The following is a 1,153,433-nucleotide window of genomic DNA, read 5'->3' on the forward strand; positions in this document are numbered from 1 at the left end:
CATAACAACGAAACTCGATTTGTGCTTGTGCTTCTTTTCTTGAAGATTTTGCCGCAATCATGGTGCATTATTGGACCTTTGGCCATGACAACGAAATTTAAAAGACAACGCTCATTTCCTACCCGTCCACGCGCGCTTATATGACGCCTGCTTTAACAGCGGAGCTGTTTTAAGTCGAGCGTTCGCCGTCCGTTGTCCGGTGTCACGCAGGGGACAAGTGGGCAGAGCACGCGCCGGGGGAGGGGGTAGGACGAGAGGGGTATAGGAGCAGGAGTTTCGCCTGCGCGCGTCCTTTCGCCCCATGGATTCCGCTCCACGCGAGCAGCAGCGGGAGCTCGCACGAGAGCGGCAGCGCCGACGTCGCGAAGATCGCGAGCTTCGAGAGCGAGAACCGCAAGCAAAGCGCCAGCGGAGGGAAGGTAACCCCCCCCCCAACTTCGAAAGTAGGAGGCCGAGCACAGACGTCGACGCAGAGACGTCGACGCAGAAGGATTCCTCCCGCGGAGGGTGCCGATGGACGGTTCAAGAGAGAATTCCTCGACCGTGAGTGCGGCCGCAGCTGCAAAGTGTGTGATAGACTTTGGTTTGATCACAACCTCACGTACCTGAAGTGTGTACGCAATCCGGAACCGAAGCTCGAATCTAGAAAAACGACGACAACGAGACAAAAGGCTTCCATGAAAAGCGCGCTAAACGAGTTCGAACTTAAGAAAACGACTAGCAGCTTCCCTGTTTTCTCAGCTTTCACGGCGTGGAACTGCTTTACTTTTTTAGTTGAATTCCTTGGTTTTGCGTGACAAAACCACGATTTGATTGTGAATCCCGCCGTAGTGTGGACTTCGGTTTAATTTTGACCACCAGGAAATCTTGAACGTGCCCCTAATGCACCGGACACAGGTGTTCTTGCATTTCTCCTGCGTCGAAATGCGGCCCCCGCCGTGTTCGCTTAGTCGCTATAGTGTTGGGTTCAAAAGCACGAGGTCGCGGGATCAAATAAGGGCCATGGCGGCCGCCTTTTGATAGGGTCGAAATTCGAAAACACCCGTATACTAAGATTTAGGTGCAGGTTAAAGAACCCCAAGTGGTAAAAATTAATCCAGAGTCAACTCCTACGGCGTGCCTCATAATGAGATCATGGTTTTGGCACATAAAACACCATTTTTTTTTAATGCGGCCGCCACAGCCGGGATTTGATCTCACGACCTCGTGCTTCGCAGCGCCCCACCATAGCCGCTACGTCACCGCGGCATACGCATACTATGCGTAGCGCACGCGAAGGTGACCAACCGACTGCTCCCGTAAAAGTCGCGCAATATGAATAAACTGTTTTCTCGATGGTTCAGATGAAGCAGTGCACCTCCGATTGACTCTATACTCGAACTAAAGTTGTATATATGAGCAGCTCGGAGGGAGCTTCCGCCGCGGCATCGCGTTGTGTTACACGATGTCTGCCGAAGGCCCGCCATTTGGACGGCAGCGCGATTGCTATCTGCTGCAGCGCTGGGCATTTTCGAGCGTGCGCGTGCAGCACTCGTGGTCGAGCCCCCATCCAGCACTCCATCCTTCTCTGCGCGCCCAGTTGGTTACGCGCAGGTTGCGAGACATCGACACTTTCGCATCGAAGACTCGTCGCCCGGGCAGCGTCCGCCACTTTCCTGGTCGTGTGTACACAGGTGGAGCAGTGCGGCCGATAATCGGCTGCCTCTCGGAAGCCCCGTGGAGGGCGCGGACACGCTCGCCCGACTGGCCGGCGTGTTTTCCTGGTCAAAACCGCCCATCCAGGAAGCCACGATGCCTGATCAACTTTCCGTGAGGGGAGTAGGATAGCGTGAAGGTTGCGTAAAAGGGCAGGGCTACTGACGTAACGCATGACGTCGGCGAGCGCGGCGGCTTCTTCTTTCTCCAAGTCTTCGCGGCAGCCGTGTGCTAGACCCACGTTGTTTTTTTTCCCCTGGGAAAGGTCGCTTCATTCTCTTTATTTGAAGACGCAACGCTCTTTTGGCGTACGTCGATATAAACCATGCGATTGTTTATTACAGTCGCAGGAAGTGCACCCTACCCGTAGACAAACAACCATGCACAGTTGTAGGGACGGCACACTTTTTCTAACTGGTCCCTTATTATCGATTGAATAAATGTTTAGTGAATAAAACCTTCCATTGCCTATTGTGTACAGAACAGGGATTGTGACATATTGCCCCTCTAGTTACGTACACGCAAGTGGTGCTGGCTTAGAATGAGCGTCAAAGCATACTGACACATTTTCCAAGTTAAAATCTACCTTCTCACACCTAAAATGACCACATTTAGCGAGCACGAAGGCTGGAAAGCATAAGACCTTCTAGTTTGATACAGATGTCGTCTCGAAATGCTCGACCTGGCGTCATCGACATTATCCTGACGTCATGACACAACGGAAAACTTTTCTGGCGCCGTATAGGAACAAGGCTAGTTATGATGGCTTTGCTCACAAAAAATGAACCGTGGTCAGTGCATTTCTTGCGGCTGCATGGCAGTTGCAGTGATCACAGAAACGCAACGAGCCAGTGCATCATGACGTCATGAAGCATCCACCTCTTGGTTAACGAAAACGATTCTGGTTGGTATAGAAAAAAGTATCACAACAAAATATCTCGCGCTCTGTAGCTTGCCGGTATTTTTTTCTGAGGTTCAAAGGATTTTAACCATCATTTGATGTTATTAAAGGACAAGCAAAAAAATCTAGTGTCAGAAATATTTTAATACAAATGGTCTGGCCATCATCAACCTCGTTTCACGGCCCGTGGTTGCTGACGCACTGAGTAGTATCGCAATACGCACGATGTATTAAACCTGCATTGACGTGGATAATTCAGATCTTTCTAGCTTCATCTAGAGGGCAACAAAACGTGGACCCGCATAAGCTGCCTTTCGAGAAGCAGGCTTTCCTCCTCGCAGGCCTCAGAAGCAGTAATCTTCGAATTTATTTTTGACTACGGCTGCTGCTGTGTATACTTTGTATTATTGCGGGTTTACAGTGCGAAGACAAAACGAGGATCCACGCTGTAAAATAATGGATAACAAACTGTACAGGGTGTTTACCTAACTTTTGCCAAGGATCTTAAAAAAAGTGGTTAGCCGCAGCTTAATGTAACCAACGGCACATGGCTTGCCGTCATGTGGCGCTTACAGCATGCTTTATATTCCGCGTAACTAGTTAATTAACTAAGATTAATTATGAATTTTTATAATAGCTTTAGGGTCAGGTGCGTTTCATTGTGTTGTAGAGGGGGTTCACAAACAACCGATCGAATTTTTTGTGACAACGTACATGCTGCGCGGCAATTTTTTTTTTTTGTGCGTTTAAGGAAATACCGCGAAATATGAAATAAAACCACGTGACTGCGCTCACGCGCTATCGTTTTGCAGCGCTCTCAATCGCGGTTCGTGCGTAAGAACAGTGCGCGCGGACCGTGGCGAAGGGAGCGGCCGCGGCTTTAGGCATCGGCTTCACAGTGCGTCAGCATCTTTGGCGGTGGCACACGGAGAGGAAGCGCCGACGTCCCGGATGAGCGATACGCTCGACGCACGGTTGAGCGCGCTGCACTGCCATAGAGCACGAGCGCAGTCACGTGGTTTTATTTCATATTTCGCGGTATTTGTTTAAACGCCGAAAAAAATATCGTGCCAGGGGAAAGATGTTCGCTCGCTTAACCTAAAGAACACTAACACTGACAGCCCTGCTTGCAACACCTGCGGCTGCGAAGAGACGATCGGGCACATCCTTTGTGACTGTCCACGTTACAATGTGCCAAGAAAAGTGCTCGTGACCGCGCTCGAAAAACTGGACAATCGCCTCTTCACAGAAGAGAAAGTTCTAGGACACTGGTCCAGACGGGTTTCGGCACTCCAGGCCTTAAGGGCTTTGCTGATGTTTTTAAGGGCCGGTGAGTTGTGCGACCGCCTTTGACTATTGTTGCGCGTAACATCGCGTTACTGCATGAATTTTTCTAGGTTTTTTTTTCTTTCTCTTCCTTCTCCTTTTATTCCGCTTAGCCCTTTCCCTAGCACAGGGTAGCCAGCCGGTATTTACACTGGCTAGCCTCCCTGTTTTTCCTTCCCTTTTGTGTCTCTCTCTAAGTTAAGGATTAGGGTCGCCTACCATATGTTTAAGAAAAGCATGCAGGAAGGGGCGCCTTCAGCGTACGTTCTTTAACGCAAGGATATTACAAATATCCACGACTTGAGATAATACATTTGTTCTTTATCTTTCTTCCCCACAATATAATATGCAAGCCTCTGTGCGCGCCGCTATTATTGGCAGGAGTCGTGGCTCACAGCAGCGTGCCCCGCGCCCCGTGCGGGAGCGTATATGCTCCAGTGCGAGACGTCGATATCGCACACGACGCCCGTTCATAAATTCGCGCCGAAGGAACTTTGCACGGGCTCGTCTGAGACGTCTTCAAGGCGCACTAAAAGAATAACAGTCATTTAAGCTAAACATGCGTAAATTATGTCTGTTCAATCAAGAGCGACCAGTCTTATCTTAAAAGGAAGCATGGTACCAGAGAGAACAGACTCAAACGAAAGACTGCAGGTGGCCACTGCTGTTCTGAAGTTCTTCCTCCAGCTCGCAGTAACGCCATGGATTTTGGCAGCTTCTACTCGCGGCGTATACCAGCTCTTTTATTGTCGCAGAGAGGCTGCATTTCATTCTGAAGCAACCTAGCAAGTTTCTATTATAACATGTACAAGAGGACGAAACGTCGCAATGCGAGGAAATACATTGAAATTAGTGACGGCGTGCTGGCGTACATGCACTGAGCATTAGGCGCAAAATTTACATACGTGTCGTACATATCTGTGCGCGCACTTGTCTTTCTTTGCATTCTTCCCTAATTAATTATGGGGTTTTACGTGCCCAAACCACTTTCTGATTATGAGGCATGCCGTATTGGGAGACTCCGGGAAATTCGACCGCCTGGGGTTCTTTAACGTGCACTTAAATACACGGGTGTTTTCGCACTTCGCCCCCATCGAAATGCGGCCGCCATGGACGGGATTCGATCCCGCGACCTCGTGCTCAGCAGCCCAACACCATAGCAACTGAGCAACCACGGCGGGCATTCTTCCCTCGATATACGTCAAACATCTCATACGTTCTCATGGCATCGCTACCTCGGTATCTCTCAAAGTGCATCCGCATGAACTGCTGTTAGCATTTCGTTCCAATAGCTTGTGACCGGTGTGATGCATAAGCCTACACATTGCATGGTCTTAAAATTGCAATCTCACTGTGCTGTGCACAAACGCAACCATTGCATGAGATCACACGTTGCCTAGGATAACGATAAAAGCAATTATACGCATCGCCTTCAGGTTTGTACAGCATTTATTTACCGCTTCGCGAAAACTTTGGTTCACATGGATTTCAACGTGTTCGGTGGATCAGCATATTTATTTATTTATTTATTTATTTATTTATTTATTTATTTATTTATTTATTTACGGACTCAAACATCGTGAGGACAGATGGAAGTAAGGTTAATACAAAAAAGAACGAAAAGAATGCTAAATAAAACACCCAGAGTTTAGAATACGCACAACATGGTAATCGGTAGGGGACAATTAAGGCACGACGTTTTCGGTTCATACAAGAAGGCCCTGGTTAACGTATTCTAATATTATTCTGCGATACCCGGTTCTAACTAAAATGAGATTAAACGTCCAAAAGCGACAATTCTACTGCTACACGAGTTATGTTCAATCACGAGGGTGCTTTGAATCTAAGTAAACAAGGACTACGTGAAACCTGAAGCGTGTGCGTTTCTTTTTTTTTTTTTTTTTTTGCAGCCCGCCCCCAAAAGAGTGCGCTACAAAGGCATTACCCATAGACCACAAGTAAACATGTACATTCAGGTAATTGTGCTTTGAGTAGTCTTGTTTTCTCACTAAATGGAAGCAGTATGCACGCAGCTTAAAATTTCTCCTCTATAATATTGTCAACTATTATAAGGGGGGAAATTATAAAGGAAGGTAAGAAATTACTATAAGGAGAGAGAGAGAGTGGAAGAGCACTTTATTTGCACCCGCCAGAGAGTATGGGTGAACGAGGTGAGACGTAGCTCCCCCTTTCACTATCTACTTCCCCCCTAGACGTCGGCCGGAATTAGTTTGCTTCCGGCGGCAGCCTGGGCTTGACCGATGACTTGTTTTTGGGCTTGTTCTTCCTGGCTACCGAGGGAGGATTCTCATGACTCTTTGTTTCCATGTCGACCGTTTAGCGCTGGGAAAGCCCAGAGCATGTGATTTAAGGCCGCTAAGCCTTCACAGTTTTTGCATTTGGAAGAGTGCACCTCAGGATGCCCTTTGTGTAGGATATACGCGTTTGGGAAGGTACCCGTCTGAAGTTTTCGCCAAATTACTTCTTCCTTCTTTGTGAGAGATATATGGGAGGGGGGGGGGGGGTGGAGGGTTCTCCTGCTCATTCTGTAGTGTTCTAAAATTTATCTGTATGTGGTTAAGTCTCGCTTTTTGGACAGGGAGTAGTCTGCCTGCGCTAGGGCCCGGTGTGTGACTCCTCGGGTGACCTCGTTGGCGATCTCGTTCCCTGTGAGTCCACTATATGCGGGCGCCCATATTATTCTAATTAGGTCGTCGGGTACCTTCTCCTTGCCTGCCTGCAGAATTTTGCCGGCCTCTTTGGACACCTTGCCGGTGTCATAGGCTTTGATTGCCCTTTTAGATCGGTGATAATTATTCTGGTTGATGGGTTTGGGATTGCCAGGACAATCGCCGCCATCTCTGCCTCCTCTGGTGAAGAGTGTCTCACGCTACAGCTCGAGATTAGCTCGCCTTTGTCGCTCACTACTACTGCAGCGTAGTGTCCTTCTAGGTACTCTGCCGCATCGGTGTACAATACCCCTTGTTTTTGGAGGAGGGAGCTTTGGAGTCTTTGGACTCTGCTTCTCCTGCGTTCCTCGTTGTGTATGGGGTGCATGTTTCTTGGGATGGGGGGCATTCTTAACCTGTTGGTAATTTCTTTGGGGATGGCGGTTATCCTTTCTCGCGATTCTGGGCTCTGGTAGCCCAGTTTCCTAAGGATGGATCTGCCCGTTTTGCTGCCAGTTAGTCTGACATATTGTGCCGTGAGTTTCGCCTCGCACATTTCCTCTAGGGTGTTTGACACTCCTAGGTTGAGGATCGTCTCGGTTGATGTGCACGGTGGTAAACCTAGGGCTGTTATGACACCTTTCCTGATGAGGATGTCTACCTTGTCTCTCTCTGCTTTAGTTGTCTTTAAGTACGGGATAGCGTAGGTGATTCGGTTAATGATGAAAGAGTGGACAAGCCTAAGCAGGTTCGCCTCCTTCATCCCCGCATTTATGTTTGCTATCCTCTTGAGAAGCCTGCAAGTTTGGTTGGTCGTGGCTTCTGGTCTGTTTATCGTTTCGGTGTTTCTCCCATTTTCTTGTATCCACATACCCAGTATTCTGATCTTGTCCACCCTTGGGACCGGGGTGTTGTTGACCAGGAGCTGGATATCGACCTGCTGCTTGCTCATGATTAGCATCTCCGATAGTCTGGCTATCCGATAGCCAGGATAGCCAGACTCTGTAAATAAGCATTTTTCGTAACATCTTTGGTGAAGGTGTTGGGTATTGGCAAATTCCAATGCACCCCTCAGACAAGGAGAAGACAGCCTTTGTAACACCTCACGGTTTCTGAGTTCAACGTTATGCCCTTTGGCTTATGCAACGCTCCAACGCTCTCTGCAATGCCTGTCTTTGCGAGGAGACGCTGGAACACATTCTGTGCGACTGTCCTGAATATAATGTTCAGAGACAGTCCATGGCGTCCGTTCTAGCGCAACTGGACAATAGACCATTGTCAGTTGCAACCATTTTCACATATCGCTGACACAAGACATCGCAGCTGAAGGCGACGAAGGGCCTACTTCGGTTTATGAAAGATTCGGGCTTGGACAAGCGGCTGTGACAGTGATGTCGCGTACCGCGCAAGAGTGACGGACTGTAACTGACGATGTGTTTGCTGTATTATGTGCTCTCTCTCTCTCTCTCTCTCTCTCTCCTCCCATCTTTCATCCCCCCCATCCCGCTCCCATGTGTAGGGAAGCAAACCGGTTAGGCTAAACTGGTTAACCTCCCTGCCTTCCTTCTCCACTTTTTCCTTCCTTCTTTCCGGCGACATTCGAGTGATTTATAGATACCGTGCTCCGCAGACTCAAATGGGAAATTCGTATGTGCTAGTTAGACAACGTCATGATATACGACCAGACCCTGAAAAGATAGCAGCTATTCGCGACTTCCAACAGCCACAGATGTTGAAAGAACTTTTTTTGTGCCTTTGCTCATATTTTTAATTTCTCCCAGCTTGCTTCTCCCCTCACGTCCCTCCTGCACAAAGACACCCCATAGTTGTGAACTGCTGACTGCTAGTCTTCATTTCAACAGCTGAAGTTTTTTGTTGACTTCTGCACAGGTGCTGCAGCATTTTGATCCGGAGGCGTCAACTGAGCTGCATATATTGACGCCAGCGGTGTGGGTGCTGGCGCTGTGCTTGTTCAGATCTGCGGTGGTCGCCAGCATGTCATTGCCTATGCTAGTCGGACATTTACAAAAGCGGAGAGCAAGTGCACCGTTACTGAACTCGAGCGAGTAGCAATCGTCTTCGCCACTCAGAAGTTCCATCCGTATCTTCACGGCCGCCCATTCACGATAGTGACTGATCATAATTCCCTTTGTTGGCTCGTTGAACTACGCTACCCGTCTGGCCGGTTGGCCAGCTGGGCGTTCTTCAAGAGTACAGCTTTTCCGTACACTACAAGAGTGGACGGTATGTTGATTGCCTGTCCCGTGTCCATTCACCGCAAACAAAGGCTGACGATGATGACTTCGATGACTACCTAGTTTCCATCTCTTCCGAGTTTCCAGACCTTAGCACCTTCGAGAGCGAGCAACGTTACGACCCTACCTTCATATCCCTGCGGAAAGCTGCTCGCTTCACGGAGCGGACGAATCGAACCCTATACCAACATGCTATCAATGTACGTCGCCGCTGATCACAAAAACTGGGACGCCGTCTTACCTTTTGTAACGCCCGCGTACAATATTGCCAAGCTTGAAGTTATTGGATGTGCGCCATTCTTTTTGCTGTATACGCACGCACTTCCCAGATATTTCTGGACACTGTTCTACCTTTACCGTGTCAACATCCTTCGATCGCCCAAACTCTGTGTCGTGATGAAGAAGCCCGTCGAATGGTGCATCTTACGACGTTGTCCTCACAAGGCCACAGCAAGACTCGCTACGATGCGCGGCATATCCCCGTCAGTTTTACTTCCGGTGACTATGTTTGGTTGTGGACATCTGTTCGCAAAAAGGAATTGTACCGCAAGTTGCTCGCCACTTACACTGAACCATTCGTTATACTCACTCGCTTGAGCGATGTGAACTTTATCGTCGCCAAAGTGACGGCAAGTAATCGACGTTCACGTGCGACGCAAGTTGATTCACGTGGCCAGACTCAAGCAGTACTGTCGCAGGCCCCTTTAGCTCGCTCAGCGAGCTTCGTCTGCCCCCGGGGAAAATGTCACAATACTGCATGACTGAGGCAGAGAAAGAAGTGGAGTGTGCGCGCGTCGGCTCGGCTGTACTCCGCGCCGGCTTGTCCTTCCCTGTGGCTTCCTACTGGACCTCGTTTAACTCTGTAAATAAACATCTTTCGTAACAATATTACCTGCAAACTAATGACAAAGTGAGTACAAAGACGTCTTTTAAGTGACTGGAAACACAGAAAACGTAAAAAACCGGGAGAATTCGTAATCTTCCGGTAGACACAACGTGATTTCGAAACATTTCTCGGCAATAATGTTGCTGGAAACAAAATACAAGTAGTTTGATACGTGTACATAGCTAACACTAACATCGGGACATTTTCGGAACCGGGACGTGTCCGGAAATCCTAACTCTATGGATATATGGCATCGCGCTGCTAAGCTGGAGGCTGCGAGTGAACATTTTGATGGAGGCGAAATGCAAAAACGTCCATGTACTCAAATCAGATCGTGGTTTTAGTGTACGTAATACTTAATTTTAAGCTCTTTACATTTTAGTTAAGAAAGGGGGAAAACGAGGCCAGAACTTAGCACCGCTAACTCTGTAAGCATGACAGAACATAGGTACGTAGATTACAACGTCTTGACAGCGAAAACCCCGCTAGAACGTCTCGACGCGTAAAACCCCAGAATTTAATTTAGGAGCGCCAACTTTCCTATCTCGCAATGCATTTGGCGCGGGTAGTTTATGTCTCTGCGTCGCGCCGCGTCTAGCTTTCCACAGGGTTCTCTTCCATCGTTCGCTTCTTTGCGCATTTGGGCCATGAAATTTGCTCTTTCCCATTTCTTTGTCTCGTAGGGTATTTAGGGCAAGATGTGCACACCCGCAGTACAGAGAGGCAGCAAGAAAAAATTCGGCAGAACCCATCTCATGATGACTGTCGGCGTTAATGCGATTTGCATTGAATCAATGTAGCGACGAACCGTAATGCTTAAAACACCTTTATTTACAGTCTGTAGAGGGGCAAGTAGGCTAAGTATGTTATAATTCCATTATACACGCCATGGCCCACCGCGCCACTACAGAACGTGTGTGTACAACTTTGGACCCCACAAGGAAAGCTTCCCGAAACGCGGCCTCCCAACAGCATCGATTTGTCCCACTGGTCCCTGCAGACTACAGCGTATGCACCTTAGCACGCTACAAATCCTTCCCTCCACGTGGGCGTTCATTGCGCAGCGCGGTGATGCATCGGCTTGTGCTTGAGGAAGCCGTGTGGCGCAGGTTCGATTTCTCCCGGTACCGCGGATAAAGAATTTTTTAGAGCGCAGTTCTCAGGCGCCCGTTCCTGCGCCGAGCGTCGGCGTCCTTCGTAACCGAGCGAACGAGCACAGTGAAGTATGAAAGAGCGAACGCGGAGCGCAGCGGGAGATGAAAGACGTTGATAGCGAAGTGAGTGCGAGGAGGAAAGCGGGAAGGGGGATATATAGCGAAAACGTGGGAAGAAAAGCCTAGCGCCGCGCAAGACGGCCTCTGCGGCGATGATAGCTATGAGATGGCGCCAATTTAGCGTGCGTGATCATTTCACCGATGACGCCACCGATACCATATATATGGAAGCAATGCGCTACATGAGCGGAGGTCTGTTTGCGGCGCCTGCAGTCAAGCGCCCCTACGCGTCACCCACGCGCTGACTCTCGCAATCTCTCGATTGGCGAGGCAGTCGCGCCACACTTCGCTCCGTTTGCAACGTGCCGCATGAGACAGATTGTCCACGACGCCAGCCAATATATCGCAAATAAAACACATATAGAGCAATTTCTTTCTCTATGATAGAGCTGCGCTCAGATTTCGCATTAGGGAGTATCGTAATCGTCGGTGAATTTTTTTCTTGACTGAAGGTTGGGGGAAACCGGTTAGACAGACACGAACACTCCAAATAAAAAAGTGGGCGAAGTATCCTAATGCTAATCACAGTACCAACGACTTGGCGCGAGAACGAACGGTGCCTGTCGGCCAATTGGACCGCGAGACGACATTGTGAAATCCGGCGACCACAGCGTGAAACGTGTGTCGTCAAAGTGCGCCAGCTCGTCGTCTGCAGCTGGATGAGTGCGCGGTAAGCTCGTTGCTGCACCGACGGCTCTCTGTGTCGTCAGTTATCGTGTTATAAAGTCGGCGTTGCAAGAAGCGGCCCAGGCGCCGCGAAGCGCTGCTTTTAGTAATTCAGCGGCTTTTACAGGTGCATCAAGGCTTGCGTAGGCAAAATACAGAAAATGAATGCACTCACTTTGCCACGAGGTAGCGCCGCCGGCAGCTAAACAGCAACAACCACTAAATTTTTTTCAACGAACTAAGGAAGCAGCGAAGGACGGACAAAGAACGTAAAACTGACGTATGAGTGCGTTTTGCGTTGTCGTGTCCTTTCTGTGCTTTCTGCGCTGCTGCCTCAGAATGCCAAACCACAATAGCCCCGTCAGCTCGTCCTCAACGAACTCGATGGTGCACTCTTCGGAATAGTCCTCGCTTTGTTACGCTTTGTCGTACTTACTCCGCTTTCGCTCGCGATACCTCGCCCACTCTTCACACGTGCTGATTCCTGCCTCGCCAGTTTTAGGCGGCTTCGCGAGCTATATGTGGCTTTGAGCGCATCGCGCCCAATTGCCCCGCTGTTGCCATTTGAATTCTTCTCAGTGGCTATGGTGTTGGGCTGCTGAGCACGAGGTCGCGTGATCGAATTGTGCCGAACGTATCTACAATGAGGAGCTGGAGCAAGAAATCACCATAAGATAGGTCCAAGCTGCATTAAACAAGCTCAGAGAAAAAACCGCGGCTGGCTCAGATGGGGTCAACAACAAGATGCTTAGAAACCTCGATGACAACACCCTCCAGCAACTAACGGCATTCATGCAAAAGAGCTGGGAGCGGGGGGAGATACCCGGGGAGTGGAAGAAAGCAAATGTAGTCCTCATCCCCAAACCAGGGAAACAATTCAAACTAGAGAACCTTAGGCCAATATCGTTAACCTCCTGTGTAGGCAAGCTCATAGAGCACCTCATTAGAACAGGCTCAATGGATACTTGGAAAGTAAGGAACTCTACCAAGACAGCATGGCTGGACTTAGACAACAACTATCCACAAACGACATCATGCTACAACTCAAAGAACAAGTATTGGAAAGGAAGACTAGTGACTCTAGAGTCATAGTAGGACTGGACGTCAGCAAAGCATTTGATAACGTCAAACACCAAGCGATCCTGTCACACCTCAATCACCCAATTGTAGGAAGCAAGCTATACAACTATATCAAAAGCTTCCTCACGGACCGAACAGTGATCATAGAAATTGGGGGCACAATAAGAGAAAACATTAAGCTAGGCAACAAGGGAACACCGCAGGGATCGGTGCTATCCCCTACCCTTTTTAACATTGCAATGATCGGGCTGCCAGAAAGACTCAGAAAGCTAGAGTGCCTCTGCCACACTCTCTAGGCTGACGGTCTCACCCTTTAGGTCGACAGAGGCGGGAGCGATGGCCAAATAGAAGACACCCTACAAAGGGCAATCTGGGAAACGGAAAGCTATCCTGGCTACGTGATTACATGACGTCTCTTCGCGCTTCATCAAGCTAGGTAGCGCATTTAACCATATATGGTTAAATCCGCTACATAGCTTGATGAAGCGCGAAGAGGCGTCATGTAATCAGATAGCCAGGATTGCATAGACCAGCGTCCTGATGTAAAACTGACGCTGAACGTGCGACGTGCAAACATGAGGCACCACCCATGCTATAGGCCAAGTTAACTACGACCATCTTAAACATTATATATATATATATATATATATATATATATATATATATATATATATATATATATATATATATTGTTTTCACATGCGCGCGTCTGAGCGCCTGTTAGCCTGACACAACGCAAATCGGCATCTGCTAAAGCTCTATAGACAAGAACGGCACCGAGAGCGGCGCTGCTGCGCCGGCGTTGAGAGCGCCGCAAGCGAAGCAAAATTCTAATAGCGGGTGGTACCCCTCTCCCATCTCTCGTTCGCACCGCCTTGATTGCCTCTTGCACTGCGCGTGTTTGGGCACGTTTCGTACCGCGCGCGGTGTGTGCCTACGTGTGTGTGCGTGGACGTTTTATTCGAAGGACGATGTACAGTCTGTTTCACAGTTAGAAAACTCGGAGCGCATTGCATCGCGATGCGGCGAGCGCTTGAGTCAGGCGGCGGCAGCAGCTCGCGCAGGTGGTCGAGGGGCGGGATCTTGAACGGCGTCGTCTGCTACGGCGGTGCGCGCTGGCCGCATTGTCGGGAAGCGTTCTACTGTCAGTTGCAGTGCGCCGATCTCGTCGTTACTGCGTGAAATGAGCCGGTATTCTTTACTAAGCGTTGTGCGACGCCCACTGATACGCCTCGAAGGTAAGTTCATTGCTGAAAGGTGCAGGGCAGTCATAGACGACGTACTGATTCCATACATTCTTAACGGCCCGTTCCTGGAGGGCGACTATATATTCTAACGCGATAGGTCGCCGATCCACACTGCTCGCGTTGTGCAAGAACTGCTGGAAGAGCGCGCAGTCACTCTCTTGGATTGGCCGCCTCAATCCCCGGGCGCCAACACCATTTAAAATGTCTGGGGCTCGTTGAAAGTATCGCTGGCGCACCATCCCCTCTATCAGACGCCCGAGGATACGCTTCGATCCACCATCTTCAGTGTCTGAGAGGTGCTGCGAATGAGCACATCCCTGATCAAGTCATTCTACACTTCACTGCCTTCCAGGATGAGCGCTGTCATCGCTGCCGGCCGCTGTGGACATGACGAGATACTAACTGAAGTTCGGAGCGTGGCGTGTCCAGTTCCCCGCCGGCGGGTGGGGTCTGTCTGGTGTAGTGAATGATTGTCAAGAAAAATCACTTCCAGCTCATTGTCTTAACCTAAAACATTCCTTTAATCGTATCCGTTTGTTTCATCGTGTTCGACCCCCATATTTATCATTGTTGAGTGCTTTGTTTTCTTTTCGAGTCAAATAAAGACTGAGCACGTTCCGCGCACATCTTGGTGCGTCTTGTCACTGCTTATTACGGTAGCACACACAGTGAAGAAATATACGTGCACGCGCTCAGTACCCCGGCCTTTCGAAAGAACAAACCAAGCATGCTGTCAAAAGAAGTTTGTGGAACTCCATTATCGCCAATGCATTCATTGCCTCGGAGTTTGGCTTCCCACAACGTTTAGTAAAGAATATAAGCTCAGCTCCCGCTGTACCGATGAAATCGGTGCACTGCCCCTGACAGTAGCACGCTTCCCGACAATGCGGCCAGCGCGCGCCGCCGTAGCAGACGACGCAGATCACGACTCCGCCCCTCGAGCGTCTGCGCCTGCTCGAGCTGCTGCCACCGTACGACTCCATTGCTTGCCGCATCGCGATGCAATACGTTCCGAGTTTTCCCCTAAGTGTGAAACAGACTGTACACGCTTCTATTTACCTTTAAGAAGATCGATACGATTGACGATTATTTTTATGGCTGCAAAAGGGCAGCGTCTGTTTAACCGTGTAAGTGACGCTGAGCAGGTAATTGTAAACGACATCGTATGTGCCGCTGGAAAAATCGTCAGCACATACGATGCGGCACATACGAGCTAAAGTCATTTTTGCAGTGTCTCACAATGTTTGCTACAAATCCGTGTTGTCTCTGATGGCGACAACGGACTTCCATCGACACTGTGCGGAAATAAACAAAATATATCGCTGCATAGCACATTTTACGATATGCGCACACAACTTTACCTACTACGTCCCCTACAATATGGAATAGAGGCAGCAATGTAGACAGCTTGGCCATTTTTTAACAGTGCTCAAGAGATGGAAGTCGAAAGTATTAGTAATCATTCCTGCTTCTGCAATGCCGGCGCGACCAAGACACGGGCGTCTATCGTCCAATAACTCAATCGATCGGTGCTGTGGTGAAGCGAGAATGAACTCCGGTCATGTTCAATGCATCGTGCACATATTCAATTTCTCGGCACGCGTGAACTTCAGCCACTGCTAGCGCATACAACAGAAGTGGTTTCCATTCTTGGGCAGCGCACACACAAACGAAGCACGAGAAACAAGACAGGACAAGCGCTCGTCGAACGCTTCGTTTGCCAGTTGCTTACTTCGCTCGGCGCACCGCAGTAATCCATGTCTGTCGTCTGCTTTTTTTCGTGTCATTTTCTTGTGAATTGGCAGAATATATCACTGGTGGCATCAACCCTTTCGTGTTTACATTGCGGTCGTGACAGTTAACAACACAATAATTTCCGGTCATCCGAAGAGGCGCTGTCGCAAAGAAGAGACGTTGCGCGCGCAGCGCGTACTGAACGCGGGCGCTCCGGCCAAGGGAAGCGGCGGCGGAAACCTACACCCGTTGGAGATGAAATCGTTCCGCCAGGGGAGAAACGAGCGCTGGCGTCTAGGATGAAACTTGGCGTGCGGTCGTCTATACAGCCAGTTCCAGAACGTCAGGCGTGGCCCGTTTCAGATGCGACACGAGCGCAATGGCCGTGTCGCGCTCAACTCCCTCGTCTTCGCCAGAAGCCCGCTCAGCTGTGGCACGCACGCGCGACGTCGTGCTGCGTATAAATACGCACTCTAGTCCGACGGCGCGACGAGGGGCTTCCACCTCCCCCACCCCCCGGAACTCCCCACGCCCGGAACTGCGCGAGTGCAGACGAACGACGCGAAGCGGTCTCGTCCGCAGAGACTGCGGCAGAACAAAAGACGCCCGCAACAGCGCGGCAAGGAGGAGCACACAACGAGTGCAGCGAAAAAGAGGAGGGCCAGCCCGAGCTCCGTTATCGGGGCGGAAATAAATGGCCCCTGGGCTCAACCTTGGGACGGGGGCGGCAGCGAGGAGGTTGCAGGGCCCGCTCTCGCAACAGTGAAAGCGGGACTCGCCGCGAGCGCGCTGGTGTCCATCCAATTTATGGAATTCATTAGGGCCAGCGCCGGGCTCACGACGCAAGCGGGGGCCCAAGGGCCAGGAGTATGTGCGAGTGGAGGGGAAGGCAGCAGCAAACCTTGGCCCGCATGTTGGTCGTGCGACACCGGTGGGGTGAGCGGGAACGGGCGGCGATGGCTTTGGCACGCTCCACTTTCTTGTCGGCCGCCAAGGCAAAAACAGCGACACGTAAAGCAAGGACAACAAGAAAGTGAGAGGGTCCCAGCGGGCCAAATTTGCCGGCGCTGGGGACCCGGGTGCACTCTTTACGCGGTGCGCGCCGCCCCTCGACGAGGTGAGGCGTCGTGTGTGCGGCATAACCGCGGTGAATTCGTTCATCGAATGCCCAGGAGCTTTCGGAAGGGTTCCGTTCGAAGCTCCTGCGGGCACGATTACCATCAAGAGCGGACGACATCGGGCGACAGCAGTGGGTTTTGTGTCTGTCTGTGCGTGCGTTTGTTTTTTGTCTGTTTGTCTGTTTGTTTGTTTGTTTATAGGCTCCTAATACACTCGGTCACTCGGCCAAGGAGAAGTACGGATGTGACGTTGGACTAATGGGAGTGCCAGTGCGGACGAATGCTTCGGCGTCTTTTCAGAGAACTAAACAGCCAGAGCATAAGCATTCAATAAAGAAAAAATTTGAAACTTTCATACCATGTAGTACATGTCACAGCAAGTACATAAAGTTTTATGCTTAGCGATTTCCACAAGAACACGAAGACACTTTACGGGTGTGTGTTTCTGTTTGTGTAACTTTCGTGTGGTTTATATTTTTCTTATTCTTTTTTTTTTGTGCGCGTTAGTGCTTTTCCAAGAGTGAAGCATCAGTATATATCTCATTTCAGTTATGTCGTATTGTCGATGAGTAAAAATTTGTCGCAGCTGTAACAAAGGTGATATTCAAGCGCACGTGCCCTTGCCTGTTTTGTTGTGTTCAGACACAAAGTGTTGCAGCGCAATGTACAAGGGACTGCATAGAGTACACGCAGGCATATAGGTGCGTTCCCGGCTCGCCGATACTTTGCCGAAAGGCATCTAGAAGCATCACACGGTAAAAATGAAAAAGAAATTGGTTTAGTACCTTTGGCCTCAAAACGTTTCCTCTCATTGGATGCAGCAGTGTGCTATCATTGCGAACGCCATGCATGCCAACGCGAAAAAGGTACCAAGTTATATACAATAGCAGGCTGTTAAGGTAATGTCGCGGTTACAAAACGAGCCACGGAACCTAATGAACGCTGCAAAAACACCGCTGTATTAGTCATCCACAGACAGCAAAAATTACTTAAGCATGATTGCTTTGCTGACAGAAAAGTAATTGCACCAGAATATTTTTCTTTTCCCCGAATACGAGATAATGCAAGGCTTTCCAGATCGCGGCACTTTCATCATCATCATCATCATCATCATCATCATCATCATCATCATCATCCTGGCTAGGCCCACTGCAGGGCAACGGCCTCTCGCATACTTCTCCAATTACCCCGGTCCTGTGCTAATTGCGGCAATTTTAATGGAAACACAAAGTTTGCAGACTAGGTGCCATCATCGTCGTGAGAGGGCAGGGACAATGCCATGCATCGTAGAAAGGGCGAAATCATTGGGCGTCCCATTCAAAAAAGTTGTTTGGTCAAGCACCCCTCGGAATGCTGATCATGCCCCACAGGGTTCCTTTAAATCATTAGAGTCTAACGAGCTAACGTGTCCGTCAGTCTACGCGAGAGGCCGCAGATGCATTTCGTATAAATTGACAAACGTATGCGTACTATTCGTAATTTACTCATTGTTTTTTGAATGAAGAATAAACTGAAACTGAATTTAACTGAGCTGAACTGAACTGATCAATATTTCATGGTTTAATACATGCCTCTTAGTTTGCCATCACTCACCTCATTGCGTTTTTAAATCATATCATACTACTCTGATTTCTTCACATGCAGCGACACACTGGAATACCAGCCACTGAATCTGCCTAAAGAAAACACCGCCAAATCTGAAGTTTCAATTAATTAATTTTTATTTCGCCTGTTTACAACAAACAGGAAGCAGAAGGTAAAGGCCATGTGGCCCGAACAAAGGCTTCTGCTACTACAACAATTCGGTACGCAGGCCGTACGCAGCACACAAATCATACAGACATACCGAAATCAACTGGAGTGTCGCGATACAGAACATTATTTTGTAGAAATAAAAAAGCTAATGTCTACAAGAAATATAAAAATCCGCCACAATACACTTAAGATACCATTTTCTTCCAAACTACCACTATAACCTGAAAACAAAAGAAAAAAGACGGAAAATTTATACCATGGTTCGAATCAAACTCAATATTATTGGGAATGAGAAAAGTTTTGTACGATTTATTCGAACCTTCCCAAATTTAATCACCAAAATCGCGCAGGCGATTTAGTACTGTAGGTGCCCGGTAACTGAGTTGTTGTTTTCCGTAATTTGGGTCTTATTTTAGGCATTCTCATATTATGATGGCGAAAGCTGTAGTGCAGACTAGTTAATACATTCAGGATATACTGTGATTTCTTTTGTTTAATGTATTGCATCAACTTGCAGTAATACATATCTGCCTTTAACATAGAATGTTTTATAAAAATGGTCTATATATATATATATATATATATATATATATATATATATATATATATATATATATATATATATATATATATATATATATATATATATATATATATATATATATACCACAGTTGCGAAGTGCCCCAAATTAATACGCAGGAGGTTAATCGAGAATATAAAAGTGCGTAGTACAATGAACTTTTCAACCATGGAGCAACCAAGGAGCCAAGGTACTCAGTCTGTATAAGCAACCAACAGTTCTGCTTAGTTCCATAGCAATTTTGTCGATGCGCGTGCTCCAGGCCAAATTTTCTTGGAAACAAACTCCGACAAATTTTTGACATCTTACCTGTTCTATCATTCTATCGTCAAAAAGAATAGCTGCATTGTAGTCAAGTGGTTTATTAGTGGGAACAAATGTCAGATATATTGTCAGAAGAATTCATTTGCAGCTTATTCTGTTGTAACAAGCAAAAGGTCACCAGCAAATTTACGTGAATAAAATCAAGTAGTGATGCGAAACATGTTGAACAAACGGAAATAAACATCGATAAAAACAAGCGTTCATGACAGCATGAATGTGCATACACTCGTTCACTTTACAGCTTGGCATATTTTTTTTGCGGCAGTGCTTTTGCAGACGCCAGCCTGTTGTTAGTAATCTTCCTCGGAAGAGAAAGGTCGCTATACTTGCGCAAATGAATGGCCTGTGGTGCTGGCCCACTCACTTCTCCCGGATACGAGACCTTTTGTTAGATCCAATTCAATCCCAATGAAAACAGCACATAAAGCGCGGACTCGTCTCCTAAGTTGTGCGTGCATTTAGCGCTGTTTTCACCCCATAAACTAACGGACTAGCCCAATCCAACACCTTACTGATCAAAGGTAAGCCTGAGCTTGATTTAAAACAACCGCGAAATCGCGTGCCGTTTAAAGCCCGCGACTTACGGCAAGTAACGTACAAGTATGCTCAGAGAGCACGTATCGAGACCATATCCTCGTCACGGTCGTTATCGCACTCTGGTTCTGCGTGTTGGTGAGCAACACAGGTATCAGACATGCGGTGAATGGCTACTGCATGAGTAGAAGGCGCTATGTGGACGACAACAGTAACAAGAAACCGCACCTCGAAGGACGGTTGGCATACGGCGCGGGTCGAACAGTATCTGCCGTAGTTTATTGCGTCGGAAAATATACGGGCTTTCATGGCCGTTCCTGAGCGATCACAAGGAAGAGCCGGGCATACAGAGACACAGAGGGCTGTAGCATGATTCACTGGGTGTGACCGGTACCACGCATTCTCACAGCGTGTCACTTCAATAACATCGCAGTATAATTCGGAAAAACGCTAACGCCTCCAAGACAACCGCATCATGGGGCGAAAAATACTCTGGCTCAGTTTCATTCCGAAATCGGCTAAGCTGCGGAATGTCTATGCTGGCAAGCCACAATTTTGTGAGGCAGCATATGCTCTGCTTCATTTGCGGCGACCGCCGCAGCAGTCCTCGAAACTATAGATCAATAGCTGCCGTACCAAGGGAGGCTGAACAATGACTCTTGAGTCAACTTATGGAAGTTTTTTTGGAGGTGCAGATTTTTATTTCCCAGGAGGCATAGAGTTTGGCGGTGACACAGGGACTTCAAATTGGACTGAAGTTATTAAAGCAACTGACCAAGGTATAAGCAATTGAGGCGCTTATACCTGGCGGAGAATATAAACATTGAGGCACTTATACCTGGCGGAGAATATCAGGGGTTAGGCATTCCTATCCAACTGCTTAGTTCATGTTATGAAACACGCTGGCTCAAGACAACAAAAAATATATTAGGAAGCGCACATGAACATAGCACTCGCATACCAGACTTGCTTATTCCGGGCGGAAGACGCGCGATGAAAGAAGTTAGTTTTTCTTTTGCAACCGCATGGCTTTGTTAAGGTAGATGTTACTATAATTTGCGAATTGAAAACATTTTACACCATGCACAGAACATCAAACACATTTGAGACCCCAATATTGCGCCACACCCAGCCACAAAACTGTGAGGAGGCGACCAGTATAGACAGTCTTCCAAGCTAACGAGTAACTTTCTTCGTTGCTCTCTATGTCTCGTGAAGTATAGTCTGCCTGGGATGGTGTCATGTGTCTGACTGTGGAGCGCGTGCGCGGCGTCCGGCTCAGACGTTGTATGTCGCGCCAGCCGGCCACCGCTGCCGTCTTGCTGGGATGGAGCCACAGCCGAAGCCGGCCGATCAATCCGTCGCCCAGTCGGGTCTGCCGTGCTCGGCTCGCCCCATCGATCGCGCGATGCGGTGTGACGTCACCCGCGCAGCGCGCTTGCGCCGCCCCGAGGTCCGACTGCGGTTCACGTGCGCAGACCAGAGGATCGCCGGCGGAGGCCATGTGCGACCGGCGAGCCGCCGGCGTGCCGGCGCGAGCCCGCCGATAGCGCGGACCACGAGGAAATGCCGGAAACGCAGCGGCGCGTGCCGGCTTCCCTCGGCCGATCTGGGTCACCCGAGGGACCAGGCGGCTTTCGCTCTCACCGCCGGCGGGTCGGCAGCGACAGTCGACAGCTGCTGCGCGCGGGACTCGTCGGCGCGCCGTGACCCGGGACGGACGATGTTCACCAGCAACACGGACGGCGCGGCCGAGGTGGCCGAGCCCTTGCGCACCGAGCTGTACCCGGCCGAGCCGGCGGCCGACTCGGCGCTCCTGGACGACGACACGTCGGACGACGTCGAGCCCGAGAAGCCCGAGAAGCCGCCCCCGGACCCCGGCGTGCCGGACGGCCCCGTTGTCCGACTCAGGCAGCCGTGCGCGGCCAGCCCGGCGCGGACTGGCGAGCCGCTGCTCGACGTCAACGGACGGCGGCCCGACGCCCACCGCAAGTTCCTGGTGGAGGTGCGGCTCGACGAGGAGCCCAAGAAGACGCTCACCCACTGGGACGTGTGTCACTTCAGCGCGCTTCCCAAGTGGCTGCAGGACAACGACTACCTGATCCACGGGCACAGGCCTCCGCTGCCTTCGTTCCGCGCCTGTGCGCTGTCAGTGTTCCGCGTGCACACCGAGACTGGCAACATCTGGTCGCACCTGCTCGGCTCGCTGGCGTTCGCCACTACGGGCGCGCTCTTCCTGTGGCGGCACAACCTGCCGCTCGCGGAGCAGGCCGTGTTCGGAGCCTTCTTCTTCTGCGTGTTCCTCTGCTTCTTCACGTCCACGCTGTACCACACCATGCACTGCCACTCGGAGCACATTGGCAAGTTCTTTAGCCGACTCGACTACTGCGGAATCGTGAGCATCGTGGCCGGCTGCTTCACGCCCTGGATCCACTTCCTCTTCTGGTGCGAGCCGCGCACCAAGCTATTCTACCTTCTGCTGGGCTACGCCCTGTGCGTGGTCACCATCAATCTGACCATGTGGGAGAAGTTCGGCCGGCCGCACTTTCGGCTGCTGCGGGCCTCAGTCTTCACGGGCCTGGCCGTCAGCTGTTCACTACTTCCCGGCGTGCACTTCGTGGCAGTACATGGCCTTCACCTGGCCTTCTTCGAGCTCGCCTACGGCTGGCTCCTGGCCATGTCGCTGGTGGCACTCATCGGCGTGGCGCTGTACGCGTTGCGCGTGCCCGAGCGCTACTTCCCGGGCCGCTGCGACATCCTCTTCCACAGCCACCAGTTCTTCCACCTGGCCGTAATCGTGGGCGCCTACATCCACCTGCGCTGCCTGTGCGTCATGGCGCTGTACCGGCACTCGGCCATCGGCGCCCAGTGCCACGCCTGACCATATCCCGCAAGCAATAGCGAGCTTCTGTGATACCGGGACGACGCCTCACACACGTGCCGGAGGGCCTCCCCTACAGCGCGCCACTAGGACAGACAGAGGGACTATTTTGCATACTTTTATATTCCCCGCCGGCCTACCCCTGCTGTGCGTTGACGGTGCATCCTCGCCGCTCGCCGAGTTCGGTTTCGCACGCCCTTCCTCGCTCACCATGCGCGGTTTTGTGCGAGCAGGTGCACACGGTAAGACCTGTCGCTCCCTCCGCTCACGCCTCCGCCCGTGCACTCAGCCGGGGCCCGTTCTTCGTTCAGTGCCCCTGCAGCAAGCGGCCCTGAGCGACGAAGGCCCCGACAGGAAGCCGGGCGTCGTCACATCCCAAGTGCCCGCTGGCGTCGGAGGGGTACCTTTCGAATGCAACTTTACCAATGTGCCCCTCGACAGGATCTTTTTTGCTATCTGAAACCACAGTGCCGCGACGTTGACTTGGGTTACTCTGTCCCTTGCTGGATGTCCTGAGTGCCGCTAATCTCGTGCCCTCGTTCTGTACTATATACTTTGCTCTTTGCACCTCAAAGCATCTCTAACTTCTCGCGTAGTTTTTCAACCTTCATGATAAAAGAAAAATGAAAGTGAGAGCGTAGAGCAGACGTAGATTAGAGTAAGAATTCTATAGGGGAGCATTTCCAATAACACATAAACTGCGAGTCACATCTTCAAGCACAGACACTGGGCATCTCAAGCAGCCCATGGCTGGATTTCTAACCAGCGAGCTTACAGCGTGCGTAACAAAGGTGACGACACTGTTGAGATACGCTTGCACATGCTGTCGTCCTCTCGGTTGCGCAGATTACATGCACAGCTGAGAATTCGCGCCGTCGCTTGCACAATCTGTCACTTGACCTGCTTTATGCAAAATGTCTTTCTTTCCGTTCGAGGAAGACATTAATACTCACGCATGAACTGAAGACAGCGCAAACTGTAACAGCGATTCCTGAACCGTTTTGGTGTGCTTTGTCGACAGCGAAAAGCTTGACCATAACCTTTACCTTCCCAACCCTCTCTCAGCGACACTTGCATCAGCCCTCTAGCAATTTTACTGCCCGCTCGGGCGCTTGTACAGTTAGGATTCCGACTGCCTATGTACAGTACAAAATGTCACATATACTTAAAATTTCCATTTTATCCCGTAAGGGGTCGCGAGTGAGCGAAAGTGACTGCATGCATGCCGACCAAGTGCGCTCGAGAACTTTCTAAAAGAAAAAAAAATAGAATGTCGCCTTTGAATGACTGTGCAAACAAAACATCTAGCAGTATTTTTAACCTTGCCTTTCCTCTATATCACTCTCTAGCAATTTCCCACGATAAGCCCATATCCTGAGAAAAGACTCAGGCAGCTCGGTTGTCGACTTCCGGCTGTGCGCTGCACATAGCATGGCACAGAGCATAGCGAGAAGCGGCTCGATCAGTACCGCTCGCTGGGAGCAGGCATGCTTTCTTCCTCTCGGGACGCAAAACGCGCACAGGATACTTACAGGTCGTTAGTCGCATGATTCCGGATAGCGTGTCCTTCATCTAGGTCTTTCACCTCCTATTTTTTTATCACAACAACGAAGGTGAGATATCTCTATATGTCCGTCTCCGGCGGGCGTAACATCGCGCCGTCAGCTTACGCATGTAGGTATACTAGATTCTCGCCAAGCCAGAAAGCACGAGATGTCGGTAATTCGACAAGCATAGCGTAGTGATTCAATGCAATTATTCCTCATAGACCAGCAGTGCGCCTTGGCTGATAAATAGTGCGCTAAGGGCGCTGTCCAAACGAATAGTTTTTCAAAGCTGACGAGTAATTTGAGCGGTGGAGAAAGCAAAAAAAAAAAGTGAAACGCGCGAACTCCTTTAGGTATTTGCTCTTCAGCACACTCGCCATGGAGGCTCCGAGTCCACTAAGGCAGGAACCGCAGTGAAGTGGCGCTCTAGACAACAATCAAGGTGCTTCACGGGTGCAATGCAATGTTTTCGCCCCTAGGTGTTACAGCGGCGCGTTGCGTATCGAGCGATAAGGGCTACACTCTATGACCACGCTTCATTTCGCGCACCAGCGCCCTCCTCTTTCAATCAAGAAGTATCGCGTAGCGGTTCGACCAACTGGCACAAAGTGGCACTCCATTTGTACATAGGTCCGCGTATAGGCTGCTTCGCCGCTTATTTGTTGCTCCTTTCTTTATTTTTTTTTTCACGCGTTTCTGTTATACTCTTTGTTAGCGTTTGGACGTGTAAAAGAAATGGCATGCACTCATGCAAATCACGGGCTGGTGGCTTGCCGCGCCACCGGAGGATGCAACGCGGGTCGCATTCCTGAAAAATGGAAAGGAAAAAAAAATAGAGAAGCGCGCGCAGTACTCTCTTAAGCCACCCACTTGTCTCATATAATGCTGCTTTCGGTGCGAAACCTAGCTTCCCCGAGTATATAGAACAGACTAGGAGTGTGCTCGCAGAGTCGACTACGCCTCCGACTGTTCGCCAGTGATGTTCTTTTGACTACGTCACACTCAATGAGCAGTCAGGTTTCGAACCACAGAGTGTGCGAGCTGGGCGACGCGGAGGGAACTGCGCACGCCACTACACGGGCGCCTTTCTTTCGAGCGTTGGCGCTAGAGGTCTCCGCATGGTTGCACTCTCTCCTCACAGTTCTCTAGTCAGGCATGAGCGATATGCATGGATCTAAAGAGCCCCGCCTTCGTGTGCTATAGTTATGTTACGGCGTTTTCGTGAACACGCTGGTGTCCGCCCGAAGCAAAGCAAAGTGAAAGGTGGCATCGCACCTCTACCGGCACGCGTCAGGCCGAGTACCCGCCAATGTCGGAAGATGCCACGATTGTTGGCCTTCGTGCGATCGCCTTGGCACCTTTCCTGGCTCCGGTCGACGCAACAGCACAGGCGCACAATCCGGATCACTTCGCGCATACTCATGTTTGTGCGCACAGACTCGTGCGCCTGCTTCGAGCGTGATCAGGCTAAGCGAAAGATCTCCGTTGTCGCACCACCATACATACGCCCGGCGCAGATTTAATGAAGATGTGGCTTGTTCCTTTTTTTTTTTCAAAGCCACGACGCCACTTTTGTGGTCTAAAATATTAAGGTGCGTGTAGTGTTTCCCTCTCAATAAAATTGTTTGCGTCTAACGCACACCATTCCCTTCGGTGCAATACACCCAAATAGCATTCAGCTACAACGTGCAACGACACAAGAATGCAATAATGAAGGTAAAATCAAATCAATGCTTGGAAAGAACTGATGGGAGAAATAGCGAACTGTCCGCACTCGCTAGCGCTGTGCACTAAGGCAGATAGGCGGCGTCTGTGGAGGAACTGTTTTGATACCGCTGACCGTTTGGTGCGAGCCTCCGAAGACGGCGCCAGAGACGACTGTTTGCTATAGCGTGTTAATAAAGGTATTAAGTAAATAAAGGCAAACGGTTCGCACCGTTCGCCGTTATATATTTCGGTTCTTTAGCCGCAACGCACAGACAATTTAGCGGCCTTAACTACAGAGATATTGCATTGGTGACACCTCCGATAAGTCTATAGATAGTACTACTACACAGCTTGCACGTCTTCACATTTGAGCCCTTCCCGCCACCTACCCTCAAGAAAAGAAATCGATGGCTTACATTGAGGGATTTGCGCACCGCGAGCGCCTCTCTCCCTTTAGCATCTTTTTGTTTATTTGTCGAAGCGTCTTATTCCCGCTCCACTTATACCGTTCACAGTGCGCGAGCAGCAATAACTTGGCGTTTTTGTTGTCTCTGCCAAGGGCAGATATTCAACTTAAAGACACCAATTATCGATTTGCTCCACAGAGCACGACGACCATGGTAGTCGTTGGCGAGTGCGGAAATTAGCGCCTTCTCTGTGTTCATGCACACGTTCGTGCGTACTGGTTGATTGTAGTCCGCCTTCAACTGTTACCATGTCGCGATGCGGACCTCGACATTTTGAACTCGTAGTTCAACAGCCTTTAATTTTTTTTTTTACATCCAGAAAGTCGTAAAACGGCCCGTACGACTTGAATCGCCAAAAATTATTCGTTTTGCCGATCCCAATCCAGCAATGTCGCTATGCGTCGACTGCTTAAAGAGCGTTATCGAGTGCACAATTCTGAATACTGTGAGAGGACGCGCGTACCTAATCGATATCTGAACTAAACTAAGACATTTGAGAATAATATTTTATCAAACATAACTGTAAGGATATGATCTTGTGTAGGTATTGAAAGGTAGCCAATAAAAAAGAAAAACCTCGGCAATCACAGTTGTAATCATCACTTGAGTTGTGAACGAATGATCCCGTTCACGTTTTCTTTTTTTTTTACGATTATTATGAGGCATTAGCGCTCCCATTAACGTTTGTGCTCGAATTCCGTCCTTTATAGTCACGAATAAAAAAATAATTTCCCCCTAATAATATGCAATAAGTGAGCGCAAGCAGAGATACTACACACGGCTTACAATAGGTTGTCACGGCTAAGTACACGCAGACAAACTTCAGCTGATAGCCCGTGGATGAATACATTCTTGTTACACTTGGGTCAGTGTTGCGCTTTTCTGGATGTAGAAATGTTCAGGGCGTTTGTTAGACCATTACATTCACCTGAACGTCCATGATTCATTGTGTTTGGAGAGAAAGTGAGCACAGAGCACTGGCCTCGCGTTACACGCACGGAGATTGTCGCGCGCAGCCTGTGCCCGTTCTCTTTCACCATGGAGATGTTTGAGGTGTCGCGCCAATGCATCGTCATCAAAGACCAATAAAGCGAATGAAAAAGGAGAAAAAAAGAAAACAATGCAGAACGGACTCTGTACTTGTCTTTTCGTGTGTCTATTCTAATTTGATACTGCCAGCCGGTATAATGAAAGTCCGACCATCTTGGTTCGGATGGGAGGCAGTCGAGCTCTACAACAGGTCTGATGATACGACGTTTCGCAGACTTCTTGACCTTCATTTCTCCAGTCGATTAGAAGCTACGAATCTTCTCGAAGACCGCAGGTGATATTTCGCCAAGTGCGCACACCGTCATTAGATAGGCTGTCTCAGGAGCCGCATACACCGCGGCCGGGGTTACACTTAGTTATCCACACCGAAAAAGTGACCTCATAAGTTATCTGACGTCAATGCACGACAGTGACCAGAACAAGCAGCGTCCGTGGCGCAGCAACTCCTCCTTCACGCCGGCCGTTCTGTCATTAGAGAGCTTTAAATTAGGGAGCCTCAACGCTTGCGTTCCTCTAATCTAAAGCTCTCAATTACTTTAAACGATTTGAGTTTTTTTTTTTTTTTTTTGCTTTTCTGTTTCTCATGCGCGAGCGGCTCACAGGCTCTTCTGACGAGATCCCACCTGCTCTGAGTGATCGCCCCTCGTGGCCGAAGGTTCGTGGAGGGACTGCTGTCCACGCAGTCCATGGACGGGCGGAAAGCAGCGTGGAGGTTCTTCCCGGCATGCTGGTGACGATTCTATACAGCCATGCACGCCCGCTCTGCCTGTTGATTGGAGTGGGCGCCGCGCCGCGAGCCACTGCTCCAGTACACAGCAACGTGGAGGTCGCCGTGGTGGTATGTGGGAAACACAAAGCAAGCTATTCGCTCGAGTTAATCGGCTGGTCTATCCGATTACCACGAGCGAAACGCGATTTTGTGCGCGCTTTATATGCTAACAGCAGGTAGATCAGTCTGACTTATTTCGTCGTACAACCACACAAACGGCGAAGACATCTCAATGTAACAGGTGTATACCCATTTGTGTGTCGCCAGAATCCTGTGGCCCCAGAAACTCTAGCATCTTTCAGATTTTTTTTTCTGCTCGTTAATTTCGAGTGGTATGCCAAGACACAGGACCGCAACCTTTTCCAAACACAAGCTCTTTCTCGGGTCATAAAACGAAAAATGATTGCACTGACGGATTTGGTAATCAGTGCAGACACAAATATCTTCTTTTTAATGAAGTAGTAGCAGTGCTTCCTAGCTGTGCGACGTCAAGGCTGCGTAATGAGCGCAGCGAAAACGCCTTATTGAACGCAGGAGAAGTTACTGTATACAGTTGTCATTTACGAGCGAAAAGTCCTCGTAGGGGAAGAAAATAGTTTGGGAGATTCCGCCGCTAAAGCTCGCCCACTGTCCCAGAATATTAGCTAAAAGGAAGCAATGAGGGGAAAAAAAAGAACAAAAAAGCTGGAGGGAAGAAAAATGACACAGCGCTATCAAACCAAACCTTTACACTACGAAGGAAAGAGCAGAGTACGAACAAAAGATAAATGTGTGCCTAGACTATCTTTTGTTAACTATAACGCTGTATCGGTTTCCTTAGCTTGGCGTGAAGGGCCGTTGTTGATAGGGTGAAATATAAATAAAGGCTCTATCCGAGGATTATGGGAGGACATATGTTATTTTTTTTTCTACTGCAGTGCCGAAGCTCACCACTTATTTATCTTGGAGAGAGAGAGAGAAAAAAAAAAGAAAACTAATGGAACTCTGCACAACACGCACCAAGAGAACAGAAATGAATGTTCTGTGATAGCATGCGGGTGACAGCCACTGGAAAGTGTGCAGTAAGATGGCAGCCTTGGGATAGAAGGCGGAAGAAAACTAAAAAAAAAAAAGAAAAAAACGGGCTAGCCACGGTGCAACATTACACGGAGAAACGAACAATAGGCTGATATGTACAGCAACCCATACTACCACTACAGATGGGCTAGTTATAACGGCTTTGTTCTCTATACTAAATTACGCAATGACACCGCAAACACTACCCACATGTATTCTCACTGCAACAAATACACGCCTTCAAGCGCATTGTTCCTTAAATAAAGGGAATAGTCTTCTAGAAGCGTTCCGCTAGGCGCTTACATTGACAATCATTGGCCATAGTTTCCGCGCAATTTTTGAAAGCAGTTTACAACGACAAAGCCAGTGAGGGCCAGCTCTGTGGTATTTGAAGCCTGAAGTTTATTTTGTTCTTCTCCACGAAAAGAAGACACGGATGCAAAAGGCTGTCGCTTGAGGAGGCTTCGGCGTCCACTATGCAGTAAGCGTTGTAAGAGCAGCAGGCAATTACATGGACAGAAAAGGACTAACATAGCTCCACACAATCAAGTATAAATACACAAAATAGCAAATTAGTAAAAAAATTGCTGTTCGAAACATGTGAGAAGATAACGTAATTCCTGCGCATGTTAAAACAGCGAAGTAATTTTGCACGTATACAACACAACACATGCATGAAAAGATCAACGACGTGCTGGGTGAAACGCAAAAAAAAAAAAAAAGCATGTTAGAAGGGCAATGAAGCACTGAGCGCTTCACGGAACTTTAAGTTCGAGATTGATCGCATGGAACGTATGTGACTTGCTGAATTTCATAATGCTGCGCTGAAATTCATTATCCAGATGAAAATTACTAAGTACCGTAGGCACTTAATGATTTAGTTTTTGTTTCCGCGATTTGGTTCTAACATTCAGCACAGTGCTTTGTTGCTTTCGGAATGGGTATTGGGGCAATGTGGTGTGTGTAGCAAACATTGCTGATGTTTCACTGAATACGACAACACCAAACTGTGAAACAAATGTTTTTTATCTTGGAAAACACTAGCAATCTTTCCACACTGTGTGGCCATTGTTGTGTGCACTTTGCTGGAATATGGCAAGGACACGAACTGTTTCTATTTGTGCAATGATGTCTGAAATAGTTACCAGGGCACCATCACTTTCTAAAGCCCAACTTGTGGCTAGGTGTGCACTTAAACAGCGTGTGTTTTGTGTCATATTGCGCCAAGCCAACAGTTGAACAAAAAGAAGAAGAAAGAAAACAGAAACGATCTCATTGCGATCTTTTTTTAATGGTCGCTCCGATCAGCATAGAAAGTAAGAAGAGGAGCGTTTTATTTACGCTGCCATGCCATATCAAAACGACCACTTGTCCTTTGATTTGTCAAAATGTTGTCATTTTGGACCGCAGCGAGTGACACCAAATAATGACTTAAAACCAAAGTAAAAACTGGTACATCTTCACTTTAGCAAACATCTCAAAACTAGGGATGGAGAAACGGTTTTAGGGCAAGTGAAGCATTGTCCAGTCGTGCCAGCGTCTTATAAACGTAAAACTATCAAAGCGTGGGTAAGGCTCGCATCTTTTGTGCGAAGATTATAATAATTACGCACCAGCCACGACGGCCTCTGTCTTCTTTCCGCTTTCTTTATTTTCATTCCTAAAGCTTGCGAATGGCACTACAATTCTGTTTCATATTACTTACAACGCCAAAAGGGGCATTAACAGAGAGCATAAGAGGTTGCTCAGTACGCTTCCCTGTTTGTGTGTAAGTTCCTTTTTTCGCTGTAAGGCAGCACGACCCTCAATAAATTCACCTTGCTGTCCACCTTGCTACAATAGTTTATTAGCGAAGAGTGCTAATTAATAATGTGGCTCAATATAAGCTGCTTATTTAAGAAATAATACGAATCGTAACCTCACGCGTCTTGCAAACATCGACGTGTTCGGTGGTTGTATCTAGTGATTGTATTGCACTTAGTATTACACTGACGGAAGGACTCCGGAACGAGCATAAAAGAACAAAAAGTGAACGTACGTAGCGCATGTTTCGTGGCATGTGGTTGTATCTGCACTCTTAAGACGGTTGCACGCTTTGGGGTGTATATTTGTCCCACAACGATAATCGTCGTCTGCCTTGCTTGCCTTTCCTTTCTTGAAAAGTCGGCACTCGCTACTTTCCTGTCGAGAATGCTGCGTCACACTGATAACCCGCATGTCGTTCGTGACGGGGAAGTACCGGGCTCGCAGCGTTAACGAAAGGAAACGCGGGCAAGACAGATGGCAATTATTCACTCTAAAGAAAGTTTACACCTTTGGGGTGTACATCTGCCACACAAAGATAATCGACATTTCCTTGCTTGAGTTTCCTTTCTTGAAAACGCCGCGGCCGCTTCTTTCCTGTCGGGAATGCTATGTGATGCTGATAACGCGCATGCCGTTCGTTACTGGAAAGTACCGGGCTCGCCGTGTTAAACAAAGAAAATGCGGACAAGAAAGATGACGTTTATCGTTGTGTGGCAAGATACGACTCAAGGGGTGTAAACTTTTCTTAGGGTGTTGTTGTGGGACAAGATAAGGCCCAAAGGGTGTAAACTTTTCTAAGAGTGTACACTCTTAGGCAAACTTACACCCTTTGGGGTGTATCTCTGCCACACAACGATAATCGTCATCTGCCTTGCTTGCATTTCCTTTCTTGAAAACGCCGCGCCTGCTACTTTCCTGTGGGTAATGCTATGTCATGCTGATAACGCGCATGCCGTTCGTTACTGGTAAGTACCGGGCTCGCAGCGTGAAAGAAAGGAAATGCGGACAAGACAGATGACGTTTATTGTTGTGTGGCAAGATACAACCCAAAGGGTGTAATTTTGTTTTATAGTGTATGTATCACGCCATTGCTGAACACATTATAAAACTTCATATTGTCACGTTCATATTGTCAATAGCTTAACTTCAAACATTAAAAGCATACGTAACACATTACTAGCAAATAATACCTATATAGTAAACTCTCGCTAGAGGTAAAGCAGTACATATAACAGCGCGGCAACATTAGTTAGGCATAAAACAGCGCTGTACGTCGGGATGGCCTCCGAGTGAACCACACATACAGGAAATTCTTAAAGCCGTTTCACTGTTTAACGCGCGATATGCGTGAGATCCCCCTCTCAACTTTGTTACCTCGCGTTTCGATGCCTTGGTCAGCACAGGTGACACAGTTTCGGAACGTGAAATGCGGTTTAGGTCGGAAACCTCGAAGCTGCGAATACTAGGCACATACCATACACTTTTGTTCGGGGCTGCGAGAGCCAAAAGAAATGGCCCTGGAGAAAAAAAAAAAGAAGAAAACCCATCCACCCGGCACGAGAAATCCAGGAGACATCTTGCGTGATCGTTCTCGCATTTAATGTATACACTTTCCCTGGCAGCGATGCAAGAGCAAGTGACGTAACGCTGCCAACACGCGCGGCTGCATGGACCGCTTTTATGTCGCTTTTTCCTCGATGACAGCCCGCCTGCGTGCGTATAGGCACTACACGTCCACGCTTTTGCAGGCGTTTCTTTTTGCCGCAGAGCCGCGCATGGTGAGGGAGGGAGCAACCTACTTTTTGGTCCGTCGACCAGCGCCGGTGAGGGTCGGGGGATGCCGAGCGGGCAGTGAGGAGGGAGAGAAGGAATATACATAAAAGGCTAAAGCGGGCGTTCGTTCAAAGGCTCATCCCTTCTTTCTTTCCTTCCTTCCTTCCTTCTTTCCTTCTTGAAGGAAGTGAGTTGCCGGCGGACTGCAGTTACGCGTTAGCGCTGCGTGCGCACTGAGTATAACGGATCCGGGCAGAAAGCGAAAGCAGAGCGCGCCAACGTGCCGCGCAGCGCCAAACGCAACGACGGGCCCCTCCCGTTGGCCTTCTCCACCATTGAGCACGTTTGTTGCTCGGCGCGGAGCGGGCGCCGCCTGCGCTAACAAAGCGCTCCGGAGAAAGACGATGGGATGACCCACTTAACCCTACCAGCTCCACTCCGGTCCCGACGCCTCGCTCGACCGTCGGAGCTCGACGCAGAGCGCGCCCTCTGACTTCCTTTCTAACCCTTTCGCTCTCCCGATCGGCCCGGCACGGAGAGCGCCTTCGGAAATCCTTTCGCCTCGACTTCCGATAGCGATTATGGTGGTTCTAGGCTTGAATCGCAACCGAAGCGGTGAATCCGCACGCTGTTTCTGAGTTGCGCTAGTCCCTAAACTCTCGGGCAGCAAAGCTGTTTTTTTTTTTTTTACCCAGTAGTCAATTTCGGCCCTTGCAGTGGCGTGATGAGCAGAATCACGCCTGTGCGGCGAAACACGATCGAGAGCACGTGTTCTGAATGTGTTAACGTTCAACTTATTCGCTGAAATTTGGACTTTTGTAGAGAACCAGAGAGGTGAAAGGGCACGCAAAACCAGTGAGGCCGATTAGAACAAAGAATGCACTTCGCTGACCTACACTGGAAGAATGTCGAAAGACAAGAAGCAGATAAAGAAGATAGGAATAACGTGCAGACACGATGCGAAGGCGCCAACACAACTCAGTTATTCATTTGAAGGCGCCTGTGCAAGCTTACACGGCCAATGAGGTATGAATTCTAATACATTCGACGTTATCAAAAAATGCTACAGAAATTCTGAGAATCGCCTACTAATTCTTTGGCTCGACTATTACTTCGCTTTTGCTTAATTATGTTGCTAACTTATGCATGTCTAACCATCGCTTTTTCCGTAGTCAAAGAATGCTTACGCATTAATAAACAATTATCAGAATTTATGTAGCACTTTTTATTGCTTATCACATTCCAAGCACAATTCCATTCCATACAATCACGGGGATTATAATCTTCTTTTGCTGCGTTTTGCGCAACGTTTTATTCTGATTCAGACAACGTGCATTTCTCCTCTGGATGCTTGGAACCTGATTCTCCTTCGAGTTGAATGTCTCGTCGTTACTGCGTCGCCGTAGCTATTTGTTCTTCCTCTCCGTCATCTTCTTCCATCTCGATCCTCGGCTGAACTGGGCATGCGTGCACCGAACGGTGTGGAGCTGAGTAGCCAGGAAGCTGCGTGGGTTCTACTTCGTTGACACATGTCTATGTGCAGTCGCGAAGTCATCTTCATTCCTTAATTCATGGCGACAAGATCAGTTTTCTTATACTTTTCATTGCTTCAAGTGTCTATGTCGAGGCGTCAGCAACGTAACCAGTTCTTTTCTTTTTTTATTGATTCTAAAGCTACCAATCTCTGCAGTTACCGACATGTTTGCACAACGCAGAAGACGAGGACTGAAGGAAGAACACAACAGAGGCGCTGACTTCAACTGATCTTCTTTTGCAAAATCGCCAGAACTGTATACATGAGCAAAAGTAATTAAAGAATAACTTTTGCATTAAGGTTAAGTAAGCAGCTTCCTATGGTTAGCATTGCAAATATTTCGTCGTGTGGCATGAGGATCCACACGCCTACAGAGCAATGATAACTGACTGACTGATTGTCTGTGGCAGCGCTGTGAGCTGGTGCTTTGTCTCCCAGCTTGATTTCTGCGACAGAAACTAATAAAAGCTCGGAGTACCCAGCATACGTTAGGCGGGGTACCCCGAGCTTTTGCTGGGTACCCCGAGATTTTGTTAGTTTCTGTCGCAGAAAAGATATTAATCAAGCCGGGAGACAAAGCACCAGCTCACAGCGCTGCCACAGACAATAAGCCAGTCGCGGTGCTCCCTTACTTGCACAAAATTTCGCACAGCTTGAAGAAGATAGGCAGTAAAGTGGATGTTAAAGTTGTTTTTTCTGCCCCGGAAAAAATTATCACTGCTCTGTAGGCGTGTGGATCCTCATGCCACACGACGAAATATTTGCAATACTAACCATAGGAAGCGGCTTGGAGCATGCGCCCTGGGTGTGGTTTACATGATTCCCTTGACTTGCGGAAAGAAATACGTTAGCAGATGTTTAAATGAGTGTTGAAAGAGCATTTTCACAGTGTTTATACCCCCGTGCAAGGTCATCTTGGCATTCACTGCATAGACTGCCATTGTGACCCTGAATTAGAAAACTGCGTCATAATTTCCGAACACCGAGACTAGCTTAGACGTGAAATCATAGAGGCTGACAAGATACAGGGGTTGGGCGACCTTTGCATCAGCATGCCGTCTATTTCCCTCACAAAACACGAAATCACATATCTGGCTGTGATGCAATAGGGGTTCACGTGTGACTTAATGCAAAAGTTATTTCTTAATTACTTTTGCTCATGTATACAGTTCTGGCGATTTCGCAAATGAAGATTAGTTGAAGTCAGCGCCTGTGTTGTGTTCTTCCTTCAGTCCTCGTCTTTTGCGCTGTGCAAACATGTCGATATTGAATCACCAACTCGCCCAAGCTTCCACATTATCTGCAGTTACACTATTTTAACGATTTAATGTCTTAGTTTGACCAATTAGGCACTTATTTCCAAGTTAAAAGGCGTTACGGGACAGACACAGTTTCTCCGGGGTATACTTGCCAAAGAATGCTTACGCGTTGAAAGCGGATGACTTCCGAGAACTGAGTATGGCTATATGAGGAAAGTTTTTTACGCCACCAGCTCTTGATATTTAAGGGGCACAAAAGATGGTACCAACACCGTTCAGACACGTTATTCAGTTTCGCTTCACATTTTCTTTTCTTCCCTTTTTCTTCTTTTGTCGCACTGACCTCCTTATTTCTCTTTTTTTTTTCGTTCAACATTTCCTAGCTGAAAAAGCGCAGGAATGTTTCTAGTGACTACTACGTAAAGTGCGGTTGTCTCCTCGGGAGGAAATACTATAGCCGAAATGTGTTTACAAGATGCCCGAGCTACCCGCCGCGGTAGCCCAGTGGCTATGGCATTGCACTGGCTAGCTCGAGGTCGCGGGTTCGATCAACGACCACGGCAGCCCCATTCCATAGGGGTGAAAACGTTCGCGTACTTAGATTTAGGTGCATGTTACAGAACCCCAGGCGCTCTAAATTAATCCGGAGTCCACCGCTACGGCATGCCTCATAATCGCATCGTGGTTTTGGCACGCAGAGCCCCAGAATATAATTTTATTATTTTTTAAAGATATCTGAGCTAACTTTTGCCAAGGTTTAAAAAAATATGCCGGAGCACGATAGGAACACATGACTAAATACATATTCTTATCCACTCATGGACCAAGTCACACTATATTTCTTTTGTATTCTGTTTAGTTTCGTATATGGTCGATGTAAATTATTTACCTGCACAAGACCTAAATTTCGAAGAAATAACTTCCAATGGGAAAGTTAAGGGAGTTCTGCGGTACGTCCGGTTCGCACTTTTCTAACTTCCCATACCTATGCAATATTTTTTCCGCGTCATCAAGAATTAAAAAAATACAATAATGACAAATGCATATGACTACCCACTTGGGCGTCGCGATGTCTGTGCTCTAAGCGCACGACGCACGAACAGTGCTTCTAACGTAGCGCGCTGCCGCTGAGAAGGTTATAGGACAACAATGCCAAGTCACTTTCTCAGTGTAGATGACTCCATATAGAGCGAGCAAGAAAGATGCTTTTAGGTATGTGCTCCAATAACGCGCAAATATATATTTTTCTTAAACCTCGGTTAATGTTATCTGGGGCACCCGCTGTATAGCGCAGCCTTTCAACAGATTTGGATGTGTTGGCTGGCGCACGTCTTGCATATGAAAGACACGCGACACTAGTCCTTTTTTACTGCCACACGCGAACAGCAAGGAGTAACGCTGAAATAGAAACAGCGATTTCCAAAGAAGCAACGGTCTGCGTTGGTCACGTATCGCTGCAGCAGTTCTTTCGCGTTGCCCGTGTAAGAATCAGATCGATGGAGGAGTACGAAGTTTCTAAAAGCCTGCTCAGACCTCATTCAGTTCACGCCACAGTGGCACTGCGAAGCACGCACGCACTTTCATTTCCCCTAATGTCATGGTCGCCAAAAGTCAGCGGCTTATGTGGGTTGCCGCTTTATCGATCATAAAAGCTGCGCGACCCCAGCGAACACTCGTTGACTCGCAACGGCAGCGTTTCAAGACAAAAGAAAAAAAAACGCAATACTGAGCAGTTTGTCGCAAAATGATAGTCACCGAGCCTGGAAATCACCATTATGCACCTCGCAGAGGGCTAAGCGAATGCTCATTATTGATATGTATGCATTGGCACACACACGCTAGGTTGGCGTGATAACCTTACCGACCGGACTTTGTAGTTTGTAGTTAGTGCTGCTACGTAATCATGGCACTTGTGGGTTCAGCCCGGCTATCGAGGTACGCAGCTGCTTCGGCTGAGCGTCTCTTACCATGTCACCGGGGTATTTTGGCACACGTCCATAGCAAACCTCTTAAGACATTATTTCTCTTATAAGCACAAAAAAAAATGATGTGACGCTTCCCTACGTTCTATGACGGACCCTTTAGAAACACAACGTGTTGCAGTCACTTATGCGAAAAGACTTCATTCTGCACGCATAGGTTCGCAAGCAGCGCGCCGCTTTCATCACGATACTTTATGCACGACCAAAGAAAAATGTTCGATGCCGTCTGTCTCGTTGCTCGAGTAACAACGCGGCGAATGGGCACGCCGCATCTGGAATATCCACGCTGGCGTATAGGCAGCGCGGTCCAATGCAGTGGTGAGACTTCCTCTCGACGAAACAGTTTGGTCCCGTAAGGCTCGTTGTGGGCGGTAACCAAAGCAATCGTGAGTGGACACAGATGTCTGCCTTCGTGATTTTAGTACTCTGCTGTGCCTTTGGCTTCTGAAAGGTGTCAGAGTGCAGCGCAAGCAGGAGATTCGTCACTTACAGCAATACCAATAAGAAGAAGGAAACCACTATTCGTGAAACCTTTGCTGTGAAGAAAGAAGAGTAAGGGAACTGGGAGGCTCAAATTTTCGTAAGTCACAACCGCATGAAGCTAACAGACAGTGAAGCTAGGGGAAGTACAGGGAAAATTATATGCTCTTTTTAATTGAAATGTCGAAATAATGAGGAAAATGGAAATGAAAGTGGCCGGAAAGACAAATTGCCGCAGCTGGGAGCCAAACCCAGCTAGGTAGGAGCCGAACACAGTGGGGTGCGACTCGCACCTGTCAACACGTTCCTTGCACAACGGTGGATAACCTCCTGCACCCTTCTGCCTGGAACTCTTCACACAGGCTGCTTTTCCGCGCGCTCCTGGCCTTCGCCGAAGGCGTCGGCCTCGCTGATCGCCTCTAACCGCACCTCTCCCCATGCCTGCGGCGTTTCGGCTGCTGCTGCTCCTCTCCTTTCCAATCCTCAACCCCTTGTGCAGCGCGGTTGAGGTGTCCTCTATTCAGAGACATTCCCTGCGCTGCACTTTACCCCACCTTTTTCAAAACCTTAACCTAAGACCCTCTATCGACTCGCACCTGCAGAAAGTGTTTTTGCATAGCTCAGAGCTCCGTGCAAACTGTGCCGTGATTTTGTAGCGATGGCTTTTCCGATTCTATTTCTTACCGTACTTTTTGCGCTTCGTCAGCAGTGAGAGCGACGCTCAGCCCGCATTATCAATGGGATCAGCCTGCCGTGAATGAGGGGAGCGACATATAATTCGAGCGAAAGGCATCGCTACAAAATCGCGGCCCTGGTTCCCGTTCTTCAAGGACCCAAGGAAAAGCGATCTTGTGATACCCAACAAAACTCAATATGAAAAGGTCGGCTCTACTACTTCGGTCCAACAATTGCAAGACCTTGTAATACGGAAGCGTTTTATGGCTAGTTGTCCTTACAGCTTCCAGACTAACGCTTCTCGATAATTGGCGCGGGTGTCAACGACGATCAATGACAATTTCTGCCGAGGGGCAGCGCTACAATCTATTTTCATGAAGCGCAATGCAGCTATAATGAAACATAGAACACTTTGTGGCTACGATAAATATGAAGTGATGCGTGGAATCTGGTAGGGAGTAATCGTGAGAGTGCTAACGTTCACAAATGCGATTTTGTGCTTAAACTGGGACATCTTGTCGAGGTTACAAGTTAATGAAAGATCGGTAGGCCGGTTGGCTTTGCGAGACTACGAGAAAACTAAATGTGAGACAGTGCAGGGTGCCATGGGTTTCTTTTGAAGTCTGAGAAGCGCAGAGCAAAATTAGTTTTGAAGAACGACTCGCGAACATGGATGAACAGAAATGGTTGGCTAAAGTGCACAAATATCTGTACTTCAAAAGCGTAGACATTAAATGACAGGAGCGATCAAGAAAATTGGCAACCAAGTACAGGGTAATTGAAAGCATGAATAAACATGGAGCCATCAAAAATAAAGCGAGCGAAACGGAGACAGTAAATTGGATGCAAAGGGTGCCAACAAAAAAATATCAATAACTACAAGAAAGATAAAGAAATTAGAAATGAATATGTGTGAACACAAAGAGAAGTGCCTTGCTATTTCAGAACCGAGCTCGTTTTCTAAGGACAGAAACATACCGGAGCAATTATTTGCAACAAGCTGAGGCATGTGTCTGAAGCTGAAAAAATTTGAAGACAACTCATCAGATCCTAATGGAACGCAAAGGTGTTCACCCAGCGAGGCGCGTTGTTAGCGTCCACCTTCAAGAACCGTTGGGTGTTGAAGCGGATGCAAACATAAGCTGGTCTGCAGACGAGATAGGAAAGAGACGTTCAGAGCATTGGCGGGGAAAAAAATCACCGAAGATTATGATACTCCCTAATGCGAAATTTAAGCGCAGCTCTAAGCGTGTTTTCATTTCGCGATATACTGGTTGGCGCGGACAATCTGTCTCGTAAGGCACGTTGCAAACGGAGCGAAGCGAGGCGTGACTGCTTCGCTAATCGGAAGATCGCGAGAGACAGCGCGTGGGTGACGCGTGAGTGCGATTCAGAGCAGCCGCCGCCGACAGACCTCCCAGACGAAGCGCGCTACTCTGGCGCGATGTCGTAGCCATCGTCGCCGCACTACGCTTTTACTCTCACGCTTTCGCCCCACCTCATCCTCCGCTTTCCTCCTCGTGTCTTTCATCACCCCCCCGCTGCGCTCCGCGTTCGCTCTTTCATCCTTCACTGTGCTCGTTCACTCGGTTACGCCAACGCCGACGCCGACGCTCGCCGCAGGAAGGCGCGGCTAAGAGCTGCGCTCTAAAAGCAGGGAAGAGATTGATAAGACTGGATGCGTTGCAGGCATAGGTAACTATACGAGGTATATGTAAAGGTTTTAAGGAAGAGAAAAAAGATTAAGGAGAGAAAGGCAAAATGCTAGATTGCCATGCATGCAGTTTGGGAGTTTGTGACATCACTTGTACTTATTTGAACTGCCGTGCCGTTTTAGCTTGGCGCATTTAAGCTACTGCGAGGTTGCCCGAAAATGATTATCAAGTTCACAATTCACAAAGCCTTAAATTAAATTACGGGGTCTTAATGCGAGAACCACGATATGATTATGAAGCACAGCGAAGTGAGGGACTCCGGATAAATTTTAGCCACCAGGGGTTATGTACCGTGCACCCAATGCACGGTACACGAACGTTTTTGCATTTCACCCCTACCAAAATGCAGCCGCGGCCAGTATTTAATACGACACCCTCGGGCTCAATAGCAGTGCAACGCCAAAGCAACTACTCCACCGCGGCGAGTACGCCAAAGCATTATTTCGAAAGAATTGTTTCCATTATGTGGGTCGCCTTCGCTGTTTATACATATATGCGTTATCGCGATCCAACGATACCTTATTCTATTCACCTGCTTTAATTTACGAAGTGGTTTGTGAAAATGGGCCTATAGGCGCGTAGACTACACGTTCGCCAACTTCGATTACGGAAACAAATAATGTTATCTTTTTTCACTCGTTTCACTCTTGTTTCAAAACATTTGCTCTTATACAACTTGGCAATTATCAATGGAATTAGCTAATGGCATAATTTATCGTAGTGTCATTTATTTCTTCGAATCTGAATGCAGGCCTTCCGCAGTCGTAGCGCTGGGTCTGACATACTTGGACGCGAATACTTCTAGCACTGACCATTTCCATGACGATGTATTCAACACATTCACTTTCGAAAGTTTTACTGCAATTGACAAAAAAAAAGAGAACATTGCTTCGTTTATTTTAAAAACTCAAGATCTCCACTACGTGCCATGGTTGCCCAGTAGTTATGGCGTCTTGGCACTGAGCATAGGGTCTTAGGATCGATTATCGGCTACAGCTACAACGTTACACTAGCCGCATTTCGATGGGGGTGGAATGCAAAGAAGCTCGTGTACTTAGATTTAATTAGGTGCACGTTAAAGAACCCCAGGTGGTCAAACTTAACCCGGAGTCAGGCGTGCCTCATAATCACATCGTAGTACTGACACCAGAATTTGGCACCAGAACCCCAGAATTTATTTATTCTGCGGCACTAACAGTGGAACCGCTATAGATTCGCTTTTTTTTTCTTTCTCCTAGTGCTTCCTGCGTTCGCTCATAGTACCGCACTTTTAGACATGAACACCGACGAGAAGTTCCGAATAGCGGCTAACAACATAAAAACGAACCGAAGATACAAAATGAAAACTTGGGGCCCGACGCAACCTAAAGTCATGAGGGTGAGGTGCACACATACAAAGGTCGTACCGAAAATAATGAGCGATAATCTCGTTTTTATGCGTGTGTGCGTGCTTGAGTACTTCGCAGCATGGACCAAGTCAGCTGGTAATACGACGAGCGAAGATTAAATCATCGGTCGTGCGCGTTCTCTTCCACTCTGACCGCCGAATGACTGTTAGAACGATATTAGATAGCACTTGGCTTGGAAAAGTCGTCCATTCACCAGATTTTGATTGAAAATTTGGAAGTGATAAAGGTTTGCGCCAAGATGGTCCCAAAACTGTTGACTTCAGAGCAAAAGTTGCGACCAAAATAATGTTGATGATTGGAAAACTTCAGTCGACAGCGAGGAATTACTGCAAAGAGCTATCAGCGGTGACGAAATGTGGATTTACGAATACGACACCGATGCGAAGTCGTAGAGCAAGGAGTGGAAAAATAAACATTAGTCCAGGCCAAAAAATAAGCGCGGAAGAACAAAGCGAAGCTCAGTCATATTAACCGTGTTTTGAAGTATCACAAAATTTCGCACAACGAATTTGTACCTGAATGTCAATCTGTCGATGCAGATTTATATACGGGCAGGTCCGGATGCGTCTGAAAGATCGTATGCACCGCGTGCGATCAAATTCGTCGAAAGAGGGCCGCTGGAAGGAAGGAAGGAAGGAAGGAAGGAATAGGGACGGAAAGACAGGGTGATTAGCCAGTTCTCAGACCAGCTGGTTACCCTGTGCTGGGCAAAGGGGATAAATGGAATAAAAGATAATACAAAAGAGATATTGCAAAAGAAAGAAAAGAAGAGCAAAAAAAGAAAGGGGGAAAGGAAAGGAGCATACGGCACTGCTTAAAGTCTGTCTCTAAGACCAGTTCTCTGCAAGAAGCGTAACAACACCTTCAAAGCCTTCTTTGCTGAGGACGGTCTCGGCCAGTGTCCCAGGACCCTTTCCTCCGACAAAGTGCGTTTCTCAAGACTATCTAACACCCTTGAAAGTAATTTCCTGGGCGCACTGGAACCGGAACATTCACAGAGAAGGTGGGCAATTGTTTCCTCGCACCCACAGTTATCGCATGCAGGGCTGTTGGCCATTCCGATCTGAAACGAGTTAGCATTCGCGAAGGCCACGCCAAGCCACAAGCGGCACAGAAGCGTCTCCTCAGCTCTAGGTACTCCTGAGGAAAAGCGGAGCCGTAGATTCGGATCCAAGTTGTGGAGACGAGCGCTGGTAAATTCGGTCGAGTTCCACTGTGAAAGCGTAAGTGCAAGTGTGAGCGAACGAAGCCTTGTAGCTGCATCTCTTCTTGATAACGGTATAGCTACACAGTGGAGGCCGTCGGGAAGAGATCGGGAGGCCTCGTCTGCGCGGTCGTTTCCGCAGGTACCGCGGAAACGACTGTTATCCACTGACAGACTATGTTGTGTTTTTTCTCTATTGAGTGGTGATGAAGAAGTCTTCTGTCAGTGACTGATTGCTCATTCGGTTCATGACGAAATGTCGACATAATGCACTTGAGAGCGGCCTTGGAATCGGAGAAGACTGACCATGTCTACGACGGTCCTTCAATTTATGGTGACGGACTTCGCGGGAATAACCACTACTTTTGCTGAGCTTGCAGAAGAAACTGAACCATCCCTGTAAATGTGAAGACGCCCGCTGCGTTTCTCATGCAGGAGCAGTAGTGTGGGTTGTTGTAGGGCTAAAAATGGCGATTGTGTTTTCTTTTGGATCCCAGGAATAGTTAGGAGGGCTTTGAGGGGATGTAGGCACCACAACGGTAATGGTTGTCTAGCTGTGGGCGTCAAGTTCGAGGAAAGCACTCAACGATTCGAAGCAATAATATCGCTGATCGCAGAGTGTGGTCTAGAAACAAAAAGTGAGGGGAGGTAGCGTGATGGAATCCGGCTGAAATGCCTGATGTGCATCAACGGCAAGATATGGCATCAACGTGAAGGCATCAATGCGAAGATATGTTAGGATTGGGTGATCGCGCACGAGGACCACAGTAGCTTCTGAGGATACATGTCTCGGAAAGCCAAGGCATATTCTCAGTGCTTGAGCTTGAACCGACTGGAGGACGTGCATGTTCGTTCTTCGGGTCCTGCCCAGGACAGGTAAGCTGTAGCGCATGAATGCGAGGAAAACCACATTATAGAGTTGACGCATCGTTCGTACAGATGCACATTACCGGCAAGAAATCTTAGAACGTAAGTGATCATGGTGAGTTTTTTTTTTTTTTATGTAGGCAATAGAGGGTTCCAGAACAGGTCGCAATGTATTATTACTCCCAGAATGGGGTGGGTCTTCCCATAACCAATAGCCTGTCCATTGATTTTGATGACTTATGGGCCCATCTCCTTGCGCGTGAAGGCAACCAGCGAGCACTTCTCAGATCACCGCTCTAGTTCAAATCCTTAAAGGTAGTTTGGCGTCGGTGTAGATGCCCAGATGCAGGTGTCGTCTTCGTATATTGACAAATGCACGGACCGCGCTAGTACATCAACAAGGTCGATGAGCGCAAGGTTAAAGAGAGTGGGGCTCAGGACCTCACCTTGAGGTACAGCGTGATAAGTACAATGGTGCGTTGTTGTACGAGCTTCTGCTTGTACAAATAAGGTTGTGTCCTACAAGTAACCGTAAATTCATTCGTAGACACGAACCCCTAATCCAATTTTCCTCAAGGCATCCAGAAGAGTTTCATGCCATACATTGTCGCATGCGCGTTTTACGTCCAAGACCATTGGCGCAGATAATTTCTTTAGGCTTTTTTGTTGCTGCACAAACGAGGGGCATTGGATTTTCTGTACTACGATAATGCACGTGCGCACTTTGATTGATATGTGTGAGCTTTTGAAACGCAATTCAATCACTCTCCTACCCTGTACACGCTCCCTACTTGCACCTTTGTGTTCCCCAAATGCGAACTGGTTCCCCGGGGGCGGCATTTCGGGGATTTGATAACAATTCAAAAGGAAACGACGTTGCCGCTAAAGCACTTAAAGGTCAACTCCGGTGTTCCTTTTTAAGCATATTAGGATATTGTCATATTCAAATGACATTGACAGTCCTGTCACAGGTAGGGTGGTTCAATTGGCTTAGGAATTCATCAATAATTTTAACTAACCAATAAACGAGATACCGAAACCCAAACGGGTAGCTGCTTCGTGTGACGTCACGATCAGTCGATGACGTCAGACCCTACACAATCATAGTGTAAACACGCAAAACGCGTGCTAAACACGCAGTACATGTGCACGTGGCGCTAACGCCAAAGAAGCGAAGCTGGTGATGTCTCCTGACGACACAGGAAGCTTTTGCAGATTTTACGAACTAGACAACGGCGATTTCAGCGACAGTGGCGGTATAGTCTCTGTTGTCAGAAACACAGGGTGGCCAGTAAAAAGTCGTGAGTCGGGAACGCAACCAATTTTTAAAATTGGTTTTCAGGAAAACTAAATAACTTGCTGCCATATTGTTTGGTACAGATAATCAGAGTGTAAAGGAGAACGCATATTCAAAATTTTATTAGGTTCAGTCGACATCGAAAAAACGCCGCAGTTGCCCCTTTAACAGGAGTAGACTTCCAAGGGTGCTTTCAGCAATGAAAGAAACGTTGGAACCAGTGTATTTTGTTTCATGGGGAGCATTTTGAAGGTGACCACAATTATATATTTATAATTTGCACCCGCCGTGGTTGCTCAGTGGCTATGGTGTTGGGCAGCTGAGCACGAGGTCGCGGGATCTAATCCCGGCCACGGCGGCCGCATTTCGATGGGGGCGAAATGCGAAAACACCCGTGTACTTAGATTTAGGTGCACGTTAAAGAACCCCAGGTGGTCGAAATTTCCGGAGTCCTCCACTACGGCGTGCCTCATAATCAGAAAGTGGTTTTGGCACGTAAAACCCCATAATTTGATTTAATTTATAATTTGTGAATTTTTTAACATGCTGCACGAACTTTAGGGGCAGACCAGCTCGTACATTGCACGATCAACTTTACGTACAGAATACTATCTATAATCGTCGCGGCGAGCCGCACCCAAACCGGTCGCTCAACATTGAAGAACACTGACAACATGACATGAAGAATTCTTCGTGCAGTGATGGCATAGCAATGATATGCTCCATTGTAATTCAACCTGTCGGGATTTCAAAATTACGAGACGTAGGGACAAAGCTGTAAGTCTTTACCTATGATTATGGCAGCAGTGCATCCCTTAGAGACGTATAGAAGTGGGCTAGTCGGTTATAATTGACTCAATTAGAGCGCACGAGCAAACCACAACGAAGAAAAGCTTAACGGACGCATGCACTGACTTCTAAATGATTGACAATATCAGTGATCAGCATTCAAAAGAGCAGTTTCTTGAATACATATTCACTGCATTTTTCAATAAAATGTATTTGGATGTCGGCCCACGCATGTGTTATAAACTTCGTTTTTCTCGTCCCCTTGCGCGCTGTTGTCTATAACACACCTCCCCGGAGTGCCTCACTGTCTCGTACTTCCAAAAACACTGTACCGTCCAAGTTAACATCCAACAAGCGCTTCGGCAGGAGGCAGAGAGCTGGACCACTCCATCAAGAGCTGTAGATGTATCGGTTGGCGCTTCTTGTTCAGCACATCAACGATCTACAGGGTCGTGAAGGAGGCCGGGGGGGGGGGGGGGTATAGACTTTTGGGTTAGTTGGTCTGATACTGGAACCATAACACTTAAGCGACGCGGACAAAGAAAGGAAGACGACGGTTCGTCCTTGTTTGTCCATCTATCTCCGTGATGCTTAAGCCTCATGGTCTTCCGCCGGAGCCCAAAAAAGAGGCCCGGACTAGGGCCTTAGTTCCGTTGTAACTGATAAATGTTATTTAAACTACCACCCTCAAATGCGTCATTGCTTCAAGTTAGATGATTAAACCAATGTGTGATAATAAAAGTTCTCAAACTTCTTGGATGATAATAAGATTTGGGCCAGAGAAACTGAGACTACAAGGAACCAAAAGATCTGAGGTATAAAATGGCGCGCGTTTGCCTACGATAGGTAACGCAGTGCTAGAATATGTAAGCCAAAATATTTTGCAGCAGTTTATTACGACCTACGTGAGCGGCGTCCGTGGACGAGAAGCAAAAATGGAGAGAGAAAAAAAGTTTAATAAAACCTGGGGATGTTGCACACCAGAGAGATGAAATAAAGATAAGCGATCTGAGAGAAGAAAAGTGAGTAAAGAAAAAAAAAGAAACAGCAAAATATTCGCAAGACGAAACGGTGCGAAATGAGCTGCGGCGAAGCGATCACGTATCATAGCCGCTATAGCCGGCCACGTCCTAGCAGTTCAGACAAAAAGTAATTAATTTTTTAAGGCATGAAATATACGTGCGTCGTCCCCGCTCTGCGTGGAAACGACACCGAAACAACCTCTGAAGCCTGCTTCTATAATTGACTATTCCCTTCCTGCACTGGCAGCACGCGGTTGCCGTTTGTACCTCCTAGCTACATGTATGCTCTTTCCAAATTTCCTAAATTCAATGGTGCCAAGAAAGATACGCGCGTGGAACACAAGAAGCATAATAACATATCTGTATACAATGGAATCGAGCAGAGCTGTCATACTGGGTCGGTATATTGTAAGGTTTCCTTTCCCTCGATTCTTTTCCTTTCTTTTCATCCGCCGTTCATGGTCGGCCGATTCCGGTGATAACGTGGGCGGAGAGCCGCTCGGACCACTGACGATGCGTGAAAAGGAATAACCACTCATTGGAATACAATCTTTACATTACTCCGGCCCTGTTCTACTGAATGAAATGGACTGTGTCTTACAAAACATATGCGCAAGTGCTATAGGAACTCAACCTCTCGTGAGCATTCAAGGAGATGAGAGATAGAAATGTTTTTCTGGCCATACGCCTAGCACGCTACTCTAGACGAAAAAGGTGACGTATGACACTGCATCTCGACTAAAACGCATATGGCCCAGCAACACATGGTGCCCATGCACACAACATGCGCAAGCACACACAGTAACAAGTAAGTGGCGTGTCTGGCGTAGACCGGTGTCCAAGAGGGATGCTATATAAGAGCGCCTTCTTTGCGCGCAAAGTACAACCAACGCTGTGCCAAAGTCCCAGTGCAGCTCAAAGCAGCTCAATTCAGATGAATCCAATGATATGGGACTTCTGCTTCTGGTGGTAAGCTCGCCGTGGGAGCAGCGGCTACGTAGGTCGTGGCTGTAGGGCGTAGTAGGCGGTACGCTGTATGTATACACTCAGGCGCTTGAGAAGGGAAGCGCCATAACTTTTTAGGCAGTGCCGCCTGACTGATTGACTTTTCTTTTTCTCCCCCATGCAGTGCATCGCGTCGCGTCGGCGGCTACAGTCCATTTGTGGTATTCACAGCTTCACTAAATAATCACTCAATTTTGATAATGAACGTTTCATTGTTTAGGTCTTGATGGGAAGTGAAACCCCGCGATTTTATTTGACTGTGAAATTTGTCAGCGCTGAGGGCATGCACACTTGGCAGAAATGATGTTCTCCCGTCAATCTCCTCAAATTTGACGATAAACAAAAAATGCACTCGCCTTTCCGTTAATCATTCCCCGAATAACTTTTTTTTCCGCGAAATGCGGTATAAAGTAAAACAAATGCATTTTGTGCCGTAAAAAGCTTCAGGACGAATATTTCGAAGATGGTGCTAGCTAGCGAATCCCTGCTTCAGCATTCAGCGAATTTTGTTGCGTATCGTAAAGTCACGATAATGTCGATGACGCCAGAAACGGAGTTTGATACCAAATTTAATGTAGAATTAAAATATCGTATAAACGTTTACCGTCCTTCAAACTTGCCAAGTGCTTTCCTTTCACGTGCGAGAAACGTCTGGTACAGTTTCTTAAAACTCCGAAAGTATGCATGAGTGCTCCATTTAACTGCCGCTTTCTTCCGAAGAGCGTAGATTTTCTCAATTGAGTGTTTAGCTATAAAACTTTCTTACGCAACTAAAGACGGGGGAGTAGGTGAGAAATGCGCTGTCGCAAAACCCGCCATCCCGCCATCCCTTCCCACCTGCTATACAGCTCCCCCGATAGATTTTACGTAACCCTACGCACATACGCGGGTATATTTCGACACCTCCACATTTCCTCACGTTCCCTCTCTTCTCCCGATCCCTAACGAAAGAAAAACTGCATTCAAAGAAAAGTTATTATCCGGAACCTATCCGAGGTTTTAAGTGGCCTGTGCCGATGAAAGGAGCAGATCGCAAGGCGGCGTAAAGCCGAGAGTTGTCTGCCCCTTTAAAAGCCCCGTTGATTTCGATTGCCTCCGTTAACGGCTCGACGCAACCGTTTGCATTCGAAACTGAAGAAGGGTCGAAAATGTCTCCGAAAGGCGCCGCCCGCGTGAAAAGCGCCGTGACGCGGCGACGGTTATTGATTTCGCGGCGATGCAGACGACGGAGGAAGAGCAGGGAGGAAACATAAACGCGCCGCGGGCACCCTTTTTCTTTTCTTTTTTTTTTTCTTTTTTCATCGAGCCTCGGGACGCTTCCTTTGAACTCGACTTCGTTCGCCTCCGCCGAGCGACCCACTTCTGATCCGTTGCTCTTCGTTTTCCTTTTCGCGTCGTTTCGCTTTCTCCACGCTCTCAATCTTCATACGCCTCCTTCTTCTTCTTCCTTTCTTGACTTCTTTTTAGAGTTGTTTCTTGATTTCTTCTGTTCGCAGGCGACTTGCAAATTGACACGTGCGCAAGGGCTCTTCCTCGTCGGCTACGCACAAGGATGCCTGCGGAACCGGTGCGCTCCTGGCCACCACCCCACTCAAAGCCCCGCAGCGGAAGGAACTAGACAGATGCTTCCGGCGTGGCTGTCGTGTACTTTCCCGTCGGTACGCGCGACTCGCGTCCGACATAAGCCTCGCCGTTCAAGAGGACGGGAAAAATGCGCCGTGTTACGAAACGTATTACGAGAACGAGACTGCAGGTCCGTTAAGCTGTCAAATGAGCCTCAGAATTGACTTGTTCCTTTATTCGAACAATGTGGCTTCTTTTTTTAACTTCGCTCAGAGACCGGTCGCCTTTTATCGGCTTTTTCTTTTTTCGTTTTTTTTTTCTTTCCCTCCAGTTGAAGCTATTGTCAAATGTCAAGCGCAAGGCACTGTGACAGGTGTTCGGCGAACGCAGTGTTCGATCGACGCTTTAAGAAAACGGGCAAAGCCAACGTCATAGGAAAAGATGCTTTTATGTGGCAAGATAACATTCTTATACTCTCAACCTATGAATGACATAAGAAAGGGTGAAGTAACTTAGGGTCCTGCTACTTAATGACACAATATATACTCTCAGCATCTCTTGGCATTCATTTTTTACGATGTTCACTAATTGAGCATGTATATATACCTAAGCACTGTCAAAATATTTGCGAACTCATAGAAACACCAAGAGTGAAAGTAAAATTATATTTACGTGTTTTCCGTTTTTCTTTCTTAACACACCCAATGGTAGAAGGTTACATAGAATAGCAGATGATAGAACACTTCACTTGGTATAGCAAAGAACAAAATTACCACCAAAATTAAAATGTACATGATCGATCAGCCAAATTATATTCACGGACGGAAAAAAAGATACTTTGAAGAAAAGAAGCAAGCAAAAAACATACACAAGCTTTAAAAAAAGTGAGAGGCACGCGACACAGACGTCTACTGTGTCTCGTGCTTTCCTTAAAAAAAGATGCCGGCGAACCAAAGGTTTGAACCCCCAATGCAGCCTGAACGTGAATTCCTTCAGACGAGACCTGGTCCTATTGACTCTGCCCCGTCTATTGCTACTGCCAGTCCTCGAGTCAGAATAGAAGGACGCGGAGAATACGGGACGCGTGAATTGCAATATCTTCGGATGGAATTCAGCCCGAAAAGTCAGAATCGGAACTACCTTCAAATATTGAATGTAACTTATTGAATATTCTTCTGTTTCTAAGGAGCAGAGAAAAATAGCGGACGGATAAAAATAGTTTCAAAGTCACTTGTATCTCTGCCATATGAAAGTGGGCGGAGGGGGTAAGGAAATTGCGCTCAAATATGCAGCATGTAAATCCACGTATAGTGAGAGGTCACGCCACTGTCTGTAGGACCCCCACACTGACATTAATTAGGCAACAAAACAACACCAACGACGCCGGTATGCATCGGTTCTCAGGGCATATAAGTTTTAAATTAGAAACCAGATACCAAACCACAGCCTCGCACCTAAAGAGGTTTGTTCACTTCTCTCTAATATTCGCCACCTAAGAAACAATAATAAACTTCGCATAAATTCGGCGTGAACAAGGGCGTGGACTCGATTCGTATCCGCGACGGCCGTATGCAAACAGGCTTGTGTACTTAGATGAAGGTTTACGTAAAAGAAACTCGAGTGGTCATAGTCCGGAGAACTCCCCTTCGGCGTATGTCATGGCCACAGTGTTCCCCTAAAGCTCTAAACCTCTAAGCGCTGCCGGGCCACTTTTCTGCGCAGGCTTACGCTGAGGGTGGCATTCACGCTCTGTCACGGGCACTTACGCGGAAGCTTTAGCTCGAAGCCAACTGCAATTTGCTTATTCAAATAGATGTAAAAGGTAGAAATGCTTTTATGAGCCAACCTCTGGACTGAGTTGAATGAATTATGTTGCATTTCAGAGAGAAAGTTAAATTCTAGTAACTCGAGGGAAGTAAAATTTTTATTCAGGGCCAGAAATTGTTCGCAAAAATTCCTGAACAACTGTAAATTAAAAAAAAACATCGAAACACGAAGTTTACAAATCTAACTCTGCGCCAGAAACAGGCATCACTGTTCTCTAGAGAACATCCGTTAGAGCAACTAAAGTGGACAAATGTGACATACAAATTTACAGCTTACGTGACCACTTTCATTGTTTACGAGGGTTCTGCAAAAGCCCTACTGAAAGCTTAGTGGTATATTTCAGAGTGGTTTATAATTATAAATTTTGCCCGTTTTAGATGTATTTTAGGTGGAGTTTACAGAATTGTGATATCAAATTTCGTTGTTGAGTTGCAGTAAGATTCATAGTTGTTTTTTTTCAACAATCTTTCTAGAATGTTGACCGCCTGAATAAAGAAATCTGCCGTCTACAGTCTCTATATTCTAGTTTTTTTTCTTTTTCTTACGCAACACACCTCATCAATATCGGCGCAGTGGTTTATCAGCAAAACGATTTCTCAGTTTCCGCTTATTTATATAGGAACTTCAGGGTGATGGGATCTGCGCCATGTGCCTGAATCTATAAAGCATGTGCTATGTGGCTGCTCTTAATTACATCCAAGATCGACAGAGGTTGACTGATGCTCTTGCCCGTCTCGACAATCAACCCTGTCGTATGACTTCATATTGAGCCGTTGAGTGACTAAATCCAGATTTCAGTCCATCCAGGCCTTACATGATTTTGCAAAAAAGCATTGGACAAGACGGTAGGCTGTGGTTAGTCGTGCCCGGTATGTGTTTCGCTTCTTGCCTCTGCCGTCATCGTCGCCCATCTTGTTAGTTTATCTTTACATCTTCCCCCAGTGTAGAATAGTTCGCTACAGAAACGTACCTCAAGCCCAACTTGTCTGCTTTTCTCCTCATTAGACTATTCTCTCTGTCTCTCTAAACGCCATGAATCAATCAAATCCTCGTGTCTGCGACAGTTAGAATAAAGCAAGATTCGTAATCCAAGTTTGTATTATTCGCATGCGCCTGCAATTGAGGTTATTGAGTGGGTTAATGTGGGCTATAAAAGACGTGCTCTTTGAGCGCAGGTAGGTTACTTAACCACGCTGAGCGTTTTAACTTTCCCAAACACCTCAGTGCAAGGGAGTTCTTGCATTCCGCACAGATTGAACTGCAACAACCACAGTGGTAATCGAAGCCGCAACGTCGTGCTAGCGCAAGAAAAACGTCAAATCTATTGGGCATGCATTCAGTAAAACTAATCGGGTATAGTGATTAAGCAGATACTTAATTTATGCACCTGATTGAGTTGTGCCCAAGACTAGTTTGTTCGAGATCAAGTGATGGCTGTGCAAATTCAAGGAGCGCTGTAAATATTGGCGCCGGAAGCAAGGCGAAGCATTATACTGAGCATTATACCAACCCTAAAGACAGTGTCATATCAAAGTTGGCCGATCGCGTAGACAGTGTAATTGGGTCGCGGCGTCTTGATGCCTTGCCGGGTGTGCACGTAATGGCTGTGATGCAAAACGCTGTGTAGATGATGAGCAGACGTATGGCATTTAATTAACCCTTTCCCGAAAGCTATCGTTTCACATCGATTACAATATGTGCGTCGGATCTGCATATCTTTTTTTTCCTTACAGTGGTTTGACGTATAACAGGCCCCGTCTGTCTTCAGCATCCGTGCGAGTGCACAAAGCTGTTCTATACACGGCTTTTCATCGCGTATACAAGTGAGAAGTGTGGTTTGCAAGATTTTACACGGGGAAAAAATGGGTCGCTCATATGTGTTGGTGCTCGTCGTTTGCCAACGTGGTGTTTTTACGCATTTACAGAGTCGAAACGCAATCTTCCGCAATATCTCATTGATAACAAGGCAGGACACAAGACATGTACATTCAAACTTTAAATTGCCCTCGAAAAACGCTGTTTGACACAACAACGCCACGTTTTTTTGTTTTCTTATTGTATATTATTTCATTTTTTTATTTTTTCTTAGAATAAAGCAATGCTTTTTTCCCCTCAATAAAGCAAAAATTCTTTTTTTTTCTTCACCTGGTTTAAGTTCTCCTGTCCTCCCTCCTATCGTTCCTTCACTCATTAGCTGAACTTGCGGGTAGGCATGCGAATGTTTGGTCCAGGATGAAATGCATCGTGAGGTACCTGCACCTGGACTTTCCGCTCCCGAGCCGAAGGATCATCTGGCGGGTCGCCGTACTTCCGCGATCGCTGCGAGGTAATGTCTTCGGTGAAAACACATCCTCATCCCGTCATTCTGGTCATGCGCCGCGCTGCGCACTGAAGAATCCTTGCCGATGGCGTACGTACGAATGTTCGTGTACTCTTGACATCCGGCCAAAGATGTTGCACGTGATGATAGAGATCGCCCCCTTCTGACGCACAAGTGCGGGGGTCACGTTGCGCCGCATGCAAAGGTCGTATCACCTATAGGCGCATCATTTAAGCGCTAAACATAGCACCAGCAGGCGATGGTTCATGTTAGCTACGCGTGTCATTTAAATGCTAAGCACAGCACCAGCGGGCGGCCGGGTCGAAATGCACTTGTGCGCGCCTTACGCCGCGAGAAATGTCGGCAAAATGAAAACTCACAACTCGGCCTTGCCTTCACTAAGAGTCGAGGTAACAGCATGCGGGCTCAACGTGAAAAATTTTCTAACCCTACCATGCGCGACACTTGCGCAGCAATCTTTAATTCAGTCAAACATATTGCGCAATTAAACAGAGCTTTGCAATGAATGGATTTTTTTTAATTATAAACATACTTTGAGAAGGAACAAGTCTAGAGAATGTTTGGGGGACAATTTATTTATAAAATCATGATAAGAATTTATTATTTTTGTTTCTGATTTTTCTGATGAATGTTTCTGATCTTGAGGAGCATATACAGGGTGTCTCAGCTAACTTTAGCCAGAGTTTAAATATATGCGAATATGCCATGTAGCTGGACATAACCAAGGTAGTGTTGTTTGCCGTCGCTTGGAGATGCCCAAATTGTAATTTTTTTTCATTCCTTCTAGTTAGACAATTAGTCTTAATTAATTAATCACCTTCTCAAATATTATAATTAGATTAAAAGTGTCAATGAGAACGTTGTAGAGCGACGTGAAAACTCCCGGTACAGATTTCTGCTGCTGAATGCGTGCTACGTAAAAGTTTTTCAAAGCGTGAAAGAAGCCCGCAAGTACACGCAAAGTGCTTCGCGGCACTTTGCGAGTAGAAAGTCAGTAACAGAACAGCACATTCAATATAGCGGGCTCAGTGAAAGAATAGTCGATAGTGTGTGCAGGCGTTTATTAGCAAATGTGAAGTTATTGAGGGTCCTCAGCAAACAACAGCTTACCCCCGTAATCAGAAATGCATCTTAACCTGAAGTCCATACTTGACTTGATCTACATGACGCCTGGCGTGAACGTGCCCAGGACGCTGATGGCGTTTCCTTCGGCGCGTTCACGACAGGCGTCATATACGGGATGATTGTTTTTAAGTTTGGCGGAATTTCAAAAAATCGCCTGTTGCAGTTAACATAATTTTGATTTCCCGTGTTAGTAATGACCGCCTCTTCGAATACTACAGTAAAAGCACAAAAATTGTGTCATCTGCCACGGGTGAAACTTAAAAATTTCGTAAAACTTAGAAACGATCACCCCGTAGATCAAGTAAAGCATGGTCTTCAAGTTATTATGCATTTCTGAATACGGTTGTTAATCCTTAAAATCCTCAGTTCGTACGCGGCCGCATACATACCAGTGTTCAGTGTTTCGAGCAAAGCGGCAAGATGGATTATGTTGTAAATTAGCTACACCGCGCATACATGCGCTATTGGATTTCAGAACAAAGGGATTAATAGTTTTTATTAACGTATGCGGGTAACTTTTAATACTTTAACTTTTGCAAACAATGAAAAGGTACTAAAACTGTAAGGCAAACCGACGAACGAACGAAGATATTCAAGTTATTTTTTTTTCAGAAGAAATAAATTAGTTATCAACTGCTTAATTTCATTGCCCCAAATGATAATAACGCAACTGAAGAAGAAATAGTGCACTGTACAATAGAATTTTTGAAGAAAGTGGTGGTACTCACGAGAATTTTCCTGGTGTACCTAAATTTTTTCACAGTTTATGTAAAAATTTAGTGCGAAGGTAGGATTTCATATCTTTGTCAAAAACAACCCAATTGCGTTTTCGTTTAATCTTAGATGATGGAAAAGTTCACAATGACGCGGGAGAGAACAGCTTTTGTTTTGGAACAATTTATTGGGATATAACTTCCTACCATCCAAGCATATCAGTTATTTAATGATGCTTTCATGGCATCAACGAGACAATCTGTATAATGAAGTTATAATCCTTTCAATATCGTTAATAAGAACGTTGATCGGCCGCGGTCCTGATATGCCACCATAAGGGTACTCCGTGCCTAACGTGTTGCAAAAGAAAGAGTGTCCTATTTATCGATACACACCCAAAATGGTTTGTTAAATTACTTGTAAGTAGATTTAGGATAGTACAGGGATTAACAAAGGCACATGAGACAGGCCCAGACAAGGAAGCTCCAATCAGTAGGAAAGGGGGGAGGAAAGAGAAAAGCAGACGGCAGGGCGGTTAACCAGAATAACGTCCGGTTGGCTACCCTACACCGGGGAATGGGAAAGGGTAAAACAAAAATAACAGGGAGAGAGAGGAGGGAAGGAAAGAAGGAAATGAGTGGTGAGTTCGCTGATGCGTGTGGTCTAATAGAGAAGTTCCAACCAAGCGCGCCACATGCTTTAGGATTAGGCGCAGGAATTCAAAAAAAAAGACAAGTTACACGCTAAAGAAACAATAAAAGGCAATGAACAGGAAGAAAAAGAAGTGGAACTGCCTGGCTCGTGAAAGTCTACATTTCTTCTTACCTCTTCTTAGCAACCATTTTTTCCTGTATGTTGTTGTTTCTTTGAAGTCCTCACTCATAACGTCTAAGGAGCGATATATATATATATATATATATATATATATATATATATATATATATATATGTATATATATATATATATATATATATATATATATATATATGTATATATATATATATATATATATATATATATATATATATATATATATATATGTATATATATATATATATATATATATATATATATATATATATGTATATATATATATATATATATATATATATATATATATAACTATTATTGCGCAGAGCACTAATGAATAGGCGGGCGGCCGCAGTCCAGACCCCTTCCGTCAGCGTGCTTAATGGCGGATACGATGTACCCAGTCAGGTATTCGCACTCCTGGAATGTCTACAGCTTTCTGTTTAAAAAAAAGCATAACTAATAGCTACGTGCAGCCATTGGGTATTACTAGTTGCATTTTTAGTTTTAATTTATAACTATTATTCCAACAATTTCGACCATTTTCGTTGTCTATATTTATTTTCACCTGTCCCTGTCTCCTGTCTCAATCAGTTGGTAGATGCCACTGATTGGGATCAAAAACATCTCAGCGGCCTTTTCATCAATCATCTGCTCGGCAGCGAAACTAGAAAAGCAGTGGAGACCGCAGTTGAAAGCCGCATACGGAATGAGAGTCCACTGTCATTAAATGGTAACGTTAGAAAGCTTTTAAAAACTTGGGGACGTAAATACGGACGGTTTGTGTTTTGCTTGCGCATTTATGCACAAGCCGCTTTGGTCCTACCAAGTCTCAAGCAGAGTTTGGCTTCTCCCACACCCAGTGTAGGGTAGCAAACCGGAGAATGATATCTGGTTAACCTCCCTGCCTTCCCTCTTCATCTCTCTCTCTTTCTCTCTCTCTGGGTTCTTGCTTAAACTGCTTGCGTCCCCCTGATCTAGAGCTATCTATTAACAATACGGAAATATTTCGTGCGTGTAATAAAAGCAATTCGCGTCGCTCACGGTTTGACCACCATCACCTCGAAATTGGCATAGACTATATATCAGGCAATCCTGCCAGGAAGCTCGATACCGAACCTCTTACTCGTGAGACACGCACAAGTTTGTCTCAAACGGAGACGAATCAGCCGCGAGTAAATCAAATGTTCAGATACGCCTGGTTCGCCAACGCAATGCGTTATTTTTTGTTTTCCGCAGCGAGCAGCGGCGTGCGCGCACACACCTCTTGGCGCTTCAAACTCGCCTGAATCACGCGCAGAAGGCGGGGGGCCATCAATCAGCCCGCGTCGCGGCGAGCGTCCGCGGCGCAGCGTCGTCGGGGCACAGACCGCGCCGCGGAATCGAAGGCGACGCGCGCGCTGCGGTCTCGGCCCAGGGCGCCGGTCGCCTCCTCATGAATAGCCGCGCTATCTGTGAGCCCGACGCATCCAATCGCGACTCGTCGAGGTCCCGGCCCTTCGTTCTAGCGCGTGTATGAAGCAGTCGGCGAATTGATCGACGGCGCGCCGTTGCACCGCGCTCGCGTCGTGCGCGCGCTAGATGTATAGTGTAGAAGCCGCGAGCCTGACCTTGATCAAGCGGCATCTCCCAAATGCTGTAGCGACGGACAGCACGTGCGACAAAGAGACTCCTGTTGCCCGCGCTTTCTCCTCTTCCCAGCCGTCGACACCCTCGCAAATACGTATACTCGGCCGTAGTCGTCAATCGACGGGGCACACGTATACGGGCTTGTGTCCGTATAGTACGCTCATAAGTGAGCATGTGGCGACACACTCCGCGCACATTTATGCGCACCCTCCGTCTTCTTATCATCTGGCCCAGCATAACACAGCTGCACGCTGGACTGCATGGTCGATAAAACATAGCGCCACCGCCACGTCACCCGAGGTATGCGTCACCGACGGTGGCTATAAAAACAGGCTGCCTGGCTGAGAAAGACCGCCTTCTACCTTCCGCTACTGGGACGAACGTAGCGTTGGTATGCCCGTCCGCTGCCATCGTTAGTCGAATAAGGAAGCGTTACGTTTTTATGTTGGGATTCGTCCTTCGGCAGACACGACATCCCACAAGCATATGTGCGTGCTACGAATGCGTGCGTGCACCATTTCTCCGAAAGCGCGCAGCCAGCCGTTAAAATGGCCTTGGTTGAGCGCGAAGCCTTGAGTGCGCTCTGGCATCATTTTCTCCGCCAAGGAAATTGACGGCTTAAGTACATATACAATGTTAGAGCAGGACAAAGTCAGCGAGCGCAGTACGGAATCAAAGAGGGTTGCCAGGTTTGGCTACTTTGCACCACACTGGCTACGATTCCCGTATATATCACCAAATTTCCAATAGTATTGAAGTCTGCATCAACAGTCGCGTTTTGTTATATAGCTGTAGCATACGGCCTCAGCTACGCCAAACGTGTTTGTCTCCATTGAGATGTGCATGTGTTTTTCAAGTAACAATGCTTCTGCAGCAATAAGTTGAACGTGTATGTTACATCCGGCATCACCTTCTGTCGGCTGTTTCTCGCGTTATTTTCTTTTCTTTCTTTCTTTTTAATTTGAGAACTGGCACCCTTCACTTTCACTCTCACGACAGATGGACCGCGGTCACTGTGAAACAGATAGTGCTAGTGCGAGGTACCATTAGCTGCTACTACTTTATGTCGCATACACGCACAAGCATCTCAAAAGAAACGGAAGAGAAAACGACACGTCATCCGTCATTCAGTCAATAACTCTGGCTAGTGGACTTTTCTCCACCTTAAAACGCAAAAAAAAGAATACATACGCAGTGTGAGCAGTGCAGTGAGGCACAAGACACTCAATACACTCTGCGTGAGAGAGAGAAAAAATAGAACTGTTGAGCGCTAAAAATACGATCATCCTCTTTTGCTAGACTTCGAATATAGGAAAAGGAGGAGGAATAAAAGTGAAGACGGTCGTTTCAATACCCTTTTAATGCGTAGAAAATACGCGTTAAATGCGCAGACGACTTTCTTGGCATTAGTGCGTAGCAACGTGTCCTTGCACTCATGTTTAAACATTGCGTTATCTTGCACCGCTGAAACTGCGCCAAACTTCATAAAGTGTCCATGTTGCTCTTTTCAAGATTGCACAACTGCGTGGGGCACGTTTCAGATGAAAACACGGCTGTTAATCAATACGTTTCAATTAAACTTTTGGATGAAGTTCAATGTTAACTCTGTATAGAGTCAGACATTCTTTAGAACTACAGACCTTAGCGAGACTTTATGATCAGTTTGAGCATGTGCGTGTCCATATGTGTATGTGTCATGTGATCACTGTGTACATCCTGTTTTTCACCTATAACCTGGAGTAGCATGCAGGGCCGTCAGCCAGGCAAACATGTCCGGCGTTCATTAAAGACTGTATCTCTTTCTTTCTTGGTAGCATCTAAAAGCAACTGCTCTGAATAATGGAACGTGTATACAGTTTCTTACCTGCGTATACTGCCTTCATCTGGTGAATATTATACCTAGCCAAATATGCCCAAGGTCTGCTTAACGCATAGTGGTGGGCGAATAATCAAGCTGCCAGAGAAATGCATGCTGTCTTCTCAAGTGATTGCCCTTGGCCACTACCAGGGTTTCAGTGCGTCATCGTGTTCTATTACTGAGCTTACTTTTCTTTCTACATTTCGGAAGCTATTGCCTAATACAGTGATTTTAAATAAAGTATTGGATAACACTTCAAGTTCGTAATGAAATTTTTCGTTATCTTGTTAACTGCGGGCAGTCTGTCCATGTCTCGAAGACCACAGGCGAAAGTACTCCTTCGTGAAGACCGGCGAAATGGAACTGCCGTTCGACATCACATAGGCGACCTTCACCCTCTGTGGTTTTGCACTCAGAAATTCTTCACTTGAGTGCAAACAAACTGGCATCTACGATGCTATTTGTGGGATCGCAATGGACGATCCTCGGAAAGGATTCACATCAGTAATTCTAGGGCCGAGGCCATAACGCTTTATGTTTTTTAAGCGTTGTTTCAGTCAATCAATCCATCACGTTTATTTTGTACCAGAAAATATACAAGATGAAAAATGTAGGAACGGAAAGAAAGCCAAAAATCATTCGACTGGACAGAGCTCCGGTCTCTAAGACAAGAGGGGAAAGGCTGGTGCACTGTTACGGAAACGCATAAAGGGTTAACGTAAAGGCATTACAACAAAGGTACATACTCTCGTGTTTTTGAACAGCCGCCGTGGTGGCCTAGCGGTTATGGTGTTTCGCTGCTAAGCATTGTAAAGTTTGGAGTCGGGCATGAAATAGATGGTAGCTGTCCCATGCCGTCGTCCAACTTATCCACGCTGAGGACGTTGTTGAAGGGAAGGACTGCTTCTCATCGAGAACGAGGAATATGGGTTTATTTACAGTATCTACAGAAGAACGTTGCAGTTCATCAGTCTAGTATGACTGCGAGAGAAACCACACTCAGCAGCCGCACAACAGCTGCTTATAAACACTCTGTCCTCCCTAGATCCCTAGGTGAGGGAAAAACGGCAGTTCACCGCCAATTCGTAGCGTCCAACGTCATCGTAGTCGACCCGCCTTTTAGGGGGAGGGTTACACACACTTCCACACAGGTTTTACTGACCACGCCGAGCTGAGTGGGTCCTTGGAGACACGGGGCTTGGCCTGGGCAGGCGCCTCTTCGTCCCAGTGTTGACCCCGCAGACAATGGCCAACGCGTCCGTCCTTGACTTCTAAGCCCCGTGAGACGGACGCGCAAAATATCTTCCAGGGGCTCCCCTGCTTCAAACAGCAGACACGGCGAATTCACGAACAATGCTTGGTCCGCCGAGCGCGATTAGCCATAGCGGCGCCGAGAGGGTGTTAACGCAGCACATCGTCGTCCCTACAAAACGAGTCACCGCGGCAGGTGGTGAAGGCTTCCATGGTCGTTTCGGGGAAGCTCGCCACGCTCGCAGCTGCAGCTGGCTGAGAAAACTTTGCATGTCGGCCCCTCTGCAGGCCGTTCCTAACAGCATGAGGTCGCGGGATCAAATCCCGGCCGCGGCGGCCGCATTTTAATGGGGGCGAAATGCAAGAAAAAGCTCATGTCCCGTGCATTTGGGGCACATTAAAGGGAAGCTGAAACACTTTTCGAAAAAAATGAGTTCTCTGCGGCATTCTACAGTTTTGAGTCCCCTGAACAAGAATATCACGTTCAAAAAGGGCGGAAACAAGCGCAAGCGGCTGTTTTTTCATGAAAACGCGCACCAGCGCCTCAGGGTATCGCGCGAACGCCGCTATTGCCCGTGATTGGTCGGAGCCGCTGTGACGTCAATGGCGGCAGTCGCCGGTCGGCGCCGCCGTTTCAGAGCGTAGCATGCTGTTCTGTTCTGGCTTCATACCTGAGTTGCAAGCATTATGGAACGTTCTCGTTGTCTCGGACAGCTTGTATTTTCGCCGTACATGTTCGAACCGACAGCCGATACGGAAAACGATGGCAGCAACGGCGATGTTGAGTGTGCCAAAAGCGAGAGCGATGTGTGCACCTTCTCGCGCGTTGGAAATCTTAGCTGTTACGTATGCTTTTTTTTCATGTAGCTGCACGTTCCAATGATGGGAGAAAAAATGCGCTAAAGTGTCACTGGGAACTTGCTGCTGGAAGAATGCCGAAGCACTAACTTCTCATTGTATTGTAAACACGGGTACAATTCCGCGATGTCAAGCACCTTGCCGCTGCTTGTCTAAAGTCCCGTGGTTTTCTGAGCGTTGATACACGATCGCGAACATAAGTGCCGCGTTTCAAAGCGCGCACATGCAGTGCTGCGAGGTACAGTCATGGAAGTTGCTTATCATACACATCCAGATCGAGATGGCCAGGGGGATTATATGTACAGTATTCAGAATATGGTTCGACGACTTTGCGATTGTGGCTCGATCAAGAATCGGTATGCGCGCTCCATGCTCGTGTTGTCGTAAAGATATTAGGCAGTTTTAGCACCGTCGTGTGGTAAACATGATAACTGCAACCGTACGTCGAATGTCACTAGGCAAGCCTATACTCCATTTCATACTTCAGGTGCAACGCTGTGGAAGCTACGCACGAAGTCCGGTTACCAAAATTTATTACTGCGCGCGTTTCCGTCTATGGTTCGCAGCGTGCCTGCGGCGTTTGCTCGCGCGAGCATGCACGTGAAGCTGCCGCGACGGGCTGCAAATAAAGAATGCCGCAAAGAAAATTGGTTTAAAAGAACGTGTTAGCAGCCGTATAAGTACACGGACTGTTTCTATGGGTAAATTCTTTTTTTTTCCATTCAGAACTGAGCTTATATATGAAAAGTTTTCCCAAAAATCGGGTCAAGAAACACCGAACTTTTTCTAAGTGCGAACGCAGCCACTGCAAGAAGTATTTCAAGCCTCCACAGCGTTGCACCTGATGTATGAAACGGAGTATAGAAACGCTAGGAACAACGCGTTTCCGCATTTGTCGTAAGGCTATCCGGCTATCGCGGAAATGGTCCGAGCACAGCACAGTTGATTTCGTCGGCACGAACTTATCTCTCCTCAGCGCACTGCGCTGCAAGCTTCTTGTCCTTCGGGAACCTGTGAAACACCACATCGTCTCGCCCGCGTGTGTTCGCGCAGCCGAATGCTGCACAGAACGAGGGCATGTTGGGCGCCCTTGGCTGTAGGCACTCACGCAGCACAGAAGGAAAGAACAGTTTACTAAAATCGCAAAACAAACGTGAGCGGCGGCGGCGGCAAATCTCTCGTAGCGTCGTTCAGTAAAGCGCAGGACGGAAAGAGGCATGCCAGCGCATGCCAGCACGCCGGTCCGGCAGCTCGGTCCCCGCCAGTGACGTCACTCTCGCCGGTTCTCTCCTCTGGCAACCACCTCACCCGGCGCTCCGGGAAGCGATGGGGGCGTGTCCGCGGGGGTGATTTAGAAAGCGATTTCCGCCCCTTATATTAACAAAATGAAGAAAAAAATTTCGGAACCGTAAATTATTAGGTCTGTTCTTCCCAATCCCAGCAATTCATGGAAATTGAAAACCGTTTCAGCTTCCCTTTAAATATCCCCTGGTGGTCAAAATTAATCCGGAGTCCCCAACTACGACGTGCCTCCTAATCAAATCGTGGTTCTGGCAAGTAAAACTGAAGAATCCAATTCAACAGGTCTTTTTCGAAATACACGCTGATCGAAAAACTAAATACTGGTCGGCCGCCCTCTCTAATAATATGTCCAGCATCACGATTGGCTGGTAACTGCGAGAATAGAAAACGTCAGCCACACAGTTATGATCGACCTGTCAGGTGTGAGAAGCATTCAAACGGGCTTCCCCACGTCAACATAATTGCCCTCTTCTCCGAATCGTCGCCATCTCGTTCTCCACGAGCTGACACAAAAGGATAGAAGCAGAAACCGAACGTCACGACGACGCCACCCCTTTGCCCCGAGCTGACTCCAAGGATGGGCAATAGGGAAAGACAGGCTCTGGAAGAAGACGACGACGACGACAGGACCACCAGAGGTTAAGGCCATGCTGGCCGACGTATTAATAAAACCGCTCGAGACTCAGACGAGAGTCCCATCCATGTACCAATGAAGTGAATAGCATCTTTTCTACTTTTTTTTTCATCCTCAAGATGCCCGGCTTCATCGTCGTTTCCTGATTCCTGCGGTGAAGACCCACCTCACCCGGTCGAGATTATATCAACACCGGCTGGGATTTCCACTGTACTACTGCAAGCTTGGAACACATGCTTCAACTCCAAAAACGGTTCTGCAATTTGTCAAGACCACTACTGTATTACATACGGCAAGACGTTAATTCGCAAGGACACCGCCCCCGCACGCGTCTGAGATATCAAAAGCACTTACTACAGGAATACTAGAACACCCTCAGTGAGCGAAGTACTGTCAGGTTGAACTGAAACGCGGGCGGCTGAAAGAAAACGAGAATATCTGTTGAATTACATCGCCGCGTACGGCTGCAGGTGTTCTGTTATGGTCCAAAAACTCAGCGTCCGGTAATGAATCACGTCGCTGTCACAAAATGGCGAGAACGGAAACTCAAAGAATCCTTCCTTCCGGCTAGCTTTTTTGGATATTCTAACGCACTCCGTCGTAAAACACCCTTCGCCAGCGCTGTTTTTTTTTTTGTTATTGAAATAAAAGAAAAAGCTCGATACGTGTTTTCATTTTGCGATATACTGAAGCAAAGGGTTTGAAACCGCAGTCACTGCACCGACTGGCAGAGAGAGAGAGAGAAAGTGTGTGTGTGTGCGTGTGTGTGCGTGTGTGCGCGCGTGCGTGCGTGCGTGCGTGCGCGCGTGCGTGCGTGCGCGCGCGTGCGTGCGTGCGCGTGCGTGTGCGTGTGCGTGTGCGTGTGCGTGTGTGTGTGTGTGTGTGTGTGTGTGTGTGTGTGTGTGTGTGTGTGTGTGTGTGTGTGTGTGTGTGTGTGTGTCGCACGAACGCAGGCACAAACAAGAATGTTGACGTCCAGAGTTCCTCAATCATTACTTGCTGAATGAATAATAGACTGAAACTGAATAGAAAAGAAAGAGTGGCACACCAAAGAACGATACACGTGTCCACAACGTGATCGAAACATACAGTGCAAAGATAATTCAAGAAACCGCATCTCCTTTAACGATAGCCACACTGTTTACGCACTCTTCTATCAATTTTGCAATTTCATAAGCCTCAATAATTTTTTCTGTAATCTTACTTTGGCTCCGATTCAAAATAGAAGTTTTGAAGATAATGTCTTCCTTGGCGATTTACCCCTACTTTTCCGTACAGGGTGTACAAAAGTTGGGCCGTTCTCATAGGTTGTGCAGTCTCAAAATGTGGGCCGTTGCCTTAGGTATGCGCAGTCTAAGTTATAGGCCGATCCCGAAGGTAGGGGAGTCCAAAATTTGAAGCAGTCCGATGTCCCTCCTATTCTCCCTCACGCGAGGAATGACGCGACAGATTGCCGTGCGCAGTGACTCCGCCGTACTTTCACGTCCAACTTGCTCAGGAAAACATTGTCTTTCATCGAATTCAAGTAGAGGTGGTTTAAATTGCTAGTTTAAAGCGGCGCTCTCTTTGTGTCATTTTCTTTCTCTACCCTCGTCCAGTCATGCTGCACTTTGTGATCACAATCAACCTGAACAATCGTTGAACATGATTATTAATTACATGACTCCCATACAATTTTCACGGCATAGGCTCATCAACCGGTAAAATGAGTTATAAAAATACAATTTCTATCGCTAATTGATGCGCCTCACCGTCACTTTTTAATTCTCGTTTCTACTGCCTTCCTGGTGTTATCACTAATATAGTTTTATTCCTAAGTCTTCAACCTTCGTGTTTGTAGAGTCTATGACTCCGTAGGGGCGGACATGCATTGCCCTCAAGACGCTTAACAAAGATAGAAGGAAAAAACATCTCTCACTCAGGAAAAAGAGCAAGCGGCACAATTCAAAGTTCGGCCCTGCACAAACCGATTGCTTTTGCAACCGAAGCGCAGCTACCTATGCCACCGTCCTTGACCCGGGAGCTAAATTGGATTATCATGAGCCCTCTGCGTAGAGGAGCCTCCGACGACGCGCGCACGGATTTGCTCTGAAGAGTTTCATCTTACCGGCTGTTGTGGACAATGCTCTACAGTTGCATCACGTCGTTTCTTTCGCGCTTCTTTTCTACGGCGTCTGTAACACCACTTTATTAGGACAACGCAGTTTTATTTGTCGTCAATACAGCACGGTTGCAAGAAACTGTCTTCGCGTAACACTATACTGTACAGATTATTGCATTAGCGCACTAGCGTTACAAAGTACCCAGATATGAGCGTCGGATCCACTGTGAGCCGGCGCGTCGTTGAAATCAGCCCGCAAAAAGCGCCTTTCGCGTTGCTTTAATGCAGTCGGTATTACAGCTCCCTCAAAGATATTCGCCTATACTCTGTTCCATACACAGCGGTCAACGCTGTGGAAGCTAGAGAGACTGCTTGCGGTGCCTTCGTTCGCACTTAATTATAGTTCGATGCTTCGTTATTTTTTTTTTACCGCAATTGTGCACAACCGTTCTTTATATAGGCTCAGTATTGCATGAAACAAGTTTCAATCCTTAGAAGCAAACACACAGTGGCATGTGGCTGCTAATGCGTTGTTTTAGATCATGTTGATTTTTGTTGTTGTTTTTCTTTCGTGGTATTTATTACAGTAGCATTCAACACGACATTCACCAGTTCTGCATAGTCAGAGAATGGAGGGCACAATGAAAGTCACACACAGAAAAGGCAGCGTTCATACTGTGAGTAGAAGCGTTGGTTTCACTTTAGAAGGGTGGTAAGGATAAGCACCTCACCTATATAGGGTACCAGTCCGGTTGTATATCGAGTCCATCATAAACATGTTTTAGGTGTAGTGTCATTTGGATAAAATGTACCCTTGTAGGTACCACCGTTTCGGCGCTTCGGTTTATCATTCGCGTTTTCCACAAACTGTGCATTCCCATGACAAAAAACACATCGAAAGGTGCACTATTATCCGAGGTCGGCGGCAGGTATCGCACAGTATGAGCGTTAATCTCAAAGTCTGTTTTTTTAAGTCCGTTGGAGGACATCCCAAAATAGGATGGCGTTGGTGCAGCTAATAAAACAATGTTCAACTGTCTCTGGTATATCACAAAGGCGACATAACAGAAGAGACAAATATACCCTTTTTCTTTAGCCATATTTTTACCGGTATGGTTTCACTATGAAGTTTATAAAAAAATGTCTTGCAGCAAGGGGATAAATACGTTTTGCGAACTCGCTTTAGTACATCGTGGCCTGGCCATTTAATGTATAATGATCGATAAAATAGAGGCGGAAATAGCATGGACATTAAATCTTTGTACAACGTTTTGCGCGACACAGAGTACAAGTATTCAGTGGAAAACCAAACTGTCAGGAAATGAACCGCCAAGTAAACTTCTTGCATGAACCCCCCCCCCCCCCCCAAGTATAAACGCGAAGAAAAATTTGAAGAAACAACTAAATCAGGTAACGCATTAACAAGTGCGACTTGCATGAGTGACCGAATCATAGGATGTGAAGTATCGCGAAAAAAGAGGAAACTAGACACTATTTGCCGCACATAAAGATGTACTAAGCCCAGCCCACCTTCACCAACAGGCCTAAAAATATTGTTTCGCCTCATGGGCTAAAAAGTTCGTTTCGGGTTCTTTTTATTTGCAACCAGTCGCGAGGAGCCTCACGTGCATATACTTGCGCGAGCGAAGCATGGGCGGAGCGCGCGGAGTTATACCTTTGCTTGACCGAACTTCTTGCGTAGCTTCCATAGCGTTCACTGCTATGTATGGAAAGGAGTACAGTGGTGCGCAGCAGCGTGGCGTTTGCATCGCCTAATGGAGGGCTGTAGCTAAAGATAGTTTCCCTCTGATAGGCACCATATTGTAAAATAAGCTTGTCAGTCGTACTTCCACGTGTCGTCGCTTTACTTTGTACCGATGGCCGTTTTCATCAGATTATCTCTGTAATCAAGCTATCGCTCGGCGCAAGACGCGCGTATTGTATCCAAAATTTCATAACGTTGTCGTCAGTATCGGACTGAGCACGCTTCGCATATATTCTTGAAAGTGCGCGAGCACCAATGGTTATTATTCATTATATAGGGTGAGACACGTATACTATTAGTGGATGGACTTGACCCGCAGACATCTGACCGACGTCCTACCGCGTTCGCCGCTATCATTGTATAGTTGAAATGTTGCTGTCCTCTCTGGTCACAAGTTTGCCTAATAAAGAGTTGGATTCTTTATTTCGTCTTTCTGGCGGTAGTGTTTTCAGTCTTCACCGTCAGTACAAGGTAACAGCATCAATGAGTTATAAAAACACGAGAATACACAGTGAGGGTGAGGGAAAGAAGGAGAGGGGGGCAAGCTACACATATACTAACATTCAAGGGGGGCGCGTGCCCGGTGTGCCGCACCCTGGCTACGCCCCTGGACGCAGGGGCCTGAGGGGACGGGCCGAGACCGAAGGAACCCCGAGGCGTCAGGGTGCTGAGCGGCACGCAAGAGACGTGCAGACCCTCTAGGGTGGTTGAGTAGCTAGGGCGAGTTTTCTAACAGAGGACATTGAACAAAAGTATAATTCTGAATATAGCATGGAATAACCAAAATTCTTAAACGCACACTTCTAACTACATGTCTGCTCACGTATACAATAGTCGGCAGACCTCCAAAAGTGCAAGGAGTGGATACCCCTTGAGCATGCGATACTAACTGCTGCAGCGTCGAAACAAGAGAATAAAAAACGCTTACGGTAATGTTGCAGAAGCGTCGATCCTACTTATACGTATTACCATAATCACCGTCCAGATTCCTTAAACCTGAAAAGAGTAACGTGCACTCGGCCGGCCAGACCTGGAGGACTAATGGAACTACATTTATTCCCCTAGAGATGACGGATTTCGTCCATCAGGTAAGGAATAGAAAGCAGCACAACAATAAAGAAGTAACCGTTCAGTCGATCGGCAATTTTTACCAAAATCGCGTAACAAAAATGCGCAGGCAAGAACAGCCATAAAATGAAAGCAACCATCGGAAGGTCTCCATTAGTAATTTTGCTCAGTCTATAAACCTATAGTCATTAAGCATAGATGGCTTTAGTAGTTGTGCGTTATGGGGAAGGCGGGAAAGCCGCTCCAGCGAGAAAAATCAACAGCAAAAACATAAAAAGTAAGGGAAAAAAAGATATGAAGGAAGGCATTCCCTTTATGTACCGGCGGCCGGTGCCGATCGATAAGTGAGATGTTCCAGATTTACGAACCGCCGGTCATCGTTAGGGGCACGATTAGGGCCCAACAATTGAAGAGCCAGAGCCTGATTGAGTTCGCGGGCGAGCGTGGCAGCGAGATTGCCGAGTGCGTCGTACCACCCGGTAGACAAAGCTTACTTCAATCCAAAAACGCAGAACTCATGCTGATCAGATGGCTCCGTCAACACAGCGACCAATGGTCTCGAAGACTCGTCTTCTATATAAGGCAAAACAAACCTCACCTAAATCCGTCGTTACGGATGCTCGGCGCTTGACATATCCAAACAGAGTTCAATACGCTAATGACCATGTTTGAATTTTTTTTATTGCGATAGCAATTATATGGACATTCCAGGTACATTTCCGCTATTGGCGTCGGCGTCGCCGTGATGTTCTGCATTAAGTCCAAGTGCGATAACATCGTCGCCGCACGCCGTATGCTGCATGTGCGAGTGAAAGCGTGCCAGGGTCAGCCGACGGTGGTGGCGCAATCTAGCGCGCGCAAGGGAGGAAAACGCAGACGTAGCGCGCCAACTTCCATGGCGAAGAACGCACCGGAGGGGGGGTGTTGAGCTCTACTCCAGCGGCTTCAGCGTATGGCACGGTCGCGCGAGTCTTACGTTTAAAGCGATCTGTAAGCGATGGGGACAGAGTGACGATAGCTTCATGTGCGCTGTGTTCACACCGCTTAGTTGATAAAATGAAAGAAAATCAAAGAAAGCAAGGAATCTTGTGAAAGCTACGACAAGCCACAATCGACAAAATACTGTTGTCTCAACTCGGGATAGTCCGAATGGAGGACGGAGTTGAAGAGAGGAGTGAAGGTGATGCTGACGTACGTGTGTTCTGGAAACTTGGCGCGTTAAATGAAGACTGTGTGACATTATTCACCAGCACGCCAAGTTTCGCGGCTGCATCTGTTCTTGACAGCGGGTCAGGTTCCTGCACGCCCTCATCATGAGCAGACAAAGCGGCTTCATCGGCAAGCTCGTTGCCCATTATGCCACAGTGGCTTGGAATCCACTGGAAGGTGGCGTCGTAACCTTGCTCGGCGGGGTGATTAATGAGATCTCGAGTTTATATAACTAGTTGATCGTAGGGTCTCCAGCGTAAGGCGCAACGCAATTGATGTAGAGCTGTCTTGGAATCACTGAACACCTTCTATTTTTGAGGTGGTTGCTCGCGAATCACACGAAGCACGCTACCAAAAGCAGCAACCTCCGCAGTTGTAATGCTGTCCGTAGGGATGCCTTAAACTTTACGATTGTGCAAACGAAAAATAGGCGCACGATCTAGCACCTACAGCTGTGAAACTGATAAGGCGGCACATTCAGGCAGCATACCGCTCGACCAGAGGTAAACAGGATAACAAAAGTGGTCTCGACTACTGCACATAATCATCAGGCTAGCAGTACTCCTGCGCGCGCTATACTAGCGCTTTCCAAGTTAAAACCCAGGAGGCGGCCCCCCTGATTAACTCTAACAACGACGGCATACGAAAACGTCAACATACCTCCGCATCCCGACCGCAGCGTCGCTTCCACTCCTTGTTTAATCTCTGGTCTCAGAGGAGCGGCGTTGACGCCAACAGTCATGCAAAATGCAGATAGTCTCCAGCAGCGCAAGGCACTTTAAGCGGCGAAATCTCCAGCCCGCAAGCATCCTGCGCATGTTAAGGAATGCATGAGCGTTGAACCTTAGTTGATAAGAGTCCCTGCGGAAGCCTGGCGCTTCTTTCCTTTCTTTTCATGGTTCTGTTCTGGAACATTTCGTGTCGCTTCCGAACACCACCGACTTTCATCTCCATATATACGAGGGTGTGCTGGTAAGCATTAGGCCTTACCAAGAAAAAAAAATTGAACTAGGTAGCTCTATATTACAGGGTGACCAATTCGACTATATTAAATGGTGCAAAATTCAGCTGCCTATAATTCCGCTTATCTTTCTTTTTCAAGTCCCAATTGACCATGGCAGCACCTCCAGAAAAGTTTACTGTGGCAGAGCATAGGGCCGCAATAAAGTTACTGCTTCTGCATGAGCAACGTTCTAAGCAGGTATATAATCAAATGTCACAAACTTTGATCGATGGTGGCCCTTCATATGTTACCACTAAACGTTGGGCTGTAAGTTCTGAAACTGTCCATTTTGGTGTTAGAATTGAGTAAGGCATTAGAAAGCCTGTTTGTGTGTCTGTGCCTGCAAATTTTTTTTAAACCATCCACGACACTATAATGGGGAACCGCTGAATATGAGCGCAAACAATTGCTACATATCTGGGAATATTACATGAGAGAGTCGGTCTCATTACCCATGACTATATAGAAATGAGAAAGCTGGAACCGAAATTGATCGCAAAACTTCTGACAGCTGAACACGGGAGGAAAGGTGCAGACACATCAGTGGCAATTTCGGAATATTTTGCAAAATTTGTGAGATTTCCTCGACAAAACGGTAACTAGTGATGAGACATGGATATACTGTTATGATCCCGAAACAAAGTAACAGTTTAAAGGGCCCCTCACCAGGTCTGGCCATTTTCAGCTGACAAGCACGTAGCATACAATGCGCGATAACGATCGCGTCTGCGAAGTATTACACCGCTAGGCGCCGCGGAAATACCTGAAAGTTCAAACCGAACGCCGCTTTCCCTTCTTCTCGCGGCCGCCGCGCTCCAAGCCGGAGGATGACGTACACGGGCTAGTGCGCCTACGTACACGTGTTTACACTGTGACGTCGCTCGTGGTGACGCGTGACTTCTAGAATTATTCTAGGCAACATCTCTTATTTGTGTAATATGTTGCTTGAATAAACGAATTAAAACTTATAGAAATAATATGACACACAAACTGAATGTCCGTGTGTTTTTGTTTTACTTTGCACTGCAGCAAGAGAGATGTACTTCCGTTTCGTCTGCTTGTTCCCACGTCGTCCAGTCGTGCGCACAGGCACCAAAACTATGCCATTTTCTACGGTGTTGCAGCGCGGGGTCATGCTCTGTGATCCGCTTGTGTCTGCCTCGGTATTCGTGCAGCACTGATTTATACCGCTAGACAGGTGTCCTCGTGCACAGCGCGCAAAATCCTGCGCTGAGCGAAACGAGACAATCACAACAGCTCACGCGCGACGCCGTCAGCAGAAGTGCGCCGCGCCGCAAAAAAAGTGAGGAGAAAAAAAAATGAAGGTGGGGACCGTGACGTATGCGTCACGCGATCCTCGAGCTCTGGTATGGGAGAACGCAGGAAAGGAACTTTGCTTGCGAAAGCTAGACGCAGCAAGTGGAGAGACTGTCTCTCTTGGCAGTGGCGCTCGCCTCCTGAAATCATGGATTCGCAGCACTGAAATATTTTTATCTCTGCTATGAATGAACCAAATTAAAAAAATTCTTGGGGCAGAACGCTCCCTAGAGGGCACATAGCTTCCAGCGTACAACCAATTGCTATGGGGCCTGGTAGGTGACGTGTGTTAAAAAATCTGATTACTCTTAGGCAGAGCGGTAACCGTTCAGGTTACCTTTCCCTTTCTCAATGGAGTTACTATATGTTTCTCCTTCTGGGAGCGCTCCAAGGAGCGCGGGTCTTTTGGCGTCAATGACGCCGGTGTTTTCGGATCGACCTCCATCGCCTTTTCCGAGGCACTGGATGATCGAGATCCAGGCGCCGAGTACGCGCGTCTCGGGCCTTGGGGTTCGGTTCAACTTCGGGCCCTGCGGCACTGTGGCCGGCCGGCCCGTCTTCGATGATGATGGAGCAGCACTGGCTGCAGCCACCAATGGGGCGGTTGGGGTTTCTACAGGGGTACCGGACGTGGACCCTGCATACTCCTGAAATCGGTGTGGCACTGCCCCCTGCCACGTCCCACTGGCATAGCTTACTTGAGGTAAGTGCCCTAGCCTTTTCCTCGCTTCATAGAATGAGATTTTTTTGCTTTACAGTTATTGCGATGATTTCTTTTTCTCTTTTCCAGCAAGGGAAGCTCCGTGAGTAAACTGGATGATCGCCCTTGCAATTGACACATTGTGCGAGAGCATTGCAGTTGTCAGATGGATGGTCCTTGGCACTACATTTCGCGCATGTTTCCTTTCCTCTGCATGATTGTGATGCATGTCCGAACCTCTGGCACTTGAAGCACCGCCTCGGGTTCGGTATTTATGGTCGGACGTTGATTTTCAGGTATATCCTGCGTCGAGTGAACTTGGCACAGTACTGGAACCAAATGTGAGTACTACGTGTTTTATGGGGATCACGGTTAACCCTTGCCGCCAGGAAATACGAAAGTAATAAGAAGTGAAGACAGGAAAGATGGAAAAGTGGGAGAAAAAGACGAAGATTCGAGAGGAGGACAGGAAAAGGCGACTGCCGATTTCCTCCAGGTGGGTCAATCTGGAGGTGCAGTCTATGTGAAGCCGAGGCCGAAGAGGTGTGTTGCCTCCGCCGGGGGTTAACGGTCCAAACACCCAGCATCGGCTCAACCCCCAGGATCCCCCTTTCCCCAGACAGGGCTAAGCCGCGCACGGCTACACGCGGGTGGGTCCAACCCTCGTGGGCTCGGGTACCTGGTGTCGCAACACACCAAACGCCTACTGACGCAGAGGCCCCTGCGGGGTAATATTGTTGTGTAGGGGAACGCAGCGTCAACTGCCAACATTAAAATTAACTCAAGATAAGTAAATCAGTCAACGAGACGCGAAAAATGCCACCAGGCGCTTTTACCAACGGCAAAATTGTAGACAGAGAAGGCCGTTACTACATTTCTGAATACCCTCTCGACGCGCCCTGCTCACAAGACAAAACACACTTGCTCCGCGGCTGATTCCATAACACGCGCATGCACCGTTTATCGCCTTTGCCGCGTATCCGTGAAAACGTGACTATGAGGGCCGGCAACAATGCATTGACCAAGTTCGAGCCGTAACGCTCGGCGCAGACGCTGCCTTCACCCAGTGGCCGACACTAGGCTTGGACTGCGCGCACTCGACAGGCGAGTGCGAGCAAAAGGCGTGCGAAGAAGGAATACCCTTGATGGACGCGCGCGCTTTAAACTTCCTACTCGCTAAGCGCTTCCCTTCGCCACCACGAGCGCCTAATTCCGCGGCCTCTCGTAGAGCACGCGCAACACAGAGCCGTAGCCCTTCGTCATGGTAACGTTCTTTGCCGCTTGCTGCACAATACACATGACCATAGCGGCCCGTGCGCCTGCTCGCGTAACGTTTCTTGCGACCAATGGCGACCTTCCTTGGACGTAGGAGTCGTTACAACAGTGACGTCCGCAGTCGCTACTTCGCAACCGAAACGGTTGGGGCAGCCGTCAGAAAGAACGCGCGCGGGGATGTATGGCCCATTTAAAACTTCCAAACAAGGGGCTGAATTCACAAAGCTTTTCGCTCATAAGTGCTGTTGTTTACTGCTGGCCGTGTGCTTTCGCTAATAGTATGACCGACATTACGATTGGCTGGCTGTTACGAACAGTTCTAGCGTAAGATCTTTTTTGTGAATACGGGCTACGAACTTCATCCGGGCCAGGGACCCCATAACATAAAACTATTCCATTTCGATTTTATTCCAACCTCCAGGAGCCAAATTTACGCAACCAGTGATGCAAGCATTGGGCGATGACCGGCAGCGCTGTTTGAACAGGCGAATCAAACGTACTCCTCGTTTATAGGAGGTCACTTTTGTTTGCTTTCAAAGCGAATAGTAATGGCTACTTTAAAGGCTTTTCTGATCTAATTAGCTGAACAAGAGGCGAGGAGTGCACAGAAATTGAGAGGGGTTCTGTGGGGCCGAGCTAGCGCAGTGAATGTGGATGAGCGAATAAGGAGGGCGGTACCGGCGTCTTCTATTGGACCGGTTCAGAATCAGAATCAAAAATTTCTCATTAGAAGTTGGGTCACAATTACAAATACTTAGTATGTATACAAGGAGGTCCCATAGTCAAAGACTGTATCGGGACCTCCTGTACAAGAACAGTTATTGTAGTTAACATAGGTAGCTTGCGATGGCTGGTCGAAAATCGCGGTGGCGAACAACGTAAGGTTATAAATGCTCCTAAAACGAATCCTCAGCGAAGAATACTTGCATGATCTTGAATTGTAGCGCGAAGTGACACAGACAGAGACTAGAAGCAGACAGGACGAACGCTCGTCCTGTCTGCTTCTAGTCTCTCTCTGTGTCACTTCGCGCTACAATTCAAGATCATGTTACCGTGCCAACTCGCCCAACTTTCTATCCTTTTACAAGAGTTGGCAGAGTGATGTCGTACATACGTGGCGAAAGGGCTCGAAAACGCTACACTACCACACACAAAATTTCGCAAAAAAAAGAATCCATTCTGCCCGGCGGCTTCGCGTATAGCCAGTGTCAAAGCAATGGGCGGACAAACATGTTCTATTCATCTCGAAATGGGGCCCGTCACCGGGTATTCCAAAATAAAGGTCAGTTTTGTTCGGCATAATAGCGCATCTTTAGCGCGTGCACGTGTCTTTCACGTGGTGAGTTTATGTAGTTTTGAGACGTCGGTTGACTGACCGATGAACTGGGAGCGCCTGAAAGTTTTTAACCACTATTGCGGGGAGCTATACAATGGCGAAAAAGGCGCAGAATCGGCAATAATTCTTTTTTTCTTTTTAACCTAATCATGCATAATCTGGTGTGTACGCGTCATGTCAGATGGTGAGTTCTCGCGGTTTGCGTGATGTCGTGTGACAGACAGCCGAAGTGGGGCTGGACCGGAAAACTTTTGACCCATCGTGGAGGGCTCATGGCAGATATAGAATAGAAACAGATTGGAATAGCTTTACCTTGCAGCGGATTCGTAAAACCATTTCTGCAGTAAGTATGTACGTCCGGCAAATCTTGAACGTGAATGCGTCCGTACAGCAAAGGCACTAGCCGATGACCAACGTTCCTTTCAAATGAAGTGATTCGCGAGTCCGAGTAATGATCATAAAATACCGTAATTTCCGAAAGGTGTTCGAATTAGCTACCAGCTCCCTTATACATCGTGCCCCAACTAGCACAGGCCAAGCTCTAAAAAAGTCAGGGTACGAGGCATGAATACAGGACCAACGGTGTTCTGTCAACAGAGCACTTCCGCAAACAGGGGTGTTTGTTCTGATATCTTTATTGAACGAATCACCTTACATTACATTAGCCAAAGTAATATTCACTGGTCTAATGGCGTATGTTCGAAGGCCAAATTGTTCTTCGTATTCGAAAAGATCAAATTCAATAGTTTCCAGCCCGCTACTCATTTCTTGATTTTTTTTTTCCGCGTTTGAGAGTTCTGGCACGAAATACGCAAGGAAATTCGAAGTTTGCGCGTACCCGCGCGCCTCGCGTTCGCGGCGACCACAATTTCACCGGGGCTTTCAAACAAGTGATTTGTCTAAATGGCCGATTTGGCGACCGCGTCAAAGTGACAAGGCGGTGGTGTAGCTGTCGGCTGCTGCTAAGCGCAGTTGTACTTATCGCTGTCTTAAGACGGCGATCAGTACTCTAGCTTAGAGCGTCGAGCGGCTGCTTCTATATAGCATCAGCCAACAGTTACACCAACGCCTCGTCACTTTTATGCGGTCGCCAAGTCCGCCATTAGACAAGTCAATTGTTGGAAAGCCCCATTTGCCGTCGGGCTCGCGAAACTCGCATGGCACGCTCAAGTTCCTTTTTATTTTTTTCATACTTCATACCATAACTTTGAAACGCGGTAAATGTAACTAAATAAAGACATAGCAGGCTGTAAACTAATGAATGTAAATAATTTATTGTAAACAATAATTTCTAATGTAAATAATTTCACACTAGTACATACGCCATTAGACCAGTAAGTATTAATTTGCCTAAATATTGTCTGATTATTCGCTGATTAAACATAACAGAAGAAATGGCCTAGCTTGCGGTAGACTTCTGCTTAAAAAAAGCATACATTTGGTCCCGTCCTCATACTTCGTACTCAGGGCCCCTATTCACAAAAAGCATTTACGCCAGAATTTACGCCAGAAGAGAGAATCTCAGCCAATCCTGACGCTGGATGTGTTATTATCGAAAGCGACCGGCCAACAGCAAATAGTACTTACGAAAGAAAAGCTTCAAGAATTCATCTCCCGATTTATTGCTTGGTTCACATTCCATAGGAAACCCTGTATATTGAAATTGGCGCGGTAACAACACAAATGTGTCATGGTCAGCTTGTTATGAAAACGCCGAAGTCATACCCTGCGCTCGTGAAAGATAACAGGTCCGGAAGCCAAATCGACGTGGGGCCGAATTCACAAAGGTTTTTGTTCATATGTGATGCTTATTACTGGCCGGCCATCTTCGCATCGTCCTCCGAGAACTCGAGGCCGCATATCCGGCTAATTATAAACCCACGCTCTCCATTACCTCTACACTGGCTGTTCCACTGATCCAGGCCATTGTTCGCCAGGAATTTACGAACCTGAGGACGAATTCGCAAAGCATTTCTTTCGCAAGGGCTCCTTGCCATTGGCGGGTCGTCTTCGCTAATAATATGCCCTGCATCCATATTGGCTGAACTTTTATCCTACGAACAATTTTAGCGTAAGAAAGCTTTTTATGAATTCGGGCCCTGGTCCTCTTCTATAATGTCTGCGCCCTGAACACTCCTGATGCCACCCAAACCTCCGTGGACAGGCCTCGCCTCGGACTGTACTCCCTTCCTCGGTCCAGAAACCCGTCTGAATGGAAAACAGCCGATGATAAACCTATCTGCTTCCACTGTAGCCATGCTGGACACATTGCTCGCTACTGCCGCAGCCAGTGGCCCTCTCAGTTGTCTTGCCCGTGTCCCACTTACTCCGGTCCCTTCCGTACTGCACGTCGCTATCCGCCCCGAACCGAATCCTGTGCGCCCAAAGTCCCCGAGCAAGGTACCCGCTACGCCCAGTCGCCTCCGCCGCATCGCCGTCCATCTCGTTCGCGCACACGCCGTCGCTCTCCTTCGCCCTCCTTTATCCGTCGCTTTTCGCAGGAAAACTAGACTGCGAAGCTTCTGGAGTTGAAGTGGCCGTACCGACCTTGTCCCTAAATCATCTGTTGCCCTTACGGGCCACAGGAACGCTCTTAAAATCCAAATCAACGGCGTCAGAGCTTTGGTTGATACTGGGGTGCACGCCTGTGTTATGAGCACCAGGTTTCGTCATCGCATGAAAGAGGTTCTTACACCTACCGCGACTCGAATCGTACGCGTCGCTGGGGCAAACCAGAGACTGTCCACCCCCTCCCCCCTCTCTCTCTCTTTGTTTTTGACTTCGTATGATTATATATATATATATATATATATATATATATATATATATATATATATATATATATATATATATATATATATATACGCAGGAAAGAGACGACGAACTTTTTGGGAGACTTCTTTTACTTAACGTTTTCGGCTGGTGGACCAGCCTTCGTCAGAGTATGTACTCTGTACTCTGACGAAGGCTGGTCCACCAGCCGAAAACGTTAAGTAAAAGAAGTCTCCCAAAAAGTTCGTCGTCTCTTTCCTGCGTATTTTACGTCGGGTCCTGCGTGCTGAACTTTGAAGGAAACCCCTATATATATATATATATATATATATATATATATATATATATATATATATATATATATATATATACACACACACAGTGAAGTAGACGCGCGTATGAAGCGGTTTATTGACGTTTCGGCCGGGGTCCGGCCTTCATCAGAACCTCTTTCTGATGAAGGCCGGACCCCGGCTGAAACGTCAATAAACCGCTTCATACGCGCGTCTACTTCACTGAATATTTACCCGGGCCCAGAACTGCTTTTTTTGGTGTATATAAATATATATATATATATATATATATATATATGTCACGTGGTGGTGACGTTGAATAACACAGTAGCAATACTGTGAAAGACAAAACTAACATTTATTGGGCGAACCTGTGCCCACAACACAGGCTACACTTATAGCACAACGATAGCGGCGAACACGCTCGGCGATCGTCGAAAATATGTTCAGCGGGTCAAGCGCGTCGGCTTTTATACAGCAGTCATCGAATGTTCCAGACTAATCGTTGGGACCCGCATGCCTTCTACAAAGTTCTACACCATTCGTGTCAAGCGATGAAATCAGATACCACAAGGTTCGGCGACAACAGACAGCGGATAGAAGCATCGATAACTTTCCAGAAACTTCGGATACATGCAGGCGCGTCCCGCGCAGTGCGATAACATTTCTTAGGCGGCAAAACATGTCGCCCGATAAAGACAAGTACACGTGTCAATATACATATATCAGTCGAAGCCAACAAACAAAGACACCAAGGCCAACACAGGGAAAATTACTTGTAATTACTGAGTGAATTAAAAAAATGATACATTAAGGAAAGTGAAACTGCATGAAAAAACAACTTGCCGCAGGTGAGCAACGATCCCATGTCTTCACATTACGCGTGCGATGCTCTACCAAGTGACCTACCGCGGCGCCGTTCTCCCAACTACCTTCCTGGGTATTTATGTTTTTGCTGCTTGAACTAACCCTGGTAGTGTTAGCCAGCGCCACCCTCACCAACCTTGGCAGTGGATGTAGAACATCCTTTCTGCCGCAGACGCCACGAGTACATGATGTTTTTGGGTGAAGGCAACTGGTCAATAAACCCACACATGCTACCTGAAGACATCAATGTTGCCGGATTCGAGACCTTCGTTATGTAATGAACGAGAAGAAAGGAAGTTAAGCGAGGGGCCCGATTTTTATTAGTCATATCATAAGAAACCAACAAACACAATAAGACCACCAAGGACAAAATAGGGGAAATTACTAGTACTTACTAATTTATTTAAATAATTACTTTCCCTTTCTTCTAGTTCATTGCATTACGAGGGTCTCGAATTCGGCAACATTGATGCCTTCAAGTAGCATGTGTGAGTTTATTGACCAGTTGCTGTCATCCAAACAGATCACGTACTCGTGACGCTTGCGGCAGAAAAGATATTCCACATCCGCCGCCTAGGTTTGTGAGTGATGGCGCTGGCTGACACAGCCAGGGTTAGTAAAACATATATATCCCAGAAAGTGGATAGGGAAACGGCCCCGCGGTAGCTTAGTTGGTAAGAGCCTCGAACGCGTAATGCGAAGACGAAGGTTCGTATCCCATCTGCGGCTAGCTGTGTTTTCATCCACTTGCATTTTCAATAATTTATCATTTTCTTTAATTAAATTCGTAAGTACACGTAATTTCCCCCATGATCTCCTTGGCGTCTTTGTTTGTTGGCTTCTTATGATATGAGTAATAAAAATTGGGCCCCTTGTTTACCTTTCGTCTCGTTCATATATATATATATATATATATATATATATATATATAGAGAGAGAGAGAGAGAGAGAGAGAGAGAGTGAGAATTACTATTCAATTAAGCGAAAAAGCCAGTAAATGTGCCTGTCAGTTAATTTTATAAATACCAGCCATACATGTAATAATGGATCACACATGGTGAGCCATGGTGGACCAAAGATTATTTGAGCCTATTCCCTGAAATTATTTAAACTCTCTAGATGATGCAGTCACAAATGGCACTTAGTGCCTGACGAAGTCCCTGACGCCGCACAGTAGCAGCAGCATCGCGCTTATAAAAATAGACATTTGCTACAATTTTAATGACTTCACAAATCATGCTATCGGTGTATAAGTCTACAGTACAAATGTATCGCTACTTAAGGCAATAATATTGTCGAGGTTATGCACATCAATGTACAGTCAAAATAAAAGACTTACAATATTCATAAGAAAAAAAGAAAGAAAACGCCAGCAGATGTTTGAGACTTTGCAGAATTACGAACTAATATCCAGCAAAGCTGTTTCTTTCGATTTGTTGAAATAAGAGTTTTAGTTTCTTGAAATTAAACCTTAAAAAGTTGCTCGGTTTTGTTTGAAACCTTGCCCGCGTGTAACGCTTTCAAGCACTTACTGTTAGGAATTTTTGAAAGTCAGTAATTCATCAACACACATTTTACTTCGCCAGAACAATAACTATAGCTGACGGCATAGAATCTCCCCCCTCCCTCTTATTTTTGCTAGATTATATCTCGGTTTCGTTCCCAGATCTCCCAGAGCAGCGAGGTAAATTCTGCTTTGTTCCTAAAACACATTGATAAAGCAGTGGTTTACTCGCATCCGTAATTTACTGCAAATGTCGTAATTCATCCCCCTCACTTTGAACTAAACCTTCACATTACCCGTAACAAGCCCCTTATTCTCGCCAAATATAACCAGGGTACCTTGATTAGGTCACCAAGTACCTCGCAGAAACAAACTACGAGCGTCTCATGACGCTTGAAGATAGGGAAAATGAAAACGAGAATTCAGTAATTATTTGCAACTGGACCAGAAACGTTAAAATTTTGTCAGACGTTGGCACTTACCATGACCACCCCTCCCATTTCTACGAAATATAAACATGTTGCAACTTACAGCTATGTCGGGACAATTGGAAGCGTAGCTGATAGCGGCCATATCACACGTTCTAAACCTTGTTTAAGACATTTTGTTTTTTCACTAAAAGCTGTGGTTTACCCAGCTCAACTAACTTCGCACAGAGGTGTTCGTAGCGTTCCACCCATTTCTGCTAAATTTGGTCTCGGTGGCATTTGTAGTTCTGCCAGGGCAAGGTAGTAAATTCTTCCCCGTTCGTTAGACACACTCACAACGCTGGAGCACTTACATACGTAATTTATTACCAGTCTCGATTACGCACCCATTTTAAGCTTTCCCTACACATCACCCATTACCTCTTCCTTATTGTCACCAAACATAAAGAAGCTGAATTGTTTAGTTCACTGAGGACACCAAGCGAATCCAATATGCGTATGACGCATAAAAAAAAACAAGAGACGAAAGTTCAATAAATATTCGTAACGCTCTTAAGTAAGCCAGAAACCTTAAAACTTCGTGAGACATTCCACTTAAGCTGTGCCCACCCCTGCTAAGTATAATGTTTGTGAAATGCAGTGTACTCATGGAAATTTGGGAAACGTAGCTGATAACGACAGCTTGACATTTTCGAACACTTGCTTCAGATTTTTGTAATTCTTTAAATATTTTTTTGGCAAAAGCTGCATTTGATCAACACCCACTTAATATCAAACACAAACTGGGGGTGGCGTTCCCCACATATTAGCCAAATTTTACTTCGGTTTGACGCCGCTCGTAAAACACACTAATAACGCTCCGGATCACTTGCATACGTAATCTATTGTAAAAAGGTGCATTTCACGCTCCTTTTTGGAACGTTGCCCACACATTACACATATCGCGCCTCTACGTTTCCCCAAATATGAACAAGGTGTATTGTTTAGTTCACCGGAGAAACAAACTGCCAGCCTCGTATGACGAACAGAAATAGGAGAAAAAAACGAGCGTCCCTTAATTATTTACTATGTTACATTTAAAACAAGTACGTTAATGTTTCGCAGCACATTACGCTAAATATTACCCCTATTTTCCCGGGATTGGAAGTTCGTACCCCATGCCGATGTTTTAGGAGTGTGGGAAACATTTGCAGTAACGACAGTATAGCACATTGGAACGCTTAAATAAGTAAATTTGTACAAAGACTGCAATGAATCCCCACAGAATAAACATTTATCGCTGGTCAATTCCTACCTCAACGAAACATAAACACGGTTAATCACATAGTTTAGCGAGGAAACAAGCAAAAGCCACTAAATGCCCTGTATAACGCATAAAAGTTGGGGGAAAGCAGGTATTTCGTAAATATTTTCAAATCATATAAATAGTGCAAGCTTTCGATATATATCACCCAAAAACGTGGCCCCCATTCCTTCAAAATATGAAATCTCTACCTTCTTTCTTTTTTTCTTCTTCTGCCAGGGAACGTGTACTAGCGTAACTTTTATGTTGAAACATCCTAAAAATAAGAATAACAGGTTAATAAGAGACACATGCCGAAAGAAAATTTTCAAGGCATTGTTGTAATGGTATTGTAATGGCTCTCCACGTCCTAAAGTGTCATTCTCTTCTTAACGCATGAAGCACAAAACAAAAGCACGATGCAAAAAGCAGAAAGACCGCACAGGACAACAACTGCCAAAATTATTGGTCACCAACTCACCCAATTGTCGACATTCCTGAAAATTATTTTCACCAACACATCTAGATGAGCGGTGATTACACAATGAAATTCGACAGCCCCTGGACATGTATATATATTCAATAGTTCCAGTATTTCATAATCCAACAATTTCATGCCACAAGGCAAGCCATCGTTGGGCTCGGCTGAATATAGGACCTTATAATCCCTCGTGCTTAGGTGAAATATAGCAAGTTAAAGTTGTGTTTTAAAATATGATTAGGCGGTCCCAAAAAAACTGGGCATGCTGGAAGAAGCGCAACGTGAAATTTGTTATGGCGGGAACTGCCCAGCGCCAGCCGTCTACGGAAACCGGAAACCCGTATGGGTTTCCTTTGTAGCGTTTGCTACGAACGGGTGGATGTGTGATTTTCCCTTCATTAATTACTTCTCTCCACCTTGCGGGTTTCCGCAGAACTATTACGTCAAGCCGTCTTACAATGCCAGCGTGTATGCCGCACCCGGTTCGTAGACTGCTACAGCTCTTCACACCGAGGCACGAAAGCCAATCCTCGCTGTCCAAACAGGGGATGCGTAACAAAGTATCGCTTACGTAATGCATTCAGAAAGAAAATTTGGCCTCAGCTGTTGTTTTGTTAGATTTTCCAGCGTGCAGCCAAAAGCACCCGCTTTCAAAAGTGTGGGGGGGGAGGGGGGGGCAAATGGCACACTTTGCCTCTCCACTTCTCACAGTGGGCGGCGGGCAAGTGCCCCCTTCCCCTCCCCCCCCCCCCCCCCGTTCGCGGTAAATATGCCTATGCATCTGTGAACCCACGGTGACGAACTTCTTTCTCGATTTCATTGCTGCGACTGTGTTCGCCTAACATCTCAAACCCTGATGTATGTCTAATTGTCATGTTCGCCAGCTGTTCCAGATGGTGACTACTACATCACGGCTCTTGCTGACGTCCTGTTCACGCGCTTGCGAATTTCGACTTAACCAAGCAGATACTTCCACAGGGCATATTTCCGTGGCCTACCTTTGCCCCTACAAGACTCTCATGTAGAAGTTCTTCTACTGGATATTACAAAACATTAAGAAGGGCGATCCGACATCAGCAACTTGTGGCACCCGCGAAATTCACAAGACCATAACCAATGACCTTTTGTCTGAGCGCTCTGAAGCCCTTCGACGTATCCTCAAGTTGTGTCGAGTCATTTTAGACTTCGGTAACCGGCCTTTGGGTCAAAAGTCCCTTGTCGGCCATCGCATACACACAGGCGATGCCAGCCCTGTTCACCGACGCCCCTATCGAGTGTCTGCGTCTGAGCGAAGCATTACCCAGGAAGTAGCCAACAAGATGCTTCCGAAGGGCGTTATCGAGCCATCCTTCAGTCCCTGGGCGTCTCATGTCGTTTTAGGGAAAAAGAAGGATGTATCGCGACGCTTTTGTGTGGGCTATCGCCACTTCAATAACATTACAAGGACGTTTACCCTTTACCGCGAATTGATGATGCCTTTTATTGCCTGTGCGGTACCGCTTACGTATCTTTTATTGACCTTCGGCCTTGATATTGGCAGATTGTTGAGGGCCACATGGAACGACAGAAAACGGCTTTTGTAACTCCTGATCGGCGTTACCAGTTCGATGCCATGCCCTTCTATCTGTGTAGTGCCCCAGCCACGTTCGAGCAAATGATGGACTCTCTGCTTCATGTGTTCAAGTTGTATACGTGCCTGTGTTATTTGGACGACGTAATTGTGTTTTTACCTAGATTTTATATATACCTCGAACGCCTCTAGCGACTGTTCACGTGTTCCACCTTGCAAGACTTCAGCTGAATTCATTGAACTACCATTTCGGCCCCGGCCACATCACGATCCTTGGCCACATCATGGACGCCGCCGGCATACAACCTGACCCATAGAAAATTTGAGCATTGAAAAACTTCCCTGCGCCCAAGTCTGCCAAATATGTTCGCAGCTTTATGTGGTTCTGCTCCTATTTTCCTCGGTTTGTGAAGAGTTTTGCAGTGAATGCGATACTGCTCGCACATGTTCTTAAGCAATGCGCCCTTTTATTTGGGGTCCTGCACAAGAAGATGCTTTCTCCTAGCTCACCACACTTTTCACAATGCCTCCCGTTTCGGCCTATTTCGACCAATCAGCCCCTATCGAAATCCGCACTGATGCGAGTGGTTACGGAATAGGCTCTGTCTTGGCCCAACGTAAACTTGGAGCGAACAGCGTCATCGCTTATGCCAGCAGGCTGCTGTCCGCATTGGAGCGAAATTACTCGATTACAGAACGTAAATGCCTCGCTCTTGTATGGGCAGTGGCAAAATTTCGCTCTAATCTATTCGAGAAAAGTCTCGCTTAACAATGTGCCCTAAATAGATAAAGACAACGAGACAACAACAAAATATATTTGTAATACTTCCGTTCGTGAGCATGGGCTTTTCTCAGAGAATAATGCCCTCGCTCTGTAGACCATCTTATCGGCGGGGAAGAACCTAGCCTTGAAGCAGCGCGCTGCGCCACTAGCCTCCACTGCGCCACTGGTATGCGTGGGTCGCCGTTTCTCCCAACGGCAGCTTGGAGCGGCAGCAATTTCATTGCGAATTATTGCGGTTCTAACGTGTTCCGTCTGTGACTGCTGCGATGTCAAATGACTCAAGGTCAAAGGGCCACCATGAATTTGGCTGCAAATTTAAAATATATTTCAGAAGCGAACGGGAAGTGCATCTTGAGCCACGATGACTTCGTGGACTCCACCGCTGCGGTTTCAGACCTATACATGTTGTTTGGATTGCCAGCATAAACAGAAAGGACTTGATGCCATTATCTTTATCAAGTGTATGTTCAGAAGATTTTCTTTCCAGTGAGCGCACGGCGACGAACTCGGCACCCATGATCAAACTGGGATATGAAAGGAAGGTGCGTATTCGAGCCGGTCAGCTATTGAGAATGGACGAAGTCTACTATTTCTCCGCGCTCGCACAATACATTTATTCTGTTCAAACGTTTTCTAAGACTATCATGCTTGGTAACAAACGTTCTGGTTGGAAATTGACTTATGACGTATTATGAAAACAGTACGCGCCGACTAAAAAAAAAACAGGAAGGCATGTTCTTTTTCGTTCTGTAAGCAAAGCCATGCCTCTCGTGTGCCGGCCGCCCCAGTTCATATGGGCTCTGCCGTGCATTCGAATCTTGCCGGCAAGCTGGGCCGATGCCGCGCATTGCGCGCTGTATTACCTCAGAAAATAAAGTTGCTCTAGCAAAGAGTAGTCGTTCCTTTTCCAGCTCTCTCGAGTAGGTGAGGTGCCCTTGCACAAGCCCCACTCGAGACCTAAGAGTCCGCATATGCTTTCAACGTGTCACTTGTGTATGTTTGATCGTGGCATATTCGCGGCCACGGTCATGAAGTCGTTTTGTCCATGTTAACGGCCGTTCCAGTGGAGTTATCTTACAGTTACTTATTTTGTAAAGTTTGATGCCCAGGTGCCAGATAAACAATGCTTAGAAAATCGCATCGCGAAAATTTGAGGCGCACGAAAGCTAGCGGAACGTGTTTCCTCGGATGTTCGCACCTGCCTGTGTTGGAATGTACGTTGGCGCTACACATCGCATGGCACACGGAGACTCCTATGAGTGTCGTCACCTGAGTGATACCTTAATAGAGTTCAAGCCTAAACATGCAATAACAGCGCGTTGCACGTATACTACCATATCGAGAATGCTCAGACTTAACTCGTCGTCCTATTTCGATCACCGGCACAGCTGTGGCAGCGCTTCTAGAATAGTTTTCGCCTGAGCCCATTGTTTGCACATAGCACAATTGGTTTCCAGCAAAACCTACTGACACGGACAGAAAGGAACGACGACACCATGCGGGACTAGCAACTGAATGTTTATTATTGATTTCACACACATTTATAGCACAAGACAGCCAATGCTTCTTTTCTTGTTTTTTCTTTTTTCTTTTGTCATTCCAATTATCCGACTCTTAGGTTGAAATATCGTCGTTGCGCAAGTAGCCCTTTTCTTTTTCTGTTAGTAGTAGTGATGTGTACTCATACAATATTGCTCACTTCTGTCAGTGGCGATGGCCTCTAAAACATCGCGCGTAAGCATGTCTACTTTTTCCTAAAACCTTGATGTCGTGAAATTGAACGGTGAAATCGTGCTGGCGATAATGAAAAGCGATATGCTCAGCGGAGATTCCTTCCAAAGATGCTGCATGCTCGCTTTTCCTGTCATTGATAGATCTGCCTGTTTGTCCTATATGTCGTCGGCCACATGATAAAGTTTGTGGGGACTTAGGGTCTCACAGGAGTACAGACCACCGCGAGTTCGAGCTTAGCGAGCCACGGGGCCGCGTCAGCCGCCAGCCTCTAGCGCCAGTGGCGTAACCAGAAATTGTAGCTCGGGCTCCTCCGTATAGAAATAATAGAGGGATCAAATACATTAAACATTACTAATAACTGCGTTGCTATTGCAAAAGATGCTGCAAACGAATTCTTGAACGCTACGCACTGCCAAGGCAAGTAAAATATGTACTTTCTCATAAAAGAAAATACTGCTATGTCACAACATTGTGCCCGAAATAACTGATATCAACGCTTCCATGTTTTCTCTATATTTAATAAGTAAAGCACGAACTTTAGAACTAAGCCACACGAACTTTAGAACTATATCAGTTTGAAACCAGCAAAGCACTGCTTGCCGCTGATATGAAACATGTAAAGACCATGAAATGAACAAGTTGAGGAGAAATATTTTAATAAAGCTTTATTAGCCTCCTTGCCTTTCTCTGATTTGCATATCTCTCTCTCTCTCTCTGTAATTGAAGAACCTTGTTTACATTTTTGTTCATGTGCAACGACCAGGGGAAAATCTCAATGACGCTGTCCTTTGTGAGAATGTATTGCGCAGTAGCAGCTGTCACCGGTCATGTATTGGGAGTAATTCCTCCGAAATTATAGTCGAAACAAAGAGCACATACACAAAGCAGGACTTCTGCAAAATATACGAGGGCGAGCCAAATGAAAGTGAGCCAATGCGAATATATGACCAACGGGGTACTTTATATAAAATAGTCTCCATGAGCATTTAGACAGTTGTCCCACTTACTAATGAGTCGCGTAATTCCCGTCTCATAAAACTGCTTGGGCTGCTGCTTCAAAAATCTGTAACTGGCTCTACGTCATCGTCCGACAACCCGCCGTGGTTGCTCAGTGGCTATGGTGTTGGGCTGCTGAGCACGAGGTCGCGGGATCGGATCCCGGCCACGGCGGCCGCATTTCGATGGGGGCGAAATGCGAAAACACCCGTGTGCTTAGATTTAGGTGCACGTTAAAGAACTCCAGGTGGTCAAAATTTCCGGAGTCCTCCGCTACGGCGTGCCTCATAATCAGAAAGTGGTTTTGGCACGTAAAACCCCAAATATTATTATATCGTCCGACACGAATCTGGTTCCCTTGAGCAGTTTTTTTCAAATACTCCCAAATGTGGAAGTCCCAAGGCGACAGGTCTGGGCTGTATGGCGGATGTTGAAGCATTTCCCATTTGAACTTTGCCAGTTTTATATTAACCACATCAGCGACGTGAGGTCGGGCAATGTCGGGGAGGAAGATGATCCCATTGCTCAATTTTCCACGTCGTCTGTTGTTCATTGCGACATGCAGCCGATCCGACGTTTCACAATATCGGAAGCACTTGATTGTCTGTCCAGGTTTAGCAAATTCAGTCAATAATAGCCCCTGACGATCAAAAAAAAGTCAACAACTTTCCGGCAGAAATGATGCCCTTTGCTTTCCTTGGGGTGGTAAAATCAAATGTTTCCAGTGTAAGCTTTGCCGTAGTATTTCAGGCTAGTAGTAGCGGCACCATGACTTGTCCCCGGTCACATTTGCAGACAAAAGGTCGTCGCCCTCATCGTGATACCGGATTAGATGAGTCAAGGCAGGCTTCTCCGTCTTCTGGCGATGGTTCAAAATCTTGGGTATATATTGCGCGCACAAGAGCCGATAACCGAGATGTTAATGAATTATGGTGGAACCCAAACCGTGACTGATGTTCACACGCCCTGCCAATTCATCGATGCTTATCCTCCGTTCTTGTCTAATCAGCCTCTGCAATTGTATTGGGGGTGATTGCACGGTGGCTTTGACCAGGCCATGGATCGTCTTTACAACTTTCACGTCCTTCTTTGAACCGTATGCTCCAACGCTTCACAGTGGCCAATGAAGTGCAATGTACAATGCAGACAGCAGCCATACGGCGACTAATTTCTTTTTGGGAAACATCGTCATCTGTCAGAAACCCCACCACACCATGCTGTTCAACTTTCGGAGTGTCCATTGTGTCACGCAACCATGTTCAACCCAGTGTATGAGAGCATGAAAGAACATTTATCCTCAACCCTGCATGTCACTTTTGTAAATGAGATGCCTATGTGCTATGCGCATGCCTCGCAAATAATGAGCCGAACCATTATTGCGCGCGGTGGGTTGGCTCACTTTCATTTGACTCGCCCTCGTACATTAGAAATGCGAAGATACAATGGAATAACAAATGGGAAGATACAGTTTGATAAAGGGCAAAAAAGTGTCGCTGGAAACGAAGTTCACTGCGCATATACACAAAACATCGCAACAACATATTTAAATATACGTATAAGTCTGCAATAAATCTACGTACCTAAGAAAAAGTCACGATATGTGATGCGTCAAACATGGCAAAAAAGCCATGTTGCGCAACCACAGATTCACAGATCACAGCCCCCCGCCTCCCTCCACTCCCCCGATGTATGGCGCGCGACGGAAGGCCGCGTGAAGTAGTTTGGCAAAGCGCAGAAGACCAGGACACGAGAATAAGAACACAAACGACAGGACCGACGCCACTCGACTGGCAAGCTGAAACGGCGATCAGGTTGACGCACAAAATGGCAGGATCGGTGCGAAAGCTTTGTTGAAAGAAAGGGCCCAATGTAGAAGAAATATGCTCAAGTAAAACTCTTGCTTGAGCTAGTTGGTTCATGCTTGTAGTAGTTTGGCAAGGCGCAGAAGACCAGGACTCGAGAAGAAGAACACAAACGACAGGACCGGCGCCACTCGAGACTGACAAGCTGAGACGGCGATCAGGTTGACGCACAAAATGGCAACATTTTTTCAACAAAGTTTTCGCACCGATCCTGCCATTTTGTGCGTCAACCTGTTCGCCGTCTCAGCTTGCCAGTCTCGAGTGGCGCCGGTCCTGTCGTTTGTGTTCTTCTTCTCGAGTCCTGGTCTTCTGCGCCTTGCCAAACTACTTCAAGCATGAACCAACTAGCCCAAGCAAGAGTTTTACTTGAAGGCCGCGTGCTTCCTCCCCACTTTTCTCCCTTGCGCACACAAGACTGAGCCACCATCATTGTCTCACCCATGGCGCCCCCCCCCCCCTATGCTTTCACTCGCACATGCAGCATGCGCCGCGCGGTTACTATGTTATCGCTCTTCGACTTTATACGGAACATGAGGGCGAGGGCGATGGCAGGAATGCGCCTGGAGTCTCCATATAGCTGCTATAGCAATAATATAATTAGAGTACCTGGCAAGTGGAGCGTTCCGTGGCCCATTACTTTCCGAAAAAGAAGTAACAAAATCGAACTTTCACCATGCGAAAATTACCGGCACCGCAACAATGTTTCTTTTTCTTTTGTGGGGGCGGGGGCACGGAAATAAAAAGCGCTAAGGAAAGCATGTTGGCCACAATGGAATGCCTACTTTGGGCACCTAATGTGGCTACCGAAGGAATATCGCAAAAAATGACGCTTTGTCCACAGAGACCCATGCGCATAGTGCTCGGTATCCTACACCGGTGAGACAAAATTTTTCGGAGCGGTTGCGCTCAAGCGAACGCGTTGCTATCCGTCGAGTCCCCGCAGTGCTGGCGGCGAGCGACTATGCATTGTTTCTTTTTTCTCGTCTGCTAGCCAGAATGTGTCAAATACTCTGCCAGGCAAAAATTTAGTCGGCGAGAGAAAAACGAACGCACCATCGAAGTGCGCCGCGCAGTGGTCGATGCAGCACGAGAAAAACGCATGGGATCTGGCTGGATCAGCAGCCCGCTGGTAGTGAGAACAAAAAAAAAGGAGAAGAAAAAAAGGCTCAATGTGTCCTCGCGAATAAAGGTCCAAGTAGAAAAATAAATAACAGTTTAGTTACCTTTGCTGGCTTTACTATCTTAACATGCATGCTTTGGCGCAGGGGAAAAAAATGTTGATATTCTTTTCTGTGACATGACGGCACAAATGAAGCACCACAACGCTTCGTCTCATCGGACCTCGCTGCGTGCTATGTGAACTTGTGTGACAGTGTGCTGATTTGGCGTGTTTGTTTGTATGGTCCGATGTACGACTTTAGAAAAGTCAATGCAGCTTCGGCCTCAAATGTTTATAACAGCATTAAACCCACAAAGTTCCGGAATTGAAACTCTAAAGCACGACTTTATAAATGTCAATGTACCTTTCGCATCAAAAGCTTACGAGAACTTTATGCCCATAAAGTTTCAGAATTTAAATCCAAGCGCTCCGTAGATTCCGCAGCCTCCACGAGATGCCGTCACGAGCCCGCTCGCCATCAAAGCGCCCTGGAAACTCTGTGTTCGGTGGGGCTCCTTGCGTTACGATATGTGAATCCCGATGCATGGGCGATGCCGCGAAATCCAGCGCGCTTTCGCAATGTTCGTGCTAAAATGTCTTCTCGAGCGTGAAAAGAACATTCGAGACTAAATCTAGCATGATTTCCGGCGCCGGGAGTTGTTTTGGTCCGCGGCGCACAACAGCACGAAAAAATTTCGGGGGGAGGGGGGCTGAAGCGCCATAAGCCCCTCCCCCCCCCTGGCTACGCCCCTGTCTAGCGCCGCTGCGCGCGAGCTCAGGCCACAAGGGGCTACCGAGCGACGCACGCAAGAACACAGTATTGCCTTAAGTTGACGGAAACCGTTTATTGTGTCCGACGGCACCCGACACTGCACAAACGCCCGGTCCCGGGACGGCGGGGAACCAAAGGGGTTCCGCACCAAGGGCGGAAAATGCAGTTAGGGGCGGCTGTAGCACGTCGCTGCGAGAGCACAGGCTGAAGCTGGGACACGCCGCTAGGAAAAGTCCCGGCGGCTCTGCTACATGCTCTCGCGATAACCGATGGGCCAACTCGCGAGAGCTCGGGCAATTTCCTTCGGCTTGGGCCTCCGATAAGTGCGGCTCGGCGTGGTACGAGCTCGCGCGAGCACTAGGCACCCGTTCTTCGGCTTAGCGTCGGGATAGGATCAACACGAGGTACGCGCTCCCCGCACGGGCAAAGGCACCGTGCGTGAGCTCAGTCCTAGTCACAAAGGTGTCGGCGGACTAGAGGAAGCATGCACGTACCGGGCGCAGTCCCAAGGAGCAAGAGCACGCTACCGTCACGGCAGTAGCCACCAGGGGCCGCTTCCTGACGTCACTAGCTTCGCCCTCACCACGAACCATCGCGAGTGGAGCGCCACCGCTGACAACTGGCTCGGAGCGAGGACGGCGTGGCTTAAGGATTGCAGAACATGGGCGAAATGCGCCCGCGCAATGGCGCGTCGAATTCCCCAAATCCCCACAAGTTATATCATATATCACCCCTGTCTTGCAGGCAGTGCGCGTCTTCTTGTGGTTTATTGTGCATTGCTTGTTTTTCTGGCCATTATTGACTCGTGCACACATTGAATACGTCTTGCTTGGTGCTAAACATACAACCGCGATGCCTTCCTTTCCGGCTATCTTTAGCTTGTGGGTTAGGCCGTGTACATAAGGGACGACGGCGACCTTCTGTCAAATGTTTTCTTCTTGTTGAACATTGCTGTTCAGGAGTCTTGTCTTCTTTAGCAACCCTTCGGCGACCGCTGTAAGCAGGCCTTTGGGACAGCCATCGTTGTTGAAACTGGTTGATGAACCTGGTGCATGAAGCTCTCTTCCATTACGTGATGACACGACTTCTTTAGGGCGGCCTGTAGCACCGTGGTCACGATGGGTGGTTTTACATTCTTGGAATGGTCAGAAACGTATGGTAGGAACTCGTTGCAAGGTCGGGTTTCATACTTTCAGCGTGTGTGCTGTCTTTTGAAGGTGATGAACAAATCAAGAAACCTCATCCTTTTTTTATTTCTGGCATTTCAAAGGTGAAGTTTAAATCCGGACATGCTCCCTGGAAAGTGGTAAGGGCACCCTCCTTGCGTTTGTTTAGTTCTAGCTCATCTACTGTATTGTTTAACACGAGAAAATTATTCACGTAGCGCAATATTGCTGAATGTGGTTGTCTTTTAAGGCATCCTCAATTATTCTGCCCACTGCTGCGAGAGAAGGTCACACAAGTACGGTGCGACTCTTTGAGCCGATGCCCACTCCGCTCCTCTGAAAGTAGTGCTGTTCTCCAACACAAATGACAGTTGCACTGAGATAGGAACATAGAAGCTCGAGGAAAGTGTGCAAAGAAACGCAGCACAGATACTGGAACTACGAAACCCGCTCTTGGGTTCCTGTCATACGTTTCTGAGCATTCCGAGAATGTAAAATGAGCCATCGTGACCACGGTGCTACAGGCCTCCCTAAAGAAGTCGTGTCATCACGTAATGGAAAAAAGCTTCATGCACCAGGTAACCAGGTTCAACAACGATGGCTGTCCCAAAGGCCTGCTTACAGCGGTCGCCGAAGGATTGCTAAAGAAGACGAGACTCTTGAACAGCAATGTTCAAGAAGAAAACATTCGACAGAAAAGGAAGAAGGTCGCCGTTGTCCCTTATGTACACGGCCTAACCCAGAAGCTAAAGATAGCCGGAAAGGAAGGCATCACGTTTATCACGGTCGTCACGGTTATCACGGTTATCCCGACATCACGGTCGTCCTTTTTGTCCGTGTCAGCACGTTCTGCTGGAAACTAATTGTTCAATAGCGCCTGTAGGCCCGTCGCCGTTCGATATTGCGGCTGTATAGAAGCTCAAAGCTTAATAACGACACGCTAAGAAGTTTTCCAATCGCATAAACTTGCTAAGAGTTCTCAGGAAAAGGCCATAACTTGCTACTCGTCGTCACCAGCACGTTCGCTGTGCACCTTCCAGCGTGATTCCGCATACCAGCATGGCGCCGGGCGATAGACAGCGCTGTGATCGCAAAATGGCGGCGCCCTCGATAAAACGGTCCACAGACCCTTTTCGCGAAGCAGTTTGCTCTAGAAGAACGAGATGGCGCCTTTGGCGGCGCGCCGCACATTGCCTCAGCGAAAGCGCACGAATACGAAGCCATTACCGCTTCTGCCCTGCAATACTGCGCGATCAGCTGTCAGAAACGCAACTGGGTTTACCTATAACGCACTGTGCTCCATTCATGTCGCCGAATGCGGAACAGTAGAGGGAAGGCGTGTGCAGTAATTGGCTGCAAGAATAGCGTCTTACATTTTAAGAAATGGAATGAATCCGTACGTGTGACCAAGTTCACGGTCTGCTGCTACATAAAGAGAGCCTGTGTTGCCGACCCTTCGAGATGCACGGCTTTCCCCGAGGATAAAAAAAATCACTCATTCGCCAGCATTGTATCGCTACCTTCCGAAGAAAGAACTTCAACCCAGGATCGTCGACAGGAGTGAGTGCCACTCGTTATACAGTGACAAAGGGAGTAGCGCCGCTTCCTGGCATAGGTTTCTAGGAAGTTGAAATAAATTCTGGAGTTTTTACGTGCCAAAACCACGATCTGATTATGAGGCACGCCGTAGTGGGGGACTCCGCGTTAATTTTGAGCACCTAGGGTTTTTCAACGTGTCCCCCATGCACGGGACACGGGCTTTCTATGATGTCAAGACACATCGTCCCCAACACACGCGCTAAACTTATGTCCACTCTATCGCCAACGTATGAAGAATAAGCGATGGGCGCACACTTTTATCAATGCGCCTATGGTGACAGTGTACTGCACCGACAACACTCGAATGTTCGAAGCTGAACGTTTCACGGCGGTCCACAGAGCACGCGAGTGGCGCGATAATATGTATTTGCTACAAGCTGTTACAAAGTACAGAACATCTTCGCTCCAAGACCTTGTACGCATCAAGAACGAACCTATCGCAAATTGAGCACACCCGCGAGTGATTTGGCAGAAAGTAAAAATTCAGATAGCGACCGCACCGACAAACTTCACCGAGTCAAAAACATGGCAAGCCTCTGCTTCAAAGTGATAGTCAAATAAATAACGAAGAGTAAAACACATTAATCCTATTTAATTTACAAGTGAAAAGATTGGACAACTTAGAATGCATTTATTTATTTATTTATTTATTTATTTATACTCCAGGCCAACATACTGGCCCATGCAGGAGGGGCAATGCAGTTGACACGGTAATGAAATGCAACAAAGATTATATATATATATATATATATATATATAAACAGTGCATAAAAAATATGCAGCCCGTGGCCAGGTTACAAAAAGCAAAATGCTTGCCCTAGCACAGTAACTGCAACAAAAAGAATCGCACATTTGAATTTACAAGTGGATAAAAAACGCTGTGCCAAACAACAATCGGGCACAAACATACCAAAATGCAGGAAATTTCACATAAAAACGAGAAAAATTGTAAGAAATACTGCTTATGGTTGTGTTATTTTATGTGACAAATAGTTTTCCAACTCATTTGTGAAGTTCCCTGATTGAAGTACATCAACAGGGAGAGAATTCCATTTGTTTATAGTACGCGGACAAAAACTATTCATGTGAGATTTTGTTTTAGCAAATAATGGCGTAAGCGAAAAGTTGTGTTTATGTCTTGTTTTTCGAGCATTAAGAGGCGTTATATATAATGAGGCATTTGAAGCCCGATTTTTCCATTTATGATAATATGTAAAAACTGGAGACGACTAACTTTATGCCTGTGTTCTAGTGAACTGACTTTATTTCTAAGCATTAGTAAGGACGGGGAATCCTCTCTTTTATATTTTCCAAAGATAAATCTAACGGCCTTCCTTTGTACATGTTCCAAATTCATGATGTCCTTTTTTGTATGAGGATCCCATACAACCGCCGTGAATTCAACTTTCGATCGCACGAATGTGTTATATGCTAAAATTTTGGTGTTAACCGGTGCCTTTTTAAGTTTCCTTTTCAAGAACCATAATTTGCGCAAAGCTGCGGAACATGTAAGGGAATATGGTCTGACCAGGAGAGTCTGCCAGTGAATGTGACGCCTAAGTATTTGTATTTTTTCAACATCAGTTATTTTTGTGCCGTTTCGAACATAAGAAAATAGACTAGGTTCCTTTTCTCGTGTTGCTCGCAGTAAGTCTGTTTTACGTTCGTTCAATTCCATGCCCCAAAGTTTATATCAATCGGAAATTGCAATAACTGACTTCTGCAAGCATGCGTGATCGCTTCGTGAGGCTATCTTTTTTTAATATGACGCAGTCATCCGCAAATAAATTAACATGCACATCGTCGGGGATTTCGTCTGTTATATCATTAATATAGATAAAAAATAAAAGGGGTCCTAATACGCTGCCTTGCGGTACGCGCCGAAGTTACCTGACGGACCCTTGAGGAAGATTTATTAATTTCTACGAACTGCTGCCTGTGTCGGAGATAGGCTTGGATAAATGATATAATATTTCATGGAAGACCAATGCACTTGAGCTTGTAGATTAATTTTCCATGAGGTACCTTATCGAACGCTTTACTAAAATCTAAAAAGAGCATGTCAACTTGTCCGGACAAGTGAAATACTTCAGAGATTTCATGAACAACTGACACAACCTGAGTTGAAGTCGATAATCCCTTTCTGAACCCATGCTATTGTGGAGATAGAAAAATTATGGGGTTTTACGTGCCAAAACCACTTTCTGATTATGAGGGATGCCGTAGTGGAGGACTCCGGAAATTTCGACCACCTGGGGTTCTTTAACGTGCACATAAATCTAAGCACACGGGTGTTTTCGCATTTCGCCATGTAGTGGAGATAGGACATTGTGATCTGTCAAATACTGACGAATAAAGCCTGCGACAATGTGCTCTAATAATTTGCTGCATGTGCTTGTAATAGAAACAGGACGATAATTTGACACTGTGAGGTGATCGCCCTTTTTATGAATTGGGACAACTCTTGCTTTACGCTAGTCTGATGGTATCTCTGCTAAATGTAAGGATAATTTGAAAAAACCTGTTAAGAATACACATATCTGCTATGCATACCTTTGTAAAAACGAGTTCGGAAGCTTGTCAGGGCCTGCAGATTTCCTAACGTTGATATTAAGGAGCATTTCCAAGACACCTTCTCGGTAAATCGTAATATTACATAAGATAGACCTATTTGTATTGCATCGTTCGAATTCATCTAGATAATAGAATACACTCCCGAAGTGATCATTAAAATGCTCAGCAATTATGTGGGCGTCTTCAATAATTTTACCATGAATGTTTATTTTATGTGCCGCCTCTTTTGATTGACTTAAATAGCGCCAAAACGTCTGTGGAGCATTTGAAATAACATCAGCAAGGCTATGACTGAAGAATCTTTTTTAATTCTTTTTTTTTAATTCTTCGACAAGCGACCTCTTTATTTCTTTATGTTTTCGTTTCATTCATTTCAGCTTCTGCCTAGTTTGGATGATATCACCGATGCTGTTTAACCTGGCTCTTATTGGATTACCAGCAAAGCTACAGGAAATCGATGGCCTCAATCATACCACCTACGCTGACGATATCATCCTCTGGGTGAGCGATGGCAACGATGGACACGTTGAAGACACATTACAACGTGCAACAGAAGCAGTTGAACAATACCTAGCATGATCCGGACGGGCGTGTTCGGCAGAGAAATCTGAGCTCATTTATGTACCATCGCGACGTGGCCGAAAACCACGCAACTACGAGGAACGAAACAATCCGCAAATTCACCTAACTACGGAAGAAGGTACGCCCATACCCAAGGTTGACAAGATCACAGTATTGGGCCTCATCATTGAAAATAACGGCTACAATGGAGAGACCATACGCAAATTATACAATATAACATCTCAAATCATGCGGCTACTTAAACGAATAGCCAACAAACATAGTGAAATGAAAGAAAGCAATCTGATTCAACTAGTCCAAGCGTTCGTAATAAGCAGAATAGTATACGTGGCACCGTACCTACGATGGTACTCGTCAGAAAAATACAACCTAGACTGCTTAATCAGAAAAATCTACAAGCAAGCAATCGGACTCTCCATCACCACCAGCAACGATAGACTACTGCAGCTAGGTCTCCACAATACACTAGATGAGCTAATCGAGGCACAACGAATAGCACCAATACGAACGCCTGTCCAAAACTAAAATAGGTAGGCAAATATTGGATCGCATAATTATAAGGTATCATACCCAACATGGCGTCAAAGTAGATATGCCCAGACACATCAGAGATACGATAAACATCCGTCCAATACCCAAGAATATGCATCTACCCACCATCAGGGTAGACGGGAAAGCAGAGCATGCAATATACAGAAGAAATTCGGTAACAGCAAGGATACCACATTTGTAGACGCAGCTAGATACAGACACAAGCGCGCCTACAAAACAGTAGTGATAAATTACGAGGGAAAATGCACGACGATCGCTACAGCCAACACGCTACATGCAGAAACCGCAGAGGAAATAGCTATTGCGCTAGCCATAGCACAAACGCCAGCCGGCATAATCATCAGTGATTCCCAGACGTCCATACGAAACTTCGCCAACGGTCGAATCTCCCCAGAGGCCTTACGACTCCTAAAATGAGCTAATAACCGCGCCAAAAGTGTCGATCTCATCTGGACACCCGCTCAAACACTACCAGACGGTATCAATGAGGCGGCGCACCGCATGGCTCGACTTACGGACCGAGCCTCGGTTAGCCCCACCTCACCGACTGCCGATGAGTGGGAGTGGCAAGATCGAATGACCATATTTCACGAAATTACACAACACCATAGACTGCAGAGGCGTACATTCCCGCCGCCGCACCCAAAATTAAGCAAAAACCAGTCTGTAGAATGGCGGCAGTTACAGACCAGATCCTATCCGATTCCAGCTATTATGCACCTAATACACCCAGATTTATACACTACGGATAAGTGCAGACATTGCAACTCTATAGCCACCCTGGAGCATATCCAATGGGAATGTACGACTGTAATACAGGGTAACGGTGATGCAGCCTCAAACAGCCACAGCCTCCGCGCGCACTGGGAGTCTGCGTTGCTCACCTCGGACCTGCAGCAGCCACTCTGGGCCGTCCAGCGAGCCGAGGAAGCCGCCAAGGGCAACCAACCCTTAGCCGAAACCTAGGCGGGGTCCAGGCCCACCGCACCAAATCTCAGGGCACTGAATAAAGTCATTTGAACGAATGAATAAGTAACAGTGCCCCTATACCTTTGTCATGAAAGCTCGACATCATCCTGGACAATGCCAAGATGCAGGTCCAAGTAATCAATAATCGATTCTTCATCTGCTTTAGCATAATCCCTAATCGGAATTTTTTCTCGGGGTAGTCTGACATTCACAACTATCGATGACGAAAAATAAATCAGTTTATGGTCGGAAATGCCAGTTTCAATTTCGACGGTTCCTTCCCCAAAAACTTCGCTGAATAATATGAGGTCAAGAATAATCTCTCCCCGAGTACATACACTGACAACCTGCTGATGACTAAAGGTTAGCATGATATCAATGAGTAAGTCAGAGGAAAGACTGTGTCCATAACTCCAATTTTGCCATTCTATTTGTGGGAGATTAAAATCATCAGTAATTATTAGGCTTTTTCCTCTATTGGCGGCGAGGAGTTACGGAGTCGCCATCTATCGGAAGCGCCTCGCTGGCGTAGTATGAGGGACCACGCGGCACGCTCCTCATAGGTTTTGCTGTCAGCGCTCACTGAAAACACCACGCGCGAGCTCTCCCGGACATTTCTGTAAGTACTTTCCAAACAAGAGAAGTTGTTTACTGTCTAAATAATAATCTTGGGCAAACTGAAAGCACACAATCGTTTACAAACGCTATCTCTTTACCGAATACGTACAGTGAACGCCACTGCGCGCGGTCGCCGCGATGGAGTCACCCGCACCGGCTTCTTGCGTGAAAGGTAGGTAAACGCTGAGAGCAAACTATGTGAAATATGTTCTTATAGTGTTCGTATAACTAAATGGAGCGTAATAGAATGAAGCCTCAATGCAGCGATCGCACAGATTCGCAGCGACCGACTGCGCGTCTGCATGCATGTCCGCGCACTGTTTCGCTTTCGGCGCGTGCGCGTTCTCGCACCGTGCCATGAGCTTTAGGCCGCAGAATATGGGCATTTGACAGTATACAAGCAACCATTGTTGCGTGGGCGCTATCAGAGCTGTTCAAAAATAATTTCATTGTAGAGACTTCGACGCCTACAGGGACTATGATGTGCCGTCGCGAAGATTCAATCTTTTTTTTTCTTCTAAATTCTTTGACCTTTCAATATTATTTCTCGAGTTGCCTCGCACTGTATGTTTATCGGTATTCTCAGCGTGCAATTTCCCGCTGCTCCTTTTTTGTAATCCAGTGCATTAATTCATAACACAAACATGACCATGTGCCATGCTTTTTTTTTGTTGTGCTTCTTACCGCTGTCTTTCCACTCCACTGAACTTGCCAGTATCTGTAGCATCGACATGTTGATGCTACCGTCATTGCATTAGCCGTGCAGCGGACTCGGGCAAGCGTCTCAGTGCGCGTCTTCAGAACATCGCAGACCGGGCGCCGTAGCAGAGTTGAGTTGTTGAGTTGAGTTGTTGTAGGCTACTGGTGGGATTAGCCTTGCAGTTGCTGCCGGCAATTGCTCCACCGTAGCGACACTTAAAATAAATAAATCACATAATCAGACACAGACGTCCCAATCACAAATGGTCACTCCTCAGTTCACCATGTGGAAGCCAAATCCGTGTCCTCTAGGTAATTTAACAGAAGGCGAGAGACCTCCTTCCTACACAATGGGATCCCGCGCGGGAAAACAATGTCCTGAAGAGAGCTGTGAGGAAGTCCTGTGTTCTTGAGGGACCCGAATAACACCCTCCTTTCCGCGTTATACACAATACAGCACATTAGGTAATGTTCTATGTCACCGCACACACCACACGTTGAACATAATGGTGATAACGCCAGGCCAGTCTTATACTTCCACGCAGGGGTACGAGCAGAGCCCGTGCGAATGCGGAGCAGTAAGGTGGCTTGGTTTCTTTTGAGACCCTTGATCACACATGGCTTGTGAGGTGAGCTCCACAAAGAACTGAAGTGGCATGACACCGCTTCTCTGAAGAGTCTCTTGTCTTCTTGAGGCACTTTTCTCAAAGGATTCCCAGACAGCGCTCTATGGGCGAGGCTGTCCGCCATCTCGTTGCCTATGATACCTATGTGTGATGGCACCCATTGGAATCGTATGGAGAAGCCCTTGACACGGAGATTTTGCACCGAACGTAGGGAGCTTAGAGATAAGGCATCGGTAGGGAACCCGTGCTCTAACCTTTGAATGGCGGATTTCGAATCTGTAAGAATGACAACAGGTTGAGGCGTACAAAACCGTAGCTTTTTGAGAGCTGCCTCAATGGCAACGCTTTCTGCCGTTGTGGAGGACACGACTGCAGTAAAGCGAACGGACCAATCATACTCCAAAGAGGGAATGTGAAAAGCAGCTGCACTAGATCCTCTGACCTTGTCCACAGAGCCATCAGTAAAAATTTGAAGATGACGTGCATATTCAGTTTCAAGATGTTCCAGTACGAGCGAACGCGTTGCCGCCAAAGGAGAACTCCGCTTAGCACGAACGTGAGGAACTGCCAACGAACAATCGAGGCTCGCAAAAGACCAAGGTGGTTTCAACCTCTTAGTTCGACCTCTAGCGTCAAGACCAAGGCAACCAAGAGTATTAAGGGCCAAGTACGCTCGGGACTCGGATCTCTTTCGAAGGCGCTGTAGAAGGGTTCGGCCGGCTGCCGTCTGTTTGAGGCGGCCAATTTGCAACAATAACCTTTGTGAAGCGACTAAGGTAAGAGGTCTCGATAGAGATTCATAAAGTACTGCATTGTTAGGAGCAGTCTGCGGAACGCCAAGAGCCCTTCTTAGGCCCTTTCTGTGCAGAACCTCAAGTCGTTCCAGCTGTGATATCGATGGGGAAATTAAAGGGAGCTGATACATTATTCGACTCGTCACCAGTGCATCGTGCAACCTGATCATTGAAGAAGGGTGATTTCCCCATTGCTCACTTGCAACTCTACGGTTCACATTGAGACGCGAAGATATCGATGTCACAACCGAGTCCACAGCTCGTCGCCACTGTAGGCGGTAGTCAATAATGACGCCCAAAAAGCGCTTGTGTTTCAATTGTCGAAGACAAGATTGATTAAGGTCTATCTTCAGCCGCGCATACCTTCTTCCTCTACCTGGAAACATAATGAAGCCAGATTTTTCTACCGAGAGAGTCAACCCAACACCTTGAAGGTAATTTTGAACTGAAAGTAATGACTGTCGAGCTATCAGAGCTAAACGCTTGTGTTGATATCCGGTTAACCAAAGACAAATGTCGTCCGCGTATATCGACATATGGACATGCCTGCAATGTTTTTGCACTTCAGCGGGAAGACCAGCCATTGCAACGTTAAAGAGCGTTGGGGAAAGAACACTTCCCTGAGGTACACCTCGCGATACCGCCCTTTTGGTGCTTGTGGTACTTCCTAATCGCACTTGAATTTTCCGATGACTGATAAATGAGTGAATGAATCGCAGAAGATATCCCTGTACGCCCATGGCCTGCAAACTATTTAGTATTGAGCTCTGAAGGACGTTATCATAAGCCTTTGATACGTCTAGGAAAATAACTAGTGTTGAAAGGCCGAAAGCTCTATGATGTTCAATATGGCTTATCAAGTCCAAGACGCTATCTTGCGCGCTTAAACCTGTTCGGAATCCAGTCATGCATGTTGGCAAAGCCCTTCTATCTTCGAGCCACCAAGATAAACGCTTACTTGCCAGCTTCTCCATGAGCTTAGCCACGCACGACGTCAGTGATACAGGACGATACGAGGCCAAGTCTGTCATTTCTTTGCCGGGCTTCAGCACTGGGACAACGTGAGCCATCTTCCATGAAGGAGGAACGTCGCCAGTCTCCCACACTTGATTGAGATAGCTTAGGAGCATCTTCCGGTGTTCCAGAGGTAGGTTCTGCATCATCTGGTTGGTGATGCCGTCAGGACCTGGTGCACATCGACGCCGCAGGCTGCTGAGTGCTGTCTGTAGCTCTCGAAGTGTAAACGGGGCGTTCATCACAGACGTAGATGTTGCAGGCAGAGCGCAGGGATGAATTCCTGAACTTACACTTACAAATGCATCTGCAAATTCCTCTGCCAAGCACACGAGAGGTTTCTGCTTGCGCAGTGCAAGCGCTTCGAAAGGTTTACTAGGACGAGAATCTCCAGCAAGACTGCCAATGACTCGCCAAATTCTCGTCATCGGTGAGAAAACCGTCAAGCTAGCGCAGAAGGACGCCCACTGCGACCTACAGAGCTTGTTCGTATGGCGTCGAATGGCAGAGTTAAGCCTATTGAAGGTCGTCTTCAAGGATCTGTCGTCCTTCTTCCGCATCAGTTGTCGCTCCGCCCTTCTGCGCGCTGCGCAAAGGTTCCTGAGTTTTAAATCCGGAGTCGGAAAAATGATTAGGCAACTTGACCGCTGTGGTAGCAGCCACCTCACCAGAAATCATTTTGTCTATGACATCACCAGAAACACATGCAAGTTGCTCCCTGTATTTGTCCCAATTAACGACATGGCTAATTTTAGAGCCGCGCATATGGAAGTCGGCAGTAAACACTAAAAATTGGATAGTGATCACTTCCCATGCGGTCAGGAGCAGTTGACCACTTCACGCGGACGTCAGATGAATGCAAGGTTAGGTCTATGGATGTGGCTGAGGCTGGAGGCCGGAAGAAAGTCGGACTTCCGTCATTGGCCACGCACAGGTCCAAACTGTCGATAACTTCTACAAGTTTGCGTCCGCGGGAATCTGTGTTCCTGTCACCCCAGACAGAGTGATGAGCGTTGAAATCCCCGCAGATAATTCGGGGCGCTGGGCAACGGTCACAAAGCTACTGGAGAAACAAGTCAATTTCTACCTTCTTCCGCGGAGACACGTATACGGAGGCAACAGAAAGAGTTCGGAAGCCAAGCCGTATCCTCACAGCCGCTACCTCAATACTATCGGTGCAAAGATCGGTGACGTTCAAAGCCACATGAGGAATCTCTCTTCGTATGTAAAGGGCAGCACTTCCCGCGGGAAATGACTTTATGCTGCAATTCTTATGGGCGACATATCTAGTCAACGATCTCCCGCTTGGTAGGCCAGCCTCCGAGAGGGCTAATACTGGAACACACGTATCTTTCAGAAATAATTTAAGTTCTGCTAATCGACTTAGAATCCCAGCGCAGTTCCATTGCATTATAAACGGCACTTTTCGGTGCTTTTTTGTTGCACGAGGTTGAAGAAGACTAGCCATATTATAAGGTAAAGGTCGCTGCGAAGGTGGTAATCATGGGCTCAAAGGAAAGAACGAGCTGAAGAAAGTTCTTCAGGGTTCCAGTCTGCATCGCTTGAACATATGAACGCAGGACTTCAAACAAAACTCGCAGAAGGTCGGACAGGTCCTGATTTTTGAGCTCCTTATTTTGCTGTACACACTGCCTCACAACTTCAACAAAGGTTGCAGACTGGGACCCACTCTTGGCCACTGCAGCTGGTTTCTTCATCTCTTTTGAGGCGAGGGAATGTCCTCCATGTTGTCGAGTCTAGCTGTGAAACTTGTCTGGCTGTCTGGCTGTCGAGTCTTGTCGCTGAGAAACTTGGACACTTTTTGCTGCAGCAGATCGAACGACCGAATCACCCACAGAGGACTTTGCCGTCTTGCTAGGCTCAGGTCGCTCTCTGACGTTGCTGGTTACCACGCTACGAACTTCCGACTCTAACGCAGGGAACTCAACTTCCGAATCTAACGCCGAGAACTCGTCACTTCCAGTTATCCGCTTCTCAGTAGGTTGTGGTTTGGGACCACTAATGAAGGACACTCGGCGGTGTAAGGCGCTTACACGGAAGGGGCAGCCACCGAAACTCGCTGGATGGTCAACACCACAATTAGCGCAAGCAAAATCTGCCTTGCAGGCTTTGTAATCGTGGGCGCCACCGCATCGTTTGCAACGTTGATCTTTGATGCAGACTTTAGCTACATGCCCAAAGCGTTGGCACCTAAAGCATCGGGGAGGAGGCTCAACGAATTCTTTGACTGCATGCTTGGTAAAACCGAGGTCAATTTTTTCGGGGCGCTCGGTGTTAGGAGCAAACGTTATCACAACAGAGTTAGTAGGTTTCGCTGCCCATTCTTTTTCTTGAGTCTCCACCCGGCGCATGAGACGTTTCACGTGCAGAACACCTTGCGGTTTCAAGTAGTCAAGAAGGTCGCTTTCCGAATACCACACTGGTACTCCCCTAATAACACATGTGTTAGTCATGTAGGAGTGGGGCAGCCGGGCTTTAACTCTTATGTCACCAATCTGAGAGCACCGGAGAAGAATGTCCACTTGCTCTTCCGTTGCGATATCTAAATAAAGAGCGCCTTGCGATGTGAAGCGGCTGCGAATCGGGGCAGATCCCAGCAGTACTTTAATGGCTTCGAAGAGCCTGATAGGGTTCCGCTCTCTCAGATCAACACCTTTCTCTGTTGGCAAAACTATCACTGGGATTCCGACCGTTCTTTGCTTCCGATGACTCACCACCTTGAAGCCGTCGCTGTCCACTTCCGCCATATCAGCCACTTCCTCGTCAGGGTCGACGATAGTTGTGTCGCCCCGACTGATCGATGATGACGCACTGGACTGCTTATCGTCCCTGATGTCTGGCAGCTCCACACCTTGCAAGGCCATGGCCGCCTCCGCCACGCTGGCTTCCTTCGGATGGCGCTGTCCCTTTAAAGATGCCGGCGCCGGAGCAGCCGTACTCTTCCCATAGGGACAGTACCGCCTTAAAGATGCGGCCGTCTTCCAAGGATATAAATAACTCACTTGATGAATAGCAAAACCTATGCAAAAATTACAGAGCTGAGGTGACAAAAGATCGAACAGCGTCGTCTTCCGCCGTAGCAGAAATCTTCCTCGCGTCTGTGCTTCCTGCATACCCGAGCTGTAGCCGATGACTGTTCGCCGGTTTTGTGTTTCGCGAGCCAAGCTTCACGCAGCTTCTTTTCCTGCGGCTACGTGTGAATAAGGCTGACACCGGCCTCCGTTACGTGCGTCCGGCCCTGCGGCACCGATCAGTAGCCTACCATGTTGCGCGCCTTCAAAGGCAGCCACTACCTATTGTTGTGCTTTCAAGCGTTGTAAAGGAGACACTCGAAGCGGGAAAATTTCGCCACTAAATGAGGACCGCAGCGTACGAGGGAATTCAAACTCGTTTTCAGCTCGCTTCGGCGCTCCCGAAGCAGCCGACGCGGCCGCTATGTCCACGTGATCCCTCCAAGCACGTCACGCCGACGGTGGCGCCAGCTTTTCCAGTGGTGGAGCTCGAGGCCAATATTTCAAAAGGTGATCATATAATTTCTGCATAAAGTGATCATCAGCATTTGGTGTCCGATACACAGAACATAATATGAATGCACACCCCAAACAGAGATATTCAAAAACAAACTTTCATGATTATCTATCCGATCTAGTTCCCTTACAATAACACTATTCTTTGCAATAACTGCGACGCCACCGCCTCGGGAAGACCTATCTTTTCTAAACAGCTGGTGGTTTGACGAAACGATTTCATCATCATGCACTCCGTCGTGCAACCAAGTTTCAGATATAACACACACATGAGGATCGTATACTAGTAAAATATCCTGCAGTTTCTCTATTTTGTTGACTATACTTTGGGCATTTAGTGAAAGCAGCCGAAACTGCTGCGACTGAGACTGCTAGTCGATGTGGTTTGGTCGCAATTCTGCGCTCTCTTTTTCCTTTGCAATTGGTTTCCGCGTGTGCAGTACGTCATCCCAAAAGAACAAGTCATCGTCAATGCGAATCTTATCATGAATAAGCCTAACTTTTCTGCCGATGTCTTTTTCTTCTTTCGTACTGCTCCAAAGCAGACGGCGCTTGCGCAGCGTGTCTGCACAATAATCGTTTTGCAACGATATGTCTGTTGCTTTCAATTTGCCTGCGTTTTTCAAGAGAGCTTGTTTTTCAGAATAATCCTGTAAGAACACAATGACTGGCCTTCGTGTGGGTGCTTTCCCAAGTCTGTGAATTCGCGCCACAGATGTACAGTTTATTCCTAACTTATCTTGAAAGACATCCCGGACAGCCCTATCCCGCAGTACCGCTTCTGTTTCATTCGGATCCTCAGAAATGCCAAAAACTACCAAATGCGAACGGCGGCTGCGGTTTTCCAAATAAGTAAGTTTTTCTTGTTGCGTTTGAAGTATTTTCTGTACTGCAGTGACAGTCGCATTTACTTCTTCGTTCTCGTGGTTTTTTGCTTTTAATTCAATCATGCTGCCTTCCATGTTTAAACGCTTTTCAAAACCACGTATCGCTTTCTCCGTCGACTCAAGGCGTTCTTTCAAAGAAGCAATGTCTTCTCTAATTGCCTGTTGGCCGCTGATTAATGACTGGAAGATTTCCTCGACGGTTGGACGCGAGTTTACTTCTATGTCGCCACATACTAAGAGCTTGCAAGAATTTAAACACTCATATGCAACACTCATGCACACATGCACACAATTTCTAGCGCCGCTTCTAGTGCAAGCACCGTATACGCTGCTCGCGCCGTTTGTACAAAGCGTGATGAGTTCCGAAGGCGCTTACATGTCCTCTAAAGCTGCGGCCAAAATTTCGTGTCGTCCACACGTTTACTGTCTACGACATACGTCGAAACAGATGTTTGCTGAGCCATAGTGGGTCGTCATGCACATCCATTGTCAACATGGAGGCAGCTGAAGCAAGCAATGGACTCGTCACCGCGTGATCAAACATGGCGGCGCCCACGAAGTCACCGTGAAATCGAGCGAGGAGGACAGGGCGCGCAGTGAGCCTCTCCTCCTCTCTGACTTGTGCGAGTGGGCACGGCGCTGCTTGAATGCGTTGCCGTCGCGTGCTGCGGAACGATTTGGAGATGTTTTAGCTCGTTCTCCGTGAAATTTGTGTGATGTCAGTTGATAGGAGATTGTCAGAGAACCCCTGTGTAGGCTTTCGGTGCAGCTGTAACTGCAGTATGGGAAAATTTCTCTTGCATGCGCAAACATGCGACGCGCAACATCACCCGCAGTATGTGTGTGTGCTGTGAACTGTATTGGCTGTATTCGCTTTTTATGTACCAACAAGCAGCGGCCTCTCTGGACTGTCAGCGTTAATTAGAATACCTGCTTATTATCTGATCGCTTGGCGTAAGAAATAAAGCATAAGAGTGCTCGTGTGCGGCCAACCTAATGCAACCTCGACTGATCTAAGCGCCAATCATTATAAAATATCTGCGTCAGCCAGCGGCATCGTTCTCGCGCGTTTCAAGTCTAGTAGACCTGAAGCCACTATGCTACATCTAGGTTAATATCCTGTATGATGCCGATGGCGTTGCTAAGCACAGCGATCACTGCGGTTGGTAAACCAGCATGATACACATAAGCTTTGTGCTTCGGTATTGCCTTTTTGCCCTGTAAAGCAGTAATATCCAAAGGGATCGCATAAAAAGAACATAAGCGCTATTTGTGAGGATACTGTTTCTTTAAGATGGGTGAGTGCGACGTAGAGGATGGGGCGAACAAGACTTAACCGAAAAATATTCGGTTTTCATCCTCTTCTATTGCGGAAAAAAAAAGGAAAACAACAGATATCGCCGCCATAAGACCTCGCATGGTCGCGCTGCATGATTGGATCAAGCGCTGTACAGAACAATCAGATCTATACAACATAAGCATTTCCGAGTCTATAAATAAGGTCCTGCACATCCACGTCACCCTCGAGAACCACCTTAAACTGTTAACTAAGAGGGTTACGGAATTGGAATCCAAACTTGAAACTCTACCTTCTAATCAGCCCGTTTCAAATGAAAATACTGACATCACTAAAATTCAGGACAAGGTGGACGACCTGGAAAATCGCTCAAGGCGGTCATACGTGTTGTTTTTTGGCATTAATGACAGCGATGCTGCTGAGCCTAGGGAAAGCTCAGAGCGGCATGTGAGGGAATTTTGCTCGCAAAAGCTTGGCATTGCTGTTACCTCCGTTGCCAGGGCTCACCACTTAAGCCGTTTTTCGACAGACAAGAAGGGACCCATCATTGCAAAATTTTATAATGAAAAAGAAGTCGAATCTGTCCTTAGTCTTGGCTACAAACTAAAGAACACCAATTTAAGTATATCACGCGATTACTCTGAGGCAGTTCGGCTGAAACGCCGTGGACTGTGGCAGTTTTCTAAAACGATAAGGAAGGAGGGGGACCGCATTCGTCTGTCGTTTAATAAACTTCCTGTGAACAATGATGTTTATCTCTGGGATACCACTGGCAATCGGGCTGTGCGTGTGTCAGAGTCTTCTACCGAATGACACTATCAAAGTCATCATGATGTTTCCGATCGTGCACCACCATCATTGTCGGGACCTAAGTGTTTAGATAAGATGTGTTTCCTATACACTAACATCAGAAGCGTTACGGCAAAAAGTGTTGCCCTCTCCTCCCTTATAGACTCCACTGGAGCCTCGATATTAGCACTTACTGAAACGTGGCTTAACGATTATATTGCCGACGATAACATCCTTTCATGCGAATCAGGTTTCAATTTTTTTTTCGATGTGACAGAAAGGACAGGAGAGGAGGGGGCGTCCTTATTGCGGCGAAGCAAGAACTGATTACCGTACCAGTTGTTGTTTCCTCTTTTCTGGAATGTATATTCATCTCGATAAAGTGTATTACTACAAATATTGCAGCCGGTGTGTTGTACCGTCCACCCGACCTGTACGATGGGTTTGCTGACGAATTTTGTCGCCTAGTGACTGATGTGTGTACGCATTTTCCAAATTCCGTCCTAATTATATTCGGTGATTTTAATTTCCCCAGTATCAATTGGGACACTCTATCTGTCTCAGCAAGTGATAAGGATGCGCACGCTTTTCTGAAGTCTTGTCTAGATTTTCACCTAACTCAGCTCATTACAAAGCCCACGCGATCCGCAGGTACCACTGCCAACATTCTCGACCTGATTCTAGCCTATAATCCCGATGCTCTTTCTAAAATATTTCACCTTAGTGGTCTTTCTGACCATGACATCATTGCCGGGTGCATCAATCACCGTATGTTTGACAGGAAAACTACCTCAAAGCTTATCAGGTGTTATAACAGGGCTAATTCTGACCAGATGAATTTCGAATTAACCACTTTTTCTGGGCGGTTCTTAGCTGAATGTACTTTCCGTTCCATTGAACAGAACTGGACGCTGTTCAAAACAACCCTACTTAACTTCATTACAAGATTCATACCGGTTAGCTCAATTAGGTGCAGTAAAAGAGCGCGTTGGTTCAATCAGCGTGCGAAAAGCCAATAAAAAGAAAAAGCGTTTGTATAGGCAGGCAGTTGCTAACAACCTATTAACTACGTGGGAAACCTACAAGAAAAGCGACAAGGATTACCAAAGAATGCTGAAAGCCACCGGGCGCCAGTTTTACAGTGACGTCTTACCCACTATGCTATCTAATAATCCCCAAAGATTTTGGAGCGTAATTAACCCACATTCACGTCCCGATTCATCCTTAACAAATTCTAATGGTGATCAGCTGGACGATGCCCAGTCTGCTCAACTCTTTAACGACGCTTTTTCGTCTGTTTTCACTCATGAAATCATTACCTCTTCTCTAGCACTCAGTTCACGATTATTCCATGCCCTCTATAGTCATAAGTGAAGATGGTATTCTTTCTTTATTAAATAACCTTAAAGATACTACAAGCACGGACCCGCTTGGCTTTAACTACAGAATACTTCGAAATATATCTCAGAGTAGTTTTCAAGTCCTATCTGCACTTTTTTCTCAGTCTTTATCATCTAGCTGCATCCCTCATGACTGGCGAGTAGCTAAAGTAATGCCAATTTTCAAATCTGGCAGCCGCTCTGATCCCCTAAACTACAGACCCATTTCATTGACTTGCACCTTCTCAAAGCTCCTTGAACATGTCATACACACCCATATCATTAATTATCTTGAAGATCGCAACATCATATTTAAATATCAGCACGGTTTTCGCAAGGGATTTTCTTGCGACACTCAGCTTGCTGGATTTACTAACGACTTATTTACTTTAGTAGACGCCGGGTTTCAAGTCGACGCTTTGTTTCTCGATTTTTCTAAGGCATTTGATCGGGCTCCCCACCATAGATTATTACTCAAGTTATCGCATCTCAATGTTCACCCTCAGGGTATCATCATCATCATCATCATCAGCCTAGTTACGCCCACTGCAGGGCAAAGGCCTCTCCCATACTTCTCCAACTACCCCGGTCATGTACTAATTGTGGCCATGTTGTCCCTGCAAACGTCTTAATGTCATCCGCCCACCTAACTTTCTGCCGCCCCCTGCTACGCATCCCTTCCCTTGGAATCCAGTCCGTAACCCTTAGTGACCATCGGTTATCTTCCCTCCTCATTACATGTCCGGCCCATGCCCATTTCTTTTTCTTGATTTCCACTAAGATGTCGTTTACCCGCGTTTGTTGCCTCACCCAATCTGCTCTTTTCTTATCCCTTAATGTCACACCCATCATTCTTCTTTCCATAGCTCGTTGCGTCGTCCTCAATTTCAGCAGAACCCTTTTCGTAAGTCTCCAGGTTTCTGCCCCATATGTGAGTACTGGTAACACACAGCTGTTATACACTTTCCTTTTGAGGGATAGTGGCATCCTGCTGTTCATGATTTGAGAATGCCTGCCAAACGCACCCCAGCCCATTCTTATTCTTCTGGTTATTTCAGCCTCATGATCCGGATCCGTGGTCACTACCTGCCCTAAGTAGATGTAGTCCCTTACCCCTTCCAGTGCTTCGCTACCTATCGTAAACTGCTGTTCTCTTCCGAGCCTGTTAAACATTACTTTAGTTTTCTGCAGATTAATTTTCAGACCCACCCTTCTGCTTTGCCTCTCCAGGTCAGTGAGCATGCATTGCAATTGGTCTCCTGAGTTACTAAGCAAGGCAATATCATCAGCGAATCGCAAGTTGCTAAGGTATTCTCCATCAACTTTTATCCCCAATTCTTCCCACTCCAGGCCTCTGAATACCTCCTGTAAACATGCTGTGAATAGCATTGGAGATATCGTATCTCCCTGTCTGACGCCTTTCTTTATAGGGATTTTGTTGCTTTCTTTGTGGAGGACTACGGTGGCTGTGGAGCCGCTATAGATATCTTCCAGTATCTTTACATATGGCTCATCTACACCCTGATTCCGTAATGCCTCCATGACTGCTGAGGTTTCGACTGAATCAAACGCTTTCTCGTAATCAATGAAAGCTATATATAACGGTTGGTTATATTCTGCACATTTCTCTATCACTTGATTGATAGTGTGAATATGGTCTATTGTTGAGTAGCCTTTACGGAATCCTGCCTGGTCCTTTGGTTGACAGAAGTCTAAGGTGTTCCTGATTCTATTTGCGATTACCTTAGTAAATACTTTGTAGGCAACGGACAGTAAGCTGATCGGTCTATAATTTTTCAAGTCTTTGGCGTCCCCTTTCTTATGGATTAGGATTATGTTAGCGTTCTTCCAAGATTCCGGTACGCTCGAGGTTATGAGGCATTGCGTATACAGGGTGGCCAGTTTCTCTAGAACAATCTGACCACCATCCTTCAACAAATCTGCTGTTACCTGATCCTCCCCAGCTGCCTTCCCCCTTTGCATAGCTCCTAAGGCTTTCTTTACTTCTTCTGGCGTTACCTGTGGGATTTCGAATTCCTCTAGGCTATTCTCTCTTCCACTATCGTCGTGGGTGCCACTGGTACTGTATAAATCTCTATAGAACTCCTCAGCCACTTGAACTATCTCATCCATATTAGTAACGATATTGCCGGCTTTGTCTCTTAACGCACACATCTGATTCTTGCCTATTCCTAGTTTCTTCTTCACTGTTTTTAGGCTTCCTCCGTTCCTGAGAGCCTGTTCAATTCTATCCATATTACAGTTCCTGATGTCCGCTGTCTTACGCTTGTTGATTAACTTAGAAAGTTCTGCCAGTTCTATTCTAGCTGTAGGGTTAGAGGCTTTCATACATTGGCGTTTCTTGATCAGATCTTTCGTCTCCTGCGATAGCTTACTGGTTTCCTGTCTAACGGAGTTACCACCGACTTCTATTGCGCACTCCTTAATGGTTCCCATGAGATAGTCGTTCATTGCTTCAACACTAAGGTCCTCTTCCTGAGTTAAAGCCGAATACCTGTTCTGTAGCTTGATCCGGAATTCCTCTAGTTTCCCTCTTACCGCTAACTCATTGATTGGCTTCTTGTGTACCAGTTTCTTCCGTTCCCTCCTCAAGTCTAGGCTAATTCGAGTTCTTACCATCCTATGGTCACTGCAGCGTACCTTGCCGAGTACGTCTACATCTTGTATGATGCCAGGGTTCGCGCAGAGTATGAAGTCGATTTCATTTCTAGTCTCACCATTCGGGCTCCTCCACGTCCACTTTCGACTAACCCGCTTGCGGAAAAAGGTGTTCATTATCCGCATATTATTCTGTTCTGCAAACTCTACTAATAATTCTCCTCTGCTATTCCTAGAGCCTATGCCATATTCCCCCACTGACTTGTCTCCAGCCTGCTTCTTGCCTACCCTGGCATTGAAGTCGCCCATCAGTATAGTGTATTTTGTTTTGACTTTACCCATCGCCGATTCCACGTCTTCATAAAAGCTTTCGACTTCCTGGTCATCATGACTGCATGTAGGGGCACAGACTTGTACCACCTTCAATTTGTACCTCTTATTAAGTTTCACAACAAGACCTGCCACCCTCTCGTTAATGCTATAGAATTCCTGTATGTTACAAGCTATTTCCTTATTAATCAGGAATCCGACTCCTAGTTCTCGTCTCTCCGCTAAGCCCCGGTAACACAGTACATGCCCGCTTTTTAGCACTGTATATGCTTCTTTTGTCCTCCTAACCTCACTGAGCCCTATTATATCCCATTTACTACCCTCTAATTCCTCCAATAACACTGCTAGACTCGCCTCACTAGATAGCGTTCTAACGTTAAACGTTGCCAGGTTCAGATTCCAATGGCGGCCTGTCCGGAGCCAGGTATTCTTAGCACCCTCTGCAGCGTTACAGATCTGACCGCCGCCGTGGTCAGTTGCTTCGCGGCTGCTGGGGACTGAGGGCCGGGGTTTGATTGTTGTATTCATATAGGAGGTTGTGGCCAAGTACTGCACCAGGGTGGCCAATCCTGCTCTGGTGAGAGAGTGCGTTACCGGTTCTGGTCACCGGGATCAGGCCGCACTCCAGGCCTGTTTGTGCAATTTTCTCAACACACGGTTTTTTTTTTGTATTTCCCGGTGGAGAATTGTGGAAAATTCTCAGGGTATAACATGTATTAAAGACTTCCTCTCATCTCGCGTTCAGTTCACAGCTGTTAATGGTTCTAACTCTTCAATGGCTCAAGTCACATCCGGTGTACCCCAGGGGAGCGTGCTTGGTCCCCTGCTCTTTCTAATATTTATTAATGATTTACCCAATTGTGTATCATCCCAAATTAGACTGTTCGCGGACGACTGTGTTGTGTACCGAGCCATTAAATGTGAAACTGACCACCAATTTTTACAAACTGACCTCGATTCAATTAACACTTGGTGTTCATCGTGGCTAATGATCCTAAACCACTCTAAGACAAAGCTGGTCTCCTTTACAAGAAACTCTTCCCGCATCCCAACCGCATACACTATTAATCACGTAACAATTGAGACAGCTTCTACTTACAAATATTTAGGAGTTCACCTTCAGTCCGACTTAACCTGGAACTATCACAGTGATCTGATTCTAGCAGCTGCTAACCGTTCTCTTGGCCTCTTAAAACGGAACCTTCGACACGCTCCGGCGCCTGTGCGTAAACTTGCTTATATCACCCTAATCCGACCTAAAATCGAGTACGCTTCAGCCATATGGGATCCGGATCAAACTTACCTCATAGATAACATCGAATCCCTGCAGAACCATGCTGCTCGTTTCATTTTTTCAGATTACTCACGTTTCACCAGCATCACAGTGTTAAAGGCTCGTGCTGGTCTTGATAACCTTACCCATCGTCTCAAACTTGCTCGCTTAACACTTTTTCACAAAATTTACCATCATCCGTTGCTTCATGACGATTTCTTTCAATCACCATCGGCGGTCTTTCCACGCCGTGACCATCCTTTCAAGATCAAACGCATCATTTGTCGCACTTCATCTTTTGCGAAATCATTCATACCCAAAACAATTATTGAGTGGAACCAGCTGCCTGCTTCAATCGCACACTCTAAGAACAGTTTACACCCTTTGGCGTGCCCCTTCTGCGACACAACGATAATCGTCATCTGCGTTGATGCGTTTTCTTTCTTTAACGCTGCGATCCCGGAACTTTCCAGTAACGAACGGCACGCGCGTTATCAGAAGGGGCACTCCAAAGGGTGTAAACTGTTCTATGCTGATAACGCGCGTGCCATTCGTTACTGTAAAGTTCCGGGCTCGCAGCGTTAAAGAAAGGAAACGCATCAAGGCAGATGACGATTATCGTTGTGTGGCAGAAGGGGCACGCCAAAGGGTGTAAACTGTTCTTAGAGTGCAACTGAAATGAATTCGTCTAAATTTCATGAACTTCTAAAAAATGAATGCGATGAGTAGCTTTTCTTCTAGTTTTGTTCCGTTACCGCAATGTGTTTGACTTTTATATATATATATATATATATATATATATATATATATATATATATATATATATATATATATATATATATATTCGTGTTCTGTTTATTATGTTGCGTTTTTCCATTATGTCTCATTGAGTGTTGCTGTTCTGTTTTTTTTTCTTGTTGCTTATTCCTTGAATACGCTTCTCTAGATGTTTGTAGAATTTTTGTCACCCCCCTATGTAATACCCTCGTTGTGAGGGCCTTTAGGGGTTTCTTGAAATAAAAATAAATAAATGAATAACCCAGCTACTACTGACGCTCGTGCAGTCCGCAGTCGATCACTCGACCACTCGAGAAGTGTCATTGACACTGCATTATGCTGTTATTACTAACCAAAACTATTTTATTCGTGGGTGGAAACCTCGTCCAACAGACGAGGTAGTTGCTCAATGTATCTCCAGACCACAATTTGAACGCTTGTCAAAGTAAGCAACACAACTTATTCCGCAGCACAACTGTACCCGCACTGTTTGGACCGTCACACGTTTCGCAACTATTCATTGCTGCTAAGCCCCTGGTTATATTTACAGTGAGACTGCTGCAGTAAGGTCAATTCGGGAAGCAAGTTTTCATAAATACGCAGCTGATCTCCGAGGCTGATTGTAGGCTTAAACACGCGCGAACACATCGCACTGGGTGCTCCGCCCGCATCAACGCCAGCAGAAACTCCGGCCATGCACAGTTAAATATCTTCAATACGTCTCAGAGAACCACTTTCCACGTTGAAGATGCCACGTTAAACAATTATGCCGCGCGAGTGCGAGAACAACCACGACAAACTGCAGCCGAGCATGTCTCGCATACAGCAGTCCAAGCCAGCATGCCGACTGTCCAGAGATGGCGCCACTGCCTACGCAATATGGCGACGCCCATGAATAAAAAATCTATGCAATAGAGCTTAAGCGCACAAATGTAGAGGTTAAAGATTATGCAATACCCCTATGGCAGGCTGCTTTCGTTATCATTTGCCCTCTCTCTCTCTCTCGCTATCGCTAAGCGAGAAAACGCATCACGAAAAGGAGCTCAAGGTCAACTTTTATTATCCATGTTAGCAAACCGAAGCAAATTAGCTTCATTTCACTGTATTTACTGACGCGCAGACAAGGGAAAAAGCGTCCACTACCACATATACGCTGCAGTATCAACGAGCGTACGAGCACACGATAACCAGGTCAAGCAGCAACAGCGTCGGCATTCCGCGTAAACTTCCGGCCCACTATAGACTGAATCTTGGAAGCATTGTAATATTGGCTCGTTCAGATCGATCAGCTTTGTTACTGCGCGTCCGCGAAAGGCGTCGAATGAGAGCGGCGCAAACACCAGAATCGCCCGCGGCGACGGGGCATGCTTTCACAGCCTGCCTTTGCACACGTGGCGACATCGAAGGAGCCCGTTCCAGCTGTCTAGCTCGTCGCTCGTTCAGGTGCCTGGCCAGGCTTTTCGCTGCTTTGCCACCAATGCAGCAGTGCTCGGTTTTGCTGCGGCCTCCTTCCGCTTCCAGCCGTCTACCGGCCACCCTCGTGACCGGAATGCGCCGACCCTTTTCCATCGCGATCGTGTACACGCGGGAATGCCGAATACGAAGGCGCCCTCGTGACAAACCGCTGTGCAAACGAACAGAGCGGTACTAAAGCGATGTCGCGTTTTGCAAGCTAGACTTGCGGGTCAAACATGCCAGTCTAACCGCGTGATGCAACACCGCCGCCACCAGGTGGTCAGCTTTTAAACAATTCGGATCGGGGCCAGAATGCGCGCGTTTCGTTTCACGACAGAATCACCCGATTTTCGACCGCTTCCGAATTCTTCAAAGAATTCGTGGCTTGTGACAACGCTTGGAGAACCACATTTCTGTAATAGATTTCATTGAAAATAAGCATTTGTTGCACCGCGTGACCGCACTTTTTATTTCACGACAAATGGCGACATGTGGTATGCAAAAATAAAATTCACTAACATTCTTGTTCTCCATACAACGCATGCATAATACATATTTCGGGCTATGCCACCTTCTTAATATATATATATATATATATATATGGAAATCGCAGTGGCCAAAAAAAAAATAACCGGCCGCAGATGGTATATGAAACCACGTCGTCACATTGTTGAGTTTTGCCAGCGCCACCACTCATGGCCGTGAGTGGTGGCGCTGGCTAACACTCCCAGGGTTAGAGGCAACATTACTAGACTAGTACCTAGTCTAGTAACGTTAGTTAGAGTACGTAAACATAAATACCCGAGAAAGTGGAAGGCGCTGCGGTAGCTCAGCTAGTAAAAGCATCGCCTGCGCAGTGCGAAGAAGTGGGTTTGTATCCCACTTGCGGCCAGCTGTCTTTTCATCCACTTACATTTTACATTTCCATTCAGTATGTCTTCAACTCAATTAAAAACTGCAGATAATTACCCTAAGAGGACGACACAACGAGCTATGGAAAGAAGAATGATAGGTGTAACGTTAAGGGATAAGAAAAGAGCAGATTGGGTGAGGGAACAAACGCGAGTTAATGACATCTTAGTTGAAATCAAGAAAAAGAAATGGGCATGGGCAGGACATGTAATGAGGAGGGAAGATAACCGATGGTCATTAAGGGTTACGGACTGGATCCCAAGGGAAGGGAAGCGTAGCAGGGGGCGGCAGAAAGTTAGGTGGGCGGATGAGATTAAGAAGTTTGCAGGGACGGCATGGCCACAATTAGTACATGACCGGGGTTGTTGGAGAAGTATGGGAGAGGCCTTTGCCCTGCAGTGGGCGTAACCAGGCTGATGATGATGATGATGATGATGACCCCTAAGCTGCCCTCGGTGTCCTTATTTGTTGTCTTCTTATGGTATGACTACAATATATATATATATATATATATATATATATATATATATATATATATATATGCACACACTTTCAGCTCGTCGAGCAGACCCATCATCTTTTGTCAGAAAATTTCCCCGCCTTCCGGCTGGTGCAACATTTGCCTTGGTCGCCTCGAAGGTAATCAGCTATCTATGTTTTGTTCCTTAAGCTTTGCACACCGCATACCACAACCTGTCTTATTAGGCGACTGAAAAAGACAGAATCTTGTTTGAGCTACAGTTGGCCACCCAATCAGAACAGCACCTCATCTAAAATACGCCTCAAGTGGAGACCTGGACTAAGGCTGCCTACCCATCAACCATCACTGAGCCACACTAAAGTTTTCTATGTCTATTACCCTTATACCTCACGTCGCTTGCCTAAGTAGCGAGAATCTGCGGCCTCGGTATACCACAATGCAGCAGCTACCTCTACATCCCGACTTCGAGGCTTCTGCCACCTCGCATGCGCATTTCTAACGCTCATAGGTACGCACGAGTTGACATCACATTGCAATCACTACATCGTTCACAAAAAAGGCCGACCATGGAAACGGCTCCCGAAAAAAGCCCTGCCTTGCAACGCCCAGGATGGCCCCTGTAGGACGAATTATTCTTCCTACCGATGTTTGCAAGGCTGTGAGGCAAGGCGAAATGAGAAATCATGGCAAAAAGGCATGTGTTATCCAGCTTGCACGCTAAACTCGGAAAATCTTACCGAAGAAGAGAGAACAGCACGGAAAGACCAAGATAGCAAGGGAACCGAAAGCGTTGATTAAAAGAAAACGAAGTGTCCAGCAAGAAATAACGTAACGCCGGGAAGGCGGCTTGCATAATGCAGAGCATCTCGATATTGGGCTCTGTCATCTCGAGCGAGGCCTACTTCGCTGGGGAAGCCGCCTTCTGGGCTTGCGGTTCTGTCAGCGTAAAGCAGCCAAGAGCCAAAGAAACTTGGACCTCCAGAATCGATTTAGGCGAGACTGCACTACTAAGATGTTTCTTCTTCCTTGGCAAAAAGAAAAGAAAGGCTTCAGAGACGTCGCAATCACAGACCGGTTGGTATTACCGCTGCAAAAACATCACATCTACTGGCAGACGCGGTGAACGTCGTAGACATTGCTAATATATATATATATATATATATATATATATATATATATATATATATATATATATATATATATATATATATATATATGGTAAAAGAAATTCTTCAGGCTACCTTTCAAGCGTAAAGAATTTGAGCGGTGCTGCAAGGTAAACAGAAGAAAAAGTATTTAATTTCAACAGTTTCGACTGGTGGACCTCACTATAACCCTGATGAAGATCGATCCAGCGGCCGAAACTGCTGAAATTAAATACTTCTTCTGTTTAACTTGCAGCACTGCTCAAGTTATATATATATATATATATATATAAATATATATATATATTCAACTATTATGATTTAAAAATATGCAAATGCCATGTAGCTGGACAAGACCAATGTGTTTTTTGCCGTCGTTTGAAGATACTCAGATTATTTCTCGCATTCCGCCTAATTACATACGTAGTCTTAATTATTTATTCAACTTCTCAAATATTATAATTAAATTGATTTATTATCATGCCTTCAGGACCCTCAGATGAAAAGTGTCAATGAGAACATTGTAGAGCAACATGAAAAACTCCCGATACAGCTTTCTGTTGCTCAATACGTGCTACATAAAAGTGTTTTTTCCGGGCATGAAAGGAGCCTTCGAATACACGGAAAATCGCCGCGCAACTGGCCGCTCGAGGCACTTTGCGTGTATTAGCGGGATGCTTTCATGCTCGGAAAAAGCTTTTATGTAGCACGTATTGAGCAACAAAAAGCTGTATCGGGAGTTTTTCATATGGCTATACAATTTTCTCATTGACACTTTTAAACTAATTAGAATATTTGTGAAGTTGAATAAGTAATTAAGGTTAATTATGTAATTAGGCGGAATGCAGAAGATAATGAGTATCTCCAAGCGACGGCAAACTACATCACCTTGGTTTCGTTCAGCTACATGGTATTTGCATAACTTTGTGTGTGCCGGAAGACGAAGTGTCTGCGAGCAAGAACGCTATTTCTCTAGCTCAACTGCCTTTTCCTTATTTCTGCGTACATCTTTGGAGAGCCGGCATGGTTCGTGGTACGGATGCAAGTTGACGTCCCCGTGTCTCTGCCGTGAATGGCGACTTCAGCGGCGGCTGCGTCTAGGAAGCGGACCGGCCTCCAGAGCGACACCGACGGCGATGACACCAGCGTCTACTCGCTGAGCAGTGAGGACTTCTCCGATGACGCCTTCGAGCTTGTGCGGAGCCGCAAGGCGAAACGAAGACACACCACCAGAACATCCCTGTCTTCTAGCACGCCAACGGTAGGACCAACTCAGGACCTCAGTTAGTACGATTCTATTTGTACCAGAACTCGCTACCGACAACCTGAGGCGACTCAACAGACAGTCCGTATCGGTGCAACTTGAAGCGGTGGCGCCAAATCAGATAGCAGACGTTAGAGTCAACACAAGAAAAAATGTGTTGGCTATCGACGTCACACATGAGACTGCGCTGAGAAATTTGGCTACAGTTACAGAACTAGGTGGCGTTAAGCTCCGTTCGTACATCCCCCAGAACAGTGGTTCAACTACTGGTGTCATCTACGACGTGGACGTCTCCATCTCCAGCGCCGACTTGCCGATTCTAGTGAAGCCTGCCGTTGATGGCGTCGCCATAACACATGTGTATCGCCTCGGCACATCCCGCTGTGTGAAAATGATATTCAAGGGCGAGACTCTCCCTTCGCATGTCAAGGTGGGCCACTTTAGACACCCTGTGCGACCATTCATCCCAAGGCCACAGCAATGCCGCAATTGTATGAGGCTGGGACACGTGAGTGCCGTGGGCGAGAACACGAGAGTTTGCTCACGCTGCAGCGAGCCCCACGCCGCAGAATGTTGTGCAGCCACGGTTCTCAAATGCACCAATTGCCTTGGGTCCCATGATGCTTCCTCGAAGGACTGCCCCAAAATGAAGAAAGAAAAGGCGATCTTGAAGCAGATGGCGAGAGATCATTCGTCTCGTCGGGAAGCTGTTGCGGCCGTTAGAAAGCGACGCTCCCGACGCCGCCGGACTTCAAAGAAGGCTGATACCTCTATGAAGAGTACGTCTCATCCGACATCACCCCCTCCTCTGCCCCCTAGGCCAGGGGCAATTCAATCTAAATCGGACAAGACCATGGCGGAGAACAATACAACTTGGTCCTCACTACTAAAGCAACAGCCAAAGCCAGAACAACAGCGGAAGTCACAACCGAAGCCACAGCTGATGCCGCAGCCGATGCCACAGTCGGTGGTACGGCCGATGCCACAGCCGGAAGAGATGCTACAGCCGGAGGCGATACCGCAGCCGATGCCACAACCGGAGGTGATGCCGCAGCTGATGCCACAACCCGAGCCGGAGCCACGTCAAGTGATACAGCTGCACACGGCTGTAGAGCGAACCGCGCGGGTTCCTTAGAAATTGCCCGAAGAAGACCGGCAAGTCGTTATGATGCTCCGGTCTCTGATGAATACCCTTCGAATACTCTTAAATAACCTGCACACTGCGTCAGCGCGAAGTGCAATGCAAGTGCTGGATGCTCTCAATTCAGTACTTGCAACTCTTGAGTAAGCATCATGGCTCACCCGCATCATTATATTCGCAATGAAGTCAGAACGGCTGGGGTTTAGCTTAAAAATATACTGCCACGTACTGCAACGTGCTGCTGACGCCCACCGGATCCTTGGTCTTCACTGGTAACTTCAACGTGCATCACCAGCTATGAACCACCAAGATTGACGGCAGCCTAACGTATCGACGGAGCTCTTGCTTTGACTTGACTGATTTTCAAGCACTTTGCTGTGGGCACAGACAGTGTTCCCTCTATCCCGCTTTCTTTCTTTCTGTTCCCCCTTTCCCTTCCCCCAGTGTAGGGTAGCAAACCGGACGCTCGTCTGGTTGACCTCCCTGCCTTTCCTCTCTTTGCTATCTCTCTCTCTCTTTTGTGTGTGCCATTTGCGTATTTTAATTTTTAAATATTGGTGCATGATGGTTGGGACACGCGTGCGTGCGTGCGTGCGTGCGTGTGTGTGTGTGTGTGTGTGTGTGTGTGTGTGTGTGTGTGTGTGTGTGTGTGTGTGTGTGTGTGTGTGTGTGTGTGTGTGTGTGTGTGTGTGTGTGTGTGTGTGTGTGTGTGTGTGTGTGTGTGTGTGTGTGTGTGTGTGTGTGTGTGTGTGTGTGTGTGTGTGTGTGTGTGTGTGTGTGTGTGTGTGTGTGTGTGTGTGTGTGTGTGTGTGTGTGTGTGTGTGTGTGTGTGTGTGTGTGTGTGTGTGTGTGTGTGTGTGTGTGTGTGTGTGTGTGTGTGTGTGTGTGTGTGTGTGTGTGTGTGTGTGTGTGTGTGTGTGTGTGTGTGTGTGTGTGTGTGTGTGTGTGTGTGTGTGTGTGTGTGTGTGTGTGTGTGTGTGTGTGTGTGTGTGTGTGTGTGTGTGTGTGTGTGTGTGTGTGTGTGTGTGTGTGTGTGTGTGTGTGTGTGTGTGTGTGTGTGTGTGTGTGTGTGTGTGTGTGTGTGTGTGTGTGTGTGTGTGTGTGTGTGTGTGTGTGTGTGTGTGTGTGTGTGTGTGTGTGTGTGTGTGTGTGTGTGTGTGTGTGTGTGTGTGTGTGTGTGTGTGTGTGTGTGTGTGTGTGTGTGTGTGTGTGTGTGTGTGTGTGTGTGTGTGTGTGTGTGTGTGTGTGTGTGTGTGTGTGTGTGTGTGTGTGTGTGTGTGTGTGTGTGTGTGTGTGTGTGTGTGTGTGTGTGTGTGTGTGTGTGTGTGTGTGTGTGTGTGTGTGTGTGTGTGTGTGTGTGTGTGTGTGTGTGTGTGTGTGCGCGCGTGTGTGTGTGTGTGTGTGTGTGTGTGTGTGTGTGTGTGTGTGTGTGTGTGTGTGTGTGTGTGTGTGTGTGTGTGTGTGTGTGTGTGTGTGTGTGTGTGTGTGTCGGCGGATCCGGTGTTTAAGAAATGTACTGGCGGACATAGAAAAGCAAGAACACACATTTAATTTCTACGTTTCGGCCGGGGTCCAGCTTTCATTAAGAGTGCGATTGAAAGCACCCAGACCTCAATGTGTACATTTTCTCTGTAAAGGTAAACCATATTCTGCTGACGTGCCATGACGGGCTCAGAGGGCAAGTGCGATTCATGCTCGGAGCCGCTCTTCGGTCGACAACAATTTCTCCGTTGGTGCGGGCCTTGCGGCCGGCGATTCCACTGAAAGTGCTTGAACGTCGTTGACGAAGAGTACGGTCCATACATGTCAACGAGATCGAGCACCTACAAGTGCTCCTAGTGTACTAGACGCAACGGGTGCGACAGTATAGGGCTCCAAACGCCGGCTGCAAGTGTCTCGATTGACCAGGACGCCACCGCCTGTGGTGGAACCTGCTGCCAACTTCGTGTCGTCGTACAGGCCCCGTGCGACAAAATCACTTCTTCTTCAAGTGTGCTTCTTGATCTGAAGAAGGACAACGACAGCCATCGATTGCACGTGACCCAGAACACAGAGCTATTGAGCGAATGCGCGCAGCCGTTAAGGCGACAGAAACGAGTGGCCTCCTTTGGCGCCTTTACCGAAGTCAATTTGGCCACACTTCACAAGTAAACCTGTTCTCTCCACCGGCTACTCATCGGTATGTGAACAGCCTAGCGTCAAATCGGCACCGGCTTCTGCATGTGTTTGGGCCATCGCGGGAAACAATTACATGCGCATCCAGAACAACAACCAATTCAGTTGCGGCCCGAGACGAGGGCGAAGCCGTCGCTGGGGGCAAGTGCTTCCAGCACGCTGGTTTCTGTGCCGGGAAGACGTTCGCTTTTCGTGTCGCGCTTAGCCCCTTCGAAGACTTGCGAGTAAATATGTGCTACGCTGAAAAACGTTGTTGATGACAGCGATGTCGACTGCCAAAGCTCAAAGCTAAATATGAAAGTTATGCTTCCTTCCAGGGCACAGTAAACCAGAACGTCTTCCAAAAAAAACTCAGTGGCCTTCCACTCTGTGAAGAAGCATGACCAGCGAAGCTGTGTATGTGGGCCCCTTAATGGCGAACTGCACCTCCGCCGTGGGTCGGCCCGGCATTGCACTATCTTCGGGATCGGCCCAAGTACGGGCAGTGCTTAACGCCTGCTACCCCTCCACTGCGGGTAGGCTCGGCATTGCACTATATTCGGGTCGGCCCACGTATGGGGAGTTTTTTGCTTACCACGCCAACGACACAAAAATTTTCTTGGACGGTAGAAGTATACAGCTTATAAGTAAAAATCAACTCGGAAAATATTTGGGCGAAGCCTTGCCTGTTCAGGCCTTTTTATAGACGATTTCGCTCGCATGATAACAGCAGCGAGAGAGCGGTCCCAAGAAACTTATTTTTAGGTTTTCAGACAAAAGACAAGTGCGATACGCCTCAAGACTAATACATAAAATTTTTCGTATAACTTACGGTCACCTTGACTTGTAAAATTGTCGTTATGTACAGAGGAAAAGTGTTGAGAATCTGCGGGCTTAGATTTTAACGCACTCCTGCTATACTCGGTATCGCCGCTAATGTCTTCCTTAATCGCTAACTTTAGCGGGCTACGTTTGAGCGAAACTGCAAGCCTTCCTAGGCGTAAGTTTCTAAACAGAGAAAGGGTGTATACGATACGATACTATACATCCAGGGGTGCCAGCGACAGAATAACGTAATTTCTTTTCTAAGCGCTTCATTTTTTTACCAAAGTGTTCGTGGTGAACGCACGAAATCCCTCTTTTTCTGCGAGAACGTGCTAGGCTGCTCATACCATTTTATTTGCTTAACTGAAACTTGGCTTTGCAAACATGCGCGTGTTGAATACGGCGGTGTTGTGTTGGCCAGTTGCCGTGCGGAGCAATCTTAACGTTACAGGGCGTGCGGACTTTGAGACTGTACCAGAAACTGTGTGGGTTGAAATTTCGGTTAAGAGAGGCAAAAATTGGTTGCTCTGCGCAGCCTACTTCCCTCCTATATAACAGTATATATATATATATATATATATATATATATATATATATATATATATATATATATATATATATATATATATGCAGTAACGTGCAGTTTTCTGAGCGTATATGAATCACTTAGTTAAAGTTATTGCTGTTGCGAAATATAATGTCTTGGTAGCTGGCGATTTCAATGTTCTGTCTATTGTTTGCAACTCCTCACGCGCGACGTCCGTACCTTTATCCCCTTGCTGTTATGAGCTGTTCCTTTTTATCAAATTTCTTGGATTAACGCAGTTTAAACCGTTTCCAAATGTCGCTGGAAATGTTTTAGATCTGATTCTGGCTAATTTCAGTGTTGCTGACTTTTCTGTTACTGCTAGGGCTTTAGCTCCTGTTGACAAGTATGGTATGTTCCGCTCGAATTCGCATTTTTCTAGAGGCGATTCATGTGTTGAACGAGCCTGTTCGCTTATTTATTTTTCCGAACGGCTACTATCTAGGCCTGTCCGGGCCTAGATAGTAGCCGTTCGGAAAAATAAATAAGCGAACAGGCTCGTTCAACACATGAATCGCCTCTAGAAAAATGCGAATTCGAGCGGAACATACCATACTTGTCAACAGGAGCTAAAGCCCTAGCAGTAACAGAAAAGTCCGCAACACTGAAATTAGCCAGAATCAGATCTAAAACATTTCCAGCGACATTTGGAAACGGTTTAAACTGCGTTTAAACTGCGGTTTAAACTGCGACAGGCCGCCATTGGAATCTGAACCTGGCAACGTTTAACGTTAGAACGCTATCTAGTGAGGCGAGTCTAGCAGTGTTATTGGAGGAATTAGAGGGTAGTAAATGGGATATAATAGGGCTCACTGAGGTTAGGAGGACAAAAGAAGCATATACAGTGCTAAAAAGCGGGCATGTACTGTGTTACCGGGGCTTAGCGGAGAGACGAGAACTAGGAGTCGGATTCCTGATTAATAAGGAAATAGCTGGTAACATACAGGAATTCTATAGCATTAACGAGAGGGTGGCAGGTCTTGTTGTGAAACTTAATAAGAGGTACAAATTGAAGGTGGTACAAGTCTATGCCCCTACATGCAGTCATGATGACCAGGAAGTCGAAAGCTTTTATGAAGGCGTGGAATCGGCGATGGGTAAAGTCAAAACAAAATACACTATACTGATGGGCGACTTCAATGCCAGGGTAGGCAAGAAGCAGGCTGGAGACAAGTCAGTGGGGGAATATGGCATAGGCTCTAGGAATAGCAGAGGAGAATTATTAGTAGAGTTTGCAGAACAGAATAATATGCGGATAATGAACACCTTTTTCCGCAAGCGGGTTAGTCGAAAGTGGACGTGGAGGAGCCCGAATGGTGAGACAAGAAATGAAATCGACTTCATACTCTGCGCGAACCCTGGCATCATACAAGATGTAGACGTACTCGGCAAGGTACGCTGCAGTGACCATAGGATGGTAAGAACTCGAATTAGCCTAGACTTGAGGAGGGAACGGAAGAAACTGGTACACAAGAAGCCAATCAATGAGTTAGCGGTAAGAGGGAAACTAGAGGAATTCCGGATCAAGCTACAGAACAGGTATTCGGCTTTAACTCAGGAAGAGGACCTTAGTGTTGAAGCAATGAACGACTATCTCATGGGAACCATTAAGGAGTGCGCAATAGAAGTCGGTGGTAACGCCGTTAGACAGGAAACCAGTAAGCTATCGCAGGAGACGAAAGATCTGATCAAGAAACGCCAATGTAAGAAAGCCTCTAACCCTACAGCAAGAATAGAACTGGCAGAACTTTCTAAGTTAATCAACAAGCGTAAGACAGCGGACATCAGGAACTATAATATGGATAGAATTGAACAGGCTCTCAGGAACGGAGGAAGCCTAAAAACAGTGAAGAAGAAACTAGGAATAGGCAAGAATCAGATGTGTGCGTTAAGAGACAAAGCCGGAAATATCGTTACTAATATGGATGAGATAGTTCAAGTGGCTGAGGAGTTCTATAGAGATTTATACAGTACCAGTGGCACCCACGACGATAGTGGAAGAGAGAATAGCCTAGAGGAATTCGAAATCCCACAGGTAACGCCAGAAGAAGTAAAGAAAGCCTTAGGAGCTATGCAAAGGGGGAAGGCAGCTGGGGAGGATCAGGTAACAGCAGATTTGTTGAAGGATGGTGGTCAGATTGTTCTAGAGAAACTGGCCACCCTGTATACGCAATGCCTCATAACCTCGAGCGTACCGGAATCTTGGAAGAACGCTAACATAATCCTAATCCATAAGAAAGGGGACGCCAAAGACTTGAAAAATTATAGACCGATCAGCTTACTGTCCGTTGCCTACAAAGTATTTACTAAGGTAATCGCAAATAGAATCAGGAACACCTTAGACTTCTGTCAACCAAAGGACCAGGCAGGATTCCGTAAAGGCTACTCAACAATAGACCATATTCACACTATCAATCAAGTGATAGAGAAATGTGCAGAATATAACCAACCGTTATATATAGCTTTCATTGATTACGAGAAAGCGTTTGATTCAGTCGAAACCTCAGCAGTCATGGAGGCATTACGGAATCAGGGTGTAGATGAGCCATATGTAAAGATACTGGAAGATATCTATAGCGGCTCCACAGCCACCGTAGTCCTCCACAAAGAAAGCAACAAAATCCCTATAAAGAAAGGCGTCAGACAGGGAGATACGATATCTCCAATGCTATTCACAGCATGTTTACAGGAGGTATTCAGAGGCCTGGAGTGGGAAGAATTGGGGATAAAAGTTGATGGAGAATACCTTAGCAACTTGCGATTCGCTGATGATATTGCCTTGCTTAGTAACTCAGGAGACCAATTGCAATGCATGCTCACTGACCTGGAGAGGCAAAGCAGAAGGGTGGGTCTGAAAATTAATCTGCAGAAAACTAAAGTAATGTTTAACAGGCTCGGAAGGGAACAGCAGTTTACGATAGGTAGGGAAGCACTGGAAGGGGTAAGGGACTACATCTACTTAGGGCAGGTAGTGACCACGGATCCGGATCATGAGACTGAAATAACCAGAAGAATAAGAATGGGCTGGAGTGCGTTCTCAATCATGAACTCAATCAAGCATTCTCAAATCATGAACAGCAGGATGCCACTATCCCTCAAAAGGAAAGTGTATAACAGCTGTGTGTTACCAGTACTCACATATGGGGCAGAAACCTGGAGACTTACGAAAAGGGTTCTGCTGAAATTGAGGACGACGCAACGAGCTATGGAGAGAAGAATGATGGGTGTGACATTAAGGGATAAGAAAAGAGCAGATTGGGTGAGGCAACAAACGCGGGTAAACGACATCTTAGTTGAAATCAAGAAAAAGAAATGGGCATGGGCCGGACATGTAATGAGGAGGGAAGATAACCGATGGTCACTAAGGGTTACGGACTGGATTCCAAGGGAAGGGATGCGTAGCAGGGGGCGGCAGAAAGTTAGGTGGGCGGATGACATTAAGACGTTTGCAGGGAAAACATGGCCACAATTAGTACATGACCGGGGTAGTTGGAGAAGTATGGGAGAGGCCTTTGCCCTGCAGTGGGCGTAACTTGGCTGATGATGATGATGACTATCTAGGTCTTTACCGCTATTTGTATGGTGCCGACTGGTCTGAATCATATCGCGCCAGAGATATCAACAAAACAGTTAGCATGCTTACTGATACTGTAATACGTGCCTTGGAAGCTTTCACTCCCTGCAAGGAGTTTCGTCTTGCGCGTTATCATGTGTGGTTTTCTAAGGAATTACGCGGTTTACTTCGTAATAAGCTAAGGTAGCATAGAATGTTCAGGAAAACAGTCATCGCGGTGGCACGAAAAATTTACTGTCTTGCGAAGCCATGGGTAAAGCGCGTAATGCGTAGAGACAGTTATCCATACATTAATTTTGTCGAAGAGCGCGTAAAATCCGATCCTAAACGTTGTAAATGATTACAGCTCATGAGCGGGCTGAGATTAATGCCATAAATCATCCTTCTCGTGGCATTCCTAGAAACTGCGATAATATTGCCAATGCATTCGCCGAACATTCTTGTTCCGTTTTCTTGAATACAGCGCACGCTCCTATAGCTCTGGTGACCGGCGGTACAGTTTCAGTGACCATTTCAGCATCTCATGATGACCCACCGCGGTAACTCAGCGGCTATGGTGTTGCGCTGCTAAGCACGGGGTCGCGGTATCAAATCCCGGCCGGGGCGTCCGCATTTCGACGGGGGCGCAATGCAAAAACACCCGCGGCCACGTGCATTGGGGGCATGTTAGAGAGGCCATGGTGGTCACAATTAATCCGGAGTTCCCCGCTATACGGCATGCCTCATAATCGAATCGTGGTTTTGGCACACAGAACACCAGAATTCAAAAGCATTTCATGTTTTCCAGAACACAATATCGCGGCGGCCGTAAGTTGAAACCGAAGCTTACGATCGAATAGCAAGTGTTGTTATCAAAGGCAGTTCTGGGTTTTTTCCTCTCCTTACGCACATTTTTAATCTTGCTTTGCGTACGAGTGTATTCCCTTCTTATTGCAAGCATACATTGGTTGTGTCAGTTAAATGTTGCAGCGTGAGCACCATCGAAATTTATCGCCCCGTATCCCCCTTTCTCCATTTGGAAAAATGTTTGAAGATACCTGTGTTTACATATCTTTCGTTTTTCTTTAAGCATAAGATTATATGCCAACATGGTTTTGTTCATGGTAGCTCTGTGCAAACAAACTTTGTTTCTTTTTTTGATGCTGCGGGACCCACTGTTGCTGACCTGAAACAGATACAGTATACTTCGACATATATCAAAAGCATTTGATGTTGATTCGCCTGACCTTCTTATCCACAAAACTCTTTAGTTACGGAGTTAGTTCCAGTCTGTGCACGCTAATTGAAGACTACGTGTCAACTCGGTTAAATTACGTTCGCGTTGGTGCTAAGTACTCTTTGCCTTATAAATCAACTTCCAGTGTTCCGAAAGGGTCTATCACAGGCCTATTATTTTTCAATATCTTTGATAATAACCTTCAAAAAAGTTTGCATCATTCGTGTCTCCTTTTGTACGCTGACGGTATTAAAGTTTACCGCGAAATGGAATCACAGCGGAATTGTGAATTATTACAGGAAGATGTGAATTCTGTTGCGGGGTGGTGCGCTTAAAAATGTTTGCGCATTAGTCCAAGTAAGACACTTGTTGTTTAATATTTGGGGTTTTACGTGCCAAAACCACTTTCTGATTATGAGGCACGCCGTAGTGGAGGACTCCGGAAATTTTGACCACCTGGGGTTCTTTAACGTGCACCTAAATCTAAGCACACGGGTGTTTTCGCATTTCGCCCCCAAACACTTGTTGTTTCTTCTAATCGCAAAATATACCATTCACTCTACGAATACTCACTTGGTAACATTCGTTTGAAAAGAGCGAGTTGTACGCGCGACTTAGGAATATTGGTTGACTCCCGGCTAACTTTCGAAGAACATGCTTCAAGCATCGTTAATGCCTCCTATACAGGAAGCTAGGCCTCATATCAAGGGTGACTAAAAAGTTTACGAATGTGAACTGTGTTATTCTTTTGTATTCTTTTTTTGTCCGCTCGAAGCTAGAGCTTAGTTCTGTTATATGGAACTGTATTATTTTTACTAATGTTGCAAAAATTGAATGTGTTCAGCGACGTTTCATTCGTATCCTGTACGATCGATTTTTGGACGCCGTGTATTTTATGTCTATGAGCGTGTACTGCGCATTTTGAATATTATACCCCTATAAATAAGGTGAAAATATCGTGATTACTTATCCTTGTATAAAATAATTCACTACAAGGGCTGCAGAAAGCGGTATCCACCACCGCACAACTCCCTTAGCAGAGAGGACTCTGTCGCGTGGAGGCAGCTACAAACGGGCTCATACCCGAACCTAAACGTACTCAGCAAAATGTATCCAACACAATACAATGACAAATACCCCTGGTGCCACGAAACACCCACGCTGTATCGCATAACGTGCGCATGCCAGGAGATAGACGTGGTACCCGTTATACCAAACCCGAGTGCGGAGCAATGGGAGGGAGTGCTCTCCAGCGATCGCCGGGTCGACCAAGAAGGTCTCATTCGGCGAGCACAACTGGCAGCAGCATCCAGCGGAGCCCTGGGCTAAGCGCAACCGACCATTGTGCAAGAAGATGGACGAAGCCATCTGAAGACAGCAGAAGACCAGCGAATCTAGAGCTCAATAAAGTTTTTCACTCACTCACTCACTCACAACCACTTCTTCTGTCCGCGGTAACTGTCGGCTGTAATGTTCTGCGTGCCTCGCCCAACCTTGCATAATCCAACCATTTTATGCGTGAATTAAGCTTGCACCTCTAACGCTATAACACAACCCAACAAAATACCTTGGTTTATGCTCCTGATATTTTCAGCTCTCCTGTTTGCTTTTTATCTGACTTCTGTCTTTGATCTAATTAAATTTTTGTTGCATCTTGCACCACTGTTCTTTCAGGTTATCTGTTCTCTGTGTAACACAAGTGCAGCAATACTAAGGCGTAGAGCTGTTCCTGGGCCCTTTCAGAAATAAATGAAATGAAATATTGAAAAAGAAGTTCGACGATTACGATACTCCCTAGCGCGAAATTTGAGCGTGGCTGTGTACGTGTTTTCATTTCGCAATATATTGAGGCAACGAATTTAATACCAATATCACCGCTCCGACTGGCAGTGGGCCGGTGCCGTCAGTACCTTCGCCGAGGTAGAAGCAGTGTGGAAACGCTCTCATGACGAGCGGCATCGGAACCAGCCGGACGACGACGAACGCGCGAGCAGTGGCACGAGCGCGTTCGCGCGGTTACGCCGAGGGACGGCGACGCTAAACACAAGAACGGGCGCCCCCTAGGATAATAATAATATTTGGGGTTTTACGTGCCAAAACCACTTTCTGATTATGAGGCACGCCGTAGTGGAGGACTCCGGAAATTTTGACCACCTGGGGTTCTTTAACGTGCACCTAAATCTAAGCACACGGGTGTTTTCGCATTTCGCCCCCATCGAAATGCGGCCGCCGTGGCCGGGATTCGATCCCGCGACCTCGTGCTCAGCAGCCCAACACCATAGCCACTGAGCAACCACGGCGGGTGCCCCCTAGGAGCTACACTCTAAAATTACACGCAGAATCTCCCGTATGAATTATCGAAATGATGCGTAAGCATTTGTCACTAATCACCCGCTGTTTCGTCGTCATATGCTGCTGTGTTTGGTATAATTGCGAGAAACACGGCGAAGTAATCATGAAACGGGCAAGCGCGGTTGCAGCACCGAAATATACGTAAATGTCGATGTAGAGCCTATACGTTAGTGGCACATGCCCACTCTGGGGTATTGGCCAAGAACCGAAATGTTAACCGAGACCAACGTGAGACGATGAAAGAGCGAGTGGTAACAATGTTCACTTTCAGTTTTGTTTTAATTCTACATATACTGGAGACCGCCTGCTTCTTGGCCAATCGCCCATAGTGGGTATGCGCCAGTGCTTGGAGGACAAGACAATGTTCACTCACGTTATATGGTGGTGCGTTTGTATGAGGCCGCTGCTTCGTGGAAGGTGAACGCTGGTCGATGCGTGCTGTACTACGTGAAGTAATTGAACAGTGTCAGATATGGTAGACCTCGTAGACGTGGTCGATGACGCTGCCTCCCTCGATGCGAAACCATTATCGATCCTGATCAACCCTACTCTGGCGGCGGCTGAGTACGGCGAGGCCGCGCGGGCCCTATCTTGAAAGCGATCTGCGATGGGAACCGAGTGCGCCGAGTGCTGATAGCTTCGTTAGCGCTGTGTTCTCGCCGCTTAGCTCGCGCTGAAGCGAGGCAGCACGACGCGTCAGCACTCGCATGAATGCGGCGAGTGCGCACCTGCCGCGTCGCGTTTGCCGGGCTTGGCAGACAAGGGAAATAAATCCCCAGAGCAGGGAATGGTGTTTTTCCGCAGAAGTAATGTGCTCTTCAAATGTGATGAGGGCCTCATTGAATATGTCTTTGTCTATGATAAGTATGGGAGCACGGCAGGAGAAAACGGTGATTTTGCACGATTAGCAACCGCGCATCACTTGTACTAGAACAAGTGGTTTTGAAAAGCGCGCGATCGTTCGCCGGGTGTCCCGCCATGATGCTACGCCAAGATGCGCGGAGGGCAACACCATCTGGTGGCGTTTGGGGAACTAATGCGTGACGTTGACGTGACGTGTCACGTGACGTACCCCACAACCGCCTATTTCTGAAACTTTCCGGCCTAAACTTGCATTGTGACATACTAGCATGGATAAAAGAATTCTTGACTCACCGCTCCCAATCAGTCGTCATTAATAAAGAAATGTCTAACTTATTACCATTTTCCTCAGGGGTGCCCCAAATATCCGTCTTAGGGCCTCTTTTGTTTTTAATTTATATTAACGACTTACCTCAGAAATTAGATTGCCATATTCGGATGTTTGCCGACGATTGCGTTATTTACAAAACAGTTACTGACACCTTTAACCAGCTATCCCTACAAGATAACCTAAATCTGGTACAAAACTGGTGCAACGACTGGCTAATGACACTTAATATAAACAAATGCAAATATATATCTTTCCACCGTCACAGTAATCCTCTCCTGTTTCCCTACACTATCTCTAACGTTCCTATCGACCCTGTCCAATCATATAAATATCTCGGTGTTCATCTTAGTCATGATCTTATGTGGAATAGCCATATCGCGAATATTATTTCATCTGCTAACAAAACGCTTGGCTTCTTAAAGCGTAATCTCCAATCTGCCCCCCCCCCCCAGTGTGTTAAGCTACTCGCATACAAATCACTAGTTCGATCAAAATTAGAATATGCATCGCCCATCTGGTCTCCGAAACAATACCTTGCAATACCTTGTTCAATACCTTATCAGTTCAAAACAGGGCAACTAGATTCATTCATTCCGTGCACTCTTTTGATATCAGCATATCATCTGTGAAATCGCAGTCCAACCTACTTACTCTTACACATCGTCGCCACATTGCTAGTTTATGCTTATTTCATAAATTCTTTTATTCTGAGCTATCACAGGAACCCTACATCTGCCCTCCCCCACCACGTTTCTCTCTTCGCACCGGACATCAGCAGCAGGGATCTCGACCATGAGCACGCACAAAATTTTTTCTTCGTCATTCTTTCCCCGGACTGCTAGCGACTGGAACGGCCTTCCCCAAGAAGTTGCTGCCATCACATGCCCATCTATGTTCCTTAACCAAATTACGCGTGCGCTTGTATCACAATAATCATTTTTGTTTGTATAACTCCTTCAAAATTTTTTTCTGTATTCTGTTGTTAACCTATATGTGTCCCACCCCTTATGTAATACCCTCACATGAGGGTCTTTAAGGAAATAAAGTGAAGTGCTGCATTGCCATTGGTGGCCGCGGGCGCGCCGACGCGACGCAACTCGTTCTGTTATATTCCCAACAGCACGACGCGGCTACGCGATTTTCCTGGGTGCGTTCGTCGAAACGACGCCCTGGGCCCTCTGCCGCGCGTCAATCGCGCCAAAAACGCGTCATGCGGTTCGAGCTTTACATGACGGACGGCATTTCTCATTGAGTAGGCGTAGAAATGCTTACGCATTTAAAGAACATACGGCGTGACGAATGCCAACACGCGTACATTCACTCAAGTAAAAAAAAAAAAAAGCCTAGGTAGCCTATGGATACAAACACGCGTAAAATCTGTAGCGTCCGCAAGGGAGGGGCGTGAGAGATATTAGATGGAAAGACGCACCCAGCGGAATGCAAGTGAATGGTGTTCACATGTTAGGATAGAGCATGCGAAGGGTCGCAGCTGCCAGAAGAGTGTTTCTCGTGTTCTTCGTTTGAAGTTACTGCAACTGTTGTGAGACCACGAAGACTGGCAATACACCCTCACTTGATTATTTTGTTATACGATCGGCCAACGTGGGAAAGTGACCTTCCAGCCTCTCCTATCCTACTGCGACGAATCGCTTCGTGAAGCTAAGAATGCGTCCCCTCAGACAGACCAGCGGCGACACCAAGGCGAGACAAAATAGAGTGTTGATGGATGCCACACTGCCGCCGGCCCCGACGCTGGGACCATGAAAATCTTGGAAAAGGGCATTCTATACGCCGCTCCGTCACGGTCACTGCTATCCGTCAAGGCCGTTTGACAGACACAACAGCTAATTGCTGGGCCATCCCAGAAACCAACCAAGACGCGCCAATTGATTCAAGCGTGACAACCCCTCTACGAGCGTCACCCTTCCTCCTTTCTATGGGGCAGTGGCCGGGGTGTCCTGGGGGTATTTCTCCGCTTCTATTCAGTGAACAAAGGGGCCATGCTGTTTGTGCGCACCCTCGCCCTCAAAGCGGATCGTTCGGCGACATTGGACGCTCCGATTGGACGAAGGTGTGACGGCACGTTTCCCTGACCTAGTGATCTATGAAGAACAGCGGGGATTTAATCGGTCTTATTCGGCTCCTCAGTGTGCTTCAATGGAGTCATGCTAGACTGTTGAGGCGTATCGTTCTCCACTCCTCATGTAGATAATGTAAATAAACCCATTACTCTTCGTTCTCGACGAGAACCTGTCCCTCCCTTCAACAATGTCCTCAGCGTGGATGAGTCGGACGACAGCATGGGCCACCTACCCCGTTTGACATGCCCGACCCCAACTCTTACAATACGACACCCATACGCATCGTGAGTGGAGACGAGGAAGCGGCAGGGCGTTCTTTATCACCTCGGCAGTGCTCGGCCAGCAGTGTGCATTTGAGCGTTCATCCGACGAGAGGCGACCTTGTGCACCGAACGCACGCTTGAGAGCAGCACGATATCACTGCGCGAGCGCTCCGTCACGTGGCTTTTTTTTTCATATTTCGCGGGCTTTCTTTGCAACCCGGAAAAAAGGACTACGTCAGACGTATCGTACAGGAAACAACTCGATCGGCGGTTTCTGAAAGTGCTTTACAAACCTGCGATCATACGTGGGGTCCTCAGCCAATAATTAAAAATTGTGTAATTAAACTTAATTAATTAGTGAGTTATGGGCGAAATAAAGAAATGCCAGAGTTACAATAAGCTATTGAGAATAGCAAGTGTACGGTTCAATTTGCTTCTGACGCGCCTTTCGTTGTTACTAAATTCTTCGCTCAAGTTACGTGGGGCGCCCTGTATATATATATATATATATATATATATATATATACTCGGTTAAATTATGTTCGCGGAAGTGCTAAGTACTCTTTGCCTTATGAATCAACTTCCGGTATTCCGCAAGGGTCGATCTTCGGCCCATTATTTTTCAATAACTTTGTTAACAGCCTTGTAGAATGTTTCCGTTATTCGCGTCTCCTATCGTACGCTGACGGCATTAAACTTTAACATGAAATAGAATCACAGCAGGATTGTGAATTATTACAGGAAGATGAGAATTCTGTATCGGAGTGGTGCGCTTCCAACGTTTTGCGCATTAATCCAACTAAGACACTTGTTGTTTCTTCTAATCGCAAAATATACCATTCACTCTACGAATACTCACTTGATAACATTCGTTTGAAAAGAGTCAGTTGTACGCACGACTTAGGAACATTGTCTGACTCCCGGCTAACTTTTGAAGAACATGTTTCAAGCATCGTTAACGCCTCCTATACAGGAAGTTAGGCCTCACATCAAGGATGACTAAAAGGTTTACGAAAGTGAACTGCGTTATTCTCTTGTATTCTTCTTTAGTCCACTCGAAGTTAGAGCTTAGTTCTGTTATATGGAACTGTATAAATTTGACCAATGTCGCAAAAATTGAATGTGTTCAGCGACGTTTCATTCATATCCTGTAGGATCAATTTCTTGGACGCCATGTATTTTATGCCCATGAACGTGTACTGCTCATGTTTAATATTACACCCCTAGAAACATGGCGGAAATACTGTGATAACTTATTCTTGTATAAACTAATTCACAACGTCTTCTGCACGCGGTTACTATCAGTTGTAAGGTTCTGCATGACTCGCCCAAACTTGTGTAATGCTAGCATTTTCTACGTGAATTACTCTTGCACCTCTAACGCTATAGCATGTCTTGTAACACAGCAAAATATCTTGGGTCATGATCTTGATATATTCAGCTCTACCATTTGCTCATTATCTGACTTCTGTCATTGATTAATTCAGTTTTTTTGTTGCACTTTGTACCACTGTTGTTCGAAGTATTCTGTTTTGTTTTTCGGTTTTATGTTCTTTGTGTAACACAAGTGCACCCATATTAAGGCGGAAAGCTGTTCTTGGGCATATTCAAAAAATAAATAAATACATAAATGAAATAAATAAATATAACATAAATAATGAACAAGAAGGAGGGGATTTGAGGCGTTGTTAGGTATGGCCGGACGCCAAGGGCGATACGTCATCCCCCTACCTTCTACTTGGTCGGACGCCAAGGGCGATACGTCATCCCCCTGCCCTCTACTTGGTCGGACGCCAAGGGCGATACGTCATCCCCCTACCAAAAAACAACTTGCCGCAGGTGGGAACCGAACCCAAAACCTTCGCATTTCGCGTGCGATGCTCTACCAATTGAGCTACCGCGGCGCTGTTTCCGCATCCACTTTCTTGGGTATTTAAGTGTACTAGTAAACCCTGGGAGTCTTAGCCAGCGCCACCACTCACAGACCTTGGCGCCGGACGTGGAACGTCCTTGTTGCCGCAGGCGTCACGAGAACGTGATCTTTTTGGGTGAAGGAAACTGGTCAATAAACCCACATATGCTACCTGAAGGCATCAATGTTGCCGGATTCGAGACCCTCGTTATGTAATAAACGAGAAGAAAGGGGGTTAACCGAGGGGCCCGATTTTTATTAGTCATATCATGAGAAGCCAACAAACACTGACACCAAAGACAACATAGGGGAAATTACTTGTGCTTGATAAATGAAATGAAGAAACGATAAATTAATGGAAATTAAAGCGGATGAAAAAACAACTTGCCGCAGGTGGGAACCGAACCCACAACCTTCGCATTTCGCGAAGGTTGTGGGTTCTCAATTGGTAGAGCATCGCACGCGAAATGCGAAGGTTGTGGGTTCGGTTCCCACCTGCGGCAAGTTGTTTTTTCATCCACTTTAATTTCCATTAATTTATCGTTTCTTCATTTCATTTATTAAGCACAAGTAATTTCCCCTGAGTTGTCTTTGGTGTCAGTGTTTGTTGGCTTCTCATGATATGACTAATAAAAATCGGGCCCCTCGGTCAACCCCCTTTCTTCTCGTTTATATTTAAATTTGTCAGTCCTGGCGTACACAGGTGTTATATATAAAGGGTGAAATTCCGTGTGTTAGACGCTTTAGCAAACTTAATGCATTCCAAAGATGAGCAACGTTCAGAGTTAACAGTACTGTAAAATAGTTTGACGTTTTCTACATGACGCCGCTCTACTATATATATACGGAAGACAGGTTCAAGGACGGAAGGTTAGAAGAGGGGGAGAAGTCCTCGTCGTAACGCCGGTATATAAATTGAATATCTTTTTTTTTTGACAGATTCGAGATTTTTATGTCGGATTTCAGATATGGATTCCCGATGACACGCCCGTAATCCAAGATGAGCTGCACTAGAGTTTTGTAGGTACGCAATTTTGTTTCTTTAGAGGCTGAGCGCAGAGAACGCTTTAGGTAACCTAGAGGTGTTAGAGCTTTAGAACAGGTTGGTTTAGTATGTTTCGACCAGTATAAATCATGTGTGAATAGAATGCCAATATTGAGAAACATTTTCCAGGGGAATACCATTGAAACAATAAGTAAGGCACAATTGCGTAGTACGTGTCGAAAAGGACATAGAGACAGTTTTGCCAAAATTTATGTTCACCTGCCACTCATTACATTAAGTAGAAAAGTTGGAAAATGCTTGTTTGGTAGATAACGCAGTCATTGGCGTAAAGACGGATTTTAGTTGATAGAAGTAGTCCATTTACATACAGCAGGAAGAGAAACGGGCCTAAAACTGAACCCTGCGGAACACCAGAAATAACGGCCGCCGTAGATGATTTGGCAGAATTGAAACAAACGTATTGCGACCTATCTGAGAGAAAACTAGAGATCCAGGTAACTAGGCTGTGGTTATTTAAAATATCATTTAATTTATGCAAAAGTTTGCAAAAGCATCAGTCAGCCCCTTGTATTTTCGCATGTTTCCCTTGTTTTCCTGTCGTTTACTTTGTCACAGTAATCAGTACTAATGTGGTAATTATTATTGCCACAACTACATTTCGGACTGGAGTAAGATAAATGATCGTAGCAACGTTGTAATATATCTCTACGTTTAACTCTTAGAAAGCTGCCGACACCGTTTTATGGGTCAGTCCCTGTAATGCTGTCACCTTGAGCTGCGTTTTCACATTCACTTTGTTGTCTCAACGGCAAGAATAGTATATAGGATAAAAACAAAACCAAGAAATTTGAGCTAAAGTCACGAACTAATAACAAAATGTTTTGAACCCAGCGGGCGGCCGTTTCATTGATCTTGCATGCAGAGATACAGCGTACTCTATTGTGTGAGAAGTGCTGAACCTGCAGGTGTCGCCACAGTATACGCCCGTTCATCTTTCATGCACCGCTCCTCTTGCGGGAAATTGGGCAAGGAAGTGGCCATGGAAACATCGATGGTGCCAAGACCACACCATCCCCTCCTCCTTTCGGGCCTGACAAGGCTCTCAAGGGTTTCTGTGGACGTTTAAGGGCGTCTTGCTGTGGTGTAATAATCTCAGGCTCTTACAGAGGCGAAAATTTTTCCTGTCTAAAAGCGTCGTTGATTACGAACATACATGTTGTAGTCTACGTGTGACTGTGTGCTGCTGCTTTTTTGCACGTTATTTACATGCAGACGAGAGTGCATCCTCAGCTTCCAAAGAGTGAGAAAGTCTGTACAGCCTGTTCGGTAACGCGGTTCACAATCAATGGGGCCAAATGCGCCTCGACCGAGCGAAAACGCCTCCCTGGCAATGTTCCCGAGCTTTATTGACGCTTTCGATCCATTCCTGCGCCGGCGGGAAACCAATAAACAAGCGTACCGCGTGGTTTCAGTTTCCTTCGCCACGCGCTCAAAGAACAGCAAGCTGGGCAGTTAACTGTTGTTTGCCCGCCCCCCATTGATCAACGCCGGCCCTTTCACTTGCGCACTCCGGCACGGTCGAACACAAAGTGCGCCACGACGAGCACTGCGGATAAACGGCCCAATCAGCCACAATAAGGAGCGAGGCTAAACGAATGAACCTAAAGCGCCGGTTTCATCTGAAAGCCGCCATTTATCTTCGTTTACGAACGCGCGAGAATTTTCTTTCGTTACCTAAAACTGCTGGACAGCCCTTCACGGCAGAAACAACGCAGCTATACGGGAAATGGCTGTTGGGCCAGTTGGTACGTGACTTCTAAATATTAAAGGTAGCACCAGGAAACAGGGCAAGAAACTGTCTCTCAATTTCTTGGTCTGCTTCCTGGCGTTGTTTTGAATGTTTAGAACACAGCTATCTTTGCTATACACGACATGTCGTCTACCTTATCCGCCTACAAAGTGCAATATCTTTCTTGTTTTCGTAAGCTTGGTTTAATTTATGCGAAACGCAAGATAATGCTGCAACAAGCCAAGTTCAGTGACAATTACTAACCTGACATTGATGTTCTGTAAAGCTTTCCTTCGTCCTTTTTACCATTGTTTAGTTATCAGGGGCCGAATTCAAATAGCATTTCATTCGTAAGCGGTTTCTGCCATTGGCTGGCCTCCTAAATTAAAGAATTATGGAGTTTTACAGGCCAAAACCACGATCTGATTATGAGGCACGCCATTGTGGGGGACTCCGTGAATTTGAACCACCTGGGGTTCTTTCATGTGCACCTAAATCTAAGTATACACGGGTGTTTTCGCGTATTACCCCCATCGAAATGCGGCCGCCGTGACCGTTTTGGCTGGTCTCCTGGCCGATCGGCATCCTGATTGGTTAGCATCTTCTCTTAAGGACAGCTTTAGCTTAAGACCTTTTTTGTGGGTGAATACGGACCCTAGGGCCAAATTAACAAATGAACAAAGCTTTTCGTTCGTTAGAGCTCTTTGCCATTGGCTGGCTTCCTTCACTAATGACGTGTCCAAATCTGATTGACTTGCCTCTGCTCTAATAGATTTAGTGAAAAACTTTTTCTCATTGCGTGCGTGCGCGTGTGTGTGCGCGCGTTTGTATGTGTGATGTATATTCGTGCGCGTGTGGGAGTGTGTGCGAGCGTATGTGTGTGTGTATTTGTGCCTGTATGTGCGTGTATGTATGCGTGTGCGTATGTATGCGTGCGTGTGCATGCGTGTATGTGTGTGTGCCCGCTTGTATGTGTATGTATGCGTGCATGAGTGTATGTACGTGTGTATGTATGTATGTATGTATGTATGTATGTATGTATGTATGTATGTATGTATGTATGTATGTATGTATGTATGTATGTATGTATGTATGCATGCATGTATGTATGTATGTATGTATGTATGTATGTATGTATGTATGTATGCATGTATGTATGTATGTATGTATGTATGTATGTATGTATGTATGTATGTATGTATGTATGTATGCATGTATGTATGCATGTATGTATGTACGTACGTACGTATGTATGTATGTATGTATGTGGGCGCGCGCGCGCGTTTGTGTGTGTGCGTGTGTGTGTGTGCCTGCGTGCGTGCGTGCGTGCGTGCGTGTGTGTGTGTGTGTGTGTGTGTGTGTGTGTGTGTGTGTGTGTGTGTGTGTGTGTGTGTGTGTGTGTGTGTGTGTGTGTGTGTGTGTGTGTGTGTGTGTGTGTGTGTGTGTGTGTGTGTGTGTGTGTGTGTGTGTGTGTGTGTGTGTGTGTGTGTGTGTGTGTGTGTGTGTGTGTGTGTGTGAAAATACGCACTCAGTGCGTGTGATCACAAAATAAGAGCACATTCCAGGCAATAGTGATATGTTGGACATATTATTGGAGGAGGCCGGCCAATGGAAAACGTTCACCAATGAAAATATTTGAATTTGACCGCCGCATCCTAATAACATTTCGCAGAAAAGTGGGCACCGCAACACAGCCGTTACTATGTCACCCAACATACCGCATGCAACGCCTTCGTTTTCAACGGTATAACAGCCCTCTCGGACGATGGATGCTCGGAGCTTCGCTACAGCATTATCGCATCGATGCGCATGAACCCGGAGAGCGATTACGCTACATCGCTGACGAAAGCTGCACGGTACTGCTGCCGACGCCAAACGTGGAAATCACCTTCTGCGCATCTTCGTCGAGCACGATGACCACGGGATCCACCCCCAACAAGGACCTGCTGCTGCCTATAAATTGGAGGTCACCGAGGGTCAGCTTCAGTGGGCACGGCAACACAGCCATAGAGAAAGAAAAAAAAAGTATGACACAGCCGTGACTTATGTCTCCCAACATTCCGCTCTTTGTGCAGGTTAGTCATGGAAAATACTGCTTCCATAGTGACGACCTTTGTCTTATAGTGTTACCCACACACTGTGTTATGCTGCTTTTCAGAGTGTATATCATTAGCGTGTTTGCTGTTTAAGTTGTCGGGCGACGTAAAAGAAAATCCTGGAACGGTAACGGAAGCGATGTCTGCAAATTTAATCCAGAACCAGAAAGAGATCCTGTCAAAACTCACCGAGGTTTAGACAAATCAGGCTAGCTCTGAAACGAGAATACTTGAAATGCAAAGTCGACTTCTCACAATTGAACAGAAGCTACAAAGCTTTGACGATGCTCAGATCAGGCTTACAAACGTTGAAGCACTTGTTGACAGGAGGGATGAAGGCATGACGACCCTCGCTAGACAGGTTGAAGATTTGGGCAATCGCTGTTGAAGAAATAATTTAATAATTCGAGGCATGCAAGAGGAAGTAGTGCAAGACAACGAAGTAGAACTGATCTAGAAAGTCACTAAGGAAGTTTTTAGAGACATCTTGAAAGTGCAAGTAAGCTCCATTGAAAGAATTCAGAGGCTGAGAAAGAAAACACCTGGTAGAAATCGCCCGATTATTTTTAGGCTAGTGGACTTCAGGGAGAAAGTAAAGATTTTGAGCAATTGTACCAAGCTTAAAGATACAGAGATAAGTATTAGTGAAGATTATCCCAAACGTATAGTGGGGATTAGGAAGAAGCTGTGGGACTCGTGTGCCGAGGAAATGAAAGAAAGGTCGTAAAGCCAAGCTTGTTTTTCATAAACTAAATATTAATAATGCATTGTATGGATGGGATGAGGACAAGGAGGTGAGGTACCAAATTTTGAAAGTAATTGAAACTGGCAACTGATGCCAACAAGATAAACAGAATAGCTTTAAAATATTAAGCATGAATGCGCGGAGCATAGTAAACAAAGCTAATGCATTGGAAGTTGTGGTTTGGAACATGAACCTGACATTATTGTCATTACAGAAACATGGTTACATAGGAATATCAGAGACGCCAAAGTTGCGCCAATTGGTTACAAAGCATTTATAAGGGATTGAGGAGGAAGAGGTGGTGGCGTAGCCATATTTGTTAAGCAAAGCATTTTGTATACTACCCTCCAACAATCGGGCAATATCGAAGCTGTATGGATTACGACTATGCTTGCCGATCGAATAGTTTACCTTGGAGGTGTATATAGGGCCCGAAATACTTCACCTGATGTAATGAATAGCCTAAGGGAATTTACCGAAAGAAATTTTCGAGAGGGAGATAATATCATTCTCCTTGGCGACTTTAACTTACCGGGAATTAACTGGAGCTCATACTCACCCGGGGAGGTGGATGTGGCTAGTTGCGAACAGCTTTTGGACTTGGCGTTCTCTTATGATTCTGAGCAAATTGTACGAGAACACACCAGGCTTTGTGACACAACTTCATCTATTTTGGATCTTATTTTACTGTCGCATGGGTTAGTAGGGCTTTTGACAGGCTGCCCTCGCTGCGATGTACAACGCCTCTCTCTGCGGGCGACTTTGCACCGACTGGAATCAAGACCGTTCACCGAGTCAAAGATACTCGGACCGTGGCCACACCTGTCACTGGCACGAAATGCGATTCGTGCACTAGTGCTATACTTGAAGTGCACCTGCTTAAGAGACCGTTTATAGTGTCCCTGTGTATAGTGTCCCTCCCACACGCACTGAGTACTTACTCTCTCCATTTTTTCCTCTTCTTATTCCCCTTTCCCCCACCCCCAGTGTAGGGCAGCAAACCGGTTGCTCTTATGGTTGACCTCCCTGCCTTCCTCCCTGTCCTTGCTTTCTATCTCTTGACAGACTGCGATGTAGAAAACGGTACATCAGACCATAAGATACCAATAGCTACTTTCAGTATGTCTCCATCCCCCTCGCTGGGTGACTCAAAGGGTTCGGAATTTTCAGTCCGCAGATGGTGTGAGTGTCTTAGACTATCTTGAAAGCTAGTTTGATGAATTTATCTACTTGAATCAGTCGAACGTGAGCACTGATGATTTATGGAATTTCTTTTACGATGTAGTAACTCATTGCATGGATCAATTTACTCCCAAGAAGAATAAAAAGTTGCGGGAAGACAAATCCGTGGATGAACCGAAAAATTATTCATGCAAAACGGCAAATTAAAAGAAAACGGAAAGCACGTTCTCAAAATAGCAATAGAGATGACAAAACTTCAATTCGAAACATGAGGCATGAATTGAAGCGTCTAATTAAGGAGTCGAAAGACAGATTTTACAATGTAACATTAAAGAAGTTCCTTTTAGAAGCACCGGCTAAGTTTTGGCGTTATGTAAATCCGCCGACTAAGCAGTTCTGTCATAATGCTGAAATTAATGATGCTGAAAGGGCTGATCAATTTAATATTTTCTTCTCGTCGGGTTTTACAAGGGATGATGGTGCAGTGCCTAGCGTTTGCGAATTCTCTGCCCGCCCTCTCATTTCGAATATTGAGATAACTGATGAACCTTTTGCTCAATAAAAACCTTTTGAGGAAACCTTTTGCTCAATATAAACACTAAAAAGAGCCCTGGACAAGACGATATTCCTAATGAATTTTTAGTAACGTATGCTGAGTGGGCGTCTAAGTTCGTTACATGGATGGATGGATGGATGCAAAACTTTAATGAAGGTCCTGAGGTACGCGACTGAGCGCGCTGCGGGCCGCTCCCACGTTGGGACAGTCAGGCCATGCCCGACCGCCGCATCGTGGAACCTCTGGACAGCCCATAGTTGCGCCCCGGCATCGGGACTCTTGACAGCGGACAGCCACTTGTCCTCATTGATTTGTTCTGTGCCTCGTAACGAGGGGCAACGCCAGAGCATATGGTCTAGGCTAGCGATGTCATTGCAGTGCCTGAAAGAACTAGTGGCATAGGTGTCGGGATAAAGCTTGTGGAATAAAGCCGGGCTGGGATACGAGCCTGTTTGCAATAATCTGAGGGTCAATGCCTGCGCTCTATTTAACTTCTTGTGTGGAAGGGGAAAGTCTCTCCTGCCGAGATAAAAGTGCTGCGCAATTCCGTTGTATGTGGTCGGTTTATCTCTGTTCTCCACCACTGCGGGCTGGTGTTGAAGTTCTCCATGGTCGCGGAAAGCGAGACCTCGCGCCTTGGAGTGGGCCAGCTCGTTGAGGTTTGTGGGGCCTCCCATGATGGGTCCCATGTGAGCGGGGAATTACGTGATAGTGTCATCATCATCATCATCAGCCTGGTTACGCCCACTGCAGGGCAAAGGCCTCTCCCATAGTTCTCCAACAACCCCGGTCGTGTACAAATTGTGGCCATGTTGTCCCTGCAAACTTCTTAATCTCATCCGCCCACCTAACTTTCTGCCACCCCCTGCTACGCTTCCCTTCCCTTGGGATCCAGTCCGTAACCCTTAATGACCATCGGTTATCTTCCCTCCTCATTACATGTCCTGCCCATGCCCATTTCTTTTTCTTGATTTCAACTAAGATGTCATTAACTCGCGTTTGTTCCCTCACCCAATCTGCTCTTTTCTTATCCCTTAACGTTACACCTATCATTCTTCTTTCCATAGCTCGTTGCGTCGTCCTCAATTTGAGTAGAACCCTTTTCGTAAGCCTCCAGGTTTCTGCCCCGTAGGTGAGTACTGGTAAGACACAGCTGTTATATACTTTTCTCTTGAGGGATAATGGCAACCTGCTGTTCATGATCTGAGAATGCCTGCCAAAGGCACCCCAGCCCATTCTTATTCTTCTGATTATTTCCGTGTGGGTGGCGATGTTTTTGCCGTCGAGGATGCGACAGGCTTCCTTACACACAGCGCCAATGCTGAAGGCGTGTATGGCTGCCCTGGAGTCGCTGAATATATTGGCATGTTTGTCGTCCAGGAGGGCCAAGGCAATGGCCACTTGCTCGGCCGCACGCGACGACGTGCTTCGTACCGAAGCGGCGTTAACGGCCGAACCCCTGTGGTTGATCGACACTACCGTGAAATTGTTGCTGTTGCCATACTGGGCCGCATCAACGAAGCAGCTGGCGTCAGGGAGTTCTGTCGCGCGGCGTAGGAGCGCCACCACCCTGTCCTTTCTTCTTTCTACGTTGCGCTGGGGATGCATATTGCGCGGGGCGGGAGATATGATGATATCTTTATGCTCTTTCGGAAGGCCCTGCATGGTAGACGTCTTCGACAGTGGCCGGGGGGAGCCCCATCTCTCTTAGGAGTCGTTTGCCCGCCCTGGTGCCGGAGAGTCTGAGGATCTGTGCCCTTTCTTGTGCTTCTGCAACTTCTTACAGGGTATTATGAATGCCCAACTGCAGGAGTCGGTCGGTGCGTTTCTGGTTTGGTAGTCCGAGCGCGCTCTTGATCCCCCTCCTTATCATGGCGTTTAGCTTGTCTCGCTTGGCCCTCTTCCAGACGTGCATGGCTGCTACATACGTGAAATGGCATAACAAGAAAGCGTGGACTAGCCTTATCAGATTCTCTTCGCTCAGGCCTCTCCTTCTGTTAGCTACCTGCTTGATTAGACCGATGACGCTATCTGTCTTCTTTGATAGTTTGTGAATGGTGATGCTATTTGTGCCCGCTCCTTCGAGTGTCATTCCCAAGATTCGAATGGACGCGACTTTGGGAATGGGATCTCTGCACTTGTTGTAGAGATTAATGTCAATTTCAGTGGGGAGTTTCCAGTTCTGTGGCTTGCGGCCCTTTCTAGTTGGGCTGTAGAGAAGGAGCTCCGATTTCTCTGGGGAGCACCGGAGTCTCGTGTCGGTTAGAAAGCGCTCTGTAGTGTCGACAGCTTCCTGGAGAGCGGCTTCGATTTGTCCGTCACTGCCACCCGCGCACCAGACAGTGATGTCGTCTGCATAGATCGTGTGACCGATGCCCTGGACCTTGCCTGGGTATCTTGAGAGGTCGACCATTGCTATGTTAAAGAAGAGCGGTGAGATGACTGACCCCTGTGGGGTGCCTCTTCTGCTCAGCTCCATTTCCTCAAATATATATATATATATATATATATTAATTTCTCAGTAATGAATGGTTCTTTCCCTACCGCATGAAAACTAGCGAGAACAGTACCAGTTCATAAAACCCGGAACACTTCAGACATTAGCAATTACCGACCAATTTTCCTATACAAGCAGATGCTCTAAACTCCTGGAACACATCATATCGAAACACTTGTCACAATACCTTGAAATCTATAACTTTTTATCTCCTGTGCAACATGGATTCCATAAAGGGCTATCTACAACCACACGATTAGTTGAACTGGTTCATGATGCTTCACAAATGATAAATTCACGTAGACAGGTGGACCTAACTTATTTAGATTTTGCTAAAGCGTTTGATAACTTTTCCCACTCCAAACTTTTGCTCAAAATTAATACAAAGTTTAAGGATCCTAAACTCACAAAGTGGTTCACCTCGTACTTACAGAGCCGTCAGCAGTACGTTCAAATAAACGCGCATAGGTCCAGTCTACACCAGTGTTATCAGGAGTACCTCGGGGGACTGTCCTAGGACCTCTTTTATTTATTATTTTCATTAATGGGAGGGGGGGGACCTTCCAAAACCTCATTTCTGTTCCAGTAAGAGTATTCGCTGACGACTGCGTTGTTTATAATAACATAGAGTTTTCCAGTGACCAAATTAAATTGCAATGCAGTTTTGAAAACATTAGGAAATGGTGTCATGACTGGCAAATGGTTATAAATCCCACTAAATCAGTAAGCATGTCTATTACAAGAAAAAAGATCCTGCAATTTCCTTATAGAATACATTGCAATAAGCGTAAAAGGGTAGAGGAGCACAAATATTTTCATTTATTATTTAGAAGCGACTTAAGCTGGAATAAACATGTAGATGAAGTAAGTAAAATGGCGAATAATGCGCTTTGGAGTCTAAGGCGAAATTTACGCAGAGCAACCACTGAAGTTAAAAACTTGGCCTATAGAACATTGGTCAGGCCTATTATTTAGCACGCGAAAATTGTCCGGGATCCTTATACAGAGAAAACCGCAAGAAACTGGAAAGGATTCAGAGGTTACCTTCTCGATTCTTCTTCAACAAATATGGTCGTCTTCACTCGCCTTCAAAACTATGTCAGCTTGCAAATCTTTCCAATTCAGAATTAAGGACTAAGTTTGAGAGGACAAAATTCCTGTTCCTTACTATCCATAACGAAATAAAAATTAATTGGGCGAATTATTTTGAAATTTCTACTAATTAATCTTCTAGACACCGCCACAGCATGTATATTCCTTCTTCAGTAAACCGTAATGATACATTTAAATATAGCTTCTTTCCTAGAACGATAAAAGAGTGGAACATGCGTTCCAAATTCTTAGTTCAGTCTATTTCTTTTAATAATTTTCTGAGTAATTTAGATGCTGTTATTTATACCGAGAGCGCGGTGCGTTAATCATCTGGCGTTCTTATTGTGAATTTGTTATTATTATCTGTGTATGTTGTTCTTATTTTTACATGCCTCAAGAGACATTGACTGGTTTTTCTGCTGTCCTTATTTCCATGTATATGCATTGCAAATTTTTTGTACGTTGTATTCATTGTTTGTCATACGTATTGCGCGCTCTGCCCAAATCAGATGTCTTGGCATTGCTTGTTTTATTTTATTCTTTTTCCACTCCTGTAATGGCCCTATAGGGCTGACAGTATCAATAAAGAAAGAAAGAAAAAGCATCCAAAGGGACTCACTTCTCTAAGATGCTAGAAAATAGTCTTCTATAGAGACATTCAGTGAAAACCTTATAGCACGCAGCAATGCCTTTTCTTAATAAATTACATACGGCAACAGCCTGCCTAACTTCTTTTTTGACCTTTATATACGACTAACTTGTCTAAAAGATCGATCATGTTAAATCTCTGTGAGCTGCCAAGATACGTTAGTACATATGCATGCAGTATAGAGAAATGAAAACATCAAGGCCGGCATTCGCAATGGTATGCGTTAGCTAAAGCTGCTTGCAATAACGGGCGTCCACAGTAATGACAGCGAACGTATTATTTGAGAAGGCAACCTGGGACCAATCATATGCAGCTCTTACCAAAGAAGAGCTCTTTATCACGTATTCATATTATTATTATTATTATTATTATTATTATTATTATTATTATTATTATTATTATTATTATTATTATTATTATTATTATTATTAAAGAAATTAAACTGAGAACATTTCAGTCTCTGAAGAATTCTTTCTGTCTTATAATTACACCGCTTCTCGTTCACTAATCAGGGCCCGAATTCAGAAAGCTTTTCGTTTGTAAGTGCTCTTCACCATTGGCGCCGGTCGCTTTCGCTAATATTATGTCCAGCATCGGGATTGGCCGGAATTTTCTCTTACGAACAAATTCTAGCGTAATACTTTTATTTTCGATACAGGCGCTAGTTCGTAATCATGAATAGGCAGTTAAACGTCACAAGACTTCAGTGATTTCCTTTCTTTTTGGCTCTGGATTCATAACAGCAGCACATTCTCACAACAGACACCGCCATCTTCTAACAACTCATCGACATCGTCGTCTTCATCCGCTAAAGTATTGCACGCTGTGGCCTCCGAAATAGATGCATACACGCCACCACTTTCCAGATTATGTGTGGAGCACAGAACCCTGCACAAATTACCAAGCGCGATATACCCCCTACTATACATTGCCGCAGCAGCAAGAGTTGGATTCTCACTGGCGAATGTGAAAAGGCGAGGAAACGGTCCGACGACGGAGATATACCGGAAAGGACGGACGTGTGGACGAATGAACACAGAAAAACCAGTTTCGAGTTCTGAACTGTTGAAGATAAAAGTTAGAAGAGTCCGCGTGACGACAATATCAGAAATTTTGTCCCAACTACATTTACAAAATCCGTTTTGGATGTGCAGTCTCTCTCTATTGGCCATTACGAGCGTGTGCGACGTATCGAGGCCTCCCATATTCACCGTTTATTTTGATCACACAAAGAAAATGTAGCTTAATAATGACGACAATCAACCTCGCGTGTGCTCCCTGACGCAAAGAAAGAAATTCCCATTATTTTCGTGGGTTTAGCCACGTTTTGTTAGCCACATTGCCTGACTTCTTAGATGACATCATACTGTTGATGCACTTCGTATTTTCGTGCCGGGACAGCAAGACAGAGAGCAACAATTTACAAACTGTAGACCATACTATATAGCGATGGAACAGCCTCTCTCCGGGCCATGCTGAACTAATAGGCTACTGGAATACGGTGCTGGGTAGCCGGACACGCACACTCCCTGCGCGCCTTTTTACCCTGACTGCGTTTGTTGCCACGATGCACCGATCGATTCGCGCACATGTCTCGACGCTGCGTGGCTGCGAAGGTGAACGAGTACTCTGGGCCAGCCGGAATCTCTCCAGGGCACGTGTGTATACGAGCGGCGGCGGGTTTCGCTTTGGCGCTCGGGGATGACCGCGTTATCGTCGCAGTATAACGCCGCTCCCTTCGCGCTCAGAACGCGTCTGATGCACGCGGTACTTGACCCCCTTGAGTGTCGTCGTTATACGCGCAGGGCTTACGCGGGGCGACGGCCGGAACGACCTGGAGCTCCAGCCGCCGTAGGTCGAAAGCTACGGCAGTTTCAACGAAACGAATGTATGAGAGATCCGAAAATTCTGGCCGGTCCTTGCGGCGATCCTTCCTATTCGATCCATTCGCTTCGCCCAAAACGCCGTGCAAAATAATGAGCCATGGTTTTCTGCTTGGTTTACGCGCTCTGCAGCCTTATGTTGCTGAGCACAAGGTATGATTGCCGGTCGAGTTTATACGAAGATGCAGCGCAAGAGCTCTAAATTAATTAATTAATTAAGGTATGTGGTTTTACGTGCCAGAGCTACAATCTGGTTATGAGGCACGCCGTAACGACAAATTGCGCATTAATTTTTACCACCTGGGTTATTTAAAGTGCACTCAAGGCTCGGCACATGAGCGTTTTTGCATTTCGCCCACAACAAACTGCGGCCGCCGCGGCCGGGATTTGATCCCGCGACCTCGTGATTAACCGTGCAACGCCAAAGCAGTGCACTAAGCAACCACGGCGGCTCACAATAACTCTCATGAAATTAGATTTTTCATCGTGTTAAACACCCCTTGAGGATCAAAGTCAATTCGAAGCCTACGTAGATGCTCGCAGCACTAGGAAGCTGAAGACGTTGCTCCCTCCGCGCTTATCGCTGTAGCTTTCGTTACGCGATTCTGGTTACAATTTTCAGAGATTGCTTAAACGATAAGGAATTTAAACATAGCCGGAGGTCAGGCGGGGGCCACTGTCCCTGTTTGTAGCAGTTTAGCAGATTGAAACGTGTTTCCGCAAGAACTGACAGTACCCGTTATGCCCACTTCGTGGCAAGATCATTTGAACAGGTACCTGCGCTCGCCGAAGCATTCGCCGTACTTCGTTCGCCGGCAAGCCAGGCATTTGCAAACCCGTCGATATTTATTTGTCTGCTGGGGCATTAAAAATGCGCGTCCGCATAACACCGCGGCTCTTTCCAACCGACATGGTTGACGGCCTACTCTATAACGAAGCTATTAAGGGTGCGCGAATGATCAAAATTTCGAATAGACGTCGAATAGTCTTGTCTATTCGTTTCCTTTTCAATTCAATAATTCACTATTCGAAATTGTCGAATATTTGTTTCTGTTCGTTTGTAAGGTTCAAAGAGCACTTGTACGAGCAAAGCGGTAGAAACACCGATCCAAATGTAGGGTCTGTGTCGAGCGATTCGGCAGCAGGACAGCCGAGGCTGCTGTGCAGAGGCTCCAGTTCCTGAGCCAACGCATGAGGCAGATGGCTCCTCCTGAACAATTTTAGATCATCTAATTAGAATTCCACTCTTTCAGGCAACCTACGAATTTGTTGTCTACACTTAGGTAAAGCAAATTACTATTTTGTCGTCACAATGTTTGCATTCCTTTGAAATAATTTACGATGCTGCAGTCTTGCACTAGTCTCCTTCACTGGGCACAGAATTCTGCATGTCATCAGGTGGGATGTTGTTCCCGTGTACTATTAAATGTAATGCGATAATTCACCAGGTAACTAAAAGCCATTCGTCAGTTACAAGCTCCTCAGATGACCCAATTGTGAAAACATTTACGTACGTGTACCAAATTATGCGAATGGGCTTTTCTTTATCAAACGGACTCCACGAAAACTGATATTAGTATACGATTCCATTCAGAAACTCCACTATTCGAATACCCCTAGAATTTTGTTTCTTTTGCAGACGCCAACAAGGCAGGCCGCTGTTTTTGTCCTCTATTTCTATGATACCGCGAATTATCGAAGCATACCAAAAATTATTGTGCACTTTTACTAAACTGTACACTACCAGTAGTTTCTCAGAAACCCCTGCTACAGGAGTTATGCCGTGACTTTGACAAATTATTGTGCCCTTTTACTAGATATTGAAATACGTAAAGGTGACAATGTTGCCTGCATTTTAGAAGTGCGCAAAAAATAAAATGTACTACTTTAATAAAGGTTGCGAGATTCAGTGCGTACACGTGGAACTGGACGCGCCGATAGTGTTGTGACACTTTGTGCAGAACACCACCGCATCACCCTCTCAAATACCGTCCCTTGCATACGAATAAATAAAAAAGGACTATGCTCATACGGCGCGACTGAAGCAAGGACACGCAGAGAAACAAATACCACAGAACAAACGCTGCGTCCTTGTTTCAGTCACGCTGTTACAGCATAGTTCTTAAGAATAACCAACTAGCCGTCACCAAGATGTAACTAAATAAAGAGGCCAAATGACTCGGCTAGTTCACTCGATGCTCTTCGAGATTTTATAGCAGCCCACATTTTACACAAATTCCACATTGTTTCAGATTCAGATTGAGATTTTTTTTCTTGAATTTTTCCCAAGAAAGGTACAGAAACTAAAGGCATGGCAATACCTGACAGAAGCCTCTGTACCGGTTATACATAAATATAATACATACATAGTAAAAAGTTCGCAGCGTGTAGCAATTCTCTTTTATACAACAAAAAAGTGGTATATTCACAATTCACTGTGAGAAATTTGTACCCTACCTAACAATACAACTACGAGAGCTTCGTATGCACACTGTTATAATCAATTTAGCAGTATGTGTTGCAGACAATACAAAGACAAATACATGGAATACAAGGAAAGAAAAAAATTTTCATTGGATAAAGTAAAAGGTGATGCATTGGTTAATAATACTTTCCTTAACTGTTTCTTAAAGAGGTTTCGACTCACTTTTAAATCAAAATCTCTTTCGAGTTTATTAAAAAGCGACGTTATTGATATATCATGGATTGTTTTTCATATTTAGTCCGAGTTATTGGCTTGTGTCGTTTTTGTTCTATAAAGTAGTAAGACGATTTACAAATGCTGCTATTTATGTATAATTTTTCATAATGCACAAGTTGTAGTACCTTGTAATAAAATATTTGGTCAGGAATTTAGATATCATGCTTTAAAAATAAAGATGGTGTTCTGAGATCCCGTGGGTTTCCCTCATAGCGTTCATAGCAGCGAAGTACTCGTTTTTGCAATACAAATAATTTTTTGTACTTACCATGTGTTGTTGTTCCCCACACTAAGTTTCCATAACATAATTTGGAGTAACACAGTGCGTAATACATAGATTTCATTAGCCACACAGGGATGAAAGCGGCCGCTTTGTACAAACACCCTACACACTTTGCAAGCTCTGCTGCTAAATTATTGATATGAGCTTTCCAAGAGAGTTGCTCTTCAAATACTATACCAAGAAATTTTTGTGCATTGACTCTAATAATAGACTCCTCTTAAAATGTAATTGTCAACTTGTTCTTTATCATTTTATTAACTGCATGAAATATTGTGTATGTGGTCTTTCTTGTATTTATTTGCATTCGAATACACCCTTAGCCAGCATGAAAGAGCTGACAGATAATGGTTTACATATGTTTCGAGTGTTTGTTGCTCTTTTGATGCGAAGAACACGTTTGTGTCGTTCGCGTACGTGATTATTTCAGGGAAATCAGGAATATTTACTAGATCATTTAGATAATTTAAAAACAAAAATGGCCCTAAAATTGATCCCTGTACGACACCTTGTGCTTACATTTGTTTGGAAGAAAATATATTATTTACCTTAAATACTTGAAAACGATCCTTTAAGTAATTCTCTACTAGTTTTAACGCCGTCCGCCTTATAGCACGCCTTGACAATTTATTAAACAATATTTGATGATGAATGGAGTCAGAAGCCTTCCTAAAGTCCAAGAACAAACCAAGCATATATTTTCATTGTTCAATAGTTGTTATTATTTTATCCTTAATGAACGTCAAAGCTTGCTCCGTTGATTTATTTCTCTGAAAGCCATAATGACTCTTGGTTAATATTTCGTGCTTATTTATGAATGGTATTAGTCTACTATGTACGATGCTTTCGAAAATCTTGGATATAGTGGGTAGGACTGACACCGGCCGATAATTTGTAAGCATATCCCTTCTACCGCTTTTATACATGGGTATCACTCTTGCTATCTTTAAAGCTTGTGGAAAGGTACCCGTGCTCAGAGTAAGGTTAATAATGTGGACAAGAATATTGTATAATAATGGTGATGGACACTTAATTTCTACGGGACCCATGTCATCGATACCAGCTGTCACATTGTTCTTTAATTTCTCAATAATCTGTGGGATTTCTGCGGGGCCAGTCGCTTTTAAGAAAAGAGAAGATTTTATCGGAACGATATGCACTGCAGAATTCACGACGCGTATCTTCACTACCGCCTGGATAAAGAAGTCGAGCTGATAAAGAAGTGGTACACACCCTCCGCCAAAGGCTGATCTCTTAGAATCGAACCATCTGAAGTAGCTGTGGTGAAATCACTACATTTTTGCTTGCCGTTGCCGGTCAGGGTGTGAAGAATCTCCCAGACTTTTTTTACGCTAGTCTAGCATTTTCTTTTCAAAAATGTTTTGGAAATATTCTCTTTTTGCTTTCTTCAGATCAGAATTCAGAGTGTTTCTGCAGTTTTTATGCATTTGCCAAATAAGGTCTCGATTTCGTGACTCAACGAACGTATGATACAACGAGTTCTTTTCTTTAATTCGCTTACGAAGCGTAGAATTACTCTAGGGCTTTCGGTACTTTTTGGTCTTACGGTTATTTATCTGCCGTACCCAACATATGCAGCGAAAAAGAGAGAAATCTCCCATCGGCGCCGCTTTCCCGCCTGCGCTTGCCTTCCGTGCGTCTTCAACCGCCCTCCTCAACCCACAGCCAGAGCCTTCTGAAGTACCACGGCTGCAGCGGAAACAAGCACCGTTGACCCGCGGCGCTTGTGTCGAGCAGAACCGCTTCCGCTGGATAAACGCCGACGCAGGGAGACAACGAGAAACGCGCGGGTTGTCGAAAACAAACCAGCGACGACGGTGTACGGTTTCGACTGCATACTACGAACCTTCTTGTTGAAGAAGGCGCAGAAATGCCGCAGCAGCGAAACACCATGCATGTGCGAAAGAGTAGGGATGGTCGATTAATTTTTTATTCGATTTACGATTAATCATTCATCGTTTTAGCCTTCAATCGATTAATCGCTTTCGGTGCAGGGTTCTTCATCGATTAATTGATTAATCAAAATTTTGGTCAGCTACATTTAAAAGGTTGTAGCACAGTTATCTACATCTGTAGGAACATAATTTAATGTTCGAGAGGTGGATCCAAGTTAAACATACAAGTGTAGGGCACGGGGAGGGATGGTAGACGTGCAAAGGCGCAATAAGATGTCCAATGGCGTTCCTGCGTTTTCCTTTTTTCATAACAATATCTTTATTTTTATGGCCATGAAGTGATGTCGTCTGAGTGGTCTCCTATAGTCCGAAAGTGCGTTGAACACAAACAGTCCTATGCTAACCTAAACAAACAATATTTTTTGCATCGGAAAGTGGTAATGAGATTTACTTGCAAGAAAATAGTGCAAAAGCATGCTTGACGATTGCGAAACATTATAGAGCGCGGTGCAACTAATGTTCAAGATAAAACGCTGGTCGCTGAAAAAAAAATATTTTTTTTTCTTGTCGGCAAAAGTTTTACACGTATATGCATCACCAAGTGATTAGAACTGTAAGTGAAATTTAAAATTTGTATTCAACTACAATACCACTTAGCCGACCCAAAATTTTCTGAATGAGTCTTGCGATCGAGCTTCATTTCAAAAGCTGCGTAAGCTCATTTACTCGTTCGGCGCGATGTTTTATGACTGAGTCACGAGATTTTGTCTCTGTCTTCGAGTGCTCCTATAATATGAAAATTTGCTATAATATGAAAATAAATATGAAATATTAAAACAATGAATTGCTGTGATTTCACATGCCAAAACCATCATATGATAATGAGGCACGCCGCAACGGAGGACTCCTGATTCATTATGACCGCCTGTGGTTCTTTAACGCGCACCTAAATTTAAGTATACGCGAATGTTTTCGCATTTCGCCCACATCGATATGCGAGCGCCGCAGCCGGGGTCGAATCAGCGAGCTCGAGCTTAGCAGTGAAACGCCCCTGGGCTACCACACCGGGCGGTGATAGAGCAGATACATTAAATGCACAATGTTTGTTGTCTCGCTAATGCCGCATTTCGGTGGGAGCAAAATGCAAAAACGTCCGTGTCCCGTGCGTTGGTAGCACGTTAGAGATCCCCCGGTGGTCAAAATTAATCCGGAGTTCTCCACTAGGGCATGCCTCATAATCAAATGGTGGTTTCTGCAAGCAAAACCCCGGTATTAGAGTATTCAGTTAATCTTCCTAATGCTGACATTTATAGAACTAAAACTAGAAAAAATGCGGACAGTAATTGGAGGGCGCCGTGCTGCGCGAGACGCAGTCAGAGCGCGAGAAAACGCATGAAAATGAAGCTATTCTGTAGCCGGAGCGCGGCAGACGACAGAGGCGGGTCCCCCGACTTACGTCATCGGAGCGCCGTTCGCAACGCCGCCATTGGTCGCGCACGAGGCTAATAAAGTTTGATAAAGAGTACTCTTTAATTTTTTAAAGGCTAAATACAGTTGGCACTAGTCACCTTTGAAAAGATAAAGAATATGTGTTATAAAATGGCAATTAGAGCAGAATTAAACAAGTTACATGACACTAGTGAATTCCTGTACTATACGGTTATAGAAGAAATAAGAAAAATGTCAAAAGTTAAAGATGAGGTCCAACTAAAATATGCGAGAAACTGCAATATGCACAGGGGAAAAGAAAATTACTGATTTAAGATTTTAAGCCACATGCTCTTTCCTACAGAGCGAAGGAAACGTCAATTGGCTGGCATGTTTGGGTGAAACGTACACCTTCTTTGAATGGCCACACAACCAGGACGCGAGAGTAGGCGCTCGGAAGCTATAGGTTTGCCGGAATCGACGTGAACTCCATCGATATGTCAACATACATGCTCCATACCGGCGCGTATGCTGCGCCACGTCTTTTGTGGACTGGGAGTGAAACGAGGATCAACCACTGGGTTTCTATAGTATGCCATGAATTGCGAGGACATTTCAAGCCGTAGGCTTCGGGCGGCGTGGGGGGGGGGGGGGGGGGGGGGGGGGGGGGGGGGGGGGGGGGGGGGGGGGGGGGGGGGGGGGAAGCGCTCGGCTCGGCATCACTGGGGACTCGCAAAATAGTCCACAATCCCTCTACCACAGCCGCACAGTCACTGCTCGTGCTCTTTCATTCTAGTACTATTTCGAAATTTTCGCGCCATTCCTTTTAAACTCCAGAAAACTATTAATCGAGCATTCTTAATCGATTAAATGAAAGGTTGGCATACATGATGATGAATAATTTTGCAGGATACTTTTAATCGAATAATCGTTCATCGATACTACCAACCCTACAAAAGAGCAACGTTTACCAAAAATAAAGAGAGAGAGAGAGAGAGAGAGAAAACGGGGGGACTATTCTGACTTTCAGCGGAACGGCGCCTGAACGGAACCAATGATGCCGAGAAACCACGAGTCCGAACAAAGATCACGGTGACGCGACCGCCACCACGGGAGAGACACCGTCCCGGTCATGAAATGCGGCGTCCCATGGCTACAGCAACCTGGGCGACTACGACCACTTCTCACTGTCTCAGCTAAGGAGCCTTTTGGTCTCTTAAACTTCGCCCGAGAGGTGAACTCATCGCGAATGACCAAACTCCGTGTGGGAACACGCCTCCTGAGAGGTTCTATCTAGAGGATAACGTGGTGGTTTAATTATTCGGTCCTTCTTTGATTATATTGAATTTTGCTTAGTTGCAGTTCAAATGTATACTATAATAATGCATTTAAAATTAGCTGTGCCGCTGTTCACATACGCGAAATTCACACCGGGCACGTGCCCGGTGTATCACGCCCTGGCTACGCCACTGGTGGCAAACGATGCGTCGAACAGATTGCAGGGTGTCTACCAAGTTGACATTTCGAAATTTCCTGAGTTTTCCTGGTTTTCCCCGAATGCCCTTGCAAAATTTCCTGATTGACACAGAACTTTGTTTTATGTCAAGACGGGCTGACACCATGTCGCCCGATGCTGTCCCTCTCTAGCAAGCATGTTAAAAAATTAATAAAATGACTTAATCCAGTTTGAATAGTAAGTAGTAGTGTTTATTTTATTCAAAAAGAAAACAGAAGGGAGGGTTTAGTAATATGCACAGCGAATATCTTCGAAAAAAGAATGGCACAGCCCTTTGCAAGTACAGTCAAACATTTTCAAATACGAATAAAAAGAGATGCATACAGAAGCAAGTAGTTTCGAATATCAGCTATTTCTATCAACTGATAGCAAGCTCATTGCTATGAGGCCCGAACTTTGTCACAAGTGAGATTCTCTCTCAGCAGCTGGATAGTAAGCCTCAACTGTCGTGACATGCTCTCAGCCCGCGCACAACGCCTCGGTGGTGTTGCGTTTCACTGCTTTATAGACTTTATTATGATTTGGATGAGGGACATCTGGATCTCGGCGTTAGCCAACACTGTTTTTTTTGAGCTCAAGCTCCTTCAAAAAAGCGACGGCACATTTCCTTTCCAGTTCATTCCTCAATGCGTTGGTTCTTTCTATCCGCGCCCTCGTTCCGCCGCGCGTTCACCTCACGGAATATATGAAGCATCTTCTTGGGCAGTTGCAAAGTCAACGCCCGATTTTTCGGACCTCCCTAGGAGCCGCGAAAACGTCTGAAAAATCGGGCAATCCGAAAAAATGAATGCATGCTTTCTACTGCCCCCAAGGGACTAAAATCGCCACATGCACGTCGAAAAAAAGCTCTGAAGGCCTTCCAGTACACTTATTAGGCATATCGGTCCTCGTAATGTGACAGGAGATGGCGTGTGCACGCGTATATAATTAAGAAATACATACTTTGTCCAGTGAAAATTGCGCATTCCCACGCTTGTTAAGCTTCACCGCAATACTTTGCATATGCTTCACCACGTCACATTTCTGTACCGCGGGGAAGCTGACTTTCAAAAACCGGCATTATGCAACGTGCCGTGCTTTCAGAGCTTCGAAGCCAATCGCGATGATTACAGAGGCGGGAGGCGGAGTCGGTGCCATTGCTGACAGCGGCGAATTCTTTCAATGAAAACCATAGCACCGAATGACAAGAAGCTTAATAGCGAACGTCGAAGCAGGTAGGCCTAGCGTTGTCGCGGTGGTGGCTATGGCTGCCAGCGGATCTACGTGCGAGAGCGCCGGTTCGAGACGGCGAGGTAATCAAAATGGCGGTGGCGGTGGCTTTGATTAATGCCGTTTCAGCCCTGCGGTCACGGCAAAAAGTCCGGATAATCGGACGGCGAAGGGTTCTTAAGTCCGAAATTTCAGGCGTTTCTATATATTGACTCCGTGGGATACGTGGTGGTGCCGCGAAGCCGTCCGAACTATCGGACATGTCCCAAAGGTCGGTCGTCCGAAAAATCTGTCGTTGACTGTACACTGACAACTCCACCAGCCGACGACACGGCGTCAAAGACGATTCGTTACGATCCCTCTCTGTTACTCGAAGCCAGCATTAGCGCGACTTTCGTTCCCTTTGAATAAAATTACAGCTAATTTTCCGTGATAGAAGCACAAATTCCCTGAGTTTTCCCTGAGTATTTCCAGACTATTCAAAGTCCCTGAGAATTCCTGGTTTTCCCGGTTGGTAGATACCCTGAGATTGGCCTCTACATTAATAATCGCGTGAAAAGTATGAGCGCACTTTATCGACAGGAGCCGGCTCGCTTCTTGCCCAACACTGCAAAATGCGCATCTGTCAAGCTTTCCTCAGCAGACGCCGTGGTCGCCTATCGGCTATGGCGACTGATAACGAAGACAGCGGGATCGAATCCAGGTCGCGGCGGACGCATTTCAGTGGGGCGCGAAATGGAAGAACCCCCGTGTGCCGTGCATTTGGCGCATGTTAAGGATCCTCAGGTGGTCGAAATTAATCCGGAGTCCCCCACAACGGCGAGTCTCATAATCAGATCGGGATTTTGGCACGTATGATCTGTCCTGCGTATAGTCCGCCCAGTCATGAGCGTGGGCTTGGGCATTTTACAATAAAACAAATTCGCAGTGAAACCTGCCATTATTCATTGGACTGCGGCATCTACCTAACCACCTTCCGCTCCCCTTCTCCCTCGCGCTGCCCGCCGGGTTGCTTCCCTCCTCCTGGCCTCTCTGCCTCTCCTCAAGGCCGCGGTAAAACTAAATCCAAGGGACGAAAAGGCACCTTCCACGAGAATTCCAATCAGCACCGTACCAGGTGCCCGATGTAACCGGTTTCCCTATGACGTCTTACGGTGACGAGTGGGATTGCAACGATTAGGCTCGAAGGGTAGAAACTTGGGCCTGTTGGTAGTTCATATTCAAAATAATAACAGCGCGAGAAACAGGGACAAACGAAGAAAGACACACAGCGCTACTTCCAACAATTTTATTGACGAAAGGATGACCATGTATATATAGTGCGGAGGCATTTGCAGAAACATAGGCAGCTAACAAAACCGTATCGATGACTATAGAATAACAAATTACTTGTCATGTGTTGACTATGCGCGAGGCACATGTGCAAAATTTAAAATTGATTGAGATACGTAATCTCCCTTTTTATTAGCGAAACTGACGGGGAGTTTACACGCAAGCTCTCAAACTTTTTGACGTGGTACGCTTCAACAGTTTCCCGCGTCATCTGCGAGCGGTGCTTAGTTAAGACATCGCAACACTCAAAGAGGGGCACGCAGTCGCAGTTACGGCAGTGAATTCCAAGATTACCTTGAACTGTGTTGTGCACATTGCTGTGATGCTCCCTTATACGATCGTTGAAGCACCTGCCTCTTTGCCCTATATACTTCTTCCCCGCAGGAAAGCGGAATCAGATAAACTGCGGCGGTGGCACAGGGCACAAAACACGTTCTGTGTTTCACAGAGTATCAAACTCGGCTAGGGGCTGGAGTGTTCACAAGCTTGCAAAGCTTGGATATCTTTTTCCGGAGCGAAAAACAACTGTGATGCCAACGCGATGCCCAAACTTCTTCAGCCTATGCGATACGTTGTGCAGGTAAGGGAGCACAGCAACAGGGTTCTTTTCAACTGACGCACTTTGTGGCTGAGCTTTCGCACCAGGCTTGAACTGCTTAGGAAGCTTTTCTGCTACAGCAGATATTAAGGCCTTCGGGTAACGAGCAATTGAAGGGCGCCCGACCTCTGCTTGGAAACTTCGTTTTGAGCGCTGGCAAGACCTCTTAAGAGTTTTAATAAGGCAAACATTAATAACACCCCTTTTCACCAGTTGTCAATATGCTGGGTGCAAGGATAAAAGGGGCTTTACTGAGTAAAATACAAAATTACCAGCACACACGACAACTCGAAAGGCACAGCTTGAGGTCTAAAAATCTTACACAATTGTCCTAAGGTATATCTCATCCATAAGTTCTAGCGGATGCAGGTGTTCCCTAAACGCACCTAGAAGTCTACACACAACCTGTTCAAAATCGGCATCCGAACAAGGGCTCGTTCCCTTATTTGGTCATCCACCGTTCACGATCGACCCATCTTGACGACGAAGTGCGAATATCATTGAAATAGAATAGGTACATTATCCCGACCGAGATTTTCTTTGAAAACAACGGCCCCGCCATCCCTGCTGGTCCAGCTGAAGATTTCTCTCTCTCTCTCTCTCTCTCTTTTCTTTATTTCGACGAGACAATGCGGCAGCGCTTGAGTGGACAAAAGTCAACCAATTGCCACCACGCAGAACTGCCTGGCGTCCATGCAGTTGAATTATTTTGTTACATTCCGGGAATACGCTCGCATGCGTCTACAAACGGCGATGGCGAGGCCGAGTGCCCGTGTCGATCCCATTTCCCTCAGGCTTCCTCCGCCTCCCGCTCTCCTGGCTTTACAGGGACCTCACATAGGTTCGAGTTGGTAAAATAAGAAAATTACGATAAATATCCTTGAGTGAAAACCGCTTTATGTCGACTGGGAGCGAAAGCTTCCATCGCTTGTGCGCAATAAATTCCCGCTAGGCTTTCGACTGCGACTCGTTCACCTGCCGCGCCCGCAACATCCCTGCAAGGTGGGTGCCACGTCGACTACTGCTTGCCTCTGTACCTTCCTTCCATGCTCGCCTCCCCTCGTGGCATATAAGTATACGCTGGGCGCGCAAAAAGCAGCCGAGATGAGAAGACGTGCACCGCACTCGAGAGAACGAAGCAAGCGTATCCCCCTTCCAAATGTGGGCTTCGACTTTCTGAGCTAAGTGGCTCCAAACAAGATGAGAGCAATGGGAGGAAAGTGAATGACGTTACCACGTCGCACGTCGAGAGCATGTACGTAAGCTCCCGATTGGTTGCGAAAGGGGAGTCCCTTTTCTATCTTTTGCATGCAAGAATGCTTTGCTCACGTAATGAGACTTATGTTCGCGCAGTCGGAAAAATGGAAGAACGATGTTGAGTGTGCCAACACCTGCTTCATCTGATTTCAGCTTCTTGAGTGCAAAAAAAAAACACATTCACAGGTGATTACGATATTCCCTAATGCGAAATTTGAGAGCAGCTCTATACGTTATACGTGTTTTCATTTCGCGATATATTAGCTGGCGCGGACAATCTATCTCGTGGGGGCACGTTGCAAATGGAGCGACGTGTGACGCGACTGCCTCGATAATCGAGAGATCGCGAGAGGCAGCGTGTGGGTGACGCGTGGGCGCGATTCACAGCACCCGCCGCAGGCAAATCTCCGCTCATGCAGCGCTTTGCTTCCATACAGACGACGGGCGCTACTCTGGCGCCTTCTCGTAGCCATTGTCGCCGCACAGACTGTCTTGCGCGGCACTACGCTTTTCTTCTCACGCTTTCGCCATACACTCCTCCTCCGCTTTCCTCCTCGCGCTCTCTTCTCTATCGCCGTCTTTCATCACCCGTTGCGCTCCGCGTTCACTTTTTCATCATTCGCTGTGCTCGTTCGCTCGGTTACGAGGTACGACGCAGACGCTCGCCGCAGGAACGGGCGCCTAAGAGCTGCGCTCTGAAACGAAAATAATCTCCAAACTTCATTTTCCCCTACTTCGCGCGCCCTTTAATACATTTAAGCAGCAACCACACATTCTCAGTTCATTCTCAGTTTACTTGCCGGTGGCGAGCATCAAAGGACAGCTGTCCATTTCTTTGAGTAAGACTCGGTAAAGTTTAGTGTAAACTATTCCGCAGAAGAGCCGCTTTGGACTGTGGCAGAGCGTGCCTAAACACTCGACTAACAGCGCGTGCGCCCCAACAGTTCGGCGGTGGACATGGTTCCGGATATAGCGCCCTTTGTGAAAAGATTTTCGCAGCCCGCTATTCAGCACGACATGCGGTACAAAGAGCTGGCACGTTTCTTGCTGTGTTATGGCGATGACCAGCGAGAGGTAACCGCCAAACCCATACCCAGGATTTCTTTTTTTCGGCGAGGGGAGTGGGGCACTTGCTTAAGGCCAGAACTATTGGAGTAGAGTATTTAACTTTCAGTAATTATTTTGAGTATGCATGTTTTCTTATTCGAGGTTTCGTATCTGAGCGAAAAAAAAGAGGAAAAAAAAACGTTTACACAAAACTTCCAAGTATGTCTCCTGATTCGCCTTCGCAGAAGCTATCTCTCACTGACCAACGTACACATCGTCACGAAGGTTCTTAAAGGGCCAGAAAACCCACGATTTAAATATTTTTGAGAAGCGGACAATTGTTATAACTAGAGCGGGCGATGCCTGGCGAGGCCCCATGGGAGAGGCCCGGTGGCCTTGCGCGACCATTTGTTCAGGTCATATACACAAACATGTACGCACACGCACACACATAGAAAGATCTTCACCGAGTGCCTGGCGTGGGGCCGTCGACAGTGTTCCCACCACGTCACACGAGTCCGCGGCACGATGCGTCCGTTTGCTTCCGAGTCCTTCTCCGCACTGGTTGCTTCAATTCGGAAGGCGAATGTGAACTCGAGTGAATGCCAGTGAGCGTGACTAAACGTGAGTTTGTGTGTGAGTGAGTGCCAGTGAACGTCAGTAGACGTGAGTCCGAATGTGAGTGATCTTGAGTGCCAGCGAGCGTGAGTAAACGTGAGTCTGCACATTAGTGAGTACCAGTGAGCGTGAGTAGGCGTGAGTATGAACGTGATGCCACTGAGCTTGAGTAAACGTGAGTCAGAACGTGAGTATACGTGAATCTGAACGTGAGGGAGTGTCAGTGAACGTGAGCGAATGCCAGTGAGCGTTAGTAAACGTGAGTTTGAACATGAGTGAGTGCCAGTGAACGTGAGTAGACGTGAGTATGAACGTGAGTGAGCGCCAGTGAGCGTGAGGAGTGTGGCGAGGCCCTGTGGGCGAGGTTCGGTGGCCTTGCGCGCCCATTTGTTCAGGTCATACACAAACGCATACGCACACGTACACGCACAGGAAGATCTTCGCCGAGTGCCTGGCATGGGGTCGTCGATAGTGTTCGCGTCACGTCATACGAGTCCGCGGCGCGATGTGTCCGTTCGCTTCTGAGACCTTCTCGGCACTGGTTGCTTCAGTTGGGAAGTCCACTTCGTTGACTAGATCACAAGTCTCCGAACACAGGATGAACTGCAAACTGACAGGTCGAGTCTCACGTCATAGAGAAAGACAATTTTTTTCTCTATGCTCACGTCCTCAAGTGGCGCTCGAGCGTACTCCGGTGGCCGCCACCCTTGCTGCGCGTGCACAGTTTGTGGCGCAACGGCAGCTTTGAGCCACTATACGCGCCGCCGGCTGCTTGCGAGCTGCGTCGTTTACGCAGCTCGTTTATGCAGCGACCCGTTCGACGTATGTATTCAGCGCCGCAGGACATGAACACGGGAAGATGTACACAGCGTTGCATGCGGCTTGGTGTAGCGAGACGGCGAGACCAGTGCTGAAAAACTCTCCGCCTCCCCTCCCCCTCTCCCTTGGCTAAGGGCCTGGTACCCACACACGGCGTCACAAAAGCAGGGCCTGTCTGCCAGCTACCTCCGGATGCTTCTACTCTATATACACGAGAAAAACGACGCCGCGGGTTTTCCGTATGCGGTCGCCAGTGCACCTGCGATCGTATACGTCAGCCCCTGACAGTCCCTGCCAATAAATCGACAGGGACTCTATCAGTCTCTGCCGATTTATTGTGTGCTGTGATGAGCTAGATACATCATGTGCGAACAAACACGCACGCGCGTGATCGCAAGGAAGTGCAATGGTCAGTTCCCTTCACGAGACCTTCCACTTGGCGCAAGTGGGATATTAAACCAACAATGTTTTAACGCGATAACGTTAAGGAGCCCGTGTCGCAGATAATCTGGTGTCGGCGTCGACGCCCCGCGTCTGGCGTCAGATGTCATTATGGCAAAAAGATTTTCGAACCACGCATACCCAGGCCTTCCATGTGACGCGAAGAATTGACTGAATTGAATTTCTCAAGCTAAAATACGTGGAAAAATTGTAAAATACGACTTACACACAGCCTACAGACATGATAGCTCTCGGAGTGTAATTTGAATATACGAGAAAACGTAATTCTGTTATGCGAAAACTCAAACCCATTTTCCAGCGTTCTTACAATGCATAGACTGGAGACGGCGTCCGCCATTTGCGCACGCCGGCGAAGCGGCACGCCCGCTTCCTTGAAACGCTTCCAGATGGCGCTCGCCTCCGCTGCAGCTCTGGGGAAAAGGAAAGGTGTAATGGTTCCAGTACTTACATTTGGTAATGCGGTTGTTTGCTTGAAATCAGGGGTACAAGCAGGAATCGATGGGAACCAAAGGTCAGTGGGACGCCTCGTAGTGGGCGCTCACGGGAAGACTACAAATAAAGCTGTGCAGGGTGGTATGGGCTGGACTAGTTTTGAGGAAAGCTCACAGTAAAATTGATTATGAAGAACCACTGAGCAATGTGGGAGAAAGTAAATGGGCTGGGAGAGTGTTGAGGTATCTGTACAAGAAAAACACTGATTCACAGTGGAGGAAAAGAACTAGGAAGCTTATCAGCAAATATGCGGCCTGTATGGTGGGAAACGCAGCAACAAGGAACGTCAATCGGAAAGTCAGAGATGCTGAAATAATCTCATGGGTGGCGGCAATGCAAAAGAAACTGACCATGAGTAACTACTTAAGAGGAAAAAACGAAATCAGGAAAGAAACAATGTATGATAACTCAAAGGTAAGCTCATTACTTTTCGAAGCGAGATCGGGATGCCTTAGAACACGCACCTACAAAGTGAGATACAGGAAGGAAGCAGAAGCATGTGCTTGCTGCGGTGAAGCTAGGGAAACGATGGAGCATGTTTTATTAGAATCTGAAGACATCTGCCCAGCGGTCGATTTAGGCACCACTGGTCTCCTGGAAGCCCTTGGATTCAGCGAGAGAAGGGGAAAAGTAAACATGTCCGCAATAGAGATTAGTAAGAGGCGATTGGAAGACTGGTGGAAGAAAAGTAGGGAAACGACAGAAAACGGAGACGTACAAAAGCAAAGTTCGCAATAGGTGGTCAGAAAATTTGTTTGTGAGAGTTCATACTGGTTTCTTTATTTCTTTTTTTTTTAACTTAGGTAGGGCATTAGGCAGTATAATAGCAAGAGCTTGGTGGCGCAACCCACCGTCGCGTTCCAAAGTGGACGCTATAACATCCATCCATCCATCCATCCGTGTTCCAGCACAACTGCCCCATTCCATACACCATAGCACCCGCCGTGATTGTTCAGTGCCTGTGGTGTTGGGCTGCTAAGCACGAGGTCGCGGGATCGAATCCCGGCCACGGCGACCGCATTTCGATGGAGGCGAAATGCGAAAACACCTGTGTACTTAGCTTTAGGTGCACGTTAAAGAATCCTAGTTGGTCGAAATTTCCGGAGTCCTCCACTACGGCGTGCCTCATAATCAGAAAGTGGTTTTTGCACGTAAAACCCCATAATTTATTTTTTAATACACCATAGCATAGAGTTTCTCGATCATTATAGCACCTAGAGGGAAATCTGGCGCCACCGTCTATGGGAGTTTCCTAAGGGCGCTGTGCCGTCATGGGAATGACGGTATATGTGTCTGCGAGGCTTGTGTTGGCTGGTCTTGTAGGAGGCTTCGTCTAAAATGTGGATATGGCTACACAAACAACGTGTTATTAAAGTAAAATCTTCATAAAATGTTCTCATTCACGCATATTACATCTTCGAGTGAAGTTTACTCACCTACAGTGCTCACCTAAGCGAAAAAAAGCAAGAACAGACGACAAACTCTTCCAAAGGAAGCATGAATCCTGTCGTCTATTCTCCAACTTTAGCGGCCCGCTGATACTTTTTACGTTTCATATAATTGTACATGCAATAACAAGTTCTCATAGATAAACAAAACATGTTTTTGCGTAATAATAAAGCTAAAGCAGCTTTTTACGTGCTGTTTTAGTAGAAAATTAATAATGTGACAGACGGAATAGTGTTTGCTTGGCTGTCCGAGAACGCTGCCAATCCGAAGTCACAACGTACCGGCATTCCCATGCATACCACCATACCACAGCGCAGCAGCGCCAGATTTCCCTCTAGGTAATGTGGGGGCGAGCTCCACCACTGGAAAAGCTGGCGCCACCGTCGGCGTGACGTGGCTTTAGGGATCACAAGGACACAGCGGCCGCGTCGGCTGCTTCAGAAGCGCTGAAGCGAGCTTAAAACGAAAGTATAAAGTCCCAGCTGCGCTGCGGTTCTGATTAAATGGTGAGGCTTTACCACCTTGGGTGTGTGTTTGACAACATTTGAAAGTACTATAAGTAGTAGCTGCCTTTGGAGGCGTGCAGCATGGTAGGCTACTGCTCGGTGCGGCAGTGCCGGACGTACGCAACAGAGCCCGGTGTCAGCCTTATTCACACGTAGCCGCAAGACAAGCAGCTGCGTGAAGCTTGGCTCGCGAAACTTAGAACCAGCAGAAAGTCATCGGCTACAACTCGGGTATATATGCAGCACACACGGACGCGAGGACGATTTTTGCTACGGCGCCGAGACTGCAATGTTCAGCGAGTAGCAGAAAACGTGCACTGACACGCTCGCCCACGCCCGCTGCCCGGCTAATGTCATGATGGTTTGGTCTATGATCTTGTTTACGCTAGAGACTGGCAAGTTCACTGGAACGGAAAGGGAGCGGTAAGACGCACATTAAACAAAAGGCACGGCATGTGGTCATGTTTGTGTTATGAATCAATGCACGTGGATTACGAAAAAGAAGCAGAGGGAAATCGCACGCTGAGACGACCGATAAACATACAGTGCGACGCAACTTGAGAAATAATATTGAAATGTCCAAGAATTTAGAAGATAAAAGAAGATTGAATCGTCGCGACGGCACATCACGCCGTAGACGTCGAAGTCTCTATTACGAAATTATTTTTCAACAGTTCTGATAGTGTCCAAGCAACAATGGTTGCTGGTGTACTGTCAAATGCTCATATACTGCATCCTAAAGATCACGGCACGGTGCGCAACAAAACATAGTGCGCGGACATGCATGCAGACACGCAGTCGGTCGCTGCGAACCCGTGAGGTCGCTGCATTGAGGCTTCATTCTGTTATGCTCCATTTGGTTATACAGACAACCCACTATAAGAAAACATTTCACATATTTTATTCTCAGCGTTTGCCTACCTTTTACGCAAGAAGCCGGTTTGGGAGACTCCATCGCAGCGACCGCGCGCAGTGGCGTTCTCTGTACGTATTGGGTAGATAACATCTGTAAACGATTCTGTGCTTTCAGTTTGCCCAAGATTATTACATCGACAGTCAAAAGCTTTCCTCGTTTTGAGAGTACTTACATAAATGTCCAGGAGGGCTGCCGCGTGGTGTTTTTATGAGCGCTGTAATGATTGGAGTCGGGCATGAAATAGATGCTAGCTGGCTCATGCCGTCGCCCACTCATCCACGCTGAAGACGTTGTTGAAGGGAAGGACTTGTTCTCATCGAGAACGAGGAATATGGGATTTATTTACAGTATCTACATGAGGTCATTACAGTTCGTCAGTCTAACATGACTGAAAGAGAATGCACACTCAGCAGCCGCGCAACAGCTGCTTATAAACACTCTGTCCTCCCTAGATCCCTAGATGAGGGAAAACGGCCGTTCAACCTTCGACCAATTCGGAGCGTCCAAAGTCATCGTACCGACCCGTCTTTGAAGGAGAGGGCTTACACACTCACTTCCGCACAGGTTTCACTGACCACACCAAGGTGAGAGGGTTTTCGCAGACACGGATCTTGCTCTGAGCAGGCGCCTCTTGATCCCCGAGTCGACCCCGAAGACAGTGGCCGCAGCGTCTGTCCATTGACTGACGACTTCTAAGGCCCGTGAGACGGCGCCGCAAAACATCTTCTTCCAGGAGTTCCCCCGCTTCAAACAAACCGTGACGGTGACGGCGAATCCACTAAATATACTTCATCCGCCGACAGCGTCTATACATCCCGGTGTCGTTCGGCTGGGGACGCGGCGCATTGTCGTCCTCACAACGCGAGTCGCCGCAGCGGGCCGGGCAGGTTTCGACGGTCGCTTCCCCGAAGATCGCCAGCCCCCGCAGGTCGAACGTAAGAGCTCCTCCATGGCCCGGGAAATCTCGACGGGCCAGTGCTGATAACCGCTGGACAGGAAGAGAATGGTTGGTGGCAAGGGGGGATGCCTTGGCTTTCACCGGCCAGCTGTGAAATGATGGCATCGCCCCAAAACATCCAAGGACAGGCAACTGCAAAGCCAACCCCACAACACGGCTCTGCGCCGAGATGACGTATCATGGATCTCACTTTAGACCTGCTAGGCTTCAAAGAAAACATAAGTGCCGAAACAATAAATGCTGCATTTCGCTACGCCAATTTTTGAAGGAATTTCGTGCTGACATATTGAGCAATCATGGAGGGAGTCCTGCTAAATGAAGGGGATCTTCTTGGCTTAACAAAATTAACAATAACAACCCCAAATTTTAGGCGGGATCCCTAAACGCAGAATTCAAATTAGCCTGCTCAAACCATCCGTATTGCTATGTAACTTTCCCTTCTTATATCTAACGGAGAAGTTGTACTCTTGGATAGTGAGGCTCCATCGGAGCAAGCGGCCATTTTTGTGTGACATTTGATTGAGCCACGTCAGAGGACAGTGGTCGGTCTCGAAGCTGAACCTCGCTCCGTACAAGTAACAAGACAACTTCTGGGCTGCCCAAACATGCACATTCCTTCTCTGAATCGCTGTAGGCTTTCTCTCTTACAATTAGTTTACGGCTGGCATAGAGGATAGGATGTTCCTCATTATCGTCGCCGACCTGACTAAGTACCACGCCCATACCCCTGTCGCTTGCGTCGCACTGAACTATAAATTCCTTTGTGTCGTCTGGCGCGCGAAGCAAAGGACGAGAAACCAATAGCGTTTTCAAACTTTGGAAAGCGTTCTCCTTGTCCTTATCCCAGTGCACGCTATTCCTTTCGGAGGGCGTCCGTTAAAGGACTTGCTATTTGCGAGTAATTCGGAATATACCGTTTATAGTAGCCCACAACTCCCAAAAATGAACGAATGTCTGCATTCGTGCGCGGCTGTGAAAATTCTCCAATCGTAGCTGTTTTCAGCTCGGCCGGCGGTCTCGTGCCTTGGCCGACAACATGGCCCAGATAGGTAACCTGTGAACAACCAAATCTACACTTTTCCGCTTTCATCGTTAAGCCGGCTTCCCTCAACCGTGAGAACACCTGTTTGAGGTGCGATACGTGCTGTTCCCAGCTGTCCGAAAAAATTGCTACATCATCAAAATATGGCAAGGCGAACTACTGCAAGTATTTTAGGACAATACCTATTAACTTAGAGAAGCTAAACAGCGCGTTCTTCAGCCCGAAGCTGAGGGCGAGAGGGCGAAAAGTGCCTACAGGTGAGATAAATGCGGCATAGCGGCTGGCACTTTCTGAAAGGGGACCTTGCCAGTATCCCCGCACGAGATCTATAGTTAAAATGTATTTAGCAGCGCTAACTCTTTCGATTCGTTCCTCAATGTTGGGTATCGGGTACAGCTGATCCCTAGTAATGGCATTTAATTTCCTGTAATCAACACACGGACGAGGGTCCTTATTACGTGTTCCTACAAGTATTAGTGGTGATGTGTAGTCACTCTCAGCGGGCTCAAGAACTCCCAACTCTAGCATGCGCTGTATCTCTGCCTCCATAATCTCTCTTTGTCGTGGAGACACCCTGTAAGGCTCTGATCTTACGGGTTCGGTTGATGTCAGCTCTATTTCATGCGTTATTAGTTCGGTTATACTTGACCGATCGCTGAATCTGTGGAGATATTCCCTTAACACCCCTTTTAGCTCATCTAGCTGCTCGGGTCTTAGAGCGTGCGAGCTTACCGAATGTTTTACTACTTCTTCTAGGCCGGTTTCAGAGTTGGAGGTCGCTCTATACTCCTTAAACTTGGTACTAGTGCCATCCTGCTCTTTGATGGTATAGTTAACGACTACGCTCCGCTCTACATACGGCTTCATCAAATTGCAGTGATATATCCTCACCTCCTTCCTGCGACCTGGCATTTTCAGAGCATAGTTAGTATCTGAAAGTTGCTGCAACACTTTAACGGGCCCGTCCCAGTGAACTTCAAGCTTGTTCTTTCTTGAAGGTTGGAGGATCATTACCTGGTCTCCGACGTTAAACGTAAGAAGCCTCGCATCCTTGTCGTAATAGAATTTGGCGGTCTTTTGAGCTACTCCCATATTCTTTTAGACTAGTTCTTGTGTTGCACTTCGCCGTTCCAGCAGATTTAGCACGTATTCTACCACTGTTGGACTCTCTCCTCTCTCCTCCCAGATCTCTTAACATTCTCAGTGGAGAACGGAGTGTCCTCCCATACACGAGTTCTGCTGGCAAGAATCCTGTAGCCTCATGAGGAACCGTCCGCAAAGCAAACAAAGTGGCCGGAAGACAATTCTCCCAGTCCTCCTTGTGCTCGTAACAGAGCGCCCGCAAAACTCGCTTAAGCACTGAATGCCACCTCTCTACCCTATTTGACTGAGGGTGATACACGGAACTGTGTATCGACTTTACCCTGCACTTTTGTAAGAATGTGGAAGTCAGTGAGCTGGTGAATACTGACCCTTTGGATGAGTAAAGGCAAGGCGCAAAAGACAAGGACTGAAGAAGGCGCCTTGCCTTTACTCATTCAAGCATGAATCAACTAGTCCAAGCAAGAGTTTTAACTGATCCTTTATCCGCCTGAATTTCGGCTGGAAACCCAACTCGTGCGAATACTGTCAAAAGCGCTTCTCCTACTTCGGTGGAGCTGAGCTCTTTCAGAGGGATTGCTTCCGGAAACATTGTAGCCCGACACAGCATGGTAAACAAGTACCTGTAACCCTACTTTGTCTTTGGCAGAGGCCCTACCGTGTCTCTCACAAGTCGTCTGAAAGGTTCCGATATTAAGGGCACTACCTTTAGTGGAGCTTTCCATGTTTCCCCTGGTTTACCCGAGCGCTGACAGGCATCGCATGATCTTACAAAGTTTTCTACGTCTTGTAAACAGCCAGGCCAGTAGTATTCAATAACCAATTAATCTTTCCTTTAATTTGTTTATGCCTAGGTGGCCAGACCACACACTTCCATGACAGAGACTCAAAAGGTCCTCCCTGTACTTAGTAGGCACGACTAACTGATCTAGAATCCTACCCTTTCGGTCTCTGTAGTGCCGGTACAACAATCCTCCTCTCTTTTGTATCGTTACGTCGCGCCTAGCAATGCCTTCTTTAGCTGTGTGATGCAATTTAGCTAAGCTGTCATTCTTTTGCTCGGCTGCCAGTGACTCTCTGTCCACAGGTAAGAGCTGATCACAGTTCTTTGAGGCCGGTGATAGTAACGACCCTGTCTCGCTTGCGAGTGCGTCAGCTGGCTCTTCCTGCAGGCGTGAACTTCGACACCTATAGTGATCCGCTCATTGAGCTGGTCAGCTGGCAGTGTTCCCTCAACCGTTTTTTTCGTCCCTCGAGCTTAGCTCGGATTCGTTTACTGCAGTTACCTCATTTGCTACTTCCGCTGGAGCAGCCTTTGCATTTTCAACCGAAAGCGACGCGATTTTACGAGCTTGGCCTCGCGTCAATGCCTGTACTACACCATCTCCCAGTTTAAGCTCTTTGTCACGCAGTAATTGATCCGACCGATTCGAAAAAACTGTAAGGGTACTACAGTGACAAAAATTTGGAAACTGCAGCCTCGGTCACGGTACGGTCCACTGATTTTGACTTTGGCCATGGGCAGACACACGCTGTGTTCTTTTACAACCTGTTTGATCCATGCTACTACTCCCGTGAAGTCATCTACCGTCACGTAAGACGGATGGACAATGTCCATAGTGACGGCACTGTCTCGCAGCACCCGGCATGGTTTGCCATTAACTTGCAGGTCGTAAAGATATGGGCTTAAAAATTAAATATTCTCGTCTTTTTCATCGACGTAGGAAAAAACTACGATAGGCTTCCCGCAGTTTACAGCGATATATCCGAGTTTGTGGCACTTATAGCAGCGGATCGGTCTAAAAGATTCGAATTTTCTTTTCTGCTCTTATTGTACTGTTTCCCCGTTGGACTTCTCCTCGCTCTTTTCTGAGGGCTTTTCGTCCACGTCTACAGGCTCCGGTAGTCTAGTCTGCGAACCCTTTCTGAACGGAAATGGTTTCCGCGGTCCATTTCGACCGTACCAATTTCCGTCCTCGGCGTTCAGCTTTCTACGCGTTGCGTACTCTTCGGCTAATTCAGCCGCCCTTTCCACAGTGTTTACATTTCCTCTGTCTTGCACCCACAGCTTCACAGATGGTGGGATGATTTTGTAAAAGTGTTCTAGACACATGCATTCAATGATCCTCTCTGTGCTCTCGTACGCTTTCGCGCTTTTCAGCCACTCGACTAGGTTGGCCTTTAAGCCGTATGCAAACTCCGGATAACCCTCGCTATCCTTCTTGCCCATGCTTCTAAACCTCTGCCGAAAAGCTTCGGCTGAAAGGCGGTACTTCTTCAAAAGACTAGCCTTAACATTTGCATAATCATATGCATCTTGTGTACTGAGTCTGGCTATTACTTCCGCAGCCTCACACGGCAATTACATAGACAGAAACCGCTGTGGCCATGTACTCGGACCGAAGTTCATCTTCTCACAAGTCCTTTCAAAATTTCCTAGGAACCAGCCTATGTCGTTCCCGACCTCACATGGCTTTAACAGCCTGTCCATGCGGTATGATTCTGCCTCACTTGATCGTCCCAGAACCCCTTCACTTCCTTGAGACAACTCCAAACGTTTGCTTTCAAGTTCAAGTTGCATTTTTCTTAACTTGCGATCTTTCTCGCGTTCCTAGCTCTCTGTCCCGTTCTTCTCTCTCTCTCTCTTTGTCCCGTATCTCTCTTTTCCTAAAAAGTTGTAACCCAATTTCAATGTCCTGCTCACTGGCCTGTTCGGAAATCAGCTTCAATAATTCCATTTCAGCATTTCCTTGTGTACCTCTAGGCCCAGTTCCTCACCAACAATCAACAAGTCTTCTCTCAGCAGTGTCCTTAACTCAATGATTGCTGCTTTACTGCCTTGGTCCTGCTCACTAAACATACCAAGGTAAACACAAGCTAGCTAACAATCAACAATCCAGCGTCCCTACTATTCAAAACAGAACAACTACAATATGAAACCTAGAGAGTCAAAGCAAGAACCAAGCACTCACCGCAGACACAGCACCACGTCGGGAAGTCCGTCTCACCGCTGTCAGCCAGTTGTAATGGTTGGGGTCAGGCATGAAATAGATGGTAGCTGGCTCATGCCGTCGTCCAACTCATCCACGCTGAGGACGTTGTTGAAGGGAAGGACTTGTTCTCATCGAGAACGAGTAATATGGGATTTATTTACAGTGTCTACATGAGAACGTTACAGTTCATCAGTCTAACATGACTGAAAGAGAATGCACACTCAGCAGCCGCGCAACAGCTGCTTATAAACACTCTGTCCTTCCTAGATCCATAGGTGAGGGAAAATGGCCGTTCAACCTTCGACCAATTCGGAGCGTCCAAAGACATCGTAGCCGAACCGCCTTTGAGGGGGAGGGTTTACACACTTACTTCCACACAGGTTTCACTGACCATACCAAGGTGAGAGGGTTTTCGCAGACACGGGTCTTGCCCTGAGTAGGCGCCTCTTGATCCCCGAGTCGACCCCGCAGACAGTGGCCGCCGCGTCTGTCCACTGACTGACGACTTCTAAAGCCCGTGAGACGGCGCCGCAAAACATCTTCCAGGAGTTCCCCGCTTCAAACAAACCGTGACGGTGAATCCACTAACAATACTTCGTCCGCCGACTGCGTCTGGACATCCCGGCGCCGTTCGGCTGGGGACGCGGCGCACTGTCGTCCTGACAAAGCGAGTAGCCGCAGCGGGCCGGGCAGGTTTCGACGGTTGCTTCCCCGAAAATAACTATTTAAGAATATAAGTATTTAAGAATACCTTCTTGTTTCCGCACCAGATTTGAGAGTGAAAAAAATGTCTTTTTGGAGGTCGATGCAGTGGTGAACACTGTTGACGGTCTCAAATATTTTTAAGTCGTCGGCACACAAAGCCATGCTATTCATTTATTAAGATGCTCTTAGCACTAACAGAAAGCAAGGAATACAATACCAATTCAAACACTTTTGACGCACTGCAGAGGATGGCAGAGGCTGGCAGTCAGTAACTGCACATCTAGCACCCAATTTGTGCGTGGGCAATGTCAATGCTGCCCTCCGAGTGCTAGAAAACGTACTAGACTTTAGGGAACTATTCAAGGTGCTTGTAAGAACGGGGAACAAGTATGCTTCCACGCGTCTTAACCCTTTCAGACGCCACTTAATTTCGTTGATTGAAAACTTGCTTTCACCACATCTCTTGCATCTTAGAAAGAATCATAGATAGTCTACAACTGCAGAAAAGATTAAGAATTTTCAATTGTTTAGCAAGTTTTGTCAAGTTTACAAAATTTAGACTCCATGCGAAAACTCACTACAGGAACATCAAATATGAGAACAAATACTATTGCGTGTTTTGAAAAGCTTGAAAAGCACTTATCCAGCCACTTGAAAATTATGCCTGGTGCATGACATTGTGAAAAACAATGAAAGAAGTGAATCCGCTACATACAACATATTTACACAGAGTAAAAACAGCCATCTACCTTCCCACTCACTTTGCTAAAACATTCTGCACGTTATTCAAAATTGCAGCACAGTTCCAATAATAAGTGTCTCAAGGTGTATGAAACACATTTTAAATATCATTACTTTCATCAGTGATTTTGCTATCGATGCCCTATCCTTCTGTGCGCAACTGTGTAGACGGCGTCTCAAAGGGTTAAGCACTGTGGAAGAAATACCATCAGCACCACAAGAAAGGGAAGGTTTGAGGCGCTTCATACACTTGAAAACAAGGTTTTCATTGACTGACAGCGTACACACCGTTCCAGACTGAGAAGGAAGGTTACTTGAAGCATATTTCGCATCATATAGTGAACACAAATGTTCTGCAAAGGCATCAGTAGTGTTCGAGACATCACCATTTTGATCAAGACATACATCTTAGGCGCTCCTTTTAGAAGAGTGGGAGCGCACGAAGCTCCAGAAACATTTTGAATTATGTGTCACGCTGGCTTCAACACAATCAATATGGTTATAATGATAATTCTAATAATAATAATAATAATAATAATAATAATCTTAGCGGTAACATGGCACTCTAGACTAAAAAAAAGACTGATGCCTGTACGCTAGAGCATCTGATAGCGAGCCATCTGGAGCAGGAATTTGCAGGGTGCAGAAGACACCCCCTTCCCCTCCATGCGCATGCACAGACGCACACACTTGCTCAATCACACAGCATGTCGCACAGTCAACGGGTGCACAACACACAGGAGTGCCAATTCAGTCCGGTAGCAAGAAAAGGGAATCCAAATGGCCAGGGGGGGGGGAGGGAAAGAAAGCTCTGTATGCCAGTTATAACCACGGAGTTGTGGTGTCGGGCCATACAGGCGTGATGGGGTTCAGGCTGTGCTGGCCATTTGTTCAGACGAACTGAAGGAGTGCTGTCCAGAGAGCCGTCAAGCACCCTGCAGAATAGACAGACTAGTGCAATGTTGCGCTGGTATTGCGGGGTGTGCCATTTGAGGGCTTTGAGGCAATCCTCGTAGGCTGGAATGAGCTTGCGACAACCGAAAAGAGGAGTAGAGGGTGCGTGTTGTCCGGCGCTGAACAGGCTCAAGTTTGTTAGTGAAGAGAGTTTGGTACAGAGGCCAATCACCTACCTGGCTTCCCACATGTTGTGGCAGTTTCTTAGCTCCTCTGGCCCAGCCACCCCACCCTTGATATATTTTGCCATGCACAAGTCAGCGTTCTGTAGGTTTTTCTTTCTTGTGCCATCTTTTGCTGTCTTCATTTTTAACAGTGTGTACAAACTAGCCTAACAGCAATCTCTTCTCAAGTTTATTAACATAATGAAATGGTCTCCAATCCACGTTGTGAAGGTGGTTGGACAGCGAAGCTGTAAACGACAACTAGAACGATTACATATTGCAACGTAGCTTGAAATTAATCCTAAGGCAACATTCACATGCACTTTGCCTACTTATTAGCCATAGACGTTTCAACGGCCTGCGACTTGGCTTGCACCACTACTTCGTGCACCGACAAAGAGTGGACAAGCATAAAGAGAAATGCGCTTGAATTTCGCCACGCCTCGTATGCACGCTGCTCTTCGAGAATCCACTATACGTGGCCTTCCCATAGCATTGTCACAATACAAATCAATTGCTATGTGGGTTCTATAATGGTATTTAAAATGCAGTAGGCCTGCTGCACTGCTAGAGCATATACTGAGGAATGTCCCTATTATGTTAATCTATATTCAATATGGATGCCTTCTGGATATCATAAATCCACAACCAAATGTCCCACAACGTCCTTTGGACGATTGGTAACACAAAAATGTCCCAGAGGTGTCCTACATGCTGACAAAAATGTCCTTAGGACATACTCAGGATTATGCAATAAGAACAATCTATATTTAAACATCTCTTGGATGTCCGAATATCCCTTTGTGACATTCGTGGGACGTTTCTACGAACGTCAATTCGCGTGCATGGGACGATCCCATGGACATCCAAGAATGATCCATAGGCTTCTTACATATTTCCTAGGGACGTTTGAATGTCCCGTTCTGGACATCTGGTCGGCACCTGTAGAATGTTGGTGGTTCAATGGGTACATACGAAAATGCAGTTACGTCACTTCCAGCTTCGTATGCTACAGTTACCACACCCCGGCAACTGCAGCTTATGCAACCATAATCTCAACCGGAAAACGCTATACGCACAGGCGAGTTTTCGTGTTCGTTTGTTTTCTTTCTCTCACACGGCTGATGCCACAGCTGCCGGGTGCGCTGAGGAAAGCGCTATCTGCTGGTGTTGCAAGGAACCCAGCGGCGCAGGTGGCACGTGCCTCCCGTATTTGCCCACAGAGAGAGAGAGAGAGAGAGAAGTGGTTCTTGTGGGGAAGGAGAAAAGGCTAGCGCTATTTTCTCCACAGCTTCGCTGTAAAAAAGGGGCAGGGGTGCTAATTATGCATTTCCTAGACAAGCAAGTCGCAATAATTTTCTGAATGCTTTTCTTTCGCACAGTGTGGTCTACGATTCGGTGAAGTACCAGACATTATAAGTTTTTTCGACGACACAAAGGCCTGATGGAGAGCAACAACGCCTCCAAGTTTTATGCACGCGCTCGTCCCATCTTTTGCTTGGAAATTTTAGCGCCGACTCCCCACTCCACAGCAATGAGGTAGAGGCAGCAATGTTCTATGCATGTGCGAGAGGGATTTCCCTCTCCCACATGCATAGAACATGCATATTTTTTCCTGTTTTGACTGCACTCCTTGGTGCCTGTATTGCGTTAAACCAACATTCTCAGTAGAGTGAAGCACATAACCGCTTTTCCAAAATATATATTTTACATTCACGCGATACTCCAAACCTATGGTTATAGTCTTGAACAACAATTCAGCGAAGTTGCAGTGCCTATGTATACAAGCTTACTTCGCGCAGTGAAGGAATTCTGTTGTGGACGGAGTGTCTGAATTGTTGGGTTCAGCGCCACTGCTTCTTCATTGAAGGGTAGAAGTTCAGAGCATGAGCTCATGCATCGAAGTGTTCGTACATGGTGTTAAAAATTCTTTGGAAATTTAACATTTATACAGGCTATATTTTTGTCTTTTACTGGCCAAACACTTAATTACCATGTGTTAGGTGTACAAGGCTGGTTTGTCACTAAACTAATTTTGAGGCATCTAATACACTCATACATTTATTACACTGACTGCTTTATGTTATGTGTTAATAAGGAAGTAGTATATAGACTATTTGAAGCATTGGTGTAGCCAGGAGGGGGGATGGGGGACCCCTACCCCTGAAATTTTTTGACGAACCCCTCCCCTTTTTCACGGAACAGAAAGTTTCAGGAAGTGGTCTCCCAAAGAGCTACATGGATGAAAGGGAAAGCTTGAATGTGAAAGGAAGGAGAGGGCTAGTGACAGCGGAACGTAGGACGCTGACCACGTTGCACTGGGAACCCAATTGAGCGGAGCGTCAGGGTGCATCTAGCTGCTTTCTTTGTCATTTTACAGCCAAGCTGAGAGCACGTGACTGGAGTCTATGGGAGACGCGCTTGTTAGATAAGTGAAATCGACGCATTCCATGCAGCCACCGGTGCGCGCGAAATGTGTGCAGAACGGAGCGTAAGCAACCGCTCCGACTATCAGCCCGCGCACAACGCCTCAGTGTTGCGTTTCACTGCTTTAAAGAGTTTATTTTGGCTTCGATGAGTGACATTTGCATTCCGACGTCAGCCAACACTGTTTTTAGAGCTCAAGCTCCTTGAAAGCGGCGGTGGCACGCTTCCTTTCCCGTTGATTCCTCAATGCGTAGGTCCTTTCTGTTCTCGTGTTCCTCCCGCCACGCATCCGCCCCACGGACCACTCGAAGCATCCTCTTGATCAGTTGTACAGTCAATGTCCGATTTTTCTGACCCCCTAGAAGCCACGAAAGCGTCCGAAAAATCGGCCTGTTGCAAAGAAGTTATGCAGACAGATCTCACGTACGCACTGTGGGAATCGATGTAAGCAAAGCTTTTTGTGCTGGTCGCTTCGATTGACGACTATTAGTGGTGATGTTGACAGCGAAAGCTTAATTTCTTCAACGTTTAGTCTAACACAAGAGTGGCGAGTTGTTAAACGTTACCTTGCGTGCACCGCTGCTGTCTGCGTAGTCCACAGAACACACAGGGAGAGGTTTGCTTGAGGCGTAGTTAATTGTGTGCCATATTTGATAACCTCTGAAAGTGCTGAGCATTGTCATTGCCTCACATGGCACATCGCATCGTGGCAGAAGTATTAAACTTGAATCGGATTATCAGGCGCACCGTAGCGGCACTCCGGATTAATTTTCACACCGTGATGTTCTTTAACGTGTCCCAAAAGCTAAGTACACGTTTTCTATTTTGCCCTCATCTAAATGCGGCTGCCGCGGTCGGCATCAAATCCGCGACCTCCAGCAATGCCACAGCTGCAAAGCTATCGCGGCGGGCACAAAAGTGTCGATTTGACGGTCGACCGCTTCCGTAGTGTCGCCTGGAGCCTGCAGTGCGCCTTAATGCGGCTCTGCTTTACTCGCCCTGTGTAATTTGTCCGCTTGACATATTTGCATGGTGTTTATTTTTTTCAGAAATAGCAGGAACGTACTATACTGTACCTTGAACTTCAGCTTATTCAGTTTCCCCGCAACCGCTGTCGTATAGTAGTAGGGTTTCCTTGCCTTCTCACATCACCTTCCCTCCCCCACCCCGCTTGCATTGGCCTCGAGCTCCACCACTGGAAGAGCTGGCGCCACCGTCGGCGTGACGTGCTATTAGGGATCACGTGGGCATAGCGGCCGCGTCGGCTGCTTCGGGAGCGCCGAAGCGAGCTGAAAACGAGCGCTTAAATTCCCTCGTACGCTGCGGTCCCCATTTAGAGGCGAGATTTTCCCGTTTCGAGTGACTCCTTTACAACGCTTCAAAGCACTACAATAGGTAGTGGCTGCCTTTGAAGGCGCGGAACATGGTAGGCTATTGCTCGGTACCGCAGTGCCGGACGTACGGAACGGAGCCCGGTGTCAGCCTTATACACACGTAGCCGCAGGACAAGTTGCGTGAAGCTTGGCTCGCGAAACATAAAACCGGCAAACAGTCATCAGCTACAACTTGGGTATGCAGCAAGCACAGACGCGAGGAATATTCTGCTACGGCACAGGGTCTGCGATATTCGGAAAACGCGCACTGAAACGGTCGCCCGAGTTCGCTGCCCGACTAACGTCATGACGGTTCGGTCTATGAACTTGTCCATGCTATAGATACTGGCAAGTTCACTGGAGTGGAAAGGGAGCGGTAAGAAGCACATTAAAAACAAAAGCATGGCATATGGTCATGTTCGTTAGTAAATAATGCACTGGATTACAAAAAAGCAGCAGCGGGAAATCGCACGCAGACAACACCGATAAACATACAGTGCGACGCAACTCGAGAAATAATATTGAAACGCCCAAGAATTTAGAAGAAAAAAAAAAAAGATTGAATCGTCGCGAAGGCACATCACAGTCCCCGTACGTAGGCGTCGAAGTCTCTACAATGAAATTATTTTTGAACAGCTCTGATAGCGCCCACGAAACAATGGTTGCTTGTATACTGTCACATGCTCATATTCTGCGGCCTAAAGCTCATGGCACGGTGCGAAAACGAAACAGTGCGCGGACAAGCATGCAGACGCGCAGTCGGTCGCTGCGAATCTGTGCGATCGCTGCATTGAGGCTTCATTCTATTACGCTCTATTTAGTTATACAAACACTATAAGAACATATTTCACATAGTTTGCTCTCAGCGGTTACCTACCTTTTACGCAAGAAGCCGGTTCGGGAGACTCCATCGCGGCGACCGCGCGCAGAGGCGTTCACTGTATACGTATTCGGTACAGAGGTAGCGTCTGTAAACTATTCGGTCCTTTCAGTTAGTCCTAGTTTATTATTTAGACAGTAGGAAACTTCCCTTGTTTCGTAAGTACTTACAGAAATGTACGGGAGAGCTCGCGCGTGGTGTTTTCAGTGAGCGCTGACAGCAAAACCTATGAGGAGCGTGCTGCATGATCCCTCATACTACGCCAGCGAGGCGCTTCCGATAGATGGCGACTCGGTAACTCCTCGCCGCCAATGGGAACTGCCTCTTCTCCCTCCTGTTTACAGTTCTATCTACGTCCCCTTTGGACTCCCACGTTAGTAGAAAGGGAAGCGCTGCAGTTTTTGCAATGCTTTTGAGGGGGTCACGGATAATTACAGCTGTCTAGAGGCTAATATGGCGACGCCCAGGGAGCTCCAGAGGGCATTGTGCACATTCGACGCAGTGGGGTCCAAACAAGTTTCTTGCATCTCCTTTCCTTTCAGACTCGCTCCTGTCATGTATACGCTCCGAACCACCCCCTGACGCGATGTGCCAGTCAGCAGCAGCAGCAGCAGCAGTGGGAAAGTCGAAGTTAGGAGGCAAAGAAAGTATCGCTTTAAAATAAATGCAATGTCTTTTACTATGCTTAAGGGCTCAAAATGCCACAGACACATCCGAAAAAGCTCTGAAGGCCTGCCAGTACAGTTATTAGGCATATCCCTGCTCGTACTGTCACGAGATAGAGGGTGTACGCCAGGGGCGGCGCCAGGATTTTTTTACTGGGGGGGGGGGGGGGGGGGGCTGGGAGGCTGGGAACTTATGCATTGTGTTTTGAGTATGTTTAGCTGGGCTGAAGGCCTTCTAAACACACCAGTGTGAATAAGATATTCCAACATCACAGTAAACTATAAATGAATATTTAGCATATTTACACAGCAGTGCTTCTGCTAAGAAAATGAAAACTTAAATACATGGTAAAGTACACATAAAAAACAGAATTAAATAAAGAAAAAAACTGATACCCAGCAGCAACAATATAACATCAGTTAACTAGATCGCAATATAGCTTCAAAAGAGTGTATTTCACAACAGGAGAGAGAACACATCTAAGCAATGTGCATATATATTCTAACTTTGGTAAAGACGCGCTAGATTACAAAAAAAAAATAAACCCTTGTGGCACCGGCTGATTCTGAACGTTGGAAGTGGGAACAAGAATAACCAAAAGGTATATAGGAAAAAGAATAACAAAACAAATAGAAGAGAGGAGAGAACTGCAAAAAGAGAGCACATAATAATCATTTGAGTCAGTGTCATATTTGGCCATACAGTACAGCATATTTCACAAACACAAATAACAGCTCTCCAACTATACACTATTCACTACACAAGCTAGGCCACCGACATGGCCTCGGCCACGGCCCTATATGGAGTCTCTTTCAAAGCAATGACAGGGACAGAGGAAGGTTTAGTCACAACCACAGATGCCAATGCCTGCGCTGTGACAGTACAAGAAAAACACAGTCAGGATTTGTTCGATGGTCAAGCGGGTGTTCTAATACTGATATAGGTATCAGTCCTATGCCCATGCCGCATAATTTCCCCGCAAAAGCGCCGCAAGGATACAATGGACTAGCATTATACTAGCATACTAGTGCAGACACATACGTCCATTACTGTGCGCAGCATCAAACATGTCAACATGCTGAATATCTCAGTGGCAAGAGATCGCTCGACCGCAAGCACAGCTAGGTCGCTCAGATGGTTATTCATCATCTTGCTGCGAAGATAAGTTTTCAATCTTCGAAGGCACGAAAACGTGCACTCACAAGATCATGATGATGCTGGTGTCGTCCCGGCGATAACACCTAGCTTGTGTAGTTCATGGAAGGCTAGTTTATATTCTCCCAAGACAGTCACCAATTGCAGCAGTGTCTCTATCTTGCATTTCCTTTCAGCTTTGATGCGCTGAAGAAGTTTCATTACCAGCTTGCACTCAACTTCAACACTATTGATGTCGCATGCATAGTGCTCGGCGAAAGGCTTGAGTAAGGAGATGTCCATAAAATCCTCACTCCAGGGCTGGAGGGTGCCGACTCCGCAGAGTACATCATTATTCTCTATGAACTGCATGGTCAGCTCCGCAGTCAGCTGGTCCAAAATAGGTAGAAAAATTTTATTCTGAATGTTTCCTTTGAATCTGGAGACTGCTTCAACAGGCTGTCCTTCGCTCAATACATACTATTCTAAATGAAGTGTAAGGCAAGTCATTCTCTGCTTTTCTCTTTGGGACACCGCGTTTTGCTCAGAAATACTGCAGGTTTGCGCCCAGACAGTGTCAATTGCGATCTGCGAATTTCTCATTTCAGAGAACTCGTCAATGACTGTGCGTGCCTGAGGCATGCCCAAGTAATATTGCAGTCTCTGCAATACAATAGGTCCAAAAGAACCTTAACCTTGGTAAATAGACTTATTAAATGGGAAGAAACGAGAAGTTCATTTGTTCAAGCAGACCGCTAGCCTCCATTGCCCACCTGCAGTTTGTAGCGATGACTATGGCGAGACATACAAGGATAGCAGGAAAGCTTTTCATTCCTGCTCTGCAAGCCATTATTTTGGCAGGTCCATCATGTATCACTGAGATGCTGCATCTCTATCACTAGCAAAGACAACTTTTTCTGCACATCCACGCACAGAGAGTGAATTGCACATCCATTCAGGAAAAGAGGCAGTCTAAAAGAGAGTAAAAATCCCTCCCCGATTTTATCACTTTGCAGACATCCATGATGACTATATTGTGGCGGTGGTTCATGCAGTGGACAAACACTGCCATGGCAGTGTCGATTTACACCAAAGAGGACGTGCTACAGTCATATTTGGTGCGCTAAATTGTTTTGTACGCCAACCGGCTTGAATTCGTGGGCATGCAAGGCTGCATGTGATAACATGATTACAAAACTCTCAAGATACAGCACAGTCCTTTTGACAAAATTTCAGGCTCGATCATGAAATCTCCTCTTCGGAAGCAACTCTTAGAAAATTGACTTTTGTGGTTGCTTACTAGCATTCTTAAGACAGAATAGCTTTGTTTGCCTCATTTGTTCACGTTCATTGTTGGCAGTCACCCGGTGGATTCGCGATACAATATCACTGATGAAAATCGTGAGTGTTCTCCTGAAACCCAGTAACACGGTGTGTTCGTCGCCGCGCCACAGCATCAGAGGTCATTGAGACATACATGTTAATTCACGTGAGCTTTAAAGTGTGTGAAGGTTGAGATTTGGCGGTGGAGCACTCGCATAGATAGATAGAATAAACTTTATTGTCCAACGGATATTGGTGATCTACCCACCCCCCGACACACAGGTCAGGGGGCGGGTGCCGCCGCCTCAGATGCAGGCTGGGAGGTCTTGGGTCCCAGCAGCCACTTCAGCCAGTTGGACGACCCAGAGCTGGAGCTCAGTCCGAGCTGTGCAGCAGGGCCTCCCAGGTGTCTCTACTACCTATATTTTGCATTCCCCCGGACGAGTACGGGCATTCCCATATTATGTGGTGAAAGGTCTATCTCGCCCCACAAAGATTACACCTATCGCTCATGGCTTCAGGGAACATGTGCAGAAAGCATGCCATCGCCCGCTCGTTCTCTGGCTGGTTTAGTGATCGTTCGTGCTCGTTCGTTTAGTTCGCATGCTCGTTTAGTCATTCACTCGCTCGTTCGCCCGACTATTAGTTCCTACAACCACTATGTCTCTGAGATGCACTTCATGCGACTTGTTACTGCAAAAGCAAACCTGAAATGCATCTATGCTGAAAATAAACTATCAACTTGCAACTCAAATGCTGTTTCATATCCTTTTGAATTCTATAAAACATATCATTTACGCAATTTCGGCCGCGTCACAAAGCAGCAATTCTTTGCGCAGTCATCATTCACTAAAGTCATATCTCGCATACGTTACTTCGTAGCGAGCGCAACCATCCTCAATGCATGCGCCTTGCACTCTTAAGCAGAACTACACCCTTTGGGTTGTATCTTGCCACACAACAATACCCATAGCCTTGTTCACATTTCCTTTCTTTAACGCTGCGAGCCGGTACATCCTAGTCATGAACGGCAGGCACATTATCAGCAAGACAGAGCATTCTCGACAAGAAAGTAGCGAGCGCAGGGTCCTCAAGAAAGGAAACGCAAGCAACACAGATGACGATTATTGTTGTTTGGCAAGTATACACCTCAAAGGGTGTACATTTGTGTAAGAGTGCAGATGACAATTATCGTTGTGTGGCAAATGTACACCCCTAAGGGTGCAACCATGTATGCTGTGTAAGTGGCTGAGGAGTTCTATAGAGATTTATACAGTACTAGTGGCACCCATGACGATAATGGAAGAGAGAATAGTCTAGAGGAATTTGAAATCCCACAAGTAACGCCGGAAGAAGTAAAGAAAGCCTTGGGAGCTATGCAAAGGGGGAACGCAGCTGGGGAGGATCAGGTAACCACTGATTTGTTGAAGGAGGGTGGGCAGATTGTTCTAGAAAAACTGGCCACCCTGTATACGCAATGCCTCATGACCTCGAGCGTACCGGAATCTTGGAAGAACGCTAACATAATCCTAATCCAAAAAAAAGGGGACGCCAAAGACTTGAAAAATTATAGACCGATCAGCTTACTGTCCGTTGCCCACAAAGTATTTACTAAGGTAATCGCAAATAGAACCAGGAACACCTTAGACTTCTGTCAACCAAAGAACCAGGCAGGATACTGTAAAGACTACTCAACAATAGACCATATTCATACTATCAATGAGGTGATAGAGAAGTGTGCGGAATATAACCAACCCTTATATATAGCTTTCATTGATTACAAGAAAGAGTTTAATTCAGCCGAAACCTCAGCAGTCATAGAGGCATTATGGAATCAGGGTGTAGACGAGCCATATGTAAAAATACTGAAAAATATGTGTAGTGGCTCCACAGCCACCGTAGTCCTCCATAAAGAAAACAACAAAATCCCAATAAAGAAAGGCGTCAGGCAGGGAGATACGATCTCTTCAATGCTATTCACATTCACAGACCTGGATTGGGATGAATTGGGGATAAGAGTTACTGGAGAATACCTTAGTAACTTGCGATTTGCTGATGATACTGCCTTGCTTAGTAACTCAGAGGACCAATTGCAATGCATGCTCACTGACCTGGAGAGGCAAAGCAGAAGGGTGGGCCTAAAAATTAATCTGCAGAAAACTAAAGTAATGTTTAACAGTCTCGGAAGAGAACAGCAGCTTACAATAAATAGCGAGGCACTGGAAGTGGTAAGGGAATACATCTTTTTAGGGCAGGTAGTGACCGCGGATCCGGATCATGAGACTGAAATAATCAGAAGAATAAGATTGAGCTGGAGTGCGTTTGGCAGGCATTATCAGATCATGAACAGCAGGTTGCCATTATCCCTCAAAAGAAAACTGTATAACCCCCCCTCCCCCCCAGCTGTGTCTTACCAGTACTCACGTACGGGGCAGAAATCTGGAGGCTTACGAAAAGGGACGATGCAACGAGCTATGGAAAGAATGATGGGTGTAACGTTAAGGGATAAGAAAAGAGCAGATTGGTTGTGGGTACAAGTGCGAGTTAATGACATCTTAGTTGAAATCAAGAAAAAGAAAATGGGCATGGGCAGGACATGTAATGAGGAGGGAAGATAACTGATGGTCATTAAGGGTTACGGACTGGATTCCAAGGGAAGGGAAGCGTAGCAGGGGGCGGCAGAAAGTAAGGTGTGCGGATGAGATTAAGAAGTTTGCAGGGACAACACGGCCACAATTAGCACATGACCGGGGTAGTTGGAGAAGTATGGGAGAGGTCTTTGCCCTGCAGTGGGTGTAACCAGGCTAATGATGATGATGAAACAAATGTATGCCCTTAGGAATGTATATTTGCCACACAACAATAATCGTCATCTGCCTTGTCCGCATTTCCATTCTTTAACGCTGCGAGCCAGTACTTCCAAGTCACGAACGGCATGCGCATTATCAGCATGACAGAGCATTCTCGATAGGAAAGTGGCAGGCACAGCGTTTTCAGGAAAGGAAATGCAAGCAAGACAGATGACAATTATTGTTGTGTGGCAAGACATGACCCGAAGGGTGTACATTAAAGAGTGTAGTGCAACTCGGTTCGAGACAAGTACGTCACGTATGAACGGACGAGCAAATGCACGATAAAATATTATTCGTGATAAGTCACTAACCTGAAAAAATGTACTCAAGCCCACCATGCTCTTGTCCGAGACTGAGTGAAGCGCTGTTATCATGTTCTCGCTTCGTGAACAAATGCTAAAAAACTGATTTTCTTTTTAGTCCTGACTCGATGATTGGTCACGGTATTTCTGTCGACGCTGAGGCACCAGAAACATAATAGCACCAACAGAGTAGTGATTGTTCGTGCCCCGTCAGCCTTTGTACGTCATAGCCGATACGCAATGCGAAATCACATGTTAGGGAAGGCGCAGATTATTTAGGCTACTGAGGGCTTGCTGGAGGTCAGGATCTAGGCATTTGATCGTAAATGTGTTATTTACAACCATTTGCAACAATATTTTGTGACACGTGCTTGACAAATGTTGCGTACCTAATTGTAGCGCACACGATACATTCGGAGTCGTCATGGCACAGCATTAGCGCTCGTTCAGACACCTTTTAAAAAGATAGTTATCATAACAGGGAAAAAAAGCTGCCATCACTGAATTCGTAGAACTGTCCGTATAGAAATTCTGTGCTGTACACAAGGTTACTCGGAGCTAGAAAGCCAAAGCCACTGCTTAAACTGCACCACCTTGCTATGCGTGCATTCACTCTGCGAAAGGTCATCTGCTATGCTCGAGCGGTGTAGGTGGTGCCACGGTCGAGGAGGGAGCGTGAGATGGAGGAGAAATGAGGAGGAGTGAAGGCAGAGGAGAGTACTGATACTTTACGAAGTTTAAGGGATTTTATTAGTTTCAACCCCTGCCCCCTCATTTCCCCTCCCACCACCCGTGAGGCTATAGACTGTTTTCTCGGTGAGGAGCAACATAGCCTCGAACCAGCGTGCCGCGCCGCTCTCCTCACACTGGTATGTGCGGATTGTTTTCTCTGTGCAGCAACTTGAAAAGGTAGCGATTTAATTGCGAATTAGTGCGGATTCTAACGTGCTCTGTCTGGGATTTCTGCGATGTCAGATGACTCGAGGTCGACGAGCTACCACTCTGGTGTATTCAGCTGCAACAATAACTTTCAGAAGCAAGCGTGAAGTGCACATTCAGCAGCGGCAACTTCGTGGACACCGCCGCTACGATAGCAGAGAAGCGTCTGCTTTGTATTGCCAAGATAAATAGAAACGACTTGATGCATCACGTGTATGTTCGGAAGGTTTTGTTCCCAACAAACACTCAGCGACCAAATCGGAACTCGGCAGTCATGATCGAACGGAGATATGAAAGAAAGGTGCGTATTCAAGTCGGTCAACTGTTGCAAATGGATGAAGTTATTCTGTTCAAACGTGTTCTAAGATTATCATGCTTGGCAACCAACATTCTGGTGGAAGTTGACCAAGGACGTATTATGCAAACAGTATGTGCCGACTAAGAAATGAAGGTGTGTTCTTTTCCATTCTGTAACAAAAGCTATGCCTACTATGTGCCGGCCAGCCCTAGTTCACATGGGCTCTTGCGTGCTTCCGAATCTTGCCGGCTAGCTGTCAACGCCGCTCATCGCGCACTGTATTACTGCAGAAAGTAAAGTTGCTGTTGCAAAGAGTAATTGAGACTAATTTGAGACCTAAGACCGCATAATCTTTCAACGCGTCGCATGCCTCTGGTTGATTGTGGCATAATCGCGGCCACTATTATAAGCTCATTTTATCCATGTTTAACAGCCCTTTTGATCGAGTTATTTTACAGTTATTGATTTTGTAGAGCTTGATGCCCGGGTGCCAGACAAACAATGTTTAGAAAATCATACCGTGAAAATTTTAGGAGTACGAAAGCAATCAAGGCGTGTTTCCTCGAAGCTTCGCAGTTACCTGTATTGGGATGCACACTGGTGCGGCACACTGCATGGCACATGGAGACACCTCTGATTGTTGTCGCCTGAGTGATACCTTAACAGAGTTCAAGGCTAGACATACAATAATAACACGTTACATGTGTACGTTATGTATCGACAATGTTCAGCTTTGACTTGCCTCCTATTTCGATAGTTGGCAGAGCTGTGGGAGCGCCTCTAGGCCTGTTGCCGTTCAATATTGCGGCTATATCGAAGCTAAATGCTTAGTGACGACACGCTAAGAGGTTTCCCAATCCAAACAACTTGTTGACACCTCTCGGGAAGGCACGAAGACATGCCACTCGTCGCCAACAGCACGTTCACAGTGCACCCTCCAGCACGATCCCACACACCAGCATGGTGCTGGACGATAGACGGTGCTGTGATCACAATATGGCGACGCCCTCAATAGAACAGTCTATACTAATGGACAACTTTCTGTGGCTATGAAGGGAAAGCTGCGGAGGCGGCGCTTTTGCACATGTGTTACCACGCCAAGTAGTTCACCAGTGTTTGACAGTGCTTTTAGTTGCTTGGAAGAGACGCTGAAGCAACGCAGCTTCCACATGCGACGGTTTCCTGTTTACGCAGACACAGAAGGGAAAAGGCACAAAATAAGTTAACTTTTACATTCGATCAATTATGTGTTTTGTCTTATTTAACTGTTGATAATAAGGTGTTTATGTTTTCTCTTCCCCAGCTTAAACTAAAATGGACAAAAACGTGGCTCTTTTCAGAAGCACTCTCACTTAATTGTGTGCACTTTGCCTCCGTAGCTTTCCCATCATAGCCACAGAAAGTTGTCCGCAAGTATAGCGACTCCTTTGACTAGTTGAAGTACACTGTAGTTAAAGGGCGCTCCCTTCCTTCAACGAAACAAACTTTTCCAGAAGCTTGAGACTTCTGGGACTCTCTTTGTCGGTGCTTTTTCTGCGCCTCTTTTCATCTGGTTCAACGTATCACCCATCCTGAAGTAGTTCTCGAGGAGGGGAAGGCTGGCGTGCTCTATTCTGCACCCCTTACTGGTGCATGTCTCAGTGCCACGACTTCAGGATGCCTCTCGTTCTTTCCCCTTTTTCTTGCCCTTTCCAAGCCCTGAAAAGCAAGAAAGTAACAAAGGTCGGTGTAAGCCTTTTCCTAGAAGAGCACAATTTAAGTCATTAACTTATAGCACGTGAAGCTTGAAATGCGCATTTTCTTCTGGTTCAGCCCAAACCGCCTTGGAAAAGGAAATTGGAAAGGGAAAGTGCGGCCCATGGTCTTGTTGCTGAAGGGTTGTGATGGAGAAGCTCGTTACGAACTCGTCAGGCATGGCCCCTTTCAAGCATACGGCAAGCTTTCATGGACAGAATATGTGCGTTCCCACTAATAAGTCTCCGAATATTCTATCAGACTGCAGCCTTCATTTCTCTGCACTGCACTTGTCAGTGGTCGTTGAAGAAAGCTTAGTTGGGGTGTGCCCGACAAGTTTGATTTCCTTAAAATGCACTTTCCTAAAGCAGTAGGCGTGTATTTGGAGAACAGACCCAGCGAATATCGCATTTTCATGCTCAGTTCTGGCCTCCTCAAAGTCCGAATGAGGTGGGAGTTTGTTATCATTTGAAGAATGCATGAAATTTCTTAGATATATTATATGTAAATTAACCCACAATCCGTAGATTTCCAAAACAGTGCCGGACACCAGAATGAACTGCACATTAAATAAATCATGCTTTTTGTTTTTGCTTAATCGTCTTCATTCCCAAAAAGCAGTTAAATATGGTGTGTGTGTGTGTGTGTGTGTGTGTGTGTGTGTGTGTGTGTGTGTGTGTGTGTGTGTGTGTGTGTGTGTGTGTGTGTGTGTGTGTGTGTGTATATATATATATATATATATTGTCGCGGTACAACACGGACAGAAGACAGGGAGACATTCAAGAACAAGAGGACAACCTGTTCAAAAACAAACGGAACCGAGGCACGTCTTAGTCCTCACCCAATCTCAGCCACCCACTAGACGGAGTCCGTTAATGCCCCCATCGTCGTTGTCTTCTAAGTAGAATACACGCATCATTTGTCCCTCCCTAAAAGAGCATCGCCCCGATGCTAAACCAGAAATGTCACTCGCGGAAGGAAGAGTCTCTCGCATAGTTATTCGCTCACATACGGCTTCATGCGGACAACATGCACAAGTTCAGGACAATGTGTGCGGCGCCGCGTACAACTGGGACTATGGGGGACGACCTCGTACGTGACATCACTGAGTCGGCGCAATACTCGATATGGTCCGAAGTATCATCTTAACAGCTTCTTGAAGAGGCCTCATTTCCGTATGGGTGTCCAAACCCACACTCTTTCACGACGTCATAGATGACCACTCGACGGTTAAGATCATAGCGCCCTGCATCGTAGTCTTGCTGCTGGCAGATCCGCAAGCGTGCGAGCTGCCGAGCCTCTTCTGCGCGTTGCGTAAACACATCGGCGTCCGTATCGGTGTCGTCAAAGCCGTGTGGATGCATTGCATCCAACATTGTTCATACATCCCGTCCGTGAACAAGGGTGAACGGAGTCATGCGCATTGTCTCTTGTTTCACCGTGTTATATGCAAAGGTGATATAAGGCAGGATGTCGTCCCAATTTTCTGTTCAACATCCACGTACATGGAGAGCATGTCTTCAATTGTTTTGTTTAGGCGTTCTGTTAATCCGTTGGTTTGTGGATGGTAGGCCGTTGACTTCCGATGAAACGTTCCACTTAGCAGCAAGAAGTGATCTAAAAGTGCAGCCGTGAACGCGGTTCCACGGTCCGTTATTATGACAGTTGGTGCGCCGTGTCGCAACACAACATGCTCAATGAAAAAGCGCGCCACCTCGGCTGCTGTACTTCTCTGGATTGCCTTCGTTTCAGCGTAATGTGTCAGATGGTCAGTTGCGACGATAACAAAGTGATTCCCTGCAGTAGAAGTAGGAAGTGGGCCCAATATATCCATTCCGATTTGGTCAAATGGTCTTCGAGGAACCTGGACGGGTTGTAGGAAGCCGGCTGGTTTCGACGGAGGCGACTTGCGCCTCTGGCAGTCGAGGCAAGTGCGAACGTGATTGATGTTTCACGGTGGTGGTAAGTATGAATGCGTCGCACAGATTGACCAGTGGACTGAGCAGCAACAGCTTTCCCACGTCTATTTCGCCCTTGACGACAGTGGCCGAACTTGGTACGAGAACCGTGAAGCTAGCCTGACGACATGGAATGACTTTCGGCAGAAGATCACGGATACTTTTGCAAGTGCCGACCGACGCGACCGCGCCCAGCAGATGATGGAGCTATGCGGTGCAACAACCTAATGAGTCGGTCACAATGTTTGCCTATTGTCGAGGACATGGCCTGCCTCTTTCGTAGAGCCAACCCGAACATGACCGAAGGTAGGAAGTTGCGCTACCTCATGTGAGGTGTAAAAGAGCAGTTGTTCGTGGGGCTTGTGCGGAATCCACCGGTCACCGTCGCTGACTTTATCAAAGAGGCTACGGCTATTGAGAGGGCCTTTCCTCAACGGTGCAGGCAGTACGATCGACTGTCCACCAGCACTGCAATCAATGCCGCCGCAGGGACTGCCGAGTAGTACAGTCGAACCCGGATATATCGAATTCGACGGGGATCGGAAAATAGTTCGATATAGCGAAAATTCGATATACAGATATAGGCCAAAAAAGCACTCGCAATCATAAATTGTGGCTTACCGATTGGAACAGCCGCGAATCACATAGCATGTGCACACAATATCAAAGCGCTTTATTTGACGGAAAGAAAATCACTAATTTTGGGCTGCTTTTTCCTCTGGAAAATGAAGTTCAAAACACTAGTCTCAATCTTCTTGAGACTGTCCAGGTGCGAGAGCCCAGTGCCTTTCATTTCACCGCAACAGCGCCAAATCAGGCTGAACGCTGACGCCAGTTCAGTGGCTGTGCACGGACGCGTTATTTCGAAAACACAGTTGCCCTCGTCGTCGCTGGAATCGCCGTCTTGAACGCCAGCTATTTCGGCCACAATGTCCTCATCAGTGAGGTCGGCTACCGCTTGAACTTCACTGTCAGCGTTAATGAAGTCATCAACAGTGCTTTCGGACGGGACGGCGCCGGGAAAATTGGACAAGTCGCGGAACGCGTCCTCCAAGCACTCATCGTCATCTAAAGCTTCCGGACATTCATCTCCAGCCACTTCAAGGCTTGCCTTTCCAAAACAGTTGGCTACTGTGGCCTGCTTCACGTCGCCCCAAGCGCCGGTAATCATCTGGATCGCGCCAAACAGGTCAATCTTGAGATCGGTTCCCATGCGGAGGTTTATGAGGAGCCATTGAATAAGTCGCTTCCGACAGCCTACCTTGAATGCCTTTATGATACCCTGGTCAAGGGGCTGCAGTCTCGTTGTGGTGTTCGGCGGGAGAAACTTCAATTCGATGTGCTGCAGCTTGCAAGTCGTTTGATGGGCCGAACAGTTTTCTACCAGAAGACAAACTCGGCGGCCTGACTTGCCCAACTCAGCGTCCCAAGCCTACAGCCATTCAACAAAAAGTTGACGTGTCATCCAGGCCTTCCTATTACAGCCGTAGCGGACGGGAAGCTGTTTACAGTTCTTGAAGCAGAGCGGTGACTTGCTCTTCCTGATCACGAATGGCCGTAGCTTGCACGAGCCGTTCAGGTTGGCTGAAAGCAGCACCGACACACGCACTTTGCTCATTTTACCGCCGTGGCATGAGGTTCCACGAAGAGCAAGTGTCTTATTCGGCAACATTTGCCAAAAGAGACCAGTTTCGTCTGCATTGAAGATTTCTGCAGGCGAAAACTTCTCAGTGATCTTCGACCACTCCTCAGAAAGCCACTGCTGCATCTCCCGGCTACTGACAGCCCCACTTTCGCCTGAAATGGCCTTTCCTACAATGCCGTGGCGGTTTTTAAACCGTTGCAGCCATCCAGTGCCACAGCAAAAGTTCTCTTTGCCAAGAGCCATAGCAAACCATTTGGCCTTTTCGATTAACATCGGGCCATCCACGGGAATATTTTTCACTCAGATTTCAAGAAACCACGTACAGAGTAGAGTGCCTTCTGCACTTTGTCAAAAGCAGCAGGGCGCACACGACACGCTCCCGAGCGACTTTCCTCACCTGCTTTAAGCTTGATGTCCTGCTTGTTTTTTAACAACGTACTTAAAGTACTCCGCGGAATGCCGAATGCGTCTGCCACGGAGGACTTCTTTTCTCCATTCTCGACACGCCGGATTACTTCAAGCTTTCTTGCAAAGTCCAGATTCTTCCTCTTTTTTATGTCTGCGGATGCCATAGCTCACCAGATGACCGCAATCACACACGCTACACACGGTACGTTGAAACAGAGGTACGCACAACAAAACGCGCGATGCACAGATGGAGCAGTCCGAGCGAAGCCTGTTCGAGCGGCAGTCAACGGGGCTGCGAAGGAACAACAAAGGGAAAAGAAAGAAGAGAGCGGAGAAAAAGATCGGCGGAATATGCCGTCGAAGGCGCTGTGTTCGTTTTTTGAGCCCTCTCTGGCTCTCTTGTCTCCCCTCGCCCATGAGCGACCGTGCCGACCCCTCACTCTCTCTCTCCCTTTTCCCAGGAAGCGTGGCTTGGAAACGTCGCCGCGTCTCCATGCCGCGCACTCTCTTCGCTGAGCTCCAATGCCCTTGCCCAATGCACACGCCAGCGGTAGAGGAGGAGCGAGAGAGCTCGCGCCAGTGGGGCGCAAGAACGGCGGAAAGGCTCTGCGTCTCTGTCGCTAGGCGGCGGCCGCGCATGCGCAGAGAAGGAGCCTGCTGACTGACTCTGCGGAAATTTTTTCCCCTGAGGACCGGACACGAATGTCTTTGGGAAAAGCGCACCTTACAGGGGCATGGCGCGGCGCGGCGTTTTATATATCAAATGTCCGACGAAAATGGAATTCGATATACTACGCAATTGTCCTATACCTTTACATAGTATATTCAAGGGGGTAATCTGTGTGTTCGATATAGCCAATAATTCGAAATACGCGGGTTCGATATATCCGGGTTCGACTGTATCAGAATTCCTTGCGTGAATCGATCAGCAAGCTTGTCAGAGAGGAAGTGCAAAAGATTCTGACACCGACATTGGATAGACCCGTAGCATCAATCGCCGAAGTGGTGTGCGACGAAATCAGGCAGGCGTTCCCGGCAGCCGATCTTCAATATCACCAGCGTCCCATGACTTACGCCGCCGCTGTCCGATGTCCACCACCCGTCACAACCACACCGCCATACCACCAGCCTCTAACAGCCGCTCCTTGGTCGCCGCCGCAAGAGGATGATCCAAGGCACGTCTTCTTCATCCTCACCCAATCTCAGCCACCCTCTAGATGGAGTCCGTTAATGCCCCCATCGTCGTGGACAGTCCTGTGTAATCGTTCTGGACAACCTTCTTCTACACACCCTCGAACAAAGCTGGCACTTGCTTGGACTACTGCCTGAAGACACAGGCATGAACGAACCTAAAGCAACTGGTGGCAGCCATGACACAAGCATGCAAGATGACAGTGAGCGCCCAAGGCAAGTCATCTGTTGGATCCCTCAGAAAGAACTGCGCACCTTTTCCGGCAAAGCTGATGAGGATGTCGACGACTGGCTGAAGTATTATCAAAGGGCAAGCGGTCACAATGGGTGGAATGCAACGGCGTGACTTGCTAACGTCGCTTTCTTTCTCATCAGAATCGCACTTCTCTGGTTCGATAATAACGAAAGCACGATGACAATGTGGGAAAGGTTCGTTGCAGAAATCAAGAGCTGCTTCGGAGACTCACTTTCAAAAAGAAAGAAAGCTGAGCATACGGTTTCGCGTAGAGCACAGTTGCCTGAAGAAACATGCACAACCTACATTGAAGAAGTATTGAAACTGTGCAGAATTGTGAACATGGGCATGTCGGATGAACATAAGGTTGGACATCTTCTGAAGGGCATCGCTGAAGATGGTCTCCAATTTCCTTATATCAAAGGAAGACCTGCATACTCCGTCTGATCTAAGATGTCACTGCCATGCTTTTAGGGCACTGAAGTTGCGTCGTGTATTGCCAAAGTTTAGTACACTTGACAATGTGACCATGGTCGCAAGCATGGACGTCTCCTCCCACGACATCACCTTGCTAGTATGTCAGCTCGTTAACGAATAATTGGCACACTTCCATGCACAAGGTGGAGGTAGAGACGCAGGACGGGAGTACCTCCAATGCACGCTTGACGTACACTGTCCTGGACAGCCGGTGTTTTGCCAACTGCAACTAACAGCGAAATTCGGCCTCTGCATGATGAATGCGTCCGCATCGACATGGCGGAGTTCCGGCATCCTTCGCGTACCTTCGCAGGTCATCAGACCGCATCACCCCAACGCCTTGCTCCCCAGTACAGCCAGCCCCAGGCCCCATTTTCTGACTATCCTGTGTACCGCGAGCCACCTATTTGCTTTAGCTGAGGTATCCATGGTCATATCGCCAGGTATTGTCGCCGACGGCAGCAGCAAGTTTCGGGCATACCCGATTATCAATCTGGAGGCCAAGTCAGCGCACCGTGGCAGACCACTGTACTTCTTCAACGACAACCGCATGAACGTGCATCCTGGCATGAGCCTCCAGCTTCTGACCGCAGCCTTACTCCTCCTCCTACCAGCTATCGTCACTCGCCATCACCTCGCTGTCGCTCACTTTCACCACCATCCCAGCTGCGAAACTAGCTGGTGCAACCGATGGAGGTGAGGTCGCGGGACGGTCAAGTAGTCCCTCCGTCTGTCGCCATGCGCAAAAACAAAGTGTGTGTTTGTGTTGATGGTTTAAATACTGATGCCTTAGTCGATAACAGTGCTACAGTTTCTACAATGTGTTTTGCTTAAGAATCATCTTGGACAGAAAGTGATGTTCGCGTGGGACCAAAAGACTTCTTTTCGTGGAGTTCGGGGCAAACCACTGTGGCCCGCTGGAGTTTGCTCTGCTATAGTGAGTGTGGGCGGACAAGCTTTTCCAACTGATTTTGTTATTTTGGAACACCACCACTCACATCATCATACTTGGGATTGACTTTTTTGGTGAATGTGGTGCAATGTTAGATTGTGGGGCTGGTGAAATTTTGCTTCAAAGTCACGTGACACCATATTTACCCACGATGAGCAAAACGAGAACAAGGTGAAAGCAGGAGCCACAGTATATACAGGTGGGGTTCCCCACCTATATATACTATGGCGAGGAAAGCATATGTCGCCTTGAAGAAGACAAGTCCACTTGTCGAAACGTTGGCTCCTGCTACGCTTTGCTCATCGTCTTGAATTTCCATCTCCCGCCTTCCCCGTGTTTTCCCCGTATTTACCCGCATAATTTGCGCACCTCTAATATTTAGCCAGCTTAAAAAAATTTTTTTTACTCGCATATTTTGCACTCCCCATCCCGCCCGAGCCAACTCGCATGCACGCATGCGCACGCAGAGACTTTGGATGGCCGCACCCCTCGCCGCGCAGGAGAGCGCAATCATACATAAGACGGGCTACGAGTGCGAAGTCCCTTCTTCTGAAGACTTTGTTCTTTTCTCCGGAAGCCCTCGAACTACGGTATTCTAGGGACCGTACCCGAACAAACAAACCTGTTCATGGGTTGTTGGAACTGCTCCAGCATTTGCCTCCCTCTATCTCCCTTTCTCTCCTGCCATGAGAATAACCTAACCTAACCTAATGCAACAGTGAGCAAGAAAGGTGTCTCATCCGTTCCTATACAGACAACCGGCTGTGAAAAGCAACGCTGCACGGTTATGCTTGCCATGACAGCTGATGGCCAAAAACTACCGTCGTCCGTGATCTTCAAGCGGAAGGCATTGCCCAAATTGAAGGTTTGAGGCCGTACTCTTATGCGCGCCCAAGAAAAAGGCTGGATGAATGAAGAACTGATGAACAACTGTCTCGACACTGTCTGGGGTAAGCGACCAGGAGCCATACTGCGACTGCCATCACTGCTGGTGCACTCGACAGTTTCAAAGGCCATCTCATGGACAACGTAAAGAAGTTATGGGACATGAAGACCAACCTGGCTATTATCCCGGGCGGACTAACATCTGTTCTGCAGCATTTGGATGTATCCGTAAATAAACCCTTCAAGGACTACGTGCACAAGATGTACATGGAATAAATGGCCAGCGGAGAGCATGGGCTTACTCCCACTGGCAGAATAAAGAGACCGCCACTAGAGACGGTCTGCAAGTGGATACTCACAGCGTGGGACCTGGTTTCTCCCAGTATTGTTGAGAAAACGTTCAAGAAGACGGGGCTGTCGAACGTGCTCGACGGAACCGAGGACGATGCACTTTGGGAGGGGAGTGACAGCGGCCGCGACGACGATTCCCAGTCAGACCTCTCGACCAGTGATTCCGACTAAACCGTGCATGACCAGATTCAGCTGGTCAAAGTACGTGCTAATTCTGTTAAATAAACAAGTACCCTTCGTTTGCGCTATAATTTATTTTCTCTTTAATGTATATACCACGCGCGTTACTACATATCGCACATTATTTCAGATGTGTTCGCGAAATCTCCACGTAATTTGCACACCCCCTTTTAGGAGCTCTAAAATTGTGAAAAAAAAGTTCGCAAATTATGCAAGTAAATACGTTAACACCCATACCAGCAGTACCTGGCAAAGACAAGTAGAGTGTATTTTCTGTGTCTCACTATGTCCTTTTATCGGCTCAGACGGCGACATTTGTTCCGGTGACTTCCACGCATTGCCCTCCGCATCGCTGTCATGGTTTCATTGAACCGTACTTCCATACTATGTTGTATGTTGAAGAAAAATGTACTGGTTCCTCAATCCGTTATAGAATGTGTAGATTGTCGTGCTCACGTGTGTATAGTGAATGCGTCTTTAGAGCAAGTTTTGCTGCAGATAAGACTCAAGCTGGCCACCTTCGACTCAGAAGTGACCGTTAGTATTGATGCCGTTGACGCTTCTACTGACGCGAGGGCAGCAAATTGTGACTACTCTATGGAATTCTACCACATGATGAACAAGTCACTTTCCTCTTCAGAGCGGAAAGAATTGCAAAAGATGCTCATCCGCTATGCGACAGTTTTTGATTTCACGGAAGATGAGCATCCAATTTCGCTCCCTGACTTGCGAACCCAACACTGCATAAACATGGGCCAAGCGACGCTTATTCGCCAGAAGACGTACCACATCTCTCCCGCGGAACGAAAAGCAATGGCTGAGCAAGTTCAAGAAATGCTGCGGAAAGGCATTGTTCAGGAGTCTTGCAGTCCCTGGGCAGCGCCAGTGATATTAGTTAAGAAAAGGGACAATTCTTGGAGATTCTGTGTTGATCATCAAAGACTTAACACAGTCACAGGGAAGGACGTATACCTTCTGCCACGCATCGATGATGCTATCGATAGCCTTCATGCAGCCTCCTACTTCTCCTCCAAGGACTTACGATATGGATACTGGCAATAACCAATGCACCCGACAGATAAAGAGAAAACTGCCTTTGTGACGCCAGACAGTCTCTTCTGAGTTTAATGTCATGCCTTTCGGTTTATGACCGAAATGCACCAGCAACTTTTTAAAGGTTTATGGACACAGTGCTGCGCGGATTGAAATGTGAGATCTGCATGTGCTATCTCGACGATGTAATCATTTTTGGCAAAACACTTCAGGAGCACAATCAGCACCTTGGCGTCGTACTGGACCGCATACAAAATGATGGACTGGTTTTAAACTCAAAGAAGTGTCACTTTGGTGAGTGCCAGACTCTGGTGCTCAGTTTTCTCGTCGACAAAGATGGTATTCGACCTGACCCTGAAAAGATTGCTGCAGTGCGTGATTTTAGGCAACCAAAGACAGCAGAAAACCTCCATAGTTTCCTTGGCTTGTGTTCATACTTCTGCCGGTTTATTATGAACTTTGCCCAACTTGCTCACCCACTAACGTGCCTCCTTCACAAAGACAATCCTTACGTTTGGACTACAGGGTGCGAGGACGCGTTCCGTCAGCTGAAGTATCTACAAACTTCTGGGCCTGTCTTGCACCATTTTGATCCCGATGCCATGACTGAGCTACACACTGACGCTAGCGGTGTGGGCGTTGGCGCCGTCCTCGTTCAACTTAATCATGGGCACCAGCACGTCGCTGCGTACGCAAGTCGGACATTGACAAGAGCAGATAGAAATTACACTGTCACTGAATTGGAATGTCTGGCAGTCACGGAGGAAGGAAACTCAGGAGAGGCCCTGATGTCACTCTTTGTGAAGCGAAAGTGAAGCCGGAAGTTGGCGTTGCTCATGGCGTTGCTCCGCCTATCGGGCCAGCTCTCCTCTCTTGTTTACATTTCTCGCGAAACCACGCCACACTGCGCGCAACCGTGCTGCTCAGACCCACGCGCTCCGCAGCAATACTAAACAATCGTTAGCACGTTAGCATGATTCCGCCGAAGAGGGCAAAGTTTCCCGCGGATATTCCTTTGCCCAATGCCATTGCCGTGGCACGGTACATTGCATACAGCGTTGCATGAGCGTTCATTTCACGAACTTTAGTTCCTTGTGTCCCACCTGGCCAGAGCAACATCCGGTAGAGCACGGTCCAGATAACGCAGTGCAACAAAACACGGAGATCAACGCAAACCTGCCCGCACGGCGCCTTTGCCACGGTACGAATCCTACGGAGCAACATGTGTGGGCGCACAGAACAATAACAAAGCCGCCATTGTGGCCCAAAAGGCGGGGCCACCACAGCAAAGAAATAAAAAAACAGCAAAACAAAGGAGAATCTATTACGTCATTTCCTCCACACTTTTCTCCTAGTGCGCGGAGGGGGTAGGGCCTCTCCTCAGTTTCCTTCCTCCATGCTGGCAGTAGTCTTTGCCATCCAGAAGTTTCGGCCATATTTGTACGGTCACTATTTTAAGATAGTGACGGATCATCATTCCCTTTGCTGGCTTGTTGGACTGCGGGATCCTTCTGGATGGCTTGCACGTTGGGCGTTACAACGCCTTCAAGAATATACCTTTTCTGTCAGCTACAAGAAGGGTCGGTGTCATACCCATGCTGACTGCTTGTCTCATCTCCCGTCGCCACACTCCACCGCTAACAATGACGACTTCGACGACTATCTTGGCAGCATTACCGAGTTTCTGAAGCACTACCTTCATCAGGATCCCGAATCAAGAATTACCAATTATATGGATCCCTAACCCACTCGACGAGCTTCGTCTGCGCCAGAGGAAAATGTTACGCTGCACGGCGGAGCCAAAGAAGAGATGAAAGAACTTCCCGTGGTGTAGAAAAGGCCCGACTGCCTATGATCTCGTCTCTACACTCCCTCGATCATTTTGTAAATAAATCCATCTCATCCGTAACAATATGTATATTGTAGCGAAGAGGAACACCACTATAGTGGGCCATCCTTTCTAGCGCTGTTTTCGGGGAACGCCACTGGTGCTGAAAGTCCATGCCCTGCGCTGATGGTCGGCCCAACCGCTGGTTGCTAATAAACACTTTTACAAGTGGTGGAGGTTGCTTCGGAATACAATGTGAACCCTGCAACTTTAATCCCATACCGTACGCTCAACCATGCCTGAAGACGTATCCCAGCAAATGCCACCTACTCCATCCCAGCAAGCGCCTCCTCAGTCGGTCCTGTGCTCTGGTGTGCCTCGCCACAAGGAACCTGCCATTTTCAGCGGCGCAGATGACACCGACGTCGAGGACTGGCTGACGACATATGAAAGGGTGCGTGCCCAGCACAAATGGGATGATTCCACTAAATTGAGCAACGTGCTCTTCTATCTTGCAGGTGTCGCCAGCATCTGGTACAACCATGAGACCAACTTTCTAATGTGGTCCTCGTTCAAGACCTCTTTAGTGGCTGTATTTGGTTGCCCTGCTGTGCGCAAGCTGTGAGTGGAATCATGTTTGTGAGAACGTGCACAGTAGCCAGGTGAATCATTTACCAGCTACATTGAAGATGTGCTGGACTTGTGTAAGAAATCAATGCAACAATGTCGAAGTCCGAAAAAAATCAGAAATCTCTTAAAAGGGACACAGGACGATGCTTTCAACATGCTACTTGCCAAGAGTCCTCAGTCGATGATCGACATCATCCCTCTATGACAAAGCTACGAGGAATTACACAGGCAGCGCTCGTTGACATGTCGCCCCTTCTCGTGCGACGACCTCATTGCTGGTTTGGCTACCATCTCCAACCTGTCAGCGTTGCTTGCTGAAATGAAAGTTCATTCGAAAGGAAGTTGCACGCCAGCTCTCCCTGATATCCTTTGCTCAACCGCCGCATCTCCAACAGCCTGCATTGAATTTTATGCCTCCACTACGTCACATGATCAAGCAGGAAATCACCTAGGTCTTCTGACCAGAGCCAACATCGTCTTGCAGCTGCGCCACTAAGTTACGCTGATGTCGTTGCGCTGCCCCAATAGGTCCCAGTGGCTGCACCACTCCGCTACGCTGAAGTCACGCCACACGTTTTCGTAATCAGTGCAGCCACCTAGCGCCGCACCACCTGTTACAAGCCAGCCCAACCGTCCATACTACGGCCCCCCGTCAGCTATGTCGCCGATATTGCACCTGGCGACAACTACATGCCTTTTATCTTCTCCATGCTGTGGCTCACTGTCGCCGAAGCGACCTCGCCTCGTAACTAGGGACAAGGAAAACTAATCGTCGCAGTCTAAGAGGCAAGGACTGCGACAACGTCGAAATGTGAAAGTCCTTACCGCAGTCCCTCGAATGCAATCGAAGTGTTTGTTGACGGTGTTCACGCATTTGCACTCGTGGACACAGGAGCCGCCGTATGTCTTATGACCTTTGCCACTTACTTCGGAAAGTCATCATCATCAGCCTGGTTACGCCCACTGCAGGGCAAAGGCCTCTCCCATACTTCTCCAACTACCCCGGTCATGTACTAATTGTGACCATGTTGTCCCTGCAAACTTCTTAATCTCATCCGCCCACCTAACTTTCTGCTGCCCTCTGCTACGCTTCCCTTCCCTTGGAATCCAGTCCATAACCCTTAATGACCATCGGTTATCTTCTCTCCTCATTACATGTCCTGCCCATGCCCATTTCTTTTTTTTTTGATTTCAACTAAGATATCATTAACTCGCGTTTGTTCCCTCACCCAATCTGCTCTTTTCTTATCCCTTAACGTTACACCTATCATTCTTCTTTCCATAGCTCGTTGCGTCGTCCTCAATTTAAGTAGAACCCTTTTCGTAAACGTCCAGGTTTCTGCCCCGTACGTCAGTACTGGTAAGACCCAGCTGTTATATACTTTTCTCTTGAGGGGTAATGGCAACCTGCTGTTCATGATTTGAGAATGCCTGCCAAACACACCCCAGCCCATTTTTATTCTTCTGATTATTTCAGTCTCATGATCCGGATCCACAGTCACTACCTGTCCTAAGTAGATGTATTCCTTTACCACTTCCAGTGCCTCACTACCTATCGTAAACTGTTGTTCTCTTCCGAGACTGTTAAACATTACTTTAGTTTTCTGCAGATTAATTTTTAGACCCACCCTTCGGCTTTGCCTCTCCAGGTCAGTGAGCATGCATTGCAGTTGGTCCCATGAGTTACTAAGCAAGGCAATATCATCAGCGAATCGCAAGTTACTAAGGTATTCTCCATTAACTTTTATCCCCAATTCTTCCCAATCCAGGTCTCTGAATACCTCCTGTAAACACGCTGTGAATACCATTGGAGAGATCGTATCTCCCTGCCTGACGCCTTTCTTTATTCGGATTTTGTTGCTTTCTTTATGCAGGACTATGGTGGCTGTGGAGCCGCTATAGATATCTTTCAGTATTTTTACATACGGCTCGTCTACACCCTGATTCCGCAATGCCTCCATGACTGCTGAGGTTTCGACTGAATCAAACTCTTTCTTGTAATCAATGAAAGCTATATATAAGGGTTGGTTATATTCCGCACACTTCTCTATCACCTCATTGATAGTGTGAATATGGTCTATTGTTGAGTAGCCTTTACGGAATCCTGCCTGGTCCTTTGGTTGACGGAAGTCTAAGGTGTTCCTGATTCTATTTGCAATTACCTTAGTAAATACTTTGTAGGCAACGGACAGTAAGCTGATCGGTCTATAATTTTTCAAGTCTTTGGCGTCCCCTTTCTTATGGATTAGGATTATGTTAGCGTTTTTCCAAGATTCCGGTACGCTCGAAGTTATGAGGCATTGCGTATACAGGGTGGCCAGTTTCTCTAGAACAATCTGCCCACCATCCTTCAACAAATCTGCTGTCACCTGATCCTCCCCAGCTGCCTTCCCCCTTTGCGTAGCTCCCAAGGCTTTCTTTACTTCTTCCGGCGTTACTTGTGGGATTTCAAATTCCTCTAGACTATTCTCTCTTCCATTATCGTCGTTGGCGCCACTGGTGCTCTATAAATCTCTATAGAACTCCTCCGCCACTTGAATGATCTCATCCATATTAGTAATGATATTGCCGGCTTTGTCTGGGCTTCGGAAAGTCATGATGCCTCTTTCTGGACTGTCCCTCCGCATAGCCAGTGCTCGGCATATTCACCCCTTGGCTGCTTGTACTGCTCGTGTTGTCATTGCCGACGTTCTATACGCCATAGAATTCATTATCCTTTCCTCGTGCTCTCCTGACGTTATCTTCGGCTGGGATTTTCTCTCGCGTCACAATGCCGTTATTCATTGCGATTAGGTTTGCATTGTTAGTTTCAGTTATTCATTGTGTTAGATATGCCGCTCACCAACAATTCTTTGCTTTCGAGCAAACTACTTGTCCAAGTCGACACCCCCTTCCTCCGAACGCCTCAACGGTCATGCCCATATTCTGCAGCAGAATCTCACGACGCTGTTGCACTACTGTCTCCACCTGACTGCTTTCTCACTTGGAAAGGTCTGCTGCTTCCTTTTGAAACAGTGGACATCACTGGGCTACAGCACCATTTTCGTTCGCAACCCATTTCCATACCCTGTGTTGTTGCTCTGAGGGGGATGTCTTGGCAATGTAAAAGCGATTGAAGACATGCAAGTTATGGACGCGCCCAATGACAATTACTGTGCTAGTTCCAGTGCGCTCGGTACTGTTTGTACTTGTGACCCATCACCGATTTATGTGTTCGGTTGTTCTATCGCCAATGCCCTTCCACCAGTCTAGTGGTCTCAGCTTTTGTGCCTTCTAGAAGAATTTCATTCTTCCTTCGATGTAAGCCAATCTTCCCGGGCAGGGCGCTAACTGTTACACATCCCATAGATACTGGCCCACAACCGCCATTGCAGCAACGTCCGTATCGTGTATCTCCTGCAGAACGTCGTGTAATCAATGAACAAGCCGACGGCATGCTTCACTGCAAGGTGATACGACCTTCGAACAGTCCATAGGCATCCCCTGTTGTCCTAGTTATGAAGAAAGATGGTGCTGTACGGTCCTGTGTGGACTACCGCTGCCTCAACAAGATCACTTGCAAGGACGTCTACCCTCTCCCGCGCATAGACGACGCGATTGACAGTCTACAAGGCACGGAATTCTTTTCATCTCTATAGATTTGCGCTCAGGGTAAGTACCCATGGCAGATGCCAATCGGCCGAACACAGTTTTTGTCGCACCCAGTGGCTTATACGAATTTAACGTAATCCCTTTTGCACTTTGTAATGCACCCGCAACGTTCGAGTGCATGATGGACATAGTTCTGCCCAGCTTGAAGCGGCACACATGCTTTTGCTATTTTGACAACATTGTTGTTTTTGTTCCCAACTTCACCACACACCTTCAACGGCTCCGGTCTGTTTTAATATGTGTAACAAAAGCAGGGCTACAACCTCAAAAAGTGCTGATTTTCTGGTCGGCAGTTGACAATTCTAGGTTACATCGTATGCAAGGATGGAATTCTCAATCCAGCCGAACTTCGTGTCGTCGCCGAATTCCCTAAGCCAACATCTGTCAAAGAATTGCGCAGTTTCATCGGTCTGTGTTGCTACATCAGACGCTTCATTCGCAATTTCGCCACCCTCATATTGCCCCTGACGAAGCTATTTAGAAGCAACGTGCCCCTCACTTCGTGGTCATCCGAGTGCGACAGGGCCTTCCCAAAGCTCCGTCATTTGCAAATGTCTCCGCCAATCTTGCGCCATAACAACCTGACAGTCCCTACAGAGGTGCACACACATGCCAGCGGTGTTGGCCTCGGCGCTGTTCCTGCCCAGCGCAAACAGGGGTTTCCTGAATATTTGTGGCTTGTGCAAGTCGTACACTTGCGAAAGCCAAGACCAATTACACTGTGACAGAAAAAGAATGCCTGGCCATCACCTGGGCTCTCACCAAGCTCAGGCCTTAGTTGCATAGCCGTCCATTTGATGTAGTCATGGACAACCATCTACTAGGTTGGCTGTCGTCCTTCAAAGATCCCTCAGGCCATCTTGCCCGATGGCCACATCGCCTGCAGGGCTGCACCTACGATATCCACGTGCTGTACCGCAGTGGGCGCCAGCTCTGACACCGACGCCAGCCAAGGACCATTGCATTACTTCTCTTATTGACTTGCTTTCTGGTTCATCAGCATCACCAACCACTCGCACGCTACATTGTCAAGCTCACCATTTCGCCACTCGCGACAACCCGCTTCACTGACGCAATTATAACCCCGACGGGCACTAGTGGTTATTAGTAGTACCTCGCAGTCTCCATACCGACATATGTGCAGCTTTCCACGCTGACTCACAGTATGCACACTTGGGAGTTTTCAAAACTTATCAGCGCCTTCGACAGTAGTACTCTATAGTGATACAGTCCCTGCCAATAAATTGGCAGAGACTCTATCAGTCTCTGCCGATTTATTGTGTGCTGAACAGCTTGATACATCATGTGCGAACAAGCACGCATGCGCATGACCGCATGGAAGTGCAATGGTCAGTTCCCTTCTTCGAGAACTGCCGCTTGGCGCAAGTGGGATATTAAACTAACAATGTTTTAACGCGAGAGTGTTAAGGAGCCCGTGTCGCAGAAAACCTGGTGTCGGCGTCGATGCCCCGCGTCTGGCATCAGACGTCGTTATTGCAAAAAGATTTTCGAACCACGCATACCTAGGCCTTCCATGTGACACGAAGAATTGACTGAATTGAATCTCTCAAGCTAAAATACATGGAAAAATTGTAAACTACAACTTACACACAACCTACAGACATGATAGCTCTCGGATTGTAATTTGAATATACGAGAAAACATAATTCTGTTACGCGATAACTCAAACCCTTTTTCCAGAGTTCTCACAATGCATCAACTGGAGACGGCGTCCGCTATTTGCGCACGCCGGCGTGTAAATACCTCGGAGTCCACGAAGCGGCACACCCGCTTCCTTGAAATTGAAACGCTTCCAGATGGCACTCGCCTCCGCCGCAGCTCCGGGGTATGTGGAAAGGTGTAATGGTTCCAGGACTTAAATTTGGAAATGCGGTTGTTTGCTTGAAATCAGGGGTACAATTAGGACTAAATGGCAACTAAAGGTCAGTAGGAAGGCTCGCATTGGGCACTCACAGGAAGACTACAAATGACGCAGTGCAGGGTGATATGGGCTGGACAACTTTTGAAGTGAGAGAAGCTCATGGTAAAATTAATTATGAAGGACTGAGCAATATGGAAGAAAGTAAATGGGCTGGGAGAGTGTTGAGGTATCTGTACAGGAAAAACATTGATTCACAGTGGAGGAAAAGAACTAGGCAGCTTACCAGAAAGTATGCGGCCTGTATGGTGAGCAACACACCAACAAAGAACGTCAAGCGGAAAGTCAGAGAGGCTGAGATAATCTCATGGTTGGTGGCAATATCTTGAAACTGGCGCTATCCTGGAAATTCATTTCAAGTGGTTACGTCTTGCGAGGTTATCGGCTATAATTCATTAATTGCAATATGCATCGTAAAATAATGAATGTGGAAGTAAATAAGTGGATGTTTGTTTCAATTTCTCGTGCTCTTGAGTAATCCAGCTCAAGGACTACAATTGTTAGCTGCAACAGGCTATCATTAACAATTCCATAAACCTAAACTATGACCCTCTATAACCCTCGTACGCTGACAAGGTATGCCCACCTCTGTTCTGTATAACAAAAGAATGACTTGGTACATATGATCTGTACATATGTCAGCTTGGAGGTATACTTAAAGAACATGGATCTGTTAATGGACTAGTGAGATGTATTTAAGGATTCTTTGATTCGCTTTATTTTCTTTTAATTTAGCCACTTGGCATGAGCCAGTACATGTGTGCCCATTATCAGTCAAGCTTCTAGAATGGGCACGTCCCACTATGATTACTACATAAGACTCGTCAAATCAAACTACATCAAACCACCTTTGCATAGCATCAAACAGGTATTACCAATAAACAAACTTTAGCTTGAAATTGATTTGATCAAGTGCATTTCATGTATGTGCAACATTAACAGGGCTGAATACCAGGAATAAAATCTGACTGAAGAAAGCATGCAGATTTAATGAAAGCTATTGTGAGCTTGAGTCACGTTTTGAGGCAACACATATTGTTACAAAAAATAAGTGCACACATGTACGTAATACGTGCGTAGATATGTATGCGACACAACAAAACATATTGTTACATATTATGCAGAAGGACGCTTCCAAAGGTATCAACGTTAGTTCTAATGGAATTTTTCTATACATGTGATGTATATTTCAACATGAAAGGCCACCCATAGCAGCAGCGTGACAGCCCATGCTCACCAGCATTCCTTCCAGAAATGTGGTGCTGCTGCGTCTGGGTAGCAACTGTGCACAGGATTGTTGCGGTTTGCGTGCCAGCCTTGGATGTCGCAGGAAGGCTGCACTCATCCTGTGTCGTCTGGGTGCTGGCTGTGCACCGCAATAGTTCTCGCCTACATGTGCGCGTCTCGTACTGCAAAGATATTGATACCACTAAAATCAGTCATTGCATTCAGATATGATGTGACACTTACTGTTTGTGATGCTTTAGAAGCACTGCTCCATGGTGCAGGCACAGGCTGCAAGTAAAGAATGATGGTGCATGAAGTGCACTGTTCCTCCACTTATCAGTGAATTATAGACATATTACTGCAGTTCCTGCAACATCTGCTTAGGTACAATTGTTTTCTTTTTTTAATCCTTTTTATTTCCCATATGCCTTGTGGCAAATCCTAAAAAAAAAAAAGTTCACTTCTTTAATTACTAATTTGTACGTATGAACATGCCATTGGTAGCTTGCATTCGTTGCGGTAACAAAATTGACGGTACTTCAAGTGCAGTGCACGGCGGCAGTTTAGTATTGCTTCAATCGACATATTTCCTGCTGCCTGATTAAGTTAAATAAAAGGAAAAGCTGCGCGCACGACACGGCTGGTAGGGCAGTTGCAAAAGTTACTCGTTTAGCTCATTCACTAAACAAAAGAAATCGGTGGTACTTGAAGTACGTTGCAGGCCATACAGCTTTATTGTGTGTGAATCCACATACCTTTATTGCTGCCTGTTTTAACAAATGAGACAAAAACACACTACGCGCACGAGGCAACCGATACTGCAAAGCAACTCGGTTAACACATTCACTACTAAAGCGGGCAAAGATTGCAAATTGAGCATGAAAATGCAGCATTTACCACCCTATTTGGAACGAAGAGCGTTGGTAGTGCACCCGGGCGCAGCACAGGCCTCAAGACAGTGCTCATTTCCTGCTGCACCCGCGGGTCGTGTATATAATCCTCTGGCGCGAAGTGGCGACGACAAACGCGCGCATACTTCTGCGTGGGCGGAAGGCCAATGCATTGCAACCAGGCAAGGCGCTGCGCTTCATGTACGGGCAGCCTATGGCGAAAGGGCCCTGGACCTGGCCGATCACTGGGCTTGCAACCGATAACAGAGCATCGATTATGTTTCGACATGTGTACGGTCACGAGACTAACGGTATGATAAGTCAGTGCCACATGAACACTGAGGTAGACGCGAGACGATGAAAACGTAGAGAAAGGTTTTCTCTATTATGAAAGAGCCTGACCACGCGCTCGAACACGGTAGAAAATGTCAACGTTCTGGGACAAACTTCAGCCTGACAGCACTGACAGCATCTGACAGAATATGACCGAAGTGGTAGTCACGCGAACTAGCAGCGCTGCGATCACGTCTTACTTCTACCACTTCTGGTTTCGCTTCTGCTTTCATTTTTGTTTTCATTTTGTTGGTGCTGCTTTGTCTGTCGCTAGTGTGGTTATGTTATTGGTGTCGTGTGATGTGCGGCGGTTTCTTCCGGTGAAAAGTTTCGCGCAGATGCGTTTCGGCGTCTCATCATAGAAAGAAGTTTCCTGTGCAGTTGTGCTTTGCCCACGGCTGTTCGAGCGGCCAGACACAACATGAAGCTGGTGGTCACTATTTTTTTCGTACCGTCACGATGGCAGAGTGTTGTATGTATGGAAACACATGCTCCGCCGAAAGAAAGAATGCCCCACAGATAAGTCTGAAGTGTGTGAACGTCTTATTGAGGAAGACGACATAGAATAAAGAACCAACTTTGACGACGATCTGTATTTGAATACTTGAGAACAAATATATATTGATTCCTCACTGGAAACATATGGACACTTGTTCACGGCGCTATTTCACGACTTGGTTATTATCGGTCTTCACGAACACATCTCGAAGCCAATAAATGTGATGCAAAAGCCAAGTTGTCCAACAGAAGTAGCTCGAGAGTTTACAGGCACTTAATGCAAATTTGAAACCAAATGTACTTGGAATATATTGTTGTGCTTGCCTTCCAAATATGCGCTACAGACTGTGATCAACAACCTCACAACTGTGATTTTACCTTCTGTACTCTGAAAGTGTGTATTTATTGAAGACGGCGCCACGCAGCAGCGATATCTGAATCGTTTTACATGAAGCAACTCGTAGGTGAAATATTTTGAGTTATGTAAAGTGTTGTCCGTGAAGAGTATCGCAACTTGCGAAAGGCTTCAAATGTACGTGATTCTGTACCTCCACAAGCGTCTTTATTCGCAGAGATGTGAGCGCGTTCAAAACAATCCTGGCATATTCACCGTTAATGAACGCGTACGGAATTAAGAGGAAGCTTTAGCTCGGGCTGGCTCGGGCCGAACTCCGACGCGGCCTATTCAAATACATGTAAAACGCAAAAACGCTTTTGTGAGATAACCCCTGGACCGAGTTTAATGAAATTTGTGGAATTTAAGAGAGAAATTTAAATTCTAGTGACTGTTGGATGTGGAATTTCGATTTATGGCCTGAATTTTGATAAAAAGATTTTGAATAATTCGAAAGTTTGAAAAAAAATTGGAGGCTTATCAAGGTTAAGCCCAGTGGATGCAAAGCATCCGCTGGGCTTAACCTTAGCGTATCCTTAGCGTTTGGAGGCATCTTGACCGCATATACGCCCGGCGCAAAGACGCTGGCGCAGTTGCGGGCACAGAGACTGACGCGACGGCGGGCGCGCGCCGCTTCATCCCTGGCGTGACGTCACATATCACGTGATGCAGCGATGGTGGCGCCGCCGCCGCGTCGCGCGCGACGGCGCGAACCGAAGCTTGGAGGCCTCCGCCGGGCGACGTCCGACGGCGCGATATGAGGCCCCACATAGAGTTTCTCACTATAACACCTAGAGGGTAATCTGGCGCCACCGTCTATGGGAGTTTCTTAAGGGGGCGCAGTGCCGTCATGGGAATGACGGTATATGTGTCTGCGAGGCTCGTGTTGGCTGGTGTTGTAAGAGGCTTCGTCTAAAACGTGGCTATGGCTACGCAAATAACGCGCTCTCAAAGTAAAATCTTCATAAAATGCTTCCATTCACACATATTACATCTTTACTCACCCACAATGCATGACCAAGCGAAGAAAAGCAAGAACAGACGGCCAACTGTTTCAAAGCGAGCGCGAACCTTGTCGTCTGTCCTCCAACTTTAGCGGCACGCTGATATTTTTTACGTAACATGTAGTCGTACACACAATAACAAGTTCTTATAGTTAAACAAAACATGGTTTCGCGTAATAATAAAGCTAAAACAGCTTTTCACGTGCCGTTCTAGTAGAAAGTGAATCATTGTGACAGACGGAACGGTATTTGCCAAGCGCGTCTTCAAGGTGTCCTGTCTCTACGAGAACGATGCCAATCCGAAGTCACAATATACCGGCATTCCCATGCATACCACAGCGCAGCAGCGCCAGATTTCCCTCTAGGTAATGTAGTGAGAAACTCTATGAGGCCCCATCTGCAGCCGGTGTGACGTCATCACGTGACGTCACATCATGTGATCTCACTTCAGGGTCAATGGTGGCCACCGCCGTGAGGCGACCGACGGCGCGATATGAGGCCCCATCTGCAGCCGGTGTGACGTCATCACGTGACGTCATGTCACGTGACCTACTTGAAGGTCACTTGAAGGTCAATGGTGGCCACCGCCGGGAGGCGACCGACGGCGCGATATGAGGCCCCATCTGCAGCCTGTGTGACGTCATCACGTGACGTCATGTCACGTGACCCCACTTCAGGGTCAATGGTGGCCACCGCCGGGCGTCGCGCGAAGGCCCGAAACCTACGTTAATATGCTTCGCATAATAATAGAAGCACGAAGTTCACAAATTCGTAGCTCTGCGTGAAGAACAGATATCGCGGTTCTGTAAACGGCATCCATTAGATCATTGAAAGCGGACAAAGTTGATACGTCATTTTATATCTTACGTGATTTTGTTACGTTGTTTACAAAGTTTCTGCAAAAGCTGTATTTCCATATTACTAAATTTTTTGAGATTCAAGTGTGACATATGAATTTTGTCCGCTTTAAATGTACTATTAGATGCGATACCGAGTATAGTATTATCATTTGTCGTTGCTGAGTTAGAGTTGTAAACTTGGTAGTTTCGTTTTCTGAAAATTTTTGACAATTTTTAACAAAAAATTCACGACTAAATCAAAAATTCAAAACCAACAGTCACTAGATTTTCATTTTTTCTTCTAAATGCAACAAACATCGTCAAGTTTGGTGCAGTGGTTGCCGAGAAAAACGAATCCTGCGTTTACGTGTATTTAGATAGGAGCACTCGAGCTAGAGCTTTCTCTTAAACATTAACCCAAGTAGCAGGAAGTCCCCATTACAAAATCGGCCCGACGTCTCTAGCCGACAGCAAAACGGTTGGCCCGACCTCGGCACCCAATGGGGGGCCGGCATCGGGTATTGACACTCGCCTGACGTCTAGCGACCATCAGCAAGAGACTTAGGCCCGACCATTGTAACCGACGTGGCCGAGTGCACACTGCACGCGGGTCGACTACGACCCAACATTTCGTAAGCACCGGTTTGCCGTTGGCCATCGGCTGGGTGCGGACGTACGTTCTTTTTTATTATTACTATGTTAAAAAAACATCGGGTTTTTCTTTTTTTGCTGCGTGTTTCGATTCAGGTCAGCCATACAGTTTAATTATTAGGGACTTTTGACTCGCGCTGACAATTAATATACGCGATATGCGCGTAACTCACATGTGAAACATAATTAAATGCCACTAATTATTCTCTGTACTCGTTAGTATATACGAATATAAGTACGTAACAAGCGTCAAAAGAAACACGTGAACGCAACGTTTTCTCCCTTTAGGTGTTTATTTTGCAATCATAAAATACATTCATTTCTTTCGCGCAGCAGTGTTAACAATTAATTTGCAAGTAGACTTTGTTCACTGCAATAGTACGATACAGCTAATATGTCCAGAATGCTGCGTCACACTGATAACGCGCATGCCGTTCGTGACTAGGAAGTACCGGGCTCGCAGCGTTAACGAAAGGAAACGCGGGCAAGACAGATGACGGTTGTCGTTGTGGGACAAGATAATCTCCAAACACTCTTAAAACGGTTGCACCCTTTGGGGTGTAAATTTGTCCCACAACAATAATCGTCATCTGCCTTGCTTGCGGCGTTTCCTTTCCTGAAAACTCGGCGCTCGCTACTTTCCTGTCGAGAATGCTGCGTCACACTGATAACGCGGCGCCGTTCGTGACTGGGAAGTACCGGGCTCGCCGCGTTAGAGAAAGGAAACGCGGGTAAGACGGATGACAATTATTGTTGTGGGACAAGATAAACCCCAAAGGGTGTACATTTTTCTAAGAGTGAAGGGTGTAAATTTTTCTAAGACACTCTTAAAACGGTTGCACCCTTTGGGGTGTATATTTGTCCCACAACAACACTCTTAAAACGGTTGCACCCTTTGGGGTGTCTATTTGTCCCACAAAGATAATCGTCATCTGCCTTGCTGGCGTTTCCTTTCTTGAAAACTCGGGTCTGGCTACTTTCCTGTCGAGAATGCTGCGTCACACTGATAACGTGCATGCCGTTCGTGACTGGGAAGTACCGGGCTTGCCACGTTAAAGAAAGGAAATGCGGACAAGACAGATTATCCTTGTGTGGCAAATATACACCCCAAAGGGTGCAACTGTTTTTAGAGTGAAGGACAGCGCTGGTCTGCTGTGAGTTTCGCATACTGCCTGGGAGGCTCTTTTTCAGCCGTTCGCATGTTCTTGGCTCTGAACGGTGCAGTATCCGGAATCTCTCTGTACCCGTCGAAAGCGAAGCTTGGATAGTTAGTGTTCATAGAAACTGAAACAAACAAACGAACAAACAAATAATATAATAATGAATAACTCTGTGAACCATGCAGATGATTTAGTGGATTTTTCAAATTCGTGTGCAAGAAATCCTAATCTTGGCACAGCCACAGACAAGATTATTATTTCGTCGTTGCACATGCATCTAATAGACATATACTGTGCACTCTAAGTGAAAATTAGCGCGTTCAAGTCCTGCGACGTGATTCACACTTTAGAACCGCCCAAGAAAACATGAGGACAGAAAGGATCGATTTACTGACTTGGCTCAGAATATTCTTGCAAAATATATACGTCCAGGCAGCGCGATAAATGAATACGACAACACATGGTCGCACAAAAAAAAAAAATAGCACGCAGACTGCCACGAGGTCAAAGTATATAGGTTTACACAACGTCAAGGCTGCGGTGACAAAGTTTTACACGTAAGTTATGAAAATGCGACAACAGAACAATTGAGGAACAACTTACATATCGGTTGTCCGCACGTCCATGCGGACAACCAAAATCTTTCACGTAGTACGTGTCTTTTTGTCTGATGTTCCTAGATCTACTCCAGTCCACATACGGAGAACTGCCACACACAATCCATTTTTATCTGCAATGCACCATACGTATAGCGTACAGTACTGGGTATATACAGTTGTTTGTTTTTTAATCTGTGGGAACAAAAGTGAGTTCGAATTGTGACTTTTTCGCAATGACAACCAGACAAGCGCCTTACCCGATTTCTTCCCGAATGGTGATAACAGTTCCGAGCGTAGCAGGTCATTCGCACACTATGCTTCAATTTAAGTAGTGTCGTTCCACTGTTTCCTAGAAAAAAATAAAGTAAAATACGCCACGCTTACAAGACGAAAAAATAATATTAAAAATATATACCTGAAAGTACGTCTCACATTCACGCTTGATCCGTTCTCATATAAAGCTCTTCTTTTTTTCTTCCTGTCAGAAAAAACAAGCACAAAAAACAAGGAGTTCATACGTTGCAAAATCATTCGCGCAATACAAAGCTAGTTTTGTTCACTTGACAAAGGCGATCATGAACTACACAACGTGAAATTAAAATGCCACTTACGAGTACGCATATCTTGCACGGCGAGGCACGGCGGCTCCACTCCATGGAAAGGACTTGCGCTGTTCTTGTACATGTACGTTACTTTGTGTAGTTTGCGTTTATATGCGCAGTCCGTGATAACAGAAATGCACCAACTAGTCTACCAAGCTGTCGAGAGGCGAAACGAGCTGGCATTCAGAGCTAGCATTTGGCGAGAACTCGCGCCCCTGCCGCCCTGCCTGCGGCCCCGCGAACAGGCGGCGTTGCGCCTGACGAAGAAAAATAGATAGCAAAGAAAGCTCCGCTTCGCTTTCTCGCCCTGTCCTCGCTGGTGCGAGCTGATACTGACGGAGGGAATCGCCCGTCCTTGCTTTCCAAGAGGAGGAGGGAAAGAGAAAAGCAGAAGGCGGGGAGGTTAACCAGAATAACGTCCGATTGGCGACCCTACACCGGGGGAATGGGAAAGGGGAACACAAAGATGACAGGGAGAGAGAGGAGGGAAGCAAAGAAGGAAATTCCGGTGAGTTCGCTGACGCGTGCGGTCTTATAAAAATTGCATTAATATTCACAGATGGTCGCACAAGCCCGTCGTCCTAAAGAAGCACAAAGGCGCCTTCACCGCTTTATGGGCCGACGAGCGAGGGGGGCGTGTTCCAGCAGCACCTGCACAGAAAGCGGCCGATTGTCCTGTTTTTGGAGAGCTTTGGCAAGTTCTTCTCTTTCTGGGGAATATCGTGGTCAGTGGCACAGCAGGTGGCCGATATTTTCTTCGGTGCCGCAGACCTCGCATGCTGCACTGTCAGTCACTCTAGTTAATGTAGAGTATGTCTTTGTGAAGGCATCTCCCAACCAAAGGTGACAGAGAAGCGTAGCTTCACGTCGAGGAAGTCCGAGTGGAGGTCGGAGTTGCAGGAAGGGGTTTAATCGATGCAATCGTTTAAGTCGTAAGTTTGGCGAGTTCCACTCGGTCAATGAGAGACCTTTTCATTAGTTTTGGGAGAAGGAGATGCGACAGCGCAAGACGACCCCGGTTCTCCATACTTTTCCTTTCTTCTTTTTTTTTTCGCTGTTTCCTACTTGGTGTGTATGTGTTGTGCGCGTGCTTGCGTGAGCGCGTGCGTGTGTAATGAAAACCTATGATCTAGATTTTGCAGGGAGTGGTAGCTCTATACGATTGTATATAGCTAATATGTATAATAATTTTGACATCTTCAATGCGTCAAACGGTAGTTTGGGTGCTATGTATGTTACCATGTAGGTTCTGTTTTCCTTTTTTGTGAATATTGTATAAATATTGTATAATCTTCTGTTTTCTTTTGATCATGCTCGTTAATGTATAACTGTTGTTGCACTGTGCAATTACCTTTGTTTTAAAAGTCTTGCTGTGAAGCGAAAGGGGGCTGCAGCTTTGTCAAGCTGTATCTGACACCTTTTTCTGCGACTCCGCTGTCTGTACCTTTACAAGGCAGAAATAACAAATTTTAATTTTAATAAATATTCATCTTCAATGCATCGCGTCTATATGTGCATGGAGTTCAACATGTGCGTGCATGCATGCACAGTCAATACGCCTTCCAGGGGGCTTTGAACGAAAATGATAGATATGCCTCACAGGAGACGGAGCTTGAAAAAGCACTCGTGATGTACCATGAATTTATTAATTCTCAACTGCTTGATTGTTGAATGTCATTACTTCATTGAGCAAAGGTTGGAATAATTTGATCTAACTCTAGTTATTCCCAGTCAAATACACGTCGACAGCAGAAATGCTCCATTTGTATGACGGACATTGTTTGACATGCAGCGTTAATTATTCTTAGACGAATTCACGATAGCTACAAAAATTGCAGATTTTGACATCTCTTGGCTTCGTATAATCCCTTCTTTCACACTCCCCAGTGAAAACATCCAACCGAAATGTTTTCATAGAACTGTGCAGTCCGCGAGTCGCCTGTGCTTATATCGTCTGACGATTTTTGATGCGATGCGACAGGGCCGCAACGCTGGATTAGGGGGGGGGGGCTAAGGGGGCTGCAGCCCAGGGCCTCACCTCGGACAGTAGGAGAAGGGGCCCTTTTATTCTAACCTGCTTAGTATATGGAACCATGGACAACGGAACTTCGAGCGACATGTATGAAGCGAGAAAACAAGAACGAGCAGACGGGGCCCCCCGCCAATGTAACAGCATGCGTTTAGCCTGATCATTTGGGGAGAGCTTGTCGAGCTGCAAAAACAGGAATCCCCCACCACCCCGGCGGGGCCTTCTTTCTTACGAAGTGAGGTGCGTTTGCTTGGAAGAGTTTTCATGGTTTCCTGTCAGGCCGTCGTCCAGTGCTGTCTGGAGAGGAGGGGCAAGGGGGAAACACTTAAAACATGTAATGTGGGATGAGGACCTAAATCTCCGTTGCCCCTCGTCACCACCACGCCACCCTCCACCTCTCAAATAGCTCCGCCGCTGTCCTTCTCATAGAAAGGATGTGCTGCAGTACCCAACAGTGCCTCCCATTCGACTTTTCTTTGCCGTGATGGTAATTTGGGCGGGGGAGGATAAGTCTAATAGCAGATGATGATGAGTCTGATGGCAGAGTCTAGGCAGGAAAGGAAAGAAGACGTCACAAGTGCTTTTGTCCGCGTGCCGTGGGGCATGAAATGTTCACTGTTCGGGCTAGTGTTGTGGAAGAGTGAAGGGGGAAGTTGGAGAGCTGGACACAAAGGCCTGTTTCCAGGGCCCATTCCTGCCTAGTGGTTGCGCACCCTCGCGCGCGCTCGACGGAAAAAGTAGGTCAGACTGGCCGCTGAACTTTCCAGAAAGAAGTAGAAAAAGATTACTCAGAGGCGACGGAGGGCGCGTAACTTCGCCCGCGCTAGGAGTCACCCTCTGCCCTTCGTTCTAGCGCTCGGCTTCGACGGGGCGAAAGAAAAATCGAGAACCTCCCAGAACAGACGATTCATCCTAGCCAATAGGAAGACGAGACCGGAACGGGAGAAGGGGTGAGTTTGTACGGAGGAGGGAATTTGTACAAGGAACTCTATGCGTGTGTGAACGCCTGCTTTGGGGCTAGTAACAGACAGACGCGGCACGCGTCTATAAAAGGAAGTTGATCGCGGGCTGCGAGCCCCGAGCCGCCGGTTAAGCTTGCATAAGCCCGCCCGCTGAGGAGCTCCCGGGGGATGCACCACTCTCGGCCAGCCACGGACCATCCAGGCAGCGTGCGCCAGTCATCGGGACGGCCACCGTTGGACACCTGCGGTCGCGTCGGACTGGCGAAGTGCGCGGTAAACAATTAGCATCCATTCATGCAAAAACGCTCGGTCGGAAGCATCAAAGTGGTGCGTCTCAACGAAAGGCGAAGTTAGAAAGAGAAGAGCGTGAAAAGAAGCTACCAAAGTTGACAAAGTACCTACTGAATGCAGCTTCCGCGGGGCAGTATGATCGCTCTACCCAGAGTCCGTGTCAAACTCCCAATAGTACCGACTGTGCTTCTGTGGAGGACTTGCCAACTCCACCATCACGGTTTCCTGGCAAGAAGCAAGGTTTGACTCATCTTGGTTGTCTGGATCCTGTGAAAACGGTGCCAACCTCGGTCGTCCGTATTTCTGAGCAACCGGCGCTAACCGAGCCCTGTCCTGTTCCTGAGTCAGGAGCAGCTATGCTACTCGGCTAGGCCCCTGCCACAGAGCTCGAGGTGTCCGGTCCGCCACGCCCGATTTCTACTACTGCTGGTCAACAGGTGCCAAACCTCCCCGATGCGCCTCCTTCTACTGACAAGCGCCAGGAAACAACACTCCAAGAACCGACTCACTTGTTTCCTGTTAGTTTGGCTTCAAATAATCATGTTCCCACCCACAAACTGTGCCTCGAAAGGACGAATGAGACGGCATCTCGTTGCGGCAACAGACAAGTACAGACACCCCCGCAGCAAGAGGTACGTTGCGAGATTCTCCGAAGAGAGAGAGAGAGAGAAAACATTTATTCGGACCATCGAGGTGGTTGCTCTTGAGGTCGAGTGGGTGGTGTCCTCATTCCAGGACTCCACTGGCCATGGCTGCTCGACGTACTTGCTGGACGAGAGCTTCTTGTCCCGCCAGGGTATCGCCGGTCAGCTGTACCTCCCACCGCTCAAATGACGTGCTAGGAGTCTTTAAGTGTTGAGGTTTGCCCTCGCACCCCCACGAGATGTGAAAGAGTGTAGGGCGTGTGTCGCCGCACCAGGGGCAGATGCCGCGATATGTATGTGGTAACATTTTACTGTATCTGTGTAGGTTTGGAAATGTGTTAGTCTGTATAAGTCGGAGATCTACGGCATCTTCAGTGCTGAGCTTTTTGTGAGGCGGAGGATAAATCCTGCGGTTGAGTCGCTGGATCTCGAGTCGGTCGCAGTAATCGGATGGCAGGGGCATGAAGGTAAAGGGTGGGGATTGATGAGACGATTGGTCTTGCCCCGCTCGGTTGATTAGCGCTCGAGCTAGGGCGTTCGCCCTTTCGTTCCCCTCCAGACCCGCGTGACCCGGCGTCCACGTGATTTGATGGTATTCTTGCAGCCTCGGGCCTAGAATCTGAGCCGCCAGCAGCGGTGTTCGTCCGTTCGTAAAGTTACGGCAGGCCTGTTGCGAGTCGGTAACGACATGGACTTCCCTGCCTACCCTGTCTTCTTGCTTTATTACCAGCGCCGCGGCTATGGTCTCAGCCGCAGCTGGGGTCTCTGCCCTTACGGAGGCCGCGAGGGTCAAGGAGTTGTCTCTCCCGTGCACGGCGGCTACTGCGAAGAGGCCCCCTACAGGGTACGCCGCCACGTCCACGTATGTTACGTACGGGTCACCCTTGAATTGACGGCGCTGTCTGTCGACGCGAGCCTTGCGTCGTCCTTCATGGAGTTCATGACTCATGTGCTTCGGTATCGGGTTCGCCTTGATCTTGCCTCTGACCTCTGGCGGGAGTGATCGTTGCCCGTCGAGGGCACGGAGCTCCGTTGCAGTTCCGGTCCGGTGGAGGATGGCTCTGCCCGCCGCCGTGTTCTGTAGTCTGGCCTTTTGCGAAGCCATAACCGCGTCCGACAGCTCAGCGAAGGTGTTGTGGATCCCGAGGGCCGCTAACTTCTCGTTTGAGGTGGTGACAGGGAGACCCAGGGCCGTTTTGTACGCGCCTCTGATGATGGCATCGACTTGTTCTTGGTCGCGTTTGTTTAGCGAGTGATAGTGATACGGCATGCTATACGTTATTCTGCTGATCACCAGAGCCTGGACGAGGCGAATTGTGTCCTCTTCTCGCATGCCCTTGCGGCTTCTTGTAATTCGTTTTATAATCCGCGAGATCTGGTTGGTGGCAGACCTTAGGGTTTGGATGGTGTGGGAGGCTTTCAGGTTGCTCTGGATCCAAAAACCCAGAATCCTAGTCTTATTGCCTTCCGTTATTTTCTGGCCCTCAAGATAGAGGTCGATAGGGCCGGGGGACTTGTAGATTCCTCCTCCGTGCACCCGGATCACTTCGGACTTTTCGGGCGCACAACGCATCCCGCTCGCTGCCGCAAATCTCTCCACGGCCGTCGCGGCCTCTTGAAGAGTCGCCTCCTTTCGCGCTACGGAGCCCTTGGTGGCCCAGAGCGTGATGTCGTCTGCGTACAGGACGTAACCTAGGTCGGGGATCTTCCGCAGCTCTTTGGTCAGCGCTAGCATCGCGACATTGAATAGAATCGGGGAGATTATCGCCCCTTGCGGTGTTCCTTTGTTCGGCACGTCGATCGTATCCGATCGAGTCTTGCCTATTCCGATGGTTGCCGTCCGGCCCGTCAGGAACGATTTAACGTAATTAAAGATGCGCTCCCCGCAGCTGATGTCGTTCAGTCCCTTGAGAATGGCCTCGTGGGAGATGTTGTCGAAGGCCCCTTTTAGGTCGAGTGCGAGCAGGAGGTGTTCTCCTCCCTTCGGGATGCCCTTGAGAACTTCTTCCCTTAGGATTAGGAACGCATCTTGAGCAGAAAGTCCCGGCCTGAAGCCAAGCATGGTGTGCGGGAAGCGGTCACCGTGCTAAGTGGCCGGACGTTATTACTGACAGCTTTCGGAGTGTACGCCTTGAGAAAGGGCCATAGCATTTTCAAAATCGGACAGAAAATTTTCCGTCTTCCGAAAGGCAATACAAAACTCCGAAACGCTATATGTCACCTCATTTTTTCGTGCGAAAGGCTGTAAATGGGGAGGCGTACGAGCGACACTGTTTAATGTACTCGGAGTCCAAAGGTTCCGTTTACTGTTTCATGTGCAAACTATTTTCGATTTCAAGCAACCCCAGTGCTTTCACGTGCACGCACGGCTTTTCTGATTGGAAAAGAGCAAAAGAAAAGGTTTGCGCACATGAAAATAGCGTCAAGCACCGGAACTACGTGGCAGCATGGCTCGCCCGCTCTAACTCGAGCAGCACAATTGACACGGAGCTGGTTAAGCATCTTGCCACTGAGACCGCTTAGTGGACAGAGGTGTTGAAGCGCATAGTCGTTGTAGTTAAGCTTCTAGCGGAGCGCAACCTAGCATCTAGGGGCAGTGAGGAGATTTTTGGTTCACTGAGAAATGGCAATTATATGGGAGTGCTTGAAGCCATTGCCAAGTTTGATCCCTTTCTAGAGGAGCACATCAAACGCTACGGGAACACAGGAAAAGGTCACCCATCGTATCTGTCAAAAACCATTTGTGATGAATTTATTGAGCATATGGCAAAGGCTGTCAAGGAACGTCTTGTTGACGAAGTGAAACGCGCAAAATACTTCTCTTTAATTGTTGTTTCGACTCCAGACCTTACTCACGTTGATCAACTGTCAGTTGTTTTACGATACTATTTAAATGGGAAAGCATACAAACGCTTTCTTGGATTTGTTCCAATTGAATCGCATACCGGCTTGTATCTTTTCGATACGGTGATGTCCCTCTTGACGACTAATGGCGTCTCAATTGATGATTGTAGGGGCAAAGGTTATGATAATGCGAGTAATATGCCAGGAAAATACAAAGGACTGCAAGCTCAAATCAAACACCTGAACAAATTGACAGTCTGCGTCCCGTGTGCTGGTCAGTCACTGAACTTAGTTGGCGCGTGTAGCGTTGACAGTTGCCTTGAGGCCGTCAAATTTTTCACTGTAATTCAGAGACTGTGTGTTCTTTGCTGCCTCACCTAAGCGATGGAGGTATCTTTTTTGGACAGCATGGGCGGAACTGGCCAGCAGCTTGTTTTGAAAAGTCTCTCTGAGACCAGGTGGTCAAGACATGCTGAATCATGTAAGGCCATCCTGAAAATTTTCAATGCCGTCTTGTGTTGCCTTGAAGCTTTATCAAAGAACGAGGAAGAAAACGGTGACACTAGGAACGAAGTGCACTCTCTCTTCAAGAAAATGACAAAACTTGAGACTGCATTCATGGCGATTTTCTGGAGTGAAATCGTGGAGCGCTTTGACAAAACGAGCGTAGCACTTCACAGGGCTAGACATTTCAACTGCTGTAGACCTGCTGAGCTCTCTAGAAGGCTTTGTTAATTCTTTGCGACCTCTCTTTGATACCTTCGAAGAGAGGTTGCTTAGCACGCACGCTAAGTACCAATCAATGTTATCAGGATGAGGGCAAACGCATCGCTTTCAGTAAGCACCCGGACGGAAAAAGCGATAGTGCGCCACAAGGTAGAAAAAAGTTTATCGTAGAGACCTACAACGTTGTACTTGACACTCTTCTGCTTTGCGAGTGCGAAAGTCTGCCTACACTGAACTCTGCAAAAGGTTCGGATTATTAAAATTGCTGACAGAAGTTGGGAGCGAGGCCTCTCTGGCACAGCAGGCTGAGAAGTTGATGAAAACCTAAAAAATGATTCGGAGCCAGCATTTTCCGCTGAAATCGTTCAGTTTGCGAACTTTCTGCACAACTCTGTGTGCCAGGACACGAGTCCCCTGGGAATAATGAAGTTGTTACACGAAAGAAAGCTTATTGATATGTTTCCGAACCTTTCTATTGCTTTGCGAATGTACTTAAGCATACCCGTGGCAAACTGTGAGACCGAACGATCGTTTTCCAAGTTGTCGCTGACAAAAAATCGCCTTCGTTCGAGCCCCCTTGACGACAAGGTGAACTCGCTTGCTATCATGTCCATTCAAAGTGACCTCCTCCGCGATCTATCCTTTGAACAGACTATATCTGATTTCGCCAAAGCGAAGGCGCGAAAGATGCCATTTAGAAGAGGACTGTTTGCGCTATACATGAATAGTTCCAATAAGTTCGTTGTGTCGCCTCCCAGCCTCCACGTTGCCAATGAAACGCTGAGCAGTGTAATTCAAGATATGCAAATCTTCGTTGTTCGTCTCTTGTTTATTCTTCTTGTGATATTTAGCGTGCTTACAACGAACTGTATATTTGTTGTTTTTGAGAGTGCCACGTTTATTTCGTGTCGTCCTTGCTTGTCTTACCTTTAACGAAAATACTTTAAAATAATGTTTTGTAATTACAGTTGGTAATTTTCATCGGTATTCTAGTGCATTTTATGGTGCTTGTATTGCTTTAAGTATTGCATATATATATTGCATATTTATAGAGTAACGTGTACAACGATTTCTGCAGTCTGATGCTTGAATTTTAATAACGAATGTTTTGGATACAACCGTGCGTCTCCTCACGGGATTAAACTTAGTGATGCAAACAAAGCCTAGCTTCAGAAGTGTCAACATCTGAGCTGTGTTGTCTTTTCTACGTTCTTGTTCGTTTTGAGTGCACTAAAACTTTTCCTTAAAGCCTAGCTTTTGCTGAAAACAGGATGCAGATGAATCACAAAGTGAACATATGTGTTGGTGTTTGTATCGCGGGAGGACCGAGCGTTTAAAAACTGCTGCTGTGCGGATGCTCGAGACACTTTTCTTAAGCAGTCATGTTGGACTGAGACTCTCTCTCAAGCAGTCATGTTAGACTGATATAAATACTGTAAATAAACCCATATTCCTCGTTCTCGATGAGAAGCAGTTCTTCCCTTCATCAACGTCCTCAGCGTGGATAAGTTGGACGACGGCATGGGCCAGCTACCTTCGAATTCATGCCGGACTCCAATCTTGACAACGGATCACGAGCGATGGGATTGAGACCCCAATCCTGACAGGGCATCGTCCCATAGCTCTTTGTTGCGTAGGGGGTAAAGGAGAGTTTGCAAGGGAGGAAAGAGGTTTGCAGTGCACTCAATCGTGACGTGGAAGATTGTAGGCGAGCTGCCACAGCCAGGGCAACGATCTGCATAACAGTGTGGGTAGAATTTATTGAGAGAGACAAGATTTGGAAAAGTTGCGGTTTGTAACTGGCGTAATGCCACTGCTTCCTCTCGCGAGGACGGCGGTGGTGCGGTGTGGGTGCGACGAGTGCGTGTATAATGACGGAGTATGTCTTTGTAACGGAGCAAGGGATCCCCCCACTCTGAACTAGTCGCCTCACCACGCCGAGTCGCCCGGAGGGAAATTTCTCGGGCAACCGCATGTGCGCGTTCGTTACCCGGCAGCGAGGTATGACCATGGAGGGGTCCAGAGTAAGTGGATGCGGGGAGGTGTGGTTGCTGTATTTTGCGGGATCTGTTTGAGAATTTGGTGCGCCGCTCTCGGGGTGCCATGTACTGATAGGAACGCCCGGCATGCCTGTTGCGAGTCCGTCAATATATACACTTCCTCAGGAACACGGATGGCGTATCGAATTGCAAGAGCAACACCGAGAATTTCTCCGTGAGCGGCATTTGTTCCGCGCATTGCAGCAGAGTCTCTCAGGGATTCGGTGCCATCCAAAACTACCGGTATAGCCGTCTTGAGTGCATGATGTGTCCGTGTATAAAGTATGTGTTTCCGGGATGTTTGCAAGCATGCGGCCAATGTATCGTACACGAGCTTTGCGCCGCCCTTTGTCATGCTCGGGGTGGATATTACGTGGCAATGGATGAATACTTAGTGCTTGGCGTATCGCTGACGACAAGATCGTTGGACGGGTTTCAGACTCAAGGGGTGGGATAGAGTATCCTAGCCGCGTGAGAAGATGGCGGCCAGTAGGAGTGAGTAGGAAGCGCTGGCGATGGCTGACCCAATGTGCCTCTAGAAGCTCGCCTAGTGTGTTATGTGTCCCTAAGTTAAGGAGACGGCGTGTGGAAGTATAGTTCGGGAGACCATGGGCCAGCTTCGTCGCTTTGCGAATCATTGCGTCTATGCGAAGTTGTTGAGCTTGGATCAACCGCTGAAATGGGAGATGGTGTGTAAGGCGGCTGATCACGCATGCCTCCACCAAGCGCAGCAGGTCCTCTTCTCGAAGGCCCGAGCGCCTGTTGGAGACCCTCCGGATCATGGCCAGTATTTGCTCAATCTGTCTGGATAGAAGGGAAACAGTGTAGTTTGACCTGCCATCCGCTTGGACCTGTAGGCCGAGGATACGAGCACGATTAACCTGTGGTATCGGTGTGCCATCCACGTGCACAGTGATAGGGGGAGTAGAGGAACGGCTCCGGGGGCGAATGATTATGAGCTCCGACTTTTCCGGAGCACATATTAAGCCGCATTTTCTCGCCTACTCGGAAACTGTATCGACTGCTTGCTGCAGTCGGTCCTGGATGGCTCCGTCGGAACCTCGTGTCAACCAGATAGTAATGTCGTCCGCATAAATAACGTGGGCGACATCAGGGATCTGGTCGAGTAGCCGGGGGAGCCCTGCGAGAGCGATATTGAATAGAGTAGGGCAATGAACTGAGCCCTGGGGTGTCTCACGTCCTACAAGGCCAATCGTACCGGATCGATGCGGTCCCATTCCTACGGTGGCTGTGCGATCTCGAAGAAATGCGCGAATATAGTTGTACATACGAATTCCACAGTGTGAACGTGCAACATTGCGAAGGATGAGGTCATGTTCAACATTATTGAATGCTCCTTTTAGGTCTAAGGCGATGAGCGCTTTCCTTTGGGCGGACGACGGAGGTCCTATGCCCTCCTCCCGCAATTGTAAAAGCACATCTTTGGCAGACAGATGAGCCCGATATCCGAATTGAGAGTTAGAAAAGAATGATTTTTCTTCGAGGAAGGGCTGCAGACGCCGCAAGAGTACATGCTCCATGAGCTTATCAATGCAGGATGTTAGGGAGATGGGTCGTAAGTTCTCAACCTTAACAGGCTTGCCCGGTTTGGGGATCAGTGTGATGTCGGCGTGTCGCCATGCTTGGGGAAGCATGCCCTTGCGCCAGCAATCATTGAAGATATGGGTGAGGTGGTTAATATCCGCGTCACTGAGGTTACGAAGGGTGGCGAATCGGATATGGTCGGCTCCCGGTGCCGTGTTGCGGCGTAGGTCTTGTAGGACAACCCGCACCACGTCAGATGTGATGTCTGCATCGAGCAATTCGTTCGCCTCGCCTACATAAGGATAGTCAGGGTACTGCGGCGGCGGGCCTGTGGGTATGAAATGCTTCTCTAGCTCTCTGAGCAGTCTCGAGACCTGGTCCCTGTACTCGTGCATTAGGATGTGCAGCTGTTGAAATGTTTTTCCCTTTGTTGTGGTGGGATCTGTGAGTGAGCGAAGAATCGACCACGGTTTTGCTGTGCTCAATGTGCCTGAGAGGCGATCGCAAAATCCTCGCCAGTAATTCCTCGTAAGAATTTCTGCATACTCCTGAGATTCCCGCGTAATTTGATCTATACGTTTCCTAAGTTTGCGGTTGAGGCGTAGCCGTTTCCATTGTCGTGTCAACCCTCTACGGGCGTTCCAAAGATGAAGTAAATGCGGGTCTATGTCTGGTGGCTTGGTTGTGATGCGCAGTGTGCTCGTGGTGGCCTCTAGATCTTGTGCGAGAGAGTCAAGCCAGCGTTCGTACCCTTGGCGCTCAGGTGGGTCCTGGCTACGTTCCCTGAATTTCGCTCAATCCGTTATACGCACATTTCGCTCGGGCCTGCGCGCACCCCGTAATGACAAGGTCGTCGCCACAATGTAGTGGTCACTACCAAGGTGCTCCTCTAAAGGCCCGTGCGCAACGACTGGTCCAGTATTGCGCACGAAGGTAAGGTCAGGGCAGACAGACTACCTCTAGGGCAGGTGTCACGAGATACGCTGTTGCCCATCCGAGGGGGTTGCTCTGAGTCGGTAAGCAGTGTGTATCTCATGTTACAGATGGCATTCCGTAAGCGGGTCCCTTTAGCCTGCGATTTAACGTAACCCCATGCAGTATGCGGAGCGTTAAAGGCGCCGGCCACCACACAAACCCGTCCAAACCTACCCAATTCTGTTAGTTGGTTCTGAAAACAGTGCGTTCACGAACGGGGGGAACTGTATGCGTTGAGTATAAACAGACTATCGCTGCGTTTACCTTGCGTAATTATTTCGAATATTTGGTGAGGAATGTTAATGTTAGTGGTATGCATGCGATATGTAACATGTTTCGAAACTAAGGCTCCCACAAGAGGACAGAAAGCCGAGAGCGTGCTGTAGCCGGATAAAGAAGGGGTGCGATTGACTTCCTGTAAGAGGATGACATCGGGAGGGTTCGTGGATGTGGCGATATATTGCTGTAGGGAACCTCGTTTTCGGCGGAATCCCCTACAATTCCACTGCCACACCACTAGTTGCTCGGCTTTACGCGGCGCCATCATCATCGCGAGAGGAAGCAGGCGGTCGTGCATAGGGATGCGTGCGTCGGGTGCCCACATTTGAAGGTTGCGGCCGAGAGCCTTGGTCGGAAAGCGCGCCTTCGTTGTTACCGCTAAGCTCAGGAACTTGCATGCGTGCGAAAGTGCACTCTATACATGATTTCACTTGCTCCGTATTCCCTATTTGAAGGGCCTCCATTTGGCGTTCTATCCTGTCCAGAGCCGCCTGCCTACTAGTGCTCATGTCTGCCACCAGCGCGTCCATTTGTTTTTGCAGGCGCTCACAGCGCGCCTCCATGTCACGACGTAGGCGGGCTATTTCTATTAGAGGATCGGGATTTGGTAACGAATTGGTAATAGGGGAAGGGGTAGAGAGAGATTTACAGGGAGGAGCGAGCTGTGGGGGACCCTCAGCCCGACCTACCTCCCGAGGCGCTCCCATTTGTGTTTTCTTTTCTGGGGTCCGCTGCACCCCTGAAGGGACCAGGGTCACCTTGGCTGGGGCGTTGGTCTGCAAAGCCTTCTTGGAGGGTTGTTGGGAAGATGGGGAAGGAGGACGCTTCTCTGGGGAGCGCACCGATGCCTCGCGGGATCGGGACCGAGACTTCGAGCGGGTCCGGAACTTGCGACGGGATCTCGAACGGGTCTCCGACCGGACTTTTCTTGTCTCCTTCGTTGGGGCGCGCGACGTTCAGGTCTCCACCGTATCTGTGGTAGTGGTCGGGTCACTGGAGGGTTGGAGTTCACGCTGCTCTTTCTCGAGAGCTTTCCGCACCCAAGCTTTGTTCAGTGTCTGCCTAGCACGCCGCGGGCAGTTTGGATCCGCTGTAGGGTGGGTCCCGTCACAGGATCTGCAGTGTGGGATGCACGGATGTGACGGGGTGGGGTTGTCAGTCCCGCTGGTCGCGCAAATGACCACATGCGGCGTAGGACAGTAATCAGCCCAATGGCCGAGCTTGTGACATATCTTGCAGACCAGTTGGCGGGGTCGATGGGGGTAGCAGCGGAGTTCTGCACCATAGAAACGCACGTAGCGAGGCACTTTAATGTCCTTCAAATGTTACCAACGCAACGTTGGTTTGACCCATCATTCGTGCTTGAAGTATTTGAGTTCCAGGAGCCACAAGCTCATCCACTAGCTTAGAAGACGGTGTACCGGGCAAAAGGCCAGGAACAATTCCCTTGCATGAGTTGTCTGGGGCCGCAAAATATGTCGTGATGGGATAGACCCGATGACCAAGGTTCAGCTCTCTCACCTTGTACAATGCGTCGGCTACGTGTGACTGGGGTGTGCTGATGATTGCGAAGTTCTACTGAGGTCGCAGTCGGAATATGATGTCCTGACAATCCTCGGTGGTCAAGCCGGCTGCACTCCATAGAGCACTGGAGAGTTCTGGGCGCGTCCACTTAACGAGACAAAGTCCTCCGTGAGGCCGCAGAATTATATTTTCATCGTGCAAAGGAAGTTGAGGCAGGTTCTGATTCCGAATGCGCTTGCGTACGGTAGGCTGGGAGGCGTCCGGAATGCCCAAGATGTTCTCGGAGGGTTGCGTCTTAGCGCGCGTTTGACGGATGCGTCGCCTATGTATGACTGTCTTCCAACAGCCACCGGTGTCGTCGTCAGTTTTGTCGTCGTAAATTTTCGGGGCCACATCTTCCTCCATCCTTTCCCCGGTCGGAGTGTCCACCTCTCGTTGTTGGGAGGGAAAATTGGCGACGATGGGATCGGCAGCCACTTCCGCGGTATCCACCTCGGGCGTCTTCCTTGTTGTCGAGGAACGCGCGGCGGCATTCTCCGTCGCCGATTGCGTCTTCTGCTCGTTGGAAAATGACGTTGCGGTAGATAAATGCTCAATCGAAACAGAGCGGTGAATTGGCCGAAGGCCCTCTGCACTCCCGTTTAGAACATGGGCCTCGGAAGAGCTGGTCGCTTGGCGCTCTTGGTTCATGGTGTAGAAAACACGCCAAGGCAGCTATGGCCCTGGCAGGGGCAGCCACGTTGGAACTCACCGAACACAAAGTTTCAAGGGCGTTTTGATGGCGAGCGGGCTCGTGACGGCATCTCTTGGAGGCCGCGGAATTTACGGAGCGCTTGGATTTAAATTCTGAAACTTTATGGGTATAAAGTTCTCATAACCTTTTGATGCGAAAGGTACACTGACATTTACAAAGTCGTGCTTTAGGTTTTCAATTCCGCAACTTTGTGGCTTTAATGCTGTTATAAACATTTGAGGCCGAAGCCGCATTGAGTTTTTCTAAAGTCGTACATCGGACCATACAAACAAACACGCCAAATCAACACACTGTCACACAAGTTCACATAGCACGCAGAGAGGTCCGATGAGACGAAGCGTTGTGGTGGTTCATTGTGCCGTCATCTCACAGAAAAGAATATCAACATTTTCCCCTGCGCCAAAGCATCCATGTTAAGTAAATTCTTGTTTATTTTTCTACTTGGACCTTTATTCGCGAGGGCACATTGAGCCTCTTCTTCTTCTTCTTCTTTTTTTTTTCGTTCTCACTACCAGCGGGCAGCTGATCCAGCCAGAGCCCATGCGTTTTTCTCGTGCTGCGTCGACCACTGCGCGGCGCACTTCGATGGCGCGTTCGTTTCTCTCTCGCCGAGTAAATTTTCGCCTGGCAGAGTATTTGACACTTTCTGGCTAGCAGACGAGAAAAATAAACAATGCATAGTCGCTCGCCGCCAGCACTGCGGGGACTCGACGGATAGCAACGCGTTCGCTTGAGCGCAACCGCTCCGAAAAATTTTGTCTCACCGGTGTAGGATACCGAGCACTATGCGTATGGATCTCTGTGGCCAAAGCGTCGTTTTCTTCGATATTCCTTCGGTAGCCACATTAGGTGCCCAAAGTAGGCAGTCCATTGTGGCCAACATGCTTTCCTTTGCGCTTTTTATTTCCGTGCCCCCGCCCCCACAAAAGAAAAAGGAACATTGTTGCGGTGCCGGAAATTTTCGCATGGTGAAAGTTCGATTTTGTTACTTCTTTTGCGGAAAATAATGGGTCACGGGACGCTCCAGTTGCCGGGTACTCTAATTATATTATTGCGATAGCAGCTATATGGAGACTCCAGGCGCATTCCTGCCATCGCCCTCACCCTCATGTTCCGTATAAAGTCCAAGGGCGATAACATAGTAACCGCGCGCCGCAGGCTGTATGTGCGAGTGAAAGCATAGGGGGGGGAGGGGCGCCATGGCTGAGACGATGATGGTGGCTCAGTCTTGTGTGCGCAAGGGAGCAAGAGAGAAAAGTGGGGAGGAAGCACGCGGCCTTCCGTCGCGCGCGATACATCGGGGGAGTGGAGGGATGGGGGGGGGGGGGCTGTGATCTGTGAATCTGTGGTTGCGCAACATGGCGTTTTTGCCTTGTTTGACGCATCACATATCGTGACTTTTTCTTAGGTACGTAGATTTATTGCAGACTTACACGTATATTTAAATATCTTGTTGCGATGTTTTGTGTATATGCGCAGTGAACTTTGTTTCCAGTGACACTTTTTTGCCCTTTATCAAACTGTATCTTCCCATTTGTTATTCCATTGTATCTTCGCATTTCTAATGTACGAGGGCGAGTCAAATGAAAGTGAGCCAACCCACCGCGCGCAATAATGGTTCGGCTCATTATTTGCGAGGCATGCGCATAGCACATAGGCATCTCATTTACAAAAGTGGCATGCAGGGTTGAGGATAAATGTTCTTTAATGCTCTCATACACTGGGTTGAACATGGTTGCGTGAGACAATGGACACTCCGAAAGTTGAACAGCATGGTGTGGTGGGGTTTCTGACAGATGACGATGTTTCCCAAAAAGAAATTAGTCGCCGTATGGTTGCTGTCTGCATTGTACATTGCACTTCATTGGCCACTGTGAAGCGTTGGAGCATACGGTTCAAAGAAGGACGTGAAAGTTGTAAAAACGATCCATGGCCTGGTCAAAGCCACCGTGCAATCACCCCCAATACAATTGCAGAGGCTGATTAGACAAGAACGGAGGATAAGCATCGATGAATTGGCAGGGCGTGTGAACATCCTTCACGGTTTGGGTAACACCATAATTCATTAACATCTCGGTTATCGGCTCTTGTGCGCGCAATATATACCCAAGATTTTGAACCATCGCCAGAAGACGGAGAAGCCTGCCTTGACTCATCTAATCCGGTATCACGATGAGGGTGACGACCTTTTGTCTGCAAATGTGACCGGGGACAAGTCATTGTGCCGCTACTACTAGCCTGAAATACTACGGCAAAGCTTACATTGGAAACATTTCATTTTACCACCCCAAGGAAAGCAAAGGGTGTCATTTCTGCCGGAAAGTTGACTTTTTTTTTTGTCGTCAGGGGCCATTATTGATTGAATTTGCTAAACCTGGACAGACTATCAAGTGCTTCCGATATTGTGAAACGTCGGATCGGCTGCATGTCGCAATGAACAAACGACGTGGAAAATTGAGCAATGGGATGATCTTCCTCCCCGACATTGCCCGACCCCACGTCGCTGATGTGGTTAACACAAAACTGGCAAAGTTCAAGTGGGAAATGCTTCAACATCCGCCATACAGCACAGACCTGTCGCCTTGGGACTTCCACATTTGGGAGTATTCGAAAAAAAAAACTGCTCAAGGGAAACAGATTCGTGTCGGACGATGACGTAGAGCGAGTTACAGATTTTTGAAGCAGCAGCCCAAGGAGTTTTATGAGACGGGAATTACGCGACTCGTTAGTCAGTGGGACAACTGTGTAAATGCTCATGGAGACGATCTTAAAAAAAGTACCCCGTTGGTCATATATTCGCATTGGCTAACTTTCATTTGGCTCACCCTCGTATATTTTGCAGAAGTCCTGCTTTGTGTATGTGCTCTTTGTTTCGACTATAATTTCGGAGCAATTACTCGCAATACACGACCGGTGACAGCTGCTCCTGCGCAATACATTCTCACAAAGGACAGCGTCATTAAGATTTTCCCCTGGTCGTTGCATATGAACAAAAATGTAAACAAGGTTCTTCAATGACAGAGAGAGAGAGTGAGAGAAATGCAAATCAGAGAAGGGCAAGGAGGCTAACAAAGTTTTATTAAAATATTTGTCCTCAACTTGTTCATTTCATGGCCTTTTACATATTCCATATCAGCGGCATGCAGTGCTTTGCTGGTTTCAAACTGATATAGTTCTAAAGTTTGTGCTTTACTTATTAAATATAGAGAAAACATAGAAGCATTGATATCAGTTTTCTCGGGCACAATTTTGGGACATAGGAGTATTTTCTTTTATGAAAAAGTACATATCTTACTTGCCTTGGCAGTGCGTACGTAGCGTTCAAGAATTCGTTTGCAGCATCTTTTGCAATAGCAACGCAGTTATTAGTACTGTTTAATGTATTTGATCCCTCTATTATATCTATACGGAGGAGCCCGGGCTACAAAGGAGCCCCCCCCCCCCCCCCCCGCCCAAACAAAATTTCTGGCTACGCCACTGCTGGGTCCCTACCATTATGCTATCAAATGTCCTCTTCTACTTGGGCGGAACTCCTCGTGTCTGGTTCCGGACACATGAGGACGAGATCTCAAGATGGGATGCTTTCAAGGAGAAGCTGAGCCACCTCATTGGAAATCCCACCGGTCGGCAGCTGGCTGCTAGAAAAGAGCTTGCTACCCGAGTTCAGTCTTTTACTGAATTGTATGTCTCGTACATACAAGGCAGCGTGCTCGCTCTTTGCCGGAAAGTCGACGAAAAAAAATGGCCGAGGTTGACAGAGTCGGCCACGTACTTAAAGAGATCGCGGATGACGCGTTCAACTTGTTGGTCTTAAACAATGAGTCCACCATCGACGTCATTGTCAAGGAATACCACCGCTTTGAGCTCACCAAAAGCCGCCGCGTCATTCCACAGTCCTCCCGGCTCCCTAACACGGCTGCGACGTCGTCTTGCGTCGACCTTCCCGCTTCACCACCCTTAAATATTTGAATACCTCACAAGTATTGTTCGCCGCGAGCTCGAGGCTACAACGCTACAAGTCCTGCGCCGTTCCATCCACGCCCACTTGACCCCACCATTGACCAACCAGCCCCAGCGATCTCTCTCATTCAGGCAGTTGTGCGGCAAGAATTTACAAACCTCAGTTTTCCTGCTGCCTGCTCCGTCTCCCGACCTGACGCCCGACCGGTGCCGACAGCTATGCTTCACAGCGATTTGTATTCCCCTCCCAGATACCGCAACCCTGCCGAGTGGAGGACTCCAGACGACAAGCTCATTTGCTGCCGTTGCCTCCGCATTGGACACGTCGCTCGCCACTGCCGCACCTCCTGGACGTCACCGTATTTGAGCTCCTTTTCCCCGTCTCCTCGCCCATGTGCCGACCCGCGCCGTTACTCGCCTCGCCGTGTGCCTCCTACCTCTGGCGTGTCCATCGATGACAGTCGTCCTGCTCGCTCGTCGTCTCCTCAGCGCCTTCAGTCGCCGTCGCCCCAACCACGCCGCTATTCGTCGCCGACCAATTATGGACCTTCCCGGACGGAAAACTAGTCCATGCAGCTCCTGGGGGTAGTGCTGCATTATCTTCGTGGTGTCGAAATCCTCCATTGACGCTCCCAACGAACCAGAACTTACTTGATGTTCACGTCGACGGTGTCCCTTTGACGGCGTTAATAGATAATGGTGCCCAGGTGTCCATAATGAGTTGTAGCCTCTGTCGTCGACTGAGGAAGGTTCTCACGCCTGCTACTAACGAGCCGTACGCGTGGCCGATGGTAGCACTGTTGACGTCACTGGAATGTGTACTTCCCGTATAAGTATCGCCGACCGCCAAGTTCCTGTTCGTTTTACAGTGCTGACGAATTGTCCCCATGACCTAATCCTAGGACTCGAGACTTTCTTACGGCGCATTCAGTTTTGATCGACTGTTCTGCCGATACCCTTTGCCTCGAACTACCTCTACTCGCGCGTATTCGTGCCGAACTGCCGAACAACTTTAGTACGTCCGCCTGCCGCCTACAGTATTGACTTTCGTCGATTTGCTATCATCTTTTCTTGTGCCCGATGGCGATTACGTCGCCACACTTGTTCCTGATGTCCTTTTGAGGCGCAGTATCACTGTGCCCCACTCTGCCGTCACCATCGCCGATAACCGGACATGCCTCCCCATCGTCAATTTTGGCTTGATAAAGGAAGTTCTACCCCAAGGCTACCCCAAGTTCTACCCCAACGCTGCATACTATAGGTGATGACCACGATGTTTTAATTCAATGCATTTTTATCAAGTTGTATGTAATGTAATAGCTTACCGTAGCAGGGAATTATGTGCTTAATGCTTAGCTTCACTGCGGCCTAACGTGCTTTGAGATGCAGTAAGCTGTATATTCCTTGCCTATCTCCTGGTACTTCAGCTTTTACATGTCACAAATGTTTGGTCGCCTTATTGGACCGCTGGGATGGATCTTCAAGAGCCATGCAGTTCCTTTTCATCATTGCACCCCAAGCCAACAAAAAACCAGGCCAAGCTTACCTTGTTAATAGTATGTAAAATGCAGCAGGCTTGCTGCACTGCTAGGGCACGTTCTGAGGAACGTCCCAATTATGGTCATATATAATCAATGTGGACGCCCTGTGGATATCCTAAATCCACAACCGAATGTCCCACAAACGTACTTTGGACGATTGGTAACACAAGATGTCACAGAAGCGTCCTACATTCTAACAAAAATTTTCTTAGGATGTATTGGGATTATGCAATAAAAATAATACATATTTAAACATGCCTTGGACGTCTGAATATCACGTCCGTGGGACGTTTCTACGAATATGAACGCCAATTCGCGTGCATGGGACGAACCCATGGTCATTCAAGAATGATCCACAGGCTTCTTGATATATCCTAGGGGGGTTCGAATGTCCCGGTTCGGGTCTCTGCTGGACATCTGTAGGACGTTGATGGCCCGATGGGTAGTAGTCATTACAAGTCATTATTAGTCATTACTAGTCATTAACCTCTACCATTCTCTATTATAACGTTATCATTCACTAACACTTTAAAAAATTACACCTTTGGGGCTTAATTATCTTGTCCCACAACTATAACCGCCATCTGTCTTGCCCGCGTTTCCTTTCTTTAACGCTGTGAGCCTGGTACTTCCCAGTCACGGCCTGCGCGTTATCAGTGTGACACAGTATTCTCGACAGGAAAGTAGTGAGCGCCGAGTTTTCAAGAAAGGAAACGCAAGCAAGGCAGATGAAGATTGTTGTGGGACAAATATACACCCCAGAGGGTGCAACCGTTCTAAAAGTTAACTGTAACTATCCTTCATTTTTCATTCTATAAACTGTCTTCATATGAAATGTCCACGCTTCGGCGGACACTCCGGCGGTCAGGTCTGCTGACGCAAACTTCACCATGAGCCTAGAAAGGCTTTCGCCTTAAAAACTTACTCGCCATCCTGATCGACCCTGCGAAAGTGAATAGCCAGCGAAGCTGTGCGGCGGCCGAATTTCGGTGGGGTCGAAACACCAGAAAACACGTGTAATTAGATTCAGGAATACTTTGTGTAGCGCAAAACGAAAGGCACAAGAAAGACGACCAGGTCAAGGCGCTTGTCCTGGTCGTCTTTCTTGTGCCTGTCGTTTTGCGCTACACAAAGTATTCATGTATTCGCACCAACTAGCCCGCCAACGCATTGTGCTGAATTAGATTCAGGTCCACGTTAAAGAACCCCAGGTGGCCCAAATTATTCTGGAGTCCCCCAACACGGCGTGCCTCCGATCAGATCGTGGTTTTGGCACCTAAAACACCATAATTTAAGCACCTCGCTGTGATGTCCGTGCTGTTTACTTCTTTGACACGATATGCATGGTTGTAGTCGTAAATTTGACGTCCTTTCCCAAGTGTCGGTGGTTCAAAATGGGCCTCGATGTTTTCGATTGCCTTAAAACCGCGATTTAGAACGTCCGACAGGTTTAAAATGAGTGCCGCAAAAGCATGCCTCCGTGGCAGCGGCCGCCTCGGTGTTTCGCGCAACTGACACGGTGGCGCTGACGGCTGAGCCGATCGTTGCGCCGCCTGACCATTGAAGGGAGCCCACATAAAAGCTCATTTACGACACGCAAAGAAGTCTTCCAATCCAAACAACTTGTTGACACCTCTCGGGAAAGCTCGAAAACATGCCACGCGTCGTCAACAGCACCCTCGCCGTGCACACTCTAGCGCGATCCCACATACCAGCATGGCGCCCTCGATAAAACGGTATTAACGGGTTTTTTGGTGTCCGTCAGAAAAAAAAATTTGAACCGAGCAAAAGTGCATATCTCCTTCGGAATCAGGCATTTCAATAAATAAAAGCACAAAACAAGCGTCAAAACCGCATGATGGATGATAAGGCGCCCGTGAATAGAGTTACTGTATATGCTCCCTGCGGGGGCCAATGCAGTAACTACATATGAACAATGCGAGGCACGTTCCTTCTTCCGGCGTGTTTCCGGGTAAAGATTACGGTTGCATAAGCTGCTCCGGTGAGAAAAGGGCAACAGCAGCATACGAATCAGTGAGTGACGTCACCAAGCTTCATATATAAAAGGGAGACCTGCCTATAGCAACTCATTCAGTCCATTGCAAGACCGCTATGGTTAGACCAAGCAAGGACTCCCGAAGAGTAGCGTGAATGCGATGAGCGTCGAAGAGTGCAAAATCGTAATGCTCAACAACGGTGTCGTGCTAAGACTAGGCAGAACAATAAAACATTTCATATCCCCATCGACGGCATTTGAGTGGTTTTCTATAGGGAGCAATCAGCTGAGACTAAACAACGTGAAGACTGAACAAATATGCGCCAGCGTGTGCGAGACAAATGCTAATTTTCGAATACTCGACCTGTGCTGCAGTGTACTCCAACCTTAGTTATGTTGTTCTAAGCGCGAGAAAACATCCGCACGAATGAGCTCGGTTCCATTCGCGTCTTGATCTTGGCGCAGGAAGAAGCACAGTGCGTACAAAGCTCCAGCACGGAGCGCTTACGAAGCTAGATGTGACACGTAACAACCACTGCGCGTTTGTTTTTGGAGCAAGACGAGCTAAACAACTATCTAAACTGATTTACAACAGCGGGAATCAGTTCGCGAGTTTTTATGCAGTTGACGCTTTATTGTGTGTTTTTACGGATGCCGCTGCTGGTTCATATTTAATTTTATTTTCTTGTTTTTGCATTTACGTCTTAGTTCGTTTACCAGAAATTCGCAAGACCGACACGAACCGCGACGATCCACTTCAGCCGCCGGGTTGCTTCCCCCGGTTTTGAAGGGAAGCGTGTTAGGACTGGGGGCTCAATGCCATCGCTCGTAACCCGTTGTCAAGATTGGAGTCCGGCATGAATTAGAAGGTAGCTGGCCCATGCCGTCGTCCAACTTATCCACGCTGAGGACGCTGATGAAGGGAAGGACTGCTTCTCATCGAGAACGAGGAAATATGGGTTTATTTACAGTATCTACATCAGTTTAGCATGACTGCGAGAGAAAGTACCTCAGTCTAACATGACTGCTTGAGAAAGTACATCAGTCTAACATGATTGCTTGAGAAAGTACCTCAGTCTAACATGACTGCTTTAGAAAAATGCATCTGAGCAGTCGCACAACAGCGGTTACACGGTCCTCCCCCGATACCCAGGTGACGGAAACGGCCGACCAGTCACCGTAAACAAGCCGCCTCTCTGCGGGACGGCTTACACACACACACTTCCGCACAGGTTCACAGTCCGGAGCCGACGTCAGACGGACTTCGTAGAACTCGGGGCTTGTGTCAGGAAAGGTGCCTTTTATTCCCCGAGCTGACCCCCGCAGCGCGGCCGGGTGCCCATTGTCTTGCGTCTTGGACGGCGCGTGGGAAGGAGCCTCGAACTACGTTCCCGCGAGCACTCCCCCGCTCGCGGCAGACCAGGGCGGCGGTGGCGGGCTCAGTAACAATAGTTGGTCCGCTGATCGCATTCAGTGACAACGGCGACGAGGCTAGAGCGTGACGGTGGCGTTCCAAGAAAGTTGACGCCGCTGTCGCAACTGGCTGGCAAAACTTGCACCTCAGCTGGGCCGTTCTTAACAAGCGGCACAATTTGATGCCGACCTCCCTTTCGCGGTTGTGACAATCATTAACGCAACAGTATCTGCGCTAGTTCTTTTTGTTCACAATTCTCACGGAGGAGCTGCGAAGGGGCCGCGGTGAATCCATTGAAAAATTGGAAAAGCAGGCTTTCAGGCGGGCCTGAGCGCACCACTGACAAAGGTGAAATGACGGTGAGGGCCTAACTGCGAGTGCTCACCGCCGCTGCTAGGTGGCGGGACATGTACAGGCAAACTTCACTGCGGGTGCCGCAATATCGAACAGCGACGGGCCTAGAGGCGCTTCCGCAGCTCTACCCATTATCTAAATAGGAGGCGAGTCAAGTCTGAACGAACATTATCGATACGTAACGTATACATGTAACGTATTATTATTGTGTGTCTAGCTTTGAACTTTATTAAGGTATCCCTCGGGCGACAACAATCAGATATGTATCCATGTGTCACGCGCTGTGCCGCACAAGGTGGTCCTTTATGAAAGGGAACACGCGAGCGTGTGGCCTGTGCTCTGAGGAGGCTGCTTAGAGCGCCGGTAAGTGTCAGCAGGGAGGAGCACGTCTGATTATGGCGTCATCTATTGGCGGCAAGAGAAACCAGACATGGCCGATAGGCAAGCGCCTGCTACAATTAGCTGGAACCCCCCCCTCCACCCCCCTCCTCGCATAATTGTTGCGCCAGGAGCGAGACCTGTAGCGCGTCTACTGCTGGGAAACAGCGTTCGATACGCAAGCGCACTAGAAATGTTGAAGCGCCAACATACGCCCGGTAGTTGTTAGGTACTCCTGGCGTATCTATATGAATGCGTAAGCATTCTAGGGCTACTTCCCTCGGAACATTGTGCGCCCGACCGTCCGTCCGTCCTTCCCGTTTTTCTGTGTCTAACGCGTGACACGATGCACTGCATGCATAGGTATACATGATGTCCTAAGGAGGTGTAAGTGAGAACTCCTTATGAATACGTACAACTAGTGAGATTTATGATTTTGACTACATATAGTGAGTACTGAGATGTATAATTGTAAGTAAGGTTAATAAAGACTAATAAGATTAGTTACGATAAAATTAGTTAAGTGTAACGGCGATTAACTTAGGGTAATTAGGAATACTGAGGCTAATTAAAATCAATATGTGTTAAATTATTAGACCAATCAAAAGTTACTAATGTTAAATCAACGAAGCCTAATCAAGAAATAAGGGTGCCTTGAGATTAGTTACGCGTAATTAAGTAATCTTAATTATCATTTACAGATACAAACGTCTTCGTCATAAGCTTAACTAAGGATAATTGATCAATTAAGCAGATGTCGTCATCGTAGAAATAACTAAGCCTGAATAATAAGTAACAAAATAATTACGTTTATTTAGCTAAGCTAAAGTTTCACCTGAGTGCACTTCTATCCTAAACCGCTCCTAATCGGGTGAGGTTTATTCCTGCTATGGCGGGAGTGGGTAGCCAGGGCTCCGTACTGCAAAAAAGTACGCAGAAACTCTACCGGAGTTGTCAAAGTGTGCATAAGCCTACCCCCAAATTTAAACTGGCCTACACCCAAATTTTAAGTTGGCCTACCCCCAAATTTCACGTTGGCCCACCTCCAAATTACAAGTTGGCTGACTCCCACTTTCAACTTGGCACACTACCAAACTTAAGTTAGCCCACCTTCAAATTTATTTTGGCCTACACCCAAATTTCAAGTTGGCCCACCCCCAAATTTCACGTTGGCCCAAACCCAAATTTCAAGTTGGCTCACGCCCACACTCAACTTGGCCCACCACCAAACTTAAGTTAGCTCACCTTCAAATTTCAAGTTGGCCCTCCCCCAAATTTTAAGTTGACGCACCTCGAAATTTCAAGTTGGCCCAAACCTAAATTTCAAGTTGGCTCACCCCTAAATTTCAACTTGGCCCACTACCAAATTTAACTTAGCCCACCTTCATATTTAAAGTTGGCCCCACCTCCAAATTTCTCCAAATTTCAACTTGGCCCTACCTCAAGTTCTGAGTTGGCGCACCCCGAAATTAAAATTGGCCCACTCCCAAATTTCAAGTTCGCCCACCCTAGTATAGGATTCCCCATTGATTTTCTGTGGACCCTATGTATCTCTATGGTTATTCTCTCTAATCATTCTTTTTCAATTGTTCCTCATCGCTTACACAGCCCAATCTAAAATTACACTATTGATTAAATGTCGCAACTTCGCACATTACTCATCTTTGTGCAGCATTACACTTTTCGCGTGGCAGATACAAGGCATTACACTTTTCCCGTGGCGGTGTTAGGGTTGGCGTCTGACACCACGTGGCGACAGGTCATTCACCCTAACCCCTTAGCCGGAGCCCACGTGCACCGGAGAGGTCATTCACCCTACCCCTCCTGAACCGGAGCCCACGTGCACCGGAGGGGTCATTCACCCGACCTTCTCTGAACCGGAGCCCACGTACACCGGAGGGGTCATTCACCCGACCTTCTCCCCGGATTCGTCGATGAGAGGATCGACCTCTCCTTCCCGTGTTTGGTATTGCAGGAGGAGGGGCCCTCTCTCCGTGCCTGTCACGTGTCATTGATGGAAGCAAGATCCCGCCCACACTTGTAGAGAGCTATTTAAGGGGCTCCGAAATGTACTTTGATATACTTCTTACTTGAGACTTCATACTTCATGCTTTTCTTATTTTCTTTTAACTACCTTGAATAAACCGTGCAAGTTTCGCACTAGCAAATCGCCTCGCCCCTGCTTGGTCGCCATGATCGACCGGATGCCTGCAGCCCGCCGACAACGCCACGCTACCCAATAAGTAATGTCGATCGAGCTTCGTTAGGCAGGCGCCGCTACTTCTCGGCAGCAGTACGGTACGCTACCCTGGAGTACGCAACAGCGGACAGATCTTGCTGCGGTACTCGCCAAAGAATGCTTACGCATCAAAATACGCTGGGAGTGCAACGTTGCCAATGTACTAGCGTACCGAGTGCGGTCTGATAGCAGCAGACACTGCATTGCAGGTCCCGCCTGTTGCGCATCCATGCACTTGGCATGGGAGGCAGTCCACAGCCGCTTGCCTATCAGCCGTGTCTGCTTATTCTGGCCGCCCATAGATGGCGCTACAAGCGGACGTGCTTCCCCTTACTACCTGTTCCTGGCGCCCTAAGCAGCCTCTGCATAGAGTTACTGTATATGCTACCAAAGGTAGCATATACCTTTGGTAGCATATACAGCAACTCTACCTCCGCAGAGCACAGGCCACGCGCTCGCGTGTTCCCTTTCATAAAGGACCACCCTGTACTTCATGGAGGAAGGAAACTGAGGAGAGGCCCTACCCGTTTGTGCGCTAGGAGAAAAGTGTGGAGGAAATGACGTAGTAGGTTCTTCTTTTTTTGCAGTTTTTTTTCCATTTCTTTGCTGTAGCGGCCACGCCTTTCGGGCCACAATGGCGGCTTTGTTATGGTTCTGTGCGCTCGCACGTGTTGCTCCGTAGGTTTGGTACCGTGGCAAAGGCGCCGTGCGGGCAGGTTTGCGTTGGTCTCCGTGTTTTGTTGCGCTGCGTTATCTGGACCGTGCTCTACCGGATGTTGCTGTGGCCGGGTTGGACAGGAGGAACTAAAGTTCGTGAAATGAACGCGCATGCAACGCTGTACGCAATGTACCCCGCCACGGTAATGGCAACGGATAAAGGAATACCCGCGGGAAATTTTGCCCTCTTTGGCGGAATCATGGTAACGCGTCATCGCAGGCCGAAACCGATGCGTTTCAGAATCTGTGCAATGAACGCCTTGCGGGTCAGTGATTCCTGCTTTTGACAGCGGTTATGGTGCATTTGCGGCACGTAGAACGTACGTTATGAATGCATAGTTCGTGTTCAGTAACAACTTGCGTTTGTGCATATTAAAACACATGTTGCTTAACTGTTGCTTGTTCCTCGCAGTACTCGCGACAGCACGAAGTCTTTTAAGCAGAGCGCGTTCGAGGTTCATGCACACCTGCACAGGCGTACCTCAATACACGTGCTGATAGAGCGTTATGCAGAATATGTGCATTTTGCTGCCCTCGGCAACGTGCACCTGCCAGCCGACGATTCATACTGGAAGATGGGAAAGAAGCGGCTGCTTTGACTTAAGGAACGAATCCTCCCTACCGCAGGCGTATCTTATCAGTGCGCGCGAGAAGTGCAGGGAAGTGAAGGTTAGCGGATGCGCTGCAAGAGTCGGCAAGGCTCCACAGAACGTATGCCTGCGAACACATCAAATGGCTGTTCCATGGCCTCATGGAGGCCGGTTCTACGCGCGTACTGTTCTGCACCGTGCGCTGGCTATCGCAAAACTTTGGTTCCTTGATGCTTCGCTTACCGTGGTAAGAAGGCACCTCATGCCGCTATCAATGAATCTAAAGGCGGAGTCAGAAATGACATTATGCCTCCTCGCCGGCGCGCTGTCGTAGTGATGCGCGGTCACCCGAATTTCGTTCAATAAAGCACGACGATTCCTCAAGCGCGAATGTGTTTGTGCTCATAAACTCTAAATTGATCGCTAATGGGTCGGTGTGTCATACGTGTCTCCAGTGCTTTCTTGCAGTGCAGTGAGAACGCGTACATTTTTTGCGTATCGCCAGACGCCTAGCTCGCAAGACCGTCTGAGGGCCTCAGGAAGCCTAAGCAGAGAAAAGCAAGTAGAAGGCAGCGATAGGTGACCTTCTTTTAAAAACACGCAATAACTGGGCAGCGTCCGGTACCTGCGGCTGATGAAAACAGTTCAGTTCGCTGGCCTTATAAGGCACGTTTATTTTTATAAAAGCCGGTAAAAGTAGCCGATTCGACCTCACGGCCCTATTTGCGAAGTTCATTACGGACTTACGTCCGAGCAGCCCGGTTGCGCGCAGCGCGGCGCGGTTTCGCGGTAAATGTGAGCAAGAGAGGAGAGCTAGCCCGATAGGCGGAGCAACGCCATGAGCAACGCTAGAGTTACTGTATATGCTACCAAAGGTATTTGGTAGCATATAGAGTAACTCTAAGCAACGCCAACTTACGGCTTCACTTTAGCTTTAGTGACGTCAGGGCCTCTCCTGGTGCTGTACTTGGCTCGCGATGCAGCGAGCGCTGGAGTCGGCCGGCGGCAGCAGCTCGCGCAGGCGCAGACGCTCGAGGGGCGGAGTCTTGATTCGCATCGTCTGCTACGGCGGCGCGCGCTGGCCACATTGTCGGGAGGCTGGACCCCGCCGACAAAACCAGTGGCGGTGCTAAGTGACTCGCGACCGGCTCTCCAGGCACTCTCCGATCACCATCGACACGGAGTCACTGAGACCCTCCTGAGAGCGAAAACTCGGCCCTCTCTGCAGTGGGGGTAGCCATCTCCTTCCACTGGCTGCCTTCCCACGTAGGGATCGCTGGAAACGAGGAGGCGGATGTCCTTGCTAAGGCCACCCACCACCCAACCGTTCCACTCACCAGAGCAGTCGCAGCATCGGACTCCTCCAGGCAGAGACTCAAACAGCTGCTCACTTCCAGCCATCCGGATAGCAGGGTAGCCACCAACTGCGCCCCAAAACTCCTCCCTGAGAACGGTCTCTCGCGACGGGACCGTTCCACACTCCTTCATCTGCGCACGGGCTCCGTGTGGACGGCAGCTAGGCTTCATGCAAGGGACGCATCGCCTCGCCGGCCTGCAGAAGGTGCGGTGACGCCGAGACCCTCGAGCACCTACTCTGCACCTGTCCTGCACTAGCCCAGGAGCGCGCTCCAGTCACTGCTACCTACCGACGGTATGGACTTCCGGCTACCTCAGAGACACACCTGCTCTTCCCGGCTCGCTACCACCTCCCAGCACTGGCAAGCCTGCTTGAATATGTGTACTCAAACGGGCTCATAGACCGCCAAATAGACTTCGGCCTCGCACGGCCTCTACCTCGCGCGCCGGCCATCGCCCCTGGATGATGCTGACGTCTGCTGCCTGAAACCTACTCTCCCTTTCCCCCTCTACCCTCTCATCTTTCATTCCCCGCCCCCATCCCCAGTACGCTGCGCTGTGCTCCCATGTGGGCTGCAGAATTGAGCGTATTTTCCCTCTCCCAACTCACGAAGAAGAAGAAGACATTGTCGGGAAGCGTGCTACCGTCAGGGGCAGTGCGCCGATTTCATCGTTACTGCAGGAACTGAGCCGATATTCTTTACTAAGCGTTGTGCGATGCCAAACTCTGAGCCTTCATTGGCGATAATGGAGTTCCACAAACTTCTTTTGACAGCATGCTTCGTTTGTTCTTTCGAAAGGCCGGGGTACTGAGCGCGTGCAAGTATATATATATAGCTGGGGCCCGACCAGCTTTCCCAACCATATATATATATATTGTTACGGTGAAGGGAAAGAAGGTGACATGGGCGAGAGCAAGACTAAGTCTGGCAGTTGCCTGAACGGCATATACACCAGTTGTAATTTATAGCGGTATTACTCAAGTTCGCGCGTGCGCACCTGACCCTCCTCTGGATCGCACAGCGCCGGCGGAGCGGCAGTCACTCGCTAGCACTTTCGCAGCAGCCCTAACAGTCAGAGCTGTGACCCCTAACCCGCGGTTCGCAGTGAGTTGCGACCACGGCAGGTTCAGGCCAGGGGGACAGGTTGAGTATCGGACTTAAGGTGTTATTCACCTTATAGTACAATACCGACAAAGCAACAACAGCAAACACAAATACAAAACAAAACCACAGCGGCGGAGCGTTCCGCACGTCTGAGGCGAAAGAAACCGCACAATGTTGGAACCACAAAAGAGGCTGATGAGAGTTCAGCTCACCCAGAGTGCATCCGGGCTCGGGCCCTGGGGCGGTCAGTCGCTAACGAAGGCCGAGCGCAGCAGGGGGACGGCGTGCGGCGGTCTCAGCGGCTGAATTCAGATGCGGCCAGTGGCAAGCTCCTCAGCAGAAAGACAAAGGTGCATCGGGGGAATAGCGCTTCTCCCCGAGCGGCAGAGAGGGGAGAAAGGAGGGAACGGGGTGGCCTTGGCTGCGGCGTCGCGGCCGGGCGGGAAGAGCACCGGCAGCGGCGAACGTGACCTCTCTCCACTACCATCCGCGAGCGAGCACGTGGTTATCGCGTGATAACTGCGTTACCACTCCGGAGATATCGGGATGCGCGTGCGATGCCACAAAATATACACTATTTTACACTCGTGGGCCTGTTTTCTTCCTGCAACATTTTGGTGGAAGGTGCGGGGTACAATCACGGAACTTCGCAGCGGACGTCATCTACCTGCCGCGACAATGGCAAATCAACCGACACAAGCGACGCCGCCTCAGCAGCCCGTGCCAACGGTCAGCCTCACTCATCCGCGGGACCCGAGGACATTTTGTGACACGGACAACGCTGACGTCGAGGACTGGCTTACGCTGTACGAGCGAGTGTGCGACAACAACAGGTGGGATCCAACAATGATGCTAGCAAACCTGATATTTTATCTGAGAGGGACTGCGAAGCAATGGCACGATACACATGAAGATGACCTAACGTGCTGGGATGTCTGCAAAGAAAAAATGCGAGACCTGTTTGGCAGACCTGTCGGTCGTCAGCTGGCAGCAAAAAAATAACTTGCGTGCCGCACTCAGACGTCCACAGAATCCTATGTCGTGTGCATACAGGATGTGCTGGCCCTGTGTCGGAAGGCTGATAACAACATGACCGAGGAAGACAAGAATGGTCACATACTAAAAGGTATCGCAGACGATGCTTTCAATCTCCTGATGTGTAAGGATTGTGCCACTGTGGATGCAATTATAAAGGAGTGCCGGCGCTTCGAACAAGCGAAGGGCCGCCGCGTCGCTCAAACTTTCGACAGGTTGCCCAATACCGCCGCGACATCTTGCGAAGACCCGCCGCGGTTCGTTCAGCCGACAGGACCGGAAGAAATAAAGCGCATCGTTCGCCGTAAGCTTGAGGCCATGGCTCCGGCTCCAGTTCGTTCAGACTGTCGGGAAAGCGTGCCCGCTATCTCCCTTATACAAGCGGTCGTTCGGGAGGAAATAGCTAGTTTGGGCATTCCACCTCTCTGTTCGGCCCGCCATACAAACACCTACCAGATTACTCCGCGGCCGCTCGCTCCCAGACGCAAAGCTTTCCGCCACTCCGTCGTAAACCAGTTGACTGGCACACAGCGGATGATAAACCCATCTGTTTTAATTGTTCCGGTATTGGACACATCGCCCGTCATTGCCGCAACCACTGGTCGTCGCCTCCTCGATGGTCGTCTCCGAGTCACTACCGCTAAGCGCCAGACAGTCGTATTTTCTCGCCCTATGTACGTCGACTAGGAACATCAACGCCGACAGTGCTCCACAAAGATCCAGCCGCTCCCCGTCTCCGCAAGGTCGTAGGTCCCGTTCGCCTCTCGTTCACTGCTCTTCGTCCCCTTCTGCAACCGGTCGCTTCACTTCGGGAAACTAGGCGGTGCAGCTCCCGGAGGTGAAGCTGCATCTCCGACCCGGCCCACAAATCCTCTGTTGACCCTGCCTACATGTGGAAAGCTACTGGACATTGAAATTGATGACGTTCCTGTTACATCTCTCGTTGACATAGGAGCGCAGCTTTCAGTTATGAGCGCTGCTCTCCACCGAAGGCTCAAAAAGGTTCTGACGCCCGCCGTACCGTGCACTGTGCGAGTCGCCGATGGGAGTACCTCACCTAGCTGTTCTTGGAATGTGCACAGCACGTGTGACCATAGGGGGCCATTATACCGTTGTTTTATTTATCGTCCTTGAGCACTGTCCGCACGACCTAATTCTCGGCCTCGACTTCCTTTCGAAACAGTTTGCCCAAATTGACTGCTCCGCAGGTGTTGTACAGTTGGATCTAGCCGCTTCCTGCCGACGCAACAACTTGTGCTTCACACCACTTATGTTCTGAGTTTGCAAGGCTGTCTCCACAGGCGGCTACAAACGTCCTCCTGACACCCTGTCCTCCAGTACCTGATGGCCTGTACGTCGTGTCGCCGCTTACTAACGTGGTTTTGTCGCGCAATATTGCCCTACCGAGCACCTTAATCCGGATCTGCGAAAACTGCGCTCGCGTGCCCATCCTCAATTTTGGATTTTCGTCGCATGTGCTGCCACACGGTATCGCCATAGCGCGTATCACACCTTTGGAAGAATTTGAGATTTCTTCTTCGACCTCTGAATCCTTCCTCAGGACCAACGGACCTTTGTCACCCACTCTTTCGTACTCGGTAGAGACCACTGTTCCTTCGCGCTGCAGTATTTTCGGTTTTTTTCCCGTGTTTTACTGGGAGACGCTGCTCCCATTGCCAAGGCAATGGAAGTGGAGTCGGCAGAATGCCGACGCGACGTGACTGCTTCGGCAGGAACCGGCCCGAGGAAGAGAAATTGCCCTCCTAGACAAGGAGGACGCTGCGGTGTACTCCTGCTCAAGCGACGACGCCTCAGATGACGAAGGCTTCGAAAGAGTGGTACACCGGAAGGCCAAGAGAAGAAACGTCAGCGGACGGTCTTCGTCAAGTAAGTCTACCGTCGTGCCACAGCGATGGCCATCGGCGCACACAATTATTTTTCTGTGCTTGGTAACACAACCTCAACCGCCTTAATAGACAAGCGATTTCCGTTTCTCTGGAGGCTCTTGTCCCAGGAGAAATCAAGAATATCAGAATTAATACTCGAAAGAACGTCCTGGCTATTGATGTCCACAACCGAAGCGCAATCAATGCTTTGATGGCAGTAAAGCTCCTGGGCATCATCAATGTCCACTACCTCATTCCGCAGGACAACGAAACCACGGGTGGTGTTGTTTATGATATTGACACATCGATTAGCGACAGCGACCTACCAATTTTAATCAAACCTGCGACAGATGGTGTTGCCTTACTACAAGCTCGGCGCCTTGGCCAGCTGACCTGTGTAAGGCTCGTGTTTAAAGGTGACTGCCTACCATCACATGTAAAGGTCGGCCACTTTCGGCATGTGGTACGACCTTTCGTACCCAAACCACTTCAGTGCAGAAGATGTCAAAGAATTGGACATGTGAGTGCTGTCTGTCGAAATACAACGATATGCCCACGATGTTCCGAACAACACGTCACTGAAACTTGCCGTGCAACAGAGCTCAAGTGCCCAAATTGTCAAGGCTCACACGCTGCATCCTCAAAAGACTGTCCACGCCTAAAGAAAGAGCAGAAAATCTTGAGAAAAATGGCCAGAGACGGATCGTCACACAGAGATGCTTCTGAAGCGATAAGGCGACATCGCTCCCGGAAACGAAATTCTATGAACTCCTCTTCTGGTTCAAGGGAAATGTCTCGTCCGGCAACGCCGCCTCCTGTTCCATCTGCCTCCACTAATGTCAACGAAAGAAGTGGCCATGCTCTTCACGCTTCACCAAGTGAGGTGTGGCCAGCACTGCCGAAGACATGCCACGCGCCAGAGTCACAGCAAATGACTCGCCACATAAAGGCAAATGTTACTACAGTTAACCAAATGCGAGACAAGGACTCACACGTGATTGCTATGCTCAAATTGCTCGCGAATGTCATGCGTCTACTACTGACAAACGTGGACACTCCGGTTGCTCGTAGCGCACTGCAAGTATTGGACGCGCTGACTCCAGTGCTTGAAAGCATCGCATAGCACCATGGCCCGCCCCTCTCTGCCCTTCCACAAGGAAGTCAAGAAAGCATCTCAACTGCAGGGGAATGCCCGTGGTCTCAAATCGAGAATTTCAGATTTTAGACATTTTGTCTTCGAAAACCGGTTTCCCATCCTTGTAATTTGCGAACCGAACGTGCAGAATGTTATACGCATTTCTGGCTATGAGGCATTCACGTCCTCTACCTGTGGTGATGTGAGCAAGGTAATTGTATATATTAGATGTGATCTGACTTACGTGTTGCACCCAGTCCCGCCTCACGACGACAACCAGTACGTTCAATTGTGAAAACGAATAAGCTTACGTTCACACACGTCGGTGTTTACATTGCTCCTTCAAGTGGCTTCGACTCTAAACGACTGCACGACGTGCTATCTGCGACACCCGGCCCAACGATTCTCACAGGAGATTTTAATGCTCACCATCCGCTTTGGGGGAGCGTGAAGATGGACTCCAGGGGAAGGAGAGTAGCATCCTTTGCCACACAGCACGACCTTTACTGCCTCAACGATGGTAGTCCGACATATTTACGCGGGCTTACGTATAGCAGCTGCCTAGACTTGACCCTTGTTTCTCGGCGTCTTGAAAGAAACGTGCAATGGTTTCCAGACATCGAATCACATGGAAGCGACCATATTCCGACGTACCTGAAGATCAAGGGACTATCTAAATGCTCCTCCGTGACCCTCCGGCGAATTGACTGGTCGGAATTTCGGTCGCACATGGAGGGAGTACGTCAGCAAGGGGACCATTCAAGTCTGGAACACGAAATTCAAAAAGTCATGCAAGAGGCTACGCGTACTTTTCAGCCTTTCCCGAAATATGAAGAATTTGAAGCCGAACTGCAGCGACTACGAGCCATTCGCCGGCGGGCTGAAAGAAGATATAGAAGAACTAAATCCATCCATGATCTCAGAGAGGCAAGCGGATGCAAAAGAAGATTCAACGCCGCATTGATGCACTACAATCTCAAAGATGGAAACGTTTCTGTGAGTCGTTGGATCCACGTCAGCCATTATATCAGATATGGAGAATTGTGCGTGGACTTCGCGTATCACCGCAACATCGTGTTCCTTTCAAATCCCTCGCTTTGCACCAAGGTCGCAGCGAAATTGACATTGCTGAAGAATGTTGCTCAAGACTTGCCAGCTTGCAGCTCCAACGCGCACTTACGCCATGTGACACTGCTGTGCCACGGGATTTCCGCATGGATGTAATGTTTTCGGTGGAGGAGCTTGAAGCGGCACTGGCGACTTGCAGGCGCTCTTCACCTGGACCGGACGGCGTTACCTATGCGGCGCTCGCCAATCTTGGGCAGAAAGCACGACTCATGCTGCTAAACCAATACGAGTCTTGGCGCAACGGTTTGGTTCCACGTGAATGGAAACGCAGCCGCTTGGTTCCACTTCTCAAACCTGGTAAATCACCGTTAAACTTGTCATCGTACCGCCCCATCGCTCTGGCCAGTCGCATAAGAAAAATAATGGAATGATTTTGACGTGCCTAGAATGGTACCTGGAAAATTACTTGTACCCAGATGCTATGGCTGGCTTCCGGCGTGGGCGCTCAATAGATAATGTCATCGATTTGGTTACGTTTGTTCAGCATCAAAATCGTCTGAAACGACTCACTACAGCATTGTTCCTAGACATAAAGGGCGCCTATGATAATATAGCACATTATGCCATTATAGATGTTCTGATTGAAGCCGGAATCGGTGGCTGCACTTTTCAGTGGCTGTGCAGTTATTTGACCGACAGGCATTTCCTCGTGATGACCGAGGATGGCGCCACGACTCAACATCAAACGTTCCGTGGAGTACCGCAAGGCAGAGTGTTGAGCCCGACGCTATTCAACCTAGTGCTCGTTGGCCTAGTCAGATGCTTACCCAACACAGTTCATGTATCAATATATGCCGAAGACATCTGCATTAGGGCGTCTACTGTAACACGACTGCAGGTACGAGCACGGCTACAAAAGGCAGCTGCGTTAACATTACTGTACTTGCGAAAACAGAACTTAGAGCTGTCTTCAGAGAAATGCTGCCTTGTTACATTCACTCGGAAGGCAATGAAGCGTTACACTGTAAATGTCAATGGGCAGGCAGTTGCAAATGCATGGAAACACCAATTTTTAAGGGTAATTATTGACCGCGACCTATCATGGAGCCTGCATGTTTCATACCTGAAGAAGAGATTATTGACAATAATACATCTCTTCAAATTTCTCGGCGGAAAGTCATGGGGCACTTCGGTGCGGTCAATGCTGCAGCTTTATAACGCCTTGTTCCTCGGTTTCGCAAGATACAGCCTCCCTGTGCTTAATAACACCTGCAAAACAAACCTGCGTGTACTCCAGGGACTACAAGCTCCAGCCCTAAGGACGTGTCTCGGTCTTCCGAGGTGTGCGTCTACAGCGGCAACAATTGTCATAGCTCGAGATCACCCAATATCAACGTACTGGGCAACCGACGCTCTCAGGGCGCATATTCGGCACGTTGCCCGATTACCTTCTCACCATCTTGCCGCTCTACCCACAGAAAGGCGACACACAACTTTCAGTCGTGTAATTGATGCCAATCGTACCTCATTGCCATCGAACTACATGCCTGCAGCAAGGCCATCCTCACCTTTATGGTGCCTACACAGACCTGAAATACGCCTCACCATCACGGGAATCATGAAGAAAGCCAACATGCCGTCGTCTGCCCTTAAGCAGGCCACATTAGAACTTTTACATGAGGTGCACAGTAGCCGCGTACCCGTTTACATCGATGGCTCAGTCACATCTGCAAGTGCAGTTGCCGCTGTGGTGGTACCAAGACGATCCGTCAAAATACAGCTAAAAAAGTCGCATGTATCATCAACGACAGTTGCTGAACTGGTAGCCCTGCGTACGGCTCTTCATTTCATTCAGGAGGAACCACCCCACGCATGGTCAGTCTTCTGTGATTCCAAGGCAGCCCTACAGAGTGTACTCTCAGCACTGCGCCATGGATCACATGAGCAGCTCGTCGCAGAGATCAGAGAAGTCCACCATCGACTAATTGACGAAGGACACGATATAATATATCAGTGGTTGCCTAGTCACTGTGGCATACATGGCAATGATCGAGCAGACGCAGCTGCCCGATCTGCCCATGACGGCGTCAACTGCGTTGCCATTCCTCTTTCGCGAGCCGACGCAGCGAAAAAAGCTTTCCGCACTTGCGCATGACCTGACATTAGCCCAATGGAAATCATCCGATTTCACAAGTGCACGCGTTCATACCCTGGACCCTAATTTACAGCTCCGTGTTCCACCCGAGCTTCCACGACGTGACTGCACCCTTCTAGTCCGTCTATGGCTTTGAGTAGCATTTACAAATGCCTACTCTTTCCTTATCGGAATGGCCAGCAGCCCACTTTGTGACTTCTGCGGATGCAATGAAACAATCGAGCATCTTCTTTGTCAGTGCTCTCGTTTTAACCCACAAAGAGCGGTCCTCTCAGCCACCCTAGACAAACTGGACAAGCGCCCAATGTCAGAAAACAAGATCCTTGGAAGCTGGCCTACGCGAACATCTACGCAATCTGCTATGAAGGCGCTACTGCGATACTTGAAAAACACGGGAATTTCTGACAAATTGTGACTGTACAGTGTGGGACGTAGGACTGTAGGATGACACTGCATAAGACTAGGAACGCCTTTGCGGGCTGCGTGACAGTGGTGGTGGTGGTAACAACTTTATTGAGACTCTGCTCACTTATGATCTGGCAGGCCCGAGTCCTAGAATGGCCCCTCCAGAGGAGCGACCCTTTCGGCCCAGGCAACGAGGGCTTTTTGTAGTTTTTCATCCGGCGTTCTGAGCAGCTCCTCCCACGTCTGTTGTGAGGGAGCTGGCAGGAGCGACCTGGGAGGGGGTAAGCCCTCGCACCCCCAAAGAATGTGATTTTTGGTAGCCAATGTTTGATTTGTGCAGTTTTGACTTATTGGGTTCCGTTGCCCGTTGGTAATTATGGCTAGCCAATGTGGGCTGGGGAACGATTTAGTTTGTGTTCGACGCAGGATCGAGGCTTGCGCTCGCGTGAGGCTTGCGTTTGGAGGCGGGTAGATTCGCCTTTTTTGCTTGTAGTAGTTTGTTATTTCGTGGTATGTCGTCGGTGCCTCATCCATGGCATCCGAGTCTGAGGGGCACACCTCCCGGTTGATTAGACCTCGGGCTACCCAGTGCGCCTCCTCATTCCCTTGACTCCCCGAATGGGCAGGGACCCATACGAGTTCAACAGTATTTTCATTTGTAAAGTCCCGTAGGACTCGCGCTGCACAGACGCCTACGCTGCCTCTCGAAAAGTTTACTATTGCCCTTTTGGAGTCGCTTATGATAGTTTGCACGGAGGGATTCATGATGGCCAAAGCAATGGCTGTCTCTTCCGCTTCCACGGTGGACGCTATTTTTATGGTCGCGGCGTTGAGGATACTTCTCTCTCCGGTCACGACGCTCACTACGCAAGTTTGGTGATTTTACTTTGACGCATCGACATAAGCGGTGTGCTGGTTGCTTTGGTACTTTTCTTGACGGGCCTTGGCTCTGGCAGACCGCCTCTTGTCGTGTCTCCCAGGGAGCATGTTCTTGGGTAACGGTTTTATAACCAAACGGCGTTTGACCGCACCGAGTAATGTTGTTCTTCCTGCTGAATTCATAACGGTATTCAGCCCGAGTTTACTTAGAATGACCCTGCCAGCTGCGGTGCGAGAGTCGTTCACGTGCCCACAGAAACAGTTCGTGTGTACGTGCGTGTTTCGGTTTTTCTTTTCCTAGCCTTCTCTCTCTCGCCTATTACATCACCTTGCCCCTCCCCCAGTACAGGGTAGCCAACCGGAGATAATCTCGGGTTAACCTCCCTGTCTTTCCTTTGCCTTTCTCTCTCTCCTTCGTACTCGACGCCTGCGGACGAAGTTTCTAAGATGATTGCCCCTGACCTTCCCTCCGAGTAAACAGCCCTTCGTCACCTCCTGTCATCTTATCGGGATATCTGATTTGGACGACCGTCCACTGGGCCAGACATCTGTTGTCACGCATCGCATCAGCACCGGTGACGCCAGCGAGGCGGCCCATATCGTGTCTCCGCAACAGAAAGGGTCATCATACAGAAAGAGGTAGACAGGATGATGGACAATGACATCATTCAACCTTCCAGTAGCCCATGGGCGTCACCAGTTGTCTTAGTAAAGAAAAAATACAACTCGTGGCGCTTGTGCGTTGACTATCGTCACCTCAACAGGGTAACAAAGAAGGATGTTTATCCCCTGCCTCGTATTGATGACGCTCTTGACTGCCTTCACGGTTCCCAATCATCATCATCAGCCTGGTTACGCCCACTGCAGGGCAAAGGCCTCTCCCATACTTCTCCAACTACCCCGTTCATGTACTAATTGTGGCCATGTTGTCCCTGCAAACTTCTTAATGTCATCCGCCCACCTAACTTTCTGCCGCCCCCTGCTACGCTACCCTTCCCTTGGAATCCAGTCCGTAACCCTTAATGACCATCGGTCATCTTCCCTCCTCATTACATGTCCTGCCCATGCCCCCCCCCCCATTTCTTTTTCTTGATTTCAACTAAGATGTCATTAACACGCGTTTGTTCATTCACCCAATCTGCTCTTTTCTTATCCCTTAACGTTACACCTATCGTTCTCCTCTCCATAGCTCGTTGCGTCGTCCTCAATTTAAGTAGAACCCTTTTCGTAAGCCTCCAGATTTCTGCCCCGTACGTGAGTACTGGTAAGACACCAGCTGGTTATATACTTCTCTCTTGAGGGATAATGGCAACCTGCTGTACATGATCTGAGAATGCCTGCCAAACGAATCCCAGCCCATTCTTATTCTTCTGATTATTTCAGTCTCATGATCCGGATCCGCAGCCACTACCTGTCCTAAGTAGATGTATTCCCTTACCACTTCCAGTGCCTCGCTACCTATCGTAAACTGCTTTTCTCTTCCGAGACTGTTAAACATTACTTTAGTTTTCTGCAGATTAATTTTTAGACCCACCCTTCTGCTTTGCCTCTCCAGGTCAGTGAGCATGCATTGCAATTGGTCCCCTGAGTTACTAAGCAAGGCAGTATCATCAGCAAATCGCAAGTTACTAAGGTATTCTACAGTAACTCTTATCCCCAATTCATCCAAATCCAGGTCTCTGAACACCTCCTGTAAACACACTGTGAATAGCATTGAAGAGATCGTATCTCCCTGCCTGACGCCTTTCTTTATTGGGATTTTGTTGCTTTCTTTATGGAAGACTACGGTGGCTGTGGAGCCGCTGTAGATGTCTTTCAGTATTTTTACGTACGGCTCGTCTACACCCCGATTCCGTAATGCCTCGTAATGCCAGGAAAGTAACTAGCGCAGCGTTTTCAAGAAAGGAAACGCGGCCAAGACAGATGACGATTATCGTTGTGTGGAAGATATACACCCCAAAAGGTGTGCCTTTGTCTACACTCTTAAAAACAGTTGCACCCATTGGGGTGTATATTTGCCACACAACAATAACCATCTGTCTTGTCCGCATTTCCTTTCTTTAACGCGGCGAGCCCGGTACTTTCCAGTAACGAACGGCATGCGCGTTATCAACATGACATAGCATTCCCGACAGGAAAGTAACGAGCGCAGCGTTTTCAAGAAAGCAAATGCGGGTAAGGCAGATGACGATTATCGTTCTGTGGCAAATATACACTACAAAGGGTGTAAACTTTTCTTGCACTCTAAAGTTTGTTCTTTATTCTATGGCCCACACGTGAGCAGTCCACGCGAAAGAGAACGGCCTCACATGCAACAGATGAGGGCCGGTCATCAAAGAGAACGCCCCCGCTATCAGTTGAAGCGTTATTGGAAGCATGTGACAATGGAAACCTGCGCGAGCTCGAAGCCATAGGCAACCTATAACATATTTCCTAATTCAAGCAAATATAAACAATGTGTTCTGCTTCCCCAGGGCACCTGGAAAACCAACTACGTCTCAGGCGTATGACGTATAAACATGGGAAAAACTGCTATTCCGTAAATATTTTCGAAACACACAACCTACAAAAAAAGTGCTGAACGTAACAAAGAATTAATGTGGCCTACATTCTCCCTAAATGTCAAATTGCTGCCGTTATTAGGGCATCGGAGAAATTTAGTTAGAATTCAGTATATCGCCTTGAGAAAGGCACAAAATGACGGTTTACCAATTTTTATTTAACACATAATTATGCCACACAGTTCATTTATTCTTGTACCTCGTCCCCAATTCCTGTACATGAACCCCATTTCTTAGCAATATGAGCTCCAAATTTCGTTCCCTTATGACACAGTTGAAACACGCACATACGATTTAAAAAGGAAAGCAAACTACAAAGGCGACCCATCTGATCGCGGTCATGCTCGCACGCAACTGCAACGCCGCGTTCGAGCGCGGCCGTGGCGTTCAGAAGGCGACGGCGGCGCCATCTGGATTTTCTATTAAAAAAATGCCTCAGCACGAAGCCCTCCGAGCAGGTGAGGAACACAGTGGAATGTCCAAACTTCCCTGCGATCAACGTTGATCTCGAACATCTGATCTGGTCCTGTCCTGCCACAGCCACCCTCGGGAACAAGCACACCCGACCTCTAAGGGTGGCATCGTAAGGGTGGTCGCACCGCAAGCAGGTGCCACCAGAAGAATTAACGCTTTGCTGTCCTTTGCGAAGGATCGCAGGCACCCCGTCCTTTCGACTGATCCCTTACCCCTATCTTAGGCCACGGTTTCTAATTAAAGTTTCAATCAATTAATCAATCGTAGGACCCACTATCCTAATCTTGTACGCTCTATAGGTTTGTTGGATTCAGAAAAAGGTGCACGGCACCGCAAACAAAAAGTGCATGGGGTGCCAGTTATGGTGTGTTGGGCTGCAACTACTCACTGCAAGGTTCAAAGGTGCATTGCACCGCAGCACCTTGCCTTGCACCTCGTTCAATCAAGCACGGGGGTGCACACCTGCACCTCGGGGAATCGAAACCCCTAGGTGCAGTGTACCGTGAATAAGTGCAGAAGGTGCAGAGAAACTTGGATGAATCGAATATACTTTCCATCTCCACCCCAATCCAGTTCGCTCGCAAATTTTTTCTACACGCGGCGCCTCAGCGGGAGAGCGCCGTTCGTCCCACTCGACCACAGTCTAGTACCACCGTGATCTACACTCTAAAAGCGGTTGCATCCTTTGGGGTGTATATTTGCCACACAGCAATATTCATCCGTCTTGCCCGCACTTCTTGAAAACGCTGCACTCGTTACTTTCCTGTCGAGAATGCTCTGTCTTGCTGATTACACGCATGCCGTTCGCGACTTGGAAGTACCGGGCTCGCAGCGAAGGAAATGCGGGCAAGACAAATGACGGTTATCGTTGTGTCGCAAACATATACCCTAAAGGGTGCAACTGTTTTTAGAGTATTACGCTCGAAGAACAGTTTACACCCTTTGGCTTGCCCCTTCTGCCACACAAAAATAATCGTCATCTGCCTTGATGCGTTTCCTTTCTTTATCGCTGCAAGCCCGGAACTTTCCGGAGGCGTTATCAGAAGGGGCACTCCAAAGGGTGTAAATTGTTCTATGCTGATAACGCGCGTGCCTTTCGTTACTGGAAATTTCTGGGCTCGCAGCGATAAAGAAAGGAAACTCATCAAGGCAGATGACGATTATTTTTGTGTGGCAGAAGGGGCAAGCCAAAGGGTGTAAACTGTTCTTAAGAGTCCATTCGTTACTGGAAAGTTCCGGGCTCGTAGCGTTAAAGAAAGGAAACGCATCAAGGCAGATTACGATTATCGTCGTACGGCAGAAGGGGCACGCCAAAGGGTGTAAACTGTCCTTAGAGTTATCGCAGACAGCGCTGGCACCAGGCGCCTCCGAGTAAATGGAGCTCAGAGACGCACGGCGGCGGTCATACGTATTTTCGGCTCCTGCAACTCAGCCAGCAGCATAGCCTTCGAGATGGTTTTAATCCGGATCGAGTCGTTGCTGTGGCGTGGATTTAATGTCACCTATTCGAGCGAAAAGTGGCAAGCACAATTTTTTAGTTTAATAAAGACGCATGCCATGTATAGAACTTCGGAAAGTTCTCTGATGGAAAGAGCGTACCGTTGCCAGAGCGCGACCGAAATCCGTCGACGCATCATAGTAGCCAGACTTCTCACCTCAGAGTTGCCAAACTTTAATGATTTTTTGAGCAGTGTAGCCAACATTTTGTGAAGGCAGTGTAGCCAGACAGTTTAGTGTCCAAGCTTAAAAAATCTTTTCAATATCAAATCCCCCCCCCCTTTTTTTTTTTGTCGACAAAACAGACACGCACATTATCACGGAGACACCTTTCACAAACTTACCACGCACTGGCTGTCGTCTTTTTTTTTTTTTCTTCGCTGCATGCAGTTTACTCGCGTGACGAACGAAAACCTTGTCACTTAAAAAGGAAAAAGAAAAAGAAGCCTTACAAAAAATTGCAGCAAATTAATGTCGCTCTTTTCTGTCCGAATTGTTCAACTTGAGGGTTACCGCGGTTATTTGCCTGGTTTGTGAAGGAAACGCTTGCCGCGTGCCCAAAGTATGGCTAACCACCATACCCAAAGCGTGGCTGCTGTGACCTCACGTGGTTGCTTCTGTGGTCTGCAGCATGGCGTTGAAGATTTTGTTGGCGGGAATATGCAATGTAAAAATCACGAGGAACAAAAGGAACGCAACTGTTTTCTTGACAAACAAGGCAAGCGTGCACTGTTACAGCTAAGATTCAGAGTGTGGCGACTTCATATTTATTGTGGATGAAACTGGCAAGGACTACAAACGTGATATTAAACTCTACTCGCAGCAAAACTCTACCTCTGCGCAAAATATGAGCGCGAAAGAGCGAACTGTCTAGCGGCCAGTCATATTTTCGCTAGTTTCCCCAAGCGTAGAGCGAGGCCTCATCGCCTTGTTTTTCGGCAACAACGAACACATCGCGGACACATGCACGAATTGCGTGTGACCGCGATGTTCGAAAGTATGGGAACAGAGCTCAGAACATAAACGCGCAAAGCAATATTTCTACCCTCCAATTAACACCCTTGCACACAAGTGCACTACAAGAGCAGGAGTTGGAAAGTAGCGTTTCTTTACATATTTTTCTTTAAAGTAGGTACACCTGTACTACATGTGCTTTGCAACTTTCTGTTAATCGTTATTTTTACAACCAATCTATTTTTTTGTGCATGTGTCATTCGCCATGGCCAAGTTATTCACTATATCCCAAGCAGTTTTTCACAATAGCTTAGTAGAACTATACTAAATGACACTGACAATTTCCATAATAAAGTTATGATGAATTGTCTTCTAAGACGGTTTATAACAACCCATAAGGACGTTCAGTGCCAGCTAGTTAACGTAGGACAAATCCATATATACTGCCCTTCACGCATGAATCAAGTAGCATAATGGTAGTACAGACATAAGCATCAGATTTCCCTCGGGTGATTTTTTTTTTATAAAGAATCTACAGGGCAGGCAGTGCTCAGTTTCCTGCTGGTACTCGTGATCGAGATCAATGGCTGGGAGGAGTGGATTTGATGTATGCAAAATACAGATCTCCAACACTGCATCCCCGATTTTGTTAGCACTACCAGGCCATAACCCTGCCCTCAAAAGTGATTTTTAATAACGTACTACTTTCCCCTTCAAGCTGAAATGTAGACATTGCATAGTACTCCTTGATCAGAGGGTTACAACCACAGAATGCGACGAAGTCGACTACAGTTGCCTCACCTACAAAAATTAAGTCCCTTCCATTTAAAAACAACAGAATGGTATTCACAGAATGAGTAAATAGAACAGTTTCCAGTTTGCTCAATGCTATGACATGTGCTGTGTGTCATTTGAACTTGTCACATAGCCTCCAAAATCTAATTTTGGACACCTCACCGACACTTTATATTAACCTCGCCAGCACACTACATGCCTGCTATCAGAAACTTGTGAAGAAACCAAAACACTCATCAGACTTTGCTCATTGGTGTAACATATTGTTCATGAATTATTCTAGCTCATCTTCAAAAATGTCTTAACAAGCAAAGCACCTACAAGCTCCAGATCAGTCCAACAGTGGTTTTATTATGTTTATGTTTTGGTATTTCTCTTGTTTCAACACATATTCTGACCTTTTTAATCTTCTAGATTTTAAATACAGACATTTTTTTTTTTAGGGCTACTAAGCTTGTGGCATAAAAACAAAAGCTAATTTGCTATTAGTGCTTCCCAGGCGTATTTAAGGTTCTGATGAAAGTTTTAACAGCAAATTGGTTTTCTTGTACCACCCTTATACGGGGAAAACTCTTACCTTTATAGGCTCTAGATCAGTACTAGAAGAGAAACTTGGGCAAGTTTGTGGCAATTCATGTTTTGGAAAGTAACAGCGCTAAACAGACAAGGACGAAGGAATCTTAGACCAACTTAGACGCCATGTGCCTTTTTGGAATAGATGGACCTATGTTATCCTTATACGTTCTAGAAGCAACCTGAACAGAAAAATAAATGATTTTTTTACAAGTTTGAATATTATGTTCTTCAAAAAGAAGTTACACGAGTAAAATGCCGAGTCCATCTGTTGGCTGACTGAAGTTGTCTCTTGCCGACTGCTGAAATTAGTTACAGAATAGTATGTTCAGTTAATAATCCAAAACCGTTCATTTGCTAAAGTCATCATAAAGTTTTTCTGATGATTTATCACCCAGTCATGCAGCATTTCCAAGTTGCTTCGAAGTGCATAGGTATAATGTGGCCATTAACTCGATAACCATGATGAAGGGTGTTCTAGCATTATTTTTCATACATTTTTTCATCTGATGTGCTTCACTATAACCTGTGCCGACATTCTGTCCTGGAAGTCAAGATAGCCATCTAGCCTATGCAAACCCACAACCAACTCTGAATCCGGTGCTTGGCATGTGGGACATGGAGTGGTGACCATGTCGAACCAGTCACAAAATTATAACAAAGCAGCACAGCTGGGACAGCATTAATCAACAATGACCTAGAAGCTTTACTGAAGTGCTCAACCCCAGAACACTTGTGCTGGTAGCTGCTGCAATGTTTCCGACTTGCATAGCGACAGTTATGGTAGGCTCTTACCATAGTGGATTTTGTTGCTTGTGTTTGGCCAAAAAAACCCCAAGTATCAGCAGAGGTGCACTTGCACACCAGAAAAAAAGAAAACGAAAAATAGAAAATGTAGAGAGAGAGAGAGATTATGAAGTTTTACATGCCAAAACCACGATTTGATTATGAGGCACGCCGTAATGGGGGACTCCGGAATTATTTGGACCACCAAGGGTTCTTTAATGTGCACCTAAATCTAAGCACACAGGTGTTTTGGCATTTTGCCCCCATCGAAATGCAGCCTTCGCGACCGGGATTCAATCCCGCGACCTTATGCTTTGTAGCTCAACACCATAGCCACTAACAACCATGGCTGGTTAGAAAATGTAACATGCCTCCTGTGCCCATGCTGTTACATCAATTTAGAGAGAGAAGAAAAAGCTAAGCCAGATTTAAATAACAGCCTGGAATGGTTTTGCAAGTAAATGGTTGGAAATTGCAATGAAAAAGATGCAAAGAAAAAATGTGCTGTTGCATTTCAGTATGCAATGTTGGGCGCAGAGTGAAATGAGAGCAATAAGACATTACATGCACTCATAGGACATATTGTCAATTTCTTAATTGGCAGAATGGTTTTATCAGCATCCGTGGCTCGAGAGCACAGGCTTTTAGACAGTGTGCTGAATCGCCAGACGTACCGAGTCTTGGATAAAGAACTGTGCCAGGTGTACACAACTGTTCCTGCTAAACCACTGGCTGAGCTCCACTCAGATTTCACACTGAGGTACTAGTTTGCGTAAAGGTTGGTTAAATACCACATTTGCTGGCATTACTTACTAGTTTCGCCTAAAATGGCTTTTGAAGCTTAGAGAATTGCACATTAAGCTTTGTAAATTCTAAAAAGATAAAGCAAAAATACTCACCCTGCAGCACATATGCGCCCCTTTAGCTTTCCAACCGCCACTTCATCTTCACCCATTTCCAAATTCAATAACCTCCTTTTGATTACCCCTGTGATTCACCCTGTAATTCAACCATAATTCCCAAAGCTGGTGCTGACCTTGGCAGCTCCGACTTTTCCTTTCTTTTCCTGTATGTTTCGTCAAAAATTACACTGTTAAGAGCTCATTCACACTAGCGACTTGAGGAGGGTGCACAACCAGTCTCAAATGGTTCCTTTTCCCAAAAAAGTGACTGTAGTGGGTCAGTTGCTCAGTCCTCGATTTTGCAGTCATGCGACTGCAGTCACAAAGCATCTGAACCAATCAGGCGCGCAGGAACAGGATGTCTCTATACACTGATGCTTACTTTAGGTGGCCAGCAGGCATTAACAGCATCAATAACATTTCGGTGTGATGACCGGCTAGTCACCCACACATGGCGGGGTGATTGGTCGCCTCAAGTCGTTTTTTGATTGCCAGTCACAATCGGTCATGCGACCTCCTCAGTTGCCGGTATGAGTGAGCCGTTAGTTGCTGCCCTCGTCTTGATGCTACACAGTGGCAAGACCTGTGGTTGCTGCAACCTTTTTGTTGTCATGTCGCTTGTCTCATCCCAGGGTGCTACATACATGTTGCATACATGTTCACTGTTTTCTTAGTATATGCTTGCTACGTGCAGAGTAAACCACTAGTTGAAAGTCTGCCTTGTTATTCTCTTTGCTCATTTGCCTTTTCTTGGCAAGACAATATTAACTCCCAACCCTGTCTTCTTTTCCTAGCACTGCTTTCCACCATGCATCTGTACCAACTCACCCAACTCACCATTTTAATAGCCTATTACACTTATTAGTCCACTTGTAGCCTAATTAAAAGTTCATGTATATTAGTTCTTGACATTCGTTTAGTGCATAATGCATGCATGTTGCATGGGATAGGTTCCACAGACTTGGCAATAATCTTCTCAACTTTCATGTTTTGTGTAGTTCTACGTGGAAAACTCAAAGCTTGCTTCATATTCAAAAGCGATTTCTAGCTTACCTCCACCTGTGCAAGAACGACTCCCATTTTTCTGCCTTTAAGGAAGTAGACCCATGATTTCCATCTTTCAAGCTGTGAGTAAATCAATTGTCAACACTGAATTTAAGCTTATAATGAACAAAAGCTAGCAAATTTTAAAAAATGGTGTGAAGCAGTGACGTCTTGTCTACATGTGGCCAACTTTTGAAGAAAAAGAAACAGCTGACCCATACCACAATATCACAGTCTATGGACAAACCAGTATTGCAACCAATGCCTTCATTTACAGAAAATCAAATTTCGAGTTTGTTCTGAAACCGTCAGTTGTGTCTACACATAATGTAAGTTTGACATGTCGGACATGAAGCACAACCAAAATGGCAGGCAGCCCGTTGTGGTGTTTGCTGGATTTCACAACCCTCATTAAAATGTTTGGCACAGCTGATTCCAGCCAAAAAAGCTATTGAGTCCAATTGGACATCAGCGGAGGCCGATCTTCCAGTTGGGCTTCATGAGAAGTCGATTTGGTTGCAATTGGGCATCGTGACAAATCCAGTTGGACACAGCTGGACATCACTAGAGCTTGGTATGCCAAATGGTCCCAACTGGACCCAGTTGGAAGTCACCAGATGAGTAATCGCGTTAAACAAGAAAGTAGTAAATAATACTAGCACAATTATATTGCTATAGTTTTCAATTTTTCAAGATCTTTGTACTTTGGTGTAATCAATGGAGAGGAGTTAGCCTTCTGTAAAGTTAAAAATCGATCTTGAAATTCTACAAATTTCTCAAGACCCACTGGCACCACTTGGTCAACTAAATTTTGCTTACATAATAGCACCCGACATGCATCTCTCATAGTAAGTGGTGAATGTTCAGCATGTCAATGAAGGAAGAGAATTACCATTGTGTGTTCATGCATGAGTAGGCTTCTCGAACGGAGTTTAAATTATATCTGTGTCGCATCAAGGTTAGGGCCCATCTAGGTTATTTTTTAAAGTGCAGCTGTTTATGGTTAGGGTTCCGTGTATTTTTTATGTCCGTCAACAAATCTGCTTGTGCAAAAACTCAGCTCCCACATTCGATTAAAATTTGCTTCATTCCATGCAAAAGCTCACACGCCTCATCACTTGAATGTGCATTTTCAGTAGATTAGTTATCAATAGGCACCATTTTAAATATCAGTAGAGTCTTAGGTAGATAATCTTTTCTTGCTTGCTTACAGGGGCATGAGGGTACAAGCCATTCATTGTCTTATGTGAGGTACAAATTTCCCATTGGGTAGGCATAGAAATGCTTACACATTTAATAACAGAGGCGATACGAGAATGTGTGCGCATACCTATCGTCATGTTGACCATTGATCAGGACAATAAATGTGTTCGTACCTTTGTTCAAAATTCTGTGTCACCTTGTGTGCTAAACAGGGGCCATATTCTGAAACAATAACTTTCAGAGGTACTATCGCTTTGGCCACACCTTCTCCATCGGTGCGCACCTGACGGCGACAGTATCGCCAAAGTAGATCATTTCAGAATACGCCCCCAGCTTTGCTGGTCATCCACCTTCACAGAGTAGAATGGCTCAAGATTTTTTTCCTGTTCTTGTTTTTCATGTTGGTCCCAACGAGTCCAATTCAGGATCAATTGAATCCAGTTGTGCTCAAAAACCGGTTGGACGTGTTGGACATTTTCCAACAGGTATCCCAAAACACAACTGGAAATCTCCAATTCGTTCTAATTGGAAACTTCCAACTGCATCGTTAGTGCAATGAGTTTTCTTTTTTTTTTTTTACTGGGATGTTTTGGTATGGCCACAGCATTCAACAACTGTTTAATATGTTTTATCAAATGGGATGTATATGTTCTGCAAGGCACAGCTCACATACTGTTCCGTAAGCTGTTGCCCAACATTCAACTTACAGTTATAAGCTGCCGTCAGCTTACAGCCTGCTAAGCTGTTTTGCAGACGTAACAGGCATCAGCAATGTTGTTTTGAACAAATACCACTGGTAATATTAGTGAGAGCTTCAAGTCCTTACATATTGTCACGGGTAACTTGACTTCCTGAAAAAAATTTGCCATAGGAAGCAAGAACCCACTTGTGCTCATGCATCAGCAAAAGTGACCATGGCCATACTTACCATCACAATTTCTTGAATATGGCACTGAAACAAGCTTTGACAAACATGACATGGACATTATGAGGCAGCAAATTGCTTTTTACAGAAACTCTTGATTTCGTTAGTTGTGTGATTGGGATTGCTGTAATGCCATTTTATATGCTACAGCAAAGACCAGTCAGCAACACTTGTCAAAGAAACAAGCCTGTAAGTAAAAAAAAAAAACACTGCCTAATGCTTTAATAAAATGGCTTAGTTTCAACTGCATGAACTTTCACATGTGAAAGTTTATGCAGTTGAAACTAAGGCATGTTATCAGCTACTAAGTACATGTTCACTGCAGTGAACAGTATTTAGTAGCTGATTGCAAGAGAGAGAAAGCTCACATTAATTAGCATCTGTGGTGTTGCCACAACAAATTTTCCAGACTCCATCAGCTGTCTTAGCATTGAAAAGCTGCAAAGCATGTAATCTGAAAGTTACTGCATGCTCATCAGGGTCAGGATAACATGATTCCTATCAGTTTTTATCCCAAATATGCCATTAGCCCTCCATGATTGGTCAAAATGGCTCGGGCTTTGCCCAATATGGGCGCGGTGCATGCCCACCCACATGAGCTGGGCTCAAGCAATTTTAACCTATCACTGAGGGCTGATGGCGAACTTGAAAGAAAAACAGATCGGAATAGTTTTACATTATCCCTACCCAGAGTGATCACATTTCATTTTATTTCAACTATACACGTTTGCATCCTGGCAGCTAGTGCAGAGTACAGTTTGTGATAGAACATTTCCTAGCTGTGCCAATCCTCTATTTACACATATTTCAGTCTGGCGCTTCCTTGATTCATTTCACTGATGTACTGGTTAACTCATGCAGAATCTGTTAGAGCTGGTGTATCATACTGGTGCTCATCCTGTTGTACCATGTTCTTTGTCTATGTCTCAACTATGCAGGCTTATATCATTGGTGTAGATGCAGTATGGACTAATCGACTTATAATAATATAGCAATCAGTGATTTCAGAGCTGATAACTCATGCATTAACTCTGTCCAAAAAAAAACTACATATAATAACCATAGTATCTTAGAAATAACCAGAACAACCATAGTAATCATAGAAAATCAAATTTTCTACAAGAAAGCCATTTTTTTAGAAACTAGGGCACAACATGAAATACTAAAGTACTGCTAAGAAAATAATGCTGATGTGGGTTTGTGTCACTGCAGAAAGTTGCACTCTTGTACTTGCAGGACTGTTAAGTGAACGTGAAGCACTGCGGGCACAACATGAAATACTAAAGTACTGCTAAGAAAATGATGCTGATTTGGGTTTGCGTCACTGCAGAAAGTTGCACTCTTGTACTTGCAGGACTGTTAAGTGAACGTGAAGCACTGCGATGCTGAAATCATTCATATTTAAAAACAATGTCTTGGCGAGTTACTTCCACTTTTCCGTATCGGGGATTCATATTTTTAGCAGCCTCTTTTGTGTGCTGATCCCAGAGATAGTGCAGTAAAAAAAAAAAAAAATTAAGCAGCCCGACCTCCTCTATACTCGCCTCATGCAAGGGGTGATGCGATATAATGCCTTGCTTCCATGACTCCGCCCCATTTTTGCTCTTAACTCGCACGGAGAGACATTGTCTTTTATCGACGTTAACTAGAGAGTGAACTACCTTCAAAAGGCTTCTTTTTCTACTCAGTGCATGGTTTGATCAATGATGGAATAAAGGTTTCCATGTGAAGGCATAGGCCTTTACCATTTTAAAAAGAAGTGTTTTTTTTACACCCGTCTTGTCAAGGTATAAGTGATGTCCCTGCACAAGTGTACAGGTATTCATGGAAGACTTAAATCAATCTCTTCAATCTATAGCAAATGAAAACCTTATGAATTTAGCTGGTTATACGAGTATTATTGTAATTGGAATTCACTGCACACGAAATAAAAGAGGGCTCCTCGCACAAACCTGAATGGTAGCAGCACTACTCTTTCTTTTAGTATATGTCATCATCCAGTGAATAACCTTATTCAAACAAAATTGTCACAGCTACTAAAGACTAATGCGATAATGCTCAAGGAGCAGTAAAGATGACAATGATGTGGGTGTGACTGAACGGTCGAGCTGCTTTGAAGCCTATGCTTTTGTACTGTGTAATTTAACTAGTGCTGACCAGCGACTGCTGTATAAATGCTCCTTGTAACAATATAAAAGTTATTTTGGAATGTTGTGGTTGGTGCCATGGTCACATCTCTCAACTTACCTTTTCATAACTCAGATGAGCATACTGTACATCCTTTGATGTTGCCTACTAAGAGGTTTCTAGTATTCTGTAGCAATCAATAATGCGCATTATACAAGGATACAATGTTCTGGTCTATTAGATGCACCATCCAGCTACATGTTTATGAATCCATATATCTTCCATGTTCGACGTAGTAGTTCTGCAGAAACCCGCAAGGTGGAGAGAAGTAATTGATGAAGGGAAAATCAGACATCCACTCGTTCGTAGCAATTGCTACAAAGAAAACCCATACAGGTTCCTCGAAAGAAAAGCCTCATAGTTGAAGAAAAATTCGTCCTGGTCCGGGATTCGAACCTGGGACCACCGCCTTTCTGGGGCAGCCGCTCTACCGTCTGAGCTAACCAGGCGGCTAGCAAATGGCAGGGCAAAGTCGAATTTGTTGACAACACACGAAGCGAAGGTAAGTGTTTGACGTAGTAGTTCTGCGGAAACCCGCAAGGTGGAAAGAATTGATAAAGGGAAAGTCAGACATCCACCCGTTCGCAGCAATTGCTACAAAGGAAACCCAAAGGAAACCTGGTTTCCTTTGTAGCAATTGCTACGAATGGGTGAATGTCTGATTTTCCCTTTATCAATCTTCCATGTTCGAATCGGATCATCATGTGAAACTCACAGGTGTTCAATAATCTATAAATTTTGTTCAATTTCCAGTGAATACATAGAAATAAAGTTTTTGACTCTGCTATATCTTTTCCAGCTAAACATGGCAAACATAGTTTTGTACCATTTTGCTTGACTTTCAGTGGTTCACCACACTGATATGTGCTAGAAGCAGTTTGGAGAGATTACAGTAATTATATTATTTTTTTTTACTTTTCATTAGTGCATGGTCATGTGCGTATGGTAGTACATGCATGTTGTGGAATAGCAATAAGGTGATTGGAGTACTTACATTCACAAAAGGTCAGGCACATTACCCACTAGAATCCAACAGATGAAAGGTGCACCACCCACACTGCATACTGTACTGGTGCCAATCGCTGAGTGATAAACACATACCTGTGGGAGCACTGGTCTAACCACAGCCAGCAACAACCTGGAAGCCTTTCAACATACATGCAATGATGGTTTTAACACCACCACCAAATATGCACACTTCAGAAGAGCTGATTAAGCTACACTAATTTCTAATGAATTTGTGTATAAGCTTTGTGCCTGTTCTTTTTACCAAGGAGTTATATGCATATTTATACAATATTCGTAAGGCTACGTGTGAACTACAGCAGTCAAATTGATAAAGTGAGTTAAAATGTATAGCTGCTTTAAATATAGTACTTTCTGATATGTTTGCACTGCACCCTTATTTTGGACTTCCAAAAACGAAAATCCTCTGAACTGACAACGTAATACTGTCACTTTAAATGAGCATGCAGTTTCATGCACAAATAAATTTTATCTCAACTGAACCACAAAGCAGAAGTTTCTACGAACAGTGCAAACTGCAGCTTGAAGGACATTGTGAGATGACACCTAAACCTGGATACTCACTGTGTTGGGCATACCTGTGACATTAATAAATCAAACACAAGATTTTCCTGCCATGATGGATCCATTTTCAGGCAGCAGCTTAATCCAAAGGCTGATCAAGGAATTTAAACAAATGCATAATTAATTTGTTTTCATACCTTGAAGTCAACCCACATCAAATATCAAATCCTGCAAGACTCACCTATGTGAACTGTGACCAATTTCCGACTGCATAGCAAAAGTCGGCTGTATTTTATCACTGCTGGTTCGAATATAGGTATCTTGTGCTCCAGTGCTGACTGAGACAACAAAGTGCCTTGAATATTTGCATATGCCAGAGGAACTCCAGCAGAGCTCAGAGTAGAAAGTTCCACCTGCAAGAAGCATAAAAATGGTGCACCCTCTTACCATAGCTGGTCAGCCTTTCCTTGTGAATATGGTGACTCGTTCAAAACACCATGGCTACAACCAACCTGCATCAGCATGTTGAACTAGCTTGGCATACTTGATTGTGCTCCTTGAAGTACTTGGTGTTAATGAACCACTGGCTATGCACTGAACACCAGTGACATATCACATATGCATACTATGAAGCTCTCCATGGAGGCCCATGATAGGTGCAAGCACATTTGCCTTGAACCTTTGTAGACATTCGGGATTTCTTCATGACTTGCTGCTAAATATGGCAGTGACAGAAAGCACGAGCCTGATGCACTTCACCTCCTACACACTTGGTACTGATTGCCTACTCACTAGGGGTATGCACCTTGAAACCACGTAATTACACATGATGAGAAGCCAACAATTACACATGGTACTACACTCTCACCACACTGCTCACTTCACATATCACACTGCACATCACTTCGAAACAGCCCGCACCACTGACGAGATGAAAACTGTAGATATCTTGTAACTTTACTCACCCCCCCCCCCCCTCAAACCACTTTCACAAATTACTTTCACTGCACAATTGCTGACGTCTACTTGGCACACAGCACAAAGGGATGCACTGCTTTGCTGATCAGCTGCACAATAAATGGCCGTTAAGCAGTGTAGATCATCTTGGTGGCTTGACGAATCTTCAAAGCACTGGCTGAGGTGAACACTTATTGTGAGAGATGTAGCACACCACGAGGCAAGGCCAATTGTTATGTCGAAAGACATAACACCAACGACACTAAATTTATTAACTTGAGGATGCACCACACAAATGTGCATGCATCTGCATGTTGATTAAAAAAGAACACATACACTCATACACTTGCACAAAAGCACAGCAGACTTTTGGCACCACACCAGCCATTTACTACTTCCAGCCCTGCGCTTCCCTAGGGCTATACTTTCAGTACTCACTTTCACAGCGCAATAAAAGGCACCCACTTTTTCCATTCAGGCACAGCACTTCACTTTCAGCACAATCTTTTCACGATTTCTGAAGACACTAATTCACCACATAGCACAAGGCTGATGCCTTATATTCAATTAGCCACTTTACTGCAGGACACTGGTGGGAATGGCTTCAGGGAACCTAGTGTTGCAGCAGCATGCTGACAATTGCATTGGCTTGGCAAAGCATTCCCCACTCCAACGCAAGTTATTATGCCGTCGTATGTGTATCCCAGAGACTTGGTCCTGTTCCACAATGCATCGAAAGGGAGCGCTCGCAGCAATGGTGCAACATATGAGATGCAGTTCCTTGAGGTGCTTTTGGCAGGAGGCCAACTTGTCAAAGGTTTGTTGCTCCTATGTGCTGTAATTCTTCCTCCTTTCAGAGATACGGTAGAGGCCAGCCTGTTCAAAGCATTTCCGTTAGTTGAATCGGTATGGAAAGTTTCTCAGCATTCTCCTTGACTGAGCTCAGGTTGCTTTCATTTGTCAGCCATACCCATGGTGTACTCTCCAGTTGGGATAAAGCCATTGTTATTGCATTTCTGGAAACGTTGAGACTATATGTTGCAAAAAGAACTAATGCATGTTAGCTTGTGATCTTGCTGCTGATGTTGATTAGCAATTTACAAGAATTGAAGACCTGCAAATAAAAAGAAAACATATTCAGTTTTAGCATTGCGTATTCCTTAAGAAGAAAGAATAGTAAATGTGGGCATAATTTGTATGAGAATTGAGTAAAAGTAATTGCTCTATAGCGGCATAGACAAAGCTGTTGTAGCAATATGGGCACAAATGGCTTTTTTTTTATGCTCTTAACTTTTACAGATTCAACTTTTATTCAGCTACCCTAAGTGACAACTTAGTGCATGCAAAATTATGCGTTGTGCTTCATGCATTTGCACTTCCCGAATGTATGTATATATATATATATAGTTTTTCACTACATTACCTAGAGGGAAATCTGGCGCTGCTGCGCTGTGGTATGCATGCATAAGAATGCCGGTATATTGTGACTTCGGATTGGCATCGTTCTCGTAGAGACAGGACACCTTGAAGACGCGCTTGGCAAGTACCGTTCCGTCTGTCACAATGATTCATTTTCTACTAGAACCGCATGTGAAAAGCTGTTTTAGCTTTATTATTATGCAAAAACATGTTTTGTTTAACTATGAGAACTTGTTATTGTGTGTACGACTACATGTTACGTAAAAAGTATCAGTGGGCCGCTAAAGTTGGAGGACAGACGACAAGGTTCGCGCTCGCTTTGAAACAGTTGGTCGTCTGTTCTTGCTTTTCTTTGCTTGGTCATGCATTGTGGGTGAGTAAAGATGTAATATGCGTGAACGGAAACATTTTATAAAGATTTTACTTTGAGAATGCGTTATTTGCATAGCCATATCCTCGTTTTAGATGAAGCCTCTTACAACACGAGCCAACACGAGCCTCGCAGACACATATACCGTCATTCCCATGACGGCACGGTGCCCCCTAAAGAAACTCCCATGGACGGTGGCGCCAGATTACCCTCTAGGTGTTGTAGTGAGAAACGATATATATATATATATATATATATATATATATATATATATATATATATATATATATATATATATATATATATATATATATATATATATATATATATATATATATAGGAGTGCAGCGGTGGCATAGAGGTAGAGCACCCGCCTCGCGTGCAAGAGGTCCGTGGTTCGAATCCCGGTGCCGCACAATTTTCCACCGGATTAAAAAAAAGAAAAATCGAGGTGTTGACGAAATTGCACAAACAGGCCTGGATGTGGCCTGATCCCGGTGACCAGAACCGGTAACGCACTCCCTCACCAGAGCAGGATTGGCCACCCTGGCGCAGTACTTGGCCACAACCTCCTATATGATCAACACAAGAAATGGTCATGGGCAGGACACGTAATGAAGAGGGAAGATAACCGACGGTCATTAAGAGTTACGGAATGGATTCCAAGGGAAGCGTAGCAGAGGGCGGCAGAAAGTTAGGTGGCCGGATGAGATTAAGAAGTTTTCAGGGACAACATGGCCACAGTTAGTACATGACTGGGGTAGTTGGAGAAGTATGGGAGAGGCCTTTGCCCTGCAGTGGGCGTAACCAGGCTGATGATGATGATATATATATATATATATATAATCTGACCGAGAAGAAACGAAAACGAGGGAGTCACGTCCCTGTCTTTCTTGAATTGCGCTAAAGGCTTTGCCATTATGAGTAAATCGTACCAACTAGCCCAAGAATCAGCATTGTTGAACTTCATTTCTAGTACATCGGGCACTTTTCAATGTGCTTCTTGCAATCCGTCGATCTTTGTTTCCCTCATCGCACATATGCCGTATGCTCAGCAAGAACGCTTTCCTTCTGTATACGCATGAAGGTACTGCCTGATAATGTGCAAAGCCTGTTTGGTGGCTTTGCGCCATCATTAGGGCATGGTTGAGGATGTGCAAAACTCTCAAGGCAGGACGGCACCGACAAGCAAGGATGTACAGGGGCCTCCTACGAGTCAGGCTACTTTTTGATGGCACCCACCCAAGCTGGCAGAGCACTGTGGCAGTACCTTGCCTTGACTGATCGGACAAAGGAATTTTTGTGGCAAGCCACGTTGGTCAGAGTGAGAGCCAACCTTCCTCCGAAACCAGGAGAAGATCAGCGAGAGATCCGATGAATCAACGGGGATGTTCTTCCGAACGACGTGTAACGAGTTCCGTGCCTAGGCCCCATGTATGCTTTTGAAACGAGGGAGTTCCAATCGGTCGGCCGAAGTGAACGGACGTGTCGTCGGCGCGTTCTGCAACCACCGAGACTACGCGACCTTCACCGACCGCCCTTGCCCGGGCCGCTTTCGCCGGGAGTCATAAGCCAAGCGGCTTTCTCGCCGTTTCCCACCGACCGCCTTTTCTTCCCGGGACTTTGTTGCCGCTCCCCGCGCCTCTACAGCTCTGAAGCAGTTCCAACGCGGCTGCCCCTGCCAGGGCCATAGCTGCCTTGGCGTGTTTTCTACACCATGAACCAAGAGCGCCAAGCGACCAGCTCTGCCGAGGCCCATGTTCTAAACGGGCGTGCAGAGGGCCTTCGGCCAATTCACCGCTCTGTTTCGATTGAGCATTTATCTACCGCAACGTCATTTTCCAACGAGCAGAAGACGCAATCGGCGACGGAGAACGCCGCCGCGCGTTCTTCAACAACAACGAAGACGCCCGAGGTGGATACCGCAGGAGTGGCCGCCGATCCCATCGTCGCCACTTTTCCCTCCCAACAGCGAGAGGTGGACACTCCGACCGGGGAAAGGATGGAGGACGATGCTGCCCCGAACATTTACGACGACAAAACCGACGACGACACAGGTGGCTGTTGGAAGACAGTCATACATAAGCGAAGCATCCGTCAAACGCGCGCTAAGATGCAACCCTCCGAGAACATCTTGGGCATTCCGGACGCCTCCCAGCCTACCGCACGCAAGCGCATTCGGAATCAGAACCTGCCTCAACTTCCTTTGCACGATGAAAAGATAATTCTGCGGTCTCGATAAGTGGACGCGCCCAGAACTCGCCAGTGCTCTATGGAGTGCAGCCGGCTTGACCACCGAGGATCGTCAGGACATCATATTCCGACTGTGAACTCAGCAGAACTCAATTGGCAATCATCAGCACACCCGAGTCACACGTAGCCGACGCATTGTACAAGGTGAGAGAGCTGAACCTTGGTCAGCGGGTCTATCCCATCACGACATATTTTGCGGCCCCAGACAACTCATGCAAGGGAATTGTTCCTGGTCTTTTCCCCGGTACACCGTCTTCCAAGCTAGTGGATGAGCTTGTGGCTCCTGGAACTCAAATACTTCAAGCACGAATGATGGGTCAAACCAATGTTGCATTGGTAACATTTGAAAGACTTAAAGTGCCTCGCTACGTGCGTTTCTATGGTGCAGAACTCCGCTGCTACCCCCATCGACCCCGCCAACTGGTTTGGAAGATATGTCACAAGCTCGGCCATTGGGCTGATTACTGTCCTACACCGCACGTGGTCATTTGCGCGACGTGCGGGACTGACAACCCCACCCCGTCACATCTGCGCACCCCACACTGCAGATCCTGTGACAGGACCCACCCTACAGCACATCCAAACTGCCCGCGGCGTGCTAGGCAGACACTGAACAAAGCTTGGGTGCGGAAAGCTCTCGAGAAAGAGCAGCGTGAACTCCAACCCTCCAGCGACCCGACCACTACCACAGATACGGCGGAGACCCGAACGTCGCGCGCCCCAACGAAGGAGACCAGGAAAGTCCGGTCGGAGACCCGTTCGAGATCCCGTCGCAAGTTCCGGACCCGCTCGAAGTCTCGGTCCCGATCCCACGAGGCATCGGTGCACCTCCCAGAGAAGCGCCCTCCATCCCCATCTTCCCAACAATCCTACAAGAAGGCCCTGCAGACCAACGCCCCAGCCAAGGTGACCCTGGTCCCTTCAGGGGTGCAGCGGACCCGGAGAAGAAAACAGCAATGGAGGCACCTCAGGAGGTAGGTCGGGCGGAGGGTCCCCCACAGCTCGCTCCTCCCTGTAAATCTCTCCCTACCCCTTCCCCTATTACCAATTCGTTACCAAATCCCGATAAAAAACAAAATTAGGAAAGAAACCATTTATGATAACTCAAAGGGAAGCTCATTACTTTTCGAAGCAAGATCGGGATGCCTTAGAACACACACCTATAAAGCGAGATATAAGAAGGAACAAGAAGCATGTGCTTGCTGTGGTAAAGCTAGGGAAGCTACGGAGCATGTTTTATTAGAATGTGAAGATGTCTACGCAGCGGTCGATTTAGGCACCACTGGCCTCCTTGAAGCCCTTGGGTTCAGAGGGAGCAGTGGTAAAGCAAACATGTCCGCAATAGACATTAGTAAGAGGCGACTGGAGGATTGGTGGAAGAAAAGTAGGGAAACGACAAAAGACGGAGACGTACAAAAGCAGTTCGCAATAGGGGATCAGAAAATTTGGGCGTGGTAGTTCATAGTTGTTTTTTTTTTCATTGTTTAACCTAGCTAGGTAGGATATTAGGCAGTATAGTAGCAAGAGTTTGGTGGCGCAACCCACCGCCCCGTTCCAAAGGGGACGCTCATTATATCTATCCATCCATCACGCCAGACCGAGAGACGGGGCCCCATGGTCGGGGCCCCAGCTCGCGGCATCGATGGTGGAGGCGAAGCCTTGTGCGCCGCTGCTGCAGCGCTACCGAGAGAGGGCGCTCGCTGGCGTGACGTCACGCCAGACCGAGAGACGGGGCCCCAGCTCGCGGCATCGATGGCGGAGGCGAAGCCTTGCGCGCCGCTGCTGCGGCGCTACCGAGAGAAGGCGCTCGCTGGTGTGACGTCACGCTAGGAGGATAAATGGGGCTACAGCTCGGCTCCTCGCAGTGGTCGGCGCGCTGCCTTGCGCTATGTCAGATGATGTATAGCCATAAGTTTAACAAAGGGCAACCATGTCCACACCATCAGCCGAACCAAGGCGCAGCCAAGGGTATTGCTTTCGCAATCTTCCAGGCTTAACCAAGCTAAGCCTTCAGCCCATATTTTTGTTTACATGGGATCTAGCGGCCGGAACACGTATCATACGATCGCAGTTAGGCGACGCACTGAACGTTGGTGCCGTGAAATTGTGTTTCCCGGGAACGTATGAACCGGTAAGAAAATGAGCATAACTCGGTTGGATCATTTTTTGTGTTCTCGATTGCGAACATTGGCGCTGGGGAAACTTACGTAACGGGAACGTATCAACGAGTTCTACTGTATCTAGAACTTTCCTCCACTCAACACTCCACGCGTCGACTCAAGAAAGTTTATGGCAGCGCCACTTCTCCTCAGAAGCGGTCACTGCTCTTCATTGACACTGCACGACAGTTCTTGCGAAACGTAGCGTCTTGTTCTGTTGAGGGATGGCACTGCACTCCACTCGGTGGAGTGAAGGAAGAGCTTTTAAGTCAAGGGTCGTTTGAGAATACGTCGGATAGTACGTATTCCGGAGTCACGTGCGTATGCGCGTGAGCTTTGATGTGTATGAAGGTTTAGATGCACAAGTGGAGCGAGGGCTTGTTAAAGAAAACGTTCGTTAGTACGTTCATTCGTTCTGTCGTTTCGTTCAACGCCTTAAAAGACTACGCAATAGGAAAACGACATAGCACGTCTCGGGCCTCTGAGCCCTGCCAGCTTGACGCGCATCGGCGTCTTGTGCTGCAATGATTCGCACAATGCATCGCATTACGTAGACCACATTTGACTCTGCCAATTTGCAAATTCTACTCTGGCGGCTGCTGGGTAAGGCGCGGCTCTATCGGCGCACCGAGGGCCGACAGCTTCGTGAGCGCCATATGGTGCGCGCTGTGTTCTCGCCGCTTAGTTCGCGTTGAAGCGAGAGGCAACACGGAGGTCAATTCGCTCGCTCCTGCTGCCGCGATTCCTCACTCCAGCGTTTTGACAACGAGTTCTCGCGGTCATCGAGTGAGATGTGTTGATGTTTGCTTGTGCGCGCGTGGCACCACGCTTGTTAATTTAGTTAGTAAGCGAATGTTTACAAGTGTATACGGCCCATAAATCTTGGTTCCGTACTTCGCATTTACCCTTTCCGCGGAGCAGTTTGCTCTAGAGGAACGAGATCGCGCTTTCGATGACGCGCCGCACGTTGCCTCAGCGAAAGTGCACGAATACGAAACCATTACTGCTTCTGCCCTGCTACTGTGCGATCGGCTATTGTAAATGCAAATCAGCTGTCGTAAATGCAACTGGGTGTTCACTAAACCACTGTGCTCAATTCATGCTGCAAAATATGGAATCTAGAGGGGTGACATTTGCGGTAGTTGGCTGCAAAAACTATGGCTAGCATATGAAGGAAATCTTCCTCAAGGATTAAAAAAAAAAATCACTCATCCGCCAGCGCTGTAGTGCTACACTCCAAAGAAAGGACCTCAACCACGGAACGTCGGTAATTAAGAGCGAGTACGTACCGCTCGTTACAAAAGGAAGTTGTGCCAGCATTACTGGCATCATAGGCGGAAAGTTCATTTTTTCGGGGGGGGGGGGGCGCCAGTAACTCTATCGTTCCTGAAATTGAATTCAGCAATTGCAATTAATTATCTAATTCGAGAACTACTGTCCTAATTATCAAAGTGTCAATGAGGCATTTGTAAGCACGCCCAAATGACATCTAACTGCTGTTTTCAGCGACGTACTAATTGCGCGCAATGTTTTTTCCGACCGGCAAACAAACCACACGAAATATGAAAAATACCACGTGACTGCGCTCCCACCCGCATCCATAAAGCAGCACCCTCAAATAGGCTGATTGCAAGCAACTGCATTCCTGTCGCAAAGCCAAAGAGACAGCGCATCACCTTGATAATGGTACCGAAGGAGCACCAACAGCAGGTTTCGCGGCTTTGCAGCTATTCCTTCCTCTCTACGTCACACTTATTATCCGCCTCTCAAGGCCGACTGATCATATTGATAACAAAAGCCCCTTGATAAGGCGGCCGAAGTGCCGCTCTGACCACACACGAAACGCGAAAAGCAATGCAATAAGCATAGCATGTTTCAAAAATCCCGGCTAGGCTCGCACCGCATCGACTGATTGCGCGCGCAGCTATACTTCGCGCCAGAACTTGCCGCCAAATTGAAGTGACGGTTTTAGTTTTCATGAGAGTGTATACGTGCTGCAAAAACAGGTTCATGGCATAAAATAAAAGTTAAATAAACAGACCGGGAAGCGACCCACGTGTTGAGAAAAGGCAAAACCGATGTATTCAAGAAAGTAAATAACCACTTAAATGAGCCGAATTGGCATTCGGGACGCCTGCACAAAAAACAAGCAAAAAAACATCAGATTTCAGTGTGCCCCTATTATCTATGAATTCCTAAACGCCGTTGAACACCAGCTGCTGCTACATAGGACGTGTTCAAATATGTCTCCTTCTGCAGCTACGCAGTGCTGAGTCCGCCTTATCACATCTTCAGTGGCTTTCTTGATGACCGACGCTCGAATTCTACGGCAGACATCCGTTATCCTTCTTTTGAGCTAATCTGACGTCCGTCTCGATACTTGTAAGCACTGCCTTTCACATAACCCCGAAGAGAGAAATCGAGGGGACAGAGGTCAGGTGACCTAGCCTGCCAATTTACAGGTCCGTGCCTAGGTCCGTGCCTTCCAATTTATTGCGCATGAAAAGTCGCATCCATCCAATTTCGTGCTCCGCTGCTGCTGTGTGCTGGTGCTCCATCTTGCTGATACTAAAGAAGCGGAACGTGTGACAGCGGGACTTCGCTGAGAAGCTCATCCACCACTCCTTCAAGGATTTCGTCCACGTAACGCTGTCCAGTCAGTGTGTGATCGAAGATGGGACTGATTATAGAACCGGCGTAAATTCCGCACCCTACGTTGAACGACCACGGTTCTGGTGTCGATTGTGCTTTACCCAGTGTGCATTGTAGTTAAATTAATTAATTAAATTATGAGGTTTTACGTGCCAAAACCACTTTCTGATTGTGAGGCACGCCGTAGTGGAGGACTCCGGAAATTTCGACCACCTGGGGTTCTTTAACGTGCACCTAAATCTAAGTACAGGGGTGTCTTCGCATTTCGCCCCCATCGAAATGCGGCCGCCGTGGCGTGGATTCGATTCTGCGACCTCGTGCTCAGCAGCCCAACACCATAGCCACTGAGCAACCACGGCGGGTGTGCATTGTAGTCACTCCAATAGTGTGCATTAGGCAAATTTACCTGGGCGTTTCTGTGAAAATTGGCTTCATCTGCACACATGATGTTGCTCAAAAAGTACGGTGACTCATTGGCTTTTGTGAGGACCAAATTCGAGAAATGTAGACGATTCTACGATCTAGACGATCTTCCAAGCATTGGTGCTGGTTAAGGTGGTACGGGTGAAAGGCCATCATTTAGAATCCTCCAAACTGATGACTTGGAAATTGGTACTTGGGCGGCCACGTCGCTGCCCTCTAGTATGAGGATTTGAGTCTATATATGCTAGAACATCCATGCGTAGGCTAGGACTCAAAGGAGGACGTCCTACGTCGCTGTTTCTTGAAGTTGCCGGTTTGTCTAAGGTATTTATCACTTCTGATGATAGTCGACGCGTTCGGTCCACCGCCACATTTCCATGACTGATGTATATTTGCGACCTTCCTCTTGTCATTTACAGCTCCCAAGGCAAGGATCATTTTTACCTTCTGCTCATTACAGAAAGACATGTCGACTGGGACGAAACAAAACGCACCTTTAAACATTTGCACTGACGCTGTCAATTCGCCTTTGTGGTGATAGGTATTGTGTCAAAAAAAAGAAAAGGAACCATCCGTGCACTTTATCTACGCTAAGACAACCGCTATCACGGCTTGTTTCCAACTAGCACCAAACGCGACGAGCTATTTCGGCCGAGGCGAGGCAGATAAGGCACTTGCTCGATCACGATGTTTTACAGCTAAGCTGTATATGGCGAGCCGATTCGACCGTCTGTCGCCTGTACACCGAGATCTCTTCCGGTGCGACCCCATGCGAATGCACGAAAAAAAGAAAGCGATAGAAAGGCGCGCGATTGGCTGCGCCAGTAGTGACGCCGTTGCTCTCCATCTCAGCCGAGCGGGCGCGCAGCAGTTTCTCTCCGGCTCCGAAATGGGTAGACCGCGCGTCATACGTACTTCTGTCTTCCCATCTGACAACGGTTCCTGAGGATCAGGCAGCTTTCGATCAGCAACGCCGCGTGCAGAACCCGGGAACGAGCTCGTCTACGCTGTGCCGATGCTGCAGCCCGAACACAAGAACAGGATCGTGCAGCCGAGCGCAAGCAGCAACTGCGTACCGAGGATCCGGCAGCCTACCAAGCCGACGTTTAATGAACCGTCGGGATTAACCCAGTGATAAACACCGGAACCGCACGTTTCATCTTCGCTGGTTTACCATCTGTACGGAGTGCTTGGGCGGTGATTTTTTTCTTTATTTCCTTCATTTCGTTCTGGGTAACTCAGAAGGAGCCTGATTGAGGGCACTGCTTTATGATGCGGGTTAGAGTTACTGTATATGCTACCTTTGGTAGCACATACAGTAACTCTAATGCGGGTGGGAGCGCACTCACGTGGTATTCGCCATATTTCGCAGGGTTTATTTATCCGTCGGAAAAAATTAGTATGTCGCTGAAAATACCGCAGTTGAATGTCCTTTGGCTGTGCCTGCAAATTCCTAATTGACCCTTTGATAATTACATCTTGAGTTAGATTAGTAATTACTTACCTAATTAAATATCAGTAACGAAGACATTACTGGCAGCTACTCCACTGTACTGGAAACAACATGCGCTAGGTTTTGTTCGAGTAACGCATTAATTTTTTTTTTGTAATCTTGGTGCGTGATAGTTCATTGGGACACCCTGTACATATTTATGACCTCTAAATGCAAGTGACGATGTTTCCATACCTAATAAATGTAAATTATTAAAAGTATTTTTTAATAATTTATTAATAAGCTTCATTTGCTACCTCTTCGCATACGCCCGTCCGTTTCGGTACACGTCTCATCCCATTGCTGCCGGGCGAGCTGGGCCGAATAGGTTTCAATCTCCTTGTTAAGAAGCGCGATTTTCAATCTGAGTCTACGATTAAGGTTTTGGGTCTGCCATATGGCTGAGATGGTGTTTTTGGCCTCTAAAAGGTGAGCCAGTCTCGAGTCCATTTTAGGAACTTCAAGATCCGTAACGATTTCTTTGGTTGCTCCTTTAATTGACATGTTCAGATTCTCTAGCAGATCTGCATACGTTTCGTCTGGCGGGACTGTTTCATTTCTGATTTTTTGAAAAAGGTCCCAGTCCACATACTCATATCTCGCGGGTGGTCTGGGTTTGACACGCAACAGAATTTCAAGTATGTAATGGTCACTGCCTAGCCCCTCCTGGAGGTTGTCCCACGTGCCTTCGATACCTCGGAGGAAGGTGAGATCGGGGGTCGTATCTCGACTAACCGAATTACCGGATGTGGTGGGGAGCCTTGGGTCTGTGACGAGTATTAAGCCGAGGTATGTAGCGTTGAAGGCCAAGTTCGTCCCTTTTGCACTTTTGTAACCGTACCCCCATTCCGTATTGGGTGCGTTAAAGTCACCCGCAACAACGAGAGGCGCGCTTTTTGCCGCCCTAGACGTGGTGCCTAGTAATGAAGTCTCTTTTCCTGTCCGATGGTGTGCTGTACACGTTGAGAATGAAAATGTTAGAATAGATTGTTCTGTTGGGTACGATCTCTATTAACTGGGCCTCGAGGCCCGCTTTGTACGCGCGGACCTCGTGCTCAACGAACAAGATGTTCTTTCTGATCAGGGTAGCGATACCTCTGCCCTTTTCTCTCCTGTATGCTACCGTACGGTACCCCGAGAGGGAAATTTCTGCTGTACATAGAGTTTCCTGTAACAATATAACACTTGCGGCTTGTCCGCAATAGACCTGATAAGCTGTCCCAATGGGGCCTTTCGCCTCTGGAAACTTGCGTAGTTGCACTGCCAGATTTTCAGATTGTTGCTATTCGCGTTCGCCATTTTGCCTACTGAGAATGATCAATTAGCCCTTTAGCTCCACTTTCGGGATTCGGGTTCGCCTGATTCTGCAGTGTCGACACTGGCCTTTGGCGTGGACCTTGGGTCTCTCCAGTTGAGTTAAACTCGTCTCCATCCCGGAGAGCATTTCCATCATGCGTCCTAGGGTCTTTTCTATGGCAGCTAGCTTGCCTCTGCTGTTTATTTTGGCAGGAGGATCGGCGGCGGTAGCTGTGGCTTCGCTCGGCTCAGCCATCCCATCCTCCTCTTCTGTCTCGCTCACCAGTTTTGGGTTGGGAGCTTTACGCTTGGATTTTCCAGCAAGCGGGCCTATAGAGCTTTAATTTTATCCTCATCGCGGTTCGAGAGTTGCCCTCTAATGCTATTTAAGGCCTCCTTAAGCTCTGCAAGTTCACGCCTGAGCTGTTGATTTCCCCCCTCAAGTGATTGGATTCGGGGATCATTCACTTGCTCTGACTGTGCCTTACCACTTGCTCTTTTGGCCGTCGCAGCCTTCTTTCCCATCGACGGCGCTGTGCCCTTGACTTTATCGGCCCACGTGGCCTGCTTCGCGGGCTGGGAGCGAAACCGGGTTCGGGATCTCGATCTGGATGCGCTGGTTTTCCCGCCTTTCCTTCCGAAATTCGGAGTTTAATTTTGCATTATTCTTAATACTCCAAAATCTTAGATGAAATGATATCTGAACACGAAAACGTCAGAACACACGAAGCGTATTTTAGTTGTCTGGAAGGTTCGAACGCACAAACACATATACACCTAAGCACAAATATTTGACTACGAAACACCTACGTTTGTTGCTTTAAAGCTTGTTGTAATAGATGCAAGCATATTTTACGAGGTTGCTGTTATGGAAGACGCCCTTGCCGTTGGCAGTGCTGTAACACGACAAAACTTGCAAACAATGACTCCTTCGAACGACCCTGGCTCTTCAAAATCACTAAACTCGATCCTTTGCGTAGTCGCTGGAAAGCTTTCGTTTCTTTCCCATTTTGCTTGCCCAAAATTTTTTTTTGCGCGCTACAGAAATGCGTCATGTGAGCATGCCATGCTTTCCGCCATCAGGCTTTACGCACTCGATTCGGTCCCCTGGCGTTCGAGTGCCGCGAGTGGACCGTATATCAAAATGTCGTCTCGCGCTCCCGGGGGGGGGGGGGGCGACAAGCTCTTTGTTAAATGTGCGATGGGTGCGGTCTACGAGATACTATTGACGTGAGGTAAAGGTTATATCGGCCAAATCGGCCGATGTATCAATGACCGCTATGAGCATGCCTTTTATCGAAAGGCTTTCGATAAAGAACGGAACAGGGTCATATTGTACGTTAAAATCGAAGTTTACCGGATAAGTCCGAATTGTCAAAAATTTTACCGGCGAGTGTTTATCGGATTTATCCGAAACCATGGAGCCCTACCCATAAAGCTGCCTTTTCAAACTTTTTATGACCCGCCGCGGTAGCTTAGTTGCAATGACGTTGCTGAGCACGAGGTCGCGGATTCGATCCCGACGGCCGCAATTCGATGGGGGCGAAATACAACAATGCTCGCACGTTACAGCATCCCAGGTGGTTAAAATTAATCAAGAGGCCCCGCAATCAGATCGTTGTTTTGGCATCGTAAAATCCGAGAACTCAATTTTTAAGCTTTATACGATCATGTATGATCGCGTACGATGCGAAGAGCACAAACTTTGCGAACAAGCGACTTTAGTTGGTTCGAATTATCCCTCGTGCTTTTAATAATGCATGCTTTATAATGTGCACTGTAATGACAACCTTTAATGAAAACTGATATTAATGGTGAGAAGGCTCTACATTATTCGCAACTATTCGACGACGACCCAGAAGTCGCCAGTCGGTACGTGCAACAAAGTTTTAGTCCTACCATGTTGCGTATTACATAAGAAAGGTGCAGCAGCTGTCTCGGTTACACGGATACAAATACAAATAATGGTACTGTGAACGGTTAGGGCCTACCAACAGAACTAGAAGCACTACAAAAAACGAAACAGCCTTTATATTTCTGCGGCAGTGTGACAGAAGACATAATAATGTGCAACCGAGCTGTCACACATTACACAAAGGAAATACGGTTTATTGATTGTTATTCAGTACGGGGAATAAAAAAAGTCGCAGTTTCGCCCGAAAGGCGAACCATTGATTACGATAGCAAATCAGTGGACAACTGTACGAAGTAAGGATAGTAGTTTTATCGATAGTATAAACTTTTAAACATAGGCATACTAATTAAATTAACAAGCACGGTGTCACGCGCGCACAAGCAAACATGAACAAATCTTAATGACCACGGGAACTCGCTCTGAAAACGCTGTAGCGAGGAAGCGCGGCAGTAGCAGCGAGCTAATTGCCCTTCGTGTTGCGTCTCGCATCCTTCCCCCCCCCCCCCCCCAACGCGAACTAAGCCGCGAAAACATAGTGCGCGGCCAGACCCTGTCCCCATCGCAGAATGCTTTTAAGATACCGCGACCCCCCCTCCTCCTCGGATCCTTGCGCGCAACGGAAGACGGCGCGCTTAAAGCCCCTTCGTAAAGTATAGTGCCACGCTTTGAAGAATGCCGCTTTGAAGAATGTGTTTTTAAAAATGCGCATGCGGATGAGGACTCGACGCTGAGATGCATCCGGTAAATTTATGTAATTAGTGCTAAATTTAGCCAGCGTTTTCACGGATCCCCAGCAGCGGAGCACTCAAACCTTTGCGTGCGCGAGTCAGCTGATGCGATAAAGCTTTCTTTTTCATTGACTGCTGTGGCGAAGTAACGTCAGAATTTTTTATGTGTAGCCAGAGAAATATGGAATGCCTTCAGGCCAACGAATACTTCCGAAACCATAGCGCAGCACGACCGGAGCCATAACTGCTAGATTTGCGAGGCAGGCTGCCACGCAAGCATGACAACGGACCACAGCGCAACCATATGGCGCAACCGTTAAAGAAACACACGTGCTCGCTGCGACACACTGTGAAAAATATATAAAGCTTAAAAAGCTTCTTTCGTCATTTTTTCACTTGATGGCGCTAGCTTCTTTACGAAAACTGTCCGCTTGAAGCGGCGGGAAAACGGAAACATACGAACTATAATACGGCCGCGCACGTGTGTGTCGTCTGGTCGAGAGGCTGGAATATGCCGCGTTTCGTCGCCAGGGCGGCGTGCAACGCACTCTTTTCGACGCGCCGCCTATCCAGCGCTGGTTCCCCATAGACCGCGCCACGACAACGCCCTCTAGAGAACTAGGAGGTGTTGGCCACGGTCGAGGAGGGAGCGTAAAAGAGAGGAGAAACGAGGAGGAGTGAAGGCGGAGGAGGAGTGTGTCGCTACTTTACGAAGTTCAAGGCGCTTTAGGCGCGCTTCCTCTCCGCTTCCCTCGCTTGCGTGCAAGAGACTGGGCCGCGATCACTGACTCACCCTCGCCCGCTTTCACTCGCACGTACAGCCAACGGCATGCGGCGAATTTTATCGCCCGTGCTTTATACGGAACCTCACGGCGACGGCAGAAATGCGTCTGCAGCGGAGTGTCCACATAGAACGACAGAAATCTGAGCTAGTTGGTAAGTATTCATTATGCAAAAAAGAGGTGAGGCGTGCAGACAGGACACAAGAGTAGAGAAGTGGACAACACGAACGCCGACTATCAACTGAAGGGAGCACTGAGGCGAAAAAAGAAAGACACAAAACTCGTCTGCGCAAGCTCAGGAATGGTATCACCATGTGTCAGCCGGGTACATGTGTTGGTCTACGTGATAGATAACTGTTAAGGCACCTAATCTCTTCCTTATGTAAAGTAATCGAAGGCTGACTCACGCACGCACTTCCACCGTTTAGATATGCCATGCCTCTACCATAAGACGCGCATCTTCATTCTTATGCCTGTACAATATCACGCCTTCATCTAACTCTGGCGTGCAGCTACAATCTTGGCAATGTAGGGAAAGATTAGAAGGCGATCCACCGGTTAACGACCTTTTATGTTCCATTAGCCTCTGATTGATACACCGCCCCGTTTGCCCTACGTAGAACTGGCCACAGCTAAGGGGAATTTTATAAACCACACCCATACGGCAGTGAGAAACTGTTGTTCTTATTGTGCTTCACTGGACAAATATCTGTTCTTTTGCCTTTTACCTGCTCCTTTTTCCTGTGCACGGCAACGCATATCTTACCTAGCGTATTGGGAGCAGTGAAAGCAACATTAACATCATATCTACTTGCAACTTTTTTAAGCTTGTGCGACACTGAATGAATGTGCGGAATAGCCACTACTCTTTTGTTATTACTGCTTTCTGTAATCACGTCCGTCCCCCTTGAAACCGACGTCTTTAGGCGCTCAGCCACAGTGACCACTGCTACACTAGGATAACCTGCTTGTAATAGGCGCCGGACCTGCGCATTAAAACTGGCGCTGATTTTGTGCATGCAGGATCTGGTGAGGGAAGACTTAAGGCACGACATGGCAATTCCGTTTTTTACTAATTTAGAATGCTTGGATTGAAAGTTTAGCAACGGTTTCGGAAGATCTTGGGGAGTAGTACTGCCAACAAACGTGATTTTGTTCGAAGGCCAAGGAAATGTCAAGAAACTGAATTACGCATCACTGAGGAAATTCCTTAGTAAACTTTAATCCTCCTCTATAAAGTATAAATTGCTCATTTACTGAGGTAGCAGCGGAATCGAATTCTTCGCTATTGCAGAAAATCAGGTAACCATCAACGCAACGAAATATCCTGATAACGCTTGCCTTTCAATGTACTGTACTTGAAGTCGACGCTGATTGGGCGGAGAGATGGCGTTTTTCTGCAGAGATCAGGCGGCTCAAAGGGTGCCCCTATTCTTAGCAATATTTACCTGAGTAAGGTTGACAGCTGCTTAGAGAAAGCCTTAGGTGATAGCGTTATCAAGATATTTCGTTACGTTGATGACTACCTGATTTTCTGCAATCAGTGCAACGAATGGAACTAATTTATGGCATATATGCTAAAATGGCAGAATCACAAATTCAACAGCCAGTGCTTAAGCTTCGTCCGTAGAGTACTGGGTGAGTTGGTAATTTACGGCGACAATTGGCACAACATGGAAGGACACAAGCAGCAGACAAGTACGACGCGATGACTGCAGGAAATCAGCGTCGCGTCCGAGTTTACTTGTCTGCCGTGCTGTGCCAATTATCGCCATGACTAATACCAGTTCAGATATATCCGTCCCCTAAAATATGGCCCGAAATACAATGGTGTTCTATTTAATTTTGTCCTGCAGTGCGTAGGCGAGGCTTATGAACACATTGAACTCGCGTGTATTCGGCCCACATTTTGCGTAGAGAGAGAGAGAGAGAGAAATTTATTTACAGAAAGGCAGAGAGGTCGGCCTGAGCTATAACTTGCTCTGGCCTGCTACTCTACTCTGGGGAAAAGGGACGGGGAGGGAAAGGGCTGATGAATGATGATGGTATAAGGAAGAGATGCGTATATACAAATTCACAGAGTTGTGGTATCTCTAAAGGCGTGCGTCCAGCCCAGTGGCTTGGAGAAAAGCTACAGCGGCTCTTGTGACCAGGGCTGCGCTGGTTGCATTAGGCCAAGAAATGCGATTTCGTATGCCTCAAAAGTTCAATAGAAACCACACGAGCATGGTGCACCGGATTCGCCTTGGTGTCGCATTCACCAACCGTTATAGAAATATGATAGGTGCCAGTGATACTAGCCCAAACTGTGAATGCTGTGAGGTGCCAGAAACACTTGAACATATATTTTGCGTGTGTCCCGCGTACGCGCAAGAACGACAGCAACTTGTCTCTTCCATAGCAAACATCCATGAGAGACCGCTATCGGACGAGTTTTGCGTAGATGTATTATATCAAACCCCGGCAACACAAAGTGATGATGCATCCCTAATCAGTAAAATATAAGGCTTCAATTATATATGCTAGAACTGTGGGTGCAATTGTTGCTACGGCTATAGACTCATTTTGTTTGATTCTCCGAACACCACGCGCTAGAAAATGCCGTCCTTTCAACGAAACTGACCATCACGCGGGGTTTTTTCGTTTTATCCGAGCGTTCCCAATAGGTAGACTTTTCGAAATGATACGGTATATATTTAAAAACAAAATGGAAGAGCGTATCAGGAATGCAAGTTTTGCCTTCCCAAACGACTCGAAAACGGTGGTAGACAGAATCTTGCAAATACTTCCATCTACGGGGATTCGGTACTTCATTGGTGTAACATAGGCGATTGATACGTGCCTTGAGTAAAGTAGTTTACGGTGACGTGATCGCCATTAATATCTACACTACTATGTTTTTCCCCGGTAGATAAACGACCATGGTGCTGCGCATACTACGGTGAAACCTGCAGTACGGGCACATATTTTTTAAGCACCACTCGCACACAGACGCACGCTGCAGAAGTGGAACATTAGACACAAGGATTTCAACAAAAGTCGCAGCAAAAAGCGCACTTGAGGACGACAGAACGAGATGATGACTGAACGATCACGAGTGATAAAGCAAAACCAGACGCTGCGAACCGTGTTGCAACCCCGTAGGGATAAGATCGCCTACCCCTGTACAATGTGCAGTTTGGCAACCGGTCGTTGGATAAGCGATATTCAAGGATTTCTCTATTTTTTTGTATTTTTTTAAGTGGGGAGGGGGGTGACATTTTCGGAGCAAAGCGTCGCTCTACCGCGTGTGTGAAGGGGGCTAGTGCTTTGCTCGAACGAAGTCTTTTGGTCTCAAATGTTTGGATGCATGGTGCTTTCATGAAGGTTATCACTCCCGGCCGCGGCGGTCGCATTTCGATGGGGGCAAAATGCAAGAGCGTCCGTGTCTCATGCAATGGAGGCACGTTAAAGATCCCCTGGCAGTCAAAATCCGCATCCCCCACTACGGCGTTCCTCATAATCAGATTGAGATTTTGGCACGTAAAACCCTAGAATTCCATACGTACAAATTCCCCGGCTGCCTACCTTCGTAATAATCGAGCGTCCGTATACGTTGCAAACGGGACCGTTGAAAGTATGTCTGCTTCGCTTATATCCGGTCAGTGCAGTCCACGGTTTTTTTTTTCTTTGTAATTTTAACGTTATCTGGCAGAGTACGCTGCGTGCTCCAGCGCGATGGGGGCGGGAAGCAAGCGATGTCGATTCCAACGCGCCTATTTCCAAGGCAAAGTGAGAAAAGTAAACTTGGCTTTCCAGAATGACTAACCAGATACTGCAGCTGCACGCCATGAAATTTGCGTGTTTGAAATCTTCACTTTGAAGACGCAATTTATGTTCAATGTGAACGTAGGAACTAGAAACTGAGTGCAGCGGTGCAGTCAGTTTCTTGCTACTACGTAACGATATCCAGACTTTAGAAAAGCTGCAAGACCAAGCGAGGGCGCAATACGTCGTCAGGCGGCACGGGTCAGTTACGAGACGGCGCATGCACACACGTGCATCACATACATGTGCGACCAAAGCAGCTCAAGAAATGCGCTTATTCATTGTAGTAAGTCCCCATGAGAATTAGGCAGCCAATATATATATATATATAGCCTGTATAGTGCCGCTTGACTTTTATCATTGTAGTAAATATTATTTCCCGATTAACCCCAGGCATCAGTACATCGATCGCTTAGCCGATATCCACGCGCATCAACTTTTCCAAGACTTAGCGATCGAGTGGTTTAACAAAGCTGTGCGCGGCGTTATGGCATAGGATTTATCGCTCTTTACAAAGTACGCATGCACTGACGTCACAGCTAGGAATCCTGGGATAGCAGCTTTTCATCTTAGTGTACCGTCGCGGTACCCCAACCGCTGTTGCGCTCTGCATTTGAATGTCGGTGCGGTCGAGGTTTGCCTGCCTCCGTTCTTCACGATGGTTGTGTGTGCTAGCTGCTGTTGGCTGTTCCAACCGCAGCGGCAGCCCCAAACGAAAGGCGAAGTCGACGAACATGAACACATAAGAATAAAATCAAGCCATTCACTAATGTAAGCTAGACGAATATGTCATCTACATGTTTCTGAAATGCAAGATCTGTAACACTGCCCAGCAGTGATCATGTGCTTATAATGATACACTCTTGTCCGTTCGTACGCTTTCTGCGTGCACTGGACAAATGTCAAAGCGGCTCACTGCCCCCTTACAATACCTCCAAGACGCCGACTGCGCAACACATCATGGCGACCAGCGTCGTCACGCGCAATGATATACCAGCTTTATTCGCTACCCCAAACATAGCAACAATGTACGTTAACGCACTTTTCAACTGTTTTGAATGCCACCGATTAACTTGAATGACATACGGCTAATTTTTCGTGGTAGTGTAGCAGTATTCACTTGATTCAGGAATGCCCATGCTAGCAATAGCAGTGGAAAACTACCGTGCTGTATTGGTTGTAATAATTTCATGGTCAGTCTAAAGCCCCTCTATTCTTTAGGTCAGGTGGAGCAAATGATCCTATCTCCTACCACTTTTTCCGACATTTAGTGTGTGAAAGGAAAGTTTCCGCAGGCATATGTATGTTTGTGCAGCCGCTAAAATTTACTTATGCCCGTGTTGACAAACGGACCTTATCTCAATTAACGCTAAAAGGCGCACTTTTATGCAAATGATCCTATCTCCTACCATCGAGTGTGTCTATATGGGCCACAGTGCAGATCGTGTAGCGAATGGGCAGAAGCACACCGGACTCGTTTGCCCACGACAACATATCCATAAAAAACACTCCTTACCACAACACCGACATGAAGGCCGAACATGGAGTAAAGGCGATGAAAGCGCTGCATGAGGCGCACCACCGCGAACAATGAGCCAGAGTATGCAGTGTCAAACGCGGTAGAACACTACTGAGAGGCAAACGGGCGCGAAGTTGGACGGCACAAACGCAAAGCAGGCAATGGCGTCGGACTTCACGGTGGTCAATCTTTTAGACGTTTTCTATATCCCTACACAGTCACCAAGGAAATCCCCAGTATAACCTTATTTCTCCCCTTTCGCTCTAGATGCTGTGGAAGTAATGAATGCTTTCACCAAAAAGTTGTACATGATACGGCGCGCTTACTTAAGGCATCAAGGAAGTTTTATTTTCTTATTAAAGAAAAAGAAAACGCCTGCGAGGAGCCATGCGGCGCAATTATATCAGACCACTGTGGACTGTGGTGCGCCCTTGTCCCCAACTTAGCGAAATTCTCGACGTATTTCCTTGTCCCTCAGGGACGTTGTCGACGGCTGCTCCTAGGTACCGACGACAGCTGCGCAGGTAAATTTTGCTCGAGTCCGACAAAAAAATATCTGGGAATGCAGCCTTCCGCTCTACTTCCGCTTCACGAACTCTACGCACGACGTTACGCATAGAACTGTAACGGAAAGAGTAGCCTGCTGTATTTATTTTGTTCAATGCCTGCCCATCTGCATTTCGGTGCGACTGGGCAAGCATGGACCGATTGAGCTTTTGCTGAATTCCCCCCCCCCCTTTTTTTTTTGACCCACCACGACTGTGAATACAGTAAGTTCCGATTTCAAAAAACGCCCGCGTACGAGCACCATTCATACTAAAGTTGCAATCAATGTCGAATACCCCTCTTCCCACCCCCCTTTTTTTTCCTTTCTTGCAGGGACATGCCGCACTTGAATGCTGACAAATATTGAGCGGGCAGTCACCCCTACCCTCTCCACCTGCTGCATGTTTTGACAAGACACGCCCGAGGCTGCCCATGGTTGCAGTGTTGGTGTTTCTGTAAATGACTTAAACCCCTATGATGCATGTATAACTTCTTGAAACTTTAGAATAAATAAAAACTTAATTACTCGGAATCCATGTCATGTCTAGTGATGCAATACATGGCAACTGAATACTGAAATAATTTGTTACTTTTTTTTGTTCAATAATGTATGGCAGTCGCTCATCACACAACATGCAAAAAGCCCACAAATAACAATTCACCCTGTAATTTTTACACCTGAAATCAGTACACAAAAAATACCAGGGTATTTGACTGCTGTTTATCAGCCTACTCTGAATTGGGGTATGTACAACTCCTTGATATCCTTGAAAGCCCTTGAATTAAAAAAAAAAAGATATATGAGATTCAAGGGCCCTTAAAACTCTTCGAAAATAAATGCACTCCTTGAATTCCTTGAAAACTGGGGCTGGGGGGCAACCTTTGAACATTCAAAGTAACAAACTCTGCATTGGGAGTATGCCATGGACACTGTCTATCAAGAAATGATCTTAGATATTTTCTTTTCAGAGTTGCTAAGTGATGCAATGTGGCGTGTGTCCACAGCCACCAACGGCAAGCTTCCTTAAACTACCATTGTTGTCGTTGTGCTAGACAACGTCAGACTGAGCAACCAAGGCGTACTATTTTTGTTGTTTTGCTAGTTGGTCCATGCCACAGCCATCATGGCTCCATTTTCGAGCCCTAGGTTCTTGAAACACCTGGCAGAAAGTAAGTTTCAGCCATTTGCCTGTAATACAGTGACTATCTTTGGCTGAAGCAGAACATTACGAACCATCATGCTAGAAGGCGGTTGACATCATTACAATGGGGAAGTCAACTTTGAAAAGCCACCTCAAGAGCTCGAAGCATTTGCCAAACTCAGCAGCTGCTCAGCTGCAAGAAATTGCAGCTACGCAGGTTTTACTTTCTTCCAGTGTATGTATATGAATAAGATTTGCTTCCCCCCCTTGACTTGTTGTCTTTGGCATCCCCAAAATCCTGGAGTTATCCTTGAATTTTGAGTCAAATATTCTGCACAAACCCTGTGCGATATGTCGAATGAGAAATACATTCAAATGGTTTCATGTAGGAAAGCAAATCTCGAGATTTCTGTTTTTGCAAGGGAACTTCTTTGATGGCAAAATATTACATTTTTACAGGCTATGCTGTTTCTTAGCACTATTATTATCATACATATGTTAGAAAATAAAAATGACAATAGCATTTGCGATAAATATAGCGTGGGGCCTGCCGCATTCCAAGAACTAATAACACCAGCAGTAAAGAACACTCTCAACATGAAGAAGGCGGCATTCCTTTAGCTTGCATCAAGCTCTTAACAAATATGTGAAGCAAAAATATTTACAGAAAGGAAGCGCTGTGAAGGTTCCAGTCTAGACAGTGAGGCTATCCATTAGTCAACTAAGGATGACGTCATGAAATTTGAAAGAACCTTGCACTAGCTGGAGCTGAGACAAATGTGCTTCATTTTTTTACAGCACTGTTTCAAATTTTTTAGATTGTTATATTTTTGGAGGTTTCCTGCAATTCAGATGCTTTTCTGTATGAGCACAAAATATGCCCTAACATCATGGTGCATTATAAAATATGATCATTTTGAAGTTTTACAAAAATTTTCAAAATTGCCTGTTGCAGATATAATTCTAGTGATTGAGCTGGATTACTTAATTATTTTACTTGCACAAGAAACCAAAACATATATTCAACTAATGAAAAAAATTCAGTGATTAATGTCTTATTTACTTTACGGTACATATTGCAACTTATAAATTGTGGCTGGCGAGTATGCAAGGCAATGTATCCACTTGGAATGAATTTCCAGAATGACACTTGTTTAGAGATATGTGCCATCAAACTAGCCATAAGAATGCACTGTTGTTCCACTTACTTTTTTAACAAAATGCTCTTTTATGCATTGAAGCACAGAAGTAACTGGAACACCCATGCATATTTCGTCCCACATTTTGAGAAGCATCTCGAAACTGGTGTTATCCTAGAAATTAATTTCAAGTGGATAAGACTTGCAAACTCACCAGTCGCAATTTGTAAATTGCAATATGTGCCATAAAGTAATTAATAAGTGAATTTTTGATAATTAGATAACTATGTGTTTCGATTTCTCATGCTGTTAATGTACACCTCTTTGAATAATCCATCTCAAGGACAAAAATTATGCTATCTGCCAAAGGCTATTTTTAAAAATTCCGTAAAACTTCAACATGATGACCCTTATATGATATGCAACAATTTTTGCTCACAGAAATGCAACCATGCATTTTCAAAAATTTAGGTTTGTTTAGGCCTATGCCTAAGCATAAGCTTGTCTAAATTAAAACAAAAATAACAATTCATGCAGCTGAAGGTTTTTTCACGAATTTCATGGAGTCTGCAAACAACTTGGGCCCGCAATCTTTCATCATACCCCATAATTTTCCTCAATTCAATGTCAGCGGTTCATTCAAAATCTTTGATAATGCCAAGAATGAGAGATATCGAGCTGCCAAATAAAATAATCTCTACAGCCTTTTGGGTGCATTATCAAATGCCAACTTTCGAGCATACAATCCAAGAATTTCGAAATGGAATAATGAGTGTTTACGCCTCAGAAAAGGTTGCCTAATTTTTTTGTTCCTTTCAACCAGTACCTTTAATTCTCTTGTTCTTTTTATTCCAAGGAAACAGTATGATATTCCTGCATGTGCGCCATGCTGCAAAATTGTACGCCTGGGGCTTAAGTACCAAGATGCAAAATTTAGCAGGGTTTTGGCAGAAAGTTCTTACCTCTTTAATTGGAGTGCAGATATTCCTACTGACAGTTACATAACATTTGCATCTTGATTATTCCAGATAAACACACAATTTTGCATAACCAGTGCACACACATGTTCAACTATGCTTACCAAATAAAAAGTTTCTCATGGCATGGCTTGTAAGGAACAAAAGGCATGTCATGGTTGTGAGGGTTTCAAGACAACACCATGTGCTGTTTGTAGAAGGCACCTACTGTCAGTAAAATGTCTTGAGCACACAGATCCCACAGTAGCAACAGAATAAAAAAAGAAAACGTGACCCTCCGGTACCATTCCTATTTACATTGTGAGGCACAGCAGCATCTTCAGAAGCAAAAAATAGTCAGTGGATCAGTACTTTCCAAGTACATTTTTGTGACTGAATTGATTATCACAAATATGAAAAACCCACACCATGGTCAGTTACATACAGCTACAAGTTTGCTTATAGCGGCACTATCTTTGCATCAAATCTTTGAGTAAAAATTTTTTTTCAATTTTCTTTTTTTTAATATACTGCAGGCCCTTCACAGCCTGCGAAGGAGTGGTACAGAAATGTAATGGTAAATACGAGTACATACTAAAAAAAAAAAAAAATCATGCGAGAAGTCAATACACTGAATGAGGTTCATAAAAGAGTCGATGTCATTGCAACTCAGAAGGGTTTGGGTGCGAGCTAGTTGGTACGGATCATTCATATTTAAAACAGCGTGAAAAAACACAGACAAGGGAGGATACAGGACGAGCGCTGACTGCCAACAACACCTTTATTGGAGCCTGCGAAAATATATACAATTTGCAACAGGCATAAAGAGAGTGAAAGAAGAAGGGGAGGGGAAGGCAAGTCATCGTCGGTCAACTCCTGCTGCTCATGTGTCAATAACATTAAACAATATAAAAGTAACCATAACATGGTGGACACAGGCCAAACTGCTTAACTTCTAAGGAATTTAAGTGCTTTATCACAAAGTGCTACGGAAGGGGAACACAGGTGGCTCCTAACTGACACATTGAAAATGCCTCAAAGATTTCTCTGGCCATCTGATTGCTGTACCTTTTCAACACACGTGTGTCATCAAGGAGTGGAGAACAGCCACACTTTGCACAAAGAACAACCAGGTTACTGCCAGTCTTAATCTTGACACAGTGCGCATGCTCACGCAAACGTTCATTGATACAGCGTCTTGTTTGCCCTATGTAAGTGCAGCCGCAAGAGGTGGGAATGGAATACACTACATTGGTACTGCAATCTACAGGCTTGGCGACATGTTGCTTATTCCACGGTCCAGGTGTTCTCCGGCTTTCATAGATTTTTTTGCACATCCTTCCCAACTTGTTAGGCGCAGTGAACATGACCTTTATACCAGCCCGGCCTGCGGCTTTCTTGATGCGATGGGACACACCATGTATATACGGGATCGCAACAGTCTTGGTTAAGACATCACCCGTTTCGCGCTGTTTCTTGGGGGAACGAGCCTCTTGCAATAAAACTTCCGCCAAGGATGACAGCAGTTGTTCAGGATAGCCACTTCTTTTTAGCCGCTGGACTTGATTGGGGAGGCTGCTGGACATCGAGTGGTGGCAAGAGCGAACGACCGCACTTCTAAGGGCCCCTAAGGCGATGGAGCGCTTCACCACTTTAGAATGGTTGGATGTGTAGGGGAGAAGGCGTTTTTTGGAATGCGGGGCATACATCCAACACGTGTGCCCTTCCTGGAGGTGTAGTGCAAGGTCAAGGGGGCGTATTTCGCCTTTTTCCGGCAATTCTCTTGTGAACGTCAAACCTCGATAGATGCACTTGAATTTTTCAAACACTTGTTCGACCAGGGTTGTGGCTTCATTAGGGTGGGCAGAGAGGATCACCAGAAAATCGTCGACATAGCGAAACACCTTCTTAACAGGAATTGTGCTGAGTTGCTCCCGGAGGAGACTATCATAGTGTGCCAACAATAGATCACTCATTATGGGCACAATACGAGAGCCTATGCATTTCCCGTTCTTTTGCACATAGAACTCTTCATTATGCTGGACTACGGTAGATCTTAGGTAAACCTGCAGCAGGTCCAGGAAATTGGCGACGCTGGTGCCAACCGCATTCTGGAACCGGACTTCACCCATTGTCTCTATGCCTTCCTGCACGACGGCGAAGAGGTCATATTGAGGTAGGGAATAATATAGGTCCTTGATGTCTACCGAGAATGCCTGTGCTCTTTTGATGCTTGACTCCTTTAGGAACTGGTCTACCTCTGTCGAGTTGCGTACTAAAAACGGGTCATTTATGGGAAGCTGCCTGAGACCTTCCAGAAGGTAGGACCCTAGGCATTTTTGCCAGGTGCCCACTTCCGAAACAATGACTCTGAAGGGGTGGCCCATTTTGTGAGTTTTAACAGTAAAAAAGGCGGAAAGGCACATTCCCTTGGAGCGCTTCATCGCCTTGGACAACTTTTCTAAGCCGGCTTCCTCACATCAGCCTACGGCGAACTTCTTGGTCTTGGAAGGGTAGAACCCATCGGCAACTTTGAAATTTAAGTTCCTTAGAAGTTAAGCAGTTTGGCCTGTGTCCACCATGTTATGGTTACTTTTATATTGTTTAATGTTATTGACGCATGCGCAGCAGGAGTTGACCAACAATGACTCGCCTTCCCCTCCCCTTCTTCTTTCACTCTCTTTATGCCTGTTGCAAATTGTATATATTTTCGCAGGCTCCAATAAAGGTGTTGTTGGCAGTCAGCGCTCGTCCTGTATCCTCCCTTGTCTGTGTTTTTTGGTGCTGTATTAAGTATGAGTCATTGCAACATACAATATCATTTGTTAACTTGTTCCACTGGGAAATGGCCAATGGAAAAAGGGAGCGTTTGTGAACATCAACACGATTATGGGGGTAGATGGATTGCCTTAGAATGATTTAGTCTGGTTGAGTGTCTAGGAGGATCATGCAGGTAATGAGAACATATCTGGAAATGACCATGGTATAACCGATAAACAAATTTTAGTCGAGGAATTATTCTTCTCTGTGAGAGGCATTTTAGGTTTGCCCTTGCGATCAGACCCAAGACACTAGATAGCCTTTTGTAATCCGAATATACAAACCTGACTGCGAATTTTTGTATGCGTTCTACTTTATTGATAAGGTATTTTTGATGAGGACTCCAGATTATATCAGCATATTTTAGGCATGGCCTTATTAGTGTTTTGTATGCATTTAGTTTGAGGTGTGGTTGTGCAGTGCGCAGTTTCCTTTTTAAAAAGCATAGTTTGCCTTCAGCTTTTTGACACATGGTTGAGATATGTGGCTCCCAGTTAAGATTAGGCATGAGTTTAATGCCTTGGTATTTTACCTGGTCACTTTTGTTGATTATTGAGCTTCCGATCGCATATGTAAAGTTAAGCGCGAGTTGCTTATTTGTGAAAGAAATTTAATGTGTTTTTGTAGTGTTCAGTTTCACGCCCCAATTGTTGCACCAGGAGCGAATTGCTTGCAGTGAATTGCAGAGTTCTATTTGGTCGTCTGAGTTATGTACGACTGTGTACACAACATAGTCATCAGCAAACAGGCGCATCTGAATGGAGTTTTTAACAGAAAACTAGATGTCATTAATAAACATCAAGAACAAGAGTGGCGCAAGAACCGATCCTTGAGGTACTCTGGAGTAGACTTTGAGTTGTTGTGAAAGACGATTATCGATTGTCACACTCTGTTTGCAATTGGTTAGGAAACTGTTACTCCAGAATATTATTTTATTACTAATACCAAAAGCTGATAGCTTTGTGAGTAAATCCTGGTGCACGACTGCATCAAACACCTTCGAAAAGTCTAAAAAAATTTCATCTAATTGGCCATTGTTAAGTATGTTAGCTATGCCGTGAGTTAACTCAGCTGATTGGGTTATAGTCTACAGGCCTGATCTGAAACCGTGCTGTTGTTTATATAGAAGTCTGTTAGTTTCTAGGTGAGTTATTATGGCCTTAAATATCACGTGTTCCATTATTTTGCAGCATGAGCTTGTTAGTGACACTGGGCGGTAGTTGTCCAACTCTAATTTCAAGCACTATTTATTTATTGGAGTTATTGCAGCCTTGCGCCAGTAGTCTGGTAACACTTATGTATGTTTGAAGAGAAAGAGTGAACATTCAAAATATATACTTTCATGTCCAGCTTGTGTATCGACTTAAGAATGAGTTATTAATCTGATTGGGACCAGTAGATTTTTTAACATCAAGCTTATGCAATAGAGAAAGTATGCCCTCTTCACTTACAGTTATTTCTTCCATGGGTATTTTGACAGCACAATATGTTAAGACTGTGTTAGTAGCATGTGTAGTAAAAACTGACTGAAAGAAGTTGTTCACCTCATTAGCAATTTGTTCAGGATCCTGAATAACTTGATCCGAAATTTTGATTTGCGTTGTTTTTTCTCATTCGACAAGTATCAGCAGAATTTATGAGGGCCGCGCCATAAATGACGGTAACATACTGTCAAAGAAACAGGCTTTTGTCTCCAAAATTTTTTGTTTTAATGTATTGATAAGATAATCTAACATGTACTTGATTCCCTTTTTCTGCCGTCGTTTTATTATTATTTTTAGTTGGATTACTTCACGTATTAGCCATGAGTATTCACGGTTAATGCGTTTCTTTTCATTCGGAATAAAGGTTCCTTCGCAATATTTAACAATGTTCGTAAAATGCATCCAGAGATAATGTACATTTGTTAGTTCATTGAATGTATGAAACAGGGATTCTAGGAAGCCTAGCACTGCAAGATCATTTGGGCGTGTGCAATCCTTAAAGTAAGTAGGTAGTGTTTCTTTATATTTTCGCGTGGTTGAAGTGCGGCAAGCGCTTTACGATCTGAAGTGCCATTCTAGATGCTCACGGAAGACCATTGTAATGTACTACTTATATAAAGTAGGTCGAGTAAAGATGATAAGTGCTTTACGATCTGAAGTGCCATTCTAGATGGTCACAGAAGACCATTATAACATACTACTTATGTAAACTAGGTCGAATAAAGATGATGATGTTGAAGTGATACATGTGTTATCAGTTACCAGTTGATTCAGTGAAAACGTGAACACCATGTCTAGCAGCGATCCTGAACTCGCGACATAATGGCTGTCATGGGAGCAGTTGATCCAGTCTATTCCGGGAATGTTAAAATTCATGGCAATAACACATTTTGATCTAGAATTGGCATGTTTTAAGAGGTAATCATGAATATGATCGATGAAGTCAGGCGCCGCGTTCGGGGCCCGATATATGCTCCCTACGGTTCTTTTTTTGTTACAATACATTATTTTGCAGCATTAACTTTCATGGTTGGGAATGTCATCGAGTTCTAAGGACTTTATTATTTTTTAATGCTATCGCCACCCTGCCGCCTCTTGACCCTCTATCTTTACAGAACAGTCTGTATGATAAAGGAATAACTTCAGAATTATGTACTCCAAAGTTAGGCCATGTTTCTGCTATTATTAGAATGTGAGGTTGATACGACAGGATTATGTTTTCTAATTGATCAAATTTATTTATCACACTTCAGGCATTAAGGAAAAGGATCTGTGATATTTTGGTACTGGGATGTCACTTTGAATCTTTTACTTTTGGAGGATTTCAGCGAAGTCGAGGTGGATAGGGAATGTTATGAAAGACTTGCTTTTTGTGGTAACTCAGTCCTAATATTCTTCATTGGGTCCCAAGTATAAACTTTCTCAATGATTCTCAGTTTGTCGAACGTTAACTTTTGCTCCATTTGCCCTTTCATTTGCCACTGAATGCCACAAGTGCTTGGGCATTACCTTTATTTTTTTAGAAAAATCTTTGGAAACAATTATTGGTGTGCCTTTGAGTTTATAGCAGCAAGATACGATTGTCTTTTTTTTTTTTTTTGGCATAATCAAACAATTTAAGGATGATCGGGCCGGTCTGGTTTAGTTGCACAGGTACCTATCCTGTGAATTCTTTCAAGGGATTTCACTTCAATGCTTAGTGCTTCTTTTAAACTGTTTTCTCTCATTATCTTTTCGAGTGTGACAGTATCTTTGTTAGATTTTACCGTTACACCATAAATGATCAAATTGTTTCTTCGACTTCTGCTTTCTAAATCGTCCAGTTTCAGTGCAAGGTTTTGGATTTGACTTTTTGTGGTGTCGTATTTGTTATCACATTTGGCCAGTTTCTCTTTGCAATAATTTAGTCGTTCCATATCATTTTCAATTGGAGTAAGCCTAGTTTCCATGTTATCAACTGTTTGCTCAACCTTTTCAATTTAGTCACTAGTTCTTATAACGTTTTATTTGTTTTAGTTTGTTCTTTCAGAATTTGCTTCAGAAGCTCATTATTAGGACGAGTATCAAATTCCGAATCTGAGTTCAACCTGGGGTTAAGCTCAACATCGCCTGATGCTAGTAGCAATAGCTTAAATACACCATAGCATTCAACAATCAAGAACAAGAAAGTGTGGACTTGGCAGCACCGTCAGCCCTACAACATTGCCCCGTAAAGAGGGTACAGAGTAGTTTTTACTAACCTGCACGACAAAAAAAGCAGGAATGAGCATGGTCGTTTGGTCGATGCCACCAAGTCCACTGAAGCGTTTGGTGACATGGACAGGTTTATATACTGTTGAGTGCTTGCTAGCGTTGACGGGCCTGCATCTGTGACGTGGTCGTTGCGTTGTTGAGGGGTGTCTGTCGTGGTCGGAGTTTGCACACATTTGTTATCTGTTGTTCTGTCGTCTAAAGCCACTGGCGTTATTCCATTTCCTTGCATATGTGTGGCCTGCCCTGTGGTGAAGCCGCTTGGCCACAGCGCAATCTGCATGACGAAAGAGCAGGAGTAAGCATGGTTGTTTGGTCAGTGCCACCGAGTCCACTGAAGCATTTGGTGTCATGGGCAGTGTTTATATAGCGTCGAGTGCTTGCTAGCATTGACGTGCCCGCATCCATGATGTGGCCGTTGCATTGTTGAGGGGCGTTGATCGTGATTGGAGTTTGCACAGATTTGTTATCCGTTGTTCTGTCATCCAAAGCCACTGGCGTTGTTTCGTTTCCATGCATTGTGTGGCCTGCCCGGTAGTGAAGCCGCTTGGCCACAGCGCAATCTGCACGACGAAAACAGCAGGAATGAGCATGGTCGTTTGGTCGGTGCCACGAAGTCCAATCTGTCTTGATGAAGATGAAATTGTGCACCAGTTAGTTTTATTCTGAACTTTTGGCTTACACCATTTTGCAATGTCTGAAATATACTCCATGGACACTTTAGCTCATCGGTAACAATACATTTGCATATATTGACATTTCTCATGTGTTGTAACTGGTAGCAACAAAATCACTGAGCTAATGGAACATTGTATTACTTACCTTGACGAAGAAAAGATTCCTTGTAGAAATTTTGCCTCTAGCCACATTCCTTGTTAGACCACTGTTGAATACTGTTTCTGAATGTAATTTGCATTTTGATTAACAGTTCTGCGGTCATTGAAAAAAAAAAAAAAAGTGTAGATGCCTATGAACGTGGACACAGTGCAAGAGGGCTGATGCCCCTTCATGAAGGTACCTAGGTATCACATGTAACTCAACAAAACATATTGTGAATAAGCACTATTTTGTAAACAATGAGTGAAACAAGGATTTAGAAAGGCATTTTACTCTCCACTGTGCAGGAAATACTGCTTTCATAAATAACAGGAGTGTTGAAGTAAGAGAAGTTCTCATCATATTGCAATAGCCTTTAATTCATAAAATTGAGGAGAACGTTTGGTTGAAGAGCATAGGTAACTTGAACCTGACACTTCAGGCAAGAGGGAACTGGAAGTTAGTGGCCGTTAATGTGTGTGCACAGCCTCCTCCATGGAAAACTGTGCTTATGGAATTGGAGGGTTTTACTGTTCATTCACATAAACCTACATAGGCTAATATGAACTGGCAAAAGGTATAGCTGTGCCTCATGACAAATGAGGGCATGGTAGACTCCATACATGCTAGTCAGAGATGAACTTGACTGGTTGTGTGTATCTGTGCTGGTTTGATTAAAGACAAAATGTGGAAATACAGGTCTCGTGCTCATTAAAGCCTTGATTCAGAGCCAGTATTTCTTACTTTCACTTTGAGCAATCCTGATCACAATAATTTTTGTAAATATCTGTTCAGTGGCCCAAACCATAATGGCAGTTTTAATGAGTCATCCCAGGTACATACGAGGGGAATTTGTAAAGTTTGTATAATTGGTACCAAAAATTTTAAACAGATGTGCACGATAGGCATGAAAGTGAGCGCAATTAGACTTTATACAGAGCATGACAGCTAGAAGGTCTTGCTGCTAGACTGCTCGGCTTCAGAGACAGCTCTCATGTGGCGCGCGCGCGGCTTGAGAGGTGTGCTTGTAAGCAACCAGCCACATGTAATTCAACCACTGGGCCATCTGCATCCACGATAGTTTCCTTTATTGCCTCGGTATTCCTTCATGGTGTGTGGAGATGGGTTTGCACAAGGCTCACCCTACGAGCAACGGTCAGGAAAGGGCATGACGCTCCTCCACTCCACAACGCACAAAGGCGCTACGGCAGGGTTCGTCGACTCTCTGACACGGCGCAGATAAGGCTCCAGTCAGATCGCCAACAAACGTGGGTTTATTCACCCCAGATACAGCACAGTGTGTCAGTTGTGGCGCTTACGGGCAAAGGCTCACTGCAAGACCGATCGAGACTGCACACCCGCTGTGCTAGGGCTAACCTGTAAGCGGTCCACCAAGCGCGAGAATGAGGAGTCGCGGGAGCAAAGGTCCCATGTAGCAAACTCATTGCGGGCCTGTCAGCATCTGCCACGGCGATAAAGGACTCAGTGGAAGAGAGCTTGGGTGGAGAGGGCCCCCAGGGGCCGCCATTCGGGAGGCCAATCAGGGCGCGTCCCGGTGACACTAGCGTGCGCGCAGTGATTCGGCCCCGGGAGGGTGTAAGCACAGTTTACGCGAGAAATCAGCTCCGGCGTGCTAGCCGTGTCCGCCATGTTGCCATTACGGGGGCGGTTCCCAGAGATCGAGCAGAGCACAACGCACGAGCTGGGGGACAAGGCGTGGGAAGGCACCTCGATCCCCACAGGCAACAGTAAAATTTCGTTATAGCATTGAAATCGTGCATAAACATACTTCGTTATATTGAGGTTCAACATGCATGATGTTTATGGACAAGATGCTATAGAGAGGTAAATACTTTGTTATATAGTGAAATTCGTCATTTCAAGGTTTAACTGTATTGCCAAACATAAAAAGTGAGACTACAAGAGTTTTCAAAGCAATGCAGATACAAAATGGGTAAAGCAAGCTTTGTTTTCAGTTCTGCGGCAGAAGCCAACATGATGCGATTTTTCCGTGTAGTCTGTCATTTAGTGTTTTTGGCAGTATAATCATGTAGCAGTTTTATCTTTTATGCTACATCCTGTGATGTTTTCCTTGCAATAGGCCCTTTTACCTGTGTGTATGGCGTACAAGCCCTGCAAAAGCTTTTTTTCTTCCTTTTTTTTCACAACTTTTGATCTTTTTTGCGGCAACCATTTATTTGTCATTTTTGGAAAGCCAGTCAATCAGCAGCCATTTTTACTTGAAAGATTGTAACCAAGCTCTGAAATTATTGAGAAGCTATTCGTGCAGTTTGTTTAATGACAATTAGAAGTTTTAGGTGCCAAAATTATGCTTTGATTATGAGGCACACCGTAGTGAGGGAACTTCAGAATAATTTTGACCACTAGGGGATATTTAACGTGCCCCCAAAGCACCAGACACAGGCGTTCTTGCATTTCGCCCCCCATCGAAATGCGGCTGCCATGGCTGGGATTTGATCACACGACCTCGGGGTTAGCAGTGCAACACCGTAGCCACTGAGGCAGGTGAGAATTAGTCATCTTATATCGAAAACTGATCCTTTCTCTTTTTCGTACTGATCAGTACAGGCACGGTGCCAAAATTATACAGAAATAAATATTCCTGCTGCAAATGTATGCATCTGTGTTTGACTATTCGATATACAATACTTCCTATTCATATTCAAAGAAGTACACATTTGCCCACCTCTTATTTATACATTTTAATTAAACATAGTTCTTTTCCCTATGCTCCCTCTGGGTTTAGGGTTGTCACCTGGCCAGTTTTTCTCGCAGTGCTGGCTGCCAGTTCTCTCTAAATTAGTGCATTATAACCTGCACTAATTGCGCACTCCTTGTGGTATTCATACATGCCAGAAAAGTGAATTGTGCATGTTCTCTTAAATTTTTAGAACTTTCCACTGTCATCTTGCGAGCCTTTTTGCTTTTTTTTTCTCCGAGCTTTCTCCTGTAAGTCCAAGCATATCCTTTGCTTCTCTGCGATATGTTTTTCAATGATCACTCACTGTCTGCTACTAGTGTGTCAACTGGCACAACCAGTTTAGCCTACACAAGTGAAATGGAGGCACGCTGTTCATTTTCCTGCCCTCACAGAACATAGGACAACCCAAGACTATGTGATTGACGAGCGTACCAAATTTTATAGGAAGCACTGTAATAAATTTCACTGATGCAAAATTTGTACTTGGCATATCGCCACTTTTGTTCTCAGGTTGCATTTTTGCTTACAATACTCTTCCCCAGAAAACACCCCCTCCCTCATGGTGTCGGGTTTTATACCGGCAATGGGGCCCTGTCTGGTTTCATTGTCTATTTGTTTCTTCCATGTCACAAGGCAATGCAGCTTCAAATTAGGTGTGCACACGGTACAGTAAAACATATTTAATTTGGATTTCACAGGACCACAAAATATAAATTAACCAAATATCGAACTATCGAAGGCATAAAAAAAATTACTGTCAACATGCTTTTATTCACCGAAGGAATCAGCAAATCCTGTTTATATGCAGCGTGGAAGCTGAAATTCTTGTCATATTGTGACCGATTAGTACTCGTAACGTCAAAGGCCAGCGATGATTACATTCTTGTCTCTGCTCCTGCCGTTGCTCCTCAGGAATCGTCTGGGCTCTATGCAAATATGATAGAATCAATAAATAATAACAGAAGTGATACGAGAATGTGTGTGCATACCTATCGTCACGATGGCCACCGATCAAGACAATAAATGTGTTCATATCTTTGTTCAAAATTCTGTGTCACCTCTGTGTCGTGTGCTAAACAGTGCTGCTGGTCATCCACCTTCAGAGAGTGGAATGGCTCATGATTTTATTTTGTTTTGCATGAACTGCTTAGGGCTCAAGACAAAATGAGTATACTTGGGAGAAGCAGGGGTTGGGTCCCTGAGTTATCTCAAGAATGGCAGTGCAAAAGTTAATGAGCACTCGGACACGAGCACCTTGGCATGCTTTCAGAATGCTGCAGCGGCAACTGAGAATCGAGTGTGTGACCTGATGCTAAGCAGCAGAACATCATGACCTCTGGGCCACAGCAGTCTAATATGTAGGGGAGTTGGGACATGTGAGATTATCTATAGTTGAACTGCAGTGCCACTATGCCAGTGTGACATCGCAGATTTTAAATTATCAGGGTGTCTACCAAGTTGACATTTCCAATTTCCCCCGAGTTTTGCAGGTTTTCCCTGAGTGACACAGAACTTTGTTTAATGTCAAGATAAGCTGACACCATGTCGCCTGATGCTGTCACTCTCTGGTAAGCATGTTAAAAAAAAAAAAAGACCTAATCCAGTTTGAATAGTAAGGAGTAGTGTCTATTTTATTCAAAAATAAAACAGAAGAGAGGGGTTAGTAAAATGCACAGCAAATAAAATATCTTTAAAAATTTGGTAAAACCCATTGAAAATCAAGTCTAACATATGGATATACAAATAAAAAGGAGATGCATACAGAGGCAAATATTTTCGCATATGAGACGTTTCTATCAACTAATAACAAGTTCATTGGTATGAGGCCCAAACTTTGTCACAGGTGAGATTCTCTCTCAGCAGCTGGAGAGTCAACCAAAACTGTCCTGACATATTCTCAGCCTGCACGCAATGCCTCAGTGTTCGGTTTCACTGCATTAAAGAGTTTATTTTGGTTTGGATGACGAACACCTGCATTTCGTCATCAGCCAACACAAAAAAATGGCGGCACGATTCCTTTCCCGTTCATTCCTTAATGCGTCGGTTCTTTCTGTTCTCGTCCTCCTCCCGCCGTGCGTTCGCCCCACCTACCACTTGAAGCATCCTATTGGTCAGCTGTGCAGTCAATTTCCAATTCTCCCTAGGTGCCACAAAAACATCCGAAAAATCAGGCAGTCCGAAAAAATGAATGCAAGTCTTTTAGACCCCTTAGGAGCTCAAATCACCACAGGCAAGTCCAAAAAAGCCCTGAAGGCCTACCAGTACACTTTAATAAGTGTACTATGACAGGAGACGGCACGTGCATGCATGTATAATTAAGAAATACATACTGTGTCCAGCGATAATTGCCCCCTTCCTACACTTTCTAAGCTTCACCGCAATGCTCCGCGTATGCTTCACCGCGTAATATTGCCGTATTGAGGCGAAGTTCACTTTTAGGACCCGGTATTATGCAACGTGCCGTGCATTCCAAGCTTCAAAGCCAATCGGCGAGGATTACAAAGGCAGAGTTGATATCATTGCTGACAGCGGTGCATTCTTTCAATGAAAAACATGGCAATGAAAGTCCAAGTAGCTAGGCCTAGTGTTGCCACAGTGGTGGCTACGGCTGCCAGCGGATTTGCATGCCATAGCTCCGGTTCGAGGTGGCGAGATAATCAAAATGGCGGCTCAAATGGCAAGATAATCAAAATGGAGATAATCAAAATTGACTCTATAGGGTACGTGGTAGTGTCGCAAAGCCATCCGAATTATCGGGCATGTCTGAAAAATCGGTCGTTGACTGTACACTGGCAACTCCTCCAGCAGACGACAGGGCGTCGAAGACGATTTGTTAAGATTCCTCTCTGTTACTCGTGCCAGTATTAGCGAGACTTTCGTTCCTTTTCAATAAAATTACAGCTAATTTCCCCTGATGCACACATTTCCCAACTTTTCCCTAAGCATTTCCAGACTATTCAAAATCCCTAAGAATTCCCGGTTTTCCCGGTTGGTAGACACCCTGATTATCTATCTCTCTTAGGTCACTAGACCAGAGGGAAGTCCAACTCTGAAGGTTGAGCTTCTTGCTTTACTTAGAATTCAATGCATCCTTTCTTTATCAATAAAGAATTATCTAAATAGGAGGAGATGCTATTAAGATCTGTGGTGCAACAGGAAGCTGGTGTGGGAACTTTAGGGGTTCAGACTCTGGTCTTTAGTTTTTGCATATTTTCTGGCTTTCCAAGGCACCACTTCAGGTGAGAGTCACCTTTCTGGCACTCTAGATACAATTTAATAACAAAGCCTCAACTTTTTAGACTCTTTATAAGTAGATAAGACTGTTCATGCGGCCAATTATTGCATGAAAAATCACTGGGCACAAAATTCTCCAAAGAAATCAGCACACTAAAAGATGCTTAACGCAAACTTTGAGTACTCCATAACAGAATTGAGAGCTGGTATGAATGCATGATTAAAAAACAGCACTTAATGATTAGTAAAACACTTTACTGAAACTGTCAAGAAAGCATCTCTCTTGACAACCACCAGGGTGTGCGGAACACTGTCATTATCATCAAATTAGACGTTCTGAATGCATTTTGAAAATATAGGAAGCCTTTCTCAATTCTATGCAGTGCATGATCCTATAGAAACATCCATAGTAGTAGTCTGCAGAGAAAGACTGCATTGGAATCCTAAATGACAGTGTAAGCCTATTCCAGCAAGTTTCATTTTGCCAGGCCATCAGAGATCCCTTGGTCTGTATTTCAAGTCAGTTTTTTTCAGCTTTCAACATGACCTGTTACGCTCTCTATGGCCTTGGAAACAATTTACAGAAAGTGCACATGCTTCGCTAGCCCTTTTCATACAGCTGGTACTTCTGTCTACACTGTGCATGGTGTGTTCAACTGTAAGCGTGTTAATGTATCAACACCTTTACACTGTATGAATGTATTAGTACGCGTCTGTGAACATGTTCTTTAGATGTCAAGATTTCAAGGCAGCATAACCTCAAAACAATTTTGTATTCTGAAAGAATTTTTTACCCTAGGTGCAGCTTTCTTAGAAATAACTTTGTATCTAATAGAATAGATATTCTATAAGTTTACTGACTGCATAAGTAGCAAACAACACAATAAAAAGAAAACACTCAAAAAAATATGTTAAAGATTTTATTTGGCCAGTGAAAACCTAGATTCCTGTCAATATACAGCTAGACTAACATCTATGCTGCATATATATGAATGCTGTTACCAATGCATTTCAACCTGTCGTGCTTCTAAGAAATGGAGCTTGTACTCGGAGTGCTGAATCAACACTTTATGTTATAAGCACAAATAAGAAAACAGCAATTCACAGCCTAAAACACAGCAACCACTCTGAAACTACAAAAATGAAACTTCGAATAAAAACTGAATCACATCAGACATCCAGTGCCAGCAACCTCTGCTCATGTTATGACTGCAGCACACAATACTCAACAGAAACAAAAACCATAACAATGCTGTTTCCAAACATCACACATCAAGGGAGGCACAAAGGTTGGGTGCTCTGGCTACCTCTGTATTTCATTCATGCACCGGGTGTTTCCACGAGAGTCGCACCTAATTATTAAAAATTGGTGACTCCAGACAAATAATTTTTGCTGGACAAGATTAATCGTGGTGGATACCAGTAACTATGGCCAATAAGCTAAAGTTCACTAACCAACTTTTTAAGTAACTATTTTAAGAGGCATGTTGCAGTTGCAAAATTCAAGCTGGGCAGAGCTAAAAAAAGTAGTAATTCTGACAACAGCACCGCTTTCTCGGGATTTCCACTGGTTGAATACGCCTAGAGTACTGACCAGCTTCAATTCTGTAACTAATACATATGCGCTCAATTATTTAATCTGAAATTAACAATTTTTAGTCAATTTACCACATTACTGCCTATTGTTACACAGCTTTGTCGAAGTCCACCATAGCTATGACTTTTGTAGTAATTTTGTTCTGAATCCCCAAATATTTAATGACTGGAGATGGCCATGGTTGAAACAATAGGTATGTGCAATATATTTATAATATATTTGTAACTGTGTAATATATTACAACTATGATATAAATCTAAATTGCATTTATTACATTATACACATAAGCACACAAGCACACAATCTTTTTCCACTCTTGAAAAGACAAATTATCACACAATTACGTGAAATGAAGAGGCGGTTACGATGCACCAGTATATATGTACATATACACAAATATATATGTATATGTAAATATATTGTTTGCCTAGTGCGTTACACATTAGCTGATACCATCCACTGCATTGTGCAACTCTTAACTTTGCAAATAAATAAAGGTATACTCTGAAGTGGTGAAACCATAAACTTCACTGACTGAAGTGCCTATAAGGGTCTGCATTATTTGGCTGCACTCACATGTTGGAAGAGGGGTCAGAGCAGGGTGGAAATGGGACGGCAAGGACCCTGACCACTCAGGGGCAGGTGCAACCACTGGTCCAGCTGTTATAGAAGGCACACATCCGATTGCTTTAAAAGTCTGCCAAAGGGTCACGTGCACTCAGTGGGCCAAACTGCTACAGCTTGTTGTAATACTTCAGCCTGGTTGGAGTCGAGAGCCATGCCCTCTCTTTGGAGGAGTTCAGAGATTGATATTCATGTAGTGTGCTTCAAATGCCATCTAATGTACACCATGTAACGTGGCCTTGAATTCAAAAAGCAGCATGTGTGCACAATAGTTTTTGAGATATTAGCTATTTTGAAAACGTGGCAATAACCAGGAAAGCAGCTGTGGTTGTTCTAACTGCAGGAGACAACAGTGACACAGTTGAAACAATTTAAATATTAATAAGCTGCACAGTAGTCTAGATCACTAATAAACCCAATGGTCAACATACCAAGTCCACAAGAAATTGTTGAATAAACAGGAAGACCAGTGCATAGATGCACCCACAAGAGTAGAAATGGATAGGACAAGCTGGATGGGACAAGCGTTCCAACATTGTACCGACACATCCAATAAGAAACTTCTAATTATCACTTGACAGCAATAAGCTGCTGATACAATCTACTGTGCATTAGCCCACTAAAGAGACATTTGTAAAGCTTGTGCACAAAATGATGCATTTTATGCATTCACAAATTTTACTTGTCATTTTGTGAGCTGCTAAGCAGCATTTATCCGTGTTCCTAAACTCTGCTTCGATGTGTTTATGTTATTACTGTTGTATTCCAATGTCCTTGATGTATGCAGGCTTCTACAGAAAGCTCAACATCTGTAAACCCTAGGTACTGAAAACAAGCAAGTTTATGAGCTCGCAAAGAATATACTACGATCAGAAATCGCAGTTCATGTCTACGGTCTATGAGTAGGACAATAGCATGTCTACTAGTGGGGACATGACTTTTGTTTCAAACTAATGAAGTATAACTTTTGAACCCTTCCAAATAGCCTACATGTCTGTCTTATGCCACACAGTTCGTCTACCTAATCATGCATAAAAGGAAAACTTGTGGCAGGGTTCCACCAGCAGGCAGAACCCTAATGAGTGCTGGCGCCATTGTTCATGTATGCACACGCAGTTTTGCACAATAGGTTTTGTATTTCAGTGTTAAATATCAACTCTTCTGTACCCCAGTATTTTTGGCTAAGTGCACACACCAAAAGCACACATGAACGCATGCACACGCACACACACACACCACACGCAAAGAAGGAAAAACAAAAACAAACAACCAAACAAAAAACAACAACAAATGTGTCAAAGGCCAAGTGATTGGCACTTTCAAACAGAAGACGATGAAAGTCACACCTTGCTGCCCATTCACTGCAGCGCTCACAGAATGGCTGGTCACTGGCTTCAGAGTCTTGCAACAGATTTATGCATCTGTGACATGGCCAGCCTTTCCACTACCGACAAGCACTGCCCACGGGTGAGCACAGGCCTCTACAGATAAACTTCATGTTGGGCGACATAGGAGGCGAGTGCAAGCAGCTCTGCTTGGGTATGCCCTGGGTGACGTCCCACCCTGGACATATAGCACGCACTACTCTTGGTCAGAATCACCATCACTTGAATAGCCACTCTGAGAATCGGTGAGCCGATGATGGGGCGACAGCTTGCGATACGCCTCTAGCCACTGATCCACCATTTGTAGCACCAAGTGGGGACTCCGGGGCACCTTCTGCTGGGCCACAAGCAGGCCACCCTCCGTGACACAGCAGTCGAGCCACTGCTTGATTATTTCCTCCTCACGACCAACCTGCATGCAGCAAAACAAGGTATTACGAGGGCTGCACCAGAACAGTATTTCACAGTATATAATAAATAGTGATAATAAAACAGCCTTAAAGGTAGGCACTGCAATGCAAGATTGAGCAAGTAGTTTTTATTGGTTGCTTATGTCTTGGCAACATGTCTCTTGGCAACATTTAACACAATGACAATGCTGAAATCAAGTATATGTCTTGATCTTCTCCAGGAATCTGCTTTCAATGCACATCCCAGTAGCACACTGCAGTGACCTTCGGCAGACGATGTAGACATGCTGCTAGGTTTCTCACTGCAACTGGTTGAGCATATAGGTGGTAGACCATTTATACTTGATAAGCAAGTACGAAACAGCAATGTGTTCTACTGGTTTTCATCTTGAAAGCAAGCACAATAACAAATATATATGAAAAGTACCATATGTTGTGAAACTGCCCTGTCACTTAGCCCAGAGCAATCTGGACTGAAAGAATAAAACGGGACACACGAACACTCAGTCTTGTTTTGGTACTTCATGATAGAGCCTCTCAGCATTATGCAATAGACTTCCTTTAATTCAACTCATTTGATTTTTCAGTTAATTCGATCTTGACCGAAGGTCTCGGAAGCCTCTACAATTCTACGGGGCCAAACTTTTGTTATTTCGATGCTAAAATTGGCCTTTGCCAGGTAATTCGTGCTCGACCGATCAGCACACACTCACCTGACCCCAATAGCGACCCCTTTAGCAGCAGTGTGTCTTAGCTGAGCTTAGGGGGCAGTGAATGCATTAGAAACACGTCATCCTCTGTCGAAAATGCCTACTTTCTGCCTGCCCTGGAACAATTTCCAAGTGAAAACAGTAGTTCACAATGAATGATTGCAGTATTTACCCATTCCTAACATGCACCTTTTTTTTTTCCAGCCCAAGAAAATTAGTTCTCAAATTGGCTGCCAGGTGTCATCAAATCCAAAACCAAAACCACGCTTGCAGCAAGTGCTACTGCTTACCATCTTAATCAGCCTACCCATCATTGCCATTAACATTACAAGATGGTGACAGAAGGCACTAATCTGGACATTTCACCATTTTCTTCTAGGCATAATGTAGACATGTGCATACAACATGCCACTGATTAAAAATAATAAAAGCACGTTGTCGCCCCAGGTGCAAAACCTGCATTCACCTTCAAAGTGACATTAAAATTAAAAGCACCACAAATAGTTCTACACACGATGTCAAAACTAGGTTTACTTGTACAAGTTCGGATGTGATTTATATGCTTGAATGTTCCTTCTGTAAGAAACGATGTATCTGCGAAACGGGACAATCAATGAACATCAGAGTAAACGGATATCGCGCAGACACAGCTAAGAAGCTTGCCAAAGCCGTCGCCGAGCATTTCAACCAACCAGGTCATAACTTTGATAAACTTAAAACTCTACATCTTACAGTCAAATTTCCGTTTTGAACGAGAAAGAAAATACAGAGAATCATACCTTATTCATAAGTTCAAGACATTGCAACCGATAGGCATAAACATTTTAAAGGGAACTTTAGAATCTATTCGCTACGCTAAATTTGAAGCTGTAGGCAACAGCACTTAGTTCGGTTGTTTAGTGTTTCTCTTAAATTTTCCTTTTCTTTCTTTCTTCTGTCGTTTTTATCTTTGCCTTTCTTTGCTTTATTTACCTTTTATTTACTTGTTCCATTTCAGTATTTTTATGCACCTTTTTTTCACGAGAATTGGTTTCTGCTGCTCCTTCTATTAGTATCTCTTTCACAGACAGGATAGCCCACAACTACCAGCGAAGCAGGTAATAGAGAGGTACTGTGCACGCCGTTGACTCACCAACTGACCCACGGCTGTTGACATGTGACTGACAAGACGGCCGTGTCACTGGCCTTGTGCACAGCACTCCTTTATTCTCAATTCTACACTCTAGCTGTTAATACACCTTTGCTCATTGCTGCACCCACCCGCCTTACCACCTCCTTTTTAGAAGAATCCTACCTATATATAATGTGCCGAGGAAAGCATATGTTGCCTTGAAAAAGACAAGTCCACTTGTCGAAACGTTGGCTCCCGCTTTCACCTGGGGCCGTATTCTGTAGCGGTTCCTTTTGGAACCGGTTCCTTTTGGCTGTTACGTCAGGATTACGTAACTCGGAGAAAGAGTGGAACGGGGCGGCGTGAGGGGAACCAATCAACGAGCGGCGGTCTGCCGGAAGATCACGTCACCATTTTTGTTTGTATTTGGGGGACGGTATAGCAATTGAAGGATGTTGCTGGTTTGATAAAAGACATTGGTTTGTATAGAACACTTGCAAATCTAATTTTCAGTAATAAATGTGAGCTTGCGGCGCAGACGGCTACTGGGAGTTGTAATTTTATGTGTTGTTTTCTTATTTAGTCACTAGGTGGTGTGCCATACGTTATGCAAACAACTTGCCTCGCTTTGTTTACGTTTTGGACTTGTTCGCGCGCCGAAACCGAAACGATCTCGTCGCACAAAAACAGGCAGCTGGGTCCTCATGTTGCAGCGAGGCAGCGCGAAATACTCGTTTCATTTGTCGAGGAGCACCCCTACCTAGCAAAAGCGTCGTGTGTGTTGGGCCAGCAGCTGACGGTGGCTTTCTGCGCCGTGGATGGGAATCTAACCCATCCTTTTTTCTTTGCCCAGAACCGTAATGGCCTTAGCGACGGCTGTAATGATCCGGCTGACCGAAGGCTGCGACAGTGCAATCGCTTGTTCATTCCCGACGCACTGGAAAGCTCCCGGTGGCAAAAAGCTGCCGCGCGCACAGCACTTTCATCGTAGTGTCGACACCACGAAATCTTTGAGGTCCGAGATGTCCTTCCAGCTCATCGCAAAGACGTCGCACTATGTCTTTGGAGGGCCTAAAATGCCTTCGAAACTCTTCTTCGGCCATGCCGAACGCGTCGCGTCGTTGCCTCTCGTCGCGTCGTTGACTTTCGGCGCTCGCCAGCAGCACAACCAAAGGAGCCGCCATTGCCGTCTCTGTCTCGTCTCGTCTAGGTGCCGGCTCGTCAGCTGGCGCGAGACTAGCCAGCAGCCACGGTTGCCCCAGCAACCCCCGACATCATCTCACCACCGCGCGCGACCCTCGAGCGAACCACTTCTCCGAGGTTCCTCTCCTAGCAGGGAACCGGTTCCTTTCCAGATGATTGGCAACCTGTGTGACGTCATCAAAATTTGTCGTCCCGCCCACCAGGGATGACGACAACGAAGCGCCGACCAATGGCAACAGCCAAAACGAACCGGTTCCAAAAGGAACCGCTACAGAATACGGCCCCTGGTTCTCATTTTGCTCATCGCCTTGAATTTCCATCTCATGCGTGATTGATTACTTGGAAAACTGTCCAACTGATTTTGACGAAAATAATGTTTACTTACTTTGGAGCTGCTTTAAGGACCTGTGTCATTTTCGTCTTGATAAGTTCATACCAAATAAGAAAAAACAAGTTCACAAGCAAACACCATGGATCAATCGCAACATCATTCATATGAAACACAAAATTAAGAGATTAAAAAAGGCCCGTACGCCGCCAAACTTGATATCTAAAGTGCAAGGCAAGCTTGCACTTGCCGTGCATAGTTCAAAGGATTATTTTTTTAACTCATCACTGCCTAACTTTATTACAAATGATCCAAGTAAATTTTGGAATTACATTGCCGAGAAGAAGAAACCAATATCCCAAATGACACCAAACGACAATAAATGGACAGATGGTTACGAAGAAGGTAGAACTTGCTCAGCACTTTAATATGTTTTTTCACAGTCCAAATTAAACAAAAATTAAATTATAGGGTTTTAAGTGCCAAAACCACATTCCGATTATGAGGCACACCGTAGCGGGGGACTTCGGAAATTTCAACCACCTGGTGTTCTTTAATGTGCAACTAAATCAAAGTACACGGGTGTTTTCCCTTTTTGCCCCCATCTAAATGCGGCCACTGTGGCCGGGATTCGATCCCGCGACCTCGTGCTTACCAGCCCAACACCATAGCCACTAAGCAACCACGGCGGGTGCTCATAGTGCATGCACACATGGCTTGCGCAATAGGCCAGACTAACCTCTCCCTGAGTGAGGAAGTGCAGTGGCAATAGCTGACGGTCCGCTGTCATCAGAGGAAGGAAGGCTACCTGCAGGTCATCCCGTGTGTTAGCTCCAGCACCACAAATCACTTCAGGCTCTGGTTCCATGGGCACCAAGGCTGAGAAATGGCCACGTGTGTAGCCAAGTGCAATGGGGGACTTCCAGCAGAAACTTGGCTCCCACAACAGTGGGATGTAGATGCCTGATAAGAAAAAGGAGAAATTACAGGCTTGTTGATGACCAAGCCCAAGAGGCATGCAAAGGACAGCGGAAGATGCGGTGGATAGATCCATGCATATGCAGTCTCCACCATGCGAACTAGAGGGTGCTGATCACCTTTCTGCATCCCTCGTAATATTTTGCTGTTTCAAAGCCTTGAGGCCAATGGTCATTAAATTAAAAAAATTAATTCTGGGGTTTTACGTGCCGAAACCACAACATCATTATGAGACACGCTGTAATGGGAGACTCCGGATTACTTTTAACCACATGGGGTTCTGTAATGTGCACCAATTGCACGGTGCATGGGCGTTTTTTCATTTCGCCCCGATCGAAGTGTGGCAGCCAAAGCCGGGATTCAGTCCCCCGCCCCCGAGCTTAGTAGCGCAATGCCAAAGTCATTTCGCCACCACAGTGAGTGTCGATGGTCATACATTCATAAGAATGGGCTTAGAGCCTGGCTCTCCTTAGGTGCGAACTGACTTTTCCTTGTTTCTTTCCCTTCCCCTTCAAAGTCCTGTCAGACTTCAAGCAAATGAAGCCTTTCAGCTTTGTGCTGCTCTCAAATTTCAGGAGGATGAAAACTCACTTTCAGACTGTCACGGTTCCTCACACAAAAGAAAAAAACTCGAAAAAGAAATTTATGCAGCAATTTCACTGCAGAGACTTCCCATGTAGCATCCAAAGTTTACCCAACATGTGGTGAAGCTTCCCCTTTTCTTATACCCGAACTTATGCGACTCTGATCTCTTCCATTTATAAATTTCTGGTTCTCGGGAGCCTTCGGTTAACCTGGTGCATTCATCCCACAAGAAAGATTGTCCCCAAAAAATAATCATCTATCTTGCATGCCTTTCCTTTCTTTATTGCTGTACACTTGGTAATTTCAGGTCATGAATGGCATGTACATATCTATGTGACACAGTGTTCTTGACAGGAAAGCAGCAAGCACAGAAAGGTCTTCAAGAAATTGGTGCCCGGCAACGCCAATGTCAATAAAGAGCATGCTCTTTCTCATGCCAGCATTCGATGCTTGCGTTATCCAGAAGGCACCACGAGTGCAACTGGCTGGTTTTGCACAGAGAAGAACACGAATGGAGTGGCAGCGGTGAAAGCTACAGCTGTGCTCGTGCAAAGCATAATTGTAGGTGACTCGCACAATAGGCTAGCCTACAGCATGCACTGCTCCTCTAATTTAAATGATTGCACACACAGCATCTCTCCATCCATCGCAGTTTTCTGCCAACGCTTGACATCAGTCATGGTCAGCCAATGCTCAACTATAGAATGATGCAGCTCAGCGCACGCCTGAAAAGGCGGACTTCGAGTGTTCACTGATGCAGACTAGATCCAACTTACATAATCACATATATATATATATATAAGCCTTTAACAGATAATTGTGCTACCTTATATGGCTTAAGTCATGTTTCAGATTAAATATTTCATGCCAAATGCCTCCACAAGAAGAGGTATTCTCTTGGTGATGATGGAGATAAAACTTTAACTGTGCTTAGCCTTAAGAAAGGTGAAGCTTGTGCCCAGGCATTAAAGAGAATGAGCGAAAGGGGTGCAGGCTTCCAGGAAGTTCACATAAATCTTACATTTCAGTATGCTTACTTATGCAAAGTTTTGTCATCTGGTTTTACGCATGCAGGCACTAAACATTCAGGTAGATGCACCAACAGCATGGGCTAGCAGTTGTCATGTAACAATCAGCTTTTGCCTGTGCAAACCAACTAAAAAACAACAAAAAGAAAACATTTCCAAGAACTCTTGTTGCCGCGCACGTCCTAAAAAATTAGCACCCACAAGAAGGCACAAGAGATTATACAGAATGATGACACGTGCAATGAAGTAAGCAAATATTGCTAAAATTCTCGTGCCCATCACAAGGTGGAATCACCAAATGAGAAATAAGGGTGGTTGCCTTCAAAGCGGGCATAGCCAAGGGCCTCGCCACGAAAGCTCTTGACATATTTGACGCCATACACAACAATGGGGCGTCGAAGCACATGAGCCAGAGTGAACACATGCATCTGCTCCAGTGCTGATCCAGGTTGTGCAGCCAGGGAGACTAGAGTGGCCCAGTCCTCCTGCCATTGTGCCTCGTCCAGCGAGAAATGCAGCAACCGAGCCTGCAAGGCCTCCGCCTCTCGCCACCGAGGATATAGCCTGCGTGATGAAGACAGATACTCAGAGTATGTGTAAACAAAGGGGCACAGCAATGTGTCCCAGAAGGCTTCTTAGGCGGCACTGGTAGCATCTTCACAATGTGGAATGTGGTACTCAGCTGTGATGATTAGATGAGAGTGTAATGCATGTTTATGTTAGTGTTTATGTTCATGCAACACCATGGATATTCCGCAAAAACTAAGAAAGTACGTCTTCCAGTAACTTGTAATTATGACCTCCATCAGAAGACCAACAATAATAAATAAGGTGCAAAGCAGGACATGTTTTGTCTTGACAATGACAGATTGCAACATCATTCCGTTTCTGCAAATTATTCATTTTTGCATTGCTGCAAGTGACACACTTAATTATGGTTTATTCTAGGCAAAAGAGGCAAGCAGTACATCCGAACATGGTAGTGAATTGCGTCCACTGCTAGATGCCAATGTTGTCTGTGCTAAACTTGAGTGCTAACGAGTGGTTGCACTAAGTGGATGGCCCAAGCAATGCAGCGAATCGCTGGCAACATGAACAAAAGTTCGTTAGAGTTTACTTTTGCCGTAGTTTTGCTGGCTGTGCCAAAACATATATAAAAGGCCCTTTGTTTTCAGGTAAAACCTGATAATTCACGATTTTGGCACCCCGAACAAGCTTTGTGAAAATTTGCTCAAACCAGATTTCTCGCCGTAGTTGGTCTTTTCATACAGGATAATAATAAATGTAAGGGCTACAAAACTAATGAACACTGCCCACTTTCTGTGAGCAAGTGGCCAAGATAAATCTAATTATTATTATTTATACATGAATATGGTATATGCGACGCTTTCACTTAACCCTTTCAGTGTCACTGACGTAGCGGTACGTTTCCAAGTCTCTCTCTTGCCATGTCGCTGACACACCCCTCACATTCTCCACTGTCTCTCCTTAGACACCAAGGCTGGCGGCCGGAATTCTCTCCCCAGGGAAAAAGAAGTTCTCATCTCAATCTCTAACATATGTAGTAACATGGAAATAGTTTTAATTTATGTATTTTATTGCATTAAAAACATCGACAACTTTCGTCGCCCGCTTTTTCATAACACTTGAATGTAATATGAAGAGACAAAAATGCCGTGGTGCGAAGAAATTGTGTCGATGTGCATCGTGCTACAAGCGCAGGCTACACGATTTTGTCTGGTCTTGCGGTGACTTCTGCTCGTGTTTTAATCACGTAGAAACAATAAACGCAAGGCTAAAATAAGATAACCGAGCAAAAACTGATTAAGAGTGCATTTTTCATTAACCATGTCATTTTTCCTTCTGCATAACCAAAAAGAAACCGGTGTTCATTTTATGTAGGATACAAAAATATGAATCTGGGGTTACGTCACTTCCGAAGAAAATCCCACACTGAAAAGTTTAACATTCAAGAAAAACTGGCATATATAATATATTCAGCACCTGCCGGCATTCAGTGAACGAGTGCATGTTGCCTTTCTACTAGCAGCATCTACATGAATACAACAATGGCGCATTGCATAACATTTTCCACGTCACATACACGAGAAGGGGGGAAAAGCTACATTAAAAGCGAACGTAGTGCTGGCATTGTTCTGTATTGCAAACGGTGACATTGAGAGGACGTTTACACAACTATGTTACATTCAAAGAAGGTGGTTGATTAGGCTATAATTAGTATTCTATTATTTTGTTGCATGAGCATATAGCAGGATACAGTAACAGGACAGCAGACAAGGAAAAAAAGCCCGACAAGTCTAGGATGGACACAGAAATAATCAAAACCAGGGGCGTTTGAATATTCGAAATTTCAATTACGAATAGAATATTTTTCTTATTTGAAGCATATTCAATTCGAGAAATGCATGTTTGGAAATGACCAAATATTCGGGCATGGCCGAATATAGGTAGAAACGGCAAATATTAGGGCAGATTGCAAATATTCAAGCATGTAACAAATTATATGCTTGCCCTGCATTCTACTAAGAATATGTTTATTCACTGAAAAATTCGCATAATGCATACATTATCTGTATGCTCCATTGCAGTCTATCTGTCGCACGCCCGTGATACAGTAGTAGTTTCAGTTTCCTTTTTGCCAAGCTTCATTCTGTGGCTCCTTCATAAAAATATATGATGTACTTACGCATTGAAAAGAAAGTCTCAAAAAGCATTCTTTAGCAGTAATCACAGGGTGTCTACCAAGTTTCCCTGAGTACCTTTGCGAAATTCCCTGAGTGATGCAGAACTATGTTTTATGTCAAGACGGGCTGAAACCATGTCGCCCGATGCTGTCACTCTCTAGTAAGCATATGAAAAAGATTTAAAAAAAAAACGACTTAATCCAGTTTTAATACTAAGGAGTTGTGTTTATGTTATTCAAAAAGAGAATAGAAGTGAGGCGTTAGTAAAATGCACAGCAGGTAAAATATCTCCGAATAAAATTGCAAATCGAGTCGCACATTCTCAAATACGAATAAAAGGGAGATGCATACAGAAGCAAATATTTTTGAACATGAGCTATTTTTATCAACTGATAGCAAGCTCAATGGTATGAGGCCCGAACTTTGTCACAATTGAGATTCTCTCTCAACAGCTCGTAGGTGAACCCCAACTGTCCTGAATACTTTCAGCCCGCGCATGACGCCTCAGTGTTGCGTTTCACTGCTTTAAAGAGTTGATTATGGTTTGGATGAGGGACACCTGCATCTCGGCGTCAGCCAACACTTTGTTTTTTGAGCTCAAGCTCCTTCAAAACGGCGGCAGCTTGCTTCCTTTCCCATTCATTCCTCAATGCGTAGGTCCTTTCTGTTATTGTCTTCCTTCCGCCACTCGTTCGCCCCACAGACCATTTGAAGCATCTTCTTGGTCAGTTGCACAGTCCGCATCCGATTTTGCGAACTCCCTAACGGCCGCGAAAACGTCCGAAATATCACCCAGTTGGAAAAAATAAATGCATGTCATTTACTGCCCTTAAAGGCTCAAAGCACCACAGACACATTCGAAAACGCTCTGAAGGCCTGTCGGTAAATGTATTAAGCATATCGGTGCTCGTTCTGTGACGGGAGATACCAGGTGCACGAGTGTATAATTAAGGAATACATACTGTGTCCCGTGGCAATAGCCCGTTCCCACACTTGTTACGCTTCACTGCAATACTTTTTCGTATGATTCACCAAGTAATATTTCTGTAGAGAAGCGAAGATGACTTTCAGAAACCGGCATTAGCAATGCACCGTGCTTTCCAAGCTTCTAAGCCAATCGCAAGGACCACAGAGGCGGAGTCGGTGCCATTGCTGACAGCAGCGAATTATTTCACTGAAAAACACGGCACCCAATGGCAAGAAGCTTAATACCGAACATCGAAGCAGCTAGGTGTAGCGTTGCCGCAGTGGTGGCTACGGCTGCCAGCAGATATGCGTGCGAGAGCGCCGGTTCGAGACGGCGAGGTAATCAAAACGGCAGCAGTGGTAGCTTTGATTAATGCCGTTTCGGACCCGCGGTCACGGCAAGAAGTCCGGAAAATCGGACGGCAAAGGTTCTTGCATCCGAAATTTCAGACGTTCTAATACATTAACTCCATGGGGTACATGGTGGTGCAGCGAAGCCGTCCAAATTATTGGCCATCCGGAAAGTCGGTCGTTGACTGTACACTGGCAACTCCTCCAGCCGACGACAGGGCGTCAAAGACTATTCATTACGATTCCCGTCTGTTACTCAAGCCAGCATTACCGCGACTTTCAACCCTTTCAATAAAATTACAGCTAATTTTCCCTGATAGAGGCACAAATTCCCCAAGTTTTCCCCCGAGTTTTTCCAGACTAGTCAAAATCCCTGAGAATTCCCAGTTTTCCCAGTTTTTCCGGTTGGTAGACACCCTGTACTCAAGAAGACTCACGTCGTTGACAGCTCGGTGCAGGTCATGTGAACACCGACGGTAACAACCACAACTCTTCAAAATCACATGAGACAGCACCCTTTGTTGATGGAAGAGTACAAAAAGAGAGACACTGCCAGAAACACGCTGCCAAAGAGTCAACCAACACTGGATGATTTACTTCAGCAGAGAAAGCAGCCTTGTCTCAAAAAATGCACTACACTAGAAAGTTGCAGAGATGGTCACCTTAGATCTACAGCCTTACAGCTTTGTGGAAAACTGGGGATTCAAAGCACTCATGAAAGCAGCTGTACCAGGCTACAGTCTGCCATATCGAACAAAATTGTCACATGTACTCATCCCATGCCTACACGACGACACGAGAGCAAAGGTACGATAGGAGCTGTGAAGGCACTTCCAAGACCGAACAAGCACTCTCGCTTTTACGAGCGATATCTGGACACTGCTTGCCAAGAAGAGCTTTATAAGCCTCACGTGTCATTTTGTTATGGTGAAGTTGAAGATGAAAAAGTTCACTTCGAACACACGACATATGCCGTAGAGTCCCACGGCTGTGACCATTGCCATGTCAATGAAGAAGCTATGCAGTGACTGGGAGATGCCAACCGACTGCATAAAGTATGACGTAATGGACAACGGCTGCAAGGTACGAGTGGCTGCCAGGATACTGCCATGGCTCCAGCGAGCCTGCTTCACACACACACTGCAGCGGTAATCAGTGATGTGATGTCGTGTACTCCGGCGATCAACAAACTCTGCAAGAAGGCGAAAGCGATTCTAGGGCACTGCAAGCATAGCCCTAGTGCACAGAAAAGACTGAACGATCTGCAGAGGCAGCTGAACAAAGACATGCTCCATGTTGTGCAGGATGTTGACACAAGAGGGAACGCTCAGTACCTCATGCTCTCAATGCTCCTTGAACTCAGAGTCCATAACACTTGAGCTCACAACTTTGGACACAAGCATAAATGCCTTTAACTCTGCAGAGCTGAGACATGTGGTGGAGTTTGTGGAGGCATTGAAGCCCTTACTTGATGCAACTGTGATCTAAAGTGCTGAAAAGTACTCCACATTGTCATGTCAAATTCTAATTACTTTTGGAATGCTGCATTGCCTCGAAGGTTGCAAAGCCAACTTTGGGTTTGCTAACAATCTTGCAAAATGTAACAAGACTAGCTTTGTGGAGTGCGACTTTGACGAAGTGGCCAGTGTGGCCATGTTTCATGATCAGCACCTTAAGGACACAGTTCATCAGGCATCTGGTCAGACAATCTGGCTGAAAGACCTTGTAGGAAGGGAGCTTCAGGCAGCTGACATGGAACCCAGTGGGAAGACTGCCGTGACAGCATGTACACTGGTGACGTCCAATGTATGGAATGTTTTTGACAATCTAGTGATGAACAAGGAGAAGAAGCAGTTGACCCCTGAGAGGGGAGTTACAGACTATGCAGATAAGCCTCTTCAAGGACATGGGCAAGGATCCGTGCAAATGATGGCCATCCATTGGCTGCTTCAAGTACCCGCATTTAAGCATACTTGCCCAGACATGCTCGGCAATTCCTACCCCCTCAGTTTCAACATGCTGAAACCACGATCTGATTATAAGGCACATCGTAGTGAGGTACTCCGGATTAATTTTGACCGCCTGGGTTCTTTGATGTGCACCCAATGCACGGTACACAGGTGTTTTTGTATTTTGACCTCATTGAAATGCAGCCACACTGGCCTGGATTTGATCCCACGGCCTCATGCTTAGCAGTGCAACACCAAAGCCACTAATAGCAAATTCAAATGACAGATTCGGAGCACTTCCAGAGCAACATTTTCTGCTCTTTTTGGAGCAAGACTGTTCTAATGGCAGATTGAGAGCACTCCACGGAGCAAGCAGAACTGCTTGGCCAAGATAGGAGGAGTGGACCAGAACTCTTGGCAGAAGTATTTCCTGTTTATACCTTCTAGGCCTCTGTTTACGCCAATATTGACGGATGCAATGGATGCCACTGAATCACCCCATGCGCTTTTGCTCGCGCTGCTTAAGAGCGCCAGCTGTCAATGTGAAAGTTCAAGTTTGAACAGTGTAGGAATGAATCTGAGCACGACGCTGAAACCACAGCTCACGAGCAAGCTTTCAAAGTCATGTTTTGCCTCCCTGCGAAGAGTCCAAAAGTAATCGGCTACGTCGAAGACATTGTTCGCTGATATTCCCTGAGCAGCCGCATGCAATTTGTAAAGATATGGTGGTTTGAGGAGAGTGGACTGTAATTACTAGGATGCTATGGTAGAAGTTACTCACTGTGGTGTTGGGATAATACTACATATGAGAACCAAACATTACTCACTGCGATTGGCGTGACTGGCCCCACTCACTATTGACGATATCAGAAACTAAGTGCTGGTGTTGGTTGTGTTATATCTATCTCTAGGAGGGCCGTGGAAAAAAAGATTGTTGCAATGCAGTCAGGCTACAACTACTACAACCATAGCGTAACCACAGAGAAAGAAATTCAACAAGAGGGAACACTCGGCCAAAACTGGCAACAGGAAACATGTCACGCTTAGTGTTAATCCCATCCATTAGTTGAGGTGAGCAGAGGAAAAAAGAATGTGAAAAGAACTTAGACGTTTTATTTTTTTTTTATTCTTTCCCCCTATAACTAAGAAGTTTTGCATATAAATTAACTTCTACTGTGCAATCTATTTTTCTCGCATCACCTAGCAACAAGCTAGCGACCCACCAGATGCGCCATATGATGCATCATGCACCAGACGTGCCACTGAAGCGAGCGAGGCCAGCTACGCATGTGGAGTTCGTCTGTTTGGCGACCCGTATCTTTTGGTTGTAGCCCGTTTGTTGGGCTCCCAGTGTTTTCTTGCGTTTCTTCTGCATTTTGACACGGCACCACTGCACTATTGGACTACGGCAAGGTGAGAAATTTTGTTTGACTGTCTGCGACGCATTTCAAGCAAATTTAGGAGGCTTACGGCACAAAACCAAGACTACCGACGCAGTTACCAAAAAACAGCTCGGCCGTTCTGGTGCAGTTAATTTGAGTTAATGACTCGTACTGGGAAATGTTCGCGATGCTTTCTATGAGCCCCAACATTATTGCAACTTATTTTAGTAGTTTTTGGACATGCTTGCCGCACCCAGCTACGTGATGCAGTTAGTGAAATGCAGCTTGACTGTGGTGACAGTTTCGCGTGTAATTTCTTTTTTTTTACTTTATTACCCACAGCGCCTTAACAGGCATTACAGTGGGGGAGGGTATACACAAAAAAGATAAAGAAATACATACAGTGTCAGTCACACAACGAATAAAACTAATCACGAATCACAATCAGTCACAAAATACACATTTCATTGGAACAAACTTAAATGCGGTTATGCTAACATAGAAAAGAAAACATCATTAGACATAACAGAAGCAATGTTTGACGGCAATTGGTTCCATTCGCGGATTGTTCTAGGAAAAAAAGACAATTGAAATAAATCAGTCTTGCATGTGATTTCCCACACCTTGAACATATGATCAACTCGGTCTGAGACAGTGAGGTGCAAGCAAATCCCGACACGACCATGGTAAACAACATGAAAGAATTTCAATCGCAACTTACGGCGACGATTATCTAAATGTTCCCAATTCAGTGTTTCTTTTACACTTTCCGCCCCAATAGTCCTGCAGTAATTGCCTGACACAAACCGCATAGCCAAATTTTGAATCCTTTCCAATTTATCATTGTTTCGCTTTGCTGGAGGGTCCCAGACAGTGCAGGCATATTCAAGAATGGACTAACATTGGTTTTGTACAATAATCCTTTAGTAGGTACAGGAAAAGTTCTGGCATTCCGACGCAAAAAGCCCAACACTTTCCCAGCTTTGGCTGCAACGTAATCAACGTGTCTCTGCCACCTTAGCGAAAATGTAAAATAAACACCTAGGTATTTGTAATCTGATATTTGTTTTACAGGTATGCTGTTCAGATTATAACTGCTCATGTGTAACTGCTCATGTGTAATTACTTGTCCTAGTAATGAATCTTACTAGGACAAGTTTGTGACGCATTCTCTGACGCCTAAAATTATTGCAATCAATTTCGTAACGTTTTTGGGATACTTTTGAGCCATACTCACCGCCCCTGTGGTTGTGAAGCAGTTAGCAAAAAAGCAAGCCGGCCATGGTGATAGTTAGTTTGGTGTGTACTCAATTTTAGTGGGACAGGTTTGAGACACTTTTTATGGCCACGCAACAGCATATACCTTCTTTCGGTACTCACGCTTGTCGAAAACGTGACAAGCGATTGCCAAGAGTGATAACACGGGAGTGTGTTGCTTGCGCCGGCAGGATGACGTGTAAAAGATAACACCGAGGAGCTTAAAAACCAATAAACTGACAATTGTCTTCTGAGCGACTGAAAACAGGCTTTGCACCCATGAATTTGTCTTGAGTGCGACTAGAAGGCATTCTGCGAGCATGGTCTGGCTGAGAGCCTGTGTTGTGGCAACCTCTATGTGCTTTGCGTACCATCACGTCGACTGAGGCCAAGTTGTTTTGAAAACACGCAGTCACCCGTATAGTTGTGTTCTTAGCAAATAGTAATGCCCGGGAAGGGAGGGATGCTTGAAAATCAAATGTTTTCTTCATATTTTATGGCATTGTTTTGGAGGAGCCTATTCGCTACGAAATGCATGTAAAAGTTAATTTATCTGTAACGCTGCCCATTCGCCACTTGCGCACATTTCGGCTCTACACGCAATATTCCTGTTAGGTCAATATACCAAAATGATAGATGCTTGTAATTTACTTTTCTTCAGCTGATGGCATCCGGTGGAGCTTTGTACGGCAACGACTGCTGCTTACCTGGTGCCACAACTTTGGATGAATGCACAAAAGGCCCCAAAATCAACATTTCATAATTTCAGAACACTTCTTGCGTTTCCTTTATGAAATTCCATGTGGCACAGATTTGGCGGAGGCTTGTAAAGATCATTTGCAATCATTTTTACTAAATAATAAAATGATTCCGTGCGAATGTCGCGCATGGTTCAGCAGTAGAAGCGAAAAAATAAAAATTAAGAAATGCCGCGCCAGTCAGCAGAGCCGGCGTGGCATGTACCAGATGGCATTCAAAATGCGCATGCCCAAAACCGAAATCAGAACGTGTTAATCCCATCCGCTTGGTGCGCTACAGCCAGTTTGGCCACTGGGCTCTATAGGAGCGTCCGCTCTTGTTGAATCTCTTTCTCTATGGTGTAACTACAATGGCCGAAGTGTAACCGTGGCGACAAGCAACCGGAAGGAATATCTCCGACTAAGGACTATGCTGTCTTTCCCCGTTCTACTGCACAGCCGGGTTTCCACTGTGCCAGCCGTGCTTTCTGCTAAAGAGAGGGCGGTTTCACTTCATACCAACATTCGAGTTCAACAGTGCCCTGTAGCTTTCTAGAATCTCTGCACGATGACGCCGTCCCCATATGTGTCCCATTAGCTTCATCTCCAGTTCACCTCCGGGCATATCTGCTTGCCCCGTCTACTTATCCATTTCATTAGGCTCTTAGTACATCATAGCTTTAATTGTCCCACCACATGTTATCTTAAAGAGTGCTTCCTTCCCTTCACAACACCAACGGCCATATGTGCCAAGCCATAACATGGAAGTCAGTAAATGTGTAAAAGCTTTAAATGCGTCAGCATTTCTATGCCTACCCAACAAGAAAACTTGCCCATCTGTTCATCACGTAAGACGAATCTGTGTAAAGAAATAATGTATAATACAAATATTCAAAAGGAATAACATTGGTGGTGGTGAGTTTCAAACCTACAACCCAACGCTCAGAAACGGAGCGTCTTACCCAGTGTGCTAAAAACCCCAGCTTGCAGAAGGTGAACATATCTGAACCATATGAATGTATTGTACCAGTGGTACAAAACAAATTTCACAGCAGAACAGCTTCTATGAAGGCTTTGTTGAAAGATTTGGTGGTGGTGGAATAAATGCCACCTTTAGGACCACCTGTAGAGCCGACTTGGAGTATTGTAGACATAAGGAAAATTCCTCCACATCCCCGATGTGTTTCGGTGGTTGCGGGCTGCGCCTTTCTTTGCGGCTATCCTTCACCGACTGAAATGCAACCGACCGCTGAGGGCTCATGCGCTTCGTGTCCCGCTACATACACAGGTAAGCAGTCAATGAGATGATAAGGATGATATTGAGTGATGAGAGATTATATGGGTCACTCATCATGGTTCATTATAGTATGATGTGGATGGATAAGGTCTAAAGAGCGATAAGGGTTTATAATGGTCGGAGCAATTCTGATCAGGTTAATAAGCACCATTAAGGGTTGATAAGGCTGATAAGCACCTTTAAGGGTCCGATAAGGTTGATAAGGACAGATAAGGGTTGGATCATATTTGATAAGGTTGATAAGAACATATAATGGTTAATAAGGGCAGGATCTAGTGTTTATACTGGTCAGATAAAGTTTCGTAACATTGATAATGACACAGGGCTGAATGGAGATCAGCAAGTGGCACAATGCTTGTGCATACTTTGACAACTTCTAGAGGAGTTCCTGCACTAATCTTTTCCGTGTGCATTTTGTTTGTACGCTTGCTTGTACCCTGCCCTTTAGGAAATAAATCTTTCATTGCTGGTTGCTGCTTGTATTATCTACTGCCTTTAGGTCCCAGTAGTGTCGTGTGTGCTATACAATGCATCACGGAGAAGCATGCAAAGGACACTGGGTAACTGTACATCCAGTTGCATGGTGCACATGAGCGCTTTCTTGCTCTGGCAGCAGGGCTTGAGTTCCAATTGCAGATTTGGAGGTGTTGCTATATGCCATAGTGGTATGCTTGCTCACAGAGTTGGTCACCACTCTGACTATGCCATTGGAATTCAACATAAGCAAGCACGGTGGGTAAAGTGTCTTTTCTAGTGGCAGAAGTGTTGGCATAGCACATAGAGGGCACTTACTTTCAGAACATGTTGAGCAGTCTTTTTTATTTTTTTTCCACACAATAATTTGCAGTGAGTGAATTACCTGACATTACCAGAGGTTCTTTACCTGCAACGAGTATTTCTTTACCCTGCTGCAGCGCAGTAAAATGCAGTTTCATTAATTTACTTTAAAACAGCAATAAAAGTTATTGTTATCTCTTGTTTTGCAACCTTTTTATGCTACACACATATTCTATAGTCGATTCAATATTCAAAAACAATCTTTTGCCTTATTCATATTCAATTTGTTTTCGAAAATATTTGCAAACCCCTACTCAAAACGCATATGATAATATAAGTCATCAAGATCTTGTAACATAAAGAAAAGCATCACACTACTGTCAAAGCGTGTCCATGTGCACTACAGGTATTGGTACTTTTTTCCCTCTGTTAAAAAAGCACAGGAGAGAAAAGTAAAGATCACCAAGCACGTTCCCATTTGTTATTTTTGTTCATGTGGTTTCACTTAAAAAACAATAATTATTCCCGACGAGGATTTGCATAAATGAGTTCTTCACAAGATTTTCGAGCAGCTCTATTTGTCATTATATGTTCCTGTGAGTGGTTTCGCTTGTTTAAATGAAGCATCTAAGTACAAAAGCAGACCATTGCCTGTATTAATCATCTGCAAAAGTTGCCAGGAAAATCCCAAACTTTGGGCTGCCAGACAACCAAAACCCCTATTTCTACCCAGCTATTCTCTTCAAACTAACACTCGATTTTTACCTTCCGTATTAAAAAAATATATATAAAACCCCAATACGAAGGACCCTAGATATATTTGGCAGTTCTGCTACGCCATACAAAGATGGTGGTCCTCAGACTCCTCAAGCAGCAGCTCACTGATCAGTGTCGCCTGAAGTTAGACAATGATGTCATCCTGTGGGACTGTCACTGCAACAGACTGTACATCTACATTTGTTTTTGCCAAGGGTGTTTATTATTGCCGTTCTTTGAGGTGATTAGCCCGGCCAAGTTCACTGATCCGTCAGGATTGATGGCTTGCCTGATGTATGCAAGATTAAAACAAAATTTATTGCAACTGATTGCAGTTATGCCAGCAAAGCTGGCTCTCTCTAAGCGATGCACCATGCTCTAGGATATTGTGTCCACTGTGGAAAAGATGACAGTTATGGAATTCTTGCTTCAATTTCATGTTTTTATTGTGCGCAGTCAACCACATGAGGCATTCAAAAGCTTTTAAAAAAATAGACGATTTTCAAATAGTGACTATTCAATTCGAGGAGCGAATTGAATATAACAATATTCAATGGCTTATTCGAAAGTTCCGAATAATAGCCCACCCCTAGGTGATGACATCCACATGTACAGATGAATAGAACTATTTATGAACAGCACAGCAAGTTTTGCTGCAAACATAACCGAGAAAGAACAGAAATATCTTTCACATCTGCCCCGTATAAACTCCCTTACAATAAATTTATCTCACCAGTTATCTGCACTTGTGCAATCTTTCCTGAAGTGCTGCCACTGTGCTAGTTGTAATCCTCAAGGAAACAGCAATTGCAGCCAGTCACAGGGTCCTCATGTTACTTTTGTAAGTGAAGATGTCTGTGTTAATCATCCAACTGAACTACCACCAAGCCTGCCTGACAATTATTCATGTTCATGATGTATGTATTTCAACACAATGCACTGTTTGCAATAGTATTTTTCACACACACACCCTAAAGAACGAAAATGTGTTCAGTCACACTGATTTGTAAGCCACAACACCTCATTGCATTCCGCCCAATTTCTACCCACTCTTGCTAAATCAGACCTGTCATAGATACAGAGCTAAAGTAAAGGTTCTCCCTTGAAGAGTTGGTGATAAATTACAAGAACCTTATTCTCAGTTGGTCACTTCGCAGAGTGAAATATAGCAGGTTTCCGTTAATTCGACACCGATTAGTTCGATTCTGGCTGAAGGTCCTGGTCAGCACCCATACATTTCTATAGGACCAAATTTCCAGAAATTCCAATCTTAAAATTGGCCTTCGCAGTATAATTCGAACTCGACCAGTACACACCCACCTGACCTCTATGGTGACCCAAATAACTCCTTTAGTGGCAGTATCTGTATCGGCGGCGCTTAGAAGGCAGCGAATGTGTTGAACACACGTCATCAGCTGTCGAAAACTCCTATTTTCAGCCAGCCCTAGGAAGATTTTCAAGCAATAACAACAGCTCACAATGACCTATTACAATATTTGCCTGACAGTAATGCGCACCTTCCTCTCTCTCTCTCTCTTTTTCCAAGAAAACTGGGCCAAAAATTGCCTGCGCGGTGCAGTCAGATACAAAACAAAACCACCTTCATGACATTTGGTAGGCTTTATTGTACTGTGGCAAAACTGACTTCAGAAACCGGCCGCCATTGTGCAACACATTTTTCTTGCTAAAAAACAAGGTGCGCGTTATATTTCTACTTTGTTCAGGAGCTTTGATGTCATTTCCTCATTAGTTTCACCTGCACAGAAAAGTGGGTGCTTGTCTGATTTGGGAACGTGTTGGAATAGCGCAAATATAGCGAAATGAATCAGGCAGTGTGTTTTGGCATTTTCTCCTTATTTTGGTTAATTTGGCCTGCCAGATGATTCGATCAATTTCTTTGCTCCCATCAGGGTTGAATTAACGGGAGCGAACTGTAGAGCATAGGTACTGCATCGAGTCCAACACACATGCCTTGAAAGGCATCTGGTGACCTGCACAGGAACTGCTGAGGTGAATCAAGCATCTCTCTCCAATTTTTATTTCTGAAATTACAAACTATTCGGCTCACATACAGCAAGTGCATAAAATTCACTAAGGTGATGAAAGAAAGTTTTTAAAAGCATTTTATGCCTGCCACACTGTTCAGTTTTGTTGATTAATTTCAAGCACTCCAGCCTTTTCTTGTTTGTGCTCCTCTAGCACACTGCTGCACATGGAGTGAACTTGCCCATTGCAGTTCCCAAGCAAGAATAAAATAAAACATGCATATACCGTATTTACTCATGCAAGGCCTACACTCTCACTTTGAAGTGGGAATATATTGAAGAAAGTATCCCCAAGCGTCCCTCACATATCTGTATGCATGGCCTTCGAGATTGCAACTGCACACTAAAGCTATATTGAAGACCACTCCCACGCGCTGAAAGCCACTGCTTTTCTTTTACTAGTTACTGTCTTGTTGATGATTGAATCATTGCCAATATATCCCACCAGATTACAGACAGTTGATGTGGCATTTGCGGCATAGATCAAGCGGCATAGATCAAGCGGCATAGATCAAGCGTCAAGCATGTTTTAACGCTATCGGCTGTGCTGAGATGCATTGTTCAGCAGGTTCAGCTGCATCATGTCTTTGGCCGCATTAAGACGGCATTGCTGCAAGAAGTGTGAGCGTGGACATTGAACACATGGCGTGCGGTTTTGTTCCATGTAAAGAGCTTTAATGTAACGCGAATCACAAAGAGTAATGGGCTGCACGGAGAATGACCAACTTAGCGGCAGTGTCGATGAGGCGAGCTCGTCAAACAACGAGGACGACTGAATAAAGATGCATATACTCCACTCAGCCACTAGTAGCATTATTCTGCATAGCCGAATGTTCCGCATAGCCGAATTAGTGCAGTGCAGGGCTTTAGAGAGTAGCCACAAGCGTGCCTCATGTAAGGCCCGCACCCTGTAAAAAAAAAGTCAAGAAAAAAAAATGCATGCCTTGCACAATAAATACGGTAAGCTAATACTATTCAGCATTTATGTTGCTCATGGCAACAACAATGCAAAAGTACAACTGGTGAACTACATTCACCAACATTCCCTGCAGCCGCAATGGCATAACTAAACTCCTAGTACAGCCAATCCCGGATATATCAAACTTTGACAGATCGAGTAACTGCCTACATCGAACAGTTATAACAACCCCCTGAAAATCCCATGTAAAAGTATAGCACCGTACAACCTGTATGTTCACCGACACATTCAATACACTAAATGGTGTGTCGCACTCCTGTGCTTTTAACGAAAATGCTGATCACTTCTCGCGTCATCGGAAATACTCATTCCATTAAACAGTACTGTTTTAACAGATGCTATCAAACAAGACATTGAATCGGAAGGGCAGAAGTAGAAATGAGCAAGGTGCGTCTCTCAAGACATGGACGCATTGTGCAGCAATGGTCTTATTTGCACTAAATAATGACGGATTTGCTTTAGTAAGCTTAAAGGGAAGCTGAAGAGTCTGCCGAATTCAATAAGACGGTCATATACGGATGCAAGAACCTTATAAACCATGCACGTAAAATTTTGGGGGCGATTTTCCCCTTAGGAGCGACGTAATCATCGGTTAAAATTGCGCTGTCGCTCCACCCCCCGCTGAGCACTGCACGCTGCTGCTGACGCTGCCGATGCGAGCGGAGACCAGAAACCGCAGCGTAGTGACATCAGCACTGATGTTCCGCTCCTTCGTGCCTGACCACGATTGTTTCTGCGTGCGTGCCATCATAATCTGCTTCGCTCTGCATTCATTAGTTTGTGTGTATGTAGAGCGGTAGCTGACGTGTGCAGCATCAATTGAAGTGGTGGGCTGATCATGCCGGCGTTCTGTGCAGCCTGCGGTTTCATTACTTCCCGCAAAACAAGAAGCTTGCAGCAAAGTGGGAGGCTGCTGTGAATCGAAAGAATTTCAAGCACTCACGAACAACAGTGCTGTGCTCTAACCACTTCTGTGACGACGATTACTGACGATTACTACCAGAGTTTATCGAGTTTATCAATAATGCGTGAATGAGTGAGAGTACGACTTGCTTTTAGCAGGCTTTCTAAACGCAGCGCGAAAAGGTTAGGCAACGAATGCACCAAGGTGGGACGGGTGCGGGCGGGCGGATGGTAACTAGTCTTGGAAGACCTTATGAATAGTACACGAACTTGTCCAAACCTGGATTTTGATTTACTGCTAGCTCCTTCGCGTTAGCATGCTGAACGGAAGGTACATGTTCATCTCCCACCCTTGACGCAGGTTTCGTCGCAAACCACCGTTAATTTTCTATTCGCACGCGTGCTGTGAAACAGCCAACATGCAGCTTCCCTAACGCAGTGCAAGTGTAAAGTTTGCATGTGTTTGAAAGCTGGCGCACGTCAGGACGCTGCGCTTCCCCACGCGCACAGAGAGAAACCTGCTGTCTCAAGTAGCCGACGGAATTGGCTGCCTTTACGGCTCCAGTTACGAGTAGCGTGCAGATGGCACGCTGATGAAGGCCACAACACATGCTACAAGAGCCGGAAACCTTTTCCTGCATGTAAACCATCTGTGTAGATTGCCGACAGCTTTGCAGCAGCCCACAAATGCCGACGATCGCATCCCTGTTTACGTTCCATGAGGAGGCATGCAGGAACATAACTGTACAGTTGTTTGCCCGGAAACGAACTCACTGGATCGCTGAGTACAGCTTTGCAAAAAACATGCTCACCAAAGAACATTTCTAACACGAGAAGATGCTAACACTTCGCTTTTGTTCGCGTTGAAAATACTGCTTGCTACCAGCATCTTTTGGTTCTTGGAGAGGCCGGCTACGTACAGTCACCGACGGATTTATAGGACTCCAAATATTTGGACATACTCGATTATTCGGTCTGCTTCACGGCACCGCCATTCTCCCTATAGACTATAATGAATAACAACTGCCGAAAGTTCAGACACCTTACAACCTCTCGCCTGATTTTTCACACTCCTTGAGCCAACTTGATCGAGAGCACCATGCGCCGACTATGCCCGGTGCATGGTTCGACTTCCTGAATTCCATTTTTGTTTTGAACGGAGCCTCCTTGCTGCCCCACGAAGTGGCGTTACTGCAAATCCCCACTCATCATCATTGTTTCTGCCTGGTTCGATAGAGTGGCTCTACAGCAGTTCCGGTTTCAGCTTATGGCATTTTTCACTGGTCGATTCGAAGCAGGATTTCTTGCTCCGTGGCAACAAATCCGAATTTCACTGGTCGATCTGGAGCGGGTTCGCACTTTCCGCTGGTAGTTTCGGATCAACTTGCTCCGCGCCGGATCGATCTTACTTGCTCCGCCACCAAGGCGCGGATTCGGGCAGAAATAGCTCGCGTCACTTCCATCTTAAAGCGAAATCGGTACCCGGTTGGTAAGCACAACATTGTGCTGCTTCACAAAATGACTGCGTTCGGTGCTGTCGTGTTTAGCGATGTGAGCTCGGACTACAGCGATTATGAAGTGACGCAGGTGCTGTACGAAGCCTTCTATGCACGTTGTGCATGCACAATCCTTGCGGGCGCAACAGGGAAATGACGGAATCTGCGACTGCTGCGGTCAAATCACGCACAGGGGACGGAGACTTTGGTTGCCGTGGAAACATACAGAGCGGAAGTCGGGCACGGTTTCCGGAACCGGTTTGCGTCACGTGTACCCAGATTTCCTGTGTGATCCCCCGCGGAGCATCTTTGCACTTCGCTGGCCGATTCGGATTGGTGAAACCCGAGCGCTCGCTCGAGGATTTCGGCGGCCGCTCCAGATCGACCAGTGAAAAACGCCATTAGTAAGCCATGTCAAGACAATCCAGTAGCTGATTTGTTTCTTTGCGCACGATGCTGCGAGTAGGCCACGTTTTTCGTTTGTGCGACTGGTGTAGGCATGGTGGTGTTTGCTTTGTGTGCTGTGTCAAGGTTCCAGTGATCCAACGCGGCATACGGAAAAATCGCGTCAAGTGTCTAATGGCGCCGACAGTGCCCGCGAAGACTGCGCTGGGGAATGCAGGCAAGCGGGTGCCGGGAGGCCTAAGATTTGTCGCCTTCCGATGTGCTCCCTACTGACACGGAAAATGTTCTGCCGAGACCTGCGCAGTGATTGCATTGCGACTCCGGGCACCGTCTCATTTGAAAGTTTCACTGGTGCTGACACTGCTGTACTGACATGTGCAGAACTCGACGACGGCGAGATCATTCGTCAGGTTTTTGCTGCACTGCCGGACGATGACTCTGAGTCGGAAGATGACGCACCATGTGCTACGCTGCCGTCGTATGCGGAGCATGTACAAGCAGCGACTATGTTTTCAGCTGCCTATAGTGACCGTACAACCCTCTCCGAGATTCAGGCTTATCTGATTGCGCGTAAACGGAACAGCGTGCAACGGCGCATTCACGATTTCTTCAGGCCTACTGCAGAGCCCGAATAAGTGCATGGAAATAAAGGATTTTATTTTTTCTTTCTTAATCTGCTTTTTCGGACACATGTTTATTCGGACATTTCCGCAGTCCCCGTGAGGTCCGAATAAACGGTCGGCGACTGTACATGTAGGGAGCAACACCGAACTCCTCAGAGAAATGCAAGCTCTCAAAATTTACCATTACCGTCTCACCAAACCACAGCGCCAAACCACCTTGCACCATGCTTCCTGTGTGGCGGCAGTGGCTGGTCTGGACAAACACCATTGTTGATGTCACGAGGCGCCTGACCAATCACAGGCGGAAAGGAGGCGCGCGAGCTGCTCGTGTCTGCTGCTGCACTTTTTGTCGAAATAAAATCTGGTTGCACTTTCTTTCGCTCAATTTCGATGCAATATTCGAATTCTTAGGGCTGAAAACCATTACGTACAGCTCTTCAATCCTTTTTTCTGGAAAAGTCCAGCTTCCCTTTGAGCCCAACACAGCTGTCTAATGCGGTGAAGCATTATGATAGCGGGAAGAATCATCATGCAGTGAAGCATACTACCTGTGGTAGTTTGTTATAAGAAAGTGGATTGCCCCGCTGCTCTGAGAATGCAAAAGGCCTCGCAGTCCAATACATGTGTTTCAGAAGAAAGCATAGCTGGCATTCAATCTTTTCACTGAATGGCTGTAGACATGGGATACTGAAATGGCGCCAGGTTAGTTTCTGCAAACAGCATTTCAGGGTTCCGCGAGTGGCCAGAAAATAAAAACAAGCTCAACCCCCTCTTGGGCAAATTTTCTGGTCTGCATTTAATAAAACCACTGCATGCCCCTTTCGCACTTCACGGAAAAACTATCATGGCAGGGGTTAGCAAGACTCATCGCCAAGTCATTCATGGGCCCACAGCCCGTGCTGAACACGTTTTATTCATGCTCGCAGGGATACCTCAGTGGGAATGGACTGCAGGATGAAAGCCACTTTCGAGTCTAACAGTGTCTGCCAGGTTGGTTCGTTGCCGATTATGATGATCGGCTGTTTAACTCTTTCCCTACCATGCCCACTGGCCATTGTTAGCCTGCTATTGATTGTTTGAAACGCCTCTCCATTTTTACCTTATCCTGAATAAAAATACACAACAAGCATTTCGACATGTGCGAGGTGCACTGTGTCGATATGCCCGGGTGTAACACGGCCTTTTAGGGTTAGCACTGCAATCATTTTATCAAAGAATGTTCCACAGCACGAGCGACTTGCAATATTCATCAGCAAACAAAAGAATAAGTAAACCTTTGTTTGTTCAATGCAGTTTTTGAGTAACCAATCAGTAAATTCATGCTTAATCCCAATTTTTAGAAGTCTGCCTGAGACGTGCAGAATTTCTAGATAAAGTTAAGACAGGCATGTTTTATATTTAGAATCATTAATTTACAGTGAACTCTCGTTAAGAGGAGACACACCTCAAAACAACTTTTTTTTTATTACTTGTATAAGAGGGTTTAAAATTCAGTGAAGTATAGAGTGTTCTTTGCAGATTTCAAATATGGCACTACTGCTTGTGTAGCTGTTATAGTTTTTAGAGTTGTGTGATGCACAAAGGCAAAATATAGCCGTTTTTATATGGGCACTATGGGCATCGTGCTGTAGCTTGCTTAGCTCTTTGTAAATCACGAAGTACCAATATCTAGCCAAACAGCGTGTACAATTACTGAAACTATGCAAAAAAATTTGAACATTTCAACAAATTTTTTTTCTCAATTCTCTGAAATATAACAATGTACTTTTGCAACTTACTGATTGGAAATATTGCAATTTCAAATAGATAATAGCACTGTACATATCTTGAAGAGTATGTATGCCAAATTTCGTTAGTATAACACAACCGTAGTGTACAAGGTTAATTTCATGTGATTGCGAAAAAAGTTTGTTAAAGTGTCCCAATTTTTTTTATAGTTACAGTAATTTTACACGATGTTTGAATAGATATCAGCACTTTGCAGTCTACAAAGAGCTAAATAAGCTATAGCACAAGGCATTTTGCGAAAATTTATTACATAATAAAGTGCCTGCAGCTACATAGAAACTAATGAAATATTTGAAATCTGCTTGAAATGTTCTATAAATGGGTGGATTTTCAAATCTCTAGTACAAATATTAAAGAAATGTTTTTTTCGAGGAGTGTCTCTCCTTAAAGGGCCCCTGAAACGGTTCGGACAAATTTTGTAGACGCGTAGGGTACAGCTTAAGTAGAACATTCGCACCACAATTTAAGTGAAGCGTTACGTATTAATGGAGCTACAAGCGATTAGAAGTTACCCTCCTCCCTAGCCATGCTTTTCCTCCTCAACTCGTTTGCCGAGCGAGCGGGGCTAAGCTCCGCCTTCACTGGTTCAGCGTCACGATGCGACGTCACATCGTCCACTTCCGGTTGTTTTGGAGCCCGCCCCCGCCTGCGCGAGACCGCTCCGCTAGCCGCTTGGCCGTCGACCCCAAGCGAGAGCTATCGAAGCAGCGTGCGTTGCGAGCATTTGTCCGGTATTCCGGTAACCACAGGCAAGCTGGTCATTTCGGCAAATGACTGAAGGCATAAACTCAAGCTGATGAAGGAACTTTAGCGCAGACGTACGTGAGTGGCCTGATCGGTCTGCACAGTCCAGTCACTTGTTGGCGCAGCGCTTAACCAGCCAAACAAAGCGCTAATATTGCTCTAACCAAGTGCAAAACATTTTAAACATTTATAAAAACAACGTGCTCATGATTACACTCCTGCGAAAAATACACTCCAGCAGCAAAGAAGAATACACTTCGTTGCTGCTACTGTGTATGGTTGAGCTCTGTGCCACCAGGTGGCTGCACCATGCAGACCATTCGCATTTGCCCTTCTGCTCATCTCATGGCTCATCCCGTTACGGCAAAGTCAAGCTGCTAGACTCTGTCCCCTTGCGCTTGCGTTTTCCCTAATACCGGACTCGGGAAACGCTATTGCGTTGGTAATCTTCCGGTGTAAAGTGACGGCTACAAACGCGCAAATCCTGGCGCCGATCGGATAGCGGCAGTCCGATGCGCAGCAGCCAGTTCGCTCGTACGCTGCCTTGCAGAGGGACACGATGTCGCAGCTTGGCATATTGCCAGTCGCTCCGTTTGCAGTCCACAAGGCAACAAAGTCGAATCATAGTGCTCGCGAAAAGACTGAGACCGACTCTGACCGCGGAGCTCTCTTCAAAATGGAGTACGTTGTAACACAAGCAGACGACACACGCTGTGTGCCGGAAGTGCTTAAGTGTACTGAAAAATTATTCTTGTGCATTCTCTTCATGTTAATTTCTTTTCATAAAAACAAATTAACTAACATTCCAACTATTACGAAGATCATTTGTTTATCATAAAATTGGAAAAATTATCGATCACGCGCCCTTGTCAGCCAATCGGATAGCTCGCCCCACTGACGTCGTATGGGTGATTTCGGTCATATGGGTAGGGGCGGCTTAAAATTCCACCGAGCAGTGTGCTGCGATCGGCAGCGATGTGCATATTTAAAACCTTATAATAAATTAGACGCTTTACGCAGAGCACTTAGATCTGTCAATTAATGATCAGAAGGACCTACTCTAACGACTCAATACGTTTGTAGAAAATCGTCAAAAGCGTTTCAGGGTCCCTTTAAGACAAGCTCGGTTAAGTCAAAGTCTCGCATATATCGAACAACATGGGAACGGTTGTTTGGTTTTCCATAGACTCACTGGTAAAAAAAATCCGCTTAGAATGAACAGCCTCAGATGTGCTCTTAAGTCAAACACTCAGAGCGACCGCCACCGTTACCGATCCTGGAGACTAGGATGCCTTGATGCGCCTCGCCCAGGGGCACGGTGGAAGAATAAACTAGGTGTCTGAACAGCGCCGCCTCTCCAGCGGGTGACGTTGACGACCGCCGGTTCGTGTTTTCAAGGAGTGCCGTGAGATGGCGCTAGCGGTTTAGAGGGTCACTAGGCAGCGTGTAGGAGTGCGGGTGGCGCGGGCGACCGCAGTTGGCCATTGCTCTTGTTGTACGCCATGTGTCTTTTCTTTTGCCAATTGCATTTTTTGTCGTACACTCGTATTAACTGTAGTGATGGGCAAAAGCTGTTTCGTTCCCCGCTGCTTTACGGGATACAAGTCCTGCCGTGAGAAGTTCTCACTCTTCTCAGCACCGAAGGTTGAAGAGCGACTAAACGTGTGGCGACGCGCCATCCCAAGAAAGGACAGTCTTCTCCAGGCTACGGACTTCGTGTGTGAGCGGCATTTCGAGCCTCATCTGATTTCGAAAACTTGGACAGCAGAGCATAATGGACATGTCCTGGTAAGCACGCCTCGTCGCACGTTATTGGCAAAAGACGCTGAGCCCACGAGATTCCCTGATTGTCCTGTTTATCTGTCTAAAACGTTGAAAACTAGGAAGCGGCCAGCCGAGAGACAGCTTCTCGCTCCATTGAAAAAGAAGAACAGCTCATCGTGTGTCAGCTCCAGTTGCGACAGTTTCGATGAGATCGAGGACCCTTGCATGCCGTCAGCACCAGTGCGTGGGGATGAATGCGCGGACGAAAGTGAAGTGCAAGAGGAAGCCGGGCCTTCAATTTTTGATATGCTGTTTCACGACCCGTCGCTCGTATGCCTGCCCTCCAAATCGTGGGGATATCATCGCATTGAAATGGGTGACACAAACAGCATCGTTTTCCTAGAGCTGACGCGAACTAGAATCCCTGAGAACCACTCTTCCAAGTCATCCCTTTGCGGGTGCAGCGTCAAGCACAGCGAAAACGTGTCCTCCCGGGAATATTGGTGCCGGCGGTTTGTTCGCCGCTCCGCGGCTTGTTGAGATCGACGAGAGAATGGAGGTCCACACAGTGTTGATGTGCAAGTCTGTTCCAAAAGAAGAGCTGCAACATTCAAACAGTTTGTTAACAGTCGAGGATGTGAAGTCTTTTCTAGAGCACGTGCACGATATCAAACTTTTCCGCTGGTGGACCAAGCACTGCTGAATACCCTCAAGCAGAAATAAAGAGTGCCTTCATCGACATTAACAGCAAGTGGCGCCACAAGAAATGTGAATTCTTCCTGAGTGCGGATGTGTCAGTTTGTCAAAAATGCATCGGCCTGTCGGACACTCTGTGGATCCACCAAACACGAGCAGTGAAGAAGGAGCCTTAGGACAGCTAGCGTTCATGTTTCGCATTCCCAACAAAGCAGTGAAAGACTTGCTGCTCTGCGGCATGCAAATTGTGCCCTGAAGAGATAAAAAAATCGCCTCCTTAATCGTTTTAAGGATCTTTCTTCGGAGCTAAAGGAAGCCCGTGAATGCTTGCAAAAAGTTTCTGAGGGAGAGCTCGAGACCAAACTTTGCAAGCTTGAACTTCCGAATGTACAGCTAACTGCTATCAAGGAATGCTTAGCGGCAGCAAGGCTCGCCAACAAGAAAAATCATCGCTACACTGAAGAATGGCTGCTTATGTGCCTCTTGTTGCATATAAGGAGCCCATCAGCGTACGCATTCTTACGAGAGAACAATGTGCTCCCTCTTCCATGTGTGACGACAGTGCGGAAATATCTAAGCATGATCAGGGTGAAATGTGGATTTGACAGCCAGTTTTTTGCTGCATTTAAAAGGAAAATGGCGAAAAGTATCAGCGCCACGGCATCTTGGTTTTCGACGAAATGCGTGTCAGAAAGGAAATGCGTGTGCATTCGAAATCAATGACTTATGTAGGGTTCAGCGACTTTGGTGACGGTGCAGGGACTAGTGATGACCATGCTGACCACGGACTCGTGTTTGCCTTCCGCGCACTTGGAGACCAGTATTCTCAGCCTATTGCAGTCTTCGCAAGCAAAGGGCCAACAAAAGGAACAGTGCTTGCACAGCTTGTTTTGAAAGCTGTCTTTATGCTGGAGGAGGCTGGGGCTTTGGTTGATGCAGTGGTGTGTGATGGAGCAGCCACGAACCGCTATATGTGGAAGGAGTTTGGTGTAAGTGGCAGTCTAAACTGCACCAAAAACTCCTTCACGCACCCTACTGATGAGAAGCGCAGCATTTTTGTTTTTTCAGATGCTCCGCATCTTATGAAGTGCGTTCGGAACCGTGTGCATGCCCAGAAAGTTTTGAACTTCCATGGTGGTCGTGTCCAGTGGGCACACTATGATAAGCTGTTTGTTGAGGACAAGAAGCAGCCTGGACACTTGTGTGTTTGCCACAAGCTCACGTATGCTCATCTGAATCCTACGAAAACTGAGAAAATGCGAGTAAAGCTTGCTACCCAGCTCTTCAGTCGAAGTGTTGCCAATGGATTGGAGTTTTATTCACAGAGAAAAGCAACTGGACTGGAGAATGTTAAAGGGACAGTGGAATTTACATTGAAATTTAACGATTTATTCGATGCACTGAATCGCAGCCATCCTTAAGAAGGCATCACAGCGGGGAGCAAGGACTTGAGGGTTCTTGCCTCTTTCTTGCACTGGTTAAACAAGTGGGAGGGAGAAGTGGTGGCCGGAAGGATATCCCGCGCACATTTTCTCACACAGCAGACTACAGCAGGTCTGCGAGTCACAATTTTGTCGGCTTTGGAGCTGACAAGATATTTGCTCAAAGACTGTGGCTCTAAGTATGTCTTGAGTGGAAAATTTAACCAAGATGTACTGGAGCGTTTTTTGGGGACAATCCGACAAGCAGGAGGTCAGAATGACCATCCCTCCTTGCCTACTTTTCTTCAGCTGTACAATATGCTGTCAGTGTACAGTTTAATTAAGCCACCAAAGTTTGGAAATTGCGAGGTAGAGCGAGCTCGAGAAACACATGTGCTCACTTTGCCCGATTTGAAGCTTGCCTTTCAGGCACGTGAAAAACAAGAGACTCGTCTTCAGGAGTTGGAAGCCAAAATGGATGGTCTGGTTGCCGCTGAGATTGAGTGTGATGAGGCGTTTGTTGAGATCTGCACAGAGCCAGAAGTAGTTGATTGCACTGTATATTATCCTGCTGGGTTTATGTGCAGGAAATTGCTCAAGCACTCAACATGCTCAGTGTGCCGGCAGAGCCTCGTAGAAGAGACTGAGGTTCAGGCTCAGCCTGTGAGCATACTTATGGATTGTAAAACGAGAGGTGGGCTCCTGCACCCAAAGATAAGCATTTTTTCTTTGCTGCAGGTGGCTGAAAAAGAGTTTCAGCAATATGCCACGTGCAGGAATGCGTATGAGCTGACAGTAGAGGCTATGCTAGAAAAGCATACCTTCTCCTTCCCATGCAAGGACCACAAAGATGATATCATGGCGAATCTGCTGCACTATTATATAGCCATGAGGATGATGCAGGTTTGTAAACAAACAACAATAGACCACAAAACAAACATGCAACATCTTAGGAAGCTTTCAAAGCTTGTCTAAGGTGGGAAACAACCTTCAGGGTTTGTAGAGCTACTTCTACATTTGTTGCTGTGTTAATGAGGCGTGCACTGGTGTGAAGTAATAAAAGTCCCTTTTGTGTGTCCCCGGCTGTCTTGTGTGAAAATTCAAAAGCACTGCCCGCAGAGTTTACCTGGCGTGCGTGTGCGCTTGCAGTAAACACGCAGAATCTGCAACGCAGAGCATTTTGGAAAGATGCGGCTACCCGGAGTTCATCAGGGGCCATAATTTTCGCTTATATATGAAGTTGCAAAGCAAGATATCTATTTCTGTCGAATAATGCAGACGAAAAAAACTTGTACCAAGAAAAATCACCTTCAGTCAGCGGGATCTCGTTTATATGACATGCGTGGCCAGAGACAGTCTAGACATCCAAATCTCTCAGTTAGGCACGGATTTGTAAGGGTTTTGCATCCGACAATAGCCATAATGTTTTACATTTGCACCGAAGTTGAGCACTAGTAAGCGCACTGTCTCTGTACTTGACTCTTATGAGCTCGAATCAAATTTAGGTCTGGATAGCACTACTAAGCTCAGATATTTATTTAGGAGGATATACCAATGCTTGCTTCCCAAAGGCTCGACAGACACTTAAATTGGGTACACAGGCATTTACGGGGAAATTTACTAGCGATTCTTATACGTGCGCGCATGTTTGAGGCCTGCCTTGCCAGCTGTTGCGGTTGACCCCCCAATGATCCGCGCCATCTGCCGAGAGATACGTAAACCACGAGCGAAAAAGTCGTCGGCGCGGCAGCCTCGTTCAGACACCTAGTTTATTCTTCCACTGTGCCCAGGGGCATGCGCATCAAGACACCCTACTGGAGGCCTGCAATGCACATTGGCCTGGGACAGCGGCGAAAACAGGAGGAGGAAACAAAAAGCAACAGTGACATTTAACTTTGTGTACGCAAGTGACTTGGAAGCGTATGGGTGCTACAGCACATACGAAGCTATCGGCCCTTGGTACACCTAGACTGTCCGCCTCGCAGATCATATTCAAGACTGGGCTTGCGTGGCGCTGCCACACGCAGCAGCTGCCCCAGTAGAACGCCCCCTTGTAAACTGAATAAACAAGCATGATGTTAACGCGCACAGGCAAACATGAACACATCACATTCTATGACCTTGGACACTCGCTGTCAAAATGCTGGCGTGAGGAATCGGGGCAGCAGCAGCGAGCGAAATGATCTTCAAGCTGTCTATCACTTCAACGCAAACTGAGCGGTGAGAACACAGTGTGCGCAAAACTACGTGCCATCGGCCCATCTAGACCGTACCCCAAAGGAGATTGCGTTTCAAGATAAAGCCCGTGTGACCGAAGTCCAACACTCCCCTCCCTTTCCTCCTTTGCGCACGCGAGATTGAGCCGCCGCAATTGGCTCACCATCGCATGCTTTCACTTGCACAAACAGTATACAGCGCACAAAGACTATGTTATCACGAGACAAACCCAGTACGTCCGTATCACAAACGGAACCTGTAGTAACTGCCAGAGGAGGTCAACCCAGTGAACCTCTGCCTACCTTCCTCCTCCGCAACGCTCCGCCTCGTTTCTCCTCCCCCACACGCTCTATGTCACCTAGACTTTCCTCTAGATTGCGTTGCGTTTGCTATGCACTCAGTGCGCTCCTTCATTGTTTTGCTAGCTCGGAGTCTGTACCAATGACCTGTGAGGTGGCAGACGCCTGCTTTAACTCCCTAGTGAATTTTTTCCAGCAGCACAAAGGCACAGAAGGATTTTTGAGGTCATTAGGTGAGATGACATCGTTTGTGCCTGCTCGCTGATTTGCACAGAAGTGCCAAACATCTATCACGGACTGGATGAAACCAAGCAAGAGTACCACTTGAATACAGTTTTCTATTAAGTTCAGCTAAATAAATGCTTTTTATGTCAATTTTCCCCCATTAGAAGTGTATTTCATTTACCGTTTTGAAGTAAGATATTTGGATACACGTGGTCACGTTGCCAATTATTCTTCTGATGGACGAACTTCTGATAAGACAACTTTTCATGATCCCTTCGATCTCGTCTTAAAGAGAGCCTACTGTATCAAACTATTTTGCGATCCTCTTCGAGCTCAATAGATCCGAGATTGTCTGCATTCTAAATATTCCCACACAAGGTTTTCCAGCAGAAAACAGGCAACACCGAAAAGAGGAAGCAGCTGTACTCACACAGAGGCAGCCTCGCACAAGCTGTCTCCAAGAACTTGACGCAGTGAGTTGTCCCGATCAAAGACACCCCAGGTGGCTTGTAGTGCAGAGTCTAGAAGACAGTTGCCAGCACTGCGATTCCAGAGGGCATACAGCCTTGAGCCCAAGGTCTCGGTAAGCTCCAGGCTCCAGTTGATGATGGCTGAATCTTCCTCAAGCTCTGGGTCAGGAACAAAATAGAAAGCATATATTTGCACACAAAGTAGAGCTATTAAGATTACACCCATTTAAGATATTTTGCATAAGAGAAGCACTAGAATATGGCAATTTTGCAGGGTTCTCCACACACCTGCTGTGTTAAGCAATGTTTACGCATAGAACAAATCCATTCCACATCCCTATGCTTAAACAGTTTATTTCCCTGGCATGTATTCAATTCACTGTTGCCTGCTATGGAAGCAGAAATATCACAAAATAGGGTGGCAAAATCCCTAAACAGTACCAACGATTGTATACACTAACAACAACCAAGTTTTGATGAATTCTTAAGAAAAATGCTGCTTCTATAGCCAAATGAAAAAGCTTTTATTAAAGAAGGCATTCACATTTGTCAAAAGACTGTTCCATCTTCTTCCGTGATGTTTACCTTTCATCAAACCAAGCTGTAAATGTAGTGAAATAACTATAAAACTATCTATAGCATAACTATCTTAAGTGTAATTGGTTTTTAATTAGAGTCATATGTCTGGACAAGCAGGGGTGGGAGAAGGCAGCTACTGTATTTGCACAAATTTGATGTGACCACGAATATAGTAATGCAAAGGGAGGGAGTAGTACTCTTGACAAATCCCAGCATGGCATTATGATTATAATGAAAATTAGTGTTGTGCACTGCATTTATATCTATAGGTGCTTTTAGAATAGCATTAGAGGCAGTACATTCCACCAATTCAAAAGTGTTTGGGACCACAGTCTGTCGCTGCAGTCTATGCCAATGTGCATCCCAGTAACGAGTCACTCATCACGTCATGCTGAAACAATCAATCCTTTATAGGACGAGACATAAAAATACCCGAAAAAATTTATATTTTTAATTTAAATGTGCAAAATACACTGAGAATAACAATATTCCATGTAACGAAAAAATATTTTTGGCAACTTTTTCAGAAAAACGTTTCTTCTCTGTGGGCCACACCAGGCAGAACACCAAAAGCAGTCCTTTGATACTTTTCTTCTGGTCAGGAAACTTCAGGCTAAGTTTGCTATAGGGACAGCAGCGGCCACTAGGGGCACCCCTGCAGATGAGGAGGCATAGGTAGCAGTACAAGGTAAATAGAGAAGCTTTGAAGAAAAGAAGGATTGAGATGTATATAATAATGCTAAAATGAAAAGCATGTATAGGATACCTGGTTAAATCAAGCAGGCCAGGTCACTATTTGTCACCACCCTGTTTCAAAAGAGATGCCAATAAATCATCACCATCGGGCTATGATCACCAATGTCGTTGGCTTGCTTTGGTGGTTTAAAATAGTTTACATGGGCTTAGGCTCGATCGCACTAGAATTACACATTGCCAATTTTGGTCTGCCTGTTTGCAACAACTGTGCTGTGCCAGCAGAAGTGGAGTCGTCAGCAGACAAGCAAGACAATTTTGTTGCCACACTGCAACGACACAACGGCCCCCCGTGCCGACGCAGCTGCTGTAGAATTTTTGCCACTGATTTCTATATGTGCTGCTTGTTTTTCTTCTTCATTTTTTTTTCTCATTCTCAACAAGGCATTTAGCATATTTTCCCCAAAGAACAGCCAGAGCGCGTGCAACTTACCATGTTTGAATACTGATTTACCTGAGCAGTGCATTTGTTTACACCAGCACGTGCAGCCACAGTTGGTCGTTTGCTTAATGCACTGTGTAAACCGTGTTGCACTTTCACGAAATAATGACAAAATATTGCAAGACATGCTGATTTTCTAATACGAGCGCCATCCCATAACACTAGCTCATATGAGCTGCACGATATGAGTGGCCAGCAGTTTGAGGGGCCCCTTTGAAAACAGTGACTGGGAGACAGTGGGCTCTCTCCCTATGAAACATAGGGAGAGAGTTCATTTGTCCGGGGGGGGGGGGGGGGGGGGTCCGACCAGCTTTACGAACCCTATATCTTGCACTTGAAGGAACTTTATGTGACCTCGAAGAATTGAGCGCTGAAGTGACGGCATTATATGAGTACATACAAGATCCCATAGTAGGAGACTGTTCAATTTCACAGCACGAGTCCTCTCGATGGTATAATCTTCCTTCGTGTAATTGTGGCATACTTGGCTATCACTAATACTTCTTCGCCTTTCCAGTGAAATTGCAGGCTCTCTTTCTCTTTTTCTGCGAGCCCGAGCATAAGCACTGCTGCACATGACTGCTGTTGATTCCGATTTCGAGTGAATCCGGCTTGGCCTCATTTCGCTTACTGAGTGAATTATACAACGTTCCCCAGCTATCACGCACCAAGACTTAAAAAAAGAGCAGTTGCGTTACTCACAGACAACCTAGTGCATATTGTTTCCAGTATAGTGGAGTAGCCGCCAGTAATTACTCCGATAATGAGATTTAGTTCAGTAATTGTAATTAATTATCTAACTCGAGAAGTACTGTCTTAATTTTCAAATTGTCAATGAGGCATTTGTAGGCACCCCAAGATAACATCTAACTGTGGTGTTTTCAGAGACATATTAATTTTGTACAATTTTTTTCCGACTGGCAAAAAAACCCACGAAGTATGAAAAATACCATGTGAGTGCGCTCCCATCCGCATCACAAAGCAGCGAAATCAAATAAGTTGCCTGAAAGCAACTGCATTGCCTGTGGCAAACTTGAAGAGACAGTGCATCACCTTGATAATAGTACAGGAGCACCAACAGCAGGTTTTGCGGCTTCGCGGCTATTCCTTCCTTTCATTTCTATGTCACACTGATTATCCGTATCTAAGGGCCGACTGATCACATTGATAACAAAAGCCCCTTGATAACACGGCCGAAGTGCCGCTCTGTACGCGCACGCAATGTGAAAAGCAATGTAATAGGCATGGAATGTTTCAAAATCTCGGTTTTGCTCGCACCGCATTGAAAGAGTACGCGCATAGCTATATTTCATGCCAGAAACTTTCTTCGGACCGGAGCCAAATCAATGTGACCGTTTTATTTTACATGAACGTGTATACGTGCTGAAAAAACAGGTTCATGTCAAAACATAAAAGCGAAATAAACAGACCGGGAAGTGACCAACGTGTAGAGGAAAGGAAAAACCGATGCATTGAAGAAAGTAAATATACCACTTCTAAATGAGCCGAATTGGCAATCAGAATGTCTGCACACAAAAAAACAGATTTCAGTGTGCCCTTATTATCTATGAATTCGTATGCTCCGCTGAACACCAGCCTGGAGAATAGGTGTCTGAATAGGTGTCCTTTTGCAGCTACATGGTACTGTGTCCGTTTTATCACATCTTCAGAGGCTTTCCTGATGATCGACGCAGGAACTCTAGGGCAGACAACAGTTATCCTTGCTTTGAACTAATCAGACGTCCGTCTCGATCATGTAAGCACAATATTTCACATAACTCCAAAGAAAGAAATCGAGTGGAGAGAGGTCAGGTGACCTAGTCAGCCAATTTACAGGCCCGTGCCTTCCGATCTATTGCTCATGAAAATTGGCATCCAGCCAGTTTCGTGCTCGGCTGCTGCTGTGTGCAGGTGCCCCACCTTGCTGATACCACAGAAGTAGAAGATGTGACAGCAAGACTTCGCTGAGAAACTCACCCACCACTCCTTCAAGGATTTCGTTCAATTAACTCTGTCCAGTCAGTGTGTGATCAAAGAAGATGGGACCGATTATAGCGTCGGGGTAAACACCGAATCACACACTGAGCGACTACTGGTACTGGTGCCGACTGCGCTTTACAGAGTGTGGATTGGAGTCCTCCAATAGTGTGAATTATGGAAATTTACCCAGGCGTTTCTGCGAAAATTGGCTTCATCTGTGCACATGATGTTGTTCAAAAAGTCAAGTGACTCATCGGCTTTTGTGAGAACCCAATTTGAGAAATCTAGACGATTCTACAGGTCCCCATCTTCTAAGCAATGGTGCTGGTTAAGATGGTATGGGTTAAATGCCGTTGTTTAGAAACCTCTAAACTGATGACTTGGAAATTGGTACCTGGGTGGCTACGTCCCACACGTTAGCATGAGGGTTTAAGATCATATATTGTAGCACATTCATGCGTAGCCTAGGACTCAAAGATTGAGTCCTCCACCGCTGTTTCTCGAAGCTGCCGGTTTGCCTCAGGTTTTCATAATTTCTGATGACAGTTGATGTGTTTGGTCTACCGCCACACTTCCATGACTGATATATCAGGGTGTCTACCAAGTTGACATTTCCAAATTCCCTGAGTTTTCCAGGTTTTCCCTGAGTGCCTTTGCAAAATTCCCTGAGTGATGCAGCACTATAATTTATGTCAAGATGGGCTGAAACCATATTGCCCAAAGCTGTCACTCTCTAATAAAATAAACGGCTTAATCCAATTTGAATACTAAGGAGTAGTGTTTATGTTATTCAAAAAGAGAATAGAAGGGAGGGGTTAGTAAAATGCACAACAAAATGTCTTTAAAAACATTTCAAATCGAGTCAGACATTCTCAAATATGAATTAAATGGAGATGCATTCAGAAGCAAATATTTTCGAATATGAGCTATTATTTGGTTTGGATGAAGGACACCTGCATCTCGGCATCAGCCAACACTTTGTTTTTTGAGCTCAAGCTCCTTCAAAACAACGGCAGCACGCTTCCTTTCCCGTTCATTCCTCAATGCGTAGGTTCTTTCTGTTCTTGTCCGCCTTCAGCCACTTGTTCACCCCACAGACCATTTGAAGCATCTTCTTGGTCAGTTGCACAGTCCATGTCCGATTTTTTTAACTCCCTAGGGGCCGCGAAAACGTCCGAAAAATCAGCCAGTTGGAAAAAATAAATGCATATCATTTACTGCCCTTAAGGGCTCAAACCGCCACAGGCACATCTGAAAATGCTCTGAAGACCTGTCAGTACGCGTATTAGGCATATCGGTGCTCGTACTGTGACAGGAAATTCAGGGTGCATGCGTGTATAATTAAGGAATATACACTGCGTCCTGTGGCAATAGCCCCTTCCCACGCTTGTTATGCTTCACTGCAATACTTTTGCGTATGCTTCACCAAGTAACATTTCTGTACAGAGGCGAAGCTGACTTTTGGGAACCAGCATTATGCAACGCACCATGCTTTCCAAGCTTCTAAGCCAAACGCGAGGAGCACAAACGCAGAGTCCGTGCCATTGCTGACAGCAGCGAATGCTTTCAATAAAAAACACAGCACCCAACGGCAAGAAGCTTCTTAGCGAACGTCGAAGCAGCTAGGCCTAGCGTTGCCACAGTGGTGGCTACGGCTGTCAGCGGATCTGCGTGCGAGAGCGCCGGTTCGAGGTGGCGAGGTAATCAAAATGGCTGCGGTGGTGGCTTTGATTAATGCCACTTCTGACCTGCGGTCACGGCAAATTGTCCGCAGAATTGGACAGTGAAGAGTTCTTTAATCCGACATTTCAGACGTTCTGATGCATTGACTCTATGGGGTACATGGTGGTGCCGCAAAGCCGCCTAAATTATCGGGAATCTGGAAAGTCGGTCGTTGACTGTACACTGGCAACTCCTTCAGCCGATGACAGGGCGTCGGACTATTGATTACGATTCCTGTCTGTTACTTGAGCCAGCATTACCGGGACTTTCGACTCTTTCGATAAAGTTACAGCGAATTTCCCCTGATAGAGGCACACATTCCCTGAGTTTTCCCTGAGTGTTCCCTGAGTTTTTCCAGACTACTCAATATCCCTGAGAATTCCCGGTTTTCCCGGTTGGTAGACACCCTGTATATATTTTTGCGGCCTTCCTAGGTCTTGTGCACCTGTGCAAACCTATCTTTGCCTGCTGACCAGACACTCACACCACCCTCTGTCAACAGTTCCAACCTTGTCTGTGCTTTTCTAAAGCAACTGCATGCCATGCAAGCATTTTACCTACAAGGTTCCAGGCTACCAACATCCCCGCGACACCTCCATGGACATTGTTGAGACCACTAGCGAGGCTTCAGATACCAGGAATTATGAAAAAATCCCACGTTTCCTTTATTGGCTTGAAACAGCTCACCCTGTCCCATATATTTACGTTATATAGTGGGAATGTACAAGTATATACCGAAGGTTTGGTCCCACCATCTGCCACAATGGCAGCATTTGACATCCCACAACTTGGAGTTACTCGGCGATTTCAATTAGACCACAAATCGACATTTACGGCTGCGGAACTTACGGGAATACGGGAGACTGTCTGTTTTATGAGAACGCAGACAGCTCATAAATGGACGGTGTCCTGCGATGCCAAATCAGCGCTACAGATGCTAAAATTCTTTTTAAAGAAAGGACCATATTACCTGTTGGTGCTGGAAATCGCCGAAACTTCATCACAGCACTGCGTTAGGTGGCCACGTGATCCCTTTTCAATGGGTGCCTAGTCAGTGTGGTGTGACTGGCAATGAACTCGCTGACAGTGAGGCAAGACCTGCCTTCTCTTCCTCTGATGAAATACAGATTGCTAATTGCGACCCGACACCAACTCTATGATCAAGGCACTCATACAGGACCTTACAAAGGAATACAGAGCCCATGATGACAACATTCATAGATGCCTATACATGATCAACCCAGACGCTAAATTCTGTTTGCCCCCAAAGGTTACATGGAGTAAAACATCATTGCTACACAGGATTCGCTGGGCATTGCTTTGACCCGTCGCTACGTGCACCTCATCGGCCAATCGAACAGCCCTGATTGTGAACACTGCCAGACACCTGAAAAGCTGGAACACATACTGTGTAATTGCCCAGCATATAAGCTGGAGCAAAGGACAGTGGAAAGTTCCCTAGTAAGTGCTGGCAGGCAACCACTGTCAGAGGACACTACCCTCAGCCCATGTGTATGGCCTGACACTGCAACTTCAATGCGGGCAACTAAAATGCTGTTGAAGTTTCTGTAGGACACCAAGCCAGATGAGCGGCTCTAGCAGGGCTACTGTCTCATATACATAAGCACCCACCACTTCTCTTATCATCACCCATCGCAGTACTTTCACTCCACTCTACCCCAGTGTAGAGTAGCAGACTAGAATGCACTAGCTCAGGCCAAGGTCTCTGTCTTTACCGTCAATAAATTCTATCTATGCGGCCTTCCTCTTGTTGCCATTTGCAGATCCCGAGGCAAGGATCATGTTTACCTTCTGCTCATTAAAGACATGGCGACTGGGACAAAATAAAATGCACCTTCAAACCTTTGCACTGACACTGTCAATTCACTTTTGTGATGATAGGTTCTGTGGCAAAAAAAAAAAAAAAAAAGAAAAGAAAGGAATCCGTGCACTTTATCTACGCTAAGACAACAGCTATCACAGCTTGTTTCCAGCTAACACCAAACGCGACATGTTACTTCGGCCAGGGCGCGGCAGACAGGGCACTAGCTGGATCACTATGTTTTTCTTTATTTCCTTTATTTCGTTCTGGATAACTTAGAGAGAGCCTGTTTGAGGGTACTGCTTTATGATCCGGGTGGGAGAGCAGTCACGTGGTATTCTACATATTTTGCAAGGTTTATTTATCAGTCGAAAAAAAAAAATTTGTATGCAATTAGTATATCGCTGAAAATACCGCAGTTAGGAGTCCATTGGCTGTGCCTTCAAATGCCTCATCGATACTTTCATAATTCGGATTGTACATCTTGAGTTAGATATTTAATTACAATTACCTAATTAAATATCAGTAACGAAAGGATTAATGGCAGCTAGATTGCACTACATTTTTTTCGAGTAACGCATTGCTCTTATTTTAAATGTTGGTGCATGATACGTGTAGTTAATTGGGACACCCTCCATATATTTTACCTTTACATTCAACTGACAATGTTTCCATCCCAAATAAATGTAAATTATTAGAAATGTTTTTTTAATGAGTCATTAGCACTGCTTAGTGGAAAGAAAAGCAATACTGAGACACACAACATTCACATGCATTCCAAACGTCATTGATAAAAGACTCTGCCGAAGGGGTCACTGAAGTCCATAGGTTTTTTTCATGGTCAAAAAAGCATGCAAAAAAATTTGAAGCGTGGTGACTATACAGCAATATATCCATTGTCTAGGCATAGGCTATTTATACCTTTAGAAAAAATTTTTAATTGGCTACCTCCATCTCTTTTAAAAATATAAACCTTGTCCTGTGTGTATATTTAAATATATTGTGTACGTGCATGGTGTTTACAGTGGAAATTAAAGCAATTTTGAAGTGAGAAAATTGGGATGAGGCAACCGCCACTAGTGCTTCTAATGCGCATGTCATCCTATTGTCAGGATATGCAGAAATAAAGCGGAAGTATTTATTAAAAGCAGTACATGTTCTCACCAACAATGATGCAGTAAGCTAATAGCCCCAGTAAAATTTCAAGTGAAAGGTAGAGGAAAGTCAAAAGAAACCTCAAATTATATGGGTGGCAAAGCTCTGGCAATGATGCTTTAGTTGTATGTGTGTAAAGTGGGAGAGGGCTTCGGCACTGCCCTGGGGGGGCTCAGGGCCCGGAGCCCCCCCCCGTAGTCTGTGTCTATGCAATAAAGTTGTTAAAGGTACTAACAACTGTCCAGAACGTGTTGCAAGATATTGATGAAATTGAAGTGACTGCAGCCACTAAGATCGAAAAATTCAAATAAAAATTTTCCCCGCCGTTTTCAGCATTACCACTACATCATTCGACACCCTGACCAGTAAAGCTTCCCACTGCACTAAAAAAATAGGCACCAGAAAAATTGGTTATCAGTCCCATTAAAAAAAACTCTTCATGTATAAACGCTCAGTTAAAAAGTGCACAGCTTCCTTCGAAAATGTTGATGCTTGCTGTATACTCGCATAACTGAGAGAAACATGTTGCAGTATTTTGGGGGCTGTAAGTTGTTGCCTATTTGGCATAAGAGGAAGCTTTAGCTCGGGTGCTCTTATCTAAATACATGTAAAAGGAGAATTCGTTTTTCTCGGCAACCACTGCACCAAATTTGATGAAGTTTGTTGCATTTAGAAGAAAAACTTAAAGTATAGTCACTGTTGGTTTTGAATTTTTTATTTAGGTCCACCATTTCTTTATTAAAAATTCGCAAAAATCAAAATTTTTCAAAAAACGAAACTATCAAGTTTACAACTCTAACTCGGCAACTAAGAATGATAATACAATTCTGTGAATTGCATCTAATAGTACATCTGAAGCGGACAAAATTCATATGTTACACATGAATCTCAAAAAATTCAATAATATGGAAATACAGCTTTTGCAGAACCCTTGTAAACAACGTAACAAATTGACGTAAGATATAAAATGACATATCAAATTTGTGCGCTTTCAATGGTCTAATGGATGCCGTTTACAGAACTGTGATATCTGCTCTTGATGCAGAGCTATGAATCTGTAAACTTCATGTTTCTATTTTTTTTTAACTTTCAAATTTTTGAAAATTCTTGTAACAAAATTCAGGACCTAAATCGAAATTCCACTTCCAACAGTCACTAGAATTTATCTGTCTCTCACAAATGCAACAAGTTTCATTAAAATCGGTTTAGGGGTTATCTTAGAAAAACATTTTTGTGTTTTACATGTATTTGAATAGGCCGTGTCGGAGTTGGGCCCGAGCTAAAGCTCCCTCATAAAAGGCAAACAAATGCGTCACCATAAGAATATGACAACCTCCTCTAGAGGTCATGAACAATATATACAGGGCCATCACCATACGTAATTGCATTTCATTCATGGAAGCACCGGCGAGTGCAACCGGCAGCCTTTGATCAGCAATGGTGACAAACCGATGTTGGCTGTGTGCAGCACGACCGCTTCCTGCTTCTTGCATGCGCACCATACAACACTTCAAATCGCTATGGCCAGAACTGAAATTGAAAAACGGTCCCCTTCATCCAAATTGCTTATCTTTTAGTCAGGTTCATTGGCAGTAGGTGCACCGACTTGCCTGCTCAGCAAGACTTAACATTCGCTTAATGGGATCGACACTGCCTCATACTTGATTCGAGTGGTTGGCAAGGGCTGACAGTAATGTATTTCAACTTCGGAAGCATGTTTCAACACAAAAAGTGCGAAGTAATACAGGGTGTCCCAGCTAACATTAACCAAGCTGCTAAAAAAAAAAAGAAGAAAGAGATAGACGGAATAAAGATGAACGACCGCACATCGTAGCTCTCATAATTGAACCTTGCACAGTGTTTTTCTTTGCTTTTTCTATATGTGCAAGAAGAGGTGCTGCAGTAATTGCGTTGTCTGTGCAATGTTTTCTTTAAGTGGTTGATTTCACAAATGTTTGCAGCTCATTTTGTCAGTTTCTCACTAGCCAGAACGACACTGCTGCACACAACCGGTCTTCGCCATTGTTCTTCAAACTCATGAGGACCACTTGAGCTGCTCTGCACAAGCTAAAAGGCAGAAAGAGCATGAAAAGTCACTACAATAATGATACATACACAACTGCCAGCTGCTTCACCGCTTGCCGAGTGCTCCCTGAACATGCCCCCTCTGAACCGGCGCCGCCACCGTGCAGACACTGATTGCAGAGTATGAAGCTCACCCTTAGCACGACGGAGATGTTTCATGACCAGTAAAAGTAACAAAGGACTCTGCTGAAAGTAACTGCACCCAAAGCCACTTACGGCTTCACATGAAACTTGTACAGAGAGATCTCATCAGTGTACTCTGTTTCAGTAGTTTTGTTCAGCACTGTGGAAGCTACAGGTTTTTTCGACTACTCAGGAGGGTGGACACATCTTAAAGGTGCCCTTCCACGCCCTGCCGTCTTCTAGCGGCAAGCACTGCAGTGCAGCGGTGGTAGCATCTATGAAGACTCCAACTGCGAAGCGAAATCAACTGTTGCGACAGCAGCGGTAGAAAATTCTTTCCATATCCGCTCCGACACCAGAAAGGCATGCGTCTTCACAAGACATTTCTTGATACGGAGAAGAATGGTTGCAGAGACGGCTGAAGCAGAAGGTTCAAAATGAGTACTCGGCCAGTGAGTCAAACACGATGATGGCGCCATCTCTTGATCTCTCTCATAGCATTCACTTGTACACGGCTCGCTCACTGACATTCCTAAGTGCAGCCATTTTTCTAATTAGAATTTGGGCACATTTACCGCACTGTTCCGAGCATATTCCAATGCTAATTTATTCATTCCTTTCACGCCAAAGAGCAGCTTGGAAGCATATCACATGAGCGAGTCTGCGGATGTAATTTCTGCAAAGGAAGAAGCTCTATCCAGGAGGGAGTCCTCCACAGTGTTGCAACTGTGCCAACTACACATGTGAATTTAGTCACTATCAAAGCATTTGTTTAGTTTTTAAATGAAAATAATGTCTATACACCAGCATTGCATCACTTTTTATTGTTCTTCGCACATTTTCATTCGAGCAAGTGTAGTTTCAGTATTAAAGAGCAAAATGCAATAAACTCCAACTGCGACCTGCAGTGCAGCTTCCAAGTAAACACCTGCTAACAAGTTCACCTCTCAGGGCCATTTACAGAATGCAAGGGGTTCCAAACTGGCATTACATCTCGCTGCGCAATAACCTGCGCTCACAGGTTGTGTAGCCTTGGCTATGCTGCAAGGAACTACTGACCCTGACTGAACTACTGACTATTGCACTTTTTCTACATTATCTGTGTGATGCCAGTACAGCGGGGGATACTGCATTGGTCTTTTAGTCTAACCGTGCTTTCAAATGAAAGCAAATAGGATGCCAAGCTTCTTGCTTGTCCCCTATTCCTGCTCTAACCCACCAAATGACACTTGGTGCCTATTGTTCAGTGTTGGCTGAACACATTTAGTAGAAATCTCTGTAGTCAGAACTGAAGCCTAGCAAGAAAAATATATAGATTTTTGGTTCATTGCCTGTAGGCAACACTCATCCATGAAGGGTTAACAAGAGAGCAATGCACTGCACTGGGCTAAGCAACAGATGCGCAAGCATCAGGACAGCTATTTCTTAAAAGTGAAGCCATGTAGATGCACACTGAATGCTCCACTAGAAGCCACTAGATCAGCATACTGCAGTTGTAGCCCTCTGCACCACCATAGCTTCAAGTTGGTCATGCTCGTGCTGCTCGCAGACCCTCACTCCCTGCCACCAAAATGTTTACCTTTCTGCGAAGTTTCATTGCCTTCACATTTTGAAGACCAAAGCAGACAAAATTAGAAAAATGACATGATGTGCTTTCCAGGAATGGTAAAGCCAATGAGGAGGTGTCAAGAGGTATTCACAAACATGGTAGTACTTGTGAAACATCCAAGTGTCATTCATAAGTTAACACAAGTTCTTGCTTCATGGAAATAAACATATGTTTAGATGCAGCACTTCTTAGCGCACAAAAATACTAGGGCCATTAAGGGAGCACAGCAAACTTCCATGAAATCCTGAACAGGGTCACGCCAAAATTTTGAAATTCATTTGGCTCCCTTGCAGATCTGCCCTTCATCTCTCCCAATCAGAGCTGCGGCTGCAAGTAATAGTGAGCCATTAAGAGATAACTGCATGACGCAGTGCACTTAGCCACCAAATTGGAAAGGTGATGCTTACATTCCCATGCCCACTTCTGACTGCCTTGCTTGGAAAGGGAGAAGAATGCGGTTGGAGTTCGATGCACAATTGATGTCCAGCAACTACAAAAAAATCAGGCATCATAACTCACCTTTTTGCACATCCTGATCCAGTAGTTCATCAAACAGAACCTTCTGCACAGATGGATGAAACTCTCTGATTTCTAAGTGAAAGATAATAACCAAGAGAACATAACACTGAGTAAGTATTGTTTTACATATCAAAATAACACTGGCACTTTAATATTAAAGTCGAAATCAACTTTCATTTCTCATGCCTTCAAGGTTTCAACATTCTGGAATTTTCACCTTTCCCACCTCGCCTCAGTGAAGATCTTTTTTATGAAAAAAGAAAAATTGTTGAAAGACGAGCCAAGCTCCTGTGTGTGAATGAATTGGCTAGTTTGTATAAAAAATTCCCTTAGAACAAAGATAAGCTGGGACATTATGATTGCCTTTACCAGAATAAATCCTAAACTTCTTTTCAAAAAGGCACCAAGGCCATGAACTACACATTTTGCTTGTGCTACCCTACTACATCATCTGCCTAGACGCCTAGCTGATCCAGTAGTAGCCAACTCCGCCCAAACCAAGGCACAAGCCAATTCAATCTGATAAGTCGTGAAGGACTGCATTTGCATTTCCAGTTTGCTGCACAAGTTCCACGCATCCAGGTTTGTTAATTTACATGTCAAATTGTGACACGGCCTTGGCAAACTTCAGAAATAAGCATGCTGTGCACAGAATGTACACCACAAAGAAGGCTATGGCCAACAATGGAACAAACAATGAAGTGCTCCTTTATTGTCCATCTTCTTTGTGGTGTCCATTCTAAGCACGTTTATTTCTGATGATCAACTAGCCCAATGCCATCTCGTTTTGGAATACATTGGTCGACTCCTTTGACTGCTGCTACATATTTTTAAACATTGTAATCATCAAGCAGCTTCAAACAGCATCAACTCCACCCTCGACGTCTTTACCAAAGAGTGTGGTGATAAAGAGAAGGAACTGCCGGAGAATGACTGCTGCGAAGAATCCTGTGATCATACAGCTATCTTTAAGTTGCAGGGGATGGAGATTTGATGTATTTGGGCACTCTACTTTTGTCTGTCATGGCACAATCATATATTTGTACACATGCAGCAACGCATTCACCAGCTTGTCTGGCCACTTGTGGAATAGACTTTTTCTGGTGAAGTTGATATTTCGGATTCCATTTATTAGAACTTTTAAGCAGTCCTTGTCAATTTAGAATTATCATTTGGTGGCTGTACTGGGTGCTTTACCACATACATTATCGAGTGCGATATTCAATGGGACTATTTTATTCAAACTCCCTTTTATTTGAATCATTTTTAGGTCTCCTTGGTGTTTGAATTAAAAAGGTTACGCTGTATTTCAATACAACTGACATGCCTCTTACCTGTGGGTAATGCAAAGGTGACGAATTCAGTGACAAAGTAGCAAGAAAACGGTCCCTTCTTCTGCTTGAAGGAGGCAGTAATGTGGTGCCGAATGTCAGCAGCAGCATCTCGTCCAACATCTGATGGAACACGCTTAGCAACAGGGTGAGTCATGCCCGAATTGGATAGCAGCAGAGCCAGGATGTCTTCTCGCTGTGAAAAAAAAAAAAAAAAAAAGTGGTCTATTATTGAACATGACAAGAGCATAAGAGTGCAAGCAATTGACTTTCACTTTATGGGGAAACAGGGGTCTCATACCAAAAATTATTTAATTTTTTATTCTTTTAGTTATGCTGCTGAGAACTCGTAAATATTGTCACAGTAATATTCCTCTAGAGGAACGTTGATGAATAAGACGCTTTTGATCTGGTGCGCTCATTCAACCATATGGTTCAGTGCTTGCTCTCCTTGTAAATATATTGTAAATACATTTTCCTGTTATGTCTGCCTCCTCGTAAAAGCTTGGTGGAGGTGCTGGGGTTCTGACGGAAGGCGGAGCTCCGTAGCAGTTGCCAAGTCGCCACTCCCAGCATGTCTTCCGGCGGTGAAACTGCATCAGTGGCGGACGCCATGCCAGCCATCATCCTGGCTCCACCCAGTGATCCTGGGACCTTTTTGGCACTGATGGCGATGACGTCAACCACTGGATTCGACTCTGAGTGCGTAAGCGCACATTATAAGTGGAACCGAACCTTGATGCTGGCAAATGTAATATTTTATCTAAACAAAATTGCAAAGGCCTGGTTTGATAACAATGAAGAGGAGCTCACAAGCTGAAGCGTATGTAAGACGAAACTTCGCAAGTTGTTTGGCCAACCTGTAGGCAGCCCACCCCCCATGCCAGGATGCCGCCAGGAAAGAACTTGCCTCTCATGCGCAGATGTCTACCGAGCCTTACCTGACATACGTGCAGGATGCCCTCGCCCTTTGCGGAAAAGTTGACGCCAAAATGACAGAAGCCAATAAGGTAGTGCATGTACTGAAAAGAATCGTGGACTATGCGTTTAACCTGATTGTGTTGACTGTTGAGACTCCTCAACAGTCAATGTGATTATTGCTGAATGCCAACGCTTCGAAAATCCTAAAAGCCGATGCATCGCCCACAACTTCACCCATCTTCCGAACACATCATCGACATTAAGGTGTGAGGACATTCGTATAGCAGTTTAGCCTTCAACGTCAGAGACTATTACCCGAATCGTTTGACGTGAAAACCCAGGCGAATCACCCACATATTTTATGCGAGGGGAGCCCAGTGATCCCCAATGAACCATATCGCTTATACAATCCATTGTTCATGAAGAACTGGCACACATGAGCATTCAAACCATCTGTTCTGTGAACGGTCCTGACATTTACCCTTCGGCCACCTTCAACCCTCTCCAACTCCATTGTTCTACTCCTAATTATCATGATCCGAATGCATGGAGGACGCCTGACGACAAGCCAATTTACTTCCAATGTGGTCATGTTGGACACATTTGATGGCATTGTCAAAGCCCTTGACCCACGCCTTCTCGAACAAGCTTCTCCAGCTTTCGCTATCCATCCAGAAGCCAGCACCAGGTGCCAACCCCAGTTGAACCAGAAACATCTGTCAAGAACACTACGCTCGCCGCCCAGTACAGCCACTCGCCCTCACCATGACGCCAACCTTCTCATTCACCTTCCCCATGCCGTTCCTCACACCATCTTACTCCCAGCGTTTTCTTTCAGGAAGTTGAATTGAAGTGCAGGTGCAGCATAGTTTCGAGCACAATGCTTTTCTCGTGACGCAGCCATGTGGGATGACGCCATGGGAGCGACTTTCGATAACTGCGCAGTGACACCGGCAGCGCCCCTCGCCAGGATTTTACGAGAGAAGCGCTAGCGAAACTCTTGGGAAATGGTTGAAAATGCCAAATCCACATGTTGGACATGCGGCAGACCTTCAGAAATACACTTTAGCAGACGAAAACGACTCAGACTCCAAACCAAAGCTCACTAATGAACAGGTGACATCATTTTTCGTTAATTATCACCGCTCAGCGCTGTCGGACAGCAAAGCCGGTGACATAATTTAATTTGTGACATGCTGGGAGTCATTTGATTACAAAATTTTGATGCTAATACAGCATAATCGCCAGCGTTCACTGTATGAGGTCCATTTTTGTTAATCTCCTTTGGCTCTAATATTATGCGCACTTCCTTTCATATTCTGCAAAGATTTGAAAAATATCAGTTCTTCAGATTTCATTAAACAGGGTTTTCAACAGTTTTTGCATGATTCAAAGAATGCTGCATGACTAATCTTATTGCTCTGTCTACCCTAGAACAAGAGTAGCAAGATTTTGAAGTTAAAACTGATGAGAGTGTTCTTCTAGTGCTCAACTTTGAAGTACAGTCAAACCCACTTATAATGATACCGGTCCTAACAATATACCAGTTATAATAATGAAAACCTGTACGTTTTCTATGGTGAAATAACCCGCTTACTACAATGCCCCCCATGCTGCATTATTGGTTATAATGATGAAGTCTGGCTACTGGGTGTTCGTGCGGAAAGGAATGAAATGCGAAATTCTTGAAAAGGAGAAATTCAAGCCACTGCACAATGGCCCCACTGCCCTAACAGCCGCCGCGCGCCCATTTTTCAGCCTTCATCGCATCGCCGGCCTCACACACCTCTCTTCCGTCGCCCTTCAACCCCTCCGAACATGAATTGGCTGCGTCCATAGCTCTATGACATGCCACACCCTCCAAATCATGAATGGACCACGCCAATTGCACTGCTCCCAGATTGCTCACTGGCCCCTCATTCTGCACAGTTCTGCCAACTCGCTGGCGCTGGTTTTTGCTGTTGTTTCGAAGTCGCTGATGGTCACGTGGTTTCTCAACCTCGTTTGACTCACTACCGCAACAAAAGATGGCTGATCCGTACACTGACTATCGGCACTGCACAAAGTTGCCGGTGAAAGGAAAGCACACTGCTATAGATTTGGAAACTAAGCACCTATAATCGGTAAGGCAATTGTCACGAACATGCTTTCATCGGATAGCGACGGCGACAACGGCAACGATGACACGGTAGGGCAGGCTGAAATTGTCGCGAACATGCTTGCATCAGATAGCAATGGCAACAACGGCAGCAATGACATGGTAGGGCAGGCTGCCTTAACGTTGTCCTCACAGGAGGTCCGACAGATGATTCAGTCCCCTCCAGTGCTTTGTTTTTGCAAGGAACCTTCCGCTACACTACGTGGAGCAGCTGGATGCCTTGGAGAAGAATGTCAGCTAGCTTCGCGTAAAGCAAGCAGGCCAACTGACATAGGGTTTTCTCATGCAAGCCAGTGAGATGTACGTGGCTGGCGAGATGCTTGTGGCGATTTTGCCCCAGCATTTGTTCTGGATTTCTCAAGCTGACAGGCTGCTGCGGCAACCTTCTCGCATTTTTAAAAGGCCCCATTTGGGGCCACTAAAGTGACGCCTTGGCGGAGCTCGCATATTGCTTCCCACCCATGACTCTTCTTTGCAGTTGTTATACAGTGAAACCTCGTTAAACCGTAGTTGACCGGAGCTCGGAAAAAGTATGTACTAAACGGTAGTACAGCTTAACCGAAATAGCATGAGATCGCCCACTTACCTGTCAAAAACGAAACTCACCAGAGTGCAATGAAAGGGGAAAAAGACATGCAGTATTTATTCACTTCGTGAGACAAAAGTGTTATTTTCGTATGATGCCGCGGCGGCCTAGCAGCAATGACAGCGGCCTCAAACTTACTGAAGCTGCGAACCAGCTTTTCAGCCTGCCCCCTCTCGGCAAACACTCACACGGCAGATTCCTCGTTGGCGTTGCATATTTTCCGTGCACGAACGATGTAGCCTTGCAGAAGTTGTGGGGCACCTTTTTTCATTGCGGGGTGCTGTTCTCGTTGCGACGATTGCATTCATGAGGCTGATGTAACGCGCAGCTTCTGCCACTGTCGGGCCTGAATCGCCCGTCCTGTCACTCTCCGAGTTGTCCTCATCACTGCCACTAGGCAACACTTCGGCAACAACAGAGGCAACGATGGTGAAAAGTCGAATCTTGTCAAAAGCGTGGCAGGTTGGGTGAGTTGGTAAACGACCTCGCTGTCGCAGCCGACATGGCATCTCTTCGTGGTTGCAGCAGCGCTGCCGAGCAACTTCTTCGCATTCCAAATGCCACACACCGTAGTCAACAGTAGATCCCTGTTGCGTGCCAGCGCCGACTTCGTGTCACGTTCGATAGCATGAACAATGTCTAATTTTTCTTCTATGCTGAGCACCCGGCGTCTTTTTTATCCGAGCTTCGGCATGATACGAGTCCTTGCTTGCACGACGCCACAACACTCTCTGGCATGGCACCGAAATGATGTCGATGTGGCTTCATGTGCGAATGCACAGGGTGCTTAAAGGCCATTGTTCTGATCTCTGAGGGTTGTTGTTCTGCAGGGCCGCCTGATGGAGACGACGCACTGCCATGTTTGCGCAACCAAAAGTGGAAACACTACGTGTTCACCGATACATACGCAGTAAGCTGGTACGGTTTATGCAAGTACAAAACACATTATGTCTAATGGCTGTTGAGTCGGGGATTTGAGTTTACTACTTTTAAAATGAAACTACTGCTTAAGTGGGTACGGTTTAACGAGGTTTTACTGTAGCAGTGCCATTCTTGAATGCCGACAGCCGCGGCTTGTTACATGCGATCAGAGCATGCAGGAAGCAGGGTTAAAGAGTTCGAGTCAACACAATCAACAGCCAGATGGAGGAAGCTGGTGGGGCACTGGCCTCCCCGGCATTATAGTTCTTTTACAACAGCTCTGCCATCCCTCTATTTTGATTTTTTTATGCAACCCAGTTGCAACAATTATCGGCTATAACAATGGAATTTTAGTGGCACTTGAATACTGTTATAAGTGGGTTCGACTTTACATATAAATTTGGTTGACCACACTTTATTTCAATCGGGTATTCTACTGCTATAATGAAATCTAAAATGTGGCATCAAACTGTATCGGTTATAGAGAAACAAATTTTTATTTGCAGGTGCCTCAAAAGATATATATTCAAGTAACACAAAAGTCAAGTACAGTCACCAACTGACTTTCTGAACAAGTTTCATCCCAATACAAAAATCGCAGCACCCTCAGAGCCAGAAACGCATTATAAGAGTGACACCTCTGTGACTGCGAACATGACTACAGGATCTTTGTGGAATGGGACTTCTTACCACTTCACTCGGTAAAAGTGCTTGCCATTGGCGCCACTGTCAAGTGTTTAGCTGCTAGAGCAAGCCTTGAAAGGCCTTACAGAGACCACATCATAACTGCCTACTAGCTCTTTAAATGGGCAAAGAAAAAGTGATAGGGATCATGTTTTTGTGAGTAATGAAACACATTATAGAAGAAAAGAAATCAAGCTAGTGCCACATTTCCAAAGAGCTGTATCAACCACAGGTACACGTCTATTCCACCACTTTCATCCACGGTCACCATCTGTGATCTGTGGAGGCTGACTTCCTATTCCTCAACTCAAAGTTGGAGGTGGCTAAATAAACGGTGGTACAGCAGACTCAAGCACTTCTGCAACGCTCTTGTGAGAAAAACACAATGTAGTGGATAAATCTTCCCACCACCTCTATTCATGTAATGCGGTGAAGATGCAGTGCTGGTCAACAGTGTATGTAGGGACCAAATTTCAAGTACAGTGTATCATGGATATATCAAACTCGAACGGGATCTCAAAATAGTTCGATATATAAATAATTCTTAAAGGGGCACTAAAGGGAAACAATAAATCAGTTTAGATTAATGAAGCATTGTTTCAGAACTCTGCAGGCAGTCATTTCAAAAAGATAGCTTGAATATGAGATGAGAAAATGAAGGTCCAATATCAGTATTTGAATTTCGCGCTGAAACCCCAGCGCCGGTACGTCAGTGTGACGTCAGGGATTCCAAAGTATGTTTTCGCATTTGGGCCGCTTTGGCGGAGTAAAGGTTCCGGAAACTTGCCATGTTTAATATCTGGTTCCTTTAGAACACAATGTAGTCAATCTGTACCGCTATATATAATTAGTAGGCCCTAGAAGATGCCATCAAAATCCAAGACGTCACAGCCCCCAGGTGCGGGAACTTAAGTAGGCGTCGCCACCCGTATTTCGTTCTTGCGCTTTTTCTGGCTTACCAAACGTCTGATCGTTGTAAGAGTGGTGTTTTTGGTGTTGTAGAAAGGTAATTTACTGATGCAGAAGAAATCATTTTTCACTGTAGTGTCCCTTTCACATAAAATATGTATATGTGAAACTTATCTGAAACCTCCGCACGTCTCTAACACTTTCCAGAGATCATGAAAAGCAGGAATTTACAATTTGCTTCTCCAAGGCCGTGTTGAACGCACAAAAGATTATGTATTTTTTTGCACATGAATGTCACAAGATGCTTGTGGTGTGGTACGGTCTGATACACTAAGCGCAATACTAACCTTAAAAGCCTGTGTAATCTGTACACGAGACTGCAGAATGCCTTGCCAAGTCTAAGGGCTTATAGCACATTTTGATTCATGTTAAGGTAGAAATGAACAGTGTGCAAGAAACCATCTTGAATAATATGCACTGTGCCGCTATCAGCACATTTGTACTACGAATTATGTGTGAACATACCCAGTGGTTTGTCTGTTACCAATAGGCTGTTTAAATGGCCGATCGTCACATTGGCAACAAGCCAACCAAGCATATGGTTCTGCTGAGTTTCAATTTCGGAACCGACATCCTATTGGAACCCGTCCGCACTTCTTGTTTGCCCATCTCTTTTGCATGCTGCTCAGCGCTCCGACGCCTCACAGTCTCTTCACTTTCGGCACTTCCCCTCCGACCCCTATGTCAGTGACTGCCGACCCTACACAGATACCGTTAGATTCAGAAGCGGCCTTCAGCTTGCAGAACATCTATGTCCATTCCCACTCGCGTGTAACCTTGTGAGCACAAATGAAATGCTTTAAGTATGGACTGTGGGCTTGGGAATCATACAGCGATGAGTCTTGCGCGCTGCTGCTACGGTGGTCTTTTCGTAAAGTGCAAATATGGTGTGCAGTGGTTTTGTTAAATCCAAACTGTAATGTAAAAATCCGTGCAAGTGGGGGTTCAGGTACCGTTTCAGCCACTCACGAAATCCTAAAGCACTGCTTAGGGAAAGCCCTTGTATACAAGACAAACATGTCAGTACAGACATCTTCAGTTCAGCATCCCATGCCCGGAGCCACTCAGTGATGTCATCCATGCTTTCTTGTGTAACACATATCAGACTGGGAGGTCCTTTGCGTTCTTGAAGCAGAGTAGCAAGTAGCAAAGTAGTAACTAAGACACGGACCCTGCTATTTTTTCTATCATATTGCTACGTAGGAAGACACAGACGAAAAGTTATATACAAGTATATTTACAAGGGAATACTCCGCACTTGGCCAAGAGGCAACAGCCCGCGCTAGCCTCCAATCGTAGTCGTCGTCTTCTCACTGCTCGCCTCTCCGTCATTGTAAACACTGTTCCGTAGCACTACTCCCGGCGGCAAAAGTGCCGTCCCGGACTGACTAACGGCCGGACTCGGAAGCAGTGTAGTAGGCCTTGAGCCTACTGACGTGCACGACATCATTAGATGCCAGAGTAGAGGACGAGGTTGAACACACAGGAGCAATTTCGTACGTCACAGGCATCACCTGGCGCAGCACGCGGTAGGGCCCTGTGTATTGCAAAAGGAGCTTTTCTGAAAGTCCGACGTGACGAGAGGGCGACCACAGGAGCACGAGCGCACCAGGCGAACACTGTAGGTCACGGTGGTGGGCACTGTACTAATGCTGCTGAGTGGTTTGTGAGGCCGTCAGTCGAGCACGGGCAAGCTGGCGTGCATGGTCGGCGAGGGCGATGGCGTCGCGCGCATACTCGCTTGTTGAGATCGCAGCAGGAGGAAGTGCCGTGTCAAAGGGCAAGGTCAGTTTGCGACCATACAGTAGGTAAAATGGGGAAAATCCGGCGGTGTCGTGCCGGGAAGAATTGTACGCAAATGTGACGTAAGGAAGGGCAATGTCCCAGTCGTGGTGGTCCTTGGAAACGTACTTGGAGAGCATATCGGTAAGAGTACGGTTTAGCCGCTCTGTCAGGCCATTGGTTTGAGGATGGTATGAGGTAGTCAGCTTGTGTTGAATGGAGCAGGAACGCACAATGTCAGCGATAACTTTGGAGAGGAAGTTAGGACCACGGTCAGTAAGCAGCTGTCGAGGGGCGCCATGAAGTAAAATAATGTCACGCAAGAGAAACTCAGAGATGTCAGTGGCGCAACTGGTAGGGAGAGCCCGGGTGATAGCATATCGGGTGGCGTAATCAGTTGCGACGGCTACCCATTTGTTCCCAGAGGACGACGTGGGAAAGGGACCGGGGAGGTCTAATCCAACACGAAAGAACGGTTTCACAGGGACGGTGATTGGCTGGAGATGACCGGCAGGTAGCACCTGGGTGTTTTCAGACGCTGGCAGGGATCACAGGCAGCAACATAGCTTTGGCCAATAGAAGCGGTGGCGGACGCGGTCGTACGTGCGGGTTACCCCAAGATGTCCTGCAGTGGGTGCGTCATGCATCTCAAAGAGCACAGTCTGTCGTAGATATTTTGGCACCACAAGAAGAAGATCAGATCCATCAGGGAGGAAGTTCCTTCGGCACAGAATGCTGCCCTGAAGGACATATCGGCGAACGGATGCGTCGATAGGTGTAGAGCGCAGACGCTCGATGAGTGCTCGCAGCGGTCTTGGTAGGTCTTGGTACTGCTCATCGGCGATGTTAGCGAAGGCAGACACAGAGAAAATGCCATTGGCGGTACTACTATCGGCGGCGTCAGGCTCGTCTACCGGGTAGCGAGACAAGCAGTCAGCATCCTTGTGTAGTCGGCCAGATTTGTAGGCGACACTATACGAATATTCTTGGAGGCTTAAGGCCCAGCGACCAAGTCTTTTTGCAGGATCTTTCAGTGAGCATAACCAGCAAAGCGCGTGATGGTCTGTGACAATGGAAAACGGTCGGCCATATAAGAATGGGCGGAACTTCGCAACCGCCCAAACTAGGGCCAGGCACTCACGCTTAGTGATGGAATAGTTGCACTCCGAGGGTGAGAGGAGCCTCCTGGCGTAAGCGATAACATGGTCGTTGCCATGCTGGCGTTGGGCCAGTACTGCACCAATTCTGTGACCGCTGGCATCAGTACGGACTTCGGTAGGTGCAGAAGGATCGAAATGGGCCAGAACGGGAGGCGTTATGAGAAGGTCGATTAGATGCGAGAATGCAGAGGCCTCGTTATCGCCCCAACGGAAAGGGGCGTCTTTTTTCAAAAGCTCGGTTAGTGGTCGTGCTATGGCCGCAAAATTTTTCACGAAACGGCGGAAGTATGAACAAAGGCCGATGAAGCTGCGCACATCCTTGACACACTTCGGAACAGGGAAGTGCGTAACAGCATGGATCTTGCCTGGGTCCGGTTGCACTCCGTTCGCGTCAACGAGATGCCCAAGGACGGTAATCTGGCGACGGCTGAATTGGCACTTCGATGCGTTGAGTTGCAGACCGGCTCGACGAAAAACGTCCAGTACTGCTGAGAGGCGCTCGAGGTGCGTAGCGAACGTTGGGGAGAATACTATAATGTCGTCTAAGTAGCACAGGCATGTGGACCATTTGAAACCGTGAAGGAGGGAGTCCATCACGTGTTCAAAAGTGGCAGGAGCGTTACATAGATTGAACAGCATCACTTTGAATTGATAAAGACCGTCTGGTGTAACAAAAGCAGTCTTCTCGCGGTCGAGACTGTCCACAGCAATCTGCCAGTAGCCGGAGCGAAGGTCAACAGAGGAGATGTAGCGAGCACTGTGGAGGCAGTCAAGGGCGTCATCAATCCGAGGTAGGGGATCTACGTCCTTTTTGGTAACCCTGTTAAGGTGCCGATAATCCACGCAAAAGCGCCATGAGCCATCCTTCTTTTTTACCAGTACAACAGGTGACGCCCATGGACTACATGATGGTTCAATAATGTCCTTGGCAAGCATTTTGCGAACTTCCGCATAAAAAACTTGACGCTCAGCCGGTGACACTCAATATGGGCGGCAATGAATAAGAGGGGCATCGCCGGTATTAATGCGATGTTTCACAGCTGTAGTTTGGGCCAAAGGACGGTTGTTAAAGTAAAAAATATCATGGTAGGAAAACAGAATGCGGTAGAGCTCATGAGCGTGCTCGGACAGCATGTCGGGCGAAATCATTTTCTGTAAGTTGGCAATGGTACCAGTTGCCGACTGCGATGGTAGAGGATGATAGGCTGAATTGTCTACTGCAATAGATGCTACTGAGTGATCCTCGAATGAGCAAAGCTGGGCCAGAGCCATCCCGCATGGCAGGACTTGTGTCGTCAAGCCAAAATTGACCGCTCGCAGGCAGACGCAATTCGCCGTAATAGATAAAACTGTATGAGGTACTGTTATCCCGTGTGTAAGTAGGACGTTTTGCATAGGAGCGGCGATGTAGTAACCGTAGGGCACTGGTGGGGATGACACTAAGTCAATGTAAGTCAGTGCCGAAGGTGACAAGCGAACGAAGTCACCGGAACTGAGGCGACTGGGGTGTGGTTCAGCGGGATCCAGAACGGGCAGGTCAAGATGGAGAGCACTGGTGGAACAATCGATGAGAGCAGAATGTGTGGAGAGGAAGTCTAAGCCAAGGATGATGTCGTGGGGACAGTGTGCGATGACTGTAAATAGCACGATAGTGGAGCGATCGGCGAAGGAGACGCGGGCGGCACACGTACCAATTACGGGGGCTGTTCCGCCATCGGCGACACGGACAACAGGCATCGTGGCGGGCATGATTATTTTCTTCAGGCAATTGCGAAGGTCAGCGCTCATTACCGACAAATGCGCCCCAGTGTCTATGAGAGCAGATACAGAAACACCGTCGACTTGCACATCAAGAGGGTTCAGATGAGTGGGCAACGTCAGTAGAGGATTTGGCGGCGTAGGGAGCAATACAGCGTCACATCGAGGCGCTGCATCGTCTAGTTTTCCGGCTGGGAGCGGCATCCGAAGGGAGTCGGCGAAAAGAAGCGACGGGAATGGGGAGAGCGAGATTGTCGTCGTTGGGGGTAAAGGCGAATGAGAATAGGGGCGGTTCGGCGCAGGCGGATCAGTGGCAGCATTATCGGAGCGTGCGACATAGGGACAAGAAGGGCCACCTGAGGGGCGAGAGTAGTCGGTATTAGTAGACCGGGTCGGGGAGCTCCAGCGACTGCGACAGTGCCGAGAAATGTGCCCGATTCGACGGCAGTGAAAACAAATGGGTTTGTTGTCAGCAGTGCATCATTCAGATGGGTTGCGGAAACGTGGTGGATAATAAGATGCGGGACGGGGCGGAATCGATGAAGCCGGGTGGTTATCAGGGCGATGGGCTGAGCAGATGGTGTGAAGACCCATGTTCGCGAATTCCTGGCGGACAACTGCCTGGATCAGGGAAACCATGACTGCAGGTGGGTTGGAGGGGCTGGAGTCGAAAGCAGCCGGATAGGCGGCCTCGATCTCACGCCGGACAATTCAGGTAACATCGCCAGTGTTGGTGGGACGAGGAGCGTTGGCACAGGAAGATGTCGCTGGGGTGTTGGGCAGACGGGCAAACTGCTGGTCAATTTGTCTGCTTTCAGCGAGTTCCAGGCGACGGCACTCTTTTATAACTGCATCTACCGTCGCCACGTTGTTGAAAACGAGCAAGTTGAAGGCGACATTGGCAATGCCTTTGAGGATGTGGGAGACCTTGTCGGACTCAGTCATGTGTGCGCCAACTTTGCAGCACAGAGTCAAGACGTCCTGAATGTACGTGACGTAGGGCTCCGTTGACGTCTGCACGCGGCCGGATAACGCCTTCTGCGTGGCAAGTTGGTGACCGTATGAGTTGCCAAACAAGTCTCGGAGCTTTTGCTTAAGCGAATCCCAACTGGTGAGCTCATCTTCGTGCGTCCGAAAGCAAACTCGAGGTGTGCCACCGAGGTAAAAGACTACATTGGCGAGCATGATAGTAGGGTCCCACCGGTTATTGCGGCTGACGTGTTCGTACAGGCTGATCCAGTCATCGACATCTTTCCCATCTTTGCCCGAGAATACGCCAGGAACACGGGGAGCGGGGAGAGTTATGTAGGTCGTCGAAGTGGCAGCAGGTGTTGGAGCCTGCAGAGTTGAGTTGTCGTCGCCGGGAGCCATGAAGGAAGGCTCGAGGTACCGTCCACTGCAAAGCTCCGTGATGAGGTACAGGAAACGTCCGCCTCCACCAGATACGTTACGTACGAAGACACAGGCGAAAAGCTATATACAAGTATATTTACAAGGGAATACGGCGCACTTGGCCAAGAGGCAACAGCCCGCGCTAGCTTCCAATCGTCGTCGTCTTTGTAAACACTGTTCCGTAGCAATATATTGCCCTTGAAATTCAGTCTTACCGTTTGACAGCCCCTGGCAAAACAGTGTGTTTCGAATTCATCATCATTAAGTGTTTCTGAATGTGCTAAAAATTATTGCATCCCCGTTAGGAAAAGCACACCTGCAGGGATACGGCACAGCGTTCAATATATTGAATGTGGCATTGAATACAATAAGGGCACAGTACAGTGCTATGCTTTTGCATGTGATTTCCAAGGGGATTTTACAACTGTCGATACAGACAATAATTATATATCAGATTCTGATATATCCAGGTTTGACTATTTTTGTCTCACCTAAAATGAAAATCACTCCAATCAAACTTTTGAAGACAAATTGTTAGGTGTCCTATGAAACATGTAACTTTTCATATTTTTAGATGGACCACTTCACTTCAGAAATTACAACTGGAAATGCGACACAAATGCAATATTTAAAACTTTGGGGTAATTTTCTTTAATACTTCGTGGTTGTTGCATGCCAAAATATTTTAGCCGGTCATTTAGACACAAAGACTGCCAGGAATAGTTTACAAAATGACTATGGAAGTTTTTATAATAAATTTCGAAAAATGCCCCAAATTAACCTTTAGTGCACATTATGAATATATTAAAAATAAATCTAGAGCCTAAACAAAAGAGTGCATAATAAAGCACAATTCTGTTAAGGTATCAAGACTATATTTCCGCATTTATTGAATGGGATTCAGGTTTTTTTTTTCCCCTTGTGCTTCATGCTTTACGCTGAATTTAAATGGAGCTCAGGCAGACAAAAATTTATTTGAGAATGCATTTGTTTAGACCAAACAAATGCCCACATTAAAAAAAAAATGGAGATAGGAGAGGGTTGACTTTTAGGCTGGTGCATTTGGCGTGGAATGACCCAGTTACTACTTCCACACAGTTCGGACTGTCAGAACAAATCTTTTATTACATTAGGACGAGTGAATGCTGCAAAAAAGAAAAAAAAAACTCTTTTTGCAGAAAGCTCGAATACTCTGAAGACCTTTAAGTTAGCATTGTAAACATAGTTTCTGCAGCCACAAGAATTTCGCACTGCAGCAATTTTTGTGAAATCCGACAGTTCAAGTAAGCCGGGTAGCTCCCTAAAGATGTGTGCCCTAAACAAAGCATACAGGTGTAGCCATGAGAACTGTACCTCTTGGCGAATGGCCATGTGCGCAAGTGTGAAGCCTGGGTCAAAGTTGGCTGTACGAGCTAGCAGCCCTGCCTCGGCATGAGTCAGCTGCCGTGCAGGGTCTCCACCCGAGCTCAGGTAACGACTGATGGGCTCAGGATCTCCGTCCACAACAGCCCGACAGGCATTTAACCAGAGCCGATCCACTTCACGTGCCTGCCGCCGCAAGCTGCACAGGTAGTTGTTGCTGAGTGGGTTTTCATCAGCAGACACTTGCACCTGGGAAAGCAAAACAAGAGAAAGTCAATTACAGCTTTAACAAAGGTAAGTAAGCAGGGAAAGTGCTGGATGCTTTTGGAAGTAAATATACACAGAATTCCTTTCTTTCAATTATAAATTCATTGTGATCGCCCACCCTCTCAAGTGGATGGCGCTATCAAAAATTGAAGTGGGGCACTACATAATAAATGTGTTTAGAATGCCAAAGAAGTCTTCTCACAGAAGATCAAATGGGCTTGTTCGGAAAATTTTAATTTTGATAAAAAATACAGTTGTGAAAAGGAAAGAATACATACATATATATATATATATATATATATATATACACACACACACACACACACACACACACACACACACACACACACACACACACACACACACACACACACACACACACACACACACACACACACACACACACACACAGTTGCGGACCAATAATTCGGACTCGGTGGGGACCGCCTAAATGTCTGCATAACTGAACTGGGAGTCAGAAATAGCGGATTCACCCAGAAATAAATTACTTTATTCCACAAGTGGTCATAAAAGACGTGCTGTATTCGCATTCGCGCATGATCACTTTTGGGGATATCTTCAATTTCGCTTGCCTTTTGCCTAGACAATCCGTGGCTGCTATTTTCTGGCAATGCCTTATATGCAATCTTTTTCATGCTTTTTGTGCTTTGTAAATGGTCAGAGCAACGCTCTCCATGCATTATCAACAGGATCAGCCACCCATAGCAGTGGATGATAACAGTGACATACATAGAATTGAGCAGAAGGCATTAAAATTAAATTCTGTGGTTTTATGTACCAAAACCATGATAACGTTTATGAGGCAAGCTGTAGTGGGAGGGTTCCAATTAATTTTGACCATCTGGGATTCTCTTACATGCTCCCAATGCACGGTACACTGACATTTTTGTATATCAACCTTTATTCTCCTTATTCCTCTTCTTCACCTCCCCCCCCCCCATTCCCACCAGATCTGTCCTTTGTCATCTCGGCCCACTGCACTCTCCTGGGCTTTGTTTCATCCATCCGCTGCAAATAAGGGGTGGCGTTGGCAATGGGTGCTATTTCCATCGCACCATTTTCAGTCATGTAGCCGATGGTCTTGAGTACTTCTTTTGTAGCCAATTTTACTTCTTTAAACGAACCCACAAGTTATGTGTTAGGACCACCATATCCTTTCTGCACCAGAACCCTATCGCTTAATGCAGTTGCGGGAATATTTGTGTTATGACGTTTGTCAAATGCTCTCTTCATCGCTTCCCTGTGCTCCCTTTGCTGTTCTGAACATTTCTTTGTTTCCTTCAAGTTAAGCTTCTCTGTTATGCCAAGTATATCATCTGCAGGCAAATAGGCAGGCTCCTCAAAGGCGGCATATTGAGTACTGCACCCCAGAGTGCTCATGAGACACAGCTGCTTGTAGACAGCTCTTACACCCTCCTGGGAATCCTGGGTACGTAATTATATATTGTTTTATATCTTGGATAAGTCGCTCTGCTAGTCCATTAGCTGATGGACAGTATGGTGCTGTGACTTATATTATATGGTCTTCTGCTTATATTTTGCTTTGTTCAGTTGGCAATGTTGACAAGAGCTAATGTAATCACTAATATATTTCTTCATACCAGGCCATGTAAATCTTCTCATTTTGTAGTATGTTCGCCAGAAGCCGTCATGCCCTCCTGACTCTGGACTGTCATGATAGAGGTCGAGAACCTTTGTTTTCAGTGTATCCAGTACGTAAAATTTTCCGCCTAAATACATCAGCTGTTCTGTGCCTTCCCACATTTTAAGTGAGTTCACACTTTGCTCGTTCTCACAGTTTCTAACAATGGGAAGTCGAGAAAATGCATCAACATCTGACAAATCTTGTCCACTCCTGTGTGCCACCTCAAAATCAAACTTGAATTTCCCTGATCCAGCAAGCAATCCGCCTTTTCGGCTGACTACCATTCACCTAATGAGTAAGCACCTAATGGTCAGTGAACAGTTTTAATTTCTTGCCTTCTAGGTATGATCGAAAGTACCTAATCGCTGGCACAACAGCCAATGCCTCCTTTTCAGTTGTGCTGTAGTTTTGTTCCGATTTTGTTAAAGTATAAGAGTAATATCCAACCACTTGTCTTCCTCTTTCGCTGCCACTTGTGCTTCTTTATTAGTACAGTACACCCCCTGCTCTGTAGTTCAATGCATCCGTAGTAAGTTCAAATGGAACAGTGAAGTCTGGTATTGTGAGGACCGGGTCTGATGATATGACTAATACCAAATCTCTGTACACCTTGTCACGTTCTTCAGTCCAAATGAAATCTGTTTTTACAGAGTAGGTTGTTCAACAATGCAGCTCGTGTTGTAAAATCCTTTGTGTAAGTTCTAAAATGTCCTGCGAGGTCAAGAAAAACTGACTGCGTGTACATTGTCTGGCTTCTTCATCTGTTGTACACATTCCACGGACTCTTCTTTCGTGCTCTTTGTGAACCCGTCCAAAGTGCGACTGAAAAATGTAATTTTGTGTTTAAAAAATTCACTTTTCTTAAAATTCACTTTAAGTTTGGCGTCACTTAATGCCATCAAAAGAGATGTCAAGTGTTTAGCGTGTGATGTTTCATCCTTGGAGTAGACTATGATGTCGTCTACATACAGATTACAGAATAATCCGAGAAATGGCTTGAGAACATTAATCATCATCTTTTTGGAGCCTTGCTGCACTGTTTTTCCATCTAAAAGGCAAACGATTATAATCGTATACATCAAATGGAGTGACAAAGGCTGCATACATTTTATATTCCTTCTCAGGCGAAATCTGCCAAAGTCCTTTGCAAAGGTCTATATGGGAAAATATTTTGAAGCCTCTGGTTTCTTCAATTATCTCGTCGATCCTTGGCATAGGAAAAGGAAAAATGTTGGCTTGGCCATTCAAAATCCGGTAATCAGTACACAGTCGCAGAGATCCGTCTTCTTTCGGAGCCAGAGTAATAGGCGAGACAAATGTCTACACTGATAGCCGTATTATCACAGCATCCAACATATTTTGGATCTCATTTTTCAACCAAAGTTTCTTTTCGCGTGACATACTGTAAGGCTTTTCCTGACCAGCGTAACATTTTTCAGCTTAAAGAGAACAGTAAATTTTGTTGTAGCTGGTGCAGAGTTGCCTAGACAGATAAGTTCAGGGAATTTTTCACGAACGTCTTTTTCACACTTAACAAGGTGGTCCACGACGTTCAAGGATGTGCACATCTCTACGCCACAGTTACTTCATCATTCCAATAAAGGTTTAACTTTCGCGTCATCATATCTGGTCTCCAAAGTGAGAATCTATAGTCACATCGCTTCACGACAAGGGTGTCGATGTTAGCCCTCTGGCCTTGATAAGAGACATTTGCTTTCGTCCATTCATCATATACTTTTCTTATGCCATCAAAGCTCTGTACCTGCGCCTGTCATCCAATTATTTTGTCACTTTTAACAAGAGCCTCATTTATTAAATACAGATACACAACTATCAACCAATGCATCAACATCGTCTCCATTGAAATTGAGTTTAATGTAGACAAGGCTAAGAGCGGTTAGAAAAACAGTCTCAATTTTTGTCGTCAGGTGGGACTGGCCACCCTCTTGTATTAGTTTTTTGGTTGCGTTTCCTCTGAATGAGAGGCTACTGGTTCTGCATCATTGCTGTTAGTAGACATTAAGTTGACGACTTGATTTCGGCCATAAGGATTTTCGAGCTCGCGAGACCTCCATGGAGCCTTTTCAAAGGTCTTGATCTGTCCGACGCACACTTTGTGGTGTAAAATCGGTGCAGATGTTTCTGAAACATCCCAACAGTTCTTTGACAGTTTTAGGCAACTTTACTTCACCTGCCTCCGAAGTTCCTTGGGTAAGCCATGAACAATCAGTGGCACTACTGCGGACTCCAGTAGTTCTGCATTTGCCATGTGAAGACGTAGTCTTTTCTAGTAAAGATATTCTAGGGGCTTTCCCGAGTCATATTTATAAAAAGTAGCTCAGTCCCACCTTTCAACATGGTTTTTGTCAAAAGCTGACAAGAAGCTTGTTCTCCACTGCTTCCATGTATCCAGCATATGTCCAGCAAAATGGATGCCATACCACTTCTTGGTAAGTCCGCTGAGAAACTGATGCATGTTCCTGATGCGATTGCAGGGTTCATCCCAGGAGTTCTCCTCATACGCTTGTTTATAGAACTCGATCCAAGCCTCTGGGCTTGAGCTCTCTCTATGAAAGAAGTCGGGCTTTACCATCTGCTTGTTTTGTCGTTGTTGGGCTTGAATAAGAAGATTTTCCATGAGTGGCTGCTGTCGCTCAGCATGTTGCTGCAGCAGGCAAAGCATTTATAGCAGGCACGAGTGCATGGAAGAGTCGGTCTTGCTCGGTGCAGTTCTTGCTGTCAGCTGCACCAGCGGCGTCATGGTGTGTTCTGGAAAATCGGAGTGCTTCATTCTTATTTTCACTGATGCTTGAACATCAATCTCCTGCAGCATCTTCCCAGCCTTTTGGGCAACGAACTCACGAAGCTTGATAGTTGTGATGCTATTGGGTAAATCATACTTGACGTCTTCATCCAATTCACACGTTGAAAAATACAACTGATGTTGCATGTCTCTGGCTATACTCAGCATTCAGGGTGTCTACCAAGTTGACATTTACAAATTCCTTGAGTTTTCCAGGTTTCCCCTGAGCACCTTTGCAAAATTCCCTGAATGAGCAAGAACTTTGTTTTATTTCAAGACGGGCTGACACCATGATGCCCAATGCTGTCACTCTCTAGTAAGCATGTTGAAACAAAAAAAAATGACTTAATCCAGTTTTAATAGTCAGGAGTAATATCTATTTTATTCAAAAATAAAACAGAAGGAAGGTGTTAGTAGGTGTTAGTAAAATGCACAGCAAAAAAAAATCGTAAAACCCATTCCAAATCGAGTCGAACGTTTTCAAATACGAATAAAAAGGAGATGCTACAGAAGTAAATATTTTCTAATACGAGCTATTTCTATGAAGTGATAGCAAGATCATAGGTATGAGGCCTGAACTTTGTCTCTACTAAGATTCTCTCTCAGCAGCTGGGAAGTCAACCTTAACTGTCCTGACATACTCTAAGCCAGCGCAAAACATCTCAGTGCAGGGTTTCACTGCTTTAAAAAGTTTATTTTGGTTTGGATGAGGGACAACTGCATCTCGGCGTCAGCCAACCTTTTGTTTTTTGAGCTCAAGCTCTTTCAAAGAGGCGGCGGCACGCTTACTTTTTCATTAATTCCTCAGTGCGTCGGTCCTTTCTGTTATCCTCCTTCTGCCACGCATTCGCCCCATGGACCATTTGAAGCATCCTCTTGGTCAGTTGTACAGTCAACGTCTGATTTTTCGGACTCCCTAGGGGCCGCAAAAACATCCGAAAAATCAGACAGTCCGAAAAAATGAATGCATGTCTTTAACTGCCCTTGAGAACTAAAATTGCCACAGGCACATCCGAAAAAAGCTCTTAGGGCCTGTCAGTACATGTATTAGGCATATCGGTGCTCCTACTGTGACAGGAGACGGGGGTGCACGCTTGTATAATTAAGGAATACATACTGTGTCCTGTGACAATTGCCCCTTCCCACACTTTTTATGCTTCACTGCGTGCCACTGCTGTACTGAGGCGAAGCTAACTTTCGGAGACTGGCATTACACAACGCGCTGTGCTCTGCGAGCTTCGAAGCCAATCGCGAGGATTACAAAGGCGGAGTCAGTGCCATTGCTGACCGCGGCGAATTCTTGCGATGAAAAACACGGCACCGCACGGCAAGAAGCTTAATAGGGAACGTAGAAGCAGCTAGGCTTAACGTTGTTGCGGTGGTGGCTTTGATTAATGCCATTTGAGACCTGCAGTTAGGGCAATATACATTGACTACATGGAGTACGTGGTGGTACCGCAAAGCCGTGCGAATTATCGGGCATGTCCGAAAAATCGGGCGTCTGGAAAATCGGTTGTTAACTACTCTGGCAACACCTCGTGCCGATGACACGGCGTTAATGACGATTCGTTGCGATTCCTCTGTTAATGTAGCCAGCATTAACAATACTTTCGTTCCCTTTCAATAAAGTTACAGGTAATTTTCCCTGATAGAAGCACAAATTCCCCGAGTTTTCCCTAAGTATTTCCAGACTATTCAAATTCCCTGAGAATTCCCGGTTTTCCCGGTTCGTAGACACCTTGGTTTGTGGGGATGCGCGACTCTCACGCGTCCCCTGATATCTTGTTTTCCCGCATAACTCCCGTCTCCTGCAGTGCGGCTTCGCCGCGTGGCCTGACGCTCGCGGCGGTCGGAGTGATTGAAGCGCAGTGCAAGAGATGGCGCGAGTGCTGCGCTGCTAACGCCGCCTCACGGCGGAGTTACTTGGGTCGGGAACGGCGAGCAGCGCGGACGTGCCACGCGTGCGCCAATCCAAGGTCTGCACTCTTGAGGCCTCGTGCAAACGAGCCACTGTTCGCGTGACCGTACGTGCGAACGACCAGGCGTTGGGATCCAGCATGGGGCGAACATATTCGCTCGCTATCCGGTCGCTGTGAGTCGGACTTCCGCGATTTGTCGCGCGCCCATCGGCATGTTTTGTGGATAGCAACTCGGCTAGCAGGCATTGATCTACGAAAGGTGCAATAAATGCCCTTGTGATTGTTTGCACTACTGCGTTGTCGTTGCTTTGTCCCATGAGTACGGGTGAGAGTACCCCACAGGTTACAGCACTGAATGTTGCATTTCTTGCATGTTCTTATTTATGCCTTTTTGAATAATATATTGTGTCGGTTCCTGCTTTGTATTCACCGTCTTCTATTGCAAATGGTTGTTGACTGTTTCGCACTTCTCTTAGTATTCTATGTGACACTTGCAAACAATGTTACGATTCTTACACTCTCTTTGATGAAAACGTTAAGCACCTATTTACCTTTAACTCATCATACTGGCCCATCTTTCAATGATTCTGATATAGTAGGCATTATTATCCAATTTTTCTTCACTTTTGGTGCAATTTTTGGTGTTGTATATTTATGTATTTCTATAGTCACTAAATTTGTTCATTGCCCTATACCATGCATTTTTGGACTTGTAAGGTATTCTTAAATAAATAAAAAAAAGATAAAATAAACTTCATAGCATGAATGTGGCAGCTTTAGTGGCATGGCACAAATTGGCACAACATTCCTGCCATGCATGCAAGGTGAAGACTACTTTATAAATATTCTCAACAGCAACATTCATATATTATTTTTCAGAGTACAAAACGCTTCCTGTTATAACTATTTACGCTTTCCGTTTAGCCTGTATATATCCATCAGCTGTCACAACATATAATGACTTAAATAAATTGTTTATACTCGTGCAGCACCAGTATGTTTACAATACACAGCATAATGATCCATAGGTGGTACATATTTCTTATACAAGAGTATAGACACCAGACGATATTATTCCGCATTGCAACTCTTCTAAACAGCCTTGATGGCGCCGATCTAAATTTCAAAACGATGTCCACGTGCTCCCTTTTTATACAGCCTTTAGTAAGGAATTTGTTTCTAGTAACCTCGGCCTTATTTGTCATTTTCTTTCGTTTGTGCAAGTTGGTGCAAGCATTTTTTTCATTTTTTCCCCTCGTGTTTTATCACTTTTGAAACCACAGATTTATATGCATGTGCTTTGCATTTGTTTTTTAGCTGCATTGCTTTGCTGTGTTATGTTCTTTTTCACCAAGAGAACCTTGTGGGTTTACATACTTTTATTTAAGCCTTATGCGCAAGCGCAGCACTTGCTGTCGACATATTTTTTTTTTACCATGTACAATAAAACCTCGTTAATTCAGAAAATCAGATAATTCGGATTTCTCCTTTGGTCCCGGCAGGCATATGCATTATTTAACGCAATGAAACTCTCGTTAATTGGGACGTATTTGGTCGCACATCTGTTAATTTGGACAACTCTTGGAGCTCAGTGAGCGCAGGAGCGCCGTAAATGTGCGACGCAAAAGAGCAAAAATAGAGTTAGCGTTCACCAAAACAAAGCCTCGAAGTCTGCATCGCCATAGCCATCAGTGGAAATCGTACGTGAATGACTACACCATCAGAAAGCTTCGTGCCTAGTTGTGCCTTTAAAGCCTTTATTCTTGAGTTTACTGCCGCACATAGCATCGCATTGGCCGCGTGCCTTCATGACTGCATGGTCACCATCCGTGATCGGGTCAATAGCGGTCGCAGTTTTGTCTGCAGTGGTCGCAGCAAATGGTACTTTCATTTTGACTCAGTGCGTGCGCTGGCCACACGCTTTCAGAACCGAAAGGTCGCCGTCCATGATCGTGTCGACAGCGGCCGCGGTTTCGTCCACAGCAGTTGCGGCAAACAGTACTTTCATTTCGACAAGCTTTCGAGGATGAAGAGAACCAGCTACATCACGATGGACGGCGACCCACCCACTCAGCGGCCCCGCTGTGAAGGAAGGTGCCAGGCCTTCGCTGCTGCAAGAGTTAATCAGCCACAAGGAGGCGCTCGGTGTTCTCAGTCATGGTCGCCTTGAAAGCTGCCTATGCCAGCTCCTTCTGCTCTGATCGGTATTCCACAGTCGTCTCCTCCAGCACCTTCTTCGAGAGTGGGCGGTCCAAATCGGGACCTCCTTTCTCCGAGAACCAGTCGGTGTCATTACAAGGGTGATGAGGAGGTCAGGCGAGGAAATAATGGCACAACTTTTCGCAGATAAAGCATTTTCCTGTTTCCCACACCCATCTCTCCTTAAAGGGCCCCTCACCAGGTCTGGCCATTTTGAACTGACAAGCGCAGAGCTTACAATGTGCACTAACGATCGTGTTTGCAAAGTATTACATCGCTACACGCTGCAGAAAGGTTTGAAATTTCAATCCAAATGCCGTTTTCCCTTTTCATCACAGCGACTGCGCTCCTAGCCGGACAGTGACGTACTCGTGCCCCTGCGCCTACGTACTTGTGTCCACAGTGCGACGTCAATCATCGAGACATCCGACTTCGAGAATTATTCAAGGCAAGATCTGTTATATGTGTGATGTGTTGCTTGAATTGATTATTGAAGTCTAGAGAAATAATAAAACACAAAAATGGAATGTCTGCGTATTTTTTGTTTTACTTCGCACCGAAGCCAGCGAGATGTACTTCCACTTCGCCTGCTTGTTCCCATGGTCGTGCAGTCAGGTGCAAAATTACCAAAACTATGCCATTTTCTATCGTGTTCCAGCGCATGAGTGTGCTCTGCGATCGGCTTGTGTCTGCCTCGGCATTCATGTAGCACTGAATTATACCGCTAGTCATGTGTCCTTGTGCACAGTGCGCAAAATCATGTGCTAAGCAAAATGAGAATCACAACAGCTCGCACGCAACGTCGTCAGCGGAAGTGCGCAGTGCCGGGAAAAAAAAAGAAAAAAAATGAAGGCGAGGCCCACGCAATTCTCGAGGTCCGGTATGGGAGAACGCAGGAAAGGAATTTCGCTTGCGGAGGCTAGACGGGACGAGTGGAGAGAGTGTCTCGCCCGGCAATGGAGCTTACCTGCTGAAACCATGGGTTCACGGCACTGAAATATTTCTATCTCGGCTATTAATCAGCCGACGTGAAATTTCAATTTTTGTGGCACAACGCTGCCTAGAGGACACGTAACAACTTCCAGCGTATAACCAAAAGTTGCTATGGGGCCTAGTGATATTTAAGTCAAGCTAGAGTGATAGATTAGTGCTTGAGAATCTCTAAGGGGTCAATATTATTGTGAACAGGGCCTTAATAATCAAGAAACTGATGTAAATGCAGGACATGATTAAAGACTACCCCGGGACATTCAAGCACTTGTCTGATAATGAAAGCACTGCTCAGTTAACTTCTGTCACTAGTATTCAACCACTCATTTCAAAAAACATTGTACCGTACTTTAAGACAAAATAAAATGCTATCGAGTTCTATTTCATTTTTAGAAAAAAGAACTCATTGAAATTACCCTTGACAACGACGTGGGCAGTCAAAAGGTCTCATTTTCGCTCAACTCTGCACCTCCCATGCTTTTGCGTTTCAGCAGTTTCATTATCGTGTAGTGCTGCGCTGGTTTTGCTGGCTCGCGAAACTCGCACAAACTCCAAGTAACAGAGAATTCAACTTCCATGTTATGTCGCGGGATGCCCTAACAGTCTACACCACTTGATCAAAAAGCAGCTGAAGCGGCAAATCCACTGCTCTGTCTTGGCTCGGTGTCGTCGTCTGTCGGGCGCAATTTTACTCACCGACAGCAGCAAAGGGTGGTGATGGCACATGCAAAGTCACCACTCCCCCGGTTAGGTGGTGGGAGATTTGAATTTCGAAAGAGGTATTCGGACCCTTCAGATGCAGTTTTCCTGTAAACTAAGTCTTCTCTTCGCACGAAAGAAGCATTGCGAGGTTTCTGGAATGGTATTTAAACAGTCCACGTCGACTTATTATTATTTGCCTTCAGTGTCCCTTTAAGACCTTATACCACATAACTTCCAAGTGACAACAGGTTAGCGCGAATTCACGCTACCATTACCTTCTGCCTCTCCGACAACGATGAGCCAGTCGTTGTCCAAGGGACCTTTTGGTCCCCGATGGTATAAGTCTCATCTGGCGTTGGATCTTGAGCAACGCTGTGCACCGCAATGAATTACCACATGAACAGCTGGGGCCGTATTCTCAAACGTTCGGCTTCCGCAATAGTTTCACCGCCGCAATAGTCACGTTCAATAAACTAAGTGACTGCTTACCCATGACGTCTGCGTGCACTACCAATACGCATTGTCGAACGCTTCACATTGCATGAGAGCGCGCACTGTGCAAGTACAGAGCGGCTCGGGTGTGTTGTTTTCGAGTGTATTGGCCGCGGTACAGGTTCTGCACACTGACTACGCTTGGTTACAGCTGCTTTAGGTAAAATAAATTGAATAAAGAAGTGTGAAATGTTTTATTTTAGATGAATCAACAAATATCGCCATGAAACAATGCATGTAAGGCGCCACCAAGAAGGGTACTATAACTACCACCTACCTTATATCTACTACACTCCACCACCAACCGAACGCCAAAAGACGTGTTCGTTAATTCAATATATATTAAGAGCACCCACCGACACTATGTTAATATGACATAGGCCGGACCTACTAGATGGCGTTGATTATTTTCCGGCTTTGCTAAAATTGGCAATCGGCTCGCGTTGTTGGCGGAGGTGTGGCCAAGGCGATAGTTTCGCGGAAGGCGAACGTTTCAGAATACGGGCCCTGGGTTATACCTCCCTTGGCAATGGCCATTTGTGTCAGATGCCTTTGGTCAGTATTCACAACAAAGGTAGAGCTATAGCTCAATGACCCTGTCACCTCAGGTGCTGTCTCTAGTCTGCCGTTCTCCCCTCTTAGAAATGCCACGCAGATGCAGCCGCACCAAAGGGGGAAGCATTGCATGGCAATCCCCTTTTGCTATGTGCTTGCTCTGAACGCCCTTCTTCAGACAAAATAGGGTCAGTGAGGCATAGGCGGTGGGACGGTCTTCGTCTCCCACTTAAAGCAGGCTTGATGGCTGGCTGTCAATGTGCTGGTGGTGGTGGGATGGTGTTGAATCAGCTTGAGTGCTTATTTTCTTTTTATTTTGGGGTGACCTCTGGTGCACAAACAGCAGCCAGCTGTTCTGCTTGCCTTTCTCATAGAATTTTGCTAGTTACTGCAGCTGTGCAGGGACTGGCTTCCGCAATGTGTTTTCGCAAGTTTCCCTGAATCAACAACTTCGTGACTCTGGGGATCTCGTCGGTGGTCTGTTACCATTTCTTTAGACTCTGGGTGTCATTCCAATACCTGGGGTGCTTTCCCCACTAGCTCATTCACTATAGCTCGATTTCATACTTTGCAGGCCTCGGGCTCTGCAGTAACTTCCTAGTGGAAATACCCCTTGAGCTCCCCGACATGAGCAGGCCCGCTCAGCCAGCCCGATTTCAGGTCTCTCAGAGTCGGGCGATTTTTTTCGCGACTTGGAATGACCCCGCAGTGGGCACCAGTGTAATCGGGCTCTACCTGGTCTAGCTCCTACTAGTGCTACCTAGCCCGCAGGAACACCGGTGTGAGTGTGCAAGCACAACACACACACACTGATAACAAACCAACCGAATGCTTTAAGACATGCTGGCTACCACGAAACTTAGTGAACTGGCAGGAAGCTGGCTCGTAAGAAGCGGAGGTATTCACTTGTGCTTAGAGCCACAGCCTTCATTGTACAGGGTCACTCAATGCTTTCGCTCGGTCCTTTCCCCAAGAATCAGTCGGTGTCACCACCGACCAATTCCGGGCAAGGGCATTTCAGTGCATCTTGCACTGAGAAAAGCAACGGAATGCTGCTGTTTCCCACAAAGTTGAACCATTCAACCCACTTAGTGCTGCAGTACAAACACGGTGGAGCCAAGGAGTTACCTTTTCTACCTGCCTTGCAATGTCATAGCTCAGTGCAGTGCTTCGGAATCTCAGAAACTGCAATTGCTGACACTGCCCACCGGACAGAGGTCAAAACTGATTGATGACACACTAACACTGGGTTCACGCGAGAAGCAGGCAAGTCAGCACAACCTTGCAGGACACAACAGATGACTCATGTTGTTGTGTGTCGGGTTAATGTACACCTTTGCCATTTTTAATAATATTGCACAAGCATCGACTGCACGGTATGTCAGCGGGGCTGTAACAGTGAGGGACAGTAGAATCAGCAATAGTATGCGCAGACATGAGAGGCGATTTTCAGTTTGAATGAATTTTGCAGCACTGATCACTTCAGGAGTGCCCCTTGCCACTACAAGACCACTGACGCGCTGCAGGATCGATGCTCGTGCAATGTTATTAAAAAGTTGCAAGGGTGTACACAAGGCTACTGCGCGTTAACAGCAAGAAACACTTAAACTTCCCATGCTTTCTTACCTCAATCTCAGTTGTTGCCGTGAGACGGTTGCTACCACCAGTACAGATGGATGGAACTCCCGCAGAGTTATTACGCTGGTCATCAGGCTCAGGAGTCCGATTGCTGACTGGCGAGTCACTTTTCAGACGAGCCACATTGCACATAACACACTGCAATAAAAATGAAATGCCAGCAACACACAACATGTGAAGAACGGGCACTACTCAACAACAATCATGCGACATAGGGAAACATGCAGGGGAACAACAAAGACTACAATGTTGAAGTCAACTTTCTTATGCAAGAACAGCAAAAACGTCTTTCAATTTTAAATAGCAATTGTTATATGTTCTACACCCCCAGCATAAAATATCACTTAGCAGTATAGCCAAAAGGCCATGATAAGTATTACAGACAAAAGTTAAGAATGCAGCAGCAAACACCTCTAAAGAAGAACATTGTACCTCTATATTGAATGGCTAACTACAATATGATTTTTTTTAAAAGGGGCGTGGTGGGGCATAGTTCCCTCAATGATTAATGCACTGTCAATTCTATTAAAACAATTACTACAAAAATTTGTCTATCTGAGCATTATATTTCTTAAATTTATTTCATTTTATTTTTATTTTATTTCTTGAAATGCTGCAGTTCTGTTCAAGGCTATTGCTGGAGTGGCAACAGAATTACAAAAGAACTCTGCAGTACAAACAATAAAAAATAATGTTGAGTCAGAACAGACAGAATAAGATTGAGTGGCAATTTAGCAGTAAATGTAAGAAATGTGTTAGCATTACACCGCACCTCTTTTAGGTCTCCACGATTTAAACCGCGTTCACCCCAAAGCAAAGACAGAAGCTCACTCATCGCACACCCTGCCTCTTCGAAAAATGGAGTGCACTGACGGTGGTCCGGAGTGCAGACCACCATCAGTTCCATTACACACTCACACACACACACGCACGCACGCACGCGCGCGCGCAGGCATGCATGCATGCACGCACGTACACACACACACACACACACACACACACACACACGCGCGCAGGCATGCATGCAAGCACGCACGCACGCACGCAAACACACTCCTCCACCACGTGACCGGCTTTCCAAACCCCCACATATACTTTTTTCCACTTTGACACTTCTAATATTAACCCTTTCAGGGTCAATTTTTTTTTTGCCATATGCGACCACCCAGGGTCATTTTTTTTATTGCAGATTCGAATTCTTCTGAGGGACCTATTTAGAAAAAAATTACCGCAATTTTTCTAGGGTGACCGTAAAGTGAGAAAAAATATTTTGCATAGGCATATATGTACTGTTTATTCATGAATAACAACAATAAAAAAATGAAATTAAAAAATTAGATGCATTGTTATAAGCATAGTTCAAGGCTTCGAAAATGCGCACACGAGAATATTTCGCAAGTCTCAAATGTTCCTGCTCTTAGACTAATATTTACGTCTATAGCGTAATAAAACTGCGTAGGTGAGTGCACTCAAGAAAACTGTATGGTTGTGTCAGTACATGGGGTTGGGTCAGTACATGAATCCTGCAGCTTTGGCTGCCTTCCAGGCCTGCCACACCAGCTGACATTGGTCACATAGGCCCAAGCTAGACAACACAGCCTCCCATTGTTACAGGTGTGGGGTTTATGATGGGGGGAGTGAGGGTGGTGCAAGAGCATTCTTTGGTTGTGATAAAGTGATGAGTATGCCTGGCAACGTGGACACTTGAGGGCATACAGAGTGGGATGTATGGCATGACAGAGGTGTGGAGGAAAGCTGTAGTTTGTAATTGTCACCAAGCAAAGGTATCCTCTTCTGTGAGGGATATGTGAGGTGCAGGTTGAGGCGTGAGGGGTGGTAGTGTTGTAGAACCATGTAATGGGGGAGGGGGACTAGGGGTTCCATCCTGAGTGCAGCCTGCCCTCAGCATATGCTGATTGCCAGCATAATACACCGATTACCCAGCATAATCAGCTCACGCTGATTACCACAGAGGGACTCGTGGCCGGGGGTCCATACGGTGGTTGGCGATACATGCTGCAGAATTTTGTGGGCCTTGGCAGAGATGCAGCCTTGCACATAATTCCAGCATGCCGATTACGAGTCCGTGAGGCCAATGATTGTATCTAACATGGTTTTGGAGACAACAGCAAGGGCTATGGTGGCTTCCTCCACTTTTATGGTGGCTGATTGCACAATGGAAGCCGAGGCAACATCCTGGAATTCGGTGCTGATGACACAGATGGTGCGGACTAGTCTGTTAAAATAAGTTATAGCCTACATTATTACGACGCCAAATTTTCATTTCTCATGGCTTGCCGTGTGGCGTTACTTAAATGGCAGCGGTTCGATCTTGACATGACATGGGCATCAGGACACCAGGTGACCAGGTTAAGTAACCTAATCTAACCCAAAAGAACTTGAACGATTTATTTAGAACATAATGAAGGATTGAAATGGGAAAATAGAGCGAAAGATACAGCAGAATCTCGATCATGCAAATCTCCCGGGGTCACGAAAAATATTCATACCACCCAAAATTCATATCACGGACATCACCAAAAAACAAAAATGGGAGAGTTAAAGCTAGAAAAACTGAAAAACTTTTCGTTGAATGTAGCAAAAAACGAAAACTTTACTTGCAGAGAAAGAAATCTATAATGTCCTTTTGCTTTTTTGTTGAGTCAGCCACCAGACTTTTCAACGACACGTGAGAGTGTAAAAATGCTAGCACGTGTCGTCGCCAATTTCATCCACACCCATGGCAGGCCTCAAAACAGAGCACATGCAGCATTTCAGCTGCCTGTGGTGGCTCCTCATCATTGTTCCTGTCAATGTCGCCTTTGTTCTCGCTGGAACCAGCGTCAGATGTGGCCTTAATACAATGACCTCGACTGTGTGTACACTGTAGATGACAAGGCTGTCATCTGTGGTCAGAAAATCATCCACGGAGCACTTGACATTGAGGATCATCCCAATTCTCAATTTCCAGCTCCTCCGGCTCTGAGGCCACTACCTTCAGAATTTCTAAAGAAGCTGCACTTCCCGAAACAGTTGGCTATGGTAACCGGTGTGACGCAGTCCCAAGCCAGGGCATTGAAGTGCAGCCCATCCAGAAGACTCATTTTCAAGTAGCTGTCATTACAACTAATCTTAGCGAGTAGGCGCCATACAAGAAGCCCCTTAAAATGATGTTTCACATCCAAAAGGACTTCTTGGGCAAGTTGGTGCTTAGATTTCCTAGGTATACATTGAGCAAAACGTGAACAAGGTGAATGCAGGAGCCAACGTTTCGACAAGTGGACTTGTCGAAACGTTGGCTCCTGCATTCACCTTGTTCACGTTTTGATCATAGTCTTGAATTTCCATCTCCCGCATTCCCAGTCTTTTCCCTAGGTATACTTTGTGGCACAATATACATTTCTTGAAAAGGGACAGAAGAAAGGAAGACATTGAAGCACCAGCGAACTACCAACTGTTTAATGACAGCCTCAAAAAACATATAAAAGAAAAGACAACTTCCGCTCATGCGCAGGGAGCCAAGGTGTGACAGAACAACATGGTCATGATAACATACTTTGGATAAAGCACATTCCTGCGGATAAAGAACATTTCTAAAGCACATATCTAGGCACCGCTGGAGTCCCCAGGGATGTGAAACATTCCAGGGGACTCCAGCGTCGAGCAGCTGTAGGTGGGTCATCGTATTCGGGGGCAAAAATAACCTTTACATTTTGAAGTCATATCGTAAGAAGCCAACAAACACCGACACCTAGGACAACCATAGGGGAATTACTATTTATTACTAAATTAATAAATTCATTAATAGGCTAAGGTTGTGGAATTGTTCCCCACCTGCAGCAAGTTGTTTTTTCATCCACTTTCATTTCCATTAATTTATCGTTTCTTTATTTCATTTATTAAGCACAAGTAATTTCCCCTATGTCCTTGGTGTCAGTGTTTGTTGGCTTCGTATGATATGACTAATAAAGATAGGGCCCCTCGGTTAACCCCCTTTCTTCTCGGTCTTTACATCTTGAAGCGTTACTTGCTTAGGGTTGGCAGCGCACTGATCAACAATCAGTACAATATTCCTGTTCTTACTCGACATCCTTTGGTTGAGTAGCGAGAGAAACTCTTCAAACAGGGCTGCCATCATCCATGGTTTTTTATTTGCCTGGTAAATGCAAGGCAGGTGATTTTCCCACATAAACATCAGGGCTTCTGACACTTACCTACTACAGTGAGCTGAAGTTTCTCTGAACCTTCGGCATAGCAGCAGAACAGAATGGGGGTCGGGTCCTCTCCTTGATTTTCTGCCTGCTCCGACATACTTGGCCTTTAAAGCAGAAGCTCTTCCAAAGCTGAGGGTCAAAAAACAGGCCTGCCTCACCTGCATTAAACACATCTCTGGGCTCATATCCATCGATGAGCGACGGCAGCATAGTCGCGATCCAAATGCTCACGACTGACTGATAAGTTTTTTTGCTTCACCACTGACACTTTTGTAGGCAAGACCGTGCCTTGGTTTGAAGCTGTAGAGCCAGCTGCCAGAAGCCTGAAACAAATCAGTGCACCAAAGAAAGCATGTCTTGTCAGCTTTTGCACCACCACAAATATGTTTTTTTCTTCGGAGAACTTTACTTTCTATGCTCATGCCGGCAACAGTCACTTCTTTAAACCATGTTAATAAAGCTTCCTCCAGCTTAAGTGAGCTGTCTTCGTCTCCTTTGTGTCGACATGAAGCGGAGCTTATTCTTCATTATTTGATCACGTTGTCCAACAATCGTGCACAATGGCAATGGTGCGAAGTTCAGCTCTTTTGTCTAGTCCATGCGTTTTCTTTTTGGATTCTTGTCCACCTTTCATAAAATGTCCAACTTCTCGTTAAAGGAGAGGGCTTTAAGCTTGCGAGACATCTTTGTTTGCTTGAAGGCACTTGCTGAAACAGCACCGCCATCACAAAGCACAGAGTGTGGATGCGAACAGACAGAATAAAAGAATAAAGAAACATGCCTGGCATAGTCCGTCCCAGCCCGTCCCGTAACCTACATCCGCGCAGCCTGCGCCATTCATATTCGCAAAGTGAAGGTGCCGTTAGCAGGCAACGCTGGCAACCCCCACAACATTGCGCAGCTATTTAGCCAGAATGACGACAGCCAGCGTTGCTGTCTGCGCCGTGCTAAGGTCTCGAGATGAAACCTATCTAGGCACCTTTCATCACGCTGCTGCAGCCGTGGCCTCACCGTGGAGTCCGTGGAGCATCTTTAGTGGCCGTGCGGGTGGCCGTGCGGGTGGCCGTGCGGGTGGCCGTGTCTGTTCGTGTCAAACACCGCAGAACAAAAATCAGTTCACTACATCCAAATTCTAGCACACTGTACTTTAATGAAACTTGGCCGGGGCTAACAAAACATGTATCATCCCGAAATTTGTACAAGCCATAATTGTATCATCGACATTCTACTGTACATTAGGGGCTCCTTGAATGAATGTGTGTTGTTTATTGGCGCAAGGGCCACTTATGGCCAAAGAGCACCATGCCAGTGTTAGTGACTGCAGTGGAGTGATGAGTTCTATGAAGTTGATGTGATATGGCTGTAAAGGGGCCTTAAACATAGTCGCTGTAAAGTGTGTAAAATCTACGTCTAATAAGATTATGGCGATGACTAATGATGTGTACTATGAGCATTTAAATGCATGCTAAAAATGATACGATATACAAAGTATTGCTACAAAACAGCCACCACAGTGTGGCTGCACTGAAGAGGAGGAAGACGACGTGGACCCACTTGATATAGCGTCGCCATTTTGGCCTTCCGTTAGCTTCCTCTAAATAAGTTGTACATAGCATTGGGCTACAGCTACACGTAACATTAATTTGGTGGAGGTGGACGTTCCCCGTACTCGTCATGGAGCTTCGCAGCGATCGCAACGGCGACAGTGCAACTTCGGCTCCTGCTGACGGCACTTCATCTACACAACCGTCTCCGCCTGCAGCCCCGACCTACGTCGCCGTTTCCCCCCTCGGTATCCTGGTGTTTTCAATGGAGTCGGCAGTCCTGATGTTGACAACTGGCTCCGCTTATACGAACGTGTCAGCACCAGTCACAGGTGGGATCCGACTATTATGCTTGCGAATGTTCTTTTCTACCTCAACGGAGCTCCACTTGCATGGTTCCAGACTCACGAAGAGGAGATCTCGAGCTGGGATCCCTTCAAAGAGAAGCTCCGTGACCTTTTTGGCAATCCGTTCGGTCGCCAAGTCAATGCCAAAAAAACACTTGCCACACGTGTACAGACGTCGACCGAGTCCTACGTGTCGTACATTCTCGACGTCTTGGCCCTTTGTGCCAAGGCTGACCCGACCATGTCTGAGGACGAGAAGGTTAATCACGTCCTCAAAGGCATTGCTGACGACGCCTTCAATTTACTGGTGTTTACTAATGTCACCAGCATCGATACGATCCTCAAGGAGTGCCGCCGTCTCGAGCATGCTAAAAGCTGCCAGGTATCCCAGCACATCACGCGACTTCCCAATACAGCTGCTACGTCATCCTGTGACGACCTCTTCCACCAGCCGTCGTGATGTGACAACTTGACCCGCATCATTCGTCGTGAGGTCGAAGCGACACAACCGGGGGCCCCTTCGTTCCCGTCACCTGATCCTTCTCCGGTGACAATCTCCTTGATACAGGCCGTCGTCCGTCAAGAGTTGTCCAACGTCGGCCTGCAATCCATTCGTTCCGTATGCTCGGAACCTCTCTCTCCCCGCACGTCCCCACCGTGCTCTTCTTACTCTTATGGACAGCGCAACCCCTCCGAATGGCGAACCGTGGACGACAAGCCGATCTGTTTTAACTGCCAACGCATTGGACATGTCGCTCGCCACTGCCGCAGCCGCTGGACTTCGACGCGCTATTCTCCTGATTACCACCCTTGCCCCTCTAGCGCATCCTTTTCCTTCGCCCCATCTATGCCCGCTCCATCATCTGACCCTGCGGCACCTTTGACACGACACTGCTACTCCCGCTCACCTTCTCCCTCCCGTCGTCAATCTCGTTCGCCCCCGTCACGCCGTGCTCCTTCTCCGACCTACTCGCCGCACCCCCGACCGGAAAACTAGATAGTGCAGCTTCTGGAGGTGAAGCTGCAATGACGACATTGGCGCGAAATCCTCGCTTCACATTACCCACGAACAAGAATCTTTTGGACGTTCTCGTCGACAATGTTCCTGTGTGTGCGTTGATTGACACCGGGGCGCATGTGTCCATTATGAGTGCTGCTCTTCACTGTCGGCTCAAAAAAGTTCTGACGCCTGCCCCAAACCGAGTTGTACAAGTCGCCGACGGAGGGACTGTCGCTATTGTTGGTATGTGCTCTGCCCAACTCACCACTGCTGGGAGACACACCGTCGTTCTCTTCACCGTCATCGAGCATTGCCCTCACGAACTCATTCTCGGTCTGGATTTCCTTGCCAATCATCCTGCCCTCATTGACTGTTCAGCCGGCTCACTTCGCCTTGACTTGCCTCTTCTTGCCGACCCTGTGGACCCGCCTCCAAGCCGTTTGAGCTGCATGGATTTTATTCGCCTACCGCCCCACTCTGTGACACACGTCAACTTGTTGTCCTCACCAGCTGTACCTGACTGTAATTATGCGGTCGCACCAATTCCGGCAGTTACACTTACACGTGGTGTTACCGTACCGCACACTGTGCTGACAATTACTGGCAACCGCACCTGCCTTCCCCTTGTCAATTTCGTGCTAACCGCGCAAGTTCTGCCTCAGGGGATTTCATTGGCTATAATTAGCGCTTTGCAGGATGATGAGATCGAGCCATTCACAGTGGAAGATCGTCACAGCTCAGCCCATACCGTGACATCATCGCACGGTACTGACGTCGACATTGAGAAGATGGTTTCCTCTGACCTTACACCTGCTCAAGCTGAAGCTCTTTGCTGTGTTCTTGAAGGCTATCGCGACATTTTTTACTTTGACAATCGACCCTTAGGTCAAACATCCGTCGTGAACCATCGCATAAACACTCGCGATGCGAACCCTATTCACCGACGTCCATATCGTGTTTCTGCGTCCGAACGAGCTGTTATCCAACAGGAAGTCAAAAAGATGCTTGCAAAGGACATTATCGAGCCTTCCTGTAGTCCCTGGGCTTCTCCCTTCGTACTTGTCAAAAAGAAGGATGGAACGTGGCGTTTTTGTGTAGATTATCGCCACCTGAACAAAATCACAAAAAAGGACATGTACCCTTTGCCACGTATTGATGACGCTCTAGACTGCCTGTACAGTGCCACCTATTTTTCTTCTATCGACTTACGGTCCGGCTACTGGCAGATATCCGCCGACGACATGGACCGAGAGAAGACAGCATTTGTTACCCGACGGCCTTTATCAGTTCAAGGTGATGCCTTTCGGTCTCTGTAACGCACCCGCCACCTTCGAACGAACGATGGACTCTTTGCTTCAGGGGTTCAAGTGGTCCACCTGTTTGTGCTATCTTGACGACCGTCATCGTCTATTCGCCAACTTTTGACACGCATCTAGACCGTCTTTCAGCGATTCTTGACGTGTTCTGCCGCGCCGGTCTCCCGCTGAACTCGTCAAAATGTCACTTCACTCGCCGCCAAATCACCGTTCTTGGACACCTCGTGGACGCCCGAGGCGTTGAGACCTGATCCGGACAAAATTCGCGCCGTTACGAACTTCCCTGTTCCGAAGTCTACCAAGGACGTTCGTAGTTTCGTAGGGAAGGAAGGAAGGAAGGAAAACTTTATTTGGTCCTGCAAGTAGTGATAATTAATCACTAAGCGGGCCGCTCCCACGTCGGGACCTGAAGGCCAAGCCTCACGGCCACGTCGTGAGCCTGCTGGACAACCCAGAATTCTTATTCTTATAAGAATTCTTATAAGAATGCTCTTATTTCCAACGCTTTGTGAAGGATTTTGCGACCATCGCACGTCCCCTTACCGACCTCTTGAAGAAAGATGCCCCATTTTCTTGGGGACCTGACCATGCCGCATCTTCTTCGCAGCTCACTACTCTCCTTACCATGCCTCCAATTCTGGCCCACTTTGACCCGTCTGCCTCAACGGAAGTTCGAACTGATGCCAGTGGTCACGGCATAGGAGCAGTGTTAGCAGCGTGGACATGATCGTGTTATAGCCTATGCCAGCAGACTTCTATCACCCGCCGAGCGCAATTATTCAATCACAGAGCGCGAGTGCCTCGCTCTTGTGTGGGCTGTTGCGAAGTTTCGTCCATACTTGTACGGACGCCCCTTCTGTGTCATCACTGATCACCACGCGCTCTGCTGGCTATCGTCGCTTAAGGACCCCACGGGACGATTCGCTCGCTGGGCATTACGCCTGCAAGAATATACCTTCTCCGTGGTATATAAGACGGGACGCTTGCACCAGGATGCCGATTGTTTGTCCCGCTACCCCGTCGACGAGCCGGCTGATGCGGACGCCATTGCTTGCGTTTTCTCTGTGTCCCAGTTGCTTGAAATTGGCAACGACCAACGCCGCAATCTCTCATTACAAGCCCTCATCGACCATCTGGAGTCAACGCCTGGCGACGCCTCTCTCCGGATGTTTCTCCTTGAGGGGACGTTATACTGCTGCAATCTCGATCCACACGGCCTTGACCTTCTGCTCGCAATTCCATCGCACCTGCGTTCAAATGTCCTCCAACAACTTCACAACGCTCCCTTGGCTGGACACTTGGGCGTCTCGCGCACATACGACCGTGTACGACGTCGATTCTTTTGGCCAGGTCTCGCCCGCTCCGTGCGGCGCTACGTTGCCGCTTGTGAGCCCTGTCAGCACCGGAAGAAGCCCTCCACACCTCCAGCTGGATGTCTCCAGCCGATCGACATCCCCCCGGAACCCTTTTTCCGTGTTGGTCTAGACCTCTTTGGACCGTTTCTTCTCTCGGGCTCCGGAAATAAATGGGTCACCGTCGCTACTGATTATGCTACGCGGTACGCAATCACCAGAGCCCTTCCGACAAGTTGTGCTACTGACGTTGCTGACTTTCTGCTCTATGACATCATCTTAGTGCACGGTGCTCTGCGCCAATTACTCACTGGCCGTGGCCGCAGCTTTCTGTCGGCAGTTGTCGAGGACATCCTCCGCTCCTGCTCGACAAAGCACAAGTTCAGCACGTCCTACCACCCACAGACCAACGGCCTCACGGAGCGCCTCAACCGGACCATCACCGACATGCTTTCGAAGTACGTTGCGACCGACCACCACAACTGGGATCTTCACTTACCATATGTGACGTTCGCATATAATTCATCGCGTCACGACACCGCCGGCTATTCACCATTCTATCTCCTATATGGCCAAGAACCCGCGTTGGCCTTAGACACTTTGTTGCCCTCGGCCACACGTTCAGCCACTGAATACGCCCGCGACACGATCGCACACGCCGACCACACGCGCCAGCTCGCCCGCACCCGTCTCAAGGCCTCACAGGAGCATCAGAGACGTCTCTATGATTGCCACCATCGTGACGTGCACTTTACTCCGGGTTCTCTGGTGCTTCTCTGGTCACCCATTCGACGTGTGGGCCTTTCCGAAAAGCTGCTGTCGCGCTACACTGGCCCATACTGTGTGGTGTGACAAGTGACTGATGTCACGTATGAAGTTGTGACCGCCGACCTCTCAGCGTCATCATCGGCTGCAATTGACATCGTTCACGTGGCGAGGCTAAAGCCATACCATACACCTTTCAACGCGGATGTGTAGATTAAGCACCGGGACGGTGCTTCTACTGCCGGGGGTGATGCTACAAAACAGCCACCACAGTGTGGTTGCACTGAAGAGGAGGAAGACGACGTGGACCCGCTTGATATAGCGTCGCCATTTTGGCCTTCCGTTAGCTTCCTCTAAATAAGTTGTATATAGCATTGGGCTACAGCTACACGTAACATTATGTCATGAAAAAATTTGCTAATGCACTACTGCCTCACCAGAGCCCTTGAAACACAAGGGCCTGGAGGCATGTGCTATACAATACTACTATCGCAGTGGCATCCTCTGAAGAGAGGAAGCACTACGAATGTATGGGGCTAATAACATGTAAGACATCTTTCAGGAAAGCTAGGACTGTATTAGTATCAAAAAATGGTTCTGGACCGAGAAACAAGACGGGATGAAGGGGGATGTGCTGCTGGTATGCTAGGGGAAAATATCTCTCTCTCAAATTCGGCTTCCCGACACTCCAGGAGGATGCGGAGGACGGTCAGCTTCTCCCCGCATCTACCACAGGTTGGAGTTTCATTTCCACTGCGTAGAAAATTCCATGTGCCAAATGTGTGTCCTATTCTGAGATGGCAGAATAGGACATCTGTTCGGCGTGATTTTGCTGCAGAGGGCCAGAAACATAATTGTGCAGCTTATTTATTCATTACGTGCAGCTTATTATTTGTTTCCGCATCTCACAAGCGTTGCCAGTGGTTTCGCAGTTTCCTTTGTAAGAAAGGAATTACTAGCTTGCAATGAAATTGACGTGGCCATCTCGTCCGCCAGAACATTACCCTCGATGACCCTATGGCCAGGCACCCGGCATATAATGACATGCTGGTAAGATTTATACACTTTACACAGGACGGAATAGAGTTTATTAAGTACTAGATTTTTGTGCTTACAGTGACATCAAGGCCTTCAGGATGCTTAGGGAGTCTGTATATATAACTGCTTCTTGGAGTTTTGATTTCCTTATATGCTTCACAGCCAACAATAGTGAATGGGCCACAGCCGTAAAGATGCTTGTTTCTGGATGCAGTACATCGGAATCCGAGAAGAATAGACCGACGGCTGCATAGGACACCCCGGCATGTGACGTCAATGTGTCTGTGTAGAACTCTGTACAGGAGTGCTTGTACTGGGGTTTTAGGAAATGCATTCAGATTTCGATCTCTGAAGCGCGCTTTGTAATTTGTAGGATAGATATATCACATTCTATCAGCTGCCACTACCAAGACGGTAGCAGCTTAGCTGGAGGCATTAAGCGATATTTGAGGAGTGGGACATCCATTATCAACACTACGCTCCCTCACACGCAGTGAAGAAGGCTGCCTTACAGAGGGATGATTACGAAAGAGTGTAGCACATGTCATATTGTTAACGGTATTAAAACACAGATGTTGACAATTGGAGTGAACTTTCATAAAATATGTTAGGCTGATGTATTCTCTCTGCAAATGGAGCGCCAGTGGCCAGCCGGATACCTAGATGGTGGACGGGATCTAGCATCTATAGCGCGCTCGGGGAGGCAGACTGATAGATCACGGCACCATAGTCCAATCGTGATCGAATGAGGTTCTTGTAAAGATTCAGTAAACACATCAGGTCGCTTCCCCATGTTGTGTGGGATAAAATTTTCAGTAAGTTCACTGTTGTTAAGCATTTCACCTTGAGATATTTTATGTGCTGAATAAAAGTTTAGTCAAGTATAATATCTAAGAACTTGTGCTATTTATTCACAGGTATTTGTTGCCCATACATTTCAACATTGTGATCTGCAATGAGCCTTTTCTTTCTTGTGAAAAGCACACAAGAACTTTTGTTGGGGTTTACTTTAAATAATTTTTGTCTGCCCATTTGGACACTTTGTTCAAGCCCTGTTGTACTTGTCTCACACACACTGCAAGGTTGCAGGATTTGAAACCTATTTGCATGTCGTCTACGTAGACGGAATAAAAAATAGCTCACGGTAATAAAGCATGAAGAGTGTTCATCTTCATGATAAAGAGCGTGCAGCTAAGCACGCCTGCTTGGGGTATACCAGTTTCTTGTATAAAAGGTCGCAACAATATGTTGCCGATTTTCATGCAGAAGGTATGATTGGACAAATAGCTTTTCATTATGTTAAGCATATTTCCACAGACGCTGATTCCCGACAAGTCTTGAAAGATCCCATAACGCCATGTTGTGTCATATGCCTTCTCCCTATCGAGGAATATCGATAAGAAAAACTGTTTATGTACAAATGCAACACAGGTATATCCATCAATGCGCACAAGGTGATCAGTTGTGGACCACCCCTCTCTGAAGCCACACCGATAGGGATCAAGCATATTGTTCAGTAGGAAAGGTATGAGTCGACAATTAATTATTTTTTCAAAACGTTTACACAGGCAACTTGTAAGAGCTATCGGGCGATACCTCGCCTCCAAGGAAGGGTCTTTACCCAGCAATAGCTCCCTTCCATGAGGATGGGAGGTATCCGGCAGCCCAGATAGAGTTGAAAAGTGCCAGAAGTGTCATTTGTGTGTCGGTGTGTTGGTTTTTAATCATGTCATACTGTCATGAGTCACCAACAAGACCTGTATGACAATGTGAAAAAGACGAAGATGCCAGTCGACGAAATGGAGAAGGGACCTGCAGGCGAGATGCACGTGAAGTGCGAAAGAAGAAGAAGAAATTAAGAAAAAGGAGACGCAGACAGAGTTGAGCTGGCATTGCTGACATGGTCGAGAAGCAAGACAGTGGCTTCTCCAACTGTGCTCTGGAGGCGGGATGCAGCAGAACCCATCCCAACGAAAGCCTACAAAAAGTGTGGGCCCACCGAAGCTTTCATTAACTCTTTTAAGGACAGTAAAAAAAAAAATGAAAAAAAAAATTGCAAGAAAGATGGAATTTTCAGTCAATGTTCCAGCATTTGCAGTTCTCAATTAATTCACTCTCTTCCTACTGTGCACTTTACTCCTCATTAGATTAGAAATAATGCCCTTTAATATCTGTGATGCTGGGTTCAAACCCCAGACTAGCATGACTTTTTTCTTAAAAGGACACTAAAGACAACCATTAAGTCAGACTAAAGTGACAGATTAGTGCTTGAGAATCTCTAAGGTGTCAATATTATCACGAACAGAGCCTTTGTAATCGAGAAATTGAGGTAAATGCAGGACATGATTAGAGACCCCCGGAACATTCAAGTACTTGCCTGATGACGAAAGCACTCCTCAGTTAAATTACGTCCCTAGTACTGAATAACTCGTTGCAAAAAACATCCTTGTATTATAAGACGAAGTAAAATGCTACTTCTAAAGTTCTATTAAATTTTTAGAAAAAAGAACTCATTGAAATTACTCTTGACAACAACATGGGCGGTCGAAAGGCTTCGTTTTCGCTCGACTCCTCACCACCGACGCTTTCGCGTTTCAGTAGTTTTGTTATTGCATAGTGCTGCGCTGGTTTTACTGGCTAGCGAAACTCGCACAAACTGCAAGTAGCAGAGAATTCAACTTCCATGTGATGTCGAGGAATGCCTAAACGGTCTACACCAATTGACCAAAAAGCAACTGCAGTAGCAAATCCACCGCTCTGTCTTGGCTCGGTGCCCGCTTCTGTCGGGCGCCGTTTTACTCACCAACGGCAGCAAAGGGTGGTGATGGCGTATGCAACGTCACCACTCCCCCGGTTGGGTGGCAGGAGATTTGAAATTCGAAAAAGGTATTCGGAATCTTCAGATGCAATTTCCTCGTAAACTAAGTATTTTCTTGGCACGAAACAAGCGTTGCAAGGTTTCTGGAATGGTATTTAAACAGTTCACATCGACTTAGTATTGGCCTTTAGTGTCCCTTTAAAGGGCCCCTCACCAGGTCTGGGCATTTTGAGCTGACAAGCACCGTGCATACAATGCATGCTAACGATCATGTATGCTAAGTATTACATCGCTACGTGCCGTGGAAAGAGCTGAAACTTCAAACTGAATGCCGTTTGCCCTTCCTCGTGGGCGCTGCGCTCGCAACCAGAGAGTCAATGTATATCGCACAAGTGCGGCTACGTACATCGCACTGCTGTGATGTCGTTCACAGTTACACGTGACTGCAAGAATTATTCAAGGCAATATCTGCTATTTGTGTCATCTGTTTCTTCAATAGACAAATTACTATTTAGAGAAATAATAAAATACACAAACCGAGTGTCTGCGTGTTCTTGTTTTACTTTGCACCGAAGCAAGGGAGATGTACTTCCGGTTTGTCTGCTTGTTCCCACGCCGTGCAGTCGCGCGTGCAGACACTGTGTTCCAGCGCATGATCATGCTTTGTGAATCACTAGCGTCTGCCTCAGTATTCGCATAGCACTGACTTATACCACTAGTCAGGTGTCCTCGTGCACAGCGCACAAAATTGTGTGCTGTGCAAAAAGAGACAAACACAACAGCTCGGTCATGACGCCATCAGCAGAGCGGAAATGCGCCGCGCAGCAAGAAAGCGAGGGAAAAATATGAAGGTGGGGCGCGTGACGTACGCGTCGTGCAATGCTCAAGTTCAGGTATGAGAACGCAGGGAAGGAATTTAACTTGTGGAGGCTAGACAGGCCAAAAGGAGAGAGAGTCTCTCTTGGAAATGGCACTTGCCTCCTGAAATCATGGACTCGCAGCACTGAAATATTTTTATCTCTGCTATTAATGAACCAATTTGAAAAATTCTAGCAGCAGAACGCTCCCTAGTGAGCACATAACTTGCAGCGTATAACTGAAATTTGCTATGCAACCTGGTGAGGGGCCCTTTAAGCTTCAAAGCCTTCTTTCTGAGGATCGCGTTTCCTTTCTAGCTTCAAAATAATTTCAGGTGGATGTCACCTTTATTGTTCATGCTCACAGCGCCGCAACCACTTGTATGATCTTGCACCTTAGCAAATACTAGTGGCATGACTAACTGACCTTTCGTGACTTTGGCCAGTTCTCGTAGGTGCAGGCATGGCAAGTCCACTTGCAATGTAGGTCAGTACTGCCATGTGCTACTTCAGTAGACGTTGTGGCCTGCTGTGGCTGGCCTGATGGCGGGCTGGCTGGCGCAACACTTGGCGACCCTCGCATTTGCAGACACTGGGTGCACTTGCTTGACCGAGGCCAGTTGAGATACGTGCACCGACTGCATGCCCATTTCTGGTATGGGTTGGCCGGATCAGGGGACACTATGGGTGAGATCTGGAATGCCACACCAGATACCTGTCATGGCTTTTAAACATAAAGGCAATCCTCCCTGGATGCACTACACTGTACAGTCAACTCACAGACACTAGCCCCCATACCTCTATTACAGCGGCGACAATCCAGCACCATTCAAGTGTGTCCCACTTGTGTGATGAAACACCACACAACTGGAGAAAATGTTAATTTGGTTAAAAGCTACTTCAGTGCTGCAACACCAACAAAGATGCACACTTTGGAAAAATGGCTGTAGGAATTATCAAGCTGTCATCAACTCAGCTCTTACGGTCGCGAGTAGTAAATGTCACCGTTATTTTGAAGAAGTGGAATTAGCCCGAGAGCTGTCTACAATATGATGCCACATGCAAGGGATCGACACAGCACAGCGGAAAGGCCAGCTTCCTGTGTGTGCAGGCCGAATGCTGTGGCTATACGACTCAGTGCACAGGGCTTTGCAGGACCATGTATACACTGGCAAACATGTTTTCAAAGTTTAAGGACCGAACGCTGCCGAATGAGCAAAGCAGCGTCACCTACAAGTTGGACTGCTCGGATTGTGACCCCAGCTATAATCGTGACACTGGGCAGCGACGTGGTACTCATCTCAACAAGTACATGAAGGACGTCACAAATGCAACGTATGAAACACTTGTAAGACAGAATGCTGGACGAAACAACACATTCAATTTTGATAATGTGACAATGCCGGCATGGGAGCAGCAATAGAGCCAGAGAAAATTCTTCTAGTAATGGATTATCCACTGTGATCAGTCAGCATTCAATTCGAACTGTGGTCCCCTGGTGGATGTTTACGTGTGCTTCATAGATAAGCAGGATACATTCACTTGTTTGGGTTACTGGTGTAATGATGATGCCACCTGCACAGGAGGCAAAACGTCTATGTTTTGTTTTGATCTATTGTTGAGTAAATGCAGTGCAAATAAGTTTACAAATAATTATGAAGTTATGCATGTTTCCTTTCTTGCAGAATATGGCACTGATAAGAGCAGGCACCTTCCTCCTCTCACCCCAGGAAGCCAGCTGGTTTGTGTCTACAGCACTGCTTCTCTTCCCAACGCTCATCACACATACATGATGCCCCCTACCGCTCTATAGTATACGCTCAGTTTTTTTTTTATCTCCTTCCCCCCCGTGCAGGGTAGCCAACCGGAAGTACCTCTGGTCAACCTCCCTGCCTTTCTTTGTATTCTTTTCTCTCTCTCTTCTTTGGGCATCAGATTGTCATGGAATACTGCACTGAGTGATATAGCCGAGCAATGGGCAAATGCGCAGACCAGCCAGAACAAGTAATTACAGGGGAGAGTTGACTGACAGCTATAACAGTGCAAGGATGACTGGTCTTACAGCATCCACATTTGCTCCATCTTGCAATATCTATTGCCATCTTCTTAGCTCCCTTTTGCCCTGGCAGCCATATGACCTAGCCTAACAGGTAAGGTCAGCAGTAACTCTTTCCACAGCTGCCAGTTGTGTGGAGGCACAATAAATGCTCTTCAACAATCTGCTAATTCGCTTGTTGTGCCTTATGTGCTCATCTCAGCACTGCTGAAGGAGTGCCCATACAAGGTGCCTACATCTGGCATTCAGACCTTAGGAAAGGATACAGGCCTAGGAAAGACCCCTACACCATGACAATGGTAACTTTTCAATGTCAAGATTGTACACTTGGCACGCTTCTTTAAAAAAAACTACTTTGCTAGTATATATCCCTTGATGTCCCACAAAAACTCCAAGTTATGAGTTACCAAGGGATCTGGTGCACAGCTTAAACGTTGAATAGTTACCAATCATCGGTACATTAAGGCAGATAAGTAAAATACACACTCTACCACATACAGTTATTGCCCAATGCCCATGGATGTATAAATGAAGTAATAGCAGAGACAACATCAAGCTGACAGTGATCGGTAAGCAAAATGCACAGTGTTCATGGTGATGCATTTGCAAGCACCAAGTATCCCCACATGTGGGTGTGCCACCATGATGGTGTAGCAATAGCAGTGTTGTCAGTTTCAGCAAGACACAAATGAGCACAAATGCACAAATGAGTTTTTAAGTGTAATTAAGTACAATTATGCCAGGCTCCAGTCAGATGAGTCCAGTCAAAAGAAAAAAAAATGTCTCGAACAGCTAGTAAAACTTTTTCTGCTGGAGATTACGAATCAAAACAGCAGATAGTGTAGGAAAGAGCAAGTGGTCTAACAAGAATACACATGATGTCACCACACGGCGTTCTAATCATCAGAGGCAAGGACCACACTAGCAGCAAACTGGCAGCCAACTATCCTCGGCATTGCATTACTACATAAATATTTCAATGTTTCCACTGGCTCAAGCAGTAATATTTTCTCAATATTAAATTATGTAGTTTTACATGCCAAAACCACAATTTGATTACGAGGCACGCCATAGTGGGGACTCCAGAAATTTGGACCACCTGGGGTTCTTTGACATGCACGTAAGTGTAATTACACAAGTGTTTTCGCATTTCCCCCCCATCGAAATGCAGCCGCAGTGGCAAGGATTTGATCCCGCGACCTCATGCTTAGCAGCCCAACAGCATAGCCACTAAGCAACCACGGTGGGTTACTTTCTCAATATATGCACTTACATTATGCACTTACACTTTTGAACTAAATGCAACCAAGCTCTGGCGGCACAGTCATTTGCCAAAGTGGCAACATTGCTTTCTTCTTGTTGCTTGCCAAGGTTCTAAGCATGTACTGCTTCATATAAAAGCATTGAATCTAAATGTCCTGTGGAAAGTGCAACATAGTTTGTGAATTTCTCAAAGACTCAATGCCATTATATAAAAGAACGGGTGAAGCCATGAACACCCGCACTGTTTGCTACACATCATTACAGGCTTGGCAAATTCAGCACTATTAAACCCTGTTTGCCAAAGCGATGATGGTAGCACAACAGCTCCCATATTTTGCATCATTTGTGTACATAGTATTAGTTTATTGTATAAAGAAGGACAAAAAAGGAGAAGCAAAGGAACGCCTGTGGGCATCGTAACTGTCTCATTTTCCAGCAAACACCTAAACTGTACCACAGCAGTGGGAAAGATACAGGGTAAAATAATAATAGGGAAGAGGAAAGTTACAACAAAAGAGATAAAGAAAATAGAAGGGCATGAAGCGAAATTGGGACATAACAGATACTAAAAAAAGGAAAAAGAAATGATCATGTAGACAACCCTCCTATCGCCATGACACACACACATTCACACATGTACATCATGAAAGTAAGCATATATTTAGAACTTGGCACTAGTGTTCAATGATGAAGGAACCCTGATAAATCAGGCAAGGTTATGATACATACAAGTAGTGACTTGAACTACTTACTCTCTATACTTTCAGCATTCCTGATCCAAGGTCTACAGTTTTTTTTTTTTCATGGTTGTTTGTTGAAATTTATTGGATGCATTATAAACATCTAGGAAAAGCACAAAGAGCCTTTTCACCGCTTCCATGCCTTCTGTTTCAGAGTACCAGGAAGATGAATGATGCGTACAAGCCAGACAGCCAGCATGGCAGTTGGCAAAAATGGCACCTCATGGTTTTTCAGTGAAGTACCACTTTGTAAATGAAGCAATAGTGGTGATGGTGGTGTTGCTACTACTACAACTACGACTACTACTGCTAGTAAACTACAAACATTATTATTATTATTATTCACAGAGCTTAATGTCCCGATGCCAGGGCTTAGCAATGAAGTGTGCCATAGTGGTTGGTTGGCTGTGTGGTTTGGAATGATTTCAACCAGCTGGGATTCTTTACCATGCACCTAAAACATTGTAAACGAATGTTTTCGTATCACACCCCTATTGGCATGTGGTTGTTGCAAATACGGATTAACTTGTGACCTCGTGCTCAGCAGTAGAGCACCACAGCTAAGGGAGTGATGTGCTAATGACCCATTGCTGATTAAGATGACAACTATCAGCAGCTCAAGAGTTATAGACGTTCTCACATGGTAGAAACAATATGAAGGATGCCACATATATGACCTTGAAGGAATGCAGCTATTTAAATTGATGAACAGTGAAAAGTTCATCCAGTTTGAACATTTATATCTCGAAATGTAATTTCCGAGCCTAACATTCAAATACAAAGTAGTTTTCCAGTCAAACCACGTGGAGCACTTTTTTTTGTTTGATGTAGACGCGTCGAGGTAGATGCATCGAGCGGATGACATGCGACTCGGGGCCTCTCGGTGAGCACTGAAAACTTTTCCCTTTTTATTTTTGCGGACAAGTGTTAAGTGCTGTTCAAATTCAGCGAAAATATATTGTGTACCTAGGCGCGTTCAAGACGGCGTGCATGCATGAGATTCAGGAAACAAGAGGTTAGGACCATGGAGAATTGACACTATATCGTACAACACGAATTTTACATTCTCCAGTGCACTACAGCTGCAGGCTTGGAGCGACGCCTGACACCAGCAAAAGATGCCGAGAGTAAGCGGGGCTATACTTATCCACGTACAACCAAATTAGGAATGCCCACTCAGCTTGAACAAAGACACTCCCTCACAAAAACAGGAATTGGCCTCTCTGGTGCAGTATTCGGCCACAACCTCCCTAATGATATCTTCAATTAAGCAATGGCCGTCAGTCCCCAGCGGCTGCAGAGCACCTGACCAAGGCGGTGGTCAGACTTGCAACGCAGCAGAGGGTGCTAAGAATGTCTGGGTCCGGACAGGCCGCCAATGGAAACTCATCCTTGCAATGTTTAACACCTGAACCCTCCTGAGTGAGGCTAGCGTAGCAGGACTCTTCGAAGAACTATCAGACACTGTTTGGGATATTATCGGCCTTAGTGAGATTAGAAGAACTGGTGAGGCTGACACATTGCTGAATAACAGCCATGTCCTCTGCTATAGAGGTCTCCCGGATAAGAAGCAATACGGGGTAGGATTCCTAATCCATAAGGTCATAGCGGGCAATACAGACGAATTCTACAGCATCGACATGAGGGTAGCAGTAGTTGTAATCAAACTTAATAAGAGGTATAGATTAAAGGTAGTACAAACCTACGCTCCGACGTCCAGTCACGACAATGAGGAAGTAGATTAGTTTTTATGAAGATGTTGAATTAGTGATGAGAAAAGTGCAAACGTGGTATACTGTAGTAATGGGTGACTTCAATGCAAAAAGTGGGGAAAAAGCAGGCGGATGAACAGGCAATTGGCAACTACGGTGTCAACTCTAGAAATGCTAGAGGAGAGATGTTGGTAGAATTCGCAGGAAGCAATAAGCTGAGAATAATGAACACCTTTTTCAGGAAACATAGCAACAGAAAGTGGACCTGAAAAAACCCTAAAGGTGAAACAAGAAATGGAATTTATTTCATACTTTCTGCCGATCCCAACATAGTGCAGTATGTATGTAGAAGTGATAGGTAGGGTAAAGTGCAGTGATCATAGGTTAGAAAGGGCTAGGATTCACCTCAATTTGAACAGAGAAAGAGTAAAAATTGTTCAAGAAGAAACAGCTAAACTGTCCTCAACTGTCCTGACATACTCTCACTCCATACACAACATCTCAGTGTTGGGTTTCACTGCTTTAAAAAAGTTTATTTGGGTTTGAATGAGGGACACCTGCATCTCAGTGTCAGCCAACACTGTTTTTTTGAGCTCAAGCTCCTTCAAAGAGGTGGCAACACACTTCCTTTCCCGTTAATTCCTCAATGCGCCAGTCCTTTCTATTCTCATCCTCCTTCTGCCACGCATTCACCCCCATGGATGATTTAAAGCACCCTCTTGGTCAGTTGTCCAGTCAACGTAGGAAGCTACACAAGGGAGACATCAAGGGGGCACAAGGAAGCAATGCCCCACTGACCCCACTCAAAGGTTGAACAGATCTGCGGCAAAAACGGCTCATGGCAGCAGCCCATGGTGGCCACGGTATCTACACTACGCTTTTCTTCTCGGAGGCCATGTGCAGTAGATGCATCAACGCGCAACTGTTGTGTGTAGGCCGGCAGTGCAAAGGTGAAATAGTTTTTTCTGAGATTGCAGCCATTTTTTTTTTCATTGATTTAACACAAATTAGCAGTAACTGTATTACTGAGAATGTTCTCGCGATCCAGCAATCAGCCAATAGCTGTTGGTGGGTCCAGCAGCTTGTGATGACGCTGTATGACAACATTGCAAAGGAAAGAACAAGCAATTCTTTTTCGCTGCATCTGACTGCAGATTGTAAATTACCTGCAACATGCAGTAATAATATTTCGCTCACATGTTCACAAGAACCTTCCTAACAGATCAGCAATGTTTTTCTTATTGTATTCAAAAAGTGCTTAAGGGCTCCTTTAACTGAGTTGCCATCAACATGTTAAAGGGACTGACAACCAATTTTTTATGGTACCCATTTCTTTTAGTACAATGGAAAGCTTATCGGTCAGAGTGTTTAATAATCATGAAGTGCTAATGCGGAAAACGCCCTGGAACATTTTTTTATCAAAAGTTTTCAATCTGCAGCGAGGATGTAGTTGCTCACTAGAAGCATGCTGAAAACGGTAATAGGTGAGCAGATACCGATTATATGCCGGCATTAGCGGGAGGCAGACAACAAGTGTGGCTGTGCTGTAACAAAGTATAATTTTGTTTATCAAGTCGATGTTCCTGCGATTCGTTTTTGAAATTGTTCAATAATTTCTGCGATAATAGCTACATGTTTTTGTGATTTGCTGTCCAACTGCTTTGGTATTTAACCAGTCAAAACGAAACCAATCAGATCGAAAATGAAACGACGCCTTTACACATGATACGGAGTTCAGCGTGTTGCCACAGCCATGCAAGTGTTCTTGATTTCTGAAACACAGAATAATGCATGAGTGTCTAATAATATACCAACTGCAACTTTAAGCAATAATTACGGTGTACTTAATAACAGTCGACTTACGTACAGTAATCTCACAGAATAAATCCTAAGTACCAAGATTTCACCACCAGGTCTTGCCACTTACTGGTTTTTGAGACTTTCATTGCCAATTTAAAATTACCATTATTACTTAAATCGCGAACAGCGTGCTGGATGCTTATCACTATAAATCACGGTCATTTCATTTCCATCAACGTCTCGCAACACATTTTGGCCAGTTGTCAGTCCCTTTAAGTTTTCTAAACTGTAACATTAACAAGGTCATCAAAACACAGCCACCTAAGTGCACCACTCAGGAGCAATTCATGCATTTTTAGAGCACTAACCACATGGGCCATTAGTTTATTTGTCTGCGTCAGCTTACACACCCAATTGGCAGGCAGTGTGTCAACAAATCATGGCTCAAGGATCCAAGGAGGCAAGCTCAGACAGCTGAACCACGACTAACTTTTTTACCGGTAAGCAGGGCTTCTGTGCAGATGGGATGAATAGATGACTCCACATGCAAGTGTCTGGGTCACATTGTATGGCTTGTGCTACGTGCACGCAGCACATGATGATCCTCATATTGTGTAGTTAGTCACTGTTTGCATAGGTCCATATTGGCCCCGAGACATGCAAGCTGATGCAGACAGTAACAGGACGATCAATAAAATTAGCACTCGACAGCAACAAAAGTACATTTCTAACCGAGATCCTGATTAAAGATCATAACATTTGGTGTGAATGTGCCCGTTTCACATCATTCTCAAGCAGCGGCTTTTCAAGGAGAAACCATGGCTTAAACCAAAGCTGGCTTCATGTACAAAAAAAGATCCTGAAAAAATTAGGCTTTCTTCAAAACAAAGGGTTCTATAAAGAATCCTACAAAGGGTCTTTGCATATAAAGTAACATCAAGGGTACTTCAAAAATGTGCCTATAAACTAAATCCAAGTTATGCAGAAGTGCTCGTGCAGCTGATCAAAGCTTTAAAGTACAGCCAGAGTCCTTCCATGTTTTTCTGGTCACGAAACTCCGCCGTCACGCTATGGGAGAGGTTCATATGCTGCCCAAAGGTGCCGCGACGCGGTGCCACTGTGCCACAGAGGGCATCGTTCGCATGCCGAAACGCGTGCGCAGTGCGAGGCGAGCTGAGTGATCGGGTGCGTTCTGTGCATGTGTTGCGCTATTTTTCGAGTGCTGGGCTGTTTAGTTGAAGTGGCGGGGTGGGACAACGATGCTGAACACGTGCTGCAACAGCTGAAGATGTAGAATGGTGGTATCTTTAACAAGCCGTTTAAAAAAAATTGCTGTATTTGGGATGTTGCTACTTCTGTTCATTTGAGAGTTGTTTTGCCATGTGTTATGAAATGCTTATGCTTTACACTTCCTTGTTTATAGAAACAATCGATTATGCATTCTGTATTTATTGCCATTCGTTTGCTGGTGTTTGTTTCCTGCCCCCCCAATGCATATCTCTCACGTTTGATGTTATTTCTTGATGCTTATGATATCAGTGTCATGCTTTTAACAAACTTCTTGCATTGTGAATGGTGGACCATTCGTCACCGGACGCCTCTGTGCTGTCTGTATTTCTCTACGCTTATTTTACATGATAAATAAATGATCGTGCTTTTATGTTGTTTTTGCACCAACACGTTCTATTTCTTTTCTTAATCGAATTATAAAGTCTTTAACACATTGTAAATAATTGCGCATTAAGAACGAAAATACCTAGTCTCATCGTTTCTGCGTCGAAACCACGAGCAGCGTGAATAAGTTCTGGGCTTACTGACGCTTCTAAACGACTGTTTGCTAACGCAATAGCCTAATTACAATACAGCTAGTTTCAACTGCGCAGGTCCTAACACTTCACGTTCGCCTCAATCCGTTGCTAAAAGCCGCACCGAAGACATTTAGTAGCGAAGTTTGTCTTGCATTAATCCTACCTAAATCTCATTCAGAAATGGCATCGCTTTGCAGAGAAATTTTAAGCGCACGGAGCAGCTCAATTTCCTTTTCTTTGTCATTAAGTATTCTACGGTAGCAGCCCTTTGCAATAACAGTTTCGTTCTTTTGATCTCCCTATAAGATACTGCCCACAGTCAGAGTCATTCTCTGCCACAGTTTAACAGAAAGTGAACAGCTGTGCTCGGTGAACAATCTCGCGCGCTATATATATGCGCAACGGAGAGTTGACGCTTACTGACTGGTAAGCGGGGGTGCAACAGCCCATATGTTTGCATCTGGTGAAAAGTGGGACCACTGGCGCTTTGTTGCGAATGCGCGGTGTTTAATCTCAGGCAAATATTAAAAAGCGGAGCCCACCAAAGTGTTGAGGCGAACGGCGATGATGTAGAAATGTGGACCGAGACCAGCCGGCCGTGTACAGCGGACGCATTTCGACGGGGGCGAAATGCAAAACACCAGTTTATTTAAATTTAGGTGCATTTTAAAGAGATTTAGTAGTGAAGTTTGTCTTGCATTACTCCTACCTAAATCTCATTCAAAAATGGCATCGCTTTGCAGACCTTTAGGTGTGTTTAAAGACATTTTGTAGCGAAGTTGGTCTTGCATTATTCCTACCTAAATCTCATTCAGACATTTATTTACGTTTATTTAAATTTAGCTGCACTTTAAAGTATCCCAGGTGGTCAAAATTAATCCTGAGTCCCCCACTATGGCATGCCTCATAATCGTATCGCTGTTTTGGCTCTTAAAATCCCAGATTTCTTTTTTTTTTTTTGGTCTGAGATTGCCGCAAGCTCCATGTTATGAGCGGCTATTTTTTTCGTCCAGGGCGCTCATATCATGGCAGAAGACGCGCTCAGGCAGTAATTTAAGCATATTCAATGTTAAAAATAGTTACATGAAACTAAAGCAACGGTTGAGGAAGTTGAGAAAGCTAGAATACCGAGGCTGCCCCACACACAACCACAGCGGTAGCGGCGTTCGCATGCCCTCTCATGCACGGTTGCGCCTCTAGCGGCGGGCGCTGGCTCTATATGAAACTGAGGCGGCAGTTTCGTGACCAGAAAAAAAAAATGGAAGGACTCTGGTACAGCTCAAAACCACCCAATGAGCTGTGCATAGAAGTACCCTGCACTTCACAAAGCAGCAACACCATCAGGCTGCATTCAGCCCTGCCACCGGCAGATTTCACACTTAAAGCATGAGAAGCTTTCCATGACACGCGCCTGCATGCATAGTGTTCAAAAGATGAAGCACCAACAGAGACAGCACACTAACGAAGAAGGAACAATGACAGGGCAAGGTGCCTTGTGCTGTCATTGTTCCTTCATCATTAGTGTGCTGTCTCTATTGGCGCTTCATCTTTTGAAATCTATGAACCAACTAGTCCCTCGTGTTCTACTGCATGCATAGATTTCTGTGGGGCTTGGCGTTGCCTTTGCATTAAACAGGCCCCCAAAAATTTGTGCAATATATTAAGCAGGTGTAACCTGCAATGTGTAAATGATCAATCCATAAAATGAATTAAAGGAAAATATTAAGAATGAAAGAAAATATTACTGGCAGCAATAACATGCCATCGTGGCAGCGCCAATGGTGTCTCCTTTCAAGGGTCACTTTTCGCATTGCACTGCATGAGCTTTAATTTTTGATGAGAAGTGAAGGTTTCCACAGGTGAACAGAAAGGTTTCGACATTGAACAGCTTCTTAACCTACTTAAAGGAGACCTGAAACACTTCTTGAACATAGTAAGAAAACATTGCTGATCGGCATAGAGGCTGCTGTAAAAATGCGAGCCAAATGTTTATGCCCTACATGCAGCAAGGAATTCAAAATCTCGCATCAAAAACAGTGAAATATTGTTTGCTCTTGCTTCCACAATGCCGTCACGCAGCGTCACTGAAGGCAGCTGGACCCACCAACACTATTTCGTGTACGCAAGAGCATTCTTAGTGATACATAATTGCCAATTTTGAATTAAATAAATAAAAATATATATGTCTGCGATCTCAAAAAGATTAAAACAGCTGCCACCAGAGCAGAACGCCCCTCCTCCCTCGCCTGACCCCCCTGCCTCAAGCGTGACAGGAGAGGGCACGCATCCGGGTCGCGTTCCTCGATCGCGCATGCAAGATTGAACCTTGTTCGCCAGCTCACCTTCACACGCTTTCACTTGCACATATCGCAAATGGCGACGGTTTTATCACTCTGACTTTAAACAGAACCTCACAGCAATGCCGACGGCAGAAATGCGCCTGGAATGTCCTAATTTCTATCGCAATAAAATTTTCATCTTTGGACTGCGTGTACATGCGTCAGCTGCACATGACCTCCAAGATGGCAGCAGTGGGCTGCTGTAGCGTAGTCTACTGCCGCCACCAGGGGGTGCTGCGAGAAGTTCTTTTGCCCCCACAACACTCAACTTTTGACCAGAGCTTTGACCTCAACTTCTCCGCTGTGTAGCTCCCAGCACACTAGCGGAGACGAAAAAAGAGAGAAAGCCTGGTATAGGGGTGATAACTCCACTTATAGTTGAAGAATTTGAAACATTTTTGCACCATGAGATTCGTGAGATGACGTTTCTTTAATAGTGAGGCCATTATACGATTAGTTAGAAAACCATTTCAGGGCCCCTTTAAGGTTCTCATTATTTTAACCCATTCTTAACTACCCGGCCTTGTTACGATCGGCCTGCAGGGGTACTGACCTGCGAACCTTTTGCGGCCTGCTGCAGTAGTTTCGATCGTTCTGTGGGCGTGGCATCCTTCAGAGAACCGGCAAAACCAGCTAGGTTAACTGACCATGCACCTCCTTCAGAGAACCGGCAACGCCAGCAACGTTAACCGACCATGCACTTCCTTTGGAGAACTGGAGACCACAGCAAAGTTAATCAACCATGCGTTTCCTTCGTTGAGTTGACAGCGCCTGCAAGTCAAGCCATGTTTGGCGGACCGTGTATTGTTACTTGGTTCGCTGTTGCCTTCATGGTCTATTTGCAGCAAGAGAGCTTCTCGGAAAAGGGTGTTTTGCGATGCATTTTCGTGGGCCCCAGAATTCGTCACAGTCTGCTGACAGTCGTGGCGACTACCAGAGAAGTCAGCTCTGGAATTAAGAGGCGCCGGCTGGGGTCAAGCGTGAGAACCTGGCTACAAGGACCCGCTCAACTCAGTGGGTTCTGGGAATCAAAAGTGTGTATGTGAGTGCGTGAGCCCTCCCCCTCAAAGGCGGGTCGACTACGCCTTCAAGGACTGTAGACAGTCCGATTGGACGAAGGTTGGACAGCAGTTTTCCCTCACCTAGGGATCTAGGGAGGACAGAGTGTTTTTAAGCAGCTGTGTGCTCGACAAGTGGGGTGCTTGGAGCTTTGTGCTCGTGTACTGTGCTCTTCGTGGTGGGAGCTTCGTGCTCCTTTTTGCAGTCATACTAGGCTGTTGAAATGTATCTCCTGGTTTAATATAAATATTGTAATTAAATCGTGTACTCCTAGTTGTCAATGAGAGCAAGTTCCTCCCTAGAACCACGTCCCAAGTGTGAGTGAGTTAGACGACGGCATGGGCCAGCTACCACACAGTTCATGCCAGACTATAACCTTTACAACTGGATGCCAGCGATGTGTAGTTCCTCCCTTCAACTACGTCCAAACCATACAGCTGGTCGCCAGCGGGATCATCCTCCAAACCTTAGAGCCTCGACAGCCAACTGCCCTACATTAGCTTTCTCTAGCTTTCTGCATTTTCTTGTCTTTTTTTTTTTTGTAATGTACACCCGTCTATTCCCCTTCAATCCCCCCCACCCCCAACACTACATTTCTATCGCACTTCAGCAAGATCATACCACCTATATTCCTGCTTTCGAGGTACTGTTGGTAGTGTTGGAAACAGCATTTTTGTATTTTTCTCTCTTGCTTTTCAATGTTCTACCACTATATGTTTTTCATGTTTTTGTCCTTTTTCTTTCAGTGTGTTTCGCACAAAACCACAAGTTGTGTGTGAGCACTTGTATCGTCTTCCCATCATCTGACCTGTGTGTTCCCTTCAGGCGAGGTCTTCACACGTGCCTGGATTTGACAGCTAGTTTTCAAACTATGCTAGACTATTATATTATAATTAACTATTCTATTCAGAGGGGAAGGAAATATTGTGAAAGGAAGATTGTTATTTGATGCGGATGACAGTCTAGGTGACTGCACGATGCATCTCTCAGATGTGCACGATCTTATTATATTCAGCAACCTGCGCTCATGGTGCAGAAGTAACAAGCAGAAAATCCTGTTCACAACAAAACTACATCAAAACTGTACAAACTGTTTGCTCAGATGGTACTGACGTCTCACCCAATTATGCACGCATTACTGCTAGAGGCGCATCTGCCTGCATCGAATTAGAAGTGCAGGGTGCCTATAAGGGATAAAATTACAATAAACAGCTCCTTAAATCAAAAAGCTGATTGGATACCCAGCAAAGATGACAAGCACCTCTGGTGGTTGCCTGTTGTGTCTGTGTGAAAGCTTCAAGACCACTTAAGGATCATGTCATTACCCATCAAAGCGCAACTCCAGTCTAGAACCACCTGCCACATATACGACAGTGATGCCACCATATAGTTCTCCGTTCTAATGGGTGAAATGTCCAACTTTGAACTTTTGTATGTGCCTCTATCTTCTTGTGTTTTGTTTTTCTGGCTCATTTCTTCTATACAGTCCCATGTTTATGTCCCCCTCCCTTTAATGCTATGCTGGGTGCAGAGTGTACTATGACAAAGAAGCAAAGAACACATTTTTATGTGGTTTAACCGAAACATGCCACTTGGGTAAATGTTCTCATCAAATTAACGGTATTCGTGTTATTTCAGGATAAGCATAATCCTGGAAAAAGTGCAAGAATAACAAGTGGTTGTCTAACAAACCTTGTAAATGTCACGTTCCTCGCTGGACGCTTCCTCTTCGATTAGTGTGGGCCGAGGGTTCTGGCAGATGACACAACGCAGCGCTTTTGGCCAGTTCTCGTACGTGCAGTGCTGGCAAGTCCACTTGCAGCCCTGGCGACTCATGACTGTGCCAGGTTCAGCACTCCACTATGCCAACTATTCAACAGCATAGGGCTGCTGCTTTCGCTAGGATTCGGGCACTAGCCTGAAAAGCGAACAAGCAACGGTGCGTCATTGAATGCATAAGTATTCCCGACTCACTGCCCGCAGCGGCGGCTACCAGGTTGTTTAGATAACAAGAAAGTTGTTGAAAGGTTCGCGTGCAAATATTTTTGGAGCATAAAATAATTCCAGCGGTGGACAATAACTGCTAGTTACGAATCGAGAGCATAAGTTATGTGGCCCCATGAACACGAACTAAGCACGAGTTCCATCGGCTCGACAAAGTTCGAAAACACCACTCTAGCTAACTCTTCCAAAAGATATTACCACTATTAGTACTACGCACTACCAACTATCACATATTACCATTATTACCACTATTACGGTATTACCAATACTACTCGAAGAAAAAGTAATCCGTGTGAATGAAAACTGCTATTAAACTTTAAAAAGTCGAACACAATCCACAGCAGCGCCCTCACTCAGCTGCTGAAAAAACAATTATCATTATTAAAAATTACTACTCACCCCACTTAGATAAGAGTTGATCCCCTAGAGTGTTGTTTCCATTCGTCATAGCAGAATGATTAGGCCTACCATTTTACCTCCTTTGCCTCCCTCGGAGTTAACAAACATCGTACCGATCTGCGTCTAATCTTTAATTAGTTGATCACCGCTGTCTCTTAATGCTAGCAGCGCTAGCAACAGCGTGAATAGCTTTTAATGGCAACGTACCGTGACATTACAGTTCAACACAACGATCTGTGCAGCTACTACGAAACTTTTTGTTTTCTGTTTCTACAGCAAGATAGCACCCATATTTGTTTTCAGCGCAGCGGAGCGACTGGACGCAAGCAGCTAGTACGCAAGCGCCGACGCGACTATCTACCACAGATGGCGTTAGGTCGCTGCTGACCTTGTTTCGAAGTTTCGAACAGCGGAGAACGTCCTCTTCACGCTACAATCGGTGACTGTTCGCTTCTATTGAGCAAAAAAATTACAGCTATTATTCTAGCACAAAAAAAATTAACAATGATCCGAGCTGTGTGTTCGCGAGCAATCTTTGAGTTCGCGCCTGTCAGTGCTTCTTTGACCTCTTCCCAGAGAGCAGCATCTGCATCCGGGTTTTCATCGTTTCGCCGTTTGCTCCAGCAGAGCAGGTATTGTCCATTCCATCACAGCTACATTTCTTAATACGCTACAAAATTCAACGGAATTTGCTTCATAAGAACTAAATAAGTTTTGAACGCGTCATGTTGCGATTCATACTGGTATTGTATTTGTAAAAGTTGCAACAGTCGTGAAATGCTAGGAGTTGGCGTTGCCTGTGGGCCATGCGGGCCCACGCCGGCCAGGATTAAATTTCGGATGGACTAGAATGTGCTGATAGCATTTGCTGGCATAAAAAGCTTCCGAGAGCTACAAGTGTTTGTCGTTTTTAGAAAACGTGGTGCCTATTGCGCATCCGGTCATTTGATTATTCCCAAGGCCATCAAAACAACTTGGTATCTGCTTCGTGCTCAGCAAGCCAAGTGTTTACGTCCCTTAGAAATGATTGGTTTTGTCATTGCTCAAGTGCATCACGGTTGACCGCCAACTTTGCTAACGGCTTTACGCTGCTAAGCATGAGGTCGCGGGATCAAATCCCGGCCGCGACGGCTGCATTTAGATGGGGACAAAATGCAAAAACGCCCGTGAACCGTGCGGTTAATGGCACGTTTTTCACGTTAAAGAACCCCAAGTGGTAAAAATTAATCCGGAATCCCCCACTACGGCATGCCTCATGATGAGATAGTGGTTTTGGCAGGTAATACCCGACAATTTAATTTATTATTTTTGATCGCCAACTCCTTTCAGAAAAAAAAAAGTTCGCGCACTTGGTGTTACCTGTAGTCGTTTTGCTGAAGTCTTCAGCGAACTTCGAACTGTTGTGCGTTGCAGACCAAAGCAAGTGCTGTAACTATGCAACTAGTCGCACTGTAACCAGTGTATCTGAGCCACTGCCATTGCTCAAAAGGGGTTGGCGTGAGAAATGGCGACCAGACGGAACGAGATTCCGACTTGCGTCTTGAAGGCTGGAGTAGCGCCTCGCAACATCACTAATAATGAAGCTTTCGTCTACCAGTATCTCGTTTCTTTTTTCTTAGTGTGTGCCTCCAGAAGAGCGCCGGAACTTCAAAGATGGAGGCAAACAAAGTAGTTCCTGATGTGATCGACACGGTCCCGGAAAACACCGTTGAGGTGACAAGCCTTTTGTCAATCGTTGTGGCAGTTTAACGTGCGTTTTTCCTGAAACGTTTTGTTCTTTCGTACTAAAAGGCAGAGGACGACACGTTTTAATTTCTTGACGAGACCTGTCTGCGTTTTACGGTCTTTTTTTTTTTTCCAGGTGACTTACAATGATCAGAAGGTTAACATGGGAAATGTTATGACGCCGACACAAGTCCAATCCCCACCAAAGGTTTCGTACCCAACAGAAACCGACGCTTTTTACACCCTCTGCATGACTGGTAGGTTTTGCTACATTAGACCCACTGCCAAGCTCACATGGTTACTCTGCTAATGCAGACCCCGACGCACCGAGTAGGCAGAGTCCAAAGTACCGAGAGTGGCATCATTGGCTTGTGGTGAACATTCCTGGCTGCAATGTCTCTGAGGGAGAAACACTGTCGCAGTATGTTGGTTCTGGCCCTCCAAAAGGAACAGGTGAGCTTATGCCTCGCATCAATTAAGTTTGCAAAGAGATAACAGTTAGCATGGACAGGTTTGAGTTCAACCATTGGAAACAGGAAGGGGGTGGGAGGGATCAATCATAATGCCCAGAGGTTGTTGCCAACACTGAAACGCAGGTCTGCACCGGTATGTGTTCGTGGTTTACAAGCAGCCTGGAAAGCTCAACTGTGATGAAAAGCGTCTCACAAACCGCTCTGGTGATCACCGAGGTTGCTTCAAGATTCGCGATTTTGCCAAGAAGTATCAGCTGGGAGAGCCAGTTGCTGCCAACTTCTACCAGGCAGAATGGGATGACTACGTGCCTAAGCTGTATGAGCAGCTCAGTGGCAACTGAGTTCAAAGTGCAGTGACCAGTCAGCACAGTTTACCTTTTCATCTTCTGACTGTGTTCTTGTTCCCTATTCAGTTGCTGAGCCTCTACTTTCAGCCCAACATGCCACTGCTGTTCAGCATGTTCTCAATAAAACACAACTTTGCTGGTCTGCAACTCCTTTCTTCCTTGGTTACGTTGCATGTTCCTACTCCACCTTTTTTCTAGCTGTGCTGCCCTTATTAATACGAAGGATCTGGTGCATGTATTACTTGCCGGTGAATTAATTCACACACACTATTCATGTGCATATATCAAGTGTGCTGTGCCATCTATAATAGAATACAAAGTATGCTTGAACTGTCGCGCATCACACTGCTGGGGTGCTATTAACCTATTATGAGGGCTCACCTGATGCTGCATTAAATGCCCTCCTACAATAGGGTATTAGTAAGCCAATTATCAGCAAATATTTCCTCTTGCCAAGGGTACTAATAAGGGCAGCACAAATATGCACACGTAGTGTTCGCACACTGGTAAGGCAGTAGCAGAAGCAGGCCGCAGTTCTTTATGCACGGGCAGCTATGTTCAACCACAAGAATTGTATGTCAAGTTTGCTGTGTGGTAAAAAACGCACGTGTTAGGTTCACTGCAGAGACAAGCACTCCAGCTTGATGGCAGCTTGTTTTATTCGTGATTTGTCATTGTTTTGCTTTTGGCCCTACTCAAGCAGATGAATGCTATCTTCTGCTGTTATTATAAATAAATTTTGTGCTGAGACCCGATTCTTTTTTGCTCCAACAGCATGTTCACAGAAGAAGAGAAGTAAGCTTTATTGCAGTTCAAATGAGCTGCATGATAGTAATAACAGTTGTAGCTAGCTAAACGAAATTGGCATGCTCAACTGTAATCTGGCGCAAGTATAACTCTCTGCTGCTGTTTTTTTTTTTTCTTTCCCCTAGGCTGCCTGTATCAGGTTATTGTGCTGCAGAATTTCTCACAAAGATAGTAAGCGCAAAGCTGTACTTGTAAGTTGAAATTAAACCTGAAGGAGCATTTACAACCGTTAATGTGATCAATCTTGGGCGCATATGCACACTAGAATAGGGGTTGGGAGTTGAAGCGGTGCCAGCTGAAGCTTCTTTTGATAGTGTTGTGCCAGAAGTGTAATAGCTGCACCCTAACCATGTTCCACACGGTCACTTTCTATCGCCATAGCGAAATAATTCTCTTGAAACAAAACAAAAAGTTTTATTTCAGCGTATACAAATTTGATGTCCTTTGGACCCACTAACGGCACATGGCGCGCTTGAGATTGCCCAAAGGACAGTGTAACAGTGATCATCATCGAGTGGCCCTGTGACACCGGTATCACACAGCACACTCAAGATAGGGATTGAATTTCTTGGTCGCGGTTGGCTCCTTCGGCAAACTGCAGGAGGGTGCAAATCGCAGTCGTCGGAAACCATCTTCGTTTTTTGTTTTTTCGTGTGTGTGAGTACACTCTAAAAACTGTTGCACCCTTTGGGGTGTATATTTGCCACACAACAATAATTGTCATGTCTTGTCCGCATTTCCTTTAACGCGGCGAGCCCGGTACTTTCCAGAAACGAACAGCATGCGCGTTATCAGCATGACATAGCATTCCCGACAGGAAAGTAACGAGCGCAGCGTTTTCAAGAAAGGAAATGCGGGCAAGACATGACAATTATCATTGTGTGGCAAATATACACTCCAAAGGGTGTAAACTTAGAAAGCAATCGTCATCTGTCTTGCTTGCGTTTCCTTTCTTGTAAACGCTGCGCTACTTGCCTGTCAATGATCTGTCATGGTGATAACGCGCATATCATTCTTTACTTGGAAGTATCGGGCACGCAGCGTTAAATAAAGGAAATGCGGGCAGGACATGACGATTATTGTGGGACAAGATAAGCCCTAAAGGGTGCAAATTCTGAGAGTGTTAAACAAATTTACACCCTTACGGGTGTATATTTGCCACAACAATAATCGCCATCTGTATTGCACTTCCTTTCTTCACTCTTAAGATAACACCCTTCGGGTCGTATCTTTGCACACAACCCAGTCTTTATCTACACCCTTTGGGGCGTATCTTGTCCCACACTCTTAAGCAAAATTACATCCTTTTGCCGCAACGATAATCGTCTTGTCCGCATTTCCTTTCTTTACCGCCGCGAGCCCGGTACTTCCCAGTAACGAACGGTACGCGCGTTATCAGCATGCATGACATAGCATTCCCGACAGGAAAGTAGTGGGCGCGGCGTTTTCATGAAAGGAAACGTAAGCAAAGCAGATGACGATTATTGTTGTGTAGCAGAGATACAATTAAGGGTGATCCCGACGTACTCCGAAATACTAAATTATCATAGAGGAACGAGGGTCAAATACTCCCCGCCGCATAATATGCTTAATCAACAAGAGGCAGTTTGGTGGCGGAAGCCGCAAACGGGAACCTCCCCCCCCAAATCTACACATACTAAGCAAAATGTTCCCAAACCAATACAGGGACATCTGCCCATGGTGTGGCGCAAAACCCACCCTTTATCATATCACGTGGGAATGCAGCAAAAACAAAACATTCCACACTATAAAAAATCCGAGTGCGGAGCATTGGGAGAGTGTGCTCTACAGCGGCAACCCATGCCTCCAACGGGGACTGGTACACCATGCCCGACAGCGTTTCTACAATTGCTAGTCGTTACAGCGGGTCGTGGCGCTTTTGACCGCGCTCGACGTTTCTGTGTAGGCGCGAGAAAGAAAATCGAGGGTCTTTTGCTTCTTGATATGTGAGTATTCCTAGGCACTACGAGCGCGCGTTGTATTCGTTTGTCCCCTAGACATGCCGGCATTGCGGAGTGCGGTCGAGTTTATATACGCTCCGCCGCTGGCTGCCCGCGCGGTGAGGCAGTCGCGGACGCCGCTTGGTGATCACTGTGTAAGAAGAAGCAATGTTCTGACTGGTGTTGTATAAGTCGTGGGTCGCTTTTTTCGTCGCTACGATAGATCGGATTTTTTACAAGCACTGCTCCAGAAGGGCACATGTAAGCGGCAAACGAAGGCCTCAGGAGAGCACCTGAAGTTATATTAAAACAGGCGGCGCAGGATCTCTGGTGCACCCAAGCGGTAGCGGGGGGGGGGGGGGGATCAAAGCTGGAAGCAGGGCGGCCCGTGGGTTGAGACCGCAGAGGCCGAAGCGTGCCAAGGGGTGTTCGCATAAAAAATTGGCTGTCTGCGATAGTGGACAGCCGATCTTATACTCCCCTAACTCGCGAGACCTCTGCGAGCCCTAACCCACGGACCAGGACGGGTTCTATCTTTGATGTCCCCGTTGCCACTTTGGTGTCCTGGCGGCACCGCCAATAATGCGAAATAATGACGCGTTGTTTTCATTAGTGAAAACATGATTGAATAAATATAATTGCGTCGACCCGCCAACTAAGTTCAGCACTACCGCACCCCGCGACTTCTGCCGGCACGCCTATGGACAAGCGCATACAACGCGCGCCAAGGAACTCCTCCGTAGTACCTAGGCAGAGCCGTATTTTCAAGGAGCAAAAGTACCCACATTTCCTCTCTCACACCCGCTTACTCGCGCATACGCGCAAACGTCCGTCGTCTCCGCAAGTGCCACGCCCCGCTGTACCTACTAGCAATTGGAAATATGCCCGACGGCTGCCCGATGAGCAGCCACGCTCAGTGGTGCCCTGGAATAGGGGCGCCAACCCTATAAGACGGGAGTCACCATCGACAAGAAAATGGAAGCACTCGGTCTGACCGCTGACTGTAAATTAGAGCAATCAAGTGTATCCTATCCTAAGAGTGCACAACAATAATCGTCATCCGTCTTGGCCGCGTTTCGTTTCTTCAACGCTGCGAGCCCGGTACTTCCCAGTCACGAACGGCATGCGCGTAATCAATGTGACACAGCATTCTCGACAGGAAAGTACACTCTCAGACAACGGTACACCCTTTGCTGTATATATCTGCCACACAACGATAATCGTCATCTGCCTTGCTTGCGTTTGCTTTCGTAATTAAAAATTAAATTATGGGGTTTTACATGCCAAAACCACTTTCTGATTAGAGAGATTTAGTTTAGGGGACGCAAGGCGTTGGGGCCCCTAGCGCTTGGGTGCGTTTGCGTTGTTGCAAATGGGTCGCAAGCCCCAAGGGTAGCGTTGGCCTGGCGGCCTGGGGCACAGCTGGAAGCATCCGAAGGTCCTGGCAAAGGATGAGTCGACTGCTAACAGAACAACTTGTTTATTATAGCATCGCAAAAGAGCGGCCGGTCAGGTCGACCGAAGTGGAGAGACGGGAGAGCACGTTACTCGACGGAAGAATTCGAAGCCTCTCTCTTGGCGTCCGGGGGCAGCTGCTTTTATACTCTCGGAGTCGAGGGCAAGAAGGAACGCCTCGATAGAGGCGCACGTGACGGCGGCGCCCGGACACGTTGTGACAAGAAGTGACGCATCTGCCGGGCCGGCGCCGATCAGACCTCCTCGCTTCACAGTTGGGGAGCTCCTCTCCCCGGCTGCCGCGCTTTGACAAGCGTGGGCACCAACATGCACACACACACACACGAATACACGTGGCATTGAAACATGCCTGGACGCGCCTGGCGGGAGGCGTTGCGGCAGCGCTGAACTAGCCAAAATGTCCGCCGCTTTGAACGAAGCCCCGGCGTCCGTTGCATCCGCGCCGGCTATACCGCACGTCGGAGGCGAAACGTAACAGCGTACGCAAGCAGAAACGCGTTATAGGTTAGCGGCCCCAAACGCAAGCCGCAATGAGGTCGCATGCGCTCGCAGCGCCATCAACGTCTGATCTTTTCTGCGTTATCATTTTTTAAAACATGAAATCAAGCATATGAAGTAAAGCACATAAAACTATTCTTATTAAAAGCAGTTAATAGAGAGATTTAGAGTGTCCGGTAGTCGGGTAAACGCAGGCTGGGGTGTTGGGGCGGAGCCATGAACGGGAGCGGCCTGCATGGTGCAGCCACCTGGTGGCGCAAAGCTCAAATAGACAAAAACAGCTAATATTGCAGTAACCAAGTGTATTTTACTTTGCTGCGGATATAAATTTTTGGCAGCAACACAATTACGCCAGTGCCGAAAATTTACACCAGCAGCGAAGTAGAATAGACTTGGTTGCAGGAATATTAGCTGCTTTTGTCCGTTTGAGCTTTGCGCCGCCAGTTGGATGCACCATGCAGGCGCTCCCGTTTATGGCTTCTCCCCAACGCCCCAACTGCGTTTATCCGAATAGCGGACACGCTAAACCTCTCTAATATATATAAAAACGACGTCTGTCGACACTTTCCAAAAGATTTATTAGATTATCTACCCGCTAGCTACTCGTAAGTTCTCCGACACCGCGAGAGTCACGTAGGTAACGTGACCACTTAGTGGCAGCGATGTTTTCGGCCCGCCAAACAGCCCAAGGATGAAAGTAGACGTAGCGGTCTGCGCATGCGCAGTACCGTCGCCCCTAGTTGTCGCGTACGCAAGCCGCTTGCGTCCCCTAAACTAAAGCTCTCTATTATGAGGCACGCCGTAGTGGAGGACTTCGGAAATTTCGACCACCTGGGGATCTTTAACGTGCACCTAAATAACGCGCATGTCGTTAGTTACTGGGAAGTACCGGGCTCGCAGCGTTAAAGAAAGGAAATGCGGACAAGACAAATGACGTTTATCGTTGTGTGGCAAGATACACTCTACACTGTAAAAACAGTTGCACCCTTTGGGGTGTATATTTGTACCACAACGATAATCGTCGTCTGTCTTGACCGCGTTTCCTTTCTTTAACGCTGAGAGCCCGGTACTTCCCAGTCACGAACGGCATGCGCGTTATCAGTGTGACGCAGCATTCTCGACAGGAAAGTAGCGAGCGCCGAGTTTTCAAGAAAGGAAACGCAAGCAAGGCAGATGACGATTATTGTTGTGGGACAAATATACACCCAAAAGGGTGCAAACTGTTTTTAGAGCACTCTTAGAAATATTTAAACCCTTTGGGGCTTATCTTGTCCGACAACAATAATCGTCATCTGTCTTGCCCGAGTTTCCTTTCTTGAAAGCCCGGCACTCGCTACTTTCCTTTCGAGAAGCTGCGTCACACTGATAACGCGCATGCCGTTCGTGACTGGGAAGTACCGGGCTCGCACCGTTAAAGTAAGGAAACGCGGGCAAGACAGGTGACGATTATTGTTGTGGGACAAGATACGCCCCAAATGGTGTAAATATTTGTAAGAGTGAGTGTAAGAAAAGTTTACACCCTTTGAGGTGTATATCTGCCACGCAACAATAATCGCCATCTGTCTTGCCCGCATTTCCCTTCTTGAAAACGCTGCGCTCGTTACTTTCCTGTCGGGAATGCTATGTCATGCTGATAACGCGCATGCCGTTCGTTACTGGAAAGTACCGGGCACGCCGCGTTAAAGAAAGGAAATGAGGACAAGACAGATCACGATTATTGTTGTGTGGCAAATATACACCCCAAAAGGTGCAACTGTTTTTAGAGTGCATACACTCTAAAAACAGTTGCACCCTTTGGGGTGTATATTTGTCCCACAACGATAATCGTCATCTGTCTTGCCTGCGTTTCCTTTCTTTAACGCTGCGAGCCCGGTACTCCCCGGTCACGAACGGCATGCGCGTTATCAGTGTGGCGCAGCATTCTCGACAGGAAAGTAGCGAGCGCCGAGTTTTCAAGAAAGGAAACGCAAGCAAGGCAGATGACGATTATTGTTGTGGGACAAATATACACCCCAAAGGGTGCAAACTGTTTTTTAGAGTGTACAACTCAAAGGGTGTAATTGTGTTTTAGAGTGTAGCGAGTGTAGCATTTTCAAGGAAGGAAACGCAAGCAAGACATGACGATTATTATTGTGTGGCACATATATACCCCAAAGGGTGTACATTTGTTTAAGTGTGTTGAAAACGCCGAGTAGCGACCGCCCAGGGTCGATTTTTTTATTGCAGATTCCAATTCTTCTGAGGGACCTATTTCGAGGAAAAATTATTGTAATTTTTCTAGGGTGATCGTAAAGTAAGAAAAGATATCTTGCGTTGCACTCTAAGAACAGTTTACACCCTTTGGAGTGCCCCTTCTGCCACACAACGATAATCGCGGTCATCTGCCTTGATGCGTTTCCTTTCGTCAACGCCGCGAGCCCGGTACTTTCCAGTAACGAACGGCACGCGCGTTATCATGCAGCTTGATAGCATTGCCGACAGGAAATTCTATCATGCTGATAACGCGCATGCCGTTCGTATGCTGGATCATTGTTGTGTGGCAGATATACACCCCAAAGGGTGTAAACGTTTTTAATAATAAATAATTATGGGGTTTTACGTGCCAAAACCACTTTCTGATTATGAGGCACGCTGTATTGGAGGACTCCGGAAATTTAGACCACCTGGGGTTCTTTATAACGTGCGCCTAAATCTAAGCACACGGGTGTTTTCGCATTTCGCACCCATCGAAATGCGGCCGCCGCGGCCGGGATTCGATCACGCGATCTCGTGCTCAGCAGCCGAACACCATAGCCACTGAGAAACTTTTTTTTTTAGAGTGTACACTAATATTTATGCCCATAGCATAATCGAACTGCGTAAGTGAACGCACTCAAGAGAACTGTGTGGTTGTGTGCCAGTCAAAAAAGAAAAATGTGTAAAACTTCCACTAATCTTCATTTTATTGCCAACCAAAGGCGCTTAGTTTCCGCGATTCTCCAAAAAGTAAAACAAAATGGAAACACATACACTCTTGGAAAAATTTACACCCTTTGGAACCTATCTTGTCCCACAAGAATAATCGTCACCTGTCTTGCCCGCGTTTCCTTTCTTTAACGCTGCGAGCCCGGTACTTCCTAGTCACGAACGGCATGCGCGTTATCAGTGTGACGCAGCATTCTCGACAGGAAAGTAGCCAGAGCCGAGTTTTCAAGAAAGCAAACGCCAGCAAGGCAGATTACGATTATCGTTGTGGGACAAATACACACCCCAAAGGGTACAACCGTTTTAAGAGTGTAGTAACGAGATAGCCATAAGTTTTGCGAGCGCAAGAAGCCGAAACTGCCCGCGGAACAAAACCCAAACCGCGGCCGGCCTGCGCGCGCGCCAATGCGCGAGCGGTAGTATATAGACGCGCCGGAGCAAACTAGAAAACAAACCATGCAACGAAAACCGAGAGAAGGAGGCGCGAGAAAGAAATCCCTGTATTCCCACATAGCAGCACATGCCAGGAAAGAAAAAGTTAGGAAATTGGCGCGCTTTTTAAACGTACAGACGGCGACGTAAATATATACGGCATCAATCATTTTGCACTTGTTCACGGATGATGGCGCCGCATAACGCGGAGTAACTAGTGGTGTGGCAGTGGAATTGTAGGGGATTCCGCCGAAAACGGGGTTCCCTACAGCAGTATATCGCCACATCCACGAACCCTCCCGATGTCATCCTCTTACAGGAAGTTAATTGCACCCCGTCTTTATCCGGCTACAGCACGCTCTCGGGTACCTCTCCTCTTGCGGGAGCCTTACATACCACTAACATTGACATTCCTCACCAAATATTGGAAATAATTACGCAAGGTAAACGCAGCAAGAGTCTGTTTATACTCAATGCATACAGTTCCCCCCGTTCGCGAGCGCACTGTTTTCAGCACCTACTAACAGAATTTGGTAGGTTTGGTCGGGTTTGTGTGGTGGCCGGCGACTATAACGCTCCGCATACTGCATGGGGTTACGTTAAATCGCAGGCTAAAGGGACCCGCTTACGGAATGCCATCTGTAACATGAGATACACACAGCTTACCGACCCAGAGCACCCCACTCGTATGGGCAACAGCGTATCTCGTGACACCTGCCCTGACCTTGCCTTCGTGCGCAATACTGGCCCAGTCGTTGCGCACGGGCCTTTTAGAGGAGCACCTTGGTGGTGACCACTACATTGTGGCGACCACCTTGTCATTACGGCGGGGTGCGCGCAGGACCGAGCGAAATGTGCGTATAACGGATTGGGCGAAATTCAGGGAACGTCGCCAGGGCCCACCTGAGCGTTAAGGGTACGAACGCTGGCTTGACTCTCTCGCACAAGATCTAGAGGCCACCACGAGCACACTGCGCACCACAACCGAGACACCAGACATAGACCCGCATTTACTTCATCTTTGGAACGCCCGCAGAGGGTTGACACGACGATGGAAACGACAACGCCTCAACCGCAAGCTTAGGAAACGTATAGATCAAATTACACGGGAATCCCAGGAGTACGCAGAGATCCTTACCAGGAATAACTGGCGAGGATTTTGCGATCGCCTCTCAGGCACATTGAGCACAGCAAAAACGTGGTCGATTCTTCGCTCACTCACAGATCCCACCGTACAACAAAGGGAAAAACATTTCAACAGCTGCACATCCTAATGCGTGTAGACGAGCCGTATGTAAAAATACTGAAAGATATTTATAGCGGCTCCACAGCCACTGTAGTCCTCCATAAAGAAAGCAACAAATTATCAATAAGGAAAGACGTCAGGCAGGGAGATAGAATCTCTCCAATGCTATTCATCGCGTGTTTACAGGAGGTATTCAGGTACCTGGATTGGGAAGAATTGGGGATAAAAGTTAACGGAGAATACCTTAGTATATATACTTGCGATTCGCTGATGATATTGCCTTGCTTAGTAACTCAGGGTACCAACTGCAATGCATGCTCACTGACCTGGAGAGGCAAAGCCGAAGGGTGGGTCTAAAAATTAATCTGCAGAAAACTAAAGTAATGTTTAACAGTCTCGGAAGAAAACAGCAGTTTACGATAGGTAGTGAGGCACTGGAAGTGGTAAGGGAATGCATCTACTTAGGACAGGTAGTGACTGCGGATCCGGATCATGACTGAAATAATCAGAAGAATAAGAATGCATCCGTTGGAGGCAACCCATGCCTCCAACGGGGACTGGTACACCATGCCCGACGGCGTTTCTACAATTGCTAGTCGTTACAGCGGGTCGTGGCGCTTTTGACCGCGCTCGACGTTTCTGTGTAGGCGCGAGAAAGAAAATCGAGGGTCTTTTGCTTCTTGATATGTGAGTATTCCTAGGCACTACGAGCGCGCGTTGTATTCGTTTGTCCCCTAGACATGCCGGCATTGCGGAGTGCGGTCGAGTTTATATACGCTCCGCCGCTGGCTGCCCGCGCGGTGAGGCAGTCGCGGACGCCGCTTGGTGATCACTGTGTAAGAAGAAGCAATGTTCTGACTGGTGTTGTATAAGTCGTGGGTCGCTTTTTTCGTCGCTACGATAGATCGGATTTTTTACAAGCACTGCTCCAGAAGGGCACATGTAAGCGGCAAACGAAGGCCTCAGGAGAGCACCTGAAGTTATATTAAAACAGGCGGCGCAGGATCTCTGGTGCACCCAAGCGGTAGCGGGGGGGGGGGATCAAAGCTGGAAGCAGGGCGGCCCGTGGGTTGAGACCGCAGAGGCCGAAGCGTGCCAAGGGGTGTTCGCATAAAAAATTGGCTGTCTGCGATAGTGGACAGCCGATCTTATACTCCCCTAACTCGCGAGACCTCTGCGAGCCCTAACCCACGGACCACGACGGGTTCTATCTTTGATGTCCCCGTTGCCACTTTGGTGTCCTGGCGGCACCGCCAATAATGCGAAATAATGACGCGTTGTTTTCATTAGTGAAAACATGATTGAATAAATATAATTGCGTCGACCCGCCAACTAAGTTCAGCACTACCGCACCCCGCGACTTCTGCCGGCACGCCTATGGACAAACGCATACAACGCGCGCCAAGGAACTCCTCCGTAGTACCTAGGCAGAGCCGTATTTTCAAGGAGCAAAAGTACCCACATTTCCTCTCTCGCACCCGCTTACTCGCGCATGCGCGCAAACGTCCGTCGTCTCCGCAAGTGCCACGCCCCGCTGTACCTACTAGCAATTGGAAATATGCCCGACGGCTGCCCGATGAGCAGCCACGCTCAGTGGTGCCCTGGAATAGGGGCGCCAACCATATAAGACGGGAGTCACCATCGACAAGAAAATGGAAGCACTCGGTCTGACCGCTGACTGTAAATTAGAGCAATCAAGTGTATCCTATCCTAAGAGTGCACAACAATAATCGTCATCCGTCTTGGCCGCGTTTCGTTTCTTCAACGCTGCGAGCCCGGTACTTCCCAGTCACGAACGGCATGCGCGTAATCAATGTGACACAGCATTCTCGACAGGAAAGTACACTCTCAGACAACGGTACACCCTTTGCTGTATATATCTGCCACACAACGATAATCGTCATCTGCCTTGCTTGCGTTTGCTTTCGTAATTAAAAATTAAATTATGGGGTTTTACATGCCAAAACCACTTTCTGATTAGAGAGTTTTAGTTTAGGGGACGCAAGGCGTTGGGGCCCCTAGCGCTTGGGTGCGTTTGCGTTGTTGCAAATGGGTCGCAAGCCCCAAGGGTAGCGTTGGCCTGGCGGCCTGGGGCACAGCTGGAAGCATCCGAAGGTCCTGGCAAAGGATGAGTCGACTGCTAACAGAACAACTTGTTTATTATAGCATCGCAAAAGAGCGGCCGGTCAGGTCGACCGAAGTGGAGAGACGGGAGAGCACGTTACTCGACGGAAGAATTCGAAGCCTCTCTCTTGGCGTCCGGGGAAATGAGGACAAGACAGATCACGATTATTGTTGTGTGGCAAATATACACCCCAAAAGGTGCAACTGTTTTTAGAGTGCATACACTCTAAAAACAGTTGCACCCTTTGGGGTGTATATTTGTCCCACAACGATAATCGTCATCTGTCTTGCCTGCGTTTCCTTTCTTTAACGCTGCGAGCCCGGTACTTCCCGGTCACGAACGGCATGCGCGTTATCAGTGTGGCGCAGCATTCTCGACAGGAAAGTAGCGAGCGCCGAGTTTTCAAGAAAGGAAACGCAAGCAAGGCAGATGACGATTATTGTTGTGGGACAAATATACACCCCAAAGGGTGCAAACTGTTTTTTAGAGTGTACAACTCAAAGGGTGTAATTGTGTTTTAGAGTGTAGCGAGTGTAGCATTTTTAAGGAAGGAAACGCAAGCAAGACATGACGATTATTATTGTGTGGCACATATATACCCCAAAGGGTGTACATTTGTTTAAGTGTGTTGAAAACGCCGAGTAGCGACCGCCCAGGGTCGATTTTTTTATTGCAGATTCCAATTCTTCTGAGGGACCTATTTCGAGGAAAAATTATTGTAATTTTTTTAGGGTGATCGTAAAGTAAGAAAAGATATCTTGCGTTGCACTCTAAGAACAGTTTACACCCTTTGGAGTGCCCCTTCTGCCACACAACGATAATCGCGGTCATCTGCCTTGATGCGTTTCCTTTCGTCAACGCCGCGAGCCCGGTACTTTCCAGTAACGAACGGCACGCGCGTTATCATGCAGCTTGATAGCATTGCCGACAGGAAATTCTATCATGCTGATAACGCGCATGCCGTTCGTATGCTGGATCATTGTTGTGTGGCAGATATACACCCCAAAGGGTGTAAACGTTTTTAATAATAAATAATTATGGGGTTTTACGTGCCAAAACCACTTTCTGATTATGAGGCACGCTGTAGTGGAGGACTCCGGAAATTTAGACCACCTGGGGTTCTTTATAACGTGCGCCTAAATCTAAGCACACGGGTGTTTTCGCATTTCGCACCCATCGAAATGCGGCCGCCGCGGCCGGGATTCGATCACGCGATCTCGTGCTCAGCAGCCGAACACCATAGCCACTGAGAAACTTTTTTTTTTAGAGTGTACACTAATATTTATGTCCATAGCATAATCGAACTGCGTAAGTGAACGCACTCAAGAAAACTGTGTGGTTGTGTGCCCGTCAAAAAAGAAAAATGTGTAAAACTTCCACTAATCTTCATTTTATTGCCAACCAAAGGCGCTTAGTTTCCGCGAGTCTCCAAAAAGTAAAACAAAATGGAAACACATACACTCTTGGAAAAATTTACACCCTTTGGAACCTATCTTGTCCCACAAGAATAATCGTCACCTGTCTTGCCCGCGTTTCCTTTCTTTAACGCTGCGAGCCCGGTACTTTCTAGTCACGAACGGCATGCGCGTTATCAGTGTGACGCAGCATTCTCGACAGGAAAGTAGCCAGAGCCGAGTTTTCAAGAAAGCAAACGCCAGCAAGGCAGATTACGATTATCGTTGTGGGACAAATACACACCCCAAAGGGTACAACCGTTTTAAGAGTGTAGTAACGAGATAGCCATAAGTTTTGCGAGCGCAAGAAGCCGAAACTGCCCGCGGAACAAAACCCAAACCGCGGCCGGCCTGCGCGCGCGCCAATGCGCGAGCGGTAGTATATAGACGCGCCGGAGCAAACTAGAAAACAAACCATGCAACGAAAACCGAGAGAAGGAGGCGCGAGAAAGAAATCCCTGTATTCCCACATAGCAGCACATGCCAGGAAAGAAAAAGTTAGGAAATTGGCGCGCTTTTTAAACGTACAGACGGCGACGTAAATATATACGGCATCAATCATTTTGCACTTGTTCACGGATGATGGCGCCGCATAACGCGGAGTAACTAGTGGTGTGGCAGTGGAATTGTAGGGGATTCCGCCGAAAACGAGGTTCCCTACAGCAGTATATCGCCACATCCACGAACCCTCCCGATGTCATCCTCTTACAGGAAGTTAATTGCACCCCGTCTTTATCCGGCTACAGCACGCTCTCGGGTGCCTCTCCTCTTGCGGGAGCCTTAGTTTCGGAACACGTTACATGTCGCATTCATACCATTAACATTGACATTACTCGCCAAATATTGGAAATAATTACGCAAGGTAAACGCAGCAAGAGTCTGTTTATACTCAATGCATACAGTTCCCCCCGTTCGCGAGCGCACTGTTTTCAGCACCTACTAACAGAATTTGGTAGGTTTGGTCGGGTTTGTGTGGTGGCCGGCGACTATAACGCTCCGCATACTGCATGGGGTTACGTTAAATCGCAGGCTAAAGGGACCCGCTTACGGAATGCCATCTGTAACATGAGATACACACAGCTTACCGACCCAGAGCACCCCACTCGTATGGGCAACAGCGTATCTCGTGACACCTGCCCTGACCTTGCCTTCGTGCGCAATACTGGCCCAGTCGTTGCGCACGGGCCTTTTAGAGGAGCACCTTGGTGGTGACCACTACATTGTGGCGACCACCTTGTCATTACGGCGGGGTGCGCGCAGGACCGAGCGAAATGTGCGTATAACGGATTGGGCGAAATTCAGGGAACGTCGCCAGGGCCCACCTGAGCGTTAAGGGTACGAACGCTGGCTTGACTCTCTCGCACAAGATCTAGAGGCCACCACGAGCACACTGCGCACCACAACCGAGACACCAGACATAGACCCGCATTTACTTCATCTTTGGAACGCCCGCAGAGGGTTGACACGACGATGGAAACGACAACGCCTCAACCGCAAGCTTAGGAAACGTATAGATCAAATTACACGGGAATCCCAGGAGTACGCAGAGATCCTTACCAGGAATAACTGGCGAGGATTTTGCGATCGCCTCTCAGGCACATTGAGCACAGCAAAAACGTGGTCGATTCTTCGCTCACTCACAGATCCCACCGTACAACAAAGGGAAAAACATTTCAACAGCTGCACATCCTAATGCGTGTAGACGAGCCGTATGTAAAAATACTGAAAGATATTTATAGCGGCTCCACAGCCACTGTAGTCCTCCATAAAGAAAGCAACAAATTATCAATAAAGAAAGGCGTCAGGCAGGGAGATAGAATCTCTCCAATGCTATTCATCGCGTGTTTACAGGAGGTATTCAGGTACCTGGATTGGGAAGAATTGGGGATAAAAGTTAACGGAGAATACCTTAGTATATATACTTGCGATTCGCTGATGATATTGCCTTGCTTAGTAACTCAGGGTACCAACTGCAATGCATGCTCACTGACCTGGAGAGGCAAAGCCGAAGGGTGGGTCTAAAAATTAATCTGCAGAAAACTAAAGTAATGTTTAACAGTCTCGGAAGAAAACAGCAGTTTACGATAGGTAGTGAGGCACTGGAAGTGGTAAGGGAATGCATCTACTTAGGACAGGTAGTGACTGCGGATCCGGATCATGACTGAAATAATCAGAAGAATAAGAATGCATCCGTTGGAGGCAACCCATGCCTCCAACGGGGACTGGTACACCATGCCCGACGGCGTTTCTACAATTGCTAGTCGTTACAGCGGGTCGTGGCGCTTTTGACCGCGCTCGACGTTTCTGTGTAGGCGCGAGAAAGAAAATCGAGGGTCTTTTGCTTCTTGATATGTGAGTATTCCTAGGCACTACGAGCGCGCGTTGTATTCGTTTGTCCCCTAGACATGCCGGCATTGCGGAGTGCGGTCGAGTTTATATACGCTCCGCCGCTGGCTGCCCGCGCGGTGAGGCAGTCGCGGACGCCGCTTGGTGATCACTGTGTAAGAAGAAGCAATGTTCTGACTGGTGTTGTATAAGTCGTGGGTCGCTTTTTTCGTCGCTACGATAGATCGGATTTTTTACAAGCACTGCTCCAGAAGGGCACATGTAAGCGGCAAACGAAGGCCTCAGGAGAGCACCTGAAGTTATATTAAAACAGGCGGCGCAGGATCTCTGGTGCACCCAAGCGGTAGCGGGGGGGGGGGGATCAAAGCTGGAAGCAGGGCGGCCCGTGGGTTGAGACCGCAGAGGCCGAAGCGTGCCAAGGGGTGTTCGCATAAAAAATTGGCTGTCTGCGATAGTGGACAGCCGATCTTATACTCCCCTAACTCGCGAGACCTCTGCGAGCCCTAACCCACGGACCACGACGGGTTCTATCTTTGATGTCCCCGTTGCCACTTTGGTGTCCTGGCGGCACCGCCAATAATGCGAAATAATGACGCGTTGTTTTCATTAGTGAAAACATGATTGAATAAATATAATTGCGTCGACCCGCCAACTAAGTTCAGCACTACCGCACCCCGCGACTTCTGCCGGCACGCCTATGGACAAACGCATACAACGCGCGCCAAGGAACTCCTCCGTAGTACCTAGGCAGAGCCGTATTTTCAAGGAGCAAAAGTACCCACATTTCCTCTCTCGCACCCGCTTACTCGCGCATGCGCGCAAACGTCCGTCGTCTCCGCAAGTGCCACGCCCCGCTGTACCTACTAGCAATTGGAAATATGCCCGACGGCTGCCCGATGAGCAGCCACGCTCAGTGGTGCCCTGGAATAGGGGCGCCAACCATATAAGACGGGAGTCACCATCGACAAGAAAATGGAAGCACTCGGTCTGACCGCTGACTGTAAATTAGAGCAATCAAGTGTATCCTATCCTAAGAGTGCACAACAATAATCGTCATCCGTCTTGGCCGCGTTTCGTTTCTTCAACGCTGCGAGCCCGGTACTTCCCAGTCACGAACGGCATGCGCGTAATCAATGTGACACAGCATTCTCGACAGGAAAGTACACTCTCAGACAACGGTACACCCTTTGCTGTATATATCTGCCACACAACGATAATCGTCATCTGCCTTGCTTGCGTTTGCTTTCGTAATTAAAAATTAAATTATGGGGTTTTACATGCCAAAACCACTTTCTGATTAGAGAGATTTAGTTTAGGGGACGCAAGGCGTTGGGGCCCCTAGCGCTTGGGTGCGTTTGCGTTGTTGCAAATGGGTCGCAAGCCCCAAGGGTAGCGTTGGCCTGGCGGCCTGGGGCACAGCTGGAAGCATCCGAAGGTCCTGGCAAAGGATGAGTCGACTGCTAACAGAACAACTTGTTTATTATAGCATCGCAAAAGAGCGGCCGGTCAGGTCGACCGAAGTGGAGAGACGGGAGAGCACGTTACTCGACGGAAGAATTCGAAGCCTCTCTCTTGGCGTCCGGGGAAATGAGGACAAGACAGATCACGATTATTGTTGTGTGGCAAATATACACCCCAAAAGGTGCAACTGTTTTTAGAGTGCATACACTCTAAAAACAGTTGCACCCTTTGGGGTGTATATTTGTCCCACAACGATAATCGTCATCTGTCTTGCCTGCGTTTCCTTTCTTTAACGCTGCGAGCCCGGTACTTCCCGGTCACGAACGGCATGCGCGTTATCAGTGTGGCGCAGCATTCTCGACAGGAAAGTAGCGAGCGCCGAGTTTTCAAGAAAGGAAACGCAAGCAAGGCAGATGACGATTATTGTTGTGGGACAAATATACACCCCAAAGGGTGCAAACTGTTTTTTAGAGTGTACAACTCAAAGGGTGTGATTGTGTTTTAGAGTGTAGCGAGTGTAGCATTTTTAAGGAAGGAAACGCAAGCAAGACATGACGATTATTATTGTGTGGCACATATATACCCCAAAGGGTGTACATTTGTTTAAGTGTGTTGAAAACGCCGAGTAGCGACCGCCCAGGGTCGATTTTTTTATTGCAGATTCCAATTCTTCTGAGGGACCTATTTCGAGGAAAAATTATTGTAATTTTTCTAGGGTGATCGTAAAGTAAGAAAAGATATCTTGCGTTGCACTCTAAGAACAGTTTACACCCTTTGGAGTGCCCCTTCTGCCACACAACGATAATCGCGGTCATCTGCCTTGATGCGTTTCCTTTCGTCAACGCCGCGAGCCCGGTACTTTCCAGTAACGAACGGCACGCGCGTTATCATGCAGCTTGATAGCATTGCCGACAGGAAATTCTATCATGCTGATAACGCGCATGCCGTTCGTATGCTGGATCATTGTTGTGTGGCAGATATACACCCCAAAGGGTGTAAACGTTTTTAATAATAAATAATTATGGGGTTTTACGTGCCAAAACCACTTTCTGATTATGAGGCACGCTGTAGTGGAGGACTCCGGAAATTTAGACCACCTGGGGTTCTTTATAACGTGCGCCTAAATCTAAGCACACGGGTGTTTTCGCATTTCGCACCCATCGAAATGCGGCCGCCGCGGCCGGGATTCGATCACGCGATCTCGTGCTCAGCAGCCGAACACCATAGCCACTGAGAAACTTTTTTTTTTAGAGTGTACACTAATATTTATGTCCATAGCATAATCGAACTGCGTAAGTGAACGCACTCAAGAAAACTGTGTGGTTGTGTGCCCGTCAAAAAAGAAAAATGTGTAAAACTTCCACTAATCTTCATTTTATTGCCAACCAAAGGCGCTTAGTTTCCGCGAGTCTCCAAAAAGTAAAACAAAATGGAAACACATACACTCTTGGAAAAATTTACACCCTTTGGAACCTATCTTGTCCCACAAGAATAATCGTCACCTGTCTTGCCCGCGTTTCCTTTCTTTAACGCTGCGAGCCCGGTACTTTCTAGTCACGAACGGCATGCGCGTTATCAGTGTGACGCAGCATTCTCGACAGGAAAGTAGCCAGAGCCGAGTTTTCAAGAAAGCAAACGCCAGCAAGGCAGATTACGATTATCGTTGTGGGACAAATACACACCCCAAAGGGTACAACCGTTTTAAGAGTGTAGTAACGAGATAGCCATAAGTTTTGCGAGCGCAAGAAGCCGAAACAGCCCGCGGAACAAAACCCAAACCGCGGCCGGCCTGCGCGCGCGCCAATGCGCGAGCGGTAGTATATAGACGCGCCGGAGCAAACTAGAAAACAAACCATGCAACGAAAACCGAGAGAAGGAGGCGCGAGAAAGAAATCCCTGTATTCCCACATAGCAGCACATGCCAGGAAAGAAAAAGTTAGGAAATTGGCGCGCTTTTTAAACGTACAGACGGCGACGTAAATATATACGGCATCAATCATTTTGGACTTGTTCACGGATGATGGCGCCGCATAACGCGGAGTAACTAGTGGTGTGGCAGTGGAATTGTAGGGGATTCCGCCGAAAACGAGGTTCCCTACAGCAGTATATCGCCACATCCACGAACCCTCCCGATGTCATCCTCTTACAGGAAGTTAATTGCACCCCGTCTTTATCCGGCTACAGCACGCTCTCGGGTGCCTCTCCTCTTGCGGGAGCCTTAGTTTCGGAACACGTTACATGTCGCATTCATACCACTAACATTGACATTCCTCACCAAATATTGGAAATAATTACGCAAGGTAAACGCAGCAAGAGTCTGTTTATACTCAATGCATACAGTTCCCCCCGTTCGCGAGCGCACTGTTTTCAGCACCTACTAACAGAATTTGGTAGGTTTGGTCGGGTTTGTGTGGTGGCCGGCGACTATAACGCTCCGCATACTGCATGGGGTTACGTTAAATCGCAGGCTAAAGGGACCCGCTTACGGAATGCCATCTGTAACATGAGATATACACAGCTTACCGACCCAGAGCACCCCACTCGTATGGGCAACAGCGTATCTCGTGACACCTGCCCTGACCTTGCCTTCGTGCGCAATACTGGCCCAGTCGTTGCGCACGGGCCTTTTAGAGGAGCACCTTGGTGGTGACCACTACATTGTGGCGACCACCTTGTCATTACGGCGGGGTGCGCGCAGGACCGAGCGAAATGTGCGTATAACGGATTGGGCGAAATTCAGGGAACGTCGCCAGGGCCCACCTGAGCGTTAAGGGTACGAACGCTGGCTTGACTCTCTCGCACAAGATCTAGAGGCCACCACGAGCACACTGCGCACCACAACCGAGACACCAGACATAGACCCGCATTTACTTCATCTTTGGAACGCCCGCAGAGGGCTGACACGACGATGGAAACGACAACGCCTCAACCGCAAGCTTAGGAAACGTATAGATCAAATTACACGGGAATCCCAGGAGTACGCAGAGATCCTTACCAGGAATAACTGGCGAGGATTTTGCGATCGCCTCTCAGGCACATTGAGCACAGCAAAAACGTGGTCGATTCTTCGCTCACTCACAGATCCCACCGTACAACAAAGGGAAAAACATTTCAACAGCTGCACATCCTAATGCGTGTAGACGAGCCGTATGTAAAAATACTGAAAGATATTTATAGCGGCTCCACAGCCACTGTAGTCCTCCATAAAGAAAGCAACAAATTATCAATAAAGAAAGGCGTCAGGCAGGGAGATAGAATCTCTCCAATGCTATTCATCGCGTGTTTACAGGAGGTATTCAGGTACCTGGATTGGGAAGAATTGGGGATAAAAGTTAACGGAGAATACCTTAGTATATATACTTGCGATTCGCTGATGATATTGCCTTGCTTAGTAACTCAGGGTACCAACTGCAATGCATGCTCACTGACCTGGAGAGGCAAAGCCGAAGGGTGGGTCTAAAAATTAATCTGCAGAAAACTAAAGTAATGTTTAACAGTCTCGGAAGAAAACAGCAGTTTACGATAGGTAGTGAGGCACTGGAAGTGGTAAGGGAATGCATCTACTTAGGACAGGTAGTGACTGCGGATCCGGATCATGACTGAAATAATCAGAAGAATAAGAATGGGCTGGGGTGCGTTTGGCAGGCATTCTCAGATCATGAACAGCAGGTTGCCATTATCCCTCAAGAGAAAAGTTTATAACCAGCTGTGTCTTACCAGTACTCTCGTACGTGGCAGAAGCCTGGAGGCTTACGAAAAGGGTTCTACTTAAATTGAGGACGACGCAACGAGCTATGGAAAGAAGAATGATAGGTGTAACGTTAAGGGATAAGAAAAGAGCAGATTGGGTGAGGGAACAAACGCGAGTTAATGATATCTTAGTTGAAATGAAGAAAAAGAAATGGGGCATATGGGTAGGACACATAATGAGGAGGGAAGATAACCGATGGTCATTAAGAGTTACGGAATGGATTCCACGGGAAGGGAAGCGTAGCAGAGGGCAGCAGTAAGTTAGATGGGCGGATGAGATTAAGAAGTTTGCAGGGACAACATGGCCACAATTAGTACATGACCGGGGTAGTTGGAGAAGTATCGGTATAGTGAACTAGAAGGAGGGGGTAGTGGGGTCAGGGAGAGCCCGCGGGTGTGGCATCTCACGTCGACGCCGCCGGATGGCGCCACTAGAGCATGGGCTGTACGGAACGCGAAACTCGGAGCATTTTCAACGTAGAGAAAGCCGTGTGCGCTTGGTGTCGCGCCGAAAAAAGAAAGCGCGCAGCTCCGTAGCATGTTTTCTGAAAACTTCCTCTGAAATTAAGACAAGGCCCAGAGAAAGGTGGAAAGGCGGACGTTCTTCAAGTTTGCGTGAAAATAAAGCCAACCCAACGAGTGCAGACTAACGGCCGCACAACGATGCGACTGATTTCTAAGCTAAAAGCTCGCGAACACCGTAGAAGAGGTAAATATGTGAATGGGTAAATTGCTTAATTCATTTGCCATTAACAATTTTTATACAGGTCAAGACCCAATCGCATTCACAAGTTCAAGTGAGCCAAACAATTGCGGCGCGTGTACTAACACATCCGGAACAGAGGCCAGATATGATGAGGTTTTATTCCTTTAAGTGCGATTTTGTTTACGAAAGCATATATCCACTGAAAGCTAGGGAGTTAATCCTATGGTGATGACACTATTATGCGGTCGTAGTTACCAGGGATAGCGAAATTTTGTAACACAGCAAAATAAAGAGAACTCGAGGTGGCCAAAAAAAAAAAAAAAAACTCTTTATTGGTACAAAAGATGGGCAGCTACTCCTTTCTCAAAGTGCATGGATGCTATGAGAGAGGCACTATGAGGAACGGCTTATCTTCGCGTGCAATTTATTTTTACGCCGTTCCTGTCACGATTGGTTGACCCCTTTTACATAGAAGTGCAGCCTGGTCAGCACATAGAACTTGGTCAACTCTGTTGTGAGCGCATCTTAGTGCTGGCCCTGCATGCCTAGCCGCAGTTCTTCACTAGCAACATTACATCCACTATGCTGTCACTGCAGAGTCTCTCTCGGCTGAAGAACACAGTGAAGATGTCCTCCAACTTCTTCACTGCCCTGAAAAGCTCCAGCGAAAGATATAACAACCCTCCCTTGTCGCATGTTACAGTGAACTCAGAGTTTGCGCTTTGTGTAGTGGGGGTTTCCAAAAGAAACGCTTTGCAAGACATGCAGTCATAACACTTCATAAACTTTCGAGCAACATACCCTGCTGCCATGTAATGTATTAGACCGGTCATCGCTCTTCTGCTCCACCAACTCTCTGTGTTCAGCAGGAATACTACGAAGCATGCGCTCGGCTGAAGCTAGATTTCCTTCCTCAATGAGATGGTCGATTGCAGCAGCCCTGGCTTATTCAGCTGGAGCATCTTGCGCACTCAGGAGAGAACTCATTTCTCCACTAGCTCCATTAAGGTCAGCATTGCCTGAGCGTACTATTTTCGCAAGGTTATAAAATGATAGGCAATTAACGACAATTAGAAACTGCGTTGGTGTTGGGTGGTCATTAGACCCGCATGATTGCCTGACTATACCGAAAAAGTTTTCCAGCGAATCCTGGCTTAACCTGGATGTCATAACATACCTAAATCCCTAGCTGGCTGACAAGATAATCCAGCAGTGATAATGTGCTGGATATTGTCACCCTTAGGCCATCTGCAGTTGAATCGCTTAAAAATCCACCTACTCTTTTAGCATTTTTCGCACACAAACCGCACATATATCGTCGAGTTTTTTGTCTTGGAGGTGCAAGTTGCGTTCCCAAATTCGCCGTCTTTATTCATCTTTCGGCGCGGTGAACAACGACGGCTACTTTCCTTTTTAGCCGGGAGCGAAGCAGTGTCGTTGCCGTTGACGTTTCGACCTTCCTACTTCTCACGTGTTCTGCCGACTGCGCGTAAAACAGACTCGAACGGTAGGTTGAAACACCAAAAAACAGTCAACATCGCGAATCAAGCCCGCATGGACAAGCGCGCGAAGCCCTTGATTCTATGGCGAAACAGCGGAGGGAGCCAGCCCACGCGACTACAGCGCCGCCACCGAAATCCGCATCCTGTCCGCATTCGCCGCCTCGCTGCAATGCATAGGGCGCTCCGGCTCCTGAGCCCACTACCCCCTTCTAGAACACCATAGTATGGGAGAGGCCTTTGCCCTGCCGTGGACGTAACCAGGCTGCTGCTGTTGCTGCTGCTGATGATGATGACATCCTAATGCACGAGTACAGGGACGATGTCTTGACACTCCTCAGAGAGCTAGAGAAGCATTTCATACCCACATGCCTGCCGCCGCAGTACCCTGACTATCCTTATGTAAGCGAGGCGAACGAATTGCTTGATGCAGACATCACATCTGACGAAGTGCGGGTGGTCCTACAAGACCTACGCCACAACACGGCACCGGGAGCCGACCACATCCGATTCGCCACCCTTCGTAACCTCAGTGACGCGGATATTAACCACCTCACCCACATCTTCAATGATTGCTGGCGGAAGGGCATGCTTCCCCAAGCATGGCGACACGCCGACATCACACAGTCTGATCCCCAAACCGGGCAAGCCTGTTAAGGTTTAAAACTTACGACCCATCTCCCTAACATCCTGCATTGGTAAGCTCATGGAGCATGTACTCTTGCGGCGTCTGCAGCCCTTCCTCGAAGAAAAATCATTCTTTTCCAACTCTCAATTCGGATATCGGGCTCATCTGTCTGCCAAAGATGTGCTTTTACAATTGCGGGAGGAGGTCATAGGACCTTCATCGTCCGCCCAAACAAGAGCACTCATCGCCTTAGACCTAAAAGGGGCATTCGGTAATGTTGAACATGACCTCATCCTTCGCAATGTTGCACATTCACACTGTGGAATTCGTATGTACAGCTATATCCGTGCATTTCGTTGAGATCGCACAGCCACCGTAGGAATGGGACCACATCAATCCGGTACGATTCGCCTTGTAGGACGTGGGACACCCCAGGGCTCAGTTCTTTCCCCTACTCTATTCAATATCGCCTCGCAGGGCTTCCCTGGCTACTCGACCAGATCCCTGATGTCGCCCACGCTATTTATGCGGACGACATTACTATCTGGTTGACACGAGGTTCCGACGGAGCCATCCAGGACCGACTGCAGCAAGCAGTCGATACAGTTTCCGAGTACGTGAGAAAATGCGGCTTAAGATGTGCTCCGGAAAGGCGGAACTCATAATCATTCGCCCCCGGAGCCGTTCCTCTACTCCCCCTATCACTGTACACGTGGATGGCACACCAATACCACAGGTTAATCGTGCTCGTATTCTCGGCCTACACGTCCAAGCGGATGGCAGGTCAAACTACACTGTTTCCCTTCTATCCAGACAGATTGACCAAATTCTGGCCATGATCCGGAGGGTATCCAACAGGTGCTTGGGCCTTCGAGAAGAGGACCTGATGCGCTTGGTGGAGGCATGCATGAACAGCCGCCTTACATACCATCTCCCATTTCAGCGGCTGAACCAAGCGCAACAACTTAGCATAGACGCAATGATTCGCAAAGCGACGAAGCTGGCCCATGGCCTCCCGAACTATACTTCCACACACCGTCTTTTTAACTTAGGGACACATAACACACTAGGCGAGCTGCTAGAGGCACACTGGGTCAGCCATCGCCAGCGCCTCCTACTCACTCCTACCTGCCGCCATCTTCTCACACGGCTAGGATACTCTGTCCCACCCCTCGAGTCTGAAACCCGTCCAACGATCTTGTCGTCAGCGATACGCTAAGCGCTAAGTATTCAACCATTGCCACGTAATATGCACCCCGAGCATGACAAAGGGCAGTGCAAAGCCAGTGTACGATACATTGGCCACATGCTTGCAAACATCCCAGAAACACATACTTTATACACGGACACATCACGCACTCAAGAGGGCTATACCTCGGTAGTTTTGGATGGCACCAAATCCCTGAGAGACTCTGCTGCAATGCGTGGAACAAATGCCGCTCACGGAGAAATTCTCGGTGTTGCTCTTGCAATTCGATACGCCATCCGTGTTCCTGAGGAAGTGTATATATTGACGGACTCGCGACAGGCACGCCGGGCATTCCTATCAGGACATGGCATCCCGAGAGCGGCGCACCAAATTCTCAAACAGATCTCGCAAAATACACCAACCACACCTCCCCGCATCCACTTACTCTGGACCCCTGGTCATACCTCGCTGCCGGGTAACAAATGCGCACATGCGGTTGCCCGAGAAATTTCCCTCCGGGCGACTCAGCGTGGTGAGGCGACTAGTTCAGAGTGGGGGGGATCCCTTGCTCTGTTACAAAGACATACTCCGTCATTATACACGCATTCGTCGCACCCACGCCGTACCACCGCCGTCCTACTCGCGGGAGGACGGCGGTGATCACATTACGCCAGTTACAAACTGCAACTTTTCCAAATCTTGTCTCTCTCAATAAATTCTACCCACACTGTTATGCAGATCATTGCCCTGGCTGTGGCAGCTTGCCCACAATCTTCCACGTCATGATTGAGTGCACTGCAAACCTCTTTCCTCCCTTGCCAACTCTCCTTTACCCCCTATGCAACAAAGAGCTGTGGGACGATGCCCTCCGCGACGGACCTCCTGAGGTCCTCTGAGCTGTGATACAACCGGCTCGAAACATCGCCGGAATCATCTTAGGGACCCTGGACTGAGGGTTCCTTCCACACTGCTCTCGCCATTCAAATATTATTAATAAAGATGTTTTATTCTCTCTCACGGCGCCGTATATTTACATCATTGACCTTGAAAGGGTTAAAAATGCAAGGCTGATAAAGAGAGACAGTTGGCGTTTCTTCCGTGGGAGCGGTCCAAATTAAGGTAGCCCGTCCTCATTCTCTCCCCTCCATCTTTTTGTCATTCCCGCTCCTTCTGCCCTTTGTTACGAGAGCTCGTGACATTTCCCTGTTGGCAGACGAAGCCCGCCGGGCAAGTCAGTCAGTCGCTAATGGATTGTAAGGCTTCAGGCGGGCAACGTGCGTGACTTCGGGTTTGGCCGAGTGTCATCCATTGTTTGTGAGGCGTGCAATGCGATAGTTGACATCGCTGAGGTGTTCGAGTATAACGCAAGGTCAAACATAGTGGGCTCTATTACCCAATGGGCTGTATTACCAAGATCCTGTTTCGAGCAGAAGAAGCGCGACGCCTTGCTTGGCTATATGCACCTTGGCTTCGCAGGACCGATTAAAGATCCGCTGGGACGGCTGTCGCCTACATGTATATTTTGATCCTGGTGACCTTGTGTGGCTCTGGGCGCCATTACGGAAGTACGGCTTCTGCCCTTTGTTATGAGAGCTTGTGACATTGTATGTATGTACGTACGTATGTATGTATGTATGTATGTATGTATGTATGTATGTATGTATGTATGTATGTATGTATGTATGTATGTATGTATGTACATACGTACGTATGTATGTGTGTATGTATGTATGTATATCTATGAATGTGTGTGCGTTATGCTTTAAAAAAATTTGCTGGAATGGAGATGCTGTCTCAAAGTGAAGCCGAAGCGCCGTCAACTTACTATAGGCAAGAAGTAACGTTAGCAATATAAAGCTTCGTACCAGCTCTGGTCATTTCATCCCTAGGGTAGAGATCATCAGAGTTTTGGCATGCTTATAGATGCTAATGGCACTAAAGGGCAGACCATCAAAAAGATCACAGCTAAAATGGAAACCACGGCTCGGCTTATGGATACAGTCTCCAACTCTCGAGGTGGCCTCATGGAGGACAATTTACTAATGTTGTTCCACATTTCTTTAATGAGCCAAATTACCTACGTTGCTGCCATGCACTGCTGGCAGAGTCATGAAAAGACTAAGCTCAATCTCCTGATCGGCAAGAGCATCAAGAGAGTGCTAGGGGTCCCTTCGCGTACTAGCACAGACCGGCTCATGCAACTGGGTATTCACAACACATTGGAAGAGATAATCGAGGCACAGCATACGGCTCAGATGGTCAGGCTATCCTCCTCGGCCGCGGGCAGGAGCATCCTGGCTGTCCTAGGGTGTAGTCCAGCTCTAGAAGTGGAACAAAAGCATAACCTCAATAACGAGCAAAGGGCTTACATTACGGTCTCTCCATTTCTGCGCAATGTGCACCCACAGCACAATGCGGGGAGGCAGTGGGCCAGAGGTGAAGCCCTGCTCAAAGACGTTCGTGCAAACCCGGAGTCTGCATGCTTCGTAGACGTGGCACAGTACGGTTGATCGGCCAACTTCTCGGCTGTTATGATTGATCACACAGGTTCTGTTCTCCACTTCGCTTCTATCAGGAACGCTACTTCTGCTAAGACTGAGCAAGTAGCTATCGCCCTCGCTCTCCTTGACGATTCTAAGCAACATATCTACACAGACTCACAAGCAGTGGTCAGGGACTTTGTGTCCGGATCGGTATCAGCTGAAGTAACTTCCATTTTAGGTCATAGGGATATTTCTCCTCACACAATTACGTGGTTTCCAGCTCACCTCGGACCACATCTGGCCTCCATGGTCAAGCTGTACGAGATTGCCCACGTCCGAGCGCGCAAACTAACTCACCACGCTGGGCAGCCGGGGATCTTCGGACTTCAGTCTAGCGGTCTTTAGGGACGTTCTCCTCACTTTTAATGAGATCATCAAACATTATCAGTTGGGCAGGAGGGTCTTCCTCCTTCCTCATGAGTAGCTCGCTAGAGCACAGGCATCTACTCTCTGCATGCTTCATATCAGGTCATACCCTAGTCTCTATTCCCACAGCCATTTCAACTCATCTTGCAGTCGTGATGACGGAATTCTTCTTGTCGACCACGTGGCTACCGATATCAACCGAGGCTTGGTCACGCAATCTGCTCATCAGCCCCAACCTTCAGTGCCACCGCTAACAGTACAAATGCCTGGACAACTCAAGTACACCTTCAGAGGGCACGGCGAGACCATCACAGATGCAGCCATGAACCGCCTTATGTTCTTCGTACAGGTCTGTCCTTATTATTCCTGTCGCTGCTTTCGTAGTGATGATAGGTGTATTGTCATCCTGCCATGCTCTCAACAGTGCCTTTCTTTACTTGATGATGCATGGGGTGTGCTTTTGCTGTTGCTTGCTGGTGATATTGAGCAAAATCCCGGACCTTCTAAGCATGAGATTAAGCTTCTTCTTTCCGATATGTCCTCATCCTTACAAGCATCTATTGATAACATAGCTACGTCGCATTCCAATCTCAAAAAATCGATGAGCGCCCGTTTCAATGAATTAAATGATACGCTAAAAGTGCTCGCGCAACATACCGAAGCAATTAGCCAATTAAAAACTGAAGTTGCTTCTCTAAAGAGAAGCAATGCGCAGCAACAATCAATGCGCAACAAAAGAAATTGGACGATTTCGAAGACAGAAGTCGGTGCCACAATTTAGTTGTTTTTGGCCTTCCTGAATCTGATCATGCGAGTCCAAGCAGTTTAAAGCATGCAATTACTGAATACCTAATCCGCATAAAGCTGGGATTATTGGTCAGTACTGTAGAAAGGGTGCATAGAATAGGAAAAAAAATGGCCTGATAAACCTAGACCAGCCATAATGAACTTCTTTGATTACAATGAGAAATTGCGCGTCCTACATAATTCATTCAAACTGAAAGGCTCAACTATTTCTGTTAGCCACGACTTTTGTGTGGCTACCTTAAAGAAACGTTCTAAACTATGGCAACATGGCAAACAGTCTAAAGCTAAAGGCCAGTTTCTCTTGACTATGAGTGACTTCGGGTGGACGATACCATTTACGTGAGGCCACCTCGCAACCTGTTATGCTACCTCAGACTAATTTGCCTAGAGCTGGTCCTTGATCGCAAACAGAGATGCTCCGTTTTATCTTGCTTAATGCAAGAAGTCTTGCCAACAACTCAAACCGATTAGAAGATATCCTCATCCTCTATGACCCACACATTTTGGCAGTCACAGAAACTTGGTTGACACCGGAAGTAAATGACTCCGAAATAATTCCCCCATCCCACAAAATAATTAGACGCGATCGCACTGGGCGAGGAGGGGGCATTGCCTTGATCGCAAAAAGGGAGATCAATTGTGTCCAGCTTCCAAACATACCACAGCACGAAAGCATTTGGTGTGACGTTAAATATCAATATTTTTCTATTTTAGTCGGTGTCTTGTACAGGCCTCCCAAAAGCCCTGTGTCATTCATGGAATCTCTTGCCGTCTACCTAGAGCGCATGCTGCGACCTAATCATAAATTTTTTATGGCCGGTGACTTCAATCTATCTAGCGTTGATTGGGAACAGCTATCAATCTCTGGCTCTCATGATGCTGACAGTGCACACGTCCTTCTTGATTCTATGTTCTTTCATGATCTTAAACAGGTTGTATTACATCCCACACGTGTCACAGATCTGACCCAATCAATTATTGATCTTGTATTTATCAAAGGCTTGTCGGAAACTCCTACTGTTGTCTTAACTGAAGGTATAGCTGACCACAAACTTGTACATGTGGACTTAGAAATACAAAAAAGCGTCCAAGTTACACCCATCATACAGTCCTTTCTAGTTTTTCATCGGCTGATGACGAATCCGTCTCGGATTGCTTGCACCTTTCCCTTGATGAATTTAAACGCGATGATGACATCACGCTTCTATGGGACAAGTTTAACTCTGTTGTTAAGTATTGCATTGATAAATTCGTACGACGCGTGGAAAAAAAACTAAACGTCATAATCCATGAATCACTCGTGAAATAATTCATCTCAAACGTAGAATAAAGCGCAAACGCAAGTATAAGCTAGCTCAGAGTACCAAATTCCGCTCTTTAAGGGATGCTTTACTCATCAAACTACGTAACGTCTGTGACAAATTTCATAATCAGACTATGATTACATTCTTAAAAAACTCCCCAGACAAGTTTTGGCGTTTCCTGTCCAACTCTAATCGAAGTGTTCAGGAGCTAAGAATAAACAACAGTGTAAATTCTAATCTTAATGATATCGTCAATGAATTAAATGACACATTTTATAAAGCATTCCCTCGACCTTCAGTTCTCAGCGCCCATGATAAATCACATATGCCATCTGCATCTCAATTCCCGACATTTCGATTAGTCGCGAAGGAATTCTTTCTATGTTGCTTGATATTGACATATGCATTAAGAGACAAAGCCAGCAATATCATTACTAATATTGATGAGATAGTTTAAGTGGCTGAGGGTACTGTATATAGATACTGTATAGATACTTTAAGTGGCTGAGTACTGTATAAATCTCTATAGAGATTTATACAGTACCAGTGGCACCCACGACAATAATGGAAGAGAGAATAGTCTAGAGGAATTGGAAATCCCACATGTAATGCCGGAAGAAGTAAAGAAAGCCTAGGGAGTTATGCAAAGGGGAAAGGCAGCTGGGGAGGATCAGGTAACAACAGATTTGTTGAAGGATGGTGGGCAGATTGTTCTAGAAAAATTGGCCACCTTGTATATGCTATGCCTCATGACCTCGAGCGTACCGGAATCTTGGAAGAACGCTAACATAATCCTAATCCATAAGAAAGGGGACGCCAAAGACTTGAAAAATTATAGACTGATCAGCTTACTGTCCGTTGCCTACAAAGTATTTAATAAGGTAATCGCAAATAGAATCAGGGACACCTTAGACTTCTGTCAACCAAAGGACCAGGCAGGATTCCATAAAGGCTGCTCAACAATAGACCATATTCACACTATCAATCAGGTGATAGAGAAATGTACGGAATATAACCAACCCTTATATATAGCTTTCATTGATTATGAGAAAGCATTTGATTTAGTCGAAACCTCAGCAGTCATGGAGGCGTTACGGAATCAGGGTGTAGATGAGCCCTATGTAAAAATACTGAAAGATATCTATAGCGGCTCCACAGCCACCGTAGTCCTCCATAAAGAAAGCAACAAAATCCCAATAAAAAAAGGCGTCAGGCAGGGAGATACAATCTCTCCAATGCTATTCACATCGTGTTTACAGGAGGTATTCAGAGACCTAGATTGGGAAGAATTGAGGATAAGAGTTAATGGAGAATACCTTAGTAACTTGCGATTCGCTGATGATATTGCCTTGCTTAGTAATTCAGGGGACCAATTGCAATGCACGCTCACTGACCTGGAGAGGCAAAGCAGAAGGGTGGGTCTAAAAATTAATCTGCAGAAAACTAAAGTAATGTTTAGCAGTCTCGGAAGAGAACAGCAGTTTACGATAGGTAGCGAGGCACTGGAAGTGGTAAGGAAATACATGTATTTAGGGCAGGTAGTTACCGCGGATCCGGATCATGAGACTGAAATAATCAGAAGAATAAGAATGGGCTGGGGTGCGTTTGGCAGGCATTCTCAGATAATGAACAGCAGGTTGCCATTATCCCTTAAGAGAAAAGTGTATAACAGCTGTGTCCTACCAGTACTCATGTACGGGACAGAAACCTGGACGCTTACGAAAAGGGTTCTACTTAAATTGAGGATGACGCAACGAGGTATGGAAAGAAGAATGATGGGTGTAACATTAAGGGATAAGAAAAGAGCAGATTGGGTGAGGGAACAAATGCGAGTAAATGACATCATAGTTGAAATCAAGAAAAAGAAATGGGCATGGGCAGGACATTTAATGAGGAAGAAAGATAACCGATGGTCATTAAGGGTTACGGACTGGATTCCAAGGCAAGGGAAGCGTAGCGGGGGGCGGCAGAAAGTTAGGTGGGCGGATGAGATTAAGAAGTTTGCAGGGACAACATGGCCACAATTAGTACATGACAGGGGTTGTTGGAGAAGTATGTGAGAGGCCTTTGCCCTGCAGTGGGCGTAACCAGGCTGATGATGATGATGATGATATTGACGTAAGAAAATCGCCTGGAGCTGACGGTTTGCATAACAACTTTCTTCGACGCTACTCCGAACTAACTTCTGAATTCCTATACATTATTTTTAATGCATGCCTTAAACAGAGCTCAGTACCAAAAGACTAGCTCACGGCCAAGGTAATACCGGTGTTTAAATCAGGTGATAAACTTATTCCTAACAATTACAGACCTATTTCCCTCGTAAGCACATGTTGTAAGCTCTTGGAGCATATTATCTCTAATCACATATCTAACCAGTTGGAAGCGAGTAACATTCGTGTTGATTTTCAGAATGGCTTTTGTAGGAAGTTTTCAACCTCAACTCAATTGTTATCCATTGTACACGACTTTGCCAGTGCCATAGATGACTGCCTGCAGATAGACACAATATTTCTAGACTTGTCAAAGGCATTTGACCGTGTGCCACATGCAAATCTAATTGAAATTTTTAAATCACTTGGACTACCAGAAAATATAGTGCATTGGATTCAAGCTTATTTAGCGAATCGTGTTCAGTTTGCGGAAATTGATGGTGTGAAATCTAACAGCCTGCCTGTTTTATCTGGTGTACCACAGGGGGTCAGTGTTGGGACCGCTGCTGTTTCTTATCTGATATTAATGATATTGCTAAAAATTTGGATCCTAATGTGAAGGTGAAATTGTTTGCCGATGATTGTGTCATTTATTCTGCTGTCAGGAGTTCTTCATGCCAGGATGCACATAACAATAGTCTTTGTAAACTCGCGGAGTGGTGCGACGACAGAGGAATGCAAATAAGCTTTTCCAAAACAGTGTCAATGACAATAACACTGAAACAGAAACCACTACATTATACTTATCACATTAGCAATCGGAACCTTGAATCTATTACCTCTGTGAAATACTTAGGCATAACAATTAACAGTAACCTCAAATGGGACACCCATATTAACAACATATGCAATAAAGCCTTCAAAAAACTTTGATTTCTACGCAGAAAGCTAAAGAAGTCACCTTCATCTGTCAAGCTGCAAGCTTATCGTTCCCTAGTACGCCCAGTCCTAGAGTATGCTTCCATAGTGTGGGACCCATTCATTAATAAGGAAATTGATAAACTTGAACGAATTCAGTGCCTGGCTGCATGGTTTATTTGCTCCAATTACAAAACATCATCAGTTTCTAGCATGTTAGGCCAACTTGGACTGGATCCGCTCCATGTGCGCCGTAAAATTGCCAGGCTGAAATTTTTTTACTTGTTTCATAATCAAACAGGTTTAGCAAATGCCACATATATTACCTATGCTCCACAAAGGTTGTCACATATTTTTCATTCTAAAGTAGTCCAGTCATACTTTGCCCACAGTAAAAACTTTCAGAAATAATTTTTTCCACTTACGAGTGAAGAATAAGATCATTTACTGGAATGTCTTGTTGAATGCACATATTGTGTTTCATTTGAAAATATGTTGAAAAAGCATCTTTTGTAAACCCTCTCCTGCTTGGGCAGCATTGCAGCCTGCAGTATTGTGTAAATAAATAAATAAATAAATAAATAAATAAATAAATAAATAAATAAATTTCATTGAAGGCCTTGATTCAACAAGCCCAGATTGTGGCACTGCTTGTAGGTTAGAGATCACATGCTCTGGCAGTGCCCCCCATTACAGGGTCCTCAACGCACGACTGAAGAGGAATGGAGCTTCATGCTCAGGAGCTCAGACTTTCTACATCAACTCAGGGCCGTTCAGAGGGCCCAGAACTCAGCGGTGAGGCTCGGCCTACCCGCCCTGACGTGGGGGCGGCCCGCTGCTCTACTGCCCTGAGCAGTAGCGTACCTCAGGACCTAAATAAAGTTCTCTTTCTCTCTCTCTGTCTGTCTGTCTGTCTGTCCATCCGTCTGTCTGTCCTTGTAACAGAATTGTTTTTTTACATGTTCGAATTACAGTACAAAGCTATTATGTCTGCAGCTCTGTATGTTGTACATTACGAATGTCTTGATGCAATTTACTTTGACAACTTCAGTTCAATAATTGTGCTTGGCATAAGGCTTAGAAGAATGAGGAGTAGGCTGCACTTCTGTGCGCGTATGTGTGTGCATAACATGTGCAAGCAATGCATCTGTTCTTGATGTGTGGGTGCTTTGTAGCACTCGTGCAGCATGTGCTAGCGTCATCTGTAATAGGCTACATTATGGCAAACACTGCGCAAAAGGCCCTGGAATACATGTGTCTGTAAAATGCATGCAGCCTTATCCCCATGATGCCCCTAACGGACATGCAAGGGATGTTCGCGGGACACAAAGTGCGGTTAAACGGTCAAATAGGTCACGAACCTATTTGACACATCCCTACGATAGCCATCTCATGGCAGTAGATGTCCATCCATAGGACGTCACTGTTGTCACTGGGCTGTGAAGACCTCGAGGACGATGCAAGACCTTCACATCATATGAAATTGAAAGCATCGATCGTGTGTATTCCCTTCTGCTTAATGATTGCCGAAAAACTGTTAGAATGATATCAGAACTTAAGCAAAGTTAATTGTTCACAAAATTCTGATGGAAAATTTTGAAATTAAAATGGTTTCATTGCTCGAAGACACTGTCAAAATAGCCAACTAGTTCCTCAGCAAAAGTTGCGATGAAATGAATTCTGCATTGACTGGAAAGCTTCAGACAGCAATGTCTTGCAAAGGTTCGTCAGTGGCAGCGAAACTTGGATTTATGAATATGACATTGAGCTGAAGTCGCACAGCAAGAAGTGTAAAAAGAAAGATCTGCCAGGCCAATAAAAGTGCAGAATAATAAAGCAAAACTCGTTCATACTAATCACATCTTTTTTGACTGGCATACATATAGGATTGTGCTTCACAAATTTGTACCTGAAGGTCAACCTTTGTGTATGTAGCTAAGATAGGGGCCAGTTTTCAGTGTAAAAGCAAAAACATGCTAATGCAGTGTTCTGTGCATTCTTGAAATGGGATTCATCATATTATTAAGCACGATAGCACCTCTCTCACATCAAGATTTGTCCAGACAAATGCTGGTCCAGACTGCAAAGAAATTCGAATAAAAGTGGCAGTTTCTTGCTGAGATCTGGTTGTTTTTGGCAATGGTACTTCTAACTGAAACTGGAATGAACATTTTTTAGATTGTACAAGTTCTCCTACAAAACAAATGAAGCAAAAATTCAGACTACTAATTAGAAAATACAATTTCTATTACTGCACGGTTCCTCTTTCATAACACCAGCTAGGCTGTATATTTGGACATCTTGCAGCAGGACATCAAAAGTTTCCAAATGTAAGTGCAAAGCTCCCACAAAGGCCTGTCACTTTCTAGCTGGTGAATACTGCTTCCAGCTGGAAAGTGCTATTTCCAGTAGTTTCCAGCTGGAGGCACTAAATCCAGCTGGAAAACTGGCTGGGGTGGATTATGTTTTCCGCTGGAAACTGTGGTTATATTACAACTATTTCTAACTGGTTCTGCAAATTCTCCTACCGGTTCACTGCACAGGCTGAGCAGCAGTAAATCAGGAATGTGCAAAGCCACCCTGTTACGAATCTATAGTATACCTTATCTATAGCTTCACCAAGACCTAAAGTTAGGTAGTGTATTCTACTCTGGGGCTCCCACCTCTAAGCATCAGTCTTTTCTTCTTCTGGGGAAACACCCTTGCAACTGTGTTTAGGACTACCTTGCCTAAATTTGTAGTAAATGAAGTTTTGTATCTGGACACCAGAATCCTTTTTCCTGCAATTTGGTTTTGATTGCTGGTGGCACAATAATTTTTTAGGGTATGTGAATTCCCTCCAAGATGTTTTCAAACACTTCGAAATTTTCAGCCTGTCTTTTTTCTTTGGTTTGAATTGGTCTCAATTCCACACACCTCAAATAAATTCTGTACGCCATTGAACACTTGAATTTGTGATGTGCCTTCTGTTTGTTGGAATGTTTATATTGCATTCACATCCAGTTTGGTTATATTTTTTTCAAGTAATGCAAAGCTCATTCTAACACAGGTTAAATATACTATCGTAAGAGTACTTTATGAATGTACCAATCAATGCTGTTCTTGCGACTGATGCCTCATGGAGCAAAGAAAATTATGGCATTGGCATATTCTAGCTCCCTTATTTTTTACTACTAGCTTTGTTCCTTCTCCTTGTAGAGTTAGTACCCATATGTTTGCAGCAGAACTTTTGGCAGTACACTCTAAAAATTTATGTTTCCACCTTGTGGGGCTTATCTTGCCCCAAACAATTATCGTCATCATTCTTGTGCGCTTTTCCTTTCTTTAGCAGTGTGCGCTCAGTACTTCTAGATCGTGAATGGCATGCATGTTACTAGCGCGACATAGTATTATTGACAGGAAAGTGTCGAGCAAGTGCAGAGTTTTCAAGGAAGGAAACGCAAGGAAGACGGATGACAATTATTGTTTAGTGACAAGATATACCCCAAAGGGTAAAAACCTTTTTTCAGAGTGTAGGTCTAACCCTCCATAAATTAAATCCATCAGCAGATTTCACAGTAGTCGTCAAATGATTCTCTTCGTGTGCAAACCTCTATCACTGCTTTTGGTAACTCGCGAGATTTGCGAGCATTCAAATCATTAGTGTACTCCCCCACTGAACTTTATCTGACTGGTTTGGATGCCTGAGCATGTTTTATTTCTTAATGGAATGATTGATTCATTCGTGAAAGCGTCACCAGGTGGTCTGGTTATTCCAATTATTCCTTCATCAGATTTCACACAGAGACCTGAGTCGCTGCCACTGGGCTACACTGTGGCAAGCAGCTCTAAATGTTTTTATGTAGGGCTGGTCTGGCACTCGTCCCGCTATGCTCTCTTTGTGATGTATAGGGTGCACCATAATTACTGTCACACACTCTGATCGATAATTGTGCCGCTGATTTTTTAACATTTCTCCACATCATTTCGTCAAACATTTCTTCAACCTTTCTTTTGTACTTCGGCCCTGTTTAATGCTGGTTTGTATATTTTTCAGAAAATGGGACGCCCCGGATCACATCGACATGCAATCTTGTCATTGAGTGAGGCCGGACACTCTCCTTCTGAGGTCACCAAAATTCTAAAAATTCACCGCAAGATTGTGTACTGGGCTCTCAAACGTGTAACTCTTAAGGACGTAACCCGCAGTGGTTGTCCCGTCTCTGTGGCAACTTTTCATTTTAATAAAATTGCCAGGAAGAATCCAACGCAAGCCATGGAGAAGCATTAAAAGGCTGGCCTTAGCAGTAAATGTGCTGCTGACAACAATGAGAAGAGCTGCCGTGAAGGGTAGGTGTTCCCCTACAAGTTACTTGGTGTTACTTCCTATTACTTGTTTTCTCGCACCAAAGATTGTGGGTTCAAGTGACTTAACTATATCTTAATTAACTGTGCCTTAACACCAAAGGTCGTAGGTTCAAGTGTCATAATTAACTACATCTTAATTAACAGTGCCTTAATTAACACAAATGGTCATGGGTTCGACCATCAATGGTGGCATCATCAATTTTGGTGCTAGTATTTGAATTTTGGTCTCACCAAAGGTCAAGGATTTGACTCCCACCAAAGGCTGTGGGTTCGAATGCCTTAATTAACTCTATCTTAGCTAACTGTGCCTTAATTAGCACCAAGAGACGTGGGCTTGATTCCCAGCAATGGTCGTGTGTTCGAGTGCCGTAATTAACTACATCTTAATTAACAGTGCCTTAATTAATACCAAAGGTCACAGGTTCGACCATCAATGGTGTCACCATCAATTTTGGTGCCACTGAATTTTGGCGCCTTAACGCCAGACAATGGATTTTTTGACCCATGAGACACTTGAGGCTTTCGCCTTTGAAATGCATCACATATTTGGCCTATGGTGTACTGTTAAATATGGGATGGCCATGGGGGATGAACGTGTGTGCCTAAAACCTGAGTAAGAACCAATTTTCTTCAACATCCTCACCAGCCATGTCCGCCGGCACAGTTTACTTGTGCCAGGCCAACGAGAAAGATGAAAGAGCATGTGCATTTTGGTTCATTTAAGACATTTTTCAGAGTCCATAATTCTACTTGAGCGGGCACACGTGGCACGAAATTAGCCTGACTATCCCCGAGCAGTTTGCCCTAGCTCCATAATCCTGAGTGATGAATATTGAATTAACAGCTTATGTCCATTCAATCAACTTTCAAAGATGTAGGTGGCTAGATTTATGACAAATTGTGCAGTACAATTTCTGTAGAACCTGTATTTCAGGAAAAGTTACAGCTTGTCATTAGTTTGTAGTCAGCATGCACAGTTTGTAGTCAGCATGCAATGGCGGACAGGCCGCCATTGAAATCTGAACGTGGCAACGTTTAACGTTAGAACGTTATCTAGTGAGGCGAGTCTAGCAGTGCTATTGGAGGAATTAGAGGGTAGTAAATGGGATATAATAGGGCTCAGTGAGGTTAGGAGGACAAAAGAAGCATATACAGTGCTAAAAAGCGGGCACGTCCTGTGCTACCGGGGCTTAGCGGAGAGACGAGAACTAGGAGTCGGATTCCTGATTAACAAGGATATAGCTGGTAACATCCAGGAATTCTATAGCATTAACGAGAGAGTGGCAGGTCTTGTTGTGAAACTTAATAAGAGGTACAAATTGAAGGTCGTACAGGTCTACGCCCCTACATCCAGTCATGATGACCAGGAAGTCGAAAGCTTCTATGAAGACGTAGAATCGGCGATGGGTAAAGTCAAAACAAAATACACTATACTGATGGGCGACTTCAATGCTAAGGTAGGCAAGAAGCAAGCTGGAGACAAGTCAGCGGGGAAATATGGCATAGGCTCTAGGAATAGCAGGGGAGAATTATTAGTAGACTTGGCAGAACAGAAAATATGCGGATAATGAATACCTTATTCCGCAAGCGGGATAGCCGAAAGTGGATGTGGAGGAGCCCGAATGGTGAGACTAGAACTGAAATAAACTTTATACTCTGTGCTAACCCTGGAATCATACAAGATGTGGACGTGCTCGGCAAGGTGCTCTGCAGTGACCATAGGATGGTAAGAACTCGAATTAGCCTAGACTTGAGGAGGGAACAAAAGAAACTGGTACATAAGAAGCCAATCAATGAGTTAGCAGTAAGAGGGAAACTAGTGGAATTCCGGATCAAGCTACAGAACAGGTATTCGGCTTTAACTCAGGAAGAGAACCTTAGCGTTGAAGCAATGAACGACAATCTTATGGGCATCATTAAGGAGTGTGCAATAGAAGTCGGTGGTAACTGCGTTAGACAGGATACCAGTAAGCTATCGCAGGAGACGAAAGACCTGATCAAGAAACGCCAATGTATTAAAGCCTCTAACCCTACAGCTAGAATAGAACTGGCAGAACTTTCGAAGTTAGTCAACAAGCGTAAGACAGCTGACATAAGGAAGTATAATATAGATAGAATTGAACATGCTCTCAGGAATGGAGGAAGCCTAAAAGCAGTGAAGAAGAAATTAGGAATTGGCAAGAATCAGATGTGTGCGTTAAGAGACAAAGCCGGCAATATCATTACTAATATGGATGAGATAATTCAAGTGGCTGAGGAGTTCTATAGAGATTTAAACAGTACCAGTGGCACCCATGAAGGTACTGTGAGAGAGAATAGTCTAGAGGAATTTGAAATCCCAGAAGTAACGCTGGAAGAAATAAAGAACGCCTTGGCAGCTATGCAAAGGGGAAGGCAGCTGGAGAGGATCAGGTAATAGCAGATTTGTTGAAGGATGGTGAGCACATTGTTCTAGAAAAACTGGCCACCCTGTATACACAATGCCTAATGACCTCGAGCAAACCAGAATCTTGGAAGAACGCTAACATAATCCTAATCAATAAGAAAGGGGATGCCAAAGACCTGAAAAATTATAGACTAATCAGCTTACTGTCCGTTGCCTACAAAGTATTTACTAAGGTAATCGCAAATAGAATCAGGGACACCTTAGACTTCTGTCAACCAAAGGACCAGGCAGGATTCCGTAAAAGCTACTCAACAATAGACCATATTCACACTATCTATCAGGTGATAGAGAAATGTGCGGAATACAACCAACCCTTATATATAGCTTTCATTGATTACGAGAAATCGTTTGATTCAGTCGAAACCTCAGCAGTCATGGAGGCATTACGGAATCAGGGGGTAGACGAGCCGTATGTAAAAATACTAAAAGATATCTATAGCGGCTCCACAGTCACCATAGTCCTCCATTAAGAAAGCAACAAAATCCCAATAAAGAAAGGCGTCAGGCAGGGAGATACAATCTCTCCAATGCTATTCACAGCATGTTTACAGGAGGTATTCGGAGACCTGGATTGGGAAGAATTGGGGATAAGAGTTAATGGAGAATACCTTAGGAACTTGCGATTCGCTGATGATATTGCCTTGCTTAGTAACTCAGGGGGCCAAATGCAATGCATGCTCACTGACCTGGAGAGGCAAAGCCGAAGGGTGGGTCTAAAAATTAATCTGCAGAAAACTAAAGTAATGTTTAACAGTCTCGGAAGAAAACAGCAGTTTACGATAGGTAGTGAGGCACTGGAAGTGGTAAGGGAATGCATCTACTTAGGACAGGTAGTGACTGCGGATCCGAATCATGACTGAAATAATCAGAAGAATAAGAATGGGCTGGGGTGCGTTTGGCAGGCATTCTCAGATCATGAACAGCAGGTTGCCATTATCCCTCAAGAGAAAAGTTTATAACCAGCTGTGTCCTACCAGTATTCATGTACGGGGCAGAAACCTGGACGCTTACGAAAAGGGTTCTCTACTTAAATTGAGGACGACGCAACGAGCTAAGGAAAGAAGAATGATGGGTGTAACATTAAGGGATAAGAAAAGAGCAGATTGGGTGAGGGAACAAATGCGAGTAAATGACATCATAGTTGAAATCAAGAAAAAGAAATGGGCATGGGCAGGACATTTAATGAGGAGGAAAGATAACCGATGGTCATTAAGAGTTACGGACTGGATTCCAAGGGAAGGGAAGCGTAGCGGGGGTGGCAGAAAGTTAGGTGGGCGGATGAGATTAAGAAGTTTGCAGGGACAACATGGCCACAATTAGTACATGACGGGTTGTTGGAGAAATAAGGGAGAGGCCTCTGCCCTGCAGTGGGCATAACCAGACTGATGATGATGATGATACACCCTACGACTACAGTGTGAATAAGTTTCATATGTGCATGTACCTGCCCTTGTTTACATGGAATATGAACCATGACAAAAAGAGGACAATCTTGGCAACAACAAAATTGGGCTATATTGCAGTATTGTTAGGCTCAACTTCATTGCTGTGAGGCCTCACACACAATGAATTATATTCCCTGGGCTGTTTTCTATTAAATGTGAAATGAATATACTAGAAGAAAACGTTTCATTACTCGTCGTGGTGGCAAAGTGGCTTTGGCACTGCGCTGCTAAGCCCAAGGGCAAAGTAAATATATTTAACTGCAGTGGCTGCGTTTTGATGGGGGCGAAATGCAAACACCCATTTACTGTGCATTAAGTGCATATTAAACCCCAGGTGGCCGAAATTATTCCAGTCCTCCACTACGGCATGTCTCATAATCATATCATGGTTCTGGCACTTAATCATCCCCCCCCCACAATAAAAGAGAAAGAAAGAAAAGCATTTTACGAAACATACCTGGCCCATAAAAACTATTCTTTATTATGCCATAAATAATGTGCCAAAAGCAGCAGTCATAATGTACTTCTTAGCATAGCATTCTTGCCAAATACACACTAAGAGTGTGTGCTAGCCTGTTCCACACCACCTGTGGCACCTTGCAGTGCGCCTATGTAACCCACCAATTACAACGCCAGTACACACAGATCCGACTCTAAATCAAGCCCTGCTCCAACTCTGCACATGCTTTCAGTAAGTTGGTGATTCTGACTGGGTAAGTTATGAACCTGCAAGCCTTGATAGAGCAAGTTCGAGTGCGCGATTCCCCAGTAGTCGTAACAAGTGTGTCCGAGTGAGTCCATGAATCTGATTGAGCCCAAGTGTGAGCAGGTCCATAAGCCCACGAGTCTGAGTGAGCCTACCCAGGTCTGATTCTGATTAGCCCGAGTTCAAGCAAGTCCAGCTGGGTCTGCTTTTCGCATGTCTGAGTTTAAGTGAGCCTGGCCAAATCTAGTCTTCACGCGTCTCAGTAAAACTAACTGAATATGATTCCTAGCGAGTTCGAATGATCCCTAAGCTAAAAATACACATGTGCACACAGCTTGCTATGTGTGCTGCTGGTGTAAACTGCTGTTGCGGAACTTTCACTACGAGTGCTCCCACACGACACGAGGGGGTGGGGAAGTGGTGTGTGTAGGGTGTGATAGGAAGAGGATGGGTTAACACAGATGCCATTGTTCCTGGCTCCTAGCACTGGAGCACCTCAGTTGGGAGTGTACCTGACAAACACAACCATGCTCAAAAATCAGTGTCGAGACAAATGGGGCTGAAACATGGAAGGCACACGCTATTAGCAGCCACTGTGCTGCGCAGATGCACACACACACACTTGCCAGCTAAAGAATGAGCTGGCATGCAGGAATCATATTTTCAAATGAGTGCAGTTATTGGTCCAGCAATGTTTTTTATGCATGTCCTCTATTTTGTGCACATGCTGGTTAAAAGTTCTGGCACTGCGTATCCACAGTGCCACTGCTGCTAGAACCCTTCTAGCACTAGTGTCTTTAACCAGGTGCAAGTTTGATTAACTCAGTTTTAAGTTGCTTCATTCCTGTTCATCACTGTGTTGTTGATAGTAAAACATAGCTTTTTATTCATGGTGTCATCCATCAACAGATGGAGCAAAGCGATTCTTCATTGCATTCTACAGCTCTGGAATGTAATGGAAGCATTATGGTTTTCATTACACAATACAGCGTTTATGCTGTATTCATCATCATCATCATCATCAGCCTAGTTACGCCCACTGCAGGGCAAAGGCCTCTCCCATACTTCTCCAACTACCCCGGTCATGTACTAATTGTGGCCATGTTGTCCCTGCAAACATCTTAATTTCATCCGCCCACCTAACTTTCTGCCGCCCCCTGCTACGCTTCCCTTCCCTTGGAATCCAGTCCGTAACCCTTAATGACCATCGGTTATCTTCCCTCCTCATTACATGTCCTGCCCATGCCCATTTCTTTTTCTTGATTTCAACTAAGATGTCGTTTACCCGCGTTTGTTGCCTCACCCAATCTGCTCTTTTCTTATCCCTTAACGTTACACCCATCATTCTTCTTTCCATAGCTCGTTGCGTCGTCCTCAATTTCAGCAGAACCCTTTTCGTAAGCCTCCAGGTTTCTGCCCCATATGCGAGTACTGGTAACACACAGCTGTTATACACTTTCCTTTTCAGGGATAGTGGCAACCTGCTGTTCATGATTTGAGAATGCCTGCCAAACGCACCCCAGCCCATTCTTCTGGTTATTTCAGTCTCATGATCCGGATCTGTGGTCACTACCTGCCCTAAGTAGATGTATTCCCTTACCACTTCCAGTGCTTCGCTACCTATCGTAAACTGCTGTTCTCTTCCGAGACTGTTAAACAATACTTTAGTTTTCTGCAAATTAATTTTCAGACCCACCCTTCTGCTTTGCCTCTCCAGGTCAGTGAGCATGCATTGCAATTGGTCTCCTGAGTTACTAAGCAAGGCAATATCATCAGCGAATCGCAAGTTGCTAAGGTATTCTCCATCAACTTTTATCCCCAATTCTGCCCACTCCAGGCCTCTGAATACCTCCTGTAAACATGCTGTGAATAGCATTGGAGATATCGTATCTCCCTGTCTGACGCCATTCTTTATAGGGATTTTGTTACTTTCTTTGTGGAGGACTACGGTGGCTGTGGAGCCGCTATAGATATCTTCCAGTATTTTTACATATGGCTAATCTACACCCTGATTCCGTAATGCCTCCATGACTGTTGAGGTTTCGACTGAATCAAACGCTTTCTCGTAATCAAGGAAAGCTATATATAAGGGTTTGTTATATTCTGCACATTTCTCTATCACTTGATTGACAGTGTGAATATGGTCTATTGTTGAGTAGCCTTTACGGAATCCTGCCTGGTCCTTTGGTTGACAGAAGTCTAAGGTGTTCCTGATTCTATTTGCGATTACCTTAGTAAATACTTTGTAGGCAACGGACAGTAAGCTGATCGGTCTATAATTTTTCAAGTCTTTGGGGTCCCCTTTCTTATGGATTACGATTATGTTAGCGTTCTTCCAAGATTCCGGTACGCTCGAGGTTATGAGGCATTGCGTATACAGGGTGGCCAGTTTCTCTAGAACAATCTGACCACCATCCTTCAACAAATCTGCTGTTACCTGATCCTCCCCAGCTGCCTTCCCCCTTTGCATAGCTCCTAAGGCTTTCTTTACTTCTTCTGGCGTTACCTGTGGGATTTCGAATTCCTCTAGGCTATTCTCTCTTCCACTATCGTCGTGGGTACCACTGGTACTGTATAAATCTCTATAGAACTCCTCAGCCACTTGAACTATCTCATCCATATTGGTAACGATATTGCCGGCTTTGTCTCTTAACGCACACGTCTGATTCTTGCCTATTCCTAGTTTCTTCTTCACTGTTTTTAGGCTTCCTCCGTTCCTGAGAGCCTGTTCAATTCTATCCATATTATAGTTTCTGATGTCCGCTGTCTTACGCTTGTTGATTAACTTAGAAAGTTCTGCCAGTTCTATTCTAGCTGTAGGGTTAGAGGCTTTCATACATTGGCGTTTCTTGATCAGATCTTTCGTCTCCTGCGATAGCTTACTGGTTTCCTGTATAACGGCGTTACCACCGACTTCTATTGCGCATTCCTTAATGATGCCCATGAGATTGTCGTGCATTGCTGCAACACTAAGGTCCTCTTCCTGAGTTAAAGCCGAGTACCTGTTCTGTAGCTTGATCCGGAATTCCTATAGTTTCCCTCTTACCGCTAACTCATTGATTGGCTTCTTGTGTACCAGTTTCTTCCGTTCCCTCCTCAAGTCTAGGCTAATTCGAGTTCTTACCATTCTATGGTCACTGCAGCGTACCTTGCCGAGCACGTCTACATCTTGTATGATGCCAGGGTTCGCGCAGAGTATGAAGTCGATTTCATTTCTAGTCTCACCATTCGGGCTCCTCCACGTCCACTTTCGACTAACTCGCTTGTGGAAAAAGGTGTTCATTATCCGCATATTATTCTGTTCTGCAAACTCTACTAATAATTCTCCTCTGCTATTCCTAGAGCCTATGCCATATTCCCCCACTGACTTGTCTCCAGCCTGCTTCTTGCCTACCCTGGCATTGAAGTCGCCCATCAGTATAGTGTATTTTGTTTTGACTTTACCCATCGCCGATTCCACGTCTTCATAGAAGCTTTCGACTTCCTGGTCATCATGACTGCATGTAGGGGCATAGACTTGTACCACCTTCAATTTGTACCTCTTATTAAGCTTCACAACAAGACCTGCCACCCTCTCGTTAATGCTATAGAATTCCTGTATGTTACCAGCTATTTCCTTATTAATCAGGAATCCGACTCCTAGTTCTCGTCTCTCTGCTAAGCCCCGGTAACACAGTACATGCCCGCTTTTTAGCACTGTATATGCTTCTTTTGTCCTCCTAACCTCACTGAGCCCTATTATATCCCATTTACTACCCTCTAATTCCTCCAATAACACTGCTAGACTCGCCTCGCTAGATAGCGTTCTAACGTTAAACGTTGCCAGGTTCAGATTCCAATGGCGGCCTGTCCGGAGCCAGGTATTCTTAGCACCCTCTGCAGCGTCACAGATCTGACCGCCGCCGTGGTCAGTTGCTTCGCGGCTGCTCGGGACTGAGGGCCGGGGTTTGATTGTTGTATTCATATAGGAGGTTGTGGGGTTGTGGCCCAGTACTGCACCAGGGTGGCCAATCCTGCTCTGGAATCCTGCTCTGGAAGTATTAGCTAGGACTAAATAAACTGTTCTTCCTAGACTGCTACAGTGCAAGGCTGTCTAATATTGAAGAGGCACTGAAACACTTTTCTGAAATTTGAGAAACATGCTAGAATGAGTGTGACGAATTTTAATAAACATACATTCAAATAGAGTTTTAAAATTTGCCAATATGAACGGTGATATTACTAATCAGTGGATTTACTCTCCCAATCCCCCCTCAACTAATAAGTTCCTCTCAGCTGTGGCAGTGGTTATAACAGTGCCGTTCTTATTATTCATATTTTTTCTCGTTTCTGCAGTGCACATTGGCAACCTTTTAAGTGTGGTGCTTGACAATGGTGCCCAAGAGGGACAGGGACCAGTGATGGGACAGGAAGGGTGCATTAAGAACAGCCCCTTCTCTACTTCATCGAAGTTACGGAAGGGTGGACATTGCATGTGCAAGCTTTTGCTAATAATTTAGGGTCATGAGCAACTGCCAAATGGATGCTACCTGTGGCCATTATGCTGACTGTACTGTTACTGCTGACATAACACAGGGAGGAAAAAAAGATACTAGTGGCCTAAAAAGCCATGGGAAAGAGCAATCAGTCTATTGTGGGTCCCTTACTGCATGTAGCAGAATAATCTCTGGCTCTCATGCTCACAGCAGCATTGTCTACAGATTGGGAACATTTTATCTTATTTTCGGCATTCACGCTGTCCTTGTTATTGTGTCTGTTTTGCAAACCTGCCTTTCCATACCATGGGTTTTCTTGCCATGTTCAACAAGTGTTTCAGTGCCTCTTTAGTGTTACACTGTAGAGCCACCATAAAAGCTGACACATGTGATATACTGTAGGTAACATCATTTGAGCTTATGAATAGATTGAGCAGTGCAATAGTTCTATAGTACTGAGGATGCCATGCCACGTGTTACGAATACGTTTTTTATTTACATATGTACAGAACTGTACAGAACTATAAATATATAATTAACAAAGCATATCCAGCATTGCTGCATGAAGAAAAAGAAAAGACTGTAAACATGGTATTTACATAAAGATGGGGTAACCTCATGACATTGACATAACAAATATTTCCAAACACCAATAAACTTGCTGTGGCCAAAAATAATGCCCAGGCATATAACAGTGGCCTGGCATTTCAATAACTTTGTCACGTAATATCAAATAGCTGCAGATGCTTTTTAGTTCTGGTCCAGCCTGATGATGCACTGACAATGAATTGCTATTGCTACAAAAAGGAAAGATGTGCATGAGACAGTATTATTTACCAGTCTCGTGCTGGTGTCGAATAGTAAAAATGTATTAATGGCAAGACATCTGAGATGTGCGTGTCACTGTCCTTGAGACATACGAAAAATCTTTGCTCTCTGCAAACGTGGAAAAAAAGCAAGTCAAATATTTAGATGAATAGACAGCGAGTATCAAATGGATGTGTTCGGGAATTCTTGAATGAGGCGAGAAGGAAAGGAGCCATCACTCGGATAGAGATGATGACTGCCGATGAGAAAGATTGCGGCGACGAAGCCTTGCCAAATGGACGATTTCATCGCTTGGCTGGAATGGTCGGAAAAGTTGGTGCTGCCGAATATCCTTTGCAGATGGTCGCTTCTCACTGTCATGGCTGAGGAGCCGCTCAATGAGCTTGCACTGGAAAATAAAACAGTGACAACAATTAACAAGGATGGTCGCAGAGGAAGTCGTGCAACAATGAACCTTTTACTATGAGCACAAATAATTTATACAGATGATATTAGCATCAATGCAATAAAAGTCAATTTTAATGTAAAAAGACTCCTGTGCCTGACAAATCAGCAGCCCAAAACCAGATTATTGTAAGGACAAAACTTCAAGGGAAATTTTTTCGCGACATTGCTCATTTGCATCAGCTGTTCAACATAGGTACTGTATATATGATGGATATATGACAACCAATTGATTTCTTGCGCATGAATTTCGCGAACAGCAAAATGAAATTTCAGATGCTGAGCCACAGTTGGTTTGATATTTCAAACAAAAATTTAGTAACACGAATTCATGAATATTGTTGTTGCACATAATGGAATAAGTGCTTTCCAAGTGTTATTGAGTCACTAGGTCCAATAGCAAAGTGACATTACAACACCAAACATGGTCAAAGTTTCAAGCACAGCCGAAAGACCTCCGGCATCATAAGCTCCTGCTTGTTATACGGCTATAATAAAAGATTGATACAGATTGATACAGGAAGTGGCATACAAGCTGTGTGCAACGGCAGTTTTATGACATCAAGCACACTGGTTAACATTACATCACACTGTCATCATTATTAAGAGATTAAAATTACTGCTTGGACGGTGGCAATTAATTCATGGAAATTGTGTTTCAGTCTTTGGCCAACAACCAATGGTAATTTCACTTGGATGCTTAAAAGGCACAGCACAAGGGCCTTAGGCATCTTAAGAATCTTCGGACATGCGGCTAAGCCTTTCAGCACTCGGTGTTTCGGAATTCGTGACGAAGCACATTGCGCACGCAATCCTTGGACACGCGGCTAAACATTTTGCACATAGGGAGTCTTTGACTCGGCGATCATGCACATTGTGCGCGGACTTCTCGGACCCTCACCTAAGCATTTTGTGCATCGGCGCCTCCGACTGCGCGAATAAGCACATCGAGTGTCGACTCCTCGAGCCCGTGGCTAGGAATTTCACGCGTCGGCACTTCGGACTGCGTGAGTAAGCGCGTTGAGTGTCGACTTCTCAAGCCCGCGACTAGGCATTTCGCGCGTCGGCACCTCGGACTGCGCAGCTAGGTCCTTCGCGCGTCGGCACCTCAAACTGTGCGACTAAGCATATCATGTGTCAGCTCCTTGTATCTGCGGCTAGGCATTTCGCGCTTCGTCATCTCGGACCCGCAACCAAGCATATTGCGCGTTCACTCTATTGTCACGATAGCTCGTAGCAATATCTGTGATACCACCCCTTCATAAAGAGAACCCCATCATGAGCTCTGTTCACTAGGCCCCTTGGGCTGGCCCCAACAGACACCTGGCTGCAGAAGCGATCGAGGCATCATACAAAAGTACAATCCTCGAAAGCACCTAGCAGCTGCATATCTATCACTGGCTCTCTGACCCTAAGTTCTACAGCCATTGTCAAGTAAAGGCTGCTAACACTCAGAGCCTTCATTCAGTAACATGGTCAATTCTACCAAAAAAAAAAAGCCTCACTGATTGTACTGGAGATTGCTATCAATCGGGCAGCCTGTGGGTACAGGCAGCCTGCGGGTACAGGCTGCCTGTGGGTACAGGCTGCCTGAATGTATGCTGGAGCTATATTCATGCCCACACAGCGTTCGGCACGTCGCTTGGTTTGAAACCTAGGCACTGTGCTCTTTGTAGAGCAGTAGCAGCAAAGAATGCCCTATAAAAAGAAAAAAAAAGGGGGGGGGGAAGCACACCAGAGCAGAGGCCACATGTACAAGAAGCCCCACATCGCAAAACACCCCAAAGACTACAAATTTGGTGCCTTTTAGAGAAATGAAGAGATGGTGAAATTTTGAGAGCTGTTTTCTCAAAACTGTTTTTCTGCCTGTCTGCTCAGTTTCTGGCGCTGATTTCTTTGTTACCGTTCAACATATTTTGACTCCGTTTTTTTTTTGTCACGTTCCTTGGACTGCAGTGCAGGTCGTAACATTCTCGCTTTCTTATCTTGACCCTTTGTAAGTTTACAATATGGCTATTCATCTACCCTGAAAGTGTGCTTGATGTGAAGGTAACAAAATATGGCACTCCAAAAAATTTGTGTTGTGAAAAAAAAAAAATCCAAGAATGTCACGACCTTCAGCACGCATTTAGCTATGCAGTCAATACTTCAAAAGCCTTCTATCGCGTTTTTCAAGTTCACCAGGCTCTCCAGAAAGTAAGAGGAAGAAAAATTCTGCTCAATAAAATTGGATAAAATGTTCTCAAGATATCGCTCTGAAACTTTTATGGAAGCACCAGGGAGACATTCTAAACATTTGTGCCAATTTTCATCAAAATCCATGAAGAAATAAGAAAGTTGATTTTCAAAGCCACGTCCCCCGTTAACTAAAGCACTGTGAGCCAACTGACATTGGGGGCCCATGGTAAGACCACAAATGAGGCAGTGCTCGGTGATATAAGATGGGCCTCTTTTGAAGTCAGAGAAGCACAGAGCAAAATTCGTTTGGAGAAAGACTCAGGAACATGGATAAAAAGGATTGGGCAGCTAAAGTGCACAAATATCTGTACCTGAAAAGCATGGACACAGATGGAGGACGCGATCAAGCAAGTTGGCAACCAAGTGCAAGGTAACTGAAGGTGTAAATAGACAACACGGAGTCATAAAAAAAACAGTTAACAATCAGAGACGGTAAATTGAAAGCAAAAGGTGGGAACAAAGAAGTCCATGGATATATACAAATACGGCAAGAAAGAAATTGCGAGAGAAAATCTGTACGATAAGACAAAAGGCAGTGCCTTGTTATTTGAGGCCCTAGCTGGCTGCCTGAGGATGAAAACACACTGAAGGAAGTATTCACAACAGGATGAGGCATGTGCCTGTGCCTGCTGCAGCAAAAGTCCAGAGATGGCTCTGCACATCGCAATGGAATGCCAAGATACCCAGCAAAAACCCAGCAAAAACTGTAGGGAACGTCCACTTTCAAGGACTGCTCGGATTCAAAGCAGACGGAACATTAATTGGTCAGTGGTAGAGATTAGCAAGAGGCATTTAGAGTAATGGTGGAAAAATAAGCAAGCAAGAGATCAACAGAACTGGGATCGTTCCAGGCATAGGTAACTGTACAAGATACATATAGGTTGTGATGAAGAGAGAGAAGATCAAAAGGAGAGAGGCAGGATGCTAGATTGCAACAGATGAAGTAAAACCTGAATTGAATTCTGGGGTTTTACATACCATAACCACAATTTGATTATGAGGCACGCCATGGAGGGGACTCTGTATTGATTTTGACCACCAGTAGAGCTTTAACATGCCCCCAATGCAAGGGACAATGGCTTTTCTGCATTTCGCCATTGAAACGTGGCCGCCGTGGCCGGGATATGATCCCACAACCTCGTGCTTAGCAGTGCAACACCATATCCGCCAAGCCACTGTGGCAGATTAGTAAAACGTGATTAGCTTAATCAGACTAAGGGACTATTCGTCGCCGCCCCGTATGAAAGGGGGCGGCGGCCAATAGAAGTCATCATCGAAGACCAGCACTGGCGGTCACAATATTTTGCCTCGCTACAGCTGTGCAGGTCAATTATGATTGCTTTAATTGTTCTGGCTAAAAAGTCATACTTCGTTTTTTAAGCCAGCAATTTTTACCTAAGTGGAAGAAGCTTTGCTTTTGTCAGCAAGGTCGTTCAAGAGCTCTCGGCTGCCCTCTGAATGCGACATAAACCTACAGAGATAACAGCAGGCTGAATATTTTGTGCATCAAGATGGAAAATACCCATCACTCACAGCAAAACTTGTGAAAAAGCTTTCTGTGCACATGGAACAGTTACTGAACCATTGGTTTCACTGGTAGAGCAACAAGTTGGAATAAATGAAGTGGTGTGGAATCGGGTACTGTGCACCATGCAATGTCAATCATTCATACGGATCTTTATTTTTTCATGATTCATCTTAATCTGATTTGTAAAGTAGAAGACAACCTGCAAAGAGTGTATGCCAAGTTAGAGTTTGTGCTCATCACCACGTGTCTCGCTTTGTCATCATAGTCAGATTACCACTTTCTGTAGAAAGTTGGCAAGTGGTACTGCAAAGTGCCACACTGCTGAAAAAAGGATGAGAAGTGTGTGCAAAGCTGTGGACGTATGGATGAACAAAACAAGGAGTGTCACATGTGTCACACCTATGTGACAATGTAATGTAATGTACAACAATGTAATGAATGCACTCACAGATGCCTGAATCAGCGCTCTTGCATATGTTTACTGTCTGCCCTAAAGTAAGTGAGCTCTGATTTTTTTTAGTTAAAAGAAAAGCAGAGCAGCATATATGCCTCATCAAATCCTGATGATCAAGGCATTTCGTCATGGCTTTCCACTGTTTCCAGTCATTTAAATTCAGGACACATATTGAGCAAAATTCAGTATAGCAAAACTAACAGCAACAGAGCAAAATGGAAAGGCAATTCATGGCAGCGCCAAACGTTAACTAGTTAAACAATACAGACTATGATTACGACAAGGATAAATAAAAGCAATTTTAAGAGCATTGAATGTTTCCACCAGAAGCATAAATTCTCCGGATTCCCTTGCTCAAGAATTATATCCAGGGTTCAGCATTATTTTGCTTTTAATCTTGCAAAATTTAGCACACCATTTCTATTTCTATATAAAGGATGTCTTTTTGTTTTTTCTCAGTGGCTACTTACTGATGTGAACTATTACCACATTTTCAATGACTATTTACATGAAACCTGGTTCATTTTTTCATGATAATGCTGTCAAACTACAATTTACCAAACTCGTTAACCAAGGATTTCATTAATGTTGAAAATTTTGTTAAATTGAGGTCACTATGTTAAGTTGTAAAAGTACCTTTTTTTTTTCTGATCACAGCTTTCTTCGCTGTTGTATCAGAAAAAATTACAAGGCTGGAATATTCACTCTAATTCTTTAAAGTCACTAGAGCAGTACTTGTTGAAGAATGGATTTGTATACTCAATCAAAACAAGCCAAACCAGAACTGTGCAGCCAGTATGAGCACAAGATCCTCGATATTAGGAAATTCTTTGTCTAGCTGGTATTTGATGAAGCATGAATTTACCACTAAAAAAATGCACACCAAGGCAAACAAAAACAAACACAGGGTTTTCATACTATGTTTCTGACGTAGTAGTTCTGCGGAAACACGCAAGGTGGAGAGAAGTAATGAATAAAGGGAAAAATCAGACATCCACCCGTTCGTAGCAATCGCTACAAAGGAAACCCAACCGGGTTCCACGAAAGGAAAGCCTCAAAGTTGAAGAAAAATTCGTCCTGGTCCGGGACTCGAACCCGGGACCACCGCCTTTCCGGGGCAGCCGCTCTACTATTTGAGCTAACCAGGCGGCTAGCAGATGGCAGAGCGAAGTCGAATTTGTCGAGAACATGAAGCAAAGGCAAGTGTTTGACGTAGTAGTTCTGCGGAAACATGCAAGGTGGAGAGAAGTAATGAATAAAGGGAAAATCAGACATCCACCCGTTCGTAGCAATTGCTATAAAGGAAACCCAAATTCATTCATTTTTTTGTTCATTAGTTCATTCATTCTTTATTCATTACTTCTCTCCACCTTGCGTGTTTCCGCAGAAATACTACGTCAAACACTTGCCTTTGCTTCGTGTTGTCGACAAATTCGACTTCGCTCTGCCATCTGCTAGCCGCCTGGTTAGCTCAGATGGTAGAGCGGCTGCCCCGGAAAGGCGGTGGTCCTGGGTTCGAGTCCCGGACCAGGATGAATTTTTCTTCAACTTTGAGGCTTTCCTTTCGTGGAACCCGGTTGGGTTTCCTTTGTAGCAATTGCTACGAACGGGTAGATGTCTGATTTTCCCTTTATTCGATACTATGTTTCGCTGAAACATTCTTTTGCCAGCTCTCTGCCACTTGCCATTTCTTAATTGATTGCAATATAAAGCTGAAATTAACTACAGTGATGAAACTGAATACAATAATTCAGTGGACATAACAAAACACTGCACTATTTTTGGCAATTACTTCTTGACTAAGGGGGGGGGGAGAGGGGGCTGAATAGTGAAACTACGACATTACTAACCATTACAAACTTGAACGGAGAATTTACCCTCCACCGGACAAGCAATTGGTGAAGGCGCAGGAAAGCGTTTGGCGAAGATTGCAGACGAGATCTTTCTATAACCCATACGTGTTAAACAAAATCTACCCGGACGTTCAGCCGGAATGCAAATGGTGCCAGGAACTGGCCACCTATGACCACATATTATGGAGCTGTAGCATAGCGCTGCCACCGGCGGATATTATGCGTGATCCTTCTCTCGAGCAGCGGGAGGCCGTGTTGGCCAGCTCAGACCCGGTCGTCCAGACCAGGGCCGTGGAGTGGGCCACCCAGGTCGCCGTCAGCCATGAGCTGATGGCCATCTAGCACGGAATCGTCCACACATGCGTTCTGACGAAAATAAAGTTTTTCTATCCATCCATCTAATAAACTTGAGTATGAATGTTAAAAAACATCTGACTTCTAATACCAAAGAAATACTGAACATTTATCCACAAAAGAAAAAGGCACTTTAGCAATGTAAACAAAGTGGGGTCTACCAAGGAAAGATAAATAACTGAGGTAAAAATATCTTGCAAGCATAAGGTCAAACCATCTTTGATTCGATTACTGCGTCATATTGTCATGGCTCACTGGAGAAAAGAGCGGAGAGCGGTATTTATTCAAGAGAGTTAGGGCAAGCGCTCAGTCCAGACTTCTCTAGCGCCTCACTTGCACAGACGAGGTCGTCGTCTTTACCGTCAGCGTGGTTGGGCACAGATGGTGTCGCAGCATTTGCCCCCCTCCAGAAGGAGCATTGTCCTGATGCTCGGCGGGTAGCATCCGGTGTCCAGCAAACCACAGAGTGTCCATGTCATTCAGAAAAATAAGGTTTCATGCGCACCACGTGCACAGTCTCAGGCAGGTCGTGACGGCGCCTCGAGCAGGATGGGCTGTCAGGAACGACTTCATAGTTGATGTCGCTAAGGCGTTGTAGAACCTTGTACGGCCCGAAGTATCGGCGTAGAAGTTTCTCCACGAGGCCTCGGTGGCGTATTGGAGCCCAAACCCAGACTCTCTGGCCGGGCTGGTAGACGACACATCGATGGTGTTGATTGTAACGTTGGGCATCACGGTCTTGCCGGCTGGCTATGCGAACGCGCGCGAACTGTCTTGCTTCTTCGGCGCGCTCTGTAAAATCTGCGGCGTCAGTCTCGGAATCGCTGGAATCATGAGGAAGCATAGCATCCAGCATTGTAGTTACTTCACGACCGTGGAGGAGACTGAATGGCGTCATTCGTGTTGTTTCTTGCTGAGCCGTATTATAAGCAAACGTTACATAGGGTAGTATTTGGTCCCAGTTCTTGTGTTCCACATCGACGTACATGCACAGTATGTCTGCGAGAGTCTTGTTGAGGCGCTCCGTAAGTCCATTGCTTTGCGGATGATAGGCTGTCGTCCTTCTGTGTGCCGTACCACTGAGGGTGAGTACAGTTCGCAAAAGTTCAGCCGTGAAGGCGGTTCCTTTGTCGGTTATGATGACCGCTGGAGCACCGTGCCTCAGGACGACGTTTTCGATGAAGAACTGTGCGGCATTGGCTGCTGTGCTGCTAGGAAGTGCCTTGGTTTCAGCATATAGCGTGAGGTAATCTGTCGCAACTATGATCCATTTATTTCCGGCAGAAGATATTGGGAATGGGCCCAAAAGGTCCATCCAAATTTGTGCAAACAGTGTTTCCGGTACTGGAACGGGATGTAATAATCCGGCAGGTTTCGTAGGTGGCACTTTTCGTCGCTGACAGTCAAGGCACGTTCGAACGTAGTGCTTCACCTGTGCTGCGAGCCGTCGCCAGTAATACTTCTCTTTGATCCGTGCTAATGTTCTTGTGTAGCCTAAGTGACCTGAGGTAGCTTCGTCGTGACAGGCCTGCAAAATTTCATTGCGGAGAGGTTTAGGGACGACTAGCAGATATCTCTTCCCTGTTGAAGAGAAGTTCCTCCTAAAAAGAACACTGTTGCATAGGCAGAATGATGACACGTGCCTTGAGAACAATCTGGGCTTGTTTGTGGTGCGGCCTTCTAAGAAATCAATAAGTGACGCGAGCTCCTGGTCCTCTTGCTGTTGTTGAGAGATGGTGGCCGCACGAACAACTCCCAAAAAACCTGCGGATTCGTCATCGTCTCCACCTGATGACTCGATCGGCGATCTGGAAAGGCAGTCAGCGTCTAAGTGCTGCCTTCCCGATTTACAGACCACTGTCATGTCGTACTCTTGAAGCCGTAGGCTCCAGCGTGCCAAATGTGCAGATGGATCTTTCATGTTGGTCAACCAACAGAGAGAATGGTGGTCACTTATAACTTGAAATGGGTGGCCGTATATGTACGGGCGGAACTTGGTAACTGCCTATACTAGAGCCAAGCATTCCTTCTCGGTGGTGGAGTAGTTCGACTCGCCACGTGACAATGTTCTACTCGCGTAAGCGATGACTCGCTCAGCGCCGTCTTGCCGTTGAACAAGGACGGCGCCTAGACCTACGTTGCTGGCGTCGGTGTGGATCATTGTCGGCGCATCCACGTCAAAGTGGGCAAGAACAGGCGGAGTTTGTAGGTGGTGCCGCAACTCGTCAAATGCCGCCTCCTGCTCCTCGCCCCACACAAACGTGACATCTTTTCTGGTTAAGCAGGTGAGTGGTGAGGCGATGCGTGCAAAACCCGCAATAAATCGCCGGTAATATGCGCATAGGCCCAGGAAGCATCTGACTGCCTTTTTGTCTCTAGGCCTTGAAAACTTTGCGACAGCTGCGATTTTCTCAGGATCAGGCCTGACACCTGTGTGACTTACTACGTGGCCCAAAAACTGTAGTTCTTCATAGCCAAAGTGGCACTTTTCAGGTTTTAAGGTAAGCCCAGCGGCCCATATGGCTTGAAGAACCGACCGTAGCCGCCCGAGATGTTCATCAAATGTGGCAGAATAAACAATGACATCGTCTAGGTAGACTAAGCAAGTCTTCCACTTAAGGTCTGAGAGAACAGTATCCATTAGTCTTTGGAACGTGGCTGGGGCGGAACACAAACCAAAAGGGAGAACTTTGAATTCATAGAGCCCATCAGGCGTTACAAAAGCCGTCTTTTCGCGATCCCGCTCATTGACCTCTATTTGCCAGTATCCACTATTTAAGTCCATCGATGAGAAGTACCGTGCATGCCGTAGCCTGTCGAGGGAATCGTCGATGCGTGGTAAGGGATACACATCTTTTTTTGTAACCCGATTGAGCTTGCGATAATCGATACAAAACCGTAGGCTACCATCCTTCTTCTTAACGAGTACCATGGGCGATGCCGAAGGGCTTTTTGACGGCTGGATGACATCATCTTCTAGCATTTTCTTGACTTGCTGCTGTATTGCTTCCCGCTCTTTCTCAGCCACGCGATGCGGATGCTGTCAGATGGGTATTGCTGCTTCCTCCGTAATGATGCGGTGTTTCGTCAGTGGAGTTTGACGTACTCGGGAGGTTGTAGAGAAGCAGTCCTTAAAATCGTCAAGCAGTTCCCTGAGACTTTGTTTCTGTTGCGGCGGTAAACCTGGGTCAATATCAACGACGGGTGCATGTGGCATTGTATCGGTGGTCAATTCCTCTTTTACAGCAAAGCAGTGTTGAACGTGGTCAATTTCATCAAAGTACGCCACAGCGGTGCCTTTACTGATGTGCCAGCGTTCATTGGTAAAATTTGTCAAAAGTACCTCTGTGCGACCACCGATTAGGCTAACGATACCGCGAGCGATGGCAACACCTTGATGGAACAGAAGTGCAGTTAGTCGTTCGGCTACACCGTCCTTGTTAAATTGTTCTCCGCAACTGACGGAGACAAGACTGCATGATAGTGGTGGTATGCAGAAGTCGTCATCGGCGACACGTAACAATGTACGTTGGCGCTCTTCGTCTTGGCTCGTGTCTGTACTAGTTGACAAGGTTATCTAGCCTCGTATGTCAACCAGGGCGCCATACACCCGCGAGAAGTCCGTTCCAAGGATGAGGGATCTGCAGCACTCTTTTAAAATAATAAAACTGGCGACAAAAGCTGTATCTCCTATCTGGAGTCATGCAGTACATTTTCCTATAGGTGTCATAATCTGGCCCCCTGCATTTCGAATATAAGGGCCCGTCCATTGCATTTTGACTTTGTTAAGCCGGTCTGCCAACTGCTCACTCATTATCGAAAAGTCTGCGCCAGTATCAACTAAAGCTGTCACGTCGTGCCCATCAATCATTAAGAGTAGGTCGGCACTCACAAATTCGTCGGTGTTCCGTTTCTCCGGGTTGCTCTGCTCGTTTCTCTGTAATGTTGGGGGTCTTTCGGCGGTTCGACGACTTGCAACCTTCCCCCCGGAGGTCGCCGATTTCAGTTTCCCCGCCGTGGGCTTGGAGAGCGGCCTCTCACCAAGTCGGCGAAACTGCGACGGTTCAGCGAAGAATAACGCAACGGAGACGGCGAGCGCGACCGGAGATTAGCTGAGCTGCCTTGTTCCCGAGTGACACTGTCGTCGAAGCGTCGATGTCTCTCTGGAAACTGTTGCGGTGTGGCAGGTGACATTTCCTGGGTGCCACCCTGGCGATGAGGGCAAAAACGATAAATATGCCCTGGTTCGCCACATTGAAAACACAATGGTCGGCGATCAGCGGTGCGCCATACGTCGGTCCTGCGAAGCTGGGGTCGCCTGAGATGCACCCTCTGTATCCAGGCAGCAATGGGTGGCCGCTGATGGTACTGCTGTACTGGCCCGGTAGAAAGCAGGCGACGAACAGCATCTGCGTAGCTGTATGCGCGCGGCTCGAAGCGTGGCTCGGGACAAGTATCAGGGAGTGGCTCAGGTGATGCAAATGCTTGCCGGATTTCTTGGCGGACAACTTCAGCGACCGAAGCAACAGTGAACTCCTTCGGTGTCGGCAGTTTGCTTCGCAATCTCCTCGCGCACGCCTCTTATCAGTTCACGCAGCGAGGTCTCGTCTGTCACTGTCAGTACTGCGGATCCTGCAGGCGCATCGTTAGTCAGGCGTTCGTATTGCCGGAAAAGCTGCAGCGCCCGCTCGATTGCTGTGGCTTCCTTAATGAACACTTCTACTGTTGTAGGCGGGTTACGCACAAGACCAGCGAATAGCTGTTCTTTGATGCCACGCATGAGATGGCTCAGCTTTTTCGAATCAGGCATGTTGGGATCCGCGCGGTGAAACAAACGAGACATGTCCTCGGCAAACATCGAAACACTTTCGTTGGGCTTCCGAATGCGCAACTCGAGAAGGCGTTGTGCATTATCGCGGCGATCAGTGCTTCCGAAGGTGTCAAGTAGCCGACGGCAAAATTCGTCCCACGTTGTCAAATGTGCCTCGCGGTTTTGGAACCACGTCCTTGCGCTACCTTCAAGAGCGAAGTACACATTGGAAAGCTTCTGGTCCGGACGCCACTGATTGACCTTAGCTACTCGTTCGTACTGGTCCAGCCAGTCTTTGGCGTCTTCATACGTGTCACCGTGGAAGCTAGTGGGGACCAGATTGTTTTGAATGGTCACCTGTGTTGGACCTGCAAGCGCCATTTCCTGAGTCGGTGAGGTCGCTGGCAAAGTTCCTTGGAAGAGGCCGAATTCCGGGCACAGACCTTGCAGGCGGCGGCTTGCGCGGTGCACAGGTGTCTCGACGCGTGGATGATGTCTTGAAGGGCTGGACGCAGGGCTACTCGCAGGAGTCGTCCCTATCATAAGGTGATGTTGTGATACCCAGCACGTCCACCAGTGTCACGGCTCACTGGAGACAAGAGCAGAGAGCGGTACTTATTCGAGAGAGTTAGGGCAAGCGCTCAGTCCAGACTTCTTCTCTAGCGCCTCGCTTGCGCAGACGAGGTCGTCGTCTTTATCGTCAGTGTGGTTGGGCACAGATGGTGTCGCGGCAATATTGTACAAAAATAATATTTTGGTTAGCGTGCTAGCTGAGAAGCTTGTGCCTTTGCACAGCAAGGATGCCTCCTGCTGCTAATCATCAGGAATAGTGGATGCAGGAATGGACAAGTAGTTCCAGTCAAGTCAGATTAACAATGAACGTTTTAAGCAACCACTGTTATAGTATACTATGCTCACCCAGGAACAAATAACAAAAAAAATTTAGTATGAAATTCTTGCGCCAAATACAAATGGAATAATAAAGTCTGTTCCACTTGCATATGAAATGTTGAACATTTCTACATTGCTATTAATTAAAAGAGCTCTCCAATACAAATTAAGCTACTTGTCTTGTCAGCTGTACAGTGGCAGTTGGTGATGCTTTCAGCATTTGTTGCAGCGCTGATATCAAAGCATTTACCACTTTAATCTGTCCAAAGAAATCAAGAAGCTGTTACTGACCGCATTCTCACATTGTTGCAGCTTTGAGCAACACTGTAAAGAAGCTTACAGCCAGCCAACCTCAACTATCCTGGCCCCAAAGATTGGATAAACCGTTTCTAAACAGGTTCTACTAATTAAACAGTGTTAAGCTTTCTTATTTTAGACTTTTAGAATTCTTGTATGTCCATGAAAAGAATGCTTCAACAAAGTAGTGTTATTCCAAAGTGGTGGTGTAGCACTGACTACTCCAACTTCTGATGCTTTGTAAAGCCCATGAGTGTTTCAGGGAACATGAACAGCTTTTACAGAAACCTTAAGGCAATAAGGTTATAAGGCCACTTGAAGAGCTTGCTCAGAAAGACAGTCACAAACATTAGCCCTTCTGGCATGCATTGTTCGGGCCCATCCGGTCATAAAACCCTACAAAGGGGATCTGCTTCAGTATTTTTTTTACTTGGTGTATTTTGCTTATTTAGTTTATGTATGTGCACACTAAAGAAAATATCTTGTGTTTCAGCATACTATGCTTTCTGCATTACATACATCAGTGTGCTTGCCCCTCTGCCCCTATGTAATGCCCCTATGCCCTTAGGGTAAATAAATAAATAAATTAGGGAGATTATCTGGTGAAAGGGAAATAGGTGGTTTGTGTGCACTAGTGAAACTGAGCAGGTCTGCAAGAACAGACACAAAGAGAGAAGGGAAACAAACTTTCACAAACAGTGAATATGTATTAGTGCACCTAGGCATATGTAGCAGTGCTTTTGCAGAAGGTTTACAATTTCTGCGCACTGACGCTGTCTCTCTTTTGTCAATGTTCAGTTGGTACTCAATCCTGCTCTTAAAGAAGTTGAACTACAGTGCACACTTGAAACATTCTCTCTGCTTTCACCTCATAATTGTTGTGGCCACAGTGAAACACTGCTGCGAATGCCTGTAGAAAATGTGACAACGAAAAGGCAACAACAATGTGTGAAATTAATCTACATATGCATGTGACCATTACTTGATATTGGCTGCGATCGTTGATGTCAGTGACTGAGTGAGAAAGGAGATGGAAAGTGCCAAAATTCTAGTTGAGAGCACAGCGATTAACAGACTTAGATGGGCTAGTTGGTTGCTGGCTTGATGGAACATGGTTATAACGGCGCATTTTGAGGACAGGATATAGAAAGAATGCACACAAGACAGACGCCGACTAGGCGTCTGTCCTGTGTGCATGCACACAAGACAGGCTTGTGTGCAATGTCTTGTGTGTCTGACAGTCTTGTGTGCAATGCACACAAGACAGACGCCGACTGGGCGTCTGTCCTGTGTGCATTCTTTCTGTGTCTTGTCCTCAAAACGCGCCAACCTTAAGTTTCTCTGTACTATTTCAAAATTTCTCAGTTTAATAAAAAGCCAATCATGCAAGCCTTATTTCCATCATTCTTTTAATAATTGTCCATTTGTCAACTTTTCATAGTTCATACTGCAGGTTGTACTGCTAGGCTTTATTGTTCTTCACTGTGTATCACTATGTACTACCTGTCTACCTAGTACTGTGATGCTCAGTTCCACAGCTTGGGACTCTTAGGCGATTTTAATGGGTCTTGGAAAACAAGCAACTGCCTATACACACTATCACGCCGGAATGAAACCTGAACAAGAAGGAATAAAGGACATTTCTTACAGTTGATTAGTACTTAAAAGTGAGACATGTGATCATCGCACAGCCACGTGCTATGAATACTCTGACTACAAAACTAAGCTTCTGGGAATGAATCACTCCAGTGTCATACACAGCAGCTGATGTGGAATAAAAAACTGCCCTCTAGTTTGTTTTCTTGTGTTTATGCTTCATTCTGGTGTAATAGTACAGTCATGAGCAATATGAGAGAGAACATTGGATTCATATTTAAGCAATGTTATGATTACTTGTGATGTACAGATTTGAATCCATCATTTAATATGCAACAAATAGCTTTCCTTTCCTTAGCCTCGTTGAACACGTGCATGGGGTAAGTGTATTTAGCCTCTTGAAAGCAACTGAAGTGTTCGCTTTCATAATGCTCAAGGGGGTACAACTATATTTTAAAATTATGCCTTTCACATTGCACACGATTCCTCACAACACAACAAAATGATGAAAAACACAGCAAAGTGATGGATAACCCAGCATAATTACCCCTACTCTGAGCTGCACTTACTAGATATTACAGTGCTTGCTAATAAGGAGATGAGTATACTCATTTAAACTGTTTGTTACATATCTTGAATGAAATTCAACAGTGAAAAAAAAAAAAGCCATCACACCTTTTCTGTCTGGCAATGACCTTATTCAAGACAACTCAAAAATGAATTTTACCTCAGTTGCATAGGTCTTCACGAACTTTGGTGGAAAGTTAAGCCTCTTGACATTCATAAGGACCTAAATAAATAAAAAGAAGTATAACTGCAAGGGAATGACAGATTGCACATTGGGCAAATCACTAGACAAAAAAGGTTAGCACACAATTACGAACTTGACCTTGATGCAGTGTGGCAAAGAATTTGAAGACACGACCAAGGGGCAGAAACAGAAGAAAAGAGTGTGAACCAGCGCTCTTTCCTTTTTTCTTACCTTGGACGTATCTTCAGATTCATTGCCGTGCTGCATCAAGTTCGTAATGCAGTACTAACTTGACCAATCTTCAACACTAGTTAGCACACAACTCCTTAAAAAAAAAAAAAAATCTCGTATAGTCAATTTTGATGAACACTTAAATGCATGTGTTTCATGTGTTTCATGTTTCAGCTTCTGCTGATAACACAGAGGTAGATTTATTGAAGGGGTCTCACACTGGTGACAATTTATAGGATTCCAGTTCTTTTATTGTGTGACAGTTTATTGATTGCACAGTATGGCTATACTTAACCCTGTAAAGCCTTAAACTTGTTCAAACTGAAGAAACAACTTTGTCATGGTGAAGTCACACTCAACAACATTCCAAAAGGTCTCAAAATCAATGTAGCATTTTGTTTCCACAACACTTCACCTAATAAAGTCCTTATCACAGGTGACACTATGGGCACTGCTGCTTGCAAGCTGTTGGAACTAGTTCTATATCTGGCAGACAGCCGTATTGTGAACTCCAGTAGACTCCATTTTATGACAAACACAATAGGACCTTTCAAATCTGTTTGTCATAGTAGAATTCAATCAAACAGATTCACTTTAGCTTATTGAAAATTAGTCTTATTAGAGTTACCCATAAGTAAAGTCTACTGAATTATAAATTTATATAGTGCTTGAACTTTGTTCTCCTGGTCTGCATTTTGTATGCTGAACATTTGGGAAGCACATACGCATTACGCAGTAACTATGGGAAACACACGGCCCTATTTGCAGCTGTAGCAATCTGGGATAACCTGCCAACGATTTATAACAATGTCATTGTTCCATTTAAGAAAAAATTAATCATGTTTCTAATAGAAGGTTGAGTTCATGATTCTCATGTTTACTAGTACTCTTTTGTTGTATAGCTTAAAAGTACGTCTTGTTGGGCGAGTTGGTCACAATTCATCGTGGGTACTAGGTGCGAACACACACAAGACACACAAGACACACACTGTCCAGTCTCCTTCCTTGTGTCTTGTGTGTGTTCGCGCCTAGTACCCAAGATATTTTGTTGTGCTTACTAGTCGTTGCTAACGTATAATCAATGTTGCTTAATCACGTCTCTTCATGCACCTCAAAACAGGAGGTCCCCTTGAAGCCTTGAGCTATAGGACCTCCTTCTGTATATTCAACCCAATATGTACCACCTTTGTAAAAATAAACATTCTTTTGATTGATTTGATTAATATGCTTTAAACACTCACATGTGCCCCAGGTGCACCAGCTACACCATGCATTTCGTACAGTTCTTATAGTAGCTGATTACAATAATGATTGTCACCCCCAAACCCAGTGCCAGTCAATTTACAAGAATAAAAGCCACAAAAGGAAGTATACTCAACTGATGTGTCTTTTGTAGGAAAAAAGGGCAGTTCACATCTTTTCCACAGTGAGTCTTCCATCTCTTGGCCTTGAGGTTTTCATTTTAGGCTTATATGCTTTATTTATCACACTGTCAACTGATTGGGGAAACATTTTGACATTTGTTCAAATTACTTTGGGTGCATTTTGGATTACTTTTTGTACACATTACCTTGCTTAATTTAGTTTGCTCTTGAATTTGTGCTTTTGCATTTTCCACAACATTTACACAGTTGTGTAAATGTTTGTAAAAGCAAAGGTTTCAAAGCTGCAAGGAATTATGGCTAGAGTGTGAAATGTGGGTTTAGTGGCTGACATGCTGCTGTTCTTAAACTATGTGCATCTTGTGAGCTGACATACCTGTGCTTGAATAGCCTTAGGTGAGTGACAGGAGTATAAAACACGTTTTTTTGATTGACCACAACTATTCTTAATGGCATTCTTCATGAGTAAATAACACAAGGCTAATGCTAATTCAGGAGCTGGAGCATGCAAACTTACCTGTATTCTCTCCATTTGAGTTGAAAAAGGCCACAGAAGCTCAAAAAAGATAAGCCCCAAAGAAAAGATATCCACTGACTGGTTGTACTTGAGGCCATCAATCTACAAAACATACGAGAGCAAAGACCCATGATTTAAAGTGCTAATAGTAGATGCACTGCTTCAACTACTACAGTGTGGCTGCACAGCAGGCAATAGTAGACTACCAAAACAGCTATGCTTGGGGCCGGCCAAACTATGCAAATAAGCAATGACATACTTGCGATGCGACAGTTGTGTGCCAATGGCTAGCAACTGATGCATGCCAATGCTGGTGGAGTGTCACTAACAATTGTTCGGCCTTCCTTTTAAACACTTCTTTCAATTTGACGTTTGTTTTGGATGATTTTAAATGGTTTTGAATGTCCAACCACCACTGAATTTAACAGAAGCTGACCGTATGCTTCTTCAAGTGCTTGGAGCCTAGTGCCTGCTTGCTCAACATAATAAAATACTAGTTGTGGCAATAAAGGGTGCTTGCTTAAGAGACACTAAACATGTTTAAGCATTTTAATTGAACAAGTTCACTGCATAAAGTGTGCAGTCATAATGATACGCACTGAATATTGTGGCAGATACACGTCATGCAAAGCACACAAAATAAAAATTTACATGACCTGCCCAGGTCACTTGGCCCACAGGTTGCCACAAGTATGCTTTCTCTAATGCCATCAAGTTCCTGACAAGGTCCTGACAAGGTCCTGACAGTGAATATTTTTATTTTTCAACCAATCTTGACAAAATAATATACTTGTTTAGTTTATTCATGCTGATTTCAAATATTATTTCGTTTTCTCGCAGCTCATTTATTTATTTACCTATTTATTTATTTATTTATTTATTTATTTATTTATTTATTTATTATTAATACCTCAAAGTCCCCGGTGTGGGGTATTACATGAGGGATGGGTGATCACTTCAGTGAAATGTGGACTCAATGGCAGTCTTGAAATGATGTGGATTGGAGTGGTGCACAATGTCAGTGGAAAGGTCATTCCAGTCCCGGGCAGTCTTCACAAAAAAAGGAATGAAGGTGCGCAGTGGTCTGGGCAGGCGGAGGGTACACAGATTTTTCGTGACGTAATTGGCAAGACTGACAGTGCACTGGAATGATGCTGAAGTACTAGGAGCAGAATGATAAAATTTATGATAAAGGCACAGCCTTATATCTAGATTGGAAATTCCTGCTTTTAATTTTAACAGAGAGGCACTGGTGTGGTATGAAAAATCAGAATAAATAAAACAAGGTGCACGATTTTGAACTGCTTCTACAGTATTAGGAAGGGTGGTTTGGTGTGGGTCCCAAACAGAGCATGCATATTCTAGCTTAGGTCTGACAAAAGTTAGATAAGTTAGTATTCTTAAGGATGGGGGTAAGAAGTACAAGTTGCGGCAGAAGTAACCAAGCATGTGATTGGCTTTGCTAGTGATGTTCGTAATATGAGAAGACCAAGAAAGGTTACTTGAAAGTGTAAGGCTAAGGTACTTGCATGACTCCACAGATCATATTTTAGAGTTGCAGAGAACGTACTTAGGAGTATGGTGAAGCTTCCGCCGATGAAAAGGTTTTAGTAAAATCTTTGTAGTGTTCAGTGGCATTAGCCACATCTTGCACCAAGTGGTAACTTAGTCAAGATCATATTGCAATGTGCAGTTGTCGGTACCAGTAAGGAATGGGTGATAAATGACAAAATCACCAGGAAAAAAAAAGTGAATATTAGAAGAAAGTTTAGCGGGTAAATCATTAATATATATAAGGAAGAAAAGGGGCCCAAGGGTTCTGCCTTGTGGCACTACGGAACAGCGCTTTTAGAGAAGTGGTTGTTAGCATGCACAAACTGTTGTCTGTTAGTTAAGAAATTCTGCATCCAGTCTAAAACAAGAGGATTAAGGTGCAAACAAGAAAGTTTTAGGAGAAGCTATTTATGCCTCTGTAAGATTTCTTTTCGAAATCTAAAAAGAGGACGTCAACTGGGATGTTTTGATCAAGGTTAGAGCTTATGTCATTTATAAATAGAGTTAACTCACTATCACAAGATAGACCTTACAGAAGCCATGCTGGTTATGGTGGAAGAAATTGACAGGCATTAGGAATGTAGCAATGTGAGAGTAAAGTACACATTCCATTCATTTTGAACAGACACTGGTTTGAGAAATTGGGCAGTAATTACTACATAATGATGAAGGACCTTTCTTTGGGACTGGTATAACCGTGCCCACTTTCCAGTGATCTGGCACCACTCCTGATAACAAAGACTGCTGAAAAATATGACATAGGATCTCGCTTGCAACATATTTAGTATTTTTTAAGACTTTGGAATTAATACCATCGATGACAGGTGAAGAGGACAGCTTCAAGCAATCAATACATTTCCTGATGCCATCAGAACTGAAGGCAATTGCAGGCATGGTAAGGTAATTTAAACATGGGAATTCGGGAAGTTCACCTCTGGGTTCATTAGTAAACACGGAAGAGAATGCAACATTAAGCACTTCAGCAATTTCACGATCAGGAATAGGCTTATTTTGCTCGTCACACAGTGCAAGTCGTTGCAAATGCTTTAGATTTATAATATCCCAGAATTGTTTAGAGCTATTTTGCAGAATGTTTGGTAGGGCAGTCGAAAAAAAAGAGCATTTTGTTTGAATAGCAAGAGATTAGTGCATTCTTTCAGTGGTGCAGAATTTATGCCATGCGCACTCAGAGTCAGAATGCCTAGCAGCGTGGTAAAGGTTTTTTTTTTTTTTTTTTTCCCGGTTGAGTTGCTTTAGTGCCGTGTTGAACCAAGGTGATGAGTGCCTTTTGGTTACAGAGATGGTAGGCATGTAACTTTTTATCAGCTCATGTACTTTATTTTTGAAAAGGAGCCGGTTAGTTTCAACAGAACGTTCTGAGAAACCAGTAAAGAACAAGCTGGCAAATTCCGCAAATTTAATATTCACATCAGTATAGTTGCGTTTGTCGTAAAGCGTAATAATTTTTCTAGTTAGCAGGTATGCCACATTGGAATGAGGTATATAGCGCTGAACGATCACTAAGGCCAGGTAACTGCATTAGTGCCGAAACATTATTGGAGTGAGAAATGAGAATAAGGTCTAATATGTTAGAAGACTTATCACTGTGCCGTGTAGGGTTATCAACAATTTCTGTTAAGCCAAAGATAAGACATGTGCTAATAAAATCACTTTCAAGTGTTTTTTGACGTTGTTTCAGCTATGCTGGACCAACTGATGGCAGGGAAGTTGAAATTGCCAACAGTATGATAGGTGATTGGGGATAAAGCTCCGTTACCGAGTGAAGTACCTCATGGAAGTCAGTAACGAAAGAGTGGTCTGCGGCACGTGGACAATAGCATGTACCGATAACAACGGTTTGGCTGGAAGCATTGCTTATCACAAACACAATTTCTAAGGGTGTTGTTACTGATATTTCAGTACGCTGTCACCCCTTTTGTGGGTTACATCGCGTCAAAATATAGAAAAATTTTGGGAAATGTGAAATAATTTCTGCATTATTAATGGACAGGTTAAGATAAGTTTCAGTAAGAAGGGCGACGTTCGATGCCGTTGCGCTGAGCAGGTGTTGGAGGGAATCAAGTTTGGGAACAATAGTGCGAATATTGGTGTAAAGAAATGAAAGTAGTTACTGGGACGGTCGGATGCTGGGAACCTGGTGATCGAGCAAATACCTTATCAGAACAACGGTTGTACGTGCAATTTGTATTTCCGATTAGCAATTTGTCGTGGCATAGTTTAAGGGTCTCTGTTGTGCTTTGGCAAACTGAACTAGGTGCCTTCTAGCAGTTAGCGTGTTAGAGAATAGTCATCCAAAATCTGATATTCAGTTATTTTTAGATTTCTTGCGCATGACTACATGCACTCTTTTACTTTAAAATGTGTGAATTTAACATTTATAGGCCTATTTCTGTTACAATTAAAGCACCCTAACCTGTGGGCTCTTTCCACGTCTAATTGTTCAATGGGGCTGCTTAGTTGTGTACTGCAGCGTTGAATCACTAAGGTTTCGGATGCAGGCCATGTTTCGTTTTCAAGGTCTTTGAAATTAAAGAAAACTAGATTTGATCTTCGCGCCCTACCTTCGGAATCTTTTAGTTTAGCCTTAAAGATTTAGCCTTTAGCCTTAATCCCATTTGCGTTCTGTTCGGCGAGCTTCATGAGTTAAATAAAATTAATTCTAAATAACATACTATTGTTTCATGCCTCTATAGTGAAAAAACAGGAAACGATTTTTTTTATTTTAATGCATGAATCAATAGCTCAAGAGGTGAAGAGTGCAATAATGCAAGTATTCTTTAAAATGCGATCACTACAAGTGCCATTATATTAGTTATATTAGTTTACGTTTTGCAATGCAAAACAATGCAGCAAGAAATAGAGCAAAATAATTAAGTTTAGGATGTAGGATGTAGGAGTGATAGGTAGGGTAAAGTGCAGTGATCATAGGTTAGTGAGGGCTAAGATTCACCTCAATCTGAAGAGAGAAAAAGCAAAATTGGTCAAGAAGAAACAGGTCAACTTTGAGGCAGTAAGGGTAAAAGCAGACAAATTCAGGCTGGTACTTGCAAACAAATATGCAGCCTTAGAACAGAGAGATGGTGATGACATAGAGCTAATGAATGAAACCGTAACTAGGTTAGCTTCAGAAGCAGCAATTGAAGTGGGAGGCAAGGCACAAAGGCAACCAGTAGGCAAGCTCTCCCAAGTAACAAAGGACCTAATAAAGAAACGACAAAAAATGAAAGTGTCCAGCTTAAGAGATAAGATAGAATTCACGGAACTGTCAAAACTGATCATGAAGGCGAAATTAAGTAATATTCGAAACTATAATGTGAAAAAGACTGAAGAAGCCATAAAAAGATCGACGCAGCCTGAAATCAGTGAGAAAGAAACTTGGCATAGAACAAACCAAGATGTATTCACTAAAAGATAGGCAGGGTAATATCAGCAGCCTCGAAGATATAGTAAAAGCAGCAGAAGAATTCTATACTGACCTGACTCCTCCTATACTGAGGAGTCAGGGTACCTCAATTACAAACAGTAATGAACAGGATACAGAAACTCCTCCTATAACTAGCGATGAGATAAGAAGGGCCTTGCAAGACATGAAACAAGGAAGAGCATTAGGAGAGGATGGAATAACAGTCGATTTAATCAAAGATGGAGGAGACATAATGCTTGGAAAACTGGCGGCTCTTTATATGAAGTGTATATCAACAGAAAGGGTCCCAGAAAACTGGAAGAATGCAAACATTATACTAAACCACAAAAAGGGAAACATTAAAGAATTGAAAAATTATAGACCATTAGCTTACTCCCAGTATTATATAAAATATTCACCAAAATAATCTCCAATAGCGTGAGGGCAACACTGGGCTTTGGTCAACCAAGGGAACAGGCTGGCTTCAGGAAGGGATACTCTACAATGGATCACCTCCATGCCATAAATCAGGTTATCGAGAAATTTGCCGAATATATTAAGCCTCTATATATGGCTTTCATAGATTACGAAAAGACATTTGGTTCAGTAGAGATACCAACAGTCATAGCGGCATTACGTAATCAAGGAGTACAGAACGCTTACGTAAATACCCTGGAAAATATCTACAGAGATTCCACAGCCACCTTAATTCTACACAAGTAGGACGATACCTACAGAGAAAGGGGTCGACAAGGAGACACAATCTCTCCAATGCTGTTCACTGCGTGCTTGGAAGAAGTAGTCAAGCTATTAAACTTGGAGGGCTTAGGAGTAAAGATCGACGGCAAATATCTCAGCAGTCTTCGGTTTGCCGATGACATTGTTCTATTCAGCAACAATGCAGTCGAGTTACAACAAATGATTGAGGTCCTTAACAGGGAGAGTGTAAGAGTGGGGTTGAAGATTAATATGCAGAAGAAAAAGATAATTATAAATAGCCGAGCAAAGGAACAAGAGTTCAGGATGGCCAGTCGGGATCTAGAGTCTGTGAAGGAGTACGTTTACCTAGGTCAATTAATCACAGCGAACCCTGATCATGAGAAGGAAATTCACAGAAGGATAAAAATGGGTTGGATCGCATATGGCAAACATTGCCAGCTCCTGATTGGAAGCTTACCATTATCATTGATAAGGAAGGTGCAAAATCAGTGCATTTTACCAGTGCTGACACATGGGACATGTAGAGACTTGGAGACTGACAAAGGAGCTTGAGAACAAGTTAAGGACCATGCAAAGAACGATGGAACGAAGAATGCTAGGCATAACTTTAAGAGACAGAAAGAAAGCGGTTTGGATCAGAGAGCAAACGGGTATAGACGATATTCTAATTGACATCAAGAGAAAAAAATGGAGCTGGGCAGGTCATGTAATGCGCAGGTCAGATAAGGGTTGAACCATTAGGGTTACAGAATGGGTACCAAGAGAAGGGAAACGCAATCGAGGATGACAGAAGACTAGGTGGAGTGATGAAACTCGGAAATTCGCGGGCGCTAGTTGGAATCGGTTGGTGCAGGACAGGAGTAATTTGAGATCGCAGGAAGAGGTCTTCCTCCTGCAGTGGACATAAAACAGGTTGATGATGATGATGATGATGATGATGATGATGATGAATTAAGTTTAGAAGCCACAATATTAAAATCCGCTTGCATTATACCATTTATCAGACATGCAGCTTCCTACAGAAAAAATTTTGATTTTAGCTGCTCTGGGTGCTCAGATATCAACACTAGCAAGTTGCACGAGTAAAAAAATTTACTGCAACAAAATCATTGAAAACTCTGGATTGGAAGGACACACAATAAGAGGAGTTTCGTTCCTACTTGCGTAAAATAGTGATGCATGAAGTGAGATACTTTACAGATTAGTGCAACAAGAGATATATTTAGAAAATGTCACTTTTAAAAATGTTATGTTCTGCATTTTCATGATGCAACAACCCTCTATGCTCTAATATGTTGCTCATCCCAATGTAATGATTGAATATTTTCAACCCAATGTGTTCATTGGTCATTATTTTCCAGCAGCTTAACATTAAATACAGAGCTTTAATATAAATAGGCGACAAACTATTGCAACTTTTTCAGGCCACTGTCCACAACTAGTTGATACTCTTGCCATATCATTTAATTCTTGGTGAAGCAAGTAATGTGACTAACATACCCTCAGGGTGTCCACTTCTACCTTTGCTCACTTTTCCAGACTACGTACATGCATTTTACGGTCACTTATTCCGTGTGAGAAACATTCGTGGGACACGAAAAGAGACAATGCTGATTGCAGTCGCAGATCACAACCAAATGTGGAAAAGGTGCTTTGCACATGACAGGAAAGGAAAGACAAGCAGCAAGAGCCACCAAGCACATCACAGCACTCACAAGGGCTAGCATCTTTCCTACTGCTCTTTGAGGCAACTGCTATGGGTGCACACTGCACACTAAAGGTGCACACTATGGGGAGCATGTGATCATAGGCATGTGAGATGCTAAATTTTGCAAAAATGCAAGATATTTTCTGTTCCTTTATTTATCTATATAAAAAAAAGAAGTTATGCAGATCCTACTGATTGTAGGAATTAGTTAAGTGAACTTTTCAAGTTCATTATACCGCTGTGGGCAACTGAGTGCCAGTGCATCATGGGACTGCTGAGTGCATGCTGTGTTCACTTCGTCAACGCAGCCCTGTGCCCTAATCAGCCCTGTGCCCTTAATTTCTTCACCCTTTGACATTATCACTTGGGATAAACAATTGGCACATGCTACAATGCAGCCCACTTATAATGATATCAAGAAGAACGAAAAATCCGATCGTTATAACCGATTATCACTATATCTGGACTGCTTTAAAAAAAAAAAAAAAAAAAAAGCTGCCGAACATACCTTCGTAGCTCCGAAACTAAGTTTGCCACTTATGATAAAGAATTGACACTGGAGAAAGAAAGCTGTCAAAAATGAAACTTTCACTTATACCTCTAAACAGCGTGTCAAGCATTAGGCATGCTGAAGTAGTCAGAAATCTGCACCTGCTTTCACGGAAGTTTCAGACTCACAACCACAGTGTGCACAGAACACTGGTGGCTATAATTTAGCATGCGTGAAATCAATGAGTGACTCTATCGACGACAGTGCACTTTTCGTGAATGTTGGGGTTGGTTTAAATGTCAATCTCGTTGCCTCCGTCGCACAACGCTGCTGTCTGTCGTGACAATGATTGCCCTGTCGGAGAACCTTCGCAGAACGAGGCAGAGCTATCGGTGGCCGTATTCTAAAATGGTTTGCTTTGGAACTGGTTCACTCTCACTAACGCCATTAGTCGGCGCTTCGTTTTCGTCGTCCCTTGTGGGCATGGCAACAAATATGTTGCCAACGAATTTCGTTGTCGCCACACAGGTTGTCAATTATCTGAAAAGGGACCCGTCATCTGCTACTAGAGGAACGCCGGAGAAGTGGTTCATTCGAGGGTCATGCGTGGTGATGAGCATGATCTTGAGGGTTGCTAGGGACACCGTGGCCGTCTGCTAGTCTTGCGTTGGCCGGCATGTCGAGAGAGATACCAACAGTGGTTTTTTTGGTTGTGTTGCTGGCGAGCGTTGGCCAAAGACAATGATGTGATGAAAGGCAACGGTGCGACGTGCATGACATGAGCGAAGGAGAGTTCTGAAGGCATTTTAGGCGCCCCAAAAACATAATGCGATGTATTTGTGACGAGCTAGAATATCGCAGACCACAAGATTTAGTAGCGTTGACACTACAACGTTTTTTTTTTGTGACTTAAGTGCTGTGCATGCTATTTTTTTTCCGTCTTTCCTTTTTTTTTGTTACAGGTTGATTTCAGCAGTGTAGAAGCTATTGGGTTGTCGCAACCGTCTGTCAGTCGCATCATTATCACCGTCGCTAGGATCATTACGGTTGAAGGAAAAGAAAAAGGGGTGTGAGATTTCTCTCCACGCTGCAGGAGAAAGCCGCAGTAAAGAATGCTTCCTTGATCGCGGCAAGATTCTCGAAGTTGTGGGATGTGTAACCAGAACTCGCATCGCAATCGTCCACCTTAAGAAGCTCAGCCACGGCTAAATGAAATCCTATTAGAGCCGCGGCCTACACACAGTGAATCGCTTTGATTGCTTAACGTATGGCGCCAAAAAAATGGCTACAAAAAAATTAATTAATAAATCAGCGCAGATAAAATTAAAGCACTAGCTGTCTGTGTCGGAAGCTCAGTTATTACTGGAAATTAAATATGCAAGTGTTGTATACAGACCAATATTTTTTTACTGAACTAGCAACATCCTTCAATTACTATATCGTCCCCAAAGTACAAACAAAAATGATGACGTGACCTTGCGACAGAATGCCGCTCGTTCATTGGTCTCCCTCAGGCCAAAACATTCCACTCTTTCTCCAAGTGACGTCACATTGACATAGCAGCCAGACCAAATGGGTTCCAAAGCGAACCGTTACAGAATACGGCCCCTGGTCTCTGTTATCACGCACTTGGGCTGCCTAGCGCCGGCCCTCAGAAACTCCTCCATCGAAGCACCACCTATTTTATCGCCCGAGCGACGTGCTCCCAGAGTTCGGCCATGTCAGCGGCTGCCACCGTGTTGGCATGTGTTGGTTTCACACATGAGGGTTTTGCCCAAGCGCACAAAGCCCACCGCTACCGTTCATCGGCATGGCTGCTGATTCTAGCCTTCATGATCATGGTGTTCACGGTTTTCAGAATTGTTGATATCATCGACTGCGCGAGCTAGTACTTTGAGTCTTGCAAAATTTGCAGCTTCGTCTCAAGCAACACAGCTTTGCGCATTGTCGGGGCACCTACCACTGCTTCCGCGGCGTATTTCCGCGCTCGCTGAGGAAGAGAGGGAGATTATAGAAAGGGAGCGCAGGCACTGTTCACTTCTCACTCTTTCTTTTTTTTCTTGTCCCTCTGGACGCCTGCAGGTGACGCGGACGCGAAGCAGCTGGTGGCATCTTGTGGCACGCTGCACCAGCTTGCGATGTTCTCCGTGGCTTTCGTAATTGGCGCGCTGGCAGGACGCGATGCGCAGTAATGGCAGCAGATAGGAACTCGCGTAGACAAACCTTTCGCCCCATCTCGGTTAAGACGAACTTAGCAAAGGAAATTTCATCATTATTCTGCATGAAAAACGCCGGTCAAAAGGCAGCATTTCGACCATTATATCCGATATGCAGTGAATAACATCTCATAGCCCTTATATTATTTTCTCATATATATATATTTTCTCATAGCTCTAATGGATAAGTTGCTACTTTGAAGTCAACTCATCGTTATAACAGATATATCATTATATGTGGTATCGTTATAACTGGACTGCACTGTACTAGCTCTTCTCACACCCCCTTCCTCCCTCTTGGTGCCATTCCTCCTCTCGCTCCCACAAAATCCTCTCCACAGTTCAAACACCCATGACCACAGCATCTAAACCTATGGGACGCCACTATGAAAGGTGAAGTGACCCTACAAATGCGAAAAAAGCAACCTCTGTAGCAACCCAGTCCAATCACTAACCAAAGCATCAAAGCCCATGAAACACTCTTTGAACATAAAAAGTGCTGCCGATATGTTAAAGAAGCTCCTGCGAACATGTGAGCCAAATATTATTGCACTGCATACAGCAGGGGATTTACAATCCCATGTCAAAAGCAGTGAAAAATCACTTGCCCACTCCTTCACCATGTTGTCATGCAACGTCGTTGCAAGCAGTGAAGCCCACAACAGCTATTGGATGATTTCGTGATTATTTGAGTTAATATAAGGGGAAAATTAAATATATATGCCTGCAATATCAAAAAGACAGAAAAACCATTTCATCTTTGCACTGACATGACAGTTGTGCATTGCTGTGTCTGTTACGTGTGGCCTCCGAGCTGAAAAGTGTAGCATAGATACCACGGCCGCCACGGGGTGCTGCCACGCGCCGCCTTGGCACCGAGACAACCAACCTTTGGCCAGGGGCGGGCGGAGCATTGCCCCCTTGAACCCCTTTGCCATCTCCCCTGTGTAGCTTCCAGAGCGCTAGTGCAAATGAAACAAGAGAAAAAGTCCCCCCTTGTCGGTCCGATAACTACGTCCAACCTTGCCTGTGCTTGAAGGATTGGAAAAATTTTTGTGACAGGAGATTCACGAGGAGACGTAATTTAATAGTGATGTCATTCTATGATTAGTAGAAAAGTGCTCCAGAACCCCTTTCACAAATTTTCATGCTCCTGAATGAATTAGGGTGTGTGTACATGCACAGGCAACATGAAACTGCTATGCTCACTGCGATTACATATGCTACATGCATACACACATATTCTAGTAGAAAAGAAATTGTAATGAACTGCTATATATTTATAATCGCTTGCAAAGGAAACTGGTCCTCACTTACATAGAAATTGAATACTCTATTGAAAAGCTGTCTTCTATTATTGACCTAATGCAGACAAAGTAAAAAATTAAGTCCACTGAGCCCACCTGTTCTGGGCTCATGTACAGCTGGGTGCCCACTTGGTCAGTGAGGCGTCCCGACTTGCTGGTGAAGAGATCTTCAGAAGGTGCCATCAGTGGGGTCGCTACGACTGAGCCACCTGTCAAAGCGGTCACCAGGCCGAAATCTCCCACCTTGATGGCATCATCCATGGCAAAAAAGATGTTGGAGGGCTGTGCCATGTGTACAGAAAAGGAAGTCAGGGCGTGGATGACAAAACAAAGAATGTCTTTGCACTATACCAGTGCAAGCGAATGGGACACCAGACGAAGGTAACACAATATGGCACTGATCAGCACCGTATTGTGCCACCTTTGTCTCGTGTCCTGTCTCCTAGTGTTGGTTATCACACAATGAAAAAATTGTGCAGATACCAAAGACGGTCAATGTAAGTCAATGGCCAAACACTTCAAGAAAGCTAGTATTCACTTTTTTTAAGGGATGGTGCACTTGACAACATACGTCTGTTGCAGTGAGGATACTTTGGTAGTGTTTGTTGTTTTATTGCGTAATTCTGTAGAGAACAGATCTCCTGCGGTAGTATAGGTGGACAGCATGTGTGTCTATGACAGATGGCGTTTGGCCTATGACAGAGGCATTTGTCAATGAACTTACCCCACAACACGAGTGCACGCAGGCAATTTACACTGGCATTTTTGTTCAAAAATCTGATTGCCAACCAACGACCACTAAAACAGGCGAAAGAACCAAAGAAAGCGATTTGCTTTAACAAGCCTAAAGCCATGAGTTAGAAGAAGGTTTCTAAGGGTGAGAGCCCAGTATATTCTCACTACACAAACAAATTTGAGTGCCAATTTTCAGCTGACACAATGTTTCCTTTTGATTGCTAAGCAGAAAAACAGTAGCATTTCACTGGGCCTTTTGTTTCAAAATAAAAGTAATAGAGATGCTGCACAGTGAAACGTGCAGTCCCTCTTTACATTTTTCCACATCAGTGAAACACATCCTCAACAAATCAGAATTGAGTTTAAATGAGCAGTGTGCGCTTTAGTTTTTTTTTTTTTTCGCTGTCTTGCAAATGATTACATGTGAACACTCAGTAAAGTTGCACTAAAGTCATATTGCCACCTTGTAAGGTAGTGCAGACATTGCAGTGGCTGTGGCAAAAGTTCTAAAATGTTCTAGAGGCGTAAGTTTAGAAATAGTATGCATGTGTTTTTTAATTAAGTTTATAACAAGTGACATAACGAGGTAGCATTTCAAGTTTTTCAGTACAGCATATAGCTATGAAATTATGTCTCCCACTCACAAATGTGTACAATAATTTTGTTGTTTCTTATCACAAATGCCACTGTAGAAAATGTTGCAGTTCCTTCTGATAAAATAGCTTTAACATACCAATGCACTCTGCACTAGTGTGGCGCAAAACTTTCTGATGCATTTTTACAGGCAAATCTTCAGTGTTTAGCTATTTCTAAGGCCCGCAATTTTTGAAGTGTGAAAGAGTAAGTAAGCCTTCCTTAAGTATTTGATGCAATAAAAAATGCATAGTATACTGTACGATCTCGGTAAATGGAAATCGATTAAGTGGAATTACCACTAAAACGGAACAACAGCCCTAATGAGTGGTTGGTAACTTTAGCTCGGGCCCAACTCTGTTGCCACCTATTCAAATGCATATAAAATGCAGGAACGCTTTTGTGAGATAACCACTGGACAGATTTTAATGAAATTTGTAGCACTTGAAAGAAAAAGTTAAATTCTAGTGACAGTTAGAAGCAGAATTTGGATATAAATCTTGAATATTTCAAAAGGAATGAATAAAGGGAAAGAGAGACATCCACCCAAACGTAGCTAAGTGCTACATTATTAATTACCTCTCTACAACTTCCGGGTTCCCGCAGAACTATTACTTCAAATTTTAAAATGAATTTTCAAAAATTAGTACGTTTAAAAAAATAGGAGCACGAAGTTTACAAATTTGCAGCTCTGCACCAAGAACAGATGGCACAGTTCTGTAAACTGCATTCATTAGAGCATCCAAAGCAGACAAATTTGATATATCAATTTATATTTTATGTGAATTTGTTGCGTTGCTAACAAGAGATTTGAAATAGTCCTACTCACATATTAGTGGTCTGTTTGAGAAACATGTATAACACATCAATTTTGTCGACTTCATGTACTATTTGATGCAATTCACAGAATTGTGTTATCATTTTTTTATTCCTGAGTTACGGAGTTGTAAACTTCACAGTTTCGTTTTCTGAAAGCTTTAGATATTGAGCAACATTTATTAAACCACTGATGACATAAATCCAAAATTCGCCACCAACCATCACTAGATTTTAATGTTTTTGTTTATATGCAACAAACCTAATCAAATTTGGTGTGGTGGTTGCTGAGAAAAACGATTTCTCCTTTTCTATGTATTTAGATAGGAGCCCCTGAGCTAAAGCTTCCTCCTAAAGGGCCCCTCACCAGGTCTGGCCATTTTGAGCTGACAAGCGCAGAGCGTACATTGAGCGATAATGATCGTGTCTGCAAAGTATTACATCGCTACGCGCCGCAGAAAGATCTGAAATTTCAAACCGAACGCCATTTTTCCTTCTTCTCGCGGCCGCTGCGCTTCAAGCCAGATGGTGACATACTCGTGTCCCTGCGCCTACGTGAAGACGGTGGGGCCTGTGATGTATGTGTCACGCGTGATCCTCGAGGTCCGGTATGGGAGAACACAGTAAAGGAATTTCGCTTGCGTAGGCTAGACGGGGCGATTGGAGAGAGTGTCTCGCTTGGCAGTGGAGCCTGCCTGCAGAAATCATGGGATCGCGGCACTGAAATATTTCTATCTCGGCTATTTATGAGCCGATTTGAAATATTTTTGCGACAGAACGCTCCCTAGAGGACACGTTAACGACTTCCAGTGTATAACCAAAATTTGCTATGGGGCCTGGTGAGCGACCCTTTAAGGCAATGCAAAAAAAAGTTTGTTAAACAAAACCACATTTTTTTATTTTTTTAACTCCAGGTAAGCAGAACTAAAATATTACAGAAAATGAAGCTGAACAGCCAAGCTCAGCACCACAGTAGCAAGAATCATTGTTTGCCCTTTCCTTTTTGGGATTTCTTGCCAGTTTTCTATATGTTATCGCTAAGGTGGCTTTTACCGGCTTTGATTGGAACCATGTTTAGCCAGCCAACTATGGTTAGTGTAGTTCTGTCGTGGTTGTGGCTGATTTATTTATGCTGCAATTCCCATTATGATTTTAGAAGGATTGCTAATACAATCAAACCTTGTTATTACAAAGTTGAAGAGGGAGCCGAAATTATTTTATGATGCCCATTACTTCATTATATCCATTATTACCATTTATTGCAATATATGCCCAATGGGGTGCACAATTGTAAACACGGAAATAAGAAGACAGCTTTGCAGCCCACGAAACCGCTACACAGCCACGCACGCAATGGAATAGGAATAACAGAACAAAAGAATTATTGACGTGTGCAACACGCAACTTAGCACCTGACCCTGCGCCTTTAGATAGCTGCCTTCTGTTCCATTGTGCAGGCCTTCCGTGCCGGCTTTCTACTTGGCTTGTGGTGGTAGAGCAGCACATGGCACACAACAAAACGCTCCGCTGTGTGATCGAGGTGGCAAGCGGGCTTTGCCTCACTGACTTGGCATGGCTGGCTCGTGGCCTCCGAGACTGCACCGATGCTAGTGCGATCTCTGAGGCCATGCCCGGCTGCTAGCCCGCGCGGCGTGTCACAGGGAGAGGGATAAGCGAATGCATAGCCTAGGTGTGATGCCTGAGATTGTGTCTGGAGGTCTTTGAGGCTAGGCCCAGCTGTGGCTGCCTTGCACAGCGCGCCGTAGGGAAAGAGAGATGTGAATGCACTAATATTATGCACTGCTGCGCGTAGCCAGGCAGCATGCCACTACTTGTGCGTGACCCCCCGAGATTGTGCTGGGTAGATCTCGAAGGCCATGCCCCGCTGCAACTGCCTGCGCCGCACACCGCACAAAAGTGAATGCACTAATCTTTCGCACCGCCATGCATAGCCATCCAGCATGGCACAGCTCGCGCAGCCAGACATGCACAAGAGAGAGAGGTCAGCGCAGAAGTGTGATAGTGAGCCAATGCTTATGCAGAGATTTGCAGTTATGCACGGCGGTGCAAAAGAGCAGTGTTGCTCGATGACGTATTCAACGCAGGTACGCTGGAGTTTTGAACAGCTGCAGCGAACGAATGCCGAACCCCATGGAAAGAGATGTAATCGGCGTGCAACGGTCGGGTATTTTTTCCCTTCGAAGACGAACCTAGTTCGTTATATCCATTGGCAGGCCAATTTCACATCAATAAAATAAGGTTTTAAATACATGTACCGCTATGGGGATTTTAAGGGGAATGTTATTTCTTTGTGATATCTGTTATTTCATTATATCCCATTTCATTATAACGAGGTTCGAGTGTAATATATTGGTTACTGTATTTACACGATTGTAAGTCGACCCCTTTTTTAAAATTTGAAAGTCTGAAGTTGGGGGGTCGACTTACAATCGAAACCAAAACATGGCCCCGCCAAAAAAAGCCATACCAACGAGAGCTACAAGGTAGTTACAATTTTATGTTTGCTCCATGGCCCTACCCATATCTTTTAGCTATCCCGCGTGTTTGTTCGCTTTTCGGAAGGGTTTTTCATTATTTTTGAGAGGCTTACAGTGCATGCAACACTCATGGGGGGGGGGGGTGTTGATAGTTGATAAAAGCGCCGCTGTTCCCATTTGCGGCGGCACCCTCAGAACGTCGGCGCTTGCGGGGAGTATCGGTAGTTCATGGAAGAGCAGACACCGCTCGCGGGTTTCTCTTTCTCTGTTTAAAGGCATTGGTATTGGTTTGACTAACTTCTTGACGCGCTCCACTTCGGCTACGTGCTACTTCTACGCTTCCCCAGTCGTCATGAGTGCTGCAGGCCCACTAATCTTTCGGCACTCGTTCACAGCAGCGTTCAAGAGGGCTGCCATCCTTTACGTCGAAGAAACAAATCACTGCGCAGCGGGCCGCAATTTCGATGTTTCTAAACGGGTGGTGCGAGAGTGGCGACTGCAGCGAAGCGAAATTTTCACCTGTGTGACGGCAAGTGAGAAATTTCCCACTTGCCGAAGTATGGACGCTTTCCGGAGCTATAGGCTAAGCTTGCGGCGTACGTCGCTGAAATGCATGATCGGTCCCTGCCAGTGAAGTGCGACGTGGTCATGAAATAAGCTCGGACCTCCGCCTTAATTTTAAGGTTCTGCTCCGCCGTGAGTACAACGAGTGGCTGGCGGCAGCAGACTGCGAAATTACGACAACCGGACCTGTCAAAAGAGCCTCCTTGACGGCTGTGTGTGGTTGGGTGCATTTGGCGTGGGCTGCTGTTTTGCAAGATGTCCTGGTGCGGTCGTTTGCCAAATTTGAAATTTCGCTGGACCACGACGCGCTGTGGGACCGCAGCAACGATGACGATGGCAGCACTAGTGAAGACGAGTAGTCCAATGACCATGTCAGCTACTAATAAATTTTCGTTATCGAATGCGCCCTCGGTTTTTTTTTTTTTTTTTTTCCCGGTCAAGCGATATAGGGGGGTCGACTTACATTCGAGTCGACTTACAATCGTGTAAATACGGTACATTAGGTTACATATAACACATTACAAAGTAAGTACAGATTACAGCAAGTTAAAAAAAAAAAGAAATAATAGCATGAATGAAACAGACTTCGATGTCATGTACAAATAGGAAAAAAGCATTTGTTACGGTCAATGTGACACAAATAATGTTATAGTAGGTTGTAGGACCTGAACATTTGTTAGACCATTAATAAGTGACCATGGAAAAAAAATTTAACCCTCGAGCCCATGAATCAAACCAGAGCTTGCAGTTGTTGCTTTGTGTTAGCAATGTCGGTAAGCTGGGAGTTGCTGTCAATTTGCTTAGCATTTTTGATGACGGCACAGAAATGCCTGCCCAATGCACTTATGCTGGAGATGAAGATCAAGGTTATCAATGACTTTGAGAGAGGTTGCTTCATTAAAACAGCAATTAAAAAATTTATTTGTAATTATGTTTTGTGCTTCTAGCACTAGTGCTTGTAAAAGAAGCTTTGTAAAAAAAGCTTTGTAAAAGCTTGTAAAAAGAAGCTTTGTAAGAAGATCTGCTATACCTATTATCTAGTGTTGAGTATAAGCCCTTTTCAAAAAGGCATCTTTAGTGGCCTTGGGCACAATTTTTTCGGTAAATCGAACTCCTGATATATGGAACCGATTCCCCCGGTCTCTTGAAGTTTCATTTAACGAGAGTCCACTGTACAACAGAGCCCGACATAGTAAATATTTACCAAACTGAGTAAAGAAAGATAGAGGGCAGTGGGAAGAAAAGACACATCACTAGACAAAATATCCCTTGCAAAAAGCAGACAAGACAATATAAGCAGAAAGAACCGTGACATCTTACCACCCCTTTTGTTTTATTGGCAAACAACATCTGAGCTTTTCGCTCCAAATGCTGAAGCATGAGAATGTAAACAATAAAAAAACAAACTAACTAAATGTTCTTTTCTAACTGAACATTTAAAGCATTTATTGTATCTGAGAGCTGTCATGCTTAAACACATGACGAGTAAAGTTTTTGAAATGCCAACACACCTTGAGATCTCGGTGAATCAAGCCATTTTCATGGACATATTCCACTGCACTGACGATCTGGTAGAATATGTCGAGAACAGACTCATAGTTGCGATCAGTAGAATGAGCATGCAGCCATTCTTTCAGGCTTTCTTTCTTGCATAGCTGCATCTGCAGGCCACACACAACAAAAATCAAAAGAATATTGAAAGCTTACTTCATGAAGATAGTATTCACCACTTTCTAAATGTCATAAAGCATGATGCACAAAAAATCAGACAGGTATGTTGGAATGCATGCAAGTTTTCCATTATAGTGCTGTAAGAAAGGGTTGTTTCAGCACGAGTACTTATTCTAAAAAAAGACAAACAAAACAGTTACTGCAATTACTACAGCCTTTGTTCTGAAGAACAATTGTGACATATGTCTATGCTGTTAATGCATGAAAAAATTCGGCTTTGTTGTTTGAATTCGTGAGTACGACATGTTCACAGGCTCATAAACACTCAACAGTACCTGTGCAGTGCAACTGCATTGGCTGCTGCCATCTGCTATTGCTTGCCTTTCAGCCTTCTGTTCTTAATAGCAGATGACATGCTTGTTAGCTTATAAAAAGCACTGTTTAGATTTCCTCAGGAAACTGACGTTTGCCAGAGACGCAATGGTTTTAGCTTCAAGCTAGAAGAAAACATTAGTGCTGCTGATAATAAATGAATATTTGACTTTTGGCCTTATAACTAACCACTGTAAAGGGTCTATAGTGTGAATAATCAGGCAGTAAGAATAAAACAAAAACGTTAACTTGAACAAATGGATAGAAAAAAGAAAGAAAGAAAGACAAGGTACAAATACAGGCTGTCCCAGCTAACGTTAGCCAAGACGTTAAAGTAAGTTAAATGTTTTAATAAAGATCGTGACTTCTAATGTGAAAGCTTTTATTGCTTACTAAAACAGCCCTTTGAATCCTTTTCCGCATGTTATGTCTTTTGCAATTATTTTTAATCTGCTTTACTCGGAGTGTGCAAAATAGAGAGTGCCGCAAGTTTACATGTCTGTGCACCGCAACAGTAGATGCCTCGAAGGTGATGATAAGGACGTAACTTTGTTACTTGCACAACTTAGCAAACGCATCATCATTGCATAGGCTGCGACCCTCAGTTGGAACAATATGCTCACGATTGGTGGAAGCCAACGTGGAAAGCTTGCCGCTTCCAAGCTATTGCAGAGCCAGGCAATGAGTGGAGTTAATTCCTTTAAATAGTTTTTTGGGGCACCGCTGTCATGGTGCGCAGGTATATAAACAATTCGGCATTTTCTGCATTGCACCTGTATGAGTAGAGCGCAGAAAAAATGATTATGCAAGACATAGTATGCTGACAATGACTGAATGTGAAGTTCTAGGGTGCAATAGAAGCTTTCTTAGTAGAAGACATGCCCATTACTTGCACGAAAAATCGAAATGTATAATTAATGAATTAAAACAAAAATAAATTAAATAATTTACATTACAGCGCATATTGCAATTTACGAATTACAGCCAGTGAGTTTGCAAAGTATATCCACTTAAAACAAATTTTCAGGATGACACCAGTTTCAAGATATTAATTCCCAAAACGTGCAACGAAATACATGAGTATTCCAGTTGTTTTTACGCCTTAATGCATAAAACGGCAGTTTGTTGAAAAAGTAAGTGCTACAATAGTGCATTTTTACTGCAAGTTTCATGATGCATATCTCAAAACTTATGCGATCCCAGAATTCCTTGCAAACTCACTGGCTACAATTCAAAATGTGAAATATGTGCCGTGAAGTCACTAATTAAGAAGTTAATTAGTGACTTTTTTTTAATTCGTTGATATTGCATATCAATTTCTTGTGCAAGTAATGTCCAACCCTTTGAGTCATTCAGCTCAAGGACTGTAAGTACGCTGTCTGCCATGGGCGATTTATAAAAATTCTGTATGGTAAAGACAAAATGAGAGAGAGAGAGAGAGAGAGAGAGAGAGAGAGAGAGAGAGAGAGAGAGAGAGAGAGAGAGAGAGCACCCAGTAGATTGAATCAGTTCCTTTTTTCTCATTTCTATGCCTTTCTGCACCTTCATGTTTCCAATGTGTCTACTTTAGGCATCTTTGCAATAATATTAGGCAAAGTGGGCTACATATATGTGACTTCATAACTTGACACAAATCCCTCTGATGCAGCATGTTCTTGCTGCATCACATAAAGTTCATTGCAGGGTATTATTCATGCACTATATAAAAAGGAAACTTGTATGCTTTTTTTTTTAAAATAAGTTTTGGAATAAATATTTTGAAACAGCAGTGTAGTCTGAAGCTACACTAATAAAGACGAGTACTAAATTAGCACAAAATAGCAAATGAAATCAACTAATAATGAGAAAGCTTCAACGTTCAAGAACTTCACCAGTTCATGAGAAGTCAAATACAAAATAACATATAACATGCACTATATGTGCCATGTTTAAATATACATATGCACAATGTGCCATGAAAATATTAAACGACGATTCACATACAGTTCATGTTCTATGAAAAACGAGAGAATATTACTGAAATGAGACCAAAAAGCTTTTGTTTGATAAATTCATTAAGTTACCACATCATAGGATACAATTGAATTGGCCATTGGTAGCAGTGCAAAATAATTTTTTGCACATTTGTTTTGTTTTGGAAAACTAACTTCAAAATTGTTTTACTGATCTAAAATTTGCAAACATACTTTTTCACCAAAATTTGAAATGTCACCCGGAGAGGCCTGGCTTATAAACAAATTAGCACACATAAAGGGCACTTATACAGGGCACTTCTTTATTCTTTCTAGCTGCATCAAATTTTAAGAATTAGCACAATATCACTATACTTTTGATTCCGGAAGTATGCTAACATTCATTGAAAATTATTGTGAACTGTGATTCTGATCTTGTACTTTACTATGTTATATACCTGTCTGTTATTTTGGCAAGCCTGTATTATTATACGTTTGGTCGGGTGCATTTTTTCTGTAACTACCCCACTCCTGCTTGGGCCATTCCTTGGCCTGCAGTATTTTCTAAATAAATAAATAAATAAATAAATAAATTCATTAATTAATGTTATGTGTCCAGATTGGCAGCCTCTATATTAGCGGTCTCAAACATGCGGCCTGCAGAACTCTCAGGTGTGGCTTGTGTGACCCCACTAAATAGTGCTCTCCCTCTTTCCCTTCGACTGTGCTGCTGACCATTTACTGACTCGCCCAACTCTCAGTGCTCCTTTTCATAGCGAAGTAGATGTAGTAGTTCTCAAGCTAGAAAAATGCAAATACTGGTGATGAAATAACCAGCAGAGACTTTCAAACCAATAATAGCACACTAACAAGATTAGGTATGACAAAATGTGACTGCGGTCATCCTTCTGCTCGAAAGTAGGTGCAGGTGCGATACAACTTTCCCCACAAACGTATAATAAAATGAGCTGGTGAGGCAAATGCAAAGGAAGACATGTGCAGAAGTGCCCTTGCCTCCGCTTACATAGCAGGTAGTTTTGCAAACCGCCATTTCACTGAATCATGTTACACCCGCACTGACCCATCGGCAGCAGTGTTCAGGATCTGTGCTTGCCCATTGCACCGCTCGTTTGTGTGTGCAAGCATACAGCCTGCTACATGATGCTAGAGTGATGCAGTGCACGCAACACAATAGACTCCACCAGAAAACAAAGGCCAAATGGTGTTGGCAAGTCACCGTGAAAAACGGAAGACAGAAGCAGTAGAAGTGTTGTCACGGAACAATGATAACGATGATGCGCAGCGAATGGCAAGAACTACCTGGAACCATGTTGTAGCACTTTGCTGAACTATAGGTCCACGGTGACGGGCGAAACTTTGGTTTTAGGTGCCTTTATACCATATTTACTTGCATAATGATCGCACTTTTTTGTCAAAAAAATTGACGCAAATTCAGGGGTGCGATCATTGCGCAAGTTAAATTTCCCGAAAAAATAAATTTTTTTCCATGCCGCATTTGCTGCAGGATGACAACAGGTCAACAAATAGGCGGCTGCCGCTGTATGTAGTGCGGGACACCAAAACAAAAATGGCGGCCGGCGGAGCAAGCCGAATGCGCCGAACGTGATTTTTTTTCTTCTCACGAGTACATTATGTGCATTGAAACAGTTTCTTCCGTACTAGTAATGAATAATATCATTAATATCGGCAAGTTTGTGGCAATAACGTAGCCATCTCCACTTTGAGGGGACAGAAACAGATGGGCTCGCTTAGCGCTCGTCCCGTGTTCCTGCGTCGTCCTTGCATTGCTCTCGCGCTATGTATGCCAGCTTGCGCGCTTAGCTGCCAGTGACATAGAAGCACATGGCGGGCATGCTGCGGAAACTGCGGCATTTGTCTTTACTACTATCCTAATACGGCAGGTTTCCGCTAAGGGTGGGAGAATATCTTAGCTGTCTTACAAGCGTCGGCGTATGAATAGGGTACACTTCTAACGTATCAGTGCAAATGTGGCTGCTATCGTTGCCGCTCGCGGTTTGTTGCGTGCCCACAAGTGCAGACAAGAATCGAAAGGCGCCTTTTTTGTTGTTGTTTACCACAACCATTATAAAGCCTACACATAATAAAGGCATGTTTGGTTGTAGCTTTCTTTTTGTCACGGAAGTGCGGAAAGTGATGAAAGGAATGAAATGGGGCATCTGCTTAAGAATGTTTGGTGCGTGCAGACCACTTGGTTTGTCTTGAAGAGTCCTTCGCGTAGCATTCGACAGATGGTAAGCGCGATTATTATTAGCTAGACTTGGCACACGACATATAGCTGCGGAAAGTTTGGGGTGCGATCATTACACAGGAAATAAAAAAAATCTAATTTTGACGACAAAATTCAGGGGTGCAATCATTATGCGAGTAAATAAAGTAATTTTTTTTTCTTCAAATTTTTGCATCCCAATACACGAGAGTGGCTTATACACGAGTAAATACGGTATACATGCCTGAATGTATAAGTAGACTTTCACAGGTGGTGGCTCAGTTAGTGACAAACTTTTTGGTCGGTCGCCATTTTGCTTGGGTTTAGAGGAAGATTTTGATATGGACTTCTCCTTGGCATTGTTGGAGGAGCGCTCAAACTCGATCAGCGAGTCATCTTCATCAGTGGTTGCATACGCAGAGAAAGGTATGCGCAAAGAATGGTCATCTGAAGTGTGGCGATCAGTGGTGATGCCACTCGATGAAGAATTCATAGAAGACAGCCCTGCACTGTTTCTGAAGTCCCCAAATGAAAACTGGTCCTCAAAAGGCCGCAACGGGTTGAACGGGCGTGTGGCATTTCCCCAGGAAGAGTCCTTTGCAGTCGATGTGGTAGTCTTATCAGAGTATGAGAAGGATGTGCATGTGTCAAAGCTGCAAAAGAAATGAAAACATTAAAAAAACAATAATGAACTGTAAAGAGGATAGCACATTCAAACAGAGCAGAAGTTAGCAGGCCACATTTGTATCAATTGTATCAATATGTTGTCCCACATAGGAAACCTGTTGGTCAATGTGGTCATATTCTCTGCCCTTTACAGTTTATCTAAGAAGCATACCGGTTCAACCCTTGCCAATTTGGAGGACTAAATAGGTAATTTGAACTTCACATCTGATCTGAACCAAAAAATGGCATCAAAGTGTCATTACCTTGGCGGTATACAGTTGAACCCGGATATATCGAACCCACATATAACGAATTATTGTGTAGAACAAACACATGTAAAATCCTTTTAAACAAGTTTTTTTTATAATGTTATTTTACATATCAGATTACCTATATATCGAACTTTCTTGTGATCTTTTTCAGATTCGATATATCCTGGTTCGACTGTACTTGACAGCACATTAGTTAATACCAGACAAGCACCAGAGTGTGGCACGTGTGTGGAAGGCTCCAAGTGTGATGCTGAATAAGCTCAGCAAGAATTATGATCAAAGCCTTTGTTCATCAATGATACCTCCTTAAGCAGAAGATAATCTTTCACTGGGAATAGAGAAACAGCAAAATATTTTGCCTGAATTGGCTTAGCAGGGGAATGCGGATGCAGATACACAGCTGTAACTAACATGGCTCTTCACCTATGCAGGCTGTTCAACAACCATAGTTGCATACTGTAATTGCATACTATAAACGACAGAGTCCCCGGCTCTCCTCAGCAGGCTTATTCATCAAGAAACCAGCGGTAGGAGAGGTCTTGGTGCACAAAAATAAGAAGTTCATAAGCTGAGTGTGAAAAACTAGACAGAGGAACCAAAAATCATTGACTTATAAAAAGTGGCAACTAAAAGCATGTGAGCAACTTTTAGTTGTTCATTATCCTCTCAGTGAAACAATTAAGGCAGGCATGGCTATTTATTGCAAATTGCTTTGCCACATAAGCTTACTTTCTCTGAAGGGTTAAAAAAAGCTACACTCAAACCTCGTTGTAATGAAGTTGAAGGGGGAGCCAAAATTACGAAAGACTATTGTGCTGGTCTTTCGCACCCGCTTTCCACTTGGCTTGTGGCAGTAGAGCAGCACGTGGCACACAACACAGCGCTCCGCTGTGCAATCGAGGATGCAAGTGAACTTCACTGCACCAGCTTAGCTTGGCTGGCTCATAGCCTCCAAGATTGCATCAATGCCAATGCGAACTTGGAAGGCCACGCCCAGCTGCCAGTTCGCGTGGCGCGCCGCAGGGAGAGGGAGAAGTGAATGCACGGCCTGGACGTGACCTCTGAGATTGCGTTTGGGAGATCTCAGAGGCCAGGCCCAGCTGCAGCTGCCTTCACGGTGCGCCGTAGGGAAAGAGAAAAGTGAATGCTGTACTAATGTACTAATCATTTGCATTGCCACACGCAGCCACGTACCATGGCGCAACTTGCGCAGGCTTGCACATGACCCCCGAGATTGTGCTAGGGAGATCTCGGAGACTACACCCAGCTGTGCCTGCTTATGTGGCGTGACGCACAGATGCGAATGCATTAATTTTTCGCACCATTGCATATAGCCATGCAGCATGGAACAGCTCAGGCAACCAGGCACGCACAAGAGAGAGAGGTCAGTGCAGAAGTGCGATAGTGAGCTGCTGCTTGTGTGCAGGTGCGCAGCTATGTGCGGCGGAGCCAGTGTTGCTTGACGACATGTTCGACTCGGGAGTTCTCAACTAGTGCGACGAATGAGCACTGAACCCCATGTAAAGAATTGTACTCAGAGTGCAATGGTCGGGCATTTTTTGGTTTTGGAGATGCATCTAGTTCGTTATATCCAGTGGCAGGACAATTTCACTTAGTTAAAACAAGGTCTTAAATGCATGGATTTCTATGGGGATTTTAAGGGGAATTTTATATACTTTGGTACATCCATTATTTCATTATATTCCATTTCGTTAATGTGAGGTTCGAGTGTACAGCCCAGCTATAGAATCTGCAACGACTACAGCATTTACACACAGAAGCTAATGCTTTAGCTCACCCTCAAGGGCTGGCTAGGGAAATGACAGAAATTGCACATCCGGAACAGTCGATTGGTCTTTACTTCCTCTAATAGACAGTACGGTCCTTTACACACATGGCCAGGTGTGAACAGTGTAAGAAAACAAGTGCTATAGTGTGACTAATGCACGTGACTGGCAGTGTCATATACTTTGGAGGAATGTGTAATCCTGTGGGTAAATACAGACTTCCCTGGGTGTTGTGAGCATACAAGAACACCTGCTCGACATCAGCAGCGCATGTGCTTTTTATCCAAATGAAACAATCCTGACAGGTGTGTTCTCATACACTGATGGAAAGGTCTATACATACCACACAGGTTGTTTTCGTGAAGAAAACAGGTGACAAATAAATAAAATGCTGCCTTGGAAGCTGCAAGCTGCCCCTAGTACACACCATTAAGCTCAAGCTGTGGAACTGTGACAAGAGATTGTGATGTCTGCAGGAATTTTTATTGGGTTAACTTCAGATTTCTCACCCCTCCTCTACCATAAAAAAAAAAAAAGAAAAAAAGGGACTAGGTGGGGGAAGAGGCATATTAGAGTTAGGCTATGACTTGGGATATTGAGCCATATTCAATCACATAAATATTCTAACATACATATATCAAATTTTCAAAACAAATTAATCATATAGAGCATGTAACAAAAAGTTATTAGACTTGTATCTGAAATCTCACATATGCACAACCTTAGCAACCATTATTTTTGGTCCAGGGGAAAATTTCCTGCGAACTTTCGTGTATGCAATTGCAAGCACCATCTGCCTGAATGCAAGAGACCAAAAGGCATAGACAAATTGAAGATCATTCCACCTTTGTGGCAGTCAAGTAACAGGAGTGTGAAACTCAAACCAACCTTCCACGCCACACATCATCCTGGTGTTCTTGCCACCCTGGAGGTGGGCTTTCCAGCCAAGCGTTGTAGTATCGCACAATGCCCGAGTGATCCAACTTGGCCAGTGCCTTTGCCTCCCTCATCACCTTGTCGCGAGCCTCGGGGCTGCAACAATATTGCACATAAATTTAACACTAGTCAAACAATACAAACATGACAATAGCAGTTGACAACCCCATTATAACAATTATTGGTTGTAACAATGGAATTTTCGTGGCACCTGAATACTGTTATAAGTGGGTTTGATTGCATCAGTGTGTATGCTTATAACGAATATTGAATATAATGAAGACATTTTCATGTCAGATGCAGCTTTGTTATAACAAGGTTCGACAGTATTGTTATTTGGCACAGAAAGATGCTGAAATGGCATGAGATGACTCACAGTACTAGGTGTCAATGAGCCTTTTGATGGGACTAAGCTTTAGCGAAGTTATAACTGGGAAAACATATGAAGGAGAAATGTATCAGTGAGGTTCTACCGTACTGGAAACCCTGTTTAAATAATTTGGTTTATGGTCTTCATAAAACACATGCCCATCAGGGTGTCTACCAAGAAGACATTTCCAAACTGCCCAAGTTTTCCATGTTTTCTCTCAGTACCGTGATTTCCTGGTACACGCGCAATTTACCCGGGAGTGGACAGAACGCTCAGTAAGAAAGACGAGGTTATGTGGAGGAAATTACAGACAGGGGTTTTTCCAAACCCCGTATTCTACAGCAAGTGGCATCCAGGAGTATTCAGGTCAAAGTGCAAATTCTGTGATAAGGCACCAAATCTGGTTCACATGGTGTGGACATGTCCGTTTAAGCATGATAGCTCACGCACTCTAGAATCCTGGGAGGCTTTGCTCTGCAGCCCAGACCCCAACGTCCAGCAGGACATCATCGGTCAAGCCCTTGCTGCTGCTGTGTCTCAAGGTATTCTGGCCAACGGCTAGGGGAGAAGGGGGAGAAGCATTTCTCTCCTGACGTTCATTGACTGGTGTTTTTAGTAAAGTTGTTCCTCCTCCTCCTCCTCCCTCAGTGCCTTTGCAAAATTCCCTGAGTGATGCAGAACTATGCTTTATGTCAAGACGGGCTGAAACCATATCACCCGATGTTGTCACTCTCTAGTAAGCATATGAAAATTTAAAAAAGAAATGACTTAGCCCAATTTGAATACTAAGGAGTAGTGTTCATGTTATTCAAAAAGAGAATAGAAGGGAGGGGTTAGTAAAATACACAGCAAATAAAATGTATTCGAAAAAAATTGCAAATGGAATCGGACATTTTCAAATACGAATAAAAAGGAGACGCATACAGAAGCAAACATTTTCGAATATGAGCTACTTCTGTCAACTGATAGCAAGCTCAGTGGTATGAGGCCCGAAATTTGTCACAATTGAGATTCTCTCTCAGCAGCTCGTAAGCCAGCCTCAACTGTCCTGACATACTTACTCTCAGCCTGCGCAAAACGCCTCAGTGTTGTGTTTCACTGCTTTAAAGTGTTTATTTTGGTTTGGATGAGGGGCGCCTGCATCTCGGCGTCAGCCAACACTTTGTTTTTTGAGCTCAAGCTCCTTCAAAACGGCGGCAGCTTGCTTCCTTTCCCATTCATTCCTCAATGCGTAGGTCCTTTCTGTTATTGTCTTCCTTCCGCCACTCGTTCGCCCCACAGACCATTTGAAGCATCTTCTTGGTCAGTTGCACAGTCCGCATTCGATTTTGCGAACTCCCTAAGGGCCGCGAAAACGTCCGAAATATCACCCAGTTGGAAAAAATAAATGCATGTCATTTACTGCCCTTAAAGGCTCAAAGCACCACAGGCAAATTCGAAAATGCTCTGAAGGCCTGTTGATACACGTATTAGGCATATTGGTGCTCGTACCGTGACAGGGAATACCGGGTGCACGCGTGTATAATTAAGGAATACATACTGTGTCCTGTGGCAATGGCCCTTTCCCACGCTTGTTATGCTTCACTGCAATACTTTTACACATGCTTTACCAAGTAACATTTCTGTACAGAGGCGAAGCTGACTTTTGGGAACCGGCATTTTGCAACGCACCGTGTTTTCCAAGCTTCTATGCCAATCGCGAGGACCACAAAGGCGGAGTCCGTCACATTGCTGACAGCAGCGAATTCTTTCAATAAAAAACACGGCACCCACGGCAAGAAGCTTCATAGCGAACGTCGAAGCAGCTAGGTCTAGCATTGCCGCAGTGGTTTCTACGGCTGCCAGCGGATCTGCGTGCGAGAGCGCCGGTTCGAGGCGGCGAGGTAATCAAAATGACAGTGGTGGTGGCTTTGATTAATGCCGTTTTGGACCTGCAGTCATGGCAAAACGTCGAAAATCTGATGGCGAAGAGTTCTTACGTTCGAAATTTCAGATGTTCTGATATATTGATCTATGGGGTACGTGGTGGAGCCGCGAAGCCGTCCAAATTATTAGGAATGTAGAAAGTCGGTCATTGACTGTACACTGGCAACTCTGCCAGCCAACGACAGGGCGTCAAAGACGATTCATTACGATTCCTGTCTGTTACTCGAGCCAGCGTTAATTACCACGACTTTTGACCCTTTCAATAAAATTACAGCTGATTTTCCCTGATAATGGCACAAATTCCCCGAGTTTTTCCAGACCACTCAAAATCCCTGAGAATTCCCGGTTTGCCCGGTTGGTAGACACCCTGCCCATGCCTTAGCTCACTACCAGGTGCCCTCTGCTTTTCACTTTCTTTGTTGGCAGTTGGATTTTAGTACTTTTTTTAGTATGTGCACAAACACTAAAAAGAAATATTGCTCAAAAGTGGCACTGCCTCTGTTACATATATCACACCACCTACTCGTGCAGCCCATCACTGCCTAGGTGGCACTTCAGCTCACACATTTCCCTTATGCTTTCTTGCCTTTCCCACACCTTTGTCAATTTTCTTCAAACACCTGTCCTGGTGCAGCCGGCATACAGTGAGTACCCCTGCAGCCCCTGCTACAACAGTGTCTGGATGCATTAGAATGTCAGACAAAGAAAGAAGAGAATGTCTGCATATTAGATTATGAGCTATTGCAGAAGCCTGTCACAAGTCATAGGTATTGTTAAAACTTTATTCACAGTCAAAACTTTTACTGCCTAAAGCCACAATTTTTTCTAGTTACTACTTTTACAGCATGATACGGCCACTGTTCTCAGTTATCAATGTTGCCAGCACCTGTACACACTATCAAGATTATCTGGAGATAAAGATAAAAATTTTTAAAAATTTGTTTACGCATTTTATAATGTAAGCACTGTGTGGCAAGGTACTTTCGATGACCATCATTGGATTGCAGTGCAAGAAGAAGTCATTAATGTCTATTGTTTTTAGCAGTAAGCAAGCACTTGAAAGTGTTTTGTGTGTCAGTGTGGTAGTGGCATAAAAGGAGAGTGAAAAAAGCTACACATAGCACAACATACTTGTTTGGGAGACAGATGCGCTTCACAGCATATGTGCAGTCATCCAGTTTGTTCCGTGATTCAAGAACAAGCCCAAATCCTCCTTTGCCAAGACAGCGGACGGGCTCAAAGTCTGCAAGGTACCTGCATGACACAAAGCCAAGTTAAACAAACTTAAAGCAAATGGGTGTGCAGCAGGGGCTGGCACACTTAAGCAACATGAGTGGCAGCCTTCACACTTCTGCAACAGGCTGTGCCTGACCAGAAATCCTGCTTGTGTTTTTCACGGAAGATGCTTGGCATGTGGGATACCTTTAGGGCAGTTCCTGCAAATCTCACTAAATGTTATTGCACATCCAAGTTAGAGAAATATTGCTTTAAACCACAGCACTGCCATATTAGTAGTGTCTGCATTTACGATTTGCCCACATATTTACATTCTTGAAAGCCAAGTTTGTGCCAAACAAGTTCAGAAGCTCACTTTTCCAGATAACAGGGTGTCTACCAAGTTGACATTTCCAAGTTCCCCGAGTTTTCCAGGTTTTCCCTGAACACCTTTGCAAAATTCCCTGAATGAGCCAGAACTTTGTTTTATGTCAAGACAGGCTGACACCATGTTGCCCGATACTGTCACTCTCTAGTAAGCGTGTTGAAACTTAAAAACAAATGACTTAATCCAGTTTGAATAGTAAGGAGTAATATCTATTTTATTTAAAAAGAAAACAGAAGGAAGGTGTAAATAAAATGCACAGCGAAAAAAAATGGTAAAACGATTCCAAATTGAGTCGAACCTTTTCAAATACAAATGAAAGGAGGTGCATAAATAAGAAAATATTTTTTTAATATGAGCTATTTCTATCAACTGACAGCAAGCTCATCGGTATGAGGCCTGAACTTTGTCACAACTAAGATTCTCTCTCAGCAGCTGGGAAGTCAACCTCAACTGTCCTGACATAATCTCAGCCCATACACAACACCAGTGTTTGGTTTCGCTGCTTTAAAGAGTTTATTTTCGTTCGGATGAGGGACACCTGCATCTCAGGACCAGCCAACACTTTGTTTCTTGAGCTCAAGCTCCTTCAAAGAGGTGGCGGCACGCTTCCTTTCCCGTTAATTCCTCAGTGCGTCGGTCCTGTGTTCTCATCCTCCTTTTGCCATGCATTCACCCCATGGATCATTTGAAACATCCTCTTGGTCAGTTGTACAGTCAACGTCTGATTTTTCGGACTCCCTAGGGGCTGCAAAAACATCCGAAAAATCAGGCAGTCCGAAAAAAATGAATGCATGTCTTTAACTGCCCTTGAGAACTAAAATTGCCACAGGCACATCCGAAAAAAGCTCTTAGGGCCTGTCAGTACACGTATTAGGCATATCGGTGCTCGTACTGTGACAGGAGACGGGGGTGCACGCGTGTATAATTAAGGAATACATACTGTGTCCTGTGACAATTGCCCCTTCCCACGCTTTTTATGCTTCACTGCGTGCCGCTGCTGTACTGGGGCGAAGCTAACTTTGGGAGACTGGCATTACGCAACGCGCTGTGTTCTGCGAGCTTCGAAGCCAATCGCGAGGATTACAAAGGCGGAGTCGGTGCCATTGCTGACAGCAGCGAATTCTTTCAATGAAAAACACGGCACCGCAAGGCAAGAAGCTTAATAGCGAACGTAGAAGCAGCTAGGCCTAACGTTGCCGCGGTGGTGGCCACGCCTGCCAGCAGATCTGCGTGCGAGAGTGCCGGTTCGACGCGGCGAGATAATCAAAATGGCGGCGGTGGTGGCTATCATAGAGTTGCCTACAAAAATTCTTGTAGGAAACTCTATGGTGGCTATGATCAACGCCTCCTTTATTAAAATATGCCTGTCAGTTCCGGCCACGCGATGGGACCGCCGCGGACGCCTCGGTTCACGTTCCGTTCGCATTGCGGCGCTGCTAGCTGCCACTATTTGTTCTTACTCAGTGTATTGAAATATCAAAAGTAGAAAGCAGACCGCTATATGTGGCCTTTTTAGACATTACAGGAGCCTATGACAACGTAGACCGCATCATTTTGTGGGATATTCTGGAAGGGGAAGGCTTGGGTGACAATTGTATACAGCTTTTGAGAGAGATTTACCTAGAAAATACTGTTTGCATTGAATTGGAAGGGGTAGGAGCGAGGAGACCGTTCATATCAACAAGGGACTGCGGCAGGGGTGCCCTTTATCCCCACTGCTGTTTATGATGTACATGGTGAGGATGGAGAGGGTGCTAGAAGGAAGTAATATCGGGTTTAATCTCTTATACAAACAGGCGGGTACAGTAGTAGAGCAGCAGCCTCCAGGTTTATTTTATGCGGACGAGATTGCGTTGCTAGCTAACAAGTAAGGTGATTTGCAACGTCTGGCTAATATCTGTGGACAGGAAGGCAATAATTTAGGTTTGAAATTTAGTGTTAGAAAACCAGGTGTTATGGTATTCAATGAAAACAGTGAACAGATAACGGCGATACAGGACCAGGAAATACCTCGGGTAACAGAATATATATACCTTGGTATATGGATAAATGAAGGCAATAGTTATATGGAAACACAGGAAAAAACAGTAACAGTGAAGGGGAAGAGAAATGCAGCCATAATGAAGCATAAGCGCTACGGGGATACAATAGTTACGAGGTCCTCCGAGGTATGTGGAAAAGTGTAATGGTTCCTAGACTTACTTTTGGAAATGCGGTTGTTTGCTTTAAATCAGGGGTACAATCAGGACTCGATGGGAACCAAAGGTAAGTGGGATGCCTCGCATTGGGCGCTCACTAGAAGACTACAAATGTAGCTGTGCAGGGTGATATGGGCTGGACTAGTTTTGAAGTGAGGGAATCTCAGTAAAATTGAGTATGAAGAACGACTGAGGAATATGGAAGAAAGTAAATGGGCTGGGTGAGTGTTGAGGTATCTGTACAGGAAAAACATTGATGCACAGTGGAGGAAAAGAACTAGGAAGCTTACCAGCAAGTAGGCGGCCTGTAGGGTGGGCAACACAGCAACAAAGAACATTGCGCGGAAAGTCAGAGAGGCTGAAATAATCTCATGGGTGGTGGCAATGCAAAAGAAACCTGCCACGAGTAACTACTTAAGAAGAAAAAACGAAATCAGGAAATAAACAAGTTACGATAACTCAAAGGGAAGCTCATTACTTTTCGAAGCGAGATCGGGATGCCTTAGAACACGCACCAATAAAGTGAAATATAAGAAGGAAGAAGAAGCATGTGCTTCCTGCGGTAAAGCTAAGGAAACTATGGAGCATCTTTTATTAGAATGTGAAGACGTCTACCCAGCGGTCGATTTAGGCACCACTGGCCTCTTTGAAGCCCTTGGGTTCAGCGAGAGCAGTGGAAAAGTAAACATGTCCGCAATAGTGATTAATAAGAGACGATCGGAGGATTGGTGGAAGAAAAGTAAGGAAACGACAAAAAACGGAGACATAAAAGCACAGTTCGCAATAGGGGATCAGAAAATTTGGTTGTGGGAGTTCATAGTGTTTTTTCTCTCTTTTTTTTTTACTGTTTAACCTAGGTAGGACATTAGGCAGTATAATAGCAAGAGCTTGGTGGCGCAACCCACCGCCCCGTTCCAAAGGGGACGCTCATAACATCCATCCATCCATCCATGCCGGCGCTCAGAACATTGCTGGAACATATGTGCCGCGCCCAACTTATGCTGCTCACGTTGTTTGTCGAATTGCATATTGCGCTATAATTTATTTAGTTCGTAGAGTATGTTAACGAGACACTGCTCAGGTGCTTATATCGTAAATATTTAATGTGATACAGCGATACGATTACGTGACATAGCTGCCGCGTTAGTAGCGAGCAGTTTCGTTTGTTCGTTCAGGTATTCCAATGTCGACTAGCCACTAGCCAAACACATCGATTGTCACTCACTGAGCTCGACAAAAACGTAAAGTGTAATAGCCAGAAACTGTACTTGCCCTCGATTTTGTGATTTGCCCTGCTTTTTCAAAAGCTTTCGTTTCCAAGGCCCAAATTTTCTCACAAGTCAACCACATGGGACATTTAACAATCGAACATTTATTTGCAGTAGTTATCTAAACATGTTAAGAATGCAACAGTTCACATGGCATGCAACAGTTTTAGCAGCTTCTGCGACAATGGTTTCTTTGCATACAATCTGGCAACTGAATTCTTATCTGTACCATTAAAAGCATGGTTAGATAGCAGTGGTTTGATTAACTTCCAGCACAAGAGGTCAAGAAACATCTTCCCATGGCCAGGCTCTTCATTCTTGCACATCAAGATGGGGACGTCCACAAGCACATCAACAGCATGTTCCACACTGGTTTCGAGTGGTTTGGAACTGGACTTCCTGTGAAACAACATTATGTCAAGAAACCGCTTGAGACCTATCAAGACGGACACCAAATATTTGGTTGGATACTTCAGTCCACCACGGTCTTGGTACGCTATCAGCCCATCAACAAGGGCATTGGCCTTTGATTTTTCGACAAATTGAATAGAACTCTCGCAGCTCAGCCTTTCTGACAAGGCTCTGGCTAGATATCCACCAATCAGGGCAATACTAGCCACTTCGGAGTTGGGGAGCCATGGGGTAGTGCACAGGTCCCACAATCTGTTCTTTGCTGGTGATGGGAAAAAACCTTTGCTTGTACAGCTGTGTTTCTGAGTGTCTCCATTGGAAACTGCTGCATCAGTACAGTGAGGTTGAGCTGTTCAAATTGCTTCGAACTGATGCAGATACAATACCAGTCTTTAACATCTTGTCAAGTCCGCAGAGTACAGTCTTCACGTCCATGGAATCATTGCAACCTGCTGTTCTTCGAAGGAACCCGTACAGTGCTTCAATCGGATCACTTGAGAAATTCCGCGTCAAAACATATATGAACTTCTTTTCCTTCAGAAGAAAATGAATGCATGCTACATTCGATGTTGCAGTCAGGACCAGTGCTCGGTATGTCTCGCTGGTAAAGAAATTGTCAGGGCAGCTGTCCTTTCTCAGCCTTTCGATATAGTCAAGGAAATCTGTCTATAGCCACTGCAACCTCATGCCGTCAACATCACTGAAGTGCCGGGTGTCAGGGTTATTCCTGTGGATGTGCTGCTCTCTGTTGCTGACATCCATCAGCGCAAACCACTTCTGCATCAGCGACATAAATTCCACAGTTGGGCCCACTGACCTGAACTCCAAGTCACAGGTGTGGCCAGCCTAGTCTTTCAGGTACTGGAGTGCAGCAGTAACTGGCGGTGAGAAGATTTGCACTGCGTGTCTCACACTCATCTCATCAATATTTGATGGATAGAGGTGTTTCCGTGTTAAATATCTTATTGGCTTCACAGTTGAGCCTCACTGCATTCTGTACAGCTCTTTCAAAGGGGCTGACAAAATTTGCTTCTTACCACCTATGTCCTTTGCAAGAAATTCTGATCTGACATTCTTAATAATGTAGGATTGGTCAAAAGCAAGATAAAGGAGTCTTGAAGGATCCGCTGGGTGTAGAGCAGATATTTTAGCCGTTCCCTTGCTTAATATGCCCATGGCAGCAACGTTTGTCTTGTGGTTATCAGTGACAAGACGAACTATTTCAAAACTGAGTTCCTCAGTCTTCTGGACGTGACAAATGGTCTGCGCGAGCTCAGCTCTTGTGCAGGCCTTAGTAAAAAAGTACCTGACAGGTATCTTAAAGCTTGTCGACAGGCCACAAAGCAAGAAACAAAGCAATGAATTTGCTAACTGGTCGCTGTCACTTGGTATCAAATGCTTCAGATCAATGCTCATATTGACGTCACCAACAAAAGCATCTCTTTGCTTATTATATTCAAGCTTTTGCTTGATGTGCATTCGTCTACTACCAAACTGCACACTTATGACTGTGATGTTGTTAGGCCCTGAAGCTCTGTTTTGAGCCTGCAGCGAACCAGAGGACCGAAGCCAATTTCCCCAGTTGCTGATCCAATATACTTTTGCAAAGTGTTTCTACATAGTAAACGCAGAAGATGTTCAGTTCGCACATACTCATAGGCCTTGGTCGAGAGATTCGTCAGGACCATGCAGTACTTCACGGTAGTTTCAGACCACGTTGGTCTCTTCCTACCATCATTGATAACTTGATCCACAATGAATACAGCCTTTGCTTTATTTTGGTGCGCATCGGCTACAATGTCCACAAAGGCACGCAGATTGCAGTCCTCCGTCAGCTTGCAAAGTTCTTTGTAACTGTAAATTGTCTGTTGCAACCTGACGATCTGTAACCAAAGGGCTTTCTGTTTGGCTCTCTGTTTTCGGCAATCTACAAGACTGCTTGAACTTGTGGCTCTTTCCGTCTGAGTTGAAAATGTTCGCTTCACAAACGCCGCTGCTCTGTAAGTTAACGCTTCGGTATGCTCTGTCGTCACTACAGCGCATACTGTGCCACTCAAAGGAAGAGATGTGTTCAAGCATGCTGGCCTGTTAGTTGGCACGAAGGCTGGTCGCGCAACTACTGACGTTGCGAGGCCAGGGCAGCCAGGTTCTTCATTCTCGTCGAAGGTAGTAGCAGTTACTGCATTCCGTTTTTTGCTAACCTTCTCCTGGCCACAGTCGAGCTGCACAGCGCGCTTTCGACTACTGTATTTACTCGCATAATGATCGCACTTTTTTGTCAAAAAAATTGACGCAAATTCAGGGGTGCGATCATTACGCAAGCTAAATTTCCCGCAAAGAAAAAAAATTTTTTTTTGTCATCTCGCATTTGCTGCGGTATGACAACAGGTCAACAAATAAGTGACTGCCCCTGTATGTAGTGCGGGACACCAAAACAAAGATGGCGGCCGGCGGAACAAGCCAAACGCGCTGAACGCGATTTTTTTTCTTCTCGTGAGTACATTACATGCATTGAAATAGTTTCTTCCATATCAGTAATGAATAATATCGTTAATATCGGCAAGTTTGAGGGCAATAACGTAGCCATGTCCACTTTGAGGGGACAGAAACAGATGGCCGCGCTTAGCTGCCAGTGACGTAGGAACACATAGCAGGCCTGCTGCGGAAACTGCGGCATTTGTCTTCCCAACTATCTTAATACGGCACGTTTCCGCTAAGGGTGGGCGAATATCTTAGCCGTGTTACAAGCGTCTGCGTATGAATAGGGTACACTTCTAACGTATCAGTGTAAACGTGGCTGCTATCGTTGCCGCTCGCGATTTGTTGCGTGTCCACGAGTGCAGACGAGAATTGAAATGCGCCTTTTTTGTTGTTGTTGGCCACAGCCATTATAAAGCCTACACATAATAAAGGCGAGTTTGGTTGTAGCCTTTTTTTTTTTTGTTTTTTGTCATGGAAGTGCGGAAAGTGATGAAAGAAATGAAATGGGGCATCTGCTTGAGAATAGTTGGTGTGTGCAGACCACTTAGTTTGTATTGAAGAGTCGTTCGCGTAGCATTCGACAGATAGCGCGATCATTATTAGCTAGACTTGGCACACGACATATCGCTGCGGCAAGTTCAGGGTGCGATCATTACACGGGAAATAAAAAAGAGCGAAATTTGACCGACAAAATTCAGGGGTGCGATCATTATGCGAGTAAATACGGTACTTGCATCACTGCATACCTTGGCAAGTGCAGGCTGCATATACGAGGGGTAGCACGTGAACACGCTGGGCACTGCTCCCTTGTTTAATTGTCGGATTTTGGTATTCTCCCGAAAGTCCGAGGCAACGAGGTGCTTACTGGAAACGACGGAGTAATTAGATGTTGTATTCGGCTCCCAGTTCTTTCGCGAGATCACCTTTAGCCATCCTTGGTGCAACTCGAGGTCGGCAGCAATCTCTTGGAATGATACTCTGGCATCCTTCTTTTTTGCACTGGATGTGCACATAGGCACACAGCAGGACCTCATGCTGAACACTGTCCGTACACAAAACAGAAGCAAATAAAACTTCAGGGCATCTTCCTATGCACGACGACACCAGCGAACAAAAGATTGCTTTGCTTATCTCACATGAACGAGTTCCACAAGCCGAGACGGACGGGACACTGGTGTCAGCCGGCAGCGCCACGAGTGGCAAGTGCTGGCACGAGGGAAGGAGCGACAGGAAAGGGTGTGATTGAGCAGGAGGGGCTCTTTTGACAGGCATAGTTAATAAAGGAGGCGTTGTTTTGATTAATGCCATTTCAGACCTGCAGTCAGGGCAATATACATTGACTATGTGGAGTATGTGGTGGTGCTGAAAGCCGTGAGAGTTATCGGGCGTCTGGAAAATTGGTTGTTAACTACACTGGCAATACCTCGTGCCGATGACACAGCATGAATGACGATTCGTTGCGATTCCTCTGTTACTGGAGCCAGCATTAATGAGACTTTCGTTCCCTTTCAATAAAGTTACAGCTAATGTTCCCTGATAGAAGGACAAATCCCCCGAGTTTTCCCTGAGTATTTCCAGACTATTCAAATTCCCTGAGAATTCCTGGTTTTCCTGGTTGGTAGACACCCTAAGATAAAGTACCTCACAAATTTCACTACCTTTGCTGTAACAATTCTCTAGCTTAAAGTGAAGATGTAAGAAAGCATCTATGAATACTTCCCTTTTGTGGCTGCTGTAATGAACAGGAGAAGGAAGCAACGAGATGACAACGCTTTTCAGTTTGTACATCACCTATCCAGTGAAAGAACATATGGATTTTTAAGTCAACCATAAGCATCTGTCAGACAGGGCCCTTGCTTACTGCATCAAGTTGGCTGGACACCAACATAGAGACCTTCAGCTGTAAAGTGTGTACTGGAAAGGAAGCAGTAACATTTATATTCAGCAACCATTGTGGTTGCTAAAGCACTATTTGTGACAGCAATGGATTCTTTAGCTAGCTCGATAAAAATAGACAAAAAAATATTTAATCTATGTAGCTGTGACAAAGAATCATGACGGGAAGAAAGGATCACAAGTTCTACCAAACTTACAGCAGGAAAATATCTAGAAACAATATACCATCCATTCATTTCCCTAAATTTGACAAAACAAGAAAATATAGAAAAGAAGAAATGATGAAGCCATACGTTTTAGAATAAAATTTAAGCGGGCACTTGGGCTCTAATGGCTGCTGCAAGGCTACCTTTATGCCACAATACATTGCTAACAGGATTTCTGTAATCACCTGGAAGTGTATTTGGGCAAGTCTCCCACAGCAGAGCCAACTTCGACAGAAGGTTGACCAACAGGCAGCTCGGGTGCAGGTACACTTGCAGACTCTGATCCTGAGCTACTTTTAATATCCTAAGAAAAAAGAAAGTAAATGGGAAGCAATTACACCTCTCAGCCAAAGTGTGCAGTGCAAGCTGCTTTCTCTATCTCTTTTTCCCTAGAATTTTTTTTGAAAAAAGAAAGTTCATTGCAAAAAATAAGAAACTAAACAATTACCTTGGATGTCAGTTCCTGCAGATGCTTGAGCTTGAAATGTCGTAGCACATGCTTTGTTATGAAAATGTTGATCATGAAAGTTGCTAAAACAATCAAAGATATTTCCTTCCTGCCCCCAAAAAAAGAGGAGGAAATTCTTGTTTACAGACAGACCACAATAAAACAAAAAAAAAATTGTTACAAATAAACAGCATGCCACGCAAGAAACACCCAGTTAATGTTTAAGGTTTTATTGCAGCACAGATTATTTATACATGAAGCATGAAGGTTCTTCATGTATAATTGTTCTTCAACAGTCTGTCTGACACATCAAATCAGCCACCTTTGTTCAAGAACAGAGTACAAATGTAAAAGTCGACTCTGTTTATTAGGTGTTCCCTTTAAATGTCACCTGCACCATTAATCGGGAGCTTTAGTCCACAAATGTAAGTACACATATAATGGGCATTAACTTGGGCCTGGCATGCTACCTTTTCAAAAACAATGTGCTCAGCATGCTTTTAGCATCTAATGCCCCCCCCCCCATCCCCACCCCCACATGCTGCAAGGCAACACTAAATAATGCAGCAATGCCAGGCACACCAATGCTCCAAGGTTTTCTTTTAGGAATGTAACAGAGATTGAGAATTGAGAGAATAAAAAGTATTATTTTTTTAAATATGCTTCAGGAACTACTACTGGGCACAGACATGACGTGCTAGCTTACATTTAATGTTGAGCTGATAATAATCAATATTCAGGGTGAAGAAATTTAAGAAGCTGCAGCAGTGTATGCTCAATTCAGCCCAACATGTGGAGCTATGAACCCTAGCAAAATATTTTTTAAAAATTGCGCGGAAACCACATCAGGTGATTCTCAATGCAAGCGAATAACTTAATGCAAATGTGAATGCTTATGTTCAAGGTATTGTTTTACAGCATACCGGGGGCATTCTTGCTCGGCATGGCGCCTCTGACACACTTCCAAATCTTCTCACGCGAGGACGTAATTGGGAGTCTTCACTTTCAAATTTCAAAACATTTTTCAAATGTATATAGGCAATAAAGGGCTGGTGAAGCAAACGGCAATGCCTCTAGAAGACTTACATGACTTGTTTTTTTAAATACAGTTGACCCCGGAGATATTGAACTCGAAGAGGATGGCGAAATATGATATAGTGGCATAACTATACTTGCCACAACTACACTGCTGCGGGTATGTGCCAGTGGGGACGAGGTTGAAGTAGCGTGGGTTTTTTAGGTTAAGCGTGGAGACCAAGAAGACGTTGGGTTTCTTTGATGACTGGTAAAGTGTATTTCTTGGTGATGCTGCTCCGCATCCTCGTCGATCCCGCGTCGTTACACTGGTGGAGGTGCTGGGTATTCTTCATGGTTGGCACCCCTTTGCGGAGACTACAATCGAGCCCGGAATTGCCATTGCACATCGAAACACAGGTCCACCGGTTCAGTCACCGCCTGCTAGGCCTAGCGCTTGAGTCCAGTTCCCTGCAAGATACCTTGAGAAACCGTTTGCCTCCGACAACTACCATGGCCACCGCAGCTCCATCCCAAGTAACACTGCAGAATCCTATGGTTTCAGAGAATTTTCATGGTGATGCCTCTGAAGACGTCCAAGATTGGCTAGACCAGTTTGAGCACGTTGCCAAGTACAACCATAAGACCAGCTCAGAGGACAAACTCTCGAGTGTCTATTTCTATATGAAGGACAATGCTTGTACACGGTACGTCAACTAGGAGAGGAGCTTTGCCAAGTGGGATAACTTCCGCGCACAGCTGCTGGATACCTTTACAAGCATCGACAGGAGGGAAAATGTGCAGCATCTCCTCGAAATCTGCATTCAAAAACCCAATGAGAGCGTTGCTATGTCCTCAGAAGACATGGCCTGTCTTTTCCGTAGGGCAGACCCCGACATGCCAGAGGAAAGAAAGCTGCAGTATCTCTTGTGGGGAGTGAAAGAGCAACTGTTTGCTGGCCTTGTGAGAAACCCACCGACAATAGTGGCGGAGTTCACAAAAGAGGCTACAGCCATTGAACAGGCCCTACAGCAACGATAACGCCAGCATGACATGAGTAACTCGGCAGCAAACACTTCCATGCTGGCTGGGAGTAACAACAAGCGTCTATGAATCAAGGGACCCGTACGGGGCCCGAAACGTCGGTTCTTTATTTTTTATTTCATTCTTGGCGAGTGCACGTTTTTTGGCACCAGTCTTCTTGAACTCGTCAATCAATAGCAGGGCTGTTTCTCAACTACGTCAAGAGTTGGTCAAATGCCACTTACCAAATACCCCATCATTACTGATGTCGACGCCAGACCCATTCGACAAAACCCTTATCGTGTAGCCCCAAAGGAACGTGAAGCAATACAAAAGCAAGTGAAGACAATGCTGGAATATGGCGTTATTCGACCGTCTAATAGCCCTTGGGCATCACTTGTAGTTGTAGTGAAAAAGAAGGATGGTGGCCTGCGCTTCTGCGTCGACTATCGAAAGCTCAATCAGGTCACAAAGAAGGAAGCATATCCACTGCCACGTATTGACGATTGCTTGGATAGATTGCAAAACATGTGCTACTTTTTGTCAATGGGCTTGAAAAGCGGTTATTGACAGATCGAAGTGGATGAGAGAGACCGTCAGAAAACTGCCTTTGTGATGCCCGACGGGCTTTATGAATTTCAGGTACTTCCTTTTGGTTTTTGTTCAGCGCCAGCAACATTTCAGCGTCTAATGGACACCGTGCTCTCTGGACTCAAATGGCAAACATGCCTGATGTACCTGGACGACGTGATTGTATTTTCCGCAACGTTTGACGAACAATTCCGAAGGCTGAAAACTGTTTTTGAAGCAATACGCTCTGCCTGTCTCACTTTGAAGCCTGAGAAGTGTCATTTTGGTTTTCATGAGCTCCAATTCCTCGGTCACGTCGTCAGTAGCTAAGGAGACCGACCTGACCCGGATAAAACTGCTGCCATCGCTGATTTCCCGATCCCATCAGACAAAAAGGCCATGTGACGTTTTCTGGGACTCTGTGCATATTACCGGCGATTTATTCCGAATTTCTCGTGCATTGCATGGTCGTTAACACCGCTCACCAAAGAAGATATCCCTTTTACTTGGGGCGAAGACCAGCAGCGGGCATTTCATGAGCTCCAGCAATGTATGCAAGCATTTCTCATGCTAGCTTACTTCGATGAAGATGCCCCGATGATACTGAATACAGACGCTAGTAATGTCGGTCTACGGGCAGTGCTCATACAATACAGTGAAAAGGTGATCGCTTATGCCAGTAGGACACTATCCCAAGCTGAGGCTAACTACTCCACCACTGAAAAAGAATGCCTCACAATGGCATGGGCAATTCTGAAATTTCGTCCGTATTTGTATGGTTGGTCTTTCACCGTCGCTAGTGACCACCATTCGCTCTGCTAGCTCATTAATTTGAAAGAGCCTTCCAGCCGGCTTGTACACTGGAGTCTTCGACTCCCAAGAGTTCAGTCAGAAAAATGGCAGGCAGACACCGACTACCTTTCTCGGTCTCCTATTAAGCCGGCAGCAAAAGATGATGACGACATGGTCTTTCTGGGACTCGTGGACACTGCTGATCTTTCATGCCAGCAACAAGATGACAGTGAATTGCTGCCATTTATTGATTATTACCTGGAAGGACGCACCAACAGCATGCCAAGGCTATTTGCAAGAGGGCTGGCATCATACTGTGTGCGCCGCAATGTCCTCTACAAGAACTCGCCTAGCGGCAGCAACTAGTTACTCGTTCCCTCATCACTTCGGCGTGAAATCTTAACGCCTGCCACGAGCCGACTGCTGGGCAATTGGGCTACACTCACACACTGGCATGGATTCGGTAGAATTACTACTGGCCGAGACTTACTGCGGTCGTTAAACGTCACGTTCAGACATGTCTGGATTGCCAACGTCGCAAACCGCAATCCGTCAAGCCAGCCGGCCTACTGCACTCTGTTGAAGTACCAGCCACACCATTTGCACAAGTAGGCATGGATTTTCTGGGCCCTTTCTCAACGTCTGCTACCAGCAATAGGTGGATAATTGTCGCCACGGATTATCTCACGATATGCTGATACGATATGCTGCAACGGGAAACAGCAGATGAAGCGGCACTATTTTTTCTCGAATCCATCGTTTTAAGGCATGGCGCTCCCGCAGTAGTCGTCACGGACAGAGGTACTGCATTCATGGCCAAGTTTTCAGATATCATTCTATGTCTAAGTGGTACCGCCCACCGGAAGACAATGGCGTACCACCCCCAAACAAACGGACTTACGGAAGGACTCAATAGGACACTGCCTGATATAATAAGCATGTACATAGATGTAGAGCATAAGAACTGGGAAGAGGTTTTACCTTATGCCACCTTTGCGTACAATACGGCTCATCAAGAGACCAATTGCAAGACAACCTTGAGTCTCGTATACAGCCGTCAGGTTACAACAACATCAGATGCAATGCCCCCTCATGAATTTGATGACAACGAGACGGGTGCTGAAGAGGTCACACAACAAGCAGAGGCAGCTAGGCAGCTTGCGCGTCTGCAAATCCACGAACAACAGGATTGTGACGCCAGACGCTACAATCTTCGGCATTAAACCTGTAACATACAACATCGGAGACAAAGTGTGGCTCTGGACACCTATTCATCAGCGTGGGCTCTCTGAAAAGCTCCTGCGCAAATTCTTTGGGCCCCACATCGTTCTCCGACGCATCAGTGACGTCAACTATGAAGTTGTTCCCGACAGCTCTCACTGTTCAAAGTGCCGACAGCATTTACCCGAGGTCGTTCACGTGCTTCATGTGAAGCCGTACTATGAAGACTGACAAGACTATGTAGTTTTTTATCGCTGTTTTCCAAGCTTCTATCATCGGAACGATTATCTTTTCTAGAGGGGGAGGAAATGGCACAACTATATTTGGTACAACTATATTGCTGCGGGTATGTGCCAGTGGGGACAAGGTTGAAGTAGCGTGGGCTTTTTAGATTAAGTGTGGAGACCAAGAAGACATTGTTGGCTTTCTATGACCACTGAAAAAGTGCATTTCTTGGTGGTGCTGCTCCGCATCTTTGTCGATCCCAGGTCATTACAATATCAATATTTCGAAATATAAAATATGCCTATCTGAAGCTTATCAGAAAATTCTGTAAGTCCCCCACAGTCTCCTGAGGTCGTGAAACGCACGAATTTTCATTGTGCTGCTAAGCATGGGGTCGCGAGGTCAAATCTAAACTGCGGCAGCGAAATCTCGATGGGGGCAAAATGAAAAAACGCCTGTGCACCGGGCATTGGGTGCACGTTAAAGAACCCCAGGTAGTCAAAATTATTCCAGTCCCCTACTATGACGTGCCTCATAACCAAATCATGGTTTTGGCATGTACAACCCCATAACATAATTTTTAAAGTAGGGAATTTACGATATTGTTTCTCCAAGGTCATGTATAATGTACAAAAGTTTACTTATATTTTGTTTTGTGCAGACGAATGTCGCTAGGCACTCGCGCTGCAGTATGTTTTTTGATGAACTGATTGCCAACACTAACCTGCATCGCCAAGCTGCGACATCGCAGTGCACCTCATGCGCGTCGAAGTGCTTGTTGCACATTTTCATTCAGGAAAAGGTACAAATGAAGCAAACCAGCCTATTGCACCGTGCTGCCATCAGCACACTTGCACTGCAGATCAGGCATCAACATGCTTGATCGCGTGTCGTTACAATATGCTCTTTAAACAGCCGATCGTCATATGTCAGCAACGAGTCAACAAGGCAGACTCCATTAGATTTGAAAGTGGTATTCAGCCTGCAGAACACCCAAGTCCATTTCCACGGATGTGTCACTGTGAGCATGAATGAAATGCATTGAGCTTGGACTGCGAGACCGCGAGTCACACAACAATTAGTTGCACGCCGCTACAGCGATAATCTTTCCATGAAGGGCAGATGTGGCGTGCGGTGGTTTTGTTAAATGCAAACTGTAATATAAAAATCTGTCTAAGTGAGGATTTGGAACAGACTCATTTTGGCTGCTCACACAATCCTAAAATGCCATTCACAAAAACTCTACACAAGAAAAACCCGACAGTCCAGACATCCAGTTTGACATACTATGCCTGGAGCCCCAATGTGAAAAAAATTTAGTGCCATCCACGCTTTGTTGTGGAACACATAAACTAGACCATAAGTCCTTTTGTGTTCTTGAAGCAGCATGGTGACCCTCTTTCCAATAACAAACGGCCACAGGTAGTACAGTTCACAGCACAGCAGTCATTCTATCCAATATGCTTCGCCACATTACACGGCTTCATAGCAGTGAAGCTTACTAAAACAAATGTCATTATGGAGTTCAAATAAGACCCTTGCTACACGAGCCATCTGTATTGAGAGACACACCTCGTTCATTCTTACTCCTGCCCTTCAGTCAAGCATCTGCAAAAACAGTGCCGTTTCATCAGAATAAAATTTCCAATGAAACGAGAAGTGAAGCGGTCCCGTTAGTAGAAGTGCACTTGCAGGGGCGCAGCACAGCAATCAATATATTGAATCTGGCGGTGAGTGAGAGTTCAAAACCTGCATAGTACAGTACTATACATTTATATGAGATTTCCAAGGGTGGTTCGATATAGGCAATAATTCAATATACCAGTTTGATATGTCCCCAATCGACTGTGTACTATATAAGGGATAAAGGGCTGAAGAAGCAAACAAGACAAACGACTAAGCTTCTAGAATGCTGTGAATTCTGGGGTTTTACATGCTAAAACCATGGTCTGCTTATAAGGCATGCCATAGTGGGGGATCCCAGATTAATTTTGACCACCAGGGGATCTTTAACGAGCTCCCATGCACGGGACATGGGCGTTTCTGCATTTCGCCTCCATCGAAATGCGGCCGCTGCAGTCAGGATTTTAACACATTTCTAGTAAGCTCATATTTGGCAAGCAGCAGTGCTAGCTAGACGGAGACGAAGAAATGATCACAACACAGAGCTCGCTTGTCTAGCGATCCTCTTCATTCTGGTCTAGTTAGTGCCTCTCCTTTTCAAATATGAACTTCCACCAACTCTTCAAAGTTTCCCTACTATATTTAGAAAGCTATTCCCTTTCCTGACATGAATGATGTGCTTGAAGGCATATATTTGTTGCAGTCGTGATACTTATGTAGCACTTCTTGTCTCATTGAGTAATTATGTAGAGAACAGAGCCAATAAGCAGCACATCAGTAGAAGTAGGATTGGTGGCTATTTAAGCTGATTCGTTATATGTGTGTTGTCTCTAGTGGCACGAGCGGCAGCGGGGAAGGTGCCTGCCCTCCTCGTCTCCCACAGCTGCAGAGTGGGAAAGGGTGATGGCAGAAGGCAAAAAGGGCTGTTGCCATTGCTCTGGTGTTACTCTCTGCCTTAGGCAATATACCATGTCACAGAAAATGTGCACGGTAGCTGAAGAATGCTATTTATTTTAACATATAGAACACAAAAAGTAGCAATGCATTTATAGCTTTCCAAGTTGCATTTTGTGTTACAATAGTGTGCAGCATGCTTTAAAAAAAACATGAAAAATAGCAATAAAACTCAAACTGGTTGCCCAGTGGCTATGGTGTTGGGCTGCTGAGCATGAGGATCGAATCCCAGCCACGGTGGTTGCATTTCGATGAGGGTGAAATGCAAAAACACCCGCGTACTTAGATTTAGGTGCACATTAAAGAACCCTAGGCGGTTGAAATTTCCGGAGTCCTCTACTATGGCGTGCCTCATAATCAGAAAGTGGTTTTGGCACCTAAAGCCCCATAATTCAAAAAAAAATTTTCTTTATTATTTGTACTAGAGGTTTCAAAATTCAGCCAATTCTAGAGTTCTTACAGTGAAGCTGTTTATGGCTAGGTTCTGGTAGATCTAGTCTCCGTGGACACAGACCAACAATTTTTCATACGTGGACCGATCCCGAAGATAGTACAATACCGGGCTGACCTGCAGCAGAAGTGAAGTAAGTGTTAAGCACTCCCCACACGTGGGCCGATCCTCAATATACTGCAATACCTGGCTGACTCACACTGGGGGTGCAGTTTTCCATTAAGGGGCCCAGATTCACAGCTTTGCTGGTCATCCTTCTTCACAAGGGGAAATTCTGCACTACACGAGCTTTAGAGGGGTTGGGGCCAATGCCTGATGAATCAACGAGACGTTCAAGCATGGTTATTTGGCGATGACCGAAGTGGCAATTGGACGAGTTGAGCTAGAGGCCAGCGGTGTGAAAAACAGAAAGAACAGATAAAAGTCGTTCAAGTTGTGTTGCAAAAGGTGGAGAGACTACAATGACATCATCCAAGTAGCACAAACAGATGGACCATTTCAAGCTAGGCAAGAGCATGACCATCGTCCGTTCAAAGGTCGCCCGAGCATTGCACAGGCTGATATAGGCCATCAGGTGTGACGAATGTGGTCTTCTCATGGTCCATTTCATCAACAGCAATTTGCCAACATCTAGAGTGATGGTCTATTGATGAAAAATAAGTGGCACCGGGAAGACAACCCAGAGCATCGTCAATGCGTGGAAGTGGATATATATCTTTATTGGTGATCGTGTTTAGATGACGATTGTCCACCCAGAATCGCCAGCAGTTATCCTTCTTTTTTACGAGAACAATAGAGGAACCCCACGGGCTGGAAGAGTGTTTAATAATCCCTTTTGCAAGCATTTTGGCAACTTCTCTCCAGATAACTTGTCGCTCAGAGGGCGACAGCCGGTATGAACGTTGGTGAACAGGTGCCGCATCACCGGTATTTATACGATGCTTCATGACTCTAGTTAGATGCAAAGGGTGGTCGTTCAGGTTGAAAATGTCAGGGTTGTGGGGATGCGAGACTCTCACACATCCCCTGATATGTTGTTTTCTCACATAGCTCCCATCTCCTGTAATCCGGCTTCGCCATGTGGCTTTACTGCGGCAGTCGGTACGCTTGCAGGGTAGTACGTGAGATGGCGCAAGTGTTGCTCTGCTAACGCCACCTAACAGCGGGGTTACTAGGGTGCAAAAAGAAGAAGGCTCTTCCTCTTTGGCTCGGGGTCGGCAAGCAGTGCAGATGTTCTGCGCGTGCGCCGATCCATATATAATATATATATATATTATATATATACACACATTTTCTTTTTCTCTGCATATAACTAACTTGTCCCTTCTGCATACATGCCAAACCTCCCAATTAGCCCAGGAGACTCCCGATTTTTTACTGAACTTTCAGATTGTACGATCGCTATCTTATATCTCCCGAAACGTTGTCTCTGTTCGCCATCTGTTAAAGTACAGAAAATTGGATGGCGAAGGGTTCCCGCGTCCAAAATTTCAGACCTTCTTATACATGGACTCTATAGGGTACATGGTGGTGCCGCGAAGCCATCCGAATTATCGGGCATGTCCCACAAACCAGGCGTTGACCGTACACTGCAAACTCCTCGAACCGACGACACGGCGTCAAAGTCGATTCCTTATGATTCCTCTAGCGAGCATTAGCGTGCCCTTTGTTCCCTTTCAATAAAATTACAGCTAATTTCCCCTGATAGAAGCAGAAATTCCCTGAGTTTTCCCCGAGTATTTCCAGACTATTTAAAATCCTTGAGTATTCCCAATCTTCCCGGTTGGTAGACACCCTGGCACCACATCATAGAGAATTTATGCCCCATCTCCTGAAGAATGAACAAAAGGAGAATCGAGTGAAGGTGCGCATGGATGAAATGAACAAACCAGCATGTGTGCTTGCACATCCACATACAGACATATCGAGAGACATGCACAGAAACAGAATGCACTTACACACACACACACACACAAACGACTCAGATCCTCACAAAAGCACACAATGTGAATGAATGTCATTATTACAAACAAAAACATTCACATTACCTTATTACCAGAGGGGGGATGAATTAGTTGAACAGTGTACCACTTTGTCGAGGCAGCACAGTATGTTATGGGGAAATTTCGGATTGAATTTGTCCAGACACTGCTATTATGTCTCCAACTCTTGAAGTAAATGAGTTTTCAATTTCTAAAACAGTGTGTCAATTCATTTTTTTTTAAAATTTTCCAGCACAGTAAAAACAAAGATTAACATTTTCATTTGAGAATCAAGATGAGGTGAACTTACCACCAAAAGCGCAAAGACTTAACAATGTGTTCATTGAAGGTTTCGGCCACTTCCTCTTTCTCGCACAATAGCACTGAATCATTATCTAAATCAACACCCTTGTAGAGATAGTAGCCAGTGTCTGGATGAAAAAGAGAAGCCACGAGTTAAAGCCATGAGTAGAACGCCACGTCATAATCATGTTAGACTAATAGAAAATAAACTGGTTTCTCCCAAGACAAAGAGACATCAGGAAAGAAAGACACCAACAAATTGGCATGCCATGCAATACTCCAGCAAAAAACTGCTAGCTGTTAAACAGCTAAAGCAGCTTTATAATTGCCACTCTAATTTTTCATGCAGCACACATCACAGAGGTAGCCACTGTCCTGAAATTGTCAATGGCAGTTCTTATCTAATCTAGTTCATTGACAATTATTCCCAACACATAAACTGCAGACAAAACAAGAGAGCAACAAAAATTTAGGGGCTGAATGTAGAGCAGAGAACAAACATCATGCGGCACAGCTCAACTTACCAAAAGGGTAGTCTAAAATGTCATCTTTAATCATGAGTGCCTTCCTGGAAGAACTAGATTCTTCCAGCATTGGAGGTGCTGCTTTATTGCCAGTGTTGATGATTGGTGTTCGGCTAGGTGCTGCAAAGTAAAATTTTTTGGTAGTGTGGTTAGTTCATACTCCTTCAAATTCGCAACCGTGTTAAGTGACAAATGCATTTAGCTACTACTTTCACACTACTCTCTATAATCTACACTCTTCCCCTATCCAAACTTATTCTAAAACCCACTCCCATACCTACTCTTAATGATACATATGTATTTATAAACCATCTTGTAAGGACAGACATTTTCAGCTACATGTTTATGTAGCTTCCAGCTTTGATCACACCCTTACGATATCTGGGAGACAATTAAATACACGCTGTCACTGAAAGGTATGTTTGCTTTGCTGCCAGTACATTATCTGAACTATCAATTTTTTACAATCCTTCAATAGAAATTTTCAATTGATTTGGAAAAATGCATAAAGAGCTAATAAATGTGGTTCCCCATTTGAAATTACATGAAGAGTACAACCACAACAAAAAGGTATGCTTACTATGCTACAATTTGGTAAGCACAAGGGTCATACTTTCCTGACAACAATGAGCAACATTTTTTTTTAGCAAGTCTGGAGCGAAACGCTGCGTACCTCCAGATACATGGTGTCATTTTATATGCAATCACTGGCATATGCCACTTTTATGCCTGGCACTTTCATGCCTACAGGTTGGATTATCTCTCCAGAGGTACTCATACGAAAACAGGTGACCTGGACATATGTTTTTGTCAGCATGCCATTAAACTTCCCCCTAAAAAAGAAATACCTACTAAAGACATTAATCATAGATTTTATAGCCCCTGGATGATGCATTCATAGGTATGAACAGTGTCATATGTGTGAAAAAGGTATTCAAGAAATCAAGAGCAGCTTAGACATCCTTTCCAGCACAATGCTGATAAAGCCCTTCTTTAACCCTTTTTGATTAACTGTTTCGTTACCACTAGAAATGTGCTCATTTTAAGTGCCTTTATGTTTTAACATCTTATTTCAGGACGTAGCAGTCACAATGTCATCATAATCATTATCATCATCAGCCTGGTTACGCCCACTGCAGGGCAAAGGCCTCTCCCATACTTCTCCAACTAACCCGGTCATGTACTAATTGTGGCCATGTTGTCCCTGCAAACTTCTTAATTCTCATCCGCCCACCTAACTTTCTGCCGCCCTCTGCTATTCTTCCCTTCACCTTGGAATCCATTCCGTAACTCTTAATGACCATCGGTTATCTTTCCTCCTCATTACGTGTCTTGCCCATGCCCCCATTTCTTTTTCTTGATTTCAACTAAGATATCATTAACTCGCATTTGTTCCCTCACCAAATCTGCTCTTTTCTTATTCCTTAACGTTACATCTATCATTCTTCTTTCCATAGCTCGTTGCATCATCCTCAATTTAAGTAGAACCCTTTTCGTAAGCCTCCAGATTTCTGCCCCGTACGTGAGTACTGGTAAGACACCAGCTGGTTATATACTTCTCTCTTGAGGGATAATGGCAACCTGCTATTCATGATCTGAGAATGCCTGCCAAACGCACCCCAGCCCATTCTTATTCTTCTGATTATTTCAGTCTCATGATCCGGATCCGCGGTAACTACCTGCCCTAAGTAGATGTATTTCCTTACCACTTCCAGTGCCTCGCTACCTATCGTAAACTGCTGTTCTCTTCCGAGACTGTTAAACATTACTTTAGTTTTCTGCAGATTAATTTTCAGACCCACCCTTCTGCTTTGCCTCTCCAGGTCAGTGAGCATGCATTGCAATTGGTCTCCTGAGTTACTAAGCAAGGCAATATCATCAGCGAATCACAAGTTGCTAAGGTATTCTCCTCAACTTTTATCCCCAATTCTTCCCCCTCCAGGTTTCTGAATACCTCCTGTAATCAGAGACCTGGAGGGGGAAGAAATGGGGATAAAAGTTGATGGAGAACTCAGGAGACCAATTGCAATGCATGCTCACTGACCTGGAGAGGCAAAGCAGAAGGGTGGGTCTGAAAATTAATCTGCAGAAAACTAAAGTAATGTTTAACAGTCTCGGAAGAGAACAGCAGTTTACGATAGGTAGCAAGGCACTGGAAGTGGTAAGGGATAAATACCGTGATAAATAAAATTATAGTCAGATCACTAGTGTTTTTATAATGAATGTACAGCAGTAATAATTACTAAGATAAATTTTGTGAATTCTTATGTGAAACTTCAAATCACCAACTTACGAAACACGAATGAAAGTAATAATTTTCTATGTTTAGCATAAGTACTGAGAGTTAAAAAAACCTAAAATATACAAAATATACACCTGGCTCCTGGTGCCCAACTTTTGCAAATCAGATCACGCAAAATAAATATTATGAAGGTTTGTTGGGGTCAAATTCTAGCCATAGTGATGCCCATGCTATGTGGAAAAGTAGCATCTTGACAAATGTCAAAACGGGTAAGTTTCTATTGTACAAGGAGCACTTGCTTTTACTCATTGTAGTAGTCACCTGGTTTGTTTTTCACTGAATTCTTTAGGCTCATGAAGCAACAGTTCCTTCATTTCTGCATATTCCTGACACTATTAGAGACAGTTCCTTTATAAGCAGAGAAAGGTTGAGTTCTTAGGAATCACTTATGGTCTCTACGGTGCCGGAATTAAAGGTGCATTCGCGTTCGTGCCACGGCAACTCCCTGCATGGTGTTTGCAGTTCATAGACCACCTGCCGACAGCAGTCTTACTGGCAAAAAGTGAGATTTCCCTGTCACACAGAGGATCTCCCTGCGAGATCTCCCTGTGGCACAGCAATGTGGCCATTCAATGACAGAGGAGTGGTCGCAGCTATGCTCTAGTGTTGGCAGCAGCCTCACCACTGACCGCCTGCCACCAATATTGTCACTAGGCCTTGCCTGGTTCACTTCGAATCTGTAGCTGATGCTCCCAAGCCGCAATGTTTTGCTACCAGTGTTGCCGATTTCACACAAAGAAAATATGCTGATATTTGTGGTGCCACCAGCTGTGATGCGAGTGCAGCCAAGCTGGTTCAGTGTGCACTGTCGGTAGCTGTGCACTGCAGCTGAACTTGATTTACATCGGAACTCTCGTTGGTGCTAAATACTTGACCATGTACATCGCTTTTAATAAAATGAACATTACTCGTCACTTTACTCAAGTGGGCATCATTTTGCCTGAAATAGAAGCTGCATAACCAAGAACGTCGAAGTTTGTGCCACCGTTGCAGCGACATGCTGGTGCAGCATCAATGCGCTATTTCTACAGTAAACATGAAGTGTTCATAGTCTATGTTCGATAAGAGATGGTATAATTCACAATGTCATTTGCTGCCTTTTCGTTTTGTCATCAGGCACTCCAAAAGGGTCACACCGCTGGAAACTCTGAGAGGCAGTTATGCTGTCTGGCACTAATATTACTCTTAGTGCTCCCAAAAAAATTGCCGGCTGTATATATTCTTCTTGTACCAGAAACATGTTATCGGTTATTCCTAGTTTTGCTTTCAATAAAATCAAATGCACAAGGATATCTTGTTCCAAGAAGCTGTAGAAATAATAGATGAAACAGCATGCGCTCACGCCTGCCTGAACTCAACGTCGTCGTCACTTATGCTCTTAGATTTTATGAAAAGTAATAGAATAGGGCTATATTACGACTTCTCTAGTTGTGGCAATCAACCAGAAAGGAATAACGACTGCCTTCAAGCTTTCTTTAACAGCTTTTGCACATATCCCCCATTGTACTACCACTGGCCATTTTTTTTTTTTGTACTACTAAACAATGCACAGTCCTACCTTGGTAGCACATACAGTAACTCAAGTTCGAACCTACAGTGCTGGTTCCCCATTGCTGAAAAAGTTTCCACAAATATTTCTTTTCTTTTTTTTTATTATTATGCTTATTCCCGATGTGTTTTACAAATTTAATAGAAAATAAATATTTCTTGGGGGTATTTACATGTTTCATTATTAAAGCATTAAGAAAACCTGTGCAATGTTTTATTACAATGGCTATGGGTAGATTCATGGCAGTTAAAAGCACATATAACGGCTATCACTCCAAAATTGCTCCTGTATGTTGAGTAGAGAAATGTTACATTCTCGCACGAACAGTTGCTTGCATACCGGCTTTAAAATTCTGAGAAATCCTGCAGACACAACACTACGGGGGGAAGGGGGAATAGCAGGCATTTAAGCTTGCCCTGAGCACATGCCATTTCTTGGATACACACACACTTTGTTAACAATGATCTACCTTTAGAAGCAGCACACAAGCAGCAGTAAACTTCGACTAGCATAAACTGACACATATCGTTTTTAGGTCACAGCAACTTTGCTGTTGCCTATTTCACATGCTTCAGGAACTTGTCCAAATAAGCTGCTCGGAGCAAGTACCCCTCTTGCGTCATTTCACCATCAGAAGACTTAGAGACCAACAAGGAAAACGTTCTCGCAAACAGATTTTATTTTTGTTAAACTCGACGCAACATTGATAAAATCGTAGAAAGAGCCATATTCTAAAACTTTACAGAAAATTCGGGATAGCTGGCAGGTATGGGGATGCCTTTTCCTATGCCTATTTGAAACTGCCATAATTTTTCATGGTTTCAAGTGTCACAAAAAATGAAATGTAAACAAGGACAAAGCAATGTGAGCTGAATGCTGAAGGGCAACTAAAGAAAAATATTAAGTCGAGCTAAATCGATACATTTCTACAAGTCTATCATTGTTTTCTGTGTGCCAATAACTCACTTTGTTGCGAAGAAAATTTTGCAAATGAAATCATACATGTGATGAAATGTACATGAATAGGTCCCACATGATGAGAGCTGTCTGTACAAATTCCAAACAAAGCCACAGTTGGCTTGGGGCGAAGCCTATTTCCAGTCTTTTGTCTACTGTTTTGCTCCTATTGCTCAAAAACCTTCTGCAAAATATTTTTTTTTTCTTTTCGTTGATTACGCTTATTCTCAGTGTATTTTGCACATTTAGATAGAAAATCAAATATTTTTTAAGTATCTATATGGTTAAAGGACCCCTCAACAGGTCTGGCCATTTTGAGCTGACAAGCATAGTGCATATACAATGCTTGATAACGATCGTGTCTGCAAAGTATTATATTGCTACGGGCCGCGGACACATTTGAAATTTCAAACCGAACGGCGTTTGGCCTTCTCCTCGCGGCCGCCACACTCAAAGCCGGAGGATGACGTACACATGCTAACGCACCTACGTACACGTGTTTGTGCTGTGACGTCGCTCGTTGTGACATGTTACTTCAAGAATTATTCAAGGCAATATCTGTTATTTGTGTAATATGTTGCTTGAATAAACGAATTAAAGCTTAGAGAAATAATAAAAACACACAAACCAAATGTCTGCGTGTTTTATGTTTTACTTCACGCCGCAGCAAGATGAACTTCCTTTTCATCTGCTTGTTCCCATATCGTGCAGTCGCATGCGCAGACACCGAAATTATGTCATTTTCTTGTGCTCTGTGATCCCCTTGTGTCTGCCTCAGTGTTGGTGCAGCACTGACTTATACGCTAGTCAGGTGTCCTCGTGCACAGAGCGCAAAATTGTGTGCTGTGCGAAATGAGACAATCACAACAGCTCACACGCAACGCCAACAGCGGAAGTGCCCCGCACTGCAAGGAAGTGAGGAGAAAACAAAAATGAAGCCGGCACCTGTGACGTATGCGTCATGCAATTGAGCTCCGGTATGGGAGAACGCAGGGAAGGAATTTTGCTTGCAGAGGCTACATGGGGCAAGTGGACAGGGTGTCTATATTTGTGGTGAAGCTAACCACCTGAATTCATGGGTTTGCAGGCCTGAAATATGTCTATCTTGGCTATTAATGAGCTAATTTGAAAATTTTTTGCGGCAGAATCCTCCCTAGAGGACACATAACAGCTTCCAGTCTATAACCGAAGTTTGTTGTGTGGCCTGGTGAGGGGCCATTAAGAGGTATTGCTCTTCTTTTTTTTCCTCCAATGCAATTAGTTCACTCTGAAACTCCATTCAGGTACTGCTTGAGTTTTATGAAGAGACTGGTTGGAAGGCCTCCTGTATGATCCTATTCCTTTAATGTGAGAATATTTTGGTAGAATGTTCCCTACCTGAGGCGACATAGGGCTTCCATTCCACTTGTAGCAAGTTGCTCCTGTGAGGATCAATCAACTGCGAATGTGCTCCAAAAACTTCAGACTGTATGCTGCCACTATGTTGCACGTAAAGTTGCCTGTCATGCATACCTGCGCATAAATATAACAGTGTAGAAACAGGAAAAGGGACTGCCATGCCATGCAGTTCTAAACAGATATAAATATGCATAGAAATTCAAGAAAAAGTTATATTCAAGAAAAAAAAAAGAGAAGGCAGTGATTAAGATTTTGATTAAAGCCAAAACTTTAGTGCAGGCTAAATCTAGTCACCAGTTTTTCAATAAGGCTTTCGCTATAGATCAAGTTTTTTATGGTGCAAATATTCATTTGTAAACTTTTTAATGATTGAAAACAAAAAAAGCAGCAAATATGCCTAACAGCACACTGTTATTTTGCCAACATGTCTAATAAAAGAGTGTGCGCTTATTACAACTGAAGAGCACACATTTGTGGTCACACACATTATGGACACTAAGATTAAGATGCATGAAGCAACAGTTTATGATAAGTGGCTCCATTATACATCACACCACTTATAATATGTGGCTGCTTTCTAAAGTTAATGGAAGAGGTGCCTCCTACGCATTTTTGTTATAGGGATGGAATGACGCAATTTGAGGCAGCGACAAAGTTCTGTTCCAGCTTTCCAAAATGGTCATTAGTTTTCATGTCGATCCTTTATTTATTTTTTATTTTTAAATAGCACAATGACTAAATGGTCATCTTATTGTACGCATTTCTTTCATATGCTAATCATTTGAAATGGTTATTGTGGAATAGCTCAGTTTGCTTCTCAATACCTGCAAGGTGAGATTAAAAAGTCACAATTCCCTGTGAAAGTTGTAGCGTTCAACAAGTTGAAGAATTCTCAATATTCATATTCCCAACTCTCTCTAAGCCAAACCATCTTTTTCTTAAAGGGGCCCTAAACCACTTTTTATTGAAGTTGAGAAATGCATTTGAAGTTAAATTAGACTATTTCAGAAATATTTCACTGCAAAACATTCTCAAATGATCTCAGCAGGAGTAGCATTATTGGCAATCAAACATACCATTTGCAATTTTTCTTCTACTTCTTCAATGATTTGCACAATGAGTTGCACTGCAAAGGTTATAGTGGAGCGGGGTGTGCCCACAACACTTCGCCTACTGAACGTCACCATGGTGCACAGTTCAAACTTGATTTTGGATGTTCCCATAGACATCACTACTTCTGATTCTGGTGCCTACGATGCACCAAGCGCAGCGCCCTCAGCCAGTGGACTCGTCGGTGGCCGCGATATCTATGGTACATAGCAGACCGCAGCTACAAGCAACTGCAGCGTTTGCTTTTTGCATGACAGGGCTAGAGTGCATGCTCGTGCTCATATGCTCCTGTGTGACTATGCTGTGCGGTGTGGGCCAGCTAGATCCTGCACCAGCTTGACCAACAGACAGTAGCCACATCCAACTTGCGCATTATGAAGCGCTATCAATACAGTCGACTCTCGTTACAACAGACCCTGATAATCTGACAAAAAAGGTGCATTTTGTCCGAAGTTGGTAATATCCGAAACGTCTCACTTCCGAAACTTTTGTCGCAATGTCTAACAACTTTATTGCAAAAAGCGAGTGACAAACATCTAAAGTAAAAAAAAAAAAAAAACTAAAAAAGAAAAAAAAAGAGTCGTAGTTTTGCCCGAAAGGTGAAGCATCAATTGCGATGGCAAATTAAGCATGATAAGTGTGGCAGCAGCAGCAAGCAATTTGATCTTCGTGCTGTCTCTCACTTCTTCACCAACTAAACGTGGAAAGCACAGCGCATACAAAGCTACTGGCACTGGGTGCACTTTGTCCACATTGCAGATCGCTTTCAAGATATGGTGGCCGCACCGCTGGAGTAGAACCGCCCTCTCTCTCTATCTCCCCCCCCCCCCCCGAACACTTCACGCGCAAAAGAAGACGGTGTGTTTCCGCCCTGCCTTTCTCCCTCACACGTGCGATATTGAGCCGTGATCATCGGCTGATGCTCGCAAGTCAGTTGTCGACCTGTGTCGACACAGGCCGACAACTGGCCGACAACTGGCCGACAATAAAATAGGTAGAACAAGCTAAGGCTGAAATATAGTCCATTATATCTGAAAGTCTGTTATACATGAGTCCATTGTAATGAGCGTAGACTGTAGCTCATTACAAGGCGAAGTCTGCCAAGGCGTCTAACCAGGAACAGCCAGGAGTGAGTGCACACTGGCAAGCGAGCATGTGGTGATGAATGAATGAATTCTGGGGTTTTACGTGCCAAAACCACAATTTCATCACGAGACATGCTGTAGTGGTAGACTACGGATTAATTTGGCTACCAAGGGATCTTTAATGTGCCCCCAATGCATGAGACACGGGTATTTTTGCATTTAACCCCCATCAAAATGAGGCTGCTGTGGCCAGGATTTGATCCCGTGACCTTGTACTTAGCAGTGCAACGCCATAGCCGCTAAGCCACTGCGGCAGGCGAAACCACAAGCGCATGTGGTCTAACCTTAAGTTTTGCGTGGTTCGAGGCTATTTGAGTGTTCAAAACTAGTCGAAATTAGCGAGACCTGGTAGCTATGACGTCGATATGCAGGGTGGCCAAAGTTTAATGCCTACGCGGGCGACTGTGGCCTAGTGAGAGCAGACGATAGTCGGCTTCTTCCAGTAGCACGTAATTATTATCAAAATTAGAAAGCAGATATCCGCTTACTTCAGCCTGTTCATTAAACTGCATCAATAAATATACGCAGTAATAGTAGGAAGAAACGCACTTATCCAAACAACTTTCTAGATTGATGTCATCCATTGGCCAATAGCTGCCGCATATAAGAATCTGCTATATTACGAAATAAAGCATCCAGAAAGGAGTGAGGAGCAGGCTTCTGTTGAAAAGATAGTAAAACTCTTGCTTGGGCTAGTTGGTTCATGCTTGAATGAGTAAAGAGTAAGGCGCAATAGAACAGGGCAGAAGAACACAAACGACAGGACCGGACCGACGCCACTTACAACTATGCTTATTTCCGTAACACGCCTGCCTTATGTAGGACACCCAAGGCGAACCACACACGAAACATTAGAAGTAAAATACAGCAATCCATCGACCACTCAGGAGTCATATCTGGCACAATAGATCAAATCAGCAAACAAGAACCACACGTGGAGCAGCACAGGAGGCAATTCATCGATCACAGTCATTACCAAGCCAACGGGGAGAAAAAAGACATAAAAAGTACCATCTACGCTTTACTATCATACTATCCAACACATAACACCATTCAAATGCCTTTCACCATTCATTCAAATTCGTTGGTCATTATTCTCATAGTCATGCGGGTTTTATCACTGACTGGTCCTTAGGCGTTTGAATGGTGTCGTTTGAATGGCCCTGAACCACCCCAACAGGTGGTTCAGAGCCTCTTAAAAGGAGCCCTTAATTAATATATGGGGTTTTACGTGCCAAAACCACTTTCTGATTATGAGGCACGCCGTAGTGGGGGACTCCGGAAATTTTGACCACCTAGGGTTCTTTAACGTGCGTCTAAATCTAAGTACACAGGTGTTTTCGCATTTCGCCCCCATCGAAATGCGGCCCCCGTGGCCAGGATTCGATCCCGCGACCTCGTGCTCAGCAGCCTAACACCATAGCCACTGAGCAACCACGGCGGGTTTTAAAAGGAGCCCTGCAACACTTTTTGAGCATGAAAAATAAATCATACTAGTTGCAAGACAACGGTTTCGTGAAGACCCAAGCTAAATATTACTCACTTCTAAGCAGCAGGAAACATGTAACGTCACTATAAAGGTTGGTGATGCTTTCCTATGGCTTCACGAAACCTCTGCCATCTAATCTGCACATGATGGTGCAATGGCACGCTCATACAACTGCAGTAGAACCTCGTTCATACGTTCTCGATAAAAAAAAATTCAGTAAAAAAAAAATCAACTGGGAAAATGTACGATAAGAAGACACTAAAAAATTTGACAGCCTCAACTGTGGTAGTGAAGTGCAACGGATTCAACTACATAATGCGAGGCATAGCGCGAATGGTTGCAGCACGAGACACCTACGCGTGCTGAGCTGGTGGGGCCTGAGCGGCTTGAGACGCAGACTGTCATTTTTGTGCCTTTGGCAAATGCACAAGTGCCCCAGAAAGTAAACGGAGCATGCAAGCGGCGGCTTAACTGTATCTCTGTGTGCTAGTGTCAGCAGCATGTGCTACACAGCATGCGCAAAAGTTATCTACGGTGGCCTTCAGGTGCACATTTGACTATTGCCTTATTGACGGCTTTGGCAAAAGTGCTATGCTTCCAACAGTCGATGCTGGTGGAGCTCTTTGCACTTGCAGCAATGAAGCAGCTCTAGTCAGAATCGTTTGCTTCCTGCACGCACGACTAGTGTTACTGGCCAAGCTTTGTTTCTTGAAGCACGCCACGATCGCTGTTGTCTCACCATTGCCAGGAACAAACTTGGTAGTCATGCCATGGTCCAGCGATTTCCAAGCATGATGAACTACCACCACGTGCAACCAATTAGCACTCTCTAACACAATTATTTCTTACTAAAGAAACAAAGCTCAGCCAAAGACGATCAGCACATGTGCATAGAGCAAACGCTTCTGGCAGCAGCTGCAAATGGTTGCTGCAAGCACAAAGAGCTCCTTTAACAGTGGCCTTTAGAATATGCCCTCCTTTGCCTGAGCTGTTGATGAGGCAATGGCAAAAAGCGCATCACATGGCTACCGCAGATTACTTTTTGCACATGCGTTGTAGTCTGTGCTGCCACTGCTAGCACATGGAGATGCATTTCAGCCATTGCTCACATGCTCTATTTACTTTCTAGTGCGCCCGTTCATTTGCGCTCCTTAAATTCTGCCTGGGTCAGCAGCTTTTTTGAGCAGGGAATTTTGGCAGGAAGTTTTGACGTGCCTGCATGGCGTGCATCATTGCGGCATGAGACGTCGGTGCACGTCCAGCTGGTGAGGCCTGAGAGAGCTGAGACGCACGTTGCCATTTTCCTATTGCGCAGCATTTTAAGACTGCAATAGGAAACTGAAATGAAATCGAGCTGGTGGCCGATGCTGGAATAGAGTGGATATGATGCCACCATGACTTTGCGTCGCATGTAGCAGGGAACGGGAGCACGTTTGGATTATTGCATATTGAAAGTGTGCAGTAGGCTTCCAATGGTGCTGTCAATGCGCAGTGCGATGGCCTACGAGGAGATTAGCTGGCACCAGAATAGGAAACTGAGTACACACTCTTTTTTTTAATGCGAAACGGGCGTGCGAGTATTGAGGGGAAACTGCTGCAGCGGGCGGCTACTGTTTGCAATGGTGCGCGCCTTGCACCTTTTCTTGTTTACCTGGGATCTAGCGGCCAGAAAACGTACCATATGATTACAGTTTGGTGATGTACTGAACATTGGTGCCAAAATATTACATTTTCTGGAAATATATGAACCGCTAAAGAAGTGTAACTGTATTGAATTTTAACGTTGTGTTCAAAGTCATGACACAAAAATCGAGTTTTGTACTAACGGTATTCGGCAACCATCGTTTGCTCGAGTTATGCTGGCATCTACGCAGCACAAGATCATAGCACAAGATCATGGCAGAAGATCATGGCAACCGATACCGCAGTGTGCATCTGCGTGTTTCAGTGCATCTTTGTATTTGTGTACAGAATTTCTGCACAAATAGACTCACTTGAACACAAGCAGACACGCAGTGCTCATCGTGTTTGCAATTGTGGAAGTTGTGTGAAACACACTTTAAAAGCCATTTGCTCAAAATAATTGGAAATGGCAGCACTGCTGTGCAGTTGTTGACTGCAATGTGGGTGACAGTGATAAAAATGCACTGCATCTGTTACTGCAAGACACACAACTTCAACAAGCATCACATTTGCGTGTTGCTTAGCGTAGTGTACACATGAATCAAAGTGAGCTGTCAAGTGCTTTAGCCACTGTCACAAAGCAGTCCATCGTAGCACAAACAACATGTCCAAGCCCGCACAGCGACTGGCATGGTGCACTATGTATAGGCCACACAGAAAACCTTATGCAGTTTCTTTTATCTACTTTCAAGACGTTCAACGCCATAGCGATAGTGCTCGCCGTTGCAGCACATAAACCTATAGTAACTCAACTGTAAGTTGAGGGACAGCTTCCAAGTTTGGCATGTCAAAGGCACCAAAATCATAAGTAATGGTGTCTACGTGAACCTAAATAACCAAATTTAATCTGCGTGCCACGGCGACACTCAGTGGGCAGAGCATTCTGGGCACTGCCCTATCCACTGTAGCCGCCGCAGTGCAAGCCATTGCAGGAGCACAGCTGAAGGGATGAAGGGCTATCTTTGATTGTCGATAACTGCGCTTGTACTGAACACAATGAAATACTTTTTGTTGTAAAATATTTCTAAAATGGTGCACTTTATTGTCAAATGCCTTTCGCGACTTTGATAAAAAGTGTTTCAGGCCCCCTTTACATATTAGTGGACATACTGTAAGCAAAACGAGAACAACGTGAGAGCAGGAGCCAAAGCTTCAGCAAGTGGACTTGTTTTCTTCAAGGCGTAGTGTACACATGAATCAACGTGAGCTGTCAAGCGCTTTAGCCACTGTTGCAAAGCAGTCCATCGTAGCACAAACAACATGTCCAAGCCCGCACAGCGACTGGCATGGTGCACTATGTATAGGCCACACAGAAAACCTTATGCAGTTTCTTTTATCTACTTTCAAGACGTTCAATGCCATAGCGATAGTGCTCGCCGTTGCAGCACATAAACCTATAGTAACTCAACTGTAAGTTGAGGGACAGCTTCCAAGTTTGGCATGTCAAAGGCACCAAAATCATAAGTAATGGTGTCTACGTGAACCTAAATAACCAAATTTAATCTGCGTGCCACGGCGACACTCAGTGGGCAGAGCATTCTGGGCACTGCCCTATCCACTGTAGCCGCCGCAGTGCAAGCCATTGCAGGAGCACAGCTGAAGGGATGAAGGGCTATCTTTGATTGTCGATAACTGCGCTTGTACTGAACACAATGGAATACTTTTTGTTGTAAAATATTTCTAAAATGGTGCACTTTATTGTCAAATGCCTTTCGCGACTTTGATAAAAAGTGTTTCAGGCCCCCTTTACATATTAGTGGACATACTGTAAGCAAAACGAGAACAATGTGAGAGCAGGAGCCAAAGGTTCAGCAAGTGGACTTGTTTTCTTCAAGGCGTAGTGTACACATGAATCAACGTGAGCTGTCAAGCGCTTTAGCCACTGTTGCAAAGCAGTCCATCGTAGCACAAACAACACGTCCAAGCAAGCACAGCGACAGGCACGGTGCACTATGCATCAGCCACAGAGAAAACCTTATGCAGTTTCTTTTAACTACTTTCAACAGTTCGACAAGTCCACTTGTCAAAACACTAGCTTCTGCTTTCACCTTGTTCTCGTTTTGCTCATCATCTTGAATTTCCATTTCCCGCCTTTCCCATGTTTTCCCTGGACATACTGTAGCTGTAAATGGTTGCACTCTATGCACATTAAAAAGTATCACTGCAGATTTTCATTATGATAGGATAATTTTAGACATGCAAAACTGTACACACACTACGAAAACCAACCTTTCACTACACAATGAGAATAACACACTGGCATACTGCACAACAACACGAAGTAGACACATACAACCCTTTTAAGCTGTTTTCTGTTAGAATATAAAAGTGATGCAAAATATCCGTAAATGTGGGCAGACTTCTATACTTGTCGAAACAGACCTGCAGTGGAGGCTGGCGCTTCTGCATTAAATGGCTAGTGCTGAAGCATGACATTTGTAATTTCTGGATCCACTGGGACATTACATGCACTTTCACCAATACCAGAAGTTTGTGGTGTTCCTTTTATAAGTACAACTAGAACAGCCAAATATAATTAGACAAGTGAAAGCTTAAAAAAAAAAAAAGGCAAGAAGGCTTTTCAGACCCATTCTGAAACTGATACAGTGCAACATAGACAGGTTTTCAGACCCATTCTGAAACTGATACAGTGCAACATAGACAGGAAGAAACAAGCGAAGCCGGCCCGATAAAAGAGCAGAGTGCTGACTTCCAACTGGTTTATTGGAAGGTTGCATGAAATATATAGCTACAAGAAAGCATCAAGTAATGCCCTCACAACACTCACAAAATGTCACACCAATAGAAGATTACACCATCATGAGTCACAGAACGCGCAATTCTGTCATGCACGGTTAAACTGATTAAGAAAACTTGCTTCCTGTGAAGATAGGCACAAAGATGGCACACTAACACACATGCTGCCAGCCCTTGCTATGAGATCAGCTTCAAGAATCACCCGCGTAAGTTGTGATCAGTGCTTTTTTTTTTTATAGCATTTCACACCGATAAAAGTTCGGCTTACATCCACAGTCACGACAGTGCATTCCTAAGTGTCCCTGTATAGCTCGGTGCACACTGTAATCATGTTCTTTTAGCCTTTCATTAAGGCAGCAACCACTTTGGCCTATATATCTCTTCCCACATGATAGTCGAACTGAATAAACAACCCCAGCAATGCAAGACCCAAAACTCTTCTTGTGCATGGTCGAACAGAAAGTGGTGCGCGGCTGGAGCGGATTTGCGGCCGTACAGAGCCTGCAGAGCGTATCTCGCGCGGAAAACACTACTTCCACAATACCCTTGCGGCCAATCTTTTTTCATCTGCGAGAGACGTTATGCAAATATGGTATGACTACTGGCCTCTTTCATTCATTATTTCTTTGTTGGGCTTCTGTGTTACTGTCCTTCTTTATCTGCTTTAATAGCCTTTCAACTATAGCTGAGAGTAGTGTAGCTGGGCATCCAGCACACAAAAGTCGATCAACTTGACCTGCACAACTGCGTTGCATGGCCTGATGACAGGATTTCCTGAGGGCCTTAGTAAGACAAAGAGTAGTGATGCTTCACTTAACCAACTTCAAATATGCTTGGTCAAATGATAAAAGAGGTTTCCCACTTCTTGGTTTGTACATCCACCATACATGGTCATGTGAAAGAAGTAAAGTGAGGTCTAAAAATCTTAAGCTGTAGTCGGTTGGCATCTCATGGGTGAACACAAGCGGACGAAAGCAATTGTTTTCATGATTTCGTCTGATGTGCGCTGGCAAGTGGCGTTGTTGCAATCTACAAGGGCCAAAAAAATCATCTACAAGACGGCATACTTTGATAACACTTTGTTTATCTAGCATGCTCAATAGCAGCCGGTCATGATGAGCAAGGCAGATGTCACTTAGGACAGGGGCCAGGCATGAGCCAATGCACACACCACTGTTTTGAATGTAGGTCCGCTCATTAAAAGATACAAAAGTCAATTTTAGGTAAAACGGTAAACGTTCAATGAGGCTGGTGTTATGAACACCAGTGCGATTCTGGAAAGCTATCGCACCAAAGGAATCAATGGCGTCATCAACACATTGCAACAGCTTGTTGTGCAGTAAAGAATAACGTAAATCTTTTATGTCAACTGAAAGAACTTGCAAGCCCTTGTTATTCTCTTTAAGAAAGATTGTCAAAGCAGCTGAATTCCTTATTAAAATAGGGTAGCCAACAGTAAGCAGGTTAAGTTTCTCCTGTGAAAACAGTGCCAGATTTTTGCCACATCCCTCTTTCTGTCACAATAACCCACAGGGGACAGTCAATTTTATGGGTCTTCGCCGTGAAAAACATGTCAAGGCTAAGTTTCTTGCACTTATCGACTGCTTTGGGCAGTTTTTGGAAACCAATGCATTGCACAGCTTTTTAGCTTCGGATTTAACTTTGGGCAACGAAATGGCAACTACAGGTCCAAAAACTGAATCGACGGCAGTGGTAGCTTTCGTGAAGAGCAAAGAATTAGGCGAAACCACAAATCCACCTTCCTTGTCTGAAAGCAAACGAGCAAGAGAATGCTCTTTAAGGTAGCCCACAACCTTCTCAATTGGTAGCTTTTTGCTTGGCGGCTTAAAGCGCGAAATCCCATTAACACCGTTGGTGTGATCGCTGCCTTAATGAAAGGCTAAAAGAACATGATTACAATGTGCACCGAGCTATACAGGAACACTTAGGAATGCACTGTTGCGACTGTGGATGCAAGCCAAATTTTTACCGGTGTGAAGTGCTAAATAAAAGCACCGATCACAACTTACACGAGAGATTATTGAAGCTGATCTCGTAGCAAGGGTTGGCAGCACGTGCATAAGTGCACCATCTTTGTGTCTATCTTCACCGGAAGGAAGTTTTCTTGGCAGTTTAACTGTGCATGACAGAATTGCGCATTCTGTGACAACATTACTTGATGCTTTCTTGTAGCTATATATTTCATGCAACCTGCCAATAAACCAGTTGGAAGTCAGCACTCTGCTCTTTTATCGGGCCGGCTCGGCTTGTTTCTTCCTTTCTACGTTGCGCTGTACCAGTTTTAGAATGCAATACCAACTCACTCAATTCTCAATTCTAGTGAACTTTCAGACCCACATACTATACCGTTATAGATGCAACATTTACACATTCTGAAATTAACAATTATAGACTCAGACTGAGTAAAGTAGTAACTAAGGAAGTAAAATTAGAGGTAAATTAGAGTAAATTGTACCCTTAACCTGCACATTTCAACTCAAACTAATTCTTATAGTATTGTATAGAAGTAGAAACAGCGACATTCCAATTGACTTACTTCCCCCAACGCAACTTTTCAGTACAAATAACACGCGGTTTTCTGAAAATAATAATCTCTTCCTTCCTAAAGTCAACACTAACTACGGCAAAATGACAACCTTCTTTTCTGCAATTTCATTTTGGAATTCACTGCCGTAAAATATTAAATTATGCTTTTCACTACACTGTTTCTGACGGCTTCTAAAACAGTTCTTACTAACAACATACCTTACCTAATTATTAGACAAGTGTATATATGCTTATATGTGTATGCATATGTATATATGTGTATGTATATATATGTGTGTATATGTGTATGTGTGTATGCGTGCGTGTATACATTCATTACTGTGTAGCCATGTTTTATTGTTTTTCTTTTTAATGTTCATATATTATTAGCCATTTGTAAATTAGTTTTGTTGCATTGTTGGATTGCGCACTGTTACGTAATCATTATAGTACTCCTATTCAATTACTGTAATGGTCATACCTTCTTGTGTATTTCAATATAGAATTATTCTTGCTCATTTTTGTGTAACCTTCAACTACCTGATGTTTCATTAATTACTTCTAATATGCAGATTGTATTTTCACGCTGTTCTTTTCTTCGTTGCTACTCCTATATTATATATTTTATATGTGTTGTAACAGGAGGTCCCCTGACAGTTTTTACTTTGGGACCTCCTTCTGTATTACATTTTCTTTATAATTGTAATGTCTAATAAAATGTAATAATGTAATAATAAAATTGATTGATTGAAAAAAAAACATAGCAAGAAAGCAGAACAAGCCATTCATGGCTGCACTGGATTTGACCAATTAATAAAGGACTAAATACAAAGACTTTTCATCAGAGAGTTTTACAAACAAACAATTGCTTTCCGATAAATGGGGATTCAATTTTCGGTTTAATGTAAGTGCAGTAAGAAACCGCCCAGCTGTGTGTCTCCCATGGATTCAACATTCCAGATCAGTGCTACATGTCACTTACCAAGATAGAGTACAGGGTTGCTTTCTTTGCTTTGGTTAGGGCCGTCCAGACCAAGGATTCGACTGTGCTCAAAAAGGTCAACAACCTCCAACTCCCCATTCCGTAAATGCCATGCTCCAACAACTGGGCTCAGAAGCTAGAAGGAAATGAAATAAAATCAATGTCTCAACATAAAAAAACATCAGGGCATTGTTGGTCTTGCAAGTTGTGGGGGAAGGAAGCGTACCTACCTTCACAGACCATTCCAGTGATCCCTCACTTGCACTGGTGGAGGCAACCAGGCCTTCTGGCACCACCACTTGAATAAGGCTCTCCTTAGAGCAACTTCCTTCACTAGAGCAATTTGAGGGCTCTTCCACCACATAAGAGTCGGCGTCACTACTCTGACTGCCGCTGCCAGCACAACTGGCCATCAAGCCCTTCAACACAGTGAGCTGGTTCTCACCAACACTGAAGTTCCACCTGGGGGTGAAAAAAAAGCCACGAACACTACAGTGAATGCCAGCAGCAGTTTCAGTTACACTGTTATTGACGAGGATAAAAATTTTTAAAATACCCAAACAGAAGCAGCAAATGACCCTCTAGCCTTTGACTGACTAATATCGTTGGCACACACATGCTGTCAATAGGCGTTCATATAATGACCATCATGTTCAAAAGTGGCTGAAGGCAACTGCACAGTCATTCTGAGTGGCTACCGAGATCAGTAGCCATTGTATATGATGGCATAGAATGGTTGGTAAAATCCTAACGGCCACTGAGAGAAGCCTTTCACCTCTCAATAGTTCAACCTCTCAGCTTAATCCCCTGCAGTGACCTGTCTATCAATTATTTCTTTTCCCCTGCACCACCATCACTTTTGTAAACAGTTATCTTCACTGATGCTCAAGACATGCTATCCAGTGCCTACAAGCTTAAAGCCCAGCTCACAGCCCAGATCATAGTGCCTGGCTCAAAGTACTTGGCTCCAGGAAAAATAGATTCCACAAACTTTCAATCATGATGGAACAATGCTCACATTTTCTGACCGCATATCGATACAGCACAAAAGGACTGGATACTCAGTGATGAAAAGATGACAATGAATTAATAACCACATTTTCGGTGCATTTAGCAATGTAACCTTTTCTTCTCAATTACGAAGTTACTACTTAATCACATGGTGCAGGCATCATAGCAGATACATTAGTAAAAGTCAAATTTTTAGCCTGGTATAACTATAATATCATATATGGTCTACATTTCCTGAGTACATGTTGTTCTGCATTGTTTTCATTCAAAAGAACAAAACTAATGCAACAGTTTACTATGACAACATACATTACAGCTAATATTTATTACTTTTAATCATAGAACAACTAAATATCAACGCAGCAGATTTGGCATGGTAAGGAAATAGTTAACTGCAAGCTGCGTTCTTTTTTTTCTTTGGGAGTTTCTTTCAAATGAGCAATTCTGTCATACACAGTTGACTAGTGTCACTGCTTTCAAAACTCTCTAACTGAAGAAAGAAAATTTGTTTCTAAAGCCGACGTTAATGAGTAACAACAAACAAGCAAAGCAATGAGAAAGCAAAGAAGCATATATCACCACCGTAAGAATTAAGGAGTGGCTCAAACCACCAAAACACCCTGCATCTACTCTCCACCAGTTCACAGTCCATCCATAAATTGATTAATTCATTCATAAATTTTAGTTCCTTAACAGATTGTACAGACACAAAGAGAAGGCACCACAGTGAAAATGAGCTTCCAGAAAGGAGAAATAAAATTGGCAGCTATAGGCAGCTATAGGCTATAGGCAGTGCCCAGTGTGCACACAAGTTAATACTGGAGGATTAATACAAGATTGGGGATGGCGTGGTGCATGCCACTGAGAAGATACACCCCAGAAAGCAAACTTGAAGGGGCCCTGAACTAATCATAGAATGTATTAAAGAATGTAATCTCACAAATGTCATGTTGCAAAAATGTTTCTAATCCTTCAAGTAAAAGCAGAGTTATCACAGCGATGCGCAACTTTCTATTTAATCTCTGCTAGTGCACTGGAGGCTACACAGGTGAGATGCTAAGGGGGCAAAGCCCTCCCCGAAGTTGAGTTTCTCAGCAGCAAGAAAGCTCGTCGCAGCACCCCGTGGCAGCTGTAGTAGACTACGCTATGCAAAACTGTCATATGTCAACCTGCAGTGCAAAGATTAAATTATTTGTCTGTTTTTTTAAGATTGCAGACATATATACGGTTCATCTATTCAACTCAAAATTAGCTATTATAGTATTATTGAGAATGTTCTCGCGATCATGAAATCAGCCAATATCTGTTGGTGGGTCCAGCTGCTTGCAATGACACTGCAGGGGTGAGAGCAAGCCACTTCTTGCTGTTCGTGACACAAGACTGTAAGTTTCTTGCTGCGTGCATTGCAATAATATTTGGCTCACATGTTCCCAGGAACCTCTTGTACAGATCAGCAATGTTTTCCTACTATGTTCAAAAAGTGTTTCAGGACCCCTTTCCAGGTGAAGGCAGTAACGTGGTTGCAAAGAATGAAGGAGAGGAGGGGGAGAATCAGCAAAGTTAAATGACTAGCACTAAATACAATTTCCTTTTAAAATTCACAGAAGGCATTGGGCCTACAGGTGCATGATACCTTCCAAAAATTCACCTTAAAACTAATTCCATGCAAGGATTCCTGAAGTTAAATTTCAGTGCACTGCCGCCTGCACTAGGGAAGAAAAAGAAAAAAACTGCAAACAGGATGGGGGGGGGGGGGGGTATTCTGTAAGAGTCCATTAGGTGGACTCTTAAAGAATACCCCCCCCCCCCCCCAAGGTACTAATGAATGCTCCTGCCTTAGCTATCTCAGGTAAGTTATTAAAAAAAAAAAAAACATAGCTGCGCTGAATTTGAGTGAGTGTGGTCTTGGCCATTTCGAAATGGACAACAAATAGCCGTAAATTGTCTTATTTTTGGGATATTCACATCCACAATGAGTTTAGTGTAATGTGCTGAGAGGGGGTAGCACCAAATGGCAGTGACCAGCCGCATACTCATCACCATGCAGATAAAGAAAGAAAGAAGTCAAAGCAATGAACTCCACGCACTTTTCTCGTCCAGAACGTGGTTCAATAGCTCTGACAGTCTGGGTGTTGCGCTTCACAACTAAGACGTCTTCAGTGCTGAAGTCTTCCTTTGTGTTGTCACAGCCACCCATTGTGCAGATGTACCGTACCTGCATGCGAACACCACACCAATATATAAGAACACAAGTTTATGTTGTGTAGTTGCAGTAAAGCTATTCTGAAGGTGCTTTGCATGACGCGACAAGGGGTACATGCAACACGTAATACATGAACGTTGCATGAGCAAGACAAAAAATAAGCAATTATGGCATGATAGCTGTAAGAGTAAACGCAGTAAAAGCAACCTCTGTGCCAGTACGCTGATGCCCCAACAGAGGGCCAATACAGCATCTGTACCCTTAACTGAGAAACAACTACCAGGCAGTTTGTTTTAATGCTGCTATTACCAATCATACTGATTACAACTTTGACAAGTGCAGTGCAACTTGGAAAGTTACTTCAACAATACTAATTCCTGTGCCTGAGGCACCGCTAGTAACAATGTAAATTATTGAAATTCCGTGCTTTCATGAAGCACTATACTGACATACATAATAACGAAATTTATGCCTCCAAAATCAACAGATATTAATTTATTACCCAAGTCAAGGACACATAAATATAGCACCATGAAATGCATGTGTTGAAGAGCTCTTTTCTAGCACAGAACCACCATTCTTGAAGTAGTGCACACTTAAGCAAGAAACATTAAAGAAGACAAGGGTGGTATACAAGTGCAGTATAAATAAATAAATAAATAAATAAATAAATACAAGAGCTACTATACCTGCCCAGTGTGAATATTAATTCCATAAGTGCGAGCCTCTTTGCCACCTGTGATGACAAGATCATCACCTAAACGATATGAACTCCTCAGCAGGAAATCTGCAGACATAGGTAGTGGCTCCACCGTCTCCCCATCGAATTTGTATAAGGAGCCATCCAACGATGGCACAAGACGCACCCGCTGACCTCTGTTACGCATCTGAAGAAAGAAAATAAAATAGAATAATGCCATGATACTAGCTAAAAGTTAGCAATGTCAGCACCAAACCAGAACCATCTACAAGGCCTAGATAAAAGAAGACCACACTGTAGAAACACAGGGTGGGGAATAACAGCAACACTAGGAATTTACTTTAGCATTCACATTAACATTAATAGATGAATTCCAATACCTGCAAAGCAGTTTTTCTGGCACAAATCGCCCTTACTGCAAATCACAGGTTCAATGTGGCGTCTGCTAGAGCGTATACAGCTTCTGGAGATGCCTGCGTATCGGATCATCCATTCTGGTGCCTCAATAACGCTTTCACACGCTTTAGATTCCATTATTTCTGCCTGAATGACACTGTCGCAAACGAATTGCGTCACACAGCACAGGAATTTACAGAAGCTAAGCATGAGAGATGCTACACTGCACCTAACAATGGCAACAAGGACTGGCCGTGCCATCATTGTGCGTAAAATATCGGATTGCAAGAAAGCTGCTTCACCGGTCTTCCAACTCATCTATTGGATTGTTTACTTCGCACTACAAGCACACTGCAAGACCACAGGACAATGATAGAGATTACAGTCAAGTCCACTCACAGTGAACTAAGTGGTACAAAATATGATCACTACAAGAGTTTATTATGCTTTTCCTCAAAACAACCCTTGAGGGTGACAAACATGCCAGGTCAATGTCTAATGTGGGGAAAAATAATAATAATAATAAAAAACCATAGAGGAACTTTTTTGCCAAAGACGTGTTACCATGGTAACTTCCATTGTGAGGTAACTTGTCATCACAATGAACATGCTCTGGTGCCGATGAAGAGTTCACTTGTCAACTTTCGACAATTTTTGCACATGTTTACACGTGCATTTTCTTATAATTTACAGATAATTAATACACAATGACTTTTGCTATCTTTTTTAACAATACCAATAAAAATACAATAGGAATTCCTGGACTCATATCTTTCTAGAAAAAATTGATGCAAAATATGCAGGTATATAAAAAATTCCGCACTATTGAATTTTTTAGAAATTTCTCATGGCAGTTCAAGGGTAAAGCCATGTCTACTCAATGATTGCACTCTCAACTTTTGCCAGACAATCCGTGTGCTTGCAGTGTGTGCAAGAACACTGCAAGCACACACTGTGTCCATTTTGCACTTAACGTATGGCTGCATCCCCAGTCAGGTTTAAGGGGTAGTGCAGTCCCTCCACAAGCATTTAAGAAGTCTTGGAAAATGTGGGTAAGTGACCCTGAAGTAGAAGTAAGAGCACAATGAGTGCCTACATTCCCCACAGCACTGTGCATCATACATGCCCTCTTACAAACTTTAAAGTGTGCAATCTCTGTCTTAGTTCGTGGAGCAAGTAATCCTGATGCTGTGATGTTGCAGTTTGTTCAATTCATTTGAACCAACTTAGCGCAGCAATAAGATCACTGCAAGTGAACTGTAGGCTTTCTTGCAAAGTTTGTACGACGGATGAAAGGATGTTTACCATGTACGAGTTTTGCACTAGGCAAGGTCACTCATTATATATGGGCTCCACTGTGGTAAGATCATCTGACAGCTATTTACTGAACAAGGCTCACTGCTGAATATCACAACAGCTTACACGGAAATTTCTTGGTAAGCATACTAGTGGAACTAACCAGTGCTTTGTTAAGACAAAATAAAAGAAATTCAGTAATGTGGAAAGTTGGGCTAGTTGGTTATTAATCATCATAACTTGCCAGTAAAGCAGCGCACTGACAGAGACACAGTGAAGACACACAAGAAAAGACGACACTCGCTGCACTCGCAACTATTTTATTTCAGAACACATACTTCATATTTATAAACCTGCGCACCCTCATGCATCAAAGATAATCAAGGCAAGAATAAAGGCATTCTTTAAAAACCATTTGCCCGTGCATACTCAAGTGTCAAGGATATGGCACCTATCTATCATGGTGTGCAATCCTATCGTATTTGTTGCACCCCTAACAAACATTTTTATTACACAATTTTTTCTTCCTTTAGTGTACTTCCTAACTTCCATGGTGAGGTTGCCTTTTTGGAAGTACACTAAAGGAAGAAAAAATTTTGTAAATGTGAAACACGTGAAACACATGTGAAAAAATTGCTGAAAGTTCATGATAAGTTACCTTCTCATCGGCAGTTAAGAGATTAAAAGAAGTTGGATGGCAGTCATGTTGTCAGATATACTATTCCTCGAAAATATTTTGTGTTAGGCTGTTTCTAAAACACTAAAAGGCCAAAAATAAGATATCACACATTATATATGGTTACATTCTAAGACTGCAACAGTCGGCACCGAATGATTCTCCTTAGTTTTCATAAGAATAATGTTTTTTTTTTTTTTAATACCCACTGAAGTGAAGATTGTCATCCATTAGAGAGTCTAGCACAAAGCTACAAAGGAGGGCTCTACCATGATAAAGCTACTACCTTTGAAAGGCACTCAAGTCCCCACAATCATAAAATTTCTTGTAAAAAAGTACCGGGGTGAAATTGGGCACTAGTGTCTACCGCATCTGCAAGCATGGCAGTTCAACCAGTATGGAAATTATGTGTAGTACACAGATTTGCCTGACCCCCGTCCTTCTGGTCTATAATGGCTTTGCGAGTTTGCAAATTTACAATTTTTAACGAAATATTGTGTTATCAATGCAACAAATCACGATTGTGCGTGTGCACAAAGACAACACACCAACTGCATTTCTTGTAGCGATTTTTGCAGGAAACTTGTGACCACAACCACCAAGTCCAGTTGGTGGATTTCATCATGAAATTTACATTTCAGTCACATTTATCTATAAATCGGGTGATACATATGAATATTTTCACAATGAAGTAGAAGTAACAACTGCAACAGACATGTATGAGCGTATGCACTGGATGCAATCAATTTTTATTGTAATAATAATAATAATAATAATAATAATAATAATAATAATAATAATAATAATAATAATGGCATCGCATTTCTTACTTCTAGTTTACTGAGGCTTGAAGAAAGAAGCCCTCCCGGTCCAGTTTCGTGCGACCACACAAGATTTCCATGAGCCTGGGGATCCAGAGCCGATATTTTGCCATCGAGTGTGCTCACAATAAATAACTCGCTGTAAGAAAGCACATATATTGGCCTTAGTTCTTGCACTGATAAATCAGCGTTCTCTCTCTTAATAAAAACAATAAAGAACCCTAAAGTCTAGAGCTGTGGGTTTACAAAAATGCTACAAATTTAATGCCAGCTGTGAGTGAGTCAACACACCAAGAAGCAACGTTCGATTGACATTCTGACGATGACAAAACACGCATTGTCGTACTGCCATGGACTTAACCTTAACATACGCACAGGAGTATCTAAGCGCTTTCTTTCTTTTCCTTTTTTTTTTTTTTTTTTTTTTTTTTTTTTTTTGAACTGACCAGCCAACAAGAGTTGCAAGACACCGGCACGAAAAATACCTGTGTCGTGACTGAACAGGAAAAATGTGCGTGGGATGATGCATCGACAGAATAATTAACAGTGAGATTAATGATACCGCAACAGTGATCAATGTGCTCCGTAAACTATGGGTGGAACTAACTTCTGGAGAAACGTTCAGCCACTAACCGCGTTATGAGTCATGCTCTCACCTGAACGTCTTTCTCGCGTCGCTTGGTTTCGGAGCCTGGGAGCAATCTGGAAGTTCTTTCATAGACGAGTCGCTCGTGCTTCGAACGATGCCAGCACACAGAATAATCGCAAATGCGTAAAATAAATGCATCATATACTACTCTACGAGCATGACAGCTCAAGAGCGTACGATCCTGAGCATCACGTGAGGACCACAGAACGGCAGGAACAGCGGCAGACCATGCAGCAGCAGACGTTGAGTTTGTTTTCATCCAAGCCACAACGTGTAAAGCAATGACGTGTTCTCACTTGGCTGTACGAAGCCAGACACAGTTTCGCATGCAACATCGAGCACTTGTAGAAGCAAAAATGAAACGTAATGTCAACTTTAAAAATTAAAGTATCAAAATAGTTTCTTTTCTAATTACTTGCTTGCTTTTGTGAGCTTGTTGTGACAGTTATAGATGGTATCTACGTCTCATCTCTTTCAGACACAGGGTTGTGCGTTTTTTTCTTTATATCAAAGAAAAAAAAATTAGCGGTTACCACTGCTCTGTACTGCTCAAATTTTGCAGAAAAATCGTTTTTTAGGGTATACATTGTTTAATGCAAAGTTTGAAGCTCATATTAGCCTATTTTTATTTCTTTTTTTTTTCAGAAAAAAAAAAGTTCCTTTCGTCCGATTTACTCAGATGCACGCTGTAAGAATATTATGAAAGGTGTATGAACGACAGCGCCTTGCCGTCATCTTTCAAAACATTTTTTTTCATTCTCTGACGGAGGCAAGAAAAGGAAAAGTTATGTCATTTGGCACGTGCACCCATTATTTACCTTTCTCACCGCGCCTCTAATCTCGTTATTCAAACGCAAGACATTCGAAAATTTTGTTTTCTTTTTATATTTGTGAATTTATTCATTCGCCACCAATACAAGCAGTTTGTGCCTGTCGAAATAGCAGCGCGAGCCCGCGAGCAGATCGCGAAAACAGAGACAGCGAACAGGTTGGAGAAAGGACATCCGCTATGGTGTACTGGAATAGGGTAGTGCCACAGAACACCTATACAAACTTGCATCGTGCGGGGGCGAAAACGTGGCTCTTTTTGCGATGACGGCCGGGAGTGCTGGAGCCATAGAGTTTCTCACTACATTACCACATTACCTAGAGGGAATCTGGCGCTGCTGCGCTGTGGCATGCATGGGAATGCCCATAGAGTTGGAATGCCGGTATGTTGTGACTTCGGATTGGCATCGTTGTCGGAGAGACAGCAAACCTTGAAGACGCGCTTGGCAAGTACCGTTCCGTCTGTCCATAGAGTTTCTCACTATAATGTAGTGAGAAACTCTATGCGTCTGTCACAATGTATCATTTTCTACAAAAACAGCACGTGAAAAGCTGTTTTAGCTTTATTATTACGCAAAAACATGTTCTGTTTAACTATAAGAACTTGTTATTGCGTGTACGACTACATGTTACGTAAAAAGTGTCAGCGGGCCGCTAAGGTTGGAGGACAGACGACAAGCTTCGCGCTCGCTTTGAAACAGTTAGTCCTCTGTTCTTGCTTTTCTTCGCTTGGTCATGCATTGTAGGTGAGTAAAGATGTAATATGCGTGAATGGAAACATTTTATGAAGATTTTACTTTGAGAACGCGTTATTTGCGTAGCCATATCCACGTTTTAGACGAAGCCTCTTACAACACCAGCCAACACGAGCCTCGCAGACACATATACCGTCATTCCCATGACGGCACGGTGCCCCCTTAAGAAACTCCCATAGACGGTGGCGCCAGATTACCCTCTAGGTGTTATAGTGAGAAACTCTATGGTCCTGGTAATGACTGTTCAATCAATTTTCCTTGCTTGAGAAATGATAGGTTGAAGCCGAGTCCGCATTGCTGTATTTTGGCCTCTAGACCTTGTAGGTACAGCATAAACATCAGAGGTGACAATGGGCACCCCTGCCTAAGCCCCCGCCGAATCATCACAGGCTCCGAAACCTGCTTTTCCCATTGTATAATCACCCGATTACCTTTATAGATATCTTTTAAGAAATTGGTTACTCCATCTTGCACTCCTAAAGTTTCCAGAATGCCCCACAAGCCCTCTTGAAGTACACTGTCATAGGCTCCCTTGATGTCCAAAAAAGCCAGCCATAGGGGTCTGTGTTCCTTTTCAGCTATTTCAATGCACTGTGTTAGCGAGAACAGATTGTCTTCTAGCCTCCTATGCTTCCGGAACCCATTTTGTAGCTCTCCAAGTACCCCCTCGTTCTCTACCCATGCCTGCAGTCTGTCCTTTATAATCTGCATAACCACCCTGTAAACCACTGACGTCACTGTTATAGGCCGGTAGTTATTTATGTCAGCTTTGTCCCCCTTTCCCTTATATATCATTCTCATCCTACTTAGCCTCCATTCGTCAGGTACTTTACCATCCACTAGCATTTTGCTCACCACCTCCCTCAATGCTTTCTTAGATTTCGGGCCCAATTTCTTTATTAACATAATTGGAATACCATCGGGGCCTGCCGATGTGCTACTTGGTACCCTCTTCTCCGCCCTTTCCCACTCTTTTTGTCCAAGCGAAAGCAGTGGGTTGACCGGGCTATCCCTCTCCGACGTACTGCATGTACCATTTGTCTGTTTTGTAAATTTTTCCCTCATCATGGTTGCTATATGCTCCATCGCCGCCTCTCCTTCTAACCGAGTACCTTGAGCTGTTACTATATACCTCTGCTCTAGGCTTGTCCTATTACCCAAGGAGTTCAGATGTTGCCAGAATTTTCTAGCTGCCTGTTTATCTTTTTTATTGCTTATTTTTGACAGCCATTGGGACCCTTTTGTCTTGATTTTCTCGTTGATCAAATAAGATGCTTCCCTTTTGCATTTTATGTAGTTTACCCATTTCCTCTCTACTTCTGCTTCAGGTTCTCCCTTACTTTTGGAATACCTGTGTTCCCTGGAGGCTTCCTGACGTTTCTTTATGGCCTTCTTAACCTCTTCATCCCACCAGCTCTTGAGTTTTCGTATCCCTTGCCTTGTTTTCCTGACTCGCGCCTTACCTAGCTCACGCTCAAATAGTCTCATTAACTTTGGGTAAGTCCAATCAGTTTCAGTACTCTCTGATATTTCCTCTTCAATTTGTTTGGCCGCTATTTCCACTTCGTCTTCTGAGTAAAAAATCACATCTGGCGTTTCCTCGCGCGTCGTTCGCATAGAGTTTCTCACTATAACACCTAGAGGGTAATCTGGCGCCACCGTCTATGGGAGTTTCTCAAGGGGGCACCGTGCCGTCGTGGGAATGACGGTATATGTGTCTGCGAGGCTCGTGTTGGCTGGTGTTGTAAGAGGCTTCGTCTAAAACGTGGATATGGCTACGCAAATAACGCGTTCTCAAAGTAAAATCTTCATAAAATGTTTCCATTCACGCATATTACATCTTTACTCACCCATGATGCATGACCAAGCGAAGAAAAGCAAGAACAGACGACCAACTGTTTCAAAGCGAGCGCGAACCTTGTCGTCTGTCCTTCAACTTTAGCGGCCCGCTGATACTTTTTACGTAACATGTAGTCGTACACACAATAACAAGTTCTCATAGTTAAGCAAAACATGTTTTCGCGTAATAATAAAGCTAAAACAGCTTTTCACGTGCTGTTTTAGTAGAAAGTGAATCATTGTGACAGACGGAACGGTATTTGCCAAGCGCGTCTTCAAGGTGTCCTGTCTCTACGAGAACGATGTCAATCCGAATCCACAATATACCGGCATTCCCATGCATACCACAGCGCAGCAGCGCCAGATTTCCCTCTAGGTAATGTAGTGAGATACTCTATGGTCGTTCGTGCTTTAGTTTCCCTCTTAGTACGCCGGTCTACACCGCCATCTGTCGCTGCAGCCTGGAGTCATTGCTGACAATAATGGTGCAACACAGGGCCTCCGAAAATTGGCAGTTATGGTTGTCGCGGAGGTCATGCATGTACGTCTGGAGCTCGCCGATTGCTTACTGTGGTTTTTCCTTCCGCGTCCGCACATCCTTTATGCGCACGGCGAGCGCTGGGTTTGCAAATGTACTTTGTGTGAGTGTGTGTGTGTGCGCGCGCGCATTGAGGTTCCTGCATAACAATCACAACTCCGAGCTGCTTTAGATTGGGCACATTGAGAGCATTGGCCGTATTCTTGCCCTTCGGCGCCCTTTTACAGAGAGAAATATCTAAACGTTAGCGGCTGCATTCGTCACAGAGCAGTATTATTTTTTTTTTCTTTAGTGGAACCTCGCGACCGCTTTTCTGGCTGATACAAAATGAAAAGAATCCCGTGCAACCGACCAGGCAAAGTAAAAGTGCTCTTTCCGCACTTTTCATCCTCGTGTCACTTGAAATGCTAAAAGCGTATGCGTGCTTACCGAACGGAACGAGCAGACGAGTGTTTGTCTTCTGCGACCGAAACGCTGAGCCATTGGCTGAGCAGACGATCAGGAACATTGCATGATCTGTGGTCGGAAACGTGCAAGCATAGACGACGTTATTGATGTATCTTAACAGTTTGTATTATTTATTTTTTTGCAGATTATAAGAATTTCAGTTGTGTTTTGAGAGCGTTTATAAATGCAAGTTTTGCATAACATGTTTAAATTTCGCGCGCTAGGCACGCCGGTCGATCGCAGCGCCGATCTGGTGGCGTCATCGCAGAAGCGTCCCCAGTTCTCGCATTGTTTTTCCGTACGGACGTTTTCACTGCCCCATTCCATACACGTCCGCGCAGGTCGTTCAGTCAGGCCCCGCACACTCTCAAGTTCAACAAATGGCCACAGAGGGCGAAAAATCAATCGAGGCGCGTTTCAGCGTAAGCGCGCAAGTGGAGCTACTGTAATTTGGTCGAATACTTTAATTGGTGCTTTCTCTGCTAGGGGCGCTGAACATGCTAATTTTTTTAATTTACACAAACCATTGACATGAACAATCGAGGTGTCTAAGGATGTTTTTTTACCTCAGGCAAATAGGCAGTTGATTTTTTTTTAAATTTGATTGTTGAAGCTGCTTTTTAGTCATAGCGTCAAGGTTTTTGTACTTGATTAACCACCGACAGCCGACAGCCTATTGGTATCGATGTGTTTCCTGGCCGTTGGCGTTCGAATACTACGGCGGTAAAACATTTTCGAAAGCATGCTGGTTTCGTCTGCGAGTCATTACACAGACTTGCTGTAAAGAGGTCTACTCTTGGCAAAAAATAGTGCCTCATTTTGTTTAGGCGTTGATTATCATAATGAATGCGGCGGAGGTTGACGGAATACGCTTGAAGGTACGTTTTTATGCCGTTGATCTCCATAACACCGTAAGTACGCAAAGCGATGTCACAGAACACCCGATGCATCATTGTGTGTTCTCCGTCATCGCTTGTTTGCTGTACGCCTACTAATTCTTCACTTCTTCTTCAAGTGTTGCATCCTCCTTTTGTCCTTGTTCTCTTGTGCTTCACTTACAGTATGTCGTTCCGTCAGCTGTAATGCGCATTTGCAAAACCAATACGTTTGATAAGACGCAGTGGTTATCATAATTTCACTACACATGTATTAAGCTGGCACATGCGGTTCAGATACAGATACCTGTATGCGGACTTGCACGACGTTGATGCGGAGATTAGGATAATTATGACACCCGTAAGGAAGAGGCAGCTGACGGCCGTAAGCTGTTGCGTTCTTTTCGCCAAATTACCCGGCCTGGTAGGGCTCTAAAGATGCTGTATAAAAGTGACACGCGGTGACAGAGAAGTTATGTTTAGCAGCCGACTGTACGTTTTGTAGCTTAGGTCTTCTTTCTTGTGCGTCTGTGCTACCCTTATTGATGAGCCATTTCTTGACTATGTTCTTGACTATGTAACCGCGTTTGTGTGGACCCGTAGACGTGTGCTTTTTGTTGTACTTGTAAAATGCAAATAAAATATTTTCAAGCTTACTCAATCTTTGGTGTGTGCGTTTATTCCAGTCGAGGCCATCGTGCCACCTGGAAACCGCACTCTGTCAGTAGCCCTACACGAAATGCAACAGCTGGAGCGCGGCGGCACAACTCGGGGTAACGGCGGCGTAATAAACGAAAAACCGCTCGGGATGCCCTTAAAAGTCAGTTCAGAGTGTGCCTTAACTCGATATGACTCAGCGCTACATATATTCTGCTGCGCCTTGATCGTGCTCCCGCCAGTTTGGTTGCTGTGTGGCAAACGTAGCGCCTACATACATATGTAGGCGCTACGTTTGCCACACAGCAACCTAACTGGCGGGAGCACGATCGATGCGCATCAGCCACAACCCAGTAGGTAAAGCGACCATACTGTGCAAAACCCCGTTTCCGGATGGATGGATGGATGTTATGAGCGTCCCCTTTGGAACGGGGCGGTGGCTTGCGCCACCAAACTCTTGCTACTATGCTGCCTAATATCCTACCTTGGTTAATCAATGAGAAACAAAAAAAAAAGACACTATGAACTACCACGTCCAAATTTTCTGATACCCTATTGCGAACTGTGCTTTTGTACGTCTCCGTCTTTTGTCGTTTCCCTACTTTTCTTCCACCAATCCTCCAATCGCCTCTTACTGATGTCTATTGCGGACCTGTTTGCTTTACCACTGCTCCCGCTGAACCCAAGGGCTTCAAGGAGGCCAGTGGTGCCTAAATCGACCGCTGGATAGACGTCTTCACATTCTAATAAAATATGCTCCGTCGTTTCCCTAGCTTTACCGCAGCAAGCACATGCTTCTTCTTCCTTCTTATATCTCGCTTTATAGGTGCGTGTTCTAAGGCATCCCGATCTCGCTTCGAAAAGTAATGAGCTTCCCTTTGAGTTATCATAAATGGTTTCTTTCCTAATTTCGTTTTTTCCCCTTAAGTAGTTACTCATGGCAGGTTTCTTTTCCATTGCCGCCACCCATGAGATTAATTCAGCCTCTCTGACTTTCCGCTTGACCTTCTTTGTTGCTGTGTTGCCCACCCCACAGGCCGCATACTTGCTGGTAAGCTTCCTAGTTCTTTTCCTCCACTGTGAATCAATGTTGTGCCTGTACAGATACCTGAACACTCTCCCAGCCCATTTACTTTCCTCCATATTCCTCAGCCGTTCTTCATACTCAATTTTACTGCGAGCTTCCCTCACTTCAAAACTAGTCCAGCCCATATCCCCTTGCACAGCTTCATTTGTAGTCTTCCCGTGAGCGCCCAATGCGAGGCGACCCACTGACCTTTGGTTCCCGTCGAGTCCTGATTGTACCCCTGATTTAAAGCAAACAACCGCATTTCCAAAAGTAAGTCCTGGAACCATTACCCCTTTCCACATACCTCGGAGGACCTCGTACCTATTGTATCCCCATAGCGCTCTGTGCTTCATTATGGCTGCATTTCTCTTCCCCTTGACTGTTATGGTTTTTTCCTGTGTTTCCATATATCCGTTGCCTTCGTTTATCCATATACCAAGGTATTTATATTCTGTTACCCGAGGTATTTCTTGGCCCTGTATCTCCACTGTCTGTTCACTGTTATCATTGAATACAATAACACCTGATTTTCTAACACTAAATTTCAAACCTAAATTGTTGGCTTCCTGTCCACAGATATTAGCCAGACGTTGCAAATCACTTTGCTTGTTTGCGAGCTGTTGTACAGCGCCACCCGTGGTCACATACTTTAGTTCACGACGCCACCGCTACGCTTTTTTCCGTAGCACTGTGGAAGGTACAGTTTCCCTTCTCTAAGTTTGTATAGGTGTTCTGTGGTTCAGTAGTCGTGGTTCTGCTGGCTCTATGGCATGCGCGCCAACGACGTTTACGATGTCGTGGGCATGTCGTGGGTGTGCATTTCTGTAGTGCACGTGCAGGGGTGCAAGTTTGTTGTCTGTTATGTCAACTTGATTTGAATGGTTCGACTATCGTCGGTAACACTTCACAATGGTGACACTTCCTAATATCTCGTTTCTTGCGAGACATGTCGGTTGCTACGCTGCAACTATGCTGCATCTCTGTTCTGTTCGTCAGTTTTTTTCTCTAGCGCTTCGATCAAAGTTGTGCGTGCACCGAAAACATAGCTCACTAATTACGCTACGAACTTCATTCACCGAAATCGATTACGTGGAGTTCGAAAACTTTGTGCAGTGTAGCAGCTATGTAGAGCAGCAGCCCAAGTTCGCCCTGCTCAACTTGCCTCGTGTGGGTCATGATGTTCTCGTAGTGCAGCCTAGAATCAAGAAAGGACGCCGGTTGAGAACGGATACTACTACCGCTTTGCAACTCGCTGAAGCAGTCACCCTGTTGGAAACGTTACCAGGTTGGAAAGCCGCAGGCAGGCTGACGCTGAAGACAGACAACGACATGAGGAAGCTATTATTCAAGTCTGGAAACCTAGAAATAATTCAGGACAGCGTCAAGGAGAAGTCTGCCACTGCTATTTTCATCAATGTCGACATCCTCACAGGTGTCCAGCATGTAGCACTTCAAGAGTTTTTTCGCCTGCCCATTTACGACAGGTACACAGTTGTGCTGAACATTTTTCGCAACCATGCTCGCACGAAAGAAGCCAAGCTGCAGATAGCTCTTGCCGAGATTCCGTACTACCGTGCCCGCATCTGGCATCTGCACAAGGGCACAGGCCGCAATATGTCTGGCACGGGCCAAACCTACTACGAGCGCCAGCAACAGCTGCTTCGGAGCCGCGAAGCGGCACTCCGCAGGCAGCTGGGCGAACTAACGGGAGAGCGTAGCCTATTGCGCAAGAAGCGACGCCAGCTCGAGTTCCCCACTGTGGCCGTTGTCGGATACACAAACGCCGGAAAGACTGCTCTCATAAAACAGCTGACGAACGACGACCGTCTACAGCCCCGCGACCAGTTCTTCGCCACGATCGACGTCACCGCGCATGCGGGCCGGCTCAACATGTTGAAGCGTGTCCTCTACATGGACACTGTGGGTTTTATCTCGGACATACCTACAACGCTAGTGGCGTCTTTCGCATCGACACTCGAGGACGTAGTCCTCGCAGACGTCATCGTTCATGTGGTAGACCTAAGCCATCCCGACCGCGATGCTCAGCGCAATAACGTTCTCCAAACATTGGAGAACATAGGCGTGCCGCCTAAGCTTCTTGACAGCATTATCGAAGTAGGCAACAAGATTGACCTATTGCCATCATCGCTGACCGAGAGCAGAAGGGAGTACATGCCGATTTCGTGCGTTGATGGCACAGGGCTTGCCGAACTGCGCATCCTCATCGAACAGAGGCTCATCAAAAACACAGGCCGGTCAGTGGAAAGGTTTCGTGTTCCCACAGGGGGATCCGAATACATCTGGTTGTACAGGGAGGGCACTTTCATTTCGTGCACCGTGGACGGTTGTGATAGTAACTATTCCATTGTGGATGTTGTACTCACAACTGCTACAAAGGCAAAGTTTAAACACCTGTTTGGAAGTACATGTGGTGTGAAGTAAAATGAGAATGTCTGTTTAACTAGGCCATGATTCATTTGTTTTGCCTTTGTCTTAGCTATGCTCTTGAACGAAATCTTTGTAGATTTCTTGCACGTGAGAAGAGCAGGAGGCTGCACCTAAGAATGAAGGAAAGAAAAGCAGAAGGCAGGGAGGTTAACCAGAATAACGTCTGGTTGGCTACCCTACACTGGGTGAGTGGGAAAGGGGAAAACAAAGATGACAGGGAGAGAGAGGAGGGAAGAAGGAAATTAGCAATGAGTTCGTAGACGCGTGTGGGCTAGTAGTAATTGCACTAATAGTCACAGACTTTCACACAAGCCCATCGTCCTCGAGAAGCACAAAAGTGCCTTCACCGTTTTATGGGCCGACGAGCGATGGGGCAGGTGGTGTTCCAGCAGCATCTGCACGGAAAGCGGCAGATTGTCCAGTTTTTGGACATCGTTGGCAAGTTCTTGTCTTTCTGGGGCATATTGTGGACAGTGGCACTGCAGATGCTCAATATTTTCTTCGGTGTCGCAAACCTCGCATGCTGCACTGTTGGTCGCTCCATTAAAGTAGAGTATGCATTTGTGAAGGCAACTCCTAACCAAAGGCGACAGAAAAGCGTAGCTTCACGTTGAGGAAGTCTAAATGGAGGTCGGAGTTGCAGTGAGGGGTTTAATCTCATGTAAGTCTTAAGTTTGGAGAGTTTCACTCGGTCAGTGAGAGACTGCGTGCCAGGTGTCGAGGCTGCCTTGTGGAGTCTGACCTCGAAAGCGGAATTGGAACGCTGTGCTCTTCTTGATATGATGTGCAATCAGCGTTATCAGCGGAATCATTGCCACTGATTCCACAATGGCCAGGTACCCATTTAAAGACACCCTCGTGACCTTTTTGTTGAATGTGATGGTGAAGTTTCACGATTGCGTATGTAAGCCGTTCATGACATCCGCGTCGAAGAACTGACTGCGTGTACTGTAATGCCGGTTTTGAGTCGGAGAACACAGCCCATTTACTAGGTCTTTCAGAATCAATTCCAGCGCACGACACAGAGCCATTAGTTCTGCCGCCATTAAGGTTGTGACATGCAATGTCTTGAACCGCAGTGTTATTCCTCGCATTGGTATAACCACCGCACCACCAGAACTGGACGACATAGTCGATCCATTGGTATAGATGTGCACGTGGTTGCTGTACTTTTCATGCAAGAGGAGTAAGCTCAGTTGTTTTAGAGCAGGAGCTGGTAGATTTGAGTTCACCATAGAAGTACCATGGCGAAGTAAAGGAGCGCAATCAGCACGTCCAAAGTTGAAGCGAAGGACCTCCCCCCCCCGAACACAAGCGCTTACTCGCAACTAACTGTTCATTGATGGAAAAACTTATATAAAGGAAACAGAACTGCGCCATTGCCAAGCTTAAAGGCTGCTCCTTACATGTGAATGTTCAAGAATAGTCGAGCACAACGCCAGTTAAGTGGGACACAAGGCACAGGAATAAAAATAGTGGTATTATCATCATCATCAGGCCTATTTTATGTCCACTGCAGGATGAAGGCCTCTCCCTGCGACCTCCACTTACCCGTCCTGCGCCAACCAATTCCAATTAGCACCTGCGAATTTCCCTATTTCGTCGCACCACCTAGTCTTCTGCCGTCCTCTACTGCGTTAACCAAATTACACAAATTGATAACCAAATTCCAAATGCAAGCCTCATGTGGAAAAGACGAGCTAGTAGAGAAAATCGGTCCCTAAATGGATTTTCATTGGGCTTTATTATTTTTTGAATATTCAGATATAAGGAAACTTTAAGCTTGGCACAGTTCCGTTTCCTTTATATATGCATAGTTCCTTGAAACTGTTAGTTGCGAATAAACACTCATAGTCTTTTTATTTGACTTAGTATGTGTTGATTGTGCTCCCCTACTTCACCATGGAACCTTGCAAACTCGGCCATATGTCTACCTGGCTATACCATAGAAGTAAGGCGCTTCATTTTCAGGACATTCTAAAGAAAAACTGGGATGAATTGGAGGGTTTTGTTGCCTGGCAGCCCAAAGCTCTGGACTCTTCCAAGAACTCTTACAAACGATAAATACAAGCAAAACTGCTCAAAGGAACATGTAATGCCAAAGAGGGCTGCTCACAAATCATGTGAAAAACTATTTAACAATCCTCATCAGGCATTATTGATACAATTAAAAGAAACCACATTACCAAAAACAGCAAATGCAGATTGGTTTGACAATACCCACCTTACTTTGACCTCTTTACTGTTTTTTTTTGTTTTTTTTTTTTAAGAGTACGAAAAGTAGCACACACGGGCACAGGAGATGCTTTTCCTTGCCTTACAAGCCCTTGTTGATGGGCACTTTCACATCCATTAGGAGCATTTTTGCGTTTATCCTAAGGATAGGTCAGGTCTTTTGTAGTCTATTTTCCTATTTTGATCATCATCATCAGCCAGTTTTATGTCCACTGCAGGACGAAGGCCTCTCCCTGCGATCTCCAATTAGCCGTGTACTGCACCAACCGATTCCAACTAGCGCCCGCGAATTTTTTAATTTCATCACTCCACCTAGTCTTCGGTCATCCTTGATTGAGTGAGCCATTTGGGAGGGGGTGGCCGGATACTGCACCAGGGAGGCCACTTCCTGTTCTGGTGAGGGAGTGTCTTGAAGCTTTGTGGGCCTTTTTAATTTGGTTGTGCCTGGATTAGTATAGCCCCACTCACTCTCGGCATTTTTTGCCGGTGACGGGCGTCACTCCAAGCCTGCAGATGATGTGCACTTTTTATTGGTTCCCAATATACGCTCTTGCAACAAAAGTAATGGAATGTCGCATAGACGTATTGGCCACCCATCTTTGAATGTAACGTACTTTGGTACATATTCTCTCAATGTCAGAGCTACAGTTCGTGATACAGAGCAACGTAGTGCTGTGTTAATTAGCTTGCTACAGTGCATCACTGCCATTTACTCGTATGCAACATGCGGGAAATGGGATGCAATGCATTGTCGTTATGTAATGCGGCTGTGAAAAAAAAGCATCAAACTTTCATTCACTCAGCGTCGGCAGGCACTGAATATATTTTTATATATGCCGATTTTTGCTTGAGTGTTAAGCGAAAATGAGGCATATACGATATTCATATAACAAAATATCATTAATGATACATAAATTGACCACTTGATCACGTATGTTGGGCAGCGTACATTAGTTTTCTAACACCTGCCTTTATTATTATTCTTTATAAAAGGGCAAACATCGGGGAGAAATTAGTTTAATCCAATTTCCATGGATTTTGTTCGGGGTGCAAAAAATGGGAGTTATCGAATGTTGCCCAAGAATGAAGGGTAAAATCTGATGAATATGAAAAAAATTTTCTTTTGCACTTTCTAAGTATATTTCGCACATCTAAAGAAAGAAACAGTACACATAGAAGATGCAAGCTTTTAAAAGTGATAGAGAAAGGATTCATTAAAAATTTATTTACATGGTGTTTATCTAAACATAACCCAAAATGGGATCTTTCTCCTTGGAACGGCCCATGCCACAGCTGGCACATTCTGAATGTAGCGAGCATGCTGCAGTTGAGAGATGCCTATCCAGTGTAATGCACTGTAGGCACATCCTCAGGGCTAGAAGGTCCGGCCAAGGAAGAAAACGTCATCGCTTAGAAAGTCTGGCAAAGCAATCTCTAGGAAGCCCAGCTTTGTGTAAAAGTCAACGACGTTCTTGTCTCCCACCGTAACTTGAGAAAATACACCATGTGATCCTGCAGAGATGAGAGAGAACCATGACTGATGCTGTATAGAAGTTGCATGATTGTAAATAATGGAGTCACTGTGACAGAGCATCTTAACTGTAGTTGAGTGTAAAGCATGTTTTACAAGACTTCACACTAACGGTACATTCGACTGGTTGCTCTCGAGCACTCGCAGCGCGGTTTACATTTGGCTGGTTAGAATCGAGCATTTGTTACACATTTGGCTTGTTCATTCAGAACGCCATGCTTCAGCTTAAGAGCGCTCGGAGGGGCTCTCGCCTTTGAGCTGGGAACACAACCGGGATCCAACAGAATCTCAATAATGTGGTTACTTCGACTGCTCTCAGAGGAGCTGAATGTTTGGCTGAGGCATGAGCACAGAAGGAACCGGTCGAATGTACATAAGCATTGGCAGTAAATTTGAAAAAGTTACCCCCACAAGTACAACACACATTCTAGTGGAGTTTATCATAACTGTCATAACTGCACACAGACACTTATTTGTGCATGTCATGCAATGGGAATGACCAACATCAACAGCAGCACCACCCCACCTTCATGATTGCACATTCTGCAGCATGTGTGTAAGCATGCTAACTTGATATGTGGCGCTGGACAGTTGAGTGCTACAAGCACTTTGTATGGTAGGATAACGGATGGGTTTTAAACAGCATGACAGTGTCACCATATGTTCAACAAGGGTGTTTAAAGTTGAGGTTGAACTTCACTTCCAAAGGAACCAATAGAGGGACTGGGGCTTGGACTTAGTGAGAGAGAAGTTTATGTCGAGAACGTTTACAGAGCATTCCCATTAGGGCATGTACTGGTAGCCTGCACTTCACTGGTTTTGCTAGGGCACGTATACAGGGTGTTTCAGCCAACTTTAGCCAGAGTTCAAAAACATGCCGATGAACTCTAAGATGACGCGACCAAATGCATGTTGCTGACTATACTATGTAGTAAGTCACAATATTTTTGTATTCTGCTTAATTGCATAGTGCCCGTTTCATATGATGGAGCCAGCTGGGCGCATGTGTCGCAAATAGATTCAAGCTTAATTAACGAACTTCCAAAGCAACAAAGTTAGGCAAAAAATTCCTATTAGAAAGTTGTAGAGCGCTTTGCGAAATGTTCGATTAGGCAGTTTATAACTTTCTATCTATTAAGTATTAGTGTTTTTCCGCTTACTGCGGATTCCCACAAAATAAAAAAAACATGCCACGTGACATACTCACTTGCGTGCCGGGATTGCTGCGCTCCCAAGCTGTCCGCGTATAAACGAACATAGCATCTAGCAGGACGTGCTGCCACTTAATAGGCGACAGGGCAGTGATGAAGGCGTTGGCTCTGCGACTTACGCCAGCGATGTGCTTGACTCGCGGCAGTTCACGATAGCGGTAAGCAGACGCAGCGGCAGCACACCCGGCTAAATGCTATGTTCGTTTGTGCGCAGAATGCTTGGGAGCAGTACAATCACAACGTGCAAGCGGGCATGTCATGTGTTCTTTTGTATTTCGTGGGAATCCGCAGTAAACTGAAAAGCACCAATACTTAACAGATAGAAGGACAGAAACTTTATTTGGACATTTTGTAAACTGCTCTGCAACTTTCTAAATGGAAATGTTTTCCTACCTTCATTGCTTTGGAAATTGGTTAATTAATCTTGACTAATTATTTAAATAAGCAAAATACAAAAAAAAAATAGCGTGACACACTACATACAAAACAGAGCAATATACATTTGGTCCCATCATCATAGAGCGCGTCGGCTTATTTTTAAAATCTGGCTAAAGTTAGTTGAAACACGCTTATAAGGAAAAGCGTGCACAAATATCACTGGCATAAAATATGATGCCACAACCTTCGGATATTGTTTTTCAGCTCTTGCAAAGCACATTAAGAAATTGGCACTTTTAGTTTGTATAGTAAGTCGAATAAGCGATGCAGTCAAACCTTTTCAACTGTTAAAGGGACCCTGAAACGCTTTTGACGATTTTCTACAAACGTATTGAGTCGTTAGAGTAGGTCCTTCTGATCATTAATTGACCCATCTAAGTGCTCCGCGTAAAGCGTGTAATTTATTATAAGGTTTTAAATATGCACATCGCTGCCGATCGCAGCGCACTGCTCGGCGGAATTTTAAGCCGCCCCTACCCATATGACCGAAATCACCCATACGACGTCAGTGGGGCGAGCTATCCAATTGGCTGACAAGGGCGCGTGATCGATAATTTTTCCAACTTTATGGTAAACAAATGATCTTCGTAATAGTTGGAATGTTAGTTAATTTGTTTTTATGAAAAGAAAGTAACATAAAGAGAATGCACAAGAATAATTTTTCAGTACACTTAAGCACTTCCGGCACACAGCATGTGTCGTCTGCTTGTGTTACAACGTACTCCATTTTGAAGAGAGCTCCGCGGTCAGAGTCGGTCTCAGTCTTTTCGCGAGCACTATGATTCGACTTTGTTGCCTTGTGGACTGCAAACGTAGCGGCTGGCAATATGTCAAGCTGCGACATCGTGTCCTCTGCAAGGCAGCGTACGAGCGAACTGGCTGCTGCGCATCGGACTGCCGCTATCCGATCGGCGCCAGGATTTTCGCGTTTGTGGCCGTCACTTTACACCGGAAGATTACTGACGCAATAGCGTTTCCCGAGTCCGGTATTAGGGAAAACGCAAGCGCAAGGGGACAGAGTCTGGCCGCTTGACTTTGCGGTAACGGGATGAGCCATGAGATGAGCAGAAGGGCAAATGCGAATGGTCTGCACGGTGCAGCCACCTGGTGGCACAGAGCTCAACCATACACAGTAGCAGCAACGAAGTGTATTCTTCTTTGCTGCTGGCGTGTATTTTTCGCAGGAGTGTAATCATGAACACGTTGTTTTCATAAATGTTTAAAATGTTTTACACTTGGTTAGAGCAATATTAGCGCTTTGTTTGGCTGGTTAAGCGCTGCACCAACAAGTGTATGGACCGTGCAGACCGATCAGGCCGCTCACGTACGTCTACGCTAAAGTTCCTTCATCAGCTTGAGTTTATGCCTACAGTCATTTGCCGAAATGACCAGCTTGCCTGTGGTTACCGGAATACAAGACACGTTCGGCGCTACGACAGAATGCTCGCAACGCACGCTGCTTCGATAGCTCTCGCTTGGGGTCGACGGCCAAGCGGCTAGCGGAGCGGTCTCGCGCGGGCGGGGGCGGGCTCCAAAACAACCGGAAGTGGACGATGTGACGTCGCATCGTGACGCTGAACCAGTGAAGGCGGAGCTTAGCCCCACTCGCTCGGCGAGCGAGTTGAGGAGGAAAAGCATAGCTAGGGAGGAGGGTAGCTTCTAATCGCTTGTAGCTCCATTAATACGTAACGCTTCACTTAAATTGTGGTGCGAATGTTCTACTTAAGCTGTACCCTACGCGTCTACAAAATTTGTCCGAACCGTTTCAGGGGCCCTTTAAATTCACATGTGCACCAGTCTTAAGAAACGATAAAGGTATTAGAAAGAGTGTTACTGTGAAAACAGCAACTGTGCTCATATAGACCAGCCAGCAAAACATTGAGCTGTAGCAACTAGACTTTTCCACTGCCTGTATAACAGAACCAAAACATCTTTGGATGGTAACAAATGCATGAAGAAAGCTTTGACAGTCACTTTTCATGCTTTCCAGCAAGCATTTGCAGCAGTCTTCAGAGACTCAGTTAGTGCATGCAGTTAATTTGCCTACCAATCCACAAAACAATGTATAGTTGCTTTTGATACATAGCTGTGGTGTGTGAAGGTTTGCTAGTTGTTCAATTTTCCAGTCTGCAACTGAGTATGTTGACTAGTAAACTAAATTTCTATGATCCTCGATATATTTAGCTTAAATGTAGGGCTGAGGAACTAGCAAACTTACAAAGGAAGGAAAAGTATACCAATATTTCAAGACTGCCCATTCTAGGAACAAAAAACTTCACACATTTTCACGTGTTTATGTGAAGTACTTTAGGAAAGACTAGGGACTATCAGAACAGCTCATTTGCAGCAATGGATTTCAGGATTTATGTGATGATCACAAACAGATTGAATAATTAACTAGAATTTACATACAGTTAAGGCTCAACATAATGAAATTCTTGATGTAACTTCTTGTCCATAGAACACCAGAACCTAAATAAGATGAAGTGTGTTCATACACAGCTTAATGTAATGAAATTTCACTGCCACTGCGAAAGAATATGGAGAGAATAAAATGGAAACTTCTGCAGACGCAGATGGTCAAATGGTTTAATTACAAGTGGCCGCTTGCATACGCAACCTCTCAAAACGCACTAAAAGTGAAAATTAAATGCCAAAGCGGAGCAGTGTCATGTTCCGTACGAAGTCCAAGTACGACACGACTCTATTGAGCCCCTCACTGTGTGCTTTGGGCGCGAGTGAAAGCTTGCGAGGGTGAGCCAGGAAGGATGGTGGCTTCATGAGCACGGTCTTCCTGCGTGAGCAAGGCCAAGGAGGGTGGAGGTGGGGAGTGGGCTTGCGGTAACACGATTTAAGCACAAGCAAGGGGGAAGAGGGTGTAGATTGGTGCCCGTCTCTTTTTCTAGCATGGCTATGGCTGCACATGGCTGTCAGTGCAGCAGAGTGCATACGCAGTTCGCACCATATTTTAGAGGTATGTAATCTGCTGTGTGTGTAAAGAATGGGCACGCCCATGGGCACTGCAGGTGACGCCATCAGCCGCAGCGGTGGAGTGGACACAAAGCGTGGCTAGCTTCACTTAATTTCATACTGCTGATGTGAAGATATTGTCAACACAGCATGAAACCATTTCTTTCGTAGACGGTTCTCAAGTGAATTTTTTCCCTCAAATTGTAACTGCAATATTGAAGCCAGCCAGTGCACAAAGCATACCAATTTACTATGGTTATTTACAGATGAATTCAGAAAAAACTTCCACAAAAGCTGGCTTCATAAGCTCTCTCCTTTCATGCTCCCAGAAAATAGATCCCTTACAAGTCACAAGCATGTACAGGAGGCGCCCCAGTAATTCAGCACCAATGGACATTCTGTGGCCATAAACAGCCAAGATAAGCAGGTATGGGGAGGACGTAAGTTCAAAGCACGCACAGTTTCAAAAAACTCTGAAAATATGAACAGGGGCACATCAAACTTCACCTGGTGTCCAAGGTACCTCCTCACACACAGCAATGTGCAGCACAAAAGGCACAACTAATTTTTTTGCAGTCATGCGTATCCTTTATACAGTCAACTCTCGTTACAATGGATTCTGATCCGAAATCTGTAATATCTGAAACGCCTCACTTCCGAAACTTTGGTCACGATGGGTAACGGTGTTATTGCAAACAGTGAGTGACGAATGTCCAAAGTAAAAAAAATACTAACAAACCGAAAAAGTCGCAGTTTCGCCTGAAAAGGCAAAGCATCGATTGCAATAGCAAATTAGTAGACATCTATGTTAAGTAAGGATAGTAGTTTTATCGGCCGTATGAAGTTGTAAACATTCGCATACTAACTAAATTAACAAGCTGGTGTCACGCGTGCACAGGTTAACATAAACACATCTTGCTCGATGACCGCGGAAGTCCCTGTCAAAACATTGAAGTGAGGAAGAGTTAGAGCAGTAGCGAGCGAACTGATCTTCGCACTGTCTCTACCTTCAACGCGAACTGAATGTTGAACGCACAGCGCATACAAAGCTACCGGCACTGGCAGTAATCAAAGTAAATGGTCTAACCTCCCAGATGGGAAATGTTAGAGATGTCACCATATAGCCAACAACACTTTACTCAACCCAAGATTGAGAGATGGGGAGCACTTTGCTGTATCAATGTGCGTAACACTGCGCAACCACGACTATTGAACACACACACACCATTTTGCAGCCACAATGATTGAAGCCCTCAGACACAAATTAAATCACCTAAACGAACGATCTTCCTAAACTTCAGCATAGTCCTACTTGAAAAGAGAACAGCAACAAAGTGTGCCTCTTTTGCTACATTCCGGAATGCAGGTCGCAAATGTCTGGCCCCTCCCTTTTATGTTCCCACTTTTAAACTCTGTGCAGTGCAATGATGGCGGGGGCTCCTATCAGCCATTCAGTAATGTGATTCGACTGTGTTCTAGAAAAGAGAAGAGGGCTCGCTCATTGTGCACTAGTAATCATTCCATGATGCTTCCATTCACTCGGCATCATGAGGAGAGTAATCGGAGGTGAACAACGGAGGAGCCATTTTTTCTCTTTAAGATGGCTGATGCGACACATAGCTTTTGCTGCACTGCATGGAGTCAGTGAGATGAAGTATAGTGATATAACCTGGGACTGCACTTGTGGATGAATGCCCTCAATAATTTCCCACATGGCCACATTCACAGCTTCGGAGGTCCTAATGGGTAAGCTGCTGCACCAAAATTTGCAGCACCCATTCATCATTCAGATACAGTTAAACCTCAATATAATGAAGTATTTCACTGTTTATAACTTCTTGTCCACAGAGCACCATGTATGTTGAACTTAAATATAATGAAGTGTGGTTATACACAATTCCAATATGTATGACGAAATTTTATTGCCGCTGCGAAGGAACACAGAGACAAATGGAAACTTCTGCAGACGCAGATGGTGAAATGCTTGAATTAAATGCGGCTGCTTGTGAATGCACCTCTCAAATAATGCACCATGCAAGAGCCAAACCGCTGAAGCGGAGCAGCATCATGTTCCGCATGAAGTCCAAGTGTGATAAGATCCTATCATGCTCCATGCGCCGTTTGCTTTAGGTACGAGTGAAAGCGTGCTAGTGTGAGCAGAGAAGGATGGTAGTTTGATCAGCGTTGTCTTCCCACATGAGCAAGGGGAAAGGGTGGGAGGGGAGCAAGCTCACGGTAATGCAATCAAGCAAGTGCGCTGGTGGAGGTGGAGGAAGGGGGTGGTAGGTTGGTGCACATCTCCTTTTTCTACCGCGGCCATGGCTGCACATGGCTATCAGTGGCCAAGTGCATATGCAGCTCGCGTGCCCTTTTTTAGAGGTAATCTGCCGTGAGTGCAATGACTGGGTGAGCTGAGATAGCGTGGTATCGTGCACTGCATTCCCGCGTGTTTAGTGCTGGAGGTTGTGAAATTCTACAGACTCGGTGAAGCAGGAGAGGCATTCGCTCTCCCACTGCCGGCACTTTTCATGATGGCGTCCTCCCACTGCAACTGACACTATAAGCCGCAGAGGCAGAGTGAACATGAAAACGTGGCTGGCTTTGCTTCGTACCGCCGATGTGAAGATATAGTTGACACGGCATGAAACCGTACCTTTAATCACAAACTTTCAAACTCAACAAAATATATATATATTTTTTTTTTTAATTCAAATGTGCTTTTTCTAACTGCCGGATAATTAGGAAATTTTGTGGCCCTTTCTGTGTAAGAAAAGTCCATCAGTGACTGATGATGCATAGATTTTATTGGCACAAGGGCCAGATGTGGCCAGAGTGCCAAGCCAAAGATAATAAATGAAGTGCCGATGATAGAATATGACAAATGTCAGGGTTGTGAATCAGGATGTGAATGGTACATGTAACTTGGCTGTAGAGAGGCCTAAAATTAGTCGTAAAGTGCATAAAATGTACAGGTATTAAAATAATGACAATGACTTGTGGTGTATGCTATAAACATAAAAGTTCTATTACAAAGGGATTATGTACTGAACTAGTGAGTAGCAGTAGCACTCGTACCTCACCAGTGAGCCCTTAAGCGCAAGGGCTGGGAGGCATGTGCTTACAAATATGCTATCGCAGCAGTAGCTTCTAGCGAGAGGATGGGCTATGTATACCTTTGTCTGATAACATGCCATCTGCCAACATCTCGTAAAAACGTTAAAACTAATTTCTTGTCAAATAGTGGTTCCATGCCAAAAAACCTTGCGGGGTGAAGGGGAATGTGTTGCCTGTATGGCAAGGAAAAGCACTTTTAACAGCGGAGCTGTTTAGGGGCTCGTTATGCCCATTACATTGAATGTGGTTGTCAGTGTGCGTCTGGCACGCCAGACGAAGGTTCCCTGCTGGGCTGAAAATGCGCCATCTGTCAGCCCAGCGGGGAACCGCCCCAGCAGGGAACCGCCACAGCGGGGAACCGCCACAGCGAGCGTCCGCTGGGCTGGGCTGGGCCGACATATTATCAGCGTGCTCGAGGTGGTGGGAGAGGGGGAGGTGAGAGGCAAGGGCTATTTAAGAGAGTGCGCCCATCAGATGGCCTTTCTCGCCATGGATGCCAAATGGTTAGGAGGGCCCAAAGCGCTCGTCAGTGAACTCCAGCCCGTACCAGCTCCAAAAACAGCGGACGCTGAACGGCTAGAACGTCAGCATGCGCTCGTCAAAGCGTTGGGGTTCTGTGTTTCCCTAGGAAACATCACCCGCAGATCCTAGCTCAACCCAACGATACAGATGATAAATGACAAGATTGGAGTAATACCTAAACATTAGCAATAAATTGAGAGGCTGATCACATGAAACCAATAATTACTGAATAACAGAATAGGTAATCATCAGAAAAGAATAGATAAGCACACGAAAAGAACAGAAAAGAACAGATAATCACAAGTAAAGAACAGATACACAAAAGAAAACCACAAGGGAAACACAAAACCACAGCTCCACTGTTTCCTCAGATTTCGCAAGCGTGGAACTGGCTTTAATTTTTTTTCATTGAGCTTCTATTTCTCGACACTCTAGAAAGACATGAACGACCATAAGCGTCTCACCACATTTATCGCAGACAGGAGGATCATCACTGGTTAACAGGTAGGAGTGAGCTCCATAATATGACCTATCCTAAGGCAGCAGAAAATCACTTCAGTCTGTCGTATTTTTGTTATTGGTGGCCAGTTCCCTACGTTTAGCTTGATAACATGAAGATTATTAAGCATTTCAGTGTCCCACGTACGTTGCCTATGGCCCCTCAGTTTCTAGCATATGAAGGGCGTTAAATCTACAACAGGTACGGCTAAGGAAGAATTGCTTAGTTTTGTAGTCACTGTTATGGCTATGCGGTCGGCAAGCATATTACCCTCGATGCCTCTGTGCCCAGGTACCAACGCAATATGATACGTTGATGAGATGCGCAGAGGATTGAATGAAGGCCAGTAAAGACAGGATTTTTATTCTTTCGTACAGAAATTAAGGCTTTCATGATACTCAATGAATCTGTAAATATTATTCCTTTTTCTAGTTTTGTTTCTTTGATGTGCTGTACAAACGACAAGAGTGCGTAGGCCTCCACTGCAAAGATGCTCGTTACCGGGTGCAAACAGCCCATTCTGAGAAGGATGGGCCGACTGCGGCATAAGAAATGCCGGCATGCGATTTGGAAGCATCTGAGTAGAATTCTAGGCGCGAGTACTTTGACGGAAGTCCTGGGAACTGCATTTTTATGTGTATTTCCGGGGCATTCTTTGTAACTTCAGGGCATCTAATAAGCTGACATTTCCAAATTCCCCGAGTTTTCCAGGTTTTCCCTGACTGCTTTTGCAAAATTCCCTGAGTGATACAGAACTTTGTTCTACGTCAACACAGGCTGACACCATGTCACGCGATGCCGTCACTCTCTAGTAAGCATACTAAAAAATTAAAAAAAAAGTTAATCCAGTTTAAATAGTAACGAGTTGCATATATTTTATTCAAAAAGAATTAAGAAGGGTGGGGTTAGTAAAATGCACAGCGAATAAAATATCTGGAAAAAGAATGGTAAAACTCGTTGCAAATTGAGTCGATTATTCTCAAATACGAATAAAAAGGAGATGCATCAGAAACAAATGTTTTCAAATATGAGCAGTTTTTATCAAATGATAGCAAACTCAATGGTGTGAGGCCCAAACTTTGTCACAAGTGAGATTCTCTCTCAAAAGCTGGTGTGTCAACTGTCCTGACATACTCTCAGCCCACGCACAACGCCTCAGTGTTGCGTTTCACTGCTTTAAAGAGTTTCTTTTCGTTTGGATGAGGGACACCTGCATTTCGACGTCAGTCAACACTGTTTTTTGAGCTCAAGCTCCTTGAAAGAAGCAGCAGCAAGCTTCCTTTCCCGTTCATTCGTCAATGCGCAGGTCCTTTCTGTTCTCGTCGTCCTTCCACAGCGTGTTCGCCCCAAGGACCATTTGAAGCATCTTCTTTGTTAGTTGTACAGTCAACGTCCGATTTTTCGGACTCCCTAGGGGGCGCGAAAACGTTTGTAAAATCGGGCAGTTCGAAAAAAATGTATACATGTCTTTTACTGCCGTGAAGGGCTCACATCGCCACAGGTACATTCACAAAGGTCCACCAGTACACTTATTAGGCATATCGGTAGTCGTACTGTGACGGGAGATGGCGGGTGGGCGCGTGCATAATTAAGGAATAGATACTGTGTCCCATGACAATTGCCCCTTCGCACACTTGATATGCTTCACCGCAATACATTCGTGCATGCTTCACCGTGTAACATTTCTGTATTGAAGCGACGCTGACTTTCTGGAATCAGCATTATGCAACACGCCGTGCTTTCAAAATTTCGAAACCAATCACAAGGACCACAAAGACAGAGTCGGTGCCATTGCTTACAATGGCGAATTCTTCCAATGAAAACCATGGTGCCAAATGGCAAGAAGCTTAATAGCGAACACTAAAGCACCTAGGCCTAGCGTCTACAGCAGCGGCGAGGTAATCAAAGCAGCGGCAGTGGTGGCTTTTATTATAGCCGTTTCGAACTCGTGGTCACAGCAAAAGTCCGGAAAATCGGACGGCGAGGGGTTCTTGCGTCCAAAATTTCAGACATTCTTATACATTAGAGAGTCTTAGAATAGGGGCCCCAAACGTTCGGGGCCCCAAAGAAATAGCATTGAAGCTACCGTGCATGAGCGAGACGCAAACTGCATTCGGGTTATGCGTCGGGCCATTGCCTCCTTTACTAGATGCCTGCAGAATTACTCGCGCTCCCAGCGGAACTGGCCTGCCCTCAAGTGTGAACAAGCGTCACAAGGTGGCGGTCGTGACCGACACTATCAGCACGGGCGGTGGCGGCGGCAGGTGACCCAGTGCACGTACATGGTCGGTACCTCGGTGAAACCATGGTTGGCACAATCCTCTGGGTGTGCATTTTACAGGTTGGTTGTTTGGCACTAGAATAGCTGTCGCCTGTAATGCCTGCAAACATACGATGAGCTATGATGAAGGTTAATGGCTTTTGAGATCGGCGCGCATGCCTGAGGACGATTTCGGAAGCCACGCGAGGTAGTGCCCAGTGGTTCTGCCAGCGACATGTAGCGCTCACGACCAACACTTGTGGAGAGGAGAAAAGAGAAAGGGTTTGGCAGCTAGTTTTATGCTCATGCAGCAGGCATCTAGTAAAGGAGGCGATGGTCGGGCACGCTATTTCACGATTTAGCGGGAGCCCCAAAAGCTGCCCGAAAGGATTTGCATCAACAAACATGGCAGCACCCATCGAAGCGACGGCTTTAACCTAGCACCAAACTGGGCTTGATTCGTGGTAACGCGTGAAGTTCGCAAGCTAGGAGAAGCGACTGCAGCTATCACTTTCTCTCAACTAGCGCGTGTTATGAAGACTGATTCATTAGACGCTGCTGATTCCGAATTTGATTGTCGATTTCATGGCTCGTAGGCCCAACACGGCTTAGCTTGGCTGGCGAAGGCACACAAAGTTGGTTACTCAAAACTAAGTGCAACAAATTGCTTGCTGCTAATAACCTCTAAATTGTAATTAAATGTGAAAGCATGAAAGTCAAAATTGCTCTTCTTATATAATGGTATATTTTATTTAATTATTTTTAATAGCTTTCCTTTGATGCCGTGGTGGCACTGTCTGCGCAAGACACTATCTGCAAAGCCCTATTCTAAATCTTTTCACTCCTGCATGCCCCAACGCGAACACCCGCAAAGCTCTTTGGCCCCTATTCTAAAACTCTATCGAGTCTTTATGGGGTACGTAGCGGTGCCGCGAAGCCGTTCGAATTATCGGGTGTCCGGAAAGTCAGCCAATGACTGTACACTGGCAACTCCTCCAGCCGACGACACGGTGTCAAAAGACCTATTCCCTACGATCCCTCTCTGTTACGCGAGCTAGCTAGCATTACCGCGACTTTCGTTCCCTTTCAATAAAATTATGGCAAATTTTCCCTGATGGAAGCGCAAATTCCCTAAGTTTTCCCTGAGTATTTCCAGACTATTCAAAATCCCTGAGAATTCCCGGTTTTCCCAGTTGGTAGACACCCTGAACTTCTACAAAAGTCGTGTCGCAATCTATCAGCTGCCACAGCCACGATGGTAATGGCTCGGCTGGAGCCACTAGTGGGTTTTCAAAAAGTGGGACAGCCATTGCTTCGTTGAGGCTTCTCACATGTAGCGAGAAAAGCTCTTTCATCGTTGGACGATTGTGGAAAAGTGCGGCACAAGTCGTATTGTTTATGGTTTCGTTATAAAGATGTTCAAGGTTAGAGTGTGCTTTCAGGAAATACATGAAACTGGACAACAACCTTTGCAAATGGAGTGACTACTCATTGGACTCTGCATAGAGACTTTGTACCGAGCTAGTTCTGAAAGCTCCTGTGGCCAGGCATATTCCGAAATTATGAACAGGATAAAGCATTTTTAGCGCACTCGGTGTAGCAGATTAATACACCACAGCACTGTAGTCTAGATGCGACCGTACAAGACTCTAGAGATTAGAGATTCAATAAGCATCCTCTGTCACTGCCCCAGTTGGTGTGGGAGAGAAGTTTCAGTATGTTCATCGTTTTCAGGCACTTGGCCTTGAGCACGGAGTAAGACATATAGGAGGTGAAACTCCCGTCAGCACGAGCGAGCGTGGGCGACCAGATAAAGTCACTATTGTTGTATGCGCCGACGGGGCCATACACAGTGGCGGCGCCATGCGGCGCGTCGTAGAAGCCACAGCGAAAAAAAAAGAATGCAGCGCCCGGGCAGGCGGCTCCGGCCACTCCGGCGCGCTCTCAACGGCGGTAATTTCTTTCCAGGCCGCCAGCACGATAACGGCTCCGCGGGCTTGTGACCTTTTCTGGTCGCCGCAAACAGCGGAGTTTCCACTCCTAAATATTTCTTGCTCCGTGGCCTTGAGGTAGCTGATGTGGGACAATGAAACTTAGTTTTCAACTGAGTATGACAAATTATACTCGATTTAAAACTCTGTTGGGACCTGGAGCAAAATTCTGACATGCGTTTAAGGAAGCTCTCAGCTCAGCAATGCAGATAGGCTGGTGAAAAGGTTCGTTTGGGCTATATTTACGGTTGAGTGGCTTCCGTTCTTCAGTTTCTTTGCATCTACTTAAACAGAACATAAAATGGCTGTAGGTAGTGAATAACAGAGCGTGTTCATCTTCACAATAAAAAGCGTGTACAGCTGAGGATGCCTCCCTGGGGTACTCCAGTTTCCTGTGAAAATGAACGAAAATGCGATGTCTATTTTTACAGGGAAAGTATGTTTTGAGAGGTAGCTCAGTAACATTCAGCATGTTCCCCCTGATGCCCATTCGTGAGAGGTCTCTGAGGATTGCATAGCGCCACGTGGTGTTCGTAGGCCCCTTTCCGTGTCAAGAAAAAGAGATAAGAAGAAACTGCTTATGGACAAAAGCATCACGAATATTGGCCTCAACACACACGGGGTGGCCAGTTGTTGACCAGCCTTCTCTAAATCCGCACTGGAACGGATCAAGCATTTTGATTGATTCAAGGTAATGTGGAAGGAGACGATTAATCATTTTTTGAACAACTTGCACAGGCAACTTGTTAGCGCTATCAGACGATAGCTAATTATGGAGATGGGATCTTTGCCCTGTTTTAACACAGGGATGGCAATAGCTTCTTTCCATGAGGATGGAAGATGCACAGCTGCGCAGAGAGTATTCTAGAGTGCGAATACTGTGATTTGTGTGTCTTTGTGAAGGTGTTTAATCCGATCTCATACATAACTCTGTCTGGACCCGAAGCAGAGTTCTGACATGCATTTAAGGAAGCTTTCAGCTCAGCAATGCAGAAAGACTGGTTAAAAGATTCGTTCGGGCTACATTTACAGTTGAGTGGCTTCAGTTCCTCCGTTTCTTTGTATTTCAGAAAAGACAAGGAATAGTGCATAGACCTAGGAACACACTCAAAGTACTAGCCAAGAGCGTCAACCTGGTACTTCAAACTGTCTCTTTGTTCGTTTATCAAGGGCAACGGATGGATTTTTCAGCCCTTCTGAGCCCGTCCCATACTTTCACCTCCTGTGTGTACGAATTAATACCAGAAATAAACCTCTCCTAGCTTGCCCTCCTTGCTTGCCTTCACGTCCTCCATCCCTGCAATGTGATCCGTTTGAATGCAATAAGGTTTTCCGCATTAGGATATCGAAGGATGCCCTGTGCTTCATTTTGTTTCTCTTGCGCCTGCCTACAGTCATCATTCCACCAGGAGACTAGTCTTTTGCATGGGTTCCAATTTGTCTGCAGGATGCATTTTTCTGCTGTGTCTATTATAAAACCGGTAAAATACGCTACTACATCCTCTATGCTAAATTCACTGATAAAATCTTGTGATATATAATTTGACTGTTTAAAATGATCCCAGTCAGCAGACGATAGTTTCCACCAGGGGGCGCATGGAGGACATTCATATTGCTGTACCAGGTTTAGGGTTACTGGGAACTGGTCACTTCCAAAGGGATTTTTTATTGCATTCCATTTTAAATACGGAAAGATGGCTGCAGAGCCAATTGCTAAATCTATCGAAGAGTAAGAATTATGGTGGACACTACAATACATGGGCTCTCTTTTATTAAAGAGGCACGCACCAGAGGATATAAGAAAGTTTTCTATTAACTGGCCTCTCGTGTTGCAACAGGAGTCTCCCCAAAGAGCGTGATGTGCACTAAAATCACCGGTGATCATGTATGGTTCTGGGAGCTGGTCAACGAGGCTTTGAAATTGTTTCTGATAAGAACCTTATCATTAAGTCACAGCAGAACCTCACTGATGAGTATCCAGTTCAAATGTTATCTCAGAATATACATTGATGGTGAAGAACATTTCAATTACTCTTTAAGGTCATGTGATTGTCAGGACAACATGCTTGTTCCTCAATCGTTATTTTTGTTTCTGAATATGTATCAGTGAGAGCCTACTCTATAACTTTGCCACAAATGGAATGCTGATAATTTCCAGTGCATGTCCTTCATGTATATTGAATAAATTAACTCTGAATCAGCAAATTGGAGAGAGTTTCAGCAAAGGGAAAGTCCTTCAGGTGGATGCCAACTTTCCCATTTATGTATTGTAATTGCAGCAGAATTTTCTATTTCTAGAAGTATAATATTTAATTTAATTATGGAGTTTTACGCGCCAAAACCACTTTGTGATTATGAGGCACACGGTTGTGGAGGACTCCGGAAATTTTGACCCCCTGGGGGTCATTAACGTGCACCGAAATCTAAGTACACGGGTGTTTTCGCATTTTGCCCCCACCGAAATGCGGCTGCCATGGCCGGGATTCGATCCCGCGACATTTCTAGAAGTATAAGCTCTATCAACAATGCCATAGGAGAGGACTCAAAAGATTGATTCAATAAGCCTAGAACAAAAAGGCAAGTTTATGAGAAAGTTTTATGTCAAAAGAAGGAAGCTGCAATAATGCCACTACAGTTACTGCTTCATAAACATTTTCTTCCCTTATAAATCATTGTGCACAGACACGACACTTTCAACAATTCAATACATACCTGCAGTTTTTTTCTATCTCCCAAACTTACTCTCCACCTGTAGGCACTGATATTCTAAAATCTTAGTACAGCAGACTCCTTTATAAGATGGACTAAAAGAAAATTTGAAAAACTTCAGCTATTTAGAGGCTCAGCTTGACTGATGCTTACTGTTCCTGTAAGTGAAGGTCCCTAAAGCTGGCCAGTACAGCCGAACCTCAATGCAGTAAAGCCTCGTTAATTCTAATTTCACGAGATGGGAAAAAATGTCTGAATTATCCAAATGTAAAATTATCGATGGTATCAAGAGATCAGCAAACCAGATGCTTACTACATCAACACACTTGAATTTACTGAAGAAATCTGCAAATCATGTTTCAATGTTGCACGAAAGCAGTGCAGAAGCATGATCTTGGATTGTAGCGCAAAGTGACACGGATGTCCGTGTCACTTCGCGCTACAATCCAAGATTATGTTACCGTACCAACTCGCCCAATTTTCTATCCTTTTGTAGTTCAGACGCTGCCTTTCTCATCATATTGTGATTGGCGAAAGCTTACAGTGGCGACAGCGTCGTGTCTTCTTTGAGTTGCAGCCGTAACACAAGACACACACATTCATTCAAGACATGCTTTTCACTACAGTGTGCACATCCAGATTTTTTTTTTTCACCTTTTCACCTTTTTTTAAGCTGGTTGGTAATGGATCAAGCGTCTGTCCATTGTGATTTAGTGGTGGGCTTGATGCCAGTGTGCAGGCCATGGTAGAAATGCCCTTCATCCTGAACAGCTTCCGCTGCGTTTGTGACAATGCGTACGCATTGCACTGAGCCAAATCAAAACTACTATTCACCGCATTCATTGCAGACAAAAACCATGGTTACTATGAACACGATCATGGATGGCAACCACGCAGTTCTGAAGGCATGCGGCGAATGTGAAATGACTCAAAATGAAACTACTGCTTTCCGTAACTACAGTAAAACCTCGTTAAACCGTACCCACTTAAACAGTAGTTTCGTTTTAAAAGTAGTAAAGTCAAATCCCCGACTCAGCGGCCATTGAACATAATGTGTTTTGTATCCGCATAAACCGTACCAGCTTATTGCGTACGCATCAGTGAAAACGTAGCGTTTCAACTTTTCGTCGCGCAAACACGGCGGTGAGCCGTCTCCACCGGGCGGCCTGGCAGAACAACAAGCCTCAGAGATCGGAACAACGGCCTCTAAGCGCCCTGTGCGTTTGCGCGAAGCCACATCAACATCGACATCATTTCGACGCCGTGCTTTCTCTATGGCTATGCCAGAGAGCGTTATGGTGTCATGCAAGCGAGGACTCGCGTCATTCCGAAGCTCGGATAAAAAAGACGCCGGGTGCTCAGCATAGAAGAAAAATTAGACATCATCCGTGCTGTCGAACGTGACACAAAGAAATCGGCGCTGGCACGCAACAGGGATCTGCTGCTGGCTATAGTGTGTGGCATTTGGAATGCTAAGTTGCTCGGCAGCACTGCTGCGACCGCGAAGACATGTCGGCTACGAGATTCGACTTTTCGCCATCAATGCCTGGGTTGTTGCCGAAGTGTCGACTAGCGACAGTGATGAGGACGACACGGAAAGTGACAGCACGGGCGATTCAAGCCCGACAGTGGCACAAGCTGCGCGTCAGCCTCATGAATGCAATCGTTGCGACGAGAACAGGGGCGCGATAACGTAATTCTATTCCAAATGAAAAGTATTCTAAACTCCGGCATTCGGCAATGAAAAAAGCGCCCCCGGGACTTCTGCAGCACTACTGCGCATGTGCACGGAGAATATGTAACGCCAACGAGGAATCTGCCAAGCGAGTGTTTACCAAGAAGAGGGGGCTGGCTCAAAAGCTGGCACGCAGCTTCAGTAAGTTTGAGGCCGCTGCGGCATCAAACAAAAATAACACTTTTGTCGCGCGAAGTGAATAAATACTGCATGTTTTTTTCCCCTTTCATCGCACTCTCTCTGAGTTCCGTTTTCGACAGGTAAGTGGGTGATCTCATGCTATTCGATTAAACAGTACTACCGTTTAGTACGTACTTCTTCCGAGCTCTGGCCAATTATGGTTTAACGAGGTTTCACTGTACTGTGAATGAAACCATGGTCGCTGTCGGCGCAATCATGGGTGACAACTACACAGTTGTGAAATCATGCGGCCTGCGTGGTGTCATGCGCAATCTCGTGCACGGTGGTAAACGCAAGAATAAGGTCTATAAAGGCACTAGTAAGATTGAACGTACCTGTCATTCTTGCACTTCCCACTGATGACTATGGCGACGCGGACTCCGCCACTTCGTTTCAGTTTAATGCTAGCACAGCTTTAGCTCTTTTGTATTGCACATTTGTGCCACTTAGTGCACTCTAAGAGTTGTTCAAATGAAGCCTTTCCTTACCGGGCCCATAAAAATAGATCAATTTGATTGACAGCCTTCCTACATGTTGAATTCCTCTTAGAATTATTCTACTAGCAATGCCATGCACCATCTGAAATGACGACCGAAATTTAATTATTTGTTGTATTTTAATATTTCTAGCAGATTGGGGAATCTGGAAAAATAGAAGTTCGACTGGAGGTATCATCAACTAGCCTCCAGTGCTCCTAGCACTGCGTGAATAAAATGTGAAATTAGCGCTTTGACTCAACAACATAATTCTTAAATGAAAGCAACAGTGAAGACACTGCCTCTGCAAGTGTACATTACTGTACACTATTGTGCAATACTCCACAGTACTGTGCAGCAACTGAACAAAGCACGTGGTGGCTCCAGCACCAGTTGAATGCACACTAGACCAGCTTGCTTGCAGAGATAAGCTGATTGCATGCAATGATCAAGTATGAGGAGGCTTCTGCATGCTACCTCACCCAGCAACCACAGCTTCGCCAGCTTAAAGAAAGAACCAGGTGCCTACTGCAATGAGTAAAAACATATGTTCCCTGCATAATAGAAACTTACTCGTTTTCACATTCTCGAAGCTACTACTTTGCTGCATAGCCTGAGCATCAATATGGCTAGTATTGATGCCAACAAATCTTCACAATGATTTTTTTCGCGTGACCTGACTTATAAAAGTTGGGAACTAGGAACCAGGTACATATTTTGCATATTTCAGATTTTGTTTACTTTGAGTACTTATACTAAAAATAGTAAATTATTACTTTCCTTCGTGTATCTTAAAGTGTTTCTCTTTCACATAACAACTCTAAAAAATTGTCTGAGCAATTATTACTGCTTTAATCCATTTACAGCACCAGTGACCAGGCTATAATTTATTGTACTACAATATACGTTCTGACAACTAAATCTGGAAATAAAACAAAACATAAAAGCACTGAAAATGATCAACTTCAAGTGGTAAGGAAAGAGTTAACCAGTGTGCAGCCAAATATGTCTGAATTAATGACAGTTTGATGCCATTATATAATGCATACACTTGCCAGGACCAGAGGACGAGTGAAACATCAGATTTTCCAATTTGATCTTTTGAAGGTCAACTTTTTTAAAAATTTACTGCAGCTTTTTTAGAGTGACCATAAAGTGTCAAAAATATTTTCCATAGGTAAACATCTATTGGTTATTCATGAATACAGATGGGCTTCCATAAATACTTATAATAAAAAAGTAGATACACTGAAACATATATATTCCGATTTGGCACTTGAGTATTAATCTGCATTGGATGGATCACCACTTAACTCACAGCACAATAACCAGCATGCATGCCCATAGCGCAATCTAACTGTGTGTGTGAGCACATGCAACAAAAGTCAAAGGTTGTGCATCTGTCAGAAAAACCAAATGAGTCAGAAACTTGCAGTAACCCTTTCTCTCATCGCCAACAAGGCGGCAATCAGTTTTCTCGAGTCTAAAGAAAAGAAACGCAGGCATGGCAGCATCATTTGTATATGAAAGTGCCTGCCTGTGAACAGATGTAATTGCACGCCTGTGAGCAAAAGACGAGTAAGCATCTAGCAGTGACCCTTACGAGATTAGAAACCAGATTTTACGAGCAGAATGAACGGAAACAGCCCGCAAGACGAAACCAAAACTAACTGCTGCATGCCCTCACATGTAGAGATGCTCGAGCACTTGCTGAAATACTTGTGTAAAGAAGCCATGGAATGAAAACCAAGAGAGTGGGAGCAAAAAAAGAATTCCTTGTATCCACACAGGGTGGCAGCACTTGCTGGGCAACTAAGAGTTGAAATATTGGGGCATTTTTCAAGCATACAGATGGTGGAGCGTATACAGACCACCGTGGAGCACAGGTACAGCGCTAGCAAGTCCAAAACAAGTGCAGAACAAATGTAGACAGGTTTCTCAATTGCTAGTGCTATACCTGCGCTCCACGGTGGTACAGTTCGCAGGGAAGTCGTTCCTCCAAAACGAAGGAGTATGCATTGGCTCATGCCTTGCGCCTGTATTGAGTGACCTGTTACTAGCCTGCTACGACCAAGACTCGAAAAGAACCTCCGACCAGTCCTCGTCAAGAAGGTGCTCAGACACGTCGATGACTATCTCATCTTCATTGAGGCGACGGAAGACGATCTTGCTTCAGTGATACAAGTTGGCTACAAAAGCTTTGTAGATAATATGCATGGTATTATCTAAGGAGCTACCGGAGGACAACACCTTGTGTTTTCTGGATGATGATGATGACGATGTATGGGGTTTTATGGTGCAAGGGCCAGGTATGGCCAAAGAGCACCATACACATGGTGATCGGTTTTTAATGAATTTTTCGTGAAATGGAGAAATGTACTTCGAATGGTGGATGTGGCATGGCTGTAAATAGGCCTAAATCAGACGCACTAGATTGCATAAAATATGTAGAAGGATTAAAATAATGACAATGACTGAGATGTGAACTATGGCACTGTCTTGTTACCCACGGATGATGTAACGGAACGTGTAGTGAATGCAGCACTGATGCTTCAACAGGGCCCTTCAATGCAAGGGCCTGGAGACACATGCTATGCTAAATGTAATGAATGCATCTGCAGCCTCGGGCAAGAAGCCGTACTACGTAGCATTTGGTCAGGTAATGTGCAATGTAAGAACGTCATTTGAATAATTTAAAACTGATTTGTTATTGAATAATGGGTTCGTGCCAAGAAATTGTGCTGGATGTAATGGGATATGGTGTTGATATGCCAAGGGAAAGTGCTTTTTCTTCTCGCATTCTGTTTCTTTACATTACAAGGACGTGGATGTCCGTCGGTCTTTTACCACATCTACCACATGTAGGAGGTTCATCACCAGTCAGTAAGTTGTGTGTACTGTATGTGCGCCCTATTCTCAGTCGACAGAACACGACATCAGTTCCTCATAACTTTATTATAGATGGTGAGGTGCTTAAATGTGGCCTGATTAAGTGAAGTTTATTCGAGGTTTGGGAGTCCCACAAGCGTTGCCAATAATCTCTTAATTTTTTGCGAATAAAAGGTCTCAAATCTATGGCGGAGACAGCTATGGAAGAGTTGAAATCTTTTCTTGCTGTGGATGTGGAGATTTCGTCAGAGAGCACATTACCCTTCTGTGTCCTGGCACCTAGCATATTATGACACGTTGATTACATGCATAAACAGCGCACAAGAGTGTATAAAGATTATTAATTACAGGATTTTTGTGCTTTTTTAGCTATACTAACGCCTTAACAACGCTCAGAGAGTCAGTATATATAATTGACTTTCCTAGTTTTAATTGTTTTATGTGTTTCACAGCCAATAATACTGCACAGGCTTCAGCCGTGAAAATACTTGTTTATGCATGCAGAATGCCAGAGTCAGAAAAGGACGGACCAACTGCTGCATAAGAAAGGCCGGCTTGTGACTTAGATGCATCGCTGTAGAACTCCGGCAGCAGTAGTACTTCGACTGAAGTTCAAGGAAGTGCGTTCAAATGTGCATCTCAGGAGCACGCTTACTGCCTTCAATAAACGACATATCACATTCGACGAGCTGCCACTGCCACGGCGGTGACAGCTTCGCTGGAAGCATTGGATGGTGTTCTACAAGTGGGACACACATTTCTCCACTAAGGTTCCTTACATGGAGCGAGAAGGGCTTTCTGGCTGTAGGCAGATTATTAAAAACTATGGCACAGGATACGTCATTTACAGTTGTGCAACAAGGATGTTAAGGATTCGAGTTTACTTTCGGATAATATATAAAGCTGGAATATGACCTCTGCAGACGGAGTGACCACTCGTTTGATTCTGCATAGAGACTTTCTACAGGGCTTGTCCTGAAAGCACCAGTCGCTACGCGGATACCTAAGTGGTGCACAGGGTCTAGGATTTTAGTGTGCTCGGCGTTGCAGAATGATAGATTATAGCACCATAGTCAAGACGAGAACGGACAAGGCTCCTGTACAAGTTCAGGAGACATTTTCATCACTGCCCCATGTTGTGCAAGACAGAATTTTTAAAATATTCATCGTCTTCAAAAATTTGTCTTCAGATACTTAAGTTGGGGGATGAAAGTAAGCTTAGAGTCTAGAATTATTCCCAGGAATTTGTGTTCACTGCTCACAGATAGTTGCTCCCAATCACGGAGCAAGAAACATTTAGGAGTGGAAACTCCGCTGTTTGCGGCGACCAGAAAAAGTCACATGCCCGCGGAGCCGTTATCGTGCTGGCAGCGCCTGGCGGCCTGGAAAGAAATTACCGCCGTTGACAGCGCGCAAAAGCCGCCTGCCCGGGCGCTGCATTTTTTTTTTTTTCGCTGCGGCTTCTACGACGCGCCACATGGCGCTGCCACTGTATGCGGTCCCGTCAGCGCATACAACAACTGTGACCTTATCTGGTCGCCCGCGCTCGCTCGCGCTGATGGGAGTTTCACCTCCTAAATGTCTTACTCCATGCTCCCAATTGATCGTGAGTTTTGGCACTAGTGTTATGCCTCTTTTGTTTGAAAAGAGCACACACATACTTTTGTGGCAATTTATTTTAAAGCCATTTGCATTCGCCCATTTAGATAACATGTTTAATGTAAGCTGTATCTGTCGTTCGCAGATCTCAACGTTACACAATTTAAAACATACCTGTACATCAACATACACAGAATAAAACATTGTGCTTGGTATGACCGTATACAGGGAGTTCATCTTTACAATAAACAGTGTGAAACTAAGCACACCCCCTTGCGGCACCCCAGTCTTCTAGGTGAATGTTCTAGATAAAGCATTGCCCACTCTCACACGAAACGTGTGGTTGGATAAGTAGCTTTTCACTGTGTTTAACATATTTCCTCGGACCCCCATCGCCGAAAGATCTCGCAAAATCCCGAAGCGCCATGTCGTATCATAGGCTTTCTCTAAATCTAGAAATACTGAAAGCAAAAACTGCTTATGTATAAACGCATCTCTCATGTTCGTCTCGATACGAACGAGGTGGTCTATTGTCGATCTCCCTTTTCAGAACCCACACTGGAAGGGGGCTATCTTTTGCTATTTTCTAGTAAAGAGATTAAGCGCCGGTTTATTTTTTCACACAGCGTGCACAGACAGCTTGTTATGCTACTGCAGGGTGTCTACCAAGTTGACATTTCCAAATTCCCCGTGTTTTACAGGTTTTCCCCGAGAGCCTTTGCAATATTCCCTGAGTGACACAAAACTTTGTTTTATGTCAAGACTGGCTCCCTACATCATGTCGTCTAATGGTGTCACTCTCTGTAAGCATGCTAAAAAATAAAAAACAACTTAATCCAGCTTGAATAGTAAGGGGTAGTGTTTATTCAAAAAGAAAACAGTAGGGAGTGTTAGTAATATGCACAGCAAATAAAATATATTCGAAAGAAATAGTAAAACCCATTACAAATTGAGTCTAACATTCCCAAATACGAATAAGAGAGATGCATACAGAATATTTTCGAATATGAGCTATTTCTATCAACTGATAGCAAGCTAATTGGTATGAGGCCGGAAGTTTATCACAAGTGAGATTCTATCGCAACAGCTGGAAGTCAACCTCAACTGTCCTGACATACTCTCAGCCTGCATACAATGCCTCAGTGTTGCATTTCACTGTTTTAAAGAGTTCTTTTTTTTTTTTTGCTTGGATGAGGGGCACCTGCATCTTGGTATCACCCAATGCTTTGCTTTTAGAGTGCAAGCTCCTCCAAAAAACGGCGGCATGCTTCCTTTCCCGTTCATTTCTGAATGTGTACGTTCTTTGTTTTCTTGTTCTCCTTCGGCTGCGCTTTCGCTACATGGACTATTTGAAGCATCCTTTTGGACAGTTTGTATAGTCAGCGTCCGATTTTTTGGACCGCCTAGGGGCTGCGAAAACGCTTGAAAAAATGAATGGATGTTTTTTACAGCCCTTAAGGGTTCAAATCGCCACATGCATGCCCAAAGAAGCTCTGAAGGCCTGCCAGTACACTTATTAGGCATATCGGTGCTTGTACTGTGAAAGAAGATGGCGGGTGCACGCGTGTATAATTAAGGAATACATGCTGTGTTCCAAACGAGAAGAAAGGGGGTTAACCGAGGGACCCGATTTTTATTAGTCATATTATAACAAGCCAACAAACACTGACACCAAGGACAACATAGAGGAAATTACTTGTGCTTTATAAATGAAATAAAACAATAAATTAATGGAAATTAAAGTGGATTAAAAAGCAACTTGCCACAGGGGGCGAACGATCCCACAATCTTCGCATTTCGCGTGCGATGCTCTACCAATTGAGCTGCCGCGGCACCGTTTCCCCATCCACTTTCTTGGGTATTTATGTTTCCTAGTAGAACCCTGGGAGTGTTAGCCAGCGCCGCCACTCACAGACCTTGGCGGCGGAAGTGGAACATCCATTCTGCCACAGGCGTCACGAGAATGTGACCTTTTTTGTTGAGTTTTTTTTTCATCCACTTTCATTTTCATCAATTTATCGTTTCTTTATTTCATTTATTAAGTACAAGTATTTTCCCTATGTTGTCCTTGATGTCAGTGTTTGTTGGTTTCTTACGATACTGTGTCCCGTGACAGTTGCCCCTTCCCACACTTGTTATGCTTCAAAGCGTAACATTCTGTAATGAGGTGAAGCTGACTTTCAGGAACCAGCATTATGCAACGCGCTGTGCTTTCCGAACTTCGCAGCCAATTGTAATGACCACAAAGGCGAAGCCGATGCCATTACTGACAGCGACAAATTGTTTAAATGAAAAGCACGGCACAGAATGGTAAGAAGCTTAATACTGAACCTCGAAGCTGCTAGGCGTCTCAGCTAGGCCCTGTAGCAACCACCATAGAGTTTCCTACAAAAATTACTAGAGGGAACTCTGGTGCTAGTGTCTATGGGAGCTGCAATGGGAGCGGTTGTCCCAGCATGGGAATTATGGGAACTACATGGATTTGATTAAACTTCGTCCTTTTGGCTTTAAACGGCTTTGTGACTTTGTAAACTCGTCATTTTCAACAGTGTAATGCGTAATAAATAATTAAATAAACATCATTAAAATTGACCGACGGCAGGATTCAAACACAGGGACTCTAGCACAGAAGCCTGATATTGAAACCATTAAGCCACGGAAGCATGTATCGACAAGCCAATGAAATGCCCTTATGAATTTATCGCAGGCATGCCAGTGCCTTGAGACGCTTGGCGCGTTTCGATTTGGCCACCTGGACAAGATCAATCGGTGCAATTAATAGCAATTGTACGCGTTCCCGGCGTCTTCTGCACTTCGAAGAATATAGATTGCTCTGAAATATACGACAATAAGAATTATATAGCGTAATATACAAAGCCACAATAACGTCTGAATCCACAAGCACGAAGATCAGACAAATCCATGAACTTCCCATCATTCCCATGGTAGGACAACGACTGCAGCGCCAGAGTTCCCTCTAGTAATTTTTGTAGGAAACTCTATGGCCGCCACCACTGCCATGGTAGTGGCTACAGCAGCCAGCGGATCTGCGTGCGAGTGTTCCTGTTCGAGGCAACGAGGTTATCAAAATGGTGGCGGTTGTGGCTTTTATTAATGCCGTTTCGGACATGTGGTCACAGCAAAAAGACCGGAAAATCGGACGGCGAAGGGTTCTTGCGTCTGAAATTTCAGACGTTCTTATACATTGACCCTATGGTGCCATGAAGCCGTCCGAATTATCTGGCATCCGGAAAGTAGCTCGTTGACTGTACTCTGGCAACTCCTCCAGCCGACGACACCGCGCCAAAGACCATTCGTTACGATTCCTCTGTTACTAAGGCCAGCACTACCGTGACTTTCGTTCCCTTTCAATAAAATTACAGCCGATTTTCCCTGATGAAAGTGCAAATTCCCTGAGTTTTTCCAGACTACTCAAAATCCCTGAGAATTCCCGGTTGGTAGACACCCTGCGTAACTGGCCTGTGGCTGCTGGCTGATTAGTCTTTACCTTGTTTAAGTATCGGGAAGACTATGGCTTCTTTCCATGAATGAGGATGGAATATAGCCAGCCACCCACACGGCATTGAAGAGAGAGGTGCGTTTTCAGTGCTTCAGGGTGCAGGTATCTAATCATTTCATACATAATGCGATCGCCACCTGGCGCCGACTTTTTGCAACAAGCGAGAGACGCCTTAAGGGGGTAGGCTACCCTTGAGACCGAACTTTTTTATTTTTTAGGATATCCGGATGAAACTTTCAGGGTACGTTCACACCACCGAACTATGAGGAACTGCAAAGTTTCATGAAGATGTGTGTATTAGTTCCAGAGTTATTGCCGTCTAACTAGGTGGTTCATGTATATGCCTGAGCCAGAGCCTGGAGAAATGCCAGGACATCGTAGGAAGCTGAAATTCACTGTGATGATCCCTTGATAAGTATCCCAGGGGGCTACAGAGCTTTTTTCTTTAATTTACCCTCCAAAAATTTTAAGACAACTTTGAATTTGATGTAGCCAGTAATGACCATATTTGTCAAAAAATAATTGTTTATTATAAATTAACTGCACCAGCTTTGGAAAAAAAGAAGCCTGTTACCACCTGGCAAAGTCATTCAGGAACAGAATAGAAAAAAAAAAACAGCATACAAATCTGAAGAGCGGTCCTTGAGATATCGCCTTCCCCAGCACCACTACTAGTGAAAAAATCCATTCCGAGAAAACAAGCCTTAAAGCTGAACACATGTTTTTTTATTAGAAAGCTCCTACGGAGCTTCTAATTAGCTCTTGCGGCTCCAGGCAAACTCGATGTGTTAGTTTTCCACTGGCGACAGCCGACAGCACAGTTCCGCCGCTGAAAAGCGTTTACGCAGTCGGCACTCACTGCGGCAGATCGCAAGTTCGATGCTCGTACAAGACGCCCATATCGCGCTCCTGCGCACCGAGCATCTGCACTGTCATGGGCCTTGCCGGAATCGCGTGCAGCAAAGAACTAGCAAAAAAAAAAAAAAAAAGAAAGTTGAGAAAATAATCTAAAAGACAATGATAGGCGATTAACAGCTCGAAAGCAGGCGTCTGTTGAGGAGGATGGAGCAATGGGCAACAACGACGTGAGCGCGGCGGGCGCAGCATCAAAGGGAGCAGCCGCCGCCGCCTGCGCAGCAGCCAATGGCAGACTCGCTTTAGCTCGCGGGATTTGAACGCGCTACTCCGGCCAATCCACGCTTGCGCATCGCATCGCGGGAAAACGCCCAACTGCGCCGACAATGCCATTTTGCAAGGCGGCAAAACAAAAAAAATTCAGGGTCAGAACGACACCAAGATGGCGCGGGCAGGCCGCATGGGCCGGGAACGGCGCGCGCGCCAAGTTCGACTTCATTTCGGCATTTGCGCGTGTTCTGTGGGCCGCGGTGGCCTCAAAAGTAGCGTTTTTTTATTTTTACTTTGCGGTTTAATTAGGTGCTGATAATTACAGAACAGGTAGTTTGTGAGACATACAACCCAAAAATATTGTTTTTCAAAAATCGACTTTTTCGCGATTTTTCGGTTTTCGAGGGCCGCGTCCCTGTTTAATTTCAGCTAAGCTAAATGGATGATTGTAAACCTCATTCGATGTGTCTTCGTGATTAAGGGGCTGTCTCTCTTCACGCTCTTTGAAAAATTCCATATAGTGTGATGCACTTGAACATATTCAAAGTGTTCACCTAGACAATCCGCCTAATCTTCCAGGCTATCACCTCGGGTACTTACTAAGGGTAGAGGATGCGTCTCTCGGCCTACTAATTTATTCACCCTATTCCAGACTTTCGTCTCGTCCGTGTAGGAAGTTATACCAGAGATGTACTTCTCGCAACTCTCCCTTTTAGCACGTCGTGTTCTACCCTGAGCTGCTATTTGTTTAAAACTAATCAGGTTTTCGGCGGGTTGGAAAGTTGCGAAGTCGTCCCCAAGCTTTGTTTTGGTTTTTCCATCCTTTTTTTTACATTCTTCATTTCACCATGGGATATGTCGCTTATTTGACAGTCCGTTAGTTTCACGAATGCATTTTCTCGCAGCCTCAATGATAAAGCTTGTAATATATGCCACAGCATTGTCTACACTGAGAGAATCTATTTCATCCCGGATTATATATGTTAGTTCTCGGAAAAGTTCCCAGTTAGCCGATTCAATCTTCCACCAGGGAGCATGTGGCAAGCATCCATCTTGTTTTGTTAAGTTTAACATAGCTGGGAAGTAGTCGGTTCCAAAGGGGTTCTTCAGAACGGACCACTCAAGGTACGGCATTAGTGTACTCGACACTATGCTTACATCTATCGAGGAGTATGTATTATGTGCCACGCTGTGGTATGTCGGCTCTTCTTCATTAAGTATACATGGTCCTGAGGGAAAAAAAGTTTTCGATTATGCGACCTCTTGCATTGTAACGAGAGTCTCCCCACAAAGTGTTACGTGCGTTTAAATATCCGACAACTATGTATGGCGCAGGAAGTTCATGTATGTAGTTTTGAAATTCGGTTTTAGTAAGTTGATAATTTGGAGGGATGTACACAGAGCTGATAGTGACCAGCTTGACAAACAACACCCCTCAGATAGCAACTGCCTCTAGGGGCTTACGAAGTTTTAATTCCAGGCAAGCAACACCTCTGTCTACAATGATTGCAACACCACCGGATGACACGAGAGTGTCATCGCGGTCTTTACGAAAAATAGCATATTGACGAAGGAAATTTGCCTATGTTTGAGGTGTGTTTCTTGAACACACAGCACCTTTGGACTATATTCATGTAGGACTTCTTTAATGTTGTCGAGGTTATGTAGAAGTTTTCGTACACTCCATTATAGTGTTTGTGTCCCCATTATAAAAAAATGAGTCGTGTGCTGTGTGTTAAAGAGATGAGGATTAGCTCACGGGCCCTTTGGAGGCGCCGTGACGCGACTCTTGTCTTTTTTGGAGCGGTCGAAGGAGGCTCGTAGCTCCTTAGGCGCTGGTGGCGCCATCTGGCTGGTTGTTGTGTCCATCATCTCTTGCGAGGCGCTGGACACACGCTCTTCCGAGCGCTGTGCGCAAGAGCGCTGTGTTTGACGTGAAGGCCTCGGCACGTTGGACGAGGCCTTTGAGACCACCTGCCCGGAGGTCGACGGCCCGTTCTGGGCTGGCAGAGCAGCGCTGGCTGCAGCCACCACGGGGACAGATGGGGTCACTGCCGGCTCACTCAGTGTGGGCCGGACAGGCGCCGGGGGCCGTTGTGGCACTGCCCACTGACGTGCCACTTCGGCAAAGCTGACTTTAGGAAGGTAGGACACCCGCCTGAGTGCTTCCTTGAATGAGATGTTTTCTTTTACTTTTATTGTGACAATTCTTTTTTCTTTTTTCCATGATGGACACGACCGCGAGTACGCGGCATGCTCCTCATCACAGTTCACACAGTGGAGAGAGTTTTCACATGACTCAGCAGAGTGCTCATGAGCACTGCATTTTGCACACGTTTGGTGGCCGCGGCAGTTTTGTGAGCTCTGGCCAAATTGCTGGCATTTAAAACATCTCAGAGGGTTTGGGACATATGGTCTCAAACCTCTATACTCTCAGTGAGCACACTTGAACCAAAGGTAAGAATGAGATGTTTTGTTTTAATCTCTTTTCCATCACGCCTTAGCAGAATTCTCTTAACATTGATTACGTTCTGATCGCTCCAGCCTTCTACTAGTTCAACGTCCGTAAGCTCCATTAGATTATCATCAGAAACTACACCATGGGTGGTGTTCATTGTGCGCTGTGGGGTCACTGTCACTGGGACATCTCCAAATGATACTAGGTTATGCAGTTTCTCGTGTTGCTTTTTCTCATGGAGTTCCAAAATGAGATAGCCGCTAGCCATCTTTGATGCTTTATGGATGTCAGACTCTGGAGTTTTGCAAGACGCGTAGCGCCACCTGCTGGTGAGAAGAGGCAGTAATTGAGTAGTGCAAAGCCCGACTCCCCTGCTAAGTTGCCTATGCAGCTAGCGACTGCGAAACAATGATTTAACTAGATTTTGGTCCATATTGCGAGTGTTTTGCGCATTTAACACCCAGACAGAGAGCTATGAATTTCTCCGCTAGTCGGACGCGCCGCCAAACTGCTATAAAGCACTTGCTGGCTCACCCGTCAGACTGATGGCAGGAACGACAGTAACCTCGATAGCTTCACGCGCTACGAAGAAACGCCGCAATCGATGCCACTGTTGTGTTGTAAATTGCCATGACCGTGAAGGACTGAATAACAACGTTCAGTTTTACCGATTTCCATCGCGATCGTATGAAGGGGAAAGGCGAGAGCGCTGGATACGGGCCGTTCAACCTGTTGGGTAATGGAATTACTTGCATTCCCCACAACACAGCGGCTCACATGAAAGTGCAACAATTTTGTTCTGTTGCAATTGTGTTGCGTAGCTCTGATGGAGGACTGCGGTAACCAAGTGAAAACTCAAGAATCTGCAGCCGCCACTTAGTTGGTAACAGAAAAACCAATGTTGCGAACCATCCTGCGTATGTGCCATCGATATTTCCACCTTTTAACAGGCGTCCGCCTCCGCTTGACTCAGCAAGTGAACAGGGAGATTTGGCAGGTCAGTTTAACCAAAGATTTTGGTTTGTTTATGAATTCAAGATCATGTTCTAGAGCATCGTTGTATCGCGAGCTCATTTCTAGTTTCGGTATTTTGCATGTCCTGCGCCGATACAACAAGCATGTTTCGCAATGTGCTGAGCCTGCGTTTTTTCAAATGTGAGCAATAAAGTTGCTGTAGCAGCACTGGATGAGTAGTTGCGAAGTAACTCACGTGTGTAAAGAAAAAGATGTGTTTATTTACATTTATTTGTGCGTGCTTGTTGAATTGAAGCGTCTACGAAAAGTTCAAAGCTACTGAGTGAGGCTGTAGCTCCTGTGAGAAAGAAAGATGCAGCACGTAGGCACTGTAAGAAGCTTACTTTCGTTATTTTCACACGCTGTTTGCTGCCCTGAAAAAGGCTATGGAAGGATTTACTCTCTGTAAATAATGGCGAGAAAAAACATTACAATAATTAAGTCTTGTGTTCAGGACATTTTCAATATGAACCAATTTTAAATGCCTAGATTTTTATGCTGATATGCCTATAAACAAACCTGATGCTCTCTGTACTTGCGAGTTGCAGCACGCTGAAATAACACATGAAACTTCTTTTATATTGTACTGTACACGTACTTCGTCCTGCTGAGCTTCCTCCCTTTCCGAAGCGTGGATGGGCGGAAGATGCTTTCCAGGTCCTTGATTTTTAGGAACCCGTGCCTCAACACAACCGAAAGCGGAGAGTCCATTGTGGCCTACGAACCTTCGCTTGCGGACAGCTCTTTTTGCACTACTCAGTTCGCGCCAAGTCTGCGATGGGGGCGCTGGTGACGGGTTTTTCCGCAGCGCCGCCTGGGCAAAGTCTGAGGTCTATAGCCTGGTCCAAGTGCCTGAGTTAGGGATTTCGAAACAACAAAAGGTGAGATTGTTCGTGCTTGTTTTTCTTGTTTTTCAGAGTGGATGACATGAAATCGCAGGAAGGTTTCTTTTTGGCGTCCAAAAAATTCAAAGATTTCTTCAGTGCGCCTCCTCCTCAGGGAGCGATCAGGTAGTGGGAGGAAGGAACTAGCCATAAGTGAGAGTATTTTTCGGCAGTAGTGCCACCTACCCACTATGGAGCTCTACAGGGGGACGCTGCAGGGCCTGTAAAAACAGGGCCTTCAAATGCCAGCTGTACGCTGCCACTATAACTAAATATGATATAACCTAGGTTGGCTACTCACACAAGGATAACCCTTGCTGCCAGGAAGATCGGAAGTAATAAAGAAATGAGTAGGAGATAGGCAAGATGTAAGGTCTAGAGAGAAAGACGAAGGTTGGAGAGGAGGATAGGAAAAAGCAACTACTGCTTTCCCCACGTGGGGGGGGGTCGTCTACGTGAAGCAGAGGCCAAAGGGGTGTGCTGCCGCCGCCGAGGGGCCGTAAAGGGCCAAACACCTGGCATTGGCTCAACCTCCAGGATCTCCTTTTCCCCGGACACGGCTAAGCCGCGCACAGCTACACGCGGGAGGGTTCAACCCTCGTGTGCTTGGGTACGTGGTGTCGCAAAACCAAAACCAGGCCAAGCACAAGCTGCCTGGCTCTGGCTTGAACCAAGAGTCCGCTGAGCAGTATGTTCTTGCTCTGTGCATCCTGTATCCACAGAAGAAGCCCTTCTTCTAAGGCAGGATGGGAGGACTCACGGAGTTTCTATCTGCTTGCTCCGGTTGGCACTTCTTTTAACAGCTTCTCTCATTGGGTTTGAATCCTACCGATCGTCCTTCTAGACAACCCAAATTTCCTGGTGGCGTCTCCTTGCTTCATTTTGCACTTTATATCCGTAATGATTTCCAACTTTTTTGTGACAGTCGGGAAAGTACAGCGCTTGAAGGAGCTGTCCGCCATACTGAAGCGGTGACAGCCAGGCAACGACAGTGAATAAAGGCAACAGCACATGGAGAAAGAAAATTGGAACAGTAGGGTGATGACAATTTGGCTATACACTGTAGAGAGCGTTGATTGGGTCACCTTCAGGATTGCCCACTGAAGCTTAAGCAAAACTAAGAAATTATAACAAAACTCAATTTAAAATATATATATAGGGATGTATAAATGGTGAAAATGATGGGTAAAATCGACGATTTCTAAAAGTATAGCCATTGAGATTTGTAGCTCGCACTGTCGTCGTCCATAACCATTGTACAACCAGCTTGTTTTGGTTTTGACTTCGCTATTCTCTCGCTTTTCTGCCGATTGTTAGCTCGCTCAAGTGCCTGCACATGCAGTTGCGCTTGTACCCTTGGCGGTAAGCTTGAAGTGCTTCTCTGTGAAGCATTCTCGTTGCAGTGGCCTTTAATCATTGTTTTTTTGCTGACTGATCCACTTTACGCGTGCCTGTTGCTTTCTTTTGCTTCCACAACGGACGTGAACGCAATCAGTGGCCGACGGCACCACATGTAAGGTTAGAATGAGTTACAAGCAAGGTTACTGACCAAAATTCACTGACAGCTTGTCCTTTACAACAGACTGTCTTCTATATCTGGTGTCTCTTACGAAAGAGGTCCAATAATTGGGAGAGATAGGGCGGCCAATCATGAGGGCGAATAGTGCCCATTATACCCGATTGTCCGTTAGATCCATGCCTCTTATAACAGGATTTAACTGTATTTGCAATCAACTTGGTTGCGTGACCGCTGTCAAGCGCTGATATGAATGAGCCTTTAGTGCCCGGAGAGTGTGCCCACAAATTAAAAGCAAATGTGTAAAAAGATACGATATTCATCCTGAGAAAAGACGGAAGTTGATGGCGATAGCAAAGAGACAACTACACGAAGTAAGGTTAGTACCGTAAAAAATCGGAAACTAGGTTTAAAAACTATATTCAGCAAGAAGTTGACCCCCATATTATTTACTTGTCATTTTTTACTGGTCTATACTGTTTCTTTTTCTTTTTTCATTTCTTTAGAATTAATGTTAGGGAGGTCGACCTATATTCTGCATTTTACAGGTAGTTTTATTGGTGTCACACGTGCTCAGGCAAGCATTAACAGATCTGACTTGATGACCACGACTTTGTTTGTGGTCATCATGATTTTTGTTGCAAGAAAATCAGCGTCTTGTTTCACATGAAAAATAGTTTTTCGTTTTTAATGTTTGTTCCCTCCTCACATAGTCACGGTTCAATCGCTGCTACCACAACCACCCTCGCTGATGTCAGTGGCAATTGGTTCTGGATTGCTTTTCGCCTGAAGCTTCGAGACCCATTTGGATTGACTTTGGTGTGTGTACGCATTTTGTTGTTCCTGTGCCTTGTATCAGCACGGCAAGATGTTGACGGGTCATTAAAATCCGCAGGAGACCTTTTGCTAAGCTTGTCTGCTATGAATTGACAGGAGTAAACTCGAGTTATGTTCTGAAAATGTATATTTAATTCGAACCCAACAAGCTACTAAGGATATATGAAGACTATACCCTCAAACCTCACTATAACAAAATTGAAGGGGGAGCTGAAATTACTTCGTTATATACGTTCCTTCATTATATGCATTGTTGCCATTTACTGCTACATATGTCCAATGGGGTGTACAATTGCATGTGAATAAGAGATGGCCTTGCAGCCCGTGGAGCCACTACCTATACAGTCATAGATGCGATGAAGTTTGAATAAAACAACAAAAGAATCTTCGGCGTGTGATGCGACTTCTTAGAACCTGACACGACAGACTTTAGGCAGCTGCCTTCTGTTCTATTGTGATAGTCTTTCGAGTCTGCTTTCCATTTGGCTCGTTGTGGTCGAGCAGCACATGGCACACAACACAGAACTCGTCTGTGTGATCGAGGAGGTAAACAAATAACACAGTGCCGGCTTGGCTTGGCCGGCTCATGGCTAATGCGATCTCGGAGGCCACAACCAGCTGCCAGCCAGCAGCACGCCACAGGGAGAGCGGGAGAAGTGAATGCATGACCTGGGCGTGACCCCCGAGATTGCGCCAGGGTGGTCTCCGAGGCCAACCCCCAGTTGCGGCTACCTGCGCGGCGCACTGTAGAGAAATAGAGAAGTGAATGCACCACTGCACTCCTCTGGCGTGCTCTCCCACAAGGATGTAGTGCGCTTCGTGCTCCGTGCAAATAAGTTTGCCTCTTCTATGTAAAGAAGCCCCCTGTTCCGTTTCTCCAACCTGTCAACCGTCTTTTTCACTCTCTCGCTCTCTCAACCTCGTACTCATCACGAAAGAGGCAACCCTCACCAAGGCTCGGATGACGGTGTCTCGGATGACTCGGATGACGCGCTTAGCCTCCATGTGACGCCTAGATAGCATAGGCCAGCTACCTGTGATGAGATGCATCAGTGAATGCGTCGAACACGTCATCTCCTGTTAAAAATGCCTATTGATGGCTTGCCCACGAAAAATTTGAATGCGAAAATGGTAGCTAACAATGAATTATTACAGTATTTACACAATGTGCGCCTTTTTTTCCAAGAAAATTTGATAATTGCTTGGGCAGTGCAAACTGACATGAAACCAAAACCCTGTTCGGAACAGCCTATCCTCAAAGCCTGGCTAGCCAGCGTCACTGCCATCACAGGATGGCAACTGTGGATGGCAAGACAGAACAAGTTCTCGCATAGTGTGAGGACGACAACAGAACGCTTGCCATTTGATTACGAAAGCCCATTCATACGATAAGTACAGTATTTACATGATTGCAAGTCGACTCGAATGTAAGTCGACTCCCCCCCCCCCCCCCCCAGAGAAAAAAAAAAAAGGGTATACCCAAGGGCGCATTCGATAACGAAAATTTATTAGTAGCTGACATGGTCACTGGACTACTCGTCTTCACTAGCGCTGCCATCGTCATCGTTGCTGCGGTCCCACAGCGCGTCGTGGTCCAGCGAAATTTCACATTTGGCAAACGACCGCACCAGGACATCTTGTGGAACAGCAGTCAACGCTGAATGCACCCAACCACACGCAGCCGTCAGGGAGGCTCTTTTGACAGGTCCGGTTGGCATAATTTTGCGGTCTTCTGCCACCAGCCACTCGTACTCGCGGAGGAGCAGGGCCTTAAAATTAAGGCGAAGGTCCGGGCTTGTTTCATGACCATGTCGCACTTCACTGGCAGGGTCTGATCACGCATTTCAGCGACGTACGCGGCAAGCTTAGCCTACAACTCCGGAAAGCGTCCAGACTTCGGCATGTGGAAAATTTCTCACTTGCCGTCATAGGTGAAAATTTCGCTTCGCTGCAGTCACCACTCTCGCACCACCTGTTCAGAAACATCCGAAATTGCGGCCCGCTGCGCAGTGATTTGTTTCTTCGGCGTAAAGGATTGCAGCCCTCTTGAATGCTGCTGTGAATGAATGCCAAACGATTAGTGGGCCTGGAGCACTCATGACGACTGGGGAAGCATAGAAGTAGCACGTACCCGGCAGTCAAGTGGAATGCGTCAAACCAATGCCATTGCCTTTCAACAGAAAAAGAGAAACCTGCGAGCGGTGTCTGCTCTTCCACGAACTACTGATACTCTCCGCAAACGCAGCCGTTCTGAGGGTGCCCCGCCGCAAATGGGAACCGTGGCGCTTCCATCAACTATCGACACCCCCCCATGGGTGTTGCATGCACTGTAAAACTCTCAAAAATGTTGAAAAACCCTTCCAAAAGCAAACACATACGCGGGATAGCGAAAAGATACGGGTAGGGCCATAGAGCAAACATAAAATTGTAACTACGCTGTAGCTCCCGTAGGTCTCGTTTTTTTTTGGCGTGGCCATGTCTTAATTTCGATTGTAAGTCGACCCCCCAACTTCAGACTTTCAAATTAAAAAAAAGCAGTCGACTTACAATCGTGTAAATACGGTAATATTGCTCTAGCCAAGTGTAAAACATTTTAAACATTTACAAAAACAATGTGTTAACTCCTGCGAAAAATTTACACCAGCGGCAAAGAAGAATACATTTCGTTACTGCTACTGTGTGTGGTTGTGCTCTACGCCACCAGGTGGCTGCACCATGCAGACCATTCACATTTGCGCTTCTGTTCATCCTGCGATATGACACGGGGACACGGCCAGGCCCTGTCTCCTCGCACTTGTGTTTACCCTAATACCGGACTCGCTAAACGCTATTGTGTTAGTAATCTTCCGGTGTAAAGTGACAGCCGCAAATGCGCAAATCTTGGCGCCAATCGGATAGCGGCAGTCCGATGCACTGCAGCCAGTACGCTCGTCTACTGGCTTGCAGAGGGACACAATGCCGCAGCTTGAAATATTGCCAGTCGCTACATTTGCAGTCCACAACGCAACAAAGTCGAATCATAGCACTCGCCAAAGACGGAGCACGTTGTAACACAAGCAGACGACACTTGCTGTGTGCTGGAAGGGCTTAATTAAGTGTAATGAAAAATTTTTCTTCTGCATTCTCTTTATGTTACATTCTTTTAATAAAAACAAATTAACTAACATTCCAACTATTACAAACATCATTTGTTTACCATAAAGTTGGAAAAATTATTGATCACGCGCCCTGGTCAGCCAATCGGATAGCTTGCCACACTGACGTCATATGGGTGATTTGCGCCATATGGGTAGGAGCGGCTTAAAATTCCGCCGAGCAGTGTGCTGCAATCGGCAGCGATGCGCATTGTAAAAACCTTATAATAAATTACACGCTTCATGCGGAGCACTTAGATGCGTCAATTAATGATCAGAAGGACCTACTCTAACAACTCGGTACGTTTACAGAAAACCGTCAAAATCGTTTCAGGGTCCCTTTAAGAGAGTGATACTGGATGCCACCGAAGCGAAACGTGATGCCCACATCGCACCACCTGCAGCAGAGAACGGCGGCATGTTTGGACTATCGCCTACTAAAAGCGTTCTGTAGGCTACCAATGGCTCTACGCACCACACACTGTATAAGAATTAGGTGAAGATGCTTATTTCAATAGGTGTGCGCATCGTCGTTTTTATGTGAGATGAGTGGCTGTGTACTGTTCTATATTGCGTGAGCCTCGAGCCTTTTCTTGTTCACATGGGATCTAGCAGCCGGAAAACGTATAGGATCACAGTCTGCGGCAGGGAACGGCGGTGCATTTCGGTTATTGCCTATTAGAAGCATGCGCTATGCTTCCGATGGCACCACGCGCTGTGAAAGGGATAGGCAAAGATGCTTATCGCAATAGGATTGGCGGTGATAGCTGTGAATGCCATGCGCGACGACCCCAGAGATTTGCTGGTACCGAAATGAGAAATTGAGTGCACGCCGGCATTTCCACGAGAGATGGGCGGGCATTGCAGTGAAGCTGCCACGATGGACAGCTATATACTGTTCTCGATTGTACGTGCCTCACCTGTTTTTTTTTTTTTTTTTGTTTACATGGGATCTAGCAGCCGGAAAACATATCATACAATCGCAGTTTGGTGATGTACTGAACATTGGTGCTGAAAAATTTTGTTTTCCGGGAATATATGAATGGGTAAAAAATAGCTTAACTCTATTGGGTCACTTTTTGTGTTCTCGATTGTGAACATTGGCACTGGGAAAACATATGTAATGGCAACGTATCAATGTGGTTCTACTGTTTATGCTAATGCCCTAGGCTGTGGTGAAGCACACTACCACACATTGAAAGCATCACTTAAAATTGATGCTGAGCATCTCTCACATGGCATTCTATGGTTTAAGGGCAACACATTTCAGAACTTGTCAGAACATATAAGCTGACTAAACCAACAAAATGATAACTTCAGACTCACCATTTGCTTTCAGTGCAGCCAGCACACAAGCCAGCAAACGCTTGGACACGCTAGAATCCATGATTGAGGGCAGTATACTCATGGTCACACGTGATGGATGATGCTTGTATACAATATCTGGAACTTTGACAGCCCTTGCATGGAAGCTGTTCATTATTTCCTGGAAAGATAAATTATGCCCCGTTGTTATAGCATACACATGATTTCAAGGTTCTACAAAGAAAGATCAATCTAGAGTTGTTTTACATACGATATAATGCAAATAAACACAAAAATGCCACCAACACCTGCATGTTTAAAAGACGTTTGCTATTCTAAATTCAACCGTGCCACCCTTATTACTGCAACAGTAACACAGCAAAATAGTAAAAATGAGAAAAGATGTTAGACTTTCTCTGACATCGAAGACCGGGCAAGTTAAGTACAATGTAAAAATATGTAACAGAGACAGGCTGCCCTTTTCACATAATTTATGTTCACATAGTTGGCACCTGAAATGGCTCCGAGTAGCTAATCATGAAGTCCAACATGTGTGGAAATGGCTAAAGCAGTGAAATGCTATGCTGCCTCCTGAAACCATAGAAGTTGCAATCAATGTGTTTACTGGACAGAATTGTTGTACACAATTTAACATAACACACACAAAAGAAAGAAAGTAATCTACCAGCCAAATCCATTGATTTTTGGTACCCACTGGCTAACCACATCACGAGAGTTTTCTGAATCATGCTTTAGTCTTTCAAATGCTATGATGGTGCACTTCATAAAGTTTGCTGGGCTTTTTTTTGGAACAAAACTTGATTTAGCTCTTTGAAGGCATGTTATATCTTGAAACTTCTTAAAACGCAGATGGTCACAACGAGCAGTCAAACCAAGAATTTTTACAGGCACACTAAGCTTTCTGATGGCAAAATTAGCATTTTAGTGGTGCGTATGGCACATGAATAAGGCAGGTAATTGGGAAGGGCTTTCATGTTTTATTACAAGACCCTTGAAGTACTAAAATTTTAACTAACAGAGACGAAGACATGACATTCCATGACGGATACAGGCATAGAAGATTATAAATTCAGCATTTGGTTCAACTTCAGATTTTGATTGAGGGTTACCAAACTTGTATTACACAACTCTTGTTTTGCAGAATACCTTTATTTGCTGTTTTCTCGAACAACCTTGACAAGAATATTTTATCTTGCCGTTCTCGTTCTGTAGAGCGACAATTCTGTAATGTCCATTTCAACATGGTTTCAGAAAAAAAAAGATCTACGGAAACTCCACTTCTTGCCAATAAAAAAATTATTTCTTAAAACTTTTAAAGGAAAAAAAGATAGTATTAGCCCTCTCCGTTGATCTTAAGAAGGCTTTGAACAGCCTAGGTAATCACATACTTTTTGCCAAGGTCCAAACTCTTGAAGGCCCATGCTCTTGAACCCATAGGTTCTTATTTGTCACATCGCCATCAGTAAGTTAGTGTCAATAGACATCCATCACAAATGCTACAGATTATGCCACGGGTACCACAGGGAAGCATGCTGAGGCTTTTTTTATTCAATTTATATATTGATGATGTCATAAATGTTTCATCGTCAATAGTTCCTGAAAAATGTGATATTGTCTTTGCCATTTAGCGAGGGTAAAGCTAAGGGTGAGAAGGTCACCTGATGATTGGGTAATGGAAAGGATGGGTGGGTGGGTACAGAAAACCTAACTTTGAGAGTTGTGTTGTTACTCTGATGCTTTTTATGCTATATATGCCAACAACACTCCTGTATTTTTTGCCGGTAAGGATCCTGATGAAAAGCTCAAGGTGTCCACCAAGTCGACATTTCCAAATTCCCAGGGTTTTCCTGGTTTTCCCCGAGTGCCTTTGCGAAATTCCCTGAGTGACACAGAACTATATTTTATGTCAAGACGGGCTGAAACCATATTGCCCGATGCTGTCACTCTTTAGTAAGCACATGAAACAAGCACATGAAACAAATTTTTAAAAAGAAACGACTTAATCCAATTAAATACTAAGGAGTAGTGTTTATGTTATTCAAAAACAAAATAGAAGGGAGGGGTTAGTAAAATTCCCAGCAAATAAAATGTCTTCGAAAAAAATTGCAAATCGAGTAGGACATACTGAAATACGAATTAAAAGGAGATGTATACAGAAGGAAATATTTTCGAATATGAGCTATTTCTATCAACTAAGAGCAAGCTCAGTGGTATGAGGCCCGAACTTTATCCCAATTGAGATTCTCTCTCAACAGCTCTTAAGTCAACTTCAACTGTCCTGACATACTCTCAGCCCGTGCACGACACATCGATGTCGTGTTTAACTGCTTCAGTTTATTTTGGTTTGGATGAGGGACACCTGCTACTCGGCACCAGCCAACACTTTGTTTTTTGAGCTCAAGCTCCTTCAAAATGGCGGCGGCACCCTTCCTTTCCCGTTAATTCCTCAGTGCGTTGGTCCTTTCTGTCCTTGTCCTCCTTCCACCACTCGTTTGCCCCACGGATCATTTCAAGCATCTTCTTGGTCAGTTGCACAGTCCACGTCCTATTTTTTTAACTCCCTAGGGGCCGCGAAAATGTCCGAAAAATCCGGCAGTTCGAAAAAATAAATGCATGTCATTTACTGCCCTTAAGGGCTCAAACCGCCACAGGCACATTCGAAAATGCTTTGAAGGCCTGTCGGTACACATATTAGGCATATATCGGTGCTCGCACGTATAATTAAGGAATACATACTGTGTCCCGCAGCAATAGCCCCTTCCCACACTTATGCTCCACTGCAATACTTTTGCATATGCTTCACCAAGTAACATTCCTGTAGAGTGGCGAAGCTAACTTTTGGGAACCAGAATTATGCAAAGCACCATGCTTTCCAAGCTTCAAAGCCAACCGCGAGGACCACAAAGGCAGTGTCCGTGCCATTGCTGACAAAATTCTTTCAATAAAAAACACAGCACCCAATGGCAGGAAGCTTCATAGCGAACGACGAAGCAGCTAGGTCTAGCGTTTCCACAGTGGTGGGTATGGCTGTCGGCGGATCTGCGTGCGAGAGTGCCGGTTCGAGGCGGCGAGGTTATCAAAATGGCAGCGGTCGTGGCTTTGATTATACCATTTCAGGCCTTCGGTCACGGCAAAACGTCCGCAAAATCGAATGGCAAAGAGTTCTTGCGTTCGAAATTTGAGACGTTCTGATACATTGACTCTAGGAGTATGTGGCAGTGCCACGAAGCCGGCCAAATTATTGGGAATCTGGAAAGTCGGTCGTTGACTGTACACTGGCAGCTCCTGCAGCCGTCGATAGGGTGTCAAAGACGATTCATTACGATTCCAGTCTGTTACTCGAGCCAGCATTACCACGACTTTCAACCCTATCGATAAAATTATAGCCAATTTTCCCTGATAGAGGCGCAAATTCTCTGAGTTTTCCCAGAGTTTTTCCAGACTACTCAATATACCTGAGAATTCCCAGTTTTCCCGGTTGGTAGACACCCTGAAGCTAATGAAGTGCTTGTGATGCTTGAGCGTTGGTCGCAAAACAAAAGCTATGATCTTCCGTCTGAAGGGTAAATGTGTACTATGTTCTGAATCTGTCTTTATTCCAATAACACAGAAATTGTGCCAGCTTTTAACACAATCGTATGGTTCACAGAGAAGCTGCAGTGGGATGTGCATGTCACCCATGTTTGCTTAGCCACCTCTCATTTTATCTTCTTATATCAATCATCATATTCTGCCTATTAATATAAATTTCTGTTTTTTAAAACCCTTTCCATGTCACACTTGAATTACTGCCAACTTGTACGAGGCACTGCCACACATACATTTCTAAAAGAACAGAAAAAAAAAAGAAAGAAAAATGTATGCAAAATCTACAACACAGCCAGAGATCATACCACTATGCAGCTTTTCTGGTTCTTAATTTCTCTAAAATGAGGGTAACTGATACAAATATGAAGCAAAAAATATTTCAGCCCTGATTGATACAGCAAAATTAACTGATTACGCTTCAATATATCCTCTACAGGATATGAAAAAGTTTAAGAACAAAGAACACCTCGCACAAATTATGGTGCCCAAGTGTAAAGAACTACACTGCCCTTGTTTTAAATGATATAGTGCAGAATGGTATTGACGTTACGTCATGTAGCAGGTCTGAACTTCATCCATAATACAGAACACTCTTTTGCATCCGATATTTTTCTTTTCTTTTGTTGTATTTAATCTCGTTTCGTACAAGAACTATTTTGGTTGCGTTTCTGTGTTCACTTAAATATGCATTCAATTTGCGCAAATGCATGACATTTTTCTTTTCATTTTTTTTTCAAATTTTTTGTTTGCAAGAGATGCGTGCTGCAACTGAAAATGTACTGTGCTGATGAGCATTTACTACCTTGCCGACACGCGAAATGTACTTGGCTGCTGAATTGTACAGGGGCTAGGAAGCCTTGTCAAGCTCTGTAGAGCTATTACTTCCTGGTCCTCAACTCCTCGAGTGGAAAATAAGCTGATTGATTGATTGATATACAGGGTGTCCTACCTATCATGCACCAAGTTTTAAAAAAATGGAAGACCTTTACGTGGATGAACTAATTACATGTCGTTAGCAGCCACCTGAAGAAGAGTCGTATTTTGTGTCCTTCATAATTTGTAATGATTATGACTAACTTTTTAATTGCTATATTTACAGCAGACATGTCAAGATTAGGTGGAGAGACTTAGAAAACACCAATTTCAAAATTCTGTGCAACCCTTTTTTTGCACATGTTAAAGAAAGCTCATTATATATAAAAATATAACAAACAACTATGCGCCCACGTGCCGTGAGTACAGTGCTTTAACGAGTGCAGTGGGAAAGTAAACATCTTGCCTCTAGCGCATCACCCTGCACAGCACGTCGTCCTTGGACTGGTTCTCAAGTGCATGGCACGCGTCAATGACGCACAATGGAAAAATAGCATGAACATGGCCAGGTCAAAGCGATAACAAGTGCGCAGAATCCTACAAGTTAGCAAGAGGGATTTTTTTTTCTCTCTCACTGCAAATTGAAACAACATTGACAGGCCCAATGATAAGATAATGGGTGAAACATTCATATGTGAGCAAGTCCACGCTAATAAACTAGAGACAAGTTGAGAACACGTGAAGTTTTTTCTTTCTTTATTTAAACATTACACGCTTCAGAACCAGCCCAAACACGAAGCGCTGTGCTGGGTGATGCACTAGAGGCAAGATGTTTAGTTTCCCACTGAGCCCATTAAAGAGCACTGTCGCCACCGCCTGTGGGTGCGTTGACAAGACAGGTGGTATATTTTTATATTTCACAGCCTTTTCTTTAACAAACAGAAAAAAGAGCAAACAGTTGAAATTAATATTTTTGAAGCCGTTCCAACACCTAATGTTGAGATGCCTGCCATAAATATAGTAACTGAAGAGTTAATCGATTATTACAAATTACACCCTTTACATTGCCTTTGTGTAGTTTTCTTCCACTTTTTTTGCAACCTTTAATAAAATCATGCCATTCCCCTGTTGAACTCCTTAGTTCATTGAAATTATTCATTTTTTTTCTGTACCTGTATGTCTATATTACACACAGATGTAAATGATGAGCAAAACGGGAACAAGGTGAAAGCAGGAGCCAACATCTCGCTTCTTAGGCCTTGAAGAAGACAAGTTCACTTGTCGAAACGTTGGCTCCTGCTTTCACCTTGTTCTCGTTTTGCTCATCGTCTTGAATTTCCATCTCCTGCCTTCACCGTGTTCACACAGATCTAAATGTATTTCATTGTAATAATATTGTTATTGCAGTTGGAATAGTATTGTATTACAATTCTGTTATTCTTACTTATATTTGCTCATATACCCACCTGCTATGATCCCCGTCAGATTGGCAGTACATTCAAATAAAATTATCTTTCTTCATAAAAATCTTCATAAGACGACCTAACTGTTTTTGATTAGTCTACATTTACTGTAACAGTGGCTATTTTAATGCCTGCAGAGACAAGAGCATCGTCATCTTGTGGCAAGAAACAGAGTGGGTGGAATAATAACAATGTTGATATAATTCTTAACATACAGCTGTCTCTTAAGTTCTTGTAGTCAAGAAACAATTATTTTCTCAAAACAGTGGTAAGAAACCATGTGCTTTGAGAAAAGCAAGATCTTCCAGCATACACAAAATCCCAGTACACTTTATAAAGTACAGCTGCATAATTTTTTTTTTAGATGCTATAAAGACGCTTAGAATAGGTCAGGTCTTCATCATTCACAGCATTCTTCTCTAAGCCTTACACATGAAAATCAGCTTTGAACAGCAAATATTACACATGATAAAAAATTAGGCTGTGTGCATAGCAGTGCCTGCTATGTTCAGTACTTCAAGAAGTTTGGCGATAGATAAATGACATCATACAGCTGACAAAAGACTACAATGTGATCATCTCAGCAACACCCTTTATAGCAAAACAGTGCATTTTAACTCCTTCGTTACCAAACTTACTGGGCCTATTGAAATTGGTCAGTTTGATCGACAGTCTTTTTAAACACATTGTTAATCATTTCCGTTGGAATTTTCAACTATCAAAGCCATGCACTGTATGAAATGCCAACTAAACTTTAACTATTGGTCAGATTTGACAATTTTGGGCAAATTGGAGAGACTGGAAAAATAAAACTTCAACTTGAAGTATTGTCAAAACTATCCGCGAGTGCTCCTAGCACTTCCTTAATAATTTGAGCTTTCGTTGACTCGGCAACCTAATTTTTGAATGACAGCAGCAATGAAGACACAGAAGCTTCTGTTGGGCTGTCTAAGTTTCCGATCCAAGATGTAGGCTATCTTAAAGATGTCTCAAACAAGAGTAGGTGCCCATGAGTGCATTCTATTTTGATAATTCTGTTCAACTAATATAAAGTGCAATTTTATTGTTCCCCTCATGGGTTGCTTTTATCCATCAGCATTTCAACAGCATGCATACAAATTATTAGGACCAATCCTTCCCGTTGGGTAGGGTTTCCATTCATAGAAGAGCACGCAGTTGATTTCAGACTGGCCTTTGACTGAAGCTTGACTAGCTGGACAATCCTACATCTAGAACATCCCCTGCACCAGTGTAAATTACTATGCAATATTGAGCAACACTCCACATTACTCTAAAGTACTGTGCAGCAAGCGAACAAAAAAAAATGGAAGCTTCAGAACCACTTGAATGCACACTAGACGAGCTTGCTTGCACAGAAAAGCTGATCGAACACAATTATCAAGTATGAGGAGGCTTCTGCATGCTCCCTGACCTGGCAACCACTGCTTCACCAGCTGTGAAAGAACAAGGTGCCTGCTGCAATGAGTAAAAACAAATGCTTCCTGCAAAATAGGAACTTATGCAATTTCACATTTGTGAGGCTACTGCTTTCCCACATAGCATGAGCTAAGGCTAGTATTGGTGCCAATAAATCTGCGCAATAATTTTTTTGCGTGGTTTGACTTGCAAAAGTTTGGAACGAGGAGCCAGGTGCATATTGCTACGGAACAGCCGCCACAGTGTGGCTGCACTGAGGAGAAGGAAGACGACGTGGCCACCGCTTGATATAGCGTCGCCATCATTGCCACCGCTTGTCTACGTGTAAATATATTGTAGACTCGTACGTCAGCTACACGTAACATTAATTTGGTGGAGGTGGACGTTCCCCGTACCCGTCATGGAGCTTCGCAGCGGTCGCAACGGCGACAGTGCAACTTCGGCTCCTGCTGGCGGCACTTCCTCTACGCAACCGTCTCCGCCTGCAGCCCCGACCTACGTCGCCATTTCCCCACCTCGGGATCCTGGTGTTTTCAACGGAGTCGGCAGTCCTGATGTTGACGACTGGCTCCGCTTATACGAACGTGTCAGCACCAGTCACAGGTGGGATTCGACTATTATGCTCGCGAACGTTGTTTTCTACCTCGACGGAGCTCCACTTGCATGGTTCCAGACTCGCGAAGAGGAGATCTCGAGCTGGGATCTCTTCAAAGAGAAGCTCCGCGACCTTTTTGGCAATCCCTTCGGTTCGGTATTTTATATGCCAGATTTATTTTTTTAACTCTCCGTAAATGTACTAAAGATAGCAAATTATTACTTTCTTTGATGTTCCTAGAGAAGCTTCTTTTAAGTACTAGTGCAAGCCCTCATAAGAGCACCTTCATGACTCAAAGGTGCCTCCAGTAAACGAAGAGATTTTGCTGCATAGCTACAAATGGCAGACAAGTATTGAAAGGCTTGACACAAACTACATAAAATCAGTTAACGTCGCTGTATCACTACCATATACTATCAAAAGCACACATGACTGAAAACAGTTGCATAATGAGTGGCAAGAAATAACTGTGTTCTTGAACATAAATGCTTTTACAATTTAATCACCCTCAGTCCCCTTCACCTCACTACCAAGCAACCATCCACCGAGCCCTGTAACTAACAAAATGTTTTACAAGGTTTATTTAAGAGCACACACAATGACTGTAAGCCTCTTCATTTTCAAATGTGGTCTGGTGTCATTGTGCATTAGGTCGAAAGACATTGAGAACAACACATTATGGCACACTGCAAACAGCAGACTGGGAAACAGTCTGCCATTAAAATTCTACAGTCAAATGTGGTCTGGTAGCACAGTGAGTTAAGTCGAGAAAGACATTGAGAGCAACATGTCATTGTATACTAAGAGCAGTACATTTGGCAACAGCGGCACGGAGGATTTTATGACAAGCAAGATGAGCGGCTATAAAAAATTGTCATGATGGCAAGCAGTTATTTGCTTAACTGACATACATTTCTTTTTTAGATCTTGCATTCAAAATGTTACTGGATGGCACAATATGAAGCTCCTAAGAAAATATATTGTGCTAGGAATGTATTTCCATTGAGTAAACAACCTTTCCCCATACTAAATATAATTACAGTAGAACCTTGTGAGATTTCCTGGCTCAGACATTTGTGACCAAGGACACAAAAAAATGACTAAATACAGTTAACACTTTATTTTTACCGGTACGTACGTTCCTACAAAATGCAATGTTTCGGCCCCAACGTCAGTACATCACTAAACTGTGATCATGTTACACGTTTTCTAGGCGCCTGATCTCATGTAAACTAAAACCCCTCCATACACGTTTCCACCGACCAGGTTAAGTACCGCCAACTTGCCCTCCTCCTCCACGCTCCTCTCCCACTCACCCCCTTAGCTTCCGGCGCCAAGCGGAACTTACGTAGCTGCAGCTTCCTGTTCCTAGTGGAAGTGACATTTTGTTTTTTTAGCGTTGTTTACTTTCCCGTCGCTGGAGAGGCTTTAATTGCACCAGCTGCGGTTGAAACTGTGAATGCGATTCCATCCAAGAACCACCGCCTATTGTAACCAGCGATCTGCTCGTGTTTGCTGCTTCGTGTCAACCTGCGACCGGTTGTGGCACGAGCGACAACGTACAGTGGAAGGCGCTAGGAGACCACTGCCGTTTTTCGTGCATTTGGAAAACAGTGACCGCGAACTACTACTTCAACGGAATACCACAGCTTGTCCCCTTTGCATTCTTCTTATGGTGACTGCCACAGCTCTGCTAAGCACGTGCGGGCGCCTCACCATCGTCTAACAGCAGTCAAAGTGGAAATTCCCGCAGCGCAACTCCAGGAAGCGGAAACGCCGGAACCGTAAATGCCGGAACCAGAAATACCGGAACCGGATTTGGTGTGAGGGGAAAGGCGGCAGAGAACAAAGGTTGTCGCTACTTAAGAAAGCGCCGGTGGCACGTGGATGCAGGGGCTTTAATGTAAGCAAGGCATACGCGATAGCAAAGAGTACCCGCCCGACGCAGCAGCTTCCCTACAATACTTGCATGCCCATTTCGCGTAAGAATTCCGGCGTGCACTCAGTTTCCTATTACAGTACAGTCGAACCCGGCTATATCGAACTCGCAAAAAACGCCTATCAGTTCGATATAGAGCATAATTCGATATAAGCCTGCTAAATAATTGGATGTCATAAAAGCACATATCATTTATAAAATCACTTTATTGATTAAACTAGCTTAGTTTTGCACGAAACAGTCCTGCATTTTCTTCTGCTTTGGCAATTTCGCTGCCTGCGACGCACGCACTTTTCCACATTAAGGAGTCGGAGCAGCTGAGGCCGCAACTTTCCGCATTCGCGCAGAAGCACCGGACTAGTGCGAGCGCACCAATCACTTCGGAGGATGTGGGCCAAGGACCGTCGTTGCTTTCCTCATTGTGCCCACTTTTACTTGTGCTCGGTACGATGTTGGCAATGTAGTCTTCGTTTTCGGGCTCTCCCGTGGTCGCGACACATCATTTGCGCTCACAAACTCATCCACCGTTGATTCGTCAACAGCTTCCGAAAATTCTGACAGTTCGCTCCAAACTTCGGCAACACTGGCGACGGCTTCGTCGCATTCATCAGAATTTACGGTCATCACCGAGCACGCGGAAGTCGGCACGGCTGAAGCAATTTCAGATTAACCACTCGTACGCGGCCGTGCGTACGGGTTGGGCGCCACGGGCACCGGGTCGCGAGTTTGGACGCTTTAGCCCTAATCTCCCCCTTATTCTTCAAGATCATGCCGAGAGTGCTCCTCGGAATCTTGTGCTCTGCGGGGACATCCGACTTCTCACCGCGTTCGACATGATTTATGATTGCGAGCTTCACGACGAAAGGCAAATTCTTCCGCTTCATCACGGCAACACTGCGAGGGAAGGCCTACAAGGCGCACACAACGACAGCGAGACAAGTTGCACTTTCGCCATCTTGCATGACGAGGGCACGAGAGCATCTGATTGGCTGTCTGAGCAAGCGCTGTGGGCGGGCCAGGATCAATTTTTGCAGGGGGGGGGGGGGGTGCCGATGGCTCGTCCGTGGCAGCGCGGTCGGGTGCGGTCACGGTAGGGAGAGCGGTTGGATGGAGCCGCGCAGCCGGTTTTCTCCGCCAACGGGGGGGGAAGCCAACTTCCGGGGGCACTTTCCGCCGCTTGACGTTCGATATATCGGGTGTTGCTGCTATTTTTGTTCGATGTAAGCGTAATTTTTGCGATATATACTCATTGTAACTATATCGTGTCCAGAAATTGTTCGATATATAGAATAATTCGATGTAAACGGGTTCGATATAGTCGGGTTCGACTGTACCAGCAAATCTCCTTGTGGGTTGTCGCACGCTGCATTGACAGCTATTGCTGCCAGCCCTATTGCAATAAGCATCTTCAACTATCTATTTTATAGCACATGAGGTGTAGTGCCCTTGGAAGCCTGCTGCCTGCTTTTAATAGGCAATAACCCAAATATGCCGTCGTTCCCTGCTGCACGCGACACGAAGTGAGTGTCATGTTTCACTCTGGTGGCATCGTTTTCACTGTATTCTACCATCGCCCATCAGCTCGATTTCGTTTTGGTTTCCCATCGATGCCTTCAAATACTGCCCAATAGGAAATGACAATGTGCATCTCAGATCACTCGAGCCTCACCAGCTGGACGCGCATCGGCGTCTCGCGCCGCAACGGTTCGCGCCGTATGGGCATGTCAAAACATTCCGGCAAAATTCCCTGCTGAAAGAAACTACTGACTCATGCAGAACTCAAGGAGCACGTATGTACACTTGCTGAAGCTGAAACAACTATAATGCACGTCTTGGGCCGCTCGAGCCCCACCAGCTCAGCACACACTGGCGTCTCGTGCTGCACAATTCGCAAAATTCTTCACATTACGCAGTTGAGCCAGTTGCACATTACTACTACAGTTGAGACTGTCGATTTTTTTTAGTGTCTTTGGATTGTACGATTGTCAGTTAGTTTGTTCTCACATGTTTTTTGGAAAGCATATGAACAAGGTTCTACTGCATTATGGCAAAAAAGCCAGATACTTCCCAAGCAAAAAAATATGTTGCACTTCTATGTGACTGTCATAAGTTGCAGGACATAGCAGCGCACACATACATGCACATGCATGTATGAGCACACACACACACTCAACAGCAGCCAACATAACATGTCCCACCTCAGCAGGGCTAAGCATCTCTGCGGGCTCCTTAATGGGTGCAGGATACTTAATGCACAGTTCAGGCTTCCAGGCCACTTCCAGCTTCTTGTTGAATTGCTGGGCATCAAGTGCAGCCAATGCATAGCCACACACTCCTGCCTCATCTTCCACAACAAAGCAGTACTCATTGCTCAGGGTTAGAAAACCACCAACCAGCCTGCACACACGAGATGAAAAGTAGTTAACTTGGGTACAAACTAAAATGCATGGCCACCAATTTCCAAACAACAACGTTACAGAAGTGATATGCACAAACACATGACTAACACTGAACAGTTCTTCATCCTGGGCATCATTAACAGCCAGTTGCTCACCTTGCACCGAAATTTCTGTAGGCTCATTAACCTAGTGGCATTGGTGTAGCTTTGCTAATGCAGTTATAATGTAGGCACAGACTGTACAGCAGAAACAACAACATGAAAACACATGTCCCAGTTTAAATATGTGCTTACTGGCAATAAACATTTACCTGCAATAATGACGGCTTATGTAATACCTGCTCATATAAGCAAATCTTCATTTTTGAACGTTCAGCAACTTCTCTACGAACACCTTAATAGCCCTGATATTAATAAAATCAAATTGTAATTAAATTTACATAACAATAATTAAACCCCAAAATCTGCCAAAATATGCCTCAGCATTCCAGTTAAGATTGTCTTGAATTGTTAGAGATGCTTTTAGGAAACTGTTATGCAAATGTATTTTGCAGGACATTTTAAGGTGGCATATGAAAAATGGTGCTAGACTTACGATTTCTGCTAAGCAGGCATGACTGCATCACTCCTCAGCTTCAATTTTGCAATAACATGTATGCTGAAGTTATTTACAAATAATTAGCTTATTTTAGTCAATTAGCAAAATTAATGTTGAACACTTTTTTGCTGTTAATGTCCGCCTAGCCATGTTGCCTAGCCTATCAGCAAAAATGACAGGGGCCTAGATATGACAGTCTTTTTTTTATTGTTCTGCATAAAAAGAAACATCTGGTATGTGTGTGTGTGTGTCATACACACACACAAATATGTAAGTATACATAATTAAAAGATAAGTGTTTCTGGCAACTGCATCAATATTTAAGTAAGTTCATGTTGAAAAATAACTAATTTATCTTAATGTATTGGTCGGGGACCAGCATTCATTAAAAAATTTTGATAAAGGCCAATCACTGGCTGAAATGTTGAAATAATCTTGTTTTTGAATGCAGGCTTACTCCAAGTGTGTGTGCATGTACGTGTGTATGCAAGTATGTCTTGGCAAATTTAATTATTAGAAAAAGAATTGAAAAACATAACCGCTTCAGCCATGAACCATAGGAAGAACTCTGCACAGAGCCTGTAAATACGTTCAAGCTGTACAGAGTACTAGTATGAGAACAAAAAGTTATCCGTCCCTTCGGAGACAAGATGTAACAGCTAAGAAACATGACATTACACACACTTGCAGGCAAAAGGTGCAGAAAGAATAATGATGGCAGAAGTGAAAGCGATTCTAAAAACAATGAAAAGAGGGGGCAGGGGAATTTCATGGCAGGAGCAAGCTGAACAAGAATAACGTGTTCCGTTGTATTTTTGTGAGAACGGGCAGGCGTCAGGACAACAGTTCTACTTTTATAGATTGAAAGACACCTAATTTCTGGTGACGCACATCAAAGTGACGGGTTTATCTTTTTTTTTTTTTAATGTCAGAAAGTTAGAGGGCCCCCAGGAGATATTTAAAAATGCAAGAATTTTTTTTTTGAAGTCTGTCATCTCTTCTTCCTCTTTTGTATGAAAGTATGTGTATGCGTACTTATTGCGATTCCATGCTGTCCCCGAAGAAACAGGTAATTTGTGTGTTGAATTCACATTACTTTTTCACCTTGTACATACAATCCTGCACAGTAAAGGAATTGCTTAAGTTAAACATGGAGACTAAGAAAATCATTCTTGACAAAGGCCGGTCTTCATATGAAAAGATTATTATTCAATGTGATACACGTGATGCAAGATATTTTCTGACCAAGCGCATCTTTTGTCGTGTGTCTCACAGCGCAACAACCCCTCGACTTCCAGCACTGTGGTAAAGAAAGGTTGGCCATGTCCCTTTCCATGGCTACATTCTCTTAGGCCAATTGAAACAGCCACAGGAAAAGTCACACCCGTGTAATCTGAAAGGCTACAGCTTATACTATGGCTGCCGAGATTGGGCTCCAGCACAGCAGGTCATCCCACAAAATCCCAGAAGCTACACTGTCAGCACAATTGCATCATTCTCTATCACCAGATGGTAACAATGTGTGGCACACAGTATCTCAAACTAATGTTGCTTCAAAAGCCTGGCACAATGATGCATAGAGCAGGGCAGGCATCTTTCCCAATGGACATGGCAGCGCACTATCAAGTGCAGTTCGAAGGTCAGAAAAGGCCACAAAGATGTAGCAGCTGCAGGAACTGACTGCCGATAACTTCGTTCATACAAGACACAATCAAAAATATTTTGTTGGAAAAACATTAGTGAGATGCGCCCTGCCATATGGACAGATTAAACACCTTTCATAAAAGATACTGCAGGGCTCCTCTAATGCCTCTGAGGATTTACAACCTGTGATCAACAACGGCAGTTACCAAGCTCTCAGTAATAGTCTACTCTCGTTACAACTGACCCGCACACAACAGACTTTCGGATATAACGGACAATATTTGAACCTCAGTTTGCTCTACCTATTTTATTAATGCAACAAAGTTCACTTTTAACGGACCACGCTACAACGGACTATTAGCTACAGCAGACGAAATTAGCGGCAATGTTTGTCAAAATTCGACGTATAAAACGGACTTTTGCCATGTCTACACGGGATGACATCTGACTTGCGAGAGAGAGGGTAGTTCTACGCAGGCGACTGCTGTTTATGGCGGAGCGCCATATCTTGAAAGCGACCGGCGATGTGGGCGAAGTCTTCCCAGTGCCAGTAGCTTCACATGCGCTGTACTTTTGACGTTTAGTTCACATTGAAGCGAGAGACAGCACAAAGGTCAATTCGTTAGCTGCTGCTACTGCAATTCAACGTTTTGACAGCAACTTTCAGCGGTCGTCGAGCGAGATGTGTTCATGTTTACTCGTGGACATGTGACACCAAGCTTGTTAATTTAGTTAGTATGCGAATATTTACAACTTCACACGGCCGATAAAACTACTATCCTTACTTCCCATAGCTGTTTACTACGACATTTTTTGTTAGATTATCAGGGCCTGTTGTAACGAGAGTCGACTGTGGTACGAGTATCATACAGAGGATACTGAACTACCCATTAACTACCAGCACAAAAATTCAATAAAACATTATCGCTCTCTTTATTACGGTGATGTAGAAACAAAAATGTTATGACCTTATAAACCTTTGGGTGCCAGGAATTTTTTCTAAGTGCAACAAATTCAATTTCCACTTAAGCAACACATCAGCAGGCTTTAAATTGAAATGCTCTTTATTGGCAGCACATTTCTGAATATATTAAAAAAAATATTTTTTTTAATATACTGATGTGAATTAATAATCTTAATTAGGATAATTAGTGTTATTCAGGCAAGAAGGCTTCTTCGTTGTCGTCATTACATGAAGACATCTCATAATCAATATCAAAGTCATCTGAATCAGACTTTTTTATAAAGAGTTCTTGAATTTCTGCATCATTAAAAGAATGCACAGGCTTTTCGCACCCATCTGCCACGTCAGAAAACAAGACATGTGAGAACACCAACCGTCGATAAACATTGTGATGCCATCTGTTGTATAAAAACAAAACCTGCAACTTCTGAGTAGATGGCCCAACCAGTCTATGAACGTTTCTATGAATTATGGCAATGCATATGAATCAGTGACCAGACGCATATACTCTGGCAAGGTGTACATTGGCCCACAATAACAGCTGTCACAACTTCTCTGTGCATGTCATAAATGCACAACACAGGTTGCATTGATGTCAATATACACCTAAGTGCTACTCATTAAAGCTCTCCAAACTTCACAAAGCAGCAACCTACTTTTAAAAATGCCCCCTTGGCACAGACTTCCCCATTTTTCCTCCTCCTATCTTCTTTCCAGCATCCGCTGTGTCCCTATTGGCCTACCGCGTTTACATGGGAGAATTCACCATTTCTATTTGTTTACTTTCTCGCTGTGTCACAATTTTCATAGCAAAAGAATAAACGAGCTGGCATGAGGCACGTGTTGTCCGTTTGTGTTAAGTACGATGTGGGTTGTGCACATCGGAATTTTTGCTGTTTTATGACAAAAACAAAGCTCATTTGTAGTATTTCTCGATATGTGGTATTCCTCCAGGAGCATGCCAACAATGTAAAACAGAAGTACGGCAGTGACCTGGATTTGCATTGCCGGTCATGTGGGTGAAGCCCGAAATTCAAGGAAGTCATCATCAAGAGGCACACAGATCAGCACACACACCAGATCGAGGCCTTTACCATTGTCAAGCGCAGTTCTTTGTGTGTCAGCTCGACATCTATTGACTTATTAAACAGGGAAATTGCATATCTGCAAGAATAACTGCATGTTAACTGTATAACTGCAAGAATAATCACCAACCAGAGGCTTTTGGCAAGCGATCCATGCACCTATGTTTTTTGTGTGGCTGTGTACAATGCACAGATTTTGATAGCATTGTGTTACTGTCTCAACATTATTCTCATAATAGCAAAGCAGCACAAATGATGCACACCTTGAAAGTAATGCCCTTTTCAGCTAATCTCGGCGATTACATACTGGCCAGACAAGTACACTGCATGCTTGGTTTCATGAACATTTCACGAGTTAGAAGTCATTTGGGTGTTCATATATCTTTCCACTAAAAAAAGTTATTCTTCAAAGCAAGAAAGTGAGCACTGGAACACGTGCATTGACACACAAGAATGTGGGCGTTATTAAGGATGACGAACCATGTTCTTTAATTCATACTTACAGAAATTCAAGTACGAGCCTGTTCAAGAGAATTGGAAGCCATTTATTAAGCATTACTAAAATTGCTTCCACAAATTCCAACAGAAATTAACATCAACCAATAGCAAGCATTTTAGAAACATTCATTCCAAGCAAGCTAAAAAAAAAACAGCAGGTTGCACAAAAGCCACGCACTCCAACGTTAGCATTTTGATGACCACAGATAGTACCTCCTTGAAGAATTTGAGAATTTTCAGGCACAGGTAAAGCTATGTCATCGTTCTTTCCATCTCCCATGTTTGTGGTTCTACCATCTGATAAGCTTAACTGACATACTCAGACTGTCTTACAAGTGAAAATTTTCTAGTCGACTTCCGTTAATTTGATCCTGACGGGACCGATGAAATTGGTTGAATTAAACATGAGGCAGAGGAAATGCCGTAACACACGACTGCTTCATTTGGCAGCATTTCCCAGATTGCAACACACCCCCGAATCAAACGATAACTTACATGTTATGGCTTCAAGGTAGAACACATAGAAATGACATTAGAGCTCCTAAACAAAGTAGAATGTAGTCTAGTCCATTTCTACCAATAATAATTTAACTAGGCCTGAGCAGATGGTGTCAAAATCCATGACGTCACAGCAAGCTGGTGCAAAAATATCAAGGCAGCATGGCCACCCATCTTCTCTTCTTGCGTCTCTTCTGGCTTACCAAGCATTTTCTTGCAGTAACAGTGGCTTTTTTGCTATTGTGGAAAGACAATTTACTAACACAGCTAAGGAGGAAGCTTTAGCTCGGGCCCAACTCCGACGCGGCCTATTCAAATACATGTAAAATGCAAGAATGTTTTTCTGAGATTACCCCTGGACTGGTCCTAATAAAATTTGTTGCATTTGAAAGAGAAAGTTAAATTCTAGTGACTGTTGGAAGCAAAATTTTGATTTAGGGCCTGAATTTTATTAAAAAGGTTTTCAAAAATTCAGATGTTTGAAAAAAAGAGAAGCACGAAGTTTACAAATTAATAGCTCTGAATCAAGAATAGATATCACGGTTCTGTAGAGGGCATCCATTAGATGCTTCAAAGCGGACAAATTCAATGTCATTTTATATCTTACGTGAATTTGTTACGTAGTGTACAAGGGTTCTGCAAAAGCTGTATTTCCATGAAGTCGAGGTTTTGACAGAAGCCCGGCTGGTCGGGAGGCATCATGAAGAAGGGTAAAAAGGACACCGACTACTGAAAGAATGCAAGACGGTTCGGCTGCCCCGACAGGAGCCTTGTTCACAATGAAATTCATTGTGAACAAGGCTCCCATAAGGGGAGCCGAAACATCCTTTCTTGTATTCTTTGAGTGGTCGGTGTCCTTTTTACTCTTCTTCCTGTATTTCCATATTACTCAATTTTTTGAGATTCATGTGTAACATATCAATTTTGTCCGCTTTAGATGTACTATCAGATCCAATACACAGAATTGTGATATCGTTATTCCTTGCTGAGCTACCAGAGTTGTAAATTTAATAGCTTCGTTTTCTGGAAGGTTTTTATTTTGCCAATTTCTAATAAAAAATTTACGACCTAAATTAAAAATTTGAAGCCAACAGTCACTAGATTTTAAGTTTTTCTTTTAAATGCAACAAACCTTGTCAAATTTGGTGCAGTGGTTGCCAAAAGAAACTAGTTCTCCTTTTACATGTATTTAGATAAGAGCACCCGAGCTAAAGCTTCCTCTTAACCCTTTGAAGGTTTTTGCCGTATATGTACGGTGGCGGTTTTCTGTCCCGCAAGGTCTTTGCCGTACGGGTACGGTTTCGACCCTTTCTTTGAAATTTCGAGCCATAATGACGATGCGTGCCCACTGGTAGGTGCTGCCACTTCTTAGGACTTACAAGCATTTGAAATTTGTTCTACCTTCTTGCGAAGATAAACAGAACTGGTTGCTAGCTTCAGCGCATCGCGCAGACTGCGGCAACACCCCTTTCATGGTTTTGGTTCCGCCGCATGATCGCAACAGAAGCGCGCAAAATATTATTTTTCTTTGTCGGCACTCTCTTGCAGGGGCGGCGGAAGTTGATTTCTATCTTGATTGGCGCTGCTCTTAGCTTGTTTATCACCGCCGTTCACGAGGTATTCTCGCTCTCTTCGGCAACGCGCTTACGCGAGAGGGTGCCTCAGACCTCTGCGCAAGGCAGCCGCACAAAGAGAAGATGTCACGTGCGTGCCAACACAGCTATTCGCTCCAAGAGGAGAACAGACACATGTTTTAGGTGTGCAGATTGCAATAAGGTGCTGTGCATAGACCCGTGTTTCAAGGAGTATGACACTCTGAAATACTATTGAACATTTTGCAGTTCTGAGTGGTGCCAACCCCAAAATACTGTTCCCAATTTTTTTTTACTATTTATTCCTGACTTTATACATTTTGTACATTCAAGATCCCCAATAAAGCAATTTGACCACCTGGGAAAGTTTTTTTTCAAATAATTCGGCCCTCAAAGGGTTAGGCCATTTTTCTCTTTAGTGGCCCTTTAACGTGCGCCTAAATCTAAATACCCACTAGTGTTTTTGCATTTTGCCACTACTGAAATGTGACCAGCATGGCTGGGATTGAACCAGCGATGTTAAACTCAGCAGCACAATGCCAGAACCACTGAGTTACCTTGGTGGGCTAACACATTTCAAATCTGCAATGCGACAATGTCTTACCTAAACTTATGTCTATGACAGAAGTAAGCAACATAAATTTGTGTTAAAATATAGTATTAATAATAAATAATTTTAAAAATGAAAATAAAAAATGGAAAAGGCAGGGGAGGGGTGCGACATGACAAAGCAGCAACAATGTTTACTGCCAAGAAAATAGTACTTACTTATCACCAATGAGGTTAGGAAACTCTGGAAACACCGGTGTTCCATCCATACCATCGTCACAGGTCTTTCGACACACCTCATAAACAAGTGGCTGCAGGAAAAGCAGAAGAGAGTTACAAATGAATGAATGGCTCACATTAATTGCAGAAATAATGTATTTCAGCAACTTGTTCAGTGTTGCCACATAAAGCTGACTTGAATGAATGAACTTTATTTTTCCACTCAGAAGAGAGATGTGGCTTCGAGAGGTCTCATCATAGGTCTCTACATAGGAGGTCAGGACCGCAGTGTCATGAAGTCATGTTGTGTATTATCTCTTGTTTATACTGCAGAGAGAGTCAGAAATTACACAGAAAAAACACCTTTGCAATTCTTTTTTTTTTTTCAGAGAAATGCTCCACTATGAGGTAATTTCTAGGCTTGATGAACATACTTTGAGAGCACTTTTTTAAAGAATGTGCAGTTTCTAGGTTTCACTGCACAACCTTACGGCTAAAAATACAAACCAGACTGATGCACACAGCACTGAAATGCCGAATTCGCTGTGCCCGAAATAAGGGCTACAAGACACGGTGGTGTAGTACATTAGTGTTATTTGGGTTAGAGTTCCTTATTCCACCAAAATTCTTTATATAGAAGGCATTTCGGAAGATGCATTCAAAATTCCTTATAGGGCCCCACATCAGGCCACATAGGGAATTTTACTAGTACGCTGGAAGTTATGTGCCCTCTAAGGAGTGGTCTACCACAGGAATCTTTTTAATCAGTTCATTACTAGCAGAGATAGAAACAAATATTTGAAGTGCCGTGAACCGATGATTTCAGGAGGCGAGCATCACCGCCAACATAACACTTTCTCCACTTGCCCCATCTAGCCTCTACGAGTGAAATTCCTTGCCTGCATTCTCTCATATCAGAGCCGAAGGAGTGCATTACGAATACGTTATGGGCCCCACCTTTTATTATTTTTTTTATTGAGAGTGCCGCTCTTAGGCCTCCGTTCCTACGATGAGTGCCAGCGTCCCTTGTAACCAAGCGAATTAGCACAGTGAAGGATGAAAGAGCTAATGCGGAGCGCAGCGGGGGATGAAAGACGGTGATAGCAAAGAGCGTAAGGAGGAATACTGAGGAGCATGCAGTAGATGCATGAAGCGAAAGTGGAGGAGGAGGGTATGGCAAGAGCATGAGCAGAAAAGCGTAGTGCCATGCAAGACGGGCTGGCTGTGTGATGACGATGGCTATGAGATGGCACCAGAGCAGTGCACGTCGTCTGTTCACCGATGATGCCACTGATACCATAAATGAAAACAAAGTGCTGCATGAGCGGAGGTCTGTCTGCGGCGGCTGCTGCGAATCATGGCCACATATCACCCATGCGCTGCCTCTCGCGATCTCCCGGTCAGCAAGGCTGTCGCGCCACACTTCACTCCGTTTCATGTGCTGCACGAGACAGATTAGGTATTCATGCCAGCCAATATATTGCAAAACAAAAACGCGTATAGAGCTAAACTCAAATTTCACATTAGGGAGTATCGTAATTTTCGGTTAAGCTTTTTTTTCTCTCTCTTACGATTTTGATGAGGAGCGCATTTTCTGTGAGGGTCTTGCAAGCAAGCTGTTGCGTTTATCTCGTTTCACGCAGCGGACAATTTTGCGTGCTCTGCATGAGAACACCTGATCAAGGGTACAAGTCAGTGCCCCAATTACGAACACTCAGGCAGGCGCGAGAGGATGAAAGTGCATGATCGCAGTGCTGGAACACGGTAGAAAGTGATAGTTTCATTCTCTGCGCAAGCGACGGCACGACATGCGAACAAGCAGACGAAATGGAAGTACATCTCTCTTGCTATGGTATGAAGTAAAACAAAAACATGCAGACATCCAGTTTGCATGTTTTTATTTTTCTAAACTAATTGGTCCACTGAAGCAACAGATTAAAGAAATAACTGATGGCTGGGAGTACGGCACCCGCGAGGAGAAGGGCAAACAGCATTTAGTTTGAAATTTAAGCTCTTTCTGTGGCATGCAGGAATGTAATACTTAGCAGACATGATCATTAGTGCACATTGTATGCACTGCGCTTCTCAGCTGAAATTGGCCAGACCAGGTGCGTGGCCCTTTAAGGACAGCAAGATGCATTATAAAAACGATTTTTTTGACATCGGTTCATCAGAGGCATACATTCTAAAATAACTCAAGCTAGTAATTAAACAAGCAATAATGCAAATTAGACTAATTAACTTTATAATCGAGCAAGGACATGGCCTGATAAGGCATTGGCATTTGCTCTGCGGTGGTGGTGGCGAGCGGCATCGCAGAAAGCGTAACCCAAGTTCTTCGATACTTGCAGTTGTGGCTATCCTTCCCTGGAAACATCGCCCACGTGGCACCAGCGCTGACAGGAATCCTTCCATGATTACATCCAGCAGTGGAGTCATCGAGCTACTTTAAAAGAACAAGGCTCCCCTGGCATCGGTGCATTTGCTCTGCGGTGGTGGCGGTGAGCGGCATCGCAGAAAGCGTAACCAAGTTCTTCGACACTTGCAGGTTGGTGCTGGTGCAAACTGTACCTTTTAGTAGAAGTCTTGCTTGCTCCCTGCCACCACTACTGCTGCTGCTTCTAATGTTACTTTGATGCACTTTCTTTTTATTAGAAATGCCTCTGTCTGTACTTTGTCTAGTTTGCAATGACACCCTTCCAGAATCAGGCTCGTACCCTATGTGCACAGAATGCGGCTTTGGTTACCACCTCCGCGCATGCTCAGGCGTGAAAAAGTCCGCGTTTAAGGCACAAGATGACGCGACGAAGAATAATTGGAAATGTCAGACATGTGTTGTATTAGCAGCCCGAATGGCCGCTGACGTGCGAAAAGAGAAACCCGAACAAGCTTCAGGATTTGAACGGATGCTGTCTGAAATTAACAAGCAGTTAATGCAACTACCAGCCATTGTGAATAAAGTTGAACTCATGCTGCTGAAGCACACAGTAGGTAAACTAGAGCAAACTGTGTAGCATTTCTCTGATGTGTACGACCAAGTGCTGGCTACAATGAAAACACATTCTTCAGAGATAGCTGCTTTGAAAAAAGAAGGTCGAAGAGGCTGAGGCAAACAACGGCAAAGAAGAAATTCCTAAACCGCGACAGCAAATTAACCAACTTGAGCAGTATAGTAGGCACCAAAATTTGGAAATTCATGGACTTCCGCACAGTGACAATGAAGTACTGCTTGACAAAGTAAACAACTTAGCAAAAACACTGCAACTTGCCGAACTGTCTCGAGCAGATGTTGAACATATGCATAGGCTTCTACCGAAACCAGGCGAAGAACCTATGGTGCTCATCCGTTTTGTATCCCGTATCACACAGGATGAAAGGATGACAAAAAAGAGTGATTCGAAAGCAAGGAAATCGAATGTTTACTTCCTTGATAATCTGACGCCAGAAAACAAGAAGCTTCTGTGAGAAATGAAGCTACGATGTCAGGAAAAGCATTACCAATTCACTTGGCATAGGGGCGGCAAACTGTTCGTGTGCAGGGCTCAGAGCAAGCGCGCAATCCGTATTGCATGCGAAGCTGATTTGAGTCTGATATGCTGACTTTCTCGTGCCTTCTGGGCATTATAGATTACTTTCTTTTCTCATGGCGGAGACATGCGCATCAGCTTACCATGACGGTTCTTTATTTTCTTCAGCCGTAAATGCTTCATTTTTTTCTAAAAGATAACAAGCTATCTATATTTCATTTAAATGCTAGGAGCCTGAAAAATAAATATATGGAAATTGAAACTTATTTGGAATCTCTAGAACATAAATTCGAAGTTCTTGCTTTTATCGAGACGTGGTTCAAAAGCGCTGATATTATTCATTTTGATGGTTATAAATGTGAAGGTGTTTATCGTAAACACCGCTGTGGTGGAGGTACTTCACTTTATTTGAAAAACTATCTGTCCTACAAACTGCTGTCTGAATTCTCGTGCGTTACTGATTCCTAAGAATGTGTTGTTGTAAATATCTAATTGTACCAGTGTACCGTCCCTCTTCAGGTGATCTTGATGATTTCATTCATTACCAAAATATTGGAATATGCCTCTGATCTGAGTCTCCCAGTTGTTTTGGTTGGCGATATGAACATTAACTTATTACCTACTGCTCACACAGCTCAACAATTCATTGACATACTACATTCTTATAATTGCACTAACACATTTTGTTCGCCAACCAGAATAACGTCAGATTCTGAATCATTAATTGATATATGCATAACGAACCACAATCCAAATGATGTTTTTTTCGGGAATTCTCACCTCTGATTCAAGCGATCATTTGCAAGTATTTAGTTTTTTTGCCACGACATGAAAACAAAAGACCGTGTTTTCGATGTCAGCTTTCTTTCAGTCGCCACTTTAACGATGAGAATATGAGTGCTTTTCACTCAATGATAGAGAATACAGACTGGTCTAAAGTGTATAGTGAAAATGATCCGAATATTTCGTATGATACCTGTACTCAGATATTAAAGTCGTGTTATGATGCTGCTTTCCCGTTACAATAAATAAGGACCTACAAGAAAGCTGGGAAGCTATGGGTAACTCAAGAGATGTATAAAAGAATGCAGAAACATGACAAATTATTTGGTACATTTATTCGGTACAGGGATCTTGCTATATACTAAATGAATAAAAGAAAATAAGAAACAAGTTGACTTCACACCTCAAAAAAGATAGAAACAGGTATTATGAACATATGTTTTCCACGGTATCAAACAGTCCAAAGAAATTATGGAATGCAGTTCGCAGGTTAAAAGGAACCCAGTATAACACAAACCCGAATACTGTAACGTTTGATGACACCGAATAAAGTGAAACTTCCTTGGCTAATAAATTCAATGATCATTTTTTACTTGCTGGTGGGTCATTCCACTCTAGTGGTTCATTACTGGCATCAGAAAAATTTCTATACAAGACCCCCAATTCTATCTTCCTATCACCTTGCACTGAAATGGAAGTGTTTTCCGTTCTTAAGGCTTTGAAAAAGGATACTGCAACAGGGACTGATGACATAAAAGCAGCACCAATCATATCTGTTGCTGATGTTATCTCGGCTCCATTATGCCATATCTGTAAGAGTGCTTTCGCAAATGGCATTTTCCCCTGATTCTAAGAAAATGCCAAAGTGGTTGTATTGCATAAGGGAGGCTCTGTCGCTGATTTAAATAATTACAGACCGATATCCATACCTCTTTTCTCAAAAGCGCTGGAACGGCTCCTAAAGTGCAGACTAACTAAATTTCTAGATAAAAACCATGCCCTTGTGGACTAACAGTTTGGCTTCCATGAACACAGGTCAACTGAAATGGCACTTGTTAAGATCAAATAAAATCTCCTCAGTAACATTCAGAACAAATTATATACGGTTGGTCTTGTCCTGGATATTAGAAAAGCTTTCGACTCCATTGAACACACCATCCTATTTAATAAACTGTCATACTACGGAGTTCGCGGAGTGGCCCTAAAATTGATTTAAGACCATTTCACTACAGACAGCAATACACGTGTTATAATGGGTTTTGTTCACAAAAGAAAGAAATTACACTCGGTGTCCCTCAAGGGTCAATTTTGGGTCCACTGCTCTTTATTCTATACGTAAATGATATTGTAAACATACCGCTTACTCCAGATATAGTCTTGTATGCCGAGGACACAAGTTTGTTTTTCTCAGGTGACAGTCTACGTGTGCTAGAAGTTACCACTAATAATTGGTTAGGTCAACTTTTAGTTTGGTTATCAGCGAACCAGCTATAGTTAAACGTCACTAAAACTAAATATGTGGTTTTCAAGCCTAGAAACAGGCCTGATGACTGTGCTTTTTGTGTAAAGTTCAATAGTTGTGTAATCGAGCAGACTTCAGCTTTTAAATTCTTAGGTGTACTTTTTTATGAGAACCCGAGTTTTACACCTCATGTAACGAAGATTCATTCTAGTATTTCTAGGTCAATAGGCATATTGTTTAAGATTAGACACCGTGTTCCTACTTGGTTGAAACACCGTCTGTATTATGCTTTAATTCAGTCTCATCTTAGATATTGCCTATTGGTATGGGGGACTACATTCCAATCAAATTTGGATCGACTGACAAGCAGTTCGCTGTGTTGAAAACCTTGGACCCCACGATCACACGGCACCTTTTTTCTTGAAACATGGATTTTTAAAAATCAACCGTACAAACTTAAGCTCGCTATATACATACGAGGCGAACTCGAGAAAAATTCACTCATTTTTTATGAAAACTACCGCTCAAGTTACACCCAATACAACTTCAGGCATGACCATATTAGAGTTCCATTTTGCAGGACCAACTACGGTAGAAACAACTAGCATACGTAGTCCCATCCTTCGTAAATGCCCATCCTAACACGATCACTATTGTGCAAAACTTCAGATCATTAAAGTGCGTTAAAATTACCATGAAAAAATATTTGCTTTTCCTTTCTGATTGACATTGTGCTAATTGGTTTCTTGTGTGTTTTATGTATAATTATTTTAAATCGGTTTCATATTGTGCTTGTATATATATTTTTTGTATTCATAGTACTCTGTTGGGCTTAAACTGTTTCTATTTAGGAAGTTGTACAAAGATTCTTGTATTTAATGCACGTATGCTTATAATGTATGCTATGTATGTGTAATCCACGCTATTGATATGTGTATATACTATGTTTTATGATATGCTACCTTACTGTTGAGCAATGTATGGCTGACAGGGCCTCAGTCAGGCAGACGATGTTCTGCCTTTAACCTTGCCATCTAAGACCTTCACTGTGTCTAAATCAATGCTGAAAAAATAAAAAAATTGTAATGAAGAAGAAGAGCACAAGGACAAGGCCAGCCAGATCGTCTGTTCCGTGCCTGCAGTGGAACCAGTGGGCCAGCCGGATCACCAGTAGCACGAGTGTGAGCCGTTCGGGCAACCAGCTATTCCTGCTCAGCGTGACCTTCCTTCTCGATTACGAACAGACGCTACCAACTGAACTGTTCAAACACTCCATTACAATTGGCGGAAGGTGCTGGGTATTCAAGAACATCTACACCCTGGAACTCCGGTCTCGGACTTCGCCTCCCGTCATGCCTGACTCTCCCCAGCCGATGTCGCCGCCACCCTCCGTTGCCTGCTCTCGCGCTGTCCCGCAACGGCATCCAGCGGTTTTCAGTGGTACAGATGAGCAGGACGTCAATGACTGGTTGTCTACATACGAACGGGCGAGTTTGCACAATCGATGGGACGATACCGCCAAGTTAAATGCCGTCATCTTCTACCTTGCGGGAGTGGCTCACCTGTGGTTTCAAAATCACGAAGCCGACTTTCAGTCCTGGTCCGCGTTCAAGGCCAGTTTCGCTGAAGTTTTCGGTCACCCCGCCGTCCACAAGTTGCGCGCCGAGCAGCGGTTACGAGAACGAGCACAACAACCAGGTGAAACATTCACCTGTTACATCGAAGAGGTTCTCGACCTGTGCAAACGTGTGGATGCTTCTATGCCCGAAAATGAGAAATTGAAGCACATTTTGAAGGGCATCGCCAATGACATTTTCCAAATGTTGATCGCCAAGAGTCCGCGCACCATAGCAGAGCTCATAAACTTGTGCCAAAGCTACGACGAGTTGAGGAGGCAGCGCGATTTGACCAGGCACCCCTCAGTGGCTGACGAGGCCCTCTCTTCCATGACCGTCTTCCCTGATCGCTCCCCCAACCCCCCGCTCACACAAATCCAAGCTTTCATGCGGGAGGAAATTGCACGTCAGCTTTCTCTACTGCCCTTCGCTGAGCTACCCCAACAGCAGCCGCTGCCGTCACAGCCTCCTATACAGCTTGCCCCTATGCTCCGGCGGGTTATTGAAGAGCAAGTTGCTGAGGCTCTACCTATGCAGCATCAGCAGTACCCTGTCGCCGCGCCACTTACTTAGCATCCGTCGCCGCGCAGCCTCAAGTTGCTGAGGCTCTACCAATGCAGCATCAGCTGTACCCTGGCGCCGCGCAGCCTCCTCGTCAACCACTCATTACGCTACATCCACGGCCGCTGCCACCCGTTCGTCATCCCGTTCATCGACCTGCTCCCGCGTTTGCTAATCCTTGGCGTACACAAGACAACAGGCCCATATGTTATGCCTGCGCCGCCGCATGCTGCACTCTGATGGGTTGGTGCAGTCGCCTCCCTACGCGGACGTGCAACCTTTTCAAGACACTTATTTTAGTCAGCAGTCGAACAGGACACCAGCCGAGCGCCCGGTCCTTACACGTCGTTCGCCTTCCCCACGTCGCCGCTCATTATCCCTGAGGCGTCGGCGCCCTTCACCCACGCAAGAGGAAACTAAGCGCCGCAGTTCAGGAGGCAAGAACTGCGTCGCCATCGATCTGTACAAGTCCTCCATTGTCGCCTTCGAACATTGTCGACCTTACTGTTGACGGCGTCCCTACCGTTGCGCTAATTGATACTGGAGCAGCCGTGTCTGTCCTAAACGAACGCCTCTCTCGCGCCTTACGAAAAGTTACGACGCCACTTTCTGGGTTTTCTCTTTGCACAGCAAGCGCCCAGCAAGTTCAGCCTTCAGCTGCATGCACAGCTAGAGTTGTTATTCAGGGCGTTCTCTATATTGTGGGGTTTGTGGTTCTTCAGTCCTGCTCTCCCGACGTGATACTTGGGTGGGACTTCCGCAAAATAACGCCGTCATCAATTGTGCACAAGCTGAAGTCGAATTATCGCCTCTGTGTGACGTACCCCTCGACGGCGCCACTTCTCTTCCCGCTAAGCTAGTCCTTCGGGAAGACATCGCCATACCGCCGTACTCGTCTGCCGCTGTTCCCGTCTTCTGTGGCGCTGTCTCTGAAGGCACTGTCCTCTTCACTCCTTCGGAACTCTTCATAACCCGCAAAGATGTTCCCCTCCCTTTCGCCATGCTTGACATTTCAGTCGGTCTCAGCGCCATCGTTGTCTGCAATCCGCTTCCTACAACCCTGACGGCTCTTTGCGGTGAAGCACTTGGCCATGTTCAGCTTCTTGGTGACATGTTTATAACAGACGTGCCGGATGCTTCGTATACAGAGCTCATTGACTTCTGTGCACTTTCCACTTCTGCTCCGCCATCACCTGACTTATTCACACCTTTCATTGCCGATGACCTTACTTCCGAGCAGCGCTCCCAGCTTCTTCACCTGCTTGCCCAGTTCCGTTCTTCTTTTGATGTCGCTCAGCCTACTCTGGGTCGCACGTCAACCGTCAGCCACCACATCGACACTGGCTGCAACGCGCCATCCGGCAGTGCCCGTACCGCGTAACCGCCAAGGAACGTCAGGTGATCAGCGAGCACGTGGACGACATGCTTCAGCGTGGCGTCATTCGACCTTTCAATAGCCCGGGGGCATCACCGGTGGTTCTCGTCACAAAAAAAGATGGTTCTATTCGGTTCTGCGTCGATTATCGCCGTCTTAATAAGCTAATGCGAAAAGACATCTACCCTCTACCACGCATTGACAACGCTCTGGACAGCTTGCAAGGCGCTGAATTTTTTTCTTCGTTGGATTTACGTTCGGGCTACTGGCAGGTCCCGATGTCAGCAGTTGATCGCCCTAAAACTGCATTCATTACTCCGTATGGTTTATACGAATTTAATGTGATGCCATTTGGGCCTATGCAATGCACCTGCTACGTTTGAACGAATGATGGACAATATCTTGCGTGGTCTAAAATGGAGCACGTGTTTGTGCTACCTCGACGACATCGTTGTGTTCGCCCCTGATTTCAACACGCATCTTCTTCGCCTTAGGCAAGTGTTGACGTGCTTGACCAACGCAGGCCTGCAACTGAACCTGAAAAAGTGCCAGTTTGCTGTGCGCAAGCTCATGATTCTAGGTCACGTCGTATCACAAGACGGCATTTGCCGCAACCCATCAAAACTTCGCGCTGTGACAGGGTTTCCGAAACCTAAGACACTCAAAGAACTCTGCGCCTTCATCGGCCTCTGTTCTTACTTCAGACGCTTTGTTCGCAATTTTGCCTCAATTATATCACCTTTGACACAACTCTTAAGTGGCACCAACGACCTAGCCTCCTGGTCTCCTGCTTGCGACACCGCGTTTGTGACCTTACGCCGTCTCCTGACGTCTCTGCCTATACTGCGACACTACGACCCCACCACCCCAACTGAAGTGCATACCGATGCCAGTGGCATTGGCCTTGGCGCTGTCCTTGCGCAGCGCAAACCTGGCTACTCCGAGTATGTCGCTGCTTACGCCGGTCGTGCGCTGACCAAAGCGGAATGCAATTACAGCGTCACAGAAAAAGAATGCTTGGCCATCGTTTGGGCACTCGGGACATTTCACCCTTATTTATATGGCAGGCCTTTTCATGTCGTTACTGACCATCACGCCCTTTGTTGATTATCCTCTTTAAAAGACCCGTCTGGACGCCTTGCCCGCTGGGCTCTGCGCATTCAAGAATACAATATACACGTCATCTACCGCTCAGGTCGCAAGCACACTGACGCTGACGCTCTGTCCCGCTCTCCGCTGCCAGCCGACACGGCCTCCCTCTCCACCATTGAGGCGGTATCCTCGGTCGACATCGCCACCTGCGCATTGGAACAGCGCAAAGATCCTTGGGTGGCCTCTCTTCTGGATCTCCTTTCTGGCTCGCCTGCATCTCCAATCTCCCGCTCCCTGCCTCGCCAGGTTGCCCACTTTGCTGTCCAGGATAACCTCTTGTATCGACGCAACTACCAGCCCGATGGTCGCAAGTGGCTCCTGGTTATCCCTAAGACTTTGCATTCCGACATGTGCGCGTCTTTCCATACTGACCCACAGTGTGCACACGCAGGCATTTTGAAGATGTATGACCGCCTGCGGCAAAGTTACTACTGGCGAGGAATGTTTACTTTTGTCCAAAAGTTTGTCCGCTCGTGCCCGCAATGCCAACGCCGCAAATCTCCGCCTCATCCAGCCCACGGTTTATTACAGCCGCTTCCGTGCCCTGCTCGTGCCTTCGACCGTGTGGGAATTGACCTGTACGGGCCGCTACCACTAACACCCGCTGGAAAACGATGGATTATTGTCGCAGTTGATCACCTCACACGCTATGCTGAGACCACTGCTCTAGCTGCAGCAACCGCCAGTGACGTTGCATCCTTTCTGCTCCATCGTTTCATTCTTCGTCATGGTCCACCTCGGGAGCTGCTGAGTGATAGAGGCCGTGTGTTTTTGTCGCAGCTGGTTGAAGTACTGCTTGCTCAATGCCGCATAGTTCACCGGACCACCACGGCGTATCATCCTCAAACTAACGGGCTTACGGAGCGTTTCAATCGCACCCTTGGCGATATGCTCGCCATGTACGTTTCATCGGAGCATACAAACTGGGACATCATCCTCCCATTTGTCACGTACGCATATAATACGGTTACACAGAGTACTACAGGATTTTCTCCATACTTTCTTCTCTACGGTCGCTATCCGTCCCATACCATTGATACGGTTTTGCCTTATGCACCAGACGCATCAGAGTGTGCTCCCGCTTCAGCCGTCGCCCAATACGCCGAAGAATGCCGTCAATTAGCCCGAAAGTTCACCTCTGCCGACCAACAATGACAAAAAGCCAATCGTGATGGCGACACTACGAATCCGAACTTCGCTCCTGGCACACTTGTCTTGTTGTCTGTGCCTGCTACCACGCCTGGACTTTCGACAAAACTTCTCTCGCAGTATGATGGACCATACCGCATCGTCGAACGCACCTCTCCGGTCAACTATATCATAGAGCCACTTACACCGACATCCGAAAAGCACCGCCGTGAACGGGATGTTGTTCACGTTCACTGCCTGAAAAAATTCTATGACCCGCTTTTCTCCACGTCTTAAGTCGCCAGGATGGCTCCGCTTTTGCACTGGGGGTAATTGTAATGAAGAAGAAGAGCACAAGGACAAGGCCAGCCAGATCGTCTGTTCCGTGCCTGCAGTGAAACCAGTGGGCCAGCCGGATCGCCAGTAGCACGAGCGTGAGCCGTTCGGGCAACCAGCTATTCCTGCTCTGCGTGACCTTCCTTCTCGATTACGAACAGAGGCTACCAACTGAACTGTTCAAACACTCCATTACAAACTGAAAAAAGAAGGTGCTTGGCCGAAGGTGAGGCGGAATCATGACACTCATGGCTGTCTGCTAACGGCATGACAGTTGCATTTCTAGTGCATTTAATTTTGGTTTCTAAATGCTATTGCCCAAAACTCATTAAGCTGCAGAAAGTAAGAGCATCAACTTGTGCATGTGTGAAAGCATTATTGAACTACCCGCATGACAGGCTTCAACCCTTGCACTTGATCAATCGTCAGGCTCTATCAGATATAAAGCTAAGCGAGTATAATTCACATTATTGCTTATTTAATTACTAGCTCGAGCCATTTTCGAGCGTACGTCTCAGAGATAGAAACAATGCTAAGGAAATCACTTTCTTACTGCACCTTGCGTATCTTTAAGGGTGGATGCAGGGCTGAAAGGTCGATAGTAACAAAGTTTGGCAGGATAATTTGTCTTGTCATTAGAATTCCATTACCCTAGCAATATAAAAATAAAATGTTATGCATGTCCCACTGAGCAAACAAGCGTCAGCTTAGGAAAATTCCCATTTTAAAAATTATAAAGATAGATAAAATTTTTCTCAATAAATATCTCCTGGGTGCCCTTCACTACAAATAATGGCAGCCACCTGCAATTTTTTGCCTTTTTCTGCAGAAATCAGATCACTTAAAAACTAAGTTTGTTTTGTTACTTGATCATAAATCTATACTTTCTTTTTATAGAAGCAATTTAAAAATTTAAAGTGTCTAAAGTCTTGTTCCATAAATTTCCAGCCTAAAAACAATCTTGCAAGCAGTTTTCATCATTGCAGTTTCGAAACAATATTTTTCCTAAAAGTGGGAATTGCCCAAAAAGTGCAAAGTGAGAAAAATAGATTCTGAGATCTCAAAGCATGCCGTTTTATTCTTCAAGCAACAGTGCTCAATCGAATGACCCTGCAGCATAGGTTAGGCCCTCTCTTTCAAGTTGACGCTGCTCAGCAGCAATCTTTTTTTTTTCCAGCTTTCGCACTGTCCAGTGAATCATCTTTGCTCGTGCTTGCCCCACGTTTTCTTATTTGGACACCATATTCAAGATCCAGCTGCTCGAGCACTCTGCTGATGCCCCGCACTCCTTTGATGAGCTTGAGTACATTCAAGTTGCATTTCCACCAAACGAAGCTTCAGTTGCAGTTTTGCTTGCCATTCGGCATTGCCATAGCCGAAAATGTGCCTTTTTCTTTTTTTGTTTGCTCGTTTTACAACACTATCAACAGAAGGTCCCCCTTCACTAGAAAGCATGAACATTCTAATGAGTGAACTCAGTCAGAGTTGGGCTTCCCTGCTGCTCTACAGCCTCATCTTGACGATAGCATTACTAGGCGCTTTCAAAGGAAAATGCATGCCACTGCCCGGTAAAAAAACGTACTTTTCTTCATTTCTATAGCACAGATAACTAAACTTGGTGAGAAGCTTCTTTATTGTTTAGCAATCCAAAACAAACAAAAGTAGAAAATGTGTTGTTCTGGCCAAAATCACTGTTTTAGCCTTGCATCTCCAGTTAATTAAGGAATTTCGAATGCATTCTCTGAACCACCCTCTATATCGAACATTTTCATGGAAGCGGGAGCTCTAAGTAAAACCACGTTAATGTGCTACACAACCTTGTCTTCTGGCCCTTATTTTGGGAACAGAGAACCTAGCTCCAGCATTTCAGTACCGTGTACGTCAATCCAGTTTGTATTTCCAGCCATAATGCCATGCAGAGAAGCCCCAACTTCCAATAAAAAAAATATTGTGATTCGGGTCTTCAAAAACTTTTTCTTCCTTAAGCAAAAAATCACTCTTTCAACATTTTCTGTAGAAATATTTGATGTCCTTCTCTATGATGGCTGCTATATGCCAGATCTTTACAAGGACTGCTACGGTGTCGTATTCATGTGCATACATAAGCCAAAATACTGCATTTTTTAAGTTGAGTGCAGTTTTGCAATGCTAATGCCCAACATGGAGGCACAAATCAAATTTTGGCTTTGTGGACATTCATATGGGAGTATTTTTGGGCTTTCATATCCAACCATTTTTTTTTTGCATATAGCTTTTAGAAAATGCTATATATTTTATTTTTTCAGGAGCAAATTACAGAAAGAAAAATAATAAAATAGTTGCCAAATTGTTTTCTAGTACAAGAACCACGTCTGCCAACTGTAATAATGTAAGCCTTGTAACAATGAGAACTTTAGCTTGTCCGGTATTCAGTAAACGCAGGCACTGGGTGTTTTACTGGGGGGGAGGGGGGTTGCGTAAACGTGAACAGCGTGTACAGTGCAGCCATGTGGTAGAGCAGAGCTCAACTAGACAAAAAGAGATAATAATGCAGTACCAAGCGTATTTCACTTTGCTGCTGTTAATTTTTAGCCGCAACGTGATTATGCCGCTGCTGATAATTTCAACCAACAGCGAAGTAGAATGCATTTCGTTACTGCAATACTAACACTGCGTCTGAGCTCTGTGCCACCACGTCGCTGCACCATGCAGAATGTTTACGTTTGCACCCCTGCTCACCTGGTAAAATGCCCAGTCCGCGTGCATTTACCTGAATACCAGACATGCTAAAGCTCACTAATAGTAAACAGACTGGATACATTGGAAATTTTTTTTTCTCCTGCCTGCTTTGGCACCATTTGAGATAATTAAAATGGCCCTCAAACGTAAAAACATATTTTTTCACCTCTAGTATTTTGGGAAAGGCTTCTCCTGTCATATTTATTATTTTATATTTTTAAGAATAAAATCGGAGATAGCTGAGCACAGCCATTGGGAAAGTTTGCAAGGAATGACCCCGAAGTGGAAGGTCTGAAATGCACCGGAATGTGAAATAGTCAGCAATATTTATCAAGTTTCAGTTTTGCTGCCTATAGCACCAGTGTGGCGAAAAGAAAACAGTTTAGTAAGAAATGGCTATAAAGTCCAACCCACTTATAATGATGCCAGTTTTAACAATATACATTGGATATAAAAATGAGCTGTGGATGAAATGTAAGCTTTTGTATGTATTCTATGGCGAACTAAACCGCTTACTACAATGCTCCCATGCCTCGTTATTGGTCACAACAGCACAATCTGACTGCTGGGTGTGTATGCTGAAAGGAAACAGAAAGCATAATCCTTGAGAAAGAAACAAGACAAAGAAATGTAAGCCACAACATCCACCTGTGTGCCACACCTTCGCCATACCCGCCGCCTTTCTGTCCCCATGTTGCCCTACTAGGCATTGGCATCCTTGTGCGTCTCTTTCCAGTCTCTCTTCCACCCCTCCGACGTCTACACAGTCAACTCATGTACTCAGGAGAGAAAGCGGGATGGGAGCAGGGCATGCGACGCTGGAAATGCGATTTGACAAAGGCGTGTCGTGGTGGTGCGCAACATAAAGGCAGGTTTGGAGAAGCTGAGTACAACACAGGCAGATATGGCAGCTCGTGTTTTATTAATTTTTCCTTTCCCTCGATTTCGTGTTCCTTTTCATTTTGGCGCAGACATCCAGTAGCAAGACTTCATTGTTAAAGCCAGTAATGCTGTATAGGAACATTGTAGTAACCTGTTTATATTACCATAGAACACACAAAAGTTCACAGTGCCAGGGCTGCTCATTGTTACATCCGAAAAATTTTTATTATTGTCCTCTTTGCTTTTTCCCATGCAACCCAGTAATAACAATTATTGGCTATAACAATGGGATTTCTTTGGCACTTGAATATTGTTATGAGTGGTTTCTGACTGTATTTTCTTGCCGATTCATTCACTGAGATTATACAAAATAGAAAGCGCTAGAAAACAAGCTGCATTTGATTACACCAAACATTTTTGCTTTCACTGGTTCTGAGACAAGCTTACAAGCTTGAATTGAATTCTGGGGTTCTATGTGCCAAAACCATAACGTGATTATGAGGGACATCGTAGTGGAGGACTCCGGATTAATTTGGACCATCGGGTGATCTTTAACGTGCCTCCAATGCATGGGACACGGACATTATACATTTATCCCCCATCAAAATACAGCCACCGCGCAGGATTTGATCCCGTGGCCTCGTGCTTAGCAGCGCAACACCAGAGCCACTGAGCATCCATGGCAGGTAAAGCTTACAAGCTGAAAGACTCACTTCATCACTGGGGAGGTACGGCCGAATGGTGTACGTTTTGTTGCTGGGTGACTCTGGAGGCTTGTAGAGGAACAGATCACTCACACTCTCCAACGGGAGCAGCCGCTGCAGATGGAGCATAAATGACACTAACTGTGCCATTCAGCTTTGCATGCAAAAATGGACTAAAATACATTTCTAGTGTGCAGGCACTGGAATTCTCTGCAGTACTAAATTAAAAATTAAATCCTGGGGTTTTACGTGCCAAAAATACGATCTGATTACGAGGCACAGTGGAGTGGGGGTATCCGGATTAATGTTGACCACCTAGGGATCTTTATCGTGCACCCAATGCATGGCGCACAGGTGTTTTTGCATTTTGCCCCCTCGAAATGCGGCTGTCGTAGCAGGGATTCGATCCCGCAAGCTCGTGCTTAGCAGCCCAACGCCACAGCTACTAAGCAACCATGGTGGGTCTCTAAGCTGCATGAACTGTATGTAAACCCTAATGGATAATACAGAGAGCTCTCCTGTGCTTAACGGGGCCATGACACCAAATTTCCAAGCTTGAATTATGCCTTGCATGTTAAATCGTATGCATCCCACGCAGGCTGGCAAGATTTGAAGCCAATTTGGTGCAATAAAAATTGTATTTTTTGTTGTAATATTGGAGTTAAACCATACAGCAGTCTGGCAACACTAATAGGTGATGAAATTAAACAGCACCCCAAGCTCCAGCTTCCTCGAAGCAATAGAAGCCAATCTCAAAGCCCATGCATTTATGTATTGCAAGTACCAGAAGTGAGTTCATAAAAAACAGCAGACTACAGCAATTTAAGAGTGCAGACTTTCGGGCTAGTTGGTTCGTTGCATCAACTGAAGTCGTAGCGCTGGACTGACACTGACAAAAAAAAAAGATGACGGGACGTGCGTGTATAGTGTATGTCCTGTCGCCTTGTCCATGTCAATTCAATGCTATGACTTCAATTGCTACAGCAATTTCTCCGGCTTAGAACTCTTATAATGTGACAGCAGCAGGCTTGCACAATGAAAACCACCATCTCAAGAACAACTTGCTTGCAATGCACACGTCTTCCTCGACTACTACAGTTATGCCTGCTGTGGCCTCTGAAATATATCCAAAATGTCATGGACACACAAAACCTCACACAAATTGCCAAGCCACTAAAGATGAGCTATGATTTAGCACATCTAGGTCCCAAGTGCACACACCCACAGGGACTTGAGTTCGAATCTTACTGGTGGTGACTGCAGGCAAAGGTTTCTTTTCCTTTGTCCTATAGTGAGCATGAAGCTGAGGAGGAGAAAGTGGCCTGACAACGATGACATGATAATGATGACAGCTGTTGTAGTCAGTGTAATGGTAAGGATCGATTAACAGGTGCGAGGACACAGCAAACTCCACCTTGGACTTTGAACTGCTGTCGCAGTAATAACAATCATAGTGTGGTCAGCAACTCCCTCGCATGTCAATGGTCATGGAAGAGGTATAGAAGGTATGAATGGTGAGCACTTTGTTGTAACCATTTCAATGTTTGTATTCCAAATGGATGTGTTGTATTATCAAGTAAATGCAACAAGTTGAACCTCAATTAAATGGACAATCAAACAAAAATATCCCTTTAACAAACTTTGCTTTTCTAGAGCACTTCCAAAGAAGACAATGCACTGCTGCTCTTAAAGCAGCACTTTCAGTTCAATAATGTCGTACATTGCACAGGTGTTTCAGTACATTCTATAAGAGTGACCCATGTTTGTCGCATTAAACCTTCAACTCCCAAGTTCTTTCTAAAAAAAGTACACAAGATTTACCGATTATATTTCATTCCAGCAAACAATTGCATTATATATCGATATTCGAAAAATATATTAAATGTGCAGTTTATCTCTTATATTCACCAGAAATACCAATGAGAAACATCCGCTTTAAAAAAAGAGACTGCCTTAGCTAATGTGTGAGGTTCGAGCGTAATTATCTGAACACATAACGAAAGGAATCGACAACATTGAACAATATCCTCAAGTGCCGAAACTCAAATGCGCAATGGGAACTGGTTTGACAAACGCCGGTATTCTCTGCAAACAAAGCAGCAGCAGCTGTGGCCTAGATGAGTACAGCTTGTCTTTGGGACTATCGATATGAACAGCTAAGGTGAGCACAGCTTGGGCTTGGTAGCTGTTAACGAGATAGATAAGCAGCAAAGTTAACAAGGCACTGGACCAGACTCGCAACAAACCTGGGGTAGCATGCATATTCAATGGTATGTGCACACAGTACACAGTAGCTAGTTTCAGCCTACAGTGAAGAAATGCTAGTACCCAAAAGAAAAAATTCACAAAATAAAAACTTGCATTTCAGATTAGTAGTTTCTATGAAAGAGAATTTCACAAACATGTAAAACAACAAAAAAGGGTTAAATTACATTTAAGACACTGAGTAAAATTAGTAAAACACTTTAGGTAAAACTACATACAATGGAAGTAGGAAATGTGCAAGTGCCATACACTTCCTAAGAGCTAAAAAAGTAGACTAGCATAAGGACTTAGACTTAAAATGGCTTACTGCACCTTAAAACACACTGAGGTAGTTACACTGCACAGAATACTTAAAGGGACACTAAATGAACATAGACCAATAGATTACTCGTCCAGAAGTCTATCATCCTTTTCTGCATGATGTATGACTGTTGCGCAAAAAAATGTTGCCGAAATTCCTGCCGCTGCTCCTCAATTTGAAGCAAACATGGTTAAATGTACAAGCTCACGTAAACCCCACGTGGCTTCCCTCTCAACCACTCTAATCAGTCAGTGCTGATGTCACATGAGAGGTACCATAGCCCAAAACAGATAGTGCCACTGATTTTCCATTTTTGTCATTTTCTCGCATACGGAAGCTATGTTATCACTACGAATGATGAATTCATTATTACATGAACCTAATCTTTCAATCTAGTTCAACAAAATATTTTCCTTTATTGTCCCTATAAATGTCATTTACTGACACGAGTACTTATTTATCCTTTTCTCGGGGACTGCATTTCACCCACGAACAACTTAAAGTTATCGCTCAGCACAAGATGCGCTTGCACGACTGGAACTTACTCCAATGTTACCGTTGATTCTATCTGTCATGCATGTTTTCACCAAACATTGTGTAATGAGATTGTATGTACTACATGAATTGTGTAGTACTTTCTTGAAGGCACATGGGCACCAGCAATTTTGCTGGAATCTTTGACGAGTCATGTATAAAGGCAAATGCACTTGACTCGCAGATCAGATTTTAGACGATCGCCGACTTTGCTCACAGCTATCATGCTTTGAGTGTAACCTGTTTTCTGGGCAAAGTTTCGTCGAATAAAGAGTTAATTTCGTGATTACAGTTTTTGCTACTGTGTTTTCCAACGTCACTCCAACGTGACATCTGGCAGAGATGCATTGTTGTGTAATGGAAACCCCCCGCAAGTCCATGCCATGAGGACATCGTCAACGTTGCCACAGGCCATCGAGCTAGCTGTAGGCTACAAAATTACCACCAGTGCAATGACTTCTACCAGAGACTTTCGGGAAGATCAAGGCCAAGCCAAGAGCCGAAATGACAGCACCCGCATCTCTGATCGCCCTGCAACAACCCAGGGAGCCACCGACCTTACGTTGATCATCAGCTAAGACCACCCTGAATGAAAGCTGCCTGGAGACATACGAAAGGGTCGCAACGTTTAATAACTGGAACTCTGAGGAGAAGTGCTATGTGTACTTCTCCTTGGAAGACACTGCGAGGACCTGTTCAGCAACGGCTTCCTGCAGCCCTTTACTGTGCAAGGAAAGGGCGGAAGCTCTGCTAGAAGCCCGAGTGCAGCTCCCGAACAAGAACATTGCCATTTGCAAGGCTATTCCGCCATGCTGACCTGAATATGTCTGAGGAGAAGAAAGTTCGTTTTCTCATGTTGGGAGTGAAGCAAGACTTGTTCGTCGGACTAATTCGCAACCCACTAAAGACCGTCGCGGAATTTTCATAGAAATTCACTGCCATCAAGAAGACGCTGGAAATGCATACCAGACAATACAATTGTCAGATGGTTAGGCCAAAGTAGGAGGTCCAAGCACTTGGCACCAACGACTTGCGTGAGACCAACCAAGCAATGCATGCAAAGAGCTACAGAGGATGTTTCCAAGGTCGTAGCCTCAGTTGGCCTTGATCCCCGACTAGTGTGAGAAGAAATCCAGTGGTCATTGGGAGTTCCCAAAAGGCAGTCAGAATCGCCACAGCCCCAGCCTGAAGCAATGATCTGTGCCACCTAGCACCTGCTGTCAGCTTCCTTTTCCGTGCCTGTGCCAGAGCCTGGTAACGCTGCAGTTCCATCGCCAGCAACCGCCTCCACTGCCGTCAGCCAGTCCGCCTGTCAGCTCATGCAATGCCCCGAGGAAGACATAAATGTGGGACGCTCTCGACAACCACCCACTTTGCTATCACTACGGAGAAGCGGGCCATTTGCACCACTGGTGCCCATACCGAGGGTTTGCCGTCAGTGCACTGCATTCACAGCTTGGCAAGTGACAACTTGACATTGCCAACTACAGTCGAACCCGACTATATCAAACCCGTTTACATCGAATTATTCTGTATATAGAACAATTTCTGGACACGGTATAGTTACAATGAGTGTATATAGCAAAAATTACACTTACATCGAACAAAAATGGTAGCGACTCCCGATATATAGAATGTCAAGTGGCGGAAAAGTGCCCCCGGAAGTAGGCTTTCCCTCGCGGTGGCGGGGAAATCAGGCAGCGCGGCTCCATCCAACCACTCTCCCTACCGTGACCGCGCTGCCTTAGACGAGTCGTCGACACCCCTCTGCAAAAAATGATCCTGGCCCGCCTGCAGCCCTCCCTCAGACAGCCAATCAGAGGCTCTTTTGCCCTCATCATGCAAGATGGCGAAAGTGCGAGTTGTCTCGCTGCTTTTTTGGTTCATTGTGTGTGCGCCTTGTGGGCGCCTTCTCCTGCAGTGTTGCCATGATGAAGCGGCAGAATTCACCTTTTGTCGTGAAGCTCGAAATCATAAATTGGGCCGACTGTGGTGAGAAGTCGGATGAACCGCATCGTGCAAGATTCCGAGGAGCATTCTCAGCAGAATCTTGAAGAATAAGGGGGAGACTAGGGCTAAAGCGCCCAAACACTCGACCCGGTGCCCCTGGCGCCCTACACGTACACATGGCCATGTACGAGTGGTTCATCCAAAATTGCTTCAGCTGAGCCGGCTTCCGCGTGTTCGGTGATGACTAAGTTCTGATGAATGCGACAAAGCTGTTGCCGGTGTTGCCGAAGTTTGGAGCGAGCTGTCAGAATTTCCGGAAGCTGTTGACGAATCAACGGTGGACGAGTTTGTGAGTGCAAATGATGGTGTCGCGACCACGGGAGAGCCCGAAAACGAAGACTACATTGCTGACATCGTATCAAGCACAAGTGAAAGCGGGCACAATGAGGAAAGCAATGACGGTCCTTTGTCCACATCCTCCGAAGTGATTGGTGCGCTCGCACTAGTCCGGTGCTTCTGCGTGAATGCGGAAGGTTGCGGCCTCAGCTGCTCCGACTTCTTAGACAATCTGGAGATGTGCGTGTGTCGCAGGCAGCAAAATTACCCAAGCAGAAGAAAATGCAGGACTATTTCATGCGAAACTAAGCTAATTTCATCAATAAAGTGACTTTATAAATGGTATGTGCTTTTATGACATCCAATTATTTAGCAGGCTTATATCAAATTATGCTCTATATCGAAATGATAGGCACTTTATTGTGAGTTCAATATAGCCAGGTTCGACTGTACATCGCCGCAACACAGTGGAGGCCCCAACGTCCTTCATGTTTGCCGTCGCCAGTATGCTATCTGTCACTGCAGTGCCGACCATACAAAGGACCAGTCCGTGGCCGGTTCGTAAACCCATATCCAGAAAACTAAAAGCAGCAACTGATGGAGTTGCAGTTGCTGTACGTTGAAATGCTGAAGATTCTCTGCCGCCGCCGAAGACATTGATAAGACTTTCTCAATGACCCTACTCCACCCAAAGGAAGCCTCCAAGACAAGAAAATGCCGCTGTAACAAGCATGTGACACTCACTCAGGCATAATCTTCGTTGGCCCGCCAGACTCTGTGGGCAACATTGGTCACCGCACCAAATAAACACCGACGAGCACAGCTGCTCAGCGGGCAGCCATCGTTCACCACCACCACCACACTGCAGAGCATCTAACAGAGGGTGCCTCGAGCCCTCCCTCGTCCACGAACCTGCACGGATCATGATACTGGCGACGAGTACCCACGGATCGTCCCACGCCACCGCGAGCGGCAGAACCACCGCCCCCCGTTGCTGCCGCCATGTCGCTGTACGGAAGGCTCTAGCCGTTCGAGGGAGATGGGTCCGCTTGGCCAGTTTACGAGGAGCAAGTCCACATGTTCTTCCAGGCAAACGACATACCCGAGGCCAAACAGCAGGACATTTTCCTGGCCAGCTGCGGGACCCGCGTCTTCAGTCTCCTGCTTGACCTTCTCAGGCCAGCCACGCTGCATGTCAAAACTCTGGGTGAGCTGCTCACCATACTGCGCTCACATTTCAACCCAGCACCATCCACACTAATGGAGCGTTTCCACTTCAACAACCGAAGCCACTGGGAAGGAGACTCTTGGGCAGTTCGTCGCTGCTCTACGAGGGTTAGCGAGTGCCTGCGCCTTCAGAGACCAGCTGGACTCGCTGCTTCGGGACTGCTTTGTCTGCGGCATCAACAACCCTGCCATGCAGACTTGACTCCTGGAGCTTCCCGATCCCTCGCTGGACGACGCCGTGAAGGGAGCGCTGGCAATGGAAGCTGCCGCCAAGGACGCCGGCGAGATTGCCAGTGCGACTGGCTCACCATCAGCGGAAGCAGCGGTCAACAAGTTGGCGATAAAGAGCAGTACTGCAGTCGCTGTGGTGGTGCCCGCTCCCCTTCACAGTGCCAGTTCTCTCAAGTACAATGCTTCATGTGTGAGAAAACTGGCATCTGGCATGGGTGTGCCGAAGGGGGAGGACGAACAGCGGACAGCAGCAGCAGCCTGGTTCAAGCCCAGGTTCCACACAAGCCCGTGGCCAGGGTAGCCATCACAAGGGTACGTGGTGAGGCCGTGTGGCAGCAGGCTCGAGTTCTTCCGCGGCCAGGCTCTACGTCGTGACTGAGGACCCGCCGATTTTCTACATGTGCGTTGTACTGTCGTCTGTGCCGCTGTACATTCTGACTGTCTAAGTCTGCGGGCACCCCATTTCCATGAAGCTGGACACAGGGCCCAGCATGTCAGTCATGGTCGGGAAACTGTTCAAGTGCACCTTAACCAGCATGTCCGTGTAGGCTTCGGGCGTGATGCTGCGCACCTACTCTGGGCAGCTCTCCCAAGTAGTCCAGGGTCAGGCCCAGGTCAGCGTTCGCTTTGGCAACAGGGCAGCAACCCTTCTCCTTTACTTAACCAAGGGGTCGTCACCAACGCTGCTGGGCCGAAACTGGATTCATGCACTGGGCGTTCGTCTGCCAGAGTACCAGGAAGTCAACCTGCATGTGGTGAGAGACATCTCCAGCCTCCTAACCGAGTTCAAATCCCTGTTCCAGCTAAGGGTGGGCACATTTGCCAGCACGACAGCTGGCATCTATGTACCTGAGGGAGCCCGGCCTCGTTTTTTCAAACCTCACCCACTGCTGTTCGCCCTGAAGGATGGGGTCACCCAGGAGCTGCAATGGTTACAGCAAGAGGGCATCTTGGTGGCCGTTAAGAAGTCTGAATGGGCCGCTCCAGTCGTACCAGTCCTCAAGTGAAACGGCAGCGTCAGGATCTGAGGGATTTCAAAGTTACCATCATCCCCATCGCTACCGTTGTGAAGTACCCACTGCCCCGGATTGAAGTTCTCTGGTCAGCGTTGTCCGGTGGACAGAAGTTTACCAAGCTCGACCTCAGAGATGCTTACCAGCAGTCGGTGCTCCAGGATGCCTCCCAGAAGTATGTCACAATACCGACAACTTTGGGGCTCTTCCAGTATCTGCGCTTACCGTTTGGTGTAGCCTCAGCCCCAGCCATATTTCAGGGGGAGATGGACAACCTCTTCAGGAACATGAGGCACGTGGCGGTGTACTTGGACAACATTCTGGTTACTGGCAGCGATGACGGGGACCACCTGAAGAACCTCATAACGTCCTGGCACGACTGCAGGACGCTGGTCTCAAGCTCAAGCTGGAAAAGTGCATTTTCCTGGTCCCCAGTGTTGAGTACTTGGGACATGTCATTTCCCAGGCTGGCCTAGCCCCGGCTCCTCACAATGTTGATGCTGTGCTCAAGGCTTCTAAGCCCCAGAACAAGGAGCTTCAGAGCTACCTTGGCCTCATCAACTTTTGCAGGAGTTTCCTGCCGAACCTGTCGGAGGATCTACAGCTGCTCCAACTTATGCTTCCAGATGGTTAGCACTGGGTCTGGAAGAAGGAGCAGGACCGAGCCTTCCAGCACAGCAAGGAGCTAATCAACAAGGCTCCAGTGCTGGCATACTTCGATCCTGCCAAGCCTGTCGTCCTGACTCTAGATGCGTCGCCGTACAGCGTGGGAGCCGTCCTGGCGCACCGAACAAGGATGGCCAGGAACGCCCCGTGTCGTTTTGCTTCTCATGGGCTTCATGCTGCACAGCAACACTACAGCCAGCTGGACAAGGAAGGCCTGACCCTCATGTTCGGGGTCGAACGCTTCCACCAGTATCCGTGTGGCCGGAAGTTCGAGGCGGTGACGGACCACAAGCCCCTGTTGGGGCTCTGGAGCCTGACAAGGCAGTTCCCGTGCAGGCATCACTTTGAGTGGTACGCTGGACCTTGAGGCTGGCAGCTTACAGTTACCTGCTGGTTTTCTGTCCGGGCAAGGACCTAGGACCTGCTGATGCCCCGAGCCGCCTGCCTATGCCAGAGGTGCCTGATGCTGTTCTAGAACTTGCTGAAGTGTTCATGCTGGAGCACACGTACCCGAAGGTACTCTCCAGATCTGCGGTATCGCAAGTGACCAGCCGGGACCCAGTCCTTTATCAGCTGGTTAAGGCGGTGCGCCGTGGGGAGGAATTGGTTCAGCAGGTCTATAGCCACAAGGCCACTAAGCTGAGGTTGCAGCAGAGCTGCCTACTGTGGGGTTGCAGGGTGGTGATCCCACAAAGTCTCCAGTCCAGGGTCCTGCAGTTGCTGCACGTGGATCACCCTGGCGTGGAAAAGACCAAGATGGTGGCCCGGTCTCACGTTTGGTGGCCTGGCCTGGAGTAGGACATCGCTCCCATGGTGCAGAGCTGCCAAGTCTGCCAGGAGCATCAGTGGGCCTCACATCATGTGGAAATCACCCCCTGACCGTTCCCACAGCATGTGGCCATTCCCGCCTGCATATGGATCTTGGGGGGCCCTTCAAGGGACATTACTTCCTGGTGGTGGACGCCTTTTTGAAGTGGGTGGAGGTTCTACCTGTCACCACTCCATCAGCAGGCACAATAATTGAGGTGTTGCAACATGTTTTCCTGCCCAGGGGTTGCCACATGTCATAGGATCAGACAATGGTCCTGCTTTCGCCAGCACAGAGTACCTGGCCTGGCTGACGAAAACTGAATCCGCCGTACTACCCTGCTCAAGAAAAGACAAGCTCAAGACAAGCATCAAAGACAAGCTCAAGAAGAGCCAGACTGGGCATTTCTGGACGCAGATTGCCCGGATACTGTTTCAGTACCGGATCACGCCCCACAATGTCACTGGCTGTGCCCCCTATGAGCTCCTGTTGGGTCGGATGGTCAAGACACCCTTCGACGTCTTGCATCCGGACCTCCGATCCACAGCGCTCCTGAAGCAGCTGAAGCAGAAGGTGGCTACTGAACGAGGGTGCCGTCCCGTGCCTTTGCCAGAGTCGGAAGCTCCAGTCTTCGGCAGGGACTTCCATCCTGGCCCACCCTGGTCCGCCAGACAGGTGATGTCTCCTTCCAGCACCTCATCGCTGCTCATCCGCATGCCAGACGGGGCCACATGGCACCGGCGCGCCGACCATGTTAGGCCTCGCCTCGCGACCTGGCTTGCACCCTTGACTGTCACTTCAAAAGTCCAGCCCGCAGGAGGACTAGCGGCAACACCAGTCACTTCCAGCAGAGCACCGCCCACCTCGGAGGAGGCAAGCATTGCCAGTGGTGTGGCACCCGTTGGGCCAGTGTCAAGTCCGGCACCACTCGCAAGGCCGGCCATTGTGGACCCTCCGGACGGAGTGAGGTTGGTTCAGGCAGCACCCGGCCAGTCAACACCAGTGCCCAGGCGGAGTACTCGACCGCGGAGGTCACCGAACCATTACTCGCCTGGACAGCACGCATCGTCGACTTGGCTGGGACGGCACATGAGCCTTATACTTTGAACAGGGACGTTTTTTTGTTAAACAAACTAGGGGTAAGGGGCTGTAACAAGCATGTGACGCCCCCTCAGGCATAATTTTCGTTGGCCCACCAGGCTCGGTGGTGGGCCAACCAAATAAACATTGACGAGCACAGCTGCTCAGAGGTCAGTCATCGTTCATCATCACCATGCTGCAGAGCGTCTAACGGAGGGCGACTCGAGCCCTCCCTCGTTCACGAACCCGGGTGGATCGTGACAGCTGCCTAAAGGAGGCCCGACTGCCCGATGTAACATCACTACAACAATGCGGCGTAGTCGTGACTTGATGCCGTGCTTTAACTGCGACGCAAGACAAAGAACCACCGACCTCGATGTGCTTCTTGAGTGCCACAAAGTCACAGCTCTTGTAGACACTGGAGCCGACTACTCCGTCAACAGTGGATTATTCGCTGCCAAGTTCAAAATCAAGACTGCATGGGACAGCCCACAAATTCGGACAGCTGGAGAACACCTGATAATGCCGACTGGAATCTGCATATTCTGCGACGTTCGTTGTCCTCCAACAGCACTCACGAGACGTAGGTAATTCTCAGCATGGACTTCCTGAGCCAACACGGCGCAATCATTGATCTGAAGTCCAAGTCGATAACGATATCTGAAGGCCATGTGATATCGCCGAAGAGCTTTCTGAGACACCATGTCTTGAGTGTGCTCCTGTCAGTATCCCACCTCGCTCCAATACCATCATTTCCATCGGCACCAAAACACAGGAAGACATGGAAGGCGTCGTTCGAGGGTGAGCAACATTTGCTGCTAGGCCACGAAATTTGCATCGCAAGAGGAACTGCTTGACCGCACAGAGGAAAAGTAAAAGTAATAGTAATGACAAACTTCAGCCAGGAGTATGAACACCGCAACAAGGGCAGAATGATCGCATATATTCAGGAAATTGTGGAAACCAGCAATGCATTTGGCCTCTCGGATTCTGCCACATTTCCCCAATGGCCACAGCTCCCGAACCACCCTTCAACATCAATCTGAGTCTCCCCACGAGTAAGCAGCAACAACTCAAAAGTCTTCTCCGATGATACAAAGACTGCTTTTCCAAGTCATTGAGGATTCGACAAACACCAGTCGCTAAGCATCGCATAGTAACCAAAGAATGGACTCTGCCACTCCATCAGAGTCCGTACAGAGTTTCAATGTGGGAGCGAGAAGCCAGAATGCAATAAATCAATGAAATGCTACATGATGAAATCATCCAGTTTTTGATGAGCCCGTGGGCAATCTCCTGTAGTTTTGGTGAAGGAAAAGGTTGGAACTCTGCATTTCTGCGTAGATTATCGTCGGCTGAACAAAAGCATGAAGGACGTACACTCGCTCCCATGGATAGATGAGGCATTGGACCGGCTCTGCAACACTCAATATTTCTCATTGATGGATCTCAAGACTTGCTACTGGCAAAAAGAAGTTGAGAGGGATTGTGAGAAGACCGCTTTCATCACGTCGGACAGCCTCTACGAGTTCAACATGCCATTCGGACTGTACTTGGCACATGCAACATTTTAACGTGTGATGGCCACGGTATTAGCAAGGTTGAAGTGGCAGACCTATCTCGTCTACTTCTCGTCTAATTTCGAGGATCGGCTTGGGACAGTACTAGAGGCTATCAAGACATCAGGGTTCACTCTGAAGCCGGAGAAGTGTCGCTTTGCCTACGGGGAGCTTCTGTTCCTGGGCCACGTCATCAGCAGATCTGGAGTGCGTCCTGATTCGCATAAGACATCTGCCATCGCTGACTTTCCACAGCGTGCCAACAAGAAGGAAGTGCACAGATTCCTTGGCTTGTGCGCTTATTGCAGGCGCTTCGTCAAAGAAAAGCTTTTCGCGCATTGCCAAGCCGTTGACATACTTAAAAATGACGTCGAGTTCGAGTGGGAAACGCTGCAAATCGAAAAGCTTAGACGACGCTTGCAGTCACCACCAGTACTCGCCAACACCAAAATCCACACCAATGCAAGTCACCTAGGCCTCGGCAGCATCCTAGTCAAAAAAAATAATTATGGGGTTTAACGTGCCAAAAGCACTTTCCGATTATGAGGCACGCCGTAGTCGAGGACTCCGGAAATTTAGACCCCCTGGGGTTCTTTAACGTGCACCTAAATCTAAGTACACGGGTGTTTTCGCATTTCGCCCCCATCGAAATGCGGCCGCCGCGCATCCTAGTCCAAAGAAATGACTGATTTGAAAGGGTCATTGCTTATGCCAGCCGGTCACTATCAAGAGCAGAGGCCAATTATTTTACGACAAAAAAAGAATGCCTTTCCATCATTTGAGCTACCACGAAATTCCACCCTTGCCTATATGGCAGGCCCTTCAAAGTTGTAAGTGACCACCATGCCTTATGTTGGATGGCAAGTTTAAAAGACCCTGCGGGACACTTCGCGAGATGCAGTCTCGGACTCCAGGAATTTGACATCGCTGTCATCTACACGTCGGGGCAGAAGCACTCTGATGCTCACTGCCATCACGCGCCCCTATTGACGCGCCATCGCAAGATGCCGATGCCGCCTTTCTGTGAACAATAAGCACGGAAGACTTCGCTGAACAGCAACAAGCAGGTCCAGAGCTTAAAAACCTCGTCAAGTCATTGGAAGGCAACACCAACATTGCCCCTAGGGCATTTAGGTGAGGATTGTCTTCACTTTCCAGGCAAAATGATGTACTCATAAAGCAGAACTCACCAGTCCATGCCAACTGCCTTCTTATTGTTCCCTCAGCACTGCACCCAGAGGTACTGCATACCCTACATGACGATCAGACTGCTGTGAACCTCAGGTTCTCCCGCACACTATTAAGGATACAAGAAAAGTATTAGTGGCCATGCCTGGCCGCCAACGTTGCCCACAACATCAGGACATGCCGAGGCTGCCAGCAATGCAAGACACCACAAACAAGGCCAGCGAGATTGCTGCAGCCGATCCAACCACCTTGCTGACCATTTCAACAGATCGGAATGTACTTGTTGAGGCCATTTCTGACTTCAACATAGGGGAATAAGTGGATCATCACGGCTACTGACTACGTTACCCGCTACGCGGAAATGAAAGCCCTACCCAAAGGTACTGCAGCCGAAGCGGAGAAATTCTTTATACGAGAGCATCCTGTTATGACGTGGTGCTCCAGAAGTCTTGATCACCAACAGAGGAACTGCTTTTACAGCAGAGCTTACTCAAGCCATCCTGCAATACAGCCAGACAAGTCACCGCAGGACAACTGTTTACCACCCACAGATGAATGGCCTTACCGAGTGCCTGAATAAGACCCTCGCTGACAAGTTATCCATTTACATCGCCATCGAACACAAGTCCTGGGATATGGTCCTTCAGTGTGTAACCTTCGCTTATAACATGGAGGTGCAAGAAACAACGCAGATCAAGCCATTCAAGCTGGTTTACGGAAGGAAACCAACAACCCTCGACACCATGCTACTGCACGTCACTGAGGAAGATAACCTCAATGTCACGGCCTATCTCCAGTACGCTGAAGAAGCCCGAAAGCTCGCCCCCTTGCGCATCAAGAATGAGCAGAGGACCAACCAACAGCCAGCATTACAATCTACGACGATGCTATGTGGAATACCAGCCCAGTGACTGTGTTTGGATCCCGATATGCTGACAAGGACTTAGTGAGAAACTTTTGCAATGCTATTTCAGACCCTACAAGTTCATCAGACATATTGGCACACTGGACTATGAGGTCATTCCAGATGGCATTTAACAATCACAACGGCACTGCGAACGACCTATTAAGTACTCGTATGAAGTTCACATATTTAAAATTTGACAAAACTGCAAGAAAAATTCAAAATTCATTCTTCTGTTGTACATTTATTATGATTTGCATAGCAAATGTGCTGAAACTAAATTTTGAATCAGCAGAATTAATTGGTGCCTGAAGGAAATATAAGCTACTGAATTTGAAATTCACCCCATGAGCATTAGGCTTAGATCTGCAGACTAACCTTAAAAATGGTAAGCAATACTGAGAGCCCACTTACAATCTTTTGTTTAATTAAGACCAGCAACGGACCTGAAGTTGCCCATGTGGTCAACCGTAAGCATTTCTACGCCTGCTGATGAACTTTGGGACTTCATTTCTTTGTTGCTTTTCTGTGTGCTTCAGTTTTTTGCTCTCATGTTTGTAGCATGGGGACGATGCTATTTAAGAGGAGGGCACTGACGTGTACTTATTTATGCTTTTCTCTGGTACTGCATTTCACTCACTAACAACCTAAAGTTATCGCTCGGTGCAAGACGTGCCTTAATGATTGCAACTTACTCGAATGTTATCATTGATTCTATCTGTTCTGTATGCTGTCACCGAACATTGTGTAATAAGATTGTACACACGACATGAATTGTGCAGTACTTTCTAAAATGCACGTGGGCACCAGCAATTACGCCGGTACCTTCTACAAGTCATGTATAAAAGCCCATGCGTTTGACTCGCACATCAGATTTTTGACAATCACAGACTCTGGTCACCACTATCATTATGCTTTGAGTGCAACCCGTTTTCTGGGCAAATATTCGTTAAATAAAGAGTTAATTTCGTGATTCAAAGTTTTGGCTACTGTGTTTCAGCGTCGCTAAATATGACAGTATTATAACTTGCAAAGTATGAGGCCATACTGCTCTGAAAGAATAGTAACACAACAGTTTTCAAATCTGAACAGAAAACACACCATGCAGAGTTAAAGCAAATACAAAACATTTCCAAAATAGACGTACCTGTAGCTCAGCTGTCAACCCACCCCGAAAGAGCCAAGGTTCTTGCTCGCCACTGATAAATGCTTCCTTGTAGCCCTTTGAGAACCCTGTACAATGCAAGAAAAGCATGGTGGAGTTACTTTATGTGCACAACAATGGCAGCTAAGGAACGACAAGATTCCCTCAGCCTGTCCAAACATTGCAGCAAAGCACGGCAGAGCAACACACATACGCGCCTACACACGGATACATGTACACGCAGACCCACACACAATGAGGCAAACAGGAAGCAAAAGCAGTTCCCTGTTAGTGCAATCTGTGTTAATTGACCCACAACTGCACACTGGAACTATCCCACTTTGCAACTATCCAGCACCCTAGAGAAAGCTTATCTCACTGGGCTAAGGAATGATGGCACATGTCACAGTACAACATACTGTTATGCGGAAAAAGTGCACACACCTTTTTCGAAAGAGCGCAAGGCTGATATTGCCAAAGAAAATACAGGAGACACAAATGTTCTCAGCTTGTTATAAAAGCATTACTTTATACTCCAATTAGTGAATTGCTTATCACATGGTTAATTTAATCAACTCAAGAATCCAGGACACTTCACCAGTTCCAAAGGCTCAGTCAGTAGCTGTTCTCTGTCGAGAATGTTTGCCTTGCTTTTAATGCGCGTTTCAGTTAAATCTTTCCTTACTAAGGTATCCAGAATATATACCTTAAAGGTCTGATCTTTCTCAGTGTTACTTTTGTTTACTGTTCTCATTAATTCCAGAGCAAGGTCCTCACTAGAAGAAAAAAACTGTACTTGGCAAACATGGAGTGGCTGCAAATATGTGTGAAAATATATACCAAACTTTGAAGCTGCTCCAATTTAACAAAAATGGGTTATGAACAAATCAACTGGAAAAAGATAATACATGGAAGCAGCTAATTTTTTAGATGCACTAATAACTGATGGATCTTTACATTCCAAAGCAAGATTTGGGCTATGAGACACACTGTAGTGGGGGATCTGGGGTAAAGCACCCAATTATCTTCCACTAGTATAGGTTGGCAATGCTCTATACAGGTCTGTGTTATACCTTTGCTACTATTGCATAGCCAATTACTTTTTGGTCAATAGTTACAGAAAATAACCACAGAATTCAGACTTAGTCTGGCAGTCTTGTTCGTGTGACGAAACACAGTACACATTAGCAGAACATTAATCTGGCATGATTCTTGTGAGCCACAAAATGGGCAGCAGATGTACAATAGCTATGGATGCCCCTTTATTGAAACTCAAATACAGCCTCCAGCACAGAATTCCTATTATACTGCAAATGCTCGAGTGTTGATATAGCCATTTATGGTGTGAAGGTTTGGACTGCAAGCACAAATGAGCATAGGTTTCCCAACTCATACAAATCTTTTGGCCTAATTTTTTGGAGTGCAGAAAAGTATAAAGACAATAACGAGTAAAGGAAACTTACAAGATATGAAGAAGCAACCTTACCACTTTAATGCAGACAGGAGGTGGTACTGCTCAAAAATATGCAATCATACCATGTAAACAAATGACAATGTGCACATTCAACCAAAGGCACTTTAAGGATCATAGCTAACGTTCTAACAGAGGCCAAACAATCATGATGGACTTCCCGTACCATTTATCAAAGATACATTTTTCTTGTGAATAGAGTTGCAATCATGACCCCTAAAGTTCTCTGGTATACTCTTATGCACCTATACAATAGTAACAAAAGCACTCGCTGCACAGCCCTTCTGCCCACTTTTGGATGCAAGTGAACAGCATGGCTGGCATGCTGTTCCATGTTGGACATAAGAACAGCTGGCACTACTGCTCGAAAAGCACTGCACACAAAAACAAGTTGGGGTGGGGAACACATGGCAACCAATGGCTACAGAAGCTGCCTGGTGAGTGTGCCAAAGTAGTGTCAATCATAGACCTAAGAAGAAGGGAATGCATGTCATTTCACCTGAGGACCAATGGAAGTGGACCATAGACCAAAGGTCTGAGGTCAATGTGATTAACTGCCTCGCTCGAAATGAACACCACATGGACAAGAAGAAAGAGAAGAATCACCGGGTGCGTACATGAGAATGAAGGCGAGGCAAAGCCCAATGGAGAAGAGCACGGCACGTCTCCCAGAGCTAGGCAGAACATGAAGAGACAAGAGAGGAGACTTGGGTTAGAGCAGCAGGGGCCACGTCTGTCCAGGCAAAACTCCTCCATCGCAGCACCAGTCAACCAGTATTGAGGCAGCACAAGCAGGACAGAGAGGCTGCATTCCTCCCCAGAGCGAGGGTCATAACAGCCAGCAAGTTACTCAGCATGTAACAAGCGCATGCTAGAAACAATGGGTAGATGCAGAACAGAATCGATTAATCATTTAACAGTCATAAATACAAGCTGCCAGACTTGGTCCGTTAACACAGAACAAAACTTAAATTTAAAATTTAAAATTAAATTTAAAATTAAAGTTCTTTTTGTACAAACATTGCCCTGCGAATTATATCTAGCCACACCCATGCCTGCTGCCACCAGGACTTCAATAAATGTTCTCTGTACCTTCAGAAGACAAACTAGGCCTGTAGCACATCGCTTCAATGACTCACTCACCTATCCATTTGACATACGAGTTGAGCAATGAGATGACACCCTTGATGTCCCAGAGGTATGGGTACAGGTCATATAGCAAGGCTCGGTTGGGCACAAATGTTAGTCGTCCAAACAGCCGTCCAACAGCTTGTGTCATTTGGTCAAACTTAGATGCCCGCTTGCGCCACTCCTCGAGCTCAGCCAGCCCTGCTTCAGAATCTGCATTTCCATGCTTGCAGCGCTCCCATACAACATGGCCATTGACACGGAGCCAGTGGAATTCTTGCAGGAAAGCAATTCCCTGGTTTCCATGCTCGAAAGGCAAATAGAACAGGTCCACCAGAAGGGCAAGGTCTTCCAATGTCAACTGCCGTGTGTCATCTATTGGCTCTTCTGTTTGCATGGCTTCACTGGACGAGTGGCAGTCCATGGGCTCCAGTGGAGTCGAAGGCAGCTGTACAAGTGAGTTAACCAACTCACTTGACAGTGGCTGGAATGCAGACGCCTCATCAATATTGCCGCTACTTGCTACAGGGGCACTGGTACTGGCATTGCCACCTGGCGGGGTTGGTGTGCCTCCACCAGCCAGAAAGGCACCAGACAGAAGCCGTCCATATGCACTCTTGGTCCGGTAGAACTCGGGCAACCAGTCAACAAGTGCTGCTCGCAGCGCTTTGCGTGGGTGGTATGCATGTGGTTCCAAGTGCGAGGTCATTTCTTCTGTCTCACCCTCAGTTTCAAGGCGGATATCTGCACTCACAGACTCATCTGAAACAAACATGCTCCACTCAATATTGGTCCACATGACAGAGAGGCACTACTATGCACCGAATATATCCCGTTCAGGTGCTGTGTGCACAATTGTGTGTGCCAATATTGCCCATCAAAAGCAAAAGCACCAGTGAAAATGCCAACATTTAAAACATGTTGCATACATCTTAAAATACTTCTCACTGAAATTGTGCTGCAAGTTTGAAAAAAGAAAATGTGTAAATTGTTTTAGTAAAACGAGTTGGAAGGTAGACAACAGGGGGTTTCTCAGTGACAATACATCGACATGTAGAGAGTTCATTTTTTTCATTGTTTTTCATAATGTTTTACATCAGGCATGATTTTTCAACTGACAAAATCGGTGTTTTCCATGTGTGCACTACACATCAAACAGTTAACACTCTGATATCAGACATGGAGAGTACTGAGCTGTTAAGAGTACTCACATGGAGTTCAGATTTTTTTTAAACCTGACAAAACTCCAAGGAAAACTGAAAATTTCTAATTCATTTTTCTGCTGCACACTTTATGATATGCATAGAAAATGTGCTGAAACTAAATTTTTAATCTCCAGAATTAATCGGCACCTGAAGGAAATATAAGCTGCTGAAATTGAATTTTGCCCCATTAATCTGAAAACGTAATCTTCGAAACAGCAAGCAATATAGAAAGTCTACTTAAAATCCTTTGTTTATTAAGACCAGCAATGGCATGGTTAACATAGTTTGCCCTGAGGAAATAGTATTATGTCTCAGAACGAACATATTCCAACTTATGATCCTGCTGGTACAAACGAACAAGCTCCATTACACACACAGGTGTGCAAACTTCTACTATACATGCCCATTGCCTCCGTAATTTTTAGTCCACTTAGCAATGGATTAGTAAGGTGGGCATGACAAGCTCTTTCTGGCCAGCATCTCCACAGTGGCAATACAAAAGCTGACTATTGTGTAGTCAGGTGGTTAGCAGTTTCTAGTTTTGCTCCATTTTTATCAATTACATAGCCATAAAGTTAGGGGTGTTACGTTTTACCTCATTTAAATCTGTCAACTGCAGCACTTACATAACCTGCCCAAAGCAACTGTCTGCAGCAGCACTCTTGGCATTTGCTTTAGATCATCTAGAAATTACAGTCAAGTCTGAAGAGAAACATTTTCATATCAGAGTTGTTGCCTTATCTCTAGGGCTCTAGCTTTACTGTGACCAGTCGGAAACAAAAAATTATAAACTTCGTTTTGTGATGGCCAAGTTTATTATAAGTTGGCTTCGCTGATGATGCAGCATACTTTTATGGTAAGGTAAAAAAAAAGTCCTACTTAACTTCTAAATGCAGTGCAGTGCAGATCAATATCCTTGCCATAGTAATTCAAACAATGAAACTCGAACCTCGTTATAACGAAGTTGAAAGGGGAGCCAAAATTACTTTGTTATATCTGTTACTTCGTTGTATCCATTATTGCCATTTACTGCAATATATGCCCAATGGGGTGTGCAATTGTAAACATTGAAATAAGAAGATGGCATTGCAGGCCGCGGTACCGCTACATGGCCGCACATGCGATGAACTTTGAATAAAACAACGCAAGAATCTCCGGCGTGTGTCAGGCCACATGGCCTTTAGCTCTTGATTCCTCTGTCTGTAACAAAGAAAGAAAAAAATAAACTTCACATTATGAATTACTTGGCACCAGACAGCCTTTAGACACCTGCTTTCTGTTCCACTGTGATGGCCATTTGCATCTGCTTTCCACTTGGCTCATCGCGGCCGAGCAGCATGTGGCACACAACACATTGCTCTGCTATGTGATCGACGAGGCAAGAGAACTTGGCTGGGTCAGCTCGTAGCTTCCGAGATTGCTCCACTGGCAATGCGATCTAGGAGGCCATGCCCAGCTGCCAGCCTGCGCGGCGAGCCGCATTGAGAAGTGAATGCACAGCTTGGGCACGACCCCCAAAACTGCGCCAGGGAGATCTCGAAGGCCAGGTCCAGCTGGAGCTGCCTGCGCGGCGCGCCATAGAGAAAGAGAGAAGTGAATGCACTAATCCTTCGCACTGCCATGCTTAGCCGCGCAGTATGGTGCAACTCGCACGGGACCCATGAGATTTCGCCAGGAAGATCTCGGAGGCGATGCCCAGCTGAACTGCGCAGCAGAAGCGAATTAAGCAATCGTTCGCACGGCTGCGTATAGCCATGGCACGGCTCATGCAGCCAGGCACATGCAAGAGAGAGGTCAGTGGAGAAGTGCGATACTGTTTGTGCACAGCTTTGCGCGGCAGTGAGAAAGACCAGTTTGCCTCAATGGCGTATTCGACGTGAGCAAGAGGGAATTTTGAACTGCCGCGGTGAATGAATGCTGAACCCCATGTAAAGCGATGCATTTAGTGGGCAACAGTTCGGTATTTTTTGGTTTCGGAGACGAATCTAGCTTTTTATATCCATTGGCAGGGCAATTTCACTTCATTTAAACAAGCTTTCAATTTTAACACCAATCATTATTAGAATTACAAGGGGAATTTCATTTACTTAGTTATATCCATTATTTCGTCATATCCTGTTTCGTTATAACAAGGTTCGAGTGAATATTAGAAACCTGATGCCCCAAGTAGCTTAAAAGCTATGAGGACACTTTTGAAATACCGGTTTTCTGCAAAAAAAATAGCATTTTTCATTTTATGTTTTTATGCAACCCCACCCACTTCTCTACCTATTGCTAAACGAATCATGGCTCTACTTTGTACTGTTCAAAAACAAAACCACAGGCTAATTTGTAGCGTACAACATACTTGGTGAAACCATAACGAATTTTAGTTTTAACTTTTAATTTAACGTAAAATTCCAAGCAAGCACCCCTACTTGTGCAAGCGCCCGCCTCCCCTTTCGAGTGATTTGAAATTGGAGCCAACTACCGAGAAAGAGCCCCCTCCCTTTCTTCAACCTGTTCACTGCTTCATGCATTTTCACCTGACAGCTAAGCTACAGTTTTCTTGTCAACTTTTTACAAAAATGCATATTCAATTACATAAAATGACGCAATTTAGTGCGAACAAAATTTATTGCTTAGACGCACTTCTGCCGATGCCCGATAGTTCACCATAGCCAGGTACTGTACCAGGTGCAGTGAAATCTCGATATAACAAACGTCAGGGGACCACAGTAAATTGTTCGTGATTCTGAAAGATCGTTATAGTGAAAGCCCTGAAATTAACCATTCCATCGATTAACCCATCAGTACCTAAGTTGTCATCATATGAGCTATCCACAAAAGCGACACTGTTGGCTCTCGACACGCACTATTGCTATTTTCGATAGATTCAGCGGCCACGCACTACTGAAGCATCATATAATAAGTGGCGCATGCAAAGCAGATGCTGATACCGAGATAACTACTAACAACAGGTAGCTCCACGTCTCCTCCAAAGCGCAATGTTTTCTATCTTTTTGTTTATTTTTCGAATTTCTTGCCATGGACACCACAACTGTATCGCTCGAGGCGGACACCTGAACTATGCCGAATCGGAAGTGGGCATAAATGACACCGTCTGGAAATTGCAAAGTGCGACCGTGTGGCATCCCCACGAGTACGGAGGTTACATTTTACCGCACATGAAGCTAGTACAGCCGCAGAAAGAAGCACGAAAGAGGTGTGTGCAGAAAGAAGGATGAAAGAAGAAAGAGATGTGCCTCCGTTGCTAGGCAACACTTTTCTGGGTAGAGCATGCGCTCGCAAAACCTGATACGCCCTCATCTCCGCTCGCCTGCATTCTTTTTTTCTCGGGCACAGTCTCAGGTTTTCCGAACCATGCGCTGCAACATCTGCTAGTCTACTGTTTCAGCTGCCGTGAAGGACACACGATAATCTAAGAATCCCCAGATTTTGGAATATTAGTTCGTAGTACTAAGGCATTGCTAACATCACAGAGAAACTGAATAACGATCGTTATTCTGAAAAGTTTGTTATCCTGAAGTTCGTAGTACTGAAATATTTTTACATTGAAACTATAAGAAGTCAGCAGGGGAATTCAGAACAGTTTGTTAATTTGAAAATTTTGTTAATGCGGTGTTCGTAGTAACAAGGTTTCCCTGTATCTGCATAGCCACAGCCTTCGTCAGTCCCCATTTTGGTCAAACATGCGAAGTGTCACATAGGGCAAGACACAGGCTGCGATCTTGTGTGCAATAGGCACGCGTCGGAGTCCGACTTGCAGCATACGACGATTCGGGACACATGGTACGAATGAGCGAGCAGCGAACTGGCACCCCTGCATGGACGCTTGGAATGACTTCGCAAAGACAGTGAAAACAAACGAGTTTGCACAGTTCTCTTGTTTTAAACAAAAGATGCCAATATAAACACAACTATCTGAACATCGTAGACGCGTTTCCACATGGCCACGTCTGCTGTGTTGGCTCCGTTGACAGCCGCCAATGACTAGGAGCCGGCAGCCCTAGCTTGCTGGGCAATCGAATAAGAGACTAGTGGCGCTTGCAACATGATTGCATGCAGCTCGTAATAAAGCGTCTATGTTCGTCAGCACTACGTGTACACAATTATGTTGCGTTTATACGGGTGTCACACGGCACACTTTTGATCGCGATCAAGTACGATCCGGATTAAATTTCTCGGTCGTGAATGGCTCCTTTGCACAAAATGCGTGGGAGAGCCAATTGCAGTTAAAATTTTAGATTCGCATCGGTGCCAATCGCGATCAGAAGTGTATGTGTGACACCGGTATTAAATTGCAATACATTTGATTTTATAGACGCCAACGGAAGCGAACAAGCAAGCCAGGCGAGACGGATGGGCCTAGCTCGTTGGCCCCCTAGATCCAGGGCCGACAACCCTTGAATTTCGCTTCGCAACCGAGCAAGCCCCCCCCCCCCCCCCATTTAAACTTTCTTGGATTATCTTTCAACATAGGGGGGATGCGTTTGCTTGGAATTTTATGGTACTTTCTCTTCTTCTTAGAATATTAATATGCAAGTTATGTATTTCTTATTGCTCACAAGCTGTAGGCAGTCATCTGCTGTCATCATCAAGCAGTAGGCAGCAGTAGGAAGACGTCTGGTGGCAAGAATTTGTTACTATGTCAAATGTTTACACCTGTACAGACTTATATGCGCACCAAAATTTATAAATTGTTTGATGCAGCATTGTACCATATAAGAAGATGCCATTCAGAGTTAATGTTGAGGGAAAGAAAGCATTCTGCGAGGTTGCAAATTAGATTAAAGATAATGTTTACTGTGGCTGTAAGTATACTAAATGATATCCATGAACCATGATATTCATGATTACATAGTGTCAGGTTAAAGTAAAAAGAATGCTATGAAACTAGATAAATCAATCATGCAAACAATGATGTCTAATCGCTTTTGCACGAGGCATAAGACTAATAGCATTACATCCCACAGCATTATGCACTTAAAACCATCTTATTTGCACATGCAGCAAGGGTATAAGTCACTAAATGTCTGTGGCCCCACATCGAAGAGCAGAGCCATCATGACTACTGTGCTCCTTGAGACACAGCCTTGAATATGATAAGAGTAGATATGACAGTGTACTCTTCTCCTTTCTGTATCTTGCAAAATAAGTTGCTTCATAAAGGTGCATACAAACTAGCAGAAAAACATGCGCCGTGAAAGCTGCCTCGCGGCAACTTTTTCGTGCCGCGGGCTGGATTGGTCCTGGACTGATTTTTCGTGGCTTCCTGCGGCAGCAAGCGAGCCGCGAACACCGGAGACCAATGAGAGAGGCCCCTTCAGTGACGGGCGGCGGGGAAACTGGTTTCATGCAGACTCGCCTGACCGCTCGATTTGTACTCATATGTGGTATCAGCCAGCACACTTGTTTCGTACTACCATCTGCTCTCGTCAGCTCTCGCTCGCGCTTTTTTTTATTGTCATGGTATGCGATTGTTTTTTACAATGACGAGTCTAAACCGAGACGTCCCAATGGAAAGGTTTTTGAGACAGTGCGCGATATCAGATTCTGTACGAGAAGACGGAGCCTGAATACAAGGACATGGAGGCAACACCCAGTATGTCATTCTTCTTCTCTTCTGAATGCAACGATGGGGCAAAAGAAGGGAGCACACCAACATGATTATGATTAGTGACAACGTCACCCTCATAACACATAACTAGTGTAAAGAACGAATAACGTAAACATAGTGCCAATCTGTCAGCAGACAAAGGAAAAAGCATGAGACATCTCGCACCTACATGCAGAGTAAATGAGAGGAGGCGAGATTTTCATGCTGTCCCCATGACTGGTGCAGCGGCTCGCCACCAGTTGGTGTGGCCACCGCTGAGTTATGCCGCCACTGGCGCGCCGACCACGTCTTTCTGCTAGTGCATACGCACCTTAAGAGTTCCATGACTTCTAGTTACTTCTAAGACAGCCCATTCACAGCATAAATGTCAATACTACTGTATGTGATCCTATGGGGGCTGGAAGCATCTGGAGGTGGGGAGAGAGGCAGTCATTTGCTTTGTCATGCCAATGTCAGCTAGAACAGTTATACTGCAGGATTACGTAATAACAAGCCTCCTGCCACCTCCCCTCCTCCACAACCTTCTTTTCCAATGCTACTGATAATCAGTAGGAGGCGCCACTGCTAAGTACCAAAAAGACCAATACAGTTTTATCAGCAAGAGTATATCATCATAGCTCCAGACAAATGGTGTGCACATGCAGGCAAACAATTCACTGCAAGCAATTTTACTAAGAATTAAAAAAAAAAGAACAGGCTCACTCAGATCTGTCTTGCCATCACTGCTGCATTTGCTCCACTGGGCTAACGTGTGAACTGGGACAAAGTTGGCCTCATACTCGCAATTGGGGTTGGACAAGACCCCACGCAGATGAGGCACCAAGTCTGTTGACCGGCCATTATATGGTCCCAAGAATAAACGTTTCTGGTCATAGTCATTTGCGTGTAGGTTGTCCCATATCACTGGGGGCCGACGCAGCACTTCAGTGAGCTCCTGAATAGACTGGACTGTTATTGTTTTTGAAATCACTTTGTTCCCTGAAAAATAAAAGAAATGGGGAAAAATATTTTAAAAAGAGAGGAACAGGCAAAGCTTTTTATGCATACACAAGTGTGAAAAGCGACAGGAAATCGCAAACAAATGTGAGATGGGAAGAAGATAGACAACAAGACAATGAAATGACCACGGTGTTTACAAAATCGTTTAGTCAGGAATACAGCACTTTAGTGCCAAGATGGTTCACAAATCCAGCAACTGATGGGATCTTACATACCAAAGCTGTAACTAAGGTATGGAAGATGCGATAGTGGAGGGCTCTGCATTGAAACCTCAGTACCAAAATCTCAGTACAGAAATGTTTTTACATTTCATCCACATTATAATAGGATCACAAAGCTACAAACTAATAATCAGCAGCACAACCTTGCAGCCACTGAGCTACCACTGAGCGTAATGAACTATAACAAACCCATGTAGTATTAAAGCCTTTAAGGGGAGACTCTGCACCAATTAATTTTTTGTTTTATTCACGAGTAGATATTGATGAAACATGCGTAGTTTATGTACTTCCATGTGCTAATTGAAAATGTACGTTCAGTTTTGCTGCATAGTAAATATCTTTCTAGAAATTTAAGATTCATAACTTGCTTAGAGGTAGACTTTTACTAAACTATACTATATGATGTAATGTACAATGACTTATAAAAATGATATTGAGTAATCGGAGTACGCAGTGGTACAAGAATGAATACTCTAGACTGATTTGAACCAAGGTTACAGCATGTCAAACTGTATAAAGTATGCACCCATAGTAACACCCAGGACAAATGATTACTTTAATATTTCTATCACAATATTTGCCTACATAACGTGCCCACTGCAATTTCTATTTGCATACCTTTCTGACAAACAAACAATTATTGTGATAGGATAAGCAGAACCAGAGATATCACTCCAAAACGGTGGCACCGCCAGAAAGGCTGTTTTGGGAAAACGCGAAAAAAATGTTCCACAACCTGTTTATGATGATTATAGCAGAGGCTAAATCAATCAAGGATGGTACAGGGATCCAATCAAGCAAATAAATGCTCTACACCAATCTGTAGCAATGGGACGCATGAAGATATTCGGCCCAATTTTCAGGACCAAGGAGCAGGGTGAATACTGCAGCAACTACAGTGGCTCAAAACAGTACTCTTACCTGTCCACATGATGTCTATTCCAGGCATTAGCTTCAGGCCAATAGTATTCAGGTACTCAGAATTCTGAACATTTGGAACAGCCCTGGCAGCACAATATTCTGGGAGAGAGAGAAAAAAGCAAATGTGATTCACAGAGTAAAAGAAATGTCCACAACAGGGTCACAGGCACTGAAAGATTGATCATCAAACGCAACCATTAAAAGTTTAAAAAAGTCCAGAACCACCCCACGGCCTTGGTGAAAAACAAGAGTCCACGGATAGCATATGCTGTAGTGAACATCTCAGCCAAATTTATTTATTTATTTATTTTAAATACTTTCAAGGCCCGTAGGCGCTACAGAAAGGAGTGGTACATATACATAGAAAAAAAATGCAGATGAATGAATAAAACATTTGTTAGATGGCATGGAGAACAGCAGTCTTGAACCCCGATGAGTCTACAATAGTAGCGACCGATGCGGGGAGGTGGTTCCAGTCATTGCAGGTGCGAGGTAAAAAAGAGTAATAGTACGCGTTCGTGCGACAAGATGGCACGAAAACTTTATGAAGGTGATCGCTGCGGGATGAAAAGTAGGAAGGACGAGTAAGTAGTTTTGCTTTTAATACCGGGTTGTGGTAAATCTTGTGGAAAAGGCAGAGGCGACTGTATGCACGACGTACTGAAAGTTCCGGTATGTTAAGGGTCATGATGCAATGCTTATGACTGCAATGTTGCAGTCATGAGCAGCGTGTGAACTTCGCACTCCGCTTGCGAAGTGCGAAGTCACTTTTTTCTCGAACACACTCTATTCAACAAAAGCCTTCTCCTCACTTTTTTCGAGGGCTGCCATATTTTGTCATGTAGCAGATTCCTATACGTGGCTACTAGTGGCCAATACCCGACATCAATCAAGAAAGGTGTTTGGATCAACGTGCTGCTTCTTACTGTTACTGTGTATATTTATTGATGCAATGTAATAAGCAAGCTGAAGTAGGCAAAAATTTGTGTTTCGAATTTCAACAAGAATTGCGTACTACAGTTAAACCTCGATATAACGAAATTCGTGATGTAATGAACAATTTTCATTTCCCGATTTAGTTGTATTGAAAACCTTGTATTTTTTTTTTTTTCAATTGAACGACGTTTTCAACCATTTTGATCATGTACTTGGAGCCTGTATGGCTAGTAAATCTAGCAAAAGATTATGTTGGCCGAGGCAAAAGTTATTTCAAGTGTCTTTCTGCATGAAAAGTTCGAGCGACAAAACCGCTGTCAAAACGCGCGCACCAGGACGCAGAAAGCAGTAAACACCACTGAATCATTTGTCTCATTGGTAAACAACTCGGAGAAACAGAAGAGCTGACAATTCCTTCTGTGCAAGAGGGATGGGGAGGGAGTGAACGCGTGGTAATGTGATCAAGCACGCGGTGGGGGGCGGGGGCAGGAACGTGTGCCTCCTCATGCGCATCCGTGCGTGGGTCACGTGCCATATCGATCTTGGAAGTAATCTCTCCGCAGCAAGCAGAAATGGATGGTGCCTTCACGCATATTTTGTTGTTCCCGGCCGTCTAGTGTTGGCGGTCGCGTAATTTCAAGTTTCTGAGACAATACGAAACGCTCACTCGCATTGTGAGTGCGGGTTCCTGGTCATAGAGCGAGATCTGTTGTTTGCTTGAGCGCGCGTGACACCGATATAACTACAAACCTTACTTTGGGTAGTCTCTTTGCTATCGCCATCAATGCTCCACTTTTCTGGAAAAACCGGCATTGTGTGTGTGGGGGGGGTTCAGTACCAATATTCGTATCTTTTTATACTTTTGTTTTTAATGGGTGCCTGGTGCGAGCACTAAACGCGGTAAGCTATGGTGTCCAAGATTGTGGTGGTGTATGTGGTGTATGTGTATGTGGTGGTACGCCGCTGCGTGCCACCACATACACAAATCTCATACGCTGTGAGCCACGTCGATACATTGCTCTCAGTGCGATCATCCCTGCATGCGATGGCGCTTATAACCACGCTATTATGACCCGACGTCCTTGCAATCTGTTTATAAATGCTTGCTAAGAAGATATTATCCATCTGGCATGCTCTGGGAATTTGTGAAGTTGCTTTTAATGCGGAATCTGTAAAACATCTAATTAACGAAATTAGCAATTTAACCAAGTTTTTCGCTGCAAGTACAACTTCGTTACATCAAGGTATGACTGTACTATAAGCAGCACTATTATATTATCACCGACTATTGTCTGCTAACGTTTGGCTGCACCCGCCCACATAGGAATGAAATTTTGGCCACAGTGCTTATTGCTTATGCTTATCAGTGTCATAGCAGTCAGGTTTTGCTAATTTCGTTAATTCTGAACACACAACTAGATTACACCAAGCAAACCTTAAGGTCAGACCACACATACGCTTGCCAGCACGCGCTCACTCATGGCCGCTCCAGGCTAGACTCCTTGGCAGACATCACTTCATAATGATCTATTGACGGCACTTCAAAATGCACAATTTGGATGTAGCTACTAACCGTCCGTCAAGCTGATGCAGGACAAAGCTGGTCCACACTGCATAGTACAGCCAGACTGGAGCACAAAGCGTGAGCGCGCACTGCAGCCCTGTAGTAAACATAACCACTACAGTTACAGGTAGCTGTGTCTGCTGCGCAGCATAGATAGCATGGCAGTCATGGGATGCTGCAATGAACCTGCTCGCTCAGCTCGCTGAAAACAACAGCATTTTCCAATAGGTCTCTGTGGGTGACTTGAGCCGAGGCTCGAGCGCCAACATCTGATGAACAGGTGGTTGGTTACCCGAGTTACACATCCTCCAGGTGTGTCGCCATCATGGTCAAAGCTCGTTACATTAGGAATCCTTCCAATGCAAGTCCAGAGTCAGCGTAAATCACTTAGCTGATGTGTGCGCTGCCGACGTACTCGCATAAGCGAACATAAAGATCAAGTTTGTCCGGAAGGAAATGTGCTACTCATGTCATTCGGTGCAAGAATGGTGCACGTAGCTGTCAAATTATGTCATTCGGTGCGCATAGCTATCTAGTACACTTTAGCACAGCAAAGGGATTTGAAATCGTGAACTTAACCATAAGGTAATGGATAACCTCCAAGTTTGGCACGCTGTAGGTGCGAAAATCCTAAGCAGTGGCATCTATGTGACTATCTAAAATCAAATTTGAACTGCACACCATGGTGACATTCACTAGGTGAAGCATTGTGGGCACCACCCCACTCCACCATAGCCTTCACAGTGCAAGGCATTGAAGAAGGATCGGGAGCAACCCAAACGGGATCAAAGGCGATCTTTAACTGCCAATAACTCTGCTTCTGCTGAACGCATTGAAGTACTTTTTGCTGCAAAGTATTTCTGATATTGTGTATTTGAGTGTGAAATGTATTTCTCGACTTCAATAAAAAGTGCTTCAGGACTACTTTAAGGAAAACACAAGCTTTACCAACGTAGCAGCTTTTCAGCTGGTCACAGAACCTTTCACCTGACTGCTTTAATTGCAATGTGGCCATTTCAGTAGTGGCGGAACAGGCGGAACCTTTTGGCGCAGGTCCTGGTGCAGGCAAAAAGCCAATTTGGCGTAGCAGCAAGCACTTTTGGTGCTGGGTCTAACGCACGTGTGCTTACCATATACGATGCAAGTACGGTAGAATCTTGTTATTTCAAACATGCTTAATTCGAACTTTTGGTTTATTCGAACTGATGCTGTGGTCCCGTCAAAGTTACGTGTATTCCAATGGGCAAAAACGCCTGGTAATTCGAATGCGCAAGCATTAGCGACGGTTTATTCGAACATACCGCACTCCAACAATGCTCTCAGAAGCGCGCCAAATCACGTGGCGGCGTCCCTGACCAGCATTGCTCTGACCCAGCCATAGAGGAAAAGCTTAGGAGAGACACCTCAACGCCGCGAGAGGTTCCCTATAAAATCCAAGGGCAATAACACTGTCACCGCGCACCCTACGCTCTATGTGCGAGTGAAAGCATGCGAGGGGAGTCGACAATCGCAGCTCAATCTCTCCCGCGCAAAAGAGATAGAGCGGGGAGGAAGCACGCCATCTTCCACTGTGCACGAGGCACCCCACGTTGCGAGGCACCAGAGGCAGGGCGGGGGGGGTTCTATTCCGGCTGCAACTGCACATGTGGCAGCTGTGCATGGTCGTGCAGCCGTACCTTGAGAGAAATCTGCGTTGCGGGCGGAGTTTTGGTATGTCCATGGTTCGTAGCTTTGCGCATGCTTTGTGTTCTCAGCACTCACTTTTCATTGAGGCAATAGACAGCACGAATGTCACTTCACTTGTTGCTGCTGCCACGTTTCCTCACTCCAGCGTTTTGACAGTGAGTTTCTGTGGTCATCGAGTGAGATGTGTTCATGTTTGCTTGTGCGCACGTGACACCGGCTTGTTAATTTAGTTAGTATGCCTATGTTCTCAAGTTTATTTGGCCAATAAAACTACTATCATTGGATCATGCAGCTGTCCAATAATTTGCTATCACAATCGATGCTTCGCCTTTTGAGAAAAACTGACTTTTTTTTACAATGACGAGTCTAAACAGAGACATCCCGATGAAAAGGTTGTTGGAGACAGTGCGCCACATCCTATTCTGTACAACGAAACAGACCATGAATACAAGGACGCAAAGGCAACACTCAGTACTTCATTCTCCTTATCTTTTGCATGCAGCAATGCCGCACCAACATGATTATGATGAGTGGCAACGACTTCGTCATCTTCATAAGACATGGCGCGTTAAGAACACAGGACGAAGGATGTAAACGCAGCGCTGATCTGCCAGCAGATGAAGGAAAAATCACACGAGCACGCAGAAGGAAGCAGCGGCGGAGGCCCAGTCCGACCTCGGCAACTCCGCCGTGGCAGTCTTAGGTGGCAGTATGAGGGCTTAGGTGGCAGAGGTAATTAGCACCATCCATCAAGCTGGCAAGAAAGCAAATCCACTTCCCTCCCGCCCCTCCTAGCAACTACCCCTCGCCCTGCCTCTTAACTCCCTCACCTTCGATGGTCTCCGCACACGCGCGTCTCCGCGCCGGCCCGGCGCCAGCTTAGCCCACTCCCTGAAGTTTCGTTTTCTGCCATTATCGGGAAGCGAGCGTTGGCCAGCACGGGCAGTTTCAGGGTCCTTGCTCGCTGTGTGCTTGCACACCGCGATATTTCAAGGCTCGCACCATTCGTGCATCATACTATGGTGCACAAGTACTTCAAGAACAAGTCCTCATTTTAATTCGAACTTCTTTTAATTCGAACGAATTTTCGAGTTCCTTCGAGTTTGAATTATTGAGATTCGATTGTACTAACTGATACAGTCGATATGTTGTGAAGATTGATTTGCGAGAGGCTTATCCTGCAAGCGAGGCAGAAAAGGATGCGCCGCTCCTCCACACCACAACGCGCACAGGGCACTATGGCTGGGTTTGTCGATATGGCGCAGAGAAGGCACCACAGACAGATCGTCAACAAACGCGTGTTTAATAACCCAGGATCCAACACAGTGCGACAGTCACGCCTTGTGGGCAAAGGCAAGATTGATCGAGTATGTACGCCTGCATTTAATATGACGTCTGCAATATACTCATGTCATGCCATGCACATTAGGGAACGTTTTGCGTTAACGAACATGGCGGAACCCATCGAAGTGGTGGCTCTCGCCGTGTACCACATTCGCTAATACCATTCTTAACTATGCACCACATGCGATTCTGATCACAGCGGCTCTATTGCAAAGCCCCACTATCACCCATAAGCATTGAAAACTTTACCTACTTCCTGATACTTCCTTTACTTCCCGACAGATCGCCTCCAGTTCACCTGTGTTGGCGGTCGCTGTTCAGATACTACCAAAGTAATATCCGGTGTACCATAGGGATCAGTCCTCGGCCCACTCCTTTTTCTAATATACATTAACGACCTCCCAACAGACATATCATCCACAATATGTCTATTCGCCGATGACTGTGTTATTTACCGTAGTGTCACTACTAACACTGACCAATCCATTCTGCAAAATGACCTAAATTCTATTGAAAGTGGTGCTCACGCTGGATGATGGAACTAAATGTCTCCAAATGCAAGTTAATGCATGTATCACGTAAACGCTCTACATCCAAATTACAGTTACCACTACCTTGGCGTTATCATCACTAACAAACTAAATTGGTCGAACCACATTCAACAAATAATAGCCGATGCTTCAAGATCCCTTAACTGTATTAAAAGATCCCTATCCTTGTCTCCTCCATCGATTCGTAAACTAGCATATGAAATTTTCATCCGTACCAAATTAGAATACGCGTCTACAATTTGGAATCCACATCAAAAGTACTTGATTGACACTTTGGAAGCTACTCAAAATCGTGCCTCCTGCTTTATCTTATCGAATTATGACAACACTATCAGCATTCAGTTTCAGTTTCAGTTTCAGTTTATTATTCGTTCATAATAATTTGTTACAAAATATGGTATACAGACAAGGGTCCCAAAGTCAGAGACTGCACCGGGACCCTTGGTTTAGAAGTTATACAAAAAAAAAAATAAAGCGGAATACAGAGCAGAGAAACAAGTCATGAAATAAGCAAAATATAACCAAGAAACTCAGTGACGACACACATAAAAAACAAAAGGAAAGATGCACAATCAATGGTAATTCCACAGCTTCTAATTAGCAAAATAACATTGTAGGAAATTAATCAGACAGCAAATAATTCTTGAGCTCATATTTGAAAGAGTACAAGGTAGTTGACAACTTAATGGAATATGGAAGACTGTTCCAAAGTTTAAGCGCGCAAAAAGAGGAAGCCATCTTTCCGTAATTAGTATGACATAAAGGTAACAAGAAATTTCCTTGTGCTGCAAACCTTGTGTTATTGGGATTAAAAAGGAGATCAGAACTAACAAAGTTGTAAGAAACTTGTTGATTTAGTAATTTGAAAAATAATATCGCTAAATGATAGTTAAACAAATCAGTAACTTGAAGAATGCGGTTTGTACGCAGTTGTGAAGAGGCGTTAGAGAAAAAATGGCTTCGCGTTATAATGCGGATAGCCTGATTTTGAATGTGCTGAATAGAGGAAAGATGACAATGATAAGTATTACCCCAAGAAGCGATACCATAAATGATATGGCTATGAATGAAAGCGAAGTATAACGATAATAATGCTTCTTTGGAAAAAAATGCACGTGATTTGAGTAGTGCTCTAATGCCAAATGCTGTTTTTTGTTTGATGTGTGCAATGTGGTTAGTAAACTTAAGGTGGGGATCTAATTTGATGCCGAGGAAAGAAACACAAGTGGAGGCAGGAATGTCATGCCCATTCAGAGTTATGGTCGGAGAGCAAGGTAAATGTCTCTGTGATGACTTAAATACCATGAATTGCGTTTTCGTAGGGTTTATAACTAGAAAATTGGCGTTACACCATTCAGTAATTTTTGACAGATCACTGTTTAATTTCAACGTTAGCGAAAGTAATGATTTATCCGAGAGGGCAACAGTCGTATCGTCGGCGTATAATATAGGTAGGGTATAATTAAGGCAGTCAGGTAAATCATTTATATAAATGGTAAATAATAGTGGACCTAAAATCGAGCCCTGAGGCACTCCTTGGTTAATAATTTTGCTTTCAGCGAAAGCCCCGCCTGCGTACACTGTTAATTCCCGATTAAACAGATAACTTTTTAATAAATTCAGAGCTGGACCAGAAATGCCAACAGACTCCAGTTTAGTAAATAAAACTTTGTGGTTTATTGTATCAAAGGCTTTAGTAAAGTCTAAAAAGGCCGAGCCAACAAAGTATCCGAGATCAAGTGAATGTCGAATATAATCAGTTAATGCTAGCAAGGCCAAGTTAGTCGAGCCTCCTGAACGAAAACCGAACTGACAGGGTTTCAGCAAGCTAAATTTGTTAAGGTAAATGTTAATACGACGATGTATTAATTTTTCTACAACTTTACTAATTGAAGGTAAAATACATATGGGACGATAGTTCGCGACTTGAGCTTTGTCACCCTTTTTATGAACAGGAATGACTTTAGCTTTTTTTAGACTTCTAGGGAATATACCGGTCTTGAACACAAGGTTAATTAAGTTACTGAGAGCATCTGAAATAGTCGGAGCAACAAGCTTTAAATGAAATGCGGAAATTCCATCAAAACCAGGACTTGTGTCCTTTAAGTTCAAAATCTCAGTAAGGACTTCTTCATATGTTACAGGAAACAAAAAGAAAGATTTATCGCATCGTCTCGTATGATAAACAGAAGGAACATGGGTAGTATTATAAATTTCATAAAAGTGATTACTGAACGCACGAGCAATGATAGGCGGGTCAGTGATAGTCATATTATTGTAGATTACTTTTTCAATGGAACTGCCAGAACGTGGTACATTCAGAAACTCGATGAGTTGCCATTGTTTTTTTGGATGAAACTTATTTTTCATGAATTCATTTTCGTAATATTGTCTTTTAGATTTCTTCAATAAATTACTCAACATGTTGCAATATTTCTTATAGCGTAATGCTAAATTCACATTGAAAGGCTGTTTTTTAGTCTTCCTATACATGTTTTCTTTTTTCCTCATGCTCACAAGTAGCCCATTAGTGATCCAAGGATTATGCGGAAATTTAAATTTCTTTTTGCACTTAACAGTGACAGTGTTAGCATGAACCGCTTTTAAAAGTAAAGAGGAAAATAACTGAAGCGCTTCTTCTGGATTTAGTTTGGTAGCTATAACTGTCCAGTCAATTTTGTCAATTGCATCAACAAAATTTATGATATCAAGACGAGACGTAAGATAACAGGGATCTGACCTAGGAGGGTTAGATTTGAATGTGACGAATACAGGGTAATGATCTGATATGTCTATGTCAATTACACCAGACTCTGGTGAAGGCGAAATATTAGTGAGGGCATGGTCTAAGAGGGAGCTGCTTCCTTGAGTGGAAATCCTGGTGGCCGAAGTTATTAATTGCTCAAGCCCAAAGCCAGAAAAACAGTCCGAATAAGCGCATACAGTACTATTGTCGACATCGAGCAAGTTAATATTTATATCACCTACAATTAGGACAGGCTTGTTTTCACTAGTAATTGTTTGAAGAACTAAGCTGAGATGACGAAGGAAATCAGGTATGGAAGAAGATGGAGAACGGTAAATACAGCCAATAATAATTCCACCACAATAATTTGGAAAAGACAAGTCATCGGTTTCGATCCAAACAGTTTCGCAGTGAAATAGATCTATGGAAAGGTCCAGTCTACGTTTATATTTAATGTGGGGTGCGACGAAAATCGCGCTACCACCATGTTGATATGCAACACGGTTACAATACTCAGCCTGATAGGCACGGAACCCGTATAAATTGCTATCAGCCGGGCCAAGCCATGTCTCAGTTATGCAGATGAATGAAAAAGTGTGGGAAAGAGAGTCAATGAATGAAGATATGTTATCATGATTCTTACGCAAACTTCGTGCATTGAAGTGGAGCAATGAACAACCAACAGATTTAAGCAGTGACGTAGCTTCAGAAGGTGAAAACAAAGACATGTTTCAGGGAATGATTGGATGCTTAACACACAGACTAATCGCAAATCAGGTTAAGTGATGACGCTGAGGTCAGACTCAGAGCTTATGAAAAACACTTTGCTATTTTCAGTCTTGCGTGCTTTAATCTGACAGTTGTCTGTCCAAAGGAACTGCTACTTATGCTGCTTCTTTAGAGCAAGAGCTCGGCTGAACAAACGTTTGTTTTCAAATGTGAGGTGCTCATTGACATATATTACTAACTTAAAGTTATCTATTAGTCTACCCCTTTCAGCATCGCAACTCCTTTTTCCAACAACCTTTTTCGCAACTCTGCCTATTCCATAAATTGTATTATAACTTTCCTGACCTTCGTTCCTCACTTTTATTTCCACCCATTTGCTCATCACATCGTCTATTCAATTCTTTATGTATCCAACGCCTTCATGGTTCTACAAACGCTTTTAACAAATCCTTCCTTCCCTCTGCAATAAAACAATGGAACTCGCTCCCAGAATCCATTGTTGTAGAGCGAAACCCTTCAAAATTTCGAGAGTTACTAACCACCCATATTTGCAACTAATTATGCAAAAACCTGTTCTTTTTAGTGTCTTTTCAGTTGTTGCCTTTTTTTGCTTTGTACATGACTATTCATTCGATGTTTGTATTATTGTTTTGCCTCCCCCTTATGTAATACCCCACATGGGGCCCTTAAGGGAATAATAAATGATGATGATGATGAATGGTGATGATACTTCGGCAAACTCCGCGGGTACCACGCGGGTTCAATGAACACCAAAATAAATCGCCAGCAAGACGGTACAGTGGCACTACATTGTACGTCTGTTAGAGAAAAATGTGCAAATGATGAACCGGACATCTCCGACGAGCCCATAGAGTTTCTCACTACAGAGAGAAACTCTATGGACGCTCTGCATCCTTCTATGATGATGATGATGATGATAGTGTGCTGTTGATTTTGATTTCAGTTTTGCTAGCTGCGAAGCATCAACGGAAAGAGTGTTTTGCTTGTATGCATACTTAGGCGAAGGCTCTGTGCAATTTGCCACTAAAATGCCATTTTGGCACAGAATCACACAAAGGGTCACTCTCGGCACAGTTTCGCACAGTTGGTGCACCTGTTCCACCACTGCCATTTCTGCTTCAAGGAGTGTGCATATGCTTTCAATTCTGCTTGGCTGCTCAGAGGTATGCACTAACACAAAGGCCTTCATGGTATTGCCGCCATTGCTGCTGCTGTTTACACAGAAACAGCAGAAACTCACCTGTTGGACAAAAAATAAACTTGGGGTGGTTCAGGTCCTGGTAGACTTCATTGGTGACAGACACTTGGGCATGTGCAAATGACTGGAACACCTCTTTGTCTGTCTCGCTGATCTCTGGCTCAATGTCATCAAAGAGGAGTGCAAATGCACCACACCCAAACTGAGCCACCTGCACAATGTCATAGTAAAGAAAGACAATGCGTAACACCAAGTTTTGTTTCCCGGTGTCTAACGCTCACCATGTTATAATGCATTAGTGAAAATAATGTGTGCAGAGTACTATGCCATACCTGCTCTAGTTTCCTCTTGAGGCAGGAGACTTCTTTTGAACTAGAATAAGTGATGTCTAGACCAGGTGACAGGGCATAGTAGAAATTGACCGAGTTTTCTCTAGCTGCCTGGATAAGGTTCGTCAGGTGCTCTACAAAACAAAGGGGGTGGGGGAATGCATTGAAGTAGCAGTTTTAAGGAAAGAAAGATAAACTAACATTATACAAAGAGCATTAATTCATCTATTACAAGGGTCCATTACGAGGGCAAATCAGAAAGTCTTTTCCGTATTTTTTATTAGTCAAAATAAGGTACATACAGGTAATTACGAATATACATACTCTTCCTCATATCTTACACTATTTTTACACATAGTCCCCACACCGGTTGAGACGTTTGTCCCATCGCAGCATTAAATTGCCCCTGTGGTAGAATGCGACGCACACGGCCTCCCTGAACACGCATCGTTATGCAAGTCTTCAGGGCCCTCTTGCAAACTCACACCACCACCTCACACTTCTCAAAGCAAGACACTTTTCCCCATACATGGACTGCATTTCCTTGTGGATTTCAATGGGCGTTCGTCCCTTGTTCCATGGAAAACGTATCACACTTTTTGCTCGTACGCCATGGACGTGTGAACACATCGCCATCTTCAAGAACTGACAGCAGCGCCATGCCGCAGAGCTATCAGCTGATAAAACCAGGCGAATCCAAGAAAGGTCCACCACTGGGAATGGATATGTTGGCTTCGCATCTACAGCTGTAACTTGGCTAAAATAAATAGGGGCAAAGATTTTCTCATTCGCCCTCATAGAAACAAATTTATCCAGATTCCAACTATTACCAACAACATTTGTTCGCCATAGTTGGAAAAATTATCGATGACACGCCTGGGTAGCTAACCAGATAGTTCACCCAACAGACGTCAATTCGGCTAACTATGTCAACTGGAAAGGGGCCGCTTAAAACTTGGGGAAGCAGCGCCGCTGCAATCGGTAGTGATGTACATTTTTTAAAACCCTATAATAAATTACACGCTTTATGCAGAGCACTTAAGGGGGCAGGCTACCCTCGGATACTAACTTTTTTGTTTATTTAGATATCTTAATAAAATTTTCAGGATAGACTCATAGCAAAAACATTAGTACAACTACAAAATTTCATGCAGTTATGTGCACAGGTTCTCAAGTTACAGCAATATGTCAGAATGGTGCACATGGTTTTCTCATTCCAGGCCTGGGGAATTTTCAAATAGTGCTGCAACTGTGAAATTCACTATGATGATTCCCAGATGAATACCCCAGGACAAGACAGAGACTTTCCTTAAATTTTAGCAGACCACTGAATTTAGTGTTGGTGATTAAGATTTTATCACTCAAATTTTGATTAAATATTGCAAATCACCGAAACAATATATAAAAAATGGGTTTGTCTTGCCCTCAGAAATTTATTCCGATACACAATAAAAAAACTTCCGGAAATCTGATGAGCGGTTACAGAACTATGGCTGGAACAAGCAGCCTCACCAGCCAAAAAGATATTGAGAAAATGAGCATTGAAAGTCTTGAGCACATATATTGGTCGAAAATGACCTTACAGCATAAATGGAGATGTCCTTAGGCACTCTCTTCTTTTGCCGCCTTTCCACCTTCTCTTGCGATCGCTTCTTGGCCTTTTTCAAGCACAGAGAATCTTTCCCGGCTGCCCTTTGAATGGCCAGGTGATGAACATAGCTCTTGGGTGACCCTGTGGCAGCCAGCATTATATTTTAAAACTGCCTCATGCAGTGCTGTCTCCACAGCAATCAGCGACGCATGCTGCTCTTTGGGCATCAGGAACCACAGCCCGGAGTGAAATGATTCTGATGCATTCTGCTTCTTTGCTCCCAGGTAGCACTGCAGACGAGAAGCCTGTGAGAGGCGCTCATAAACAGGTAGCAGTGTTTCTGCAACATGGCCTGGAAGATTGTACCGACGCTTCGGAGGTGGCACATCATCACTCTTGCTGGCATTATGACGACACCACAACTCTGCACCCTCGGGGCACAAGTCGTGGTGAGGATCCTTGTCCATCGATGTCATGTGGTGGTACGATGCCATCACTGCACGCTGCATTGCAGCCACATCGTTGGAACTGTCCCGTAGGGCCCAGCCATAATAGCCTGTCAACTTGTCAATGATGGCCTTTGTCAGCCTGCTTTTCCCTCCTAAAGCCTTGTTTCTTTTCTGCACAAGGTTGCGCAGTGCTGTCCCCATCCTCTTCTGGACGTGGGTCAGGCATTCCTCTTTCAAGATGGAGACCAGCCCATAAACGTTTTCTTGCACAAGGGCAGAGAACGTGGCACTATCTCCATCAGACACGAGCGTTGTGTAACAGAAGTTGTGCTTTGGCACCAAACATGAGAAAAGGATGACAGCTGCCTCAACCTCCATCTTCCCAGAGTCAGTGTTCTTCTGGCACACATGATCCTCCTGCCAGCTTGCATAGCCTGGGTCTCCAGGCTTTGGTCATACTTGGCAACCAAGGCACTGGTTTGATAAAACAATAGGGTCCAAGATGAGGCCCGTATGATATTCAATTACTGCACTAACTCCAATATGGGACATGTGGCCATGCTTGTGCCATGTTCCATCAAAGTTTACTGTGATATCCCTGCTGAAATATGGATCCATTTCCTTGGAGGTGGTTTTCACAGCAGAAGCAGATTCTGTTGAGAACTTGTCTATGCACTGTGTCTGCGGTTCCCTGAATTTCTTCTGAAGTGCTTCTGAAAAGTCTTATGATGCAGGCCAGGCCATGATGGGACACGCTCATCGCTGCCCAAAAGTCATTGAGGGCTGTTTGTCCCTTCCCTATTTGTTATAAAGTGTTATATTTGTTTTGTTGCCACAATGGCTCTTATATTCACATCAAAGGCCATTGAGTCATACTGACGAGCAGGACTCCATGAGCTTGCAACTACTCCACAATGTAAACATAGCAGCTCAAGCTTTGTTGAAAGTCCAAGTTGGGTGCCTCCTTGAACCTTCATCAAAGTCACGAAGCACCGCTGGCACGGGGTCCCAGATAGCAGGTCGCCTGGGCCTTCCATTTGCGCGAAGAGAAATCTTCCGCCTTCACTTGTAGTGGTGGCAGCTTCAGGATCGCACTCAATTGCTTGAAATTTTCGCTGCGTCGCTAACATAGCACCAAGTCCTCGTTGCACAGCAGCGCATTTTTTATCCGCCGCCTCTTTCTCCTCACACGTGAGGAAACATGTTTTCAAGTACACAGTGGATGACGCGATCGCACTGTCCGAGGCAGATGAAAGAGAGGATGTGGAAGCCGCTGTCAATGAGCACGAGACATCAGGCACACTCGTCACGACAAACTCTTGCGCCGGTGGAGCATGAGTCACGTTGCTAGAAGCGTCGACGCAACCATGCTCTTGCGTAGATGAAGCAGAAGCTGCCCCACAGGAACGATCAGTGCGATCAGCGTCGGCGTGCGGGCAAGCTTCGCAATGCGGGCGAGCTTCATCGGACGCTTTTTTGCACTAAACGCATGTAGCGTCTTGAGTTTCTTTGGGCGCATCGTGGCTGACCGCACAACAATCGTCAGGCTAAACGCAACAACGGTCTCGTAAGGATAGTTGAAAATCGTCCCATAAAAACAGTAGAAACTTGGGTAATATGCGAACGGCTGCAAAAATAGACGATGGCAAGTGGAACACACAAAGGACGTTGGCGATGGAGGAGCCGAAGCAGACGACGGCTGAACGCGTTATGCAGGAGACCACTACGTCATCGTACACAGCAGCCAATGGGAGTCGCGGGCTCCCCCGCATCCTTGAGGAGCACGCGCTTAGCCCAATCTCAGCTTCGTGTCGCAGCCGCTGGAAACTTGAAAGCTCTCACGAGCCCTCTAATCATGAGCGATTTACGCCTCTCCCATGCTGCCGCCACCGCGGGTGGTGGGGAAAAAAAAGCACAAAAATACACAAACAAAACAACACCAAAATGGGGGCGCTCGGGGGAGCAATGGAGAAATGGCATTCGCACCAAGTAGGGGTATATTGAGTGCTCACTGCTCGAGAGCTGTCGCGTCTCGTTATAAACTTTATTCGAAATAGTTTCGCGATGAATTAGATGTTGATATTTACAGAAATGGTAGTTTACAAGACATACTGCCCGAATATGTGGTTTTCCAAAAATCGACTTTTTTGCTATTTTTCAGTTTTCAAAGGCCACGTCCCCCCTTAAATGTACCACTTAATGATCACACGGGCCTAACCTAACGACTCAGTACATTAGTACAAAATCATCAAAATCATCTCGGGGTCCATTTAAAACTCACTGCGAGGAGTGCAGACAAGGGCAAGAAAATTCAGATTTCTTTTGGCAATCCAGACAAGTAACAGTGCCAAGACCTTGCACTTACTGGTCCTCTGTTTTTGCTCAAATTTCACATTATAGAATTTTATGGTTTTATACGACAAACGTGCGTAGACTGCATAATTCTGAAAGAAGTCCCAAACTGCAGGTATATGATCGGCTTCCAAGATGTAAATACACCCTGTGCTTGCACAGGCACAGCAGATGCTCTTAAGCAGGGTTTTAATGGCACTTGGACCCATGCGCTGCATCGTCTGCTGCACTGGTGCTTCACACCTGTAAGTCTGCACCAAGTTGGCGCACCTCTTGAAATGGATGCCGTGGTTCAGAGGGTGCAATTGCTGCACCACTGAAACAAACGGCAGGGTGCAGCACCTTGCGAACTGGTTCAGGTGGTACAGGCTAATAGAACAGACCTTACATTTGTCCAAGTCCCCTTGCAGGGAGTGATGTTTAAAACATGGCGGCTATACCCATTTCAGCAACAGCAGTATGGCAACACACAACCTTCGAGATCGGTTTCCATTAAAAGCTCAGGCGCCCATCAGAGAGGAAGGCATTTTTGCAGTTCTTTTTCTTGACAAACCAGGCAATTAGCAGTGTCAGGAGTTATATTGAAAGACCCAAACCATAATATTCAATCCTGCTGCAAAATTTGAGCAAGAACAGAGCAGCGGTAAGTACAAAATAGTTTTTTCTAAGATTCTAAAATGAAAATGCAAGTCCCTGTACATTGTCTCTCTCCACTCCTGCAATTGCTGCGGCTGCCACATGGAATTGCAGCCAAAAAATGCACACCATCCTATTTTTTTTTTTTTACAAGCAACACCATCAGAAGGAGTCATGCGCATTTAATTACACATAGAAAAAAGCTCCTGCACTTACTGCTGCTCTGTTTTCCCTCAGATTTCGCACCAAGATAGCATTTTATGGCTCAGATCATTCAATGTTAATATGGAACAGCCGCAGATAAATGCCACCTCAGCGTGGCTCCAGTGAACATGACGAAGACGAAGTGGTGCTGATCTCTGTTGATTACAATTTTGATTGTGCTTGTACTAGCACTGTAACTACACCTTGTAAAGAGCTTTCTGTTGGTGTTTCCCGTAACAATATAACACTTTGCACTGCTACTTTCTTTTCTCAAGAAAACAAATATGACCGACCCTACCCCTACTAGAAAATGGGAGTAAGCTAAGCTTGTCCTGCGTGCACCTGATATACGTTACAGTCACGATGGAAGAATACTTCAGGTGAGCGAACGACGCCGGGGGCTGCAGCGCGCCACCAGTGGCGCTCCGAACTGAGGCCCTCGGTGTTCCGTAGGCGCCTGAAAGCAGACGGCGGACGCGCAATTTGCCGTGCTAGTCCCTGTACCGATTTAAGCTGTAACTTCAGCCGCTCGCGCAAAGTCTATCAAATATGTGTTCACTGACGGCTGTTACATGCCCACTTTCAAGAACGCCGGGCTAGGTGAAATAACCATGTATCGTCGCTATTTCAGCCTGTGTTAAAAAGCAGCTCATAGAAGTCCCGATCAAAACTTTACGGGACGCATATTTTCAGAAAAATGTTTATTGTAGCTCTACAGTTAAACCGCGTTAGTTGCGTGGTATTGCTACAAGCAGATAGCGCATTCCAAACCCCTCATACATTCACAGATTCCAGGTGACTGCAGACTATGCAGCATATAAATTCTTTCCGAGCACTCGTTCGCGTTCCTGAAAATTTCGAGCGTGATAGTACATAGTTACAGAGGGCGCTTTGATTTCACTTGCATTGTATGTGCAATACTATTTCCACGAATTACCGAAAAGGCTTCATATATTTCGTGTACGTCTCAAAAGAAGTCAAAACTGTGTGCGGCATGAGGTGAAGGAGATTTACCGACGTGGCTGTGCCTGTTTCAACGGAGTGATTCCGCGGTCCTTTATCTGTTCTGTACACCTAATGGAACCTACTTACAAGCGTGTTTTCAAGCAGTGTAATCACCCCATGTAGCACTGGAAGAGAAATTGATGCACCAGCTGCTTTATATATGTAACCACCAAGAAGGTATGTACAGTCCCGGGCAGAACATCATGATGAGACTTTATTTCTCAGGTTTGCAAATAAGTAAGAAGGGCACAAAGCACTTTCCCATCGCACAGCCGCATAAAGCTGATCAAATTACTAACACAAAAAGCAAATACGACTGTCTCGTAGCGATCAAGATGTCAGCAGAACAGAGCAGGCGCTGGCAGGCATGCGGGCACCAGCGGGAAGCAAAGTGGATGGATGGATGTAAGGTAGGAGCGTCCTCTTTGAAACGGGCTGATGGTAGTTGCCACCATGCTCAGCTTTTTATTTTGCCTTTTATTTTTCTTTACCTGTGCTGTGTTATTAAAATTCGCGGTTTTCTTTAAATACGTCTTCCTACCCTTTTAACCTTATGTCACCCCTCTGCTTTTGAGCCACCAATCCTCTAATCGCCTTTTGCTAATTTCCACGGCATATTTATTTACATGACTATTGTTATCTCTGAACCATAGGGCCTCAGGGCGCGTTACTGTGGCCGCATCGACATTGATAACATCACATTTTCGTATGAGGTGTTCCATTGTTTCTATATATTTACCGCACACAGTACATGTGTCTTCTTTGTTAAATTTTGTTATAGCTCCGCGTTCTGAGACACCTGACCTAGCTTCAAAGAGTAGCTAGGGCACTGCCTCTTGAGTTATCATAAAACGCTTCCTTGCTAATCTGCTGTTTCCAGTATAGATATAGTTCCACACTATGCTTCTTTTCCATTGAATTTATCCAATTTTTACCTTCCGCGTTTTTAACCTGTCATTTAATATGCTCTGTCTTTCTCCGTCTTCGTGTCTGGCATACTTACTGGTTATCTTCCTAGTTCTTTACCGCCACTGTGAGTGAACACTCTTTCTGTATAGGTATTTAAATACCTTAGCTGCCCACCTGTTATCGTCCAAATTCCTCAGGTGTTTTTCGTATACGATTTTTCTCTGAGCTTCCCGTGCTTGGAACGATGCCCAGCCCATATCCCCCTGTACTGCTTCGTTTGTGGTTTTCCCGTGGGCACCTAGTGCTAATCTTCCCACAGCTCTCTGATTTACTTCTAGTCTCGACTAAAGCTCTGCCCTTAAACACAGGACCCCATTCCCGAAAGTAAGCCCCGGCACCATTAGTCCCTTCCAAATACCTCTCAGTACCTCATACCTGTTGTGCCCCCACAATGCCCTATGTTTCATAATCCCGGCATCTCTTCGCCCTTTTTCTAGCTATGAGAGACTGTTCATGCTTTTCCATGTACATCTGCCCTTTGTTTATCCATACCCCGAGATATTTGTATTCGGCCACTCGGGGTATTTCATGGCCTTATAAGCTCCTGATCAGTTGTATCGTTGAAAAACATCCCACCGGACTTAGCTGCACTAAAACTGAAACCTAAACTGTCTCCTTCGTCTCCACAGTAATTAACCAGAGTTTGCAAATCTTCTTGGCTATCTGCTAACAGTACAATATCGTCCGCATACATTAAACCTGGTAGTCGTTGCTCAAGAACCTTTCCGCCTAATCTGTACAACAGATTATACCCTAGATTGCCTCGTTGTAACCTTCTTTCCATACTTATCATATAAAGCATGAACAGCAGCGGTGATAGAGGACAACCGTGCCTTAATCCTTTGTGTACCTCGACAGTTGTCGTACTCTTAATTCCTTCCCATGTTATTTAAACTTTATTTTCTAGATATATTTCCTGTAGAAAATCAATTACCTCATGACCGATACCTTCATCTTTTAATATGTTCCACAGGAGTTCCCTGTTCACGTTGTCATATGCACCGCTTATGTCCAGGAAGGCTAAATACACAGGTCTATTTTCTGCCTTAGCTATTTCTATGCACTGGGTAAGCACGAACAGGCTATTATCTAAGCGCCTGCCACTTCTGAACCCGTTCTGAAGTTATCCGAGTATTCTATTACTTTCTACCCATGAGTGCATTTTTAATTTCACCGCCTGCATCACCAGTCTATATATAACTGATGTTATCGGAATTGGGCAGAAGGATTTTGTTCTTCTTATCACCTTTCCCTTTATAAATCAAATTCATTTTACACTGTCTCCAGCTGTGCGGAATTTGCTTATTTGTTGTGACTGCCTCCAATGTTTTTATCAGCGTTTCCTTGCTTCTTGGGACAAGTTCATTAACTTGATTGGAATTTTGTCTATCCCACTGGCAGGCGTGCGGGCACCAGCGGGAAGCAAAGCGGGCACTAGTCTAACGCGCCCTCTCTCGTCGCGCCGAGTTACCAGAACGCCACCCGCACCTTTCCACAGAGCGCTGACAGCACTCCGTTCTCTCACCTAGCCTATCTTCCACCGTGGTTACGGTTAAGTACTCCACAGGTAACAGTGCCAGATGGCTTCGGCCTCCCGGTCCCTCAGCTCAGGATCTTCTTTTCATTGCTGTCAGACTGCCTGAGCTTGGGAAGCTCTAATGGCTGGATCGGCACACTGACAGTGAACCCTTTTACGGACATGTTCTCATCGCCGCTCATCAAAGGCTGCCTGTTCCTCGGGGGAACGCACAACATGTGGCCATCGCATCCGTTTTCAAGCCAGTGCAGCGCGCACAGAATGGCTCTAGTGGCTGGATTGGCACAGCAACAGTAAGCCCTTTCACAGGCGAGTTCTCACCACCGCTTGTCAAAGGCTGCCTGTTCTCCGGGGAACACACAATGCACGGGCGTTCCATTAGTTTTCCGAGACTGAACTGAATGGAAACGAAGCTGGCGCAGTGGGTGAGAAACCCTTTCCTGCCCTTTCCCTCCCCGGCAGAAGCGAAACGGCTTTGATTGATTGCGCAAGTTGCATGGGCATGCACCTATGCAGCCGGAATCCTTGCTAATGACTCACGCTCCGGCGCCAGTGCAGCTGTCAACTCGTCAAACCACACTTACGCAGCTGCTCTGCTCTGGGAGCAACTGGGTTTTTTTGCGAGACCGCAACAATGCCACCAAAACTTGTGAGCCAATACAAGCTTCGCTTGGAAAATAGTTGCAGTCGTCTGAGCCACTTGTAGTGAGTGATGAGCAAAACGAGGACAAGGAAAAAAAGAGAGCCAACGTTTCAACAAGTACACTTGGTCTTTTTCAGGGGTTGAGCACCTTGAAAAAAATGTCTTGAAGAGGCCTTGAAGGTCTTGAAGAGCCTTGAAAAAGACAAGTCCACTTGTCAAAATGTTAGCTCTTGCTTTTACCTTGTTCTTGTTTTGCTAATAGTCTTCAATTTCCATCTCCTGCCTTCCCCGTGTTTTCCCTTGTAGTGAGTGATGCGACATTATCTTGTCGCTTCTGGCAACTGCACCACGGGGTAAAGCATGACCTGCGAGCTGGCTTCTATTAATGGCTGGGGGGCCGCGCTGCGGAAAGCAAGAAGGGTGCAGACAAAGGCAAACTCGCATTTTTTTAACACACCTGGAAATTAACAGTGCCAAGTGCAACAATAAACGATTCAAACCATAAAATGTGACCTCGCTGCAAGATATGAGCAAGAAGCAACGATAAGAGCAATTTTTTTCTTGCTTTCTTTTTTCTTTTTTGTAGGCCACCAAAAGACGAAGTTTGGATTTAGATGATTCTGTTCACAGCAGCAGCACCAAAAACGTTCAGCCAGGGTGCTATCCTGAATATTGGCGAATTCTGCCCTATTGTCAAATTCGCCATCTTCTCAGCTATGATTGGCCTAAAGCACCGAAAACGTTCAGGCAGGGTGCTATTCTGAACATCGGAGAATTCTGCCCTATTGTCAAGTTCGCCATCTTCTCAGCTATGATTGGCCTAGAGGACTGCTACAGCCACTCTGATTGGCTAAAAACACTGCCTACCAGCTGCGGTGGCATAGTAGCTTTGGCATTGCACTGCTAAACCCAAGGGCAATGGAGCAAATCCCAGCCGCAGCAACTGCATTTTCGTGGGGGCAAAATGTAAGAACTCCCCTGTACCCTGCATTGGGTGTTAAAAGAAACCCAGGTGTCATAATTAATCCAGAGTCCTACGACATGCTTATTGTGCTTTTAGCATGTAAAACTCAAGAACTTAATTTTTTAAAACAACATCATTACAGAGTTTGACAGTGTCAAGACACTGAGGCAGCCCAAGCTTCCAGTATGTTTTTTTTTTTTACGTATCTTTAAAAGAAATGCCCTGGCACTGTACAACCTGAAAAATCAAACATGACGGCAGCTGGAAAGCATGTATGCAGCGTCTCCTACAACAAAAAGGCAGAGTCGCACTAAGGCAAAGTGATAGCAAAGCTTAGCATCGCATTGAAGGAGTCTCAGAATGCTAGCATGATGAAAACCAATGTTAACCAATGAAAACTGTTGGCATTTGTTAGCGACCACTGAAGTGTTTAGATAAGTTTAGCTTGACGTTTACTGTTAATTCAGTTCAGACCAGTGTATCCACCAAGGTCTGATATGAACAGACCATTAGCAGGAACGCTAATGTGAGTGTGCACAACTTTCATGCCAGCAGCGGAAGCCAGAACCATGCCCTGGCTCTGGCAGAGCCAATTGAGCGGTGCATGACGGTGCGTCCACTCGGCTTCATCACTTTTGCAGCCAAATGCACTGAGCGTCTCTGGAACACTTCTAACCCTCCACACACGGGCCACGCACATACTTTGATACCGTGACAGCACAACAGTGTGAAAGCTCTTTCAGCATCCATATAATTTCTAGCGCAATAAAAATCTGAGGGCACCATGCACTAAGTTGTGAATGCGAAAGTATTAATGTTCAACTGAACGCTGCTGAGCAATCCTTCAAGTTATGAACTCCTCGCAGGCAAGCGAGTACATTGAGATGCTTGGCCAATGCCTCCTAGATAGCACAAAGCCAGTGCACATTATTCTGCCACAGAATCTAATGGGGACACTAATGCCAGGCTTGGCAATGAAAATTTCATTCCAAGTTGCATGATGTCATAAAGCAGAGTGCACAGGTCTGCTATCTAGGAGGCACAAGTTTAGCCCATAGGGTAAGACACTTGGCTTCTGAGCGTGGGATCGTAGGTTTGAAACTCACTTCCACCACCATTATTCTTTTTGAATTTATTGTTTTTTATACATAAATTTCTTTATAGCAATTACAGAGGCAGAATTCGAACGTAGGTGAGAACTTGCGTGGACAAGGAACGCGCAGATAACACGGGATTTCAAGGGTGAGAGCATGACGTGGCATCGCGGCAATGCATAACTCACATAACACCAGGGACAGCAGCAAATGTTCCCTTTCACCCGCTCTGCTCTGTCTAGGTGCACACGTGACGTGGCGTTGCAGCCAGTAGGAATTTAGGTGCTGTTTTGCTGCGAATGATGTGTAGTAAATTGATTTGCCTAAACTTGGTCCTTCTGGCTTCAAACAGCTTGGTGGCTTTGCAAACTGATCACTTTCAACAAAATATATTACATTAGAAATGCAACAATTTGCAATCATTATTCATATGCATAGTAACTTATTGCCTTCATGTGCTTGGAAAAATACTATTCCTTGGAAATGCAAAGACAAATAGCATAAAAAATAATACCACAAGAACAACTGAAGCCACACGCACATAGATTAGACATCCGGGTGCTAATCATTCCCATGGTAGCTGAACAATCGCAGCGCCAGAGTTTAACCCTTTGAGGGTCAATGACGTAAATATACGGCACCGTGAACAAGTCCAAAAATGGTCGATGCCGTATATTTACGGTGCCGTCTGTATGCTTAAAAAGTGCGCCAATTTCCTAACTTTTTCTTTTCTATCATGTGCTGCCACTATTTGGGAATACAGGCAATTTTTTTCGCCCGCCTCCCTCTCTCGGTTTTCGTTGCATGGTTCGTTTTAGAGCTAGTTTGCTCGCATGCGTCTATATAGTACCTGTCGCGCATTGGCACGCATGCACGTGGGTGGGCGGTGGTTTGGGTTTTCTTCCGCTGGCAGTTTCGGCTTCTTTCGCTTGCAAAGCTGATGGCCATCTCGTTACTAATCACTCAAAGGGCTACCGCTTGTTCCTCACTCGTTTAGTGCTCACAAGGGTGTGCATAGGAAGGATGCCGCCGTGCCATGCGTTTCCGTTGCTTTTTTTTTTTTGGACACTCGTGAAAACTAATTGCCTCTGGTTGACGATAAGATGAAGATTAGAGGAAGTTTGCATCATGTTTTGCTTTTTTGATGGGCACACAACCACCCAGTTTTCTTAAGTGCGCACACCTACGCAGTTCAATTACACTATGGACGTAAATATTAGTGTAAGAGCAGGAAAAGGTGAGAGTTGCGAAATATTCTCGTGTGCACATTTCCAAAGCCTTGAACTATATGTATAACAATGCATCAAATTTTTAATTCTTATAAGCTTATTTTCTTTCTTTTGTTATTCATGAATGAAAAAAACATATATACCAATGCAAAATATTTTTTTCTCACTTTACGGTCACCCTAGAAAAATTCCAGTAAATTTTTTTGAAGTCCCTAAGAATTGGAATCTGCAATAAAAAAACATCAAACCTGGGCGGTTGCATATGGCCAATAAAATTGACCATCAAAGGGTTAAATCTTGTAGGAAACTGTTTGCCTGCAACACATTCCAAAGTGCTGGAGATTAAGTGCAGAGGTGTGCTTTTGTTCTGTGCAGCGCACAACTAGTACAGGAGGTGCTGCGAATCATGTACAAATTGAACATACCCAGGTCTCTTTGATTTGCCTGCACTTTATGAACCACTTGCAGAATGCACATGACTAAACGCTGACCAAGCAACATAACCCGAAAATAGATCGACAAAAGTGGCAATTTAGTACTAAACTTGCATCATGGTTGTGCAACAGTATATATGCAACAGAAGTCTGAGCTGAGAAAGAAGTTGCTGGATATTATAGTGAAATTAAATGTTGCATTCCTTTCAGATTCTGTGGTGTTTGCTATATAACTGAGACTTTAAACTGCATTTAAAAGGATTTCCCTGAAGTTGGCTCATATAAGGAGAATAAGCCCTGCATCATTCTGCTTTCAACTAAAACATTGCATTACTCCACTGGAGGTAGATGGTCAAGGAATGCAATGACCATGCAGAATTTTTTTGTCAGTGTATGACTAAGGGGTACCATGCACTACCAGAACCAGGCAGCACTCTTTGGATAAACTGAAGAAATAATAAATAAAAATAAATGAACACCTTTCATTTCTATGTTAGCCAGGAGCGAGACATGGGCATAACTCATTCTCACATGTAAATTTTGGGCCATTTTTTTCTCAAAGGATGTTTTGTAATCAGCTGCCTACAAGCCCCATATTGTGCATTCAGGTAATTATGCACACAACACATTGTCATTTATTTTTACAAATGCGTTTCAATTTACATGTGATGGTAAACCATATACCAGACTTGTACACATTACAGAAAAACAAAAGATAACCAATTACAATTACTTCACTTAAGTATGTGATAGATTGCAGTGACCAATTACTGCCCTCCGAAAGCAACTGAGTAATTACTAAAATGTAGATGATTACTTTTATGTTACTTTCCTCCCAACCTTTATCTTTGTCCGAATGGTTACTACGCAAATCAAGTATAGAACAAGCTGGCCTCTTTCGGTCTCCTCTGCAGCCATCAACATGCTGTTTATCCTCACTAACAATTGCTCTTAAAAATTTTCTTCACTAATCTTCTCTCATTTTCTTGTGAGGACATCTGTGATGACTGAAAACTCGCTTGATGTGCGCGCTGAAATGAACGGTGGTGTTTCATTGTACGAAACATCTTGTGCACAACATTGTGGTGCTCACGCCTGGGCCCTCTGTAATGTGCAGCGCGTCAGTGTTGCTGGAGCTCGGAGAAAGTGCTCCAGTAGGGCCCATGAAAGGCAGAAAAAAATCTCCAGTAGGTGATTTTCTGGCATCAACGTCTAAAGTGGCCTCCACTTTGGAGACGTAGACCCAACATTTGGTGGAGCATTAAGATGACGAAACAAATACTGAGCGCCCATGTTTGCCTGTCTGAACATGTTGAACTGCAAGATTGCCGCATGGCACGACCGCAGGTTTTCTGCTGCAGTATCCAAAAAATGCAAGTGCTCAAAGCTGCATCACCTGTTACAGCTTGCCTTATCAACAAAGTAACTGGTTACATGTAATTGGTAACTGGAAAAAAAAAAGAAAGAAAAGTAACTGAATTACAGTTAGCATTACCAAGTAAAAAAAGTCATCAATCAATCATACTACTACCAAAAAAAAATTGTCAATTAGTTACATGCAAGTTTGAAATATACAAAGTAATTAAACATTAGACAGACAATCATTTGTTAATGAAATTCCCAGCCTTCTTGCTTCTTAAATGCCATGTGCATTTAACAAAAGCCAAAACTGACACACAAACATACTGCCAGCCAACTGATACTGAGAAAGCCTTCAGTGAATATTTTAGTAGTAATACCTACGATTCTCAAGTGGATCCTCCCCATTACTGACATTGCCTCACCATCGTCATTCTTTCTACTTGAGACCTACGAGTGCAGAAGTGGTTTTTCATCTTATATCTTCACTTTAGTCTACTCGGCCTGGCCTAGACTCTGTCCACCTATCTCATATCAAGCTCATTTCTAATGAACTGTCTCCTATAATAGCAGACATTGTTAACAAAATGCTTTTTAAAAAAATTAAATTATGGGGTTTTACGTGCCAAAACCACTTTCTGATTATGAGGCATGCCGTAGTGGGGGACTCTGGAAATTTGGACCACGTGGAGTTCTTTAACATGCACCTAAATCTCAGTACATGGGTGTTTTCGCATTTCGCCCCCATCAAAATGTGGCCACCGTGGCCAGGATTCGATCCCGCAACCTCGTGCTTAGCAGCCCAACACCATAGCCACTAAGCATTAACGAAATGTTTAAAGCAGGCATATTTCCCTAATTCTCTGAAAGTTGGTAGAATAATACCTGTTTACAAAAAAGGTGATCATGAACTCAACAACTGCAGACCTAATTGCATTACTCCACTGGAGATAGAAGAAGTCAAGGAATGCAATGACTCCGCAGAATTTTTTTTTTTTTTTTTTTTTTTTTTTTTGTGAGTGTATGACCAAGGTCTACCATGCACTACCAGTACCAGGCAGCACTCTTTGGATAAACTGAAGAAATAATAAATAAAAATAAATGAACACCTTATTTTTTTTGTTATATAACAGACTTTTTCACACATTTAGCATCCTACCTAGCAAAATTTAATCATTATCTACGCAATATGGCTTTCAGTCAGGTTACTAAACCAAACTTGTGCTTCTAGTCTTAACCAATAAAATCAAGAAGGCAATCGACAAAGGCTTGCTGGTTGGGAGTATTTTTGGCACCACTGATCACCAACTTGTTATACGTAAACTTGAATCTTATGGCATAACTGGCCGACCCCTCCAGTTTATCTATAGCTATCTAACCAATTGTACTCAAGTTGTTCAGATTGATGCCAAACTCTCATCTGCTAAGTTCATAAATCAAGATATTCCTCAGGGTTCGATCCTTGGCCCGCTGCTCTTTCTACTATTTATTAATGACCTATTTAATGTTCTGACCATTGCTGACTGTATCTTATATGCAGATGACAGGACTATTTTTACTTGCACTAATGTTGACAAGCTAAGCGAAAAGTTAATGCTGATCTACACAATGGAACGTGTTGGTTGTCGTTACAGTGTACAAGCTTGGGGCAACACATACCTCACACATCTTGGCCAACTTCGAAGACTACAAAATCAGGTGCTTCGTCTGATGACTAATTTCATATCCAATGTAACGCCACTTTACTGCAGCTTAAACATTCATCTTCTTCATCAGCTCTTTCAGTTTAAGTTACCAATTGTGGCAAATAAATTATTTTGCAATATTGCACATATAGATGTGCTTTGTTGTTGAAACTTTTGTAAATACTATTATCACTAGGTCCTCTGAACTTGATAACTGTCTTTTGCCTAATGTGTACAGAAACTATGAAAGTTCACTACTCCATTTGCGGGAATCAAACTGTGGAATTCTATTCCACATACCATTAAATCATCACCCACAGTAATAATAATATAATAATATTTGGGGTTTTACGTGCCAAAACCACTTTCTGATTATGAGGCACGCCGTAGTGGAGGACTCCGGAAATTTTGACCACCTGGGGTTCTTTAACGTGCGCCTAAATCTAAGCACACGGGTGTTTTCGCATTTCGCCCTCCTCGAACATCACCCACAGAGTATATATTCAAGAACCATGTTAATAATTATTTTATGCAACAACTCTTTTCATCCTAACAACAGACCTTTGTGATTGTAGTAATGCTACTAGTTGTATTGCTTCATTTTTATTGTATTGTTAACTGGCATTGCCTGTTTATTACAGAAAAAGTTTCCTTTGCCATTTTTTAATAAACAGCTTTGCATTTTGTTTTTTTCACAATTCTTTGCTTTTTCGAATTGTCTGTAAGGTTATCGTAACCACAGCTTGATGCATGTGTCTGCACATGCGCACATGTGCGTGTACATGCTTCATGTATGGGAGTCCCCTTGACAGTTCCTAACTTCAGGGCTCACTGTGTACCCCTGATATTATATGCACTTTTATGTAAAACTGACATTGTTGATGAATTAACTTGAATTTGAAACTTTGCGACATTTGACTATTATGACAAAAATACAACACAAGGGGTAATGTTGCAAAGGGTGCACGAAAGATGTTATATTTGCTCAAATACTTATTTTCCAAGATGTTTCGATAATAGTCACTAGAGAATTAGCACTGAATGAATATAAGGGGGCTGAACTAATCATACATATTTCAAACAACTCACCTGCTTCCTCCACTGTGTAAAGTTCTCTCCAATATGCTCTGTGCTTGAAATCGTCTTTTGGTGCATACATATAGGTGTTCAGGCCCAATGTTTTCATTCTGTAAATAAACATACATGGATGATTCCGAGGAAACCGGTAAAAGTTACCAGCTACAAACCAACAAATATTAATCCCATAAAATAAATACAGGCACATATCATTACGGTCGTACTGCCACTTACCTCTGAAAAAGGTCTTTGCGTTGTTCAGTCGTCCATGGCCGTCCATAAAATCCTAAAGAGAAAGAGATGTGTACGGAACAGAGCAGACGTTACTGAGCCTGTGCCAAACATTGGGGAACCTCACGCAGAAACATCAGTTCGTATTAAAAACTGGCAACATAAATGTAAAAATAATCTTGGAAAGATTAACCGCACGCAGAATAAATGTGCTACACAATTATCACATTCGTTACGAGTATTTCGACGAAATGAATGTATAATTGGGGAAACGCAGAGTTTGCGAGGATGCACGCAGGGAACGATTGCGCAAGAAAAACTTCTGACAGTCAACATTGCACAGAAAAGTCACTCAACGTTGCACTTGCACTTCAGTATATATAAAGAAATAGCAAAATGCATACCGATTTCGCCGAACTTCTCACTTGTCACCACTCGTCGTGCTAGACAAGCCGAGCGCATAATTTCGATCCTCCCGCCTACATAACCAGCGTGTTTATGTAACCCTACGCCAATACACTGCAGTATCTAGGAAATATTACGGTAGCTACTATGGGACGCATTAGCACAGCTAATGGAACCGTGGTGCTATTCACCGCGGCTGGTCATCCGCTAAAGCATCTCAATGGCGCCACGAATGCTCCGATTTGAGATACTGCACGGTGCTCGGCACAGCCAGTGGGATACGATAACCGGCAGACAGACTGGCTACGCCGGAAAAGAAGGTACTGACACTTACCTTCAACGACACCACACACCAAGTTATGATTCCTTGCATTAATGCAGCTGGACGGGTCTGCAGACGACGCTTCTTCGCCCATTTTTTTCCTACGACGGGAAACGCTCACTCTAGAAATCAGATCTCGAAGGAGCGTCCACGCCAGTGTCTTTGCTCTGGGGAAAGCATATCAGCTTAAATATTTCTCCCAGAACGCCATACCGTTCACAATTTTGTGGAAACCAATTGCACGAATTGAATATTTTTGAAGCGAGAACGGTATGGGACACAAGAGCAGCTAGAGCGCGAAAGGCGCAGGCACAACCACGGCAGAGACCGCCGAGGGGTGCCAAGGGGCCAGGGCTGCCAGGGGCCAATGGCCACGAGCCGAGATGTCCGGATGTGCAGAGCTTTTCAAAATGTCCGCTAGAAGGGGCTGTAAGCGCCATATAGATTATGAAGAAAAAAAAAAGATTAAGGAGATGTATACAAAAATGCTAGGTAAAAAAACATGTATAACATACCTGATTAAATCAAGCAGGCTACGCAACTATTTTTTACCGCCCCGTTTCAAAAGGAATGCAATGCATGGCAATGCGATCATCCTTATTATCATCATCAATTTATTATAGAAGTACTACGAGACGTTCATTTGAGGGATCGCCAGCCGTTTGTGCGCAGGCGCGAGTAAGAGCGGGCGAGCGAGAGAAACTCTGGGGGCTTTTTCTCCTTGAATATATGACTCTGCCTGTTTTCTTTATTCTATGGCCTGTCTGCCTACGGTCTGCCTAGGCACTACCGACAAAGTTGGTTCTTTATTCTATGCTGCCGAGGAGGACGTGTTGTAGGCGTTTGTCCCTAGGCGTGCCGGCATTGCGTAGTAGCTCTGTGGTAGTAGGGTCGAGTTTGTTTACTCTCGGACGCTGGCGGCCGGCGCTGTCAAATCGGTGAAGGAGCGGGCACTGCCGCCCGATTTGGCGACCGCCGTGTCGGACAGACTGTCTCGCACCTGCGGCGCCCGTGCTCAGTCGTGGCGGATCATAGCTTTCTCGTGCCTTACGGCGATGTACAGACACGTGCAATATGACCTGCAACACGGGCGCCCGTAGTCGAAGGGGCTCCAAGACTAAGGCTGCGCAGGTGAGGTCCAGACCTAAACACAGCTTCAATCAGTGGTATTTATTAAACCATATTTCGCACGTTAGAGCCGCCGCGCAGCACTGTAGCATCTTCGACTACGAACAGGCGTTGCAAGTCATATTGCACGCGACTGCACGTGCCTTGTAAATAACATCACAGATGTTTCTGTGGGAGCAGTAGCGACCGTAGAAGAGCCCGGGCCGCATATATTGACAATCTAGAAGGCAGAGCGCCTAGCTTAGCAACCGCAGGTGAGCGCAAGTGGCTAAAAGGCCGCCGGTGACGATGACCGATTCAGCACCAGCGCCCCAGGCGCGATAAAGTCTGGCCGACGTACCTTCAGAGGTAAAGTTTTGACTGGTGTTGCAGAAGTCGCGGGGCGCAGTAGTGCTGACCTTAGCGTCGCAAGTTGGCGGCTGGATATTTATGCAATCGTGTTTTTTTACTAATTGTAACAACGTGTCATTATTTCGCGTTATTAGCGATGCCTCCAGGACACCAAAGCGGCAACGGGGACAACAAAGCTAGAACCCGAATTGCACTATACGGTAACCCTATGCGGAGGTAGAATTATGCTAAGTTATCGCCAGTCAAATTCAAAGCCAATCCGGCCGATCTTGGCGTTCGCTGTTCGCGGGCGCGCTAGCTGCTGAGCAGCAACACAACGTGCGCAGCGCATCTCACAGTTGGTTCATTGCGGTGTCCTCGCAGTCCCATCGGAATGATATAATGACCGGGTGCTCTGCTCCCGACTGCACGAATCGCTCTGAAAGCGGAAACGTTGGTTCATTGCAGTGTCCTCGCAGTCCCATCGGAATGATATAATGACCGGGTGCTCTGCTCCCGACTGCACGTATCGCTCTGAAAGCGGAAACGCTTTTTATTCGATCCCATTCACTCCCATGCACCACAATACTTTCACAGAACTGTCATAAAAAAGCCACCTCACATTTTCATGATAATACACTGCTTGGGTTGTTGTTTCTGAACATAAAAGAGGTTACACTACTAAGTAAAGACATTTCATCTACTATTGCTTATGTGAAGCAGGATGCAAGAGGAATTAATGTCGTTATTTACCATGCGGTAAGGGCCTAACTGTGTTTTGCATTATTACCCGTAATGTAGCTATGTCAATCCTGTGAGAGAAAAACTTTCTCTACACTCCCACAGAAGGTCACTTTTGGAATCCCTGCAGTGAAAAGGCACATAATGAAGTGGCACTTGCAGGTGTGGCTGATATCCAGTGCCTGCTAGTAGGTGGGTACGTTCTACAGCAAATTTAATGGGGTACCAGAGTCGAAATACTGATGGTTGGTCATTGATTCACCAGTAATAATTAAGACTGCCTACAGGTTGAGAGCTTTGGCACATAAGCAGGTGTGCCTATTGCAAAACCCAGTATCAGTGCAGCGCCGGATTATGGGCCCAGTGCCGCGCGCTGGATGCTGGGGCGCTGGGCAGGCGCGGCGTACTGGTGCGAAAAACAGCTCTAGCGCGTTAAATACACGGTGCCTGGACACTGTATATATATTTTTTGAGAACAGAAAGCAACAGTGAGCGTTTTGGTGCAATAAAAAAGAAAAAAAAATGCAAGAAATGTAACAAGCTGTTACCAGGATTCGATCGTCAGACCTACAAATCTCAAGCCCGATACTTTACCACTACGCCACGCCAGGATTTTTTTTTCTTTATTACATGAAAAACGAAACTGAAAGTGTATTACAATGTTGACACAACTACACACTTAAAACTTGGGCAAACACACACTGGCATCCAACAAGTGCATCTAGTCTGGCGGAGGGTCCTGCACAGCGTACACACTTCTTACATAGGCAGCACTTTCACGAAAGAAGGATTTTGTAGATCGCGGGCTTTCGGCATGGCGACACAGTCTACTTCTCCACAGGCTATATAAGCGAAGTACTATGAACATGTCATAGGGAGGACCACCCATAACGTTAAACGGCAGAAACCTAATTGAATATGGAGTTATGTCAATGTCCTTTTTAAGCGTCCGTTGGAGAATGTCCCAAAGAAATACAGCGTCTACAGTCTATGAAGCAGTGATCTATCGTTTAGGCACGTGGACAGAGCCGACAGTTTGTTGACCACGGCAGAAAGCAACCCCTCGAATTTAACCAAGTTTTAACAGGAAGTGTTTCTGAATGTAATTTAAAAAAAAATGTTTTTATTCCAGGAGGTACACACATTTTTCGGACGCGCTTAAGTACATCCTGATAAGGTCGGCTTAAATAAGGTGCATGATACAAAGGATCTGGGAATATAGAGTCCACCAGTGCCGCAGAAATTGCTTTTCGACTGGCAGTGAACACGTACTCTAGGCTGAATCTCACTAAATTTCAAGAAAAGAAATGTGTCAACAACCTCCTTGAGGAAGCCCCAAGGAGCCTGTGGGACATCTTTGACATTTGATGACACTACTATATTAGGAACATAATGAACTAAACGGAGTTGCAACATTTCACGCAAAAACGGATGGTCACTGTCTCGAAAGATAAACAGACGAGAAACAATTTGCCTGACAAAGAGGTGTACTAATCTTAGACCACCACGTTCAAGGGGGAGGAACAGATTGTTGCGCCGCATCGATTCACAGCTCGAACTCCAAATAAATGTTGCAAATACGCGATGCAGTGCCTGAAGGCGAACTTGTGAGCAGTGCAGTACCTGCAGCACATACATAAGACGGGAAGCTAAGAACACGTTGCACACTTCAGCACGAATGAACATTGACAAATTCCGCCCTCGCCATGAATTGACTTTACATTGAATTTTGCCAACTCCTCCCGACCAATGAGCGTTGCTATTTCTATACTGCATGTGAGAGAGGCACACCTAAATAACGCAGATCCTCTTTCCATTGAATGCCTGCGTAATGTGATGGCACTGTGGCCCATAATCCAAACCAGGAACCTGAACTTTTTTCAAAGTTAACGCTTGCACCAGACGCCGTGCAAAATTCTTCTGTAATTGCAAGAGCAGTCTTTACACTCTTTTTATCGGTGCAAAAAAAAGGCCATGTCGTCTGCGTACGCAAGAACCCGAACCTCATTAGTCATTAGTCAAAATGCTCATACAAAGTGGCTCTAAATACAAGCAGAACAGAAGCGGTGACAAAGGGCATCCTTGTCGTACTGATGATAAAAGCCTAATCGGATCGGAGAGAGAGCCATTCACTATCAGTCTCGTTGATCCATTAGCATAACATATCCTTACACCTCTAAGGAGCCGAGATCCAATATTTATGTGCTCTAGTACAGTAAACAGGAATGAGTGATTCACCCTGTCGAACGCCTTAGCCAGATCTAGCTGCACCATTGCCACCTGTCCAATCCCCTCAGCTACACACCCTAGCACCGACCTCGCAACATGAATGTTCGTCTGAATGGAGCGGCCCCTGATGCCACATGTTTGGTGATCACTGACCACAGACCTTATTACAACTTGCAAACAGTTAGCTAATACCTTAGCAAAAATTTTATAATCCACATTGCATTAGGAGATCGGCCGATATCCATCAACGTTTTGCAATTTAGTCTCATCATCGCTTTTGGCTATAAGGATGGTGTGTCCTTCGTACATTGTGGTGGTTCGGTACCCTGCTTCCAAGGCCTCTCGTTACACCTGAAGTAATAATGGCGATAAGAGGGAACGAAAACACTGATAAAATTCTGAGTAAGGCCATCCGGGCCGGGTGTCTTGCCCTTTGCTAACGAATCAATGCATGCAGTTACCTCACTAATATCAATGTTTTCATTTGTATAATCGTAATCATCTTGATTTAACTGGGGCAGCAACGATACAATTTTTTTTGGCAGCATCTGTATCTAATGGTTTATGATCTCGAAATAGTTTTTGATAATGTTCAAAAAACGCTTTAGTTATTAGAGTAGGCTCATTAACAATGATTCCACCATACTCTATCTCTAGCATTTGTTTAGACAGCGCGTGTTGGCGCTCGTCGCCAAGGGCCCTACTGCAAGGCTGTTCTTCCAGGAAACGCTGCTCTCGCGCACGCACTAGTGCACCTCTATATTTTTCTGTGCTCAGAGTTTGTAACTGTGCCTTGACCTTATAAATATCATCAACATATTGACCCGGATGTAGGCATTCAAGCTCATGCAATTCACTCAGAAGTCTATACAATGCTTTGTAATTATTCTTTTTTTTCCAAGGCTAATATTGATGATTCTTCAATAGCTATCATTTTAGCTTCCTGTTTGAATAATTCCCACAAAGCAAAGAGTAGCAAGTCCTTTCGGCATGACACGAGCTATAAGCTCAGTAACACGACTTAAGAAACACTCACGCGAAAGTAACTGGTTATTGAACTTCCACAGCTCCCAGCACATACGCCGACTTTGGTAACGACAGCTGCCAAACGATGCTGACACTAGGCAATGGTCACTAAAAAATATAGGGTGCACAGTGTAACCAAAAATAAGAGGTAGCGTGCTAAGTGAAACATAAATTCGGTCAATCCTTGCATGCGAGGTACCCTGGAAGTGTGTATATCGGCCCATCCCGTCTTTTCATTTTCCCCAATGTCCACAAGCTGATAATCACATATCAGGCGTTGCAAAGCATCACTACTTCGATTATGTCTCAGCTTCAGTGACGTACGATCTTGCGCGTTCATACACAATTAAAGTCTCCGAAGAGGACTAATGCATGATCAGTACAAAACTGATGTTCTAGAGATAGGAAACACTCGCGTTCACGTAACTTGTTCGGGGCATAAACACACATAAATCTAAAACTCGTGCCACAGATATCAATATCGCAATAGATTAGGCGCCCTTCCCTATCTATAAACAAATGTAGCAAATCACATTGTAAATGCTTGCTAGCAAATAACATACAACCTGCGAAAACGCCTACTGCATGGCTGACACAAACAGTATAGTCAGATAGGAAAGGAGATAGAGCTACTTCTGTGTTTTCATCGGATTCAATCTTTGTTTCTTGAATAGCAGCAATATCTAATTTTCTATTGCCTAACAAATGTAGAAGCTGTACTTGCCGTCGCTTATTCGTAAGCCACGGACATTTAAAGTGCCAAAATGGAAGGGAAGAGCGCCCGCCATGATTACCTATGTAGGTGCAGCGTTTAAACGCTGCTCCAGAGGTGCACCACTCCCTTCACGATGAGGTGATGCACTATGGACCTCTTGGTGCACGTTAACACAAGGGACATCTGCAGGAGTAGGTGTTCCCCGGAGCGGCTTTGTTAACTTGGACACTTTGGGAATGCGAGCCTGCTTTCCCGAGGGCGATGGATTGTCAGATGGCGCTGGACGCTTCTTAGCAGCCTCGCACATCGATCCAGATTCCACTGACGGAGAGCGATGTTGATTTGGTGGCGATTCTGCCCATGGCACAGTTGGTTCGTCATCAGGCGTCTTAATTAGTCTCATCTTCGCTCGCAGGCTTCTGGCTGAGGCTAATTTCAGCCGATGACGGCCTAATCTGTTCTTGTCGATGAGTCTCAGGGAGTGTTTCGCCAGTTGCATCCACAACTTCGCTCACATCCAATAGATGATCGGTGATGGTATCATCCTCAGCTGGTCTATTTCCACGAAGCTTGTCGGCGTAGGTTCCGATGCATGCATCTGCAGGGTGACCGTAGCTGTGACAGTTACTGCAGCGCGGTGTTCTAAAATGTCGTCGGATATGCCCAACTCTATTGCACCGGAGGCAAAGTGGTGGTCACCCAGGAACCAAGATGAGGCACTGGTGGCCGTATATGCTTAATAGATGTGGCAGATTACTGGCAGAAACCCCATCTTTCAGTGTGAACGCTACGTCTCGATTAGTCATTTGCCAGCCCTCCATGCCATCAGACCGCCACATTTCTCTCGTGATGGACTGCACTGTGCCATATGGCTCTAAGTGCTTCAACAAGCCGTCTCTGTTCGAGGTGTGGGGGAAGCCAAAGAAGCTTCATCTTGATATTTTTGCATTCTGGGTCTATGACAAGGCACTTGAGGCCCGTCACCAGCAACTCGCCTTTTTCGACAAGTTTCTGTTTCATGATGTTGTTGACACATGTGACTAACCACAAATGGCTCATCTGGTATTGTCCAGCGCCGAGGATATCAGTTGCATTTAGCACTGAAAGGAGTGCATCGCGAAAGTCCGAGGCCCGATACAGCTGCCCTGCCAGGTCAGCATGCAGGAAAACTGAATTGAGAACAGTATTTCCAGTCGGTAGACGCCACACCAGGAACCAAACGTGGGCGCATAATTTTCCACATCAAGGACCGAGAAGCAGCTTTAGTTTCACAGAGATAAGTCTCACTCAGTCATGGTAGATGCACTATCGCCCAGCCTGTAACACAAAGAAAATTTTGCTGTCCATATTCAGTAGCATGCTCGGAAGTTCCACAACACCAATTTTCACTTGCGATTGGAATTTAACTCCAAACAGCGTACCGGGTCGGCGGTCCTAAATGAACCGCCGACCCGGTATGCTGTATGGGCTGTTACTACCGATTTGGATAGCCGTTTCTTGTTCTTCACGCGAAGGATATGCAACGTTTTCTTAGTTCAGTGATGCCTTTCAGTCGACACGTCTGTCTATTCGTATATCTTCGTCAGAGAAGCGCAGGCTAGGGCTGTGAGCCTTCGGCGACAGCACATACATACCTGTGTTTATGACACGTCACATCGGCGCTCATCGCTACATTGTGCTGACACTGTAAACATGAAAAAATGGTTTATTTAAGAACACTGATGCGAAAGCTGAAATATGGTGATTTATCCTGGTTAGACTTATTGATCCCTAAGCCTAGACGCGCCGAAAGCGTGCAGACGGACTCGGCGGATACGCTTGGCCTAAGCTTCGGTGGGGACCGATCTCGGCGCCCTTTTCTTGACGATCTTATTCAGTCAACTGTTTCGATGCATTTTGTTTGCGCTTAGGCGGGAAAGCAGTCCACAAGCGATGCAAAAGCGTCCACGGGCGATCGACGATACGGTAGGCATGTCGCCTGCAAAAACAGAGTGCGACTTCGTCGCATAGTTTTGGTTGCTTCCCAGGCAAGATGGCGGCCCTACGCGCAACTCTGCTACCTTTGGTCACGATCCTATCTTCCACCGTGCCTTTGGTCAACGTTACTAGACTAGTCTAGTAACCGTTACTACCTAGTCTAGTAACGTTGCCTTCGGTAGCATATTGGCGGCGAGGAGTCATGGAGTTGCCATCTATCGGAAGCGCCTCGCTGGCGTAGTATGAGGGATCACGCGGCGCGCTCCCCATAGGTTTAGCTGTCAGCGCTCACTGAAAACACCACGCGCGAGCTCCCCCGGACATTTCTGTAAGTACTTTCGAAACGAGAGAAGTTTTTTACTGTCTAAATAATTATCTTGGGCAAACTGAAAGCACAGAATCGTTTACAGACGCTATCTCTTTACCGAATACGCACATGTGAACGCCACTGCGCGCGGTCGCCGCGACGGAGTCACCCGGACCGGCTTCTTGCGTGAAAGGTAGGTAAACGCTGAGGGCAAACTATGTGAAATATGCTCTTATAGTATGGTATAACTAAATGGAGCGTAATAGAATGAAGCCTCAATGCAGCGATAGCACAGATTAGCAGCGACCGACTGCGCGCGTCTGCATGCTTGTCCGCGCACTGTTTCGCTTTCGCCGCGTGCGCGTTTTCGCAACGTGCCATGAGCTTTAGGCCGCAGAATATGAACATTTGACAGTATAAAAGCAACCATAGTTGCGTGGGCACTATATCAGAGCTGTTAAAAAATAATTTCATTGTAGAGCTCTTCGACGCCAACGGGGATTGTGATGTGCCGTCGCGACGATTCAATATTTTTTTTTTTTTTAAATTCTCGGACGTTTCAATATATTATATCTTGAGTTGCGTCGCACTGTATGTTTATCGGTGTTCTCAGCGTGCGATTTCCCGCTGCTTCTTTTTTGTAATCCAGTGTATTAATTCATAACACAAACATGACCATATGCCATGCTTTTTTTTTTAATGCACGTGCTTCTTACCGCTCCCTTTCCGCTCCAGTAAACTTGCCAGTATCTATAGCATCGACAAGTTCATAGACCAAACCGCCATGACATTAGTCGGGCAGCGGACTCGGGCGAGCGTCTCAGTGCGCGCGCTTTCCGAACATCGCAGACCCGGCGCCGTAGCAGAAATCTTCCTCGCGTCTATGCTTGCTGCATACCCGAGTTGTAGCCGATGACTGTTTGCCGGTTTTATGTTTCGCGAGCCAAGCTTCACGCAGCTTCTCGTCCTGCGGCTGCGTGTGAAGGCTGACATCGGGCTTCGTTGCCGGCACTGCGGCACCGCGAGCAGTAGCCTACCATGTTGCGCGCCTTCAAAGGCAGCCACTATACCTATATTGTAGTGCTTTCAAGCGTTGTAAAGGAGACACTCGAAGCGAGAAAAATTGGAGGACGCTTAAGCTTCGCCTTCAAGAGTGGAACGCGACAGCGTTCCCGTCGACCCGCCAAGGGGTGTAAGACAATGGGCTACGGCCATACTACGGCGCAGCAACTACGCGCCCCGCATCGGACGCGGTGAGCGTCGAGCAACGCAGCGTTCGGCGCGACAACGAAATGTGCGCCTGAGCAAGCGACGCACGCCTGAGCCTTAGAAACAGCTCGTTTCTAAGGCAACACCGCGTTCACTAGAGGCGCTTTTGTACCGCTTTGAAGCATCGAACTCGTGGCTCAAGTATGCTGAAGGATTTTTAAAAACAGAACGACATGTTGTGTTTCTTGGGGATTTCAACTGCGTCTGTACAGCTGAAGATAAAACGACGAGCCTCAAAGTACGCGATAGAAGCGCTGAGCTGTTGAACGCGATAGTAATTGAGAGAGAGCTTGAGGACATTGGTTATGCAATGACGCGAGATGGCCAAGCACGGTATACGCACTTTCAAGGTGATTCCCATGCGAGGCTTGATAGCTAGAATATACGTATCGGCGAAGTTTGTACCACTGTGTTCCTCTTATGAAACACAATATCTCAGTTTTAGCGATCATAGTTTGGTCTCGATTACGATTGGCGAAAAACGAAAGAGTGTCAAGTTTAATTGGTTCCTGTGGAAGTTCAATGAAAAATTGCTGCAAGATGAATTGTTTGTCACGAGAGCCAAGGAGTATCTTTCAAATGCCCTGCATACGGAAACCAACTGTTTCATATCAGTGTGGGAGCAGTTTAAATGCGACTTTAAAATTGCTGCCATCGATAGAGCATGCGTATTGCGTCACAAGGAAAGGCAACAAGAGAAACAGTTACACAGTGAACTGGTGTACATGTTAGGGGTAGAACATGAAGTGCCTGGAGCGTTTAAAAAAGAAATACGAGAGGTGAAAGCGAACGAGTTGATCGACGAAGATAAGTACCGCGGCGCAATGATAATTAAGGGCGCGCACTGAAAAGTTGTGGCTGGGCGAAACGCCAACTAAGCGTGTGCTAAGTGAAGAAAAGAAGCATGCTGCAAATAAGGAGATAAATGAAATTCGATATTACAACAAAATTACACGAGAAAGCGAAGAGATAAAACGTGCATTTGTTGTATTCTATACCGAACTTCTCGGAGGAAGAATTTATGACCCCGAGTACTTCAAAGCCCACTTTCTAACTCTTATGCCAAGATTAGAGGACACGGTTAGAGAATCACTGGAATCTGAAATTACCGTGGCCAAAATTGAAGCGGCAATCGATGACTTGGGTAATGGCAAGTCACCTGGGCCAGATGGACTGGGTGCAGGCCCGTATACAATTTTTTTAAGGCAGAAATGGCAGTGGCTTTGTGATCGCTGAATGCTATGAAAAAAAGCAAGCGCCTCTCTCGTTCAGGACAGCGCACGTAGTAATGATCCCCAAAACTGACGATCCTGCAAAATTACTTTCAGTTGAGTCCTACCGTCCCATTAGTTTGACCAATACAAAATATACATGAAAGTGTTAGCTAGGAGGCTCCAAAACGTTATTAAGTCCCTCGTTGGCCCGCATCAAACCTGTGGCATTAAAGGTAGAACAATTTTTACGAACATACACACAGCAAGAAGTATTCTGGAATGTTGTGACGCAATGCATGACCGCGTAGCTATGATTCAGCTAGATTTACATAAAGCGTTCGACAAAGTTGTACATGAAGCTCTGTTTTTATTGCTGGAGCACGTAAATGTTGGATCTGTAATTACTGAAGGTGTTAAAATGGTGTATCATGATTGCACAGCCAAATTAGTGATCAACAAAGAATTAAGTATGTCAATTCCTGTGCGGTCGAGTGTGAAACAAGGATGTGTGTTGTCCCCGCTACTTTTTGCGATATACTTGGAGCCGTTTTGTTTACGTTTGTTTGCAACACCATGTATTCGAGGCTTCACTTTTTTCAGCAGTGAAGGTCTTAGCGTACGCGGACGACATAGCCGTGTTTTGCACTGATGCTAGAAGCGTGCAGGAAGTTGTCAGTGTTGCTAAGGCGTTCTGCACAGCAACTGGTAGCGTGATCAGTTGGCCTAAGTGCCTTGGATTTTGGCATATGGCAACTGGCAGAGCACACCCGAGGTGTACTGTAATATGAATTGGACCGTCTCCCCCGGAAAGTACCTCGGTGTCCCGCTAAATAACTACCTCAATGCTGATGAATATTGGTCTGAGGAAAATAAACGCGTCAAAAATGCTACCGATAAATTGGGTGGCCATAACTTTTCAATGTTCGCAAGAGCTTCCGTTTGTAATATGTTTTTAATTGCAAAAGTGTTCTACGTGTTGCAAGTGATGGCCATGGCAAGAACTTCGGTTCAAAAAATCCACCGAGTGTTTGCGACCTTTATTTGGATCGCAATGGGAGCGCACAAGCCGGTGCAATTTGTTTCACAAGGTGAAAAATGGTGGGCTAGGGCTCTCACACCTGTTTTTCAAGCAGCTGATAAGCAGATTCTTCTTTGTGCGGGATCAAACTGATGTGTTTTTGAGAACTGTGATCCAAGCACGATTGCATGATTATCTATCTGACTTTGTCGTGTCATCTGTTTCTTTCGGAGCTGGACCGCTCAGTCCTTATTTGCGTGAAGTGGTTACTTCTGTACGCCTGCTCAAGCAAGGTTCTCATATGAATACTTGTGTGATGTCACGAAAAAGCGTTTGTATTCTGATATTCTCGATGTATTTTTGCCATTACCGGTTTACCGAGCTGCCTACAGGCTAGGTCCTGAGCGCGATGTGTACTCTGCTAAAGCGCGTTAAAAAAAATGCCAGTGAGACCCTCTGCTAAAACGTTCTTTTTTCAATTACATACCGACACTCTCCCTGTAAAGCCATGGTTACAAAGCAAAGGTCTTTTTGTACCTTGGTCGGTAAACTGCTTAATCTGTAGTAAGCCAGAATCAATTGAGCATATTTTTATTGACTGCCATGACGCCGTATTTCTGTGGGACGTCCTACAAAGAACACTTAAAAAGGAATTGCCGATAAGCCCTTTTGGAATCCGGTTTCTTCCACGTGCAGAAACAGGGGAAGCGCCGAGTGATATGCTAATGCTGCTTTGCATGCACAGCGTATGGAAGACGAGAATGGACATCAGGCATTGTCATATACAGGCTCACTCAGCAAGACACTATTTTGTTGAGAGCATTATATACACTATTTACTAAGGTAATTGCAAATAGAATCAGGAACACCTTAGACTTCGGTCAACCAAAGGACCAGGCAGGATTCCGTAAAGGCTACTCAACAATAGACCATATTCACACTATCAATCAAGTGATAGAGAAATGTGCGGAATATAACAAACCCTTATATATAGCTTTCATTGATTACGAGAAAGCGTTTGATTCAGTCGAAACTTCAGCAGTCATGGAGGCATTACGGAATCAGGGTGTAGAGGAGCCGTGTGTAAAAATACTGAAAGATATCTATAGCGGCTCCACAGCCACCGTAGTCCTCCATAAAGAAAGCAACCAAATCCCAATAAAGAAAGGCGTCAGGCAGGGATATACGATCTCTCCAATGCTTTTCACAGCGTGTTTACAGGAGGTATTCAGAGACCTGGATTGGGAAGAATTAGGGATAAAAGTTAATGGAGAATACCTTAGTAACTTGCGATTCGCTGATGATATTGCCTTGCTTAGTAACTCAGGGGACCAATTGCAATGCATGCTCACTGACCTGGAGAGGCAAAGCAGGAGAGTGGGTCTAAAAATTAATCTGCAGAAAACTAAAGTAATGCTTAAAAGTCTCGGTAGAGAACAGCAATTTACAATAGGCAGCGAGGCACTGGAAGTCGTAAGGGAATACATCTACTTATGGCAGGTAGTGACGGCGGATCCGGATCATGAGACGGAAATAATCAGAAGAATAAGAATGGGCTGGGGTGCGTTTGGCAGGCATTCCCAAATCATGAACAGCAGGTTGCCATTATCCCTCAAGAGAAAAGTATATAATAGCTGTGTCTTACCAGTACTCACCTACGGGGCAGAAACCTGGAGGCTTACGAAAAGGGTTCTACTCAAATTGAGGACGACGCAACGAGTTATGGAAAGAAGAATGATGGGTGTAACGTTAAGGGATAAGAAAAGAGCAGATTGGGTGAGGGAACAAACGCGAGTTAATGACATCTTAGTTGAAATCAAGAAAAAGAAATGGGCATGGGCAGGACATGTAATGAGGAGGGAAGATAACCGATGGTCATTAAGGGTTACGGACTGGATCCCAAGGGAAGGGAAGCGTAGCAGGGGACGGCAGAAAGTTAGGTGGGCGGATGAGATTAAGAAGTTTGCAGGGACGGCATGGCCACAATTAGTACATGACCGGGGTTGTTGGAGGAGCATGGGAGAGGCCTTTGCCCTGCAGTGGGCGCAACCAGGCTGATGATGATGATTATATACACACGCGACTTGTTCAGAGCACTATGTGAACCCCCGGAATGGCTTCCTGTACTAGACCAATTGGCTTCTGTGAAGCCCTTTTAAACACCTTACACTGGCCGAGCTGTGGCTGGTGTTTTTAGAATATGTACATGTCGTGTATTTGATCTTTTTGTTTGCGTTTGTGAAAAGGCAATAAAGAAGAAAGAAAGAAAAAAAAACTCGTGGCTCAGTGGTAACGTCTCCGTCTCACACTCCGGAGACCCTGGTTCGATTCCCACCCAGCCCATCTTGCAAGTTGTTTTTTATTCATGAAGTGCCTGCTGGGATTTATCGCTCACGGCCAACGCCGCCGACACCGGCTTTTGTGCGACACTACGCTATCGCGTTAAAATCTCGCCACTGAATGCGGGCCGCAGCGTACGTACGAGGAAATTTAAACCCTTGTTTTCAGCTCGCTTCGGCGCAGCCGACGCGGCCTCTATGTCCACGTGATCCCTAATAGCACGTCACGGCGATGGTGGCGCCAGATTTTCCAGTGGTGGAGCTCGAGGCCAATACAGTAACTCTATGCGGAGGCTGCTTAGAGCGCCAGCAACAGGTAGAAAGGGGAAGCACGTCCGCTTGTAGCGCCATCTATTGGCGGCCAGAATAAGCAGACACGGCTGATAGGCAAGCGGCCAAGCTGCTGTGGACTGCCTCCCACGTCAAGTGGTTGCGCAACAGGCGGGACCTGCAACGCAGTGTCTGCTGCTATCAAACCGCACTCGGTACGCTCCAACCTACGGACGGACCATGGTCCGTAGGCTGGAGCTCGCCGAGGCCTGCGCGTGCCTTGGGTGTATAAGGAACACCATGGGAACACCCTCTGGCACGCTTCGGCCTCCGCGGCCCCAACCCACGGGCCGCCCTGCTTTCAGCTTTGATCCCCCCGCTACCCCTTCGGTGCCCTGGAGATCCTGCGCCGCCTGCTTCATTATAACCTCAGGTGCTCTCCTGAGACATCCGTTTGCCGGTTACCTGTGCCCTCCTGGAGCAGTGCTTGTAAAAAATCCAATCTATCGTCGCAACGGCAAAAGCGACCCGCCACTTATACAACACCAGTCAGAACATTGTCCCTTCAGACACAGCGATCACCAAGGGGCGTCCGCGCCCACTGCCTCACCCTGCAGTGCCTCACCCTGTATCAGCCTGCAGTGTCGCAGCTGCTCGGGCAGACAGCGACACTACAGTGTTCTAGAAGGAGGTAGTGCGCTCACATGGTGGCGGCGCTTGACGCACTTCGTGTCCGGTTCGCAGCGTCACCCGAAACTCGCTGCCATGTCGGAGTAGAACGGGTACCGCGCATTGCTGCAGTTCCCGAAAGAAATGCAACACTCACGATGTGCAATGCGCGATACTTTTTCTGGTGCGTCTTATCAGTGTACAGAGAAAAGAATTACCGCTGCTGTGGCTGATCTACGGAGCGTAGGCGATGTCTTATTGTACCGGAAGCGCGGATGAACGCGCCTGGCTATTAACGCATATACAGGGCGCGAAGCAACGGACGATCCTCTTTTATTTCCTGCTATTAAAATGTGCAATGTGGTTTCGCTAATGCAGCAGTCATATTGGACAGAATTTTAGCATTGCCTTTTTTTTTTTCGTAAGCACTGGCCTGCAGCGGGAATGCGCGCTACAAAGCAAATTTTTTTCCACGACACTTAACATTAGATAATCGCTTTTTCGAGTGTTAAGCTCATGATTTATATGCACGACATCGTTAGCACTGTTAAAACGACACAGCATATAGAAAGGAAATATAAAATCCAGGTACATTTATGCAATGTTTATTTACAAAGAAACGAGGAAGGAATGTGGACCAGAAAAATCAGGCTCAAGAAGGCTGAACGTTTATAAGTGGAGATGTTTACAAATTGATATAAACATGCACCTGCAGACTCGCCTCAGGAAGTTTTCGCGATCTTCCTGTGCATGACTGTTTTCCTTCTCTCGTGTTTTTCCGAGTTAATGCCCTTTGTAAAAAAATGGGAACCGCGTTGTAATATAAAAGCTTATTACATTCTTGGTGAGTTCGGCTGAATGCTCACTGCAACCAATTTTGTGCGAGCACTTTGCTTTCACCAGACAAAGCACATCCAAGATGCTATCAGCATGTAGTTGTTTTTTGCTGAAGCATTCAGCAAACATGTCTTCAAGCATTTTTACAAACGAAAAAAAGTGTTCCACGTGGGTAGAGAAGCCCGTCTCTATTCCTGTGCAGTGTCAACGCAGCAAGCCCAAGATTCTCATCTTCGGACGACACGGTTAGCGCATTCATGCAATCCTGGCAGTTGGTTTTCATTACGCACTTTCGTGCGACATATCCAGACACATAGTAAGTTATCCGAGAGTCGCTCCTCTCTATGTGCTGGTCGTGATCGACCGAAGACAACACTACTTCAGTGCCTGGTAAATTCCCCGAAACAATATGAGCATCTACCTGGTCCCACAAGTTGTTGCTGGGAGAGCAACTTGCGCTGCTCTGCTGTGTGTTTAGCAAGGCAGCTACCACACATGGATCCGCATTACCATATCTCACGGTTTTCACTAAACTGTAAAAAGACATGCAGTTCATCGTAATGAGAAATTGGGTGAACAAAGACGCCTTTGGTGCATCCTTCGCACGACTGTATCCAGTCCGGCACCCGGGCGCGAAACAGTAATTTCGACGGCAGCCAGGCATTCTCACACACACATACTGCACATTGAGCCAAGCACCAAGCACAGCACAGGCACAGAGATTGCCACGCATACAACGCCGGCGGTATTTGCAGTCGAGCGCCGACAACGCCGAACCAACCGAGCTGTACCGAGCGCACCACCGCAACCGCAACACGAGGCAAGAGAAGTTTTTCAGGTGAAACATGCGTCAGCGCCCCTGGCGGGCATGCGGGAAGTCGACGCTGAGTGCTCCGCGGCGGAGCGGCGCAGGGATACGACAGTGAGCCCACTGCCCCCTTCTAGAACACTATAGCGACACTGCAGGCTGAGGCTACGAAAGACAGGTGGCGACACACCTTATAGTTGCCGCACAAACTCGCCGAAACGTCATTTACTTTGATGGCGTCTCTGCTTCGTGCCTAGCAATTTCTTTTTATCGGCAAAGATAATTTCTATCAGTGCTGGTGTGTGTACCCCTTCTTGTCCGTCTTTTTGTGCTGTTTTACCTGTCGAGTATGTACCGACGATATTATCAATTGACTGCGAGGAAAGGAATCAAGGCAATTGTTGGACATTAATATAAACAACAGTGTTAAAGAAAAATTATTGCCTATGTACTGAGACCGGGAATCGCGGAGACTGGGAAGTCTACCAATGTAATCTTCGTGGCTTGTCTGGCAATCTTCAACATACCAGCAGGCGAAATTAAGTAGAAGCTAATAGTCTAATTCGAATGGTATTTGCTATTTCGATCGTATTCAACTTCAGAATTCACTACTAAGAATAATTGAATAGCTGTTCCCGTTAAAATGTAACGCATAGCTGCACTTTTGAAGTCTCGAAGGTGAGGGGCCAATGCAATGCCAACGAAACCCTCCTTACCTCAGTAAGGAAGCCTTCATTGCTGTGACGGCCACCTTATGTCACTCTGAAAGCTACCTAACCGAGGGGCCCTCGGTGAAGGCTTCTTTGATGCTTCCTCAGTTTAAGGTTGCTCCGCAGCTACCCTCATGCGTCCTTACACTGTTCCTGGCCCTGAATGAATGCTTCACCTCAGTGCTGGAGCACGTGATGTTAGCCTGCGCATGCGTGCTGTCGCCCGCCTGCGGAGAAGTGCGAGCCAGGAGTTGGCATTTGCTTCAGTCAGACGTTCGGCATGAGTGGCGTCTCGCAATGCCAGCATGCTAGTGTTGCTGGAACATATCAAGTTTTGCGCTCGACTGCGGCGATTTCTCACGTTGAGTAAAAACTGGAAGAAAATGGCCACGCGTCTCCATATTAGGAATTCAGTTTAAGGATTATGTGACCATCCAACTTTCTTTTTTTGAATAAAGGTGTTTGGTGTAAAGCTTACGAGACATGCTCTCGAACCCAGACGTATGGTGACCGTTCCTTACGTGAGGACGGGCAAAGGGGGCTTTCAGAGTACGCTTGCTTTCTCCATCGGTCTTTTGCTGTGAGTAGGCCTCACGTAAGGTTGGGAAGAGGTCAAAGGAAAGGAACTTTTCATTGTTTGGGCCTTATTCCAAATGATTCTGCTGCTTAAGAGTCGTGGCTGTTGGGAAGAGGCGCACCAGATCCTGAGAGAATTAACGCACGGGTGCCAATCAGTTCTGCTGAACAAGTTCCTAGCTGTCATAGAATATAAATGCCCTGTTTTGGGGCGGCCTGTAAATCTGATAACTTGATTCAGGCAAGGAGGAGGAGGAGGAAATAACTTTATTGAGTCCTGAGGAACCCCTCCTCATCCACTCTTGGTTTAGTGGTCGGCAGGGGTCGCGGGCCGCACCCACGTTGGGACGGGAAGCCCGTGAACCTCTGCCCTTTCGTGAGCCCTCCGGACGGCCCGGAGCTGGATCTGCTGGTCGTTGCTTTGCAGGGCGTCCACCCAGTCTTCTTTACTGAACACGGTGCTGCTTAACGTGAAGCATTGCCAGAGCGTGTGCGCTAGCGAGCAGTACGATTCGCCACAATCTGGACATTGCGGTTCTACCTCAGATGAATAAAGGCTAAGTCTGCCTCGAGGGGAACGACCCTGTCTGAGGCATTTTGACAGTCTCACCATGTCTGGAACCTACTAAAACTGGGTGCTCAATGCGGTACCACACTTCTTAAAAGAACACAGCAGGTCTACAAATATCTCTATGTACATGTGAGGCATGCCGTTCCTCTAATTGCTTCATTATTGTCCTTATGATAGAGCACCGGATAACTGAAAGCAGCCATTTATAATACAGAAGCTGCCTAGTTGAGCAGACAGACGTACAGTTGGGAACGACATTGCATTAGGTATGAAATACAAGATAAACGTAACAAGTCCTTTTTGTCAGAAATCGGACTCGAGAATAATTTTTTTTTTTTCGTTTACACCCCTAGAAAAAAGCCGAAGGACACAGCTACTTTCTTCTTTCTTTTTAATTAAACAAATTCTGGTGTTTTACATTTGGCAATATGATTATGAGGTACCCTGTTCAGTTCTCACCACATGGGGTTCTTTAACATGCACCGAAACAGAAGTACAGGACTGTTTTTCGTTTTTGTTCCCATCGAATTCTGCGACCTGGTTTGAACATGCACTGCTAAACTCGAGCTTACAACGCCATATCCACTACGCAGCCACTAATTAGGCTACCGCGCCACTTTTTTCTTTTCTGTTAAGCATGGACTGGACAAAAAACTTTACATGGCTTACGGGCCAAGAATTAGCGTATGTAATGGCTGCCTAAAATTGTTTTCAGTGCCCGAGGTCCGACAAGAGTAAAAGAACCCGTACCAATTACTCCGCATTCTGTTACGCGAAAATGACGGAAACATGAATAAAATGTTGCACTGCAGTTTTTTTTTCCCGAGTACAGGGTACCAGATGTGGCAGTTATGTTTTATTTGTTTGAAGCGGCAAGCAGGAAGTTTACAAATGTTTTTCCGCCTGCGTTTTGCAAGACCTACTGATGGAAAACTATGCGTAAAACCCCACTCAAGAGATACATGCTGCTTAAAGAACAAGAAAATTATTTGTACTCCAAAGGGAACCGTACACTAATGTAGAATGAAAGCCGACACTGCATCCACAATGCACACGCAATCACCAAGCGGAATTTAAAAAAATGAAATAAAGAAAAGAAAGAAAGGCATCCATTTCGAAGGCATAAATACATGTCATATACAATTATAAACACCGTTTGTGCGGTCGAGACGCATATACCAGCGCGCAAAGTAGTATGAATGACCTTTCCGAAAGTATCGCCAACAGTTTCCAACGGCGTGACCCTTGATGCGGTCCAATCCACTCCAATCACAGCGCCGCCACAGTATTTTTCGTCATTGCATGCCTCACTGCAAAGCATGCGCCGCCCCAGCCGCTTGTCCCACTCAACCGTATTCTGGTACACTCTAGATATGGTCCCTAGAATATTGGGTAGTCTGCCGTCAGCCGACGGGAGCAAGGACTGTTTTCAAATGATGGTGGCGGTGGCCCTGCCAACAGTCTTCATTCTTATAGATAGAATATTTTGGAACCATATAAATTTATTAGGCAGGAAGTCAACAATAATACAACACCATATCCTAGATCAAGCTGGAAAGAAACTTGAACAGGAAGTGGCATTAAATTACATCCAAAAAATAACAGCCGAATCTTCCCAAGGCAATGAAGAGATTGTATTTTAAGGGAAAAAAAAAAAAAAGAGCATGAAAGAGACCCAGGTGGAAAAGGAGCTGGTGCTGACAAATTTCAACTGGAAGAAAGCCGAAGAGAAAATTCCTAAGCACACAGCCACAGGGCTAGACGAGGTTCGCGCTTGGCTGATTAATGGGCTAGGGCCAATAAGTAAGGAAGCTCTGGTGAACGCAGTGGAAAAAACTATAAAACATAGACGAATACCAGACAGTTGGCGATGAAGTAGAATGAATTTAATTTATAAAGGTAAGGGGGAGAAAGATATCAGTCACTCGTTAACCATCACATCGGTAATATACAGGCTAGCAATGCACGCAATCAAATTCAAGCTGCAAGCATGGGCAGAGAATAATGGCATTTTGGGAGAACTTCAGAATGGCTTCAGAATAGGTAGGCGTTTGGATGATAACTTATTTGTTCTTACTCAGTGCATTGTAATATCAAGAGTAGAAAGCAGACCGTTATATGTGGCCTTTTTAGACATTACAGGAGCCTATGACAACGTAGACCACAACATTTTGGGGGATATTCTGGAAGGAGAAGGTTTAGGTGATGATTGTCTACAGCTTTTGAGAGAGATTTACCTAGAAAATACTGTTTGCGTTGAATGGCAAGGATGAGGAGAGAGGAGAAAGTTGATATCAACAAGGGACTCGGGCAGGGGTGCCCTTTATTCCCATTGTTATGATGTACATGGCAAAGATAGAGAGGGTGCTAGACGGAAGCAATATCAGGTTTAATCTCTCATACAAACAGGCGGGTACAGTAGTAAAGCAGCAGCTTCCAGGTTTATTTTATGCAGACGACATTGTGTTGCCAGCTAACAAGCAAAGTGATTTGCAACGTCTGGCTAATATCTGTGGACAGAAAGGCAACAATTTACGTTTGAAATTTAGTGTTTGAAAATCAGGTTTTATGGCATTCAATGAAAACAGTGAACAGACAGTGGCAATACAGGGCCAGGAAATACCTCGGGTAACAGAATATAAATACATTAGTATATGGATAAACGAAGGCAATAGATATATGGAAACACAGGAAAAAACAATAACAGTGAAGGGAAAGAGGAATTGCAGCCATAATGAAGCGCAGAGTGCTATGGGGCACAATAGGTACGAGGTGCTCCGGGGTATGTGGAAAGGTGTAATGGTTCCAGGACTAGCGTTTGGAAATGGGGTTGTTTGCTTTAAATCAGGGCTACAATCAGGACTCGATGGGAACCAAAGGTCAGTGGGACGCCTCGCATTGGGAGCTCATGGGAAGACTACAAATGAAGCTGTGCAGGGTGATATGGGCTGGACTAGTTTTGAAGTCAGGGAAGCTCGCAGTAAAATTGATTATGAAGAACGACTGAGGAACGACTGAGGAATATGGAAGAAAGTAAATGGGCTGGGAGAGTGTTGAAGTATCTGTACAGGAAAAACACTGATTCACAGTGGAGGAAAAGAACTAGGAAGCTTACCAGCAAGTATACGGCCTGTAGGGTGGGCAACACAGCAACAAAGAGCGTCAAGTGGAAAGTCAAACATGCTGAAATAATCTCATGGGTGGCGGCAATGGAAAAGAAGCCTGCCATGAGTAACTACTTAAGAGGAAAAAGCGAAATCAGGAAAGAAACAATTTATGATAACTCAAAGGGAAGCTCATTACTTTTCAAAGCGAGATCGGGATGCCTTAGAACACACACCTATAAAGCGAGATATAAGAAGGAACAAGAAGCATGTGCTTGCTGCGGTAAAGCTAGGGAAACTATGGAGCATGTTTTATTAGAATGTGGAGACGTCTACCCAGCGGGCGATTTAGGCACCACTGGCCTCCTTGAAGCCCTTGGGTTCAGCGGGGGCAGTGGAAAAGTAAACATGTCCGCAATAGGCATTAGTAAGAGGCGATTGCAGGATTGGTGGGCGAAAAGTAGGGAAACGACAAAAAACGGAGACGTACAAAGGCACAGTTAGCAATAGGATATCAGAAAATTTGGGTGTGGGAGTTTATAGTGTTTATTTTTTTATTTTTTATTGTTTAACTTAGGTAGGACATTAGGCAGTATAATAGCAAGAGCTTGGTGGTCCAACCCACCGCCCTGTTCCAAAGGAGACACTCATAACATTCATCCATGGTACAGCGTGGCGCTTGGCCACCCGACAGTGTGTCGGCGAAGTGCACGTGTTCGGCGTACAGTTTAGCCGTTTAGCTTTTTTTAATGCTTTTCTGCCGCTGTGTACTTGTGCCACATTAGCGCAGTATTTGTTACGAGTTTGACAAGAGGTTTTAGCTGCATAAAGTGGTATTCGTTCGTGAAGACCTTTTTTTTGTTGAGCCGTAGGAAGCACGCCTGTGGAGTGGGGATTCGATTAAGAACACAAAGCGATTGCGCAGCCTGGAATAGCTTGAACACTGAATTTATTTATAATACTGCTGCCCATTGGCAGCCAAGGCTGCAGTGGTTAAAAGTGAAACAATTAACTTGATGGGGCCCTTAGTTATCCCAATGTGAAAGCATTGCGACCACCTCACGATGCCTATGCACTTTCAGTCGTCTTGACTTCACATTAACACCAAAGGTTGCGGTTTGGACAAAGGTCAAGGGTTCTATTCCCAACAAAGGCCATGGGTTCGAGTGCCTTAACTGTACTTTAATTAACTTTGCCCTAATTAACACCAAAGGTCATGAGTTCAAATGCCTTAATGAACTCAATCTTAAATGACTGTACTTTAATTAATTTCACCTTAACACCAATGGCCGTGGGTCTGACTCCTACCAATGGTGTGGCTTCGAGTGCCGCAACTCTAGCTTCATTAAACCTGCCTACTTAATTCACTCTGCCTTAGCTGACTCTGCCTTAATTGACATAGCCTGGATTAACTTTGAATTAATTGATGTCACCAACTGCCTCGATTGGCTCACTTGATTTTATGGACCATAGGGGTCACACCAATGCCGACAATGCCGGAATAACCGACATGAGGTACAGGTGTGCGATGTGGCATAATTAAAATTTAATTATGGTGTTTTGCGTGCCAAAACCACTTTCTGATTATGAGGCATGCCGTATGAAGGACTCCGGAAATTTTGACCACCTGTGGTTCTTTAACGTGCTCCTAAACCTAAGAACACGTGTGTTTTCGCATTTTGCCCCCATCGAAATGCGGCCACCATGGCCGGGATTCGATACCACGACCTTGTGCTCAGTAGCCCAACACCATAGCCACTGAGAAACCACGGCGGGTGCGATGTGGCATAGTAGAGGGCAAAAATAAAATTAAACCCAAGCTCGTTCAAACCATATACAAGACAAGAAGAAAGCACTTAGTAATTCTAGTTAAGGCTGAGCAAGAATGAGAACAAATATCAACACATAATAATAGATCAAATTGCAAACGGCAAAAGTAAACAAAACATTAAAAAAATTCATTTCTGAAGCGTGCGCCGCTAATGTGATGCAAGGAAATGACGCAACATGCAAAGTTGATATCGCACATTGTCAAGGAGAGCACCCGAATATGTTGCGACAATAGATAAAATTGTGGAAGCATGTTCCACTGCGTGATAATTCCAAGCAAGTAATCAAGCACACAGTCAAAACAAAATATAAAGGTAAGAATGAAGAATGTTTAGAAAGCAGTGTAAACAAATTATAGCACACAACATCCGGTGAAATGGCAAGAGGTTCGTGAATAAGAAAAGACATTAGAGAAGAAGAAAATACAATTACAAGGTCCCCGATCTGATGCAATTGGTGAAATGCAATCATTTTCATCTTCTCATTTTCAAATGTTCTAGCATTTCTTTCTTTGCTGCCTTTTCATCATTGAGAGACTTCGTGAAAAACCGGAAACGCAGAAGATGTAAACCCACCCGCACCAACCTGCCGCAGTGCATGCAGGCAGCCAAGCAGATGACAGCAAAGAGCGTAGCAGTAGGATTGCTCTGCGCTTTCATTCAAAAAGCGTCCCGCCCGCTCCATACGGAGTGGCGTGCAGACGGCAGACTAGCGAATATTCTAGGGACCATAATAAAGGGACTTTAGGCCCGCTATCGCCAGTCTGTTATGGATGTGCTTGTTTGTTTAGTTTGCGTCCCAGACAGCGCTCTGCTGGCTCCAAGAAGCCGTTCTCGTGATGTTATGGATAGGCCGCGTCAAATGGCACCAACGGTGCCCTCGCAGTTCGAATGAGCCTGACTCTGCAACTGAAGATGCTGAATTGTCGCCTACCAGAATGAACTCAAATGCGGACATCATTGATGACCTGCTAGGCTGCGGTGAGCTGATTCCTGCCACCATTAGATTTTAAGACTTTGCAGACTTCGACAGCACGGTTTCGTCGTGTGCCGAACTGATTGATGATGAAATAATTTAGCAAGTTCCACCATCAAACAGTGACTCTGGCTCGGATGATGATGTGCCGTGTGCTCCGTAGCCTTCCACATGCGGATCTGACTCGAGCCTTTGCAGTCCTTGCATCGACGTACAGCGAAATTCAAAGCTGTCAGAAATACAGGCAGACTTGGTTGCACGTAAGCGGAAATGCACGCAGCAGTGCATCGACCACTTGTTCCTTGCGCAGGGGCCTTAAAGTGTAAACAAAATGATATGTTTTGAACACATTCATTTTTTTTTGGACATTCGAAAGTTCGGACTTGATTACATTCCCTGTTGAGTCCGAATTATCAGTCGTTGACTCTAATATGAAAGAGAGGTACAAAGGCATTTTGGATTTTTAACAAATTTAATATTAACAGGTCAAAAAAAATTATTTCAAGAGATACATCTTTGGCAATTCGGTACAAATGCTGTCGTAAAACAAGACAAAAACATGTGCACTCAAGATAGGTGGTTGGTGAATTGCCCATTTCAAAAACCTAAACAGTATGCCTAGTGTAAATTCACTATCTCAAAACCAAAAAATACTTTCTCATGCCCGGCGTATAACCAGTGCTTAAAGAACATGACCTATGTTACTCTTTACAACCATCTTCATGCTTAAACTGCTTTGCACTTCGCAGCATCAGATCAATTTCAAAACAGTCACAATAAATCTAGTCTTCAAAGCCTTAAGATCTATAAAAATATGAGCTTGAACACAAAATAATGATTACTTGCTAAAAAGGATGATTAAAGACTTAGCTCCATGCACATTCAGTACTGGGATGAGTGCTTCTACAACCTCTGCTGTTTCTTCGATGACACTGGCCAGTCGATTAGCTTTGAGGGAACTTTGTGACTGCATCATGGATGGCCTTGGCAACATACTCTACATTGCCAGTGTTCAGACCGCAAATACTGATGCGGCCATCTTTCGGCAAGTACACATGGTAGTTTTGCACGAGGTGCTGCACTTGCTGCTCTGTAGAGAGAGAGAGCAATAAAAATGGCAAAATGTGTCATTCATCAAACTGAGTAAAAAGACACCTAACCATGCAACATGGATGTACAAGAACACCCTCAAGAACCTCCCTCCCTCCCATCTCCCAAAAGTGGGTTTTTGTGTAAAGATGCATCAGACTGGACTTATTGCCTTCTATAGCTTTTATTTATTTTCAATAAAGAAATTCAGGCTGCTGGTTGTATCTTGATTTTGCAAGGACTGCTCTGGCTTTTAAAACTGTGAGTATAATGTGCTGGTGTCTGCAATGGCTTTATATGTCCGTTTGTATGAGTTCACAATATGCAGTGAAAGAAGTTTGGGACACAAGTAGATATTACACTTTCTTTGCAATTGTACTTTGACAAAGCAGCAAATAATTGCAGTTAAAGAAGAAAAGGAAGATACACATACAACAGATGATGTATGAAAATGTTTATCGGTAGCACCTACTACATGAACAAGCTGTCATCATCATCAGCTTAATTAAAAGTTACTAACTAATGCTCTTTAAATTATTCATTTTTTCACAGTAGTTTCAACTGGTGCACAGCCATTCCACAACTTCTGCATTACCCACTTTTTCATTACATTGTATGGCTATCCACAGACACTTAAGGAACACAAATACCATGAAAATAAATCAAAATACCCCTCCAACCTAGGATATAAGTAAACTAAAAAAATCACTGATGATTACAATACTCCCTAATGTGAAATTTGAGTGCAGCTCTATATGCGTTTTCATTTCGCAATGTATTGGCTGGCATGGACAATCTGCTTCGCGTTGCACATTGCAAACGGAGCCACGTGTGGCGCGTCTACCTTGCTGATTGGGAGTTCGTGAGAAGCATCGTGTTGGTGACATGTGAGTACGATTCGGAGCACCCGCCACAGACAGACCTCTCAGACGACGCATGCTACTCTGGCGTCACCTTGTAGCCATTGTCGCCACAGTGAGTGTCTTGCCCAGCACTACGCTTATCTTCTCACGCTTTCGTTACCTTCCTGCTCCTGCTGCACCCTTCTCCGTTTTCATTCTCGTGCTGTCTTTGCTCTCACCACTTTTTTTTATCCCCCGCTGTGCTACGAGTTCGCTCTTTCATCTGCTGCACTTGTTCGCTCGGTTACGCAAATGCCAACACTCACTGCAAGAACAGGTGTCTAAGAGCTGCACTCTAAAATCAAGGTTACACCTATGCTTATGCGTGTTCTAAACAAATAACCTAAAATGCAGACAGTCTCTCCCATGCCTACGAGGAAATTCAGCTTTCTGAAAAATGACATTTTCAAAGCTGAATGTGCAAGCAGTTGTGCATTCTATAGATACTGTTACTTTTAGAAATACACTGGGGTTATTTGTTTCCCACACTCTAACAGTTGTGTGTCTACATACTGCAAAAGTCAAGATCATTAAATACAACTGTCCAACTTGCACTGTCTTGTGGTTGGCTCTCAGGCTTCCTTCACAACAAAGAAAAACTGACAATTCCTACTAACCCTTCACACAAAATACTGCACATATTTGCCACTTACGGTTTAGCCCAGTGTAGGAGAACATCCCAATCTGTTTCGTGATGTGCTCCCAGTTTCCTGGTGTTCCTAGTTCATGCAGCTTATCCTGAAGGGCTTTTCGCATTGAAATTATTCGGCTTGCCATAGTCTGAATGTGACTTTTCCTGCAAAAAGATACCAAACGCTTGAGACACCAGTTACGAGGGGAGCCAACACAGGAAAAAACAAACAAACTATTAGCAGACACTAACTGAGAGCTGCAGGAAAATTCTTCTTACCTCCCGGCACCCCTACCCAGCCCATTTTACGCAGTCTGCACATCTGATTAGCCAATGTGACATAGCACCATTTGTTGACATTTGCAAGCTAAACTTCTATCACAGTATGTTAAGACATACCAGTACACATCAAAATATTGTTGCCACCCTTGTGCAAGCGACAAACAGTTAGCACCTATTCAAAAGTCTGCATTTCTTCTGTTCTAGAACAGAACTTCTATAGCACTGAGATACGAGTCTCTTAAGTCATGCAAAAATGCTTTCTTCAATAGCAATGTTCTGCAAACGTAAACTTTGCTTTCAAAAGCAGTCTGCCCTTTTCACAACCTACATGTGTTTAATGCTACTGCGAACATGTACATGCTGCATGGCTCAGCAAGTGTTACAGCTACATTATACTGTAAATATATGCAAACAGAACATTATAACCTTATGAATAATTATCAGAAACTGCAGTCACGAAGCCCACAACCTCCAATCAGTTCTCAAACACCTTCGTTAGACAAGGGAGGTGGACTTACAGCATGGCCTTTATCTAGGCAAAGTGCTATTTCCATCTGATAATATTAACATAGTGGATACAGCCTCCTGCTTACCAGTGATTAAACCTGAGTCAGGTAATCAAAACAGACAGACAGCATCTGCAATCAGGTCTGGAAATAATTATATGGAGTGATTAAGTGGAACCTATTTGTTGACCATAAATGGAATATGGTGTGATGAAAGGAATATGTAGCTGTGCTATATCATGGCATATGTCCTTGTTCATGTACAGTATACATAAAATGACAATGATTTTTCTATTTGCAGGAATAACCATAAATAACGGAGTTACACAGATGCAACTTGTCCAAACAAGATCAACATGCTGTTATAAGTTCTTCAGTGCAGAAGGTTGCCGACCAACTGAAGTGTTTCGTCAAATGAAAGTATATGGCAATGCTTACATTTAGGAAACAAGAGCATATGGAGGGGAAGAATATTTAGGGAAAGACATGAATGAACAAGTGATTATTATTGTACTGCTCAAGTTCAGGTTGTTTCCACAGAGGACAATTGTTAAAGGAGAATGAGGCTATTTGTGCAGATAGATACCTCAGCATTCAGTGTATCACAGATAAATTCAACATGAGTTGCAGGACTGCACAGAAGATTGTGAAAGGTCTCGGGTATCACAAAGTGTATGCACAGCGGATTTCCAGTATGTTGACAGAGAGACATAAGTTCGAATGTATGGTGTGCGCCCTTGAACATTTGCAATGGTACCACTTGGAGGGAAATGACATTTTTCTTAAGTATTGTTTATATGGATGAACACTGGCATCACCGTTTTGAACCAAGTGCAAACTCTTCAAGCATGCAATGGAAACACCCTTCACATCTCCATGCCCCATGAAATTCAAGTCACAAGCTTTTGCAGGGAAAGCCAGAGTTTCGATATTGTTCGACTACCATGGACTAATGATAGACTTTAAGAAACCAGGAGAATCCATTAATGCCGAACGCTGCTGTGCAAGTCTGACCTATCTTCGGACATCCATAAAAACAAGAGACATGGATTACTGACTTCTGTGGTAATTGTGTTGCAAGATAACGCCTGTTCACATGTTGCATGTGATGTTCAAGAATTATTTCAAAGATTCCATTGGGAAATGTCAACAAGACAGAAGTTAAAAGGAGATGGAGGCTTGAAATGATGAGTAGTTGAACAAGGAATGTCACTTTAAGCCAATGTTTCAACAAGGGGACTTGACTTTGTCAGCGAAGCAACTGCTTCCCTTAGTAGAGTCTTTATGTACACTTGGCTCACTCTCCCTCACCCTCAATGGGGGAGGGAGAGGAGAACCAGGGCGTGGTGTAGCCGCCATAGGTACACCATAGTGAGGGACTTCTGATTAATTTTGACCACCTGGGGTTCTTTAGTGTGCACACAATGCAGGGTACATGGCTATTCTTGCATTCTGCCCCCATCTAAATGTGGCCACTGTGGCTGGGATTTGATCTTGAGATCTCATGCTTAGCAGCGTAATGCCATAGCCACTAAGTAACCATGACTAGTGTCTGACTATTTCATGTATTAAATAACAAATATCAAGACTATACATAAAGATTATGGCATCAATTATGGTAAACTACACAGCAGCCTGTTCCAGTGTGCTATACTACCATAACAATTTTTTTTTTTTTAATTTAGACTGCAACAATGCAAGGTTGTTCTATGTTGTAAAATCTTGGTAGTATAACCAAGTTGAATGGGAAGCTGAAAATTATAGGTGTGTTAATACCAAATAGTAGATTTCAAGTGAAGCTGAGAAAAAAAGAATATTGAGTATTAGAAACTTTATGAAGTTTAGTGCTTACAAATTTTGCGCAAGAAAACAGGGTGCTGCACATGCTTGGGAGTCTACCCTCGTTGTGTAAAAAGACCTATTGTAACTGTGGTACTTGAGAATAGAGATTCACAATATGGTCCACTCTTATTAAAGGGAAATCCAAATTATAATGCACCAGACACATTGCTTGCAGCACTCTGTAAGCCAACTGCCGAGCAATCGCCAAAAGAACAAGCTGAATGTGAAGCCTTCAACTTTAGTGCACATGTGCAGCAATTTGTTGCAGAAGTTTATAGGCCAGAGCGTGGTGTGGCCTATTCTCCTACTCCTCCTCCATTGAAGGTGGGAGAGAATGAGCTATAGGCACACATAAAAATGCTGCTAAGGAAAGCAGTTGTTGCCCTGATGAAGGCAAGTCACCTTGTCAAAACATTGGCTTAAAGCTACATTCCTTGTTCGACTACTCTTCATCATTGAGAATGTTGCATCACCCTCCCTACAACCATGGCCTTCAGCATTGGAAGTTCTAAAGAAGGCCTTTAAAGGAGGTGTTGAAAGGTCAAAGGTGTGAATCAGATATCGACTGCGATATCTGATGGTATCAATGGTTCAAAAGCCAATCTTACAAACTTTACTTGGATGGCGTTCATAGACTGGTCATATAATGGGACAAAGGACTGAATGCCTATGGTGACTTCTGAAGAACAAGTGCTGTTCATAATGAATAGATTCTGAAGCACACCAGCACACACACACAAAAGTGAACGAAAAAGCAAACAGGACAGAGTGTGCTGGTGCACTTCAAGAGTTGTCCATTACGAACATCAACCAACTAGCCCAACTCGTTAACTTGTAACAAGTGCTGTGACACACTTATCATGAATCACTTATCATGACACACTTAACGACTACGTGAGACGTATCATAAAGGAAACAATTAACTCGATCGGTGGTTTCTGAAGGTGCTCTACAAATCTGCGTATCATACTTGGGGTCCTCAGCCAATAATGAAAAAGTTGGGTAATTAAACTTAATGAGTTATGGGGGAAAACAAAAGATTGAGTTACTGTAGGCTATTGCGAAAAGTGTGCGTTCGGTTCAATTCGCTTCCGACATGCCTTTCATTTTTAAATTCTTGGCTCAAGTTATGTGGGACATGCTGTACATGCAGCTTTTCGCTTGAGCGTTAAGGGAAAACGAGGCATATACCATGATTATATATTAATAATAATAATCTAACAAACATGAGCACTTGCTCACAAAAGATGGGCAGTATTCATTAGTTTGCAGCACCCCCATTTGTTTTTATTGTTTACAAGATTGGAAACTTTAGGGAGAAATAGATTTTCAGAAATTTGGTTTGGGGTGCAGAAATCGGAAGTTATCAGGTTTTACCTCAAGACGAAGAACACCAGGCTTATGTCACAACCCCCTCTCTCTTTTTCCCTCATCTTTCCTTGTTGCGTGAAACATCTTCAGTGGCACTCTTAGGCACCTGCATTTCATACGAATTTCAGAGTTGCTCGCATTGCTGCTGGCTATCTGTGTGCTGCAAGCGCAATGCATTGCATGCAAGAAGCAACGTCTCTGATGGCAGGGAGACGGGATCTTCCGAGGAGGAGGGGGCAAAGGCTTTCATTTGCATCATACAAATTTGCACCATACACCAGGGTAATACTCTGCAGACACAGCTGTCAACGTGTTCAATGCATTGCACTTGCTTTTTTTTCTTTTCTTGCATTGCCCAAATCTGGTAATGTGTCCTTTAAATGTTTACAGAGGCTGCTAATGCAAAAGCTCACTACTTCTGCTTTCAGTGCAATGCCTAGGTACCTGCACAAGCACTCCTGCAATGGGGCTTTCTGTTCCAGCTGTAATCATGAGCATGTTTTTGGCTTAAGCAATGCAGCCAGTTACTCTTAGCAGCTGATTTCAGTGCACAGCAGTTGGTTTATAAAGGTGGACTTTTGCCTGCCATTCACTTGACCTTGATGCGAGGTCAAACCACGTCTTGTTTATTGTAACCCATACTTACCAATACATCCAATTGCATAACATTTCATTGTTTGATATAAAAACGAAAGCAGCATTCTGTAGTGCACCAGTGCCTTTATCCCATGCCTACCTAATTGTACTTGCTCCATGCAGTTTTGGCACAAAAAAGTAGCAAGTTCCTATGCTCACCATTCCTCAAAATATGCCGGAGTGTTCAGAACCTTAGAGACAATGCGGGCACCATGATTGGGAGGGTTTGAATAGTTCCCACGCACAAGCAGTGTTATTTGAGCCAGGACATTTGTTAGGGCTTCCTTGTCATCAATAACAAGCAAGAGGTTGCCAATTCGTTCATCTGAAAAGCAAGAGACATAAGAAAATCCAGACAGAAGTAAAGGCACACATGTTGTCCAGCCTAACCTTAGTGCGACGAGTTGATATTTGTAACTTTCATAGATAGTGTGAAACCACGCGGTTTGTTCGTGAACCAGTAACGAGATGATCGGTCTTCGCGGAACAGGTGCCTGCTGCATTTTCAGGCAGAGAAAGAACGGTGGACAACTTGCCTATCCATGCTGTTCCAAAGTAGAAGTGCAGGATATTCATGGAAAGCACACATTGGTTTGAGCACTAAATCGTCTAGAAGAGTTCTTATTGATTGCATGAGACAGAAAAAGGATGCACATGGCTAGTAGATAGTGTACCTCAGATGCATCATGAAAGGTCTGCATTCAAAATACTAGTTACATTATTCAGTCTCAAGCACCTAGAAATTATATACCTTTCTTATAATCCCTGACCTTGACATCTTCGAAGTCACTCTGTCCATGTCTTTTGTCTAGTTTGCTTTGCTAATGGCACTCTTTTTGTCTTCCCTGCCCCTGACTTTTTCCCTTGAATACCTCAAACACCGGAAATGTAGAATAAAAAAAACAGGATACATTTCTTAAAGGGCTCCTTACCAGGCCCCATAGCAAATTTTGTTTATACACTGGAAATTGTTACGTGTTTTCTAGGAAGTGTGCTGCCACAAAAATTTTTCAAATCAGCTCATTAATAGCCGTGATAGAAATATTTCAGTGCCGCAAACCCACGACTTCAGGAGGCAAGCTTCACCGCAAACATAGATGCTCTCTCCACTTGCCCCATCTAGCCTCCACAAGCAAAATTCCCTCCCTGCGTTCTCCCGCACCAGACCTCAAGGATCGCATGATGCATACGTCACAGGTCTCGCCTTCATTTTTTTTTTCCTCGCTTTATTGCTGTGCGGCGCACTTCTGCTGATGGCATCGCGTGCAAGCTGTTGTGATTGCCTCGTTCCACGCAGTGCACAATTTCGTTGTGCACGAAGACACCTGACTAGCACTATAAGTCAGTGCTACCTGAATACTGAGGCAGACACAAGCGGATCACAGAGCATGATCCTACGCTGCAACATGATGGAAAATGACATAGTCCTGGTGTCTGTGCCCTCAACTGCACGATGTAGGGACAAGCAGGTGAAACGGTAGTACATCTCTCTTGCTGCAGTGTGAAGTAAAACGAAAACATGCAGACATTTGGTTTGTGTGTTTTATTATTTCTCTAAGCTTTAATTTGTCTATTCAAGCAACATATTACACAAATAACAGATGTTGCCTAGAATAATTCTCGAAGTCACGTGTCACCACGTGCGACGTCACAGCAAACTCGTGTACGTAGGCGCACTAGCGCGTGTACGTCATTCTCTGGGTTGGAGCACGGCGGCCGCAAGGAGAAGGGAAAACGGCATTTGGTTTGAAATTTCTGATCTTTCCGCGGCATATAGCTATGCAATACTTTGCAGACACAATCATTATCGCGCATTGTATGCTCTGTGCTTATCAGCTCAAAATGGCCAGACTAGTGCGGGGCCCTTTAAATGTGATTATTATCTTCCTCTGATTTTGTTCACCGCTGCCTGACTTCATGTCAGAGTTCTCCACTGTTTCTTGATCAAAGGAACCCAATAAAAGCGCACCGCCAGTAATTGGATATGTCTTTGGAATTGCTCTTTCTGCATGGTCATGAAGTGCAAAACATAAGTCTCTGACTACTTTGTTTGCTTACACACGTGCAGGCTCCACTTTGTCCTTTCCATCTTCAGTTCGAAGCTCATAATACAAAACATGCCGGATTTGACAGCCCTCAACCATAACTGAATTAAAACCTTATGCTGCGGAGTACACTGCAGGCCAGAACATAATAAAGCACATCTCCAACAATTTTTCTCACTTTACTGAGCTGTGTGCATGATCATTTCATGGTTTGTGAAAAACTCCCATCAATGATTCCATGCTATCAACACAACGGGCTGCTGGATTTGAAGTATTTACAACTTCATACATGTTAGTGCTTCATGTTGGTGTATTTATATACCCAAGATGTTTTAAATTATGACAAATCTCATTGCATCCCTGCCTATGCGATAACATACATTAAAGGGGAACTGCAGCACAAAGAATGCTGGTCGTCTCCAAAAGTACACATTCCGCCAGCATCATAATCATCTCAACAACCACCATGTTGGATGTACAACCGTGCTACCTATAGGCCATGAAAGTTTTGAATATTCGCTACCAACATATCTAACCAGCTGTAAAATATTATAACTAAAAGCACAAGATTAAAGTACACAGAACCTGTTCTACACCTGCAGAGGCTTGGGCAAGTCGGTAATTCATAACCACAAATGGGCACACTGGAAGACGAGAACTCATAACATCATTTACCATGCTGTATACATTTGTTGCTGTGAATTACCCCTGGTCAAACTCACCACACTTCTGCTGTACGCTTTGTTTAGTACTACAGAGCTTCCATCTCCTGCTGCTGGTGAGATTATTTTGTAGCAATTATGGCTACGATGATGAAATAGATTGTTGTGAAATGCAATGCTTGAGATACCACAACACCAAGTAACATAAACACTTGTCAAACAGAAAAATGCACAAGGTTAGCGCATACTCACTGTACAAACCAAAGTTCTTGGCAAACGACTGGGCACAAACAAGTTCAAAGCCTTGAGAAACGAAGTACCGTATAGCCCAGCTGTCATTCTCCAGGTTTCCAGAAGCAAATCCTTGGTAAGCACAGTCAAAAAAAGGGAACAGCTTTTTGGCCTGTAAAATTTACAGCAAAAGTGAAATCTTCACTGTTAGTCAACTTTCAACCATACAGTGGTTATGCTACAAGGTACGGCAAAATGAGGGGAGGGGATGAAGTAAAGAGGCCCATGCAACATATTTTTTATGCTTTCAAAATATATTATCGAAAGTTTCATATAGGGACAGAAGATCGTACCAGAGGCACTGGCATAAATAGAAGGCGAACAATCTGTCGTGCCAGATGGCCGGGCTGCACTATCATACAATTCTTTCTCGAGGAAAGGTGCCTCTCCCACATTTATTTCAGCCTGTTTGTAAAATGAACATGCAATGGGAACTTTTGGCAAAATAATTTAATGTGCAATACGCTTGCACTTAAATTATACACGGCACCATTTTATGATTGACGTCGCCCCCTCCCCCTAGCAGCCTTCCTTGCACAAACTGTTTCGTTTGGCTGTCTCTATTTGCACTTTATCTAGTTAGTTAGTTGGATAAGTCTAATATATTTGATTAGCTAGTTCAGTGTGTTAGTTATTACTTGATTAGTTATTGTAGCTATGTAGGTTAGTGAAAGATTGTTATTTCAGTTAGATAATTTAGTTAATCAGTTGATTAGTGTATTAGTTTGATTAGTCAATTAGCTTTGTTAGCCACCTTATTTATTTAGTTAGTTTAGTTGGTGTATTATATAGTTATGTAATTAGTTTATTGGTTGAGTTGGTTTTGTTACGTACTGTACTTTGTTACAATACTTATTATTGAGTTTAGTTAATGTAGTCGTTAGATTAGTAAGTTATGTTAATTAGTTTGATAATTAGTTTAATAATTACCTATTTGTTTGGTTATTCAATCAGTTGGTTAGCTTTGTCAGTTTAGTAATTAGTTGGTTAGTAATTTAGTACTAATTAGTAATAAGTTTGGTAATTATTTGGTTAGCTTTGTTGGTTTGAAACACAGGTTTCTCTACGCGCAGTTACATAAAAATGTGACGTGGACTTGCTCTAGTCGGTTTCTAATGGTGGAGTAGTCCAAGTGTACAATTTGAATTATGAATTAAGCCGCTGTTATGAATGCAGTTGAACCTGGAAATGAAACAAGGCGTTGTGTTTGTTTTGAAATTGTTTGCGTTTAAGTTTCTGAACACTGTACAGAAACAGGGCAGCGATTACATGTGTCGACGATTTCCACACGCTGATACAGGCAGTCAACTCTTCCGTAATAGCAAGCACAGAACTCTTGTGGTGTCCATTCGGCATCTGCTCTAGTCCACCTTCTACTTGCGCCATCACCGTGGTCCGTCCACTGCGGGCGCTATATGAAGCTCTCCCATAGCATTACACTGAAGTTTCATGACCAGATGAACAGTATTGAAGGACCATGGTAAGGGCTTAGATTTCAAGAAACAACAAAATAATTTAGTAAATAAATATCTATAACAATAAAAACAGAGCAAAGGCAGTGATCAAAAGAGAGTGATAAGCAGCAGTGCTGAACACTTGCATCACATGGGAACATTTTGATGGCCCTTGAGTAAAGAGTTTTAAAACTCTCATAAACTCAAAGAAACTGCGTTACTGCTACACAATAATCCAAGTGAGTCCCAGAATGTTTAATAATTTGACGCCCAACATAACCACTGGCAGCAACAGTTAATATCTCAAAAATATCTCTAAGTCAAGCTATTACTGCATTTAAGTATTTTTCAGTGTGAAATCAGAGGTGCAAAAAACTCGGGCAACTTTGAGGCTGCTGGCTACAGTGTTTTTGTCATGGCATAGAGACACTGTTCCTTGATGAGGGAATAAATTATTTCGACTTAAACTGCCTCCCCCGCCGCACCAGTGAAGGTGATCAAGATTTAGATAAAAGTTCCATGGCACTCCCCCAAACTCATCACACTAGGTGCTCAAAGCTTCCCATTTTGCAGCACCTACCGGGCTGATGAGACTAAAAACCATCCATTCAAGGGCTTTTAAAATGTTTATGAGGCACCAGAGTAACAACCAAATGCTTCCGGCAACAACGTACAAACCATGCCTGTTACAAACAGGGTGTCGAACCAAACCCAAACCAATAATCGTACCCAAACTAGAATTCTCGTCGGAACTGAACCCGAACCAATATTCTTATAACATACCCGAACTTGACCAAAACAAATAATAATGGTTACTGGTTCGGCACAAAACAGTTCAAGCAAATGGGGTGCAAACAGGTGCTTAATACATAAGAGATTCTTCAAAATACTTTTTAGTAGGTAAGCGCCCACGAGAATATCATTACGACTCACGAGTTTAGTTGTGTGCAAGAATGGGGATAGATAAAAGTATGTGCTGGTAACTACCTCGGCAGAGACGCTTACATGAATGAACTCGGCTGCGCCAGTTGTGTTCCGTTGCTGAAACGTTCTTTCAAGGGCACTGCATAATCGTCATTTCTGTTGGAGCTCCCACTTCGGCTGTTAGGCCTAGCTGGCTACTATTACTAGCTACATCATAAAATGCCCACGGCCGGACACACGGAGCGCAAATAAGACGGTGTCCTTGAGAAGACAAAAATGGGAAAATGGGAAAATGGGAAAAATGGGAAAACGCAGAAGACTCTGTTCCACATGCAGATAAGGCCTTAAAGGGCCCCTCACCAGGCCCCATAGCAAATTTTGGTTATATGCTGGAAGTTGTTGCGTGTCCTCTAGGGAGTGTTTTGCCTCACAAATTTTTCAAGTCGGCTCATTAATAGCCGAGATAGAAATATTTCAGTGCCGCAAACCCATGATTTCAGCAGGCTATAGCTTGGTTGTTGGTTTGTTGTGCATGAGTTGCGAGGATAGGGATTTAGCGGGCATTTATAGAGTTATTTATATTTCTTTGTCATTTTTGGCTAACTCATTTTTGTGTTATGTTTTTCAATCACGTACGTGCTGTTTCCTGTGTTTCTAGAGTGCCTGAATTCGTGACCATGGAGGAGGTCACTTATGGACAATAATTACCAGCCGTTGAGTAAGCATGTCTCGTCTTAGGCAGCCTATGAAATTGCTATTTCGATTTAAACAAACAAGTTTATTATTTGACCAATCTCATTATGTTTAGGTTCCATCAAAATAATTTAATTGTGGAGTTTTACATGCCAAAACCACTTTCTGATTATGAGGCACACCGTAGTGGAGGACTCCGGAAATTTCGACCACCTGGGGTTCTTTAACGTGCACCTAAATCTAAGTACACGGGTGTTTTCGCATTTCGCCCCCATCGAAATGCGGCCGCCGTGGCCGGGATTCGATCCCGCGACCTCGTGCTCAGCAGCCCAACACCATAGCCAATGAGCAACCACGGCGGGTGTTCCATCAAAATGATATGCAGCACTGTAGTATTGGCCTTTGCTCTTTCCATGAACACTATGGGAAACCAGCACTACCCAGGGGGCTCTCGTAAAAAATAGCCCACAGTGCTGCGAGCGAAAAGCAGCGTAACTTTTTAGACTCCCAAACAAATGCGGCGGCACAGGGAGCATGAGAGGAGGCAGGAGAGAATTGGTTGAGCGCTTTCAAGTGGCATTTTTCACACCCTTTTCTCTCTCTCTCTTTTTTTTTTTTTTTTTTTTGTTTTCCGTGACTTGCTGTCGCTGCCATGACAGTTAGCCATCGAGTTCCTGCGTCGAGACATTTGCACGGGACCGGATGTGTTTTAGGTAAGTTTCCTGGCTACCCACATCATTGAAGAACTCTGTTTTTGTTTTGTTTTTTAATGTTAGGGACTGCTTTTAAGTGCGCTGAAGGTGTAAAAGTGTATAAACAGAGTTTTTTCTTTGTACACGGGCTACACAACTCAGGCATGGTTAAGCTTAGGCATGGGTAGGCTTGCGCGAGGGTTGCTTTCTTGGTTCTCGTTCAGATATTTTCTCCCGATTTCGCTACCATCAACCTACACCTCTGCGTCAACAAGTGTATGAAGCTATGGAGTGCGTAGGCTGTTTGCTGTCATCTATAGTGCTAAAAATGTAATGCGCAGCATTGTACTACTGAGAGTATGTAACTTTGTCAGTCCAAGCCTTTCTAGGCACTGCAAATATATTTTGCATTTGCGAGGACAAGCTGCTCTTGACAAGTGTAGATCATTTTCACTATTGTGTGGTTTTATAGCTGGAAAGGTACATGTTGAGATTTTGAACGGGGCATCGCACATTGTCGTGCACACATATGCAGGAATGCATAAGTTTGGGCACATTGAAACTATGTTGCACCAGTAACATGAATGCATTATTCCATTCTCTGCATGACTCTGTGTGATTAAAACGTGGTAGCTGTGTGTGCTATATTATATATGTTGTACATTTGTGCCTGTATACAATTTGATACAATCTTCGCCCACAACAGTCCTTTTGTTTTCATCCTCGCTATTGCCCCTGTGAACGGAAGGCAGTGTGCGTGATGCCACATCGCAAAAAAATGTAACCTAGGACGTGTAGCACATGTTTGGATTAATGAAAAAGTGATCATTCGAATGTGTGCTGCGCATGTCAGCTTTGTAACAGTTGTTTCTTTTTGTGACACAAAGTCAAGCTTTCACGTTCGCGCACCCTGCCATTTGTATATCGTATTTACTCAATTCTAATGCGCCCTCGATTTTAATGCGCACCCGTATGCCGTGACCTAAAGAAATAAAAGTCCTTTACAGTACCGTGCACCTCACTCTTTTATACAGAAATACAACTTTCATTTGGAAAAAATAAAGATTTACCCCCAATGCACTAAAGTTGTAATAAATGAAAAAAGTTGCAGTTTCGTGCAAAACACGAGGCAATGATTATGATAACGAATTAGTAGACTGCTATATGAAAAGTAAGGATAGCAGTTTTATCGGTCGTATGAACTTTTAAACATTTGCTTACTAACTAAATCAACAAGCATCGTGTCACGCACGCACAAGCAAACATGAACACGTCTCACTCAATGAGTGCGGAAACTAAACGCTGGAGTGAGGAAGTACAGTAGCAGTAGCGAGGGAATTGACCTTTGTGCGGCCTCTCGCTTCGACACAAATTAAGCGACGAGAACACAGCGTGGTGCGCCTAGATGCATTGACTCTTGTCTCTGCCGCACATCGCTTTCAAGACGCGTGGCCGCGCTGTACGTAGCAGCTGCTGGTGTAGAATGCTTCTCCTGTTTGCGCCAGTCCCGCACACAAGTTTCTGGAACTCTGAATGCCTGTGATGCGGCCGGATTTTCGTCCATCTCTGCTCTGCACACGTCATCGCTTATCTTTCAGTTACGGCATCGTGATGAACTCGGCATGTCTTTGCAGTCGGCACTGCCATGTTGATAGACCAAACACAGAAAGCGGGAAGACGGACGGTGGACTGACTAACCTATGCACATTTACTACAAAGCATGGAGGAAGCTATGGCAGCTAGGCTCGAAGCGCGTATGAGGCGGCCATTTTGAAATGCCGATAGTGATATAGTAACGCAGATTTAGGGTCATACTCGATTCAAATGCACATGCAATTTTTGGACCAGTAAAAAAGAGTGCGCGTTACATTCGAGTAAATACAGTATACATTCAATTGTGTCTTCCAATTAAATACCTTTTGAGAGTCTGCACTCTTATTAGGCTAGTATACCGATTTCTTTTCTTTTTTCGCAGGTTCCAAGAAGTCGAGAAATATGATGCAAATGTTCTCGAAGTGGGGTTCATCAGTTTCGAGATCAACAGCTGTTTAAACATCTCATGGCAGCAATAAATGGCACATTCGCAAGAGAGAGACCCAAATAACGCATTTTACAATCGCATTGCAGCACAAAAGGCCAGCATTTGTAAGATGCTCATTGATGGAAACCATTTCTATGCATATCTTTCATCCTTGCGTATGCTTTGTTTACAAATGAAGTACAGGTTCAACTGCAATGTCTGCGCTTGGGAGCCAGCTGCACCAGTTTGTCATAAAGGCGTACAACCAGTTTCACTGCACGCAGAGATGACAATGCCATGACGAAATGACGAGAATAGTTGGGATACTCCGCGTTGATCATGCACATTTCTACATGACACTCGCATTATTCAGGTGAATGTGTCGTGCCTTGCGTTCGGTCATTGTGGTACTAGGATAATCAAATTATGAAGCTGCACAAACTCAACACATGGCAGTCGATTGGGTGCACGCAAGTACACACGTACGCACTTCAAGTAGCGCGAACACATCCGAGTTCTTGAATCAACAGCTATATAGTGCTGCACACATGCAAACGCACCATCTCTCGCGTGTACCATTGAAACCTTGACTTCATCACAGCCCTTTCATGACGGGCAAGTGTCTTTAGAAAGCCAAATAAAAAATCTGATCAATGTAATAGAAATAACTTGTGAAGTGGCTTGATCTGTGTAAGCCGCAACAGTGTTGTTGCCTGCAGGTACACTGGTCATGGACGACATAACACTCAAAAAGCTCTGGCAGGTATATGAGCATTGTGTACATTATGTATACATTATTGGCGAGACCAAGAGCTCTGATTTTTATGCTAGAACTCGACACTAAAAGGAATTTGTCCACCAAACTTGTCTCAAAAGGTTTCCAACTGGAAGCAGGCAGCTAACCCAAAGTGGCAAAACAAGTGCGCAATTACTCTGCTGAAAATGCACAAAAATCATCTGCTTCTGCCATTTTCATAGCATTCCATCATCACTCCTAGCACAGCACACAATAAACAAGCCTTAAATACAGTAAACATCCATGAACAAACACCCAACAACAATTTTTAATGTGGCGAGGAGACCAGGCGAAGGAGAAGCCAGGCAGGGAGGAATGTTGCTACTTTAAGCCTCCTTGAATAAAACTACATCTAAACTCTAGCGCTGGTTCCCATACACACTTCTACATGCATATGGACGCCCTGTTCCCTTTCTTTTTAAAATTACTTTCAATCTGAGTGTGCACCAGGTGTGATCATACTGTATTACGGTGTACATACACTGAATAATGTAAACAAGCCTTTTTTTTGCCAAACAGTCCCCTCAAAATTTTCCATTTCACTTTTTTTAGAAATTAGATATACTCAATGTTCTATTCCATATTGGACGGTCGTTTTTCTCAAATACTCGTAATTACAATTCAATTAGAAAATATTACTTTCGACCCCCCCCCCTATAAATTTCTACTGTATGGATGATAATATTTCGAAAGAAAGGCGAGAAAGAGGGAGGACGCATCGAGGAACCGCACCGGGTGCCGTACCCTCATGCGAGGACACTGCCTAAGATGACAGTGTTTATGTCTATGGCTGCTGTAGCTGCACAATATTAAACTTCATTGATATTTACGTAAGAAGCATTGATATCTGTCTCTCATATGGCAGAAAGCTAACTTCTTCCACCTCCTGACAAAGACTGTGCATGTGCCATGTGAACAAGCCGATAGCACTCTACAGCATTCTGCCATGGGGCTGGATAAAGTTTACTGTGCTGAACCGGTTTGCACGAACTGGTTCAGTGTTTCAAACCGATTTGCACAAACAGTTATAAATTTTTATTTATCCAAACCAGAACTGAACCAGAATGAAATCGGAGAATGGAACCCAAACCCGAACCAAACTAGTATTTTTTTCGGTTTGACACCCTGGTTACAACAAACTTTTAGATTAAGAAGAAGCTTTAGCTCATGCCCAACTCCGACGCGGCCTATTCATACACATGTAAAATGCAAAAATGTTTTTCTGAGATAAGCCCTAGACCAATTTTAATAAAATTTGTTGCATCTGAGAGAGAAAGTTAAATTCTAGTGACTGTTGGAAGCGAAATTTTAATGCAGGGCCTGAATTTTGTTAAAAGGATCTTCAAATATTCAAAAGTTTGAAAATATAGAAGCATGAAGTTTACAAATTAATAGCTCTGCATCAAGAACAGATATTGCAGTTCTGTAAACAGCATCCACTAGATCATTGAAAGCGGACAAATTTGATATGTCATTTTATATCGTACGTTAATTTGTTACATTGTGTACAACGGTTCTGCAAAAGCTGTATTTCTATATTACAAAATTTTTGTTTTATTTATGTGTCACATATCAATTTTGTCCGCTTTACATGTACTATAAGATGCAATTCACATAATTGCGATATAATTTTTAATTGCTGAGTTACAGAGTTTTAAACTTGATAGTTTCATTTTCTGAAAATTCGCAATTTTTGCCTATTTTTAATAAAAAATTGATGACCTAAATCAAAAATTCAAAACGAACAGTCACAATATTTTAAGTTTTTCTTGCAACAAACCTCATCAAATTTGGTGCAGTGGTTGCTGAGAAAAACTAATTCTCCTTTTACATGCATTGAGATAGGGGCACCTGAGCTAAAGCTTTCTCTTAAAAGACCACATTTCTCAATTTGTTTAGTCAAACTATACTAGAAATAAACACTAATGGTTCTGCCTACGACAAAATATAAGCCATACACCTGCCAAAATTTAAAGCAAGGTGCAGACTGCCAAGGGCCTCATACACAATGCTGTGCTGTTTCGAATGCAGACTGATGATGACATACCACTCACACTGTAGTCATCAAGCACGGAAATGGCACAGTCCATGACAAATCTTACGACGATAGTAACAGGCCCAGTTGCAGTGACACATAGACAACTTTTTTCATTCAGTCCTGTCTGCCTGATGTAAGAGCACCCACAGCAAAGAGGAATTTTATATGTGGCTTTATAATAGTATTGAGTAAGTCACTGATTATGCTTTTCACAAATGCTTCCCACAATATAGGAATGAGCGGTGAAACAGACTTCATGCCTTGCAATATGCCTGCAAGCTACAAATAATAATGGTAAAGCTTTTTGCTCTCATCAAACTTAAAAAAGAAGCGGGAGGGGGGGGGGGGGGTTATGTGCCAAAACAACCTTCTGATTGTGAGGCACGCTGTAATGGGGGACTGTGGAAATTTGGACCACCAGGGGTTCTTTAACATGCACTTAAATCTAAGTAGACGGGTGTTTTCGCATTTCACCCTCATCGAAATATGGCCGCCATGGCTGGGATTCGATCCCGCAACCTCATGCTTAGAAGCCCGACATCATAGCCACTAACCAACCACGACAGGTCTCATCAAACTTTAGGACATTGTACTAACATTTGCAAGTTGCCACAAAAGTGGTGTGAACACCATGGTATGCTCCACCGTCTTACAGCAACAGTTATACTTCAACAGTAACTGTTACTTATATATATTGAAAGTGTGTTACACTTGACTGCACCAGGTCATACGATGCAGGAGTTAGTAAAGGAAGTGCCAAACCTTCATGACATCGGCAATCTTCATCCACTGATCCTGGGTGGGATCGATGCCAGTTGGGTTGTGCGCACAGGCATGCAGCACAACAACAGAGTCTTCTGGTGCATTCTGCACATACCAATAAGAAAAAGAAAGGGCACTAAATTCTACAAACAGATTTAAAAAAACAAAAAAGAAGGCCACTCTCAAGCAACAGAAGTAATGTGCCTCTGTGCCGCTATAGACCCTTCAACATTTCGATATCTACATACGTAAATTTCACTGAATATATGGCTGGTGATCAAGAGAAAAAATTCTGCAGTTTTTGCATGCTAAACCCACAACATGATTATGAAGGAGAAGCAAGGGGGTTAACAGAGGGGCCCAATTTTTATTAGTCATATCATAACAAGCCAACAAACAACGACACCAAGGACAACATAGGGGAAATTACTTGTGCTTAATAAATTAAAAAAAGGAACAATAAATTAATGGAAATAAAAGTGGATCAAAAAACAACTTGCCACAGGTGGGGAATGATTCCACAACCTTCGAATTTCGCAGGCAATGCTCTACCAATTAAGCTACCGCGGCGCCGTTTCCCCATCCACGCGAAGGTTATGGGATCGTTCCCCTCCTTCGGCAAGTTGTTTTTTCATCCACTTTCATTTCCATTAATTTATCGTTTCTTTATTTCATTTATTAAGCACAAGCAATTTCCCCTGTGTTGTCCTTGGTTTCAGTGTTTGTTAACATGATTATGAGGCACACCGTTGTGGGGGACTCCGGAATAATTTTAACCGCCTGGGTTCTTTCACATGCACCCAATGCACAGCACAAGGGTGTTAGTATTGAATTTTGCTCCCATTGAGACGTAGCTGCAGCGGCCTGGATTTGATCCCATGCCCTCAGGCACAGCAGCACGAGATCAAGCCACTACACTACGACGGCAGGTAGTGACAAACAGCGACTATGATGACAATCATGTGTCAGTGCTCATCTTGATGTGCAGACAAATGTGGCTCTCGTTACCCCATGCCTGCCTCTTCAGTCCTCTCTGCTGGCATCGGAAATTTAGAGCAAAGGACATTTATGCACTGTAGCTGCACCATTCTAGCTGAATCAACTTCAGTATCTTCAACTCATCTCACTTATTCAGACATTCTATCATAAACCCATGCTTAAATGACTGATAACAGAACAGCATGCATAAACAAAATACTTGAATACATGCATGCCAAATGGTCTGAAAAGAAATTTCAGCAGCATTTACTTACGACTACAACTATGAACAGAACTGTAACACAAAAACATTATTAAATGTTTTAAGATTATTTTAGCAGGACATTATAGCAAAACTAGACTGAAAAAAAACTGCATCATTTCAAGTATGCACAAAATCTGCCACAGTTCGTCAGAATAATCAAAGGAATGCTCGAATTCAAGTATTCTTAAATGTAACAAATTTAGCACATATCACAGAAATTGTAACTATTTGTGCAACACATACTACAGTAAATTGAAAACAAAACCTCAATTAAATACTTCTACACAACAAAAGCACATTATGTTGCATGTGCATAATGTCAATAGATATAATAAGAGGTTTACAAATATCAATAAAAATTGTTTGATTGGTGCTTTTCCAGCTACATGCCAAGTGTGGAACAGACATAGAGGCAAGTCACTTATGTGCCAGCTAATTTATGGCTTACTAATTGAAAAATATCGCTGAAAACATTGCAAGATGAAAGACTAAGTTCACAGCACCAATTTCAGCATCATTAAATTCACAGATTCACCACAGATTCACTTACACTGTTAATTAAACAAAACCATTCACTTAAGAAGATTGGGGCCAGCTTTCCCTAGTCAAAGACATTGGATACAGCATTCAATAAGAGCATTAAAAAGAAATGCTCTCATCAGACAAGCGCTTGACCGATTCAAATGAAATATGATGCGTTTGATAGTGAAAGCATATTTTAAGTTTTTATAGCAAGAAAAATTTTTATTTAGGGCCTCAAGATTTCTGAATGAAAATTGTCCAAAATTGATAAATAAAACAAATTCTAGCATACGTACTGTAAACTAAGGAGCAGTGGCGCTGTGGCTATGAGAGAGAGAACGACGACGAGAGAGACAAACCTTGTTTCGGTGCTCGATCGGCTGTACTACCTCTCGCTGCTCTATCGTCCTGTCGCGAACGCCTACTCCCAAAGTGCTTCATGACATTTGGTGGAAGGTGCTGGACCTTTTGCAAACCTGGAAATCCGAAGCCGGACGATCCCTGTCACTTCTCCCATGCCTGAAGAAACTAGTCCTACCGATCCACCCCAGGCACCACCTCCGGTAGTCTGTCCTAGGTGCGCCACGCCAATGGGATCCTCCCATAGTCAATGGCACTGACGATCATGACGTTGAGGACTGGCTGTCATCGTACAACCGAGTGAGTGCCCACAACAAATGGACTGAAGCAGACAGCTTGGTTACGTACCATTCTACCTTTCCGGGGCCGCCCATCTTTGGTTCCGCAACTGTGAGGCTGACTTTTTCACCTGGATAGCATTCTGAACGACACTTCAAGAAGTCTTCGGTCGCCCTACTGTGAGCAAACTTCGGGCTGAACAACAGCTTCGCTGTTGTGCCCAACAAAAGGGCGAAATTTTTACGAGCTACATTGAAGATGTAGTTGACCGTTTGCCGGCATATCAACCCAGATATGTCCGAAGATGACAAGGTCAAGAACATCTTGAAAGGCATAGAAGATGACGCCTTCCAAATGCTCTTGGAAAAGAATCCTCAAAGGTCAACGACCTCATAATGCTTTGCCAGAGCTATGAGAAGCTGCGCAAACAACGGCTTTCTACGCACTGAGCTCTCGCTCCGGACGTCGCGCTTTCAGCTCTGAGTGATGGTGTCAGTGCTACTCCTTGCAGTTCAGCAATTTTCGACAAAATCAAGCAATTCGTACGAGAAGTGGCACGCCAACTCTCACTTCTGCCAGTCAGTCCAGTCTTCAAGTCGCCCTTGTCTCCCGATCTCCGTCAGGTGATACAAGAGCAAGTCGCTAACGCAGTACCACTTGCTCATCAACCACCTCCTACGCCTGTTCCACTTACGTACGCTGCCGTTGTCGCGAATCCAAGGCCTCCGTCTGCAAGTATTCAATCCAGACTTACCAGCGCCTTTCTCTCACCTCCGCAAGCAGCTTCAACATATGCGCCTACCCCCCCCCCCAAGCAGCTACTGGCCACCACAGCAGCCTGTGCGCCCACCTCGCCAATATTTCCACCACTCTCCGCCCTCTGTTCTCAATCCGTGGCGCACCCATGACAACTGGCCTATCTGTTATTCGTGCGGCCTACCTGGGCATGTAGCACGGCTTTGCCGCCAGCGCGGATGGTATCCTTCGGTTTCTCTGAGGGCACAAGGTAATGGTTTCAACTCTCTGACCCGTTCCACTTATGCCACTCAGCCCTTCGAAGCCTCGCCTCCTGCTTCCCGAACCTTCAATACCCGTCGGTCTCCGTCTCCCCGTCGGCGTTCTCTGTCGCCACTTATCCGTCGCCCTGAAGCTGTCCGAGACAAAAACTAAGGACCGCAGTTCCGGAGGCAAGAACTGCGATCTCAACAAACTCCTCAAGACCTCAGTTATTTCCTGCGAACGTCCTTGAAGTTTATACAGAAGACATTGCCGTTCATGCGCTTGTAGACACGGGAGCAGCAATATCAGTCATTTCGGACCAGCTTCGTCTTAACCTTAGACAAGTCGTGACGCCATATTCTGCCATTTCATTACATACAGCAAGCGCTGCGCCGTTTGAACCCTTAGGGAAGTGTACCGTGCGTGTTGTTATAAGTGGCACTGTATACCATGTTGAGTTCGTTGTTCTGCCTCGCTGCTCCCATGCCATGATTTTAGGATGGGACTTTCTGTCCTCTCATCATGCCGTTATAGATTGTGCCCGTGCTGAACTCACGCTGTCGCCGTTCGGCCACACCGTTTTTGAAGATAATCATGACGATTCCGATCGTGTGTTCGTCACCTCTGACACCGAGATTCCTCCATACTCTGCCGCACTTGTACCCATTTCCTGCGTTGGGTTTTCCGACTCCACAGTTCTTTTCATGCCGTCTAAGCTTGTTGCTCGCAGTCATCCCTTCTTGCTTCCTTTTGCCCTTCTTACGATTCGTCAAGGTTCCAGTGCACTTTACCTATCGAACCTGTTTCCTTCCCTTGCTAGCCTGCTCCACGATGAGTGTCTTGGTTATGCTGACGAAATCGAACCAAGCTTCCTTTACGATGTGCCTGACGACCCGGCTTCTCCTCCGGTTGACGCTCTGGACCTTCAAGTTTCTCCTCCCACGCTGTCGTGTCACCCAGCATTTTCCCGGTGTATTGATCCCAACCTCACTCCAAGTCAGTACGCCCAGATCGTCGACCTCCTTGACGGCTTTCGCACGTCATTCGACCTACAACACTCTCGCTTAGGCCGCACTTCCACTGTTGTCCATCACATCGACACCGGAAACAATACGCCTTTATGCCACAGGCCATATCGTGTATCTGCCACGGAGTGTAGCGTCATCGCTGAGCAAGTTGGAGACATGCTACACTGCAGCGTCACACAACCTTCGCACAGTCCCTGGGCTTCTCCTGTAGTGCTGGTCAAAAAGAAAGATGGCACAATCGCTTTTGCGTGGACTACCGGCGACTCAATAAGATCACCCGCAAGGACGTTTATCCACTACCCCGTATTGACGACTCGCTAGACTGCCTCCAAGGCACCGAATTCTTCTCATCTTTAGGCTTACGATCCGGGTACTGGCAAGTGCCAGTGGCAGAGTTAGACTATCCAAAAACGGCCTTCATCACACCTGACGGTTTATTTGAATTCCCCGTGATGCCATTTGGCCTGTGTAACGCACCTGCCACATTTGAAAGAATGATGGACAACATCTTGCGCGGCCTCAAATGGCAGATATGCCTGTTATCTGGACGACATTGTCATCTTTTCACCGGACTTTCCTTCCCACTTACTTCGACTTGAACGCGTCCTCAAGTGCATCGCCGATGCTGGCCTCCAGCTTAACTTGAAGAATTGTCGCTTCGCTGCCCGGCAGCTGGTCATCCTCGGCCATGTCGTGTCGAAAGAAGGTGTACTCTTTTATCCGGCGAAACTACAAGCTGTTGCCCAGTTTCCGTGACTAACAACCTTAAAAGAACTGCACAGCTTCATTGAGTTAGCGGCATACTTCCGCCGTTTCATCCGCAATTTCGCCACCATAATAGCACCTTTAACGCAGCTTCTTCATGGTGGCCACAACCTTTCGACCTGGTCACCGGATTGCGATGCCACATTCACAAAGCTGCGTCATCTCTTGACGTCACCACCAATCCTATGCCATTTCGACCCAAGCACTCTAACTGAAATACACACGGATGCCAGTGGCATCGGCCTTGGTGCCGTTCTCGCTCAGAGAAAGGCTGGCTTCGATGAGTACGTCGTCGCCTTTGCCAGTCGTACACTCAATAAACCCGAATCCAACTATTCGGTAACAGAAAAAGAATGCCTGGCTATAATTTGGGCCATAACCGAATTCCATCCGTATATCTATGGACACCCATTTGATGTGATAACTGATCAACACTTGCTGTGCTGGCTGTCGTCCTTAAAGAACCATCTGGTCGTCTTGCTTGATGGGCCCTTCGACTGCAGGAGTACGACATCCGAGTGCTGTACCGTTCTGGCCGAAAACACTCGGATGCGAATGCCTTGTTTCGTTTGCCACTAACAGACGAGGTTAGCTCCCCGAAGGCCTCATTGTCCGAGTCTTCCCTTGCTGCCACGGACATTCTTCTGGAGCAAAAGAAAGACCCATGGATCATGTCCATGCTGAGTTTCTTGTCCACCCCATCGACACCCACTACCAATTGCGCATTACGTCGCCAAGCACCTCACTTTTCCATTTGCGACGGGCTCTTGTACCATCGTAACTACCTCCCGGATGGCCGCAAATGGTTGCTTGTCATCCCTCGGCATCTGCGTTCGAATATTTGTGCAGCATTCCACGATGACCCCCAGTGCACGCATGCAGGTGTACTAAAGACATACGCATGTCTACGCCTTCATTACTACTGGCGGGGCATGTATCGATTCATCCGTCATTATATCCGTTCCTGCCTTGTTTGCCAACGCCGCAAAGATTCCCCTCGTCGTTCAACTGCCCCGTTGCAGCGATTGCCTTGCCCAGCATGTGCTTTTGATCGAGTAGGCATCGACATTTATGGACCTTTGCCAACCACATCAGACGGCAATCGCTGGGTAATCGTGGCCATTGATAATCTTATGCGCTATGCGGAAACTTCCCCTTTGTCCAGCGCTTCTGCACGTGACGTTGCCTGGTTTCTCTTGCGCCACATCATCCTTCGCCACAGAGCTCCCAGGGAATTAATTGGTGACAGAGGCCGCGTCTTCCTCTCCGACGTCATCGAGGCTCTCCTCAAAGAATGCCGCATCATTCATCGCACCACTACTGCATATCATCCGCAGACAAATGGCATGACCGAGCGCTTTAATCGCACTCTTGGTGACATGCTGGCCATGTATGTTGCATCCGACCAAAGCAAATGGGACCATGTTCTACCGTTTCTGACCTACGCTTATAATACCGCCACGCAGACTACCACGGGATTTTCGCCCTTCTTTCTCCTGTACGGATGTGAACCTTTTTCCACAATGGATACTATCCTTCCGTACAGCCCTGACACCATGGAAACTACTACCTTATCTGAAGCTGTTGCACATGCACAAGAGTGTCGCAAGCTATCCCATATATTTACGGCAGAAGACCAGCAACGCCAGCAGCACCATTGAGAAACTTCCCATGCCCTTGTATATTATGCTCCCGGCTCGCTAGTGTGGCTTTGGGTTCCAGCCCCTACCCCTGGACTGTCACCGAAACTCACGTGGAAGTACCAGGGCCCATACCGCGTGATCAACCAACCGTCTCCAGTCAACTATATCGTGGAACCCCTTGAACTACCTTTGGATTATCGTTGTCGAGGACGTGAAATTGTGCATGTCCAGTGTCTAAAGCCGTACTATGACCCGCCTGTGTTGTCCTACCCGTAGGTCGCCGGGACGGCTTCCTTTCCGCGAGGAAGATAACTGTACTGTAAACTAAGGAGCAGTGGGGCTGTGGCTATGAGAGAGAGAACGACAACGAGAGAGACAAACCTTGTTTCGGTGCTCGATCGGCTGTACTACCTCCCGCTGCTCTATCGTCCTGTCGCAAACGCCTACTCCCAAAGTGCTTCACATAATGTTTACAACTACAAGCTCTACACCAAGAACATATCGCAATTTGGCAAGTAGTATGCATTAGACTCTGAAGCAGACAAATATGATATACTATTAGCTCAGAGCTTACATGAAAATGTTGCATTGTTTACAGAGGTTTTGCCAAAGTTACACTCACAAATTGATATAAAGTTAAAACTCAGTCTAACGAAACCCGACCTAACGAAGGAATTTCCATTCCCCGGCAAGTACCCATAAGGTTCAATGCTGTCATCAACCTGAATTAACGAAACTAGCCTGCACTAAACCCGATTTAACAAAGCTTTTCCAGAAGTATATCAGTAAAAAAAGCTGTGATTTCTTTCCAGTTTTGATGTAGACAGGTTTTTCTTTTAACACTATCGCATTAAAACATCTAGGCACCCTAGTCACGGCCCTAGCTTTATTTTGACGAGGCTGCATGCCGTGCCCATGCACGGAACAACGGACTCAGCAGTCACTAGCGTTCTTACGTACCAGATGGCGCTAGGGGCTGTGGTAGTAGTTGGGCCATACTCGCGGACTTTTTACACGGGCAGGCATGGGCTAGCAGCAAATACAATGCCGCGGTACCTTTTAGGTGTTGCTACGTTACAGTTTTAGATTTCAAAGCATCGAGAAATCCTTTACTCAATTCTCCAAACTTCCCGATTTAACTAAATAATTCGAGCGTGGTCATCGCTTTGTTAAATCCAGTTTCAACTGTACTAGGAGTATTTTCTTTCAATGTTAACAGAACTTTTAAAAACTGCCTGTTACATATAGTACAAATTTATTCACGGAGCTGGATTACTCGAAGAGGCAGACATTACTTGCATTGGAAATCAAAATGCATACTTGACTAAGAAGATTTCACTAATCAACTTTTTACTAAGTACTTCACTGCACATATCACAATATATGAATTGAAGCCAGTGATCTTGCAAGGCACATCCACTCGGGATGAATTTTGAAACTTGCACCAGTTCTGAGATAAGCGCTATCAAACTTTCGGTAAAAATATACTATTGTTCCACCTATTTTTTTTTATTTATGCATTGAAGCTCAAAGATTACTGAAACACACATTGGCATTGCTTCATTGACTAAATACTAGAAGCACTGGAGGCCAGTTTCGACGATACCTCCTGTCAAAGTTTTATTTTCCAAAACTCCCAAATGCACCAAATATTGCCAAATCTGATGAAAAGTTAGAGTGCAGTCTTCATTTCATAGGGTGCATGGCATTACTCATAAAATATTTCCAATGGTAGTGTTTAACAAAGTGTCAAAATGCTGCCAATTAAATTGATCGATTCCCTCAGGCCCAGTAAGAAAAGAGTCAATGCACACACTTACACACATATTCGACAAAAGAGGCGGAGGGGAAGAGGGAGGAAAGAAATAAAATACAATGTGCAAAAGTGCCCATAGTCAAAACTGCTGAACATTCTGCAGTTTCTGTTCAAGAAAGGCAAGAAAGGAAGAATTGTTAAACAAGGCATTCTTCAATGGTGATTTTCAGGGCCGTAACCAGGGGCAGGGCTAGGGGGTTCCAACACCCCCAACATTATCGTTGTGGTGACATACTACTTAGCACAACATACATTTATGTCATTATATGTGTATGTCAAAGTATACATGTTTATACCATTCTATGACAGCAATGTGCTTGATTCACACACAAAAATAAGTGAATATTTCAAAATGGCTGCTGCTGTCCCTACAAAACCCTTCGAAAATAATTTCTGGGTACATTCATAGTGAACATTTCATTAATTACCTTAAAGGGCATGGATAAGTAGTGTGTTTACTATATCCAAAGCACCAATCAGTATTAAAAAATCACAAATTCTTTTATTTCCATGGAAAGGGACATAAAGCCAAATACTAAGTCAACGTGGACTGCTTAAATACCATTCCAGAAACCTTGCAACGCTTGTTTCATGCCAAGAAAGGACTTAGTTTAGAAAGAAAATTTCATCTGAAGGGTCCAAATACCTTTTTCGAAATTCAAATCTCCCGCCACCCAGCCAGGGCAGTGGTGACGTTGCATATGCCATCACTACCCTTTGCTGCCATCGGTGAGTAAAACGGCACCCGACAGATGGCAGCACCGAGCCAAGATTGATTTGCCGCTGCAGCTCCTTTTTGATCAAGTAGTGTAGACCGTTCGGGCATGCCGCGACATAACATGGAAGTTGAATTCCCTGCTACTTGCAGTTCGTGTGAGTTTTGCGAGCCAACAAAACCAGCTTAGAACTACGCGATAACGAAACTGCTGAAACGCGTGGGCGGCGCAGACTTGAGCGAAACCGAAGCCTTTCGACCACCCAGATCATTGTCAAGGGTAATTTCAATTAGTTTTTTTTAAATAAAATAGAACTGGTCAAGTAGCATTTTGTTTCATCTTATAATACAATATTATGATGTTTTTTGCAACAAGTGGTTGAGTACCAATGACAGAATTTAACTGAGGAGTGCTTTCGTATTGGGCAAGTACTTGAATGTCGCAGAGGAGTCTCTAATAATGTCCTGCATTTACTTCAGTTGCTCTATTATTAAGGCTCTGTTCGCAATAATATTGACACCTTAGAGATTCTCAAGCACTAATCTACCACTTTAGCTTGACTTAATATTTGCCTTTAGTGTCCCTTTAAGAAGCAAATATTGTCTCAAAACCATCAAAAAACCTACTACCTGCAAAAGAACAATTCTCCCAGTAAACACCACAGAAGGCAGCTAAAATTAGTAGGAAATCCTTCAATTTTGGCATCACAGAATCACCACCCTCCCTGCTTCAATGCTAGCCACTTCCAAATAATTTTTATGACATAAAATCCTGTTACTGCTGCAGATACGTGATCTTAGTTTTCACTGAAGCCAAGCACATAAAACACTTGTTTTTAAACAATTAAGAAACGAACATGGTAACTGTACCTGCAGATCTTCAATCATGGCATTAAAATCAAGGCAACGATTTTTGGCATCCCAATAGTGGTAATACTTGATGTTTTGAAAGCCAGCATACTTGAATACTAGAGCATGATTAGCTGAAGAAAAAAAAAAACAATTTTTACTGCATTGCAAAAGCATAAGCCTGACTAAGCACAGCAGCAATCACGCATCAAACACTCCTCCACTGTTTAAATAACATTTGAGTCATCATATGGTCAGGCAGCACTACAACCCAACGTGCAGTATCACTAAGGGCTACATCTCATGGCTGCTACATAAAAATAAAAACTAAATGGCACAAAAATACTACAGAAAACAGAGATACTAAAGGAAACTGAAGACACTGTTTAGACCCTATATAGAAAAGCCATTTATGGCGAAGTGGTGGTTATAACATTTTCAATGCAATCTGTGTTGTTTTAATGAGAAAAATTAACTAAATTGAGCAAGTATCATGACTAACATTCAACGTAAAATTTATAATAGCTTTCAAAATTTCCGTGAATGTTTACTGTCAAAAAATGTTCACAACATAGCTGTTTGAAGGCCCTGTATGCACTTGCCCGCCATGCCCAGCTCCTTCCAAAAAAACTGACTCGCCATCCCGGCCCTGCAAAAGTGGGTGTCCAGTGAAGCTGTTGAAAACCACCACTACAACTGCTGAGGGGGGTATGCAATGCTTTATTGCTTTAGAGCAGTGGTAGTGATGGAAGCAATGGTCATTTTGACAGCAAGCTGCCACCCATAGCAGTGCTGCAACAGTGAAATCAGTCACTAGGCTGGTTCTTTTATATACGAAAGGCTAGGGTTGTCACTCCCCACATTGCAAGCTGACGTCACTGTGGCAGCTTGCGCAACAGTAATCTTTACCGACAAATGTATGTAGGGAGTGCTACATGCTTTGCATTGTTATCAAGCGAGACTTATCATTTATGGGGTTCGGACGCTTGATTTGCGCTTGTTCTTTATTGAAACGTATGCTGTTCTGTATGTTGTATGCATGATTCCAAAGAATGTATGCATAGTTTACTTCACTTTGCTGAGTGCTTGAAGCCTCTGCCTTAAAGGGGTATGAGCCACTGCTCCTGCCCTGCACTGCCACGAGGATCGGCCCACATTTTCGATAATGGACACGGACACGAAAAATGCCAACCACTGAGAGGCTAACAGCTTTGCTGTATATGTTGCTTGACCGCATCACCCAAGAGATGAATAGAAATCGGAGGGCACCTAATAAGCACTTCTTATGAGTAGTGAATGCGAAAGCATTAATGTTCAATTGAACACCGCTGAGCAGTCCGAGTTTTGCGCTGCAAGTAATGTTTTCGAGTTTTGCTGCGGGGTATGTTATCAAGTTTTGTGATTAAATTGGTGTGGGGTTTTCTTTTTTTTTTTTTTCACAGTTTCTACTAGTGCCTTGAGCGGCCATCCGTGCAGCAATTATGCGTACATTTGCTTCTTTCACGCTCGGAAAAACACTTGTGTAGCACGTATTGAGCAACAGAAAGCTGTATTGGGGGTTTTTCATGTCACTCTACCATTTCTTCAAGGACACTTTTCATCTAATTATAATATTTGAGAAGTTGGTTAATTAACTCACATTAATCATCTAATTAGGTGGAATGAAAGAAATAGTTTGGGTATCTCCAAGCGACGGCAAACAACATTACCTTTGTTCTGTCCAGCTACGTGGCATTTGCACATTTTTAAACTCTAGCTAAAGTTAGCCGAGACACCCTGTATGTAAAACTGCTGCTACATATGCATTTTTACTGAAATTAAATGTCATGATAGTGACGGCTACAGTAAGTTTGGCAACCGTAATATTATTAGACATATTATTTAGCAGGCAAAAGTTCAAGAAATGTCCCTAAAAACATTAATAGACACCACTTCATGTATAATTATTTCAAAAATGCGTCTTTCCTATGCAGCCATAGCTGCTACCATAATAGAGAGTTTTAGAATAGGGGCCCCAAACGTTTTGGGGACCTAAAGAAATAGCGTCGAAACCACTGCGCATGCACGAGATGCAAACTGTGTTTGGGTTTTGCGTTGGGAACGCTATTTCACCGATTTAGCGGGAGCTCAAATAGCGTTCCCAAAAGCTTTGCGTCAACAAACATGGCGGCACCCATCGAAGCGACGGCTCTAACCTAGCACCAAACCGGGTTCGATTCGCGGTAATGCCTGAAGTTCGCAAGCTAGGAGAAGTGACTGCAGTTATCGCTTTCTCTCAACTAACGTGTGTTATGAAGATTTTAGATGCCGCTGATTCCGAATTCGAGTGTGGATTTTATGGCTCGTAGGCTTAACATGGCTAAGCTTGGCCGGTGAAGGCACATAAAGTTGGTTTTGTTGCTCAAAACTAAGCACAACTAATTGTTTGCTGCTTGAAGAATAACCTCTAAATTGTAATTAACGCAAATACACGCAAGTCAAATTTACTATTCATATCATAAAATGGTATATTTTATTTAATTATTTCTAATAGCTTTTCTTTGACGCCGTAGTGGCGCTGTCAGCGCAAGACGCTATCCGCAAACGTAAAGCCCTATTCTAAAACTCTTCACTCCTGCGTGCCCCAACGCTAACGCCCGCAAAGCTCTTTGGGGCCCCAAAATATTGGGGCCCCTATTCTAAAACTCTCTAATAACTTGGGCTGTATTCCCAGGCAATCACTTTTGAAGTTATTCAATAATACAGTTCGCCCTCGTTATAACGAAGTCGGTAAAATCGGCAATTTGCTTCGTTATATCGACATTTCGTTGTATTGATCATATTCAACTTTTTACGCAAATAAAAGTACAGTCGCCAATAGATTTTTCTTACAAAGAAGGGGGCCGCAGAATTTTCTGAATTATCGGACAAACGAAAAAAGCAAATTTGAATGAGAAAACAAGTCATTTTGACGAATGCGGGGGTCGGCGACGAATGATACGGTTTCATGCCACGTCGACGATATCTTCATATTGGCGGGACGAATTAAGCGAAGTCAGCCACTCATTCGCGTGTACTCCGCCCCTGCGGCTGACAGCGTCGCCCGCACTGAGACGACGCTATCATAAAAAGTGCCAGCAGCGGGGAGCGAATGCTTCGTCTGCCTCTAGCTCCAACGGGTTGCCGAAACTCGATATTACGCAACCTCCAACACGATTCCATGCCGTCTCGGCACGCCCATTCTTTGACCACGCGGCAGATTACCTCTCAATGTGCGCGGATGCGTATGCGCTCGGCCGCGCTTACAGCCATGCGCAGCCACGACCGAGACGCGTGCCAACTTAGCCCCCACCACCCAGCCCCCTCTCCCGCCCCTCGCGCGCGCGTGATCACGCGAGTTTGCTCCCCTCCCCGTTTCCTTTTGCTCACGAGGGAAGTCGGCACTCGTGAAGCCACCAACTTTCTTGCCTCACCCTCGCACACTTTCACTCGCGCCTAATGCACAAAGTCCGCTGTGCGCGATAGGATCTTATCGCACATGGACTCTATTTGGAACATAATGCGGCTCCACTTCGGCGTTCGTTCTCTTCGCACCGCGCGCGTTTTGAGAAGTGCATTTGCAAGCAGCAGCTTGTAATTGACCATCTGCACCCACGGAAGTTCCCATATATTAGAGTTTTAGAATAGAGGCCCCAATAGTTAGGGGCCCCAAAGAGCCTTGCGGGTGTTAGCGTTGGGGCACGCAGGAGTGAAGAGGTTTAGAATAGGGCTTTGCGTTTGCAGATAGCGCCTTGCACTGACAGCGCCACTACCAAGAAAAGCTATTAGAAATAATTAAATAAATATACCATATTATAAGAATAGTAATTTTGACTTTTGTGTTTTAGCATTTAACTACAATTTAGAGATTGTTCTATTAGCAGGAAACAATTAGTTGCCCTTAGTTTTGAGTAACCAACTTTACATGCCTTCACCAGCCAAGCTAAGCTGTGTTAGGACAACGAGCCACGAAATCTACAATCGAATTAGGAATCAGCGGCATCTAATGAATCAATCTCCATAACACACGCTAATTGAGAGCTTCTCCTAGCTTGCAAACTTCACGCGTTACCACGAATCAAGCCCAGTTTGGTGCTAGGTTAGAGCCGTTGCTTTGATAGGTGTCGCCATGTTTGTTTACGTAAATCTTGTGGGGCGGCATTTGGGGCTCCCTCTAAATCAGTGAAACTGCGTGCCCGACGCAAAACCCCAATGCAGTTTGCGTCTCGCACATGCACAGTGGCTTCAACGCTATTTCTTTGGGGCCCCAAACGCTTGGGGCCCCTATTTTAAAACTCTCTATTATCTCGGCATTCCTTTGCAGCGGAAGAGAAATTTTGTTATATTGAAATAGCATACAAACACACATCGTTAAATTGAGGTTCTAAATACATGGTGTTCTATGAACAAGAGGTTATAATAAGTTGAATACTTCGTTATATCGAGAATTTCGTTATACTGAAGCTTCTTACATAGAAGTTTAACTGTATAAGTCGCACCATTCTATAAAACGCACAGACGAAAAATTCCGAAAAAAAAAAATTCAACTTATACACCGGTAAATATGGTACTCATGGTCATGTGAATGTACAAAGCAAAAGAGCACATATGAGTACATAATCCGTTGCACGGTAACTTCGCTGTGTCTGCTGGCTCCCTTTGCTGCTGTCAACTTTCTAAGACCCAACTTTGGCATGTTTATGTGCATCATCACAGCATGAAGTCCATGCCATAAAGGTGACGAGGTCCGCGTTAAAACATAATTTCACTGGTTTGCCTTTTGAGCATTCCCTGTGGTGAAATGCATACACACAGCTTCAGCAGTGGTCAAAACAAACTAGGAGCTTGTTTATAGTCATACCTTTCAGTTGAGTGATTATGTTCAAACGAAAGTTTCTTTTTCTTCTTTTTTTCTGCACACAGCGCACATGGCACCAAGATACATGTGCTCACTAATCATTGCATCTCATTCTCACCCGTTCAAGAATTACGGGTCCTGAAGTTCTATCGGTGCCTGATCACTACAACTGGCCTTATTACACACAACACGCATCCACAGTCTCGGAAGTGAGATGTATTGCTAACCACGTAGCACACCACCACACACACATAATGTGGGATGTTTCCCTACGCAAAGATGATCTGATATTGCCGCTGTTTTTTCGCTGCACACTTTACCACAACAAATGTGGCACATTTCCATGGAAAAGTCGATATTCTTCATTGTATAATCCATCACAAATGACCAAGTGATCCATGTTCGCAAGTAAAAAAGGCCAGCGTCGCCAGATTTTCATCACACAGTTTACGACATGCCGATGTTCTCTGGCACACAATATTGCTAATCTGGCTGGCAAGAGAATTGTGGAGATTCATGTAAAAAAAAAAAAGAAAGAAAAAGACGCGTCCACATGGTGCCCACCTGCACCAAGCACTGCGCGACTGCACCATGCAGAAAGCTGGTGGCGGCTGTGTTTTGCCAACCAGGGTCACAGCATGTGCGCCGGTGATGTGACACTGTGACATCGCCAGTGCGGTGTGATGTACCCCTGAGAGAGGCCTAATGTCTGCAAGCACGAGGATTTGCCAATATAGCACATGCAATGGATGAATTTTAATGCCATTAACCCTTTCAGTGTCGGTTTTTTTTTGGAGGTAATGCACCCCCAGCATTGAATTTTTTTCTTGGATATTGTAAAGTGAACACAACAGTTTAATTTTGGTTATTCAGAAGGAAAGAAATGACATGAATAATGGCAAATGCTCTCTTGGTATGGTCCTCGCAGTCCTATCTGACAAAAGGAATAAAAAGCACTGCACACTCAAAAACACCATCGTTCTCAGGTCTTTCTCACGGTGTCAGGCTCAGAATCCAACTTGGTAAAAGTTGCCTCTTTCTCAGAAAAGAAGCTGTCATCTGAGACAGAGTTTGGCACGTATTCGTAGTCAGAAGAGCCACTGCTACAATTACCAGTTTAAGGTGCCATGCGAGCAGCCATCTCAAAAGCGATCACATGGCTAGGCTCAAAGAAGGAGCACTTCCATTTATTTGAACTCGACCAGACAAAGCAAAGAGAGCAACAGACAGAACAGAAAGCAACAGATGAAAGATACGACAGAGGGCAAAGCCATCCTGGAGAAAGCACACCAGTGATAGAAAGGAGGTGCACCATATGAAGTTAGCGGGAGACGAGATAAAAAGAAAAAAAAAATGAACTTGATATAAATATACAACAGATGTCAGAAACACGCAAGAGTGGGGGCCTTCCAAGCCAGCGCTAATATTCGAATGGAGAATTGCCACCGCAGTGGTGCACAAGGACCAGGAGCCACCCCTCCTAACTGCAGACTTCCGCTTCGCACAGCACTGCCACACTCGCACAGGAATGCATTCCGCAGCTACTAAAAAAACACACATTGAGCAAACCCAGGGAGAGGAGAAAATTTGCTTGTAGAAATATAAAACAGATGGTGGAACCACCTAGGAACTCGCCAACTTCTTGTTACTATGCACATCCGAGTGGAGAATGTACAGGTACATCAGTGACATGGCGGGACAGAAGTGCGGAAATATACAGTATGTCAGCGACACTGAAAGGGTTAAGTGATTAATGCTCGCAGAACAAGGAATGCCACTGCAGCAAACGCTTTGATGAAGGGACTTGTCGAAGCATTGGCTTCAGTGACACTCCTTATTTTATCACTGTTAATCATTTCAAGCCTCCATCTTCCTGTGAACCTCTATCTTGTTCTGGATTTATGGTATTAAGTATCATATGTGAGGCACCACGGGAATGGCATTGAACTTTGAGGCATTAAGCATTTAATGTTTTTTTTTGTGCCCATATAGCACGGGTATAACATTAATGACCAGATTTCTCTGTAGAACATAAAACATTCTAACCTGGTATGATCGCCGGCTAATGTCCCTAATTCTATGAAATGTAAAGTCAAGTCCATCTTCATTTATTATTATCCTAATCTGCTCTTTGGCCCCTGACTATCAAACCAGCTACCCCTTTCAAGTACCCAAAAAGCTGCCACTGCTGCCAATTTATTGGCATCCCTTTTGAAACAGACAGTGACAAATAGTCACCTAGCCTGCTTGATTTAATCAGGTATGCTATACATGCATTTCATGCTAGCATTTTTGTATACATCTACTTAAGCTTCTTTCTCTTGCTCAAAAATTCACTATCTATACCTTGCACAGCTTCCTATGGCTGTAAAGGATCTGGTTGTATCAGTCTCTTCCCTGCTTTTTTTCCATGAATACTCTAAATGTCTCTTGCTCTCTTGCTTATCTTCACTGCTGACCAGTTTATGCTTCCCATCTAGGTACTTTAAATCCAAGCACTTCTGGAAGGTGCTATCTCACAACCTTGACTATTTGGTGCATGCACCTAGAATTATCCTATCTGCTAACAAAATCTTATTAAATTTTTAAGGCATCAGTTATAAAGCTCCTCTCCCCATGTTAAACAAATTACACACTAGTTCCTTATTTGTTCAAAACTTGAATATGCATTTGCCATCTGGAATGCTCATCAAGTTATAAACGTTCCAGAATACCACAGAAGTGTACCATCATTAAAGAGTCTTGCACAGTATTTCAGCGTTGAAAACAGACAAGCGTGATGTGGTTGTCTGTTTTTAGGTGCTAAGTTTTAGATCTGAAGCTTAAGTTTTTTAAAACTCGTACTTGCTGGATGTACGAGCCACACGCCAGCAAGCCGCTCCTTCCATTCGAGTCGGCTCATTCAAAACTTGTAAAAAGGCCTATAGCAACAACTTATTTCATGAATACCTTAAACAGATCATGTTTTCACTCGATGACACATAGCTTTAGCAAGCAGATACACCTTCTTCAAATCACAGGGTACCCAAAGCGGCTTCTAATATCCGTAGCGGAATTGGTTTTAAAAAAGTTAAAGAGGAAACCACAGGACAGCCAAGCAGTATTAGAATACTACAGAGAAGAAAAAGTAACTTTGATGCTCTACATGCATGAGTTAGCGCATAAGTTGAAAAAGATAGGAAAATGCATCAACGTAAATGTCATATTTTTTGCTCCTAAAAAATTTTCTGCAATGTGTTTGAATGTAAACAAAATAGCTAAGAAGTCGCAGACTTGCTCTGTAGGGCATGAAAACGACTTTGTAAAAAAACTGTATTGACAGTGTTGTCTATTCAGCTCTGCTGTCCTGTGGTAAGGAATATGTAGGTCAGACGATCAAGTAGATCCATAAATGAGAGATTAAAAGAGCATAACTACAACATAAACAAAGTGATTAGCGGCCACTGCAGGGATTGTAGTTGCACTCCAATCTTCTCAGGAACAAACGTTATAACAAAAAACAAGAAAAAAGAACTAGAGAAATAATTGAAACCCATAAAAATAGCCCGCCTAAAAAAGATTGTTTTAGTATACCTTGTCCAACCCTTTCCCAAATAGAAGTAGATTTTTTCACTGACAATACAGCACATGCTTGTGACGCAAGTCGACGATGTATGGTGACGAAAGATAGGGATAAGTGTATCATGTTATGTTAGTCTCATTTTCCTTCATATATTTTTGACTGTCAAGGTATATATATATGCCCACATGTCAAAAAATAAAGTCAGTTGTAAGTCAGCGCCATGTTCGTCCTTTCTTCATATTGTGTTCCGTCAATTTAGGGCTGTCCCCCTACTTTTGAACCATGAACCAACTAGCCCAAGCCATAACCCTAACAGTCTTTGTTAGGACCACTGAAACTTCCAATTCACTACCACAGGTGTGTGGACTATACATACTTCTCCCCCACCCCAGTCATGCCTTGCCACTGTATGAGTAAAGAACAAAATACTCACGCCAGGTAGGGGTTGACATGTAGACTGTTGTAAATTTCGCGTGCTTACACAGCATATCTGCACCAACCCGCAATGAGCCAGTTCCACTGAGGCACTGGACGCCGACTGCCTAAAAATAATAAATGCACATACAGCAGAAAGTCTGAACACTGTTATCCACTTGACATTTCAGTTTGTTATAAGCAAAAATATATTGGATATCATGATTTAGTTCCTACCAGACAACACTGAAATCCTGATCTTTGAAAAGCTACTTTCTAGAGAAATCAGATGTAAGATAAAGTAGAATAATCAAATTCCACTAAGCACTCAGTACCGGTCTGAGCAAGTCATCCCAACAGACAACTGAGTGGGCTCTGCAATTAAGCATGTCAAGCATCTGGTTTAGTGCGAACAGCTGAGAGGACACACTCTGTAAACATCAAAGGCAGCAGTTCCTGCAAATGTGCAAGTTGCAACCTCACTCAGTGTTACCTGCTATACATTTATTGTGTCGTAATATCTCCAGCTCTAATTGCATTGCTTGTGTCCCTTTCTATTATGGCATATTATGTACATGCCACAACTATATATATATTTTTTTATTTTTTATTTATCACATGCTGCGCACCAAATACGGTCCAAGCAGCAGAGCCAGAATACAAATAGAACAAAAATATTTGACCTGAAAAAAAAAATATACATACGTATTGACAAAAGGACACTAAAAATGGACGATGCATGATTATATAAAACTGAACGAAATTTTTTACGCATAAGAAAAAGCCATAAAATAAGAGAAGCAATGCACAACGATAACATAGCAATCACAGACAATTCATTCTGACGGTCCAAATCACTCATCAGGGGCAAGGAGGAGAGAATCATGCGGCAGTGCATTCCAATCTGTGATTGTATTGGGGAAAAATGAATACTTATAAACATTTGTACAAGCAAAAATAGTCTCTCTCTCTCTCTATATATATATATATATTTTTTTTTTTCCCCCTGAACAATTGTTTCTCATGCTCTTCACTCCACTGTAAACACGATGTATTCGTCAAACTCCAATTTTGACAGAGCCAAGCAAAAAAAACTTTTTTTTCCTTGTCATCACAACACACATATCATTTCATTGTTGCACCTAAATGTTTCATTGTTGCACCTAGTAAGTTTTAATATTAATTACAGTGATGTGACTTCTCAAACACTGTAGCATAGGTTCATGCACATGGTCAGACAACTCCATTGCCTTAAAAAAATCAAGTTTTTCATGTTACACACTTCCAGGAAAGTACTACATTTACGTTAGAAAAAAGTTAGGTGTGCAGACACGGACAGAAGAAGAGGGAAATGGATAACACAAATGGACAAACAGCTGAAATACGACACTTACACAAATACAAACGCTATCAGATAGAAGTTATGAGTTCAATCCTGATACAGATGTAACAAATTATAACCGATTTTTTTTTTGTTTTTAGTTTTGTGAATATTGTTTAGGTGGGTAGCAATGCAACACTAAAAAAAAAGACATAACACAAGTGATTAAGTGGCAATTACTCGGCCGTCTTTGATGGCTTGATTTTCACTGCCCAGCAGCATGCTAACAGCTGCCTTGCTGAAGTCATCTAAGCCAAGTTGACCAAGGTACTCATGGTTAAGTGAAGAGTCCTCAGCCATTTCTTTTTCAACTTTACGTACTACTGGCAGAACCCATGGCTTGGCTTCCTCAGTCCTGTAAGCTTGAAGAAAAGTATAAAAAGGCACGATGTAATCAGACCGAACAGACAAATGTTCAAGCCTCATAATCATTCATAAACATAAGCACCATTACACTAAGAAGTCTTCCATGCTCAGAAATGCTAAGACCATATTTGCAGCGGGCACCTGATGTTTAGTACTTTTATTGCAATTATTGCATTCACATGAAATTAAAACCTAATACTATTTTTCAGCGCTTCTATAGCTTATCATGTGGAATGTACACTTCAGTATCAAAGCTAAGAAGCATTTATTTTAGTAAATGAGAGACCACTAACTATGGCAAGTGTTGTCAAACAAACAAGCATAGCCTGGAATGGCACTTGATTCTATTATTGACTTTCTGCAGAGCACACAAAGAGGCCATCGACCTTTCCATCACTTGTGAAAACGCACGCTGTCTAGATTGTTGTTGTTGTGTGCGGGTGTGAGGTAAACATACTTCTACTCTTCCCAGTGCCTTTGAGCATCTGTTCACATGCACTCAGAAGAGTCCAAGATAGTATTATTGTGATGGTTGTCCAGGGACCTTTTGTTGGAAAGTTTGATAGACTCAAACAACAAAGGATCAGTGAATGACAAAAAAGACACTCTGTTCCAATAAGAACAGAGCTTGGCCAACCTGGTGTAGTACTTAGCCACTACCTATCATGCGCAGCTCACAATGAACTTGAGCCGCCTCATCATACAGCTACAAGCACTTCACCAATGTTGCTGACAGATCTATCATACAGAAGGCTAAAACCCATGGATCTAATTCTAAACAAACTGCCATTAGAAACAGAATCTGACAACGTTCTATCCTATGTAGTAATGTAACTAGGTAGCTTGTGGGCATAATCAGAACACAGTTGGTGCAGCTCAAAGGTAAACAAAGTGCTTAAGGAGAGGTCATTGTTATGCAGTGAAATTCATTAGCCTGTGATTATAATTATCTTTCATAACAGAAGAGGGTAGTTAGGTAAAAATGCTTCCACAGGGGTTATATAGTTAGTGTCTTGCACGCATTCTAACTAGGCATTTTTCTAGAGTGCGTTCTGTCCACAGGATAACCACGAAGACATTGCAACAAGCAGGAGAAAAAAAAAAGTTATAGAAATATGCCTACATATCTGTCGAACCACCAAATAAAATTGTTAATTTTTGAACACAAAGGTGAACTTCAAACAAAGGCGACGTTGCACCAGACACAGCCGAAAATGCAAAAACAGACCAAATGGCGTGAGTAACACCTTGGCTAAACTTGCACATTGGACTGCATTACAGCATATGTGACACAAAATAAGGACAAAGTTGTGTGACTTGATATGACTCCATTTATTAGCAAACAAGTGCAGAAGAAATCCTGTGCAAGACAGTGAACACCTGAACATCTTTTAATTCATTCATGCACCTCCAATTACATTTTAGTTCAAATTAACTCTTTACCTCTATCACTTATGAACATGTATTGCAAGCTCTCTTTCAGCCACTTTTCCTAAGCAGAGATAATTTATGCATGCACAAGGTCATATCCCTAGGAGAGATAATTCGATGCTGAAAATATGTGCACCATTCAGTCTTTCATCTTATGATTTAATGCAGCAGATAAGAGGTGAAATGTTAAAACACGTCATTTATAATGAACACGATTCTGACAAAACAACATACTAAAAATAATTTAAAAAAAATAAAGTAGGAAACAAGAACGGCAAGCTTCTTGGTGCATCTTTCAGGTTTATTTAAATTTAGACTGAATTACGAACGTAAGTGTAACACGGAAGAATGCAAACTTGTTGAACAATGAATGAATGAATTCTGGGGTTCTTACGTGACAAAACCACGATTTCGTTATGAGGCGCGCCGTAGTGGGATGCGGATTAATTCTGACCACCAGGGGATATTCAACTTGCCTCCAATGCTCGGGACACGGGCGTTTTTGCATTTCGCCCTCATTGAAATGCGGCCGCGGCGGCCGGGATTTGATCCCGCGACCTCGTGCTTAGCAGCGCAACACCGTGGCGGGTGTTGAACAACAATATAATAATAATAGCTATACTATTGAGCGAGCGGCGGTGTACTTCTGCATATAAAAATAAATAAATAAAGGTTAAGGACAAACAAGCAAACGTCCGGTGCTCCTAGCTTAATACGAGAACCCTACGGCCGGTACACACGTAGCACTTCGCTAAAAAATAATACCACCTCTAAGTTACCTCCACCAAACAACGTGCACGGTCTACAAGGCACAACGCAACCAAGCGAAGTCAACGCACGACACGACTGCAAAATAAGTATTCATTACTGAATAGCCTCTCATCAACTCTATCTCTGTTCGTTGTTCGCAGCTGAAATCATACTCGATATCCTGTTAATGGCGTAGTTGGAAACATTTGCGGAATTTACTGGCGTCCGCGAGGACGCACAAGAGCTATGTGCAGCGTGCGTCCTCGAGCCATATCATACTCCCAAATAATTATTAAAGCGAGGAAGAAGTTTAAGAAATGCTCTTATGGCACTAACGCTAGCCACAGCAGTCGGACCAACAAACATTGCGTGCAGCCCAATGAGCCAATAAAATGTTTCATGCCATCGGTGGTAACATAATGGTAGTGATGTAATGCTCTACCAAATAACCAAATCATTTCTTAGACGAAATTTTCCAGATTAAATAGCTTTAACTTTAGGTGCAAACACGAAAAGACGCATTGCCACAGGTTGCCGGGGAAAGGATACTATGCAGAGAAGCCTACCTCCCACACCAAGATCCACTTTTTGGGTAAATGCATCAGCCCGGTATGCTCGCATTAGAGCAAATATTTCGACGGGTGGAGCAGCTTCAACACACGAAAAGCGGGACATTGTACCGGTGCGAAAATGACAAGTTTCGACACGTAATCAACGAAGCACTCAGCTGTTACTGCCTACTGCCTCAAGTAAGGGCACCTTGAAAGCGGAAAGCGGAACTTGGCGGAACCGAGGAGACATCATAGAGACGCTGGATGAATGCACAATGGACGCATGCCAGCACTGATGCCTCATTGCTGAGCCGTACTCCCTCAAATGCTGCAGAAGATAGCGCCAACCTTTCCTTTTCACATCGAACCACTTCTCTAATGCGAAAGCATTATATGCCCCATTACGCGAAAATATGGTCTCCAATCCACGCTGCGAAGGTGGTTGGACAGCGAAGCTGTAAACTACAAGTAGCACGTGTACCCATTGCGACATAGGTTGAAATTATTTACGCGGCAACATTCACGTGTACTTTACCTAATTATTAGCCTAAACGGCCTGCGACTTTGCTTGCGCCGCTACTTCGTGCACCTGCAAAGAGTGTACTAGCTAGAGGGTAGCGAAATTCGTCGCACCTCGTACGTACGCTGCTCTTCAAGAGCCCTCACTATACGTGGCCTTGCAGTAGCACTGTCACAGCACAAATCATTTGCTAGGCGGGTTCTTCTTTTACGTACGAAAGTGTAGTTATGTCACTCCCTGCTTCATATGCTACAGTCAAGCTGCAGTCGCCGCAGCGGCTTGCGCAACAGTAATCTTTACCGGGAAACGTGCGCGGGGAGCGCTACGTGCTTCGCATTGCATGTACACTCTTAGGCAAAGTTACACCCTTTGGCTTGCCCCTTCTGCCACACAACAATAATCGTTATCTGCCTTGATGTGTTTCCTTTGTTTAACGCTGCGAGCCCGGAATTTTCCAGTGACGAACGGCACGTGCGTTATCAGAAGGGGCACTACAAGGGGTGTAAACAGTTCTACACTCTAAGAACAGTTTACACCCTTTGGCTTGCCCCTTCTGCCACACAAGAATAATCGTCATCTGCCTTGATGCGTTTCCTTTCTTTATCGCTGCAAGCCCGGAACTTTCCAGTGACGAACGGCACGCGCGTTATCAGAAGGGGCACTCCAAAGGGTGTAAACTGTTCTATGCTGATAACGCGCGTGCCATTCGTTACTGGAAAGTTCTGGGCTCGCAGCGATAAAGAAAGGAAACGCATCAAGGCAGATGACGATTATTTTTGTGTGGCAGAAGGGGCAAGCCAAAGGGTGTAAACTGTTCTTAGAGTGTATGCTGATAACGCGCGTGCCGTTCGTTACTGGAAAGTACCGGGCTCGCAGCGTTAAAGAAAGGAAACGCATCAAGGCAGATAACGATTATTGTTGTGTGGCAGAAGGGGCAAGCCAAAGGGTGTAACTTTGCCTAAGAGTGTACACTCTTAAACAAATCTACACCCTTTGGGTCGTATCTTGCCACACAACAATAATCGTCGTCTGTCTTGCTTGCGTTTCCTTTCCTGAAAAAGCTGCACTCGCTACTTTCTTGTCGAGAATGCTCTGTCATCTGATAACGCGCATGTCATTCGTGACTTGGAAGTACACTCTAAGAACAGTTTACACCCTTTGGCTTGCCCCTTCTGCCACACAAAGATAATCGTCATCTGCCTTGATGCGTTTCCTTTCTTTATCGCTGCAAGCCCGGAACTTTCCAGTGACGAACGGCACGTGCGTTATCAGAAGGAGCACTCCAAAGGGTGTAAACTGTTCTATGCTGATAACGCGCGTGCCATTCGTTACTGGAAAGTTCCGGGCTCGCAGCGATAAAGAAAGGAAATGCATCAAGGCAGATGACGATTATTTTTGTGTGGCAGAAGGGGCAAGCCAAAGGGTGTAAACTGTTCTTAGAGTGTACCGGGCTCGCAGCGTTAAAGGAAGGAAATGCGGACGAGACAGATGACAATTATCGTTGTGTGGCAAGATACAACCCAAAGGGTGTAATCTGGTTTAAGATTGTACACTCTTAGAAAAATGTACACCCTTTGGGGTTTATCTTGTCCCACAAGTTACAATAATCGTCATCCGTCTTGCCCGCGTTTCATTTCTTTAACGTGGCGAGCCCGGTACTTCCCAGTCACGAACGGCGCCGCGTTATCAGTGTGACGCAGCATTCTCGACAGGAAAGTAGCGAGCGCCGAGTTTTCAGGAAAGGAAACGCAAGCAAGGCAGATGACGATTATTGTTGTGGGACAAATCTACACCCCAAAGGGTGCAACCGTTTTAAGAGTGTATATAGGCGCAGGAGCGCCTTCTCGTCAATTACGTCGTTTGGATGCCTGTTTTGAGCTTGTCCCTTATTGAAACGTATGCTGTTATGTGTGTTGTGATTCCAAAGAATGTATGCACTGTTCGCTTCACTTTGCTGAGTGCTTGTATAGCGTCTACCTTACGAACGAAGAAAGAAAGAAAAAAAAAAAAACTGAGGGGCCCGCTTAAGTGCAACCGCGTGCAACGTCACGCTTAAGTGCAACCGGAACTTGGCGCTGCTCCGCCATCATGTCGGGCCAGTTCTCCTCTCTTGTGTTTACATTTTTCACGAAACCACGCCGCGCAGCGCGCAACCGGGCGGCTCGATCGGTCGCGCGCGCTCCGCAGCAGTGCTAAACAAAATGATGTAATCACAATTTCTCATTCCATTATCGTTGCCTAAGGAGTGTTGAAAGAAGTTCATAATGAACTTCGCAGACTAGGCCGTGAGGTCGAATCTGCTGCTTTTACTGACTTTTATGAAAATAAACTTGCTTTATCAGCCCAGGCAACCGAACTAGCTGTTCTCATCAACCGCAGGTACCGGCCGCTGCCCAGTCCTCACATGTTATTTTTTTTTTGTTAAAGACCACCTTTATCTTTTTATCGCTTCCTTATACTTGCTTTTCTCTCCTCAGACTTCCCGAGACTCGGACGGACTTGCGAGCTAAACGTCTGGCGATATGAAAAAAAAGAAAAAAAAATGTACGCATTCTCACGTACTGTACTGCAAGAATGCAGTGGACCGAGGCACGTACGACACACCGACAAACTTGCGATCCATCTGGAGTTCATAAGCACAAACACGTATTCTCGCTGTGGCTTGAGTAATCGTCATGCTTTATTGAACAAATTTCGGGTGGCCGCGCATCACTACCACAGCACGCCGGCGAGGACGTAGAACATTTCTTTCTGCCTCCGCGTTTAGATAAATTGACCGCGGCCTGAGGTGCCTTCTTCCCACAGTAAGTGAAGCTTCAAGGAACCATTGCGACAGCCGGCGCATGGTGCAGAACAGCACGCGCGTAGACCCGGCCTACGTGCGACCATAGAACAGCCGTTTGATGTGTTCACAGGCATACGTTCTGTGAAGCCTTGCTCAATCTTGCAGCGCATTCGCTAACCTTCACTTCCCTGCGCTTCTCGCGCGCACATATAAGATACGCCTGCGGTATAAAGGGTTCGTTCCTTAATAAGTCAAAGCAGCAGCTTCTTTTCCATATTCCCGGATGAAGCGTCGACTGGCCGGCGCAAGTGCAGCAATATATGCACATATTCTGCGTAAAGCTCTATCAGTACGTGTGTGTATGACCCTCGAAAGCGCTCTGCTTGAAAGAGTTCGTGCTGTCGTGAGTATTGCGAAAAACAAGCAACAGTTGACCAACATGTGTTTGAATATGCACAAAAGCAAGTTGTATACTGAACACGAATGTTCTAAAACCAGGACTATGCATCCTTGCATAGTGTACGTTCTACGTGCTGCAAATGCACCATGCGCTGCGAAAAGCAGGAATCACTGACCTGCAAGGCGTTCATGTACAGATTCTGAAAGGCATCGGGCATTGGTTTCAGCCTGCGATCGCACGTTAGTATGATTCTGCCGCAGAGCCAAGAGGGCAAAATTTTCCACTGATACTCCTTCGTCCGTTGTCATTACTGTACATTAAGTACAGCGTTGCATGCGCGTCCATTTCACGAGCTTTAGTTCCTCCTGTCCCATCTGGCCACAGCAACATCCGGGAGAGCACGGTCCAGATAACACAGCGCAACAAAACATGGAGACTAACGCAAACCTGTCCACACGACGCCTTTGCCACGGTACAAAACCTACGGAGCAACACGTGTGAGAGCGCACAACCATAACAAAGCCGCAATTGTGGCCCGAGAACATGGCCGATACAGCAAAATAAAGAAAAAAGAAGCATCCCAGGTGAAAATATTTTTACTTCCAGCTGGATTATGGAACTGGAAATTTCACCCAGCTGGATACTTTTCTAGCTGGGAAGGCAGCTGGAAAAAAACCAGCTGGGTGAAATTTCCGGTTCCATAATCCAGCTAGAATATGTCCCAACTGGAACGTCTTCCAGCTGGATCCAGCTAGAATATGTCCCAACTGGAACGTCTTCCAGCTGGATCCAGCTGCAAGAAATGCCAGCTGTAATTAAGCTGGAAGAGGTTCCAGCTAGAATCTCCAGCCCGGACTGTGGGTCTATAGTCCCACAGATCGGGCTGGCACACAGCACCGGTCGCCATGGTGTTGAGCCATGGCGACAACACCATGGTGTTGAGCCATGCCCAGGTGAAATCCAAGGGTGTAAGCTCGCATGAAGCAGGATACAAAGTGGCCAGAACTCGCATGGATCTTAGCTTGCTGTCGCAAGTCACAGTTAGTTCCTAATGTGACTGGCCGCAGGACCAACTGATCCGGTGAAAATACATGCAGCCAAAACAGCACGGTGCTGAAACTTGCAACCATTTATTTGAAAACTTGCAGCAAGGATTGCGGAAGCATATCTTGCATCTCCCTCAAGATGTGGAATACACTTGCACATCTCCTTGTACACCATCTGAAAGAAATATTTAGACATAGTGAGTGAACTTTAAAACAATCATCACTTTAATCCACTCAGTTCTAGTAAACAGTGACCTTTACCAAAGTCACGTGGATTGTATCAACAGCCTTTGGACAGTACCACAGTTTACCTTCATCACAGCCCCTTCTACAGTTTATGTGGCGCAAGGCCTCAACCTGAGCTCTCAAGAGGCTCTCAACTTGAGCTGCAGAAGCTATGCAATGATTGTTTTGTTTAGCGCCATTGACTGTGGCTTTAGTGCAAATAGAATTCAAATGATCTCATTTGTATTTTGAACTAGGCGTGTGATGTAACTCAACAGCCTCCCAAGAAGCATTTTTCTGCTGAATAACACAGGAGCTTGAGGGCCAGTCCTTTTATGTTATCGTTGTTTTGCACCAATTCAAATGCCTGCCATTTGAGGCAACGTGCTTGCGAGCACGCACTTGCAGTGAAAGCACGCCATAAATGTGCTTCTATTGCGTTGAGCAGATTGACATATACGCACTAGTATTTAATAGACGTACGTATGTGCAACATTGGGCACAAACACTGCACTATATTCAAGTGGGCTATTGGAGACAAAAGGGGCTTACGCAAACTGGCAAGCACTTCACATATGCTGCGTGATAATTTTAAGTTTTATGCAATTTTTAACAAGTCGCCTGTTGAAGATATCCTTCAGAGGAGGAGATTACTTGCACGAAAAATCGGAACACATATTCAACTAATTCTAAAAAATTCAATAATGAACTTCCTAATTTATTACATTACGGCACATATCGCAATCTACGAATTGTAGCCATTGAGATTGCCAGGCGTATCCACTTGGACTAACTTTCCAGAATGACACCAGTTGGAAATATGTGTCATCAAACTCGCCGTAAAAGTGCGCTGTTGGTTTACTTACTTCTTTAACAAAACGCTGTTTTATGTATTGGAGCACAAAAGTAACTGGAACGCCCATTTATTTCGTCTCACACTTTAGAAAATAATATATCGAAACTGATGTAATTCTGGAAATTCATTTAAGTTGGATCCATCTTGCAAACTCACAGGCTACAATTCGTACATTGCAATATGTGCAGCAAGGTAATAAGTTAATTTGTCAATTTTTGCTAATTACTTGAAGATGTCTTTCGATTTCGCATGCTAATAATGTCCACCTCTTCGAATAATTCCGCTCAGCGACAAGAATTATGATATCTGCCACAGGCCATTTCTACAAATTCCGCAAAACATAAAAATGATCAACCTGTATACGAACATCACGTACAGCAGGGACTTCTGATATCATGCTCAAGCGTGCCAACATTCAGGATAAAAATAAACATTAACTTACGCTCAAAACATAAGCAAGTGAAATAATTACCTCCAAATTGTAGAATCGGGGCTGGAGAAAACGGTGCTCTTCGATCCACACTGGTGAATCACAACACCACAAAGTACAGCAATAACAACCGTTGATACCCGCTTGCCTGTACTTGTAACGCCGTCCAGAGAAGAAACTGTCCCAAAATAATTACTTCATGCGCAAGATCATGCAGGTTCCTCACAAAAACTTGATCACACGCACACCCGAGAGACGCTCGTTGTCTCACAAAATTGCCTCGCCATGACAGTTTCTGCCATGTGCTGTACGAAACTAGGGCCTCTGTAGCGTTGTCACATTTTTTATATTCGGCCTGCATTTGTAATGCTGCTGTTTGCTGTGAATAAAAACCCGAGCTTTTCTGAGAAATACTGAAATTGCAATAACACGCTATTATTTTATTATTACTGTCAAAAGAGTACATCAAGACAAGATACGAGACTAAAGCTAACTGCTCAACAAATATGGCGGCCATTGTAGCGGCGTCGTGCAGAAAGGAAAAAATAGAAGCAGCGGTCATTGCAGCCTGAACTGCTGAAGGTGCCACATGTTAAGGCTTTTTTGTTAGGGAAGGAATTGCTATGCTGTAAACACTAGCCGTTTGCGCAACGGCTCATCATGACCAATCGGGCAAGCTCCTCGCTATGTAGCAAGATAACAGTGTCGACCAAGAGCGCGTCGCTTTGGTCTACTACAAGTAAGGTTCAATAAAAGTGGCAGTTTTTCTTGGAAATATTTTTTTTGGCAACTCGATCACACAGGACACTTTCGATTGCAATCGATCCCGATCGCGATCAAAGGTACCCGGAGTGACGAGCGTTTCCATGCAGTTCATGCAATTACGATTGTTTGTGCTGGTGTCACAACACAAACGAATAAAAATAATTTTTTTTTTTTTGCTGCTGCAAGAGTAAAAGCTCTTCGTTCTGATACAAACACCACCTAGGGCTAAATATGGGCATGTTGCAGATACAAAAGATGTCTTAATGCAAGTGGGAAGCTCCACTTTCCAGTCGATAGATTCTACTTCCGGCTGGAAAATGCTCCATCCAGTTGTTTCCAGTTGGAAGCGCTGTTTCCAGCTAAAAAATGCTGTATCCAGTTGTTTCCAGCTGAAGCTGGAAAACTTCCAGCTGGCAGTGCTGCTTCTAGCTGAAAAACCAGCTGAGGTGGATTCCACTTCAAGCTGGAAATTGCCATTTCCAGCTGGCTCTGGAAAATTTCTAGCTGGAAGGGCTGATTCCAGTTGGAAACCTGGCTGGAAAGACGATTTCCAGCTGGAAATTCAGAGCCCATTTTCATGTGGGATAAAAAGCAGAAACTAGCACGCCACTTCCTCCTGTAAGGTTTTGGACGTTGTTGAAGGGAGGAACTTGCCCTCATCGAGAACTAGGAGTACGGGATTTATTTACAATACTTACATTACGACAGGGGATACATTTCAACAGTCTAACATGACTCCCAAATGGAGCACGAAAGACTAAGCACAAAGCACACCGAGCGGGGAGAGTCCTCGTAGACATGGGTTGTCACGCTTGACCCCAGCCGGCGTGTCTTGATTGCAGAGCGGACTCCTCAGGTAGCCGCCGCGACTGTCAGCAGACTGTGATGAATTGTGGGGCCCGTGAAAGCGCACCGCAAAACACCCTTTTCCAGGAGTCATCTTACTCCAAGTAGACCGTGAAGGCAACAGCGAATCGAATAACAATTTACTCGGTCCGCCGATTGTGGCTAGACTTGCTGGTGCCGTTGGCTGTCCGAAGGAGGCGCATGGTTGATTAATTTTGCTGTGATCGCCAGTTCTCCGAAGGAGGCGCATTGTTGGCTCTCCAAAGCGACTTGTCGCAGCGGGCCGGGAAGGGTTCGAAGATCACTACCCCCACAGGACGATCAAAACAGCTGCGGCGGGCTGGGAAAGGTTCGCAGGTCAGTACCCCTGCAGGCCGATCGTAGCAGTTCCTCCACGGCCCGGAAAATCTCGACTAGCCAGCGCTGATAACCGCTGGGCAGGAAGAGAATGGCTGGTGAGCAAGAATATGGCTTTGCTCTCTGCATTTGCCACTGCGCACTTGAAATCCCTTAAACCATCTCACAACAACCGGCACCTGCAGAAGAGTCGATCCCGGCAACACAATACAGTGTGCAAATGCCCAGAATCAGCTGTTAACCCACCGGGCTTCCTATCAACATTTCAATGTAAGCCGCTCAACTGGGAACCCCAAATTTTGACCGCAAAATTTTCTGCCGTCAAAGCGAGCGTTCACGTTCCCCCTGAGCTTAACCAGACCCGAGCATTGCACTGCAAGAGCAAAGGTTTCGCAGAACTAAACCTAAGGCTATCAACCACCAATACCCGAACATAACTTAAGCAGTCTAACTTCACGAACAGCCTGTTCTTACCCTATTGCAGTGGCATACTTATCACATGTACTGATGCCACTGAACAGTCTGGTCAACTCCACAAGTACGTAATCACAATCGCGCTAACTTTGTGGTCCCTATTCAGAACGTGTACTTGCGTCGTACGCAAACGTTTCATGACGCTTCCTCACGTTTTTTTCTCTAGTCCATACAGGACACGTACCTTCAATGAGAAACTAAACTTGCATAACTTACAGACTCCGCAGAACCCTTAATCCAGTAAAATATTCATTGTCTGGAGCTACACAAGCATGAACATATGCCATGCCTTTTTTCTTTAATGTGCTCTTTACCGTTCGCTTTCCATTCGAGTGAACTTTATTATCATCATCGGTGTTACAGTGCACACGCAAAAGACTGTTGGACCCAACAGCTGCAGGCTAGTGGATGGGTCCAGATGCGAAATATAAGACATTCAGTACAACCATAGGGGGATCAATACAGAGGATGAATGCAACAGGTCAGCACATTAGAAACAGAAAACATTTTTTTACAGCATGCATAAAAATGATCACGTTACATGAATTATCAAACCGCAAAGAACAGAACACCAAGCAAGAATACAGGCACCAAATCAGTGGTTTATAGCTAATAAATATGATTTTAGTGCTTTGCCGAAATTGTTTTTTTTTTTTATTTTGGAGGGTACGTTGTTCCATGCAACCAAATGCTATTAGTGGACACAAGATTGGTGAAGAAGAAATTGAAGTCTCCCATGAGAAAGTTCCTTCAGCAGTTCTGGACGACAGAGTTGAGATAGGTGAAATCCGGAACTATATGATGGGTAGCCGCGCTCACTGCAACAATTACTCAGAAGCATAATCTTAGTTCGTGGACATGTACTGCATGTCAGCAAAGGGTCCATGATAATGCCATTGGGTGTGACGCGTGCCTGAAGTGGCTGCACTTTAAATATGAGTCTGTCACAGCTACGCCAAAAAGTAAGGTGTGGTTTAGTCAGAATTTTCACGTGTGAAATTTTTGAAAATATGTAAAGTTCACAAGATATGCAAACTAACATGGGCATGTTCAGATTACGGTAATCAAGGTCCCGTGACTATTTCCTGTTTTCAATAAAATTTTTTATATGTGATGGGCAAATATGTTGACACAAACAAATAACCCTTAGCTCTGCATGAAACACTAGTTTTCTTGGGAAAAAGATTTATATGACAAGAGGTGGAGAATGCTATCTTTTGCGATTTCGCAAAGTTCCAAGTCTGAGGCGCTCCTGCATGCACAATTTTTTTTTGTCATGCTTGAGTACTTTCTCATGTAAGCCTAACAACTTGTACTGTTTTTCAAACACTAAGTAACGTTTCTTTTGCTGCCTTCTTATTCTGGGAAAAAACCCTAAACTTTTCTCCACAAGCTACGTGCACTATGAAGAAGCCACTTTTCAGCCCAACCTTCACACAAGATGTATCGAGATTTGATCACTGATTGCTGAGAAAACATTCATGCACAGGAAAAATGTATTGTGCATGCGGGAAGGCCTCAAACATGGAACTTAGCGAAATCGCAAAAACGGTATGTCCATCTTTTGTCACATACGATCATGGTCATGGGACCTCTATTACCGTTCTTATTTCAACATGTCCATATATATGTTCATATTTTGCCATATGTCTCACTGTCATATGTAATTGTGGTTAAAGAGCCGGGCCCTGTCACTGTAGTCACTACCTATATGCTTAGCATGGTGGAGCGGACAGATGGATGGATATTATGAGCGTCCCCTTTGGAACGGGGCGGTGGGTTGCGCCAACAAGCTCTTGCTATTATACTGCCTAATGTCCTACCTAGGTTAAACAATAATAAAAGAAAAAAAAACACTGAACTTTCACAACCAAATTTTCTGATCCCCTATTGCGAACTGTGCTCTTGTACATCTGCGTTTTTTGTTGTTTCCCTAGTTTTCTTCCACCAATCCTCCAATCGCCTCTTACTAATCCCTATTGCGGACGTTTACTTTTCCACTGCTCTCGCTGAACCCAAGGGCTTCAAGGAGGCCAATGGTGCCTAAATCGATCGCTGGGCAGATAGATATCTTTACATTCTAATAAAATATGCTCCATCGTTTCCTTAGCTTTACTGCAGCCAGCACATGCTGCTTCTTCGTTCTTATATCTCGCTTTATAGGTGCGTGTTCTAAGGCATCCCGATCTCACTTTGAAAAGTAATGTGCTTCCCTTTGTGTTATCATAAATTGTTTCATTCCTGATTTCGTTTTTTCCTCTTAAGTAGTTACTCACGGCAGGTTTCTTTTCCATTGCCGCCACCCATGAGATTATTTCAGCCTCTCTGACTTCCCGCTCAATGTTCTTTGTTGCTGTGTTGCCCACCCTACAGGCCGCCTACTTGCTGGTAAGCGTCCTAGTTCTTTTCCTCCACTGTGCATCAATGTTTTTCCTGTACAGATACCTCAACACTCACCCAGCCCATTTACTTTCTTCCATATTCCTCAGTCGTTCTTCATACTCAATTTTACTGAGATTCCCTCACTTCAAAACTAGTCCAGCCCATATCACCCTGCACAGCTACATTTGTAGTCTTCCAGTGAGTGCCCAATGCGAGGCATCCCACTTACCTTTGGTTACCATCGAGTCCTGATTGTACCCCTGACTTCAAGCAAACAACTGGATTTCCAAATGTAAGTCGTGGAACCATTACACCTTTCCACATAACCCAGAGCACCTCGGTACTTAATGTATACGCATAGCACTTCGTTTCATGTCCACATTTCTCTTCCCTTTTGCTATTATAGCTTTATCTGATGTTTCCATATATCTATTTCCTTCGTTTATCCATATCCCAAAATATTTCTATTATTTTACCCGACATATTTCTTCGCCCTGCATTGACAATGGAGGTCTGTTCACTGTTTTCATTGAATACCATAAGACATGATTTCTTTATAGCTAAATTTCAATCCTTAATTCTCACCTTCCTGTGCACAGCTCTTAGCCAGACGTTGCATATCACTTTTCTTGCGAGCAAGCAACACAATGTCGCCCGCATAACAAACCTGGGAGCTGCTTCTCTACCATGTAAGTACATCATAAACAACAGGGGGAATAAAGGACACCCTTGTCTTAGTCCTTTGGTGACATAACTTTCTCCTCACTCTTCATTCCTTCCCATTCAACGCAAACAGTGTTTCTACGGTAAACCTCCCTCAAAAGCTGTATACAGTCGTTGCCTAAGCATTCTCCTTCCAGAATATCCCACAAAATGTTGCAGTTCACATTGTCACAGGCTCTCATTATGCCTAAAAGCCACGTACATAACGGTCTCTTTTCTTCTCTGGATGTTTCAATACAGCTGAGGAAGAACAAATAAGTTATCATCCAGTTGCCTACTGATTCTGGAGCCATTCCGAAGTTCTACTACTATGCAGTTACGTTCGGCCCATGCTTGCAGTTTTACAACCAAGCTGTTTACCTCTAGCCCTCAGGTATGCATCCCCCGCATGCGTTCCCAGGGAGGTACGCGTTGCAGCAATGGAGATGTGTAGGGGAGAGGGGGAGAGAGTGGCGACAGCACTGCAGCTATGGAGACGGGTACGGGGAGAGGAGTGTAGCGACCACGCTGCAGCAATTGAGATGGGTAGGAGGGGGAATGAATGTGGCAACAGCACTGCAGCAATGGAGACGGGTAGGAGAGAGGGAATAAATGTGGCGACAGCACTGCAGCAATGGAGAAAGGTAGGAGTGAGGGGAAAGAGTGTGGCTATGACACTCAGCAGTCCAGACGGGTAGGAGAGGGGGAAAATGTGTGGCGACAGCACTGCAGCAATAGAGACTGGTAGGGGGAGAGGGGGGAGAGTGTGGCGATGGTGCCTGTGCTCGTGTACTAACCTTTCTCTTCTAAAGAACCACTTCTCTGTGCATGTCACCTGCACTTCTGTGGTTATGTCGGGCACGTCAGAGGCGCCGGCGCATCTGATGCATGGAATGTGCGGTGACCGGGGCGGCGCTTGTGTCGGCGTAGTGCGCCGTAGTTAGGACGACAGAAAGCATCCCAAGAGTGCAGGCAGGCAAAGAAGGCGCAGTTGCCGCAGGATGAAGTAGCCAGTAAATGGGAAATATACCGGGAGAAAAAGTCTATGGTTCAAATACTGGTGCAAATACTAATAAATACTGGTTCAAGCAAAGATAAAAGGTGAAAATGAATGTTGGCTGTCACAAATACGCGAGAAAGAAAGCCGCACCTAGAATATTTTGGAACCACATAATATTATTAGGCACGAAGTTGACAACAATACAACATATCCTAGACAAAGATGGAAAAAAAATGGAAGGGGAAGGAAGGAAATCAACTTTATTCGAGGTCCTGCAGGCCACGAGAGCTTTGGGCTCTCAGAGAGTGGGCGTCTCCCACGACGGAACCGGGAGGTTGAGTTTCCTCGCGGCATCGTGTACCTGCTGGACAGCCCAGAGTTGGGGAGCGAGTTCTTTGCTCTGGATTGCTTCTTCAAACTTGCGCTTGTCCTGTTCATAGTTTATGTGAGCTTGCGAGCACGGCCATAGTAAATGATATACGTTAAGGGGAAGCGGTAATAAATTACATCCGAAAAATAGCAGCCGAATCTTTCCAAGGCAATGACGAGGTTGTAATTGAAAAAAAAAAAGAGCATGAAAGAGACCCACGTGGAAAAGGAGCTGGTGCTGACAAATTTCAAGTGGAAGAAAGCCGAAGAGAAAATTCCTAAGCGCACAGCCAGAGGGCTAGACAAGGTTCCCGTTAGGCTGATTAATGAACTAGGATCAAAAAGTAAGGCAGCTCTGGTGAAAGCAGTAGAAAAAACTTTATAAAAGATTGACGAATACCAGACAGCTGGCGATGAAGTAGAATGAATTCAATTTATAAAGGTAAGTGGGAGAAAGATATCATTCACTCGTATAGACCGTTGACTATTACATCGGTAATATACAGGCTAGCAATGCCCGCAATCAAATTAAAGCTGCAAGCATGGGCAGAGAATAATGGCATTTTGGGAGAACTTCAGAGTGGCTTCAGAATAGGTAGGCGTTGGGATGATAACTTATTTGTTCTTACTCAGTGCATTGAAATATTAAGAGTAGAAAGCAGACCGTTATATGTGGCCTTTTTAGACATTACAGGAGCCTATGACAACGTAGACCACAACATTTTGTGGGTTATTCTGGTAGGAGAAGGTGGTTTAGGTGATGATTGTATACAGCTTTTGAGAGAGATTTACCTAGAAAATACCGTTTGCGTTGAATGGCAAGGATGAGGAGAGAGGAGAAAGTTGATATCAACAAGGGACTCAGGCAGGGGTGCCCTTTATCCCCATTGTTATGATGTACATGGCAAAGATGGAGAGGGTGCTAGACGGAAGCAATATCAGGTTTAATCTCTCATACAAACAGGCGGGTACAGTAGTAAAGCAGCAGCTTCCAGGTTTATTTTATGCGGACGACATTGTGTTGCTAGCTAACAAGAAAAGTGATTTGCAACGTCTGGCAAATATCTGTGGACAGAAAGGCAACAATTTACGTTTGAAATTTAGTGTTAGAAAATCAGGCTTTACGGTATTCAATGAAAACAGTGAACAGACAGTGGCAATACAGGGCCAGGAAATATCTCGGGTAACAGAATATAAATACCTTGGTATATGGATAAACGAAGGCAATAGATATATGGAAACACAGGAAAAACAACAACAGTGAAGGGGAAGAGAAATGGCAGCCATAATGAAGCGCAGGTCGCTATGGGGATACAATAGGTACGAGGTGCTCCGAGGTATGTGGAAAGGTGTAATGGTTCCAGGACTTGTGTTTGGAAATGCAGTTGTTTGCTTTAAATCAGGGGTACAATCAGGACTCGATGGGAACCAAAGGTCAGTGGGACGCCTCGTAGTGGGCGCTCACGGGAAGACTACAAATGGAGCTGTGCAGCGTGATATGGGCTGGACTAGTTTTGAAGTCAGGGAAGCTTGCAGTAAAATTGATTATGAACGACTGAGGAATATGGAAGAAAGTAAATGGGCTGGGAGAGTGTTGAAGTATCTGTACAGGAAAAACATTGATTCACAGTGGAGGAAGAGAACTAGGAAGCTTACCAGCAAGTATGCGGCCTGTAGGGTGGGCAACACAGCAACAAAGAACGTCACGCGGAAAGTCAGAGGCACTAAAATAATCTCATGGGTGGGGGCAATAGAAAAGAAGCCTGCCATGAGTAACTACTTAAGAGGAAAAAACACAATCAGAAAAGAAACATCTTATCATAACTCAAAGGGAAGCTCATTACTTTTCGAAGCGAGATAATATGCCTTAGAACACAAAGCTAGATATAAGAAGGAAGAAGAAGCATGTGCTCGCTGCGGTAATGCTAGGGAAACGATGGAGCATGTTTTATTAGAATGTGAAGACGTCTGCCCAGCGGTCGATTTAGGCCCCACTGGCCTCCTTGAAGCCCTTGGGTTCAGCGAGAGCAGTGGAAAAGTAAATATGTCCGCAATATAGATTAGTAATAGGCGATTGGAAGATTGGTGGAAGAAAAGTAGGGAAACGACAAAAAACGGAGATGCACAAAAAGAAAGTTCGCAATACATGATCAGAAAATTTTGTTCCGGGAATTCATAGTGTTTTTTCTCTTTTTTAACCTAGGACATTAGGCAGTATAATAGCAAGCGCTTGGTGGCGCAACCCACCACCCCGTTCCAAAGGGGACGCTCCATAACATACATCCACATTCATCCATCCATGCGGTGCCGTATACCACTGAATGGGGGAGGGGATGCGGGCAAGCGGGCACTCAGCAGTCGCTTCGCATGCGCTGCCTGCCCCTCCACGAACTCACAGGCGGCGGTAGCAGTATGGAGGAGCTTTAACACTGCCTGCGCACCCTATCTAGGAGGCAATGTCGTAATGAGCTGTCTTCCCGGGTGTTTATTACTGGGTCGCGTAAATACCAGTTTCGGTGACGCGCTGAAGCAAGAGGCAGACGAAGCGTTCACTCGCTTCTGCCTGCGCTCTACATCACGCCAGCGTTGTGGTAGCGCGTTTGCAGTTATCGAGTGAGGTCTTGGGCTGTATTCTGTACCGGTTCACTTTGGAATCTGTTCGCTTTGGAACCGGTTCAGTCTGGCTGTTACGTCAAAGTGCTGTCACTCGAATACAGATACGAAGAACTTAATTAAAAGGGACAGTTAGGCCGAACCTAGCCGCCGCATCGCAGGATCTCGGGACAGCCCAAAGCTGACGATGGTATTCCGAGCTCTTGATGGCCAAGTCCCACTTCTGTTCAGTGATGTCCTTATACTCTCGTAACAAGGGCCAGAGCATGTGTTCTAAATTGCATGTCCCCTCGCAGCTAGTACACTGTGAGAAACGCACTCGGAGAAAGAATGGATGTCGCGGCGCGAGGGCCAATGAACGAACGGCATTCTGTCGCAAAGTCACATCATCATTTCTTTTTGTACTTTGGGAACGATATAGTAATTGAAGGATGTTGCTAGTTCGATGAAAAAAAAGATTTGTTTGTATAGAACACTTGCACATTTAATTTCCAGTAATAACCGAGCTTCCGACGGAGACAGCTAGTGGTTTAATTTTATCTGCGTTGCTATATTTTTTGTCGCTAGGTGATGCGCCATACGTTAAGCAATCAAAGCAGTTCTCTGTGCGTAGGCTGCAGCTCTAATAGGATTTTGTTTAGCCGTGGCTGAGCTTCTTAGGGTGGATGATTGCCATTAGAGTTCCGTCCACACATCCCACAACTTCGAGACTCTTGCCGCGTTCAAGGAAGCGTTCTTGACTACGGCTTTCTCCTGCAGTGTGGAGAGAAATCTCGCACCCCTTTTTTTCTCCCTCAACCGTAATCACCCTAGCAACGGCGGTAATGATGCGACTGACTGACGGTTGGAGAAACCCAATAACTTCTATGTTCCAGACGCACTGCTGAAAACAACCCGTAGCAAAAAAATAGCATGCACAGCACTTACGTTGCAGTGTCAACACTACTAAATCTTGTGGTCCGCATTATTCTAGCTTGTTGCAAATCCATCAAATTCTATTTTCAGGGCGCCTAAAATGCCTTCGGAACTTGCCTTCGCTGATGTCGTTTGCATCGCACCGTTGCTTCTCATCAGATTGTTGTCTTTGGCCAACATTCGCCAGCAACACAACAAAAGAAGGCACTATCGGCATCCCTATGTCGCGCTGGCCAGCGCGAGACTAGCAGACGGCCATGGTTGCCGTAGCAATGTGCGCCACCGCACGCGACCCTCAAGCGAACCACTTCTCTGCGGTTCCTCTCGTAGCAGACGACAGGTTCCTTTCCAGATGATTGACAACTTGTGCAACAACAAAATTTGTTGTCACGCCCACTAGGGATGACAACGAAGCACCGACCAATGGTGTTTGTGAGAGCAAACCAGTTCCAAAGCGAACCGTTACAGAATACAGCCCCATGTTTTTGCTCGTGCGGCACGTGCCACCATGCTTAATTTAATTAGTAAGCGAATGTTTACTGCAATTATAGGACTACAAACCTTAATTATATAGTAGTCTAATACTTTCTTATCATTATGAACGCTTCGCCTTTTGTGCAAAACATTTTTTTCCCTCATAGGACCAATGCTAGAAATAATGCATAACGGCCACCGAAATGTAAGTTGCCGTACCGCATCTTGCTAGGTTTCTATGACAGGACTCGTGCACGCGATACCCCAAACTTACAACATGGTGGCCTTGAACAACTGGTTGTTAATTGTCGCCACGGTTTCATGAGATTTTAAAGCTAAGCTTTCTTTGCGGCGTCCGACAGGTTGTTGATGCTGCATTGGTCGAACTGTGGGAGACCAGTCTGCTGATAGCACTGTCCCACTGTGGGTGACACTATCGGCGGCGGCGGAGTGGACGCGAAAGCTTTGCAGGCTGTGCTTCGTACTGCCGCTGTGAAGATATCGTCGACACGGCATGAAATCTTTGGCCGCCGATTCTCAAATTCAACAAAATAAAATTTTTTTTATTGCGATAGCAATTACATGGACACTTCCAGGTGCATTTCTGTCATATTTATCGCCGTGATCTATAAAGTCCAAGCATGATAACATCATGGCGGCGCGTCGTATGCTGCGAGTGCGGGTGAAAGTGTGCTAGGGTGAGCCGAGGATGGTAGCTCGATCTCATGTGCGCAAGGGAGGAAGCGCGGTCTTCCATCATGCACAAAGCACTGGGGGAGACGTCCTACTCCGGCGGCGGCTGTGTATGGCGTGGGTGAACGCAGCCATGTGGGCCCCATCTTGAAAGCTACCTGCGGTCGGCAGTCCAGGCCAGGTGCGGCGTCGGCTGGTTTCTTGAGCGCTATGCTCTCATCGCTTAGTCCGCGTTGAAGCTAGACAGCATGGTCAATTCACTCGCTGCTTCTGCCGCTCTTCACGCCAGCGTTATGACCGCGAGTGTCCGCAGTCATCGAGCGAGATGTGTTCATGTTTGCGTGTGCATGCGTGACACCATGTTTGCCAATTTAGTAAGCGAATTTTTTTATATGGCCGATAACACTACTGTACTTTGTATACCTGCCTAATATCTTGCTATCACAATCAATGCTTCGCCTTTCGGGCGAAACTGCGACTTTTGTTTTTTGCCATTAAAGTTTTTTCAATTTGTGGTAGCCCAATAACCCGGCAATGTTTACAGCCCCTTTCGGGTAATAAAAATTGATCAGTGACTGCATTTACTTGCATAAAAGGTCAAATTTATATATAATAAAATTTCGATATAACAAAGTGCCGATTTTACTGACTTCGTTACACTGAGGTTCAACTGCATTATCAAGTGATGTAGTGTTAGTGTTTATAATCCTTTGTAAAGCAAACAGGAAGAGAAGCATTCAAAACATGTCAAAGCTTTATTATGCTCAGCAAGCTTCTGAAAATATTGTGTACTAAAAGTATACCACACTTTTTTAATATGGTATGAAAATTAGTAGTCTCTACGCATACATGTACCAAACTATGTACAGCATGTTGGAACTGTTAATTATGCCAGTTTCAACAAAGCACTTCTGGAAATGTGACCTTGACAACTGGCACAGCAAAGGAAGATCTCTGCAGGCAGCCCATCTGTTTCATATGCACACAAGTACTGTAAAAGCCATCCTCAAACATGTTGAGAGATGGCAAATCTGATATGGCATGTTAAGTGCTTATGCTGGTTAACAGCGAACCTACATGTATCAGAAAACGGGCTACATTCATTCTTATTTTGAGTCCTATCACACACAACCATGCCAAGCTATAAAACAAAGCATATTCTGGCAACACCCTGGAACTGCACTACTGGAAGGCTTGGCCATTTCGGTCTTTTATCACTGCTCGCAGTTGTGTTTGCTTTATGAGAAAATTCACAGAAGCCCTACGCTAGCCAAGCATGGTTGCCTGCACAGACAGCACTGGTTCTGCCAGTTCACAGGAACAGTTACACATTTTTCATGCTTCACTGACACGCAATAGATGGTGTCTGCTTTCTGTACACAGCGACATTAAAACAAGAGGCTATACTTTGAACGCTGGAAGATGTAGACAATGTGACAGTACCTATGTCACCCAATATTTTGCGACAGGAACAATGACTGCAGATGGCAACATTACAGTTACCCAAACAGGCACAGTTAGACATTTTGACATGTTGTGATGCACATGTGTCCACTGTCAATAAAACAATGCAGATATATTCTCCACAAATCTAGCAGAACTGCTACTTGTCCAATTAAGTCACATCATAGAGCAGTGTGAACGAGTAAAAGCTTGTGGAGATGGACTTCTCACAGGCCATGACACAACGAAGGCAGTGTCTTGCAGAGAACATCAAAGTACATAAAAATGAGGAAGAAAAAAAAAAAAAGACACTGGTAGTAAGTTTCAAAGAGTGAGGCACTTTCGAGCCATTGCACCACAAAGCACTGTCGCAGAGCATCTCTGTGCAATGAAACCAAGTGAGAAACCATCTGCACTGAAGTCTTTAGGCCCCTGTGCTAGTGAAAAACAAGACACTGGCAAAATGTACAGTATGAAGCCGCATGCAACTATGTCACAGAATCAGCTTCAAGTATTTCTAGTTGTGTTGAGCTATGCACCTTAAAAAAAAAGATAGAGATGACATTTAATTAACATCTTGGTAATGCATACACTTTACTACCACATATAACCGACTGACAACACAGTAGCTCACATTGCAATGTGCCTGACATGTTAAAGAGTCCTCCTGGCATTTTCCCACCTGTTCTTGACTATGGCGGTGTAGAGCATTTCTCCTGTATGAAACAAGTAACTATTACGAGTCCTTGAAAGGTTCCCAGAGAACAAATGCCCTCAGGCAATGCGCCATAAAAGCAAACTTATATTACTGACAGGCACTTCAAGAATTATGCCTTAAAGCAACGAGAAAAACACTGCTACCACGTGTTAGGTATTTGCAGTCTATATGAAGATCCTAAACTCAGTAGCTTGGATGATATGAAGTGTCTAATGTCCGTGGGGGTCCTTGTAGTGTCACTTGTTCCCGATCCATGTTGGCATAGTCATTGAGGAACGTACTTGTGCCATAGAAGCGCTCCTGTTCTTCACATTGCCTTGCGAAGTCTTCCTCCAGTTTCTGTAGTCACAATGCCAGAATCACAAGTAAGAAAAACATTACAGCGATTGTGTGAAGTACAGTCAAAAACCAATTTTTCGGACACCTTCATGTACCCCAGTGAGCCAATGTATAAGGACATCTGAAATTTTGAATGCTGAAAGCCTTTGCTGTCCAATTTTCTTAACTTTTTATAGTTTCCGCAGGTCTGAAATGGCACTGACATTGCCACGGCCGCCATTGTGATTATCTAGCAGCCTCGAACCAGCACTCTTGCATGCTGATCCGCTGGCAGCCTTAGCCACTGCTGCCACCATAGCCATTTGTGCTTGGCCAAGTGGCAGTTGGTGTGTGGTCATATTACGCTGTCGTGCACTCCAATGTTTATAGATACTTTTTCAGTTTCCGTACTCCTTCGTCTCGCCTATGCGCAGCAAGTGGACCGCTGCTGTTGACCTTGGTGCCAAGTGTGCAAGCGTCGTCTGCTATAGCCTGGTGCAGTTATGGTTGTTTTTCATGGCGCCTGGCATTTAAAATGGTGCTTGTGGAATAAAACAGCCGTCTTGCTCCATAACATTTTATTCTCTTATATATGCAGAACCTAACTAGGAAGATAGGTACATGAGCTGCCTCTTGTTGAAGTCTCAATAAAAGCGGTGTGTTCTGTAAGCATCCTCATTTTAAGTAAAGTGAAAGCCGTTTCCAAGAGATCTTCGACGCGCCACGCATGAATTGTGTGATGCAAATAAACACCTAATCTTGCCGTGACATAAGGTAATTAAAATTTGGTGACTTTTATAGCCGCGTAGTTACATACAACTATCATTAATTGCCACATAACCGGCTGCGCACCAGAAGCGTTACGTCATTGCTACCCAAGTGCGAACAGGCTCCAGTGCAGTTCGGGAGCTCCAAGCTTGCATATCTTTCATATACTTCTGTTTACAAATGTCCATACGAGAGCAGCATTTTCTCAACTTACATGCACGCTTATAAGCAGCAATTTCTGTTCAAAACATGACAATGAGTTAAAGGAAGGAATGCCCACTTGTGCCGAAATGTTGCCCTGTTCAGACATCAGCTATCTATATTAAAGCAGTAGAATTTTGCTTTTTAATGTTGAAATATGAAGGCTGGTACATAAGCCAGATCTTGGTGCACTCACCTATGGTAAAATAGTGTGAAAGTTAACCCTGCGATCTGAATGTGCTTCAAATCTTGTAAACATCACGTCAATACTCTTGCTGCACCAGCTACATACCTGGTAGTAAGCTCTTAGTTCAACAGTATCCCAAAGTTCACATTGCAAAGAGAGAGAGAGAGAGAGAGAGAAACACATCCCACCTTTACCATTCAGGTACAAATTAAGGATTGCTCAGAATGGATGTCACCACTACTAAAATAAAGCACCTGTCATCACATAACACTAAGTGGCTCTCCCAAATATATGACTAGAGTTTGGCCTTTTCACACTACCGCTGTAGATTTGATTGCATGGTAATTTTCTTGGTATTTCATTCATGTGAAAAGCACATGTGTGTTACAAAATGGAAAAGATCTTCAATTTGCCAACTTTGAATTTCAGAAAAGCCACAGTTCAGAACTCAGGGGGGGGGGGGTGACCATTTTCTTTCTTTCTGCTGTTGTTTAAGCTGAGGTATACTAATGCGCTAGGCACCACAGCTGAAGGAGCACGTCCAAAGGAAGGGGTGACATGGATGTTTTCCAGACAGGCCACAACATGAATCTACTACTTGCTCATGCACAAGTTCCGTTTGTCTTAAGGACCTTCAATGTTTTCGGTGGGAGAAAAAGACTGGAACGTTTGGAAACAAGCAAAGAACTGTGTACTTTATGCATTCCATGCACTGCGCTCACTTTCGACGACCTCGCCACTTATGGCATGCAACATGTTACATGCGACTTGATTATGTCACCATCCTGAAACTGTACATCAGATACCTTGCATGATTTCTCCCAAACACGTCTCCACGCAGGAAATGGCTCTTTGCCAATTCTAAAGTAACAACACAGACCTGACAGCGGGGGGAATTATGTGCTGTTTGTAGGTGCTTTCCTGAACCTGCTGGTGGAAGCAGACACGAAACACGTCGGCATATTGGCTTGAAGTTCCATAATATGACATAAAATATGGCCCCAGAAGTAAGGTTTATCTCAGGAGATTAAAAAAAAAAAGTGGACCTACAAACCAAAGTGTGCACGCAATATCAACACTCGATGACCCGCATGTCGCAGGTACTCGTGTCTCCGTGAGCGCAGAACTTGGACCGGGCACAAAAGGCTTCGACCGCCAGCCACGTGCACGAGGACAGGGACAAGGCCTAAACGAGGACAAGGCAATAAAATTGCCTACCAGCACAAGAAGCAATGCAAACATCCGCGACCAGCATGCACGTCAGCAGAGCAGCGCCGCTCACTTGGCGCAAAGCCCGACCACAGCGCTCTCACAGCCCTTAGGAACAAGTTGCGCCCAGCTCAAGAGGAGGAGTTGCGAAACTGAAAAGTACCTATAAACGTTGGTGTGCTCCGCAACACTAGGCCTAGTTGATTTCGACTTTCACTACCCAAGCTTCCTTCTGGCCAATGCTGTGTTTTTTATTGAAAGAATTCACCACTGCCAGCAATGGCTCCAACTATGTCTTTGTCATCCTCGCCAATGACTTCGAAGGACAGAAAGCACGGCACAGGTCTAAAAAGCATTGCATAATACCAGATTCCAAAAAGTCAGTACCACCACAATACAGCGGTGTTAAGCAGCCAGGAATACACAAAGTACTGCAGTGAAGCATACCAAGGGTGGTAAGAGGCCTTTGTCACAGTACATAGTGTAGTGAAGAGGAGGACGAAGAAAATGCTCTTGTGTCGGCTGTGCATGCGATCAGCGTTCGTGTACTGCTGGTGCAACTAGACTGTGGCTAGTGTCTTATAATAAATCCTCATATTATATTTGGTGGAAGGTGCTGCACTCCCCGACCTCACACGGGAACTTCACAGCCGAACTTTGACAACTGCTCCAGCCGCAACCATGAACGAGGCTCCCAACAATCCGCTTGGAGCATCCGCCGCTTCTATCATGTGCGGCGCCGTCCAGCGGCAGCGGGACCCTCCTGTTTTTAACGGATCAGGTGAGACTGACATGGAAGATTGGCTCTCTACCTACGAGCGCGTCAGTGATCACAACAAGTGGGATGACCCGACGAAACTATGAACCGTCATCTTCAATTTTGCTGACGTTGTGAACCTCTGGTTCCACAATCATGAACGGGAACTACAAACCTGGTCCGCTTTCAAAACAAAATTTGCGGAAGTCTTCGGTCGCCCGGCCTTGCGAAAACTCCGTGCTGAACAGCCCGGCGAGACTTAGACCAGCTACATGGAAGATGTCATGGACATTTGTGCCCGCGTCAATTTCACCATGAGTGAAGAGGACAAGGTGAAGCACATCCTCAAGGGCATCGAGGACGGCGCATTTCAAATGCTTCTGGCACGAAACCCTACTGCTGTTGCTGCTGTCTTCACTCTTTGCCAGAGCTTCGATGAGCTGCATCGACAAAGGGTCCTTGCGCGCAGCGCTGTTGCACCTGGCCGACTCTCTCTCGGGCCTCAAGCTTCGCTCCAACTCCACGCCAGCATCATTGCTCTCTGTTGAGATTAAGGATTTCATTCGTGAGGAGGTGGCGAACCAACTGTCTATGCTGCCTCTCAATGATAGAGCTCCCCAGCCTGACACATGTCTGGCTGCTTCCATTTGGCGAGCCATTCGCGAGGAGCTTGCTGCGTCGCTACCTTTAGTTCAACCCTGCCCTCCCGTGGATGCCGAAGTCAATGCGCGACATGTGCTGCCGACGTTCGAGTTTCCTGCGCCAATGCAACTTCAAGCTGCACTTCCTCCCGCGTCACCCTCAATTCCATCTCAAAGCCCAGTCAGACCCCTTGGCGCACGCGCGACAACCGGCCCAACCGGCCCATATGTTTCCCTTGCGGTGTTGCCGGCCATGTCGCGCGCTTCTGCCATTGTCGCATGCCAAATGCTAACGCTGTTGTCGCAACGCCTGGATATGGCTATTCCCACGATGCTACCAAGCATGCGATGCTTCCCAACTAGAAGTTCTCGCCACATCCTCGATGCCCTGTTGGCACCCATCATTCGCCATCACTATGTTGTTGCTCGCTTTCCCCCTTACGTTGCCGCCAGTCACCTAGCAAGGGAAACCAGTTGCTGCAGTTCCGCAAGCACGAACTGCAAGATTCGCGACTTCTACAAGGCCTGCACAGTCGCCATGCAATTTATTGGATGTTTTGGTCAAAGGAATCGCCACAACTGCGCTTATTTGATACTGGGGATGCAGTTTCTGTTATCGATGGAAAGCTTTGTCGTAGCCTCCACACACCGCGACCGTGCAGCATATAGCTCCGCTTGCTCAATGTACTGCAAGGGTGGTCATCGACGGCATTGTCTATGTTGTTGAATTTTCGTGTTGTCTTCATGTTCATATGACATCATTCTCAGCTGGGACTTCTAGTCTCACGATCGTGCCATCATCGATTGTGCCCGAGCCGAGGTGGCACTTTTCCTGCTTGCCGATGCCCCGCTGCCTGACCCTTCTGAAGATAAAGCCTCCAAGCTCACCATTGTGTCCGATACGGACATAACACCTGAAATGTATGTGCTTGTGCCCGTCTCTTGCTCTACCGCGCCAAACGCTACAGTACTTTTTACACCGTCGCCTATTTTTCTACAGTCGCAAAGCCCTACCTTTCCCATTTGCTGTCCTTACCACTGTATCTGGATTATCCTCTATGCTTGTGTGTAACCCGTCTCACTACCCTGTGACCTTACTGCGCGGCGAATCACTAGGTCGTGTTCAGCCCCTTGAACCGCTTCTTGACCCGATACCTTCTGATGTGGCTTCAGTGTCTCCGCTCTTCGCATCCATGTCAGCCTTCAACGTCGCTGATATGCCGGACGAGCAGTGTAAGGATCCCCACTTTCAACTATGCCAAATTTCCTCCACGACCTATCCGTCACACCCTCTTCTCGAACACATCGTCGCCAAGCCACTCACATTGCTGTATGCGACAACATCCTTTACTGCAGAAATTATTTGCCTGATGGTCGCAAATGGCTCTTTGTGATACCACGACACATATGTTCTAACATATGCGCAAATTTTCATGCTGCTCCTCACAATGGTCACGCCGGCGTTCTGAAAACATATACTTGGCTAAGGCAGCGTTTCTACTGGCATGGCACGTATCACTTCGTGCACCAGTACATACGCGCTTGCACAGCGTGCCAACGGCGTAAAATTCCACAGCGCCCTCCTGGTGAGCTACAGCCGCTGCCCTGTCCGGCTCGGCCCTTCGATCGCGTCCGCATAGACCTATATGGGCCACTTTTCTGCAGCTCCTCGGGTAACCAATGGATAATTGTAGGTGTCGACCACTTGATGCGCTACACTGAGACTGCAGCACTCCCGGCAGCCTCTGCGTGCAAAGTTGTGTTTTTCATCTTGCGGAACTTCGTTCTTCGACATGGCGCACCACGTGAACCGCTCAGCGACAGATGGCATGTCTTCCTGTCCGAAGTAATTCAAGCCCTTCTGGCTGCATGCAGCATCATTCACTGCAAGTCTACAGCCTACAACCTGCAAACGAATGGCTTGACAGAGAGGTTCAACCGCACACTCGGTGACATGTTGACTATGTACGTTGCCTCGGACCACAGCAACTGGGACACTGTTTTGCCCTTTGTCACGTATGCCTATAACACGGCCACACAAGCTACCACTGGGTTTTCGCCCTTTTCTCTGCTGTATGGACGAGAGCCCTCGTGTACTATGGACACACTGCTATCATAACAACCTGACACTTCCGAATGCATGCCTGTATCTGAAGTCACCAAATATGCCGTGGACTGTAGGCAGCTCGCGCGAACCTTTACGATCGCCGCCCAAGGTCGTCAAAAGCTGCTGCGTGACAGTGGGCCTCTTCGATTTTCGGAGTTCTGGCAGCCCGATGGCAGCCAGATGGCAGCCAGATGGCAGCCAGCTGGCAGCCAGCTAGTTCCGGTTCTGACAGGAAGTCACATGGGCTGGGATCCCAAGACAACCCGAACCTGCCTGAAGTTTGCAAAATCGAACGCCGGTACACCTGGCCAAATGTAAACATGCTACCAGCATGGCAGCGCCCGTCGAGGCCGGCGCGCGCTCGGCATAGTCGGCCCATTTATGCGTTGCCAGCTTGAAAATATATTGTTGCATTCAGGGATACAATCACTTTCGCGCGACTCGGCGCAGGACGCGTACTCGGCCAACCTCGCTTGCGCAGCGCAACAGATGGCCTATGACGCGGCGGATGACAAGACGGGAAATCGTGATTGTATACTCGAAAGCGATAGCTGGAGGATCCCTGCTCGCAGCGATCACGTCGACCACCGGCGACATTGATGAGTTGGCGTTGTGTCATCGCAAGACATGAAAAAGCAGGTTATCGGGTACGTCTAGCTCATACGCATAAAATTTCGCGCCGACCTGCTTGGGCTTCGATTTCATAAAGTTTGTTGTGGCTGATGGTGCTTCTCATTTAAGGAGCTGGGGACGCGGCTGGCGCATGAAAATGCACGTCGCCTGTGACGAGCGAAACGTTTCACACGAAAAACAACATTGGTCGCAATCATGAGAGCAATAAGCCAATGTACGTGTGTCTAAATGTACCGAATGCAATCAGTGTATTCTTAGATCAACGGCCTGCAGTTCGAACACATATCGGTTTCAAGCTGCCACAGCATACGACGGAGAGGCGGAGCAAACACGGGCTAGCTGCAAAGCCTTCGCTAACTGCAGGGAAAGGAGATATATATATATACATACGCGAGATATGTGAAAAGGAACGCCACCAGAGAAAGACGAACCCAAAATGTACCGCAATGTGTGAATGAGCGTCTACAACTTGCGTGGAACACGATGCAGATAACATGCACGCATGAGAGCGCGGCACGCTGTTCACCGCCGCGAAGAAGCAATCAGCTGGGGACACGCACACAAAAGATTCAAACGGTTCACCATGGCTCGTATCATACCGCTTCGCCATGCGGAACGGTGCGTTAGCACCTAAAAAGATAACGCTAGAGGTAAGGAAATCCGAAGATGACCGTAGACAGTTGGCTGAGCGAGGTAAATTTAATTCCTCAAGCACCCGCGTTGCAATCCGTGAAGTACCCGTAAAGATGGCGGCGAGCGCCCATCGCCTCTTTTAGTCGTCTGCTAGCCAGAGAACTTCTAGAGAGCAGCCAGACCAAAATCGTCCTGGCAGGTTCTGGCATCCCGCGGGTAGCCAGAACCGTCCAGCGCGAGCAAAACGAACGCCCGGCGGAAGTGCGTAGCGCGGTGGGCGGAGCAACCAGAGAAAAACGAAGATGCTCTGGCTGGCTCTGGCAGCCCGCGGGTAGCCAGAAGTGGAAAATCGAAGAAGCCCAGTGGCGCACTTACACCACCTTTCCCGACTGGTTCCCTTGTTTGGTTGTGGGTCCCGCCTCGCAGCCCTGACCTTTCAACCAAACTCCTTGCACGCTATGGTGGCCCCTACCGCGTCATAGACCGTACCTCCACTGTCACCTACGTTGTAGAACCTGTGACGCCATCACCCAACCTTATGCATCGCGGGCGTGACACGGTTCAAGTAAACCGACTTAAGACTTAAGCCTTACGATTACCCCCTCATCCTACCTACGCTGTAAGTCGCCAGGAGGACTCCTCTTCTCTCCCGGGGGCCATGTAGTGAAGAGGAGGACGAAGAAAATGCCCTTGTGTCGGCTGTGCGCGCGATCAGCGTTGTGTACTGCCGGTGCAACTAGACTGTGCCTAGAGTCTTATAATAAATCCTCATATTACAATAGTATGTATTTCTTAATTATACACGTGTGCACCCACCATCTCCCGCCACAGTATGAGCACCAATATGGCTAATAAGCGTACTGGCAGACCTTCAGAGCTATTTCGGATGTGCCTGTGGCGATTTGACCCCTTGGAGGCAGTAAAAAGAACATTCACTTTTCCTAATTGATAGATTTTTCTGACATTTTCATGACCCCTAAGGAAGTCCGAAAAATCGGATGTTGACTGTAGTATATCGAACTCAATGACATTGAATTATCCCTTCTATCGAACCATTTCTAAACACCATAAAGTTGCAATGAGAACTTAGCAAAAAGTAATATTACATTGAACATAAATAGCAGCCACTGCCGATATACTGAACGCAAAACTGCCCCAGAAGGTGGCTTTACTGCGCTGTAGCTGGACGAGCTGCCATTCCCCAATCAGAAAAGGTGGTTTAGCCTGGTTGTGCCTGTGTAGCTCTACTGCGCTGTGGCTAGGCAGATCCAGGAATGCACGGATAACACAGGCTTCCCAGAGTGAGAGCGAGGGTGACGTGGTGTCGTGGCAATGCATTCCACCTTCACACAATACTGCTGCAGCAGGTGTACCCTTTCGCCCGCTCTGCTACGTCGAGGCCGGAGCCAGCAAGCGCAAGCCAACATCAGCGCCCTTGTGACATGGCGTCACAACCAATGGAAAGTTTCGCTGCTGCAGATGCCACTGACTTTTTCACTCAATGGGCCATTTGACGCTTTTGCATCAAAATTAATGGTGATGTCGATGACGAATGTTTAATTTCTTTTAGCATTTAGTCAAATACGAGTGGTGAGTCGATGTTAACACTTTCCTGTCCATGCCTATATCCACCGATAACCTGTTATCGATGGTTTAAACTTTAAACTTCAAATTTTGCTGTGCTCGGAGCACTTTTGAACAGCTAGCACTATCCAGCGCCTAAAAGAGAAACTGTGTGGGGGATTTTTAAAGTGCCTTTTAGTCATAGCTTCCAACACGGCGTCAGTGTCGCGTGCAGTGCCTTTCGGAAAGAGCAAATTTCAATGGATTTTGATGAGTCTGCATCATAATTTTTTGATGATGGTAGCAGCACAGACTCTGAAGATGATTTTAATTCATCGGACTTCAGCACAGACGGCGAAAGTGCGTCAAATAGCACCGAGACGTCAACAGGTATCCGCCGGCAAGTTTCATTTTCAACTCCGAACCACTTTATCGCTGCCATACTCAGATCTAGAGAAATCCTGTATGTTCTAAAGGTCGCAGTTCTTATATGCAGGGTGTCAATGTTGATTGGGCAGAACCACTTGCCGGCGGTGGCGCAAAAAGTGGAGTTTTGCGCAAGAAGCCAGCTGGCAGTGTACCTTGACACTGCGATCCGCACAGGTGCGCAGCAGTTAAGAACTGCCACGCGGCTCTTGCAAATCGCTGAATTGCCACGCGGGCTTATATTTTCCCTTGTATATAAAGAACTTCTACAGACAGAAAGCTCATATTTGCAGGAATGTTGTATATCAGGGTGTCTACCAAATTGACATTTTCAAATTCGCTGAGTTCCTGCTGTCAGCTGCAGGGGTAGAGTGCACAAGAAAGCGTGGCTGGCTTCGCCTAATTCGTACCGCTGATGTGAAGATATTGCTGACGTGGCATGAAACCATATCGTTCATCGCCGACTCCCAAATTCATCGAAATAAATTGTTTTCTCATTTAAATTTGCTTTTTTCAGTTGCCTGATAATTAGGAAAATTCTGCAGCCCCTTTCCTTGCAAGAAAAATCGATCGGCGACGGTACTTGTTTCTACAGAAGGTTGAATATCAATACAATGAAATGTCAATATAACGAAGCAAATTGCTGATTTTACCTACTTTATTAAACGAGGGTTAACTGTATCATCGAGTATCTTTAAAAGTGATCAATGTGTTGCTGCATGCACATATGCTTGCCTGTGACATGGTCAGTCTTTATTTCGACCATTGTCATGCTGACGCTACAGATCGACAAAAGCACAGTCAATGCATAATCTTTATCCCTTGGCAACATTACCGAAGTGAACCAATTTGCTGTGGAACCACCAAGCACAGTTAGCAGCAGAGGGGTTTTATTTGTAAACTCCTCTTTCTCATCTCTTGAGCCTACCCCTCTACTCGCTCATGTCTAAAACCAGTGATGCGCCTGTATGCTTTAGTAGGCGATAATCCAAACGCGCCACCATTCCCTGCAGTAGACGGCGCGATGTGGGCATTACGTTTTGCTTTGGCATCGTCTGCCATCGTCCACCAGCTCGATTTTACTTCGGTTTCCTGTCGCCCTCCTAAAAACCACGCAATATGAAAACATCAAAACGCATCTCGGGCCACCAAAACACCACCAGCTCGGCGCAAGTTGGCGTCTCGTGTTGCAATGATCCGCGTGACGCTTCGCGTTAAGTTAACATCAACAATAGTGGAGTCTGTCAAAATATTTTAGCCACTTCGGATAGCCCGTTTTATGCTTTTTCTTGAGTTTCTTTTTAAAAGCGTATGAACGAGGTTCTACTGTACGAGCTGGATGACGGACAAATTATTTTTTGTTACAACATATGCTCGAATTCACTGCGGGCAACTTGAAGCTTATCAGGACCGAGTTGGCAGGGGCGGCAGTGAAAGGGCGGCCTATGGTAACAATACAATGGGTTACAGTGTGTTTACCGATTTTATCCATTGGAGACTACGAATCTCTGGAAACTCGTCGAGTAGAGCTGCATACAGTGAGGTAAGCAGTTTGATGAAAGTAGGGTTGAAAGCAGTAGCGTGCGGCAGAAAACCATTGACTGACAGACCCGTGATGTTACCCGCCAGGCGAAAGTGGCTTATGTCCATGAGCAGATGAAAACGGCTCAAGAATTCAGCCTCTAAGATGGCATAGCAGACGCCTGCTATCTAAAATAGCCATGGCAACCTTCTCTTAAGACTGAGATCGAGGGTAAGAGACTTACGTCCTTAAGTTGCAATGACGGAAAAGCTGACAGCTTGTAGGGGGGTTGACTTTGTGCGGAGACGCCGGTCAGCTTTGGACGCAGGAATTATGCTGACCTCCGCACCAGTGTCAACCAACAAACGCAGTCCTGTGTTTTGGTCAGTTATACGGAAAATGCGGCTTGACGTATGGCCACAATCACCCGCCGCTGTTATTGACTGGCCTGAGTACTTCCCATGCGCCACAAACAGGGTGACATACATCGATGAGCAGCTGCACGAAAACATCAGTGGTAGTAGCACAGGTCCTGTGATGAAAAACTGCGCTGAGGTTGTTGAAATGGCCATTGCATAGAAGGCAGTGGGAGAGGCTGATGAGTTGGATAGGCTCGGTCACTGAAGTTGCGAGTGTTGCGCAATTCCTGACACAAGTCAGTGACTTGAGATGCGAGCGCTTTTACTGTTTTTTGAAGGGAATCCACTTCAGGAAGTGGAGAGCTACGGACTGTCTTTATGACTGCCGGAGCGACGTCCATCATATCGTCGGCCAGTTGGGCAAGCTGCAACAAGGGCTTGAGCACCATGCATATATAGGCTGGAAGACGCAGAAACAACTCACGTAATATGGCCATGCCCAAGGAGTCTAGTTCATTACTAATGAGGTGTTGCAGGTGATGCAGAAACTGATTGGGACGTCGGTCACTGAGCCCTTCATTGTTCAGGAGCTGCTGAATACACTGATGCGCAGGTGGGACGAGACGGCCAAGAAGAGCCTCTTTGATTGTCGTGTATGGTGTTTCCTGATGTGGCTGGTTGAGGATGTCGCGTCTCTCGGCCATGGCCTGTAGGGGCAAAGCTTCAAGCAACAGTTCATATTTGTGAAACTACAATGTGACGTGATGACTGCGGAACTTGCTCTCAGCTTGTAGGAACCATAATGTGTGATCGGCGAGCCATAGCTGTGGTAGCATAATGGTAGCTGTAGCTCCTATAAAACCCGTAGAAGGTACCTGACCGGTTGCAGAGGTAGTAGGAGTGGAGTTGAGGTCGCCTGGAGCCTGGGTTTGATCCACTGAAGGACGCATTCATAGTCCGGGTCACCAGTAAATGTGGAACCACCAAGCACAGTTAAGCGCACAGGGGTTTTATTTGTACGCACCTTCACTTGATCTACTCCATTGTTTCCAATTCCTCTTTCTCATCTCTTAAGCTGTACCCCCCCAATACTTCCTCATGTCTAAAACCAGCGAAGCGCCGGAAGAAGAAGAAAAGTCTGCCACATTGCAATAGCCGAATGATTGTCGGTATTTTGCAACTTATTGTCCGGTGCTTCCCTCAATCACCCTCCTCATCGATTCTGACATTGGGGGTGGAGTTGGTGTCACTTGAAACTGCTTGAAGATGTTGCCCGGGATTGTGTTGCTATTCAACACGCAAATTAAGAACGCTGGATGCGCGGAACTCGCATGATAGCAGCAAATGCAGCTGATGGAGCCTTTCAACACTTAGCGCCTTGACTTGGCTTGTCCTGCAGTTTGGATGCATTCGGCAACCACTGGATCGGCTAGACTTCATTAGTTTCGGTTTCTAGGGAAAGCCGGTGACATGGCCAATGCTACTTCTTTCTCGGCCAAACGATGGCCATGGCCAAACCACAGCTACTTCTTTCTCATTTCTGTGGCTGAACTGGCATACGGTCAAGCAGGCGGAGCCCTAATATTAAGCAGCATGCTGCAAGGTGTCCGAAATTTCCAAAATTTCTTCCAGGACCATGGCACGTCAAAAGTGCACATTGCTGGTGGTTAGAATTGTGCGGATACCGGGTGTCTAGCATGGCAGGTTGGCAACTTCCTTTTAGATTTTTATTATACAGATGGTACAATTGATATTTTCTTGTAGTTATACATTAACGTCACAATGTATTATGCAACAACGACAACACGTCAAAGAGGATTTAATACATGGGTGTCTGAGCGTTTTGCCGGGACCGAGCTTTAGCGACATTATACCCAAGAAAACTTATGGATCAGGAACGCATCAGCAGGGCTCTACTACTCTATTTTGTGCAAGAGGAAGTCGCAATTAAGCTAATTTCGTCAATACAGTGCTCTCACAAATAGGATGTGCTTTTATGTTGCCAAATTCACTAAAACTTCTTATGGAATGGCATGATATATCGAAATAATTGCAGTTTTCTTGCGAGTTCGATATAGACAGGTATGACTGTAGAAGGTCAAGGTGAAGGCCACGTTGGGTCATAAAGGGTTTTTTTGGAGGCTCTGTACAGTCGTTTTGACGAACTGCTTGGCAGAACTGCTACAGGATAAGCAAAAAGTTGCTTGACCCTTTCAGTCCAAAACTTTTACATTCTTTCCAGTCCGAAACTATTTTCCTAGTTTTGGGTACCACAAAAGAAAACGACAGCTGTGCAAGAAAAACTCGCTGGATGTTTATTTTTTCAGCTGTTTTTTGTCTCGATGTCATTTAGCGATACTTTGGCAGCGTATGGAAGCGCTCAAAACACTCTCCTGGGTGCAGTATGGGATTGTTGCTGCACGTTTTGCAGAAGAACACCGTTTCCTTCCTGCCCCCTTTTGTTTTCTGGTCACTGCAAACAGTGCAGTCTTTGCTGCTTCGGCCGGGAATCTCGTATATGAAATGGGGCTTTCCATCCAGCCTTTGTTCACAGTCCAAACGTGCAGATGGGCTCCGCTTTTTAGGTCGAGCCTTTTCATCACCTACCAGCTGCTCTATTAGGTCCCTTCGGTACTGCAGGTGTCACTGCTCTTTCTGTCCCTGCTTCAGGAGCTGCATCCTCATCAAAATGAAGCCGTTGACAATTGAAACTTCGGGTAGAGGGTGGGGGTGGGGGAAAGCGTCCTCTACCATTTCATTGATTTACAAGAAAATGTATAACTTGCACAATAATGATCGGCCCTGTCAACTGCACCCACATTTTTGGTGCAGTCGCATACCGCCATGGGCTTCTTCAGGGTCAGTGTTTTTCCTCCAGCTTTCTTCCTTGATATTTCTTTTGTGGATGCATTGTCGGCTGAACTTAGCGTTGTCACTAGACGCTTATCTCACCAGGCAAGCACCATGTATGAGTTTCCTTTGCGATAAGCCACCACTTCACTTTTCTTCAGCTTCTTGAGCTGCTGAGGCATTTGCTTTCGATTTGTCATCACAGTCCTTGTTGGCAATACACTCTGTGAAAATAGCTCTTCCGCAAGCATTGGGGACGTATAAAATCTGTGTACAGATGATAGCCACTGCCCAGTGTAGCTTGCTGCACTTTCTCCAGCAGGTGGAGCACAATCCTGCATGCGAAGGGCAGCTCAGGATGGCAGAGGCTATCAATTGTTGTGCTGCCGTAGTATGGCTCAAAGGCAGAAATGAAGCCTGTTTGGCAGTCAGCAAGTGCATAAACGAGTGCCCCCTTTTATTGGCTTCTGGGGATTATAGCACTTGAATGTGACTCGGCCCTTGAAGCTGACAGTGCTCCCCGCCTATGCAAATTTTGGGGCCGGCGTTGAAATGCTCTCTGCATATTGCATCTATGTAGTTCACAACATCCCTGACCTTGCTTCCACGAGTTGGCTTCCACGAGAGGCATCTGAGCTTGGTGCAATGTGGAGCATCCAAAAGATTTGAAGAAATCTCTTCCACTGGAATACATGGGGGAAAAAAAGGCACTTTCTTGAGGAGGTCATTGCTGAAGTGTTCTTTCAGTTCTGGTTTGGGATTCAAGGCCATGTTGATATTACACCTAGGAAGGCTTTGAATTCTTCTGAGGACACATCTTCCCAGTTCTTCCAACTCGAGTACTTCGGAAGGACACTGGCACTCGAGATTTTTTCACGCGCGCAGCAGTTCATTTCGCGCACTATTTCCTCAATCAGCTGGTCTGTGAAGAACAGCTGAAAGTAGTCCAACTCACAGTTCAGACTGGAAAAGCTTACTTGGAATCTTGGGTTCGTCACAGTGAAGGGAAGAGGGGCAAAGTCACGAAAATTATACAAGTAGGCTTGCCAGCCTGTTCCACATGGTCCTGTGTTGTTGTTCTTGTTGCTATGGTCTCCAGCGTGGTCTTCTTCGTCGCTGGCTTTTGAAGAATCACTTTCTTCGTTACCTGATGGAGGCACATAATTCTCACTAAAATCGTCACTGCTTTCGCTAAAGGCATCGCCGTAAAAAGCGCTCGGTGGGACGGCAGCCATGCTTAGCAGCAAGCGGCACAGAATCTGAGTTACGCAGCACTCGCACAATCCCAGCTTTTAACACATGCGTCAGCTGCGCCATCTAGTGTGAAAAAAATGTAGCAGAAAGCAAAGAAGTTTACTGACTTTTCTAAGAGATGGCGCATCATGCATAATTTTAAAAAATGCATGTGCAATTAAACCACGAGAAAGCACAGTGGACCGTTGCGGCCATGTTGCGTTGTCGGGAGGGGCTCGAAAATGGACTGAAAAAGGTTAAAGCATGTTCGGGTTATGTATGACAGAGGCTGTACAACACTATGCAACTACACACAGCAGAACCTTGTTGATACAATCCCATCACATACGATTTCCCAGCACCAATGTTCATGGCCGAGAAAGCAAAAAATGATGCAATACAGTTACCCATGCATATCTTTTACCGGTTCATACGTCCCCCAGAAAACATGATCTTTTGGCTCCAACGTTCAAGTAGATTGCCAACCTGTGATTGTATGGTACAGTTTTCCAGCCACTAGACCTCGTGTAAACAAGAAAAAGTACCAGGCACTTGTGATTGAGAACAGTAGGTGCCTGCCGCAGCAGCTTCCCCTTCGGAGTACAAATCACCAGTAATCTTTCGTGGTGTCATCACATAACCTACATTACTAACAAAGCTAATCGTTCACTGCGGTACTTCTTATAAACCTTAACCAAGCCCCTGCAAACCTTAAACTACAATTATACAAGAAAATAATTCGACCTAAACTAGAATATGCAGCAGTGATAGGGGATTCTCATCAGAACACTCAAGTTGATTCATTAGAATCTATCCAAAACAGAGCGGCAGGATTTATCTTATTGGATTATAACCGAACTTCAAGCGTCACCTCAATGAAATCTTACCTTGGCCTTCCTAACATAATAATAAGATGAAAAGTTCTCTCTTTCTCTCTTTCATAAGATTTATTTTCACAATCCAATTCTTTGAGCCGAATACACCTCAGCACCACCTAATTGTGATCGTGCGTGGACCATTTTAACAAAGTAGGTTTTCCTTTTTGTCGCACTAACTTTTTCTTACATTCATTCTTACCAAAGACCATCAAAGACTGGAACCACCTTCCCGCCTCCATTGCTGCTACAGAGAATAGCAAGTCTTTCAAGGCTTCTCTTTTCTAATTAGATGTACTTAACTTTTGTTCCCACCCCTTCTGTATTATGTATAGCTGCAATTAGATGTTTTTAGCTTTCTTTGTTGTTTTTATTTTGTTTAATCTACTATCTCACTATTTGTTCTATTTTGTGTATGCTATGACGTATATTAGGACGTAAAGTAGACTCCCTTTAAGACAAACTCGAAGGGACCATGAAAATTTGTTTGTCTTATCAGAAGAATAATAAGCAACATGACCTGGCGCTTCTGTGCAAATCAGCGAGCAGCCACAAATGATGCCACCTCACCTAATGAGCTTAAAGATTCTGTGCCTTCGTGCTGCTGGAAAAAGTTCACTAGGGAGTTCAAGGAGGCATCTGCCTCCTCATAGGTCATCGGTGCAGACTACGAGCTGGCGAAAGTATGAAGAAGTGCGCTAAGCACGCGGCAAACCAACGTAACCTAGAGGAAAGTCTAGATGACGTTGAGCAAAGTGGGGAAGGAGAAACAAGGTGAAGCGACGTGGAGGAAAGGGTAAGCGGAGGTGCGCTGGGTTGACCTCCTCTGGCAGTTGCTGCAGGTTTCGTTTGCGATACGGACTTATTGGGTTCGTCTCATGATCACATCATCCTCGCACACTGTATGCCGTGTGTGCAAGTGAAAGCGTGCGATGATGAGCCGACGATGGCAGCTCAATCCCATGTGTGTAAAGGAGGAGGGAAGGGGCAGGGGTGTGCCGTTCCGTCACACGCATGGTCCCGGGGAGGGGAAGGAGAGTAACGTTGTACTTCGGCCGCGTGCGCGCGGTTGCACGAGCTCTATCTTGAACATGATCTGCTTTGGGGCCACAGTCTGGGTGGGCCGATGGCTTGTAGCTTTGCGTGCGCGGTGTTCTCGCCGCTCGGTTTGCATTGAAGCGAGAGCCAGCGCGAAGGTCACTTTGCTCATGGCTGCTGCCACGATCCCTCACGCCACCGTTTTGACAGCATCAGCGGTCACCAAGTGTGATGTGTTCATGTTTGCCTGTGTGCACTGACACCATGCTTGTTACCATATTTATTCTAACGCGCCCTCGATTGTAACGTGCACCTGTTTTCAGTGGGGGGGGGGGGGGAGGGAAGAAAGAAAAGGGTCTCAATTGTAATGCGCATCTCATTTCATACAGAACTACAATTTTCTCTTATTTGGAAAAACAAAGATTTACTCCCAATAGACTAAAGTAGCAAAAATAGAAAAAGTTGCAGTTTCGCCTGAAAGGTGAAGCATCGATTGCGATAGCAAATTAGTAGACAGCTATATGAAAAGTAAGGATAGTAGTTTTATCGGCTGTATAAACCTTTAAACATTCGCTTACTGACTAAATTAACAAACGTGGCGTCACGCGCACACAAGCAAACATGAACACGTCTCACTCTGTGGAAATGCTTATCAAAACGCTGGAGCGAGAAAGTGCTGTAGCAGGAGCGAGAGAATTAATCTTTGTGTGGCCTCTCGCTTCAATGTGAACTAAGCGAGGAGAATGCAGTGTGGTGCACCTAGATGGGTGAACTCAGTCTCTATCGCAGATTGATTTCAAAATAGGGGCCGCGCGGCCGTGCCATACGCAGCAGCTATAGGAGTAGAATGCCCCTTCTGTTTGTACCAGTCCCGCACGCAAGTTTCAGGAACTCCGAACGCCCTTGATGTGGCCCGATTGCCGTCCGTCTCAGCACACATGATCACTTTTCTTTTAATTGTGGCATCGCGTATCTTTGCAGTCGGCACTTTCATGCTGACAGAGCAAAAGCAGAAAACGGGAAGATAGACGGTATACTAGCCTAAGCACATGTACTACAGCACATGGAGGAAGCTACGGCAGCTGGGCTCGAAGCGTGTACGAAGCGGCCACTTTGAAATGCCGATGGCAATATGGTAACGCAGATTTAGGGTCGCACTCGATTCTAACGCGCATGCAATTTTTGGACCCATTTTATCTGCTGGCGATTTCAATTTTTCACAACTCAATTGGCCATGCTTGTCATCATCGTGCAAGCATGCAACCGATTTCATTGAATTAACTCTAGACTTAAATCTTTCTCAGGTAATCAATCAACCCACCCGTGACAATAACCTTTAGATTTGGCACCTGAAACCGTGTGTCCTGTGTTAATTTCTGACCATTTTAGTGAACACACGCCAGGTACTCATGTTATTTACTGGATTTCAGTATAAAAAGATTCGGGAATATAACAAAGCTAACTATGCTGCCATCAACACCGAACTTGAGTTTTTTTCTCAATGACTCATTTTTGCAGTCTTTTTTCCAATGTTTCGTTAAGGAAAACTAGATACTTTACAAATACAAATTACTCGCTCTTGAAGACAAATATATTCCGTACGTTTTGGCAGCCAACGACAAGACTAAACCAAGGTTCAATGAAAAACTGCGAACACTTCGTAAAAAAAAAAAAAGTGTCTGTACCGCAATGCGATAAACCGTGAGAGTCCTCATGGGAGCAAGTACAAGACTTTTCTTAGCGAGTACACTTTTGCCTTATGCGCTTCTGAAGACATGTACTTTGCTCACAACTTACCTTCTCTCCTGAAGACTAATCCGCGAAAATTTTGGCAAATGATAACACCCAATCACAGTTCCGATATTTCCCTGCTAGACGATAGACAACCTCTTTCAGACAAGGAATGTTCATCGCTATTCAATGCATTTTTTTTTCTGTTTTTACAAGGGAAGACCATTCCGATATTCCAGTTGGTTCCGGATTACGATAACCATTTATGATACCCATAAATACCTCAACTGAAGGCATTGTTAGGCTCATTAACAAACTTAAAACAACATCTGCCTGTGGTATCAAAAACATTAACCCTACGTTATTAAAGAACACAGTATCTATTTCAAGTGTCATTCTGTACAATATCTTCAAGCAGTCCTTATTGTCTGGTGTCTTGCCCATTGACTGGAAGATTGTGAATGTTATCCCCATTTTTAAAACTGGAGATAGACATAGGCCTGAAAACTATCGCCCAATATCGCTAACATCTGTGTCATGCAAACTACTTGAACACATAATCGCCTAGCACATTTACTCGCACCTAGAAAAAAAATAACCTTTTCTTTCAGAAACAGCATGGCTTCAGGAAAGGCCTATCTTATGAAACACATTTACTAGAGTTCACCAGCGATCTGCACATCAGTATGAACAACAGTCAACAGATGCCATTTTTTTTAACTTCTCTAAGGCATTCGATCGCGCTGCCCCATTGCCGGCTCATTTCTAAAATATCTCATCTACCGTATTTACTCGCGTAATGATCGCACTCGCGTAATCATTGCACCCCTGAATTTTGCTGTCAAAATTCGATTTTTTTCTTTCCCGTGTAATGATCGCACCCTGAACTTTTCGCAGCGATATGTCGTGTGCCAAGTCTAGTTAATGATGATTGCGCTTACCATCTGTTGAGTGCTATGCGAGTGACTCTTGAAGACATACCAAGTGGTCTGCACGCACCCAACGTTCTTATGCCCCCATTTCATTCCTTTCATCACTTTCCGCACTTCCATGGAAAAAAAAAAAAGCTACGACCAAACTTGCCTCGGCTTATTATTTGTAGGCTTCATAATGGCGTTTTTCTCAACAACAACAACATAAAGGGCGCCTTTAGATTTTTCTCATCTGCACTCGTGGGCACGCAACAAATCACGAGCGACAACGATAGTGGCTACGTTTACACTGATACACCGACACTTGTAACGCAGCTAAGATATTCACCCACCCTTAGCGGAAACGTGCCATATTAGGATAGCAGTGAAGACAAATGCCACAGTTTCTGCAGCATGCCCGCCATGTGTTTCTATGTCACTGGCAGCTGAGCGCTCCCATCTCTGTTTCTATCCCCTCAAAGTGGACATGACTACGTTATTGTCACAAACTCGCCGATATTAACGATATTATTCATTACTGATATGGAAGAAACTGTCTCAATGCATGTAATGTACTCACGAGAAGAAAAATAATCACGCTCGGCTTGCTCCGCCGGCTGCCATTTTTGTTTTGGTGTCCCGCACTGACAGCGGATGACAGCAGGATGACAGCCTGCTTGTAATCCCGCAGCAAATGCGGGATGAAAAAAGAAAATGTTTCTTTTCGTGGAAAATTTAACCCGCGTAATGATTGCACCCCTGAATTTGCGTCAATTTTATGGACAAAGAAAGTGCGATCATTATGCGAGTAAATACGGTAGGTATCAACTCACTAATCCTTTCTTGGCTTGGAAACTTATCGATTCGTCGCCAATTTACCCTTGTTAATGATTGTCCTTCTATTACTGAGAGCACGTCTGGTGTACCAAAGGGGCCTCTGCACTTCCTAATATTTATTAACGATCTACCTTCAAACATTTCCTCTTGCATACGACTGTTTGCTGACGATTCATTGTTTACCGAGCGATTAATTCCATTAATGATCACACCACCTTGCAGGGGACGTATTCTGAAACGTTCGCCTTCCGCGAAAGTCACATTCAATAAGCCAAGCGACTGCTTACCCGTGACGTCAGCGTGCACTACCAATGCGCGTTCTCGAACGCTTCACATTGCATGAGAGGTCGCGCCCGGCGAGTGCAGAGTGGCTCGGGTGTGTTGTTTTCGAGTGTAGTGGCCGCAGTACGGGTTCTGCGCACTGACTACGTTTGCTTACAGCCTCTTTAGGTAAAATAAATTGAATAAGGAGGTGTGAAATGTTTTATTTTATATGAATCAACAAACATCGCTGCGAAACAGTGCATCTGAAATGCTACCGAAAAGGCTACTATAAGCTACCACCTATCTTATCTCTACTACACTCCACCAGCAACCGAATGCCAAGAGATGCCAAAAGACGTGTTCATTTATTCAATACAAGTCGAGAGCACCCATCGGCACCATGACGTTAAAATGACGTAGGCCGGAACTACTAGACGGTGCTGTTTAATTTCCGGTTTTGCTAAAATCTCCAATCAGCGCGCGCCGTTGGCGGAGGCGTGGCCAGGGCGAAACTTTCACAGAGGCGAACGTTTCAGAATACGTCCCCAGCATGACCTTCACATTATTACTGACTGGTGTAACATATGAAAAATGTCTCTGAACCCTTCCAACTGTAATATTATATCATTCTCACGCAAGCGCACTAGCTCCATATTCACATACAGCTTAAATAACACGACTTTGTCTTGTGCAATCACCTACAAATACCTTGGTGTAAACCTCCCTAGTAACCTTTCTTGGTCTTTGCATATTACTACAATTTGCACAACTGCAGATAAAACGCTTGGCTTTCTGAGGCGCAACTTGCAAAATTCATCCGCTGACCTGTGTAAATTAGCATACCTGACGTATGGTCCGCCGTATGGTCATACCAAGAATGTTTAATAACCATGCTGCAACGTATACAGAACAGGGCTGCCCAATATATCACTTGGAATTTTGATCGGAACTCCAGTATAATGCAGATTAAGCTCGATATTTCTTTACACCCTCTAGACACCCGCCGCAAGGTTGCTTTGCTCTGTCTACTTCATAAATATGTTCATTCCGATAAGCCATGCATATTGCCCCTCGAAACCCCCAACCGTACGTCCTCAAGATTACATAACCATCATCTTATCTTCAAGTGCATTTTTGGTAAAACTACTGCTTTCAATTTATCTGCTGTACTTCGTGCCATATCTCACTGGAATAATCTTCCTGATGAAATCATCTTGATAACTGATTGTAAAATAGTTCGTGAACGTCTGTGTGCACTTTTTTTAATCAATCGCCCTCCTCTTATATGCTGTTATGCTTGAGCATTCTGTGCTTTGTATTGTTTTTTGATTTCAGCTACTGTACTGTGTTAGATTTATTTTTGAGTTGTTTCCATTGTACTCAACAGCTCATTGTTACATTAACCCCCTTACTCAATGCCCGACAGGGCCTGTAAGGTGTTTTCTAAATAAATAATAAAAAAAGTCCGCATTATATTCGAGTAAATACAGTAATTTAGTCAGCAAGCGAATGTTTACAAGGGGACATTCTACTCCCGCAGCTGCTGCATATGGCATAGCTGGGCAAGCCTTGTCTTGAATATGATCTGCGATGTGGACAATCTAGGCGCACCGAAGTCCGATAGCTCTGTATGTGCCGTAGCACCCACACACTTGCACATCACCTGTGTTCCGCGAAGTGAAACGTCACTGTTTCTTTGTTTCCTCCACTTGTTTTCGCCTCTGTCCACGAGTGATGTGCTCCACAGGCCTGGATGCGCGGACTCGGGCGCGGCGTATTGACGCATCTTAGCTGCCCTAGCCTCCAGGATCAGAAGCGGTGGCAGTCACTTCGAATGATCGGCTTAACCAAAGCGCACGTCTGAGGCAGTCTGTCTTAAGCGATTCTTTTTTTTTTTTGCCACTGAGTCTATAGAAAACCAAACAAACGTTCCCATGTTGTTCGTTATATGTGAGAATTCGGCTTAACCGAGTTTGGCTTAACAAACGTTCACTGTATATTAGGATGCAATACTTTTCTTTTGTTTGTTTTACTATTTCATTGTAATGTAACCCACCCCCTCTGTAACGCACTGCGGCCTTGAGGGTATGCAAATAAATAAAAATAAATAAATACTTGCCAATCCACCTCACGTGAACATGCTGGTGTGCACTAAGTTTCTTACTCTGGTATTAGCAAATCTCCTCCTGGGTTGTATACACTGCATTCACAGCTATCGCTGCCAACCCTATTGTGATAAGCATCTTCACTGATCCGTTTCACAGTGCATAGGCCGTAGTGTCATTGGAAGCATACTGCATACTTTTAACAGGTGATAACTCAAATGCGCAGCGTTCCCTGCTAAAGCTGGCACAAAGGAAGTGTCATGTATTGCTCTGGCATTGTATTCCAGTGCTGTCCCCCAGCTCGACGTCATTTATATTTCCCATCATAGTCTTAAAAAATTACGAAAGCGACAATGTGTGTCTTGGGTTGCTTGGGCTCTGCCAGCTTGACATGTGTCCCTGTCTCGTGCCCCAAGGATTCGCAATGAGTGGGCACATCAAAACTTGCCACGAAAATGCCCCACTCGAAGAAGCTGCTGACCGAGGCCAAATTCGAGGAGTGCAAACGTAAGCTTGCCGAAGCAGTAGGAACGACAACGCATGTCTCAGGCTGCTCGAGCCCATCAGCTTGGCTCGAATCGGCATCTTGTGATGCAACAATTTGTGCAACGCTTCGCATTACGTAGCTATCAACTACAGTTGAATGCGAATATTTTAGTGACTTCAGATTGTAGTGCAATGCTATGAAATATACCAGATGTCTTTTTAGACCATACAGAATTTTAAAAAATTGCCTGTAGCAGATAGCGCAAACACAGACCTTGAACTGACATGCTTGAAGAGGAAGGCATTACTTGCCCAATAAATTGGAATGCATAATCGACTGATGAACTAAATTGTTTAATTAAGTTTTAAACTATTTACTTCATGGCACATATTGCAATTTACGAAATGTAGCTAGTGAGTTCTCAAGGCATATCTACTTGGAACGAATCTTCAGGATGACACCAGTTTAGAGAAAATTCCCAAAATGTGCAACAAAATACATTGGATAACCTCCCAACCTCTGAACATTTAAATTAGTCTAAATAATGTGGCCATGGCACCAAATAGGGAAGGATTTTAAAGCCTTCCATGACCACACGGCTTTTGTGGGACACATATGCACTTGTTACCGGTTTACCTTTAGACCAGCACAAAAGCTGCAGGAAACACGGAACCGCAAAAAGTGATAAGCAACAGAGGAATTTGGATGAGTAAAGGTCATTAATATCAGCTACCACCTCTTCCGTTCTTGCACCATCAGAAGGCTTCCAACAGGAGGTTCGGAGACCAATAAGCGAGAGGTTTTCGCGAACAGAATCTTTTTTTTCATAAAACCTGACTACATTCCTAAAACATTAATGAAATATCATTAACGACATCATTCATGAAATCGTAGAATGAGCCTGAATGCAGGTACGTATTGGCGTCCCAGTTATTTGTGTGCTTCAATTTGTAAAACAGTACTTTGTTAAAAAAATAAAAGCAGTGAATTTTCGCTGCAAGTTTGCGAGGGCATATCTTTGAATCAGTACCATCCTCGCAATTTTTCCCAAGTGGACATGCTTTCAAACTGACTGGCAAAGTTCGAAGTTTAGAACTTTAGTAAAGCATATTCGTTACTTAAAAGATTACCCATTTTGATTTCTCATGCAAGCAATGTCTGCCTTTTGAAAAATCCAGCTCAAGGACTAGTTTTGTGTTAGTATCCGCCAAAGGTGATCTTTAAAAATTATGTATGGTCTTAAAAACCTGCACACACACACATACACGCATGCACACACACGCACCTACCTGGTATATGTCATGACATACACTCACTACCATGCAAAGAACAACATGCACCGACAATTCATGATGTGAGGTATTGAAGTGGGGGAGCAGCCCTGCAAGTGCCAGGCTTTCATTTTACTCTGATGCAAAATCAGAGCAGAGCACAATGTTGCAAAACCGCTACCCACGGCTGCCGCTGTCAACGACACTGCTCAAGGTGCATGGACCAATCCCACAGTCGGTGCACTACCAGGATTACCCATGGCGGCAATTTTTGTTGCTGATTGATTATGATGTGCATGAACCATTTTGTGATGCCTTAGAAAGTGTTCCAACAATTCATAATTTCGATGTACACAGCCTTTCTTTTTGTTACATAATACATTACACCACGGTCCTATCATGAATGTCACCAACATTGGCTTCGACAATAAATTTGAGCACTGCAGCCTGCCTGTTTCCTTGAACAGAGTAGAACCAATAATTGAGCAAAAGCGTTGCAGAATTTCCTTAATGGGTGTGCTGGCAATGGCAATTAATGTCTTACCTGCTTTCGTGGTTTCAGGTTGGCCTTCCACTCGCGCAACTCATTGCCATGCTCCTCGTCCAGCTGCTTTAGCTTCTGGGTCTCATGCTCCATTAGCATCTTACGCTTTTCATTCTAGAAAAAGAGAGAGAGAAAAAAGAAGTCTATACTTGATGCCTTGCCTGTTTGTCAAAGCACCAGTAATACAAGTCAATTCAAACCAAAAGTAGTCAATTTTAGTTAACATGTTCATGGTAAATATGCACAACCATGTTGTTCTCGAATGCACTTGCTTATAGTAAAACCTCATTAATTTGGAAAATTAGATAATTTAGACTTGTCCTCTGGTCCCAACAGGCATGTGCATCGTTTCATGGCATCAAACTCTAATTAGGACGTACTTGGCCCCACATTGGCTAATTTGGACAACCCTTGGAGCACGGCGAGCGCAAATGTGCAATGAAAAGAGCAAATGCGGTGCTAGCGTGAAATCGCAACGAAGTGGCAGAGTTTGCATCATCATAGTCAGCAGGAAACCAAACTGGGCTGACAGGAACACTGAAACACTTCGTGCCTATTTGTGCCTTTACAGCCTTTATTCTTGCAATTAGTGCCGGGTGTGACACTGCATTGGATGCATGCTTTCAGAACTGTGTAGTGACATTCCATGATCATGTCAGTAGCACTGATAACAACAGTTTCGTCCACGGTAGTTGTGGCAAACCACAGTTTCATTTCAACTTAGTGTGCTAGTTGGCCACGTGATTTTAGAGCCACATAGTCATCAACCGTGATCGCATTGATAGCAACTACTGTTTCGTCCGCAGTGGTTGTGGCAAACAGTGGCTTCAGAATTGTGTGGTCATCATCTATGATCGCATCAACAGTGACTGCGGTTTTGTCTGCAGTGGCTGCAGCTAGCAATAGTTATGTTTTGACTCAGTGCAATGGGCACACAGCGTCAGAAATACGGTGGAAGCTGTCAAGGATAAAGAGCTATTCTACTGCGGGCTGCACACTGGCATCCAACCTACCGGCTACATCACAATCAAAACGACGATCTCATGCGGAACAGCTAACTGGCTAAAAAATAATCGGGATGTGCATGCAGTAGTGAAAAGCATGTCTACTCAGATGAAGATACAGGTCTCGCGCCGCGGCCAAACTCATACGCAAGTCGTGAGGTCAACGTTGCTGTGAGCGCTAATCAGTCACAAAATGAACACTGCTGCTTCTGCACAGCTTTTGTCCAAAATAGAAACATGATCTGCGGATTCATTCAGTAAATAAAAGCCTGTTCATGCAGTAAGCATTTGTTTGCTGTTTTCTTGATACATACCATCGATAATTCGAAATTCCGTTAATTCGGCCATTTTTTTGGTCCTGTGAAATCCTAATTAATGAGGTTTTACTGTATAACACCAATGGCACAAACTGCATGCAATTGTCTTTCAGCCTCTGAACGTTCCACACATCACTATGACAAACGTACAGTCCAACTTCGATTATATCGAACATTCTTGCTTACATCGCACACTTTCTACATCACCTGGAAAATCGGATGCATTTTTAATTTTTTATTTCTAGTGGGGTCAGACGTAAAATGGATATATCGAACTCCGCCACCCCAGACCACATGTGCTCTGCTGACAGGCGGAGAGTTTTCTCGCAACACCCTCAAAGATAGCAGTGGCAGTTCCCGACTGCTACGCACTATAGCTGCACACATCGATTGCGCCGAGGGCGCCATTTGAAAGTAGTGGCGTACAGAAGCGGCGCCTTGGCTAGTTCGATGTAAACGACACACTGCATTTGCCACACTGACTCCTCCTCAGTGCTGAGCTCTGCGCCTGACGTGCCTTGTGAGGAATAGCGGTTTGCTTCCACAAAGACACGCGACAGCGCATGTTCACTATGCTCACCAGGTGTCTTCCAAGCTGACATTTCCGAATTCCCTGAGTTCACAGGTTTTCCGTGAATGCCTTTGCAATATTCCCTGAGTGATGCAGAACTATGTTTTATGTCAAGACGGGCTGAAACTATATGGCCCAATGCTGTCACTCTCTAGTAAGCATATGGAAAAAAAAAAAACTATTTAATCCAATTTGAATACTAAGGAGTAGTGTTTATGTAATCCAAAAAGAGAATAGAAGGGAGGGGTTAGCAAAAATGCACAGCAAATAAAATGTTGTTGAAACAAATTGCAAATCGAGTCGGACATTCTCAAATACGAATAAAAAGGAGATGCATACAGAAACAAATATTTTCGAATATGAGCTATCTTTATCAACTCATAGCAAGGTCAGTGGTATGAGGCCCGGACTTTGAGATTGAGATTCTCTCTCAACAGCTCGTAAGTCAACCTCAACTGTCCTGACATACTCTCAGCCCGCGCATGACGCCTCAGTGTTGTGTTTAACTGCTTTAAAGAGTTTATTTTGGTTTGTACGAGGGACACCTTTATCTCAGCATCAGCCAACACTATTTTTTCAGCTCAAACTCCTTCAAAACGACGGCAGAACGCTTCCTTTCCCATTCATTCCTCAATGCGTAGGTCCTTTCTTTTCTTGTCCTCCTTCCACCACTTGTTCGCCCCACGGACCGTTTGAAGCGTCTTCTTGGTCTTGCACAGTCCACGTCCGATTTTTCGAACTCCCCAGGGGCCTCGAAAACGTTCGAAAAAAGGGCCAGTTGGAAAAAATAAATGCATCTCATTTACTGCCCTTAAGGGCTCAAACCGCCGCAGGCACATTCGAAAACGATCTGAAGGCCTGTCGGTACACGTATTAGGCACATCGGTGCTCGTACAGGGACAGGAGATACCGGGTGCATGCGTGTATAATTAAAGGGACACTAAAGCGGAGCAATAAATCAGTTTAGACTAAAGAAGCACTGTTTGAGAACCCTGCAGGTAGTCATTAAAAAAAATAATTTGATTATTAGATGAGAAAATGAAGGTCCAAGTATCAGTATTTGAATTTCGCGCCGAAACCCCAGCGCCGGTACGTCAGCGTGACGTCAGGGATTCCAAAGTATGTTTTCGCATTTGGGCCGCGTTGGCTGAATAAAGGTTCCCGAAACTTGCCATGTTTAATATTTGGTTCCTTTAGAACACAATGTAGTCAATCTGTACCGCTATAATAATTAGTAGGCCCTAGAAGATGCCATCAAAATCCAAGACGGCACAGCCCCCAGGTGTGAGAACTTAAGTAGGCGTTGCCACCCGTATTTCGTTCTTGCGCTTTTTCTGGCTTACCAAACGTCTTATCGTTGCAAAAGTGAAGGTTTTGGTGTTGTAGAACGGTAATTTACTGATGCAGAAGAAATCATTTTTCACTTTAGTGTCCCTTTTAAGGAATACATACTGTGTCCCGTGGCAATAGCCCCTTCCCATGCTTGTTATGCTTCACCAAGTAACATTTCTGTACAGAGGTGAAGCTGACTTTCGGGAACCGGCATTATACAACGCACCATGCTTTCCAAGCTTCTAAGCCAATCAGGAGGAGCACAAAGGTGGAGTCGGTGCCATTTCTGACAGCAACAAATTCTTTCAATAACAAGCATGGCACCAAATGGCAAGAAGTTTAATAGCGAACGTTGAAGCAGCCAAGTCTTGCATCGCAGTGGTGGCTAAGGCTGCCAATGGATCTGCGAGTGAGAGCGCCGATTCGAGGCGGCGAGGTAATCAAAACGGCAGTGGTGGTGGCTTCGATTAATACCGTTTTGTACCTGCGGTCACGGGAAAAAGTCCGGAAAATCGGATGGTAAAGGGTTCTTGGGTCCGAAATTTCAGACTTTCCAATACATTGACTCTATGGGGTATGTGGTGGTGCCACGAAGCCGTCCAAATTATCTGGCTTCCGGAAAGTCGGTTGTTGACTGTACACTGGCAACTCCTCCAGCCGACGACAGGGCGTCAAAGACGATTCATTATGATTCCTGTCTTTTATTCGAGCCAGCATTACCGTAACTTTCGACCCTTTCAATAAAATTACAGCTAATTTTCCCTGATAGAGGCGCAAATTCCCCAAGTTTTTCCAGACTACACAAAATCCCTGAGAATTCCCAGTTTTCCCGGTTGGTAGATACCCTGCTCTCTCATAGACCCCATGGCAGACGCCACTTAATACTTTGTTATTGACAGCGTTTCAAGATGCTTCGATTGAAGGATGTGGAGATGGCAGCAGCAGTGATGGTGGTGGTGAAAACTTTTATTCAACAGAGAGGGTGAAGCGCATGGGCTGCACTAAACTAGGTGCCGTCTTTATTCAGGGACGTCATTGGTCGAAGCCGCCGCTCGAGCCCGCTGGACCAGAGCTCGTTGTTCCTCTAGTCCGGAGCTACTGAGCAGGGTCCCCTCCCAGTCCTCCCGAGTGGGGTGGGAAATAGGGGATAGCTTGGGATTCTGTTGGCAGGCCCAGACCATGTGATATATATATCTGCCAAATCACCACAGTGTCTGGCATTGCCCATTGATATTTGAATCAAAATGTTTAACTATAGTTGGGCAGAGCAACGTAGTAGTTTGAAGGCACTGTAGGACGCGTTCTGCTGTTTTCGATAGGCCTTTCGTCGGAGGGGGATACACCTGGCACTGCTCGCAGAAGTAATCTCGGATTGGACTGAACAGTAGTAGAGGGGTAGGACAATTCAGGCTGTTTAGGGCAACAAGGAGGTTCCTGGAGAATGAGTGCGCAGGCCGCTGCATGTGCAGCTTCATTACCTTGGAGGCCCTGATGGCCTGTTTTGGAGCGGGATCTTGGTCCCTGATGCAGAGTCGCAGAATTTTGTTGGCTAGCGGAGAGATTTCCCCGACCAAGTAGCTTTTACAGGCCCTTTGAGAGTCTGTGAGTATGCATTGCGAGTATATTACGAGGGAGTGGAGGCACCCACAGTTTGGTGCGCCAAAGCTCCGGGATGTGCTCTGTGCGTTCAGGTTCGCAATCGTCTTGAATGCACAGGCGGTCCAGCAGGCAACGCCCTGGGGCGGCCTGCATAAGCCGTGTGCACTTATTTGTAAGGTGGGCCTCCCTGAGCCCCTGAATAGAGTTAAGGACCCCCACAACAGATAGTTTCTGATAGGAAGTGCTGATGGGCAGGTCTAAGGCGCGTTTGGTTACTTTCCTGAGGATTTCATCAGCACTGTTCTCCTCGTGTTTAGTCATTCTTAAATATGAAATTGAGTAAAGAATTCTGCTAGTTACAAAGGTGTGGGTGAGCCGAAGCACGCCCCTACCGTGTAAGTCCCCGCGTTTGCTTAAGACTCGGTGGATCATACGTCCTACCTGTTCCCTTTGTACCTATTCCCCTGTTCCCCTACCTGTTCCCTTGTACAACGTACAAGGGAACAGGTAGGGAGGTAGGTAGGTAGGTAGGTATGTAGGAAGTTCCATTGTTGGTTCTGTTATGAATGAGAAGGCCCAAGATTCGGATCTCAGAGACCACCCTGATGGAGCCCCCTGATAGAGTCAAGTCCAAGGTAGTCCTGTCTTTTAAGTTTGCCCGGATATGTAGGAGCTCAGATTTAGCTGGAGCGCATTGCAATCTGCATTGAGTCGCATAGGCGTCCACAGTGGAGGTGGCTTGCTGGAGACAGTCTTCCATTTCCCCTATACTGCCCTGAATTGCCCAAATTGTGATGTCATCAGCGTATAATGCATGATGCACCTACCCCCTCCACCTGTGCTAAGTCTCGTGGGAGCTTCATCACGGCTATGTTAAATAGTAGCGAAGAGAGTACCGCCCCTTGCGGGGTCTCCCGCATACCCATTTTAAATGGACCATGTTCCTCATCGTCTATGCGGAGGATCGCCAGCCTATCTGAGAGGAAGTCTCTGATGTATGCACAGGCTTTCCTTTCGCAATGGGTGTCGCTTGAGTTGGTCAGAATGCTCTCATGGTTAACATTATTGAACACACCTTTAAGGTCGAGAGCAAGAATTGCCCTGTCATTGTGCATCGAATAGATGGGTTGGATGATGTCTCGATTTAGTTAAAGGAAGATGTCTCGTGCAGACATGTACGAACTAAAACCAAACATGGTATCCATGAAGTATCCCTTACTTTCGAGGTACAGAGAGAGGCAGATTCTAACCATGGTTTGCATGAGTTTGCTTACACACGAAGTGAGTGTTATGGGTCTGAGGGTGTCTGTGATAATTAGCTTGCTGGGTTTGGGGATGAAGTTGACTAACGCTGTTTTCTAATAGATTGGGAGTGGTTGGCCATCCAAGATCGCATTAATGTATTCCAATAGATGACGATAGGCATCATCTGACAGATTTACTAGAAGTGTTACCGTGATATGATCCAGGCCCGGCGCGGTGCCCCTGCGCATTCTGGCCAGCACCGCTTTCAGATCATGCATGACAAATGGAGCATCGAGCTGATGGTTTTCCCTGCCCGTGTATTCGTATGAAGTTCTGTCCGGGGTCCAGCGTGCAGCATAGGTATTTATCACAAAGAGCATCAGCTAGCTGGGAGTTGGTTCCATGAAAGCTATGCAAGGCCCGGCTGAGCTGCTTTTGTGTTTCTCCTCTGGTTTGCACGGGGTCGATGAGACTCCGAAAGGGGTGCTATGATGCCTTCGAGTTACCGCATTGCATCGTTCTGTCCAGTTTGAGTAACTGAGTTGCACTGCTTATTTCGCCACTTGCATACTCAGCTTAGCTATTCGAAGTTTGGGCTTGCGGTTGAATTTGTTTTTCCACCAGCGTTTGGTTACACTCCTGCGGGCCTCCCAAAGGTGGAGCAGGTGGTTGTCTACTGCAGGAATGTCTTCCGTAGTCTGTAGAATTGTGAGACACATTGAGGTGGTTGCAGTAAGCTGTTTCGCCCCTTCTGTGTATCCTCCCGCTTCCAAAACAGAGGGGATTGATTGTCTGAGAGAGAAAAGCTGTCCAATCTGTGAGCTTGGCATGGCTCCAAGTTCTGCGGGCTGCTTTAGCGGAAATGGTGCTTTTGAGGAGACAGTGATCGCTACCGAGCATCTCGTCCAAGTTTTCCCACGTTGCATGCGATATATTTTTAACCAATGATACATCCGGGCACGTATCTCGGTTTACTGAATTTCCGACTCTAGTAGGTTGCATCGGGTCTGTAAGGAGCGATAGACGGAGAGTGGAGATGAGTTCTGCCAATTTGCGACCTTTTGGGATTTCGTGGATGTAACCCCAGTGGTAGCTGAGGGCGTTAAAATCACCCACAATCACTAGTGGGTACTTATCTGCTTCCTTAATTGCTTTGTAAAAGATTCCGTTGAAGACGCTTCACTTGGATTTGGGGGAACTGTAAGCACTAAGAATGTATAAGCTAGGGTCTCGTCTTCTATAAGGTAGGACGTTGACCATCCTGTATACATGCCCCTCCGAGAGGTCGAGGTATATCTGACAAGCCGTACACTCCTTATGTGTGAGAATACAGGCAGACGTACCCCCTTAAATAAGTTGTATCCAGGCAGTTTCGCCTGCAGTCCGGTTTCTTGTAATGTTATGACCGCCGGCATTGAATTTAGGGTCTGCAGGTAGAGATGGAGAGTGGCCCTCTTTTTCTCATCTCTAAAGCTCTGGCAATTCCATTGGATAATCTCTAATTTCTCTTGCTTGGACTTTTTATGACTGTCTTTAGAAATGCCTGCCATCATGAATTTATTGTTGAAGGGGGTGGCATCATCACCACTGGGGCCAGCGTAGGAGCGTGAGTAGGCATGGAAGCCTCGATTTGATATGCAATGGCTTGCTCCATAGCAGCCTCGGATTCGGAGTTTGCCGGGTTACGAAGAACAATTTTGCGTCGGCGTTGTTCCGACATCTTATTGCTAGCTTTGATTTCCTCCAATAGGGGAGTAAGCCAATTTTGGACGGTCTGAAGCACGCTGGCCGTGAATATCGGCACGAGACTCTGCTTCAGATTCTGTATCGCCACCTGAACTGCAAGGTTTACCTGTTGTGCAATACAGTAGAACCCCGCTGTTACGTTCCTCACTGCTGTGTTTTCCTGGCTGCTACGTCGTTTTCGTCCGGTCCCGGCATAGCTTCTATAGGATCCAATGTATAAGGAACCCCGCTGTTACGTCGTAGCTGTGAAAATGTTCCCGCATGATACGTCGCAACTTAGCCCCTCGAACCCGCCTGGGCTAAATTAGGCAACGCGCTCCAACCGCCATTTTGGCTTTTGACGAGTTTTGGCCGGGCTTGGCTATGGAACTGGCTGCAAGAAGCCGCACGCCAGTTCGAGAGGCCGCCATCGAATTGGCGTGCGGCTTCTTGCAGCCAGCTCTATAGCCAAGCCCGGCCAAAACTCGCCAAAAGCCAAAATGGCGGTCACATACGACGACTACGTCGCCGTGGATGTTGTCGTCATGACGTCAGAGTGTCAGAGCATCGCCGAGATCGTTGGGATCTCGGTCGCGAGTGAAGTCACAGACTGCGATGCACGAGCCGCATGATGCCGGGGAGTTACCAAATCGTAGCTTTGGAAAAGCCGTCGCGGCTCTGGATCTCCTCCGCAGGTACGTCGCACCTCACAGCGACGCTGACAGCAATGCGGCGTTCCAGGCTATTGAGAAACGTGTGGCGATTTCTAGCGAGCGAAAGAAACGGCAAGCCACAATTCTGGACTTTTTTTTAGGTCCTAAGCGCACTCTGTGGAAATAAATTGTCTATAGTTGAAGCTGCACTTTTTTTCATTCATTTTCGGAGCTTTCCTCACTGTTGCGTTTTCCCGGCTGTTACGCGTTTTTTCCCGGTCTGGTGAAAAACGTATGAACGGGGTTCCACTGTAATGTGTTCCACCGTGAGTTTGCTTTCTCCAATATCGTGTTGTTCTGTTCCTCAAATTTTGTTTCCAGCCTGCTAAGACATGTTTCTGTCTCCTTCGAGGTGGCCACTACGGTTTGCGAAACGCTAGTATAGCCTGATAGGTCCGACCCAGGCTCCTGCTCCTCGTCTGAGATGGTCGAGGCCTGCATAGACTCCGGCTCCGTTTGTAGTGGAGCCTGCGTTGCTTTCAGCGCCTGGTTTTCGCGTTCTAGAGTGGCAATCCATTTTTGCATGATTTCTAGCTGTTTACTAATTTCGATTTTGGAAGGGGAGGGGGAGGTGGTAATGGGAGACTGAGAGGGGACCCCTTACCACCTGCTCACCTTTTGCTGCAGGCTTACCAATGGGGGGAAATCCCTGGCCTGGAAGTTAGGCGGGTTCGGCCTCGGCTTAGCCTGTACATTGCTTGGTTTGGGCTGTCCAGTTTTGCTTTGCTTTAGGACCCTGTGATTTCTTTACGCCAGTCTTGGGAGATGTTGGGGGTCCTCCTTGCTTGTGTTGTCCCAGTTGTCCTTGTTTCAGCTGGTGTGGAGCGGGCTTCCACGCCTTCCTGAATTTTCCCACAAACTCCGCAGAGCCAGTCAAGTGGTTTTCTCCACAAATGAGACATTTTGGTTGGCAGTTGTGCTCCGCTGGGCCGTCCAGGGTGATGTCCACTGTTGCACTGCAGTGAATGCAACGCTGATTGTCAGGGTTGGGGCATGCACCTGGTCAGTGGCCAACCGTACCCCACTGGTAGCATGCCGGAATTGTCTTCTTATAGTAGTGCACTGGCACGTTTTCTGAACAGTAGTGACTGAATCTTGGAACGCATCGTCCCTTGAAAGTCACCATGGCGACGTTAGATGTTCCTAGTTTCTGCATGTACAGGATTTCGCCATCAATCCATTCGAGCTTGCGCCGAAGGGATTCCGAAGTTTCGTTGGCTGCAACGTTGACTACGCCTTTGCAGGTTTCTCCAGCAGATTTTAAATGTCCGTGAAACAGCATTTGCCGGTCCCCGGTTGTCAGCGTGACGTCCCCGATGAGCTTCGAAGCCAAGGTTTCTGTCTTCACACCCATGACAACGATATTCTGATTCCATACCGGCCACACGGAGACACTGGTGCTCGCAGTACTGCCCGTGAGGCCTTGCACTGTAGTACCGATCCTGCCTGAGCCGAACACAGCGTGGAGATACATGGTAATTCTTGGCTTAAGCACAATCAACTCGTTCGGCCGGATCCGAGGTATTTATGTCAGCTTCCACGGCGCCAGCTGCCCTCCTCGCCACTACTGCGGCGCTATAGAAGGCACCGGCCTATTGCTTCTGGATCGTTTAGACTACATTGAGGACGCCATGGTTAAGCAGGTGACTGCCAATAAGAAACAAGCTACACCACTGCACTACTTTCAGCCGAAGAAATAAATACCTTGTGTGAAGCTTCCAGTGAGTATTCACTGCGCCACGATTGGTTCGTTGATTGATTTGTACAAGTTCTTTACGCGTTTTTTAAGTGATTTTATATATAGAAGCTGCCTATATCAAACTATTTCGCGATCACCGCGCTGTTCAATATATCAAGGTTTTACTGCCTTCAGAAGCACAGATGGCTGTTACATTTTCCTCTTTGAAAAAATGTCAACAGGGTTTAAGTGCACATGGAAGCACACAGAAAAAAACAACAAAAACAGTCTCTGGCATAAACCAGCGCTTCCGGTGTGCATGTTTCAGAATCACTAACCAATTGTGTTGCCCGTCATTGTCTTTAATTTTTATCCAATCAATTACTTAGTTAATTATTTTACTATGACAATTGTTTTGTGCAACTATTATGCTATAATGATAAATGCAATTAAACTGGCACTGTATAGACAAAGCAAATAGTTTCCCCACAACTGTGTCATAAGAAGACAGGTATTGCACAAGTTAGCATCAGCGGCAAAAATGAATTCTGAAGTGCCCACCTGCAGCTGTTCTAGCTCCTTGATGGTCGCATCAGCAGCAGCTTTCAGCTCTTCAAGCTGGCGCCTATGCTTGAGTTCCTGGCGTTGGTGCTCAGCCTTGTATCGCTTCTTTTCTGCTTCCTGGAACTGATGGCACCAGAAAATTCTGCATTAGTCTACAGAAATCACAAAGGCTGGAGGTTTTTTTATGTACTTTGTTTTCAGGCAGCACTGTGAGCTAAAGTATAAAAGGAAGTTTTAACTCTAAATGCTCTTGTACTTTTTTTTAATTGCTGTATTTTTAGAGAGAGCTCTTACACGAAGGTCCTACAAGGTTCAGCTGGGAGGCTGAATTAAATTTCCGAAAGAGCCTGCTAGACCACTGCAAGGAAGCAACCATGTTTAGGCAGCAGCACCACCACACACAGAAAGTATGTACGCACTATTAGAGCTGCAAAACTCTAAATACAGAATGCAGTATTTATCAGAAACATTCCACCACGGCACGTCAAACCACTAGGATGTCTAGCTGGCTGGACTGCACGACAAAGGTGCCGAATAGCAGTGCCCCAGCTGACATGAAGTGCTTTGACAGTAACGAAAGGAGTGGGCCCTGGGGAAAAAGGAAATCCTTGACTTAGCCTCAGCATCTTTGAATCTTTCAATGACGCTCACACAACTGAATACTTTTGATGTAGTGTTTGGCATTGAAGTAGAAATTTTTCTGGACAAAACACAACTTGTTTGCAAAATTAAATGCTTGGCTAGGCACAATGAATAAAGAGATGGGTGCCTTTTTGGGTATATTGATAAAGATGACCTTGTATATACATTTTTCTAGATGTCCACTAGGAAGAATATTCTTATAGGTCAATGAAGTTTTTTGCTTTCAGATGTCTTTGTAGGCCCATAAAGAGCATTTTCAAAATGTTAGGCTCACTTATATAAAGTAGAAGCACCATGGGCTTTTGCAACAGTCGCAGCTGTAATGCCGATGGCATGCAAATAAAACCAGTTATATACATTATTGATAAGTCTGTACATTCAATATCTGTATTGTGACTAGTATTTTCCTTTCTAAAATACAAATGATGCAAGTAATAGCTCTCCCCTTAAGAAAGGAGACAAACATAATATTGCAGACTATCAACCAGTAGAAAGAAGAATCTCGTTCACATGTTAGAAAAAAAAAATTGGAGAAGAAACGTAAAAATTAAACTATAGGGTTTTGCATGCCAAAACCACAATCTGATTATGAGGCATGCTGTAGTGGGGGACTCCAGAAATTTGGACCACCTAGGGTTCTTTAATGTGCACCTAAATCTAAGCACATGGGTGTCTTCGCATTTCGCCCCCATCGAAATGCGGACGCCGTGGCCGGGATTCGATCCCGCGATCTTGCGCTTAGCAGTCAAACACAGTAGCCACTAGGCAACCACAGTGGGTGGAGAGAAGAAACACACTAACCGAGAGAACACCACCACCACCACCACCGCCATCATTCACAGCAGCAGCAGCCTATTTTATGTCCACTGCAGGACGAAGGCCTCTCCCTGCGATCTCCAATTACCCCTGTCCTGCGCCAGCCGATTCCAAAAAGCACCCGCAAATTTCCTAATTTCGCCACTCCATCTGGTCTTCTGCTGTCCTCTACTGCGCTTCCCTTCTCTTGGCACACATTCTGTAACTATAATGGTCCAACGGTTATCTAGCCTGCGCATTACATGAGCTGCCCAGCTCCATTTTTTTCTCTTAATGTGAATTAGAATATCAGTTATACCCATTTTCTCTCTTATCTAAACTACTCTCTCTCAGTCTCTTAGCGTTAGGCCTGACATTCTTTGTTCCATTGCTCTTTGCGCGGTCCTAAACTTGTCCTCAAGCTCATATCGTCAGTTTCCAAGTTTCTGCCCCATATGTCAGCACCGGTAAAATGCAATGATTGTACACCTTCCTTTTCAATGATAATGGTAAGCTTCCAGTCGGGAGCTGACCATGTCTGCCGTATGCACTCCAACTCATTTGTATCCTTCTGTGAATTTCCTTCCCATGATCAGGGTTCCCTGTAAGTAATTGACCTAGGTAAGCGTACTCCTTCACAGACTCTAGAGGCTGACTGGCGATCCTGAACTCTTGTTCCCTTGCCCTGCTATTCATGATTATCTTTCTGAATCTTCTGAATATTAATCTTCAACCCCTCTCTTACACTCTCTCTGTTAAGGTCCTGAATCATTTGTTGTAACTCGTCTCCAGTGTTGCTGAACAGGACAATGTCATCTGCAAACCGAAGGTTGCCGAGATATTCACCATTGATCCTTACTGTTAAGCCTTCCCAGTTTAATAGCTTGAATACGTCTCTCAAGCACGCAGTGAATGGCATTAGAGAGATTGTGTCTCCTTGTCTGACCCCTTTCTACTTTTCTTGTGTAGAATTAAGGTAGCTGTGGAATCTCTGTAGGTATTTTCCAAGATATTTACTTAAGCGGCCTGTACTCCTGTAATGCAGTCATATAGACATTACGTAATCAAGGAGTATAGGCTGCTTATGTAAATATCTTGGAAAATACTTAGAGAGATACCACAGCCACTTTAATTTTACATTTGAGAAATTCTAACCGAGAAAAGGCACAACCCGAAATCGTATGTTTAAAAATCATTTGGCAGACTCAACTGTAGTTGACATCTATGTAATGGGAAGCGTGCGAACTGAGCTGGTGAAGCTCGAGCGACCAGAGATGCACATTGTCGTTTTTATGGCTGGGCAAGCTTACGATCACGCTTTTCGAATTCGGCCTGGGTCAGCAATTCCCTGGGGCAGGGCCATTTGGCAGGAAAGTTTGACGTGCCTACTCAGCGAGAATTGCTGACCGATGTTTGTCGGGCTGGTGGGGCTTGAGCAGCCCGAGACTGCACTTTATTGTTTATTGTTTAGGGAAAATCAAGCTGGTGGGTGACGCCAGAATACGATGCTGCCAGATCAAAACATGACGCTCACTTGCTGCCGCCTGCAGCAGGGAATGGCGGCATGTTTGAGTTATTGCCTATTAAAAGCACGTAGTATGCTTTCTACAGCCCTATGCCATACGCACTGTCATACAGATAAATGAAGATGCTTATTGTGATAGTGCTGGCGACGACAGCTGTGAATGCGGCATTCGACAACCTACAAGGAGATTTGCTGGTACAAGAGAATGTTTTCACAGTACACCAGTGGCTGAGTAAGCTGCAGTGGCGGGCGGTTAGTGTTCCTAATTGTGCACACCTTGCACCTTTCGTTTACACGGGATCTAGTGGCTGGAAAACGTATCATATGATAAAAGTTTGGTGATGTACGAAACGTTCGTGCCAAAAGATTTGTGTTTTTTTGGGGATGTGTTAGCCAGCAATAAAGATGTGCAACTGTATTGGGTCATTGTGTTCTTGATCATGAATGTTGGCACCTGGAAATCGTGCGAAATGGGATTGTATCAACGAGGTTCTACTGTATTCGTCCCATATTTTTCCAAAGGTACTGAAATTTTTTTAAAATTCTGTTTTTATAGCAAATATGTCACAACACAATCACAATATGGTTTTCAAAAGAATAGCTCCACTGAACTTGCCCCTCCTTGATCAAAAAGAGTATATACATATTACAACAGTTTAAAAAAAAATATAGTGCGGTAGGAATATTGTTTGATTTCACTCAAGCTTTTGTTTATATACACCATGTCGAATTACGATAATTGTGGACTTATAGTCAAGTTACTTGAAAGCTCTCTGTAACATAGATGGTAGTTTGTTTTTAGAAACAATTTAGTATCAGATAGGAAAATAATTTCAGGTTTACTGCAAGGAAAGCATTCTTGGCCCTTTATTCTTTAACTTAAATATTAATGACATGCTACTAAAATGAAAGCCATAGTTTTTCACTCCAAGGGTAAACAAGTTTCTTTTCAGAGTGATATTGAATTTAGATGTTCAAATGTAAAGATATTGAAGTCAGCGAAAGTACTTGGCATTAATTCCTCTGATTCTTTGCAAAAGGATTACCATGTTAATAATATTCTAATGAAGCTAAGTCATGTAACTACAATTTTAAACTGCATCTGGTACGTCATCCTGAAGCCAGTGAAGTTACTAATATGCATACCTGCCAATCTGAAGATTTGGAAATTTGTAAAACTGTCGCAGCGAGAGGAAGGTGGGCGGCGGCTTTTTCTTTCTTTTTTTTGTAAGGGATTTACTTTTTGCGACAAGCTTACTCACTTTTTCACAACCGCAAGTGAAATCTGTGTTTCGAAGAGTAAAGAGCGAAAGCTCCACAGGGGCACAATTTATTTTTGCAATGATTTTGCTGTTGCCGACTTTGCCTGCTTTAGAAACTTCACCATGTAGGTTTGCTCAAAGCAAGTACCACTCTGGTGCCCTTTGACCATCAGCAGACTTTCGAGGGTTCAGATGAGTGAAACTCTGTTCGAGTTATGTTCCCAATGCAGAATATTCTCTCAGATTCAGCACTGCTTTGGGGAATGGAGAGGATACCCAGCATACCCATTGAAATTCTGTGGAACCTGAACAATCTGTCGACACTTTGAACACTTCCTAATTGTGACCACTGCATGGCGCACCTTGGCTCATTCAGTATGTTGGCTGGAACCTGATATGCTTGCAAGTTGGCAAACTAGACTTCAAGTTCGTCGATTGCTTCTTTTGATTCGCCACTCTGCTGGGGTAGGATAGAAGGGAACGCCATAATAAAATGATGTATGCTGTTGAATGAAGCAGTTTCCAGAGCTTGCACTTAAGCAACTTCAGCCATCTTGAGATTGACATCTTCTAGCGGGAATTTGTGGCGAATGTAATCGCATGCCGTTAAGTACAGACATACAGCAGAGAACTGCTCTCTCTTAATGCAGCTCAATGTCTCAACCACAGAGTAGGTTGTGCTGCCAATGACTATGTCTTCATCACCTTTCTGGTTCTTTGCAGCACCATAGTCAACTTCCAGCAATGAATGACATGCACTGACAACACCCGGGCTCACAAATGTAGTCGGGAGATCCTCGAAAAAGCGGTTCAAGAGGCCCCTCAGTACATAAATCTGAGGAGCCTGTGCCTGAAGGCAGTTTGCCTTCTCAAAAAGTGGTATAACATTTTGGAGAAAAAGACAGCATGCCCTGTTTAGCTCCGATGACAAAAAATAAGACAGGTGCTCCTAACGGGTAACGTGGCTGGCTTCTCCAGAATCCTTGGTAAGAAGTTCCAGTTTTCTTGCTTGAGGTCCAGAATGAGCTCCTTTCCTCTTTAGCAAGAGTTCATCACCGTCGGTGCTTCTTTCCCCGAGGCCTGCAGCAGTCTTGTGAAGATGTGCAGCAGACTTTCGGGTCAGTGCAAGGTTCTTGGGGGTTTGTGAGGAAGTCTTCAGAATTTGGCGAATCCAGAAACAAGCTCTGCTTATTGCACTGCTTTGTTTTAGATTTTAAAAAATAAGGTGAACAGTGGTGTCCACTGGTCGAGCAGCCTCTTCAACATCTTTCTGACCTCGGCGCCGTGCATTTTTTGGAACACTACGATCTTTCCGTTTCAAGCTTTTCTCTAGCTAAAAAAAAAAAAAAAAAAAAAAAAAAAAAAAAAAAAAGAGAGAGAGAGAGAGAGAGAGAGTCAACCAAAGCCTCATCAACCTTTACAGGAAGACATGAAGCTCCTTTTTGGGCGGTGTCACGCATACGTTAACGCCTGGTACGCTTGCTTGAGCGGAAGGAACACACGAACACAAGGTGCAGCACACACAACATTCATTCAATATGGACTTTTAACAACAGTAACACACGGTAACGTTTGACACTCATTGCACACGGAATGCGTCCTCCCTTGCTAAGCTTTACGCTCGCACTACCGCGTTTACTAACGTCTGTGCGTCTATTCGCTGTAGTAGGGGCGCTTACAGTACCGGTTCTGTTCGACGCGGGTATCGGCGTTCCCCGGTCTGTGGTCCATCGTTGTAATCTGGTCATCGTCAGTCGTTGTTAGTGTCCGGCGTCACCGATGCCCCGGCCGACGTGACGAACGCACAGTCGCTGAGGAGCTGTCGCGCTCCGGCAGAGCGCGGCTTGTGCCAGCTGGCATTCCCGGTGCGCGCCGGCCTAGCTTAGTTCTCTAGACGGGACGGTGACTGGATGTAGCCAGCCTCCGCGCGTCTACGCTCAGTGGCGCCAATGCTGACGTGTCCTGGCAGGTAGGTCCAGGCCAGCGGTAGTTCCGAGGACGTCGGACATCTGCTCGCCGAGCCTGGTACTCGGGCGGGACGTCGATGTGTCGCCTAGGAACTGGGGCAGGACCGAGAGAGGCGATCTCTGGCCGTCTTCTCCTGGAATGCTGCGCCCTGGTCATCATGTCCTTCTCTGCGCGCGCCTCTTCTCCAAGATGGCAGCTCCACACGCTCGCTTCACTCCTTCTTCCTCGTCTTCCTTCTTTGTTGGCGCTTGTCACTCTTGACAGGCGGCCAAGTTGATGAGATGGCATGGGCAACCAACCCCTATCAGACCTGGCTGAGCCTGTCTCAATACAGTAGAAACACAGTTTTTCTTGCCGATCATGACATTGGCATTGTCCGAACACATAGCCAACAGGTCTCCAACAGGCAAATTCCGAGACTTCATCCCGTCCAGAACCAGATTTGCAATCTTGTGACCCATCACTTTCCCTTGGATTGTTCCGAGGCAAAGAACGCGGCTTTCGACATACTCATTTCTTTAACGAAATATGTCGTAAAAATAGGGTAAAGCTGCGTATCTCTATTGTTACTGTCATCCACAGCGATCGAAAATACTTGCTGCTTTAGGGCATCCAGCAAAGGAGTCTCCATGCTGGCGGCCATTTCCCGAACAATTGACGTTGTCTTTGTTCATCCACAGGCGTAGCGTTTCGCTTCTTTGCACTTGGGGAACATCTACCGGAAAAGCGGTCCGGCATGATTGCTGACACTCAGCGGGATGTTTGTTAACTAAAAACACCGTGAAGAGGCATTGTGCACGAATCACACCGAGCTCGCTGTTGCTCTGTACAAAACTTGCTAGGCTTGGCTGGCTGTCCGCGGCTTGCACGTATCCCTGATGCTTCTTCGAAGTGATGTGGACATTGATGTCAGACTTGCTGCCATGCAAGATGTTCATATCACAGGCACGCGTGGTGCAGAATCCGAACTTCTCCCCTTTCTTCGATGGCACGAAGCCCGGAAATTCTGCCGTGTACGATTTCAAAAACACTTCGAAGTATTGTTGAGGCTTTGAGCCCGCCATTGCACTGCGAAGCCGCTACAGGCCGGAGTCGCACTGCGTCCGATGCGGCAGCTAGTCACACAAAAGGTGAGGCCAACACTGCAGTGACTGAAGCTGACTGAAGTCCAAACCTGCGCGCCCGTGCGAACAAAGGCAACAGCATGGAAACAGGTTTGCAGAGGCGCTATCAGCACTATCGAGCTTTGGATATGGATTCGTGGCCCCCCTAGTAGACGACAGAAGTCACTACAACCTTGCAGCTGCTGATAATGATACTACACATACGTATTGCCCCTTCGTGGCGGCACAAGGTACCAGGGTGTAGTTTTACTACATTTTCACTTTCATTTTTCCACAAATAAAACATTTTCCGTAAAGTTTCAAGCAAGAGTTGTAAAATCGTAAGACTGCTAGAAGGTCGTACATTTTACGGAAAATTCGGATAAGTTGGCAGGTATGAATGTAATATGTACAAAATAGTATTTAGTCCTTACCTTAACAACTGTTAATTGGTTTGCACAACAGCTACAGAAACTAATTTGACAGAATTATTAAGAACGCAGAAGATATTGACACTGACAGACAACACACCAGTTTTGGCATCAACCAACCAGTTATTTAAAAAGTTCAAGATAATTATAGTGAGCTACTTGTCAATACAGAATATTACAAAAGTAGTGTCTTAGTTGTAAATATTCTCTCTTTATGAAGACGGCAAATATTTGTTCAGAGAAGAAGATTGAAACAAGAAAAATGCAGAAAAAGATGTGTGAGGAAAAACAAATGAGGAGCATTCCTTATTTTGATACTAATTGCTATCTAGTCAACACAACGTAGTATAAACAAGGCAGTGTTGTATTTAAGTGTACTAAATTTAGCAGCTCTTGGTTGTATAAATGAGGGCTTTCTGCTTTTTCTGTGCCTAGATCATTCTTCAAAACAACATGGACCTCAAAGCAATAGAGAACTGTGATATTGTGTTGTGCCTTTCAGCTACCATCATTGTTCATAAAAAGTGTGAAGGACCCGTTTTACCATCACTGAATGGCTTTTCCTTCCTCTTCCTGTTAATATCCTGTGACAAAACAAATAAAGCAATCAATGTGTACAGTTTTCTTTACAGCAATGCTGAAAACTCCTGTTGCTGCATGGTAAAGCAGACAGCCCTCGGGTCTGTGATGAACCTCGATAGCACCATATATACCTATATAATTGATAAAAGTAAACCGATTTCACCACATTAAGAGTACATGGCGCAGCGACCCTGCGGGTGCCTAATGGCAGTGGTTCTTGTGGCTATCTTCCTGTACTTGGGCTGAAGGCAACTTTGAGGTGAATGCCAAAAAGAATGCTGTTGTTTTTTCGAGCAAATCTTAGGGGGAAGTTGGGGGGTGTGCCTTTACAGCCACAACACTATTGTAGTACAATGTTTTTACCCAAACCTCCCTGCCTTTTGATCTTGAGTGCTTATTTGTCATGGTATGAACAGAAAATGCTTCTTTCCATAGCTGCGCTTCAGCCTGCTAAGGGCTACTGCTTATGGCATGCTTTGCAGCAGTAGTGGCACAGTGAAACTCGTCATGAAAATTGTCTATCAGTAAAAAATCTGTATCAGGGGGCCTCCTTTTTTAAGGGCAAGGTTGAAGTGCAGTGGCATAAGAAACATTTTCCGTTTCTATGTATTCAGGAGGAAAAAAACTTATCTACCCTGTTTTCATCAATCTTTGCAGTACCAGGAAGCCATGGACACTGTCCAATAAATTAAGTACCTTGCGCAGTCTGTCTTTGTCCTCATCTGGAGAGTCAGGGCCACCGTGCAGGCTGATGCGAAGGCTTTCTTTGAACATGAGCTCACGTGTCTTCATCTCGGAGCGAATGCGCTTGGGCAGCTGACGGCGCTCAAGGGCTTGGCGCTTCAGCAGCTCATCCTCACGCCGTAAGTTGAGCCGTTTGACCTGCTCTAGCTCTTTTTCATGCCGGATGAGCATTTGATGCCGCTGGAGGAAGAAGCCATCCTTGAGTTGCTTCTTAGCCAACTGGTGCTTCTCATGCAAGTGCCTTTCTTCAAGCTCCCAAAGGGCTGCCTCCCGTGCTGCAACACAGATAGTTATCATGCAGGACGTTTCAGTAGAACATGCTAATTGATGTATTTATTTATTTAAGATACCTTACAGGCCCGAAGGGCATTGAGTAAGGGGGTTTAGTTATTACAATGAAAGTACAAGCAAACTAGTATGGAACAGGGTTACTAAGCAAGTGAACATCGAAACGTAACGCAACAAGTAAATTGCAAAGTACAAAACAAGGTTCCAATGCAAGTAAAAAAATAATAATAAAGAAAGCAACACAACAAAATACATTTGCGAAATAAGCACTAAAAGAGCGTTTGAGTGCAAGTGAAGAAGAAAATGCAATACATCACAAAATAAATTATGAACTTGGACGACTAACCCATGATACAGCGCTATTGCAAAAAATCTACCTCAAGCTTGTGATGAAACATATCCAGGTTATTATCAGAGGCAATATCATTGGGAAGATCATTCCACATGTGGATGGCTGCACCCAGAGGCTGCACTTAAAGTACAAGCAAGCCTTGCAGGTACATAGGAGGATGGGCATTATACAAGTTACCTTTCAATATTGTAAAGGGCTCTAAATAAGTTGCCTATTTATTTATTTATTTATTAGGCTTGTGCAAATGTTATGCTATTTGATATCTGCTTTGGCTCAAATTTCAATATTCAAACTTTTCAAAGTATTCAAAATAAATGAACATAAATTTAAAAACAGACAATTTGGGCAGTGTCCAGTGTTTCGTATAATATTAAATTTTACATGCCATTGCCTGTCCGAAAGCTTGTAGTACATGCCTTATGCTACAGTGTAATCCGGTATGGGATACCTACATTTGGTCATGGCACTCAGCATTTTGTAAACCGGGTCAATTCCGTCCTTTGTGGTATTCTGAAGCATGTTGCATATGATGGCTCCCCCAAATCTGATGTGTTAAAAACTTTGTCCTTACCCGATTTCAATTCTTTGCTGCTAGAAACTGTTGTCGTAAAGTATTTTTGGATAAGCCAGTATAAAATTTCTTATGTGCCTGTTCGTTGCCTGAGACCAAGAATCTTTATGTTACACCCCTCTGTAAGACGAGATACGATCGAACACTCCACAACTATTATGTCCCAGCAATGCTTAATTTACTTCCCCAAAGCACACAAGATGTGAAGACGAAATATGGTCTCAGAAAGGCTCTTAGACTCATTAACTCATGATCGGAAGCCTGTCATGTGTGTGTGTGTGTTTTTTCTTCACTGTTGTCTACAAACTAGTAACGTGTTACTGATGGCTCTGTCGCTGTCTGCCAGGCACTGCCGTTCCAGCCCACTGCGGCTTTGGCAGGCCCGATTCTTGCGCTGTATTATTCTCAAGACATCAATAAAGTATTATTATTATTATTATTATTATTTATTTATTTAAGATACCTTAAATTAATACTTTAATACCTTATTATTATTATTAATATGCAAATTCCACAGCTATACCTTCAGTGAGCAAAGTGCATCACATGACTCATAGCCAAAACAAGCCAAAGACGAATAAGCTGGCTTATTTTTGCACCTGCTCCATTATTCGAACACCGATCCCCAGGTACCACCATCTTCTGCATTGAACCAATGCACAATGACGACGGAAGTTTTGGACGCCATAATATGTGTGTCTGGCTCAATTTTTCGGGACATTATTCCCATGCACGATGTCGTTAAAAATGGTACCCATGAAGAAGACACCATTCAGGTTGTCCCACACGCTTTTCATTTCACTGGCGACACGGTTCCTTTGCTTCCCAAGAGCTGCCCAGCTGCTGCGAATAGAGTTGCATTGACTGGACACTAAACTGTGACTTTGGTTGTTGACACCTGGTGAAGCAGCACTGGTCAGCCTAACAGCCAAGCCAGGTGTGGTGGTGGGTGGCAAACTGTTGCAGAAGTTTGCCACTCATCTTTGATCAGGTCTAATATCATGCACACAGGCTAGACTGAGGGCTGCAGAAGCAGTGAGTGTGCCTACCAAGTTCATCTGTGTACTTACAGGGCAGAACAGGTTGAGCTCGCATATAGACAGAAAGCACCAAGCTGAATTTGTGCAACACTGCCTAAACTGCCAGAGCTGCGCAGTCAAGCATACAAAGACATGGGATGGATCCGTCAGTGAGTCAAAGCATCACGATGATAGGTGATGGGCTAATGCGAAATGTTCCCCACGGCCTCGACCATCACGAAACTTCAAGTAGACTGAAGAACAACAGTGAGCAGAAGCCTGTAGGCAAATTTTTCATGTTTTTTATTTTTGACACAATAATATTTGAATAACAGCACTCTAAAAATAAACTGATTCCAGAGATGAATCTGTTTTCTTCTTTGCAAGAACCATTACTTCTTTTTTTTTTCAAGATTTGTCAACACCTAGCACGTATATCAAGGTTTAATGCAAACTCCACAACTATTCGAACTATTCACTTTAAAGTTATTATGCACTAATTACTATTCACTTTGAGTTTGCTTCAAACCAAAAGATTGATTATTACACAAGCTTATTATTCATACATCAGCCCTATATTAGGATTATAGGAGGACTGGGAAAATGAGGTAAATGCACAGGTAGATCACCAAAAGGACAACATGAAAAATGATAAATTATAGACCTAATTCTATTTCTAAGCTCCATCATGGCTGAGCTTTGGTTTGCAAATCTATTTATTTCAGCCACGCCCTAGGTGCTTTCAACATGCAATAACATCTTAGTACACATTTTACATTTTGGCAGCATTAAAATGCAATCACAAGTCTGGCCGCAACTTTGCGCTGAGGCACCATGATGGGAGAGTAACTGGAATTGTAACTGGAGTAACTGGTAATGGGAGAATAACTACAGCAGCTGAAAACTAGGCTTTGAACACAAATGAACAAAGGAACTTTTACACTGTTCCACAGCACCGTGCTACAAACCAGTCATGTGCTTTTAGAACAACACACATCGGCATAACATCTACCACACTATCATTTTCATGTTCCCTTATTTTCCCAGGATTGTTGTATTTCCATGAAATTTTCCAAGAAGTCTATTGCATATCACTATTTCTGGCACTAGTCAACAGTGGTCTCTGAAGAATCACATTAAAGCAAAAATTAAATAAGTGGGGTTTAGTGTCTTGAAACTGCTGAGAGGGCTATCAGGGACATCATAGTGGGGGGCTCCAAATTATTTTTTTGATCACCTAGGGTTCTTTAATGTGCACCCAAGTCTAAGTAACAAGCGTTTCTGCATGCCGCCCCCACTGGAATGCCGTCACAGTGGCTGGGAATTAAACCTTCAACCTTGCGCTTGGCAGCAGAACACCATAGCAACCGAGTGGAGAGTCAAGTTACTAGGCAACCAACCAATATTTCTAGTTTTTCACACTTGCTCAATTCTATTACTTCAACTATTTATTTTTCACATTCCTTTCATTTCACCTGTGATTCATTTTCACCTGTGATTCATTTTCACCTGTGAGGGATCATGGAGCAAGAATACTTGAGGCAAAACGGCGCTTTCCAGGGCGTCCGAATAAAGTCACGGCACAGAGCACAGTGCGGAAGCGACACCTGTCGCATGCCAGTAGTTAGTGACCAAAGGGATGGGGTGAAGGAAGCATGCGCTGATTCAAGGCCGTTCCGGTGCTCACCACTCTTGAGCCAAGGGAGGTGCTTTCTTAAAAAACACAAAAGCAACAAAAGGCACAATTTCTTTTTATAGTGCAGCTCTTAGGTGCCCATTCCTGTGGCGAGCGTTGGCATCCCTCATAACCTAGCGAACGAGCTCAGCAAAGGACGAAAGAGTTAACGCGGAGCGCAGCGGGGAATGAAAGATAGTGATAGCGAAGGCAGCATGAGGAGGAAAGTGGAGGAGGAGGGTACAGTGAAAGCATGAGAAGAAAAGCGTAGTGCTGCGCAAGACAGGCTCTGCGGTGACCATGGCTACAAGATGGCATCATAGTAGCGAGCATTGTCTGGGAGGTCTATCTGTGGCGGCTGCTGTGAATCAAGCCCACGCATCGCTCACGCACTGCCCCTCGCGATCTCCCAATTAGTGAGGCAGTCGTGCCACATTGTCTGTGCCAGCCAATATATTGTGAAATGAAAACACGTATAGAGCTACGCTAAAATTTCGTATTAGGGAGTATCATAATCGCCGGTGAATTTTGTCATTGCAAAATCTAGTATTGGTCAGAGCACATTTAACTTTCCACCAATATATCATACAGTGACACCTTAGCTGGAAAAAGCAGGTTTAGCACCTTCCAAAAGTTTTGCAAACACCATGGATCGATTATTAGGCAAGACTATTTATTTATTCAATTACCCTGAAGGCCCTAGGACATTAGATAGGGGAGTGAGTACGTTAATACAATAGCGGCAATAACAAAAACTATACAAAGAGAATTGACAACCATTATAGGAATGATGGAACAGATGTAGTTATTGACAAACCAGGATTGTAGCAGCATGTCTAAATGCATTAATATCTCTAATGGCGACAACACAGAGAGGAAGACGATCCCAATACAAACATGCACGGGGAATAAATTAGCCATGTTAACGTTTTAGTGCTTGAAAAGGGGTACAGTAAAACCTCATTAAACCGTACCCACTTAAACAGTATTTTGATTTTAAAAGTAGTAAAGTCATATCCCCAACTCAGCAGCCATTGAACACAATGCGTTTTGTATCCGCATAAACCGTACCAGCTTATTGCGTACGTATAGGTTAACACGTAGTGTTTCCACTTTTCGTCGCGCAAACATGGTGGTGCGTCATCTCCATCGGGCGGCCCGGCAGAACAATGAGTCTCAGAGATCAGTACAATAGCCTCCAAGTGCCCTGTGCATTTGCGCGTGAAGCCACATCAACATCATTTCGGCGCCGTGCCAGAGAGCATTGTGGCGTCGTGCAAGCGTGAGCTCGCGTCATGCTGAAACTCTGATAAAAAAGGCGCCGGGTGCTTAGCATAGAAGAAAAATTAGACATTGTTCGTGCTACCAAACGCGACGTGAAAAGTCGGCGCTGGCATGTGACATGGGTCTACTGTTGACTACGGTGTGTGGCATTTGGAATGCGAAGTTGCTCGGCAGCGCTGCTGCGACCGTGAAGAGATGTCGGCTACAAGGCCAGACTTTTCGCCATTGTTGCCTCTGTTATCGCCAAAGTGTCGCCTAGAGACAGTGATAAGGATGACACGGAAAGCTACAGAACGGGCGATTCAGGCCCGACAGTGGCAGAAGCTGCGTGTTACGTTAGCCTCATGAATGCAATCGTCGCGACGAGAACAGCACCCTGCACTGAAAAGGCGCCCCGCGACTTCTGCAAGGCTACCGTGGCTGTGCACGGAGATTATGCAACACCAACGAGGAATTTACCATGCGAGTTTTTGCCAAGAAGAGGGCGCTCGCTGAAAAGTTGGCTCACAGCTTCAGCAAGTTTGAGGCCGCTGTCGTCGCTGCTAGGCCGCCACGGCATCAAACAAAAATAACATGTTTGTCGCGCGAAGTAAACAAATACTGCATGTTTTTTTCCCCTTTCATCACACTCTCTACAAGTTCCATTTTTGACAGGTAAGTGGGCGATCTCATGCTATTTCGGTTAAGCAGTACTACCATTTAGTACGTACTTTTTCCGAGCTCCGGCCAACTACGGTTTAACGAGGTTTCACTGTACCTACTTTATGATGGTGCCCAAGACGTGTTAAGTGCTTGTCCATACCTTGTTCTCTTGCAAAATTATCCAACAAGCCCATCCAGAATGGTGAATCAAGTGTCAGTGGTCCAATTTATGCATGTATGTTTGTGATTACTGGCGTTGTGGCATTTGGTATCATGGTCTGCAACGTTGCTGGTACCCATTTAACTGTTTTTTGTTTTTTTTGTGAGCTGCATGCCTGATTGCATGCTGTGTCACATCATGTGCCTAGCATATCGTAACTGGTAGGAGGGACTCTGGACCCGCCGTGGTTGCTCAGTGGCTATGGTGTTGGGCTGCTGAGCACGAGGTCGCGGGATCGAATCCCGGCCACGGCAGCCGCATTTCGATGGGGGCGAAATGCGAAAACACCCGCGTATTTAGATTTAGGTGCACATTAAAGAATCCCAGGTGGTCGAAATTTCCGGAGTCCTCCACTACGGCGTGCCTCATAATCAGAAAGTGGTTTTGGCATGTAAAACCCCATAATTCGACTCTGGGCTTTTATACCAAAAGGCCAAAGTGTAGTTTTGCTGAAAAGGGACACAAGGTCGAAATTCCCTCACTTTTCTAAAGTGCCAAGCCCCCCACCTTGATGTAAGCCATAATATGGCGTGCACATAATCTGGGATACGAGAATGCTGACTAACGTATGAAGGCAAAAAGTAAGCAAGCACTTCAGTGAAAATAGAAGAGAAATCATTACCCTTAAAATGAGCATGAGCACTCATTAGTCATAGTCAGCTCAGCAGTTACTTTACAACCAGTAAAGCAGCCCTACCACCTCAGTCAATATAAATTGTAATGGCAGCCTAAAATATGGCGAACAGCTAGGACACATCAATCCAACTTGGCTTCATTTCATTTCTTTCACCAACACATCCGAGCCTCCTAGCAGCTCAATTTTGTATTGATGTGTACTTTAAAGCAGATGCCACTGTTTAAAAACCATGAGATGGCACACAGGGCAGACATGGTGCAAACACAAAAAGAGCGATAGATATTTGGGGGGGGGGGCACTGCAGTGACAAAACTTCAGCACACACATTTGCATCTCTACTAAGGTGAGTGCATGGCAAGCATGGGATTGAGAAAATGCAGTGGGGCGAGTGTTCTTGCAGAGAGAGCATAGAGGTCAGATTTCATTTTTATTAAGACCTTTTGCCCATCCAGATGGTTGCCTGTTGAGTGCATATAGTTCAGGCACAGGTAACAACCATTAATACAACACAGTGATTTACATTGCTGCTCAATGAATGCTGCAAATTGCCAATTTACATGTGGTTTGTACTGCTAAACATTTAGAGAATGTGAAGTCAAAGAAGACCACTCTAAAAGAAAGCCAATGAAGTCTAAATACCAATGCCAAATCAGGGCGATTCATCCAATCTGGATGCTGAATGCAAGAAACCGTAGGCAATGATGCACTTCGTATGTTATTTTATCACAACCAGTAAAAGTTAGAGAGGATCACTAACCTCGTAGTAGTTGCTGCTTTTGCTGTAGGAACTGTTTCTCAAGAAGAGCAATCTTCTCTCGATGGCTGTCACTCAGCCGCTTCATAGACAATTCATGCTGCTCATTCAGTTTCTCCACAAAAAGCCTCTCCTACACATGGAGAGGGCAAGGGTTAGGATACTGGCCACATACAGTCAGTACCAAGCACAATAAACTTATAGTTACCTTTTCGGCTTGATCCAAATCCATTTTTTCTTTTCGAACCCTAAACATGTCCTTTCGCTTTTCCTTTGGCATGAGCTCAACTTCCTGTTTCAAGAGCTTTGCTTCATTTTTCAAGCTTTCTCTGAATGCTTTCAGCTCTCGTTCCTGCAAAAAGGCATGTTTCAAACTACAAAGAGCACAAGTCCATTCAATGTGGCAGAGTGTAATTAAAGAGCCAGATCTTTGCCCATTCTCACCAGAATGCAAGTCCATTCAATGTAGCAGAGTATAATTAAAGAGACAGATATTTACCCACCTGCACCAAAATGCAATACATTAAACCCAAATACCCTAAGCCTACATCTTACCTGCTTACTAAACATAAGTTTAATGCTATAAAAGACAGCTCCATTGCAAAAAACTATATATTTGAAGTTTGCCCTACAGTGGTGTGGTCACCTGAAGTTCTATATGAAAGTGTACTTGCAACTTGCTCTTCAGTGCTAATTAACTCATAGATACAGTCACCGACCAATCACGAGGACTCTGCAGGTACTGCCTAGAAGTCTGAGAAAGAAAAGCTTGAACCAGCACTAGGACTTGTAGCAGTTTTGCAGAAAAAATTAAATGGTTTACAAGGACTTTTAAGGCCCAGACAATACATTCTCAAGCATGAAGTACCATAATGCCTGACAGTTTAAAAGAAAACACTGTCACGAACAACCAGTAAACATTCTTTTTAATTAGGGGTGTGCGAATAGCAAAATTTTCTAATTGGATATGAATATTACTGCAGTAGAAACTCGTTGATATAATACTGTTATGCAAAATTTCCCGGCGCCAACTTCCCAATTGAGAACCCAAAAAATGACCCAATACAGTTACGCTTCTTTTTTTTAGCGTTAACAGGTACTCAGAAAACAAGCTTTTGGCACCAACGTTTAATACATCACCAAACTGCGATCGTATGATCCATTTTCTGGCTGCTAGATCTCATGTAAACAAGATGCGAGACGTGTGCAATTGAGAACAGTAGCCACTTGTGCAGCAACTTCCCCAGAATACTAGCCTGCCCGTCTCAAGTGAAAATGCTGGCACACACTGTTTCTTATTCTGGTAGTACCAGCAAATATCATCCCAGGTCCTCACGCACTGCATTCAGTTATCACCACTCACTGTGATCAGCTTATTCATCAATCTGCTTTACAGCACGTGGGGCGTAGTGCCACTTTAAGTGTACTGCAAGCTTTTAATAGGCGATAACCCAAGGTTGCCATTCCCAAAGTGAACGTCATGTTTTGCTCTGGCTGCATCGTAGCCTTCGTATTTCTGGTGTCGCTCAACAGTTTGATTTCAAAACACTACTCAATGGGAAATGACGACGTGCGTATTGGGTCACGGGAGCTCCACCAGCTCGACACATGTCGGCTTTTTGTCCGCAACGATTTGCACCGAATTGGCATGTCAAAACTTCCCGCCAAAATGCCACGCCCCCAAGAAGCTGCTGACCCAAGCCAAATTTGAGGAGTGCAAACGTAAGCTTGCTGAAGTTGCAAAAACGTCAATGCCCCTCTTGGACCACTCAAGCTTGCAGCACATCGTGCAACGCTTCAAATTACGTAGATGTCAACTACAGATGTGTCAGCCAAATTTTTTAGTGACTTTGATTGCACGAATGTTTGGTTACTATGTTTTCCCCCTAAACACATGAATGAGGTTCTACTGCATTTGGCAAAAAAGAGGGGGGAAAGGGGGGGGCTTTGAATATTGAGTAGTTTATCACTTCTAAACAAAGAATGAATGAATAAAGCCTTTATTTTAAGGAAGGGGACGGCTCTAGGCCGCTGATGGGGATTAGGAGGGAAGGGAATGTGGGTATTCAGACTGTTGGCTGAAACACTTCTTCATCTCAGTCTGGGATCTTCCGCTTTATGCAGGCTCAGGTGCATGTTCAGTTCCGCCGCTCTCACATGGGCTGATCGACCCCCTCTACACTACTCGAAACAGGCCACTTTGTCTGCCATATGTCGCAATGGCTTTCTGTGTTTCAGGGTTAGTTTGTATTGTAATTCCTAGTGTTCTAATGTCTCCGTGTAGTAGATGCTGAATGTTGGATCTCCCTTGTGAAAAAGCTGCACAGCTCCAAATGAGGTGTTGCAAGTCTGCTCTGCATGACTCCTGGCAATGTGTACATCGGGTGTAAGTCTTCGCAATCGTAGCTTGTCTGGGTTGGTGCCATTTCTCAAGTATGTGTGGTGTGTATGCAGCGTTGGCCATAACCTTATTCAAGAAAACCTCTTCCGTGCGGGTAAGCCCGCCCTTGTCGTCAAACAAATGTACTGGTGTAGCTTCTAATAATCTCCGTTTACTGTCTGCTTTTATTTTAGTACGAATGTAATGCATCAGTGCTCTGCTAGGAGAGCCTGCAGCCAATATCTTTAGGTATGGATTTTGGTCCACGGGGTTTGGCGAGGAAATGGAGTGTGGGGAGCTGTACGCGTAATCAAGCCCACCCGCTTGCGCGGCAGCTGCGTGAGCGGCTGCGTTTCCCCCATCCGTGCCGGTGTGCCCCGGTGTCCATAGGATTTCAACATTTGTCCCATTGTCCTGTATTCTCTTTAGCTTTTTTCTAGTGTCGTTGGCCACCGCATCATCTGTCGTAGGCCCCGTTAATTCGGCCACTGCTTCGTACGAATCAGTAAGGATCCGATAATTATTTCACACACTCTGCTCTACAATGTCTCCCATGTCAATGGGAATGGTGTTGACCGCTCCCCATATAGCTAAGAGCTCAGCGTGCAAGGTTGCACCCCCAGGAAGCTGACATGTGTGATAGCCATTGTGTTGGGGTGCAGATGTGCTAACCCAGGCCATGCTTGCTATGTCGTTTGTGATTGCAGCGTCCGTGTAGATGTCAGTGGTGTGCTGCGGCGTGCTTAATCCCAATCTCTTTTCAAATATTTTTCTAGCTTCCGCGTTTCGTCTGGCGATAGGGCGCTGTTGCCTCCGTATGCCCAGTGGTGCTTCCCATGGTGGCGTTATGGTCGCTTCCGCGGGCTCTGGCTTCGCATGGACTTGTTTATCCCATGCCATGATCTGTTTTCCTTGGGTCGTGTTTTCCAACCGGGATCGCATTCGAATTCGTGCTTCACTGATTATGTCCCGTATGGGTGGAATCGCTACGAGCTTGAGCAGGTCCTCGTTCCTCGTGTGCTTTGGTAGCCCAGTGATCGTACGGAGGGTGGCCCTGTGTAACTTTTCGATGTCGCCGAGGTCCCGTTCAGATAATTCGTACAAGGGTGCCCCGTAAAGAATCCTTCCAACCGCGACCGCTTTTGCAAGCGTTTGGCACGCTTTCTGACGCGCTCCGCCATACTTGCTCGATATTCGTCTAACCATGTGCAACAGCGGTCTCCATTTTTGCTTTAGTGTGCGAATCCATAGCTGGGGGCTGTTGCAGCTAGCAATCTGTGCTCCAAGAATCCTAATTTGTCCATTGCCCGAAGTAATATCGCTTTGGCCGATGTGTAAAGTGATCTGCTTGTTTACATTGGTTGCTTTCTTTCCGTCTACGCTGATCAATTCTGTCTTCTCTGGCGAGAGTTGCAGTCCGAGGTTATCTAAAGTGTTGCTAAGGCTCAGGATCGCTGCTTGCAGCTCAGTTTGCATGCTCTGTATGTCGGAATAATCCGCCGCTTCCGTCCATATTGTTATATCGTCGGCGTAAATAGTAAAACGGGCTGAAGTGTCTCGCTCAAGACTTTCTGCCACACGTGGCATGGCCAGATTGAATAGCATAGGTCCGAGGATGGAGCCCTGGGGCACTCCCCTATCCAAGTAATAGGTCTTCGGACTCCATCCCGGTGCCTTGCCATGGAGCTGGATTGGTCTGCTTTGGAGGAAGCTACGTATCCAATTGTATGTTCTTTGGCTAGGGTACCTGGTTGCCAGTTCCTGTAAGATGGCCTCTTGTTTCACGTTATCGAATGCTTTACGCATATCGACTGCAAGAATATAGTCAGGCATCTGTTTGCGAGACTTACGGTTGATCACTCTGCGGAGCAACCAGAGGCAGTCATGTGTGCCCATGTTCGGCCGAAAACCTGCCTGCGCAGGATGCAAACCCGGTTGTACATATTCGATGTAGTGCTGCATTCTTGTGTGTAGCATTCTTTCTATCAATTTGCAGACAGTTGACGTTAGAGCTATGGGGCGTAGTAAAAAATAAAAACTCCTTTGTAGTTTGTTAACAAAAGGCCTTCTTATGTTATTTGATATGTTTAATGCCATTATCATCTGGGTTTTAGCTCCGATGAAGAGCTTATATATAAGAACAAAGGAAATGTGACTTGAATATACTTGGTGCACAATGCCAATGACAGTAATTCAACAAACAAAAAGCACATCAGCAGATGCACGTAAAACTGAAGTGTTCACTGAAGGAGTGAAGTGCGTTACCGTACTGTATTGCATGTAATTTTAATGATGCCCATAAGATTGTCGTTCATTGCTTTAATACTAAGGTCCTCTTCCTACGTTAAAGCCGAATACCTGTTCTGTAGCTTGATTCGGAATTCCTCTATTTTCCCTCTTACCGCTAACTCATTGATCGGCTTCTTATGTACCAGTTTCTTCCATTCCCTCCTCAAGGCTAGGCTAATTCGAGTTCTTACCATCCTATGGTCACTGCAGCGCACCTTGCCAAGCACGTCCACATCTTGTATGATGCCAGCGTTAACACAGAGTATAGAGTCTATTTCATTTCTAGTCTCGCCATTCGGGCTCCTCCACGCCCACTTTCGTCTATCCCACTTGCGGAAAAAGGTATTCATTATCCGCATATTATTCTGTTCTACAAACTCTACTAATAACTCTGCCCTACTATTCCTAGAGCCTATGCCATATTCCCCCACTGACTTGTCTCCAGCCTGCTTCTTGCCTACCCTGGCATTTAAGTCGCCCATCAGTATAGCGTATTTTGTTTTGGCTTTAACCCATAGCAGATTCCACGTCTTCACAGAAGCTTTCGACTTGCTGGTCATCATGACTGGATGTAGGGGCGTAGACCTGTACGACCTTCAATTTGTACCTCTTATTAAGTTTCACAACAAGACCTGCCACCCTCTCACTAATGCTATAGAATTCCTGTATGTTACCAGCTATATCCTTATTAATCAGGAATCTGACTCCCAGTTCTCGTCTCTCTGCTAAGCCCCGTTATAGCACAGGATGTGCCCGCTTTTCAGCACTGTATATGCTTCTTTGGTCCTCCCAACTTCACTGAGCCCTATTATATCCCATTTACTGGCCTCTAATTCCACCAATAGCACTGCTAGACTCGCCTCACTAGATAAAGTTCTAGCGTTAAACATTGCCAGGTTCAGATTCCAATGGCAGCCTGTCCGGAACCAGGGATTCAAAAGCTTAGACAATCGTCACCTAAATTTTCCCCTTCCAGAATATCCTCCAAAATGTAGTCTACGTTGTCATAGGCTCCTGTAATGTCTAAAAAGGCCACATATAACGGTCTGCTTTCTACTCTTGATATTTCAATGCACTGAGTAAGAACAAATAAGTTATCATCCAAACGCCCACCTAGTCTGAAGCCATTTTGAAGTTCTCCCAAAATGCCATTATTCTCTGCCCATGCTTGCAGCTTTAATTTGATTGCGTGCATTGCTAGCCTGTATATTACCGATGTAATGGTCAACGGTCTATATGAGTGAACTCTAGCTTTCTCCCCCTTACCTTTATAAATTAAATTCATTCTACTTCATCGCCAACTGTCTGGTATTCGTCTATGTTTTAAAGTTTTTTCCACTGCTTTCACCAGAGCTTTGTTACTTTTTGGTCCTAGTTCATTAATCAGCCTAACGGGAACCTCATCTAGCCCTGTGGCTGTGCACTCAGGAATTTTCTCTTCGGCTTTCTTCCAGTTAAAATTTGTCTGCACCAGCCCTTTTTCCACCTGGGTCTCTTTCATGCTCTTTTTTCTCTTCAAATACAACCTTGTCATTGCCTTGGAAAGATTCGGCTGTTATTTTTCGGACGTAATTTATTGCCGCTTCTCCTTCCAGTCTTGTTTCCAACTTCGTTTAGGATATGTTATTGTATTGTTGTTGACTTCCTGCCTAGTAATTTTATGTGGTTCCAAAATATTCTAGGTGTGGCCTTCTTTTTCTCACGTATTTCTGACAACCAATGTTCGCTTTCCCTTTTTATCTTTGCTTGCACCAGTATTTGAACCACAGACTTTTTCTTCCGGTATATTTCCCATTTACTGGCTACTTCATCCTGCGGCAACTGCGCCTTCTTTGCCTGCCTGTGCTCTCGGGATGCTTTCTGTCATTCGGCGATCGCTTCTCGTATTTCCCTGTTCCACCAGCTTTTCGGTTTCTTTTTTCCTTTCCAATGAACATGTTCTTTCTCTTCCCGTATTTCTGTCGTTATTACACTTAGAAGCGCACTATATTCCCACTCTTTATTTGGCCGTTTGCCAAGTTCTTGCTTGACTCTAGTGACTATATTTGTTATTTGCTCAGCGTTCAAATTTGAACTGGCCATTTTGCACTCCTTGCTCTCTTTCCCAACTACATATCCCATTTTCAAGATTATACGTTTATGGTCACTCCCTATGCTGCTATACCCTTCATCATCAATGACCATTTCTTTCAACATATCATGATTTCCTTCTGTCATCAGACAGTAATCAATGATGGATTGCCCGGTTTCCCACTTCCCACATGCTCTGCCCTTCACACTTAGGCCTTGTATTCCCGATAGTGAGGTTATGTTGCTCATAAAGGTCTAGCATGGACTTCCCGTTGTTGTCAGTATAGCCATCTAAATCCTGTATGTGGGCATTCATGTCACCTAATAGGATAATTTCAGCATAATTTTCGATACCCTTAATATCAGTACTTATGCATTCCACTAACTCTTACCTGATAACCAAAGGTGCTCTTGACATTTTGAATTTACTCTTTTCCATTTGGCTCCCCGATTGATAAGCCCATTCCGACTCTCCCTCCCTTTCTTTCTGATTAGTTCTGTTGCACCCTCCCAAAAATAATTCTCAATCACTGGAGGCTCTTCCGAGTCTCTAAGGTGCGTTTCCGTAACCACATACACTCCTATTTGTTCTCTATTTAACTGCTCTTCAATCTCTGCCCACTTTTCCTTTCTTCGGCAGCCCTGCATGTTTATGTAGCCTATTGCATGGCGAGCTCTCTTTCTTACTTTCCTACTTTTTCTGTTATTGACTGCGATGCTATAGTGAGGTTCCCTTAGGGGACCTTCTTCATTACTATCTACTCTGGCCTCCTGAGCACCCGTGGGTCCCCTAAAAAAGCAACAGCGCGACCAGCAAGTTGCCAGCCCACTTCTCGTGCAAACCTGTAATTGAAGTGGATCCCGTCTCGTTGGTGCCATCCTGGGACAGTGCCCCCACCCCACTCTGCAGGTAATATTAACTTGCTCGGGTGGGAGGGCTTGCTCGGAATTTTACGGTACGCAATTGTAAAACCACAATCACTAGACTTCATGGATACAATCAAATTGAAGTCTGTGACGTTTGAAATTAACTGTACTATATGCTACGAAACTTTCTGCTCTCTGTGAGAAATCTGAAGAGCATAAATTGCAAAGACTACTATATAGTTACTATTACAACACAGTAGACTTCGGTTAACTCGACCCTAGTTAATTTGATATTTTGTTTAATTCGATCCTGACCAAGGGTCCTGGCTGGCACCTACACATTTCCATGGAACCAAACTTTCGTTATTTCGATCTAGAAGTTAGCCTTCGCCAGATAATTCAAGCTTGGCTGGTCACCAAACACACACCCGACCCCAATAATGACTGCAGTGGTGCCTCCAATTGCTGCACGGTCAGTCTTGGGCGGTGGTTTGGGTACAGTGAATGCTCTGAACATATGTCATCTTCAGCCAGAACTACCTATTTTTCGCCTTCCCCAGGAATATTTGAAAGCGAAAACGATAGCTCACAATGAATTATTACTGTATTTACCTGATTATAATGCACACCCTTTTTCCAAGGAAATTCGTCCGAAAATTGCTTGGGCAGCGCAAACCGATGTGAAACCGAAACCAAAACCCCATTGACAACAGCCTACTGTTAGAGGCAGTCTAGCCTGAGTCATCGCCATTGCTCTTACCAGATAACAGGTGACATACAACTACTACAACACATATAACACATAACTACTAAATGCAACATGGTGACCCGTAAAGAGGCAGAGAATGGGTGGCGATAAAGGAAGAGAGAAGGGAGCTTCAACATGCAGGCGCGTTGAATGGCAGTGCATGCCACTCTGCCATGAAGTCACACATTAAGGTGAAATTCGCATATGACCCACACCCTGACTTTGCTGTTAAATTATTAAAATTCTTGGAGCATATATATAGGCAAAAATACGGTAGTCTAGGCATGGGCCACAATCTCCTTTGCAATGGTTGAGGAGTCATTTGATAAATGCAGAATATCACACGTGCTATAGATGGTAGGGTGCACAACATGTGTTTCTTCCTAGATAGTGAGAAAATGGTGTCTGAGAGTGACAATGATGGACATTAAAAAATAAATTTTCATTTAGTGAATGTAAAGTTTGCTGGTTTCGTCTTTTTTTTTTTTATTGCCAGATTCAGAGGCATGCTATGTTTTTCTTGTCAGAAAATTGGGTGTGCATTCAGTTTTTACTTTGTTTAGGAGCGCTAATGTCATTTCGAAGTTTGTTTTCTACTTTGAACCCATAAAAGGTAAGTGTGTGTTTGATTCGGGGACATGTTAGAATTGGTACTATCAAATGACACAGCAGTGCGTTTTTCTGTTTCTTGTTTAATTTGACCTACCAGATAGTTTGACCAGTTTCGTCGGTCATCTAAAGGTCAAATTAACGGAAGTCTGTATATGCAAGCCATAGTTGAGCGTACAAGAAAGAATTGATAACAAAGATGTAAAGGGCAACTGAAGGAAATTACAACAGAGTTCTATTATTTCTGTGCTAACAGGACTGCAAGAATTGATAGAAGCTGAAAGAAAGGGTGCAACAACATTTAAAATTTTCGCCATTTTAGTTGCCAAAATAATCTGTATATGTCAACTGCTGTTTGTACTTCTAATCAATGTAGCAAGTCAGCTTGTTCTTTGGGGAAGCCACTACAAATCGTATGAACAGTCTCAGTGGGAAAAGGAGGTGCTGACATTTCTCACAAAAGTCAATGCATATAGTTAGGGATAGAGAATTGTAGAGCCAAACCTTGATACTATAAACATCACATTAACGAAATTCTCAGAAATTCCCAGTTGAATGCTTATAATTTCAATGTAAAAGTATTTTAGTACTACGAACTTCACAACACTGAACTTTTCAGAATAACGATTGTTATTCAGTTTCCATGTCGTGTTAACAACACCTCAGCACTACGACTTAATATTCCAAAATATTGCTCCCTTGCACCTGCTCCCAATATGCTCCTGCCCAAACAACGAAAATCGTAGCAATTTCTTGTTTTCACTCGGCTCACAAAAGTACCTGTTCTGCCCGAATACGCCTGGAGGCATACTTCAAGTCCAGGTCCTGCTGCTGCTCAGCCTTTTCCACTTGCTGTTTCTGAGTGCGGTTCAGTGCCTCCAAGTCATTGTCATAATCTCGCAAAAGTGTCTGGAAAAAAATAAAAAGACAGGGACGGCCACCCAAAAAAGGCCTCTCTTCAGGATTCAGGAACATAAACAATTGGGACTAGTTCAGCTGTACATTGCACGTGTACAACTCAAATCAAGCAGCAAGTTTAGATGTAAAGAAGCTGTGCATGGCAGTGAAACACTTACCTAAATTGCCACTGTAAAATTTACTACATACACAAAGGCATGGAGATTGCACCTAGTGCTAGCAGCCTTTGCCAGACAGTGCCATGCATACCCGTGTACTGCTGTCACTGTCATGGCTAGTGAATGCTATTGCCATTTTGCTTTTGTTTTTTTAGAATAGTGTAGTGAAATTGTGGGACTAACAACATTGTGCTACGACACCAAGACAATGCATATTCCTTTCGTCATTACAGAGCTCCCTGTAAGTTTAGAAGTTTCAAAGAATATTGGCTACTTGATTTCCTAATTCTACTTAATTTTGTGTCATTTTGTGGGCCAGAATTAGTTAGGAATGCAACTGGGGACTGAGTTCCTTTATTCTAGGTTATGTCACAATGAAATTTTCGAGGCACTGTAGAAGGTAAAAAAAAGGCAGTATCAATTGAAGGATTTGTCTCTTGGCAAAAAACAATGCGCAGTCAAACCTCGACATATCGAACAGCGCGGTGATAGCGAAATAGTTAGATATAGCCAGAATTCTATATATAATATCCCATAAAAAACGTGTCACAAACTTCTGCAACTCAATGAACAAACCAAGGGTGCGATTGTACGATTGGGGCGCAATTGAGGATTGTTGTTCGGAGCACGCATTCGGTTGCACCGCATGCAATTGGCCTAGGCCGCGCCGACTTCGTCCGCCGGGAGCACGCAGTCGATTGTGCCGCAGGCAGTTAGCCTAGGCAGCGCAGACTTTGTCAGCTGCACGAAGTCGGCCAATCGCGCGCGGCGCAACCGAATGTGCGCTCCGAACAACAATCCTCGATTGCGCCCCAATCGTGGCGCAGCAAATACTAACTTGAAGATTCATACAAAGTATTTATTTATTTGGCTGAAAGTACTGCAGGAGTGTAGCCTGCTTCTTATTGGCAGCCAAGTGATTAAACACGGAGTCCTCAACATACAGTCTAAACGATCCACAAGCAAGAGGCTGGTGCCTTCTATTGGGCCGCAGTAGCGGTGTAGAAAGGCCAAAGCAGCTACAGCCTCAGTTGAAGTAGGGAGTGGGGCAACATCAGTGCTTGTGTGATCAACCTCGGCAGCATCTTCATTTGGCCGGCACTTCTGCTGCTATCTCCATGTCCGTCAATCGAAACATTTTGAAACACTGTCAATAACAAAGTATTAAGTGGCGTCTGCCAAGGCGTGTATGAGTGAGCCCAGTGAGCGCGTGCTGTCGCGCGTCTTTGTGGATGTAACCATCCAAACCGCCAGACCTTGCAAGGCGCGACAGGTGCAGAGCACAGCACGGAGGAGGAGTTAGTGCAGCAAATGCAATGCATCGACGACATTGTCAAACTAGTCAAGCCGCTACACTCAAACGGAACCCTCAGTGTGATCGATGTGTGCAGCTATAGCACACAGCACTCGGGAACGCCCATCGCACCACCGCTATCTTCGAGCATGTTGCGGGAAAGCACCGCCTGTTAACAGGGCGCACGTGATCTGGGGTGGTGGAGTTCGATATGTAAATTTTATGTGGAACCCCATTCAAAATAAAAAATTAAAAATGCATGTGATTTTCCAGGTGATATAGAAAGTGTTCGATATACGCATTAATTCGATATATCCGTGTTCGATATATCGAGGTTTGACTGTACTACATAAAAAGTTGCATACACCAGACTCTCCTTGGACAATATGAGGGACAAGTAGCCTTTAAAAGGCCCCTTACCAGGCCCCACTGCAAATTTTGGTGATACGCTGGAAGCTGTTTTGTGCCCTCGAGGAAGTGTTTTATTACAATTTTTCAAATTGATTCATTAATAGCAGAGATAGAAACATTTGAAGTGTCACAAGCTTATTAATTCTGGAGGCGAGGCTCACTGCCAATACAGTGACTATCTCTCTCTACTTGTCCTGTCTAGCGTATGCAAGCGAAATTCCTTTTCTGTGTTCTGTTCCGTATCATAGCCGGAGGATTACATAACGTACACATACGTCCACAGGCCCTGCCTTCTTTACATTTTGTTCTCTTGTGTTCTTGCTGCGTGCTGCACTTCCAGTGGCAATGTACATGCTGCGCTTGTGTCTGTTTTAAAATGATCAAACTTAGCGAGGTGACATGGGTCCTAGACCAAAAATATTTAAATATCTTTATCCTTTGAAGTATGGTCTGAAAACTTGCACACATATATAATTTTGAATGCTTATCAAATATGAGGTCCACTTTTGTTTATCTTATTTCGGTCTAACTTTATACAAGCTTCCACTAATTTTCTGCAAAGATTTGCAAAATATAAGTTCCTCAGATGGTATTAATGGCTTCTGTACAATTCAAGGAATGTCCTAAGACCAACCTTATTGCTCTGTGTACCCCAGAAAAAGAGTTCTAAGACTTCGAATTCAAGCACTAGAAGAACACTCAAGTTTCAGCTTTAATATCTCGCAACTCTTGTTCTAGGGTAGGCAGAGTTACAAGGAGGGTTCGTACACAACACTTTACTAAAAAGTCAAGGGCAATTCAAGGATTTCAAGGATGCTGAAGGTCAAAATTCAACGAGGGGGAAACAAACCTTATTTATATACATACAGCAAAATCTCCTTCTTAGCTGCAGCTAAGCAGTTGCCGAGTTGGACACCCGATTCAGTCTTTTCAGATCACTTTTCTAAGTTGATTTTCCCCTTGTAATGACATCAATTGCATTCTCCTCATGTTAAAGCCGGAAGCCCGAGACTTGCTTTCTGCCAGGTTTTTTTTCAGAGCCTAGGGCTTTAGCAATGAGACATGATGGCTATGGTGGGAACCAACTAGCAAACCCACAAAATGGCTGCACGGCTGGATCACTTGATCTGGCTTGGTCTAGTTTCATGATGCCAACGGCGATTTAAACAAGCCTGTCGTTGATAGCTGTGGCCATGCCACATTGCAATCGTTTAGCGATACTAAAATATTTCTGCGCCACCTGGCGTCGACCCAGTACCCTCACACCAGTATCCCCATTGCTCGTCGTGACCGTCACCAAGGTGCATCTGGTGATGTCACCAGGAGCAGGTGCTGTTGATCGGTTGAACAAGAACCTGCGACTTCCGGTTCGTTTGCTAGCAGGTATGAGTACTTCCTGCTCTTCCTCGTCATGCTGCTCGCTTGTGTGTGCTTGCGAATCGGTACCTACAGCCCGCAATGCAAGTGCCAAATCGCTCGCATTCCAACACAGTCATGCTTAGTGGTCTGTCTGATTAGCTCGTGAACAGAGTCTGACGGCGTTTTGCAATGGCTAGAAGGCATCCACGTGTGCTGCTTGGCTGCAAAAATGCCATCTGGCGAGCCTTTCTAGACGTGCATGCAACAAAGGGTCCATAATGGCATGCTCCGCAGGCACTTGGGCCAGCACGGCAGCAACAGCAGGTATCTGAGAAGCATGGAGTCATGGTAACCAGATTGAAAAGCGTGTTGGCAATGACGTATGTCACGTGACATTTGGAGGAGCACTTGCCAAGGAGAGACCAGCCTACAAATGGAGCGTAGCAAAGGAAAGAGCAAAACGAGCGAGGGCCGCGTTTCATTCATCAAATGCATGTAACTCCGCTATTACGGCACCATTTCAAAAAATTGTCGCAACTATGTCTTCATTGCAGACTCCATTCCAAACTGCAATACCACAACTACATTCCGACCTCGGGGTGGTTTAGGGGCCGTTTAAGGACCCTTGAATCTCTTTTTCGAAATTCAACGGTTTGCAAGGATTTCTGGTAATAAGATTGGTCTTAAGAATTGCAGCATTCCTTGAATCATACAGAAAATATTGATACCCTGTTTAGCAAAATCTGAGGAACTGATATTTTGCCAATCTTTTCAGAAAATTAATTAAAGGAAGCTCCCATAAAATTAGAACCAAAAGATATAAACAAAAATGGACCTCATGTTTGAAATAAGCCCATGACATTACATATACAGGGTCCTAAATATTTTGCTGCGTGCATTCTAAAAAAAGATTTTGCACTCACTGCTGCACTGTTCTTGCTCAAATTTTGCAGAATGATCGCATTTTGGCGCCGACTTTCTTTATTATAACACTTGGCACAGTTAATTGCCTGGTTTTTAAGGAAAAAATGCAAATTTGCCTGTGCTTATGGGGATGCAAGCTGCTGCCGCAATGGCTCAAGCATAAACTTGTGGCGCCTGTCATCAGCTGCAGAAAGCAGCTGACGACAGGCGCCAGTGTTTCGGGGAGTGCTGCATAGAGTTTCCTACAATGTACTATTGTATGAAACTGAGTGCTGCCGTGTGTTGCCCGCTTCTGGAACAGGCGACAGCTCTCCCTGAAACGCTGCTTTCTGCAGCTGACGGAAGGCGGCGACACAAGTTTGTGCTTACGCCTTCGCGGCAGCAGCTTGCATCTTTATAAGCGCATGTAAATTTGCATGTTTTTCTTAAAAAACCAGGCAATTAACTGTGCCAAATGTTATACTAAACGAAGTCAACGCCAAAATGCGACTGTTCTGCAAAATTTGAGCAAGAACGTAGCAGTGGTGAACGCAAAATCTTTTTTTGAACAAGCGCAGCCAAATATTCAGGACCCTATATGTACAAGTATTCAGCACCATGCCTCGAAATTAAAGATTTAATAAACTTTTAATTTAAGACCCATGTCTCCCCTCTTTTAAAATTTCCTACCAATAGCTTTTCCAACCAATCATAGTGACTTCTCTAAATATTGTCTAAGAATAACAAAATTTAGACAGAAGGCTTATAATAATGGTGTAAATGCCATGTTGTGATGGTGATGGCGGTGAAAAATGGTGTGATGGATGGTGAAGAATAAATGGCGTTCGAAATATGACAACCATGTTGTGTTTCCGGCTAGCACGATTGCTTCCTGCGCTTGTAGTACACAGAAGTATGGGTTCAGAGACCAGCTTTTGCTAATCCGAGGGAGACGTCGCTGGAGGCGAGATTTGGACATCATCTATAAACACTTCCGAAAGCGTGAGGCAGGAATCTAGCTCTTTATTTAGTGAACTCGTGCCTAGAAAGACGAGCAACCTTTCAATGGCAACACAGATGCAATCTGATAAGTTGAGGCTCTTTCATTACTGACTGTGAACAATGCTCTCGTGGGGAAGCCAGAATGTTAGCAACAATTTTAAGATTCTTTTTTTTTTGGTGACCTACCCCCCCCCCCTCGCGACCCTTGGCGCAGCCTTTGCAAACCAAAAAATAGCGAAAAGGTCGATTTTTGGAAAACTACATATTAGGGCAGTATGTCTTATAAACTACCACTTCTGTAAATATCAACGTCTAATTCATGGCAGAACTATTTAAAATAAAGTTTACAACGAGCTGCGGCAGCCCTCAAGCGGCGAGCGAATGCACTCGCTCGCCGCTCGTGCATTCTTGATCATTCTTGTGCTTTTTTTTCCCCGCCACCTGCAGCGGCGGCAGCGCGTGAGAGGTGTAAATTGCTCGTGAGAGCTTCCAAGTTTCCCACGGCTGAGACGCGAAGCTGAGATTGGGCGAAGCGCGTGCTCCTCCAGGACGCGGGGGAGCCCACGACTCCCATTGGGTGCTGCGTGCAATGACGTACTAGTGGTCTCCTGCATGTGACCGGCCGTCATCTGCTTCGGCTCCTCCATCGCCGGCGCCTTTTGTGTGTTACGCTTGCTATCGTTTATCTTTGCAGCCGTTCGCATATTCTTTAAGTTTCTACCGTCTTTACGAGACGATTTTCAACCGTCTTTACGAGACCTGTTGTGCGGTCGGCCACGATGCGCCCAAAGAAACTCAAGACGCTACACGCATTCGGTGCAAGCAAGCGTTCTATGAAGCTCGCCCGCATGGCGAAGCTCGCCGCTCACTGGCGCACCGACGATGATCGCACTGATGGTTCCTGTGGAGCAGCTTCTGCTTCATCTAGGCAAGAGCATGGTTGCATCGACGCTTCTAGCAACATGACTCCTGCTTCACCGGCGCAAGAATTTGTCATGACGAGTGCGCATGGTGTCTCCTGCTCATCGACAGCAGCTTCCACATCCTCTCTTTCATCTGCCTCAGACAGTGCTATCGTGTCATCCGCTGTGCACTTGAAAACACGTTTCCTGGCGTGCGAGGAGAAAGAGGCAGTGGATAAAAAAATGTGCTGCTGTGCAATGAGGACTTGGTGCTATGTCAGCGACAGAGTGAAAATTTCAAGCAATGGAGAGCGATCCTGAAGCTGCCACTGCTACAAGTGAAGGCAAAATATTTCTCCTTGTGCAAATGGAAGGCCCAGGCGACCTGCTATCTGGGACCCCGTGCCAGCGGTGCTTCGCGACTGGGATGAAGGTTCAAGGAGGCACCGAACTTGGACTTGCAACAAAGCTTGAGCTGCTATGTTTACATTGTGTAGTAGTTGCAAGCTCGTGGAGTTCTGCTCGTCAGTATGACTCAATGGCCTTTGACGTGAATATAAGAGCCATTGTGGCAACAAAACAGATAGGGAAGGGACAAACAGCCCTCAATGACTTTTGGGCAGCAATGAGCGTGTCCCATCGTGGCCTGGCCTGCATCATAAAACTTTTCAGAAGCACTTCAGAAGAAATTCAAGGAACCGCAGACACAGTGCATAGACAAGTTCTATACAGAATCTGCTTCTGCTGTGGAAACCACCTACAAGGAAATGGATCTATATTTCAGCAGTGATATCACAGTAAACGTTGATGGAACATGGCACAAGCATGGCCACATGTCCCATATTGGTGCAATAATTGAATATCATACGGGCCTCATCTTGGACGCCACTGTTTTATCGAACCAGTGCCTTGGTTGCCAAGTAGGACCAAAGCCTGTAGACCCAGACTACGCAAGCGGGCAGGAGGATCATGTGTGCCAGAAAAACACTGACTCTAAGTCTGGGAGGATGGAGGTTGAGGCAGCTGTCATCCTTTTCTCATGTTCAGTGCCAAAGCACAACTTCTGTTACACAATGCTCGTGTCTGACGGAGATAGTGCCACATTCTCTGCCCCTGTGCAAGAAAATGTTTATGGGCTGGTCTCCATTTTGAAAGAGGAATGCCTGACCCACGTCCAGAAGAGGATGGGGACAGCACTGCGCAACCTTGTGCAGAAAAGTGACAAGGCTTTAGGAGGGAAAATCAGGCTGACAAAGGCCCTCATCGACAAGTTGACTGACTATTATGGATGGGCCCTACGGAATAATTCCAACGATGTGGCTGCAATGCAATGTGCAGTGATGGCATCGTACCACCACGTGACATCAATGGACGAGGATCCTCACCACGACTTGTACCCTGAAGGTGCAGACTTGTGGTGTCGTCATAACACCAGCAAGAGTGATGGTGTACCACCTCCGAAGCGTCGGTACAATCTTCCAGGCTATGTTGCAGAAGCACTGCTACCTGTTTATGAGCGCCTTTCACAGGCTTCTCTTCTGCAATGCTACCTGGGAGCAAAGAAGCAGAAGGCATCAGAATCATTTCACTCCGTGCTGTGGTCCCTGATGCCCAAAGAGCAACATGCGTCGTTGATTGCTGTGGAGACAGCACTGCATGAGGCAGTCTTAAGATATAATGCTGGCTGTCACAGGGCCCCAAAGAGCTATGTTCATCAGTGGGGCTAACACCTGGCCATCTAGCCATTCAACGGGCAGCCGACAAAGATTCTCTGTGCTTGAAAAAGGCCAAGAAGCGATTACAAGAGAAGGTGGAAAGGCTGCAAAAGAAGAGGGTGCCTAAGGAGATCTCCAGTTACGCTGCAGGGTCATTTTAGACCAATATATGTGCTCAATACTTTCAAAGCTCATTTTCTCAACGTGACTTTTTTGGCTGGTGAGGCTGCTTGTTCCAGTCATTTCCAGAAGATTTCCAGTAGTTTTTTTTATTTTGTATCTGAATAAATTTCTGAGGGCAAGACAAACCCATCTTTTTATATATATTGTGTCTGTGATTTGCGATATTTAATCAAGATTTGAGTGATAATATCTTAATCACCAAGACTAAATTCGGTGGTCTGCTAAAATTTTTCAGCAAGGAAATTTAAAGAAAGGGCCCTGTCTTGCCCTGAGGTATCCATCTGGGAATCATCATAGTGAATTTCACAGTTGCAGCACCTTTTGAGAATTCTCCAGGCCTGGAATGAGATTCTGACATATTCTGACATATTGCTGTACCTTGAGAACCAGGGAACATAACTGCATTAATTTTTTTGGTTCTACTAATGCTTTTGCTATGAGTCTATCCTGAAAATTTCATTAAGATATCTCAATAAACAAAAAAAGTTGGTCTCTGAGGGCCAGCCTACCTCTTAAAAAGAAATTTACCTTTGGATACAGCAGGTTTACCTTGTGCTGAGCAATAACTTGATAACAGCAATAATCCAGTGAAAAATGGTCACCAACAAAAAGTAAAGCAATGCACACATGACAATATAACCCCTGACTGAACCCGACTGAATCCTAGCTACTGGTCTGAAACTTGAAAGAAGGGGCAGATAAAACCCAGTTTGCTAGAAGCATGCACTCTAAATAGTCCTTAGTCACAGGCCTGCCCTTGGCACACTGTGCGCAAAGTACAGGCCTATACTGGCAGGAGAAAGAATGCCATTAAAGTGGTGAAAAACTCTGGGAGTTTTCATAGGAAATGTGAAGCGAAGCATCTAGTTCACTACACAAGCGTTTAGAGTGAAACCTCGTTAAACTGTAGTTGGCCAGAGCTCGGAAAAAGTATGTACTAAATGGTAGTACTGTTTAACCGAAATAGCACAAGATCGACCACTTACCTGTCAAAAACGGAACTCAGAGAGAGTGCGATGAAAGGGGAAAGAAAAATGCAGTATTTATTCACTTCGTGCGACAAAAGTGTTATTTTTGTTTGATGTGGCGGTGGCCCAGCAGCGACGACAGCGGCCTCAAACCTACTGAAGCTGCAAGCCAGCTTTTCAGCCAGCGCCCTCTTCTTGGCAAACACTCGCATGGCAGATTCCCTGTTGGCGTTACGTATTCTCCGTGCATGTGCGCGGTAGCACTGCAGAAGTCGCGGGGCGCCTTTTTCATTGCGGGGTGCTGTTCTCGTCACGACGATTGCATTAATGAGGCTGACGTAGCACGCAGCTTCTGCTACTGTCGAGCCTGTATCGCCTGTGCTGTCGCTTTCCGTGTCGTCCTCATCACTGTCGCTAGCCGACACTTCGGCAACAACAGAGGCAACGATGGCGAAAAGTCGAAGCTGGTAGTCGACATCCCTTCACAGTCGCAGCGGTGCTGCCGAACAACTTCTTCGCATTTCAAATGCCACACACCGTAGTCAACAGCAGATCCCTGTCGCGTGCCAGCGCCAACTTCTTCATGTCACATTCGATAGCACAAACAATGTCTATTTTTTCTTCTATGCTGAGCATCCGGCGTCGTATTTTATCCGAGCTTCGGCATGACGCGAGTCCTCGCATGCACGATGCCACAACGCTCTGGCACGCCGCTGAAATGACGTTGATGCTGATTTGGCGTCACGCACGAACGCACAGGGCGCTTGGAGGCCGTTGTTTCGACCTCTGAGGGTTGTTGTTCTGTTGGGCCACCCGATGGAGACGACGCACCGCCATGTTTGCGCGACGAAAAGTTGAAACCACGACTGAAACACTACTTGTTAACCGATATGTACGCAATAAGCTGGTACGGTTTATGCGGATACAAAACACTATGTTCAATGGCCACTGAGTCCGGGATTTGACTTTACTACTTTTAAAACTAAACTACTGTTTAAGTGGGCACGGTTTAACGAGGTTTGACTGTACATGAAGTGCAGGAGAATCGGTGCAATGAGAAGTGAAACATACAGCATGAAGATGTTGGACATGGTGTAGTGTGCCACATCATGCAATTGCAGCGGCAGCAGATAAGATTGGAGTGGCCCATACATGAATGATATCTTAAATCATATAATAAACAATATATGCATTTTGCCTCAAATATGAGTGTGCAGACCTCATATGAAAATATTCAACACATCACTGCCATCCCTTGTCTATGTTAAAATTGCAAATTACATTTGTGTAACGTGTATACAATATATTCTTGTGTAAGGGCCGCACCCCTAAATTTGCACTATGTTTGTAAACAAATATTTAGCGAAAATCATTTCAGCATGGACCACAATCCTTTTTCTAAATGCACACCTCGCAAGCTGTGGCCACACGGCACATGCTGTGATATCTGTGCACTGTATGGGTGCAGTGCATAAAACTGAATTGGTCCCCTCTTTGACCTACATACTACTCTAACAGTTAATGACATTGAGCTTGCTGACTTTGCATTGTCACAAAATTCATATACCGGTGCCGCTCAGCTTGTCCCTTCATGTATTCCACCTTTGTGCATTGTGCAGCGTGACCCTACCACATTATTTTTTTTTGCAAACGGAATCTGCTGCTGTGCACTGCAGGTCCCTATAAATATAAACAATGCATACTGCACTGTTTACAATTTCAGCGCTGTATAAGCACATTCATGGAGGGAGTCTTCGTTGCGATTACACCATCTCAAACGTACGTGATGTATGTGGGCACTATAAACTGTAACACTCCATTCACTTTTCATGTGAAAACTGCAGCGACATTCCAGAATGGCATACAGTGGGGGCTCCATATTCATTTTGACCAACTGGAATACAGTTGAACGTCGTTAAAACGAAGTCGCACCTGCCATGGAAATGTCTATTAGATACGGTATTTGTTATACAGTCGAGCCCACATATAACGGCCCCACTTAAGATGAACTTTTGCTTAAAACGAACGAGACCCGTGCGACCATAAAAATATATATTATTTCAATGGCATAAAATCGTACATATAATGAGCGTCTTCGAACCCTGCTGATCGGTTACAGCAAATGGACGAATAAACACGGCGATGCGATGCGAAATGACGACGATCTCCAACCCCTTTGCCCACACGCTTCGTTTTCCCAAGCCTCCTTCGCAGGCGAACTATGTGTTTCGTGCCCTGCTACCCTTGCCCCGCCGTCACACGCTGCCTAATAGCGCTGTGGCGTGGCTTCCAAGGTCGTCCTCCCACCCATCCTCGCAACTACGCTCCCCTCTCCTCACTCTTTCTTGCAACTCCCTCGCTGTCTCAGCGTGTGCGCTACAGCCGCGGGCTAAAGTTAAGAAATTTTGTTCTCTGGCCGTTACCGTGAAGCAGGCCTCTCCACACTAGTTCCCATGCTTCCTCGCTTCCGCGCTTCATTCTAGTCGGGCGCCATTCAGGATGGCGAACGGGAATGCCATGCCTGCAGTGGTCACGAAACGAAAAGTGCTGGACATGGCAACGAAGCAAGCAATTTTAATGGAACTGTCTCAAGGTGCTAAAAACTGCGAGTTGGTGAAGTACAACCTATCAAAATCAACCATCTCAACGATTCTAAAGAACAAGAAAAAGATTGCCAGCTCTGATGCCAACTTGACAAACAGAAAGCGCCTGCGAAAGACCACCTATGCAGACGCAGAGGACGCGCTTCTTAAGGGGGGACGCGGGTCTTGAAACGGCAAAAAATCACAAAAAAGTCGATTTTCGGAAAAGTGTATTTTCGCTACGTTTATACATTCAAGAATCCCTCCGCGAAATCTAGAAGCTAAATTTAATCGGAAAATAATAAAAAATCGCGCTTAAAGGGGCCAGGGTGAACGCGAAATCAGCAAAATTTGGTCAAAAATGTTCAAACTTCGCGCCGTCACCATTTGCGAACGCGGTGGCCGATGGCCGCCATCTTGCGCTTGTTTTGAAGCTGTTTTCTTTGTACGCATTTTGCACCAGTTCAAAATGGCGTCGGCGAAGGGAAACCGACGCTATCGCGTCATTTCTGGAGGATGCGTCCGTGGCGCCGCTTGGCCAAAGCGCGCACACCCCCCGCGCGCCTCGCTCCTATTGGTCCGGTGCTCGTCGGCGCGCGCGCTCGACCGCTCTCGCGTCTCGCTACGTTTGTTTATCTCTGGTTTCATCGCGCCGCTGTCAGCGTTTGTTCAGCTGCTTGCTTCGCGACGTTTGATAAGATGCTCATTTCGCTGCCCGGATGGCTGGAAAAGATTGTCGTCTCAAGGCTACTACGCGTCAAGCGGCTGTGGAATGCGCGACGGAAGGCGGCTAGGCCTGTGATACTCGCGGAGTTGCCGGCTGCTGGTCTGCCTGGACATTCTACCGGATCGAGTGCCGAGCTGCAAACTGGCACGTCTAACGTCAACACTTCGTCCGCCCAGGCCACGCGTGTTGGCACAGATCGTGCAGGCACCGTTTCCTTCACGACTGAAGAAAGTAGCGAGCGCGCAGCGAGCGCCGGAAAACGTCCGGAGCGCCGGACCTTCGAAGTGCTAACTCCAGCAAAAAGCGAGAACCTCTTTGAGCGCAAGGAAGCTCGCCAAAAAGCGGCAAAAAGATAGGATGTATCCAGATTATGCCCCTGGTGAATTTCCTTAAGATTTTATTGGTATGTTCTCAATAAAAATGTTGCAGAATGTTTTTCCTTGATTTCTCAAAACAACAATTCCGACAGACTTCCAATTTTGGAGGTAAAATAGCTTCTGTCCTATTTCAGCTATCAACTTAATTTTTTTTTTGCCAGAAAGATAAATGTATGCAGTTAGCAATATGCACCTTTTAAAAGTAGCACTCTTCTCAAAAAGTTTTTGAAATGGGTCACATGCTTGACATGTCAAGATGGCATTTTTTTCTCACAACTTTGATGAGCTCTAACTCTTACTCAGATTAGCCTAGAACATTGAATAATACCTTATGGCACTCCCTGAACATTCTAGATAGTCTTTATACTAAATTTACCGTGTTAGGGTTTTCTGTTTAGATGCTAATTTTCCTCCAAACAAAGGACTCAGCTTATACAATGCATTTAGAGTATATCAGAAACTACTTATCCTGTGGCGAAACTAATTATATTTTTAGAATCTGCATATTAAGATACACAAAGTGTGAAAATTTCGTTCAGATCTGTCCACAAATAAAAAAGTTGTATTTCAAGTGTAGCCTCCCCCCTTAAGTGGTTTGTTGATGCACAGGCTCGCAACATTCCAATAAGTGGACCAATGATGCTGGGCGAAGCGAAAAACTTTGCGTTCCTGCTAGATTTTCCCGACTTCTGCCAGGGCAATGGCTGGCTACATCGATTGTCGGCGAGGCGGCTTCGGTAAGTGACCAAGACGTTGCCACTTCGCATGTAAGAAACAGCCATCATTGCAAGCTGCACGGAGCAGGACGTGTGTAACACAGACAAAACTGCGTTATTTCATCAGATGCTGCAGGACAAGACGCACGCCATGAAAGGCGACTCATGCGCTGGTGGCGAGCACAGTAAAGCGCGTGTTACAGTACTTCTGTGCATTAATATGGATGCCAGCGACCAGCGTGTGCCCTTTGCACAGTAGAATCTTGTTAATTTGAACATGCTTAATTCGAACTTCTGGTTTATTCGAACTGATGCCATGGTCTCGTCAAAGTTATGTGTATTCCATTGGGCGAATATGGCCGGTATTTCGAACGCGCAAGCACTTTGCGATGGTTCATTCGAACAAACCGTGCCCCGACAATGCTCTCAGCAGCGTGCCAAATCATGTGGCGGCACCTCTGACCAGCATTGCTTCGACCAGCCACTTTTTAAAAGCTGTGGTCCACTTACTATGAACTTCAGGATATATAACGAACAGATGCCGCATGACGCTCAGGTTCATTATAAGCAGGCTCGACTTACACATATGTTATACACTGATATCTGCGAGAAACGTTTATGTTTACTTTGTTATCGAGGTTTAACGTAGATCAATGAGCGGCTAAACTTTGGCACGAGCATTTCTGTATTTGCCGCCACCTTGGCTGGGAAATGAATCAGCAACCTCGTGCTCAGCAGGAAAATGCCACAGCTATTGAGCCACCCTAACAGACCATATAGTACATAACAGAGAAGTGCAAAGACTGGGTTTCATGCTCTTGATTAGTATTTTTTTTATTGCATGAATAAAACCCAGTTGGTAGCCAACATGATCAAGCTGTCTACTGGGACAGCTGTGGAATTTTATGCCTTGAATGAACTAGCTTAATGTATAATAGAAAATGTAGCACAGTACCGTCAGTTCCTGATCAAACTTCTTTTGCTGCTGTTCCCTGGCAAACTCCTCCTTCATGTCCAAGTCTTGGAACTGCTTGTTTTCCATCTTCTGGAGCATTTTTAGCTCCCTTAGCTCCTGCTTCCTGAAATATCAAAACGAAGCCATCAGTACCAAAGACAACATAAGCAAATATCAAAATTTAGTATATTGAATGCACTGGCACCAAATATTGCTCATTTGTCACTCATTCAGCTTATTAATATGCACCATAGAAAACCAAAAACACTGCTAATTTAAGATACTATTGACAAAGCACCATCAAGTGCTTATACAAGTGAGTACATTTATTGTGGCAGTCCCATGATGCTAATGGTATTTTATAATACTACAGTCAACAACCCAATTTTCAGACATGTCCGGTAACTTGGATGCCTTCGTAGCACTGACACAAACTCCACTGAGCCGATATATAAGTAGATCTGCAATTTTGGACACTGAAACCCTTACCTGTCCGATTTTCTAGACTTTTTGCTGTGACAGCAGGTTTGAAACAGCATTAACTGAAGCCACCACCGCTGACATTTTGATTATTTTACAGCGCTAAACCAGCACTCCTGCACACTAATCCGCTGGCAGCTGTAGCCACCACAGCAATGCTAGGCCTAGCTGCTTTCATGTTCGCTGCCAAACTTCCTGATGTTTGGTGCAGTGTTTTTCATTAAACAAATTCGTTGCTGTCAACAATGGGACTGACTTTGCCTTTGTCATCCTCACGGATGGTTTCGAAAGGCGAAAAGTACAGTAAGGGTCAAGCATTGCGTAATACCAGTCCCCAAAAGTCAGCTTCACCGCAGTACAGTGTATTGTGCGATCATGCATATGCAATGTATTGCGGTAAAGAATGGCAAGGAGACACTGTCAGTAGACACAGTATGTATTGTTTACTTATACACATGTGAACTCGCCATCTCCCGTCACAGTATGAGCACCAATATGCTTAATAAGTGTACTGGCAGGCCATCAGAGTTACTTCACACATGCTTGCGGATATTTGAGCCCTTGGTGGCAATAACAGACATTCATTGATTCTTTTGGACTGCTGGATTTTTGAACGTTTTCATGGGCCCTAGGAAATTCGAAAAATTGGATGTTGATTGTATTTCAGAGCAGTGCCATAGTACATCAATTTTGTCTGCTTTAGGTGCATTATTAGGTCAATTTACAGAATTGTGATATCTTCTTTTATTGTTTAGTTATACAGTTGTGAACTTGGCACTTAAGCTTGTTAATTATTTAAAAATATATATATACAGTGAAATCTCGTTAATTCGAACTTCAATAATTCGAATTTATGGATAATTTGAACTGTACGATTAGGTCCGGCCAAGCTCCACAGAAGTCTATGTATAAAAAAGCCCTTTAATTCGGACGCGAGAAGGTTCCGCCACGGATAATTCGAACTAAACGCCACCGTACCGGCAGCTTGGCGCCTGGCACACGGCCAGAGAAATGCGTTTACTGCCTACACACAAGGCTGCAACGCCTCCGGAACGGAGAGAACGGCGAGAGAAGGCAAAATTGGGAAAAATCTAAACGGCGTGGCATCGGCCAGAAGGCAGCGGCGGCTGCCTCCTCTCCGTTCTATGTGACCTCAGAGACTTCTTGCCCGTCGCGAATCTTGGAGGCTTTGCAAATCTTGTATAGCTGCTAATGTTGTTCGGCAGATGGTGCGGCAAGCATCAAAACACAGCGAATCAAGTGCGTCACAGCTGCGCTTGCAATCAAGAACCGACGAATCGGGGCCTTCGCCACCTTCACATGTTCAGCGTCTTTGTCTCGGCAGTCTTCATCGGTTGTGCACGTCTGTTTTCAGCTTAGGATGTACCGGCAGTCGCGATTCTTTATGATGGTGTTAAGACTCGGCTAACGTTCGTTTCAGTGCACATCGGTGGTGTGGCACAGTCAGACCCAGAGCTGCGACTTGAAAATGGCGTGTGCCCGCAACACACGCCATCACTTTCTGACACGCCAAATTTCTGACATGCCCTACTGGTTCCAAATCACAGTGTACTGTTGTTCTCCTTCACTTTCATTAGTTCGAACTGAAGCGGCTTCCCCTTGCGGTTCGAATTAACGAGCTTTTACTGTATATATATATATACATATGCTATAATTGGAAATCTACTTTTTACAGTTACTAGATGTTAACATTTTCTTTTAAATGCGACAAACCTTATCCAAATAAGTGCAGTGGCTGCCAAGAAAACAATTACGTTCCTCATACAGTCGAACCTCGATATACTGAACAGCGCAGTGATCGCGAAATGGTTTGATTTTTTATTTAATATATAAAATCCCGTAAAAAATGCGTGAACAACTTGTACAAATCAATCAATGAACCAATCGTGGTGCAGTAAATACTCCCTTGAAGCTTCCACTCAAAGTATTTATTTCTTTGGCTGAAAGTGCTGCAGCAGTGTAGCCTGCTTCTTATTGACAGCCACGTGCTTAAACACGGAGTCCTCAACATAGTCTAAACGATCCACAAGCGATAGGCCGGTGACTTCTATTGCGCCGCAGTAGCGGCGTAGAAGGTGAGTGGGGCAACATCAGCGCTTGCGGGATCAACCTCGGCAGCATCTTCGTTTGGCCGCTACTTCTGCTGCTATCTCAATGTCCATCAACCGAAGCATTTTGAAACACCGTCAATGACAAAGTATTAAGGGGCGTCTGCCATGGGGTTTATGAGTCAGGTCAGTGAATGCGCGCTGTCGTGCGTCTTTGTGGAAGCAAACCGCCATTCCTCACACGGCGCGGCAGGCGCAGAGCGCAGCACCAAGGAGGAGTCAGTGCAGCAAATGCAATGTGTCGCTGAAATTGTCGAACTAGCCAAGCCACCGCTTACGTGCGCCGCTACGTTCAAACGGCACCCTCGGCGCAATCAATATGTGCAGCTATAGTGCGCAGCAGTCGGGAATGCCCATCGTGTCACCACTATCTTGGAGGGTGTTGCGAGAAAGCTTGCCGCCTGTCAACAGAGCACATGTGGTCTGGGGTGGCGGAGTTCGATATATCCATTTTACGTCTGACTCTGTTCGAAATAAAAAATAAAAAACGCAAGCGATTTTCCAGGTGATATAGAATCTGTTCGATATATGGAGATTGGTCTGTATTTAGATAGGAGTTCCTGAGCTAAAGCTTCCTCTTAAAGAGTATCTGCAGAAATTCTCACCCAAGTATAATTTTTTCTTCATTGCGTTCCTCCTGCTACCCCTTCTCCTTCTGTCATTACTTTCACAATAAGGCTTAGTTCCATAAATCCGTGTGTGGGACTGCCTAATGTCATTTTGGAGCAATTTTTTGAGCAAGTAAAACTGCGTTTTGGAGCAGCTTTTGGGGCAGAGTAAATCTCATTTCGGAGCAACTTAATGCAGATGAAATTTCATTTTGAAGTAGTTTGGAGAAGGCCAGTCTTAATTTTGGTGGAATAATGGAATACGGAATATGGCAGTGCAACCACAGCGGAACACAGACAGATAAGCCAACATGAGCCCTGTACTGTAACTGTCCTAAGCAACGTCTTTGGCTAAATTTTGAAGCAGATTACCCTGATACTGAAACTGCCTAGTGCATGCAAACTTCAGTAATAGCACCTGTAAATCTTTAATTAGTGTTAGCAATGACAAAAAAATGTGCATTCTACAACAGCGAGTGCTTGTGGTAAGTGGCTGCACGCGCGCCGACCACTTATCGCCAGCACCGAAATGTCCAGTGTTATAAGCGCGTAAATTACGAGAAACTGTGTGGGAGGCACCATCGCGCAGTGTGCGGAATGTGAATGGCTGCACTCTTTTTCGGAGGACGAATCTGCTCACTGTTCGCGATCACTACTGAAGCCCACATGCCGAAGCCGTCCAGGTGCAGCGTGGCACAATTTGTCAATTTTCTGTGTCTGGAACAGGAATTTGCATTTGTATGAAAATGGTGCAATTGACATAGGAGTCCTACCCCTGTAAATGGTCAAAACTTGGTCCGTGATGTGCAACCATCTTGCGAGTTTTTTAATCATTCTTTGAAAATCAGACAATGAACCTGATCTACACAACTACTCAAACCTTCAAATGGTGGTACATATTCAATGATGCCCTGACACAGCTCCTGATTTAAGAGCAGTGAAGGAAGATAATAAAAGACTGAAATACAGGAAAGAGTGAAGCATGACACAACTACATGGCAGATGCTCAGGTGCCATACCCAAACTTGCCTGAGAAAATGGTAATCTTTGGCTTGTTTATCTTCGTCAAGATCCCCATAGATGACTTTGCTGGTAGTGGTTGTCATGACAACTCCATCAATTACGAACTTGCGTGTCCGCTTGAGTGTCTTTGGCCGTACTGCATTGTTCTGAGTCATAAGGGCCTTCTTGCGAATGGCAGGTACATTATTAGCACTACGTTCCTGAAAAAAAAAAAAAGGCTAATTATATTCAATTCCTAATAGGTACACATAACTTGCTTTGAAGCCGGTGCATACAAACAAGTAATAAACAGAAGTGCAGACAAGTTGATAGGATATGCATGGAATGCTTTTTGTAATAATGTTAATTGCCCCCTTATAAAGTAAATTTATTTCAATCACCAAGCTTTGCTTGGCTTTGTCCAAGCCATGCAAAACAAAGATGAACCAGCTTATGTAGTAGTATTCTAATGATTAAAAAAAAGGCCTAGCAACGTACTGGTCAACAATGTTTTTTTCTTCATTTACAAGGACTAAGCAAGGATGCTGGTTCAGACAAAAGCCTCACGAAGAAATAACAAGAGTTTGCTGTTAACATCCAACATAAAACAGCAACATGTAGAGTGGGAGCCATTTTTGTTCATGAGTAGGTAACAAGAATACACTTCAACGAAAGAGCCAGAATTAATGTAGGAATATGTGTTGTCAGTTTCGGTAAAATTAAAACTTAGTGGCTCCTCTCCAAAAAACTACACATCATGGCAGCCTTACCACGCACTAGAATGTCTACGTTGGATATGATGTGGTATAACCAGCACATACAGCCGACTCTTGTTACAACGGACCCTCATAATCCGACAAAAAGTGTCCACTTTATCCGAAGTCCGTAATATCCGAAGCGCCTCACTTTTGAAACATTTGTTGCAATTTCTAACAACTTTGTTGCAAAGAGTGAGTGCCGAACGCCCAAAGAAAAGAAAAAAAAAAATTGCAGCTTCACCATAAAGGCGAAGCATCGAGCAAATTGACCTTCGTGCTGTCTCTTGCGTCAACGCGAACGTCCAAAGCATAGCGCATGCGAAGCTACTGGCACTGGCGCACTTCGTTCACATCGCCGATCACTTTGAAGATGAAGCCCTGGGCGGCATGCACTTTGTTTACATTGCAGGTGGCTTTTAAGATTGAGCGCCTGCGCGGGCGCGCACTTTGTCCACATCACAGATCGCTTTCAAGATACCGCAGCTGCACCAAAAGCAGCAGCTGCCGGAGTAGAACCCCCTTTCTCTCGCCTCCCCCCCCCCCCCCCGGCTCGCGCGCAAAAGTAAACGGCGCTTTTCTGCCCCGCCTTCCTCCCTTGCGCGTGCAATATTGAGCCCCGATCATCGGCTGATCCTCGCAAGGCAGCTGTCAGCCTATGTTGACACAGGAAAAGTATGTTTTATTTTTATTTCACATGCTGCAGACCATGTTGGTCCTGGCAGGAGTGGCACAGTCGATCATTTTACAAAACAAGAAATAGCAAGCACATTCAAACAATATTAGCAGAGAAATAAAAACGAAAACGAACAAGCAAAAGCAATCAAATAATGACAAGCATCGGAAAAACAAACCAAAATTCAAAGCCCAATGTTGAAAAAAAATTGCTGCTCATTTCTTCCGCTGTAGTCGATAGTCTGTTGTAGCATGGTGCGTTAAAAGCGAACTTCGTTGGGTTAATAAAATAGGTAGACCAAACTAAGACTTAACCCTTTGAGGGTCGACGTTTTTCGCCAGATGCGACTGCCCAGGGTCGATTTTTTTTATTGCAGATTCCAATTCTCCTTAGGAATTTATTTTTTTTTAAAAATTTACCGTAATTTTTCTAAGGTGAACATAAAGTGAGAAAAAAATATTTTGCATTGGTATATATGTACTCTTCATTCATGAATAACAACAATAAAAAAATAAACCTATAAGAATTGAAAATTTTATGCATTGTTATACTTCAAAGCTTTGAAAATGCACATACTAGAATATTTTGCAAGACTCAAATGTTCCTGCTCTTACACTAATATGTACATCCATAGCGTAATCGAACTGTGTAGGTGCGCGCACTCAAGAAAACTGTGTGGTTGTGTGCCCGTCAAAAAAGCAAAACGTGTGACAAACTTCCGCTAATATTCATTTTATCGCCAACCAGAGGCAATTAGTTTTCACGAGCCTCAAGAAAAAAAAAAAAAAAAAATTATATATACATATATATATATATATATAAAAGAAGAAAAGAAAAAGAAAAGCAACAGAAATGCATGCACGGCGGCATCCTTCCTATGCGCACCCCTGTGAGCACTAAACGAGCAAGAAACAAGCGGTTGCCCTTTGAGCAATTAGTAACCAGATAGCCACCAGTTTTGCAAGCGCAAGAAGCTGAAACCGCTCGAGGAACAAAACCCAAGCTGCCTCCCGCCCGCGGGCACGCCAATGCGCTAGCGGTAGTATATAGACGCGCGGGAGCAAACTAGCGCTAAAACAAACCATGCAACGAAAAGTGAGAAAGGGAGGTGCGCGAAAGAAATGCCCTGTATTCCCACATAGTGGCAGCACATGACAGAAAAGAAAAAGTTAGGAAATTGGTGCACTTTTTAAATATACAGACGGCGCCGTAAATATGCGGCATCGACCATTTTGGAGTTCGTTCGCGGTGCTATATATTTATGTCATTGACCCTCAAAGGGTTAATTATGGTTCATTATTTTCGGAAGTCTGTTGTATGCAGGTCCATTTTAACAAGCGTAGACTGTACTTAATTCATGTGGAAATTAGGCTCAAGAGGTCAATGTGCAGGGGTCTTTAGGCCAACAAATCACACACACAAAAACACACATAGTTTTGTAAAATTGAATTTTCAGAATCCCCATCTATCATTTTATTTCACTGCCAAGTTATTTGTCTCGTATGCTGATCATTCAGCCACAATATATTGAGTTTCAAAATATAGGGTAAGTGATTTGTTTGTTTTATTCTTTTTCTGAACATTAAAGATACTAATTCCGCACCCCCAGCAGACCTTTCACTTGATAGGTACATAAGTACCTACCAGAGATAGAATAATTCTTTTTGCAGCATGAAGCTAGATGTTAGGAGCACACATGGGAGCAGATTAAAAGAACAAATTTATAAAGTTATTAATATTTGTCTTTTGTGTGACCATTGCTTGGCGATGTTAAAAACACTGGAGTTCCGTGTGCTATAAACCAAGAAATAACGACCTATCAAAGAAGTGCTTCCATCATTACATGTCTTATGCTTTTTAGTCTTGATCCATGTGCCATTTTTATGTTTGTGGTGGTTATTTGTCCATTGTTCTACAAACAAAGGGCATTTTTTGAAGATTATAATGAAATAATAAATTACAGAAAAATAATTTCATGTTTAGAATAAAAAACTAAACAAGCATGCCAACTTTTATCAAATTAGGTTAGAAAATGAAGATAATTTAAAAACCCTTAAAGGGCAACTCTGCCTATTTTTCGAGGCCCACTGATATTAATAAAATTTTGAATATACATTCTCTTTTGCACTCTGATTATCTGTGTCAAACAATATGGCTGCAAGTCATTTAGTTCTCTTGCAAATGAATTTTAAAGATTGGTTGCGTTCCCAACTCATGACTTTTTACTTACCACCCTGTGTTTGTGACGTCAGAGACTACACAGCCACCCTCACTGAAATCACCGCAGTCTACTCCGGAAAATCTGTAAAAGCTCCGTGTCATCAGGAGACATCATCAGCTTCGCTTGTTTGGCGTTAGCGCCACGTGTACTGCGTGTTTAGCACGCATTCTGCTGTGTTTAGCACACGTTCTGCCTGTTTACATTAGGGTACTGTAGGACCTGACGTCATCAACTCATCGTGACTACACATGAAGCACCTACATGTTTTGGCTGTGGTATCTTGTTTATTGGTTATTTAATATTATTGATGAATTTCTAAGCAAATTGAACCACCCTACCGGTGACAGGACTGTCAATGCCATTTGAAAATGACAATATCCTAATATTTATGTATTTTATGTATTTATTTATTGTACCTTCAAGGCCCGAAGGCGTTACAGAAGGGAGTGGAACGAAATACAGAACATTTACAGAAGACAGGTTACAATAATAAAAGAAATTTTAAAAATGCAGATTAAAAAAAGTATTCTTCAATGGTAGTTCTAAAAGCAGATGTATCAGTTATGTTAACAATTGAGGCTGGCAGATGATTTTATTTATTGGTAGTTTTAGGAATAAATGATTAAAAAGATAGGTTCATGTGACAATGTGGAACGCTCAATTTATGGTGATGGTCAATACGAGATGATATGTATGCAGGTTCAGAGAAAAGTTCACTTTTTAATTTCGGATTGTAGTAACAAATTTTGTGTAGCAGTGATAAGTGCGCTAACTTCCTACAGAATGAGAGGAGAGGGAGGTTTAAAGTAGTCTTTATAGATGTTACGCTTGATGTCCGAGAATAGTTAGCAATAATGAAACGTGCGCTACGATTTTGTATAGATTCTATTGCATTTGTTACGCAATCTAAGCCAGGGTCCCAGATAGAAGAGGCATATTCAAGCTTAGGACGTATTAGTGTTTTGTACAGAAGTAGCTTTAAGTTAGCGGGGGGCCATAGAGAAATTGCGACGAAGGTAACCAAGAGTGCGGTTAGCATGGTTGAATGGTTAAAATGGTTAACGGTTAAATAGTTAAATGTGGTTAAAAAATGTGCGAGTCGCCCTTTAACACTGTGTAGCGCCCACCTTTTCCTTGGTGGCCTCCCAGTCCTCCTTGCGGTTCTCCTTGTCACTGCCACTTGTGCGGCTGCCTACACTGTCCAAGGTTGACACACTTTCTGTGTCTGAGACCTCCTTGCGGCGGCGCTCAACTGGCGCATCTGTTGCTGAGGTAGGAGGCCGCCGAGGCGTCTTTTCCACACGGGGTGGTGATGCTGAGCCCTGTTGCAACTTGACATTCACCCGGACCTTGGGTCGCTCTGGAGACAATGCCTCGTGTGAGCCTCCATTGACAAGTGGTGGCCGTGGCTGTGCACCTTCATGCATGCGAGGGAATGAGTTTCGCTTCTCAGGAGAGCCTTCGCGAGGCCCTGCTGTTGACTGCCGCAGCACCAGACGAGGCGATGCTGGGCCCTCGCGAGGGCTCACGACCAGAGACGAGTCCTTCACCACCTCATGGTCACCCACGCTGATCACAGACACATGGCTGCGGTCCACTTCACCAGCCTGCTGCTTCCAGTGCCCTGCCTCACCAACCTCCAATATGGTATGCTTTGAAGAAAAAGTCACTTCATGCTCCACAGGGGCTTTTGGGGAACTGAAAGTGAGCAGATCACACTATCATGCAACAAGAAAATAATAGCAATACAAAAGAAAAACAAGACAGTCAGCCTATGCAACAGAAGTTTAAGAGAACATACTGGTGGGCTAGTCGGTACTGCATAACTTGAGACAAAGCGTAAAAAAGCATGAAAACGACAGAGGGGAACGAAGACACAGCGCTGTCTCTTCATTCCCTTCTGTTGTCATGCTTTTTTTACGCTTTGTCTCAAGTTACACGTAAGTTCGCCGGCTGCACAGACAGTACAGACACAAAAATCTCTCTTGTACTTTCAGTTCTTTCTTAATGTAGCTGTCAACTCCATAATTATGGTCTGAAGCCTCAATTCCATGAGAGCACAACAAATAATTACACCACCCTTCATTAGTGCAGCTAGTCTAGGACATGTGCCAAGTGCAACATGGCTTTGGATATGAAGCGAGTCGATACATCATAGAGACCAGAAGTGGTGGTATAAAGGTATCACAAACTGCTTGCTTGTGCACCGTGTGCTGCCAAAAGCTGGCTGCACATTGCCAAATCCCCTCCATTATCCTACATACTGCATTTTTTTGCATTCAAAGCCAGTCAAGCCTAATTCTTTACTGATGCTTTTCTAGGGCGTACCTAGTTCTCTAGTTCTTTCTCTATTTTTTTTTCAAGAAAGAACTGCCAATTTGTGTTTGCCTGCACCTCACGGTTGCAACCCCAAGCAATTATGGGATGTGAATCTCGAAGGTCACTTTCTGCCACACTACAGATGGTGGAAGTGACATTACAAGCATGTTTCAGATATTAACTATGAGGAGCACAGACAAAGGCAAATTTTCAGTTTTTCTCTTGACAAACCCAGGCAAGTAATTGTAGCAAGTATTATATATGTGTAAACGAAGTCCAAAACATGCTGGCTATGTCACTTCTATTGTCTGCAATACAGCAAGCATGGCCTTCGAGATTAGTTTACTTTAATTGCTCAGGGGTACATCTGAGAGGTGCAGAAGAGGACACATTCACAGTTCTTTCTTGACAAACTAGGCAAGTAACAATGCTGAGTGTTAAAATGAACGATCCAGCCTATAAAATGTGATCTTTCTACAAATATAATAAGTGCAAGATCGCTTTTATATGATTGCATATGTTCCATAATGGCTGATATAATCTAGATCGCAATATAAAAATGTATTGTTGCGAGATCATTTAGCATGTGAAAATAAAAATAATACTAGCAAGCCGAAGCCTCAGGAGAGCACCTGAGATTATGATCACGCAGATGAAGCAGGATCTCAGGTGCGGTCCGTGGACTGGGGTTGCCAGAACACGCGACGGGGGGGGGGGGGGGGGGGGGGGGGGGTTGCGTGCAGTATCAGCTGTTCGCGATTCTCCCTTTTCATAACAATTAAGCATGGATGCTGCACCACATTACACAACCGTTATGTGGTGAAGCTATATAATTCTCTTGCCATGACATATCTTTGCTTAAGCTTCGGTTATTGTTGTTGTTGCCTATTGAACATTGTACTGGCTACATAGCACATTTGCCTGCCACCTTTCCTCTTTTTGTGTGGCATGCTTAAGGCAGTAATGTAATTGTAAAATGCTTGCTGAAGGTTCCACAATATGCACACTAACAGCTCGCAACTGACAACCAGAAAAGATAAGTGAAAACATTGTGAAGGGGGGGGGGGGATTTGCATGACATCTTCGCATTCACATTGACGGGAGCTGCTCGGCGCACCCTCTCCCCAAGAGAGGCCAAGCGCGGCGCTGCCTTTTTCTGAAAAGGTCCATTGCCTCAGCTATTGTCAGCATGGTTATAGTTTAGGCACATGTGTCAGTAGTTTATGTGGTACCACATAGCCACCATCTCCAGTTTCCTTGGTTAACCTCTTGCCATCCAAAGCCAGGTTGTACTGGCGAGCCTTTAAAGTGATGTAAATAATCATTTGTTATGCTCTTGAGGAGCTGCGATTTTAAACCACAGCTACTGGCCTGAGAGCTGCCCATTAAAGAATGAGAGAAAGAAAAAAAATATATTTTGCGTCAGTACTTTTAAGAATATGCAGTTTTTAGTGAAAGTGTGCAACTCCCCAGAGGTCAGCTGACACAGTCCAGGATAAACAGGAACACTCAGAACTGTATTCTCTCGCAGGGGCTTGCACCAGTGTTGCCAGCACAGTTCATGCTAGTGCATCCAATTGAAAAAGTATACTACTTTATATATTTTTGGAGTGCTTCTGAGTGCCACCCATGGAAAGCCCAATGAGCTTGCCTGCAGAGATACTAGCATAGCTGAACATAAGTATGCTGCTTTCAGATGTCACGAGTGTGCATTTCGTGGGTGAATAAATAGTGGCAAGCATACAGGATAAGTGCCTGCCATCTAAACAAAAAGTTATTTTTTTTTAGTTTGTCCATGCAGAAGCCCGTGAATAGTATCAAAACTTAGAGCATTGACTGGTTTTTTTTTTTTTTTTGGTGACTGTGTGACAAAGGTATTAACATGCACACAATGCAAGTACATGGCAGACCCCTTATAACATAACCGCTTTTAATGCAGGTCCGGTTATAGCATGGGTTTTTTTGACCACCGATATATCTCTCATAGAACTCGATGTGTAAGGCAGACCATTTATTGCGTAGGTGCGCGAAGCAGAATGCAGGTTACAGCGTGGTTTGTTTAAGCGCGCGACCATGAAATCGGCACACGGAGCACGGTCTTTTCTCGGAGGCATTAAGCACGGCACACATGGCTGCACGGTTGCCAGGCACGCAAATGCGAAGGGGGAGCATGTGCGCACGCGTGGAGACCTGCAGTGAAAAGCAAAACAAAAAAGGAGGAGAAGGGCGGGAGACTTTACAGGAATGAGGGCGAATGTTTTCGTCACTATAGCAGCGTCCAATCAGGGTGCGCGCTGCACGGAGTGCGGAGTAGAAGCGATAGTGGCAACAGCGCACTGCTTTTTTATTTTTCAGTCTCTTTGTTGCATTTGGTGTGTGCACGTCGTGATCTTGTCGTGTCGTAGTGGTCCTCTGTGAACGTGTGTTGTCGGGCTTTTGTCACCACGGCAGCGGCGGCGTCTTCAAGCGGTGTGAAAGAGGCATGCCTTATCGCTAGAGACGAAGGAATGCGTTACAGTGGAACCCCGTTCATACGTTTTTCACCGGACCGGGGAAAAAAAATGTAACAGCCGGGAAAACGCAACAGTGAGGAAAGCTCCAAAAATGAAAAAGTGCAGCTTCAACTATGGACAATTTATTTCCACAGAGTGCGCTTAGGACTTAAAAAAGTCTAGAATGGTGACTTGCCGTTTCTTTCGCTCACTAGAAATCACCACACGTTTCTCAATAGCCTGGAAGGCCGCATTGCTGTCGGCGTCGCTGTGAGGTGCGACGTACCTGTGGAGGAGGTCCATAGCCGCGACGGCTTCTCCAAAGCTAGGATTTGGCAACTCCCCGGCATCATGCGGCTCGTGCTCCGCGTTGTCACTGCGCCACGCCAATGGCAACGGACGAAGGAATATCCGCGGGAAATTTTGCCCTCTTTGGCGTAATCATGCCAACGATTGTTTAGTATTGCTGTGGAGCGCGCGCGTCCGAGCAGCCCGGTTGCGCGCAGCGTGGCGTGAGAGAAATGTAAACAAGAGAGGAGAGCTGGCCCGATAGGCAGAGCAACGCCACGAGCAACGCCAACTTTCGGCTTCACTTCAGCTTCACAAAGAGTGACGTCAGGGCCTCTCCCGAGTTTCCTTCCTCCGTGAGTCGACCCGTCCAACAACCATGCGGTGACCGTAATCACAGTGATGATAGTGAGAGCATTTTTCATGAATGGCCACCTAGTGGCGGCCTCTCGAATTGGCGCACAGCTTTTTGCAGCCAGTTCCATTGCCAAGCTTGGCCAAGCTCGGTCAAAACTCGTCAAAAGCCAAAATGGCGGTTGGAGTGCGTTGCCTACTTTAGCCCAGGCGGGTTCGAGTTGCGACGCATCATGCGGGAACGTTTTCACAGCTACTACGTAACAGCGGGGTTCCTTATACATTGGATCCTATGGAAGCTATGCCGGGACCGGATGAAAACGACGGAGCAGCCGGGAAAACGCAGCAGCGAGGAACGTAACAGTGGGGTTCTACTGTATAAAGGACATAGAAAGTGGGCTGAAGAAGGTGTTGGTGGCGGCCAAATACGGCGTTTCTGGCACAACCGTGTCAATCATATACAAGAACAAGGACAAATTGCGGCAGCAACTGCAGCAAGATTCGTCTTCCATGTCCAAAAGAGAATACATGCGTCGAAGTATGAAGATGTGGACGCAGCGCTCTTCATATGGTTCCGTGAAGTTAGGGCTCACAGCATACCAGTGAGTGGCCCCATGCTCCAACAAAAAGCCAAGTCCCTTGGTGCTCTTTTAGGCCACGACGACTTCAACCTACTTAATGGATGGATCCAGCGATTCAAGGATCACCATGGCATCAGCTGCAAAGTGGTGTGCGGTGAAAGCAGTGATGTCAACGACGAGTCCATCGGTCTGGCTTCGCTTAAATTTGGAAACCATGCTGTCCACGTATACGGATAGAGATGTACACAATGCCGTCGAAGCTGGCGTAGTTTATAACCTTCTGCGCAACCGCACTCTTGCACTGAGAGGCGAAGCCTGCTCTGGCTGCAAGGCCTCAAAAGAGCGCATAACTGTGTTTGTTCTTCTGCACTAACATGGATAGAAGCGACAAGCACCGCCTGTTTGTCATTGGAAAATCAGTGAGGCCACATTGCTTGAAAAAGCAAGAGTGCCTGCCAGTGACATACAAATCTAACAAAAAGGCGTAGATGACACAAGACATGTTCACAAGCTGGCTTTGCAAGTTCGATGAAAACATGGTGGCAAAGAAGCGACAGGTCGTGCTCATTCTCTACAATTGCACAGCCCACAACATCAAGCCAAAGTTGACTGCAGTCAAGTTAAAGTTTCTGCCTGCCAACATGACTGCAAAATGTCAGCCACTCGACCAGGGTGTCATCGCAACCATAAAAGCAGTTTACAAAAATGCATCTGCAAAAGAGTTTTGCTGAGCATGCAGCAGCAGCAGCCTCTTAAAATGAATTTAAGGGGCGTGATTGATATGGTTGCCACTTCGTGGTGGCAAGTGAAAGCCACTACAACAAGCAAGTGCTTCAACAAAGCAGGCTTCGTGTGCAATGAAGAGGCTCTTGATGCCGATGAGCCGAGCGACAATATTGCCGATGAGACGGTCAACACCGACGACGTGTGGTCCGGCCTCGTTGAAAGCAAGTTTGTTTCCATCACAGACACATTCTAAGAATACGTCGATGGCGCTGAGTCGGAGCTTCCTGTCTGCAAGGAAGCAAGCATGGATGACGCGATCGTCTCAGCAGTGCACGGAGCTTGCAACCGAAGACGAGTCGGACGACGATGTCGACCCGACGCCAGACCCGGATGTTCCGTGCAGACGCTTTGGAATACCTCAACAAAGTGAAGATGTACTGCACAAAGAACAGTTTGAGTGAGAAAGCGCTTCAGTGCTTAAGCCTTGTAGAGGACGAAATTGTTCGAAGCGCTGTTAAAAAAAATCTCCAGACGAAAATAACAGCGTTCTTCCGCTGATGTCGCACTTGTCAGTAGAACTTGGTTTCTTTGCTGTGTTGAGATTGTGTTGCATGTGTGTGTGAGTGAAATATGTAACAAATTGTGTTTGAAAAGTGGGTGGTCCGTTTGGCATAGGCAAAAGCCGAAAAAAACATGCTTTGGTTATAACGCAGTACCATTTATAGCGCGGATTTTTACAATTCCCGCAACTTATGCTATAAGCAGTCTACACTGTAATCAATTTCACAATGAAAAGTACTGCAATACTTACAGTTCTGCTTTATCTACTTCAGAAGTTCCAATTTCACAAGTGTCCTTCAGGTGGGAGCTGGAGTCATCTATCATGGATAAGCCTGGGTAAAGTACATGAACGAATGAATCATACAAGTAATGCACAAGTAAAGCAGTGCTTAAGGCAAAGTCCGAAGGGCAGTAGTTGTCCAGTCAGTTTAGGATTCAGACAATTGTTGGAGGAAAAAAAAAATGCTTTAGAGGAGCTTTGGAGTAGAAAAATTGGCATTTTGGATCACTTGGAACAGTACAACAGTAAGTGTGTAGCCATTTGGTGCAGCTTCGTATTATTGTGCAATGAGTAAATGCTGCTCAACAGTAAACAAATACACTAGGTTAATGGTCTGAGAGCAGCAGCTAACTGAGTCTGTCTTCCTAGTAAATAATGCCACGGTAACCTTTATATACCATCGAGATCAAAACTATGCAGCCAGGTGTAAGACAGTAGACTTGTGCAACCTTGCAGAATCAAAGCCCAACTGCTAGTGAAGCTGTTTCCTTCAAACAGTTGCATTAAGAATTTCAGTTCCCTGAAATTAAACTATAGTTTAATGCGTTACCTTGCATATAATTCGCAGGTTTGAAACTTTGCCCGCACATAATGCTTTCGCGCACTTTCTTTAAATTTTTTACAGACACACTCACCCATTTAGTACTTAGTGAGCAAATCAGCCATAATGTTCCCATACTTTATAAATAAATTTGATGTTGATGGTATTCATAGTTATACCAAGGTAGTGAGTTAAATTCTGCACTGTTCATAACAAAATGACTTGCATACATAATCAGGGTGTCTACCAAGTTTACATTTCCAAATTCCCCGAGTTTTCCAGGTTTTCCCTGAGTGGCTTTGCAAAATTTCCTGACTGACATAGAACCTTGTTTTATGTCAAGACAGACTGACACCTTGATGCCTGATGCTGTCAATCTCTAGTAATCATGCTATTTAAGTATTTTAGTTATCAATGCTACATTGCTGCATTGAGGCGAAGCTGACTTTCGGGACATGGCATTCTGCAACGCACCGTGCTTTCCTGAGCTTTGAAACCAATCGTGAGGACCACAAAGGGGGAGTTGGTGCCGTTGCTGACAGCAGCAAATTCTTTCAATGAAAAACATGGCGCTGAACGGCAAGAAGCTTAATAGCAAATGTCGAAGCACCGGCCTAGCGTTTGCCACGGTAGTGGCTACGGCTGCCAGCGGATCTGTGTCCGAGAGCGCTGGTTCGAGGTGGCGAGGTAATCAAAACGGCGGCAATGGTGGCTTTGATTAATGCTGTTTCGGACCTGTGATCACAGCAAAAAGTCCGGAAAGTCGGACAGCGAAGCGTTCTTGCGTCCGAAATTTCAGAAGTTCTTATACAGTGACTCTATAGGGTACGTGGTGGCGCCACGAAGCTGTCCGAATTATTGGGCGTCCAGAAAGTCTGTCGTTGATTGCACACTGGAAACTCCTCCAGCCGACGACACGGCGTCAAAATATGATTCGTTACAATCCCTCTGTTATTTTAGCCAGCACTACCGCGACTTTCATTGCCTTTCAATAAAATTACAGCTAATTTTCTCTGATAGAAGCACAAATTCCCTGAGTTTTCCCTGGGTATTTTCAGACTGTTCAAAATTCCTCAGAATTCCCGGTTTTCCTGGTTGGTAGACACCCTGATAATTTACTGCCAAGGCAGTAATTAAACCACATGCTTTGAAATTTGCCTACACGTTAACCATATCATGCCCCTTCATTTAACCAATATAAGCAAGGTGTCACATTTTACAGAGGACACTGGGGAAAACTACTATGAACCTCATAATGCAATAAAAATAGGGGAAAAACAAAAGAGGGCTCAGTAATTATTTACGCTCCTATTTAGGCCACAAACATTATGGTTCCATCACAAATTACCCTTAAGATGCACCCACTGCCACTAAATATAATCTCAGTGTAATGTAGAGTTTTTTGGGACACACATGAAACAGCAGAAATTAGCTGTATAATGTTTTCAAGTATTTTATAAAAGAATGTTTGTACAAAAAACTACTTGATCCACACACATTTAACGCCACATGCAGATTTGCGACAGCGTTCCTCCCATTTTCGATGAATTCTATCTTGGTGGCATTTGTAGTTCTGCCATAGACATGAGCTAAATTCTGTGCCACTTGTAAAATAAACTTATTTATAATTCTCTGGAGCACCTACATAAGTAATTGGGATTCAGGGGCAGGGCCTACCCTCTGGATCTGCAAGAAGCCGTGCTCACATTCCTTTCTGCTAGAAACTGTTGCCCATTTTGAACCTGCTCTACGTTACTGTGTGCGATCAAACCAAGGCCCACTTGTATGAGTTTCATAAAATACCATACAGACTTGTGTAAGAGACACACTTTTTTTTCCCCAATTTTGACGAGGTGTGGCCCTTAAATGGGACCAAACCTTTCGGTCAAAATGGTGCCGATGCAGCCTTGATTTGTGCACACCCTGGATCCCCAGATTGACCATTGCATTAGAGGTCAATGTCCGGCTCTCGCCATCTAGTAGCGACACACGAAAGTATGCCGCGCGTGCACGGCATCGGGGCACCAAACGCAAATGCTTCTGCATTGTTTGGGCTGCCAAGTTGGGGGTGTTGCCCTTACATGGGTGCGGCTTTACAGGGATCTAATGGTAGCTCGTGTTTGTTGCAAGTGTGAATGGACCCCTGTAATAAAATAGTACATTACCAGTGAAAAAAAAAAAAAGTGTTCCTATGGAAGCGCTATCCAACGCCCCAGTTCTCAATTCATGGAACTAACAAAATCGGAAGCGGGTGCCTCAAAGGTTTACAAATTACTTGGGCATGCATGTAGTAAAGAGACTACCAACGTTTGCTCATATTCCAACTTTGTGACTGGAAGGAGGAAGCACACAAGTGCAGCAGTTTCGGTGGAGTTGCAACAATGCAGAATGAATACGCTATAACCTAGGAATGTGCGTGAAAGCTAAACAAGGTTAGCAATACAATACTAGCAAGCCAATCAATGGAACGCAGAATGGATTGAATTGCTTGTGTCTGCATCTGGCACTAGTTGCCAGACCAATACAAGCCAAAAACGTTCCATTGCCATGTAAAACAGGTGAAATTGTGCACTATGGCACAAGTGGCACTAGGGAGGGCACAGCAAGTCACAGGCAAGTTGAATTGCAGCGAAATGGTGCAGTTGGACTAATACCCCTGACACACGGGCAAAACTGAAGTCCTTTGCAGTAAACCCTTTTTGTTACTCTGAAGGACCCTTTGCAGAAAGGAGTTGCGCCGATGACACACGGCACAGCACTAACTTCCTTAGGTGGTTCCTCAGATGAACGCCGCAAGAAAAATATTGCTGCTTGTGAAAGCAGCAAGAGAGAAAACATTTTCAAAAAGCTGCATATTTGGGTTACATTTAGCTACTGTAGAACCCGAAAATATTTTTTTTTCGTTGTTGATTGCTTATAATTCACGTATTAGTTTATTTTATTCGCGTTTTCGTGCTCTTAGCAGCAATTTAAATTGGTCTATGTACAGTCGGTGTTTTGCAATGCTACACTGTACTAGAATAGCTGTGCATGCTGTATCTATTCTGGTGCTGGCCACGTTTCTGTCGTCCTTTCTCACGTCTTTTTGTCTCTTTCTTCGTGCATGCAGGCATAACGCGTTTTACTGAATGTGTTATTCACACAATTGTGATTGCGTGACAGAACTGAGCATTTGCATCATGGTTCAGTGAAACGCTAGCGATGAAGCAAGAGTTGAGGTCGCTCTGACACTTGTCGCTCTCGGATCTCTTGAAGATGACATAAACGCAGCCAAGGCGAAAGTGGAAAACATCAAACGTCCACTCATCATGAGCATGCTTCATGTTGACTGCTTCACCAGTGACCCCTCGAGCTGCCTATTGCAGAAGGTGGGCCTACGTGCGCAACGAACGATGGTTTCACGATGCTAACACACCAAAGCCGACGCAGGAAATGACACTGCCGGAATTCAACATGGCGGCACTGGCAACGTGGTGCAAGCGTTTCAGAGTATAGCTAGAGTAAATCTTCACTGTTCGACAAATTGCATTACCGATAAAAATTAAAACATTTTTGCAAGGTAAAAAAAATACTTATGGGGCACCGTAGTTGTGTGGCAAGTTTCCTTCTATTGATGAGTTGTGCACGCTGTGTGCGAGACAAACTCCTTTTCCACTCGAAAAGTAGATTGCGCAATCTCCTTTCCCGCAAAGGAACTTTGACTTAAAGAAGATACTCCTTTACCTTGTGTCACTGCGATTGAACACCTTTCCGGTAGGTGTCCCCTTACCTAAAGGACTTTAGAGTGCCCGTGTGTCAGGGGTATAACACTGTAAGAGTTAAGCTAAGGCAAGGAACAATAAAGAAGCAAAGCCCTGACACTCACTAGATACAACCACCACTTCACCACCCCGAATAGGTGTTGATGCTTGTGGAACTGGAAGGGTCTCCTCAGGCTCTGGCAACTCTGGGGAGGTCGGCCGGTCCAAAGTTTTAGGTGGCGTCACTTCTATGGCCTTTGACCTAGTTCAAGGGAAGGAAAGTACACTGCAGAGCTGCTACTGCTTTGCTAGGCTTCTAGTGCATCGCACAGCCATTCCCGCTAAAAGGTATGTTAACACAAGTGAATTCTGATTTGAAGTAATTTTAGTAACATTAGAATTCAGTTTGATCCATCTTTCAGTGCTTACAACAGACTATCAACTTTATTCATGCGTCATGGATCTTTTTGCACTACATCAGTCACAACTAGGCTCCGCTAAATGAGTGACTCACTCTTCTGAAGGGACCGGTGGTTTCGCCTGAACTTGAGCAGGTTCTTCTGGAAGCTTGGGAGGAGTTTTAGGTCGTGCCTCAGGCACCTCAACTTTATCCAACACTGACTCCTTGTCAGAAGGTGCTTGGGGTGGAGGGCTGGGTGCAGTTCTGCCTTCCTTGCTTACAGGCTTTGGAGGCACCACTTCATCTTTGGAGACTTCTTCAGGTTTGACCTCTGCAGCTATTAAAAAATGATTCAGATGTGAACTGGCAAACATCTGGCTTCATTGCTGCATCGCAGTACATGCTTTTAAAGGGCCCCTCACCAGGCCCTATATCAAATTTTGGTTATATACTGAAAGTTGTTACGTGACCTCTAGGGTGCGTTCTGCTGCAAAAATTTTTCAAACCGGCTCATTAATAGCCAAGATAGAAATATTTCAGCGCGGCGAACCCATGATTTCAGGAGGCGAGCTCCACTGCATAGCGAGACACTCTTTCCACTCGCCCCGTCTAGTCTCCACAAGCAAAATTCCTTCCCTGCGTTCTCCCATACCGGACCTTGAGGATCGCGTGACGCATACGTCACGAGCCCCGCCTTCATTTTTTTTTCTTTTTCGGTGCTGCACATTTTTGCTGACAGCGTTGCACACGAGTTGCTGTGATTGTCTGGTTTTGCACAGTGCACGATTTTGTGCGCTGTGCACAAGGGCACATGACTAGCGGTATAATTCAGTGCTACACGAATACTGAGGCAGAACAAGCGGATTGTAGAGCATGATCCCGCGCTGGAGCACGGCAGAAAGTGGCATAGTTTTGAAACCTACGCACGTAACTGCACGACCGTGGCAACAAGCAGAACGAAGCCGAAGTACGTCTCTTTTGCTTCGGTGCGAAGTAAAACAAAAAACATGCAGACATTCTGTTTGTGTGTTTCATTATTTCTCTAAACTTCAATTTGTCAATTCAAGCAACAGATCACACAAATAACAGACGTTGCCTTGAATAAGTCTCGAAGTTGCATGTTACCACGAGCGATGTCACATTGCGGACCCGACTACGTAAGCGCAGGGACAGCAGCACGTCACCGTCTGGCTTGGAGCGCGGTCACCGCAAGCAAAAGGGAAGGCGGTGTTTGGATTGAAGTTTCAGACCTTTCCGCGGTGCGCAGCGATGTATTTCTTTGCAAACACGGTCGTTAGCACGCATTGTATGCTCTGCGTTTGTCAGCTCAAAATGGCCAGACCTGGTGAGGGGCCCTTTAAAGCACCAACAAAAATGCTAACGAAATTTTTATAGACAGCCATTAATGCCCTTTAATCTACACTGAACTCCTTTACATGTGCCCCATAGCAAGTCATCTAAAGGTCTAACATGGTATGTCCAGATTGTGAATGGCGATTGAACACATCAAACTTAGCATAAAATTTGCTTAAGGTACTGAAGAAGAAATCATATACCAAGAACACGCGCTTAAAATTTCAAAATGGTGGTATCCTTATACTTTTTCATGAAGAATATAAGCTCCCTGCTTTGGAATGTATCTGCATTCAAGTGCCAGTATGCAGAATTGTATGGATTCTACCTGACTGATGAAGGACATGTTATAGCACAAATTAGCAGTAAACACCTGTATTTTGTTCATTTTTGCAGTGTAATATTGATTAGGTCACAAAGAGACAAATAAAACAGTTTTTTTGTTTGTTTTTTGAACACAGAAAGAATGAGGGAGTGAATCTGCACAAAATCAAGGAAATACAGAAGAAACTTGCCTTTTGGTTCAGCTGGCTTGGCTTCTCCGCTAGGCTCTTCAATGGGCTCACTAAGATTGGAAATAGTCTCTCCTGTCGTGTCATTTTCTATGCTCAATGACTGCCGGTACTAAAAAAGATAAGAGGCAAGGACTTTAAGAAATGAGGTACTAAAGACAAAGCACTAACGAGAGCAGCACGCAAGTTACAACAAGCAAGAACGCATGCTTACGATTTTGTAGTTGATACATGAGGGGCGTTCATAAAGTTTGTACTATCGTTACCATAACTTTTGGAGCACGCATACAGGACAGGCATCAAAATGAGTGCATAAAGTATAAAAACTGTATTCCATGTACTGTGGAACACCGCTAGGTTATTAGAACAAAATAGGCAGCACCCATTGGGGGAGTTGGTTGAAGCAGAGGCACCAATATGCTTTCAGCATTTCAAGGGACACACGTCTAAAGAGATTCATGCCGAGCTGATGGCGGCCACCATATCGTCACTGTCACAAGCTCAGCATGAATCTCTTTGGATTTGTATAATGCCTTTATATGAGGTGCTGGTTCTTAGAGTGCGGGTGGTTCTTACGGAGGCACCAAAAGAGAATAGTCCACGTTAATAGGGCAGTCTTTTTGGCTAATGTATCTTCTTATTTGTGAAAACAGAAGTTTGCATCAACATTACTTAATACCTCCTGTTCTTGTTCAGGTACTTGGCAAAGGACGAATGCCCTTCAATGTCCATTGTCGGCAAGTTGTGTACTAGAGCTCACTGTAATTGCAAAATTGAGGGCCGGAAGTTGAACACCTACTTCTTTAATGGAGCAATAACTCATGTATTTACCTCACGATGAGCATTTATTCCATTAAATATAGAGGTTAATGTTGCACTTTCACTACACAAAACAAGGCCACATACAAACACATTCTGTTCCCCATTACAGGCTTTTCCATTTCATTAAACCTTAAGGGTACTGTGCTAGTGAATGCTTCCGATAACCTTGCCTGAAGATTCTTGAAGTGCACTAAGCCACTAACGTACAGCATAGCAACACTGACCTATATTTAATATGCACAAGACAAATTAAAATGCATAAAAAACTGGATACATACATCAGGAATGTCATCCTCGTGCTCTTCAGTCACCTCTTCAACCACTTCAGCCTTGTATTCACTGATAAGATCCTTCAAAGGCTTCCTATCTACACTTTTTGTTACGAAGGGATGCTGCATTAGACCAAGAATGTTGAGAATTAGTCACAGCATTCAAGCAACTTTAAAAAAACCTGAGAGTAATGCGGAACATACCTTCAGTAGCTCCTCCGAGGTTGGCCTTTGATTTGGGTCTTTGGTCAGGCAAAGGGATAAAAAATCTCTGAAGTCTTTCGACCTGCATGAAAACATTCATTCCCCATGGTCACAGTATTTTCCATCACACAGGTATTGTCATTTCACAGGGAAGGGCCACATTATTTGTGAATTAGTCTACAAGAAAGGTGCAGCACAACATAGCAAGTCTTCCCACCTCAATCCTCTTTATGTCTTTTTTAATGCTTCTCTCTACAGGCATATAGAACCAGACAAGGTAACACAAGCTACTGTCATGATGTTTCAGTCAAGTCTACTAAACAAAAATCAATGCTGCATAGAATGCACACAATTTTTCAATTTTGGGAGTGCTACAGACATGCAGCCTACAAGGTTTTAAGCATTACTAGACAGAGCTCTAAAGATAAAGAAACAGGCGATAGATGAAAATAAAAAATAAAAGGTGGGTGTGGCTCTCAGTCATGCATGCAAAGTAGCTGCTAAATACTAGACAACGGCAGCCACTTAGCTTTATTATTCAATACATGAATAAAATGAATCCATTAGAAATATACAAAAAAATAACATGAAATCAATTTAGACTGGTTTCTTCCAAGGCTCTAGTTTCACTTCTGTGGCAGAATAACAATGATTAGTACTACCAGAAAAAAAAAAAAAAAAAGACTAAGATCAAACTTAAACTGCAGTGCCAGCACATTAGTGTGACATCGTAGATTTAGAAGTATTTTTTTGCATTTTGGCCATTTTCACACAAAAACATTTTCCAAACTTTCTGCGAGTCCCTGGCTCCTTTGAAATGCGGTGTAGTCCTTCTCAACCAGTAACAATGCAGACTGGAGCAGATGTCAAAGTCCACAATGAGTAGGTTTAGCAATAGACAGTTATAGTATAGCATACACTATATTTGCATACACTTTACGCTATAGTACAGTGTACGCTAGGCAGCGCATGTTTATTACAGTTTTAGTTGGCCTGCAAGATCTTCCAATCTCGGAGGCCACATGTTGTGGTCATGGCTATCTACTGACTTTACTGATAGGTGGCGCTGACATCTGGAAGGTTTCTTTCGTTAGGCTTGGACTCATTCGAAACGAGAAGCGATCTCGAAAACTCCACAAGGTTATCCATAAAACTCTGTCGTCGAAACGACCCGAGACTAAGCGAAAGCTGTTTACACAGTCATTTGCTACCAACGAACGAAGCGCATTTTACAAAAGCAACAACAAATTCATTTTAAAGTGAGTAGCCGGGACCGCCGTCATGTTTCCCACAAACTACGCAAACTATGCAAAGACTAATGCTAAATCTGAGAAATAGCGTGCATACGCATACGCTATGGGTCTTTTAGTGTTCTGCACATGCGCAGTAACGATCCGCTATATTATAGTGTACGCAATGGTATAGTGTACGCTAAACTAAAACTGTCTAATTTGATTGTGGTGCCACCACTAGAGATGCAAAGCTATCAGTAAATTGAATATTGATAGCATCAATAGTTTTTTAAAACTATTGACAGTGTAAGAAAATACTATTTATAGTATTACAATAGTTTGCTACTAAGCATGATAAAAATAGTTTTGCAATTCTTGGCTAGTGATACTACCAGAAATTTTGCTACAACTGACCATCAGTAAATGCTCAGTGCCCGCAATAGGGAACCGGGAAACATTATCAAGTTTATGTTAGTTTTTACATGTGGTACATAGTGTAATTTTGCATTCTCAACAGTAGTATCAAAAGTGACCTCTATAGTACTATCGATGGCACCTACCTTATTTACATGATTGTAAGTCTACTACTTTTTTAAATATGAAAAGCTGAAGTGGGGGGTCGACTTACAATCGAAACCGAAACATGGCACCGCCAAAAAAGCGAGACCAACGGGAGCTACAACGTAGTTACAATTTTATGTTTGCTCTATGGCCCCACCCGTAGCTTTTTGCTATCCCGCATGCTTGTTCGCTTTTCGGAAGAGTTTTTTAACATTTTTTTAGAGTTTTACAGTTCACACAACACTCATGAGAGGGTGTCGATAGTTGGTGGAAGCGCCGCTGTTCCATTCACGGCGGCACCCTCAGAACGGCGGCGCTTGCAGGGAGCATCGGTAGTTCATGGAAGAGCAGACACCGCTTGCGGGTTTCTCTTTGCCTGCTGCGCTTAGCTTTCTTGACGAAAGGCATTGGTTTGAAGCGTTCCACTTGACTGCCGGCTACATGCTACTTCTATGCTTCCTCAGTCGTCACGAGTGCTCCAGGCCCACTAATCATTCGGCACTCGTTCACAGTAGCATTCAAGAGGGCTGCCATCTTTTACGCCGAAGAAACAAATTGCTGCGCAGCGGGCCGCAAGTTCCATGTTTTGAATGGGTGGTGTGAGAGTGGTGACTGCAGCGAAGCGAAATTTTCACCTGTAACGGCAAGTGAGGAATTTCCGACGTGCCGAAGTCTGGATGCTTTCCGGAGCTGTAGGCTAAGCTTGCAGCGTACGTCGCTGAAATGCGTGATCGGTCCCTGCCAGTGAAGTGCGACATGGTCATGAAACAAGCCCGGATCTTCGCCTTTTAAGGGCCTGCTCCGCCGTGAGTACGAGTGGCTCGTGGCAGCAGACCGCAAAATTACGCCAACCGGACCTGTCAAAAGAGGTTGGGTGCATTCGGCGTGGGCTGCTGTTTCACAAGATGTCGTGGTGCGGTTGTTTGCCAAATGTGAAATTTCGCGGGACGACGACGCACTGTAGGACTGTAGCAACGATGACGATGGCAGCACTAGTGAAGATGAGTAGTCCAGTGACCATGTCAGCTATTAATAAATTTTCGTTATTGAATGCTCCCTCGGGTATGCTCTCTTTTCTTTTTTCCTGTCGCACGATATGGGGGGGGGGGGGTCGACTTGCATTCGAGTCGACTTACAATCGTGTAAATACAGCACTATCAATTAGAGGGCAGGAGTTGGAGTGGCGGCCTCTCATGAGTGATGTCCAGGCAAGGACACTGCTTGCTCGGACTCGCTCGACTGCCACGTGCATGCTTTCACTTGATACATGCACTGGAGTATTTGCATGCCAACCATACCTACTGAAGGATGTTTTGGCTGCTTTCTGCTGTCACGTCTACACTGCGGCTTGATTTTTGAAAACACGAGACTGATGAAAATTTGTGGTTTTGATATCACAAGCTATGTAGAGTTGAAAGGGTCTACTGCTCTTGCCATAATGCAGAAGTGTGCCGCATCTGTCCATAAATTTTATAGAAGAAGAATGCCTGCAAATTCAGCATGCAAAATTTTTTACGATGTTTTGCTCAAAACACGAGCACTGCGTTATTACTTAGTTATGGCAGACATATTTTAAACAGAATATTGGTATTTGGTGTCAACATTATAAATCTGCATATAAGATGAATACTGCCTGCGAAGCCTTTATGAAGCTTCTTATTGCTCTGGCGAGTTATTCTCGTTAATTTCAGGCACTGCAATGATGCAAAAAGGAGAGTTAAGTGTGCATTTTGTATGACAAATTTGCTACTTTCACCAATCTCCAGAACAGCCACACTGTGACAAAGCATCTTTGACGGCTATTAAGATGGCTGCGAGTCATATATAGTATGAACTTTACGACTACTTGAACAGCAATCAAATGAAAGGAATGTTTCATGACTAAGATTGAGAGCCAAGCTATTAAAAGTGGCAGTATGTTTTATAGTGGATTACAGCAACCTCCCCCCCATTCAACAATATTGCACACCCATCCAGCCAATGAAACAAACCAACTGTCGTAACGACAAGGCCCGCATTTGCTCAGGAAACCCATCCATTCACTACTTGAAATTGAAACCATGAAGCAGTCCTTCACAGCACCAACTGGAGTGCCTAAGCGCAGCTTACGCTGCCCTGAAGAGTAACACCAACTTAAGCTGTGCAGCTTAATGTATCGAATCTATATGGTTTAAGTACAAACTGAGCACTATTTGCTTGGTCAGTCTATAAAGCATGCCCACCGTATAAAGGCACTACAAGCCTCCTATGAATTGATTTTGACCTCCTTCAGTGAATGCTGATATCGTCAATGTGTCCCAGACTACTAATGAATGAGACTTCGACTTGTTGCTGGCTACAGCCATAGAAGCATATCTTGCCCCAAAATATGAGCGAAGCAACTGTGCGAGTCTTTTGAAACAGACCCATCATAAAGCTATTCAGCAAGCAACAAAAGCCTGTAACACGTCAAACTCAGTTGAATGCACAGCACTGAAAAGGGAATAAATACTGATCTATGCCTTTTCGTATGCTGCAAACAGCTGAAGCCCTAAATTAGCTTCACTTCAAATTGCCGCCGCTTAACCTTTTAAGGGTCAGACGTAAATATACGGAGCCGCGAAAAAGTCAGAAATGGTCGTTGCCGTATGTTTACGGCACCGTCTGTACGTTTAAAATGCGTGCCAATTTCCTAACTTTTTCTTTTCTGGCATGTGCTGCCACTATGTGGGAATACAGGTAATTGTTTTCTTGCGCCTCCCTTTCTTGGTTTTTGTTGCACGGTTTGTTTGTTTTAGAGCTAATTTGCTCCGGCGCATCTATATATATAGCTGTCCTGGGCACCTTCATCATTGTCTTCTTCTGGGAGCCATCCAACAAGCCTAGCATGTGGCACCGAATTGCACCGAGTGGCTGTCAGCTGTGTCAAGGTCGTGGCAATATGGTACCGCTCGCGCATTGGCGTGGGTGGGCGCTGGTTTGAGTTTTGTTCCGCGGGCGGTTTCGGCTTCTTGCACTAGCAAAACTGATGGCTATCTTGTTACTAATCGCTCAAAGGGCGACCGCCTGTTTCTAGCTTGTTTAGTGCTCACAGGGGTGCGCATAGGAAGTATGCCGCCGCGCATGCGTTTCCTTTTCTTTTTTTAGAGACTCGCGAAAACTAATTGCCTCTGGTTGGCGATAAGATGAAGATTTGCGGAAGTTTGTCATATGTTTTGCTTTTCTGATGGGCACACAATCAGTTTTCTTGAATGCGCTCCCCTACGCATTTCGATTACACTATGAACGTAAATATTAGTGTAAGAACAGGAACATTTGACACTTGCAAAATGTTCTCATGTGCACATTTTCTAAGCCTTATGAGTATAACAATGCATCAAATTTTTAATTATTATTAGTTTTTTTTATTGTTGTTATTCATGAATAAACAGTACATAATGCCGCTAGATGTCACGAGCCAGCGCTGAAAAAAGAAGTTGGGACTGGAACACGCGCTCAGCAAGAGACGGGCGCTGAAGTAGAAGAGGTAGGAGTTGAGGACGCCGGCTTGAATTATTGCACGCCATCTTGTACAAATGCCTCCCTCGCCGACGCCGGGTACATCGTCCATTGTCTTTTCGTGACAAAACTGGTGGAGGTGCGGACTACGGTTTATCCGATGCCACAAACCCCTCCTGGTAGCAGGAGTACCAGCCCTATCCTAGTGGACACCCCTGTTCACCGGGCAAGCAGGAGAATCCGAGGATTGCCTCCAGAGCTTGATCATCTCTCCGCAACAACATCGACACCCCCACACACCGGTATGGAAGGAACGTCGATGTCCTTACCGACCATTAGGCAAGGTACGGCCACAACAGCAACGCAGTATCTGCTGCAGAATCTCCGAGTGCCGAAAGTGTTCCACGGAGATATCTTCGAGGGTGTAGAAGACTGGTTAGTCCAGTTTGAGCGTGTTGCTGAGATAAATGAATGGAGCGACGCGGCGAAGTTAAGGAACGTCTACTTCAGCTTGGAGGACGGTGCCCGCACTTGGTACGTGAACCGAGAAGGGCTCATCAAATTGTGGCTCGAGTTCCGTCGTGCCTTGCTGGAGACCTACACCAATGCTGATCGCCGCGAACGAGCCGAACGGGCGCTCCAATCCCGCATTCATCTGCCGAACGAGAGCGTGACGTCGTACGTCGAGGATATGACGTGCCTCTTCTGTCGGGTGGACCCAACCATGTCTGAGGAAAAGAAGCTGCGCCATCTAATGCGGGGAGTTAAGGAACAGCTATTTGCTGGTCTTGTTCGAAGCCCGCCGAAGACCGTGGCTGAATTCTTAACCGAAGCCACCACGATGGAAAAGATGTTACACCAGCGCTCAACTTTCTATGAAAGGCAATTGAACCCAACTTCACCTTCGGACCAGCGCTCAGCTCCGTATGACAAGCACGCGAACGCTGCTTCACTGACGGACGCGATTGCCTTTGGAAACGTGGACGTTCTCCGAGATCTTATCCGCTCTGTGGTGCGTGATGAGCTTCAACGGCCCAGATATGGCGAAAGGCCTAGGGCGATTGAAGAATACTTGATACAGCAGAGTATGCCACTTTTCCCGTGGCGGCAGTCGTGCTCGCCGTCCCCCAGGCGTTCTTCCCCCGCTCCTAGAAGCCCTCCAATGGCAGCGCAGGGACGATCGCCAAGCCCTCGCCGGGAAAACTAAGAACAGCGACCTTCAGGGGCGAGGCCGCTGATAATCGCCCTTCCGAAGACCTCCCATCGACGCGAGCACGGTCTATTCAGCACGATTCAACGATGACAGCAGCCGAACTCAGCGACAGACTCTCGCTTGACATACCTGTTGTGCTCGACGGCCGTTACGTTAGTGCTTTATTGGACACGGGGGCCGACTACTCAATCTTGTGCGGAAAACTAGCGACGGAACTTAGAAAAGTTATCACGCCTTGGTCTGGAACGCAAATTCGTACTGCTGGCGGGCATGTCGTAACACCGTTGGGCATGTGCACGGTCAGAGTACAAATTCGTGGGTCCACATTTCCAGCCAGCTGCCTTATACTCCTGCGATTATTCTCGGGACCTTATCTTGGGCATCGACTTTCTGCGAGAGTATGGTGCCATTATAGACCTCCGGGAGCACACAGTGACTTTTTCGACAGAAAGAGCAGCGAACAACCACAACAATTGCCAACGTAACATGCTTCGAGTTTACACCGACAGTTTAACTGTACCACCACGCGCAAGTGTCCTGGTAATGGTCGTATGCGACGATCTGCGTGACGCCGAAGCTGTTGCAGAGGGCAATTCCTCCCTTATGCTGACTCATGGTGTATGTGCAGCCCGTAGTCTCATTATACTTCAAGGTGGACTACCTCGGAATATATACCAACGCAAAATATTTTTTCTCACTTTACGGTAAATTTTTTTCGAAATAGGTCCCTCAGCCGAATTGGAATCTTCAATAAAAAAAATCGACCCTCAAAGGGTTAAAGTCGGCAACAGGTGGCCTAATTTTGGGAAGTAGTTCAATGAGCAAATGGCGCTGGAAGAATCTCGATTGCAGTGTTAGCTCATAACTCATGCTCTAATAATAAAAGTAGTGCTAATAGTAATTTTATTTAGAAATGGAAACACATGAAAAATATATTTGAAAGGAACACCATAACTTAACTAGCATAGAGTATGAAACCAAACAAAGAATGCAGGAGATTCCCAAACGTCACCTGAACTGTAGCAGATGACTGAAGCGAGTCCTTGCCCAGACGTCATGCGAGCAGTGTTTGCAGCGCCTCTGTAGGTCGTGCTCGGGGCTTATAGTTGAATGTTGACTATACTATTTATAGTGTTGACAGTGCTATAAATAGTTTTGCATCACTAGTCACCACCCAGCTTTTATTTCTACATCCTTTCTGGCTTACCAAGCCTGCTCTCAGGCTAAGGGTGATCTTTTGCTGCTGCATAAGCACAATTTACTAAGCCAGTTTTTATAACATTCCTTTTTATTGTTATTTTAACATCGAACTAAAGAGTGTTTAATCATGGTGTGAACTAAAGAGTGTATAACCATGGTGCGAAAAAAAAAAAAAACAAGCATTGCCAACCAGAGCAAACACAAGAAATCAGGTAAAACACGCTTTAAAACATTGATACTTAGGAGCATTGAAAGCTAAAATTTTGGAAGCAAAATGAAAGTGTGAGGCGGATGGGGGGGAGGGGGAGGATAAGTAAAAGGGGAATGGGTCTTGGAGACAGAAGTACCACTAAAAAATAATTTTTCATTTTTGTAATTTTTCTGGCACACCTGCTGGAAGAGAGAGAGAGAGAGAGTAGAAACGTTTTTATTCTACGAAATGCTTAGTTTTGCCCATGAAAGCTCTGATGACCCATATTGATCCATTTGACCCATTTTCCATTCTCATTGACCCATTTTGAATGGAAAATGAATGGAATGGTGGATGGAAAATGACCCATTTTTCCATTCACCATTCCAAAACTGTTTATCAGAGCCATGCCATTTTGGTCTCGTTTGAAAGAATCTTTCTAGCTTGCTTTCCTGCCAACTTTCCTGTGTACAGGAGAATGAAATGCTTGTTTTCCCATGGCGATTAGATTTTTCCACTTTTCTCAAATAATTTTTGGTCGTCAGCAATTTTCCAAGGCATAGTTACTCTCCTTACCTGAATTAATAATTATTTTTTTATCTAATGGTAAGGAGTGCAACAAGTCTATCATACAACATTTCTGTACCCTGAACCATTTTGAGTAATTAAAAGCAAAAAATGAATTCACATTCACAAGTTACAATTTCCAATTTTCATAAGTCTGGATAGAATAGTGGTAGAAACATGAAACAATGCTTATTTCACTTGTTGTGCATTCAAAAATATATTCACAATCGAAACATTTTCTCCCAGTTATCCCAAAAATTTGGCATAGTGGTATAGAAGAAATTGTATATTTCATTATGTGAAGAAAGACTAGTACATTGCATGTTACATGCAGGTTTCCGTCCTCTATTACCAATATCAGTGATGCTATTTAGCCATGCAACTTTGGAGCAGCTTTTGGAGCAGCCAAAAATTTATTTGGAACAGTAAGATGGACTTCTGGAATATGTTTAGGAACGTGATTGCAAAATATATTATACGGACCTTTTACAGTGACAAGCCATGTGAAGGCAGTAAGTGGTTGCTGGTTCATAGACACCAGAACAATAAACGTGACCTCCCCTCTCACACGAGAAATCAAGTAAAACATGCTTTAACAGCAGTCCGTACTATAGACTGCGACAAAGCGGTGGTTTCTTTAGGACTTGCTTAAAAAGCACAAAAACACTTGGAAGTGCTACATGCAGACTTCGGAGGCATTTTGAAACCTTCAAGAACGTTTCCATTCCTACATGCTTATCACCAGATTTTACACTTAAGAGTATAATTTTGCATTCATTGAAGTCTTTCATTTCCCTTCATCGCAGTCCTTACTATGGACTGCAATGAAGTGGTGGTTTCCTAATATGCGCTGAAAATGCACGGAAGCCCTTGGACATGCTACATGCAAACTTTGGAGGCATTTTGAGAATCTTCAGCATGATCTTGCTGCTATAAATGTATCCTTCAAGACGGAGCACTCTGTGGGGAAAGAGGGTATGTTGATAATGCAGCAGGGCCTAATGCAACAGGCAAACTTTACTTAAACTCTCTGAAGGGGATTGGAGACTTTTTATTTTTTATATTTTTGCGTTGTCACAATGCTATTATCTCCAGGTTATACAAGGCGCTTAAAGTTAAAGTATCGGTAATTATGAGAAAACTAATGCTATCTACACGAATAGTTACTTGCACATGTAGTTAATCCGCTTTGGTGTTGGTGCAAAACAAAATGGTGGGTCAGCTTGGTTGCTTGATTTGGTTTTGTCTAGGTCCACGATGACAATGGTTATTTACACAAGCCTATCATTCGTGGCTGCGGGCACGCCACATTGCAATTGTTTAGTGACACTCTCAAAAGAAAACATATCTATGATCGTTTCCCGATAGACAATGTCCATGACGTAGCCCCTGCGCAGAGTTTGTTACTTCAAATGTTCAAAAGTCGCCCCCAACCTCACTTATCAAGGGATTCAAGGAGCACACACACTTTCAAGGAGTTTTAAGGGCCCTTGAATCTTTTTTTTTTCCAAATTGAAAGGTTTTCAAGGATTTCATGGAGGTGTATGAACCCTGACTGCAACACAGTGTACCACAAAAATTAAGATAGTTTCCTGTCCTACAACGAACCGTGTTAAAATTTGTCTTTCTGCGTTGTACACTTGCCTTTTTGTTTATCTGCACGTAAAAAAAAGCATGCATGTTTTTAAAGACTAATTCATTTATCCAGGGCATGGATACATGTCCATGGACATGTATAAAGCTATTCTTACAAACTTCACTAACTAAGGGCTAGTGGTCCACAGAAAATTGGGATATGTTTCCTTCCCCTTTGAGGTTGCCAAAAGTAGAACCCATTTAATAAGAACTTTGTACCATGGTATTGTGAGATGCACTTTTTTTTAAACATAAAAATCAGGAAATGTATATTATAGGGACACTAAAGGCAAATGTCAAAACCAGCTAGAGTGATAGATTATGGCCTTTAAAACCTCTCAGCATTTATTCTGCACCAAGAACCAACTTAGTGGAAAAAAATGACTATTGAAAACAGTATTTCTTCTGAATATGGCAGGTCATCCAAGAAAACGGGTATAGATAAGTCCACCACACATCAATGCAGCACAGAAATACTGTGCTGCACCAGCTGACTCGGATGTCATGCTCTAATGTGTGCCAATGCCTTTGGCATGCCAGATAGCTGCCCAGAGGCCCTAGGGTGCCAGAGAGCACCACATGCTCCCGGAGATAGCACTAACACAGTTGTTTATGGAAACGTAAGCAAGTTCTACAGCACAAAAATGAATAAGAATTAGCGAAACTACATTTTATTCATGCTAAAATACACCATAAGTACCTTTTGATTATCAGTAGTCAGCTTGATGTTCTAATTGCTTAAATATAACATGTTAGAGCTGGTTCAGTATTTATACAGTGGTGGTGCCAATCCTGCCACATGTTCTTGCTAACGTCTTGCTAACAAAAACTCAGTTCCCTGTGAAAATGATGCTCTGAACATTTTGGAACAATAATCTGTCACTTCAACTTGACTTAATCCTTACCTTCAGTGCACCTTTATAAAGATTGTGACAGGTGATAGCAAGAAACTACAATATCGGAAAACGGTACACCCATGACTTCTGCATTAATAAACAGTAAGTAGGAAAAGGCAGTGGCTTCCTATTTTCACTTTGTGAATTAACATATTTCTTGTTTTCTGCCTGACCCCTTGAGTGACATTAGTGATGGACGTACCACTTGGAAGGCTGGGCAAGGGTTGGTGGGTCAGACTTTTGGATCTTGAGCAAGACTCTCATAGGATTCATTTCATTGTTTGGAGGCTCCATCTGTGCAAACTCAATCAGGGTAATGCCAAGACTCCAAATGTCAGCCTTGTAGTCGTATGGATTGTCCCGGTACGTCTCGCAAAGGACCACTTCTGGTGCCATCCTGAATAACCAGAGTGTGTTAAGGCATGAAACTTTATATTTATCTTAAGCGTATTAGGAAGGAAAAAACAGTGCATAAGCGTAATGTATAAGAGCGTAATGAAGAAAAAAAAATAAAATGAAGAGGGTAATTTAAAAAATGTGCTACTAGATATCCCAAAGCAACTTAGTGGCTACGTAAGGTTTTTCAATTGGATTAACACCATTTCAGCAGGTGGCTGTTTATGACATGATTTTTGTTGAAATACTGGACAAGTGCCAAGCACTGAAATGCAAGTTCATAGGTAGGTTGCACTAGCCATATCCACACTAGCCTTATCCAGCAGCCTAAAAATAAGCAAGACTGCTGCTTTGTTTCTGATGAAATGATTAGTTCAGAAGTATCAAGAGCAACACTAATTTACATAACTTCTCACCAAGCATACTTTACTCATGGCATGCAACTGAAGGCATATCAAGGACAAAAGTTGGAAACATTGGCTAACTTGGCCACTGTCCTTATTCATTAAAAACACCACAGTGCAAGATTTCTTACCAGTATGGTGTGCCAATGAATGAATCTCGCTTCTGTAGTGTATGCTTGTTCTTTGCAGAAACACCAAAATCAGCTGAAGATCACAAAAACAGCAAATTAACCAAACATAGAAAATAAAACCTTGCCTATTCAGAATGAATGAGACAGGAATGACACACACAGTACTGACAGTTGGTCAATGTGAATGTTTAGAATCGTTTTAATGTTTTAAAAGTGCCCAAATCCAAGGCAGCATGAGCTGCCTTGGATTTGAGCATGAGCCTACAGCTCAGTTCTGGCCTATAAATGTAGGTACACAGGCATTTGGCCAAGAATTAAGCTGTCTCTGCACTGAACAATACAGGAATAATACACATTTGCTGCTATAAGGTATCGCATAACAAACATTCACACTGTTTATTTGAGAGGGGTTAGCAAGCTGGCCACTGTATGGGGCTTTATTAACCCTTTATTGACGAGTGTTGCCTACAGGCAACATACTAGAAACAATTTTTTTTCTTGCCGAGTTTCAGCATGAAGCTTCTCACTAAATGTCTTTGGTCAATACTGAATGGCAGGCAGCGAGCATCATTTGTTGGTTTAGACCAGGAACACTCGATGAGGAAGAAGTAGTTTGGCACGAGACTCACGGTCTTTTGAAAGCAAGTTCAGAGGAGACTGGCCGATGCAAGATATCTAGCTGCAGTAGTGTCACACATGTGATGTAAGGCAAATTAAATGTACACCTATTGTTGACATATGATGATAGCTGTCTATACAAATTGAAAACGAAGACTCTGATGACTTAGGGTGAACCCCACTTCCAGTTTCCCACGTAGGGTTTTCCCCTTATTGCTGAAAAATTTTTTGCTAAATATCTTTTGTCAATTATGCTTATTCCTGATGTATTTTTTATATGTAGATAAAAATAAAAAGAATTCTGGGTAATTATATGTCTCGCCATTAAAGGGTTAAATAAATGTACCGCCTTTGCATTGCCTGCCTATCAGTATTAAATTCTCTGCTATACTTGCAACTCTCGTTAAGATTTAAGTCCATTTTACATATTTGCCTTCCTAGCTTCTGCTAAATTTTAGTAAATTCCACTCGGAAATGATTTTGGCAGTAAATATTAATTGGGCTCTTACTGCATAGGCAAAACTGGTTATTCCTGATGATTTTAGGCCTCCCTGCCTCTTCATACACAAGATGTTCATAATGGCCCACCTAACATTCTGCTTGTTTGGTCACTACACCACTACTTGCGAAAACATTGCCAAAGGTCTTATGCTTGCACATCCTCAAGGAATCACTACAGCAGCAAGATTAAGCTATTGATACTGTATTAAAGTCTGAAAATTTTTGGAGATACTCTTAATGGCAAAATCACTTGGGAAAGCTGCCAAGCATGTGTGTATTCAGCTAAGTGTCACTCTAGAGTGTGTCAAGACAACTAGGCATTGTATACACTGACATAACTTAGGTAGCTATGGCGACCTAAAGTATGGGCAACAGCAAGTGACAAAAGTGTAAGAAAAGTCTCCTCTTGTGTTCTGTCACTGCTTTTGCACTTACGAAGTACTAAATGGAGAAGCTAAGTAGGTTTGTAGTGATGACTGATGCACAGCCCACAGTGATGGGCATAAGCTTCCACAAGCTAAGCTTGACAAAACTAGATGCTGTGCACTTATTTAGCCTTTACACTCTTGACACTGTAAAAGGATCTCTGTGCTGTGTATCAGTCATTACCTGAAAGCTGTAGCTTTAGCTGCTCTGTTGTGTAACAAGTTTTAACCAACCACTTTTCTGACTGACATACAGGCACTGTTATGCAAAGCAGCAGAGAACACAATCCAAGTGGTGGCGGTCGTTGACTACAAGCACTGGCTTTATATTCCTGGAACTGTTTTAAATTAATAAAAATGGCAACGTCAAAGATGTCAAGAATGAAAGATGATCAATAAAAATTTTAAATTAAATATGTCAATGGGTCTAAAGCCAGTTCTTTTCCCACTGATAAGCCCTGCGTGGTTATGGTCCCATGCACAAGTGTACTTCATGTAGCCTGCATATGTGCATGCTTAATGCAGAATGCATTAGGCATGAATGCGTGCACAAATATTGTGCAAAACTGTGCAAGGTCAGTATGAATGCAGTGAAAAAGTATTGTTCAGCAGTGCACTTGCCTTGAAGACCAGATATACAACACATAATTTCTAAGTAGTAAATATTCATGTGATGGCATCTTTAGCTTTTACTTTTGCACTTCTATTTGCATAAAAACTGCTTTGAATTACTGTGAAACATCTAAATATGCTACGCATGTGTTTCTGCAACTGTGGCTGTAATATCAAGCATCACACAGGACTAGCACAACCTGTTTGCTGTGCTTTACCACCAGCCCTTCTTTATTCTTATGCATTTGAAAAAATATGGAGTAATGTAGCTGCAAACCTAAGTTTTCAATATGTACAGTCTCATGCAATATGAGCAGCAACATGGTGCCCATAGATGAAAGGCCCTAAGACTATGCCACTGCTGACATACAAATAACTGGAGAATTCAACACCAATATAATTACAGTAAAACCTTGTTAATACGCAGTTCTCGGGGAACGCAGATCAGGTATGCATTAAGTGATGTACTCATTAACTGACAATGGCAGATGAGCAGCTATACACTTACTGGCAAAAAAAGCATGTTAATTCTCACTCAAACACACATGCAAATTTTTCTTTTTTTTACGAGCAGGCAACATAAAAATCTGCGAGTTTCACTTGCCGCCATGGCAGCCTCGCAGCCATGGTGGCAAATGAAAAGACTTCATGAAAAGAATTATGAAATTTGTCAGAAAATCATAACTGTAGTTCAGTTAAATGCAAAGATATGCTGATCGAACTGATGCAGCCCTTAAAGAGCTAGGCTTAGTAGTTCAGAAAATGGGTCTTAAGCGTAGCTAAAGGAAGAAGCTAAATGCAATTTTAAACAGTGATGAGCACACTCCATCAAGTATTCTTAGAAAGGACTTTTGAAACGACACAAAACATGCACACACAAATACAATTACAGTAATTTTATATTGAAATTTCCCAACCTTTAATATACAAAAGCATTTTGATCCACTCACCTATTTTCACATCTCCATCCAAAGTGAGAAGCACATTGCCAGCTTTCAGATCTCGATGGATAACTTTTTTTGAATGCAAGAAACGAAGTCCTTCACAGATTTCATGGCACAAGTAACGAATTTGTGGCTCTGTCAGTGGTTTTTCCAAGTCAATCATAATCCCATCCACTGCCCCAGCTTCGCAGAACTCTATCAACATCTGTTGCAAATATAATCAGCTTGTCAGATGTTACTCAAGGTTGATGACAAGCAAGTTGTCATAACTCTCTCCACTTTTCCACTTTTATGCTCCAAATACAGCTAAGTTGCACATTTTGATATGGTAATCATTTTTCAGGAGGATATTTTTTTCACAGTTATTATGAAGGTTCATGCTCAATTTCAAAAATAAACACACCCACAAAGTTTATCCTGGAGCTTCACCTGCCTCAGGCACGTAGTTCTACATTACAATTTAACAAGCAAATAAATGGTACTACTTATACACTTCTGCAAATCAGTGTGAGTTGCCAATGCTTACAGGTTCACTAGATCTCTAAACAAACACCAACACTTTTGTGCTGATGTGGATTTCCGCAGTGAGGCATCTTTACTCAATTTTTACGTGACACTGGAATCGCCTCGGTATTTGAATAAAGTGTCACTTTATCGGACAACAGCTCTTCCTTCGCGCTGCCACCATGCATTCGAGTAATCGAGGGGCGCCAACTTCGGACCTTAAACACCTTCCTTCCTTAACTAGTGTTGAAGCTACCAGAGGATAGAGGGAAAAGAAGAAGCTACCGCTAAAGCCAGCAATGCAGAAGCACAATAATGTGAATGAACATATCACTGTGCTATATGTTCCTCAGCATCAGAGCATCTGTCCAGTCTCTAGCTGGAGCCTGCCTTGTAGCTTCTACTCGTTGCCACATTATTGTAAAACGTAGCATACATTAGGGTGCTGGTTTGAACTAGCTGGTTAAAGTCCATATTCAAAACGACACAAAAGGCACCGAAAAGTGAAGACAACACACGCTTGTGCTCCCATCACGTTGAAGCAACAACCGTAGTTAGGACACACATTCTTATCATATGTATATCCTAATAACTGGTTTTGCTTCAGTGAGACAGTAAATGACAACACATTGTTTGCAAACACAGGCCAATTTGTTGCACAGCATGATATTGCGCCAGAAAGTTCCCAACTGGTGTTGTGGATGATACAAGCTTGGAAGCAGCAACAGTTTATGCACTTGAAATATGGGCTCTCGCAATTTCACACACAGAATAGTATAATCAATCCACTCTTACAATTACTGCGCTCTTTAAATATGTTTTCTGGCTTAACATGAGAAATAATGGCATGGCACAAGTATGATCAATACATCAGACAACAAACCAACGATGAGCAACACACTGAAGCCTCTCATTTTATGTTAGTTCAAGAGCCAAATACTCCAGAAATGACAACAGAACACTAAATTTGATGGTGTCTCACACATCTTTGACTGCAGGAAGCTCACAAGGCACTACTTTTGCCTGCTTAGCTCAAAATAAATTGCCTATATCTGTTGTAACACTGTCAACTTTTACAGCAGAGCTTGATTTCTTTACTACATGAATGTCCTATTTAAGTTCTCTCTTCAAGGAAAAGCTCAGTTTGCTGAGACTTCTTTTGCTAACCACCAATATGGCAGCAGTGAATTTCCATAGTTTGAAACAAATGTGCTTCAATACTGTGTGAACCTATAATAACAACAAACAAGTGTCAACTTGCTCAAAAATTGTTTTATGCTCAATTATGCCTCCCGACACATAATATGTACAAAAACTTACAAAAGCAATCTTGCAGTGAGATATGTGCAAGAAGCCTGAACTGCAAGTGCATGGAAAACATTACATTCTTGTCTTCTTCACCGCTACTAACAATGAAAACATCTGCTCATTATGCACCCAATGTGATGCTGGCTAACTTTTAATAGATAAGTTACAACATACATCAGATGAACTTTGTTCACTGCAGAGATTACAGAAATACCACTGATGTAGTCTCATTTCTAACAATCAGGACCACCAAATTAACATGCCACTTTAGCCATAATGATTACACAAGTGAAAGACTTTCACACTTTGTGGTATATGACCGAAATCAGTAAAATAGCTACACATTTACAGGCAATACAATTCAAGCAGTGCAGGTGCATTGTTCACATGCCTAAGAAAACAAATAGCAAAGCAGGAAAGCCTCATATCTTATCAGTTGACAGATAACTCCTCTCACGAGGCATTCCACTGGAAACCAGCCAAATCTCTCTACTAAGCGATGGCAAGCCAAGGCCATTGCTTCAGCTCAAGAAGGCCATGGCTGTGCGTCAATAAAATAGATAATGTATGAGCCATACAAAGAGGCATTTTTACATCCTCCTGGAACCCATACAGTGGCTGACACAACTGAAGATGAAGCCTCTAATATGGCGAAATCCTTGCCCACACATACTCTTGTTTACAACATCTCGACTAGGCTGCTGACTAGACTGACACAAAAACAAGAAAGAATGCAAATTTCACAGAATGCCATTTCCTGTCCCTTCCTGTGAAGGCTCGGTTACAGGTCTTAAGCTACAAAATGATGAACTCCATTGCATCTCCTAATGCAAAAAGACCTGTACAGACATCTACGTTCACAAAGCTTTCCGGAATAAGCAGCAACTTGCAAAAAAGCCAATTTATCTGCAACCTGGCAACACAACTTGGAATTGAAAGAGTTGTTGCACAGGTCACACAATAGGTACACAGTTTTGCTTTCAAGTGTACGCTCCCATGCTTTTGCGGCAAAATAATTAAGCTTTCTGGTGGCTTCTGCATTTAAAAAACTTGCATTGACAGTTGTACACTGCCTGTACATTAGGCAGTGAAACAAACTTGGCTTGGGAATTTGAAGCCCCCACACCAATAACTAGCACCTGTCTTTCGCTCATATACTACATTCTGAACACCTGATAGAAGCAGGGCTTGAACACCACCAACCGACAATCAAATTTAAGTGGTTTTATTCCACATGTGAGCATTAGTGATAAGAAGTAATGGTGCACACAGTTCACAAATCACAATACCTCTGATATCAGGTCATTAAGTTCTACCTCTGAAGCACACGCACATATTTAAGGGCAATGATCACTTTGAAAGTAAAAAAATGCAGACATACCCATAATTTTCCTTCATAAAAGAAGGCTTCCTTGAGGTCCACAATGTTCTGATGTTTGCATTCAATTAGGATATCAATCTCAACTGTGAAGTCTTCCAGATCATCTTCTCCCTTGAGCTCGCATATCTTCGCAGCAGCTAATATGCCGGTTACTCTGTGCCGAGCCTGTCAATGACAATTTTTTTTCTTTGTATGGTTTTGTTTTTGAGTGAATGCGCGTAAAAAAATTTTACAACTTGATCAACATTCAAATATTGTTGCCGAGAAATGACAAGACACTACGCCACACATGGAGTATTTGTAATAACAAACATAAGAGTGTTAAACAAATTGAGACTATTTCCGAACATCTGCGAAATTTTCGGGGTCACTTACGGGATGGCGGCCTCTCTACAAAATCAATGTAACCAACGGGGCTCAAGAGAAAGTTCAATATATTATTATGCACACCGTCGCAACAGATGTGCTCCGGCAGTCACCCTAAACAAGTGTGTAGTCCCCACACAGGCAAAAAGCGATGCAAGAAACGGCATTCCTACTAGTGAAGGAATTTCCGGAATGCCAGCGTAGTGTGCGGCCCCAAAACATACGCAAAGGGGAACGGACATCTGGCATCACGGAGAAGCCCCCCTAGTCGTTAGCCCAGCGACATATTTTAGACAACGTATTTCATGCATGATGAAATTAGACATGAAAACAGCACGCGGTTGCTGATAAAACAGGAAACTAAAACAGGAAACCGTGTACATACTCACGATAGCCGCTCAGTTTGATGCGGTCAACGGGATAGCTGATGGGCTAAATCACGCTCAGAAATTTTTTTCTTACTGCACTTACAGGACAATCTTGTTTTGGTGACATTTCAAGGTGACACTTCAATCGTACGCCATGCGAACGAAGACAGTAACAACATTCAGAATTAACCTCTAATTTGTCATACAGCGCGATATGCAATAGATGCCGCGCTCGAGCTATGGGCAATTTCAGCGCTCACGTCGAAGAAACACGTATCGATCACCTCACCTTGTACACTTTACCGAAGGCACCGTCGCCCAACTCTCCGATGATTTCCCAGAAGTCTTCTGGATTCTCATCGAAGCGAATATTACTACAAACTTTGCGACGCTTGGCATCTCCTCCTCCTACACCGCCCAAGTTGAATATCTTCTTGAAGTTGGAAATAAACGACGACATGCTTCTAGAGCACCTTGGCCTCAAAGCAGACGCGTCAGGACAACTTTTTCACTCGAGCACATGACATGAGGGGTGGTATGTCAGAGGCAGCTGCCAAAATCTGACGTCCCTGCCACGCACTTCACCGCAGGCTGGCTGCTACTAGGCCTAAAAATTACAACGGGAAGTAGGATCGCCGTGATGGGCCTCATGTACCCAAGTCCGTCCAGATCGTAGGCTCCGATCACATTGCGGCTGACTCGCTGCGCTGATATTCGCTGGCCGCTCAAACAGTTTCGAGCCCTGTGGTGGGCCGACACTCGACAAGCTCAATAATTACATAGACGTCGACAAACTATCAGATGATTCACCTAGTCGGCTGCCATATTGCAGTATGACGTCACGATTATAGTTTTACGCGCGTCCGACAGGTGGTTGCAAAAGAACGGCTCTCTCGCGAGAACGCGAACCACAGGGCGACTGCGGTACTGTGGCGAGCGAAAGTTCAAGGCTACGTTACCCCCTCCCTTCATACCCGGCACCCCCCTTCACAGTTCCTCCGGTCGAGCATTTACAACTTTCAATTCATGCGTCGTCGTAAGGCAACGCGATTGCACAGCACAATATAGCCGGCAGCCATCTCCCGTGCACTTTCATTATTGCCTTTGTAAACTAGTTTTCGACCAATTCACTACAGAATTAATAAAGATAGCGTATATAGTTTTATGGGTAAGGTAACATTAACGCAAACAGTTTGTGCTATTGTGCAAAGTTTCTTCCGTTCCCACTATCTATCATTTATGTTACCAGTCTTTGTATTACACAAAACTTGAAGGAAACGCAGACAACTTTTAGCAAACTCGTCATTAAAAGCCACTTTATTCATCAAAAGCATACACCCACACACACAAAAGAAAAGGCAAATATGACCATGTATGTACAAATACGGCATCTATACAAGAACAAGTTCCAAAACCATTCTGTACATACAATTTACACACAGGCTTGCAATGTTTCAGCACGGTGCAAAGCGATGTCAAACTGAAACATGGTCAACGAAAAAAATAAAAAGGAAATGGCAAGTGCCATTCAAGGTTTTATTGTATATCAGGAAATGGTTATAAGAAAAGTTAATTGGCCTAGTTCTCAACATTTATAGCTAAGCACTGCAATATTTTCATAAGAAGGTGCAGATTAGTGTGGAGTGGTCTGCATTCTGATAGCTTTAGAATTCTCTCAAGCTTTACAGTGGCTACTGTGTTTTGCAGTCAAGTGCACGTGACAGAATATTTTTCATCAATACAACTGTCATATATGACCCATAAGTCCAAACTTAAATTTAGCATATTGAGCGCCCTGTTGTTTTCACATATTTGTGAAGCTCCCTGCCACTGTTTCTGCATTACTTGTTTCATTTTGTTTTTCATAGCAACAAACACAAATATCAGCAAAAGAGGGGCCCACTCTACAGATCAGTCACAAAGGTGTGGGTTACAGATGACCAGAAAAGTACTGATGCCAAATAGGCTATTATACAGAACAGATCATATAATTATGTCACTTGGTGAGACTTGAATGCTAACAAGCCAGCGACAAGTTCTGGAAGCTTTCTTGAAGTTTTCAGGTTAAATATGTGGATTACTGCACATGAATGCACAAATGTGCCTTGCTCAGCTAGGCATACATACATGCATGCCCTATTATAAAGAAGTGAAGGCCGCCCAAGCACAGCTGCAAATGACTGACTGGCTGGCCTTTACTTTCTTGAGATCAGATGTCACATCCAAATATCTTTGAAGCAAGGTACTGACTGCAACTAAGTACGTAGAAAATTGCAATCCTGCCTAATAATAGACAAAGACATAATCAATTCTGTCAGCTGAAAATTTTCGTTCTGACATTTCTTGCACCCTTAGCATGTATAAATTCAGACAGCAGTAGAACAAATTTAAAATGTAAGTTTTCAGAATTCAAATGTTTCTGCAAAGTGAACTACATGCTTCAATTATGGGTACCTTAAAATATGGAATTGTATTGTGTACTTTAATGACAACCAGTCCTTTTAGAAATTTGTCTGGAATAAATAATTACTCAAGTATTATTGCACAAGCAACAAAAAAGACATGGACGTAAGAGAAGAAGAACACACACCAACTCTTACATCCGTGTCTTTTTTGTTGCACAATAACACTTGAGTAATGGATTAACAACTTGCCCGGAATGCTGCCCTTATTAAATAATTACTGCCAAAATAAATAATTTTAAAAACCTGCTACGTGAACACATACTGGCATTACTAGTAAAAAGCCACACATCTCTTCCAAATTTTTTTTATGCTCTTTGCACGCGTTTACAGATCCTTAAACATCTTATGATATATACAGCATGTCATAAATTTCCTTCTTTTTGTAAGTTCTTGCAATTGTGAGGCATTAAATTGGCATGTGTAGACACAGGGTCTGAAAGATATAATTCCACTTCAGGTGCATTCCACAGAAGCACCAGGTTCTGAAAACGTGCAGTTTTCACTACAGGTTTGCAGAAAATCGTAATTTCTGCAAGAAATAGCCCGTTTTGAAACAGCGTTAAGCATCCTATCACAACATAATATGCACCATATGAAACTTTAATTACTGTTCATATGTAATACAGCCAACTTCTGTTTAATTTGACTTTGATAGGACATGATGCATGGTTTGAATTATCCAATGCTCCAATACAAAGAATAATTTACAATGCATAAGTACTAAATTTGGCTGACTTAAAGGCATGCCAAATTAGAAATTAGCTATAGTCAAATCAATAGATGTTGACAGTGGAGCCCTAAGGGCTGGCTTTAGGGCACATTCTGAAAGCATGCACTAAAGAACAAGCACACACTTTCTTTTAAAAAAACATTCACTAGAATACAAATGGCTGAAAACATACTTATGCAGTCACCACAGCAGCATCAATGCTTGATCATACATTTCACTAAAGCAATAGACAAACTGCTACATTATTTATATTATTTGTTAAAACACAAATAATGTAAAATTATAATGTCAAAGCAAGGTGTGCAGAGGTTGAAACCAATTTACAATAGTCAGACATATGTGCCTTCTGCACTGTAATGTCATCTTTGTATGATGTATGAATAATGCGGCAGGTATGCTTATAAGCAATCAGCCAAAGTGACAGTGATGACTATGGTTCTCCATGGGAGGAGAAATAACATGTGAATGAAGAGCCAGTAACAACCAACATTTTTCACACAGAGGGCATCCAATTGCTGCCATCTTGTGGCATCAAATTACCAGATATTAATAAAACAATGTCAACTATCCACCAGATGCCGACACCACCAAGTGTTAGCAGCTTTCCAACTGCTGTGCCTGTGTGGCCTAAACAAAAGCGATCCATTCCCAAAAAGCCTAAGAGTATTGAATAGAGAAGCGCTGTTGTGAAGTAGTGCCCAGTGTACCTAGAAACGAAGAGAACAAACAAAACACCAACCTCAGCATCACATTGCATAAGAATGTGGCAAGGGAAGATTGAAGTACATTTTCAACATATTTACTGTCTGAAGACGGACAAGCATAGTTTTTTAATTCTCTTAATTGTTTTAAACAACTATGATTCAACGATAAGAGCAAGCTTCATTCATAAACATAGTTCTACGTAATACAACTATGTTTATGTAATAGAACACTATTACAAACCAACTGGCTGGGAAGTTGTGTCAACCCAAAGCTTTGCGTAGCTTACTTATCAACACATGCTATGAGCATAGAAGTACCAAGAGATTAACTGCTGTCAGTTCTGTTGGTTCATGCAAGTAAATTAGAGGGCAAAAGAAGCATGTGAACTAAATGCCAAGCAATTAAGGCAGCCACACAAGAGGCCTCCATGTAAATAAGGTTATGTGTTGTGGTACACCTGTAGCTAACACCAACAGCTTTGATATCAATCTAGTAATAAATTTTTCTGATGGAAAAATTCCAGTGCTTAACAAGTTTGTCGAGTTCAGCTGCTTCTTAATTTGCCATACAGAACTAAATTCAGTCAAGACTGATGTTCATATTTAATATGTGCAATGTTTTACTAAGTGTGAAGTTGCTATAATGTGGTTCTTCTGTGACTGAAAGTACATTAACTACCAGGTGCAGAAAATTATTGCGCACCATGTATACAGTTACGTCATCTGAGCTTCTGAGTTATGCACTCGAACTTCACACAGCTGTCAGAATGTTATAGCCTACTCTGAACCCTATTTGAATCGGGTAGCATTACGCTTACGTATGCATACCTGCCAAACTGCTAACTTTAAAATTTGTAAAAATCATGTGGACTAGGGGTGGGGTAGCACACAGTTTTAATAATGTTGCCCTCAGCACACACCTTCTGTGGAACACATAGGCACTTTAGTAACAATGATTTAGCTTTACATGCACCGCAGATGCCGTAGTTGGCACAGCAGAGACTGACAAGTAACATTTTGTTTTTAGATCCCAGTGACTATTTCAACATCTTTGCTAATGCCACTTATGCCTGCTTCAGGTATTTCTCAGAATAAACTTGGTCAAACTAATTGAGTAACCTTTTGGTATACGGCGTCTTGTGCTGCCACAAGGTGGCACAAGTACTATCACAATTTCTTTTTTGCAATCTCACACCTGCTTATCTTTGAACACTTAAATCTTTTTCACGAACTGAATTTGTTTTTTGTAAATCATGACGTAACATTCATAAAATCGTAGAATATGGCCAACTTCGTGAAACTTTACTGAAAAATTCAGGAGAGTTGGCAGGTATGCATATGGCTTACAGCAACCTTATAACTGTGGTTTGCTTTTTGTGCAGAAATAAACCTGACATTGCCTATATTAAAACATCGTGAAATGCCAGTTAAAAGGCACTGCATAGGGTGCTTGTGTTCTGCTCAAGGCTGCTTGTCACATGCAGCTTACATAGACTGAATTGCTTTTATAAAAATCCTTTCATGCAATGTTCCAAAAGCAGCTTTGATTAAGGATGCAGGACCTACACAATTTAGCAGAGTAGAGCACTTAGATCAATATGAGCTCTGTTTCACGTGTGCACGGAGAACAGACATACGTACGTAAAACAGGAATATGCATAGTTAAGAATGTTCAAGGAACGGGTGCATTGTTTTATCCAGCAGTCCAATTGCTAAAGAAGCATGAAAATGAGAAGATTACATAATGTAACCCATTTAACGAATGTTCTCACGGCTTACTGGCTATTGACAAGCCGCTAAATTCTTTCCAGCAAGGAAACAGTAGCAAATAAATATAGCTGGCACAGGATGGTGTGCATGACAGATACAGCTTTTGAATTGATGAAGTACGCTCTAAATTATGGCTGTAATATAAAGGCAGGCTGGCTTACTTAATGCACGGAAAGCCGTCTTTTAAAAAAGTGCGGTTTCCGTAACACTCGATATTGGGCAGAACAGAACAGTTGACTGCAGTAAACTGGACGTCTTCGTATTTGGATCCTCCAAACTGCACAAAGAAGGAATCGGTAAATTGCACAGTAGAAAGAAACAAACAATAACGACGGCCATGATACTCGTACGTACAAATCAGGTGAACTGGATCATGAACAGGGACAGTGAAACGCTGCATGAACATTGCGGTGCCAGAAAAAGCCCTGACATGAGTCATAACTGGCTGTTTCGAGCAAACAAATAACTTTAATTGAAAAAGCACGCGAGATTGGCGACCACTAGCGTACCTTGGTGCAACCATAGCCCAACTCTTCCCGCGCAGTTTCATTTCCTTGGAGGTCCAAGATGTCCGAGCACTGCAGGAAATCTAATGGCCTGAGAAATTTAAGGTTTTACATGAAACATAAAGCTATTCACAGGGTTAAAGTTGTGTTATTTAACGGTTACGTAGCACCAGAAATCGGCATGCCAAGACGCAGTGCCTTCAAAGGATTAGCAGCAACATAAACTTACAAGTTTTTGCAGAGGACCAGTGGTCCGTGAGGCTTGTATTCACAATCGTCTAACGTGCATTGCGTGTTTTCGTGATATACGCAAAGTACAAATTTCGAGCAAATGGTCAAAAATGAAAATAAAAGACAAAACATTATTTTTCTACATAGCGCCGATCGCATGAGCGACCACACTTAGCTGGCTTAGCTCAACTTGGATTCGTTCCTTTGGCAGTCGGCTACAAAAAAAAAAAAATGTTTTTTTTTAAAGTTTGATGGCTAGAGCAATAATACAGGATCAAAAATAAAATAAGAAGCGTTGTATTAGTTTAAGTACAAGTAAATATAAGCTACATTATTTGTCTTTGTTCTACGTGCAACAGTCATGTGTTCTGGCGGCTTGGCTCAATGTTTATGTCACGTTGCTCGGTACGTCAGCTGCTGCTACTGCTGCTACGTCGGGCGAATTAACCGTTGTTCCTTTCTCCGTGGTTCCGTGTTCGTTCCGTGGACTGTGGGCCACTCTATAAACTGAGGGAGCGTCTGAAGTGCAGTCTATACACTCATGAAAACGCTGCTTATGGCTCAGTGATATATGTTGTGCCATGTTCATATTGTGTTTTTGATAAAATGGATGTGACCTCGTTATTTAAGGCATGTGTGAAAACTTTGCGGACTCGAAATAAAGCACTCGGTATGCTGAAAGATACTGACAAGAATTCCATACTGAAACCAAGGCAGCCACCCTCCGATTTTGGCTACCGGGTTAGAGAAATTGTAAGTAGGTTGTCTCCGTAAAAGTTATTTTACAGACTATCCGAAACAGCTTGTCATCTGTTCTGACTTTCCAATCTCTACTGAATGGTTATGAAGCTCCTTTTCACTGACATGTGTCGCTATCTCTGGCAGAACTCTAACATCTCGAAGATGAAAAACTTCCTCAGGGAGCACAGAAATGACTACATAGACGCAACGTAAGGATTTTCGTTGTCACTGCAAGTAAGGTTTTGACTTGCAAGTTAACTAGAGTATTTGTCTCGTGTACAATACGAGCATGAGTTTCCTGCACTGACCGCTTATATTTTTTTTCTGTTCATAATTTTATTTTTGTAGCCAGGTGATGTACAACACATCGCGGATGACAGACGCTGAGAGAGACAGAATCGACAAGGAAGCTCAACAATTCGTCTTCCAGTGTCGGGAGGTACTGAAAAACTTGCGGAAAGAAGGTGAACGGTGACCCAATCAGTAGCTGGACAGTTTTCAAGGGTTCCTCTTTGTTGTGCTTTAGCTTTCTCTAAAAATGCGATGCGCAGTCGTTAACATTTCGAGGCTCGTGTTGTATGGTGGGATGTTGTGTTGACAAGTTATTGCTGTGGTCGAGTTAGTGCCCTTCAGTTTTATGTAATACGCAATGTGATGAGTTCCTGGTATGGCAGGCTTACTCCTATTATGAGGTTTTGAATAATAAACTAAACTGGGCACTTGTTATACAGCTACTTTTTTCTGAGTTGCACGATTTCATAAGTTTCAGATAACATTCTGTTAGTCATAAGAGAAAAAGTGGTGCAGTACAGTGTCGGATAATGTATGCAATTATGATGGCCCACACTCATTTGAAACCAGTTTCCTTATTTTTTTTATTTACCATAATATAATCTCTAACTAATTACATCAGAATGGGCAACCATCTCTGTGCACCATTTGTGACCACAATGATATTAAAAAAACACATATATTTATAATATGCTCACACACGCACACGAAATTCTTTAACAGGTCTGTGCAAACGTTGAGTAGGCATACATGAAGAACAGCGTCAGCTGAGAGCAAGCCAATAAAGGCCTGCGAGGACTTCCAGATGCAATTTTTAGCTAATGCTGGGTATTTCACAGAGATCACTGAAGTCTCTAGAGGTTTACATGAAGATGCCTAAAAAATGTTGAAAAGGCCTTGTCGTCAGCATCTGCAGTGGCTGCACAATCTGTTATAGTCCATTGCAATTTAGGTAATTTGTATAAACTTTAGGATTTTACTACACACTCTTTAAAGGGGCCCTGAAGCACCTTGCCTTGAAATTAAGTAAAACATGGGAATGAATGTGGTGCCTTTCAAGGAATATATTTGTGAAGAAATTTTTGAAAAGGGCATAATATATATAGAGATATATTGAGGGTAGTCTGCTTTCTTCTTTCTCCCTCAACTCATTGGTTCCTTTCGGCTAGGGTGGGACTGTTGTCAATGCCTTGCCAATATTTCTTTCTTTTTTTCTTTCTACGGTGCACTTATGGCAACCCCTCAAGGCTGGCATCTGACTAAGGTGCTGAAGAGCAACAAAGGAGTGATGACAAGACTGGTGGGATGCATTAACCCCTACCACTTCCCTGTTTTCTAGAAAATCTGAAAGAGTGTGCCTGCACGGGGTGTCCACTGGCTGATGTCTATAAGCGGCAGCACTTCACATTGTTACCTATTATGAAAAAGAAAAGCAGGGGTTTGAAAAGTCGCAGGATAGAGCAAACAATCTGTTGTACGAGATTGTAGCAATCCCTGCTGCATGTAACAGAATAATATTTAGCTTGCACGTTTTTGGCACATTGTTGTCTACTGATCAGGAGCATTCTCCTACTGTTTTCAGAAAGTGTTTCAGCGCCTCTTTAAGGCTTATGTACTCAAGGTCTACTCAATTTCAGCAGTGTTCCACCTTCTTGTCTCCCTGTGGTGATATTTGAAAATCGCCTGCAGGCATCTATTCCATACGTGTGAATAAGCTCTTAACAGGTGATGCTGCAACATGCACATGCTGTACCAAAGTGGCAAACACGGACAGCTTTTTTAACAGCTGATGTTGAGAAGAAAAAAGGGAGGAGAAATACAAATATAGAAGAGAAGCAAACAACTGGTAACTAGTCTGTAATCTTATTTAATGTGCCCTGTAATGATGCATGATGTAGAATGTTTCGCATGTTCTGTAGTCATGATCACAGTGCGCAGATGTAGAGCGATGAGGTGGAATACACATTTTCTCTTTATTCCCATTGTGTAGAAACATGCACCATACATCATTTCTAACCTAATATGAAGACTGCACTTTTTAACAATGTGCTATCCTAAACAAGCTAATTTAGCCGGGGTAGTACTGTGAAACTTATAATCTTACAAAACAGATGTGGCAGCTTAGTTTGGAATCTTTTGGGCATGCATCGAATTGTATTGGGCATGCATCGATTGCATACCGTGCATGAGTCTTACTCCAGTAGGTAAAACATACGTAGTGGCTAATAGTAAAGCTTTACCTGCTGCCAACAACATTTTGGTAGATCGTAGGTCTGTTCGATTTACCTACACTTCATGAACTAGTTCAGACAGTGCTGCACTTCATCGTTCGTTTCAGCGGTGCAGGAGTTGCACCCTCTACACGGCACCGTTTGTTTGAAACGGTAAAGTTCACACCGAGGTTCCTGAACTTTCTGCACCACTAGGATTGACAATGCCAAAGTCGTGCAGTTGTGAAGCAACAGACGGTTTTTCTTGCCCCATGGCAGCAGACAAGACTAAAAGGAATATGAGTGTGCTGCTGAATGGTGTGTTAATTGACAGTGATGGCATCCACACCAAGGAGAGAAACTAGTATTCGTATGTGGCCCTCGAATGTGTCTCGAGACATGCTAGAAAGATGCTTGAACTTGAATGCAAAGTAGTTTTCTACCAGCCCTTCGAAATATCAAGGTATCCGATTTATTTCCACTCACCAGCTTGCAGACTAGCATTTCACTAGACCATTATACTGCTTATTCTTGCTTTTGGAGTGCTGGCAAAAAGCCACTGTACATCAATAATTTTCCTGATGGCATGGCAGCCACAAATCTAACAATAATGGGCATTCTCAATACAAACACGGCACATGCTTGACAAAGCTAGCAGCGGGAGGTGAGAGATTCGAAGAGAGAAGCAGAAGACCTACACCACGTCATCACTCTTGCATTTGTTCCCAGAAGGCTGTGACGTCATGCTGTGGCTGCACCTCTGAATTGGCACTGCATGAGCTTGGAACTGTGTAGTGAAGTCGTGAAAAAAGTGAAGGCAAATTGAACAGACCATGTGTGTCTGATGACCTGCGAGCACATCTGACCTGCATCTTTGCATCAGACAAATTATTTCGACAGTACTGGCATATTAATGCGTTGTTGCATTTTTTTTTTTCGTGATGTTGGTTGTGTTTAATTAAAACAGTCCCACTCTAAAACAATTTGCCTTGTTGCGTGTTGTGCAGTGAGGAACCAAGCACTGACGCCACAGCAGCTTGAGCATCATGAAGGTGTCATCTACTTGTTAGAGCATCATTTGAGAAGTGAGTATAGCATTGTTGATAGTTGTTTAGTCAGACTTGGTGGCTTGGAAGTGATTGATGAACAGTGTAGTGATGTTATGTGTAATATCTGTAAAGCTTATAAGACATGTTATATTGTGTCACTACCACAGCAGAAATGTAAGTGTGTAGTTTGTTCCCATTAATAAAACGACTCTGCTGAAAGGGCTATCTGCTGAAGTGTGAGCTCTTGACATTTATGGTACGCCTATAGCTGATAGGATCACTTAACTCTTTCATTACCACTGGAAATGTGGTCCTTTTTACTTTTTGGTGCATTTATAGTTTAAAATGTTGTTTCAGGAAGCAGTAGTTGCAGTGGATACTGTGATACATAAAATTATAGCACGATCACTGGTGTTTTGAATCATTGTTAAGCAGTAATACTTGGTCCGACTTATATTGAGAATTATTATGTGAAAGTTAAAAAAAGTACTTAAAGGAACATGAATGAGAGTAATATGCTATTTTTAGTACAAGTACTGACAGTAAAAAATTATCTTAAATATACAAAATATGCACCTGGCTCCTAGTTCCCAACTTTTGTAAGTGACATCATGGAAGAAATGTTATTATGAAGTTTTGTTGGCATCGATACTAGCCATAGTGATGCCCATGCTATGCGAGAAAGCAGTTACTTCACAAATGTGAAAAAGGGTAAGTTTCTATTTTACAGGGCGTATTTGTTTTTACTCATTGCAGTAGGCGCCTAGTTTATCTTTTACTTCATTGATTAGGCTCACAAAGCAATGGTTGTCAGGTCAGGGAGCATGCAGAAGACTCATACTTGATGATTGCATTCGATCAGCTTTTCTGTGCCAGCAAGGTGGTCAAGTGTGTGTTCAATTGGCTCTGGAGCCTCCATGTCCTTTGTTCAGTTCCTGTACAGTGCTGTAGAGTAATGTGAAGTGTTGCACAATATTGAACAGTAATGAATAAAGGCACTTGCGCATGTGGTGTTAAAGATATAGAAGATTAGACTGCTAGTAAAGCTTCGGTTGAAGGTTGGTCCAAAATCGACTCCAAGTTCTTGTGTGAGTTAAAGCCCCGGACAACAGAAGGGATTGCTCGTAATAATTCAAGCAATAGACAATAATAGACATCGTTAATAGCCTACATGAAAAAAAAAAGCTTCTGTGTCTTCATTGCTGTTGTCATTAAATATTATGTTGCTGAGTCAACCAAAGTGCAAATTTTGCATAATTTTATTGAGGAAGTGCTAGGAGCACTGGAGGCTAGTTTTGACGATACCTCCAGTTTGAAGGTTCATTTTACCAGACTCCGTAATCTGCCAAACATGGTCAAATCTAACAAATAGTTAAAGTTCAGTGGTCATTTCAGACGGTGCATGACATTGCTAGTCGAAAAATTGCAATGGAAATGTTTAACAGTGCATAGAAAAATTTTCATTGATCTATTTCTATGGGTGCGGTAATGAAAGAGTTAAAAATGCGTGAGAGCATCCTTTGCGTGCTCTTGCACTGTTCTGGTTTGTCTTATAGCTCAGAGATTGCCATTAATCTGTCTTATTTATATATATAATGTTGTAATAAGTGCAGGCATACATCTAAAAACAAACATTTCATTTAGTGTTTTTACTAGGAACTGGTCGGTCCCCAGCCAAAACGTTGAATTAAATGTGTTTTTGCATGCACATGTGCCTGCACATCTTACTACTTATTAATCACCGAATCCTAAGAATAATTACATAATATATATGTACAAATAATAGGAAGGTGGGAAATGAGGGGTCCATCATTGTTAGTTATAACCATAGGAAGTCAACAGAAAAAGAAGCCAAGGAAAGCATAGGGTCAATTATTTGTTTTTATTTGAAATGGGTAGAAATGATGTAGTAAAGGTAAACGAAAATGGACATCTTGCTGCCGGTGAGATACAAACCCACAAGACTCTGCATATTCTTCCAGGTGCTTGTAAACTGTATTCCGAACAAAAGGCCATTCGTGTCAAGCGAGCATATGACAGGCAGAAGTTGTAAGTTTGCTGCTATATATGTATTTTCCTATATATGTTATTGTTGTATTTCAACATTTGTGCAGGTTTTTAACTGCATTTGTGCTTGCAAGACAGAGATAATTTTTCTAACTTTGGCGCAGCCTGTCAGCCAACTTTTATCCACCCTTTCAGAGGTGTAACGAAATGAACGAGTAATCACACTGCTCGTACATTGTGCCAAATGCTTAGTTTCAAGGAAGAATGTTCTTTCATACAATAACACACTTATTCCTTTTTTTACCAGTCTTACCATTATACATGTTTATTATGTTCTTCAGTAGCTGCAGCGTCTTTGCCATGCTGCATTGCAAACACTGCCTCTAATGTGTGTCAAGCCTGCTTAATTAACCAGGGGAGGTATTCTGTAAGAGTCCATGAAGTGTACACGTCCATTTCGTCTGGTGCTGAAGTTCTGATTGGCTGGGCTGGGCTGCGCGTCCGCAGCAACCAGGCACCACAGCCAATCAGCACTTCAGCAGTAGACGAAATGTACAAGTCCACTAGGTGGGCTCTTACAGAATAGCTCCCCAGCACACAATAAGTTTGTGCTTAAGGAAATAGGCAGCACTTTGTCATACTTGCAGAGTGTGTTGGTGCAAGCCTCAGTTTCAATGAACAAAAACTTTCATGTATCTCAAAAAAGACTGATTGACAAATAATTATGAACATTTCTTTCACCTCCTCGTTGTTGCCAAATTGTCTATTGAAATTTGTCTTTCTAGTCTACTGCTATTTGTATTCTTCTATTCCCAGTCATGGGTCTTCCCACCATGCATTTGGGGTGCATATCTGCCAGAAAATTTGCAATTTTTTGTTTTTTGTTTGTGTTTTTTGTTCTTCATTTTGCACATATACAGTATAAATTGTTCAAGATTAGGCACTCGCAGTAGTGTAATCTTATTGCTGCATGAAAATTGCAGTGCTTAAACTTTGTTAAATTTTGCTTAAGGTTTGCTGTAAGTGATAATAATGGTAGTCCGTTTGCTTACAATCTCATTTTCGACATTAATTTGCAACTAGACCATCTATTCAGTGCCTTATTTTTATGGTTGCGTCTTTCAGTGTGATACAGCGAATATAAGATGGATTGGCATTCATGCTACCATTGTGACCTTATTTTTGTGTTAAAGGGACAGACAAGTGATTTTTAGTGACCTTCTATTTTGTAGCAACGGAAAGTTTATATAATGTGTCTAGATCCCAGCAGTTATAGCTCTAGTAGAATAACTATCTGAGAAAGCAGGTCTGAAGAGGAAAGCTGGAACACTCAAATGAAAGGTCTTTTTTAGGTGTAGACTGGAGCCTGAAGTGAAGAAAAAACCTCATGAAATAGAAGGGACTGGTGAAGAGCCACATCAGGTGCCAGCTGAAGCACAACCTGCGGCTGTGGCTTATGGAGATGTTCCGGATCTTTTCTCATTTGACGGTTGGGATGAGAATGTGGTGATCTCTTATGAAGAGTTTCAAATGGTGAGGTCACTAGCGCGCAAAAAGAGCTGTTCATTCATCAATTTCTTCCTGTTTCACTAGCCTGGAAACCGAAAAGATTGCTATTATGAATTTTTTCTGCCTTGTGAGCCATGTATGCAATAAATTGCTTACTGTTCTTGTTGTTGGACACTGTGTCCCTGTAGTGGGGTTTGTAATGCTTCCTGTGTAACACTGAAGCTTAACATCTGAACTATTACAAGTTATTCTGCAAATGTTGTGATTGGAAAGGCTCGCACAGACCCTGAGCCGTCCTGGTGTACAATTCAACTAATTTCTAAATTTGCCACCCTGTACTAATGGCAGCATAGTAAACAAAGGGGCACACTTTTGGCAGTGATTCAGGCACACTAGCATCAGCAAAGGTAACTTTTCTTGTAGGCTGGTGCATTCTGCATTAGCAGGAAAAAAAAAAAAAAAGGAAACATGTGGGGTGACCTTCAGGATAGCCCATGCAACGAAACACATGGGAGGAGTACCATATATTGCACTGCCGTGCTTCGTGGCCTATTAAGTTTGCTGCTTTGCCAAGTAAACGAAGAACACTCGTAAGAGTTTGGTGCAATAAATAAATGTTTGCTACCATTGCTTGCACCAAATAAATACAATCAAATCTCGATTACACAATCGTTGATTTGAATATTGAGGTCATAGGAATTTTGAAAAAAACCTGACCAAAATGCATTAAGAACAACGCATTCTGTATCAGGATGACTCAAATGCGTTCCCATGCCATGGTGGATGATGTGAATTTCTGAGCCACCGCAAGTTTTCTCACAGTTAGGAGTGTATGACTGTGACAAAGTGGTTGTGAAGTTGGCGTACATCTTTTTATACCATGATACATGTGGAGACCTGCACACTTAAAAAGCACTCACTGCAGCATGCATTAACTGCTGACAGCATAGGTAAAAAAACAAGTGTGGAGTTTTACTCATTTCAGAGTGTGTCATTGTCAACACCTAAATTAGAATGAGCCCGGAAAGCTGTCAACAACTTGTCCAACTAAAAGTGGTTACAATAAATAAAGGAAAATACCTTGCATTGCTTACATTCACTTTGGCACTGTGATTATGGTTTCTTATAGATTCTATGAGTTTTAGATTATATGAATGTTTTAATAAGTCTTGAGAAATTCCAAAGCCATTTCATTAAAGGGACACTAAATGCAAATATTAAGTCAAGCTAAAGTGATAGATTAGGGCTCGAGAATCTCTAAGGCATCAATGTTATCGCGAACAGAGCCTTAATAATGGAAAAAGTGAGGTAAATGCAGGACATGATTAGAGACTCCTCCGGGACATTCAAGTAATTGCCCGATGACGAAAGTACTCCTCAGTTAAATTCCGTGGCTAGTACTCAACCGCTCGTTGCAAAAAAGTTCTGATATTGTATTATAAGACGAAATAAAATGCTGCTTGTCGAGTTCTATTTCCTTTGTGAAAAAGCTCATTGAAATTGCCCTTTACAACGACGCGGGCAACCAAAAGGTTTCGTTTTCGCTCGACTCCATGTCACCTATGCTTTCGCGTTTCAGTGGTTTATTTATCGCGTATTGTGCCGATTTTGCTGGCTCGCGAAATTCGCACAAACTCCAAGTAGCAGAGAACCCAACTTCCATGTGATGTCGAGGGATGCCCCAACGGTCTACGCCACTTGACCAAAAAGCAGTTGCAGCGGTAAATCCACCGCTCTGTCTTGGCTTGGTACCGCCATCTGTTGGGCACTGTTTTACTCTTCGACGGCAGCAAGCGGTGGTGATGGCATCTGCAACGTCACCAACCGCTCCTCCGGTTGGTTGGCTGGAGGTTTGAATTGTGATAAAGGTATTCGGACCCTTCAGATACAGTTTTCTCGTAAACTAAGTCTTTTCTTGGCACGAAACAAGTGTTGCGAGGATTCTGGATTGGTATTTAAGCAGTCAATGTTGACTTAGCATCAGCCTTTAGTGTCCCTTTAAGCTTCTACTGTATTAGTTTGATGTCTAAACTGCCTCGTGTAAACAATGACTAATGCAGCAGGTGCTTTATTTACATGCGCATTGGAATGTGTTGCACACATTGCCCAGCACACATCACACACCAGTATGCTTGTGACAAGTCAAGTTTATTGCAACAGTCATGTTCGAGTTACATGGTAATAGTATTACAGCAGGTGGTCCCAGAGTTTTGAAATTAACTGCCAAGGGGACCTCCTATAATCACACAAATAGGGTTATTATACAAAATCAGCAAAGAAGTACGGTCATGTGAACAATAAGTGTAATAATTAGGCAAGTTGATTATCTATAACAGGAAATTGGATACATAAGTTAATGGTAATGTTAATTATTCAAAAAACATGAAAAATAATGAAAGCATGTGAAGAAGCAGAATAACAACAAATATTCACAAGAATAATCAACCCGACATGAGAGACCAAGCTCGTTTCATTATCAATAATAATTACTTATACAAAAACAAGGTATACAGCAAAATGATATATATATTGATAGTTAAGAAATTAAGATGAGTCAGTTAATTCCTGGATGAAATATTTCTTGGTGTGTGCGGAGAATGTGTGAATGTTGTGTGAGGATTTTATTTCGAAAGGTAATGCATTTCATATTGCTATGCCAGAGAAGAGGGCTGTGAACTTTCCGTAATTCATCCTTGCGACAGGTAAGAGAAGATTATTGCGCAGGCAAAACCGGGTACTGTTGTTGTTTATAATGTGTTCAGGATCGATACATTCAATGAAGATGTCGTGTGATAAGCCTATATGCAATTATGGATAGTTTCTGACAGGAATAATTCTTGTAACAGGAGAATGTTAAGTTTAGGAAACAGTGACCTGCAGGTCAAATCAAATGGGCTGAAAGTCATTAGTCTCATAGCTTGATTCTGAAGTTGCTGCAGACATTCTATATACGTAGAATACGTATTGGCCCATGACGATACACAATACGAAAGATAGCTATGAATATAAGCAAAATGCAAAAATCGTACAATGTGAGGTAGAAAATAAGTTCTTGTCTTGATGATAATGTGGATGCCAAAATCATTCTTTTTCACAAGTTATTGGGCGTGTCCATGAAAGTTCAGTATCTAAGATGACGCCGAGGAACCGCGCTTCGTTTGAAACCTGTCTGACATAATCACCAATGTGAACAGAAGGCGGAGCATCGATTGAATTTCACTGGGAATGGAACACCATAAATGTAGTTTTAGTGGGATTAATTTGCAGATTATTACTTTGTTGCTTTAAAGTAGGTAATATTTTTTAAGTCGGTGTTAAGGTTAGACTGGAGTGTGGCAATTGATTTACTGGATGCAAAGATGGTTGTGTCATCAGCCTAAAGTATGCACTTGGTCTTAGCAAGAATAGTGGGTAGGTCATTAATAAACACCAAAATAAAAGTGGGCCTAAAATTTATTCCTGTGGGACTCCTATGTTGATTAGCTTGTATGATGAGAGATGGCTGTTAACCTGTGCCATTTGAGACCGGTTACTCAAGTAGTCTCTGATAAAGTTTAGTGGAGGACCAGATATAACAAATGATTTGAGTTTAACAAGTAGTACGCAATGGTTTGTCGTGTTGAATGCCTTCATCAGACTGATGAATACAGAACCCACAATTTGACCTCTGTCAATAGCTTGCTTGATTTTTTTTGTTAAAGTAATAAGTGTCAGTTCGGTTGAATATCCTTGGAAAAATTTGAATTGCTGAGGAGGCAAAAGTTTTAATTTCTTTAAATAGCGCATTAATCAAGTGTGGAATACCTTTTAAATCACTTTACCAAAAAAAGGAAGGATACAAATTGGCACAAGAGACGTTATGTGAAACCCAGTATCATTATGACTTGCTGTATTTTGAGCAATATTTTTTTATGATTAGAAAGGCCTTAAGCTTTTGTCGTCGTGGTGCTGCTTCGATTCTCTAGCTTGCATTCAAGTGCATCCCGAGATTCATAGATTGAGCCTGAACATTTCATTTCCCAATTATTGTCTCAGTTTTAGCGAAATGTTGTTTATGGATGTTCATTCACGTTACAGATAATGCGACTTATGGGATTGCATGAAATTATTAACACTGCCAAAATGTGGAAAATAGAGGGACCGAAATATTTAATGACATTTTCAGCTGCAAATAGAACTTTTTCAAGTTGAAGTTTGACTGTAAGAAATTTGCAGTTTTTAGTTTTTATGTGAGTAATAACCCATTCATTACTTTTGTTTCAGTTTGAACAAGAGAACAAGAAGCTCTATGAAGAATTGAATGCGCTCTCAGACGAAGTGAAGTAAGCATACAAAAGAGTGGTCGTGAACCATTTGTCTCATGTCTTTTCCTCTTGTACTTTTAGGAGCATCGAGGGCAGAGTTATTGAGATTTCGCAGCTTCAAAAGGTGTTCACTGAAAAAGTGTTGGAACAGGTGAGCCACTCTTGAATGACTCTCTTGTGTCTGCTTGAGAATGCACTAGAAGCTGTGTTTTCATGTACAATTAAGCTCTAATTCTCAATGCTTAGATGTAGTCTTATGTCTTACATCATTTCTGAGACACAGAAGGAATGCATTTTCTTTCTTTTTCATGACATGAAGGAAGCATTTTAAATGGTATAGGTGATTTTATTGAGTAAATATTTAAGGTTATATTAAACAAAAACAGCATGTCAATTAAAATTGTTTAAAAGCTGGTTTAGCTCTCATACCTGAGATGTATTTTCAATCTTTGAGCATGTTACTGTTTTCCCTTGATATTTGCTCAGTTTCTTCTGCAGTTCTGTACAGTTCCAGGAGCACATTTTCCACAGCAGTGCAACTCTAAAATAATCTGATTTTACTGCAGCCATTAATACCAATTGTACCCAAATAGGTACATTTGTTTTAAACTTTGTAAAGGCTATCAATAATATTTCTCATTCTAAGCTAACGTTCAGTTTGCACAATGCATTAAAAAACCCCAACTCTGTAACTGTATTGAAGTTTACTTTAGTTCACAACAGCAGTATGTTGTCATAAATGAAACTTTGTTGGGTGGGTAGCCAGTGGTCTCAGCTGTCCTTCTGGGGGATCAATGCTAGGGTATCTTAATTTCTTCTCTTGTAGTACGATAAGGCTACATGCTGATGATTTTATAGTGTGTGCTGGGATACATTAATTTAATTACCAAATTAGGCTGATGGGTAGGCAGATGTCTGTAATATACAAGAAATGTACTATGTGAGCAAGGTGAGCAGGAACACGCAAACGTTTGGCAAATAGCCTTGAAACCGAGTTAGAGTCATACACGGATGGCGCTTTTAAAAACTGAGGGGAAAGGTGGATGCTCTTCCAATCACTGTTGACACTCCCACCGCACCTGCATTTGTCGAAAACGGCAGCTTACAGTATTTCACTGGCCACCAATAGCCGATAAAATGGTTACGTGCACAGTAACTTACAGCGGCTCATTTCTTTTTTCAGTCATGTTTTTTTTTTTTAGAGTGCAGCTCTAAGGGGCCTGTTTCTACGTTTATCGTAAGGTATTTTCAGATACTCCCATAGGGCCTGATGTATATATTATGGAGCGCATCGTGTCATGTGTTCCAGACAGATGGACAGACGAGAGATACTTCCTAGGGAAGTAGCTCTCGAATATTTACTCTTCAAAACAGTGCTGCTATTGGCCACGCTTCGGTGTACAAAGTTATCAGTAACTGCAATATCAAACAGCTTTATCAGTATGCACTGGCGATGTGAAGTTCCACACTTTGTATAAGGAGACACATGGTGGGACTGCCAACAGTTATTAGAACAGTGCCCTCCCTTCCACTTTGTTTCCCACGACGGCCACCACGTATTGTCCATAGCAGGGTATGAGGCTATCGGACGCGCTCCTGTTCCTGCTCACATTGCTCATGATAATACTAGTGTGACAGTTACTAACATAAAAAAATCCACTTTTTGATGAAGCTGGTGGAAATGTAACAACATGTTTAGCGAGTTTAACCATTTTGGCCTACTTATTTGTGATAACTTGAACTGGTACGAACATGTAGGTAATGTACAAAGGAGCGATGTCTGCACTGCATTATTTATCTGTAATGTGTCCAGCCAGCTTGTATATTATAAACCTCTTGCTCTGTTGTCCAATTCTCAAGTATGCCACTGTTATTTTGGACCCATTTACTGCTGCCAATCTTAAACGATTGCTGAAAGAAAAGGCTGTGAAAATTATTTTCAATATTTTAATAGTTATGGTCAGTCATCTGTTTCTCTGTTGTCCAAGGCGGTTTAGAAACAATTCTTGGAAGAATAATGTTGTTCTTCTTTAATTTAAAAGCAGTGAATAAAATTTTGATATTAGTATGTTCAGTTTTGAACGTGTTGCACTACCGGATGCCATAAGCCCTTTAAAGGGACACTAACGGTTAATATTAAGTCAACGTGGACTGTTGAAATACGATCCCAGAAACCTCGAAACGCTTGTTTCATGCGAAGAAAAGACCTATTTTAAGAGAAAATGCGTTCTGAAGCGTCCGCGTACCTCTAGCGCAGTTGAAATCGCCCGCCCGATCGAGGAGTGGTGATGTCATGGTCTCATAGTGACGTTGCGCCGTCGGTGAGTAAAACGGCGCCCGCGGACGGCGCTACGGCTTTTCTGCGCAAAACGCAAACGCGCGGCCAGAAACAGAGCCAGGACAGAGCTGACAGCAGCGCGAAAGCGGAACTATGGTGGCTAGCAGAAGGGAAAGCGCGCGATGATAAGCTGGTTCTTTATTTTATCACGCCAACTTTGACGCTCGTTGCAATGGACGACCCTGACAACAACACATTGGCTTGCGATGCTGTGCTCGACTTCAACGATTTAATCACTGATGAACGTTACCTGCTGTTGAGGGCTCGCGCTGCCGGCGTCGTTGCGTAATACTACGACAGCAACTGTATGTAATTGCTGTATATATTCGCACATTTGTAGCTTTTCCTTTGTGAAAGCCAAATGCCGCCCTCACCGCCCCGTCTTTGACCTGCAGTTGTTCTTGCGCTTCGGAGAATGCAGGCAAGACCGATAAAACAGCGCTACGGGAAAGCATTGCTTTGAAAGGCACTCTATACGACTTCAATAAGTCGGCGTTGAACTCGTAATCCTTTGGACGAAAGTGCAGCGAGCACACTATATGATTTTTAGGCTCTTTGCCAACGCGCTATGGCAGAGGTACAGCACTTAGGCACTTCGAACAGAGAAGTTCACTCGTTGGCACACAGTGATAAGTAACTTTGGATGCGCCGCTGCAACTGCCCTTGGCCAAGTTCCGCAGACCGCTCGCGCATCCCACGACATCACATGGGCGTGGCATTCTCTCTGCTTGTTCCAAATGCAAGTTTCGCAAGCCAGCAGAACCAGCGCAGCACGACGCGATAATGAAACGACTGAAACTCCAAAGCGTGCGCGACACAGAGTCTGAGCGCGCAGAGTCAAGTGAAAACGAAACCTTTCGACCACTCGTACTACTGAAGGGTAACATCGAAATGTTATGTTTTCTTAAAATCGAACAGAAGTAGACAAGTAGCATTTTCTTCCCTCTTATAACCTAACCAAATTATCTTTTTAATATGAGTAGTTGAGTACTAGTGACATAAATTATGATGAGGAGGGCCTTCGTCATCGGGCTAATACCGGAATGTCGCTGGGGGGTCTCAAATCGTCTCATGCATTTACCTCAATTTCTCGGTTACTAAAGCTCTGTTTGCGATTATATTGACGCCTTAGACGTTCTAGAGCATTGCTTTATCACTTTAACTTGACTTCATAGTAACCTTTAGTGTCCCTTTAACATTAAATACTGTTAATGTTGGACACAGGAACAATGTCTTTCAGTATTCATTCTTTCCCCATAAATTCACATACTAGAGTGATCTGGTAATGACTTGGTAATGGAGGATAACATTGGAGGGTTGTTAACAATGTAAAATTTCGAGGTAAGCATTTTTTTTAGTGTTCCTGTGTTGAGCATCGCCGTCAGCGTACCTCGGAGGCATCATCGTAACCGAGCAGAGTGAAGGATGAAAGAGCAAATGCGGAGCACAGCGAGGGACGAAAAAGGAGACCGCTCGCGAGATTGAAGAGTCTGTGAGGAGGAAAGTGGAGGAGGAGGCTACAGTAAAAGCATGAAGCAGAAAGTGGAGGAGGAGTGGAGGGGAGATGGCTTGTGCATGCACTAGCTAAGTTGCAGGCGACCACGGCATCCGCAGCTGCCTGGGATGTCGTGTGCTTTCGAGGTGGGGTTAGGGTGGCGTACGGCGGGGAGGGCTGTGTTCGTCAGCTGCTGAGGTCAGCCTGCAGTACCAGCGTGTGTGGCAACGATCACTGCTCCTGCAAGAGGTGATGACAGGCGGCTACTAATAAGATTCGATATGATGCTCTTTTCAGTCTTGTCGCCGTTGACATTGATGGCACAAATTCTCCGCAACGAAGGGCAGCTCATCGTTGGTGGAATGAAAGTGTTTGAAGAAAAGTGTAGTGTTGCTCAAGACAGGCTGTGCAGTGATGATGGCTACGATATGGTGCCAGAGTAGCGCACGTCGTCTGTTTGGAAACGAAGCACTGCTTGAGCAGATGGCTGTCTGCGGTGGCTGCTGGGAATCGTGCCCATGCGTCGCCCATGCGCTGTCTCTCGCGATCTTGAGATTAACAAGGCAGTCGCTCCACACTTTGCTTCGTTTGCAATGTGCCACACGAGACAAATTGTCCACGTCAGCTACGCTACTCACAGCGTTCTCTTCGTAATATAAATTGTGCACCTGTATGATCATAATACAAAATATTGACACGCAAAATGAGAACACGTATAGAGCTGCGCTCAAATTTCCCGTTGGGGAGTATCGTAACCATTGGTGCACTTTTTTTTTTATTTCCACATGTACATACAGTCGACCGATTCTTCAACAGAACCTTGTGAGCATTGACTAGCCGGCTGGTCATCACCTTCTAACGGCGCGAGGTGCTGAGATTAGCAAAGACTGGTTGATCTCTTGCTGATCTATCTTGCTCTTGCTTATCTCGTCACTTCGCACTGTTAGAAGGCGTTCATCAGCTGGCCAGTTGATGCTTGTGCAATATTGTTAACGAATCCGTTGATTGTACCTACATACCTACCTGCTGGGGAGCTGAAACATCTATTTTGTGCTTGTGATGCCTAGATCTTCATTTAATTATTTTACTTAGAAGTTTCCCGAGAGGTTATAGGTTTCTCCTGTGCAGTCACTTAATTGTTCTGCATGAGTGGATGTTCAAAAATATGTTCTATTGCCACTTTAACATTTCTCAAGGCAATTATTGAGTGCTTCCATTATGTTTTGCTATTGCATTGTGCCTCACATTCATTTCATAAGAGTCATTGCCTACCAACATTGTGAGGCAGGTACATGCCTGCACAGGTTGAGATTTCCATGCAAGCATGACTGAACGAGGACGTAGAAAGGAACAGACACACAGAGACAGCACTACATTTAAATGTAGGTTTTATTTTCACATGCATTGATAAATATACATATACTGAACAAGTGGAAACAAACAAGACAAAAAAGAACATTCAGTGGGGCTTTTCAGTGAACCGTACATGTGTCTAAGGCTTGATCAAAACATACACTGCAATAGTTAGTGATAAGCCGAGGAATCGTATCTCTTTTTCAGATAGCGACACTGGTGGCTTGCTCACGTACCTTCCTTCTAATTTTTTAATTTCATAGGGCTCCACAATCTCACTTAGAGAAGTAGTTACAAAATGGAGGCAAGTTTACGTTTTTGAATGCCCCTGCATATGTGAAATGCCTCATTTTGTAAGGAGCACTCGTACCGTTGTCCTGTGCGCCATGAAATTTTAATCACTGTGCACACGAACACGTTAAAAGCTCTGAAGCATATAGGAAACTGAAGTCTGACGATGCTTTTAATGACGAAAGGGAGGAGGCGGCTTGCTCCCATACACTCGGCTTGAGCAAGCTTAAATAAAAATGTCATGCTCCTTATGGAGAAGGAGGAAAAACAAGAAAAAAAAAAAAAGCTTTGTTCAGCAGGCTGATGTAGCCACAGAGAGCTTTATTGGGACTTGTTGCTAGTTGTCATTTTTCTGCCCGTAGCAATGATGGATTTTGCCCTCGTTGGCTTCATCATGCACATGCTGAGTGAGAAAAGCACGGCCTTCATGTCATTTCCAGGCAGCCTCGCTTTTCCATTAACTTTTGTTATACAGGGTGTCTACCAACCGGGAAAACCGGGAATTCTCAGGGATTTTGAGTAGTCAGGGAAAACTCAGGGAATTTGGGCCTCTATCAGGGAAAATTAGCGGCAATTTTATTGAAAGGGTCGAAAGTCGCGGTAATGCTCGCTCGAGTTACGGACAGGAATCGTAATAAATTGTCTTTGACGCCCTGTCGGCGGCGGGAGGAGTTGCCAGTGTACAGTCAACGACCGATTTTCCGGATTCCCGATAATTTAGACGGCTTCGCGGCACCACCACATACCCCATAGAGTCAACGTATCAGAACGTGTGAAATTTCTGACGCAAGAACTCTTTGCCGTCCGATTTTCCGGACGTTTTGCCGTGACCGCAGGTCCGAAACGGCAATAATCAAAGGCACCACTGCTGCCATTTTGATTACTTCGCCACCTCGAACCGGCACTCTCGCACGCAGATCCGCTGGCAGCCGTTGCCGCCACTGCGGCAACGCTAGGCCTAGCTGCTTTGACGTTCGCTATGAAGCTTCTTACCGTTGGATGCCGAGTTTTTTATTGAAAGAATTAGCTGCTGTCAGCAATGGCACGGACTCCGCCTTTGTGGTCCTCGCGATTGGCTTAGAAACTTGGAAAACATGGTGCGTTGCATAATGCCGGTTCCTGAAAGTCAGCTTCGCCTCTGTACAGAAATATTACTTGGTGAAGAATACGCAAAAGTATTGCAGTGAAGCATAACAAGCGTGGGAAGGGGCTATTGCCACGGAACGCAGTATGTATTCCTTAATTATACACGCGTGCACCCGGTATTTCCTGTCACAGTACGAGCACCGATATGCCTAATATGTGTATTGACAGGCCTTCAGAGCGTTTTGGAACGTGCCTGTGGCAGTTTGAGCCCCTAAAGGCACTAAATGACACGCATTTATTTTTTTTCCAACTGGCCCTTGGGAGTTCGAAAAAGCGGCCGTAGACTGTGCAACTGACCAAGATGCTTCAAATGGTCTTTGGGGTGAACGAGTGGCGGAAGGAAAACAAGAACAAATATGACCTACGCATTGAGGAATAAACAGGAAAGGAAGCTTGCTGCCGCCGTCTTGAAGGAGGTTGCGCTCAAAAAATTAAGTTTTGGCTAATGCCGAGATGCAAGTGTCCCTCATCCAAACCAAAATAAACTCGTTAAAGCAGTGAAACACAACACTTAAGAGCCGTGCGCGGGCTGAGAGTATGTCAGGACAGTTGAGGTTGACTTACGAGCTGTTGAGAGAGAATCTCAATTGTGACAGAGTTCGGGCCTCATACCACTGAGCTTGCTATCAGTTGATAGAAATAGCTCATATTCGAAAATATTTGCTTCTATATCTATCTCCTTTTTATTCGTATTTGAGAATGTCTGACTACTTGCAATTTTTTTCGAAGACATTTTATTTGCTGTGCATTTTACTAGCCCCCCTTCTATTCTCTTTTTGAAGGATATGAACACTACTCCTTACCCGCCGTGGTTGCTCAGTGGCTATGGTGTTGGGCTGCTGAGCACGAGGTCGCGGGATCGAATCCCGGCCACGGCGGCCGCATTTCGATGGGGGCGAAATGCGAAAACACCCGTGTGCTTAGATTTAGGCGCACGTTAAAGAACCCCAGGTGGTCAAAATTTCCGGAGTCCTCCACTACGGCGTGCCTCATAATCAGAAAGTGGTTTTGGCACATAAAACCCCAAATATTATTATTATTAACACTACTCCTTAGTATTCAAATTAGATTAAGTCGTTTTTTAAAATTTTTTTCTATAGCTTACTAGAGAGTGATAGCATCGGGCGATATGATTTCAGCCAGTCTTGACATAAAACATAGTTCTGCATCACTCAGGGAAATTTGCAATGGCACTCAGGGAAAACCTGGAAAACTCAGGGAATTTGGAAATGTCAACTTGGTAGACACCCTGTTATACCAGCCAGCCAGGAGGACAACACTGGTGCTAGATGGGGTAAACACGTTTGGAGGAAGTGCTCGTACTAATACAGGTTTGGGTTTGCATAGTGCATCACAATGCTCATGCTACTAGTGACCATATTGCAGACATCTATGCAAGTGCAAAAGTGAAACAGGTTGACAGTGGGACATATATGTTCCACTTTTTCTCTTTTTTAAAGGGACACTAAAGCGAAACAACAAATCAGTTTAGTCTAATAAAGCACTGTTTGAGAACTCTGCAGGCAGTCATTTAAAAATTGTTTGACTATTAGATGAGAAAATGAAGGTCGAAGTATAACTATTCGAATTTCGCACCACAACCCTGAAGCCTTTACGTCACTGTGACGTCAGGGATTCCAAAGTATGTTTTCGCATTTGGGCCGCGTAGGCTGAATATAGGTTCCCGAAACTTGCCATGTTTAATATTTGGTTCCTTATCTGTACCGCTATATACTTAAGTAGGCCCTAGAAGATGCCATCAAAATCCATGACGTCGCAGCGACCAGGTGTGGGAGCTTCAAGGAGGCATCGCCACCAGTCTTTCGTTCTTGCGCTTTTTTTCTGGCTTACCAAGCATCTTATCGTGGTAAGAGTGATGTTTTTGGCGTCGTAGAAAGGTAATTTACTGATGCAGAAAAAGTCATTTTTCTCTTTAGTGTCCCTTTAAGGCTTTCTCTTGTGAAAAATATAGCTTCAAGGACACGCTGGTAACAACGCCAAAACAATGCAATTTGCGGTCATCTTGTGTTCAACAGAGTGTTGCAATATAGCAGTAGTAGTACTAGTAAAGTTACTTTGCATTGCAATATCGATTTCTTTCTTATTTTGCATTCAGGATCAAGAAATGGAGCGCATTGCTTATACGCTAGGGGGTGCTACCGAAAATGTGAAAGATGGCAATGAGCAACTTCGTCAGGTATGACTTGCAGACTTTGCACTCATTTATGATGCAAACTGACATTGTTTAATGTGTTCCTTTTCAGGCAATGAAGAATAATGCTGGCTTTAGGATATCAATTTTGTTTTTCCTCCTGGTGATGTCATTTTCACTTCTTTTTCTTGACTGGTACAATCCATAGTGTCATTTTCAGTCAATTTTGTGAGAATAAATTGGTATTTGATATATAAGGAGAGTTTCATTGGCTGTTTTGCATTTCTGAGTTTCTTGAAGTAGTATGCATCAGTGCAATGTGTAAAAAAGAAAGTCAAGAAAGTTTTTATTCTGGTGCACCTCAATTTTTGCTGGTGCACTGAGGTTAAATAAGGTCATAATAAAAGGTCCATTCGATTTGCCTGCACTTTGGAAACTAGTTCAGGCAGTGCTGCACTTCACTGTTCATTTAATGGTGCAAGCGTGGCACCCTTTGTATGGTGCTGTTCGTTTCAAAAGTGCTGGTAAAGATCGCACCTAGTTCCTGAACTTTCTCCACCGCTGGAATTGGCAATGTTGTGCAGCAGCGAAGCAGGAGACGATTTCTCAGGCGCTATGGCAATAGACGATGCTTCAGGACATGCGATCGTGTTGCTAAATGGTGTACAGGCAGAAATTGCACTGTTAATCACCAACAGCACCGATGCCTACGAGAGAAGCTAGTAGATTTATGTGGCCACAAGCATATCCTGAGACAGGCAGAAAAGGCACTTGAACTTGAATTCTGAATAGTTTTTTCACAATCGCAAGGTATCCATTTCTTTTTTATCTCACCAGCTTATGCACCAGCATTTTGCAATTACTGCTCATTCTCGCTGTTGGAGTGGCTGTACATAATTTTCTTATGGCATGGCAGCCACAAGTCTAATAAAAATGGGCATCGCAGCACCTGCTGGACAGCGCCAGCAATAAAATGTGCAAGATGCAAATAGATGCCTGGTGCCAAAAAATGCCTGGTGTACACATCAGACAAGCAGGCATTCTTCTTCAAGTACTGCGAGAATCGGTGTCCCAAGGTGGTGACCCGTGCACAAATGTCGAATAGGCTTATGCATGGCAGCAGGTTTGGCAAGAGTGGGAAACTTTCCTTTGAGAGCTGAACACGGGTGCACAAGCACCATCAGCACCACCGGGCAAGTCTCGTGAGAGCCTGTCGACATAAGCCTGAGCCTCTTTCGTCTGCAGCAAACGGCGAGCATCGAAGTCTCCCTCCACTGCTCCCATCTTCTCACACATGGTTAGCCAGGCACATTTCTGCCATGGCAGATGCTGCGGCTACCTGTACCCTGACTGGCAAGTCAGAAGCCCCTCTTTACCTGGATATTCTCTTCGAGGTAACCCTCAGTGGTGTAAACTATAGCTAGCTGGCCTTCTTGAAGTGTTAGTTGCAGTCGTAATAAATGCTTTCTTAGTATACACGCGGTTGTATTCCATTGTTTCCTCGAGGTTGAACTGTGCTGCGTTCGTCGAACAGGCATGTGGCCAAATGCGGTGCATCGTGTGCAGAGTTGTAGAGCAGTTGGCACACTCGTATCCCTACATTACATAGCAGCCGATGTGCTCAATGCTTGCAGTTCCAGTTGTGTGTCCGGCTGCAAGCTTGTGTCAATTATCTTGCAGCAGAGTCCCATCACCATTCTCTGCTTCTCTGAGGTTGTTTTTGATCACTAAGGTGCCCCAGAAGCCATCCATTGTAACTTAAAATGCTGCAACCAGTGGTGGTTTCCCAGGTTCCACCTGTGTTTTGGTTAGCATAGGTGCATTTGATAGGGCTTATGTGACAATATTTGTTGACCATTTTTTATACTAGATTGTTTAGTTGTAGCTCTGCAGCATAAGTGGCCCATCTAGTGAGATGTCTGACTGGGTCCTGCAGAAATTGAGCTAGGACAACAGTTTCAGAGCGGTGACAGTAGGAAAGCTCTTTTCTTCAGTTACTGAATAATTATGTTGTGCTGACATGAAGATGTGGCTAGCAAAAGCAACATGTCTCAAGGTTCTATCACAATCTTGTATTAATGCCATGCCCAAGCTGTAATTGCTAGTATCATTGTGAAAGATGAATCATTTATTAAAATCTGGCAACTGCAAGCACACATTGTGAGCTATTGTTTTGAACAATGCTTAAAAAGCATCCTGCTGCTTGCCATTTCATTGCCATTCTATGCCCATTTAAATTTGAACAGCCGATTCAGTGGTTTTGAAATGATAGCGCAGTCAGTAAAAATACGCATTAAATGGCAAGCATGCCAAAATACGCTGCAGGCTCTCCATTTCTCTGGGCGGGTCATATCTAAGGATAGCATGCAGCTTATGTTGGTTGGGCCAAAGGGTGCCACTGCCTACTTCAAAGCCCAGCAAGTCTATCTTTTTAGCAGCTAGCTTAACCTTCCCAGTATGAATAGCACATTGAGCACATATGCTGCAGCACAATCTGTAGGTGCTGGAGGTGTTCATCAAAATAGTGTGATAACATTGTGACATCAAGGTACCAAAGGGAAAATGTTTGCATTGCCCATAACTAATTATATGATTTTTTAGTACTGACAGGACTTCTTATTTAACCTGAATGACATCCGTGTAAACCCAAAAGGGCCTTGGTGACTAGGGAATGTGGTTTTTGGCGTGTTCTCTTGGTGTAATTTTATCTGCGATTGCATTGTGAAAGCCGAGGCGTCGGTCAGAGTATATGGGACCTGAATTGATGGGATAGGGTACGATTTCGTCACTGCCTTTCATTCAGCTTGCACAAGTTGACACAGAGATGGGCAGACACCTTGTTTTCCCCGCGCAATACCCGACTGCTCTTTGCAAATTATGTCAGGAAAATAGAGCGACACTGTCACACATGTTGTGGGAGTGTCGGGTTACATCAGCTAGAATGGCAGTAGCTCCGGAGGCTCCTGCATCGAAGTGGGCCGCTGCTCTGCGCAGCTCCGACCTCAAGACACAAGAGTGGGCTGTCCAGCAAGTCCGAGAGGCGGCGACGAGGCAAGGCTTCGAAGTCCCCTCATGGGAGACCTGAGCCCGGGTCGTCAAATTTGCCGGATTCAAAATAAAGTTGTTTCCATCCATCCATCCACCTTTTTTTGGTGCCAATAGCATACGGAAGGCCCTTGGACTGCTTGATGGCTGAACAGTGTCGTATCATTTCGCCCAAGGCCTTGTCCGAGAGCTCTCACTTGTGGCTGCAGAGGGGCCTTGGGTTTGATCGCCAGGTTGCCACCAGATATGCAACTTGGTTGCATCATGGATCACTGGTATCAATGCCATGTATCAAAATGTCAATTTCTTCTAGACTCTCCATGTACATCTGAAAACTACTGCAGCAGACCTTCGAGTTGACTATGATGGGATGGTGTCTCTTTAAATTCCTGAAGTGCCTGTATTGTTGGCTTCAGCAGCATTGTGGAACCTTCACATGTGGACCATGGCTGTCATGGCCTGTTTGCACTGTGAAATTGGAAAACTTTGGATTAACACCCACAAAGTAAATTCTAATTCATTTTTAAATAAGGCACAGATACCAGAAAAAAAATAAGTTTCTGTTGTCAGATAGAGTGTCATATAGACTGTTTTTCCAGATGTGAACCATCCTTTCATGCTTTGGAATTTGTTCAAGAACAGCACTATGGTTTGTATGCCGGTGTCATGCTAATCTGCCACCAGTCACTGAACCAGAATGTCAGCTTTCCCTAAACCGCAGTTTCACTGACAAAATTTTCCCCTGCTAGAAACCATTTATTTTCAAGAAACTCAACAGGGCAACATTTTGTCAGCGATGCTGTGGTTCATGCAGAAACAACATCCTGGGTCAGGATAATATATTGTTTATAGATGCTATTGGTCTCGATTGAGACCAATATAGGAGTGACAATACACAACTCAATTACAATGAACACATTATTGGTGTAACAAGAACTAGGTACAACTTGACAGTACACTAGTAGAGAATGTTAAATTCTACTACAAGTGCTGCTGGGTTTGAGATCCCAGATTCAATCTCATTCCTTGGAATCACATTTCAACCAGAGGGGGGGAATGCAAAAACGCTAGTGTACTCAGATTTAGGTGCATGTTGAAGAACCCCAGGTGTTCAGAATTAATCGGGAGTCTCCTGCTACGCTACACTCTAAGAACAGTTTACACCCTTTGGCTTGCCCCTTCTGCCACACAAAAATAATCGTCATCTGCCTTGATGCGTTTCCTTTCTTTATCGCTGCAAGCCCGGAACTTTCCAGTGACGAACGGCACGCGTGTTATCAGAAGGGGCACTCCAAAGGGTGTAAACTGTTCTATGCTGATAACGCGCGTGCCATTCGTTACTGGAAAGTTCTGAGCTCGCAGCGATAAAGAAAGGAAACGCATCAAGGCAGATGACGATTATCTTTGTGTGGCAGAAGGGGCAAGCTAAAGGGTGTAAACTGTTCTTAGAGTGTATACTTCATAGTAAGATTGTAGTTCTGACACAAAAAAACTTCATGAATAATTTTTTTTTTCTGACAATCGAGAACAATGTAAGGGAAGTCATCATGGTTTCTTGTATTCACAATATTTTGCTGAAAAGCTTGTTCCAGTCTTCAGCTGTTTTTTTTTTTAGAAAAATGAATACTGAAAGCTGTCTTGAGAATCGTGGTCCTTCACATGTCTATTATCTTTAATGTAACCCACAATGTCTTGGCTATGGATCACTTTCTTTAATGCATGGTTGCCCAGTATGCTGCGAAAGAGGTTAAGCCTTCCTTGCTCCCTCCTTGAGTCAAGCAGAGGGATTTATGCTTTCTGATAAAGTGAAGATACTGCGTAGTTTTCACGGTACCAAAAGCAAATAAAATGCAGTGCACATTATAGAACCTGTTCTGGTTTTGCAATAAGGGTCTTTAGTATGGGTCCTAAGCTGGGTCACTGGCTTATCCAATTATGGATCTTAACATTATGTAAGCTGTTTGCTTCATGTCTGGCAAAGTGTACTCTAAAGGGCCCTGCATCACATTTTTAAAGGGACCATGACACCAAATTTTCTAGCTTGAATTTTCTAGCTTTTAGACCGTACATGTCCCACAGAAAGCTGACCAAACTTGAGTGCATTTGGTGTGGTAGAAAATTTCCATGTGAATTTTTTTTTTTTTTCGCAGTTGAACGATACAGCAGTCTGGCAACACTGAGTCATGATGAAATTAATTCGCTCGCCTGTAAACGGCTCCCACGGAGTAACGAAAACTGATGTCGAAGGCGATGCTTTTGTGTACTGCAAGAGCCAGAAGTCATAGGCAGCTGGAAATATGTCGTGACCACCATGTGTCGTTTTGTTCTTGCATGTGCTTCTCGGCGGGCTGCTGTTGCGTTTTATCACACGAATGAAACAATTGTGGGCACAATTTAATGGTGATGCCCCTGCTTCGCCGTTGGGTGCCAGAGCATGTGGAGCAAAACATTCGATGTGGCCTTGAACTGTTTTGGAGCAGACACAGCAGTGGCCCCACATATTTCCTGACATCACACAGTCCATTCAGAATGGCGTTCCCTGTCAGTGGGAGGGGCTCAGAGGCAGCGATTTCAAACTCATATTTCTAGTTAAAATGTGTGCCGAGAGCAGTTCTTTTGCGTGTACAACCATGTAGGGCCCTCTGTCCTCAGTTACAATGATACAACTGAGAATAGCCAGACGACCGTGTCATGACCCCTTTAAGGCCACCATTCTTGCTCTAGATCCCTGCATGTCAAAGAAGAGCATAAGGAATTATGAATGCACACAAACCCAAATAGTCTGTCACAGAAGCTTCAAAATAGAAGCAAAAATGAGGGACCCTCAACTAGATAGAGTTTTCACAGCTCTGGATGCCACCATTTCACTCTCGCACGACATAAAACTGCAGTGCCAATAGCAGCAGGGCAGTGATGTTATGTAGCGGAAGTTGGCACACATTTAGTTGCAACAGCTTCCGCAAGGCAGAAGTTGGTTGACGCACCATTTTCTCCGTGTGTTGATGGCATTGTTTTTATGACTGCATCTTTTCATGTGGCTGTAGTGATAATTAGGCAATAATTAAAATGATTGTAAAACAATGTTTTTTCAAAATACTCTTAATATCGTGCAAATGCGACTTGCACATTACATTAACCAATGGCGCAGATTGACTTCGCATTTGTTGCATGAAGTTCACGATCTCTAGTGCAGGTTCTTGTAGCAAGTGTCTGCTGCTAAATCGTTTCGTTGGGCTAGTTGGTGCAGCATTGCACCAACTTGTTCTTCCTGTACAGAAAATTACCAAGTTCCTAGGCTGTCTTGCACATTCTGTCTTCATCTGCTCACGCTGCAATCAAGCATTTGTCTAATGTACCTGATCCTTTCATTAGCTTTGCCGACTATTTTACTAGTATGCATTGTCCAGGTTAAATTTTGTTGTAACGATTCTTTTCAAGTTCTTTTCCTTTCACTCTGCATCAGTGGTCAGGATTGGCACTCCATTTATGTTGTCACCAGGATCGACTGGTCGCGAGTGGTTGATGGTATGAAAAGATGGAAAAGAATCGTTACATTATGCCGCGCCTGTTTTTATTCAATGACAGCATGTTATCGCGACACGAGCATAGGAAATGTAGTGCTGTGCTACGGTAAATGCCTTTAAAAAATGGTTCGCATTTGAAGAAAGGTCTATACATTACTCTACCTGACGATGGAAGTATTTTTTCCCCCGATGTTCGTGCCTCATTTAAAAATTGGCCGGAACTAATTTTGTAGACACCCTTCTATATTGCTCTAAAAGCTCCCTGAAAAAACTTGGCAGTTTTGCTGGAAGGGTGATGACCTCAATAGCAATGTTTAGCTTTGCGCTTGAACTCCTTGGACAATGCTCGAACTATGTGCAGGTGCAACATGTTGACGAGATGCGACACTCAAGGTCTCTTCTGCTTAAAGCTTCTGCTGTGCAAAAGGAGCAGCGCCCTGGTCACTACCAGCGATGGGAAGAGAAAGAGAGCTCTTTGTTTAAAGGTAGAAGCATTCACCTTTGTGCTTCTCTGCAAGGGAGAGAGCAGAGAAAGGCCCAGAAGAAGCTACGAGGCGTCTCGCAATGCTGGTGTGATAAGCGCCTCCCGTGGCGTTGCACCTCGATGGTGCACGAGATGACTGACTGGAAACTGTCTGCGTTTGACAGCACCCGTCAGTTAATTAAATATTCGATAACGTTAGCCTGACGTTTACTGCTCAGGCCAAAGCATACACGCAACAGCTCAGCAGGAACGCTAGTACGCGTAGAGTGCATGCCTACAATGCTCATGCCAGCAGCAGAAGGCAGAAGAACACGGCGCCTCGAGTGTCCGTATGATTGCTGTTGCGATAAAACTGGTATAGTTGTTCCAACACCATTATTGCAAAATTGTGGGAATGTCACATGAAGTTTTCAGGTCTTGCAAAAATGTTTATTAGCCAACTTATAGCCTAATGTTCGGAGGACTGGTTTAAGTACCTGTAGGCATCCATGGCTAAGAAAAGTCTTGACCAGGACAGGAACTATGCATACCTGTTGATTATCCTTTTTAGACATATTTTTCATGGGCATGACCAACCGCCTTGGCACACTGGAGATCTGTTTGGAAGTGATAGGGACCAGCGTTTGGGTAAAGGACACGTGTGGTGGCATATCCTTGCCTAGCTGTCGTAAAGAGAATGAAGTGTTTGAGGGCTCGGCACATGGCGTTCTTTGCGAGAGGATATATTTGCAATAGCATCATTTATTTAGCTGTGATAGAAGCCAGAAGAAAAGAAAAAAATGGTTGTCATTCCATATTTCCATAAAATTTCACATCACCTAAAGAAGATAGGATCTCGCTCTGACGTCAAAGTCGTGTTCTCGGCTCCCCAAAAACTTGAAAGACTGCAGGAAAAGCTGCCCAATTAAGAATGAGGGACCAAAATGCATGATTAAGCATCAAAACAAGTTCGTTGCATGCAAAGAATGTGTAGTATATTGGGTTCCCTTCTCGTGCGGCAAGTGTTATATCGGCCGAACCAGCCGATGCGTAAACGAGAGGCTAGCAGAACATCTGCGCAAGGTAAAGCAAGGCATTGAAGGCCACATGGCAGAACACTGCAAGTCATGCAATGGTTGTTATCTTATCTTTAACAGATGCACGATATTGTTTTCACGTAAATCGGCTAACCAGGGAGATAATTGAGGCCAGAGAAATTCTTCTGCATGATCAGAGTTGTATTAGTGCCCCGTCGGTAGCATTAAGTGATAAGGAAGTGAGGTTTCTGGACGGTGAAAAGGAATAACAGTGACAAGGGTTGGTTTCGCCGGCACGTGTGGCTATGTGGTTTGAGCGTGGTTTGTTTTCTTGCCATCCTGTTTTTTCCAGATTGTGGAAGCGTATATATATATATACGTTGCTGTCACAATAAAAGCCAGTTGAAGTGTGTGCATGTCGTGTGTTCCTTCTTCGTTCGACGTCCTGTCTTTGTGCGCGAAAAAGTTTAACAAGAACCATGTGATAGTATGTCCAGGTCATTATTGATGCATGCGCTGTGACCAAATTACAACTGTAGAAGGAAATTGCGGTGCGAAACGCTGCAATATTTTCTGGAGTCTCTGGACGAGTGAACTTGTCTAGTGAACCTCGGCCTCCTACTTACAATGCAGCGCTTTTACCACTTCTGCAGCCAAGCTTATCTGACCCGACGTGGTTGCTTAGTGGCTATGGTATTGGGCTGCTAAGCATGAGGTCGCGGGATTGAATCCTGGCCATGGCAGCTGCATTTCGATGGGGGCGAAATACGAAAACGCCCCTGTACTTGGATTTAGGTGCACGTTCAAGAACCCCAGGTGGTACAGATTTCTAGAGTCCCCCACTACGGCGTGCCTTGTCATCAGATTGTGGTTTTATTTATTTATTTTTATTTGTTTATTTCAGCAATACTTTTAGCGTGGAAAAGCTGTGAGCAGGAGTGGGGTACAAGATGCACGAATACATAATACAGGCAATACATATTTTGCATAACATTGCTTGCGCATAAAAATATAATACCAGGAGTGGTTTTGTGTACAAGTACAGTGTAAGTCCCATCGGAAAACATACAGGGTAAAATGGTAAAACATACACATACAAGGAAACACAGGAAATGTATGTCTAGACAAAAGAAAACAAAAGAATTACATGATTAATTAAATTATCGACAGGTGAGCCTTCAGGGCTGAAACGAAAGCAGCCGTAGATGAGCATTCCACGTCGGCAGGAAGCATGTTCCATTCTCGCACCGTTCGTGGAAAGGATGAATTTTTAAAGGTATCAAGCCTGAAATCAGTGAGAAGGAAACTTGGCATAGGACAAACCAAGATGTATGCACTAAAAGACAAGCAGGATAATATCATCAGCAATCTCAAAGATATAGTAAATGCAGCGGAAGAATTCTATAGTGACCTTTACAGTACCCAGATGTCTCGGGAGCACTCTATTCAAAACAATAATGAACAGTATACAGAAACTCCTCCATAACTAGAGATGAGGTCAGAAAGGCCTTGCAAGGCATGAAACGGGGAAAAGCGGCAGGAGAGGATGGAATAACAGCCGATTTAATCAAAGATGGAGGAGACATAATGCTAGAAAAACTGGTGGCTCTCTATACGAAGTGTCTATCGACTGCAAGGGTCCCAGAAAACTGTAAGAATGCACACATACTAATCCACAAAAAGGGCGACGTTAAAGAACTAAAAATATTATAGGCCCATCAGCTTACTCTCAGTATTATATAAAATATTTACCAAAATAATCTCCAATAGAATAAGGACTACATACACTGGAATTTAGTCAACCAAGGGAGCAGGCTGGCTTCAGGAAAGGTTACTCTACAATGAATCACATCCTTGTCATAACCAGGTTAACGAGAAATCCGCAGAGTACGATAAACCTCTCTATATGGCTTTCATAGATTACGAAAAAGCATTTGATTCAGTAGAGATAGCAGTCAGAGGCATTGCGTAATCAAGGAGTACAGACCGCTTGCGTAAATACCCTAGAAAATATCTACAGAGATTCCACAGCCACCTTAATTCTACACTAGAAAAATAGAAAGATACCTATAAACAAAGAGGTCAGACAAGGAGACAATCTCTCCAATGCTATTCACTGCGTGCTTAGAAGAAGTATTCAAGCTAATAAACTGGGAAGGCTTAGGAGTTAAAGATTGACGGTGAACACCTCAACAACCTTCGGTTTGCCGATGACATTGTTGTATTCAGCAACAATGCAGACGAGTTACAACAAATGATTCAGGACCTTAACAGGGAGAGTGTAAGAGTGGGACTGAAGATTAATATGCAGAAGACAAAGATAATGATAATGGCAAGGAACCAAGAGTTCAAGATCGCAAGTCAGCCGCTAGAGTCTGTGGAGGAGTATGTTTACCTAGGTTAACTAATCGCAGGGTACCCGGACCATAAGAAGGAAGTTCACAAAACAAAAATGGTTTGGATCGCGTACGGCAGACATCGTGAACTCCTGAATGGGAGCTTACCGTTATCATTGAAAAGGCAAGTATACAATCGGCGTATTTTACCGGTGCTGACATACGGCGCAGCGACTTGGCGGCTGACAAAGAAGCTTGAGAACAAGTTAAGGACCGCGCAAAGAGCGATGGAACGAAGAATGCTAGGCATAACTTTAAGAGACAGAAAGAGAGTAGTTTGGATCAGAGAGCAAACGGGCATAGACTATATTCTATAAAGAGAAAAAAAAAATGGCGCAGGGCAGGTCATGTAATGCGCAGACTAGATAACCGTTGGACCATTAGGGTAACACAATGAGTACCAAGAGAAGAAAAGTGCAGTAGAGGATGGCAGAAGACTAGATGGAGTGGCGAAATTAGGAAATTTGCGGGTGCTTTTTGGAATCTGCTGGCACAGGACAGGGGTAATTGGAGATCGCAGGGAGAGGCCTTCGTCCTGCAGTGGACATGAATAGGCTGATGAGAGCGTGTGGTTCGTGTGGTGACAGACTGGATAAAATCATCCTTTGCTCTTCCTATTTTATTGTGATAGAGTAGATATTGATACTGTAACCGATCAGCATGGCACCAGGACTGAAACGAATCCAGCCTTTTTCACCAAGGCACTATCAGATGCACGCCAGTTGTAGGTTTTGTGAACAAATCTGACTGATTTTCTTTGAATGCTTTCTAACTGGGCAGTATTTTATTTCGTGTACGGGTTCCACACCATTGACGCATATTCTATGATCAGTCGGATAAACGTTTTTTTATGTCATCAGGTTAATATCCCGTGGTGCCTGTCTCAGTGTTCGTCTTAAGTACCCAAGTTCGCTTACTGCTTTCTTCTTGATGTAAGAAATGTGCTCGTTCCACCGAAGATCCGAGGTAACTGACACTAAATACTTATAATGTTCTACTTCAGATAATAAGCTTGCATTTAAACAGTAGTTAAATTGTAATGGTAAGCGCTTTCTAGTAATGCTCATGAGAACCGTTTTTAATGGGTTAATTTTAATTGGCCAGGTCTCGCACCATTTTTCTATGTGATGAAGAGCTTCACTGAAAAAAAAACTAAATTATGGCGTTTTATGTGCCAAAACCACTTTCCGATTATGAGGCACGCCGTAGCGGAGGACTCTGGAAATTTCAACCACCTGAGGTTCTTTATAATGTGCACCTAAATCTAAGGACACGGGTGTTTTCGCCATTCAGTGCACCTAATAAGAAAAGTGTTGGGTATGCCGCCAACTCCTGGGGTTTTCTTCGAGTCCAAGTTTAGGAACAGTGACAGCACACTTTGCTCGGATACGGAAGTGTCACTAATAGGTGGAACATCAATTATAGGAATGAAGTGCGGTTGGCTGCCAGTGTCCTGAGTAGACTGAGCTGACAAATCAATTAAAAGCCGATGCAAGCTGTGTTTTGTCAGCCGCATTGTCACCGTGAATGGAAAGACTTTACTGCGATTTTCGCCCAGAAGAAAAATGCTGCCAGAACTTAGCCGGCCGGAGCTGAACAAAGAAAGTTTTTCATAGTTACATTGAAGTAATGATCTGCTGTTGCTGTTGAAATACCGTCTTTAAGAGCCAGGCGTACCGTCACAAAGTTTAGATACTTTGGCTTCGAAGAGCGTTGCTGGCTCGTTTTTCTTATCCTTTTCGCCTTGCATTCTAGGCGAACAACCTCCTTATTAAGCCGTGGTTTTGTATTATTAATTCTTTTTGTTCAGTGAGGCACGGAATCTTTGATGCACTTGAGCACGAGACTTTTGAAGAAATGCCAGAGCTCATCGACACTGCAGTCGCTCGCTTGATACAATGAAAGAAAATCAGAAAACGAGCCGTCCAGCGCATCCAGAATGCCTACGTCATTCGCATGTGTGAAAATCGGAACAATTCGCACTTTTTTTTTCGGTATATGGTGAAGATTAAGAGTTATAGTTATTAGCTTGTGTTCTGATATATCCTCGAGAATGTGAACTACGGGATCACTCCCGAGTATACCTCTCCCGACAAGAAAAGATCAAGGATTGATTTAGCGTTTTTATGAATACGTGTCAGTTCTTTAACTAATTGTGAGAGGTCATGGAAGGTAACTAAATCAGGTAACTGTTCAGCAAGAATAGTGAGAGGCTCTGGATTGTTACTGTAAATCACCATAATTTAATTTTTAGTCCAAATTATTCTGGAGTCCCCCACTACGGCGTGCCTCGTAATCAGATCGTCATTTTGGCATGGAAAACTCCATAATTCAAATTGAGCTGACCCGCTGTCGGCGGCTCATTGAAGATTCCACCAACTTTGACTGGCCATGTCGCTGAACCTCGCTCTAAAAAAAAAAAGTTTACACCCTTTGGGTTTTATTTTGTCCCCAACCGATAATAGTCATCTGCCTTGCTCGAATTTCCTTTCTTTACCGCTGCGAGCCCGGTACTTCCTAGTCACGAACGGCTTGCGCGTTAAGGCCGATCCACACGACGGACCAAATTGCTCTTTTGGACCGCGGTCCGCGCATCACGTGATAGGACGTCACCAGTTCGTGCGTACCGCCTTTGGCCCGCGCAAGACCGCGGCCCTCGCGGTCCAACAAATTGCCGAGGCTTTTCCCGCTTCCGTTTGGCGGCGGACCGCATGCAAACCGCAGCGATTTTGGCTTAGCCAACGAATGTTGTCCGGCAACGGAGTGTCTGTCCAAATCCAATCTAGTTTTCGGCTCAGCAAAAGCCAGTCGTTTCATGTTCGCAGTTCCGCCTACACCACGGGCCTACACGTTCGTGCAGCAGATATATTTTTTAAACACTGTGTCCTCTTGGAGTGACGAGGAGGTTTTTTCATTTTGTATACCTCGTTGAGCAGTTCCCGGCTTTGTGGGAATCGAGCCGGTATGATAACAATGATAACACTCTGGCCGATAGTGTAGCTGGTTGGTCTGCTCTGCCGTCTGCTATGGCGGTCCGCCGTGTGGATGTGCTCTGCGCCGGACCGGACCGCGGCGGGCCGTGACGTACGTCGCATCACGTGACCGAGCGGCCCGCGGAATTGGTCCGTCGTGTGGATCGGCCTTTATCAGCTTCACACAGCATTATCGACAGGAAAGTAGCGAGCGCAGAGTTTTCAAGAGGGGAAACGCAAGCAAGGCAGATGACGATTATCCTTGTGTGGCAAATATTCACCCCAAAAGGTACAACTGTTTTTAAAGTGCATTCTAAAAACAGTTACACCCTTTGTGGTGTATATTTGCCACACAACGACAATCGTCATCTGTCTTGCCTGCATTTCCTCTCTTTAACGCTGCAAGCCCGGTACTTCCAAGTCAGGAACGGGATGCGCGTTATTAGCATGACAGAGCATTATCGACAGTAAAGTAACGAGCGCGGCGTTTACAAGAAAGGAAACGCAAGCAAGGCAGATGATTATCGTTGTGTGGTAAATATACACTCCAAAGGGTAGAACTGTTTTTAAGGTGCACAGTCTTTGCAACCCAAGTTTACACCCAACCGAGCAGACTTGCTATACGTGTGCTCCCGATTCAGCTTGCAATTCCTGCGGATCGCCCCCACGCAACGCCTAACTGTCCGCAGCATCCGACTCAGCTCAAGAAACGCCATTCAGACAGACCACGCACACCGACGTGAGTTTTTTCTTCACGCAAGTACTATTCCTGAAACTTGCAATGCGACGGCCGTGCCCAACTAAGCCTACCCACGGTTACCGAGCCCCGCTGCCCGGGACCACGCGCCTCGTACCTCGAGATGCACGTGCACGCCGGGCCGCCCGACAACGGCTTTTTAAAATGTTTTTTCTCTCTTCAAACGTAGCCGCAACCAAGCGTTATGGAAGTTGACTGAACGAATTGCATAGCAGGAATAACAAATAATGAAGCAGAGATGAACGACACGGAGCCGACGTTCGACAGCAACAGCGGAAAAAGACTATGCAAGAACGGACCGTGGGTGATGCTACTAGCGCGACATAAGAAGAAAGAATCCATTGCAACGTGGAATACGCAGAAGGAGTTCTCATACGAACACAGCAAGGGGCAGAACACGAATGATGGAAAACGGCAACAAGCTCCTCGAAAGCCATGGGGCCGAACCAACGCAAGCAAGCCACGTCCTCGCTGGCCAACGACTCCACCGCTATCAGAAAACCATTACAAGATTGTGTACAGACCTAAAGCCGGTGTGAAAGTATCAAACTGGGAAGATTGAGTGATAGCAAAAGGATTATAGCCCAAGCATGCGGAGTCACATCCCAGGAGCTCTATGCTAAAGTGATCATACAGACACAGTGGCAACAAAACTAGCAAGTTTGGCAAGTACCGTACTAATTCTGGCAAGTACCGAAGAAGAGGACTGCGCACTTAAACTAGCGGAAATAACAAGCATCGAAATAGGGCGCAACATACGAAGTCACACCGTACCTCAGGCCAATTCCGGGCACTGTACAGTCGCGATCAATTTGAAGGTGATCGCTCGAGCGGCGACCGAAACTAGGAGCAGCGCCACGTTACGTCATCACCGTCAGTCGAGAGGGAAACATCGGATAGCTCCCCTCTCTTTTGCTGTTCAATGAGCAGCTGTCACTCGTCACCCTTTACAAGATAACCTGCGAATTCATTTCGATTGCCTCATCAGCTTTTGCACAGAGGCGTCATTGTTAGCCAAGATATGCATGAGACAGCGACGCATAGACATCATTGCCATGAAAAGGAAACAAACACAAAAATGTGGCAAGGTAGTCTTGGGGGTGACGATTGCAGCCTGGAAGAGCATAAAAGGGGAAGAAGGCAGCGAATCTTTATCTTCACGGTTCTGAAATCGGCCGCTATGCTTCTTGGAAGGCCCCGCCGGTTGATGCTCGCGCGATCACCTTCAATTTGATCGCGACTGTACGTGGCGTTGTTCACGGAATAGAGGAAGGCACCACCGACGAGCAGCTAGTAGATCTACTATCAACGACTAACAAGTGCAAAATCCCGTACGCTAGAATGCTGGAAAGATCGACGTCAGCAGTGATCACCTTCGAGGGGCCGCACGTGCCGTTCTACGTTAAAGTTGGATGTACGCTCAGCCGCTGCTGACTTCACAGAAAGTCGGTCCAGTACTGCAGATCTTGCGGGGAGATAAGACACAGACAAGACGTCTGCCCTAATCCAAACGACGAACTATGTGACAACTGCGGAGAACACAACGCTGATCCAAACAACCACCAATGCGAGCTGAAGGGGGGCGTGAGGCCGGCACCAACATGATTGTGCCACTCACGCATTTTTTTTCTGCTAACGCAGGTTATCAGCTGCACCGACGCACAGCCACCTCATCGGAATGGCAGCGCAGACGCAGAGGGCCGTAGCACGCAAGCTACGGCGGCAGCGACGTCGATGTGTGCCCGGCTACCTTGTTTGGACAGTGGCGACTATTAGCCAACGAACCTTGGGCGAATGAAGGCCGTGTCTACGGTGTACAAAAGGCGGACTGGATCAGTGTAGCATCGGGGCGCGAGGCCGGCACCAACCAACGCATTTTCTTCTGCTAACGCAGGTTGGTGATTATTCGAATGATAGTTTCACCTTTCACGTGTTCATGGTGCCGGTTATGCCCCGTGGTTGAAGTGTGGATTCAAAGTACCGCACTGTGCGTTGTCATGCCAACGTCGTTTTTTTTTACTGCGAAGATATGCATTCTATTTTTTGCTTTTATTCCTGTGCGGTGACGTAGAGCTAATCCTGGCCCAACTACTGCTGAAACACTGAATCTAATTTTGGATGGCCAAAGGGAAATAAAGGCCAAATTACAGGCTATCGAAACATCGCAGAATGAAGGCCAAATAGCTATAGAATAGCTTAAGTCACGATTAGATTCTGTGGAAAGTGCAATAACACAGTTCGCAAACCTAAGAGGAGCTGTTACTGAATGTAGGAAGAAAACTGAAGATACTCACAGCACGGTGAAGGCCTTATCCCGTAAAATAGACGACTTGGAAAACCGCAGCAGGCGATATAACCTGATATTTTATGGTGTCCCTGACAGTGAAAGTCTTGAACTGCCCGCTGTCTCCGAGAAAAAAAGTACAAGAAATTGTATCACGTTTAGGACTAACGCCAGTGCAGATTAAAAGGGCACACAGACTTGGCCGGTCCCAGGCCAATAAACCTCGGCCGCTCATTGCAATGTTTTCAATGTTTAAAGACAAACAGGCAATTTTAGCCAACGCCAAGAAACTATGAAGACTTTGTTTAGCGCAAAACAACAGACACAAGAAAGACGACCAGGACAAGGCGCTACTCTCAACTGACATCATTTCATTGCATCACTCCTTTATAGACAGCCGAAACTAAAGGAACATGCGCAGTGAGCACCATGTGGTGGAGCCACCAACATCCGATCACAAGAGCGCACTCATGCGACAGAATCCAAAAAACCATATTCAGCGCTGTATAAGGTTAAAGGGCCCCTGAAACGGTTCGGACAAATTTTGTAGACGCGTAGGGTGCAGCTTAAGTAGAACATTCGCACCACAATTTAAGTGAAGCGTTACGTATTAATGGAGCTACAAGCGATTAGAAGTTACCCTCCTCCCCATTCACGCTTTTCCTCCTCAACTCGTTCGCCGAGCGAGCGGGGCTACGCTCCGCCTTCACTGGTCCTGCGTCACGATGCGACGTCACATCGTCCACTTCCGGTTGTTTTGGAGCCCGCCCCCGCCCGCGCGAGACCTCTCCGCTAGCCGCTTGGCCGTCGACCCCAAGCGAGAGCTATCGAAGCAGCGTGCGTTGCGAGCATTCTGTCGTAGCGCCGAACGTGTCTGGTATTCCGTTAACCACAGGCAAGCTGGTCATTTCGGCAAATCAATGGAGGCATAAACTCAAGCTGATGAAGGAACTTTGGCGTAGACGTACGTGAGCGGCCTGATCGGTCTACACGGTCCAGACACTTGTTGGCGTAGCGCTTAACAAGCCAAAGAAAGTGCTAATATTGCTCTAACCAAGTGTAAAACATTTTAAACATTTATAAAAACAACGTGTCGATGATTACACTCCTGCGAAAAATACGCACCAGCAGCAAAGAAGAATACGCTTCGTTGCTGCTTCTGTGTATGGTTGCGCTCTATGCCACCAGGTGGCTGCACCGTGCAGACCATTCACATTTGCCCTTCTGCTCATCTCGGCTCATCCCGTTACGGCACAGTCAAGCTGCCAGACCCTGTCCCCTTGCGCTTACGTTTGCCCTAATACGGGACTCGCGAAACGCTGTTGCGTTAGTAATCTTCCGGTGTAAAGTGACGGCCACAAACGCGCAAATCCTGGCGCCGATCGGATAGCGGTAGTCCGATGTGCAGCAGCCAGTTCGCTCGTACGCTGCCTTGCAGAGGGACACGATGTCGCAACTTGACATATTGCCAGTCGCTACGTTTGCAGTCCACAAGGCAACAAAGTCGCATCATAGTGCTCGCGAAAAGACTGAGACCAACTGTGACCGCGGAGCTCTCGTCAAAATGGAGTACGTTGTAACACAAGCAGACGACACTTGCTGTGTGCCGGAAGTGCTTAAGTGTACTGAAAAATTGTTCTTGTGCATTCTCTTTATGCTACTTTCTTTTCATAAAAACAAATTAACTAACATTCCAACTATTACGAAGATCATTTGTTTACCATAAAGTTGGAAAAATTATCGATCACGCGCCCTGGTCAGCCAATCGGATAGCTCGCCCCACTGACGTCATATGGGGGATTTTGGTCATATGGGTAGGGGCGGCTTAAAATTCCGCCGAGCAGTGCGCTGCCATCGGCAGCGATGTGCATTTTTAAAACCTTATTATAAATTACATGCTTTACGCAGAGCACTTAGATGTGTCAATTAATGATCAGAAGGACCTACTCTAATGACTCAGTACGTTTGCAGAAAATCGTCAAAAGCGTTTCAGGGTCCCTTTAAGGAAGGCACATTAATGCACTGTGACCCCAATGACTGAATGAAGAATGCTTCCGATAACTCTCGGGCGGTGGTGTCACGGCTCTTTTTCAAAATCGTGGTATCACGAAACATGGGTTGGCACTTGCATATTTTACAATGCTGAGCCAAATGGGAACCTGTGCCTGTTGGTATGGATCGCTCATGTTCTCTAAGGCGCTCGTTAACACAGCGGCCTGAATGCTCTAGAGCTAGTACCTTACATTGTTTTACATCTTTCACAATCTTGGTGAGGCCTATATTTTCCAACGAAGAAATGGCTTTGCGTTGCAATAGGTTGACCCGTTGCAATACACCGACGCTGCAATAGATTGCAGCGTCGGTGTGGTGTATAAAATTCCCGTGTCATGTGGCAAAGTGTATGTAGGGCAGTCAGGCCGCTGTGTTAACGAGCGCCTTAGAGAACATGAGCGATCCATACCAACAGGCACAAATTCCCATTTGGCTCAGCATTGTAAAACATGCAAGTGCAAACCCATGTTTCGTGATACCGCGATTTTGAAAAAGCGCCGTGACACCACCGCCCGAGAGTTATCGGAAGCATTCTTCATTCAGTCATTGGGGTTACAGTGCATTAATGTGCCTTCCTTAACCTTATACAGCGCTGAATATGTTTTTTTTTTGGATTTTGTCGCATGAGTGCGCTCTTGTGATCGGATGTTGGTGGCTCCACCACATGGTGCCCACTGCGCATGTTCCTTTAGTTCTATGAAGGAGTGACGCAATAAAATGATGTCAATTGAGAGTAGCGCCTGGACCTGGTCGTCCATCTTGTGTCTGTTGTTTTGCGCTAAACAAAGTATTCATGGATTCGCACCAACTAGCCCGCCAACGCATTGTGCCAAGAAACTAAAAGGATCCAATATTAGTATATCAGAAGATTTTTCAGAGGCAGTGCGCAGAAAAAGAAAGTTTATTTGGGAACTCGGCAAAAGGAATGCTCTTGATGGTGCTCGCGCAAACCTAAAATATGATAAGCTGTTTATAAGCGGGCAAGCATATGTATATGATGAAGGTAGTGGCCAGGTTGTGCAAACGACATGACGCATGCGCAGCTCCGTAGCAGATGTAACTTTCCTTGTTGTCAACTGCCGTAGTATCAAGAACAAAGTAGATGATTTCCACAACCTTCTATGCATGACCAAACCAACTGTAGTGCTTGGAACGGAATCATGGCTAGATGAAGAAATAACAAGCAATGAGGTCCTTCCAAACGGCTACACATGCTTTATGAACGATAGAAACCGTAATGGTGGCGGGGTCTTTATACTTGTTCACACATTGCTTTCTTGTTCCGTTTTCGATATCGGCAGCGGAAATTGCGAGGATATATGGTGTAAGATTCCGTTACCAAACGGGAAAACATTATCAGTATGTTCTTTTTATAGGGCCCCTTCAAGCTATGTTGCTGTCTTGTCTGATTTTTCAAGGACGATAGAGACAGTCAATACAGATTACCTTGTCATTGGCGGGGACTTTAACATCCCAGAGCTTTCTTGGAATAAGCACCCTTCTAATACTAGGGCTACATCTGCAGTGGCAAAGGAATTGTTGATGATACTATGCAGTTTTTCCTTAACCCAGGTGGCAACAGAAGGTACGAGACAAAATAACGTCTTAGACTTAATTTTAACTAATCAGCCGAATTGGGTTAGGAAAGTTTTGGTGGTGCCAGGTATCAGCGACCATAAAGCTGTGGTTTGCGAAATGAAGTTTACGTACGAAAAGACGCGAAGCTCGGGAGCCAGAAGGATGTATAATTACAGCCAAGCCAACATAAATGAAATAGGACTTGCATTACAGGAATTCCTTCCGGAATTCGAAATACTTTCTGGAACAATCGGCGTTGATGAGTTATGGGTCCTTTTTAAAGTAAAAATGCTTGAGATGCAAGAGAGAGTAAAACATCTTTATTCATAATATTTGAATGGCGAGAGCAGTGTGGGAGGAACCCTCAGTCCAGGGTCCCTAAGATGATTCCGGCGATGTTTCGAGCCCGTTGTATCACAGCTCGGAGGACCTCGGGAGGTCCGTCGCGGAGGGCATCGTCCCACAGCTCTTTGTTGCGTAGGGGGTAAAGGAGAGTTGGCAAGGGAGGAAAGAGGTTTGCAGTGCACTCAATCGTGACGTGGAAGATTGTGGGCGAGCTGCCACAGCCAGGGCAACGATATGCATAACAGTGTGGGTAGAATTTATTGAGAGAGACAAGATTTGGAAAAGTTGCGGTTTGTAACTGGTGTAATGCCACTGCTTCCTCCCGCGAGAAGGACGGCGGTGGTGCGGCGTGGGTGCGACGAATGCGTGTATAATGACGGAGTATGTCTTTGTAACGGAGCAAGGGATCCCCCCACTCTGAACTAGTCGCCTCACCACGCCGAGTCGCCCGGAGGGAAATTTCTCGGGCAACCGCATGTGCGCGTTCGTTACCCGGCAGCGAGGTATGACCAGGGGTCCAGAGTAAGTGGATGCGGGGAAGTGTGGTTGGTGTATTTTGCGGGATCTGTCTGAGAATTTGGTGCGCCGCACTCGGGATGCCATGTCCTGATAGGAACGCCTGGCATGCCTGTTGCGAGTCCGTCAATATATACACTTCCTCAGGAACACAGATGGCGTATCGAATTGCAAGAGCAACACCGATAATTTCTCCGTAAGCGGCATTTGTTCCGCGCATTGCAGCAGTCTCTCTCAGGGATTCGGTGCCATCCAAAACTACCGAGGTATAGCCCTCTTGAGTGCGTGTTGTGTCCCTGTATAAAGTATGTGTTTCCGGGATGTTTGCAAGCATGCGGCCAATGTATCGTACACGGGCTTTGCGCCGCCCTTTGTTATGCTCGGGGTGCATATTACGTGGCAATGGATGAATACTTAGTGCTTGGCGTACCGCTGACGGCAAGATCGTTGGGACGGGTTTCAGACTCAAGGGGTGGGACAGAGTATCCCAGCCGTGTGAGAAGATGGCGGCCAGTAGGAGTGAGTAGGAGGCGCTGGCGATGGCTGACCCAATGTGCCTCTAGCAGCTCGCCTAGTGTGTTATGTGTCCCTAAGTTAAGGAGACGGTGTGTGGAAGTATAGTTCGGGAGGCCATGGGCCAGCTTCGTCGCTTTGCGAATCATTGCGTCTATGCGAAGTTGTTGCGCTTGGGTCAACCGCTGAAATGGGAGATGGTATGTAAGGCGGCTGATCACGCATGCCTCCACCAAGCGCAGCAGGTCCTCTTCTCGAAGGCCCCAGCGCCTGTTGGAGACTCTCCGGATCATGGCCAGAATTTGCTCAACCTTGTCTGGATAGAAGGGAAACAGTGTAGTTTGACCTGCCATCCGCTTGGACGTGTAGGCCGAGGATACGAGCACTATTAACCTGTGGTATCGGTGTGCCATCCACGTGCACAGTAATAGGGGGAGTAGAGGAACGGCTCCAGGGGCGAATGATTATGAGCTCCGACCTTTCCGGAGCACATCTTAAGCCGCATTTTCTCGCGTACTCGAAAACTGTATCGACTGCTTGATGCAGTCGGTCCTGGATGGCTCCGTCGGAACCCCGTGTCGACCAGATAGTAATGTCGCCCGCATAAATAGCGTGGGCGACATCAGGGATCTGGTCTAGTAGCCGGGGGAGCCTTGCGAGCGCGATATTGAATAGAGTAGGGGAAAGAACTGAGCCCAGGGGTGTCCCACGTCCTACAAGGCGAATCGTACCGAATCGATGCGGTCCCATTCCTACGGTGGCTGTGCGATCTCGAAGAAATGCGCGGATATAGTTGTACATACGAATTCCACAGTGTGAGTGTGCAACGTTGCGAAGGATGAGGTCATGTTCAACATTATCGAATACCCCTTTTAGGTCTAAGGCGATGAGTGCTCTCGTTTGGGAGGACGACGGAGGTCCTATGACTTCCTCCCGCAAAAGCACATTTTTGGCAGACAGATGAGCCCGATATCCGAATTGAGAGTTAGAAAAGAATGATTTTTCTTCGAGGAAGGGCTGCAGACGCCGCAAGAGTACATGCTCCATTAGCTTAACTATGCAGGATGTTAGGGAGATGGGTCGTAAGTTTTCAACATTAACAGGCTTGCCCGGTTTGGGGATCAGTGTGATGTCGGCGTGTCGCCATGCTTGGGGAAGCATGCCCTTGCGCCAGCAATCATTGAAGATGTGGGTGAGGTGGTTAATATCCGCGTCACTGAGGTTACGAAGGGTGGCGAATCGGATGTGGTCGGCTCCCGGTGCCTTCTTGCGGCGTAGGTCTTGTAGGACAATCCGCACCTCGTCAGATGTGATGTCTGCATCGAGCAATTCGTTCACCTCGCCTACATAAGGATAGTCAGGGTACTGCGGCGGTGGGCCTGTGGGTATGAAATGCTTCTCTAGCTCTCTGAGGAGTGTCGAGACATCGTCCCTGCACTCGTGCATTAGGATGTGCAGCTGTTGAAATGTTTTTCCCTTTGTTGTGGTGGGATCTGTGAGTGAGCGAAGAATCGACCACGTTTTTGCTGTGCTCAATGTGCCTGAGAAGCGATCGCAAAATCCTCGCCAGTTATTCCTCGTAAGGATCTCTGCATACTCCTGAGATTCCCGTGTAATTTGGTCTATACGTTTCCTAAGTTTGCGGTTTAGGCGTTGTCGTTTCCATCTTCGTGTCAACCCTCTGCGGGTGTTCCAAAGATGAAGTAAATGCGGGTCTATGTCTGGTGTCTCGGTTGTGGTGCGCAGTGTGCTCGTGGTGGCCTCTATATCTTGTGCGAGAGAGTCAAGCCAGCGTTCGTACCCTTGGCGCTCAGGTGGGTCCTGGCGACGTTCCCTGAATTTCGCCCAATCCGTTATACGCACATTTCGCTCGGGCCTGCGCGCACCCCGTAATGACAAGGTGGTCGCCACAATGTAGTGGTCACTACCAAGGTGCTCCTCTAAAGGCCCGTGCGCAACTACTGGGCCAGTATTGCGCACGAAGGTAAAGTCAGGGCAGGTGTCACGAGATACGCTGTTGCCCATCCGAGTGGGGTGCTCTGGGTCGGTAAGCAGTGTGTATCTCATGTTACAGATGGCATTCCATAAGCGGGTCCGTTTAGCCTGCGATTTAACGTAACCCCATGCAGTATGCGGAGCGTTAAAGTCGCCGGCCACCACACAAACCCGTCCAAACCTACCAAATTCTGTTAGTAGGTGCTGAAAACAGTTCGTTCGCGAACGGGGGGAACTGTATGCATTGAGTATAAACAGACTCTCGCTGCGTTTACCTTGCGTAATTATTTCCAATATTTGGTGAGGAATGTCAATGTTAGTGGTATGCATGCGACATGTAACATGTTTCGAAACTAAGGCTCCCATAAGAGGAGAGACACCCGTGAGCGTGCTGTAGCCGGATAAAGAAGGGGTGCAATTGACTTCCTGTAAGAGAATGACATCGGGAGGGTTCGTGGATGTGGCGATATACTGCTGTAGGGAACCTCGTTTTCGGCGGAATCCCCTACAATTCCACTGCCACACCACTAGTTGCTCCGCGTTACGCAGCGCCATCATCATCGCGAGAGGAAGCAGGCGGTCGTGCATAGGGATGCGGGCGCCGGGTGCCCACATTTGAAGGTTGCGGCCGAGAGCCTTGGTCGGAAAGCGCGCTTTCGTTGTTACCGCTAAGCTCAGGAACTTGCATGCGTGCGAAAGTGCACTCTATACATGATTTCACTTGCTCCGTAATCGCTATTTGAAGGGCCTCCATTTGGCGTTCTATCCTGTCCAGAGCCGCCTGCATACTAGTGCTCATGTCTGCCACCAGCGCGTCCATTTGTTTTTGCAGGCGCTCACAGCGCGCCTCCATGTCACGACGTAGGCGGGCTATTTCTATTAGAGGATCGGAATTTGGTAACGAATTGGTAATAGGGGAGGAGGTAGGGAGAGATTTACGGGGCGGAACGAGCTGTGGGGGACCCTCCGCCCGACCTGCCTCCCGAGGCGCCTCCATTGCTGTTTTCTTCTCCGGGGTCCGCTGCACCCCTGAAGGGACCAGGGTCACCTTGGCTGGGGCGTTGGTCTGCAGGGCCTTCTTGTAGGCTTGTTGGGAAGATGGGGAAGGAGGGCGCTTCTCTGGGAGGCGCACCGATGCCTCGCGGGATCGGGGCCGAGACTTGAACTTGCGACGGGATCTCGAACGGGTCTCCGACCGGACTTTCCTGGTCTCCTTCGTTGGGGCGCGCGACGTTCGGGGTCTCCGCCGTATCTGTGGTAGTGGTCGGGTCGCTAGAAGGTTGGAGTTCACGCTGCTCTTTCTCGAGAGCTTTCCGCACCCAAGCTTTGTTCAGTGCCTGCCTAGCACGCCGCGGGCAGTTTGGATCCGCTGTAGGGTGGGTCCCGTCACAGTATCTGTAGTGTGGGGTGCACGGATGTGACGGGGTGGGGTTATCAGTCCCGCACGTCGCGCAAATGACCACGTGCGGCGTAGGACAGTAATCAGCCCAATGGCCGAGCTTGTGACATATCTTGCAGACCAGTTGGCGGGGTCGATGGGGGTAGCAGCGGAGTTATGCACCATAGAAACGCACGTAGCGAGGTACTTAAGTCCTTCAAATGTTACCAACGCAACGTTGGTTTGACCCATCATTCGTGCTTGAAGTATCTGAGTTGCAGGAGCCACAAGCTCATCCACTAGCTTGGAAAACGGTGTACCGGGCAAAAGGCCAGGAACAATTCCCTTGCACGAGTTGTCTGGGGCCGCAAAATATGTCGTGATGGGATAGACCTGCTGACCAAGGTTCAGCTACCTCACCTTGTACAATGCGTCGGCTACGTGTGACTGGGGTGTGCTGATGATTGCCAAGTTCTGCTGAGGTCGCAGTCGGAATATGATGTCCTGACGATCCTCGGTGGTCAAGCCGGCTGCACTCCATAGAGCACTGGCGAGTTCTGGGCGCGTCCACTTATCGAGACAAAGTCCTCCGTGAGGCCGCAGAATTATCTTTTCATCGTGCAAAGGAAGTTGAGGCAGGCTCTGATTCCGAATGCGCTTGCGTGCGGTAGGCTGGGAGGCGTCCGGAATGCCCAAGATGTTCTCGGAGGGCTGCGTCTTAGCGCGCGTTTGACGGGTGCTTCGCTTATGTATGACTGTCTTCCAACAGCCACCTGTGTCGTCGTCGGTTTTGTCGTCGTAAATGTTCGGGGCAGCATCTTCCTCCATCCTTTCCCCGGTCGGAGTGTCCACCTCTCGCTGTTGGGAGGGAAAATTGGCGACGATGGGATCGGCGGCCACTCCCGCGGTATCCACCTCGGGCGTCTTCGTTGTTGTTGGGGAACGCGCGGCGGCGTTCTCCGTCGCCGATTGCGTCTTCTGCTCGTTGGAAAATGACGTTGCGGTAGATAAATGCTCCATCAAAACAGAGCGGTGAATTGGTCGAAGGCCCTTTGCACGCCCGTTTAGAACATGGGCCTCGGAAGAGCTGGTCGTTTGGCGCTCTTGGTTCATGGTGTAGAAAACACGCCAAGGCAGCTATGGCCCCGGCAGGGGCAGCCGCGTTGGAACTGCTTCAGAGCTGTAGAGGCGCGGGGAGCGGCAGCAAAATCCCGGGAAGAAAAGGCGGTCGGTGGGAAACGGCGAGAAAGCCGCTTCCCATATGACTCCCGGCGAAAGCGGCCCGGGCAAGGGCGGTCAAGGGCGGTCGGTGGAGGTCGCGTAGTCTCGGTGGTTGCGGAGCGCGCCGACGACACGTCCGTTCACTTCGGCCGACCGATTCGAACTTCGCTGAGATGCAAGAAAACTATGTGCCGTCGTGGGTGCAGATCAAACGGCGTGCTAAATCTAAGCCATGGTTTAATGGTGAGCTGCGACGCCTTACTAGTAAAAGGAATAGGGTATACAGGAAATATAAAAGAAACTCCATTTCGGAAACTTGCGATCAACTTGCGACCATAACCAAAATGCTGCAAACAAAAATCCCCCAGGCAAAAAAAGAATTCTTCGACGCTTTGCCTTCTCGATTTCAAACAACAAAAAAAAAAGCTATTCTGGAATCTTGTGAAATGTAATACAAAAGACAAAGTATGTATTACATCACTTCAGCATGACGGAGTGGAAATAGAAAATAGCTTAGAAAAAGCCAACTGCTTCAACAAGCTTTTTGCTTCCATTTTCTCACCCAGTGCCTCGAGCGCAATTCCACATCCGTCTGCCAATGAGGTCATTGAAAACATGGATGATATAATTATTGATGAAAGTGGAATATGGTCTCTTCTTGAACGTATAGATTCCAGCAAAGCAGGGGGGGTTCTGATGGATTGACAGGCGCTTTTCTCAAATTGTGTGCGTCGTTCATACCTCCCTTTCTTAAGATACTGTACTCGAAGTCATTGAACACTGGGGTCCTACCACACAAATGGAAGATGGCGTGCGTTGTGCCAGGGCATAAATCGGGGCCTCGCGAACTAGTCAGCAATTACAGACCGATATCTCTAACAAGTATTGTGTGCAAAGTATTAGAGCACGTCTTGTGCAGTAACATAATGACACACATTACCAATCATAACCTCCTGAACCAGAAACAGCATGTTTTCAGGCAAGGGCTTTCCTGTACAACTAAATTAACAGAATTCGTTCATGAAGTTTTTGCTGCACTGGATGCTCGTTCTTGTGTTGACTCGGTGTTTGTAGATTTTAGAAAAGTTTTCGACCTGGTGAATCACACATTGCTTGTATGTAAACTACGTTGGTTTAATATCAATGAACAAATAATTGCATGGATTCGGGAATACCTTTCTTTGCGGTTTCAGCATGTAGTGGTAAACGGCGCAGAATCTAGTGCGGCCCGCGTAACGTCTGGCGTCCCCCAGGGCTCGGTATTGGGCCTATTACTTTTCTTAATATTTATAAATGACCTTCCCAACACTATTGTTTCTTCCGTAAGATTGTTTGCTGATGATCTGATAATATATAGGGAAATTACAAGCATTGCCGATACTGTTATTTTGCAAAATGATTCAGTTAAACTACGAAACTGGTGCATTGAGTCACATATGCAAATAAACACACAGAAAACTGTCCACATGCGCTTTACTAAAAAAGTGTATGCCAGAAGCCGTATATTATTTATCCGGTTCCCCATTGCAGATTGTTTCCGAGTACAAGTACTTGGGTGTATTCCTCACACCGACCATATGTTGGCACAGGCACGTTGATTTCATTACAGCAAAGGCATGTAAAGTGTTAGGATTTCTACGGCGCAATACAAAACTCTTTCCCCAGCAGGCTCGTGATCTTCTGTACAAAAGCTATGTTAGACCCATTTTAGAATATGGATGTACCGTATGGGACACTCCTACGTGTACCGACCGAGATAAACTTGAGAGAGTTCAGAATATTGCAGCACGGTACATAATCGGCAACTATGACAGAAACCTTAGTATTACTAGTGCAAAACAAACATTAAAATGGGACACCTTAGAAAAGAGAAGGCAGGCATTACGCTTGAAACTTTTTCACAATGTATTTTATGGCCCAATTGGAATAGACCGTAATAAGTATATTCTTCAGCCACATTATATATCCAGACGAATAGATCACGAGCTCAAGGTTAGGGAATACAGTTGTAGAACTAAGCTTTTCCAAAGCACTTTTTTCCCCAAAACCATTTTAGAATGGAATCGACTGCCTGCTGCCGTAGTTGGTATACTTAATGAACATTTTGCAAATGCTCTTTGAAATTTTCTTCATTTTACAGTATATAGTAATTGTAGAGTTTGCTATCATTACATAGTGCTTTATTACTTTAGTGTATGATACCGTTTCCTGCCTTTTTTTTCTTTTTTTTTGGTCGTGCTGTACATTGATATTATGATGTACCATTTTTGTCCCCTTACGGTTTTTTTTTTCATTGTATTGTATAGTTTAATGCTGTTTATTGGAAGCCATAAGCTGTTTGCATTGATGTATGTAAGCCCCCCACTGTAATGCCGAAATGACGCTGTGGGTATGAGAGTAAATAAATAAATACATAAATAAAAAAAGAAATGTAAGCTCTGCGGAATGCCCCATGAAACGGCGAGTAGAGACTGTCGAAGGAAGCTGAAACCGGCCCTGCCAACGCTGAGAGTCGGGGAGCGGTCAAGATCAAGACAGAGAAGCTTCTGGTACCAGGCCAGCGTAGTAAGTACCAATGACAACGAGCACATGATGACCATGTCACCATCGCCACAGTCACCGAATGAGACCGAACAGGCAAAAAGATCCAGATCCAGGGAAAGAGAACAGAGCTCTGTCCCCAGGATAACGGCAACGGGCGTGAAACACAACACCCAGCGCAAGGTAAGCTGGGCGAACTTTATCACAGGGCACAATCATACGTCGAGGGAAAATAATGGCGTTCAAACCACAATACACTCGAGGTACGAGGACACGATAATGATTCTCCGAAGACAGAACGACGACTTTAAGCGAGAGCTAGAACAGCAAAAGAAGAAGACACAAGAGAAGGAAGCTAGCACAGAAAAACAGCTCGAATACCTCATGCGAGAAATAGAACAACTAGGGAGAGAAAAGGGCCAGCAATCGCAAACACCACTACCACGACCTTCATCCCTACCACCACCATCCTCAGCAACACAACCAGAGCCAGCAACGCTGTCGAACCAAGCGGTGATAACCCAGCACGACCTCAAGACACTTGAAGACCGCATCAACGCTCGCGTTGATGCGGTCCACAATGTCCAAAATGTACAATGTGTACAAAATTGCGTTGGGCCTGTCCCCCTCCACGTCCACAGTGAAACTACTCAAAATGGGAGTTCACAACACGTGGGAAGAGCTCGTGGAAGCGCACAACGTCAACCAACTGGAGAAACTAAAGCTAACAAAAACCACAATGTCCACGGTAACACACGTTATGCAAAACATGGTATAACCCAGATGATACAGACTGGGTTCCAATCTCTCAAGAGCGAAATGGAGAACCAGATTCAGGCCCTACAGAACAAAATGACACAATCGGGAGAACGTTTCAATCAACGCATCCACTTGCTAGAAGAAAGAGATAATACTCGCAAGAAGCCTAAGTGCCCTGCGAGAGAAGCCAAGATCATGCAGACCCTAAGCGAACAAGATGGCGAGGCTAACTAAAGAGAAAGATGACTACAAGCAACACCCACGGCTCAAAATTTGGCATTGGAACTGTCATTCTATCCGAAGTAAGAGAAGCAACCTTGTACAATTCTGCACGCAGTTTAACCCAGATATTATTGCCTTACAAGAGACCGAAGCTGAAGAGTTCAAGGTCAGTGGTTACCTCACTCACGTCACCGACGGTAAGACGAGGACAGCAATCCTGACCAAGAAGGCCATCAACGCTCAACGACATGACATCCAACACCGCATCGAACAAACCCTCGTCGAAATCCTACTTGAGAAAAAACAGCAGCAAAGCCTCTTTGTGTTAAACGTGTGCAGCCTGCCAAATGACCACTTAAAGGATCTAGACAAGCTAATGTGAGAAGTGAAGAAGCTGAGCAAGGGTAACGGACTGATAGTCATTGGTGATTTTAATGCTCCTCATGTGGCCTGGGGATATGCGGCCTCAAAGAAAAAAAGGAGATGTACACAACGTAGCCCAACAACACCTCCTCACGCTACTCAACGACCCGCACACACCCACGCGCGTCGGCAACAGTGTATCTAGAAACACCAGCCCCGACCTCACATTCGTACACGGACTCAAACAGTATGAGTGGAGCTGCATGGACAAGAATCTGGGTAGCGGCCATTATATAGTGCAAACGATCATTCCGCACCACAAAGCGACGATGAAGATTGGAAAAGCCAAGATCACGGAGTGGCAGGCCTTTCGCAAAGACGAGAGCGCCATTAATGCGACGATAGACGACATAGAAATATGAATCAGAGGAGTCGTGGAAAGAGCCGAGAGGCATACGAGGACAATCTAACTGTCGCAACACACCCCCATGGTCGACCCCCACTTACTCCACCTGTGGGAGGCGCGGAGGGGACTCGCGAAATGCTGGCAGCGTAACAAATGTAACCGGAAACTCAAAATTCGAATCTCCAAGCTGATCAAAGAAACGCAAGAGTATTCTGAATAACTTGAAAGACAGAACTGGCGCGAAGCATGTAACAAGCTTCAAGGGACCTTAAGCAGCAAGCCCACTTGGGCGGTACTCAAGACTCTCCTATCAAAGAAGGAGAACAAGAACGCCGCAAAACAGAAAGTGCAGAGACTCATACACAACCACCCGGGGAAAGAGGAAGACATTATTAAAGAAGTGAAGGAGAAGTTCCTCGGTACAGAGCGGAACATAACTGTATATTCGCACTTTGACGAGTATCGAGGCAACCCAAATATAGAACTGGATCGGCCCTTCACAGAAGCAGAAATCGAGAGGGCCTTGAGCAAGCTCACCCGCAACACGGCGCCGGGGTACGACAGAATAAACAACAAGACGCTCCGGAACCTTGACGGACCCTCTGTAGACGCACTCTTAAAATACATCAACGAGTGCTGGGAACGCGGTAAAGTACCACCGGAACGGAAATATGTCGAGGTAACCATGACACCTAAGCCCAACAAGCCCATCAGCGTGCAGAACCTTCGACCTATATCCCTCCCCTCGTGTGCTGGAAAACTCTATGAGCACATGGTGCACAACCGCATGATCGAACATCTCGAAGACAACGGACACGTCCCAAACACCGTGTTCGGATTTAGAGCTCACCTGTCCACGCAAGACGTGTTACTGCAGATCAAAGAAAAAGTCATCGACAAACTGGACACGCACAGCAAAAGAGCCACCCTCGCACTTGACGTGAAAGGGACTTTCGACAACGTGTCACACGAAGCCATACTGCAACACCTCAACCTATATAACTGCGGTAAAAATATATATAATTACGTCAAAGCTTTTCTGAAAGAACGGACAGCCACAGTGGGGATAGGCAACTTACGCTCTGAGAAATTCGACATACCGCGAAAGGGAACGCCGCAAGGCTCCGTCATTTCGCCGATGCTATTCAATCTGGCGATGAGCTCGCTACCCAAACTGAAGCAAATAGAAGGGATTGGTCACGCAACATATGCTGACGATCTCACCATCTGGACTACGGGAGGGTCGACAGGCAAACAGCAAGACGCTCTGCAAGAAGCGGTTGACACAACGGAGAAGTACCTGGAAGCTTGTGGACTGACGTGCGCACCAGAAAAGTCAGAGCTCTTGGTGCTAAGAAAACGCACAACAGGCCGACAACCGCAGCAGATACCAGACCCGCAAGTAAAGGTGGGATGCATCATGATTCCGCAGGTAACGACGCTCTGCATCCTCGAACTCCTGATTCAAAAGGACGGGGCCGGGGGAGCAGAGTTGGAAAAAATTCACGGAACAGTGCAACAAATAACCCACCTTATCGAAAGAGTGACGAGCAAAAGGCACGGGCTCAAGGAGGAAGACTGTACGAGAATGATACAAGCGCTGCTCACGAGCGTCGTCACCTACGGGACCCCATACGTTGACATGAAGAACAGTGAACGAGACAAAGTAAACGTCCTCATCAGAAAATCCTACAAAATTGCGTTGGCCCTGTCCCCCTCCACGTCCACAGTGAAACTACTCAAAATGGGAGTTCACAACACGTGGGAAGAGCTCGTGGAAGCGCACAACGTCAACCAACTGGAGAAACTAAAGCTAACAAAAACGGGAAGAGCCCTGCTCCAACATCTAGGCTACCAAGTCGAGGATGAGAGGCACCTACCTCAGCGTATCCCACACGAGATCAGAGACAAGCTACACATAAGTACCATTCCCAGAAACATGCATCCCGAGTACGACAAGGAAAGGAGACAGGCAAGAATACAGGTGCTCAAGTACATACTGGAACGCACGAATAGCAAAGAAGAAAATGGGAGATACACGGACGCAGCTGCGTACAGAACAAACGACCGATTTGCAATCAGCGTGGTCGACGAGAAGGGCGAACAACTTACAGCCACATCAATACGTGACAAGGACGCGAGCACAGCGGAAGAGCTGGGCATAGCCTTGGCCATCGCAACGTGTAAAAAGACCCTGGTTACCGTGGTGACGGACTCGCAAGAAGCATGCAGAAGGTATGTGAACGGTAGGACAGGAAAGGCAGCCCTTCAGGTCTTGACCAACACCGAGATAGAAACAGCACAAATCCTCTGGACGCAGGAACACGAGTCTCTCGCGGGGGAACAGGCGGCGCACGCCGCGACTCGAGATCATGGATGCCGAGCCATCTCCGACACGCAGATAACACGGACCAACGACTGTGATGAGGATGATGAACGGATATCCAAGAAGTACTCGGATATCCTGGCGCACTACAGGAAGCAGGGGCGTCGCTACCCGGCCGCGCATGAGACGATGAGTAGGGAGCAAGCGGTAACCTGGAGAAGACTCCAGGCTGGGACCTACCCGCATGGAACACGGCTGCACGCCATGTATCCGGACACCCTACGGGCGAGACTGCAAGTTCTGCCCGCCGGACACGCCCAACACCGTGCGCCATATGGCGCTGGAGTGCAGGAATAACCGCGAACTACCACCATCATCATCACCACCAGGCGATAACGTGCAGGAAGAAGCGGATTCAGAGGAAGAATAGGAAGACCAGTGGGAGGCTCTGTTGGTGACGCAAGACCCTGACGACCAGCTACGGTTGGTGAACAGGGCTCGGGCGGCGGCAGTGAGCCATGGCTACCTGGACTAAGGAGGCCACCTACCTTTGGGCTCAAGAAGCCTGGTCTAGCAATAAAGTTTATTTCTCTCTCACCCTTCAGGGCTTATCTTGTCCCACAACGATAATCGTCATCTGCCTTGATTGCGTTTCCTTTCTTGAAAACTCGGCGCTCGCTACTTTCCTGTCGAGAATGCTGTGTCAAGCTGATAACACACTCTTAAAACGATTGCACCCTTTGGGGTGTATATTTGTCCCACAACAATAATCGTCATATGCCTTGCTTGCGTTTCCTTTCCTGAAAACTCATCGCTCGCTACTTTCCTGTCGAGAATGCCGCGTCACACTGATAAGGCGCATGCCGTTCGTGACTGGAAAGTATACCGGGCTCGCAGCGTTAAAGAAAGGAAACGCGGGCAGCACGGATGACGATTATTGTTGTGGAACAAGATACGCCCCAAAGGGAGCTAACTTTTTAAAGAGTGTATACTCTTCACTCTTAGAAAAATTTACACCCTTTGGGGCGTATCTTGTCCCACAACGATAATCGTCATCTGTCTTGCCCGCGTTTCCTTTCTTTAACGCTGCGAGCCCGGTACTTCCCAGTCACGAACGGCATGCGCGTTATCAGTGTGACGCAGTATTCTCCACAGGAAAGTAGCCAGAGCCGAGGTTTCAAGAAAGGAAACGCCAGCAAGGCAGATGACTATTATTGTTGTGGGACAAATACACACCCCAAAGGGTGCAACCGTTTTAAGAGTGCTAAACAAACGTACACCTTTTGGGGTGTATATTTGCCACACAACGATAATCGTCATCTGTCTTACTTGCGTTTCCTTCCTTGAAAACGCTGCGCTCGCTGCTTTCCTGTCGAGAATGTTCTGTCATGCTGATAACGGACATGCCATTCGTGACTTGGAAGTACCGGTCCCGCTGCGTTAAAGAAAGGAAAGGCGGACAAGACAGACGACGATTATCGTTGTGTTGCTAAAGGGTGTAATTTTGATTAAGAGTGTAGACTCTAAAAAACGTTTACACCCTTTCGGTTGTACTTTGTCCCCAAACAATAATCGTCATCTGTCTTGCCCGCACTTCCTTTCTTTACCGCTGCGAGCCCGATACTTCCTAGTCACGAACGACTTGCGCGTTATCAGCATGACAGAGCATTATCGACAGGAAAGTAACGAGCGCGGCGTTTTCAAGAAAGAAAACGCAGACAATGGAAATGACGATTATCGTTGTGTGGCAAATATACACCCCTAAGGGTGTAAACTTTTTTTAGAGTGTAGGAAGTACCGGAGCTCGCAGCGTTAAAGAAGGGAAATGCAGGCAAGACAGATGACGATTATTGTTGTGAGACAAAATACAACCCAAAGTGTGTAAGTTTGCTTAAGAGTGAAGGATATAGCGCGAGCTCTCGCATTTAGCCTCGGGAGCAATTTTCTTGGATGCGTGGTTGGTTGTGACTATATACCTAACGGAATGCTCACTACGAAAAGTTTCACTGCTTCACAAATTAGGGATACATAATAAAATGACAGGTGTTGAATGTGGCTCACGTCATGGTAGCAGAAAGATGCTGCGTTTCTTTAAAATTTTCAATTTTTTTGTTGGATACGTCTTGAACCATATCCGTCAGCCGCGACCGGCGGCTGACGACTCGGCGCGGCCTAGGCCAACAGTGGGAGGCGAAACTGAACGCAAACCGAACGTGCGTTTCGAACAACGATTTCCGACCGCGCTCCTGTTTTGTCTTCTCTTTCACTGTATATAGGCGTGCGCGCCGAAAGGTTGGTTTGGTGCGTCTTCGGTTAAAACCCACTTCAGATCTACTAGAACCAAGAGGCCGCTGCCCTTCTCAAATCCCTTTACGATAAATGGGGACGAGAGTTTGGTTCAATGCCGACAAAGCCTATAGTCACAAGGCTGTTTGCATATTTGGGGCCCGACTGCACCCGAAATGCCTGGAGGTATTCGAGAGCGAAAGCCGCTGAAACCTGTGCGCCTCGGACGAGATACATGGACTGCCGTTTCGTCCCCTGTATCCGTGTCCAGGTGGCCGGGTCCCACCACACGCGCAAAAAAAGGCAAGGATATAAGGAAAGCAGTCACACACAGCTTATTTAGCGCGCGTATGCAAGCTTTCATCAGTTCGTTCGTCACTGGTTGTCGTCTGAGGTAGAAATTTCATCGAGACGACAGGAGAATGCGCGCATCTGCAGGCCGGGACCCCAACGAGCCGAAGTGACCATCGGCCGGCGGCGGACAAAGAGACCGCCGCCGGCTGAGAGGAACACGTACGCTGCGCAGCTTCCGACGTCCGGATGTGGTCTCCCCAGGCCACGTCTTGCGCACGCGCACCCAGAGCGGGCGCAAGCAAGGGCCCGACTCCTGTCAAAACTCGGCCCATGGGGCAACCCGCTGACCCCCTCCGGGAGGACAGCCGAGTGACAGTGTTTTTGATGCAGGCAGGGAGGTGAGGGACATGTAGTTCTCGGAAACACCACGGCGTCGCACAACTATTGCGAACGCTCGAAACCCCACAATCTTAAATCACATGATTGTTTGAAATAGGCTGTGGATGATATGTGCGGGCTGCGGACCAGGTGGCGTTTACAAAGCAACTAGCATTTGGCTTGGCACTGTCAAAACTTTAGTCATGTTGTAGCTGCATTAGTAACTCACGTTCATCAAAATGTCGAAAAATGCACTCACGATAAATGTTAAATAGAACAGCAATCCAATGCGCCGCATATTTTCAAGGCACATTTCTCGAAAGAGGTGAAAGTACGAAATTGTTAGCGAATAGACATGATTTGCATACTAGGTAGTTTCGAATATGGCATTACAACATGTTGCGAAATTGTTACAAGCTTAATTTGTAAGTTTTTGTTAATTACGTGATTGACGAGTCGAATTGCTCGCGCACGGAATGTCCACCGCGGGAAGCATAAAACGAGCCCCATAACTCGCATAGACCTCTGTACGTAAGTGACGATGTTTTCATTACTGATAAACGTAAATAAATAAACAGTTACTTCGTGAGCCATTAGCACTGCCTTGCTTGGAAGAAAAGCAAGATTGTTGAGACACGTATAACTTACGTGTAAGTCGCACGTTAGCGAAAACGACTATAGGAATCGTTAAAGTCTGCAGGTTAATTTTTCCACACGTAAAAAAAGACAGCAGCCTTGTGCGACCTTGCGGAATCATGGTCAAATTTCCAGTGAAGCTGTTTCTTTCGAGCAGTAACATTACAAATTTGAGCTGCTTGTAATTAAACCACGTATGTTAAAATGTTGCCTGCATATGACTCACGCGTTGGCATGTTCCCCGCAGACTATAACGCTTTAGACTCTTCAATTTCTATTTGTTTCTTCATTTTCCGTTTGTCTTTAGAGCTGTTTCATCATGTTAACGCGCCAGCTCGCTCAGCTCTTCTTACTTTTGCTTTAGAAATTTTCAGCAAAGGCTGTACTTCACCCACGCGCTTTTAACTTTGCATGCATATCGACCACAGTGCTCCTTCATCCACCAAATTTTATCTCGGTGGCTTGTAGTTCTCCCAGGACGGCGTGCTGAATTCTGCGTTGTAATTGAACGACACACTTTGAACTTTGCCTACACATGCATCACCCTTAACCTTCCTCATATATCCATGAAATATAAACAATGTGGCTCGTTTAATCATCGATGACACCGCAGGCGCTGTATACATAATGCGAGAATATAAGGAGTAAACGGGGGGGGGGGGGTCAGTAATTTACAATGCTCCTTGTTAATTTAAGAACGCTTCGCCCCACATTGCACCTGACACGCCTTCAATTTTCACCAAATGTAAGCACGTTGTGACGTGAAGTCCTTTAGGGACATTGGGAACAGCATGTAACAGCCGTGTAACGCATTCGAGAAGAACCTCATGAAGGAATTTTTACAGCGATGCTGTATATGGCTAGCCGACTAGTCCGTCCACCCGTCTGTCGCCTGCCTGTCGCCTGCCGAAAACTCCTCCGGCGCAACCCCATACGCATGCGCGAAAAAAAAAAAAAAAGTCGCGGCGATCGCTCTGAATGTTATCGACCATCTTATGACGCATGACCTTCAAGGCCATATAGAAAACGTAGGATGGCGGCGCTCTTTAGCTCCCATTGGAGGGTCGAAAAGCATAATAAAACGCAATAGTGTGTCCACCGATCGTCGACTTTAACGACAACTTAGCGCGCCCCGACGGTAAGTGGATTGTATCTTTCGTGATGGAACGGTTTGGAATTGAGTGCTACATGGACGTCAATGCGCCGACCACGCGTTATCGGTCGTGTATAGATTTAACCTTTGGCAAGAACGCGTCTAGCATAGCAGTACAGCCGACCGCAGTGTACCACAGCGACCACAAAGCTATGATCACTGTGGTAACGAATGAGACAAAATAAAGACGATAAAAACCATGAAGTTAGTTGTATGTGTATTTATTCAATCAATATAGCAATGACCATGTAAATCAATATAACCAATTAGTCATCCCAATACAGCTTCGCTGGTTATCCTTCACAGAGCGGAAGGGCTCTCAACTTTTTACAACGGCTGTGATTTATGCACAAACATTTAATTTCGCATGCGCGTTAGCTATAATTCCACCCACATTGCCACGGAAACTCCCCCCCCCCTACCCCCCCCCTTTTTTTTTCTTTGCTACAGATTTCGTCTCGGTGGCAGTTATATAGTTGTATACTAGGACAGCCGGCTTAATTCCGCGCCGTTCATAAAACGCATAATTCCGGAGCGCTTGCATACGTAATTTGCTGAATAGGCCGCAATTTAACCACGCGCCCTGAATTTTGCCTACATCCCCACCCCCCTCCCTGTTTTACAGCGCAGCTGTATGTGGCTACCCGATTCGTCCGTCCGTCGGTCGCCTCTACGCCGAAAACTCCAACGCAAGCCCATGCGCATGCGCCAGAAGGAAAAGAGAAACAGAGGCGCGCAATTAGCCGACACCACCTAGATAGCGCAAGGCTTGTTTACTCCGATCGATGACGTCACACTACCTGGCCCAAAATTTCCATTGACAAGACTAGCATGATGAAAGCGGTGGCGTCAAAATCGCTACTGCATACTCGGGAGAATTTCCATTGGATTCTGTGGCAGTCGGGACAGGTAACATGACGTCATGGATCGGAGTGAAAAGGCCTTGTGCTATTAGGTGGTGTTGGATTAGCTGCGCCAGTACAGTGACGTCGTTGCTCTCCGTCGCAGCCGAGCGCGCGCGCAGCAGTTTTTCTCCGGTGCTGAAATGGATTGGCCACGCAGTCATACATATTCCTTAGGAGCAGGCAGTTTTCGATCTGCAACGCCGCGAGCAGAACCGCGAACGAGCCCGTTTACGCCGTCCCGATGCTGCAGCCCGGACACAACAGGTTCGTGCAGAAGAGTACAAGCAACAACTGCGTACCGAGGATCCGGCAGCCTACCAAGACATCGTTTAATACTTTACGATGTTTCTACGCATTTTAGCTTGAGGAATTGAATTACGGTAGCTTCCTTGCGCCACATGGAGGGCCTGGGTATACGGGTGGTTCGAAAATATTTTTGCGGAGCGACGTCCCACGCTGGACGCCGACGCCGAATTTTCTGCTACACGGGGCCCTTAAGAGGAAGCTTTAGCTCGAGTGCTCCTATCTAAATACATGTAAAAGGGGAATTCGTTTTTCTCGGCAACCACTGCACCAAATTTGACGAGGTTTGTTGCATTTAAAAGACAAAATTAAAATCTAGTGACTGTTGGTTTCGAATTTTTGAGTTAGGTCGTCAATTTTTTATTAAAAATTGGCAAAAATTGTAAATTTTCAAAAAACGAAACTATCAAGTTTACAACTCTGTAACTCAACCACTAAAAATAATAATGCAATTCTATGGATTGTATCTAATAGTACATCTAAAGCGGACAAAATTGATATATTACACATGAATATAAAAAAATTTATTCATATGGAAATACAACTTTTGCAAAACCGTTGTAACCAACGTAACAAATTCACGTAAGATGTAAAATGACATATTGAATTTGTCCGCTTTGAATGGTCTAATGGATGCCGTTTGCAGAACCGCGATATCAGTTCTTGATGCAGAGCTATGAATTTGTAAACTTCGTGCTTCTATTTTTTTCAAACGGTCAAATATTTGAAAATTGTTTTAAGAAAATATAAGTCCTAAATCGAAATTCCGCTTCCAACAGTCACTAGAATTTAACTTTCTCTTTCAAATGCAACAAATTTCATCAAAATCGGTCCAGGGGTTATCTCATAAAAACGTTTTTGCGTTTTACATGTATTTGAATAGGCCGCGTCGGAGTTGGGCCCGAGCTAAAGCTTCCTCTTAACGCTATCGCGTTAAAAGTTGTGCACGCTTTATTACGTGTACTCACGGTTTTTTGCTTATCCCGATTGCTATCTGGCTCTCGTGAGCGATGTCAAAAGCTTCGTAGTTCCTTGCTGGATTTATAGGTCAACGAAAAGGCACTAGTAGTGGAATGATGTTGGAAATTCGCCTCCAGAATTGGTGCGAGCCTCAGTGTGTAAGACAGTTATAGTCGAAAACCGATGATGCTGGCACGATGTAACGCAGCACTTATCAGTACACCCCCAACGTTTTCTTTTTGCTGACAAAGATTTCTTCTTGTCACTCTGCATGTGCCATTTCTTGTTATGTACCTTGTGCTTCGTCGACAAAATGTTGACGTATATGTCTCACTGCACCAGATGTCCTGGGTCTTCTGATTGACGTATTATACAATTTGATAAAGCGCGCGAGTAATTGGCTGTCGTGGTGAGAGAATGCAACGATATAAGGCATGATAAGTTTAGTGATGTTATCAAGCCTTTTTTTATATAACCGCAACCCTATTTCGAATTGTTCGCCAGATTGATTATTCATTTCCGCCGTTGGTTGTTGAAAGAATATACCGAGAGTCATGGTGCTGATAGAGCGATAAGCTTTTCTTGTCAGTCGTTGAGATAACCCCTTTTTGAATACAGTCGAAAGTAGAATCCACTGTGTTAACGAAGGAATTAATTGTTGTGTACCTTAGCGAGGACGACCGCTTCCCCATTCCCCTGGAAGCCGACGTGAGAGGGAAGTTATTGCTGCGGCAGCTCCAAACCACTCAATACAAGGGCTCGAAGCTTTGCTGAACAGTAGGTCGCTGAAGAGTAGTAGTTGGTTGTTTATTTTAAACAACTAGATAAAAATTATGCAGATCCCACGCACTGTGGGAATCGACGTAAGCGAAGCTTTCCGTGCTGCATGCTTTCGTTGACGATAATTAGTGGTGGTGTTGACGGCTAAAGCTTAATTTCGTCAACGTTTAGGCTAACACGAGAGTGGTGAGTTGATGTTAAACGCTACCTTGCGTGCACCACTGCTGTTTGTCTGCGTAGTACACAGAACACAGAGTGAGAGGTGTTTGCTTGAGTTATTGTTTGCGCCATATTTTATAACCTCTGAGAGGGTTGAGCGTTGTCATTGCCTCATGTGGCACATCGCATTGTAGCAGAAGTATTAAACTTGAATTGGATTATGGGGCTGTATACCTGTCAAAACCACACTCGAATTATGAGGCACGCCGTAGTGGCGTATTCCGGATTTAATTTTGAAACCGTGATGTCCTTTGACGGGTCCCAAAATCTAAGTGTACGTGCGTTTTCTATTTCGCCCCGTCGAAATGCGGCTGCCGCGATTGGGATCAAATCCACGACCTCTAGCAATGCCATAGCCGCAAAGCTGACGCGGTGTCTCCTGGAAACTACGGTGCGCTTTAATTAATGCGGCTCAGCTTCTGCGCGCCCTGCATAAGTTGCCCGCTTGACATATTTGCATGGCGTTTATTTTTCAGAAATAGCAGCGAAGTACTGTACGGTACCTTGAACTTAAGCTTATCCTGTGTCCCCGCAACCGCTGTCGTATAGTAATGGGGTTTTCTTGCCTTCTCACGTCACCTGCCCCCTCTCTTGTATGGAAACTGCCTTTTCTCCTCCCTCTCATTCTTATCCTCTTCTCTCTACACTTCTATGTGCGTCCCCTCTGGCCGCGCACGTTAGTAGAAAGGGAAGCACTGCAATTTCTGCAATGCTTCTGAGGGGAGTCACGGATAATTACCGCTGTCAAGAGCCTAAAGTGACCACGGCCAGGGAGCTCCAGAGGGCATTGTGCACATTCGACGCGTTGGGGTGAAAACAAGTTTCTCCCGTCGCATTTGCCCTCTTACTCGCGCCTGTCATCTATATACATGCTGTTACGGTTGGCGTGTTACAGCCCGGGCGAAAAGGATGCTCAAACACCATGCCTAGCCGGAACGGAGGATGGATTCCTAATTTGCTATGGTTGTCTCGAGTGGTTGCCGGTCTGGCAGGCGCCCCGCAGTGATGACAGGCCCCTTTGTGTGTGTGCGACGAAGGAGAACGCTTTCTGCGAACCAGGCAGGACCCCGAGTTGCCGCCAGCAGGGGCACGCTCGTGAAAACGTCACCTGGGAGAATGCATCAGCAGCACATACCCCATCAGACCCTCGGGTTGCCACCAGCGGAGGCTACCCAGCGGATAGGATATAGGAGGCAACCCAGAGGATAGGATAGAGGAGGAGGATATCATTGCCCGCATGGGGAAAGAAGCAGAGGACTTCGATAAAGTCAAAGCGAATCTGCTTAAAGAGTATAGATTATCAGCCGAATCATTCAGGCGAAAATTCAGGGAGGCCGAGAAGACCAAAAGTGAGTCATACTCAGATTTCGCATACACCTTGGAGGTAAACCTGAAAGAATAGCTCAGAGAAGAGGGTGCACTCGGCGACGTCTAAAAGACAATGCAGTGCATTGCTTTAGAACAGTTCTACCGCTGGCTGCCAGAAAATATCAAGTATTGGATTCAGGATAGGCCAGGCGTGGACATTATCACGAGAGGGGCCGATCTCGCTGAGGAGTACGTAATTCGCCGTGCGTTCGAAGGCATCGAAGCTCCTAAGAAGGAAATGAATAAATACAGACCCGGCAAGGCAGAGCGATGGTCAAAGTCGAGTCAGTATAAATGCAAGGAAAGGTCAGATTCGTTGAAAATTAGTGACAAGAACAGCAAGGGAAAGGTGGAGGGACCCGAACAGAGGGCAGAAAAGCAAAAGAAAAAAGCTTTCGAGGCAAAGAAAGCAGTAATTCGCCACAACTGCCAGCAGACGTTGCATATCTCCGTGGGATGCAAAAATCTCAAACTAGTGTTGATGTCACTAACTAGTAACGAGGAAAATCTAAAGTTGCTAGAACCGTGCATTCGAGACCACATCGTAAACGGCAAACCGTGTCGGGTGCTTCGCGACTCGGCAGCCACAATGGACGTGGTGCACCCGTCATACGTAGATGAAGGCCAGTTCACGGGAGAATGTGCATGGATAAGGCAAGCCGTAGAGGCCTCCAGTGTTTGTCTCCGTGTGGCAAAGATTCATATCGAAGGCTCTTTTGGAGTACTGGACACTGAAGCCGTCGTCTCGGCACATCTCCCGCCACAGTATCCATATTTGTTTTCTAACAAATCTGAGCATTTGCTGAGACGCAGGGGAAGCGGGTTTAGTGGAGGAATAGTGCAAGCCCTAACTCGTTCCAAGGCAAGGGAGCTCGCGGCCAAGGAAGTGTACGAATGTCTAGTGGTGGAGGAAACAGGTTTGACGGAGGATTCATCAACCAGCACCAAAGAGGACAGCCCTATAGGGGATATTGCGGAAAGTACACTAGCAAATGAAGTGGTCAGGAAAGCACCAGAGCCTGAAATGTCTCGAGAGGCAGAATGCAGAAAAAAGTTATTGAATGTAAGCCCTGCCACATTGATTGCTAAACAGGAAGAAGATTCCACCCTGCGTAACCTAAGGCCAGACGAGAAAGAAGGTGTGGCCAAACAGAACGTAATGTTCCTCCAGAGAGCAGGCATCCTCTATAGGAAGTACGCCAGTCGAAAGCGAGTGCAATTAGACCAACTCGTGGTGCCGCATCCATGTCGTGAGCAGCTCCTGCACCTGGTCCATGGGGGCTTTTGAACAGGGCATCTGGGCATTCGGAAACAAATGACCGCTTACTGCAGGAATTTTACTGGCCCGGCTGCTTTCGGGAAGTGGAAGCATTCGTAAGAAGCTGCGACACATGTCAACGCATAGGCAAGCCCGGAGATAAGGCTAAAGCGCCAATGAACCTTGTTCCTATAATCACGGAGCTGTTTCGCAGGCTCAAAATAGACACAGTGGGACCACTTCCTGCAACGCAGTCTGGCTATCGGCATATTCTCACTGTACTATATGCCCCGTCTGCGAAATTCCCAAAGGCAGTGCCCCTCAAAGAACTAAGCTCGGTGGAGATCGTCAACCAACTCCTCTTTGTTGAGGATCCGTTTTAGCGTCATTCTTAAACTTCCGTTGCATGTCGCCATGATTTTCGACCAGCCACCGCAAGCTAAGTAAGGGAAAGCGGACCAATCGCAGACGCCGGCACCACCCTCTTCATTCGCTTATCGATTTTCGGTGCAGTGGCTCGGCCCTATCGAATCCCTCTCCATTGGGCGTGCTCCTCGCCTATTGTCAGCCAATTAGATAAGACAAGACGCTCACTGTAGGCAATGTTATTCGTTTTTCAAGCGAAGAAAAGTGACCTCCTATGAACGAGGAGAGCGTTTTATTGGTCGGTTTAGACAACCCCGCGGGATACCGCCTGATGCTTGCGTCGGCGGTTACGCAAAACTCACGTCAGGAGATTGGAATAAAAACGTATAGAACGACAGAAAGCTGAGCTAGTTGATAAGGATTCATAATGCAAAAAAAGAGGTGAGGCGTGCAGACAGGACACAAGAGTAGAGAAGTGGACAACACGAACGCCGACTATCAACTGAGGGGAGCACTGAGGCGAAAAAATAAAGAAGACACAAAACTCATCTACGCAAGCTCAGGAATGGTATCACCACGTGTCAGTCGTGTTACATGTGCCGGTCTACGCGAGAGATAACTGTTAAGACACTTAATCTATTCCTTATGTAAAGTGATCGAAGGCTGACTCACGCATGCACTTCCACCATTATAGATATGCCATGCCTCTACCGTAAGACGCGTATCTTCATTCTTATGCCTGTACAATATCGCGCATTCATCTAACTCTGGCGTGCACTTACAATCTTGGCAATGTAGGGAAAGATTAGCAGGCGATCCACCGATTAACGACCTTTTATGTTCCATTAGCCTCTGATTGATACACCATCCCGATTGCCCTACTTAGAACTGGCCACAGCTAAGGGGAATTTTGTAAACCACACCCATACGACAGTCAGTAAAACTGTTGTTCTTATTGTGCTTCAATGGACAAATATCTGTTCTTTTTTGCCTTTTACCTGCTCTTTTTTTCCTCTGTACGGCAGCGCATATCTTACCTAGCTTATTGGGAGCAGTGAAAGCAACATTAACATCATATCTACTTGCAACTTTTTTAAGCCTGTGCGACACTGAATAGCCACTACAGAATAGCCACTACTCTTGTTTTGCTCTTACTGCTTTCTGTAATCACGTCCGCCCTCCTCGAAACCGACTTCTTTAGGCGCTCAGCCACAGTGGCCACTGCTACACTAGGATCACCTGCTTCTAATAGGTGTCGGACCTGCAAATTAGTGCAAGAGTCGGCTTTTATTGACAGATGCGGTGTTTCCACGGGAGGTTTTCTAGAAATTCTTTCAATGTACTTGAAGTCGACGCTGATTGGGTGGAGGGATGACGTTTTTCTGCAGAAATGAGGAATTTGTACTGGCTCAAAGATTCCCCCTATTCTTAGCAATATTTAACAGAGTAAGGTTGATAGATGCTTAGAGAAAGCCTTAGGTGATGGCGTTATCAAGATATTTCGTTACGTTGATGATTACCTGATTTTCTGCAATAGGGAAGAATTCGATTCCACTGCTACCTCAGAAAGTGAGCAATTTAAACTTTATGGAAGAGGATTAAAGTTTACCAAGGGATTTCCTCAGCGACGCGTAATTCAGTTTCTTGACATTTCCTTGGTATTCGAACAAATTCACGTTTGTTGGCAGTACTCCCCAATATCTTCGAAGCCGTTGCTAAACTTTCAATTCAAGCATTCCAAAGTAGTAAAAACGGAATTGCCATGTCGTGCCTTAAGTCTTCTCTCACCAGAACCTGCATGCACAAAATGAGCGCCAGTTTTAATGCGCAGGTCCGGCGCCTATTAGAAGCAGGTTATCCTAGTGTAGCAGTGGCCACTGTGGCTGAGCGCCTAAAAAAGTCGGTTTCGAGGAAGACGGACGTGATTACAGAAAGCAGTAATAGCAAAACAAGAGTATTGTCTATTCCGTACATTCATTCAGTGTCGCACAGGCTTAAAAAAGTTGCAAGTAGATATGATGTTAATGTTGCTTTCACTGCTCCCAATAAGCTAGGTAAGACATGCGCTGCCGTACAGAGGAATAAGGAGCAGGTAAAAGGAAAAAAAAGAACAGATATTTGTACAGTGAAGCACAATAAGAACAACAGTTTTACTGAGTGTCGTATCAGTGTGTTTTATGAAATTCCCCTTAGCTGTGGCCAGTTCTACGTAGGGCAAACGGGACGGTGTATCAATCAGAGGCTAATGGAACATAAAATGTCGTTAACCGGTGGATCGCCTTTTAATCTTTCCCTACATTGCCAAGATTGTAAGTGCACGCCAGAGTTAGATGAATGCGCGTTATTGTACAGACATAAGAATGAAGATACGCGTCTTATGGTAGAGGCATGGCATATCTATAATGATGGAAGTGCATGCGTGAGTCAGCCTTCGATCACTTTACATAAGGAATAGGTTAAGTGTCTTAACAGTTATCTCTCGCGTAGACCGGCACATGTAACCCGACTGACACGTGGTGATACAATTCCTGAGCTTGCGTAGATGAGTTTTGTGTCTTTATTTTTTCGCCTCAGTGCTCCCTAGAGTTGATAGTCGGCGTTCGTGTTGTCCACTTCTCTACTCTTGTGTCCTGTGTGCACGCCTCACCTCTTTTTTGCATTATGAATAAAAACGTATTGTAATAGTTTTACGCTATAGGGCCACAGGTGTTGCATATGCTCCGACCAGGATGCGGAATCTGTCGCGACATCAAGTAACGCAAGGCGAACTCTTCCTGTCATCGCAACACTTTGTCCATAAGGCTTGAAAAACATGGGGCATTTTTCAAACTGAAGCTTACGACCTTAGGGCGGGACGTTCCCAACGGAGATATATATGCAGGCGGCATATCTGCTAGCCCGCTTTGTGAGCGGAATCTGCTAGTACACAGCCTCGAACTGCACCAAGTGCAGAAATTAATCGGGCGCTACTAATTTTCTCGATGCGCCTTTCGATGTTTGGTACAGAATAAATCTTATTTTTAATGGTCGCGTTTAGCCTGCGGTAATCTACGCAATCTAATCCGGACAGGTCGCCATTGGAATCTGAACCTGTCAACGTTTAACGCTAGAACGTTATCTAGTGAGGCGTGTCTAGCAGTGCTATTGGAGGAATTAGAGGGCAGTAAATTGGATATAATAGGGCTCAGTGAAGTTAGGAGGACAAATGAAGCATATACAGTGCTAAAAAGCGGGCACGTCCTGTGCTACCGGGGCTTAGCGGAGAGACGAGAACTAGGAACTAGCTGGTAGCATACAGGAATTCTATAGCATTAACGAGAGGGTGGCAGGTCTTGTTGTGAAACTTAATAAGAGATACAAATTGAAGGTCGTGCAGGTGTACGCCCCTACATCCAGTCATGATGACCAAGAAGTCGTAAGCTTCTATGAAGACGTTGAATCGGCGGTGGGTAAAGTCAAAACAAAATACACTGTACTGATGGGCGACTTCAATGCCAAGGTAGGCAAGAAGCAGGCTGGAGACAAGGCAGTGGGGGAATATGGCATAGGCACTAGGAATAGCAGCGGAGAGTTATTAGTAGACTTTGCAGAACAGAGTAATATGCCGATAATGAATACCTTCTTTCGCAAGCGGGATAGCCGAAAGTGGACGTGGAGGAGCCCGAATGGCGAGACTAAAAATGAAATAGACCTTATACTCGGCGCTAACCCTGGCATCATGCAAGATGTGGACGTGCTCAGCAAAGTGCGCTGCAGTGACCATAGGATGGTAAGAACTCGAATTAGCCTAGACTTGATTGAGGAGGGAACGGAAGAAACTGGTACATAAGAAGCCGATCAATGAGTTAGCGGTAAGAGGGAAAATAGAAGAATTCCGGATCAAGCTACAGAACAGGTATACGGCTTTAGCTCAGGAAGAGGACCTTAGTGTTGGAGATATGAACGACAATCTTATGGGCATCATTAAGAAGTGTGCAATAGAAGTCGGTGGTAACTCCGTTAGACAGAATGCCAGTAAGCTAACGCAGGAGACGAAAGATCTGATCAAGAAACGCCAATGTATGAAAGCCTCTAACCCTACAGCTAGAATAGAACTGGCAGAATTTTCGAAGTTAATCAACAAGCGTAAGACAGCTGACATAAGGAAGTATAATATGGATAGAATTGAACATGCTCTCAGGAACGGAGGAAGCCTAAAAACAGTGAAAAAGAAACTAGGAATTGGCAAGAATCAGATGTATGCCTTAAGAGACAAAGCCGGCAATATCATTACTAATATGGATGAGATAGTTCAAGTGGCTGAGGAGGTCTATAGAGATTTATACAGTACCAGTGGCACCCACGACGATAATGGAAGAGAAAATAGTCTAGAGGAATTCGAAATCCCAAAGGTAACGCCGGAAGAAGTAAAGAAAGCCTTGGGAGATATGCAAAGGGGGGAGGCAGCTGGGGAGGATCAGGTAGCAGCAGATTTGTTGAAGGATGGTGGACAGATTGTTCTAGAGAAACTGGCCACCCTGTATACGCAATGGCTCATGACTTCGAGCGTACCGGGATCTTGGAAGAACGCTAACATAATCCTAATCCATAAGAAAGGGGACGCCAAAGACTTGAAAAATTATAGACCGATCAAATCGAATCAGGAACACCTTAGACTTCCGTGAACCAAAGGACCAGGCAGGATTCCGTAAAGGCTACTCAACAATAGACCATATTCACACTATCAATCAGGTGATGGAGAAATGTGCGGAATATAACCAACCCTTATATATAACTTTCTTTGATTACGAGAAAGCGTTTGATTCAGTCGAAACCTCAGCAGTCATGGAGGCATTACGGAATCAGGGTGTAGATGAGCCGTATGTAAAAATACTGAAAGATATATATAGCGGCTCCACAGCCACGGGAGTCCTCCATAAAGAAAGCAACAAAATCCCAATTAAGAAAGGCGTCAGGCAGGGAGATACGATCTCTCCAATGCTATTTACAGCGTGTTTACAGGAGGTATTCAGAGACCTGGATTGGGAAGAATTAGGGATAAAAGTTAATGGAGAATACCTTAGTAACTTGCGATTCGCTGATGATATTGCCTTGCTTAGTAACTCAGGGGACCAATTGCAATGCATGCTCACTGACCTGGAGAGGCAAAGCAGAAAGGTGGGTCTGAAATTAATCTGCAGAAAACTAAAGTAATGTTTAACCATCTCGGAAGAGAACAGCAGTTTACGTTAGGTAGCGAGGCACTGGAAGTGGTAAAGGAATACATCTACTTAGGACAGGTTGTGACCGCGGATCCGGATCATGAGACTGAAATAATCAGAAGAATATGAATGGGCTGGGGTGCGTTTGGCAGGCATTCTCAGATCATGAACAGCAGGTTGCCATTATCCCTCAAGAGAGAAGTATATAACCAGCTGGTGTCTTACCTGTACTCACGTATGGGGCAGAAACCTGGAGGCTAAGATGGTTCTACTTGAATTGAGGACGACGCAACGAGCTATGGAAAGAAGAATGATGGGTGTAACGTTAAGAGATAAGAAAAGAGCAGATTGGGCGAGGGAACAAACGCGAGTTAATGACATCTTAGTTGAAATCAAGAAGAAGAAATGGGCATGGGCAGGACATGTAATGAGGAGGGAAGATAACCGATAGTCATTAAGGGTTACGAACTGGATTCCAAGGGAAGGGAAGTGTAGCAGGGGACGGCAGAAAGTGAGGTGGGCGGATTAGATTAAGAAATTTGCAGGGACAACATGGCCACAAATAGTACATTACCGGGGAGGTTGGAGAAGTATGGAAGAGGCCTTTGCCCTGCAGTGGGCGTAACCAGGCTGATGATGATGATGAATCTACGCAAGGACTCGGATCCTCGCCGGTACCTCATCTAAGATCACAGGCGATGTGTAATCGCTCTGGCAACGCTCGATAACACCTAGAGTCAACTTTTTTTTCACCTCCGCATCCATAATTTCACGTTGGCGCGGTGGCACTCGATAAGCCTTTGAACGTATCGGCTCCCAAGAAGTGAGCTGGATGTCGTTTGCAAGAAACGATGTCATTCCTGGCCTATCTACAAATAAGTCCTGAAATTCTTGCAGGATTTCAGCTCCCGCTCTGCTCCAGGCTCCAGTTGCGCTTTAGAAACTGGTTCCATAATTAGTTGTTCCCTAGCCTCTCCGTTAGTGACTGATACGAGCCGTGGAAGCTCTACTGGAATCTCTTCGGGGAACGTTTACCCATGCAACAGCTTCGTTTATGTTGCTTCGGATGTTCCGCAGGCTGGGGTCCTTGTCTTCTCAGACTTCAAGGCTGAGCTGTCTGTCTCTAACAGCCGCTGCAGGCTTTCCGACGTAGGCGCTACAAACAAATCTGGCGACTGCTGTTCCAAAAACTCGGCTGCTGCCACTACCGGGACTTTGCCTACGCGGATTCAAACCCCTGCGGTTCCAACGCGGAGGCATTCTCGATCTCCGCTTTCTGAGGTTCCGCGGACAGCCATCCACCTCAGTTAGTTCCGTCTTCGCGACTACTTTTGCAGCTAACTCACGAGCTTTCGATCTCGTTAGTGCCATCACGCTAGCCTCCCCGAACATTAGCCCTTTCTCGTGCAGAATCTGATCCGACCTATTTGAGAACAGGTAAGGGTATTGCGGAAGAAGCGTAGGCGATACGGCAGCTTCCGTCTCAAGTGTGCTGAAAGGACCTTTAATAGATGCCTTTGCGACCGCAGGACAAGCACTGTTAGCTTCTAAAGTTTGCTTAATCCAGGCGCATTCACCCGTGAACACCCCAGGTTCCACATAAGAGTTTTGAACCACATCCATTGTAGCCGCGGAGTCACACAGTACGCGACATGGTTTCCCGTTTACCTCAAGGTCGCGCATGTACGGTCGAACAGCTTCATGTTATCCTAATTGTAACCGACCGATAAAAGCACTACCTTTGCCTTGTTACATTGCGCAGCAATGTGCCATGGTTTGTGACAGTTGTAACAAAGAAAGTGTTTCCTTGCTTCCAATTTCTTTTGCTGCTCTGCCTTAACTTCAGGGGTCCCTTCCGACCAGGAAGTATTACATTTTGATGTACCCTCAGTCATAAGCTCGTCCTTTGTTCTTTTCAGCCTAGGCTTCAGCCTGCCGAGCTTGACATTGGGATTGGGATAGCATATCGACCATCGCTGACTTCGCGAGCCCGACGCGTCACAAATTCCTCGGCTAGTTCAGCGGCTCTGGCTACCGTGCTAACTTCTGGCCTATCCTGAACACAGTACCTTACTTTCTCAGGTAACCTTTTATAAAATTGTTCAAGTGCAAAGCGCTGAACAACCTTCGCGGGATCAGCATAGGCTTTTTGTTCCTTGAGCCATTCATCCATGTTTTACATAAGCTTATATGCAAATTCTGTATAGGACTCCTTCTTAGCCTTTTTCCATTTCGCGAAACTTCCGCCGGAATGCTTCCGCTGACAGCCTGTACTTCATCAGCAAAGTGGACTTTATCTTATAATTCTGCGCTTCCTCTCTGGTTTAAGCGAGCGATTACGTCCGTTGCCTCACCCGGTAACAGTGTGAGCAGACGCTGTGACCACGATTCGCGGGAGAACCCTTGCTTCTCGCACATCTGCTCGAAGATCACTAAGAACAATTTCCTCTCCGAGCTTAAAGGGCCGCATTAGCTCTGACATCTTTATTGATACGCGCTGTCCTGCACTGTTTCCTTCGCCCCTCTGCCCTGCTGCTCGAGCGTGTTCTATTTTAAGCTCGAGTCGCTTCAATTCAAGTGTGTGTTTCCTTTCCTCACGCTCTTTCTGTTCTTTACGTTCCCGGTGTTCACGCTCTTCTGTCTGGCATTTTGCAGTCTCCCTCTCTCTAATGATCTCCAGCCATTCCGTAAGCTCACAATCCTCAGCCTCTAGAGCAAGAATAGCCTCGATCAACTGTGGTTTTCGGCGTGCGTCAGTGACATCCATGTGCAACTCCTTCGCCAGCTCCAACTCCGGTTTACGCAATGACTTCAAATTCATGGCTGTTTTGAGTGCTGCTCTCCCTACTGTACACAACTATCTTGCTGCAACCTAGCTAGGTGACAACAACAGCTCGAATTACCCGTTCTATTCTAACCCTTCAACAAAACCTGACAAAACTCAGCAGAGAAAGTCCCACACTCACCACCACCCTGCAGCCAAGAATCCGGCGTAGATATTGCAAACGCTTCATTCAGTTGCGACTTGGTAGACGAGGCTCGTAGATCCATGTCCCATCGCCGCTTACCAGTTGTTATGGGGACGGGGTTTAGTGACCTTCAGCAGCCTCTGCTTGGAGCTCGAACCAGGTTGACCGTCGGAGAGGGTTCGGCAGGGAAGACGAGGTGACATAAAAACAAATAACAGAAGTTTAATACACCATTACGGGTGACCGGTGCGCGTCGAGACAAAAAATACAGAAACATTCAGCGTGCGTGCACCTGCACGCAAGGACAGAACAGATGTGATTACACGTGGTGGCTCGCTGGCTTCCTTATGCCCTCCACCTTGTCAGCACACATCAAGTCGACCCACACAGAGGGTCATGGGAGGGAAACCATTTTTTGGAGTAGAGAGATTGAACGTAGGCCACGTCGGGTAAAACCACACAGAGGGTCATGGGAGGGAAACCACTCCTTGGCGCAGTGGGTTGAACGTAAGACAGAGGGGAGTAAGATTTGCACACTCCGCGCATAATCGCGTCGCACACACCCGAAGGACAAGTATTTTCTTGTTGACGAGCGTGACGATTAGGCATGCCCTTGTCCCAGGCGTTTGTTATCTCTTCCATTCATTGCCGGACAAAGTGAACCGTAACACTGCAGGTGCTCCCGCCCTCGAGCCGCCTATCCCGCGGGCCCAAGGCACCTCCAGGCAATGTCGTCCGCGTATATCGCGATGTATACCCGGTGTCGGGCGCGAACTAATTTTTTATAACCATACTGATGTTATTTTCTCCCGTATCCCAGCCGAAAGCAGTACATCTGCAGACGTAGGAGCGAGTACCAGAAATTTACGTTGCTCAGCCGGTTTGTGAGCGACCTAGTGGCATTTGGATGCGCATTCTTTTTCAGCCGAATACCGCAGAAATAAGGAGAAGATAAATAATAATAAAAAAACGAAATATGAAGACTTCTGCATGCTTGGCCAATTTGCGAACGACGGTCACATTGCGGAGCGCACTGCTCATTGACTTGACCCGTGCCATCTGGCACGCTGCTGCACACGAAAGCACTGCGTGTACTCTGGCTCTTGAGAGGTGCAGCCGTCAGCTGCCGTCACCCGTATTGATCAGCGGCCCTTCGCGCCGCGCGACGACCGATTGAGGTCCTCGCTGTTTGCACGGCTCTCTCTCGGTGCTCAGCACACTGGCAGCTCGCCAGCGGCCGCCTTCACTAAGTACAGCTTCTGAACAAGACTGTATGCGAGGATCCTGCGCGTTTGGCAAGCACGGGGAATCGACTGTCTGTATGTCCTTTGTATGCATGTTGGCAATGGCACCATCGTTGTGTGACACGTGGCCGCCTTTATAAGGAGTCAAACGCCTGACCCGTTTGCAGGAACTCCCCCCCCCCCTCCCTCGCAGCGAATCGTGGTTGGCAAGACATTACTTTGGCGAAGGACGAACGACTGTGATTTGGGAAATGCTTCTGACGCCCATTTTTTCGTGTTTCAGAAAGTCAGGTACCGAAAACGTTTGAGACATCTCACGTCTCACTTTTTTCAGTATCCTTACGTGATTTGAATGCCAAGCATAATGACGTCTCTAATTGGTAACGTTCATGAAACGTGACTTCATACATTGTCACGTGTCCTTCACAACTCTACCTTAATCCACCTTAATCCTCCTTGTTCTACTTTGTGCCAACCTTAATACGCCGTATTCCACCTTAATCCACCTTGCTCTAATTTGTACCAACCTTAATCCACCTTAATCCACTTTATTTCACCTTCATTCACTTTAATTCACCTTAATTCACTTTACTCCACCTTAAGTCACCTTACTCTTGCTCTAATTTTAATTCACTTCGCTCTAATTCGCCGTGGGATTTCGCAGTGCTAGCCGCCGCAGGTCCAGTGCCGGAAACCTGACGTCATCACTTGGTCACGTGGGTTATGCTGCCCACGGGTGTTAACTCCGGACGCCAGATTTTCTGCTTGATGGGGCATATAAAGGTTTGGCATTAAAAAACTAGCAGTGTTCAGAGAACTCGCAACAGAGCATGGTTGCGCTGCAGTCCTAATCGAGACTGCTTATTGGGGACGAGGACTTACGGAGTCGCCATCTATCGGACGCGCCTCCCTTGCGTAGTATAACAGATCACGTGGCGCGCTCCTCACAGGTTTGGCTTACGGTGCTCAATAAAAACACCACGCGGCAGCCCTCCTGGACATTTCTGTAAGTACTCTCAAAACAAGAGAAGGCTTTGCTGTCGAAACAATAATCTTGGGCCAACTGAAAGCACAGAATCGTTTACAGATGCTATCTCTTTACCGAATATGTACAGTGAACGCCACTGCGCGCTGTCGCCGCGATGGAGTCTCCCGAATCGGCTTCTTGCGTGAAAAGTAAGCAAACGCCGAGAGCAAACTAGGTGAAATATGTTCGTATAGTGGGCTGTCTGTATAACCATATGGAGCATAACAGAATGAAGCCTCAATGCAACGATCGCACGGGTTCACAGTGACCGACTGCGCGAATACTAGTACTCTAAATTACCATTACTACCATTACTCTAAAACAATAAAGTATTGCATACCCCCCTCAGCAGTTGTGGTGGTTTTCAACATATTCGCTTACCAGGGCCGGGATGGCGAGTCAGTTTCTTTTTTTTTTTTTTGCTTGAAAGAAGTACTTGAGTTACCATACAAGGGTTTCTCCCCCGATAATTTACGCATAGTGGGAACGTACGTATAAACTTTCTAAGATAAGTTACTTCCCAAATGCGCTATTTTCGGATTTGTCACGAAAGACCGACAGCAAGCGCAGCGTCACAATTAATGAAAGCTTCTAAAACGTTTGACATCGCAGAGGTGGGCCTTTGAATTTGTACACCTATGCATGGATGCAACCGCAAGGTTTAAGGCAACACGTGGGAGTCGAGATTTTACTCGCTTAAGCGTGCCGGCCAGGTTTAAGAGCTAACAAATTTATTTGCTTTCCCTTTCTGATTGAGCCAATTAGTTTCTTGTTTGCTTTATGTATAATTATTTTTGTTAAAGGGGTTTGGACACCAAATTTTGAGGCTATAAAAAGCATGTTGTAGGCTGCTTCCGTATGCAAGGACACCCAGAACGAGGTATTGGACGCTACAAACATTTCAAAATAATTTTAATTCAGCTCCAAAAAGTCATTAAAAACTCCTTCTCGTGGTCGAGACCCATCGCTAGCGCGGCAGTTATTACGTCACAGAGGAGGAACGAAAATATTGACGTCATAGCACACTAGCACAGAAACGTGACGTATGATGAGTAGCGATGAAATGCCGATTACGGAGCCTGCTGAGCCGAGCGACTGAGCATAGCCTCCACTATGACCGAGCTACAGGCATATAGAAATCCTTTCTTAATGCAAAGAAGGGGTAAGGCGTGCAGACACGGACACAAGAGGAGAAAAGTGGACAACACGAACGCCGCACGCCGGCCCGCGAACGGCAAACTGCGTGTAACACTAGCCGGCCGACCCCGAAAGGGACCAGATGCGGTGTTCGTGTTGTCCGCTTCTCTCCTCGCTTAGTCGCATAGTTCGGCAGCTCTGAGCGGTTTCTCGTTCGCTTGGCCTTTCTCAATGTGAGGGCCCGTCCACGTTACCGGCACGGAGACTCGCCGCACGCCGTTTGCCGCTCGCGGGCCCCCGTGCCACGGCGGTTTTGTTCGCGAACGGCGAGATTTCCTTGCCGTAGAGAGGACGGGCCCTGGACCCATTTGTGCGACGGCTGTACGGCGAAGCGGCCAATCAGCGACCGCGGAGTGGTCACTCTGGCACCGACGGCAGCCTCACCGCCTCTGATCGTTCGGGGCCGCCGATATCGTCGCTAGGCCTTTTCCGGTTCACTTCAAAGCTAAAGCTTACGGCGCTTCGGAATGAATCACCGACTCTCACATGCCGCAATATATTCTTACAGTTGTTGTCGCTCTTCGCAATAATTATAATAATCGCGACATGCACTTCGAATCGCCAGTTGTTTACCTCTGCTGGGAAAGCAAGCGTATGCGCTAGCAGACGACGCAGCATCGTTTTACGTCACTATTTTTTGTGGCCCACGTGACCAAGTCATGTTGCGTTTCCTCCTCTGTGACGTCATAGCATCCCCTGGAGCCCAGAAACCGAAACCGAAATCGCTCGGTATAATAGTGCTATTATTAAATTATTTATCGGATATATATGAATCCCGCTGTGTGTTTCGTGCTCCCTGAAGCATGACGCAACGTTTGAATCAACAAACGCATGAACGAAAATTTTGATGTCTCCACCCCTTTAGGTCAGTTTCATATTGTGCTTGAATATATTTATCTTTTTTTGTTCTTACACATATTACTCGGTTGGACGTAAATTGTTCCTACTTAGAAAGTCGTATAATGATACAGGTATTTAATACACGTATGTTTATAATGTATGCTGTGTATGTGTAATCCATGCTGTTGATATGTATGTATGCAATGTGTTATGCTGTGTTACTTCACCGTTGAGCAATGTATGGTTGACAAGGCCTTAGTCAGTCAGACAATATTCTGCCTTTAGCTTTGACAACCAAAACTTTCACTGTGTCTGAACCAATGCTAAATAAAAAAATAATAAATAAATAAATAAATAAATAAATAAAGTTAATTCTGTTTTGTCTTTGTTTTACAATGCTGCGGACACTTGGCAATATCAGACCCGCCGTAGTAGCCCAGCAGCTATATATAGGGCGTTGCGCTGCCGAGCGCGAGGTCGCCGGTTCGATCCCGGACGCGGCGGCTGCATTCCGATGGTGCGGAATGCGAAAACGCTCTTGTGCATACCGCGCATTGGGTGCACGTTAAGGAGCACCAGGGGTCAAAATCCGGATCCCCCGAACTACGGAGTGTCTCATAACCATATTGTTATTTTGGCACGTAAAACCCCAGATTTTTAAATAACTTGGTACAATCGCAGGCACATACACAGAGAGACAGACAGATAGGCGCAAGAAAAGTGTTACACCACATTGTATCAGGTGTTTAAACTATACAGAATTTTTAAACATCGCCTGTGGCACATAGCATAATTGTTGTCATTGAGCTGGATTTCTCGATGCCGCGGACATCACTTACACAAGAAATAAAAATGCGCGATTGACTAATTAACAAAAATTCACTAAGCTTTAGCTAATAAATTTACATCCCGTATTGCAGTTAACGAAATGTAGCCGCTGCGTTTGCAAGGCCTATTTAGTCGAAACGAATTCTACGGATAGCACCAGTTAGGGGGAAGGGGAGGGGGAAGGGGGCGGAGGGCAACGTAGCCGGATGGTAACGTAGCCTTTTTCGGTGCTCCCGACACACACACACACGCACGCACGCACGCACGCACGCGCACGCGCACGCGCACGCGCACGCACACACACACACACACACACACACACACACACACACACACACGCACACGCACACGCACACGCACACACACACACACACACACACACACACACACACACACACACACACACACACACACACACACACACACACACACACATTGTCACCTTTGCAATTACACCTCATTACATTTGGTGGAAGTTGATGGAGTCCTTCAAATCACCGTGGAGCTCCGCATTCGGACGTCGCCCACTAACACCATGACTGACGCGAGCAACGCGCCGGCTGTACGCATGGCTGCCCCTGTTTCTTGCGCCGGCGTTCTCCGTCAGTGCGACCCGGCCATCTTCAACAGGACCGGTGAACAACGAACGTCGAAAACTGGCTGTCCTCCTATGAGTGTGTAAGCGCTCACAATAAGTGGGACAACTAAACGAAACTTAACAACGTCATATTTTACCTTGCTGACGTTGTGAACTTGTGGTTAAAGAATCACGAATTTGACATCTCGAGTTGGTCCGCATTCAGGACACATTTTGCAGAAGTGTTTGGCCGCCCCACTGTCCGCAAGCTATGCGCCGAACAGCGTCTACGCCAGCTAACACAGTAATCGGGCGAGACTTTTTCCAAGCTATATTGAGGATGTACTGTACCTCTGCAGCCGTGTTAATCCAACCATTTCGGAGGATGAGAAGATAAAGCATATTCTGAAGGGCATTGAGGACGACGCGTTTCAAATGCTGTTTGCCAAGAGTCCAACGAGTGTCGTCGTTCTCTTCAAACTGTGTCAGAGTTTCGACGAATTGCGCCGCCAACGTAACATCGCCCGCCGAAACGTCCCACAGGCTGATTCTGTCTCGTCCATTGCAGTCCCCGCTGGCCGCGTCTATCCTTCTGCTCTCGTACTTCGACCCACCAGCTTTCGCTGCTCCCTCATAACGAGGAGCCTGCCCCAACATTGACTGCGGCCGTGCAATAAGCCATCCGTGCCCAGATATCTGACGCACTTTTTTCCCATTCGCTTACTAGCTTCTGTGACGGTATACCGCTCTCGTATGCCGACTACCCGCCTATACGTAAACATCTCCGACGGCACCGGTCTCTTATGCCGACTAAGCGGCCTGGGTCACACCTCCGCCGCTCAACTACGCTGCCGCGATCTCAAGGCCACCTCGCCATCCTATTTCGTCCCACCACCAACGCACCGGGTTCCCCTTGCTCCCGTTCCACGGCAGTCACCTCAGCTTCTTCGTCGAGCCGACACGTGGCGCATGACAGACAACAGGTCTATTGGCTTCGCCTGTGGAAGTGCTGGTCACGTTGTGTGCTTCTGTCGTCGTAGCATGTCGTCTAACCTTGGCGCCTTCGTCCAGTTCCAACATGCCACCGAGATTCGTTCCCGAGAATGCTTAGCCATCACTTGGGCGTTGGGCAAGTTTAGGCCTTACCTCTACGATCGTCCTTTCAGCATCATCACTGACCATCACGCCCTTTGTAGGCTCTCCTCCTTGAAAGACTCGTAGGGCTGCCTCGGCCGTTGGGCGCTTCGCCTACAGAAATGTGACATTCGTGTCGTTTACCGCTCCGGTCAGAAGCATTCCGACGCTGACGTGCTCTCCCACTCGCCGATGACACCTGATGTGGCTTCTCTCTCCGTTCCTTGTACGACCTCGGTCCCGTTACTGAGCGGCATTGAAATATCCTCTGAGCAACGCAATGACCCATCGCTTGCCCTGCTGATCGACTACCTTGCTGCTCCCTCAGTCGTTCCTTCAACACGGACGCTACGCCGTCAAGCAGCCCATTTTTGCCGTGCGAGACAACACGCCGCAATTACCGCCGCAATTAGATGCCCGATGGTCGGAAATGGCTTCTGGCTATCCCTCATCACATGCGCTCCGATATCTGCGCGTACTTCCATGCCGACCCTCAAAGCACCCACGCCGGCGTCCTAAAAACCTTCACAAGGCTGCGTCAACGATATTACTGGCGTGGAATGTACCGGTTTGTCCAGCAGTACGTCCGATCTTGCACCGCCTGTCAACAAAGACGCTGCCACAGCGCCCTCCTGGCGCACTACAGCCGCTACCGTGCCCTACTCGACCGTTCGACCGCGTTGGCATCGACCTCTATCGCCCGCTTCTATACAGCGGTTGTGGAAATCGCTGGATAATTCTTGACGACGATCACCTGACTCGCTGCGCCGAGACTGCAGCCCTTCCCACAGCGACCGCGTGCGACCTTGCAATGTTCATTCTTCGTAACTTCGTCCACCGCCACGGTGCTCCTCGAGAACTACTCAGCAATAGGGGTCGTGTCTTCTTGTCAGCAGCAATACAATTCCTCCTTCAAGAGTGCAACATAATACACCAGATATCGACCGCATACCACCCGCAAACGAACGGTCTCACGGAGTGGTTCAACCAAACACTCGGCGACATGTTGAGGATGTACGTCTCGTCTCGCGCGACCACTCCAATTGAGACACCGCACTCCCGTTTGTTACGTTCGCGTATAACGCTGCGACTCAGGCGACCACCAGTTTTTCACCTTTTTTTCTCTTGTCTGGATGTGAGCCTTCGTGTCCACTGTATACTATCCTGCCCTACCAACCTGACGCCTCCGAGTGCACTGGAATTTCAGAAGTCGCCCGATACGTTCAGATTGCCGCCAGCTGGTTCGTTCACTAACCAGCTAGGATCAGGGTAGTCAGAAGACACGACGTGACAGCCATCAGGCCACGCCCACTTTCTCTGCTGGTTCCATTGTTTGAGTTTGAATACCACCTCACACTCCTAGCCTTTCTTCTAAACTACTCGCACGCTACCACGGTCCGTACCGTATCATCGACACTACCTCACCTGGGAGCTATATCGTTGAGCCCGTCACACCATCGCCGGACCTGCGTTGTTAGCCGCCTGAAGCCCTATTACGACCCCCTCATCTTGTCTGCTCCCCGAGTCGCCAGGATGGCTCCGTTTCACACCCAGAGCCAATGTAATAACGCAGACGCGCCTCGCATTTTCGGTAGTAGCTCGAATGCTACGACCCATACTGTGATTTAGAGAGAGCTCATGCTGTTCGCTATTGGTAGGCTGTTGCTAGACTGATTATCACTTGTGCAATTAAACCTCTTTATATATATATATATATATATATATATATATATATATATATATATATATATATATATATATATATATATATATATATATATATATGACGAACCGCGCAATGACGGTGCAGTGGAATAGTGGTGAAGAAAAAGACGAAGATTAAAGGCAGTGTTCGGGCGCGACCATGTTTGTATTTCGACCATGACTCCACCATACTTCATAGGGGTACAAGACCGATTCGAGTGGTAAACGTTTGTGGGATTGGGCTGCTAACAATAATTTATCATGCATTAACGCGCGCACACCCACTTTATTTGTAGTAAGTCACTTTCCGCAATAGATATCACCTACGCTAGTACTAATTTGTCTTTCTCCACTTGTTTTGCTATAAACTCAGACACAAGCAGTGACCATGTTCCTATTATTTTTGAGCTTGTATGCCCATTGACTCAAATTACTACACATTCAAATACTTTTGTCAACCCACGAAACACGCAGGCAGCTATTTGATGTCTAAAAGATGTCTTGAACAGCTAATTCAAAAGCCTAGTAGCTGTCTTGATCAAGACATTTTGTAGCCATGGACGTCTAGAAGTACATCAATAAGCCCTGCTAACGTTACGCTAAATGCTGGCTAAGGGACAGCTTGACAAGAACAACTGAAGACTTTTATTAGACATTCCCTCAAATTTTTGCGGCAGCTGTTACAGTAACCCGACGTTTGCCCACAGTTACAATTTATTTTAAACGAGGCATGGACATCAGAAAAAAATTTATATTATCGGATAGAGTGATGCACAGGTAGTTTTTCCAGATGTGAACCATGGGAATAGTGCAGTACAGCCTCATTGGTCAATTAGTGCTTTTTAATTAGACCAATAAATTGCATGCCGCCTGTCAGAATTATTTTGCAAACAAAAGAAGCTCTGTATTGTATGCTGATATGATTCCAGTGTTCGCCCATTGACCTAAACAAGAACATCTCTGCATGAAACACGTAATTATTGACAAAACTTTGCCCTGCTGGGTTTCTACCAAATTGAAATAGTTTCTAGCAAAGAAAAATTTTGTGAGTGATGCTGCAGTTCAGGCAAAAATTACATCCTGTTTTCGGCTCATCATCATCATCATCAGCCTAGTTACGCCCACTGCAGGGCAAAGGCCTCTCCCATACTTCTCCAACTACCCCGGTCATGTACTAATTGTGCCCATGTTGTCCCTGCAAACGTCTTAATGTCATCCGCCCACCTAACTTTCTGCCGCCCCCTGCTACGCTTCCCTTCCCTTGGAATCCAGTTCGTAACCCTTAATGACCATCGGTTATCTTCCCTCCTCATTACATGTCCGGCCCATGCCCATTTCTTTTTCTTGATTTCAACTAAGATGTCATTTACCCGCGGTTGTTCCCTCACCCAATCTGCTCTTTTCTTATCCCTTAACGTTACACCCATCATTCTTCTTTCCATAGCTCGTTGCGTCGTCCTCAATTTCAGCAGAACCCTTTTCGTAAGCCTCCAGGTTTTTGCCCCATATGTGAGTACTGGTAACACATAGCTGTTATACACTTTCCTTTTGAGGGATAGTGGCAACCTGCTGTTCATGATTTGAGAATGCCTGCCAAACGCACCCCAGCCCATTCTTATTCTTCTGGTTATTTCAGTCTGATGATCCGGATCCGTGGTCACTACCTGCCCTAAGTAGATGTATTCCCTTACCACTTCCAGTGCCTCGCTACCTATCGTAAACTGCTGTTCTCTTCCGAGACTGTTAAACATTACTTTAGTTTTCTGCAGATTAATTTTCAGACCCACCCTTCTGCTTTGCCTCTCCAGGTCAGTGAGCATGCATTGCAATTGGTCTCCTGAGTTACTAAGCAAGGCAATATCATCAGCGATTCGCAAGTTGCTAAGGTATTCTCCATCAACTTTTATCCCCAATTCTTCCCACTCCAGGTCTCTGAATACCTCCTGTAAACATGCTGTGAATAGCATTGGAGAGATCGTATCTCCCTGTCTGACGCCTTTCTTTATTGGGATTTTGTTGCTTTCTTTGTGGAGGACTACGGTGGCTGTGGAGCCGCTATAGATATCTTCCAGTATTTTTACATATGGCTCATCTACACCCTGATTCCGTAATGCCTCCATGACTGCTGAGGTTTCGACTGAATCAAACGCTTTCTCGTAATCAATGAAAGCTATATATAAGGGTTGATTATATTCTGCACATTTCTCTATCACTTGATTGATAGTGTGAATATGGTCTATTGTTGAGTAGCCTTTACGGAATCCTGCCTGGTCCTTTGGTTGACAGAAGTCTAAGGTGTTCCTGATTCTATTTGCGATTACCTTAGTAAATACTTTGTAGGCAACGGACAGTAAGCTGATCGGTCTATAATTTTTCAAGTCTTTGGCGTCCCCTTTCTTATGGATTAGGATTATGTTAGCGTTCTTCCAAGATTCCGGTACGCTCGAGGTTATGAGGCATTGCGTATACAGGGTGGCCAGTTTCTCTAGAACAATCTGACCACCATCCTTCAACAAATCTGCTGTTACCTGATCCTCCCCAGCTGCCTTCCCCCTTTGCATAGCTCCTAAGGCTTTCTTTACTTCTTCCGGCGTTGCCTTTGGGATTTCGAATTCCTCTAGACTATTTTCTCTTCCATTATCGTCGTGGGTGCCACTGGTACTGTATAAATCTCTATAGGACTCTTCAGCTACTTGAACTATCTCATCCATATTAGTAACGATATTGCCGGCTTTGTCTCTTAACGCACTCATCTGATTCTTGCCTATTCCTAGTTTCTTCTTCACTGCTTTTAGACTTCCTCCGTTCCTGAGAGCCTGTTCAACTATCCATATTATAGTTCCTTATGTCCGCTATCTTACGCTTGTTGATTAACTTAGAAAGTTCTGCCAGTTCTATTCTAGCTGTAGGGTTAGAGGCTTTCATACATTGGCGTTTCTTGATCAGATCTTTCGTCTCCTGCGATAGCTTACTGCTTTCCTGTCTAGCGGCGTTACCACCGACTTCTATTGCGCACTCCTTAATGATGCCCATAAGATTGTCGTTCATATCTCCAACACTAAGGTCCTCTTCCTGAGCTAAAGCCGTATACCTGTTCTGTAGCTTGATCCGGAATTCTTCTATTTTCCCTCTTACCGCTAACTCATTGATCGGCTTCTTATGTACCAGTTTCTTCCGTTCCCTCCTCAATAAAGTCTAGGCTAATTCGAGTTCTTACCATCCTATGGTCACTGCAGCGCACTTTGCTGAGCACGTCCACATCTTGCATGATGCCAGGGTTAGCGCCGAGTATAAGGTCTATTTCATTTTTAGTCTCGCCATTCGGGCTCCTCCACGTCCACTTTCGGCTATCCCGCTTGCGAAAGAAGGTATTCATTATCGGCATATTATTCTGTTCTGCAAAGTCTACTAATAACTCTCCGCTGCTATTCCTAGTGCCTATGCCATATTCCCCCACTGCCTTGTCTCCAGCCTGCTTCTTGCCTACCTTGACAGTGAAGTCGCGCATCAGTACAGTGTATTTTGTTTTGACTTTACCCACCGCCGATTCAACGTCTTCATAGAAGCTTACGACTTCTTGGTCATCATGACTGGATGTAGGGGCGTACACCTGCACGACCTTCAATTTGTATCTCTTATTAAGTTTCACAACAAGACCTGCCACCCTCTCGTTAATGCTATAGAATTCCTGTATGTTACCAGCTATTTCCTTATTAATCAGGAATCCGACTCCTAGTTCTCGTCTCTCCGCTAAGCCCCGGTAGCACAGTACGTGCCCGCTTTTTAGCACTGTATATGCTTCTTTTGTCCTCCTAACCTCACTGAGCCCTATTATATCCCATTTACTACCCTCTAATTCCTCCAATAACACTGCTAGACTCGCCTCACTAGATAACGTTCTAACATTAAACGTTGCCATGTTCAGATTCCAATGGCGGCCTGTCCGGAGCTACAGCTACAGCTACAGGGGGCACAATAACCTTACACCAGTATACGAAACAGAACGCTGTGCTGCAATCAGTTAAGAAATAAAGGGTAGTACACATCTGGAAAAACACTCTGCGAACCACTCTAACTAGCAATATAAATATATTTTTTGTAATGTCCATGCGTCATTTAAAAGTAAATTGTAACTTACTTGGTGGGTGCCTCTTGTAAGGTAACGCCACATGCTTGCACAGCATCACGCAGAAATAATGGTCAGTTCTTCGGCATATCGTCCATTAGTGAATTCCTTGTACGTTGCACGTTACCAGAACTGAAAGATAAATCACAATATGCTGTTATTTTTTTCATAAACTGTACGATGAGCTTTTCATGCATAAAAGATGATTGCATGCTAAAATGCAGCAAGACATCAACTTCACACCACGTCACATACTCATACTTTATTACCTAATAAATGAGAAAAGATGCATAAAGTTTAATTAACAAGAGTGACAAATAGCAGCAAAGGTGATCATGGATAAATCTTGAAGATGATTGCCGCCGCTGCCAGAGCAGGCCAGCCTTCGTAGGAGAGCACTTCCTGCCCACAAAAGCTTGCTGTCACAGGCCACGCGCGACGGTTCTTGTAGACATAGGCAAGCAATACCTGCATAGAAGAGGGGAAAAAAGGCGAGGGAGGAAATGGGACCATTGAAATTGGAACTTAAATTAGCAATATGTGCTAAGAAGTTTGCCTCACATTAAAAATAAATTTAAGCACTCCTTTCTCTTAAATTACAGTTATCTTAAGGTATGTACGCGATGATGTTTAAAATGACTAGTATATTTCCTGGCATATAGTCATTAAATTGCATAGCAGAGTCAAAGTCAGCCTTTAAATTAATATATGGTGTATTGTGGCTAAAAAGCCACTTATCGACCTGTCAAACAAGTCTGAGAAGCTTCCTGCAAAATATAATCAGTTTAAAACAGTAATCCACTCTGCAGGTAAATGATGTAATAGCTTAATTAAAAAGTTAAACAGCGTTTTATATTGTTGAACTAAAAGCAAGTTTCGCATTTTGCACTGCCTAGCTGTTGCCTTTCTTTCAAACTTAAACATGACGCAGTACAGAGTAAGCAGGTAGCATGCAAAGGAGGACTGGTGATAAAGTAGTGTTCCAAAGCAACACTCCTAGCTGGATCAATCACTTTTGTTGATATATTTTCATGTGACCCTAATTGGCTTAGGGCAATACCTCACACAAATGATGCGTCATACAAAATTGAAAGTATATCATGAAATATATAATATATATATCATATATATATGCCCTATATCCTAACACACACACATATATATATATATATATATATATATATATATATATATATATATATATATATATATATGCCGCAGTTTATGTAAGATATATAAACTGGGGCACGTGAGCAACGTCTGCGAAAATCAGGCAGCATGCCCCCGCTGCGGAGAGCCCCACGCTGCAGATAAATGTTGCGCGACTGTAATGAACTGTTCAAACTGCGGAGGATCACATGAAGCTTCATCGAAGAAATGCCCACATATTAAGAAGGAAATGGCCATCTTGAAATAGATGGCGAGAGATCATTCATCTCATTGCGAAGCCGCCGAATAAGTCAGGAAGCGACGTTCACGTCGCCGGCGCTCCTCAAGGAAGGCTCCTCAAGGAAGGCGCATGCCACTTCCTACAACACCACCTCCTCCTACACCGCCCAGGCCAGACAATGCGGAAAGGACCGCGAAGAGCAAGTCCACTGAGAAGACCACATCTGCCGAATCTTGGCCGGCTCTACGGAAACGACAACATTCATCAACAAAATCACAGCAGACTTTCCCTGGACAACCCCCGACGTCTACTGTCAGCGATTTGTGCGACCAAGACAGGCAGGTGGCTGATATGCTGCAATCGCTAATTAATACAATGCGCATTATACTGAACAAGCTGCAAACACCAGCAGCCCAAAGCGCTCTGCAAATACTGTATGCACTAAATCCAGTGCTTGCTAGCATCGTTTAAGCATCATCGCTCGACCAATAGTTCCCATCCGCACTGAACTTAAAGGTGCGTCGATCTTTCAGTGGAATGCCAGGGGTCTAAGAACCCGTATTTCAAACTTTCGCCAATTCATTTTTACAAATCGTTTCCCCATACTGGTCATTTGCGAACCAAATACGTCAACTCCACTCAGACTGTCTGGTTATGAATCTTTCGTCCGTCCACATGCGGTGCGAGCACGAAAGTGATCATCTACATCCGCACGGACTTAACATATGTCCCTAACACGGTAGAGCCTCATGACGACAACAAATATGTCTGCCTTAATGTCCGAAAGAAGAATGTGTCCTTTACACTAATTGGAGCCTACATATCCCCAGTGGGTCACTTTGACGGCGAACGACTTAAGAAAATATTACTAATGAACAATGGCCCTTGGGTTATCACAGGTGACTTGAACGCGCATCACCAGCTATGGGGAAGTACTAAAATTGACTCCAAAGGAAGGAGTCTTGCCTCCTTTGCTGCCGACCATGATTTGTGCTGTATGAATGACGGCAGCCCTACATTTCTGCGAGGCACGACCTATAGTAGCTGCTTGGACTTAACTTTGGTGTCACGGCACTTTGCCCCGAGCGTCCAATGGTTTACGGACATAGAAACACATGGAAGCGACCATATTCCAACATACATAAAGATTAGAGGAGTTTAGCAACGCTCCTCTACTGTCTTGCGTACAGTTGATTGGTCAAAGTTTAAGAAGGATATGGATGACACATGTCGGGAAGGCCTTTCACACACCATCGAAGAAGCAATCGCATAGGCATTAAAAACATCCATCTGCTCGCTTACAAGGTTAGAGCAAGGCGTACAGTCTTGGACATAGAACTGGGGCGGGGAGGGGGGGCTGCGTGCGGCACGCCGACAGGCAGAGAGTAGGTATTGGTGCACGAAGCCCGTCTTGGATCTGAGGGCTTCACGACGCATACAAAAGAAAGTCCAGCGTCGCATGGATAAATTGGAAGATAAGCGATGGAAAAGTTTCTGTCAGTCGCTCGATCCCCGAAAATCGCTCTCGCACATATGGAGAACGGTTAGGGGTCTTCGCTCATCTCCGCATCAAAGGAAGCCCTTCGCCGCTCTGGCCCTCTACCAACTCCGCTCGGAACTTCAAGTGGCTGAAGAGTTCTGTGCACGGATTTCTGGGTCCGTGGCCATCATTACTGACGCAGGATTGAATGACATCCCTGAGGCACGTGTACCAGAAATGAACGTGCCATTTTCACTCGAAGAGCTTGATGCTGCGTTGGCGACCTGCAGGCGTTCTTCGTCACCGGGACCTGATGGCATCACGTATTCTGCCCTATGCCACCTTGGACATGACGCACGTGATGAGCTGCTCAACTACTACAATGAGTCTTGGCAGAACGGCGTCGTTTCTAAACAATGGAAATCGAGCTGCTTGATCCCCATTCTGAAACCTGGAAAGTCTCCGCTTGAGCTCTCATCATATCGTCCGATTGCGCTTTCGAGCTGCGTCAGCAAAGTGATGGAAAGAATTATTCTTGCTCGCTTGGAATGGTACATAGAACGATTCAACATCTATCAGGACGCCATGACAGGCTTTTGTCGAGGTTGCACGTCCATCGACAACGTCATTGACATCGTAACATGGGTCCAAAATCAAAAAAGCCTCAAGCGCCTATCTGCGGCACTTTTTCTAGATATAGAAGGAGCATACGACAACGTCGCCCATGAGGCCATACTGAACTCACTTGAGGCTGTTGGAGTTGGTGGCCGGATATATAAATGGATTCGGGACTATTTGACTGAGAGGCGTTTTTTCTTACAGACCGAAGACGGCCCAACTTCAGACCATTACATCTGCCGTGGTGTGCCGCAGGGTGGAGTGTTGAGTCCTATTTTGTTCAACCTCGTCCTGGTAGGACTAGGGGAGTACCTACCAAAGACAGTTCATGCCTCAATATACGCCGACGACATTTGCATCTGGGCCTCTGCGGTGACTGGCCCTCAGCTAAGAGCCATGCTTCAGCGGGCGGCAACCATGACGGCGTCTTATCTCCGAGAACAAGGCCTCAGTGTATCTACTGAAAAGTGCGCATTACTTGGTTTTACGCACAAACAAATGTCATTGTATCCCGTTTCCATCAATGGTCAAGCTGTATCCTATGTTAAGACGCATCACTTTCTGGGCGTCATCATTGACCGCAACCTCTCGTGGAGCCCTCACTGCGTCTATCTGAAGAAGTTAGTCGCCATTGCTCAGGTCTTCAAAGTTCTCTGCGGGAAAAACTGGGGTACACCAGTCCATTCTATGTTGCAGCTGTACATGGTTTTGTTTCTCGGACTCCTACGTTGGAGCCTACCAGTGTTGTCAAATGCATGCAAGGCGAACTTTCGCGCCTTGGAGTGCATACAAGGTCAAGCCCTACGCACGTGTTTAGGGCTGCCTCGGTGCACCTCAACAGCAGCAACAATCGCCATCGCGGGAGATCATATAATCCAGACACATGTAGCTGTCGACTCTGTCAGAGCGCACATTCGCCATCTGTCAAGGATCCCCGACCATCATTTGGCCTCCCTACCAGCCGAGAGACCTCAAGAGACCTTTTCACGAGTGATTAGCGCTCATCAAGTGTGCATACCGGCATCTTTTACACCGGCGGCGAAGCCTTCCTCTCCGCTGTAGTGCCTGCGACAGCCTCAAGTGAATGTTGATATTGCTGGAATTACAAAAAAAGTCCAATCATCCAGCGCCGGCTCTGAAGCAACTTACGCTCCTATTACTGCACCAGACGTATCATGACCACATTCATATATATACCGATGGTTCGACCTCACCTACCAGCTCAACTGCCACATTCGTCGTTCCAGCCAAGAACGTTACAGTTAAATTCAAATTGTCGCACACGACTACATCTACATCGGCAGAACTTGCAGCTCTCCATGCCGCTATGATGTACATCACTGAAGAGCCAACAGAGAAATGGGTCGTATTTTGTCACTCTAAGGCAGCCCTTCACAGCATCAAGTCTGCATTACGTCACAAAACTTACGAGCAGATGACATCTGACATCAGGGAAGTGCGCCACCATGCTCTGGAAAGAGGACACCACATTATATTTCAATGGATTCCTGCTCACTGCGGCATCGTCGGCAACAACCTAGCTGACAAGGCTGCCTGGTGTGCCCACGAAGATACCAAGACGCGTCCAACACCTTTGGCGAGGTCGGACGCTGCCAGAGAACTTCGCCTACTTGCTCGCAAGAAGTCACAAGATCTATGGATTTCAAGTGCCTTCAATTGCAGATTACGTAAACTGGACCCCACGCTACGGCTACAACTGCCATCTAGCCTTTCCCGCGGCGAAACAAATTTGTTGTGTCGCTTGTGGCTGGGAGTGGCGTTCACAAACGCATACTCCTACCGTATGGGAATGGCCGAGAGCCCGATGTGCGACTCCTGTGGGTGCGAGGAGACCATCGAGCACCTATTGTGTACCTGCCCTCGCTACGACGTCCAACGCCTCTCTCTGCGGGAAACCTTACGCCGACTGGACTCGAGACCGTTCACCGAGTCAAAGATACTCGGACCGTGGCCACACCCTTCACTGGCTCGAAAAGCGATACGTGCACTAGTGCTGTACTTGAAGTGCACCGGCTTAAGAGACCGTTTATAGTGTCCTTGTGTATGGTGTCCCTCCCACACGTACTCAGTGCTTACTCTCCCCCTTCCTTCCTCTTTCTATTCCCCTTTTCCCCACCCCAGTGTAGGGTAGCAAACCGGATGCTGTTCTGGTTGACCTCCCTGCCTTTCCTATCCTTGTTTTCTCTCTCTCTCTCTCTCACACACACACATTGTTGTCTTGTGCGCGCTGCCCACCCCCGGGTTTCGCGTCACGTGACACTTACACGGCTCTAACAGAACGCTGCATCTCAGGCGCAACTATTATTTATTACGATGAAGCGAATTGTACTTGCTATCTGACAATAGGTCAGTGGGAAGACATTACTCCTTCAGGAAGACATTGCTCTTTCAGCAGCTACGGATGAGCCACGAACATTTGGAGACCGCTGTCACTTCAGAAGCGTCGCAAGCCTTACGCGTCACACCCTGCCATGTCACAGTAGCGCCCATTCATCATGTCTTCTCAGCAGCGTCAGAAAAGACTTCTGTTAAGCCTGGCCCAATGTTTTTGTCACCAGACCAGTCTCCCAAAAGTGATCAATGTACCAGCTACCCACAGATTACCACGTCAATGTGCAAAACAAAGCAAAGACCAATTATGATTGAAACACTACCTCAGCAACGCCCGCAGAAACATAAAAAAGATCGACATCAAATCCATCAACAACTTCAGCGACCACGACGGCGACCTCAGCACAGGCGACGACAAAGAGCGTTGCCGAAAGCACAGATACAACAAGAGAAACTTCAGTGCGCAAGGCAACTAAACCCAAGGCAAACTCAACGAATACGATTTGCAAGAAAGAAACGTTGTCGAACACACCTTCAGCACCCCTTATCAGGACTGCTCCCACCCCAAGGATTCCTGCTGCTATGCTTTGCAGAACGACGAAAATGACACGGTCATTTTTCCGGCGCACCGGACCAACAGAGAAGTCGCCTCAGCGACCCAGTACACCGAAGGTTCGAGCAGGAAACACCGCGTGACAAGTCACAAGGACACCTGAGTTCCCACTGCTGTCATGTGTTCAAACCTTCATCAATCGGGGCACGCATATGTCGTCCGGAGTGCAACAGTCAGCCTCGGCCACCTGAGTTCTGCTGGACGTCACCGGACTGCCAGACTGACATCGTTCATACGAGGACATGAAGACGGTATCATCCTCCACTAAACCTACGACTCTCTCGGCGGGAGGAGGAAGCGTGTGGCGAACCACGCAATAGGACGGCACAGTGCAATAGTGGTGAAGGAGAAAAGGACGAAGATTAAAGGCAGTGTTCGGGTGACCAAGTTTGTCTCCTGCAACTGTACAATTTCACCGAAAGAGATTGAAGAGCGCATTAGAGCAGCAATGCACGCAACAACACACATCATCCTAACATCAAATTCAAGACCATCCGTTGACGTTATATATGAAGAGCTGTGGGCAGTCCGACGTCGCGCCGAGAGGAAATACAGGCGAACTAAATTGATATGGGACTTGAGGACGTTACGCCGTGTACAAAAGAAAATTCAAAGATACTTAGAGAAGCTTGACAGACAACGTTGGAGGTCCTTTTACACCAGCCTGGACCCAAGAAAACCGTTGTCCACAATATGGCATGTTGTACGAGCACTACCATCTCCTCCACAACAGCTACGTCCCTTCCGAGCTTTGGCTGTAATCCAGACACGCAGTGAGAAGGAAATCGCGGAAGATTTCTGCATACACCTCTCTGGATCTACAACATCGGTAGCGTCAGTGCTCCGGTGTGCTCCTCCAACAATGGACGATCGTCTCGACCTCCCATTCACACTGCAAGAGCTACGTGCAGCGATTTCCTCTTCAAGACACTCAAGTGCGCTTGGTCCTGATGGCATTACCTATTCTACCTAGCGCCATCTAGGCCCTCGAGCGACTGAAGAGCTCCTGGCTTTATACAATCTCTCTTGGTCCTCGGGAACTGTGCCTGCACACTGGAAGACAAGCAAAATCGTGGCATTATTGAAACCAGGCAAGACACCCCATGCTATGCTTTCCTACAGACCTGTGGCGCTTGCCAGTTGCATAGGTAAAACCATGGAACACATGGTTTTGACGCGCCAGGAGTGGTTCTTGGAGAAGCGTAATATATATCCAGATGAAATGACAGGTTTTCGAAAGGGTAGGTCGTCAATCGACAGCGTCATTGACCTAGTAACAACTGTTGAACATCAGAAACGTCGCCGTCGATTAACGGCTGCTGTCTTTCTAGATATCAAGGGTGCTTTTGACAGCGTTCTACATGGTGCAATTTTAAATGCCCTAGAAGAATGTGGCGTCGGGGGACGTATGCATCAATGGATAGCCAGCTATCTTCAAGAGAGAACGATATTCATGACAACTCCAGACGGTGAAGCAAAGAACCACCCCGTCTATCGTGGAGTGCCTCAAGGAGGTGTATTGAGCCCAACCTTATTTAATATCGTACTCATTGGACTGGTCAAAGAACACGCAGGCACAGTCTCGGTCTCTGTGTACGCAGACGACATCTGTATGTGGACCACGAGCTTAACGCGCTTGCAAGTGCAAACGAAGCTGCAGCGCGCGGTGTCAATAACGTCGACATACCTAAACAGTCGCGGACTGCAGCTCTCGCCGGAAAAAGTGTAGCCATGGCATTTACACGGAAGTCAATGGCCTGCTACCCCGTTATGATTGATGGGAAGGTTATACCTTCAGTAACCCACTACAAGTTTCTCGGAGTCATCATCGACCGTGACTTATTTTGGTCGAAGCACCTCTGGATTAAGAAAAAAGCTGGACAGCTTTACTCAGATCATTCGACATATGCCTGGAAAATCATGGGAGGCCATCCAAGTCATCTCTTCTGCAGCTGTACCAGGCACTTTTTGTTGGCTACTTCCGCTACAGTGCGCCTGTACTTTCTCGGGTTAGTACAACTGCTGTACGCACACTTGAAAGTGCTCAGGCTCGCGCACTGAGAATTTGCCTAGGACTACCACGATGTGCGTCTACTTGGGGCACTACTGCAGAGGCACGTGCGTGCCCAGCTCGAGTTTATCAGCAACATGAGCCATTGCGAGTGCATCTAAAGCTACTGACTAGACACATGAATCATCCAGTCGCGAATGTCACAAGCGTACGGCCTGTGTCCGCCTACTCAGAAGCCGTGTTGTCGCCGCAAGACTTATTGCCGTCGGACTTCGAACCGTATGACATACCCGAAGATCCACTGTGGACGATGGCAAAGCCCACGGTGAGACTCTCAATCCCTGGAATAACGAAGAAGTCGAAGATGCCGCTTGCTGGCCTCAAGCATTTCGCGCTGTCATACATTGCTTACATGTATGGATATTACGAACATGTTTTTACAGATGGTTCTGTGACACAGACCTCTTCCGCGGCGGCCTACACGGTGCCAGGAATGGGGATCGCACAACGGTTCAAGATAGGACACAGGACGTCGTCTACAGCAGCTGAGTTGACCGGAGTTCGAGAAGCAGTTCGCTGCATACTGCAACAGAGTCTCGAGAAGTGGACAGTGTTCTGTGACTCAAAACCAGCACTGCACCTCATCAGCAATTACATCAGTGACAGAACCGCATATAGCCCTCTGGTTTATGACATCATGCCTCTGCTTGATGAGGCGTCTCATTCCGGGCATACCATCGTGCTGCAGTGGATTCCTGGCCATTGTGGAATAGCTGGAAACGAACAGGCTGACGCGGAAGCAAAAAAGGCGCATGCTGACGGAACCATTATAAAAATTCATTTTTCCCGGTATGACATTAACGCCTTGCTGCATACCTCCGTTAAAACTTCTACGGCGCGACATTGGGACAACCCCGAACATCGACATGAGCGCCTCCATAGACTTGACACTGGATTACAATTCCGGCTTCCACTTCGGTTGCGGAAAGCCAGGAAACACTCATTCATCGATTACGGCTGGGTGTGGCATACACCCACCGATACCTTCACAAGATTGGACAAGCACGGGACCCTGAATGTAGCGTCTGTCACACTCTCGAGACAATAGCTCACGTACTTTGCGTGTGCCCTCAATATGCGGCCGAACGAAGAACACTCAAATCTACAGTTGACAGCTTGGACTCCCGCCCCTTTGCAGAAGAAAAGCTTTTGGGCGCGTGGAGGAGTGTTCACTGTGCCCAACATGCCATACTTTTTTTCTTTTTCACAACTTTTTCACACACACACACACACACACACACACACACACACACATATATATATATATATATATATATATATATATATATATATATATATATATATATATATATATATATATATATATATATACGGGAAAGATAAATGGGGGCGATATTGTGCTTTGAGATGACAGCTGCATGCCATAGCACTTGTGTGCGTACGTTGGTTTTTGGTTTGGACAGCCGGCGTTTATGTTTGATGCTGTAGGTGTCTTTGTTTTACAGCGAAGTTGTTTATGGCTAGGGTTCCGTGTATTTTTCGTGTCCGTCAACAAATCTGCGTGTGCAAAGCCTCAGCGCCCGAATTTGATGCAAAATCACTTCATTTTATGGAAAAGCTTATACGTCTCATAACTTGGATATGCATTTTCAGTAGATTGGTTATCAGCAGGCACCATTTTCAAGATTTAGTACACTCTCAGGTAGATGGTGGTGGTTACAACATCTTTATTGAATATCATGGCGGAATCTCTGATTGGCCGTGTTGGGGGCGACTTCTTTTTGGTTGCTTACGGGGGTATAAGCCATTGCTTAGGGGGCATGAGCCATTCATTGTCTTACGTGACGGACAAATTTCTCGTTGGGTAGGCATAGAAATTCTTACGCATTTAATAACAGAGGTGACACGAGAATGTGTGTGAATATCTGTCGTCATGATGACCACCGATCAGGACAATGAATGTGTTCGTACCTTTGGTCAAAATTCTGTGTCACCTCTGTGTCGTGTGCTAAACAGTTTCGCTGGTCATTCACCTTTACAGAGTCGAATGGCTCATTATTTTTTACTTATGTTTATATTGTTTTTAGTGAAGTAAGTTGGGGTGCTATCGTGCCTTGGCTTTGCACCTCTTCCCTTTTTAATGCAAATAACGTTTTAAGGTGCACAAACGCAACTTCACTTGTATAGTGTGTAAGCACGTCTGCTGTTTGGACTAATTTTTCACTACTTCTGCTCCGTGTTCAAGCGGTAGTGTCGGGACGGAACTGACAAGAGAAGGCGTATGCATGCGCGTATTGAATGTAGCCTATAGGCAGACACTCTTGGTTAACCTCCCAAGAACTTGAGCTATTATCGGCATCTGTCATCTTTGACAGCGTTATATGAGGTAAGCAAAAAAAAAAAAGAAGCTTTCGCATGCATGGGATACGTCACGCCACTAAACATATAAGCTATTCATTACCCGTTTATGTTTTTTTTTTCTGTTTTGACCCCATGAGTAAGAAAAGACGCTATGCATCAGAAGCTATGCCGTACACAAATATATATACAAAAATTGTTCGTTCTTTGTTGGCGCAGTTAACGGGGCTGCCGTTCAGTGTTGTCTCACTCGAAATATCACCAAGGCAAACAATCACACTCGTACGCGCGCCATGCGAATTCAGTCTGCCTTGGAATACCGCGGCGTCCTAATGAAATGGTCACGCTGTGCAGGCTAGCGGCGCTTGGCATAGATCCCGCATTCGTCGCTCGAGAGGGTTGCCGGAAGTATTTCATTGCGCCCCTGATGATTCCTAGGCGCCGTATAAATTGCTTCGCAAGGACAGAAACCTCGAGTAAGCAGCTCTCACGCGCCGACGGAGGCAGCAGCTTCTGCGGGCACGCAAAGCGCGTAGTCGGTCTGAGCGTAAGACAGCGTAAAACGAATAACCACGAGTGAGCCCGAATAGAGAATATGGGTGAGAGCAGCGACATGTGCCGGTGAGTGACACAGCGAACCGACGTGCAGGGAGTATGCGCAAACGGTCGCGGAGAGCGGATAATCAGAAAGAAACGTCCCGTCTGCAGCTGTGAGGACGGCAGCTCATGGAGTTCTCGTGGTCTGGCCGGCAGCTCCCGTATAGCCCCGATATGGATGGCATCGGACCGCTCTTCTACGTAGCGTTCGCCGTCCTCCTTGTATCCGGAGTCGTCGGCAACATGTCTGTGGTGCTCATGGCCTGCTGTTACGGCCGTGTGCGGACGCCCGCCGGCCTCTATGTTGTCAACGTAGCCGTCGCGGATCTACTCATCTGCGCCTTCGGTGTGTTACTTGACCCCGTGTCAGTGCTCCTGCGTCGCTGGCCCTTTGGCGTAGCGCTTTGCTACGCGTGCTCCTTTTCCGAGAACCTTGGAGTGTTTGTGCACGGCTACACGCTCGTTGTGGCCGCCGCTCGCTTCGTCGCCGGCGCACCTCCCAAGCCGGGGTCTTGCCACCTGAACAACGTCGGCGTCTGGTTTCTGGGCGCAGTCGTTTGCTTGCCTCATATGCTGCTCATCGATTCTCGCGCGCTGGCTGTCCACGGGCAGTGCGTCGTCAAGTGGCCCGCGACTGTCAAGATGCTGGAGCCGTTCGTCTCCTTTGCCGCGCTTGCTGCATTGCCATTTCTGCTGGTCACAGTCTCGTACGCCTGGCTCCGAGCGTCCCTGTGGCTGGGCAGAGACACGAGGCGTTCGTTTGTGCGGCAGGCGAGCATAGTGCGTGTCTTTTGGCTCATGTCACTACTGCTGCTGCTTTGTCGGACACCCCTGCACGTGACCCGGTGCCTGCTTGTCGTGTGGACAGCTATGCGGGCCAGTACACACCTCACCGTGGTGGTGCTTGCCACGAGGGCAATCGCCGCCGCTGTCGTCTGCTTCACGGCAGCCTTCTTTTTCGACCTTAGTGCCAAGCAACTTGCGAGAAGGGTGAGACAGGCGCCCTCGGTTGCGGCAAACCACGGCTCATAAGGAGGAGTGTACAGCACTATCTGGCTAGAACGGCGACTTTTACAGTAATTTCCTGTCGCCGAGTGTTACGATTCAAGCACGTATGTGAACTTTGATTAACTATTGCTTATCGTAGACCTGTTTTGCATTTTATAAAGTGCTGGCAAGCTCGAATTTATGCACATTGTACTGCTGCGCTATGTACGAAGTGTCATTTGTGCATGCGCAGGAACCCACAACACCGTTTCGCTGAGCCCCGCTAAAGGGCCCTAATGTTCAGGAACGTTAATTGTGCGCCTTCATAAACGTGGCTCTCTTGAGCGCCCTAGTGCGCAGGAACGTTGTTGTGGCTTCCTGCGCATGCAGAAAGCCACAACGACGTTTCGCTGAGGCTCTCTAAAGCGCTCCAATAGAAGTACACTGTATGTGTGTTCGCAAATTATTTTGTTGATGGCGTGAAAGCATGCATTTATAGTTCTGTTGCATAATTCGCTTCAGAGTATCGGCCGATGTTTGCACTTAACGCATACTACGTGTAGATCAACTTCCTTTTTATGTATTTATTTGTTTATTAGTGTTACCTCTAAAGGCCCTCACGGGGAGGGTATTACATATGGGGGGGGAGCACATAGGGGGGGGGGCTTTGTTTTGATTAGCGGATAGAATTAAGGAGCATGCAAGGACACAAGCCCGCTTTCGCCCCTGCGTTGTACCAAGAAAGTATACACATCTCAAGAGAGCGGCGGGAGGGGTTGCAACAACCCTTGCCTCGATCTCCCGTCGCCGTTGTAACGGCCCCAGCGCTGGTTGGTCTGTTGGATGCCCATTTGCCGCAATTAAGCGGTGACCCTGTGTTGTTCTTGTTATGTATGAACCAGCTGACTTAGTGTGTAAGTGCTTATTTGTAGAGACCTCGTCAGACGGCGTACATCCCTTTCGTGTAAAGGTTGACGCCCTCGCACAGTCGCGGCTGTGGGTGGAAACGCCGAGAAACAAAGTTTGTCCCTGTTTAATATGGCCGACCTGATGCTTTATTTTGTAACGTAAATTTTCTTCTATTTCATACTTGTCATCTGTCTGGGCGCACGTCTGTAACTCACTGGGGTGGCTTGAGCAAAATAATCGTTATGAAATAATGTTCCTGGCAGCCGCGTCTTTATGAGGGAGCGGTAAAAATGATTAACTTGAATAGTTCGTATCGAATGCTACGTACAAAGTGAGGAAGAAGTATAGCCACTAATAGAAAACATGTGCTATGCCAGGCCTCGCAGCGTGCAAAGAAACTTCAAGGGGCATTGTGCGCATGAGCTGACATCGCCCCTTGATCCATCAACTGATGCTATTTGCTTGATCTCTAGCGCTGATTATAAGAGTGTCGTTGCATGTCACCTCACTCATAAAGAGCCGCTGTTGTTGCACAACAAGCGGAGTATTGTATTTAGCGTTGTCTGCCGGAGTGTGTCTGCAGTATTTGAAAGTATGCCGATGAGCACCGCTGCTCAAGAGCGAAGAGGAGATGTCACTTCGTTTTCATCCTGTTTTATTTATGCGAACATTACAATCACCAATAACCCTGTACCTGTCTATGTACGCAAATATTTTTGTTCATACTTATCTGTATGCTGGAGACACATGCCTGTATGATTAAATTACAGTAGCAACCCAGCTTTGCATTTAGAGAGGCGACGTTTCGGGTAAGAAGACTGGTGTTTTGGATAAACTTAAATAATGGGAAGGTTGGTCGGCGCTTGGATCAGGGACGGCGCCAGTGTACTTCTGTTGGGGGAATGGGGGCTGTAACCAGAATAAGATTATCCATTTTCATTGGAGGTGCACGAGGGCACTCCATCAGTTGGCACTGCGAGGTGGAAGGAGAGAGGCGATGGCGCCCGCCCTCGCGCCCATTTAGAGCTGCTCCTGGTTTGGGATATTGGTGGGCTCGTTTGTTGGTACATTCGAATTTGTCAGTAAGGGCTTGACGCAAGTATAGCTCCGCCTATCAAAAATGTCGACCATCGTGTCTGATGCATATGGCGTGGTTCACCCTTTCTTCCTTAGTTTTGCATCTCAAGGCCTGAGCATCTCGGCCTTGGACATTGCTTTTAAAATTTGGGCAGACTAGGAGTGCGACAGTTTGTTAGATGACGGTAATATATGCAACCCTCGGCTGAGCTGCACTTTACCAATAACCTGATGTGAGATGACTGATGTAATGCACCTAGAAGCTTAGCATTTTATACTTTCTTTATACAGGAGGCGCTTGCCGTAATGTAAGAAGGTGGCAGTGCTTATCTTATGGGCCTTTAAAAAAACAGGCTTTCTCTGATAGCTCTTTTGCGTCAAGAAATAAAAAGGCATCATGTAATATCCAATGAGCAATTTGCGTATCTGCCACTGGGTATATGCCTATTCCTGGCCAATACTTAAGAATGAATATGTGCTACTGTGACACAGGCGGTGTACAAGGCTTAAATGACGTAGAGATGTGAGTACAGATGTGTACTTACACATCCGTACTGTGACATAAGGGGTGTATTAAGTATGTGTCATTCTTCCCTCTACATGCACATCATACCATTATTCCACCGACAAGGATCAAACATAGCCGACGTCTCGCAGTGTGGATCCACTTGAACTGGTGGTTGCATTTCGGTATAGCTTGTGAACAGTGAGGTGCAAAAACACAAACATTGCATGACATTAAAGTTGTGTTTTGTGCGGTGCATAAACATCGAGATTACACGTTACATAAAATAAAAATAAAGACAATCGTACGCATCGCACTTAGCTTTATATAGAGTTTCTGAGCAGACAATCTTGGAATGCCGGCTTACATGATCCTCGCACCAGAAGGCGACGAAGGCGCACCCAAGTTCTTTCGTTCAAGTGACATTGTTGGACGACCCTGACACTCCCGCGTTCTTTCTTACTTGTGTGTGTTTCTCTCTCTCTCTCTCTCTACGTGTGCATTTCCCTTTCATCTTCCGCTTTCCTCTTACCCATTTTCCAGGACAGAGTAGCAAATTGTATGTTTGTCTTTCGGTTAATCTCTCCGCCTTTCGCATCTCATTTCGCTCTCTCTGACAGTTAACGTAGGGGCCCGATTTTTATTAATCATATCATGAGAAGCCAATTAACAAACAAGGACACCACGGAAAACATAGGGGAAATTACTTGTACTTACTAATTGAATGAAAAAAATGATAAATTAATGGCAATGAAAGTGGATGAAAAAAACAACTTGCCGCACGTGGGGAGCGATCCAACTTCTTCGCATTACGCGTGCGATGCTCTAACCACTTGAGCTACCGCGGCGCGGTTTCCCCATCCACTTTCTTGGGTATTTATGTGTTACTACTAGCACTAACCTTGCGAGTGTTAGCCAGCTCCACCACTCATAAACCTTGGCGGTTAGAGCATCGCACGCGTAATGCGAAGACGTGGGATCGTTCCCCACCTGCGGCAAGTTCTTTTTCATCCACTTTCATTGCCACTAATTTATAATTTCTTTAATTCAGTTAGTAAGTACAAGTAAGTTCCCCTGTGTTTTCCTTGGTGTCTTTGTTTGTTGGCTTCTCATGATTCGAAGTAACTAGAATTATTTTATTATGTTCAATTAATCGTTTCACGATAGCTTTGTTTCACATAAGTTTCCAGCATGTGCGTTGAATCTGCATAACATTTTCTTCCTTTTACCATTCGTCTTACTGACCTTGAGAAATTAGTATTAGTCTTCTCTCTCTCGCTTTCATTTCTCTTCCTCCTCCTCGCGTGTAGTGTAACAAACTGGACAAATTCTAATTAACCTCCTCTCCTTTCCTTTCCCTCTCTCTTCTTTAGCTGCTGTGCATCCGTTGAAATGTCTCTATTATTATTATTATAATTGAAATGAATATTAGGAGAGATTGGCGCCTTTAGGTGGTACCGGCTACTCCTTGTCACTAGGCAGAGGAACCAAATCTGCGTAGAAAGGCAGAATAGCGACACAAAATATGACACTCAGTAGAACACTCGATGAATAAAAAATATACAGTCCAACAGTACATGAATCGCAAAGTTTTGTGCATGAGTTCAGTACTCGTACGCATATGTAAAGTCAGATATTTTGAACAGCCAAAACACAGAACACACGTAATACACTGCTAGTACAGAACAGAACTATACATATTGCGTAAAAGTTGAGATCACCACATAAACCAGTTATGAACCACGAACAACATTTATGTTACTCATTTAGCGTATTCGGATCATCTGAAACTTAATATTTTCCCAAAATGTTGGTGTCCTCTAAAAACTTTTTCAGAGCAAGAAGTGCTCTTTTCTGAAGACCCGCAGTTGGCCATGGGCCAAGTATCTTTTTTAAAGTGAATGGTCTTCTGTCAAATATAAACGAATTTGCTTGCAGTACCCTTCTTTGTGGATCGTATTTCATGCACTCGAGGAAAAGATGATGCACATGTTCGTCTGGATGGCCACAAGAACACTGCGGACTAGAGACACGTTTTATCCTGTACAAGAAGTGTTTCGTAAATGCAGTACCAAGGCGCAGGCGGTGTACCAATGTTTCAAATTTTCTGTTGTCCCTTAGATTTTCCGGCATTCGTAAGTTTATACATGGGTCTATAGAGTATAACTCCGAGTTTTTAGTTTGCTTATCAAACCAGGTAGTTTCGCTGAGGCGACAGGAAATCTGTCGCCTCAGCGCAATACGCAATAGGGGAAGATTGGTTGTGTCTGCGTTACTGTGCGCCCGATTCGCAGCTGCGTCTGCTGCAGTATTACCAGGAATATTGCAGTGCCCAGGTACCCACTGAAATGCAATTACGTGGTTCATTGCGCTTGCTTTTGTAAGTTCTTTGAGCGTCTCAGACAATAGCAAAGTGTTCAAAGAATTTTTCTTATTGCTCTGTAGTAATGTGAGAGCGGCTTGAGAATCGCTAAAGATAAACCATTTTTGCGAATGCTTTTATGATGTTATGAAACGCAAAGCACACAGGATTGCAAACAGTTCTGCCACTGTGGAAGATGTCTCTCGGGATAATTTAAATGTTTGCTCTAGCGCTAAATGTGGAATGACGAATGGTGAAGTCGAGGAATTTTTGTTACACGAACCATCTGTATAAACGTGGATGTACTGGGGATATAATGAGTAAATTTGGAAGAGTGCCAGTTTTTGTGCGGCTGCTATGAGCATGTCTCTCTTAGATATAGTCCCTTCAACCGATAATTCTATTTTAGGACATGTTAACATCCAGGGAGGGTACCTAACATCCACTTTGCATAATTCAAATCTTGGTAATAATGATTTATGTTCTCGAACAACATCGTGAATTTTACTTTTGTTTCTTTCGGTAAGCGCGATGTTTAATGGATGCTTCTCGTGTTGGGTTACGATGTCATAAATATTTCGGCATGTTTCAACAGTTCGTATGACTGGAAATGGTGGGTGACGAGCTTCAGCAATTACTAAAGAACTCGTGGTAGCCTGCGGAACCCCAAGACACACTCGTAGCCCCCTTGCTAGTAAACGTTGAAGACATTCCTCAGAAGTTTGCGATAAACCATGGAGAATAGGTGCCGAGTAAGCATTTTTTTTTGTTTTATGCGTGCGTTATGAACTTGTAGTAGTGAAGAGACTGATCCCCCCCACGTTGTGTCAGAGAGTCGCTGAAGTACGTTTATTACTGCATTGGTCTGCTTTTCTATTGCGCCGATGTGTGGTGCCCATGTTAGCTGGCGGTCAAGAATAACTCCAAGAAATTTATGCTCTTTCACAAACATCAAAGTCTGGCCATTAAGCGTAAGCTGGAAATTATTCAGCTGTCGTCTAGTGAAAGAAGGTGCGGCTGTCTTTGCGTATGAAAGACTCATGCCTCTTTCTTTCAAAAAGGTGTTGATATTATCAAGACCCTCTTGCGGCGTTGTTTGAATGTCTTGTGTATGAGATCGAGAGGCCCATATGCAGATGTCACCTACGTACAGAGAATAGTGTAGACCAGACGGTAGTGTTTGTGGCAAGGCTGCCATGACACAGTTGAATAAAAACGGACTGAGAACACTGCCCTGCGGAACACCCTGTGTGATGCTGTGATAATTACTTTCTCCTTCGATTGTTTCCATAAATATTTTTCTATCTTTCAAGTAATTTGATACCCATCGCAGTGTTCGACCGTGTAGGCCAAGCTCTAACATACCAGCAAGGACGTGTATGTGACTTACAGTGTCGAATGCTCTTTGAATGTCTAAGAATACTGCTACTGTCAGATTTCAACAAATTCCTTCATGTTCGACGCATGTGGCAATGTCTAATACTGCATCCATTGTACAGCGATTTTGTCGAAAACCGGTCATGTAGTTGGAAAACACATTTGTGTGTTCACACCACCATTGCAGTCGACTGTCTATCATATTCTCCATTAGTTTGGAAAAACAGCTTGTGAGACTGACGGGTCGGTAGGAGTCAAGAAAAAGGGGAGTCTTTCCTGGTTTTAGTACTGGAATTACTCGAGCTAATTTCCATGAGTCTGGAAGAGTCTTTCTTATCTAGATATCATTAAATGTCTCCAAAAGAGCAATTCTTCCTACTGGACCTAGGTTCTTTAACATCATATACGTGACACCATCTGGGCCTGCGGTTGTCTTTGTACGGCATGACGAAAGAGCACATTTCAATTCATTTAAACTAAACTCACAGTCAAGTTGAGGATGTAATGACATAAAGCACGCACGAACCTTCTGTCATGCTAGTGTTGTCGAACTTGTAAATTGTAGGCATGTAAACGGAATTCCTGGTCTGGATATAAGTTGACAGAATCGTCAGCAACAGATGTTTCCGGAGTGCTTCGAGCTACGGTAAGGGTTTGGAAGGGATGGCTCTGCGTAACTGGACCGCTAAAAGATCGGACAACTGACCATATTCTGGGAACTGGAGTAAACGGAGACAACGACGCGCAGTATTCTCGCTATCTTCTCCTGCATAATTTTTGTAAGCGTCTGCGCGAAGTTGAATGAACTTTCTGTGCCATCTTGTAGTCATCCAGCTTTCCACTGCGGTGGTAAGCCCGTTCTGCGCGTCTTCTATTTGCTCTTAGACATTCATGCATATTCCCCGTCGACTGCAGCGTATTGATTTGGAACAATGACTTGCTTTGTGCAGATCTAGTAAAACTCAATATATTTGCAAAACTTTGAAAGTTCGGATTTTCGCCTAATGAGTTACTTAAATGGGGACGAAAACTTTGGCAATTAGTATATTTTGAGTAGCGCCGGGTCCCTTCACTCCGTATGAGACGATGTTTTACCACGATCGGAAAATGATCACTACCGTGCGTTTCTATGTCCGTTGACAATTCAACGCCATCAACAAGGTCTTGTGAGCAGAGCGTAACATCTATACAGCTTGAGTAACGAAACTCCCGCAAGAACGTTGGAGAGCTGTCATTTAACACGATCGGATTACTTTTTTCTGCGGCAGATTCTATAATGCTTCCGCGGAAATCGTTATATTCACTGCCCCAGATGATGTTATGTGCGTTGAAGTCCCCACAAACCAGCACATGTGAGTTTGCGATACCAAACACATTCACCAAGCTGTCTAGTGATATTTTGCTAGAACATTGTAGATAAAGACTGATCACTGTGACAATTGTATTTCTAAAATATATCTTGCATGGTACGAACTCCGGTATATTTAAATCGCTCGACTGTATTAAATGGGACGGCAGGTCTTTTCTAACGCACAACATCGCTCTGCTACTTCCAGCAATGCGCGATTATTTATATATGACATAGTTCGAAAGACGAAAGTCATCTCGTACGCCTGCCTCCTGTATACATAAAACAGGAAAGTTATGTTAAGCTAGTAGTTTGCGAAAATCAGTTGACTTATTTCGAAAGCCATTAGCATTCCACTGAAATATGAAAACACATTTGTAACGATTATCCATTGCAAGCCTGCCGTGGAGCTGTTGGTGGTTGTGGAAGCACCAACGATTCCATAGAAAGCAGTGCTTTTACCTCTGGTAGGTTGTTTGCATGTGGAATGGCACTGAGAATTGCACGCAGAGCTGTGAATAGCATGGGCAGGATCATCTGTCTCATGGATGAAGACGCGTAATCACCAAACGGTGCTGAAGCTCCATGTGTGCTCTAAGCAGGTCGCTGAAGAGCTGACTGAGATGGTCGCTGGGATGACTGGTGTGGTTGAGGCGAATTCTGAGGTAGTCGCTCAGATGTTGAATGAGGTTGCTGTGTCAATGGTAGAGGGCGTTGCTGAGAAGGTCGGCGAATTTCACTCGAAGCCTGGGCAAGATGAGTACTATTCTCTGAAGGTGGATCATGTCGCTCGCTGTCAGAACGTTGCCAACCTGAGTGCTTTAGAGCTGCAGAATAGTTCATATTGACCCCTTGCTTTTTTTCTTTGTTAGGAGCTGGAGGCGCGCATCTTAACATCAAGGTTGGGTGGGGGCGCATTGCGAGGAGGCAGCCTTCCGTATTTCAACTCATGTTCGCGTAACCTTAAGGCAGCTCTGCTCTGAGGGCACCCGGAGTAGGAAGCTGTATGGTTTCCGCCACAGTTGGCACACTTTGGCTGACACACAGACTTGCACTCTGAATGGTTGTGGTCTTCTGAGCATATTTTGCAGCGACGGGGACTGCGGCAGTTCTTCGATAAATGTCCAAATCTCTGGCAGTTGTAGCATCTCAGAGCAGGGCCATGATATTCTTCTACGGGATGACTCGTGAAAACTAAATGCACTCGTTGCGCCATTGGTTTGTGTTCTCTGAAATGGAGAATGACGGTTCTCAGAGGGCGTGGTTCTACCACTCCGTCTTGTTGGCGATTGTAGCGTGCCTGACGACGGGCAGATGTCACGCCAGAATACTTCAGGAAGTCTACCAGTTGATCTTCCGTATACTCAACTGGCACATGGCGTATCTTGCCAACATTCTTGGTATAAGATGCCGGAATGAATGGCTTGAATCCCAAACCAGCGACTTCGCTCATCGACAGCAGATGTCTTACAAATGAGACTGAAGTAACGTTGACAGAGAAACTTCCATCTCTATTCCCGCAGAATGACTGTACTTTTTCCTTTGCCGCGGAAACAATTTCCGACGCAGCGCGGTTTGGATTCACTTGCCAGAAGTTGCGTCCTTCCTGGGTCGAAAAGCAACTGGAATTCCCTCAGGCCGTTTCTTTTTATACGTTACCAAGGAGAACGGCGTTTCATCGCAGTCTATATCTTCATCTTCACTTAGCTCATAGGTAGATGTCCTGTCGTGGTCAACCCGTGGTTTCTTGGCTTCACTCTCGTTTGTCTCAGCCATATTCACTGAAGGTGCGTTGAAAGGTAGTGCAGCGTTGAAAACTAGCGTCGCCGGCTTGATGACATTAGGCGCGTGTTGTGGCACTTCCGAGTGCGGCGCCGATTCTGCGGTACTCATGCGCCTAGGAACGCGCTGTCGGACATATGGCTCGTGCCGGTGTTCTTTGCTGCCTACCGCCGTGGTAGGCGCAGATACGCTGCGGAGCGCAGCAAAACCACGCGATATTCTGCGTGATATTTAGCACATAGGTATCCCACGGGATGTTTGTTCTTTCTGGATAACAGCGAAGTCTAAACACAGCACTGATTCTTCGAAGAAAGCAGAAAATAATATCTCACCGAAGAAGCAGCGGCCGCTCGGAGGGACTTCTTCTTCTGGCCGAAACGTCTTTATATGCACAATCTATTTGTAGTGTTTTGTTGTTGCTGTTTAATGATCGTACACACATGTGAATGTAGGCTACATTAGTACCGACTACAGCTGAGAAATTTTAGCTATCGATTTACACATAAATAAGCACGCTCGTACCACGACAAATATACTTAGGCTACAAGGAAAGCAGATGTAAACAAGACACAAAAAATAAAACCAGGAGAAGCTACCTATATGCATCCGCATTTAAAGAAAAGATTACTCTGCGTAGGACATTGCATAAAAAAAACGTTTCAACGAGTAAACCAAGACGTCATTGCTGTATGGAGTGGCTTCTATTGTATGGTTTGCTGTAAACATGAAAATTGGCCGTAGCTTAGATACCTTTCTGCACCGTTTACGACTGGACGTCGCCTACACACACTGCTTCTTACACCGCGTGGAAAAGAAGAAAACCTCCAAGTGCACCTACTGTGACACAACAGACGCTTCCGTGGAGCTGCGTCTCTCATAGTCTGTCCACTATATGGTCAACAGCTAGTCCATTTCCACTATAAGTTAAGTCACTTGGACAGGCGTGAATTTTCCATTACGAAAATACTTAGTCTATGGCCACGCCCCGCTAAGCGTAGATGTGCTTTGACAACCCTACGGGATTTTTTTGCAGACGGCAATCCAATCAATTTGACTTGATTTGTCGATTCTTATGAGATCGTATGTAACTCGGCAAAAAACGGGGTTTCTGCCGCTCCTTTTATTATCTCTTTCAGAGAGACGATATCGCACGACTTCCAGCCAAGCCGATAATAGAGGGGTGCTGTGAACCCGGCTGTTGACATGCCGGCTGACACACAGCCGTGTCACCAGCCTTGTGCGTAGCACTCCTTTATTCTCACTTCTACACCCTCGCCGCTAACCCACCTTCGGTCGTTGCCGCACCCACCTGCCCTACACCCTCTTCTCTTTAGAAAAACCCTACCTATATATATACCGTGCCGAGGAAAGCATATGTCGTCTTGAAAAAGACAAGTCCACTTGTCGAAGCGTTGGCTCCCGCTTTTACTATGTTCTCGTTTTGCTCATCGTCTTGAATTTCCATCTCCCGCCTTCCCCGTCTTTTCCCTGTTCTCGTGTGAGACGCTCGCTGTGTTCACCATCGCCTCCATCGCTACCACTTGATATGTTGTCACTTTATTTTTCCGCAATCTCATCTACTGTACTCATTCCTTCCAGTATGTTAGAAATGAAGTAGTGCTGGAAAAGTCGTGAGATTCGACGTAACAGTATTTAATAAAGGGAAAATGAGACATCCACCCAAACGTAGCAAATTGCTACAAAGGAAACTCATACGAGTTCCTCGAAAGAAAAAGCCTCGCAGTTGAAGAAAAATTCGTCCACAACTGCGAGGCTATTTCTTTCGAGGAACTCGTATTAGTTTTCTTTGTAGCAATTTGCCACGTTTGAGTGGATGTCTCCATTTTCCCTTTATTAATTACTTCTCTCCACCTTGCGGGTTTCCGCAGAACTATTACGTCAAACTCTTGCCTTTGCTTCGAGTTGTTGACGAATTCGACTTCGCCCTGCTATTTGCTAGCCGCCTGGTTAGCTCATGGTAGAGCGGTTGCCCCGGAAAGGCGGTGCTCCTGGGTTCGAGTCCTGGACCAGCACGAATTTTTCTTCAACTGCGAGGCTTTTTCTTTCGAGGAACTCGTATGAGTTACCTTTGTAGCCATTTGCTACGTTTGGGCGAATGTCTCATTTTCCCTTTATTAGTCGTGAGATTCGTTTGTGTAGCAGCAATGTCGGTTCCACGAGGTCACTTCGCAGTTCATTCAGCCAGTCCCCGTAGAGTTTCTCTCTCTGAGTCTCTCCTTAAACAGACTGTGAACGGTGGTTGCAATCGACTTTTCGAATCACCGAATCATATCTTCAGTGCTACCGTCTCAAACGTCGTCACCGAATCGACGCCGACTTGGCAGTTTCTTACTCAACATATTGTTAAAAAATTATTTTTGTGCGGAGTGCAAAGTACTGCGCAACGATAGATATAGCGTACATTAGGTGCCCTGATATTCGGACTGTTTCGCGAAGCTGTGTCACACGAACAAGTCGCGCGGCACTGTCGACGTCAATTCTGGCCTTGTATGAAGTCCACCCGTCGGGAAAGTGCCGCGGATTAGGTAGGACACGCAGAGCTCGCAGGTGGCGGATACAGTTGGAGGGTAGCAGGACGCTAAAGCTTACTAATGTCCAGAGGGCATGGTGCGTCTCGTTCACATTATCCTCTTAGGCAGGAGAGTGTGATAACTTCAATGCTCCTTTAGATGGAAAACTGAGCGAATTGACATGCGATCATATTGATGTTTGTCGAGCGCTCACTGACTCACATCTGACTTTTAACGTTAAGGGCCCCGTGTCGCATAAAATCAGGTGTCGGCGTCTTGCATCGGGCGTCGTTTAGTGAAGAATCGTTCCGAGCCACAACCATCGACGCCCTCCGCGTGGCGCAGAGGCATTACTGAACTAATTCAATTCCTCAAAGTAAGATGCGTCAGAAAAATTGTAAAGTACAACATAAACACAAACTACAGACATGATAGCGTCGGACTGTAATTTGAGTATACCAGAAAGCGTAGTTTTGTTACGCGGAAACTCAAACATAAACCCCTTTTCCAGCGTTTCTACCATTCATAGAGCGGCGCGCTGCTCTCGGTTTGTTGCAACAACACCATCCAGAGGGCGCTCGCCTCCGCGCATCCGCGGCCCACGCAAGAGGCCGCGTTTCTACCAGAAAGCTCGCCCACTCGCCTTCGTGCACAGAGTTCGCCACCAGCGTTTCCCAGTAAGCATTGCGGTTACATAAGCTGCAGTTGCCGGGGAGAGAGAGAGAGAGAAGTCATAAGGGAAAGGTAGGAAGGTTAACCAGGCTGAGCCCGATAGGCAGTGTTGACATCTTAGCGGATTTTCCGCTAGCTCTAGCAGTTTTTTGTAAGTTTAGCAGAGGAAATTTGCATTTAGCGGTTAGCGGATTATTTAGCGGAATTTAAGTAAAATGTTAGTGGATAGTATAATTTTACCGAATTTTCATGCGTGACAGTGGATTTTCAGTTCATTTTAGCTAGCGGGTGGTGGCGCTTCTGTCTTGTTCGGCAAGTTTCGATTTCCACAGTGCACGGCGTGCACGTGCCATCCGATAGTCGTCTGCAACTAACCCTAGCCACGCCGAAAACTGCGAAAGTGCGCTACACTCAGAAGTTCCGAGAGGAATGGCTGAAGGACCCCGACCTATGCACATGGCTTGTCTGTAAGCGAAAGTCGGACGGAGCGAAGTTTGCCGAGTGTAAGTACTGCAACTGTCAACTTGCTTCTACGTACAGTGGTTCGAAGGAGCACAAAGCTAGCAAGAAACACCAGCGTGCGACGGCAGTACTTTGTGCGACGCAAGCGCAAATTTGTTTCACGAAAAAAATAAATAAATCAAAACAACTTTGTTAGCACAGCCGAAGGCAAGGCAGCATTGTTCATCGCCGAACATTGCAGCATTGTCACGGCCACTCATTTAGCAGAATTCGTCAGGAAATCATTCCCTGATAGTGTGGCCGGCAAGGATTATCGAATGAAGAGGACAAAATGCGCAGCAATTGTAAAGAACGTATTACACATTAAAGAGGACATCAAAGCCCACATCGGTTGCAGTAAATACAGTATTATTGTCGATGAGTCCACAGACATATCCATCACAAAGTATCTGAATGTGTCAGTTATATATCACGGCACTCAAAGGTCAGAAATCGTAGCAACGTTTCTCTTTGCATGCTAAGAGCCTGCAATGCAGATGGCATTGTCGAAAGTATAAAATGTACACTAAAGGAATACGGCCTAAAGCACGAAAACATGGTTGGTATTGGGACTGACAACATAGGCGCCGACTACGGGGCGGCTCCGAGGCCCGAGCACCCCCCTGCCCCGGGCTATGCCGAAGCACCCCACCCCCGCCCCCCCACACACACACCTAAAGTGCCATTACCAGATCTTTGTCACCCACATCCTTTGAAGGTCCTTTTGATTTGCCTCGACTTTTTCGCTTGAAACTTTACTGGGGCTAATAGCTTACTATGTCATTGTTGGCGTGGACGTGCACAGCTTTTAATTCATACTTTCCCTTTATTTCTGCAAACCCTGACAATAGGAGGACACGCCCATTAGAAGCACTAGCCGCGGCTGCCTCATCCGTATTTTCTCACTTAAACATTGTATTAAACTTTCATTGTAAACGCCATGCACAAATACAATATGTTTAAATATACACACAGGACAAAGTTTATTATATTTTTGAAAGTGATGGAGCTATGTTGCCAATTAAAAATTATTTCTCAAGGGATGGATAGCCTATGCCTAGAGAATGAATATGTTGCTGTATGTTTACCCCGCTTCGAATTGCTTTGCGTGCTTTTTTGATTTTTGATGTTGAAAAACCTATAGACTTCAGTGACCCCTTCGACAGAGTGTTTTAGCAATGGCGTGTTAAATGCACGTGAATGTTGTGCGTCTCAGTATTGCTTCTTTTTCCAGTAAGCAATGCTAACGACTCATGAAAAAAAAAACATTTCTAATAATTTAGAACATTTACTACGGATGGAAAAATAGTCAATTGCATGCAAATGTCATAAATATATACGGGGTGTCCCAATTAAAGTGCCCCTGAAACGGTTCGGACAAATTTTGTAGACGCGTAGGGTACAGCTTAAGTAGAACATTCGCACCACAATTTAAGTGAAGCGTTACGTATTAATGGAGCTACAAGCGATTAGAAGTTACCCTCCTCTCCAGCCACGCTTTTCCTCCTCAACTCGTTCGCCGAGCGAGCGGGGCTAAGCTCCGCCTTCACTGGTCCTGCGTCACGATGGGACGTCACATCGTCCACTTCCGGTTGTTTTGGAGCCCGCCCCCGCCCGCGCGAAACTTCTCCGCTAGCCGCTTGGCTGTCGACCTCAAGCGAGAGCTATCGAAGCTGCGTGCGTTGCGAGCATTCTGTCGTAGCGCCGAACGTGTCTGGTATTCCGTTAACCACAGGCAAGCTGGTCATTTCGGCAAATGACTGGAGGCATAAACTCAAGCTGATGAAGGAACTTTGGCGTAGACGTACGTGAGCGGCCTGATCGGTCTGCACGGTCCAGACACTTGTTGGCGCAGCGCTTAACCAGCCAAACAAAGCGCTAATAATGCTCTAACCAAGTGTAAAACATTTGAAACATTTATAAAAACAACGTGTTGATGATTACACTCCTGCGAAAAATACGCACCAGCAGCAAAGAAGAATACGCTTCGTTGCTGCTACTGTGTATGGTTGAGCTCTCTGCCACCAGGTGGCTGCACCGTGCAGACCATACACATTTGCCCTTCTGCTCATCTCGGCTCATCCCGTTACGGCACAGTCAAGCGGCCAGACCCTGTCCCCTTGCGCTTAAGTTTGCCCTAATACGGGACTCGCGAAACGCTATTGCGTTAGTAATCTTCCGGTGTAAAGTGACGGCCACAAACGCGCAAATCCTGGCGCCGATCGTAAAGCGGCAGTCCGATGCGCAGCAGCCAGTTCGCTCGTACGCTGCCTTGCAGAGGGACACGATGTCGCAGCTTGACATATTGCCAGTCGCTACGTTTGCAGTCCACAAGGCAACAAAGTCGAATCATAGTGCTCGCGAAAAGACTGAGACCAACTCTGACCGCGGAGCTCTCGTCAAAATGGAGTACGTTGTAACACAAGCAGACGACACTTGCTGTGTGCCGGAAGTGCTTAAGTGTACTGAAAAATTGTTCTTGTGCATTCTCTTTATGATACTTTCTTTTTATAAAAACAAATTAACTAACATTCCAACTATTACGAAGATCATTTGTTTACCATAAAGTTGGAAAAATTATCGCTCACGCGCCCTGGTCAGCCAATCGGATAGCTCGCCCCACTGACGTCATATGAGTGATTTCGGTCATATGGGTAGGGGCGGCTTAAAATTCCACCGAGCACTGCGCTGCGATCGGCAGCGATGTGCATATTCAAAACCTTATAATAAATTACACGCTTTACGCAGAGCACTTAGATTTGTCAATTAATGATCAGAAGGACCTACTCTAACGACTCAGTACGTTTGTAGAAAAATCGTCAAAAGCGTTTCAGGGCCCCTTTAACTATCATGCACCAAGATTTTAAAGAAGAGCAATGTGTCACTCGAAAAAAAAAAAAAACCTAGCGCATATTGTTTACAGTACAGTGGAGTAGCTGCCCGTAATTTTTTCATTACTGAGATTTGATGAGGTAATTGTAATGATTGATTTAACTCGAGATGTACTATGGTAATTATCAAAGTCTCAATGAGGCATTGAAGGCACCGCCAAGGGACTCTGGAGCACGAAATATGGAGGACGCCAAATATGGAGAATGCCACGTGACTGCGCTCCTACCCAGATCATAAAGCAGCGCCCTCGAACAGGCTCCATCTGAGTTAGTCGGAACGAAATAAAGAAAATAAAGAAAAACATCGTGATAGAGCTGGTGCCTTATCTGCCGCGCCCCGAGCGGAGTAACATGTCGCGTTTGATATTAGGTGGAAGCAAGCTGTGACAGCTGTTGTCTTGGCGTAAATAAAGTGCACGAATGTCTTTTTTTTTTGCCAAAAAAGCTATCACCACAAAAGCGAATTGACAACGTCGGCGCAAAAGTTTAAAGGTGCGTTTTTATCGTCCCAGTCGCCATGTATTTCTCTAATGAGCAGAAGGTAAACATGATCCTTGCCTTGGGATCTGCAAATGGCAACAAGAGGAAGGACGCTAATAATTATCAGTCATGGAAGTGTAGTGGTAGACAAAACGCATCGACTATCGTCAGAAATTATGAAAACCTGAGACAAACCGACAGATTCAAGAAACAGTGGCGCAGGACTCCATCTTTGAGTCCTAGCCTATACGCACGGATTTTCTAGCATTTATGGCCTCAAACGCTCATGCTAGTATGCTGGACGTGGCCGCCCAAGTACCAATTTCCAAGTTATCAGTTTGGATGATTCTAAATGACGGCCTTTCACCCGTACCACCTTAACCAGCACCAATGCTTAGAAGATAAGAACCGGTAGAATCGTCTAGATTTCTCGAATTGGGGGCTCGCAAATGCCGACGAATCACCGGAGTTTTTGAGCAACATCCTCTGTGCACAGATGAAGCCAATTTTCGCAGAAACGCCTAGGTAAGTTTGCACAATGCAGACTATAGGAGGGACTCCAGTCTACACTGGGCAAAACGCAATCGGCACCAGTACCAGTGGCCGCTCAATGTGTGGTTCGAAATTTACGCCGGTGCTATAATAGGTCCCATCTTCTTTGCTCACACATTGACTGGGCAGCGTTAGGTGAACAAAATCCTTGAAGGAGTGGTGGATGAGTTTCTCAGCGAAGTCCCGCTGTCACGTCTTCCACTTCTGTGGTATCAGCATGCAAGATGGGGCACCCACACATATCTGCAGCCGAACACGAAACTTGCTGGATGCGACCTTTCATGCGCAATAGATTGGAAGGCACGATCCTGTAAATTGGCCGACAAGGTCACCTGACCTCTCTGCGCTCGATTTATTTCTTGGGGATTATGTGAAAGATCCTGCTTACATGATCGAGACTGACGTCAGATTAGTTCAAGGCGAGGATAATGGATGTCTGCTGTAGAATTCCGGCGTCGGTCATCAAGAAAGCCGCTGAATATGTGATAAAACGGACACAGTACTTCGTAGCTCCAAAAAAGGAGACCTATTCGAGCACGTCTCTAGAGGGGTGGTCAACGGATTCTGCGAATTCATAAATTTTAAGGGCACACTGAAATCTGAACCTTTTTTTTTGTGCAGACATCCTGATTGCCAAATCAGCTCATTTAAAAGTGTTATATTTACTTTCTTGAACCCACCGATTTTACCTTTTCTCTACACCTTGGTTGCTTCCCGGTGTGTTCATTTCGCTTTTATTTTTTGACACGAACCTGTTTTTGCACCTCGATGTCTTGGTACAATGCACAGCACAATGCACGAGACTGACGTAGTGGCCGCGTCGCGGTAAAAGCCTGTCCTCCCTGCGTGGAGGGAGCCTAACCGACTCTGCAGGCATTTTCACTAAAGTTGTTCTCTCTCTCTCTCACCTGTTTTTGCAGCACGTATACACTTGCATGAAAAATAAAACGGTCACTTCAATTTGGCTTTGATCTGAAGCAAGATTCTGGCGCGAAACAGCTTCGCGCGCACTCTTTCGATGCGGTGCGAGCAAAGCCGGGATCTTAGAATATTCTATATGTGATGACGTAACGTCAAGCGCATGCCGTGCCGCTTCGTCATCACGTGGACTGATATCAGCAGCGGATAAGCAACCGCTGCCTATAAAAAGCGCGTCAAAAGAAAAAAAAAATTGGCAGTGGCTTAACTCGGCTATGCCAAGATATACGTAGCGAAAGCTAAGGCATAGCATGATTAGCCTTGGTTAATCTTGATTGCAAGTCCAGGTTAGTCTGGTTGTGTAGCTATGTTGCGGCGTTTAGCCAGTCGTTCGGCGCGCTGTTCGTCTGTTTCCTGGGCGATTGGTTTCCTCTTCATCTCGTTCCGATGTCGATTCCAGGCCTCCTCCTGCTTATCAGAATTGTCGCCATCTATACTGCCGCCCCAACTGTGGTTGCGGCGCACACCGAGCTCTCCTTTTCAATCCTCCGACATGTTATCAGACGTGCGACGCAGCTGGAGGCGAACGCAACGACGAGGAGCGCGGTGTGACGAGGAACGCGGTGTGACGTCATGTGCCTCCTCGGAGCACGGCCACGGCGAAATCGCAAGTTCGCGGCCAGTAAAGCTTTCGCTCTAATAAACGCTGATTCCTTGTTCTGCACCGGCTACTGTTGTTTCTGGAGTACAGCTTCTCGGTTGCCGAACGCTGTTACACTATATATGTATGCCTATTACAGTGCTTTTCGCATTGCGTGCGTGGTCAGAGCATCGCTTCGGCCGCGTTAATTAAGGGGCTTTTGTTATCAGTGTGATCAGTCGGCCTTGAGAGATGGATGATAAGTGTGACGCAGAAATGGGAGGAAGGAATAGCTGCGAAGCCATGAAACCTGCTGTTGGTGCTCCTTGCGTATCATTATCAAGGTGATGCGTTGTCTCTTCGGGTTTGCGGCTGGCAATGCAGTTGCTTTAAATCAACTTATTTGAGGGCGCTGATTTGTGATGCGGATAGGAGCGCTCTCACGAGGTATTTTTAATACTTCGTGAGGTTAAAAAATTTACGCAATTAGTACGTCGCTGAAAACACCGCACTTAGATGTCATTTTGGGGTAGCCTACAAATGCCTTGAAAATTAAGACAGTACTTGTCGAGCTAGATAATCAATTACAATCACCGAACTAAATCACAGTAACGAAATAATTACTGGCGGCTTCTCCACTTTACTGGAAACAATATGCACTAGGTTGTCGTCGACTAACGCAACTGCCCTTCTTTAAAATCTTGGTGCATGATAGATGGGGAACACTGTATAGTTCACTCAGTAACCGAAATGAGGCCAAGCCGGATTGACTCGAAATAAGAATCAACAGTAGTCATACGTTCAGCGCTTATACTCGGACTCACAGAAAAAGAAAAAAAATGAGAGAGAGAGAGGCTACAGTTTCGCCGGAAAGGCGAATCATTATTAGTGATAGCCAAGTATGCGACAGTTATACGAAAGAAGCTTACCCCACCGAGAGGACTCAGGCTGTGAAATTGAACTGTCTCCTACTTTAAGGTCCTTTATTTACTAATATAACGCCGTCACTCTAGCGCTCAATTCTTCGAGGTCATACGAAGTTTCTTCAAGGGCAAGAAATGTACACACACACACACACACACACACACACACACACACACACACACACACACACACACACACACACACACACACACATATATATATATATATATATATATATATATATATATATATATATATATATATATATATATATATATATATATATATATTTGAAACCTTTCCGCCTCTGACTGACAATGCAAGTGTCATGGTGGGGGTGAACAATCGAGTCTACAAGCAGCTCTAGGCTGATGTGCCACATCTTATCCTGATTCGATGTGGCTGCCCCTCCCTGCAGCTGGCGACTTCGGCCGCTGCGGCAGAAGGGCTCCCAAGGCGTCTTGATCATCTCGTTGGTGATACTTGCAATTGGTTCGCCAAGTCCTATCCTCGGCAGCAAGCATACAAGGAACTTTTCGCTTTCTTAAACGATGGAGAAGAGCCCTTGAAAATCGTCTATGCTTGTTCCATTAAATGGTTGTCAGTTGCGACAGCGGTTGAACTAGTGTTGAACCAGTGGACCGAGCTAAAAGCGTACTTCACAGTTGTAAGACTGGCAGAAAAGTGTTACAACGCAGAGGTGCTGTACTCGATGTGTTGTGACGACCTCAACAAAGCTTATTTGCTCTTTTTGAGTTCAGTACTCTTGGATGTTCAATGAGTTAATAAGTCTTTTGAAGCACATAACGCAGACTAAACCAGGCTTCTTGACAACTACTGTCCTCACTGATGAAGAAAGTGGTGCTTCCAACAGCGTCAGTAAATATATACGCGACAAAAGTGGAGAGAGAGGGAGAGAGAGACAACTTTATTTATCCCATCTTAAAGGGAGAGGGGCTGCGGGAAGAAGGCGAGGGAGGTTATCCTACTCGCGGTAGGCCTCCTCTACCACCTCAGCCCACCTCAGGATAGCTTCCTGAAGCTCGGGGTTCTAGCTGCGCATGGCAGCCTCCCACAGCTCCCTACTACTTAAAACTCTACAAAGGTTAGGGGGAGGGGAGTGGTTCTTGCATTGCCACATAATGTGGTTAAGGCCCGCTCTGCTAGCAGGACAAAATTTGCAGGCTGAAGTAGGGTATATTCCCGGGTGAATATTGTGACGTAAGGCAGGACATAGAAAAGTGCGAGTCTGTAGTTTACGCCATAGTACCTCGTGTACGCGTGACGACCGAATCATTAAAGGCGGGAGGGTTAGGCGACCTAGGCGGTAATGCCCGCAAATGTCGTGGTATGTAAGTAATCCGTCTTTGGAGGTGAATGCTGGAGGGAGATTATTGGCGTCTGAACCGTCCCCTAGTCTAGCCTGTGCTCGGTTCGTGAAAGCTCGAGCACTTAGGTGGGCCGCTTCATTGCCGATTAGGCCTGCGTGAGCAGGTGTCCAGATTAAACTCAGAAGTTGGGCTGGCGGATTGTGAGATAGAATGGCTAGGGCTGTCCTGCGAACCCTACCCGCTCCGAAGTTGTGTATGGCAGTTTTGGAGTCACTTACTATGACAGAGTAATTGGGTATTGTTGCGGCGAGTGCCACGGCCGCCCCCTCTGCCTCCTCCTCCGAAGAGGCTATAATGGATGATCCCGTCGCATTACTGCCAGTGGGTCAACGACTAACATGGCGAATTTGTGTCCAGACGGATACTCTGCGGCATCGACATAGAGCACGTCTTTGTAGTTAAATAACTTTTTCTGCAGGGCTTTAGCTCGTTGTTGCCTTCTATGTTCGTGATGAACAGGGTGCGTATTCTTAGGGAGAGGAGGGATATGAAAGTGCTCATGTATCGAGTGGGGAATATCGAATTTCTCATCGGTCATGGGTGCTGGGGCAATACTTAGGGAGTTTAGGATGTGCCTACCAGTATGGGTGTTCAATAAGCGCTGGTATCGAGCGGTCAGGTGGGCTTCTGCGAGCTCACTAAAAGTATCCAAGTACCTGTAGCCAAAAGTCTCTCAGTAGAAGCTCTACTTGGCACTCCAAGGGCAAATTTGTAGAGTCTGCGTATCAGTGAATTAACTTTATCTTCCTCGGCCCTAGTTAAGTGGAGATAGGGAAGGGAGAATGTGATTTTACTGACAGAAAACGCCTCTACCAGTCTTAGCAATTCTGCCTCGCGGAGACCTCCGTGCTTATTGTACACCCTTCCTATTAGCCATGTGGTGTGACCTACCCTGGCAGTAACCGTTTGAAGTGTATACGCATTGAGTCGGTTAGATTGAATGTGCATGCCAAGTACACGGATTTTGTCTCTTACGGGAACTTGCTTCCCCTTAATGTTAATCTGAATGTTCGGCGTAACGTGTTTATTTGCGGATAGAAGTAACAGCTCAGATTTGGTGGGCGAGCACTCGAGGTTCATGAACCCGGCTCTCGTAGCCACTGCATCTGCAGTCTCTTGTAAGGTATCTTGAATGTAGCCATCCGAGCCACCCTTAATCCATAGGGTAATGTCGTCTGCATATAAAGAATATTGGAGATCCCGTATTTGTGCTAGCTTCCCAGCAATAGACCTCATCGCTAGGTTAAATAGAAACGGCTAGAGCACAGATCCCTGAGGAGTGCCAAAGCTACCTAGGGTGATTGGGGGCGAAGTTTGATCATTGAGACTCATGACAGCTGACCGATTGGTAAGAAATTCGCGGATGTAGTCATGCATTTTTCTACCACAGTTAATAACATTCAATTCACGTAAGATAGATCCATGATATATGTTGTTGAATGCACCGCGAAGGTCGAGTCCTAAGATGGCTTGGGTGTCTTTACTAAACGTAGGAGTGAGAAGGTCATGCTTGAGCCTTAGCATGGCATCCTGGCAAGAAAGTGACTGGCGAAAGCCAATCATCTCTGGCGGGAATAACTGATTGTCTTCCGCGTAATTATAGCAGCGATTAAGCATGACATGTTCGAGCGTTTTGCCCAAGCATGACGTGAGGGAAATAGGTGTAAGATTAGCTATGTCAGAGGGATTATTGGGTTTGAGAATAAAGATTACTTTTGCAGTTTTCCATGAGCTCGGAAGAGAGCTGTTATCGGAGCAATGATTATAGTATTCTGTGAGGGCAGAGATTGATTTGTCGTCCAGATTTCGGGGTAATTTATTATTTACATTATCTATACCGGGATCAGATGTAGTTTTAAGGGAAGCTAAGGCATGTCGAACTTCTGCCTCCGTTATTGGGGCGTCGAGAAGTTCATTAACCTCGCCTGTATAATCTGAATTCTCATGAGTTGTGGTAGGAGGGAGGTGTAATCGTGCAAGCTCCTGAAAAAGATGGGGAATATTATCCTTGTGTTCGTGCAATAATTGAGTGATGTAGCGACTGTGTTGCGCGCGCGAGGTCGAGGGATCAAGCAAATGTCTCAGCAGTTGCCAAGTCTTTTTACTACTGAGATTACCATGCATGCTCTCACATACTTGGCCCCATTGTTGATTAACTAGTTGGGTCGCATATGCTTGTATGTCATCGTCAAGTCTAGCTACACGGATGCGAAGCCTGCGGTTATGGCGGCGTCTTTTCCACCGCTTTAATAGTGATTCCTTCGCTTGCCACATGTGTAATAGTTTGGCATCAGCTGTTTGAAAAGGAGCATCAGGTGGCATAGTTGTAGTATGATTGTCAACGTCCGTTTGGAGTTGACTAATCCGTTGCTGTAGATCAAGTATGGAATTGGGAGCATTATTTGCGCGAGTTTTCCGAAATTTGTCCCAATCCGTAAGTTTGGAAGGCAGAGTGTGAAAGGGCTTGTGAGAGAAAGTAACAGAAATCTGTATGACGTAGCGATCGCTACCAAAATTGATTTGAAGGTTTTCCCATTTAGTTAAGTTAACCCGAGAGGTGAGGGTGAGATCTGGTGATGTATCTATGGAGACACTATTTCCTAAGCGAGTGGGTGTGTCGAAGTCATTGTGGAGGGTGAGTTGATGATCCTGAATGTGGGTCCATAAAGCTCGTCCTTTAGGTGTGGAAGTAGTGTGACTCTATAGTTTATTTGGCGAGTTAAAATCGCCAACAATGAGGAGCGGGTTTCTCAGAGCTTCCTGTTTAGCACGAGCAAAAACGGTAGTAAAACGGTAGTGTTTAGAGCTGGGACTGCTGTAAACGTTAAGGATGTATATAGGAGCCGACGTGGTCTTTTTAGGAAGTATTTCCACGAAGTCGTGATCAATGTCGATACTCTCGAAATGGGAGCAAGTAACAGTCAGATGTTTTTGTGCTAGGATCGCGGTATTGGGACGTTCGCATCTTTTGCATTGGAATGTGTTGTATCCGGGGAATTTAACCTAACCATTCGTTTCTTGTAAAGCAATGACTGCGGGCGGTTGTATGAGATTGGCTATGTATTGTTGCAGACTGGCCTTCTTTTTCGAAAAGCACCTACAATTCCACTGCCACACAACTAGGTTGGAGCGCTTAGGGGATGCGGTCATGCAGTCCATCGAGTCTTTCGATAATTTGATTGAATCGCTCATCACTTTGGGTAAGTCGCGCGTCATCCTGGTTAAATTTAGCATTTATATGGGCACTGAGGCTATGAACGTTAGTAGTGAGGGACTCAAGCTTGGCTTCTACGGCATTCATGAGTTCTTCAAGGGCCTCAAAGCGATTGTTAAAGTTTCTAATGTGTGCGGTGAGTTTACGACTTAGCTTATCGTGTTCCTCCCAAGTATCTTTACCATCATCAATTGATTTGCGCTTTGTGGCAGTTATGGTAGTGGGAGGAGGAGAAGTGTCCATGGTTAGAGTTTGATCACCATTCTCAATGACAGGGGAGGAGTTACAGTGTGTTGTTCATCAGTAGAGGGTTGAGATTGAGTGGTAGTAATCGTACATGAAGCAGGGGTTTGGAGGTCGAGAATTTGTTTACGCAGAAGACGATTTTCTTCCTGAAACTGCTGTAGGAGGGCATAGATTGGGGCATCAGGTTGCTTAGGTTTAGGTAAGCTGTGGGAAGTTGCCGATGCCCAGCTTACCTGAGGAAAGCTTGATTTGTAGTTAGATGGAGCAGCGGATAGGAGAGGCCAATCTTCCTCATGTTTTTTCTTTAGCAAGAGGTCCCTGCTTCTTGGGCGAAGGAGAAGACTTGGTCTTGGATTGAGAAGGAGTCTTGACAGCCTTGGGGAGTGAGATTTTGGGCTTATATCGTAGTGCACACTGAATGGATCCAGTCTCATGACTTCCACTACATAGTACACACTTGGGAATGCACACATGATCAGTCGGAGGATTCACAGTTCCGCATTTATGGCAAGTATCCTCAGTATGCGTAGGGCACACGTCCGGTCGATGTCCAACTTTCCAACAGCGTGTGCAGGCCTCCATTCTTTGTCGAAAAGGCTTGCACCGGAGCATCGCCATTTCATATTTGACCCAAATAAAGAACTTTCGTTCCCAAGAAAGTCACGAGGACTGCGTCGGAAGTTTTTCCCACTTGTCTGGCTTCTAAAAAGTTCATTTGTGGGTTGCACTCACGAAGCATGGGTAGAATGTCTTCTTCATAGATAACTTTTCCCAGGCATACTCTGTCGATGTAGATAATGCCTTTGCACGTCTCGGAGTTTGGAACGCTGTAGGAGGTGACTTCGTGCTCTTGGCCGTCGGCCGTGAGCGACTTGATGGCGAGATATTTCTTCAAGCAATCGCAGCTTTCCGTGCTGAGGGTAACTGTGTTGGTGGTGGGGTTGATGGTAACGATGTCTTGGCGCAGCTCCGCAGTGGCTGGAAAGCCGGCTGCCGTAGAGAGAATCTAGGTGAGTTGGAAGTGGCTGAATCGAGAGGCATCGAAGCCTCCGTGAATGCGAAAAATAACCTTGTATGAGCCTTCGGGTAACATGGGAGGCCTCACTTTGTTATTACTGGAGATCATCTGTTTCCATACAGCAGCTTTGGCCATGGCAGCAATGGCGTCCTTGCGGAGTGAGTCTTGATATGCGGCGTCGTATATGTGCGTTTGTCGCCACTTGAACATCTCCTCCGGGGAAAGATCTTCCCCTTCTACTACCTCAACCGGGTTCATGACGCCCGCACGAGGCGTGTCAACGCCTACGGCGTCGGAGAGCCACCAAGCTCTCGTAGGCGAGAAACCACAAAAGTCACAATAACAAGCGTTCTAATGCACACCCACCTCTTCAAAAATAGTCTCAAAACGTCGCGGAAATCTTCACATATGTCGCGTGAAAGAGCCACTGGGATATAACAAAAAGAACGGGCGCTACACACAAAAACTCACGGAGCCAATGAGAGACATTCCACACGCGGCGATGCCACCTCGCGTTCCCAACGAAAGCGGAAGACTGTCACGATACCAAGCCGTACTTCGGCTATTCATTTGAGAAATACATTGATGACATGAAGAAAACTGGCTTAGGTGCTGATGAAGAGATTTATTGCGAATAATAATATTTGGGGTTTTACGTGCCAAAACCACTTTCTGATTATGAGGCACGCCGTATTGGAGGACTCCGGAAATTTTGACCACCTGGGGTTCCTTAACGTGCGCCTAAATCTAAGCACACGGGTGTTTTCGCATTTCGCCCCCATCGAAATGCGGCCGCCGTGGCCGGGATTCGATCCCGCGACCTCGTGCTCAGCAGCCCAACACCATAGCCACTGAGCAACTACGGCGGGTGAGATTTATTGCGAATAAACCTTGTTAAAATCACATTTGTGTTGACCACTTCACTGGCTATTTCATAAGTGTGCTTTCCTTTCGCTAGAGTCCGAAAAAATACCTGTCAGGTGCTGTTAGCGCTTTAGTGGAAAACTTCGTGGTTCCTGGAAGAAAGCTAGCGGATCCTTATAGCGGATTTGAATGCCTTGTTTGGAGGAATTCTTGACAACCGAGATGGCAACACTGCCGGTAGGCTACCGTGCACTGGGGAAGCAGGAAAGGGGATTGACATAGGAGAAGGAAGAAAGAAGGTCACAGTCTCCACTGTTACGCACTCAAGCGTGCACCAATGAGTCAGTCACAGGCGGTCGTGCAAGCTGGTGCATTTACAGAAACGCGCCAGCGCCTTTGTGGCCTTGCACATAGCAGACGCACGCGGCTACGGGCCCAAGATCTTCTTTTGTGTGAAAGGACGGTCGTCTAAGTGCTCCAAAGCAGTACGATGGGCGCTCCTCTCATCTGCGTAAGTTGGGCAGTCACACAAGGAAGCGCGAGAAGTAGTCGGGGATATATGAATGTTATCGCGTTCCACTGTTAAAGGCAAAGCTTAAGCCTCCTACAATTTTTTATGGGGAAGAACACGATGAAAGAAAACTAACAGCGCATAACTGAAACACGTGGAAGAAAAACGAACGTATGCAAATTTCAGAACGGCATATGAAAAGCAATGCGCACTTCTGGCACTATATATCTTAGGCTGCTGCACGCGCTGACCAAATATTTAAATTCTTTATCCCAGAGTCATATTGATTGTTGACTCGCACAGCCTTCTTTCCGTCTGATGTGAAAGGCTTCATAATTTTATATCATATTATTTCATACCAAACGAAACGGGATGTGCTGCGCGAATTGATCATCAATACGGCTCTGGGATGAAGGATTTGAATGTTTGATCGGCACGTGCAGCAGCCTAAGATAGAGTGCCACTGGTGCGCATGGCTTCTTATAGGAACTTTCAAGTTTTCCAGTACGTTCTAGTTTTGTGTAACACGTTTTAGATATGTACTGTTAATTTTATTTTTTCGTGTGTTTCCGAATAAAAGTCAGTTGAGAGTCAGAACATGTCCCGGTGGACTTTCCTTGTCTTTCGTCCAACTGTGAGCGCTGCACAAGCTTCAACATGATTGGTAGTCTCTGACCAACGATCCTATGAAGTCGCGCATAGTATACTCTTTAGTGGCATTAATATTGACACGTGTACTTATCTTTATCGGGCGACCACGTTTCGCCTGCTAACAAATGTTATCGCACAGCGCGGGACGCGCCTGCATGTATCCGAAGTTTCTGGAAAGTTATCGATGCTTCTATCCGCTGTCTGTTGACGCCGAACCTTGTGTTATCTGATTTCATCGCCTGACGCGAATGGTGTAGAACTCTGTAGAAGGCACGCGGGTCCCAACGATTAGTCTGGAACATTCGACGACTGCTCTATAAAAGCCGACGCGCTTGACCCGCTGATCAGATTTTCGACGATTGCCGACCGTATTCGCCGCTATCGTTGTGCTATAAGTGTAGCCTCGTTTGTGGGCACAGGTTCGCCCAATAAAAGTTAGTTTTGTGTTTCACAGTAATGCTACTGTGTTCTTTGACGTCACGACCACGTGACAATATAGATGGTGATTATTTCTATGCAGAAGGCGCATGGGGAATATGGTTGCAGTAATTTTGGTATTCGCGGTGTCATGTTAGCAAAACCATAAACTGCTTTTAATCAGATTTTGTACTGAACTTGCATTCGAGTGTTGGATGGGTAGATTTATTAAGTTTCCTTTCTTTTTCGAGCACTGGAGATACCTGACCATTCTGGATAGCCTAAACACGACGATTTCCCTGCTGGAACGTCGTGCTCCTATTACCCCCCGCCTCCTTACTTGACCTATTGTTTTCTCATTCTTCCTCGTTCGTTCACTTCGTTCGTTCGTTCGTTCGTTCGTTCGTTCAGAGCTATTTGTCGTACAGTGTTCGAGTGTTACTCTCTCAACGATTTCGCAGCACCGCTACTTGAAGCGCTACTCTTCTAAAGCAGTTTTTTTTCAGTGTTCTTTTTAGCCGCTGGTTCGACGTACTGCAGTACTTTGTGTTCAAGGCTGTGGGCTCTCACAGACCACTCTTCTCATGCATTCTGCCTGAATCTGTGGCGCTAATACAAACACGTATTGTTTCTAGCAAATCAAACGATAACATGTGCCTTCTACGTGGCATGCAAGAATAAAAGGGCTGTAAAAACAAATAGAAAAAATAAAGCCCACTATGCTGCGTTTATCCAGCCGTTTTTCCCAATGCACATTTGCCGCTGTGTTCGCCAGTTAAGAGTTTTCGAATTTTGTTCGAGCTTGTTCTGTGGATACTGCTCTTTTTGCAGGAACACTCGAAATTTTATTGAAGTACACTTGCTGACGAAATATTTTCTTTCGGTTCTGCCTTCACTTCTGTTCCCAAGAGATATATTGAAACGGGAGGACGCTTTAGGGAATGGAATAGAACTGCTCGTTTCAGTTTGTTTTAGAGCTTTTCCTGTGCCTTGAGGCTTTTGTAAACGAGTGGGCGTCCGTTACTCCGTCATACACTTGGTATGCCAAAGAGCGTTCGAGTTGGTGCAGTCTTCTTGTTGCACTTAAGAGAGGCGCGTAAATTTAATCTTTCTGTAAACGGACGTTGCGTATGATTCTTTTATTCATTCAAAAGTTGCTGTCTTCCACGCTGGCAGTGCGCGGGCGTCATTAAGGCCGCAAACTCAGCGTTCTTCGATGGTTCGATCGCAAAATATGCGCAAGCATAGGAGTATTTTACCTGGTGTCGGTGACGTTTGTAAGTAAGCAAAGGTCGACAATTTTTAGATTTTCCAAAATTTTTTTCGTGCCGATGATAAATCAATAATTGGCATCAAGTTGAACGATTACTAATTCATTTCGCAGAGCTGCTCATGTTGGTGTGCCTTGAATTGACTGAAGGAAACTTGCGATTGAATGTATTATCTTGTTGTGCCTTTAATGGCAAAAAAAAAAGCGTTTGGGCCCTTGTACGGGTCGGAGCACGTTCCAAGCGCGAGGAATGCTGAAAATATAAAGTTGGCAGCCCAACAACAGGCCGCAAGCTTGATGATATGTCTAGATTATGTGCATGGTCAGTATGTAAAGTAGAGCTTGCGAGTCATGTGTATGGTTAAGGTCAGTATGTCAAGTAGAGCTTGCGAGCCATGTGTATGGTTAAGGTCAGTATGTCAAGTAGAGCTTGCGAGTCATGCGTATTACGGCGTTTTCTTGCTAATTTTCATTACCGCTCCACCTGAAACCTTTGGCGAAGAACTTTCCCATCGTCTACGGACGTCCGTGCGTTTTAATTAACCTCATCCAAATGTGAATTTGACAGTACAACGGATTGCAAACACACTCAATTCATTCGCAGCGGACGGGGGAAGTTGAGGGCTGGGGTAGCCTTGTCAGGGTACGGTCGCATGCCTTCTTCGTTGACCAAGTGGCCCAGAACCTTGATGGTCTTGTTTGCGAAGCTGCATTTTTTTCTATTGAGCTGTAGTAGATACCTTGGCAAGACAGGCGAGAACTTCGTCAAGGCGCTGGAGATGTTGTAAGGACGAGGAAGAAAATACTACGATATCTTAGAGATAGCATACGCGGGTCATCCATTTTAGACCACGCAAGACACTCTGTACCATGCGCTCGAATGCGACAGGTGCGTTGCAAAATTCGAAAGGCATTAGACTGAACTCGTAAACCCATTTCGATTGACGAATGCAGTTTTCTGCTTATCACATTCGGACATCGGTATCAACCAGTAGCCAGAGCGAAGATCAAGGATGGATAAATATTTGGCACCATGTAGAGAATCCAGTGCGTCGTCGATTCCTGGCAGAAGGTAAACATCTTTGCACGGGATTTTGTTTAGCGCACGATAGACGACGCAAAAGCGCACTGAACTGTCCTTTTTCTCCGCTAGAACGACTGGGGAAGACCAGGGAATTGCGGAAGGACTAATTATATTTCATCAGGACATGTAGGATAAATTTTCTTCAATAATTTTGCGCTCTGTAAGCGACACGCGATATGGCCGCCGGTGACCAGTGCGGGAGCCGTCAGTCTGGATGTGATGAGTTGCGGCAGTAGTCTTACCGAGGACCGGCAAATGAACATTGAACAAGGCGCTGTTCTTGTCCAACAAGGCAAGCAGATGCCAAGACTGGGCAGCTGTCAGGCCTGCAGGGCTTCTGGTAGCCGGCAGAAGTGTGGAAGGAGCATTGGAACGCGGCGAGCTTGACTCTGGTGGTGCAGTAGAAATAGTAACAATGGCAACGGGCTCAGTGTCGACGGTGCACGTGACAGTTGATCCACAGGGAAACAGCAGGGACTCGGGAGTGGTGTTTAAGGCGCTAAGATTTGCAGACCCTTCATAGAAGCGAAGAAGGCCAGGGGCGATCACAATACTCCTAGACAAGGTTTGACCATAATGTAAAAGTAATACACCGCCATCCGCAATGTTGTCAGAGTTAACGGTGATAATCTCTTTTCTAGATGGCCAGAGCACGTAATCGGCGAAGCTTACGAGGCGGGCACGTACTTCGGCGACACTGACTGACGACGTGGAGAGGGTGATCGTCGCCGGGTTTCACGGTTGTGGGGCATGCCATTGTAGTATAGGGAGGATAGGGTGCAAGGAAGGGTGGTAGGTCGTCCGCTGGTAGCTCACGTGTGTATAGGCGTCGGTATATGTTCCTGAGGGGTGTAGCCGCGCCGCTCGTCCTGCTGGCGCAGTCAACAAAACCGGTAAATGTGCCCTCAGTCACCACAGTAATAACAATTAAGGCGGGTTAGGACGCCAAGTGTAGTAATATACGGCTGTGCACGCACTGGCGGTAATAGCGAAGCCACAGATGCGTGGCCCGCTGGTATAGGCACATGCATGGTGTCGATCGACTGGGCACAATGTGGCAGCGTCGGCATACGTAGGCACAGAATGAGCGCCGAGAACGTCTGAGCACGTGAGACGCGAGGCCGACGCGATCTCCTCTTTAGTTAGGTCGCGCAAACCAGTCAAAGGAGGGATGGTAGCACAGGAAAAGCATCTGCCATGGAGCTCTTCACGAACGATCTCGCGTAACGACGTTCGCAAGTCTGAAGCCGTTGGCAGCCGAATATCGGAGGAATTGATGCACAAGCGAAGGGACTGCATTTCCTCAAGTCGCTCATGACGTCCTGAACGGTGGCGGGGTTCTGCGTAGCAAGGGTATTAAAGTGTTTATTCCTTTGATAATATGTCGTATCCGGTCGCTTTGGGGCATGGTGGAGTTCACGCGCTTGCACATTGCGAAGACGTCCTCAATGTACGAGGTGTATGATACTTTAGCGAATCGAAAACTCTCCGAACTTCTTTTTCCTTACCTCTGCGTGAATAGTGGAAGCGCCGAAAATCTGATGGAGCTGGTGCGTAAATGTCACCCAATCTGGAAGGTCTTGCTTGTGGTACAAAAACCAGGTTTTTGCAACATCGGAGAGTTGGAAGGGAATGCTCCTTAATTTCTGAGAGCTGTCCCATCTGTTGAAGTCGCTGAATCGGTCGTAGCTCTCAAGTCAGTGCCGACGTCGTCCCCGTGTAGACCAGCGAACACTCGTGGGTCACATCACTGACTGCTGCTGACGGTCACTAGGGGAGGCGAAGTCCGTGCAGAGATGGTGGCTTCAGGCGCGCTAGGATTGTCCTCAGTGGACAGGAAAGGTGGTGTTATGCGTCGAACCGAGCAGTGATCTAGGGAGAAACTGCGAGAGGACTTGGGGAAACGAGAAGCAACCTGCACCACTTATGAGGAACAGCTCTTGCTTGCTTGCTCCGAATTCACTTGATTATGATGAGCTTGTGGCACTATTCTGGTCGAGCTCGATCTGTGACGACGAAGAAGACGCGATGCGCGCTGATGATGCTATGTACAGATCATAAATATTTACGCGTGATGATGATGTAAACAGATGCGGAAGATGAAAGTCACAGTCGCATGTTGCGCTCACACATGTTTCACATACTTTGTTTATTTACGACAGTGACGTTTCCTACTTTTCTACCAATTTTACCACCCATACCTGACATTTTATATACGATTAAAGATATTCAACATGCTCTGGAAACTGGTGGAAATGAAAGTCTTGTGGTCCTCACAAAATTCATAATGCGCATTTATAATATGTGCGTCTAACGGTTGGTACAATACAGGAGTGTATTGCTTTTCACGTGGCTGCTTGATGGACAGCTTCTGATGGCAATCTAATGGCCGTAGTTAAACCATTTCACATAATCGGAAAGATACTATAAGCAACTATCGAATAATTATCGTAAACTATCGACGAACTTCAACAGTTTGTAAGATGCTCGAGTATATGAAAATTCGTATTTAAACATTTCTCAACGAGTTGTTTTCTAGTTGGTCTCAGAAGGAATTCAGGAGACACTTCTCGACCTGGATGCAACTAGTCGAAACTGTATGCGCGACTTTGCAATAACAGGAGCAAGACATGCGCGTATTTACGGATTCTTCCAAATACATTGACAAGTTTCTCGAAGGAAAACGCTTCTGTCTTTCTGAAAAACATTTATTTACATAAGTTTTGCACCAACACCGGGTGGGCTCCTTCTTACAGGAGCCCATTGGCGTCGGCCGCCGCCCGGGCCCGCTCGACAAAGGCCCGTTGGGACGTCAGGTCAGAGCAGCCGAGCAGGGCTGCCTCCCAGTCTTCCCGGGAAGGGTTGGGACTCTTACCCACAGTGCGGGCACTTCCCCGTGCTAGCGGGGTCAAAGTATTTTAAGGCTGCCGGGCACAGTAGAGTTTTGGCGTAAAGGCGAAGGTGAATGCGCTCCTCCGCCTTTGTGAGGCCCTTACAGGGCTTGGGATAGATGGAATGGCCAGACTGGTAGGGCTGAACGATCTCTTTGAAAGTATAGGCGGGATTGGGTTCGGGGTCCGGATCGGTGGGGGACGAAGGTGACGCCCGTAAAGTGAGCGCGCGGGCGACGGCACAGGCCGTCTCGTTTCCCTCGAGGCCCGTGTGAGCGAGAGTCCAGATAATCGTACGGTGCGAGGGGGCACCGAGATAGTTGCTGTTTTGCAAAATTTTGTAGGCAAGGTACAGTATGTGCCCCTGCTCAATATTGCGGCTATTACTCACTCGAGTCGGTGATGATGACCCGCGAGTGCTGATCTGCGGCGGCTAGCGCGATAACAACCACCTCCGCGGGTGTAATGGTGTGTGCACGGAAAGTGAGTCCGTTTACTGCAGCGTTTTGGTGGACGACTGCGGCCGTGTACCAACCCCCATGGTACGGGCCGGAGGCGTCCACGTAGAAGACTCCGTGTTTGTGTCCGTGGTGGCGAGCCAAGGCTTTCCGAATGAGATCAGGGCCCCCTAATCGCAGATCAACCCTTCCGTAAGAGCGTCTCCTCAGTGGCTGTTGCTTGGACTCCGGCCACTCAAGCAAGTGATTGACGGAAAAACGTCGCTGTGAAGGCCTAATCCAGACAATGAATCAGATAAATTTAGGTAATATGCAAGTAGATGCCTAAAGCTTACATTTATTGAAATGGCCCTCAAGTTACCGTTGCAGTCGACAGCGCCTCGTTTCTAATTAGGAGCCAACTCTCTGTAGGGTTGTCTTTAGTAAAGAGCTATTTAATTGCCAGGTCCCAGGTCACAGCAATTAATAACGTCAAATCCTAGATTTAGTAAAGAACTATTTAATTGCCAGGTCCCAGTTTAAAGCAATTAATAACGTCAAATCCCAGATTAGCCATATTAAACACGGAGTACCTCAAAGGCCTATTCCTGGACCTGTAGTTGTTGTACTTGACATAAATGATATTGTTAATATTCAAGGACGTAAAAATATGGTACTATATGCAGACGACCCAAACGTATTTTTCTCTGGGATTAACATAAATGAAATGTTTACAACGGCGAATATATGGCTAGAAAATATTAACTTATGGTTAAAGGCAAAAAAACTTCAACTTAATACGAAGAAAACATAGTACGTGGTATTCGAAGCTAAAGGAACTACAAGTCTACAAATCTTTGCAATTTCAGGGAACACCATTCCAACAGACAACAGCAATCAGATTCTTAGGTGTCGTAACCTTTCATGGACGCCTCATGTCGATTCGCTAAGAACTGACCTCTCTAGAGCCATTGGGCCGGTAAATGAACTAAGGCACTTCCTCCCGTCAGAGGCTAAGCGACAGATTTACTACGCCCTTGCGCACTCACGCTTCACGTACTCCTCTCTGGTGTGGTCTACGACCACCGAGACAAACTTACCTTCTATTTTCGCTTTAGAAAAGCGAGCGATACGAGCAGTTGGAAACGTTCCCTACACTGAGAGCATAATTCTGTATTTTATTTACTATAACGTACTACTGATAAAGCACTTATTTAAACTAAAACTATCACTGCGAATCATGCGCCAACACAGAACTAATAGAACGCTGCTTGATAAAAAATATCAGGTTAAGCAGGCACCATACGAACGACGACAAAACGTAATAGCTAACAAATTATGGTTTGCAGAAATTAACATCACTAATATCAGAATTCCTGAACGAGTACCCCAATATGTTAAACAATTTGCACGAGAGAATCTCCCCATTACAATTTAAGAAGCAAGTTAAGGCAATATTACTTTCTGAGGTGTAGATTTGTGCTGTGTGTTGTATTATAGATTTCATTTTTGGTGTTTGATGTGTTTTTACTATAAAAAATATGGTACATGTGTAACATTGTTTTGTTTGTTCTCCTTCTTATTCTTCTGAAGAGCAGGAAAGAACTGTTGTATCTGCATTGATGCATGCACCTCATTGTGATTGTTATACGATGTTGATTATACAACATACGAAAAAGAAAAGGTCGCACTGTTACGGCTTCTTTCTGGGTGACATAGCCTAGTCAGGCACTTTTCGGTCCTTTTGCCATGCCACTCAAGACAATTTAAGTAAATTTTCTTCAATAATGAATGAATGAAGGAATGACACAGTTTAGTTTGACTCTTGCACCTGCTAGAGGTCAGTGCCTGGAACTCGTCTGTTCTTGATGTATACTGCATCAATGACGTTGCAGAACATAAAACTAAGTTATGCGCTGATTGTCGTGTTATTGTAGTTGTTTATTAAACTATTGCGCTATTCATTGAGACGTCCGCAATTGATCCAATGTAGCTAAACGACGCATTCCAAAAGAGAGTCGCTTAGTGAGGCACTCGGCTCCTAAAACGTTTTCGTGAGCGTTACGCAAAAAAAGCAACTGCGAAAATTTTTATCTGGGGCTGTCTATTGCTAACGATCCTAATTGGAATAATCACATCGCTTAAGTAGCAGCCAGTGCTGACGCTAACGTATTTCTCCTTAAACGGGATCTCAGACGTTTCACTCCCTGTGTTCATTTGCTTGCTTCCGGGACATTTTTCTTCGCGAGAACCAGCGGGTATGCAAGTGCTTAATTAGAGCAGATTTACTATCCTCAAGTAAAAGAGCTCCAGCTTCTTGTCTTACATTATTTATACCAGATAATTAACTGGTACTATCAATGTGCACTTCGCTAATATACATCTTTTTTCTCTTGGTGCACTACGAGGCAGTGTCACAAGTTAAAGATTACTTCTTTTGGCATGCTCAATAATCGCTAAAGATACCAATTTTCCCCTAAAACATGGAAGAAAGTGACGAAATTACGAATAAGGAAGTCTGGCAATCATTTTTGCCTGGAATGTATGTAACAATTTGCTGTGCATATAGTTCTGTTTTCTTTTACAGCGATAGATGTATATATGACTAACCTTTCGCAGTTTTTTTCGGCGTCCGGCAACAGAAACGGCTTCGGCGATTTCTAATAAACCCGTACGGGTTCAGCGCGGCGGCGCAGATGCCAAAATGCAGAACAGATTAGAACGCTCGCCGTGAACAATAGTGTAACGTCAAAGTTATCACAGTATGCATCGCACCCGATGCAAAGAGCAGATGTATCGGCGCTGAAAACAGCTGCGTTATCGATAGGGCGGACACGTATAGTTCATACGCCCGAAGAACAACATGCGTACGAGGAGCGCCGGAGAGAACAGCAACGAGAATGTAAACGGCGCCGGCGCGAAACGACCACTGACGAAGAACGTTCCCACGATGCTGAGCGAAAACGACAATCGCGAGCCTGGGCACCTCCGAACAAACAACCACGCCAGACTCGCAACGCAAAAAAAAAAAGAAAACCATTCCACTCTGTGAAGATGGAATGGCAGCGAAAGCACTTTACTTTTCGTTTGAGAGCGTTTACTGTCGTCAGCTTTCGCTGCCATTTCATCTTCACAGAGTGGAATGGTTTTCATTTTTTTTTTTGTAGTTTCGTTTTATGATTCTGCATCACACTGTATAACCTATTTTATTTGTTGCGCTGTGCATTTGTTCCTACATTGCGTTATACTATGAAAACTGTAATGGCGCGTGTTTGATTTCTTATTTCGACTTACGTTGTACGGTTTTCTTATAATTTGTTTGTGTCAGCCATCCTTCTGCAAATTTAATGCACACTGGATGATCATGTTTTTTACCGGCGAAGATACCTTGTTGAAACTACAACATAAATGAATAGCTAAATAATTAACCAAGTGACTAAATGAATAAATAAATAAATAAATACAGCGTCGCATTGTAATACCGACTTGGCAGCAGCGGCAGCACTGGGAGGCATCCGCCTAATCTTCTGTTATCCTGTTCTGCAGGCCTCCGTACATTGCGTGACACCACGGCTGCTGCGCGTACGCATTCTCTGCGGTCCGGGATCTTGAACTACAGTCATTGCAAGGGAGCGTACACTGCGCACCTGTGTTGAAGCAGCGCCACCAACGTGACGTCATAGTGCTGGACTACAATAAGCCGTCTTCGACAAGCGTGGCCTCCACTTGGCAGCAGCGGCAGCACTGGGAGGCATCCGCCTAATCTTCTGTTATCCTGTTCTGCAGGTCAGTCTAGCAAAATATTTTGGTGCATTGCTTTTTTTTTACGTAACGCTGTTGCTGCTGCCTGAGGGTTCTACTTGCTACGTGATTTCATTGCCATTTTTTCTTACTCCTTACTTGTATCGATTGCTCACATACTATGTCAAAAACAACGGGAGCATCGCAAAGAGATAACCGCAGTGAAAATCGTGACTCCCGGACAGAAATCCGGGAGTTAAAAGATGGAATGGGGTTCATAAACCAGCAATTTGAACAATTCAAACGTGTCCTTGAGTCTGTGCGTGCCGAAAATAGGGAGTTGAAGAAAGAAAACGAATTCCTGCGAAACACGTGCCTAGAGCACGAAAATCGCATCAAGGATCTTGACAACAGACTGACTCAGTGTGACCAATACTCGCGCCGGTTCAACCTGGAAATCAAAGGGGTGGTACAAAACAAAAATGAGGACGTTGTTGCACTCATGTCTAAGTTGGGTGATGCTTTGTCAGAGCCTATTTCACCCTCGGATATTGAAGCGTGCCATCGTGTCCCTACACGCAATGAAAGCCAAAACAACATAATTGTTCAATTCAAGAATCGCCAAAAGCGGGACCGCGTCCTTGAAAAGGGGAAGAAAAAACGCATAAGCAATAGTTGCCTAGCCATGCTCGGAACGGATGGTGTAGCTGCGGACAGCGGTTATGAAAGTCAAAGCAAACCCGCAGATAGCAGTCCAATATTTTTTACTGAGCATCTATGCCCCAGTTTGAAGCGACTACTTTCTGCTGTCGTGTCTAGAAAACGCCAGTTCAGGTGGCGCGTTGTCTGGACGCGGAATGGTCGAATATTTGCACGTAAGGCTGACGGCACTAACGCCGTTCAAATATCTTCTGACGATGACCTGACTACTTAAACTTCAATTTTTCGTAGGGTATATTAGATAGTTCTCTTTTTCGAATAACATGCTTTACCAGGAATTCGTCAAGCCTGAATGTATCAAGATCTGCAGCCAATACGTTCAGAACATTGTTACGGTGCTACACTTAAATGCGCGTTCACTAAACAGGAAACACGACGAATTCACGTCATTGCTTGACAGTTTTCACTTTAGATTCAGTGTAATTATGGTGACTGAGACATGGTGCAATGCACTTAACAGCGCGCCCACATTAAATGACTACAGACAACATTCACTTTACAGAACAGATCGATGCGGCGGAGGAGTGGCCATATATGTTCGCAACACAGAGAGCTGTACGACGTTAAATGAATTCACCGAACTCGCATCAGATTATGAGGCTCTTAGCTTGCAAGGCGATGGTGTTATTTTTTCTGTAATTTATCGCCCTCCATCGGTAAATATTGCAAAGTTTTTAGGTTTTATTGATGCACTTTTGGAATATGCGTCGTTTAACAGGTGCCGCCTCGTTATTGGAGGCGATTTCAATATTAATATTTCCCCGGAAAACAAATCCTCTGAAGATCTTTTAAATACCATAGCTTCGTGCGGTTTCATTAATATCATTACTACGCCCACTCGAGTATCGCCAACAAGTTCAACTATTTTGGACCTTTTAATCACTAACATAGATACGCACGTCATCGCTGCAGGTACAATCATCAGCGATATAAGTGATCACTGCCCGATATTCATGGCCTTCGTAAGTTCTGCAACAGGAAAGAAAACTGCTTGCAGCCCAAAACTTGTTTACCAGTGTTTCAATCCCACCGATGGCAACGGTTTGTTGGGAACTCGGCGCTGACGCCCGTGGTTGTACCTGGGTCGCAAGCCCCAAGGGTAGCGTTGGCCTGGCGGCCTGGGGTACAACTGGAAGCATCCGAAGGTCCCGGCAAAGCATGAGTCGACTGGTAACAACAAAACAACTTGTTTATTTTAACATCGCAAAGAGTTGGCGGTCAGGTTGACCGAAGTAGAGAGACGGGAGAGCACTTTACTCAACAGAAGAAATCGGAGCCATCCTTTTGCGTCCGGGGGCAGCTGCTTTTATACTCTCGCAGTTGAGGGCAAGAAGGAACCCCTCAATAGACGAGCACGTGATTGTACAATGAGATAAGGTGACGCATACTGTCGTAGCGCCGCTGGTCGGGCACAAAGACTGGGAGGAGAAGGTAACTCCTACTCTCGTAGCGCCTTCGGTCGGGCACAATGGCTGGGAGGAGAAGGAGACTTCTACTCTCGTAGCGCCTTCGGTCGGGCACAATGGCTGGGAGGAGAAGGTGACTTCTACTCTCGTAGCGCCTCCGGTCGGGCACAATGGCACATACACTCACACACGCACATGAAGACACGTGGCATCGGAACATGCCTGGACGCGCTTGGCGGGGAGCGTAGCGGCGACGCCGAACGGGCCAAAATGTCTGCCGCTTTGTTGCAGTCGCGCCGGCTAAACCGCGCGTCGTAGGCGAAACGTAACAGACCGCCCCGCCGGGGGAAGGAGATCCCGATGGACAGGGGACTGCATCCGCTGTCAGGAGGGATGTCGCTCGATGATGCTCATAACCGAAGTCGGGCGTCCCTCGACGTTTCTTGAGCGCAGCGCACAGAGAAGGCCTCGTTCTCTCGTTCAGGTTCGCACAGGACACTGCAAAGTGACTTCGGGAGAGTTCACATTCTTGTTCTCGTTCCCGGCAAGCGTTAGAACTACGCTGAAACTCAACCGCTCAGTCAGCAAGCACGGCACAACCCTCACTAAGCCCTGCCAGGCTCTTTCCCCTTTTTATACCACTGCCTAGTTCCTTACAGTAGTCTAGCATCACTCAGAACGCGTCCACAAATTGGAAAATTGCACTAGAAAGCATATCATCACTTTGAAACACTAAACAAAAGCAATATGTTAAAAAAATCCTGCCTCAGGAAGAAAAACATCAGTAACAAACAATTTTGAGGCTGATTCCTACGTTAGGGGCTTCGACTTAAGCCATCGGCGTTACCGTTGAGACTCCCCTTTTTGTAACGCACCTCAAAGCAATATTGTTGCAAAGCGAGGCTCCAGCGCAGGAGGCGGCCATTTTTGGGAGAGATGGTCTGCAGCCATTGGAGAGGGCAGTGATCCGTCTCAATGATAAACCTCGAGCCGGCTAGATAGCATGACAATTTCTGAACGGCCCACACGAGACATGCACACTCTTTCTCGGTGGCGCTATACGCCTGTTCACGACTGGTCAGCTTACGACTAGCATACAGGACGGGGTGTTCTACTTCTCCATTTTCCCGTTGGCACAGTACAACGCCCATGCCTCGCTCACTAGCATCGCACTGAACAATGAACCCTTTTGTATAGTCTGGCGATCGTAGCACAGGCTGGCTTGTTAGGGCACTCTTTAGGGCGCTAAAAGCTCTTTCCTTTGTCTCGTCCCAGACGACTGTTTGAGGCTCCGTTTTTCTTAGAGCATCCGTCAGGGGAGCCGCGATATCAGAGTACCTGGGGATGTACCTCTGATAGTAGCCGGCGACACCTAAGAACGACCGAATATCGGTCTTCGTGCGCGGTTGCGGGAAGTCTCGCACAGCGGCCACCTTTATTTCAGAGGGGCGGCGACGACCCTGACCAATCACGTGACCGAGGTAGACAACCTCGGCCTGTGCTAACTGGCACTTAGGAGCCTTGACCGTCAAGCCCGCTTCGCGCAGGCGGGTTAGCACTGCCCGCAAGTGTGCCATATGCTCAGACCAGGATGCGGAGAATATCGCTACGTCGTCTAGATACGGTAAAGCGAATTCTTGCTGTCCCCGCAACACTTTATCCATGAGGCTTGAAAAACAGTATGGCGCGTTCTTCAAACCAAAACTCAACACTTTAGGACGGAATGTTCCCATTGGTGAAATGAACGCCGCATACCTACTAGCCTCTTCTGTAAGTGGAACCTGCCAATAACCCCTGACAAGATCTAGGGTGGAAATAAACTGAGCGCTACTAACTTTCTCAAGGCGCTCCTCGATGTTAGGGATCGGATAAATTTGATCCCTAGTGATGGAATTAAGCCTGCGGTAGTCGACGCAAGGACGAGGTTCCTTGCCCGGTACCTCAACTAAAATCAAAGGGGAGGTATAATCACTCTCACCTGCCTCAATAACACCGAGCTGTAGCATTTTCTTTACCTCAGCCTCCATAATATCGCTCTGGCGGGGTGACACCCGGTACGCCTTGGATCGTACTGGCTCTGGGGAGGTAAGTTCTATGTCATGAGTAAGGACAGAAGTCCTACCAGGCCTCTCAGAGAACAGACCTTGAAACTCTTGTAATAGCTGGTGTAGTTCGGTTTTCTGCTCAGGCGACAGCGGTGCTTTACTGATAAGGTCACTAATGACTTGACCGGTGTCTTCCCTGTTCGTCACTGAGCCTAGTCCCGGAAGCTCGACCGGAAGCTCTTCAGGAACGTTTACCATCATGCACACCACTGCTTCCCTTTGTCTATAAGGTTTGAGCAGATTACAGTGGTAAACTTGCTGTGCTTTCCGCTTGCCTGGCAGACTTACCACGTAGTTAACGTCCGACAGTTTCTGAACAATTCGTGCTGGGCCCTCCCACTGCACGTCTAGTTTGTTGTTTAGCGATGTGCGCAATATCATGACCTCATCGCCCACCTCAAAACGACGGGCCCTGGCTGTCCGATCATAATAAACCTTGGCCCTCTGCTGGGCCTTTGCCATTGCTTCACCTGACAACTCCTGTGCCCTTCTTAAGCGTTCGAGGAGCTTAAGCACGTACTCCACCACGACTGGGTCGTCGCCCCTGCCTTCCCACGATTCTCGAAGCATGCGAAGCGGAGACCGAAGCGAGCGACCGTACACCAGCTCAGCTGGCGAAAACCCCGTAGCCGCATGCGGCGCGGTTCTTAATGCAAACATCACCCCAGGCAGACACAGCTCCCAGTCAGTTTGATGTTCAAAACACAAGGCTCTCAACACGCGCTTCATGACGGAGTGGAGCTTCTCAACGGAATTCGACTGTGGGTGGTACACTGAGCTGTGTAGCAGCTTTACCCCACACCTTTCGAGAAAAGTTGTCGTCAAAGCGCTAGTAAACACTGTGCCCTGATCTGATTGGATTTCCGCAGGAAAACCAACTCGCGCAAATATGGACAGTAGTGCATTGACTATCTCCACTGAGCTGAGTTCTTTAAGCGGCACTGCTTCAGGGAACTTTGTCGCTGGGCAGATCACAGTCAAAATGTGTCTGTACCCCGTGGCTGTTACCGGCAGAGGTCCCACTGTATCAATAACGAGCCGTCTAAAAGGCTCCGTAATGATAGGTACCAATTTCAACGGCGCCCTCGATTTGTCCCCTGGTTTGCCTACCCGCTGACAGGTGTCACATGTCCTCACGAAATGGTCTGCGTCCCGAAAACACCCTGGCCAATAGTACTCTTGCAAGAGACGGTCCTTAGTTTTCTTAACTCCTAGGTGTCCGGACCACGAACCCCCGTGCGACAAGCGCAACAGATCCTGACGATAGCATTGAGGCACGATCAGCTGATCGAACTCCACTCCTCTGCGGTCTAGATACTTCCGGTACAGGACTCCACCTCTTTCCACAAAACGCGCATTTTTCCTGGCGATACCTTCCTTGACATTGCAGCGTATGTTTTCTAGGCTACCATCCTTCTTTTGATCGGCTATCAAAGCCGACCGGCTGACTTTTAGCAACCTATCAAGTCCGTCTGACGTAGGCGCGATGAGCAAATCTGCAGATAGCTCTTCTAACTTTCCCTTATCGGGCATTTCCTCTCCAGTATCTGGTGCCTTTAACGTTACAGACTCAATTTTATTCAGTTCGGGCGTGCTCTGAATATCGGCTTGCTGCGCCTCTGACCCTTTTTCATTGTTTGATAACGTCGGCCCCGCAACTACCGCCTTTGCAGCGAGCTCCCGAACCTTCGATCTGGTTAAGGCCTGAACACTAGCTTCACCAAACAAAAGCCCCTTCTCGCGCAGGAGGTGATCGGACCTGTTTGAAAATAGGTACGGGTACTGGGGGGGCAGCATAGATGACACTGCCGCCTCCGTCTCAAGCGCTCCGAAAGGTCCTTCAATAAGCACTTTTGCTACCGGCAGACACACGCTGTGAGCTTCCACGGCTTACTTGATCCATGCGCACTCGCCCGTGAACATATGGGGTTCTACGTAAGAGGGGTGAACTACATCCATCGTAGCTGCGGAATCGCGAAGCACTCGGCACTCTTTCCCGTTCACGAGGAGGTCTCGCATGTAAGGCTCGAGAAGCTTCATGTTCTCGTCAGTGCTGCATAATGAAAAAAACACAACTTTTGGTGTTGTTTCCGGACACTGCGCCGAAAAGTGACCCGGCTTCTGGCACGTATAACACACGCGCGCTTGCCTCATCTCGAACCGCTTTCTGCGTTCGGCTTCGGCTGCCGCCGTCTCTTTACGTTTGGTCGGACTGCTTTCACTCGCATCCTCACTACGCGTGTTCCCCTTTGCTCGCATGGGTGTGAACTTCGGCCTCTCAAACTTCGAGCCAAATTCACCCTTTTGACCGTCCTTAGCTCCGCGAGCCCGACGCGTCACAAACTCCTCGGCTAGCTCAGCGGCTTTAGCCACCGTACAAACGTCTGGCCTATCCAAGACCCAGTACCGCACGTTCTCCGGTAACCGACTATAAAACTGTTCTAGCCCGAAACACTGCAGAACTTTCTCGTGGTCACCAAACGCTTTCTCTTCTTTGAGCCACTCCTGCATGTTTGACATAAGCCTGTACGCAAACTCTGTATATGACTCACTTTTGCCTTTCTCATTTTCCCGAAACTTCCGACGGAACGCCTCCGCTGACAGCCTGTACTTTTTTAGCAGACTCGATTTCACTTTGTCGAAATCCTCTGCCTCCTCTCTATCCAGGCGAGCGACTACGTCGGCCGCCTCGCCGGGTAACAAAGTGAGCAAGCGCTGTGGCCACGTTTCCCGAGAGAACCCCTGCTTCTCGCACGTTCGCTCAAAGTTAACCAGGAACAAACCAATGTCCTCTCCAAGCTTAAACGGCCGCATCAGGTCAGTCATCTTGAACAATACTCGTTATCCTGCACCGTGTGCCTGACTTCCATTACGAGCGCGTTCCATCTCTACCTCGAGACGCTTCATTTCCAAAGCGTGGTCGCGCTCTTCTTTTTCTTTCCGCTCTTTAAGTTCGCGTTCATGTTTCTCTTTTTGCTCTTTAAGTTCGCGCTCCTGTCTTTTTGACCTCTCCTCAATAGTCTCAAGGCATTCCAACAGCTCGTCATCCACAGCCTCTAACTCAAGAATAGCCTTTAGCAGTTCTGGTTTTCTGAGTTTGTCCGAGACATCCAGACCCAACTCTCTTGCAAGCTCCAACAATTTCGGTTTGCGCAACGACTTCAAATCCATGGCTGCTCTGAATGCTGCTTTCTCTACTGCTTACTATTGTCTTGCCGCAATCTAACCCGGCAGCAACGACAACCACAATTACCAGCTCTGTTTCTGACACTAACAAAAGCCTGGCAAAGCTCAGAAGAAGAAAGTCCCGCACTCACCAAACCTCGCAGCCAAGAGTTCAGCGCAGTCGTTCCGCTGCAGGCAACCAGTCATCACACAGGGCTCGTTGCACTGCTCCCGGATCGTCGATGAGCTGCTCAGCATACAGTCAACTGCATATCTTCGCTGCTGGCCTCCGTTGTCGCGATCTCACCGCTGGCAGACAGTTGTTTGGATCCCACCGATGGCAACGGTTTGTTGGGAACTCGGCGCTGACGCCCGTGGTTGTACCTGGGTCGCAAGCCCCAAGGGTAGCGTTGGCCTGGCGGCCTGGGGTACAACTGGAAGCATCCGAAGGTCCCGGCAAAGCATGAGTCGACTGGTAACAACAAAACAACTTGTTTATTTTAACATCGCAAAGAGTTGGCGGTCAGGTTGACCGAAGTAGAGAGACGGGAGAGCACTTTACTCAACAGAAGAAATCGGTGCCCTCCTTTTGCGTCCGGGGGCAGCTGCTTTTATACTCTCGCAGTTGAGGGCAAGAAGGAACCCCTCAATAGACGAGCACGTGATTGTACAATGAGATAAGGTGACGCATACTGTCGTAGCGCCGCTGGTCGGGCACAAAGACTGGGAGGAGAAGGTAACTCCTACTCTCGTAGCGCCTTCGGTCGGGCACAATGGCTGGGAGGAGAAGGAGACTTCTACTCTCGTAGCGCCTTCGGTCGGGCACAACGGCTGGGAGGAGAAGGTGACTTCTACTCTCGTAGCGCCTCCGGTCGGGCACAATGGCACATACACTCACACACGCACATGAAGACACGTGGCATCGGAACATGCCTGGACGCGCTTGGCGGGGAGCGTAGCGGCGACGCCGAACGGGCCAAAATGTCTGCCGCTTTGTTGCAGTCGCGCCGGCTAAACCGCGCGTCGTAGGCGAAACGTAACACCAGGCTATAACTCAGTCATCACTGGATATATTTCGATCCAAAATTGAAGGTACGGACTGGGAGCCTGTTTTAAACGAAACGACCGTAGAAGCCGCGTACGACACGTTCATAAAGCTCTTCAATGGCCACTACAGCAGCTGCTTTCCGATGAAATCATTTAAGGCGGGAGAACGCACTCGAAAGCCTTGGATTAATTTGGAACTGAAGCGCATGATCACAGAAAAGCATAAACTCCATGATTCCTTTTTCAGAACGCGTGACGTCAATACTTTGGCGACCTTTAAAAAGCTACGCAACCGTTTAAATGCTTTACTAAAGAAAGCTAAAAAGGAATATTATGAGAACCTTTTCCAGACAGGATCGAATTGCCCACCTGATCGTATGTGGAAAATAATTAATTCCGTACTGGGCACAAGTTCAGTGACCAATGAAGTACAAGAAATTGTCATTAATAACAAATCACTGTCAGGGACGGCTCTGTCAGAACATTTTAGCGAATATTATGCATCAGCAACAATCAACCATGCTCCTGCCACAGATATCTCGTACAGACTGGAATGAAATGTTCGGGAAACGGCATTTTTTCCACCCACAGATTCTTCCGAAGTATATAACACCTTCACTGCATTAAAGAACAGCAAAGTCACTGATATCGATAATATCCAGATAACACCCGTAAAATATGTGATGGACATTATCTGCCCGTTGTTGGTCCATATCTTCAACCTAGCGGTTGGTTCAGGGACGTTTCCTGCTAAAATGAAACGAGCCAAAGTGTCTGTTATATTCAAAGGGGGGGAAGAAACAACATCGGAAACTACCGACCAATATCTGCTTTGCCTATATTTTCCAAGGGCCTTGAAAAGTTAATTTTATGCCGACTACATAGTTTTTTTTTAAAGCACGAAATTATGTCTGAATGCCAGCACGGTTTCACAAAGGGTAAGTCGACTGAGTCTGCACTCCTGGTACAGAAAGAAATAATTCTCAAAAACATTGAAGCGGGAAAGTTAACTCTTGGAATCTTCATTGATTACAGCAAAGCATTTGATTCACTCTATCATGACACACTTTTAAGAAAACTAGAAGAATATGGCATACGAGGTGTCGTTCACTCACTTTTGCAGTCGTATCTCTCCGATCGACAGCAGTATGTAGTTATAGATGGTTCTACATCATCATTTCGCCCATTACTGAGTGGCGTACCTCAGGGAAGCATTTTGGGTCCCTTTTTATTTAATGTATATGTGAATGACTTACCTTCTATTGATAAGTGTACAGATTTTGTTTTATACGAAGACGACATTAGCCTCTTCGTTTCTGCTGATAACGAGCCAGACTTGTTTTTACACGCCAATAATGTTCTGTCCAAAGTGTTCGAGTGGTCCTTATGTAACAGCATACAAATCGAGATAAAAAAAATCAAAGTCCGTTGTTTTTGCTGCAAAGAACAGATCTGTGTCATGCGTCGATTTAAACATAGGTTCCCACTCACTTGATGTAGTACAGGAACACAAAATTTTGGGGTTGTATTTTCTAGCCACATGATGTGGAACTCACACATAAACCTTGTTGCAAAGAAATTGTCTGCTGCTTTATCTGTGTTATTTAGATGCCGTCATATGTTCCCAGCTCGTGTAATGTTCCAGCTTTATCATTCCCTTTTTCGGTCACATATAAACTATTGCACCTTAGTATGGGCTACGCCTACACAGCGTAACATTAACAGTCTGTTGCTGCTCGAAAAGAAAGCTATTCGTTGTGTTCACAATGTTCACTATTTACATCCTACAAAACCGTTATTTCAAGAAAGCAGAATAATTAACGTCAAAGATCTTTACGCATACCGTCTTCTACACCAATTACAATTTGCAGATAAAAAAACCATACAAGTCCTAAAAAATGTGTCAGCCCTCGTAGAACGACCCAGCACCCGTGTAACACGAGAATCGGAAAAATGGATGATTAGGCACCATCGAACAAATTACTTTATGCAAACCCTGACATACAACGTACCCGCGCAATTAAATCAACTGAAGAAGTGTGTAAATGGAAATACGGTTCTCTCACGCATGCTGTTGCGCGATATCTTTGTCTTTGATAAATTTCACCTAACTGTTTGAAATTTGTAAATTAGTTCGTTTCCATACCTACTCAGAATGTATTCATCACATGTATATTCATTTCATTTCTTGTAAGTTGCACGTGCACATTCTTGTTTGAAATTGTTTGACTGTTTGAAATTTGTAAAATAGTTGGTTTCCATATCTGTTCAGAATGTACTCATCACATGTATATTCATTTCATTCCTTGTAAGTTGCACGTGCACATTTTTTACAGTTGCTTAACTTCCTTTTTATTATTGCTTTTAATAATGTTCATTTTTTAAAGTACAACAGTACATATTGCCCTGGCGCTAATGTTATTCACCCGAATTTCAGTGCGCTCGTACTGATTATGCATGTATGAAGATCTATTCATGCCCATGGAAGTGGACTTACACCACGTGTTGTACTAATGAAGCTACTTACGAAAGCTTATTGTTTGTACTGCGGATGTGTGTGATGCCGATGTTGCCTGGTGGTAGCCCCCTGACCTCGTCAAGCTGTATGTTTACAGTTTTCTTGCCAGGGTGGCCTTCAACACTGTACTTTGTACATGTTGTAAATAGACTTGACTTGACAAGTGTTTTATTACTTTCTTCTTAGCCATTCCAGGATGGCTTCCAGAATACAGGGAAGACCTGTCTGCACATGTGCGAAGTGAACTCAGAGAATACCGCTGTGTGACTTCTGCATCCGCAGTGAAATATTTCACTTTTGCATGTCGTTTTCTTTGTTGTTGTTGTTCTTTAGGTAGGTAATAACATTTACGCTGCCGCATTTGCATGCTACATCCTGCCCTTTAACACAACTGCTGAAGTGCTAGAGGGCAGTTTCCAACAATTCTGATTGCTATTACACAATCACAATTAACCACCAAAATATCTGAACTGGGTCTTTTTATTGCGACAGCATACATATATAGGACCTTACAGTCGCGCTCGCCGAGTCGGCGTCAAGTCCCGGGCGCTGGCGAAGAAAGAACAATAATCATAAATAAAAAAGGATAGCCTTAGCACTGTGCGATGAGACCGCCCAATTTCTCGCCATCCGAAGCCTGCCTTGGGCTGCGGCGTCCTTGAAAACTGAGCCTAGCGCAGCGCCCTGGAGGGCAGATGAAGCCGCGGGACGCTAGCTGAGCGTGCGATGAAAGCTGCAGCTAAACTCCGGGACCCGAGGCTTAGGCAAAGCGAGAACGCAAGACCGTGCAGTTCGGGAGCAAGAGGCAGACGCGCCTTGTGTGTAGCGTGACGATACGACTGTGCCTATAAAAAAAACAAGCCCTACTTTTCGTAATATTCTAGCGCCTTGATATTGTTGTCTATGCGTCGTCCTCCGAAACTGCAAGCTGCATTAAAAAAAGAAAAAAAAAGAACAATCGTGTAGTGTTACGGTCACCATAAATAGGCCTCTAGATCCAAAAAACTTTACTATTGACTTTTTCCTCCGCTGTTTGCATACAAAAAAATAAAATTGAGGACAGAAACAGTTTCGATGGCGATATATTTTCTCGGTTCTTTTAGGTGCGCATAAAGTTTCACGCGCATTAAAACACCACGGCTCTATTATATGCGACTTCTTGGCGTCGACCCAAAGTTTACTGCCCGCATTCATTTTCATCCTTACGCTAAAGGTTGCTTCACTTGCTCCTAGCACAATAAATAATAAACAGAAAATAAGCTTTTCTTGACGAGATACTGCATGATGTATTTTTGGTGTATACTAATAAGCTCTTTTCGGCGAAAGCTTAAAAGTGGTAAACCAGGCATATTGTGGACCTCAGGGATTTGGTGACGCACAACAGTACGAGAAACTATATAAGTTTTTTTTTCGTCTGAACAGTCGCATTTGTCTGTAGCGTGAAAATTCCAAGACTGTCCGCGTTTATGGCACATATTCAGCAAACAGAAGATTGCCAAGGAATAATGCCAGACCATTACCTGAAGTATGCACCTCAATGACGACATGTCGCCGTGCAGATATATTCACAACCTTCCCATTTCTTGGCCCTCCTCCTCCTCGCAATTTTTAGAGCGAAAGCATATGCGGAGCGCAGCGGAAGATGAAAGAAAGGCGATAGGGCAAGATGAGGGGCAGTGGAACCATGAGGCAAAGCGGAGGAGGAGCGGAGGGGAGACGACTTGCGCATGCGCAGAGTTTCCGGCGGCCTGGGCATCCACAGCACGTGGGATATGCACTACAGAGGGGGGCGGGTGGGCAGGGTGCCGTGAAGGGGGAGGGCTACGCTCGTCCGTGACGTCAGTTGCTGAGGTCAGTCCGTGGTACTAGCGTGTGTGACGGGGATCACTGCTCCTGCAAGGGGCGATGGCTAGCAAGTATACAAGTAAGGCTCGGTGTGACGCTCCCTTGGTTGTAGTCGCCACTGACGCTGGTGGCACGACTTCCCCACGACGGAGGGACGCTCTCGTCGTTGGTGGAACGAAAGCGAGAGAAGAAAAGCGTAGTGCCGCGCAAGACGGGCTGTGCGGTGATGATGGTTACGATATGGCGTCGGAGTAGTACGCATAATCTCGATGGAAACAAAGTGCTACATGAGAGGAGGTCTCGCTGCGGTGGCTGCTGTGAATCGCACCCACGCGTCACCCACGCGCTGCTTCTCGCGATCTCCCGATCAGTGAGGCAGACGCGCCGCACTTCGTTCTGTTTGAAACGTGCCGCACGAGATAGATCGTCCTCGCCAGCCAATATATCGCGAAATGAAAATAAGTATAGAGCTGCGCTCAAATTTGGCGTTAGGGAGTATCGTAATTGTCGGTGAATTTTATTCTCCGCACTTTTTCTAAGTGTTGCGACTAGTTGTTCACCTCAAATCGGATATGGTGGCAGTGATCTCTGTCGTCCTCGACTACTTTCTGGGATTGAGACGCCCTAATCCTGAACAGAGTAAACGCAGCTTGCGGTTGACGCGTGCTCTCGAAATCGTCAGCCAGTTTGGAAACGGCTACTTTGCTTTTTTTTTTCTACGTTGCACCGGACACATGGGATTCTGCATCGTTAGCGTTAAAGGAATGTCGCCACAGCCACTCAGTTCAAGAATGCAGGCCCAGTGTAATGTAGCCATTTCTTTCGCTCGATTCTATTCCTTTCGTGTCATCCACCGCTCACAACCGGCCGGCCGTGGTGGTGACCTAGGTGGGACGCACCTTCGATCACTCACAAAGCGTGAAAAGGATTGGAATAGAGTCGTTACATAATCTCGGCCCTGCTTATTCCGATGAGGGCAAAATGAGTCAGTTTGCAACAGCGGAACTGATGGCTAGCAATGGCCTCACTCTCTCACTGCCTTATTAGCTGCTTATAAGGCAGAGGTGTAAAAGCGGGAAAAGAACAATTTGAGCGCAGCTCCATACGTGTTTTTATTTCGCGCTATATTGACACAAAGAATTTGAGACTGAGATCACCGCGCCCGACTGGCAGTAGGCCAGTGCCATCAACGCCGTCAAAGAAGGAGGGGCAGTATGGGAACGCTGGCATGATGAGCGGCATCAGAGTCAGCTGTGGAGAATACAATGACGAACGGGCGAGCTGTGACACGAGCGTGTTAGAGCGGTTACGCCGAGGGACACCGAAGCTCAACCCAGGAACAGGCGTCCCTAAGAGCTGCGCTCTAAATATTCAGTATTACCTGACGAAATGTTCAAGCGTTATAAATAGGTTGTTTCCGAGTTTCGTATCAGGGCAGCTATTTGCTCACAGCATTGAAGGCCGATGGCAAATATCATCATCGAAAGGAGGGAAATAAGTACACCTCTTACGCATGGTACTGCTTGCGCATGGTACTGAAGCAATTCAAGGAGGGATATGGAAATTTTCATTTTTTATTAAGGATGGTCCAGCTTCATAACTTCCCGACGAAGATCTGGCCGCGCAACAGCTTCGCGTGGCCTTCGAGGTGCAATTTCACGGCACGCCACTGTCTCTGAATGCATCGTTATAGCATACTGCGGTCGTCACCACTGCTCGGACAAAAGTTCCACCGAGAAAAGTTCCGTTCCGGTTCTTCTCCGGAACGAAAAGATCCGTAACGGTTCCTGACGGTTTTGGTGCACATGCAAAGATTTTCTAAGCGAGTAACGATAATAGCATAGTATTCATTTTTCTCAGTACGGGAATTATGAATTATGAGATCATGTTCAGTAGCTTGAGTGAAGGCACTGAGCATGATTTCAGTCGCAGCGCGTGTACTCACCGAAATGCGAGACTGCTATTTCGACGAAACGATCATAAACGAATGATAAAACTTCGGTAACAAAGTGCTGTACCAGTAGAAAACGAAAAGATAAGCTCTTCAGCACGCTAGCCTTGGGTTTTGCGACGATGCCGATCTACTAGGGCACTGAGCCGCAGGCATGGTTAGTGGAGCTCTCGACTGGCTATCGCTCGCACTATCCCTGGCTGGGATATGCGCTTATGCGGACCCCTGTAATACGCGCTTATTCTGACTTTGCCTGACGCCGGTTCTTTCGGATTGCCGACTTTCCCCTTGAACCGAAAACCGATCAAAAATATTTCGGATTCACTATGAAACAAAATAATAAATAAGGTTTCGGTTACGTTTTCGTTCCGGACAGAAATATCGTTTTGTTTTGTGTTTCTTTTTTGTTTTCGTTCCGTTCCGACACACTGTGAATAACACGTAAACCGCCTGAGATAGGCGGCAAAATTCGATTCCGCTCTGCTGCATTGATTTATTTAATGGCGTCAAAGGCGTTGGGGGCCCTCAATGGCCATTGTTACCAGCCCACTATAGGTAATGTTGACACCGTGTGGGTGTTAGGGCACCAGATACAATTTGTGACAAAATTTTCACCTTGAAGTGGCAGCGCAATATGACGAGGACAGAAGGCAGAAACACACAGGATAGCGCTGTCTTTTGTCTTCGTCATATTGCGCTGCCCCTTCAAGATGTTCAACCAGTACCAACTCGCCCAAATGTTGATCCCTCTACAAAGTTTTCAATATGTTTTGAATTAAGCCTCTTAAGGAAGGGAGGGGAGGGGGGGGGTCATTATAGCTCCTACTCGAAGGAAATTCACGGACATTCGGTCTAGGTCTGCGATGTAGGACTTGCCAAAATAGCTCGACACGTCGACCTGCTGTCAAAGCCATCTTTATTTAAGACACGTAAGCGTCCTTACTTATTTCTTGCATGATTGAGCAAGCGAGTTAGCATGCAAGTTTTACCACGTAATCACAAATTTTTCCAAATTTTCATTTTTTACCTAAGAAAACGCGTAAAGAATCTCTTTTTTTAATCAGTAAATATTTTCTGAAACTTTGCATTTGCTATTGCAGTAGCCATTGGCGAAGTCAGTATGGTCATTCAGAGAGAAAGCGCAATGACCAATTGTAACTGTGGGTGAGGAAACAATCAAAGGTTTTGCGCACCTGATCAAAGGAGTGTCCGGTTAATGAGGCAGCTGACCCAACGTGAACAGTACGAATAACATTTTCAGAGTTGTTTAGTGCACTTACAAATAATATGGCTAGATTTATTTAGTGCGTGGCTACTAACTACTGACTGGTTGAGTAAGAGCTGGAGAAAACAGTTCGCGCTTGTGTCGTAGCTTTCAGAAAGAGGTTGTGTCGTAGTTTCCAGCGTATCTCACGGGCTCAAGACAGGTAACGTTGTCGCAACGGTGTGACTGCAGCTTTTAAAGAATAATTTTTGCGCCGGTCTAAAGGCGCACCGTTGACTAATTGTGCCAAAAAAAAAAAATTAACAGCTGCGAGAGCTAGCGAACATTGGCGAAAAGACGTGATACGGCTCTCGAAATGATTGGCCCCGTTGTTCTTCGGCGCCGCTAGCGTAAACTTAAATTAACCTAAACAAGCCAAATGCCCAAATCGTTCGAAACGTCATGGGCCTGTAAAACAACAGCCAGCGCGAGCAGCGCCTCTTCGATACAACAGCCTCCGAAAGAAACAAAATAGCTTGACCGGTCCTTTTCTGTATATGTCAGCGCGAGGGACAGTGTTTCAAACGCAGTACGAGTCACGTGTCTCGTTAAACGCCGCTGCAGCGTAACAGCTGCTGAACGATCTCAGCGTATCAAAAAAGCATTTTCTTCTGTTGGAAAGGCGCAAGCGAAAAAAAAAAATGACATTATGGTTTCAACTTTCTTCTGCCAGATGGCGCCGCCTTTTCGTTACTGAGCTTGATAGCCATGACAACCACTCCGTTTCAAAGGTACTCTTTAAATGCTGCGGGCCTGTTGGCTCATAGAATATATCCGTGCATTTATTTACGCATGCCAATAATGCTCTACTTAGAGGTTTCACACATTTTACTCCTAACACTAATTATATTTGTTTAAGTGATTACTGAGTAATTTCACCCATGAATCGGCTCTTTGTATTTCATAGTTTGTATTAATTGCATTATATGCCGAGCCGAAATTCACTCTAAAGTAAACAAAACACTTACGCGACACAAGTCCATGCGCCTTGTTTAACACGTTCACTGCGTCGTGGCCCACCCGTGGGTCACGCAACGCAGTCCAGCCGTGCTGGCGCAAACAACGAGGCGTTTCTTGCAGTGCGGCGACGACATGCTTCCACAAATGCATGAAAATGCGTTTCCACTATCATATCACAGATGGCGGTAGACATACAAAGCGCGCCTGTATTTATTGACATTGGCGCTTGCAATGCGTCTGATGATAACGCTGACGGCTATCAGGAAACGGCGAAGAAAATGTTCCAGCTACCCGCTCGAGCCTTTTGTTCGGGCGCTTTCCACATGCGCAACGTACTTTTGAAAAGCGCTCACGATGTGTGCAAGAGCTCAGCTGAAGAATTAGTCTGTCCTATTCGCAATAACTTGGGTCACTCTCAGTACCAAGCCTCGTGGTCCTCATCCTTGTGCTTTCCATTTTTTACGAGCATTCAAAAATCGTGATGGACTGTCAAAAATTCGACGGAGGTACAGAAAACCAGAAGAAAAGACCCTGCGGTGGAAGCGGATCCGCCGGGTCACACAGCAGCCCAAATACGTTGCCATCCACTTCGTGCGGCACAACTTCTGCTCCAGCGAACGTTGAGTGTTCAAGCAGCGACGATGACAGCCTCGAAGAGTTATTGGAAAGTTCTTCTGAACTGCGGGATGGTGAGTCAAGCAGTTGCAGTGAAGTGGTATCTGAGGATTCGGAAAACGGTGATGTCCAGGCTGCATTACCTGCCGAAAACTGGAATGCGATAACGACTAGAGTTAGAGCGATGTCATATTCGAGCCCCCCTGTGCTAATCAGCCTCCCGACTAGCAACGATGCTCTCAGCTTGTTTTCTCTTTTTTTGACTGATGACATTTGGGACATGATGGTTCGTGAGACAAACAGGTATGGCAAGCAGTACATAGACTCGAACGTCCTACAAGAGAAATCGCGCGTGAAGAAATGGACTGAGACAAACGTGCAAGAAATGAAAGTGTTCGTTGGTGTACTGATCTGCATGGGTCTAGTAAGGCTTCCTAATCTGCAGCACTACTGGGCAAGAAGCGATCTGTTCGGCGTAAACTGCATTCGCCAGAACATGGCCCGCGACCGGTTTCTGCTGCTACTAAGGTTCTGGCATTTCGCAGATAACGAGGAACCCAGCGCCCAGCAGGATCGCCTCTATCGTATTCGACCCTTGATCGAAAAAATGAATCGCAATTTCTGCTCAGTGCTGGAGCCAGGCAAAGAGATTGTCATTGACGAAACGATGATTCCGTGGCGTGGGCGTCTCGCCTTTAGGCAATACATCCCTGGTAAAGCCCACAAGTATGGAGTCAAGCTATACAAGGCCTGCACGAAGGAGGGCTATACATTGAAAGTGCAAATATATGCCGGAAAATCTGGCGCCACAGCGGGCATGGGGCATGCCGAAGAAGTAGTAGTAAATTTGATGGCTGGCTTCACCGGCTGTGGTCGCACACTTTTCGTCGACAACTTCTACGCGAGCATGCCGCTTGCGTCACGCCTGTTGAAAGATGATACATTTTTATGTGGCACTCTCCGATCGAACCGAAAGGGGCTTCCGAAAGAAGTTACACAAGCTACAGTAAAAAAAGGGGAAGTCGTTGGTCTTGAATCCCACAACGGCGTAAAGGTGCTGAAGTGGTTGGATAAACGGCCCGTTCTCATGATGACAACGGTTGCTGAGCATGACGCCAGCCTTGTTGATACCGGAAAAAAAACGAGAAAGGTTGAGCCGATTATGAAACCGCGCACAGTCCTCGACTACAACGTGGCGAAAAAGGGCGTAGACTACAGTGACCAGATGACGTCCTACTACTCCTGCCTACGGAAAGGGCTCAAGTGGTATAGGAAAGCTGCGGTGGAGCTCGTCGTTGGAACTGCAGTTGTGAACGCATGGGTTGTCCGTTCGATGGTGGACGGTAAAACGCCGCCAATCATCGAATTCCGCGAGGAGTTGGCACGCGCACTCTTCGCCACAGCTCACATTGAGACCGAAAGGACACGCGGAACAAAGCGCGCCCATACGCTGGAAAAGGCCGATGGACCTGCACGGTCTGTCCGAAGGAGATGTACTGGATACTACGCATCGCTGAGAGCTCGCAGAAGTCCAGAGCAGGCAAGGGTAATAGCGAAGAAAGTTGTTACGTTTTGCGCAGATTGCGCGGGAAGGCCATTTATGTGTTTGCCATGTTTCAATCTTCTGCACGAGTAGAACTCCTGAACATAGACTACGTTTTAGACATCGTAAGCTGGTGGCACGTAAGACGTTTAGTTGCAAATGCTGTGATTTGAACTGTTTTTTGTTTCTTCCGAAAGTTATTCTGGAAGTACTTCAATAAAATGTCGAGTTTGAGGTCTTGTTCTTGAGTCCTGGTGCTTATAGTGAATGCTGAAACTCAGGGTCACGTGGCTTTGCCCTACAAAGGGTAGCTGGTCGGTGGGTAGTAAACGTAGCAGGCAACGGCTTCAAAACGCAAACTCTTTATTGTGGAAACTTGTGCATGCCCAGGAAAAGAAAGAAGAATCGAGGGTGCGAGAGGAACAAGCGCTTCTGGCACTTGTTCGGACCAGAACGACCGAAACTCTTGGCCGCGCTCTAGTTACATCAAGCAGAAATTTTGTAGACCGAAAGGGCGCCGCTTTTCAAGGACATCCTTGAGAATGCGCTTCAGTCGCGTTCACTGGGGATGAAGCGAGCGGAGTGGCGGTAATAAATGACTCGATAAATTCTCCAGATGCCGTATGCTACAAAGATCCATTATCCATTTTGTTTTTATGATCCATTTGGTCCTTCACGTCAGGTCATTATTGTTCGATGACGTAGCCGTGCCGTTCAAACGTCCGTGGGAAGCGACCTGACTATTAGATCATTGGCGACTGAACCTCACTATTGGATGCACCTTGCAGCCCATATGGAACCACAGCGCGCAACGAATGGCGAACGCTATCGTCAACGCGGGTATCTGCTGCTTTTCATTTCTGTGATTGGTTGAGAGCTGCTTTTGTCTGATGATCCCGTCAGGCTTACGTCACGTGAAATGGAGCGGAAAATGGACAATGTATTCTTATAAAATGCGGCCCCAGTGAAGCAACTTCCTAGAAGTGCACGGGCCAAGTGAATCACGTGATGATTTTCCTCGCTAGCATACGTGATTGAAGTAACCCGCGCAAGCTGCGACCGAAAATGCCAGTAGAGCAATCTTTCAGCACGCGGAAAAAAACAGCCTCAGAAGTGTGCCCCACCGGTGTGTCACGCCGCACCCGCGGAAAGCCTCGGGTGACCCACCGGTGGGCCACGACGCACAGAGATCAAAACTATGATAACGGGCTACGCAGTGAACGTGTTAATAAACATCAATTAGGCATTTGAAGCAACGTCCCGCAAACCCCAAGTGGCGGAAACGTTTGCCCCTTCAAAACTAGCTTTTCTGCAACATTATTCTTAATGCGGTGAAGCTGCTTGCGACCTGCTCTTGTGGAAACTGCGTTGCGACGAAACGGTGGTCCTTGTTGTCAAGCTTTCTGTCGCTCAGCGAAATAAAGTTTTTTTTTTTTTTTTTTTTTTTAGGGAAAAGGAAGGGCCTGGCCGCCTCTTTGCAGAGCCGACCTCGGGACCACTCCACCTCGAGGAAGAAGAGAGCACCGGTCCCCTCCCCCATAAAGCACCCCTTTTCTGCCGCAAGGCTTCGCCTATCAAATGCAGAAGTAAAGACGTTTGAAAAAAAGAAAGGTTTGGCTGTAGGAGCGGCATAGTCATATTGTCAAGTTCCGGGGCTACTGTGGTAGTTGCTCAGAAGGAATGCACGATGGGCCAGTTATTCCATACTGAAGAAATGCAGCGTACTACAGACGGACGGACAAGCAAAAAGCGATGAGAAAGGCGTTTTGTGATGTTTCGTTGGCGCCCTTGTCGTCGCCACCTTTTCTCTACCCCTCGTAAGTCGCACTGCGTTTTTTCAGTGCAATAGTGATGTAACTTTTGCGCAACGGGGGTGGCCTAGAAGCGCTCAGAACTGTTTTAATTTAGTCAATCATTGCCTGATTGTGCTTTGTGCGTGATTGAGCGTCCATATATATCAGTGCGCAGTATGGCATGGTGTGGTGGGGTGCGGTGTGGTGGGGTCGGGTGTACCGCTGCGAACACGCACTACACTCATTTTAAGATTTTTGCTAGTATCATCTCCAACCAATCTGCTAAGCCGGTTGCCATTACATGCCTACATCTACTCTCGATTACAGGAGATCCAGCACATTTTTTCAAGCACTCTGGACATCTTGCTGTACTCACTCATTTTTAGTGCTCCAATTGCGTTATAAATGTTTAATGCAGGTCGACTTAACGGGAGATCGAAGCACGTTAGCATAAAAAAAAACCAGACAATGGGACTTCTCTGACATGTAAAATCAGCCAATTAAGGAGGCGTACTTCGTGATTCCAACGATACTCATCGCACCAAAGGTCATGCCCCTTATGGACTCCCAGACACGTTCTCATGAAAAACAAAGACATAGTAAGAATATCCAGATATACTGAACCTGTTCTCGCGAGTGCGCAGGAAACTGAATAGTGAAAATCCTTATTTTTAACTATTGCGTTGTTTTACTGCGGCAGTAGTGCTAGAAAGCTGGTTTACTTCGTCCGTTCATACCGCTACGCTGACGATGTCTGATGTCGTCATCGACATTATTCTGTCGTCGTCAGGCAATATACTCACCCTAACCATCACCATTGGACGCATATATAATAAGACAATTTGTCGAGCACCGCCGCCACTACATGGCTCGCGCTGCAGACAAGATGTTACCCACTGCGAACGGGCTTTTACAGAACTGCTCTTTGACCCCCACGGTGGTGCCAGTGAACACATGCCTATTCTGCGTAATGAAAGAATAAATCGCGACATAATATGTAGTCACCTCGTATGTCATAATAGAAGTGGAGCATCTAAGTTGCTGAAACACATTAGATGACAGGTACGAACGCGTGCAAAATGCGCGGATGGTAGTGTTGCACCCCAAATCGGCCGTCCGCATTCTTTGGGCACTTCCCCTGAGGCAGTGCCCTTCATCTGCGCCCGCCTACTTGGCGACGGGGCCTGGCACCAACCGTGACGGGCAAACAAGCAGCTCACTTGGAAGCGACAGCATCCGCTGCCATCCGTGGAAGTGGTAACGAGTGCGAAGAGTAATCTCCTCAACGTGACCGTCGCCGAGAGCAAGGAACCCAGTCGACGACTTTCTTGGAGGGAGCGTGAACTGTTTCGTGGAAGGAGCGCGAACGAAATCTGTTTCCAGTTTGCCTCGTCCTTGCTTCGAAGGTTAGATATCAGAGGCGGAGTTCTGTCAACTGTCCGACCCCTCTGATTGGCCGCAATAAGGTCATTTAATTCCCGTGTGCAGGGAACAAGGGAAGAAGAACGTTTTAAAAGCGGACCTTTGGTGCCGAGAGAAGTGTGCTGACGTGTCCTGACGTCTGCAGACATGTGCGTCCTGACTAGAATATTACTGCTTGTTTCAATATGTAAATAATGTAAAATAAACCCCTTCGTTTTTACTCCTACTCCTGAACGTGCTCATCGATGTGCCTAGAACACCCCTGGCCTAAACGATTCCCCGAGTCCCAACAGTAGCCAAATAGGCGCTTAAAACAGAATTTTGCCTACCCCCGCCCCATCATGTCACTGCAGCAATGTGCAACTTAGGAGCCGGAGATGCTAACCAGTGCGCTATCGTCAACAATAGCACCTGCTAATTTGTTTAAGTTTTCGCGTTTCACGCGGACTCTGAGATCGGTGCAGATGCTGCATGTATTTCGGAGGCCATAACGGGCAATATTGTAGTGAGCAAGAATGAAGCTGGTGAGCATCGCATAGAATTTGTTCTTGAAAAGATGGCGAGATTCTGGTGTGCAATTATTTAAAAATATAGGAAGTTGGGGGAGAGTTGGTACAGTAACATATTCTTGGATTGTAGCGCGAAGTGACACAGACAGAGACTATAGAAGCGCTCGTCCTGTCTGCTTCTAGTCTCTGTCTGTGTCACTTCGCGCTACTATCCAAGAATATGTGCAATTATTCGCTGTCACGGCCACCATGGACACCAGTGCCCCGTATATAGCAGTGCACGGTGTCTAAGCGTCGCAAATGTGTGCCGCAGATGGTTTGCTCGGGATGGTTGTCGAAACATTTATGGCCTCTGGTGGGCCTAATACCCGGCGGTGGCCTTCAGAACGACTCACCGAGGTTGGAAAGCGAAAATGATTTAATGCAGTGACGTGTGAAAGGATTTGGGCTTACCGTGCACGCCAGAAAAAAAAAATCCTTCCATTTATGCCTACTGCAGGACGAAGGCCTTTCCCACAGATCTCCAATCACGTATCTCTTTGGCCAGCTGAGACCATCTTAAGCGCGGAAATTTCCTCATTTCATTACGTCACCTATACTTTTCTGACCTCCTCGACTACACTTCTCTCCTCTCGGCACCAATTGTGTAACTGTAATACAATTTCGGTTACGTGCCATGTACATTGCCCATTTGAATTTCCTCCCCTTAATGTCAATTAGAATGTCCGCTACCTCCTGCTAGTTCTCTAATCCACACCGCTGTCTTCCGATTAAGTCTATAATTAGCCTTAATGCTGAGCCTATCATTTTTTTTTTTTTTGGTTCCATCACTGGTTGCACGGTCCCTATTTCTCAAGCGTCTTTGTTAACCTCTAAGTTTCTCCAGCATATGCTAGCACCTGTAGAATGCAATGATGTACACTTTTCTTTTTTTCAAGGACGGCGGTAAGCTGCCGGTCATAACTTGGTAATGCCTACGACTGTATGTGCTTCAACCCATTTTTATTCTTCTGTAAATTTCCTCCCCATGCTCAGGGTTTCCTGTGACTAATTGATCTAAATAACCATTCTCTTGCAAACATTATAAGGGGCTGACTGTCAATTATGAATTTTCGTTCTCTTGCCAAGCTGTTGCACATTACCTTAGTTTCTTGCACATTAATCATCAGGCCTACTTTTACATTTTGATGGCTAATGTATTCACTCATTCGTTGTAAGTTATGCTCATTTCTGAACAGGACAATGTGATATGAAAACCACAGGTCGCTGGAATGCTCTCCCGTGATCCTCACTCTTAAACCTTCCCAGTCTAGCAACTCCAATACTTCTAAGCATGCATTAAGTAGCACTGGAGAGATTGTTTCCTTGCCTGAGCCTTCCCTTGACCGGTATTAATAACTAGGGTTGCAATAGAATATATAGGTAATTGCTAATATAATACGCATGCTTCCTGTACTACTTGACTGCGCATTGTCTCCATGACTGCCAGTATCTGTACTGAATTAAACGCCTTTTATAAATATGAAAGCTACACAGAGAGGTTGGCTCTACTCCGCAGATTTCTCAATTTCCTGATAGATGACAGGGATGTGATCCAATGTTGAATCCTGAAGCCATTCTGTTCTCTGGGTTGACTGAAGTCAAGTGATGTCCTGATTCCACTCGAAATTACCTTGGTGAATATTTTGTACAATACGCCAGGCACGCCAAGCATGCTTAGTGTCAATTATTACATTATTCTTCAACAGCGATCCCCTCCCTACGGTTATTCGAAACCACCTCGATTCATGGTCACTCCCCTGCAGAAGGCGAACGCCATTAATTAAAGAACACTCAACCAAACACGATGGTACCCAATGTGAGAGAATGCTGCTGCTGCAGTAAATTTGTTAAGCCGAAGGTATCGCTGAAGTCTGTTTTTCTTAAATATTTATTTCGTTACTGGTTGTCTCGGTTGCTCGGTGGGTCTTCATAGTAGTAACATGTTTGGAACTGTTGCAGTGGTGAGAGCCATGACCTGAAACTTGAATCACGCATTTTTATTTCCCAGAGAATGCGTACAGGAATGACTTAATAATATCAGTTTATTCAGTTAAATACGCGCGAACCGACCTGCGTATTTCGCGCTTTTCCGAGAGGTGTCACCAAGTTTTTTGGATTGGGAAACTCCTTAACGTGTCGTCACTGAGCTTTCAGCTTCGATATAGCCGCAATATCGAACGGCAACGGGCCTAGAGTCGCTCATGCAGCTTTGCCCACGATAGGAATAGGAGGCGAGTCAAGTCTGACCGTTATCGATACATAACGTAAACACGTAACGTGTTATTATTGTATGTCTGGCCTTGAATTCTATCAAGGTATCACTCAGGCGACAACAATCAGAGGTGTCTCCATGTGTCATGCGGCGTGACGCACCAGCGTACATCCCAATCCAGGTAACTGCGAAGCTCCGAGGAAACAAGTTTTGCTAGCTTTCGTGCTCATGAAATTTTCACGGTACGATTTTCTAACAGATTGTTTATCTGGCGCCCGGGCACCAAGCTTTACAAAATAAATAACTGCAAAATAATTTGATCGAAAGGGCTGTTAACATGGATAAAATGAGGTGATGATAGCGGCCGCGAATATGCCACGATCAACCAGACACACGAGACGCGTTGAAAGGTTATGCGCACTCTTAGGCCTCAAATGGTACCTGTGCATGCAAGGGCACCTCGCCTACTCGAGATAATTGAAAAAAAAAAGAACAACTACTCTTTGCAATAGCAAGTTTGTTTTCTGCAGTAATACAGCGCGCGATGAGCGGCGTCGACAGCTTGCCGGAGAGTTTCGGAAGCGCGGTAGAGCCTTGAACTAGGGCAGGCCGGCACACGGTAGACATGGAAAAGAATGGGAAAGAACACACCTTCATTTCTTAGTCGGCACGTACTGTTTTCATAATACGTCCATAGTCAACACCCGTTAGAACGTTGGTTGCCAAGCATAATAATCTTAGAACACGTTTGAACAGAATAAGTTTAATATGCGTGCACGAGAAAATAGTCAACTTCATCCATTCGCAATGGTTGACCGACTCGAATACCCACCTTTCTTTCATATCCCAGTTTGATCATGGGTGCCGAGTTCCGAGTTCGTCGCCGAGCGCGCTCACTGGGAACAAAACCTTCAGAACGTACACGCCATAGCATCAAGCCCTTTCTGTTATGCTGACGGCAATATAAAGCGGACGCTTCTCTGCTATCTCAGCGGCGGTGTCCACGAAGTACCCACGACTGAAGATGTACTCCATGCTTGCTTCCGAAAGTTATTCTTGAAGCCAAATACAGCAGAGTGGTTGCCCGTTGACCTTGAGTCATCTGATATCGTAGAAATACAAGACAGAATACGTTAGAATTGTACTAATTTGCAAATTAGACCGCTACCTTTCCAAGCTGCCGCTGGGAGTAAACGGAATCCGCACATACCAGTGCGCGGAGGAAAGCTGAGCGGCGCATTGGCTCTAGGCTACGTTCCTCCTCGCCGACCGAACGGTCTGTAGCAATACTGAACCGCCGTTTGGTTCTGGTATTTGAAGCACAAGGCGTATGCGATTACTATTCAGTCAGTACGTTCACTATTTTTTTCTCATCTCTTCTTTCTCTAGGGCTAGAATGAGGTCAAGTGCCAACTGAAATGTCGATAGAGATGTCAACAGCGACATTATTCCTTGAAATTGCAACATAACCGTCAAACAGTTACGACTCGTAGGCGCACCTCCGAATTTCTTTTGTGGATAAATATTTTCTGATGCATGGCAGGAAACAACGCACATGGGCGAAACGGAAAGACACACAACAGTTTCGGTGTGTGTATTTGTTCGTCCGTGTGAGGTCGCGCTCTTTTCCGCCATGTGTCTGTACCAACTCGCCCAAATGTCAGCTCTCTCTCTTTCGCACACACACACACACACACACACACACACACACACACACACACACACACACACACACACACACACACACACACACACACACACACACACACACACACACACACACACACACATATATATATATATATATATATATATATATAGAGAGAGAGAGAGAGAGAGAGAGAGAGAGAGAGAGAGAGAGAGGATAGGCAGGGAGGTCAACCAGATGCGAGTTTCCGGTTCGCTACCTTGCATTGGCGTGGGGGAGAGGGGAAGAACAAGAACAAAAATTTACAGGAAGGACATTCCAATTAGAGACGTTCACACAGGCCGGTGGATATCATGAAGCTAAGTAGCGCTTGCACGGCATTCTGATGCAATATTCAGACCCGTAGATGTGGCTAAGTTCTTTCTTCCGACAGAGGCCGGTCTTCCGACTAATTGAGCACGACAGGAAGCGATTGTCTCTGCGCACTGTACTACGCACACTGGCAGAGAACGTGATGGATGGTTTCCTCTTTGCCGCAATCTCCACAGGCTGCGATGTCGGCAATCTCTATGCGGAACGGTAAATGCGGCGCCCAGCCATAGCCTACACAAAAGGGTCGCGTCTCTTCGGAAAGTCTTGGTGGAAGTCGAAGGCTTAATGTGGGATCTAGGGTGTATAATCGGGCATGCATGAAATGTGGTTCATTCCACTCAAATGTGGTGCATTGGCGTGCAAGTATGCGGAGCATCCTTGCAGCATCTGTCCTAGACAGCGGGATTGATAGGCGGCGGTATTCTATATGAAATAAATGAGCAGCTGCAACTTGATCAGTTCATTCATTGCTGCCAATAATATCGCAGCGACTTGGTAGCCACTGAAACGTGACTTTGTGTCCTTTCTTAGTCAGGTTGTGTATGGCCTCTGTAATCTCGAACACCAACTGCTCATGCGGAGTGCCATAAGGCTGACTGTAAGCATTGCAGTTCCGTCTTCTAATTGCAGAAAATGGACCATTGGTGTTATATAATTAAGTGTAATACGACTCCAAGCACTGCGAGTTCTGCTGCCGTCGACATTATCAGGTACGTAAGACATTCTGAACTTGATAGTGGTGGATTTTGCTGGAATGACGACAGCTATGGTAGAGATGTTCGATAGGACGGAGCCGTTGGTGTATGTGTTTGTGTAGTTCCGGTACTTTTCGTGTAATGGGGAACCACCGCTGGATAGGCGGCGCGTCGAAAAGAGGCGTTGCACGCCGCCCTGGCGACGAAACGCGGCATATTCCAGCCTCTCGACCAGACGACACACACGTGCGCGGCCGTATTATAGTTCGTATGTTTCCGTTTTCGCGCCGCTTGAAGTGGACAGTTTTCGTGAAGAAGCTAGCGCCATCAAGTGAAGAAATGACGAAAGAAGTTTTTTAAACTTTATATGTTTTTCACAGTGTGTCGCGGCGAGCACGTGTGTTTCTTTAACGGTGGCGCCGTGTGCCGTTACCATGCTTGCGTGGCAGCCTGCCTCGCAAATCTAGCAGCTATGGCTCCGGTCGTGCTGCGCCATGGTTTAGGAAGTGTTAGTTGGCCTGAAGGCATTCCATATTTCTCTGGCTAGACATAAAAAATTCTGATGTTACTTCGCCACAGCAGTCAATGGAGAAGAAAGCTTTATCGCATCAGCTGACTCGCGCAAGCAAAGGTTGGAGTGCTCCGATGTTCGATCCGTAACAACGCTGGCAACATTTAGCACTAATTACACAAATTTACCGGATGCATCTCAGCGCCGAGTCCTCATCCGCATGCGTATTTTTAAAAACACATAGGCGGCTTAGTCCGCGTGCGCCGGCAGTATGCGCACACAACTCGTATTACAAGGCAGCTTCCCTCCCACATAATTCTTGGCAATGAATGGATAATATTTACCTTTCGTATCGTTCGCTTGGTGCGGTGGCGTTGGAAGGGGATGGGCGGTGGTATTGCGAAGGAAAAATGGTTGGTACATATGCCGAATGGTGCATGCTATTGCTCATTTTGTTTCCGACGAAATGCCGACTGCAGATTCTGCTGTTTGGTACTGTCGGTCATGGCTGACCGTCTTAAGGCACATAAGGCACACAGCACATAAGGTAATGTTCTATGTCACTACACACACCACACGTTGAACATAATGGAGACAACGCCAGGCCAGTCTTGTACTTCCACGCAAGGGTACGAACAGAGCCCGTGCTAATGCGAAGCAGTAATGTGGCTTGGTTTCTTTTGGGGTCACACATGGCTTGTGAGGTGAGCTCCACAAAGAACTGAAGTGGCACAACACTGCTTCTCTGAAGAATCTCTTGTCCTCTTGAGGCACTTTTCTCAATGGATTCCCACACAGCGCTCTATATGTGAGACCGTCCGCAATCTCGTTGCCTATGATACCTATGTGCGAGGGCACCCATTGGGAACGTATGGAGAAGCCTTTGGTATGGAGATTGTGTACCGAGCGTAGGGAGCTAAGACGTATGGCATCAGTAGGGAACCCGTGCTCTAACCCTTGAAGGGCAGATTTTGAATATTTAAGAATGACAACAGGTTGAGGCGTACAAAACCGCAGCTTCTTTAGAGATGCCTCAATGGCAACGCCCTCGGCCTTCGTGGAGGACACGACTGCAGTGAAGCGAACAGACCAATCATGCTTCAAAGAGCGAATGTGAAAATCAGCTGCACTAGATCCTCTGACCTTGTCCACAGAGCCATCAGCAAAAATTTTAAGATGACATGCATATTCAGTCTCAAGATGTTCCAGTACGAGCGAACGCGTTGCCGCCAAAGGAGAACTCCGCTTAGCGCAAACGTGAGGAATTGTCGACGAACAATCGAGGATCGCGAATGACCAAGGTTTTTCAAACTCTTAGTTCGACCTCTAGCGTCAAGACCTAGGCAACCAAGTGTATTAAGGGCCAAGTACGCTCGGGACTCAGATCTCTTTCGAAGGCGCTGTAGAAGGGTTCACCCGGCTACCGTCTATCTGAGGCGGCCAATTTGCATCAATAACCTTTGTGAAGCGACTAGGCTAAGAGGTCTCGATAGAGACTCATAAAGTGCTGCTTTGTTAGGAGCAGTCTGCGGAACGCCAAGAACCCTCCTTAGACCCTTTCTGTGCAAAACCTCAAGTCTTTCCAGCTGTGATATCGAGGGGGAAATTAAAGGGAGCTGGTACATTATTCGACTCGTCACCAGTGCATCGTGCAGCCTGATCATTGAAGAAGGCTGATTTCCCCATTGCTCACTTGCAACTCTACGGATCACATTGAGACGCGAAGATGGTGATGTTACAATCGAGTCCACAGCTTGTCGCCACTGTAGACGGTAGTCAATAATGACGCCTAAAAAGCCCTTGTGCTTCAATTGACGAAGGCAAGATTGATCAAGGTCTATCTTCCGCCGCGCATACCGTCTTCTTTTACCTGGAAACATGATGCAGCCAGATTTTTCCACCGACAGAGTCAACCCAACACCTTGAAGGTAATTTTGAACTGAAAGTAATGCCTGTCCAGCTATCAGAGCTAAACGCTTGTGTTGATATCCGGTCAACCAAAGACAAATGTCGTGCGCATATATCGACATATGGACATGCCTGCAGTGTTTTTGCACTTCAGTGAGAAGACCAGCCATACAACATTAAAGAGCGTTGGAGAAAGAACACTTCCCTGAGGTACACCTCGCGATACCGCCCTTTCGGTGCTTATGGTACTTCCTAACCGCACTTGAATTTTACGATAACTGATAAATGAGTGAATGAATCGCAGAACATAGCCCTGTACGCCTATGGCCTGCAAACTATTTAGTATTGAGCTCTGAAGGACGCTATCATAAGCCTTTGGTACGTCTAGGAAAAAAGCTAGTGTTGAAAGGCCGAAAGCTCTATGATGTTCAATGTGGCTTATCAAGTCCAAGACGCTATCTTGCGCGCTTAAACCTGTGCGGAATGCAGTCATGCATGTTGGCAGAGCCCTTCTATCTTCGAGCCACCATGATAAACGCTTACTTGCTAGCTCCTCCATGAGCTTTGCCACACACGGCGTCAGTGATATAGGACGATACGAGACCAAGTCTGTCATTTCTTTGCCGGGCTTTAGCACTGGGACAACGCAAGCCACCTTCCATAAAGGAGTCTCCCACACTCGATTGAGATAGCTTAGGAGCATCTTCCGGTGTTCCAGAGGTAGATTCTGCGTCATCTGGTTGGTAATGCCGTCAGGACCTGGTGCACATCGACGCCGCAGGCTTCTGGGTGCTGTCTGTAGCTCTCGATGTGTGAACGGGGCGTCCATAACAGACGTAGATGTTGCAGGCAGAGCGCAGGGATGAATTCCTGAACTTTCACGTACAAATGCATCTGCAAATTCCTCTGCCAAGCACGCGAGAGATTTCTGCTTGCGCAGTGCAAGCGCTTCGAAAGGCTTGCTAGGACGAGAATTACCAGCAAGACTGCCAATGACTCGCTAAATTCTCGTCATCGGTGAGAAAACAGTCAAGCTAGCGCAGAAGGACGCCCACTTCGACCTACAGAGCTTGTTCGTATGGCGTCGAATGGTAGAGTTAAGCCTATTGGAGGTCCTCTTCAAGGATCTGTCGTCCTTCTTCCGCATCAGTTGTCGATCCGCCCTTCTGCGCGCTGCGCAAAGGTTCCTGAGTTTTAAATCCGGAGTCGGAAAATGATTGGGCAACTTGACCGCCGTGGTAGCAGCCATCTTACCAGAAATCATTTTGTCTATCACATCACGAGAAACACATGCAAGTTGCTCCCTGTATTTGTCCCAATTAACAACATGGGTAATTTTAGAGCCGCGAATAGAGAAGTCGGCCGTAGACACTAAAATAGACACCCATACGGTCAGGTGCAGTGGACCACTTTACACGGGCGTCAGGTGAATGGAAGGTTAGGTCTATAGATGCAGCTGAGGCTGGAGGCCGGAAGAAAGTGGGACTTCCGTCATTGGCCACGCACAGGTCCAAACTGTCGATAACTTCTAGAAGTTTGCGTCCGTGTGAATCTTTGTTCCTGTCACCCCAGACAGAGTGATGGGCCTTGAAGTCACCGCATATAATTCAGGGCGCTGGGCAAGGGTCACAAAGCTGCTGGAGAAACAAATCCATTGCTACCTTCTTCCGTGGAGACACGTATACGGATGCAACAGAAAGAGTTCGGAAGCCGAGCCGTATCCTCACAGCTGCTACCTCAATACTATCGGTACAAAGATTGATGACGTTCAAAGACACATGAGGAATCTCTCTTTGTATCTAAAGAGGGACACTTCCTGCGGGAAATGACTTTATGCTGCAATTCTTGTGGGCGACATATCCAGTGAAACATCTCCCGCTTGGTAGGCCAGCCTCCGAGAGGGCCAATACTGAAACACAAGTTTATTTCGAAAATAATTTCAGTTCCGCCAATCGACTTATAATACCAGCGCAGTTCCACTGCATAATAAACGGCACTTTTCGGTGATTTTTAGTTGCACGAGGTTGAAGAAAACTAGCCATATTATAAGGGAAAGTTCGCTGCGAAGGCGGTAATCATGGACTCAAAGGAGAGAACGAGCTGTAGAAAGTTCTTCAGGGTGCCAGTCTGCATCGCTTGAACATATGAACGCAGAACTTCAAACAAAACTCACAGAAGGTCGGACAGATCCCGATTTTTGAGCTCCTTATTTTGCTGTACGCACTGCCTCACAACTTCAACAAAAGATGCGGACTGGGACCCACTCTTGGCCACTGCATCGGGCTTCTTCATTTCTTTTGAGGCAAGGGAATGTCCTGCATGTCGTCGAGTCTGACTGTGATCTGGTCGCTGAGCAACTTGGACACTTTTTGCTGAAGCAGATCGAACAACCGACTCACCCACATAGGACTTTGCCGTCTTGCTAGGGACAGGTCGCTCGCTAATGTTGCTTGTTACCACGCCACGAACTTCCGACTCAAACGCAGGGAACTCGTCACTTCCAGGTACCGGTTTCTCAGGAGGTTGTGGTTTGGGACCACTAATGAGGGACCCTCGACGGTGGAAGGCGCTTACACAGAATGGGCAGCCACCGAAACTCGCTGGATGGTCACCCCCCCCCCCCCAATTAGCGCAAGAAAAATCTTCCTTGCAGGCTTTGTAATCGTGGACGCCACCGCATCATTTGCAACGTTGTTCATTGATGCAAACTTTGGCTACATGCCCAAAGCGTTGGCACCTAAAATATCGGGAAGGAGTTTCAACGAATTCTTTGACTTCATGCTTGGTAAAACCGAGGTCAATTTTTTGGGGGGCTCGGTGTTGGGAGCAAACGCTATCACAACAGAGTTAGTAGGTTTCGCTGCCCATTCTTTTTCTTGAGTCTCCACCCGGCGCATCAGACGTTTCACGTGCAGAACACCTTGCGGATTCAAGTATTCAAGAAGGTCGCTTTCCGAATACCACACTGGTACACATGTGTGTAACACACATGATAACACATGCGTTAGTCATGTAGGAGTGGGGCAACCGGGCTTTAACTCTTATGTCACCAATCTGACAGCACCGGAGAAGAATGTCAACTTGCTCTTCCGTTGCGATATCTAGATGAAGAGCACCTTGCGTTGTGAAGCGACTGCGAATCAGAACAGATCCCAGCAGTACTTTATTGGCTTCGAAGATCTTGATAGGGTTCCGCTCTCTCAAATCAGCACGTTTCTCTGTTGGCAAAACTACCACTGGGATTCCGACCGTTCTTTGCTTCCGATGACTTACCACCTTGAAGACGTCGCTATCCACTTCCGCCATATCAGCCACTTCCTCATCAGGGTTGACGATAGTTGAGTCGTCCCCACTGAGCGATGATGACGCACTGGACTGCTGATCGTCCCTGATGTCTGGCAGCTCCACGCCTTGCGAGGCCATGGCCGCCTCCACCACGCTGGCTTCTTTCGGATGGCGCTGTCCCTGTAAAGATGCCGGCGCCGGAGCAGCCGTACCCTTCCCATAGGGACAGTACCGCCTTAAAGATGCGGCCGTCTGTTCCAAGGATATAAATAACTTGATGAATGGCTAAACCTATGCAAAAATTACAGAGCTGAGGTGACAACAGATCAAACCGCGTCAGAAAGCTGAGAAAATGTACTCCATACAATTGCAGCACAGCACTTGCAGATATTCCCCAAGTTTTTCTAGCGAAGCAAATGACAAGATGACAGATGCTTGTCAAGTGCTTTTCATGTACGTTACATGGATCTTCATGACATGTATCTATCAGTTATGACGCCTAAGTATTTGTATGACTGCACATTGGGCATCGTTTACCCATTGATGAATACAGTGCGGTGCGTCATGGGCTTACGCGGAAACACCACAAGTGCTCATTTCTCAGGTGAAATTGCCAGGCCTTGACTGCGGAGGTAAATTGTAGTCCAAGTGGCAGCTTTTCGTAGCCTTATGCGCACCTGTAGGCATGTTACTCCAGACGCCCAAACGCATATGTCATGCGCGTACATTAATGATTTAACTGTGCTTGGAAGGAGACAAAGGAGACTAATTTGAGCGAGATTGAGCTATTTAGGGCTCAGTATGCCACCCTGGGGGACGCCATAGTAGGTGTAATCTAAAGAAGTGTGGCCGTCCCCGGTGCTCACAAAGGAAGATCGCATAGATAGATAGCCTCATATCCATAACAAACATCCGACTACCAAGGCCTACCACTTCGAGAGCGGCGAGGATGGCTTCGTGTGTAGTTTTCTCGTGCACCCCTTTGACGTCAAGGAACAAAAAAGCGCAGAGAGGCTTACATCTTTTTTGGTGATGAACCTAGGTGAACCAGGTCAACCACATTATCAGTCGATGAGCACCCATGTCGGAAGCCTGCCATGGCATCTGGGGAGATATTGTGCTATTCCAGGTACCACTACAGGCGTCCGAGGATCATCATCTCCATCACTTCGCCCACATAGTTTTCCAATGCGATTGGGCAATATATGATGAAAGCTCCAACGGCGGCTTGCCAGACTTCAGTAGTGGAACTGCACCACTAGTCTTCCAGCCTGTGGGAAGTGTGCCATCTAGCTAGGATTCATTACACATTTCTAGTAGAACACTCCTCGCCCGCTCACCCAGATGACAAATTGCGTCAGGTCCTGGTGATGACATACGTCTGCACAAAGCTAGTGGCGCCTTGAGTGCATAGATGATAAATGGTAGCGCCATGCGAGAATCATGTGGTGGAGGGGAAGCTGATGAAAGGTGGTGAATTAGTGGGAGGCTGCGAGTTGCCCGGATTTATTCTGCGAAATCTTCCGCGACATGAATATCTGGTCGCTGTTGGAAAAGGGCCAAAGCCTTGAACGGGTATACCGCTGTACGGGGATTGTCCGGGAGACTTCGTACCGTCTTCCATAAGTGCGCCAAGGGCTTACGAGGCTCTCGCAATTCCCATAAAGCAGTCCACCGTTGTAACTCCAGCTTATCTAACCGGTCCTTGATCTTCTTTCGTATGGGTCTAGCAGTCCGTAGATCGTCCATTGAGTTCGTACGTCGGTATCTACGTTCGGCAAGTCTCTGGATACGATTCATATACTTCTTCGTTATGCTTATGTACCTGAATAGCTTTCCCAGAACAGCTGATAACGGACAGCCCATGCTTACGACTCACGTCTAATATTTTCTGTTGTGGAACACGGGTCACTTGGCACAGTAATGCTCAATACCTTTTGGCGGGATTTGAGTTGGGCCAAAACGCGTCCGCATTGCCCTCACGTTTAACGCGGGTCACTATACTTTCTTTGAACAAGGGCTCATCTGGACATGGCGTTCTTCCGTTTTCACGAAGTACGGTGCGAATCCTCAACAAAGTCGCGCGTTCTTTTTTTTCTTTTAATTTGCGCAGAATTTGTGTTTTGAAGTGCAGGGTGTCTCAGCTAAGGTTAGCCAAGCTTTTAAGAAATGTAAGGTAGAATATACGAGGGCGCACCCAAAAGTATTCTGTCAGCAGCGACGTACCGCACCAGGAGGATCCTTTTTTTTGCATAATTGAACTATCGACAATTAGATGAGAATAATTAACGAAATCATAAATTACTGAATTCAGGGCGCGAATTTTGATGGAAAAGTAACGATTGTCTTTTAAAACATCCGATCCAGTTGTTTTCAGTGTACTATGTCTCGCTTAATAATATTAATATAATAAAAGCGAGCGAAATACGAAAATAGCCGCACGATTACTCGTCCGCGCGTCGCGACACCAGCGGTCCCAGGCGTCACTCGGAATAATTAACTTCGCTCAATGCCTTTGTCCTCCTCAATGCCGCTGCGCACCGCACTGGCTTCGCGCTTCACAAGGAAGAGGCAGCTCGCAGTTCGCGGTGACCAACGTCAATACCATATGCCTCGTTACTTTCACGTGGCCGCCGAGGCAGACACTGAGCAGAGTTAATTCTGTCACTGCTGACAGAAACCACATTGGTTGCGTCCTCGTATGTGCTATCTTTTATTTTTAGGAGCTTGGCTAACATTAGCTGCGACACCCTGTATAGGCAGCATAAAGGCACCGATGGTTTCCTACAATGGCTGTGAGTACTGTGAGCGACAGCCTTTAAGCTATATGCCGTGTCACGCTTCACTCTCGAAGAAAGTGCGTATTTGGCCTGAATAATTAAAAAGAACGGAAGTCCAAGAAGGAGCAGCAGACAAACATGTGGCGATTTTTCCGGGAAGGTTACTGTCGACAGAAACGGATCTGTCAGCGTAAGCGTTAATCTCCGATAAAAATTATGCAGATCCAACGCAAACGTTGGAATCTTATGTGAAAAGAATCTTTAGCAAAGGGTTTAATTAAATGCAGTAAACTGGCAATCTTCTGCAGCGTGCTTTGGAGCATGGCAATTATACGTGCCTGCCTGGCCTGACGGAAAGACGCGGAGACCCGCACCACGGGACTCACGCAAGCGCGGATTACACGGTCTCCCCGATCGGCGCAGTTTTCATTAAATCGTCTCCGGAATCGGCCCACTTTTCTAGCGCACTGTCTCCAGCATTAGCTTACTTCACTAGGTGAGAGACTGATCGAGCAGATGCACCAAAGCCTGGCAAAGAAGGCATTGAAAGTTTCGCTTTAATAAAAGAATTATGCGCTTGAAAGCGTATGTTTATTGCAGGGAGAATATTTCTTTACCCTTTGTTGTTTCGTTGCTTATTTCATCCGAGAGCAGAACCGACCACTGTCACATTTCCCGGGATAGTGCAGATGGCTATATACAAGTCCACTCGACGTACAAGTGCTGTTCTTTGTAAGCTGTTTGGCAAGACAGCAGCAGCAGCACCGTCACCAAAGTCCGGGACGGTTTGTGAAGAAAGCTTCGCGTTAGTAGTTTTCTTCAACCACTACAGCAAGGGCCAGTTTCTGAGCCCACATTTGTATTCGCGAATGAGTAACGGTCGAGCTTCGCTCATCGCCGCCTTTGCACCGACTGTCAGGCCGCCTGAATTTTCGTTGCCACGCCGGAGTCAGACCACGAAAGCATACCATTTATCCGGTTATACAAGGCTTTACATTGCCTAGCTCAACCGTCTCTGTTTTCTGCAATAGCGTGTACGAACAGAGTCACAAAAATAAAGTACTTACCTAAATGTTCTTTTTTTCTTTTTTCTTGTAACGGGTTTTTTGTTTTCTGTTTTGTTTTTGTTGTTCGTAGTTTCGCAGCCAGAGCCAGCGTATTGAGAAGCGCTCAAACCGCGACCGGCGGGGGCCGGGCCGCAGTGTGGCGAGAGAATCAGGAGGCACGGTGCACCAGCTTAAACTCTGAACTTTAATCACTGGTTAGTGTACACACGGTTAGTGAGTCCATTATGTGGCCAAGCACCTATACACAAAGCTGACAGAGAAGTGTGTTACACTAGGTGCGGAGCGAGCGAGGTTCCCGGCCACGTGGCTCGCGGCAGACCGCCGTCGTCCGCCCGGGCAGAGAAGTAGACCGCTACGTACTGCATCTCGGTGCCTTGCCTAATGCCTTGGAGAGCTCCAAGCCAGCTAGCTGCGAACCTATGTAGAGAGAGCGCTATAGAGAGGAGAAACACGAGGGGTGCAAAGAGTCGAGGGGTGGTTAAGGCGGCGGGGTTGTCTTGCACGAAAGAGAGATAGAGAGATAGAGAGACACTAGCACACACACCGCTAACGCTTTACTCGTTGTATCGACCTTTTTTCTTGTTTGTGTGTTGCCAGGATGAACCTGCGGTTATGAGACGTGAGAAGGCGGAACCTGTGCAGGGGAGGGCCAGGGGAGGTGCAGCGGTCGCGAGCCTTCTAGCTGGGCGTCGTTCCCCGGCGATGCAGCGGTGCCAGTTCCCTTACACAACTTCCGTGGCCCGCCCGGGCAGCGCACGCACACCACCACTAAGACGCGAGAGCGCTCCCACTCCCCACGCGCGCGATTCGTTGTTTGGAGCCGTCCCCGGGACGCCGCCCGAGGCGCGCGCCCCCCGAGGCACCCGCCGAGACGCGGCTCCCCAACTTCCGCGCACAGTCGCCTTCGGGACGGCTGACAGGCCTCGCGCGTCTCCGCCGCGCTCTTCCGCTCTCGTTTCTGCCTGTCTGCGACGGCAGCGCCCAACGTAGGGAGGAGTCACCATATGGTGAACCCCCGTGTTTCTACGCAATGAGTTCGTAGCTGTGCTGCCATTAGAGGGTTACGAGATGCGAGGGCAAAAGAGGGCCTGCTTGAGAATCATCTAGATGACACGCCCTGAATTCGGAAAACAGTGCTTCGCGAATACTAAGTCGAGCGTTCGACAGATGAACTTTTCCGCAGGACGATACTGGCGCCTGCTTCCTTCAGACAGTGTTGGAGTCCTGCTGACGCCCGAGAGCACCTTGTCTAGAACACTTGCGATCAATTTAGTCAGAATAAGCACGCTGAGAACTGAGACGCGCCCAAGGGTCAGAAGTTGCCTTTTATTGCGCTCGCGTGAACTTAATTTTGATTTACTATTCAGTAACGCCAGCACAAATGCGCCTTTCTGCAATTTGGCGCATACAAAGCGCTTTAAATAAAGTGCTTCACTTTGCCTTTTATTTCTTAGTGCTTTTACTCGCTTATATAACATTGCACTAACTTTCGTGCCATGTGTCACTAGTCTTCCATAGCGCAAGTATATTAAATCTGCTTATTGCCCTCGTTTGTACGGGGGTTACGGTGGAACCGGCCTATCAATCTGTGACAAGGTGGGTGGACGTGCCTTAAACCGAGGCCCCGGCCAAGGCACGTTCAACCACCTCAACCATGGCGTGAGCAAAAACACGTGTCACCTTGACTAAGACGGGCCCACTTGTCCTAATCTGGCTGTGCGCTCAAAGCGAAACAGAGCAGCACGTCTTAATCAAGGGCGCCCGGAGCAGTTCGCCTGCTGAAACTGCGCCTCGCCGTTCGTGGGATGTTCTCTTACCGTTGTTCTGTGCGCTTCCCGCAGTTTCCCGCTTAGGAACCGCTAAAGAGAACGCGCGCTCAGCACACACGTCGAGGTAGAAGAGTAAAGCAGCCCCGCTTTTCTTCTTCGCACTGCCTTTTATTTCACCACAGTTCGAGGGTGGGAGGGAGCAGAAGAGGGGTGCGCGGCCTGGTCAGTGAGTCCGCGACGGCGGCGTCCGGCTGTTCGGGCGCTCTGCTCGTATGACCGTGCGTGCGCCGCCCCGGCGCAAGCGGTTAACGTCCCACTGCATGGGTCCCCCTCTCACTGCTTTGCACATCTAGGCTTTAGAGAGAAAAATAATACATCTACAGGCACTTACACACGCAAGGGAAAAGAAAGGATGCCGGTGGCGAAACGGACCGTTTTGGAAAGAAGCAGCGCTTCGTCAAGCAGCGCAGTTTGATCGTCACTTCGCCTACGCTCCCTCGACTCAATCGAAGAATGGTCAGTGCTAATTCACTGTTCGAGCTTGCTGCATTTTGCTCACTTGGGTGGAACAAGGCCACTTATAGCAATCATTTTGTAGATTCCAAGTACCTACCGCTTCGTAAGTTTTGTTGTAGCCTTGGGGGCCCGGTCGAGCGTTAGGGTGACTCAGAGATAAAAGGAGACTACTGATAACATTGCTAGCATGATTGGCGCACATTGAATTCCCCCGTTTAGAGCCCAATATGTCGAAGAGCCTTAACATCATTAAGCTGATTAGTACGAATTCTCATTACGCTGCTCCTGATTTTGCTATTTTGTTCACTAATACCAGTGCTGCCATTTCTCACGTATTTCGTGACTTGCACGACTCAACAAACCGTACCGAAGGTGACTGTGATCACTTCAATATGGGCTACTTTCACTCATGGTAAGTATATCAGCAGCGTATGCATCCTTCTAGGTACCTGGCCAGCACTGGTATGGTATCGGGAGCTGTGCAGCTTAGAAGCAAGATTTTAATGTACAGGGTCACATAAATAAAACTGTTCAAGAAATAAGAATGAGCATAACGCGTTGTCGAATGCTTCTTTATGTGTTTCCAATTCAAGGCCAACCTACCTGATCTGCTCTGAGCTTCCGACGGTGAACGGCCCCTAGCAAGATTAACACCAGATGCTTCCAAGGCCACGCTCCTTTTTTCTCAAACGGTTCGCTTCAACACCCTGGTACGCAAGGCGCACGCAGGCGTCCGGTTATTGCTGTACAGAGCCAGAAAACTATGTCGCCAGCAGGCAGCAACTCTTAGCATACATATATTGTACAAAGACGCACTGCAGACCATCTATCTAGCAGACGTTGACTCACGCGTGACCTTTGACGCTTCGCGTAAGCCGAAGCGGCGCGAAAGTAGCTTCGCCACAATTGTGTGTTGTGTTAAGCTCGCACACTGCATCTACGTCGCGTTCCTTCTCGGAATTCTGGAGCGTCCCTTTGAATGCATGCACAAAACAACAGGCGGCGTACGCTCGGTGGCGAGAGGAGGGGAGACGTCGAGAAGCCCAACGGCTTGCGGGTGCCTCGGAAGTGCGCCACGGGACTGCCGATGTGTTTCCGCCCGACTATATTTACTGCCAGCTATGACGCTACAAGAAACGCGACACAGCGATTCGCGAAAGAAAGAATAAACACAACGCACACCGAAACCAAACACTTTTTTTTTTCTTTTATGAAAACGGCCTGTTCCAGCGTAAGTATTTTCCCCCATTCTTCTTCCTTAGCTAAAGCCCACGTTCTTCGAAAATCCCGTGCACCATTCGCGGGTTGAATTTCGACAGCCGACGTCTGCAGCTGAACTACACAAAAACCAGATCTGCAACCCCGTCGGTCATTTTAATGTCGACAACATCAAGAATTGAACCGTTTGTGTCGAAGCCAGAAAGTTGTGACTTCGGTTCCTTTTTTCCCCTCTCCTCCCCGGCTTTTCCATGTCAGACAAAAGCGGGAAGAAAAAAAAACAACAACAAACAGACAGCCTAGCTCGTGTATTTAGACAAAAGGCAAAAATTGCACGTCGATACGTCGCTTGAAACATGGCCACTGTTTGATAGACAGTTATTCCCCTCCAAGACGCGAGAGAGTCACATACGTCACAGCAAAACGGTTACACACCGCATTTCGGGGGCGAATACTGCACAACACACAATGGCAGGCAGCCGTACCCCAGAGAGCACAACGATACAGGAGGTTGTCACATATGTACACGAAAAGCTAGAAATAGACATAGGCCGAGAAGGGAAAAGGAGGGGGAGGGGTGCGCGGGCTCAGCTGCGGGCGACTCCATCAGGAGGCTCCCGCAGCTCGTCCGCCGCTCGGCCGGCCGCGCGTTCTTCCCCGATTGAGCAACTGTCTGGCGCGCTGTGGTCGGGGCCGTTTCCGGGTCCGAGAACGCCGCTTCCGCCCCGGGCCCACATTCCCTTCCGGCTTCTCGCGGGCCGAGGCAAAACTGCACGCGCACCGTGCCAGCTCTCATTGGACATAAGGCGAAGCGCAACTACTGACGCATGAAGGTGCGTTGGCCAACACCAAGGCCTCACGCGCTTCTATACCTACACCTTCAGGCCAATAAAAACTGGCTCGACGCACAAGAAAGCATACGCGTCTCGGCGTTAGCCAGAACTTTCGCTGGACGCACTGGCGTCGTGCCAAAAGCGCTGGCAGCAGGCGCCAGTGGCATCCGATGATCGCGCGAGGAACAGACTGCACTTCCAGGCCGGCGTCTATACAAGAGATCTTTGGTGGTGGCAGTTCACTTGGTGCAAACAGCACATGGTCTTCGGTCGAAAGTGGTCAGTGCTTACAGCGCCAGTGCGACGTCTGCGCTGCTTTAGGAAAAAAAAAAACATCAATAGCTCATGTGGACCACGCCGAAAACTTGGATAAGACATGCGCGCTGTTCCTAGTTTTGCCTTCGGCTCGGAAAAGCCAGGAATGGAGTGTAGTCGCGTACCCGACCGCGTGCGGACGTCCCGCACGCCGCGGACCGCACGGCTTCGACGAGTTCGATCGACCTCGTAGGCGCTGAGTAGAATCATGACGCATGTCACCTATGATTCGCGACCTTGAGAGAATGTACCGAGCTCCCGCGAGCGCTCTTCATTCTCTCCGAAAACAAGAAAAAGAAGGAGAAAGATCCCACGAAAGCTGGCTCGCTGCGCTGATGCCTCGACCTGTGGAGTGGTCGGGGTTCTTGACACCGCCACTCCCTCTGCTAGGGTCCATAGAAATTTCTTATAAAACACAAGAAGACGCATAAGGAGAGTAGGTAGAAAACCTCGCCTCGCTACTTGTTTTTATTCATCACGGTCTACTTGTCGTGAAAAGCACACGCATTCTTTTTTTCTCCTCAATACTACTATAGTCCCAATCTTCGGAATTAGACATCGAAGGTTACGCAGGGGACAAGAGAGGGACACGAATTCACAAGGCCCAGCTGCAATCCACTGGGTTCAACTTGGCTCCTCAAGGCCTTCTAACGTTCGACGCCGAACAACAGCAACATTTCGGCGACTGCAGAGGCCCCGCGGAGGGCGCTAAGGAAAAGCGCCGCGACGCGAACACGTGGTCAGCCGTGCGGCCCGCGGGCCCAGCCGCCGGGCGGTGTAGGGGAAGGCGGCCCGGTTCCGATGAGGGGGGCGCGCTGGGAGGCAGCGCCTTTTGGGGGCCAATGGCCGATTCAGCCTCGCTGCCGAGGGGAAGACGACTGGGGGAACCGGCTGTAGCCGCGTCTCTGCCGGCGCTCGTCCGTTGTACTTTCGTTTTGTATCCTTGGTGGCGTGTCTCCGAGCGCGCCCCCGGCAGGCCGCCGCTGCTGGAAGAGCGCGTGTTTTGCTGGGCGCGAGCCTCTGGGCAAAAAATAGAGTATCCGTTCTAGCAAGCGGCCCGGGGAAGGCGGCCCTGTGCCCTCCCCCGTCCCGTGCGGCCTTGCTCTGCGTCGTCGTCGGTGTTCTGCGGAGGCGGCGCAGCTCTGCGCCCTGCTGCTTGCATAGCTGGAGGCCCGCACTCACTGCAGTACGCACTTGCCTTCGATGCTCGATTTCAGCTCGTTCACCTGCGTCTCGATGGTGTTCCGCAGTCCTGCGACAGACACACACATTTTGTCAAGCTTTCCGAAGACTTCGCTCGCTGGTGGCGAGCGATGCGGAACTCAACGCGAGAAGGTGCGGCTTCCGCTGTGCTGCAGTTGCCTCGAGTGCGTTGCAAAGAAAGTGCAACCCAGGATAAATATGCAAGGCCTGTTTCGAGTGGGGGGCTAGAAGTTTTAAAATTGGGCGCTCGGGGCGCGTGAGTGATGCTGTGCCAATTAAGCCGCGAAGAAAGTTTTCCTGCTTCCGTTTACATTGCTAAATGAATAAACCGATGCACTTAAACGAGAGAAATCTGCCAGCCAGAACTTGTGCCGGCCCTGGTTCTGACATGTCCTGGTTTAAGCCCTATAATATTACGACCAGATGACCGTGGCTACTCCACTGATAGGAGACAGCACTATATAGAGCTGACGACGAGGAACTCGCTACCGTATTTACGAAAATGCCTCGAATTCATGCTCCTTGATTCCTTCAGTTAAACAAGGTACCTCGACGCGCGTGCATCAATAGGCATTGAGGCGCCCTACGGCCAAGACAACCAAGTAGTGTCCCCGTAAACGCTCGCAAAGGGAGCATATTTGGGAGCATATACAGGGACACTACCGCCTAATAGAGGGCACTACCAGCCCTAGAATGAATTCGTCGCCGCCTTCCAACAGCGTTTTTCCGCATTTACTGAACTATGGAGAAAACTTCAATTGACGAAGCGATGATTGCATGGTTGCACTGCTCAGCGCTGCCTTAAGGGTTGTCCTCTCGGCTGAGCCTGTGTTCGGAGGCAAGTCGAGGCCAGGTTTCCTCGTCACTCACTTGTGAGATCATCCTGTTCCGCGGCCTCGTTTTCCGCGGCGATCTCCTCGGGTGTCTTTTTTCGCCGATTGAGACTGCCAGCGGCAAAATCATCCACCTCGGCAGGCTTCTCCTCTTCCTTCTTCTTGATGCCGTACTGCATAAAGAGCCAGGGAGGGGAAGAAACATGAATGATCGCTAAGCAGCGTTTGACACTGGCGTTACACTAGCCAACACATAGTATCTACTTCAGTGCGGCCGGGGCAAGTAATACGACAGTAGAAACGACAATCTTGAGTCTTCAAAACGTGAGAATAGTTCTCATGCGGTAATGGTTATCGGCCGCTATCCATGTACTTGATGCTTTACTTGTGGTGTAACTTGGAAGATCCGCATTCGCTACGGTCCAGCCACGCTTCCAGTGGAATTGTTATTATAAAGAATGCCCTGGCTGAGCCCAGCTTACTACGTTGTGTGCCAAGACAAGCACCACTCTACGCTGAAGTGACAGTGAACAATGACATTTCAAGTTGAACTGATAGTGAATAACGACATCTCAAGCACAGCTCTCGTTTAACGCGCTCAACGAAGCCCCACTGCCCGTAGGCGTCGTATGAAAACGTAATGTTTAGTTGATATTGCTACTACCACAGCCTTCAAGCTCGAAGTAAGGCTAAGTTCGAAGCATGACAACAATAATCGGTTTTATGAAACGTTACTCGTTCTGCCCATTTCAATGCCTATGTCAGGGGCGTAGACAAGGGGAACGCGGCCACTTGCAGCCTAGTCCACTCGACGCGTCCGCCCCCTCACCCCTTCCTTTCTTCCTTTTGTTATATATTTATGTATTGCAATGTTTTCATGAGAACAATGAAGTTGTGGCTCTTAAAAAAGTAACTAAATCACTTCGGATACTTTGAACAATAGTGAAAGGAAGGTTGTTTTTCTTTCTCCTTCTTGCTCGGATGGGCATGCTTCCTTTCGGCGAGTGTACGACAGATTCCCCTTTTGTCTTTGGCAGAACAAAGCCCGCCACTGCGGCATGTGCGCAGTTCCAAGCACAACGACCATCGATACCTATCCGTCCAAGGTTATGCGCTTTAATCTGGCAGGTTGGTGCGGCGGACACGGCGCGTCGCCACTCATCGTCCCTCCGCTAATGTTGCGTGCAGAGGCCTCGGTCCTTGCGCGTAGAACTTGGAAGCCATTTCAGTTTAGAACTAGGCATTACCCGCTGCTCCCGCTTAGAGGCACGAGTGCGACGACTTACGCTTATAAATGCGTAGCATTTCTTGGTGGACATTTGCCACTTTGACAGTATCTATCAATTTATCTAGATGTCTAGCCGCCTGCGTCTTGGTGCTCTTATGGTCTTTTCGTGAACTTGGTAGGCTGCCCGCGCACTGATTCGCATAAAATCGATCCCCACAGGACGTGGGATCTGCCGGCTTTTCGTGGCATCTCGCGCTACGCAACCGCTGCTCTGAATTCCTGCCCCAGTGTGGTGAGGGATATTGTTGAAAAAAGAAAGCACGCAGCAAAAGAGAAACTCGCCTGCCGGTTTCTTACTGCTAACTGTTGGAAAAGTGGACAGAAATTTCCTTTCAATAAAAGAGGTCTGTGTTTTCCGTGAACTTGTTAGTTGAGCGTAAATTATATGCCACCCTTTTGTTCTCATGATTCCTCGGCAAGCAGTGAAATACCAAAGATATAATGAAAATCGGTTATGAAAGCTTCGTCTTAATTTTTTTTAAAGCGCTAGGGTTTTTTTTTTAGTGTGTATGAAATAGTAAAAAAAATATGAAGAAATAAAGGCAAAAGATCGAAACCACCACCGATTGAGAACCTCCTATATACTCTTTTAGCTGACGATGTCGCAATGAAAACGATTGACCCAGAGCACGTTCCGAAGTTTAAAAAGCTAGGGATGGGAACATGCACTGGCACACCGTAGACTCTCACGCACCACGTTTCCCTCGGAGAAAATGGCTGGGAATGGCGTTTCAGCGAGCACAGTTTCCGAGAGCGTCTAACCATGTAAACGGGTGGCCTAGAGGCGCGCGTGGACAAGGAAAGAAAGCAGAAGGAATGGCACCTGGCAGCCGGTTACGCGCATTCCGCGCCGAAGGGATTTTTACAAAAAGGCGCAGCTCATCTAGAAACAAAAACAAAAATCGGGGAAAGAACGCCATATCGTCTTGCTGCGTTTCCAGCCCCTTTTCTTCATTCCCGTGTGCTACTGCAGGAAAACCTAAGCAATACTGTTGCGTTTCGCCTGCGACACGTGGTTTTGCCGGCGCGACTGCGGCGGGGCGGCAGACATTTTGGCCCGATCGTCGTCGCCGCAACACTCATCGGCAGGTGTTTCCAGGCGCGACTGCGGCGATGCGACCGCAAAAGATCATCCTCTCATTCCAGTCATTGTGCCCGAAACAGGCGATGCCAAAGCAGGGACCATCCTCTCATTCCAGTCATTGTGCCCGAAACAGGCGATGCCAAAGCAGGGACCATCCTCTCATTCCAGTCATTGTGCCCGAAACAGGCGATGCCAAAGCAGGGACCATCCTCTCATTCCAGTCATTGTGCCCGAAACAGGCGATGCCAAAGCAGGGACCATCCTCTCATTACAGTCATTGTGCCCGACCGGCAGCGCTACAACAGGGTGCTACGAGATCGTGCTCGACAGGGTGCTACGAGATCGTGCTCGTCATGGTGCTACGGCATCGCTACGACAGTGTGCGTCACCATTAGCCCATTGTACATTCACGTGCTCGTCTTTTGAGGGGTTCCTTCTTGCCCTCAACTGCGAGAGTATAAAAACAGCTGCCCCCGGACGCCAAAAGGAGGGCTCCGATTTCTTCTGTTGAGTAAAGTGCTCTCCCGTCTCTCTACTTCGGTCAACCTGACCGCCAACTCTTTGCGATGTTAAAATAAACAAGTTGTTTTGTTGTTACCAGTCGACTCATGCTTTGCCGGGACCTTCGGATGCTTCCAGTTGTACCCCAGGCCGCCAGGCCAACGCTACCCTTGGGGCTTGCGACCCAGGTACAACCACGGGCGTCAGCGCCGAGTTCCCAACAGATCGTACCAGCGGTGCGATCCCAAACATCTGGTGGCAGCGGTGGGATCGCCTCCGACTCCAAACAACTGTCTGCCAGCGGTGAGATCGCGACAACGGAGGCCAGCAGCGAAGAGATGCAGTTGACTGTATGCTGAGCAGCTCAACGACGATCCGGGAGCAGTGCAACGAGCCCTGTGTGACGACTGGTTGCCTGCAGCGGAACGACTGCGCGGAATTCCTGCCTGCGAGGTTTGGTGAGTGCGGGACTTTCTTCTTCTGAGCTTTGCCAGGCTTTTGTTAGTGTTAGAAACAGAGCTGGTAATTGTGGTTGTCGTTGCTGCCGGGTTAGTTTGCGGCAAGACAATAGTAAGCAGTAGAGAAAGCAGCATTCAGAGCAGCCATGGATTTGAAGTCGTTGCGCAAACCGAAATTGTTGGAGCTTGCAAGAGAGTTGGGTCTGGATGTCTCAGACAAACTAAGAAAACCTGAACTGCTAAAGGCTATTCTTGAGTTAGAGGCTGAGGATGACGAGCTGTCGGAATGCCTTGAGACCATGGAGGAGAGGGAGACTGCAAAAAGACAGGCGCGCGAACTTAAAGAGCAAAAAGAAAAAGAAGAGCGCGAACTTAAAGAACAGAGAGAGCAACAAGAGCGTGACCGTCAACACGCTTTGGAAATGAAGCGTCTTGAGGTAGAGATGGAACGCGCTCGTAATGGAAGTCAGGCACACGGTGCAGGAGAACGCGTATTGTTCAAAATGACTGACCTGATGCGGCCGTTTAAGCTTGGAGAGGACATTGGTTTGTTCCTGGTTAACTTTGAGCGAACGTGCGAGAAGCAGGGGTTCTCTCGGGAAACGTGGCCACAGCGCTTGCTCACTTTGTTACCCGGCGAGGCGGCCGACGTAGTCGCTCGCTTGGATAGAGAGGAAGCAGAGGATTTCGACAAAGTAAAATCGAGTCTGCTAAAAAAGTACCGGCTGTCTGCGGAGGCGTTCCGTCGGAAGTTTCGGGAAAATGAGAAAGGCAGAAGTGAGTCATATACAGAGTTTGCGTATAGGCTTATGTCGAACATGCAGGAGTGGCTCAAAGAAGAGAAAGCGTTTGGTGACCACGATAAAGTTCTGCAGTGTTTCGGGCTAGAACAGTTTTATAGTCGGTTACCGGAGAACGTGCGATACTGGGTCTTGGATAGGCCAGACGTTTGTACGGTGGCTAGAGCCGCTGAGCTAGCCGAGGAGTTTGTGACGCGTCGAGCTCGCGGAGCTAAGGACGGTCAAAAGGGTGAATTTGGCTCGAAGTTTGAGAGGCCGAAGTTCACACCCATGAGAGCAAAGGGGAACACGCGTAGTGCGGATGCGAGTGGAAGCAGTGCGACCGAACCTAAGGAGACGGCGGCAGCCGAAGCCGAACGCAGAAAGCGGTTCGAGATGAGGCAAGCGCGCGTTTGTTATACGTGCCAGAAGCCGGGTCACTTTTCGGCGCAGTGTCCGGAAACAACACCAAAAGTTGTGTTTTTTTCAATAGGCAGCACTGACGAGACCATGAAGCTTCTCGAGCCTTACATGCGAGACCTCCTCGTGAACGGGAAAGAGTGCCGAGTGCTTCGCGATTCCGCAGCTACGATGGATGTAGTTCACCCATCTTACGTAGAACCCCATATGTTCACGGGCGAGTGCGCGTGGATCAAGCAAGCCGTGGAAGTTCATAGCGTGTGTCTGCCAGTAGCAAGGGTGCTTATTGAAGGACCTTTCGGAGCGCTTGAGACAGAGGCGGCAGTGTCATCTATGCTGCCACCCCAGTACCCGTACCTATTTTCAAACAGGTCCGATCACCTCCTGCGCGAGAAGGGGCTTTTGTTTGGTGAAGCTAGTGTTCAGGCCTTAACCAGATCGAAGGTTCGGGAGCTCGCTGCAAAGGCGGTAGTTGCGGGGCCGACGTTATCAAACAACGAAAAAGGGTCAGAGGCGCAGCAAGCTGATATTCAGAGCACGCCCGAACTGAATAAAATTGAGTCTGTAGCGTTGAAGGCGCCAGATACTGGAGAGGAAAATCCCGATTCGGGAAAGTTAGAAGAGCTATCTACTGATTTGCTCATCGCGCCTACGTCAGACGGACTTGATAGGTTGCTAAAAGTCAGCCGGTCGGCTTTGATAGCCGAGCAAAAAAAGGATGGCAGCCTGGAAAACGTGCGCTGCAATGTCAAAGAAGGTATCGCCAGGAAAACTGCGCGTTTTGTGGAAAGAGGTGGAGTCCTGTACCGGAAGTATCTAGACCGAAGAGGAGTGGAGTTCGATCAGCTGATCGTGCCTCAATGCTATCGTCAGGATCTGTTGCGCTTGTCGCATGGGGGTTCGTGGTCCGGACACCTAGGAGTTAAGAAAACTAAGGACCGTCTCTTGCAAGAGTACTATTGGCCAGGGTGTTTTCGGGACGCAGACCATTTCGTGAGGACATGTGACACTTGTCAGCGGGTGGGCAAACCAGGGGACAAATCGAGGGCGCCGTTGAAATTGGTACCTATCATTACGGAGCCTTTTAGACGGCTCGTTATTGATACTGTGGGACCTCTGCCGGTAACAGCCACGGGGTACAGACACATTTTGACTGTGATCTGCCCAGCGACAAAGTTCCCTGAAGCAGTGCCGCTTAAAGAACTCAGCTCAGTTGAGATAGTTAATGCACTACTGTCCATATTTGCGCGAGTTGGTTTTCCTGCGGAAATCCAATCAGATCAGGGCACAGTGTTTACTAGCGCTTTGACGACAACTTTTCTCGAAAGGTGTGGGGTAAAGCTGTTACACAGCTCAGTGTACCACCCACAGTCGAATTCCGTTGAGAAGCTCCACTCCGTCATGAAGCGCGTGTTGAGAGCGTTGTGTTTTGAACATCGAACTGACTGGGAGCTGTGTCTGCCTGGGGTGATGTTTGCTTTAAGGACCGCGCCGCATGCGGCTACGGGGTTTTCGCCAGCTGAACTGGTGTACGGTCGCTCGCTTCGATCTCCGCTTCGCATGCTTCGAGAATCATGGGAAGGTAGGGGCGACGACCCAGTCGTGGTGGAGTACGTGCTTAAGCTCCTCGAACGCTTAAGAAGGGCACAGGAGTTGTCAGGTGAAGCAATGACAAAGGCCCAGCAGAGGGCCAAGGTTTATTATGATCGGACAGCCAGGGCCCGTCGTTTTGAGGTTGGCGATGAGGTCGTGATATTGCGCACATCGCTAAACAACAAACTAGACGTGCAGTGGGAGGGCCCAGCGCGAATTGTTCAGAAACTGTCGGACGTTAACTACGTGGTAAGTCTGCCAGGAAAGCGGAAAGCACAGCAAGTTTACCACTGTAATCTGCTCAAACCTTATAGACAAAGGGAAGCAGTGGTGTGCATGATGGTAAACGTTCCTGAAGAGCTTCCGGTCGAGCTTCCGGGACTAGGCTCAGTGACGAACAGGGAAGACACCGGTCAAGTCATTAGTGACCTTATCAGTAAAGCACCGCTGTCGCCTGAGCAGAAAACCGAACTACACCAGCTATTACAAGAGTTTCAAGGTCTGTTCTCTGAGAGGCCTGGTAGGACTTCTGTACTTACTCATGATATAGAACTTACCTCCACAGAGCCAGTACGATCCAAGGCGTATCGGGTGTCACCCCGCCAGAGCGATATTATGGAGGCTGAGGTAAAGAAAATGCTACAGCTCGGTGTTATTGAGGCAGGTGAGAGTGATTATACCTCCCCTTTGATTTTAGTTGAGGTACCGGGCAAGGAACCTCGTCCTTGCGTCGACTACCGCAGGCTTAATTCCATCACTAAGGATCAAATCTATCCGATCCCTAACATCGAGGAGCGCCTTGAGAAAGTTAGTAGCGCTCAGTTTATTTCCACCCTAGATCTTGTCAGGGGTTATTGGCAGGTTCCACTTACAGAAGAGGCTAGTAGGTATGCGGCGTTCATTTCACCAATGGGAACATTCCGTCCTAAAGTGTTGAGTTTTGGTTTGAAGAACGCGCCATACTGTTTTTCAAGCCTCATGGATAAAGTGTTGCGGGGACAGCAAGAATTCGCTTTACCGTATCTAGACGACGTAGCGATATTCTCCGCATCCTGGTCTGAGCATATGGCACACTTGCGGGCAGTGCTAACCCGCCTGCGCGAAGCGGGCTTGACAGTCAAGGCTCCTAAGTGCCAGTTAGCACAGGCCGAGGTTGTCTACCTCGGTCACGTGATTGGTCAGGGTCGTCGCCGCCCCTCTGAAATAAAAGTGGCCGCTGTGCGAGACTTTCCGCAACCGCGCACCAAGACCGATATTCGGTCGTTCTTGGGTGTCGCCGGCTACTATCAGAGGTACATCCCTAGGTACTCTGATATCGCGGCTCCCCTGACGGATGCTCTAAGAAAGACAGAGCCTCAAACAGTCGTCTGGGACGAGACAAAGGAAAGAGCTTTTAGCGCCCTAAAGAGTGCCCTAACAAGCCAGCCTGTGCTACGATCGCCAGACTATACAAAAGGGTTCATTGTTCAGTGCGATGCTAGTGAGCGAGGCATGGGCGTTGTACTGTGCCAACGGGAAAATGGAGAAGTAGAACACCCCGTCCTGTATGCTAGTCGTAAGCTGACCAGTCGTGAGCAGGCGTATAGCGCCACCGAGAAAGAGTGTGCGTGTCTCGTGTGGGCCGTTCAGAAATTGTCATGCTATCTAGCCGGCTCGAGGTTTATCATTGAGACGGATCACTGCCCTCTCCAATGGCTGCAGACCATCTCTCCCAAAAATGGCCGCCTCCTGCGCTGGAGCCTCGCTTTACAACAATATTCCTTTGAGGTGCGTTACAAAAAGGGGAGTCTCAACGGTAACGCCGATGGCTTAAGTCGAAGCCCCTAACGTAGGAATCAGCCTCAAAATTGTTTGTTACTGATGTTTTTTTTTCCTGAGGCAGGATTTTTTTAACATATTGCTTTTGTTTAGTGTTTCAAAGTGATGATATGCTTTCTAGTGCAAGTTTTCAATTTGTGGACGCGTTCTGAGTGATGCTAGACTACTGTAAGGAACTAGGCAGTGGTATAAAAAGGGGAAAGAGCCTGGCAGGGCTTAGTGAGGGTTGTGCCGTGCTTGCTGACTGAGCGGTTGAGTTTCAGCGTAGTTCTAACGCTTACCGGGAACGAGAACAAAAATGTGAACTCTCCCGAAGTCACTTTGCAGTGTCCCGTGCGAACCTGAACAAGAGAACGAGGCCTTCTCTGTGCGCTGCGCTCAAGAAACGTCGAGGGACGCCCGACTTCGGTTATGAGCATCATCGAGCGACATCCCTCCGGACAGCGGATGCAGTCCCCTGTCCATCGGGATCTCCTTCCCCCGGCGGGGCGGTCTGTTGCGTTTCGCCTGCGACACGTGGTTTTGCCGGCGCGACTGCGGCGGGGCGGCAGACATTTTGGCCCGATCGTCGTCGCCGCAACACTCATCGGCAGGTGTTTCCAGGCGCGACTGCGGCGATGCGACCGCAAAAGATCATCCTCTCATTCCAGTCATTGTGCCCGAAACAGGCGATGCCAAAGCAGGGACCATCCTCTCATTCCAGTCATTGTGCCCGAAACAGGCGATGCCAAAGCAGGGACCATCCTCTCATTCCAGTCATTGTGCCCGAAACAGGCGATGCCAAAGCAGGGACCATCCTCTCATTCCAGTCATTGTGCCCGAAACAGGCGATGCCAAAGCAGGGACCATCCTCTCATTACAGTCATTGTGCCCGACCGGCAGCGCTACAACAGGGTGCTACGAGATCGTGCTCGACAGGGTGCTACGAGATCGTGCTCGTCATGGTGCTACGGCATCGCTACGACAGTGTGCGTCACCATTAGCCCATTGTACATTCACGTGCTCGTCTTTTGAGGGGTTCCTTCTTGCCCTCAACTGCGAGAGTATAAAAACAGCTGCCCCCGGACGCCAAAAGGAGGGCTCCGATTTCTTCTGTTGAGTAAAGTGCTCTCCCGTCTCTCTACTTCGGTCAACCTGACCGCCAACTCTTTGCGATGTTAAAATAAACAAGTTGTTTTGTTGTTATCAGTCGACTCATGCTTTGCCGGGACCTTCAGATGCTTCCAGTTGTACCCCAGGCCGCCAGGCCAACGCTACCCTTGGGGCTTGCGACCCAGGTACAACCACGGGCGTCAGCGCCGAGTTCCCAACAGATCGTACCAGCGGTGCGATCCCAAACAATACGGATGATACGCGTGGCGATGCAAAAAGCTATCACTGTCTCCCGAGATTCACGCTAAACGGTAGGCGACATTTAAAGCTGAACGTGAAATGCATGCCGTTTTATGAAGCGTGGGGCTGCATTTCTTTCTTTTAAAAGGAACAGGAGCGCCAGTGGAACATTTTCTTCTTTTGTTCTTGCATGCTCAGCGTGCTGTGGAAATGAAAAATAAAAAAAAATAAATTCAATCTCGATGTGTCGCGCTTTCAGACAAAGACCGAAAAGCCAGGAGGCAGTACGGATTTAAAAAAAAGAAATGCCCATACGACTTCTTCGTGTGCACTCGTTGAAAAAGTCACTGCATGACGTATATAGAGCTGCGTGCTCCATCCGCTCTGCGTACGGCTTCGTGAAGATGCTCGTTTGTCTCAATATGCAATGTCAACCGTATAAGTGTGTGCGGGTAAGCGCCTTGCGAATCATCAGGTCCTCGCCGACTAGATCACTCGCAAGGGAAGAGGCGCGATCACGATGACAGCGACGCTTCCTGGGAGCACGGCCGAGTACCACGCCTGATTGTGAAAAATTGATGATTCCCCAATAACGCGGTGATTTACAGCAAACGAAAAATTAGCTTGAAAAAAAAAAGGGAGTCGCAGTTTCGCGTTTTATGCGCTCTCACACAGAGACAAAGAAAAGCAGGGGCGATAGTCACAAAACGCTCTTACGCTAGAATTGTTCGTAAGCGAAGATCTTAGCACATCCTGACGCTGAACATATTATTAGCGAAGGTGGCCAGCCAATGGCAAAGAGCGCTTGAAAATGAAACTTTTTTTTTTGTAATTCGGGGACAGGGGACGAATTCACAAAGCTTTCGTTCGTAAATGCTTTTTTGCTATTGGACGGCTTTCTTCGCTAATGATATGTCCAGCATCTCGATTGGCTAATAATTTCTATTACGAACAATTGAAGCGTAAGGGCCTTTTGTGAACACGGGCGCAGTTCCATAAACGGGCAACAAATACTATATACAAAGCGACAGCGGTACCATTTGCTATGAATATTTGAGAGTTAGTACTGGTATAGACTGCCCAAAATCTAAAGCAGTCAAGCGGCTCGGGTGAAGCGGCGATGTCATCTGACGGTGCGCCGTGTACAGGCATTTCGTGGTAACTCGCATGTGGCACTGTTGTGCTGCTTGAGCACAATCCATGCATTGAACGGCCCGGCGTGCCCAACATAACGTCCGGATCTTTAGTATGCGTTCCGAGGCTTCAACATATTTTTGTTTTCTTTGCGCGTGTCGATCACCGGAGGACGTTCAAGCGTTCATGACGTCGTACAGTAAGCGCACCACACGGAGCTACCATTTCAAAAGGTCCCTGCATCATAAGCTGATTGAAGGGTGCAGCAGTATGTGTAGCATTTTTCGGATTGTAGCGAACTTTCGCACTCAGAAGCGCTCTCAGAGGGGCTGAGAATACAGAGATATGCACTACTTCTTCGAGTTCCGGCAGCGCTTTTGAATGTGGCGATACATCGCGCTTATGTCAGCTCTCAGAGGGGAACTCACTATCGTGTCCAGGCAAGTATAACGGTGAAGTAGTCACAGCTATACACGTGCGTCTGCAGAAGGCACAGAAAAGATGGAAAATCGGTGCGCTGTTGATTCGGGCGACAGAAGTCTTCTTTCCGAGCCGAAAGAGGGAAAGCGTGTTAAGCGGGCGTGCGTGGGCGCCCGTGCGTGCTCCTAATTAAATTCCCGGTGGGTCTCACGCACGCCTCGGTGAACACGCGTCGCATTCGAGAGGAACACGCGAAGTTCCTTACTCTTTTCACCGGCCGCTGCTGCCGGCGCCCGCTTCCTGCTCTGACAAGGGTCAGGCGCTGCCGCTGGAACCGCACTGCAGTAACCCGTGCGGTCAGAAGGAAGCTGTCCGAGTGAGTGGTGTGTGCACTCGTGATTTTGTGATCAACGTCCCCGGTTTTGTTGCTATTTCTTAACGACAGACCCTGTTTCTCTTTCTTTCCTGGCCTTCTTTCTGGCAAGGCAGCGGTTTTGGCGCTTTATCGTTCAGTCTTCGGACGCGCCTGATTAAAAGTCTGCGCACGCTGTGGACCCAGAAATCAAAACTCTTGGTATCCGAACACGGGGAAAGATAAACAAGGCAGACGAGGCTTCGAGGCCTGTGCGCATGTAAGTGGCGCCCGACTTCTTCTGTATCTGAATTCACAAAGATTTTGCTTCGTAAGTGCTGTTTTCCATTGGCCGAGCGCCTTCGTTCATGATACGTTAAACGTACATGATGATTGGCTGGAGTTTGTTCTTGCAAACAGTTCTGTAGCGTAAGAGCGTTTCTTGTGACTGCTGACCCAGATTATACCGTTCCTTTTGCTTGCTGTAATTCGTTGTGGATTGGTCAGAACTACAATACACCTTTCTGCCGAACACCGTAGCGTCGCGGAGTATTTAGGAGGAGTCATGCTTAAAAAGACTTCATTCTTGGTCCTTTTATATGCGTGCTTAAACACACAGAGATATACAGACAAGAACAAATGAGAGAATAAAAACAAAGCAATGTCGTCGCAGAGAGGTCTGTAAATCCATTTTTCAGTTGCTTTCAAGCCTTCGTAATCATCTCATCACTTTGTGCGCAACTAGTGACGGCCGAAACAAGATAATTTTAGGCAGAAGTTACTGTTTAAGGACAAGAAAGACTGCTCAACTTCTCAGGCATGTTGTTAAATGAAACTCTACTGCTGAAGTTCTTTTTTATTTTCTCTCCACAATGCTTACTACTTCTTTTGGCTTTGAACAAACGCAAGTCATTCTTAAATTATTCTGCGAAACAAGCTATACAGAAGCACCAGCTCACCTGGAGGTCGGAACGCTGTGTTAGAAAAGCACTTGATATTTGAACAAGCATGATTGATAAGACAAGCGGTGGGAATGGCAAGTAATCTTTGAAAGCGCGTCATTGAGTGCTTGTGATAGCTATGAGCTATTCTAATTTGAATGCGCCTGCAGGATGACATTTGTCAATCCTCGTTTTACTCATCTTTCTTCACTACGCTTTCATTCACACATACATTAACTGTTGCATATCGCCGCGGATATTGCATATCTGCGCGGAGTCGATTTATGGACCTGGGGGACTCAACTACGAGGACTCTGCCTTGGCCACCGCCAGGACTCGTAATGAAGCCCCTGGGCAGGTGTAAGTGCGCGCACGCAAAGAATGCTGAACCTTGGAAGAAGCCCGACAAGAGTAAAACCTTTTTGTTGTCCTCTACCCCCCCCCCCCCCTTTTTTTTTTCTCTTCCAGTTGAGCGTCACGCTGCAAAAACAACTTTCCTTTCTTCTTGGATGTCACATCTCTCCAAGGCGCTCCCTGCGGCCTCATTATTTGCGATACTCTTAACCTAACGGGAGTCCCGAAAGCCACGCCGCTGCACACGTAACAACCCCGGGAGCCTGGCGCTGTTTCTTTCGCAGGCCGTATCTTCAAGCGGCCACTCACGAACGCGCCGCTGTGGGCAACGGAACGCGGGGGCCCGGCGCGTCGCTCGCTAACTGTGATGCAGTGGGGAGAAGGGGCAGCTTTGATCAGAAATTATTTAACGACGCTGCGGGTTCCCGCGCGTCACGCAGCGGAAGGCCAGCAGGAGAGCGGCGCAGGCGATTCTGGGCGTGAGGAGAAAAAAGGCTAACTGGATTACAGGCTCTTCAGATATTGTTTAGGGGAGGCGGCTCGGCAACGGCCGGCGGAGAATAACGTGAGCTCCCGCGCTGCGTGGCTCGCCGAGCGGAACATATTTAAGACTGCGCCTCCCGGCGAAACAGCGCTAAAGGCATTTCTGCAAGCATTGCGACAGAAGGGCGGCTCGCCTTCTGTCGCGTTTTCCTGCGCTGCATTTCTTTCTTCGCCCCTCGCGGGAAACGCGGAGGAATTTCCAGGAAAGGAGCGGGGCGGGCTTGGGTCGTCCGTGCCCCAGAATCTGAACATCGTGCACGGCGCGGTTGGAGTGTTTCGGTATGTGGAATATTTTTGCTCGAAACAGTGCGTTCTCGAACGTGATGTTGGACGAGACGCCCACACTGGGAAAGAACAAAAGAAGACTGCGGTTGCCCAAAAAATAACGGAAGAAGAAAGCGCCTTCTGGAGAACGGAAACAGGACCAGGCCGAAGGGCGAGTGGTTGCGCGGGTGGAGACGCTTCAAGAAAACCTTTTTGGATGCAGATTTTCCGAGTTGCATTTGACTTTTGAGCCCAGGCGGCATGGGACGGAATCGATATTCCATTGCTATTCCCGTCGGGTACGAGGAATCGAAGAGAAGGCGCCGCCACTGGAGACCCCACAGCGTGCAAACAAGAAGACAACGCGAGAAAGGCGAATAAGAAGGGAACAACAAAGAAGCCAGCGGGAAGACGAAAAAAACAAATAAAAAAAAACGTGGCAGCGACTCCAGGGAGAGGGTTAAAAAATAAAGTAAGCAGCGAGTTGAACAAGACAGCGGAAGCCAATGTCGCCTAAGCGGAAGACAAATTAACGCCGCGGAAGAAAGGACGCGCTTTCCCTGATCGGATGTTGCTTTGCCTGACAGAGCGCGCTGCGAGCCCCCCTCGAGGGAAGCGGATAAGTGCTCTGAAGGGAAGGCAAGGGGACCGCGCGAACTTGCGTCGGTGGCGGCGTCGCCTGTCGCGCGTGCCTTGTCGGGGCTGGAAGAAATGTGCGCTCCGCGACCGCACTGGCGAGCACCAAACATCCCGTCGTTGTCACGTCCGTCTGCGACGATCGTAAACAGGATGGAGCCGCAAATGGCCGCGCGCGTGCTGCCCCAGCCCGTGGGGAGGAAAGCGTCGCCAGGCGCAGGCTCGGCACGGCGCAACTAGAAAAGCCCCGGCGTCGAGGAGGCTGGGTGCAACGCAAGAGCTGTTTTCTCATCTCCGGCTTTTCCTCCAGCTGTTGCATCACGGCATAAAATCGGAACGCATGTTAGAGGTGGTCGAAGGAGCGATGGTGACTTCGCTCCTTCGACCACCTCTGTGAGCACTCTGGCTGAGCCGATGCTGCTGCTAAAAAAAAAAAAAAAGTACAAGGTAGCATCAAGGCGACAGGATTGTTTGAACAACATTGGCTCGGCCTCGCGCTCCAGTTTAATTTGTTAAAGCGGCGTTCCATCAGTACAGTCTTCAAATGATTGGTCGGTGGCGCCAGGTTGAATTCGTTTTTTTTTGGCTTGTTTTCATGGCGCGTATATTGCTAAGTAATAGATGGAGAATTACTCATGACCCACTCTTTCCCATAATAATGCATGAAGATGTAGCCCCATATGCTTATATAAAGGGACAAGACTTTCTCATTAAAAAAAAAAAAGAACCGCTGATATTGCAGGAAAGATTGACCGACCCCTAACCAGTGAGCAATGCTGCGGCTCGCCACAGCCCTCGTGAAAGAAAGCGACGCGGCAATAGCAGACGGCCGCGTCCTCTAACTCGACCTCGCACCACGTCTCATGAAAAACCCAAGGCAACGAGGATCCGGAAAAGAGGCTAAAGAAAATAAAGTTTTATCTCTCCCACTCTCCGACAGCAGCTTTTTAATACACAGGCTCAGCGAGTGGAGGTAATTGTTTTGATACACTTCAACGCGTGTTTTTAAGCACAAGTGTCCAGCATTCGCCAAATTCACAACTGCAGAGCGTCCAGCGCGGACACGGATGATATCTCTAACGAGAGAAGCCGATAGATCCCGCGTTAGAGAGAGAGAGAGAGATACAAAAGGGGAAGGAAAGAAACGGTGGTTAGCCAGTGTAAGTACCCGCTGACTACCCTGTGCTGGGGAAAGGGCTAAAGAGAATAAAAGGTGAAAGAAGGAAAAAAAAATTTTTTTTAGCCGCGTTAGAGCACTTCGAGCGCTATCCTGGCCTATAGCCAACGCTGGGAACAGCAAGCACAAATAAGGAATGAAATAGGGGCGTAAAAATTGTCGAGAGCCGAGCAGCAACGTCGGCAAGTCTGAGCAGCATGCTGGAACAATTGCAGCGAACTCTGCATGTACAGTGAGGGATTCCTATACGGGGGGAGATTTGTTGGGCGCAAAGTGCAGTCTCCAGAGCCAGTTGGAGAAAAGAAAACCGAGCTCACATGCACTCGTGACCACGCGCAGCACACGGTCTATGGAATTTACTTCCAAAGTCACACGTTTCGTGCATGTAAACGGTAACACGATAAGCGAGTATCGTGTTTCGAGATGGTTCCGGACCTGTATTGATACCTTTTATTTTACAATATCTTTCTTATTATTATTACTACTACATGAAAAGGAGTTGCCGTCGCCATTGTATGCGTGAGTAAATCTGTTTCTTTTATCTTCGTTTCAATAAAAAAATGCAGATCGAACGCCTTTCGCTATAGTGAGTTGACAAGTTGCTTTCCTATAGTGAGTGATGAACTTCCTTTTGACATAGTGAGTCGGCTTTAGCTTCTACCAAAAGACGAGCTCGTCTTGCGTTCTCGAGTCGCTGGGCGCGTTATTTCGACCGGTCTTCGCGTGCCCACCTACACAGAGGTGTTAAAAAACTTCCGCCTTCTCTACGTGTACACGTGTCAGCACCGGCTGGGTGGTGATGACCGCTCTACAGTCCTCGTTTACGGCTTGCGCCACCTACGCTTAGGCCCCATTGTTTTGCGCGCTCGATAGCAGGCCGAGTTCTTGAGTTGTCGTGCACGCCTCGTCGATCCCCTGTGCTAGGACGCATTTAATTTCCGCGAGTGCTTCTCAACTGCCACGTGCCTGTAATTTCGTCTTCTCCTCCTCTCGTCGCAGACGTCAGCACTTTTTTTCGTTCTTTATATAGTACGTCTCTTTATTTGTATATGCATCGGACAACAGTGCGCCCTTACCGCGGCTCAATTTCAGCCGCGCAGCGAGTTTATTTTTTGTTTTCAGTTATTTTTAGGGTTGGGGGCGTTCGGTATAAGGCTCAATTCGCGAACTTTTCTGACGCAGCGGGGTTTCACTCACAAAGGCCGAGAGGATCCATTATGTGCTTGTTGGTACCTCGGCAACACTCCAACGCGCTCGATATAATGAAGGCCTGGGAGTTTTCTTTTTCTCGATATTTTGAGACGGTTCTTCTTTCCCACGTTACCGTATAATAAATTAGCGGTAAAGACAACGTTCAGCCACTTAATTGTACTTCGCATGCATGGGACGAGCCTTACAAGAAAGGAGAGCTCTCGCCTTGGCCACTGCGGACAAAATACACACACATACAACACCGGACGCCTTGTTTAATTGAAAACAATGCAGTGACAATGCAGTGGCAATGCAGTGGCAATGCAGTTTTTTAATTTTTTTTAATTTTTAAATTTTATTCCGTTTTTTTATACCGTCTTGCTGTTAACAAGTGTTCTTATTACTCATATGCTATAAACATGTTTTGATATTACTCTTCGCTCTCATCTGTACTACTGTTGCTTTAAACATTGTATAACATCATAAGTGTCTTTAGAAGGAGGTCCCGATACAGTCTTTGACTATGGGACCTCCTTATGTATACTACGCACATGCAATTATCTGTATTTTTACTAATAAATAAATAAATTATGAACTTATTATTATGAAAGTCTCTAGCCGGTTTGCAATGAAACAACGAGCTTGACGCCGCACGGAGTCTCATCCACCGACGACGGAGTCCCATCCACCGGCAAGTTGTATGTGTTCTACGCTGTGGGTTTCATTTTCATGTAAAAAAGTTCTCTATCTTGTCCTCACCTTTAGCCATCGAGTCCCAAGCGATTTTCTTTAGCAGAGTTCGGTGCCATAATTCCCACCGAACGATGAATAAAATACACGCTCCTCGATATTGTTAACATGTATTCATAATGGTGCGCACCGTCAACGTGCTATGTGCTAAGGAAGAACCTCGAGATGTCACAAAATAACGGGCGTTCCTTTCCTGCACATCAATTACGACCGAGCGAACGTGAGGACTAAGCCTTGAAGTTGTACGAAAACATTTTACGCAGACAGTTTACATGTACGACACGAATCATACAACCCATAATAATTAATTTGTTCCCCGTAAATGCGAATTAACATAATTTATACTACCACCGCGTGGCTTTTAAATCTAAGGAAATATCCTGAAGGATCCTAAAATATCCTGAAAGGCTGTCAATTTCCACAGCGGTTTAGTTTTAGACAAACAGCAGCAAATCGACAGTCTCACAACGACCTGCTACGTGCGAAGTTCTACATCGAAGCTGTATATGGCTAACCGATTCGTAGGCCCGTCTGTCGTCTGTACGCCGAAAACTCATCCGGCACAACCCTATGCGCATGCGCGAAAAAAAGAGAAAGAGAGGTGCGCGATTGGCTGCGCCAGTTGTGACGTCGTTGCTCTCCATCCCAGCCGAGCGCACGCGCAGAAGTTTCTCCCCGGCTCCGAAATGGGTAGGCCACGCGTCATACACGCTCCTAAGGAGCAGGCAGTTTTGGATCAGACACGCCGCGAGCAGAACCGGGAACGAGTTTGTCTACGCCGTGCTGATGCTGCGACCCGGGCACAAGAACAGGCTCGTGCAGCCGAGCGCAAGCAGCAACTGCATACCGAGCCGAGCCTACCAAGCCGTCGTTTAATAAACCGTCGAGATTAACCCAGTGATAAACATCAGGGCCGCACGTTACAGCTTCGCCGGTTAACTATCGGTACGGAGTGCTTGGGCGGTGATTTTATGATACACCTTCATCATCTTTATATATTTGTCTAGAGTTCGCCTACCTTTCTCCTCTCAAATATTCCCCTACGCGGTGGCCTCGCTCATAAACTGTTTCCCCGCACCCCATGTGATGTGACATTGAATAAATTACTATTATTAAAAAAAGCCCAAGAAGTCGCGTCAATATATGCCCATTGTTTGAATAAACTACTGCTGTCACTGGTAAACGGTGAACGCACTTACCTCGCCGTTATGATACTTCATTTCTTGGACATGAGATGAAAGAAGCCTAGATCTGGCCCTCCACTATCCTTTGGCTAATGATCTACCACTGATTGCATTTTTGTCAACGTTGACTGAGTAAATAAAAGCGAAATGAAAAAGTGCGCAAAATGAACTTTCTGTACTTAATAAGGAAGATTCGCCGCGGCTCATTTTTAATATTTCTCGGAGCTTTTGCAAGTGTCTCTGGGATGCTCTATTTTTGTAGCATTATTTAATTCTCGCGTTGCGTAATTGTAGGTCGCATTACTGAAATCGCCGGTAATCTATAGGTCATGCACGAAATTTATCCGAAGATGAAGAGGGAAGAGGATTGGAACAGATGATGGGTGATATCGAAAGATGAGAAATGCTGACAAGGAGCAATGGCGGACCAGAAAAAGAGCGAGCCTAAAGAAAACAGGGGCGAAAGCGAGGAACGAGTAGCCCCACTCAGTGAGCGGTAACAGGGTGCGCACGGTGAAGCCATTTGCGAAACAGCAGAAGCCCGACGTGGCGTGCGTATAGCTGTTGCGCAAGCGCTTTCGCGTTATAGCTGTTGCGCCAGGTATAAGGAGCGCTCTCCGTTTGACCAGCATTGCGTCACCGTCTCTTTCTCCATTTAAAGATTCTTTTCGAATATTAGCCTCTATTTCTGGCGCTCTCAGCCACATCGAATTTGGAAAACAAACGAAAGGCCACCATGACGGGTAAGAGAGAAGTGCGAGACGTTTTCGCATCGCGTCCAGTGTTGCTGCTCGAATGATTCAACAGCTTGCGTTCTCTGAAGGTTCTGCAACGTCCAGCTTCCTAATCTTATTATCTTAGTATGATGCTCTAATAGCAACGTCGTCTGGGCGAGACGACGGAATGCTGCGGAATAGCCGGCCAGTTCCCCTTCCGATCCCCGACAATTGTTGCGCGCGAAAGAGTAGGGATGATATTACGGGGCCTCGGCGCTAATGTTTGTGGAGCCAGGACCCGTGAGGTCAGGAAAAGCCGGCGTCTCTATTGACCTGAAAGGATTATGAGAGGCTGCCGGCAGGCTCGGCGCTACGTCTGGGCAGCCATAAAAGAGAGGAAACGAGATCTGCGCGTTGGCGTACATTGGCAGCATCTAGTGAGACCAGCGAGGCCGTTACTACAGCACTGAAGCTGTTCGGGAAGGAGGTAAGTGGGGAGAAAAAAAAGCGGGCGCAGAAGTAAATATCGCAGGTGATGCAAACGTGAACGAGACAAAAAAAAAAAAGCGCCTAAAGGTATAGTGGACGATTCATCCAAGCGGCATCTTTTTCGGCCAGCGTATTATACTAAGGCCTCTCACTAAAGATAAAGAACAAATTTTAAGCGCCGCAATCGTTTCGAAGGAATTTTCTCCCAACATTGTCCAATGCGATACGGATCCGCAAGAGGGTCATTTTTGTCAGGATTTTCAGGATGATTTTGTTGTACGCTATATGTCTGACCCACCATTGGTCACCAGCCTTTCTGACTTTATTTGAATATTATTTCGTACATGGTTGCACTATAGTGACTCGATCGTCGGACGGCACCAAGAATAGCGCTCTGGAAAGCTTCCAAGAATGGTCATTACAAAACGTACCGCACCAGTTCCCGAGTGCCGCGAGTCCCCCAATGGCTGCAGTATAAAACGACTTAAGCCCGCTTCTCCGCACCCCTATACGATACGTCCGAGTAAGCCTCCTCCAGAAAATTGAATACCATAACGGGAAGGTAATCTTCAATGGCGTTCCGAAATTCCTTCCGCCGTCTTAGGAAGAGAAGGAGAAGGCCCATAGAGCGGCGAGTGGTGGCCGTTACCGATCATCGGGCGCTGAACCACCGCACTCCGAGACCGTCTCAGTCGCCCCTTTATTTCAGGTCTTGGCTGTTGCGCCCTGAAGTCCACGGAAAACTCACAAAAGGAAACGGCGACGGGAATACGTAAACAGCGTACGTGGGAAAACTGCGAGACGACTCCGGCTTTTGCCCGTGGGGAGATCAGCGCACGAGCGCCCTTCTTTGAACGGCGTTTGCATGGCAGCACCGTTGGTGGGTGGGAAAAAAAGAAAAAGACAGAAAAGGTACTGGGACTAGGAGTATGGGCGTATACATTTAGAGTTTTTTCGGCTAGAAAAAGGATCGCTTGACGCGATCACCGGAAGTGCGATGGTTTGGCGGTAGCGGTTTATGCTAAACTCCCTCCCTCGTTCAATCTCTCTCTCTCACACACACACACACACACGCACACACACACACAGACACACGCACACACACACACACACACACACACACACACACACACACACACACACACACACACACACACACACACACACACACACACACACACACACACACACACACACACACACACACACACACACACGAACGCACGCACACACACACACACACACACACACACACACACACACACACACACACACACACACACACACACACACACACACGCACGCACGCACCAGTGTTGCCAACTAAAACTTAAAGAACACCTTCTAATCGAGACCACAAGAAACTTAAGCCCGCGATACGAGCACCCTAAATACGCTAAAACCCAGCTAAATGCTGATGACAATCAGAATCAAGTTCAAAAGATGTTTTATTGTGTCTATGTAAAACGCCGTTCAACAAAAAAAAAGACACATTGGGCAGGAAAGTCTTTCTTTTCTCCTCCATAGAAAATATAAATTATCTATATGGATAAGTGCTCTTTTGTGTGATTGTGAAGTGAGGAAACATAGTTTAAGTTAAATTAGGGGGTTTTACGTGCCAAAACCACTTTCTGATTATGAGGCACGCCGTAATGCGGGACTCCGGAAATTTCGACCACCTGGGGTTCTTTAACGTGCACCTAAATCTAAGTACCGCTGGTGTTTTCGCATTTCGGCCCCATCGAAATGCGGCCGCCGTGGCCGGGATTCGATCCCGCGACCTCGTGCTTAGCAGCCTAAGCCCATAGGCACTAAGAAACCACGGCGGGTGCGGAAACATACTGCGAAACGAACAAAAAAATGTTTCCGTGAACTACGATCGCTGGCCGGAAAACAGGCTGAACTAAGGGGTAGTGATTAAAATTACGGAATAATGTACTCTGTTTCACCTTGGAATGGTCAGACGTCCTCTGTGTGCATTTGTTTGCAATTGGGGCTGTGTCTAATTGTGCCATCGCTGACCTCATAGACCTCCATTGTGCTGATTTTGCGAACAATGCGATCGGGCAGCGTGTTAACATGAAGCAGCATTTATCGTTTCTTCGGAGACCAACTCACGGAGTAAATATGACGCTTGTAATTGCAGTGAACATTCTGTTTCCTAACTTAGATTTATTTACGTTCATTTGGCTGAAAACAAGCTCAACTTCTGCGGTGAACCGCGGCAGCAACAGTACTGATAGAGAGCACTCAGCCAACTCCCCGAAGGGGTTTCTGTAGAAGGCACTTTTGTATTTCTTCACCTCGTCCCCAGAAAGAAACCGTGTCTTCCATTAACTAGTCTAGAAACGTTGGCTGCTGTAACCATTTATTACGGGATTTTCGGGTGTACTTCACCGGACTCATTTCACCAGGCGAAATCCCCTAAAGCGCACCTGCGAAAATGGCGAAGAGCGAAACTGCTACGAACTGCCGAAACTGTTATAGTTGAGCGGAGGCATGGAGACGTGGAAGAAGAAATGCGCAACACACTGCTCATGGATGATTCTTACTTCCAAAGGAGCATGGATAAGCTGCATGTTTGCGACATGTTAAGCCCGAATTATAGTAAAAAATGAAGTTTTGTACTCATAAAAAAAGAAGCCAGCATTACAATAAACCGATAAAAAAACGATCATCTCCAAAATAACAAATTATCCTGTTAGGCAGTACAGAAAATCGCTAAAGTTAGTGAAATAACAGCTAAATTGGCAACGCTGGCACGCACGCACGTACGTACAGACAGACAGACAGACACAGACAGACAGACAGACAAACAGACTAATGCCACGAGTGGCGCAGGCTAACTCTCCCCCCCCCCATTGTTAGGTTATAAATAAATACTTGTATGTAAATACCGTCAGATACCGCACAGATGCACAGCCGTCAGCGTAACTTAAGAGGAAGCTTTAGCTCGGGTGCTCCTATCCAAATACATGTAAAAGGAGAATTCGTTTTTCTCGGCAACCACTGCACCAAATTTGACGAGGTTTGTTGCATTTAAAAGAAAAACTTAATATCAAGTGACTGTTCGTTTCGAATTTTTGAGTTAGGTCGTCAATTTTTTATTAAAAATTGGCAAAAATCAAAAATTTTCATAAGACGAAACTATCATGTTTACAACTCTGTAACTCAACAACGAAAGATGATAATACAATTCTGTGAATTGCATCAAATAGTACACATAAAGCGGACAAAACTGATGTGTTACACATGAATATAAAAAAATTTAGTAATGGGGAAATAAAGCTTTTGCAAAACCTTTGTAACCAACGCAACAAATCCACGTAAGATGTAAAATGACATATTGAATTTGTCCGCTTTGAATGGTCTAATGGATTCCCTTTACAGAACCGCGATATCAGTTCTTGATGCAGAGCTATGAATTTGTAAACTTCGTGCTTCTATTTTTTTCAGACGGTCAGATATTTGAAAATCGTTTTAAGAAAATTGAAGCCCTAAATAGAAATTCCGCTTCCAACAGTCACTAGAATTTAACTTTCTCTTTCAAATGCGATAAATTTCATTAAAATCGGTCCAGGGGTTATCTCATAAGAACGTTTTTGCGTTTTATGACCCGAGCTAAAGCTTCCTCTTAAGAGGAAGCTTTAGCTCGGGCCCAACTCCGACGCGGCCTATTCAAATACCATATTTACTCGATTCTAACCACCCCCTTTTTTTCACGATCTCGATGCCCAAAGTGAGGGGGGGGGGTGCTTAGATTCGATAAATCTAGAATGACCCCCCACCCGCCCTCTTTTCGCTGCGACATCATGACGAGACGGGTGCGATAATAACATTTTATTTTGCAAACATTCAAAAGAAAAATCGGTGCACACAGTGAACCCACCGCTTGTGTCGGATGCTCAGTTACTATCACTGCTACTCGAATTCGTCGCACCGCTTGAACCGCCGCTGTCGGTATCCCACCAGCAGGTCGTCTTCCGTTCCGTCGAAGTGGTTTGTGATCGAGCAGTTCTTAAATGATTTGACCACAACGTCCACTTGGACCCGCTTCCACGCGTCCGAAATAAACTTTGCGATGGTTGATGGGGACGCTTTCTGTAGTTTTCGCCATACATCCGCACAGTCCTGCTGTACGCGTACTCGCGCCGCGGACGCCGTTCCACCTCGGCACTCCGACGGCTCCGGCTCGATGACAGTGTGAGCAAGCGCTCTTGGCGGCCTTCGCTACGCGCGCTTCCTAACAAATAGGGGGGTGCCTAGATTCGCATGCAAACTTTTTTCCCAATCTTTTCGCGAAAATAGAGGGGGGGGGGGGGGGGGTGCTTAGAATCGGGGGGTGCTTAGAATCGAGAAAATACGGTACATGTAAAACGCAAAAACTTATTTATGAGATAACCCCTGGACCGATTTTATTGAAATTCAGTGCATTTGACAGAGAAAGTTAAATTCTAGTGACTGTTGAAGCGGAATTTCGATTTAGGTCCTGAATTTTGTTAATTTTTTTTTTCAAGAATTCGAAAGTTTGAAGAAAAAAATAGAATCACGAAGTTTACAAATTCACAGCTCTGCATCAAGAGTAGATATCGCGGTTCTGTAAACGGCATCCATTAGATCATCCAAAGCGGACAAATTTGATACGTCAATTTATATCTTACGTGAATTTGTTACGTTGTTTGCAAGGGTTCTGCAAAAGCTGTATTTCCATATTACTAAATTTTTTGAGATTCATGTGTAACATATAAATTTTGTCCGCTTTAAATGTACTACCAGATGCAATTCACAGAATTGTATTATCATTCTTCGTTGCCGAGTGAGAGTTGTAAACTCGATAGTTTCGTTTTCTTTTTTGAGAAATTTTGATTTTTGCGAATTTTCAATAAAAAATTGAGGACCTAAATCAAAAATTCAAAACCAACAGTGACTAGACTTTAAGTTTTTCTTCTAAATGCAACAAACTTCATCAAATTTGGTGCAGTGGTTGCCGAGAAAAAACGAGTTCTCCTTTTACATGTATTTAGATAGGAGCACCAGAGCTAAAGCTTCCTCTTAATTGCTAGAGGATCGCATTTGTTGTGCGGAGATCATGGGTTTGACTCCCACAGGCGGAAAGGTTGTGTATTCTGTCATTTTCCGATAATTTCCGTTTTCTGCTCTTAAGAATGTGCAGTAAATATTAAATTTACCTTCATTCATCCCTAATTAATCCAACACTTTAACACAAAAGAAACAGTTGCTTGCCCCGTGCTTCCTTGGCTGATTTATTGTCTCTCAGCTCCTTATGTAAATGTAAGTTTCCCGGTTCTCATAGTGTCTGTGTATCGCCGATAGCAAGTCCGTCGCTGACAGTGCTTTTGAAATAACAAGATCAGAGATGCTATCCCACAAAACCACACTGGCACTATACTAAACTTAGCCTGACTTTTACGTATTCTTTGTGTTTGAAATCTCGCTTCTCCTTAATGAACTTTCTTTCGCTGATGATTCTTTGGCTAGCTGGTTTTGCATTGTCCCAATTCCTTTTTCATTGTAGTATGAGCTGAAATAATTATTCCTACGACGTATTTAAAGAGGAGACAGATGGATGTTATTGAATAATAACCGGAGAGAGAAATAGAAGGAGTGGAAGTTTACAATAAATGAATCTGGGGCCAAGTTCGCAAAGCTTTTTGGTTCGTAAGTGCTTTTTTTTGAGATTGGCCGGCTGCATTCGCTAGTAATTGTCCAGCGTCAGGATTGACTGAAATTTTGATCTTAAGAAAAATTCTAGCTTAAGAGCTCTTTGTGATTATGGGCCCAGATCCTCGGCGCCAGGCATCTCTTACAGCCTATCTCGCAGGCCCATAGACCGCAGAAAACGAATTATAGAGCACTATAGCTATACCTTCAGCGCAGACATCCGTAGTGACTACCGTCACCAATATGTTTTCTTCTGACAATGGGCGACTGTTCATCTTGACATGCGCACTGCACGGCATTTGCCAATCCACACTGTAAAGCTGAGTAATAGAGGCCAGCCGTACATTTGCCTGATCGCCGCCGCAGATGTCACAGGAATGACTATAGGCCGTCGGAAGGAGCAATGAATAAAGCCTGGAAAATAAGGCAGCAAGCCACAAGTGGCAAACTTTTTTCACTCCGTGGTAGTCTACGCAGAAAACGAAGCTGCAAGTCAGGGGTCAATGCGTGTGAACGAGTGTTCGTGAAAGCGGTCGAGTTCCACAAGGTTAATGTGTATCACGTATCATAGGACAAAGTCTATACCTGTGGCATACCTTTTCGAGAGCGGAATCAAAACGCATCGGCAGCTGTGGGGCAGATTGAGCAGTTTAGTCGGTGCGAATTCTAATCTATGTATTCAGTACAACCTATAGAGTATGTAAAGAATGACGGCTCTTGGAACGGCTGCTATCATGGTCTGCAAATGACAAGAAAATGAAATTATAGGGACTGTTGAATACGCTTAAATTTTTGTACATACACAAGTACCGAAAACATCATAATGTGGGCCTTTTCGCATGCTACAATCCCCGTCGAAATGAAATCACATTCGCTGCGATTCTCACCCAAAGGACGAAGCTCACGTCATGTAGAATGTCGATTATTGCTTCATAAGAGGCACACAATGGCGTTCATAGTACCGGAATGGCAAGATCTGGAAATTTTCCGTCCGCATGACGACTGCTAACACATTAGCACCTTCCCTACTGCAGAGAGGTAGAGTGGTTATATTGGGAGCCGAGAGGAGGAGCAGTCGGCCGGAAGAGCGTACCTCTGGCCTGCTGCTCCTCACCGGGGCAAGAGGAGAGGCGGGAAAGGAAAATGGTAGGCGATGCTCTAAGCGCGACGCACCGCAATGAAGCATCGTTGCAATGCAGGGCAGCAAAGCAGGCCTACTTCTGCTTAACGCCATCTGCTTCTATGTACATCATAGCTATCTATCTCTCTAATCCTCGCTAGGAACCTACGTGATAAGTATTGGTTTTGCTATAAAGTGTTACGAGTATGCTTTCTAAAAACCGGTCAGCAGAATTTAATGAATTCGAATGACAACGATCGAAAATGCAGGAATAATGAATAAGACTGCCGTAAGTTAGGAAATTCATTATTTAAGCACAGGAACAGTATTCGATCTCCTGCACTGCACACTGACTTCTGTAAGAACATTTAGCGTAGATAACATCTGAAAACTAATTTGCTTTTTTAGCCATAGGCCATAGATTATTTTTTCGGATATCACACGAAGATTCCCTCATTTCGCTTTAGTTTTAGCGCGTCTTATCGGTGTGAACAAAAAGAAAGCTTATTTTCTTTTAGTACGATCAAATGGATTACAAACAATGTCATCGTATCGTAAGTAGTGCTTTGTATGAGGACAGTGAAAAGTGGAAATAAATCTGGGCCCGTATTCGCAAGGAGCTCAGACGCTAGAATTCTTCGAAAGAGCGACTTACAGATAACCCTGTTGATGGACGTACTATTACAGAAGGCGGCCGGCCAATGGCAAGAACCTCTCACGAACGAACGTATTGTGAATACGGCCCCGGTCACCGGATTCGACAACAGGGACCGTTGCGCTGCAACACATTAGTTGTGTTTTACATTAGCCTGCTGCAAAACAAATTCACCTCGCGGATAGCTAGTCGTGTTATCACACGGAAGTTTCTTTGCGAAAGTTTCTTTGTTCCTTGCGAACGCACCTGTCAAGTATTGTATGTATGCTCTGATAACACAGCTGAATGCGAATAAGAAACTCTGTGACATCGCATCATTGTTCCTAAAGATTAGCGCCGGTAACTGTGATGCTGCAACCATCTACAAAACCTGGTTTCCAGGCAAGGAAAAAAGAAAGAAGAAAGGCCATCTTACTTAATTTACTAAGTCAAAACGGTAACTCTTTTTAAAAGAAGCAGATTCACCATTTGTTTCTTCATCGCCTCATTATCCTATTACGAGTTTCCTGTGAAAAACAGCAAGCCACTTGCCCGAGAAGCTGATATTTCTATAATACGAACACTAATGAAGTCATAGCAGACGAGTCGCGCTTCATGGGTAAGAGTGCTACAGATTGACCCTTTGGTTGAAGGAAAACCTCTCGCTTTGATGAAACAAGGTTCATGGCACATCACGAAAGTGCCAAAGCAGTCACAGTTGCAAGCTACCTCGAGGCTGATCGCTGTTCAAGAGGTCTCAGACATAAGACAATGCTGCAACTGATAATGAGATGACTTGTAATGCTGTAGGAAGGGTGAATGTCCAGGACTTGAAGCTTACAATGGCTGTAATCAAAGTTATGGCGAGATGAAGCTGGAAAGAACCATAACAAGTCCCTGCTGCTTAGTCATAGCATCTGTAATCAGCGAAGAAGTCCTCTTTATGCAACACTTTGGCACTCATTCGCTCGGTCAAATAGCTCTAGGCGTTATTCAATGCCTCCTAAGTGTAGTTAAACGAAGCTCCTACGGATTTTCTGACAGAAGAAGATACTGTGCCTGAGTATACAGGGCGTCGCTTCTCTGCTGGGGAGCATGTGCACCTCAGACAGCCAGTGGAATCGTACCTGAGCGAGGCCTCTTGGCCTTTGGAATACTGGACAGCTCCCCAGATTTCCCTAGAACGCCTACCACGTGTCCGCGGCTCTGGACAGCGTCTGCCTTGGATTGAGTGCGCGCGGGGGGACTGGCTGGGTACCCGCCAGATAAGGGCGCTACTTCCCTATGCCGCGGTGGCGTCGGGAAGTGTTGTGGCTCACCTTGTCTCTGATCTGCTGCCTCATCTTCTCACGTTCTTCCTCCATCCGCCGGTGCTTCTCCTTTCGTCTTTCCTCGGCTTCCCGTAGCGCCTCGAGCCGCTCCTGCTCCGCTTCGGCTTCGGCTTCTTTGTCTTCCGAGGTCTCCCCGTCCCCTCCGATCTGGCCTGCAGCGGGGAAAAAAAGAGGGACAAAGCGGTGAGTGGAGCGCTCCCGTGCAGGGACACACAGTGCGCGGTTTCGAGAGCGCGCTGACTTGTGGACTGGAGCAGCCCCACGCCGCCGAGTGCCGCCGGCCCTTTGGGATGGCGAGCCTGTCTGGCGCCAGGTGTTCGTGGCGCGGGCTCCTACTTTTCGATCTCAACTGCGCGCACAGCGCCCGGGTCCTGCTGGAGGGGCGGCTCGCGCTCAGCGCCGCGGCCGGCGGCCCGCGGAAGGCGCCGCCGGCGCCGCTGTTCGTGCGCGGGGCCGCGCAGCACCAGTTGCGCGGTACTGCACGCTTGGCACCGACTCGACAGCGGCGAAAGTGCCGCACAGCGGTGGGCCCGAAATCAAATAAAAGTGAACCGATCGACTGTTAATTATTCCGAGTGTACGCGGACTGTTTCGAAAGAGAAAGCAATCTCTACCTAAACTTGTCCGTTAACTACATTTTACCAAACTTCTCCCGGAATGTTCGTGGCTTCGAATTCCGCGGCGCTTAATGCGGCACCGACAAAAATTCTTCTTCAAACGCGCCTTGCAGCGGGATCGAGGTACGGGAGGTACTTATGAATTCTAAACATCTGCTCGTCTCACAAGAACCCCGATTGCGTTCGACGATATCGAGAAAACGAGAAAATGCTCGTCTACTTTTCTTTCTAGATAAAGCATTCCTTACTGCGACCTCTGTCAGGCTTTGTACGACTTCAAACATGAACTGGAATCTGAGATTAACACAGCGTTAAGAGAGTATAGTAAAACTGAGCCTTTACTCCGTCTCCAAAAGTAGTGTTTCTTTTGATGTCAGTTTCAGTAATGGCGGCTTCTATTCTCGTTCCCAAGGATTGCAAGTAATGTAACGTGTTCGCCATGCGTTTTACTTGTAGATCCAAATTTGCGTATCACCGCCTTTTAATACAAATTGTGTTATATGTACTTTTTTTTTGCTGTTATGTTGGGTTTACGAAATTCACAAACTGAATTGTACGTGCACCGTTCACTCGAAATGCTGTCGGATGGAACGCGTTCATTCACCCTGTAACCTGAAAGTATAAACATGCTAAACGACTTGCAGAGAAAAAAAAAGCGCCGATGCATTATTCAGAGGACGTGGTTTGTGCGTAATAAAATAAAGCTCGGTGTTCAAAATCTATGCGATCAGCGCGAGCTTGTCTGGTTTTTTATTCTAGAACGCAAATTTGGTGCGAAGCTGAGATTTCTACCGTGGATCCATACCGTACCAGTTTCGCTGACATCTTTACGTGAAGTACGCGCACACCTCCAATGTTATTACTCACAAAGAATTCATCCTTTTGTCTTGGCGGACTTTCTTCACGAAATTCGTTCGGTGCACGCGGTTACTCGTTTGCACCCGTGCTTGGGCCAATTTTTCTCTCCAGGTTCGGAGCCCACGCACAGCTGTCATTACACCGGCACTCAACCATGGCGCTGAACTCGCGCCCGACGTTGCGTCCATCTTTCCGCGAACGACCAAAGCGAGGGGAAATTAGGAACGCCGAAAGTGCGGCAACGAAAACAAAACACAAAGCAACACAAAAGAAAAGAATCCCGGAGAGAAAGCAAAACAAGTAATGCGCGGTCCCGCGATACGCGCACGCGACGCTCGATATGAGCGTGCGTTCCCTGTGCTGCGCCTGCCGGCCGATCGAGACCGCTCTTCAATCAGTGCGCGACCCTTGCGTCCGTTGAGCGAGCAGAGAGCATTTAAGATCCTAGCCCCCCCTTCCCCCCCTTTCCCCTGGAACATCGAGCGCGGCGAGGTGCTTACACGCAAGAGAAGTACAAAGAATGAACTTTCCACTTGGCGTCATCCCCCACATTTCTTCCCCCTCACTCTGTGGTTCTGCATGACGTCGACTGCTGCGAGGTGCATAAATACGCGTCGCGCTAACGGATGACACTTTAGCTGAACGAGAAGACGCAGCATACCTTCAGCCCTGAGAATAGATTAGATAGATAGATAGATAGATAGATAGATAGATAGATAGATAGATAGATAGATAGATAGATAGATAGATAGATAGATAGATAGATAGAATTTTATTTAAAAGCGAAGAGGTCGGTTACAAAAGCTTTGTCCTACTGCTCCGAGTAGGAGAAAGGGGGGGGGCGGGAGTGTTGACGGAAAAAGGAAGCAGAAAGAGAGAGATGGAACACCGGATCACGATGCTTAGCTGGTGGGCACGGAATTTTTTATTTATATAAAAATTCGGTCAACATGTTCTTTCGGTTTCTGGACCGGGCAGTCTCAGCTGGTATGGAGGTTGGCTTCGAGAATATGCTGTCATGTATACGCGTATTTGGATGGGTCGAGCAGTGCGAACGGCGCTGTGGATGACAAATGGGCCTACAGTTAACTACATGTTATTTATTACAATGTCGACCATGACCAGGATCGGGAATTACGAAACACAGAGTTATATGCTATGGCTCAGCAATATGCGTGACGTCCATAACGTGCTTATAAAACGTTGTGCATCGCGCGAGCAACTTCGCCAATTCGTCTGACTACGCCGAAGACCTGCCGAAACTTACAAAAGTTGTGTAAGTGCACAATTTTTGTAAGTGCACATGTGCATAATTGTGTAAGTGCACAAGTGTAAAGCACTTTCCTTTCACAAGATATACGTTGCCAGGTTAGAGATAAGCGTTGCTTACTCATGGGGCACGCTCCGACAAAGTAAGATGAAAATATAATATATATCACAGAATTTCACAGAACATGCCGTCTTTTTGTGCGATTGGTCGTTGAGTGCACGCATGGTGTGTGCAGGCCAGGCATTGCGAGAGGTGCTGTTAAGAAACTGTTTCACTTGAAATGCAAGAAGCGTACTGCGAATTTTAAGGTTCCTAGCCGGAGTATACGTTCTTTAAGAGGCCCAGAAAATAGCAAAGAGGAAAGATGCAGCTAGATTTTTTTTTTACGATCTGCAGTAGTTTCAGGATTTGCGCGTGTTCGCGATTATAGTACAGTCTGAAGAGGCTGTATGCAATAGACCCCGGCGAGGCGAAAAAAAAGTGAACTCGGCAGTCTCTGTCGCTGAAGACCACTCTGTGGATGCTATTCGCACACGGTGCTTTATTAACTCGGAATGGCACCAGTTAGCAAAGAGGGTAGCTGCTGCCCCCAGAATGTTAGCTGCACGTTCCGCAGTATTCTGGCGACCAGATCTTTTGTTTTTTTTTATCCGAGCAATCTCTCAGAGAAAAAAAGAGAATCATTCTGCGTCGCAGATTCCGGTTCTTCTTCGCCTATGGTCTCGCAGCTTCTTTCCTCTTGTTCACAAACCGCGCTTTCCGCTTAGCTGCGCGCAATGCGGAGACAGAGACGGCGCACTATATATGCTTCAATATTTCTTTTATTTCGCCTCTCGCCGAGAGATGAGATAAAAGAGGTCGGATGGCAGCGTTGCCACAACGCAGCAACTGCGCGGGCGGCAAACAACACTGCGCGCTTCAACCACTGCTGATTTACGATGCGTGCGTGCTCCTCGCGTACGCTCGATCCTCTCCCCCACCCGCACCCCTTGTTTTGTTTCGCAAGCAGGGTAGGGGCCGTTTCGAGCCAGCGGCTAGACGAAATGACGAAAAACTAAACGCGAGTCAAAGGTATACAAAAAGAAAAGAAAGAAACACCGCCGAGCCCACGGAGAGCGTTTCCAAGCAAAGTCTCGCGCCGCGCTGCGTAACCCCGCATGCGCGCGCTGGGGCCCCTGTGTTTACCGCGCATTACTGGGATACAGGGCGACCACGCGTCGCAGCGTATACGCGCGCTTCTGTTTGCAGAGCAGTGCGCGCGACCGCTGTGGCTTGTCTGGGCCCCCGGCGGCGCTGCTCCTGCTCTGCCGCCTACACACGCTACGCTTGTAGCAGTTTTACAGCGGTCGCCAGAAAACCAGCATCGGGGAAAGAGCTTCCCAAAACACACGCGTCCGTGTACTCTTCTCAGGGTTCACAAAAAAAAAAACAAGCAAGGAAAATGCGAGCGATTGATAAAAGGAGGAAACCAGATAGACGCCTTGGGACGGGAGAGGAGCTGCCTGCTTTGGCTGCTGCGCAGCTCCGTTAAAAAAAAAAAAAAAAGTAAAAAAGGTAAAACTACGACCAACAAATTATGAGGTAAAAATAGAATAAAAATAACGATAAAAAGCAGGATAAACAGGTACGCAAACAGCAAGAAATCCAGCAATAACACAAAATTTGGAGACTGAGTGCACGTGTACACACAGTAGGTGACACTGAATGAAGGATATTGAACACCCCATTCGCTGGCTAGAAGTACCCATTTGATGAGGTAACATGTACGAGAGGAGAAAGAAACTACGAGAGGACAGGAGAGCACACTGCAGCTGTAAGAAAGGCTCAAGAGGAAGCAAGAAGATCGTAACAGGAATACAACACGTTTTGAAAGTTATCGAGATGGAGAAAATTAGAGTTTGTGTTCTGACTTTGTTTTCTGTGGAAAAGCGAGTGTCTGCTGAAAGATCAGGAACGTGGAAGGGCCTGTGTTCCCTGGTAATCTTCCGCGGAACCCGCAGTGAAACGGAAGCTAGTTGATCAGTGGAGTTAATAATTCGTGAATAATTTTATACCAGATTAAGACGTCGATACGATCACGTCTGCAGTCAAGTGACGGAAGTGTAGCATAATCATTCAAACTTGAAAGGTTGTCGGTGCGCGAGGTCAGAAAACGATGTTTATATATACTCAATAAGTTTTTCTGCCTCCGGTCAGTTATTATGCTATTTGATTTGTTTGTGCCATTCCACACCGCTAAGGCGTATTCAAAAATGGAAGACGTATGAATGTGAGCAATTTGATGAAGGGAAGTGTGGTACGGAAATCGTTTTCAAGTCTGCAGACGGAACCGATCGTTCGCAGGTCTCGTGATGCTACGCGCTTATAGTGAACGGAGAAGCTTAACGTACTGTCATTAAGAATACTGAGATCACTTTTTTCAACAACCCTCGTCAGCACTGCACCATCCACTCAATAAAGAAAGACTAAATTATGGGTTCTATGCAAATATGACATAATTCTTGTTTTAGACGAATTTATAGCGAGCTTCTTTAATTGGTTGCATAACAAATTGAGGGTCGGACTACTGAGCGCGACAGTCCTCAATGCTGCGCATCTCTTTTAATGTTTTGACGTCGTCAGCGTAAACAAGAGATGTAGACTGCTGGATTGCTGAGGAAACGTCATTCATAAAAACAAAGAAGAGAAGCGAATCTAACATGGCACCTTGGGGTATACTATCACTAGATACTGTAAAAACAAAAGACGACTGATCACTGACGCTCACGATGCAGGACCTACCGAGGAGGTAGCTACGTGGTAGACCTATAATAGCCGCTTCAACACTGTAATGCACAAGTTTCTTGAGCAGTGGAGGATGATTTACTGGGTCAAAGGCTTTGCTGAAGTCGCAATACACAGCATCAGCTTGGCCCCTTTGGATGGTGGGCGTGAAACCTGCATCATAAAGCTTACAAGTTTGGCGATCGTAGCGGCCAGAAAGAATTCCATGCTGATTTGGAAGGAGAACGATTTGAAAACTGAACAACAATACAAAGAGTCTCCTTATCGCATTCTTAAGGGAAACTGGTTTGATGGACGTGTGCTGAAACACCGCACTGACATTATAAGTGACGCTCAGCTGGAGAAATTGCCCGCCTTCATTGCCAAGCTAAACCCACCAGCTGCTATAACTCACCCCCACCACCGCCACAGCTTAAATAGGGCACAGATAAGAGAAATCAGCCGATAGCTTTTGCCGCCGGGTTTGAAGATAGGAAAAAAAGCGAGCGGTTTTCCACGCACGCCGGAGAAGTGCAATTATTCAGAAAGTTATATTAAAGAATGATGTGAGCATTGGTACAGAGATACTGCCGTAAGCTTTGATAATGGTGGTCGGAATGCCATCAGACTACTGAGGCATTCGCAGTCGAGATTCTCCTCAAAGATTAACGTGCTGGAAATTCGAACAGAGGAGCGAGGCTCTTCAGTTCCTGGAGCGGCCATTCGCAGGGATATTTTGCGTGCACTTTCGGGCTTTTTTTCGCATTCGGAAAGACACTTTTATGTAGCATGCATTGGGGAACGGAAAGCTGCATCGGGAGTTTTTCATGTCACTCTACAATTTTCTCATTGAAACTTTTCATCTAATTGTAATTTTTGAGAATTTGATTAATTAATTAAGACTAATCATCTAGTTAGGTCGAATGAAAAATATATAGTTTGAGTATCTACAAGCGACTGCACACAACATTACCTTTGTTCTGTCCAACTACGTGGCATTTGCATATTTTTAAACTCTGGCTAAAGTTAGCTAGGACACCTTGCATAGACGAAATGTACAGCGAAACAATTAGCGGCTGCTTGTACTTATCCACCACACGGGTAGAGCATATGGATATGTCCTGTACGTTCGCTGGAGCGCATACGAAAGTGTCTCCAAAAGAACACCGGCGGGTAAGAGGTGCTCTTCTCCAATGACTCAATACGATACTTCTGATCCCCCTAATACAGCTAACTGCAGAGAGACTGCAGGAGTCTCCTGCCAGCAATAATAATAATGACAACTACCTCATGTTTTACTCTCTCTCTCTTCTAATAGCAGTACTAGTTGCAGTAGCAGTAGTAAACACGCGAACTACTGCTTCAACCCTAAAAATTTGGAGGAGGCTTAGGCTTCACCTTTAAGTATTAAACACGTTAGCATTCAAATACCGCTGACTCCTTTTCATGCTTCCGGGCAACTGCAGCTTATGCAACCGTAACGTTTACCGGGAAACGCTGGCGAAGAACGCTATGCACGAAAGCAAGCTTTCTGGCAGAAACGCGGCCTCTTGCATGCGTCAATTTCCTGCTATTGTTTCGCACGTTTAATACTTCAGTCTGAGCTAGACGAGCTAACATAAAAGACATGCGCGGTCGGTGTTTGTTTTTTTGCATTACATTTGTTTGCGGGCTGCCGTTCTCAAAACTCCGAGGTATAACTTTGTAAAGAATGAAAGGCAGGGTACGAGCAACTTTGGTGGTAGAAGAGTGGTTGGGTATGCGTGGTCCGGAATCTGGCTCGAAATTCCTTTTGCCGAAGCGACGTCCGACACCGGACGCGTTAAAAGACATTTCAACCAAACGGTCCAAAGTCTCTATCGAGCTACACAACTTCCGGCTCCACGCGCCACAGTTCATTAATGCGATAGCAATTATATTGACATTCCAGGCTCATTTCTGCCGTCGGCGTCGGCGTGGGCATCGCCGTCTTCGTGGGCATCGCCGTCGCCGTGAGGTTCTGTGTAAAGTCCACGGGCGATAAAATCGTCGCCGCGCACCGTATGCTGTATGTGCGAGTGAAAGCTTGCGAGGGTGAGCCGGCAATCACGGATCAATCTCGCGCACGCAACAGCGGAAAGAGGGGAGGAAGGCGCCACCTTCCATTGCGCGCAAGGCCTCGGTGGGAGGGTAGGGAGGGGGGGGGCGTGTTCTACTCCGAGCGGTTCGGGCGGCGGCGCGCGCCCGGCCGGACCGCTGTATCCTGAAAACCATCCGAGACGGGTACAGAGCGAGCGCTGCGCTGTTTTCGATGCTTGGATCGCGTTGAAGCGAGAGGTAGCACGAAGGTCAATTCGCTCGCTGCTGCTGCCGCGTTTCCTCAATGCAGCGTTTTGACAGCGAGTTTCCGCGGTCATCGAGTGAGATGTGTTCATGTTGGCTTGTGCGCACGTGACACCATGCTTGTTTATTTAGAATGCCAATGTTTACAAGTTTATATGGCCGATAAATCTACTATAGCTGTTCTACGTATAGCTGTTCACTAATTTGCTATCGCAATCGATGCTACGCCTTTCGGGAGAAACTGCGCGTTTTTTTATCCAAGGATCCGGTGACAAATTCACAAAGCTCTGCGTCCGTAAGTGCTGTTTACAATTGGTCACTTGCCTTCGCTAAAGATACGTCCGACGTTATTCACGATAGGCTAAAAAAAGTTTTACTGCTAGAACTTTTTTTTCCAGTACGGGCACGAAACCTGTAGTCACGCGCTTCACGTTGCACTGGTCGTTCACACACCGCCCTTATTCAGTGTCCATCCCTGTGTACAAAAAAAAAAGAAGGCACAAGCGCGGCTTCATGGAGTCTCAGTAGTTGCTGCGTCGGCGCATGTTTATGGTTGCCGTGGCTCATGCATATACTGAACAGGGTTGCTACGTTCTGCTGCTGGGAACGCCTGCTCCGGTCGCAGCCTGAGCTAGTGCGCCTGCATTCAGGGCCGTCGTCCCATTTCTGCCTCTCCCTTTACAAAAAGCGGGCGGCTATTACGCAGACGAATGGGCAGTTCAATATGGCCGGTTTACGAAGGCAGCGAGCACGTTTCCCGAAATCATTCACGGTACAAAAACGAGTGGACGATAGAACTGCATCAATAAGTACAATGCAGAGAGACATGAAAGTGACGACAGCAGACCACGAAGTCCGTTCCAAGTTATTTGGCCAAATGTGTTACTGCTCTTTGCTGTTGCCGAAATGCCTGTGACTGAAGATGGCGCGTCAACTAGCTCGACAAGAAGTCTGAAAAGTGAGGAGAGACCGATCGGACTTCCACGGTTTTATCCAGGGCCCGAATTTTCTAACGGTCTATTTCATTCTCCATTCTTTTATTATGCGTCCCGTCGAGCAGCCGAACCCAGCGAGAATGACCACTCGGCTGCGTCCGATCCACGTCCGAGCGAATGACGAAGGACGGAAAGAATGGCAAATGAAATGGTTCGTTAGAAAATGGTGGCCTCAGGTTCCCAAAAGAACCTTTGTTGTTCAATCGTATTTCCCCTGTTTCAAACTTGTTTCCAAGCTTCGTCTTCAGTAACAATGACATCAGTAATAATAAGGATGAATAACGAACCTGGATTGAATAAACAAGTAACAAACTTCCTGGTCCACTGTCGTGCTCCTCCGTGTCTCTCTCTGTCGTGCTCATTGGTGCTGCTGTTCTTGCGTCCACTTCTGTTTCGAGATTTAGCAATTCTATGAATGAGTGCAACACTGGGAACGATGAACAAAAGTGACGTGCACAGCGACTAGCATTATGTGCGCTTTTTTCATTTAATTAAGATGGCATATAAAATAAAAAAAACGAAGCGTATTGCAGCCATTATTTTATGACATTTATTCCTTTCTTTATTGAACCTGAGTTGCGTCTTCTTTCCTGAAAATCGTCTTAATGAGGCGAAGAGGCAACAAAGCCATTAAAGAAACCTCTTAAGCAGTAAAGGGAGTTAAAAGCGCAGTAATTGCTCACCTCCACTTCTAGTGTTGAACCGAAATGCTTCGCGACGACAAATGAGAAATGGCTTATTACGCTCATGCGCAAGACGTGCGACTGCCTCAAGGAGATTGAATAGTAAAATAAAGCACACGGTGCCTAACAGACAGGCAAAGCCCAAGGCAAATAGAAGCAGACGGAGCAATTTGACAGCCAAGCTATACGAAGCGGCACACTGCGCACGATAGGCTTTATTTCCAGCAACGAAAACAACTTCGCTCGAAACTTGCGTCAGCTGTGAAATATGTAGTATGAGTTGCTGGCCTGCTCGGCCGGTAGTGGGCGAGCTTTTGCAGCAAGCTGTCCGCACAGGGGGTGTCGTGTCTACTCACATTAGTCTCAGAGACGCTGCCGAAAACAGCCAACGCGCCGGGTTGAACGTCGAGAAACAATATACCACCGAAACAGAAACGCCGGTTTCTGCAAAGTTTAGCCGCCGTCCAGATTAGCTGGCAGTCTTACCTGCATGCAGCATGCGCCGACATGCAGGCGCTACGCAGATTATAAATCAGAGCGCCCCGCCCATCGCATAAGCCGGCACAAGCGTATCGCTGCCAACGCGCTATGCGCATACTGTCCGAACAGAGGCGGGAGTGGGAAAGGGATGCAATAGCCTGACAAACAACGCCTGTTGCCCGACGAACGTGCTCGCACGAAAGCTCTCCCAGCTTGCTTAAACAGCCACCTTCCACCGACGCAGGAGCTCACTGATAGATAAACGGATGTTCTTATCATATTTGGAGGGGGGGGGGGGATTACAAAGCAAGAGTAAAGCCGCTGGAAAGCTCCTTAAACGAACCAAAGAGCGCAATAACTTTCGCGACGTTGTTCAACCTCGCTGCCGCCAGCAAAAAAGGAAGAAGCGAAACCTGAAAAACTGTGCAACTATATACGTCGCTAAGTTCGAGCCGGCTCTCTGTAGCATTAATCCTTAACTAGGGACAATTACAGGGACCAAAGCTGTGCAATACCGTTCGTTTCGGAGCTTTTAAACCTAATTACAAAGCACCTTTTGAAATTCTTCGTCGTCAAGTCTGCGTTGATGAGCGGTGTTGAATCCTGCAGGAACGCTGCTTTTAATAAGAACAAACTTTAAGAAATAAGCTGGCTATAATGTGCTCCGACGTCGCCACTGAGGAGAAGTGATGTAATTGGTCATAAATGGAGAAAGCAAAATTACGAGCAGTCCTGGAAAAGAACGTCTGAGGAGCAACAGTTCCCGAAGGAAAAGAAATTAACTAGGGAAAAGAAAGCACCGGCTGCTAGGAGCCTTTCAATTTACTCACTGCACTGGGAAGATAACTTCGCTTGGTCTAGCATTAACGCAAGCACCGTCACCGAGAAAGAAATACGGTCAAGCTTGCAACGGCGCAAGGAATGGACACGAAATTGGACATCCGCAGCAGTTCTCTGAAACAACGCAGCTGACACTGAAGGGCGAGTGTTTCACAAGCCGCACGTGCGGAGAAAATCAGAGCTGAGCATTGTCTTGTCGATGTCTGTAGCTCCGACTTGGATTCGTATGTTTAATAAAGCAAGTAAACCAATGGGTTTGTGCCGCCAGAGCACTGCTGTATTTGTGTTGGTTCTTCGCAAGAAAGTGTGCGCAGTCAACTTACAACAGAGAACATTCCACCATGCGCATGTGACACTCAAAATAAAAGCTTCGTATTTTGCTTACACAGTTCTGGAACGTTGCGGCAAAAGCTTTTCGCATGTACAAAAACGAAAGATATGAAATATAGCTTATTGAATAGCAGAGAAATAGTATGATGCATGGTACTCTTGCAGTTTTTGTACTGTCTCTATACTGTATGTAGATGAAGAAATCCACGTTCAGAAACATAACGCATTTATTTTTGATGATTCGGCCCGGGACCGGCTTTTATCAACAGCCGTGATAAAGAGTCGAAAGGTCGAAAATAAATTCGTTATGGTTTTCAATGTGCATTTCTGCAAATAATTGTACAGTTGCGCTCATGTACACACACACACACACACACACACACACACACACACACACACACACACACACACACACACACACACACACACACACACACACACACACACACACACACACACATATATATATATATATATATATATATATATATATATATATATATATATATATGTATATATGCGAGGCTTGTATTTGCTTTCTGAAGTTTTGAATGACGTGTGTTAAGAGTTACCTTCAGTTTTTCTAGTGCTCCGTTCTCTTTTTCCTAGACTGGTCCTCAATTCCATGTAATAAGATAAAAGTAATACAAGCTGCGCGATAGCGTAGTGGTTAGTGCGTCCAGCGCACAACTGCCCATTGCGGCAGGCATGAATTTCCAATTATAACTAGAGGGAACGCTGGGGCTGCACTCGTTCAGTCACCATGGGAACGATGGGCAGTACATAGATTTGCCTAATGTTCGTGCTTGTGGATTCAGACGTTCTTGTGGCTTTGTTTATTATGCTTTATCTGCCTTCATTGTCTAAAATTTCAGAGCAATCTATGCTTCTATAGGTGCAGAAAGCCCTGCTAATATGCACAATAGCTACTAATTTCAACGATTAAATCTGTCGAGGTGGCCAAATCGAAATGCGCCGGCTTGCCCACGAAAAATTCATATGTGACTTCTAGGTCGCTTGTCGATGCATGCGTCAGTGGCGTAATGGTTTCAATTTCGAGGTTCTCTGATTGATGTCCTGTGTTTAAACCCGGCCTTCGCACAATTTTAATAATATATATGTAATTATTTATTACACAGCACTTTGTTAAAATTACGAGTTTGCGAAATCACGAAGCCGTTTGAAGCCAGAAGGGCGAAGTTTAGGCAAATCCATGTACTATACCTATCACTTTCATGCTGGCTGAACCATCCCGCTTGCAGCTTCCGTAGACACTAGCGCCAGAGTTCCCTCTAGTAATTATTGTATAAAAGTCTATGGCTACAGGAGCGTGAGTTCGAATCACAGTCGCGGTGGTGGGCCATGGTTTGATTTGTTCTTGGTGGCAGAGGGTGAAGGCGAGGGTAGCCTGATGACGACGATCGTCTTCAGCCGTGAATTGGCACAGTAAATCTAGTTACGAGCTTTCAACTGTTGTCGCCGTAAAAGGAACGTGTCCACCCAGTACACATCGCCCTCAGTTAACTGGCGTAGCTAGCTAAATGGTGAGAATGTAGCAGTACGGACTCGGAAAACACCTTTATGCGTCCTATCATCAAGTCTCACAATTGTCAATTCACACGGTGCGCCCGCAGTTTTATCACGACTGGTTTGATGCGTTTTGATATTTGCCCGAAATCGGGCAGCGCAGCTTTCTTTTTTTCAATTATACTACACAAAAGGTCACATGTGACCTTTGCGCTTTGTTAAAGGTCATTTCTTCGTGAGCTGTATTGTCAGTGCTTGGTGATACAGCACACAACAGTGAAGCTGTGCGGGACGAGCTACAGTCAGCTGGCGAGGTTCCCGTTGCGTGTATCGGACACGTCCCATTTCGGTGCCGCCGAGACACGATGCCATTCGACCGAGGAGCGAGCGTTCTGAACACCTGCCGGACCAGATGTTAAGAAAAGAAGAGGGAAATTACAAAGCTCCAAGAGGGGGAGACGTGGCCATAGCAGATCTCTTCAACAGTGCAGTGCGTCATGACACTGACGGAGTTCAGCGCAAGTAACAAAGCATGGCCTAAACGACAGACTGGCCCGTTAAACCAGAGTCGCTTCTGTTTCTTCGATTCGCCAGTCCCCGCATACGCTTACGCCTACAACATTTTGCTCTCATCCTCATAGCTTCAAAAATACCAGAACGCGCAGTATGTTCTTCTATATCTCGCCTTACTACAGAAATTGTGCGCACTTAAAACTGCCTATTTCTCGTGATTCCACTTGAAGGAGCAAGCTTGCCAAATCTCTTAGGGAAAGATCAATACAGTCCTTTCTTCCAGCGTTTGCTTTTCATATTCAAGAAGGACAAAAAAAAAAAAAGAAGGGAGAGAGAGAGAGAGAGAGAGAGAGAGACGTACTAGCGGCAAGCAACTCATAGCTATACGTGCGTCGATCCGTCGTACACGCGACATGTATAAGCAAATATAGTCAATACTTATCCGTGCACTTCACTACGTGTGCTCAGCGATGGCACCGAGAACGAAATAAGCATCACGGTCTACTCCATCATAAATTGGATGCACAAAAGCTTCGCGCTGGAAGCGAAGCAGGCTAACAACCTGCTGCCTGAAGTAGCCGTCGTTGAAAAACGCTCAGGCGGTGCAATGCCGTAAAGATGGTCGCTTTTTATTATGCAATTTTCTTTTTTTGCTGAAAGTGCCTTCGTGTACGTCGGCATCGCGATGAGACAGAGAACGGTGAACAGCAGTTCGTGTCATCCTTCGACTTTGTAAATTACGAGGAACTCTAGCGCTGCTTAAGAATAACGTAGCACGGCGGGCCCATCAAATGTGAGTGTTTTTGAGTTGTCCCGACAGCCTTAAACCTACGTGCTTGAGCTATTATTCTACTATTCGCATACGTTACGCTGAAAAAGAAGATCTCAGTTGATTTAGATTGACGGCGAAAGATAAAACCAGACGTATCGAACTGTAAGAGCCTTTGTAGTATAATTACGCTCAAGGTCCCTCCAGGAGCGTAGCGGTAAATTAATAGTGACCTTTTCTTTCTGTCCTGTAGAATTCGCGACTACATAAAGAATCGACAGTGACACGAGATTATGTTGTTTGTTGTAACTCGCATATAAGCGAAATGTAAAAAATGACGCCTTGCACTAGGGAAAGTACCATTCGGTTAACACAGGGACGTCGTAAATGCTACTCTATATGTGTGCATTACTGAACGCTCGTTACACACAGGCTAAAATCTTGAAGCTTAAAGCTCTGTTCTCCCACGGCGCAACACTGAACTGCTATCGGCTGTATGCCTTGAGGGTTAAGCGTCGAAAACACGCAGCGAATAATTTATTTTCAATATTTTGATGGCCGGCTGATCTCGTTATTTATGATAACAATGAAGAGTTCCTTGGGGGTTGTTTCGCTTCCGTGATGTCTTAATACCGTTATGTTACATGGTGCAGACTTTCTTCACATGTTTTCGGAACAACAGCTGACTGCCAGTCTATCATGATATGGTCGCAAAACGCCCCCATGCCCCAATTCCACCATCTTTTCCGAGAACTTTGTGAACTGTTTGAGTTCTTTAAAGCCGCGGCAATTTCGAACGCATTGCTGACATGTCCGGACGCAAGCGTCATAACTTGATCACGTAGTCGCTAGCGATCCTCATGCTGAGGTCTTTAACCACGCTAAATTTCCTTTTCGAATAAATTCCTATCCACTATAGATGTACTCAGAGTTTGATACTTTCGTTGCTTAGCTTATATTTTAAAAATAACATAAAAAAGCTCAGCAACGAAAGTATCAAGCTCTGAGCATATGTAGTGGTACAAAAGTTAATTGCCGAGGCAAAGAAACTGATTTTTCTTAGCTAAGAGGTCACGCCATAGTCGTATAGCAAATAACCTAGAATGGGCGCACGCCACAGGATACAAAGCCTACTGCAACCACTTCTTATCACTGGCTACCATACATCTTGGCCAAGAGAAGCACCGCACATGGGAACGAGAAATAAATAATGAATGAAGGAAAGTGAAAGAAATTAAATCTGTGTGTGTCTGTGTAAAGAAAGAAAGAAAAGAAAGGAAGGAAGGAAAAAGTGGCATGAAACAAACGCGCTAAGTCCGCGTTTATAGCTGCACGCGTGGCGTACCGCCGTGTAAAAGCTCCACTATAGGTGCAAGGGCCGTTTCACCTTTCCACTGAAGCGCTTTGCACGACGAAGCTTCTTCACACTTACACTGTCAGGCAGGCCGACTAGCCTTTGCGTTATTGCGTCCTCCCCTGCCCTCACTCGCCGTAACTCTTCCAGCACTGGCAGGCTGTGGTAATTTTCACGCGGCCTCGGCATCGTGCAGCGTTCTGCGCACCAAGATGGAATGTGGCCGCCCTTCTCCACTTTCCTTTAATTACGTGCCTATCTCACGTGCAGCCCCATACCTCGGCCCCAAACGAAGCTTGTGTCGGCACGAGCTATGCCACTACGCAGAAATAGTCAAGTGAAACATGAACGAGCAGGTGCGCAAAGTTTGTCGGTGCCTTTGTTTCAACGCTTGTCTGAGGCGACCGTACGAGCGAAGGCTGACGCAAAATGAAGGGACAACAGCCGGGAAAAGTTCGGGTAACGTGGAGAGCGATGGCGCAGTTTCGGCGAGCAGCAGTTGTTAGACGAGTGGCGCCTTGTAGCAGCTACTTTAGACAATGCGCAATACGGCATGCAAATGAGGCTTAGGTAGGATGCACATACAACGATTCTCGCTGTAACAGCGCGCTGAATGCTGAGGGCTAGATGATAATAAACTTGGCAAAATCATGAAGCCATCCAGCCTGAATACGAGTGTCGGTGCTTTCTGTGCATACGTGCTAAATTTAAGCACTCGTCGCCCCATATGAAAGAACGAAGAATGTTTATGGAGAGAACGAACGGATGCGCGCAAATGGATTACTTGTTAGTTGGAGCGTATGGCTGTGCTATAGCTGCACGGTGATGAACGCCAGTATGACATGCGCCTCGTGGTGGGACTGCCTCAGAATGTAACCATACAAATTGTTGACAGCCCACACCTGACATGGATTTCGGTGGTCAAATGTGGACTGCATCGAGGCCATGCATATATAGTGATGCGTATGCAGTGGGTGCCGTGTTCCCTTTCAGCGACATGGTACTAAATCTTTCCCGAACCATCGCTGAGTCAGAGAAACGACGCCTGACACACAGGACAACGTCGCTCAGCGCATGCGCATTGGTAAGGCTGTTTCTTGTGGGACAGAGACGCAGCCAGAAAGGCGATGAGTCTTCCCGGCTCAAGCTCGCGTAATCCTCCGGCTTGAGCCGTATTTCACAAGGGATGAAAGAAAGGGAGAGCGGGAGCTTTCGGGGCGGCGGCATCTTCGGGCTGCGCAGGCAATCGATCTGTCTCGAAATATAAATCGAAGGGGCGAGGCCCAGATTTTAGCGATCGAGGGACGTTGCGCCTGCGACGCCACAGCACGCAGCAGCGGTGGCGTGAGAGCGCAAATTCAGTTCTCAAAACCAACGCGCTAGTTATCTGCGCCGCGTCAGAGACATACATATGCGTCCGATAACAAGTGGATGCGGCGCCTTGATCTGAACGTTTGACACATTCTTCCCAAAATTTGGAGCACGCTTAAGCTTCGCTTTTAAGAGTGGAATGCAATAGCATTCAAAGATCCCTCACTACTTCTCCCGGCAAATGCAGCGCATGTAACCGTAATGCTTTCCTCGAAGCGTTGGCGGCGAACGCTCTGCCCGAAGGCGAGCATTCTGGGGCTCTCCTACGAATACAGACCTCAAACGGCAGCTGGAAAATGGCTTTATGTTAGAGTTTCCACGTAACAGAATTATGTCTTCGCGTGCATTCAAATTACAATCCGATGCTATCATGTCTGGAGGTTGTTTGTAAGCCGTACTTTACGGATTTTCTGACGCATTTTACTTTGAGAAATTCAATTAGTTCAGTAACGCCTATGCGCCACGCGAAGGGCCTGCGTGGATCAGGATGCGTGGTTCGGGATTATTTTTCTCATACGGACAACGTCGCCGCCGCTGACGCCAGATTTTCTGCGACGCGGGGCCCTTAACGCTGTCGCGTTAAAACGAGCAGCGTGCGCCAGTGTGTCTTCTCATGCAGACAAAAGAAGATGCGTTGAGGCACCTTCTTTAGAATCTTTTTCTTTCTTCGCCGTTCGAAGGTGCGCCTATGTGTTGAAGTAGGATGCATTACTACGTACAAGTTCTGAGTTGCCACACAAATAAACAGACAAACAAACACCGTCAGTCATCTCGCTCTACTGCATTCGTTTATGCGTGTTATGCATTCTTTTTTTTTTCTTTTTCTATTGCATCGTTGCTTGGGTGCGACGAGAGCAGTTACTGAAAAAAAAATGAAAATGTCTTCGCGATGCATTTCTTTCTCTGCTCCAAGTTCGACAACTCCCGGAGCAGACATTGCAAAAATAAATAAATAAATAAATAAATAAATAAATAAATAAATAAATAAATAGCAGGAAAATGACAATGTGACATTCGTGATTTTGTTCTTGCATGAACTCGGGCTGAAATGTCAACTGCGCAAATGAAAAATTCTCTAAATGCTGTTGCGGAAACAAGAACTTTCAATCGAACCGACGTTGCTCTGCACACCGACGCGGCCTTACGCAGGCAGTGCCTACCAAAGAATGCCTTTCAGTACGGTGCTTCAAAGTTTTTATAAAGCTCACCTAATCGGTCTCTCGACCTTCTTATAGCGGAAGATAACTGCACTTGCTTCTAGCATCCGCCGTCATTTCGCAGACGCAACGAAGAACGCGGACTGAACTGAAAATATGCGTTGCATCGATATAACTCGCATTTTCATTTAGTTACGCCTTTGACGCGTATAGGAAGCCGTCCCCTTACGCCAGGAAGGGCTAAGTATGATTGTTGTTGTCCTTTACGAAATGACAGAATTCTTGGATATTTATTACATTGTATTATGGAGTTCTACGTGCCAAAACCACGATGTGACGATGAGGCGCCCCATAGTGGGGGACTCCGGATTAGTTTGGCAACCTGGCCATTCTTAAACGTGCACTCAATGCATGGTACGTGGGTGTATTTGCATTTCACCCCCACCCAAATGCGGCCGCCGCGACCGGGATTTGATCCTGCATTCTCGGGCTTAGCTGCGCAACGCCAAAGTCAGTATGCCACCACGGCGGGCGAAATTATGGTATAGTAGGCTACTGAACAACCGGCTACCCCAAAAACATAAACAATAAAATGACGCTTAAATTAGAAAAGATTCACCGCCGATTACGATACTCTCTAATGCCAAATTTGACCGCAGCTCTATATCTGTTTTCATTTCGGGATATATTGAGGGAAGAAATTTGAGAGAGACATGCAGCAAAGTCAGCAATCGCCGAAAATATGATCTGCGGTTCAAGCCCGTCGGCTTTTATACATGGCTCGTCGAAAGTTCCAGTGTAATCGCTGGTGCCGCGTGGCTTCCAGAAAGTACTACACAGTTCGCGTCGCGCTTACAATCTGGTTACAAAACAATCGCAAACCAGGACAATCAAAACAAGCGTGAACGATACCAAACCAAGCAAATCAAAACAAGCGCGAGCGAGAGCTGACGCGAGCAGACGATAGCACGAAACCAGCGGTCCTGCTCAGACCAGATACGAGTACTCATCGAGCCGTCGGGCAGGTCAGCATGACACCAGTTTCTGGCGCGTACGCCACTGAAAGGGCCGTGCTCATTGGCTTCCGCCGTTTGCGGCTCTCGTCTTTCTTCGCACGCTCCGTGTTCGTTCCTACATCTCTCGCTGTGCTCGTTCGCTCGGTTACGCCGCCGCTCGCCGCAGGAACGGGCGCCTGCCCGAAAGGAAAGCGGACTACAGTGCCTGCGAGTGTGCGGCGTGCTTGCGTGGCGCACCGCCTTCTTTCTGCGATTCCTCCTCTCCAACCTGCCCACCTTCGCATTAGGCGTGTACGGTACGTGACTGGGGCGTGCTCCCCACCCTCACCCTCTCCCGTTTTATCGTTGTGCATCTCGCGTCGTTACTGGGAGCACGGCGCGTTTTTATACTTTGTACGCTTCAGTTTGTTTGTTTTTTTCCCCCTCGCGTCGCCCCAATGTCAGTCAACGCAGCTACCGTGCGGCGGCGAGCGAGAATTTTATGCAGGCGGCGCGCAAGTGTCGGGAGACGGCGCCTCGTCACGCACTCCACAAGTGTGAGCGCGCACGCCAACTCGCTAGGGCACACGCCCGCGTGCTTTCGGTGGCGGGGCTCGTCCGCTCGCTGGACCGACCCCTAATGGAGAGCGGGCCCACTGTGTGCACTCATCGCGACACGCCAAGATGTCTCCTGCAAAAGAGCACTCCGCGCCATTGCATCTGCTAGAAGGCGGCGCACCTCTTGCCGGCGGGACGAAGAGTCGAGGGCACTCCTGCCCGCAGTCGCTGCCGTCCACCGCATTCGGCTCTGCACTCGCCGAGGCAACGCACTGGTCGCCCGCGCCGAGCACGCCACTCGGAACACACGCGCGTGCCTCGGGCACTGTGTGGCACGGTGCCGAAATTGCCTTTTCAATATAGTCCCCCACCTGTCCATATAGGGTCCGTTGTTCAGAATTCACGCGCCCCCGGGGGAAACGCTGTATAACCGCGCCACCGGCGCGGGCACTTACGCTTCTCGAAGAACCGGGGAGCGCGTGCCGCCGATTCAATATACGCAAATATCAGCGGCGAAGCGTGCGTGGGCGCGATTGCCTCGCGTGCGGACCGAGTCGAGCAGAGAGAAACAACAGTCGAGGTTCGACGGAAGCAGACATTGGGCACGAAGCGATTTCTCGCAGTGGAACAATATCCATTATGGACAGCGACGGGTGTGGCACGTTTTGCGTCCGTCTGGTGTTGTCTGCACGGGCCTTGGTTCATTCAACCATGGAGAAGAAACGATGGGCGTTTCTCGTTGCCAGCGTGATTTCTAAGTCACTTTCGTTTTGGTTCAATATGCAGCTTCTGAGCCTTAATATATGTGTGCAGCTTTCTCATCTTCCTCACACAACATGCAGCTTATTTAAGTACGGGACGGGAACATCAGTTCTGCCTGCCGGCTGGTCACCACATAGTATGTGCATCAAAGCGCGCACGTGACTCAGAACCTCTTACAATTACACTCATTAACCTAACTACAAGCCACTGGTAACCACCACTACCGTGTCATCGCGGTAGTGGTGGTTGTGTTGTTCCCATGAACAGCACTACACTAGCAAAATGGGGTGAGGGGGGCGGGCGATTGCTCTGACTGAAATTCGCTATACAGGGTGTTTCAGCGAACACTTTCAAAATGCTTTAAAGGTTGCCTGTGCCAGATAGCTCAATTGTAGTTTATGAGCTGGTCTACTCGAAGCGACGGACACTACTTGCACAAAAAAATGAAATGCAAAATCGACTAATTAACAAGAATTCACTAATTAATTTAGCTAATTATCTTATGACCCATATTGCAAGTTACGAATTAAAGCAGTGGACTTCGCAAGGCGGATCCACTTGGAACGAATTCTCAAGACGACACCAGTTTCGAGATATAAATTCCCGAACTTTGCGGAGAGATGCATTGGCGTTCCAGTTACTTGTGTGCTTCAGCGCATGAAACGGCATATTGTTAACAAATTAACTGGAACGCCAATGCATTTCTCCGCAAAGTTCTGGAATTTATATCTCGAAACTGGTGTTATCTTGAAAATTCGTTCCAAGTGGATCTGCCTTGCGAACTCCACAGCTAGAATTTGTACATTGCAATATGGGCCATAATGTAATTAGTTAAAAACTGAATTAGTGATTTTTTTTCAATTAGTCAATTTTGCATCTTAATTTTTTGTGCAAGTATTGTCCGCCGCTTCGAGTAGACCAGCTCATGAACTAGAATTGTGATATCTGCCACAGGCAACTTTTAAAGATTTTTTAGTGTTAGCTGAAACACCCTGTATACACTAACACAAAGCGTGCTATTATTCTTCAGTTAGTTTCCACTGGAAACTAATTCTTCAGTTAGTTTTCAGTCGCGTCAGCAATGCCAAACTTTCTCCTCTGAGCTCCTTAGTAACAACAGCAATTGTCGTCAAAACTTACTGGAAAGATGACCACGTGAGAGTTGGTGAAGTGCTGCTTTAGTCGTAAGTACGACTACATCCTCATGAGGGAAAACCCCCAGATTGCGGAGCGCAGCAGCAACGGCGGCATGTTGTGCAGATGCTGATGAGATTGTATACCATGCAGAGACAACCAGACCATGTAATAGAACTAGACGGGATCCAGTACACAGCCGTGCATTCTCTGGCATCTACACGGACTTATCCGTGATGCTAGCTCGCTCATGACACCTGTGATGTTACTTTGGAGAACAGTACACACATCGCTATGGTGGTGGTATAAGACAGGGGCAAATGGAGATCGCTGGGAGAGGTCTTCGTCTAGCAAGGAGTATAGAGCGGCTGCTGCTGCTGTTGATATGGCGCAATTACAGGGCTGCATTTCTCTGGAGTAGTTTCAAATGTTACGTTTCTTCTGGTAATCTTTTATTTACATGGCAATCACCCGTGGTTTGAGAGGAAGCGCTTTAATGAAATGCAGAGAACTCTGCCGGCGTATATGCAGGCACCAACATGCTACTCTGGATAGGGAATGGGGTCAAGGACAGAAATGCTCTAGGGAGAGGAGGGCGGAAAAACAAAGAACAAAACAAACAAACCTGTGCGCGTGGTTTGGTTTTTAATTAGGCGTATAGTATAGCCAGCGTGTGATGTAATTGCGGTGTAGATGCATGAACACGTGTTTCTTCGCATTCTGCTCAACAAACGTGCACAACGAAACCACTAATTGGCTCAAGGTTTACTAACTTAGACTGTCATGCTCAAAGTGAATAACATCTTTATTGCCTATACAATGCCTGCATTGTTCTTGAATTATACTGTAGCGTTGAATGATATTCTGCAATATCATGTTCGAACGAGGCCGAATGTTCGCAAAGCGATACTTTTTGTCAAAGGGTAACCAATCAGTACTTGCGGAATGTTTAACTGCAGGAACATGAAACCGAATGTGCGAGAATGCGATCTCGCTACACTAAAAATATTGAAACAATAATTCCACCTAGCTATGCAGCTTAGCCTATTTGCATCCATTTCCAGAGGTGCTTCCGGCTTTTGGGAACAATGCGCTTCCGACGCAGAAACATTGGAGTCCAGCTCCCGACGACAGCTGCATGAGCAGAGCCACATGCACTGCGGTATGGTCTACGAAAAATTAATGCACCGTAATAGCCAATCGTCGCGTGCCTTATATGACTTCGAGTCTAGCCGCATCCAGTCGGCACACGCAATTTATGCGCGCCAAGCAACGGAATCTGGTAGCAAGTGACCACACAACATCGCTGCATATACAGGGCACCGCACACGCACTACTCTCTCGAACAGCGCGACGGTAGAACGCCGAGATTCGGGCACAAAACATGGTTGGCGGAGCAATTACCCAAATGGAATGGCCCCATGAGTCCACACGCTCTCCTCGGGGAGGCGTTGAGCGCTGCCGCGCGTCACGTGTCCGAGATATCCTGTACTGTCTGCAGCCCAGCTGTTGCCACCGCGGTGAAAAAAAGAAAGAAAACTGCGCTGTTCGACGAATCGCGCCTAAATTGGCCAATAAGAAGATGTACTGCTCTTTGAAAATGATTTTTTGGGCGAATCAGACCATTTGAGATGAGTGCTGGAGCCTCATCGCGCCGCGGTGTGATCGCGGAATAAGTTTTCGCATAATGTTGTCCAGCTAACGTATGACAGTCACTTGCCTGCATAATTATGCTACACTTGAGACGCAGTAACCAAGTGGAAGAATGCGTGATTCCTTGTTGCTCAACGCCTGTACTCAAATGAACACGTTGAACTTGCCTTCTCAGCTTCAAAAAACGTTACGTTGCACGTTAGACGTTCGATTATGACGCGTTCGGCCATGGCGACCTATTACACATCAGTATAATCAGTGACATACATTGCGTACAGTCGTCTTCCGGAGTACTGATGTGTGTGTGTGTGTACAACGTATGAGTGAGGTCATTTCCCTATCACCCTTGTTATCCATAGTAACATGCTACATGTATGGCCAGGCAAAAGTTTCCAACATCCAATAAAGAAAAATAAAGACGCAAAAATAAAGACGCAAGAAAATAAAGACGCAAAACGAGCACAAGAAGCAAACGAAGACCACCTATTCGAAACGTGGGAGGCCAAGCTCGCCCTCGGGGACCTGGAAGACTAACGACAACTCGTCGCCAGGGCCAAGAGGGCAGTCGAAGCCAGAGGGCTCCTGAGCTAAGGAGCCTTTCCACCTTAGGGTCATACCGGGCCCCGCTCGGGTCACTGTTTCGAATAATAAACGTTTCTTTCTCTCTCTCCCTCTCTTTCTCTCTCTCTCTCTCTCTAGTTTGCTCATTCCCACCCAAAAGAAAAAGAATGCAAGAAAGAAAGAAAGAAAGAAACGGGACCACAACTATAGCAGACAACAAAATAATATGACTAGAGCAGCCGAGATGTCAAAAGCTGGATGCCGTCTATGAACAGTTGTCTCTTGCGTGACATTGCAACAGGACGCCTGTGTTCTGTGCAACATGTCGCACACGTTGCGTAGGATGCCGCTTATGGCGCGCCAGCGACCCAGAGATCAGAGCTACGCAGGAAACTTTCGGAAGTAGGCAACAGAGAAAGTGAGTTATCTTGACAATTACAGCAGATTATGGCACAGAAGTTCAGAACACGAAAAAAAAAAAAGAGCGATAAGAGTGCGCAGACGCCTCGGCCTGTATAGGTGTAGCTGCAAGGAGGCAAGGCGCTGCGGCGCACGCGGGTTCAGAAGGGAAAGCCGAAGAAGGAGAAGTGAAACAAAGGCTCTTGCACAAGGGTCTGGCCGAGGTGAGCTCATCAACCCAAAAGAAACGAAAAACAAGACGGTGAGCTCCTTAAGCGAACTGCAAACAGATAAGCGCCCACTCTTTCCTGCGCCGCCCTTAGAAGGCGGGCTTCTTCGCACTGTGAGCCGGACACTGCTTACTAGGCCACGTCGCCTCGCCTGCTATTTCAGTAGCACGCTTTCCCTATTTCCGTTCCAGCGCAGGTTGAAGACATGGGAGAC

At 45.6% G+C, this 1,153,433-nt stretch overlaps 14 protein-coding genes, 3 long non-coding RNA genes and 3 pseudogenes across 32 annotated transcripts in view; 8 read left to right on the forward strand and 12 right to left on the reverse strand.

Moving 5' to 3' along the window:
* Positions 1-21,419: 21,419 nt before the first annotated feature.
* LOC142566278 (adiponectin receptor protein 2 pseudogene) lies at positions 21,420-27,231 on the forward strand (annotated as a pseudogene).
* A 157,700-nt stretch (positions 27,232-184,931) lies between these two features.
* Positions 184,932-190,902, reverse strand: LOC142565815 (uncharacterized; annotated as a pseudogene).
* Positions 187,895-213,774, reverse strand: LOC142566144 (uncharacterized). 2 transcript variants are annotated; one of them, XR_012824980.1, is made up of 5 exons: positions 213,309-213,774; positions 212,655-212,699; positions 212,422-212,593; positions 211,411-211,526; positions 187,895-193,765 (listed from the first exon to the last, which is right to left on the reverse strand). XR_012824980.1 is itself a non-coding variant. In XM_075676968.1 (4 exons), the coding sequence occupies exons 1-4, from the start codon at positions 213,588-213,590 to the stop codon at positions 193,719-193,721; spliced, it is 546 nt and encodes a 181-aa protein (XP_075533083.1). In that variant the 5' UTR covers positions 213,591-213,774; the 3' UTR covers positions 187,895-193,718. The 2 variants fall into 2 exon arrangements, 1 of the variants encoding a protein (XP_075533083.1); XM_075676968.1 differs by lacking the exon at positions 211,411-211,526.
* A 3,530-nt stretch (positions 213,775-217,304) lies between these two features.
* LOC142566145 (uncharacterized) lies at positions 217,305-220,725 on the reverse strand. Of its 2 annotated transcripts, none has more exons than XR_012824982.1 (5): positions 219,391-220,725; positions 219,195-219,257; positions 219,037-219,128; positions 218,784-218,910; positions 217,305-218,304 (listed from the first exon to the last, which is right to left on the reverse strand). It is a non-coding gene; the product is annotated as an uncharacterized LOC142566145 (long non-coding RNA). The 2 variants fall into 2 exon arrangements; XR_012824981.1 differs by having other exon boundaries at positions 218,784-218,971.
* Positions 220,726-264,222: 43,497 nt separating this feature from the next.
* Positions 264,223-275,306, reverse strand: LOC142566288 (uncharacterized). Its single transcript, XM_075677182.1, has 7 exons — positions 274,151-275,306; positions 273,880-274,051; positions 273,699-273,789; positions 272,169-272,349; positions 269,925-270,108; positions 269,704-269,847; positions 264,223-267,874 (listed from the first exon to the last, which is right to left on the reverse strand). Exons 1-4 carry the CDS (start codon positions 274,160-274,162, stop codon positions 272,286-272,288), a joined length of 339 nt encoding a protein of 112 aa, XP_075533297.1. The 5' UTR covers positions 274,163-275,306; the 3' UTR covers positions 264,223-267,874; positions 269,704-269,847; positions 269,925-270,108; positions 272,169-272,285.
* A 2,220-nt stretch (positions 275,307-277,526) lies between these two features.
* On the forward strand, positions 277,527-296,481 carry LOC142566200 (uncharacterized). Its single transcript, XM_075677044.1, has 3 exons — positions 277,527-277,599; positions 279,212-279,611; positions 296,290-296,481. Exons 1-3 carry the CDS (start codon positions 277,527-277,529, stop codon positions 296,321-296,323), a joined length of 507 nt encoding a protein of 168 aa, XP_075533159.1. The 3' UTR covers positions 296,324-296,481.
* A 16,942-nt stretch (positions 296,482-313,423) lies between these two features.
* Positions 313,424-422,539, reverse strand: trbd (ubiquitin thioesterase trabid). Of its 4 annotated transcripts, none has more exons than XM_075677175.1 (11): positions 422,206-422,539; positions 421,495-421,720; positions 407,453-407,719; positions 391,763-391,912; positions 378,535-378,792; positions 364,854-365,046; positions 363,520-363,591; positions 350,691-350,889; positions 322,798-323,042; positions 320,627-320,850; positions 313,424-316,537 (listed from the first exon to the last, which is right to left on the reverse strand). In XM_075677175.1, exons 2-11 carry the CDS (start codon positions 421,636-421,638, stop codon positions 316,322-316,324), a joined length of 1,968 nt encoding a protein of 655 aa, XP_075533290.1. In that variant the 5' UTR covers positions 421,639-421,720; positions 422,206-422,539; the 3' UTR covers positions 313,424-316,321. The 4 variants fall into 4 exon arrangements, with proteins under 4 accessions (XP_075533290.1, XP_075533292.1, XP_075533291.1 ...); XM_075677177.1 differs by having other exon boundaries at positions 422,413-422,507; XM_075677176.1 differs by lacking the exon at positions 422,206-422,539 and adding an exon at positions 422,044-422,133.
* Positions 422,540-422,570: 31 nt separating this feature from the next.
* On the forward strand, positions 422,571-424,897 carry LOC142566287 (protein D2-like). Of its 2 annotated transcripts, XM_075677181.1 has the most exons (6): positions 422,627-422,644; positions 422,782-422,837; positions 423,825-423,918; positions 424,067-424,187; positions 424,246-424,383; positions 424,527-424,897. In XM_075677181.1, the coding sequence occupies exons 3-6, from the start codon at positions 423,859-423,861 to the stop codon at positions 424,742-424,744; spliced, it is 537 nt and encodes a 178-aa protein (XP_075533296.1). In that variant the 5' UTR covers positions 422,627-422,644; positions 422,782-422,837; positions 423,825-423,858; the 3' UTR covers positions 424,745-424,897. The 2 variants fall into 2 exon arrangements, with proteins under 2 accessions (XP_075533294.1, XP_075533296.1); XM_075677179.1 differs by having other exon boundaries at positions 422,571-422,837.
* A 46,375-nt stretch (positions 424,898-471,272) lies between these two features.
* Positions 471,273-564,986, reverse strand: LOC142566027 (eukaryotic translation initiation factor 2-alpha kinase 3-like). The gene is made up of 19 exons (XM_075676722.1): positions 564,713-564,986; positions 564,066-564,195; positions 560,857-561,054; positions 560,052-560,179; positions 557,184-557,415; positions 556,954-557,089; positions 545,220-545,354; positions 539,035-539,154; positions 538,518-538,638; positions 528,353-528,461; positions 528,090-528,208; positions 518,973-519,095; positions 515,498-515,641; positions 512,129-512,537; positions 507,153-507,302; positions 500,492-500,677; positions 488,977-489,078; positions 486,823-486,885; positions 471,273-472,018 (listed from the first exon to the last, which is right to left on the reverse strand). The coding sequence occupies exons 1-19, from the start codon at positions 564,844-564,846 to the stop codon at positions 471,845-471,847; spliced, it is 2,913 nt and encodes a 970-aa protein (XP_075532837.1). The 5' UTR covers positions 564,847-564,986; the 3' UTR covers positions 471,273-471,844.
* Positions 564,987-572,447: 7,461 nt separating this feature from the next.
* LOC142566066 (putative GTP-binding protein 6) lies at positions 572,448-574,174 on the forward strand. The gene has a single exon (XM_075676802.1). It carries the CDS (start codon positions 572,623-572,625, stop codon positions 574,153-574,155), a length of 1,533 nt encoding a protein of 510 aa, XP_075532917.1. The 5' UTR covers positions 572,448-572,622; the 3' UTR covers positions 574,156-574,174.
* A 3,421-nt stretch (positions 574,175-577,595) lies between these two features.
* Positions 577,596-708,898, reverse strand: Oga (O-GlcNAcase). Of its 3 annotated transcripts, none has more exons than XM_075676799.1 (15): positions 708,532-708,898; positions 707,796-707,847; positions 707,574-707,671; positions 690,337-690,467; positions 690,047-690,215; positions 679,230-679,328; positions 677,791-678,066; positions 670,279-671,025; positions 669,753-669,809; positions 667,668-667,753; positions 652,468-652,572; positions 636,215-636,306; positions 628,368-628,566; positions 616,335-616,494; positions 577,596-577,908 (listed from the first exon to the last, which is right to left on the reverse strand). In XM_075676799.1, exons 1-15 carry the CDS (start codon positions 708,611-708,613, stop codon positions 577,772-577,774), a joined length of 2,490 nt encoding a protein of 829 aa, XP_075532914.1. In that variant the 5' UTR covers positions 708,614-708,898; the 3' UTR covers positions 577,596-577,771. The 3 variants fall into 3 exon arrangements, with proteins under 3 accessions (XP_075532914.1, XP_075532915.1, XP_075532916.1); XM_075676801.1 differs by lacking the exon at positions 577,596-577,908 and adding an exon at positions 604,745-605,007; XM_075676800.1 differs by lacking the exon at positions 669,753-669,809.
* An 857-nt stretch (positions 708,899-709,755) lies between these two features.
* Positions 709,756-749,275, forward strand: LOC142566068 (uncharacterized). The gene is made up of 3 exons (XR_012824961.1): positions 709,756-709,995; positions 747,150-747,203; positions 749,158-749,275. It is a non-coding gene; the product is annotated as an uncharacterized LOC142566068 (long non-coding RNA).
* On the reverse strand, positions 733,616-776,575 carry Got1 (Glutamate oxaloacetate transaminase 1). 2 transcript variants are annotated; one of them, XM_075676803.1, is made up of 9 exons: positions 776,364-776,575; positions 773,431-773,612; positions 771,889-771,997; positions 763,039-763,151; positions 752,799-752,903; positions 743,381-743,531; positions 740,581-740,746; positions 735,807-735,949; positions 733,616-734,252 (listed from the first exon to the last, which is right to left on the reverse strand). In XM_075676803.1, exons 1-9 carry the CDS (start codon positions 776,470-776,472, stop codon positions 734,107-734,109), a joined length of 1,224 nt encoding a protein of 407 aa, XP_075532918.1. In that variant the 5' UTR covers positions 776,473-776,575; the 3' UTR covers positions 733,616-734,106. The 2 variants fall into 2 exon arrangements, with proteins under 2 accessions (XP_075532918.1, XP_075532919.1); XM_075676804.1 differs by having other exon boundaries at positions 773,431-773,605; positions 776,364-776,513.
* Positions 776,576-781,167: 4,592 nt separating this feature from the next.
* On the reverse strand, positions 781,168-782,924 carry LOC142565879 (uncharacterized). The gene is made up of 2 exons (XR_012824898.1): positions 782,653-782,924; positions 781,168-781,274 (listed from the first exon to the last, which is right to left on the reverse strand). It is a non-coding gene; the product is annotated as an uncharacterized LOC142565879 (long non-coding RNA).
* Positions 782,925-794,936: 12,012 nt separating this feature from the next.
* Positions 794,937-916,299, reverse strand: Slik (Sterile20-like kinase). Of its 2 annotated transcripts, none has more exons than XM_075677379.1 (21): positions 915,738-916,299; positions 914,715-914,879; positions 911,528-911,726; positions 908,422-908,494; positions 907,693-907,887; positions 896,520-896,601; positions 896,325-896,438; positions 895,228-895,336; positions 893,474-893,696; positions 893,085-893,221; positions 888,649-888,730; positions 882,205-882,775; positions 877,453-877,646; positions 873,207-873,330; positions 858,817-858,945; positions 849,282-849,425; positions 849,077-849,206; positions 841,584-841,906; positions 832,577-832,702; positions 821,832-821,945; positions 794,937-796,700 (listed from the first exon to the last, which is right to left on the reverse strand). In XM_075677379.1, exons 1-21 carry the CDS (start codon positions 915,906-915,908, stop codon positions 796,545-796,547), a joined length of 3,561 nt encoding a protein of 1,186 aa, XP_075533494.1. In that variant the 5' UTR covers positions 915,909-916,299; the 3' UTR covers positions 794,937-796,544. The 2 variants fall into 2 exon arrangements, with proteins under 2 accessions (XP_075533494.1, XP_075533495.1); XM_075677380.1 differs by having other exon boundaries at positions 873,207-873,326; positions 877,449-877,646.
* LOC142566201 (uncharacterized) lies at positions 864,930-866,859 on the forward strand (annotated as a pseudogene).
* Positions 916,300-916,747: 448 nt separating the features above from the next.
* amrt (TM2 domain-containing protein 2 amaretto) lies at positions 916,748-922,044 on the reverse strand. Its single transcript, XM_075677382.1, has 4 exons — positions 921,853-922,044; positions 921,627-921,714; positions 921,279-921,394; positions 916,748-919,350 (listed from the first exon to the last, which is right to left on the reverse strand). Exons 1-4 carry the CDS (start codon positions 922,011-922,013, stop codon positions 919,137-919,139), a joined length of 579 nt encoding a protein of 192 aa, XP_075533497.1. The 5' UTR covers positions 922,014-922,044; the 3' UTR covers positions 916,748-919,136.
* A 204-nt stretch (positions 922,045-922,248) lies between these two features.
* Positions 922,249-951,221, forward strand: Syx18 (syntaxin 18). Of its 2 annotated transcripts, none has more exons than XM_075677098.1 (10): positions 922,249-922,607; positions 922,740-922,804; positions 922,944-923,059; positions 926,104-926,181; positions 928,128-928,194; positions 929,505-929,685; positions 933,925-933,983; positions 934,047-934,116; positions 942,705-942,785; positions 949,671-951,221. In XM_075677098.1, the coding sequence occupies exons 1-10, from the start codon at positions 922,461-922,463 to the stop codon at positions 949,995-949,997; spliced, it is 1,191 nt and encodes a 396-aa protein (XP_075533213.1). In that variant the 5' UTR covers positions 922,249-922,460; the 3' UTR covers positions 949,998-951,221. The 2 variants fall into 2 exon arrangements, with proteins under 2 accessions (XP_075533213.1, XP_075533214.1); XM_075677099.1 differs by lacking the exon at positions 949,671-951,221 and adding an exon at positions 942,853-942,997 and having other exon boundaries at positions 922,254-922,607.
* A 67,314-nt stretch (positions 951,222-1,018,535) lies between these two features.
* LOC142565834 (substance-K receptor-like) lies at positions 1,018,536-1,020,224 on the forward strand. Its single transcript, XM_075676378.1, has one exon. It carries the CDS (start codon positions 1,018,756-1,018,758, stop codon positions 1,019,656-1,019,658), a length of 903 nt encoding a protein of 300 aa, XP_075532493.1. The 5' UTR covers positions 1,018,536-1,018,755; the 3' UTR covers positions 1,019,659-1,020,224.
* A 74,138-nt stretch (positions 1,020,225-1,094,362) lies between these two features.
* Positions 1,094,363-1,153,433, reverse strand: part of cpx (synaptic transmission protein complexin) — a 296,980-nt gene continuing 237,909 nt past the window's right edge. For 3 of the 5 annotated variants that reach the window (XM_075676412.1, XM_075676413.1, XM_075676415.1), the window contains 3 exons: positions 1,129,067-1,129,230; positions 1,100,925-1,101,060; positions 1,094,363-1,100,103 (listed from right to left, as the gene is read on the reverse strand). In XM_075676412.1, the coding sequence (XP_075532527.1) occupies positions 1,100,030-1,100,103; positions 1,100,925-1,101,060; positions 1,129,067-1,129,230 (374 nt within the window). In that variant the 3' untranslated portion in view covers positions 1,094,363-1,100,029. Of the gene's footprint in view, positions 1,100,104-1,100,924; positions 1,101,061-1,129,066; positions 1,129,231-1,139,896; positions 1,140,029-1,153,433 lie in introns of those variants that run through there. The other 2 variants (XM_075676414.1, XM_075676411.1) reach the window with 2 other exon arrangements.

Source organism: Dermacentor variabilis, unplaced genomic scaffold, assembly GCF_050947875.1.
Source record: "Dermacentor variabilis isolate Ectoservices unplaced genomic scaffold, ASM5094787v1 scaffold_12, whole genome shotgun sequence".
Lineage (NCBI taxonomy): Eukaryota > Metazoa > Arthropoda > Arachnida > Ixodida > Ixodidae > Dermacentor > Dermacentor variabilis.

Bases quoted from the DNA above. Each gene is read 5' to 3' on its own strand.
- LOC142566200 (XM_075677044.1), top strand. From the start codon at position 277,527: ATGGTTGAGGATGTGCAAAACTCTCAAGGCAGGACGGCACCGACAAGC. The intron at 277,600-279,211 runs GTCAGGCTACTT...CCCACCCTACAG, and splicing joins TGTACAGGGGCCTCCTACGA to CACATCCAAACTGCCCGCGG. The intron at 279,612-296,289 runs GTAGGTCGGGCG...CCTTTCTTGCAG, and splicing joins CAATGGAGGCACCTCAGGAG to GGACATGCCGCACTTGAATG.
- LOC142566144 (XM_075676968.1), bottom strand. From the start codon at position 213,590: ATGTCGAAACATAATCGATGCTCTGTTATCGGTTGCAAGCCCAGTGAT. The intron at 212,700-213,308 runs GTAAATGCTGCA...CTTTACTTGCAG, and splicing joins TCTTCGTTCCAAATAGGGTG to CCTGTGCCTGCACCATGGAG. The intron at 212,594-212,654 runs GTAAGTGTCACA...ATATCTTTGCAG, and splicing joins CTTCTAAAGCATCACAAACA to TACGAGACGCGCACATGTAG.
- trbd (XM_075677175.1), bottom strand. From the start codon at position 421,638: ATGAGTCGCCAGGGCTGCAAGTGGACTTGCCAGCACTGCACGTACGAG. The intron at 391,913-407,452 runs GTCAGTTAGTCA...TTTTTATTGCAG, and splicing joins ACTGGCCAAAGTCACGAAAG to TGTGTTATGTGCAATGTGGC. The intron at 365,047-378,534 runs GTACAGTTCTCA...TTTTTTTCACAG, and splicing joins ACATGGCCATTCGCCAAGAG to CGAGAAGACATCCTGGCTCT.
- Slik (XM_075677379.1), bottom strand. From the start codon at position 915,908: ATGTCGTCGTTTATTTCCAACTTCAAGAAGATATTCAACTTGGGCGGT. The intron at 895,337-896,324 runs GTATGTATCCAG...TATCTTTTTTAG, and splicing joins ACGAGGATGACATTCCTGAT to TACCGGCAGTCATTGAGCAT. The intron at 873,331-877,452 runs GCAAGTTTGGGT...TTGATATTTCAG, and splicing joins AAAGATTACCATTTTCTCAG to GAAGCAGGAGCTAAGGGAGC.
- Syx18 (XM_075677098.1), top strand. From the start codon at position 922,461: ATGGATGTGACCTCGTTATTTAAGGCATGTGTGAAAACTTTGCGGACT. The intron at 922,805-922,943 runs GTAAGGATTTTC...TTATTTTTGTAG, and splicing joins AATGACTACATAGACGCAAC to CCAGGTGATGTACAACACAT. The intron at 928,195-929,504 runs GTAAGTTTGCTG...GGTCTTTTTTAG, and splicing joins GCATATGACAGGCAGAAGTT to GTGTAGACTGGAGCCTGAAG.
- LOC142566287 (XM_075677179.1), top strand. From the start codon at position 422,710: ATGATCCGAGCTGTGTGTTCGCGAGCAATCTTTGAGTTCGCGCCTGTC. The intron at 422,838-423,824 runs GTATTGTCCATT...CTTTTTTCTTAG, and splicing joins CGTTTGCTCCAGCAGAGCAG to TGTGTGCCTCCAGAAGAGCG. The intron at 423,919-424,066 runs GTGACAAGCCTT...TTTTTTTTCCAG, and splicing joins TCCCGGAAAACACCGTTGAG to GTGACTTACAATGATCAGAA.
- LOC142565834 (XM_075676378.1), top strand. From the start codon at position 1,018,756: ATGGAGTTCTCGTGGTCTGGCCGGCAGCTCCCGTATAGCCCCGATATG.
- Oga (XM_075676799.1), bottom strand. From the start codon at position 708,613: ATGGGCGAAGAAGCGTCGTCTGCAGACCCGTCCAGCTGCATTAATGCA. The intron at 678,067-679,229 runs GTAAGAGTACTG...TTTATTTTTCAG, and splicing joins AATAGACATCATGTGGACAG to GGAACAAAGTGATTTCAAAA. The intron at 636,307-652,467 runs GTGAGTCTTTCA...CTTTTCCTGCAG, and splicing joins CGTACCTCCCCAGTGATGAA to CCACTTGTTTATGAGGTGTG.
- LOC142566027 (XM_075676722.1), bottom strand. From the start codon at position 564,846: ATGATGCATTTATTTTACGCATTTGCGATTATTCTGTGTGCTGGCATC. The intron at 564,196-564,712 runs GTGAGAGCATGA...GCTTTCTTACAG, and splicing joins GACGCGAGAAAGACGTTCAG to CGAGTTATTTATTGTGAGCA. The intron at 560,180-560,856 runs GTATAGTAGCTC...GTTCGCATGCAG, and splicing joins TTAATATTCACACTGGGCAG to GTACGGTACATCTGCACAAT.
- LOC142566288 (XM_075677182.1), bottom strand. The intron at 273,790-273,879 runs GTGAGTCTTGCA...TTCCTTGATCAG, and splicing joins ATTGGTCACAGTTCACATAG to CCTTTGGATTAAGCTGCTGC. The intron at 272,350-273,698 runs GTGAGTATCCAG...GGGTTTCTGCAG, and splicing joins TCACAGGTATGCCCAACACA to AACTACTACGTCGAACATGG.
- LOC142566066 (XM_075676802.1), top strand. From the start codon at position 572,623: ATGGTGACACTTCCTAATATCTCGTTTCTTGCGAGACATGTCGGTTGC.
- Got1 (XM_075676803.1), bottom strand. From the start codon at position 776,472: ATGTCCCGCTTTTCGTGTGTTGAAGCTGCTCCACCCGTCGAAATATTT. The intron at 743,532-752,798 runs GTTTGGCACTTC...TAAATTTTACAG, and splicing joins AGATTGCCGATGTCATGAAG to GCCAAAAAGCTGTTCCCTTT. The intron at 740,747-743,380 runs GTGAGTATGCGC...CTTGCTTTTCAG, and splicing joins CAAGAACTTTGGTTTGTACA to ATGAACGAATTGGCAACCTC.
- amrt (XM_075677382.1), bottom strand. From the start codon at position 922,013: ATGCGATCGGCGCTATGTAGAAAAATAATGTTTTGTCTTTTATTTTCA. The intron at 921,395-921,626 runs GTACGCTAGTGG...TTCTTTGTGCAG, and splicing joins TGGGCTATGGTTGCACCAAG to TTTGGAGGATCCAAATACGA. The intron at 919,351-921,278 runs GTAAGCCAGCCT...CTTCGTTTCTAG, and splicing joins GACGGCTTTCCGTGCATTAA to GTACACTGGGCACTACTTCA.